The 1153433-nt window shown below is 42.9% G+C and overlaps 3 protein-coding genes and 1 pseudogene across 7 annotated transcripts; 2 read left to right on the top strand and 2 right to left on the bottom strand.

Moving 5' to 3' along the window:
• Window positions 1-143565: 143565 nt before the first annotated feature.
• SNX13 (sorting nexin 13) lies at window positions 143566-291287 on the bottom strand. 5 transcript variants are annotated; one of them, XM_074984652.1, is made up of 26 exons: window positions 291106-291287; window positions 256256-256368; window positions 244135-244237; window positions 241398-241487; window positions 235050-235171; window positions 231127-231248; window positions 230862-230957; window positions 227908-227996; window positions 227017-227100; window positions 225088-225226; window positions 224360-224448; window positions 222398-222497; window positions 221124-221317; window positions 215941-216045; window positions 209163-209295; window positions 193440-193477; window positions 189580-189649; window positions 181714-181886; window positions 175407-175514; window positions 173618-173728; window positions 171125-171286; window positions 163021-163092; window positions 159873-160018; window positions 155312-155380; window positions 148844-148956; window positions 143566-147237 (listed from the first exon to the last, which is right to left on the bottom strand). In XM_074984652.1, exons 1-26 carry the CDS (start codon window positions 291115-291117, stop codon window positions 146990-146992), a joined length of 2901 nt encoding a protein of 966 aa, XP_074840753.1. In that variant the 5' UTR covers window positions 291118-291287; the 3' UTR covers window positions 143566-146989. The 5 variants fall into 5 exon arrangements, 4 of the variants coding, with proteins under 4 accessions (XP_074840753.1, XP_074840755.1, XP_074840754.1 ...); XM_074984654.1 differs by having other exon boundaries at window positions 181714-181853; XM_074984653.1 differs by having other exon boundaries at window positions 230862-230954.
• Window positions 291288-375590: 84303 nt separating this feature from the next.
• On the bottom strand, window positions 375591-375745 carry LOC142009844 (U1 spliceosomal RNA; annotated as a pseudogene).
• Window positions 375746-384183: 8438 nt separating this feature from the next.
• Window positions 384184-872252, top strand: LOC142007955 (histone deacetylase 9-like). Its single transcript, XM_074984651.1, is given in 15 exon segments — window positions 384184-384505; window positions 453179-453299; window positions 533541-533638; window positions 533640-533676; window positions 737205-737267; window positions 803730-803971; window positions 805007-805157; window positions 807520-807646; window positions 810424-810545; window positions 828919-829050; window positions 835976-836091; window positions 852887-853009; window positions 856330-856540; window positions 856964-857181; window positions 869654-872252. Coding segments are annotated over 14 exon segments (1983 nt in total). The 5' UTR covers window positions 384184-384505; window positions 453179-453277; the 3' UTR covers window positions 869975-872252.
• A 111124-nt stretch (window positions 872253-983376) lies between these two features.
• Window positions 983377-1145104, top strand: LOC142008313 (histone deacetylase 5-like). Its single transcript, XM_074985495.1, has 8 exons — window positions 983377-983400; window positions 987855-987974; window positions 988303-988400; window positions 1061198-1061316; window positions 1111283-1111416; window positions 1124048-1124132; window positions 1131693-1131840; window positions 1145065-1145104. The coding sequence occupies exons 3-8, from the start codon at window positions 988369-988371 to the stop codon at window positions 1145102-1145104; spliced, it is 558 nt and encodes a 185-aa protein (XP_074841596.1). The 5' UTR covers window positions 983377-983400; window positions 987855-987974; window positions 988303-988368.
• Window positions 1145105-1153433: the final 8329 nt, after the last annotated feature.

Raw genomic sequence — 1153433 nt, 5'->3', positions numbered from 1 at the left:
ATCCAGGAAAGACAGGCTGCAACCTGGTTACCTACTTTTCATCTTTGAAGATGAAATAAACATTGCACTCTGCCAGATTAACAGGTGCCCCAAATGGCTGTGTGTATCTTCAACATACCTTGACTGGGTGAATTTCTCAACAGCTCTTAAACACATGCACGAGTCATGCTGCAGCAAACACTAAAATCCTTTGAGATGTTAAAACCAAATCGGGATTTCATAACTTTATTGACCCAGGTACTAAAACCCATTTCTTGGCCTGGAAGTTTAACAGGAAGTTTAACACACAATGTATTAATACATTGCAAAAATATTTTATTAGTTACCAATACTGTCCCCTAAAATTTCAAAGATTCTCTACTAAGCCCACATCCTCCATTAGTAGTGTGGAAACATGTATGCTGTATATTAGTAGGATTTGAAGGAATCCTTCCATTACAGCTAGCTGGAAGTGTTGGAGGAGTGGAGAGGGAGAGACCCAGGTGTAGCTCTGTAAATGTGAATACAGTTTGTTTCTGCTTTGTTTAGATTTGTTGGATATTTAGCATGTAGATTGGTACTTCGCTCATTGTAATTCAACTTAATTTGTGCCCCAACACCAGCTATGTTTGTATTAAATGCAGGGATAGCTGAGATGCGGCATCAATGTTTGTAATTGTGTGGGAATACGAAAAAGCAGGACTGGGCTGAATCTGTTCCAAAGATTATCTGCTTGTTAAGCATTGAAATTACCGAAAGCTGAGATCTCTTGACAATGATGGGCAGAAATCACAACCAAGAGGTGGATGAAGAGATGGATGGCAAGAGATGGTGACTGACAACCAGCAGTGCAGCAGCAGAGAGATGCAATGAATGGCCCACAAAGCGGTGACCATGAAGCATGACGAGTAGCCAGCAGGCGGTGGCATATTGCAGTGGGGTGGCAGCAAAAAGAAGGGAACAGGTAGGTGGCAAGTGACCAGCAGCAGGAAGAAGCTGCCTCTTTACCTTCTCCCCACCCAGGATGGGAGTTAACTCTGCAGAAGGTAAAGAGGCATCTTCTTCCTGTTTCTTCTCTAAAATCCCTGATCTTTTACTAAACAGTAAACATTTTTTTCACACCCAGAACTATATTCCTGAGAACTTTTATCTTTCTTGGAACAGTGCTAATGCTCAAAGGAATCAACTGTGGCCAAGCAATTTCTCCCTTTTACATGCACATGCAAGAACCACCCACAATCCAGTTCAGTGCAAGGTACAAGTGGTAATAGTGGTGAGTAATGCCAAATTTCACCTGATCTCATCAGACACCTACATATCCCTTTCATATAAACTTGGCAAGCTAGAGAGCAGGTTGATCTTACCTGTTAATTCTGTGACATACATGAGTCCTTTACAGCCCTTTTACTGCAGGTGAAGATTAAAAGTAAACAGTAAACTATTACCTGCCAAGTTTCCAGTTTTTTACTTGAATTGAAGACAGGATGGGAAGTTTCTCTGACATGGTATTGTCAGAGAATAGACCAGAGACCAAGACCCAGATTTCCACATTAAAAGTTTCTTGGAATGCAGAGCTAATTTCCTGCAGACATGATTTTCAAGCTTTTATGTAATGTTGAAATAAATCTTTCCTGAATCTGTGCAAGTAACTTTGAAGCCTAGTTACCTTTTTCTCTTTTCCTGCACTGGGCTCCCCTGTTGAGTACAAATCTTCATTAGCCACAGTCAAAACCTATTTTGGTTTCACTCTATATTTACTTATTAAATTTTATTATGATTTTCCAAATTATGTTACACAAAATAAATTGCAGTCAATGAAGTGGTAAGAATGCATAATAGTATTCAGAGGTACTGAATTTGTCAGAGAGGAGAACTGCAATGGTATACTTGACAACTAGCTACAGCAGATAGCCCTAAGTTACCAAAGTCTGTTGGGATAGTTGTAGAGGAGCCTTGTGAACTGGTCAGAACAATACCACTTTTGAATTACACATCCAGATCCAAAATTCCCTGAGCTGAATTCTACAATCAAGACACTAGTTATTCTGCGGAAAATGTGGATATGCGAGACCGGGCCCATTTATGCCTCTACACACATAGGCTACATCTACACTAGGGGAAAACTTTGAAACGGCCATGCTAATGGCCAAATCGGAGAATACAAATGAAGCACTGAAATGAATATTCAGCACCTCATTAGCATGCTGCTGGCCGCAGTACTTTGAAAGTGCCGTGTTTCGCTCGCACGTGGCTTGTCTACGCAGGGATCCTTTTTGAAAGACCTCTGCAAATGTTGAATCCCCTTATTCCTACCATCCATACCTCCCCATACTCCTGGCCCCATCCCAGCCCCGATGGGGACCCCAAAACAACAGCAGGAGGGGACCCTGCAGCCAATGCCACGTGAGGTCTTGCTCCTCCACAGGCCTGCAGCCGTCCACCTAAAGCCCCCCATGCCCTGTCCCAAGCCCCTCCAGCCAAATTGAGATGATCCCCACCCCCATCCAAAGCCCTCACACACTGTACACATATGTAAATCGTTTGTCTAAAAAAAGATGTATTTGAGTGATGTTTATCTAGATTTCAGTAAAAGTTAAATTTGCACCACCCCCCATGGCTCTCTTTACTGGGGAGAGGTTGGAGGAGTTGAGGGAGAGAAGAGGGGCAGGGACAAGGTAGAGCTGTGGAATGAGACCCCGTTGGCCGTGCCCCAGGGAGGGTCAATGGGGTCCATGGGCAACGCTGTCCCATATGGCATTCTGGATGTGCAGCCGGTCCCTATGCACCTGGTGGGCCAGAGCTGTGCCCAGTTGCTCGTAGGCACCTCTGCCATCTGCCCCCTGCCACCCTGGGAGGATAGCCTCCCCCGCTCCCTCCACAAAATTGTGGCAGGCACAGAAGGTAGCCATGACTTGGGGGACATTCTGCTCCCCCTTGTCAAGCTGTGTCAGCAATCAATGGAACCTTGCCTTTAGGTGCCCAAAGACGCACTCAACTTGGTAGCATGCTCAGTTGAGGCAGAAGTTAAACAGTTCCTGGGTGGGGTCTGGGTGCCCAGTGTACAGCCTCATGAGTCAGGGCATGAATGCGTAGGTCACGTCTTGCCCATGCGCAAAGGCATGTCCACATCCTTGGTGGTCAGCTCCCAGTCGGGGGATATAGATGCCTGCATCCATCCTCCAGCACAGGCCAGAGTTGCAGACCACCTGGGCTTTGTGGGTCTGGCCAGACCACATGACATAAATGTCCAGGACCTGTCCATGGTGGTTCACCAGGGCCTGCAGCACAGTCAAGTAATAGACCTTCTGACTGATGTGCTGTGCTGTGCTGTGGTCCAAGGCCCAAATGGGGATGTGGGTCCCATCTAACACCCCAAAACAGTGGGGGAAGCTGAAGGCATTGAAGCCAGCCATGATTGTGTCCAGGTTGGTGATGTGCACAAGACTCCAGAACAGGAGTGTGTTAGTGTTCACACTACCTGAGAAGGGAGAAGACCAGACATGCGCAAGAAAGACCAGGGGAGAGAGTGTCTCTGGGCCCTGGAGGGCTACACTGCCCAATCCCGTACTCTCCTCCTCCTCCAGGCTCTCAGGGATACTGCCTTTGGAGGCTGCCCTGACCAGTCGCAGGGCTGTGTGAGGGTGGGGCAGCACAGTCCCCTGGATGGGGCTCCCACCAACCCCGCCACCCCTCGTGTCCCCTCCTCCACCTCTAGAGGCTCCCTGCTGGGTGGGATGTCTGTCCCCATTTCTTTCCCCCCTTGCTGCCTCAAGCAGGGCCTGCTGCCTGGTAGTGCCTTATCTGCATGAGTATGGCCCCAACAGTGGATCTCCTGACACCAAATTGTTTGTCCATGGAATGGCAGCTCCCAGGTTGGCCAGTTTCCATAGGACAATGGTGAACTGCTGCTTGAGAGGGAGGGCGGGCCACATGGGTGTGTCCTGTCATTGGACTATAGAGGCGAACCATGTGCAGAGCTCCATGAAGGTCTCTTTGTGCATCCAGGAATTCTGGAGCTGGTCATCCCATTGCCCCATGCTCAGCTGATCCCACCAGGCAGAGCTGGCGGGGTCCCTCCAGAGTCATAGAATCATAGAATACTAGGACAGGAAGGGACCTTGGAAGGTCATCATTTCCAGCCCCCTGCCCTCATGGCAGGACCAAGTACTGTCTAGACCATCCCTGACAGAAACTTATCTAACCTGTTCTTAAAGATCTCCAGTGATGGAGATTACTAAACCTCCCTAGCCAATTTATTCCAGTGTTTGACTCCCCGAGAGTTAGGAACTTTTTCCTAATGTCCAACCTAAACCTCCCTTGCTGCAGTTTAAGCCCATTGCTTCTTGTTCTATCCTCAGAGGCCAAGAAGAACAAGTTTTCTCCCTCCTCCTTATGACACCCTTTTAGACACCTGAAAACCACTATCATGTCCCCCCTCAATCTTCTCTTTTCCAAACTAAACAAGCCCAATTCTTTCAGCCTTTCTTCATAGGTCACATTCTCTAGACCTTTAATCATTCTTGTTGCTCTTTTCTGGACCCTCTCTAATTTCTCCACATCTTTCTTGAACTGCGGTGCCCAGAACTGGACACAATACTCCAGCTGAGGCCTAACCAGCGCAGAGTACAGTGGACGAATGACTTCTCGTGTCTTGTTCACAACATCCCAGAATCATGTTTGCTTTTTTTGCAACAGCATCACACTGTTGACTTATATTTAACTTGTGGTCCACTATAATCCCTAGATCCCTTTCTGCCATACTCCTTCCTAGACAGTCGCTTCCCATTCTGTATGTGTGAAACTGATTGTTCCTTCCTAAGTGGAGCACTTTGCATTTGTCTTTATTAAACTTCATCCTGTTTACTTCAGACCATTTCTCTGATTTGTTCAGATCATTTTGAATTACGACCCTATCCTCCAAAGCAGTTGCAACCCCTCCTAGCTTGGTATCATCTGCAAACTTAATAAGCGTACTGTCTATGCCAGTATCTAAATTGTTGATATAGATATTGAACAGAGCTGGTTCCAGTACAGACCCCTGTGGAACCCCACTTGTCGCTGAAGCACCCGAAGGGGCGAGGGCAGGTGGAGCACTGGAGCACCACAGGCATACTCCGCAGGCTAGCGGGCAGGCTTATCCACCCAGATATGTTGGAAGACAGCCATCAGGATAAGTGGCAGCACCTGCAGCAGCTGACTCAGTCCAGGGCAAGCCAGTGGGCTGTTCTGGCATGCTTGTGTTCAGGAAAGAACTGGGTCTCTCACAGCTGGCTAGAGAGCCTTGCAACAGCTTTGCTGTCCCTCTAGGAGGTAGGCAAGCCCCTGCATAGGTGGGGCACATCAGGGGATGGCCTTTACGGGTGAGCCTGGCTGAAGGTCCAAGAATTCCAGGGTTTTGGGGCCTGGTTCCATCAACAAAGTGGCTGGAGCATGTGGCCGCTTTCCGTCAACAGAGTGGATAGGAAGATCAATCTGCTTTTTTGTGTAGACCAAATCCATCCACAGAAGTTTGACCAGGAAATCCCTTCCGACTTCTGTCAGCAGATGTTTCCAGTGTAGATGTAGCCTGAAACTAGTACTGAAAGAGTAACTGTCAGATCATGATTTGTGCTCCTTTCTTTTGAATCTCCTTTTATGGACAAATCACAATACATTCCTGGCTTTCATAATTTACTGTAGTAATACTATTATATTATGGAGTTATTATAATAACCCTTATTATGCTATTACTAGATAAACAACTGTTATAATAAATACTAACAGCAACATATGTGAATGTAGAAACTATTTTCTTAATATTTAAGGATCACCAGATCAGGACAGCACTTACGCGTGTGCTTAAGTTTTAGCATATGTTTATGTGCCACTGAAATTTTTGGTACTTAAGCTCATGCTTAAAGTTCATCAATAAAGGTGCATTTATGCACCGAAGCCCAAAGTAGCCATGCATTCAACCTTAAAAATCTGGCAAGATGAGAACTTTATAATTATATGCACTGAACAGTGGGATTTAAAAATGCATTTCCTAAGTGATGGCCAGCAGGAAGACACATGAAACAGTTACTTTAATAGAAATGTCCAAACTACTTGTTATTAACATATTATCCCACAACTTTAACCTTTTTCTGTTCATAAATCCTTCATCAATGACCATTCGAGTTTATTTATTTGTTTACTTACTTACTTATTTTCTGTTCACAATTGGTCAAAATTCAGCCCATAGGCTATGGATGAGTAGTGCAATATTAATTATCAGTAAAGGAGAAGGGTGGAGATTTGGTTCCATAAATCAAAAGGCATAAACTGTAACATATTTTTTCATCCCAAAGGATCCTGAAATGCTTTATAAAAGAATGAGCCTGATTTGATTGCCACTGAAGTGACATGACTTTCATGGCCCTTGGACTAAGTGCTACAAAAGCAGAACTAGGGAAATCACGAAAAAGGAGAGATTTTGACCGAACTATTCAGCTTATGTAGTTGCAAATTATTCACCCAGTTCCACAAGCCTGGTGCAGAACGAGAGAAACTATCACAATCTTAATTGAATACTTTATTTGCGAAATATCATTCTACCATCTTGATGCAAAATAAACCACCTCACACATCACTGAAAGGTAGCTACTCTTGGAACAGAATGTACCAACTGTGTGATAAACACAGAGAAGCTCCATAATTGTTTACAATGGGAAAAATGTAATACCATATACTCTGTCTCCCACTGAAAGTGAACTTAAAACGTCTGAATGTAATTACTCGACCCAGATTTTGGCCATGACATGGGGAACAAACTCCCTTAAAGTTGCAGAAACAACAAAATAAAAGCATAGTGGGGTATTAAATAGATAAGCGATGGGGAACGTAGTCTGATATCTCAGGCAAAATATACATAAGAATATGGAGCAATTAAAATATTGTACAAGGAAGTAACCATCCACAGGTGACTGAAAGGAGAATTTGGGGAGATAGAGCCATATTGTAGACATGGCTGTGGTACGCCAACCTCTTATCTCCACCTACTAGGGTTATCATCAACAAGTGAATTTCCTCTCTCCACTGCCCTCACTGTACAGAACACTGTATGGCAGGAGCTGCACAGAAGAGGGCTATTGAAAGTGGGAGGTGAGGAGGAGGAATGAGCATGGGGAGTGCCCGGATGGGTCACACATCAGGACCTCCTCATACACCTCATCTCTATAGACATTTGAAAAGTCTGGAGCTATCTTGTCTGCATGGAGTCCCCTGCAGCCTCCTGCAGGGGCTCAAAAACCATTACAGCTAAGGACATAGGGTGGCAGGGCCCACAGAAAGTCAGAGTCAATGCAGAGGCACAGGTATCCACATGTTTGCAGGATCCAGGGCTGTGATAGCCTGACTGGATAAGAACACCAGAACTGCAATGGCATTTTCTGATCTGAGACCCCTCTACAAGTCACTCCCTTCCACCCACCCCTTTGGAGAAGTGTATCTGGGATGCTGCTTTCTTTAAGAAGGGTTTTCCACAGTGGTGACATCTCCACATAAGTAACGAAGCAGAATTGGGCCCATTGTCTCTGGTGCAGGGAAAAAGGTGTTCTCCACTGCATCAAAATCCCCATCTTAGATAAACAACCCCTTGTGGTATGTAAAAGTTTCTTACTTTGACCCATTTCTCTTCTAAGAGAATGAGTAGCCCTCAGAGAAAAGTTCTGATAAGAGACTAAATTCAGATCTCCAATTGCAGACAGCTGTTAAATAAGTGACAAGTGAAATGACTTTGGCATGCTTAATACTTGAAAACAGATACATGCTGAGCATTCAACATGCCTGACTTCAGCACTTCATTTTTCACTTCATTTCTGTTTTCTGGGGGTCCTTAAATGGAGCAGCATCAATTTAAAATTGGAGGCCTGCTGCCAAGAACTGATTGAAGAAACATGGTGCATGAACAGTACTTCTCCCAGGTATATTTTTAACTGCAGTACTCAGCTTTAAAATAAAATGATTGTTATATCTTGGTTCACATTTTATTAAAAGAATCACTGAAAGGTTTCAAAAACTAAAGTCTTTACACGTTATGAAAGTGCACTTTTTCTTTTAGGTTATTTCTTTCTCTCTCACGTTTCAGGTGTATATGGATACATTATTGAGTCAGCTCTATTAACACTTTTTGAGCTCTACAGCAAGATTAATCTTCAGCTGAGAAAATTAAACATTATACAGTAGACCCCTGATATAAGTGCACTTGAATTGCGCGTATCTTGGCTTAACATGAATTTGAGTGGCAGGGAGCTGGCTCCATCGGGGCGGCAGCCTCCCCCCTCCTGTCGGGATGGTAGCCAAGAAACCCAGGGTAAAATGCTCATGGCAGGGGCAGCAGCCTGACTCTCAGTTGCTGCTCCTCAGAGGAGTGGGAAAACTGACCACCACATCAGTGCTTGCCAGTTTCCCCAGTCCTGTGAGCAGCTGCAGCCCAGAGCCAAGCTCTCAGCTGCCCACCACTCACAGGAGACAGGAAACTGATCAGCACTGATGTTGCATGAAATTTCACTTATGCGGGGTTGCGAAAAAATGCAACCCCCATGGAAGTCAGGGGTCGACTGTACATACAGTATTTTCCTTTCAACATACCTGGTACATTTTTGTTTGTATGTTTTCTTGGTTAAAGAGCCCTCTCTTTCCATTAGCTAAAATAAGCTCTTCTCCTTCCCTTTTACTAATCAAGGATGGAAGTGATGTTATTTTACCATAAGCTAGATGGACACTTCCCAACCCTGCCTCTCTATGGCACTGTTTGCAGTATCAACAGCAAGCCAGGAAGATGCTGTTTAATCAAGGAGAGCAAATGGGGTAATCCTTGGCCAAATAAGAGCAAGGGGATTTCTGAGTAAGGCCCATAAGTGCCCCATGCCAGACAAAACTAGATTCACTTTTGAGAAGGATGACACAGAATCAACCAACCAATGAGGTGAAGATGTCCTTCTGGAAACAGCCCTTTCAGAGCCAAGTCTGCTGCAAATGATCACACTCATAGGGCTGGTTTAAAAGAGAAGCAGATGGGCAGGATACTCAATTTGTCTGCAGTTCTTTACATTGCAGGTAGTCATACCAACTTCAGCTGGCTCAGTTGGCTTCTCTCTAGCTTCCCTTCAAGGAATCCCTTTCCCTTCTCAAATTTGTTTCAGCTTTCACAAGATTTGACCTTTCTAGATACTACAGAATGGTCTTACATAATAGGTTTTGTATCAGTATGTTAACATCTGTTCTCTGTTTTCAAATACAGGCATATGTTACTGTTTATCCACTATGTGTCACCAGTTTATTACAACAAATTTAGTCAGGTGGAAATCAAGTCAAGGTGAAATTTATTTCAAGCACTTTTGTTCCAGTTCATTTAGCAGTTTGCCATATGTTCATCATGTGACTTTTGAGCCAGGATCAAAAAATAAAATCACACTCGCTCTGGCTTCCTTCACCTTTTGCAAAAGCTCTGATTTGGCTTTGATTTTAAAAAAATGGCTGTTGGCTTCTGGAAATCTTTAATTGTTGAAAAACATGTAGCGCAAAATTTAATCACTGAACATGTAGTCAAATGGACATTCTTACATGTTTGGGTTACATGCAGTGGGGCGGGAGAAGTAACATACTGTCCCTCAACCTCCGTGTACATTAAGTGTAGTGGAAGCATCACAATATCCTAAACAGAGTACCTGAACCTCCAGTTCCACTGAAGACAATGCAGATTTTGTCACTGACTTCAGTGATGCCAGGATTTCACCCCGTCTATGCTGCAGCACTGCATTCCATAGAGGCTTATTTGATGGAACTCTGAGTTTGATTCAGTAAACCCTCAGCGTTATGGTCTAATGGCGGAAGGGGTGTCCATTAATGCTGAAAGGCTGTTAAATCTGAGGGTTTACCGTATTTGCCATAGTGCCCCCCCACCCCAGCCAGGCTCCTCCAGCCCCACCCCCCAAAAAAATAAATGCTGGCAACTCACCAGAGCTGCTGGAGCCACTGCTGCGGCTGGAGGAGCTGTCAGAACAGCTCGGGGCCACCTCAGCTGGCGCCATCATGTGCTCCTCCTACCAGAAGGAACCCACATACGTGCCTTCTGCCCTCCCGCCCCTGCAAATTCAACCAAATTGGGGCCTCCATTGTATCAAAAATTATGCAAACATATAAAGGTTGAACATCTCTAATCTGGAACTCTCTCATCCAGCAAATTCTCTAATCCAGAATGATTTTAGCGAGCCAGATGACCACACATCATGGGCGTGGCCAAGTTTCCAGTGGTCTCGTAGAGGTTGTTTACAGCCACCAGTCCTAGCTCTCTGTGTTCTGTGCTGTTATTTGGCTGTAATTTACCCCTGAATGTCTTCTATGAGTCTGGTAAGCAGTGGACTCGTTGGTCGTGTGCTAGTAAATATTGACCTATCGTCTGGCAAATTCTCTCATCCAGCACCTATCGGCTATGTCTACACGTGAAGCCTACATCGAAGTAGCCTATTTCGATGTGGCGACATCGAAATAGGCTATTTCGATGAATAACGTCTACACGTCCTCCAGGGCTGCCAACGTCGATGTTCAACATCGACGTTGCGCAGCACCACATCGAAATAGGCGCAGCGAGGGAACGTCTACACGCCACAGTAGCACACATTGAAATAAGGGTGCCAGGCACAGCTGCAGACAGGGTCACAGGGCGGACTCAACAGCCAGCCGCTCCCTTAAAGGGCCCCTCCCAGACACACTTGCACTAAACAGCACAAGATACACAGAGCCGACAACAAGTTGCAGACCCTGTGCATGCAGCATGAATCCCCCGCTGCAGCAGCAGCAGCCAGAAGCCCTGGGCTAAGGGCCGCTGCACACGGTGATCATAGAGCCCCGCACGGGCTGGAGAGAGAGCGTCTCTCAACCCCTCAGCTGATGGCTGCCATGGAGGACCCCACAATTTCGAGATTGCGGGACGCGGATCGTCTACACGGTCCCTACTTCGACGTTGAACGTCGAAGTAGGGCGCTATTCCGATCCCCTCATGAGGTTAGCGACTTCGACGTCTCGCCGCCTAACGTCGAAGTTAACTTCGAAATAGCGCCCGACGCATGTAGCCGCGACGGGCGCTATTTCGAAGTTAGTGCCACTACTTCGAAGTAGCGTGCACATGTAGACACAGCTATCAGGTCCTGAGGGTGCTGGACAAGAGAAGTTCAGCCTGGTTCTTTTAGGACAACACTGGTCCTAAAGAGCTTGCAATCCATGTTAATGGGATGTGGCTATTTTTGCACTATTTCAAATGGGGACACAGCCAGGCTCTGAGTTTTTCTGGCCACAGAGCCTTGTAGCTGTAAATCCAGGGTGAAATGTCAGCTCTGCTGAAGTCAGTAGTAGCTTTGCCATTGACTTCAACAGGGCCAGAAATTTGTCACTGCCCTTCCTCCAGGTTCTCTTCCCTGGAAAGAGGTGACAGAGACTGGCTGCATGATGAAAAGTTCCATTGCATGCCCATCTACAATTGCCCATGGTGGAAACAACAGTGTACTGCCTTCAACAGAGAATTTTGTCCAGAGGGAATAAGAACTGTTCTTGGGCATGGGTTAGTTGCCTCATTCCATCTCCAAGGCTAAAATTATCTTAACCTGGTAATCTGCGGTGCACACGGTAATTCCCTTTTTTTTAGCCCTACCAGAGGGTATTAAGAGAACACTGGTGCATGCTGGCTGTCAGGGGACAGCACAGGGCAGCAATTTCAACAGGGGCTCAGCATTTCAAAGGGGCCTGGTGCTCCCAGCTGCCACTTCACTGTTGAAGCAGCTGGAGCCCCAACCCCCTTGGAAATGCCATGGAAGCACCACTCCACACAGCACTGAGGGATGATGGGTGGAGGTACAAGCACCCTGCTCTGGGTAGCACTATGCTCGCAGTCCCAACCCTTCCACCCAAGACTCAAGCAGTCACTCCCTCATGCCTGGCTCCTGTTCCCACGGCTCTGATGAGCGAGCATAAACATCACAACTATCTGAGCTACTGTTTTACCACATATCTCAATGGTGGGGCAAAGGCAAGTTACTGACTTTATAACCGTATTTTCTGAAATGCACCACAGAGCCCCTAGAGCAAATTCTAAGCCCTCTGTATGTGGATTCTAAGCTGTAGGGGGGGCAAACTTTGCTTTCTGTTCTGTCTTTGTACACGCTGGGGAGGTACGATCCATGGCTAGGGCCCACGTGTGAGATGGTACTACAAATACGTGATAATAAAGCCAAAGGTGAAAGTAAGTTAAATTTCTTACATGTACTGTCATATTGTGCCCATGGGGGAATGCAGGAGTCAGGGCAGGGCTTGGGGATGTGGGGGTGGGGTTCAGAGCAGGATGCTGGGTGTCTGGGAATGCAAGAGTCAGGATTAGGGGTGTGAGGAGAGGCTCAGGGCAGGGAGCTGGGTTATGTGTGTCGGGGAGAGTGCAAGGGGGCCATTTAAGGAGGGCTGGGAGGGCTGAAGCCCCTCATATTTCTGCTGGAAGGCTGTTTGCTGTTCATTTCGTCACTGTCAGGGAGTGAGAGTAAAGTATGCAGTGTAGGTCACTTGCTCCTCTGCCCCCTGCCCTCAGCAGCCAGGAGCGCAGGGAATGCACACACATATCCTGAGTACTTTCCTCTCCCTCTCTGGGAATGATGAAGGAGATAAGCAAAGCAGCATTCCAGTAGGAATTTTGGGGGGTGGACAATTTCAGCCCCCACCCTCTCTAAAACGGTGCCCTGGAGGGGCCTCGCACCTGGGGCAGTCCCAGACTGGATGGGGCAGGGAGGTGGTGCCTCCCCAGCTAGCCCCTTTCACCTGCCTGGCTGCCTGCTGTTTACAATGACAGCTTGGAGGACATCCCCAGGAGCTGGACAGGAAATGTGCCACCTTCCCCAGCCAGCTGGCTCCTTGTGCAGTGCACTGGCTTCCATTCGCCTCTGAATAAAACCACAATTAAAGCACAATGAAAAATTCATTCCCTAACATCTCTACCACTCCCTTTGGTATGTTGTACTGTATTGCCACCATAGGCCTGCAAACAGGCATAATGCAAAGGAGTGCAATTAAACAAGTAACCTTTATTTCCTGGCCCCAGTCCCACAACATGGGTCCCTTACAAAAAGTTATTTCCCAGATGCTGCCACATGACAGAGGCCATCATCGCTTGACTCCGATGGCTTCTCTTATGAAACTAAACTCCTTAACCAGTTCCTCAGTGTTACCCCAAAGTGTTTACTGAGGTGATAGGCATTTGGCACATTGCAGCATACGCTTTTGTTCGCAGTAGCAAAACTTTACATTTGTGAGTGTATCCACCTTCTTCGTTTTAAACACCTGTTCTAATGGGTCTACAAAGCAAAAATGTTTAATGAATAGCGTTAGTTCAGAAATATTAACAAACAAAAATTCATCTTCAACTGGAAACATACATTAGTGAAAATTCTGCTTCTCCTTTTCTACTCCACTCTATAAGACTTTACTAATGAAATGCAGCTTCTCAGCTTACAAAATGTAGCTTCTCCACCTTTTACATTTTAAGATTAAAAAAAAAACTTTTTTGTGGTGTTGGAATGTTGTATAAAATCTGAAATCACTTAAAAATCCAACACACCTACTCAAATTACAAAGCCAATATTTCAAGGGGCTTCACTTACTGCACTTATCAAATGATTTTATTAAAGCCATTCTTATTTTTCTAGTGTACAGTGAGCTCTCACATTTGTGAGTCTGTATATATTAAAAATCAACAGAACATATAGAGCACTTTATGGCCGCGTCTACACTAGCCGGCTACTTCGAAGTAGCGTGCATTGCATCTACCCGTCACACACTACTTTGACGTTGAAATTGCCGTTAGGTGGCGAGACGGCGAAATTGCTATTCCTGTCAGAAGATGGGAATAGCACCCTACTTCAAAGTTAAACGTCGAAGTAGGGCGTGAATAGACAATCCGTGTCCCGCTACTTAAAAATAGCAGGGTTCTTCATGGCAGCAATGAGCTGAGAGGTTAAGATGTGCTCTGTGATCACCACACACAGCAGCCCTTAAAGCACCACAGACCCAGATTTCCTGTGGCAGGAAGCTGAGAGGATGCAGCCAGCAGCACACACGTGTGCCAGCCTTGCATATCCTCGAGAGGCCCTGAGCCACCCACCCACTAGCCATGGCAGCCAGCCAGCCCCCAGAGCACCCCCAAGGCTCCCGCCTGAGGGGACCCAGGGCCCTAGACAGCCAGATGGTGGGGGTAAGAAGCGGCGGGGCCCCTCCTGGACAGACACTAAGCTCTGAGACCTGCTGGGGCTCTAGGGTGAGGAGAAGGTGCTCCAAGTAATGGGGAGCAAGTGGCGGAATGCTGAAGTGTTTGCCTGCCTGGCTGAGGGCCTGGCCACCTGGGATCACCTTGCCCACACTCTGGATCACATCTGGAGTAAGGTGAAGGAGTTGTGGCAGGGTTACGCCCTGGCCCAAGACTCAGCCAGCTGTTCTGGGGCCACCCCCACCACTTGCCTCTATTACAGGGAGCTCAGAGCAATACTGGCCCCCTGGAACACCTCCTCCCCACCCCCTGCCGTCTTTGATGCCATGGCCGAGGAGTCCCAGCAGGCCTCGGAGCCAGAGTCCAGACTGGAGGCCAGCCCCACACTGTGGGGCCACCGGAGGACACAGCCTTTGGGACCACTGAGGATGGGTCGTCCAGTGAGGGTGGGGGAGCTTCTCATCGATGTCCCATCCCAGAGCTCCAGCCGGGAGTCTGGCCAACAGGCATTCCCTGACCACAGCAGTGGATGGTCAGGTATGTACTCCACAGGGCACACGCCCCCGGGCCACAGGGCATGGGCACCAGACATGACCGGGGCCCCCCACACTTCCAGCAGACCCTGGCCCACCATGGCCCAGGCACAGCACGGGATGGCAGCATGGCCATCAGCGCCCCTCAGCACCTGCTCCCATGGATAGCACCATGCCCTAACCCGGGGCGGGGGGGCGGTGACCACACAATGGGGCAACCCACAGGGACACCATGCTCGTGGATGGGGGACAGGGGACAAGCACCTAGCACCCATGTATATAGTTATCCCCTCATGTATATAGTTCCTGTTTGTTGTGCACATACCATACCACACAGCTTTAGCAGTTAATAGGTCACAGTTTTATTTTTCAAACAACCCCGTGAGACATGCTTGTTGCGGGGGACAGTGTGCAGGTGGTGGGGGCAGTGTGCGGGAGGCCTGGCAGGGATTGCCAGCCTCAGCTCCGTCACCTTGATCCAGACACTGCTCCCAGTGCGGCTGGGGTGGCCTTGGGCAGCAAGCCCACTGGGCAGCCTGTCATAGGCCTCCCCATTCTGCTGCCGGGCGCCAGTTTGGTAAAGGATCTCGCTTTCCCCCCATAGAGAAAGGAGGTCCTTCAGCTCCCCCTTGGTCCAGGAGGGTCCCCTCCTGGCATACCCCTTGCCTGGGCACTGCGAGCCTTCAGACTCATTGTCTGGGGCCTTCAGGGAGGGCAGGGTGGGTCCTGCTATGCTGACACGGAGACTGGACAGTGTGGGAACTGGCTGGAGCCTCGAGCAGGAGCAGTCCAACTGGGTGTTCATGCTGCCCCTGCTTCTGACACGGTCTAAGCTTCCTGCCTGGGATTGCCAGGAAGCTGGTTCCTGTCAGACAGCTGGCTGGGACCATAGAGCCATGCCTGGGCTGGCCAGAGTGTCTCTGTGCTGCAGGCGGGGGCTGCCAACATGGCAGACCCCTTACTTCAAAGTAGTGAGTGCAGAATGTCTACACAACCCCTACTTCGAAGTTCAACTTCAAAGTAGGGCACTACTCCATTCCCAGGAATAGGGTAGTGATTTCAAAGTTAACCTCCCTTACTTCGAGTTAACTTCAAAGTAAGGAAAAGTGGGTGTAGATTCTCTGAAGGCTACTTCAAAGTAGTCCCTTACTTCAAACTTAACTTCCAAGTTATTTTGTATTATAGACACAGCCCTGGAGAAATACATTCTTCCCATTCCCCTGAAAAATGTTCCTGACAAAATGCCAGCACAATCAGTCCAACAAGTAATGCAGAAATAAGAAAGCAATCAGTATATTTAAACAGAAAAACATTAGCATAATTTAAATGGCAATTTCTGTGGAAAAATATGCATTAAAGCAACCATCTTATAAAAAGGTTTCAGTTACTGGATTATTGCCAAAATCCAGCCTAAACTGTGATTATTTTTCCTGTCAAAATTTATTCAAGTATATAATAGCTGGGCCACCAGAAACATTCTTTACTGTATCCATGTGAAAAAAACCACACCACATTTCATTTTTGTACCACAAGTATTTTCTTTTTGCTATAGCATGATGAATGCACAAACTGAGAATCAAAAACTATTCTCTGAGATGAAGTTAGGAAAGTTCATTAAGAATAAATGAATTTTGTCAATGTACAAAGATACTAAATTTACTTATTCCTTTGGTCCGTTTTCAAGTGGCAGAAGCTGTGTTTATTGAGCTCTTTTGCACTGGCCAAAAACAGAGAGATATATTTCATATATGCACACTATTAAAAGTCTTTTGATTTTTGGGGCATCCTACAAGCCCACAAATATCACCATCAGCTCAATGTCAGGGTGAAATCTTTGCCCCACTGAAGTAAGTGGTAAAACTGCCTTTCTTTTATTCCTTTGCTTCTGCACACAATATGCCAAGATCATCCACTGAAGTTGTTAGGGAACCAGTGAAAAGAAATACACAGTCCTGTTTTCAGACTGAGGGAGTGATGATTACATGCACAAATTGGAGATCACTTGGTGACTGTGAAAATTACTGAGCTCTTTTCTAGTTAATGAATTCATGCAGGGCTCAGAGCATCTCTGAAAGTACTTCTTGGTGCTCTGCTGTGTCTGATACGCTGCTCAGTTCAGTGCATGATGTCTTGCTGTTGCTTTGTCACTCGTAAAATGTTCACTGATATAAGATGGTTTATGGTAACAGATGCCTCAAAGTGGAATTTTGTAAGTGGAATTCAAAATACTTACCCCGTTAAGTGGCTCTACGTAACACACTTTCCAGGGGAGAACTATGTTTTATTGTAATATGTTTTTCTGAGTGAGCTGGTCTCCAAAGCCCCCATGTCTAGACCCATGATTGACTTATGCTCTCTGAAATACGGCCCTATAATAAGGCAAGAAGGTAGAAGAAGGAGTTCTGTCTTCCCAACTGCCACCTTTGGTTGAACTTTCAACTTCCTACACTAAGGACTTGTCCATGATTAATACAATATCATATTACAGCTCCAGCACTTTTGTGTAGACATTATCTATGCCAATAAAAGGGAGTCTTCTGTTCAGGTAATACATCCACCCCACCAAGAAAGGCAGTACTAGGCTGAACAAGTCTTCCATCATTTTAGCATTAGCTACACTGTGGGTTAGATCAGCATGACTACATATCTCATGGGTGTGGATTTTTCACACTTCTGAGAGACTTAGTTATACCAATATAAATTCTTCGTGGTGACCAGGACTTAGAATACAGGTTGTTTATCAAACTGAGTTATTATCTATATATTCTCTAATATATTTGAATATGTTACGTTTAAATTTTTACAATTAAGCATCAACACCACCACACTTTTCTTATGTGTGCAATGTACCTTAGGTGGCACAGGACCAGGATGTACCACTAACGCTGTTTTGGTGATTGAATCATTAGTCTGCCAGACCCAAGCTGGATACTGACAAGGAGTGCAACATGAACACTGATAGAATAATGCAGAGAATAAACATACCCATTGTAGCACAAGTCTCAGAATCACACATGCCTGGTGTGTGCAGATGTAAAAATGTCCCTAAGTATGCATAGACCTTGCACGTTCCTTTTATTAAACCTTGAATACTAAATTATTGCATCATCTCTTCATGAGTCTTTCATTTTACTAATACAGGAAGAATATGCTACAAATTAGAAAAAAAATGTTTACGCTCCATTCCTAGTGGATTATATCTAGCCAATTACATCTAGCATTTTTTTGTATGTAAATGTCATCAGCAGGAAAGTAAAAGTATTTTTTTTTTAAAGTAAAGGATCAGGAACATGACTGGGAGTCAGAGAGACTACAGGACGAGTGCAGAAGCTGACACCTTGGCAGCCAGGGAGGCAAATGGTCCATTACTAGAGGGAAAAGAAGAAGAAAATGTGGAGAATGGAAAGAGCCGGCAGGCTGCAGAGATAATTTAGGAAGAGGAACCAGAGAAGGGTCTGGCACCGAGGAGATCCCAGGAAGACGTAAGGGAGAAAGGGCTGCCAAAGGAAGCAGAGATCTGTGAAGCTGATGCCTCTCTGTCAGAAGGAGTTCAAAAAGCAGCAAAGAAGCTAACACAGAGGAGAAAGTAGAAGTAAAGGGACAATTAAGTGGTTGGTATGGAAGAGATTGGCATACAGGATTGTGAGTTCAATCGTTGAGGAGGCTATTTAGGGTACAAATGGATTTAAAAAAAAATCTGTCAGGGATGTTGCTTGGTCTTGCCAAGAGGGCAGGGGACTGGACTCAAAGACCTCCCAAGGTCCCTTCCAGCTGGAGCAAGAGACCACAAACATAACTTGAGGAGGAGTGGCAAAGGGCAGCACTCCTCCCAGGCACTAAATCAAAGCAGCCTTTGCTTTTTTACAATTCTTACATATGAATATCTTCAGACAGAATTCAGTGTGTATTTAGTGGGCTCTTTTGCACTCATCAAAAACCAGATGCCCTACTTATATCTGGATGTATCACAAATTCCCCTCGATTTTGGTTTTGGTAGCCCCAATACGGTACTCAAGAGTGACCCTTCAAAGCTCTGATCCAACGTCTACTGACATGAGTGGAAAGATTCTCACCAGTTCAATGGTGTTTAGATTGGGCCATTAAAAAAAAAGCCCTCCCCCCTCAGCCATCTGCTGGAGTATATTTGTTTCTTAAAAGGTGCTTTTTGGAAGATAGGCTGCTTTGTGTTTAAACCAATCAGCTTTCTTGCTGTGGTTTAGCAATAGCAGAGCCATCTATAGCATATTCGGCATGTGCTTTTCCTGAGCCCTAAGGGAAAACAATCCAACGAGAAAAAAAAAACATTCCTCTTTTCTTTTTCCATAAGGCTGTTTTAATTTGCTTTCCAGCAGAAAAGGAAAGCCAGCCTCAAAGTCTGACAACTGAATGGCACAGAACAGAGAGATATGGATCTTACCTTTGCGCTTATCTATTCTGCATCTGCATGTGAGACAGCTATATACTATAGGAATGCAAAAGTGATCAACTGATGCATCTAATATTTACCAGAGAATACATGAGGAAAGCGTATTTACTCTATTACATGTGGACTTGGGCAAATGACCCAACATTAAGAGGCAGACACAGAATAAAGTTACCCCATATTATAGGTGTGTCATGGCTATCTGCACAGCTTGTCCTTGACACAAAAGACTGAAAACTGAACTGTGCATCTCCTGCCTGAAGTGATAGGAACCAGCTAGCCAGGGAACACAAGCACAAGAAAGCAAACCTTACCACAACAGTAAAGTACTTTTAAAAAATAAACGTATGCAACAGGATCATTTTTCCCTTCCCTTCTTCCTTTTTTTTGAAAGATCAAGATTACATTAACATATGCTTTTACTCCCCATCTTGTGCAAGGTGATAGAACACAATAAGGTTATTTGCATAACCCAATACTTGAGACTATTGCTTTTGTTAACTTTGTTCTTGCTGTGTGTCCTCATTTCAGACAGCAAACATTAAATGAAGACCAAAGCAGAAGTAAGTCAGCATGCTGGGACACAGATACTTGCAGGGCTAGTGTCTATCAAAGGGGACTGTTGACATTACAAATTCACGAACATTTGTGCATAGCGTCCCACGCAAGGGCTTTACACAGAGTAACCGAGACATGACCCCCTATCCCAAAAAGCTTACAAATGAAGGACAGGACAAACATGCAGTGATGGATTGGGACATGTGTGTTCATGTCTGTAGCAAACTGTGAACTAAATTGATGTTGTAACCACCATTTCAAAGAATGTGACTCACATTTTGAGAACATATCTGTAACTGCTTAGAGATGTAAAGACCAGAGCAAGAGTACTCACTGTGATTGTCTTCTCATCAAGGGGCCTGCTCCTAGAACGCTTGTTTTCCACAGCCCAGGCTGAAGACAGCAAGTTTTCCCAATCTAGACTCCAAGAGGACTGGGATTACCCAGCTAATCACCTGACCAGAGCACATTCTCTTCCTGGATGACCATTGCCTGACATAGGAGAGGCCTCAGTACCTGACACTTCAACTGGCATAGGACTCTCAAGGATGAGCACAGACTAGGGAGACAACAATTAGAAGACTGGGCTGGGTTTGTTTTTGTTTTTGTTTTTGTTTTTTCTGCCCAAAGAGCTGTAATTTTGGTATGTTTGCAGGGAAACATTTATTGTGATTAAAAAACTCCTGTGGAAATTCTGTGTTCCTCTTTTTTACCTGCTATGCAGTTCCCAAAGCGTTAAAGGATAAACTAGTCCTCATAGGCAACTGGGGAAGTCTTTTTGGGGAGGAAGATCTTGGTACTGGTTTCAAAGCCAAGTGCAGCTGGACTAGAGGCCCACATCCCCAGGAAGGGTGCTAGATTAGGATTTTGGCCTCAGGAGCATAGAGTAGACCCCCAATTTATGCAGGAGTATGCAACCCCTATGTAAGTCAAATTTCCTGCAGAATGTTGGGGAACCAGGAAACCGAGGAAGGCACCAGCCCCGGTCAGTTTCCTGGCTCCAGCGAGTGCAGGGAAGCCAGGGACCAGGCAGCAGCCTGGCTCCCGGACCCCCTCCGCTGGCAGGAGCTGGGAAACTGACCAGCACCAGTGTTGGTCAGTTTCCTGGCTCCCACCAGTGGTGCGTAGCTAGGTGCATCTTCTCCCTGGCTTCCCCACCTGGGGGAGCAGGGGAGCTGAAGAACTTTCAATTTGCGCTCTTAATGCGAGTTAAGCGCAAGTCAAAATTGTGCATACCGAGGGATTGCTGTATTATGTGCACATCTACACTGGAATAAAAGAACCATAGGACTGATGGAACTGGATCAGATCAGTTGACTTGGGTTCAGGCTGCAGGGCTAAAAATGTATGTATAAACAGCTGGGCTCTGGCAGGAGCTTGGACTCTGGGACGAGCCCTTATGGGTTCCCAACAGTTATGCTTCAGCCCAAGTCCGAACATGACATAGAACTGCCAATAACACCCAGTTGATCCTGCATATGCCTGTTGCCATACCCACAGACTTCCCATATGCAGAATGGGGCTTTTGGAGCAGGACAATAAGCACAGACTGGTGGAATTACAACATCATGAGTGCCTGGGGGGAGCATTCCTTGCTCTATCCCTGTCTGTCCAGCATCAGTTATGTGCATGAAGGAGGTCAAATGGGTTGCTGTAGCTAACTGGAAGCCATCTACTTCAAATTGTTATAAGTCTCTGGCTAAGCAATTTCATATTGGCAAGTCCATGGTTGGGTTGTGGTGGAAGAGGTTTGCAAGGTGTGCAGAGCTGTGATGCACCCAAAATGGTAGGCATGTGCAATGCCCCTGAAATAGCAGCTGGGTTTGAAAGAACAGGTTTTCCAGACTGCACCAGGACCCTTGATGCAACTCATGCACCCCTAGTTTGCCCACTTCAGGGTTCACAGGAACACATAAAACCAAAAGGGTTCTTTTAGGCACATGCTGGTCAGCCTCAGAGGCAGGTTTCAAAACACTAATATAGAACGCACTGGCAAGGTACTTCCAGGAATGGTATGGGCCTTCCAGCAATGGCTTGACTTCTCATGTACGGTCCATGTAATGTCATGCTGCATGGCGTAAAAGGTTTTAAGGAGAGTCCTGCACCCCTACCTTCTCTGCAGCATAACCTCTCATGAACATTGCCTGCTAGATCAGAGCAGCAGGAGCTTAGCAATATGCTCTTCAAAATGGCATCCCCTGCCCAATGCCAGGTGAAACCACATCTCCTTTTATGTCAGTGTCTGATGGGGGACAAGCCACTGAAAGGACTGGCCAGTTTTAAATTGCACAAATAGCCTCTCAGGTGTAGTCACATGTACTCTACATAGCCTCAGGTGGTGTGTAGTTTAAACACCGTGTAACAGAATCCCTGTTTGCAAAGAGCTTACACTTAAAATCATAAGGGAAGGGATACTAGACAATTTACCCGAGAGATGCTCAACACCTCATTAGCTTGGGACCTTAAATAATGCATTCTAATAATCTCTTTTAATTTATTATTAAGAACAAGATCTTGCATCCTGGTCACATTGACCAAGACCACTTATGTGAATAAGAGTCTGCAGGATCAACCTTTTACTTTCTTCTACTCTCTGAAGGAAAAAGCAGTCAAGCAGCACTTTAAAGACTAGCAAAATAGTTTATTAGATGAGCTTTCGTGGGACAGACCCACTTCTTCAGACCATAGCCAGACCAGAACAGACTCAATATTTAAGGCACAGAGAACCAAAAACAGTAAGCAAGGAGGACAAATCAGAAAAAGATAATCAAGGTGAGCAAATCAGAGAGCGGAGTGGTGGGGGGAAGGTCAAGTATTAGACTGAGCCAAGTATGCAGAGAAGCCCCTATAGTGACTCAGAAAGTTCCCATCACGATTTAAACCAGGGAAAGGTTGCAGGACTGGTATACCTTTCCCTGCAACAAAGCCCGCTGCCAGCTTTGTCCACATATCTTCTCTGGAAATACCATCACTGGACCTAACCAGGTTACTCACAGAATCAAGGGCACTTTCTCATGCTCCTCTACTAACATCATATATGCCATCATGTGCCAACAATGCCCAGATGCTTTGTATATTGGACAGACTTCTAACTCCCTTAGACAAAGGGTCAATGGGCACAAAATAGACATCAAAACACTCCGGATCCAAAACCAGTTAGTCAACATTTTAATGGAATGGGGCATTCTGTCAATGACCTGAAGCTATGTGTGTTACTGAAGAAGAATTATCGCACCGTTCTGGAAAGGGAAACAGCCGAGCTGGCTTTTATATTCAAATTCGGCACATTAACACATGGTTTAAATCGTGATGGGAACTTTCTGAGTCACTATAGGGGCTCGTCTGCATACTTGGCTCAATCTAATTCTTGACCTTCCCCCCCACCCCTCCACTCTCTGATTTGCTCACCTTGATTATCTTTTTCTGATTTGTCCTCCTTGCTTACTGTTTTTGGTTCTCTGTGCCTTAAATATTGAGTCTGTTCTGGTCTGGCTATGGCCTGAAGAAGTGGGTCTGTCCCACGAAAACTCACCTAATAAACTATTTTGCTAGTCTTTAAAGTGCTACTTGACTGCTTTTTGTTTTGATAGGGTATAGACCAGCACGGCTTCCTCTCTGTTACTACTCTCTGAAGGATTAATGTAAATATTTAGCTTGGCTTTCTCCCTGAGCGTACAATGAAAACATTCCAAGGCTAGAGGTTGAAGCTCTCTGATATGTCTTTACTCCCACTCCTCTCCCCTGGCTCATAGTACAGTTTAAATTTACTCTGAACAGAGCATGGCAGTTTAGTTTCTAATGTTTTGTTTTCTGTTTCCCAGAGATATGAGCAATCTCACAATTTGTGACCTGCAGCTGAGGTGAAGAGAGTGCCTAGATTATAAGGCTTGACTGTGACCATCACTGAGGACAAGCTAGTTTGGAAATATTTTGGCAGGCATTAGCACTTTTCCTATAGTTGTACTTTTCAAAGTGATTAGATAAAAATTTATATAGCAAAGAGCTAGATGAGTTTTTCCTCAAGCCAGGACAAGACAGAGGCCAACTGCCATGGCTTTTGCTCTCCCTAAAACTAAACATGACTGCCGCTAACGAGTTCTTTTCCCACATGTGTGAAGTCTACTCTAATCTCACATTTTTGTCCTGTAAGTAACCTCAGACTTTCTGGCTTGTCTAGTTCCATATTTTTAAGACAATCTATGATATGGAAAAACAGATTATAGGCATTATTGCCAAACAGAGGCATCTGATTACACTTACGTAGCCACAGGCTAGGATTTTCCATTCTATGTTTGTGAACAGAGTTGGGCATGTTATTTATCATGCAAAACGTACTCAGCAAATTCTGAGATTTGTTCAGATTGTACATTGTTCAAAAACTAATCTGGATTTCCACTACCTTTGTTGTTCTAATTAAATATTTAGTCACTCTATCAAATTTCAATCAGGGAGTTGTTTGCAGACTTTTGAGCGACTTTATATTCTTTCCCTGGAAGTTAAAGACAAGGCTGCAATTGATTTCTGTGGGTCAGGATTGTGTTCTTTGGTGGTTCACTATTCACAGTATGTGAATCACCACCTAACTCATGTGGCATCAGTTCTGTTTCCAACTTCTTTATACAGGAAAACGAGTAATTAACAAACAAGCAACAAGCAGTGACTACAGCATGTGCTTTAGCTGGAGAGTCATGTGCACTAAAACTCATCAAACTTTCAGATTTTGCAAACTTTTTCATGAACAGACCACCAGTTGTCTGAATACTTGCTGGCAACAAACAATCAGAGGACAACATATTGTGATCACCCTGTTTCCCTTATGCCTCTGGCATTCTGGGCAGCAACAAAGCTCTTCCACTCTTGTCTGATTTTGGCACAACTTTCTATGGTTTCCAGATTTCAATGTTCCCCAGATATTTCAGGTTGGATTCCACAGTTCTTTACCATCCTCTTTTGGTCAGCTTCTTTTTCGCCTGCCTTCAGGTATCCATCTTATTGCCATCCTGGTGAAGGAATCAGTTTCCACCAAAAGCACATGACCAATCCATCTCCAACATTCCCTGAAATCATGGGTCTCGTAGCCTCTTAGCTGTACTATGTCAATAGATTTTGGTTTGAGATTGTTCTGGGCCAAAAAACATGGACGATTTTTCTGAGATGGGTTGTATGGAGTGAAGACAGTTTTGACATCTCATCACTTCTTGTTCCCCAGCTTTCTGCACTATAAAGTAATGTTGCAAGTGCACAGTTGTGTTAAATCTTGAGTTTGGTTTTAGTGTTGTAGTTTGACAGTTTCTAGACTGTATTTATGCTCCTGAAGTTGTTCATGGCTTTACTGATTTGGGTTTGGGAGTTCTGCCTTCTTCCACTGTTCTGGCTGATGGTGTTTTCCAAGTATGTGAGTATTTCTACATTGGTGAGAACAATCCTCCAGCTGTACTGGTGTAGATGATGCAATATTCAAGGTCATATTTGTCTTATTGACTTTCAGTCCAATTTGCTGGCTGAATGTATTGAGCTCAGCTTATTTTTTTTTCTTGCATGTGCTGTTGAATATGTGATCAGCTGCAAATTCCAGGTCTTCCAGGATTGAGAAGGGTGTCCATTTAATGTTTCTTGGCATGTCTTCTGTTGTACACTGCATTACCAAGTTGATGGCAACGATGACGAGAACTACAGACATGACGCATCCTAACTTATTCCTCCTGTTCTGACTTCAAAACTGAGCTCACTGTGAATTCATATTTAAGTTTGAAACTTTTTATGACCTAACATATGACACCTTCTGACCTTGACTATGATACTCCCCACCTTAAGGCTCAATCTTGTGTTTTGAAGGAACTGCAAATCCAGCAGTTTTTTCAAAGAACTGTACTTTTCAAATTACTGTAATTTTTAAATGCCTGTCAAATGGTATTGCCAGGGGTGAAGAGAACCATGCTGCCTAATGAAATTAATATATTGGAATTTCAATATTTATTTTGAGTTTAAAGAGTCATTCCCAAATTATATCTTTTGGACCAGGAAACCAAATTATTAAGTTCTTTTTGGTGGTGTCCAGGCCCTCCAGAGCAAACAAAAAATGCTGAGGGGGATTGTGAAGTTGGAACCGTATGTGTTAGTGAGAAACTCACATTCTTGCTGCATACTCCAAAGAATAAAAAAGCACTGTAACAACACACACAAATGGACTATATTGGAATATTCCATAGAAAGCAATCAATCCCTCAACATTTCCAACAAGCTCCAAGTTATAGTGGAATGAAGTCCACTGGAACCTTTTCCAGGTTTTAGTCTATTTCTCCCTATTGTGAATTGCTGTCACATGCTAAAATGAATTATTTCTCAACACCAACTCTTTATACATGGCTTTAGGAGGAAAATCAGTCATTTTAAATATCAAAGTTATATTTACTCTGGTTAAATTGCTCTGGCAATAGCTGCCTTTCATGACAGATGAGGATGATCACAGTGCTATAATTGCCATTGCCAGCTAATAAACACAGTTGCCTTCAGCTCAGCAGGGGATGCAACTTTCATAGTGTTTGATCAGCAGGCAGTAAAGGAGAAGGTGATGGTAACCTTTGCTTTAAAAAAAGAGGCAGATTCTTTTACATTTTTACATAAAGAAGAGTATATCACAGTTTCAGTTACCAGACAGAAACCAAAACCTTGATACAAACTTCTCCAATGAAAATTTAGAGTGCCATTTCTTCCAGATAGGACATCATGAGTTTCCCTGACTTATGTTAATAACATTCAACAAAGATTCTTACATGAAGAAAGCAGAAAAAGTCCAAGTTAAATCACTTTTATTTTAAATGCAGTTTATTAAAGTTATGGCTCAAAAAAATTATTCAGGTCCCTCCCTTAAAACAGCTGTGCACACAGAGGCCCTCATTAAAGAGTAGGTTGATAAAAGCTGAGGGGGAAATATATGTGGCTTATCCGGCATAAAATAGCTTCACTGTATTGACACCAGGGCTGCGTCTACACTAGCAAGTTCTTTTGAAAGATTTTTTGAAAGAAGGGGGCTCTTTTGAAAGATCCCATGGGGCAGCTACACAGATAAAGTGTTCTTTCAAAAGTCAGTCGAAAGAATGGGGCACTCCTTTCAAAATCATTCTTCCTTTCCTCTTTTAGGAAGAGTGCCTTCTTTCAAAAGCTTCTTTTGAAAGGAAACGTGTAGATGCCCCATAGGGCCCTTCTTTTGAAAGAGCAGTCCTCATGGTACCTGATTGTTTGCTTCCCTGGCCCAATCTTTTGAAAGAGTGGGGGCTGTGTGGACTCTCTTTCAAAAGAGCAGATCACACTTTTGATCCACTTTTGTGTGTGTTGATGTGATCATTTGAAAGAAGTTCTTTCCGAAGAGATCTTCCAGAAGGACTTTTTTCAAAAGACCGCTGTAGTGCGGATGTAGCCCAGGAGAGTACTCCAGTTTGCACCAGCTCAGGACCGGATACAAATACTGAGAAGCAAAAACTAGTGTGGGAAGTGTCTCCTTTAGGAATCAAGATCATGATTTTACAAGCCCTACTTCATACAAGCAACTCTTACTCTCACTCTTAACCTCAGTGATTTTGATGGGACTGCTCACTAATATTAAGTGAGGGAATCTGGACTAATTTTTTTCAAGATTAGTAATTTCTGTGCAGATTGCTGGAGTGAGTCTCCTGAGCTTTACATTTATACCTGCCTAACACTGCATGAATGAATGAAGTCAGAAAAATCCTATTCACTAGCTAATACAAAGAAGAGGTAAAACAACAGATCACCTGCAAGGACCAAAGTATAAAGAAACGATAATACATTTAAAAGAAAAGAAGAGAAACACTTGAGTTTGCAAAACATTAAGTCCAGGGACAACCGAGAGAAACAAAATACAGTTCCAAACTGAAGGCCAATCACCTGGCCTGAAGCATTAGATAATATTTAAATGGGGACATAAAGACTGGATTATGATACATTTTGTGGGTCATCAGAATCGGTCATGAGTCATATAGAAGATATTTTCAAATGGCAGTGCCTTTGGATTTCTCCTTTGATTTGCTTTGTGGTTGCCTGTTTTCACCAAAATAAATAGTTTAAACAAAAATGCAAATTTTTTATATCACATATTGTTCTTGCAACAATGATGGTGTACTCATTTACAACAGCAGTGAACATGAGCCCTGGAGTTTTACTTTGATAACTAAAAGAAAGAAATGGAATTTAACACCGGATCTCACCCTGCCTCAGTTCATACTAACCAGCTCTGCTGTGCCTTTTTATCTGACCAACAGTTAAAGCTAGCTCCAAGTCATCAAACCCCTCATGTGGGAAGGTTGAGTCAACATCTATGTGCAACCTAAATAATTCTGCAGCTGAGACTCAAACCAGAATCCTTAAGTCCATAGACAGCAGCTCTACCAGATGTACCAAAAAAAAACAATTTTAAACTTGCCTCAGTGGAGATTCATCCTTTGTGTTTTGCACACTGGCACAAGGCACATTGTGGTAGCATTCGAGAACAACAAAAAGTCCTGTGGCACCTAATAGACTAACAGATATTTTGGAGCATAAGCTTTCGTGGCCAAAGACCAGCTTCATCAGATGCATTGTTACACTAGTCCAAGTGCAAATGGCTATTCCAGTGTAAATGGGGAATAATGGGTTTTAAATGATTAAAAATGGAAATTAGCAAAAAATTGGATGTCTGTGATGAATCGTGCTCCGTTTTAAATGAGCCACTATAGTTTGAGATGGATTGGAGACTTCATTTAAAAGGTTCCAGGTTTGCCCAATCTGTAAAAAGCAGTGGTTTTGGTCTTCCAAAATGTTTAGGACTTTCTAAACCAATGGATGCAAATCACATTTTATCTGAAATAAAAAGGAAGATAAAATTTAACTAAAAGTTTCTTCAACATTGAACAGTAAGTTACATCACTTTGGCGTTTTTATATATTCATGATGTTTTATATAGTATTTTACATCTTCAAGGCCTGCTTACCATTTGTATAACTAGAACCCTAAATTCTGATCTCAGACCCATGCTGTCACACTGCAGTGATTGAGAAGTATAAAGAAGTAAATTTGCGAAGAATTTGGTCTAAACTTATTCTTTACTTCACTGGCAGGTTCACAGAAGCCTAGAAGTGAAGAGACCTCAGGAGAACATCAAGCCCAGCCACCTACCCAAAGCAGGATTAACCCTGACTAAATCATCCCAGCCAGGACTTAGTGAAGCAAAGACTTAAAAAACAGTAGGGATGGAGATTCCACCATTTCTCCAGGTATCACTTTCCAGTGCTTTACCACCCTCCTCTTGAAATAGTTCTTCTTAATATCCAAACTAGACCTCCCCCACTGTAATAAGGGAAGTCTTTCCACTGAAGTCATTGAGCTTTGAATCAAGACCTTGAAGTTATGATTAGAGCCTTTCATTGATATTACTACTGCAGTCTCATGCTGAAAAACAGCATGGGATGTTGCCATTAAAGGAGATCAGTGTCAGATAATGCAAACCACTTTCCATCTTGATTTAAAGCAGCTTTCAAAAATCAAAAATAAAACTACAACAAGCCTGACTGGAAGAGGTGCTGAGAAATCACATCTCTCATTGAATAGTAACAGAAAGGTAGCTGTGTTAGTCTGTACTCTAACAAAACAAAGCAGCAGAAATGTAGCACTTGAAAGACTAACAAAATGATTTATTCGGTGATGAGCTTTCGTGGGACAGACCCACTTCTGAAGATCTGAAGAAGTAGGTCTGTCCCACGAAAGTTCATCGCCGAATAAATCATTTTGTTAGTCTTTCAAGTGCTACATTTCTGCTGCTTTGATCTCTCACTGACTTGAGTAAGAAGCCCTTAAGCAGTAAAGTTCTGCTTATTGGTGAATCAGTTTTAAATACATATGGAAATTTGTAGAGTCACATGTAAGGATGAAGCTCAATCCTGCTGAAGGAATTTGAAGAATGTGTCCTTTAGAGATCATTTGCATGAAAATGCAAATGTGTGCATATGTAATGCCTTGCAAACAAAGCCTGATGGGTAGTAAATGAAGCAACGGGGTTTGTCTATTGTAAACAACATGCTGTTGTAAGAATTGTGGAGTCTCACCAATGCTTGAAGTTGTTGTGGGGGTACAGGCCAGTCATCGCCGTGTAAGATATTGATCACACAGGGCTCCCCTCATGTGAGCATTCTGAGGCAGTGGGAAAAAGGGTTACTGATTGAGTAAGCTGGCTGGGAGCCTTTGGCCAAAAGAAGCCTTGGCCATATAGTCATAAGCCTGGTTTGACTAGTCCTCCCTCCCGCACTGTTCAAAGATAGAACTAAAAACTGGATGCTGAAGTCTGTATTCCTTTGTGTGAGAGTCCTCCCTAATGGCTACTGAGATTGCAAGTGGAAATCACAGGGTTTTGCATCAAGCCAACTCCGCAAAGTGGTCACAGGCAGCTGACGGAAGCGACCAGTGGGTGGCCTGTAGGAAAAGTGGCAGGTGGCTGGCAGGAGCAACAGGCAGGCAGCCAATAGGAGAAGCAGCAGGCGGTCAGCGGGGCAGCTGGCAGGGGGAAGTGGACCACAGGACCAGCACAAAGGTGACATTGCCTCAGGCTTAATGAGGGAAGTGATCAGGGTGATGTGTTGGGGTGCACAGACTGGACAGAGCCATGAGTGGTGTATGTGAAGTGGAGGTACAGAGAAAGTTTGGGTATGTGAATGGGACCCTTACAGTGTTGGACTGGTGAGCCTGAAAGGCAAAGGATACAGCTCAATCCATTTGAGCTGGGATGGTTACTTGAGGATTGGTTATGAACTCTGGTGGGTGTGGTATTTTTCCCAAGCTAATGCCCTGTGACTTCTCTGTCTCTTTCATTAAACGTTCCTTTTCTACACTCAGACTCTGTGCTTGCCTCCTCGAGGCGCCCGGGGTGTGCGAACTTCCCAGGCTACTGGGTGGGGTCTCAAGCCAGTTCTGTGTGAGATGGATGAAAAGGAATCCCTAGATATTGAACCCAGCACTGGCTGCTACCGACTGCTATCAGCAAAAGGGTGACACATACATTTTATGACTAAGAGAAGCTATTAGGATCATCGAGTCTGACCTCCTGCAGAATACAAGCCATAGATTTCTCTCACTGGTTTTCACGCACGTTTAATTTATCAGCTCACAGATCTCATAATGCTAACCTACAGAAACAAAGCTCTGCAACAACAGATTTTATAAATGGCTGGAGATGTTTTTTTTTTCTAATGTGAGACATCTGAATATTTTCCTTAGTGCAATAGACCCAGTTTTCTTTTATGTCTCTGATGGTGGTCTGATTGCGTGTGACCACAAACTCATTTAGGTCTCTTACCTCATTGCTGCAAAGGCCAATTAAATCCCATTTGTAGATCTTCTGGCATGTATACCCCATTCATTACTGGACAATATAGCTGTTTAACAATTTAATATACCTTGCGAGGTTCAGTAAATATGCTTTGGCTCCCAGGAGTTGCTAAAAGGGAAGGAAGTAGGCTGACATGCTTAAAATTGGAATAGCCCATGGCAGTTAAGGGGAAATTGTATGCATCCAGGAATAGATCCAGGAATATGAGGAAAGTGTTACTGTTATGAAAGAAGACTAAAGAGTTCAAGGGCAGCCACAGGTTGGCAGAATATTTTACTGCAGGCGGGCAGAAAAAGCCTGCAGAAATTGAGATATTCACTTTATATGAGGGCTTTTGAGAGAGGAAGATTGGAAAAGCCCAAAGCACTTGAAAAGAACATTTGAAGGGGTATGTAGCGAGTGCAGTTTTCACATTACAAAGCTCCACAGTGTCTGGGAAGGAGGAATGGAAAAAGTGCAGAGCAGCCAGGGGGCTGATCAGAGAGGCCCAGAATAGCTGAAGAGTAGACTCTCAAGATGATGATTAGCTGTTGAAAGAAGGAAGTAGAATGTTCCAAACAGCTGTGGGTGGAGGGAAATGGAATCCCACAAATAACAGCAAATGGGGCCAGCATAGACAGAGATGGAGGAAAACTTCTGCATAAAGGTGTTTGAACTTTTTAGACAGAAAATGCTTTCCTTGCCCACCCCCTCCAAAAAAAAAGCAAGCAAAAAGGGAGAAAAATTGAGAGGAAAGAAAAAAAAAAGTTCCAGTTCCAATCTTGTGTAAAGGAAGAAAGTGTAAAATGTTATTTTGTTCATTTATCCACTTTTCCAGCAACTGAATGCTCCAAGAGGGCTCCACGGAGCAGGTAAAAAGACCTGAAGACGTAAAACAAACTTGGAAGATCAGTACTCATGGGCTGAGTGGACAAAATGGTTTAATAAAAGCTACAATAGTATCTCATACTGTAAAATATTTTCCCATGCAGCAGCAGCAACTAGCATCCCACCCACAAGGCTTAAGAGTTTATGAGAGACATTCATAACTTGAGACAAAAGGGAACTGTTCTCTGTTAAAAAGTTGAAAAGTGAGTCTTGTAAATTTTTCCAGGCTTTATAAGTACCACCAAGAAAAAAAAAAAAGAAAAACTTCTGTGGATGAAGTCTTGCACTTCTGGCTGATAGAACAATGAGATTTTAACATGAATCTTTCATGTTTATTAGTCATGGTCTAGATTATCAGTTTAATGGCATGTTTATAGGCTCTGATTTAGTAATCCATCCCTACACACTAAAGCACTTAGGCATCTACTGGTGTCAATGGGACTGAAGTACATGCTGAGAGTCGTAAGTATGTTTGAATTCTTTGCTGAACTGGATCCATGAGGCTATTCCACTTTTCCTTTGGTTATTGCATCAGTCTGTAGCTTCAAGGGAAAGATCAGGGTGTGCTGTGGCCAAGCCATACACACAGAATCATTAAATAAAAACATATACTTTTGTCAGAAAGTTGCAACATAGCAATGCTTTTATTTATTAGGGTTCAGGTAGATAACATCCAATAATTCAAAGCAGAGGGTGGGTAATCAGGCTGCTTCCTGAAACAGAAGAATGAAACACATACCCACATTATTCTAGCTGTTTGGTCTGTCTGTCTGTCAGCTGCTAGGTCTCCCAGATCCCTGTAGAGCCCCTTAACCTACAATCTGGTAACCCTCAAATATAAAGGGAAAAGTTTGTAATTTGGATACTTTTCAGTAAATCAAAGTAGGAAAACTATGGTTTAACCACTATTACAGAGCTGGAAAACAGAACATTTTATATTTTCTTCTTCACTAACTATATTTTACAGGCGCAGTAATTACTTCTGAACTGGGTATGTCCTAGCTATTAATTAAAATCTGGATTAAGAGAAAATCAGGTTAATCTGAGGCTATCAGCTCCTTCTACTGGTCATGAATTGCGAGGGAATGACCTCTCCATAAATCATTTCTCCTTAAGCTGCAGTTCTACTGTAAGAAGTGATTATAAAACTGGCACCACAGTGGGTTCTTTGTTTATTTGCAGTCAAACTCCAAATCAAATATGCTCAGTTTACAAGCAATATAAAGAGAGTGGAGAGGGGTTGGGGGCTTGGGGACCTAACCAGCAGCCAATCAGATGAGACATGAAAATAAAAAGGTTCTTTCTCATGTATCGTCATGGGCAATAAAGGTTCCACAGGCCTATTTAGGCCCTCATTTATATCTGTGCAAACCTACTGGCTATGTTGTCCAGTGTCACTGTAGAGCAGACATGATTCTGGATAGGTACAGAGCAAATCTCTTCAGTCAAACGAAACCACTGAAATATAGTCAACAGTTCAGAAAAGAACCACATTTTAATGGCTGTGTTTTAAAACACATCAGTTTTACTCAAGTACTTTATATTGGTAAAAACTCCATGCCTGTGTAGCACCTAGATTTAAAAAAAAAAAAAAAATCACTGCAAGAATTACTAAAGCAGAGAATGAGGTGCCGGTTCCAGCAGCACCATTTGAAATTGCAAATAGTTGTTCCATATTTTAGAAAGACAGTTCACATTTTCAGAATGTCATCATACCTCTATGGGACCCTGCATGCCTGTAATTTTAGAGCAAGCAATGAAAAAATCCAATTTCAAAATTTGTCATCAAAAAGCTGGGACAAACTTTTCCCACACAGTTGTAAAAAAAGGTTCTGATTTTTCAACCATTGTAACTTAAATAGCATTTGATAGATGAACTTTGGTTAATCAGCACTTGTATTCTAAGGATCCTTGTGTTACTCAGATGTCTACGCTATAGAGTTTTTTTTTTGTTTTGTTTTGTTTTGTCCAACAAAACTCACAGAGCATCCACATACAAAATGTATTTTGTTGACAGTATGTCAACAAAACTCAGCACTCTCCTCAACAGCATTCTGACTCTCCACCACAGGTCACAACACTATTATCAACAGATTCTGTCAACAAACAAACTCTGTTTATCCTCGGGGGGGTGGGAGGGACCTTAGTAAACAGAATGATACTCCATGGCACGGGCCAGCTGGCCAGGGGAGACACCCTGTCCACAGCAATCACAGCTCTATGATCTCTGCCTCCAGCCACTCATAAAGGTGCAGAGAGCCCCAGAAACTCCATGGCAGGAATCTGAGCGCGTGTGAGCAGCAGACCCAGCATGGCCTCACAGTAGCTCCCAGCCACTCCTAGACATGGCAGAGGACAGCCAAGACCCTCCTGAACCCTCATGGGACATGCCCGAGGGGGTCTCAGGACCCACCCTGGGGGTCAAAGAAGTGGGCCCCCTCCTGGTCTCAGCCAGAGCTCCCAGGACCTGCTGGCCCTCTGAGGTGAGGAGGACATTCTCCTGGACCCCAGCGCCAAGAGGCATAACAACATGGGGTACGGCCCCCTCACCACAGCTCTGGCAGAGCGTGGCCACCCTGCCCGCACCCTGGAGCAGGTACAGACCAAAGTGAAGGAGCTCCACCAGGGCTATGTGCAGGCCCAGGACTCGGTGCAGGTCAGGGGGGAGGGAGAGCCACTTGCCCATTACATAACAAGCTCCGCCCTGCTCCTTGGGGTGAGGATGGTGCCCTGAACACAGCAGCCATCGACATGGTGAAGGAGTCCCCTCCCAGTGCAGCTGGAGCCGGAGCAGCTGGGAACCCCACTGGAGTCCAGCCGGAGCCAGTATTGGACCTGGCATCCAGCCCGAGAACCCTAATCATCTCCCTGGACTCAGCCCCCTTGAGCAAGGCAATGTGCAGAGTGTCTCTGGACCTCTCTGGGGGGACCATCTGGAGCGTGCCCCACAAGCTGCACAGCCCAGAGTGGGATGGGCACAGACAGGGTGTGCCACTAGCCTCACCATGCCAGCTTGGGCAGGAACCCCTGCTGCAGGCCCAGCACTTGCACCCATGTGCCCGGCAGTGCATCCCACCCAGACCCAGCAGGCTGCTCCTGGGCACAGACGCCAGCCTGCTTCCACCCCATGCTTCCACACTGTGGGTATGGGTCTGCATCGAGAGAGGCCACCCCCACACTGATGACGACATGCTCCAGGCCTACACAGCTGTCCTCAGGAGGCAGAATGAGCTCCTGGAATAGCAGCTTCAGAGAGACTGGGAGTGGCAGAAGAGGTGGGCCCAGGCCTGGACCAATCAACCACATCATCGCCATCTGGCAGGACAGAGAGGCCCATGTCTCTGAACCCATAGCCCCCACTGTCTCCCTTTCCCCTGCCACCAGTGCTCCCCTCCCATCCCTGCCCCATATCCCAGGTGATGCTGTGCCTTAAAATTGACTTTAGGTTCTAGTGTAGACATAGCCCTAGTCTGACCTGCATATCACAGTTTGTCAATACCACTCAGCACCCACTTGCAACATTGTGTAAGTATTGCCTATATTTTACAAATGGGGAAACTGACACAGCCTGCTTAAGTGACTAGCCCAAGGTCACAAAGCTAGCCAGTGGTAGAACTAGAAATAGGACACAGCTCTCTTAACACTCAATTTATTGCCATAGGAGGATAGATTAGATGTCTGGGTATTTTTCAGCATCATCTATGTAAAGAATTCTCTGAGGTTTCTTTCCAAAAGGATCCTTAGACAGGTATACATTACAATAAGTAGACCATGGGTCTAATCTCTAGGGGTATGTCTACACAGCAGAGTTATTTTGAAGTAACTATCCTAGCATCTACACAATGCAACTGTTATTTTGAAATAATTTCAAAAGAGTGGTTGGCTTATTTTGAAAAAGGTAAACCTCATTCCACAAGGAATAGCACCTATTTCAAAATAGGGACTGTGTAGACAGGTAATACAGCCAAATTCTAAATAAGCCATAGTGCATCCAATGGCTTTATTTTGAAATAGGCTCTGTTGAGTGTAGTTGCTCTATTTCAAAATAGCTGAGTGCTCTTTTGAAATGCATTTTGTGTGTAGCAGCATCATTTTGAAATAAACTATTCCAGAATATCTCCTCCTGAATAGCTTATTTCAAAATAATGCTATTGTGTAGATGTAGCCTAGGAGTACTGAATAAATGAATCTCCTACTGCCTTCAACTATTCCGGTCTATGATACACGGGAAGCACATTCTTGGTTTTGTATGTTGTTCCCATGTGACCATTGTGTACCTTTCCTTTGAATGCCAGACATGAGGGTCTCTTCTTCTAAACTCAGTCTTCCTCAAAATGTTTTCATTACGTGCTGTAGCCACAGAGCTCCCCCACTTTCCTTACCTCAGGCTCAAGAAGGTGAGGGAGGGGATGTAGAAGACCTAATGGGGGACAAAAGTTTTTCTTTCCCTTCTGACCCCATATGCCCCCAACTCTGAGGCTGAACAGAGAGGGGACGCTGTGGTAACTTGTTTAACAAAACATGGCAGCTTTGTTTTCTGGCCACACAACCTCAGCATCACAGTGAAACCCTTCAGTACAGCCTCACAGGACTTTCGGGCTTCAGTACAGTGTATCTAGATGGGCTTGGGGAACGCTTTCATTCAGTACTTGTGTCTGGCTTTCGACAGGGAAACTAAGTTTTCTTCCAAAATTTGAACCATCATGTAGGATTCCCCATAGCCCAAACAACATAGCTGGCATTGGTTTCAAAAGCAAATCACATTTAACAAGCAAATGAAACATTGTGCAAATGTGGTTTTAAAAAAAAAAGCAGTTTATTTTTCCATGTTTTTTTCCACAAAGACTCACCACGTTTGGGGTAATTTTGCAACTGTGAAAAATGCGGTAGCAGTGGTAATAATAAATTGTATCCATGTATTTTGATTTCAGGCTAAAAGAAGCTTCATTCCATAAGGTGCCATTCAAACTTCAGAGCATTTTGAAATACAGTCGTATAGGAATCCCGACCAGAACATTAGACAGAAACTCAGCTCTCCTCCCTTTCAAAGGAGAAGTGTTGTTTAAAACCCCACTGGTCTTCCCCAACAGACAGCAATTCCCCTCCATCGACACCCACTCAAACAGCCTGGCTTTGCAGCCTACTTAGGTCAACAAACTGTGGGAGAGCCTTCCCAATAAAAGTGGCTCTTAGACGAAATGCTCTGCCAGCATCCACTCGCTTTTCACCCCATAATAAATAAATCATTGTCTTGCTATCCTGTACTTCATAGGGAAAGGGATGAGAACAGTGTTCCCTGTAAGCTATGCATGTGTGGCTATTCAGGAGAGATTCGAATGCTTCCCAGCAGGTTAGCAGAGCACCCACGGCTAGGTCTTTGGTTTCCCCGGGTAGTGCACATTTACACTTTGCATTTAAAAAAAATATTCTGCACATGTATGGACAAGAAGTTTACCCATGGATGGAAAAGCTTAGAGGGAATGCTGGTAGAGAGCCCAGCATGTGGGTAGAAATTATCTATATTCTTTGACTACTGAGTATTGTCTGTAGATGTTTATTCATAGTTTGTCCCACTTTGCGTCCAACCCATGCCATCACACAGCTCAGATCTGCCAACATGGATACCGACTAACGAAAAAAGAGTGAGTCTGTTCCTAGGCTTGGCTTTCAAAATTGGATAAAGGAAAGGACAGGGACTGAACTGGTCATCAAATGACTTCCGTTCTATTCCTGCCTCTCTTACTGACACGCTGTATGATGCCAGGCAACAAATTTCCTGTTTTTCAAGGGGTGAAAGTAATTTAAATTGCTTACTTGCACTGTCCTATTGCATCCCCAAAGCTCTGGCATCACAAGGCTAACCCCAAAGAAGCAGCCCTTGAAAGACAGGAGAGTGCTCATAAGCTGAGAACTAGGACTTGCAAAAACTATATTTACAAGCACCATGTAGTGACTATTGCCATAATGGTGGTGGTGACTGATGTTATGGTAAAAATGAGACTGTACCTTAAGCTTGTGTGCAAAAGTAGAAGGGGGTAAGGCAGTGGTGGGCAGCCAGTGGGCTGCAAGTAGTTCGTTGGTTGTGTGTGTGACCCATGAGACATTTTGTTAACCATTGCCTACAGGCTGGGTTGCTACATTCTGCTGGTTTCTATCTGCATTGTTTTTTTTTTGGTTGGTTGGTTTTTTTGGTGTTTTTTTCCCTTCTGGTATTATGAAATAGCACACACATTAAAGCAAGAGCATATGAAGTGAGGCGCATGCTGATCTTCTCCACCGGCTCAGAGCCGTGCACTCCACCTGCATCCAATCAAAGCAATGTTTCCTTGGGCACACCCCACAAATTCAAGGCACGCAAGCAGGGTTAGCAAAATTACTCTAGCCTGGGAATATGTCTTGTTTAGGATCATCTTGAGGGCCTAGGTTGCCCTTGGCTGCCCTTCCATCCAGAGCAGACACAGTTCCAGTCAACACAGTTCCAGTCTGGTCTCTCTCATAAGCACAGGGACTGATCCCTTCTACCATCTTCTGAGGCACTAACCACCCCAGTAGAGGGAGGGTGGCTGAGGCGGCTGCAGGGCCATGCCTGAATTAGTCAATGGAGCAGGAGAGAACAGCCATGTCGCACCCACCTCAGACATGGGGCGGGGCTATCTACTCATTGTACTCATCTAGGGCTATCAGCAAGTAGTTATGCTTCCCTTTGGCACAATACCTCCCAGAACTTCGTGTGGGGTCGTGTGTTTCCTGCTGACCCCAACACAGGTCAATACTCATCAGGCCCTATCTGAGGAAAAAATTACATATGTTTAGCTTGCAGACTGATGGTTTGTGCAAAACATAACGTCCTGCCCATTCTTCTCATTTATTTAAACAGTTTATACAAAAGGGTTTGAAATGCTCCATTTATGAGCCCTTCTGGCTGAAAACATGTGGGCACAAACCCACAACCTTTGCTCATGTAATTATTCCTTATCCATATGAGTATTCCCACTGAACACCTGGGGTTAACAAATGTGTTTGTCAAGCTTTTAGAAAGAAAACTTTGGAGGATGAAAGATTTTTTTTTATTAACTTCTGCTCGCCAAAATAATAAAAATAGTTTCTCTTTTGTTTGCTGGCTAATTCCCACTTCCTCGGTCACACATAAACTGTATTTCATCCTTTACTAAATTGATCCCAGGAGCCAGTGCTAGTATTCATATTCACAAGTCTTTTTTTTTTTCAGCTAGCAATATTAAAGATTAACAGCACTGGGACAACAGTGAAAGGAAGCATGATTATTTATTACCATGTTTGGTCAAAGGTTACATCACAGTGCATTGACAGCTGTGAGGATTTCCATTTAGTTTGTTTTGAAGCTACAGGTTTAGTGTCAATCCTTTGCTATTAAACTGGTTGCTTAATAAAAACATATTTTTAAAAATTTTCACTGGAGATACTTTTCTCACCATCTGACTCAAGAAAGTCTGGTTATAAAATGCTTAAAGGAAAGGAGAAGTTAGCCAGTTTGAAAAGAGAACTGGATGAGTTACATTGTTATAATGATCACTTCTCTTGAAAAGTGCCAGTCCACTTTCACTGGGTCTTAGTCTTCAGAGGTGGAAGCAGCAACCGCAAGTTCATGATTCACTTCCTTTTTAGGGATTTACCCAATGCAAATAACCAGAGAAATGAGTGTGTGTTTTGCATTAGCTGGTCAAAAGAGAAGGACTTGCCTCCAATCTCCTCCCACCCCAATGATGCAGTGCTGACTGACTCAGAGCAAATACTTCCTTGCAAAATGAAAAAGTACAGGAAGTGTTCAAAAGAATAAATTCATTGGATCATTGTGATGTCCATCACTGGCAATGTTTAAATCATGATTGGCTGTTTTCCTGACATTTATCCTCTAGTTCAAATGGGGGTTAATTCAGGGAGCTCCTGTGGTCTGTGTTATACAGGAGGCCAGACAAGATGATCACATTGGCCTTTTCTGACCTTATAATTCTAGGGTATGCAGGAGAGAGTGGAAGAGTAGGGGAAATCCTGTTAAATTTGGGAGCATAGTTTTAACTGTAGGTCTCCAATAGCAAATCAATTACATTAGTGTATTCTGCTTTGCGTACTAATGTGGAAAACTGAACGGAAGGAAAGAAGAAACGTTCATTATTTCATAGACCAGAACAGGTATACTTCTTTCTAGAAAGAGGAGGATAGGCTGTATAGTAGCTTACCTCTGCATAATGCCATTACAAAAATGTTCTAGAGTACAACACTGCAGTATAAAGTACCATAGGTCAACCCACACTTAAGACATCTTTTTTATCCCTCATTAGTGGTTGGTCTACAAATATCTGAGTTGCTGGCTTTGCGCTAATTGCTGAATCTCTTAGCTCAGACAGCAGACATTTGTGCTTTCAGATCTGGAAATCCCAAGTATAAACTCTCGTACCAAGGACCTGTCCAATGGTGTTGCTTTAACTTGACCTGCTTACATTCTAACAAGTGTTTGGTGGCATGATGCTGACAGGTTTAACCACCACAGGTTAGTAGTAATCAATAATTGTTATTATGACCGGTGGCTTCAATAACAGGAGTAAATTATCTCTATTTAGTATTAATCAATAGGTGTCCGCACATACTGCTGGTAGCCTTAGCAGAAAGGCTAAGAAATGGCTGGAGCCCAAGAGAAGCTCTGATAGTATTCCTTCCTGATAACGAGTGTGATCCCGGCTAAGGAACATACACTGCCTATGCTTGTACTCATACATGAAATGAGGGGATTTCAGGTTCTGATGCTTTCAAACAACATTGGTTTAGATTAGAAGAGTGTGCAGCTCCATTTACAAATAAAGCATCCAGGTGAGCAGCCTACAGTCTCACTGCTCAAATGTTTCTTGTGGATTATTGGAACCTGAAATTTATTCTTCATGCACCTTTATTTTTCTGTAGAACAGCACCACTAGGAAGCTGCTTCTAGGTTATACAGGAAAGAACAGTGGGTCAGCCTACTGACAGTATCTGAGCAGCTGACAGCAGTGTCTCAGGACAGCAAGTTTGGTAAGCAGCTTTGCTCATGGCCAGTGATGTTTCCAAGGTGTGAGGTTTTATTTCAGTAATCAGAGAATATCTGATGAAAATCAAGTGTAATATTTACTGAGTGGAGTTTTTGTGGTGCCGCCTATCAAGTGTGGTGGTCCCCTTTACATGACAGCTGCTATTGCTGGCTTCAGCATCTTGAAGCATCTTATTTTCTGGAAGCCAGATGACTTCTTACAAACTTTTTTTTAAAAAGGTGAATCAAATCCCTCCCTCACTTTTTCTTCCATTCGAAGAACCTTGGAAGCAATGCCATTTTTAAAAGAGTGGCTTCATTTGCATCTCAGTTTAATTATAGGCAGAATTATGATTTCCTGGAAAGACCACCACTGTGGATGCAAAATAGAATGCTAACATCAATTAAGACATGGTCAGCCATTAATTTTAAAGATATAAATGATTCTTGTACAAAGCCCCCAATTGTGCTGCCAGCAATTTTATAACCTAGAACCTGTAATAGACTTTTACTGTTAACCTGAAAGGTATGAAGATCCAAATTTCCTACTGTGTTACATCTGTGGAAAGGGAGACTTGATCTTAATCCTTCAGAATGTTCCCCAGTCCCTAATGTTCTTCCTCAAGGAAGCAAGCTGCATGTTACTGATCAAACACTCACAATGTGGTTGGCTGAATAAATGAAGCTATCGAACATAGTTTATGAAAGTTAAAGATTATGAACTGTGGAATGAAATATGATGGATCGAAAACAATAGGGCTTCCTTCTGCTATTATTAAAATGCAGTGTCAAAACTCAGATAGGTTTCAATGGGAAGAGGACAAATTTTCTTGGGCCTGATTTGGCTCACACCAAAGAGCATGGCAGTGGAGATGGATGAAATATTTTAAATAAAAATAGCTTTTTTGGCTAAAAAATTGTTTTGCAAAATAAATATACATTTCTTTTGACATTCCTCACAAAATATATTTACCATTTTTGAACAGCCAGCTCTCCATGGACATTTTCCATCGACTTAATTGGAAAAAGGTAAGTCCCCTATTTTGGTCTCACACAGAAGTACAAGATTGTCATCCTCTGCCAGAGTGCTGCTCAGACCAGCGTGGAGCATGTCAGGAAACTGGTCCTAATGCCCTCTCTCTGTAGATGCAGTTATAGTATAAAAGCCTTTCTACCAGTATCGTTGAGGTAATTTTCAGGGAACTGGCAATGGATATAGTGGCGTCATTACAGCTGTACTGCATAACTACATCTACACTAGAGCTTTTACCATCTTAGGTATGTTACCCTTCAGTCACTGCACCACTGACACGTGGGCCTTACTGAGCCCCTATGCTACTGGAGGATCTGGGAGTTCCATCCCTCACAGCTCCCCACAGGCCTACCACGATGAGCGTGGGATGGCGATGAAGAACTGATGAGCGGTTATGACTCAGCAATGCCCAGCAAAGTGTTTCCTACACCTCTGAATTTTCTGCCACTCATATGCAACCAGATTATGATAGCACATGAGGAAGGACACTGGACAATATGATCCAACATTTTTTTGCTGTTGGATTAGGTTCCATGAGGTGAACTTTCTGTTCTGCCACTAATTAGTACATCAAAATTTTCATCTCTCTTTTCCCCTCCATCTCACCAGCCCTGTGCTTCTATTCAGGAAATCTGGTCATGTTTACTTTTACATTATTCTCTAACAGGCATTAATTTTAGCTCCTCATCACTAAGTCTGTCTCTAAGGGGAGAAGGCAAGTTGTAGGAGCCAGCAGCAAGATGGAAAACACAAGTTGTCTTCAAAGAAAGCAGCTTTTTGCTATATGGTCTCTGCATATTTGCTAGGGACCAATATAATTTAGTTATTTAATTTGGTTCTACAGCTTGGCACTAAGAGGACCTGTGCAGAGAGCAAACATTCAAATGTTCACAGAGACATTCTTGAGTTAGTTTATAGGAAAGTTAGAAGACTAATATTCTTTAGAAGAGATGTATTTTCCTGTGTAGATAAGCCCTTAGGAATGAGGCCAGATATGGATTTCTGACACTGAGGGACATCTCACCACCCATGTTTCGACTTGGAGAGTCAACAGTGACAGCACCTTAAAAAGAGAGTGGAAAGAGGAAGAGAAAGTAATCGAAACATCCAAGTAATCTTCCTGAAATGTGTGGAATGTGGCAAACAAAACCCAAATCCTGTCTAGATACAACATTCAGATGTCTACAGCTTCAGCTCCCGTACTGCAGCATCTAGGCTCACCTGAGAGTGATGAGCAAACACGCGTGCTGAGATGCCCCTCAGAGTCAGAAATCCATATATGGCCTCATTCCTAAGGGCTTATCTTCACTTTGGCCCTGGGACTAGTAATGATCAGGGGCTACATCTACATCTACATTATGATACGCATTCAAATTTAGGCTTGATTGTATCAGGTGACTGTCTTCACTTGAAATACCTTCAGTCTGCATAGACTATGGATCGCGCCCTTTAAAGTTTCAATTGAGGACTTCATTTACAGCGTCTATTGTGACTATGAAGACCCACACGAGAGTGACAGTCCTTGCTGCATCTCTTGCAGATGTAGTGGGTGTCTGGCAAGTCCTTATTGTGCTTTCTGTGCGCTCGCTTCTCCTCTGCTAGCTGTCTGATCTTCATCTCACCCTTCTGAAGGCCCTTGTGTAACCCCTGCGTCCATCTGCTGCGGTCATCTGCTAGTTCTTCCCAGTTGTCCAGCTCAATGTCTACCTCTCAGAGGTCTCTCTTGCAGACATCTTTGTAGCGCAACTGGGGGCATCCGGGAGGTCTTTTGCCAGAGGCTAGCTCACCATACAGGATGTCTTTTGGAATCCTTCCATCATTCATCCTGTGGACATGGCCAAGCCAGCGGAGTCAACGCTGCCTGAGGAGGGTGTGCATGGTTGGGATTCCAGCTTGCTCGAGGACGGCAGTGTTGGTCACTCTGTCCTTCCATGATATTCCAAGGATGCGCCTGAGGCAGTGCAAGTGGAAGACGTTCAGCCTCTTTTCCTGGCGGGCATACAGGGTCCAAGTCTCGCTGCCATAAAGGAGGGTGCTGAGGATTCAGGCTCTGTAGACTTGCATTTTGGTGTGAGTGTACAGCTTGTTGTTATTCCACACTCTCTTGCTGAGTCTGGACAGAGTTGTGGCCGCTTTTCCGATCGTCCTATTTAGCTCAGTGTCCAACGACAGGGTGTCAGTGATGGTGGACCCGAGGTAAATGAACTCGTGGACGACCTCTAACGTATAGTTGTGAATGCTGATTGATGGGGATTCAGCAACATCCTGGTGTGGAAGCACCATGTCTTTTAATCAAATTCATTAGCCTCCAGAGGCTGACTGGTGTTGCTGTACCTGGATCCTGGTTCCTTGCCACTAGCAGGAGCTGGGAAACTGACCAGCTCAGCAGCCCTGGCCAGTTTCCTGGCTCCTGCAAGTGGTGGAGAGCTGGGAAACTCACTGCACTACTGCACCTGGTTCCCAACTTCCTGCCACTCTTGGGATCCGGGAAACTGATCAGTGCAACACCTTGTTCTCTGCTGCACCTGGCTCCTGGCTCTTGTGAACCAGGCGCAGCAGCACTGGTCAATTTCCTAGCTTCTCCAAGCTCTAGGGACTTGGGAACCAGGCAGCAGGGTGAGTGCTGCCAGTGATGGGGGTGCAGCAGGGCCTGGGAGGGGCGCACAGAATGCAGGGCTGAAGGAACTGTGGGATAGGTTCCCACAATGCACTGCTGCAACAGTCAATGTTTGGCCATTCTAGTGTAGCAGCACTAACTCACATTTGTGTGAACTTTGTGGGAAGTGAGGCTACACAAAATCGAATTTATAAAACCCAGAGTTATAAAATCAAACATAATAAAATTGAATTTATCTGGTAGCGTAGATGTAGCCAGGTAAGTTCTGTCTGCAGCCTTTTACATGTTCACTGCAGCAGTAGGACAGAGTTTTATGTTGGCAGTAACTAAGCCACATTTAAATGTGTCAAGATCAAGATTATGAACATTTACCATGTAGTCCTGCCAATGAACCTGGACAGCTTGTATTACATATTTACATTTGGATAGGATGCATGCCACTATTCCTGTTCTAACACATAGTGCGTACCGCACACTTGGAAACTATCTGAAGCTGTCATTTTGAAGAGAAATGGAAAGTGCATAGATGGTCCAGAAACTCTTTTTGTGGGCAATCTTTATTTATATTGGGCTCTTCCCCTTCAGGATTGTTTTGGCAGTGCTTGCATTGGGTTTGTGGGTTTTCTGAAGAACAACCCCTGGTTTATGTTTATGCTCTTTATAGATGAAAGGACAAAACCAGTCCTGTTGTTTTGAATATTTACCCTAGATGTACTTTGTTTTTTATCCTTTTGTCATGAGGTGCTGTGTTTTTTTGTTTAAACTTTACTCTGAAGTTGCAATATGGGTAACTAAGGGGTTTTATCTAGTTTGATTAAGTTTTTCTACTTGAAAACAAAGAGTAACATTTATGTTGCCATCAGTAGAATGGGTTTTCCATTCCCGAATACATACATTTTATTTTTTCACAACTACAAAAATTATATGGCTCCAGCTATTCACAGAATTGGAAGGGATCAGAAAACACTGGGAAAAAGTTGAACCATAAATAGAAATTATTTTCTGAAAGAAAATGTAATATGTCTTAAATATAGTGAAAATATCTGAAACTTTAGGATGCATGAGCTCTTTGCCCGTCTATTTTCTTGAAAATATTGTGGACCATTGTCAAAAAGTTGCTGATATATCCCACCAATATAAGTATTTACATTCTACTTACTGGGCCCAGATCCCTGGGTTAGTTACCCAAATGTGTCGATCAGGCTCACAGCTAGTTATTGTGTGGTAATAATCAATACTGGGCAACATTTTGAGCCATTTTCAGTCTGGCCTCTAAATTTGTGTAAACTAGTTATGCATATGAATAAAGCACATTTGCCATGCATCCAGGCCTTTAAATCTGACAGTCAAGAAACTACGTATCTAATTACATGTTGAACCTTTCTAAACTGGAACTCTCTCATCCAGCAACAGCTGTAATCCTGCATGATTTTAATTAGAGAGAGTACTACTTATCAGGAGTGTGGCCAGGTTTCTGTCAGTCCCATAAAGCTCATTTACAGCCACCAGCCCTGGCTTTCAGGGTTCTGTGCTGTTATTTAGCTCTAATTTACCCCTAAATGTCTTCTAAGAGCCCAGTAAACAGTGGAAGTGTTGGTAGTGTGCTAGAAAATATCGAACTCCCGTTGTCCAGCTAATTCTCTCATCTGGCACTGGTCAGGTCCCGAGGGTGCCAAATGAGAGATGATCAGTCTATATGGGGGAATCATACATTTGCTTGAGTAAAATTAATGGTAACTCAAATTTTCCAAAATCCTATACTTTATGCATTCATACTCTATGTCCAGTTTGCTGGTAATAATGAACTTAAACTAACATACAGAACATTGAACAGTTGTTCCTCCCACTCTTTTAAACTGTAGGTGGTGACAGAAGAAATCTATACAAAAAGGGACTATAATGTGGAGCTCACTGGGCCCAATTCTCAGGTTCCAGCCTCTTTATGTCACTCTGGCAGCATGGAATCAGCTGGAATCCCATGTCAGAAAGCTGGAGTAATAGCTGTATGCTATTCTCCAGACAATTCCAAGCAGAGAAGACAAACAAGAGCATAATTAGGAGATGGCACTTGTCACTGTGTTACAGTTACTCAGGGCCAGAGGCACTGGAACAATTTGTATACAGGGAGTGCTAGAGCCATTGAACCAAACAGTAAGCCCTTTGCATGATGGAAAACCCCTCAAGCCAGGGAATGCAGCAGCTATGCAAAGAGTTGCTATAACCACTTCTAGAGTCATTACAGGTGTGTGTGACTTAGGGCCACCTTAAGGCTCTTCTACTACATTCACTGAGAATAGCAAGAGTGGAAAGATGGGCTCAACTTCATTCATAGGCTCGTGGCTTGGCCAGAAAAGACAGACAGCCAGTGTACACTTTTATTTTGAAATAAGACAACACAGGTCTGCAGTTTCAGGAAAAGACATTAAATGTAAATACATGCTTAGCACAGGCTACAGAGAAATTATTTTTAGCTAACTTTGACAAGGATATGCACTTCCAGCCCTGTCTTGAACAGCACTGGGCCCTGGAGGAGAAAGAAGTTTGTTAGTCTTACTTTTGTATTATTGTAATAAAACAATAAGGCTTTGCCTGGAAAGAGTCTTGACAGCCAGCGTTCAGAACTCAGTTCTGCACACAGTACAACCCCACTGACCAGCCATTGTATTCTGAAAAATCCATGGAAAACTAGTGGACAGAATTCTTAGTTGCACAATTTCACTGTTATTTCAGGGACTTTTCCAGTGATACTCACCAAAGGGGATTAATAGTCACGCTTGTCATGCAGTTTCCTGTCTACTCTCCATCCGATTATGTTTCACCCTGTAAAGAACAAAAGAACATGCAACCTACAGTGCATGAGAAAGTAAGTCTCTGTTATAGCTTGTATTCAAGAGCATAAAGATAAGAAAGCTGACCTATATGAAAGACACTAACAGATGTTAGTTAATTGCTCTGATCCCAGTCTTAGAATATTTCTCTCACAGAGTGCCATCAGAACTTTGTTACTCTTAATCCTGTGTTCAGAATACTCAGATTAACTATTCCTCAGAAGACACCTGCAATATACAAGACATACATTGAGCTTCTGCATAATTCTGAATACAAAAGGCATATGATTTAAACAAGCATAAATGAGCCATAACAGATTCCTGCAATGGAAGAAAAGTCATGTCTCTAGACTGTATACTGGAGGCAAGATACAAAATGCTGATGTCTGAGCTTACAGGAGATGGAAGATAATACAGCCAGAGCTGTGGACAGCAGAGGTCTTGATTGGTGGTTCACACGCCCCAATATATTGTGTATTGGAGGCAACGTTTTCACTAACTTTTTCCATCCAGGGGTGGAATAAATTTTGCTATGTGAGCCAAGGCATGTGCTGATGCACACCACTTAGAGAACCACATGCTGCCTACTGTGGGTTGGTTATGATACTCTTCTAATCAGTTGGATGGCACCTGAATTTCTCCTGGGCAGCCATCCAAGCACTCAGCTTAGAAAGAACATTGATTGGAGGAAATGCTCCATGGAGAGGAGGTAATGTAGGTCAAAGTAGCAGATTTCTGGCCCTCAAGTGAAGGCTCAGCAGTAGGAGAGGAGCATACAAATAGTTTGACTTGTTACCCATGCAGTTAGTCTTATATCGGTAAGTGAGTAACTCTCCCTTGTTCATAATAAGAATTGTAAAATCAGACCCTTTTTTTTTTTAAGCAGGAATCAGTCTAAGTAAACGTGAAAAGAATCCTCGGCTAAGAAGACTCTGCCTTTTTAAACAGACTGTATTCAGGAAATCATTACCAAAGTGATGTGAATGTTTGGCAAATATCAATCTCATTTACATATCTTTATCATTTTTTTCTAAATCTAGTACTTGTTCATTTTAGATGGAAAAGGAAACAACAGCTTTTTATCCACCTTTTGAACAGCCATGATTGCTTTAATGGAAGCATTACATTCTTGATTGTGTCCCCCGCATATTCAGATAGTACATTTTCTTTTGGATGCAAAAAAATAGCTCACTGAGTTATTGGAGTCATTTGAAATTATCAGCGTGTGGGGCTGACATTTTTGCAGATCAGCTATTTCTATGGCAGTGTTTTCTGGCAAAATGCTTTCATCAGGAACCACCACGTCAGCCTCACTAGTAATAGCAGCTACAGGAGCAGAAGTGTGAACAAAGCCCTGCAAACCACACAAGAGAGACCTCCTTAAAATTCTGGCAACCACCTAGCCCCAGATGTTAGAAACAATGTGGAATTTTTGTCAAAAACAGTTTACCACAAACACCACCATTGTTTGCCTGATTCTGCTCTAAATTGCTCCAGTTACAAACCAGAAAAAGTCTCCCTTCCACCAGTTTAACTGAGAATACAATTTCGCCTCTAGTCTCTCAGTGGCATTATCACAGAGTGGTCTGGTCCTGAGATCCCAGAAATGCATGCAACCTCAACTTGTTTAAATTGCATCCCATTCTTGTGTCTGGCTTACAACCCTCCTGCACCTGCACCCCAGAACAATGTTCAATTTTTCACAACAGTATTATATTGTTGACTCCATACTTAATCTGTGATCCACTCACATCTTCCAGAGCTTTTTCTGCAGACAGTTATTTCCCATTTTGTATCTGTGCAGTTGATTATCTCATCCTATGTGTAATCATTTGTTTTTGTCCTTACTAAATTTCATCCTATTTATTTCACACCATTTCTCCAATTTAAGATCATTTTGAATTCTAACCCTGTCCTCTAAAGTACCTGCAACTCCTCCCATCTTGGTATTACTTGCAAACTTAGTAAGTGTACACCAATGCCATTATCCAAATCATTTATGAAGATATGAATAGAACCTGACCCAGGACAAACCTCTTTGGGGCCCCACTTGACATACTCCTCTTGCTTGACTGTGAATCATTGATGTCTACTCTTGTGAGTACATTTTCCCAATCAGTTGCTCACCTATTTTATTATAGGGGGTTCATCTAGCTCTCTATTTTTCTTATTAAAAGGCCATAAGAGACTGTACCAAAGGCCTTACTAAAGTCGAGATATATCATTTTTGTAAAGCCCTACCAAATTCAGTGTCCATTTTGGTCAATTTCAGAGTCATAGGATTTTTAAAATATTAAACAACATGATTTCAGCTACTTATATCTGAAATTTCATGGTGTTGTAATTGTAGGGGTCAAAATAAGTTCAGGTAGAGGGTTTGTACAGTTGTGGGAGAAGAGTTGTGATACCACAACCCTTACTTCTGTTCTGAATCCTTCCCACTTTCAGAGCTGAGCAGCTGGAGAGCAGCAGCTGCTGTCCAGAAGCCCAGCTCTGAAGACACAGCTGCTGCCAGCAGCAGCATAGAAGTAAAGATGGCATGGTATGGCACTGCTGCTGGAGGAGCATTGTCTTCAAAGCTCAGTGCTGGCCAACACTGGAAGGCAGTGCAGAAGCAGGGGTTGTAATACCAAAATCTTCTCAAAACCACCTTATGAGCCTCTTGCAACTCCCTTTTGGGTTAGGACTCCCAATTTGAGAAACTGTGGTCTCAAATGTGAAATCAATATAGTTTAGTGTAAAGTCATACACAAGACCAGATTTCACAGGGGGATTGTAATTCACAGATTACATGGCCTGGGACTCTTTTTTCCTGGCTGTGAAATTGGTAGGGCCCTACCCTCTTCAACAAGGCTTGTTATCCTGTCAAAGGAGGCTATTCAGTGGGTTTGACATGATTTGTTCTTGACAGATTCATGATGACTCATACTTATCACCTTATTACCTCTAGGTGCTTACATATTGATTATTTACTCCATTAAGTTTCCAGCAACAGAAGATAAGCTTTATACCATTATGGCCTGCTGTAATTTCCTGTTAATAGGAATTCTGTCATTGTTTTATATTTTTGTCCATACTCTAATGAGCAAGTTTTATAACGGGAAATTTGTGTCCCAGAGATCAGCGTTCTGCTTTGTACATCTCAGATAAGGCTTAGTTCTACTTCTTTGTCTGGTAAACCAGACAATCCTGCCACATTCAGAATTCACAAAGGCACTGGGGAAGTTGGGGCTATTCTTGTTTAAGTACAAAGCATATTTCAGGAAAGAGATTTTATGCAACAATTCACAGCCCTTTCCAAACCGAACTTGGAAAGGTTAACACTAGGCTGGATTAGGAAGAAGCCAGGCACCAAAATACCTATAAAATATTGTACTCTGTGACAGGTGCCACTAAAAATTCTACACAACAGAAAGTGGAAAGATTTACTACTAAAGTCCTCTAGACTGCTTCTAAATAGTTCATTAATTCACATTAAAACCTTATACATCAGACCCGAAGCACTTTTTTTCTGTATCAAAATATTTTGAGCCAGACATTTTAATTTATAAAAAGGGCCCAAGAGAAATCTAATAATTGTTTTGAAAGAAATTGGACCTCACAACATTCTTCGACTCTTAAGATGAATGGAGATAGCTTTCAGTGTGCCTCAAGGTAGCATTTCATCAGAGTAAATTTTTTAGTTTACAGTGACAAGCATGGCAACACCCACTGTACTAAAGGTTGCCTCAAACCTTCTCATTAAAGATTAACTTTTTTAAGTCCTCAAAAACTGGCATGCTTAGCTAGATTCCTTGAAATATGTTGTGCCTCAAGAGAGTGCAGGGTAAGGTTCATGCCTCACATTGGGGTAATTTGAGTGTGGGGTTGTAGAGACATAACTCCTGAAAAACACTGTCGTTTCTCTCAAACATAAAAAATGTCAGTATTTTGGAAGGGAAGCCTCATTTGTGATTTCTTCCACTCATCCTGCCACCAATTCATCCTCCAACCACTCTGAAACACAGCCAGCAATACCATTCTTTCTCAGGTTTCTGAATGGTGGGTCTCATCAAGGCTCAGGGTCTAAATGATCACGATATCTGAGCCCAGGAAAGAATTTTTCCCCAGTCAGTTTGGCTGAGGCTCTGGAGGGATGGAGGAAAAATTGCTTTGCTCTGCAATGGTGGCCATGGGTCACTTGCTGGTTTGAGCTGCAGTAAATGGTCAAGTCTGTCATTGGAAGTCTTTAAATCATTATTTGAGGACTTCAGCAACTCAGCCAGCATTTATGGGCTTATTACAGGAGTGGGTAAGAGAGCTTCTGTGGCCTGCAATGTGCAGGGGGACAGACAAGATGATTGTCATAGTCCCTTCTCGAGTTAAATGTTATGCGGTGTCATTTACTTCAAGCATTGCATGTGGGTGGGATTATAAGGCAGGGGAGGGGAGTTAACAGCCACAGAAATGTTTGTATGTCAGGGAATAAAGGCTTCAGTGAGATTTGTTTGCTGCTTGTAGTGGGGGGGGGTTGGTCAGCGTATAGTAGCAGGGAGGGGGTCAGATTGGAGGAGGGACTATAGTAGCGCAGCTGGTAGGACGCAGCTGATGTGTGTGTAGACACAGGAAACGTGGGTGTTCTAAGGGGGCCATAGGCATTACCAGTGTCAACCTTCTCCCCTGTACTCACCAAGAGTAACATGCCACTTCCCATGAGCCCAGGGGCAGATCCCTCCCTTCTCCCAGAGCAGCACAGCCAGAAATCAAAGCAAGCTTCCTAGCTCATGCTGCCCCTACATGGTGCTGCTCAAGGGAAGTGGTGCGGGGAGACTGCCTGCACCCACCAGAAGCAGTGCAGTACTTCCTTGGAAAGAGGCTGGCTGGGACAAAGGAGGAGCAGGGAAAGGGCAAAGCAGTGGTGGGAGGGGAGGGGAGGGGCAGGGCAGGGCAAGGATGGGATGGGGAGGGACATGGGCACATGGCTGGTGCTCCTCTTAGAGTCCCTGCACCTGTGTGTGGATGAGTGGGAGGGGAGCTGGGTGGCAGGGCATGCAAATTACAGAACATGATATGTACAGTGGCCTAAATGACCCCAACACCTCCCCAAAACACATCTTTTCTTAGCAAAATATACTAAGATTTTCAATGTCAAAAACCCCTACATTAATGCAGAGTTAAGTTGCTTTGAGGTATGTCCGCCCCTTTCACAATGCTCAGTTGAGCAAAACAAACTTCTGCAACCCAGGAAATGTACATTCAGAAGCTGCCCATGCAACATTAACTCCACCTTCTTTCAGCAATGCCCCGATACGTCCCATTAACACACACTCTTTTACTCTGCCACCCAGGGTTGCTCACAGAATTGTCAGGCCCCTGAACAAGGTGGAGGGGGCGGGCGCTGGGTGGCTGGAAGGGGCAGGGTTGAGGGCTAGCATCCCCCAACCACCTGGGATACCAGCCAGTGTGCCTGCTAATATTTTCCAGCCGGGGTGGAATAAATTGTGTTGTGTTCAACAAGCATGTGCAGATGTGTGCCACCAGTACAAATACATGCTGCTGGCTATGGACTGCTGTGGGCGCTCTGCAAATCAGCTGGGCAGCACCTGAATCTGTCCTGGGTGGCCACCCGAGTGCTCAGCTTGCGGGAAACTCTGCTTCCGGCAGCAATTTAAAGGGCCTGGGGCTTCAGCTGCTGCTGTTGCAAAGGCTTTGGCAACTGGGACCTGGGGTCTTTTAAATCAGCAGGCTCTGGGATGGCTGCTGTTCCTGTTGGTGGCACTGCTGCCAACCCTCCCGCCGTTGAAATGTACAGGTTCTTCACCTCCTCTTACATCCTATTCACACTTACCCGCAGGATTCCACCTACCCCATTATGAAAGGACAATAATGTTGCCCGCACCACCTTCCTTCTACCCTCTTTGCCTCAATATGCACCAAGCACATAACTGACCTTGGGCTCTGTAAGAGTCAGGAGATTCCAGACCTTGTCATAGAATCATCCGAATAGCCATTTAACTCAATAGGAAAAGCAGGGAGTGGGGACAGCTGAAGACCAGGCACATTTACTTCAGTGCCTAATTTTACACATCTCTCTCTAAATCCTTTGGTCCACATTTAGAAATCTCGGTGGTGGTCACTCAATAACGAGTAGGACATCTTCATGTCACCCTTGATTTGTGAGTCTATTGATGGCTGATCAGCCCGATTCTGGATTCTCAAGTCTTACCACAGAAGAGGAAGGTGCCAATAGCTGTTGGAGGGGCACGGGGCAGTTTCTGATGCTCTTTTCTTCCTCTCTGCTTCTCCTCATCTGCACTGTGGAGGGACCTCTCATATTGTGCCCCCCCCATCACAGATTACCATTCTCCACTGGGGATGGTCTTGGGCAAGGTTCTCCCAAGAGTCGATACCTATGCTGCACTTTTGCACGTGTGCCTTCAGCATGTCCTTATATCACTTCCTCTGCCCCTCCCCAGTGCCCCTTCATCCTTCCTTCAACTCTGAAAACAGGTTGTCTAGGTCCCAACTACATTCCTCTCTTGAGAGAGGACTGCAAATTATGGAAATTGTAAATGCAAATGAAGCGCTGATTTATAAATCTCATACTTCATTTGCATAATCTTGTCCGACCACTTTTTCAGAAGAGATTTAAAAAAAAGGAGCAGTGTAGATGGGGTTCTTTTGAAAATAAAACCCTTTTTTGAAAGAACCCTGTAAATCTAATTTTTTTCCCAGGAATGTGGGTTCTTTCCAGACAGATTTTTTTTTTTACCTGAAACAACCCAGACTGCACTGCCTTTTTTTTTTGCCTTTTTTTAAATAAAGTTTCTTCCAAAAAAGCGATCGGAGAAGATTATGAAAATGAAGTACAAGATTTGTAAATGAGCACTTCATTTACATTTTCAATTTCCCTCATTTGCATTCCTCTTTTGAGAGAGGAATGTAGTTTAGACATAGCCAATCTGTTTTGAAAGCACTGATGAGACCTTCAAACCATGTGACCATGTGATAATGATTTCAATGCAGGTCATATTCAGTTCTTCCAGGATACTAATGTCCATGCACCTATTCTCCCAAGAGATAGATAGGATTCTTCCAAGGCAGCGTTGATGATATTGTTCAAGTGCCTTCAAATGATGCTTGTATGTTGTTCAGGTTTTACGTGCATACAGTAACATTGGAATAACTACTGCGCAGTACACAAGGAGCTTTGTCTTGGCATATATGTCTCAGTTTTCGAAGAGCCTTTGTCTCAGATGAGCAAAAGCAGAGCTTGCACAGCTCAGATGATGCTGGATTCCTTCTTCAACGTCGACTTTTGCAAAAAGATGACTTCCAACATATGGGAAATGCTCCACATTTTCCAGCAGTTCTCTGTCGACTTCACTGAAAGGTACATCAGATTGTCACAGTATTGAGGAACAATGGATCCCAAAGTGACCCCTGTGAGGTCAAAACAGGAGTTTGTCTCATTTCCCCTTCACTATTCTGCATCTTCATTGCTGTAACCTTTCACATCTTTGATGGCAAGCTTCCAAATGTTGTGAAGATTGTCTATAGAATGAATGGGAAGCTTTTCAATCTCAGGAGACAGAAGGCTGAAAACAAGACCTCCATGAACTCGATCATGGAGCTCCAACATGCTAATGACAACATGGTTGCAGCTGTTTCTCCCAGAGCCCTTCAGGATATTTTAAGCACCTTCACCAGAGAATGAGAATCTCAGCCCCAACTGAATGTCAAAAAGACCAAGGTGCTCAACCAACCCTTGCTGATGGAATGATCACATTTAACAGCTGTATTGCTAATGGCACATTTTAAAGTAAACCCAAAGCAGTCTTTATACTCTATTGTGCCTACAGATTCCTCAGTAAATAGCCACACAGACCCATTGTGGTTTGTTTCCTGGTGAACTGCTCTGTAAACAGAAGAGAGTGAAGGGCTGGTGGAGAGCATAAAGATATAACCCCTTTCTTAGACCCCATTTTATTTTGAACATTTTCTCACCGTGCATGTTAACCAATTCTAGCATTTATCCTTATATATCCTGATGCCCCCTGCAATAATATGACTGCTTACGCATCTCTGATTCCAATGATCTTTACCTGACCCTTCTTGTTTCCAAAAGAAGAATGTGCAAAGCATATGAGCATTTGGATTTCTTTGACTGTACTCAGGTGGAAATTAACAAGTGATCTAAGCTGCTGTCAGCAAGCCTGGAAGGAAAAAATGTTAGAGAGGACCTGTGATTTGACATATATGCAAATGTAGGACATGATTTTGAGAAAGAAATAAGGCAGTATAAAACAGCCAGAGGAAAACAGATGACAATAGTATTTGTGTCAAGTGACAGCTGATAGTATAGATTATTGCAGTAGCCATGAACGCATGGTATCACAGTTTCAAAATGCAATAGACAATGGATCCAAAAAAGTGAAAATAGATAAAAATCCAATGGACAACTTAATGAGCTGTTCCACTTACTATATTATCACACTATCAATAACGATATCCAAAAAGGTCTTTTCTCTGAAGCGACAACAGGGCAAAATATTATAAAGTGCTAACACCACTGATGTCTTCTCTACACTGGAAAAATGCATAATGTTAAAAACTTTATAACTAACTTGTTAACTACTAATTTGCCATTAGCTGAGGCAAAAGCAGTCATGTTTAACACACTTACCCTGTTTTCCCATCAGAGACAAACTCCGGAAGAAATCCAGGTGAACTTGCTGAAGGACACTTCACACTTCTATATTGAGCCAATTTATCCATGTAGCTCAAGAGAATGAGAATGGGTGACCTTCTTTGGATACATTAAGAATCAACATAAACTTTCACCCCAATTCCTGTCTAACCCAAAACTAAGATTTTGAAGTCCAAAAAAATGTGGTTTCACTGCTTTACAATAACAAAAGTCAGAGTTTCTTAGTTTTCAATGGAAATAAAATTATAACTGAGGCTATTAGAATACGTCCTAGATAATGAGTTGGGAAACCTGCCTTCAATTGAGTAGACATCAAAGAACCCTAAAAGTCCATGTATGTTCTGTCATTCTAACAGGACAATCAAAACTGTTCAGCTGTTTTGTTAGGATGCTTTTTGCCTAATTGTCCTAACTGTCAATTACAATTAGAAGTGCTCTTACCCTGGTTCACGGTTACCACAGGCTTCCATTGCTTGAAATTGACTAGAAAAATGTGTCGTCACATATGGAGTAACACAAGGTGTTAAAATGAGATAGCCTTTTAATTTGGATGACTCAATTAGGCAGCTTCTGCTACACAAAATTATCACAGAATCATGTTCTAGTGAGTTTTTCAGTGCAATTTTAAGAGCAGGAGAGACAGCACATTAATACAGCTTCATAGCTGGACAAGTTTCAGGTAAACAAACTTTTCAATGAACACCTGAACTACAATACACTTCCATGCCACAGAGAGAAGTTTACAGATGTTCCAGAGGGAGGAAATGATGTTATAACAACTAGTGATGGAGCACCGGCTTGAATAAAGTAACAACCAGTCCGAGCCTTTGGGCAATTCTTCAAACCAAAATGGACCCTAACCTTTTGAATGTGAAAATGTTCTAACTTATTTCTCCTTAACTTTCACATTCCCGATCACTGCTTGGTTCCTGAGGTACTCCCAGGGTGGATGTGATTACAAGAAAGGTTTTGCTTGCAGCAGTCCTGACCCATTTGGAAGCAGGAGTACTGGGAATCTCATAAGAAAGCTTTTTTCACTCAAGCTTCCAAAGGGTAGTATAATTCAGATCCAGGCTGGTGCTGTGTGTGCACAGCAAACTAAATATCTAAGCCTGTTTGAAATTCACCCTAAAGAAGATAACACTAGGGAAGGACTCTGCAGTACATAGCCAGTGGTTTCAGAATTTGTTCTTACCTATGATTTTAGAAGATGCCTACTATATTCTTGTTCTTGGTAAATGTTGATATTTAACTGGGAGACTCTACGGTCTAGTGCTTGGAAGATATAGGGTTAATTCATGGCTCTGGCATAGATCTTCTGGATAACCTTGGGCAAGTCATTCCACCGACCCATGCCTCAGTTTTCCCAGCTGTTAAACAAGGATAACAATACTTACCTTTTGTTTTCAAGGCACTTATTACTCCTTATTGTGAAAGCTGATCATCTTGGGCCTAGGCAATTTTCTATGGATTCCTATAGCTGTTCTGATTTATCCTTTATAAGCTGAACTTTCTAAGTTTCCCTGTTGAGCTCAGGCAAGAGTCCATGGTGACAGCATCTAATTGCCATTCACAGGAACCAGCCCTACCAGAAACAGTCATGAGATCTCAGACGGGACCCTGAACATACTTATAGAAAAAAACCAAGAAATCCTGTGGCTACATTTTGCCTGTTCTCCAACTGCCTTTAAAGGCAAAGCACAGCAAGTCAGATTTGTGCTATGAAGACAAAACAAATATTTGCTTTCTGTGATCTTAGGAGATACAATGTTGTCCTCTCTGGCCCTCCACCTGGCCTCTCTCCATCTTTTTGGGTGGCCTCCAGCCCTAGTCGCTCCTGAATTTATCCAGATGATCTTGAGGTCAATAAGTGGGATAGGCCCTGTGATGGTGGGAAGGGAAAACTCCTTGCACTCTCCTACAGTTGGCCAAGTACCACCTGGCCCAAAGCAACCAACCAGAGAGGTCACACATAACTCTGTTACAGTCTTTCTGGAAACGAGGACAGATTCTCTCCACCACCAGAACCCTTTTTGGCCAAGAGAAAGCAGGTACATAAGGGAGCTGCGCCCAGGTGCCTGAGTCTCTCAGGACCAGCCCTGGTGCTAATCATACTTACAACTGCTCCCAGGCAGCTGTGGGTTGTGCTATTGACATAGGACCCCCACACCAGCCTGGGGCAAAGGGAGTGGAATACAGCTTCATTGTACCTCTTGCTCATTTCCACCCCTGCACAGAGAATGGAATGGGTGTGGAGCCCACAGCCAGCATACTTGCAACGGCAGGGAGTTCTCTATCACTAAGGGAACTCTCCATTGGCCACTTGCAGCCTATTTCCAGCTCTTTTGCCTCTCCTGAGTGGCACACTGACCTATGGTGTTTTGTTAGTACTAGGCCTGGTGTTTGCTTCCCACTCAACTACTGACTGACTCTAAAGGGCAGTAACCAGTAAACATAGCCAGCCATGCCAACATTTGGCACTTGGACCTTCAGCTGGCACATTAAATCCGTGTCTTTTTTGTTTCTGGTGATTTTCCAATTAAGGTTACCATATCTGAACTTTCAAAAAAGAATGTAGTGTGTCAGTATCTACCAACTCACATTGTACTGATGTGTTATAATAAATCTAGTACATTAATACAGCGTGAGCTGGTAGATACTGATGTAATGCTGACAAACTCAGGTTGCCAGCCCCAGGGGCAGAACCTATGAGTGTAGGATCTAAAGCCCTGCACTCTACCACATGAGCTAAAGGCCAGCCAGCTCTCAGCCAAGGCTGTAAAGCAGAGACTGCACTCACCCCAGATGAGGTCTCAGTGCCTCCAGGTACTACACTGATGCAGATACACAATTTCCATAGAGAGCTGCAGACCACCTTGCTTGTCCTGATCAACACCAGTCCAATAAAACAGACACTGAAGTTTCACAAAAACCAAGAAGTCCTGTGGCACCTTAGAGACTAAGAAAATTATTAGATCATGAGCACTCATGGGTAAAACCCACTCTTGAAATCTGTGTGAGAAGAGCAAATAAGGACACCTGTTTCCCTCTATAATCAGGGTATTACCAGTATCCATTTGAAATAAGATTTCAAACCTTTAATGTGAAAGATACTACTTAAATACATATTTTGTCCTGGTCTCAGCAGCATACCAAGTATAATTCTGAGACCAGTCTAAAAGTATACTGAGAAGTATATTGTTCTCAAGAACAATACTTCCCTTAACGGTCCGGTGATGGTAGAATGCCTTATGGAAAGTCCTATAGAAATTAATAGGAATGGAATCAATAGCATTCTGTAGAAAATTAATGAAGTTCTGTGATTAATAAAAGAGGATATTCCTAGTCTTTGGCATAATTTCCTATTAAATTCTATACATCAGTCAAAAATAATGCACAGTTCAGTATTTGCTATTGCATTGTATTCATAAGGGAGGGAGGTCTAGCAGGGGCAAATAGTGGTGTTTTCAGTCCATTTAGAAAAGATCTAAAATACCGCTGTACATTTCATCCCTTCCAATAAGGCAGCAGAATGATTTAATTGACAACCATGCACAAATGTAGACGTGGAATCCCCAGCATAAGTGCAGACTGCTTCAGCATATGGAAGAAAATCGTAGAAAGCCCTACTAAGATTTCCTTTGATAATTCACTTATTTCTTCTCCCATAAAATCCTTTCTGAGATGATGACCCATTTTGACAATTCAGTAAGACTTCGTGACCCAAGGCAATTCAGAACTGAAGATGGGGGGGGGGAGGTTCTCCCCTGGGAAATTTTTTTCATAAATCTTGATTTGCCCGCCACTGCCCCCAGGCATAAGCCCCTCACATCTCCAAAGCGCCCCCCAAACTACCTCCCACGAGTGCTGCTGCTGCCCCCATCCCCGCTGCTCCATCTCCAGACCACGGCTGCCACCTCCGCCATGCAGCGCCCCCCAGCACTCCGACTCCCTTCCCCCACATGCAACACGGGCAGTTCCCTGCCCTGCCACACTGAAGTGGGACTCAATTTAATTTGTTTAACAGGCAGATCCCTCTTGCCAGCCATTAAACCAATTAAATTGAGTTCCATGTCTATGCAGGAGGGCAGGGACTGGGAGCTGCAGCAGTGAGTGGTGGCAGTGGTGGGAGCTGCAAATGGTTCATTAAAGAGCCACTTGTGGCTAGGAGCAACCCACTCAGCGACCCTTAGAAAATCTAATGGTGACCCATGTTTGTGTCCTGACCCATAGGTTGGGAATCCCTGGGCTAGAGTCACCTAGTAAACTGTTGTGGGCATCAGTGGCAGCTACACAGAATGCAACCTCAGCTCTGAAAACACTTTAATCAGTCATTGTGCAGGTGTGGCAGCTGATTGCTGGGTTGTCACAAAGGAAAAGAATTCATGACCTTTGTGCCCAAAGTCAGGAAGGGGCTGACTCAATTTAGCTGTCATCAGATAGAAGGGAATAAGAATTCAGGTTTTAGAGGAAAGATTTGCTAGTAGAAAATAGAGACTACTAAAAGTTTGCAAATATCCATAGAGATCTGCGTAGCACTCATGCTGAGAAATCAAGACACAGAGGTGGATTTTCCCCTTGTCATTCTGCTGCTGTTCAGCTCTTCAGATAATGGGTATGACACTGGTCAGCATCCTGAACACCATCTGGCAGTCTCCAACTCAGACATTTATACCAGGTATAAGCAGAGCACCAAATAGCTACGTCTGTTTGTGTATATAAGCCTGACCAGTGAAATTAAACTGTCACATGGGCAGGCAGTGCCAGAAACTCCTCCGGTCACAAGTGAGAGCATAAGTACTGGTCAGTGCATGCATCTTACCTCTCCCCTCTGCCACTGCCAACTGCATCAGAACAGCTGAGAAGGCTGTTATAACCCTAATTCAGGTACACTTAAAGGGATTGTCCTTCAGCCCCAGTGGTCCAACCAGGCTGAGTAACCAGCCCTTCCCAGCCTCTGGCTGAGCTCTGAGGTTACCGGGGCAGGCCATTACTGCTTTTAGGAGCTGCCTATCTCCCCATATAAGCTAGGCCTCTGGCCTGGCCGTGTGACAGTCTTTAAGGTGCTACAGGACTGCTTGGTTTCGTCCGAGGTAACTGTAGTTCTGTTAGATTATTGCAAAGAAATCACCAAGAGAATGTCCTAATTCCACTGTGAGAGGGGGAAGCTTCGATTTTGCATATGTTCTGCAGCTACTTTCCAAAGTTAAGCTTCTCATACATCTTAAAATTATCTGCAGTGTGTTGTGTGAAGCTATTGCTGCTTCAGTGGTGTGTGGCTCGGGGCTTGATGGGAAGATGTTAGTTCTCACTCTTAAGTGAAATGTCAAGTTAAGAGTTTGAGGAAACTAATATCCATTTTCCTTCCTAGTTTATGGCTCAGTGTTTATAATGCATCAGGATAGTGCAAGCACATTACTTGGTCCGCTTGTGCAAAAACCAGATCTTTCCAACTCCACACCAAGTGGGCACAACATGATTCAAGATATACTGCAGCCGATGTTGGCTGGCTGAGTTAGCAGTGAGCGCCAAAGAAAACATGTCCAAGAAAGCACAGCGCTGTGAGGGGAAAAAAAGCAAACTTCATCTTACAGTGTTTCGTATCTTCTGCCAACTGGTAATGGAATCCAAACATAAGGAACTTTCATCTGTTTCTTTGGAAGATGATGAGGATAGGTGCGATTCTTGCATGATTACAAGCAAATGCAACTTGGCAAATCAGGCTATGCCATAGCCTGCTGACACATGCAATACAATAAATAAATAGAAGAGTGGCTAATATTTCCAAGCCCAGGCCCTGCTATGCTTGGCAACATACACTACAGTGCATAGGTACAAAACAAGGTTAAGATTTTGGCTTGTATAGGCACAGGCAAAGGAAATGTAGAATTAAGGCTAAAATTCCATCCTCACTCCACTGTTATGGCTAGGGGACTGATTCTAAAACTTCAAACTGTCAATATCATTTGAAACGTCTGGGCCTCATTATGAATAGGGAGTCAGCCTGATACCTAACCTCCCCAACTTTTATGGCAACCCCCTATAATTCTTTAAAGTTTTCTTGTATAGGACTCACTTTCACGTGCAAAATTTGTACACTTGCAACAAAACTCGCAGCGTGCCTACGCACAAAATGTGTTTTGTCAACAAAAAAGCTGTGTAGACACTCCGGGCGGTCCTTTTTTTCAACAAACGGCTCAAAAGATCAATCCACTTTTATGTGTGGACACAATTGGTCAACAGACGTTTTGTCAGAATATCTCTTCTGACAGTAACTTCTGTTGACACATGCTTCTAGTGTAGACATGGCGATATAGAATAGTGTTTTTATCTTTAAGGCAATAGTTACATAGATACTGCAAATAGAGCTGAAGATGTTAGTTGCTACTCCTAAATGGCACCCCTTTCAATGTTCTTTTCCACAAAAACATTATGAAAGGTTTGTAAAATGATATTAGAAAGATGTAGGTAAGCTCTAAAAGGCATCTTAAAGAGTCCGTTTCTGCTATCAGTTACACTGTGGTAAATCAATAGTATCAATGTTCATGTCAGTGCTGTAAAACCACTAAAATAAATTCAAAACAAGATCCATTCAGGCTCCATTCTTACGCCATTAATGTTGTTTCTACACACTTGTTCCAGTTTAAAAATTACTTGTGCTTTTGGTGGCTGCATAAGAACATAACAGCTGCCACACTGGGTCAGACCAAAGGTTCATCTAGCCCAGTATCCTGTTTTCTGACCAAAGCTGATGTCCCAGAGGGATTGAACAGAAAAGGTAATCACCAAAGCAATCCATCTCCTGACATCTATTTCCATCCTCTGACAAACAGAGGCTAGGACACCATTCCAACCTGTCCTGGTTAATAGCCATGGGTGGACCTAACCGTCATGGATGTATCTCGTTCTTTTTTGAACTCTGTTAAAGTCTTGGTCTTCACAACCTACTCTGGCAAGGAGTTCCACAAGCCCAGTATGCACCATGTGAACAAAAACTTCCTTTTGTTAGTTTTAAAACTGCTGTCCATTAATTTTATTTGGTGACCCCTCCTCCAGTTCTTTTGCTGTGAGAACTAGTGAATAACTTTTCTGTATTCACTTTTACCACACAAGACATGGTTTGGTAGAACTCTGTCATATGCCTTCCCACTCCCTTTAGTCTCCTTTTTTCTAAGATGAGAAGTCCCTATCTTTTTAGTCTTTCTTCATATAGGACCTGTTCCAAACCCCTAATTATTTTGTTGCCCTTTTCTGAACCTCACTGTCCTCAATTAATATCACAGCAGAACTTGCATGCTCCCTATGCTTGCTATAGGGAAGACTGAGGTCTAATTACTTGCTGGGAGGCAGACGTCAACATTGAGCGTCAAACACTATAGGAATCTGAACTGCTTGGTGTACATGTTTGCATTTCACTACTGGCAGAAGAACATTTTGTCAGTTACGGCTCCTTTACAATAGTATGGGGCTTCAAAAATCACTATACTGTTCAGCTTGTTCTTCAAGTAGCTCCTACACGTCCTAAATATCATCAGGAACCCGTTGTCTGGGTACTGTTAATATACATAGCCAGAGAAAGTCCCTGCTCCAAAGAGTTTACAAACTAAATAAAAAAGGCACATAAAAGGTGGAGGGGGAACTAGACATTCAGGGGCTTGTATTATTCCAGAATATTTATTTCTGATTAATTCCCTAGATTTGATCCCTGGTAAATTAAGCCAATCCAGAATAAGGCACTCTTATTCTGGAAAATAAATCTGCATGTGGAGTTATGCAGCAATAGCATTCCTCTTTAAATTTACACTCTACCTTATCATCTAAATGATCTTCCCTCTGGAGACAAGACCCTCTGGGCCATGGTTTCCCAAACTGGAGGGTGTGCCCCCTCAGGGGCTGTGTGAAACAATTGCAGGGGGGGGGGGGAGTGTGAGGAGACCCAGCCCCTCCATCATCCCCCCCACCCCAGGAAACAGCCAGCCTTTGCTTCGGGTTCTCAGCCCCTGCCATTTTACGTGGATGACCTGAAGCAGCCACTATAAAATTCAGGCAGCTGGCGAAGACCCACGTGGAGCGCGAAGACCCACATGGAGCTAGCTGTCTCCTGCAAAGGTAATTGAGTGTGGGGTGGGTGGGGGGAGGAGGAGGAAGATGGGGTTTGATGGGGGCTGGGGATGCCTGGCTTGGGTGGGGTGGGTGGGGATGGGGTAAGAGCAGGGGGCTAGTGGTGCCTGGTTTAGTGGGAGGGGAGGGGCTCTGGCAGCTTGGGCTGGCAGGTGGGTGGCTGTCCCCGGCAGCATGGTGCTCAGGTGGCTCAGGCTCGTGGGCGGGCAGCTGGCCCCAGCAGTGTGGGGCTTGAGTGGGCAGCTCAGGCAGCCAGCATGCAGGCGGCTGATCCTGGTAGCGCAGGGCTTGGGTGACTGGTCCTGGTGGGTGGATGGCTCAGGCGGGCAGCTCTGGCAGCACAGGTCTCAGGCAGGCGGGCAGCTGCTGTGGGCACCTCTGGCCACTGGCATGGGGTCCAGGCAGCTGGCCAGCTGGGGCTGCACTAGGCACCCACAAGGGGCCAAGAAAAACTAAAATTAAAAAGAAGCCCAAATAAATAACATTTTTATATCAAGTTTTTGTGTTTATTTTAAATTACGAATTGAACGTTTTGTTAAAAGGGGGGTTGGAAGATGGTAAAGAAGAGGTGGGGGGCATGAGGAGTTTCTCAAAATCAGAAGGGTGCCGTGGTGACGAAAAATTTGGGAACCACTGCTCTAGGCTCTGAAGACTGCTGTGCAAAGGGAATGAGGAGTTCAGTGTAGGAAGGGCTTGGGGTGTGGGGTCTGGGTGGGAGGGAGGGTAAAGGAATGGGCTGGGAACTGGGGGTCTGGGCAGGAGGGACCTGTGGGTGGGAGGTCTGGGCAAAAGTGGGGTATAGGAGTAGGCTGGAGTTGAGGGGGTCTGGAATGGGGGCACCATCTACACTAGGAACTAACTTCGAAGTTAACTTTGAACTTAGGCACTAATTCAAAAGTAGCCTGCAGAGCATCCACACACATTTTTCCCTTACTTCAAAGTAAGGGAACCCAACTTCGAAGTCCTTACTCCATTCCCAGGAATGGAGCAGTGCCCTACGTTGAAGTTAAACTTTGAAGTAGGGTGTGTGTAGACACTCAACTTTGAAGTAACTGACTTCAAATTCATTTTTGTATTGTAGATACAGCCAGGGTGTAGGGGAAGGATTTCCAGTCAGGGAGGTGGGTGGTCTGGGAGGGAGTGAGCAGGAGCAGTGTGCGGAGTCAGGGTTGGAGGGAGGCTACAGGAAGGGGTGGGAGTGGGGGATCTGTATGGGGGGGGTCTGGGTCACAGGGGTGCAGTTTACCTGGGCAGGACACTCCAGATGCACATGGCTCTGCTCCCTTCCCCTGCAGCCAAGCATCCCCCTCTGTTGCGCTGATTGGCCAGAATTCCAGCCAGTCAGAGCAGCAGTATGAAGCCTCCAGGCAGCACTACCAAGGCTGCTGCTACTCCGCCTCTGTTTTCTCCAGCTGGGGAAAACAGCAGGGAACAGCCACAGAGCCTGGAGTTGCTTCCTGCTCTCCCCACCCCTGACAGACTCAGCATCTGGATCTGGCCCCAGCTTGCCTGATCTGGCCCTTGAGTCCTGAGAGCTTTGTATTGGCTGGAGAAGACTTCATTAGCTTTACTACATTCAACTCTTTTTCTAAATCACACTGAACTTTGATTGCAGGAAAAAACAATACAGGGAATTAGAGTTATCACCCTCCAGCATTTGACTGCGCGCGCGCACACACACACACACACACACACACACACACACACACACACACACACACACACACACACACACACACACACACCTGCTCTGCCTATTGTCAGGTGATCCTCTAAACCTGATAACTAAAGGCCTTTTTCTTCCATGACTGATCAAAGCTTTCATCAAAACTGAATAGCTTATATCAAATCAGATGAAATGTCCATCCAATGACAGAAGGAAAACATACTCCAGAAACAAAGTACACACCCCAGCACACATACCAGTAGCTTTGGACATTTGCTAGTTCACTCAGCTCAGACATGTCTGTGGATATATTAAGCCTAACATCTTTGTCCTGCAATGGTAAACTTCTTAATGGAACAACTAGATCTGGACACATGCGTCCCAACTCGTCTCTCATACTTATGCAAATCAAAGACAACTCTGCCAAGTTTTCTGGTGTCTGATTACATCTGTCTGACACTAGTGTAACTCCAACAATGAGTAAATATTTCAGTCATGTCAATCCAACATGAACTCGATAAAAGGAAAGCAATGCAGCCTTTCCTTTGTGTTAATATCCCTGTTTAAACAGCACCCCCTATAATTAATTGGTTTCCCTGGATGATTCCTCTTTATACATTGGGAAACATCTTCAGCAAAGTTGGTCAAGTATTTAAAGATTTCTTGTGCATGAAGAAAAGCTAATAAAAACGGAAAATCCAGACACTTGCTCGCAAAAGTAGGAATGGGTCCTTTCTGATTAAACATATAACTTAACTAGACAGGCCAAAAAGAGAATTTGAAAAGCAGCTATCAAAAGACTCAAAAAATAACAGCAATTATTTTTATATACATGAGAAGCTGGAAGTCTGCTAACCAACCAGTGGGGCCACTGGATGACTGAAGGGCTAGAATGGTACATAAGGAAGACAAGGCCATTGTGGAGAAACTAAGTGCATTTTTGCATCAGTCTTCTCAGCAGAGAATACGAGAAAGACTTCACACGTCCGAGCCATTCTTTTTAGATGATACGTCTGAGGAAATGTCCTGGAGAGAGGTGTCAAAGGTGGCGTTGGAACAAAGTGAGGAATTAAATAGCAATAAGATGCCAGGAGGGATTCAGCCAAGAGCTCTGAAGGAACTCATATATGAAATTGGTGAACCACTAACTGCAGTATATAGGCTGTCATACAAATCAGCTTATGTATCAGATGACTGGAGAACAGCTAATGTGACACCAGTTTTTAAATAGGTTCTAGAAGCAATTGCAGCAATTACCGGCTGGTAAATCTACCTTTAGTACAGGACAAATTGGGATTGACACAAAGTGCAGTGGACTTCACATAGTGATATTTTTGAAGATATTTGTTAGAATCATTTCCTTGGACTGTAGAATAAGATGAACCGTAATGAGCAATGGTGCTATTGGTAGACATAATTGGAGCAAAGAGAGAGAGAGAGTTGGCTTTCTTGGCCAAATGAAACTTTTCCAAAAGCACGTGATGAAGAGCATAGCTGTGTTAAAAAAAGAATTACATAACCTCTCAGAGGTTGTCCACCAATGACTATTATACAAGATTATCAGGTGTTCAACCACATCTGGGATTGGACAATGGGATGGCTAGATGGGCTGTTGATTTGACCCAGTATGGCTTTTTTTTTGCTCTTTTTGTGTACACAATATTAATATGATTAATCCACTTATAGTAATTGCGCTCGTGCTCCGATGGGATGCCCAAACACTAAATTTCTCCAGCATTTGAAAGAGGTTCTTCTGAATGTACTTACAGGGCTTTCTCCCTCCCCACCACAAAGAAAGTCACAGCTAAAGCATATAGTACATCAGCTTTTATGTCCAAACAGAGATACTGGGTTACACTGTATTTTGTTCATTCTTTAGGGAATCTGACTTATCTGGGAGAACTAAGCGAGGCAAGTATATCTCCAGTGGGGCTTTTTAGGAACCTGATACAGTATCCATCAACATCAATGTAAAGTTTCCCTTTACTCCAAGAGCCTTTAGCCAACAACCTATACTCTTGGTCGATGAGAGTGATGGGTCAATCATGATAAAGTTTGAGAATTTTTTCAAGTAATGAAAACAAACCCAAAAGCCAATTTTTAAAAAATAAAAATACATAAAATAGATTATGTAAACATTGTTTATGTGTTGAACATGTAAATCAACACCTTGTCACTAAATAGGGATGTTGCCTTTTTCCCTTCTTGGGCTATGTGTGTACGTGTCATGACATTTAAGGCTCATGTGATTTCCTGAGTTCTTACCCCATGGGAAACAATCTGAAATATCCCAGCAAACTGCCAGCAAGGAGGAAAAAAGATGGAAACTTAAGATCAATTATCATCTTCTCTAATTTATTTTAATGGAGTTTCAAAATGCTCTGATCAGTTCCAAAATCATTCAAAAAAGACTTGATTTCCATCTCTTTCCATTCTTCCTCCTCCTGAATAAAAAAAACCTGCTCTCACTGCACCTGCAATTATTTCTATTCCATCGTAATCACCTTATTAGAATTGTAGTATGCCTCAGCTATTACTGTGACTAACCAAGGGAACGTAAGAGATTAGATCAAGCTTCCATTGATGTAAACAGGCTTTGGATCAGGCCCCCCAGAAGAAAAAAACTGAACTTTTTTTTATGCTGTCACCTTTACCAGTTCTTTTCATGGCTGCTGGGTATAGTAAAGATCAGTCATTTTTAATTTTTCTCCTCCAGAACTCTGTTTAAAAGCTAAAATGCACTTTTGAACCATCTCTGCATATGAACATGGTGTTAAGGGGTTCTCCTCGTAACCTGGGCCCCCAAAACTGAGGTTATGTAAAATTAGAAAGAGGAGTGAAGTCTAATGTGATTACCAGAGTGTTTGAAGGTTGTTGTTGTTTTTCATGTAAACGCTTTAGGGAGGCATTTAATATTTCCCTGCAGCATTAGGCACTCAAATAAAACTGGCCTGATTCTCATTTACACTTTGCCCCTTTTATATCTCTGTGGCAGTGTACAAGGAGCCTTTTTGTAACTGAGAATTAGTCCCAACTTCATTGACTTAAGGCATGATGGAACAAGGTCCGACTCTGCCACATCACCTCCTGCTGGTGACACCGGGAATTAGTTCGATTCTCAGCAAGGCGCACTCTCCAGGCCATGTCACCCATAGTTGCTCTGTATTCTCCACACTCTGCTCTGGGCCCACATCACTCCCCAGACCATGGTGTCCTTTTTAGGACACTGCCCTTTGGCAGAGCCCACTACTCCCATCTCTCGCACCCTTCCGAGGGTATCAGCAGTTATCCCTCTCTACACTGTCTACTGTGGCAAACTGCTGTCAGAGTCTAGCCCACCTCAGGGGCAAGTTTCAGTCTGTATCAACCACTGTCTTTAGTGACATGATGTGGTACAATGGGGAAAGAGGTGGGACCCAGGCCCATTCACTAGTCTGGGTTCCAGCCCAGGGAGCCTCTCATAGAAGCCTTGTCCTGCCCATCCTCCTACTTTCTTCCTTAACTGCCTTTCAGTCCCTGGGCCACTTCTCCATGACCCTGGCACTCCCCTAACCCTCTACCAAAGCCAGCAGTCTGGTAGGTGTCAGAGTGGAGCCTATCTCCCGCTCTCCTGAGCCTGCCCAGCACTGCTCTCTCCCAGTGCTTCTCCTTCCCTGGGACCCAGTCTTGCACCCTCCCTGGTCAGGACCCAAATGCCTCTGCTCTGCTGAGTGGTGCATTATGTATAGGACTGCCCCAGCAAGCTGCCCTCTTATTGGCTTCTTGAGGAGCCCTTTCCTAATTGGCTGGGGTTCTGCACACACTTTCTCCAGCCTGCTTTAACCCCTTTTCTGTGAGAGTGGGACAGTCACTCCATTACACATGATTACAGGAGATCAAAAGTAACTGCAAACTGAAAGTGAATTAAAGCCTGGCCTACTCCTACAAAACCCAATAACAAAATTACTGTGGAGCAGTGTTCCTTCTAATTTTTTCCACCAGCGTGCAGATTTTTACCATCCTTGCGTATAACACATTTTTATGTGCACCAAGATGTGTGAATGTGCACCACCGGTACAAAAAGCAAAACCTAGCTGTGAGCACTCTGCTAGCCACCTGGACGGAATTTGATTCTCTTCTGAGTGGTCACATGAGCAGCACACAGTTTGCAGGGAACGCTGCCGTGGCGAGCTCTTGTGACAATTGGGCTGACAAATTTAACGGACTTATGAGCTCAAGGGCAAAAAGTGTGCAAAAGTTTTGAAATGTTATAAGAACTTACAACAATAAATGTTGGTGAGAAAGGGTATAAGAGGAATACAGAGTAACACATAAGCTAAACAAAAAGGCTATCTTAATATATTTTAAGTACTGTGTTGAAATCATGCTTGATAAAAACAAGAGATGTAAATCCAGAAGGTAAGAAATCAATACTGGCATGTTGGCTATTAGGCCAAGTTAGCAGACAAAGTAATGGGTGTGAGCTATTGCATTCTTCACTGCTGTTAAGTTTCTGGGGGAAAAATACAAACACACACTACCACTGCTGCAAAATGGTAAGCACAGAAGCTACTGATGCAAATTTCACCACCATTGCTGCAACTTTCACTGTTTCCTAGGAGCTGGGCCTCCATCAGCCTGATGCTGAGAGGTGCCCTGACAAGAGTGGGCCAGAGAGAGGGGGACAGATAATACTGGTACTCTCACCAGTGCTAGCTGAGTCCCAAGCACCGACCTGGAATGGCAACTACTGCCACCTAACTGACTGTGAGACAAGAAAGCTTTTCTGTTTAACCTTAAACTGACAGCAGCAACATCCCCATGCCAATCTCTTCTCTTTTCCCCCAAAGGCCATTTATTACTAGTTTTAAAACAATCTAAAAGACTGTCGAGTGATGGAAATTTCCTTCAAAAAATTTTTTTGCAGCTCAAAGGAAAGGAAAGAAAAATGTGGTTAAAATAAAAACCTTATTTAATACATTTAACTGTTTTCTTTAATAAACATTGACAAGATTTATTAATAAAGTGTTTGCCGTGGTACTAAGCAGGCTGAACTCTCACTATGTCAAGACCAGGATGTTGTTTATCACTGTTTAATGTTAGCCAGCAATTATGGGAATGGAACAACTTTAGCCATTGTAGCACATCTAAAGTAATACAACAATGCAGCAGGACACAATCAAGCCCTCAGACAGATTATCTGACAGTATATGTGATGAAAACAATCTTAAAAACTAGTCAACATAAATGATGAAACAAAAATTATATATTTTAATTATCTAATGCATTATTAGTAAATAAGGGAAGGGTATATTTTCTCTGGCAATTTTTTTCTTCAGAGTGTTCCTTTATATGCAGTGTAAATTCATATGCATTTTTTCTCTCTCTCTCTCTGCCATATATGCCTATGGAAGGAGTTTTGATGTAAATGGGTAAAATCAGTGGGGGGCGGGGTTTGTGCTGGTACTTGCCAGTACTGAGTACCAGAACCTAGGCACCCCAGCTGTTAAATTGTCAAAGGGGAAGGGGCAGGGAGCTGGCGGAGTACCAGGTCCTTTTTTTTTTTTCTTTTTTTTTTTTTTAAAAAAAAGGCACTGGGTAAAAGTGCTTTATTTTCCATGCTGATCTCTTCCTTCAATCATAACAATACTAAATTTGATCAGAAGCACTTGTTTATTTTTGTTTTAAGCTGCAGCATTTACATCCAAAATGATTACTATGAAGATTGTATATGGAACAGAAAGCGTAACCATATATGCCATTTTTGCAGTGATGGGCTAAAATTACAGTAAGATTCTCCATATGTGTGGAGACTTGTAACATGGGCAGATGTGTTCTCAGACCCCAACTGATATTTTCCCAGGTCTTGTGAGTTTCCTGATTTTTACTTCCACAGGTTACTTGACCAGAAGGAACAACTGTGAACTCTTAGTCTGGCCTTCTTTAAGACAGCCCAGAGAACTTCCCCAAAATAGTTCTGGTAAGAACTATGAACAGATCTTTTAAAGACACTTTCCATCTTAATTTAAAAAAATCCTGACATGGAAAATCCACCACAATTCTTGGTAAATTATAATGATGATCAAAACCCTCACTATTAAAAATGGGCATCTGAATTTGTCTAGCTTCAAATTTCAGCCATTGGCTCCTGTTATATTTTTGTTTGCCAGACTGAAGATCCCTCTTTACCTAATTTCTGTTCCCCATGTAACTACTAAAAGATTGTGATCAAGTCAAGCCTTAGCTTTCCCTGAATAAGCCAATAATATGTATCATACCGATTTTTACATTGTTCTAGTTTGCTTAATCATGCAGCACCAAGTGGCCTAATAGAAATTTACAAGTATTACACTAACATTATCCTCCCCATGAGCCAAACTTTTCATCTCACCACCACCACCCAGAGTCTACCTTTCATAAACTCACGCTCTCTGGCCATCTCTTTGTAGCCTTAGATAGTAACAGATTCTTTACTCAGGCAGTTACGTAAGAAAAAGTACTGACTTCAGGCTGATGAAATACACGCACAGATTTTGTGATGTTTCAAGATAGCACAAACGTAATTAAAATGATCGAATATTATAAGAAAGGAATATAAGCACAAGTAGAGCAAAATGATCTTCTGTATCATGAAGTTAAGAGATTTAGGCTTAGCCTACAGAAGAGAAGAGTGAGGGGGGATTTAATAGCAGCCTTCAACTACCTGAAGGGAGTTTACAAAGAGGATTGAGAGAGGCTGTTTTCAATGGTGACAGATGACAGAACAAGGAGCAATGGTCTCAAGTTGCAGTGGGAGAGGTGTAGTTTGGATATTAGGAAAAACTATTTCACCAGGAGGGTGGTGAAGCACTGGAGTAGGTTACCTGCAGAGGTGATAGAATCTCCATCCCTACAAGTTTTTAAGTCCTGGTTTGACAAAGCCCTGACTGGGGTGATTTAGTTGGGAATGGTCCTGCTTTGAGCAGGGGGTTGAACTCGATAACCTCCTGAGGTCTCTTCCAACCCTATACTCTACGATTTGTGACACGTCCCTTGTCAGACCCCTAGCAGTTCTGCGCTTCGTGGTGAATTTTATTGTGTGCCTCAGAGACTCAAGGTGGCTCTTCCACTGCTTTGTGCCTTTCCAGAGGCAAGGGTCTCTGCTTACTCATAGAAAGCCACAAGAAGTGGGGCAAGACCCCTTCAGAAGGTTCTGATGTCCAATTCTTCTGCTAGGGTAGCTCTCCAGGGGAATAGTAGCGGGGAGCCTAGGCCTGAGCTCTGGCCCAGGGAGCTTCTCCTCTGCTCCAAACACAGTGGCCTTTACCCAGGCCACTTCTCCTACCACTTCATTCTACCACTTTCCCCTTGTACCTGGCTGAGGCAAACCTCTTCCCAAACCTCAGTCCTCCAAGCCTCTCTTCCTAGTCCACTCCTCTTCTCCCTTCCCCCTTCTACCATTTGAGGGGGACCTTTGATAGTGAGCCAGAAGGCCTTAACTGTCAACAGATGTCTGATTAGTCTTCATGCTGCATGCTGATTCTTAATGAGCCTCAGCTGCCTGCCCTGGCTGCTGAGCCACAGTCTCTGTGAGCCTAAGTGGGGAACAAAAAAACCTCAACTCTGCTCCCAGTGTACCTGCCTTCCACCAGGCTCTTGTATCATACAGCCTGTGGTCTTCCACAGATTCTTTGACTATTTACAGCTCTAGGTTGACACATGATAAAGCAATGCTCCATTGTTGACATACTTACGAGCTTGTGCATAGTTACTTTTTCTTTTATCTTCTCCATATGTTGTAAGTGGAGCTCACCACAAGAGACCTCATTCTTACTCCGGCTCCCATTAGTTTGTCATCCCTGAAATCCCAGCTACGGACGCATTTGACCACCTTTTATAAACTTTTTTTTCATTCCATCCATATGCATTTGGGACCATAACTGATACATCTCAGTCCCCTATTCATTTTCAGTATTCAAGGAAACCAGTTTAGGGTTTCCTTGTTCATATATTTTATTTTAGTTAGTTACAACTACATTTCTAACTGTTGTTCCAGTCATTTACGTCAATCATTTCCCAATAGTTTGGTATATCAATGCAGCTAGCTCTTGATGCAAAACAAACAAAAAAAGCCCAAACCCTAAAAAAGCTAAAATGTTAACATCTGTCGATTTGTGTTTTACTTATTTATGTCAAGATGCATTGCTAAAATATTAGGCAATACATATTGCTAACTCCTATGTCTTGTGTTAAACTCTTAATATTTAATGCTTAAGACCTATAGTCAGACCTATTTTAATACATATCTACATCTTCTACTTGCTCTTATGTCAATAATTTCCATTATTATTTTACCTTGACAGACTCTCTGAAAGCAGCCCAATGGTCAATATCTTTTTTAACACTCTTGGAAACATTGTACCTACTGATTTAATAATGTCAGGCTGCACAGTATTTCATGATGATCATATAATATAGTCTTATCTAGAATTTTTCCATATAGAGAAGTATTTATTGAACATCGCTGACTTCTGCATTATTATTGATAGTTCTATAATTTCTATCTGGTAATTTAACATCATTTTTAGGATTCCTTTCTTCTCAACAAAATGTAAACTACTCCTCACTGTCCTTAGCTCTGCTGGTCATAGATCCCTCCTTTTGTGCTTTTGCTTCCTTTATCAATTTTCGACAATTATTAGCTTCTGATTTTTATTCATTACTATCAACTTCCCCTTTCTTTTCCTGAATATATAGCTTTTTTAAAAATTCTACACCATTTAACCAGTGTGGCATTCTCTCTCAGTTGTCAAACCCCTCCCCTCCCCGCTACCTTGGGGAGTTTGAGGGAGGACAAGAGATCTAGTAAAATGGTCTTCAACAGTTCCAAGTTACAATTTATATTACAACCAGTCTGGCTCATAATTATTTTCAGCTTTGGGAAGCTGACCATTTTAAACCACCGAGGCTATGTCCACACTACAGCGTAAGTTTGAAAGGCAACCTTTGGAAATCTGAAAGAGTGCTGTTCAAAAGCATGTGCCTGCACACAAAAAGCGGATCATGGTCACAACCTGCTCTTTTGAAAGACCGTTCTGGCTTGGTACCTACCTGGTGGTCCCTTCAGGAACTTGGGGGTGGGGGCAGGTGGAGAGAGCCTGGCTGGACAACCCAGAGAGGGTGGCGATGATGAGGGCCCCATTGCTGGAGCCCTCATCATCACTTGCTGGCTTGGTGTTCTGTTCCGTCTGCTGAGGGATGCTGACGCCCGAAGGTCCTGGCAGGTCCTCCTGCTCTGTCTTGGGCTCCAGCTCAGCAGCGTCCAGTGCAACAGCTGGTGGGCATGCCTTCTTTGCCCCAAGGAGGCAGTCCGATGCCTCAGAGTGGGGCAGCTGATGCGCACTGCCCCCGAGCAGATGGCCACATCCTGCGTATGGCAGTAGGCTTGCCAGAGGTCTTTCACTTTGGACCGCATTTAGTATGGCATGTGGCTGGGGTGACCCTGGGAAGTCAGGCCAGTCAAGAGGCAGACATACACCTCAGTGTTCTGGCGATGGCCAGCCATGTGGAGATGGACCTCCTCATCCCACCACAGAGCTCAGTCTCGGTCCATGATGGGGCCCGGGAGTCCTCAAACTACTCAGAGGGGTGCTTGAGGGGCACAGGGCTCCTGGCTACTAGCCACATAGGGTTTGGGTGCCTTGGGGGACTGCAGAAAAGTCTGGAGGGCAGACTGCTGCAGGCTCGTGCTCTCCCTGCTGCTAGCACACTCTCAGCTCGCTGCCATGGGGTTTCTGGGTCCCTGTGTCTTTAAACACAGCTGGAGGCAGAGAACACAGAGCCCTGTTGTGCTGGCAGGGGTATCTCCACGCTCCAGCTGGCTGGCACCATGGAAGTCTGCTCTTTCAATAGAGCAGCGCATGGAACATTTACACAGGTTTTCTTTCAAAAGAGTCTTTCGCAAGGGGGCACGTTTCCTGACATGAGAATGGAAGAGCAATTTTGAAAGGCAGCTGTGCTCTTTTGAAAGTACTTTTGAAAGAATGTGTTTTGTGTGTAGACACTCCTTGGGATATTTTGAAAGGACTTGCTAGTGTAGATGAGGCCTGAGAGAAAATATATATTATTGGTTTGGACTTTATATTTGCTACATGAAAACTGGATAATCAAGTCATGATCACTTGTGCTCAAGCACCCAATAATTTTTGGGTCTGGGATCAACGCCTCATTATCTTTCAACAGCTCTAATACAGAATTTCCTCTTGTTGGATATAGCCCTTGTTGAAGTGGGGAACAGTCATTGTCATATTTAGACATTCTGAGAATGTTTTAGTTCTGGCAGTCCAATAGCTACAGCATGAATCACTTTGGTTGAAGAATACCTCTCATGATAAAGTAGCTCTTACCATCCCAAACCTCCAGCATACGCACTCCACAGCATTATAGATGAGTGCCTACATCAACAAACCAAGTTAATCTCTGATGTAATTTCATTTTGCACACAGTGTCATGACTAAAATGACATATACGTTAAACTGATATTAGTTGTTGACCAGTTTAGACCTGGCACAGAAATTTTTCCCAGTGTTATGTAATTCAGTTGGAAGCTTTGTTCAGTGATTCAGCAGAGACTTTGCTTTAGATCATTTTTCCAATGAACTACTTAACAAATTAATTACCACTCTCTTCGTAACAGGATTAAAAGATATGTAGGATCTCACAAGAATTACAAGACAATTAGTCGAACTAACCACTTAAGAACGCTAATGTAGAATAGGTGGAAATAATTCAGATGCCAAGACTAATTTCCTTATTATTGTAAAAGAACAGGTGTTCAAAATTAAATGACACCAAATTGAAAGATCATCAAGATCAATTTATTGAATTAAAACATTCCATTACATTAGGTGGAATAGGCTGTAGAAAATATACTAAAGAAGCAAGCTCCAGATTTATTGGTATACCAAAAATGTTCCCAAGCAAAATCAAAAAGTATGTTTTAAGTTCTCTCGACCTGCCAGGTTGAGCTGAAGTCTTGTTTCTATTTTAGCTATCTTGATGCCATCTCCTTATTTTGTGTATCCCTAATCTGTAATAATGTACAATTTGATGGTATTTTTGGAGTGCATGGATGGAATAATTTGATATTTTCCAGTTGCAAATTTATGGGGATATTAACAGTTTTATTTAGCCTTGTCAATACTTGCCTGAAGGAACCACTCCAGGCAAAGGCAGTCTTAGTTTGCTTTGCTGGACATAGAGGCAGATTTATAAATTATTTAAGCTTTGCCCTGCTCAGTGGTATAATACCTAAGTCCCAGTTCCAAAAATTATTTTGGTTCTTAGGCATGCCAGTGTCATTGAAAGTATATGGGACTTTGTCATCTCAATCTTTAGGATGTGCACTGCTGAGCACCACAATGCCTAACTGCCTTCAAAAGCCCGCTTCAGTGCTAATGGGGAGACTGGAAACCTTGGCTTGGGAGGCAGAAGGAGGAACAGGATGTCCTGAGGAGCTGGAATCTGGAGACCAGGTTTGTCCTATAGGGCAGCAGCTATAGGGAATATGGGAAGAGAAAGAGATAGTCTCCAAATGGGATAAGGAAGAGGAGACAAAGTGGAAAGGAAAAGGGAAAAAACTAGGAAAAACAAAGGAATGGAGAAAGAGACATGGGCTAAAGAGGAGGCAGAGGAATGAAATCAAATGACAACAGTAGAAAGGAAATACAAGTTGAACTTCTCTAATCCAGCACTCTCAGGACCTGACTGGTGCCGGATGAGAGAATTTTCCGGTCCACAGCAGGTCAATATGTCGAGAAGCATTACCAACACTTCCACTTCTTACCAGGCTCATAGAAGACATTTAGGGGGAAATTACAGCTAAGCAACAGCACAGAACACTGAGACCCAGGCCTGGTGGCTATAAACAAACTTTCTGGGACAACTGGAAACTTGGCCACACTCATAATAAATGGTCATCCCAGACCACAGATATAGGCAGATGAGAGCTCTCTATATTAGACAGGTTCAACCGCTATAAAGGGAAACAGTAAGAAGAGAAAACCAAGGTGGAAAAGAGCAGAATGAATTGGAGAATGGAGAGGGGGTATAGAAAGGAAGAAGGAATGAGAGGTGAAAGTAATCAGTCACACTAAAGAGAACTAATTTGAAAAAAAAATCAACAAAGCATTTTTGTCAGAAAGATTCTGTTCTGGAAAAATTGTTAACTGTCAAAAAAGAATTAATAAAATAAACACTTTTCCCCCTCTATTTCCCCCACCCTCCACCACCAATATTTTTACCAGAAACATTATGAAAACAGATATTTAAATATTACACAGAATGAAATCCTGGCTCTACTGAAGTCAATGAGAAAATACTCATTGTGTTTAATGGGAAAGGGATTTCATTCTTGGCTTTTTAAAAAGGGACAAATGCATTTTTGGGCTGATCTAACCACTAAGAAGAGGTGTGACAAAAATTAAAACAAATACATGAACTTAAAAAACGAATTTGGGACCAACATCAGGTTTGAGTTACTTCCTGTTTATTCAAAATCATGTCTAATTAACATTTAAGATTGAACTGCCTGTATTAATATAGTGGTCACAAGAAAGCAAATTCTCATCTACACTACATTGTTAAGTGAACCAGATGGCACTCGAAATTAAACGCCACAAGAAGTTTAGAAGATACAGTAATTCATGTCTATGACAAAAGTTTTGAAAATTTTAAATCATGCTTAAAAAATGTCAGCAAAGTAGTAGAAAATATCTGCAAGACAGAGCTGCTGTAGCCAGTATAGCTGAAAAAGTGAAGCTTTTCATTTGAAAACAGCAAATATGACATATCCATGACCTCTTACTCTGCTGGCTAGGTGTAGAAACAGCAAAGCATTGCATTAAATATATTTTATGTCAAGGAGGTCAGTCATGGCTGTTGATGAAGACAGTGTTTTCCTTGATGCATCATGTTACCAAATAAAAAGGAATGGTCTCAATGAACTGATAGGCATGCTGAGAAGCTTGGACTGAAGAAAATGAAAAGAAAACACAAAGTGGAAAAGATATTTAGGTGAATTTCTGCTCCTATTGAAGTCGGGAAAAATTCTCATACCTATGGCGAGTTGCTTGCTCACATTGATGTTTCAATATCACTGATCATAACAAAAAGAAAAAAGAAACCTGATGTTCTCAGAGACATTTTAATTATCAAGGGATCAAGTAATCTGTACCATCACATGGCTACGTAACTCAAGATTTTTCTAAAAGATAAGCTCTATCTTAATCACAAATTGTTTGGTTTGAAGCACTGGCTGAAATCTATTGCATAAGTTATGCAAAAAGTCAGACTAGGTGCTTGTAATGGTTCTTCTGGCCTTTAAATCTATGGATCTACCTTTTTTTCATCCTGTGCATGAAGTATAACTGAGGCCAGCTGGTCAGAAAAATAAAAAATACCTTTTAGCCATTTGCCCAACTCAAGATTCTGGTTTTGCTGAGGGATACTTCAAAACCAGAAGTATCAGGAGATCCACTTCCTGAACACCATGGTGCTAATACACAATGGCCACATCAATACCACCCTGTAGCATAAACCCACTGACCACTACGCCTACCTTCATGCCTCCAGCTTCCATCCCAGACATACCACACGATCCATTGTCTACAGCCAAGCACTAAGATATAACCACATTTGCTCCAACCCCTCCGACACAGACAAACACCTACAGGATCTCTACCAGCATTCTTGAAACTGCAATACCCACATGAGGAAGTGAAAAAACAGATCAACAGAGCCAGACGTGTGCCACGAAGCCTCTTACTACAGGACAAGCCCAAGAGAGAAACCAACAGAACACCACGAGCCATCACCTACAGTCCTCAGCTAAAACCTCTACAGCGCATCATCAGGGATCTACAACCCATCCTGGACAATGATCCCCCACTTTCACAGGCCTTGGGAGGCAGACCAGTCCTTGCCCACAGACAACCTGCCAACCTGAAGCAAATCCTAACCAGCAACTATACACCGCACCACAGTCACTCTAACTCAGGGACCCATTCATGCAACAAACCTCGTTGCCAGCTCTGCCCACATATCTACACCAGCAACACCATTACAGGACCTAACCAGATCAGCCACACCATCATGGGTTCATTCAGCTGCACATCTACCAATATAATTTATGCCATCATGTGCCAGCAATGCCCCTCTGCTATATACATCGGACAAACTGGACAGTCTCTACATAAAAGAATAAACGCACACAAATCAGATATCAGAAATGGCACTATACAAAAACCCATAGGAGAGCACTTCAATCTCCCAGGCAACACAGTACCAGACTTAAAAGTAGCTATCCTAGAGCAAAGAAATTTCAGGACCGGACTCCAAAGAGAAATTTCTGAGCTACAATTCATCTGCAAATTCGATGCCCTCAGCTCTGGCTTAAACAAAGACTGCGAATGGCTGGCTAAATACAGAAGCAGCTTCCCCTCCCTTGGTGTTCACACCTCCAGATCAACTGCTGCTAGTAAGCCTCACCCTTGCTGACTGAGCTAACCTTGTTATCCCCACCCTTGCTTTGGCTTATTTATACCTGGCCCTGCAGATTTCCAAGACCACCATCTGAAGAAGTGAGTTAACTCACGAAAGCTCATGCTCAAAACTTTTCTGTTAGTCTATAAGTTGCCACAGGACCCTTCGTTGCTGTTACAGATCCAGACTAACACGGCTACCCCTCCGATACTTCAAATATGTGGAAAGTGTCTTTTGTTTCTTTTGATTTGTTTCCCCCCATAGTACTCTAAAGCTTCCAACTTTTTCCATTTGTGATACTGCAAGGTAATATGGGGAAATATGGGTTGGTTTTTTTTTTTGTTTTTAGTAAAAAGAACATCTTCCTGTTTCCCCCACACTCCTTTGCAGTATCCCACATGGGAAAAATTTGGAAGCATTAAGGTACTGATATTCTTTTGGTTTTTTTTTTTTAATTACTTTTTTAGTGCTAAATTAACATATGAATGTGAAAATATGACTCTCTCTGAAAGTAACATTTCCAACCCTTCTTTGCCAATTAGCAAAAGTTGGAAAACAGTTAAAAAAAAGTGGGAAACCCCCATAATTTCAAGATGAAAATTTGAAAAACAAAAAATCTGTTTTAGAAGTTCATTTTCAAAAAAATTGTTTCCCTATCCTATTGTTTTTCATTTTTAAAAAATATTTGGAAAATCCAAATGTTGGCAAAAATGACATTATTTCTATAGAAAAAAATTCAGTTTCAACTAAATCTTATTTCTTCATCAAAAAACTACTTTTAATCGGAAAAATTTGGCATCTCTAATTCTGGGCTTTCCTGGAGCTCACACTGGACAAAGAGAAAGGTGCAGGGGAATGACAAAGTATCAGCAGTTAGGTACAATTAGCATTAGGTTAGGACAGATGGAAATGTGCAGCTTTTCCTTTCTCACGTTCTTTTGCCTGGAGCAGTATGGTGATCAGTGAGGACACTGAGAGCGCCTTTCACAATGAGGTTATAGCAGCTGTCGAGGAAAGTGGGTGAAGTAGATTAAAGGGTGAGTGGCCCCATTTCTGATTTGACTTCTGGAGGACATATTAGGTGGTAATGGGGCTTGGTTTGAAACAGGAATCACTTAACTGTATACTCAAATGTTTAAGCGAAATTTAGCAGAACACTAGCAGTAATTCTCACTAGCTGTGACAATAACTCTAATATGGGAACTGTACCATTAAAGTGAAAACATTGTCATGATCCCCTGCATGCCATGCCTATCACCATGGGCCCAATCACAGAGAGAGTATGAGGTGTTTTTATAAAACAAACTCACCAGTTCCATATAATACCCAACTCTACTCAGGATAAAAACTTTTAAATACCTTATCTAAGCTACCAATACAATGAACACACTCACTGAAAGATCATTTGGGATGCGAGTATATGAATGCTGGTTACCCAAAAAGAGTTAATGTAGCTCCTAAATCAATTCCCAGCGGCAGTTCAGAGCGCTAAAATCCAGCAGTGTTTCTATTCAGCTTCTCCCCGCCACCTCCACCCCATACCCTGCTGAAGAGACAGTGACTGATGTCCTCTCCCACCCAAAGCATGCTGTGGTTACTGCTTCGTATGGCTAGAATTAAATCCAGCAAGACCTTCAGCCCAATTCAAACACTCTTCCATTTAAATGAAGTATTTATTAGCCCAGGCTCACTCTATTCTTACACCGCGTCAAAGTGTTCATGCACGTCACAGAGAAAAACAAAAGGCAGCATTCTGGCATTCAGCTGGGGAACTCAGCTACCAAACTCTCTAATAAGGCAAACAGCCTCCTTCAAGCCAGATGTTCAAAAATATATAAAGCTGCAAAAGAAAATAAGTACCAGCTGAATTGCAAAGGAAGGGAGGCAAGATACAGTCGTGATTAAACTACTGTAAATTTTTTTAATCTAGATTATGGAATCTATTATAAGATGTGTAACTGATTTAAAATTAATAGTCTAAAGTTTTATTTCTCTATTTATGGTAAAAATGATAAAGCACTTTACTAAGCTCTCATACAGTGACTACATGGGTTCTGTTAGTATGGTACTATTGAAGATTAAAAGTAGACAGAAAATGAAATACTCCTTAATGGCAATTTATTTTCATTAAAAAGCTTTCAGCTGCAGAAGTTGAAAATATAAAAACACAATGGAAGGCTTTTTCATTTGTTCAGTAGCATAGCAGGGGGCAGGGAAATGACCTACTTTCAAATCCTTCCACGTAATTCCTATGACCACATGTTTGGGGACATGCCTGCGGACTCAGAACAAGGTACATAATCAGTTCTGAGTAGATTTGGTATCACATTGGTTAAATCTGATTCAGACTTTTACTGCTAAGAATGCTACTCTGAAATGACTTCTGTGCCCTCCACCCTTCCTCTGCCTGCATCCTTCTTTCCCTCCAGCCAACTGTGTGCCAAGTCCAACTCCCTGAGCATTCCTGTCAGCTGTTTCCTCCCTCCACCCCATTCCTAAAGCCTTTCTTCTTTCCTTTTGGCCTAGCTCCCAACACTGGGTCCCTCTCTTCTGTGGACCTCTGTGGAACAACTAGTAGAACCATTTATGAAGATGGAGGGCGTACTTCACCACATAGGCAAAGGGCAGTGGCAGTGGGTCTTGCCCTGAAAGGTTCCAGAGGAGGGAGGCAGCTTTAAATTCTATCAAAGCCCTGCCAAAGAATGCTACCTTGGAGATGCCAAACCAGGTATGTCCCAGTTTCATTGTCTTTTGATCAGCTCTGCCCATATTCTGGTCAGGTGTGGCTGTGGGTAGATCATGGCTCCAGGCCAGTACTTCAGGCAGACTTTCTGCAATCAGGAGCCCACTAACTTTGTCCGTCAAGGGTGAATGAAGAACGAATTGGGTCCTCGGTATCGACTAGTTCCCATTAGATACTGTTTGGTAACCAGTGCCTGGCAAATAATACAGACTTCTCTTATGCAGGCTGTGTAAATAATGTGAAATGTGCTCACACTCCATCGAGGTTATGAATGACTGTGCTGTCAAATAGGAATAAATAATGCCGCATGTTCTTGGAGCCAGTTTTCCTAAACTCATAAAAATAACTTTTGTATCAATAACTTTCCTACAATTTTTCAAATTTACTAATTTTTGGAAATTTTGGCAAGATGTCATTTTTCACCCTGAAATTTTACAAAACACTGAGTGTTCTCATGTTTTTGAATCAGAAGCCTTTTCTAGTTTAGAAAGGCACAATTTCATCAAGACTCAAGCTCAGTTGTACTTAAAAAAGAGCTGCAGAACAATGAAACTTTCTCACTAACTGACATTCCTAGACCATTCACAAATGCTAAAAGCCCTAGAAATTGTAGTTATTTTTACTTACTTTACAAATGTTTTGCACATGTATGAACATCCTCAGAATTGCAAGGTAACATTTCCCACACCCAATGTCATTTGACTGGCATTGAAACAGTAGATTCTTGAAGCCCGTATATATTCATCCATATGAGAACTCAGAATTACCATTGGTATGAGTATGAATTTTACCTATGCAACCAGGAGAAAATAAGTTTCAAATGATATTTATTGAAATAGTGTGCAATTGAAAGGCAGTTTTGCCTCAGTCTTACTATCTTCTTCCACCCATTCATTTTTGAACCAGCATCCTTAATCTTCCACACTCTCATGAAGACTCCATCCCCCATTTACAATATTCTGAAGTTTTAAGAACGGGTTAGAAAAATGCCTGGATCAGAAAAGGCCTAGATCATTCTTAGCCCTCCTGTGAGGGCAGAGGACTCTCTGATCTCTTGAAGTCCCATCTAGTGATTCTATGATTCTATTGGGATGTCATCATAATAGCTTGAATGGTCAAACTAGCTCAAATCTTTTGCTTCACAATAGGCAACTGGGGAAGGACTCTGGTGGATGCACATTTGAAAAGTCTTTGCTATTTGTTGATGACTTAGCATTACTCCAGCCAAGTGTACGTGTGTCAAATATGAAAGGAATTATCTAGTACAGGGGTATGCAACGACAATAGCAAGAAGAGACATCTTTTCAAATTCAGTTACAAAATCAATATGTCAAGAGCCGAAATGCACGTGAATAGGAGACAGTCTTTAATAAATAATGGCAAACCAGGCTTTCTAATGGCCCCTATTTTAAGAATAGAGTACACACACCATGACTGTACCAGTTAGAAAAAGTTACCCCCATCTCCAGGCTTTAACCACCTAAGTCCCAAATCTGCCCTATTATCCCCAAGCCTTAACGCCTCTCAGCCCCAAGCCTACCCACACATTCCCATACTTACCCCCTCTGAGCCCCAAACCCACCTCCAACCCCAAACCTTAACCCCTCTCAGCCCCAAACACACTCCCGCGTCCTCATGATTTACCTGCCTGAGACAAGGAGCTCCATGTACTGCTCCTTCATGGTCACTGCCTCTCCCCCACTTCTTCCTCCACCCCCTCCTTCTCAGCACAGCTCCTGCTTCCCACCCTGCTGGCTTTCCCTTCTGGGGCTCCCTGCCACCACTGACTCCACTCGTGGCCCTGGAGGCTGCCATCACTTAACAAAAAAAAAAACAAAAAAAAACTAAATTCTGTTTTAACTGCAAGCATTGTTTAAGCAGCAGTAGTCTGCAGAGCCGCAAGGGGAGCGAGCAGCAGCAGCACTAGGAGCCACAAGTGGCTCCTTAAAGAGCCATAGGTTGCCAACCCCTGATTTACTAATCTGATTAATTCACTGACTTGAAGCATTAGAGAATAAAGAATTGTATAAGCAATGCTTCCTGCCAAATGGCATGTTGTCTACAGGCATGCTTTGTTGACATCAAGGTCATAAGCCCGCAAACTGATCGAGCTCACTTGTTTTAGTTTTACTCCTATTTCACAGGTGGAAAAAAATGACCCTTTCAGTTTGTAGAGTCTGGCACTGAATTTGCACCTATGCTTCAGTGGCACACACTTGGTTTTCAAACATGTGCTGATATATATGAAGTCCATGCATTAGAAGATTATGCTTGCAAAATACTCATTGAGGATTTGAAGGTCTCGTACTCATTAATATGGAAGACATGATAATACATTTTCATGGAATCTTATGAAGTCTGAGTGGTCTGTAAATTCAAGTTACTGGGAAGCTTTGATGTTCCCATTATATTTTCCTTCCAATTCTTTTATTCTTTATATTTTTGAGGCTTTTTTATTTGGAGTTCACTTATCACCACTGCAAGTAAAAAATGAAGTCCATGTCCCTTTTTCCTCATTAATTTTAAATCAGCTGATGTCTCCCTCAAAGACTTTCTGAACAGCCCTGCCTTACAGTGACACCTGCTGGGAGAAGCTGAGAAAGGAAAAAACCCACAAAGTCCACACTACAGAAACAGAAAAAAAAAATCAGTTCAGTCCTATGTGGTGATTAAAATTTCTGTTTCTAACTGGAAGTTCTGTGTATTAAAATGTCTGTGCAGTTTATTGCAACTGAAATATTATAGCTTAAACTATCATCTTTGAAAATAAATCTCCCTGTATTACTAACCCAGCCACATTTCCTTTTTACAAATGGAAAATGCCACATTATAATATCCTTCACTCCCACTAATAGGATTTCTCTATCCTATGCTTATGGGCCAGATGCTCAGCTGATGTAAAGTCGATGCAGCTGTGTGGATTTATACAATCTGAGTTAGGCATAAAAAAAAAACCATGAGATTTTAAAATACATTTGCCTTCTGGAGTTTGAACTTTTGGGTTAACATCCTCAAGCTGTTCTCTGCAACCGCGAGGGATGGGAACTTACTTTTTTCCATCTGAAAGCTGAGGTTCTTATGCAATCAGTTGATTGTAAGAGCCGGGGCTTTGAGAAAAACACCCATCATCCCAAGATTTATGATAAAACAGTTAGATGGGGCACAGGATCATATAGCTCATGTCTGTGTCATTATTCCAAAGACTTTGCCTACCTGTTCTAACCCATTCAAAGCAGATCGTGAGGTTGTATAACAATCCCCAGCTCTATCAGAGTGGGTGGTGTCATGCGGGAGGGGAGAGAACATAAGTGACAGGAAAGAAAAGATGACAAGGGAAGCAGGGGCTGAGATGAGAAAGGGGAGAGAGAAAGGATAGAAAGAAGTGGAAAGAACTGAATGCAGCTGGAAGCAAAGAGCCAACAAGCAGAGAGAGAAACATATCAAGACGAATCAAAACGTATTAGATTTTCTTTTTTTTTTTTTTAATTTGATGTTCAAATGGGACAAGCATTTTTTGTAAGTTCAGTTTTTCATTCCATTAAATAGATCAGTTTTTCTATTCCAAGTGCCCTTCAGGGACTTAGCCCTATGACTCCCATTGGCAAGAGGCAAAATTGTGGTGTTCAAATTCTAGTTGTGGATTTCTAGTGAGATTTAATCTGTTTTTCTCATAAACTGTAAAACTAAAACAGGAGGATGGGAGAGTCGTGTGCATGTGTTTGAGCATATATGCTAGTGCTAGCCTGCACTGACTGGAAATGGACAAGGAGCCTTCTGTACCGTACAGTAACTATAAATTCTTCCTCCTTTAAAAAACGTTTTCTTTGATTTCCAAGGTAGCTATAAAACAAACAAATCTTTTCCTGTAATACTGAAGCCGGATTCATTTACTACAGCAAAGAAGTCACTTTTCCAGTTGGCGTTTTGCTTTTATTATAAAGCTTAAAATGGAAAACGTGGCCATGATGAAAACAGTAAATTTCCCGTAAATGGGATTAGTCACCCTTTTGTGTTCCCCAGCGTTGGATATCAAACAGCGAGCGATGATTCCCTGACCTAACAAGTGGATGCAAACATTCCTAGGAAAAAAATAAAAAAGCCACAGAGAGGATGAGTAACATTTGACATTTTCCTGTCCAGAATTTCTGTAAATGACTCTCTCCCAGGGGAAAAATATCTTCCAAAATATTTGGTTCATTGTGGTATCACTCTTTGATACAGGAACCATAAAGTCCAGAGGGTGAATACACTTTATGAAAACATCTTTGCATTTAACTCTTTGTAGCCTGGGAACTTTTAAGGCATTTTAAATCAAGACCAGGAGAGCAGCTGGAATTTTAAAATCATAGACAGAAAATGGGAATGAATTTTTTTCTAATGGATTCCTGATGGACTGGGATCCCTTCACTACACTCTGTCCCTATCTGTTTTATGGGGCTTTTAATTTCATTCCCAGGAGATTAATTTAATTATTATTAAGATCCTATTTTTCATGTGAAAAATTCCTCACTCCTTTGTCAGTTATGACTGATGCAATTCTTAATTTTTCTGAAGTATTAATATCTCATCATTAATGCTGAAATCATGTTTAGTTTGGAACAGATGGTACTTCCCATGGAACATTTGAATCACATTCATGTTCTTTGAAGTCTGGGTCAGGCCATATATTGGGCCAAATCCTGTTTTGATCTACAGCCTGTGCAATTCAAGACATGGCAGTGGAATTGCCTAAACTGTACATTACAATTCAACTGTCTGTTCTTATTATGCAAAGCACTTCAGCACATGTCTAACTTCAGGAACATGCAAAGTCCTGTCAAATCCATTGGAGCTTGAAGACATGCTTAACTATCAGTATGTGCTGAAGTGCTTTGCTGAATAGGGATGGACTTAAGCATGTGGTTTTTGGTCTATAGGGAGGTTTTAGGCCAATAACATTGTATCACATTTTTAATGCTAATTTCATAACTTTTCTAAAGATACAGCTCAGCTGCAGAGGACCCAAATCTTATGAATAGGGAGGACTTAGAATCATTATACTACTCCCACTATGTACTATAGATTAAAGAACATGTTTTTGCAGGCAGTGCCTCATTATCTTCAGTTATTAGCTTGGAAGAGTCAATGCACTGGACAAACTAGGTGCAGGGCCTTTACTGTCCAAGAAGTGCTTGTTTTAAGAAGCTGTATGAAATGAGCTGATGATCTCAGACATGTTCTGTTAAGCAGGGGTCCACAGCACAAAATCCAGCAATTGCTTTTTGGATCTCACTGGAGAGGCCAGTAAGTAAAGGCTCAGTTGTGCAACAATCTTTGACAGGTGACCAACAGACATGGACAGTGCTGAGTCTCTCTGTGCAAATATTCAGTACCCTTCAGAATAGGGGCCTAAAAAGGATAAAGGAAATGGATTTACACCTGCGGATTAAATCTAAGGCAGAGTGAATTTCTAGCGCAGGGGTCAGCAACCAAAATTGCAAGAAGAGCCATTTTTTTTTTTCCAAATTTGGTAAAAAACTCAATAGTTAAAGAGCCACAATGCATGTGAATATGAGACAATACTTAATAAATAATATCAAACCACAGTTTTTGTCACCCTATTTTAAGAACAGCACATACACAATGATTTGTAATGCAATACATGGTTACTACAGGACCTTCACAAACTTTTTACATATTCTATTTCCTCACATTTTTTACATTATTTCCTTTACATTTTTTACGTATTCTATTTCCTCACATTTTACATGTCTGGGTTTGTACCACTGTCTTCCTGACCTTCACTCCCAAACCTCCTCTCTCTCTCTCTGAAGGACACTAAATTCCAAAAAATTTTGTTTATGTTTTTGAAATCACTGTACAGCTTCTCCTATACTTTGATAAAACGCTCTTCTATATATTCACCATCCATGAATGAATTTCCTTGTTTCATGATCTCTTGAGTTGTCACAAACTAGCCACACTTACGCTACTTAGCGATTTCATCTGTTTAGCAAAGGTGTACTTACTTTGCTCTGCTTTGCGTAGCAGCTCCTCCTTGGCTTTTTTCTCTCCACCTGCATACTGTTTGGCAAAAGTAGTGTGTTTTTCGAGAAAACACCTCTCGAGTATGCATTTTTTGTTGGTGGTGTTGCGTTTTTGGTTGGTGTTGCAAATGAGACAGAAAGGGAGCCCATCCAAACTTGATATAAATGTGAAGGATTGGGTCCCCTCAGGTTGAAATTCTGTTTTAACCTTCAATTTTCCTCTTTTTGAAGTCATTCCAACCCCACTTTATGACAATTTTACTTCACGTTTCATTTCAGTTTTCTTTCTTTTAGAACGTATTTTGTCCTTCACAGCAACAATGCTGCAAGCTTCGTTTTCCTTTTCAAGATCAAGACGTTATTATTAACATTATTAACGCAATCAAAACACAGATACTGTATCATATCCCACAATGCACTGCACATATTAAATTGGGAGTTACCCAGCATTTCGAGATACATACCACTTGTTATTTAGATACGAGTTACTCATTGTTGGGTTTTTAGACATTCACCATTTATCGAAAATAATCAGGGTTGTTTTTTTTTAAACTTTGCAATTATAGAATCAGGACCCACAAAGAAATCCTTAAGAGCCACATGTGACTCTGGAGACACGTGTTGCAGACCCCTGTTCTAGGGAATAGAAGGACACTTGAAAATGGGCTGAACTGTCTCTATTATGCAAAGGGAAAAGGCAGGCAAGTAGAGAGCGAGTGAGTGCATTTCTGTTTCCAGTCTTGTTTATCTTGCACTTTTCATCATCCATACTTTAAAGAAATGCATGTAAGAAATAGGAGCCCCACGAGTGAGACTACTATTTATTAAAGAGGAGGAGTTAAACTACCTTGACACATAAGTTACGATTTGATAATGTCTCAACAGAACTGTTGTTGTATTACCCCAGCAGCGAAGCATTAACACTTCAGCCCTCATCCATTAATACTTCCTGCAACACTCTTTTCTCTAGCTTTTTTAAGTAGAGTGTATGCCTCATTACTACAGCCTGACTGTGGGATACTAGGAATTTCACACTGCTGCATTTGAAAGGCTGGGATTAAGAAAATCAATCCAATAGGTTTTATGTCATCTCATTAACACCTTTTTGTGGTACACTAAGGCTCATAAACAAAACCCTTGCAATATTTACCACTAAATGGCATTTGTTCCCTTGACAGACAGACTTTGCTATAAGGTATCTTGGGGCAAAGTATTTATCATAAAAGTAAAAAAAGTTAAACTCTTGTGGAATTTTCAGTTAAAGCTGCCATTTCATCCTCACCTTCCTCCACTGGACCTAGATAGGTCAATCATTCACTCCTGGGACGTGCCTACACTAGCCCAAATCTTCGAAATGGCCATGCAAATGGCCATGTTGAAGATTACTTATGAGGCGCTGAAATACATATTCAGCACTTTATTAGCATGCCACCAGCCACAGCACTTCAAAATTGCTGTGGCTCATCTAGACAGGGCTCCTTTTTGAAAGGACCCCACCAACTTCGAAATCCCCTTATTCCTATCAGCAGACAGGAATAAGGCCATCGCACGCCCATTTCCTATGCATGGTCATTTCGAAGATTTGGGCTAGAGTAGACATAGCCCTAGGGTATGTCTACACAGCAGGCTTATTTCGAAATAAGCTATTCCAGAAGAGCTATTCACAATAGCTTATTTTGAAATAACACTGCTACAAACAAAAATGCATTTCAAAATAGCACTTAGCTATTTGTAAATACAGCATCTACACAGAAAGCCTATTTCGAAATAGAACGATTGGATGCATTATGCTTATTTCAAAACAGGCTTTATTTCCCCCACCTTAACAGCACCTCTTTCAAAATTACTATTTCAAAGTAGGCGCTATTCCTTGTAGAATGAGATTTACCAGTTTTGAAGGAAGCCAACCACGATTTCAAAATTATTTCAATATAGTGGTTGCCTTGTGTAGACGCTAAGATAGTTATTTCAAAATAACAGCTATTGGCTACATCTACATGTGAACGCTACATAGAAATAGCTTATTTCAATGTAGTGACATCGAAACGTCTACATGTCCTCCAGGGCTGGCAACGTCGACGTTCAACATTGACGTTGCGCAGCACCACATCGAAATAGGCGCAGCGAGGGAACGTCTACATGCCACAGTAGCACACATCGAAATAAGAGTGCCAGGCACAGCTGCAGACAGGGTCACAGGGCGGACTCAACAGCAAGCCGCTCCCTTAAAGGGCCCCTCCCAGACACAGTTGCACTAAACAACACAAGATCCACAGAGCCGACAACTGGTTGCAGACCCTGTGCATGCAGCATGGATCCCCAGCTGCAGCAGCAGCAGCCAGAAGCCCTGGGCTAAGGGCTGCTGCACACGGTGACCATAGAGCCCCGCAGGGGCTGGAGAGAGAGTGTCTCTCAACCCCTCAGCTGATGGCCGCCATGGAGGACCCCACAATTTCGATGTTGCGGGACGCGCAACGACTACACGGTCCCTACTTCGACGTTGAACGTCGAAGTAGGGCACTATTCCTATCCCCTCATGGGGTTAGCGGCTTCGACGTCTCACCGCTTAACGTCGATGTTAACATCGAAATAGCGCCCAACACGTGTAGCCGTGCCGGGCGCTATTTCGAAGTTAGTGCCACTACTTCGAAGTAGCGTGCACGTGTAGACACGGCTATTATGTTGAAATAACTTTGCTGTGTGGACCTACCCCAAGAGTGCTCTTTAGCACAGTACATACACTATAACAAGCAGTCCTGTAGCACCTTGAAGACTAACAAATTCATTAGGTCATGGGCAAGACCCATTTCTTCAGATTATCTTAAGTGGGTCTTGCCTATGACCTAATATATTTGTTGGTTTTTAAGGTGCTGCAGGACCGTTTATTATGTGTGAAGCTACAAACTAACATGGTTACTCCTCTAAGATTATACACGCTGTGTTCTCCCAAGTAACAGTCTCAGTAGAAACTTTGCCATGTTCTGATACAAAAGGAAAGGAAAGGTGTTGCATATTCTTGTTCTTACTTTGACTTATAATTTGTAAGTACCCAGGAGCCCTATTAATGGGGTTTATATTCTTTACAGATATGGAAACAAAAACAAAAAACAAACAAAAAAAGCCATTGCCCCTGCCCCAAAGAGCTAACTATGTAAAACTCCCAGATGTAGACAAGGAATGCTATGATTTTCACCAGCTGGCGGTATCCCATCTTGAAATGGCTAATCTCAACCTGTGCAAGCAAGTCACCTGGTCCATACTTGGTGTAGCTGTACCAGGTACAAACCCATTTTCTGGCCAATGGGGCTGAATTCCTAGTGCAGCTGAGGCCTACAACTTAACAGAAAGATCATCCCATTGACCAGTCCCAATAACGTGAAACACTCTCCCATCCTTTCACGGCCACATATTTTCCTTATCACAGTTACAGCACTGGCTGACATGGAATATTAGGAAAGCATTTCATTTATACATTTTGCCTTAGTTTTTAACACTATTTGATAGCTGGAAGCATGGAGCGAAACCAGTTCACAGCAGGACCAAGCAGCCCTCTGCAAGCCACCACAACTATACTGACAACCACAGACAACAGAGGGGAAAACCACAATGTTTCAGCATGTCATTGCTTGGGTCTTATAAACCTGCATTATTCAGTTGATCTCTGCAGCAAGTTTCTAAAAAGCAGCAGCAGTTGAGGAGCAGGAAAATTATCCTTCTTTCTGTTCAGTCAGTTACTGCTGTATATATAATTTGCTTATGAATGAAAGATCACTTCTGAACTGTTTCCAGCATTAGCTCAGCTGGCACAGCTCATATGGGCTTTTACAGTAAAAGTAGGAAAGTAAACATGAAAAAGGTGTGTCCTCAGAACTGACAGAAATTGCTGTGTGAGCGGGAGAGAGCCTGTGTGGGCTGCAGAAGGTCAGGAGCTCCTGAATAGGCCAGCTGTCCAGACATGCTACCACAAAGCCCCTTACACTGTCACAACCCTCCGAGTTCATCTCTCAAACTGTGGCTGGCTGACAGGGCCACACAGCTCCACGCAGAAGAGGAGAGAGGGAACCTTTATCTATTTCCCGTTTAGCAATTGATAGCTGTGCTGCCAAGCATTTTAGAGAGCTAATACGGGAAGGAAATACACGAATGCACTTTTCAACTTTGGTGTTTCAGGGGAAGTCTGGGTAGGGAGGTTTCCTGAGAAAGATAACAAAGGGTTGGTGCAAATGACAAAAGCCTCTCTGAACATGATCTGCCTGCACCAAATGAAAGCACCCAGCAGTAACAGCCCCATGCAGTGCAGTCAGCACCGTTTGATAGATAGAATAACTGTTCAGGATTTAAATTCCCGGAAACATCCAAAGGGAGTTCCTCTTTGAAACACCCTCCAGTCCCCAACAAGGGTCTCACCTCAACTTTTTTGGAGAACAAAAATAAAAGACAAAGGTGCATGGGACTCACGCAATGAATAAATGCCAACAGCAGTAGAGCTTTATTCATTCTTAGCTCAATGTCTATATCAGCCACCCACGGGACGATCACCCACCTAGGGAATAGCTAAATTTTATTTTGAAGCACAACTGCATCCAGGGCCAACCCAAGCAGGATGCAGGGCCTGGGAAAGCCCCCACTCTGCCTCAGACCCTGCCTTGCCTCCTCCTGATCCTACTCTGGCCCCGTTCCCATTACACCCCTCCCTCTACGACACATCCCTGGAATGACACAACTTAGGGGCTTATCTAGTGCCTGGCACAGGGTGGAAGCTTGGTCTGGGCTCAACCCTGCACTCACCATAGTGGTAAGATCCGTGAAAGTGGAGTAGCCCATCAGCCTGCTCTGCCCTGCCATCTCCACGCCAGGTCACTTCACTGTGCTGCTGGGAAGTGGAATGAGCTGGTTCCAGCTTATTCCATCCTACTCCCCAAAGCCAGCATCACTCTGCTTCCTGCCACCACAGTACAGCAAACTGGCTGAGGAACGGTGCTGGAGCAGAGCAGGGTGCTGTGTCTCTCCACTTCCTGCAGCACCTGCCAATGCAGTCAGTGTGAGGGGCTTGGCCCCCACTACCACACTGTGCCAGACCCACCAGGTTGCCTTAGGTCCTGGAGCAAACATTAATATGGGTGACTGTCATCCCCATAGGACATTTGGGGCTGCCACTATGAACCCTCCCTCCATAGCACAAGGCCCATGGAGGCCACATCAAACTCTCTTAGGGACAGGAGGCTCTGACTGCATCATACTGGGTCATATCTATAACTCATCTAGCTCTGAATCCTGTCTTCCCCCAGAAGCCAATGCCAGATGTTTCAAAGGGAATGAACAGAATGAGGCAACCACATATAACCCATCCCCCAGCACCAGTCCCAGTATCAGTATCCAGAAGCTAGAATAATCAACCCCTCTGCTCCTTGCGTTAGTTGGGACCAGGCCTGGTCACCTGATGTTTCAATATTAAAGGAGATGCCGAGTATTCTGGTAGCGATGTGGATAATTGCTAACATTCTATCCATCCCTCTGCTACAACCCCTAACTTCTGCTACACCTGGCTGACCCCCATATGGTATGTCCAGGAAAGCTCCAGGAATAAACCCATTTTAGAAATAATCAGCATCATGAATCTAACTCCATAATAGCCATTATCAACAATATAGATCTAATATACATCAGTTAGAATTAACACTCATTTACTTAACAATTTCAAGACACCAGGTTTAAAAGGCTAAGATTCAATATAACTCCTAAATTAAATCCACAGTCTGCAGTTAAGTAAAATCAATTAACAGAGAAACCATACACCAGTAAATGAAGCTCAGCTAGCTGGCATTCACAATGTCATTGTTTACTGCACCCCAGTGGGTGCACTTCTCTGAATTTCGAAGTCCCTAACGCTTGCTTGCATGGGAGTGCTTGAAGAGCCGCTGCTGGAGCGCAGACAGCACTATGCAGGTTCTGTGAATCAGTTAAGCCGAGGCAGTCAGCTGCACAACCCCTCTGAAGCTGGAGTTGGTCCCAGCAAGAGCCAGCAGCTCTGGGTCCTGTGTCGCTGGACAGCTCACTCTGCCCCTCTTGTCTCAGTGTCTCTGCTGTGCCCCTGCTTTTAAAAATGTGAGTTTATAATCTTCAGCAATAAAGTAAATATTTCAGGGAAATTTTAAACTGAAGTCTGGAGATGTAGTAATGCACAATTGCTTTGTCAGTAAATTAAGGGTGGCAACATGATTTTTTCAACGGGTTCATTACTACTTACTGGCTCATTCACAGATTCAATGTTACACTAACAGGTCTAACAAGCTGGAAGAGTTTTTACTTTCAAATCAATAGATCCATTTCAGGGGAAGGCTCACCAGTCTGCAACAGCCTTCAGGAACCATCAGGACTGGAGATAGGAAGAGGTGAGAGGTTGAGCACAAAGGTCCAGGGAAAGGCATTGGCACTTCTTGCCTCGTACACGCTGTCTGTGCTTCAGAACATCCTCTGGCAAGGAGTTCCAAAGGTTGAGTGTAAGTTGTGTGAAGAAGTACTTCCTTGTGTTTGTTTTAAACCTGCTGCTTAATAATTTTATTGGATGATTCCTGGTCCATTTGTTATATGAAGGTGTAGGTAACACTTTTTTATTCATTGTTTTCACACTGCTCATGGAATTATAGACCTTTATCATATCCTTCTTGCACCCCAAGGTAGACTTAACTGTGTTAGTACGGGTAAGAATTTTGTAGAACAGCAATGGGTAACCAAGGTTAGTCAGTCAGTTGTTAGTTACAGAGGGTAGTCTGTATCTTCTCAAAATAAAAAAGCAGTCCCGTAGCACATTAAAGACGAGCAATGTAACTTATTAGAAGAACTTTCATGGTACAGACCCACTTCTTCACATCCACTGTGGGCCACATGAACAGCCCTTCATCTTAATGGGTTGCAGGATTGAAATCAGGTATGTGCACTAACCGTGACCCTAAGAATGAGATTAAATCTAGTGATTTGATTCTCTTTCTTTGTCATGCCTTTTTCAACACAAAGTGAGCCATTGTTAGGAACAAATTAAATTGTGGGCAAAAATAACAAAAAAGCATATACCTGACACGTATCCGTGCTTTAAAAGTGTCACTTCTTATTTTGCCAGGGGCTCCTTGACACTCCCCCACCCCACTGCAGGCCCTTTCCCCTTTCCTCAAACCCCCACTCAGCTTCTTCCCTGCTTCCCACCTCAAATATGCCCCAATCCTTCACCCTCCTCCCTCCCAGAACTTCCAGAGCTCTATGTATCAGTTGTATTTTTACCCATCCCATGGTCCTCCCAAAGCTTGTATGCCACAAATCAGCTGATTTGTGGGGCTCAAGCGCTGGGAGGGAGAGGGGTGGAGATGGGGTGTGACTCAGCTGATTCACAGGGCTCTGGAAGTTCTGGGAGGGAGGAGATGGAGTAGATAAGTGAGGGAAGTAGAGGAGGAGGAAGTAGGGGGTGGGGCACACATAGAACCCTGATGGCTGCATGCGGCATGTGAGCCACAGGTTGCCCACCACTGTTGTGGAAGCTGTGGCAAAGGCCTCGGTGCAGGCTAGCAACACAAACATGTACCACTGGGACCTCTACAGTGTTGTACAACTTACATTGAAGTCTTACTACATCTACATTCTTATTTCTAGCAACGTTAACATGGGTGAAACTAGGCTGGCTATTCTGCCCAATCTGCAGTTATACCTTGGACTATAACGTAGATATAGATTAAACTGTATTCAGAGGCAGTGGCCCAGGTGCGCAATTTCGATAATGGAAACCTTGGCACTGAAAATACAAACTGGGTAGCTCTGACACAATGGGAACCACTTCTGTCATGGGTAAATGTAATATTAACAACTACAGAATGAAAGCTGAACAGCTCCATATTCCCCAAATTGGTTAATAGAGAAATATTACCTGGAAAGACCACTAAGAGAAAAACCTGACTCACAACTTAGTTCATTTTTACATATAGCCATTGGACACAATTTTCATCTAGGGTCAGATTTTGATAACCTTACCCATACTGTGTAGGTATCTTACTCCATAGACGTTCCCATTGACTTCAGTGAAACTATGTGAGAAATTAGGCCCAGATCCACAAAGGTACTTAGGAACCTAAACCCAGACTTAGGCACCAGTGTCCCAGCTGTGGATGTAACTGTGACCCACAAAACTCTCATTCTCTCCCTGAAGGATCCTTAAGCATCTCTGGGTATGCACACTGCTATCTCAATTCTAGGCCTGTCTCCTGCCAACTACCCCTCCCCTTGCCATCCATTAACTGGAAGAAAATAGGTGGACAAGCAGGCATCTCATCTGCGGTGCCCAAGCTGGTAGGCATGCTCAGCGGTCACCTACTAGATCAGGCCCTATTCAGAACCTGTCTAGACAAGAAGGCAGTGGCCAGGCTGCAGCATTTCACCCCATGGTAAGCAAGCTCACCTAGGAAACTAGAAACCTGGGTTCAATACCCCTTTGTGGGTGAGCTAGAGATAGAAATATCTATTCAAATCTCACCTTACAGGAAAGGGTCCAATCATTGAACTACAAAGTGAGTAACTCCACTTCTAGCCATTGTTCCTTTGACCTTTTAGGCAATCAAAACTGAGGCATTGCAATGTTGAGCACCACCCCCATTGAAGCTGCCAAGCAGATCCAGACATAAGTTACTGAGCTTCATGGGCAAGGGGATCATAACCTGACCATTAGCAAGAACATATTGATACTCATTCCACCATGTGGAACAAGTTAGATGCTAAATATAAATCTTGTTTTTGTTTTCAGAAGTCTATGTAACTTCACAAAAAACAAAAATCCCACAAACTCCGTATCAATCTCCTGATCTCTGGGGACTATTAGTGCACTTTGAAGTTTGTCACTTGTGCCAAGGCTCTGTCAGTTGAAGGCATATTCTTCCTATCATGCTGCTTATGTAAAATTGTTCTAGCAAAATAAAGCAAGCTCAGGAAGGAGGGAACATACATTGTTGTATTTGCTTTATTGTTAGGGCAGCCATATCTCCTTGTCCCAAATATGGGACACGGAGATGTCGGGGGGCGGGGAGGGGTAGCTCCTCCCAGCTGTACCAAGCCCTGGAGAGCTGCCACCCCCCACTCATTCCCGGGGAAGCTGCAGCCGCCAACCCTCACCCCTGGGAGCCCCAGGAAAATGGCAGCCATAGGTACACCCTGCCTGCAGCCCCAGAGAAGTGGCGGCCATGGGTGCTCCCATTCCCACCCTCACCCTCAGCCCTTGAGGGCCTAAATACAGGACAATTCATCCCTCTTTAAAAAATAAGTAGGGACGCCTTTTTGGAGTCCCAGATATGGGACCATCCCACCCAATATGGGATGGTTTGTCACCCTATTTATCAGTCTTTACTACAGGAGAGCTTTGCCAAATGTGATTGGATGATTGATGATTCTCATTTTAATTGACTGATACTTTTTAAACAACTAACAAAATCATCTAGGGCACAGGAATTGGTGGTAATGGGGGACTTCGACTATCCTGACATCTGTTGTGAAAATAACACATCAGTGGCACAGATTATAGAATCATAGAATCCTAGGGCTGGAAGGGACCTTTGGAGGTCATCTAGTCAAGCCCCCACCTAAAGCAGGATCAACCCTAACTAAGGCAGCCCAGCCAAGGCTTTGTCAAGCCAGGCTTTAAAGACCTCTAGGGATAGAGATTCCACCACTTCACTAGGTAAAGAATTCCAGTGCTCCACCACCCTCCTGGTGAAATAGTTTTTCCTAATATCTCCCTCTGCAACTTCAGACCATTGCTCCTTTTCTGCCATCTGGCACTACTGAGAACAGCCTCTCTTTATCCTCTTTAGAGCCCTCCTTCAGGAAGTTGAAGGCTGCTATTAAATCACCCCTCACTCTTCTCTTCTGCAAACTAAATAACCTTAAGTCCCTCAGCCTTTACTCCTTTACTGGAGCCAGTGCTCCAGCTCACTAATCACTCTCAAATGCATCCACATCCTTGCTATATTGGTGGGCCCAGGTCAAATTAGAAAGGACGAATATAAACAAATTACAAGTGTGTTGGGGAAAAATTAGAAAGGTCAAGGCACAAAAAGAATTCAATCTTGCTAGCTATTTAAGGGAAACAAGAAAATATTCTACAAATATATTGGAAACGAGAGGAAGACGGAGGACAGAGGAGGCCCATTGCTCAATGAAGATGGAAAATCAATAGAAAAAGTGGAAATGGTAGATGTGCTTATGACTTTGCTTTGGTTTTCACCAGGAAGGATGAGGCCTACAATAGTGAATGCTGGAAAAAGGTGGTATATTCGAAAGTTAAAATAGGAAAAGAACAAGTTAAAAATTAGACATCTTCAGGTCACCAGAGCCTGATGAAATACATCCTAGAATACTCAAAGAGTTAATTGAGGAGGTATCTGAATCATTAGCTGTCATCTTTGAAAAGTCATGGAAAACAGGAGAGATTCCAGAAGACTGGAAAAGAGCACACGTAGTGCCCACCTGTAAAAAGGGAAATAAGAACAACCCAGGAAACTACAGATCAGTCAATTTAACTTCTGTGACAGGAAAGATAATGGAACAAATAAGTAAGTAAGTAAGTATTCCATCTGCAAACATCTGGAAGATAACAATGGGATAAGTAACAGTCAGCATGGATTTGTCAAAAACAAACCTTATCAAAACAATCTGATAGCTTTCTTTCATAGCTTTGTGTATAAGGAGAAAAGCGCTAGATGGGATATATGTAGGACTTTATTAAAGTATTAGAGAGTCTCACATGACCTTAAAAATTTTTGAAAACTGTATGGAGATGCACATCTCATAGAATTGAATAGACCTCTGGAGGTCATTGGATCTGGGCCCCTGCCCTCTGGGCAGAACTATATACCATCCCTGACAATTTTTTTTTTTAAATTGATTTACCCCAGATTCCTAAATGGCCCTCTCAAAGACTGAGCTCACAACCCTGAGTCTAGCAGGCCAATGGCCAAACTACTGAGCTATCCCTCTCTCCTGATTATCTCACTGATAAAATAGGGACATACAAAGTTGGTGAGACCAAGGCTCTTTCCCCAGGGGGATGACATCCCACCACCTTTTTTCTCCTGGCCTCACCATTTTTAAAAGGCAGCTGGGCAGCTCCAAGCTTCATGTGACTCTTTAAGGAGCCATTTGCAGCTCTGCTGCTGCCGCTTTCCACTCTCTGCAGCAATTTCCCAGCACTTCATCCTGTCCAACCTTGAGTACGGCATGTGTGGAAGGACCCTCACTGCCCACCACAGTGCCTGTGTGGAATTACCACTGGGCAGCAGCTTTTCACATGAGACTGGTCAGCCCCACCATGGATAGCACAGCATGCATGGGGAGGCATTGCATGGAGCTGCTGTGCAGTTTCTGTTGTGGCACAGTGGTTCTGAGGCATTGGTGCTGAGTCAGGCCTTTGTAGCAGCCAGCCCCATCATGGTGCACAGCCCCCTACCCACATGGTTTCCAGAAGACCTGCTGTGCAGCCTGTCTCCCGTCCCTGCATGACAGCCTCTGGCCCAGCCACACCATGACAATGCTGAGCACCAGCCACACTGACACCTGTCTTCACCTGATGCAAAGGGAGAGCTTCCTTAGTGGGGAGGGATAGCTCAGTGGGCCAGAGCACTGGCATGCTACATCCAGGGTTGTGAGCTCCATCCTTGAGGAGGCCATTTAGGAATTGGGGTAAATAGATGGGGGATGGTGCTCGGCCTTGCCAAGGGGGCAGAACTAGATGACCTCCCAAGGTCCCTTCCCATTCTTGCAGCTGTGTATCTCCAATTACATATATTATTTTTTTGCTGCTCTGCCAGGGTGCCACTGCCAGCCTCAGCCTTGCTCTCATGTATGGTTGAGCTGGGGCAAGTAGGGGCTGGTGCAAGCCCAGAACGGGGCAGCAGGGGGCTGGTGTGGGCGCAGACCTGAGGGAAGCAGGGGCTAGTGCAGGCCTGAAGCTGGGAGGGTGGGAAGGGGGAGTGGCAATGGGCCCAGAGTGGGAGGGAGTGAGGGACTGGGAGGTGGAGAGGTAGGGTGGGGGGCTGGGGGTGGGGGACAGGTGAGAAGTGGGTGGCAAGCCTAGAAGTCATTTTTGGGGAAGGGTGTGGGTCAGCTTCTGGCTGTGAGCACCCATGAGAGGTGCCCTCCGGGGTCATGCCAGGAGACAGGGGGTGCCTAGGCTGGGGAGCAATGGCTGGTAGATCCCACGGTGCTGACAGCACTGTGCTGAGCTCCTGGGGCCCACATCCTGCTGGGTTTGGTAACTCTCCAGACTGGGTCACTGGCTGCCTCAAGGTCACCAGACCCGTGACCATGGGATCACCTTTCCCCATCTCTCATTGTGCCTGCCTGCTAGGAGCACTGCCATTTGTGACGGTGGAGGACCGAGGCAGCTGGAGCTGGGTACAGCTGCTTTGGAATGTGAGCATTTGAAATGAATGTAACTGTAAGAGCAGAAGAGTTCTGACACAAACACCCAGCCTGATGAATTGGGTATCTAATAAAGATGGCTTAACCTGGAGTCATGGGGGCACAGGATGTGGGGACGCTTTGACCACAAAGTGGGTTTTTGCTAACATAAGTAAGGACAAATTCTGAGAATTATTTTTAAAAGTGAAAAGCTTTATGCTTTCTTTATCTGCTTCTTCAAAACTGCAAAAGCTAGTAGAGAATCAAGGAGTTAGTCAAATTGCTTACAGACCAAAAAAAAAAAAGATTTTAAAGTTAATTTAGTGGAGTTGAAACTAAAAGACCTCTCCTTGTAGTGAAAAACCTAAATTGGTTAAGAATTTCTACGGCCCTGTGAAGTAAACAAACATACGCACATTTTACAGATGAGGCGACTGAAGTGCAAATGGTTAAGCAGTTCGGTGGCAATGGCAATCATATTAGGAAAAACTATTTCACCAGGAGGGGTGGTCAAGCACTGGAATGGATTACTCAGGGAGGTGGTGGACCCTCCGTCCTTAGAAGTTTTTAAATCAAGTCTTGATAAAGTGCTGGCTGGAATGATTTAGTTGGGATTGGACCTGCTTGGAGCAGGGGGTTGGACTAGATGACCTCCTGGGGTCTCTTCCAACCCTAATATTCTGTAATATAGCAAAGTCCCTTTCAATTCTGAAGAGTGACCTCCCGTCTGAACTCCCTGGTCTGTGTACATAGATGCAGTCTGGCAAGATCTCAGGGTGCTCTACAGTGGCCACAGCTATGGTAATACAGAAGGCAAGACCACACAGCATACAGCTGTAGCACTGTTGTGTAGGTACTTCTGTCACTGCTGAAACTTTTTTTTTCCTTGGCACCACTATTGTATAAAGGTGGCTGGGGAGCTCCGAGCCTCTATAAGGTGCCATTTGGGGCTCCTGCTGCTGCTGCCACTCAGTCCTCCAGCTCCCTGCCTGCCACGCTGAAAGAGTAGGACTCAATTTCATTGGTTTAAAAGCCAGCAGGAGGGATCCAGCAATTAAACCAATTAAACTGAGTCTTATTCTTTCAGTGCAGCAGGGTCCTGGGAGCAACCCCTGCCTCACTGTACGTGGGGGGAGCTGGAGGGCTTGGGAGAGCCACGCAGCCACAGTGAAGAGAAGATGATGGCCAGCAAAAGGAGCAGCAGCATGCAGAACTCCTGGGTAAGGTAAGTGAATCCTGGGCTTGGGGTTTGCATTCTGGCACTTTTTCTAGAAAAAAAAGCACTAGGTAAGACTACTGTAAGGTGGGTCCCTAGCTGATGAGATAACCATTCTCAGAAAGTAGTTATCCATGGTTCACTGTAATGTTGGAAGGACACAGCAAGGGGAGTTCTGCAGGTATCATCTTTGGGACTGGTTCAGGTCAATATCTTCATCAACAACTTAGATACTGGTACAAAAGGTACTGTTATACAGCTAACACCAAGCTGGGAGGGGTTACAGGTACTTTGACGGATAGGGTTATAGTTAAAAATGATCTGGACAAACTGGAGAAATGGTCTGAGGTAAATAGAATGAAGTTCAATAAGGACAAATGCAAAGTACAGCACTAAACTGAAAGAAGAGTTGGTTTCCCACACATAAAATGGAAGGTGACTGTCTAGGAAGGAGTACTGCAGGAAGGGATCTAGGGATCATCATGGACCACAAGCTCAATATGAGTCAACAGTGTGACACTTTTGCAAAGAAAAATCAAACATCATTCTTGGATGCGTTAACAGGAGTGTCATAAACAAGATATGAGAAGCAATTCTATCGCTCTAATCTGTGCTGATTAGCCCTCAGCTGGAGTGCTGTGTCCAGTTTTGGGTACCATATTTCAAGAAAGATGGGGAGAAATTGGAGAAGGTGCAGAGAAGAGCAACACAAGTGATTATAGGTCTAGAAAATATGAGCTGTGAGGGATGATTTAAAAAACTAGGTTTGTTTAGTTTGGAAAAGAGAAAACAGAGAAGACATGATAACAGCTGTTATGTACCTAAAAGATTGTTACAAGGAAGAGGAAGAAAAAATTTTCTCCTTAAACTCTGAGGACAGGGCAACCAGTAATTGGCTTAAATTACAGCAAGGGAGGTGTAGGTTGGACATTAGGAAACAATTCCTACCTCTCAGGGTGTTTAAGCAGTAGAATAAATTGCCTAGGGAGCTTATGGAATCTGCATCATTGGAAATATTTAAGAGCAGGTTAGCTAAGCATCTGTCAGGGATTATCCTGATAGAGCTTGGTCCTGCCGTGAGGGCAGGGGACTGTACTCAACGACTTCTCGGGGTCCCTCCCAGTTCTAGAATTCTGTAATTCTATAACTCCACTTTCAAGTCATTTCCTCTAATGGCAGAATCATCTTTTCCACACAGTCACCCCTGACCCCAATTATTTCAAGACTCATGTTGCACCGCAGGAAAAAAAAAAGGCTTCAGAAAGCACACTTCCGTCCCTCAAATCATCATCACATAGTGAAGCTTCGGACACAAGGTAATAATCCACCTTTCGGAGGCTCTGTTCATAAAAGCACTTGAGATTTGCTTGGTCTCAGCATGTGTGGTCTCTAATTAATGTTCCCCTCCTCCTCCTAAGTGAGTATCTGTTGTGCATCTGAATACAAATTGTACAGCTATTTCTGTAGAAGAATAAGAATAAGATGCATCAAGAACACCGTGCAAGATTAAACAACCCTCACAGAGTCCCTGACTTAACGTACAATGACAGTTCGCAGCTGGAAGATGGATTATCCCTCTGCAGTAAGTGGCACAGGTTTCTGCTGACCAAATTCCTGTCCAATAAAAACAAAAAAACAAAATAAAACAAGTTGGTCCTATAAAATATATTACTACATCTGCCTGGTCCATCTGCCATCTCGCTAGGCATATATATGGTTCCTGTATTTATTGATCCTGAGCATCACTTGAGAGCCTCACTCTAGACACATCCAACCTGACAGAATTATTGAGCCTCTAGCATGAAAATAATTAACTGAAAGGCAAAACGTATCCCATGAAACAGCAAACACAAAAAGCTGAGTTTTGTAAATTTTTCTTCAGAAAAAATCACATTGATGTAGCCATTTCTCTATTGCACATGTGAAAAACTTCTACTCCTCCTCTTCATCCTAAACAGCTGCGCACACACTGGAGAGAAAAAGACCCAGACGCAGCTCATGATTTCAAAACGAAGACTGATGCCACGTTGCTCAGTGTTCTGTGATCCCATTATGAAAGACCCAGCTTTCGTAACACCTGCACAGTCTGCACAAAGGTTACTGGCAACGTTACCATGTTAAAGCTGAATGTCAATGTAACAGCTGAAAGCTAATCTTACAGGGCCGGGGGTGAGTGCATTATACAGAAGGTTTTCAGGAAAAGGGTTGCCCACCAACCTTATTTTTATTTTGCATATACTTAGGCATATGTATGTATATACTCACACACACAATGTTTACATTATTTAGTCTCTCTTTTCACAATGAGTCTATGGTGTGTGTACACACACCCAACAGAGGTAAAATTGAAGCATCCCTTTGAATGACTCATTTGGTATTTGAAGAATAAACCAAAACGGTGGTGGTTACTCAAGAGGGCTATTCTGAAATGTAAAGCTCCTGCTCTGTTGCAGCTGAAGAGGACCTCTCTTCCAGGCGGGGACAGGAAGTCATTGAAAGAGTTCCATTAGTCACCCGAGCATATTGCTCTACATTGCGCAATTCTGACACCTCAGAGATCAGTGACTGACTATGCTGCTGTTGGGTGGTTTTCCTGGGGCTTTGCATCTAAATGCTCAGGCTGATGGTTCCTTAATTGCATTCCCTTTTAGATTAGGGTGCCCTGCTCTCACTCAGAAGAGATTTAAACTGGTTTATAAGTACTTTTCAAGGGCATTCAGGGAGAGCAGCACCTCATTGCTAGCTGAGCCGGACATGCCAAGCACAGCAATCACAATTTGTCAAACACCAGACAGGGAGGCTCTTCCTGACATGGATAAGAAAAGGATTTCATCGACTCACAGCAGTCTCAGAATAGGGACCAGACAGCATATATCATGCAACGAGTTGGCTTCTCTTTCCACTGAACTACCTGCAAAGGCCAGTGGCTATTTGTGGGATGAGGAAGAGAACAGTTGCAACCATCTTTGTTTGCTTGTTCCCTAACACACCCAGGCCCACCAATGTGGTGGGCCTGCCAAAGCTCTGGGCCCCTTTGCAGTGCCAGCAGTGCTACTCCATGTGGTATGAAGAGGGGTAGGGTAGGACAGCACCACTTACTGCCCTAGCATCCACCCCTTCCACCTTTCACCCGGCCCATTCCCTGGCACAGACCTGGGCCCCTCTCCCACCATGCCCAGGGGTCTGCAGTGCCTTACTGCTGTGACTGCAGCAGCTCCATTCAATTGCTCAGAACAGATGCAGAAACATTCCCGGACAACACGGCGATATAAAGACTGGGGTGACTTTAAACAAAGAGTGGCCATTTCAGCACACTAGAGGGAGTGCAGGAAGGCCCCCATCATGCTCAGAAGCCCTTTTGACAGCAGTGCGGAAGTTTTCTTCGAAGGCAGAAATTCCTGTACACACATTAAGCCCTTGAGTTATAGCTACACTAAGAGAGAAATTCAAATTTCTTAATATCGATTTTGTAATGCTGGATTTTATAAATTCATATTTTATAAATTTGACTATCCTCACTTCCCCACATGCTCCTCACAAAGTCAATTCATTGCTGCCACACTCCACTGGCAAACATCAGCTGTTACGGCAGTGCATTGTGGGAACCTATTCCACACTTCCCTCATTTCTGTAGCATTCTGGGTATGTTCACTGGTATTTGACATCACAGAATCATAGAACACTCGGACTGGAAGGGACTTTGAGAGGTCTCATCGAGTCCAGGCCCCTGCCCTCATGGCAGGACCAAGTACTGTCTAGACCATCCCTGACAGACATTTATCTAACCTGTTCTTAAATATCTCCAGAGACAGCGATTCCACAACCTCCCTAGGCAATTTGTTCCAGTGTTTGACCGCCCTGACAGTTAGGAACTTTTTCCTAATGTCCAACCTAAACCTCCTTTGCTGCATTTTAAGCCCATTGCTTCTTGTTCTATCCTCAGAGGCCAAGAAGAACAAGTTTTCTCCCTCCTCCTTATGACACCCTTTCAGACACCTGAAAACCACTATCATGCCCCCCTCAACCTTCTTTTTTCCAAACTAAACAAGCACAATTATTTCAGCCTTTCTTCACAGGTCATGTTCTCTAGACCTTTGATCATTCTTGTTGCTCTTTTCTGGACCCTTTCCAGTTTCTCCACATCTTTCTTGAAATGCGGTGCCCAGAACGGGACGCAATACTCCAACTGAGGCCCAACCACAACAGAGTAGAGCGGAAGAATGACTTCTCATGTCTTGTTCACAGCACTCCTGTTAAAGCATCCCAGAATCATGTTTGCTTTTTTTTTTCCCCAACAGCATCACACTGTTGATTCATATTTAGCTTGTGGTCCACTCTAACCCCTAGATGCCTTTCCGCCATACGGTCTCTTCCCATTCTATGTGTGTGATACTGATTGTTCCTTCCCAAGTGAAGCACCTTGCATTTGTCTTTATTAAACGTCATCCTGTTTACCTCAGACCATTTTTCCAATTTGCCCAAATCATTTTGAATTTTGACCCTATCCTCCAACGCAGTTGCAACCCCTCCCAGTTTGGTATCACCCACAAACCTAATAAGCATACTTTCCCACATTGCATTGCTCTCATTCCACTCCCATGTAAGCAAACATCCATTTTTCCAGTCAGAAGGAAGGAAAAGTAGGGCATCCACAGAGGTGGCAAAAAAGTTAATAGAAATCTCTTTCTTCTGTAACTGAATTCTCAACTGGCCATCCACCAAGTGTTCCCACTCCTGTGATTGCATCCAATCCCTGCAAACAACACAGGCCCAGACTGTATTCTCAAAATTAGAAGAAAGAGGATAGAAAATTCTAGGGAAAAAGATCTTGGTCTTCCCTCTTCACTACACAGACATTGCCAACATGGGGGATGGTAGTGAAATCACATACACTGAAGTTATAACAAAAGAAATCTCAACTGGCCCTGCACCCTGTGGTTCTTGGTGGGGGTGGGGTTCAAATCATCAAGACAGATAGGAAATGTTAGGAAAAAGATTTTTACAACAAAAATGGCAGAGCAGCAGGGATCTGCAATGGACAACAAGCTCCTGAAAATATTTTAGGTGGGGTGGTGGGTGGAGTTGTGGTCGGTGGCAGCAGAGCCAGCTGAAATATTGAAGTAGTTGAAGTCCCAGACAGCTCAGAAAAAAATGCCAAGTGTAGAGACAGAACCAGGAACTCCCCGCAGGGGCTGTTTGTAATGGGTAGATGCGCTCACAGTGCTAATTGCAAAGAGAGACAGACATTTCTCAGGCTCTCACACAAACCATAGCCCACAGCTACAGGCTTCCTGATCCTGATTTGAAATTATGGTCTTCCTGTTACCTAATTCCTGTGCACCTGGAGAGCAGTGGCCAGAGCAGAACAGTGTAGGGCATTGTGGGTAACATATGGTACACCTCTGGAAGCTAATAAATTCAATTTTAAGACATGGTACTTCCACATTAGCCTTTAATTGAACTTTTGAATTCGAGCTTGACAATATACCCATCAGGTACCGACAATATTGTAATCTCGGTATCAGTGCTCCCTAAATTGAGCTAATGGTATTACAGTGAAGACAGTCACATGGTAGTATTGAGCTAACTGCCTTAAATTCAAATTTATCTCGTAGTGTAGGCACAGCCCAAGTGAATCAGTAGCTGCTACTGAATGAGAGAAGGAAATATTCATCATCCTGTGTGCATCCTCTAGCAATGATCAATACCTGGTGCTTCAGAACACAAAACCCTTGTGCAGTGTAATACTACTGGGACAAAGTGAAGCTTGTAAATTCCTTTCTAACCTGAACGGATGAGCACCTCACAATTAGCCAGGACATCTTAAAAGTCTGAGTGTAAATCTTTCACTTTCATAAGAATGACTATTCTGGGTTCTGATCTCCCGGTTAAAGCATTTTGGAGACGAGCGGTGAGTGTGGAGACAATGCATACAATAACTTCTGAGTGTACATACAGAGATTAGGCACACAATTTAAAAACCATCTTGCAAAACACTTAGCTTTAATGAATCCCTGTGTCAAAAAGTGAGAGCTGTTATTTTAAGACACACCTGTCTCTTCTTTGACTTGTGGCATCGGAGAGTGTTCCTGAAGAAGAACAAATGCAAATGCAGTAGAAGAAAACAGATCTCATGGATAGATGGGGTAACTCTTCAAAGAATGTCATTCCCATTGATTTCACTGAGCGTCATAGCCCTAAACAACCCAATGTTCTGATATTTATCACCTTGCTGTACACACAGCCAAACAAGAGCCCTTTTGTGGAGGTACTCTGTACTCAAACTATTTTAGCTTACTTCCCATGAAAACAATTTTGAAAACTTCACAAAGGTGTGATCTGGCGTTATGAGGGAGAAGAAATTATCCTAAGAAAATTTAAAGTACATTTTAATACAAATACAATTAATCTAATTGCTCACTAGGTGGCAGTATTAGACTATAAATGGCATCCTAGCCAGCTGTTAAACCTGCCCTTTAAAAATACTTTTTACTTCTAAATTACCTTGGCTGTTTGAGATGTGAATGCACCTTTTGGTCCCCTGCGTTTTAATTCTGTCAGTATTTTGTAATTTTCTTCTGCCAAACTGCCTGCCAAACTAAGCTTTTGAATTTGAGCTTGACAATATACCCATCAGGTACTGGCAATATTGTAATCTCGGTATCAGTGCTCCCTAAATGGAGCTAACGGTATTACAGTGAAGACAGTCACATGGTAGTATTGAGCTTACTGCCTTAAATTCAAATTTATCTTGTAGTGTAGGCACAGCCCAAGTGACTCAGTAGCTGCTACTGAAAGAGAGAAGGAGAGATTCATCATCCTGTGTGCATCCTCTGGCAGTGATCAATACCTGGTGCCTCAGAACACAAAACTAAAGCCCTTCAAACACTTCAGCAGAAGAGCAGCTCTGCAAAAAGGCCAAATAATTTCAAACCATAAACTCCACCTTCTATATTCAAGAGGGATACATGGGATAACTAATTTTTGTCTCATTTTACTTGACAGACAATGGATATCGCCGGACAAGAGAGTTCCAGATTTGAAGGTGCAACTTGTAGTTGCTGAACCAACAAGAGGGGATGCCCTACTAGATCTGGTATTGGTGAGTGGTGAGGAGCACAAAGAAAAGCTTGTGGCAGGAGACCAGCAGTGTTCCCTCTATTCTTTTTTCCATCTCTGGACAGAATAAATTTTGTTGTGTGTGCAGAGGTATGTGCGGACATGCTCCATCAATAGAAACACATGCTGCCCGCTGTGGGCGCTCTTGAAATCAGATGAGTCACACCCATCTCGTATGTGTCCGAGATAGGTTCAACATCATGAAGTCTCATCTTTCTAGTAATATTTTTAAATTGCTTCTTCTGCATGTACATGTGAAATGCAAGGTGGACTTCACCATATGACTATTATTTTCTCTGTGGCCTCTGAACTGTTCACCCAAATCCTAGCAGGTGCTAACAGCATCTGCTTTCTTGGGAATTTGTGCCTTAACCCATACTATTTATGCTGAAAGGCTTGTGCTGGCATAAGATGCCAGTCACACAGTTAATGGGTACTGGCTTAGGAAAACCATGCAAGATGCTTTTCGCTTGGCACATATGCATGTTCCATTGTATTCAGATTCCATTCATGGTAGAGAACTCACATTTCCCCACAGTCTCATGTATCAGAGAACATTAGGGCTGGAAGACACTGTTAGCCGGTGGCTGGGTAATGTACGGTGAGGTACCAACTATGCCCTTGTTATCATCCGAGTTTAAAACTGCGAGAGCAGGGAGCTCGTTGCTGCAAGCAGCCAAGACAGGCTGACAGATTCCCCTGGGTCCTAAATAACCCAGTTTTTTACTGTTAGAGCAGGGAGCTCCTAGCACTCTCACCTATGGCCAGACTGTGGTAACCAAACGGTTAAAGTTATTTTTGTTGTGCCGGCTGTGTTGTAATGACAAAAGGGTCACAGCAGTCAGGCTTAGATCTTAACTGGTTACAAGTTTATTAAGCTAGTTATAAGCGTGTGGTTACAAAAGGCTATTGTCTACTTCTTATATGCTTCCAAAGTACATGTGTTAACAAGTTACATTACAATCCAATACAAAGATATCTGTTACCATCTAACACAATGATATCTTGATACAACGACATCTAGTTACAGAGCTCTAAATTCTTTAGCTGTGCACAAAAAGAAAGGAGACCTAGCATGGGTATATCTTACCCTCTCTGCGTCTCTCGATACCAGCGTAGCCAAGCCGGATCAGTCACTCAATTCCGCGGAAAGACGAATACGAGGTTGGGCGTCCCCAGTTGTGGACCTCGGGAGGCAATCACCTGACCCGACCAGCAGGTAGTTGGTGGAATGCACTCAAAGTTAGACTTCTGCTGGACCCACCTGTTATACCCCTTGTAGGTTACGTATTCTCTCTCTTATGTAAGGTGCCAGATCATACTGGTCTGTCTTTTGTGACGCCAGTTTGCTACAAGGGCATTTCTTACTTAATTTGCACTTGTAAGACAGGAGATAAGCAATTTAGGAGTACAGGACATTCTTTTGTGTGGGCGGGGACTTCCTCTCTGGGATGGCTGTGTGGTCATCCTATTCATCAGTGCCAGCTGGGGTGATTTCCTGAGGGTCCCCCCCCCTCTTGTTGACAGTTTGGCCTGCTAGCCCTCTATCTGTGCTTTCTGTTTCTCAGGGTCACGATGAGCTAGCACATCTGGGCCTCAATTCGAGGCATCAAAGACTGTGCTGTCAGCAACCGTTTTTCATGCCCTGTGTGCTTCTCAGTGGGGCCGGGGGGGCAGCGAGCAAGCTGGCTTGTAAGGGGGAGACTTTGTCTGACTTCAGACACATCCGGGGTCATGTAGGTCCCACTTGCTGGTCAAAGCAGGACCAGTTCCAACTAAATCATCCCAAGCAGGGCTTTGTCAAGCCAGGACTTAAAAACCTCTAAGAGGAGACATTCCACCACCTCTGTAAGTAATCCATTGCTTCCAATGCTTCATCAGCCTCCTAGTGAAATAGCTTTTTCCTAATAACCAATCTAGATGTACCCCACTGCAACATGAGATGATTGCTTCTTTCAATTTGCCACCACTGAAAACAGACTAGTTACATCCTCTTTGCAACCTCGTTCAAGTAGTTGAAGGCTGCTATCAAATCCTCTCTCACTCTTCTCTTCTACAGACTCAATAAGCCCAGTTCCCCCAACCTCTCTTCATAAGTCATGGGGCCCAGTTCCCTAATCATTTTAGCTGCCCTCCTTTGGACTCTCTCCAATTTGTCCATATCATCTCTGTAGTCATGGCCCAAAACTGGATGCAGTACTCTGGATGTAGCTGACCAGTGCCAAATAAAGGGGAATAATCACTTTTGCATGATCTGCTGGCAGTGCGACTACTAAGGCAGCCCAGTATGCTGATAGCTCCCTTGGGAACAAGGGCATCATCATCCAGCTTCCACGTAGCCCTCAGGTCCCTTTCTGCAGAACTGCTGCTTAGCAAGCCAGTCCACAACCTGCAGCTGTGCGTGGGGTTTTTTCTGTACCAAGTGCACTTCTCCTTGTTGGACCTCATAAGACTTCTTTTGTCACAATTCTCCAATTTGTCTGGATCACTCTGGACCTTATTCCTACCCTCCAGCCACACTGCCTACCAGTGGGGTCCACCGTGGCTGTTGGCCCCACTGCTGCCTATCCCTCCCAGCTTAGTGTCTTCCACGAACTTGCTGATAGCACAATCCATCCTGTCATTCAGAAGACGCTGAACAAAACTGGCCCCATGACTGACCCCTGGGGCACTCCACTCGGTACTGACCACCAAATAGAGAGTAAGCTATTAATCTCTACACACTGAACTCAGGGATCTAGCCAGGTTTCTATCCACCTTTAGTTCATTCATCCAATACCTCTTTAACTTGCTGGCAAGTATATTGTGGAAGACCATGTCAAAGGTTTGATAAATTCAAGGTATATTATGTCTACTGCTTTCCCCATATCCCCAGAGCTAGTTATCATACAGTGTAATTAGGCTGATCAGGCATGACTTATCCTTGGTGAATGTATGTTGACTGTTCCTGATCACCACCTGTCTCTCCTCCAAATGCTTCAAAATAGATTCCCTTTGGGATACGCACTCTGATTTCACCAAGGACTGAGTTGAGATTTAACTGGTCTGTAATTCCCCAGATCCTCCTCCTGCCCTTTTTAAAGGGAGACACCCACCTTTGCCCTTTTCTAGTCATCTGGGACCCCCACCCCCAATTGCCACAAGTTTTCAAAGCTAATGGCCATTGGCTCTGCAATCCATCAGCCAACTTCCTCAGCACCCTCGTATGTGCTGCATCCAGCCTCGCATACTTGTGCATGTCCAGCTTTTCTAAAGAGTCCTTAATCTGTTCAATACAGATCAACGTTATGTTGAGAGCTGCATGTAAGTAGAAGAGCAAAACACTGACATGTCTGTGATTAGCTTTACAATAGCCCCTTCGCCTTCGCTCTGACTTTCTTCTCCGCACTCACCATAGCCTCAGTCTGTTCATCTTGATTGGCGGAACCTTGGGTAACTGAGTTTTGAGGGCACCATACAAGTCATGACCCCAAGTATCCATTCAACTGACATCTTTAACTGTCTCGTTAGTGAGGACTGCTTTGGTCATATTAGTGAGCTTCAGTCTATCATCTGTGACTGCATCGTGAGTGTTAGTAAGTCCATTCTATAGCTTTAAAATGGTCTCTTCCTGACATTCAGAACAGAACCCAGTACTTCTAGACCTGTTAGGTAATTTCTGGGGAAGTCACCCCAACCATTATTAGAAATTCAATGGACTTCTGTTACTGTAAATTAAAAACAGGAAAAAAGAATTTGGTTGTTGTGTTGTGACCATCAAGACATGTACAAATAGATTTTTCTTGTTTAGTGACCAAAATCTGCCACTTAACATAGTGCTGCGAGTCAGGCAACTTTTTTGCAGATTTAGCTTCAGCTATAGATACCTGAAGCTTCTACACGTAAAGGTGACCATCCGTCCCATATTGGGCGGGATGTCCCATATTTGGGATGCCAAAAAGGCTTCCCAACTTTTTTTTTTTTTTAAAGGGATGACTTGTCCTGTATTTGGGCCCTACTGCCCCACCCCCACCCCCTGACCTGTTCTGCCAGCAGCTAGGTCGCTTCCTTGAAGCTGGACAGTGCTGGCAGCTGTGGCTGCCATTTCTCCAGAGCTCTGGGGGATCACTGGCAGCTGCTGCTTCCCCCGGGCTCCCAGGGAGCGCCAGCAGCTGCCGCCTCCTTCCTGGCTTCCCAGGATTTGGTGGAGCCAGGAGGAGCCGCCTGTCCCCACCATATCTCCCGGTCCCATATTCGGGACAAGGAGGTAGGGTCGCCCTACTACATATTGCAGGACAGAACACTTTTCTATCAATATTTAGCAGCTTAAAACTGTCTTCATATTACTATTGACAACAACCCTTTCTTCCACTTTTGACAGCACCTTGTCTTTTGCAGCTTCTAAGGATATGTGCTGTGCCTCATTTTTGTGACTAGGATTGCTAAAAACCATGTCCATAACCCACAGTTCATCATCGCTAATTGTACTTAGCCTCTGCATCAGCCATTAGAGTCTCTGCAAGGCAAATTAAGAGCTCCACACAGTTTACAGTAGCAAAATCAGTATTTTCCTGTTACTTTTACCTTTTCATGCAACACATTCTTGCTGTAACACTCATAATATGTAGTGCCATATGCGCAGGCATCTTCTGTGTCAATTCACCTTAACTTTATTTCCATGCAGAGCTCTCGCTAAGTGTGACTGCTTCATATGACTTCTCACCTCTCTACAAAAAGGAAATTGCACTTAATCAATGTCTTTCAGGCTTCCGGCTCACCACAGAAAAAGCACTTGTCGCCATGGGTTCTATGCCCTTTGTTTCAGGCACATCTCACTTGCACTCCTCTCAGCTTAGCCAACTTTTCCTTAATTCTCAAGTTAATTCCTCTCCATCCTTGCCAGCTTCAGTTTATGGCTATGCCTGTTACCGCATGTAAGGAGTTATCAAGTATTGCATTTAGCCAGGTCCTCTGTAAGGACATTCTCCAAAGAGTCAGCCACTCTATCTCCAAATTGATGTCTAGAATGGTCAGAACCAAAATTTAAAAAAAAAAAAATGTAGAATTATTTTGGTATTGTAATTACGTTAGGACATGTAACTATATGGGTACCATTTATGGATAGATTCTACCAATTTCTGACCAAATGCCGATGCCTGAACCTGGGCCTCATTCCAACTCTTTCGGCATAAGAAAGCAAGCTGATCATCAATATTGGTGAGCTGCCTCATTGTTGAAGATAATGGCAACTCAACCAGAAGCACTCCTTCCATTTATGGTAATTTGTAACATTAAATAAGTTAATCAGGTATTATGTTTGGAGCATTAACTGGTAACGCAGGACTATCAATCAAGTACCACAGTTTAACTTGTTTAACAGCTGTCTCTTTAACAGGCCTGCATTAAAGTATAATTTTTAAAAGTTGATTTTTAAAAAGTCTCTCAAATATTTGGCTATATAATTGTTCTAGGTTTGTTGTGTTTGGTACTCATGTTCATAGGCTTTTGGGTGATACCTAACTTGACCCAATTTCCAATGACACTGTATTTACCGTCACTTCCAACAACCAGAGGACCTAGAGCTGAGAACAAGGGTTGGTGGAGAAGGGATGTGAAGGAACCAAGTCCCCTTGCTGTGCTGCAGATGTTGACATAATTTAAAGTTTCTGCAGATTGTAGCAAATAAAATGACACCTTCCTTATCTCTCTGTCATTAAGTTGCCTATGGAATTACACACGGTCCTAGAGAGATTTCTGGGGCTAGATTTTCATAAGGGTTTAACATGTCAGTTGCTGAACATCTCTGAAACTTTGATCATTATTTACATGATTAAATGGGGGTTGAGTAAATATGCTTCTGTGCTCATTTATAAATCTGACCCCAACTAAGGAGGAGTCAAAATAGTACAAGTAGAATACCCTCAATAAATCATCCAGTTGTTCGTCATGGAAATGAACGACACTATCCTATCATATATTTCCTAGGATTTTTCCTATTAGTGATTTTTTTCAAAAAATTAGTATTTCCAGGCTCCCTTAAGTGTTTCCTAAGTCCTTTTAAAATATGGATTGCAATGTGTTTTTTTCCCAGTTCATTCCTTGCTTACATATCTGAAGTTTAGTAAGGCCCAGAACACTGTTGCATTTAGAACTCACTCTTTCAATATCCTCAGTGGAGTCATAACTCAGCAGGAATGCTAAGCTGCTGCTCTGTATTAATTAGCCAGCACCTTTCTCCAAACAACTCTAACTCCAAAAAAGGCAGTAATACTGAGTGGGTCATCATGTCACAGAAGTTCATTCTTCGGTTTAACCTAACCAATCCTGGAAAAGGGAGGAAAAGATCTAATTTAGTAGACATTAAGACACTAATTTAAAAGCTCCCCAAGGACAAGGAAAGAAAATTTTCCTCTCTGTGATGTGCTTGATACAGCTACAAGTTGCCAGTAATGAAACTGGCAAAGTTGCTCGGGTGGACTCAGTCCAGGTCCCATTAGAAAAAATGTCTACACACACTCATCAGTAGTGCCTTTAACGAAGTCCAGCATTCAACAGACATGGAAAATTAATTACATTTTTCCCCCTAGCAGTGTTTCACAATAGAGAAGCTGTTTGGTTTCATCATGCCTTTTATGTATTAGCTGTTTGGGATTTGCCACCTAAGAGCACTTTGGGATTTCTTACTTTGCAGATGACAAAACTTTTCAATCAGGAAAACAGGACAATTACTAATACCTAAGGGAGGCAGGCAGTGTGGTCTAATGGATAGGTGTGTGGACTGGGTTTTGGGAAAACTGGATTTGCCAATGGCCTGCAAGGTGACCTTGGGCAGTTCAATTTGACTCCATGCCTCAGTTAAATTGTCAATAAATGATACCTACCTCCTTTGAAATCTACAGCTGAATAAAGCCAAGTATTGTCATCATAGGTTCCAAAGTGTTACTACAACAGAAATATTAAATTGCTCACAATGTACCTAATAGCATAAATGATCTTCAGGCTAAATTCCAGTCAGTGTTCAGCCATTGGTCACTGACATTTCCTTGAATAAACCAGCTGTAAAAAGAAAAACTACCCCATCAACAAGAACAAAGCAAATGTGCCACAATAACTGGTGAAAATATTCATGTTATTTCTTGCGCTGCTGTACCAGCAACTCTGCACATACCATGATAGTCAGGGGACGTCCTTATACTTACACAGTTAAGTCAATAGGTCCACTCAAGAGGTGAGCTGCTACTCAGACGTCTCAGGGTCTGTCCTCTAACTGGCACGGCAGGATCATAATCATCATCAACCACCACCAGGGGTTCTGTGCCCGTTGGTGTCTGATGCTTCTCTCACTATTTTCTTCCATCTTTCCCTGTCCAGTGTGGAGTGGCTTAGTTTCTGTAGACTAGCTCCACACCAACCTACTATATCATCTATTCATTCTCTGTGGGGTCTGCCTGGCAGGATAGGAATCTGTATTAGTTCAGTCTGTGATAAACACACATTCTAGGTCTTTTTTTAATTTGTGGTTTTTGGTTTGTGAACTTTAGGCTATGGAAAGACTCAGGGTGGAGTGAGAGCTGCCAGCCCCCAAAAGCTGCTAACAGTGTCCAGTTCTCTGAGATGAGGAAATGGCCTGAGAGGGGGAAATGTACAACAATGGTTTTTAAACCATTTCCAGGGCTGTTTCTGGCTCAGATCCTTATTGGCACAATGGATATCCCTGACTGAACCTGAGGCTCGTTGCTGTAGATGTCTGTTTGTGATAACCAGTGGATAATTTCCAGTGGGATAATTCACTACTGGGTAGCGTTCTTGCACCTACCCCGTGTCAGTTGAGATGCTTTGCTGCTTAGTAACTTCAGTGACTCATGAGACCAGCACCAATGAGGAGAAGGCAAATAGGACAAAATTGTCGTTCACTTTTCCAGTTCATGGAGACATTGCCTGGCATTGGTTGCCACCCTTTAATTCCATTGCCCTAGAATATCACCAATATATGTGGACCTCTTTAATCCAGGGGAACAGGCTGTACCAATTACAGAACTTTCTGGAACATGGGTGCGTACACATACTTTTTTTAATCTGAAGGTGAAAACAAAAATATTTTGCAAAGTACTGAATTTTTATTTCACAGGTAACATTGGCAGCAATACATTTAGGGTCTGGGAGGGACAGAGGGAGGACATAGGAGCACACTAGGAGTAGAGGTGTAGGGTTTGAATGGGAGGGTGCAGGAGCACCCAGGGGATAGGGATGCAGGGTCAGGGAGGGAAAGTGGAGAAACATGCTAGGGTTCGGGTGTGTGAGGGGAATGTGGGTGGAGTCTGGGTATTAGGGGAATGGGAGTGGGGCACATACGGCTCCATGCTCCCCCACTTGCTATGGGAGTTGTGGGGAAAAGCCTCCAGACAAGCATTTCTCTGTGCTGCCAATCCCCCAGCTAGTGGGGAGGGAGAAGCAGCAGCGCACAGAGCTGCTTCCTTCTCCTCTGCCAGGGGCCAAACCATGGGTGTTCTCAGAGCACAGACACCTGGATCAGGGAGGCTCAAGTGTACTTCCATAGGCAGCAGTTTCTCCCTTTTGCTGTCATATCAGCCGTGAGTAATACCTGGGCTCACTGAGAAGGTAAATGTCTCCCTTCTCCAAAGATGCACCCAAAACTAATGTGATTGCTTCTTTGTGGTCCCCTGAGCTGGGCCAGTAGCGTCAATCACTCATCACATGGTCTTCGTCTCTGTGCCTCAGTCACCTCCCTTCATAAAATGAAGAATTTAACTTTTTAAATAAAGAAAAATAAGCACCATCACTGCTAGCTCCGGCTTTCATGTGGCCACGCACAAGCTGTTTCTAAATTAAGGTTTGGAAGGTGTTGGCTAGCAGATGTTCAACAACCTACCTTCCCTAAGCAGCAAGCTCATATTCCCTACCATATATTACATGCAGAAAGTGTTAGCTAGCACACGTTAACTAGCACATGATGGCAAAGCAGTGCAGACAAGGTGCTGGATCTTTCACACACTAAATATCAGCTTTCCAAATCTTGCCTTCCTAGGTGCAACTATGCTAATTGCTGAATCCATGCTATCCCCACTGGACATAGGAAAGGTTTGACTCTGCAGAGTATTTATGTTTTAGTTTCTTTTATACGTAGTTAATTTATGAGGGCTCCAAATATTATTTCTGGGTGAAGCCCATAGGGAAAGTGTTTATTCAACAGATTTCTTTCACAAACTTGTTCTTTCCTGCTATATAGTCTCAGAGTGGTAGCTGAGTTAGCCTGTAGCTTCACAAAAACCAAGAACAAACAAACAAGCAATCCTGTAGCACCTTAAAGGCTAACAATTTTATTAGGTAATGAGCTATCATGGGTAAAATCCACTTCATCAGATCTTGGGTCTTACCCACAAAAACTCATTACCTCATAAATAAAATTGTTGGTTAATAAGGTGCTACAGGACTGCTTGCTTGTTTGCTTGTTTGTTTTTCTTGTTACAGTTTTGCATTACTACATAGGACGTCTTGTGAAGTCTTCATTCTGTACTGTCACGTGGGAAATGGTGTGGCTTATTCCCACAGATCGTTTTCTCTAAAGAAGTGGTCTCATGTACAATGGCATGGATGGTACACCTTTGAGTGAGAGAGAGAGAGAGAGAGAGAGAGAGAGAGATGTAAATTCAACACAATATTATCCACCAGTTTTTTGGAATAATATTACCTAGGACACTATATCTTCAGTGCCAAAAGCAGCATTCCAAATGAAGATGCAACAGCAGACAATGCAAGCTATAAGAAGAGTAGTGGCCAAAAGTCTGATCTTAGAAGACAGTAGAGCAATTAATATTGAATATTAAATTGAATATTCAGTGCCTCATTAGCATTAGGATGCTTCCGGCCGCGGTGCTGTGAAAGCATGCTGCTCAGCGCAGCTGCATGGGGGTTCTTTTCGAAAGGACTCCACTCCTTTCGAAATCCCCTTATTCCTGGGAATATTCCTGGGAATAAAGGCATTTCGAAAGGAGTGGGGTCCTTTCGAAAAGGACCCCCATGTAGCCGCGCTGAGCCGTGCTTTCGAAGTGCCACGGCCGGAAGCATCCTAATGAGGCGCTGAATATTCAATATTCAATTCAGCACCTCATTAGTAATCTTCGAAATGGCCATTTGCATGGCCATTTTGCAGTTTAGGCCAAGTGTGGCCACAGCCTTAAGGGTGTTACTACATTTTTGCTCAGGTCAAGCATTACCCATCAGCAATGGGTAAGTTACCATCTCATTGCTCCTGCTGGTAGTTTACATCTGCAAACCCCAAAGATGAGTGGGCTCCTTGTAAATTGAGCACAAGAAAGATGAAGCCCCAGCAAGGTGCTTGAGATGGTCTGGTTGTAGAGTCAGTTAATGTCCATCACTAGCAATCTTGGACTGTAATGATAATACTTAACTCCCACTGAAATCACTGATCTGATGAAGTGAGTCTGTGCTCACGAAAGCTCATGCTCAAAACTTTTCTATTAGTCTATAAGGTGCCACAGGACCCTTCGCTGCTGTTACTGAAATCACTGGGGGTTTTGCTGGTGTTAGGCCTGAATAGGAATCCCAGTATTGTATGTGCTTATCTATAAGCCTTTTTTTTTTTTTATTGTCCTTTAGGATTCAATATTGACATAGCAACATCAAAAACACTCTTTGCTACACTCATCTTGAAGTAGAAGATGAAGAGTCCATAAATATTTGACAAATTAAACTTTTTGCAGTTATTTAAAGTAGAAATCTGTTAAAGATATGTCACTATTAGATTTGCCAAGTCCTAGCCAGTGAAGGATATGTAACAAATATTTAAGATTTAGCAGTTCATTTTCAGTGTGTTCCTAAGAAATGAAGAAAGGAAACACTGAACACAAACAGAAATGGGAAGTTACACTTTCCAACAGTTCTTAAAATAATTCTCGGAAGCAACCCTGCAGGGAGCTCTAAGTGGACTCAAAACCAGATTAAGGCAACTGGGTACCCTGCTCACACCAGGACATAGGGACCCTCCTGGCTCTCTTCAGAGTCACCACCCCTTGCAATCTGGGAAACTCAGCAGTAGTCAGTAATTTAAATCTGCAACTAAGTAGCAACCAGTGTTTACCAAAGTGAGCCCAGATCTGAAGAACTCCACAAAAACTTGGCTAATACCTATCAGGAAGGGTTGAGGATGGGTATTCTTGGGCTTAGAACAGGAGACTGGACCTGATGCTGTCTCAAAGTCCCTATGGAAAAAACTTGTCTCAATCACCAAAAGAAGTTAATCCAATAAAAGATATTACCTCACCCACCTTGTCTCTCTCATGCCCTGGGATGTTCACGCCATCATGCATTTTCCAGGAGGTGGCACTCTTGCTTCACATTTGTGACCATTCATAGTCAAGCTTGTCATTTAGAGCTCCCGTACTAAATAAAAGCTTGGCTTGGCACATGGTTTGCAGATAAAGCACAGTAACCCACCCTGTGGAACAGCTTGGGGACAAGAGAGGGTGGAGTATACAATAGCGCTCACTCTTTGAGGGCCATATCTCAATCTTATAGCAGTGGTGAATTTGCACCTTCAGAGCAAAACTCTCATTGAAGTTACACGAGAGATCTGCCTGAGAAGAAAACTTCAGTATACACCACTCATCTACAACAGCACTAAAGGCTCGTTAGCGATCAGCATCGGGGACAGGAATTGTTCTTCTCACATCACCCTCTATAAATAAATATATGATTTTAAAATTGTTCCATAAGCCTGCAGATACCATCATGTGACTGGAGCACTGAACCAGCCAGAAACATCATTACTGTAAACCCTCAATTTAGCAGACTAATGAGGGGAAGGGGTGTCCATTAATGCCGAAAGTCCATTGTATCCTAATGGTTACACTGTCTGATGATGCACTGACCTTCCCAGCCTATCAGTCACACCTGTCCTCTGCCCCACTCCCCATTCTCTCCCCCCCCCACACACACACTTCTTCCCCTCACACCTCCATCTCCCAATTACTGGGAAAGGAGCTACACACCGGCCTGGCTCCTTCCACCTCTTCCCCCAGCAGTCCTCCAGCCTCAGTAGAGCTCCTCCAGCTCCAGCTGCTCTGGTGAGAAACCAGCATTTATTTGGAGGCAGGGCTGGAAGAGAAGGGTCCATTATTTACAAAGTATGTTGAATCAGGGTCCATTAAAATCTAGGGTTTAATGTACCCAGCTGTCTCTTGCAAGAGTAAAATGTCAGAAAAGGGCACTTCCAGGAATATTTGAGTGACATGGGCATCATTAGAACGGTTACCTTGAGCAGGAATGAATACTGCATAGGGATATAACTCAGATTTATCCCATACCGCTTTGCCTATGTATGAGGCATGCAGAATGTGCATCAGGTGTCAGCTACAAACTATAGACCTCTGTATGAAAAAGTCCTATTTGAATTCAGCTGAAGTTTTGTGTAGAAATCATAATATCAGACCCCCTAGAAACCTGATCAGAGATGCCTTAAGTTGCAGGATATTAAAATAGGGCATGAAAGTTCTTAGAGAAACTACTCTGCCCTTTCACTCTACAAGGTATCTTGCGCTTTTCTAGTCCTCTTAAGCAATGATCAAGGGTTAATCCATCGGCAGCAGTAAAGATTTTCCCTGGAGTATTCATAAACGTTTGCAGTTAGGAGATGGAGCTGCAGGCTCGCCAACAACGGGCCAGGCACAGGGGGCAGTTGTCCATAGCCCTGGTGTTCCAAAGGGTCCCAGAGCTCCTGGTGCCGCCGCTGCTACTTTGGCAGCAGTGGAAGCTCTGGACCCCTTTGAAACACTGCAGCTCTTGCTGTGAGTTGGTGAGGAGGAAGGGGGACTGGCAGCACTGTGGTCCATGAGGTGCTGAAAGGTGACTGCTTCTGCCCCACCTCCCCTTCCAGGGCATGGAGCTGGGTCTCCCTCCCACCTTGCCCCATGGCCTGCACTGGCTGTCACTCACTGTGGAGTTGAAAAATCTGAGGTGATTGTCAAGTTTTCTGTATGCTGAAGCACATGTATAACTGGCAACAACTGAATTAGGCTGTTTTCCTCCGGAACAGCTCTCTCTACTGCAGTGTAACTAGTTCCAGTGTTCAGCACGGTCTTTAATAGATGCTTCTTAATCACAGATTTTTAAAGAACATAAAAATGGAAAAACAAGACTAATTTCTAACCAAGGACTCTGCATGAGGCATCACACAGCTAAGCCAGGCACAACAGGGCAGACTAGGAAAGTTCTCCTCATTTTCCCCATGAATATCACAGAACTGGATGCATTTTGGCATTGCTAGCCCAGGCCAATACTAAGAAATCTGCTGTAGTATCAGCCTCTCCTCTTCAAGCGGGTGCTGTTTTCCACATCAGTACAAGGCAATCAGATACACGGGACTGAGCTGAGGATGAGGTTAATAAATCACACATTCCAGAGCAATGGAATGGACCCATTTACTGCTAGTTTAAATGAATTGGGATTGAAGGCCAGGAGACTGAGGTGGGTAAATATTCTCCAGCTGCCTCAGATGTCTATTGGTGACAACTTCAAATCAGCACAATGTAAGGCAAAAATCAATCACTGAGGCAAAAGGAGATTTTTCTCCTGAAGAGTGAAAAGAACGGGGACATCTGGACTGCAAAGAGATGCAGTTGGATGTGTATTTTGGACACTGCATAGAAAAATATGTGCAAGAGAAGAGACTATTGTCTTTAAACAATGATCATTGAGGCACAGGTCACTTCCAGGGGAACAACAGCTAGCTGGAAGAGTTAACGAACCAAGGCAAAGCTGAGAGTCATTAAATCCAGCCAGTCACCAGTTCATCAGGAAATGCCCTTCGCTTGAGGTTGTTATGGTTGCTTATGAGCCTTCTCTCTTGATTAACACAGAGAAAAATGAACTGGTGAGGTGTAGCTGTATGCTTGCGCAGCCACTCAGAGATTCAAGTGCTGCCCAGCTGACTAGCACAGCGCCTACACACAGGTTTTCTTTTCTTTGTTTTCATTTTTACTGGTGATGCACATTCACACATGCATTGGTGCACATAAAATTTATTCCACACGTGCCTGAAAAGATCTCCACATGGATGGAAAAGATCAGCAGGAGCATTGATGGTGTGTCTTTCTGCATTCCCAGTAGCTTTGACAACAACACTGGAAGCAGGCATTTTAGAGGTACTGCCAGCATAGCAGGCATTTCAAAGATGCTTGTCACAGCTGTCAGGAAAACACCTTCCTTTCAGTTGTGTGTTCTAGTTGGGTTATAACAATAAACCACATGCCTCAGAGTCACAATTAGACACCTCAGTGGGTCTGATCTCAAGCTGCCAGAAGCAGATTTTATCAGCATTAAGTACAGCATACTGAAAATATTGGCAAAATAAATCACATCATCCCTGGCTTTTTATTAAATCTATACTTAAAATACACACTTGGAAAGAAGAGTTTCTCTATACCAACCCCAGCCTTGGGTGAATTTTAATATCTTATTGTTGTCCATTTGAATGTTTATAAAAAACCCTCAGCATTACATCTTTCCTTCTTGCACAGACAAACTCACTCATAACACCACACAGATTTAATTTGTAAGGGATTCCTTCCACACTTTCCAGGCGCTCTCAACTGTAAGGTGCAGTTGGCTGCTGGAATGAACAGATGTGGCTGTTCTTGCCATTAGTTTATGTATTGGATGATCAAAGGGAAGCCTGTGAATTCCAGGGCCTTTCAATCAGTTCTGTCTCACACTAGGATTATGACACACACATGAAATGGAGACCTGAATAGCTGAAGGGGCCCAGAGCTCACATTTGACAGAATTGACAAAGCCGACAGTGAGGCTCATTGAAGTGGATCCAACAATAATTTGATCATCATAAAGAATATCCAGGAAGAATAAAAACCAAAACATCCTAAATCAGTGGTCCTCAGTCTCTCCAAACTACTGCTCCCCTTTCTGGAGTCTGATTTGTCTTGCGTATCCCCAAGTTTCTTCTCTCTTAAAAACCATTTGCTTCCAAAATCAGCAAAACTACAAAAGTAGCACACCTTTAGGGTGACCATATCTCCCATGGCCACTTAGGGGATGAGGCGGGGGGGCACTCCCTCCCCAGGCCTCAGGGAACCTGCTGGGATGGCGCAGATGCGGTGCCCTCCCTCCCCCTAGCCTTGGCTGGTTCCTTCTGTTGCAGAGAGCATGTACTGAGGTACAGTACGTGCTCTACCAGCAGGCAGCTGCTCCTGCACAGAAATAATGGGACAATCGGTACTTTTTATAAAATAAGTTGGGACACATTTTTGGCATCCCATATACGGGACTGTCCCACCAAAAACAGGATGGATGGTCACCTTTCACACCACATTAGTGCTAACACATTGCTTACTTTCTTGTTTTTACTGTACAACTGTAAAATAGATCAATTGGAATATACATATTGCACTTACATAGGACAGAGTGCAGCACAGAGAAGCCATTCCTTCAGTGTGCACTGAGTGTGCCTGTGCTTTCTATGCAGCATTTTGTACAACCAGGCAAATAACTTTTTGAGTTGATGTGTCCCCGAAAGATCTCTGCGTATCCCCAGCAGTCTGCATATCTCTGGTTGGGAACCACTGGCCAAGCACACATGTAGCACTTCATATTTTGTCCAAAGTGCTATATAAATGTGGTTTCATCCTCAGCACTGTCAGTGTATTAGCATCATTAGTCACATTTTTGAGGTGGAGAAAGCGATATCCTGAGATCAACTGCCTGACTTTCAAAAGTGAGAGTTCCAATAAACTCAACGGCATGCACTGAGTTCAGCAAACAAGTCTTTTCAGCAACGGACGCCCTTCATCCATCTTTCCTTCAGTTTCCTCATCTGTAAAATGGGCTTAATATTGACTTTCCTTACCAGGGTGTGTCATGACATTGCAGAGCACTTTGACATACTCAAAGCGAAGCACATACTGAACTACACAACAGTAGCAGCCCATAAACATTATTTATTCACAGAACTCTAGCAAGCTTACAGAATTGTGTCCTGAAAATCTCTCTAATCTTGTTGGCCAGTACCAGGGACACACGCTGTTTTCTTGTTTCTCTGATACTCCTTTTCAAAATCATTCTGTTTTTAATTTTCATGTAAACACTGTTGTAAACAAAAAACAATGAAAAAAAGAAAAAAAATTCCTTGTTGCTGGGTAACCAGCAAGCATGTTGCCATTTCCAAAGGCTCAGAAGCTACCATTCCCTTGAAGGATGTTTGTGTTCCAGGATGTGTTAAGGGGATACAATTAAAGAGAACATTTCATTTAGACATGAAAATGCTGTATCCATCATAGTTAAGTGACATAAGATGAAAACTGGCAACTGTAATTTATGTGTAGTTAATTTTCACCATTTAAGATGAATCAGGAAATCCCTTTAAGTAGAACTACAAATCAGGACTTTTTCTCAGATGAGTCAAACTTTAAAGACTTCAGGTTGACAGTGTCTTTCAATGAATGGAGAAGGTAGCTTGCTCTGAGCATGCATACATACATATCCCATGGAACTGGAAGGCACCTTTGGAGGTCAGAGTACATTAGCCATGCATGAGCTACAACATGCAAAGCCCAGACTGCATAACATCATTTTGCTGGAATGGTCACCTTGGTCAGGAGTGTGAAAAAAGCATACACCCGAACTGACAACTGTGCCAGCAAAAAACTCCATGTGCAAACACAGCTGACTGGCTCTTTTGCCAATATGGCTGATATAAGGGGAACGAAAGGAGGTTAATTATCCTGGCAAAAAAAAGGAGTTCTTTTGCCAGTATATGCTGCCTCTCCACTAGGGCCCTCGGGCAATATAGCTATGCTGGCAAAGCCTCTGTAGTACACGCTAGCCCTAGGATTTCTTTTGCCAAGGCCCACCCAGTTAAGAAAAGGTGGCACCTGTCCTTTTCTTACAAACAAGGGTGATGCTAAAAATGAGGCTAATTTTTAGTGGGGTTTGAAGACAACAAAAAGCAACACAGACCACAAACAGCAATAACAAGCTACAGCCAACAACAAGCTTTATGTAATTAATTTTAGGCCTCAGTCCTAAATTACAGTTCAGGGAGCGCCAAGTGGTCATAAAGACACTGAGTGGCCCAGGAATGCCATAACACAGTCCTCCACCACTTTCACTCCACCCACTTTTCCTGCACCATGGCCAGGCCCCACTTGCATCAAAGATGGTAAAGTGGCTCCACTTCTCTCAGGCTATGTCAACACTAGAGCATAAAGTCAATTTTAAGGGAGTTAGGTTGATTTTGTAATGTACCTGCCTTCACTACAAATATCATTAGGTCAATTTTAAGGGTTGGATTTTCTACTCCAGCTTTTTCATGAGAAATAACACCAAATTCGAATTTACAAGTTCGACCTAAAGGTAGTGTAGACACAGCATTAGTTAATTTGAGTTTATTGGCCTCCCGAAGAATCCCACAATGCCCCCAATGTGTCTGTTCTGAGCATCGCTTTCCCCTCCACTGCTCTACACATGAGCAGGAAGTAGGAAACAGGAAGCAGGAATCAGCCCAGGCTCTCCAGTTTGACCCCCACACCACCACATTGTTGCCAGGCTCTCCATCACGACCCTCCATGCCCAAACACACAGCTGCCAGTCTCTCCAGCTCAATCCCTGCACCATGCAGCTGCTCCTCACCATGCTCCTGATGGGCTCTCCACACCACACAGCTGCCAGGCTTTCTGGCTGCCTGCCCCACACACCACCACATGGCTCCTGGGTCAAAATTAAATGAATGAAAAAACACTATAAAAATGAAGCATTTGACTAATACAAAAAAAACCTTTTCAATAGCTCCAATTTTAATTTTTTCAGATTTTTATTTCAGCATTTTACTTTTCTCCGTACTGGCCCACTAGCCTTGTAATGATATGTGCCAGGTACAGGCTGTAGAAAAGTGGCATGAAAATGCATTTGGCAGTTTGTTTTCACTAGGGGCGGGGAGCAGGGAGCAAGGAGAATGCACTCTGGGATGATGACATCAGACACCAACAACCATTCGCGGCACATTTTTTCCCATAACACCCTCGCACAGAAACCTAGAATGCAAAGTGGGTGCAGGAACTCTGGGGTAGATACTCACAATGCACCACTGACACAAAGGTAGCAAAGGTAATGGGGACACACTAGGTCAACTTTCTAAATGTGTGGACACTCACCATCGACTTTGTAAAATCTAGTGTTATAAAGTCAACTTAATAAATTGGACTATTTCCTACTGTAGATAGCCTCAGAAAGGCATGGGCAGCTGCCACTGAGGGAACCACAGTATTTATCTCAGCAGCTGAGGTAAGTCAGCTCCATTGCACTCCACTCTTCCCTACCCACCATGCAGAGTCCTCTGCTGGGCTGTTACGACCAGTTCCACTCACCCCACGTCCCCCAGAGTAATGGGACTTGCTTTGCATTTGAGACACTTGGAAAGTTTCCACTGCTCGAGCAGAAGTCACTGCATTGCTTATGTACTAGTCAGACACTCATGCTTTTCTTCACAATAAGGAGAGAGAATTTGTTGAGTGAAAAATTATGATGTAATTATATTGGTGGAGGAGCTGGAATCCTGAGCAAGGGCCTATCCCAGGCTACCTACCAGCAAAGCCCCCTCAACTTAGGGTGACCTTCCATCCCATTTTAGCCAGGACGGTCCCTTATTTAGCTCGCTGGAGAGCAGCCTGACATATTTTTTTTTTAAAAACAGGCCAATTGTCCCATATGCTGTAAAGCAAACAGCTGAATGTTTAAAGAGACAACTCCTTAAGTTGCAAGGGCTGTCTGTTTAAAGAGCTAGTTGGAGAAGGTGGGTGGGCTCTTTAAACAGATTGTTTAAACAAGCTGTTGCCAAGCAGCCCTGGAGCAACAGGGGGGCCTATTTTGTTATAATAATGTAGTATATGATTTAAATGGAGGCTCAGTCAACTTCATGTTACATTGAATGTTTGTACTGCATAGTTCTAATGGATTTACATTGAACTCGCTTAACTCCAAGCAATTTTATCAGATGTCCCATATTTTACACACACATACATGGTCACCCTACCTTAGCTTCAACATGGGTACAGGGGGCTGCCCCTATAAAAGCTGATTATAGGATCAGGGCCTTGGTCTCAAATATGAACAGAGATTTGCCAACATGAAAAGCACAATTATATGCTACCACTGCATAATATGAACAATTGTCTGAGCAGAATGACCTTTCTAGTGACATTCTGGAAGAAGGCCAATATCTCAAAGATAATCAGTATATCTATGGGACCTAATTATGAAACACCTACAACTACCATTAAACATGAGGGGTGTGTCTACACAAGGAACTAACATTGAAGTTAACTTTGAAGTTAGGGACTACTTCCAAGTAGCCTGCAGAGAGTCTACACACTTATTCCCTTACTTCAAAGTTAACCTCAAAGTAAGGAAGCCCAATTTTGAAGTCCCTGATCCATTCCCGGGAATGGAGTACTGCCCTACTTCGAAGTTTAACTTCAAATTATGGCGTGTGTAGATGCTCAACTTCGAAGTATGTTACTTGTACTTTGAAGTAAGCAACTTTGAAGTTATTTCTGTAATGGAGACACAGCCTAGGAGTCACAGGGTACATGGCATCTCTCAGGACAAGGCCAATAGTTTTTTCCAGGCTAAAAACCTATGACAATCGACTGGGAAGACAAAGCTTCAGTGACCTGCAAAAGTGTGCAACAAACTTGCAATGACAAAGGAGGATCGTGAGACAGTTAAAAAAAATAAATCTCAACTCAGACCATAGACACAGTGCTCCTATATGCATGCTACCCACATCAATGTCAGCCCACAGGGGTGCAGTCTGAAGACACCACCACAGCACCCACCATCCTTGATTAGCCAGTCTGTCCAACAAGCAAACAATGGGAAATATGAAGGGAGCGGAAGGAAGTTGTAAGTGTTCTAAAGCCAAAACAAGCCTCTTGGGCCCAAGAACAATGAAAGGAAGGTTTGTTTAGCTTTTCAGATGCTGTCTTTATTATCCCTCCCACACACGAACAGAAACACAGACCTTATTTTTCCTGCCGCTATCAAAACAACTTTAAAAGAGTGATTTTTGTTGTAAAACAACATGAGAAAGCCTGAATCACTACTCAAAATACCTTTCAACTGCCTGGACATCAGTCCAGTCTGTGTGGGCTCTATCTTTACAATGCCCTGAAAAACAGTTGCTGGAGCCATTTTTTAAATGTGACCTACAAAAGACTTTTTAAAAGAGGTATGTGCTCATTTTTGATTCTTTCTAAAATATGAGGCTGAAGGCTTATTTATTTTTATCAGGTTTTGTATTCTTGCCTAAATGTCCTAAAAATAGGATTGTCATTTCTGTTCTTTCCCAAACTTGTAATGAAGGAACTCAAGAGGTCTTCAGAACCATGGCTTGCAAACTCCCATCTGACAGACGTGACTGCTGATTTTTCTTTTTTAATCATAAATAGTGTCAGAGTTAAAGCAAAGTTAAAGAAATTCATTTTAAATTGGAATTGAGTAACAGAGAAGGGATTTTTAGTCTCTTGTTCCCAGATGCCTTTAGGTATCTAAAACCCAAAGTTTTCACATTTCTAAGTGTAAAAGCTAGCTGGGCTTCCAGACCAACCCTCCTTTGTCCATTCTCTTCTGCTATCTACCTTAACATGTATTTTAAATGGCCTTCATATTTTTTTCTTTTGACGTTCATTTTTAATGTCACAATAAGTGATTAAAAATTTTGATGAGCATCTTTCTGCATAGATCTCATCACAGAACTGAACTTCAAAACCAGATTGTAGGTCACAAAGTGGGTAGAATGCATGGCATAAAGGTTTCATTAGCACTCTTTTGGGATGACAAACTTAAAAACCATGTAGGGATTGCTCATTTGTGAGTAAATTCAGACAGTCATGGCAAGAAAACAAAACTCTCGCCTGACCTGGCTGTATCATCTATTTCAGCCTGTAGAGAGAACGAGTATTCTGGGGAAAATGCACTTTGAATAAAAATGTAAATAATTGGTTCTAACATTTTAGGACTAAACCAAAATTATTCACCTGAAAGAGAGAAAGAAATTAACATACAAATTAAAATCTCATGAGATTCCTGGCTCATGATGGCTGCAATCAGGTTCTCGCCATATTTTGATACACTCTGCAGGGTCAACAATATATCAAGAAACAATTATGTATTCTGTAGTAGAGAAACAATTCCATTCATCAAGGAATTTCATTTTACTCATTCAGCAATTGGATGGCTTGACTCAAAGCTACCTGAATTATTGGTGTATGGCATGGGTGGATGTTTTATCCTCTTCATAACCTTGCTGCACCTTCAGGTACTGAAACACCTCATCTTCTATCTGTTATACTGTACTTGTGACTTTCCTGAGTCAATGTTTCTTCTCCCACATTAAAAGAATACAGCAGTGCTTGTGACAGATGCTGTTTGACAGTTACCAGCGGCACTCAAAATTATGTCCCCTCTGGAACAAGAACAACTTTTGGGTGTGCTCAAGGGGTTTGCAACTCCCTCCCTCCCCACCCCTTCAAAGTTCTGTCATCAGTTTCCAGTGGTCCCCTGTCTGAGCCAAAGTTGAAAGGTTGCTTCTTCATCACATGGCTTTATTGCAACCATTGCTGGTTTAGAAAATAAAAAACGGCCAAGAGCTAAGAGTGGCCTTGGACACCAGAGCTTGTTAGTACTAACTACTAAGCATTTCTCCAATGCTTCTCTCCTTCCAAACCCAACTACTCCTGTCATCTTTTATTTCACTGTGACACACACTTAATCAGCAGCTTCTCCTCCCGAGAGGCAAATGAAAGAAAAAAAAATCAGCTGCTTTGTAGATTAACCACCACACTTACTGGAGTTTTCCCAGACACTTGTGTCATCAACTGTGGGCTACCACAGTATGAGAAATACGTAATTAGACCAGCTCGTAAGTCCTGTGTTTTTGAAGGAATAGAATCGTTGAAGGGATTAAAACAAACAGAGGCTGGGGAGACCCCACCCCTGCTCAAATTGGCTCAGTACCTTATGCAAATTTTTGGGCACTAGGAATCTGACTGAAAATGCATCAAAAGATGCTGTCTGAGATTCCTGGCTCATGATGGCTGTTATCGGGTTCTCGTCATATTTGGATATTTTTGCTTGTAGCTGAAACCAGAAGCCATGAGTACAAGAAAATTTAGGTGAGGGAAAAAAAAGTTAGCTAAACTTTTTCAAATGTCTCCATACCCATTAGCTCTATCTTGTTCATATTCACTGGAAATGGGGGGAGTTCCTAGCCATTTACAGTTCTGCTGCTGGTTTTGATTTTTCACTTGTTCAAACAGCTGGGAATCAAATGCATGACAGGAGGCAGCAGAACAATGAGCAGGCAAGGAGCATGATTATTTGTCACTGCCCAAATGGACCTTAGATGCCTTCACTGTAGTGGATAAGTAACATAAAACTAGGGCACCCTAGGCCTGTATTAATTACACATGGCTGGACACCCACCCATTGAATATTTATGCAGACTGGTTACTGGAACCCCTAAATTCAGGCTTGTTTAGAGAAACATCTTTACAAGTGTACTGAATTTTTGTTCATTTGATGAAAATATGCTTGACAATTTATGTCAATGTCACAGAGACTCAGAGTGTGGTTATATGCATGGGCTGCCCCTGAGAGTTTATTTTTCCCTTTAATGCCTCACTTAGGGGGATGATAAAAGTCACTTTTTCCTGCATATTTCTGCACTGCTAAAGCTTCCACCATTCATCACCTGGGAAGACAAGGTGAGACTCTCAGTCCCTTTCTCATTTGAAAGAAGCTTCTCAAAAGGTTTTTGATACCTATCAGTACTATGTCCATTAAACACTAGTAGAAGAATGGTTGTGGCTTCCCAAAACACCCTGTCCCTTGGCAGGGGGAGATTAGGGTGTAAATAGATTCAAATTTGAACACTTGTGACCTGAAATGGAGAGAGAAAGGTTTGAAAGACAGAGCCTACATTGTATCCAAGTTTCACATTTAGTTCCTTCCCTCAAATATAAACAGGATCATTGTTTTTTTTAGGGAGGAAAAGCTGTTCAGCATTAGTGCTTCTCTACACTATTTGCTTCATGAACTGGTGGGTCCTGTAAATTTATGACCATTCAGTCCTTGGTTTCTCTACATAAAGGGTCACCCCTGATGGGGGCTGCTTTATAGAAAGTACCACCTCCCACTCTACAGTGGATTGAATAGCATTGCTGTCAAACTGAATGCCTCTCAGTTTCCCCATGATCCCCAGTAGCTCCTTACCCTGCATCTTTCCCTCCAGTTCCTCAGTTCATCTGAAGAAGTGGGTCTGTCCCACGAAAGCCCACCTAAAAATTATTTAGTTAAAGTGCTACTTTACTGCTTTTTTGTTTTCATCAATTAAAAGTCTGATTTCCAAAAGCACGTGCTATATGGAACACGTAAGCCAAGTGTATAATTAACAAAGGGAGAGAAATGAATTGCTACTCATAAGAAATACAGAGTGTGGGTATCTGTATTATGTGCATGAAGGGAGAGAAGTCATGTAAAACACGAAGGAAAAACAATGCAGGAGGCTTGCATATTAATTTCTATAACAAATCTCACAAGTCCCATCCCACTATAAAAGTGACTAACAATGCTGCTTTACAGACCCATCATCCTGGGTAAGTTATTTGACTGCAGTGACAGAAAGAACTGTTTTTTGAAACAATACTTATTTTTGTAATGCAGACAAATTAGTAACTACTTAATGAATCACTGCTGCTTATAAATTTCATAATCTCTGCAAAACCACAGGACTCAGAAGAAACGTTGGCTCAGGAAAAGAACAGAGACCTTTGTTAGCCTGGAATGCTCCGAATCTCCATAGACAAATTTTAGAGGATATAGTTGGCTTCAGTAATTTGCAAATTCATGAGCTTTCAATCTTCCAGTCTGCTAACTTCTCCAGATAGCCACACATCTTACTTAGAAAGATAGGTGTGGTAGAGAAGTGGGATTAATTTATCACAGCCTGAGGCCCAAGAAATTAAATTTGCTACTGCTCCATATCCCACTTTGGGACTGCGTTAAACTTTACTGAGGAGCCAGAGTGGAACGTTCCATTGCTCCAGACCCAAAGCTTTTTTGTTTTGATGTGTCAAATGTAACTCTTACATGCCACACATTTCAACAGCACTGTTCTTCAGAGGAACTATTCTGCAAATACCATTAGGAACCCTTATGTTTTAAAAACAAACTTAAATCAACATTAGCTTTGTAATTATTGCAAAGCCACTGAATGGGCCACTTTGTTACCTAAAGTCTTTTCTAATCCCAAAACAACATAGTTAGGATGGGAAAGACTTTCTGGAGGTATTTGAAATATGCTTGCTCCATTTCAGCTCCTGAGACTCAAGTTACAAGCATGTTATGAGATAAGGCAGTGAGTGTGGGACCCCAGGGTTCTATGCAACTTTGGTAATTTGCTTGGCTCAGTACATGGGCCATTTAAGCCCCCCGATAACACCAGCTGGAATGTGTGCACTATAGCTTAGGACAGCTGGGAGGAGAAAAGGCTAGTCACAAATTAAATTAAGAGGTGTAAAATGCTGTGAGAAGAAAAACAAATTGAGATGGTGAAAACAGGTGCCAACTGACATTTACTTTATACTCAGTCACACTTCCCTTTCTCTCTATGTAATTAGCAACTAAGCTGAATTAGGGCAGATTTCATGCTTCTGTGACCTCCACAAGCCCCCCTGACAGAAAAAGGAAAAACACCTGCAGCTAGAAGATTTTTCCATAGGAGTAAAATGGGGAAAATCTCAACTACTGAAGGACAGGCTTGAAAACAATGAACATTCTTTGGAAAATGATAAAATTGGCTTTACCTGAGGAACTGCTGGTTTAGTCAAATCATTATTTACCTTATTACCAAAGCACAGCTATGCAGTGCTGTGCCTGCGAGGGGAAAAAAAGGAAAAATCCCAAAAATTCACAAAGAGTAGACCGGTAGCTACTGAGAGTTACACTAACAGCCAAGAGTACAGTGAGGTAGGAACTCCCAGCTACACCGGTCATGTCTTCATCTTTGAACAAGCTAGTGACTTCAGAGAGCTTTAGATGAGGCTCATTTGCTATCAGCTTCCTGGAAAGCGAGGGCAACATTCAAACAATTTGAAGCTGCAAAACACTATTTTAAAGTAGTATCGGACTTGGCTCCTAATTATAACTATTCCCTTCCATTTCAAAGCCAAACTTTAGCTGGAGGATAAAAAAAGATAACTGTTCAAAACAAGTAAGTCCAATTCTCCAGCTCTTGCTCATGAACTAACTGGAGTAAGTAGGCTCAATCACTTCCCCAGACATAGTTACCCACTGCTATGTTAGAGTGGGGAATCTGTGGTTGAATATCCATCTTCCCCGGGACCCTAACAATGACATTCTGCTAGACTAGAAGGTCTGGATGAAAGGAAGCAGGAAAAAATTAGGTTTGGAAAAGCAAGATATGGGTGTAGTGGGGCTGGGTCATGGGAGGCATTCCCCCCACCCAACTGCAAACATGGGGCAGGTGTGGAATTTCCCTCCACACTCACGGCCTTGTTGGCCTGACTGAAGCCCCACCCCAATATGAAAGTCAAACTACACCTATCAGGCAGGACAGAAGTAAACAGCATGCACTCACATGTCTAGCAGAACTATGGGTTTTAAATGCAATACAGCCTCAGCTATATAACTTTTCCTCTGCTTGGGAAAACTACTTTAAGATAAAGTTTGGAGGCAGCTCTGTCTTGAGCAACACAAAACTGACGGCCAAAGAACAGGGCTAGAGCTGTTGCAGGGATATGGCCTTCTGCCAGGTCAAACCTAGCTTTGAGGGAATCACAGACAACCACAGAGGCAAACTCCTCCTGCCCCTAGAACTGACTTTGGAGAAGTCCAACAAGGGTGACTCATGAGAGTTTTTCACCTTTAGAAACATAAGTTAGAGATCAGGAGCAGTAGGTGTGCTACGTATGTAAAGGCTACAGGAGAGAATCCCATGCACATGCAGTAACTTTAATATCATTGCCTGTGTAACCAACACTGGAGGTTATGAAATCAAATGCTATACCTTTACCATTCAACCATTCCAGTTGTTACACACAAGCTTTACACACCAATTGGATAAAGAAAATGGAGTCCAGTAAACCCTCGATTTAACAGACCCCAATTTAATGGACTTCAAAAATAATGGACACACTCTGCCAGGCAAACTCTCACGCCTTCAATAAATGCCAGCAACTCACCAGAGCTGCTGGGGCCCCCACAGCATCTGGTGTCGCTGGAGCCAAAGGAGCCCCCAGGGCCACCACAATAGCTACACTATGAGATAAATTTGAATTTAAGGCAATTAGCTTGATTGTACCAAGTGACTGACTTCACTGTAAATACCATTAGCTCGATTTAGGGAGCACTAATATCAATATCATATCATCCTCGGTACAAGGTCGAGTTTAACAGTTGGAATGAAGGCTGGTGTGGAAGCACCATGTCTTTGAATCAAATTCATTAGCCTCCAGAGGCTGACTCGTGCTGCTGCACCTGGCTCCTGGCTGCCAGCCACTCGCAGGATCCAGGAAATTGACCAGCGCAGCAGCCCTGGTCAGTTTCCCAGCTCCTGCAAGTGGCGGGGAGCTGGGAAACTCATGGCACTGTTGCACCTGGCTCCTGGATCCCTGCCACTTGTGGGAGTTGAGAAACTGACCAGCGCAGCACCTGGCTCCCTGCTGTACCTGGCTCCCAGCTCCCGCAAGCCAGGGAATCAAGTGTCAGGGACTCTGGGGAAGGCACAGAATGCATGGCTGAAAGGACTGGTGGGATAGGTTGCCACAATGCACTGCTGCAACAGTCGATGTTTGGCCACTCTAGTGAGGCAGCACTAACTCGACTGTGTGGACTTTGTGGGGAGTGAGTTTCCCCTAGTGCAGATGTAGCCCTTCTGAGTAACTCCAGTACTCAAAATCAATTGCTTGTTCTCTTAAGGATATTCTCATTTGAGGTTCCATTTGGTCTTCCCTCTAAGCCAGCACATATCATGCTGGTAGGACTAATAGGCTCTGGGGCTTTCAGTATGATGTGCTTTATCTGACCTAATCCACCTGATTTCACTTGTCTTGCCATGTATACGCTACCCACTACCATCCTGACTGGATAAAAGACCTTGGGGGTAGGATAGAGGGAGAAGAAACAAATGGGAAACAGGATGAGGGCTTTAAATCGCCAACTGACATGGGTTGAAGACATATCATTACTCAGCTTCCCAATTTAGGAGCCAGACTAGCTCCTTAGATTTTGTTTGATGATCAGGTTAGCAGCAGTAGACAGTTTGAGAGTTTTCCTACAATCTGTGTCTAGCTTAGAGAGTTTGCAAGTTTTATACAAAGATTACTAGTGTCAATATATTTTTGTCAGCTGAGCACACAGCATTGTGGTAAATTATGTGTGAGGTTACCTCTACTAGGTTCAGAAGATGAAGCTGGTGCAGAATGTAGAAACATTTGTGTGTTTGCCATGAGAACACGTGCTGCCAGTCCTCTAGGGCCCACACCTGTTTGGGTCCTACCAATGAGAGATTACCTGTTTCTGATACCTGCAGCAGTTTCCAGCAGCAGAGGTGCTTAAGGCTGGAGGCCTCGGTTTATAAGAGGGGTGACCACCTCCATTGTTGGCTCTCTCTAGTTTCACTATTCCAATTGGTTTAAAAAACCATGGGGTGCTGAAAATTTTCTGTTTTTCCCCCTTTTTTCAAGGAGGAAAGTGTACAATACAGATGGGTACATGTGGTTCAGAAGAGCTATTATTTAGTTTCAAGTTTCAGCTGGTGGTTGGCTCTTTCTGAAAATGTTGCCAGTTTTTAGTCTGACAGTTGTGATCTGAATATACATCAGAAGTGTGCAAGCCTTTGCAGGTGGTTTTGTTATGGTTAAGTCAAAACAACCAACACTTGCAATTGGTGTTGCTAGGTAACCATATCTTTTAATTAGCACAAGCATGCTTTTCCTTCATAATGCAGATGGGGACTTCCCAGGGTTAGAGATAGCACTAATACTCTTCCTTTCTAATCATTACCTTTTTTGTAAGAAACATGACACGCTATAAACTAGAGTTGTGCACTGAAAAACAGACAGCTGATATTTACTGGCTGAATTAATTTGCTTCACCCATTTCCATATCATTTATTAACTTTGCAGAAATGTTTGTGTAATCAAGTTTGACTGTTGCAAATGTTCAGACCATGTCACCATTGCCACCTGACCATTTACATCCAACAAGAAATGTATGTAATGGACCTTGCTGGCCACTGACAAGTAACCACCTCTCACAGATCAAGAGATCTGTTTGTGATCATCCATCATGATAAAATTCATAAAACAATCCACCTAATAGATACAAACGACAATTTTTTTTAAAAATAACAGCCTATTTAACACATTCTGTCATTTCATTCTGCAGGAATGGGCTACACTCATACAAAATCATCACTTATTTATATTGAAATAACACCAAAGGATATCAAGTATCAGAATTTCATCATACTAAGCCAGAGGTCTGCAACCTGAGACATTTTAAGGACTTATTTTTGGCTCCCGATGCTATAATTGCTAAGTTTAAAAAAAACAAAACAAAAAAAACCACCTTGATTTTCAATAAATGGTGACCATTTAAAAGCCTAAAAATGAACAACTCACATCTAATCTCGAAACATTGGATATTCCCCTTTATTAGCAAAACACAGCTATAGTACCATATCCCACAATGCAGTGCACATACTAAAGTCTTGATTTTTGGAAAGGAAAAGATAGCTTGCAGCATTCCACCCATTTTAACAAAGAAAACTGAAATTAATCATGAAGTAAAATTGGCATAATTAAAGTGGGGTTGGAATAGCTTCCAAAAAATAAAATAGAAGATGGAAACAGAGAATTTCAAACCAAATGGACCCAATCCTTCAAATTTATATGGCGTTCAGCTGTCCTCCCTTTACGTCTCATTTGCAATGAGTAACTCAACAACAAAAAAAAATGCAACCTTGAGAAGTATTTTCTCAAAAACCACTTTCACCAAACAGTATACAGCTGGAGATGCCGGGGGGGAAAGAAAAAAAAAAAAAAAGGGCTGTGGAAGAGCTCCCACGCAAAGCAGAGCAAAGAAAGAACACTTTCACAAAATGAATGAAATCAATAAGTAGCATAACTGTGGCTAGTTTTGTGGCAACTCAAAGAGATTGTGAAATGAGAAAGCAATTAACAGATGGCTAATATATAAAAGAGTGCTTTATCGAAGTGTCAGAGCAGCTGTACAGTAATTTTTTAAAAATATGACTTGTTCAGAAGCTAGTGTCCTCCAGAGAGAGACAAGGTTTAGGAGGGAAAGTCTGGAAGATAGTGGTACGCGCGTGCGCACGCACAAAATGTGAGAAAACAGAATATGTAAAAAGTTTGTGAATGTCCTGCAGTAAACATGTATTGCATTACAAATCATTGTTTGTGCACTGTTCCTAAAATAGGGGTGATGAAAAGCATGGTTTGACATTATTTAAGGACCGTTTTGTAGTCACATGCATTGTGGCTCTTGAATTGAGTTTTTTTACCAAATTTGGGGGAAAAAAATGGCTGCTGAACCCTCCACACCCCTCCCAGGCTTAACCCCTTGCAGCCCCAAACCCAAGATTTACTTACCTTACACAGGAGTTCTCCGTGCTGCTGCCCCTCACTACACCTTCACCAGGCTGCAGTCTCCTCCTCAGCACAGCTGTATGGCTCCCCACAGTCCTTCCAATCCCTCCCTCACCTGCAGCACAGGTGGCTCTCTGCACTGCAATAATGGGACTCAATTTAATTGGCTTAATGGCCACATCCCTCCCTCCAGCTGTTAAACCAATTAAATTGAGCTCCTCTCTTTCAGTGCAGCAGGGCAGGGACCAGGAGGAGGAGTGAGTGGCAGGAGACACAAATGGCTCCTTAAAGAGCTGCATGAGGCTTGGAGCCATCCAGCTGGTTTTCCTAATGGCTCTGCAAACCAGATTCTGGCATACAGGCCACATGTTGGACACCCCTGGTCTAAGCATGCTTTGTATGATAGTGAAGGGCCTGTTCTGAACTATCAGGTGGACATACGTTTGAAACTAAAATTGATTCAAATGAAAACAATGCCTGTACTCAGACCAAACCAGCCCAGCATTCTGTCCTCAAACAATGGCCAACCTCGTGCTTCAGGTAGAATTTACAGAACAGGGCAATAATGGAGTGAACAATCCATTATCCTGTTCCAGCATCTGGCAGTTAGTGGCCTGGTTAAATAGCTATTTAGCTCCCTAAATTTTTCACTGCCCTGTGCAGCTTACCATATTTTTTAGATTAGTCTATGTACTAAGCCCTAAACCCATTGTGTTTTATGTTTCTTATATAAGAACCTGTTCCTTGAACTGTCAGCACTATTGACATAAATGCATAATGTAACCTTCATAGCAAGCAGTCTGTGGATCAACAGAAAGATGATTACATCATTCCACAGGGAAGACGTTCAGCTCTACCCTCCAAACCATTCACTTATCCACACCACAGGGACAGGCTTTATATAAAAACCATCAAAAGCTCTAATATTTCCAAGTGGAAGAGAGCTATGGATGTGCAGAGTACTACTAAAAACAGGTTACCAAAGACGCTTTGGCCAAGCAAGCTCACACATCTCAACTTCGGGTTTTATTTTTCGTTCCCAACTTACTGATTTTATTCTGGGACAACGCACTGTAATTCTCAAATGTGAATTAAAAAGGGCAATTGAGTAGACATGACTGAATCAGCTGGCTGGACTTAGTTTTTCAAGCATTTAACTTTAAACACCTTGCTTGCTGCTCACCTGAAAGAGTTGTGGGCATTGACAATACACACTTCTCCCCTTGTCCTTTGAGAATACTTTCTCTTTGACTAAAAAAAAAATCTGCCTGTAGTTTATCCTTAAAATGCATCATGTCTTAATAGTTTGATTGCTGAGGCACTTTTGGAAATCATCTGGAATAAAACAGACTCATCTCACCATTTTATTTCTGGAAATTCACTGGGGACTTGCATTAACTTTTTCTGAGCAGTCAGCTACCACTGTTCCCAATCTCCAAATTCTCTTTCACTGGTGCATTTACCATGTTAGTAGAACATTTGGGTCATAACACCTAACAGATCTTTAGGTGGACTGGATAAATTATCTCCTTATTCCATTTGAACAGCTACTGCAAAATGGAGAGTTTTTCAAAAACTGATGTGTTGTATGCTTCTGAAATTCAGTTCTCTGTCACTCTACACTCTGTATACCAAAGCAATGTATGCATAAAAAAACAAGTCAAAATGGTATTATCCTACACCCACCCTGCACTTGTGTAAACAATAAACACAAGGTACAGGCAACAGAATGAAGCACCTAATCTTTTTCCAAGTTTTCCCTATTGTTTCTGAAATAGAAATCTAAGGCCTTGTTTGCAGGACTACAGTAGATTGAAAACAGCACAAAACCTAAAATCTGAGCAAGGGAGAGGGAAAGTAGATTTTTTTAGACAAACGTTCTGTTATTTACACTTAGTAGAATATTCTCTTACATAAAGATTCTAAATACTTCATAACTGTCACCTAAGACTCAGAAAACTCCTACTGCAGTTAACTACTCTTCGAAGGAGTCCTTGAACTAGGTGGTTTGCCTTAAGTTTGTTTTCCTATGTTTGCATCCTTTGGGCTTATATTAGGGAAATGTGCCAACCCTCCCTCTTCCTCTCCTCCCCCAACCTTAAAAAAAAAAAAAAGGTCATTTTCTCCTATGCAAAGCATGATGCCATTTGCAATTGAGAGCACACATGGGATCAAACTGTTAACGAACAGAACAGCTTTGGTAACTCAGAATAATATGAATCTTACTGGGGTTTTGTCTTGTAGACCTGGCAATTTCATGAGAACCTCTGCTTTCCTTTATGCAAAGTAACTTTCCAGCCCCGCTGGCTTCAGTGAAAAGCCTGAAATGATTTCAGTGCACCCAAATGGCTCAAAGATCAGAAGACAAATACTCCACCTTGTCAACACATATGCTATAAGGAAAGCTTCATGGTTTTATAATAGCCAGTTTCATTATTTACTTTGGGTCAGATACATGATTTTTTTAGTAATTTGAACTGGCAATTCTGCACAAACATTGTATAATTAAAATGATCCTTTGGAATTAAATTGTCTTCTAAAATTATGCCAACTGAAAAATCAAGTTAGATCTTCCTAAAGTAGGGTTACAAAATGATTAACAGAAATTAGTCTATGTAATTGTCATAAGTGATCAATCCCTAAAAATAGTATTGTTTTAAAAAGCTTTGCAAGATAGTTCAGATACTTAAATACTAAAGTTTTGAAATACAGTGAATTGGGGTGGAATAACTAAAACAGTACATACAGAGTATTTCATGAAAGTAAACCTTAGTCTTGACATACTTAGTAAAATTAGATTCACGTTCTTTTCACTACATTAGTCAATATTCCTCTCTCTGAAGGATACAGCAAGAAGTCTGAAATTAGAAAAGTCGAGTAATGCTGAGTGGATAATATAAATCCCAGCTACTCTCCCACTCTGCCAGAGATCAAAGACCATATAAATAGACATAACATGGTATATTGAAGCGTAAAAAAACTAAATAAAATGCACATATATACCAACCCATGTAGCAGATAAATAATTCTTTAGATTCGACTGAAGGAATGACTTTTTAAAGAAAACAATTCTAGGGCAAGTTTTGTTTTTTTTTTTATTTTGAGTAAGCTAAAATGATTAAAGTTCTTGCTGTGAAATAAGTTTTACAATCAGTAGTGGTAGCTGAAATGAACATGGATATAAATTATTAGTGAGCAGCTAATGGAATCGCTGAAGTGTCCATATATTCTTTAACAAAAGCATAAATTAGCTGAAAATAGCCACAGTAAATAGTTTACCACAGGGTCAAACAAATGATATCTTTGTGGCTCCAAGATCTCAGGACATCTTTATGACAAATGTGGAACAGCTGGAATGAATCTCTCTTTCTCCCTCTCAAAGGTAACAATTGTGCTTCCATGGCAGACCCAGCTGCTGTGAAAATAAACCCAACAGAAAAAGCCAAAGGGATAAAGATTTCCCTTTCTTTTGGTACCATCAGTCCCAACACGTACACTAGCTTGAGAAAGGCTGGTAGTTATTTGTATTGGAGCTGTACTGATGCCATCTTTTTATAATGCAGGTGAGAAAAATTAAAGTGTACATCAAACTTTTTTTTTTTTTTTTTTGGCAAGTGACTATTTACCAGTGAAAATGACTTTGCGGACTTCTTCAGCACTATCTTTGACAACTGTAGCGAAAATATTCCTTTGGCAAATATTTGCAAATTATTCAACCTCCAACTGCTACTCGGTAAAGCAGTGGTGACTTTTCAGACCTGATGTGATATAATGTCCATTTACTGATGAGAAGGGCTATTTTGAAACAAACCAGTAACAGACTGCAAAAAATACTGTTAATACTTTATTAGTGTAATATTTTCCAGCTTTTCTATTGGACAGAACATACTGCAAACTCCAAATGAAAATTTAGAGTCCTTTGCCATACAGTAAAAATAACCATGACATTCTTATTTGTGTTCATTCTTTGTTAGACAAAAGGGAGGAGGGGAAGATAATTAGAACACTTAGGCACACAGCTGACACTTACTGTACAGTGATATGCATGAGTCATTTATAACAGCTATATTCATAAGATGTGCTCTTTAGATTTTCCCTTGTACTATAGGAGCCATGCTCAGTTGAGCAAAGATCACTGATAACAAGAGAGATTATAAGGAGTGTCAAACAAGACTTTTAAAACAAGTCCTTAAATAAACTGATACAACACCACAGAACGTAAGTTGCTGGATTAAGGCGACGAAACAAACCTCAAAACATTAAAAATTCATTTATATTACAATTATTCAAATATACATGCGTTAAATGAAAATATTGCACAAAATTAAAATTTAGATTGTGGAATTTATTTTTTTTCTTAAAAAATTTGGTACACATTCTGGTAGCATTAAAGTTAATTGTTTTGTTCTAGCGAACACTAGCAACGCAAGCTTAGGACAAACCAAATGAAATGTTTAACTGTTCATTTTTACTTAAAATGAATTAAGGCTAAAATAAGTGCATTTGTTGGACAATGGCACAATTATTTTCAATGGCTAGTAGCAGCACCCAAATGCTTGGAGAAAGAACTAGCCAGTTAAGTGCTGTAATTTAACATTCAATTTTGGGGCATTTACAGGATAATGTATCACACAGATTGGCAGGGCTGATTACTTTAAACGGTCAACATCTAGACCATTTTAATACACACACTGATAAAAAAATCATCTTTGAGGGTTCCTGCCTAGAGTTTAAAAAAAACCCACACATTCTGAAATATAATAGTAGAACAAAGCCTTTTACATGTATATGCAGTAAATGCATTGAAGTGTAATGATCTTTTTAAAGCCTGGTGCATAATGTACAATTCATGTTCCTTGCAGGGCTGTTTTTTCTTTTTCTCTTCTTTTTTTTTTTAATGTATGTACCAAGTAATTGTAAAATCACCTACCATATGAGCATGACCATTGTTCTTCCAGAAGTCTAGCACAGGTGCCCATAGAGAAGAGGCACCACTGGTTTCACAGACTGCCATATTATCCTTTTGATCTCTGAGCACTATATGTAATTAAGTGATTTACAAATTTAACTCAAAAATAGAATTTGGTATAATTATTTTTTACTCTTTTCTAGATTATGTTTTACCGACACAACCTTCCAATAGCTAATGTATCATGTTATCCACCAAACACAAATCTTGCATGATACTTTGCCTTTTAAATGTCAACTATGCTGATACGTACTGCCACAGGGATAATTTTTAGACTGACATGTAAGCAACCAACACTGCAACCATTGCCATACCAACTACCTTTTATAATAATGTGAGGAAAAATGGTTAATTCCAACAGTTCCTAATTACTATGTTTCTTTAGAACCTGATGAAAAATACATAAATGGGGCAGTGGGTAGGGAATCTTCCACATGTGCTCTTTGTTTCCTGGGAAATCATAAAGGAAGGAACTTAATTTACTTTACTAAAAAGATCTGTAAAGAAGAAAAACAAGTGCACTTGAACACACATATATATATCACACAATGTCAGTCATAGCAAATACAACAGATATATGATAAAAAAAATTATCTGAATGGAACCAAAAAGCAAAAAAGAACAGTATGAAAACCTGGCCTATTTTGATTCCAGACCTGATCTTTGAGGGCCTTTTTGGTTCCTTCTCTCAGCAAGTTCCCATAAAAGTCCCCTTTCCCATCCCCAGGGCAAGGGAGCTCTCTTTCATTCCCATCTGGACATAAGTCACTATCTTGATTCAGATACTACTCAAATGCTAAGAATTTAGAATTTTTTAGACATTTTTAAAAAATGGAATGCAAAGAATGGAGTGTGCACAGTTCAAATCCTTTCTCCTAGAAGATGGAGCTCAAGACAGAAGGGAAGTCCAAAAAGATGGATGCAAACTTTGCAATAGCTAAAAGTCAAACAAAGGTAATTAATCTTTATTTTATTCTTGATCAGACATTAATTTATGGAAGTAAATGTATAGACTTGGGGCCTTTGTACAGAATAGATTTAATAAAATTTCACATTATGCAAAAATAAAATATTTAAAAATATTGTAGTTGTGTTTCCTTTTTTATTTTCATATATACATTGTGTTGGATTCAGGAATTTTCAAATGTTTGCAAATGACTGTTTAATCAAGTTTGGAAGAATCTTATGTAAGTGAGGCACCAAGAAATTCTAACAACTTTCATGTGAGGGTACATAGTTATCCCAGGACTATTTTAAGGTATAGTACAGTACAATGGGCTGTTAAAAGTACTTAATTTTACTGAGAAAACCTATGTGTAATTTGCTTTTTTTAACTGCAAATTTCTACTCTTTTAATGTGGCATCTACTCTGTTTGGAACATGTATCCCTACCCATCTGTCACTGCCAACCTACTGAAAATATGCTTTAAAAAAAAAAAAAAAAAAAGATACTAATTGCATAATTTCAATTTAAAAAAAACGTATGCCCGTTTTCTGTTTATACTACATGCAATTTGTATGTCATGTGCCATAAGAACAGAAGAGGGCCATTAAAGCTACAAATTCATTGGGATAAAGGGTCTATTTTCTATCACACCTCTGCTTTACGCCACTGAATAACAAAACCAATCAGACACAAAGTTAGCTTATTCTTTTAAAATAAATGAAGGTGAAGTTGATTCAGGTGTAAAGTCCAAGTTATCACAGCTTCTATTCAGTGGCTGTTTCTGCTGGGACATACTCTAACAACCGCCCCCCCACCCACCAGAACCAGTTGTTCTAAAGACTTCTATTTCTGTTAGCACAGCCTTTATACATACGAATGTTGATCAAGACCCACAATGCCTTATCATAATGCAAACAAAACCCCACCTGATTCTCACACATTGCACAATCTCCCAGTGCCTAAACAGTCAAAAGCATTCATTGGCACTGTAGCTGTGCTTTGCTTAGCCCTCAGAAAATACAGTTTTGCACTTTTCATTGCTGGCAATCACTGATTCAGTCAGGAATGGAAGAAACAGTCTCCTTACATAACTGGCTGATATTCTTCTCAATGTTGCATGAAGATGCACCAAATCACTTGAGACACAAATCCCCTCGTGGTAGTGGTTGCAATGTAAGTGAGGATGAGAAGATCCACAGGTCTTATGGATGTATTAATAATCTAATATGTGAGACTAAAAGACTGGTGCAGAAATAACAACATGTGAGTTTTAAGACCCAGAGAATATGCCCATACCAGTAGTCCTGGACAAACAAACACCAGCTTCAAAGTTTGGAGTGTCACCTTTTCTGTAAGGAAGGCGCTTGAGAAGACTGTGGTCTCTGCCTGTATCTCTGCATCTGCTTTGACCGTGAATGCAGTTTGCTGAAGAGCTCGTGGAACTTATATTGTGAAAATAAGGTTTCCAGGAAGCCCTCCAGAAAGACATATACCATTCTCTTATTTAGTTGAGTGTGCTGAAACATTTCAAAGACCCGAAGAATGCCCTTCCGTGTTGTCTCAGCACCTATGATGTGCCTCAGCTCATCTACACAAATGACAAGAGTTATAAAGTAGTTTAATATACATTTTAAATGTATTTAGGTTAACTAATAGGAAAGGTAGAACTCCTTGTAAAACCAACCATTGCAATATTCAGTCAGGCTTATAGAAAGGGTCTCTTACAAGCTTACAGGCAAGAAAAAATTGAATTAGAATAAAACAGTTCCATAAAGAAAAAGGTTTCATTCTAATAGTACAGATCTCTGAAAATCATTGCAGTTGTATTTACTGGTAATGCATACGCAAAACAATGTTATACATTTTACTGTCTGTTAGTATCTAGTGTGGCAGGGCCAGGGTGCAGAGCTCCTCAGGGAGAGCCCAAACAAGCAGAAGGGCCTGCAAGACAATCACAGGCAGCTGGGTGGGAGATGGCTCAGCCTAATTAAGGGCAGCTGTCCCCAGTGACTGGACTAACAACAGGCCTTTAAAACCCTTCACAGTGGGAAGGATGGGGGAGGGAGAGTGTGAAAGGTGAGCAGAGACATGCAAGGAGAAAGGGGGGTGGGGGGGAACAGGTTTGAGAGGAACAGCAGGAACACCAGAGATCAGATGGGAGCTTCTACAGATCAAGAGTGAGGACCCATGACTGCTACAGCCCGGAGAAGGTACCAGGGGGAATCGTCTGGGGAAGTGGCTGAGGGAGAAGAGCTGCTGTGCCAAGGAAGTCAACTCCTCCCAGTGGCAGCTGCACAGGGTCCCTGGGCTGGAATCCGGCACAAGTGGGCAGGGGCTGGGGTCCCCCTCGATCACCCTTTGCCCCAGCAAGGGCAACAGGGCACTTAAGTGGTCCTAATGGACTGAACAGAGGCCAGAGGCGCTGGAATAAGGACTGACTTTTTCACAGTAGATACAGTATGCACACACAAGACTTGAAAGAAATTCTGTAGTTTAATTTAATACTGGTTTTAAGAAAAATCTCAAGCTGGCAAACTAAACCAAAAACATTCAATCTTATAATTAATCATAAGGGCTGAATTAGACACAGTTACTCCATGAATATTAAATTCAGTACAGGTTGTACCTCCCTGACTGGTCCTGAACCAGGGTATCTGCTGGATTTGGGTGGTCAAGCAGGCCCCTCTGCCACTGCTGGCTGTGGGGCTCTTCTCCAAGAGTAGCAGAAGGGCCGGTATTGATAAACCAGGTACTAAGGGAGGGGAGGGAGGATGGCTGCACAGCCCTGCAGCCCAGGGAGAGGGGCATACAGCAGCACAGCCCTGCTGGGCCCCTCAGCCCACCTGCCTCTTTCCTCAAGTATCCCTGCAGTCCCTGCTCTTTCCCCTCCCTCCCTGAGCTCCAGCACCACAAATGAGCGATTTGCAGTGCTCCAGAAGCTCTGGGAGGAGTTGCTGAGTGTGAGGGCCTGTCTTTTCCCCATGACTACTCCAGCCAAAGAGCGCTCATGGGGATGCTAGACAACAGATGTTGCTGGACTATGAAAGTCTGGACTATAGAGCTCCAGCTTGTATTTTCTCTCCTTTTATGTTTACATGAAGACTGCCCCCCCACGCCCAACTTCACTAGTAATATAAAATGTAATAAGTACAATACCAATAATAACAACATTAAAATATTCAAACCTCACTCACCTGGCATTATCTCCAATAGCTTAGTTTTCCCTGCCACTCTCGTTCGCATTCTAATAGCTTTGTCCCTACGTGGAACAGTTTCTGCTAAAATGCCATTGGGCCAAAAGGCATCTCTGTAACAAACACAAAAACAAGTTCTTTAAAAAAATTGCATTTTTAAATCCTCTGATCTACCTCATTGCATAATGCAAACCAGCTGAAAGCACTGAGGCTAGAGTTACTTTGTAGCCTTACCTTGAAGTAACATCGGCAATTTCTGTTGCACTAATTGCATAATTTATTTTGAGGTAACATATTTTGAACTTCCAAAATAAGTGCCTATTTCAATCTTCCCACTATCCCCCTCCTGATGAAGGGTAGGGTGAATGGAATACTATTTGGCACGGTAACAGAGAGTAAGCCGTGCTAGTTCATACACTATCAAAACAAAAAGCAGTCAAGTATTTGGCATGGTGTTTGGCTGTGGGGTTTCTATTGCGGGATACATTTGCATCCCAAAATAGAAACCATACTCAGACACATGCTGATGTAAATATTTTATTAATACTTAAAATGCTTTTGTTAATCACCTGAAGTATATTTCAGAAACAGGAGAATAACAATATTATTTCTTGTTAATTTCTTTTATTTCAAAGTAGCACTACTGTTATGTTATTAGGGCTACATCTACACTACAAAACAACATTGAAGTAAGCAGTTTCGAAGTAGAGCATCTACATATAAAAAGCACTTCTGCCTTACTTCCAAGGAAAGTTTCTACACACAATAGCCCCTACTTTGAAGTAAGGGGCCAGGATGACATGATGCAGGCAGCGGTCACATGGCCAACGAGCCCCTTCGGGCGACCAGCCAGCCCACCTCTTAAAGGGCCCCTTCCAACACCCCCCACTCAGCACATGCTCAGGGCTGCCAGGCTGCACACAACACAGCACGCCCTTCACACACAGCCGAGCCCCTGGGGGATCCAGCATGGATCCCCAGCAGCTCCCCCAGGTGGATCTCATGCAGATCATGGCCTGCCTGCTGGCAACGCTGCTGGTGGCCATCATGCAGCAGCAGCGCAGGGCCAGACACATAGCCCCCACCCTAGAGACCCTCTGGCAGGGGTGTGGCTGCACCACATCCCGGTGATCCGGCAATGCTGGAGCTTTCTCACCAGCACCACCTGGTGGACTGCAGTGTGCTGGGGGACCAGGACAATGTTCAGTGGTTGTAAAACCTCCAGATGACCCAGCAGACATTGAGGAGCTGTGCCACTGGCTCACCACAGCCCCCCAGCACTGGGACGCCAGGATGTGGCCCACAGTCCCCCAGCATAAGATGGTAGCCATTGCCCTCTGGAAACCTGCCACCCCAGACAGCCACTGCTCTACTGGACATCAGTTCAGGGTGGGCAAGTCCTGAGGGAGATAAGACAGGATGGGGACATGCATCCACCATGGGGGGGCACCCAGCAAGGGGTGACGCTGCACAAGGCCGAGGACCATTAGGCCACAAACTCATGGATGCGTCTCTCTTGCACCACATGCAGGTCATCCAGGCAATCAACACTCTCCTTCTCTGCCAGGTGACCACTGTTGGGGACCTGGCGTTCCCCACCTGTTTTGGTGCACTGAATGGCATGCACATTGCGATCTGTGCCCCAGACCATAGCGCAGGGGCCTTCATAAACAGAACGAGTTACCACTCTGTCATCCTCCAGGCCCTTGTGGATGCTAATGGCCCATTCACGGTATGGACATCTACGCAGGATGGTCCAGCAAGGCTGAGATGCCTGGGTATTCAGAAACTTGTGTCTCAGCCACAGAATGTAGGAGGGGACCTACCTCCCCCATCAGAGATCCCAGTGAGACACATCACGATGCCCTTCTGCATTGTGGCCGACGCCACATACCCCTTGCACCTGTGGCTTACGAGGCCCTACACCAGATGCACCAACCCAACCCAGGACCAGTTCAGTGCATACCTGAACCACCCAGGAGCACCCTGGAGCAGGCATTTGGGCAGCTGAAGGGGTAATTTTAGGTGCCTCCTCATGAGGCTGCAGGTCAGCTTCCTGAACGTGCCAGTGGTGGCTGTCGCCTGCTGCACTCTCCACAATATTGTGGAGAGCAAACGGGAGCCCTTTGTCCAGGTCAGGGCTGTCGAGGCCACCACCAGGTCTGAGCAAATGCCCAGTGTCCCATGCCGTAGGTCAGGGAGGCCTTGCGGGAGGCCTTCGACTGGGGCCCACAATGACCCTCCCCCACCGCACAAGAGGGACACAGGTTTGCGGTGCAAGAACGCAGGTCTTCTTTGTGCAAAATAAACTTTGAAAACATACGAACATGTCATCGTGTGGAACTATTTACATGAGGGAACTATGTACAACAGGGATTCTGGGGTGGTATTGGGATGGGTGACTGAACTGGGAGAGGGTGCTGGGATGGGTGGGGGGGGCTCGGACTGATGCAGGAGCCCCTGCCACCAGGGTCTGTGGACCACTTTGAGGCAGGGATGGGGCTGGAACTGCAGGGAGGTAGGGGCATGGAAGGGGGGCAACAACGTCAGGGTCAGTAGGGGGTATGGGGCAGGGACAGAAGGGGTCAGCTTGCCCTCTGTTACACTGGCCACCAACCACTCTGCTAGTGCCCGGAAGTCAGCACCTGTGGTGGGAGCTGGGGGGGTGGGGGGAAGGAGCAGTGGAAGAGGCTGATGATGGATGAGGCAGGTGGTGACAGCCTGGGTAAGGGTCTCCAAACCTCCTGCTCCCTTGCCAGCTAGGGTCTCCCACCAGAGCTGTCAGCTCCCGCAGGACGGCTGTATGTGTGGCTGCCTCGTCCTCCCTCCTGTGATGGAAGCATCCGGGCTGGTGGCGACTCCAGTGGGAAGCATCCCGAGGTGGCGTGCTAGCCTCCTGGACCGCACTGCCTGAGGGCTGGTCACAGGCAGCCCTGGGGTGGCTCCCAGACGGCAGGACTGTGCAGACAGAAGGGGACAGCCCATCAGTCATGTGTCCTGACGCTGTGACTCGGGGCTCCCACTCTAACTGCTGTCCATTGCCTGGTGGTCTGGGGGCCCTGTGGGATACCAGGGGCAGGAGAGTGCCCGCACAGTACAGATGGGGCTGGATTCGCTGCGCCCTCCTTGGCCTTCCCAAGCGAATGCGCCTGCAAAACTAGGCAGGGCTGCAGGCACGTGCACTGGCCAAGCACATGGCCCCCCGCCATCCATAAGCTTCCCCTCCCCAGGCCCTGAGGCATTCTGAACACCTAGTGCCTACCTGCAAGTACCTCCACACACTCAGGGGAAGCATGGCTGGAGAGGTTCTGGCATGACCACTTGGAAGGGAGAGCGATGATGAGGTTCCCACTGCTGAAACCCTCATGATTCGCTCCCCAGCTGGGTCCCCTGATCCCTCGGGAGGGGATGGTGTCTCCTGAGAGTCCCAGCTCCTCAGCAGTCACCACCTCCAGCTCCTCTTCCATCTCAGGTGGTGATGCAGCAGTGTCTACCTCATACTCGGGGGGCTGGACCTCCTTGGGCCCCAGGAGTTGGTGGAACTGCTCATAATGGGGGCACCAGATGGGCTGTGCCCCTGAGAGGCTGTGGACGTCCCTCACCCAGCAGTACTGCTTCTGGAACTCCTTGACCCTAATCCAGATGCCCTCGTCGGTCCGGACAGGTTTCCCCTGGCAAGCGAACCCCCTTGCCAGGCACTTGTAGGTATCAGAATTGTGGTGCCACACTCCCATCCACCACAGGACCCCCTTGTTCCCTCATGGTGAGAGGAGGTCTTGCACTTCGGCATCACTTCAAGAGAGGTCCCTCTTGTGATGCTGCTTTGCCAGCTGCTGAGATCCCTCAGGGTACTCACCGGTGGGCTATGGGGAGTCAGCGCACTCTGGGGGCAATGCCATTGCCAGCTGGGGCTTCAAGGGGGGCTGTGCAGTAGGGAGCTAGTGGTTCCCCTGCTTGCGGCACACACACAGCTTCCTGACTGGGGTTGCGAGGGAGCTGGTTTCTGTCAGGCAGCCAGCAGGGATCATAGAGCCCTGCCTAAGCTGGCCAGAGCGTCTCTGTGCTCTCTGGGGCCATTGCTATTGCGGACCCTTTACTTCAAAGTAGTATGTGCAGAATGTCTACACACATCCTACTTCGACATAGGGCACCACTCTATTTCTGAGAATGGAGTAGTGACTTTGAAGTTAGCCCCCCTTACTTCAAAGTTCACTTTGAAGTAAGGAAAAGAGTATGTAGATGCTCTGCAGGATCCTTCAAAGTAGCCCCTTATTTCAAAATTAACAAGTAATTTTGTAGTGTAGATGCACCCTAAGAGTAGTATACTAGTCTCTGTATACGCCAATATAGAAGTCTGTTTGAGCCTCATGGGAAAATTTACACATCCACTTCCACTTCTTCCCTGTCAGAAACACCGAAATACAGCTGAAATTATCTACTATACATTTCAGAAAGTTTGTGTGTGTTTCCTGTGTCCATATGCATGTCCATGAATCTGTTGAAGAACTTCCCCTAAACAGTTAAGAACTAGGACCATGAAATTTGGCATGCGATTTCCCTTATCATAACTTAAAGGAAGGTGAGGGCTTGGTTGTGTCAGGATGATGGATGTGTGTGGAATGCGATTGTTTATCATCAAACCAAAGGGGAAGGCTCTGATAGCAGGGAGAGATACTTCAGAATGATCACAGGGAACAACAAGCCAGAGGACCGCTATACTCCAGAGTGACAAGGTGGGTGGGGGAGCAGCAACCAAGCCAGTCCAGTTCCCACCGCTCCAACATCAGAGACCCAGGGAGATTCCTCTGTTGGATAAATGACAGAACACTGAAGCTACTTATGTGGAACCACTCTTTTGGAAAGGTATTCAACAGCCTGCACTTGGGTTCATGATGTATGCAATAACTAGGATCAGGACAAAGTAAAAGTGAGTTCTTACACTGTTGGAAAAGCAGTTTTAATTTGGTATATAAACCCAATCATGAATATAAATCATGAATCACAGTTTAGGGATTTAGTCTGCTTTTGGAGAAACTATGAAATACACTCAGACTAAGGCTTCACTATCATTTCTATTACAGGATACATATGTTATCCGAAAATAAAAACCATACAGCCAAACACCTTGCTCGAAATAGCATGACATTTCATTCATGGTATTTCTTGTATGAGGGTTACCAGAAAGCTTGAAACAAGCACTTATTTCGAACTCCAGTGCAGTGTAGCCTGTTCTGGGTTCAAAACAAGATGCCTCGAAATATGCAATGCAACTGTAAGAATCCAACTATACAGTATTTCTTTTTAGTGGGGGCGATCAGTCAGTTTGATGTTAATTTGAACCTTTATACTGTATAGCTGATTGATGCAAGTTCAATGGTAACCAATGTAAGGAATTTTACCACATGTCCCATACCCAGTACAGAAAAATATGGTCACCCTAATGAACTAAAACAAGACACTTTACCCATCAGTATTTAAGTTTCAATCCACTGTTTAGAAGTATACAAAAATTTGGCACAAGTTTAGAATAGGTAGTGAAGATAGTATCCGTTTCCAAAAAAAAAGGTGGCAAATTTCAAAGTGCTGGCATGCGTGTAGCCATGGACACTTCCAAGTGCCCGTATTACTTCAAAGTCCCTTTACTCCTCAGGGGTTTGCCACTTCTAAGTTGCCGCAGGGGAAAATTAGCCTAATGAAGTGCCGCAGCACTTCATTAGTAATCTCCCGTCACCCTGGTTAACATGCCCCCTTCAAAATTGGAGGCAAGCACAGACCTAGTCTTATTTATTTATTTTTTTGTTTTTGTTTTTTTGGAAAGGGTTACAACATTCACTACCTATTCGTAACTTTTACAAAATTGTTGTATACTCTTAAACAGTGGATTGAAACAAATACTGATGGGTAAAGTGTCTTACATTGAAGCAAGTTCAATGGTAACCAATCAGAGCTACACAGTACAAAAGGTTCAAATTAACATCAAATTGACTGATCCCCCACTAAAACTAAATACCGTATAGTTGGATTCTTATAGTTGCTTAACTTATTTTGAGGCATCTTATTTTGAACCCAGAACAGTCTACACTGCACTGGAGTTCGAAATAACTGCTTATTTTGAGCTTTCTGGTAACCCACAGCACTTCATTAGTAATATCCCGTGGCCCTGATTACCATGCCCTCTTTGATGTTGGGGACAAGTGTGGACAAGCCCCAAGAGACTAGACACAGAACATTCTCTGTTCAAGTAATGATAATTTACATATCAAAATCTTCAGAGTAAGAAATAATCTGAATCTCATACAGAGGCAGAATTTCTAGTATGAAGTGGAACAGGGAGGACTTAGGGTCTGACAGCTTAAACAGATTCCATTGGTGAGGTAAGAAGACAACCATTAGATACCAGTTGGCCTTTACAGGTAAAAATTCACTTCACTTTGCAGCAGTTTTGAAAAAGAAATATATAACACATACCTAAACTGCTTCACTGCATCTGCTACTTGCTCAGGAGATGTCATCCAGTCAACATGATCAACTATTTTTCTAAAATCCAAGTGAGAAAAATCAGTGATTGCTTTCATCTTAGTTTTCAAAGGGGATCAATTTATCACACCAGAAAGCCTAGCGTTTCTTCCTTGGTCTCATTTGAGGTTTAAATTAATCTGTTTTCCTTTTGCATTTTACATACTTACAAAGTTAAATATGTTTACCCCAACAGAAGTAGGATAAAAAACAGAAGGATGGAAAAATCAAAGATTGCCATTAGTAATTTACCCTTTCTTCTCCCCTCTTACAAACAGATTAGATCATTACATCACATTGATGCAGACAGTAGAGCAACCAAAGAACTTTCAGTTTTCAGTCACTGGATATATCATCTTTGTCTGATAGTTACAACAGACTATCACATTTCTGTTTCCCATGTACAGACTACAATCCAGAACAACAAGAAGTCCTGTGGCACCTTATAGACTAACAGATATTTGGAGCATAAGCTTTCGTGGGCAAAGATCAACTTCATCAGATGTAAGCGGGTCTTTGCCTGTGAAACCTTATACTCCAAAATATCTCAGTTTATAAGGTGCCACAGGACTTCTTGTTGTTCTCGAAGATACAGACTAACACAGCTACCTCTGAGACTACAATCCAGTCACTCTTAGCTTTCTCCTTGATAAGAGAAAATCGATCGATCACCTTAAATGTCTCAAAATTAAAGCATGTTTTCAAATCCTTAATCATTCTCATGCCTTTTCCCTGAACCCTCTGAAACTTACCAACATCCCTCTTGAATTGTGGACAGTATATGGCACTATTCCAGCAGTGCCAAATCAAAAGGTAAAACTTCTCTACTACTACCACCTTAATTCCCCTATTTACATATCCCAGGATAACAATAATACATTTGGCCACAGTATGACGTGAGGAGCTCATGTTCAGGTAATTATCCACCATAGCACCAAAATCTTCTACAGTATCATGTTTCCTAATACAGAGCCCTTATTATGCAAGCATGGCCTACATTCTTTGTTCTAGATGGATACATTTTCATTTACATGCATATATTTTCATTTCCTATGTATTCTTGATGTACATATTTTCATTTAATTCATTGTTTGCTTGCACCCAGTTTACCAAATATCCAGACTCTTTTGTATCAGTGACTTAGTCTTCATTATTACTACTTCCCTCAATTTTTTATCATCTACAAATTATCAGTGATGATTTTCATTTTCTTCCAGATCATTGATTTAAAAAAAAAGTTAAAAAGTGTAAGGTCAAGAACCACAGAGTCAATGATCACTCACATTTACAATTGCACTGAGACCTTTCAACTAGCCATCTCTCAATTAATTTAATTTGTGGCATATTAATATTGTATTGTCCTAGTTTAATCGTGTCAAATGCATTACGGAAGTCTTATTACATGAGCCAAAGTTTGACATTTTTGGGTATGATTACAAGTTAGTTTGACAAGATCAATTTTCCATAAACCCATGTTGATTTATTTGCATCAATTGTATTATCCTCCTGCCTGGGACCAAAGTCAGACTGACAAGACTATAAAATACCTAGTTCACCCCTACCATCTAGGTATTTAGTCTTATCACTGTGACCTTAATTTTAAATCATACCACAACACTTGCTGTCTTCCAGTCTACTGTAACTTCCCCAGTATTCCACGAGTTACTGAAAATCAAAATTAGCAGTCCAGAAAATTCTTCAGACAGCTTTTTACTCTTGAATGCAAGTTACTTGCACCTCCTTATTTATTAAAAATTGCCTAACCAAGTAGCTGCTGTTTTACATCAACCTAAGAGGTCAATGGACTGGAAAGAGTATTATAATCATCATCAACACCCACTATGATTATATCTGGCTCATTTTTAGAACAAATGTTTAGAACATTGACACTGTTAAGATTTTTTCCCCTAAAATTGTTAACCTTATTATGAACTTTAACTCTGGTGGCCATATCTATCTCCTTGTCTTTCTTTATTACTTTCCCAATTTTATGTGATTTCCAGGCTTTGATTTATTTTCTTTACTACGAACTTCCCCTTTCTTCCATTTGTTATTTATTCTTTTGATGTTTATAGCTATCCTCACTTCTCCTATGAACCTCATTGGATTTTAACAAATACGACCTTCTTTTTTGATTGTAGGACTGTGGCTTTGAAAGTGTCCATAAACAACTCCCAGTCATTCAGATTGTTCTGATTACATTTTTCTTCTCGGATTGATTTGGCTCAATTGTTCTCAGCTTTGTGAAATTGGCCTCTTTACAGTACTCTGTCTGGAGTTTATTCTGTTTGCACATTACAGATGCGATCAATTCACGATCAACTGTACTTAAGCAGTTCTGAAATCGGTTGTTTATTTGTCAAGAAAAGATCACCCCAGGTTGGATGCACCATCTTTGAGCTAGGAAGAACCTAAACTTCCAAAGATTATTTATTTTATTGGTGGCAGTTACTATGGAGCCAACCTCAATTAAGTAATTTTATCTGCGAGCTATCCAGCAACACAGTGTAATTAATGTTTATATGAACCACCAGTAACAGATCCCCAGAGGTCAGCTTCAAAAATCCATCCAATCAGAGTAATATCTCCTGTCTTGGCTTTAGTAATGTAGCACACCATTTTATCATCCACCTCTGCCTTCCAGAATGTGCTTCCAATTATTCTGAATGTCGAACCTACAAGAACAATCTGCTTTGCTTACATGGTTGGAGATTAGTGTGGGCAAGCTGATTTTCTTATACATTTTCATCTGCATGTTCCACGTATGTCTATTTCCAGAGATCAGCTGGATTTTGCTAGATATCTTCCATAGTGTCTACAATGAGCTGGATGCTAAAGAATTGGAGAGAGGGGAAATCAGAGAGGAAGACTGGCAGTTCATTACCCCCAGAAGCAAGAGATCAAGGTGTCATGATACACAGCTGCAGACAGATGAGGCTGGCAGGCTATGGCCACCAGAGAGAAGAGGATCAGGAGGAATCCCACACAACTGGAAGGTTCCAATTGATTTTAGCTGTGTGAAATTCTTCCTGATCTTCTTCCCTCTGGTGGCCACAGCCTGCCATCCTCATCTGTCTGCAGCTGTGTAGAATACCACTTTGACCCATGCTTCTGGTGGTTATGAACTGCCAGACCTCCCCTCCTGTTTCCCGTCTCTCCTATTCCATCCTGACCAGCACAGTGTAGAATACTTCTCAGCTGCACATGCAGGGGCCCATGGCCCAGCCACATAGCCCATAAGAAGAGAACAAACAGATCACTTATTAAGTCCCATCTCTAAGCACAAAAAAAGGTCAGGAAATTGCTTTAGTTTCCTTGATTTTATTCTGAAGATGGTAACTGAAGGTATTCCTGATACAGGATTAATAATTTATTTTATCTCTTGCTTCTTGGCGGCTAAACTTGCGGAATTATGTAATAGTGCCCTATTAGTGGGATGGGAAAATTGGAAGATTAGAATAGTGCTATTTTCTCTACCCATCTTTGAAATATTTATGAACAGAATATGTATTAAACAGCACTGCATTTTTGTCGAATGGGACTATGTTTTTAAAAGATCTTTAAACAGCTGAAGTATATTTAACAGATATAAAAACAAAAGTCTTAACGGGCTTAAACTGCTTAAAATGTTTAAATAGGAAAACTAGTACAGTAAGTTCCTATATAATTTACTAGATCTGAGAAGGAAACAGTTTTTCCATCCCACCAAAACTGGAAATATCAAAACATTGTCCAATCTCAAATTACATGAAAAGTCAAAATCTCAGACTTTCCACAAACAGAAAAATCAAAAATATTTTCAGTCTGGATCAAAACATTTTCTTTCCATAACTTCCAAATGCTTTATTTTGACTTCAACCATTGAATTTTTTGAAATTATCAAAATGAAATTGTGACAATTATGATTTACTTCCAATTTTTTGAGTCAAAGTTTATCAAAATCATCCTTTTCCTACGAAAATTTAGAGCTTTGACCAATTGGCATTTTCCAACCAAAAATGGTTATGCTGACCACTAGTTCTGATACATACAGAAAAACTATATATAATACATCCATTCTGGTAGATTGTAGGGTTTCAGTTTATGGCCATTTGATTGACTGAAATTGTTTAATAGTGCAGGAAGTAATAAACCACTAGAAGTCACACAGTATATAAAGCGAAGTTTATGAAAAGCTTAAACATCAACAGCAGATATCCATAGGAATAAGAAGTCACAATATTAAGATATGCAAGGGCTATTTTCTTGTAAATTACACTTTTTAAATAAATTCATATAGGACACTCTCCATCTTTGAACTGACACCAAAAATGACCTAGTACAAAAAAAGGGTGGGGGGAGAGGGGAGAATTCCATCTTTAACAACCTATTTACAAAGTCAGAAAGAAAGTAATGCATCCAAGCAGTGACCTTGCATTTGCAGACGCACAGACATTAGGACACTGTGACTATATAACGTATAGATATGAATCACACTCATACCAGTATTGAGCATGAATAAAAAAGATGGTACCTGTTGATTGTGTCTCCATATGTTGCTCTAATAAGCTGTTGCAGTAGATTTTTTATATTTCTTCTTAGCCATTGATTGCGTTCTTTTAAATCAAAGACTTCATCCATAAGGAGCAGCATTACTCTAAGAGGAATATTGTCATCCACCTAGATACATGGATTAAATGGCTAAGTATAATCAGAAAGCCTGTATTCCATCTCAGGCAATTAAAACAGAATCTACTACATTTGTTAAAAGAATCTTAGTGTTTCTGCTACTGCATCCTATAACTTGTCTTTCTGAAGAAGTCAATAATTAGTTTCTCTTCTGGTCTGAAATCTCTTTTCCTAGGATGGAATTATTCAAGGCTTTTATTTTAACATTAAACTAGGTTTAAATATCAGAGGAGTAGCTGTCAGTCTGTAATGCCAGAAAAATATGGAGTCCTGTGGCACCTTAAATACTAACTAACTGATTTACTGGGGCATAGCTTTTCATGGGTAAAACCCACTTTGTTAGATGCACTGGAGCAGAAATTACAGAGGCAGGGATGTATATATCAAAAGAAGCGGTTTTCTTATCAAGCGTTCCCAACTCTGACCACATATCTATACAAGTGACACAGTCACAGGCCCTAACCACATAACCCACACTATTAGCGGCACATCCACCTGCACATCTACTAATGTGGTATGTGTCACCAATGCTGCCCGCCCCCCACCCAGCATGTATATAGCCAAACTGGATGAAATGTAAGGGGATACAAAACAAACATAAGAAAGGTGACCTACATAAACTGGTAAGAGAACACTAACCTCCCTGGACACTCAATAATGGATTAAAAAGTAACCATCCTTCTCCGAAAACCTTCAAAACCAGACTACAAAGAAAAACAGCAAAGCTGCAACTCAAGGAGCAGCTTTCTTTTGAACACCATCATTTGAATGCGCAGTAACAGTGGTTCTGAGAGGAGGTACCCAACTGCAGACCACTCTTTCATTGCTATAGAACCCTAACTTTTATTCTTTGAGTTCCTTTGGAGCCTGATGCAGAAATAAACTGTCAGTGTCAGATAATCCACAGACCCTGTGTTTTTAACTTAGCTGTGGTGGAGAGAAAGAAAATTCTTGTTTTTTTTGTTTTTTTTTGTTAAATGCTTCATTATGCATCTATAGTAAAAACTGTGTTTTGGATTTTTAAAAGTTGCATGGGGTGATACAGTGAACTAATATTTACAGATATATTGCAAAGATTTATAGCACCAAATACTAGGTGTTCATTTTAAGATCTTGTGCAAATTCAGTAACTGTCAATATTGATTTTTACAATACATTCGGCTTTCAATTTTTATCTTAACATTTCATATCACAATGGTATCTGACCAAGTCAAAAACAATCTGAAAAATCTTAAAAACAGATGTCTCTACATAGGGTCTATTATACTTGTGTTCTACGTTACATATGCCAAAATATTAGTTTACAGACTGACACTATTAAGGAAATAACTTAATTTTTATCAAAATATTTAGATACAAGAAAATAACCTACCTAGAATACCCATTTCATCATATGAAATCAACTCATACCAGATTATTAATAATCACTTCTGCCTCATTCACAAAGAAAATCCACACAAAAATATGAACTGAGTATTTTTTTTTTGTAAATAGTATTATTTTAACAAACAATAAGCATAAGACAACAAAGAAAAATTGCTAAACCCTTAGTAAACCTTTATTCCCTAAATCTGAATGGAGCACAAAGGATTTTACTGCCCAGTTGCCACTAAACTACAGTGGAATTTGGACACCTAACTCCCAATGCAACACTTGAAAATCCTAGCCTAAATCTACAGCCTGTATATTTAAGTAGGTGGCTAGATTTTCAAAAGTGCTGAGGGTCCAGCATGAATTAGTCAAATTGTGTGCTCTTAATCTGAAAATTTTGGCCTTAGTTCATAATTTTATTTGAGAGACATAGGTCAACTAAACCCTCCTTATACCTATTGATTCCTCACGATGCTAACAAAAGTGAAATATAGTAAAAATGTAATATCTAAAAGTTTAATTTATGAACTTCCTGGCATTTTGCAGAGTTCCGGAAAAGATCTAAATGTAAATATACTGAAATACAGTGACAAATCCAAACACTACTCTTTCAAAATGAACAATTTAAAACTAACTAGATGCTATATTTTTTCTGATAAATTCAGCCACAAAACAGTATAGGATACTAGCTCAAATGTGTGTTCCATTTAGTGATAAAAATGGTGTATCTGTACTTTATATGTTAATTTGCTTTGCTTGACTTCAAATGTCTCAGCATATATTAATTTCAAAATTAAACAATCTACAGATAAACAATTGTAAAAGATAAAATAATATCAAAACAAAAGAATTGAAGCATGTGTTACTTGAGCAAAAAGGCATTTACCAAATTCATGGTAGCAGTTATGCACAGGAAGACGAGCTGGAATGCTTTGATCTGACAAATAAAAATGTGAAGTATACAACAGGTGCAGATTTATGACCATGACAAATTAGCATATAATCACTAGTAATCTTATGGGCCTTCAGTCCTAGTTACAGATAGACGATTTTTTTCAACTATGTTTCACACATGATCAGTGTATCAATTAGAATACTGGGAAAATACCACAGCTTATGAGAACATCAAGATGTTAACATTTTAAACTTCAATATCGCATTTCTAATTTTATTTCCTTTATGTTCTTCATGGTCCACGTACTGAACATTCATTTAGAATATTTTTTAAAAAAATCATTCAGACAATCCTCTGATCACAAATACTTATGAAGTTTGCTAGTTTTAAAGATCTCATTCAAATTTAGTTGAATACTCTTAATTTTGCAACCCTAGTCTGCCATTGAGGACAGTCACACAAGTAATATTAAGTAGGTAAGTAATATTTATCACACCGCAATGCAAGCCATTTAGTATTAGAATAGCTTCTAAAAGTTTACAATGAAATACATAAATTTTAATTTAGGGGTGTTTTAACTTGAATATACTGTTTCAAATTTTTCCCCCGGTTTAATTTCTGATGTAAATAAACATGGTATGGAGCAAGCAAATAATATAATATGTATAAAAACCTCACACTGGTACTTAACATTAAAGTAGCTAAACAAAACAAAAGTCAGACTCACATTGTCATCAAGCTGTGCTGCAACACGGCAGTGTTCAGGATCTGAATCAGTTTTCTGCACTAAAGGAGGCACCTATACTAAAAAAAATAAAAGATATGACTATGGGGGAAATTATAGATCAAGGAAATCAAACAGAACCTCTAATCATGGCAAATCAATTTAAAATTTCTGATGAAAACTTTGTAAGTGTTTGAGAAGCATTTTGATTCCAAATTAATGATCTACCAAGATAAACAAAATAGTTCCATACTGAACTACACTTCAGCAGATAATGAAACTTGTTTCCTAATATAGCTGTCAAAATTGTACCCATAGTCTCAAAAATTATAAATATTTATATTAAAAATAAGGACAGGAGTTACCTAACCAATAGTTTGTCTAATTCTACATAACCTCGCTGATAATGGCTAATTCTTCAGAGACAGGAGAAAACCCTATCAATCTCTACTGCAGAGCCAACTTCTTCCTGATCTCAGGCCTGAAGCATGAAGTTCATAATCCTAGTTCTCTTTATGAGTATAACTATGTTATCTTTATTCTTGTACTTGCGAAGTGTTCCAAAAAGGGGGTCTTGAGGTAAGTCAAGGCCTAATTTTCGTTTTTTACTAGTATTAGTTTGTTGGTCGTATTTTCTCAGACACCCTCTTTCTTGTTTTGAAGAACCCTCATCTCCACTATCTCTCTGCTACAGGTGTATTAAAACCACAAAGTATCTGTTCCGAGGGGCTTTGTCTTAATTATTTTTACTATAACAAAGAAGGGGAGTAGAAAAAGAGAAGGGTTCGAGACAGAAAAAAATATTTTACAGGATTTATGTTTGGCATTCATCTTGTTCCAATTTTTATTTATACTCTTAAAATATGCTGTACTTTAGAGGTAACAGATGAGGAATGAACAAGTGCAGAAAAAGAGGGATTTGGTGGAAACTAAGATTGCAAAACTCAGAAAAGCATTGTTCCAACCAAAGCAAAATAGAAGCAAACAAATTCTAATTAAGCTAAACTATAGTACAAATAAATAGCTAAGGGTATCTAAGACTGTATCTCTGACAAAACTGGGGGCTGCATCACACTGCCTTTGACTGCCAAGACTAATGGAATTGCTCAGACCTGACAAGCCAAATTCCTCCTGATAAGGAAAGGCTGAAGCAGGCTCTGCCTATCTTTATTCAAGTGCAGTTTGGGAAAGAATTAAGATAGGTACATCACCTGGTTGATACGGAAACTAGATGTTGCAAAGAAGAGAGGTGAATAGCAGGATATGTACAGTGAATTATGCTGTTCAACATATTCGTAAATTAACTGGAAAAGTGAGCAAGCAGGGAAGTGGAAAAGTTTACAGATGATGTAAAAGCTTGGTTATCCAGGTGCTGGATAACCAACATGCTGCAGCCACTGGATTACCCGGCCAGGGGTCAGCTGCCACAGGGCTGGTTACCCGGCTGGGACCAGCTGCCATCTGACCCCACTCCCACCATCAAGTACATTTGATCATCCAGCACTCCCAGTTCCCCACGGGTGCCAGATAACAGAGATTTTACCGTACGAAATTACACAAGGTAAGTGCAAAGCTGACTGTGAAAAGTTCATAAGAATCTCACCAAAGTGGGTGACTGAGCAACAAAAGAGATTAATTTCAATTTTTAATAAATCCAAAATAATGCATATTGGAAAACAGTCTCACCGAACAATACTAAAATGACAGCTTCTAAAGTAGTTATTACCACTCAAGAAATATCTTGAGTTATTCTGAATAGCTCTCTAAAAACAAAAATGATCAGAGGCATAGAACAGCTTCCATATGACGAAAGATTAAAGACTGGGCAATAAGAAAGTATCCATTAGGAACCCAAACTGACTTTCTGGGGATCAAAACTGTGGGCATCTCCTGTAATATTTCATTACAAAGAGATCTAGTTGGGAATCCCCCAGGGCTGGAAAATGGACCCAGCTACATCTGGATGAAGAGACCACTCATGGTGGCTCATTAATCAACTGCTTACATGCCCTGAGAGCTCTAGCTGCACCTTCAGAAGGTAAGAGGCTTTGAGATCAATTGTATTGGACGTACAAGCATCCCATAGATAACTCATTCTTACAGAACCAGGTCAAGCAGGCTCTGTCTTCTGAGATGGACAACATATAATGTTCTATCCTCTAAAATGGTGAGAAGACAGATTTTTCTGAATTAATCAACAGATCCAGTGATTTGAAAGTTGACTGGATGAAATACACTGGACAGCACATGAACTGTGGAATGGCATCTCACAAATCACTCATCCAGATAGAGAAGAAGTCTGTATTCCTAATCTTCTCAGAAAGGAAGTTATCACTGCCATACATTTCTAATAACTTGGGAAGCTACTCATGGGCAAAATGGCAACACAGTACTGATAAATTAATCCCTTTACCAGTTTTATCTGAGATATATCCTGTGACCTTGATAAATAACCACATGGGTCCCATAAGTCAAAGGCAGCGTGCCGGTCTCCAGGATGAGAATAATGGAAACCAGAATGATCATGTAAAACGTTTATCTATTTTAGATATACACTTATTTGGTACTGAAGGGAAAAAGGAGAAAGTTTGCCAAAGAACCTTGATGAGTCCTAAAATTGCCTCATTTATTTCCAGTGCCACGCGAGATGCCACAGCAGAAGCCAGAATATCAATAGGGCCAGAAGAAGATTCCCCAACCTCTTCTACCTGAATGTCCAAGGTTGATGTCTCCCTTTTTAATTGCTCTTAGTGATCATCAGAGAGATACTCCCAGGGAACTGCTTCATCTGGACCAGGAGGAGAATGAAGCTAGCACAGATTAAGATACCTGAGCCTCCTCTGCTAGCTGTCTTAAAGAATGCTACTGAACATCGTACTGCTTGGTACAAGGACTCGGATCAGGAGATTTTCAACAAGCTGACTCCTCACTTCTAGCCCAGAGACTGATTGCTACTGAACTGGTGATGATCTCAAAACAGATTGCAGCAGCGCCACTGAAAAGATGCTGGAGCCCAATGTCTTGCAACCCACATATCCAGGCCAATATTAGAAAAAGGGTGTCCATTATGTGACGTGATAATATCTAGGAAGGCAGAGGGAAGACACTCTGCAACTGCAAAACACAAGAGCCAACCTCAAGTCATAGGCGGGACTGCCTTCTGACTATGGAAGAACCATTCCTGTCAGTGCTGGGGACTGGTGCTGTGTGCTCTGGGAAGAGCAAAGAGAAACCATTTCTGGCTTCTCTCGACAGTGCCAGAGGCTCCAGGACCCCAAGGTCTAACTCAGTACTGAGCCCTGATCTGGTGCTGAGGGGTTTACCTGTATTTGAGGAATTATCTCCTGCATGGCTGAGTACACTGGCACTAATAAGCTCAGCAAGTCCCTTGAATTTTGTGATGTCTCTGACATGAATAGCACTGGCAATGTAACTGAGTGGTATGCTAGAGATTTAAAATGATGCCACAACCATGAAGGCACTACTTTGAGCCTAAGATATGACAGTGCTTGCCTTGGTGCAGGAATCAACAAGCTGACTTAGCCAATGAACAAGTGGGGGAGTGCCTGGATTCTGACTGCTTTCTACCCACTCTATCCTGTTTTGCATCCAGCTTCAGGGCTGAAGAGCTGCCTCTTCCAACAGTCTCCTTGAAAAATTTTTGTATCTTTCTGGGCACAGTGATTTAGTATGTATTGCAGACAATTCTCTCAGATGCTGATGTACATGGTATCCTTTCTGACCAAGAACGTTCCTACGGTGATTTCAGAGTAACTTCCATCAAAAGAAATGTCACACTGGCTTCTCAATCTCTTGATCTAAAGCTTGTAGTCCCTTCAAATTCAACACTAATCCCTTACATGAGACATTTCAAGTAACTAGGGTATGGCTCTCTCACAGACATGGACTTTGAGCATGCCAGGCAAGACACTTCCAGAGGTATTCTTCATTAGTGATAATGGAACGCCAATTGGGGAAAAACTAAGACACCAAAATTAACTCAAACACTAACCCTAATAACTACACAAATATGGAAGAGGGAGTTACTCATCTTGTACAGTAACAAGGTTTCTTCAAAATGTTTCCCCCCTGTGGATGCTACACTATAGGTGTTGGCATATCTTCTTGCTGGCAAAGATTTTTCTTTAGCAGTGCCCAGCCGTGCACGTGGAATAGGTGTCTTATGGTACCATCAGCACCTGTTGACTGCATGCACGGTGCGGCTCCCTCCATTTCTTCTCTATCATGGAATCCCATTAACCTTGATAGCAGCTAGGTGGACTCTGAGGCAGTTGAGGGACAAACCAGAGTCCCTCTGTGTCAGGAGATATTCTAGGACAATGAGAAGAGGTGTTACGGAAGGTGCTTTTTGCTGACTTTGTTGGCACCATGCTGAGAATCATTTCCATTTATACAGGTAAGTCTTTCTGGTTGTGGCACGATGACTATTCATTCATATTTGTTTTACTCTGTGTGAGCAGGGCTCCACACCAAGATGGAGCCATGGAATAACCAAGCTTTGAGGTGAAGCACTATTGGATTCAGATGTATTGTTTGGCTATGGTGTTGTGACAGGAGGTCCAGATGATACTGAAGTGGATAAGGGCTACAGAGTACAGGTTCCTGAGGTATGGAAACCAGGTCTACCTGGGCTACGGAGGCACTTATTAGGATTATACACACCCTGTAACATATCTTTTGGATCACCTGATGTCTGCGTGGTATTGGTGGGAATGAGGAAGGCATCCACAGCTCAACTCTGGAGCAAAACCGATGACATTTCCAATTTGTACACGTGGTCAATATGGTGGTATCCTCACTTGTGAAACAGCTTGTGGGAGACTTATTTCCCACTCATGTTGTTAAAAGAAATGGCGACAGATTGTCCACAGTCACGTTGAGGGAGCCCACAGATAGCTTACTGTCAGTATGATGTGAATGATGCATCAATTCCAACACATGATTGTTTCCACAAAGAAGGACTGTGATCGTGATACTCAGTTTATAAGAAACATGCACACCCTATTGTCTATTAATTTTCACATGGGTTTGTTCTGTACTGTTGGTAGAAAGCACTGACAGGTGTTGCACACTGCTTTCAGTTCTAATAGACAGTTGTGTAAACAAGATTCTTGGGGTGATCATTTGTCTTCAGCCCCAGATGCGCTTCCCATCCCAGGAATGAGGAATATGTAATTAAGTTACAAAGTGGGGTTTCCTGAGGAAAGACACCTTGCATGATGTTTTGTGGTTGTCTCCACCACTGTGGCAAAGAGAGGACATCTGAGGGAACTGTGACTTTCTTGTTTAGAACATCAAACAATTGCAGTGTGCCAACCCTCGAGGCAGTGCCTATGGAGCCTGTCATGTTTAATAATGCATGTCATGGGCTCCACGTGTCCAAGGATCTGAAGGCACATCCTTGCGCTGGAAAAGAGGCTGAATGGAACCACAGTAATCTGACTACTGAGGGCCTACAATCTGTGTGGAGAAAATGTTGCTCTGGTTTGCACAGACTCTAGGTGCACCACTATGAACACTAATAGTTGGGTAGGATCTGATGCTGATTTTTGGAAGTACATCTGTAGCCCCAGGCTCTGGAAAAGCCATATCACTCTTGGTACCACCATTAGTGCTTCCTTGTGGATGGAACCTTGATTAAACAATTGTTCAAGCAGAGAAATATTATTAATCCTTGTCACCTGAGATGTGCAGTTACTACTTCTGGTGTCTTGGAAAAGACCCTTGGAGGGGTGGATAGGCTGAATAGCAAGACTTGATGTTGGTAGTGTCTGAGAGTTGAATAAATCACAATTACAAAAATAGGCATCCTGGAGGTCGAGGGCTGAGAACCAGTCTCCTTTGTCAAGTGTTGAAAATGACCATCTTGAACCTCTGACTGCACATGAACTTGTTGAGTCTTCTGAGATAGAGTACTGCATTCTATCCCCTAGCTTTTTTGGGGGGTGAGAAAGTATTTGGAGTAGAAGCTCCTCCCACCACTCCCTACCTGTAACAAGATTTTGGACATCTGAATGTAGAAGATGCTCATGAGGGCATCCCTGAAGAGGGACAGGGAGGGGAGATGGGTAGAAGGGGACAGATGTAAAAGGGATTGACTGTTCTCACTAGGTGACTTCCAAGAGCAATTGATCCATAGCAATGCTGGTTTGCTGTTGGAAGAAAGGGTGCAGGGGGTGGCCAAACAGATGGCTGGGTGATGGTCATTTCTGTAAAGATGGGGAGATGCAGCATGTTGGTGTGAGGCAGCTTCGGTGCTGATTCCCATGCTGGTGTCACCGGTGCCATAGCAGTCACTGCAATAAGTGATTTAGCTGGGGAAGCTCTCAATTTATGAGACTTACTCAAGTGCAGAAGAGGCTCCTTTCCTTTTGAGCTGTCTGTGGCACCAGTTTCACAGTCGCTTGAGGAGTCCTCTTCCGTGGGCTGAAGAGATTTCTCCAGCAGGATCATTTTAAGGTACAGCTCCCTGTCTCCTCTGCTTCTGGCCCTGAAGTTATTACAGTAAGAGCACTTCTGTGGTATATGGCTCTCCCTAAGGTGTCTAATGCAGGAGGAATGCCCTTCACAGACAGGCATTGTGTCCTCAGAAGTGTCATATTTCTTAAAGCTGGATGACCAAGCATAGTGTAACTGTGTAATTGAAGGAGATGGGGGGAGAGTGTTTCAGTAAAAGCAGTTTGGCTTTAAGGACAGGGATGGGCTGCAAATTTTTTTTAATGTGTTGAATGGTCAAAGTTAGGAAGGTTTAAGGAATGTGGTTTTTTTCTTTTTTTGCAGGAGGAAGGGCAGCTCAGCAGAGCTCCACCTGCTGCCAAAGACAGTATAGAAGGAACCAAGGAGCCACACTGCACATGTAGTCAATGGGAGCTAATGGCACCACAAGACATCTATTGCCTATTTTAGCATGGGAGAGCACTGCTAAGGGAAAATCTCTGATCGCCAGTGCAATAGCTCCATTGTGCCCCCACTCTTCAAAAAGCAAGTGCTGCTTCCTTGCTGAGGGACTTTATTAGCAATTTCAGCAGAGAGGGAGGACAAGAGTCTTCCTAGAAACATGAAGCAAAAAGAGTGAATCAAGGCTGTCTAAAAATTTGTTGGGTCTTTAAAAGCACTTTTATTACCTTCAGCCTAATTCTCAAGAGTAAGTAAAAACTGGGAAGCTTACTGTGCTTTTGTGTCTACGCCTTCAGATTTTGCTTATTTGTTAGCTTAAATAAAACATGGGGCAACAGGTGGTGGAATGCTCCACCCTGAGAGGCTATGGTGACACTACAGCGATCTGTTGACAGAAATCACTGTCTGAAGACAAGATTTCCTGACAAAACTTCTGTCAATAGAGCGCAGCCACGCACAAAAGAATCACAAGAGCACTCTGCTGTCGACAAAGCAGCCGGACCCCTCTCTCAACAAAACAGGCACATGGAAGCACAGCAGACAGGGCTGCCCACTGTCTTGGATGCTCTCTCTGTCAAGAGAAGGCCTCCCAGATCATCCACACAGCTTTTTGTCAATAGCATCTGGGAGAGGTAGAAGATTGTCAGTGGAAGTATCAACTTTTGTCGACATACTGTTGGCAAAACACATTTTGTGTGTGGATGCTCCACCGGTTTTGTTGACAAAACCAGGGTTTTGTTGGCAAAACTGACTAGTATAGCTGTAGCCAGAGGTTTTTAAGGCCTAGTTTAGTGGGTTTTAGTCCTCTTTGAAGCAGGGGTTGGATCAGATGACCTCCAGAAGTCTATTTCCATCTTCATCTTCTAGGAGGGTTATTTTTTGCACAATATTTCTACCAATTTGAAACCTGTTAGCTTTTAATATTGCCTGGTACTTCCCTCCTCTTGCATTTTGTAAGTAACTAGGTGTTTGCATCCTCTTTATATCATTCTTACATTATATATTGCTTTCTTTTGTAACTTTTCAAGTTTTCCAAGAAAATAGAACTGGGACAGATTAGTAGTTTCCCTATTCTTAGCCTTTTCTATCAAATAGAGAGTGTTTATGCTTTGTTTTCTGATAAAGGGACCCAAACAAATAGCATCTGCCTTAGATTCTATTATAAATTATCTCACCAATACATTCTTACCTTGAAAAATGATTGCTTTATGTCTTGTCCCAATCTTTCTGACATTTTGCCCATGTTGTCTGACATTTTAGTCATCCCCTCTGCCAGGCTGTCAGGGAGGGACTTGACTGCATTTGAAACATTTCTCATAGAGTTACGCAGTGGATTTACAAATGTGTCCATCTGAAGGGGAAAACATTTACCACGATTGCATAACCTATGGAGGACACTAGGACAATCATCCAGCACAATAAAACTCCCATATTGTTTTAGAGAATAAAATAATTTATAGTACAATTCTTACTTGCAATATAAAAATCTGTAAAATACTTCAGTATTTTCACTCAGACATACTGGAAACACTCAAATGGGGATAAAAAATATTTGGTTACCTTAAAATTTTGGAGCAATATACTAAAGAAAAAATGAATTTTACTATGTGAAATAAGACATCAGGCATGTTTTATTAAAAGGTTTCCAAGTTTCTGCCCAAAACCTCACTTAAAATTGATTCTGCACTTATTTTTATAATCATGTACATTTCAAAACATTTGGGAAATCTGTACACAGTTTGATATCTCGGTATCCTATTATCTACTATTTATTTTATAGAGAATTTGTGAATCTGTGTGTCCATCTGTTCGTTTGAGTCCATTTGTTCAAAAACTCCTCCTAAACAGGAAGAGCTAATGCCACCAAATTTGGTATGCAGCTTCCTCTTATTATAACCTAAAGCAAAGTCCAGATTTGGTTGTGCCAGGACAATGGGATGTGCATAGAATATATTGTTTTGCCTAATGGAAATGGAGAGGTGTGAGAGCAGGGACCACAGCGGGAGAGGAGCAACAAGTGCCCCAACACTGGGGGACAGCCACTGGCTGACAGCCTGGGCCCCACCAACCTGGCCTCTGTCAGCGGAGCAGCTTCCAGTCACCATGCAGCCCCCAGCATCCCAAACTATTGTGTTGTGTAGGCCTTGCTGCCCTGAACTGCCACCAGGGAGCAGCCACTGAGTGGACTGTATGGCCCCCGCCAAATCGGGGAGAAGCCATATGGCAACCTGCGCCGGTCTGCCACCCCTCTTTGTCCCAAGCCATCAGTGTGAAAAAGCCAGCAGGGCAGACCATGAGGCCCCTGCCGTCCAGCCCTAGGAAATGCCAGGTAAGTCTTCTAATACTACTATATAGAAAAGTTTCCCTATGTGTAAACTATATGCCAACACAGTAACATTGCTTAAGGTGTTCAAGTTTCTTTCTCACCGAGCTGAAACTTCATTCTCGTCTATATTACATTTTCCATTTTCTCAACAGTCACACTAACTACACCTATCTAATCCTCATCTATTGCTCCTTCTTCAATCTCAGCTTCTTGCCTTTATTCGTACAACCCCTTATGCTTGGAAGGGTTCTCCATTTTTTGCCCATTAATTGTCCTCTTTTCTCAACACACGTCTTCCAGAAGTGCTTCCTCCCTCATGTTCTCATCTTGTCTTCTGCTTGAATCGCTGTCCCATGTCTTGTCTAAATATGGCAACTCTAACATGTTCAGCATTAGGCAAACATTTCAATTATTTTTAGAATAATATTTAATTGGGACTCATAAGTGCTCTGATTTTTTTTTGAGTGTACACTTTTAAGTTCAGGGCAAATAAAAAACCCACATCATCTAGGTGTAATAGTCTACAAAAGACCAGGTTATGAAAGATCCAATACATCTGGCAAACAAAACACTAAACCTTTATTCTTTTCTGGACATTACATAAAGCCAAATAAATTCAGAACAATGTTTTGCAGTCAACTCTATGGTGGTACATTTTTAAAGAGCACAGTTTAAATAATTTAAAAGCAACTTTGTAAGCAGTTTAAGATGTTGGCCATGTACGCTACAGAGTTTAGGAATGACGGGGATCTAATTTGCAAAAGCAGTGGCCCATGCAAAATGGACAACTGTAAATACAGGTATCTATTTGTGGAGATACCCATTTCATAAACACAACTGAGTTACGTACAGGTTTATCTGTGGACACACAACTTTGGTGTTTAATTTTGTGTAGTCTTTGCTGCCTGAATGTGAAACAGCATTATTGAAGGTACAAACATATTTTGGGCTGTAGAATGCAAGTCATGATAGCCGCAGCACATATTGAGTTGAAGGTGGGTAGGAGATTGGGAAAGAATAATGCGAACAGGAAACTTTGATGGAAAGTTAACTTGTCCAAAGTAGAATTTAAAAATATTGTATTAACACACACGTATTTCTTGGAAGCCTGATTTCCTTGGCTTACAAATAAACTTTTAAAATTACTAATGGTTAATTTTCTATTGGCCTGATTTCCTGCTATATCATTGCTGCCTTCTGACAATACACACTACTAGTAGAAATGAAAATTCAAAACCTGCTTGTACATGAAATAAAACACTAATCTGCAGTCAGTTACTTATATGTTCAAATCATTTACTAAAGTTATGGCACCAAATGCATCCCTAAAATCTGTTAAATAAATATTATTCTTACCTTGCGAGCAAAATCCCCTTTTCCTTTGCTGTAAGCTTTATTCTCTAGAAAATCACACACATAATGGGCTAAAGCTGGGGAAGCTTTCATCATTTCAGGATTTAACAGCAACTAAAAGATAAATTATCACTTTCAGCTCCTTCCAAAATACAATGCCATACTCAAGAAAAAAAAGTCATAATTTTGTATGATAAACATTTTTTCATATCTATGGAGCAACCAAACATATATATTTGTACAAATAAGTGGTATTTTTAATGTATTTTCTTCATTCTTTCCCTAAACATCACTTTGAGATTACTATTGCTCCAGAGAGGGAAATAACTACTTCATAATTCATTTCAAACATCTCTGGCCCACACTATATCTCAAAAGCATTTTTTCTGGCTCTCTTGAAACCAGTATCTAAAATCAGTAGTCACACCATAATGAACACTTACGAAAAATATTGAAATAAAATAAGGTATTGTTTGTTTGACAATCTAAAGAGCTGTTAGATTTCACAGCATTCTGTTTACGTTCTCTCTCTCTCTCATCTCTCAGAATTTTGCTTAAGCCTGATCTACACTTATGCTGTACTAAGGCACACTAGTTTAGCTGCATAACTAACAGAATTTAAGTTGACATACCTCAGACAGACTTACAACAGTGTCCACATCATGCTATGTTGATGAGAGATGCTCTCCCAATGAGATAGCTTCTGACTCTCATTGAGGGGGATTACCCATGTTAATGGGAGAGGGTTCTCCTGTTGACATAGTGCATTTTCACCACAGTCGATAAATTGAAACTGCTTCATCAATTTAGTTCAGCAGTAAAGATGTGCCCTTTGGAGGTAGTGGTGGTGGTAGGGGGTGGGGTCGACTGTTGAGTCGAAAAGTTTATAGACCAATTTAATCAGTGTGTCACTTAGGAATGAATTACCCACCAGAATAATGAAAGAAAAGAGTGATTAACACTTTCTTAAAAAGACCAAAAGAAAGGAATGTTGTTTCAGTCAAGCTGAACCCAATTACCAGGACTGCATCTTCACCACAGCTGAGAAGAGTGTTTTGCCACTAGCATATATGTACCCATGCTATGCTAAAGATAGCCAGTTCACTAAAAAAGAGCAGCAAGAACAGGCTGGTATGGATTTTAGCACAAGCAGCACAAGCATACACACAGGGGAATCAGACAGACTTGTGCAGGTTGTATTATGTCCTTACTGCTATTTTTAGCACAACAGCTAAAGCAAAGATAGCATTCTACATCTACACAAGCTGCAAATTGCACTCCCAACTGAAGCGTAGATGTAGACTAAATCTGAAAGTTGAGCTGAGAGTGGGGAAAATGAAGAAAGATGCTGAGCTAACAGTGAGACAGAAAACTAACAACTAGCATAAAGTTTTACTGTTTTATTTATGGTATAACAGAGGGAATACTCTTCCTGAAGCATTAAACCACTTGAGTCATTGGGATAAACTACTTCAATCTCTTGTTAATCCAACTGGAAACCAGATTAACAACACCTTATAAAACTGAGCATTTGTATCCTCCACTTATACTTCAATTATTTACATTCTGGTCACTGAGACACAGATGATTAGAGTTGAAATTATCATTTACCTTTAGCTGTGACATTTACAACTTACTTGCTCTGTTCCAAATCAGGACATTTTATTAAGACAATCTCATGGTACTGAATTAACATTTATTGGCATTTACTGAATAGCTGATGGAGAACTATTAGTTCAGGTAGACAGCCGTAAACGTAGAAAATTTGAAACTACACTATTGAAGATGTTACCTGCAAATATGCATTTAAATCTTTTTTCCTCTTTTCTAAAAATTCTCTGTCCATGTTGTTAAATGTCTTTTTGCCAGGAAGCTTCAATATACTTGCTAGGTTTTCAAACTGGCAGGGAGGGGAGGAAAAAAAACAAAAAAAAGTTAGATTTTTAATTGTATGTTTTGCACAGATTGGAAAACTTCAAGGACCCATTATGATATCTATTCTGAACTCCTGCATAACGCACGAACTGGAAGTACCCACTAATTATTAAGTTAGAACTGCACAAAATATTCAGACAAAACAGATAATCAAAACTGCAGAAACTCAGCTTGTGCTTGAGTCAATATTTTGTGAACCAAGCAGGAGGAGCTGAAAGACTGTTCCCTTCAAAACATCCTCCTGCCTCCTCTTCAAGTCAACCAGCTTGTTTCCATCTTCCACAAGTCCTCACAAACCCTCTTACACATGTAATTTTCTGGTGGAAGCAATCTCCTTTCTACTACTGTGGCCTCCATTCTGTTATAGCCTGAGCCTATGGGAATGTCATATGGATGACTGCATACAGGGGGAGCAATACCAACCAGAGAAGTGAAATACCTTGATGTGAAAGTGACTGCCGTCACAAAAAATCCATAGCAAGATAGGCACACCATAACACCTAGAACCCTCACTTCGACTCCAGAATTTCCCTAGTATTCACATGCTAAGCAATCAAATCTTAACTCTAAGACGGTTTCAGTAGAAAGATTTTTCAACTCCCTCTTCCTGTCTTGCACAGCCCCCCACTACAATTCCTGTGCCCCTTGCTCCAACGTTGGGGAGGACGGTAGCTAAATTTGAAAGCAATATCATGAGGCAGCTTTGTGAAATCTGAAGAAAGATAAAAGTTACCAAACATCAAAACAAACTCTGATTTATGAAGCCACAGACACTTAGAACACATTTCTGTGCTCTTACTTATCATCGAATACGTGGCTTAATTCAAAGCTACCAAAGAGAAGTGTAAAGCGCCACTCCCTGAATGAGCCAACACCATTACTCTATAGAGGAGATCCATTGTCTCAGGATAATTAAAGATTCTTCACTATTCACTCACAGCTTTGGATGCTATTTGATTTATATAGTCTCTGTTAATAATGTGATGGTCTTTCTGACAGCCAAAAATTAAATAAAGGCAAAAGCCAGAGGTCTAGGCTTCCCATGTGCCCAAGCTGCGCTTCTGAACAAAGGTATGGGTGGCCTGCAAGCCACTGACTGATTCACTGAAGCAAATCTCTGAATGAGTGAAAAGCTGAGGGGCTGCTTTAATTTACGTCACTGTTGCAAAGCCCTTTACGAACCTTACACTAATGTTAGAGGATAGCTGTAATAAGACTGATTCAAACACAACTGTAGCAGCCTCCGATACTGAAAAGCACAGGCAATACATGAACATCATTGTTCCGAACAAACTACTTACCACACAATGGCATGTAAGACATTTCATTTTCCCCGCCATGACTAGAATAGGAAATCTCACGGGTTGGTAACACATGGTAGTGTTGCTTTTTAAATATGTAAATTCAAATTTTTAAATCTTGCAACACCAATATGTCAGACATAATTAATAAAAGAGTCAAAAGTGGATTAAAAGAAAGCAGTGCACACATTTTTAATAGTTTATAGAATAGGAAGAAGATATGCACGTTAGTGAAATACTTTGTGAAAGAGCAACATTTGTTAAGTAACTTTAATAGACAATAGTGTCGAACAGTGGTTTACAGCCTATTTTACACACAACTCTGTAATTACAATTCTATGGCTTTTTTTTATAGCTTCCAAAAATTCAACCAAAAGAAGAGGCAACTTTATGACAAGTGTCAATATTGTTGTTTTAACTTGTAATCCAAATTATGATGATCTAGAGCCTAATGCAAAACCCACTGAAGTGAATGGAAAGGCTATCCCTGACTTCACAGGGCTTTTAATCTGTGTATCTATATGAATAAACTACACTGTTTCTACATGGGGCCACCCTACATAGCTGTTTCAGCTTAATGGATTCTAGGGTGTGGTATGTCTTTTTTTTTTTTTTAAATAGATATGAAGAATTAATTCTGAAGAGAGAAATGGGTATAAAATTGATAGATTGAAATATATTTTTCTACATCCCCTACCAGCCACTGCATCAGTTGTCCAAATCTGATCACCATTGTTATAATCTCAATATTTAATCTATGTGCATATACAAATTATTAAATATAAATGGTGTGTGTGTGAGTGCATGTATGCAAGCGAGTACGCGCATGCATACTCTTCAAGAAGCTGTCCACTTTCATTTTAAGATGTTATTGACCCTATAAGACTGATCTGGCCACAGAGAACTCTCATTAGAGTATTCAAATCTATTTATATTTCCGGTAGCAAAAAAAAAAGTGCAAATGTATGCTACAGACCAACAGTTTTGAATACTTAAAGGATTTAGATGATCAATAATCTCAAATGCTACTAAGACATGGTCCAAAAGCTCCTTGTGTTGTTAACACTTACTTGTGTCAGCAGGTTCTGCTTTGTACCAGCTGTTCAATTACAAGCCGTTGCATTTTTTCTTCTTTTATTTTATGGGGGTTAAGAGTATGTGAATACAGGCAAACCAATAAAAGGCAGATTGTCTAATTGTATACAGAATTGCCAACAGCTGTCCCTTTCCTAGACCTCACAGATCCTTAGCATTTTCATTAAAAAACCTAAATGGCCCATTTCCCAAGCTCAGTTTTTATTTCTTAAGCTCTGTGACAAATACAACAAATGAACTAAAGAAATGTTTCACACTGACTACACCTCCACTGTGAGCATTACTTAGCTTTCTATACAAAGATTATTAAAATATGTCAACCACATAATTCTGAATACACTTTTTTTTGTTATTCTTTTGGTGGTTAATTCTAAAGTTACCTATAAGAAGCATCACTTCATTTGACAAAACAAAAACTTCAATCACTAAGATATAATATTTTATTTTAAACAAACATTTAAGTACGAGGGCAAGCGCAAATCTTTTCTTAACACTAATTGTGGGGAAAATGCAGTGATGTATTACATAAGATCACAAATTTAAGTAACTGAAATTCATTATCTAATACAAATTTCAACAGTTTATGGACTAAGTTCCGCAATATGTTACTAACATACTAGGGGCATGAATCAGCATTTATGTCTCACTCCCTGTTAGTATCTGATCCAGGCTGGGGAAGCTAATACAAACTCGGAGATGCATCCTGGCCATGTGTCAACTGAGACATGTTACACATACATTAAAAAGTACCACCAACATATACTGAGGACTGTGATCAATTGCACAGAATAAGAAGAAAAGAAAATCTAAATTATTTGATTCTGCCTCATCCTAGGGGGCTAGATGGTTTCTTCTAGCCCTACACACCTATGATTTTGTGAGATGGTAAGTAAGGGATTGAAAGCAAACTGGACTGTGAGTTTAACATGCAAAAATTAAATCCCCATTTGACTTCTTGGTTCATACAGCAACTAGAACAAAGGGGCCTCGACCTATGACTAGGGCTCCTACGTTTTACGGTAATTCAAATAATATAATAATCCTAAATTGTTCTGTGTAAATCTAACAGCACATATACTTTACCAAAATGAAAGCAGACATCTGTGCATGCTAGACTGATTTTTACCCCGACACCCCACAGGTATGAACAACATTTGTTAGACCACCCATGGTGATGTACTTAATGTTGTTTACTATGATTATCTTTAAAGTGCTATATTGACAGACACATAAATGAACTTTTCCATTAGACTAGCTCATTAGACTAAATGTAATATTACTGAAGAACTTCATTAACATCTAGGTAGGCTGTGTTTTAGCCTAGAGGGGGACAGCAAGGTAGAATTAAAGCAGTTTGCTTTACCTGTATTTTCCATACCATCACATGTATGACTCTCTTAAATGAAATTTTAATTCTGAATTTCTTGCACTTGTAACACTTGGATTTCAATTAATTACAGCATTCCTATAATGTTTTTGCCCTTAAGTGACTAATACTCTTAACTTAAACTCCATTAAACAATAGTTTTTGGTTTGATAGTTCCTTACTTGTTAAAAATAATACATTTCATACATAAACATTAAACAAAGAAAAAATGCTATTCCATATTTCTAATAATCTGAACATATGCGCAAACAACCTTTTTCCCCTTATTTTAACTGCAATACAGATTGCTCTCCTCTAGTGCACAGTCAAAATGCCCATGTGCATTGGTGAATCTTGCCCTTAACATTCAACTAATTGGATTATTGTCTGCTAGTGAACTGCTGCTGTGTAAAAGACTGGCTGGGGGAGCCCAATCCCTGAGCAATAACAGCAATGGACCTTTCTGGATTCACCCTGTTATTGCCTAAATTCCCCCTGATAGCAATGTCTCTATACACAATAGAACACATGTAGCAGTGTCATGAGAAACTTGTCTAGCCATACAGAACAATACATAAAATCTCTGATTAAGGTTAAAAGTGAACTTAACACATCTCCTAGAACCAGAAGGGACCTTGGGAGCTCATCTAGTCCAGTCCCCTGCCCTCTTGGCAGGGCCAAGCACCATCTCTGACATCTATTTCCCCCAAATCCCTAAATGGCTGCCTCAAGGATTGAACTCACAACCCCAGGTTTAGCAGGCCAATCCTCAAACCACTGAGCTATCCCTCCCCCAAAAATAAATTTTGCTAAGCTGGGGTGAAGGCCACCAGTGCAGAGCACTGGCCAGGCTGCCAGAACCACTGGCCATCCAATCCCTTTTACCGGGAAGCGGGGGGCTGTAACGCACACTTGTAACAAGCCTATTGTCTTCTGTATGAGCCAGACCCATCTACTGCCATGGGGACTGGCCCTGCAGCGTTCTCCTCCCACACCAGGGAAAGCTTGTTCTTTGCCGCAGCTGTTTGTTTCTCTGCACCAGTGAAATGTTGCACACAGGGCTCTGTGTGACTGGGACAAGCGAGATGTGAAACCCCCTGCAACGGCTGTAAAGAAGCCACCGCTTGTAACAGACTCCCGCAAACTTCCTGGTCATGCCACAAGTGGCCCACTGCCACCTTGGCTAACCTTAGCTATGAAGTCATAACCAGCACCTCCGTAACAAAACTGTCACTTCTGGATTGTTCACATTTCATTTATTACATGCTTCTAAACATTTCTCAGCTAAAGCTCAAAACAGATACTTCCCAAATCCAAATACTTAGCTTTTACATTCTTTGTTCTAGTATACTTCCACTTAAGTCAAGCTTGCTCCACACTTCAAAGTTAGGCTATGTCTACACTTGCACCTGATTGACAAAACTTTTGTTGTTCATGGGTGCTTAACCCTCTGCCCCATGAGCAACAGTTTGCCCTGCCAAGTAAAAAGTGAATGCTGCTTTGTCACCAAGAGTGTTTTGCTGCTGACAAAGTGAAAACTTCATGCTGGCAGAGAAATAATTTGTTGATAAAAGTGCTGACCAACAGCATTCACACATGCTCATTTTTAAGGACAGGGCTATGTAAACACAATCTTGTTCTTAAAAACTGCAGCATGTAGACATAGCCATGGAGATCAAGGACGTAACAAATCTACATTTGTGATAAACTTAACTATGCCAACCTAACCCTCAGTATAGATGCAGTTTTGCTGACAGAAGAATGCAGCTGTCAATAGAGTTAAGTCTGAGCAGAAATGTGGTGTTCCTACACCAATGGAAAAACCCCTTCGGCTTTTACAGCATACATCTGCAGGCCCAATGGCAAGGTGCGAGGGATAGTCCAATTCTGCATCCCTGGAAGAGGTAGGCTCAAGGGTCGAAGGGGCAGGGGCTTGGCCAATCAGCCCTTAGCACTGCCAAGACTACAGCGCTGCCTCCTCCACACATGCACCGTGCAGAGAAGCGATGTAGGAGCACTTCAAAGGGTCTCAGAGCTCCGGCCATTGCTAAAGCAGCAGCGGCAGCATTCAGAGCTCTTGGCCGTTTTGAAATGTCATACCCTGGGGCAACTGCCCCAATGGGCAGGCCTGACCTTAAGGTAGCATAGTGACCTATTTATGCTGGTAAATTCTCCATGCTGCAGACACTGCCTCAGCAAACACCTGCTTTGATCACGTGCTACGTAAATACTAAGTAATGACTTCAGGAGTTGCATTATATAAGCATTAAAACCATACAAGTGACAAAGTTCTGTTAATATCAACTTTTAGCAGTCAATTCTAAAACAATGCTACAGCTACTTAGACACAAACCTTTCACAGCTATACTCATAAGATTAAACAGTCTCTAAGTAGCAGTTACCTGTTCAGTTATCCTCATGTGGAAGTCATGAAAGTCACTGTAGCGACGATATGTTTTCCATATCTCTTCACTAGTTGGATTGCGCCGATGTACAGTGATCGCATATAATGCGTACGTCTTGCCATGGTCATTGCATACTCCTGCCACAGCATATGGGTCATAGTCAGCACAAACTAGTAATTTAAAACAAAAATGAAGAGGAAAGAGAAACACAAACAAGGAGGAAGACGAAAGGACACAAGAGACATGAAATGAAAGCCTGTGAAACGACACACTTGGAGACAAGAACGAATGCAAGCAGAAGAATAATCCTTCCTGTAACACAAGTTTTAGCTTACTGAATCCCAGGGATGAGTGAAGGACTCTACTGTAAATCTATAAGAAAAAGCATTACTCAGCAGTAGTACTCAAGTAGTTTCATCACTCTAAACATATTTCAGCAGATTACTTCTTTTGGGGAGCTTGTAGAGTTAAAACATACCAAGCAAAACACGTAATGATATTTAATGCTAACATCAATAAATTGTAATTAGTTTAAAATGAAAACAAACAGACCCAGCAGTTTACAATCCAGAAAATAAGTGTCAAGTATCAGAGGGGTAGCCGTGTTAGTCTGGAACTGTAACAGCAACAAAGGGTCCTGTGGCACCTTATAAACTAACAGAAAAGTTTTGAGCATGAGCTTTCGTGAGCACAGACTCACTTCATCAGATGCTGGTCTTGGAAATCTGCAGGGCCAGGTATAAATAAGCCAGAGCAAGGGTGGGGATAACAAGGTTAGCTCAGTCAGCAAGGGTGAGGCTTACTAGCAGCAGTTGATCTGGAGGTGTGAACACCAAGGGAGGGGAAGCTGCTTCTGTATTTAGCCAGCCATTCGCAGTCTTTGTTTAAGCCAGAGCTGAGGGCATCGAATTTGCAGATGAATTGTAGCTCAGAAATGTCTCTTTGGAGTCTGGTCCTGAAACTTCTTTGCTGTAGGATAGCTACTTTTAAGTCTGCTACTGTGTGGCCTGGGAGATTGAAGTGCTCTCCTATGGGTTTTTGTATAGTGCCATTTCTGATATCTGATTTGTGTGCATTTATTCTTTTACATAGAGACTGTCCAGTTTGTCCGATGTATATAGCAGAGGGGCATTGCTGGCACATGATGGCATAAATTATATTGGTAGATTTGCAGCTGAATGAACCCACGATGGTGTGGCTGATCTTGTTAGGTCCTGTAATGGTGTTGCTGGTGTAGATATGTGGGCAGAGCTGGCAACGAGGTTTGTTGCATGGATGGGTCCCTGAGTTAGAGTGACTGTTGTGAAAATAAGTGCTCTCAGTTAAGAACATGAGATTCTACTAAGCATAAGACCTGCGCTTCTTTAGGAATCAGGTAAGAAATGTATGGACACTTGTGTAAAGGAATGTGACTTTCTAATTTTTCTCTAAATTAGTGAGTAGTAACCTCTCCTTTATTCTTTTATTATAGCTTATAACTGTTCACACAGAGAATATAAATATCAATATATTTTTGAACCTTAGGTTGTCTCAAAGACTAACAAGTCTGACAAACTGGTTATAACTCCAAACATCTGTTTTGTACCCTTCCTTCCTCCTATTTCCATTACACCCAGAGATTTGTAGTCTAACACCAGATGGAAATACTAGATCATGTAGTCAGACCTCCTCTATACCAGAGGCCATTAAATTTCACCCAGTTATTTCTGTATTGAATTCAATAACTTGTGTGTCAGCCCAGTATGGGAGCCGAAAATGCCAAGAGATACAGTTATAGATTTCCTAAGTAAAAGGATTAACATAGATTTAAAATGTGAAGACCTATCTACCAGTCATAAAATCCCACAACATTAAGAAAGCCTAGAAACAATGACAAGTTTATACTTAAATGTATAATAGAAAGAATGTCATTAGGAGGCCAAAATAACTTAGAATTGCTCCATCTATTGTCATCCTTGAAAACCTCAAACACCTTTCAGGTGGCACTTACCTTCCAAAACGCTCAGGTTTGTTTAATTAATGACTCAAAAAACAAGAATACATGTTAACAACTTTACTCAGCTTTGCACTCAAAAATACTCACCATACCAAATGATATGTTTTGTACATCACACTACTCCTGATCAATTTCCAATTATTTGCAATAAACTGGGCAGAAAAACATCCTTCCAGGTTTTTAGTTAGAGAGACCATATTGGGGGTAACTATTCAGGTAACATCAAAGCATGCATTTTCTGTAGGCATGAAGGTTGGGACTTGCATTGCCCATTTGGAAAAAATAGATAACAGGTCAAGAAATTTGGGTTTTCTCAACTGAAGAGGAGGGGGGCTGAATATGATAAGCAAGGAAGTTCCACATTCAAAAATCTTTATCTGAGAACACCCTACCACCATGTCTTGGTACAGTAACTAGGAGCTATGACTTGATGTGTCCAGCGGATTTCAACCACTAGTTGAAACCAGGGAGAGAAGCATCCTTCACATTATAAGTCACAACCAATGCTTCCTCTGATTTTTTCCATTCATGAGCAGAATAAATTTTGTTATGTGTGCTAAGATGTGGGCAGATGTGTACCACCAGTAGAAATATGTGGCTGTTTGTGGGTGCTCTGAATGCTGTTAATCAGCTGGGCAGCATTTGAATCTCTCCAGGGTAGCCACCCAAGTTCTCTGCTTACAGGAAACACTTGGTCACAACCAATGACTTTCAAGAGGGTACTGTAAAAGCTTTGAAATGAAAATATTGGAACTTATTACTATTAGAGTTGAAAGTTGCCATATCTTGAGCTAGTAGGAGCCAAGAGGAAATACAATTAAAGGTATTATTCCCATTTTATAGGTGGGAATTAGAGCCAGAGAGATGAAGTGACTTTTCCTATGTCATCAAAGCTGGAAATAATCCCACACAGTTGCTAAATGATTCCTCAATGCTCTTATCTCATCCTTCACTCACCAAGTGAAAAAGGTATAATGGCTATCCTCTGAAATGTGCAGCTGTTAAACAGGAACAGTGAGACAAAACTCCTCCATAGTTCATATCCCAAAAGCTTGACAGTTTTATTACATGGCAGTTAAAATAATTTTCAGCAACAAAGAGAAGACTGACGTCTGTCCTTCTACATCTCCTCTCGCACCATGAACCCCACCCTTAATTCCAGTTCATCTTTATCTCTTTCATTTCATTAAGCCTTTAGTTGTCACTCTAGATGCTATCCTATAAGAAGTTCCCCTTGCTGTCTCCTGCCCTACGTTACTGTGTACACACGTCATAGTGAGCAACTTACTGAAGAGCCACAAGCTACTTCAAGTATGTAGCTTTAGCTGCACACTGAGCTAGACCCCTCCACTCCCACTTTGTTGGAATATTCCTTCCATTAAGAACATAACATTGGCCATACTGGCTCAAACAAAAACATTTAGCCCAGTATCCTGTCCTCCACATGCACCTATACTTGTTGCCCCAGAGAGAGTCAACAGAACAGATAATCATCAGGTGATGCATCCGCTGTCACCCATTCCCATCTTCTTATAAAAAGGCTAGGGACACTCTTGCTTCTGCCAGGCCTCCCCAAAATTGTACCACATCCATCCAGTCTGACCTCCGCCATGCACTCCAGCCAGCCCTCTCTACCACTCATACACTAGATATGTATATTATCTACTCATTTTCTGGAATTCAGCTTACATATGGGCAAGAAGAGGGGCTCAAAAATCCACTGAGGGACAGGAACTCCACTCACATGGAGCAGCAAGGAAAATTGCTCAGACTCCTCCTAGATCTTAAAAACCTGCAGTGATGGAGATTCCATAACTTCGTCGGGCAATTTATTTCATTGCTTAACCACATTACATTAGGAAATTTTTCCTAATGTTCAACATAATGTCTCTTGCTGCAATTTAAGCCATTGCTTCTTGTCCTGTCCTCAAATGTTAACAATTTTTCTCCCTCCTCCTTATAACAACCTTTTATATACTTAAAACATTTATGTCCCCTCACAGTCTTCTCTTTTCAGACTAAACAAACCCTATTCTTGATATCTTCTCTCATGCCAGAGATTTCCACTTTTCTACACTTCCAATAATTTTTGTTGCACTCCTCTGGACATTCTCCAGTTTGATTACCTACACTGACAGGAGAATTCCTCTGTCCACATACACAGTGTTTAAACAGAACTGCTAGAATGGCATACCTCTGCCACGGTCTTAAGCGTAGACAAGCCTTTAATAAAATCCTTTTCTCAGATTACCTGATTTCATTCTCGGGGCTATACTTCAGTAATCCCTTTCTCAGATTACCTCAATATTTGGATCACTAATGCCACTGCACACTCGCATAAGGCATAGCAAATTTTAAGACAATAGATGCAAGCATGCAAATGTTAAAGCTTTTAGAAGAGCTGTCCTTTAAACATGAAAATCTTTCAAATCTTAGCAAGAACTCAGCTGTACTACTATAATTCTGTGCACCACCCAAACCCCACCCCCCCAACATGACCCCTGTAAGAAAAGCTTTTTTTTCTTCCCTTCAGACAGATGTACCTCGGAAATGCCTATTCAAATGGCCACCAAACTGGCTCACTGACAGATCCTAATTCCCCCAAAAGGCAAACAAAATCTCAAGGCAACCTGACAAGTATCAGAGGGGTAGCCATGTTTAGTCTATGTATGCAAAAAATTGGGAGTCCTGGGGTACATTACAGACTAACGAATTTATTGGAGCATAAAGCTTTCATGGGCAAAAAACACTTCATCAGATGCACGTGAGTAACTCTGGGAATTTTAGAGCACTTAGAGAAGATAACATGTAAACAGAAAAGAGATGTAAACTTTCCCAAAAATTTTGGAGCTGGTGTTCCAGCATAATAAAAGGGGAGCATCACTGAAGTATATAGCACACTGAAAAGCCTCACTACCCAATACCACTACCTAAAAGGCAGTGAAAGAGACTTGTCATCTCTGGTTTTGAAAATATCACATCACAGAAGTTTTTTGGTGTGAGTGTACAGCTTGTTGTTATTCCACACTCTCTTGCTGAGTCTGGACAGAGTTGTGGCTGCTTTTCCAATCCTCCTATTTAGCTCAGTCTCCAATGACAGGGTGTCAGTGATGGTGGATCCGAGGTAAACGAACTCATGGACGACCTCTATCGTATAGTTGTTAATGCTGATTGATGGGGATTCAGCAACATCCTGACCGAGTATGTTTGTCTTCTTTAGGCTGATGGTAAGCCCAAAGTCCTTGCACGCTTTGGAGAACTGATCCAGCAGTTTTTGAAGCTGGTCTTCTGTGTGAGACGCTACAGCAGCATCGTCTGCGAACAGCATGTCTCGGATGAGGACTTCTCGCACCTTAGACTTAGCTTTCAGCCTTGCAAGGTTAAACAGTTCCCATCGGATCTTGTGTGCAGCAAGATGCCCTCTGTTGAAGATCCAAAGGCACGCTTCAGGAGGAGTGCGAAGAAGATCCCGAACAATGTCGGAGCAAGCACACATCCTTGTTTGACGCTGCTCCTGATTCTGAAAGCATCCGATAATGCGCCGTCATATTGGATGGTTCCTCTCATGTCTTCGTGGAACGACTTGATCATCTTGAGTAACCGTGGAGGACAGCCTATCTTGTGGAGCAGTTTGAACAGACCATCCCTGCTGACCAAGTCAAAGGCCTTGGTCAGGTCGATGAAGGCTATGTAGAGTGGCTTTCTCTGCTCCCTGCACTTCTCCTGCAGCTGCCTTAGACATAAGAACATAAGAATGGCCATACTGGGTCAGACCAAAGGTCCATCAAGCCCAGCATCCCATCTGCCGACGGTGGCCAATGCCAGGTGCCCCAGAGAAGGAGAACAGAAGACAATGATCAAGTGATTTATCTCCTGCCATCCATCTCCTGCCCTTGTTAAGAAGGCTAGGGCACCATACTTTATCCCTGGCTAATAGCCATTTATGGACCTAACCTGCAAAAATTTATCAAGCTCTTTTTTAAACCCTAATAGAGTCCTGGCCTTCACAGCCTCCTCGGGCAAGGAGTTCCACAGGTTGACTGTGCGCTGTGTGAAGAAAAATTTCCTTTTATTAGTTTTGAACCTACTACCCATCAATTTCATTTGGTGTCCCCTAGTTCTTGTATTATGGGAAAAGGTAAATAATTTTTCTATATTCACTTTCTCCACAGAAGACCATGTCAACGGTAGACCTCTGCACGGAATCTGCACTGCGATTCGGGGTACACCCTCTCAGCAATCTTCTGGAGTCTGCCAAGGATGACGCGAACGAACAGTTTACCAGCGACGCTTAGGAGGGAGATTCCACGGTAGTTGTTGCAGTTGCTTCTGTCTCCTTTGTTCTTATACAACGTTACAATGTTAGCGTCGTGCATATCCTGTGGAACCTCACCCTCTTTCCAGCACAGGCACAGTACACTCACACCAAAATGCAAGTCTACAGAGCCTGCATCCTCAGCACCCTCCTTTATGGCAGCGAGACTTGGACCCTGTATGCCCGCCAGGAAAAGAAGCTGAATGTCTTCCACTTGCGCTGCCTCAGGTGCATCCTTGGAATATCATGGAAGGACAGGGTGACCAACACCGCCATCCTCGAGCAAGCTGGAATCCCAACCATGCACACCCTCCTCAGGCAGCGTCGACTCCGCTGGCTTGGCCACGTCCACAGGATGAATGATGGAAGGATTCCAAAAGACATCCTGTATGGTGAGCTAGCCTCTGGCAAAAGACCTCCCGGATGCCCCCAGTTGCGCTACAAAGATGTCTGCAAGAGAAACCTCTGAGAGGTAGACATCGAGCTGGACAACTGGGAAGAACTAGCAGATGACCGCAGCAGAGGGAGGCAGGGGTTACACAAGGGCCTTCAGAAGGGCGAGATGAAGATCAGACAGCTAGCAGAGGAGAAGCGAGCGCACAGAAAGCACAATAAGGACTTGCCAGACACCCACCACATCTGCAAGAGATGCAGCAAGGACTGTCACTCTCGTGTGGGTCTTCATAGTCACAATAGACTCTGTAAATGAAATCCTCAATTGAAACTTTAAAGGGCGCAATCCATAGTCTATGCAGACTGAAGGATGCCTACTACAGAAGTTTTAGTATCCATACAGTGGAAACTTAAAATGCACTCAGGGAACTGTTCTCAGCTATAATAGCCAAGAAAGAATAAAATACTAACAGTTTTTTTTCAGTAGCACCCTGGTATCAAGCCAAAAATCAAATATTATTGTAATGAGATCAAATGAAGAAACACGCTTAATTCTATAGCATAAAGTTAACAGAAGATATGATAATCTGATACCACTAAAGAGCAATCCAATTGAACACTTACATTTTATAACAAAGTTTGAAGAGCTGACATAAGAATCATTCTTAATTTTCACTGCAGCATAAAATTTAGACCCTTCTATAGCTGTGCAACTCTGGCCCATTTATTCTTTATTGCAAGATTGCCGAAGATGTTACATTAGAGAATATTAGAGAACAGGGTTTGCTCGATTGAGAGCAGCTAAGAAGGGGATACATTAAATTTTAAAATAAATTCAACTTAAGGGTAGTAAGGTATTGTGCATTAGTAAAGTGAATTACTATTAATGTACAGCTCTCTATCAGTGGTAGAGAGAAATGTAGCATATGCTGCACAACTAAGTATCCCATTTTAGTACACAGAAAACAAAAACAAATGTTTAAGACACAGAAAGGAAAGATAATGGACTAGGATTTAAAAGGGAACTATCATTAGTTCACTAACATTTGAACACGAGCATAAATAAAATAAAATAAATTAAATTATATACTAAATGGCTGCAACTCAAAAAAATACCAGAGGAAAGAGAAGTAAGCCACACTCCAATAAAATCACGTACCAGTATCTGAAATGTACGCATGTAGTTGCATGGACTCCTCAGAAGAGACACTTGAAAGGTCATCCAAGGACTAGAAGGGAGAAAAAGGTTGTAAGAGAACCCTCTAATAGGAAAGATTTTTGTTTATGTGATTTTTGTTTATTCACCTACACGTTTAATATTCAAGCTTTTCATACTTGGTTTTCAACTGAACAGTTTTATACACAGAAATACTATTAAAATTATAAATATTTCCAGCATCTGTTTTTGTTTTCATGTTGAGTCCCTACCTTAAAAATTTCACTTGTTAATTTGTTAGATTTTCAATCTTTATTTTTAAATAATTTGATCACCACCATTACAACCACATTTGTCACACCTTCACCTTATTACTAGCCAACACACCCACCCACCCACCCACCACATTTAGGTTTTCATCTATATACCACCCCTACTAGATACCGATATCAGGAATTAAAGGTTATATATTATTGCTTAACATGATTGCACTACTCTTTTCTATCAAAAAAATGTAAAAAAATAAAAAAAAGTTACACAATGCTGAAGAACCTGATAAAAGTAGTACATCATTTTTATTTAACTAAGAGCATAGAGTTTCAAAAAATATCCTCAGCAAGAGATTGTTGCCTTTGGTAGAGGGTGAATGTGGGTTCCCCTCCAAGCCACTGGGGAGAGGCTCAGGGTGCTGGAGACATCAGACAAAGACCTGGTCTGGAAAGACTGTGATTTTGCTACTAGAGGAGGGAAAAAAAGCACCGGCCAAAGGACCAAGCCAGGGACCAGAATCAGGAGCACTGAGCACATCAGAGATGATGATGGATGAAGAGACTACTGAAGAAGATGAAGCACAAGACTGAGCTCATTGTCTGAGAGACCAAAGCCACCATGAGCAGAGAAGAAACCTTGTAACACCATAGTTTCAGGAAGTCTTTTAGAACATATTTTACAGCTACAGGTTGAACCTCTCCTCAATCACCCTCAGAACCTGACTAGGGCCAGACGAGGGAAATGGACAGACCGCAGGATGTCAATATTGTCTAGCATATTACCAACACTTGCACTGCTTACTGGGCTCTTAGAAGACATTTATGGGTAAATTACAGCTAAACAACAGCAGAGAACACAGAGAGCCAGGACTAGTAGCTGCAAACAAACTTTATCGGGCTGTGGGAAACAGCTACATCCATGACAAGTGGTTGTCCAACCAACTAAAATCATGCCAGATTACAGATGTTGCCAGATGAGAGTATTCTGGATTAGAGAGGATCAACCTGTATATATTAGTAATTACACAGTTAACTTATTTGTATAGACTTCTAACAAACTACATGTGGGGTTGCAATTACGTGCAAGTGCAATATATGTGGGTAGAACTGTTTTCACAAAGAGAATTTTGTGCTTTAATGTTAGTGGCTTTTTAAAAAATAGGGAAGATAAAAACAATACATTAAAGGTACTTATAGGTATTTGTATCCTTGCCTTTGGACATTATGTTCAGATTTTCCAACTTTGGAAATCCCTAACTATCAGTATGCACATTAGGTGTACATGTGTAAAAATGCATCTACACAAACCAATCACCACTTTTGAATACCCATGTTTGCATGGATATCTAGTTTATGGTCATAACTGCATATGCCTAGCTCTGACACTTGATTCAGTTCCATTAAGTCAATATTTGTACTATTTTTATAGGCATGACAGCATACATTTCTGGAAGAAATTGTGAAAAAATACAACATTACCTACAAAAATTCTGTATTATAGATCCATTTAGATAATCTCTGTAACAATTTGCAAATTAGGGTATGTACCACAATGGTTCTCTACATCATACATCTGGAAGCATTACAATATATTTCAATATATCAAGTAAGACTCATCAATACTGCATTTTAAAGTTATCTTAGATGTAAGGTACAAAAATACTTCGTTCTAACCATCGAAAATCTAAAACCACCTAATTTTTTAAAAAATAGATCTTCAGCTGAGCCTTCCTCCAAATAAGTCCAAAGTTTTGATCACATTATAAACTTCTGAAAATGCAGGGGTAGAACAAAAATGCTGGCAATTTATTAGATTGATGATGCTGGGACGTGCACTGATTAATGAAAGCAAATTAAACGCATCAGCTATGTATAACAGTGTAAGTGACACAAGAGAGCTTTATTATTTGAGTACGCATTTACTCCAAGCATGATCTCAGCCAGAAAAAAAATTCCACTAGAACTGCAAACCCAGAACAGCATTAAATGTAAAAAAACCACAAACAAGAAAATTAAAAAGTTCTTCCACATATGCAGATTTTTTCTTATAACAGCATATCCTACCACTAACATGTACATTACACCACACTAACTCTATTACAGGTTATTCATAAGGTTACAAGATGGGAAAAGAGCAAATCACATAGGTAGATAATACAGTATTGTGTAACTAGCAAAGTTTTCTACCTGCTTTAGTCTGGGAGGGCCATACTAATTATGGTTGGGGAAACTATGATTCAGTTATGCTGGTAGCATAAAGACCAATAATTAGTCAGTCCTTACTCCTGTCCCCTCAGGTATTTAGGATTTATAAATATTAACAGAATCCCAGAATAACCACCCAGTAAAACTACTGAGGAAATCTGATCTTTTTAAAAAAGGAATCAACTGAAGAAATTACAAATGTGTGAAATGTTATAACCTACACTGAACATGCTATGGTAAGATTACTTCAGCTATTTTCTCTAGTTTTTATTTTATGTATTTCTTGGCACTTCATGTATAGCACATTTCATTTTAACAGCCGGTTAGTCAGTTTCCCATTTGTATGCCCCCCCTGCCCCCCCCCTTTTTTTTTAATAGGCGAGAAGAAAATATGATAGTAAAGCCATAAAAATTGGCAGAGGAATTCCAAGATGTGTAAACACACAAAATACTTTCAATTTTTTTTTTAAATTTACTAGTTTTCAAGTTAATCGTGGGCACAAGTGTTTGTATCCCTCAGCCTTCAAAGATAGGTAACTAGGTTATAATGAATAATATAGCAGTGAAACTCAGATTCAAAGAATCTCCAGAAGAGCAACTTAGAACATTTGTGAGGCATGAAAATGACATGTCTTCATCATATTTAGATTTCAGACCTCTCCACACTTGAAGTAAGGGTTGACCCCATATTTATAAAGTTCCCAGACTTATGTACAGAAAACTGACATAGGAGCACAGCTGTAACTTCCCTGGGCATCAAGCACGTGTAATTTAGAGGAATACACTGAGGGGTTGAGACGGAAACATACTTGAGCAGGCTGATTTTTTTTTTTTTTGAAATAGCTGTGTAATTTGCTCAGGGATTTGGAATGTCAGACTAAGTCCTGTTGGAAAACGTTAATGGAAAAATGGCACTCAAACATGAATGATAGACTTGGGTACCATATGATGATCTTCACATACATGGAACACATACAAACCTTATAGCCACAAGTATTCATCAAAATTACAGGGGAGTCAATTTAACTGGTTCTTTGGTTCTGATTAACTATTTCAAAACTTATATTCTAGAAAGAAACTACTTAAATCTGCAAGACAGATTTATGCATTTGAACAATTCTGAACAATAACTAAATGCAAACTAGAATCTAGAACTTTACTTACAAACTTCTAAATTGTTAAAGCCATACCTTGAAAGCTAGTAATTTTTAGTATCCTTCTAATTTCATAGGTGAATGAAGAGTTTTAAATTTGCTTAATCAGTTCAACAGGAAAGTAGGCTTATGTTTTCAGAAAAGCATATGCAGTAAAATCAAAACCCTTATCTCTCCTTACTTCAAACTATTTTATAAGGCTTCCATAATGCCGAAAAAAGCCCAAGGTACCTACCAAATTGATGCTGCTTGTAGGGGACCCATTAAAAGATTCTGCAAGGAAAAAAAAAAATCAGCTAAGAATTCAGGAAATGCTTTCTAAACAGTTGCTACATCTCTAAAAGTCATGCAACAGAAAAATTCTCAACAGAAGCACAATAAATTAAATAAACAAACAAACAAACAAATAAAAATCCACTGCTGAAAAATGAATAGCTTGTGGCACACACCCAGTTCCAAGTTTCTAAGTTCCTAAAGGCTCCAACCACATCAACTAAATGAAAATGTGTGCACGCAGGCAGCTAGAAAAAAAAAAGTAGTCCTATATTGCAGAATAATTTGTGATTTTAACTTCAGGGTTATCACTTTAATTTATCTATCTATCTAATTATGGGAGCATCAGAGAGGCTAAAAAGTTGTATGCAAATATGAAAGTAAGTTTTACTAAAACCTCTATATATTTTACATCAACTATTGAATTTCATCTCCAACTAAACATGCTAACTTTGTTCAGGACAACAGAGATAGCTTTTCGTTACTAAAATGTTTACTAACTTTTGTACATCACATTTTTAGTCAGTTCCACTTGACAAAGTCAGTCAGTCAATCTCAAAATATTCCCTATCCCTTCCTATCACAAATCAAATCCATCTAAACATTTCAACACAGAAAATCATCCCCTTTTTTTGATATAGCCCATCTGATTGCAAGGAACAGCAAATATGCTGGTGGACATTACCAGTTTTGCTCTACAGAGATGCTATGGAGAATGAGATAAGTTGAGGGTTTACTGTACTGGAGTAATGTGGGGGAGGGATGTCTGTTAAATTGGGGGCTTACTTTAGCTCTAGCGCCTACCCACCCCTGCCAGGCTCCACCAGCCTCAGTCTCTTCCCTGCCCCAAGCAAAAAAAGCCAGTGACTCACCAGAGCCACCTCTGCTGGAGCCAGAGCTGCCACCACTTGGAGACACCACCATGACTGTTGGCATCCCACCACCACAGGGCAGCTGGACACTCTAGTGCAGCCTTGAGGAGCCACAACCGCTGCTGGAGCTGCCATGTGCTCCTCCCACCAGGGGTGCAGCGTCTACACGAGTGCTGATGTGCCCCACACCTAATGGGAGGAGCACATGGCGGCTCCGGCGGCAGTCCAGGCCGCAGTGGAGGGTTCACCTGCGGCAGACCACAGCAGCTGGAAGCAAGAACCCTGCCAGCCGCAGCAGTGATGGCTCCAGCAGCTCTGGTAAGTTGCCTTAGGAGTTGAGGGAGGAGACAGAGGCAATGTTCATTGTTGTTGCTTTTGCTCTGAGAAGCACTAGATGGAAGCACTGTGAGTAGCTCTTGTAATACAGAAGTTAAGTGCAGAGGGAAAGAAAGACTACTTTACTGATGCTTCTACCTAGGTCTTCTGTTGTTACTATAGCAGTAGAGCACCTTGCTAGCTTTAATATGCATTATTCTCCCAACAGCACAGTGAGATAGGAAGGTATTACTCTCATTTTGTAGATGGGAAAATGAGGATGAGAATACTGCAGGGTGACTAATAGTGAAGCCTTGTCTCTACGAACAGATTAGGTGATATCTGCAATATAAAAGCACCTTGCCTGCTGCATACTAGCTGTCCCTATGAACCCTGCTACTACACACTAAGTTCTGTTTTGAAACAGAACAGACCAAATGGCAGCCCGATGTGGTAGATTTACATTTCAGTTTGTCACACATTAATTGTTTTTGTATTTGAGATCACAATGACTTTCCCAAGGTCTCAAAAAGAAGTCTGCGATTGAGCCAGCAAACAAATCTTGTTCAGTCATGTTCCAGTGCAGTCCCAAATGCATTAGGACAGTGGTTCCCAACCTGGGGTCTCCAGACCCCTAGGAGTCAGCGAGGGTATTGTAGGGGGTCCGTGGGGGGGAAAAAAAAAAATTAATAAAAGTCATCATAGAAAATAAGTTTTAAATAAATTGCCAAGTTACAATCAATTATTTTTAAATTAATTATCTTCCAATAATGTTATTAATAGCTGTCTGAAAAATCTGTGCTGTGGTTTTCATTTTTATTTACTGAAGTGTACATAGCAGCTATAACTGGCTTTGATGGGGGTCCATGAACGGTGGGGAGTTGGGGGGGAGGGAGTGACTGGATGTCCACAACACTGAAAAGGTTGAGAACCACTGCATTAGGCCATCACTTCTATAATGCTAGCACTTAGCAAGGAAACACGTTGGAAGAGCCTTTCAGACAACAGTTGCTCAGCACTTAAAAATAAGGCTACCCTTTAAATCCCCAATTTTCCTGACCCATTCCTCCCAACTCTCACAAACCCAAGCCAGCTACCCAGGTACATCATGCAGAAGTACTGGCAGAGGTAGGGGCTAAGAGGGAAGCTGGAGCTTATAGGGAAAGAAGCAAAATTTGAAGTGGGGGTCTGGGATGGAGAAGCGGACACAAAGTAAGCTCAAATATGCCATAGTTCCTCAGGACAGGTCTACACTCACAGCCATAGTGCTTCAATAAATATATTTCTACACTAATGTTTCTCCCACTGGTGTAGTTACTCCACCTCAGTGAGATCCATAGCTATGATGACATTTTTCCCGTAAACACAGCGCAATCAACACTGGGTATTAGGTCAGTATAACTGTTTCACTTGTGGGTGTGAATTTTTCACTCCTGAAGAATTTAGTTATACCAGTGTCAGACTGTAGTATAGACCTGTCTTCCCTCTTTCATTCTTCACCTGGCACCCAGCATAAGGCTCCACTTCCCCTACTTCATACATAAAGCCCAATTCCCCCATTCCTCACTTTCGTGCAATAAAGAGAAACACACCCCACCACACCTCTTTAGAGCCAGCATTTGACAGTTATGTTAGCTATATGTTGGAAGTGCAAGGAATTTTATCATGAATGTGAATACCGCAATGCACTAGGACTCGTGATGTTTGGTTGTTATGGCATATGTTTGAAAGATGTATTAACTTGCTATTTATGTCATATAAAAACATGTTTGCTTAAAGCTTCTTAGCGGGCATTCCACCATTCGTCTGGGCTAATATATGTACAGATGAAGTCCCACACCAACAGCTAAAAGGACATGTTAGCTCTTCAAATACTCTGAGGATGAAGAAACAAAGTAGATTGAATATCCCTGGGTTGCGTGACATACACATTTGCATCTCAAAGACAGTAGGAAAACAACTGAGCTATTTAAAAGTGGACAAACATTGGACAATGTATTGCTGCAAAACCTGTTTTGGCAGCAGTATAGATGATGACACCAAACAATTTATTCCTCTAAAAACACTGCTACAAGACACCACCAGAGGGCAGAAAAGTACACAATTATATCTTTCATCTTCAGATGTTTTTCTGTGTATATAAATTTTAGAATCTAGATTGTATTTTACTATAGCAAAAGCCTCCATATTGGAGGGGTTAAAATGTGATGCTGTGAATTTAGTTATCCTCCAACCCTGTGTCACTTTGAATATGTTGTAAGAGAAACATTTGTATAATTCACAAAAAGAATTTAGGAAACTGGATCACAGTTTGAGATAAACATATAAAATAAAAATGGGACCTATTCCTAGTCCAGATAATACAGAGAGAAGGAACAATGGCTTGAAAGTATGAAAGCATTTTACGTTGCTATGGTAGTGATCATTTTAAATTATTTAGAGCCTTATGAACATTGTGAATTTTCACTTTTGATACACATAAGTAGTACAACACAATGTGTGTACTCATGCATATAAGAATGTATGAACTTCAATAAAATGAATCATCTGTGTCAGGCCATTATGACATCGCAGCAGAGGCTGAATACGTTTGAAAGTCAGCTGGCAAACATCATCTGAAAAAGAAGTTATTCACCTTGTGCAGTAACAATGGTTCTTTGAGATGTGTGCCCCCATGAGTGCTCCACGGTAGGTGTTGGGTTGTCCCAGCATGAGAGCACGGAGACTTGTCCTAGCAGCATTGAGTGGGGCTGTGCATGTGCTAACACAGAACATGCCATTTGCACCACTAGGGATAGCATGTGCAGCCCTGCTCTCTCTCCAGTTACTTCACTGATGCCTTAACTATGTCTACTGCACCAACTAGAGGGGAGGCAGGCAGAATGTAGAGCACTTACAGGGACATGCATCTCAAAGAACCGTTTCTCTTGCATTCTCCATAGAGAAAGAGACAGAGAGAAAGAAAGTTTGGGAATGAAAGTCAGGAAGACAGTGGCAAAAATGCACACGAAGTGTGAGGAAACAGAATATGTAAGAAGTTTGTGTATGTCCTGCAGTCAACATGTATATTACAAATCACTGTGTCCACTGTTCTTAAGATAGGGGTTAGAAAAAGTAGAGTTGACGTTATTTATTAAGGACCATCCTGTATTCCCATGCATTGCAGCTCTTAAATTATACTGATTTTTTACCAAACTGCAAAAAATGGTTCTTCTTGCTATTTTGGTTGCCAACCTGTGTCTTAGGTAAAGAATATAATCAAGAATTCTAGGTAGTGGGGCTTTTGTGGGTTGCATGCCCCTTTCAGAGCACCAGGAGGAGAAACAGTTCCCTTTGGAGAGGTAAGTTTTGCGCGTTATTTCTCATCTGCTTTGCAAAAGCACATCTCCACTTGTTGGGAGTAGTGGTGTGCAACCTCTGGGTTCCACACAGAAACCAAACTGTCAGATGTAGGATGTGTGGTCTGGGGTGAAGCATGACACCTCCTTTCTGAGATGATAGGTCCAGAAGGCTGGGAAGCAAGCAGGGAGGATGACGAGATAGGTGAAAAAATAAAAGGAAACCAGATCTGCCTGGGCCGGGCTGAAACAATAAGGATAGTTAGTGCTGTCTGGATTTTCCTGAGGACTCTGGCAACCAGAGAAACGAGTGGGAAGGCATATAGGAGGTGAGTATTCCAGGATAGGAGAAAGACATCCCCTAGTGAGCTGTGGCCTTTGCCTGCTCTCAAAACAGTACTGGCTGCATTTCAAGTTCTCCGATGTTGCAAAGAGATCTATGGCTGGATGGCCCCGCATCTGAAAGCACTGTTGGGTCACCTAGTGTCAGAGATCCCATTCGTGGTCCAGGGAGAAATGGTGACTCAGTCTGCAAGGTGTGTTGCTCATGCCTGGCAGGTATGATGCCATGAGGATGATGATGTGCCCAATACACCAGTTCCATAGTTTTATGGCCTCTGCACAGAGCAATTGTGACCAGGCCCCTCACTGACAATTGACATAAAACACCATCGTGGTATTGGCCATGAGGATCCGGACGGTCTTGATTTAAATATGGCAGCAGAAAGTGCTCGTAAGCATTGAAAATGGCACATAACTCGAGAAGGTTGATATGTAATCTCTGTTCATCCCTGGGCCATCAACTTTGGATGTGATGCTGCTGACAATGTTCTCCCCGCCAAGAAGTGAAGCGCCTGTTGTAATTTCATGAGCTGGTTGGGTGCAGTGAAATGGGACCCTTACTAGAGTGTTTTATTCTTGGATCCACCAGTGTAGAGACTCGATTACCTTTCAAGGTACTGACACCGATCTATGTATTTGATGTCTGTCTGAGGTATATACTGATGCCAACAACTGCTGAAGGCAGCAAAAATATACCTGAGCATTGGGGACAATGTAAGTGGTGGCCACCATGTGGCCTGAGGAGGCGAACACATGTAAGAATGGGAGTATTAGAGCTGATGGTAAGTTGCGATATAAAGCCCTTTATAACCTTATGGTGTCGTGGGTAGATAAGCTTGAGCAGTTGTGGAGTGAAGTCAAGCTCCTATGAAGTTGATGCATGTGGTAGGTTCCAGGGTTGATTTGGTAATGTTTATAAGGAACCCCAGAGATTCTGGAAGCTGTCTCGTGGATTGTACCATGGCTCTTGTAACATCTTGCAAAGAAGCTCGAAGGAGGCAATCGTGGAGATATAGAAATATGCTGATGCCTTCCCATCTGAGACGCACAGCTGCTGATGCAAGGACTTTGGTAAATACCCTGGAGGCATCTAAAAGACTGAAGGGAAGGACTCTGTACTGACAGCGCTGTGCTCTGAGGGTGAAGCGCAAAAAGCATCTGTGAGGAGGGCGAACGGCGACATGGAAATAAGCACCTTGAAGGTCCAAGGCTGCAAACCAGTCTCTCTCATCCCATGCAGGGATTATAGAAGAGAGCTGGCCATTTTGAAGCGCTGTTTGCAAATAGATTTGTTCAACCCCCCATAGAGCTAGGATAGGTCTCCAACCCCCTTTTCTTTTCTGTTAGGAAACAATTTGAGTAAGATCCTTTTCCCTGGTGCTGTTTTGGAACTTCTTCCATGGCTCCAGTTTTTAAAAGGTGTACCACTTCAAGCCATAGTTAAGTTCTCAAGGGTAGGGTCTCTGAAGTGGGACGGGGAGATGTTGGAGGGCTGGAGAGTAGAAGGGTAGTATATCCCTGGGCAATGATGTCTAACACCCATCTGTCTGTGGTTATTAGTGTCTACTTATGGTAAAAGGGACATAGGCAGTGTTGGAATATCAGAGTTGTGCAGTGGAGAGTGAGGTAGGTTCAATGAGTCTTTGACCAAAACTTCCAACATGCGGTTTCAAGGCCATTACAGAGGCTGGGCAGTTATTCGGGGTCTATTAGTATTGTACTGATACAATTTATAGGATTGTATTGTGAATGATTGGCCCTTGTATCTGTGGTATGGGGTGCACATCCCCTAAGTGCACAAAGTACATTGTGTCTTTGCTGGAGTGTAAAGCCTCATCTGTGTTTGCTGCAAAGAGCTTGATTCTATCAAATGAGAAGTCCTCCACTTTTGTTTGGAATTCTTTCAGAACACCTGCTGCCTGTAGCCATGAGGATCTTCACATGGTAATGGCTTTGGCTCTGGCTGCTGTATCAGCTTAATCTAATGCCATCTGCACTGCTGTTTCTGCTGCAGTGCAGCCTTCCTGAACTATAGATTTCAGGGTAGGTCTCTTGTCTTCGGAGTAAGTGTTGAAATCATAGTTGGCTAACAGCACCAAATAATTAGCTATGCATAGCTGGAGCATAGAAGACAAATATCCTTCTACCAAATAGCTCCAGGCATTTATGATCCTTGTCAGCAAGAGTATTTTTATCCATTGATCATTTTAATCTATGGTTGGAAGCATCTATCACTAGAGAATTTGATTGTGGGTTTAAGAACAGAAAGTCCATGCCCTTTGCCAGGCCAAAATATTTTCTCTTAGCCTGTTTATTGGTGAGTGCAGACATGGCAGGGTTTTGCCAGACTTCATCTGCTGCCTCCATTACAGACTCATCAAGTGGCAGGGCTACTCTGGCCAATGTAGTTGGTTGTAAATTTTTAGAAGCTTACGTTGCTTCTCTGGTATTTCTGCAAAAGTAATCTCCTGGCTGACTGCCACTCTCTTAAACTGACCCTGTAATTGGGTCAAGAGAAGAAGGATGCATGGGTGAGAGTGCTCCTCCATGAGACATCACAGATCGAGATGTTGGCAAGTCAAGAGGAGGGTGTGACTCTAGAATATCCAGCAGGTGGGTATCATGTGTTTGTGTCTTTTTCACTGTGTGAGAACACACACAAGACAGATGTCTGGTGCTGTGGCACAACAGAGGGAGCCCTTCAGTGATCCCTAATGGGACTGCCATAGTGACAGAGCAACTGATGTCTAGAGTAAAAAGGCTCATGTGGATAGTGATGATCTGAGTAATAATGTCATTTATGAGTTGTTCTCAGGGTGAATGTTGGGATGAAAAGGCACTTCTACATCCAAAACATCTATTAGCCATGGGAACAGCACTCGAACACTGTGGCTGCGTCTATACTATGACATATATTCAGATTTAAGGCAGTTAGCTCAATATTACTATGTGACTCCCTTCACTTTAGATACTATTCGCTTGATTTAGGGAGCACAGATAACAAGATTACAATATCGCAGTTACCTGATGGATATAGTATCAAGCTTGAATTCAGAAGTTTGATTAAAGGCCAATGTGGAAGCGCCATGTCTTAAAATTGGCTTTATTAGATTCAAGAGGTGTCCCATATGTAACCCACAATGACTCTCAGTACTCTGCTGTGGCCGCAGCTCTCCAGGTGCACTGGAATTAGGTAACAGGAACAACATAAATTTCAAAGCTGGAGCAGCAAGCCTGAGGCCGTGGCTCATGTTTGTATGAGAGCCTGAGAAATGTCTGCCTTTCTTTGCTATGAGCGCTGTGAGCACGTTTACCCATTACAAACAGCCCCTGCAGGGAGTTCGTGGTTCTGTCTCTAGACGTTATTTTTCTTCTGCGCTGCCTGGCACCAGCCACTGCCCCACCACACAGCAGCAAGGCTGTTGTGGGTGGTTGTGCTTGCATAAGATGCCGAGAAACAACTTCTCAGCGGTTAACATTTGTGCACAAGCCCCCTTGCCTCCCCCATGGACGCCACACAGTCTGGGTCTTTCCCACACTCAGCTACATCACGTGGGTAACCCCCAACCCAATAAAAGGATGTGCCTGACATTCGGTGCTGACCATGCTGCCAGGCAGCAGCATGTCCTAGCTTGTGCATGTTTAGGTCTCCAAGGGCAGGAAAGAATTTTGGGGGCTTGCTGCCACCGGGGATGGGGTGGGGGGGAAGTCTGACTTGGTGGCTAAGACAGTCGGGGGTGGGGGGCTCTTCAACTGGTCTCCCACTGAATCACCCGTCATGCCCCTAGCAAGGGACCAGTGATGCTTGCAGCTGGTGGGGTAGGGGGAGTCTCCCCCGGCGGCTAAGATAATTGGGGGACTACTTCAGCTACTTCAACATTCCAAGTGGCTCTGCAGCCACAGACCACAGTACCCCAACCCCTGCCAAAAATATTTTCGGGAGCTTGCTGTCCATTGCAGTCACCTGCTGGTTTGATGTTTATTAGAAAATCTTTTTGCTAATATCTCCTATCTGTCTTCATTTTTAGACACTCTGAGAAACACAGGGGAGGAGGGCTAGCTGAGTTTCCTGATTATGTTACAATTCCACTCCCAACACCCATGTTTGCAATGTCTGTGTAGTAAAAGGGAAAGTCAAAAATCTTTTTTCCTAGACTTTTCCATCCTCTTTCTTCTAACTTTGAGAATATAGTCCAGGTCTCTGTATTATTTTTCAGGGATTGGATGCAATCACGGAAGTGGGAGACACTCAGCGGATGGTAAGTTGAGAACACAGCCAATGCACAGGAGCCTTGTAAGTGGCCTGGAAAGCCAAAGACTCTCCACTCAGCAACTCTCTTTTTTTCAAAACCTTCCTGTCTTCTCTTTCTTCATGGTTTTTGGGGTCACTATACTATGTTTTAGGGATTGGATACAATTAAGGGAGGGGGGACACTCACTGGATGGCCAGTTGAGAATTCAGTTACAGAAGAAACACATTTCTATAAAGTTTGCCATCTCTGTGGATGCCCTACTTTCTGTCCTTTCAAAGGGAAAAATGGATGCCTGCTTAGCACAGGGAATGAGGAAAATGCAATGTGGAAAGAAGATCTCAAAGACCAGCAAGCACACCCAGAATGCTACAGTGTGACAAAGTCAGTCCAGTTCCTGCGCCTCTGTCCTCTGGTCAGTCCATTAGGACCACTTAAGAGCCCTGTTGCCCTTGCTGGGCGAGAGGTGGTCTGGGGGGAACCTGGTCCCCACCCACTCATGCTGGGTTCCAGCCCAGGGACCCTGTGCAGCTGTCAGTGGAAGGAGCTGACTCCCTTGGTCCTTGGCACAGCAACTCTCCTCCCTGGGCCACTTCCCCAGACGACTCCCCCTGGTACCTTCTCCAGGCTATAGCAGTCATGGGCCTTCACTCTTGATCTTGTGGAAACTCCTGCTCTCCCTCTGTGATCTCTGGTGTTCCTGTTGTTCTCCTCCGCACCTCTCAAACCTGTTCTCTTTCTGCTCCTCTCCTTGCGTCTCTCTGCTCTGCTCTCCTCTCCCTCTCTCTCCCCGCCTCCCCCTGCCACTCCCACTGTGGAGGGTTTCAAAGACCTCTCATTAGCCCAGTGATTGAGGCCAGCTGACTTTAATTAAGCCGAGCCACCTCCAACCCAGCTGCCTCTGATTGCCCTGCAGGCCCTTCCGCTTGTTCGGGCTTCCTGCCCCCAGCCCTGCCACCCGCCCCTCCCCCACCCAAATACCCTACGGTTGGGCTACTTGGGTCGGGCAACAGTGCACCCTGGACAAGCCATCTGCGTTTCCATTTTGGCTTCCGGATCTATGTTGCACCTTGAAGCTGAAGGGCTGCAAGGACAGGAACCATCTGGTGACCCTCGAGTTTTTGTCCTTGTTGCGGTGCATCCATTGTAGGGGTGCATGACCAGTGACCAGGGTGAAATTCCGCCCCAGGAGGTAATAGCGTAGGGCCTCCATGGCCCATTTCACTGCGAGGCATTCTCTTTCCATGATGGCATCTCTCTGCTCACATGGCAGGAGCTTTCTGCTAAGGTACAGGACGGGATGTTCCTCTTCCCCTACCATCTGTGACAATACCGCCCCTAGCCCGACTTCCAAGGCATTGGTCTGGAGGATAAATTCCTTCTTAAAATCAGGGGCAATGAGGACGGGGTCACTGCAGAGGGCAGTTTTCAGGTCTATAAAAGCCTCCTTGGCTTCCAGGGTCCATTTTACAATATCAGGGCCATGGGCTCTGATCAGGTCAGTCAATGGATATACCCTGGAGGCGAAGTGGGGAATGAATCAGTGATAGCACCCAACCAACCCTAAGAAGGCACTGACCTGCTTCTTTCGGGATGGATGGGGCCCACTTTGTATTGCCTCTACTTTGTTCAGTTGGAGTCTTACAACAACCCTTCCTACAATATACCCGAGGTAACTGGCTTCCACTAACTCGATGGCATGCTTAGTGGGGTTTGCAGTAAGGCCAGCTTTCCTCAGGGTCTCCAACACAGCTTCCACCTTCTCAAGGTGCGTGTCCCAATCCGGAGTGTGGACAACAACATCGTCTAAGTAGGCAGCGGCATACTTAGCATGTGGACGCAATAACTTGTCCATGAGTCTTTTGAACATTGCTGGTGTGTCATGCAGACCGAAAGGGGGAGACGGTGTACTGGAAGAGTCCATTTAGGGTTGAGAAGGCTGTCTTCCTTTGGCCCCTGGGTCAGAGGAATTTGCCAGTAGCCTTTGGGCAAATCGAGGGTGGACAGAAATGGGCCATTCCCAGTTGGTCAATCAGTTCGTCTACTCGTGGCATTTAGCCTTCGGAACTCATTGCAAAACCGTAGGCTTCCACTGGGCTTGGGTACCAATACAATAGGGCTAGATCATTGGCTGTACAACTCTTCAATGATGCCCAGCTCCAGCATTTTCTTAACTTCTGTCCGAATCTCCCCTTCCTTTGCCTCAGGTATCCAGTAGGGCTTGACGTTCACTTTAACTCCTGGATCAGTGACGATATGGTATACTTCTGTTGTTCTTCCGGATTTAGCTGAAAACACATCACGGTTTCTCTCTATCACATCAACTACTTCCATGCGTTGGTCTGGGGTCAACTCAGAAGATATGCACACCTGCTTCTGGGGGTCCTCCTCTGGTACTGGTACTCCCAGAACAGTCAGCTGTACTTCTCTGTCCCGCCATGGTTTTAACAAGTTGACATGATATATCTACTCTAGCTTTCGTCGGTCAGGCTGGCAGACCTCATAATCCACCTTACCAACAACTTCTATCACCTCATACAGCCCCTGCCACCTGGCAAGGAGTTTACTCTCGGCTCTTGGCACTGGCACCAACACCATCACCCAGTCTCCCACCTGGAATTTCCAGGGTGTCACTTGCGGGTTGTAGTGGGCTTGTTGGGCTTTCTGCACCTTCTCTAAGTGTTCCCACACTATTGGGGTGACTCTGGTGATTCCATCTCTCATCTGCAGCACATGGTCAATGATGTTTTGCCCTGGGTTGGGCTGTTCCACCAGGCCTCTTTGGCAAGGTCCAGAATTCCCCGGGGGGTTACGCCCATACAAGAGCTCAAAACGGGGAAAACCCAGTAGAAGCTTGACGAACCTCCCTTACAGCAAACATGAGAAATGGCAGCAGCAAGTCCGAGTCCTTGCCGTCTCAGCTCACAACTTTTCTTATACTTTTCAGAGTTCTGTTAAATCGCTCGAAGAGGCAGTCAGTCTGGGGACGATAGACTGACGTCCTCAGGGTGCATAAGTCCTTCATGAGCTTGGACACAAAAGGTGTCCCCTGATCAGTTAGTATTTCCTTGGGTATCCCCACCCTCAAGAAAATCTGGATCAGCTCCTTTGCTATTGTTTTGGACAGGGTATTGCGCAGGGGCACAGCCTCCAGATACCTGGTGACACAGTCCACAACAACTAGGATGCTCTAGCAGCCCCATGCAGACTTCTCTAGTGGCCCAACTATATTCACAGCAATCCTCTCAAAGGGGACCTCGATGATCAGTAGGGGCACCAACGGGGCCCACAGGTGTGGTCAGGGCCCATGTAACTGGCATTCCGGACAGGAAGTACAATATTTCCAGACTTCCATATAGATCCCCAGCCAGAAGAATCTCTGCAGAATGCGGTCTAGGGTCTTGTCCACCCGCAGGTGCCCCACAAACACATGGCTGTGGGCCAGCTCCCTTACCGCCCTGAGGCACTTCTGAGGTACCAAAAGCTGTTCTGCCTCTTGGTCCTGTATCTGGACCACTCTGTACAACAAGTCCCCCTTAATTACATAGTAAGGGCCCGTACCTTTGCTCCTTCCCTCCACAGGGGTCTCATTAACCTCAACCACCTCCTTATGGACATTCTGGAACGCTGGGTCATCAGCCTGATCCTGCCCAAACATTTCCTGAGGGAGACCCACACGTTCAGGGTCAGGAGGGCCCGCCTTGTCCCCCTCCCCTGACAAGCTAGGCCCAGCCTCTAGCTCACCTACTTCCCTGCTTTCTTCCCTAGTAGTCGGAGGGGTTTGCCTGCCTGCCAGTACCTCTCGGCTGCCCCTCTCTCCCACCTCATCTTACGGGCCTTCCCGGGCACCAAGAATAGGTTCTGGGAAAATTCACAAAAGATTGGGACCAGGCTATCCCCTTCAACCCCATTGCACCGTGGTAGGTTACTGAAGCTGGGGAAGTCCTGTCCTATGACTACGGTGTAGAGGAGCTTGGTAACCACTCCTGCGGTTACGTGTGTGACACTACCATGGATCTCTATCTTTACCGGGATGGCTGGATAAAAATTAACCACCCCATGAACACAAGAGATCCCTGTGCGTTTGGCCCAGGTCAGTTGGTCCTGTCCCACTAACATCCCCGATACCAAAGTAACTGCACTCCCCAAGTCTACCAATACAGTTGTTTCTATCCTGTTCATCTTCACCGGGTGGGTGTGCTGATGCGGGGGGCTGTTGAAATGCTAGCAAGGTGAATCAGGGTGCAGGGATCTCTCAGGCACCCCACACCACATTGCATGGGCTCCTCCTGATTGGGGCACTGTGCAGCTATGTGCCCCAGCTCCCCGCAGGCGTAACACCTATATCCTGTGTGGGGCATCCACCTTTTCTTTGGGCTGCTGGGTCTGGCTCTCGGGCCTTCCCTATCTTCATCCCCAAACTTCTTCATACCCTCCAGCTGTTCCCCTGCCCCCTTCTCTGCCCATGCCCATTCTGAGGCTTCAGGAACTGGTGCCCTGAGAATGAGGCCAGGCTCCTTGCCCCACTGCACCCTTCCCTCGGGGGTCAAAACAGTTTCCTGGCCATCAAGTGTCTCTCCACGAGGGCCGCCAACTCATCAAACGTAGCAGGGTCATTCTGCCAAACCCACTCCCGTACTTCGGGTGGCAGCCCTCTGGTATATCTGTCCAGGATGACTACCTCAATGACCTTCTCCGCACTGTGGACCTCCAGCCGAAAGCACTTCCGGGACAGGTGGATTAGGTCAAACAACTGGGTTCAGGAGGTTTTGTCCTCCCGGTACTTCCAATCGTGGAACCTCTGGGCCCTCACTGCTGCTGTAACACCCGCCTGTGCCAGGATTTCTGCTTTCAGCTGGGGGTAGTCAGAAGCTGCTTCTTCTGCCATGTTGAAATATGCCTTCTGGGCTTCTCCACTCAAAAACGGGCTAAAATACTGGCCCACTGAGCCTGGGGCCATCCCTCCTGTACAGCGGTTCTCTCAAAGGTGGGCAGGTAGGCCTCAAACGTCATCATCCCCAGCCATCTTCTGTAGGTAACAGCTAGCACGTACCGACCGGATCTTGTCCTGATTTGGTATCTGGAGAGCCAGGGTCTCTACCTGCTCCATGACCTCCTGCAGGGTAGCACGGTCCTGGGCAGCCTGACTCACCAGCAGCCTGTTCGTCTCCTCGTGGACCCACGTAGCCTCCTGCTGGTCAGCTGCGGCCTGCAGGAGTGCCTTTATCACATCCTCCATGGGTTCTTCTTTACGAGGGGCCCAGATAGTTGTCTTTAGGGTCCCTGTGCAACCTTACAGCAGTTAAATCCCACCCCAGCACCATGTATGATAAAGCCAGTCCAGTTCCTGGGTCTCTGTCCTCTGGTCAGTCCATTAGGACCACTTAAAGGCCCTGTTGCCCTCACTGGGGTGAGGGGTGGTCTGGGGGGGAACCTGGTCCCCACCCACTTGTGCTGGGTTCCAGCTCAGGGACCCTGTGCAGCTGTCAGTGGAAGGAGCTGACTCCTTTGGTCCTTGGCACAGCAACTCTCCTCCCTGGGCCACTTCCCCAGACGATTCCCCCCGGCACCTTCTCCAGGCCGTAGAAGTGTCCACTCTCCCTCTGTGATCTCCGGCGTTCCTGTTGTTCTCCTCCACTCCTCTCAAATCTGTTCTCTCTCCGCTCCTCTCCTTGCGTCTCTCTGCTCTGGTCTCCCCCTCCCCCTGACCCTCTCATTGGCCCAGTCATTGGGGCCAGCTGGCTTTAATTAAGCTGAGCCATCTCCCACCCAGCTGCCTCTGATTGCCCTGCAGGCCCTTCTGCTTGTTTGGGCTTCCTTCCCCCGGCCCTGACACAACAGGGATGAGGAAACTGTGGGATAGGTTCCCACAATGCACTACTGCAGCAGTCAATGTTTGCCAGTGGAGTGGGCAGCAATAAGTCATTTGTGAGGAGCACGTGTGGAGATGAGGGTGGTCAAATTATAAACTCCATAATTACAAAATTGATATTAATAAATTCAAATTTATCTCTCAATGTAGACACAGCCTGAGTTAAAGCTGGACATTTCTTGTATCCATTGTTTAAAGGGAGGTAAGATTTTACCAGGCTTTATACAAAATTAATTACATCAGGAATCTAAACGTAAAAATCTCAAACTTCAGTTCATTCCAAATCTCAGAGATAAGGACAGTTATTAAAATATATACCAACTGAATTACAACCTCTCTCTAAATTCGTCATCTGTGATATATTTCATACATTTACTTTAATAAAATTAATCTAAATACTTTCTAACATTAATTAATGAAGTTAAATAAAATGTGTAACTTCTCCATATTCACCAGTAATACTTGTTTTTCTCTTCCATTTGCGAATAAAAACTAGGCACCAGAGGATGAACTTTTAATTAGTTTTAAAATCTTCAAGTACATTGTGACTCTGTAGAATCCAGTAGAATGGAAGGTAATACAGCAAAGAAATATCCATTTATAATAAATCAGACTGAATATTCTGGTTTCCTGACTGCTTAACATTTAAATGGAAAAATAAAGCTAAAAAGGAAAAACAACACTTCATGAACTCACCTCCTTCTCCATCATCTGATCCTCTGAAACTAGGATCCTTTAGCATATCCAGTTCAGCCAACATGCGCACATAGAGTGCATTCTGCTTGAATGAAGGGTAAAATCTTTCATTCCGCAGCATCACTTCATACACCTTTTTGAAATAAAATAACTATTAGCTATGGCAATCTGGTAATAAATTTCTAAACACGTTTTAAACTAAAATTTATATGATAATTTCTTTATGGGCACACAATCTGTCTCTTACCAACAATCCCTTTTTGGTGGCCTCTTTTAAATATTCTATTATATAAATGCTTTGGTTGACATGATGCACAGTTAAAATACTTTTAAAACAAGGTTTGATATTACTGGTTCTAATATTTCCTTTGAAAGTATAGCAAATATCTGCTCAAACAATTTACTAGTAAAAAGATTTTAAAATGTCACTCCCTTTGTTGTATAAAATACAAGCTTTAGTATTTGGCATTCCCCCTCCAACTCCACCATGAAGCCACGGAGAGCTCCATGCCACTCCCAAGCCTGGATGAAGGAGGAGGGCTGGTCAGATGCGTGTTGGTGTGCTGACTGTCAAACAACAATATGAATGAAATCAGATGCCAGTACAATTAAATGTTAAAAGATGCCGGCTTGGACATCACCTGGATAAACAAGGTACCCGATACCAATTGAGCGATCGGGGTTGGGTCGATAAGTTAGCTACTGAAAGAAAATTACAGCTAACACATATGCTATCCATTGGAACATGGAACGTCTGAATACTGTGGGCAACTGGAAAATTAGAGCTGCTTCGGAAGGAGATGGAAAGATATCTGTGTGATATACTTGGACTGAGAGATGCATTGGACGGCATCAGGAGAGATATGCGGTTGTGAAGTCATATTTGGTCAGGAAAGGAAACAAAGCATGAAGCAGGAGTTGGATTCCTTCTTAGCAAAACAGCAAGAAGAGCATTATTAGGATACAAACCAGTGAGTGCAAGAATGATGGTAGCGAGATTCAAAGCAAAACCCTTCAACATCTCAGTCATTCAGGTGTATGCACCCCTGTCGGACAGTATGGAGGAAGAGACTGAGCTATTCTATAAAGACTTGACAAAGACAGTGGAGGAGATGCAAAGAAAGATGTGTTGATCATCGGAGGAGATTGGAATACGAAGGTTGGAACAGATAATGAAGGTTGGGAGGGTGTCACAGGAAGGTTTGGATACGGAGAAAAACGAACAAGGTAAGAAACTGATAGAGTTTGCTACAGAGCATGAGATGGTGATCTGCAACATGAGATTCCAACCAAAGTACTGTAGGAAGTGGACATGGCGATCTAATGATGGGAGGTCCAAGAACATGATCGATATGATTTTGACAAGATGGATAACATCAGCACAGCAGTGCTGAACTTTCCAAGGAGCGGATATAGACTCAGACCACAGTCTAGTGACCACAAACATCAAGGTAAAACTCAAAAGAAAATGTAAGACAGTTTAACAAAAGAAGAGACCGTGGTGAAGCTATGTGAGGAAGAAACAGGGAATGCATACAGAACGGTACTCAAAGAGAAGATAAAGAATATCACCACAGAGAAAGACCTACATAAGAGAGTCACAGGGATAGCCATTGCTATAGAAGATGCAATTGAACAGACTGTGCCAGAAGAAGAAAAGATCAATAAGAAGTGGATTATCCAGGAGACACAGAAGTTGGTTCAAGAGAAGAGAGCGTTGAAGATCAGAAAAGATGTTTCTGAGATGGCAGAACAGCAATATACGACGAAATGCAATGAGGTAAGGAAAGCAGCCAGAAAGGATAAGGAGAAATGTGAAGATATAGAGATTTATTACAGTGAATGTAAGACCAGGGAGGTGTATAAAACAATTAAGAATATTAATAGGAAATAGCAACCAAAGCAGATGGTGATCAAAGATGAAAAAGAAGTGCTCATGAACAGGGAGAAGATTGTGCAGCGATGGATGAGATACTGCACCGATCTATACAAAGCACAGTTGGACCCTGAGGTATCAGAGAGACTAACTAAAGAACTAAAAGAGATATCTCCCCCGAGCATCGAGAGCAAGACAGACATTTCAAAGGAGGAAGCAGAAAAAGCAGTGAAATGACTAAAGAACAACAAGAGCCCTGGAAATGATAAGATCATGAGAGAGATGATCAAATACGGCGGAGAAAGCATGATTCAGTAAATACACCAACTACATAGTATAGCATGGAAAGAAGGGAAGGCGCCTAATGAATGGACAAGATCTGTGCTAGTGACCATACCCAAGAAAGGAAGTACATTGGAGTGCAAGAACTACAGAACAATTGCCCAAACAAGTATCTAGGTATGGTGCTGATGATGATACTGACGAAGAGATTAAGATTGCAGATTGGAGAACATATAGCAGATGAACAAGTGGGGTTCAAAAATGACAGAAGTACCATACAGCAGATATTGGCACTAAGACTGATAGCAGAGAAAGCTCGATGAAAGAACAAGAATGTACACACTTGCTTCGTCAATTTCCAAAAGGCATTTGACAGTACAGATCAGAAAGTGACTTGGGAGGCATTGGAGTTATATGGAGTGGAGAGCAGACTGGTATGGTTGTTGAAGAACATCAATGACAATGCGGAGGCAGCGGTGGGAACATGCAGGGAGTTGGGAAGTTGGTTTAAAACAAGTAGAGGTACGAGACAAGGAGAACCAATATCAACAAGTATCTTCAGCACATCTGGAGAGAGCAATGGACAAGATCAAGGAAGAGGTAGAAGGGATATCTGTGCATGGGAAAAGAATTAACAACTTGAGGTTCACGGATGATATAGTTATCATTGAGGAAGATGACCAGAAGCTAGCAAAAACGGTGCAGGTGTTAAAAGAAGAAGGGAGGCGGTACGGACTGATCATGAACATTGACAAAACAAAAACCAATGGTATTTGGAGATAAGGAAATAGGAAGAAAGATCAGTGTCGATGGTATTGAACTAGAAAATGTAGAGAAGTTCACATATCTGGGGAGCAACATAACATATGATCTAGACCGTAAGAAGGAAATAGCGACTAAATAGCGAAAGCAAGAGCGAGTTTGAAGGCGATGGAGAAGATCTGGAAAAGCAAATCAACTAGCTGAGCATCTTGAAAACGTGTGTATTCAGCAACATGTTGTATGGATGTAAGACATGGGCGATAACGAAAGATTCAAAAAGAAGTATACTGGCATTCAAAAGGAGTTGTTATAGAAAGATTCTGAGAATAGAATGGATGCAGAAGGTCACCAATGAGAAATTATATAGGAAGATACAACCGAAAGAGAACCTGCTGCAGAGGTTATAAAACAGAAACTACAACTATTTGGACATATTTGCAGAATGAACAACAAACAAAAATTCAAGACCCTAGTATTTGGCATAATGGATGGTTCGAATAGGAGAGGCAGACCCCACAAAGAATGGATAGATGATATAGTGGATTGGTGCAAAGCTAGTCTACAGAAACTAAGCCACTCTGCACTGGACAGGGAAAGATGGAAGGAAATGGTGAGAGGCATCAGACACCAATGGGCGCTGAGAGCCCATGGTTACTGATGATGATGATTCCCCCTCCAGCCAGGCAGCGGACAGCTAGCTCCAGCTGGGCAACTAGCCCCACAGCAGCTGTGGCCGGCAGCGCCAGACGGGCATGCTGGTTAACTAAATGTGCTGGTTATCAAGTGTTGGATAACTGGGCTTTTCCTGTATATATTTTCTCTTGTTTACTGCCCTGCAGTTAACCTTTTCCACACTGAATAGCTTCTCAGTATTTAAGAACAGTATTTCTGAAAGTTATTCATTGCAAGAGTAACAGGTGTAGATTTCAGTTATCATTGCAAAAACCTTGCCTAAAAATGTCCTAGTTCAGGCACAAAAATCTACTAACCCACCCTTACCCTGATATTATAAAAAATAGTGGGACTTAAGCACATGTTTACATGTAGTCCTTAATAGGAATGCTTTACTAAGATGGACCTTTAGCACACAGATATCAATATTACCCTAAGTATAGCAATGTCAGAAATTACTTAATATCTACATCCCCCCCCACCCTTTGCTTTTAAAGCAAAAAAATCTATGAGGGTTATGAGGACTGTGTTCTGGAACTGTAAAACAGCACAATGATTAATACAAATCTTAGATACTTGGGAGCCACTAATTTCTTAATGCAATCTGAAGAAAGATTTAGCAATAACTCCTGTAGAACAGGGACAGGGAGATATAAAAACAAACAATGATTTTTTAAAATTTTAAGTAAATTACAGGCTTATTTAATAAATTTCATTTCCTCAAAATCAGATTGGAAGCTGACAGGCTATATTACCAAAAGTCAACAAACCAACTAACATTTGAAAAAGCAGAAATGCTTGTTTTAGAAATAGAAAACTAAGTCCAAGAAGATGAAGTAACTAGCTTTAAAATGTTTAAGGATATGGTCATCACAAAAAAACCACTACTTAACTTTTGTAAATGTTATTTTTTCAAGATGCGTTGCTCATGTCTATTTAATTCTAGGTGTGTGCAAGCCAAATGCATATTCTGGGACTTCTGCCTTAGCAATACCCCTATGGTCAGCTGTGGGGCCCCCATAAGTGCTGTGCTCATGCATCAATATATTAAGAAACACCAACTGTACATGCTCTTAATTCCATTGTGACAATAACTCCAGCAGATGAGTTCAAGGGTAGCAAATAGAACAGACATGAGCAACACATCTCGAACAACTACAAAAGGTAGATAACCATTTTTCTCAACTTCGAGTCCTCGCTCATGTCAATTCTATTCAAGGTGACTCAGAAGCAGTATCCAATGAGGAAGGCTCGGTGCTCACTGCTAGCAGCTTTCAGTGGTGGTGATCTGCTTTGGTGAGAAGTTTGCCGGCACTGGTGACACATGGACTGGTGTCTCAACTGGAGCGTCTCATGCCATGTAGCAGGAGAGCATGGTGTCAGGGATCTGAACCTAGGCCATGGGAATTAGGATCTACGTCTGTGCTTAAGTGACTGAGGGTGCTCCACTGTCCTATGCGGCAGTTCCATGATTGGTGTGCCATTAGGTGTTGGGGCTTTAGCAGAGTCCAATGCCTGACAGAGTCTGCAGTGCTGGTCAGCCTATTTGTTTTTTAGCTGCTGTGGCTGGCTTCAGGCAACGTGAGCTTCAGGCAATGTGTGTCCAAGGGCCCCTGCCACTTCCAGGAGCTGCTCCCAGCTCCTTCTGCTGACTGGACTGGGGATGGAGGGGTTTCAACCTCAGCTGTAGCCCCCATGAAATCCTTCAGCAGGCAAATGCCCAGCACAAACCTGTTTGCCAGAGGCCCTCTGTCTTCCAATACCAGGGTGCTTTTGCTGTTTTAGGTGCTTCTTCAGCATCAGCCAGGGGAAATAGGGCCAGGTAGAGCTAAGTGATGGCAGTGCACACTGCATCAGTGCCAAAGTGCTTGGCATATTGTCCAAGCAGGACAGCTTGGATGCTGAATGAAGCTAGCATCCATGAGGAAGATGTTCTCTAGTGGCTATCTGGCTCCTTTGAAATTGTAGGACAAAAGTTCTTGCAGGTCCTGCACTTGTCCTATCTATGGGACACCCCCCAAAACTGCAAACTACTCACTGATAGGCCCTGGTCTGCTGCATGATGAACACAAATTGAAACCAGGAAAGAGAGGTATGCCCTGATTTATGATGAAGGTCAAGCCAGGACTCTAATAATTAAAGCTAAGCTAACAGTTAACTTAATGGATAGTTAAGTACACACAGACAACAGAGGAAGAGATAGACAATGGGCTGTTCAGAACTTCCAAGGCTCTTGCAATGCATGATGAGGTTCTCCAAATGTAACAGAAGAAGGGAGGGGCAGGAATATGAAAGAATTGAGAAGGCATGGGGTTGGCAACACTTAGGCTACACATACACTACCCTGGAAGATCAACCCACTCAGGTAATCTTCCAGGATTCAATTTCCTGCATCTAGTATGGACGTACAAAATCAGCCTATCGGGGTAGCAGTGGACCCCTGTACTCACTAGAATTGCACATCTGCGCTTGACTTTGTGTAGATGTATCCCTAATATATGAACACGTGAGCATGGCACTCAAGAGGGAGCCCCAGCGAACACCATGGATATGGCTAAGGCCAAAGTCTCCAATGACTGTGCACATGGGCATGCATAGCCACCTAGAATGAAACAACATGAGCAAGCACTCAAAGAACAACAAACAGTTCAATTAATCAGCTATATATATTTCCTTTACCACATGCAGCATATTTAAGGTAGTTTTACTGGAGTCAACAAATTACAACACTGTCTTGAAGAAACTCACATGAAAAAAATTAGTAGTACAATTGCATTATTCACTATTTTAACATGATAAAACAAAAATTAAGAATTTGAGTAAATGTAGGTCAATCTATATAGCTTCTTAAACAAGTATAGCTATAGTGTATATCCCTGGTTATCATCAAGTATCACCAAATTAAGTGTAAAGGCTATATTCAGTTGTAAGCTCATATGTTTTAGTAGTAGCCTCCCCGCCAATTAGAATCAAAAGTTCCCCCCCCGGCTTTCTGTTTTTGTCTTAACTAAAATGTACAAATGCAAAACATCATTAACATCAGCCATTAAAATCAAAGGTTTCCTGCTTGCTGATATAAATCGTTATTGAGTTTAGCCATTTAAATCACTTGGATTTAAAAATCAAACTACCTTGCTGTAATGAATCTCTTTAATTCCTATTAAAAAAAGAGCGACTATGTTATACCTTTCTCTGAATGTCATCAAAAATTTCAGGTGTTGGATCTTCATGGTTCAAAGTTTCTGCCAGTTTTGCTACTAAGGAGTCATCAACATTAACTCTTGGAGATGCCTGTCACAGAGATCTAAAATCAATGCGTGAAGTGTTTAACTTCAAAATAACCCTATCACTCCATTTGAAAAAAATTAAACTCCATTCTTAATACAACATAGTACTATTAAAAAGTTCTTTTATCAGTTACTGAAATAAAAACATACAAATAGACTGTGGCATTTTACTCCTTGGTTCATGCATACAGTTGCCATTCTAAGTTAATGAGAATTATATGAATCATGTTTAAGTTTTTCACATTATCTTCACTTGAGTATCATGAAATTTTCTGAAGGTTATCCAGTATTAGATGAGGAGAATCGTCTCAAGAATACGTGTAAATGCTTTGTAAAAAATTAAAGTGCGAGCATGCAAAGGCATACTTTTTAAAAAAAAAAAGTCTGTATTTGCTTCCTTGCTTTTGAAGTGAATTTGCTGTTTGTAAAATATCCCAGCTGGATGATACAGAAAACTGAACTCTTCTTAGTAATTATTGTACAACAGGGTGAACTGGAATATAGATAAATGTCAGAGAGATGCTTCATCTCTGAAGGGACCTAAGGGGGCCAGTAATAATGCAGAGAAGCACGCTTGGCCACAAAGCTACAAGCTGCCACCTGGCCCTGCAAGTGCAAACACTTCCTTACAGTAGCATGAGGACTTCCTTGAATTGATCCAATCAGATCCAGAAGTTCTGAATCTGTCCCTGACCGCCAACAAATCAAAATATGCCACTATTAATTGTATTCTCCACACGAGGGCTAAACTGAACTTCAAGTTTAGCTAAGACAACTCCTGAAAGAAAAAGCTATCTGACTGAAATCTAGTATTGCTTTGTTAAATCAGTCCTTGAATAACCAGTCGCTGAAATGGAGGAAAGCTACAAAGTAAGCACCTACTACCCCTTAAAACCTCTGAGAACACTCCTGGGAGCAAAGAGAGGCCAAAGGAAGCACTTCGTACTGAAAATGATCCTGGACCATTATGAAGCACATGTTATCAACAGAGCGTGGGAGGTATTACTATACGGAAATCGGCATCTAGAGAAGATTATACTTGCTAGAGTCACCATGTGGAATTTTGCAAATGCACACTTGTTCAGTTGTATTAGATCCACTCTTCATCCTCCTTTGACCCAAGAAATTTAGGAGTAAAACCCTTGCTCCCCCTCTACCCCGTGAGGAAATGGGACTGATTCCACTAATCCTAAATAGAGGAGAGAGTGTACTTGCTGACTCAGTATAGTCTCATGACAGGAGGATGGAAGGAAAAGATTGAAATGGATGGTATAGTCAATGTTATAAACTTCCGTGACCCACTTGTCTGCTGCAGTATACCACCAAAACCAACTGGAAATGGTAAAATATTCTCCAAAAACAGGGACATGCGCAAAAGTTTGCAGCTTGCCAATTAACTTAAGAGCTTCTTATGATCAAATGGAAGGTCCTCAACAGTATGATGAACCTCTTCAAGAATTTTAAGAACTGGAGCCACAATGTGCTGCACATGACAACTGTTCTGTATTTGAATCTAGCAGCCCCTTCTGTGCCACCCAAGGACATTTGAAGAGGGGTTCTGAATAAAAACAAAGTCTTCTCTATGTTTCTATAGAAGATGTTTAATAAATTATGCAAACCTGTTATTTGTGTAGTCACACTTTAGTCATGACTGCCTGCTAACTTGTGATCTGAAATTGGAGGGTCATGTGGATAAAACTTCTGTCCATTAAGGTCTATCCTCATCATAAGCCCAGAGTGATGCTTATACCTTGCTAAGTTTATGGCATCTATATTCAGAGAATTAAGTAGCAGGCAAGAAAACTAACATTCAGAGCCCTGAGAAGCAAACAGTATTGCTTACCTGCCCATTTACAAGTTGGCAGTAAGATGACAATTGTAAAATATGCAGAAGTTTGTGATGTAAGCCTTCAGCCTGCTCAAGAGGCAGCTGGAGGCCATCAGCCACTCTCTCTTCACAAGGTCTTGGAATTGACAAAAATGCAGTGGTGACTGATAGGGATGGAAACATAACTGCCTCAGGGAGAAAGTGAAATATGGGTTTGACAATTAACTTATTTGTTTTGTAGGGAGAAAATTCCTCAGGCAGGCCATGGTTTGTGCTAAAGACCCCCTATTCAATTCTTAAAGTCTGGAGTAGGCCTATAAAATAAGAAACTCAGCTAGCATGAGTAGAAAAATACCTTGCTGGGACCCCTTCTCCTTAGCTCTCTCACCAGATGCCTTGCTGGGCCCCCTTCTCCCTGATCTCCCTCACAATACCCAGAGAAGGGCAGGAAGGGTCTTGAAGTTTGAAGGGAGAAAGCTGCCTCAGCAACTACATTCCACGGAGAGGCCCTGCACGTGGAAACAAATTGTTAGTGCTGTTAATGATTTGTGCTTTAAATCTTCTAGGTAAACCCCCTAGATGCAACAGTGTGGAAGCACTGCCACATCCCTTATCCTACCTTGACATGAACTGGTCATTGTATACCTGTTTTGGTTAACATGTGAAGGAAACCACCTGTACTAGAGAGAAAATGCTCCATCAGCTATGGGCAGAGATACTCTGTAACCTTTTAAGATTATTGGCTTATTGTGTTCATTTTGTCTTGCTGCTAGAGCCTATCCAGACATGGGTGACACCCATGTCGTAGTTTCCCTCTCCCCATCAATAAACTATATAATCAATTGTAATCTATTGCCTGGCAGTGCTACACTGAGTCCCAATGGGCGAAGTGGCACTCCACTAGTGCTGTGTGCAATAAACCCTCCTGCTTGCTTCATACAGTGTCCAGACTTTGTTCCAACAGTTTACTCTAGCCTTTTTCTCAAACTACTCCTTGTGTTGGAGGTTGATGGAGAAACCCACGCAAAGCTAGTTTTTGATGCAAGAGAGCAGAAAGTTTAGCAAACTGCTGCCAATATACCAACCAAGAACCACAGAATGGCCACTGGAGAAACCCTTATAGGAGAAGGGATGGTATTCAGGACTGATCTCAGTATCCCTCACATAGGTGAGGGTCTTTGTCAAAGTGTGTGTTCCTGTAATGGTCAGGCAGGGAACCCCACATTGGTAAGAGGAGACTGATTTGTCTCCATCCTCTTAAATGTCCTTAAATGAGGGAACAGTAGAAAAAAAGAGTGAAGAATTCTGTGACACCAGGAAGCAATGGTAATCTGGAGACTGGGACTCACTACCAAGAGGCATCCCATTACCCACAAGCAGTGGGGACTGCAGCTCTTAACACTGAGAAGTTTCCAGAATCAACTCCTGTGGTACCAAGTGGACTGATGATGATGTAGCAGTTGACTTGGATGGTACAACTGGTTCGGAATGTGGCTGGGGCAAAAGATGGGCACTCTGACTTTGTCAATGCCTATGGAGCCAAATGTCAAGGGACCTGTGGTAAATTTGAAAAAGAGATTGTGCTGATTTGGAGGCAAATAATTCTGGGACATGCTGGTGCTGTGTTTCTCTAAAGCATTCTGGGATCCATCTGCCCCATCAGTAGTAAAGAAAGTGACATTCACTTCTATGGTACTGAACTGAGAAGTCAAGGCTTCCAACACTGCAGACCTAGCACTTCTCAGGAGCTGCCTACTTGTGACAACAGACCAAGATCCTCCTTGTACGGCCTTCCCAGCCTCCAAGATCTTCCCCTTAGGTGAAACTCAGAAGAGAACAAATGGAGCAATCCATCAACAAAAGCTTCAATATGGTCCGTCAGTTATTCCTCTCTCTAGATTCTAGAGCCAGGCCAAATTAGACATTTGGAAGCAAAGAGATTGCCAAACAATGGGTACACTCAGGGGCCATAGCTGATCTGGACAGTCACACGACAAGAAAGGCAGCATTCGAAATGTACTGAGCCAGGCATGCTCAGGCAGACCAAAGAAGTTCCCCAGAACAAATTGAGGGGGGGGGAAAAAAAAAAAAAAAAAGAAGAAAATAGTGAAGCCTTTCACAATTCTCTCTATATATCTATGCCAACAACCACAACCACTATCTAGAATGCTAAACTAACTAAACAAAACGCTGAGACCTGCTCTACACTAGGGATCAAAGTTGATCCCAGACATGCTATTCTAGCCATACCATTTGTGTGACTAGCATCTATATATCAGGATTGACTTTGTTCCTTGGTGTAGACCACCAATCTCTGGGCTCGCGCCGACATCCCTTACTCTGCGCATCAGCGTGCTGTACCAGTGTCAACGGCCGAGCCCAGAGAGATCAATTTTGCCACATCTTCACACATGTGGCAAAAAAATCAATCCCCAGAAGATCAATCGCAGTGTGCTGAGCCCGCCCACATCAGTACAGACATGCCCTAAGGCATGTAAGAGGTAAAGACCCACAGAACACTACAGTAGGTTATACAGAAAACATATAAGAGCCAAGCAGCTGCTGCTAACAGAAAAATCTATCAAGGGCCTGGGAAGCAAATAGTACATGGAGTGGAGAATCGTTACGTACACTACTCAAAGCAGAACACTGAGATCACTATGATGGTTACACTTCCCAATATAACAACAACAAGTCTCTCTTATATTCAGACCTGCATCATAGCACTGTTAACATACCATACTTGAGGCACCGGTCAAACTGTGCCAAACTGTCCGGTGGATGTATCAGAGGGACAGCAAATCATTTCACTGGCAAAGTAGGCCACTTTTAAAGCAAGGTTAGAACAGATGGAAGGGCTTATGCCTTATGACCCCATGTCTTCTCTGGAAAGAGACTCTTTTACTCCCTTAGTTTTCAAATTACTTTTCTTTGTCTGAGTCAACCAACTTTTGAATAACTTGTATGCATTGTGTTTTGATAGGACAGGCTGATGCGCTAATGCCAGCATCCCTTCACAGACTAGCTAGCAGGAACTATTTACCCTAAACTTGATACAAGTGAACTCATTCTGGTATAAAGTGCAAAAATTCTGTTTTCTTGTAATTAAGTATTTCGCCAAATCTATTTCACATGACGTTAGCTTGTGATTGTTCTAAATTCAACAGAGTTCTGACACAGCAACGTACACTTATTTTAAAACATTCCACAAATACTTGCCAATACTAAAATTAGCAACATTAAAGAATTCCTACCTTCTCTGATAAGTACTGCTCATAAATTCCAACTGCAGCTGCTCTTAACAAGCCTTTAGTTTGATTAGTCTGATGTTTTCCATCTTTCTGTCGGCTTAGTAACACTTCCAGCTGCTGCTGTGCTGTAACCCTGTACCCTTCCACTGTCATCCAGAAGAAGAGATGTGCTTGGCCTCCAGTCTGCTGCATGTAATCTATAAAAATCAGTCATAGCTGTAATTATAACTGTAAGAATTAAAACATTTTAAAGACTTTCACATCCTGACGTAAGAGACAACTAGGTCAGAAATATTAAATTAGGTAAAAGCTTCTGGATTCGATTATAGTTTTGGCTAAGACTACCTTGACGCTATGTTACTGACGAACATCCTCTTCTCATCACTGTTCCCAAACGAGGATATTCACATGAATTCATCAAAAAAAAAAAAAAAAAAAAAAAAGCGAAGTCTGGAGGAAAATCTAAAACTAGAGCTGCATTTTACATTAAAGAATGAACATGACAGATCTGAATTGCAACCACACACTCACGTGATATAATAGGACTACGTGAACCATGGTAGGAGCCAAAAGGAAATGAAGCCTGAGGTAAAAATAGGTCTGTTCACTGAAGTTTAAACGTTAACTTTTAGTTAATTCTTCCAATGTTAGAGTACAATAGAATAAAATGATACTATGCGAAATTTGTAAACAAGTGTCATTCCTTCATCAATCGTGTGATTTATTACAAAGTCCAACAATCTAAAGACAGACAGACATTCTTATTCTTACATATTATTACATTTTAGAGGTATTAAAAGTGAAATGCTTCTTAAAGGTATCTTTAAACAAAAGGACATATCCGGAGCCTTCTACAAGTCTTGCAATCCTCCAAATTCAGACATACCACAAGTAGTCTCAATAGGATGACCTCGAGTACAAGGTAATCAGTGTGATCAAAATTTTTTATTATTTGATTTAAGATTAAAAAATATTACCAGTTCCAACAATATTCATTCCTTAACAGGGAAGCAATCTTAGAGAGAATCTTTCAAAAAAAAAAAAAAAACAAACAACTTAAGTGACACATCTGAATCAGGCTTGCGGCTCAATCACTATGTCTGAAAGTTCTTTGAAGATGACTTCAACATAAAACAAAGTTTAGAATAATATCAGTTTAGCCCAGACCCAATATGGCAAAGACTAATCATGCCTACTTACGGCACAAGACAAAAAAATGTGTATTAGTTCATATGCTTACCTCAGGAAAAAAAAAATTAAAATTAGTATTTGCTTACCCATAAAAAATTGTAGTGCAACATTATCTACCAGAATGTTGTCCAGAGGGACTGTGCAAAGTTTTCCAAAGTTTGCTGCCAGCTTCACAGTATCTATTTCCTGCAAAATATAGGACACAGCTTTTATAATACATTATTTTTATTTGCTTTTCATATTTTTAAAGTACTCCCAACAAGTAATTTATATTATAATGTCAACAGATTTATTTTGAACAGTGAGCTTATTTGGTGTTTGGATTGGTTTTTAAAATAGCAGTTTATAGAATCATTGCACAAACAAAAATTGTGGGGCTAACTACCCATAGCTGAGTTTATGTACAGCACAGATTATTCATGTCCTATGGGGAAACAGATTCTATCCCAGGCCCCTGTCAGAGAAGTACTGCGGGCAACTACTTTAAACGTAAGTGTTCATAAAAGCCCAGTATATGTGTAGCTCAGAAAATATTCATCACAAATCTTCTAAAATATTTTCTAAAGAAATTAGTACACAGGAATATAAGAACAGCCACAGAGAGTCAGACCAAAGGTCCAGCTAACCCAGTATCTTGCCTTCTGACAGTGGCCAGTGAAAGGTACCCCAAAAAGACAGAACAGAACAAGTGATCCATTCCCTTTCACTCATTCCTAGCTTCTGTGGAAGAGGCATCTTAAAAGAGACATGCCATCACCTGAAATTCTGCAGTCAATTCATCATTACTCCATGATCGAAATGTGAGATAGATGTTTGAATTCATGTGTGACTTCCATTAGTTATTTTGTTGATTGTATTACAGTAGTGCCAAAAGCCCCTGTCAGAAACCAGAGCTCTACACACTGGGTAATGTGTAAGTCAATAAGCACAACCCATACCATCTTTATGCTATATCCAGGTTTAACCACTGAGGGAGCCCCAAGAAACAGGGCAAACTCAGATATGCTATAATAAGAATCCATGAATTTCTCGACCTTCACAAAATTGAGAGGCTAGAGACTAGGCAGCAACATGAGAGGCTGTGAGAACTGAGGAAGCAAGAACGAGATGAATTTCTGATGAAATTTAACTGCTATACTCTGGCATCCACCCAATTTAACCAGAGGATCTGCCAAACCATGGACAATCAATATTGTCTAACAGCTTTACTAACACTTCTACTTCTTATGGCACCTTATAAGACATTTAGGGGTAAATTAAAGTTAAGTAACAGCACAGTACACTGGAAGCCAGGACTGCCGGCTGTAAACAAACTTTAAGAGACTGGAAAACTTGGTCACACATATGGTAAGTGGACATCTGGCTAACTAACATTATGCCACACCAAGAATGTTGTAGGAAGACAGAGGGCCAGGCTAGAAAGGTTCAACTGGTACACATGAACTAAGCAGTGAAAAATATCACTGGTAATTCTGAAAAAGTAGCAGTTTGAATAACTGAACTACTACCAATAACTATACAGCAACATTAAAACTTATACAGCTGAAAGACGGACTTTGTCTAAGGGACTCTAGACAGTTTGCTGCATGAATTTCCTAAACAGAGGCAGGAATTTAACTGAGGTAAAGAAGTTAACCCCAGGAAGTTGGAAGTATGTCAGAGAATCTGTTTTCTCCTAATTTTTAACTTAGTCAGCTATGCAGCATACTGCAGTTCTTTCCTTATTGGAAGAGTTTAAAACCACAATATAGCACAACAGCTATATGTTCAGAAATACAGCACTAAATATTTTCTAACAGAAGCTCTGGCATGTGAATTTCCGGTATAAAACTGGAAGTATGAAGCGCAACTGTAGCTATGCATATACTGTTCACTATATTTATTATATACTAAACAGTATAAACTTTAAGGGAAAATATGGCTATGGCTTTTATGAACTCAAGAGATACTGTGACAACCTCTAGCAAGTCTAATTGTCTCTGACAATCTCACAATTTACAAGTAAAACAAAACAACATCAGAAAGAGTACTAAATAAAAAATACTTACTTTTCCTGACTGCAACCTCTGTATTCTTGAATCACATACTCTAACAACATATAATAAGCTGTTTATTTGATTTTTTATGGTATTGATATCTGAAAACAAAACACGACAAGATCTAAGAACAAAGACGACTGTAGTAGAAACAATTAGTCATTAAACAATTGCCTTTTAGTATATTATCAATTTAAAACACACTTTTCAAAAATATACATTATCAGTTTTTTGCTTTGTTCTTTCTGTAAGGATACCTTCATAATGGATATCACTGTCAATATTTACAGTGAAGTGTGCTCCTGTTTTACAATTTAACTTATACTACAAGAACTTAAGTCTCTTTTCCTTCCCTTATCAATATAACTTGCAATTATTATTTTAAAAATTGAGAATAATCCACCATTAATAGACGACGTACTACTGAAAGTCAGAACCAGACAGGCAGGTTTCAAACAGAACATTGGATTTTTATAAAAAGTTTCACTTTGTAAGAGAAAAAAAATTACTATTAGAATCATGATAAAGGCCACCACTGAAAAGAGAGTGCAGAGAAGTCAGTCTTTTAGATTGCACATAAGAGAAAACACTGGTATGAATCTTTCACATAATATTTTTAAAAGCACTTACAACACTATTTAGTAAGGTGAGAGTTCACATTTTAATACTCCTCCTATAATTTCAAAAAAATCTTGCTGCAAACTTGTCCTTATTTCTTCATAAAAATGAAAAATACTGACCATCTCCTCTTGTATCTAAGGATCGAAGATACTGCAGTTCTTCTCCAGCCTTATCTTTTACCGCTTCCAGCTCCCCTACATTGTCACTTAACTTAATAACATTCATAAAGGCCTCATAGTTACAATTGGAATCACGAATCTGAAAGTCAGAAAATTTATAACCCAAATTACACAAGAAAAAAGTCTATGCATAGCCTACGCTTATCCATGATGAACTAGAATCAGATAATTAAGGGAAAATTGTAATTTTTAAATGCACACTATATAGCGTCATCACTTTAAAACCATAACAGATCATAACAACCACAAAATTCAAACTGTTTTCATGGATTTGTTCTATCTATGGAGAAATAAATCCTTGTGGCAGTTTCAACATCAGCTACACAGAGGCTCCACCAACTAATATTCTCAGTGGGCCATGGGACCACTGTAGAGTACAGGCTCACCCACAAGGACTCATCACCTTCCGCATGTTCTACCACTTTGGGTCAGGGTGGGACATGACGTCAAGGAATTGGAATGTATGATGCATGAGTTCATATGTATGTTCCCTAGTTGCAGCTGGTCTGTGTGTGAAATCAACAGCTTTCAGACTGCTCAGCTCATGCATCAGGAGATAGAGGAGCAATGACAAGCGTCAAAGGGCAAGAGTGGAGCGCCTTCAAACAGGACTTGCTCAAGAAAAATCAAGAGAAGCAGACACAGCACAACTTTGGAAATTGGAAATTTTTCTTTCTAGCCTGATTGGAATCTAAATAAGTCAAAATTTCTCAGGACGTAGTATGCTATCATCTGAATTTTCAGAAAAAGAGTCCGACTTGAAAAAAAACTATAACATAGGCCTGTCTACCCAACATCCATCTAGGCAAGATAATGGACTAGCTGATACAATATTTGATTAATTAAGAATCAAAGGAAGGTAATATAATTAATGTCAATCAACATAGGTTTATGATTTGCTGCACTGTTATTGTCTATATACATACTGAGAACATTAAAACTGCAGTTACATACTGAAAAGATAGAAAACAAAAAGAGAACAAGTCATCTTGTGGCACCTTCTAGACTAACAGATATTTTGGAGCATAAGCTTTCATGGGCAAAGACCTGCTTCATCAGATGCATGAGTGCGGGGTTGGTTCCAGAGGGGTATTTAAAGAATGAGGTCCCAGTAAAAGGGAGGGCCGGAGCTGACACCCCTTTTACTGGGACCTCATTCTTTAAATACCCCTTTGAAACCACCACCCCTCACTCGTGCATCTGATGAAGTGGGTCTTTGCCCACGAAAGCTTATGCTCCAAAATATCTGTTAGTCTAGAAGGTGTCACAACACTTCTTGTTCTCAAAGCTACAGACTAAAACAGCTACCTCACTAAAAAAGCATAAGGTTGCACATGCACTTTACTTCTGCCCTTCTGTGCATAATTTAAAAGATATTTCTATTGTGTGCCTTCAAAACTGTGCAACTTTAATCTTACATATGCGCAAGCAAGGCTTCCTTAGCTGTGCATCATGGTTAAGAAAATAGTGTGAGTGTGCAAAGTGTGATTTGAGATGTGCTATGTCTAAATTTTTGATGCAACTCACAAGTTTTCAACAAAGATGTTTCCATAAGAATACTGACTACTGCAGGAATAGACATCTCAAGTACTTCAAGAATTATTTTTATGATTTTATAGTGAAGACAAATTACTTTCTTCCTTAACTTGATTGTACATAGACACAAAAGACCCAATTTTCACTCAAGCTTGTAAAAGAAATTCATCTGCAGGCAGAGAGCAAAACTTAACCTATCATGCGGGGGGGGGGGGCGGGGGGAAGAGAAAGTTATAAAGCCACCAATGCAGTGGATTACAATGGGAATTTTTAGAGTGGAAGTACCACAGAAGCCCTGGGAAGAGGGGAAAAAAAAAAAAAAAAAAAGCTTACCATCCATATGACATACTGATTAATATAATCAGGATCACTGAGCTGGTTTATTAATGGAAGAAGAATTCCTTGGGCAAGGATTTCCTGAAAAATGTAACACAAATCAAATCTGTCCTCTATATCTAAAAAGTGTCAAATTGTTTACTCAAAACATTCAATTTCAATTTTTATTTTCAAATAATTTTGCTGTGTAGACCTACCCTTGGTTTTCTGTGTGCCAAATACAGAAACTAAGCATCTGATCTCACGAAAGACGTTCTAGACAACATAGTATTAGAGAAATATGACAAAACACTCTTCCCCATAAGATTTTAAGAACATTAACATTAGTTGAGCAATACAATGGTGATAACTGAAAAACGGACCTGCAGTCTGTTATTTTCCATTTTAAATACAGAAGAATTACAGTATCAAAAAAACCCTGGGATACATCTGAACTAGATGCATCTGTCTACAGAAGTTACCACCGAAAGAGATATTCTAACAAAACTTCTGTCAACAGATGGCATCTACATCTAAAAGCGGATAGATCTTTTGATCTGCTCTGTCGACAGAAGGGCCCCTGGAGTGTCTACACAGCTTTTTTGTCAACAGTTTCTGTCCATAAAATGCGGTTTGTATGTGGATGCTCCTTGAGTTTTGTTGACAAAACCTCAGTGACTATTGCGTATCCAATAACTTATAACTTTAACCAGTCATCTAGAATTGTTTACCAATGTCATACAAAAACCTCTATATGAAAACAAGTACCTAGCCTATTATGTTGAAAATCATCATCTGATATAATGTCTTAGCTGATTACTACATTTTATACAACACAAAGTGAATTAAATCTCTTTTAGAATACATGGGACTTGAAGTCTTAGGGTAAAATACAAACGTTAAATTTACCCTGACAAAGTATCGCATGATCTTGTTCTGGAAGTCTCCAGGAGGTAGCAATAAATACAGTAACACCTCACACAGATCCCTTAGGAATCCTAGGAGGGGGGGAAAAGGTATTAATCCAATATAGAGTAGTAGTAATGTTCTTTCCCATTATTCTCTTAACAGAAAAACTTTAGTTTATGGACTGAATTTGAAATCATTAAATATACTTTGCAATGATGCTCACATTTGCAAGTTTTGTTTCTCTACTTTATACAAACATAAGTAACTGTATTCAAGCCCTACCAGTGCAGTAATCCCCAAACTGATATAACCTAGACAGTAAAATTACTTCACTGATTTTATACATTGACAGCTTCCCTAGTGCATTTTCTCACCACTTATGCACAGAGCACTTCACGATTTTCCAAAAAAAAGTTTTTGGTTGGGAGAGGCAAGCTATTTGAAACAAACTCTTTGTAGGAATAAATCAGTTTCCATTAAACTTTTGTTTGGCAGTTTCTCAGGATGAGTGTATGAGAGAAGGACCCATCCCAAAATAACTAATCGTTCAGCTGTCAGAGCACTCACGTGAGCCCCTGATTTCATCCCTCCTTTGCATCACACAAAGCAGAGACATGAATGCTGTAAGAATAGTATTGTCAGAAGGCTTAAGCTTCCTTGACCATAGGATGCTGTTCTGGGACAACTAAGCAGAGACTGGGTCCACCTGTCAAGAAAGGGGAAAAAATATATAGACTGGCTAACCTGGCGAGGAGGGTTTTAAACCAGGTTTTATGGGAACAGGTGACAAAAGCCCCTCATGTCTACATGAAGACCTGGGAGAAGAACTGGAATCATGGGGAGAGATCTGTATCAGTGATAAGGAGAGTTAAAAGAGAACGTAAGGGGAAATCAAACCAGTATCTTAAGATGTCAGTATATCAATGTGAGAAGTATGGGGAACAAACAGGAAACACCAGAAATGCTAGTTAATAAACTCAGTTGGCATCATAGATAGCTTGGTGGGATAATACACAACTGGAATACTGGTAGAGACAGGTATAGCTTAGTCTGCAAGAACAGGCTGAGAAGAAAGGGAGGAGTTGTTGCCTTATAAATTAAAAATGTACGCTCTTGAATTGAGGTTGAGATGGGAAAAAGCAACAAGCGTGTTGAAACAGAAGTAAGGACAACAGGGCCAAAAAAAAAACAAGGGTAGGGGATCTACTACAGATCAGAAAGAAAAGATGGATAAGGCTGTTAAGCCAACAAAATCATCCCAAGCACAAGACTTGGTGGTGATAGGGACTTGAATTATCCAAACACCTGTCACAAAAAAACCAGCCTGGCACACATAATCCAACAGATTCTGGGAATGTATTTCAGAAGGTGGAGAAAACTGCTAACAGCAGCTATTCTAGGTTTGATAACTACTCCCAAAACGTAGTTCTGTGGTTCACAGCCAAGTTTGAAGGGCTGATGAAGAGGGGTTTGGCAAAGATCACTTCTATTCAACAACTTTGTCAGTGGTTTATATAACGACAAAAAATACACTTAAAGATTCTGGATGACAAGATTAAAGTTCAAAATTACCTGGACAAACAAGAGACATGGCCTGAAGTAAAAAGGATGAAATTCAATAAGGACAAAGGCAAAGTACTCCCATTAGAAAAAAGCAAACAGTTGCATAAATACTAAATGAGAAATGACTGCCTAGTAAGGGTAATGGGAAGTCATAGGTAAGCTAAATATTATGTATCATCTGTGTAATAATGCTGCAAAACAAGCAAACATTCTGAGATGTATTAACAAAACACAACATAGTAAGCAAAAACGTAAGTAGTAATTCTTTCAATCCACTCTAATTTCAATTATTTCAATCTACTCCATGCTGATTAGGGCTCAGCTAGAGAACTATATCCTGTTCTGGGTGCACATTTCAAGAAATACACGAAGAAACTGGAGAAAGTCCAGAGAAGAACAAAAAAAAGCTTAAAGGTCTAAAAAAAATGACCCGAAGGAAGACTGAAAAAATGGGGCTTGTTCAGTCTAGAAAATAAAAGACCGACAGAAAACGTAACAATTCTCAAGTGCATAAAAGGTTTTTACAAGGAAGAGGGAGGCAAACTGTTCTTGTTAACCTCAGAGGATAGGACAAGAATCAATGGGTTACAACTGCAACAAGGGTGGTTTAGGATGCACGTTAGGAAAACCTTGCCAACTGCTCAAGTAGTTAAGTACTGGAATAAACTGCTAAGGGGGCTGTGGAATCTCCATCATTGGAGATTTAAGAGCAGGTTAGACAAACACCTGTTAGGGACAGTCTTGATAATATTTAGTCCTGCCATGATTACAGAGCACAGTACTAGATGATCACTTCCAAGTCCTTCCCACTCCTACAATTCTACAATTCCTAGAACCCAAAGTACCCTAATGAACGGTTTACAGAGCCAGATTCTCTCTCTCACTCTAACCCAATGAATAATTTACTCAAAACAGAATGGTTCCAGTGAGAATGACACTCACCCCTAGAAAAGCAGCATTTAGGGTACTCACATGGGAAAGACTAAGATTCAGTTCCCTGCTCTGAATCAGGCAGTGACTATAGTATTAATGGGATGAATTTTTAACTATTATTGATTTTTAATATTTTAAAAAAAAATCCTTGTTTCCTCATCCAGATGATAGCTATAAGTAAAATTAAATAGCCTTTCCCTCCTTCCTACCAGTTATAAAAGGATCTCATGAACCTGAACAAAGTCACATTTCTACCTGAAATTCTTTCCAGCCCTCACCACATATTGTCACTGCCACTGATCAACAAATATATGAAATACCATGTCAGAACTGACTGCAATAAAATTATCAGCTTAGATTTGAATTTCTTTTGTGTTATTGGCTGATGCCATAATAAACGTTTCTAGCATAGCTTAATGTAGCAACCTAACTCTTAAAAATAATCATTAAAAAAAAACCTTCTTCATCTTTGGGAGAAGTGCAGACTAGATCACGACAGACTTCCTTCTCCATTTCAACTTCAACCTCAAAGAATGTATCTACAAGGTCTTCTGCTGTACCAACACAAAAGACATTAAAAAATATTTGTGTATGTGAAACACTCTTTGTAAGTCATTAGTAATTGACTACACATAATCCAAGCCATTTTTATAAGAGAACAGAGAAATTTGCTATGCAGAGTCTACAACAAAAAGTCAAATGTATTTTAAATTAAGGCAATACCTTTCATTTGATCATCGTTTTCTGTTATTTTTTGTTGAGCTTTTCTGAACACTCGAAGATGAGTGGCAAAATCATCAACAAGTCGTGTAGTGAAATAAGGCTGCCAGTCTATTTCTTTTGACCTTAGAAAAACAGATTATATATTAACAAAAATGTTTAAGGCAGAATAAAACACTAATTTATTTAATTCTAACAAGAACAGTAGTTATCTAAGGAACCAAAAATTTGATTGCTATACTTCTGAAAGCCTTTACAATTGCTGTATGAACCACCAACTGTATGGTCCTGCTGTAGTTTAAGTCTACCAAATACTACATTAAAGGAAGACTGACACAAACACATTTCCATATTTAAACTGTTCATACAACAGACATCTTTATTTTAACAAAAACCACATGGAGAAAAAGAAAAGTTTACATGATATATGATTACTTACATACTGCTGAAGTCAACTGTATGTTGTACCTCAGTAGCATTTCCATCAAAATGTTACAAATCAGCATATTTGATTTTTTCATATACTAGCCATTAAAAAAACCAAAGAAGTCTGACACTTGCACTCTCTCAATATATCATACAGATTGAACTTCCATAGTCCAGAAGACTCTCGTCCAGCTACATCCATAATCTGACATGATTTTAATTAGCCAGAGGGCCACTTATCCTGGGTGAGGCCAACTTTTCTGTGGTCCCATAAAGTTTGTTTACAGGCACCAGTCCTGGCTCTTGGTGTTCTGTGCTTTCATTTTGCTGTAATTTACCACAAACATCTTCTAAGAGCATAGCAAGCAGTGGCAGTTTTGGTAATGCTGCTAGACAAAAATGACCACACGTGGGCTGGAAAATTCTCTCATCTGGATCCAGTCAGGTCCTGAGGTCACTGGACTAGCAAGATTCAACCTATACCAGCAGTTCATCAGTGCTTTTAGGGGGAAAAATGCTTTCTAAGAGTAGACTCACAAGCATTCCTCCCTTTTGCTTTTAGCAAAGCAGGAAGCAGGACATCACAGCTCTTCATCCTTGCTACACATTCTCAGTCTGGAGAACAGAAGTAAACTACTCTGGCACCTGTTCTGTCCAAAATGACCCCACCAAAATACTCAAGTAAAACCACTTAGGTTTCTGAACAGCCTTCTTTCCAAGAGAGACAAGAAAACTTTACAAATGGGTGAGCCTCCAGCAAAGTCTAGAAGCATGACTTCGGAGGAGGTGAGAACAACGGGGAGAAGCATTACGCCTTGAAGATGCCAAAATACATTTGGTAATCCAATGGTCTTCAACCTGTCAATCACAATTGGCTGGTAAATCCTGTGGCTGCTGCAAGTCGATTGTGATCCTCAGGTAGGCTGCCTCTGTCTGGGTCCACACTGTTCCCAGAAGCAGCCAGCTGGCTGAGTGCAGGCTTAACTCTGCAGTCTCTGGGATGTGGAGGATGGGGAGGCAGCTCTGTGCTCCGCACCTCTAGCACTGTCCAAGCAGCGCTGGGTGACACTTGCAGGCGTAGCAGCAGGGCAACACACAGAGACCACCTATACCTTACCCATTTCCCCATGGGGAAGCACAGAGGGGTTTCTTACACTCAGTCAACCAACGTATAATGGGAGCAATGTGCGACAGGACAGAGCCAGGTTGTTTGAGCTCCACTGCACTGCCAACCCAAAACTATTTGTGGCATGTGCCTCCCCATTGCAGCCTGTACCCTACACCCCATGCTAGACGTGAGCCAGCACTCAAATTCCCTCATGCTGCCATAGCCTGAAGCCCCCTTCTGCATCCTGAATTTTGGAGCACAAGCACTGGGAAAAAGAGATTGGATGCAGGAGTCAGCTAGAGGCTGACGCAAACTCCCTCTCCAAACTTGCACTCCTCACTCTTGCACCCCAACACCCTGTGGCAGCCTGGAGTTCCCTCCCATATCCAAACTCATCCTCAGAAGCCACACCCCTCACTCACTCCAGACCCTCAACACACTGTCCCTCCCTGGAGACTGTCCTGCACCCAAACTCCCTCCAGAGCCCGCACCTTCCATCCCTTCCCGCATCCCAGCCTAGATCCCCCTCTTGCACCGCAACCCTCCTCCAAAGCCTGCACCCCTCACCTCCTTCTGCATCCTTCCAGGTCCCTGCCCTAGTCGAATAAATGTGTTTGAGGGTGGGAAGAGCGAGCAGTGGCAGGGAGAGCAGAGACCCTGGAATGCCTTACAAATCAAAAAGTGATCTTTGGTGTATTAAGGTTGGAGATGGCCGGCGTACCAAATTGATCACTTGTAGCAAGAACTTAAAGTTTATATCACATGAAAAACGCTAGGTGGCAGCCTTCCCTAATGCCTCTGAAACATCTCCCAAGAAAAGTAATTTTGCAGTTTGAGAGTCATTTTAAAAGAATCTAAGTCATGCTATTGGCTTTTACATTAAACAAAAACCTGTCCACCTAACTATGACAGCTGGATGCCCTGACATAACCAGGACAACAACCCTGAGAAGTCTTTTTTAAAGCTTACCGATGGCTTTGCACCAATTCAATGAAACAAGATTCTCTCTTAAAAATAAGGTATGTATTAATTTAATTTTCTCAGTCATAATAAGGACAGCAAGTTTTACTGTAATGTCAACCAGGTCAATGTAGTTATGACTAATTAGCACCCAAAAGGTGTTAAATTTTTCCTATGGCCAAATAGCACTCAAAAAACTGTGAATTTCTTCTCTCAATGTAAAAATAAACCAATGAAGTAATTGCACACAATCACAGTAGCTAAAAAAATAGAAGCAAGCAGCAGCCCATCTCCTGCAAAGGATCATTTCACACAATGTGCAGTGTCCCATGTTGCTTAGTCTAGTTTTAAATACCCCAAGCATTCGCAAAATTTCCACTATTTTACTGCTTAACATATCAATACTAAGACGTCTTCTTGATATTAATTTTCCACATCTATTTCATCCATTGTTCTAGTTACATCCCAGGAGATATTCATCCTATATTATTTTTCACTTCCACTGGCTACTCCTGAGGGAGTAGCACCAAAAAATTAAAAATTCTGCAAATTTTATTTGTCAGAACAACACTGCATAATCATGCCAGTTCAATTATTTCCATGATTTTAAAATCCATGTAAGTCTGTAACAATATTACCATTTTCAATTTTTTATTTTCTGCATTCAAGATGAGCTAAGTTAATGTCTCCCTTTTGTTTGTATAACATGTCCCTGTTGCGGTGTGTCTCTCACAGAATAAAGCAGAAAATTTTAAAAAATAAAATATTTTAAAGCCACAGAAACTACCAGGGAGACACTGTGGCAGTATCAGCATCTAGAAACACATTTTATTCTTTTTCAAAATAATTTCTACTTATCAACAGGTGTAAAGAAACCATCTTATTCTTTTCAAAAGGAATTTAAGCAAAATCTCAGCGCAGACAGTAGTGTCTCTTCACTAGAAAGCGAATGCCTATTCAGCAACCAACAGCAGACCTGCCAAGAGAGCTCACAGCAGATACAGACCACTTTCAAGAATCTGGCAGAAAAGCTATTAATAAAATGTGCTTTACATCATACTTGAACTAAAAGAACAAGCACCCTTTTTCCTTCACCAAGCCTCAAACAGATCCTATAATGGTGGTAAACAGTACATTTAAAAATTCATATAAATAAAAAAAGGAGATAACTCAGAACTAAGTTAATGAAGGACACCAAAATAGGACAACGGCTACAATATGGACAATGACAATATAGGTACTTGGGCTGAGAAAGAAAGCACAGAATGGAACAGTTGGAAGAAAAGAAACTTCTTTATGAAGTTGTCCCATTCTCTTTTGCTATCTACTTGATCAAAAGAGGGGAAAAGACAATTATACTTCAATCTAAAGATATTTTTATATGTGCTTAAACACACAAGTAAAAACACAAACACAAACAAAATAGTCTTACCTAGTAGAAAACTGAATGAGTGCATATTGAAGAGTCTGCCTGATTTCGAGAAGAAAGGATTCATCATCACTTAGTGTATAATACCAGTACTGGACATAGTCCCTCAGTGAAAACTGGATTACCTAACATTTGAAGGAGGACACAAAATAGCTCTTAGTGGTAGAACATGCAATACTTGGGTCATTTGTTTATTATGAGAACTTTTATGATCTCACATCTTTATTAACATCACAGTGATTGGAACGCTACCATGCTGATAGTTAACAGTAGAGAGCCAACATTACAGTTTAACATTCACCCTTCTATTCTTGTAATAGTGAAAACTCCCAGACATATTTCAAAGCATGGAGAGAAGGCTGAGCATCAAAACAATTGCTAAAAATCTTTGCTTTTACCAATATACTTGTATGCTTATACAGACAGACTTGAAACATACCTTACACTATGCACACTTGGAAATTCTCAGACTTTCTGTAGTTGTGGAAGGACCCAAACACAGCGAAACCCCTATTGTACTGCTTGGCAGGAGAGAACAATATGCAGAGAATCTAACACAGCTACTCTCTCCCATACTGAGGTGGGCAGGTGCTAAGATGGTCCCCAGTGGATTTGCTAGCCACATATATCTACTTGCCAAATAAAACAAGGGTGTGCAAAGCACATCCACTCATCACAATGTCAGCTGTGGCTCAAACATTCAAGTACCAGACACTCTACCACATGGAAGATGGAAGATAGAGAAATAACTCATTGGAAAATCATAACTTGTTCTCTCAGACATTTGCACAAGAGATGCAGCTAAAGGAATGGTGTTATGTTGGCAGGTGAGATGCCAGCTCTTGCTAAGACCTTGGGCATTAGCTTAGAACTGAAAAACTCAGAGCTTGAGAACAGACCCATACAGCTGTCTTTGTTTTGCTCAGTCTTACAAGAATATGCTTGGTGTTTGGACTATGAAATGCATGTAAATTGCTGCATGCATTTATCTGACTCCTAACATCCATATTTCATACAATAAGAAAACATAGAAGTTTTGCTTTACAGCTTTGAAAATGCTTGTTCTGAATGCGCAAACCCAGGCATGGGAATTCCATGCCCCCCTAAAAAGTTAAGTGAGCAATTACCAGACAAAAGCTTCCAGAACTACATGTAGAAAGACTCATCCCACTGTTTTGAATGCTTGAGAAGGGAAATAAAAAAAGCTAATATGAATATTTTTCATCTCTTTGCTGTTGGAACTCTCTCAGGACTAGAGACACCAAACTTTACCCAGAAATTACCAGGGGCTGCCCCAAGTTTATCCTGAAAGAGGCTCTGAAATGACAGACCACAACTCTATCACTCTTAAGATTTAGATTGCAACTGATCTGTGCATATTTGCTTGCTTTAAGCTATATTTATGCAAACAGAGACCTGCTGATGGGGGACAAAGGGGACAGCTGCCAGGGGCCTAGCAATTTTCAAGGGCCCAGGCTCTAGACACTGCTACAGCAGTAACAGCAGCAGTCAGAGCCCTGGGCCCTTTAAATTGCTCCTAGAGCTCCAGACGGTGCATGCTGGGCAGCCCACAAAAGGTTGGCTTGGGGACACTAGTCCCCAACCCCAATTTTCCACCAGAGGCCTCCCCACCTTGCCCAGGGCTTGGCAATGTGTGTTACTCAGCCCATCTATACATAACTCTTATTTCTCTCTCCTACCTAATAAAATATTAGTTTATTACAGGATTAGGTACATGCTTTGCATTAGTATAAAATCTAGGTTAATTGATCTAGGGTAAGTCACTGGTCTCTTGAGAATGGAAGTGACCTAAATTTTGTGTGAGTTTTGGTTTGATTGTTTATCTGTAAATCCAGTTTGTCTTGGTGGCAAGACAGATTCTCCAGACTAAGAAACTTGACTGTGACTCCATTTTAAGACTGATGTAGTGTTCCAGGAGTCCGTATTTGTTCCTGGCTTGGTAAAATCTAGTTATAGAACCCACCACGAGTTTGCAGTATCTACCCCGAGGTAGACAGAATTCACAGTTATGAACCATTGCAAATAATGTGACATACTATAATCTTTAAATCTCCATATAATGCTTAGTAGGAGTAGCTGACAAGTGCACAAGACTTAATATGTACTACATGGTATGATTTTGCCCTGCATCACAGTAGCAAAAACTGCGTCAATGGGAATTATAATATCAATTTCAATGCAAAAATTAAAAGAGTAAAAAACTGGCAAGTTTCCTTTTGCAATACTGTCAGCTCTGCATTCATAGCAAGTAATGAATTTAGCAGGAAAAATGAGTAACAAAACTGGCAATCCACCTGTGTATCCTACAAAGCTCCACTACTTATGCTGAACAGCTACCACCATTCTTTTTTAACAGTATAGTCCTACAGTTCTGTTTAGTGACTCCTTAGAATTTGACTCCTGGCAAGCTCTCTCCTTTGTAAAACTGCACCAGGGAGGAATCCACACATTATAAATACAAATATGATGCAATACAAAAGTATTTTTTAATAAATGAATTATCTTCAAGAACTATATACATAGTCTTTACAAATACATTCTCACTACTTTTTACATGTATAAGAATACAGCAAGTTGGCAAGAAATAGTTTCAAAATGAGTATTCCAGGGTCACCACTAATCTTGTAAAACTTTTTATTTTCTTCTCTCTTGCTCACTCACATACACCATTTTAGCAGGGTTTAACAGAGATATAAAAATGTATCTCAAACAATGAAAAGGGGAAGTGAAGAGAGTCTTATGCCTGGGCTCAACATTTGATAACTGTTAGGTATATGTGAGAGTGGTAATTTTCTCCTCTAAGCAGCTTTCTGAATTACTGCAGAGTGCTTCAGCTGCAATTTGATTAGTTTCAATTTTGCACAAAGATCAGAGTGAGGAGGCAGAAGGATATACAATTTATCTAACCCATGCCATCCCTCCAGTCTGTGAAAGTTAAGCACTGGGAACAGAATTCTGAAAATAGTTAGAGATTTCGCATACAAAGAATCCAAGCTATGATTTTTTTTTTTTACTGACTGCTTTGTTCCACGTGAACTTCTCCATATTCAAATCAACAGCTAAGAAAGGTAGGGATAACTTTCATTTATCAGCTTCTATAAAGGGTGTAAAGGAGTAAAGGTGAACTAAGTATATTTGCACAGAAATTAAGCTTTTTTTTAAAAAAATAAAAAGGTATCTAAGCTTATGTAATTTGCAAAGACCTAGACAAATTTGAGGTTTAGGTCAAAAGAAATCTGATAAGGTTAAGCAAGGACATGCAGAGTCCTGCACTTAGGATGGAAGAATCACGGGCACTACAACAGGCTAGGAACCAGCTGGATAAGCAGCAATTCTGCAGAAAAGGACATGGAGATTACAAAGAATGAAAAGCTGGATATGAGTCACCAGTGTGCCCTGGTAGCCTAAAAAGGCTAATAGCATACTATGGTGTATTAGTAGGAGCCCTGTCAGCACTGGTGAAGCTCCATCAAGTGCATGGTAAAACCTCGATTTAATGGACTAATGGGGAAAGAGGGGTCCATTAAAATCAGACAGTTTACTACCCACCGCCTGTGCCAGGGTCCCCCAGCCCCACCTCCTCCCACCCCTCCCCCCAAAAAATATTCCCAGTACTCACTGAAGGAACCACCACTGCTGGAGGAGTTGCGGAGGCCCGCCAAAGCAGCAAGGCCCCGCCATGCACAGCAGCTACAGCAAAGGCCCTGCCGCAGCTGGGAGCTTTGCTGCACGTCAGCAAGAGCTGAGCCGCAGCCTGGAAGAGCCGCCACTGCCCTGTGCTGCTCCCACCAAGGTTGGGCACATACATGAGTGCTGTCTGCCTTGTGAGAGGAGGGCAGGGAGGCTCCGGCAGAGGAGGCAGCAGCTTCTCCAGACCGTGGCAGCTGGAAGCAGTAAATCCCAGACATACTTTTGGGGAAAGGGGTAGTGGTGGGGGTGATTTATGATTTTACAGGCCCTGATTAAGGTGACTTCAGCAACAATGGGGTCCGTTCCTGACATCTGCTAAATTGTGGTCTGTAAAATTGAGGGTTTACTGTGTTTTGTCCAATCTCCCCACCCAATTACAGAAAGGATGTGGATGCACTGGGGTGCAGCAGAGGATGACAAAAATGATTAGGGAGCTGGAACATGTGACTAATGAGGAGAGGCTGAGGGACTTGAGCTTAGTCAGTCTCCAGAAGAGAAAAGTGAGGGGAGATTTGACAGCAGCCTTCAATTACGTGAAGAAGGATGGTTCCAAAGAGAATGGAGAGTAGCTGTTCTGAGTGGTGACACATGACAGAACAAGGAGCAATGGTCTCAAGTTGTGGTGGGGGAAATCTAGGTTGGGTATTAGGAAAAACTATTTCACTAGGAGAGTGGTGAAGCTCTGGAATGGGTTACCTAGGTATACAGTAGCATATTTTTCCCTAGAGGTCTTTAAGTCCCAGCTTGACAAAGCCCTGTCTGGGATGATTTAGCTGGGACTGGTCCCCTCGATGACATCCTGAGGTCTCTTCCCACACTATGAGTGTAAAGATAACTTCCAAACATGAACCAAGTGCAAAGAGATTAAAAGCTGTCTTTCTGAAACTGAACAACTACTCTAGAGACAATGTTGCTGTTCAAAGACTTCCTAAGCAGTAAAACAACAAAAAATGAAGCTCCAAGGCAGGCATGAGATACACAACCATATGAAATTCACTTTTTCTGTTTGAAATAACTATGAACAGAAGTAGAGGTACGAACTACAGGTACTCACAGATAAAGGAATGTTAAAAATGTTTGGGAAGGAGCCTAGTACCATAGGAAGAATCAAAGGCACTATAGAGGCAAGGGCTGATGGGGAAAGAAGTTACACAAAATACTCCATGCCCTGGCTAGAGGCCAAACAGAAAGAAATAATGGCATCTGAGGATTTCAAATTATTCCAAAGTTACCTCTCACACTTTCACAATGTTCTGCGAAAAAGTCAAAATCAGAGATGTGCTCACAACTGGCATAGTAACAGAGAGATAGCCGTTCTAGTCTACATACTATCCAAACAAAAAAGCAGTACAGTCTTTTAAGTGCTACCGGACTGCTTTTTTGTTTTGATAACTGGTATACTTGATAAAATTGTCATCCTGACTTCTGTCCTAACAACATCTTATAACATACTAGTTTGGTACTATACATAATACCTAATTTAGGCAGAAAACGGTCATCTGTACAGTACCATTAAGAGATCCTGGGGAAGAATGGAAATAAATAATTTAAGTACACTGAAAGCTACTTGCTCTACAGAGCTTCAGAACTAATACTGGGGTTTGAAAGCCAGTTATATATTTAAGAGTAAAAACCAAATACCTTTAATCAGGCATCTTTTTTTCCTGTATTGGTACTACTCGGTATTACGCAGAGGATTCATAATTTTCATGTGTTATAGCTAGGCTAGTTTAGTGTGAGAAACCTAATATTTCTAAAATAAGTCACCACAAAAAACTCCTTAAAATAAGATTGTTAATTGCACTTCTCAGATTTATTATAGCAAGTATACTTTTCAAATACATCAAGCATTTTTAGGGCAGAAAACACTGCATTAGCTAAGCTCCAAAAAAATGAAGTTTACTTAATTCTGTAGTATTATACAGTAAATCACTTTAAATGCAATTTATGATTGTTATAACCTTATAATATGTCATCTTTATCTTCTTCAGAGACTAAGATTAGAACTCTTTTCAACAATCCCATTAAGGTAAAAGTATATGTGAAAGGAAAAATAGCAATGCCATAACCCATCTCACATTTGTTCTAAAAGTCAGCAAAAATGTCAAAAAAAGATCAAACACCATTTAGACTTGTTTTTTGTTACATATAGTGAATGTTTAATCTGCAATCATTACTGTACCGACTGTAACCACTACTCCAAAATAATTAAACTGAAAATGCTGCATCTATCCACATTCAGCATTTCAGATAAAAACTGACAAATAAGTAACACAATGTTGGTAAAATAAAGGATTTAACAACACATTTTGCCACCGTATAAACATTAAATTTGTCTTCCACACAGAAAATGTTTAATTTTTTCAAACTCTGCTCTTCTACCTGTAAACGAGGCAGGAATTGTTAGCATTATTTAGAATATTCTGAGGGGGTTTAGGAATGTGCAACTTACATTAAAGCCGTATTCAGTTTTTGCAATTATAATGTGATAACTTATATCATATTATATTATGGTATGAAATCTATCATCACTCATAATAACTGCCTATTTTGTGGACCACACAAATATTCTAGTCATGATGTGCACAGATATACCACAGCAATACATAATAAATTCAAATATTTTATATTAAAACTCACTTGTTGCAAAGGTTCATCAATTATATTGGCACCTGTCAATCTTCTGTCAATCTTAATAGGCTTGGCTTCACATTTCATTTCTTCTGTACACTTAAAAATAGTTTAGACAATGTTACTAAACAGATTTGCACTATGAAGAAAAACTAAACTGTATCTACTGTTTGATATGAATATTTTAAGTGAAGAATCATTACAGTATGGAAAATACTGTGTTGTAGGAATTATATGGTATGTAAAATTATTTGAATACACATACTCCCATCCCTTAAACCACATAGGCTGCGTCTACACGGGCATGAACCTTCGAAACAGCCATGCTGATGGCCATTTCGAAGATTACTAATGAGGCTCTAAATTGAATATTCAGCTCCTCATTAGCATTGGGACACTTCCGGCCGCAGCACTTTGAAAGCGTTGCTTTCAAAAGCGCGCAGCTCAGCACAGCTACACAGAGGTCCTTTTCGAAAGGATCCCACACCTTTCGAAATCCCCTTTTCCTGATCACTGATCACAATAAGGGGATTTTGAAAGGTGTGGGTCCTTTCAAAAAGAACCCCCGTGTAGCCACGCCGAGCTGTGTGCTTTCAAAAGCGCCGTGGCCAGAAATGTCCCAATGCTAATGAGGCACTGAATCTTCAGCTATTTCAAAGATTTGTGCCCGTGTAGACACAGCCACAATGAACAAAGCTGAAGGGATTAACATTGGAAAATCTCTGCCCATATCATAAAAAGAATAGGTTTCTTTTATGTATTTTAATAGTCAAAGGAGAAAGGATAGCCTGTGATAAGACAGGACTGAAAGTAGAGACCTGGGACTTGTACTTGATCATCAAACTATAAACTGCAAATTCATGCACCCTCTGTGTTGCGTTAAGCACACAAAACTAAATTTATTAGGAAAATGACTTAAGAACATTGAACTCTTATATAACAAGCCCTGAAAATATGAATACGAACTTTGTATAATAAAATTTCAATATACAGATCAGTTAACAGATGAGAAGAGGATACACATGCTCAAGCAACCATTATGCATACTAGTAGTAAATGTGTTGTACAAGATTGTGAGTACTGACCAGGCTTCAGTCACAGAAATGTCATTCACGAAGTAGAAGAAATGCTCTGCAAGTCAGGCTAGTCCACACATACAATGATTAAAGTAGCAATTCTACTATAAAAATGATTATAGAAGCAGAATTTCTCAAAAAAATCTGCTCACTGTGCCAAATTCAGAGAAGCAGAACTGTTTTACACTACACTGTATCATGTATGTTCTGCAGAGTTACTGCCTAGTCTTTAGCCATTAAAACTTCCTGTTTTCAATCTGTGGCTGTACAAAACAAGAAATTTCTGTTGAGTAGCTACAGTGCTGTTGTGTTGGTCCAGTAAAAGATTTTACCTCAACCATCTTGTCTTGCTGAAGTTCTCTCAGGTGAAGTTTATAGTCTAACAACATCTAAACATCTTTGCCTCACTGGAGCAGGAAATACAAAATCTTTTGATTCAGTTAAAATATATTTAGAAAAAGACCAAGAAAACTAGACACAAGCAAACTTATCTCAGTGAGGCACTTGGTTAAGAGACAGAGGACTGAATCACTAATTTGCTGATTTGTCCTTCAGCAACAGCAGCAACTAAGAATAAAACCTTGTGGTTTAACATTCTCAAGGAAAATAAATAATAGCTAAAAAAGGAAACGCAGCTGAGATCTAGGCTGAGGCTTTGGCACTTCTGCAGACTAAGACACAAAACATCTAAATGAACATATAGGAAACTATAAGAGCTAAACAGAGAAAAATAAAGATTGCAAATAGAAAAAATATTTAGTATATAGGTGTTTCTGCTTCTCATGAAGGAGCCAGAAAAATATAATTAAAATATGCACTCTCATTAAAGCAACACACACTGGCTACATCTACACAGCAGTTTAGCACAGCACTGCTGCATACAGCACTATGCTAATGACAAGTCGCAAAATTGCAAATGGAGGACCATTTGGAAACTCACATGGCTAATTAGCATAGCAGCACAAGATTTTACTATCAGCAGGGGGCATGCCAGCAGTTTTGAGACGCTGTGGACGTGCCTCTGATGGCTAAGCCTCCCTCTGTAGCCAGTCCCTTATGCCTTGCTCTAGAGAGGGGCTCAGCCAGCAGAGGCACATCCACACAGCCTCTGTACTGCTGGCAAGCCTCCTGCTGACAGCAAAATCTCATGCAGCTATGCTAATTAGCCATGTGAGTTTCCAAATGGTCCTCCATTTGCAATTTTGTGAACTGTCATTAGCATAGCACTGTGCTAAACAGCCATATAGATGTAGCCGCTTTGTAAAAAAGACTAGAGACTAGACCTGTTCATCTTTGGAAATATGCACTTAAAGTGATACATTTCAGTTTTGTTGATAGCACAGCCTATTGACAGAGTCACGTAAGAAAGTCTAACAGCCGCGAAGGGTCCTGTGGCACCTTATAGACTAACAGAAAAGTTTTGAGCATGAGCTTTCGTGAGCACAGACTCACTTCATCAGATGCTGGTCTGTGCTCACGAAAGCTCACGTTCAAAACTTTTCTGTTAGTCTATAAGGTGCCACAGGACCCTTCGTTGCTGTTACAGATCCAGACCAACACGCCTAACCCTCCAATACTTGACACCAGGCAAGACACTGCATTTAGTCGTAAGAAAGTCTGAAGCTCACGGATTCTGATTATGCATAATAAATTTTTCTTATGCTGCTTACCTTAAAAACCCCAACAGAAGTAGGAGGAAGAAATGAGTGTTCACACTGTTCAAGGTACTTCTCCGAATTTGTTTTTCCAAATAATAGAGTGACCACAAAACCCCTACAAAAGACAAACAGTAAAATAATCAGATTCTTTGTCTAAATGTTCAAAAACTATCTAACTTAACAATTCAAAGGCATCTGGTAAGCAACATTTTCGAGCGTAACTTTACACAAAGATAATGCTTGCCAAGATTGACTATTATTGACCATATACAAAGCTGTATCTCTACATTCATCAAGAAATATTCTAAAAGGAAAAGAACCATGAAAACTCTGCTGTCGCATAACATCCCACTGAATGTCAATGGTGTGCTCCATATTGGTAAAATCTTCATCCCCTATCCAAAACTGAGATAAGTACTGATTCCTTTCATATGAAGATTTTACATAGGACACATATCTATGCTAATGAATCCCGATGCAAGATCACAACTAAAGATGATAAATTTATACACACTATGTCCACTGTGACTGACAAAATGAAGCAGATTTAGAGTCCAAACATTATAAATAACATGCATTTTCTTTAAAAACCTCTACTGAACACTAAACTCAAACTGTATGACATGAACGCATAAGGCATGGACAAACTTTTTAAAACTGCTTTTACCAGGAAAAAAATTATAATGCTACAGTAACGCTGAACTTGTTACTTAAATTACTACAGTTAAATTAACATTAGCAGCTGAACCATGAAGGTGAAGAAAGAATGAATGTAAGGTTAAGCAAGGAGACTTCCCAGGTAGCTTTGATAAGAACAGAAAGCTAAATTAAAAGCTTGTGGAGATGCTGAAGCAATTCAGCAATCAAGTGATTTTATTACTCTTCTTTTTATTTAAATATATAATTTAATCAATGAAAGGAACATTAAGAGCCTCTTGTGGGGTTGGCATAAAAGCCAGTTTTATCAAAGCTTAACTTTTGGCTCTTTTTGAGCTTCTACAAAGATAAGATGAATAGGAGTACAACTAAATTTTATTACTGTGCCATTTCCATCCCTTAAGTGAAGGAAGCACGAATAAATAATGAGTTAATTTATGAGTATAACCAACTTATTTTGCTTTTTTAATGATAAATCAACTATTTAACCCTGTTAGATAACAGCAAAAAAACAAACACTGCCACTTTTGACAGGAAGTGGATGGAACACAAAAAGCTGTGGTGTATGTTCCCTTTCAACTTCTGAAGTGAAATCAAAAAGTAACCTTTGAAAAAGAAATAAAATGAAGGAGAATGAAACGGTATAAATTATTATTGCTCATGACAGTCATACACAGTTTTAAAGGCGAAATATTAATTCCAGGTAAAACTAGCTGGAGGCCTTTAGCAGTGAAATGGACAACATAAAGAGTTACTCTACACTGAAATGCAGCTATAAAATAGTATACTCTTACTAAACAAACCTGTTCTCTGTTCAGTCATATATGGTATGCTTACTTTCATGAATAAATTAGAAGCTGCACATGGGTGCACTCAACCAGATCTATGTACAGGCTTTAATCCGAAGTGTGAAACACTTTAGTCCTATGAGTAGTCCAGAAACAATATAACTAAGAAGCATGCAGACAGATTCTATCCATTTATAATTGTCAATACGATGACTTACAAAGTTCCAATCAGCTATACATAAGAAAGCCATGGAGGACAACATACTTTCACAGCAGTTACAGATATTTGGTAATGCAGAACCTTTATTAATACAGGAGGACACAAGTGATGTGATCAGAACATAGCGTGATATATAGATCCCAAGTGGAGTTTACAGCACTGACAGCTGAGAGTTTTTACCCCCCAGATATGCGTATTTGATATGGAAATATTTGAGGACCAATTAGAAGACATCTGACTCTACACTGCCTTGCTCCCTACATGCAGAGAGGACTGTACCTTACGACCACAGTCAATGATAATCAGCATAATTAACAGTTAAAATATCTTTCTGATCACCTTCCCAAACTTAAACCATCGTACAATATCTTTCCAAAATAACTTTCACAGCATAACTGAAATGGTAACTATATAAACAGACTTTTGCCAATCATGATAAATTCTCAGTTACCCATTATCTAGCCTCTCTCCAACACGCTAATTTGAAGAAACAAATTTTAGAGAAGCATTTTATAAAGAAAGGCAACCAACTATTTTTTTAAGATGATGCATCTAAGGTTTTATGCATTACAAACTAGTTTTAACTGCAAAAATAACCAATATCAAAGTTGCTCTTTTACACAGTATCAAGAGAGAATCAGAGGTAACAATTTTCTATACATAGGTTATCTGTTCTATGTACAGTATAATCTTTTGCTTCAAATCTGTAAAATAATACAAGATGACAAAATTAAAATCATATGACTACCATAATATTTTCCAATTTAAAAAAGCCAATTCCATTTCATAATTAAATATCCTCCGAACATTTATTTATTTTACCAGAAATAGTTTTTCAACTAAAAAATTATACAAAGTTTCAATAGGGCAGATTAATTTAAATCAGTGATTTTAATCCTAATTTAAATCAGCATGCAAAAGCCTTGATTGAGATCTTGGTTTTCATTGTAGTTTTTAGTTATTTTTCTAAACAAAGTTTGGATTCTCACAGGCTGGTATAACTTGGCATTACTTATTAACCTGGAGAATCCACTATACTTATACACATTTATTTAAAAAGTTACACAGCTTTTTTCAGCTATTGAAATTCTTAACTTTTACTTTTTAACATTAGAAATGTTATGTTAGATAAGTTAAAATTAGAAAACTGAATGATGCATTCTCAATCTTATCTGAAATTTATATTAAGCTGTGTTTGGATGGAATTTGGAATTCAATTAAAATGCACAAAACACAGCATTTTAAAACTAACAAATGTCCTGAGATACATATGTGAGAAAAAAATGCAAAACATGCTTTGTATTAATAACTAAATTATTTATTAAACCAAGTATTTAGCAAATTGAAATATTTCTGATGATGATGTCTTTCAAGATATCAAAACAAGTAGATAATTTTAGAACTTTTTATTCATATATTAAAAAAGGAAAATAAGCTTGACTTTTTTCTACTCCAACCAGTTTCTCTACTTGGAATGAGCTTGACACTGAACTAGTGGAATAAACTGAAACAAAGAATGTTCCCTATGCACCTGCAGAAAAGGTAATTATTCTCAAAAACTGGTTTCATACTGAATTCTATCACTTCAATAACCTGATTTTCCTTAAAAAAAAAATTAGCAGAAAATATGGACTGCATGAATGTTTCTGAATTGAAAGGCATAAGGACAACAATTAAAAAAACTCTTGAATGGAATTTGAGATACTCACAGATGAAAGCTGATAGAGAGAGAGAATTCTCTCTCTCTCTCTCTCTCTCATTCTCTCTCTCACACACACACACACACACACACACACACACACAGAGTCATAACCATCTTATCTTATTTGCAGATACATGTGTCTTGTTTCTTTTTTCTCAGAAGTTAACCCATTGCTTTAGGGCATTTGGCCCTACCTACCATACTAGAAGGAGTATTAAGCAGAATGTACTTATCCATTTAAATATATATTCAATCATTCAGTTCTACAAGTTACAATAATATAAGTAGATTGAATGCACTTCCCAGTCAAAAACTTCAAGCACGAAAGAGGCACGATGGCAAAGGACTGGCAGAAGAAAGAATGCTTGTATCACACAAAGTACTTCTATTTTTGTCCTTTCTTTTTAAGCAGCAAAATGGCAAACAAGGGCACTCATCTATTCCATAGCTAGCTGAAGCTTTAAAACAAAGGTAGAGATTCCCATGTCCACCAAGATGAGATCAGCAAATGGTGTCCAAAAGCGTGTATATTGTGTTACTGGAGATGAAAAGTGACAATTTTCAGCCACTTAGCAAAAGGAAACAGCACCATTTTATAAAGTCAAAAAGGATATTAACTGATCATCTAAAATTGTTTGCCTCAATGCCTTATCAGACTTATGAAAGAAATATTGATCAACAAACAGTGAGACACACTATGGTTTGTTTACATTAGAAAGTATTAAATAGCTGCCACACTATGATAAAGGCTACTACAAGATGAGCTTTTTAGGACAAAAAGTTTAAAATACAGCCAGGTGAACTGAAGTTCTTATCATCCATCCAGCTACAGTTTTATCTGGACTACTCTCTCCCTTAAGGAATTATAGTCCTAAAGAACTTAAACTAAGACTATTAAGGATCAAAGGCAGCTTCATTATCATTCCCAATTTGGGCTGCGTCTAAAAAAATCAAGAAAAGCAACAGCTGCAATTTAAGATCTCGGCAACAAATTGATAAGATATTGACTGATAGACCTAATGGGCCAGAAGACATTCCCTGGAGCCACAACAGTAAGAGTCACATGGTCCAAGCACCTGAGCAAAATAAATCTAAGTTGTAACCTTCCAAGCCTATTCTCAATGGCTATATAGTTAAAATTCAATTCCAGCAAACAACAGGCCTTTTACCTTGCACCACTCAGGAGCCAAAGCACATGAGGGAAGATACTATTCCTAGGAGAATTCTGCACTACTGAAAAAAGCTCATCACTTAATAAATTATTTTATTAGTCTTTAAAGTGCTATATGACTGCTTTACGGTTTTGTGAAGATACAGACCAACACAATGACCCTGTAACAATGCAGACCCTGTAACAATGCAGACAACAAAAATATCCAGGAAATCCATTTCAACAAATAGATCCCTCCTGAGACATAACATAGAACTTTGAATTTTATTTAAACTACAATACAGAAATGTATTTCACCCTTCTCTTTCTTCCCGCACCCCTCACCCCCACAACCACACTCAGAAACCGTCCAAACGTTTGCAAGAGTCAAGGAAAATGGAGAAATAGAGGGAGGACAGGAATTGCTGAGAAGGAACTTGAGTGTGAATCTGGAGAGTTGCTGGACGTGGGTAGCAGAAGTATGGGACGTGTTGTTTGAGGGGGGCAGGAAGTGATTATCAGGGAGCTGAGGGATTTCCCCTTGCAGACCTCAGCTGACACCTAGCCTTTCATATTCATCCAAGCACACCTGCTTCTAGTCCCCATGGCTCTGCATTCCCCCTTTCTCATACATATGTGGCCTCGTACCCCACACTCCCATTCAACCTCTGGCTCCATGTTAACACCCTACTAGCTACTGTGCTCCTGCTGAATTCTTTCACTCCCACCCCCCACAACTGTGAATGCCAGCTTGTGACTCACCTGCAGCTACGTGTGTGGAACAGCAGATCCCAACCTTTTCAAGATGGGGACCCATTTTGACAACTCAGGAAAGCTTTGTGACCCAAAGCAATTCAAAACCAGGGCAGGGGAGAGAGGTTCTCTCCTGGGAAAAATGCACCCACCCCCCATTCTCCAACGAAAACCTCTATCAGCCCCAGAACACCCCCTGCTGCCCCCAGCTTCAACCCCTCTCAGCTAGGGGACAGCTCCCTGTCCCACATAAGATTTCCAGAAAACGGGGCATGGGGTGGGGAGACCCTGAAGCCCTCCAGCTCAGAGCCAGATTGGTTGTGGAGCCCTGTCCGGTAGTGCCAGCTGCGGGCTGCCTCGCCAAGGAGGTGGGGGTAACCCCAAAATCTCACAGCTTGGAGCCAACAAGGGTGCAGAGCCCTGGCCAACTATCAGCCCCCGCAACCCCTAATTTCCAGCCCCAGGCTTAAAACCCTCTCAGACCTCCCCAGCCCCCTCTCCCACCTCACATAAGTTCCACATGCTGCCACTGCTGCCCCCTGTGCTCCTTTGCTGGGCCATCGTTGCCACCTCCTCCTCTGCACAGCTCCTCCAGCCCTCCTATTTCCTTCCCCACCTGCAGCACGGGCAGTTACCCATCCTGCTGTGCTGAAATAAGACTCAATTTAATTGGTTTAATGGCTGGATCCTTCTGGCTGGCCATTAAACCAACTGAGTTTTGTTTCAGCGCGGCAAGGCAGGGCAGGAACTGGGAGCTGGAGGAGTGAGCTGCTGCAGTCGTGGGAGCCACAGTGGCTCCTTGAAGAGCCACATACAGCTCAGAGCCACCCAGCCAGCAACACTTACCAAATCCAATCCCTGGTATAGAACCATGTGCGAGTACAAATGTCTATCCCCAAATGTGGATATCCATGGACAGACATCATGATCTGACCATCAGCATGACTCTAACCCCAAGAGCCACTGTAGCCAATAGCCCCATTGTGCCTGGGAGTCACTGCGCCAAGCCCCAGTAACAGCTTTTTCGATCTTGCATATTGACGAGTTAACCTGTAACAAAAATATTGGCTTCTTTACATCAGTGCTCAACTGGAAGAACTTTCAATAAAAGATACCCTAGCCATATATGTGTAAAAGCCCACTCCTTCCACCAAAGCGTTTGCTCAGAATAATTCAGCTTTAATCTGGTTGCTCTGCAAAAACTGGCTCTAATGGGTTCTTGAAGAGTCTACATTACAGAATGGTTATGAGAAACACTATGTTGTACTTTTAACTACTCTTCTGGAACGTGCTACATGTGTCAACACAACCAACTGGCATAACATCCTGCAGAAAGATTAGTACAATTCATAAGCTACGTCTACACGTGAAGCCAACATCGAAATAGGCTATTTCGATGAATAACGTCTACACGTCCTCCAGGGCTGGCAACGTTGACGTGCAACATCGACATTGCGCAGCAGCACATCGAAATAGGCGCTGCAAGGGAAGGTCTACATGCCAAAGTAGCACACATCAAAATAAGGGTGCCAGGCACAGCTGCAGACAGGGTCACAGGGCAGACTAGCGCTTCTGGGGCAACAGCTAGCCGCTCCCTTAAAGGGCCCCTCCCAGACACACACAGCCTGCACAGCCATAGGCACGCACACCTCGGGCGACGCAGTTATGATGGACCCCAGCAGCAGCAGCAGCCGCTGCCACCACCGCCAGAGGTCCACCCACCCGCCCCTGCAGGAGCAGTGCTCGCCCTGCTCCATGCCATGCAGGAGGCAGCTGAGCACCTCCTTGCCACAGGGGAGGAGCTGCCCGCAGGGGAGGACGACGCAACCCCCAACCCTGCAGCACCCTGACCCCCCCGACGCCTCATACGCCACCAGCTGTGGAGCTACCCCACCAGCACCGACTGGTGGGAGCGGCTGGTGCTTGGGGAGTGGGACGACGACTGCTGGCTCAGGAACTTTCGCATGAGCTGGCAGACATTTCTGGAGCTATGCCAGTGGCTCACCCCCACACTCAGGCACCAGGACACCGCCATGCGGCGTGCCCTCCCTGTGGAGAAACGGGTCGGCATCGCTGTCTGGAAGCTGGCCACGCCAGACAGCTACAGATCCGCGTGCCAGCAGTTTGGCGTCCGCAAGGCCACCATCGGGGCTGTCCTCAAGGAGGTAAGAGGACCCACGGGGGAGGGGAGGGGAGGGGAGGAGAGGGGGGCCGTGGCAGGGGAAGGCCACACACACCCTGCTCATCCCTCATTGGTGCTCTCCCATGTGCTTCCCCTGCAAGTCGTCCGCGCCATCAACGTCATGCTCCTCCACAGGCTCGTGAGGCTTGGGGACCCAGATGCCACCATCGCGGGCTTTGCCACCCTGGGCTTCCCCAATTGCTTCGGGGCTCTGGATGGGACTGTCATCCCCATCCGCGCCCCGGAGCACAGTGGAGGACGTTACATCAACCGGAAGGGCTACCACTCAGTGGTCCTCCAGGCCTTGGTGGACAGCCGGGGCCGTTTCCAGGACATTTATGTGGGCTGGCCTGGCAGCTCCCACGATGCCCGGGTATTCTGGAACTCGGGCCTGTGCCGCCGGCTGGAGGCGGGAACCTACATCCCCCAGCGGGAGATCCCTGTGGGGGACACCACCATGCCCCTCTGCGTCATTGCAGATGCGGCATACCCCTTCCGGCCCTGGCTCATGCACCCGTACATGGGCCATCTGTCTGCCAGCCACGAGCGCTTCAACCAGCGCCTGAACCACACGCGCCAGGTGGTGGAGCGCACATTTGGCCGCCTCAAAGGGCGCTGGAGGTGTCTCCTCACTCGCCTGGATGCGGGCCCCACCAACATCCCCCAGATTGTGGGTGCGTGCAGCGCCCTACACAATCTGGTGGAGAGCAAGGGGGAGACCTTCTTTCAGGGCTGGGCTGTGGAAGCCAGCAGGGCCGCTGTGCAGCCACCCGCTGCCCCCAGTCGCCAGGTGGACCCCGAAGGGACCCAGGTCCGGGAGGCCCTGCGGGCCCACTTCGATGAGGCCGCGGGGTGAACGCTGGCAGGCCCCCTGCTGCCCCCCCATCCTCCACAACACTCCCTGCCCCTACGCCCACACCACAGAGCACCCAACAGCACCCCCACACACACACTTTTCTTGCACAAATAAAAGCAGACACTTGTTCGTGAAAGCCAACATGTTTACTTGAACTCTTCTTAATAATAACTATAGAACTTCTAACTAACATATATTATATGTATGTATATTAATATAAAAACAGGGATAACAAGGAAGGGGAGAACTATTTACATGGGGGGGAAGGATCAGACAGTGAAAACGGGGGTCACAAATAAATAAATACAAACTATGTACAGGGCAAAAAACCAAAAAAGTGGGGGGGGCCCACGTGCTGGGCCCCACGTCCCTATAGTCCAGCACTGGGGGTGGGCGGCCGGGATCCCCGCCTCGGCCGCAGCCCTGGCTGGGGCTGGCTGGGGGCCGGGTGGACTGGAAGATACGGCTGGCGAGTGTCAGCTGGCCCCAGGTCCCCCTCGGCTGAATGGCCCTCGGTGGCGGGGCGACGGCAGACAGCGCGGCGACTGGAGCAGTGGGTGGCGCACACAGGGCAGGTGCAGCGGCAGCTGGCGCAGCATGGGGGGGCCAAGTAATCCGCTATGCGGTTCAATGTCTGCATGTAGGCCCCCCCATGCCTCTTGGCGCCAGGCCAGCGCCCGCTCCTGCAGGTGGAGGCGGCGTTGTTCCACCCGCAGCCGCTGCTCCGCGACCTCCACCTGCCGGCAGTGGAGGGCCAGCAGCTGGGGGTCCATTGCCAGCGGCTGCTGCTGCTGGGTCTGCCGTCTTGCCCGCCTTGGGGCCGGTCGTTGCTCCGCCGTGGGGCTGGCCTGAAGCGATGGCCCCGGAGGGGATTCCGGGACCACTGAAGCCTTGCCGGCGCGCTCTGGTCCTTCCGATGGTGCAGCTCCGGAACACAGGAGGGGGGGGAAGAAGAGTGGAGACAGGCGTTAGTGTGGGCCCCGAGCCGTGGCCCTTGTCCCCCCGACCCCTCTGCTGCAGGTTCCCCATCCCCGGGAGATGCTGCTGTGATGGGGTTCAAGGGTCCCCCTGCACTGCATCCCATCCCCTGGTGGGAGTGACTCTCAATTCACTCAGCAGGTATGACAAGAGAGGTTTCTTAGGCAACAGATGCCCAGTTTCTCCCAGAAGCGACAGTACAGAAGTCAGAGACAGTCCTTCCAACCCGTCCTGGGGAGAAGACCCCGAGGGGTGCCCCTCTGGGGTGTGGCTTTCCCCCTCCTCAGACAGGCAGCCTTCTAGCTCTCCCTTCCCCTAGCCTCTAACTGCGGCCCCCGATTCAAACCCAGCTCGGCTCCTCCCTCCTCTTTGTTCAGGGCAGAGGTGTAACCTGCCAGTTGTAGCCCCAGGATCATCCTTAGCCACTGGGAGCTATTCAGCTTGTTGCTCATATCTAGCCTGAGTCTCGCATTTGCACTCCCCCCACTCCATCACATGCTGCTGCTGCTACTGCTGGGTGTCCCACCCCCTCACCCCGGGGGACCCTAGAGGTTCCGCTCCCCCCAGTCCCAGGGATGGGGCATGGCACTGTCATGCTGGGGGGGGGCAGGGGCTGATGCACTCCTGTGAGGGACATGCCACTGCTGTCCTTGGGGCCATGGTCATCTGGGCATGTGGAGGGCCCTGGCCATATCTATTAACCCCGCCCCTCAGCCCGGGGGTGTGCACCGGGGGTGTACATACCTGATGGTCCACTCCCACGGTCAGGGGACACCCGGGGGGCGGACGCCCAGCTGCTGCTCCAGGATGGCAGGAGGAGGATCTGGAGGCCGGTGTCGGTGGAGGAGGAGTCCCCCTCCTCCTCCTTCTCCTGGTCCGGTGCCCCGGGGGTGGGCTCCTGGGGGGGGCCCCCGGGGTGCGGGGCTTGCCTCCGGGGCGGACTCCGCCTCTGGGGCCTGCTGGGGCTCCTCAGCCGAGGTATCAAGCGTGGCCGGAGGGGAGGTGGTGTGCCGGGGGCCCAGGATGGCCCTGAGCTCCCTGTAAAAGGGGCAAGTGACGGGGGTGGCCCCAGATCGGCCAGCCGCATCCTGGGCCCGGGCGTAACCCTGCTGCAGCTCCTTCACTTTACTCTGGACATGGTCCGGAGTGCAGGCATGGTGACCCCGGGCGGCCAGGCTCTTGGCCAGCCAAGTGAACGCATCCGCGTTCCGCCTCTTGCTCCCCATTACCTGGAGCACCTCCTCCTCGCTCCAGAGCCCCAGCAGGTCCCGAAGCTCGGCCGCCGTCCAGGAGGGGCCCCGCTGCTGCTTCCCGGCCTGGCTTCTGCCCTGGGAACCCTGGCTCCCCTTTGGAGGGGTTCCCTGAGGGCGCTGGGGGTGCTGCCGGGCGGCCATCAGGTCGGTTGGGGGTGTGGGTGGCTGAAGAAGAGCGTGCAGGCGAGCCGCATGTTATTGCTGCTGCCTGCACACTCTCTCAGCTTCCTGCACAGAAAGGGAGGGGGTGGGGACCTTTAAGGGGCCGCTCCACGTGGCCACCATTGAGCTCAGGGGCTGGAGAGAGCATCTCTCAACCCTTCAGCTGATGGCCGCCATGGAGGACCCCGCAATTTCGAAGTTGCGGGACGCGCAACGACTACACGTTCCCTACTTCGACGTTGAACATCGAAGTAGGGCGCTATTCCCATCCCCTCACAGGGTTAGCGGCTTCGACGTCTCACCGCCTAATGTCGATGTTAACATCGAAATAGCGCCCAACACGTGTAACCGTGACGGGCGCTATCTCGAAGTTAGTGCCGCTACTTCGAAGTCGCGTGCACGTGTAGACACGGCTATAATGTGCAGACTAAAGCACAACACACTGAAGTACAAAGACAAAAAAAAAATCGCATTAATGCAACATCACAAGTTAAAAAAAAAAAAGGAAGGGAGAATTTCTTTGCTGTTTTCAATAGATAAGTATATGCCCACAACATGTTATGTAGTTTAGGATATGCAGTATCAAATAGTATAATTTTGGTTTACACACAAATGAAAACAAATTGCAATCTTAATTGTATCATACACTGTAGTGCCCACTATAATATAGGCACAAAACACAACTAAAATATCACCTGTTCACTCCTCAGATAAAATTATATTCATACGGCATTTCTTTGAACATGCACTTAAAAGCGTGGTTATCAAGAGGGCTGGCATTGAACTATGAGTTCTCAGGTGACTAGCATATACATAAAAATTGGAAATGGGGTTTTGATAAGGGAAATGGACCATGTATAGTAATAATTTAAGGTAACAATCAACTGAAGACAGTAAAGTCAGTCACTGCATGCCTATTTATTGTCAGTTTATTTCTACAAAGATAATAAGAAGTCAGCATGACAGCATGAGTAAGAAAAAATGGTTAGTGTTCATACATGAGTAGAGATATAGTAATACACACCATTTAATGGAAAGTTTAGTTGTTTTATTTCCAATTTCCCTTTTCAGTTCACAGTATAAATTGTTTTGAGAAAGGAAATCATTATCTTAAATATCAGATATGTAAAATACTGTAATAAAGTAAATAAGAAAGCAGCAAACCCAAGATAATTTTATTTTCTTCACTTATGTAATACAAAAAGAAGGGTATGTTCTGTATTTGCCAAAGAAAAAGTGCTAAATGAAAGAAATGCATTTACAGAAGAGTACATAAAGCATCTGAGAAAACGTAGAATATGCTTCATGTCTCTATAGCTTCTCATTGGTGTAATTCTACCCTTTTTCATAATTTTAAACCTTATCGGTTTGTTAGTTGTAAATTAAATTTATCCTGCCAAACACATTATGACACACAGTAGAATATACTTACCCACTCACAAAGCAGAGGATATAAAATGCAAAGTAAAATATAGCAAAGGGTCCAAACGTTTTTAGAAAGAGCACAACAACAAGGCTTCCCCATCCCCATGTGGCAAGACTGGTCTGAAACAAAAAACAGAACAGAAACAATTAATGTAGTATTTGTACCTTTGAAGAATTTCCTGCAGATTAAACTTTAACATATTTGCAACATCTTAGAAGATTTCATAAACACCCCATTTCCACATGAAAGTTTTAGTTTTATTTGATGTAAAGAAAAGAGTGAATTCCAGCAGTTGATTTCCTGGAAGAATTACTGTGAGTGTTTAATGTACTTGCCTTTATATAGTATGACAGTTGTAAAACAAAATGAGATCCAGCACTATGTTGTCAGCTAGCTCTCCTCAGAGAGTGATGAGAAGAAGTGGGACAGCACTTTAACCATCCTGGACACACAGTTACAGCCTTAAAGTTACCATGCAGATATAGACAGACATCTTCCTTTCCAAATGCAAACAGATGGCCATCATACCAAATGGACTGAAGCTGAAAAATCCATTACAGTTGTCATACTAGCCAGACTACAGTGAGAGATTGCGCCTCTCACACTCAAAGAAACTACAGAATCACCTGATCAGCATCCTGTACAGAAGCTCAAGAATGAGGTCTAAAAACTGGTGACTCATACTAAACCAGCTTTCCACACAAACTTCCACATGGCTAGACTTCACCAAAACAAGACAAGCCATTTACACCACACACTTTGCTTCTCTATAGGGGAAAAAAAAAAAAAAAAAAAAAAAGAACACTAAGCTATCTAAACTCATACATGTCATAAGGGCCAACAACAGTGATACCCTTGACTCAATTGTTAATCTATCCAGCTGCACACTTAGCCCAGCAGAATTTGTCATATCTTTGGGACTCCCCTTCTGCACTACCATGAACATCACAGTTCTGTGATTACTTGGAAACCTACTTTCATCATCTCCAGCTCAGGGAATATTTCCACCATCACAGCAAACATCCATAGCCTCAGAAACAACTCCAACATTATGATCAAAGAGAATGACAAAGAAGGTGCTGTAGCCATCACAAATAGGTCAGATTATGAACTGCAGACTGCTTGACAACTCTCTAACACTGAATTCTAAAGGCCACTACTCTCTGATGTCACTGAGGAATACCAAAATAAGCCTATACTTTCTACATGAAGCAGCTCAGGAATATTTAGACACACCCCAAAGCCCCGACCAAGCATATTCTGATACCCAAGATTCATAAATCTGGAAATCCTGGACAATCCATGATGATGATCTCAGGCATTGGCACTCTCACAGCAGGACCGTCTGGCTATATAGACACTCTCCCACCTACCATTCCTAGATATCTTTCACACACCACTGACTTCCTGAGGAAACTACAAACCACTGATCTTCCAGAGAACACCATCCTATGGATGCAGCTCTCTACACCAACATGTCACTCAAAGATGGATTACAAACTATCAGGAATTTTATCCCTGATACTGTCACAGTACAGCTCATTGTTGCAACTATGTTCTCACCCACAACCACTTCAGATTTGTGGGCGATTTATGGGTACACATAGCACATTTTTATGGCTGACTGAGAATTTCCTCAGCTCTTGCCCTCCTTCTCTACTTGTGCTACATTAATGACATCCTCCTTATCTGGATCCAGGAGGCCCTTGAAGAATTCCTCTGGGATTTCAACAATGTCCATTCAACCCCCTCAAATTCAGCCTAGACCTGTCCACACAAGAGAGCCACTTCCTGTACACTTCAGTGCAAATAAGTGATGCTCACATCACCACCATGTTATACACAGAACCTACTGACCGCTATACTTACCTACCCTACATGCCTCCATCTTTCAAACAGAACATATATGATTCACCGTCCGCAGCCAAGCCCTAAAATACAACCCTTAGGCAAGAACAAACATCTACAACATCTTTTATCAAGAATTCCTAAAACTACAATACCCACCTGGGGAAGTAAGGAAACAGACTGATGGAGCCAGATGGGTAACCGAAAGTCACCTAATACAGGACAGGCCCAACAGCATCACTTACAGTCCCCAGCACATCAACAACATACAACCTATTCTGGGAGATGATCCCTCACTCCCATAGACCTTGGGATGCAGGCCAGTCCTTATAGAAACTCAAGCAAAAACTCACTACCATCACACCACAGAAACACTAGCCCAGGAACCAATCCATGCAACTAATCCCGTTGCCAATTCTGTACACATCATAATGACATCATCATAGGAGTTAACGGCATCAGGCATAGCATCAAAGGCTCATTCACTTGCACATATATTTATATGATATAAGCCATCTATGAAAGGATGCAGTCACAGAAGAGCCACTGGGAGTTGCCTGGCATGCTGATCATGCCTGACACCCACCTTCTTGGTCTCTGGGATCCCTGACCACACTGTCATGTTAGGTCAGCTCCTCTCATCTGCCCCAGCTAGAGTAATGTTGACACTGTTTCACCACAGCTCTAGTGGATGTAGTTCTCGTGCACAACATTCATAGAATCAACCCTCAAAGGGGGTCAAAACCCTCAAAACATTCATCTCCGTGCAAAAGATTTGCACAGGGAGAGCTCATTAGATAAGCCCCCTTTATTTATGAAAAGGAGATCTGCACAGTGATAGCCATCCCCAGATAGTGATAATTTACATTGTGTTTGATTACAAACAAAAAAATTCTTATTAAGCAAAACTGTAGGATTTAAGTGGTTATAGCTAATGACAAGCAGATCAAAATGATTTATCAAATCAAACAAAAGAGATGAACTTTCTTTGTTTTGTAATGAAAAAACCAGAGTCTTCCACTATTCTTTCTGCCAACAAACTATCCAAAATAAAATGCTCAGTTATGTTGATTTAACTTCCACACCTCAGCAGCCCCAACCACAGGACTGGTTGGAAGCGAGAGGCGGGGAGCCAGCTTTCTCTGATTTTAAATCCTACTGTACAGCACAATTCAGTTAACTATATTTTGGCATGAAAAGTGCCATGTTTTGGTACTGGGGCCTTTGGCATCTTACCAGAGTTTGGGATTGTAAAAATACCACCAATATTCTCAACTTCATCACCTAGCCATGATAATTTGGTTGCCTCTTCTATTATTCCTCTACATCTTTCCACCCATGTTTTTCAGTGGTATAACAATGACTAGATATTTCAAAAAACTATGACAGTTCAAATTGTGAACAGTTCTGTGACAAGGAATAGATTGTCTGTCTACATAATATAAAAGGAGGACATGGATGCATTATGGACTCCTCTTCTAGAAAAAACAGTTAAAGATTTTTCTTCCCTTTGCGCAAAACACTATGGATTAGCAGAAATTTAAGAAACAAGTCTTAAAAATAGGAGCACAAAAGGAGTTTTCATTTCAAAACATGACAAAACAAGGTTCCTCTAATTCTGTGTGCTCTCCAAGTTTAAAGAAAAAGTAATTTATTCATTATGTCCTCCAGAGAGTGGAAGGTATCAACATTAGAAAACAGACAGCCCCCACTAGAAATAATTTACCATCTAAACAACAACAGAGCGCAAGGAAAAAAGACAGATAAGTTAGGGACCAGAGAGACCAAAATTTATAAACACAAAAATCACAATTACGCTTAATGGCACTGTGCATGTCTAGATTTTCTTTATGATCTTTAAATCACACAGAATGCTTATAATGAGGCTTTATTAAATGAGTAGCCAAACAGTGAACTTGTCTACACTACACCATTTTTTGAAATATAGCATATATCTGCAAAGAGAGTCAAATCTCATTAGGTGTTTTAATAGGATTTCTTAAGACTAAAATTTAACTGACCCAATTGTATAGCTCTCTCACAACTGAGTATCACTGTATTAACTTTAGCTGAGATATTCACTCACTTTCTTCTCTACTTTATAAAATGGTACGTAATCTTTTTGCTTTAATCAAAAAGCTAATCTTTAGAAAGTAATTATTTAGGCTTCTTGATAATGTAATTTCCAAGAACAATTTTGGACAAAGTTTGCAGCATTAAGACTCATAGCTTCACTCATTTCTTTAAATACTTATTTGAGTTACTGCAACAAGAGTTACAGCATAATTCTACTGGACTAGCATAAGGAGTCGTACTGTAAGAATTTGCTACAAATACCTCAGCTTTGTAGAAAATGCTGTAGAACTATTTAGTTTAGCATAGGCACCTAATAATCAAATGCCAGTAATTTCCGACCCAAATGCTGAAGATGGACATTACTGCTAAAGTTGCTGTAAAATGAATGTAATTTACAATTCTGCAGTTTTTTCAAATATTTCCAGTTCTAATATAATTTAGTTTTAAAGGGAAAATTATTCTTTCGGGAAGGAACTGTGAACCAATTCCCTGAGGAGAAGATGGTATGGATGCAGTCTTTGATTGGGTGGAAGCATTCTTTTAGGAGTCTTAGAGCACGTCTACACCACAAAAAACCCTACAGCTGGATGCCTCAGAGCTCAAGTAAACTGTTTTGGGCTCATGGTACAGAGCCAAGAACAGCAGTGTATACATTTCCATTCAGACTGGAAACAAAGCTCCTCTTCTCAATAGATCTCAGAACCTGGACTGCAGCCCGAATGGAAACATCTACACTGCTATTAGTTCCGCAGCATGCACCTGAGTAATTTTACCAGGCTCAAACTCACTGCTACAGGGGTTTGTTTGCTCATGCAGTGTAGACATACCCTCTATCTCAATGACAAAGATTTACTGTACACTTTTGTAGACATGTAACTTGTACAGAAAGCTACTTGGACTCTCGCATATAATTTATTCCCCAATTTTGCAAATACTCAAAACATGCTTCACTTTAAAACAGATAATTATCACTATGTAATTCGGCGGGATTATTCACTTATTTAAATTAAAGCAAGCAAGGCAGGCTGGGGGCTTGAACCTAAATTATGAAACAATCACAGCTCAGTTACACAAAGCAGGCTTCCATAAATATTATTTCTCCATCATAGTTCAAAATTACACAGAATTCTGCATCATTCTGTAGTTTTTTTTCTGAATCCAGTTTAAGAATATAGCATGATCCATGTTTCAAGTGTGCAACCTCAGATAAGCAAAACCTTTCAAGAAGTACAGAAAAAAATGGACATATCCTGTCACTCTCTCCCCATCAGCAATTTCTCTCTCCACATAATTTATTGGCTAAATAAGGAAAAAAGTTGCTATAGATATGAGAAAGGAAGTGCCAGGTTAATGAGAAGCATGGTTAGGGCTAATAGGAGGTGGCTGTTTAGAGGCACTCCTTTATAGTTCAGCTCTATCTCCTGATCTGATTACTCCATGCTTCTGCTGTAAGGACAGTACACTTAAAAACGGTGACTGTTACTACTTTCTCCTCGTATGAAACTAAGATGCTCTTTGACAGGTTAGTAAGTTAGAACAGCTGTGCTATTCTCGCTGGTTAGCCATCCTGAGAGAAGGAAAGCATGGCTATACAGGTGCAACTATTATGAAACTGATTAAGATGAAGTTGTATCCACCCTTTTACTTTATTTTATTTTTTTTTTGACAATAATAGTTTGTTTATGGATTTCCTCTTGGACATGAAAGGCTTATATAAGTCATGCCTGGGGTGTCCTTCAGCATGAAAAAGATATACCTGTGGTCTTCCCTTCTGCTACCATGATTCATTCCTTTGCCATCACAAAACTTGATTGCTGCAATGCACTCTATTGGTAGCTACCAATTAAATTCATTTGAAAACCGAGACTAGGCTATTACACACACTACCATTTACTGAGCAAGGTCTCTATTAACTTGCTATTAAAAGAGAACTGTAATTAACCTGGAGACAGCCAATGTATTCAGATGCAATTTAAGTTGATAATTATGACCCATTGTAAAAAGCCTGTAATGGTCATAATGGCACAGTTAAATCAGCAGGAAAGTGCAAGACAGACTCTACAGCTGTGTCTACACATTGTACCCTCCTTTCGGGGGTTGCATATTATTGAGAGAGTTCAGAAGATGCTAATGAGGTGCTGTCATGAATATGCATGTCTCCTTAGCGTAATGGCAGCCACACGCAATTCGAAAGTGCTGCTTTCAAAACACATGCTACCCATGTAGACAGGGGCCTTTCGAAAGGACACCCCTGACTTCAAAAGCCAATTCTTCCTATTAGCATCTTCTGAACTCCCTAGTATAAATGGAGGAAGACACTAGCATGATTGACCCATAAATTCAGACTCTACTCCAAAATAGCCCAGATTTGTTTTATTTCATAGCATAGTTTTGCAGTGTTGCTTTAGATATTTGGCAGACATAAGGTCTGATACTTCCACTCTTCTGTTAGTGCTTTACACAGATTTTGCTCTTGCATTCATCTTTAAAGTTTTAAAAAACTTGGAAGGGCAATAGACACTTAGGAAAAAGTACCATTTTATTGTTTTGTTCTCATAAAAGCAAAATAATATACTCATAGTAAGACTTTGTTCTATAGCAGTGCAGCAAAAAATCTTCTGTTTCATATTTAGAATGACAAATCCTATGACAGAAGTTTTTATTTTTCCATATCTGTGGTTATAGGCAATTTGGAAACTAAAAAAAAAAAAATACAAAAAAGTCAGACTAGACTACTGAATGTTATACTGTTTTAAGAATCTATTCTGTATTAAGTGAGAACTGCACCTTGAAATGAATCTTTTTTCTCTCTAATTATTTATACAAAACAAGTGGCATATAAAGTAGAGCTTTTTAAACTGAAGCTTTGTAGGAGATACACACATCTCATAAAACTAGAAGGAAGGTCATCGAGTCTAGTCCCCTGCCTTCTTGGCAGGACCAAGCACCACCCCCACCTTTTTTTTTTTAAGCCTATTTGCTGGAGGTCCCTAAACGGCCCCCCTCAAGAACTGAACTCAACCCTGGGTTTAGCAGGCCCACGCTCAAACCACTGAGCAGGAAAGCCCTGCTTCCTTCCGGAAAGAGACTCAATAACATAAGCTCTTTACCTTTCAAGTTCCTCAGGTTCCAGATGCTAAAGTTTGTTTACAAGGCGTAGAAAGACGTGGACAGGGAGTTATGCAACTCAAATATGATTTTTGAACCCTTCTACATCTGGCCTTGGGAAAAGATTCAGCCTTCACGTGATTTTGAGGTGGTACAGATTTATGTCTTTGCATCTGGATCCTCACAGACAACCTTCATAGAGGTACAGTTACATTAACTATGTTGTCTAGCTACTCCACCCACACTTTGTTTTCCCAGACCTAGGCTGTGTCTATACTAGATATAGAACATCGACCACAGATACACCATTTTAGCTATGCCAATTGTGTACCTAAAAGTCGACATGTCTGTGCTCTGCTATATTGTCCATCTTTACAGGGGTAGGTCAATGGGAGAGTCTCTCACTTCGACTTCCATTACACCTCACATCTCACAAGGACTAAAGGGGTCAACTGCAACCTCTGAGAGGTTGATTTCAGGCATCCAAATGAGACATGCAAAACTGAACCCCCAGAAGATCGACCTGAGTGAGCTGATCTTCTGCAGTAGTGCAGTTAAGCCCCTAGGGAAAAAGATCAGGAATCCTAACACCGAGAGCGTCAACCAGCTGACATGGGTACTTGAGATCAAGAATAAGAACGGGGTCTAGAATAGTGGAAAAGTTTGTGGTCGAGTTCCAACCTAGGGTCGATAACAAGGAGCAGAGTGCAAGTCAGGAGGCGAGGTCCAAATCAAGCTTTGGTCAGATCCCAGAGGTCAGGAGCAGAAAGCAGGAATTGATATGGCGACTACAGGAAACCTTCACCATTGACTAGACACTTCTTAGAACACCCATTGTGTTTATACAGGGCGGGAGTCAATAAGTAGCCATGAGGTTATTGCCTGTCAATCCTCTGGAGGGAGCACTTCAAACAGACCATGCACACATATGGTCATGGGTAATGGAACATTAGTTGGTTATCACAGCTGCTCAATGGCAGAATGAAAATGCTTCTTGAACACCCCCAGTATGAGACCCACAATGTCTAAGAGTTCACTGCTGTGTCACAAATACCAATGAGTGAATAATTAATTCTTTTGTTTCATAGCTGAACAAATAAAATCGCAAAAGAAGTCCGTCTCATTTTGAACAGACACCGAACTTTTGGTTCCTCCTCCTCAAAATGAAAAGCTAAAAGAAGAGTTGTTTCAAAGTGACATTTCATCATTTCCAAATGTTTTTTTCAGTTCTTGCCACTGAAACTAAACTTGTGTTTTGATGTATTTACTATTCGCCCCCCAGCGACCGCAAAATAACCCTCATGTCTTATCACAAACACATCGTCACCAGCAAAACATATATCCTTGTTATGCTCCAGTTCACCAACAGAGCAACAGTATGATTACTTCCCTGTCAGCTAAAACAGTAACCAGTAGAAAGAGATTGGTGCTGTGGATCTAACAGTTCTGTATTCAGACGCCAATGACGATCTGCCACAAGGCCATGGAGAAAATATAGATATGGCATAAGAAGTTAATTTTAAAACCCTGCAGTAGTTGCTCAAATGATTACAAATTGCGAAGTACTGTATTTATAAATGTAATTGAATGTTGTGATAATATTTGTATTCCTCTTGTATTTTTATTGTTTGCATTTTAGTCAATTGGCTCCAACCCTTTAAGAAAAGGGTGAGACACTATTCTAGATATATGAGAGATTCAAACCAATGTGTGATTTTGCCTGTATCCAGAGAAAGGAAGATTTGTCATGTGTAAGCTCCTATAAATTCAGATTGTAACTTAATAAACTTGTTTTTCAGATGGCAAATCTCAAATGTGTAACAGTAATTCTTATGAGGAAATGGATGGTTCTACGTATTGCTGCTATGAGGTTCCTGCATCAGGGACCAAACATCATGCTTTGTAAATCTGCGACCCCTGACAAGATTAGTCTTTCCTACATGTTGGGGTTGGGCAGATAAAATTTAAAAATAATCAAACCAAAAACAGGATTTAATGCCTTTAAATTTTTTTTTGTACCAGTTTTGCGATTTTTGAGGGATCTGGTTCATGATTTTCACTTTTGGTGTTGGCAATACTGAGTTAAAGTTTATTTTGCTGTAAGTCAGTTGGAAATGATGGGCGTGAGGATTGAGAACAAGGCAATGAACAAGTAATCATGGGTTAAAGGACAATTATAAAATTGTCTCAAAGGTTGGTGCTTGAGGGACAGAAGGACAAGGGAGGGAGAGAAAAACTACTAAGAATTGTGGGCTTATCTCATTTATTTGTTTTTATGATGGCATCCACTCACATCCATTACATGATTAGAACCGGGGTGCGCAAAGTGGGGGGTGGGAGTGAAATTTCATAAGAGGGTGCAGCATGTTCAGCTGCTGGGTCTCAGGCTTATCCATCTTATTAAAAATGTTGAAATCTGTTACTGGTTTTATTTATGTGCATTCACATTTATATACTGATGAATAAATTTTTTACATTCAACATGTTTTGGTTTTTTTTTTTTCATATAAACAATCAAAATTTCCATCAGCTTGGACTACCTTAAACTGCTTTGGGGCAGGAGGTAGAGGGGGCTGATAACTGCAGGGACAAAAAGTAGGGCCTGCCACAATAAAGTTTTTACTTTCTACACATTTTCTTACACATGCCAAAAGTTGTCCCCACCCCCAACGCACAGTAACAACTGAAATTTCCATTGGTTTGGATTACAAATTAGGAGGCTCCTGCTAACTGCACTGATGAAAAGTGGGGCCTAACAAAGTTTGCTGACCCCGGTCTAGAACACCTTGCACGTGTTTAAAACTGTTTTGTAATGTCTAAACAGAAAATGGCAGCTATCAAATTTTGAAATATTAACTTCCATGTTTCTGTGACTGTTCCACAGACTTGCATTACCAAAGGGAAAGTGGGCAAATAGGTGCACCATACAGCAGTTTGTGCTGACCATTTTAATACTAAAATAGGAAATAAGGAAGCACACATTTAGAAGGAAAGAACTGTCAGGTGCACTGTAAAAGTAGAAAAAAGAATTCCTGATACCGTCATTTTAACAACATAGGCATAAAGGAGTTAAAAAAAAATCTTTCAGACAGAAGCATGAACTTCGTTGACAGCATTTCTAAGTTTACTTTTTAAATGAAAACAAAAATCTAAAGGAAACTGGCGTAAAGGCTCAGCTCCAGAATCATTTACCTGAACTTCAAAACTTCACAAATCATTACTTCCTCACTATTACAGTTGTGATAACGTGAGACTTTTCCAGACACCAAAAAGAAACAGACCGCTTCAGAGATAGTTCTTTCAACTCAGTGGAGTTGTGTGGCAGTGCAGGACATATATCTACTTGTCACAGAGTTGTGGCAGCAAGTGTGTTTCTTTGAGAAACACCTGATTACATAAAATGTATAACATTTAAACTAAAATTCCATTGAGACATGGTTTTATTTTATGTAGTTTCAGTAGCTACCATAGACCAGTGACAAAACTGCTAAATTTACACAAAGAATTACCAGATCAGTGTGTTAGTTTTAAATTAGAAACGCAGTGCTAAATTTTGCCTAATATATTTAGCATCACTGTTGGAGTGATGGAATACTGAATTAATGGGTAAGTTATAGTGCATACAGTCGTTATCAGACACTGTATGACAACTAATGTATACATTTAAGAACATAAGAACAACCATACTGGGTCAGACCATAGGTCCATCAAACCCAGGTTCCTGTCTTCAAACAGTGGCCAATGACAGGTGCTCCAGAAGGTAATGAACAGAACAAGTAACCATCAAGTGATCAATTCCCTATTGCCCATTTCCAGCCTCCTGCAAACAGAGGCTAGGGACACCATCCATGCCAGTCCTGGCTAATAGCCATTGATGAACCTATCCCCCGTGAATTTATCTAGTTCTCTTTTAACCTTTACTATACTCTTGGCCTTCATGACATTCTCCCACAAAGAGCTCCACAAGTTAACCGTGCGTTGTGTTAAAATATTTCCTATTGTTTGTTTTAAACCTGCTGCCTATTAATTTCATTTGGTGACCCCCTAGTTCTTGTGTTGTGAGAAGGAGTAAATAACAATCCTTATCTATTTTCTCCACACCAGTCATGACTTTGTATACCTCTAATCATATCCCCTCTTAATCATCTTTTTTCCAAACTAAGAAGTCCCAGTCTCATTCATCTCTCCTCCTATGGCAGATGCTCCATATCCCTTAATCATTTTTGTTACCTTTTTCTGAACCTTTTCCCAATTCCAATATATCTTTTTTGAGATGGGGCAACTGCATCCACACACAGTATTCCAGATGTGGATGTACCATGGATTTATATAAAGGTAATATGACATTTTCTGTCTTATCTATTCCCTTAATCATTCCCAACATTTTGTTAGCTTTTTTGACTGCCGCTGAAAACTGAGTGGATGTCTTCAGAGAACTATCCACAATGACTACAAGATGTTTCTTGAGTGGTAACAGCTAAGTCAGACCCCGTCATTTTATATGTATAGTTGGGATTATATTTTCCAAGGTGCATTACTTTGCATTCATCAGCATTAAATTTCATCTGCCATTTTGTTGCCCAATCACCCAATTTATTAAGATCCTTTTGTAACTCTTCACAGTCTGCTTGAGACTTAACTATTTGGAGTAGTTTTGTCACCTGCGAATTTTGCCACCTCACTGTTTATCCCTTTTTCCAAATCATTTATGAATATGTTGAATAGGACTGGTCCAAGTATAGACCCCTGGGGGACACCACTATTTACCTCCCTTCATTCTGAAAACCGTCCATTTATTCCTATCCTTTGTTTCCAATCTTTTAACCTGTTACCAATCCAAGAGAGGACCTTCCCTCTTATCCCACGACAGTTAACTTTGCTTAAGAGCCTTTGGTGAGGGACCCTATCAAAGGCTGTCTGAAAATCTAAGTACACTTCATCCACAGTAACCCCCTTGTCCACATACTTGTTGACCCTATCAAAAATTCTAATAGATTGGTGACACAAGACTTCCTTTTACAAAAGCCATGTTGACTCTTCCCCAACAAATTATGTTCATCAATGTGTCTGACAATTCTGTTCTTTACTAGCATTTCAACCAGTTTGCGCAGTACCAAAGTCAGACTAACTGGCCTGTAGTTGTCAGGATCGCTTTTGGAGCTCTTTTTGAAGATTGGTGTCACATTACCGATCCTCCAGTCTTCTGGAACAGACACTGATTTAAATGCCAGGTTACAAACTACAGTTAATACTTCTACAATTTAACTTTTGAGTTCCTTCAGAACTCTTGGGTGAATACCACCTGGTCCTGGTGACTTATTACTGTTTAGTTTACCAATTTGTTCCAATACCTCTTCTAATGACACCTCAATTTGAGACAGTTCATCAGATTTGTTACCTGAAAAGAATTGTTCAGGTTTGGGAATCTCCTTCACATCCTCAGCTGTGAAAACTGATCCTAAGAAATCATTTGGTTTCTCTGCAATTGACTTATCATCCTTGAGTGCTCCTTTAGGATCTCAATCATCCAGTGGCCATACTGGTTGTTTAGCAGGCTTCCTGCTTCTGATGTACTTAAAACAAATTTTGCTATTGCTTTTTGATTCTCTAGCTAGCTGTTCTTCAAATTTTTTTTTGGCCTTCCTAATTATATTTTTACATTTTTTCAGTTTAAATATTTAAAATCAAAACCACATGTGCCTTTTAACTTTTGGCTTCCAATTCTGACAGCAATTGAAATGTTTTCATGTATACACCTGTATATAATTAGGACAGAGGTCATTTTAATCAAGTAATTAAAACAATTATTTGGGGATTCAAATTACTTCACCTGGAATAAAAGTAGAACCTAGAATGCAGTAGATAGAGCCAGAACTCTGAGAGGCCCAAAAATCATAATATCAAATAAACTGCTGGAGTCTTTACACCTAGAGGTCTTGACAACCAAGTGAAAATGGCACCGGACGGAGTTTTGCAGAGTCACAGCTCTGCAAATTACTAATATCCAACTTTCTCGTATGCTATAGAGAGGATAGTAACCATACTACGCTCTAGTAATACAACATGAATCTAGATTTAGTTATATATGTCTTTATAAAAGTCACTTCTGTGATCCAGTCTCATCCTGCCAAGACGTTGTAAAGGCTATAAAAATTGCAGCAAGGCATGCACATTAACCCAATTCTCACAAGTTTTTCAAATTGCAAAAGAAAATAGGGAAGAAAACTAAACAAAGGCTCAGTCTACACTACTATGGGCCATTGATCTAAGTTATGCAACATCAGCCATATGACTAACGTATCTGAACTCAATGTACTTAGATCTACAGAAACCATGTTTTGCATCTTAGAATGAATGCACATTTATCGACAGCAATGATCGCCATGAATGCAGGACAGAAATCACTGTTAGAGAACTTGCATGTCATAACACCAATGTTGCAGCCTTAAGCAAAACACATATTTCTGATAACAGCCAGTTCTCCATGTTAGAGCAAGCTATTCATTACTGTGTGGGCTATCCTGGGGGTGATCCAAGGCAAGCGGGAGTCAGCCTCACCATCAGAACACCACTAGCTGCCCAGGCTGACTCCCAGGCACATGCCATCAATCCTTGCTTCATGACTACAAAGCTTAGACTGAGGCAGAGACAATGCCTCATACTTGTTAGCGTATATGCATGCACTTTGCCTACAAATGATAAAAAGGAGGCTTTCTACAATAGCCTGAATTCAATAATCTTCAGTACCTTTTAACTCCAAGCTATATATACACTCAGATTTAGTCCAAATGAAAAATCCAAACACAGTAAAATTGGTCAGGACTGCACTACATATGGCTAAAGGTGCTTGTACATAATGGTAGTGTTGGAACTCAAATGGCACCCTTCTTCAAACTTGTGTGTAGGATGAGCTTGCTATTGCAAGGAAATTCTTTCAACAGTGAATAAATACAAAGCAATTTAGATGCACTCCTGGTCTAAGCACTGGCATACGACTGACTACTTTATCACAAAGCAAAGATCTTTCACATGTTAAATTGACTCATGTAATGCATGGCAATGGCTCCTGTTCAAATCATTACATGGTATGCAGTGTTGTCTCCTTGAACCTAAGTCACACAAAACGTCACCATTCTGCTGTACAACTTTAAAAACGCTGCATATAGGTAAACTTGAAATACCTGAAACACAAGTGCGGTTTCACTCAGTCTTGATGCTTCCTTAGTCATCAGCAAGGAAGTCCAGAGTGGCCATCCACTACTGAGGAGGACTGGATTAACAAAGAAATGACCCACAGAACTGCTGTCAAAATCCTTGGTTTTAAATCCAAAAACTGCTTTGACATCAAGGACAGAGCTGCCCAAACTCTTCTTGATAAGATGCATGTGATGCACCTGGCCTGGATCCGCAATAAAGGGAGTGCCTCCAAGAAATCAGCATATATTCAAACTAAGCAGAAGGCACAAGTCAAATTACAGCAAATGAAAGGAGACTAATGAAAATATAAAAGCAGTTAAACTTCAAGAGGCCACTGACCAGACATGATTTTAAATCATTGTGATGGGCTGAAGTCAGTCGGTGGATCATGCACTGCTGGCTCTACAACAGTGCAGTCTGCTGATGGCCTCACCTCACTCATCTCAGATAGTGCTAAAAACCTTGACCATTTTCACAAAGTATTGAATCAGAATTCAACTTCTGAGAGCAACGTTCTTAAAGAGATTTCTCATCAGGCTAATGATTCACAACTGGTCATACCACCAACTCCTGATGAGTTACAAAAAGCTGTGAAACAGATGAAATCTGGAAAAGCACCCGGCAGTGATGCAATTCCATCAGAAATTTATAAAGTTGCAGGTAGTTAACTGATGTATCGTCTCACCTGATTATTTATAATCACTTGGGAAAAGGAGCTAATCCCCCAGGACTTCAAGGATGCCCTGATTATACATATATACAAGGGAAAAATGGTAATTGTGCATGTTGCGATGGTCACTGGAGAATCTCTGTGCCCTTTATAGCTAGTAACATTCTGGCCCACACCCTTCACAACCAGCTTTCACTATATACTCAAAAATGGCATTATTCCTGAAATCCAGTGCAGATTTTGTGCTGGTTGAGAAACTGCCATTATATTTACAGCCAGACAGATAGAAGAGAAATGTAGAAAGCATCATCAGAATCTTTGTGATTTTCATTGACTTGAACAAGACATTTGACATGGCCCCAGAGAAACAGGCTCTGGAAAGTACTTGGGTGAATTGGCTGTCCTGAAAAATTTATGAATATTATTCAATTTTTTCATGATGGCATGCTATGTTGTGTCCCTAACAATGGGGAGACATCAGCACCTTTTGAAATAGCAATTGGTACAAAGAAAGGATGTGTCCTTACTCCTCTCCTGTTTGGCATCTACCTTTCAATGATGCTGCTAGTTGCTTTCAGGGACTGCACCTTGGGCACTCCTATTCAGAGCCAAACAGATGGTAATATTTCCAGACTCCAGAGACTACAGGCTTGCACCAAAGTGTTTACTACAGCTATCCACGACCTTCTGTTTGCTGATGATTGTGCATTGTTGGCTAAGTCAAGGATGCACAGGAGCTTTTTCATTGCTTTGTTACTTCTACTCACCTTTTTGGATTCACAGTGAGCCTCAAAAAGACCGAGTTTATGCATCAGCCTGTTCAGACAGAGCCCAGCACTCCAGTGATCACTGCTACTGGTACTATTCTTAAGGCTGTTGACAAGTTCCTCTACCTCAGAAGTGTATTGTCCTCTAGCATAAACATGGATGATGACGTATCTGCTCAACTAGCCAAAGCCAGCGCTGCCTTGAGAACGCTGACCAACACCTATGGAACAACCATGGTGTTAAACTGCTACTTCGGTGTGGAGTTTGTCAGGCAGTTGTCTTGAATATCCTGATGTATGGCTCAGTCATGGACAATATATCTCTGCCATGTTTTAAAACTCAATCAGTTCCTTCTGCACTGCCTGAGGAACATGGCCCATGTGAATCGGTGGGACATAATTCCTAATAGGGAGGTTCTTAAGCTGTGTGGTGGTCATAGGCATGGAAGCAATGCTTATGAATAAACAGTTTCACTGGATTGGTCATGTTATGAGGATAGATGATACAGATACCAAAGATGGTTTTCTATGCCCAGCTTGCTTATGGAAAGCACTCTATCAGTGATCAATATAAGCTCGATAAAGACATCTTAAAGACCAATATCAAGTCATGCAGCATGTTTCCCAGTGATCTCCAAATTTTAGCTCAGGACAGATTGTCATGTTGGCAAACCATTGTACTAGCTCTCAAATGCTTTGAGAGTCAACATATCCAGGCACTACAGGAAAAAGCACTGGATCCAAAAAGAGCTACCACACCCGCTGTTGGCTGATTTTTACATTACATCAGTAATTGGTCTCTGCCAATCAACGATTGGTTTAGTTGTTCACCAATGGTACCACAGATGATGAAATCTGTCAAGCAATGGCTCAGTCCACACACACACAATGATGCTAGGCAATACTGACCTCCTGTGGTCAGGCAAATTCTCTGGTTTGGCACTGTTCAGGTCCTCAGGGGGCTGGATTTGAGAGGTTCAACATGTATCAAACTGAATTAGAGAGACTACTTTTCTTTTTAAAAAAAATCAGGGGGAGAAGCCAACTATTTTTGGACAACACAAATTATGTACTGTATTAAGGAAGAGCCAGAGGCTGTGCTACAGGGTAAAGAGACTACCGTAGTCATGATAGACATTGGAGCCCAGCTGTTGACTCTAAGGCTTTGTCTACGTTAGAAAAAGAAGTCAACTGCAGATGTGAAATTTTAGCTACACCAATTGCGCAGCTAAAATCAACTTATCCACAGTTGATTTCAATGTCTGTCTACACAAAGGAAGGCAGATAAGAGCATTTCTCCTGTTGACCTTCCTTAATTCTCACTGCTCACAAGGAGTTCCAGGGTTGACTGAAACCAGCAAGCTCCATTTCAGGCATGCGCGCAACAAAACCCCAGAAGATCAACCCTGAGTAGGTCGATCTTCCACAGTGGTGTGGTTGTGGCCTAGGAGACACCATTATATAGCTCATCAGGCTCAGAACTCAAGAAGAAATCTAGAAGAGGATAACAAAGGAAACCTGAAACTAGTAGCATAAGATTACGTAGTTCATTTGATGAAGCTTTTAGCCAAAGAGTTAATTATAACTGCTGGAATAAAAGGAAAAATTTTGGAAACTGGAGAAAACTTTAACATCCACCTTGCTACAGCTTCACTGAAGAGAACAAGAGGAAACTAATTTTCCCCAAAGATACATGATGGAATTCAGTGACAGACTGTTTTGAGTGGTTTATTAAGAACTGGCCTATTCTGAGGACAATTTATGAAGAAATTGTGATAAAAATAGATGAAACTATCAAAGCTAAAAGAGACAATACTGGATTAGGAAAAATGTATATCATATAGTGACTATACTAACATCTATTTCCACAGACTTGGCCAAACTGCAGAATGCTTGCTGCAATGTTGCTGATTAAATCTGGAAAACTTCGAGAGACATTCAAATGAATACCCAACAGCACTACAACCCATCTTATTTTCATACCAATATTCTCAATCCAAAGCACAAGGGTTGATGATTAACTGATGAAAATACTGGATTTTGCAGATGGGCATAAGAACGGCCGTACTGGGTCAGACCAAAGGTCCATCCAGCCCAGTATCCTGTCTGCCAACAGCGGCCAGTGCCAGGTGCCCCAGGGGAGGTGAACCGCAGACAATGATCAAGCGATTTGTCTCCTGCCATCTGTCTCCAGCCTTTGACTAAAGGCTAGGTGCACCATACTTTACCCTTGGCTAATAGCCATTTATGGACTTAACCTCCAAAAATTTATCAAGCTCTGTTTTAAACTGTTAGAGTCCTGGCCTTCACAGCCTCTTCTGGTAAGGAGTTCCACAGGTTGACTGTGCGCTGTGTGAAGAAAAATTTTCTTTTTTTTGAACCTACTACCCATTAATTTCATTTGGTGTCCTCTACTTCTTATATTATGGGAACAAGTAAATAACTTTTCAATATTCACTTTCTCCACACCATTCGTGATTTTATATCTCTATCATATCACCCCTCAATCTCCTCTTTTCTTGACTGAGAAGTCCCCGTCTCTCTAGTCTCTCCTCATATGGGACCCGTTCCAAACCCTTAATCATTTTAGTTGCCCTTTTCTGAACTTTTTCTAATGCCAGCGTATCTTTTTTGAGGTGAAGAGACCACATCTGCATGCACTACTCAAGATGTGGGTGTACCATAGTTTTATATAGGGGAAGTATGATATTCTTCGTCTTATTTTCTATCCCTTTTTTAATAATTCCTAACATCCTATTTGCTTTACTGACTGCCGCTGCACACTGCGTGGATGTTTTCAGAGAACCATCCACTATAATTCCAAGATCCCTTTCCTGCTCTGTTGTAGCTAAATTTGCCCCCATCACATTCTATGTATAATTGGGGTTATTTTTCCCAACGTGCATTACCTTACACTTACCCACATAAAATTTCATTTGCCATTTTGCTGCCCAATCACTCAGTTTGCTGAGATCTTTTTGAAGTTCTTCACAATCTACTTTGGTTTTGACTATCCTGAATAAGCTTGGTATCATCTGCAAACTTTGCCACCTCACTGCTTACCCCTTTCTCTAGATCATTGATGAAGAAGTTGAACAGGACTGGTCCCAGGACTGACCCTTGGGGAACACTACTAGTTACCCCCCTCCATTGTGAAAATTTACCATTTATTCCAACCCTTTGTTCCTGTCTTTTAATCAGTTTCCAATCCATTAAAGGATCTTTCCTCCTATCTCATGACCACCTAATTTACATAAGAGCCTTTGGTGAGGGACCTTGTCAAAGGCTTTCTGGAAATCTAAGTATATTATGTCCACTGGATTCCCCCGTCTGCATGTTTGTTAACCCCTTCAAAGAACTCTAACAGATTAGTAAGACATGACTTCCCTCTACAGAAACCATGCTGACTTTTGCCCAACAAATCATGTTCTTCTACGTGTCTGACAATTTTATTCTTTACTGTTGTTTCTACTAATTTGCCCGGTACTGATGTTAGACTTACCGGTCTGTAATTGCCAGGGTCTTCTCTAGAGCCCTTTTTAAATATTGGCGTTATATTAGCTGTCTTCCAGTCATTGGGTACCGAAGCTGATTTAAAGGATAGGTTACAAACCACCATTAACAGCTCTGCAATTTCACATCTGAGTTCTTTCAGAACCCTTGGGTGAATGCCATCTGGTCCTGGAGACTTGTTACTGTTTAGCTTACCAATTAATTCCAAAACCTCTTCTACTGACACTTCAATCTGGGACAGTTCCTCAGATTCGTCACCTACAAAGGACAGCTCAGATTTGGGAACCTCTGTAATATCCTCAGCCGTGAAGACTGAAGCAAAGAAATCATTTAGTTTCTCTGCAATGGCATTATCTTCCTTGATTGCTCCTTTTATATCTCTATCGTCCAGAGGTCCCACTGCTTTTTTAGTGGGCTTCCTGCTTCTAATGTACTTAAACTTTTTACTATTGTTTTTTTGAATTTATGGCTAACTGTTCCTCAAAATCTTTTTGGCTTTTCTTATTATATTTTTACACTTATTTTATTTTAAGTGTAAGAGGGCTTGCAAGCAACTGTGCACACTATCCTTACACTCGCTTTTGTTCTAAAGTTCAGGTTATATATCTAGCCAACTTCCAGCCCTACCATCTTCCACTCCAAGAGCTAAAAGATGTACCCACAAAATAATGGCTGGCTTCAACAGAGGTGTCAAAACATCAACAATCATTGATTTTCAGAGATGTACTGATTCAACAGGGAACAGAAACATTGAACATTTAGAAATTTGAATGTTTAGTTACAATTTCTTGGGTTATAATCACATTTTGAAAACAAGTTTATATATATATATATATAAAAAAATAAATGAAAGGAAACATTCCAAAATCCAACATTTCAATGAAAAATAAAGCATGTGTTAAGTAACATGTCAGTTGTAGCTGATTATGTTCACCCACCCCAAGTTTCAGATACAGATGGCGATTGTATCCTTTGTTGCCTCCTAGAAAGAAGCCTTTTTTATTCCTTCTTACCAAAGCCTTCTTACTGACCTTTGGAAATAGCTCAGCAAGATCTTATATTTACAGCAACAAGCAAAATTCTCCTTCTTCCAGAATTACTTATGGTCTCATTTTTAATCAAGTACCACTGCCTTAATGGGACTACTCACACGCTTAAAAATTTTGATGAATCAGGGTCTTCAGTAGGCTACACTTAAGAGCAGTAGTTTCCAACCTCTTTAAGCACAAGATCACTTTTAGAATTTGAGCATGACAGAGATTTGTTTTGCCCCTTTAAGTATACTGAGCACATCACACATAGGAACAGCAGCTAACAACCTCCAACCATCCAGAGCCCTGTCATGTCCCCCAACTGTGGAGACAGCAGAAAAGCCCCCTGCACTTCCTCCACCATCCTACTTAGGAAGCTCCAAGGCAAAGGATAGGAGAGGCACATTTGATCACCTGTCAGAGGCACAAAGATCTGACAGTAGATCCCAACTGGATGGTTGCTGACTAACGCTTTCGAGGGATAGGACAGGTCACAGTAGAGGAAGAGAGTATGTTGAATTGTCACACATTTCTCTCCTTACACAAGTGAACCTGGACAATGGTGTATACTATTTTGGATTGTCACCAAACATCTTCTTATATCCCCTCCCAAAAAACACCGAAAATGTATAAAAAGAATCCTATTTTTCTCTCATGGACCATAAAGAAATCCCGTTAACTTAAGCTACCTTTGAAAGTTCAGGTTCCTAGCTGTTGTCAGCCTCGCTACTTACATATGCGCCACTTATTCACATCACCTCACCAAAACACACATAGCATCAAAGGAGCACATTCACTTAATATTGAAACAAGAGATGCTACCTCTCCCTGTGCTTCAAGAAAAAAAAAATTACTTTTTAATAAAACTGAGCAAATATTAAAAAAATGTTACATTGGGCATACTGCTGAAGTACAACAACAACGTCATCTTCATGAATAAAACCAACCACTGCTCCTGGACTGCCAGGCACCAATATTATCTAACAGAAATCCTACCTCCCCTCTTGTTATGACAGGGCTAAACCAAAGGCAAAAAGCTGAAAACATCCTTTAACATTAGGTAGGCAAGCAGCATCAGTTAACTCAATGAAAAAAACTACTCATGCTGTGTTCACCTTTACCACTCCCAAGGATTTGGATTTTGATACTTGGACACCGCGCTCATCCTGCTGTGCTGAAGAAAAGCGAATAAACAAATTGAAAGATTTTACTCAGCAACTTCTCCTGCCTTACTATGGGAGAGGAGGAAAAAAAACAAAGGGAAAGAAAAACATAAGGGAGGGCTGACAAAAGGCACAAACAGGAAAACCTGCAGTAAGGTCTCAGAGTACATGAGGGTTCCGTTCCACGCACCCTTGCGTAAACCCAGATTTTGTGTAAGTGGGCGTCTGGCTTTTTCCTGGGCAGAAAACATGTTCTGCAGCCGGGGAAGCAGCAGAAAGGTAAGTCCTGGGCTGGGGGTGGCAGTTGGGGAGGGTGAAAGCTGGCAGTGGGTTGGGGCTATGGGAGGTGGGCAGGGGGAGCGGCTAAGCCTGGGGTGGGTTAAGGCTGCAGGGGGGTAAGGGGTGGAGTTGAGCCGGAACTGTGCACAGATGGTGAGCTGGGCTGTGCGGGTAGGGGCGGGGAGATGAACCGGAACGAGAGCCGTGCCTGGGTGGTAAACTGGCAGACTGTAGCCGTGCGGGGCAGTGGGGCGAGCACGCAGCTTCTGAGCCAAGGGAGTTGCACCGGAGCCATGAGGGGAGGGAGGCAGGTGGCTTGGAACTGCCAGGGTGGTTGCACTGGAGCCACATGGAGTGGTGGCAGCTTGAACCAGCATTGCGGTGGTTCACCAGGGGCGTGAACTAGAGCCATGTGAGTGGTGGTAAGCCAGAGCCAGGCATGGGCGTGCAGGGTGAGCCGGAGCTGCGTGCAAGTGTTGAGAGGAGCTGGGGAGGGGGAAGCTGCTCTGGGGCCATGTGGAGCTGAGGGGGTTTGAACCAGGGCAGAGGGAGCAAGTTAAACAGAACTGGAAATCACGGTACAGGGTTTACAATAGGAATCAGGGTTAGACACATAAGAGCGAGGTCACGTACTCTGAGTTCATGTACCCCAAGACCTTACTGTATGCCATCAGCAGAGTGGAAGCATCCACCAGTATGGAATTAATTGAGTCCATGTTCTCTAGGTTAGCACAGTGGAGTCAATTCATTGGGTGTTTTAGAGTGAGAGATGGGACATCCTGCATCACTACTAAACACTCCCTCCCACACAACAGTTCAGGGAACTCCCAGCTGAAGAACCACAGACATGCAGAGCCTTTAAAGAGGGTAATGGAGGGGAAAAGGAGACAGCTATAATGCTCCTATCTGAAAGAAAGAAAAAAAAAAAAATCAGGAAAATAAATCTGAAGAGACATTTCTGCTGTGAGATTTCATCTTGCCTGCATTTGTATCATGCAACTCCCAGTAATGCTATCACAGCAGCAGGCACTTGCACAATTATAAAGGTTGCGCACTGTCATGAATAAATGCCAGGAAAGAGTTAAGCAGCTTTAACCAAGAAAAGAGGAAGGGCTTTGGGGGCCTTGGAATGAGACAAGAGCTAATGGAATGCAGCTAGAGAGATTCAAACCTGAAGAGGACACAGCTGGTACGGTCCTTTTGTTTAAGAGTCACTGAACAGATGGGGGCGGGAACATGAGTCCCCTGGGAAATGCTCTCCCGGAATCACCAAAACTGCATAGGAGAAAGAGCACAACAATAAGTCTTGTGGCACCTTACAGGCTAACAGATATTTTGGAGCATAAGCTTTCGTGGGCAAAGACCTGCTTCATCAGATGCATGAGTGGGGTGGTTTAAGAGCAGTATTTAAAGAATGGGGTCCCAGAAAGAGGGGGGGCCAGAGCTGGCTACGTCTATTCAGCAAGGTGGAAATGGCCCATTATCAATAGCAGGTATTGAAAGAGGAAAAAAAAAAAGTCAGATCAGACAGGATAATATGAGCCACTGTCAGAGTCTAATGGGGAGATCTTAACACCCACGGCAGAAACGCTGCCTTTGTAGTTTAGTAGGCATGTTATGGAATTTATTATTTATTTTTATGGGCTGAGAACTGGCTTTGAATACATTATGCCTTGCAAATACTGTAACTAAATCCCTTCACCCAGGAATCAATCTGTGAAATACCAATCCATTAAGCATGCTTGCAAACATGTCTTGTTTTGTTTAATAAGGTACCTTTTCTTTGGTAAATGCTCTGCTGTAATCCATGTGTGTGGAAAGAGAGGTCTCAAATCTGCATGCTCAGTTCAGTAAACCTATCATACTGTTTGTTTACCTAATCCCTGGAAAAAAGAAGTTTAGGGCACCCTCAGGAAAGAGATTCCGAAATGATTTCTTTTCTGAAGAGTTTTTTTTGCATTTGGATGATAGCAGGTACGGACTACAGGGAAACTTGGATCAGGGACAAAAAGCAGTCAAGTAGCACTTTAAAGACTAGCAAAATAGTTTATTAGGTGAGCTTTCATAGGACAGACCCACTTCTTCAGACCATAGCCAGACCAGAACAGACCAGGATATCCTATCTCTTAGGGAGATTCAGAAGCAGGATCTGGTCATTTCATTAGGCTAAGCAGCCCCCATTACCTGCACTCAAAGTGCCATGCTGGGGAATCAGGGGTGACATGCACTTATTCTCACGGCGAGTTCAGCCTTTTCTGATTTTAACATGCCAATGGCAAGAGGATGTGCCAAAATGGAGAACCTCGATTGGTATGAAGCATAGAAGTTTGTTATTTCTCATTGTATTGCCTACTGATTTGAGATGCATACAAAAGAATGCCATTCCAATCAATAGTTTTTTCAAGGGCTGTTACGCAGACAATGAACAATTTTTATCCAGGTCCACAGAAGGTAGGGCATGCAGCAATGGGCTTAGTCTGCATCAGGTTAGATAGTAGGAAATCTTTCTAACTGTAAGGATAGTTAAGCTCTGGAATAGACTTCCAAGGGCAGTTGTGAAATCCCCATTACTGGAGGTTTTCAATCGAGGGTTGGACAAACTCCTGTCATGGATGGTCCAGGTTAACTTGTTCCTGTTTAAAAACAAAGGGTTGGATTTAAAGATCTCTCAAGGTCCTTTTTCAGCTCTACGTGTCTCAGATTGCTAGTAATAAATTCAACCCAGAAGTCCTGAGACACTTTTTCAGCCAGTGGCTCATCTGCAACAAGTCTAATAAAGAACTCCTGAGTACTTTTTGCAGTCCATGCATGCCTGAGAGTCAACAGGAAGCATGGAAATGCAGAATATCCTACAGGATACACAGCAACTTCAGACTTCCTGTTGAAGCTCACTCCTTTAAAGCAAAAACAATGGCCTTGCTAACCTAGAATGGCCTTAAGATACCAGCAAAAATCTTTAGTACAGTTCATTCCTTAAAATTAGAGAGACATGCAGCATTGCCTGAAATGGATGGAATTTAAAATTAACTGGCATGATTGTGACCACAAATATATTACAATCAGAGCTCATCTAAACACATACTTCAGTTAAAAACTTACTTCTACAATCACGCAAAAATGGAAAAGCCAAACCTGTCTGTGGCATTTCCTAATGGTCGTTAAATAGTCACAAGTTCAGAAATGTTCTTAGAAAGCAAATATTTGGAGTATAGCTTCCTTAGTCACTGATACAAAAACCTAGAATTAACCATAAACATGTGCAAATAAGAACCAGTAGATGATACAGTAGACTGGTGTGGAGCTAGTCTATAGAAACTAAGCCACGCAGCACTGGACAGGGAAAGATGGAAGGAAACAGAGAGAAACATCAGACACCAATGGGCACTGAGCCCATGGTTGTTCATGGTGTGGAAATAAAATAAGGAAGTGCATTAAAAATCTAATGCCATTGCCAACACTGAAAGAAAATTTCACAGGGTTATTGGCCACTTTATCAGCTATGAATCAAACTTACCAAGATATTGAACAAATGTAAAAAGTACTGTACCAACAGCAGTTATGCTTGTTTCCTGCAGTACAAAAGTCATCTGACAAAACTTATGTTTACATATACAGGCACTCCCACAGTTATAAACATCCGACTTACAAACATCTGTATATACAAACCAAAGTTCACCTGCAGTGCCTGGGGAACAGACAAGAGGCAGACGTGGCAGCGAGCTGCGTAACTGCTGACCAGAGAACTTTACAGGAGCTGGAGGCAGTTGCACAACCAGCAGCTGGAAAGAAAGCAGTGCTTTGAAAGGAAAACTGTCACTTCTCTCCAGCTGCTGGCTGCACATCTACCCCTGCTCTTCCAGGGTCTTCTGGCCCACATTCATGCCATTTGTTGACTCCTGATGAGCAGGGACTAGGTGCAGGGGTACCGCTGGCTGAGAGATGAGGTTAAGCTTGCCAGGTCTGAGCCCACAGTAGGTTTGGGCAGGGATGGGGCTGGTCACAGAAATGAGTGCAGAGCCTGCAAGAAGGGTGGCTGTTGAGAGATGCCCAGAAGTCCCTCCTGAATCTCCACCTATATGGTCACCTACTCAAAACCGCTTTTCTTCAAGTAGCAGCATTCAAGGTTAAATAAAAACTATTTCTAAATATGTCATTGCAAATACAGTAAACAGTATTTCAGCTACATATGGGTTAAATAAGCTTTTGTGAGCAATCCTAGGAACTCAGCTACCATTTATAAAAGCAGTGAGCATCAAAAAAAAAGTTAGTCCCTGGAGTGCCAGCAATGCTGTATTTACACCTTTGCAGACATCAGGCAATTGCAGCTCTCATTGGCCACAGATCACCATCCGCAGCCAATGGGAGCAGTGGGAAGTGGTGCAGACCAGGGCACCGATTCCCAGTGCTCCCATTGGTAACAAATGGTGATCCATGGTCAACGAAAGCTGCCATCACTTAAGATCTGCAGAAATTGTTTTAAACCACTTCTCATGCCCTGGCGCACACTCCTTTTGTTAAGTGTGACAAAATTAATAGTGATGAGATAGTCAAATAAATTCTGAAGGTTTCAAAATGAGGAGCTATTAACCTAATCAGTAAGTCCTGGTCCTATAATGTGTTTTGTGGATAGATCGTACACTTATGCAAAACATCAAGGCTCAATTTGAAAGGAACAGTTGTTTGCAGCTCTTTGGGGAAGGGACTACCTGTATTTCACATATGTGTAATACCTAAGTGCCTGTATACAGAACAATACTGAAAAAAGAAGCAAAAAATCTGGGGCCTTGGTCAGGTTATAGGAAAAATACCATTGAGGTCATATTTCAGCCACATTAAAAATACACACTGTGCAGGACTTGGCATTACCATGTGGCAATATAATTGGAAAACAAAAATGATAGAACAACTGATTCATAGATATCCTTCAAAGCTCATAGGCATGGTACAAAAAAAGTTCTGGAAGCTATCCAAGAACAAAGATTTAGTAGAAGAGAAAAAGCCACCCAGTCCAACATACTTACCCATTTTTTCTACCTCATAATGCTCTATTTTAATAAATATTTAAAAAAAATTAAAAACACTGATGTATGTTTATATGATTAAATTTAGCAACTATGTGAAAACATCCATGCTAGCTCAGTTGGGTTAAACTTCAGAATGTTTTCCAAGTGAGAAAGCATCACACCACTGAAGATAGGAATCAGAATATCAATGAGAGCCAAGCATGACTTATTTTACCACTATCAGAGGTAAGATGAGTCAACCCTATTTTATGACTCCTCCTATATCAACATCTGAATTGACTTTTCTAGAAGTTGCGATCCTGGCCTCTGACTTACAAACACCACCGTTTCTGGTTGGACACATTTTCTTTGGGACTCTACCTCTCCTGTTTCCTATCACTGTACTCTATTACTTTCTAACCTCTATACCCTACCAATCTTGCCACCTTCACCCAAGCAGTAGTATGACACTACTAATACTTTAAACAGCCAATGCTTTAAGTGCTACCAGCAACAGAACTACTAGTAGTTTGTGTCTAACGCTAACATCAGTAGCTGTCTTAATGGTCTCTGCTAAGACACCATGCTCTGTCATTTTTGTATGGGGAAGGGCCAACATTAGTAACACATGCATGTCAGGAGCCAGTTCAGTGCGACAGACCACCTGGAATCCTGGTACCTTTATCTGTTTGCTGTCCTGTCTGAATGAACTGACAGTCATGTTAATCGACCTCTCAATCTTTATATTTGCTTTTTCTCCATGAGTACAATAAGCTATACATATAGGTTGCGCTTCAATACCAGTCACCTTAAAATCTGAACATGCACCCAAATATTTTGTTTACTACAGAGCTTATAAACTATTCTGTATGAACTTGGGTCATCTGTGTTGTGCTATGAGGTCAAGTACATGGTGGCTACAAAGCAACCTAATGATTTTAAGATTCATTCTATATTCTAGGCTTTTCTTTTGGAGATTTGAAATGCTGTACTTTAATAAAGTCGAAAAGTATTTCAACCTATCTATCAGGGATATAAACTACATCAGACACTTAAAACGTTACCTTTTTTAAAATTGTCTAAACAATGGTAGAATGAATGGGACTGTGGAATCAAGTAGCCACTTAAAGAAAATATAATGATTAAATCTTTGTTAGGGTAGTGCCCAGGTGCCCCACAGAGGAACAGAGTCCCAGTATATTAAGCACCATATGTATGCACAGAAATCAACTCTTCCCTGAAGAGCTTACACACCAATCCATTGGTTCCATAATCACAGCTCCACAAGTGGATCCTTTACCTCAGAGCCTCACAAAACCTCATGAAGTCACTGAAATTCCACAAAGGGTCATTCTGCCTGTGATTTCAGGATCATAGACTAACTGAATTATTTTCATACTCCCAAGATGTCTCTATTGTTGGGATCATGGGATTCCCTTATGATATTTTCCATCCACTTCATCAATTACTTGGTTTGACTTCACTCTCACCACTTAAGTTAATTTGGGCATACAGCAAAGCTATGCTGAATTCATCAGACACAAGTATAGGGTGTGGGTATAAGACACACCACACCTCCAAAGTTAAAGAGCAAACCTCTTCCTTCAACACACTTACACATTACACTGCATTTACTACACCTCACACCATGTTCTGGGACTGGCTTTGTTCCTTTGTAGGGACCAATTCCTTACAGCATGTTCTGTCCATGTACCATCTATGTACAACTTACTCTATCATCTTCACTTTCCTGACTTACCTTACTCACTGTTATCTTGTCCATCATAAATCATTCCCTAGATGCTCTCCCTTATCTTAGTACAGACATTCCGATTCCAACCTGCTGAGCCACCTAACTCCCTAATTCATTCTCCCAAGAAATGAGACCTATATTAGCAAGAGTTTTGTTAGCAGGGTCTCTGTTTTTCTTAGACTTTTAAGTTTACTGCCAAGCAACATATTCACAAATATCACAGTATTTGTGATTGTTTAAACCACCACTCAAGTTAGGCTTAAAGTACAGGTTAGGGGTACAAACGTACATCCTATGGTGTAGCTGGCTAAGGTATAATTCACTTCCTTAATACAGCTTTCTGTAATTCTAGCTTGCTTGTATTGCGTTATAAATAACTGCTACATAAATACAAAAAATCTTTCCATTTTCCTTTCCAAAAACACCCAACAGCAATTAAAATACTATTTCCTGGGTCCATACTAGAATTGGCACTCTTCAGACACCACAAAGTAATTATCATGAACACAGGCAACCTTTATTTTACAAACAGCCCATTGTCCCAGTTGTAGTGTGCAATTTGAAGACTGTTCGCTTAGTGTGAACCTATTTGCCAGCATCTCTCTCTATAAAATAGTACTCCTACACATGTAAGCACTCCCCAGGTACAAATCTCACTACAAGTCTGGGCTTTCCAGACCTTGAATTGCATTGCTACAGTATATAAGGAGAGAAAACGAACTTCTTCCACAGTATGGACTGCATCGGCTGCCCACTTAACTTCACAATACTGCCGCAGGTTAATTTTCCTGCCCTGCACTCACTGGCATTACCTTCCTTGTACAAAAGTTTTAATTCATCTGTGACGACAAGTTTTTTTGTCATACTACTTGTTCACCTTTACTTTGTAAGTCATGTATACCACATTACTATTAGACCACATTGACAATGTTGTAATTTTTATCAAGCAATTGCAATGTTATGAGTATTATACACAATTAAACAATCTTTATTAATGAATTCTTGGTTTTGCTCATTCAGTGTATGCACTACTTTTGCTATCTGTTGAAATTCTTGGACATGTTCCCACAGCATTTCTATGTCAGTTTGGTTTTACAGTGGCATGCTGATTTTAAACAGTTAAGTTTGTGTGCCAATCCTATTAAGTTTCTTTCCATGTAGCTGCTGTCCAATCTTATGTATTTTTCAACAATGCTGGTTGAGAAATGTTTTTAAACACTTTTTATTGAATTTTAGTGGGCACAACTAAAGTGCAAGATAAGTGCAGTCTGGTAAAATTTAGTAACAGTGGAAAAAATCGTATAATATTTCCCCCCTTATCTTGACTACTAAAAAACATTCTGCTTCTGGTCTGCTGATCCATTTGCCTCCCTAATCTTATCTCCCAATATTTATATCTTCATCCATGCCTAATTATTCATGTAATACTGGCTTGATGTCGACCAGAACTAAAAACTCAACCATGTCAAACTTCAAACCCATCTTTGAAAAACCTGGTCTTCAACTTTCCACAGCTGAAAATGAAGGAGTAGACAAAATAAATTAAGCGAGTCTACATATACAGTGCAGCTTCCTTGCTCCTAAATATTTCTGAATTAAACTGATAGTAGAGCAGAGAAGTAGTAAACTGCAATACTCATAAAAGGTGTTTATTTCAAATCAAGTAACTAACAAGTAGGACAGGTTGGGTCAAACTGCAAAAAATGGCTGGCAAGGTAAATATTGCAAAAACACACCTTTATGGGGAAAGTCCCTCAGTAATTATTGTCAGTTGAATATCAATTGTTTCGCAGTGAAAACACAAAACTATCAAAATCGTAGAATCCATTACATAGGAACCAACTATGTGATTTTACAATGACAGACTTTTCTTTTTTCCATATTTGAGAAACGCTAAAACTACCATAATTATCTAATTTTGGTTTCACTTAATACGAATATTTAATTCTGCAAACTTAGCATATACTTAATATAGTTCTATATGGAACTTCTGAGGATTTTTGTTTATTTTTCAAAGAGTTACATAAAAATGAGCTCAACTCCAGCAGACTGCATACCATCTGCTTTTAGAAATATAAGGGGGCTTTCAAAATCAGGGGTCTGTTTCAAAAGCCCCCCCCCCCGCCCCCGCTATACAGGTGGCTGCGTTTCGAAACCCGCAGTTTTGAAGCTCATGTGGCTGCATATTGATCGCAGTGCCTCATTAGCATATCTCAAACTGCCACATTACCATAGCCCCTCTGAAAGGAGAGGCTAGTGCAACCACAGCCAAACACTTTTCAAAGATAGGAATCAAAATACCAAAAAGATTCAAGTATCAATTATTTTACCACTACCAGAAGTAAGGTGAGTCAACTATTTTATGGCTTCTTCTTTATCAACACCTGAATTGCCTTTTCTAGAAGTAATGATCCTGGCCAGTGATTTACAAATAGCATTGTTTCTGCTTGGATAACGTTTCTTTGGGAATCTACCACTCCTATTTCCTCTCTCTTCCCTCTATTACTTTGTAACCTCTCTACCCTACCAATCTTGCCACCTCTCCCCAAGCAGTACTATAAGACACTAGAAGTATTTTAAATACTCAATGTTTTAAGCGCTCCAGCAACAGAAATACTTGTAGTATTCTGTGTCAAAAGGTATCAAGTCACACCTTATTTTTAATAAGATAGACACACTGAGCTCTGGGACTGTTCTATGAGGTACATTTTTCTAACCCTTCAGTTGTTCCCTTGACTCTTCCCTGAACCCTTTCCAGTTGATGAATATCCTTCTTGAATTGTGGACACCAAAACCGGTCACTGTATTCCAAGAGCAACTGAATCAATGGCAGATAAAACCTCTCTACTCCTACTCAATGTTCCTGTTTATGCCTCCGAGGATCACACTAGCCCTTTGGTTACATTGTCTTGCTCAACTGATTATCCAGCATAACATACAAATATTTTTCAGTAAAGGTCCCTGCAGAATACAGTTTGAATTAGTATATACACACATTTTAAGAAGCGTGAGGCAGATAGAGAGGGCTCTTCTATTAAGCTATCATATGAGTGAATGTGTTAATTGCCCTTTGTTATTCTCCTTATTCTTCTATGGAAATACATACAACACATAAAGGTGCTTTTTTAATAATTCTAGCAAGATCATTCAGGATATTGCAGGTAGGGTCAGTCTGTCACAAAGGCTTCTCAGGACAGAGATCTTCATCCTGTAAGTATGGCCTTTATTCTTTGTTCCTAGACATATATAATTAGATGTAGCAGCATTAAAACACACAAGGTTTGGTTGTATACAGTTTATGAAATAATCACAATTGCTTTTTAATATTGACCAGTCCTCTTTGTTTACCACCAACTCCTCCAATTTCTGTGTCATCTGCAGACTTCATTGGTAATGATTTTGTTTTCTTCACATTATTAAAAATGTGAAGTAGAGGACAAATAACCAATCTCTGTGGGATTCTGCTAAAAACACTTCCCTGATGATTTCCCATTTACAATTAAAATTTGAGACCTGTTGGCCAGTTTTTAATCATTTAAAGGTGTGCCATGTTAGTTTTACATCTAAGTTTCTCTTAAATCAAAATGAGATGTAGTGCCATCTCTAAATCAAATACCTTAGAAGAGTATGAGTGCTTGTTATGAGGCCAAAACACAAGTATTTGTTTTCCCAAAAGTCATACGGGTACATGACTGTAAATGGTATCCATGGGAAATCCATTTTGTAAAGCAGAATCTAATGCTTGCTTCAGAAGAGCTTTACTATACTTGGCTCACATAAAGAATTATATATTTTTAGAACAGCATCTATAAAGAGCATCATGACTCCTGGACATATTAAGGAAATGAAGAAGCAACACTAACAATGATTTGAAGTGTCTGTTCGGGGAAAGCAGTGGGGAGAAGAGGATTCTCACCCATAATAATAATTGAAAAATATTTAAGAACTTGATAAAAATGCAAATTCTGCCTTAGAAGTGAATTTTTTCCCCATTAAATGTAAGTACTATGGACAGCTGATGGAAGAATGCTGAGTTGGGGTGGGGGGGGGCGGGGATCAAGATGAATCACCTACACAGCACTTACAAACATCTCCTTCTGACCCCATCATCAAATCATATGTTTAGTTCAAAGGTTACATTTTGTTTACTCAGTAAAATCAGGTATTGGTTTAGAAACTGACATGCTAACTTCACTTGAGCTGGTCCACTCAAAGTTGCTAGTTTTTTTAACTTGGAAATATTTAGGGAATTTCTTATGGCAAATAAAGTCACAAAACATTTCTGCAACTTACTGATTTCCTCTCCAGTTAGAAGTCTTCAGCAATGGCTTCTTTATGAAACAGATTATGAGCAGTATGAAGCAGCCAGTGGGAAAACAGGGAGCTGTATTAATCTTAGTATTCATTTCAGTACCTAGTATTTGTGGATAACTTTGTTTTGCTGGTAGACCTTTAATCAGTAAATCATATTTACACCAGAAACTTTAGAAATTGGTAATCTTGATTAGTTCTGGACAGCATTCTTCACATTACAATGGAAACTAGAAAGTATAAGCAATTCTTACCATGAATTTGGATGATGTACCTGAAAATATCACCAAGGATATCAAAAAAATCAACAGAACAAGTTTCACCCTCAGAGCAACCCAGTGCTATTATCAGAACTTCTCAGTAAATCCTTTTAGACATAAAATCCCTCAGCTATGAGGGCATGCTAAATAAGAACTCTATACTAGTCATTTACTCAGGATTGTTAAAACCTATGCCAATATAAAAATACCATCTGAGAGTATATGGTCTTACTGATGAAATACTGCACATAAAACATTATATATACATACACACAACTTATTACTCAAAGTAGTCCAACTACCCCAAACACTCACCATCCCCAAAAAATTCAGAGTTCGTATTCCAACTAGGATTTTTATTTTACACACATTAGTCTGCAAGTTTTTGTCTTCTTTCATTGACATGAAAACTTCCCATAAACAGTGCACTGCACCTTCTCAACCCAGGAATTTACATGACAATGGAAGAAAAGGAGATATGCAGATCAGAACCTTAAAATGCCTGTCTGCCTTCATGACAAATAAAAATCAGATGTTCCAGGTGTCAAAAGGCACCTCAATTCCCGTCACCCCTCCTCCACAAACACAAAGGAACATGTAACAAAATTTAAGTGCATATATTTTATTGGAATAAATCCATCTCTTTGAAGAGGAATAAATTCCATCTGCTCCCTTCAGACAGGTGGATCAGACCAGAATATGAACAAGGACTGTGGAGAAGACTCATCCCTTACAAATGTTTGTTTGCCAAGCACATCACTGGCATTCAGATAATTAATAACCCTTTAAAAAGGAAATTTATAAACATAAGAAACCTTTGTCACTTAAAGTATTTGATAAACTACTCCTGACAGCACAAGGCCCTCACTCCCAGCCTCCTTATGCAGCAGTCATATCATTTCCTCTGTTTTATATAGGACCAAGAACACTAATGACACTCAAGGCTTGCCTGCACTTTAAACTCTACAGCAGCACAAGCATAAATACTACCTCCATGTCAGCATGAGTAATTCACTCCCCTTGCGAGATGAAAGGCAGGGGGATAGAAAAATTCTCCTGTGATCAAGCACTGTTTATATGGGGGTTCAGAGTTGTTTAACTATGCTACTCTGAGATATGGATCTTCCACACCCCTGAGCAACAGTTATTCGAACCTAATTTTCTAGTGTAGATTGGGCAGCTGATACTTCGGATTCATATCATCTTTTATGTTCTATATAACAATTATCTGAAGCTTCACAACACAGTTGTAAGGAAAGCAAAACTCTCCAAATTGCCATGGAGAAACTGAGGCTGGCAAGTTACAGGAAGTGCCTGCAGTCCCACACCAAGGGAACAAAGTTAGAATCCAATCACCTGAAGAAATGGCTCTAGCCTGTGACCTAATAAATTAGTCAGTCTTTAAGGTGAGGCTACAGAGTAACAGGGCTGTCCCTGCGAGACTAGACTCAAGGCTGTCAGGCTTCTGAGCCCTATACGCCAATCACCCTCGCTGGCCAATTAATAAATTAGCAAGTGAATAAGACAAAGCGTCTACTCGGCCAGTGGCCCAGGGGCTTAAGAGCGGCAGTGTCCTGGTGCAGCTGCAGCAATGCTGTGTGGGGCTGGGACAGGGCCTCGGATCTCTGGGCAGGCCCGACGGAGGGACCTCGGCCTCCTGAATGACTACAGCCCAAAGCAGGGGCGAGTGCACTTCTTAACATAACACCCCAAGCCAGGCCCGGCCCGGCCCAACGAGCGGCTCCTCCAGGACTGCTCCCCCCGCCCTCACTGGTTACCGAGGGGCTGAATGACGGGGCCGGGTTGGGGGCCCCGTGGAGCCCCACAGAGCCGGGGATGCGAGGGGGCTGCTCCTCCCGGCCTCAGCGGGCTCTTACCTCTGCTAACATTATTGCCCCGCGGCGGACTCCCCCGGCTCTAGCCCCGCCGCATGGTGCCGCAGCGGCCCGGAAAGTCCCCCCGCCCCGCTGTGCGGCGGGCGCTGCAAGCTCCCTGCCGCCCTCCTCAGCGGCCGCCTGCTACCTTCGGACCCGCCGCCGCCTTCGCAGCTCGGTCCAGAGCGGCGGCCATCTTGGGCGGGCTACGTGAGCCGGCGCGCCAGCCCATTGGGGCCGCAGGATGAGGAGGGACGCGCAGCCGCGCCCCCACGTGGCCTGTCTCCCGCCTGAGCCATGGGCTGAGCTGCGCTCCTCACCTGGGCGTGAGGTGACTAGAGGGGCGCTCCAGTGCGGGCGGTGGGGCATCCGGGGCCCCTCTGGGCAGTGGTGAGTGGGGCAGCGGGACCCCGCTTGAAGCCAGGGCCTGCACTGGCCAGGGCACCCCAGTGGGCAGCGCCGTGGCCGCCCCAGGCAGGGCACCAGGGCTTGAATACGAACGACTTCGTGCATAACGATGGGGGCGCCTGTCTTGAAATGTATCACGGGCCGGGAGCTGGACGGGCCAGGGGTTTGCTATGGCTACAGGGGGTTGCTCTGTTTGGTCCTCTGGCGGCTGAGCTTCGCTCGCTCGTTCGCTGAGGGCACTGCTGCCTGCAGGCGCCCCTCGGTCTGAGCAGATCTCGTCCGGGTGGGTTAAGCGCTCTGGGGTATCAGTTTTTCGAGCAGTGAGTGTTTCCTACGCTGGTCAGCCTGGTAAGGGGGCAGAGAAACATGTAAAACTCCCACAGATATTCCTGTACTTAAGCAAAAATATAAATGTCTAAAAATATATCTTGAGCTTGCAAAAATAGTCACAGGCTGAAATTAGTCCATATTAATTGTCCCAGGGAAGTATGTAGGAAAGGCATCCGTCTTTGCAGGATCAGGCTCTTCATAGAATCCTAGGGCTGGAAGGGACCTCGGGAGGTCATCAAATCCAGCTCCCTGCTTCAAACAGGATCAACCCCAACTAAGTCATCCCAGCCAGGAGTTTGTCAAGCTGGGACTTAAAAACCCCTGTGGCTTTCAGTCGCAAACAAGCCAGGATGTCTGTGCTTCGAGGAGAATGTCTAGACTGTTCGCTATTTGTCCAGATTTGTATGTAAAAAATTATTAAAACATTCTGTATGTGCTGAAGACAAAACTCCATAATCCCAGCCATTTTAGGTTCTTGAAATAGACATTGGTAAGTAAAGTGTATCCCTGTTGCATCATAGATCTCATATGATATGCATGAAGGGAGAGGTAGTTTAGTAAACCCTTGAGTTACGTGGGGGGTTGTGGTCTTGCAACCCCCATGTAACTCAAATTTTCATGCAGGTCAGCGGGGAGATGGGAACCAGACTGCAGCCTGGTTCCTGGCTCCCCGGGGCTTACAGGAACCAGGAAACGGACCAGCCCACTATCGTAGGCGGGAGCTGGGGTCCCAGCTTTCTGCAACTTGTGTGACCTGGGAAACAGAACATCCATGTGCTGGTCAGTTTCCTGGGCCCTGCAAGCAGAGGGGAGACAGGAACCAAGCAGCAGCCAACTCATAGCTGGTCAGTTTCCTCCTTCCCACCAGTGCAGGAGGTCTGAGAACCAGGCTGCTGATTGGTTCCCAGCTCCTAGCCACTTGCAAGGCCTGGGAAACTGACCAGCCGATCAGGACTGGTCAGTTTCCTTGCTGCTTCTCCCTGCCTTCCCCCAGCCACATGGCTGTTGGCTCCCTTGTTAGGCCACTGGAGGAAGGCGGGGAGAAGAAGCTCTTAGCCTGCCTAGCTGCCTGCAGCTGAGGGGAAGGTAGGCATGCTGACAGCCGCAGAGCAGCTCCAAGTTGTGCTTAACTTATATTAAAGTGAATTACGTTCAACTTGAAGCCACATATTTCAAGGGTTTACTGTAGTAGAAGTTACTTGTGTAGGGAAAGCCTGGAATCAGAAATGGAAGAGCTCAAGAGACTCCATATTTGGTCTTGTTTGGATTTGTGAAGGGAAGGAGACTTGTTTTTTTTATAGTGGAAGGATGATTGGAAGTAGGTTACTCCCTCGTATGGTTATGGAGAGCTCCCGTGGGGTGCTTAGAATTTTGTGAACTTATCTGCTGCTTACATTAATGTTTAACTAATAGCAAGTTGCAACTCTTTAAAGTTTTATCATGAGACTTGTGATAATGATTTTTATACTAATATTCCAGTTTCTGAAGTCATATGAACTTCAGCCTTCATTTTTTGAAAAAGAGAATATCTAATCCTCATGGGCTGCACAGAAAAGCTGGGAGAAAGGTGATCCCTAAAAGTTAAAAACCTGAATGCAAATGAAAGAACCCAAAATGTTTTGCTGATTTTTTTTAAATAATTAGTTACGGTAAATGTCATGATTTTTGAATGCTTGGGCTTGGCAAATACTTTTAATATTTTCTCTGACTAATACCCCAGAAAGAGGAAGAGAAACCCAGTACATTGCAAAACAGAACTAGTATTTTAGCAAGGTGGTTAAGAACAGTAAAATACAATGTGAGAGTTTGAGGGGTAGTCCTGTTAGTCTGTAGCCTCACAAATACCAAGCAGACCTCTAGCACTTTAGAAACTAATAAATTTATTAGACCATGAGCTTTCATGGGTAAGAACCTGTTACAACAAACTGGTAGAGGAGTTGATCAGAAATATTCTGTCATGAAATCTATAAACCAGGGTCAGCAACCTTTCAGAGGCAGAGTGCTGAAATTTGACTTTTTGACCTCTGTGTACCACCGAGTGCAGGTGATACTTTTTAAAGTCACTAATAGTCCTACTTGCAACAGCTTCATTAGTAAATGAATTAAGATGCAGAGTTTTGCCAGTTAGGTGGTGATTGGTAGCATTAGCTGGTCTTTTGTTAATCCTCAAGTGGCATGGCTTTGAGCAAGCTCTCGGTTGCATACAGGAGGAGAAGGGACTGAACCGATGAAAATCGGCTCCTGTATTACTCTCTTGGTACGTGTGCAGAGGGTTGCTGGCCCATGCTATAAATTAACAATAGATATTTATAAGATGGACTTTATTTCCATATTTTAAAAAAGCACAAAAACTAAATAATCACCCTTGCCTTAATTTTCTTTCACACAAAAGAACATTTTTTTTGGCGGAATTAAAAAAACCTATGCATTACTGAAAGTTTCCATTCACAACATTGAAGTTTTCATCACTAATCTAACTGCACTCAGCCAGTTAGCTGCACTGAGCTTAGATACAACTCTGAAGTGAGCAGTAATAGACCAGCATGCTTGGTAAATCATCAGCCGTATAATTATGCAAAAACAGGATGAGCACATAGTTTCATAGCTATTTTTATACTGGTTATACCCAAACTAGATAACATGCACAGGCTGCCATTTGTTCGTCCTTATGGGTGCAGGATAGTATGAGCTAAATGATAAGATAAATTACTGTGTTTATTGCATTTAGGGAGAAATTTTGAGCAAAACAAGAACTGCACCTATGTTGATTAAGTGAATATATTTTACAAAGGCAGGGTCATTGTGTTTTGCTGTAATTGAAACATTGATAGTGTTCTCATAAATGGATACTTTTTGTTCAGAATCCAGTATCTCCTCTTTCTTCATCTTGAGCTCTCTTAAAATCATAGAGTGGGATTTTGAAAGGTGCCCAATGAATTAGAAGCAAAAGTCCCTTTGCAGAAGAAAAAAAAATTAAGACCCTCCCCCCGCCCCAATACCCTAATTTTTGAAATAAGCTACATGCAGAAAGAAGAAATATATGGTTCTTATAAAATAAGTCAACAGGACTTGTACTTCTGACTCATTTTAACACTTTTGAAAATCCCAGTTGTCAGTGCTACAAAAGTAGAATATTAGGCTTGACACTGTAATGTGTACAGTTGCCCAGTGTCCCAAGTTCTGGAACAGAACCCCTAGCCTCAAACTTTTTTTCCTTTCTTTTCCTCACATTATAAATGCATATACGTTATTGTATGTTCTGCACACACAGGAAAATGTTCTTCAGAGAATGTCGATGATGCGGAGGTTGAACCTCTGTAATCTGTAATTCCCTAGTCCGACAACACCTCTGGTCTAGCATTGCTGGCAAACTCGTGGGTGCTTTTGGTCCAGAGCAAAGGAGCCATGGTACCCCGGGGGCTGGAGCAGGGGAGCCCTCAGGGCCAGCAGCCAGAGCAACAGAGCTGCAGCAGGCTGGCGGCCAAAGCAATCGAGGCATGTCACCATGATGGCTGGAGCAGCAGAGCCCCAGGAGCAAAGCTGAACTGGCCACTGGGAACAGAGGGAACAGTCCTGACCGCCCTTGTTCCAGCAAATTCTGTGGTTTGGGACTGGTCAGGTCCTGAGTGTACCAGACCAGGAAGGTTCAGTATGTAATAATCTTGGTTTAGTTGAACAAACTCAATCTTCTCCCTCCTTTTCTTTCTCATAGAACAAGTGACACTTCCTGACTGAGCTCAATACAGATGCGAAGCCAGAATTGGCCTCAATGCAACATATCATTTTCAAATTATTGAACCAGAATTTAGTTATATAAACACATTCTTTTTTTTGTAAATATAAACAAATCCTGATTAATACTTTATGCTTGACTTTTGTGAACCTATATCCTGCTTCTGCCTGGCAGCTGGCAATGACAGACAACACCCTGCAGGGAACCACCTGAATTCCTGAACTGATGCAATGAGGTTTACTCAAAAGTGTCTTCTCTGCTGTTCTTTATCCCTATATCTCATAAGGATCCTGTGGATGTGAAATATCAGTAGTGATGCAAAAATGATTAACCATGAACATTATAATATGCTTCTTCTGAAGTTGGATACTACAGTTAAAGTTATAACAATGTGGCTGCAAACAGCAGGAAGCGGCGTGTAAGGGAGGGCAGGATCACAAAGGCATTTTACACAGTAGAACATGAGACAGCTTGCCAGAGGAGTTATTAATATGGAGCAGCAGTGGGAGGGTGTGGCATGGAAGAGTGTAAAAATTGAGGGATTAGAGGAAGAAGGCCTGCTGAGATTAGAACCGATGAGGAAGAGAGACTGGAGAGAAGGGAGAGACCTGCTGCATTTGTGAGGATCATTGGTGGATTATAAGGAGTTGTGTAGTGAAGTTTTCCTGGAATGCTACGTATGCTATACTATGTACTCTTGGATGCAAAGTAAAATTTACCGGTGAGTCTACTAAATTACAGTTTGTGAAAACATTGCTGTATCCCATCAACAAAGTTCAGGTATAGGTGGAAGGACAAAAGAAAGATCAAAGGAAGGGAGAAAGATGGTAGAAGAATTGTGGGGTCGGGGGAATGCGAATAAAGAGATTAAATGGGCAAAATTCAGCAGTAGAAAGAAGAGATGCTGCTCTGACCTGAAAATGAGACAATAGAGTGAAAAGTTTTAATTTTTCAGAGACTAAAAGGAAGGTAGTATTGGTGGTTGTCAGGCAGGCAACTCACCTGGAAGGCAAAAACAACAAAGTCAACAGATCACCCTCATCTGCATACTTGGAGTTGCAAAATGCTGATCTACATTTTGGATAGGGTACTCCGTCTTCTTCCAAGGAGATCTGAAATACAACAGGAAAGACTAAGAGGGAGGGGAGAGATCTGAGCACTGAGGAGGCGGGAGAAAAAAAATACTAAAAGCAAGAGGGAAGTAAAGAAGGCAAAGAAAATGGTCTACAAAAGAAAAGCAGAAAAGAGGAAACAATGTTTGTTAAATACAGCTTTTTGCTTTGATCGTTTAGGCTTTTTCTGATTAGGACAAAAATCAGCAAAAACAATCTGAAATTTCCCATTTTCTGTATTAACAGAACCTTTCCTTTCTTTTACATATTACCAGGCTCACTTTCTTTTTGATAGATTGTATAGTTTAGGACTGGATAGATCCACGTGTGATTTGATACAGTTATTCAGAGACATTTATTGCTTTCATGACATTTCCAGTAGTTTCTTGGGAAAATTTCCATTTCCATAGCAAATCGAATGTGATGGAATAACTGATGATGTGAGAGTTTTTAAGGTTTGATACAGTTTCTAGTATCAGATTTCCTGAAGTGACTGTGCCTTTCTTTCAAAGAGGACCCAGAGGGTTGTGATGCTACTTCCTCCCCCAAGCTCTTCTATTCCATATCTTCCAGGATTCCCTCATGCACCTATTCCAGCATAGTGTGTATATAAGGCCATTAGATAAAATTAGAGGTTGTTTTGGGCTGCTGTATGATCAGGATGCTAGCGAGACTGAGCTCTATGGCTTCTTATTGAATAAAGAGATCTCCATCTCCTTGGTTTTCCATTTAGCTGAGAAAATATCTAAAAGGAGAACTAGCTGGTTTAACACAAGAAATCATTACTGAAAGGATCGGTCCAAACAAGGGGAAGTTGATTTTAGCAGAGGAAAAGCTCTTAAGGAAATGGCAGGTGTCATTATTGCTTTTTACATTGTGAGGAGAATGCTATACCAACTCTTCCTGTCAATATTTTAGTAGATTTCATTGATCCTTGTGGCCTGAAGTGTCGTTCATAAGTTTTGGCCTTTTCTCTTTGATACACAGATCACTACATTTGTCACCTCCATTATGTTACACTGGACTAGTCCAATAAGCCACAGGGTCTAGGTTTTATTTACTATTTTTTCTCATGTGGAACAATCAGGAGCTAGTCTGAACTTCTACATTAAGAAAAATAGGTTTATTTTTAGGGAGACAAGCATAATTTTAAGATTAAACCATTTCATTAGTCTCTAATGACTAAGAACAGTTTCAGAATGACGCGAGCATCAGTTACTCAGATTCTGGCCATTCATTATCTGAACAGCATGTAAACAGAAAGCGTCCTGCACCACTTACCGTGCTGCTGTTGCTATGGGCAACAAGTAAATGAAAGAGAGTAGACAGCATGTTTGGGAAAATAATGGGTTTAAACTGGTCTATTTTCATCAGTATTTTTTACTTTACATGGAATTTAAAAGATTTCTTTGCTTTCATTTTAAAGTAATCCTTAAAGGCCACTCAGACACTTGAGTTAGCATAGGCATATGTCAGGGCTACCTCCCCACGCTGAGTGCAGAAAGTGGGAGCCTGCAAAAAAAATTGCCTGTAAAAGACTTTGCTTAAAAAACTTCCCAAGGCCACAGATTCCCTGACCGTGGTTGGGAAAACCTTTAATCCAGTAAGATACACTCTTGATATCTCCCTGTAGAGTACACCAAGCTCTTAACCCTCCTTCAGGAGAGATCTTGACAAAGAACTGTAATTTGGTAGCTGGCCTTTCAATCTAAGCCAAGAATGTACACAGACTGTCCTCTAGGACACAGGAATCAAATCGTTTGCTTAAAAAAGGTAATTTATTCACAAGACAAGAGAAAATAAATCATAGCGGTTGCAGCGCACAGAATTGCTTCCCTAGGATTCATTTTAAAAATACAAATTACATGGGAAGGAATCAAATCGTCAACCAAAGCCACTGAGAAAAGATAGTCCACACCAAATTCAAAATAACCATAATCTGATCATATCCAATTACACATTCTCTTCTATTTACTCATCTCTGGCTGATTATTAGATGGTCAAGATATTTACTGTATTCGTTCCAACTACTTGGGAGTAATTATTTCTCTCTGTCCCCTCTGCATCTGCCACACAGACAAAAGACCCCTCAGACTGCAATTGTTCTCGGCTCAAAAAAGTTTCTTTTCCTTCCATTGGCTTACCTGACTATCCCCTGCTGAGAGTTATCTCTGTAAGTCTGTGTCTGCACTAAGACAAAACTTTGAAATGGCCATGCTAATGGCTGTATAGAAGAAAACTAATGAGGCACTGAATTGAATATTCAGCATCTCATTAGCATTAGGACGCTTTCGAACACGCGCAGCTTGTTGCAGCTACATGGGGGTCCATTTCAAAATCCCCTTATTCCTCAGGATTGCCCAGAGTCCTGCAAGCCCTGTGAGGGCTCAGGGGGGCGGGTGCCTGGGGCTCTTGGGGTGGGTGGCTGCTGGCCATAAGTAAATCACAGAATCACAGAATCATAGGGCTGGAAGGGACCTCAGGAGGTCATCTAGTCCAGCCCCATGCTTCAAGCAGGGTCAACCCCTACTAAGTCATCCTAGCCAGAACCTTGTCCAGCCGGGACTTAAAAACCTCAAGGGATAGAGAATCCACCACCTCTCTAGGCAACGCATTCCAATGCTTCACCACCCGCCTGGTGAAGTAGTTTTTCCTAATATCTAACCTACACCTTTCCCTCTTCAACTTCTGACCATTACTCCTTGTTCTGCCATCTGACACCACTGAGAACAGTTTCTCACCCTCCTTTTTAGAGCTCCCCTTCAGGAAGTTGAAGGCTGCTAGTAAATCACCTCTAAGTCTTCTCTTCTGTAAACTAAACAAGCCCAAATCCCTCAGCCTATTGTTATAGGTCTTGTGCTCCGGACCCTTAATCATTTTTGTTGCCCTTTGCTGAACCTGCTCCAGCAAATCCACATCCTTTTTACACTGGGTGGCCCAAAACTGAACACAATATTCCAGATGTGGCCTCACCAGTGCTGAATAAAGAGGAATAACTACTTCCCTAGATCTGCTCGAAATGCTCCTCGTAATGCACCCCAGTATGCTGTTAGCTTTCTTGGCTACAAGGGCACACTGCTTACTCATATCCAGCCTTTCATCCACCATAACCCCTAGGTCCCTCTCCATCGTACTGCTGCTGAGCCAGTCGGTCCCCAGCCTGTAACAATGTTTGGGATTCTTCTGCCCCAGGTGCAGGACTCTACACTTCTCCTTATTGAACCGCATCAGATTTCTTTTGGCCCAGTCCTCCAATTTATCCAGGTCCCTCTGGATTCTCTCTCCACCCTCCAGCATATCTACATCTCCGCCCAGTTTTGTGTCATCTGCAAACTTGCTGAGGGTGCAACCCAGTCCCTCATCCAGGTCATTAATAAAGATGTTGAATAACACTGGCCACAGAACCGAGTCTTGTGGCACTCCGCTTGAAACAGACCGCCATCCTGATATTGAGCCATTGACCACTACCCGTTGGGCCCGACCATCAAGCCAATTTTCTATCCATCTTCTAGTCCAAGGATCCAATCCATATTTCCTTAACTTATGGACAAGAATGTTGTGGGAAACCGTATCAAAAGCCTTGCTGAAGTCAAGGTGTATCACATCCACTGACTTCCCCATGTCCACAGAGCTTGTTACCTCATCATAGAAGCTAATCAGATTGATCAGGCAGGACTTGCCCCTGGTGAATCCATGTTGGCTACTTTCGATCACTTTCCCCTCTTCCAAGTGCTTCAAAATGGATTCCTTGAGGATTCCCTCCATTATTTTCCCAGGGATTGAGGTAAGGCTGATGGGTCTGTAGTTCACTGCATTGTCCTTCTTTCCTTTTTTAAAGATGGGCACTACGTTTGCCTTCTTCCAGTCATCTGGTATCTCCCCCGATCTCCAAGAGTCTTCAAGGATAATGGCCAAAGGTTCAGCAATGACCTCTGCCAATTCCCTCAGTACCCTGGGGTGCATTAAATCCAAACCCATGGACTTGTGCACATCTAGCTTTTTCTAGATAGCTCAGAACTAGTTCCTTCCCCACAGATGGCTGCCCTCCTCCTTCCCATACTGCATCATCTAGGACCCTCACGGGGAAGTTGACTTTGTCCGTGAAGACTGAGGCAAAAAAAGCATTGAGTACTTCAGCTTTTCCTGCATCATCTGTCACTAAATGTTGCTGCTCTGTGACTGGACTGAGGGCATGCTGTGTAAACTCGTGGGTTTACTGCTCCTAGCACGCTCTCAGATTCCTGCCACAGTATTTCTGGGTCTATGAGGCTTTGAACATGATGGGAAGCAGCTACCATACAGCCCTGCAGCCACCAGCTGGGGCATCTCCATGCCACTTGGCCAGTGCCGTGGAGGACTGCTCTTTTGAAAGTGTGGCCCGTGGAGCATCTCCACATATTTCCTTTTGAAAGAGTCTTTTGAAAGGGGGTGCTCTTTCTATTATGGGATCAGAGGAACACTTTCAAAAACGGCACTGCGTTGTTTTGATTAAGGATAAAAAGAGCACATTTTGTGTGTAGATGCTCCCTGTGCTCTTTCAAAAGAGGGCTGGGTTTTCCAAAAGTACTTGCAAGTGTACATGCAGCCTCAGTGATCAGAGGAGCTAAAGAGAGGGATAGGCATTATTTCTTCCAGTGGTTAGCAAGCAGGATTTATTTGAATCTTTGTAACACTCATTCCTCTCTTTGTGAAAATATGTATAATGCCATTTATAAAAATAAAGGTTAGGGTCAGAGTAACTACATTATAAACTAGGGCTGAGGTTGATGGTGGGGTGTCATAAGAACATAAGAACCTGTGGAAGGAGAATCTATTCGTGCACCTCCACATAACATAGAGCATGCAGGTGAAAGGCCACACACAAAGATGTTATAATGAGCTTTGTAGGTTGGGATTATCAAGGATCTCTAAGGGAATTAGTTGATTTTTAGGGGGATATAAAAGAATGAATCAGTCCCATAAATTTGTCAAGAAAGGAGGACAGAATCATATTAACAGCTGAATGACCCAAAGTTAAATAGAGCCAAAAGATGGTGTCTTAAATGGTGTCTACACTAGAGATCTTCCAGCAACACTGCTGTTCTGAAGCAGATTCATTGCTGTAAGCCAGAGGTCAGCAACCTCCAGCATAGATGCCAAGCGTGGCATGCAGGCTGATTTTCATTGGCATGTGAGGCTGGAGCTCAGCCCCATCCATCCTCTCCCATGCAACCAGGAGCTTACTGAAAGCCATGCTGCCTGTGGATTAAGAAGAACAGCTAATGCTACCAACCACACCATAAATGGTAAAGCTCTGCATCTTAACTTATTTATTAATGAAGCTGTTGTGACTATTAGTTACTTTAAAAAGTATCACCATCACTCGGAATGTGCACAGAGGTCAAAAGGTGGAACTCCACCTCAGAAAGGTTGCTCAGCTCTTTCTTGTAGCTGCTGTATGCTGAAAGAAGAAAGCGCTCATGTGGACATAATTAAACTGTCCCCAAAGAGTGACAGTAGCTATGTTGGCAGGAAAACTTCTGCTGACATAATTTTGTACACACTGCCTCTTATGTCACAGAATCATAGAATTCTAGGGCTGGAAGGGACTTCAGGAGGTCTAGTCCAGCCCCCTGCCTAAAGCAGGATCAACCCCAGTTAAATCATCCCAGGCATGACTATATCAAGCCAGGATTTAAAAACCTCTAGGGATGGAGATTCCACCACCTGTCTCAGTAACACATTCCAGTGCTTCACTACCCTCCTGGTGAAATAGTTTTTCCTAGTATCCAACCTACACTTCTCGCTCTTTAATTTCAGACCATTGCTCATTGCTGTGCCATCCGTTATGACTGAGAACAGTCTCCCTTCATCCTCCTTAGAGCTCCCTTTCAGGAAGTTGAAGGCTGCTATCAAATCTCCACTCAGTCTTCTCTTCTGTAAACTAAATAATCCCAGATCTCTCAGACTCTCCTCATAGGTCATGTGCTCCAACCCCTTAATCATTTTTGTTGCCCTCCACTGAACCTGCTCCAATGTATCAACATCCTTTATATGCTGGGGGGCTCAGAACTGGCCACAATGCTCCAGAAGTGGTCTCACCAGTACCAAATAGGGGGGAATAATAATTTCTCTAGATCTGCAGGAAATGCTTCTCTTAATGCATCCCAAAATGCCATTAGCCTTTTTGGCTGCAAGGGCACACTGTTGACTCATATCCAGCCTCTCATCCACTGTAATTCCCAGGTCCTTTTCTGCTGCACTGCTACTTAGCCAGTTAGTCCCCAGACTGTCATAGTGCTTGGGAATCTTCACTCTGTACTTCCCCTTGTTGAACTTCATCAAATTTCTTTTGGCCCAATCCTCCAATTTATCTAGGTCACTCTGGACCCTATCCCTACCCTCCAATATATCTACCTGACCCCCTAGCGTAGTGTCATCTGCAAATTTGTTGAGTGTGCAGTGTGTTGACCTCATCCAGGTCATTCATAAAGATGTTGAAAAATACTTGCCCTAGAACCAATCCTTGGGTCACTCCACTTGAAACGAACCAGACATTGAGCCATTGACCACTACCCTTTGGGCCCATTCGTCAAGCCAGCTTTCTGTACATCTTACAGTCCAAGTAGCCACTCCATACTTCCTTAACTTATGGGCAAGAATATTGTGGGAGACTGTTCCAAAACCTTTGCTAAAGTCAAAATATATAACATCCATTGACTTCCCCATATCCACAGAGCCAGTTATCTCACCATAGTAGCTAGTCGAATTTGTCAGGCACAGCTTGCCCTTGGTGAATCCATGTTGATTACTCCTGATCACTTGCTCCTCTTCCAAGTGCTCCAAAATGGATTCCTTGAGGATCACCTCCATGATTTTTCCAGGGACTGAGGTAAGGCTGACCAGTCTATAGTTCCCTGGATTGTCCTTCTTTCCTTTTTTAAAGATGGGTGCTACATTTACCTTTTTCCAGTTATCTGGGATCTCTCCTGATCTCCATGAGTTTTCAAAGATAATGGCCAAAGGTTCTGCAATGACATCTGCCAATTCCCTCAGTACCCTTGGATTAATTCGGACCAATGGATACGTGTACCACTAGCTTTTCTAAGTAGCTCTTAAGGGCTACGTCTACACATGAACCCTACATCGAAGTAGCCTATTTCGATGTGACGACATCGAAATAGGCTATTTCGATGAATAACGTCTACACGTCCTCCAGGGCTGGCAACGTCGATGTTCAACATCGACGTTGCGCGGCACCACATCGAAATAGGCCCTGCGAGGGAACATCTACACGCCAAAGTAGCACACATCGAAATAAGGGTGCCAGGCACAGCTGCAGACAGAGTCACAGGGTGGACTCAACAGCAAGTCGCTCCCTTAAAGGGCCCCTCCCAGACACACTTTCACTAAACAGCGCAAGATACACAGAGCCGACAACTAGTTGCAGACCCTGTGCATGCAGCATGGATCCCCAGCTGCAGCAGCAGCAGCCAGAAGCCCTGGCCTACGGGCTGCTGCACACGGTGACCATAGAGCCCCGCAAGGGCTGGAGAGAGAGCGTCTCTCAACCCCCCAGCTGATGGCCGCCATGGAGGACCCCGCTATTTCGATGTTGGGGGACGCAGATCGTCTACATGTTCCCTACTTCGACGTTGAACATCGAAGTAGGGCGCTATTTCCATCCCCTCATGGGGTTAGCGACTTCGACGTCTCGCCACCTAATGTCGATTTCAACTTCAAAATAGTGCCCAACACGTGTAGCCGTGACAGGCGCTATTTCGAAGTTGGCGCCACTACTTCGAAATAGCGTGCACGTGTAGACACGGCTAAGCTGTTCTTTCCCCACTGAGGACTGCTCACCTCCTTCACAGACTGTGTTGCCTAGCGCCATAGGTTTGGAACTGATTTTGTCCGTGAAGACTGGGGCAAAAAGAGCATTGAGTACTTCAGCTTTTCCTGCATCATCTGTCACTAGTTTACCTCCTTCATCCAGTAACAGCCACACACCTTTTCTGATCACCCTCTTATTTTTAACATGCCTGTAAAAACCCTTCTTGTTACCCTTCACATTCTTTGCTAGCTGCAATTCCAATTGTCCTTTTGCTTTCCTGATTACTCCCCAGCATTCTCCAGCAATATATTTATACTCCTCCTTAGTCATGTGTCCAAGTTTCCACTCCTTATATGCATCCTTTTTGAGTTTGAGCTTGCCAAGGATTTCCCTGTTAAGCCAAGCTGGTTACCTACCACGTTTGCTTTTCTTACTGCACACTGGGATGGTTTGTTTTGTGCCTTCAATAAGACTTATTGAAAATACTGCCGGTTCTCCTGAACTCCTTTCTCCTTCATATGTTTCCCAAGGGATCCTGCCCATTAGTTCTCTCAGAGAGTCCAAGTCTGCCCTTCTGAAATCAAGGGTCTGTATTTTACTGCTCACCTTTCTTCCTTTTGTCAGGATCCTGAAATCTACCATATCATGGTCACTGCAGCCCAACAAGCCACCCACTTCTATTTTCCCTACTAGTTTTTCCTGGTTTGTTAGCAGCATTTCAAGCTGCACACGGCCCCTGGTCAGTGTCTTCAGAACTTGTACCAGGAAGTTATCCCCAGTGTTCTCCAAACACTTCCTGGATTCTCTGTGTGCTGCTGTGTTGGTCTCCAAACAAATGTCCAGGTCATTAAAGTCTCCCATGACAACCAGGCCTGTGATTAGGAAGCTTCTCTTAGTTGTCTGAAGAAATCCTCATCTACCTCATCTCCCTGATCTGGTGGTCTATAGCAGACACTAACCACATCACCTCTGTTGCTACCGCCTCTAAGCTTTACCCAAAGACTCTCAACTGGCTTTTCTCCCTCCATATATTGGAGCTTTAAGCTATCATACTTCTCTCTTACATACAGCGCAATGCCTCCTCTTTTTTTCCGCTGCCTGTTCTGCCTGAGCAGTTTATGCTCTTCCATGACAGTGCTCCAGTTATGTGAGTCACTCCACCAGGTCTGTTATTCCAATCACCTCATATGCCTTTGACTGTGCCAGGGCCTCTAATTCTTCCTGTTCGTTTCCCAGGCTTCTTGCATTTGTGTACCAACACCTTAGTCAAGCCGGTGAGGGGAGTTCTGCTTGTGACAGACACCCCTCCCTATGCTTTATGGAAGGGTTATGAATATAAATATACATAATTCTGAAATGCTTTGAACAAAAGACAGCTTCTGACCTATAATGTTTAATGTTATAACCTGTTGCACCTGCAAATCCTATTATTTTTGTAGTTGAAGTTATAAGAATTGTCTACGCATTTGTTTTCCAAATGTTGGTCTCTGTGAAGACTTGAACAGGAGGTGAGGCTACCCTACTGTGGGATGGCTTGGGAGGGGTTAGTAGTTTTTAGCCAACTTAATGGGTGTCGGTACACATCTGAGGAACTTGTCTTTGAATGTGCAATCCAGCAGACAGGCAGTGGCTCATTGCCTAAAGAGGATTTGGACAGGTGATCCACTCGTGACAGCCTCCATCTTGGAGTATACTGTTAAACGAAAAGAACAATCATATTGACTCCACAGGGAAAAGATATAAAGTGACCCTGGGGTTCTTCCATTTTTTGTCTTAAGCTTGCTACATCTTTGTCTTGAGCCTGCCTTTGCAACTGTCAAACAGAAAACTTTACTGAGGACCCAGATCAGAATAAAATTATTTCTGACCTGAAGATTTCACCTGATGTGGAAACAACTGTTCAACGTAAGATCTCACAAATAACTAGATTTTTAGGGGACTAGAATTAGCTATGCATTTTCTCTTTGATTTGGTAACTCATTCTGATCTGCTTGTCCTTATCTATAACCACTTAAATCTTACTGTTTCGCTTAATAAAAACTCTTGTTTATGATCAAACCCAGTCTAAACTGTTATTGCCGCTGGAGAGCTGCCCTTGTGCTTATCACCCTTTCATTGATAAAGGGAGCTTACGTAATGAACCCTCCCTGTGAAAATCTTTTGCACAGAGAGACAAATTTATCTGGGGGTTGTTTCCCTGTGCGCTGTTCCTTAGAACTGCATTCACCCAGAGCTGAAGTAAATCAGTGTCTGCATTATTTCACAGGGGAGTAGTTGCTTCAATTCTCTGCATTGGCAGGGGGAAAGCAGAGGATCTGACTTAGCAAAACAGTGGTGGGAAAGCCCAGAGAGCAAGAAGGTGGGAAGCAGTGGTATTGTCAGCGCACTAGGGAACGGCCCGAGGAGTCTTCCACAACTGCGCCTCATCACACTGCTGTCATAAGTAATACTGTAGTCATGGCCTCAGAGAGAGTCAACAATAAAATAAGATGATAAAACATGCAGGCACCCCAAATGTGCTATATAACCATTTTCAGAGGAAAACACTGGATTTTTAGTAGACAGGGAAAGGAGGCAAGAACTAAGAATAGAGGAGCTGGTTGTATTCTGAAGGCAATTTTAAAAAGAGGTTGCCTCCCTTGATAGTCATCTAAGCCTTGTGAAATACCCAAAATCCAAAGCAGGGCATCTGTATTCTTATGACAAACTATTATTAAAATTTAAATATTGCTTATGAACAGCTGTAGAAAATAGCACTGCCTGCTAAAGGTTTAATAATGGGAAGTAGTGAAAAACAAAACAGTGGAAAACCAAGCCATGCTTTAGGAGAAGGAAATTGAGAACAAAGCATTATTCAGTCTTGTAGTCCTGACCATGCTGGAAACTGACAAGGTTCTTGTTATGCAAGATCAGCTGTAAACACCATCCTGAGAGCTGTTAGAACTGTAAGGAAAAAATTAATCTCAGAGATTTGACACTTCATCAGAGAAAGTGTTCTTAATTAGGAAACGTTAAAAATATGAGTCAAAGTGAGAGAAGATGAGTACAGAATTAGCCTTCTTAAATGGAAATTCATCATCTTAGAAAAGGAAATTACCAATCCCTATCAGTAACTCTCAAGATTTTTTTATACTGTGGGTATGCTCCTTTCTCACTTTTCTAATCTAGAATCCACATAATGCCTGTGGCAACTAGCCTGCCTCCTGTGTGCAAGAAAATGTACTATTAGGGTAGTATTAATTAGGCAGAATGACAAAACACTCTAACTGTAGCATCAACAAAACCAAACATTCACAAATCATTAGATCAGAACCTTTGGTAGTTTTTTAAATCGCATTTTTAACTTATTTTTATTTGCCTTGTGTGTGTGGTTTTTTTTTTTTGAAAGTTTTAGGATTCACTAATGTTTTCAAGCTTTTCTGCGCAATAGTGAGAGCTGGAAACTTAATCTTACCATTCATTAAAGGAAGAAGTATCTCCTATGTACATAATTCCAGGATCCCATTTTTAAAAAAATATATATATACCAGATACTGCGAGAGATGCAGTACGCTTAGGAGACCTTGCAGCACTATTTTGATGATCATAGCTGGTTGACCGGCCTCTCTCAGTGTGTGTCTCTACTATTTATTTATTCTCTGCAAGTGAAGAAGTTCATTATTTGCACTATATTTTCCTTATTGTCTCAAGCCTCCCATGGTTCCACCCTTTTCTGGACACTTTGCAGTTTGGTTTAGGTTTCTCATGGATTTGTTACCTCTCCTATTTGGCACCATTAGCCAAAATCAGTCAAGGTTGATTTCATGCTAAATAATCACAATGAAGACTGACATAAAAGATCAAAGATATTTGTTTTTAAGTTTAGTCACTTAAAAAAAAGCCTCTGGAAACCCTAAAAAACAAGCCTGAAACTGGGTGACAGTTTTCAATAAATTAGGAAAAAGACTGTCTACAATGAGAGTCAGTGACTTATCTTAGAACAAATAACTTGTGAACTGTTTACTCAGATCAGTACAATTCATGGCCCAATCTATGGAGGAATGTCTAACAGGGATGGTATAGATGGTGCTTGGTCCTGCCATGAGGGCAGGGTCTGGACTTGATGACCACTTGAGATCCCTCCCAGTTCTAGTGTTCTATGATTCTACAGTAGATGATTTACAACAACTGCTGGTCATGTGATCTCAATTTTTCAACTTAAATTTTCAGTTGTGGAAAATTATGGGGATAAGGGAGCAAACAATAATTATTTAATGACTGTACACACTGAATATCAAAAAGTGAAAGCTTTATAACTGTTAAAACACAAGTTGCAATCTCCCATGTCAAAATATACAAAGTAAATATCCTTAAATCAAACTCTGAAGTTCTCAGGAAATGTTTTCTTACTTTGCTTATCTGTAAATTTCATTTCAAATAAAACAATGCTTTGTCAGTTTGCATGCATATGGTGAAATCAGTGTTAAGTGACATTTGCTGATAAAGATCTAATCCTTTCAAGCCTATTGATTGTCTACTCATCTAGTGTCTTCCTACAATTTTCTCTTTGTACCCAGAACGGCAGAAAAATTCTCCTGCAATTCACTGGTGAAAAATCATAGAGCAGCTCAGTTTACTGCATTTTAAAAAAAACAAAAGATGTGCTCCAAAGGTTGTAACGCAAAGGAACAGCACTACTGAGGTCAGTAACTCAGGGAATGCTTTGTAGTGTGATTGCTCATACCTTGCAGTGAAATATACCCTAAAACAGCATGATAGGATTCACTGTTAGGTTATGTCTAAACTGCAGGCTTCTTTCAACAAAATTTCTGTTGACAGAAGTTTTGTCAACAGAGTGCACATCTAGACTGCAGATCTCTCTCTGTGGTCATCACTGTATGCCTCATTCCACAAGGAAAAAGGGATGTCTTGACAGGGTATTTTCTGACATTTGGCCCTGTGTGGATGGGCCAAATGTCAGAAAAGCCTCTCCCAGTGGAACTGTTGGCGAAAGATACACAAATTTGTGGTGTGCAATTTTTACATCTTTTGCTAACAGTTCCCTGCAGTCTAGACACAGCCATTAGTGTCCTGCTTTTGTTATATAAAATCTATCTAATCCTTAACAAATAATGTCAAACCATACTTTTAGCAACATCTGTTAAAGGAACAGCTGGCACACGATGATTTGTATTGTGATCCATTGTAACCCTTTTCTGAGTCCCAGGCTGTGTCTAGATTGGCAAGAACTGCCAAATTGTACACTGCATTTGTGTATCTCCTGCCAACAGTTTTCTTGAAAGAGGCTTTCCCAACATTTGGCCTGTCTACATGGGGCCAAATATTGGGAATACCCCTCTGCTGAGACATCCCTTCTTCCTTGTGGAACAAGAAAGACAGGGATGTCAGCAGAATGTTCCCAACGTGGTAGAATTCTGCTGAGAGACCTCCGGTCTCCTGACAGAAGCCTGCAGCTTAGACATAGCCCTAGTAAACTTCAAGATCAGTCCTATCTAGTGGCTATAATTACAGAAATTAACTGGGAATCCAAAGGGGTCAATTTAGGAGCACACAGTGTAGTAACCTTATTTGCAATGGGTGCTCTTTGCCTTTGTATAGAAATAACATCTCAGGATCATACAATTTTATTTTATAATAAAACGTCTCTCTTTGAAATATGTTACTAATTTTCTCCTAGTCTCTAAATTCTATATTCTATATTGTATCCCATTACAGCATTTACCCATCTCTCCTGTATTTCCAGTTACTAAATCATCCCAAGACAATTAAAATACACGCATCCTTCACTATACGAGCACAGTTGGTTCCCAAATTTCTGCTCGTAGGCAAAAACTCATAAGAGCGACACTAAATTCCCATTAAAATACATGTAAAAGATCTCCATTTCATTCCAAGGGCTTGTAACTTGACAGAAGCCAGTTGAGTTTAGGTACTTTTCTGATGTATTTGAGTAGTTTGGCACCAGAAATAGGATGTAGTGTACATATGTAGAGAGAGGTTCCCAACCTATGGGTCGGGACCCAAACATGGGTCCCATTAGATTTGCTAAAGGTCGCCAGCTGGGCAGTTTCCAGCTGTATGCGTCTGTTAAAGAAGCCATTTGCAGTTTCTTAATACTGCTACCTCAGACAGATACCTACCAATAGCGATAGCTGCTGGAGATGGCAGCTATCTCTATCACTAGAGATTGCAATTACCTTACGCCTAGGTGCTGAAACCTTAACACTCGAGTCAATTTCTGGGAGCAGGCGGGCTAGGGGAGCCACCCAGCATAGCAGCCCTGGTGAAGAGGCTGCGGGAGGAGGAAGAGTGTCTAAGGCTGGGGCTGTTAAGGGATGCGGGGGGGGGTGTCTAAGACTGGGGGAAGTTTGGGGCTGCTGGGGGGGTGTAAAGCTGGGGCCAGTTTGGGGTTGCTGAGGGGGGTGTAAGCCTTGGGACAGCTTGGAGCTGCTGGGGGGCTCTCAGGGTGGGGGGTGATTTGTGGCTGCTGGGGGTGTGGGTCTAAGGCTGGAGGAGGTTTGGGGCTGCTGCGTGTGTTTAAGGCTAGAGGCAGTTTGGGACCATGGGGGGCAGTTAAAACCTGGCCGAGGATGAGGTCCACAGGGCGGGTGGGTGATCTAATACAGTAAACCCTGGAGTTACTCAGGGGTTGTTCCTGCAACCCCTGCATAACTCAAATTTTCCTGCAAGAGGAGTGGAGCCAGGAACCATCAGGGCTGGTCAGTCTCCTGGCTCACATAGTTGCAGAAGCTGGGAACCAGGTGCAGGCTGGTTCCAGTCTCCCCATGGGCTGCAGGGCAGGGAAACTGATCAGCTCATGGCTGGTCAGTTTCACGTTCCTGCCATTGCAGGGGAGGGAACCAGGCTGAGAGCCGTCCCCCTTTCTTCCCCCAGCCAAAGGGCTATCAGGCAGCTGCATGTCTGAGGGAAGGGAAGGAGAAGCCTCCAGCCAGGAACCCTGCTCATCTAAGCGGGGGTAGTTCACTCATACAGTGAACAAAGGTAGGTATATATGTTCCTCTTTTTAGCAACTACTCATAATTAAAGTACTCACTAAACGAGGGATGAGTGTACCTTAAGGACATTCCTAATATTTTTTCTCCCTGTAAGCAATTAATGATTCTGCCAAAGAGATGTTATTTTTTCACAAATGCAAGGAGAGGTGGTGATCCATGAAAAAATTTCTCCTTTCAGATGTGAACCAAACACATGTGAGAATCCCCATTTTAAAACTGGGGGGTTGAGGGGAAGACAGACACCCAAACTGCTCTATACCTGTATGGAGTGGGACCGTGTTCATAGCAGCACACTGCACCACGCTCCCCTTGAACCCAGATGTCATCAACACCCCTCAGTGAGAGTTGCACTGAAACACACAGGTGCAGCAATAGGGCCCGTGCCTCCCCGCTTCTTGTCCCACTGCTGCCCTGCCCAGATGTGAGAATAGTAGGAGGATGAGTCAAGCGTTGGCCAGCCCCATGCCCTGCTGCTCTGTTGACTCCTGACCTGGCAACACATGAGAGGGGGAGGAGGGAGAATTGAGCTCTGACCAGGCTAGAGATGCAAGCTATTTTTCCACGGTGGCATGGCGGGGTCATTCCAGTGTCTGGAGTTGCAAAAGAGTCAGCATCTGGAGCTGCAAATGACTCTTTAAAGAGCCGCATGGAGCTCTGGAGCCACAGGTTGCTGACTCATGCATTAGGACCTATGAAGTTTATGGACAAATTGGAGAGAGTTCAGTGGAGGGCAGCAAAAATGATTGGGGGGCTTGAGCACATAACTTAGGAAGAGAGGCTGAGGGAACTGCAATTTTTAGTCTGCAGAAGAGAAGAATGAGGGGAACTTGATAGCAGCCTTCAACTTCCTGAAGGGGTTTGGTTCTAAAGAGGATGGATCTAGGTTGTTCTCAGTGGTGGCAGAGGACACAAAAAAGAGCAGTGGTCTCAAGCATCAGAATGGCAAATCTAGAAATGGATATTAGGAGGGAGGTGAAGTACTAGAATGGGTTATCTCAGCAGGTGGTGGAATCTCTGTTTTTATAGCTTTTTAATGCCAGACTTGATAAAGTCCTGGCTGGGATGATTTAGTTGGGGTTGATCCTGCTTTGAGCAGGGTGTGAAACTAGATGACCTGCTGATGCTTCTTCTGAACCTAATCTTAAATGATATTTAAGCGGTCAGAGTGCTGGTTCAGCGGTTACTTCCCATCACTTCGTCACATACTCACAAAAAGTTGTTCAGCCCATTGCGGAGTAAGTGTCCGAGTGAACATTTCTAACACAGTGCACAGCCTTCTGAAAGGAACAAGATACATCCACATAGGCAGCCCTTAGTGTGTGAATGTTCTTGTAATGTCATGGGTCAGCCTAGTCTATGGCACAGCTGCCCTGTGTACAGGAAGGACTAGAGCACAAGGTAATATATGCATTGCAAGAATGTATCTTATCCAGCTTTGTGTCTGTCAGTTGAACTGAAATTGTTTTCATGCATGAAAACCTGTAGTTCTTCTTCAAGTGTCCCCGTGGGTGCTCCACAATAGGTGTCGGGCTTGCCCGGCGCCGCAGATCGGATCTTCCAAGCAGTTTCTGCCGGACCACGCATGCGCCGGCGCGCGCCGCTCCCTTGCGCACTCCTGGCCATGTGCGCGATCCGGTCCCCGCCAGTTCCTCTTAACCGCCGTCAGCTGCAGACGGAATCCGACTAGGCTAAGGCCAAGTTAGCGTATTCAATACGCTTTAACTGTTTTTTCTTTAAAGTTTTCAAGTTCTTAGGCTACTGCAAGTTAGCCGGTTGTTATTTTTCAAAAAAAAAAAAAAAAAAAAACAAACAAACAGCAAGCGGGACAGCTTTCAGTCCAGTCCCAGTAACAAGCGCCGGAGGCCAGGAGCATAGGGCCATCAGCCCTCCTGCTGCGGCAGGCTATCAGAAGGGGAAAACAGCACAGAGAAGGTGCTAAGTACCCGTTTAACAACTGAAAGACTCACCAACAATGTCCTCTTCAGGATTTAAGAAATGTGAGTCCTGCCGAGAGGCAATGCCAGCGTCTGATGGGCACAGTCTATGCATAAGGTGCCTTGGGGAGTCCCATGTTGCACAGAAATGCTCCTTCTGTGCTAAATTAACAGCCAGAGCAAGGAGAGACAGGGAGATGCGGCTTAAAATGCTGCTCTTCGACAAGGTCCTCCAGCCAGACGTGCCGGAGCGGCCGCAGCAGGAGGGACCCTCCGGGGCCCATAAAAGGAAAGCTGCCTCCCTCACCCCATCAGCGCAAAAACGGAGGAAAGCCTCCCCAGCCCGATCCCTGCTGGCAGCAACAGCGAGCGGGACGGGAGGAGCGAGCAGCCCCCAGCCGCAGCAACAGCTGATTGGCGGCGGCACGGAGAGCCACGTGGCAGCGGCTCAGCCACCGATAATCAAGCAGCCGCCCTGCACCGCAGGCAGGGCGGCGGCTAAGCAAGCGCCGGTACCGGCGGCACCGCAAGCAGAGGCACCGACCCCCGGGGAACCGGCGGTGCAGAGCGCGCAGGCACGCAGCCTGCAGGCACCGGAGGACACCGCACGTGCGGCACCGCCCTCGAGCGTGCCGAGCACGGCGCGGACGGGGTAGAGATCCCCTACACGTCAAGGGGCGGAGTTACCCCCTCCAGGGAGGGGGAAGGCTGCACACAAGACGAGGCATCGCAGCCCCTCTCCAGACAGGGCTGTGGAGTTGCTTTCTCACAGCCCTCCGCTTATGTTGCAGACTTCAACTAGAAGGCAGGGGTCCCCCCTAGCCTACCCGGAGCCCCCGTCTCCATTTTTGCAACCAGCCTCACCCTGGCTGGGACCACCTTCACCCTTCCTGGGGTTTGAACCGCTGGAATACTATTCAAAATCGCTCTCTCGAAGATCTCGCTCCCCCAGACGCAGAGGGTATGCACCAAGGGAGTGGTCTAGGTCACCTTCCCAAGAACAGTGCCTATATTGCCATGGTTGCCCCTATCACGCGGGGCATAGACACCATCGGCAATCTACTAGGGAAAGATCCCCACAGACGATCGCGTATCCCCGAGGGCAATTGCGACCGGGGACAGAGATTCAAGCATCTCAGGGGGGACTGGTTATGGAACCCCGAGATTTTCCCTTGCAAGCCTCTAGTGAGAGGGTGTACCATCACCAACAGGAACCGGAAGGGTCCAGAGAGACGTACCCCAGCGGTTCCTCGCTCTCCTCCCCGGACGAGGCTACGGCCCCGGGGGACGTCCATCCCCCGGATGATCTCAAACAGTTTCAAGAGCTTTTTAAGAGGGTGGCCTTCACGCAAGGCATCCAGACAGCAGAGGTGCAAGAGAAACACCATAAGCTCCTCAAAAATCTGAGACCTCCGGCCTCCTCCAAAGTAGCAATACCGCTTGATGAAGCAATCTTGGAGTCCGCCACTATGATATGACAGACCCCTGCGACTATTCCACCTGTCCACAAGAGAGCGGATAAGAAATACTTCGTGCCGGCGAAGGGCATGGAGTTCCTATTCAGCCACCCACAGCCAAATTCCTTGGTGGTGGAGTCGTTGCAACAAAGATCAAAGACATCTCACTTCAGGACAGGGGGAACAGACAAAGATGCCAAGAAGCTAGAGCTGTTCGGCAGAAAGGTCTACTCCTCCTCCACTCTAATGTTGCGAATGGCAAATTACGCAGCGCACTTAGCGAACCATAATTTCGACAACTATTCTAGGTTAACCTCCCTCATGGACTCGCTTCCAGAGGACAAAAAGCCGGTGCTCAAGGCCATCGTGCAAGAAGGCTACGCGGCCTCGAGGACGGGAGTTCAGATCGCCCTGGACGTTGCGGACACAGCAGCACGTTCCACAGCTACGGCAGTGGTGATGCAAAGGGAGTCCTGGCTCCAGACTTCGGGTATACCGAGGGATCTGCAGGCGAAGATAGTTGACCTTCCCTTCGACTCGCAAAAGCTCTTTGCTGAATCAACTGACTCGGTCCTTCATTCCAGTAAAGATTCAAGAGCCACACTCAGGACCCTGGGGATTTACACCCCTCCATACAAAAAGAAAAAGTACTACCCTCAACAAAGACGGTACCAGTACCAGCAACAGCGTCCCCAGTACCACAGGGGTTACGAGCAAGGGCGACAGCAACAGCACCAGCAGTACAGAACTCCCAGGCGACGTTCACAACAGAGCCGTGCGTCCTCGGGGCAGGGCCAAAGGCCACAAGTTTGACACTCAGATCCAGGGCTGCATCATCACTACCATCGCACAAGGTCATCCGAAGCGGCTATTCCACCATCGCCTCCGACCATTCTACGACCAGCGGCAAAGGATCCCCACAGACAAATGGGTGCTGGAGATCATAGCCACGGGGTACGCCATCCCCTTCCAGTCGCTCCCACCGCCACGACCTCCACCCAGGCCCCACCTCCAGGAGGCCTCGCAAGTAGCGAGGCTCAAGCAGGAGGTAGACCATCTCATGCTCATAGGGGCAGTGGAAAGAGTGCCGGAGCAACTGCAAGGAAAAGGGTTCTACTCGAGGTACTTCCTCACGGAGAAAAAGACGGGAGGCTGGAGGCCCATCTTAGATCTTCGCGGCCTCAACCGGTACCTGCGCAAGCAACGCTTTCGGATGATCATAATCGCCTCCATCCTTACAGCACTGGACGATGGAGACTGGTTCGCAGCCCTCGATTTACAAGACGCGTACTTCCACATAACTATCCATCCGGCTCACCGGCAATTCCTCCGGTTCATGGTAGGCAACAAACACTTCCAGTACAAGGTCCTACCGTTTGGCCTCTCCTCGGCCCCCAGAGTCTTCACCAAGACCTTGGCAGTGGTGTCAGGCTACCTGCACAGACAGGGGGTATTTATATTCCCGTATCTGGACAACTGCCTGCTCAAAGGGGCCTCGAAGGGGGAGGTACTACGCATGATACGCGTCACAGCAAACACGTTCTCTTCACTCGGCCTGGTTATCAATCTGGCAAAATCAAAAATAGACCCCACACAGGACATAGAGTTCATAGGGGCTCGCATAAACTCTGTTACAGCGAGAGTATATCTACCAGAGACTCGCTTTCGGGCCATCGGCTCCCTCGTGCAGGTCATCACCTTCAGCCCTACGGTGCCGGTCTTGACGTGCTTACAGCTGCTGGGCCACATGGCAGCGGCGACGTTTGTAGTACAGAACGCCAGGTTGCACATGCGCAGCATGCAGCACTGGCTGGCGAGCGTATACAAACTGGCAGTACACACCGTTCACAGGGTGGTGTCGCCCACACCGGAGGTGCGCAAATCCCTCCAATGGTGGGTAAACCCCAGGAACTTGCTAACAGGGGTACCCTTCCACCAGCCACAAATATCAGTTTTTCTCACTACAGATGCCTCCCTCATAGGGTGGGGAGCGCACATGGGCGAAGAGGTGACTCAAGGACTGTGGTCATCCACGGAGCAGTCACTACACATAAATATACTGGAGCTCAGAGCAGTGTTCAACGCCTGCAGACACTTTCGAGACCATATACAAGGCAAAGTCGTCGGGATTAGTACAGACAATACCTCCACCATGTTTTATATAAACAGGCAAGGAGGAGCTCGATCCCATGCCTTATGCGCGGAAGCAGTCCGCTTATGGAACTGGTGCATCGCCAACAATATAATCTTGAAAGCCTCATACTTGCCAGGTGCGCACAATGTGAAGGCAGACCAGCTGAGCAGGCATTTTGCACTCACACACGAGTGGCAGATCCATCCCGATCTGCTACGGCCGATTTTCCACGCATGGGGTTTTCCCCAGATAGACCTGTTTGCCACTCAGCACAACAAGAAGTGCCCACGATTCTGCTCCAGGGCAGGACTGGGATGGGGGTCCCTGGGGGACGCGTTCGCGATCCCGTGGAGGGGCCCCCTGCTTTATGCTTTTCCTCCCACAGTGCTGATCCACAAAGTCTTGCAGAAAGCCAGGAGGGAAGGGGCCCGGATGATCCTGATAGTCCCAACGTGGGATCGACAACAATGGTTCCCCCTACTCCTGCGCATGTCGGACTGTCCACCAATGCCTCTTCCGGTGGCGCCGGATCTGCTCACGCAAGCCCAGGGGTCCATAGTGCACCCGCACCCCCAAAGCCTGCGACTGCAAGCATGGTTAATCCATGGCTCAGCTCCCTAGAGAGCACATGCACAGAGGAAGTGCAGCAAGTCCTAGAAAGTAGCAGGAGGACTTCCACCAGGAAGACCTACAAGCAGAAATGGACTCGCTTCACGGCTTGGTGTTCTACCAAACAGCTGGCCCCCCTTTCGGTGCCTATACCTACAATACTAGAGTATTTACTGGACCTCAAGAGAGGAGGACTCTCACTATCCTCATTGAAGGTCCACCTTGCCGCCATCTCGGCGTTCAGACACGAGGAGGAAGGGCACACCGTGTTCGCCCATCCTATGGTTACCAGATTCCTCAAAGGGTTGGTAAACCTATACCCGCCTCGGAAACCGATTCCACCTTCGTGGAACTTGGACCTGGTGCTTACCGCGCTAATGGGACCACCGTTCGAGCCCTTGGCCACCGTCTCCCTCCGCCTCCTTACAATAAAGACGACCTTTCTTCTTGCAATTACGTCAGCTCGTAGGGTGAGCGAGCTTGCGGCAGTCATGGCAACGCCACCCTGCACTGTTTTTTCCAAGGAGGCGGTAACCATACGGCTGCATCCAGCCTTTGTTCCCAAAGTTTCTTCTGAGTTTCACATTAACGAACCTATTGTTCTACCCTCGTTTTATCCAAAGCCTCATAACTCCAACGAAGAGGCACGCCTACACCTCCTGGACGTGAGGAGGGCGCTGGCCTTCTATGTAGACAGGACCAAGTCCTTCCGGAAAACGGATAGACTCCTAGTCTCCCTCGCTCCCAAATCAAAAGGAGAAGGTCTCTCCTCGCAGAGAATCTCAAAGCACATTGTATCCTGCATAAAAATGTGCTACGAACTCAAAAAGACTCCTTTACTGGCCATGCCCAGGGCTCATTCCACTAGGGCAGTGGCGGCATCAACAGCCTTTTTCAAGGGCGTTGCGTTAAAAGACATTTGCAGAGCGGCGACCTGGTCATCCTACGACACCTTCGCCAAACATTACGCCCTTCACAGGGTATTCCAAGAGGATACCCATCTCTCTACAGCGGTCCTCTCGGGGACCAGCTGCACATAATCCGATTGCCCACCTCCTATCTTGGGTTACTGCTGGGTAGTCACCTATTGTGGAGCACCCACGGGGACACTCGAAGAAGAAAGACAGGTTACTCACCGTAGTAACGGTGGTTCTTCGAGATGTGTCCCCGTGGGTGCTCCACTACCCGCCCATCCTCCCCGCTTCGGATCTCTGTTAGTGTTTTGCAGGGGCATCCGAGGCGGTTGGTCGAGGAACTGGCGGGGACCAGATCGCGCACATGGCCAGGAGCGCGGAAGGGAGCGGCGCGCGTCGGCGCATGCGCGGTCCGGCAGAAACTGCTTGGAAGATCCGATCTGCGGCACCGGGCAAGCCCGACACCTATTGTGGAGCACCCACGGGGACACATCTCGAAGAACCACCGTTACTACGGTGAGTAACCTGTCTTTGTTGTTGCTGCTTTCTCCTGCTTCCAACACAGGTGTAGTGATATCTCAGGCTTCTTTGTTTTGCCAATTTAATACAGTGCTCTATCTGAATTTCCTTTATTAGTCACATTATCCTTTTTACCTTTTTCTGTGTAAGGCTATAGGGAGCTAATTTGGAGTATTACATCTTCCATGATGATGACTCTACCCTCACTGCTTAGGTTAAAAAATGACTACAAATTAGAAATAAGGCTCTAAACAATAAAGCAAAGAAGCTAGTAATGGGTACATCATCATCATCAACAACCACCATGGGCTCAGCGCCCATTGGTGTCTGATGCCCTCTCACTATTTCCTTCCATCTTTCCCTGTCCAGCGTGGAGTGGCTTAGTTTCTGTAGACCAGCTCTGCACCAATCTACAATATCATCTACCCATTCTCTGTGGGGTCTGCCTCTCCTATTCACACCTGCCATTTTGCCAAATACCAGGGTCTTGATTTTTCATTCATCGTTCATTCTGCAGATATGGCCAAATAGCTGTAATTTGCATTGTATAACCTTCTGCAGTAGTTTCTCTTTTGGCTGTATCTTCAAATATAATTCTTCATTGGTGACCTTATATTCTTCTCTTCTAATCTTTCATTATCACCTATCTCAAATCTGTACAACATGCTGCTGAATGCATGTCTTCAAGATGCTCAGCTTCATTTCTAAGCTAATCACTTTGCATTTCCAGAGGTTATCCATCGCCTTCAAACTCAGTCTTGCTTTTGCTATTCTAGTCACTGTTTCCTTCTTACGTTCTAGATCATATGTTATGTTCCTCCCCAGATACGTGAACTTCTCTGTGTTCTTTAGTTCAATCCCATCTACACTGATCTTCCTTCTTATTTCCTTATCTCCAAATCATTGCCTTAAAAAATGTAATTTATTATCAAAACAAAAGATGAACAATCCAAGAAAGTAAATAAGCATGTTTGGTTTTCAGGTGTAACAAAAGCAAATAAACAACATCAAGGTAAGAGCATAGAGAATTACTTCCCTGGAATTCAGCTTAGACATTACAGAGTACAGGGCAAATACATTAACCAGCCTAGAAAGTCCCACACCAAATCCAAAATAAAAATAACCTGATTGCTTCTAACTAAACGTTCCCTTTCTACTTACATATCTATGTTCTGATTATTATGTGGCCAAGATGTTAACTGGATCTATTAAGCCTGGTTAGGATCAATCATCCTGGGCTTTCTCTCTCTGCTTCAGCCACACAATAAAGACACTCTCACCCTGCGATTGTTTCAATTCAAAAGGATCCCTCTTTCTCCCTGTTAGCTCACCTGGCTGTTTGCCAAAAGAGGACCCACTCTCTCTAGTTGTGTCTACACATGCACTTAATTTAAAAAATACAGGCCCTCTTTCAAAAGAATGCAGGGAGTATTTACGTGTACAACATGTTCCTTTGAAAGGAAATCAGAGGAACATGGCTCAGAATTTGAAATCCAGACCCCGATCCTGTATTAGGAAAAGCACCCTCTTTTGAAAGTCTCTTTCAAAAGAAGGTACTTGTGGAGTGGGCTCCACAGCCCACTCTTTCAAAAGAGGACTCTGCCATGGCGCCAGCCAGCTGGAACACAGAGACACCCTGGCCCGCAGCTGTGGAGGTTCTATGAGCCCTGCGTCCGGCCACTCTTAAAGCTGCACAGACCCAGAAACCCTGTGGCAGGAAGATGAGTGTGCTAGCAGCAAAGGCATGAACTACTCCCAGTGTGCCCTCACAGCTGCCTCCAGAACACTGCTGCACCGCAATGGCAAGCAGCCCCCCCAACACAGGAGCCACGTTCCGCTTCCCGACCTCCAGGCAAGAGAGGAGGCACTGGCACCACCCCTTCAGGTGCACAAAGGCCTGGTCCTCAACGTTGCGGGCCTGGTTGAGGTGGGTGTTGAAGGCCTCCTGGGTGGGGACAAGGTGGCCAATATAGGGTTGCATTAGCTACGGCTGTAGAGGGCAGGCAGCATTCACCGCAATGCACAGTGACATGGTGATATCCCTGACCAGGAGCTTGCTGGGGGATGAAGGTCCCAGCCTCCGTGCTCTGGTACATGCCAGAATTTCAGAACACCCAGGCTTTGTGTTTGGCATGCCCAGGCTGCACACACATTCATTAACCAGCCTTTGTGATCAACCAGGGCCGGGAAGACTACTGAGTGGTAGCCCTTGTGGTTAATATTGTGAGTGGTCAGAGCTATGTGACAGGGCATGGATGGGAATGTGCATCTCAACCAGGGTGCCAAAGCAGTTTGGGAGCCCAAGTGCTGCGAATCCCCCTTCAGCAGCATCTAGGTCCTCGACATGGATGATTCAGTGGAGGCATATCACATTTGTTGTGCAGGTGACCTGCATGGGATGGAGGACATGCACTCTCATGAGGGCATGGTGGGGAGTTCCCAGCCCCTGCACTCCCACCCTCCATCCCAGCCAGCAGCCCATGCAATCCCACCCGCTCCCTGCTGCCAAGGGTCCCTGTGCCCACAGCCCCCTCCCCATGGCAGGGGTGTGAGCCTGGCCCAGCTTACCTCCATGATGCCACACTGAGCAGTAGCTGTCTGGGGTGGCCGGTTTCCACATAGCAATTGCGACACACTTCTCAAGGGGGAGAGCGGGCCGCTTGGTGGTGTCCTGGTGTCTCAGTGTGAGGGTGAGCCAGTGGCAGAGCTCCTGGAAAGTCTTCCTGGTCATCTGGAAGTTCTGCAACCATCTGGCATTGTCCCATTGCCCCATTACCAGCTGCTCCCACCAGTCTGAGCTACTGGGGTGGCTCCAGAGGTGCCGGGGCACCCGGGAGCGGGATCCAGGCTGGTGGGGATCCACATCCCTGGGGTGGGTGCGTTCAGCCTCTCAAGGAGGAAGGGGACAGCTGTGACAACTGTGCACAGAAGCTGTAGCACAGTGTCCATAATCTCAGCATTTAACACCAGGAGTAGGTGCCTGTCCTCCATTCTGCTGCATGCTGGGCTCTGCTTGGCATAGAGTAGCTCTGCAGGCCTCGGCTCATGCAGGACAGGGGTGTTGGGAGTGGCCGTTTAAAGAAGAGGCTGGCTGCGTGCCCCAGAAGGCTTGGTAGCCATGCAACCTCCATGTGCAGCATTTCTGACTCCGTTCTTTCGAAAGAGTGCATTTGACCATGTGGACGCTCCCTTTCGAAAGCGCGGGGTGGTCTTCTGAAAGGATGGATCAAACCTTAGATCCACTTTTGGTGTGTGGTTGTGCACTTTCGAAAGGCTAGATTTCAATTGCTGTCATCCAGTTTTTAGCCTTTTGAAAGAGAGGTCCCATGTAGACACAGCTTCTGGGTTTAACCCTTTACAGGCATTCGTTCCTGACAAACAGCCATTAATTTTTCTTTTAAAATCTCTTTTGCATAATGTAAGGGGAGGTTATCACTCTCATTATGTTGGGGAGATGGCAAGTCTCTGTCCCAGATTTGTGTTTGTATGTGGGTGGGAGGAAGGAAGGGAGGAGTCTCCTGTTTTGTTTTGGTTTTTCTTGAAATCATATGATTTTGGAAATGTAAAGGAGCTGCATGGTCCTTCTCTAGAAAGGAAATGCCAAGCAGGGAGAGCCCAATGAAATTGGTCTTTGTAAGCGTATACCAAAGTAAGTCTGTAGTGTGAACCAAACCTAGGTTCTAAATGCGGACAATAAAGCAGAAGGGAGGAGGAAAGACAGAGAAACCACTAGTAAAATAACAGTGACTCAATGAGAGCTAGTAACTGAATAAAGTGAATAAAATATGTAGATATTTATTTTTAACAAAATTTTAGATGACTGATTTCTTGTAATATTCCTGTAAAAAGTTGTCCTTCATAGGGCTATGAATTAGCATGACATCTGGTCTAGTTACGGTATGCAATTCAGCAGAAGTAGGTAATTTAATAAGGTACGAAAGAAGCATAATTCCTCGGTGTATAATATACCATGTTGGAATGTGCCAAAACATAAGACTTGTCTTCCTCCTTTAATACAACAATACAGATAATTAAATCTAATTATACATTTTTCAGACTAGTTTTCCCTGCCTCCTGCAGAAGTGCCAGATAAATTGTGGGCTAGCAAAATTAATGTTATTAAAGAATTGTTTTATAATAAGATGTAATGTACAAGTTACCAATCTATCTCCATTGTTTCCAGATTTGATTAATTAAAATAGCACAAAAATATGTTCATAGATTCTGAAGATTTTTTCCTGTTATGACATTTTATATCAGTCGCTTATAATAATGTCTCCACTTTGGAGCTAACCCCTGCTCTATTCAGCATTAGTACAAAAGCAGACACAATCTGAAGCTTTAGTAGACCTTTTTTTCCACCACTTTCCTTCTCACACACAAACAGCTATTCGGGATTCAGGAGCATGTTGAAATTTCAGTTAACTAATATACTGTGCCCCAAGTTGTGTGATCTGTCAATGACACGATATATCAACTCACCCTTCCTCCAGCTGGCTAGTCATTCGGAAACTGGATGCTATGTATAGGTTTTGTTGGCTTGTGTGGAACTTGTAGGCAGAAATTCTGCACCTACTAAATGATTCAGAGGGATGAAGGCAGGGAGAACAAACTGGCAATATGATGCGCTAATAAAGAATTTCATTACTATTAAGAAGTTGGCCCAAGACCTAAACACCTATGCAATCAAACAACCTGTAAGACAATATGTAAAAGCACCATCTAGTTACTTTCAGTGTTACATTGCTGTCATCAGTTATTGGAGACCATCTTCCTGCTAAGAGGGATGGAAAAGAGTGCCCTGTGTGGCTTGCTCTGAAGCTCCTGGAAAGACCCCATTTTTAATCAGGCCCATGGTGTATTTTGTTGGTCTGTCTCGTGGAAGCCTGGACTGGTACCATTAGGATTACACATCAAGTAGCAGCTGATTTCTCCCATTCTGTGCCAATCAGATCATGGTTTATCTAGATTACTGTGTTTCAAAGCTTAATTAAGAGCTCCAAAAAGTAATTTCTATTATTAATTGATAACATTGTACTACTTTATGCTTGGAAAAATGATCCTGTCCTGCCATGTGACATCAAAATCAAAAGTTTCTTTGCTTAGCTCCTTAAGAATGGGCTTATTTACTCAAACTAATTGTATTTTTTCAGTGTTCTAAATAGACTTTTGAAAAGGAAAAGTACATGTTGGTATGCTGGGTATCTTCTATTTCACAATAAATCAGAGAGCAATTAAATTAATTTACTCTTTAAATTTAGCACCAGAGCCTGCTATGGACCTCAGCCTGCATCTTCTCTGGTGTGCTGTGTAATAGCAGTCTAGAACAGAAGTGGGAAACCTTTTTAGGATCAGGGCAACTGACCCACAGAAAGGTCATTTGGGGGCCACACACAAGTGAGAAACAACAAAAAGAAAAAAATTCACTGATCTGGCTGCCAAGTGAGGAGGGTAGAAAACCCTAACATGGCCACACACACATCCCAGCTAAGAAACAGAGAGGGAAAAAGCCTCACTCATGCAATTAGTCATGCCAGGGTTCCCAATGTGCTCCAGCCCAGCAGGGGAGCCAAGGAGAAGGGAGGTGCACCAAAGCTCATGGCTTCACCCCAGGCCTGAATCAATTTTTCTGGGGGCCTGAGGCTATGAGATTTTGTAGAGCCCCCTAAAGGGCTCTGGGATTGGGCCAAAAATGAAGGGTTCAGTGTGCAGGAGGGGCTGCTATGGATTGAGCTCAGTCTGTGGGGTCTGGGTGGGAGGCTGAGTGTGGAAGAGGATGAGGGTGGGGGTTTGCACAGGGCAAAGAGTAAAGAAGTGAGGTGAGGGTGCATGGTTGCGGGGAGGCAGGGTGTAGGAGCAGGGTGAGGATGAAGGGTTTGGATGGTAAAGAGGGGACAAGAGAGAGCAGGGGGTTGGAGTGCTTACCTGTTTGCCAGAGGCGACATGGGGGTTACACAGGGGCTCACGTGACCTCTAGCACCTTCCCACTCTCCACACTCACTGTCAATGCCATGCTGTCATGATCATGAGGGTTAGCCAGCAGCCTGGGAGTAAAATGGTTAACCTCCTTAGCCAAGTGGGGTTGGCCTATAGGAATGTAGGTAAGAATTTCAAACTGAGAGGAAGGAATTTTTTGGCTCCTCCCTTTTCTGTCCTCTGTTCCTTCTGGGTCTTTCCAGCCATGAGGGAGACAAACACAGAATATCTCCCTCCAAAAACAGGCCCTCCTATCTTCTGTAAGTAGGGTAAAGTTTAAATAAATCCATTAAGCCTTATTGTTTTATAGTTTGGGAAGTGGGATCTAATGTCTGTGCACTTTTTAGGAATGTTCTTTTACTCTCCTTGTAACTAAGTTCTAGGCCAATGGTAAAAATTCCCCATGTGTTTTACTTTGTGACTCTTCCATCTAGTCACGAGGCTTGCTACACAAATATTGTTGTAATAATAAAGGTTCTCTCTTTTTCTTTTTATTAACCTGGTATTGGTTAATGTTTTTGTCCTGATTTTTTAACTTTTGGGGCTGAGATTTCCCAAGTAGTCTCTCCCTGGTTTCCTTATTATTACTTGGGTGGTGGCAGCAAATTTTATCCCCAAAGTCTAAGGGTTTTTTAGGATTTTGGGGGGGAAGTTTATACCAAAACCTGGTAGATAAGGTTTTGGAGGTACTTTTGCTGGCCCCCACTTCTGCATTTGTCTTGTTAGAGTAGGGAAGAAGACATAACACATGCCTTCTTCGATGAGTGCAGAGGTGGTCTTGTCTCTCCCCCCAGAAGCGCAGCCCAAGGGGGTGGGACTGCCCCTGCACTCTCTGGAAGTGGTACAGCGCTTCTTCAGGAAGTGGTGGGTGGGGGCGGAACCGGGGAAGGGAGCAGAGGATGGGTGGGGAGAGGACAGGGCATGGGTGGAGCATGGGCAGGGGCATGTAACCTGGAGCCATACTCTGCTTGTGCAGCTCATATATTTCCCTAGCCAGGGGCTGAGAGTCCCAAGTATCAGAGGTCTGCTAGACTTGACCCTCCACACTGAGTATGACTTTTATAACTCTTTGTAACTTGTATACCTCTGTAGTGTGTGTGTTTGTGTTGTAGTGTGCTTGCTGCCTGCCTGAAGGACGTCATGTGGTCTGTTTATTTGGAGGACCATGTGCTGACAGTGTTTTGAGCCGAGCAGCCTGTTAGGCAAGGTGGAGAGCAACGCTGGAACCTTTAATGAGGGGGCAGGGCTACTCAGCAGGGCAGGGCTTTATAAAGCCTGCCCCTAAGCAACCAGAGGAGCTAGTGAACAGGAACAGCTAACAAGGGAGTTTTGCAATGGAGTTTAGAGGTAGAGTGTGAGGGCTATTTCAACTGTCCCCATATAAATTGGGGATATCACCTCAGGACAGGAAGCTGAGATAAAGTTTCTTGACTCTTTAAATGACTGCTTCTTGGAACCCGCAAGAGGGCTATGTCTACACTAGCCCCAAACTTCGAAATGGCCACACAAATGGCCATTTCAAAGTTTACTAATGAAGTGCTGAAATGCATATTCAGTGCTTCATTAGCATGCGGGCGGCCGCGGCACTTTGAAATTGATGCGCCTCGCCGCCGCATGGCTCGTTCCGACGGGGCTCCTTTTCGAAAGGACCCTGCCTACTTCGAAGTCCCCTTATTTAATTTTAAATATTTATTTTTAATTTTAATTTTTAATTATTTAATAAGGGGACTTCGAAGTAGGCAGGGTCCTTTCGAAAAGGAGCCTCGTCGGGACGAGCCACGCGGTGGCGAGGCGCGTCAATTTCGAAGTGCCGCGGCCGCCCACATGCTAATGAAGCGCTGAATATGCATTTCAGCGCTTCATTAGTAAACTTTGAAATGGCCATTTGTGTGGCCATTTCGAAGTTTGGGGCTAGTGTAGACACGGCCGAGGAAAGGCAATTATTGATTTAGTCCTAAGTAGAGCACAGGATCTGGTCCAAGAGGTGAATGTGTCTGGACCTCTTGGTAATACTGACCATAATATAATTAAATTAAACATTCCTGTAGCTGGGAAGATACTACAGTGGCACTAGACTGTAGCATTTCATTTCAGAAAGGGGAACTACACAAAAATGAGGAAGTTAGTTAAACAGAAATTAAAAAGTACAGTACCCAAAGTGAAATCCCTGCCAGCTGCATGGGAACGTTTTAAAGTCACCATAATAAAGGCTTAACTTAAATGTATACCCCAATTTAGGAAATGTAGTAAGAGAACCAAAAAGTTCTACCATGCACTTTGGAATGCACATTGGAAAATATAATCCCAACTATACATATAAAATGATGGGGTCTGACTTATAAGATCTTGGAGTCATTGTGGATAGTTCTCTGAAAACATTCACTCAGTGTGCAGCAGCAGTCAAAAAAGCTAACAAAATGTTGGGAATCATTAAGAAAGGAATAGATAATGAGACAGAAAATGTCATATCACTTCTGTATATATCCATGGTACGTCCACATACGGAAAACTGTGCGCAAATGTGGTCGCCCCATCTCAAAAAAGATATATTGAAATTGGAAGAGGTTCAGAAAAGGACAACAAAAATGATTAAGGGTATGGACTGTCTGCCATATGAGGAGAGATTAATAAGACTGGGACATTTTAGCTTGGAAAAGACAATTGAGAGATATGATAGAGGTATATAAAATCATGACTGGTGTGGAGAAAGTAAATAAGGAAATGTTATTTACTCCTTCTCACAACACAAGAAGTAGGGGTCACCAAATGAAATTAATAGGCAGCAGGCTTAAAACAAACAATAGGAAATATTTTTTCACACAACACACCATTAACCTGTGGAACTCCTTGCCCGAGGATGTTGTGAAGGCCAAGACTATAGCAGACTTTAAAAAAGAACTAGATAAATTCGTGGAGGATAGGTCAATCAATGGTTATTAGCCAGGATGGATATGGAGGGTGTTACTAGCTTCTGTTTGCCAGAGGCTGGAAATGGGCAATAGGGAATTGATCACTTGATGGTTACTTGTTCTGCTCATTCCCTCTGAGGCCCCTGTCATTAGCCACTGTTAGAAGACAAGATCCTGGGCTTGATGGACCTATGGTCTGACCCAGTATGTCTGTTCTTATGTTCCTATGTTCTTAACTATTTTATAACCATTGGTTTTATAACTAAACTATGACAGATAGCAGGAAACATTAAGTGACCCAGACACGAGAGCCGCACAATGACCCACCTGCTCCTTGTCTAGCTTAAAGATACTAATTCTTGAAAGGAGAATACCTTATAGAACATCTTTATGAAATTTAAATTATGCCAATCTTCCAGGTGCACAGGTACAATTAATGGAAAGAATAGAGCCTTAAACTAATCATTAAAAAGACAGAAAAAACATTCCCTTTTACTATCACTCCTACCTTTAAAAATATATGTCATTGATAGGCAATGAAACATGACAAACATTTGCAAATGTATGAGATGTTATTACCTGCCAACAGCTTGTCAGATCTCTTTTTGATGTCACTAGGTTATGTGAAATTAAGGGGAGTTCAGAAGTATGTATTGTATGTGTGCATGGGAGAGGGAAGAAACACAGGCTGAAAAGTATAGTAGAGGAGTTTAGTAAAATGTAAGGAAGCCATCATTTGTCATTATTACCAAAAGCTATCAAGTGCAAAATAATTATATTTGACGTAAAGTGGCCTGCAATGTGTCTTCTAACACTGTGAGTTGTCAATACTTTTATCTCAAAAAGAGCTACAACTCGCTGAGGTGATTAATTCTGTCCAAAAAGTAATTTACCACTTGGATGAGCATGGCATCATAAGCCTACACAAACCATGATCACTGATCTGTAGCAACATCCTGTCTTCCTCTACAGATGTTCTTTTTCTATGTGTATAGTAGCGCAGAATGCTTCAAAATGATAATGTTTGTTCTAACTAAAACTGCTCTAGAGACAAGTAGCAAGTGTGGTTATAATATGTTAATTGCAGTTTTAACCAGCTGAATTTGTTAACAGACCTCAGAACTGTAGATTACTGAATGGCAGGTGTCTTATTACTGCTACAATACCATAACTGATGAATTTATTTGAAAAGTGGTTGTCAAACTTTTTGAGCTGAGTCCCCACTTCAAGTTGCTTTTTTCCACCTAATACCTGTCCCTCCCTCTCAGGTTATCAGAGTGGGGGAAGATGTGTGTGATGGTCTCTGGTGGCAGAGCCGGAACTGGATGCAAGGATGCTGGGAGCAGAAATCAACAGAGCTGCAGCAGCTGCTGACAATGACCCACAAGCTAGGAGGCTCACTGGGATGAGTCAGGGATGTAGGTTGCACTCCATCCTCAAGCAGTGCTGGCCCAAGCCTCCTGTCATTACTGTTCACGTGCCTCCCCGCAGCCTTTCAAAAGCACGTGAGTACTGAGGAATAGAAGTTCTATTGAAAAGCAGTGGAACTGACACTGAATAAATGTATTTCATCTCAGTGCAGAGGAGATGCTGTTGTTACATCAGGAGGCATAGGATGGCTACAGAGACCAAAGCACAATCTATCTCAGAGGTGTGCAAAGTGAGGGGCAGGCCTCTTTGGGGGCACAGCATCATCAGCTGCTGGGTCTCAGTCTCATTCATCTCATTAAAAATGTTGAAATACATTCCTGATTTTATGTATGTGCATCCACATTTATATACCAATGAATAGAGTTTTTACATTCTATGTACGTTTTTTCCCGTATGAATATAGCCAAATTTCCATCAGTTTGGATTATCTTAGACAAGTTGCGGGAGCAGCAGGGGGCGTGTTGTTAACTGCAGGGACAAAAAGTGGGTCCTGATTCAAAAGGTTTGCTCTCCCCTGATCCGTCTCATGGGAGGCAGGGAGCTGCAAAGTGGAATCAAGACAGCCTGTTGTATTAGCATTCTGCAATGTATAAATAAAAAAAAAATCTAAGTATTAAATACAAGCTCTCCATATGAAACACCATGCCCTGGGTGGGTTGTCAGCAGTGAGGAGTGAACCTGAGACCTTTGGCTCAAAAAAAACATGAGGCTGTACTTGCCTAGCCTAAAAGGCTCCACTCTATTAGCTGAAATAGAGGCCAAGGAACATTACAAATTCCTCTGTCAATTTTTAGGCAGAAAGATTATAAAGCGGTCCAGATAGGACCATGTCATCCTGTATGTTTGTGCAGCAATTTGCAACCGTCTGTATTAGGGCCCCTATGTGCTACTACAATAAAAATGTTAAAAAATGATAGATGATAATGAGTTCTAAAGAGAGAGATGTGTAAAAGTCACTAGAGGTTGCACCTCCCTGGTCTGGCACTCTCGGGACCTCAGTGATCTTGGATGAGGGATCTTGCCAGACCAGAGGAGGTGAATGGCCTTCCCATCCCTGGCCACCCCTGCCTGCCTGCTGCAGTAGGTTCCCCGACTCCACAGGGGGCAGTCACGGGACTCTGGTGCCCCAGCTCTGTGCCGGGCTGCCAGAGGCTGCCAGCTCCCAAGCCCCAGCTCTGTGCCAGGCGATGCTGGCTCCCCGTCCCCAGCTCCATGCAGGGCTGGTGGGGGATGCTGCTGGACGAGGGATGTTGCTGGACCAAAGAATGCCAATGTGCAGAGGTGCAACCTGTACATTTAATAACATCACAGATCAGTGGTTTTCAACCTGTGGGGTCTGCAGACTATGATTAAGGGTCCCGTGAAAAGTTGTTGTTACCATAAAAGAGTTGTTTTCAGTCAGTTTATGTCTAAGATTTCCAACAGGGTCCACACTTCCCTTCAAAAATTTTATATGGATGCGCAAATGAAAATGTTTGGAAACTGCTGTTGTAGATTATTTAACCTAATGATTTACCTATAACCCTGATGACTTATCTACAAATTATTTTCTGCATTTGGTCAAAGAAGGCCAGGCAAAGGTTAGTGAGTTTACATACACTGAAGTGAAAGCAGAATTTGGTGCAGAATGGTCAGCAGCACTCTGCTGTACAGTCAGTTCACATTGCAGAGCCATGTATGAGATCAATGCTGCTGTTTAGAAATTACAAGCAAGAATATTTAAACAAAAATGAAAGTGCTCCCCCTGAATTTTTGTAACGACCAGTGTGAATATTTCTATTCAGGTCAGGTTTGGTACAATGATACAATTTTGATCCCCACAAGACAGTCACTGGCAATACCTGAAAAAGTAAGTATATTGATGTGGGAAAAAGATGACACAGCCATTAGTTCCATAAACAGTTTGCTATACAACACCTAAATCAAGTAAGGAACTTATATTGCATTGTTTACACTGTTGACAATTAATGGGAACTTTAAGTTAGGATAGTTGGGCTAGGCTCTCGGTTTGTGTTAACTGGTTATTTTAAGTACAGTCGAGACTAAAGTTAAGTAGGAGGCATTACTGTTTCTCATAATAATAGTATACTGGCATACTAAACAGTGTTAATAACATGATATATTGCTCTATCTCTGTAAGTTCATTCTGTTTAGTTTTCCTTCATAATTTAATTCTGTAAATTAGAAGTGCCACAACAAGAATTTTCTGTAAAAATGAGAGCAAAGCACATTACATACTTTTTGTTTGTTTGTTTTTTGCTAAAGAATACTTGTTTCAGAATGTCCGTTTTACCCATACACAAGTAACCACTTTCTAACTCACAGGCTTACATCAAAGCAGATACACATATCAATTAATCATTAATTAACTGTCAGAGGGGACTCATAGAGCACCAGTATAATCTTTGGTGTCTTCTTCCATGTTTGATTACAAGCCTCACAGCGAACTACGAATTCTCTCTTAGTTCAATAATTAATCCTTTGTTTGATACAAAGGTCCCTGGTTAATTTCCTTGCTATTTTTCACTAGATTTCACACACTTGCTTATTGTCATATACCATGCACACAAAACTCTGTGCTTTGTGTGTGCTCGTGATGGAACATGATAATGCATTAGGCTGTTTTGAATTTTTTATTTGGTAAGTTATACAGGGCAAAAGGAGAAAAAAGCATTTTTTACTTATAAAGGTGTTATAACAGGGTAAGCTTCCACCCGTCAAGAGTGTCTCTCTCTGTTTGGGCATGTCTGTGTCCTTTAGTTTGGATGATCCTTTGTGGGGGGGCGGGGCAGTCTCTGAGGTAGTTTTTTCAGTGACACGATGCTCCAACTGAGTCACAATCTGCATGTCAACCAAAACAGACCCCTTCTGCGATACAGTCGACCACTAGGTAAACCTAGCAGTAGAGAGGCAAGTCCCAGCCCTGCCCCTACCACCTGAGACCCTGCCCATGCTTCCCATGGTCCTCTGTGGGAACCAAGCCCTCCCCCCACACAGCTGGTCACCCCTCCCCCGCCTACAGCCAGGCAGCCCATGGCTTTGCACGCCCAGAACACAGGGAAGGCAGGCAGTGCCCGCCGCCCCACACAGCTTCCTCCACTCCAGAGCATAGGGAGGACTGGCAGAACAGGGCTGAAGTCGACAGCCCCAGTAGACTGGGGGAGGTGCACTGAATGGAGAGGGTGATTTGGTGGGAGGGCCAGCCAGCCAGTTTGGGGAGGCATTGCCTTTCCCTGCCTCTTACACTCCTCACCCGTGCCTTTCCCAGTACCCCTCTGGTGTTGTCTCTTACTAGCCCTCCCTGGACTTTGGACTTAAAGTCGTCCAGCCCTGGTATAAGACTGTATCCTCAGGGCTTCCTCCCTTCCAGGCTCAATCCCTATTCAGTCCTAGCAGCCAACCAGGAGCATCTCAGTTCCTTGATCCCTACCCACACTGAGCTGTATGTTGGCCTGAATGTCTTCTAGACAGCCGACCCTGCAGTCCTTTTTTCTCCAGCTCTGAACAGCAACTATTTGCTTCTTGGTCTGCAGCTTCTTTTATATGGCCCTCCTGGGCCCTGATTGTCTGCTTCCCCTGCAGCCATTCTAGTCTGTTCGGAGGAGCTCTCCACTGCCCTTTTCCTAGGGTGGCAGAACTCTGAGGCCTTGGGCAGCGAACCTTTGGATGTAGTCCAGCCCATCATGGATGTTAATAATAAACTTATTGTATTTACAGGAAAGTCACCTTGGTCTACTAGGTAGAGCACTGAAGGGGGATTTAGAAAATTTGGGGTCTGTTGTAGATTTAAGTTGCATGTACACTAAGTCCTGTTTCAAAAAGGGGATGCAAATGAAGCAAATTAGGAATGCAAATGCAGCACCTATTTACATATCACAAGCTTCATTTGCGTAATTGCATTTTCAAAAGAGAGTCTTTTGAAAGAAAACCAGCAGTATAGACGGGGTTCTTTTGAAATGAAATCCCATTTTCGAAAGCACTCTTCTTCCTGAAAATAATTAGGGAGAGGGAGTGCTTTCAAAAAGGGGGTTTTATTTCAAAAGAATCCCATCTACAGGGCTGTTGTTCTTTGGAAAGTCTCTCTTTTGAAAATGTGATTATGCAAATGAAGTGTGAGATATGTAAATCAGTGCTGTATTTGCATTCCCCTTTCAACAGGGGACTGTAGTATAGACGCAGCTTTACTGTATAAACTTGAAGAAATCTCTTAATCACTGTGTGCATCACTTTCCACAAAAGGAGATAATACCCATATTTGTACAGGGTTGTCAGGTGTCCATTTTTTGACTGGGATATCCAATCAAAAAGGGACCATGGGGGCTCCAGTCAGCCCACGAACCAGGCCATTAAAGGTCTGGTTGGCAGGACTGATGAGCTTCCTACATGGGTCTGCACATCTCCTGGAAGTGACAACATTTCCCCACAGCTCCAAGGCAGAAGGGCAGCCAGGAAGGCTCTGCACTCTGATCCCGCCCCATGCGCCAACTCTGCAGTGCCAATTGGCTGGGACCTGCAACCAATAGGAGCTACAGGGGTGATGTCTGCCTGTGAAGGCAGCACACACCATTCAGAGCCACCTGGCCACCCCTACACCTAGGAGCCAAGAGTCACATCACTGCTTCAAGGGAGCCCTTGAGCCTGTCATCTCACATCCTTACCAAACCCCTGCACTGGCGCCTCCTCCCACACACAAATGCCCTCCCAGAGCCTGCATCTTACATCATTTCTTGCACCAGCCCCAAGCCCCACTCTGCCACCCACACTCCCTCTCAGAGCCTGCATCCTGTACTTCCTCCTGCACCCTGAACCCCTCATTTCTGGCCATGTTTCAGAACCTGCACCCATAGCCAAGAGGGCTGCACATTATCTCATACATTATACCCCTTTCTCAGCCTCTACCCCTCCCATGAGCCCAGGGCCCTGTCCTGCACTCCAAACCTTTCATCTCTAGCCAGGTCCCTCATCCCCCACTACACCCAAGCTCCATGTCCCAGCCCAGACCCCCACCTCCTGCACCATAAACCCCTAAATTTCTGGCCACATTTCTGACCCTCACCCTGCCCCCCTCAGCTAAGAGTCCATACTTGTTCCTATAGGCAAACCCACTCCCTCAGCCGCTGCTCTACTCACCAGCCCAGGGGCCCATCCTGCACCCCAAACCCTTCATCCCCAGCCCCACTCTGAAGACCAAATCGTCAGCCTTAGCCTTCATCTCTTCCTGCACCCCAATCCTTGCCCCAGCCCAGAGCCCTCTCCCACATCTTGAACCCTTCATTTCTGACGCAGCCCAGAGTCTCCTGCTGGAATCCTCACCCTTTCCTTTACCCCACGCCCTGCCCTAGCACAGTAAAAATGAATAAATCAGTGAGGATGGGGAGAATGAGTGACAGAGGGAGGGGGCCTTGGAGAAGGGTCAAAGGTGTTCAGATTTTTGCGATTAGATTTGACAACCCTATTTTTAAAAAACACCCTGTGTTTAAAATGGGCAAATTATCATATACATTCTAGAACATTTTAAAGAAATGTATCAATCTGTGATATTTTCTTGCTATCATAAATAGAAGGCAGCTGTGGCTTATTCACACTGGCTGTGTCTACACTAGAGCAATCTGTCAACAGAAGTTTCTACTGAAAGATATCTTCTGACAAAACTTCTGTCAACAAATCACAGCCAGTCTGCCAAGCAGATCAAAAGAGTAATCTGCTCTCTCGACAGAGAGCAGCCGGACTGCCTGGCCACTCTCACAACAGAACGGCCAACCAGAAGTAGTACAGCAAACAGGGCTGCCCAGTGTACCCTAAACCCCATCTGTCAACAGAGGGCTCCCCAGAATGCCCAGAACGTCTTTCTGTCTACAGAATCCGTCGACAGAGGTGTTCTGCCTCATGGGGGAGCAGCGGAAGGCTGGCAACAGAAGTGCTGCATTCTGTCAATTTACTGTTGATAGAACACGTTGGGAATGTGGATGCTCCACGGCTTTTGCCAACAAAACTGTCCAGTGTAGACATATATCAGAGGGGTAGCCAAGTTAGTCTGTAGTTTCAAAACCAACAAGAAATCCTGTGGCACCTTATAGATTAACACATATTTTGGAGCACAAGCTTTTATGAGCCAAGACCTGCTTTGCCCACAAAAACTTATGCTCCAAAATACCTGTTAGTCTATAAGGTGCCACAGGACTTCTTGTTATTAGTGTAGCCATAGTCACTTAGACATGGTTCAGCTCAAGGAAAGGACCTCATCTGCCCTGTCCCAGGAGTTCCAGCCTGAGCCCCTAAAAAGGAGGCATGTGTTGCACCAACAGCCCCAGGTGTGTCGGGGGACAGGCCTGAGTATGAGATCTCTGGAGCTGAATGCACAGTCTTCCCCTGGATGAGCTAGAAGCCCTGTGTTAGCTAAGGCTGTTGCAGATTCAATCTCTACCTGAGCTAGGTGTCACTAGAGGGGGCCAGAGAAACGCACCAAGCAGCCTGGCTAAGCATCAAGCCCACTTTGAATCTTTATTTAATAATTTTGCAAGTGATAACAGTTAAAAAAGCTGGAGTCCAGGGGGTAGGCAACTCAGCCAGTTATTTGAAGGTTGTGTTTGTATTCTGGTGGCTTTCAGGATTTAAACAACACATTTCAATTGCAATCAATTGTCATAACCTCTGTAGACTGCAGGGAATGCTTATGATTCCTCTGCTTTAGCATCAGGTTTAATAAATGTCTCATTTACACATGAATGTGCATATATTCACATTTCTTATTTAGTAGCTTTAGAAGCCAGTAGAACTCCCTGCTCCGAAGTTCATCTATGAAGAAAAACAGCTGATGAAGCAGCTGATGAAAGTGTCAGGTCTTAACATACCTGTATATACAATCGCACTAGACTGAAATTTACAGCATCAAGAAATGAAATGTGCTAGCCTGTTTTTAAAGTAGGAGTTTATTTTTCAATCAGCTGTTATATTTAGAATTGAAAATATAAATTCTAAAAAATAATTCTGAACCCTGCAGTGTCTTTGAAACAGATTGTCATCAAGTTTACATTTATGTGTGCTGAGTACCAAATTTCTAATCCTTCCCCTGCCCCATTCAAAGCCCAGTGCTTTCTAGTGGCATTTAGCTCCTGAAATATCCTGATTCTCAAGTTGTCATAACACGTTATCAGTACCATCCCTAGCTCTCAACTCTAGGTGGCAGCTTATTCCATTGCTTTTGTGAACAAACATTGGCTGCAGAATATTGACTCACAACCTTCCACATTACATTTGTTTGCTTTATTTTAAAAAAATTACAATGGAAGATTCTGCTTATCTGATTTGGTAGACGCATGGCTAAATTCATCCCTGCTGTAATGTTTTTGAAGCAAACAGGTTGCAGGTGGAATGGATTTAGCTCAGATAAATATGATTTTATTTAAGGTGAATATTTTCTGTAAACTTAAGTTTTCTTTGGTTAATCTAGAAAAAGAGTAATAAGAATAGGGGCTTCTTTCACTGATAGGATTGTTTGGAGGCATACATCACACCTCATTCTACTAGAAAAAGCCTATAGTGCCCCACAGAAAATCATTCCAGATATCTACTACCTGCCCTTCTTTGGTGTTCACTTTTGGGTTCCAATGGATCACTGCTGTGAGAAGCTTGGGATGCTGGTGTAGCAGGAGCGTTTTGTGGCAAGACAACCATATCTGCTTCTTTCAGATAGTCAAGAAGCACTGATCTACATGCCATGCTTAACTCTTACGGTTGCTTCCTTCTAGCCACAGGCACATGGCTGTGGGCACACCCTGGTTCCTGATCTTGGCCAATCAGATGAACACCATATAGGTAGCGATACAAAGATTTTTGGCTGGTGAGGGAACATCTTTCCCCATCCTAGTGTCAAGCAGCCAATGGCACGTCCCTAACAGAGATGGTGGATGAGCTGCAACCCAGAAAGCCATTGGCCTTGGGCAGATGAGCTACTGGGACCAATGCTTCAGGGCACAGCCTCTCAATCATCTTGGACCTCCTTTTCATTGTTTTCAGGCCATGCCTTCGTCAAGTATTGTGTGGTTGCTGACATGCAACGTCATATCCACGTAACACTCTATCACGCGCAGGCTCTTCCTTGGATAATTAACTCTATATAATTTTCTTTTCACCTCTATCATATTTCACTCTCATTCCCATATTCAAGCCCTCCAGCAATCATCAGGCTTGTGTGACTGGAAGCTTCTAGTCACAACCTGTCATGGAGGTGGCAGCTGAGAAATAGTCATCACACACTTTGACAAGACAGAAACATGCCCTGGCTGTTGTAGCTGTGACTGAGCAGCCCTATTTAGGATCCACTATGCTCACGCTGAATGGGGAGGGGCTAGCAAAAGTGCCTTAAAATCTGCACTAGCGGGAATTCTTAACCAGCATGACTGGCCATTCCCATAGGCTGTGTCTACACTTGCATTCCTCTTTCAAAAGAGGTATGCAAATGATGGTAATTGAAAATGCAAATGAGGTACAGATTTTCATATCTGGCACCTCATTTGCATATTCTTATTTCAAAATAGCTTCTTTCTAAAGATAAATTCCAGTGTAGACACTGGTTTTTTGAAAGTAAACCCCATCTTCGAAACAATCCTTCTTCCCTTTTTTTGTGGGAAGAAGGATTGTTTTGAAGATGGGGTTTACTTTCGAAAGAGCAATGTCTGCACTAGTTTTCGTCTTTCAAAAGAAGCTATTTTGAAATAAGAATATGCAAATGAGGTGCCAGCTATGCAAATCTGAGCCTCATGTGCATGTTCATCATCTTTGCAAGAGTCCTACTTCCCATTAAATAAAGGATTCTTAAATCCTTAAATAAAGGATACTTCCCATTAAACAAAGGATTCTTTCAAAACAGCAGCGTCTACACTGGCTTTCTTCTTTTGAAAGAAGCCCTTTCGAAATTAGGATATGCAAATGAGGTGACAAATATGCAAAAGTATACCTAATTTGCATGAAATTTCAATTTACCTCATTTGCATACCTCTTTCAAAAGCAGAATGCAAGTGTAGATGACCCATAGGCTGGGTCTACACGTGCCCCTTCCTTTCCTTGCAATAAATATGCAGCGCCTCATTAGCATCTTTCGAACCCGCTCATTAACATGCCCCTTTCGAAAGCAAGGGGCACGTGTAGACCCAGCCATAGTGTCTACTAGATACATAGTTTCAGGAAACAGTGATAGAGCTAAGCCAATATCCAGTGATCACATAGGCCGTTTCTACACATGCCACTTCCTTCAGAAATGGCATGCTAAAACATGGAGCGAAAGATGCTAATGAGATGGGGATGCCAATTCCCCACACCTCATTAGCATAACGTCACATGATTTGGAGTCTAGAAGACCATTCTTCCGGACTCCAAAATGCCATGTAGAAGCTTGGTTCCAGGGGGTGGGGCGGGGCTTCTGGAAGGAAGTCCTCCTTCCAGATGTCCCTTCTTCCCAAAAATTTTTGGGAGGAAGGGGCCTCCAGAAGAAGGACTTCCTTCCAGAAGCACCCCTGGAGCTGCACTTCTACATGGCGTTTTGGAGTCCTGAAGAACGGTCTTCTGGACTCCAAATCATGTGATGTTATGCTAATGAGGCATGGGGAATTTGCATTCGCACCTTATTAGCATTTTTCACTCCATCTATTAGCATGCCACTTCTGAAGGAAGTGGCCTGTGTAGAAATGGCCATATGGTGCTGTAATTACTACAAACATTTTGCTCCTGCATTTGGAAGCAGTATGGTAGTCAGATGTCCAAAGCCTGTGTGTTTTTGCAAGAACAGTCTGCCTGTGGTATCCTGGAAGTTTCTGATATTGGATATGCTTGACACTTCCAGCTGCAAGGCTGCTGCCCACACTGGAGGATTTTGAACATAATAGTTGCATCTACATGGGGAAACTTAAATTTTTTAAAACACAAACATGTTGGCTTTCATTTGAAGTCTCTTTTAATTTCCATAAGAAATCTCAAGTGAAGAACATGTGAATTGAGAACAGCAATAACAGACATCAGGAGGCTTCAAAGAGACAGATTCACCCACAGGAAAGACAAGCTGGCGCACAGGAAAAACAGGGAAGGAAATGCCTACAATAGTCACTGTAGATAGCCCACTCCCTAAAAATGTCTAAACTGGACATTTAATACAAAATAATATTAAGACCAGCTAATGTTAAACACTTTGGTTACCCCTAATGTAGAGCAAGTGTTTCATGACAGGCAACTGAGTTCAAACCAAATGACCTAACGGTCCTTTCTGGTATAAAAGAAAAAAAAAGGCAGACCCCTTTGAATTGGTCTGAAGTTTGATTATTCAACTTTGTGCTGTAGGCATGAAGGAAATATACAATATGACATTTTTAAGCATTGAGCATATGATAGAACTGAGGTGGACAGTTCTTTCTGAGTGGGAAACTAGATGGTCCAAAAACCTTATCAGAACAGCTAGCTTTTTATGGAACAATTACTTTGTATTTGGTGCTATACATATATATATATGGTTGCTGACCATAAATTAATCTAACTGGATTTTCAGTGCAGTTCAACGACAAAGAGAGCCAGAACCTAAGCCTAGAATTCATCTTTAGTGACTGCAAAGATGTGAAAATGAACAGTTGGGAGGGTGGTTCAGGAAAATCATTAATAGTAGGTCTATGGAAAGAGGAAGTCAGAAGAGAGGTTTCAAAGAGGGAATAACATGATCTGAATGTCAGGAGAGAGAGGCTTTTAGCAGCAGCATTCTGTAGTGCAGCAGCCAGCAACCCCTGGCATTTGTGCAACAAGTGGCATATGAGCCTATTTTCATCGGCATGCAAAGATGTAGCTCATCCCCACCCCTTCTCTCCCATGCAACTGGGAGCTTGCTCAAAGCCCGTGGATTAAGACCAGCTCATGCTACCAACCACTACCTAAATGGTAAAGCTCTGCCTTTTAATTTATTTATTGAGGAAGCTGTCGTAAGTGGGACTATTAATGAATTTAAAAAGTATCACCAGTGCTCAGACCATACGTAGAGGTCAAAAGATCAAATTTCAGCACTCCTCCTTGGAAAGGTTGCAGACCTCTGCTACAGAGTCCATCACAGAATGCTAGAACTGGAAGGGACCTTGAGAGGTCATTGAGTCCAGCTCCCTGCCCTCATGACAGGACCGAGTACTGTCTAGACTATCCCTGATAGAGTGGGCTAAAAGCAAAACAAGCCAGACAAGTTACTAAACAAGCCAGTCTTGCTTCACTCCAAAGTAGTGGCAAAATCGTCACTGACTTCAGTCGAAGCAGGATCAGGTCTAAAATCCCCATCAGATGGAAATGTGTGCTTCAGCTAATCTATTTGCAGTCTGTATCATATGCTAATTTCTTGCTTTAGAGTTGATTGGGATCTGCACTATAGATTTAAGGATTATTTTCTTGCCTGCTGTTCTTTGTACAATAATCTCTTCTCCATAAGCTTGTGTTTTCATCCTTGGTGCTAAATCAGGATAGCTGAACCAATAGTTCATGCAACCCCAATCAGTCATTTTTGGGTAATTTTTTTTTGCACTCTCTTACCTGTGGTATTTTTGGCATCTTTGCTGTTTTCCTGAAGATAAGGCAACAGTCTCTTCAGGAGCTAGCAAAACATCCATATCTAACTGACAGGTAGGCTAATAAATGCAGTTTTTGCTCTTTCCGTATCTAATGAAAAGTGTTCATGAAAGGTGAGAAAGCAATGTCAAAATTTTCATGGAAACTATTCCTGTTTACTATTCTGTTGCAATGTCTGGAACATTCCTTGTATAAGAATTTTTCATGGAACAATAATGCAGGTGTAATGTATTGTCAGTGGCCTGTAATTCTCGAGTTTGTTTGGCTTTGGAGTGAATATTGTAGAAGTTGTAAAAATGTATATCTTATGAACATTTTGTTACAACAGTTTTTAACACAGGAATAATTTATGTTTTGCAGCTGTCGTGGCTAAGCTCCAAACATGCAGTGGTTTCTTTATTCATCAAGATCTAACCCACTACCCTTATAAAATTGATATTAAGAAATAAAGTAGATATAGGGCCAGACTGAGGAATACAAGTTATCAGTCTATTCTATTGACATATCTATCTTTCATTATGTAGTATTGCGGGGGAGGGGTCAGCACCTCCTTTGGGGGTGTGAATTTTTCCATGCTCTTGACTGACATAGCTAGGTTGACCTAAGTTTTAGATGTCAGCGAAACCTTATTCTCTGAGATGCTCAAGAAACAGTAGTTTTTAAAAAGAAGTGCTGAGATCTCTTAGAAATCTTGAAAAAAAACCCACTTTGCATGAAAGCAGAGTTATCTTAGTAATTAAATAAAGGAGAAGAAGAAACTATGTTCCTACAGTTTATCCCACACATGGGCTATGTCTACACTAGCCCCAAACTTCGAAATGGCCACGCAGATGGCCATTTTGAAGTTTACTAATGAAGCGCTGAAATGCATATTCAGCGCTTCATTAGCATGCGGGCGGCCGCGGCACTTCGAAATTGATGCGCCTCGCCGCCGCGCGGCTCGTCCCTACGGGGCTCCTTTTCGAAAGGACCCCACCTACTTCGAAGTTCCCTTATTCCCATGAGCTGATGGGAATAAGGGGACTTCGAAGTAGGCGGGGTCCTTTCGAAAAGGAGCCCCGTCGGGACGAGCCGCGCAGCGGCGAGGCGCGTCAATTTCGAAGTGCCGCGGCCGCCCGCATGCTAATGAAGCGCTGAATGTGCATTTCAGCGCTTCATTAGTAAACTTCAGAATGGCCATTTGCGTGGCCTTTTCGAAATTTGGGGCTAGTGTAGACACGGCCATGGAGTGGAGGACAGAAATCCCACCCCCCAAAAAAATATCAATCAATTTCCACTGTAACCAACTAGCTTGTTGGAAGCCGAGGATTATGACCAGTTAAGGAAGTCCCGAGTGCTCAATTTGTAATGAAAGAGATACTGGCTCAAACCATTTTTCTTTTACATTCAAAACCAACATAGCAAGTGGCAGAAGTGTTAGGGCTATGCACTGCCAAACCAAGAGCTTCCAGGACTCAGCTCTGGCATAAATTAAGCTCTGAAGCCTGCTCCTGTTCCCAATGAATCCCATAAAAGCGTAGGGCTATGTCTACACTTGCATTCCTCTTTCAAAAGAGGAATGCAAATGAGGAAAATCAAAAATGCAAATGAGGCACTGATTTACATATATTGTGCTTCATTTACATAGTCTCTTTATGGAAGAGAGATTCTTTGGAGAGAAAAAACATGTTGCAGATGGGGCTCTTTCGAAAATAAACCCTGTCTTTGAAAGAACCCTTATTCCTAACTTTTTTAAGGGAAGAAAAATTTGGAAGGAAGGGTGCTTTCAAAATCAGGGCACCCTTTTGAAGGAATCCTGGCTAAATGGCTATTTTTATTTCAAAATAAGCACTTAGGATGGGACAGGTGGCTGCCATTATGCAAATGAAACACTGAATATTCATATCAGTACCTCATTTCCATTTCCGAATGGCTGCATTTAGATGCCCCTTCCAAAAGGGAAGGGTAGCGTAGCCATGGACAAGAATGGATTTCAAACTAGCAAGCAGCTATTTCAAAACAATGTGTCTGGACACATAGTGCCTATTTCGAGACAGTGCCACTGGATGTCAGTATGGCTTATTTCCAAAGAGTGATATTTCATGTCTTAACAGTGCCTATTTCGAAACAGGCCATGTTAACTCCCCCTAAGACACACATGCCCAGGCTACATTAAGGCCCTGTAACAATGAATACCCCCACCCCAGCAGTTGACTCACCTTTTTGGGTGTCTTGTGCCTTACGTTCGCTCACCTTGGGACAGCCAGTAAGTGATAGGTATGTGAATCATGCTTGTGTGTGAAACGGGTCATGTCAAGTGCTCTGTCTATTGTTAACAAGGGTCCCTCTATAAAATGTTGTCCTTTGGCTTCACAGATTTGACATTGGGATCTCCACCTTCCTTTTTATCAGCAAGTAAGTGTCCTTGGAGAAGTAGAGGACTTGGCACATCATGTTTCTGGCTGCTGCTGAAAAGAATTAAAGGAGTGGAAGGACAAGGAGAGGAGGGAGTAGAAGGAAGACACAGTGCTGGAACAAAACCACAGAGCAGCTCTTAAGCATTATGGAGCACCAAGCTGACAAATTAATAACACTGCAGATGGAGCAGCTCCATGGTCACCCCTTACAGCCAGTATTCCCAAACTGTTTTCCAGGTGACACCTCTGACATTTTGGCCACCATGCTGTCCCAGTCTGCCCCGCTGCACTTCTCACCTGTGTCTTCACAATACAGCTCTGACGACTCCTACAACACCCAATGCACTCAACTCCCTCCCCATGTACGTTAGCTTTGCACAGCAAGGCAGATGTCAGAGCCCTCCATGTGATGATACCTGGACAAACACAAATCTATAAATGTGCCTCCTCCCCCGCCTTGCTCCCCACAAACTACAGATGTTATGCTGCATGTATGTTCTATGATTGTTGTTTTTAATAAGTGAAATTCTTGGGTTTGAAAGCAGTCTTTAATCCAGCACTGGAAAACAAACAAGCACACCTCAGCAAAGTAACAGGCACTATTGTATTGTCCATTGTAGAGACCAATCGCATCCCACACTAGCATTGCAGCCACTGCACTCCCATGCATGGCAATAAATGTTACTGGCTTTAAGTGTCAAACTGCTGCCTCAAGGTATCCTTGATCCTGATGGCCCTGCTGTATGCTCCTTTAGTATCCCTGGTCTCAGGGTGTTTAAACTCAGCCTCTAGGCACTGAGCCTTAACAATCTAGCCCTGAGTGGAATTTTCATCCTTCCTTTCACTGACATTATAGCATGCAGCTATAAGCACAACGATGTTGTCATCAGCCAGGTTCAGATTCCCATACAAATATCACCAATGAGATTTTACATGGACAAAAGCACACTCAGGTATTCTGCACCTGCTGGTCCTGTTGCTGAACTGTTCCTTGCTGCTGTCAAGACTCCCAGGGTATGGCTTCATGAGCCATTGCATTTAGGAGTAGTGGGGTCTCCAAGAAACACTATGGGCATTTCAACTTCCCCAACAGTGATCTTCTAGTCCAAGAAGAAGGTCCCCACTTGCAGCTTCCTGACCAGGCCAGTGTTTGGAAGATCAATGCATCATGCACCTTTCTGGACCTTGCATCTGACGAAGTGGGTCTTTGTCCATGAAATCTTATGCTCCAAAAAAATCTGTTAATCTGTACAGTGACACAGGGCTTCTCTTTGTTCTTTCGGGACCAGTCTGCATTAATGTCAGTGAAACACCCCTGGTGATCCACAAGCACCTGCACTACGTCTACACATGCCACTTTTTCTGGAAGCAGCATGGTAATGAGCCATCCAGAAGATGCTAATGAGGCATGGATGTAAATTTCCCATGCCGCATTAGCATATGTGCATGTGATTTGGAGTCCAGAAGAAGCTCTTCTGTACTCCAAAATTCATGTGCAGCTGTGGCCCACGGGGATCTTCCAGAAGGAAACCCTTCTTCCAGAAGCCCCTTTTTCCTCAAAATTTGGAGGGTGAAGGGGCTTCCGGAGGGAGGGTTTCTTTCCAGAAGATCTGTGTGGGCCGCGCATCCACACATGTATTTTGGAGTACGGAAGAGCTTCTTCTGGACTCCAAATCACGTGCCCATATGCTAGTGAGATGTGGGAAATTTACATCTGTGCCTCATTAGCATCTTACAGATGGCTGATTACCATGCCGCTTCTGGAAGAAGTAGCACATGTAGACATAGCCCTGGAGAACCGGGGAGAAGCACCTCTTCCACTTAAAACACTCAGAGGCTATGTGGTCTGGTAACAGAGTTGGAATATGTGTGCCATCTATTGCCCTTCTGCAGTTAGGAAAGTCCATCTGTTCAAAGCTATCCACAGTTTCATGCAAGTTGGGAAGAATCACGGTCTTTCAGAACAGGATGCAGTTTATGGCCCTTCACATGGCCATCAGCACAAGTCCAGCCATCACTTTTCCCAGTCCAAACTGATTGGTGACCAATCAGCAAGTGTCTGAAGTATTCACCTTCCACAATGCAATGGCCACATGCTTTCAGACCAGCAAGGCACCTCTCATTCTCATGTCTTTGCACCATGGAGGGGAGGTCATCACACTGGCCTACGAAAATGGCTTTTCTCATCCAAAAGCTCTGCAGCCACTGCTTCTTATGCGAGACTTGTGTGATGATGTGATCCCACCACTCAGTGCGTTTCCCCAAGCCCCAAAACAGTGTTCCACTGTGGTCAGCACCTCTGTGAATGACCCAAGAATTCTCATGTTGCATGTATGACACATAGCAAGCTCGGTGTCTGACTCCTCCTCATCACTTTCCAGCTTAAGGAATAACTCTACTGCTATTCAGGACATGCTCATGAGACCTATCAGCATTTTCTTCAAACAGCTCAGGATTCAGTCCTGCAGACCTAGGAGGCTGGGCATGCACCACAAAAGCCACTGAAAGATGGTGTCAAATGTGGATGGAAGCAGAGAGGTTACTGGGATGTGAAGTGATGCACCAAAGGCAATGTGACAGGACCCAGGATGCCCCCCCACCACCACCACCCCAACACCCCTGTTGACAATTCTAAGTGCCAAAAGAGGAAGAGGTGCTTTGTAGGAGAGCTGTTGAGTGTGCATTGCTCCAAAGGCTGTATAGGTGCTGTCATCCTACTGCCCTGGCAATTCAAAATGTGGACCCACAATAGCGGTATCCCTGCTGTGCTCTGTGAACAGTGCTGTAACTGACAGTTCTTTACATCTGCCAGTGGAGACAAAGATTCTTAGCAATCTCTGAAATTCTGGCCCTACAGGACTTTTTGGAAATTGAGTGTTCAAAAATAGAAGCACCTAGAGTTTATGGATACTTGCATCTGAATATTCAGTTCTTATTTCATGACACATTTTCCTCTATCTGTAATAAGAACAGAATGTTTATACAGCACTGTAGAGAACTTAGATCTGGAGATGCAAACTGTTATAGCATTAATATTACTTTCTAAGATAGCCTCATTTCAGTGCCCCTGTAGGTGCCTTTGCTTGAAGCAACGTAGGTTATTTATTCTGTTAACAAACAAACAAACTAAAAACAGTGATGTAAATTGTATATCCCACCTGCAGGAGACAGTACATTTTAAAAGGAAAGGATGGTCAGCCCGGGCTCAGATCTCCATAGAGAAGTTAATATTTTGAAATAACTGCCATATATTGAAAACATCTTGTGTTTAAGTTTCTAACTATCTTCATCTTTCTGATGTGTCTCACCATATTCTCTGTGCCTTCACCATTGTATTTGAGCACCAGATGGCTGCTATATCAATAAGAGTTTCACAATTGAAATCAATATAGAAGTGTCCAGTCCAGTAACATACTTATCCTAAGCATCACATTACCTTTTTCCATGGTGTGAAATCTCTCAGAAATTGCAGATTTCCAAGGTTACATCTGGAAGCCTTAGTAAAATATCTCATTCCTCTGAGAGCCTCAGATTTCATGGTTCTAAAAGGAAGTTTAAATAAAATAGACTTGATTATAAGAGAATAACAAAATTCCTAACCTGGAGGACTCTTTGCTTACAATTCAGTACAGAAACAGGAGACTGAGATACAATTATCTTCTACCTAGATCAGTATTCTTAGTCTGAAGCTATCCATTGCAGTTAATCCTGTACTTTGTTATGGAAACAATACTATCTAGAAGACTTAATGGGGCCATTGGATGAAAATGTTCTATAACTGAAATGATTAAATTTCATCTTTTGCTGGTTTGTTCCTGATATTTTTAATATAAATATATTATTTACATGTTCTGCAGTGTGTTGTGGGACCTGATCCTCCATTCTTTACAACCCACAGAACGCTCAATGATTTCAATGGGGACTTTGAATGTGCAAAAATTGTAAACTATATGAAATTATTAGTTATCCAGATTGATTCAAAGAAGTCCTCTAAAAGGGAACTACAGCTAAGGGGAGGTAGATAGGCATATGTGACCTTTTACTAGGAGACTGAGCCAAAGTTCATTAATATTGATGATAGTTTTCCCATTAACTCCAGCAAGATTTTGATCCAGCTGCGGGGATCTGTTACCAGTGATGGCTACTGACACAAGTTTTCTGAACCAACTAAAAATCTAAGTGATTAAAAAGCCAGTGGAAATTCCATTTTAAAAAGTCGGTCAAACTCAATTGTAACTTATGCTGGTATAAATCTGGTGTAAATCCATGGACTTCAAGTCTCAGAGGGATAGCTGTGTTAGTCTGTATCTGTAAAATCAATAAGGAGACCTGCACAGGATTCCTTATTGTTTCCACTGACTACAGAAGATTTTTCTAGAGCAAATGGCTGCAGAATTTTGTGGCTGGGAATTTCAAAGGAGTCAAATATTGAAATCTCGCTGTATTTGAATAGGAGTTGAGCACCACCCTGCCTTAAATCAATGTCACAAGGACTTATAAAGAGTTGTGTTACTGAAATATAGTATAGCTGACCCTGGAGATATGACATTAACATTATCCTGCTAGCTAACTCTCTAAAATGCACCTTTCACCTCTGTAAAATTGGGATAACAGTGCTTTACAACACAGGAACATTGTGATCCACAGTTTATGTAAAATTATTTGGATGACAGGTTCTGTAGAGGTTCCAAGTATTGTAGTGTAAGAAATAGCTTTTCATTTTGTTTTATTTAACAGTACACATTTGCTTCACCCAGGTGAGCAATTCCTGTACAGGCTCACTCGGAAGTAGTGACAGCACACTGTCAGGATGCTATCAAAACAAAAAATCAGTCCAGTAGCATTTTAAAGACTAACAAAATAATTTATTAGGTGATGAGCTTTCATGGGACAGACCCACTTCTTCAGATCATAGCCATACCAGAACAGACTCAATATTTAAGGCTGCTGTTATGCTTTGTTATATCCCCCAAAAGATACACTGAGACTGTGCACCTCATTTCAACTCTTACTTAAAAAGCCCAGGCTTTGAAAGCTGAACTGTTCATTCATGCCCCTTCAACATTCAGGTGTGTGAAATACAATCCTTAGCCATATCTAATGTCTTATGGAAAATTAGTTACTGAGTTACTTGGCACAGTTTACCTGACTAATGTTGTGCTTATTCCAGAACATGTTTATTTGAGTAAGCTTGCATATCCTCAACTGTTCTTTAGTCAAGGGAGCTAAAGATATCTAGAATAAATTATGAGAAAACAATGAATAACCCCGTTTAGGCACATGGTTGATTTTATCATTGTTTTGCCAAGTCATATTTCATTGTCCTCCTTGATGGTGCAAATGTAATTGGCTCTTATCTCAGTTACATTATCTCTAAAGACAGATAAAATTAATGTAAAGTAAGATCACCATGATCAGAGACTATCTGGTTAAAAGGGAAATAGGCTTGTGTTACACTGCTGCAGAAACCCAAAGCAGACTCTTGCAGAATAATAAATCAAGAAGTTCGTCAGGTTACCCTGTTGTGCTCTAGTTCATTATTTTGCATCATTTGTTTTAACCTTGGGTTGTCCCTAATACATCTGCTTTGCAGTGATTAATATTGCTGATGGAAATAAATTGAAGGGTAAAGCTGTAGTGCATGACAAATTAGCCTATCAAGTTGTGTTCGCTATGTTTTTTAAAATTGCATCTATTCATGTAAATGCATCAAAGCTTTCTAACCCTCCCACTGTATGTAGAGTGGTATCACACCTGCTGAGGTGACCTTTCCAAGGCGGTCCTTCACTTTCAGAAAGTCTATTTAGAGTGGAATCATTTTCCTGGTTTGATTGCCCTCCCTTCTGTCCCTATATTTGCCATCTTTCCAGGAGATTACCTTCTGGAGTCTGACAGTGCCGTTATTTCCTTGCTTGGAGGCTCTCACTGTTGAAAAAAACTAGGTGGTAAATTCCTTTTAGAAGATCTGTCCTGCCCTAGAGAACAAACATCAGGACTGAGTCAAAATGGAGTACACAGCATTGTTGGTCAGGATGACCACTAACTGTGGAATTTAAAAAAGCAAATACCAGGGGTTGGGGACAAGCTAATCTTCAAAACTGGGCACTGAAATAAAGCTAGAACGGACACAAAGAAGATTGCATTTGAGATTTTAAGAAAATTCTTCAGTGGCAGGCATTTCCATAAAGCGAAGGCACAAGGCAAATAAACTCTTCTGCAGAGATAAGCATGAAAAGGAGGCATCTTTGAAATCTGGCTTAAGGTAAGTTTCAGTATGTTTTTAAAATGAATTCAGAAATCACTGAGCCATAACAAGGGTGTGGTGCCTCAAGCGCATTCTGAAGGGGTGCAGAATTTTTTCTCCTTCTATGAATATAAAGCTACTATAAAACTATATTTTTATAAAAATATAAAACTACTATGAATATAAAAACATGAGGGGGCGCAATTTTATATTCTTACCTCAGATGCAATACTAGCCAGTTATGGCACTGAAAAAATCACATTTACTAAGTAAACTCACAGGTTCCAGTTCCTTTAAGGTAAAATCAGTCTGGGAGTTTAAATTCCAAATGAGGGTCAGGGTACCGGCAGCTATTTGCTTTTGAAGTGTACTGTAACTCAGTATGGCTGCATCTAAATTCAGTCAGGCTGCTGGCAGCATGATGCAAATGGGGGCTCATGAAATTGCAAATGGCCGCTCATTTGCTTATTCGCACTAGAAAACAAGCAATGTAGATGTGGTTCTGCTTGCAAAAACTCCCTCTGCCCCTTATCCCTGAAAAAAATCAACAGAGGGGTTTTTTGCCAGCAGAACCACGTCTACACTGCTTGTTTTCTGCTGCAAATATGCAGATGAACAGCAATTTGCAATTTCGTGAATGCTCATTTGCATCATACTGCCAGCAGCCAGACTGAATATAAACACAGCCTATGAAACACTTTACAGACCACCAAACTTATTGCCATTTGAAAGGAGGAGGGGGTGTGCAGGAGGGCAAAGATTTTGAATGTTTCATTGAAAACACACCGCAGAATTCTTCAACAAGAAGAAGGCTTGAACGAGCCACACAAATTTTATGGACTACTTGTTTTTCTGTTATGCCACACTGCATGGTATCAGAGATCCGAATGATGGTACAGGGAATATGGAGCAATGCATTCGCAAGAAAAGGGAAAGGAGAAAAACCTAATCTCAGGGTGGGGTAGGGCCAATAGTATCTATTTTCAAACATAACTGCCACGTTCAATCTGTCTAGAAAAGACAATAAAGAAAAGGTACGTTGCTAGACAAGGGTCTTGTGTTGGAACTATCCATCACTATACAAGACCCATTATTCAACTAAAGTTAAGACCAACTTCCTATTTAAAACTTGATGTTTCTAAGTGTTCTAATGTCCACTTAGTCAGATTGCCTCAAAATGTGACATGCCTCATGGGAGTGAAAGATATGAAGGATTCAAATTTAGAGACTGTAATAGTGTGGTTTGCCTCGGTGGCTGCAGAGGCCGGGGCTTAGCCAGCCCCCAGAATAAGTCCAGCCTGTTAGGGTTGTTGAGCCCAGCAGGGTAAATTGAAATCATGCTGAGGAAAAACCCCAAAGGGGGCAGAAGAATTTTTGTTTTGATTTATGTTGGGGTGGGTGCTACACAGTGGTCCATAAGAGGTTAGCGTTTGGGACTGAGACCTGATCAGAAGAGTGCTAGAGAGAGCCAAATGGGGTCTGGCTGGAGATGAGGCACTCACTCTTGCTCCAGCTGTGGAGCTGGAAGGACTTGGCTGCCTGCTAAGCTAGACGGAGTACATGAGACAGAGGCTGTGGAAGGGCAGGCAGAGCAGGGGTGCTCTAGCCAGGCAAATTCCCAGGCCAACATTTTGCTTTCAAGACCTGAGAGATACTAGGCCTGCAGGGAGGCAGCAAGGGCTGGAGGAAACAGCAAGTCCGTATCCACTTGCCAAAATAGTGTGACCTGTTTTAGACTGCTGTTTGCAATTAGATGGTGGCTGGCAGTGGGTCACTGAGGCAATGTGGGTACAGGGATTGGGGTTCCCTGAGAGAGGAGGACTCCAGAGTGTGGAAGGCACCACTGAAGGGCTGTACTGTGAGAAAAGGGGCACCCTGGGTCAGGAGGGACACGGGGCTTGACGAGTGGTGGATACATTAACAGGAGGCAGGTAATGGACAGGGAGAAACCAGCAAAGGCCAATGAAGAGCTAATTTGCAGACTGGTCATCAGGAAATGCCATGGAAATGAATCACAACCCACTGCATGGTTAAAAATACTCTTGGACTTTTAGTTTGAGGCAGTTGAGACATTAAAAAAGTTAGTACCTGCTGGATGGTGAAACAGCTCAATGGCTGAGTTACCAGGCCAAGCAAACAATCCTCAACAGCATATGCCTCAGGGCCTGACAGATCATGTCAAGGGGTCTGAGCCCTCTGAGAGCTCCTATGCCATACTTGGCCATGAGAGGGCACTGAGCACTGAGTCCATTCACTTAGGCTATGTCTACACAGCAGCATAGTTTCAAAATAACCTATTCTGGAAGAGATCTGGAATAGCTTATTTTGAAATAGCACATCTATACACAATATGCGTGATCCAGCAAATTCTCTCATTCAGCCCAGGTCAGGTCCCGAGGGTGCCAGACAAGAGAGGTTCAACCTGTACCTGTGAATGCTCACTGGGTGGGGAGGAATACAAGAGTAGCTGGGGATGAGGGGTTTTGGTCTACCACAAGGGACAGGATATTTGAGGAAGTGCATAAATGGGAATAGATGGTGGGACGGGAGCGAAGGACTGGGGGTAAGAGCAGCGGGTCTCAAAGTGGTGGGGGATCATGACCAGTGTTCTCTGTAAACTGAGCACTTGTGTGGCCACTCACAACATATTCAAATGTCAGAGAGGTATCCATGTTAGTCTATATCTTTGAGAACAACACGAAGTCCTTTAGCACCTTATAGACTAACAGGTCCTTTGGAGCATAAGCTTTCCTGGGCAAAACCCAAATGCTTCCCATGGATAGGCTTTTTGTTTCTTCTGGTGGTGCACATCACCTGTTTAAGTGACGGTGCATTTGATTTGGCAGAAAAGAGGACACAGGTGAAAAAAATCTACATCTTGACAAAGAAACAACATAGCATTCCCGCCCACACAGACTGTCTGCTGAACCTCATCTGAAGACGATTCTGAGAGAGAGAACTGTAAGAAAGGTAAGCAGATACCCCAGATTACGTCTCCCTTTCTTTCTACCCACAGAATCAACAATGCCTGAGGAACAAATGCAATAACTTCAGTCTGGGGGATGGATCGAGACTGAAGGAGATTCAGCCAGTAAAGATGCTGAAACATCATGAAAGACCTTTGCGCTGAGCTCTTAGCTTGTTAAGTTAGTTGTGTTTTACATTTAGTTTTTGCAGTCGGTTCTGGGCTGTATGCCTCTTTCCTGGTAACCATTTACTCTTTCTGTCGTTCATAAAGTCGTTTTACTGATTTTTTTCAAAACCAGTATGTTTGGATTGAACCCTTCGGGAAACTCCATTTGGGACAACAGGACTGGTGCAAAACATTTTCTATTAATAAAATGGACATTATGAGCTTGTATTATTGAGGAGACAGTAGGGTAGTGAAAGAGGTATATTTCTGGTGAAAGTCTGGGGCTGGGAATTTGCTGGTGTGGTTCTACAATTCAATTAAGGAATAGCTGGCTGCAGGACTCATGCTATACCTCAGAATAACTTACCTGCTGGAAGCTGTGCATGAGGAGGCCAGGAGTAGTTGCTCTCACAGTAAAAGGCACCCCCAAGTTGGAGAACTGAGGTGACAGCTGTTGATTTGCTCAGCTTATACCATGGGCAATGTCACAGTGGGGTAAGCAAGGAATGGCCCAGGGTAGGAGGGGGAGAACAATATCTCTCGAGCTGGAGGGTAGAAGGGGGGAGCATAGAAGCCCTGATGTAGGAGGAAAAAGAGGGGAGAGGGAGAGTGGCAGTGGGAAGAGGGGAGGCACATGACACTTAGCACCAGCAGAGCTTTGGAGTCAGGGCGGGGGTACAGTGGATGGGGAAAGGGGAGTCAATCCTCAAGGGAAGGGAGAGCTGAGGGCATATGGCTGTGCTCTGATGGAGAGGCAGTGATTTTGGGTGAAGCAGCTGAAGAGGAACAGTCCCTGGGGTGAGAATTCCAAGGGCTCAGAAGCTGAAGGATGGGGGCTCGGAGCAGCTAAGTGGGTCTGGGGTCCATCAGCCCTGAGAAAAGCCAGGAGCACCCTCGCCTCTCCTGGGAGGAGACCAGTGACAGACCCTTCTGGTCCACAGCTGATGTGTGTATCCATCCGATGCTGCGAATTCTGCCAGAACATGCTGAGCTTGCAGGGGATGAGGGCTGTCCTGCTGGTCAACACAGATGTCAACCTATACTTCACCACCATTCTACTCACCAGGTAAGTCCCTTCAGCAGGTATCGCCACGGTGGACTAATGTTACAGTAGCACACAAAAGCCTTAACCAGCCGGTGACTTACATTGTGCTATGCACCATAGCAACCATTCAGATGACCTAGTTCCTGTCTGTAACAACACCAGCACTTGCCTCTCATGAGCACCTCCTCTTATTGCAGTCACTAGCTTTTGAATGAGGCAACTCCCACTGTTTACAAGCAACCCTTTCTTGAGAGGAGTGTGAGCCTGCCTTATTTTGCAGTTCCTACAATGTGCTGGCACCCACCTCACAATTGTCTTCATCTCAGGTGATGGTTCTTTTGTTGGGTCTTCAGTGACTCAGCCCTCTGGACGAATCTCTGTCGCTATTCCCTCCCTCATTTGCAGGGTACATAATCTCTAGGTTTTGCTCACAGCCCTGGCATGGGGCCATAGCTCCAAGGCTTTCTCCCCAGAGGCACTGCTTTCTTTAACCACCTGAAAAGGACCCATCTTGGTACCCTCAGTTGATGTCCCTTCAGAACCCTTTGCCTGAGCTTAATACCCAAACAAACAGCTGGGCCCACCCTAGTACCCTGGCCCACCCTGGCACTGTCCTGCTGCTCTTCCAGATGTCCAAGCATCCAATCTTAAGCAATCCTCCCTAGGCTCAAACCTATAGCTCTTCCAGACAGCCAAATACTTGCCCCTCCCTAGTCAATCTCCAGGTAGCAACTGATTGTTCTGCCTCTGCTGCTCCTTTTTATAAGCCCTTTGGACCCCTGATTGGCTGCACCAGAAGTCCCTCCAATTGACTGCTGCCTTCAGCCACCCTAGGCTGCCTAGAGAACCTATCCTCTGCTCTTTTCTGGGGCATGATGAGGAAGAGCTACAAGGCCTCTGGCATGGGGCCTTCATACCTAGTCCACCCTGTCATACTATCCCACAGATCTTTACCTAATCTTTATAATTTCATTTGGCAGGCAGGAAGGTTTTATTATTCCCATTTTACTGCAATGGGAATTGACACATTATCCAAACACAGAATGATACTTTCAATAAACATAGATTGAAACCCTAAATAATAAACAAGACTCAATAATTTTCTGAACCTGAAAGTGGAATTTTTTATGTTTGCTTTTACGTATTCTCCCGAAAGTACTGCATCTCAATAACCCTATGCTGTGTTTTAAAAGTCTTCTGGAAAGTAACTAACCGTTAAACAGAAGTGAAAGTGACTGGAAGGTGTCAGTTTCACTCCTGTATTATTATTTGCAATGAGGTAACACTCCTAGAGCCTGAGGCAGGAGCAGTATAACCTCATGGGGACTTGCTCCAGTAAGATGTTTCTAAAAGTTCTATTTCAAGCTTGGTGAACTGCAAAAAGTAAGCAGGACTAAATGATGAAAAGTTACCTAGATTTTTCTACAATTCTTGTATTCAAGAGTTAATATAAAGTAAGATTAGACATTAACGTTTTAAGCCTTATCTATGTTGCATAAGTGACTTGCCACAAGATGTCACAAGATGTTACTATTAAAGTTGGAAATGTATCTTAGCCTTGTTCCCCATTCTACTATTCTACCCTTTCCTCATTAATGATTTAGCAGTTGTTACAAACATCATGAATTGTTTTTAAGGCACAGCAGGAGCTAGGCCAGAAACTAGTTGAGCTAGACAGATTATGTGAAACTCACTGGTCACACCAATATGACTTTCTCTGAAAACTGCATGCGAGATATGGAACTGTAGTGGCAACATTGGAAGCCGTTATAGTTCAGAGGGCTGAGGGACCATGAGCTAGCACCACAAAGGGCTTGATGGCAAGACTGAAAAGCTGTCCCTTTCCACTGAGTCTCCTGGTTTTGGTAAGAATATTAAAGTTTTTGAATTGTGTTTCAGAAGAACTGCAAAATGAAACCCTGAATTTATCAAGTGTCATGGAATTAGTAGCAAGCAATGTTGCTGTTCTTAAAGAAAGGAGAACATATGAAAGCAAATGGAAAGAGCTATGTAATGAAGCTGGAATCATTTAACAGGAACTTGAAATTGCTATACCAGGTCAGTCAGTCATGACTGCTGAGAAGAGCAATAAAACCCAATAAAATATCTTCCAAGCCATCTTTGTTTTTGTTTTTCTTTTGGTAGGTTTTTGTTGTTGTTGTTTCTAGAATATTGGGACAGACATCTACACAGGATGGTCTCCAGAATTTGTAAAATTTGGTGTCTACTATCTTGCTCTGGACAGAATTCTTGCTAAGCTTGATATACTATTCACCTCCAGCTCCAGATCGCTTTCTGCAGTAACTGATTGTGACCCAAAAGAGTGAACATTTTCTTGATTGTGAAACTTAAAATAATTGCAGATCACTATGGACTGACAGGCACCAATTTTGGTCATGTGGATTCAGAAGTCAAAATTGGCAAAAAGCACATTGCGTTAAAAAGACACCAATTAAATTCTTGGAATGGTCTCAATGACTTATCGAGGGGTTATTGATCTTTGCTGTCTATTGTAGATATGGTGTTGAGCTTTCTGTTCTCTACAGCGTAGGATGAGAGGTACTTCTCTGTTCTCAAGTGAGTAAAGGACTATTTAAGGTCCACAATGGGAGATGCGCATGTAAGTGACTTGCTAATTTTATCCTGGCAACATGAAGCTTCAAAAACCTGGATATCAACAAAGCCACTGACAATTTTGCCAAGATGAGACCATGACATGATCCACTGTTTTAACTCATATCTAGAGGACTCTATTTGTTCTAAATAATTTGTTTACCTTTCAACATCCTCAGACAAACTAAGTATCTCATCCAACTCATCACAATTTGCAGCATAAAATGTCTAAGAAACAACAACAATTTCAGGGGGGAGCAGAACTTATTTTTGTTTATTTCTGCTAAGGATAGTATGCTAAGTATCAAACTTGTGTGTCTGATCTCTGTGTTAAAGTTCCAAAACTGATACCTAAAGTTCTGGGTTTGGAAATGCCTTGCTGTATTCTCTCCTGATTGTATAAACTTAAAATATAGCTTTCCTTGTTGATTATGTATTTGTTCTTTCTATATATAGCCAATTTCTAAGTTATCACCTGCAAAACAAAATAAAACCAAACAAAACCAAAGCAAACCTAGAATTTTCAGGTGCCTAAGTAGTGCCTGGAATCACAATGAAAGTTGCCTCTCATCTAGATCTGAATGGTCCCTCTGTCCAGCCCTTTATATTCCCTCTTAATGAGACCCTGGAGTGGGTCTGTCCCATGCAAGCTCATCACCGAACAAATCATTTTGTTAGTCTTTAAAGTGCTACATTTCTGCTGCTTTGTTTTATTTCTGTTCCTGTTAACCTACACACAAGATACACTCCAGATGACATTTTCCCCATCCTTGAGATCCACCTATGCCATTTTCTCCTCCCTCACACATTTTAATCCTCATAAAGACCCATCAGATCCCATCTCCCTTTTCTCTATAAGCTTCTTTTCAATGGACCCAATGGACTTCCTCTCTGAAATATCTCCAGATCAGTCTTTGCAACCTCTTAGCGTAAGTTCAACCTATACCCGCTTCTCCTCTCTATGAAACCACTATATTCTAGCTTTTCATCCCTCAAAAACTTCCACACCAGATCCTAGCTTCTCCTGGGCTGCATCTACACTAACAAGTTCTTTTGAAAGATTTTTCGAAGGAAGGTGGCTCTTACAAAAGGTCCCATGGAGTGTCTACACACACAAAATGTTCTTTCAAAAGCAAATAGAAGACAGGGCTCCTTTCAAAATCACTCTTACTTTCCTTTTTCAGGAAGAGCGCCCCCCTTTTGAAAACTTCTTTCAAAAGAAAACGTGTGTAGACGCTCCACAGGCCCTTTTTTTTGAAAGAGCAGTCCTCATGAGGCCTTATTTTTCGATCTCGGGCCCATTCTTTTGAAAGAACGGGGGCTATATGGATGCTCTCTTTTGAAAGAGCAGATCACCTTTTTGATTCACTTTTTTATGGCCGTTTCTACACAGGCCACTTTCTTCGAAAGTGGCATGGTAATACACAGCCCGAAATATGCTAATGAGGCATGGATGCAAATTCCCCACGCCTCATTAGCATACAGTCAAATGATTTGTAGCCCGGAAGACCGTTCTTCTGGAAATTTTTGGGAAGAAGGGGCCTCCGGAAGAAGGACTTCCTTCTGGAAGACCCCCGGGGCCCACGCTTCTAAACGGCATTTTGGAGTCCAGAAGAATGGTCTTCCGGACTCCAAATCACGTGACCGTATGCTAATGAGGCGCGTGGAATTTGCGTCTGTGCCGCATTAGCATATTTTGGGCCGTGTAATACCATGCCACTTTCGAAGAAAGTGGCCTGTGTAGAAATGGCCTATGTGTGGATGAACTCTTTTGAAAGAAGTTCTTTCAGAAGAGATCTTCTGGAAGGGCTTCTTTCAAAAGATCTCTGTACTGTAGACATAGCCCTGGAGGGAGAATGAAAGAGAGAAATGATCCCAGTTCCACTAGTAGCTGAAATGAACCCTGGTCCATTTCTACACAGGCCACTTTCCCCAAAAGTCGCATGGTAATACACGCACCTCATTAGCATATGGTCAGAAGGGGCATCCGGAAGAAGGACTTCCGGAAGCTCCCCCGGGGCCGCTCTTCTACACAGCGTTTTGGAGTCTGGAAGAATGGTCTTCCGGACTCCAAATCACGTGACCGTATGCTAATGAGGCGTGGGGAATTTGTATCCGCGCCTTATTAGCATATTTCGGGCCGTGTATTACCATGACACTTTTGGAGAAAGTGGCCTGTGTAGAAGTGGCCCTCGTGTGTACCACAGAAAATTGGATGCTCTGAATGCTACAAAGTGGGGCCACTGCAAAGGCCAAAAAAATGCTTATCTGCAAATAAGAAAAGCATTTAAGCTATTTGGAAAAGATTCAGTGATTGTAGTTCATCAAGCTGTTTGTCCTTTAAAATTGTCTATTTTTTCCCATTGTTGTATGACTTAACTGCTATTTGAAACTAGGTTCTCCTTCCGTTCAGGCATTTCATATCAGTGAATACAGCTGAGGTTGCTTATTCTTCTTAAACACAAAGGCTTCTTGTTCTTCTGAAATGAGGTTTTGTGACTGTAAAAGTATGGCTTTATGAAATAGTGGCACAAAATTTGTTTTGAACTTTACCCCTGCAGTTGGTATATGGAAAGTGAAACATTGCATTTCATTGAAAAATAGCCTCATGGATAAGTATAGATCCTATTTCATACAAGATCACATTTTGAACCTGGCAAACTAAATCAATTTCTCTTCCTTCTTTCCCACAAGAATATTTGGCATTGTTGCACATAACTTTGCTTTTAATGAGTTTGGACTACTTCATGCCTCTAATGGAGAAGGGAAGGATCCCCCAGATCCTAGCGCAAACATCAGGGAGGCTGAGAGAGGGGCTTAGGCACTTTAAGGGAGTACCTCCAAACCCTAGCTCACACAGAGGGTAGAAGGTGGGGTTCATCCCCTGCCCCCACTAGGGTCCTTACAGATTCCAGGACTCTCACAAGGGAAGAGATTGTGGGGCTAACAGGTCTCTGACTCTAATCACCCACTCCTACCAACCCTGCTCCTCTCCCTCATGTCCTTACTCTGTGTCCCTCCTATTCCAAATCCCTCTTCCCCAGCTGGTCTCCGCTCCCCTACGCTCTTCCTCCTTTATTCAACTTGCAGTAGCTGCAAACCTGTCTTTCCCCGAGTCCCTGTCTCTCCTTGGCCTCCAAATCTTCCCCACCTGCGCCACCCCAGCTCCCATACCCACAGCACTCCTCTCTCACACACATTTATTTCCCCCTCACTTCTCTGGTCCCCCTATTCCCAGGCTCTGAATGGAAAAAAAAACTATATAAAACCCAAAACCAAATAAAACCCAAAAATGGTCTCAGCCCCTCTGACAAAGCGGGTTTTTGCCCACAAAAGCTGATTCTCCAATAAATATGTTAGTCTATAAGGTGCCACAAGATTTCTCATTGTTTCTGAGCCCCTCAGAGAATTGTATATCGGGAACAAACCCCTTGACAAGAAACACTCTTAATCTCTATGCTCAAGAAATATGATTACATTAGCCTGTCTTTCATCTGCCCTATAGATAAGTAATGCTGGCTCCAGGTAGAAAACTGATGTTTCCCATTTGTATGACACTCCTAAGTGGAGTGTGTTGCACTTGTCCTTATTGAATTTCATTGTGTTTGCTTCAGACCATTTCTCTAGTTTGTCCAGATCATTATGAATTATGATCCTATCCTACAAAGCACTTGCACCCCCACTCAGTTTGCTATCATCTGCAAACTTTCTAAGTGTAATCTCTATGCCATTATCTAAATTGTTGGTGAAGATATTGAATAAAATCTATCCCAAAACTGATCCATGTGGAACCCGTTTGTTATACTCTTCCAGTATGACCATTGATAACTACTCTGGGAACAGTTATCCAAGCATTTATACACCCACCTTACAGTAGCCCTGTCTATGTTGTATTTCCCTAGTTTATTGATAAGAAGGTCATGAAAGACTATAACAAATGATTTACTAAAGTCTAGGTATACCACATCTACAGCTTCCCACTTATCCACAAGGTTCCTTATCCTATCAAAGAAATACATTTGAAGTGATTTGTTTGTTTACAAATACATGCTGATAGTTACTAATCACCTTATTATCTTTCAAATGTTTGCAGATGGATTCCTTAACTATTTGCTCCATTTTTTTCCTGGCACAGAAATTAAGCTGACTGGTCTGTACTTTCCTGGGTTGTCCTTATTTCCATTTTTTCTTTATATGGCAGTATATTTTCCCTTTTCCTGTCCTCAGGCCTAACATCATTCTCATATACATGCCGAGAACAGGTGTAATTTGTTATCTTTCAGGAAACAGAGCTCTCTAAATATGTTACATAAATTATCAGGGCACAGTTCAAGTAACCAAACATAACAAGGGCAGATTGCACCAAAATGCCCACAGATTTCTCCTGAGGGTAAGGTTCAGCTTTATCACACATGAGCATAGCTCAGGTTTAGAGATCACCATGTCCTGTTGAACTAGTGAGTTTGGTATGTTGCTACCCATGTACATTTCAACATCTTTGGTGTATGAGTGTTTGGCACATAATATTTTTGAGAGTCACACTCTTCCTTTAATGTCACTTTCATAATTGCTTTGCCAAACAGGCAGTGTGTGCCAATTGAATGAGGTCAGTTGGAAGAGCAATCAAAGCCAGGGTTTGATACCAAAAAATGTACAAATAAAAGGACTTGTTCATTTTGCAAAACATTTTTGTAGCGCTGTATTTCAGCAACAAAAATGTTTTACAAAATCAGATAAGGAAATAGGAAGGAAGATCAGTGTTAATGGTACTGAACTAGAAAATGTAGAGCAGTTCACAGATCTGGGGAGCAACATAGTGTATGATTTAGACTGTAAGAAGGAAATAGCCACTAGAACAGCAAAAGCAAGAGCGAGTTTGATGGCAGTGGATAAGATCTGGAAAAGCAAAGCAATTAGCTTAAGAATGAAGCTGAACATCTTGACAACGTGTGTATTCAGCAGCATGTTGTATGGATGTGAGACACGGGTGATAATGAAAGATTCAAAGAGAAGAATTTTGGCGTTTGAAGGAGTTGTTATAGAAAGATTCTGAGAATAGGATGGATGCAGAAGGTCACCAATGAGGAATTATACCGAAAGATACAGCCGAAAGAGAACCTGCTGCAGAAGGTTGCAAAATGGAAGCTACAACTATTTGGGCATATTTGCAGAATGAACGATGCACGAAAAATCAAGACCCTGGTATTTGGCGTAACCGACGGTTCAAACAGGAGAGGCAGACCCCACAGAGAATGGATAGATGATACCGTAGATTGGTGCAGAGCTAGTCTACAGAAACTAAGCCACTGTGCACTGGGTGGGGAAAGATGGAAGGAAATAGCGAGAGAGGCATCAGACACCAACGGGCACTGAGCCCACGCTTATTGATGATGATGATTTCAGCAACCCATTACTCAAATGACCTCGCATTTGGACTTCTAACATTACTAATGAGGCACATCAGTTGTCAATCCAATCCAAATAAACATTCATGTTTACAGCACTTAGAGGAAATATTCTTTAAACAGACTTAATTTTAACAATAGCAGAGCTAATGGTTTTCTACAATATTTCGGAGACAATGAAAGTTTATCAGCTTTAAATAATAGAAGTCTCATCTCTATAGAAAATTACTGTGTAAGAAGTACGTCACCACTCCTTTATCAGGAACAGCTTGCCTCCTCGTGTAATGATAACTCAGCCCTGTAGCAATGAGTGTCCGTGTAGAATAATGCTACACATTTGAGTAAAACTTACACAATAGTATTGTAATCTGCAGGTGAGTGGGGAGAAACTCAAAAAACACTCCCCAAACCAACAAGTTTGCTACATAATTTTCATTCAAGTGTATCACAGTGGAAAATACTGAGACATTATTTCCCCCCTCAAACTCTTACTCCTGTGATAGACAGAATTGTGTCTGCTTAAAACAGCTCCTCTAGTCAAAAGACACCAATTAATTGTCACAAGTACCAGCATCTTTGTATGAGTACCTCTTAAATTGATATTAGTTTCTCTTCTTTTTGGATTCCTCTTTTTAAAAGTTCCAACCTTCTTCACTGGAAAAGTACTGCAAAGAAAAAAAACTGACTTGTAACCACTAATGAGAAGAGATAAAATTTGTCATCTTGCAGGAAGAAAAAAAATTGGTGTGTGTGTTTAAGTGAAATAAATGCTTTCCCTAACCATGATTGCAGTTGACAAAATGCTTGCTGTTTAGGTGGCAATTATAGCTCTTTCAGAAACTGTCAAATCTTGTCACAACACATATTGTAAACAAGGACAGATTTAGACATCCTTTATGACAGTTATGTGTAGGATGTGGATGGCTGGCAGTTAAATTTCATATTCAGGGAAATTTTCCATACAATGGATCTTTGCTTGTTTATTAAGAGGGAGTTACTTTGTGCGTTGATTCTTGCATCTATCATGTGCAGCTCCTGATACAGCATTTGATGTTTCCCTGTAACGTTCTTCATGACAGCCGTCTGAGCATGGTCTGAAATAAAAGGAGCCTACAGTGCTCTGGAGATGTATGAAAATGTAAAAGCTCTGAGTGTTCTCATACCAAGATTACAGTTGAAAATGTGTCATATTATGCATGGATGATTAGACAGCAAAGAAAGCAAATAATAGTGAGGGAAACAGCAATAAGAAAAGGAGGAAACTTCGTGATGTACACAGATTCTAGAATAATATATTAGACCCCATGTATCATGTGAGAGCTGTTAACTATACATAATAATAATAATAATTAATTAATTAATAATAACCATGTGCATCATATAGCATTTTTCATCCAACAATATCAAAAGTGGTTGAGAACATGACAGACCAGATGATGGATTTGAAACCATTGTCTGTGAGAAAAAGTCAATGGTGGAGAGAAGGATGTGAAGGCAGGTGTGGAGCATGTGCAAGCTATCTGCAGATGCTGTGTATGACTATGATACATTCTGACCTGTTTGCTACTATCCTGCCTGGCTACTGAAAGTTAAATCAAGGGAGACCATTGTGGGAGGGGGAGCAAACAGGAAATGAAACAAAGACATAGGTAAGACTCCCTGTTGAAACAATGGGAGAAACCATTAATTGGAGAATATTTCCTACCTCTCCAACCAGGCTGGGAAGGTTTACTGCTTACTTTTACCTTTAGCTCTGCTTGCTATGTATGCTTGGATGAGTAGATAATGATGTGTTTTGAAGAAGTTGATTTTGAATCACTTTAGTCAGCTGCTGTGGCATGTTCCTGGGGGCAAAGGGTTTGCAGGCGTCCAACATACTGGACCTGTCAGGTTAAAGATAATACCAGAACAAGGTGCTGCAGCCTAGAGATTCAGTATAAGCATGGTAGGACCAGGAGAATGCACCCAGCAAGGCAGCAAAATGTAACTCCAAAGGAGTGCACTGGAGAAGGACGAAATGGGGTCTAAAGTGCACATCTCCCTGTAACTGTGGCGAGAGAACATGTTGCTGTGGAGTCCCACGAGGAATTCTGACCGACTCAGATAGAATTGTCATCGGGACTTTGGGGGGCAGCTACTGAAGCAATATCCCTTTTCCAGTTCAAATGAGCATAGAACATGCCTTCCTGCCTGCGCCAGTCCAATTCTGTTTTCCGGTGCTGGCGGAGTGAGTGGAACTCTGCAGATACCCTACCTCCTTTTTGTAAAGCTAGGGTCATCACCACTTAGAAAAAGTGCTAACAATAATCTCTAGCACCTGAATTGGTCCTGGAGAGGTCCCTGAACAGGGATGGGCAGGGGGAAGGGTTCTTATACACTTTTCCCAATCCTTGCACAGTCCTTGCACAAGTGGTCACAATCTAGTACCCATGAATGTTGTACCACAACAACTCAGATAAGTGTAATTCAACCTTTAACAGAGATAAGAAAATAGGGATGTCATCAATGATATATAGAATCATGAACTGTGGTTCTACTATTTAAATGAAATATTTATATCAGTCATTTTAAATAGCTAAATAGTTAAAAGTCGTTTGCTACCTCCTGAATAGCAGGAGAATAGATTGAGGGCCAGGTTGCACTGAAGTCAAAGGGGCTACTTATGCACTTAATCATCTGCTTAAGTCCTTTGCTGGCTCAAGAGCTAAAGTGCTCTGTGTGTTGGGGAACTGAACCCCAAAATTGAAACATTGTGACCAGTGATACTAAGCTTTTTGTAGCAATGAAGTCTTTGTACTTGTACCCACATAAAAATTAAAGTGTTAAGCTGCATCTACACTAGCCCGCTACTTCAAAGTAGCGGGCACAACTTCAAAGTAGCACGTATCGCATCCACCCACGCCACTCGCTACTTCAAAGTTAAAATCGATGGCAGGTGCGGAGACGTCGAAATCGCTCTCCCAATGAGAAGATGGGAATAGCATGCTACTTCCAGGTCTAATGTCAAAAAATGACATGTGTAGATGCTCTGTGTCCCGCTACTTCGAAATAGCAGGGGACGCCAGGGCAGCAATCAGCTGGGGTGCGGAGATGTGCTGTACAGCCCCTGCAGGGCTCTATGGTCTGTGCCTACAGTGGCTCTTAAAGCCCCATGAACCCAGAAGCCCTCTTGTAGGAAGCTGAGAGTGTGCAGGCAGTGGCCATCACACATGCTGTCCCTGCACACCTCAGCCAGACCTCAGCAGCTGACAGAAAGCAATGGCAACCAGCTAGCCACCCAGGCACCCCCAGGGCTCCCCTCTGAACCATCACAGGGCTCCCAAGCCTCAACTGAGGAGAGCAGGAAGCGCAACCCTTCCTGGACCGAGGTTGAGCACTGGGACCTGCTGGGGCAAGGAGGAGGTGCTCCATGTAATGGGAAGTAAGTGGCGGAAAACAGCCACGTTTGCCTGGCTAGCTGAGGGTCTGACCACCCCGGATAACCCTGCCCGCACTCCTGACCACGTCAGCAGCAAGGAACTGTGACAGGGTTATGCCTGGGCCTGGGACTTGGCCAGCCAGTCAGGGGTTGCCCCTGCCACTTGCCCCTATGACCAGGAGCTCAGAACCATCTTGGGCCCCTGAGACATCTCCTCCACTACAGCCTCCTCGACACCATGGCCAAGGAGCCGCAGCAGGTCCTGGAGCAGGAGCCAGGTTCGGAGGCCAGCCCTACCACACCAGGGCTTCAGCCAGAGCTGGGCACCCAGGTGGAGTGGTTCAGCAGGGAGGGGGAGCTCATGATGGACCTCCTCTCCCACACCTCCATCTGGACATCTGCCCGATGGGCTTCCCCCAACTGTGGCGGTGGGCCCTCAGGGCATGGGGCATGGGGCATGGTCACCATACATAACCAGGGCCCCCCACACCGCCTGGCAGACCCCAGTCTGCCTGGGCCTATGCAGGCCACAGCCCTGGGATGGTGGCACAGCCACCAGTGCCCATCAGCACCTGCCCCCACAGACAGTGCTGCGCCCTGCCCTAGTGGGAGGGGGAGAGGACTGCACAAAGGGGCCACCCACAGGGCCACCACACCCACAGACAGGGGACAGGGGACAGGGCACGGGGACCTGGCACCCACGGGAGGGACAGGGGGCATGTGCCATGGGGCATGTCTCGGTACTCATGATCTTTTTCTCTCTTCCCCCCTGTTTCTGCAGCCGTGCCATCTGAGGGCCAGGAGAGCACGGTGCCATCCATGGTGCCAGACAGACCCCTGGAGGCATCAGATGGCAGCTGGTGGGAGGAACCACCTATGTCGGGATGGGCCCACTCTTGCCAGAGCCAGAGATGAATGGCCGGGGACACACTCATGGCTGCCTCTCTTGAGCTCCAGGTTGAACTCATGGAGCAGTGCCTCTGCTTTGAGGAGTGGGAGGCTGCCTGGCGCTGGGAGGCCTTAGGGGCATTTATGTTCACCTTCGATGACCTGGCAGCCTCATACTGGGAGCTGGTGGCCTGGCTCCCCCTCCCACTGTCCCCCTGCTGCCCCCCCCAGCTGCCCTTCCTGCCGTGGTCCCACCTAACAGCCCCCCGGGCAAGGAACCCACTTCGCCTGCATGCCAGCCCGAGGTGGAGCCCTGCCCTTATTTGTCTATGTTCCCTGTCCCCACCTGGCCTTGCTGGGGACCCTGGACAAGGTGGAGCATGGGAGCCAGGGCCGATGGGGATTGTGCCCCTCTACTTCCACCCTGGAGTGATGGGCCAATGGCTGGGCCATCCAGTTGCCCCCCTAGTAAATAGTTGATCCGCCATGTAAATAGTTGAGCCCCCTCATGTAAATAGTTTTCTTCAACGTTGTTCATTACACGTATGTTTTATTCAAAGGTGCACATTTTTAAAACATGTATACAGTTTCAGTTACCCAAACCCTGTGTGCTGTGTGCTCATTGGGGAGGTAGCATGCAGGAGGTGGGGCGGAATGTGCTCAAAGTACCAGTGCAGGGCCTCCCAGGTGCAGATCCCATCCTGGTGGGCCTGATGGCTAAAGACAGCAGCTGGTGGGGGTAGCCCATGTCAGCCTCAACCACCCACCCCCGCACAAAGGCCCCCCATTACTCTCCATGATGTCGTGGAGTGTGCAGCAGACACCCACAACCTGGGGACGTTGTGGATGCCCGCATGCAGGCATGTGAGGAGGCAGTGCCACTGCCCCTTCAGGCAGCCAAAGGTACGCTCAACCACCTGGTAGGCGTGGTTGAGCTGTCCATTGAACTGCTCCTGGCTGGTGGCGAGGTGGCCTGTTTCCAGCTGCATGAGCCAGGGCTGGAGCTGGTAGGCAGCATTGGCCACCAGGTAGAGGGGCATGGTGGTGTCCCCTAGCGGTATCTCCCTCTGGGTGATGGAGGTCCCCGCCTCCAGCCAGCAGCACAGACCCAAGTTGCAGAAGACCCACGCATCATGGGTGCAGCCAGTCCAGCCCACATATACATACTGGAATTAGCCCCGGTTGTCCACCATGGCCTGCAGGACCACAGAATGGTCGCCCTTCTGGTTTACGAATTGTCTCCCCTGTTCTCTGAGACGTGGATGGGGATATGGGTCCTGTTGAGGGCCCCGAAGCAATTCAGGAACCCCAGTGCACCAAAGCCCATGATGACTGTGTCCAAGTCCCCAGTGCGGATGACCCTCTGCAGGAGCATAGAATTAAGAGCATGGGCCACCTGCAGGGAGGGGACATAGGTACCTGTGAGGGTGTGTGGGGTGTGCCCAGCCTGTCTGGGCCCCCCTCCCTGGGGTCCCACCCCAGCACCCCAACCCAGTCCCCTTCCCTGGGACCCCACACTGGGACCCCGCCCCAGGACCCCACCCTGGCCCTGCCTCCTTGGGACCCCACCCCGGGCATGCCTGGGCGTCCTTACCTCCATGACAATGGCCCCAACTGTGGCCTTGCTCACACTGAACTGGTGTTCCACGGAGCGGTAGCTGTCTGGAGTGGCCAGCTTCCAGACAGCTATTGCGATCCTCTTGTCAATGGGGAGGGTGCACTGCGTCTGGGTGTCATGGTGTCTCAGGGCAGGGGGTCAGCCACTGGCAGAGCTCCAGGAAGGTCTGCTGCTGCATCCCGAAGTTCCAGAGCCACTGGTCATCATCCCACTCCCACATGATGAGTCGCTCCCACCACAGAGTTGTTGGGGTGGCTCCAGAGCTGATGGGGCACCTGGGGGGGGGGAAGAAGAGCCCGACAGTCTGGGCGTCCCCTTCTGCCCCCAGGAAGGGCTCCCCTGCCAACAGCTGCTGGACAGCCAGCCATGCTGCGGCTAGCAGGGCATCTGCTCTGCTGGTGGCCAGCAGAACATCAAGCTGCTGCTGCTGCTGCTGCTCTGTGTCCATTCCTGCAGGCACTGTGTCTGTGGAGCTTGTGGCAACTCTGCACACCTTGTGCTGTGCAGGCTGTGTGTGTTTGGGAGGGGTCCTTTAAAGGAGCAGCTTACTGCAGCCCAGGACGGGCTTGTCTGCCCTGCGACTCAGTCTGCAGCCTCTCCTGGCCCCTTGTTTCGAAAGGGGCCGCTTGTATGTGTGGATGCTCTCTTTCCGCGTCTGGGGCAGCCCCTCTCAATGCGCCGCATCACTATTTTGGGATTGCATGTCGGCAGCGCCAGCCTCGGTGCATGTGCAGACACTACGTGTCGAAGTAGTGTCTTTCAACATCTCTAATTCGAAAAACACTACTTCGAAGTAGTGCTGTAGTGTAGACGTAACCTTATATAACTAGCAAATGGATGCACTCACACTCATTCCTAGAGATCATAAGCATTCAACAATATTTCTGAAGTTCCATCTTGGCTCAGACAGCTCAAACCCTTGAATTTTGAAGAAAGGGATTTTTTTTTTATTTTGTTTTGGTTACAGACCATTCACTTTGCCTTAATTACATGCATGCAACTAAAAGCTTTCTACTTCATACGTGTGAAAACAAATGTACCGTTTCTACATTTCTCGAGACATCAGCATTTATTGCCTCATTTGGGGAAACAACAGCCTTAGTTCATTTATACTCTACACAGGTACTGTTTCAAAATATGGACTGACATCTTACATCGTGGAGTTTCTTTATGAAGGCTGAAAGTGGGGTTATATGACCTCAGTCATCTTCCTTTCAATCAATTCACTTGAACAAGGGAATATTTATGGGGAAGAAGAGATATACAATCTGCTAAAATGTACCACATGTTAATTGTTTCTGATTTACTAACTGATTTATAGAATATTCCCTTTGTCTATTATTGACTTCAACGTATTTAATGTTCAACCACCCTCTGTGTAGATAAATTCTATTTGATATTCTGTTTCCTTTTTAACCATTTAATCTATGAGTTCTTGTTATAAATAATTTATTACAAAATGTTTGCTGTCCTGAAAACCCTTCCCTGCATGTGTTCAACAAACAAAAAAGATTAATGGCTCCAGAAGTAGTTAAGGAAATAATAGATTTGGAACTGGTGTATTTACTGGTTAATTTTACAGTCTTGGCCACAATGTTGTTGTGATATGGACTAGGAGGAAAGAGGAAATCTCCTTAGCATTTCAGTCGCACTTATTGGCAGATTCACAAGGGGACTTAGATCAGGTCTACACTACAAATTTACATTTGTATAACTACATTGCTTACAGCGTAAAGAAAAGCCACGCCTTTGAGTGATATAGGGATCTAATCCCCAGTGTACAAAGTGCTATGTTGACAGCAGAGCTATTTTGATGGGACATTAGTTACTGTCTCTCATGGAGATGGATTAACTATGCTGACTGGAGATGCTCTCCCATCAGCATAGTGTTATTTTCACTAGAGTGCCAGAATGGTGCGAGTGCACCACTGCTGCACTATATATGTAGACAAGCCTTTCAGTTTTGCAATGCTGAGCATTGCAATAACAATCTTTGAGACACCCTGCCTCCTCATAGAATTCACAGCCCTGACTTATGCACCTAGGGTCCCTCTGCAATGCTGTGGGAGAGTTATCTGCCTAAAAGAGGAATTATTTGATTTTCTGGTTGACTCAATATGCAAATACAATTTCCCTTATCTGTGGTGAATGCTGCTGCATGTACATTTAAGACTTGGACAGACAGGGACGTTAACATTCCTTTGTCTGAGAGACCTTTCCTTATCAACTCTCCCTGGTTTGCTTGGTTGAAAAATACATTAAATACAAGCACACAACTATATAATTATTGTCTGCACACACATTGCACAAGTATCATGATGCTCAACATGATGTATATATATTTTTCATTTGATATCTTACACAACATTATTTTAGATAAACACTGTGAAAACTGTGTTAGGTGTAGTGAATTGGGCAAGCCATAAAGGAATTGCTGTTTCATAGCAGCAAACCCTTTGCCCATTAGCACTAAGAGGCTCTTAGACTCAGCATAGTTAAGATGTTAATTAAGTTACACAAAGGCAGAGGTCTCCAAACTCTGCAAATGCCTTGACTCGCTGCTCTCAGACTGGAAAGAGATATGTGTTCCGGAAGCAGGCACCCATTCTCCACCAGGGAGAAGGAGGCTATAATTCCCAGCATCCATCCTCACTCTCCAGGATCAGTTTGTTGGTAGACATCATTCGGTGTCAACATATGGTCTCCCACGTGCAGAGGAAATGTAAAAAAACCCTTCTCTGGGCTCTCTGGTGTCACTGGGGTGGAATGTTTGCTCATTTGGAGGCTGCCCTACTGTGGGGGAAGGGAGCATACAGCCCTTCACTCCCCTTAACCTTTGCTTGCCTGATGTCAACTCTTGAGAGTGAAGAATTCCTGGCAAGGCCCTTCGAGACTCTGGAGCTAATTCCATTTTTAGGCACCTCTATACAAGTGGCCTGATTTTTAGAGATTTTAGAGAAGCTGAGCACACAAGCTCCCACTGAAGTTAAAAGGAACTGTAAAGTCACCAAATAGGACAGACCATGTTTGTTTAGGTGCTTAAATATAGATTTGCTGCCTAATTCTACCCACCTATATTTTAAAGTATTAGTGTAAGCCTCTAGGACTAGTATATCTCCACTGGGTGTCTGAGTCAATTATTTTTGCCATTGGTTTCTTCTAAAAAGAAAATGGTCTTATATTGGATTCTGAATCAGATAGGCCTCTCACCCTACATTAGTGAAGGCTTTACATATGTTCTTATCAATATTTTGCCATAGGACATTGTAAAGGTAATTCACAGTTTAATATTTTATGTGATCCCTTTGGCAAAATACTTAGGACTCAATGATTTTCTGTGGTGTTGCTTTTTAAAATATAAAGTTACAAAGGAATTGGGGCAAATGTAATTGGAGTATTCTCTCCCCATCATGCTGACTACCCACAGCTTGAATTTGAAGAGTACTGCATAATGCTTGTTTCCAATAATTCAAGGGTCACAATAATCAATATTGGGGAAACAGAGAAGAATTGCTTTTTATCTCTAGTCAGCTTTAAAGATTTTGAGTAGTTAAACTGTGGAGTTTGGATCCCTGTAGGTTATCCTGTAATTTATGGGACCCAATAAAATTGGCATTTTTCTAACATTGCATTAAATGTGTATATTTCTATACTGTATTAAAAAGGTGATTCCATTCAACACAATGGCTATGTCTACATTAGAATGATCTGTCAACAGAAGTTTCTGTCCAAAGATATCTTCCGACAAAACTTCTGTTGATACAGATCACGACCAGACTCCCAAGTGGATCAAAAGAACGATCCACTCTGTCAAGAGAGAGCAGCTGGACCGCTGAGCCGCCCTCTCAACAAAATGGTCAACCAGAAACACAGCAGACAGGGCTGCTCAGTGTCACGGAAGCACTGTCTGTCGCAAGAGGGCGCCCTGGAATGTCCAGAATGGCTTTCTGTCAACAGAGGTATTCTGCCTCATGGGGGAGCAGCAAAATGCTGCCAGAAGAAGTGTCACAGTCTATTGATTTACACTCAGCAGAATGCCTTGGGAATGTGGACGCTTTTCCAGTTTTGTTGACAAAACTCTCTAGTGTAGACATAGCCTATGACACTCTTTAGTCATTGAGAGGTAAAGCAATGCAAGAGAACAGTTCCTTTCTAACCAATAGAGTTCCAATGCGGTTGTTGTCAAATTTTTCATTATTCAGTTTACTCTTGAGGAGTTATAATGCCTATCTTTTCATAGTCCACTTCCAAGTATTTTTGATAGTACCTTATAATTACATTGTGAAAGTGAAACCAAAGTATAATCAATATTAAGAAAGTTTTTAGTGGGTTTTAGCAATAGGGGTAAAATATGCTTTCTTAGTAGAATGGGCAACTGAGCGTTTATCAAAAATACAATGAGGATACAATCTAGGTGCCTGTACACTCATCCCTCATTTAACAAGTACTTTACTAACAAGTACTCGCTAAAACATGGAACATGTATGCCTATCTTTTATTCACTATATGAGTGGACTTTCCCTGCTTATGTGAGCATGGTCCCTGGCCAGTGGGCAGGGAGATCTGCAGCCCTGCAGCTGGAACCGTCTCCCTCTTTTTCCTCAGACATGCAGCTGTCTGACTGCCCTTCGGCTGGGGGAAGAGAGGGAGAAAGCTCTTAGCCTGGTTCTCTCCCCTGCGCTGGTGGGAACGTGAAACTGACTAGCCATGAGCTGTTAAGTTTCCTGGCCCCACAACCCACAGGGAGACTGGAACCAGCCTGCCCCTGGTTCTCAGCTCCTACCACTCTGGGAGCCAGGAAACTGACCACCCGTAGTGGTTCCTGGTTCTCCTCCCCTTGCAGGAAAATTTGAGTTATGCAGGAGCAGCCCCCAGGTAACTCAAGGATTTACTGTATTAGTCCCCCCAACCCTGCAGACCTCACCCTTGGCCAGGTTTTAATCCCGCCCCCCATGATCCCAAATCACCTCCCAGCAGCCCCAAACTGCCCCCAGCCATACAACCCCCCCTGCAGCCCCAAACTTCCCCCAGTCTTAGACGCCCCCCTGCATCCCTCAACAGCCCTGGCCTTAGACACTTGTCCTCCTGCAGCCTCTTCACTGGGGCTGCTATGCTGGGTGACTCCCCTAGCCCTCCTGCTCCCAGCGATTAACTCAAGTGTTAAGGTTTCAGGACCTAGGCATAAGGTAATTGCTATCTCTAGTGAAAGATATAGCTGCCATCTCCAGCAGTTATCGCTATTGATAGATATTTGCCTGAGCCAGCAGTGTTAAGAAACTGCAAATGGCTTCTTTAACAGCCACATACAGCTGGGAACTGCCCAGCTGGCAGCCGTTAACAAATCAATGGGACCCATGTTTGGGTCCCGACCCATAGGTTGAGAATCTCTCTCTACATACACACACTACATCCTATTTCTGGTGCCAAATTATTCAAATACATCAGAAAAATACAAAGACTCAACTGGTTTATGTCAAGTTACAAGCCCTTGGAATGAATTGGAAACTTTTACATGTATTTTAAGGGGAATTTAGTGTCGCTCTTACAAGTTTTCTCCTACAAGCAGAAATTTGGGAACCAATTGTGCTCACATAGCGAGGGATGAGTGTACTTGTTTGTTAGGCTGGGAAGGTGAGTTAAGTACCAGAAATGTTTGAGTCTATTTTATATATATGCTGGAAATATTTATGTGTCAGGAGGGGGTAGGCACACTTTTACGTTGTGTAATTATTTGTGTATATATTTTTGTATATACATTTTTAACATATGGGATGGAAATTCAAAGCATAGACGGTGTCTAAAGAGGCTTTTATAAATGTAAAGAAAAAGAAATATCAAAATCAATAAACCTGCATCTCTAAAAGATATCTCTAAAAGCTCACCAATGAAGCCATCTGAATTTTATTTGAAGTCAGCTTTTGAGTTTCTAATCTTTTATTTGTATTTCTTATGAACGGAGTAATACTTACTTGTTTCATGTACAGGGAAAATGCAAGTTTAATAAACCAATTGGCTATTTACCATTTTTATTTATCCCTAATGAACTCCCTTCTGAAGACATTTCATTTATACCCAGGCACCTCCTCCACAAAATTATTTCCCAAATAAGGGCCTCAAGATTGAGCTCACAGTTCAGCTGCCTGTCTAGAAAAGGACAGGGATACAGAGAATGAATTCTTTATTTTTCCATGTTCTACTATAATTCTATACTGTAATTCAGTGCAATAGAAATAGTTTAAAAATATCTTAGATGTCAGAGGTTACTCACAAGGTGAATTTTTATTTAATCCTAAACTCCTTCTTCTAGGAATTTTAAAAATTACAGAGCACAGAAAGCAGCCATTAGTTACATGCAGTATAGGTGTATGAAATAATATTATAATGTTTTACTTTATAAACTTCAAAGCATAATACAATGTTACTCAAGGATTAGCATGAACAAAGACAATTCTGAATCTGCATGTCTCTCACATACACATACATCAAATATTTTACTCCAGCTGAATAGGTAGTATTCAATGGACACATATATTTTAATCTACACTCAAAATACATTTTGCGAAATCTTTCAGAAATTGGGCACTCATGCAGTGACAATGAGAACGTGTTACCATTATTCAGTTTAGTGTAGAAGATATTGTATATGGAGGGTTGATAAAAGTTGAATGAGAGCTTCTTGTGCAGGAACATTCACTGAACTCTTATTACAGAGAAATAGTAATTATGACAAAAGTCAAAACCTACACAAAGTACCGAATAACTTGTGCAATATTTACAAAGTTCAAATATCAATGAAATTTCTGTAAAAAATATTGATATTAATATTGATCTTGATCGTTCTTTGAAAATCTTTTCTTATTTTGCCTCCTCTCAGTTGTTAGTGCCTTCATCATTCAAACATCTCCAACATTTGTGTGTGTGTTGGGTTTCTAAGAATTGTCAGTAGCCTGGTTTTTACTGTATCTTTGAATTTGCAATACATGGCACATTAAACTATTGGTGCTACAGTAAACTCTTCCATATCAGGCAGCCCTGGGACCAGGTGGGTGCCGAATATGAAAATATTATGGATAATAGTGAGGGATCACTTTGCCACCAGCTCTCCAACTATGGGGCTGCATTACAGCAGCACTCCCCTCCCAGAAGCCCTCGGCAGCCTGGTCCCTGGAGTACCACCTGTGCAGCCCACTCTGCACTCAGGCCCCAACTCGTGATGGTACATGGAGGGGGCTGGCTCCCCATGCTCTAGCCACTCATCCTGCCACCCTCTTGAAGGGGTTCTGCACCCCCTCAGCGGCTCAGGCCCTTGCGGTGCTGTCATGTGGCGGGAGCTGGCACACATTGGAGGGACGCCCTCCTTTTCCTGCTCCACCTATCAGCAGCAGTTTCTAAGCAGCCCTGGAGCCTCCGTAGCCCAGGCCCAGGATGGAATGGGGAGCAGCAGATTCAGACGCCTCATCTTGGCTCTCTGCATGCGTCCCAGCTCTAGTTCCTTCTTAAGAAGCAGAAGGGCATCAATGGCTCAGGGCAGGACAGGATCCCTTCGCTGCCTGTGAGCAGCACAGCCACCTGGAGAAAGAAACCTAGTCTCCAGGATAGCGCCTGGTGGCAGTGCCAGTTATCTGAGAGTACTGGTTGACTGAATACAAGTTAAAACAGAGTTTACTGTATTAAGCATAATACAACTGTTTGATGATGTAATATGTAAGTTTTTGCATTTATTGGTATTAGCTTTTGGAACTCAAGAATGGCTTAAAGGTAGGCCTGTTTCCAATGCAGACTGAAAGTATGTTTTTGGTTTTCTTGTCAGATGAATTTGCTACTTAAAACCTCATTTTTTTTAAATGCACCAGGGGAAGCACAAACACAGTCCCCCACTACCACAAATTATTCAGTCGAGTTTCTGCATTTGGGGAAATTGCACACCTGCAGTGCAATGGATGAACCTCACCCTGCGAAAACCACCTTCAGGATCATGGTATCTCCTCCCCTGCCAGGCTTAAAACCTCATGCAATAGAAATAAGACTGGTAAAGAGCTAAAGGCAGCAGACACCTTATGACTACTGTATAAACCAGGCATGTCCAACCTGCGGCCCGTGGGCCGCATGCGGCCCTGGACAGCTAGTAATGCGGCCCCAGAAGATCATAAACTTTTAACATTATTATGTGACTTATATACATTAACTATATTATATATTTTGTACACGGCCCAAGACTATCTTCACTCAATGCAGCCCAGGCGAGCCAAAAGGTTGGACACCCATGGTATAAACAATCTGAAAGTGGCTTTCTGTACCTTCACTAAAATGGTGGCACAATGCAACATAACAGGAACTATTTTTCAAAAGATCTTTGAAACTTGAGAGTTTCATGAGGGAAATGCTGAGTTCCATAACTCCCACTGGATTTCACAAGACAGGCAGGTGTTTAGTACCTTTTATGTACAATTATGCTGTTAATATACTGCCCACTCCTACATGTACTGAGTGCTTCCTGTAAGTTGCTCAGAATCCTCAAATCTTAGGCTATGTCTAGATTAGAGGGATTTGTTGACAAAATGGACTCTTTGTCGAAAAAATCCATGGAGTGTTCAGATTCCCAAGTGCTTTCTGTCCACAGTAAGTCGACAGAACACAGCACTTTTGTCAACAGCCGTACCCTGCTTGCCACAAGGAAGAACGGCTCTATTGACATATCTCGGTTGATAGAACGTGGGTCTGGATGTTCCAAGGGAACTTTTGTCAATAGAAAAGACCTCCAGATTGCTACGCAGGTGGCCTAGGGGACAGCCTGTCCACAGCAATCAGTGCTCTATGGTCCCTGCCTCCAGTCCTTGTTAAAGCCGCAAGGAGCCCAGAAAACCCAGTGCCAGGAAGCTGAGAGCATGGGAGCAGCAGAACTACAGGCTGCAGTCCCCCACACTCTCACAGCCACACTGTTGGTGAGAGGCTCACAGATGGATGAGCAGAAGGCAGCCTGAGACACCCCTGGCTCTCAAGTGACCAGCCTGAGGGGTCCCAGGAGCATGCCTGGGGCAGCAGAGGTGGGCTCCATCCTGGACAATGGCCAAGGTCCAGGTCCTGTTTGATCTGTAGGGGGCGGAGGAGGAGCCCCTCCAAGACCCCAAAGTGAGGTGCCACAATATCCTGATATATGCTTGGATGGCCACTGCCCTTTCTGAAGGGGGCATTCCCCTACACCCCAAGCATGGAGCAGGTGCAGGCCAAGGTTAAGGAACTTCACCAGGGATATGTCTGGGCCCAGGATGCTGCCTGACACTCTGGGGCAAGACCCGCCACCTACCCCTATTACCATGAGCTCCACAGCATCTGCGGGAGAGACACATCCCTACCATGCCACAGCATCAACATGGTGCTTGAGGCCCACCCCACCGCAGCAGGAGCACCGTCAGGAGGTGGAGGAGGCCTCTGAACCCCAGCCCCCACCAGAGGTAGACACAGAGCCAGAAGCCAGCAGCAGCCCATGCATTGTTTTGACTCTTGTCCCCTCCAGCCAGGCCAGGCCCAGGGCATCATCAGTATTGGGCAAGGGTCCCTCCGGTGAGTACCCCATTCATCACACACCCCAGGGTGTGGGAGGCAGGCGCAGATGGGGCACACTACGAGCATCGCAGTGGAGGTGCGAGGGGCACACTGTGATCATTGCATGGCACATGGACCCATGTGCAAGGTAGTGTGCACCACCCCACCCAGCAGATAGCCTCTGAGCACAAACAGCATCCTGCTGCCTGCTACATGGAAGGCCAGATGAGACCCAGACCCTGGCCAGCCATCCTGAAGGGCATCATGGACCTGCTCCAGTGGCTGAGGGCTGTGCCTGTGCCTCCTGCCCCCCAGGCCTCCCCGCTTCCCCCTGCACACCCAGACCCCCCTACAGCCTCAAATTCTCCATAATTCCTCCTTGTTCCAGTCCCAAACCAGCCCCAATAGAGGGCCTGAACCCATGATGAGAAGGGATCCTGGGGCTGACACTGCTTGGGATCCTGCTCCCCCTTGAGTTCGTGGCTCCCCACCCCATCCATATTTTGAGGCCCCTGACCCCTGTCCCAAACTCTTGCCCATAGGAAATAGTCCACTACACTCTGGTTTCTTGTAAAGCATTTTTAATTGCCCTGTTTATTTTTTGCACAAATTTTAGTTGTTGTTGAGTAAAAGCCACTTAATTATTCACCACAACTGCATCCCTCTTCCTTGTGCAGGAGTCAGGGAAGGGTGAGAGGGTGAAGGGAAGAGTGGTGGTGGGGATGGGATAGGGCTGTGGGCCTGAGGTCCCCACTGCGTGTGTCCTGGGGAGGGTTACAGGGGATCATGGGAGAAGCTCTCCCTCAAGGCCTCCCAGATCTGCACCCCATCCTGAAGGTCCTGACAGGCAGAAGCTGTGCCCAGTTGCTCATATGTACAGCCCTCATGGCTGGCACCTGCTCCTCAATATGGGAGAAAGCCCTCCTTCTTTCCCTTCACAGGGTTGTGCAGGGCACAATAAGCTGTCACAGCTTGGGGGATGTTGTACTCCCTGACATCCAGGTGGGTGAGCAGGCACCTAAAGCATGCCATGAGGTAGCTGAAGGTGCACTCAGACTGCATCCTGGCCCAGTGGAAGTGGGCACTGAAGAGTTCTCAGCTGGGATCCAGCTGGCCTATGTACAGTTTCATTAGCCACAGCATGAGGGGGTAGGCCAAGTCCCCCACAATGCACGGTGGCACCTGCTAATACCCAAATGCCAGCTCACAGCAGGGGATGAATGTGCCTGCTTCCAGCCTCTGGCACAGGCTAGAGTTGTGGAACACATGGACATCATGTGCCCAGCCCAACCACCTAATGTAAATGTCCATGCTGGTTGACTAGGGACTGCAGCACCATGGAAAAGTAGCCTTTGCAGTTGATATGTTTAGCTCCACTGTGCTGTGGGGCACAGATCTGAGTGTGGGTCCCCTTAACAGCCCCTCTGCACTTTGGGAACTTCAGGCTGGCAATCCATCCATGGCTGTGTCACCTCTCATAGAGCTGAAAGGGATCTCAGGAGGTCATTGAGTCCAGTCCCCTGCCCTCTTAGCATAGGCCAAGCACCATCAACCCCCGCTTTTTTCCTGCCTGCCTCTTCAAACCTGTTTGCTGCAGATCCTTAAATGGCCCCCTTGAGAATTGGGCTCACAATGCTGCATTTAACAGGCTAATACTCAAACCACTGAGCTACCCTCTCCCAGCTGCAATAGATAGTTATGCATCTCATAAAGCTGGAAGGGACCTCAAGAGGGTCATCAAGTCCAGTCCTCTGCCCTCTTGGCAGGACCAACCATAAACTCTCTCTTTTTTTAAAAAAATCTGTTTATACCAGATCCTTAATTGTCCCCTTCAAGGAGTGAACTCAGAACCCTTGGTTTAACAGGCCAGTGTTTAAACCACTGAATCATATCTTCTGAAGCTATTTGCCCCAAACCCCTAAATGGCATCCTCAGGGATTGAGCTCACAATCCTGGGTTTAGCAGACCAATGTTCAAACCACTTTGCTGTCCTGGGTCACTGCAAACTTACATTTTTTTTTTTGCCCTAGATGGCCCCCCTCAAGGGATGAGCTGACAACCCAAGGTTTAGCAGCCCAGTACTCAAACCACTGAGCAATCCTTACCCTGCTGAAGGGGTACACCCATCTCATAGAGCTGGAAAGGACCTCAGGAGGTCATCAAGTCCACTCCCCTGCCCTTTCAGTGGGGGACTGGGTCCAAGCCCCACCCCTTTTCTAATCTATTTACCCTGATCTCTAAATGGCCCACTTTGGGGGGCTGAACTCACAATCCATAGGTTTAAAAGGCCAAAGCTCAAACCACTGAGCTATCTAAGAGCAGCCTACTGCAGCATGCTAATGTTGATGGCTGTTGTAACCTGCAGAGAGCAGAAACCAAATACATACATCAAGGACTGAGGGAGGGATTCCCTGGGTCCCAGGAAGAGGTCCCCAGTCCTATCCTGCCCCCCAAGCTCTCTGTGAGCCCCTGTGAGGTTGCCCCTGGCAGCAGGGCTGTGCAAGGGTGGTATGGCATGGTCCCCCAGGGATGGGGTTTCCCCCCTACCCCAACCCTACCCATCACCCTGACCCCACTTCCCAAGGGTCCATCTTGGGCAGGATACCCCCTACTCCCTGTGCTTGAACAGCAGCCTGAGAATGCATTACCTGCTTGAGGAGGACACCAATGGTGAACTTCCCCACTCCAAACTGGTTGCCCACTGACCCATAGCCGTCAGGGGAGGTGAACTTTCAGAGGGCAACTGCAACCCATTTCTCCACAGGGATGGCAGGCTGCAGCTGTGTGTCCTGTCTCTGGAGGGCAGGGGCAAGCCAGGTACAGAGTTCCAGGGACATGGTCTTCCACATTTGGAAGTTCTGGAGCCACTGCTGGTCATCCCACTGCCCCATGACCAGCCAATCCCACCAGTCAGAACTGGTGCAGTGCCTCTAGATCCACCTGTGTACCTGCGGGGTGGGTACAATTATGACTATCCTGAAGCCATGGTGAGGTCCTCACAGGTGGTCTTGGGCTTGCCCACTGTGAAAAACAGGAGGACAGCTGTTAGAAGGTTCAGCAGCTGCTAAAGCACCGCTCTGTGGGGCCAGCACAAGCCCTGGGGCTGCTCTGGTACCATGGCTCCCTGGAATGAACTGTCTCCCAGAAAGTAGTGAAGCCCTGCTCTAGCTGGCTGCTGAGTATTGACAGAGCAGATCATTCTTTCAATTTGCTTTGCTGTCTGGATGTGATCTATTGCCAGAAATTTTGTCGCACGATATTTTCCGACAAAATCTTCTGATGACAAATCACTCTAATCTAGACATAGCCTTACTGAACTCATTGGATTGGGCCCTTACAAGCTCAGGAGGCTACCAGACTGAATTGTACTATTTATGCTATAGCAACATATGCAAACATTACTATTAGCACTAATATTTTTGTAAGAATATTTTTGAAATGTAAAAAGCAGTAAGATTTCTGCGCAATAACCACTATAAGAGAGATGGCACAGCTCCTTCTTTTTCTCATTGGCAGTCATTCACATATTTTTCCTCTCAAGATAAAATGTAAATGAAACTAATCATTTTCAGTAAATAATATTATATTGGTGGTAGTAGTTGAGTTCCAAAACAGAGCTGAAATCCTTATTTTTCAAAGACAACCTGCTCACACGACAATATTTTATTCCAATTATTTCATTTTCATTATCCACATCAACTTACAATAAGAAATATGCATTTGTAAAGTATTAGTGTTCATACCAAATTGCCCTAAAACCAGAGCCATATGTTTAAACAGCTCAGAATGCTAATGCTACTTAGTAGGGCTGGCTGGAAAACAAGAATTTCAGAATTTTTTTGAGGTTTCAAAGTGTGGTTCTACATCAGAATGAAAGCAAGACCTTCTGAAAATGAGGGCAAGAAAGACTCAGAAATAGCCAATAGCTATGCGGATCTGAAACTCACATAGGTTGTGGGAGAACCTGATTCAGAGCAGCAACTTGAATCCAGTGCTCTGCATTCAAAACACTCATCAGTACTCATGTTCTCATATCCTATGCAACATCAGAGCATACCATATTACTACAAATATTAATAATAGATGGCATTGTCAATGTGATCAGTACATATGCCCCACCACTTTCCTTCACTTGTTCTACTAGCAGCTTGCCAGAATTATGAAGCTACCCATTGAGTGAGCTACTGTGTCTCCTTGGGCCTTTTCATGCTACAGCTGGCTCTGATTATGAGATGTGGTCACCCCTGATGTGAAAAAATGAACAGCAATGGGCAAATGCTGGACTCCACAAGGACTATGTATTATTAATATCTTCTTCCAAGGCTGTCAACAATGAAAGGTCTTATGAAGATACCACAGGTCTGGACACTGACATCAACTGTATTTAATTGCCACCCATAGAAAACACAGGATGTTCTCCAGACTCTCCGTTTTCACAGTGCAGACTGTAATAAGGACCACACAGTTGAATGCTTAAAACTAAACTAAAACTAAAACTAAAGCTTTCACTACAGAAATTCCATAATGTCAAACAAAACTGTTGCCCACACACAAATATCAACAATACAAAAGAGGAAGGAGTTATGTCTCAAATTCATTATGAATCGCAAGGAAACTGTCATTGACTTGTACCTCCCCTGAATTCTGATACTGAATGGAATGCACTCAGAATAAATATTCATATAGCTCAACTTAGATTTTGGTAAAAAAGACTGTACAAGACAAAGATTAGTTTTGAGTATATACTGAATATTTCTAGCTGTTGAAGCGAAGTGGTCAGTGTATCCCTGCCACAACATGATCCCCTCTCATGAGGCATGTGCTATCTTCACTGTGATCCAGAGAACATTGCAATGAAAAATCTTTGTGCGAAGATATAAACGTCTTTTGAGATTAGAGATCTAAAGGGTATGTAAGGTGAAATCAAGAAAGCAACAGGTCCTTTGTTCAGGGATACTGCATGCCTCTCAGCTCTCTTAACTGAGATATAACCAACAGAAACAAATAGATGTAGTCCTACCTGGAACACTATCACAAACTCTATTTATGTACAACCTCCAGGCCAATCTTCAATAATTAGTTTATTTGCCTAGAAAAAGGCTAGAAATGAATTTTTTAAACAAAAGACAATGCTCAAATGATGTCACTTTTTTGGTGCTTTATTTTGTTTTCATGTGTCTTCATTTTTATTTGTATTATGGTTAGGGGTCTTGAAAGCCGAAGTGGCCTGGGCCTCTCTGAAAATCTGAGAGGGCCTGGAGGGCACTGTGGAATTCTGAACAAGAAACTCATTTATCTCAGATGAGACTGAACTCCCTGCAGCAACTGGAGTGAAGGGCTAAGTCACATGTACAGAGGAAGTAAGTTGAGGACCAAGTGAGAAAGCTGAGGCAGAGCTGTTGTAGTTCCACAGATCTCAAAGCAGTGTCACTGGGATGACACCTTTTTCAGGGCAGCTTTTGTCTTAGAGCCAGGGCAGTGGGCTGCTGAGGCTAATGAAAAATCTCAAGGGCTTTTGAATTATTCAAATTTCTGAGCTAAAATTAAAAAATATGCTTTGAAACTCTCCTCTTACTGCAAGGGACACAATAAAAACAAAACAAAACAGAAGCTTGCCCTTTTCTAAGCAAAAGAGAGGCTGAGAGATAAACACAAATACATTTTCCACCCTGAAAAGCTCATAGTGCATTCAAAACAATACTTAAGACCAGAGGTGAAAGTAAGTGGGTGCACCTTGGTGTGCAGCTCTGGGAAGGGCTGGTAGACCTGCAGCAAAAGCCAACAGGGAGCTATTTAAAGAGCTGGCAGGGACCTGAGTTGCCATAGGACAGTACCTGTAAGAAATTTTAAGTTACTTTCACACCTGCTTAGGATAATATTTTAGGAGACGCAGGCTATGGGGATTATTAATTATTAGAAGAGAAGAGATATAAGAAGGACTTTGGAGGAAGAGCGGCATCTTCTGGATGAGGACAGTATGCCTGTGCCAAACATAGAAGTTTGGCAGAAACAATAAAAGTTGAGGCTGAAAAAAGGAGCAGAAGTTTCAGATGAACAGGTCTGCAGGCATAAAGGCCTAGGGGAGTGAAGTTATCTACTCTGGCAGAGAAGGCAAAGTAGTTCATTAGGATGGGCACTTCTGCCATTATCTGAAAGTTCCAGATGGACCAAACCAGTGGAAGATGCCACCCAGGAGAAGACTTCTCCTTTGGTGACTGGTGTATTAATTGCTCTCTACCCCTAAAACTTCCCACTGTGGCAGGTCCACCAGTTGCAGCCCCCGTGAAAGTGCTAGGGTGGGCCAGCTGCACAAAAATAGCAAATCATGCCCTGTAGGCTATGCAAGGTGTAGGTCTCCATAAGGCAGGAAGCGAAAAGCAGGGTGGCTGTCGGTGCCTTGTCGACATTAGAGCACTCACGGTGGCTACCGCCATCAAGACATACCAGAAGAGAAAGGGCAGGACAGACAAGTCCAATGGGCCATGAAGTGTCAGACTTCGCCAGAGGCTCAGGTTTAAAAACAGAAGGACCAGGTAAAGCAGGTGCCCGGGGGCAGCTGAGGAGAACTCCGGGGCCAGCAGCTCCCTCACTTTCCTTTCCAGAGCGCAATGATCGCCCACAGAGCGGCTCCACTCCCCCTGCACCTGCCCGCAGCCCAGCCCCTCGCCTTGGGGGGGGTCCCTGGCTGGCCCCAGGGTGCTGCAGGCGCTAGGGGCAGGACGGGGCAGCTGCTGCACCGGACGCCCCCACCTCCCCCCGGCCTGGGCTGTAGCCAGGGCTGCACGCCCGGAGCACCCCGCTCCGCTGAGGAAGCCAGGCACGGCCAGGCGCCCGCTTTGCACAGCGCAGGGGCGCCCCCCTCCCCCAGCAGCGGGGCGGGGCGGGGCGGGTCGGCTCGGCTCGGCTCAGCCGCCGGCCTCTCCTCCTCCTCCCGCCAGCGAGGGGCTATTTTTAGCAAATCCTCCTCGTGTCGCCACGGGCTGCGCTCACATCGCTCAGCCCCTCGCCGGCTGCAGCCGCGCCGCCTCCCTGCCTCCCTCCCTCCGCGCCGGCCCGCGCGCGGCCCCTCAGCCTCCCCGGCGCGGCCACCCCCGGGCCATGGCCAGCTGAGCCGGAGCGGCGGCCGCGGCAACTTTCCCTTCCCCGCCCTTGGAAGATGGCAGTTCGGGGCAGGGCTGGAAGTTGCAGCCCGAGAGCGGAGCGGTGAGCGGCGGCGGGGAAGGTGAGTGGCAGCCGGGCCGGCAGCGGCGGCGCGGGCAGGGGCAACGCTCAGCCAGGTCGCCAACGCCTCGGCTGCAGCCGCCGCGCGAGGAGCGGGCTGGCGCGTCTCCGGGCCGCAGAGCCGCGCGCGCCCTGCCCCGGCCCGGCCCCGCCGCTGGGGCGGGCGGAACTTCACCCCTGGCGGGCGGCACTGACGGGGAGAGCGGGGAAGAGAGAGACCGTGTGTGCGCGGGTGGGGGGAGGAGGGACAGTGTGTGTGTGTGTGTGTGTGTGTGTTCGGGGAAGGTCTGTGATTGTGGGGCGACAGTGTGTGTTGGGGGGGAAGGGTTGTGTGTGTGTGGGGGTGAAGGACTCCGTGTGCGTGGGTAAGGGTGGGATGGGTGGGAGGGGCAGTCTGTTTGTGTGTGTGGTGGGGTGGGGATGAGGCCCCTACTGCTGGAGACAAGAATTCCGCAGCAAAGTTCGTGTTTCCTGAGAGCACAGCGACCTAGGGAGAAGTTGTGTCGTTTAATTGTTTGTTACTTTGGTTTTTGTGTTGTGGTTAATATGAAACACTTGGTACTGGAAGGGCAACCCTCCTGGCACTCCCCCTCCCCGCCCAGCAGTGGTTGGCCTTGCGCTGGGCACTGCCACACTGTTCCTACAAAAGCCAGGTTTTTGGGAAAGTGCAGGAGCTGACAGAAATAATTTCTAGGCCGGTGGAAGGTGAATAGTAAATTATATGCTCGTTAAGGTTAACTGGGTAATTAAAACCTACACTGGGGCGTCACTGTGGGAGATGTGCAGTGGGTAGCAAAACAGGTGGAAGAGCTCCTGTCTCTCTGTGAGTGGTCTTACAGTCATTGCAATCTGGAAGGATTTTGTTCTAAGGCGTGCTTTCTTCCTGTGGTAGGACATTTCGTTAAATAATAGGAATGGGCCAGATGTAGCAATTTTAAAAGCTTTTGGAGGATGCAGTGATGGGGAAACTGGAGATGCATTTCCTGATGCTAGTTTGAATTCTCATATGAGACTCTTATACTCCTAATTTCAGGAAGATGTGAGTATTTATCTTTTATGATTTAAGTGGGTGAGTGACTTCAAATCCCAAAAGCTTTTAAGAAACAGAAATAAGCATAGAATAACTAGTTTTGCTCTTTGGAATAAAAGGTAAAATTGTTTTGATACTTTGCAATCAGGGTAAATGTGCCTAAATTTCCTTTGTATTACAGCACAATCTAAAGTAGATGATAATGGTAATATTTGATAATTTATGCTTTAAATCCTTTAAAATAGGATTTATGATTCGGAATATTGCAGAAGATGTATCCATCCTTGAAAAATTCATTGATTATGATGGAGTTTTGTAGTTTCAAGTACCGTGTATCAATTTCAGAACTTAAGTTGTTATTCAAATACATGAGAATGAAATGAATTTGGGGAAGGTGTATTTACAACTAACCTAAAATAGCTAGAGGTGTGTTTTGAGAATCTTTTGACACTTTAAAATAGCTACATCTGGCCCATTCCTATAGTGTTTTTTTTTCCTGATGAAATAGCTCTTCTGGTACCTTGTCATAAACAACACAAAATAAGCACAAAAAATAGCAAATCAAAGAATTCATATATACAGTAAATTCTTTCATTCCGGGCATCCCTGGAACTGCAAGGTTGCTGGATATTCAAATATTCTGGATAATATAGAGGTATACGTAGCAATGCATAACACTAAAGAAAAACAAGATTAGATATTAAGAAACAAAAATGTATCCATAGTACTTTATTTACCAACAACAGTAGTACTATAGGCTGTAAACTTATAATGTATTTATTGTATTTACTTTGACTATATTATACCTAGGGAAAACATAACTAAAATTTACTTCAGGTTAAAATGCCTGTTATTTGAGAGTTCTGGATGATAGAATGCTGGATATGAGTTCACTGTATGTACTTGTCTACTTTCTTGCAATTTTTGTTTAATGAAATGATGAAATGTTATTTTCTATGACAGACGTAAGAACAGTTTTGGGACATTCACTGAAAACCGTTCTAACAAATTTTTGAAGCACAAGGCTTGCAAGCCTTACCGTAAACTCCTATGAGCAAAGAGGAATAGCAGGCCATAGTAAGGCTTTTCCAATGCTCTTCTCTCCAGCACCACCTTTCTTGATCTGCCTTAGAAAATTTTAAAACCATAATTTCACGCTCTTTTGTTTTCTGAATTTTCTGTGACGAGCTCACTCATTTCTTCTGAAAGGGCCTCCATTTGCTTCGTATCAAAACGTCCTATTTAATTCAGAATCGTACTCTAACACAATACCATAATGTTATTGGAAAACAACTCCTTGCTCTCACACAGAAAGGTTGTATTAATTTACAGATACACATTATGCAGTTAACAAGTGTATAAATAACTTCAACACATTTTAAAATTGACGTTACAACAATACACAATTTTAACACCTCCAATTGATTTTATCTGCCAACAGATGTGTTCCAATATATAGGAAGAATATGCCTTTACCCCACGGGGATGGTGAAGTGTTCTCAGGCATCTTGTGTCTACCATTGGTATTAGCTCCCTCATCTGCACAGTGAAATATCTATGCTCCGTGACAAGTATCGGAGGGGTAGCCGTGTTAGTCTGGATCTGTAACAGCAACGAAGGGTCCTGTGGCACCTTATAGACTAACAGAAAAGTTTTGAGCATGAGCTTTCGTGCTCACGAAAGCTCATGCTCAAAACTTTTCTGTTAGTCTGTAAGGTGCCACAGGACCCTTCGTTGCTGTTATGCTCCGTGAGTGCATCTACACTGTACCCTTCTTTTGGCAGTGTGTAGTGTAGGCTACGTAGCATGTGTATAAATAGGAGCATAGTTAGTGAGCTGCAGCTTAGGTGAGTGAAGATGTGCCTGAAGGGTGGGAGTCACTACTTGAGTACATAACCAATGTCCTTCTCTACTTGCCCCACCTGTCCTTCCTTGTCTACGCTGGTTTTCTTAGCAGTGTAGTGTCCCACGGTCTCCCCACTGCTGATGCTCTTTCAACCCATAGATAAAAGACCCAGGCAGGGAGAAAATCTGGCAGTGGGTAGTCTGATGGGAATGTGTCTGGTAGCTCCTCCATGCTCGATGCCTTCCAATACTCCTGCAATGAGGAAAGGATGTTTCAGCTGAGCTCCCCATTTCTGGAATCTTTTCCTGGGAAATGCTCTGGCAGGGGGGAGGCGCTTGTTCATCCGCCTCCTGTCTGTCAGTCTTTCCTCTCAACAGTGAGGAAAAGCTCTCCATTCTCTCTCAGTTGCTGTCAAGATATTCTCGCAGCCCTAAAGGTAGGTTGATATTACTCAAAACACTGCTCTGTTTCATTTTGATCATTTAAAGATGCAGGTATTCGTACGGACCCCTGGCCTCCTGTTCACCTTCTGTAAACTAGCACTTATCTACAAATAAATAGGCTTTAGTGAACACTTCACTAGCAAAGTGGAACAGTAATTCTTGTTAAGTGGCTTTCAATGTATTATCACCACCACCTTCCTTTGTCTGCCATGAAGGTTCCAAAACAAAAGTTAACTAGTGATTTGTCTTTATGTATTTGATACAGATGTTTCTTTTAAAGTTGCAAAGGGATAGCATAATTCAATCATGAGAAAATGAACAGGCTAAGGTCAAATATCTAAAACAGTTCACATTTTTGAAGATTAGCATTAAAAAGGTCATTTTCAAAGAAAATGTCTAAAATGAGAACATGAGAAACGTTCTAAAGAGAAGTATTTATCATTTGCTTATCCCAGAACCCTAATTAGTTTCACCTATTGTTAAGGATATTATTCACCTGCTGAGAACCAGGATCATATTCAAATACTTATAATAGTGTGACTAGTTCATAATAATTTTATAACATGATTGTTGCAAGTGAATACAAATGATAGGAGTGGTTACCTTTTTAATAGGAGAATTTTTATTTGGAAATTAATCAAGCCAACACAGAGGGTAAATTTAGTGAAGTGGTTAAAACATAAAAATTTAGAAAGTTGGAATATAAGCCAATGACCTCCAAAGATAGCAAATAAAAGAACAAGATATTCATCAGGTGGTCGCTCATGTAGCTCTTTGAACTACGGCATAATCTTACACGATTTGCTTACCAGCTCAGGGCCAGATCTTTGGCTAGTGTAAATTGTCAAAACACCTCTGAAGTCAATGGAGATGTAATACTTTATATGAGTTGAATTTCCTTTTATCCTAGGTCACTTATCATAGAAGTATTAGGCTTTTACTAATTTCAGAGGGTTTTGGATCAGGCTCTTTCAAAATAAAATAATGGCAATAAAGAAATCTGAAACGATCTAAAGAAAAAGGCTTTGTCCAGAAATAATATTACATGTTGTAAACCAAAGGGGTAAATGCAACTTGGCTGAAAAAAAACCACACATCTTCACAGGGCTAAGGGCCAAATCCTGCCAACATCAACTTGTAATTTTACTGAGTTACCTGAAAGCAGTAGATATAAAACTGTAAGGAATGGCAACTGTGTTTCATGTTGAATGTTTGAGTTAGATTGTTGATAGTTGTTTGTGTTCTAATACAAAAATGTTGATATTTTGAGTGAATACAACAAGGTTTAATAACACCTTGAATGCATAGAGAAAAGTAACAAAATCCAAATGGCTTTTCAAATGGCATTTTTAATAAACTGTCAGAATTTGAGAACTACAGTTTTTGTACATATTGCTTTATTTCTGCACTCTCTTTTGTTGTTCTTCCAGTGATAATAGCATGGATATATATCTTCCACAGGATTTACTAGTAAAGGGCCTGATCTCGAGAGGTGACAACTACTTTCAGTTAATGAATGTTTAGGGCACCACACACCTCTCTAAGTGCACCCAGTGCCTTATATTATTAGGACCTAAGGATTTCATCCTCTAGGCACGAAGGACTTTTCTACATCTGGAATCTGCATCCCAATTAACTCTTATTCTAAAATAAGAGTACCTTGCTGCTGTTCATTTTAAACCACTGGGTTAAGCTAAACAGGAAAAAGACACTCTTATTGTGGAATAGGAGTGTTCACATATGAAGTTAATCAAGAATAACTTTTGTGTGTAGATGTGCCCTTACTTGCTAGGGGGAATAGTGTTTACTATCGTGAATGACCCCACTGAGTCAGTGGTACCGCTTGAGGCAAATGCTGATCATGTCCTGTGGCCATGAGAGACCTTGAACACAGTTTCTATGGCTATATCTAGACTGCAGGGATTTGTCGGCAGAAGTTTGTGTCAGAAGATACCCTGCCACAAAATTCCTGCTGACAGATCACGTCCAGACACAAAGGCATATTGAAAGAGTCATCTGCTCTCTCCCCACAGAGCAGCCAGACAGCCTAGCCGTGCTCTCAGCAAAACAGCCACCTGGAACCATGTCAGCCAGGGTTGTGGGTCGCCAGTTCCTTCGGAGAGCCGGTGCTAGAGCCCTGTGGAGGTGGGTGCTTAAAGGGACCCCTCCACACAGCTGTTCCCTTCCCCTGCTGCAGGCTTGCGTACCTCTGTGAGGGACAGCAGAGCTCTCACAGTGCCTTCTGTGCTTGCTCTGCACTTGGAGGCAAGACAGCCAGTCCCTAGGTGCCATGCTGCTGGAGCTGCCCCTGGGATTGTGACGGTCCCACATGGACGTGCTGTGGCTTGTGCTGAACTTTCTGGCAGCTGCTACACACCTGCACCTGGCTTCCCCCAGTGCACAGGTGGCTCTGGAGGCACTACACCAGTTTGGACTGGTGGGACTATCTGGTCATGTAGCAGTGGGATGACCAGCAGTGGCTCTAAAACTTCTGCGTGTGGAAGGCCACTTTCTTGGAGCTCTGCACCTGGCTCACTCTCCGCCCTCCGGAGACATTTAACTCAGCTGCAGCCTGCCATTCCCATGGACATTTGCCACCCCCAACAGCTACCGGCTAGTGGGCAACCAATTTGGCATGGCAAAGTCTGCCAGCGGTACCCTCCTCGTGGAGGTAATGGACCCTCAGGCAGTGGCCCCGCTTGGGGGGACCCTGCTAAAGGGGGACCCTTGGGAAGTGTGGTTGAGGGATGTGAGAGGGAACGGGGGGGGGAAGCTGTCATGCTGTCCTGCCCTCTCACAGCCCTGTCAACAGAACATGCATCACAATTTAGATGCTCCTGGGTTTTGTTGACAAAACACTGCAGACTAGACATAGCACATGTGTGAAATTCAGGAACTCCACACAGGGGGCTACAGTGCCAAGCTGTGCTCCCCTATATCACCATGTGCAAAGGAACTTCAGGGAGCAGCAGCAAGTGCAGGACAATAGCAGGGGTGGGGATCCACAACTACACAAATTCCTTTGTTCTTCTCTGGTGTCTTGAGCCTGGAGGGTGCAATAGAGGCCATTAGCCAGAAAACAGCTAATCTGTAACTGTTGTCTTGGGTATGAGAATTCTGTTCAGGTCTAACAGAATACCTAGGGACTGCCCCCACAGTGTTGCCTGATAACCCAGGTTGGGCAACAGAAAGAGGATTTGATCCGAAACCTGGAGAGTGCTGTCCTTACCCACAACAATTTCCCATTTAAGTCAGTGGAAGTTCTGTTTGCATTCTTAGTGAATCATGGAGTATTTTGCAGAAAGAGGAAGATTTTTGCTTCTCGTTCTTGCCTAACACTGTGTGAGGTGGTGACTGGCCCTTTTAAGTGGGAACAAGTTAAACCTGTGAGTAGGTAGTGGCTTTGCAACAAGGCCTACCAGAGGGCACCTGGCTTCTATAAGGACACAGGTGGCAATTGAGAAAGGGGTACAGGGAGGAACTGTAAGAACTTTCCTGTGTGAGACCTGTGAGCAGTAGCAGTCTGGAAGTCCAATGTCGTATGAGTAACAGTTAAATTTAAAAGCCAACAAACATTTTTAAGGAATGGAACCCAAATTTTAGCTTAAAGTTACTGACTTTGTCCCTCTGCTGTTTTGTGAATAACTTTCACAGAAGTAAAGAAAAGCCAATTACAGCAATACAGAACAATGGACTGTGCACTGACAATGGTAAGAAGGAGAATATTAAACAGCTGCTTTTTCTGGTGACTTCTTCTCATTTTTGCTGAGTCTGAGGCTGCTGCTACAATACCATTGTCCCATCGGAGGTGCCAGGGTAATGAGGCAATTTGAAGCAGGCTGAGGAGGCACTGACATGCATATTCAGCACATCATTAACATAATGGCAGCCACACGAACAAACTTCACATTTCAGATTGACAATGAAGATGGGGTCAGCTTTGAAATAAGCGGCCCGCTTTGACATTCCCTTACTCTGATTGAGTTCTGTGGGATTAAGGGAGTGTCAAAGCAGGGCACTTATTTTGAAGCTGACCCCATCTTCACTGTCAATCTGAAATGCGAAGTTTGTTCGTGTGGCTGCCATTGTGCTAATGAGGTGCTGAATATGCATGTCAGTGCCTCATTACCCTGGCACCTCCATGAGCAGATGGGAATAAGGGGACTTCGAAGTAGGTGGCGTCCTTTTGAAAAGGAGCCCCGTCTGGACGAGATGCGCGGCGGCGAGGCGCGTCAATTTCGAAGTGCTGCGGCCGCCCGCATACTAATGAAGCGCTGAATATGCATTTCACGCTTCATTAGTAAACTTCGAAATGGCCATTTGCATGGCCATTTCAAAGTTTGGGGCACGTGTAGACACGGCCCCGATGGGACAATGGTAGTGTAGCAGCAGTCGAAGTTTGCAAGTAATCTGTGTGCTCTTCAGTGGAGAAAACCATATTTAGTGTTAGCCTGTTTGTAATAAAAGGTGTATATCTATACTGGCAAAAAAGGTATATTTTTAATCATGAGTTAACATGTTAAAGTCCTAATGAAGACAAGGTAATTGTAATTTTAACATGTCAGCTGGTCTGTTATAACCTCTGCAAAAGTCTAGAGTTTATCTCAACTAGATAGCACCTTGGCTGTGGCCACACTACCCCTTGCTTTTGGAAGGGGCATGTTAAAGTGGCAGTTCACAAGATGCTAATGAGGCACTGACATGAATATGCAGCTCACCGTTAACATAATGGCGGCCATGCGCAATTTGAAAGTGCTGCTTTCAGAACGCACGCTGCCCATGTAGATGGGGGGGGGGCCTTTCGAAAAGAGCCCCTAACTTCGAAAGGCCCGTGGCTACACGGGTGGCATGCTTTCCAAAAGCTGCACCTTAGCATAATGGCGGCTGCACGCGATTTGAAAGTAGCGCTTTCAGAATGCATGCTGCCCATGTAGCTGGAGGCCTTTTGAAAGGACCCCTTTGACTTCAAAAGCCCCTGTTTCCTAAAACCAAATAGGCAGAAGGGACTTTTGAAGTTAGGAAGTCTTTTCGAAAGACCCCCATCTATACAGGTGGCGTGCATTCTGACAGCGGCTCTTTCACATTGTGCACGGCTGCCATTATGCTAATACAATGCTGCATATTCATGTCAGCACCTCATTAGCATCTTCTGAACTGCCTCATTAATATGCCCCTTCCGAGAGGGAGGGGTGGTGTGGTCACAGCCCTTTTGAGCACTACAATGCCCTTGTTTTGATTAGAGCTTTAAATGTTAGTTAACATGTTAAAAATAGCTTTTTCTCCATCATAGACAATCTCATAGCCCACACAGTTCTCATGAAATATAATACACATTTTAGAATGTTTCTGAGAAGCTTCCATCAACTATAGTTGAACCTCTCTAGTCTGTCACTTTTTGATCTGGCAGTGTTCATGGTCTGGCATGATTTTAGTTAGCCAGACGTGCACTTATCATGTGTGTGGTCCAGTTTCCCATAGTCCCATAAAGTTTATTTATAGCCACCAATCCTGCCTGTCAGAGTTTTATTCTGCTATTTAGCTGTAATTTACACCTATGTGTCTTGTAAGAGCCCAGTAAGCAGTGGAAGTATTGGTAATGCTGCTAGACAATATTGACTTCCCTTGGTTGGGCAAATTCTCTGTTCTGGCACTGATCAGGTCCCAAGAGTGTTAGATTAGAGAGGTTCAACCAGAACTGTAATAAAAACTGTATACTTTTTTCTTTTAAGGACAAGAACATTGAGAAATTGCATGAAGTTATGGATGTTCTCTCAACTGCTTTGATCGGTTGGGGAAAAATGGTATTAATTGATTATTATTTGTATCTTACTGAAAGCACACTAGGGCTATATCTACACTAGCCAAAAACTTCGAAATGGCCATGCAAATGGCCATTTCGAAGTTTACTAATGAAGCGCTGAAATACACATTCAGTGCCTCATTAGCATGCGGGCGGCCGCGACACTTCGAAGTAGGCGGCATCCTTTCGAAAAGGAGCCCCGTCTGGACGAGCTGCGAGGCGGTGAGGTGCGTCAATTTCGAAGTCCCCTTATTCCCATCCGCTCATAGGAATAAGGGGACTTTGAAGTAGCCAGGGTCTTTTCGAAAAGGAGCCCCGTTTGGATGAGCTGCGCGGCGGTGAGGTGCGTCAATTTCGAAGTGCCGCGGCCGCCCGCATGCTAATGAGGCGCTGAATGTGTATTTCCATGCTTTATTAGTAAACTTTGAAATGGCCATTTGCACGGCCATTTCGAAGTTTTTGGCTAGTGTAGACATGGCCTAGATGAGTCATCAGACAACTAAAGTCATTGACTTGAAAATCATACAAGGAAACAACAATGAAGAACATAAGGAAAGGAATATTTGTATAAGCAAAATCATGAGGGTGATCACTGGCACATATTTTGGTAAATTCATTTTTTAAACTGTATTGTTATAAAATATCCACCAGTTCTACTTGGTTATTGTTAGTTCAGTTTTTTTAAAATTATAAACTTTATCTAATTGACCTTCTTTCCACCAGTAGAGCCGTGATTTGTGAATTTCTTATTGTAACCTTGGATAAAGGTGTACTCGTACTTTACCTCTTGTATTCCTGCCTTCACGGTTACTTCCCATCTTACTTGTGTCAAGGAAAGAAAGAAAAAGAAAAGAACACCAAAAGTACTTTGAGAAGGCATGTATTACCCCTTTAAGGAACAGGCTGCCTTATGGCTTGAACAGCTTGTGGTGTAATCAAGGATGCTGTGCCTTGCCGTAGAGCTGAGCTATTGAGACAAGAACAGCACTTAGTGTATGAAAGGACCTAGGACTTCTTGGCTAACTAGAAGAGAATAAAAAAAAGTGATTAACCAACATATAAATATCACTTTTCATGGCAGATGTTCTCAGAGGCAAGCCAGGAGACAATTTAAGCCTTGGATGGGTGCATGGGTAGGGAGGCAGTGGGAGCCTGGGATAATGAGGTGCAGAAGTGAGGGGTCAGAGGTGGCAGTGGGGACCATGGGCAATAGGTGAAACTGAAGCCCAGTGGCCCAGGCATGGAGCCCACAAGTCTGAAGCTCTATGGTTGGGATCTGTGGACAGAGCCTGTCACTGTGTTGTTGGAGCCTGCTGCCCACTATCTCAGGGAAGAAGGCAGAGCCCCATGGTCTTTGAGAAGGTGGGGAACTAACTCCCCCTCTACCCCCCACCAATCATGATCTGTGCAGCAGTGGTTGCAAGAAAAGCTCCAGGTGGCTGCATGTGACAGCAATGGCTGCATTTGAAAAACACTGAAAAGATCCTCGGTTTGTAGAACCCAGAGTAGTTGATATCCCCTCCACACTTCCCAGCCCAGTGCTGCCATAAGGGCAAACAGGAACAGGAGGGTGAGCAAGTGAGATGGGAATAGAAGCCGTGCAAGGTGCAGAATGTGGTCACTTCTCTCTCAGCCTCCAGGAGGTTAGCCTAATCAAACTTGGGGACTCTGTTTTGTAGATTTTAAATTTGGCACCAGTGAATGAGGGTCCTGAGCTGAGGACCTTTTATGAAGTATTTGTCACTGCCTCTCTGTTCTTGTTAACAAAACAGCCAGCCCTATTTCTATGTGTGTTTCCTTCTCCTTGCCCTGGACTGTTCAAGGCTGTGTTTACACTACAAGATAAAATCGAATTTAATTCAGTTAGTCACATGGTAAAATCGAGCTGTCTTCACTGTAAAGACCATTAGCTCAATTTTTGGGAGCAGTAATCTTGAGATTACAAAATCGCAGTTACCTGATGGGAATAGTGTCAAGCATGAATTCAGAAGGTCAATTAAAGGTGAGTGTGGAAGTGCCATGTCTTAAAGGCAAATTTATTAGCCTCCGCAGGTGTCCTGTATGTAACCCACAATGCCCCTCAGTACTCTGCTCTGGCCCCTGGTCTCCAGTAATAGGAACAGCGTGAATTTCCAAATGGGAGCAGGGAGCCTTTAGCTGTGGGCTCATGTTAGTATGACAGCCTGAGAAATGGCTTCTTTCTTTCTATGCTATCAGTGGTGTGCATGCATCTACCCATTTAAATAGCCCCTGCAGGGAGTTCACGGCTCTGTCTGTACACTTGCTATTTTTTTTCTGCACTGCCTGGTGCCAGCTCCTGACCTGCCATACCACGTGTCAACAAGGGTGTGCTGGAGGGATGTGTTTATGCAAGCATGACAAGAAACTTCTCAGCGGTTGACATTTGTTTGCAAACCCCCTTCCCTCCCCCACAGGCACCAGATAGTCTGCGTCTTTCTCACACTCAGCCACGTCACATGGGTAGCCCCCCACCCCAACCCAGTAAAAGGATGTACGTGCTATTTGGTGCTGACAATGCTGCCAGTCATGTGTTTAGGGCTCCAAGGGCGGGAAAGATGTTCTGAGCTTTGTTGCTGCCGTGGGGAAGTCTCCCCCAACCGTTAAGATACTGGGGGCTTTGCTGCTGCGTGGGGAAGGACCACCTCAATGGGCCCTCGAATTACTGACCCCCCCCATTTCAGCCATACCAGGCCTCGCTCCTGCCAGGGAAAACTCTCCCCTGGCAGCTGAAGGGCTTGCTACTGCCAGGGAAGGACCACTTGAACTGGTCTTGCACTGAACCAACCCCCCACCTTGTCTTGCTGCTAGTGGGGAAGAGTCTCTCCCAGTGGCTCAAGGGCTTGCTCCTGCTGCTGGAGAAGGACTACTTCAACTGGCCCTCCACTGCACCTCCACCTTTGCCCATACTGGGATTTGCTGATGCTGGGAGGAAACCAAAAATTCTTTTTTCCTGCACTTTTTTATCCTCTTTCTTCTTATCTGAAAAACAGTCCAGGACCCAGCATTATTTTCAGGGGTCATGTGCATGCAGTCATGGGAGGTGGGATACTCAGTTGATGGCCAGTTGAGAACAGTTGTTACATGGAAACCTTATAGTGTACTGGAAAGCCAAAGACTCCCCTACACCAATATAGTATGTGGGGAAAGCAAAAATTCTTTTTTTACCCTACATTTTTCTATCCTCTTTTTCTCTCCCTTTAAAAAACAGTCCAGGCTCCTGCATTCGTTTCAGGGATCACATGCATGCAATGACGGGAAGTGAGACAAGTGGATGGCCAGTTGAGAATAGTCACTGCACCATGTTGCCAATGTAATGTATCAGGAAACCAAAAATTCTTTCTTCTAATTTTGTGGGTCTTGGCATTATTTCCTGGGATTGACATATTTTTAGGGATCGGGAGGAGAATGAGGAAAATGCAATGGGGGAAGATGACATCAAGACCAGCAAGCATACCCAGAATGCTTCAGGGATGAGGGAACTGTGGGATAGCTTCCCACAATGCACTACTGCAACAGTTGATGTTAGCCAATGTATGTATGGCAGCAATGACTCGACTTTGTGGGGAATACAGTAAAAGTGAAGGTGGTCAAAATTGAACTTATAAATTCCAGTATTAAAATCGAATTTATATCAGATTTTTTATCTCGTAGTGTAGACATAGCCCAAGTGAATCTATTACTGCCCCGAGTGGGCTGCAAAAGGCGTTTGAGGGGATAATACATGCTGTTACATAAATAAATAGTCAAAGTTGTCATTATATTGTTCTTTCTAGTGCGACCAGAGACAGAGAGGGAGTAAACTGACTCATATTGAATAGCTTGTCCCAGATGTCCACTATCTTCTCTGCCCTTCATAGATTTTCTCGAGCAATTATTCTTATGTGCTTGAATTTGCTGCTGTGATGCTTTCGAAACCTGAGCCTTGGCTATGTAAGGGCTAAGATTAAAATATTAATATGAAAAAAATCACACAAATGAACAGCATTTTATATGTATACTTGCAGACTAATCCCAAGGATGTGTAGTTTGGTCATTTAGGCTATGCCTTCACTACAGAAGTAACTCCTCTCAGGTTAACACAACTAAAAAGAGAATGGCCATATTGCAGACAGACATTTGAACGACACAGGTATGCCTGCACTGCCATCACAAAATGTGACTGTAGCTCATATAGACGTACCCAAGCTGGCTTTAAGCTAGCTAACACAGGTATTGGAGCACCATGTTCACCATGGGTGGTTGTTACCCACGCAGAATGCTTCAGTATACCAGAGTATACCACAGAGCAAAAAGGACTTTTTAACCAATATAACTGCGTCAGGACTAAGTCTTTTGCCAGTACAGCAATGTCTGGGGCTGGGAGAGTACCGCACTTCTGAGTAGTCCTAAAATCAGTATTTAAAGCTATTTAGTGAAATCAACGAAGGCCCTTCTCCTTACTCTTAAGAATGGTTTATTTTGATTTAAATGAAAACAATTCTTTATTGGTTTACAATGAGCCAAAAATGGGTCTAAACTGAAATAAGCATCTACATTACTGTGACTAAATCTGTTTTAAGCACACCTTAAATTAGACAGCCTTCTTTCTGTTCGAAACACATTTTGCTCCCCACCCTCCCCCCACCCCATGTTTTTTAACTCATAATAGGTTTACCATAATGTTTGGTGAATGGCTGTGGTCAGGTGTCTTTCACTCTATGTATGTCTGTGCGTTAACTGGCCAAACTTGAATTCCAAATTCTATTTTGAAAGGGAAGAAGTCAAAATGAAATTGTTGCTGAAATGAAACATTTTATCTTTTGTTTTCCTTCCAGCTGAAGGCATTTGCTGAGTTTTGCCTGAAATTTGGAATAGTTTGGAGCACTGAAACATACATGTTTTGCTGAAAAATATCAAAAATTGCTTTGATCTACTTCTGTTGCCTTTCAGCATTCTGTACATGTACTGAACTTTTAAAATAAAACATTCTCTACATATTCTGTACACTTCCACGCAGCACTTCATGTTGATGAATATGCCAAGTAGTAAATAGGTTAATAATTTGCTACAAGATAATGCGCCAATAAGACATTGAAGCAAACTACAGCTCCTTTAAACCTATGAAGTTGATTTTAAAAGTTCATAATTTCCACTGGAGAATGTCTTATCAATGTGAAACTTAAATGCACAGATAATTTTTGCCATGCAAAGGTTTCTTAATTTTTCTATCTCGGAATATGAAGTGATGTGATGCAGGAATTTTATTTTGAAGCTCCTTAAATATAACACCTTCTAAAAAGTTGAACAGAAAAGTTGCATAACAAATTCTGCAGTAAGCCTGAACAAAACTGTAACTAAGTGGGTTTTTTTTTGGCATCTATTATTAGGCTTCCAAGAGGCAAAGCTGTTAAACTCAAGCTTTTGTTTTTAAGAGAGATGGATTAGCCTGAAGCTAGACTACATCTCTAAGAAGGAGGGGGAAAAATATTGGTATAAATTCCAAATGAAAAGCAAACTTTGGAGTTAAGTAGCTATAAACATGGCTCACATGGCATTCACACTTTAACTAAATAATAAATTCCTGTGAAATAATTGGTTTTTAATTTGTTTAATTCAGTAGGACATGAAAACAATTTTCTGCATATGCATAGAAGATTTGAACCCCTTCAGTTCTACAATCCTCCGTAGGCCCATCTATATCTACTCTTTGGATTGACTTTTACTATATCATTCAGGGCACTGAAAAAATTCATATCCTCTGTTATATAGTCGGGTTTACCTAACTCCAACTGTAGATGTAACTGGGTTAGACAAAATTCTTCTGTTGACCTAGCTACCACTGCTCACAGAAGTGGATTACCTACATTGAAAGAAAACTCCCCTTCCTTGGTGTAATAAATGTCTATGCTTCAGTGGCACAGCTGCAGTGCTATAACTGCAGCTGTAGTGTAGGCATACCCTTAATTACGTCTGCTCTGTTTAATCATGTTTTCTCCCCAGGGTTTGTTATTCTGATTTAAAAGAAATGTCTTATGATTCTGAAGTATTTGTGACAATGTGTTGCAGATATAATTAATGCCTTAAGGATACAGCTATACCTAGTCTGTAGATCATATTACCTCCATGCATTAACAAATCAGATTATGCATTTCTTAATCTAACAGGTAGGTAATCTACACTGAAACTGAAATCTCCGGGGTCTTTTTGTATTTTCAGTATGACACGTTAAATACATTAAATGAACTTTGAAAGGATCAGTGAATCTAAATGGAAATAATATTCAATATTCCAAAATTCTGCAAAAAAAAGTCCTGTGAGGAGACCAGTTTATGAGAAGCAGCTGTAAACTGTCTATGTACTTTCCAATATTCTGAAAGATGAAAACTGTGTCCAGTCTACATCAGAGTGTAGATTCACAAAATAGAAACTAAGGGGCACATGTAATCGTTGGAGGAAAACTGAAATGTATTATTTAAGGCAGCGGTTCCCAACCTTTTCCGGATGGCAACTCTTTTTCACAATTCAGGAAGACTTGGTGATGCAAAGCTTTTCAAAAATTGGGTGGGGGAGGCAGTGCCCTAACTAGCTTATTTTGTGCATGAGGCAAGAATGTAAAATTGCACCCCCTCATGTTTATATATTCATAAGTTATTTAATAGAAAAGGGGAAATATTGATAAAACAACACTACATTTACTGTAGTTAATCAGAGTAGTGGTGGTGGAAAGACACTCATCCCAAAACTGCTCTCCACAGCTTAAACCCCACCATCAGGGGCTAAGAGACTCACACTGAGGGGCTAGGAGTCACTCAGGGGTTGGGGGGAGCTAGAGGAGTCACATTCAGGGGCTGCAGGGGGAAAAGAGAACCACATTCAGGGTCTAGGAGTCACTTAGGCACTGGAAGGGCTGGGGGAGGCACAGGGCCCCCCCGACCACCAGGGCTGGAAGCCGGCTAGGGCGCAGAGCCCTGGCTGCCAGTGTCAGTTGCATGAACACTGGCCGGGAGCCGGGGGGACCACCCAACACCATGGCTAAAAGCTGGCAAGGGCACAGAGCCCCAGCCAGCAGTGCCAGCTGTGGGAACCCTGGCCAGAGCTGGTGGGAGACCCCAACCCCATGGCTGGAAGACAGCTGGGGCAGAGCCCTGGCTGGCAGAGCTAGCCACAGGAACTCCAATCCCTAAGTCCACGCCTAGCCCCGCAGCTGGAAGCCAGCTGGGTCCAAACCCTGGCTGGCAGTGCCAGCTGTGGGAACCCTAGCCAGGGCTGCAGGGGGGGAACCCCGATCCCTGTGGCTTGAAACCAGGTGGAGCAGAGCCCTGGCTGGCAGAACCAACTGCTGAAACCCCCACAAGGGCTGGGGGGAAGACCCCAACTCCCCCCCCCACGGCTGGAAGCTGGCTAGGGCAGAGTCCTGCCTAGTTGAGCCAGCCACAGGAACCCTGCAGATGCTGGAAGCCAGGGAGCTCACCTGTCTCTCCCAACCTTGGACCCAGGCCCCTACCTTACCTGGGCTGGACGCTGCTCCTCAGGTGTGCACTTCTCTGCTCTGCAGCTGAAATTGTTCTCAATTTAATTGATTAGCTTAACTGCCTGATGGCTGTTAATCCAATTAAGAAGTTGAGAACCACTTCAGGAGTATGAATGGCTTCTTAAGAGCCGGCTGTGGAGCTGCCCAGCCCAGCTGGTGACACTTTTGAAATATACTGGTGACCCAGTTTGGGTCGTGACCCATAAGTTGGGAAACTCTGATTTAAGGGGAAGTTATAGAGTGGATTGCAAAGACTCTTAGTTGTCAGAGTATAGCTATTATAATCCTCCCTCCTTACTCATTCCCCAAACATTTATTTTTCAATACAAAATTAATGTTTCTAGATTGTGTACTATGTTAGAGCAGATATCAAGGAAATAAACATCTAAGTCATTCAGAACCCCATCTTTCATAATTTTGTGGCCCCTCTAACCATTGTATCTGAGTGTCTCACTTCCCCCGTGAGATAGGAAAGTAGTTTTGTCTTCATTTTATAAACTCGGAAGCTGAGGCTCAGTGACTCTAAGGCTGTGTCCCCACTAGCTGTGTGGGAATTTTGAAGTGCCTGCATCTACAAGGCATGCCAGCACTTCGAAGGTTCCAATTCTGAAGTTGCCACGGTGAAAATTAGCCTAATGAGGTGTTGCATATTCATCGCAGCACTTCATTATTGTTCCCCAATCTGGCTGATTATCATGTCCCCTTCAAAGAAGGGGACTAGTGTAGACACAGCTTAAATGATTTGCCCAAGCTTGTGGTGGAGCTGGAAATTGAACCTGGATCACTATGCATTATCTATAACCAGTGGACCATCCTCCTCCCTTCCATCTGTTCCTGGTTCTATGTAAAACAACTGACAGAAATACATGGTGAGTCTTCATGATGGCAAAACATTTGGCTGCCCTGTCAATAGACATTTCAGTAAAACCCAGAGAAAATGTTAGGATATGTCCAAATTAAAGAGAACAAGGAAAAATATTACAGATTGTGTTATTCCATTGTTTAAATCAATGCTAAGTCCTTAACTGCAATATTGTGTTGAGGTTTATTTAACATGTGAATGTGTATGAGTAGTCAATATGATTAGAGCCACAGAAAGACTTTAAGATGACAGATCGAAGTGTTTAGTTAGCAGCAAGACAAAGAAAATGGGACATTTATCTTCTCATAAAACAATACCAGGAGACATTCAAAAACTGAAAGACGATGAATATAATAATAAACAGAAATATCTATGTATACAACATATATTTAATTTGTGGAACTTATTTCTACAAGATATTGAATTGCTTAACATGACTTACACATTAGATTGGAGATTTATATGGATAAAAGGATATCCACAGTTACATTAAATAGGATACAAAGATTTTTCTTCAAGATGGATATAAATCTGTAGACATTGAGATGTTAATCAATTATATTGAATAGGGTTAGGAATAAACTTTCCTCTGACAGAGGTTCACAGTTTTTTTGCATGTACAATCCCTGCCAAATATTTATTTTTTGTTAAAACAAACAAATCATAAACATTTTTCTAAAAAAAAAAACAAAAAATCCTCAAGGGTTTTAAAATGTTCCATTTTGAAAATGAACACCATGCCAAAATTCATGTGTTTATGTTTCAAAAATCAAATTCTTTGGTTTTTTTCCTCTGTAAAAATTAAATAAATTTATATTTTCCCCTTCTTTCAACATGTAAATGAAATCAATCTGACTTTTAAATTATCCCATCCCCCACTTCAAGTAAAGAGAAGAGAAAAAGCTGTTTTGGGGCCTCCTAATTAGGATAATAAATCATAGGCTGTGACCACACTTGAATATTCAGCGCCTCATTAGCATTAGGACACTTACAGTGGCGGCACTTTGTGAGCGCCACTTTTGAATGCTTGTGGCTCGGCGCGGCTACATGGGGGGAGTCCTTTTCGAAAGGCCCCTTCACATTTTGAAATCCCCTTATTCCTCTCAGCTGAGGGAAATAAGGAGATTTCAAAATGTGCGGGGTCCTTTTGAAAAGTACCCCTGTGTATTTGTGCCAAGCTGCGAGCATTTGAAAGTGACGCTTTCCAAGCACCGTGGCTGGAAGCGCCCTAATGCTAATGAGGCACTGAATATTCAATCCAGCGCCTCATTGGTAATCTTCAAAATGGCCATTTCAAAGTTTTGGCCAAGTGTGGCCACAGCCCTAGTGTAGACATATTTAACTCCTTTTCTTTCCTCCTTGGGTTACAGTGAATCAGGCAGCACTCACCTGGGTGCCTGTGCACCTGATGGGCTTACTGTTAAAGGAGATCCTGAGTGTTCCAGTGATGATGTTAGTAGAGAATCCACTTTCTATCCATCATTTCTAAAGCTTTATAAAGTGGCAGTTCCTCCACCTGGCTGGCCTCTGTACACACTTAATGGTGTGCCTTGGAGAGTTCCAGTTATAATATGGGTTTAACTCCCAAACTGCAGTTATAAATAATATATATCTAATAGACCAAATTAGACTTAACACACACCTTTACTTAACTTAAAGAAACAGGGGTACAGAATAAACATGAATAAAATAAATTAACAATATACGCAGAAATAAATTAAACATGTAACGGGCATGTACACTGCAATCAATTATCCCACCCCAGAGTATATACTCTTTTATTATCAAACATAAACATTATCATAGCATAAACACACAAAATTGATCTTCGAATTTTCTGAGATGAGTATCACTAGGTTCTGTCAGAAAGGCATAAACTTCCATCTTCCAGATAGCCTTCTTCTGAAATGGGGAGTAGAAGCATATAAGGTAATTTTTCCATTTCTTGCAAAGGCTGTACCAGTTGTGCTCTTTAATTTAATACATGTAGCACTTTTTGTATAATTAGGTAATTGATTTTAATGTGCTGTGAGTTTTAGTGCTCAGAATCTTGCCATGCCGTAGCTAGGTCCTGCACTTTGGTATCTATGTCCAGGAATCCTGAGCTTGTAAGACTTGTTATTGAAGATTATGAAGTGAAGCAGGCTATTTTATTTGAGTAATTAAAAATACTGAAATGCCTTTAAATGAGACATTCTTTTCAGCAACATTTTTAGAACTGAGATACTTCACTGTCTGTTGGAAGCTGAAATAATTCCTTCTCACTTCTGTTCATGGGATTGTGGATTTAGCTGCCAGTAATAACATTAAACAGAGCTTTTATATGAGGTGCAGCCTACAGATCTTGGAGGAGATGAAGAAGTCAACCCTTTCTGTAACAGTGATTTGTTTATCTGATTTGTATGGGTTCTTTTGCAAAAGCTTTGTTTTGGCTACAGGACTCATGGTAAGAAGTATTTTTAAAACTTTACTTTTCCATACACTTTAGATGGCTTTTTTTGAGCCTCAGCAGTCTGGTCCATTAAGGAGCCATGTTCTCAATTCTTAATAAAGTGAGGACAATGAACTATTTGATTCTGAATTTGTTCTTTGTGTGAGCTGGAAAGTGAATATTCTGTAGATATGATGTGAAATCCTGACCCCATTGAATTCAGTGGCAATACTCCATTGACTTAATGGCATGAGGATTTCATCCTTTGTGGTTTGCACTTTCTGCGTGCTATGCTTATATGAGAAGCTTATATCTAGGGCTTTGTGCTGTTCACACTGACCTAAGTAGTGACCATTAGGTTTAAGTGTGCAGGATCAAATCCTGAGACCTTACAAAACTGGATTTACTTAATTTTTTATAGGAACTAAGGGGAAAAGAATCAGACCTAAATGTGCAGAGCACCTTTAGAATGAATGTAATCTGGTTGTCCTTAACCACTCCAGCGAATTTTATAGTCTCACTCCTTCCCTAACAATTTGCAAATTTGTTTATTTACAGCGTATGTGTATTTTATATAACCAGTTTTAATCAGTTTTAATCATGTTCTTATAAAATAGAATAGCAGTTAAAATTTACTAAATGTTTGGATGTTTTCCCATTTTCACATAAACTGATTTCCATTAAAACATAGACTATAAAGTATACTGTGCTCATTTTATATTTATTATTATCAATAACTGTATTGTAAAAAACAAAAGAAATACAGCAAAAGCTTGATTATCTCTTGTCACTTAGGAACATGGATTGCTGGATAAATCAAGTTTGCTAGTCAGCTGAGAGGGGCCTATGGCCTTGCTCTGCTGACCCTGGGGAGGAACTGGCCCCTGCCTTGGGGAGCTAGCCTCGCAGCAGATGGTCCCAAGTGCCAGTTAATAGAATGTGCCGGTTATCTGAGTTCCAGATAACATGAACTTTACTGTAGTACTGCAGTGCAATTTTTTTTATCATGAAGGTTGAATATACAAATATAGAATTATGCACTGTAATAGCATACAAAAATAAAACAATATGAAACTTTAGAGCCCAAAAAGTCTACTTAAGCCTATATCTTGTACAACTGATTACTAAGAAAAATGTTTTGTTGACATTTGCCTGCTTCTTGTTCAGAATGTCATCTGAAAATAACAGCAACGAAGGGTCCTGTGGCACCATATAGACTAACAGAAAAGTTTTGAACATGAGCTTTCATGAGCACAGACTCACTTCCTCTGATGCTGGTCTTGGAAATCTGCAGGGCCAGGTATATCAGATAACACCAGATATACCTGGCCCTGCAGGTTTCCAAGACGAGCATCTGATGAAGTGAGTCTGGGCTCATGAAAGCTCATGCTCAAAACTTTTCTGTTAGTCTATAAGGTGCCACAGGACCCTTCGTTGTGTTACAGATCCAGACTAACTCGGCTACCCCTCCGATATCTGAAAATAACAGGCATTCATCATCTTTATGTGCCAGATCTGCCGAAGATTCATATGTCCCTTTATGCTTTACCCAGCATCCAGAGGATGTGTGCCCAAAATGACCAAAGCATTCATTTTAATCATAAGTGAGGTGCTACTAACAGAAGGTTGATTTTCTTTTCTGGAGGTCTGGGTTCTATACTTCCTGTATCAGTGTGTTGCACTTTTAAGACTTTTGGAAGATGTTCTATACTTGATCTTTCTGAGATTTTGGAAGGCTCTTCAGGTTCCTGAACTTGTAGCTATCTTTAGAAATTTCAGACTGCTACCTTGTTTGCATTTTGTCAGATCTGCAGTGAAAGTCGTCTTAAAATGAACAACACATATAGGGTCATCATTTGAGACTTCTATGAAATGAAATACATGGCAGAATATGGGTAAAACAACTGGAAATATATAATTCTCCCCAAGGAGTTCAGTCACAAATTTAATTAATGCATTTATTTTAAACAAGGGTCCTCAACATGGTAGCATGAACTGTGGCCAAAGCATGAAGAGGCATATGAATGTTTTGTATATTTGGCATGCAAATATCTTGTGATGTTAGCTACAACAATGCCACACAAATGCCTGTTTTCACTTTGAGATTACATTGTAAACAAGACGAAGGCAGCATTATCTCCTGCAAATGTAAACAATCTTATTTCTCTTAACAATTAGCTGTACAAGCAGTAGGACAAAGTGGACTTTCTGGGTTCTAAAGTTTTAAATTGTTCTATTTTTGTGTGTAGTTATTTTTGTATGTAATTCTACATTTGTACAGGCATCTTTCATAATAAAGAAATTGCACTGCAGTACTTGTTGAGATGAATTGAAAAATGCTATTTCTTTTACTTCTTAGAATGCAAAAATTTGTAACGAAAATAAAATATGAGCACTCTATACTTTGTATTTTGTGTTTTAATTGAAATAAATATATTTTAAAATATAGAAAACATCAAACATTGGTGATCTGGGTTTTATTTCCCTAAACTTGCTCTGTGATATTGGGTAAAATACTTAGCAACTCCCTGCTAAACTGTAAAATTGGGATAATTTGTCTTCACAGGGTAAAGTTGGGTGAACTGTGGAAGGGTAAAGTATGAACATATGTAATTTTAATTATTTTTACTAACAAATTGGTTTTTGTCCTATTCTGATTGTGATGTATAACATTAACCAAAGCCAACATTGTCTTCAATGTTACCTGGCACTTACAGCCTGGATGCCCAGGACTGAATCACTATGGAGACGAAACTAGCTTCTTACCGCTTAGAGATGGTCACCTCAGGTTAGGTTTCAGGCGCATTGTTAGGGCAGTGCAGAGAAGCTCAAGCTGTTACTGTCCCTTCTGTGTAAAAATAAGCAGGTTCTCGGGGTTGTCAAATTCCATAATCTGTAATAAACAGCAAAATTGCTTAAAAGTAAGCTGGGGCTGTCAAGGGATCTATACGTAAAATTGCTGTAGGTGGGATTTTCAACAGCATTTTAGCATTTAGTTTAATTCAGCTTCCATTGAAGCAGCAGGTAGGCCTGGCCTGAGTGCTTATGAAAATCATGGTCTGTGGGCCATTTACATTTTCAGGGATGGATAACAGCAAAAAGTAAATTTGGCTGAATCAAGAGTAAGAGGTTCGAAGTAATTTTCTAGTGGATTTTGAATGAGAAAGTCCATAAGCAGAAGCTTGTAGCACAGATATGGGATGCTGGAAAAATATCCAAAAGTTTGGGGGTTATTAAGGGTCCTGGGGTGGAATCATAGGGACAGAAAACCAGTAAATAAGCAATTGAGTGTTTTAGTGTGTGTACTGGAAGGTAGACGATGAACTAAAAATATTTAATGAAACTATCTTAACAATGTAGGACAAGATCTGGTCAGTATTTTCTTATGTCTCAGTCCTCCCTTCTGTATGAATCACTTCTTATAGCAAGCTTATTTTTGGCACTGAAAAATAATCTTCCCACTAACTAATATAATTTAAAAATGTAATGAGGAGGCCCCTTAATTGCCTCCTTCAACTGTATGAGTACAATCACTTAGCACAGGCATATTGTGTAATTGAAAATGCAAATCAGCGTTTGTGTTTTCATGGTATGGGTTCTGTACTTAACAATAAGAATTGTGTTTTTGGAATGGCTGTGCTTGCATATGTTGCAGATGAAGTTCTTCAAGTGCCAGTCCCTCTGGGTATTCACTGGACGGTGTACATGTGCTTTGTGTGCCCAGTACTGGAAGTTTCAGTGTCGGTGTTTGGCATGCTTCCTGTTTCCACAACATGCAGAGCTGGAATCTTTTCTGTTGCTCTTCTACCACTTGCAGGAGGGCTGAAGCACTCCTGTATCCATACTCTCTAGTTTGTTGACAACTACTGCTATAAATATAGTAAATTGTTTAATTAGTAATTTTATTAGATTAAAAGCACTCAGGCTGTGTCTACACTTGCATTCCTCTTTTGAAAGAGGAATGCAAATGAAGGAAATAGAAAATGCAAATAAGGCACCGATTTATATATCATGTGCTTCATTTGCATAATGTCTTTTCAGCAGAGATTCTTTCAAAAGAAAAGAAGCAGTGTAGGTGGGACTTTTTCGAAAATAAACCCCATCTTGTAAAGAACCTTCTTCCTATTTTGTTTCAGGAAGAAGGGTTCTTTTGAAGGTGGGGTGTATTTTCGAAAGAGCCCCATCTACACTGCTTTTTTTCTTTTGAAAGAATCTCTTTCAAATAGAGATTATTCTACTGAAGCATGAGGTATATAAATCAGTGCCTCATTTGCATTTTCTATTTCCCTCATTTACATTCTCTTTTGAAAGAGGAATGCAAGTGTAGACACAGCCTTAGTGTATTGAGTAGGGTATGGAAAGTTCCCCCATTAATTTTCCAGTGTGAAGGCATTTATACCCAGGGTTTCGGGCTTCAAGCTTTGTCTTACCTACCCCGGGTCTTTCCAGTAAGTGAGCTGGAGAAAAAACTGTCACTGTAGCCTCAGGGAACACACATCCCAATGAACTACCTCTGCTGCTCTTTCTCCTTTAGCATTAAGCAAGCTACAGAAGTTCAGACTCTGCTGGCCCCAAATGTAGCTTGATATGAGTTCTTTGTCGAGTCTGGATCTGCAGACCCAAAGATTCCATGAAATGAAATCATTTTGAGGGTAAGGAAAAACACCCTTATAAGAGGGCAGACAAATCTTCTAAAAAACGAGTGGCTTCTGCCTTTCCCTCAGAACTGAGCAGGACTCCACGCTCTGGAGCAGGTGTGCCTGGACCTCATAGGGAACGTGGGCAGGTATTGACAGTACTCCAAAACTGCTGACCAAAGGATGCAAAGACATTAAATACCTCTTAGCCTCTGTATCATCAGTGTATCACACTGCGCTCCCAAGCCTGCATCAGTGGATTCTGGACCTAGCCTCCAGCTAAACCTCGTCATGCACTGCTCAAGGACCTAGCAGTCTATACAGATCAGTTGTCTCCTATCCTGACAGACCTGATGTTAGTGGGGGACATCACCACCACACTGATCACATGCCCCTCAGTAGTACTGAGCTCTAGCAGAGCTCTGAATGCTGACGCTATGGCTGTGCCTACACTGGCAAGAGGCATGAAAAAACGGCTGAGTGAAAATGCAAATTTCACTCATTTGCATATTCATTACCTCATTCGCATAACAGTGGCCACTCACCATTCGGGAAGTGCTGTTTTTGAAAGCCAAAACAGCCCTGTAGGCAGGGTTCCTTTGAAAGGAAGCCCCGCTTTTGCAAGCACCCTTCTTCCCATTTTTTTTCTTCAGGAAGAAGGGTTCTTTCGAAAGTGGGTCTTTCTTTCAAAGGAACCCAATCTATTTGGCTGTTTTGGCTTTCGGAAACAACACTGCCAGAACAGCAAGTGGCCACCATTATGCAAATTACATGCTGAATAAGCACCTCATTTGCATGTTCAGTATTTTGGTTTTGCCTGCCCCTTATGAAAGAGAAGGGCCAGTGTAGACATAGCCTAAATATGGTGATGGACCTGGTTCAAATATTGTCTTAAAGAAAGAGAGACTAAAGGCAAAAAAACAGAAGCAGCATAGAAAGGCACACTGGAGTTGGCTGGAAAGAAAAACGGAAGGCATTGTTAAGTGAACACACAGCTTCCTATAGTCCCCCACACTTTTGCCACAGAAGAACTACAATGGCTTCTGGATGTAAGAGACCATATCTGGGAATATTCTGAAGAAATCCTTTCCCTGGATGAGAAAAGGAAAACATGTCAGCTGTGTCTACACTAGCCCTTCCTTTTGGAAGGGGCATAGTAATGAGCGAGGTCAGAAGATGCTAATGAGGCACTGTCATGAATATGCAGTGTCTCATTAGCATAACGGCAGGCCATAGTGATTCAAAAGTGCCTATTTGAAAGTGCCTATTTGGTATTAGGAATAAGGGGCTTTCAAAGACTGGGGGTGTCCTTTCAGAAGGCCCCTGTCTCCACAAGTGGCACGCGATTTGAAAGCGGTGCTTTTGAATATCGATGGCTGCCAGTATGCTAATGAGGTACTGCATATTCATGGCAGCACCTCATTAGCATCTTCTGACCTCACTCATTATCATGCCCCTTCTGAAAAGAAGGAGCTAGTGTGACACAGCTGTCAAGCATAAGCTGTGCAAGAAGGAGATGCAGGGCCTAGTTGCAAGAATGAATCCTCACAAGGAAAACTGCTTACTGGAAGAAAATGATGTGGATATGTTTGAAGAACATTGTGGATCAGCTGGTTAGTAATGTAAATAATTTTCAGGAAGATGGGGCTTCTGGAAGGAGGATTTCCTTCCTGGAAAATCCCCAGGGGCCACGCTCCTACACGGTTATTTTGGAGTCTGGAAGAGCTTCTTCTGAACTCTGAATCACGTGACCATATGCTAATGAGGCACTGGAAATTTACATCAACACCTCATTTGTATCTTCTGGACAGCTCATAAGCATGCTGCTGCCTAAGAAAGTAGCATGTGTAGACATGGCCAGAGAATCTTAGCTTTTCTGGTAACTTGAATTAAATCAATGAGTCTTTTTGGTTATTAAATCAATTCACCCTGTTATTAATAGCTTTCCAGGTAAAAATAGCGAGCAAAAAGGCTCTGCAAGAGTGGAGCAGAAGGGCTGGGTATGACAGGACATTACTGCAGTAGCACCTTCACCTCAGTCCCATGCGAGGGGATAAGCATGTGTGAGGTATTAGAAACTTCAAGATGCCTACCACACCCTATTCCAGAAAGGACCACTGAACCTAAATCCTCTAAGCAGCCTAGAGAGGCTGCAGGGGATAGACCCCATTGGAGGGAAACTGTGGGAGCAGCCAGTTAGGGCCCAGGAGGGCCATGTCAAAAGAACTGCAGAGCTACACATAGCTTATTCCTTGCTGGACTCAGAGGAGTGCAGGTGGTGCTCCTGGCTGTCACAGAGAAGATATAGGACATTGGAAATAGCAGTGATGGCAGAAACTGGGGGAGTAAGCATTAACTACTGGGGAAGTGATTTGAATACTGGACTTTGACACCACCTCAGAAGGGGACTGACCTGTTAGTGGCCTAACTGGGGCCAGAAGGGCCCAGAGAGGGCAAAGCTGTTGCCTTCTGGAAGAAACCTCTGGAGTTATGATCTCTTATCCCGGGGTCTTTCCTTCTGCCCGACTTCCTCCATGAACTTAACACAATTATGTGGTGACCTTGAAGCCTTCTTTCACCACCTCTGTCTAAAGGAATTTTTCCAGCACACCTATGAACAACAGTCTGACTCTCTCAACCCCCCCCCCCCCCACCAACAACAAAAGAAGAAGAACTCTATGTGGACTCCCCCTGAGGGTCATAGTGAAAGTCTGGATTTCTATGTACAATGCTTCCGCAACTGTGCTCAGGCTGACATTATACACAAACAATGCCAAATGAAACACAGTCTCAACTATGCTGAATGCCATGCTGTCCACAGTCTCAAAAATAACCCAGACATCATAATCAAACCAGCTAACAAAGGGGGTGCTGTTGTCATCCAGAATAAGTAAGACTATGAACAGGAGGCAGCCAGACAACTCTTCAACACCACATTTTACAGACCTCTCTCCGCTGATTCTACTTTGGAATTCCAAAGGAAATTACAACTACTACTTCAGGAACTCCCTGCTGCTACTTGGGACCTTATTCACTCAGACACACCATCTGAGCCCCAGCTTGGATTATTCTATTTACTTCCCAAAATCCAGAAACCTGGAAACATTGGACGCCCTATCATTTCGAGTATTGGCATCCTTACCACTGGACTATCCAGTTACGTGGACTCCCTCCTCAAAACCTATGCCACCAACACTCCCAGCTACCTCTGAGATACCACCGACTTCCTGAGGAAATTACAAAACATTGGAAAAGTTCCTGATAACGCCATCCGTGCCACAATGGGTGTAAATGTTCTGTACACTAATATTCCACATAAAGACAGATTACAAGCAATCAGGAATACCATCCCTGATGTCACCACAGCCAATCTGGTGTCTGACCTCTGTAACTTTGTTCTCACCCACAATTATTTCCGATTTGGGGACAATTTATACCTCCAGATTAGTGGAACTGCTATGGGCACCCGCATGGCCCCACAATATGCTAATATATGTATGGCTGACCTGGAACGATTCCTCAGCTCTCGTCCCCTATTACCCCTCCTCTACTTAAGATACGTTGATGACATCTTTATGATTTGGACCTGTGGTATAGGGACTCTAGATGAATTCCACAGAGACTTTAACAATCTGCACCCTACCATCAACTTATGCCTCGATTACTCCACATAAGAGATACATTTCCTGGACACTACAGTACTAATCAAGGATGGCCTGATCAGTACCACACTGTCCCGAAAACCCACTGATCACTATACTTACCTACACCCTTCTAGTTTCCATCCTGCACATATAACTAGATCCATTGTTTACAGTCAAGCTCTTAGGTACAATTGCATTTGCTCTGATCCAGCTGACAGAGACCAAAAACTACAAGATCTTTACCAAATATTCATAAACCTGAATTACCTACCAGGAGAGGTAAAAAAAAAATCGACAGGGCCAGACGAATACCCAGAGACCAGCTACTCCAAGATCGGCCCAAAAAAGCCAAGAACAGAACACCACTGGTCATCACCTACAGCCTCCAACTCAACCACTGCAACGAATTATTAAAGACCTGCAACCTATCCTTAATCAGGATGCCACACTCCAGAAAGCCCTAGGTGACATGCCTGTTCTCTCTTACAGACAACCTCCCAACCTTATGAGGATCCTCACCAACAGCCACAGTCTATAGCCAAAGAATACCAGTCCTGGAACCTTTCCTTGCAACAAAGCCCGGTGTCAGCTTTGTCCACATATCTTCTCTGGAAACACCATCAGTGGACCTAACCAGGTTATTCACAGAATCACAGGCACTTTCTCATGCTTCTCAACTAACATCATCTGTGCCATCATGTGCCAACAATGCCCAGATGCTTTGTATATTGGACAGACTTCTAACTCCCTTAGACAAAGGGTTAATGGGCACAAAACAGACATCAAAACACTCCAGATCCACAAACCAGTTAGACAACTTTTTAATGGAATGGACCATTCTGTTAATGACTTAGAGTATGCGTGTTACTGAAAAAAAATTTTCACACCACTATTCAAAGGGAAACAGCTGAGCTATCTTTTATATTCAAATTTGGCACATTAACACATGGTTTGAACTGGGGTGGGAATTTTCTGAGTCACTGTAGGGGCTCGTCTGCATTCTTGGCTTAATCTAATTCTTGACCTTCCCCCCAGCCGCTCCTCTACTCTCTGATTTGCTCACCTTGATCATTTTTTTCTGATTTGTCCTCCTTGGTAACTGTTTTTGGTTCTCTGTGCCTTAAATATTGAGTCTGTTCTGGTCTGGCTATGGTCTGAAAAAGTGGGTCTGTCCCACGAAAGCTCACCTAATAAATTATTTTGCTAGTCTTTAAAGTGTTACTTGACTGCTTTTTGTTTTCACAAAATGAAAGTGATTGTAATCGGTGGGGGAACTGGACTACTCAATGTGTCTGTTGTACAGGAAGATCTAAGGTCTTAGAGTGTTGGATCAGACCCGTAATCTAGTAACCTGTTTTACAGTTGGTGGTATTCTGCATCATCTGGTATTTTATAGCGTGTGTGTGTGTGTGTAGGACTAATGACCACGCCTTGTTGTCTGTGCCCAAAGGGTCCCACACCTCCTAACTGCAAAGTTCAGGATCTGGCCTACAAAATGGGAATTACTATTCTCCACAGGGCTCTGAATCTAACAGTCAAGGCACCCGCGCCCTCCAGCAGAGCTGAGTAATTGGTAGCAGAAGGCTTTGCCTTCACAGGCGAAGAGAGCCATTCCAAACCAGGCTGAGTTCCCTGGCCTCTACGTAGGGCAGGGTAATTAACAAGCAGAGGCTCTGCTCTTACAGTCAGACAGAGCCAGTCCAGTCAGAATCAGGGTCTCCTGGCCTCTAAGCAGGATAGAGATGAAGATGAATACCACTGTTGTCCAATGGCTTAGGTAGGAGGTTGTGTGGCATAGTGCAAGCCTCCTGACCTATGGAGGGGGAATACGGTCATTGCAGTGTTGGGGTATTAGGGGGAATGCAGACCCACACAGCTCTGCCACGTCCCAATCCAGGGCCTAGTCAGTGGCAGAGCAGCTCACCACTGGGTCATCAGGCATCCATCCAGGCTGATCCCAACTCAAGTGCACCAGAGACTACAGCTTGGTTCCCCTGGGTCACTTCTACTGTTGCCCCTCTGGCAAACCTGGACCCATGGGTAGTCTTCTGGCTTCTCCGGGTACACCGCCAAGGGTATCAGTAGCAGCTCGGCATCATCAATTCTTTCCAAAAGGTCCCTGGGGTAAAAGCAGTTCTCCCTGGTGCTCACCTCCAGCCATGGCACAGAGATATCTGCCTCCAGCTGCTCCTTCCCACGTAAAGAAGGGGGTGAGGGTGGGGCACAACTTTTTATGCTTCCTCTTTCTGTCCTGCCTCTCCCTTTCTGGCAGGTGGGGCATGGCCCTCCTGGCTCCACTCACCAGGTGGCTTGGAGCATGTCATCAGCATCTATAGCTGAGGGAGGCCACACCTTCTCACTACAGTGTGTTCCCCAGGTAAATCAGGCATTGTACCAGGGTCTCGGTCTTCTAGGGACAGGATAGTGGTCAGAGTGCTAATCTGGTACTCAGAAAAACCAATTCCCTGCTCCACCACAGACTGCATGTGTGTTCTTAAGTAAGTCACTTGGTCTGTGTGCCTCAGTTCCCCATTTACAAAATAGGGATAATATTCCTCACAGAGATGCTGTAAGGATAAATACGAGTTGTGAGGAGTTCTGAAGCTACAGTAATGTACCTGTGATAGCAGGTCTGCTGGTGGGTGGGCAAAGGAGGCAATTGCTCTAGGTCCCAGCATTTCAAAGGTGCCCAGAGCGCTGGCCGCTGACACTGTCAAAGTAGCAAGGGCAGCAGCCAGAACTGCGGGCCCCTTTGAAACATAGCAGCAGGGCTGCTCCTTGAGGCTCTGAAGGGAGTGCAGTGCCATGGTCAGAGTGGTACCAAGAGCCGATTTCCCTAGGCCCCATCCCTTCTGCCCTAGGTTCTGCTCCTTCCAGGGGCACGAATTGGGTTACCATCCCACCTTACCCATGGGCAAGTGGCAGCTCGTGGCCACACACTGTAATAGACAGGTTTTCCAGTTCCGCTTTGCCTTTTTCCCCCTACCTCTCAAGAGAATTTAGTAATTCATATTTCACATAGATGTTGAGCTAAATTAATGTTAAAATATTTTAAGCTCCTTTAATCACATGTTATAAAAGATCAAAATGTTATTTATTTCTTACTCTGCTAATTGCTATCGAAAGTATTAGTGAATAAATTTCCAAATGGAGGTGTTAAAAGAAACTTGCGAGTCTGTAGTTAACTATGAGAGACTAGCTTAGTTGATCTCATTTTTGGAAAACAGTTTTAACATTGCCTCTTTATCGGAACTCAGGTTTAGCTTTGGTAGGCAAACCATAATAGAACATGTTTTTCATCAAAGCAGCTGCTATAGTTTCATGCATTTTTTTTTCTGGCAGACATGTTCATTTAATTCTGACTTCCATTACTAAATATGTCACCGAAATTTCTCTATCTTGTGAGAAAGGTGTCTTGCTTATTGGTAGAGATTTAGCAAGCTATTTCTGAGTTGCAAAAGACAAACTATTTAAGAATAGTTAACAGAGAGGTAGTTGTGTTAGTCTGTATTCTAACAAACCAAAACAACAGTCATGTAGCACTTTAAAGACTGACAAATTATTTATTAGGTGATGAGCTTTTGTGGGACAGACCCATTCCTTCAGATCTATATAATTTCCAGGTCCAGATTTTTTTTGGCAGTTTTTTGGGTCTCCGTGCTATATATCTGGGTCTGGACTGGAAATTATACAGATCCGAAGAAGTGGGTGTGTCCCACTAAAGTTCATCACCTAATAAATCGTTTTGTTAGTCTTTAAAGTGTTACATGACTGCTGTTTTGTGTTTTGTTACACTATTTAAGATTAGTCATCTATTATTTGCTTCTGAGCCTTTGAGTTTCTTTTGTTATATGTTGTTTTCCCAATGCATCTGGAAATGTTATTTTAAATACATCAAGTTCTCAGTATCTGTTTTATTTATGTCTTTTTGCTGGAACATTCCTAATTGTATGCCATTCACTAGACTGCCAAAAACAAAGAACATGAAAAAGTAAACTCTCTCTCTCTCTCTCTCTGGCTACGCCCACACTACAAGATAAATTCTAATTTATTAATACTGAGTTTCCAATGCTGGATTTTATACATTTGAATTTGACATGCTCCTCACAAAGTTGACTTTTGCTGCCATACTCAGTTGGCAAACATTGATTTACAGCACTGCATTTTGAAACCTATTCCACAGTTCCCTCATCCCTGTAGCATTCTGGATATGTTTGCTGGTATTTGACATCATCATCCCACATTGCATTGCCTTCAGTCCCCTCCTGTGGTAAGCAAATATTCATTTTTCCAGTGAGAAAGAAGGAAAAGTAGGGCATCAACAAAGATGGCAAAGTTAACAGAAATCTTTCTTCTGTAGCTGAATTATTAAGGATTTTATAAAAATCAGCAAGTTTGTGTCCTCTCAACTGGCCATCCCACTGACTGTCCCTTCTCCCTTGATTGCATCTGATTCCTGAAAATAATATAGGGACAATGCAAAGCATGAAGAAAGAGTTGATAGTAAAGGTTTTTGAAAAAAGAGAGTTGCTGAGGGGAGGGTATTTGGCTTCCCTATTTATTATACAGCTTCTGTGCACAGTCTGTGTTCTCAAATGGCCCTCCACTCACTCTTCCCTGCGAAAAGGGTGCAAAGTTAGAAGAAAGAGGATAGAAAAGGCTAGGAAAAAGATTTCATCTTTCCCCTTCATTACACAGAAATTGCCAACATGGGGGGATGTCAGCAATGCCCCAAAAGTCGTAGCCATTGGGGAAGAGTTCCCCTGCTGGCACATAGACCCAAAAATCTTAGCCACACTGGCCTTTATTTAAACTTTCTAATTCAAACTTGATGTTACACCTAGCAGGTATCAATGATATTATGATACCAATATTAGTGCTGCCTAAATTGAGCTAATGGTATTTACAGTGAAGACAGTCATGTGATAATATCAAGCTAACTGCCTTAAATTTGAATTTATCTCATGGTGTAGATGGAACCTGTGTCTCCAGGTCTTGTGTTGTTGGCTTTTTCAGTTATAAATACCTCTCCATAAAGACTTTTATTTTACTAGTGGCAGGGCAAGTGGTGAGGAGATGAAGAAGGGACAAGGAAGAAGAATTTTTGTCCCCTTATTTTTTTTATTCGTTGTGGGTTTATCCTTTCTCATAGTATCTGATGTATAATGAAGTTGGCTAAAGAAAAACAGTGCTCATTCCTTATTGTCAATAATTCTTATGTCAATTAACACTTAAAATGTTATGCAACTAGAAACAGGCACACAACTTGCTTACATGGGAACTTGTGTGCTTTCTTTTATACTTACGCAGTTGTACATGACTTGTTAAGCACTGAAGTGTATTTTTCCTCCCTGCCCCAAGTGTGTTACTTGTAACTTTACTAGCTAGGGTGTGGAGGTGGTACTGCTTTAGTTATACTAATAGACTAAAAGAGATACTGTACAGAAGACCCCTGACTTATGCACAGGTTGTGTTCCTGGGCAACCATGCATAAGTAAAATTTCATGTAATTTGGGACCTCCCTGCTGCCTTTGGGTCCCCTGGTCCTGGCTGTGTCTGGCTCTCTGCTCCCATGAGTGGTGGAGAGCCCAGAGCCAGGTGCAGCAGTGCTTGTCAGTTTCCTGGCTCCCAGGAGTGGCGGGGAGCTGGGAGCTGGGCAGCAGCCTGGGTCTTGGCTCCCCTCCACTTAGAGGAGCCTGAAAACTGACCTGTGCTGCTGTGCTGGTCAATTTTGTGGCTCGAACAAGTGGCAGGGAGTTGGGAAACTGACCAGCACTGCAGCGATGGTTTATTTCCTAGCCCCAGAAAGGGAAGGGAAGGTGAGCTGGAGCCAGGCTACTGCCTGCTTCGCAGCTTCCCACTGCTGGCTGGAGCCGGGAAACTGACCAGTGCAGCAGCGCTGGTCAGTTTCTCAGCTTCCAGAAGCAGAGCGGAGCCAGGAGCCAAACTGTGGCCTAGTTCCCAGCTCCCCGTCACTCACGATTTCGACTTGTGTTATTGCAAGAAACGCGTAAGTCAGGGGCCAGCTGTATCCCAAGTCTCTCCACACCATCCCAGTGTGGATGCAATGTGCCTCATCTGGATACAGTATAAAAGTGTGGTTATCAATACAGTTTACTCAAATACAGGAAAAGAGGTAAATAAACAAGGCATCTTTATGCTGATATAAATAAGTCCACACTGTGCCAGTATAACCAGTGCAGTAAAAACACACCTCAGTTGCAACAGTTATACAGAAAAAAGCCCTGCATGTAGGCCAGGCTCTGGAACTGGATCTTGTTTTCAGTTCAGGTGGCCATTGAAGTTAATCAAGCTCTTTTGCAGGTGGAGTGTCGTTTTTATGAATCCAGTTGCAGTATCAGGGCCTTCTGCTATAATAATTTTCATTTTTCCTTTTGCTGAGATAGCAAGATAATATCTGTTTTCAACATTGCTGTAGGGATGTGCATCTTGTAGTAAAAGCTCTTATGGACTGCATACGTCATCAAGTGGAGATCTGAAATACGAAATTGAGTGCTTTTTAGCTGTTAGTGTTTGTAATAATCATGACTTTATAAAAGGAATATTCTCAGAACAAACTTGGTGCAAAACTTAGGTTTTGTGAGAATAGGTTCCTTTTAAAATAAAATCTACGGTCACTTGAAATGTTCTATTCATTTTAAAAATTCTATTGTAAACGCGTTTAAGTGTTCTTCTGCAAGGCAGTATTTGCAACTCAAGGCTTCAGTTGTGTGCGGGAAGCTGAAAGTGAAATTAACTCATCTCTTTCCATTGTTTAAGTTGTGAGAAATGAGCAGAATTTGAAAAAAGTATAAAACATCTTTTTACACTACTTGGTTCTAGTTTAAAGTACTTTAACACAGGATTTTTAACATATATTCCCCCTTTTGTTTTTGTGTGCTACACTAGCTCCCAGCTTCGAAGGGAGCATGGTAAGTAGGGTGTTGGAAGATTATTTATGAAGTACTGCGGTGCATATGCTGCACTCCAGTAAGCTAATTCTCCCCTGTGGCAACTTCGCTGGCACTTTGAAGTTTAACACAGCCTACTGGTTGTAAAATTTACCCAACAGTGTTTCAAGTTTATATCAGAAAATCCACTGATTTACATTTTATCTTTTGGCTAATATTTGCTAAGTTCCTAAGTTTCTGCGGCTAGTGCTAGAAGAAATAATGGGGCAAATGAAGATTGCCATCCACTGAGATTATAGCTAGATCAGCTCCATATCTTCTAAAGCCTGTGTGGACCAGGGTGAGCAAACTTTTTATGTTGGGCCCCACTTTAAGTCCATGCAATAAGCAGGGCCTTCCAACCTTTCTAATGTAATCCAACCTGATGGACATTTCAATTATGTTCATATGAAAAAAACCAAACCTTTAGTATATGTAAGAAAATATGTATGTAGAATTTAAAAATGTTATTAGTTGGTATATAAATGTGAGTGCACATACATAGAACAGTAACATGTTTCAATGTTTTTAATGAGATGGATGAGCCTGAGACCCAGCAGCCTATCATGCTGTGTTCCCTTATGAAATTTCACCCCCCCCAAAGGGGGCCTGACCCCCCCCACTTTGCACATCACTGCTGTAGACTGTGAAGTCCAAATTGCTCTGCAGAAATAAGACTACTGGTAATAGACAGTGCTGAAGGCTGTCACCTGCACTAGTGAGGTCATATGAGCTTTGTCATTGGCTTCAAATAGCATAGGATAAACCTTCAATACATGAACAGATTATTGACACTTCCACTTCTGCTTTCTCTGAAAATGCTTTTCTTTCCAATCTTTTCTTCAGTGAGCACTGAGACAATGGCTATATTGTTCCATTTGAAATCAAAAAGATACAGGACATCATGGATGCGTAGATTCACTTACTGTACAATTTGCCAGGCCTCCAAACATGGAATATTCATTCACATATTAAATACCTTTAATCTCCTACTCTCTAGTTCTGTACCATGTCTTATATTATTGCTGTCATCGACTGTCTGACCTGGAGGTCTGCCTCAGAATACAGTTGAAAATTGTCCTTCAGGTTTTTTTATTCTTCATGACTTACTCTAGTGAATTTTTTGACCTTGTATCCACCTGCTTTCCTGCCTACTTGCTCTGTTTCTGCAGCTTTGACCTCTTCTTTCTCCTTCACGGTCCACTTGCCTCCCTTTAGGAAATCGGGTCACTTACTGTTTGAAAAAATCATACTTTTCTCTTTACAGATGTTTTTCACCCAAGGGCAACATTTTGGGAGACCAGTCAGGGGCAACAGCTATGCATACTGGGACACTGGTTGTGGTTCTTCCTGTTCCTCTGACTGTCTCAGCACAAGGGGCGGGTATACTGATTGCAGATTACTCCTCTGCCTTCTCCCCTCACCAGCGGTCCCTATAAGCCATGCACTCATGTGGTTGTTCTGGAGAGATTCAGATGTGGCCAGCTAGGTTTTTGTTTCTACTGGTGGTGCATATTTGTATGTGCCTTGGTGCACATGAAAATGTATTCCTCACGTGGATGGAAAGAATCCGCACGTTGATGGAAAAGAGTAGCAGGAACGTTGCTTCACAGCAGGATTCCCTCTAATTTTTTCCATCCATGGGCAGAATACATTTGGTTATGTGCACCAAGGCATATAGGGATGTGAACCACCAATAGAAATGTGCTACTAACTGTGGGTACTGTGGGGATCCTGCTAATCATTCACAGAAGCCAGGTACTTTCTTCTCATTCCTTGATAGTCAGGGAAATGGGGAGAAGAGCAAACAGCATCCCAGCATGCACGGTTGCTGCTCACCCCACACTTGTTCAAAAAATCACACCTTTGTTCATGCCCAACCATTGTGATGCCGTATATTGTTCATTAGTGATTTGTGTATGTAAATTATGGGAGTTTTTTGTACTTTTGAAATGGAATAATTTTATTTTCTGCATTTCTTGGAATTTCTAGGATGTATACTATTGTTCAGCTTGTTATTTATTAATTCAATAACAGTGTTGTAGCTTCAGGAAGGCCCAGTTGGAAATCAAAATATCATGCTAGGCAGTGTGACCCTAATCCTGCACCGTTAACTCATTGACTTCAATGAGCTCATGATCAAGCTGTGTAAATAGTAATATTCACACATCTTCTATGGAAGTGTTAGATATGATTTTTTTAAGGTATTTCTCAGTCTCTTCTTTAAGTTTCTGTCTTAAATTTAAGAAGGTGGTTTATTTCTTATGAAGTCTGGGCTAAATATGAGAGAAATAAAGTGTGTGTATTTTATTTTTTTTAAAATCAGTTCAGGAGGTAGACCATTATAATCTATAGACCTGGCTACTGCTCCTTCCTGGAAATTCATCTTTACATAGAAGAGGCCGTGTCTACACTAGCCAAAAACTTCGAAGTTTACGAATGAAGCACTGAAATACATATTCAGTGCCTCATTAGAATGCGAGCGGCCACAGCACTTTGAAATTGGTGCGGCTTGCTGCCACGCGGCTCGTCCAGACGGGGCTCCTTTTCGAAAGGACCCCGGCTACTTCGAATTCCCCTTATTCCTATCTGCTCATAGGAGAGGTAGTTTCTTGGCACTTTGTTTTGAGTCTGATTTTTCATTAAATTTTAACATCTTTATTGGGTTTCTTAAACAGAGTGAGATCCCAAGAAATGAGATGAGGCCAACAACATCATTTCACACAGGACCTCTAGGCATACATAGCGTTTGGGAATTCTCATTCAAGAATAATGCACCCTTTCAAACTGTGGCACTGCTTAACTGCTTATTCTGCCTGCCACCTTCAATTTTTTGCACACATAGCTTCAGTTCTCTTCCCCAATAAACAAACAAGGTTTGTTAAAGTAAGGTCAGAGGAGGCTTATGGTCTTTGTTTTCTGTATTTCTTTGAATAAGGGTGCCTTGCAATTCATGCTCCTGTGTCTTTATTTTTTATTTGAACTTTTTGTTCATTTATGGCATTTCCTATGATATAATATATACACCCTATATAACTTCACTTTCTTTAATGAAAACCTTGCAAAAATTAATGGCCTTTCTGAAAGGCAGGCTGCACCTCTGGTAATATGGTTCTAGTTGGCAAATTACAGTCAATATTTACATTTGGATGTATGAAATGCCACTTCATCCAATATTTGAACAGCCGTTTCCGACTAGATGCAGCACTGTCCAGGATCAGAGCCCCAGACTGTGTCAGAAGGCTGGGTTTAATCCTTGCTGTACCACTTAACCTTTAAGTGACTACATGCAGATCACTTAAATCTTCTGTACACCATCTATTCATAGAGGCTGTGTCTGCACGTGTAATGAGCTGTCTGGAAGATGCTCATGAGGTGCAGATGTAAATATCCCACACCTCATTAGTATATGGGCATGTGATTTGGAGTCCGGAAGAAGCTCTTCTGGACTCCAAAATACACATGCAGATGCATAGCCTGTGGAGATCTTCTGCAAGGAAACCCTCCTTCCGTTTTGAGGAAGAAGGGGCTTCTGGAAGGAGGGTTTCCTCCTGGAAGATCCCTATGGGCCATGCATCTGCACATGTATTTTGGAGTCCGGAAGAGCTTCTTCTGGACTCCGAACCATGTGCCTATGTGCTAATGAGGCGTGGGAAATTTACATCTGTGCCTTATTAGCATCTTCTGGACAGCTCATTACCATGCTGCTTCTGGAAGAAGTGGCATGTGTAGACACAGAATGACTCTCTCTCCCGATGCTGAATGCAGGATACCTGGAAAAATTTCTCCCCTATTCAAGAGAGTTCAGTGTTCAAATTAATGTCAAATTGATTCAGCCACTTCAAAAAGAAACCTGTGTAGTTGGATTCTTCTTATTTACTTTCTTATCTTTAAGGCTTTAGAGTTCAAATAGAGAGGGGTGACAGCTGCAATCTCATACACCTCTATCAGAAGGGGCCTGTGTACAGTAGCCCCCTCCTTCGAAGGGGGCAGGGTAATCAGTCTGATCAGAGGAGGCTAATGAGGTGCTGTGATGCATATGCTGCACATCATTAGCATAATACCTGCCACGGTAACTTTGAAGTTTCTAACTTGGAAGCGCTGACAGGCAGAGTAGCCACGGAGCTTCAAAGTACACGCTAAACTTCGAAGTTCCCTTACTCCCAAAACATTTTTCAAAGTTCAGCGTGTACTTCAAAGAGCCTGCAGCTACACTGCCTGTCAGTGTTTCAAAGTTAGCAACTTCGAAGTTCCCACAACGGGCATTATGCTAATGAGGTGCTGTATAGGCATTGCAACAACTCATAAGCCTCCTCTGGTTGGCCTGATTACCATGCCCTCTTCGAAGGAGGGGGCTAAAGTAAACTAGCCTATGGAGTGAGATCAGCTGACCCAATCCTTCCCACCTGATACATTCCACCAGGGTTGGCTCCCAGGACAGACTCACCTCTCCTGAGAGCTGGCACAGCATCTTCTTGGGGCAACAAGGGGGTGGCATGAAGGGTGACATGCATGCTTTCCAAATTTTTCTGCCAGTGTTCACACCACGATGTGCCTGGCAGCAGCCTTTCAGCACTGTGTGGGAGGGAAGGGATGGGTGCTGCTTCCAGCTGCAGAGGAGAAAGAGGTGAGGGGAAAGACGATGTTGCTGAGCTTGTCTCTTTCCCTCTGGGACCACTCCAATGTGGCTGGAAGCAGCTTGTCCCTTCCTGCCCATGCAGTGTCAAAAGGCAGCTAACATCTTCAGGCTGTGGCAGGCCATCAACATAGCTCAGCATCCTCCCATCCTTGTTAATTGTGCATTGTGCACCAGGGCCCAGGGAAATTGACTGCAAAGAGCTTAAGTGAATCCAGACAGAAAAGTTGCTTAGCAGAGGCTGGTGGGTGGGGCAGTTGAGGACAGTTGATTTCTGCTAGCTCTGGGGGCTGCTGTGGAGCTTACAGGTTTGAGGTGTAAACAGGTTTGAAAATGCTCTGTCCTGCCACTGCAGAGCTTAGTTGCAAAGCAGAGATGCTTCCCCATGTCCAAGCTGTGAGGGGCTTTGGCACATGCCAGGGCTCAGCTCTTGCAGGCCAGAAGCCTGGGGTGGGAGGGTAATGTGTTTCCTGGGGTAGCCCATCCAGGGGAAGTGGGGAAGGAAGGAGTTTGCTGGCCAGTCAGTGCTCAGACCAGGGGCTGGTTCTCCGTGCAGCACTAGGAGCAGGACATTCCCTGCTGGAGGAGATGTGGAGGAGCTGTGGGGTTGTGAGGGGAGGGTTGAAGGGGCAATGCAGACAGAGGGCACCAAGAGGGGAAGCAAGTAAAGGGCTGATGGGTGGGTAGCAAAGGCATCACATAACTGGCCATCACCTAGCACCAGCCCACACTCACCAACTGCTATAACAAAGGAAACAAGGGCTAGCATGCAGCAGGGGATATGCTGATGGACCAACAGGGGGAGCAGCTGGTTCTGCATACTGCATCTCTGCCCCTCCACAAGCCTTCTATGCCACCTCCATCGTCAGCCACTGTCCAGGCTTCACTCACCACTGGTGGGTAAGAAGCTCAGTCGGCCAATGCTGTAATAAGACCTGCCAATGAGGGGAGACCAAAAACATGGGACAGCTGGTCACCCTATCCATTCATCTGTAAAATGGTTATATATGTCATCCTGTGCTGCAGCCATTCGTATTAATGGAATTATTCAGAATTCACACTGGTATGATTAAGACTTGTATGTAATCTAGTCATAATGGAGCTAATAGGTTATATATAGGCTGCGATTTACATGTCAGGTTTTTAGTTGATTTTTTTTTCTGGGGTTTGAGTTTTATTAATTTTTGATTAAATTTGGGTGAGGGGAACAGGGCCACATGGATAGAAACTGAAATAATTTTGCAGATGAAACCCTTCAATGCAAAACCTCATTTTTTTTCCACAGTTCTATCAAAACAGGAAGGGAAACTGGGTCAGTCTATGCCAAAATACCCATTGGTTTCATTTGAAATAGGAAGAGGAATAGCCCACTATTTTCATATTTGTGGACTGAGAGGCAGGAATCCTTACTACAAACGAGACTTCTCATATTTAGGATGTGAAATTTTGAGTTTGGTTGATGGATACAATTTTGTGGGCACGGTTTAACTGAGCTTTGCCTCGGGATATGATTAGAAACTATAAAGAGCAGTGTTTCTATAGGGATACCTAAAATGGAAGTATTTCTTACATTAACATCTGTGCTCAGGGGAAACTTGTGGGCAAACAGCCTTCCTGGCAACCAAGTTGAGTAAGTGGGACTTGGGTGATGTATCTTCACTTTCTTGAACTTTAGCAACTGAGGTGGGGGTATGCCAGCTCTGGGAAGGCCAAAATTGAAGATCTAAGTGGTGGGAGATTTTCCAGCCTTCTCTTGACACATCCTTTGCACAGGTCTGCAATAGTTTCTGTAGTGCTGCACTTAGTGCCATGAAGGAAGTGTGTACCAACTGAATGGTTTCTTCCATTCTCCCATCTTCTGTATCCACCATACCCTGTGCGCAACACAATGGGTTCATAGAGCTCAACATCATGAGGGACCATTAGATCATGTATTCTAACCTGAGTGTCACAAGCTATTAAATTTCATCCACTTATTCCTGTATTGAGACCAAAGTCATATGCCTGACTAAAGCACAATTTGTGTGCCTACCACATATGTTGATATCAAGCCTATCTTGTTTGGCTAACACATATCTGGATGACAGGCACAGAGTCTTTATCACCTTTGTACTTTATTCCATTGATTAATCACTCTTTTTGTATGTGTGTTTTTAAATTGTGCCTTATTTTTAATTTTGAATTTGTCTGGCTTCAGCTTCCAGCCATTGGTTCTTGTTATGTCATTTTCTGCTAGATTAAACATTTAGTATCTTGGAGGTACTTAACAATGCATAATCAAATCACCCTCTTTGTTTTCCCTCTTTTATAAGTTAAACAGATTGAAAGATATTTTCTCCAGTCTTTGAATAACTTTTGTGGCTCTTTTCCTCACTGACATAGCCACCAATTTTTCAACATTCTTTCTAAAATGTGAACACCTAGACCTGTGTACAGCATTCCAGTATTGGACTCATCAATGCCATATAACATGACCATCACCTCCCTACTCCTACGCACTTATCCCTATTCATACATAGAAGATCACCTTATCTCCTTTTGACAAAGCATTACTCTTCGAGCTCATATTTAATTTCTTGTCCACTTTGACCCTATGGACTTTTCAAATCTCTGGATTCCAGGATATAGTTCCCATTTTGTAGGCCTGATGGGCCTGCATTTTCAGTTCTTAGATGTTAAAAAAGGCATTTTGTTTGAATGGAATCTGGTTGCCAAGTGATCAAAAGTTTTTGTGTCCTCATTTGCTACGCTGCCAGTCTGTTATCCGTGTATATATAGATCAGTGATTTAGCAATTACTTCCACATAATTGAATAATGTCAAGCTTAGTGTGAAACCTTGTACAACCCCATTAGAAACACCCCCATTCAAACACCCAGCCAATTCTTAAAACACTTTGCATAAGTGCTGTTGATATTGTATCATGCTACTTTCTTAATCAGGATATCATGTAGTACTAAGACAAAGTCTTACTATATGTTTTAGAAATGTGCATCTGTCTGTCTGTCTGTGAGTCCATTTGTTCAAGAACTTCTCCTAAACAGTAAGAGCTAGGATCCCCAAATTTGGTGTGCAGCTTCCTCTTATCTTAACATAAAGCAAGGTCAAGGTTTGGTTGTGTCAGGATAATGGGATGTGCCTGGAATGCGATTGTTATCAAGTAGAAAGGGAAGGGTGTGAGAGCAGGAACAGTAATGCTCATGCATGACCGTACAGCAGTAGCAAAAATGGGAGGGAGTGGCAGTTATATTCATGAGTGGCCATGGGAGCAGCAGTCACCCCGTGATCAGTGGCAGCATAGCCCCAGCTACTTCCAGGGACTGCCAGTGGGAGGCCTATGCAGTGTCCCTGCCCCCTGCACTTGGGCTGGCCTGAGGGAGTATTGGTCTTTCCCCTCCTTCTGCCAACACCCAGGTAAGTCTTTCAGTATTACAGAAGTTGAAAAGTCTAACATTTTTGCAGTTACCTCCACTAGCCTGTGATGAGGGGTACCAAGCTCTTTGAGGCCCCCACAGGAAGCCATGTGGACCTGTCAGACCCAATCCCGGAAAAGGAGAAATGCATGTTGGTCCTCCAAGTCTGCCTAGAGATGCTGTTGGGAAGCAGCCCATCAGAATCATAGAATCATAGAACACTAGGACTGGAAGGGACCTCGAGAGGCCATCGAGTCCAGCCCCCTGCCCCAATGGCAGGACCAAGTACTATCTATACCATCCCTGATAGACATATGTCTAACCTGTTCTTAAATATCTCCAGCGATGGAGATTCCACAACCTCCCTTGGCAATTTATTCCACTGTTTGACCACCCTGACAGTTAGGAACTTTTTCCTAATGTCCAACCTAAACCTCCCTTGCTGCAGTTTAAGCCCGTTGCCTCTTGTTCTATCCTCAGAGGCCAAGAAGAACAAGTTTTCTCCTTCCTCCTTATGACTCCTGTTTAGATACCTGAAAACTGCTATCCTGTCTCCCCATAATCTTCTCTTCTTCTTCGAGTGTCCCTGTGGGTGCTCCACAATAGGTGTCAGGCTTGCCCGGCGCCGCAGATCGGATCTTCCAAGCAGTTTCTGCCGGACCGCGCATGCGCCGGCGCGCGCCGCTCTCTTGCGCGCTCCTGGCCATGTGCGCGATCCGGTCCCCGCCAGTTCCTCTTAACCGCCGTCGGCTGCAGACGGAATCCGACCTAGGCTAAGGCCAAGTAGCGTATTCAATGACTTTAACTGTTTTTCTTTAAAGTTTTTCAAGTACTTAGGCTACTGCAAGTTAGCCGGTTGTTATTTTTGCAAAAAAAAACAAAAAGCAACAAACAAACTACAAGCGGGACAGCTTCAATCCAGTCCCAGTAACAAGCGCCGGAGGCCAGGAGCATAGGGCCATCAGCCCTCCTGCTGCGGCAGGCCATCGGAAGGGGAAAACAGCACAGAGAAGGTGCTAAGTACCCGTTTAACAACTGAAAGACTCACCAACAATGTCCTCTTCAGGATTTAAAAAATGTGAGTCCTGCCGAGAGGCGATGCCAGCGTCCGATGGGCACAGTCTATGCATAAGGTGCCTTGGGGAGTCCCATGTTGCACAGAAATGCTCCTTCTGTGCTAAGTTAACAGCCAGAGCAAGGAGAGACAGGGAGATGCGGCTTAAAATGCTGCTTTTTGATAAGGCCCTCCAGCCAGACGTGCCGGAGCGGCCGCAGCAGGAGGGACCCTCCGGGGCCCATAAAAGGAAAGCTGCCTCCCTCACCCCATCAGCGCAAAAACGGAGGAAAGCCTCCCCAGCCCGATCCCTGCCGGCAGCAACAGCGAGCGGGACGGGAGGAGCGAGCAGCCCCCAGCCGCAGCAACAGCTGATCGGCTGCGGCACGGAGAGCCACGTGGAAGCGGCTCAGCCTCCGATAATCAGCCAGCCGCCCCGCACCACAGGCAGGGTGGCGGCTAAACAAGCGCCGGTACTGGTGGCACCGCAGGCAGCGGCACCGACCCCCGGGGAACCAGTGGTGCAGAGCGCGCAGGCACGCAGCCTGCAGGCACCGAAGGACACCGCACGTGCGGCACCGCCTTCGAGCGTGCCTAGCACGGTGCGGACGGGGCCGGGATCCCCTGTGCGTCAGGGGGCGGAGTTACCTCCTCCAGGGAGGGGGAAGGCTGCACACAAGAGGAGGCATTGCAGCCCCTCTCCGGACAGGGCTGTGGAGTTGCTTTCTCACAGCCCTCCGCTTATGTTGCAGACTCCAACCAGAAGGCAGGGGTCCCCCCTAGCCTACCCGGAGCCCCCTTCTCCATTTTTGCAACCAGCCTCACCCTGGCTGGGACCACCTTCACCGTTCCTGGGGTTTGAACCGCTGGACTATTATGCAAAATCGCTCTCTCCAGTGTCTCGACGATCTCCCTCCCCCAGACGCAGAGGGTACGCACCAAGGGAGTGGTCTAGGTCACCTTCCCAAGAACAGTGCCTATACTGCCATGGTCGCCCCTACCACGCGGGGCATAGACACCATCGGCAATCTACTAGGGAAAGATCCCCACAGACGATCTCGTACCCCCGAGGGCAATTGCGACCGGGGACAGAGACTCAAGCATCTCAGGGGGGACTGGTTATGGAACCCCGAGATTTTCCCTCGCAAACCTCTAGCGAGAGGGTGTACCATCACCAGCAGGAACCGGAAGGGTCCAGAGAGACGTACCGCAGCGGTTCCTCGCTCTCCTCCCCGGACGAGGCTACGGCCCCGGGGGACGTCCATCCTCCGGACGATCTCAAACAGTTTCAAGAGCTGTTTAAGAGGGTGGCCTTCACGCAAGGCATCCAGACAGCAGAGGTGCAAGAGAAACACCATAAGCTCCTCAAAAATTTGAGACCTCCGGCCTCCTCCAGAGTAGCAATACCGCTTGATGAAGCGATCTTAGAGTCCGCCACTACGATATGGCAGACCCCTGCGACTATTCCGCCTGTCCAAAAGAGAGCGGATAAGAAATACTTCGTGCCGGCGAAGGGCATGGAGTTCCTGTTCAGCCACCCACAGCCAAATTCCTTGGTGGTGGAGTCATCGCAACAAAAATCAAAGACATCTCAATTCAGGACAGGGGGAACAGACAAAGATGCCAAGAAGCTAGAGCTGTTCGGCAGAAAGGTCTACTCCTCCTCCACTTTAACGTTGCGAATGGCAAATTACGCAGCGCACTTAGCGAACCATAATTTCGACAACTATTCCAGGTTAACCTCCCTCATGGACTCGCTTCCAGAGGACAAAAAGCCGGTGCTCAAGGCCATAGTGCAAGAAGGCTACGCAGCCTCGACGACGGGAGTTCAGATCGCCCTGGACGTTGCGGACACAGCAGCACGTTCCACAGCAACGGCAGTGGTGATGCGAAGGGAGTCCTGGCTCCAGACTTCGGGTATACCGAGGGATCTGCAGGCGAAGATAGTTGACCTTCCCTTTGACTCGCAGAAGCTGTTTGCTGAATCAACTGACTAGGTCCTTCATTCCAGTAAAGATTCAAGAGCCACACTCAGGACCCTGGGGATTTACACCCCTCCATACAAAAAGAAAAAGTACTACCCTCAACAAAGATGGTACCAGTACCAGCAACAGCGCCCCCAGTACCACAGGGGTTACGAGCAAGGGCGACAGCAACAGCACCAGCAGTACAGAACTCCCAGGCGACATTCACAACAGAGCCGTGCGTCCTCAGGGCAGGGCCAAAGGCCACAAGTTTGACATACAGATCCAGGGCTGCGCCATCACTACCATCGCACAAGGTCATCCGAAGCGACTATTCCACCATCGCCTCCGACCATTCTATGACCAGTGGCAAAGGATCACCACAGACAAATGGGTGCTGGAGATCATAGCCACGGGGTACGCCATCCCCTTCCAGTCGCTCCCACCGTCACGACCTCCACCCAAGCCCCACCTCCAGGAGGCCTCCCATGTAGCGAGGCTCAGGCAGGAGGTGGACCATCTCATGCTCATAGGGGCAGTGGAAAGAGTGCCGGAGCAACTGCAAGGGAAAGGGTTCTACTCCAGGTACTTCCTCACGGAGAAAAAGACAGGAGGCTGGAGGCCCATCTTAGACCTTCGCGGCCTCAACAGGTACCTGCGCAAGCAACGTTTTCGGATGACCACAATCGCCTCCATCCTTACAGCACTGGACGATGGAGACTGGTTCGCAGCCCTCGATTTACAAGACGCGTACTTCCACATAACTATCCATCCGGCTCACCGGCAATTCCTCCGGTTCATGGTAGGCAACGAACACTTCCAATACAAGGTCCTACCGTTTGGCCTCTCCTCGGCCCCCAGAGTCTTCACCAAGACCTTGCCAGTGGTGTCAGCCTACCTGCACAGACAGGGGGTATTTATTTTCCTGTATCTGGACGACTGCCTGCTCAAAGGGGCCTCGAAGGGGGAGGTTCTGCGCATGATACGCGTCACAGCAAACACGTTCTCTTCACTTGGCCTGGTTATCAATCTGGCAAAATCAAAAATAGACCCCACACAGGACATAGAGTTCATAGGGGCTCGCATAAACTCTGTTACAGCGAGAGTATATCTACCAGAGACTCGCTTTCGGGCCATCGGCTCCCTCGTGCAGGTCATCACCTTCAGCCCTACGGTGCCAGTCTTGACGTGCTTGCAGCTGCTGGGCCACATGGCAGTGGCGACGTTCGTAGTACAGAACGCCAGGTTACACATGCGCGGCATGCAGCACTGGCTGACGAGTGTATACAAACCGGCAGTACACACTGTTCACAGGGTGGTGTCGCCCACAGCCGGGGTGCGCAAATCCCTACAATGGTGGGTAAACCCCAGGAACCTGCTAACAGGGGTACCCTTCCACCAGCCGCAAATACCGGTTTTTCTCACTACAGATGCCTCCCTCATAGGGTGGGGAGCGCACATGGGCGAAGAGGTGACTCAAGGACTGTGGTCACCCATGGCACAGTCACTACACATAAATATACTGGAGCTCAGAGCAGTGTTCAACGCCTGCAGACACTTTCGAGACCACATACAAGGCAAAGTCGTCGGGATCAGTACAGACAATACTTCCACCATGATTTATATAAACAGGCAAGGAGGAGCTCGATCCCGTGCCTTATGCGCGGAAGCAATCCGCTTATGGAACTGGTACATCGCCAACAATATAATCTTGAAAGCCTCATACTTGCCGGGTGCGCACAATGTGAAGGCAGACCAGCTGAGCAGGCGTTTTGCACTCACACACGAGTGGCAGATCCGTCCCGATCTGCTACGGCCGATTTTCCACGCATGGGGTTTTCCCCAAATAGACCTGTTTGCCACTCAGCACAACAAGAAGTGCCCACGATTCTGCTCCAGGGCAGGACTGGGATGGGCGTCCCTGGGGGACGCGTTCGCGATCCCGTGGAGGGGCCCCCTGCTTTATGCGTTTCCTCCCACAGTGCTGATCCACAAAGTCTTGCAGAAGGCCAGGAGGGAAAGGGCCCGGATTATCCTGATAGTCCCAACGTGGGATCGACAACAATGGTTCCCCCTACTCCTGCGCATGTCGGACCGTCCACCGATGCCTCTTCCGGTGGCGCCGGACTGCTCACGCAAGCCCAGGGGTCCATAGTGCACCCGCACCCCCAAAGCCTGCGACTGCAAGCGTGGTTAATCCATGGCTCAGCTCCCTAGAGAGCACATGCACAGTGGAAGTACAGCAAGTCCTAGAAAGTAGCAGGAGGACTTCCACCAGGAAGACCTACAAGCAAAAATGGACTCGCTTCACGGCTTGGTGTTCTACCAAACAGCTGGCCCCCCTTTTGGTGCCTATACCTACAATACTAGAGTATTTACTGGACCTCAAGAGAGGAGGACTCTCGCTATCCTCGTTGAAGGTCCACCTTGCCGCCATCTCGGCGTTCAGACATGAGGAGGAAGGGCACACGGTGTTTGCCCACCCTATGGTTACCAGGTTCCTCAAAGGGTTGGTAAACCTATATCCCCCTCGGAAACCGATTCCACCTTCGTGGAACTTGGACCTGGTGCTTACCATGCTAATGGGACCACCGTTCGAGCCCTTGGCCACGGTTCCCCTCCGCCTCCTTACAATAAAGACGACCTTTCTTCTTGCAATTACGTCAGCTCGTAGGGTGAGCGAGCTCGCAGCAGTCATGGCAACGCCACCCTGCACTGTGTTTTCCAAGGAGGCGGTAACCATACGGCTGCATCCAGCCTTTGTTCCCAAAGTTTCTTCCGAGTTTCACATTAACGAACCTATTTTTCTACCCTCGTTTTATCCAAAGCCTCATAATTCCAACGAAGAGGCGCGCCTACACCTCCTGGACGTGAGGAGGGCGCTAGCCTTCTACGTAGACAGGACCAAGTCCTTCCGGAAAACGGATAGACTCTTAGTCTCCCTCGCTCCCAAATCGAAAGGAGAAGGTCTCTCCTCGCAGAGAATCTCAAAGCACATTGTATCCTACATAAAAATGTGCTACGAGCTCAAAAAGTCTCCTTTATCGGCCACTCCCAGGGCTCATTCCACCAGGGCGGTGGCGGCATCAACAGCCTTTTTCAAGGGCGTTGCGTTAAAAGACATTTGCAGAGCGGCGACCTGGTCATCCTACCACACCTTCGCCAAACATTACGCCCTTCACAGGGTATTCTAAGAGGATACCCGTCTCTCTGCAGCGGTCCTCTCGCGGACAAGCTGCATATAATCCGATTACCCACCTCCTATCTTGGGTTACTGCTGGGTAGTCACCTATTGTGGAGCACCCACGGGGACACTCGAAGAAGAAGGAAAAGTTACTCACCGTAGTAACGGTGGTTCTTCGAGATGTGTCCCCGTGGGTGCTCCACTACCTGCCCATCCTCCCCGCTTCGGATCTCTGTTAGTGTTTTGCAGGGGCACCCGAGGCGGTTGGTCGAGGAACTGGCGGGGACCGGATCGCGCACATGGCCAGGAGCGCGCAAGGGAGCGGTGCGCGTCGGCGCATGCGCGGTCCGGCAGAAACTGCTTGGAAGATCCGATCTGCAGCGCAGGGCAAGCCCGACACCTATTGTGGAGCACCCACGGGGACACATCTCGAAGAACCACCGTTACTACGGTGAGTAACTTTTCTTTTTCCAAACTAAACAAGCCCAATTCTTTCAACCTTTTTTCATAGGTTACATTCTCTAGACCTTTAATCATTCTTGTCGCTCTTCTCTGGACCCTCTCTAGTTTCTCCACATCTTTTTTGAACTGCGGTGCCCAGAACTGGACACAATACTGCAGCTGAGGCCTAACCAGCGCAGAGTAGAGCGGAAGAATGACTTCTCGTGTCTTGTTCACAACACACCTGTTAATGCATCCCAGAATCATGTTTGCTTTTTTTGCAACAGCATCACACTGTTGACTCATATTTAGCTTGTGGTCCACTATAATCCCTAGATCCCTTTCTGCTGTAGTTGTTCCTAGACAGTCTCTCCCCATTCAGAGCATACCAGGCTTTCTTAAAAGGAGCTGCAACACCTAATCAGATCAGTTCTGTACTACCAGAGCAGTAAGAAAAGGTACTTCTTGCAGTTGCCTGGAGCTCCAGGGAGAACCAGAAGGTGGGTTCTGGTAACACTTACATTACTCTAAGAAAGATGAAGGGAACTTCAGCTGTGAAGTAAGGAAAAAGAGGAAGGAGCTATGAATGTAGCAAGTGGCCCATTAGCATCAGCTATTATATGAAGCAATATATAGCTTCTATTTGTAGGGTTCCTAGGCCAGGATCTGGAGTAGGGTGCCCCCCCCCCAGATAGACACTAGAGAGGTGACCTAATTTCTTACAAGGGTATAAGTCTTATTTAGAGGCCTGAGTGAAGTTAGGAGCTCAGACAGATACCAGAGAACTCCAAAAGGTCTTGGCGTCTACAGGGAGAAAGCACTGGGTGCGTTCTATTATACCAGGACAGGCACAGACTTAAAGCTAAGGACTGAGCCTGCGGACTGGGCTAAAGATCGTGACAAGAGCACAGGAACAGACTGTGATGGGCCTTTTACCTGAAGGAGTTCTTTCATGTGTTGAGACTGTGTGATTTAGACAGAGGGTTGAGCCATTGACCTGCCTGAGTGCAACATGGATGGGCCACTGTGAGCTTCCACCTAACAGGAGGAGCTCAGGAGAGGTGAGTGCACACTTTCACACAAGCAAAATTGTAATCTCATAAAAATCAGTTTTGAAAACTTGCCATAAAACCATTTACTGCCATTAATTATATTCCTGTTATTTAATGTTTTTATCCTTTTCTGTTGTTTTGCCACTCTCTAGTAATGCTGCCTAAGCACCCTTGCACTTGTGGCAGAGGCACAGGATTTTCCCTTTAAGTTCTGCTCAGTTTTTGGATTTAGCACCCATTGGAATCAATAGGAATCTTTTGATTGGGCCTGATACTGCAACCATTAGATTCGAATGCTGAATAATATTCCAGAAATAAATTGTAAATTATAAGAAGATACTGAAATCCCAGATAATGTTAATAGGCACATTGGTGAATTCACAGAAATTTCCTTCTATATTGAAAGCTTTATTCCAGATTGCCCAGAGAAATCAGTTTAATTACCTGATCTGGGAAACTGGATTGTCTTTGCTGATGTACTGTGGCTGGCATGCCAAAGCATTAATGCTGTCTTCCTGTGTTACTTAATGGCTGCCAAAGTACTCATTAGAATACAATAAGTTATATTAGAGAAACATTACAGTTCAGTCACAAGCCAATTACTGCAAAGAGGTTTAGAAATAAAGGGGTATTGTCAGTTTATATTTATTCCATAACTTAAATTTTGTGAAAACAAGTTTTATTTAAAATATGACTAATGGATGTGTTTCTGCAATTAAACAAATTGAGTGCAAACCATTATGTTTATACTACTATTATATACAATTCACACCTTGGTAAACATGTTAGAGACATGACAACTTTTACCAGACTGTTGTTCTTACATTGTATTTATCTGTGCAAGCAGTTTCTGATATATATGGTACAAATAATCTTAGAAAGGGATTCACGCGTTATCAGCATGAAAAGGACAAAATCCAGTGAATCATAAATCCAAATACTCACTTGTCAGTTTGGATTTTACAGCATATCAATTTTATACCATTCAGAAGGGTTCTGTTTTCTTTGAAAGAGCAGTAGTAACATCCAGTTGAAATGCGTGCCTGTAGCTTCACAGAGGGCAGAAACACAATCATGTCAGATTTCTTAGGCCTCTAACTAAGTTAGCTTAAATTGGAAAAAATATTTTTCTACACTATGAAAGGGATGCTGTGAATAGAACTAGAGACTTCCGCTTTCATGGAGAGGGAGGGAAGTTTGAAACTACTGCTAAGGGTGGGCCTTAACTTACATTGACTTTTGCTTCTGAAGCTTATCTTCAGTCCTCAGAAAGCAGCCCCCCATCCCATACATGAGCATGCTTTATAAAATGAAATCTCCCCTTCCTTTTAATGACATTTCATACTGAATTTATAGTGAGAAGGGGTAGGCTTGTGTTTAGATTGGAACATTAAAAGATTGTAATTCACAGGGGGACGTAAAGGACTATTATAAACATAAAAATTTGTAGATGAAAATGCAGGCAGGATTTGGGAATATTGCATGGTTCTGGTAAAGCAGTTCACCAAAGAGCTCTCTAGTTCTGTTTTATTTAAAAGTTTACTCCTTTCTCATTCACTTGTTTGTTATTTTTTGAACCCCAGGATTATTACACCTGTTTTCCAAAAGTCCTCACCAGTAGCTTAACTCTGCTCCTATGGAAGCCTGCAATAAAATGTCTGTTGACTTCATAAGGAGCAGCTAGGTCAAACCCAACCACTTTTGAAGATCAGTGCATATTGAAGCACTGAAAACTCTGCATTAAAGTTAACAATACACAAGAGGGAACAGGGATGATGTAGCAATAAAGCACTCGTGATAGCAAAGAAATCTAAAGCAAGAGAACATTAAAGAGTCTGACATATGAATAAGAACTGTGAAAACAAAAATCAGTAATTGGAACCACTGTTAACTCTGTCATAAAGATAATCATTGTGGTGTTCATAGTCCTCTTGCTCAGGTACAGCACAGTCTAATAAGTTACATGATTAAAAGCTATTTCTTAAGTCAAAGGAATAAAATGAACAAGGAAATAGTGAAATAAAAAGGTCACCTCAATATTCGCGTCCTTCATCTAAAGTTGTATGTTAGCTGCTTACATGACTCACAGTAGTTTATTAACATCTAAAGAGTCTGTTTTAATTGAAATAAAGGTTCTACCTTTTTGTTGGAAAGGATAAGTCAAGGATAAAATACTCTGTTTTATGTCTGTTACAATCTATTAGACTGCTTCAAAGAGTTCAACTTGTCCCTTTTAAGTTTCTTAAAAAAACAAACATTGTTCTCAACCAGGTATGAGGTCTTCCAAGGTGTACATAGACTCCTAGGGTTGGAAGAGACCTCAGGAGGTCACTGAGTCCAACCCACAGCTGAAAGTAGGATCAATATCAACTAGATCATCCCAGCTAGGGCTTTGTCAAGACAGTACTTAAAAGACCTCTAGGGAAGGAGACTCTACCACCTCCCTAGATAGCCCATTCCAGAACTTCACCACTCTCCTAGTAAAATAGATTTTCATAATATCCAACCTAGATCTCCCTCACCGAGCTTGACACCATTGCTCCTTGTTCTGTCATCTGTCACCACTGAGAATAGCCTCTCTCCATCCTCTTTGGAACTCCGCTTCAGATGTGAAAAGATGGTATTAAATACCCCCTCACTCTTTTCTTCTGTGCACTAAATTAGACCAAAATCCCTCATCCTCTCCTCATAAGTCGTGTGCTCAAGCCCCCTAATCATTTGTGTGGCCCTCCGCTGGACTCCCTCCAGTGCATCCACATCCTTTCTGTTGTGGGATACTCAGGTTTAGACACAGTTCTCCAGATGTGGCCAAATAAAGGGGAATAATCAGTTCCCTAGATCTTCTGGCAATGTTCCTACTAATGCACCCCACTATGTCATTAGCCTTCTTGGCTACAAGGGCACACTGTTGGTTCATATCCAGCTTCTCATCCATTGTAATACCCATGTCCTTTTCTGCAGAACTGTTGCTTAGCCAGTTGGTTCCCAGCCTGTAGTAGTGTTGGAATCCTTCTATCCTAAGTGCAGGATTCTGCACTTGTCCTGGTTGAACCTCGTCCTTTTTCTTTTAGCCCAATACTCCAATTTGTTGGTCATTCTGAGCCTTATCCCTACTCTCCAGCCTATCAAGCTCTCCCTATAGCTTAGAGTCATCTGTGAACTTGCTGAAGGTGCAATCCATCTGCTCATCCAGGTCATTAATGAAGATTTTGAACAACTCCTCCTCAAGATATTTGCCTAGTTTTATAACAGACTACATAAAAAAAGCATTAGCAAAGTCAGTACAAACTAAAATTTCATACAGATAATTGTTTATACTGCTCTGTATACTATAGAGTGAAATCTAATTACAATATTTATAGTCCAATTGATTTATAATTAAAAGGTATAAATAAGAAAATAAACAATTTTTAGCAATTGTTAAGCTTTTGTTCAGTTTGTGTAAATCGTTGACAATGTTCTGATCTAAGACCGTAAGTTTTTAGGCGTACCGTATGATATTCCTCTCCCTGGCACTATGTTCATCTTGCCTATTTAGAGAGTAACTTCTCTGGGTAGGGGATGTCCACTACTTTTTTGTTTGTGAAAAGGGATCCTAACCTTGATTCACCCCTACACACTACTATATTTTAAACAGTTATTATTGTGCTTATTGTATTTGTCATTAGTTTTTTTTCAGAACTCCTATGTTTTTAGGGCAATGGGGAAACTCAGTCAAAGGAGAGGATAAAAGGTTGAACTCACTGTGAATGTAAGCAAATGAGCACTGTTGATATAAATGCAATTGTATTCCTTGGACTCCAGTCCAGACTTAATGAAATTTGCTTGCTTAGAATTTTGAGAAATCAGAGTAAGTGGGGAAAGAAAAGATGCGGAGTTCTTCATACCAGAAGTTCTTTCAAAATAATCTATAAAATATTGTGTGCAGTAGCCAACTCTGCCCTACTTCTTTCTTCATGATGCGAGACTTGGGGGATGGAGAGGTTGTGGGGAGCTACAGTGGAGAACATTTTTCCCAGAGTTCAGTTTGTATAAATTTCTTCTTGTGTCAGGAGAAGGGATATCTGCACTTGGGAACATGCTGTGAGGACTTCCCATCCTCTCTTCTTCTTTCCATGTCCCTTGCTGGCTCTCTCCCCACTGTCTGGTGTGTCTAGGTGCCAGTTAAGACAGGTGCGGAAACACAAGCATAAATTAAGTATGTGAGTAGTTCTTCTTCGAGTGGTGCTGTGGGTGCTCCGCAGTAGGTGTCGGGCTTGCCCTGGTGCCTCAGATCAGAGATTTCCAAGCTGTATCTCATTGGCTCGCGAATGCGCCGATGTATGTCAGTCCATCGTGCGCTTTCGGTCACGTGCACAATCCAGTCCATGCCACTTCGTCTCAACCTGCCAGCAGCTGCAGATGGACTTTGCTTTGGCTTCAATGCCTAAAGCAGATAAATATGTTATTAGTTCCTTTGGTTATAAATCGTTTTCTTACAAACTTTTCTTAAAGGTATTCCTGTATATAGTTTTTTTTTAAAGAAAAGAGGGCGGAAGGAGAGAGAGAGAGAGAGAGAGAAGGAGCAGCTGCGTCTGCAGCCTGCTTATCTCTGCAATAGACTGTTGAACTTTATCTGTTTAGTAGCTGTTAAGTACCCTCAGTAAAATACACGTTAAGTACTTCTAAGAAGTAGATGTCTCTGGCGGGTTTTAAGAAATGCAACTGGTGCTACGAAGCTATGCCTGCCTCTGATGGCCATAGCAAGTGTATTCGTTGTCTGGGAGAGACCCATGTCCCACAGAAATGTCCTCAGTGCTCTAAGCTGACGGCCAGAGTGAGAAAGGACAGGGAAATGAGACTGAAAATGCTTTTATTTGACAAGGCTCTTCAGCCTGAGTCATCTGAGACATCCCAAGGGGATGGGCCCTTGGGGCCACATAAGCGGAAAGCAACCTCTTTGACCTCCTTGGTGCATAAGAGGAAGAAAATATCCCTTACTTGATCCTTGCCGGGTCTGCCTGCGAGCAGGATGAGTGAGGCACAGAGCCAGGAAGTGTTCGCTGTTAAGGGTAGCACAAAGGCTGGAGAACATAAGATAATGCCTTGGGCTCAGACTGGTAAAGAGGTGGCACCGAGGGTCCCACAGCCACCTAAACGACAGGCACTGGAGACTGAGGCACTGAGATTCCTGGCACCAGAACTAGGCACGCCGGCATGGGGCCTGACGGTGCTGGAGACTGCTGTGCATGTGAAACCGCAGGCAGAGGCACTGGGTGCGGCACCGCCGGCACTGATACCGGCACTGAGATCTCAGGCACTGGACATAACACATGCATCGGCACTGACTAAGCAGTCTCATGAACAGGGAAAGGCAAGGTCTAAAACTCGGCACCGAAGTCCGTCGCCGGATCTTCTTACCATGCCACTTTCTCCCAGTTCTCCTCCTGAAGTGTGCATGCTGGACTGGCTGTTAACACCACCATCCCCCTTTCTAAGACCTCCATCTGCACTTCTACGGCCACCTTCTCCCTGGCTCAGGCACCCCCACCTGTCGCCTCACAGGAGTTGCACAGATGTCTCTACGGAGCCTCTCCCCCAATGTCCACATCATCCAGATCTGTAATCTCGCCATTACAGATACAGACATCAATCACATTCTAGATCTTCCTCACCAGGTCCATGTCATTGCTATTACAGTCACTCATATCATCGTGAAGATTATTGGCACTGAGACTACTCAATCTCAAGGGATAGATCCCTGCACCAATGCTCGTCATACAAACAGTTTTCACCCCTTCCTTCGAAGGGGGCACATGTCTCTCTGCCAGGGATGGGTCCAGAGTCAACCATAGACCTCCCCCTGGAATCTTTAGGGGAATGGGCACAGGAAGTGTCTGAGGAACAAGTAGAAGCATATCAGACTGATGCCTCCTCATCCTCCCCAGACGAAGCAGTCATCCCAGGAGATTTATCTCCCCTGGACAATCTTAAACAATTTCAGGAACTCTTTAAAAGGTAGTGCAGTCCGAAGACATACAGGTGGCAGAGGTACAGGAAAAGCAACATAAGTACCTCAAAAATCTAAGACCTCCTACATCATCAAAAATTGCCATTCCGCTAGATGAGGCCATCATGGAGGCTGCCAGAAACATCTGGCAGACCCCAGGTTCTATTCCACCTACCAGCAAACGGGCGGACAAAAAGTACTTTGTCCTATTGATGGGAATGAAGTTTTTGTTTAACCACCCGCAATCAAACTCCCTTGTGGTGGAGTCCTGTCAACACAGATCAAAGACACTGCACTACAAATCCGTGGGGTCTGACAAGGACGTGAAGAAACTGGACTTATTTGGGAGGAAGGTATATGCATCTTCCATGCTACTGTTATGTATGGCCAACTATGCTGCGCATCTATCTGACCATAATTTCGACAATTATACAAGACTTACTTCACTCATTGACTTCCTTCTGGATGATAAAAAGCTGGTCTTGAAGACAATAGTCCAGGAAGGCTACGCAGCCTCACGTACAGGAGTCCAAATTGCATTAGATGTGGCGGACACAGCAGTACACTCTACGGCCATGGCAGTGGTGATGTGGAGAGAGTCGTGGCTCCAAAAATCTGGCATCCCTAAAGACCTACAAATGAAAATTGAAGACCTTCCCTTTGGTAGGGCAAAGCTGTTTGCCGAATCCATACACTCGGTCCTCTACTCCAGCAAGAACCTGAGAACCACGCTCAGAGTGCTGGGTACGTACACCCCTCCTTACAGGAGGAAGAGATTCTACTCACATCAGCGACATTATACCTACCAATCTCAGCGCCCGCAATACCAGCCAGGCTACGATCAAGGGTGCCACCACCACCAACAACAACAAAGGCCAGCCAGGTGGCGCCCCCAGCAAGGCCGCACATCGGTATCACAGACTGCTAGGCAGCAAGTTTGACTTCTATAACATCACAAACATCCTTCAGTGTCAGCCACAACATATGTTCCACCACTGCCTCAGACCATTCTACCGTCAGTGGGAAAGTATCACTGGACAAATGAGTACTGGAAATTGTTGCCATGGGGTACACCATTCCATTCTGCTCCATGCCTCCACCAAAGCCCCTCCACTCAGTCCCATTCCACTCCTCCATGCCTCCACTCAGTCCCTCTTCAGGGACCCCTCTCACGAGATGATGTTGAAGCAAGAGGTGGACCACCTCCTATCCTTAGGGGCGGAGGAGAGAGTCCCGGACAAGTTCCAAGGAAGGGGTTTTTACTCATGATACTTCCTCACGGAGGAGAAAAACAGGAGGCTGGAGACCAATCCTGGACTTACGGGTTCTCAATCGTTATCTCCTCAAACAGCACTTCAAGATTACCACAATTGCTTCCATGGTCACAGCACTGGACAATGGAGACTGGTTCACAGCCCTCAACTTGCAAGATGTGTATTTTCATATAACTATCCATCCAGCACACAGGCGTTTCCTCCATTTCACTGTGGGCATGGAGCATTTCCAGTACCTATCGGCCTGTCTTCGGCACCCAGGGTTTTTACAAAGACACTCTCCACAGTGTCGGCTTACCTGCATTGACAGGACATATTCATTTTTCCATATCTGGACAATTGCCTATTGAAGGGTGCCTCATGGCAGATGTATTGTGCATGATAGATATTACCACGAAGACATTCCTCTCGCTGGGCCTAGTCATCAACTTCCAAAAATTGACAAGGGAGCCCACACAGGCCATAGAATTCATAGGAGCATGCCTAGACTCTATTACAGGAAGGGTGTATCTGCCTACCACATGTTTTCATGCCTTCCAGTCTTTGATACAGGTGCTGTCGTACAGCCCCACAATACGAGTTTTACCTTGCTTGCAGCTCCTGGGACACGTGACAGCCACCACATTCGTGGTGCAGAATGCCAGATTACATATTTGATGACTTCAGCACTGGTTGGCGACTGTGTATGTGCTAACGATACATGCCACTCACAAAAAGGTATCACCCCCAGCAGAGGTGTGAAAGTTGCTGGCATGGTGGACAGACCCCAAGAATTTGTTGTCGGGGTGCCCTTTTACCAACCACAAATCGGGGTCTTTCTCATGACAGACGCCTCCCACATAGGCTAGGTGGCACACATGGGAAACAAATCAGCGCAGGGGCGTTGGTACCTCACAGAGATGGCAGTGCACATAAATGAACTGGAACTATGAGCGGTGTCCAATTTATGCAAGCACTTCCGCCAATACCTACGGAACAAGGTGGTCAGGGTCAATACCGACAACATTTCCACAATGTATTATATCAATCACCAAGGCAGAGCCAGCAGAGGCGGTCCGACTGTGGAATTGGTGCATTGCAAACAACATAATCTTAAAAGCTTCTTACTTACCAGGTGTCAACAATGCAAGGGCAGATCAGCTGAGCAGGCACTTTGCTCTTATGCATGAATGGGAGATCCGCTCTGATCTGCTCCGCAGTATATTCGACATATGGGGGTTCCCTCAGATTGACTTGTTTGCCACCTGCATCAACAAGAAATGCCCTCAGTATTGCTCCAGAGCAGGTATCAGACAGGACTTATCAGGGGATGCATTCCTGCTCTCATGGAAGGGCCCCTTGCTGTATACATTCCCTCCTACGATACTTATCCACAAGGTCCTGGAGAAGGCAAGGAGGGAGAAGACACACTTGATACTTATAGCTCCAGCATGGGACCGACAGCACTGGTTTCCTCTGCTGCTACGCATGTCATGCTGCCCACCACTGCCGCTCTCGATTGTACCGGACCTCCTCACGCATAACCGGGGGACCATGAGACACCATCAGCCTCGAACGCTTTGCCTCAAGACATGGCTAATCCCTGGCTCAGCGCCCTAGAGAGAGCATGTTCAGAAGGAGTGAAAGAGGTCTTAGAATGCAGTCGATGGGCCTCTACCAGGAAAGCTTATGCATACAAATGGAAACGCTTTACATCCTGGTGTTTGTCCAAGCAACAGACCCCTCTGGAGGTCCTGGTTCCCACAATTTTGGATTATCTATTGGACCTAAAATAAGTTGGACTCACTTTATCATCACTAAAGGTCCACCTTGCAGCTATATTGGCATTCTGCCATACGGTGGATGGGTCAACTGTATTTGCCCATCCCATTATGGCATGGTTCCTGAAGGGCCTTGCGAACTTGTACCCCCCATGGAAACTGTTATCGTCTTCATGGAACTTAGATCTGGTCCTTGACACACTGTGTAGACCACCCTTTGAACCACTGGCCTCTGTCTCTCGCCGTCTACTTACCATGAAAACGACCTTTCTTCTCATGATTACATCGGCTTGCAGGGTGAGCGAGCTCGTGGTGGTGATGGTAACTCCGCCCTATACAACCTTCTCCAAGGAAGCAGTGATTCTACGCCTACACCTGGCATTCCTTCCAAAGATCTCTTCAGAGTTCCATATTAACAAACCGATAATCCTACCATCCTTCTACCTGAGGCTGCACGCCTTGAGTAGGGAAGTACGGCTGCATTCACTCGATGCGAGGAGGGCACCGGCCTTCTATATAGACAGAACTGAACCCTTCCAAAAGACGGATAGACTACTGGTGTCTCTCACACCCAGATCAAAAGGGGAAGGGCTATCATCACAAAGAATTTCAAATAACATTGTATCCTGCATGAAGATGTGCTATATACTGCGTAAGACCCCACTGCTAGCTGTGCCCAGGGCTCACTCTACCAGAGCGATGGCAGCCTCAACAGCCTTCTTTAAAGGAGTCTCCCTAAAGGACACCTGCAGAGCGGTGACATGGTCGTCCTACAACATCTTCGCCAGACACTACGCAATTCATCACATGCTGGAAGAGGATACATGTCTATTGACAGCAGTCCTTTCAAGGGCAAGCTGCATATAAATCCAGTATCCACCTCTATTTTTCTGGGATCACTGCTGGGTAGTCACCTACCGTGGAGCACCCACCGTGGAGCACTCACGGGGACCACTCGAAGAAGAAAGAGAAGTTACTCACTTGTGTAGTAACAATGGTTCTTTGAGATGTGTCCCCATGGGTGCTCCACTACCCACCCATTCCTCCCCGCTTCGGAGTTCTGCTTTATATTTTTCAGGAGCACCCAGGGCGGTTGGTTGAGGAACTGGTGTGGGCCGGATTGCCCATGTGACGAAAGTGCGTGAAGGACCGGCGCGCATTGGCGCATGAACGAGCTGACAACATACAGCTTGGAAATCTCCGATCTGCGGCACTGGGGCAAGCCTGACACCTACTCTGGAGTGCCCACAGGGACACCTGTCAAAGAACCATTGTTACTACACAAGTGAGTAACTTCTCTTTCCATTGGCTTCAATGGGACTAAACCAATCCTTAAATTTTAAACCTGTGAGTCAGTACTGGGGGTAAGTCCTCTTACCACAGTAAAAGAAATGCTCATTCAACCACCACGCACTTTTTGTGTTAGGAAGAGAGGATGAAAGTCAAGCTCAGAAGATAGTAATCCAAAATTTCCCCCACTTATGACTGAGAGAGTAAATTGTTCAAATAGTGATAAATTCATTCTTTTCTCTTACATATAGATTGGGGACAGTACAGTGGCATAAGACACTGGGGCCGCATCTACACTAGCAAGTACATTTGAAATTGAGGTTGAAAGATGGCCTTCTTTTGAAATAACCCATGGAGTGTCTATACACACCCCATGATCTTTCAAAAGTAACGTCGAAAGAACGGGGCAGTTCTGTTGAAGTTGGTCCTCCATTCCTGTGGGGGGAAGAGTGGCCCACTTCGAAAGATTATTTCAAAAGAGAGGAAGTGTAGATGCTGTGCAGATGGCTATTTCGAAAGAGGGAGTCCATGGCGGCGCTCAACTGAAAGGTGGTGGCACCGCTCTCAGCATTAAGTGAAGCTCTATGTCCCCAGCGTCTGGCCGCAGGCTCCCACAAGCCTGGGGCAGGAAGCTGAGAGCATTCAGGCAACAGAGAGCCCACGATGCTCTCTAGCTCGCCAGGCCCTGCGATGCCCAGCCAGCCCCTCGCCCTTCCAGCCCCATGGCCAGCCACCTGGACCCCCACCCACCCTATAGGCCCCCCAAGGACAGCGGGGAGTCCTACCAGGAGGCAAAGGACAAAGCCAGTGATGGTGAGGGCTCAAGCAAGGGGGCCCTCATCATCAACATCCTGTCTGGGCCATCCAGCCAGGCCCCATCCGCCTGTGCCTCGCCCGACTTTCTGGAGGGACCTACAGGTAGGTGTCATGCACCCCAGCTGCCCCAGGGCCTGGGGAGGGGATGTCGGGTTCAGACTGGGGTGGCTGCAGGCCTCCCACATGGCCAGCAGTGCTGGTGCATGTAGACCCTGGATGGCTGTGCTCTCCAGTCCCCAGCGGGGCAGATATGCAGCACTCAGCACCACACATCTGGGACAGCACCATGGGTTGGCTGGCAGTGGTGGGACCGGGGAGCAATGGGGGGGGGATTCTGCGCCCTTGGCACCCATGTGGGGAACCCTGGGGCATGGGCATTGCAGGGCCCCCAGGACGGGGGTTGAGGGTGGGCGGGGACACAGGGTCCTGCATCTGGGACTAATGGCTGATTCCCCTCTCTCCTTCTCTATCCACAGCTCCTGCAGCCAGTAGCTGGACTAGCCCCACCACCGAGGGCGAGGGGGAGTGGCCCGGACCCTGAGGGACTGTGTGGGGCCGCTGCTGAGCCATCTGCTGGAGCCACCGGGGTGTGGGAGGAGGGGACGGGGGATGCTGCCCACACTGCAGCCCTGCGGGACCTTACCGGCATGCTGCAGGAGTGGCTCGCCATGGAGTGGCAGGCCTGGGACTGGGTTGCGACGAATCTTGATGCCGTGATCCAGGCTGTGGTGGGCCACCTAGCCCCGGTTGCTGGCCCCTTGCAAACCACTCCCGCTCATGCCCCCACTCCACTGTTCTCCTGTCACCCGGGCGCCCTTCTGCCTCCCACCCTCTGACCTCCCCCGCTTGCTTCTCCAGTCAGCCTCCCCTTCTCTGGCCTCCCCCCATCCCCCCTACCACCTCACCCCCTGCAGCGAACCCCCCCGCCCAAGCCTGACCTTGCTGCCCCGGTCCCAACCCACCTGCCCCCACCTGGCCTCATACATCTGACTCATATGTTGCTGGTTGGGGCTGGCCAGGAGGAGGCCGACCCCCCCGCACTTTCCCTATGCCAACTGCGGGGAGCCCGCAGGGGCCCTGCCCCAGCTGCACCCCTACCTCCCTGTGCTGTTGTCCCTGGCCCAGCTGTGACAGGGCACCTGGACATGGGGCGGGGGAAAGGGTGGGCACAGGTGGCAGAGATCCTGGACCTTGACCTCCACCAATGGGTAGAGCCCCCTGCCCCAACCCTCAGCCCTTCTGGGGCTCAGAGGGTGCCCACCTGGGGCTGCAATACCCCTGTATATAATTCTCCCCACCCCCACTTGTTTGCAATCCCCCCACCCCCATATATGTTTTCCTGTACTTGGCACAGCCACAGACTGCTGTCAGGTGAAAATAAAGACTTTATTGTTCAGTTTAACCCGAGTGTTCTGTGCCTGTGTGGGGGTAGCATTGGGGTTACTACAGTCCCCGCTCAAAGGGCTGGTGCAGGGCCTCCCATACCTGCACCCTGTCCTGCTGGGCCTGGCGGAATGGGGCGGCAGGGGGCTGCTTGTACCCACACCGCGCCTCGATGGCCCACTCCTCCACGAATGGCTCATGCTTTGCCTCTACCAAGTTGTGCCGGATGCAGCAGGCCCAGACCACTGCCGGGACACTGCAGAGGCCCACCTCCACCGTGGTGATGAGGCATTGGAAGTGCCTCTTCAAGAGGCTGAATGCCCGCTCAACTATATTGCAGGACTGGTTCAGCTGCTCATTAAAAATGTCCTGAGAAGGCTGCATGTGTCCCATGTATGGCCTCATCAGCCAGGCCTGCAGAGGGTAGGCTGTGTCTGCCATGATGCAGGGCGGCATTGTGGTGCTCCCAACAGGGAGCTCCCGCTGCGGGAGGAAGGTCCCGTTGGCCATGCGGTGTCCCAGCCCCAAATTCTGGAACACCCTAGCATCATGGGTGCGTGAAACCAGCCCACGTAGATGTCCTGGAAGCAACCATTGGTGTCGACGAGTGCCTGCAGGACCATGGAGTGGTAGCCCTTGCAGTTTACATAGGCCCTGCTGCTGTGTTTTGGGGCCCAGGTGGCAATGTTTATGCCGTCCAGGGCCCCAGAGCAGTTCGGGAAGCCCAACTCATTGAACCCCTGGATGACATCGTCCAGGTCCCCAGTGCAGATCAGCTGCAGCAGGAGGACCCTGTTGATGGCCCGTATGACCTTCAGGGCATAGTGGGGGGACGCGCTCGTGAGTGTGGAGCAGGGTGCTGTGTTCCCATCTGTCCCTGTCCCTGCCCCTGGCCCCTGCAGGGCAAGCCTCCCTGGGGCCACTGTCCCCAACCCCATCCATGCCCCCACCCCCATCCTTGTCGGGCCACCCCCAGACCCCGATGGTGCCCCTTGCCTGGGTTGCCCCCTACCCCTTGGCCACTGCATGTGGGGTGTGTGTGACATGGTTATGGCTTATCTCATCAAGGATGGCCTTGACGGTGGCCCTGCCCACCCCAAACTGGTGGCAGATGGATCGGTGACTGTCCAGTGTGGTCAGTTTCCAGAGGACGATGGCCACCCTTTTCTGGAGCAGGAGCGCAAGCCTGATGCAGGTGTCATGGTGTTGGAGAGTTGGGGTGAGCCAGTGGCACAGCTCCAGGAATGTCCCCTTGGTCATTCTGAAGATCTGTAGCCACCAGTCATCACCCCAGTCCTTCAGCACCAGCTGGTTCCATCACTCACTGCTTGTGGGGAAGACCCACAAGTAGCCGGTGAGCCGGGGGACCAGGTGGGGACATCGTGTCCTGAAGATGGCCTCCAGGAGGGTGGCTAGTAGGGTGGCCACCTGGAGCCTCTGGTGCATGGTGGCCAGGACTGTGGCCAGTGTGCTGGCCACAGCCTTGATGTGGGGGGTCAGGGGGAGCTGCTCGGAGTCCATGGGGGCCCAGGGTGCCTCCTCTGCTCTCCGTTGGTCTGTGTGCCTGGGGACAGATAGCTGGCCTTCAGTGTGTGCAGGCTGAGACTTGGGGTGGAGGGCCCTTTAAAGGAAAGGCAGGCAGCGGCCCCAAAAGAGCTCATCTGCCATGCGACCTTGCCCACGACACTTCCTGCTCCTGTACTTTCGAAAGATTGCCCTGGGACATGTGGGCGCTCTCTTTCGTAAGTTTAGTGGGGGCCATTCAAAAAGGCAGGTTGAACCTTCGGTCCCCATTTGCCTATGTGGATGCTCCGTTTAGAAAGGCCAACTTTCGACGTTCCATTTCAAAAGCCATTCTTTCGAAAGGGGTGATGTAGTGTAGAGGCAGCCAGAGAGAAGATCTACATTTCTTTACTCCCTACTTAGAGGAATCTCCCTCCTTCTTGTCATACCTAATGTATATTTATTATCTTCTGATTATTTCATAGACTTTTTTTCATAGATTCTGTGGAATCATGTTTTTTCTTTACAAACCACTTATCCTATTACGGGTCCTCTTCTGTCCTACAGTGACCAATGTGTAGATGCAAGAGGCTGATTGTCTTTGGGCCAGTGATTTATTTCTAGAGTTAGAAATAAACGCATGTGAATAGGCCAAATGGCTTTACTCATACTTCATTCTTGTCTTACAATATAAATTTTCTTTACATGTAAATGTAAAATATACTAAAACCAAAGTAAAATCAAGTGTTTTCTAAAACCATATTGCTTCAGTTTCACATATGCATTTCTTTATACTCCAGACCATCAACCTGGAATTGCTTGTGTCCATGTCTTTATGCCATCTTATTTCCTAGACCAGTTTCAAAGGCTTATGCAGCACTTGAGTGGTGTGGATTTGGAGTGCTGTCTATCTGTGCAAGGGTCAATTTACTGCTGTCTAAATACTGAAGTTTGCTTTAACCTGAATTGCAGTCTTTCTTGTGCTATATAGTGTACCACATAGTTTTGATTCTACTTCCTTTTCAGTGGATTTTTTTTCAGAGTATTTTTGAGCAGGTTCTGCTGAATATGATTGTTCTATCTTCATAATTATAGTGTAAACTTCCAGAATGTAGAATGTCAGTTTCTGTGTGGAAGGGGTCTGTTATTGCTACCTTGGAGGGATAGTTGTTGTTGAAGGTGGTAAGGGTTTAATTTCTTTTTAAAGCATTAGGATTTTTTAATACTGTATATCCAACTGTGGTACCCTGCAAAACCCATCACAGTAGAATATTGGACAACAGGGACTCTACCAATAATGACAAAGGATTTTAGCCTAAAAAATTCATATACAGTAGCTTTAGGTGGAAGTGTGTGTTCTCCGCTACTTGAGCCCAAAGGGCTAGAAAATTCCAGGTCAAGATGAAAGAAAACTTTTGCAGCAAGTAATAAGCAGACATTACTGTTGTAAAAAAAACAAAGCAAAACAAAACAAAGAAACACAAAAAAACCTAGGTAGAGCACTTCTCATTACCTAATATTTTATTAAGTGTGCCAACCTGTTTGTAATTTCAGGGATTACAATATGCTATATTTTATTTGTAAAATATATGCATAATGGTTTCCCCATATACCTTTCAAAGGCAGGTATTATAGAGAAAGGTGTAAATCCTTCTGGAGGGGAATGGAGGGGAATTCCACCTTCAGAAATTATTTAAAAAATATATGCCATTTGATGCATTTTGAAAGTGCACATACACACACTGATCTGCTTCAGGTGGGAGGGAATGGCTATAGATATATCTATTTTATCTAAATTCTGTTAATTTGTAGTCAGTGCACCCTATTTTAGAAACTCGCTTCTCAGAAATTTTGTAATATAGGCACAGCATAGAAATGGGAATGACTGAGTAGTCTGGGGCAAAAGAAGGTGGAAGTGTTTAAAGGAATGTTAACTTGAAGTACATATTTCTGTCTAAAAAAGTTGTACCTAGTTATAGTCACAAGAAGCATCTAATCCAGGGATCAGCAACTTTCTGAGGCAGAGTGCTGAAATTTGACCTTTTGACCTCTATGTGTTTTCCAAGTGTGGGTGATACTTTTTAGAATTGCAAATACTCCTACTTACAACAGCTTCCTTAATAAATAAATTAAGATGCAGGGCTATACTGAGGTGGTGGCTGGTAGCATTAGCTGGTCTTTTGTTAATCTTCAAGTGGTGTGGCTTTGAGCAAGCTCCCGGATGCATGGGGGATGAGGGGTGGAGCTGAGCTCCTGCCTCAAGTACTGATGAAAATCACCTCATGTGCCAGGTTTGCTGACCCAATCTAAGCATTATGGTTACCACAGGGAGAGGAAATTAGTTAGTTCTGAAGCTGATCAGGGCTATTTCAACCCTTGTTGTGCCTGCATCTCTCCCTCCTTTATACAAAGGGATTGCCACTGCACCTGCATTATCTATGCTAAAATGACCAAAATGCACTAGAAACCAATAATTACGTAACCATGATTAAGGCTGTGATTCTGTCAGTGAGGTCATGGGTCACATGACATTCCGGGACCTCCATGACTATTTCTGGGGTAGGACTGGAAGCTTCTCCAGCCCTGTAGGTGCCAGAACAGCAACTGGGTAAGCTCCCTGCTGTGAAGCACTGGTGGGTCTGGAGTGGTTGCAAACCCTGCCAGGACTCTCTTTGTCATTTCCTTTCCCCACACCAAGTACCTTTCATAAAAGTTTTCTGTGGAGCCACAAGCTCTCTTTTGAATTTCTGTGAATTGAGTAGTAATTGTTCTAATCCAAGATACAATACCTTTTTGTTTTGTGTAAAACCTTCAGTCTTGGATAGTGATCCCCTCTCACCATGTACATGGAGAAAAAATGCACAGCTCAGACTAATATTAGGGCTTGTTCAGGTTTAGTAGTCCACTGAGTTGAGGACACTTGACTCTTGATTCAGCCATGGCGAGGAATGTTGATTCACGTATAAATGTTGATCACATATAATTTTGAAAGGTTTTTTTTTTCATAACATTCTGGTAAGCCATTCCCACTACCAACTTCAGATCTGTTGGAATTATGTGCCTGTAATGGTGACATCATGCAGGTTCTTCATCTCAATAAATGACTTCCCCACCATTAGCTAATATTAATAATCCAAAATTACCACATTTTTGTTAATTTGTGAAGTGAAATTCATCTCAACTTTACTTGAAACCATTGGGCGTGCAAGGAATCATTTTGTCAAAAACTGCTAAAAGGTACATGATTAAAATATCTTCAAGTATCTAGACACATCTGAAGCATCGATTGAATAAGGTAGTCATGGTTACAAAGCATTGCAGGTAGCGATGGGAGAAGTTGTGCATTTTGCTATATGTATTATGCTTGCATGAAAATATACCTCTGAAAGTGTAGTATTTGCAACTTTCATTTTTAATAGGCAAAGTATTATAGAAGCATTGCTTCTTTCTGATTTCCCTGGAATGTTAATATTTCAGAAGGGTATGAAAGAATTCAGTCTAACAGCAGAACTTCCTTGAGTTACTCTCAAGCCACCCCATCCTACGAGCAACATTCCCATGACCGCATCAATGTGTTGTTAGTTAGTGGGGGGGAGACCAAGTCATAGATAATACAAATATCAGCAACATGTTTGCAAATCTACAGAGCCTGATGACTGAAGAAAGCTTGTTTATAAGAACAGCTTTACCAAATATGTCTGGATAATATATTGTTAATCACGGATCTGTTTTTCATATTCAGATTGCATCTTCAGATTCACCTCGTCTTGGCCAGAACATTCCAATCTGATCTACTGCTGCTGAGATCTGGTCTCAATAATTTATTGATTGATCAATAACAATGAGCTCCACAACACAGCCAGGTCAGTTTTTCCGTCTCACAGAAAATTAATGTATTATTATTTGGAGAATTCTTCATTAAGTGTCCATATTGAAAGCTAAAATGGAGATGGCAAGTGACTCAAATGCCAGTTTCATCTAATAAGTTTTGACTATCATATAAAATGAAATACAGGAGTATGCCTGAAAATATTATGTTATGGGGATATCAAATCTCAGTTGGATTAAAACAAAATAGATTTGTAATTCTTGTATAATTATTTCCATAGGACTTTTTTAGGAGCCATTTAATCATAATAATACATGAATAGGCATACTTAACATATTTTTATTCTTCATATTTGTATACTGATTCATTAAGTTTTTCTGCACCTTTATGTTATGGCAAAGTTTGAACAATCTGAGTGTGTGCGACATTGTTCTGTTATGCTCTGTTGCCTTTTCCTCTTTTAGACACATACTTAATTAATTTAACTCTTAGCACCTGGTTTATCTGATGTCAGTCGAGTGACTAGTTCCAAGCAGGATAGCCAGTATACATCGTTCTAGGGAAAGAGAAGTTACATATGGATCACACCTAGTCTCCACTGCTTTGAGGAGTCACAATCCCCAAGTCAGATGTGAACAACATCCCATATGGCTCACATTCCAGTCCATTTTGAATGTCTGTCTTTTGTCCTTTTAGTAACATAACACCTGTACGGGTGATTTATTTGTCTGCTTTGGCTTTGAAAATAATTAGTGTAAAACATGAGGAAGGAAATTGTGATAATTAACATGGCTCTTCATTTTTTGTGGGCTATTGTGAAACGCAGTTTAGGAATGCTTTTCAGCTAAGTTTTTTTTTTTCAAGATGTGCTAGATATATTGTGTTGGAAATGAGGAATTACAGCATTCGCTTTAGCGCAACAAAAAGTGCCCTGAATTTCAAACTTGGCCTCTATTTTTGCAAACACTATTTTTTATCTGTAGTGAATTGTCAGGAAAAAGTTGAATAACTTGCCATCCCTAATGGTGCACATAATTTTTCATGGATACAAAATGTACCTCTGTTAATCGAGGCCTGGTTTAAAAATCAAGCCTATATTGTTCTGGATCTGAGCAGGACAAATTTTGTAGAAGAGGACTGGATGATCTGAACATTAAGGCTGTTTTCGCCTTCCCCTTCTGCTTTCGTGAAGGAGTTTTGATCTGCTATTGGCTCTACAATTTTGTAGTTCCATGTCCCCCGGGCAACAAATATGAAATAACATACCAATGTGATGTTTTAATACACTGTACGTGTCAGAGCCCTCCATTCGGAACTGTGCTTTTGTAATGTAAATGGCTGATCTTGAATTGAATTCATTGACGATGTAATGCTATTGCAGTTAGAGATGATTTGGCTCTTAATGCAAGATATCAAACTGACACTCATTACTAGGAGAAAGAGGATATGGTTTCTTGTTCAAGTTTCTGTTGTCTTTCTAAATGCCATAAAGGAGAAATATTCATTTTGATTTGCAGGATGGTAGTGATAAGAGTTCTGTATAACTGTCATAGAAAATGCAATACAGAAGTAAGCATAATATCATATCGTGCACAGCACTCTCAATTCCCAATGGATTGTTAATTGACTTCCATTAATGTTAAGAGTTGTGTGTTTATGATTGTGCTGCGTGGTGAATATTTACCTCTAATAGACTATAACTGGAACTCTGATTTTTTAAGAGAATTGTTGTTGTTGGGTAGTGGTTGGTATATGTGCCCGCTCATAAAATGAAGAAATTGTTCCATTTTATGTAGAGTTTCTTTTTAATTGAATAGGAAGTCACATAATGGTTATGTAGTCCGTGTAACAATTTATAATTAGTCTGTGAAGGTCATTCAGTAAAATTCTTTTGTGGCAAAAAATTCTATCTGTAAAATGTAATCCCTGTTACATTTAAAACAGCAATAATCTCACTATGGTACAACCTCACTATAATGACCCTGTCAGGGTCCAAGCCTTTTGTTTGCTGCAGGGAAAGGAAAATTAAAATGAACTGGTGGTGGTGTGGGGCTTGGTACTTCCTGCTATCAGCACTGGATGTATGTGTTTGGGGCTTTGGCTTCAGCTCTGGTAGGGATGGGGAAGGCAGGATTGGGGCACACACACCTTAGTTTTGCTTTTGAGCCCATCGTATGAGGCTAAATAACAATTGTGCATGTGTGTATGCAACATCTTCCCCCCCCCCCCTTTAACAGTATTGTATTGTATTGTATTGTATTGTATTAGGGATCCAGGGACTGGGTTTGTTATAGCTAAAGGTTTGTAAAAAAGTAGTGAAGGGCATTATAGGGAGGGCATATAGTGCAAGCGCTGTAGGGTACTCAATAGGCTGGTTGGGTTTTCAAAAGTTGTGGATGACTTATCAAAACTACCATTTTATGCTCCATTGCCCACAGTTATTCAACTGGAAAGTGGAAAAGAAATGGAAAGTCTACACAACTAAAAATGGCTATAACCCTAAGCTGGATAGCTTCCTTCCTTCTCTTGATGTGCCACACAATAAAAATATGAGAAAATAAGTCAACACCTCAGAATCTTGGGAGTAGCATACTAAAGTGTCTCAGATGGGAGCTGCGTTAGTCTGTATCTGCAGAAACAATGAGGAATCTTGTTGCACCTTAAAGACTAACAAATTAATTTGGGCTTAAGATTTCAAGGGTAAAAATAACTTCCCATGAAAACTTATGCCCAAATGAATCTGTTAGCCTTTAAGGTGCTACAGGTCTCCTCATTGTTTAGATCAGATTGTATCTGTTTTGAATGAACAATTAGTGCATCTCTGAGGTGCCTTTTTCAAGAAACACAGTATCAATCACTTAGAGCACTTGACTTATGTATAAATGGCTTAATTCTTTGGTGGCTTCCATTTTATTTTGTTACTATGGAAAAATTGTATGTGATCTTATAATTACAGACACCTTCATATGCATATGCACCAGAAGACTGAATGAAAGTTGACTAGTCAGGCTCAGTTGTGGCATTTAGCTGCTTTTGTATGCTTTATTTGCAAACTTACTGCTCATTTAAAATAGGTTTTTTTGAGTGTGTGTAAATTCCTAGGTTTTTTAAAAAGACAAAAGGGACTCCCTCCCTCTAATTGCATCATAACACACTATTGTCATCCACATGAGTCATCAGCAGGGTTGGAACCTTTAGGTCTACCACACAGACTTTTGTCACCTGAGCTAACAGAGTAACTGATAACAGTAGTAGGTTACCATGCTTAAGGTGGACTAATATAGAGGGGAACGCAACATGCTTTGCAGTTCAGTTTCACAAATATCTGTGGATAGCAGAGGATTGGTGAGACTTGGAAATCTTGGGTTACATTCCAGACTGTGAGGGGTTTCTGCTCTAATGGACAGCCGCTTCAGCCAGGTCTCCTCAAGCTTAACTTCCTCTGTTGTTCCCTCCCAGTTCTCTCTCTTCCCCATTCGTGGTCTTTTTGCCAAGCACTGTTTTCCATGCCCCAGTCACTCAAGTTGCCATTCTGCAGATGTCTCATACTAGTCCTAATCTTCTTGCCCTTATCATTCCTAGCTCCTTTTCTGCTGAGGTGTTGTACAGTTAGCCCCAGCCCACATGCACTCAGCTATCCATGTAATCTCTTTTCTCCCCCTTCCTGGCTTCTATTTTTGTTGCCTCCTCAGATCATTCCCTGTCCCCACCAAGTCCCAGTGTCCCTACCCAGACTCCTTGGTCAGGCTTTATGCCTTTCCCCACAGCAGTTTGTCCCATTCTCTGCCCAGCCAGGTCTCCCCTGCACTCCGACTGCTCAGATCTGTCTTGCCTTTCCTCCCGTGTGTCTCCCCTGCCTGCCTTCTCCTCCAGTTTCCCTCCCTTTACACGTTCTGTGGCTGTGGCCATTCACAGTTGGCTTGTCCCGATCTAGTCCCTTGACTCTCCCTGGCCTCCATACCTAGGTGTGGCACTTGTCCCTCCTGCTTTAGACTTGGGAAGCTTTCACCTCTATGTCATCTGGTCTCAGCAGGGGATCATTGAGGGCATCACAGAAATAGTCTTCCTGCTCTCAGTGCTGCTGTACCCAGCCCTGCCCTGGCCTTGCCTGCAGGCTGAAGCAGCCCAGACACAGCTGAAGGAAAACCCTTTTCAACCCATCTGGAGCATGCCCAATGAAGAGTGAATCTTTGCGGAGTTTGGCTTTGGAACTCGAAGTCTCTACTGTGAACCGAGATATCTTTTTTTTCAAAGGCTTGTGATTTGGATTTTCACAGAAACAGCAAAAGACATCTCTTGGACAGAAAGACCACTCCTGACACACTTTAATCTTTGCTCCAGAATCTGAGGGGTGCTAGAGCTGTTCAAAGAAAGCAACTAGACTTTTTTTAACATGGGGAAAAATGTTTTTTCCTGTCTCATTCTTGAAATAGTTTGCTGATTTCCCATACCCCATAAAATTCAGCTTGAGGTAGACACACACAACGTGTAAAATTTTGTCTCAAATGGTTAAAGTTTGTCAAAGTTACATGGGGAAGTATCAGGCAACATTGAAAATGGTGGAGCTCCTACTTCCATGTATGATTTTTTTTAATAACCTTTTTCATATTTCCTTAATTGTCACCTGGAAGATGGTTTAGAAAATACCACTTTTTTATTTTTAAAAAAGAAAGCAAAGAGGAGAGAGAGTGAACATGGCCCTATTATATTTTACAGAACGTGTGTTGTAGTGGAGGGGGATGTTTACTGAGATAAAAACCTTCTGGTCTTGGTATTGGAAACCTAAATAGGTATCTTTCATGGCACTGCTTTGTGCTGCCATTACACTGACAAGTTATCTGAAAGAACTATTATTAATAAAAATATCCATGGGCCTCACTTTTTAAAATTGCACGGTATTGCATCCCGTCCAATTTCTGTTGAGGTCATTGGAAAGACTCTGAACTTGGAAGTTAATAATATTATTATTATTATTATTATTATTTGCTAGAAGGTATATAAAAACAGATGTTGCAGTCTAAATAGTTAGGATGGACAACAGGGGGAAGGCAGACCAAGCACGAAGGGGTGAGATGGCGTAACCAAGTTCATGCAGAAGGTCAATGATGGCAGATCCAATAATAGAACCAGACATCCTGTCCACTATCCACCAGCTCAAGTTGCCTCTTAGTCTGCACTTAATCAGGTTCCTGATAGGTGAAGGCATGCCATGTGCTCAGTGGATGATTCTGGATGAGGCGTGATTCCTCCTAGCGTGCTCAGGCCTGCAGTTAGAAAGTGCTGCTGCTTAGAGAGATCCAGTGCTGTGTGGCTGACCAGCAATGACTTTTGTGTGGCTACTCCCTCTGGGTGGCTGTAGGATGGAATTTATTTATAGTGGTCTCTTTACAAGGTACAGAGAGCCACACACTGGTCCAACATACATCCATGATGTTCTGAACTCTAGTCCATGTTTGCTATCGTTCTTCCTGTATTGTGAATGTAAAACCCTAGATTTGGACAATACAGGTGCCCTGACTTCTTTAGGTCCAATATTTTTATTTTATTGGTGGAACTCCTAGAGGTCAAGGCCCTGTTATACAAGACACTATATAAATATATAGCAGAAGGATGTTTTCTGCTGGTGATGGGTTGGACTAGACCTACAGGCTTGCTGCCGGATGTTTTGTGGTCCTGCCATACCTTGTCCCAGAAAAGAGCAATAGAGAGGCTGTGTGAGACACAGGCCATCTGTGCCCAGCAGGTCAGTGTCCCAAGGGCAGTTCCTTACTAAAGCTGGAGGAGAGCAGATGGTGCTCTGGGTAGGCTGCTGAGCATCTATAGGGACAAGGCACTGAGATAAGGGTGAAGAATGTGCTGTGGCTATGGGGAAGTGTCCCAGGGAATTGTAGAACCAATGCAGTTATTTAAAGGGATGTTGTAAGCCTCTGCTATCTACAGTGTCCCTCAGGTTGGACCCAGAGTGGTGGGGTGGGGGACCCAGTTTTCCCCGTACTCCCTTTAGCTTCTTGGGGAAGTGACCAGGACAGTGAAGCACCCTAGACAGGGAATTGAACAACAGTGACCCAGCTGAAGAGGTGGGGTCAGGAAGGCTCTGAGAGTGCAAAAACATTGCTACAAGAAGGAGCCCTTGCACACCACTATTATTGCTTAGCAGGAACTAACAGAGAAGTGCTACAGAGGTTACTGAGAGAGGCCTCTGTTGGATATATGCCCTGGAAGGGATTTACTTTTTGTTTCACATCTGCATGTGACATGGCTGGAAAGCTGAGTCACAGAAGAGCCACCACAAACCAAGACGGTGCAGGCCCATGCACTCATTAAAGAGATTTTCACAAAAGGCGAGTGCAATCCATTATACTGCCAAAAAAAGATGACAGGCTGAGTTTGGAGATGATAGATGAGAGGTGGAGACAAAACATGGGTGGAAGGATGAGAGCACAAGGTAACAGCAGCAGCTCTAGATAGGGAAACAAGCAATACTTATGGATAATATGGTAATGACCAGGGGTCTGCAACCGAAATAGCGAGAAGAGCCATTTTTTCAAATTCAGTTACAAAATCAATCCTTCAAGAGCCACAGTGCACTTGAATACAAGACAGTCCTTAATAAATAATATCAAACCATGCTTTTTCTCAGCCCTATTTTAAGAACAGTGCATACACAATGATTTGTACCAGTTTGAAAGTTGTTACCCCCATCTCCAAGTTTTACCCACCTCAGCCCCCAAATCTGTCCCCTGTCCCCAAGCTTTACTCCACATGCATCCTGAAAACCTGCCCCCCATCCCCAGGATTAACCTCCCTGACTCCAAACTTCCCTCCCCCACCCACAGGCTTAACCCCTCTGAACTCCAACCTCCTGCCCCTCCTGCAGGTTTAACTCACCTCAGCACGGCACCTCCTCCCACTGCTCCCTGCTGTCTCATTCACGGCGTGATTGTGCAGCTCTGACAGGGGCAGGGTCAGCCATGCTCCTCCCAGCTCTCCTGACAGCTTAGATGTCTGCCCATATGGGGCAGCTCCCTGCCTTGCCAGGTTTCTCTGCCAGGCTCCCTGCTGCAGCTGACTGCTGAGTGGCACCAGCTGCCATCGTTTAAACAAAAACCTAAATTAATTTGGCTCAATGATGGGCAACTGAATTTACAATTTTTATCTAAGTGGTGGCAGCCTCTGGAGCCACGAGAGGAGTTGGGGTGGCAGCTCTCGGAGCCACAAGTGGCTCCTTAAAGAGCTGCATGCTGCTCCAGAGCCGCAGGGTGCCAACCCCTGGTAGTGACTATGAAAGGCCACAAAAATATAAAATAGCTGGTTGGTATTTCATCGGACTAGTTCTTTTTAAAATTTGATAAATGAAATCATTGCTTAAAGAAGCAGCTCTTAAAATAACCAGCTGACATAGTCCCTGTTTTCAGTAGGGCCCAGGCTGTGGCCATGCTTCTTTTTACTATTTAGAGCTATGTCAACACTTACAGTGGCATTTATAATACAGACATTACATGCTCAGCATGTGTATATATAGCAGTGTAGATGAGGAGACATGGCTCTACACATCTGAATCTTCCCCCACATCACTCCTTACATGTCCAAGTAGCACCTGATTGTTTACTGTTTTTAGTAGTATAGGTTCCTGGTGAGTCCACGCTGCTGGAGCCTTTTGCCTCTGTACTGAAAAGTTCTGGCAAGGGGCAGGCAATGGGGAAATCCTCCAGCAGTGGCTCGGCAGCCAATTCCAGAGCCTTTGGCTGCTGTGTGTAGCTACACATCTCTGTGACAAGTGTGGACACAGCCTGCCTTCCAATGTGGCATGTAACTGTGTACCGCCTGTCCTCTACATGCTGCCATAACTCTAAGTATAGCCAAAGAAACCTACGGTGGGTGGCTTTTCGAGACTCATTCTCGCTTTTAATTTAAAAAAAAATGTTTCTCATCTCAAGGGAAGAATGACTCCAACTTAGGCTGGATGTGTCAGCTTTACAAATTCCAGTAATTGCGTCTATGGCTGTGCCACTCTAATGAAATTAGATGAATTAGGACTCTTATGTACCACTTGGCTTAGATTTTTTTTAAAGAAATGAAGTAGAATGAACTGTCTGCAGGTGTAAAGAAATTTAAAACCTGTAGCCCTTCTAGCACTATTGAAAGTGCAGGACAACAGCAAAAATCTGAGAAAGTTCACATAAAAAAGTGTGCTTTTAGGAACATAATTCCTCTACTACAAATCAAACACATGGGAAATGAAAATGTGAATGTAAATTCTGCAGATAGATTTCGTGAGCTGCTGATTTATGGTGTTATTCCTGAAGGCTAAAATTTACACATTCCAAACAAAGCCTTAGGATCAGGTATTTTATGATGCTGGAATGCAGAGGTGTTAGAAAAATCAAATCTATCCCCATGCCAGTGCGGTTCTGATTGAAAACTGACTGCTGCCTGATTCCCTCCTGACTGCTTCCTCTTCCTGTTCTCAATTGCTGCTCCAGGCAGTGGATGGGAATAATAACCCTGATGTCACTGAATGAGTTACCCCAGGGTTTTAGTCCTTTGGCTTGTGTGGATCCCTGGCACCTTTCTATCCTGGCCCACTCCTGGTTTGTCTCTATGTTTGCAGGTTTTGTATAAATACAGTTTCCATGGTCTATAGGCTGTTTTGTGCACCCGCTCAGCTTTTGTTCCCCCTGCATGAGGCGAAGTGGTACAGAACAGAGGTTCTCAAACTTCTTTTCTTTCTGAGGCCGCCCTCAACATGCTATAAACACTCCAAGAAACGCCTGTGCAACAACAGCTTGTTTTCTGCATGTGAAAGCTAAGGCCAGCATTAAGGGGTAGCAAGCATTGCAGTTGCCTAGTTATTGATGATGATGATGGGGCCTAACATCACAGGGCATCCTGTGAAGAGAAGTTGATTAGCCTTCTGCTACAGGCCCAATGGCAGGGCTCAGGAACGCTTGTTGAGAACCAGTGGTATAGAGGGCTAAATGCTGATCCTCTGGCTATACACAGTGCACAGTTATGTGTCATCTATACGTGAGGCTGAACTGAGTGAATTTGTGCAGTGCATTCACTTAGTACTAAAAAGCAGGAACTCAGCTGTGTTAGTAAACTTTTACAGTATTTGTTTGTCGTCCACCCTTGCAAATGTTGGTGCTTTGCGTAAAATTCCGGCTCTTGGAGTCATGAATTAGAAAGAACTTCAGCTTTTGTTAAAGAGAGAGAGAGAAAAGAAGCTTTATGGTTGTGGAGCAAAGCTTGTAAACACCAACCCTAGAGGCTCTAAAGTCACAAGACAAATTAGATTAAATGAATTTTACAGTTGGGGCAAGGGACTGAGTCTTGGTTTTTGAATGGCTTGAGGTTGGCAGTATTTGGTATTAGAAATGGAAGGAGCATATTTCTTTTTGTTACATGCCATACTAACTACATAAATGGCATCCCCCTCCACCATTGGGAGCAGCCGTACTGGCGGAGGAATCCATCCCTTATGGGAGGCCCAGCAGTGGTACTACCGACTCCCTTCCTTCACCTTGAGGAAGCAGCTTTTAAATCCTGTGAGGGGCTCTGGAGCTGCCTAACTGACCAAGGCTCACACAAAGTGTGGTGAATCGGGCTCTGTTAGGCTAGCACAAGGCTTGTGGGTACCTGACTCCATTACCTACCACTTCTTGGTGCTTGAGGTGTCTTGATGCTTCCAGGGGCTCTGTGTGCAAATAGAGCCAAAAGTTGAGGAGGAGTTTAAATTGCTTTTCAGTAGGAAATGATGGCTGGAATTAATCAGTCATGTTTGTAGTATTAAAAATACTGTGGTTTTTCCCTTGTAAAGAAATGCAGTGCTTCCTTATTTGAGAAAAAACAAACAAAAAACATACCCCACCCTCATGGTTAAAAAAATCACAGGAACTCTATAGATAGTGGTAATACTTTAGGCCAGTTCTCTAGACTTAGAGAAAAGTTGATTATCACTTTTTTGAGTTTACCTTTTATGTTGGAGCCAACCAGTTTATTTTTTTTCTGTAAAAAATAACAACACCGGTGTGATTTACACAGACAGTGACAGGAATAATAAGTGAAATACCACTTTGTCCCTGTGGTGTCATTAAAGTAATTTAAATGTTCCTGTTATGTAAGTGAATGTTTCAGCTGATGCATTTTGTAGGTGGGATACTCATTATTTATTAATCTTTTTACATCATTTCAGATTTTATTAAAGTGTAAGATGTTCTGCTGAACTCGTTTATCATTTCAGAACATGAGCTGTGGAAATGTTTTGGGCATTGGTATTGCTAGAAACTTTGAGGGCTGGAATAGTAAGCATGGGGAATAGTTTCTTTCTTTAGAAGAGCTGTGTTTTAACAGGCTTCCCTTTTATACTGAATATGTTAATTCATTGTTTAAAAAAACATTGAAAGAACAGATGTGGACCAAGCAAGAGTCATTCATATTTTATCCAGAGATGATATCCAAGGAACCTCTTTGGGTAGGTTTTATTTCCAGCACCAATACACTTAATAAATATTTCCTTACATTGCATGATGCAATAAATAGGCCTCTTGTGTAGCAACTTCTACTTACAACAACACTGTAACCGAGCAGGTTGAACGTAGATCTGGGAACCTTTAGGGACTAGGCCCTGACTAAATGAGTGGCTAATTTGTGTAGCTATAAAGTAAATGTTGAATCCCAGTAGGGGGTAAAATGCCTGTGTTTGATTGTTTGCTTTGCTTGTTACAAACTGTAAGATCATTAAGGAAGTGTTTACATCCTGTTGCTGTTACATGTTCTTAACCAAGTTGTGTAAATAAAAGTGTTGGACAAAAAATTGCTCTTTAAGGGGGTGGTTAACCTGGTATAGTTTGTGGAGAACTTTTTTTCATTTGTTTTCCTACTAATAGGGATTAAAAAAGCAAAATCTTAGTGGTGGATTAATATGTACATGCTTTATTTTGTGGTGAGAGATGCTAGAAGGTGTTTGGTGTTTACTTGGTAATACATAGTAATCAGTTGACTTTTTTTTTTTTTTTTAAATAATCCATTGTTTTGTACCTGTGGCTTGGTTACATCATGTGAAGACCAGTTTCTGATGCTTCTGTCTCTTGCCAATATTTTTTCTAAGTCTTGGGAGAGCATTTTAATAAAATTGAGTGACAATGAAAAAGTTAATTATTTTATGTTAAACACAGTTGTCTACATTTCAAGGAAGAGAAAAATATGCATTCCTGTGAAAAGGAATATACTTTGAATACGCTTACAAAGAGCAGGGTTATGAAAAACATTTGAGTTTTCCCCTTAGTAGGTTTTATTCTTGTCCTCCATTTTCTAACCACTATGTCACACTAAATGTATTTATTTAAACACATTGTGTTAGAAGTTTTATATTAGAAGTAGTGGCCCTAATTTCTGTCTGTGGCTGTAAATTTTATCCTAAAAAAGGGGAAGTGACGATAACATCAGCTTTATGAGAAAACTTAACAAAAAAATTATGGAGCTGTCCAAAGGTAAGGTGAAGAGGGGGATAGGATGGAGTCATTTGTGGATGGAGAGAGAGTGTGAGTAATGACAGGGAAATGGATGATGTTCTGAACTGTCAAAGGCCTTGCTCTTCAAGAAATTAGCAACTTCTGAAAAGCAGGCAAAGTCATAGCACAGTTCAATATGAAGCTCACTACTTCACATTTATATTGAATATACAAAGCAGGGCTTTTTTTATTCTCATTGGCTACGTCTACACGTGCACGCTACATCGAAATAGCTTATTTCGATGTAGCGACATCGAAATAGTCTATTTCGATGAATAACGTCTACACATCCTCCAGGGCTGGCAACGTCGACGTTCAACTTCAACCTTGGGCAGCACCACATTGAAATAGGTGCTGCGAGGGAACGTCTACACGCCAAAGTAGCACACATCGAAATAAGGGTGCCAGGAACAGCTGCAGACAGGGTCACAGGGCGGACTCAACAGCAAGCCGCTCCCTTAAAGGGCCCCTCCCAGACACAGTTGCACTATACAACACAAGATCCACAGAGTCAACAACTGGTTGCAGACCCTGTGCATGCAGCATGGATCCCCAGCTGCCGCAGCAGCAGCCAGAAGCTCTGGGCTAAGGGCTGCTGCACACGGTGACCATAGAGCCCCGCAGGGGCTGGAGAGAGAGCGTCTCTCAACCCCTCAGCTGATGGCCGCCATGGCGGACCCCACTATTTCGATGTTGCGGGACGCGGATCGTCTACACGTGCCCTACTTCGACGTTGAACGTCGACATAGGGCGCTATTCCCATCCCCTCATGGGGTTAGCGGCTTCGACGTCTCGCCACCTAACGTCGATTTCAACTTCGAAATAGCGCTCGCCACGTGTAGCCGTGACGGGCACTATTTCGAGGTTAGTGCTGCTACTTCGAAGTAGCGTGCACGTGTAGACACAGCTATTGTAGCACATCTGAAAGCTGCTGATCAATACACCAATGGGATAATTAGTAAACAGTTTTTAAACCTGAAGCATATTCCTTTTCCAAAAGCCTGTGGGCATATGCCAAAAAGTAGACCTGGAAAGATGGTGTTCAGAACACGTGTACAGTTTTTATTTATACACAGCAGAGAAATTTTTAAAGCGATTTGAGTCCCAGGCAGCTGTGCAGGATGCTTTCTTGAGTACCTACCTCCTCCTCCTTTGTGCACTCTGTCCTATGGTCCCTTTCAACATTATGTGGTTAGTCTCAGTTCTCAAGGGACATCTTCTACATTATTAGTTAGGATTTTAACTCAGTACAGCTTTTATTAAGAGTTAACACTGACATGGAAAAAACCAACTAAACTCAAGATCAGTAATTAGAGAAAAAAATCCACTTACAGTACCCCTGTAGTTCATTTTGCAAGAAAACAGAACAGTTATTAGAAATTTTGAAAATACCTGAACAGTTAAAGTATTTAAACAGTTAAAAGTGTTAGTAACATTGTACTTACTTTACTGTGGCCCTGTGGTAGTTGCCAAAGCATAGCTACTTTCTTGCTTGATCTCTGCATGCAGAAAAAAATATTGCATTTTAAATCACATAAAACTTTTAGGTAGACTCATGCACTGTAATAATCAGTTCTAATGATAGGTTTTATCTCTGATTTGGCAAGGCATAAAAGTGAGGTGACCATCTGTCCCATATTTGGTGGGACAGTCCCATATTTGGGACACCAAAAAGGCATCCCTACTTATTTTAGAAAAGGGACAAATTGTCCCGTATTGTCTGCCAGCAGTTGCTACCCAGAGAGCAGGGAGCTCCAGGTTAGCCTACTTTCCCCTTCCCCGGGGCTTGGGTAAGCAGGGGAGCATGGATGGCTGTCCTGTCCCTGCCACTTCCCTGCGGCTCAGGGAAAATGGGGGAGGAAGCGCTGTGGCTGCCCCTTCCCTGCTTCTTCTTCAAGGCTCAGGGAAGGGCAGGGGAAGCTGTGGCTCCTGGGAGTGCTGGGGGCTGCTGCAGCCTGGGGTTTGGGGAGGGCAGGTGGCTGCCACCTCCTTCCTAGATCCCAGGTCTTGGAGGAGCCGGGAGGAGCCACCACTCCCCCCATATCACCCTGTCCTATATTTGGGACAGGAGGATATGGTCACCCTACATAAAAGCTTGTGCTTAACTTAAGTGCATTTGTCAGTGGGGTTGCTTGTGTGCTTAAAGTTAGGCATCTTGCTGAAGTGGGACCTAAATGGATCTTTAAGGAAGCAAGTCTTTAAGGTCCATTCTTTTAACCGCTGCATCGCTGAATGTGCCTCTGACAACCCTATGTCACTGCTGGATGTGTTAGGTGCGATAGAGCTCTCAGAAGTGACTGGCCCTCATTCCACGCATTTCCTTCCAAGACCAAAGAAGCTGAAGCCAGTATGCAGCTATGGCATGGCTAGGACCCACAGTAACAGAAAAGAGTGAGCGTGCCAAAATTATAAAATATTTCTCTTTCTTCCACTATTAAAAGTTCATTTAAATGCAAATGACTTACATTAACACAACTTTCAGACTACTCAGTTAACTCTTACTTTTCCTGAAAAGAATTTTAAGGTTTCAGGAGAAACAATAAGATGTTTACACAGCACATTCAATACGTAGTGCTCTGTATTCCTATGTTTCTGACTAAATATACAGTTTCATGTATTACTGTGTTATAATCCAGGGCTGCTATAGCCCTGTCAGTCCCAGATAATAGAAAGACGTGGTAGGTGAGGTAATAGCTTTTATTGGACTAACTTCTGTTGTCTCTCATCAACATGAATTGGTCCATTAAAATATATTATCTCACCCACTTTGTCTCTGTGTTCTAACCCATAAGACAGATCGGATTTGTAGATCGATTAAGGTAATATTGCAGTTGGAATCTTCTAGTCCTGATGCGTGATTTTAAACCTTTTTCTTCCTCAGCTGTGGTGCAGGTTGGACCTCTGTGATCCGGCACCCTGGGGACCACGCTGCTCCTGAATGAGGGAATTTGCTGGACCAGGAGTGCTCTCCTGCTGCTGGCCCTTCAGCACTTCTGGATCTGGCCAGCACCCTGCCATTGGTCCATGCCTGGCCCTGGCTTCCAGCCCTGGCATGGCATCCCAGCTCTGCTGTGGGCTTCCCTGATTCCTAGCCCTCCCATGGTGGCCGAGGTCCCAGGTCCAAGCTCTGCCACGGCTGACACAGCAGAGATGGGAGCTGGGGCCAGCATGGCAGAGTTGGGAATTGGGCTGCTGCTCCTCAGCTGCAGTGCCCATGGTTGCCCAGCTCCAGGTCCCCAGTGTCCCAGCAACCACTGCCAGTCCCCATCAGTGGCTCCTTGGCCCCAGTGGCAGCTGCCTGTCACTGCCAGGCCACCACTCCTCGGCCCTGGCAGCAGCAGTGGGGGAGACACTGCTGCTGAGCTGCTGCTCCCAGCCATGGACCCCTGGCTGCTGCTGGGCCTCGCTCTGGCTGTGGGGCTATCTGATCTGGCAGCATCCTGCCAGACCACAGAGGTTGCTGTACCAGAGACCACTGGATTTCAGAGGTGCAATCTGTAGGACATAAGAGCTGCGTCTACACGTGCACGCTACTTCGAAGTAGCGGCACCAACTTCGAAATAGCGCCCGTCGCATCTACACGCGTCGGGCGCTATTTCGAAGTTAACTTCGACGTTAGGCGGCGAGACGTCGAAGTCGCTAACCTCATGAGGAGATAGGAATAGCGCCCTACTTCGACGTTCAACGTCGAAGTAGGGACCGTGTAGACGATCCGCGTCCCGCAACGTCGAAATTGCTGGGTTCTCCATGGCGGCCATCAGCTGGGGGGTTGAGAGATGCTCTCTCTCCAGCCCCTGCGGGGCTTTATGGTCACCGTGGGCAGCAGCCTGTAGGCTGGGGCTTCTGGCTGCTTCTGCGGCAGCTGGGGATCTATGCTGCAGGCACAGGGTCTGCAACCAGTTGTCAGCTCTGTGTATCTTGTGTTGTTTAGTGCAACTGTGTCTGGGAGGGGCCCTTTAAGGGAGCGGCTTGCTGTTGAGTCCTCCCTGTGACCCTGTCTGCAGCTGTGCCTGGCATCCCTATTTCGATGTGTGCTACTTTGACGTGTAGACGTTCCCTCGCTGCGCCTATTTCGATGTTGGGCTGAGCAACGTCGAAGTTGAACATCGACGTTGCTGGCCCTGGAGGACGTGTAGACGTTATTCATCGAAATAGACTATTTCGATGTTGGCTGCACGTGTAGACGTAGCCAAGAACAGCCATACTGAGTCAGACCAATGGTCCATTTACCCCAGTAGCCTGTCTTGCAGCAGTGGCCAATGCTAGATGCTTCAGAGGTAATGGGTAGAACTGGTAATCATCAATTGATCCATTCCCCACTGCTCATTCCCTACTTCTGGCAAACAGAAGCTATGGACACATCAAAGCTTGGTTTTGCATGTCTGCCCATCCTGGCTAATAGCCATTGTACCTATCCTACATAAACTTATCTGTTTTTTTTAAAGCCCTATTATAGTCTTTGCCTCCACAACAGTTTTTGGCAAAGAGTTCCACCAGTTGACTGTTTTATATGAAGAAATACTTTCTTGTGCCCATTTAAAATCTGATGCCTATTAATTGTGCCATTTTGATGTTCCATTAACATAGTGTTTTACATTTAATTAGAAATAACCCGAGTACCCTTCCTTTATACACAGAGACACTGCTCTTTCCATAGTTGCATGAAAGGTTATTGTCATTGTTGCTGTGTGTGATTAAGAGGTAATTCCCCCTGTTATATTTCACATCTGCTTATTCTTGTTAGAGGGTGGGAAGGAAATATGAAATATGGGAAGAGAGGCCTCTTGAACAATTTAGGTGGCTCCTTTTTCAGGAAGTAATTGCATTTTTATGTCTGTTCAAAATAAATTACATTTGTATCTGTCTGTCTGCCAGCTTGCCTCCCCTCCAGTACAAACCTAAATGAGGCATGGGCCAGCCAACAATGACTGTGGCAGTCTCGGTCTCTTTTCTTTGCTGTTATTAGAAGTAGACTTTGACCATAACTGCTGCATTTTTCTGCCTTCTCAGTTTACCAACCTGGAGGTGTTGACAGTTCTTTACTTTAGGTAAGGGTCTATGAGAGTAGGCAGACTTTTGCCATACCTGTGTACAGTTCAGCTTGTTTCTTCCGTCTCTTTGCCTCACTGAAAGTCAGGGACCTTAATTAACACTTGTGTTGGTTTTGCTGTTCTCCATTTCATTTTTTCCAAGTTACAGGAAAACTAGTCCGTGCCCTATGTAGCTTGCTCGTGCATTACGTTTTGCTCATGGCAGCCCCAAAAACAGGCAACAGTCCACAGGTGACACAGAGTCTGCCTGTTATAGTGATGCCTTCCAGGTTAGCAGCAGAGAACAGTGTAATTTTTTTCTTGGAAGTGATAATCATACTTTTCACTCAAGCCATACTTACTGATTGCACTACTCTTTGGCCAGGGGGTCTGTTTCTAGTAGGCCAAATTAGAGCACCTTTAATTTGGCCTAATGGTGTTTTTTTCTTCTCCCTTTAGGACATACTTCCATGTCCTCTTGTTTAGATGATAGTTTTTTTTTTCCTAAATGTATTCCACATACAGTTTTGTCCTTTTCGGTTCCTGATAGCTGACTTTCTTTCTTTCCTTCTTTCTTCATGAGAAACCAGTAGCTATTTGCACAGGAAAGTAAATTCTCCATCAAATAAAATTCTGCGTGACTTGAACTACAAACTATTGAAACACATCGTTTCTCATTGACTAAAGTCCCATGTTTCTGTGATTGGCAAGTGCGTGTGTTTCATATCCCAGGTATGGTGTGGAAGGACTTGTGACAAAGATGTTACAGTGATACCCCTTGGAGTAAAAACATTGAGAGCAACATGTTGAAGTTGCCGTTGTCTGGCTTGGATTTCTTCTTGTCTTTTCTCCTCTTTAGTGCTTTTGTGCACACTTCCTTCCTGTTCTCCAATAATAGTTAACCTTTCAAAGACTTCATATATTGCAAGAGCTTTTTGTTGTTACAGAAGTTCATCAGAATCCAATTTTCCTGACTAACTGTGAAAACAGATTGAAAGCCTTCTTTGAATTCTTCCTCTTCCCACTTCTGCATCTCTGCTTTTTATTTCTGGTAGCAGTCTTGGTTTTTCTTAAAGTTTCCTGTTGTAGAATAGCTTGATTTTTATGTCCTCCCATAGTTACCACTCCCACATCTCTCAGTTGTCCTTATCATCTTGTACTTGCCTGCTTTCTTGTTCTGATTTGTTTTTATTTAAAACATGTTTTTGTCATCGGCCCTAAATATGTAGGAAATGTACCATAATCCAGCATTTTCCTTACTGTACTGTTAACATCCCAGTAGTAGAGGTGGGTAACCTCAGCCTGCTGATACTATCAAACCAGAAACAGATACCATTCACAGATGAAGCTAGAGGAGGTTTGAGGGACATACTACATATGACCACCTTTTAATGTATAATTGTCCTAGGTAATCATTTTCCGTCACTTTGGAAAATATTTCAGAGAATTAGTGCTCACAGAAGATACTTGACAGATAAAACTGGAGAATGACATCTATTTATACACAGAACAGATACAACATCATTGCATATGTACTGGAAGTTCTATTGCAGTCAGTACAACTGAAGCATGTGCTTGAACACTTTCATGAATTGGGGCCTAATTGCACTCTGTGGAAATCAAGTGTCACTCTGGTTTGCCGTAAGGTGGAAAAACAAAGCGTCTTTGGATAAAATGGGAGACAAATTTAGTCCCAGTGTAAGACCAGTGAGCTCAGTGGCATTGCGGTGATTTGCACCAGGGCCAGAGATCTGCAACCGAAATAACGAGAGGAGCTGTTTTTTTCAAATTCAGTTACAAAGTCAACCCTTCAAGAGCCGCAATACATGTGAATACAAGACAGTCCTTAATAACTAACATAATCCGTGCTTTTTATCACCCCATTTTAAGAACAGTGCATACACAATGATTTGTACCAGTTAGAAAGTTGTTATCCCCATTTCCAGGCTTTACACCCCTCAGTCCCCAAATCTATCCCCTATCCCCAGGCTTTACTCCCACACCCTGCAAACCGCCCCACATCCTGAGGCTTAATTCTTCTGAGCCCCAGCCTCCCTGCCCCCAGGCTTAATCCCTCTGAGCCTCAATGCCACCCCCCTGCCCTCAGGCTTAACTCGCCTCAGCGTGCACAGTTTTGCAGTGGTCACGGACGCTGCCTTCTTCTGCTGCTCCCTTCTGTCTCCTCCCACTTCTTGGTGGTTGTGCAGCTCCAGCAGGGTAGGCTTGGTGACCCTCCCCCCAGTTCTCCTGACGGCTTAGATTTCTGCCCAGATGGGGCGGTTCTCTGCCCAGTAGGCTTTCACTTACGGGCTCCCTGCCACAGCTGACTGCTGAGTGGCTCTGGCTGCTGCCACTTAAACAACAAAACTAAATTCAGGTGGATCAATGGTAGGCGACCAAATTTAGATTATTCTTTTAAGTGGCAGCAGCATTGGCAACTGCAAGATGAGTGAGCGGCGGCAACTCTCAGAGCTACAACTGATTCCTCAGAGAGCTGCAGGTTGCCAACCTCTGCACCAGGGCTGAATGTGGCCCAATAATTATCAGAATTAATAAATCCTTATTATGGCTTGTAGTGAGTCAGTATGGCCTCCTGCAGACCCGGAGGCAGGGGAGGCTATGCAGAGGCCCTGGTGGGCAGGGCCGGAGCCAGGAGACCAGAGGCCCGCCCCTCAGAGGGCGGGGCCAAGGGCTAGAAGAGCCAAAGGCGGGACTCAGGACCCATTCGTGCCTGGGCCTCCGGGCAGGGAGGACGTGCCTGCACGAGCTCCTCGGCGCCAAAGGGAGAGGGCCTGCTGCTGCCCAGCCAGGCCGGAGGAGCAAGCCCCCAGCGGCTCCAAGCAATCCCGGGTCCATATGCCCCAAGGGGACTACCCGGACTTCCCAAACCTACCAGGACCTTCACGCCGGCGGAGACCCCCCGCCTTGGAAGAAGCCCCAGGAGCGGGCTGCCCCAGAGTCCCAGCGGATCCCTACAGCACTCAGGCCCAGGATCGCCTCGGGTCTCCTGTATTACCGCCGCCCGACTACCCTAATGACATTGTTATGGACGACTGGCCGGAGCCCCCGAAGGTGGATGACCTGGAGGAGACCGACCTAGGGGGACCCCTTGACCAGATGGACTGGGACCTTCCGCCAGCAGAGGTTGAGGTAGGAAGTGGCCCGGGGAACAACACTCATGAACCCATGGCAGTGTGTTGCGGTCTGGATCCCCACTGCCGGGGTTGCGTGTGAGCGACCCCCAGGGCCCCGGGCCGGGTTGCAGTGGAGTGGGAGGGCCTGCGACCCCCTACCCGCCTCCTTGACAGGGCCAGCCTGTGCTGGGCCTGTGCGAAAACCCTTGTGTTGCTGCCCCACCCCAAACTGAGGGCTGGGCCTGCGCTTAAACCCCAGGGTTGCTGCCCCGCCCCAAACTGAGGGCTGGGCTTGTGTTTAACCCTTGTGTTGCTGCCCTGCCCTGGACTAAGGGCTGGGCCCAGAACTGTGCTAGTACTTGGGACTGCTGCCCTACCCTGGACTGAGGGCCGGGCCTAGAGTTGTACTATTACCTGTGAACTGCTGCCCTGCCCTGGACTGAGGGCTGGGCCCAGGACTATACAACTCTTGTGAACTGCGGCCCCACCCTAGATTGAGGGCTGGGGCCTGTATGGTGTTGTAGCGGTGAGCCGCTGACCGCCCGAACTGAGTACGGGCTGGTGCTCTAACCCCCACTTCTTGCTGCCGCCCGCCCTAGGCCAAGGGGCCGGGCATCTCTGGACTTGTTACATGGCTTAACAGAATTCATGCCTGGCTTGCCTTTGCAATTGCACTGCATATTAAAAGGAAAATAAATTCTGCAAGATCATGCAGAATGAAATAGGCTAAAGGAACGGTCATATTTAAACTTTAAATGCAAATCACAACTCAAGTGTTTTGACCTTTCAAATCTCCTTGCAGACATCCAAAATAGCCTTAATCTGACTGTACAATCTGACTTGTCCCTTGGTGAGGTCTGACAGAAATGGCTGTTTATAGAGTATATATTTCTTTCTCATAATGGATTGAATCCTGAAGTCCTTACTCAGAAATTGCAGGAGTTTTCTTGAATACCAACTGGGTATGCATTAAAGATTTAGTTCAAGATGTTACATTTTTATGTCAGTTGAGCTGCTTTTCGCCTTCTATTCTCCTAGAAGTATTTTAGTGTCTTTAAATAGATAGCTAGAAGCCTGCTTGTTTCCTGTGTGTGCTCTCACACATTATCAATGGTTACTTAATCGATCTTTTAATTCATTTACATTTCCCTTTCCATATGGAAACAATTCACATATTTTTCACAGAATACACGTAAGATTGTCCTACTCCTTGCCTTTATTTTGCAGTTACTTTTATGCATTTCTGGAGATTCCTTACTATTGATTTCCATGCTCACTTTTCAGTTTTTAAATGTATGCTTAATACACAACCATTTCTTGGAGGCTGTATTGCTGCGGAACATAAAATGAAGCAGTTCAAAGTTGGAGGCATTCTTAGAGCAGCTGAAGAAGCACTGGTTCTCAGCTCAAGAAAAAAAACACTGACTGGTGGAATCACTTTGTCATGCAGGTTTGTCATGATGAGCATTGGCTGTAGAACTTTTGGATGTGCAAAGCAACCTTCCTGGATCTGTGTGCTGAATTTGCCCCTGCTCTCCACTGCAGACACAACAAAATGAGGGGAGCACTGGCAATTCAGGAGTGACAATTGCACTGTCAAAACTTGAAAAGCAGTGGGCACTCAGAATTTATTTTGGAATTGGGAAATCTGTTGTAGGGGCTGGTGTCATGCAAGTGTGCAGGGCCATTAATCACCTTATGTTCTGCAGGACTGTGACTCTGGGTAATGTGCAGGATGTAGTGGATGGATTTTCAGCAATGGGTTTCTAAACTATAGTAGTGTAACAGATGGCTAGCGTACATTTATTTTATAAACAGACTGCCTTGCCACAGAGGATTTCAACGGATGAGGGTGCTTTCCCATGGTTATACAAGTGTTGGTGGATCACCAGGGATGCTTTGCCAGCATCTGACACAGAAAGGTGAATGACACATGCACATAGCTGGCAACAGATTTTGCTGGGCCCTAAGCACTGTTTGGGGTGGGGGAGATGGGGCTTGACTCAGGGCCTCCAGGAAGAGGCAGGGCTTTGAGTGGAAGGGGCAGCTAGCCATCATCACTACCTAGGCTGCACTATGGTTCCTCCAGCCAGCCCTCAGTGCTGCTTACTTATGACACATTTTCACCCAGCTTATCGCAATACATTACTGGTCTGGACTTTATTCTGTTTGTACATTACATGTGTCATCAGGTCTTGATTGCTTATGCCTCAAGTGTCCATTTTTAGTTCTGTAATCAGTTCCTCTTCATCTGTCAAGATGAAGTCTAATGTAGAATTTCCTTATGTCATATGCAACAACTTTTTGAGCTAGGAAATTATCTGCTATATTGGGAAATTCCAAGGATGCTTTAGTAGTGGCTATTTCCAGATCTGAAGAAGTGGGTCTGCCTCACAAAAGTCTAGACCCTCCCCCTTCATCTTGTTGCCATGGGTGACCCTGAGGGGAGACTGAAACTCCCAGTGGCATTGCTCTCGGGTTCATTGGAACACACAAGCCCATTCACCATGATAAGGTGACAACCAGGAAAGTGGAAGCTGGAAGCTTTTAGTCATGAACCAAGATGTAGGAGGTGAAGGTATGTGTTAATAGTTCTGTTTTGAGGAGTGAGGTGGTAGAATGGTCCAGCTGCTGTATCCATGACTGAGCAGCCCTATTTAGGATCCTCTCTGCTCATCCAACATGGGAGGGGGCTCGAAAAGGTGCCCTGACCATAGTCCACCTCAATCCCCCTGACTGGGTAACTGCATCCACTGGTTTCACCTCCCATGAGGTCAAGTCAAACAGTACACTTTGGAACATGGAATATTCATCCTCTAATGGACAACCCAGACAGTGAGTGATCCAAAAGATGCATGACAATTATCATCCGTGAGATGCGAAGATTCAACATCGATATCACTGCCCTGGGAGAAACACATAGGCCAGAAGGAGGACAGCTAAGAGAAGAAGGCAGAAGGTACACATTTTTCTGGACAGGAACCCCAAAGGAAGAAAAATGAGCTGATGGAGTAAGATTTGCCATCAAGAACGAACTGTCAAAGATCCTGTCTCAAATCCCTGTTGGCATCAGTGAGCTTCTCATGACTCTCCACTTGAAACTTGCCAAAAACCAACAGGCAACTCTCTCATCAGTGCTTATGCACCAACTCTAGATGCTGAAGATGATGTGAAGGAGAAGTTCTAAACCCAACTGGACACAGTCCTGAAAGACATCCCCAAAGGAGACAAGATTATTCTCTTGGGAGGTTTCAGTGCCAGGGTCAGAAGAGACACGGACCTGTGGCAGATTACCATGGGGAAAGAAGGAGCTGGCAACAGCAACTCCAATGCAGTGCTCCTCCTTACAAGATGTGTGGAACACATGCTAGTCATCACGAACACCCTGTTCCACCAGAAAAACAAACTTCAGATGTCATGGCTACATCCTTGATCCCCTGGCACCTCATAGACTAAGTCATCTTCTGCGCTTGGGATTGTCATGATGTTCTTCTCACACATGCAGTGACTAGTGCTGATGACTGCTGGACTGATTACTGCTTTATTTGATCCACAATGGCCATTAGGATTGTCACCAAACAGAGAAGTGAGAGGAAACTGATCCAACAAAAGATCAATGTACAAGGCTTGAAGGACCCCATCAGACAAAGTGTCTTCAGACCGTGTTCCAAAGAAAGCTGCTTTCAGTATACCCGGAAGAAGTGTGAGAACACTGGTGTCAATTGCAAAATGCCATCATTGGAGCTTGTGGAGAAACAATTGGCTATCAGACCAGGAAGCATCAGGACTGGTTTGATGAAAGCAATGTGGAAATTGAACGCATGATTGAGGCAAAAAGGAAAGCCTTTAGAGCTTGGCAAAGTGACATCAATTGCACAACCAAGAGAGAAGCTCAGGCGTAGGCCAAGGAAGAAGTATAATGTAAAACAATGACTCTGAAAAACCAGTGGTGGACTGAGAAGGCACAAGAACTCCAGCATCTCACAGACCACGATACAAGAGGTTTCTTCAATGCTGTGAGAGCTGTTTATGGCCCATGGAATCAATCTCCTGAGATCAAAGGATGGTACCCAACCTTTGAAAGACAGTGAAGCCATTGCTTCTTGCTGGAGGGAGCGCTATAATGAGCTCTTGAACTGGCCCTCAGCCATGGTCCTAGCATCCCTTGACCAAATCCCTCAGCAACCACCTAGAGATGATCTTGCAACACTTCCTGCCCTGAGTGAGGTCCAAGCTGCCATCTCACAACATATTTTAATCCCAATATGTATAACACATTTGGGCTATGTCTACACTAGCCAAAAACTTCAAAATGGCCATGCAAATGGCCATTTCGAGGTTTACTAATGAAGCACTGAAATACATATTCAGCGCCTCATTAACATGTGGGTGGCCACGGCACTTCAAAATTGATGTGGCTCGCCACCGCACAGCTCGTCCAGGTGGGGCTCCTTTTCGAAAGGACCCCACCTACTTCGAAGTCCCCTTATTCCCATCTGCTGATAGGAATAAGGGGACTTCGAAGTAGGCTTGGTCCTTTCGAAAAGGAGCCCCGTCTGGAAGAGCCGCGCGGCGGTGAGCCGCATCAATTTCGAAGTGCTGCAGCCGCCCGCATGCTAATGAGGCGCTGAATATGTATTTCAGTGCTTCATTAGTAAACTTCGAAATGGCCATTTGCATGGCCATTTTGAAGTTTTTGGCTAGTGTAGGCATGGTCTTGATGAGTCCTGATCCAGTCCTGGGCTCAATTAATGGTGTTGTAGCAGCTACCAACCAGTAAATTTAGTTTGTTCTAACAGGACCTTCATATATAACTGATGTTGAGATTGTGTCCTGCAATCCTGAGCTGAATGAGCTACTAGATGTTCAAGTTGAAATTCTTTTGCCAAGGGACTCTCCAGCAATGCTGGGCCCCCAACAGGTGGTGGGAAGACGCCACAAAGCAACCCCTCACCACCTTTTAGGTTCCGGAACCTGTCCTGCGACCTTTGTCGGGGTGCGCCTCCAGGGGATACGGACCTGCGCTGGCACCCCCCTGGGAAGACTGGGGTCGAGGAGAACAATGAGGCAGGCAACAGAGATTTATGTAACACAAGTAGTTTATTAATACACTGGGAAGGAACGGGAAGTATTACTGCGAGTTTTATTCTAATAACAGTATACACTTACTTGGATTAGCAGAAAGATGACCATTTTTAACACCAGGTTATGATGTGGTCTCAGGTAAATTCAGCCCAGGGCCAGTTCAAGGTAAAGTAATGTGAATATATGTGTATATATATACATATGTATTCTGAATTAAAAGGAGGGAAAGGGCGCTACTCCTCTTTACCCATACCAGCGACTGGGTTGCTACTCCAATCCCAATAGTAATTTTATAAAAGGCCGATGGAGGTTGTCACCTCTCTATCGAGCCGAGTAGGAAAAGACAAGGAGAGGGGAGGCCATGCCTTCACCCTGGCATGTATTCTTTTGTTGATACCAAGCTAATAACAATTTTTCCCCCTAACTAGGGTATTAATAGACTAACAATTACTACTACAGTTACTATAGTTAACTATTAAAATAATTAACAATCCTATCTATTACTAACAATCCTATATATTACTAACAACTCATCTATTAAAACTAACATAAACAGATTAATTAAAGTTGTATCAGTTCCAAACTACGAGAGGGTTTAGTAAATGTCTCTTGGACTAGAGTTCAGCCAGAGGCCAGCATGGCCTGGCCTAAGGTCGGTCCTCATGGTGCTGTGCCTACCCTGCCTGACAGGCACACAGCAGGGGGATCAGCCCCGCTCCCCTACTAGGGGTCTCTTAGCCAATGGCTGAAAAGGTATTGCCTTGTCTGCAGGCACTTACACAAAGCACATGCCTGCCGGTAGGTTAGGATACTTGTCTGTTTAAGATGTGTCACGTCAGGTAATAGGTTGCTGCTGGTTGAGCACGTGATGAAGACGGGCGCTGCTGGACTCGTGGCGGGCCCTGGGGTTCGCAACGCCAGAGACACAGTACCTGTGCGGATGCAGACCCGTTTGACCTCTGGCGTGCTCTCTCTCAGGGACACCGCCTTGCTGCTGAAGCCGCCGCCCCAGGAAGGCAGGCTGGTGACAGTCTTGCGCCCCTCTGGGTGGTGACAGTCTTGCGGCTCTCTTGGGTCTTCGCCCCGAAGGGCTGGCCTAGGGTCTTGGCGGACACTCTTGAGAGCCACACCTTCCTGTCCAGGGCCACCTGGAATGGGCTGCGTGCCCTGCTTTTATGGAAGGTCCTCATGAATAATTCATGACATCATTACCATGCAGGTAAAGTCCTCAACTAGGTCCACACTTTGATGGAAGGTTCTGGAAGACATCCAGGCTCACCCAATCAGATTGCCCCTATGCAAATCTGAATACCCCTGACTCATGAATATGGATGAGCGCATGGAACATTCAAATTCCCGGGGGAGCTACCAGTCAAAGAACCGTTACAGTGTTGCCAATGGGCAAGCAATGACAATTTAAAGCTTCATGTATCTGTGGGGATATTTATCGTACAGACCCTTCCTGCCAAAATCATGCTGTCCCTGACTCATGGGGGTGATAATGCCTGTGTAGATGGTTTATACGCGACATCTTTGAGGTTCAGCACTAAAATCAGTTGCTCTTTGCAATATTGCACAGGAAATTGCCATGTCCACAAGTAAGCCTGGCCAAGGCCAGGGATGGGAACTCCAACACCTCTAAGCCTTAATAAGGAACGCCTTTTGTTTGCACACTCCCAGAATACCGTATTCACCAAATTCCTTTCTGATTGGTTTTTGAGAGGATGTGCTGATTGGCCCATTGAAGATAGGGTGATCATATGTCCCGTTTTCTCTGGGGCAGTCCTGTGTTTCAGGCATCAGGAAGGCATCCCAACTTAATTAACAAAAGAGCTAATTGCGCCGTATTCATGCCCCTGGCTGAGCTGCCCTTCCCCAAGTCAGTGCAGCCACAGCTGTAGGTTCCAGGTGCTGTCCAGAGAGCACGTGGAGCACATACTGACCGGCCAGGTGTACAGGCAACAGCGGGAGTGGGAGCTTGGGGCCCTGCCATCTGGTAAGGTAGCATATGTTGGGTTCGGGAGGGGTGGTAGTGTATGTCCCCCACTCACTTCTTGTTTAAAATTTTACAGGGACCTGGTGTCCCTCTTTTAGGTAGCTGCTCCTCTAGCCAGGGAGACCCCTGTGGAGAGGTGGCCCCATCTCTGCTGCACTGCAGGGCAGCCGCCTGTGGAACTGGGGAAACCCCTGTGGGACAGACACCTTTTGCAGCTGGGGTGCCCCTCCCCCAGGGCAGGGCTACAACCCTGTTCCTTGCTCCCCTTAAAATGTGGCAGGTGGGAGCTGTGCTCACAGAGCTACTGCCCCGTTCCCAGCTCCCCGTGGATTGGGGCAGCTGGGAGTCACACCTGTGGGGCTACAGCCCCATTCTCAGCTCCATGCAATGTGTACATGGTTACAGTTGGTAAGTATTGACCTTGTAATATTGTATACATCTCATTGCAAGACAAGAAGGAAGCTTTTGCATTAGAAACCATGAACATATAGCATTCTCCATTATACATTTCTGGCTAACTTTAGTTCATTTAAAATACATATTTTTAATTTATTTACCCATTAATTATAAAATCTAGTATGTCTTTTTTGAGTGCTCAGTAAACAATGTTATTTTGAACATTTGTACTGCATAGGCCTGATTGATTTCCATTGAACTCACTGAAGTCTGAACAGTTTTACCGGGTGTCCTGTATTTGGCAAAGGTGAAGGCCATTGAAAGCCATTGAAGGCCATTTCAGAGAAGAACCTGGAATCAAAGTCATCACTTGATTATCCAGGTGCAGTAGTCCCTCGAGTTAAGTGAGGGTTGTGTTCTCACGCACCCTCGAGTAACTTGAATTTCGTGTAAGTCGCGGCGGCATCCTTTTTTCTCTCAGCGGAATGCATGTTCTGCAGCTGGGGAAGCTGCAGAAGCACCTGGTGCTCCTTTAGAAAGGTAAGTCTTGGGCCAAGGAGGGGCAGTTGGGAAGGGTTAAGCCTGGTGGTGGGTTGGGACCATGGAAGGGGGACAGAGGGGGTTAAACCTGGGATGGGTTAAAGCTGCGGGGTGGGGGAAGAGGGGTGGAGCTGAGCTGGGGCTATGCAGCCCCATGGGAGGTTAAGCCTGAGACATGGGGGTGGGGGAGAACTGGAGCCAGGGTGGTTTGAACTGAGGCAGGGGGTGTTTGAACCAGCATGGGGGGGGGATGTTGAATCAGGGCAGTGCGGGGCTAGGAGTGTTGAACCTGGGCTGTGTGGGTTGAGCTAGGGCTGTGGGGAGCCGAATTTTGAGTTGCGCTTAATTTGTAATCATGAATTTAGAGGGATTACTGTACCAATATAATCCAAAAGTCCTCCCAGATGCTTTCAAAGTGACTAGATAGTCCATTGCTGAAAGCTGAAAGCAAAAGTTTGTGAGGTAATAAGGTGATATAAGTGCTGCCACAAGAATGCAACATCTACCCAACTTTCTCCATACAAATGGATAAGAGAACCTCCATGAGGTTTAGGGGAGCTGGTAATGGAGGTGTGAGAGGAAATACCAGAAAGGCATGCTAGTACAAAGGATGGTGGTCACCCATATTTACAATGGTTTCTTTAAAAAATTTCAGCCAGCTCCCACCTCCAATATGTGCAATGTTCTTTTTCTGTTTCTTTTTTTTTTAACTGATAAATATTTCTTCTGATTCCCAGCAACGTGACTTTTTACATTGAAAGGTACACATGTGCTGCAGATTGATAGGGATTTTTTAAAAGAGAAACATTTTTGCTCTGTTGAAACAATCAACTTTTATTAATAAAAATAAACAAATGTTGACTACCCTTAGAATGTCCTCTTGGTACTGTATCCTATAAGTTAGCAAAAAAGTCCTTACATTTGTCCTTTAAAAGTGTCACTTGATATTTTTTGTCAGAACTATATTTCCTTTCCTAAATGGCTTCTTATTTTTACTGTGTGCTGGTCCAGTGTGTCTTGGGTCTAATATTAACTCTGTGGTATTTGTTCCCTGGCTGACTCATTGGAATAAATGTCCTCTGTATTCTGTCTCATCCTCCATCCTCAAGGCTTCTGCTGACTTGCGGCATCTGCTCTTTGCCTCTGTGGATGGTTTTACATTATCTGAGCTGGTTGCAGCATTTGCTTTGGATCTTGGCACAATGATTTTGCAAACTATAGTGAAGCCCATTAGAATTTTTGTGGTGCCAAAACTCCCCTGAAGTAGCATCACCTCTCTGGTGTTTCTTGGCTACTGTGAGAGGGTTTGGTTCTCTAGCATCACTATCACTTTGGTCATAGCATCCCTGTCTGTCCAGTTCTGTGTGCATGCCTTAAGCAGTATTTCTCTGTTTTCCAGTACAATCAGTAGGTACCATAGCAGGCTCTCCAAGAGCCTTTTTCATTTTTTTTTAACCTTAATGGACAGTCTCTATGAAAGTCTCTAAGCGACAGGTCAGTCTTCCCAAGTCGTTTTTCAGTGTTTAACTTGGTAGCTGAGCTGTGCATCGGTTCCCTGTACCTCTTGTTCCTGACAGCTCCATTGGAGGGGCTGCTTTTGCAGTACCCAGCTTCCAAAAAGACTCTTCCAGGTCAGAGTTGATGCTGTTTTCTATCTTGATGGGAGCAGGCCTGCTGATGGGGTGGTTGGTGGAGGGGGGACAAACAGGGGGCAGTTGCCCCAGGCCCATAGTGCCAGGCCACTTTGAAGTGCTGTGGCAGCACTGCTCCGGCTGCACATGGCTCTAAGGGCATGTGGGGGGCAGCGCCAAGGTCCAGGCAGTGCTGAGAGCTGACTGCTCTTTGCCCTGCCCCTTCCCCAGCATGGAGCCTGCCCACCTCCCTCCTTGCCATGAGGCCTATTGTGGCTGTCATTGCTGCTGATTGGGATGATCTCTTGTCAGTGAGCAGAATATTGGGTATTGATGACTTTCTCTGTGAGATTTCTGACAGCCAGGAAAGAGAGAATTATGAACTAATCAATGTTTCAAAGCTCCCTTTCCTGGCCTAGATAGACCGTGAACTACTAGGAATAAATATTGGCTGTCCTTGGTGGTAGTGGCAGGTGGAAGAAGGAAACACTTCTTTTCCAGGTTGTTTAAAAAAAAAAAGGCAGGATCCAGCTGTTTGATGTTGCTGAGATAAAAATAATGCATCCTTCATATAATTTTAGCGTTTTATGGTGGGTGGGAGCTTCTTGACCCTGGCTAGTTTTGTGTGAAGCTGTGTTAGAGTTCAAAATACATCGGCAGTAGACTTATATCATTACAGGTATATAGATAGGACAAGAAGCAATAGACTTAAATTGCAGCAGGAGAGGCTTAGGTTGGACTTAAGGGAAAACCTCCATCACGGAGGTAGTGAAATATCCATCACTGGAGATGTTTAAGAGCAGGTTAGACAAACATCTGTCAGGGATGATCTAGATAATGCTTGGTCCTGCCATGAGTTCAGGGGACTGGACTAGATGACCTCTCAAGCCCCTTCCAGTCCTTTGATTTTATGATTCTAGAAACTGATGGGAATGCTGGGTTGTAGTTAATTGTAAGCTATCTCTGAACTGCTACTCATGACTATTTGTAGATACAGATTTTATCTTTGCCCAAATCTCCTCCTATCACAAATGATGAAACATTACATTTGTTGGAAGAGGTTTCTTTATGGGAAGTAAATTAAGGAAACTAATTTCACTTTCTTGTAAGATCTTTGTATTACCATGTCTATCAGAAGCCACGTTTTGGTGCTTTGTGCTTTTATGTGCACTGGTAGAATCTTAAAACAAAAAAACAGTCAAGTAGCACTTTAAAGACTAACAAAATAATTTATTAGGTGAGCTTTCATGGGACAGACCCACTTCTTCAGACCACAGCCAGACCAGAACAGGCTCAATATTTAAGGCATAGAGAAGCAAAACAGTAATCAAAATTGCCAAATAAGAAAAAAATTATCAAGGTGAGCAAATCAGAGAGCAGAGGGGCGGGGGGAGGGGAGTCAAGAATTAGATTAAGCTAGGTATGCCAAAGAGCCCCTATAATGTCCCAGAAAGTTTGCATCCCGGTTCAAACCACGTGTTAATGTGTCGAATTTAAATATGAAAGAGAGTTCAGCAGCTTCTCTTTGTAAAGCAGACTGGAAATTCTTCTTCAATAAAACACAGACTTTTAAGTCATTAACAGAATGGCCTGCTCCATTAAAATGTAGACTAACTGGTTTGTGGATCAGGAATGTTTTGATGTCTGTTTTGTGCCCATTAACTCTTTGTCTGAGAGAATTTGAAGTCTGTCCAATATACAAAGCATCTGGGCATTGTTGGCACATGATGGCATATACGATGTTAGTAGAATCTTGTGTGTGGTGTAGGGAGCTATGAATGAGATAATTAACATAAATGCATTCATCATCTGTTTATCTTTTAACACTATAGGCTTTTCATTTTACTAAGTTAAGTAACTTGTTTCATTGGACTCATGAACTAAATTCAGGGCTTTAACTGTTACCATTCACAAAGCACTGGATCCAGGTAATAGTTGCAGCAGCATTTCTATTTTTCAGAAATTATAAATGCACAGAAGCGAAGCTGTTAAGGTAGTTTTTTATTTATACTGTGCCAGCTTAATAACACTAGATTTACAAGCATGAGTCTGAGATTTATGAATGACTAATGCTGGGGAAAGTGACATCGCAAGGAAATACTGCATTTTCTGTAGCTGCACATTCCTGTTTCTCATCCTCCTGGCTGTGTTCTATGAATCTGTCACTAATAATCAAAAAAAAATTTAACCATAACAGGAAACAAGTTCACTAACTCACTGCTTTAGAAGTCCTTTTCCTTCTGAGGCTGTTGGCCAAATCCTGCTGATTTTACTCAGTTACAACCTATATGGAGCACAGTAATAATCAAGGGCTGTAGTTTACTGGAGATAATCAGAGTGAATAAGCATGGCAGAATCTGATGGTTATTAAGCTGTATCTAGTCAGTTCATATTTTGGTATTTCACTGTAAACGTAGGAATGAAATCTTGGCCCCATTGAAGTTGGTGGCAAAGCATCCATTAACTTCATCCACCCCAGGATTTCACCATAAAACCTTACCCCTCCAAAACGCTGATTATGAGTTCCATTCTTTACACAAATATTTATCCCATCTTCCTGTAGAGGGCATATGTGAAGTGGTTGTCTCTTTAGCCTGAGTGTCTGTGACCTGGTTTCTGGCCCCCAGAAAAGTTCCTGAGTGACTCGGACAGTCTAGACATGGCCTTGGAGAAAGGATAGTAGATTAAATGGATAATGAGTCTGATCTAATATGGCCATCCTTATGTCTCTGGGACTATGTCTACACTAGCCAAGAACTTCAAAATGGCCATGCAGATGGCCATTTCGAAGTGTACTAATACATCTGCTCATAGGAATAAGGGAACTTCGAAGTAGCCGGGGTCCTTTCGAAAAGGAGCCCCATCTGGACGAGCTCGGCAAGCCGCGTCAATTTTGAAGCGCCGTGGCTGCTTGCATTCTGATGAGGCGCTGAATATGTATTTCAGCACTTCATTAGTAAACTTCGAAATGGCCATTTTCATGGTCATTTCAGAGTTCTTGGCTAGTGTAGACATGGCCTGGGTTCTTTACCATTCATATCAAATGAGAGGTTTTTTTGTTTTTTTTTTTAAATTAGTCCAGATGTTTTCTTGCTAGTTTGCAGAATGTTTCATGCAGAATGTGTTTCGGACAACATAGTTTTCTTACCAAGTTTGAGATTCTTTCGAATACAAGTTAATACAGCAGCCAGCAAACACATCCTTGCAACAGTTGTGATCTTGTTTTTGCCATATGATGTGAAAAACATTTTAAATGTTTGGATTTTAACATGCATTGTTCAGGATAGCAATGCAGCACAAATCAAAGTTTGATTGCCAAAATAAATAACCTCCTTCCCAAGCCCCAAAATAAAAGTTCCTAATGCAGGTTGAACCTCTCTTGTCTGGCACCATCAGGACCTGACTAGTGCCGGATGAGAGAATTTGCTGGACCATGGGAGGTCAATATTGGCTAGCACATTACCAGCACTTCCACTGCTTATTGAGCTGTTAGGAGACATTTAAGAGTAAATTACAGCTAAATAACAGCACAGAACACTGAAAGCCAGGACTGGTGGCTGTAAACAAAGTTTATGAGACTGTGGATAACTTGGCCATGTCCATGTAAGTGATCATCCAACTAATTAAAATCATGAAGGATTATGGATGTTTCCAGTTGAGAGAGTTCTGGTATTAGAGAGTTTCAAGCTGTACTCATTTCCAAAGAGTGACTCCTTAAAGGTAAAGTCTGACAACAATATTATTTTTCATAATGAAGTATGCCTCTCTTTTTTAGAAATACTGTATTCTACTGCTTAATCTGTTTGATGTTCTTAAGCAATGTGCATACTTGCAACATATATATTAATATTTCATTTGTTGGATGATACTGAAAATCACGATGATCTTTATCTTCTACTCCTCCTCCTCCTCCTCCTACTAAATAAATCCTTGAAGTGTCTTGTCTTCTTCTGGGGTTGGATCTCAAGGTAAAATAAGGTTCAAATTCCAAACTTATGCATTCACATACAGTAATGGGGTTATAACACTGCTGAATATTCGAAGGGTGTACTTTGTGTCCAGAGTTCTAAAACTGTTTAATGTTCTTATGGGGCATCTTTACATCACTGATTGTAGTGGCCAAAAAGTCTGTTGTCATAAATAAAGAAATCAACTAGGGCATCAGAGTCACATTCCTAGAAGAGCAGCATAAAGGGTGAAATCCTGGCCCGGGTGAAGTTTAAAAAAAAAAGAAAACTGATTTAGTGCTCCAGATTGCTCCCCTACTATATATGTACTATATACTGTAGTGAAGACTGTAGAGATATTAAGATATTCTCCTGCAACCTTCTGAGTCAGGAGTGGGAGACCATGTTCAGCTTTCTGTTTACATTCTGCAACATTTCTTAGAGTGGGTATTCATCTGAGTAGTAGCAGTGAGCAGTGCTGGGTGTCAGGAGCACTCTGTTTTGCTCTCTCTCATGGTCCAACAGCATAACTTTATTATTTATAATGTCCTAAACACTTTAGAGGATAACATAGGGTCCAACTGGGATCTGAGTTGAAATGAAGTGCAAATCACACCTTTATCTTGATCCCCTCAGCACTAATTAAAACTCCCTGAAGCACAGAGAACCCAGTTTGGGTGCTATTTTGATGACATTATTAAAGGTCAGCTGCAATGACTTACTTTAGGAAATATCTGTAGTCTAGCAGCACTGCTGTCCCACCCCACCCCACCCCATCACGGTCTGGGGACCAATAGTGTGAACGGACAGAATGCTCTGTGCTCCATCTGTTCTGGAATGCAGAGCAGCCCATTGGTACCTGTGGGTGGCCCCTGTAAATCAGAGTAGTGCCTGATTTTGTACTAGCCAATGCTCCCAAATTACTTTGTACCTTTTATCTCTTTTCAAAGGAGAACAATCTCAGTATTTTCCTAGTGGAAAGTTTTCCGGGTGTGGCTGCCCACAGTTGGGCTTGAACCTGGGACCTCTGGAGCTTAGTGCTTGTACAGTATAAACTAAAAGCCATCTGCCTCTTAGATAATGCTATGGAGAAGACTCATTCTTCTTCTGCTTAAATGGTCTAGGTGCTGCTACATGGGACAGTGAACCACAGTCAGTAGTTTAAAGAATAGCAAAATAGTTTATTAGGTGAGCTTTCGTGGGACAGACCCACTTCTTCAGACCATAGCCAGACCAGAACAGACTCAATATTTAAGGCACAGAGAACCAAAAACAGTAAGCAAGGAGGACAAATCAGAAAAAGATAATCAAGGTGAGCAAATCAGAGAGTGGAGGGGTGGGGGGAAGGTCAAGAATTAGATTGAGCCAAGTATGCAGACGAGCCCCTATAGTGACTCAGAAAGTTCCCATCATGATTTAAACCACGTGTTGATGTGCCGAGTTTGAATATAAAAGCCAGCTCGGCTGTTTCCCTTTCCAGAATGGTGTGATAATTCTTCTTCAGTAGCACACATACCTTTAGGTCATTGACAGAATGCTCCATTCCATTAAAATGTTGACTAACTGGTTTGTGGATCTGGAGTGTTTTGATGTCTGTTTTTTGCCCATTGACCCTTTGTCTAAGGGAGTAAGAAGTCTGTCCAATATACAAAGCATCTGGGCATTGTTGGCACATGATGGCATATATGATGTTAGTAGAGGAGCATGAGAAAGTGCCTGTGATTCTCACAGACTCATCTAGATATTTGCCTAGTTTTACAACAGGCTACATTAAAAACACTAGTAAAGTCACTACAATCTAAAGTTTATTCAGACAATGACTTATTTCCACTGCTTCATATGTCTTACTCTGAAATGTAAGTACAATATTTCTATTCCAATTCATATATTTGATAATAAGATGGTAGAAAGTCATCAAGTTTTCAGTCTGTGATATTTTTGCGTGGGTTTGTAAGTAAGTAGTGTTTAAGCGAGGTGTAACTTGGTGGTGTGCAAAACAAATCTGGCTCTGGAAAAGGGTACAGAAATCTGGAAAGATTGAATGGCATTTATTTCAAGACCTCAGTTTACCTTAAGACCATGTTCTTGAACCGGTGGTATGTGTACCTTTGGGGATACATGAGGGAAGTCTGCGGGTACTTACAATTTTTTTTTTTGAAAAAGGGGTACTTTATAAAAAAGAGTTGAGAAACACTGATCTAAAGGCCCCCATGTTCCAGTAGCTGCCATTGAAATTGTAGGAGCAGCGCCCACAAGCACTGGGCCCTTTTAAATTGCCAGGCCCTGGGCAGCTGCTGTTTCCCCCTGCCAACCTCCTCCCCAAGGATGGGCCTGCAATTAATGAAGATCCACTATCATTTTTCCACAATTTTCCATGTCTTCTCTGCAAGTTAGCAACAATTATTTGAAAATCATATTGTAATTTAGGTAGGATCTTGATCATGATTACTTATTTATTTTGCTCACTCTTTCATCATGTACTGTATACTCTAGTGCCTCAGGCCAATTTTTTTTTGTGGATAAGTCTGCTCTTAAGGAAACAAATATTGCAATATAGTAATGCATGTGCAGAGCCGCTGACTTCCTTTAGTTCTGCTTGCCTTGTCTTTATTACTGCAGTAATAAATATAAAATTCAATGTCCTGACCCGCATGTTTAGTCTTTTGTGTGCATTTGGTATGAATGGAAATTAAGGTCTGATAGTATTGGAAAGTCTAATGTTTAACAGGTCCTTGCATGTTGTTCTGTTAATACTCTTCAGTCTTAAGTTATAATTCACTTGCCCTTACAGTTCTGGGATGCATCTTGAACAGACCCTGCCAGTCATTCTGCTCTGTACATTAGTTTTCTGCCTGGCACCAATGTCCTAAGGAGACGTGAAGACCAACCAAACCCGTGTTCACTACTGAAGGAAACCATGTGAATGAAGATCTTCATGTGTGTGTGCAGAGGGGTGGTGGGGGAAGGAGAGAGTATTTTACTTCCTTCAGTGTACAAATTTTCCAGAAAGCCCTTGCAATTCTGTGAAGAGCCAGGAAACAGGCAGGTCTTTTAATTGGGACACAAGCCTTTTTATTCATCTTTCTATCCATCATGAACAGCGACTGTGCCACAAGAATTGCAGAAACCTTTTCTTAACTGTAGGCGGTTGTTCATTTATTAATGTAAACACCATGTGCCTTGGATGTGTGAGCCCTAAAAATAAACTTACAGAGATAAAAATAGCTCTCTGGGAGTTTTGAGATGCTGCTTAATCAGAACCAGCTGCAAGCTGTCTAGAAAATGTAAGTTATATGAGCCAGATGGCTTTTGCCCTTTTTGCTTTAGACAGCATGTAATTTGGGTAACTGCAGTGAGAGTAATACGTTTTGCCAGTCAAACTGTTTGATAAACATATTTGTTTAGAACAACCACTACCAATTAGAGAGTAAAAATGTTAATTTATTTTAATATTTCCGCACATGGGTAAGTTAAGATAGTTTCATAATGCTAAATTCATAGGAAAATACTGTATGGCTATGGTTACACAAGTGAGTTTTGCCAGCAAAACTGTGGTTTTGTTGATAAAATGGGTGGAATGTACGCACACAAAATGTGTTTTGTTGACAGTCTGTCAACAAAAGCCAGAACTTTCACCAGCAGTGTTCTCCGTCTAAGCCATGAGGCATAACACTGCTCGACAAAAAAGCTGTGTGGATGCACTGGGGGGGCCTTCTCTTGATAGACAGGGCATCCAGAACAATGGGCAGCCCTGTCTGCTGTGCTTCTGGGTGCCTGTTTTGTCGAGAGAGTGGCTTTTGTGTGTGGCTGAACTTTCTGCATGGAAGTTTTGTCAGGAAATCTCTTCTGATGGTGACTTCAGTTGATAGAACTCTGTAGTGTAACTGTAGCCTATATGTTCACAAGATTAAAGAGGGATAGTGTGTGTGAGAGAGTATCTGTAGTTGGGTTGTTTGGTACTGGGCAGTGATGTGTGAGATCAAGTTTGGATTCCTTGATCTGGAGTGCTCTGGGGAGTTAATCTCTGTATGAATCTGCCAGGGTGTGGACTTCAACCTGCATCTACCTAATCACCGGCTGGTATCCAAACCACTCACCTGTAGTCACTGTCTCCCATTCTGGTCCCATATCCAACACTCTTCCAGTAAAACTATTGTGGAAAGCCCAACCCAGCACTTTAACAGCACCAGCCTCTGTCTTGCTACTCTCCCCAGTCTCTGTCTCCCTCTCTCTCTCTCTCATATTTCCCTGTTCACAGATGGGGAATGAAAACAGATCACAAAACTTGCTGTGAAGTAGAATTGTCATCTGGTGGTCAACTCAGTAGCTCCCATGCATATGCAAGTCCTCTGTCCCAAAGAGCTAAAAGATGTTACAGCCGAGGCAGCAACCTTTCTGAAGCAGAGTGCCAGATTTTGACCTTTTGACACATGTGTGTCCCGAGTGCCGGTGTCACTTTTTGAAGCCATTAATAGTCCTACTTACAGCACAGTGGGGGCTCCAGCCACACACTGTAAACGGGCCTCTGTGGAAGGGGGTTACAGTCCCAACCCCACAGTGGAGGACTCTGCAGCAGGGCTCTGTCCCTGGCTCCCCAGAGAATGCTTGAGTGGTGGTAAGGACTAGAACTAAATGCCAAAGAACTAAGGGTAATGTACATCATCAGAATTATGTGAAATACATGAACTTAAAAGCCAAATCAAAGTCTAACAAATATAATGAATCACACAGGCTTTGTTATGGGAAAAGAAAAAGTGGAATACTACAGAACCAAGAAGGGTCCTGTAGAATGAATAGGTTTTAATATTTTTTCTAAAGCAAGTAAAATAGAATGTGACAAATTTCAGGGGAGAAGCAAGTGGCTTATTGTAGGAGCCATGGGGTCAAACTGTGTACATGCTTGAAACGTGGTCATAGGATCCGTAAACATTGGTGGTATGTGAACATGGATACTCACTGGATACGTCAACACTTTATTCCACATTTGGAAGCAGAATGCAAATCAGCAAAATTAGAAGTGCAGGTAAGGCACAGATTTACATATCTCATGCCTCATTTGCATATGCTCGCATGATCTTGTTTCTGGAAGAGCCTTTTCCAGAAGCAAAAACAGCCAGGTAGACAGGATTCCTTTGAAAACAAACCCTATTTTCAAAAGAACCCTTCTCCCTACTTTGTTTCAGGGTGAAGGGTTCTTTCAAACCCTTCTTTCAAGAATGGGGTTTTCATGAGACTATGCAATTGAGGTACAAGATGTGTAAATCTGTGCCTCATCTGTATTTTTGATCTTACTTATTTGCATTCCACTTCTGAAAGCAGAATGCAGTGTAGCCACTATCTTTATGTCCAGGCTTCAAAGAGATGGGACTTAAGTCAAGCAAAGTATTACAGGCTTTGATAAGCAATCTGATTAAGTAGCCCTTCTGCTACTTTATAGACCATTTATGTAAATTGTACAAAACAGGCATACTGTTACATTTTCATGTGCATAAAAACAATAGTGATACTAAATGTTTCCCTACCCTTGTCTCATCACTTTCTTCCATTTTCTTTGAACGTGTGTTTTGGTATAATATTAAAGAACTTTTGCTATTTGCTTTAATTAATCTTATCTGTTGCCTTTTACTTCATTGAGAAGACCTAAATATGCATTTTTCCCCTTTAAAATTGTTTTCTGTGCGTCAGTGTTCAGTGACCAGCACCTTCACTCCCTGCTCCTACTTCAGCCGTCATCTTTGAAAAGTCCTGGAAGTCGGGAGAGATTCCAGAAGACTGGAAAAGGGCAAACATTGTGCCCATCTGTAAAAAGGGAAAAAAGAATAACTCAGGAAACTACAGACCAGTCAGTTTAACTTCTCTGCTGGGAAAGATAATGGAGCAAAAAGTTAAGGAATTAATCTGCAAACATCTGGAGGAAAATAAGGTGATAGGTAACAGCTGGCATGGATTTGTAAAGAACAAATCCTGCCAGACCAATTTAATAGCTTTTTTTTTTAGACAGGATAACAAGTCTTGTAGATAAGGGAGAGGCAGTGGATGTGGTATATCTAAACTTTAGTAAATCATTTGGCATGGTCCCACATGATATTCTTGTCAATAAACTAAGCAAATACAACTTAGATGGTGCCATTATAAGGTGGGTTCATAACTGGCTGGATAACCGTTCTCAGAGAGTAGTTATTAATGGTTCACAGTCAAACTGGAAGGGCATAACAAGTGGGGTTCCTCAGGTATCAGTTTTGGGACCAGTTCTGTTCAATATCTTCATCAGTGGTTTAAATATTGGCATAGTGAGTACGCTTACTAAGTTTGCAGATGATACCAAGCTGGGAGGGGTTGCAATTGTTTAGAAGGATAGGCTCATAATTCAAAGTGATCTGGACAAACTGGAGAAATGGTCTGAGGTAAACAGGATGAAGTTTAATAACGACAAATGCAAAGTTCTCTACTTAGGAAGCTTCATATATACAGAATGGGAAGTGACTGAAGCGGCTGTCTGGGAAGGAGTACCGCGGAAAGGGATTTAGGGGTCATAGTGGAACACAATCTAAATATGAGTCAACAGTGTGATGCTGTTGCAAAAAAAGCAAACATGATTCTGGGATGCATTAACAGGAGTCTTGTGAGCAAGAAAAGACAAGTCATTCTTCCGCTCTACTTAGCACTCATTGGCCATGTCTACACTAGCCCCAAACTTCGAAATGGCCACGCAAATGGCCATTTCGAAGTTTACTAATGAAGTGCTGAAATGCATATTCAGCACTTCATTAGCATGCGGGCGGCTGCGGCACTTCGAAATTAACGCGCCTCGCCGCCACGCGTCTCGTCCCGACGGGGCTCCTTTTCGAAAGGACCCCGCCTACTTCGAAGTCCCCTTATTCGCATGAGCTGATGGGAATAAGGGGACTTCGAAGCAGGCGGGGTCCTTTTGAAAAGGAGCCCTGTTGGGACGAGCCGCACGTCAATTTTGAAGTGCCGCGGCCGCCCTCATGCTAATGAAGCTCCGAATATGCATTTCAGTGCTTCATTAGTAAACTTCGAAATGGCCATTTGCTTGGCCATTTCAAAGTTTGGGGCTAGTGTAGACGTAGCCATCGAGTGTCAATTGGAGTATTGTGTCCAGCTCTTGAAATGTGGGCACATTTCAAGAAAGATGTGGAGAAAGTGAAGAAAGTCCAGAGAAGAGCAACAAGAATGGTTCAAGTCTAGAGAACATGAGCTATGAGGGAAGACTGAAAGAACTGGGCTTGTTTAGTTTAGAAAAGAGAAGACTTAGAGGGGACATGATTGCAGTTTTCAAGTACCTCAAAGAGAGTTACAAGGAGGAGGGGGAAAAATTGTTCTCCTTGGCCTCCGAGGATAGGACAAGGAGCAATGGGCTTAAGCTGCAGCGAGAAAAGTTTAGGTTAAACGTTAGGAAAAACTTCCTAATGGTCAGGGTGGTTAAACACTGGAGTAAGTTACCTAGAGAGGTTGTTGAATCTACATCACTGGAGATATTTAAGAGCAGGTTAGATAGACACCTATTGGGGATGCTCTAGATGTTGTTTGGTCCTGCCAAGAGTGCAGGGAACTGGTCTCGATGACCTCTTGTGGTCCCTTCCAGTTTAGAGATCTGTGATTTTTATGATTCCACCAGACAACGGGATGGAAATCAGAGATGATGCATGGGGGACAGGGTGATTGTCACAAGGGTTTAAGTTGCTGTGTGACTTATATTAAGCATGCTTGCATGGACTGAGCATGCTCACTAGTATCTGCTGAAGCTGCTGCTCACACTCATTTCCTTTTTACCCACTATTGGCAGATATAGGTGATCTCTGATGGAAATACTTGTATTTGTATGCCAAAGTAAGCAAAGATTACTGCCAGTGTGTTTGCAAGGGCAGCTTCAGAAGAACAAAACAATTACAGTAGGATAGAAGGTGACACCCTAGACTTATTCATTAAATTTTTCAAAATGGATTTTTTTATAAGTGGTTGAAACAAGTGATTTAAGAACTTGCAAACCTGACATCTCCTGCATGTGACTGTATGTTCCATTTACAAGTGGATCTTAAAATAGTACCACTCTTAGTCAGGTGCTAAGATGTCTTAGGGCGAAATCAAAGTCTGATTATTTATTAGTTTTTGACAGGAACAATGATAAAGCTATGCAGATGAAATTTTTTAAATAGATGTATACATAGCTACATGACATGGGGTCTTTAAATGGATGAGTTTCTGGATTTATATCACCTGAGCTGTAGGAGCAGCTCTCTGATTAGTTTTTATTTAAATACTTAGTCAGTGATATATAAATGGTTCCCAGTCCATTTATTAAGAATGATTGTGGCCCCATCTCTAAACAGACATACAGGGATAGAGACAGGCCCCTGCTTACATTTGGAAGACAGAGCATTGGTTTTATTCTGGATAGGTCAAACTAGGCTGCATTCAGTAACTGCACAAAGTTACTTCACACCCACACTCCCATGCAGGAGTAGGAGGGTTAATGCAGAATGTCCAGCTCAGTATTACATGCAACATGGGAGAATTCTATGTTTGACCTCATCTTGGTAGGTAAAAAGGAGCTGTGCACAGAACTAAAAAATACCTTACTTACAGATGATCATGACTAGATCGTACCTATAATATCCAGTTACCATAAAGTCCACAGTGCCAGAATTTGATGTTTTAACCTCTATGTATGGTTTGAGTGCCAGTTATACTTTTTAAAGTCACTAGTAGTTCTATGTACAACAGCTTCATTAATAAATTAAGAGGCAGAGCTTTTAACATTCAGGTGGTGGTTGGTACTGTTAGCTGGTCTTTTGTTAATCCACAGGTGGCATGGGTTTGAGCAAGGTCCTGGCTGCCTGGGGGAGGAGCGGTATAACTGAGCTCCCATCTTGAATACCAGTGAAAATCGGCTTGTGTGCAGGGGTTGCTGACCTGTGCCATAATATGTATGGCATAATAATATGGTTAAATGTAAACTTGTACAAGTAGGAACAAAAAATGGTAGGCCATGCTTACAGAGTGGGAGACTCTGTCCTGAGAAGAAATTATGTTAAATAATATTAGGTAGTTGTGGGGAACAATCAGCAGAATGGGAGCTGCAGCGTGGCAGTGTTGCCAAAAGGACTACTGCAATCTTTGGATATATAAACAGGGGAATCTCAAGTTGGAGTAGACAGGTTATTTTACCTCTGTGTTTGGCGGTGGTGTGACTGCTGCTGGACTGTTTGCATCCATAATTAGGAAAGAATATAGTTAAATTATGAGAGAGAGTTCAGAGAATCCACAAGAATGTTGAAATGTTGGAACACATGGTGTATTACAATTTAGCTCACTGAGTCTCTAGCTGAACAAAAAAGAAGGTTAAGGGGTGACTTGATTACATAAGGTGACTACCTATATGGGGAACAAATAGTTGACAACAGGCTCTTCTGTATAGCAGAGAAATGTATAACTTCACCCAGTGGCTTGAAGTCTAAGCTCAACTAATTCTGACTGGAAATAAGATACCAATTTTCAACTGTACGAGGAATTAATTACTGGAACAATATACCAACAGTCACGATGGAGTCTCCATCACTGACAATTTTAAAATCAAGATTGGCTATTTTTCTAAAAGATGCTCTCAAATTATATTGGGTAAGTTCTATGGCCTGTGTTACACAGGTAATCAGGCCAGATAATCACAGTGGTCTCTTCTGGCCTTGCAATCTGTGCATCCGTAAACTGTGAAGGAATTGTGACTGACCCTATTATTAAACTGCACTATGTCATGTCTCAGTAAGCCAGGTTTAAATTGGTGTGACAGTGTCCACACACAAAGTTGTAGCTGTTGAACTTAAATCAGTGCAACAGCAGGCTTTAAGACATAAGGGCTTTATTGCACTGAAATTGAGGGGATCCAGCACCTTGCAGGAGTACTCAGAATAAAGCACTACCCCTCAACTCAGATGCCCTCTCAGTCCCTGAGGCATCTCTGCCTTGTCAAGTATGATTTTTTTGCTACATGAATTCTTAGGAGTGGTTATGAACAGTACCTTCTACATGTAGTATATTGGTGCAGATCAGCTTACCCAAGTTTTTCAGTGGAATTGAAGTATTTCTTTGTTGTATGTGGCTGAAGCTAGTGTCTGTCCTTATCGAGGGGAGGAAAGAAGTTTAAAAGCTGTTGAAGTTCCAAAATGACCACAGATTTCTCACTTGCACTACCTCTTTTTCTGAAGCTAAATTTAGAGTTTTCAACAGAAACACAGATTCCTATATTTCCCACATAAAAATAAGTATCCAGGCACGTCTGTATGTTGCATGTTTTATCTGATTTTAGACTGAGCAGGAAATCATCCAAGTCATAAATGGAAAAAGTAATATGAAACTTGCAGCATGAAATTACTTTTATTATACCAAAAGTGTCTCTGCCTTTTAGAACAAACAAACTCTGCTTTGTTTCTAAAACTCTGAGTTTTAATTAACATGTCATACTGCTAATCATATCAAGTTTTCCAGCAATTTGGGACACATTGTGAAGACTGTAAACATGAGAACAGTGATACTAAATGTTTGTGTCCCTAAAACCATCCAGGATTTTCTCCCATTTCCCAGCATTATTTGTAATATATCAGTCTAGATTTCTGAAAGTGCTATACTACATAACTTGCTAGATATTTTAAGTTCATTGAGCCATGTAGGACTTGGGTAGTTACAGATGTGCAGAGACCCAGATTCGCTATTCATCTATAGATCTTGAAATCCAGTGTAATCCCATTACGCATTGTAACTTTGCACAGAACTGGCTCTCTGCATTTAATATTGCTATCATACTTACAGTATAGGTGGGGAGAAAGAGTATGCATTATGAGGCAGATTGTGATCACACAGAAGGGGATTCCTGAATCCTTGCTGTTTCTTCTGTAGTCCCAGATTCAGCCCAGCAGGACACAGAGAGGAAGTGAGGCACTGGTCCCATGTTCCTTCCACATTGGCCTACAGAGTAAGGCCAGCTGATCAGGGTGAGCAATTTTCATCATCCCCATGCACACAGAGTAGCCTTAGGAACAATTCTGTAAGAAGGACAATTGCTCTTGAGGCTCACAGAAGTGTGGTGCATCTCCTTGCAACTGCCCCCAGACAGAAGGCTTTGTCCAAATGGCCCATTCATGCCCTATATATCATTATTGAAAAACTTTGGCACATTCTGCAATTTGGTACATCCAGTTATCTCAGTTTCTATTGGAAATTTATTTTGCAACTAGGAAAGGTTGGTTAGGAACAGTGCTTTTTTTGTGTTGGTACTTGCTGGTACTGAGTACCAGCACATAGGGGCCATGTGTACACTAGCCCCAAACTTCTAAATGGCCACGGAAATGGCCATTTCGAAGTTTACTAATGAAGCGCTGAAATACATATTCAGTGTCTCATTAGCATGCGGGCGGCTGCGGCGCTTCGAAATTGATGTGGCTCGCCGCCGTGTGGCTCATCCCGACGGGGCTCCTTTTCGAAAGGACCCCGGCTACTTCGAAGTCCCCTTATTCCCATTTGCTCATGGGAATAAGGGGACTTCGAAGTAGCTGGGGTCCTTTCGAAAAGGAGCCCCATCAGGATGAGCTGCGTGGCGGCAAGCCGTGTCAATTTCGAAGCGCCGCGGCCGCCCACATGCTAATGAAGCACTGAATATGCATTTCAGCGCTTAATTAGTAAACTTCAAAATGGCCATTTCGAAGTTTGGGGCTAGTGTAGACACGGCCAGGCAATTCCGGCGGTGAGATTGGCTAGGGAGGGTGGGCAGGGAGCCATGGAATACCAGCTCTTCCATTTTTACAAAAAAAAAAAAAAAAAAGCACACACATCTCCTAGAACTGGAAGGGACCTTGGGAGGTCATCTAGTCCAGTCCCCTGCCCTCTTGGCAGAACCAAGCACTATCCCTGACATGTATTTGCCCCAATCCCTAAATGGTCTCCTCAAGGGTTGAGCTCACAAACCTGGGTTTTAGCAGGCCAATGTTCAAACCACCGAGCTATCCCTCACTAATGAGGAACAGTTGCCCTATCCACCCAGACAACAGTTTCATAACTTTAGTGTTGCAACTCTTAATCTTAAAAAAGCTGCAATTTTTTTTTTTTTTTACACTTGGCCTCTCTTAAACATCAAACTGCACACACACATTTCAGTTATTTAGAGTCCTCTTCTTTCAGATATACTGGGTGTCATTAACATTAGTTTTCTTTAAGGTTTGCTTTCAGCCATTACATTTAGATAAGGGTAGTGACGGAGCAAATGGAATAGCGTCATGTACGTTTATAACCTTCTGTCTTTTCACTATAATCTGGCGGATTTATGATTTTCTGTGTAAAACTCAATATTGTATTTCTTATTAAGAAATCACTAGACCTTTACAGTACCCCTATTGGCTGGGGGGTACTGTAAGCTGCCACAGTTCACCTGCCTCGCTGGGTGCATGAGGCTTAAGGTTCCTGAACCTGACAAGTGACTGAAATTTGGGCACCAGGCAAACCAATAAGAAAATCAACAAGAAATGAGAAACATCAACAATTTAAGCTTGCTTGCTGGAATGTGCGGACCATGCTGACCGGCTTGACTGAAGATCTTAAGGCCATCAGTGACACCCACAAGACCTTTGTCATCAACGAGGAACTGAAGAGGCTCAGAGTTGATATCGCTGCTCTGCAAGAGATGCGACTCGCAGATTCGGGATCTCTAAAGGAAAAGGACTACACCTTTTTCTGGCAGGGTAAAGCCCAAGAAGAACCCAGAGAGCATGGTGTTGGCTTTTCTGTCAGAAACACCCTTCCACAAATGGTTGATTTAGTCATGGGCAGATCAGAAAGACTTCTTCAGATCACGCTTCAAACTTGCGCCGGTCCCGTCCACCTGATCAGCGCTTATGCTCCAACCCTGTACGCCACACCAGAAGTAAAAGACAAGTTCTGTGACGTGCTTAGTGCTGCTGTAGCCCAAATACCTGCTTGTGAACAACTGTACATCTTGGGTGACTTCAGTGCAAGAGTTGGAGCTGATTGGGCCTCATGGCCGTCCTGCTTAGGACACTTCGGTGTGGGAAAAATGAATGACAATGGACAGCGTCTCCTTGAACTGTGCACGTACCACAATCTGTGCATCACAAACACATTCTTCCAAACGAAGCCACAGCACAGAGTGTCGTGGAGACACCCATGCTCGAAGCACTGGCATCAACTAGATGTGGTCATCACTAGGTGTAATAACCTCAAAAACGTCCTTCTGACACGCAGCTATCACAGTGCTGACTGTGATACAGATCACTCACTAGTTTGCTCCAAGCTCAAGCTGAGACCCAAGAAGCTGTACCGCTCTAAACCTGCTGGAAGGCCCCGCATTGACGCCAGAAAGACAGCAAACTCGGAGAAAGCTGAAAAGTTCAGAGAGACCCTCCAGGAAAATCTGCGCAGCGGCCCTGGGGGTGTCGATGTGACATCCAAATGGCAACATCTGAGGGATACAGTTTACAACACGGCCTTGTCGGTGTTTGGAAGAAGAGCTAGAAACACGAACGACTGTTTCGAAGCTAACTCCGATGAGATGATTCCAGTCATTGAAAAGAAGCGCGCTGCACTCCTGGAGTACAAAAGCTCACCGAGGCAGAGTACCCAGGAAGCACTTAGAGAGGCCAGAAGAACAGTACAGCAGACAGCCAGGCGCTGTGCCAACAACCACTGGCTCCAGCTATGCAGCAGCATTCAGACCTGTGCCGACTTTGGTAATCTCAGAGGAATGTACGAGGGTATGAGGAAGGCATTAGGACCCAGTCTGAACAAGATGGCACCTCTGAAATCCAAATCTGGTGAAGTCATTGCTGACAAAGCCAAAGAGATGGAGCGCTGGGTTGAGCACTACTCCGAGCTGTACTCACGCGAGAACGTTGTGGTTGACGCAGCCCTGGATGCCATCGAGCTCCTACCAATAATGGGCGAACTGGATCAAGAACTGACTGTGGATGAACTGAAGAGAGCCATCGACAGCATTGCAGCAGGAAAGGCCCCGGGTCAGGACGGTATACCACCAGAGGTAATCAAATGTGCCGCAGACACACTCCTGGAACCCCTACATGAGCTACTGTGCCTGTGCTGGAAAGAGGGTGAGGTTCCACAGGATATGCGTGACGCTAACATTGTAACGTTGTATAAGAACAAAGGAGACAGAAGTGACTGCAACAACTACCATGGAATCTCCCTCCTAAGCGTCACTGGTAAACTTTTTGCTCGTGTCATCCTTGGCAGACTCCAGAAGATTACTGAGAGGGTGTACCCCGAATTGCAGTGCGGATTCCGCACAGAGAGGTCTACCATTGACATGGTCTTCTGTCTAAGGCAGCTGCAGGAGAAGTGCAGGGAGCAGAGAAAGCCACTCTACATAGCCTTCATTGACCTGACCAAGGCCTTTGACTTGGTCAGCAGGGATGGTCTGTTCAAACTGCTCCACAAGATAGGCTGTCCTCCACGGTTACTCAAGATGATCCAGTTGTTCCACGAAGACATGAGAGGAACCATCCAATATGACGGCGCATTATCGGATGCTTTCAGAATCAGGAGCAGCGTCAAACAAGGATGCGTGCTTGCTCCGACATTGTTTGGGATCTTCTTCGCACTCCTCCTGAAGCATGCCTTTGGATCTTCAACAGAGGGCATCTTGCTGCACACAAGATCTGATGGGAAACTGTTTAACCTTGCAAGGCTGAAAGCTAAGTCTAAGGTGCGAGAAGTCCTCATCCGAGACATGCTGTTCACAGACGATGGTGCTGTAGTGTCTCACACAGAAGACCAGCTTCAAAAACTGCTGGATCAGTTCTCCAAAGCGTGCAAGGACTTTGGGCTTACCATCAGCCTAAAGAAGACAAACGTACTCGGTCAGGATGTTGCTGAATCCCCATCAATCAGCATTGACAACTATACGTTAGAGGTCGTCCACGAGTTCGTTTACCTCGGGTCCACCATCACTGACACCCTGTCGTTGGACACTGAGCTAAATAGGAGGATTGGAAAAGCAGCCACAACTCTGTCCAGACTCAGCAAGAGAGTGTGGAATAACAACAAGCTGTACACTCACACCAAAATGCAAGTCTACAGAGCCTGATCCTCAGCACCCTCCTTTATGGCAGCGAGACTTGGACCCTGTATGCCCACCAGGAAAAGAGGCTGAACGTCTTCTACTTGCGCTGCCTCAGGCGCATCCTTGGAATATCATGGAAGGACAGAGTGAGCAACACCGCCGTCCTCGAGCAAGCTGGAATCCCAACCATGCACACCCTCCTCAGGCAGCGTCGACTCTGCTGGCTTGGCCACGTCCATAGGATGAATGATGGAAGGATTCCAAAAGACATCCTGTATGGTGAGCTAGCCTCTGGCAAAAGACTTCCCGGACGCCCCCAGTTGCGCTACAAAGATGTCTGCAAGAGAGACCTCAGAGAGGTAGACATCGAGCTGGACAACTGGGCAGAACTAGCAGATGACTGCAGCAGATGGAGGCAGGAGTTACACAAGGGCCTTCAGAAGGGCGAGATGAAGATCAGACAGCTAGCAGAGGAGAAGCGAGCCCACAAAAAACACAATAAGGACTTGCCAGACACCCACTACATCTGCAAGAGATGCAGCAAGGACTGTCACTCTTGTGTGGGTCTTCATAGTCACAATAGACGCTGTAAATGAAGTCCTCAATTGAAACTTTAAAGGGCGCGATCCATAGTCTATGCAGACTGAAGGATGCCTACTAGACCTTTACAGGAGTAGGGGATTCATAACACTAAAATATGGTGTCTTTTCACCTCTAGTTCTCTGCTTTGAATTGTCCCTTTTCCAGCAAACATTGGCATGTTAGGTCATTTACAACAAGAGATGTTGTATTTGATGTTGTATTTAAGGTGGATAGTACCCACAGGATGTTTTTCAGGGGGAAGGAGGGGCCTCTGTAAGCCCTTTAAAGTGACTACTAGTATTATAATGTCAAAGTTGATACTGTAGTTTCCCAGCTACTTTGAATTTGGCATATAGAAATTTGACAGAAACTCAGATTAAAGTTTACTAAACAAAGCTGTTTTAGTATAAATTAAATCAAGCAAATTGGAAGTAACCAGTATCCTGAATACAGGTTGAACCTCTCTAGTTTGACACGCTCAGTTTCAGCAACATCCATGGTCTGGCATAATTTTAGCTATCTGGATATCTACTAATCGTGGGTATGGAGAAGGTTCCTGCAGTCCCATAAAGTTTGTTTAAAGCCACCAGTCCTGGCTCTGTGTTCTGTGTGTTTGTTTAGCTCTAATATATACATATAAGTGTCTTCAAAGAGCCTAGTAAGCAGTGGAAGTGTTAGTAACATTGTTAGGCATATTGACTTCCCATAATGCAGCAAATTCTCTGGTTCAGCACTGGTTAGATCCTGAGGATGCTGGACTAAAGAGGTTCAACCTGTACTGCATGATGTGAGCAAAGTTCTTTTGAAGTAATTTGAGTCAAAGTCTGATGGGTCTTTCAAATGTATTCTTCCTAGCTTTGAAACTTACTTTCTCCATATTGAGGTATGGAATTCGTGGGAAATGTCACCTTGATGGGAAATAATCTCTATTATTTCTTTTGTTACTTCTGAGAACTGATGGGCAGGATCCTCTGGGAGGCTAATATGATGGGGAAAGGAGTCCAGGAGAGCTGCTATATTTTAAAGTAGCCTTATTGAGGGCACATGAACATACCATCCTGATGTATAGAAACACTGGTAAATACAGTGGGCAACTAGTTTGGTTATGCAGTTTCAACTACATGAATAACATAGCTGAAGTCAATGTATGGGGTGGGGTCCCCTTTATTCATCATGGTTAGGGACTGTGCAGTTTTGATATAAAGTGAAACGGTGTATAAAGGGGAATTTTTCCCCATAAGAATACATGTAAATAGTGGGGGATAGGGACCTCACATGCAGTAACGGCACCTAGATGACTTACAAAGGGGAATTTTCTTCGATAAGAATACATGTAAATACGTGGGGATAAGAATGGAGTCCTTTAACTTGTTTTCTTGTTTTAATGTCTGTTAGCAATGAACCAAGTACAGAACACAGTAAAACATTTTTAGTGTAAAAAAATCATAGACTCAAACATACATTTTAAAGGGTTTAACCTTAAAAGCCAGAGGCTCCTGCTTCAGGTTCATCAGTGAGTGTTTGTTTTCTTTTTAAAGAAAGAAGCCAGGGTTATCTGCTGTCCTGTTTTTTTGTTTTGCTTTTAATATTTCTCAGTAGCAAGCCATAGATTCTCTTATGCTCCTAGCCACCATTGATGAACAGTCAAAAAGATTGTAACATCTTTGCATTATCTCTATTGCACGTTCAACATGGTCGAACATTTCCTTCAGAGACTGAATTGTGAAGACAGCTTTCTGTTCAGAATCACGCTATTCATCACTATCAGATGTATTTTCTTCAAAACCATGCATGTCCAACTCTAACAGATCTTGGTTGCTGAGCGGGAAACCATGAAACTCCCACAACTCATTCACATCATCAACTTCCACTTCATGGAAGCCTGCTTCCTTTGCTAGTTTCACTATTTCATCATGAACGCCTGATGTGTCATCAAAGCCAAGGAAGGTATGGATTGCAGCAGGACACATTTTTTTCCAAGAATTTGTTCATTAGGTGGCTAGAAAATTCATCCCAGGAGTAGCCAATTAGCAATGCAGAGTTGTAAATGCTGAAATTTTTCCAGAATTCCATAACTGGGTTTTGCATCACCATCAGTGTCATCTATGAGTTTGTGGAATGTCTTTCTCAAATAGTAGGCTTGAATGTTGCAATCACACCCTGGTCCATAGGCTGCAGCAAAGATGTTGTTCTCGGTGGCATGAAATTAACCTTAACCTCAGGACACAGCTGTTCAAAATCAAGGTCATGGGCACTGGCATTGTCTAATATGAGCAGAATCTTGAATGTTAAATTATTTTATTTTACAGCATTCTTTCATTTCAGGGACAAAATAATCAATGAGATACTCATGAAATATATTTATCGTAATCCAAGCCTTGCTCTGAGTTTACCTTGTAACAGGGAGGCAAGATTTTACTACGTTCTTCAGTGCTCTTGGATTTTCACTACGATTAACTAGCAAAGGCTTTAATTTGTAATTGCCATTGGCATTGCCCCCTAAAAGGAGAGTAAGTCTATCTTTTGCAGCTGTGAAACCAGGAGCAGTCTTCTCTTTCACAGAAATATATGTCCAAGAATGCATGCACTTCCAGTACAGCCCAGTTTCATCAACATTAAACACCTGCTTAAAATCACACCCACCTTCTTCAATTATTTTTATGAATTCGTCCAGCAATGTTTCTGCAGCATCTGTGTCAGTGCTGGCTGCCTCTCCCTGACTTTTAATATTTTTGAAACTATACCTCTTTTGGAAACAGTGAAACCATCCTTGGACAGCCTTGAAGGGCTTTTAATTTGAAGTAGAGTCCTCTTCCAGCTGCTTTTTTAGATCTCCATATAAGCTTAAAGTCTTCTCTTGAATGTGGGCTAAGCTGATCAGCATGTTCTGGTTATGGAGATCCTCAGTCTGTAGTGCCAGCAAATGTTCCATTTTCTCCATTATCTCACTTCTTTGCCTCATTATTTTTATCTGCAAATGCTTCAAAGTATGCTTAGTCTTGCTTTCTATTTTGGAAGCATTCTTCACTATTGTACGAACACTCGTTGTAGGCAAGTTAAGAGCACGGGCTATGTCAACCACACATTCACCCTTTTTACTGTGGCTTATAACATTTCAAATTAATGTTTAACGCAGGTGTGTCCAACCTGCGGCCCGCGGGCTGCATGCGACCCTGGGCAGCTAGTAATGCGTCCCCACAAGATCGTAAACTTTTAACATTATTATGTGATTTATATACATCAACTATATTATATATTTTGTACGCAGCCCAAGACTATCTTCACTCAATGCAGCCCAGGCAAGCCAAAAGGTTGGACACCCATGGTTTAACGCAATACTACTATGTTGTTTCTTTACCTTGGCACCTTCACTTGCATTTCCACCACGCTTGCTATTCATTGTTAATAGATGGCAAATACAGTACATTGTGTAACACAATAAAATGGAAGAAACAATGGTAGAGAATGTGTTGAACTGATAGTTGCAATGTGAGGGAACACACTGGGTGAGAGAAGCGATGCAAAGTATGCTGGTACATAATGCTAAGATGGCAGTACTGCCGAAAATTTCAAATCAAAGGTTTCTTTTGACTGCACATATGTCATGACAACATAAGAACAGGGAATTTTTACATCTATGCCCTCAATATGTCCACAACATGAGTGCAAAACAATATGTATTGGGGCTATGTATAAAGGGGAATCCCCGTACATAGGTCTTCTTTCTGCTGTATCTTCACTGTGGTAAGTTTATAGCTGATACTAGTTCATTGACTCCTCTTACTTGTCTCCTTTTGGTGGAGTACCGGAGTTGACAGGTGCGCACTCAGCAGTTGATTTATGACATCTATAGTAGATGTAATAAATAAAGCCTTCCTGGATTAATCACTGCCAGTCATTCCAGCCTGTAGTGAAGACAGAAAAAAAGTGGACAAATTAAAGACAGTCCAGTGGAGGGCAACAAAAATGATTAAGGGGCTGAAGCACATGATTTACAAGACTGAAGGAACTCTATTTATACAGTAATCCCTTGAAATGCGCAATTTTGAGCTGCACTTAACTCAAAATCCCACTCCCCCCAAGCCTGGCTGAACCCCCGCCGGCCCCACACAACCCTGGTTCAACCCCCCGTGTGGGCCTGTTTCACCCCTGCCCAGATCTGGCTCAACCTCCTGCAGGGTTGCATGGCCCTGGTTCAACTCCATCCTGCCACCCCCCTGAAGCCCTAATCCACCACACTCTTAACCCCCTAGCCCCCCTTCCATGGCTCCAGCCCACCATCAGGCTTAACCCTCCCCAACTGCCCCTCCCACCACAAACCCCAGGACTTACCTTTCAAAAGGTACTCTAGGTATTCCTGCTGCGTTCCACTGAGGGGAAAAAAGCCACTGCTTGACTCATGCAAAATTCAAGTTTTGCGAGGCTGCATGGGAGCACAACCCTCACATAACTCGAGGGACTGCTGTATAGATTAGCAGACTAACAGAATGAGGAGGGACTAGATAGCAGCCTTCAACTGTCTCTCATGGGGGTTCCAAAGAGGATGGAGCCAGGCTATTCCCAGTGGTGGCAACTGTTAGAACAAGAAGCAATGGCCTCAGGTTGCAGGGGGGCAGATCTAGCATGGATGCTAGGGAAAAAACTGGTTCACTGGTGAAGCACTGAAATGGCTTACTTAGGTGTTGGAATCTTCATTCTTAAGGGTTTTTAAGGCCAGGCTTGTCATGGCCCTGGCTGGAATGATACAGTGGAGGTTGGTTCCACTTTGAGGAGGGGTTTGGACTAGATGATCTCTTGAGCTTTCTTCAAACTCCAGTCTTCTGAGATGCTCAGATAATTGCAGTTCCTTTCTGGTTGAAGTGCCTAATTCATATAATAAAGCTGTGTCTTAAATTTACATGAGAAAAACACACAAAAAAGAAAGAAGATAAGCCTGTCCAATCTATTCCTAGAGTTACTCGGCATCAAGCAACAGGATTGGTTGCTCACTGTCACCTTGACTCCATTGAAAATATTATGACGTTGGTTTTCTTACTGTTGTGTGTTTTTGCATGTCAAGCTTCTGTGCTAAACGGTTCTATTGTTTCACTAGGATCTCTGATAGTAGTTTGAAAGCTACTGCAGATTTAGTGGCAATGTGACCCATGTCAGAGCTTATTTGATGAACTGCATGCTTTGAATGTTTCTCTTCTAAGATGCCATGCTAATACTTTTCTCCTCTCATGTCAGAATAATTATATTTAAGTCTCAGGGCAATCTTCTGTGCTTGGTATGTGTTGAAAAGATGTATTTGCATTTCTATACTGAATAAATTAAAATGATTTTGTTGGAAGTAGCTTCATAGGAATTGAGTGCCTGTATCTTTCAATTCCTTTTCAGGTTTTCTAATCTAGTGGAAATGTTAACAATTTAGAGGAAAGATAAATGAAAATATCTCTTATGCATGCATTCGGCAAGTCCCTGGGGTGCTCAGAGAGTTAAGATTATTTATTAATTTCTAAGAATTTACTAATATTGCTAATCCTGGTTTCAAATTCTGGATTTTGCTTCACTTCTTTATTTCATCTTCATTGATAGGAAATTGGATTTTTTTTAAATCCCAGAATGTAGTGACACCATTAATAATATTGATCAGATACTGTGTAACAATAAACTGAGTGTAAAATATTCATGAAAATAGTTTAATTTTTCAGAAATTAGACAAGCAATTCTAAATACATACATGAACTATAATGTTGTTACTAGAAGTAGTTGCCCATTACCCTGGTATGCTTAAATGTAAAGAGAATTCAGCAATATCCTTAAAGTAATGTATTGAAATATGACCCAGTTTATGAAATTAAATGCTCATATATAATATATTTTTATATACAGATAACAATACTTGCAGTAGTATGATTTGATTGTTTAAACATGCAGTGTCATACTACAAATGCAGGAACATTGAGCAAGGTATTTGCAAGGGGGCAGTCTTTATCTTCTTATATAGTTTTTGTTAATTTATATGTAAATAAGTGTAATGCATCCTATTCAGATTTTGAAACAAAGGTTAAAACCAAGTCATATCCCTGTATCACATACATGATTAATTAGCTAATGCAATGAAGATACTTGTCCTGAAAAAGAGATGTTTTATTTTTATAACACAGTGGATCAAATGTTAAACTACCTTTGATGAAACCTGAAATGTCTTGTGAGGCTTCATGGAAGTTGCCCTAGTGGCTTTCAATTTGTATAGTGCCACTTGAATACAATTACAAAATCCAAGGCACTTCAGTGAAGGATGGATAATAAGTTCAGTGGTGATAGAGCTCATAGTAAACAGGGGAATTTGGATACATGTCTTCCTTTCCTGGAACAATGATTAAAATATCAACATATTCATAGTCATCTGCTTCTGAGAATTTCAGATATCAGGACTGGCTGGCTTGCAGGATCTCTACTAGTACAGTAAACCCAGAGATATGTGCAAACAAGTTGCACATGTCTCAGGTTAATGCGACTGCCACCCCTGACAGGAGTGGGGAAACCGCTCCTGCCAAGGGCAGCAGTAGAGAGTCAGGCTGCCGTCCCAGACAAGAGTGGGGAAAACATTCAGGTTGGTGGCAGCAGCCTGGCTCCCAGGTCTGCTCCGTTGGCACGACCAAGGAAACTGACCAGCACTTTCCTGGGTCCTGCCAGCAGAGGGAAGCTGGGAGCCAGGCTGACTCCTGGTTCCTGGCTCTCCCCTGCTCAAGGGTAACTCCCGAGTCACCAGAAAATTCAGTTTACGTGGGGTTGCCAAGAACGCAAACTTTGACTAAGTAGGGGTCTACTGTAAAATTTTAGCCAAATTAATGTCCCAGAAGACAGACCCAGATTACTAGCTGACATGGATCAGCATACCAATAGTGTCTTCTGCAGAGGCACGTTCCTTTACACCAGCTGAGACCCTGGCACTGAGAAATTTAATTTGTAGACAACCCAAGATTTTTCAGGGAGTAGGATAGCTGGTTGCATACCTGTTTAAGTGGTTCGAGCTCATTCTGCTATACTATAATGATAGTGCTCAGGTAAGGGAAAAACAATACCTTGTTCTTTATAAATGGCTCTGAGTTAAGATTCTTTCAGAATTTGTTCCCTTCTGTGAGTCAGACAAGACCACAGTAATACAATGGCTTCTATTGTTATTGTTTAGTTTTTGAGTGGAGGGAGGATTTGATAATTTCTTTCTATAGCAGAATGTACAATTTTAGGAGTAAGTATGGAGATTTCAAACTCAACGTCGAATCCATAAGATGTGGGTTTCTTGAACCTGGACTTGGTTCTCACATTCTTGCAACTTTAATGAGCAAATAGTTATTTTTAATAATCTTGTAGGTTTGTTTTTTTAAAACTGAGATTCCATGTGGTTTATTCTCTGGAATAATAATTTCTGGAAACTCTTGAATATGAGGCTGTTTGCATCCCAGAACCTGACCTCACTTTCTCCTCTACTGAAGAAACAAAGGTTTGGCTTCTAAGTGTGACTAAAGTAACTTCTTTAAAAGATTGCTTCTCTACAGGTTGTTTTTCAGAGGGGGCAAGAAGCTGCTGGTGGACTTTAATGCTGCTTATCCTTTCTATTGGTTTCAGTGTAGTTTGGGTCAGACCCATGGAATTTCAGAGTAGAATTTGACTAGTTAGAAGTAGGCTACAAGCTAGCAAATTAGCAGACAGCACTGGGATATCTAGCCCACGTGCAAGAGAGATTCAGATGAGTAGGTTGATAAAACTGCCCCTCCAGCTCAGTAGCTTTGCTCTTTCACTAAATTGTATTTGCAGTTTTAATATCTGCAAACAGTAGGGTGTAAATAACTAATTGTTAATTGTTTGCACCCTCCAGAACTATTTGGGAGATGTGGGACAAGCTCCTGAGGCAGATTACTGGCTGCTGTGTAGGTCATTTTCATCACAGTGAGCACTCAGTCTTGCAGATGTGAATAAACTACAGATCCCTGGATTTTTCTCAGTGCTGACTCTTGGACATATAGGGCAATGTAAAAGGAAGAAACCTGAGGGGGAATCACAAGAGACTACAGAAAATACTATCAGAGTATCTACTTACTAGCACAAACTTGTAAGGTATTAGTTATAAAAACTACTTGGTATTAAGTAGTGAGAATGTTTTTTGAAAAAGTAGAATTCCATACTCAGTATTTAAAGAAATAGTTTATATAGTACCTTAAATTTTACAGGTCTTTTTTAAATTCTCTGGATGTATCAAACCATTTTATTATTATAACAAGATGAGACTCCATCCTGTCCCCTCTGAAGATGAGACTCCATCCTGTCCCCTCTGCTAAGCATGTAGATTTATTTAATCTCGTTTGCTAAAATCAGACTGTGAGTCTGCTTTTGATTATACCTGGGCAGCAATATTTAAGTTCATCTGTTATTCAGGAGAGAATTTGGTCCAGAAGAAAGATTTTTTTTTTTTTATGGCAAGAACTGTTGTTAAACTAGGTATAAATATTAAAATGGAATGAAAGTTACAAGCAAGTTTTGTTTTTTTTCCGCTTTAATCAGTGTTGTTTATTTTTATTATAGTGGTGTCTATAGGCTACGATAAGGATTGGGGTCCCAGTGTGCTACTGCTGAATAAACATATCATATAAGACAACCCCTATCCTAAAGAGCAATTTGTAAAGCATACAGGGTTTGGTTTTCAGAACAGCTGAATGACTACAATTCCATTAAATTTAATGGTAGCTGAAGCTTTGCAAAGCAGTTTGGTTTTGCAGTTTTATCTTGACTTATTGAACTCTGGTTGATGAAAATTCGCCATTAATCAAGGGTTGGCTCTGTCTCCAATGTATACTCCTCACACCCTGTTCTGTGGCTCTTACTGTTCTTCACAGAAACAGTGCTACAGAGAAAGAAAATGTCATCTGTCTTCCATGTGGCCAACTTGCTCACCACAACCTGTATGCATAACAATGTAAAATCAGAACTCCACTGTATTCAGTAAATTGAGTCAAAATTATTCACTAAGTCATTATGAGAATTTTTTATCTTTTAAACAATTTCTCAGCCTACATAGTAAAGTCTTCATCCTGCTATCTTACTCATATTGTCTAGAATTTCTGAAGGGTCCTTCGGACTAACACTTTTTTTTTGTGTGTGAGTATGTAGTATTCTACGTAAGCAGTGTACAATAATGCCTGAAGGTAGTTATGTAGATTGAAAAAATGTGTACTTGGGAAGAAATGTAGAAATATGCCTGTATTTGCTACTTAGAATATTTTAAAAGAGGAAAGAAGAAAAATATTACTGTACAGTATGGTACTTGTAAATAGTCTGTTTTCATGCATATCTTTATAAATACATACCTAATTCAATCATAATAGTTCTAAGTGGCAAAATACAGCATATGTCAGTCTGTGTTCACAACTCTATTTATTGTAATGAGGTTTTCATGTGCTAGTCACTTTTATCAAAACAGATTCATGCTGAGGACCTGAATGGAAGACAGGTTTATATCTCCTGTAAAGAATAGTGGAAGTGTATAGCTATTACCACTTCTGAAAGAAGCGTAAGATATTCTCAAGTATAAAAAACATAGTATCACAAAAGTAAAAATTCTGTTGGGCTGCACATATTTATTTTATGAGATTTGGGGAGGTCAAAACACATTTTGGCTTTCTTTTTTGGCATTGCCATGAAACATTGCCATGATAGTTGTGAATGAGCAGATAAAATGTTTCACTGACAATGAGGATTGCTGTTTGGATTTTCCATTGAGCCTGAACTTAGAAGACAGTGTACGTTTGTAAAAGTAGCACTGGCTAACTTCTTGAGAGTTCAGGTACTCTGTGGTCACTGAATTTTATCTGAAGAATTTTTAAATAATTTGAGTTGGTGCAGCTAAATGCATGACCAAAAAATCAAAGGGTGGGGGGTGATGACACAAATTTAGGGGAAAAAAAATAAAAAGGTTTGCCAGAATTTTAAATAGACAATTTTGTTAGGAGGCCTAACTCTTTCTTAGTGCTCTTTAAAATCACTTCTTAGGGCAGGATAATATTGTTATTGGGAACACTCCCATCCTATATTCTGCATTGCAGTCAAAGGAAGCCAGATGAGTGGTTTTGACATGTTTTCACCCAAGAAATTTCCATTAGGAGAAAAATGTACATCAAGCTCACATTTTTTCATAAGATATTTTGAGGACTGGCAAGGAACTCAGTTCTTGAATTTTTTTTAGTTCCAGTAATGGAGGAGAGTTTATCAGAAACAAGCCTCTTTAAATTAATCTTCTTGTAAGTAAAGTTGGTATAAAGTAATATGGAAACTAGCCAAAAAACCAATAAGTTTATCTGAAGTAACACTTGCAGCTTTGTGGAAGTATGTGGCTGAGTGATGCTATAAAAATAGCAAGTTATTTTGAGGAAGAACGTATGTTCTGTAATAATGAGAAGCTGGTATACAGATAAAATAAGTTGCTAATCTAAATATAAATTTCAAATGCAAAGGATCAGTGGCTTAGTGTTCTAAGATTTATACTAGAAGCAGTCATTAAATGTCTCAGCTTAAAAAAAAGGGATTGTGGGATTTGAAGATATACTAACAAGGTAAAGCTTTTTGCTTTAGAGATACGTACTTGGTAGCCAGCCGTGGCTCCAAAATGAATGGACCTCTCCTTAGACTTGGCAATAGAGGGGTGATTGCATAGCTTTCATCTACAGATCTGTACCAAAGTTGCTATGTGGAACAAACTATTTTCTTCATGTTCAGACCATGCAATGAAATGCAACTGTACATGCTATGCCCCAGATCAAGAAAGCACTAATCATGTGCTTAAAATGTTTTCCTGAACAGCGTTAGATCAGAGCCCATGTTTAAATCCCATCAAAGTGCAGGGGATTTAATAATACCTTCAGTGCTTTTCTAAATATGAATGCTTTTCTGAAATGAGGACATAGAAAAGTGTCTACCACAGTATAATATATTCTAAATTTGAGTGAAATATTTCTTACTGAATGTCATAACTGATCATTTAACAATTTAACTGGGACTCAAGCAAGGAAAAAATGGAGATGCTTCATGTGAGAACCGGTTTTTAGATATTTTATTATTATAAATTAACTTAATTGAAGTGTGTGTGTGTGTGCGCATTTAGTTGTGACTTGGGGGTTTGCCTGTAAGTTGTAAGGCAGGTGGGTATATAGGACTGAGAGCTCAGTTGAAGGAGGGTGTAGACAGGATGGGGAAGGGGGTTAAAATGACATATTTCTCATGAAGGTGTCATTGATTTAAAACAGTAGCTCTCTGCCTTTTCGAGCTCAGGATCCATTTGTACATGTTCCTGGGCTGTCACAAACCAGTAAATAGTCTGTGGGTAGAGGTTCAAGGGTGGTTTTGGTTGGGCCTTCCCCAGCAGGGGCCCCACAATGGTGGCTCCTGCAGTTTCTGTGCTGAGAGTCTAGCTGGGCTTAGTTCCAGTCCAGTGGTGGGCAACCTGCAGTCTATCAGGGTAATCCAACTGTGAGCCAATGGGAGTTGTGGGAAGAAGTGTCTGCAGGTGAAGGGGTTTCAGGGACATGCTAGTCATTACTTCCCACTGCTACCATGGTCTGGGAACTGAGAACAGCAGCCACTGGGAGCTGTAGCAGGCAGGGCCTGTGGACAGACAATATCAGCAAAATGTTTTATGGCCCAGTCAGATTACCCATAGGGCCCAAGAGACATGCATTGCCCATCACTGCTTTAGTTGGTTATGGGCAGTGTGACCTTCAGGGTAGCAGTGATGCTCAGGTTTGACCCCACCCTTCTGACTTGAGTAAGACTTGTGTGAGTGCAGTGGTGACCAGGCTTATGGGTTTGCAGTTGCACTTTTTCAGATTTGGCCTACCCATGCTCCTGTCATTGTGGAGACTGGGCCAAACCTGGGTGGCAGTGGTACCTCAGAGGTTGCAGTGAGTGAAGCTGGGAATTGAGTCCAGCCAGCAGTGGGAGACAGGATGCACAGGAGCTGCCATGTGACTCTTTCTTTGGAACATTCTGATGACCTAATTATGGGTCCAAACTGAAGAGCCAAGAAACCCTGATTTAGAAGATACAAAACTCCTATCACAATCTCCTGTCATAATCACTTGTGAGACCCAGCTCAAAGGGATTGCACACTTCAGTGGATAAGTGAATGCAACAAAGTTGGTCATGGTGTAATCAAGTGGAGGATTAAAGCAAAGTTTGAGGATTAAAACACTTTTTTCCACAGAATGCTGTAGAAAGTGCTGTATTTCATGGCTGGTTTCAGCAAAATGTTCTATCACACATTATAGCTCTGGGATGCTCTTGCCCTGGAAGTAAATGAGACAAATAGCCACTAATCCCTATATCCTTTTAGCCGTCATGATTGTACACACTGTGCTCCAAAAATCCTTATCTTTAACTGATCACTGATCCTTTTAAGCCTCTTATAGAGCATACCAGTAAAAGAGCTGGTTTACATATGTCTTATTCCAGAGCACTATGGCTACGAGCTCTGAAGATGCCAAATTATAACCAGAAATGTTATAACGTGAATTGCTCAAAATCTAAAACCATCGTAAAAGATTCAGCAAAAGCCTGCTCTGCTTTTTAAGGCCTGATCATTCAGTGTAAAGCCCTGTCTAGTGCTCTTAAAGTTTTAGTTAAAGTAGAAGTCACATAAAATAAAAAGGGTACTGACTGTGCTCTTTTACAAATGTGCTTTTTAGAGGATTTTGGTGCCAGGTTTAAAAAATGTGTACATTTTTGTGGGACAGTTTCTTTGCCAAAAGCAAAAGTCAGGTTTCATTTGGGTTTGGGAGGAAGGGTAGTTCTCTATTTTCCTGGAACCTGTGCATCCCCCAAACTGAAATTCCACTTGCGTGCCATTTTTTTCTCAATCTGTATGACACAGGTGATCATATCTTGGTCATATGGTGTAACTGGGAGAGAAGTAGGCAAGGGATAATGGTCATGCCAGTGTCTGAAGAATTTAGAAGAGAAAATTCATTTTACGAGTAGTATAAAATCCTCACTTAGCCCTTATTTTTCTTAAAATCCTCGAGGAGGGGAAAAATACAGTCAGGCAGGAAAATGTTTGAGAAGTTAGGGATATACCCCAGCCCCTCTTTTCTATCAGGAAATTCCCCCCTCCCACAACAAGTTTTCTCTGTGAAGGGTAAAAATGAGGAGGGAAGGTAGATATAGTAATAATAGCCACTCCTTCATTTATGGTTCCCTGAGCAAAGGAAGTTTGATTCCCTTGTAGTAAACACTGCCACAGAAGGATATACAGGAGATTGTGTGTGTGGGGGGGGGGAACAGCAGCAGTGTGTACAGTGAATTTAGTGACTTTACTGTATTACCAGGAACTTTTAGTTTTTTCATATGTGCTGTGTTGCACATTCATTTTTTGCATAGCCTTGTTGAGAGAAACATAAGCCTTAATAATCAAAATGAAAATTAAGTGGCCTTTAAGGGAAAAAATGATTCATTTAAACAACCTACTTTGTGATGGCTGACCAGTTGGCTTTAATGCTGGTGACATGGATTTGATTTCAGCCCCGACCTTTCTTTCCCATGGCTCTGGAGACCTTGATTTTGGCTCCTAAATTACATTTATATAGCATCTTTCATCTAAGCACTAATGAAGAAGTCTTATAGACTTCTGACAGTGTTTTACAGAAGGGCAGAGTGAAGCACTGAGTAGTTACATAACTTACCTAAAGTTGCACTGTGAATTGTTGGCAGAGGTGGCAGTAAAACCCATGATCTCTGCCTTCCTGCTCTAACTACTAGAAAACACTGCCCGGTAGTTTCCTCTGGTCAGCTAAAGAGCGAAACTCATGAGATCCAAGGGTGGTTCCAGGCATTTCAGTCCTCAGATTAAATGAGCCATTTTGGATGGTGGCTGTGGAGGGAACATGGAGGATCCTTGGGTCTTCCTAATATGCACAGGGCCCCCAATAAAAGTGATCAAAGTGTCTGCCATTTCTTTCATGCAGAAGTTTCTAACTTTTTATTCTATTTCACTTTTTTTCTTATATACTTTATTGATTGATTTAAAAAGCACCATTCCAAAGAGCACTCATCCTGAGCCCTGGGCACCCATGACATACAATAAAAAAGTTGTGTGCAATCTTATACTAGACAGCAGACCCAAGGCAAATTAAAACTCCCACCCCACACTCTTTTTTTTTTAATGACACTTGTTCCTTAATATACAGGAGTAAGATTTCCAAAAGTCACTAGCGATTTTCAGTGCCTTGAATTCTGGGGGCTCAACTTGAGGCACTTGAAAAGGGCTGAGCACCTACCGTGTGAACATCAGACTCCTTTAAGTCATCTCAGGTGGGGCACTGCAAGTTATTAGTCACTTTTCAAAATATTGACCACTACTACTTTGGACAGCAAACCTGGTAGTGGTCATGGTGTGCGCCACTTTCATCCTTTACCTCAGATTCAGTTTATTTTCCAAAACCAATGGGAAATTTAAAATGAGCCCTGGCAACCTGTCTTAGCCTGTTGTTTGGCCTGATTTAAATTTCTTATACTTTTGAGAGAGATACTCTCCAGATCTGACTTACAAATAGAATTGTTTTGATTTTGGTCCATTTTCACTATTGGCTTCTTTTAATTCTGAGATGCCCAAAGTAGGGGAGGGCCAGAGAGTTCATCTTCAAGGTTCCAGTAATTTATAAACTTTCAAACCAGACTGCCTCCAACAGTCATTTTTAGAAATGGAATTATATACAATCTTTAGTGTTCAACCTGTCTTCCATACTGAGTGTATTGAAAATAGAGCAAAAATAGTATAGCGGGTATGTGAACAAAAAAGAGATACTGCAAAAGATCTTATTATCATTTCACACTCAGATGCCTGTGGAAAACTGTGAAGCTGCAGCTTTTTGTTACATAAACGGTCCTTTAAATGAGATAACACTGCACAGCAGATAGGAAAACCATTAAAGTTTAACCATCAATGGAATGGCCTTGCACACAAGATGCTGATCTCAGTGGGTTTTTACAGATCTGTTTTCAGAATCTTAATTTATAGAAAATGTGTGCTAGGGTCTTCTGGATGGTACTTGAAGAGTTGTACTGAAATGTGCAACCTTTCATAACAGTTTGACGTTTCATGTTCCACTCATTTCCTGTGTCTAAATCCAGCTGTAGAGTCTGCATCAGATTGCACAGGGAGAAACAGAGGTGTTAGATAATGAGAAAAGACAATTTTCTGAGGAAAACTAAGGTGTCTGAAAATGTACAAAAGATTTGTGATCCTCAGTGCCTTTTCCAACATGTTCAGTCTATATTATCGAAACACAGAATTTGGAAATTTGGTCTCTGTTCAACCCATAGGGATGGCAACAACACTATAAGGTGATTCCTCAGGAGTGGGGCGCATTCAGTGATGAATGTTCATGGAGAGGCTCCACCCCAGATCAGTTTAAGGGATTGACCCATAGACTGAATGTTTAATTTCTCTTAACTTTAAACTTCACTGAAATGTGAACATGCTAGAAAACTAAACTTAAAGAACAAAAAGAAGGAGTGGCCATTAACATCACAGCCCCTACTTTGGCCCCTCTATATGTTAAACAATGGGGGTGGCATAAAGTGCTTTAAATGCCACATTTTGGGCTGGATAAGGTTCTCCTGGTGCAGAATCTGTGGAAGAGAGTTGTAAGGCTGCTCTCCCAAACTGTGCATGCCAGGCGCCGGGCTGCAGAGATTCCAAGCAACAGCTAGGCAGGGCTATCTAAATTACACTGGACACCTCTCTACCCCACCAGAGCAGCTCAGTATAAGGAAGGTGCGAACATAGTTTATAGCCTCCTAAGCTGTACTACAAATGGTAGAGCTTCCTGGAATCTCTTAGCGCTGTAGTCCTGGTCACGATCTGACTCTAGAACAGGGGTTCTCAAACTTTATTGCACTGTGACCCCCTTCCGACAGCAAAAATTACGACATGCCCCTAGGAGGGGAGATTGGAGCCTGAGCTCCACTGCTCTGGGTGTGCTGGCGGGAGGCAAAGCTGAAGCCTAAGGTCTTCAGTCCTGGGCAGGGGCCTATAAACTGAGCCCCATCACCAAGGGCTGAAGTTGTTAGGCTTTGGTTTTTGCCCTGGGCAGTGGGGTACAGGCTTTAACCCTGGGCCTCAGCAAGTCTAAGATAGCGCTGGTGACCCTCTTAAAATGGGGTCATGACCCATTTTGGGGTCCCAACCCACAGTTTGAGAACTACTGCTCTAGAGGCACAGCACAGAATCTCACCCAACCCTTTGCATTGCCAGAGTGAAGGGGGCTTTACTGTAATTAAAAATCAGCTTCAAAATATCTCTCCCCACGGAATACAGTGAAATCAATTAATGTTGTCCATCTGGGACAGTTGTGAATGGAGGAAATGTACATATTTTATAGGGTTTTGCAGAAATTCCCTCTGACTTTGTAATAGAGGCAAGTGCAAAATACAACTGGAACTATACAGTAAAAGCCGTGTTATCTGGCACTTGGATAGCCGGCACATTCCGTTAACTGGTACTTGAGCCCACAGCATAGGGAAATGAAACTAGCTGTCCAAACTTCTGAAAGTTGTACTTCCTCAAGGAATTTCAGCAATGCATAACAACTGGTCTAAAAAGGGATAGAAGCAGTTGAGATATTTAAAATATTAAAAATATAATAAAAATAGGAAGGAGCATGTAAAGATTTCTCAAGAGAACAAATGAAACAATGTTTACATATTTCTCTTGAAATTAGTGTTATATGTTACCGATGTCAGCCCCATAATAATAATAGCTATTTTATAGTTGTTTTTCACTGAGTCTTATTTTAAATTTTATGTCTGGATTTTTTTCTCCTATTACATTATTAACTAAACAAAAGCAGTTGAATAAATGCAGCTATGCCTGTATATTGAAAGGTATGGATAAGGGATACATATAAGCTTTGTGAAACGAATATCAACATGAACTTGCTTGTGGGTGGATGTTGAGATGCTGACCCTAAATTGTACAGACTGGACTTCTTCAGCCCTGTGCCTTTGAGACCTGATTGGTTCTGAATGATGGAGTTGAATGCTCCAGGGGCGGTCAGTTCCAGTCCCTCTCTCTGACTCCACTCCCAGCTCTGCTCCTGGCGGCAGCTGCTGCTCACAGTCACTCCCTGCTAGGACTGCCAGCCCTTCTGTTGCAAGGCCTGGCTATGCTGCCAGGCCTGCCACTGCCAGCCAGATTCCTGGATGGGTTCCTGGCCCCACCACTACCAGTTCTAGCCACTTCCAGATGATCACCTCTTTTCTCCACCGAAGTCATCTTTAGTTTTAGATCAAATATTAGACTGTGCAAGTTAGAGCTCTGATTTTTCTCCAAAGGGCAGCAAATTTTACACTAAATAGTGCTCAGCGCACTGGTCATTCTTAACCTCGTTTACATGTCCCTGTAAAATATTGCAATATGACAGCAGTGGTGCCTTATAAATTGAGGCACACAGTGTGCAGCACTGCGGTACTTTGTTTTGAAATAAAACGCTTAAAAATGAGCAAAAGAACAAACTATGTTGGGCTGGCTATGGGCTAGCTTATCCTTTCTGAATTGTGTTGCAGAAGCAATGAAAGTAATGCAAGATCCTCTAAAACAGCCTATCTGTCTCAACTCTGTTCCTTACAAGTGCCATCATTTCACCATCTCTCTTCTATTGTGTAGAAGTGCATGCTCACAGATTCCACGTAAGAGGTCTGTGAGTTCAGTGGGTGGCACAGCTGGGCAGGGAAAGGGCACCAAAGAGGGAGAATTGCACTGTATGATATTCTGTGCATAAATACTTGAGGAATTAATGTCATAAAATGATCTAATGAAATCATCATCATCATCTTCATCAATAACCATGGACTCAGTGCCCACTGGTGTCCAGTGCCTCACTCACTATTTCCTTCCATCTTTCCCTGTCCAGTGCAGAGCGGCCGAGTTTCAGTAGGCTAGCTCTGCACCAATCTACTATATCATATGGCCATTCTCTGTGGGGTCTGCCTCTCCTATTGAAACTATGCATTATGTCAAATACCAGGGTATTGACTTTTCATTCGTCATTCATTCTGCAGATATGCCCGAAGAGCTGTAACTTCCATTTTATAACCTTCTGCAGTAGGTTCTCTTTTGGCTGTATCTTCCTATATAATTCCTCATTGGTGACCTTTTGCATCCATCCTATTCTCAGGATCTTTCCATAACAACTCCTTTCCAATGCCAGTATTCTTCTCTTTGAATCTTTTGTTATCACCATGTCTCACATCCATACAACATGCTGCTGAATACATATGTTTTCAAGACACTCAGCTTCAGCTCAGCTAATGGAATGCTTCATATTAATCCTTAAAGTACATTTACTAAAATGTAGGGGCTACAGTCAAGAAACCCAGTGCAGCTCTGGAAAGGTGGATCCAAAGATGGCTTTCAGAAACTTTTGAAAAATGTTCTGTTCAGCAATTATTTTGAGTCCATCTATCCCCTGCCTTTCTGTTTCAGTACTCATTTATACCTCTGCTAACCTGGGTGTAAAATGCATTTTGCACTCACTTTGCACACATGTAAATGATTGCATTATGTGAAAGGCAAGCGAGAATCACACTTTCTATTTTAAGGAAGAGGCTTCTGCTTCTTCGAAATCAAACAGGTCATGCTTTTTAGCCTGTGTTTTAACTAATAATCCTCTTTGTCATTTTGATTTCATAATAATATTGTCAGCAACTGATTGTGAGATTGCAAAGGATTATGACTTTGCATGAGGAGAATTTGTGAGATTCTGCAGGAAGTGATACAAAATCTGCTTTACAATACATGGTTTCCTGCAAAAAATGATCTCCACCTTCTTAACTCTCAGAAGAAAACACATATATATTAATATTCCCCATGGTAATGTGAGAATGCAGCTGGACAGAGTGTTATGTTCTTGTTTCAAAATGCTGAGCTAGGTGTGTAAAAGGAAGGTATTTACTTAACCGAACCCAATCCTCAGGGTTCAGTTTTGTTCTTTGAGGCATGCAAGAGCAAGGCTTGATTTTTTTTTCCATACTACTGCACCTAGTGTATGATATATGTTGAAAATTGGGTCATGCTCTTACTGTACCTGGATTCCTACTTGTTGGAGGGTATTTAAAAGTTTGTATTGACTCCGAAGTCTCAATAGTAACAAGTAATACACAATACCACACTCTTCCATCCCCAGAGTGGTCTGGATTTTATTAGTATAAATTCTAAGCAGCAAAAAGGGTGAATACCATAGAGGATAACTCTGCAAACTGGTGCTGTAACAGATAAATTGACTGGCATATATTGTGGGAAACTGAAGCTTTGTATTACTTGGTCAGTGTGTATCTAGCTTCTTCAGCAGTATTGTGGCCATAATCGTATAATAGCTGCACTGCTGACTCAATGTAAGCCTGAGAACAAGTTATATTTTAAAACAACCAAAAGGAGGAACTGGGCTGGAAAGTTGAATGAGGTGTCTATGGCATCAGGTACTGTTACAGCGGGAGGGAGTGGTAATAAAACCAGCTAGCTGACTAACCACTTCCCTTAATTGTTACTTTTATCTTTTTATGTCGGATATAATAGTAGCAGAGCCTTGCTAGTTTTCAAAACCACTAAGAGCTATATGAATGAGACAAATGTACACTTGGACTGGTAAGTTTCTTTTATTTAAGATCTAACTAAAGTGAAGGTTAAAATGGAGACTAAGTGCAGTTTTAAAGTTAAACATTATTTATGTTTTACAGATTGCAGCCTTTGGATAATTATTTGAAATATAGTATAAGAGATTGTATTATGCTTAAAAATGCATATCACATGGACACAGGTGCTAAAATAACATCAGAAGTCACATTATCCACCTGGGTCCCCTGTCACTTGATGAGAAAAGTGTGTTTATCGATTCTTCCTATTGCTGTTTATTCTTCAAAGTATTAAGAGCAAGAAAGGGAAAAAGGAAGGTGACAATTTTGAGCTGGAGAGAATAGATGATGACAGATTAATGGATTAGTAGATCTTCTTGCAGTGAGTTGACAATAGAAATGATTATGTAAATATTATGTATTAGTACTTTATTGTATGCAGCCCTTTGCCTCCATGAGGCTTGATTCACTGCAGGTTTGTTTACACTTATAGCCAATTGGTGGCTGTTTGCTAGGTCTAATTTGGTGCTTTCCATTCATTTTCTAGTAAATAAGCATTCACACGGGAGGGAAAATCCACACCATTGGTACTGCACTGGAACCTCAGAGTTATAAACACTTCAGGAATAGAGCTTATTCAGAACTCTGAAGCATGTGTAACTCAGAACAGAACAGGTAATTAGACCTGACACTGGAATCTCCACTACATTGCATCTGACAAAGCAGATCTTTGCCCACAAAAGCTTATGCTCCAAAATATCCCTGAGTCTGTAAAGAGCCACAGGACTTCCTGTTGTTTTTGCAGAACAGAATGCTATGGTTTTTTTTTCAAAAGTTTATAAATGATCATTGACTTAATACAACTTTGAAAGTTTATTATGCAGAAGAAAAATGCTGCTTTTAACCATCTTAATTTAAATGAAACATCACAGAAACAATTCTCTTACCTTATCAAATCTTTTTTAAATCTTTCCTATTTGCTTTGGTAGTTTGTTTACCACTGTACCATAGAGCATTTGCTTTTTTTTCTTTGCTCCTGCCCAATTGCATATTTCTGATTGCAAAAGAATAGGGCGCTGCACGGATACAAAGTATATAGCTGCATCTGCACCCGTATCCATATCTGCATCTGAGGATGTGGATACTCATTGATATAAACTGGATATCTGTGGATTTACAGGGCACTACAGATGCAGTCTGTGACTGACCAGTCAGTATGTAACTCTGGTGTTCATAACTCTGAGTTTCTGTTGTAACTTGAACATCTGTACCTTGTCTAAGCAGTGGCCATGGAATGGATGTTGAACTATCCTTTTACCCCATCCGTGGTGGAGATATAACACAGTAGTATTGCTTCCTCCTAGTGTGTACTGAGTTGATGAGGATTTCATTGATTACGTGGCAGCTGAGATCAGACATGCACTAACAATGCCAGTGTCACAGGGGTAGCATGGGTAGCAGCTCAGCCTAGCTGCCTGAATGCATCCACCTTGGTTCCCAGGGTACATATGTGAGTAGCTAACCCAAGCTACCACCCATAATGCCCCAACTGCAGTGCTATTTTTAGCATGCTTACATGAGCAGAGCTTGTATATGTATGTCTGTTTACTCAAGCCAGGGGGGAGAGACCAGCACTAAATAACCTGAAATGAAGTAATGTTGTTTTAGACTTACATAATTAAGGCTGAAATGCTGATCTTAACTTGCCTCATTAGGCTTACCCAGTATGTGGAGACCACTGAAATTTAAGGTCATGATCCTATGTTTAATTAGTTCAAGAGGGAATTGGATTGTATACTAAATATATGAGTGTGGGAATTGATAATGGAATTTTAGCTGCAACATTTTATTTCATGCTCTTTTTTTTTATTAAATAAGACATCTGTGATCTGAGTAACTAAGCTCCAAACAAAACTGTGAAAAAGCAGACACAATCAAAATAAAGAGCATACTCTGTTTTGTGCTGCTGGCTTGCATGGATATGTCAACTTATATGATCAAGTATTTTTATTTAATTATTGGTGTTTGTGGAGAAGGCTTTATCAAAAACAAGTGACAAAAATAAAACTGCTGGCTCTTAGGAGTCATCATCAATGGTAATGCCAACCTGGAATCGCTTTGTGATGATGATAAAAAACTGAAAATAATAGTTCACTGGTTGATATTTGACTATTTTGTTTTAAATAGCACTCCACTAAATCACCTGGACGTTTCATGACGACAAACAGAGGTAGTACAGGAAGGGAAAACATCATAAGAAACCACTAAACATGCTTGCTTTGCTTGCTGTTCTTTCACTGAAAATTTCTAGAATCAATTTAAACAGAGGCTAGTATCAGACAAAATGTGGGCACTTGTATATCAAGTTTCATCCAAGAGCACATTTTTATATGCCAATTATAGAACAGTGAGCTGTTATAATAAACCAATATTTTATTATAAAATAGTTTAATAAAAAATTATTTTTAACATTTATGGTATTAAAGGGGGTGGGGGAAAGCAGAAAAAAGCAGACTTGAAATCCAGTAGGTAAAGGAACAAAACAGCGTGATGATAATTCTTATACAGGTTGAACTTCTCTAGTCCATTTGTCTCTGGTCCAGCAACATCTTTGGTCTGGCATGGTTTTACTTAGCCAAATGACGACTTATCATGGGTGTGGCCAAATCTCCTGTGGCTCCATCAAGTAGGCTCTCAGTGTTCTGTACCTCTAATTTACCCCTGAATGTCTTCTAAGAGCCCAATAAGCAGTGGAAGGGATGGTAATGATGCTAGGCAATATTGACCTCCTATGGTTCGGCAAGTTGTCTGGGTTGGCACTGGTCAGAACATGAGGACTAGACTAGAGAGGTTCAATCTGCAGTAAAAAGTTATGCAGTAGCAGTGGCTCCAGATTGCACTGCTTTTTAAGGTTATTGGTCTCAGTTGCCTCAGTTAAGTGGGGAAATGTAGAGTGTTATCATAAAATACAGGAAGCTCTTGCTATTTGCAGTTTTGCATCTTCTTGGTGCACTGCACTATGCCAGCCTAAGGACATGACGCAGTGTGATGATGCTTTTTTCAGTGCACTCTCGTAATAGAGCCTGAAATATAAATGGGAAATTGAAGCTGCAACAATGCTGTGTTGGGAAATTTTAGATGTTACATGGGTTTATTGAATTATTACAAGTAAATATTAATCTATTGAATCATTATACCATTTTATATGGAAAATATTGTTTTAAGTCAGGGACATTCCCAGCCACAGTATTCGCTGATATTGCCATTTGCGGCTATCTCACGAATGTATCCTCTGTGAATGGTGCAGGTCCCATGGAATTTAACTCTGAGCTATTAAAAAAAAAACCCCAAAGATGGCTATGTACATTAGCTTATGCTTGTCTACACTGAAATTTGTTTATTCTTCTTACCTGGTAATCTAGTGCTTTTGGTTGCTTCTGAAATTCTTCATGGTTTTCTGTCATACCCAAAATTATTGCAGGGATCATAAATAGATTTTGACTCTTGATTCTGCAGTATTTCAACTACTGCAATATATGGGATCAGATTCTCAGATGGTGTAATTTGTCATAGCTTCATTAACTTCAGCTGAGTTATGATGGGTTACACAATTTCACGATCTGGCTGTTTGGTGTATTTTTTCGCCACCCCCAGCTAGAATCATTTGAGTATCTGATTTTTTTTTTTAAATTTAAATAAAAATAATACAACATAGGCCTCATGGCTGGGGATAGCAATACTGCATGCATCCCACTTCAGCATCATTATATATCAGATGAGCAACACTGAATGTAGTATTGCTTTTTGGACAGCTCACTGTTTATCTCTTGGGATAAAGGAATCCCTCCTGCTGCCCTGCTGGCCATTAAACCAACTGAATTTAGTTCTGCTCTTTCAGTGGTGTCAGGGGAGGAAGCTGCAGAGGAGTCAGTGGTGGCGACATCTGGAGTGTAAACAACACCTTAAAGAGCCACATGCAGCTCTGGAGTTGCAGGTTGCTGACCCCTGGTATAACCTAAAGGGCAGCTACTTTGTTTCACACCACGGTATTTTGAAAATTCTGTGCAATTATTTATAAATATATAGGTAAGAATAAGTGAAATAAATGCATCACAGCTCAACAGAGCTGATCTAATACTTTAAGAATATTAATCAAATAAATGATCTGAAGAAAAACAGCAACATTTGTTGAATAAGGTTTGTAATTAGTATTCAACCATTTATGGTGCTTGGTGCCACTATTTGCATGTGTGAGATGTTTAACCCAAGTCTCAGGGATGCCCATGGCTGGAAATGGGACACTGGATGCGATTGGCTGGCTCTCTCAGGTTGTACAGAATGTTCTGCCTCTCAGGTCCTTGGCTTGCTGGTGCATGCTTGCAATGCTTGGAGTCAAATTGACTGCCAAATGTAGGGTCAGTAAGGAATTTTCCTCTGGTTTAGATTGGCAGTGACCTTGTCGACTATATCCCTTCCTCTGCAGTGTGTGGGTGGACTCACTTGTCTGGATTATCAGGTTATATTTCACATAGTCATTTCCCTGCCATTGGTGCACCTCAGACCCTCTTCTCTACCAGTGGCAGAGTCTAGTCTTTCACCTCTTCAGGGCTCCAGTGCTTTTGTCTAATTTTGGTTGTTGGGGTTAGTGTGTGGCAATGCATGGTGCTGTGCTGGTGGTTTGCGATGAACAGGAGACTAGACTACATGATCTATTGGTCCCTTCTGGCCATAAACTTTATCACCATATGACAGTGTAGGGTCAGGGATATTTTTCCTGGACTGTCCAAAGCCAATGGCAGTTTTGTCACTCATTCATTTTAGTGGGTCCAGGGTTTTGCTTATCAATTTTATTTGTGTTGTGGTGCTTGCCCTGGTTTATGATAAAGCATTAGACTGAGCAAAGTAGAATTATCCCTTTATCTAGTCATTTGGTTTGAATTCACAGTTAGATTTAGACAGGAACAAATAATATCATTAGGTAAGACTCTTTTGTCAAGAATTTTAATTAATGGCATCCTCTGCAACTCTATTTTTTCCCTATAGAGGAACAAAACATAAGTATTCTATAACAGTCCTTTGTTATGTATGATCAAGCCCTTGTCTGTCTCTTTCTAATATGTGATGCATATCTCTTAAGAGTTTTTTAGTATCGAGATTAAGAGACCAATCCTGCTTCTGGTAAAGTCAGTGAAAAAGCTTGAGTGTTTCTAACTTGGATGTTTTTGTACTGCTTATTAGGGGCCTGTCTTCATTCAAAATGCTGCAGCAGTGCAATTGTACTGCCTCAGGGAAGACATGACATACAGCGATGGGAGGGGTTCTTGCATCAATGGAGGTACTCTGCCTGCCCAGGAGGCAGTAGTTAGGTGATGGGAGTTGTCATCTGTAGACATATTGCTATCTACATCAGGGGAAAGGGAGCTGAACTGACATTGCTACATCTTGAAGGGTGTGGATGTTGCAAGTGTAATCTCCCTGTGTAGATTAGGCCTAAATTGTCAATATAAACACATGGGAGGTGCCCACAATAGCCTGTGCAAAAATATTAAGCACCTTGAGTTAAGTGGTAACCAATTAACTCAAGGTAAAAGTTTTGTTTTTTTTTTCAAACCATTTCCTACTTGTGGTGGGGAGGGTTAGCTCAGTGGTTTGAGCATTGGCTTGCTAAACCCAGGCTGTGATTTCAATCCTTGAGGAGGCTTTTTAGGGATTGGGGCAAATAGATGTCAGGGATGGTGCTTGGTCCTGCCAAGAGGGCAGGGGACTGTACTAGATGACCCCCCAAAGGTCCCTTCCAGCTCTAGGAAATGTGTATCTCAATTATATATATGTATGTATATCATGCAGTACATTAGCAATGTAGCCGGAAACTGCATCACTTTTCCCAATAATTTTCTTTTTACCCTTGTTTTTGTCACTGAAGGGACTGCTGCTGGAACAGTGTGTCTTGTTCTGGTGTCCACAATTCAGGAAGGATTTGGATAGGTTGAAGAGAATTCAGAGAAGAGCAACAAGAATGATTCAGAGATTAAAAAAACCTGCCTCACAGTGTTAGATTCCATCTATTTATCTTACCAAAGAGCAGACTAAGAGTGACTTGATAATAGTCTTTAAATACCTACTTAAATGGGAACAATATTTAATAACAGATTCTTCAATCCAGCAGAAAAAGATATAAATCAATCAATGCCTGGAAGTTGAATCTAGTCAAATACGATCAGAGATAAGACATAATTCTTAATGCTGATAGTAACTAGCCATGGGAACAATTTGCCAAGGATCATGGTGGATTCTCAGTCTCTGACAATTTTTACATCAAGATAGTTTTTCTAAAAGATCTGTTATAGGGATTATTTTGGACAAGTTCTGTGCCTACTGGCCTGAGAATCCATGATAGATGCAAAAGCTTATTTTATTTTACAATACCTTATCACAGTCCAAACACTTTTTCTTTCTTATTACTTACCTGAGACAAATGTCAAACAAATATTTTTTTAAATTTTTCCCTTTTTTTTTACTTAAATACTTTTTGAAATGATGTCAACAAGGATCCAAATGTATTCTAGATCTCAATTTTCCCACACAGTCCAGTATTAAAATAGTCTATACACTCACAGTATTAAGGCAATCCCTTCCTGTTGGTTCCTTCCCAATCTCATGTAGTACAGCGACACAGACACTAAAACTGTTGCTGTGCTTCATCTCCCTACACTCTTAGTATGTTGCCTCCTTTTTTTTCCCATCAGTTTTTTTATGAAAATAAGTCTTGTCTCATTTACATAACTTGCTGTTTTCAGGATTGATTTAGCAGCTGACCAGTGACTGTGTTAGTAAAGTTCATAGTCCTAATCCAGCACTGGTAGAGTCTCACCAATATTAATTGTAGTATGTGGGGATGGGGCTAACATTGCCTCTTGTAAGGGCTTGCATCTCCTCCCATTGAAGTAAATGGTTAACTTTCCATTGACTTCTGTGCTGCAGGATCAGAGCCTGGCTGTGTTGCACCAGTGATGAATTATGGCTCTGAAATTTGTAACTATAGAGAAGGCTATGATGTAAATTTCTTGGTATTAACCAAGCACTGAGGTGATGGGCCAAGTACATGGTCTTACAAAGGGATTTTCATGTGTTTGGATTTCTGCAATAATCTCTGTGCAAGTGCTCTCTGAATGAAACCTGAAGTGAGAGCTGTGTTTTCTGGAGCTCTGGCAGTGGTGCTATGCCTGTTTCTGTTTTGTTGCTAGTTTTACAGTTGTGTCCATCTTTGTTTAACAGAAGCAAAGTGCATACTCTACATAAAAATAGGCAATGTAGCAACATCATGAATGTAAAGTATACTCAATCCTTTTTCTCCAAAGAATTATACCTCTCCCAAAGTCCAAAACCCCCTGTGACAAGGGGGCAATTTGATGATAGAAAACATGGATGTCAGACAAGTCAATCTTTTGTGAAGTTCCAGAAATATAAATGAATAAAGTAATTGAGCTAATTAAAATTCAGTTGGTTATTAAACACTAAATGAAAATGATAATGAAAGAACAGCCTTAGGTGTGTGACTATGCATTTTAAAGTGCTACATTTAATGTTTATGCAAAAGAAAGTCTTTTTATATTTTAAAAAGTGATTAGCACTTTAGCAGTACAACTCTCAGGATTTTTTTTTTGTAACACTGAATAAGCTTTTAAGGTTTTGTTTTAAAATTTGACCTACTTAAAAAAAAGTTTTGATTAACACCAACCTAATATATTCCCTCTGTTTTGCAAGTACCTTTGGGAAATGTAGAGAAAAGTAATCTCATCTAGGAGCGTAAATGGACCTTATCTCATTTAAAGATATAGTTTATTCACTCCTTCTGCCTAATTTACCCCTCAGATAGGGACCTGTGTTTAATGATATTGTATTCTGTTTACTGGGATGTCTTGCCAGCAGAGTGTGTCTGACTGATGGAAAAGGCCTTCCCTTGAAGTCAGATGGCATGACTAAGTAAAGCTTAATTAGTCTTTTTTTGTTACAAAGTTTTTTCACTTTTTTTAGGCAATCGTAACACAGTATAGTTAAGCTGAGCACAAATGAGTAGGACCCCAGAACATTGTTGCCTCTGTTGGTTATCCTAGACATTGGCAATGTCTGCCTGCCACATAAGGTAAAATCAACAGCACACAGTTTCATGTCAGTGGGCTCCAAAGGGTCAGCATCTCTGCAGCAACAATTCTGTGGAGAAAACAATATTCTGCACTGAACATTAATTCTGCACATATTCAGCGATGTGCCATGGCATGAAATTCCCTTAAGAGTACCGCTGGCAGCTTTATCCACATATCTTCTCTGGAAATACCATCAGTGGACCTAACCAGGTTATTCACAGAATCACGGGCACTTTCTCATGCTCCTCTACTAACATCATCTGTGCCATCATGTGCCAACAATGCCCAGATGCTTTGTATATTGGACAGACTTCTAACTCCCTTAGACAAAGGGTTAATGGGCACAAAACAGACATCAAAACACTCCAGAACCACAAACCAGTTAGTCAACATTTTAATGGAATGGATCATTCTGTTAATGACTTAAGAGTGTGCATGTTACTGGAAAAAAATTTTCGTACCACTCTTCAAAGAGAAACAGCCGAGCTGTCTTTTATATTCAAATTCGGCACATTAACACATGTTTTAAACTGGGATGGGAATTTTCTGAGTCAGTATAGGAGTTTGTCTACATTCTTGGCTTAATCTAATTCTTGACCTTTTTCGCCCCCTGCCCCACCCCTCCACTCTCTGATTTGCTCACCTTGATCATTTTTTTCTGATTTGTCCTCTGCTTACTGTTTTTGGTTCTCTGTGCCTTAAATATTGAGTCTGTTCTGGTCTGGCTATGGTCTGAAGAAGTGGGTCTGTCCCACAACAGCTCACTTAATAAATTATTTTGCTAGTCTTTAAAGTGCTACTTGACTGCTTTTTGTTTTCCAAGCAGTGTAATTACCTTGGTGGAAGCATGCTGATATAAGTCATGTTGACTTAATTTTGTAGAATAGATATGTCCTGCGTATATTTTCCAGACCTGCAGAAGAGCTCTGTATAAGCGCAAAAACTTATTTCTCTCACCAACCATAGCTGGTCTGATGAAAGATACTGTACTTCCTTACCCACCTTCTCTTTCTGATTCTGTTTACAAACCATGAAGAGCCTGAGGACGTTTTAAAATTTCTTCCATAGCAATTTAGCCAAGGAAGAATTGTGTTGGTTGTCACATTGTGGTAGACCTACCAACTACTAATATAATTCAAATATGTCTGTATTACCCTAGGTAGAGTCTAGGTTATAATCTACAATTAAAATGCTGCAGTGGCACAGCTGCAGCTGCGTTGAGGTGGTGTTGTATGCACAGACAAATTGCTACAGTGATGGAAGGGGTTCTCCTGTAGCTTTATGTAATTCACCTCATCAAGAGGTGGTTGGTAGGTAGGTAGGTCAATGGAAAGATTATTCCATCAACACAGCTGTCAACACTAGAGTTTGTTAGTCTAACTACATCTGTCAGGGGTCTGGATATTTCATTTATTCCTATGTTGGAATATATAAGAAGGTACTTGTTCTGGCTTTACATATTTGCTGCCAAGAGAGAGACCCCTTGAAATCTCACCAGCTTCTTGACATTACATACTTATGAAGCTGCAAAAGACAAACTGTAATTTCCATTAAGTGGCACATATACCTCATAGGTTAATTTAGCTTTTTTGACTGTATGAATAAAATCAGTCTTGTTTATAGTGGCAGCATTTTTTATAGTAAATGGTTATCATGTCTGACATCAAATCTAAAGTTTAAATGTATGATTTAACAAAACAAGAAAGCAAAATTAATGAAGGAAAGGCCAATATTGCCCTTTTAGGACAATAGTGTAAATTTAATAAGTAGATCCAATTAAAGAAATATGCTTAGTGTTTTCAAGATCAGTTTCAATACTGGAGTTTCCTCACTACAGTTATAGAAGACATGAACAGAATCACAGAATCTCTGGGCTGGAAGGGACCTCAGGAGGTCATCTAGTCCAGCCCCCTGCTTCAAGCAGGATCAACCCCCACTAAGTCATCCCAGCCAGGACCTTGTCCAGCTGGGACTTAAAAACCTCAAGGGATGGAGAATCCACCACCTTTCTAGGCAACGCATTCCAATGCTTCACCACCCGCCTGGTGAAGTAGTTTTTCCTAATATCTAACCTACACCTTCTCCTCTTCAACTTCTGACCATTACTCCTTGTTCTGCCATCTGACAACACTGAGAACAGTTTCTCACCCTCCTTTTTAGAGCTCCCCTTCAGGAAGTTGAAGGCTGCTAGTAAATCACCTCTAAGTCTTCTCTTCTGTAAACTAAACAAGCCCAAATCCCTCAGCCTATCCTCATAGGTCTTGTGCTCGAGACCCTTAATAATTTTTGATGCCATTCGCTGAACCTGCTCCAGCAAATCCACATCCTTTTTATACTGGGGGGGCCCAAAACTGGACACAGTATTCCAGATGTGGCCTCACCGGTGCCAAATAAAGAGGAATAACTACTTCTCTAGATCTGCTCGAAATGCTCCTCCTAATGCACCCTAGTATGCCATTAGCCTTCTTGGCTACAAGGGCACACTGTTTACTCATATCCAGCCTTTCTTCCACCATAACCCCTAGGTCCCTTTCCATCATACAATTGTCTACAGCTATGACATGTTGCTCAGGGATGTGAATAAGCCTTCCCTCGAATGACTTAAGTTTACACTGTGGCTGTGTCTACACTACAAAAATAACTTCCAAGTGAGCAAATTTGAGTTGTACTTTCAAGTAAGCGACTTTGAAGTACAACTTCGAAGTAAGCAACTTCAAAGCTGAGCGTCTACACGCACCCTACTTTGAAGTTAAACTTTGAAGTAGGGCAGTACTCCTTTCCCAGGAATGGAGTAAGGACTTCGAAGTTGGGCTCCCTACTTCAAAGTTAATGTCAAATCAAGGGAAAGTGTTTGTAGACACTCTCCTGGCTACTTTGAAGTAGTGCCTAACTTTGAAGTTAGTTCCTAGTGTAGATGCATCCTGTGATAAGCAACAGTGTGGACAGTGCTATGTTGTCAGGAGAGCTTCTTCCATCAACATAGCTACCACTCCTTGCAGAAGTGATGTTATTCTGTTGACAGAAGAGTGCTCTCCTGTTGGCATAAATCCATCTGCACAGATGTTATGCAGCTGCACTGGTGCAATGCAGTATGTGTAGACAAGCCCTAGGTTTTCTTGTGTTTTCTGAAATGATTTTTGTGACAAGAAATACTGTTTTTATAGGAATAGAATTTCTAATTTGTACCGAGTAATTCAAATAAACGCTAAGAACTATCTCCTCAAAGCATAATTTCCTGGTGTGGTATATAATCAAAATGACAATTTTCTCTCATGAGCTGTAAGTCGAGTGAATTTTGTATTTTTATTTTGTGTAGCCATTGTTAGCATAGCCTCTGTTTTATATAACTATAGTTTGTTATGGGCTATGTGTGAGGCTGCTACAGACACTGTATTAAGTGCTTTTGGGAGAAACAGAGTGAACTATTCATTCAGATAGAAAAAGTTGACTGTCATCAAAATTGTGTTTCATGTTCCTGTACTTAGTGTTTTTCTTATTTTGCACTAAAATGGATTTAGATGGAAAATGTTTGGGATGCATTACAGACGCCTCTTTTGAGAAGCATCTTAACTATCCAGAACAGTTTGGATGCCTGCAGAGGGGTCTTTCTACAGTACCCCCCCAACATGTATTGGAATAGACTCTGGGGCTATGGTAAGTAAAGTAAACACTTGCTTACAGTTATTCATACATTTTAACAGAAGGCACGAGTGTTTGACAAATACATTTGTCCTCATTGTGTTGGATTTTCTCCTCTGAGACCAAAATATGGTATTCCGAGATCATCCATGCATACTACAGTATAAAGCAATTTCATGCTTCACAATGAGAAGAAATGAAGCAAGTTTTTAATTAGTTAACTTTGATGGTTTTTAATAGTCTGTTGCTTGTTTTTTAGTATATTTTAAAATAGTAATATTGCTGTTATTACTAACATTTTATTTGCCCAAATTAATTGCTTAGAATGAGACATTTTAAATGAATGTGTTTTGCTAACAAATACCACAGAAATTAAGAAAAGGTTCTTCTAGATTGGGCAGAAGTTAATGTGCAAATATGAGTGAGCTTTCCAAAGGATTAGCTAATTTTGGATATGTAGGATAATATACTTATTCTGGGCAACAAATATGTTGCATTTCACTTGAAGAAATAAGTTGTTATTGGGTAAGCATTTTGAGGCTGTATCACAGTTGGTAGTTACACAATTCTCAGGGTAAGCAACAACTGCAAAGTGTGAGATTGCTGTTCTAGAGTGCATCTGCAGTAATATCAAATTACACCTCATCTCTTACCAAGACAAATGTTCACCGAATGCAGTAGTTCAGGGGAAAAAATTGGCACATTATTAAGTGCTCGACTTTATTTTTGATAGAAGTTTCCCTTATTGTGGGAAATTATTTGGGAGTGCAACTGAAATGAGATTTTTGTTTTTACAGAGCAGTTACACAGTCTGGTTAAATTAAGGTCCCATCCTGCAAAGTACCTTTACTTGTCAGTCTAATCAGTGATGACTCTATATTATGTTTCATTTTTGATAACTTTTTTTAATTTATAGAAAATCTTTTCTCAGTCTATTCATGAGCAAATATATTGTTCACTAGCTTGATTTGTGGAAATGGAGTGGAGTAATTCCTAATTCCTTATGAATATAATTCTCTTATTCTCTCAAATAGCTGGAAATTGCCAAGGGCTATCCACTTATAGAATTTTTCATTTAGCAATGCAGTTGTTTTCATGTTGTTAAGCATTATCTCTTGTAAACATTTGTGCATAATCATTGGTACAAATTTATCCATGTTGTGCAGATATTTTTGTTTGGCCAGTGTGGTCCACAATGTCAGTAATAACTTGAAACACATCAGGTTTTTTCCCAGCTTGCTAAGTACTCGACAGATAAGTAGCTCCTCAACTCACCCTGCAGTACCGCTCTGAAGAGTTTTCACTCCTTTAATGTCTCAGGTTACTTCTGTCTCCTCTGCTGGGGCACTCTGGCAATTCTTCTCTGCTTCCTGTCCCACTGAGCTCTGGAAGTCCTGCTCTCCAGGTCTCCTTATTCATAAGGAACAGGAACCATTGAGAGACCCATATCTGCTCCTTCTGTCCCTTTTCTGACTAGCTGTCAGTTGACTCACCGAAGCTTCCCCTCTCAGGGTCTTTCTCAGTGTAAGTTGAGTTACCTTCTCTTAAAGTTCAGTTGGGGTCAGCTGCCCAGTCATAGGTACGCTTGCCCTACTTCCTCTCAAAGGACCCTTGTCAGCCTTTGACAATACTACAAAACAGGTGGGACGGGGAAGTGTTCTTTGTTCTTGTAAGGAAGCATTCTTTAAACAAAACAAATATACCATGTTGATAAATAAATGAAGCAATTGCATAGCCAACTTGCATGTAGAACTCCAATTACTCATTTTCTTTATTCAGTCATGTTAACTGCATATGCAAGGTGCGGTCCAGATCTTGCAACAGATGGCAACACATAAATGGACTTCAGTAGGCCGCCCAGTAGCTGCAGTAATTTGCCCCTGTGCAATCAATTGAAAGATCAGATATTAAGAGTGCAATGAGTAAGTTTTCCATATCCATTTCCCTACTTAATTACTTGATGAATATTAAATTACTTGAAGAAAGTGTAAAATGGATTTTTTTTCCCAGATAGCGTGGAGATCTGAGTGCGGAATGGACAGGGAAATGTAACTCTGGAGGCAGGAGCTGAACTGATCATTTTTGCTGTATGTCTTCAGTGGCGCTGACAGCTGTTGTGGGCCTTGGGGCAAGGTGGGAGAGGGGTCTGGTTCTGTACCCCAGCAGGGGTTGAGCCAAGGGTGGAAGGGGTGGGGCCAAGGACAGTCAGCCTTTCGCACTTATTGTGGCGCTGGATCTACCCCATTCCTCAGAGCTGCATGGAGCAGCAGAGCACTGCTCCCGCGGTGTTTCAGGGGGGCCCAGAGCTCTGGCCACTGCTGCTTTGGTGGTGGAAGCTGGAGCTCTAGGTCCCTTTGAAACACTGGGCAACTGCCCCCTCCCCCCCTACTGTTGTCAGGCCCGGGCATTTTGACTGTATTGCTGACACTCACCTTTGGCCTTCTGGCTGGATGTATAGTCCCCAGTGTCAGCGGCCACAGTATTTTAAGAGTAGTTGAAATACATGTGACTTACTGACATTTCAGATGCCTTTAAACCTATGTAAACACAAATCATAGAGTTAGGCAATTCCACATCTCTGCTAGTGTATAAATGAAGAACCATCACTAGGCTAAAACAAGAACATAAAAACGATAGTTAGAGCGCTATACATGGGCTCGTGCACACACACATTCCCATGCAATACAGCGAAGTGACAGTAGCACACGTAGCTCAGGATCCTCATAGATGATTTTAATTTTTTAGCTTCATAAAAGAATTAGGCACATAGTAGCTCCATCATATGATGTCACAGTTACTCTGAAAACATAAACTTTTTCAAAAGAGATCAGGTCAACATTTTCTTCTACTCAGTGCTCACAATTGGGACTATAATTTTAAAAGAGCTAAAAGACCCCAGAAGCTCCCATTGGAATATTTAGAACTAGATGTTTTAAAAAAAAAGTGTGAGCATGTTGACAACTTTTGAAAATCTGGTCACTTGTGTCAAGTGCCTAAGTGATCTAAGTGCCTTTGAAAATCTAGTTTAACTCCTGGCTGCAGAATCCTGAAAATTCTGTTTCTCGTCCCAAGCACAGCTTTTTTGAGAGCTTAAAAATGTATCTTGTGCACAGAAAACATTGCTTTTCAATCCACTCTGTTATGAAAACATACACAAATTTGGCTTTCTGAAAATAAGAGGTGTGTGTGTGTGTGTGAGAGAGAGAGAGAGAGAGAGATGTCTAGAAGAAAAATGGCATTTGTCTAACTATATATACCTAAACATGGAAGCAGTAAAAATTTAGTTTCATTCAGAAGGTCATGCCAAAGGTACTCATTGTTATAGACCAGTGATATTTTACTAATACTGAAAATGCCACCATGTGGAAACGGTCTAGTACCAGCTAAAATGTTATGTCTGTGGTTTGGGGGCCTAACCTGTTCTTAGTGAAATATGGCAAATCCCCATGGATGATGCCTATACATACTACAGGATGTTTTTTGGTGTACATGTGATCACTATAAGACTTCTGTACACTTACATAGTGCCTTCACTCCAGTGATCTAAAAGCACTTTACCAGCATGAATGAGTTGTGCCTTGAACACCCTTAAACAGGTGAGTAGGTGAGGAAAATTAGCACAAAGAGATTAAAGGTGAGTGTACCTTTCACTGCAGTCCTCAACAAGAAATAATGTATAAACAGCACTCGCAAAGAGTAGCACTGGCAGACACTGGGCCTCAGAGATGCAACTAAATTCCATTTGGTCCCAGAGGATATTAATTTTTAGCTGAACTGTACCAGTAATTAATGACCATCCTCCCTATGCTGACTCAATTACAATGTACACCCCTCAGGCATTGCCAATGGAACTGGGGAGCAGTCTCAATTATTCAACAGCCCCCAGAATAGATGGGTGCAAAGGCAGGTAAAACAAAGTAAGCTCCTTGTGCCTCAGGGTTGCAAGATCCATACCGCATCTCTTAGTGGCACAGCCCCTCCCCCTGCCTCAGCACACATGCCCACCCTGTGTTGAGGTCTGTAGGTCTTTTTTTCCTTCTCATTTATGTATGGCCCCTGACTGATTTTTTTTTCTGTATCTCAATGACCTCTGACTGAAAAATGGTCCTTGCTACTACCTTACTCCTTAACCTCACAAGGTTTCTGGAAGTAAGTTGTTTGGAATGCAGCTATAGTACTGGTTGAATTCTGTAGTCCAACACTCTCTCATCCAGCAACATCAGTAATCTGTCATGATTTTAGTTAGCTGGATGACCATTTACCATGGATGTGGTCAAGTTTTCCACAATCCCATAAAGTTTGGTTACAGCTACCAGTTTTGTCTCTTAGAGCTGTTAATTAGCTATTTACCCCCTATGTCCTCTAAGAGCCCAGTAAGCAGTGGACATATTGGTAATGCTGCTAGACAATATTGACCTCCTGTGATTCAAAAAATTCTCTGGTTTGGCACTGGTCGGGTCCTGAGGGTGCCATACTGGAGTTTCAACCTGTATACTGATAAGCACCACAGAGAAGCCCATCAGGAAATGAAATAATCTTGTTTTCTGAGCATGGTTTGCATAATGTACAATAAATAAGCTATGGGGCCACACATTCAGAAATTAGGAGAAAATGAAATATTGAATAACTGAGCCTTGTCCATCCTGGGCACTGAATAAGGCAAGGGACCTAGCTGAAAAGTTATATTTGATCACATAATTAAATATAGTATTATAATCCAGACATAGAAGGGGAGAAATTGTGGCTTTCCAGGCAAGCTTAATTCTGGCTCTTCTTAAGTTTGGATTTCTTGACTTCTAACAGTTTGTGTGTGTGCAAAAAATACATGTAAAATCAGTAGGTTGAAAATAGAACCATAAACTAGTAAATTTGTGATGTTTTCACTTCATTATATTGTTGGTGCATGTTTGAAAGTTTTCAGAGAAGAAAAGTATGTATGTTTGTTTATTTTAAATAACAGATTTGAAAGCAGAAAGGGAGATCACATCTCTTATCCTTAGCATTTCTGCAGTGAGGTACGTTATCTAATGTATGTACGGTGACCTAGACCCTGGAACCTCCAACCAGAAAGTGAAACACAGCATTCACTCTATATTCACTGTCTTCCAGACAGTTACATAACCTCATTATGTATGCAGTAAAATCCTGCAAACTTTTCTAGAAATGTTTTGTTTTTTTGACAGCTTATTCATTTTAAATAGTTCAATGAGCTTTTTTCTTAATTTTAGATATTTTCTGCAATGAAATATTTTGACAAATTATCTTCAGCTTTATTGCACTTAAAATATTTTGACAGATGTAAAATGTTTCAATCTCAGTTCAAAAATATTTTGAGGTAGGAAAAAATGCAAGGAGGTAGATTTAAAGTCTTGTGTTTGAAAACATCACATTCAGATGCTTCTCTAATTCAGTGGCATTCATGGGATTTAGTTCTGGTCATGATTGCTGTGTGTGCTGTGTATATTTTATTTTCACAATATTTTTAAAAGAGAGGGACCATTTCTGTCTGTGTAAAGATTGTACTGATCCATAAGAATACAAAATATTGTCAGTTCTTGGTTATTTTAAAATGTTTTTGATTTTGATACTTGTTCTTGAAGCCTAATGACTGATGTATTTTTCCACAATCCAATAAACGCTGTAAGGCCAGATTCTGGTCATGTCAACAGACGTCCATACCAGTGTTGATGTTAACCCAAGGCAGAATGTGTACCAATGAACACAGGTAATTGGGAATTCTTCATTGAAATATTTTTCATCCAAAAATCTTGTTTACTGGGGAGAAGGTTCTAAGGTCGAAATGGGAGAATTTCTGGTCCAAATGAGAGAGAGAGGGCCTCAAGGATAATCAGTAGTCCAGTGGCTAGAGCAATCGGACATCCCCATGAAGAATGTGGGAGGCTTAAGTTCACATTCATGTGAGTGCCGTAACCATTAGGCTATGGAGAGTCCATTTCCTTGTTGGCTCATGAATATTTAATTACTTATGCATAATAGAAATAGTTGCTGCCAGCAGCAGGGATGCTGGAGGAAGGGTCAGAATGAGTCTGGCTTGAGAGGGAGAGAGGGGCAGGACTAGCTGGAGAGCCGGTGGTGATGTGAGAAGGGAGTATGAGTGGTCCACATTTACAAAAATGCTCATACACCCCAGAAATTCCTGTGTATGGACCTGCCCTCACTTGCACATAGTAAAAGCTAAAAGTGCTTTATAAAATTGATTGATATTGATTTGCTGCATTGGACACCATAGGTTAATGTTCAAACACAAGTAGCCATACACTGCAAGTCACAAAGCAGCTATTTAACCATTGAATAATATGTTGAATTCTTAAAAATAAAATGGTCTAAACCAGGGGTTGGCAACCCTTGGTACATGTGCCATGATTGCAATGCCAGCCCCTTTTCAGCAGCACATGGAGGGAACTCAGCCCTACCTCTCCATCCCACAAGCAGTGGGGGAGCAGAGGGATGGGCGAACCCCACTCCCAAGCCAGCCAGAGGGTCAGGCACAACGCCTGCACCATGACCCCTGTCCTGCTCCCTCCACATAGAGCAGAAAGCCTAGTAAACTGCGGCAAGGGGGCAGTTCTAGGGTGACAGGGCTGCTGTGGTGGGAGTTGGGGGGGCACAGCTGTGGGTAGGGTGGGGAGGTTTCTGTGGGTGCGATGGGGGAGAGTTCTGAACTGCGGCTGTAGGACTGCTACAGGGCTCTGTGCCTCTGCTGGCTCCCTGCTAAGAGCTGTGGGGCTCCTCACAGGGCTGGGCTCCCCACAGCCATGGAGATGCCTTGTGCCCTGCACAGCTGGAGCTCTCTGGTCCTGGTGCTCTCTGGTCTAGCGACATCCATTATCTTGGTGGACGAGGTGTGTTGTGGGACGAGAGAGTTTCAACCTGTGCTTTAGCAGTGGACACTTTCCTGACTCAGTCCAGTTGGCAAACAGTAAGAAAGCAAGGTTGCATCTACACTACAAGAAAAATTTGAATTTTAAGGCAGTTAGCTTGATACTACCATGTCAGTGTCTTCACTGTATATACGATTAGTTCGATTGAGGGAGCACCAATATCGAGATTACAAAATTGCAGTTACCTGATGGGTATAGTGCCAAGATCGAATTCAGAAGTTCAATTAAAGGCCAGTGTGGAAGTGCCATGTTTTAAAATCAAATTTATTAGCCTCCAGAGGTGTCCCATATGTAACCCACAATGCACCTCACTGCTCTGCTCTGGCTACTGCTTTCTAATTAATTAGGTGACAGGAAGACCATGAATTTCAAAGCGGGAGCAGCAAGCCTGTGGCTGTGGGCTCATGTGTGTATGAGAGCCTGAGAAATGTCTTTCTTTCTTTGCTATTAGCACTGTGAGCGCATCTACCCATTAGAAACAGCCCCTGCAGGGAGTCTGTGGTTCTGTCTCTACACTTGTTATTTTTTTCTGTGCTGTCTTGCTCCAGCTGCTGCCCTGCCGCACTACATGGCTACAAGGCTGCTGTGAGGGTCATGCTTGCATAAGACACTGAGAAACTTCTCAGTGGTTTGCATTTGTGCGCGAACCCCCTTCCCTCCCCCATATGCACCACGCAGTCGGGGTCTTTCCCTCACTTAGCCACATCACGTGGGTAGCCCCCAGTCCAGTAAAAGGGTGTGCCTGCCATTCAGAGCTAACAATGCTGCCAGGCGGCACCATGTGATAGATTGCATGCGTTAAGGGCTCCAAGGATGGGAAAGATATTCGGGGGCTTGCAGCCACTGGAGGGAAGTCTACCCCCAGAGGCTAAGATACTCAGAGAGGACCACCTCAGTGGGTCCCCCACTGAACCCCTCCCCTGCCCATAGCATTGGACCACTGGGGCTTGCTGCCACTGGGGGAAAGTCTCCCCGCCCCCAGCAGCTAAGATGCTCGGCAAGGACCACCTCAACTGATTTTCCCCCCTCCCACTTAACTCCTGCACGCCCATAGCGTGGGACCACTGGGACTTACTGCTGCTGCGGAGACATCAACCCTGGTGGCTAAGATATTGGAGGACTTGCTGCCACTGGGGAGGGGGAAGGGGAAAGTCAAAAATTAGTTTTTCCCCAGACTTTTCTATCCTCTTTCTTCTAACTTTGAGAATACAGTCTGGGCCCCTGGGAGGTGGGACGCTCACTGGATGGTCAGCTGAGAACACTGTCATTGCAGAGAAGCCTTATAGGTCACTGGAAAGCCAAAGACTCTCCCCATCAGCAATTCTTTTTTCTGAAAAAAATATCGTATCTTCTTTTTCTTTAAGCTTTTTGGGTCTCTTTATTATTTTCAAAAAAGGCAAAAATCTTTTTTCCTAGACTTTTCTATCCTCTTTCTTCTAACTTTGAGAATAAAGTCAGGGTCCCTGTATTATTTTCAGGTATCAGATGCAATTACAGAAGCGGGGACACTCAGTGGATGGCCAGTTGAGAATTCAGCTACAGAAGAAAGACATTTCTGTAAACTTCTTTTGCGGTCTCTGTGGACGCCCTACTTTTCCTTCCTTTCAATGGGAAAAATGGGCATTTGCTTAAAATGGTAGGGGAAAGAGGAAAATGCAATGTGGGAAGACGATGTCAGGGACCAGCAAGCATACCCAGAATGCTTTGGGGATGGGGGATTTGTGGGATAGGTTCCCACAATGCACTACTGCAGCAGTCAGTGTTTGTCAATTTGAGTGTGGCAGCAACGAGCTGACTTTGTGAGGAGCATGTGGGAAGTGAGGATGGTCAGATTCAAACTTATTAATTCCAGAATTACAAAATTGCTAGGAATAAATTCGAATTTATCTCATAGTGTAGACACAGTCTAAGAGAGTGGGTGGGGCAGGGGTTGGCCCAAGAGGGATCCTGGGGGTGGGATGAGGAGGGAGGCTGGCCCAATAACTGCATCTGGACTCTGGGCCTGCGGTGCCACTCTCACGCTGGCTCTGTGTCCTTCCCCTCTCAAGTCCAAGAGGTGGATGTGCCTTGTTTCCCCCTCTCCCTTCATGGACAGGTGTGTGTGTCTCGCGTTCACACCCCACCCCACACCGACAAGTGGGGTGAGGGAAGTGTGTTGTTCCCCCTGCCCCCATGGACATATGGGAGCCAGCCTCTGCCGGGGTGTGTGTGCCGGGGGGGGGGGGCGCGGGGGGGGGCGTGGGCTAAGTCCTGGACATTTTTAGATATTTAAAAAGACATTTAAAGACCAAAATGGTAAAGCTCTGTATCTTTATTTATTAATGAACCTGTTGTAAGTACGACTGTTAATGACTTTAAAAAGTATGGGTGGCACACAGAGGCCAAAAGGTCACAATTTGGCACCCCCCTTGGAAAGGTTGCTGACCCCAATCTAAACCAGTCTGACCTGCTGATAAGTCAGGGCCAAATGTACTGTAGCATGACTCCTTTGCTCAGCTGGAATGAAACTAGAAATAAATTTGGCCCATGATATTAAGTGTGTGTTACTAAACTATGCAATGAAGTTAATAGGTTTTGATGATCAATCCTTTTTTACGGAGGGAGGAATTTCCAGTTTGAAGAAGTACAGTTTACTTAATCAGTTATATTTCACTGCTTTATATGTGATAGGTCTCATCACTTAGGAACAGAAGGCTGTCATGGAAATCAGCTTTGTATAACTTCTGTCACTTTAAAGAATCTGAATAGATTTTCCATTTTCCTCCGTTGTTCTTTTGCAGTTCTTTTTCCTAACCATTAAACTTTGAGTTAGCTAGAATGTTGCAAGGCGGTGAAGCATCTGATGCAACCATTTGAAGTTTGATTGCATGCATAGACTTTTAGTAGAAATATCTAGTGTTGGATAAAATGGCTGAGAAGATTGTATCAAATAAAAACTACTTGGACTATTGACAGACTATATTGTACACAATGTATGCTTTACAAAGACACAATTAATGGAATAAGTTCTTTTAAGATGAATTTGCATCTCAAAATGTAGAAGAATGAATCAACTTTGCTGCTTTTATTGTTCATATAATTGTCTGTTTTCATCCTTCCATGGGTAATTATTTATGCTAAGTGTATGCAAACAGAAGCATATTCCCGTAAAACCTTCCTCAAGCTTTTCACATCAGAGTCATAATTGTCACTTAAGCTGTTTCAACATGGAATAGAAGTAGAGAACAAAGCAAAGCAATAAGATCTTCTCTTGCGACCGCATATCTGAAATATAATAAAATGTATCAGTTCTGAACAGGAAACCATCATAAATGGTTTGAAATGCAGATGATTTAAATGTGCGTGGTTTGTTTTCATTTATTTAGTTTTGGTAAATGGGAAAGTCTATTTTCATGAAAAATTTATACTTTGACAGCTGATTGTCACACGTAAAGGTTTTTGAATTTCTCAGGTCTTGTTTATGTGATCACTACATTCATTGCACATCTCTAATAGGTTTTTCATGATAATAAAAGTCAGCATCCTGTAACTATAACAGGGTCACACAATGGAGGTGGTCTGTTGTCCATCTTCTGAGATCACAGTGCTTTTTTCTTTAAATGAGAACCATAGATAGAAAGTATTCTAGAAAAACAGATGTAATTATGATGTGCTTTAATATTAAGAGGGTCAGAATTTGCAGGCTTTGAACAATAAAGCATTTTTATTGGCATTTTTATGACAGTATTTCCTTGTGGGGAGAGAGACTCTCTTTTAAAATGCCAAATACATTATCTGCAATCGAGCCACTAAACTTCAGTTTTCATTGGCTGGTGATGTTGAACTTGACAATATCTACTGTCATTCCATTGTAAGTTATACATTTGAAAACCAATTTTACTGGGATATCAGCTCTGGCAAAAATTGCTATTGTCCACCTTTCAGTGCACCTTCAGGGCACCCCTTTAATGTGGTTGGAGGCATTGTTAATGTTTAGCATGGAAATGTATCATTACAGAGATTGGAATTGTCTAGATATTTTAGAAATATAATATTTACATAACAGAGACCTGACACTTTATTTATAGAAAGAGGGAGATTATCTATTCAGCTGAAGCTTTAAAACTCCATACTTTCCCCTTTATGATTACCCTCTACAGTTAATCACAGGGCAAACAAATATTTAACGTACCTTAGAAACACAGTTTGTCAACTGTTGAAATAGCAACATGACCAAATAGGGGAACTTATCGTGCAACTGACTGTTTGTATTGTTACTATTTATATTTATATAGTGCCGGTGTCTGCTAGCTGCTTAGCAGACTTCTATTTGGAGTAGTAGTGGAGAAAAGGCAAAGGGGAGGACATAATTATTGTCTTCCAGGAAATAGTGTCAGAGGGGTACACAGAGGAGGATGTGGTGGCATATGGGAGCCTGGATTTACCTCTCACATCTACTTTACTCCAAGAAAATTAACCTAAATAGGAGGTAGGTGGTGTTGCTGCCATCTGTCCTTCCTCTGGGTTTCCACAATGGGTGGGGAGCAATTTTAAATTTCTGCCAGATTCCAAAGATGTGTAGGTGGAGGCTTCTGAGGCAGGGTGTGCTGACTCTGTATGTTCTCTAGGTCCCCCGCCTGTTTCCTGTAGTGGAGCAGACAGCTTTCTGGGCCAAGCTTGTTCTCTTGGAAGAAAGGAGATTTCAGCTATTTTCTGCTAGTACACTGTCCTAGCAGACTGTGAACTTTGGGGACATTCTCATTGGATAATTCTGGATAAATGTGACTTAACCTTGGCCTGACTCTGTGCCTATGATGATGTGAGACAGTGCCTTTTTTACAAATAAATACAAATTAATGAAATCTCCATATTTTTGTTGAACTCTGAAGGCTGTCAGGATTGAGACATGGTGGTGTCATGTCCTCTCCAGAAACAGAGAGGAAGACTACATACAACTTGAAAACCTTGGAGTAAGAAGGAACTTAAAATCATTGTTTAGCCTGTGTGAACTAAGAAATATACGTGGAAATTAATTTGTCTTTGTTATTGGAGGCTTAAGATTTGGGGATGAAAAAGCTGGGTGCTATCAAACATCTTGCAAGAATATATAGCTCAATGGAAATTGCTCATCCAAGAGGCAAGGCACTTCATATATATGTGGCAGGCATGCCTAGAAAGTGATAGATTTGTCTCCTGGCTTTTGATTTTTGTACTGATGATGACTTCTAAATCTACAAAACCTTGAGGCATTGTGCAGCCATTGCAGCATGCTACAAGTTTTAAAACAGGTTAAACCATGACTTTCACTTGCCCACACACCACACATTACCAATAGATTTTACGTGAATTTTGATATCTTCATTACGTTAAGTTTTGCATTGCGTTATGAGTTGCATAAGCATTAGATGATGGTTGTCCTGTATGTGATCAGACATTCCCTCATGGAAGTGTTTTTCTGATATTTATCTTTGTCCTTTTTTCTTTCAGCAGAATTATAAATATGGTTTAAATAATTATTGCTTCCACAAAGGAAAATGGATAGAAGGCTTTTTGAGTGAGGTGACAATTAAGGGCTTCATTCTGGCTTCATCTACCCAAGACAGTTTTTCTGGCAAAACTGGTCTTTTGTCGGGAAAAACTTCTGGAGTGTTTACCTGCAAAATGTGCTTCATCAACAGATTTGTTGATCAAACCTGGCACATTCACCAACAGCATTGTGCCTCTCCATTCAGGTATAATACCTTTGTTGGTAGTTTTCTGTTGACAAAAAAGCCACGTAGACACCCCGGGGGCTCTCTTGTCGACAGACAGTGGTTCTGGTTCCCCAGGCAGCCCTGTTTGCTGAGCTTCTGGTTGGCCCTTCTGTTGAAAGAGTGGCCGGGCAGTCTGGATGCTGTCTGTCAGAATGGTTTGCCCCTTTGACCCACTTTTGTGTGTGGGCATGATTTGTTGACAGAAGTTTTGTGGGAGATGCCTTCCGACAGTAACTTCTGTCTACAGATCACTGCATTGTAGAAGTAGCCTCTGTGTTTGAACGTCAGAATTAGATCACTTGACTGTATCAAACCACCAGACAAATTTTAAATACCCTGTTATGAACTGGATAAAACTTTGTAATGGGTTCGGCTAAAACAGTGTAAACACACAATCTAAGGTTACAAGCAAGAGCAGAACAACAGGGACAGAGGAAAAGAGGAAAAAATAAACCAAAACAAAACACCTGTGCAGGAACATGTAAGGACAGTATGACCCTGGAAAAAGGATGCATAGGGAATTTTTCAGTCTGGTATTTAGTAGCTGGGCTTGGGATGGCATGAGGGAATAGTCTGATAAGCTAAGAAAATGCTCCTTTTTGGTTTTGGCGCATTTTGTGTACAGAGACACAGGACTTTATAGCTACGTCTACATGGGAACCCTACATCGAAGTAGCTTATTTCGATGTAGCGACATCAAAATAGGCTATTTCGATGAATAACGTCTACACGTCCTCCAGGGCTGGCAACGTCGATGTTTAACATCGACGTTGCGCAGCACCACATCAAAATAGGCGCTGCAAGGGAACGTCTACACGCCAAAGTAGCACACATCGAAATAAGGGTGCCAGGCACAGCTGCAGACAGGGTCACAGGGCGAACTAGCGCTTCCGGAGCAACAGCTAGCTGCTCCCTTAAAGGTCCCCTCCCAGACACAAGCAGCCTGCACAGCACGCGGTCTGCAGAGCCATAGGCACGCAAACCTCGAGCGACGCAGTCATGATGGACCCCCAGCAGCAGCAGCAGCAGCAGCAGCCAGAGGTCCACGCAGCCGCCCCTGCAGGAGCAGTGCTCGCCCTGCTCCATGCCATGCAGGAGGCAGCTGAGCACCTCCTTGCCACAGAGGAGGAGGAGCGGCCCGCAGGGGAGGAGGACGCAACCCCCAACCCTGCAGCACCCTGACCACCCCGCCGCCTCATACGCCGCCGGCTGTGGAGCTACCCCACCAGCACCGACTGGTGGGAGCGGCTGGTGCTTGGAGAGTGAGACGACGACCGCTGGCTCAGGAACTTTCGCATTAGCCGGCAGACATTTCTGGAGCTATGCCAGTGGCTCACCCCCGCACTCAGGCACCAGGACACCGCCATGCGGCATGCCCTCAGTGTGGAGAAACGGATCGGCATCGCTGTCTGGAAGCTGGCCACTCCAGACAGCTACCAATCCGTGGGCCAGCAGTTTGGTGTCAGCAAGGCCACCGTCGGGGCTGTCCTCATGGAGGTAAGAGGACCCATGGGGGGAGGTGGGGGAGGCAGCCCTGGCAGGTGAGGGAGGGCAGGGCAGGGGAGGGGGGCCCTGGCAGGGGAGGGCCACACACACCCTGCTCACCCCTCATTGGTGCTCTCCCATGTGCTTCCCCTGCAGGTCGTCCGCGCCATCAACGCCATGCTCCTCCACAGGCTCATGAGGCTGGGGGACCCAGATGCCACCATCACGGGCTTTGCCACCCTGGGCTTCCTCAATTGCTTCGGGGCTCTGGATGGGACTCACATCCCCATCCGCGCCCGCATCAAAGTGGAGGACGCTACATCAATTGCAAGGGCTACCATTCTGTGGTCCTCCAGGCCTTGGTGGACAGCCGGGGCCGTTTCCAGGACATTTATGTGGGCTGGCCTGGCAGCACCCACGACGCCTGGGTTTTCCGGAACTCGGGCCTGTGCCGCCGGCTGGAGGCGGGGACCTACATCCCCCAGCGGGAGATCCCTGTGGGGGACACCACCATGCCCCTCTGTGTCATCGCAGATGCGGCATACCCCCTCCGGCCCTGGCTCATGCACCCGTACACGGGCCATCTGTCTGCCAGCCAGGAGCGCTTCAACCAGCGCCTGAACCATGCGCACCAGGTGGTGAAGCGCTCATTTGGCTGCCTCAAAGGGCGCTGGAGGTATCTCCTCACCCGCTTGGATGCGGGCCCCAACAACATCCCCCAGACTGTGGGTGCGTGCAGCGCCCTACACAATCTGGTGGAGGGCAAGGGGGAGGCCTTCTTTCAGGGCTGGGCTGTGGAGGCCGGCAGAGCCGATGTGCAGCCACCTGCTGCCCCCAGTCACCAGGTGGACCCCGAAGGGACCCGGGTCCGGGAGGCCCTGCGGGTCCAGTTCGATGAGGCCGCGGGGTGAACCCTGGCAGGCCCCCCACTGCCCCCCCCATCCTCCACAGCTCTCCCTGCCCCTACGCCCACACCACAGAGCACCCAACAGCACCCCCCCACACTTTTCTTGTACAAATAAAAGCAGACACTTTTTTGTCAAATCAAACATGTTTACTGGAACTCTTCTTATTAACTATAGAAATTCTAACATATATATGTATGTATATTATTATAAAAACAGGGATAACAAGGAAGTGGAGAACTATTTACATTGGGGGGGAAGGATCAGACATTGAAAACGGGGGTCACAAATAAATACAAACTATGTACAGCCCAAAAAAACCATAAAAGTGGGGGGAATATATACAAAGGAGGGGGCACGTCCTGGGCCCCATGCCCCTACAGTCCAGCACTGGGGGTGGGTGGCTGGAATCCCCGCCTTGGCCGCAGCCCTGGCCGGGGCTGGCTGGGGGCCGGGCGGACCGGAAGATACGGCTGGCGAGTGTCAGCTGGCCCCAGGTCCCCCTCAGTGGAATGGCCCTCGGTGGCGGGTGGTGGTGCGACGGCGGATGGCGTGGCGGCTGGAGCATCAGGTGGTGCAGCGGGTGGAGCACTCAGGGCGGGCTCAGTGGCGGCTGGCGCGGCATGGGGGGCCAGTTAGTCCGCTATGCGGTTGAATGTCTCCATGTAGGCCCCCCATGCCTCCTGGCGCCAGGCCAGTGCCTGCTCTTGCAGGTGGAGGTGGCGTTGCTCCACCTGCAGCCGCTGCTCAGCAACCTCCACCTGCTGGCGGTGGAGGGCCAGCAGCAGGGGGTCCGTCGCCGGCGGCTGCTGGTGCTGGGCCCGCCGTCTTGCCCGCCGTGGGGCTGGTCGGTCCTCCGCCGAGGGGCTGGCCTGGAGCAATGGCCCCGGAGGGCTTTCCGGGACCACTGAAGCCTCGCCGGCGCTCTCCGGTCCTTCCGATGGTGCAGCTGCGGAACACGGGGGGGGGAAGAAGAGTGGAGACAGCCGTTAGTGTGGGCCCTGAGCCGTGGCCCTTGTCCCCCGACCCCTGTGCTGCAGGTTCCCCATCCCCATCCCTGGGAGATGCTGCTGTGATGGGGTTCAGGGGTCCCCCTGCACTGCACCCCGTCCGCTGGCAGGAGTGACTCTCACTCACTCAGCAGGTATGACAGGAGAGGTTTCTTAGGCAACAGATGCCCAGTTTCTCCCAGAAGCAACAGTACAGCAATCAGAGACAGTCCTTCCAACCCGTCCTGGAGAGAAGACCCCGAGGGGTGCCCCTCTGGGGTGTAGCTTTCCCCCTCCTCAGGCAGGCAGCCTTCTAGCTCTCCCTTCCCCTAGCCTCTAACTGCGGCCCCCGATTCAAACCCAGCTTGGCTCATCCCTGCTCTTTGTTCAAGGCAGAGGTGTAACCTGCCAGTTGTAGCCCCAGGATCATCCTTAGCCACTGGGAGCTATTCAGCTTGTTGCTCATATCTATCCTGAGTCTCGCATTTGCACTCCCCCCACTCCATCACATGCTGCTGCTGCTGCTGCGTGTCCCACCCCCTCCCTCTGCGGGACCCTAGAGGTTCCGCTCCCCCCTGCCCCGGGGATGGGGCATGGCACTGTCATGCTGGGCGGGGGAGGGGCTGATGCACTCCTGTGAGGGACATGCCACTGCTGTGAATTGGGGCCATGGTCATCTGGGCATGTGGAGGGCCCTGGCCATTTCTATTACCCCTGTCCCTCAACCCCGGGGGTGTGCACCGGCGCGGTACATACCTGACGGTCCACTCCCACAGTTGGGGGACACCCGGGGGGCGGATGCCCGGCTGCTGCTCCGGGATGGGAGGAGGATCTGGAGGCCGGTGTCGGTGGAGGAGGAGTCCTCCTCCTCCTCCTCCTTCTCCTCCTGCTCTGGTGCCCCGGGGGTGGGCTCCAGGGGGGGCCCCCGGGGTGCGGGGCTTGCCTCCGGGGCGGACTCCGGCTCCAGGGCCTGCTGGGGCTCCTCAGCCGAGGTATCAAGCATGGCCGGAGGGGAGGAGGTGTGCCGGGGGCCCAGGATGTCCCTGAGCTCCCTGTAAAAGGGGCAAGTGACGGGGGCGGCCCCAGATCGGCCAGCCGCATCCTGGGCCCGGGCGTAACCCTGCCGCAGCTCCTTGACTTTACTCCGGACATGGTCCGGAGTGCGGGCAGGGTGACCCCGGGCGGCCAGGCCCTCGGCCAGCCGAGCGAACGCATCCGCGTTCCGCCTCTTGCTCCCCATTACCTGGAGCACCTCCTCCTCGCTCCAGAGCCCCAGCGGGTCCCGAAGCTCAGCCTCCGTCCAGGAGAGGCCCTGCTGCCGCTTCCCGGCCTGGCTTCTGCTCTGGGAACCCTGGCTCCCCTTGGAGGGGGTTCCCTGAGGGCGCTGGGGGGGCTGCCGGGTGGCCATCCGGTCGGTTGGGGGTGTGGGTGGCTGCAGAAGAGCGTGCAGGCTAGCCGCGTGTTACTGCTGCTGCCTGCACGCTCTCTCAGCTTCCTGCACAGGAAGGGAGGGGGTGGGGACCTTTAAGGGGCCTCTCTACGTGGCCACCATTGAGCTCAGGGGCTGGAGAGAGCGTCTCTCAACCCCTCAGCTGATGGCCGCCATGGAGGACCCCGCAATTTTGAAGTTGCGGGATGCACAACGACTACACATTCCCTACTTCAACGTTGAACGTCGAAGTAGGGTGCTATTCCCATCCCCTCATGGGGTTAGCGGCTTCGACATCTCGCCACCTAACGTCGATGTTAACATCGAAATAGCGCCCAAGACGTGTAGCCGTGACGGGCGCTATTTCGAAGTTAGTGCTGCTACTTCGAAGTAGCGTGCATGTGTAGACACGGCTTATATGTGTCTTGCAAATAAATGCCTGGCTACCTCCAACTTCTGTTCTTGAGTGAAGCACCCACTGATCCCTGAACTCCAACTAGCTATCTGGGCCAACTTTGGTGTCAGGAGAAGAATCCAGTTTCTAAGGAGAGAGTTTGTGAGCTAATATTTCTGTCAAATCAAAGATGGAAACCGTACTGGAGCTGGTGTAGAAATCAAGAATGGCCTATGGGAATTAACATAGCAGCTGGAGACTTAGCTAAAGGAATTAAGAGCTGAAATAAAGGTTCTGAGACAATATACAGGTTGAGATGGGACCTCTCTTGGAGCAGCAAAATACAGGCAGACTGGAGAAAATGGAAAACCCATTTGTAGTACTCCCCAGACTGTCATGTTAGAATGGACTGATGACGTTCCCAGCAATCTGATTACCATAGACCAAACGTTATTCCACAAAATAGCAAAGAAAAAACAAGGTAGCTTTATTCAGTTTGGAATCTGGCAACCGAGATGATGTGTGGCGAGTATTTATGGAGCTAAAAACTCAGCTGCTGAAGGAAATGAATGGCTCACTGCTTTCAGTGGAGGACAGCCACCTAGATGAGGAATTGAGCCAGACAGAGTGCTTAGCTCTTTTTCTACCCTGTGTAGAACCCAGAAGGACACAGAGGGGGGCATTTCAGGCTTTCTGAGCACAAATAATGCTGAAACCCACTATCTTTCGTGTGGAAAAACTCCATCAGAGGCTTATTTGACTCAGTTCAACATTATAGCTTGAATGATGATGAAGAGGGCAGAAAGGAGGATTACTAGCAGTCAATGTGGGTGGCTTACTGGTTCTGTTCTGATGGTTCTGCAGACTTTAACTCCAGAAAAGAGAGTGAGTTTTCCAGACTTGGTGAAATCCTTGACATGTGGTGTGGTGGTAGCCATCAAAGTAAAGTGGATAGGGCATTGCAAAGACCTACACGGAGAAGGAAAGAAGAAATCTCATCTGAACTGGCAGAGGACCTGTGGAGACTTGTGTGGCTGACATATTCTGATAGACTAAAAATGGACCAGCTCAGCTGAACTTGGAGTTACAATAGAAAGAAGTCAAAGACTCTTTTAGAGACTATGAAAATTGTCGCAGAGCTTAAATCTGTTTTTTGCATCAGTTCACCAGAAGAAGCAGCAGCCCTAGCCACTGTCAGGACAGTTCTGGGTACAACATACATGATGAAAGAGGGGATTTAAATCTGGCTCATAACGGTGTGGCGTTATTGGAACAAATGCTAAATTTACCTGGTAAAACAAGGGAAATTGACAATAATACTGAAACTAAAGGATCCAGTTCAACTACGCTGAATTACCAGAAGCTACCATTCCAGTTGCCAGCTCCTGCACCCCACCCATAGTTCTGGTAGAGAAAAAGTATAGTAGCTTCAAATTCTGTGAGGGCTACAGAAAATTAATCAAAGTCTCTCTAATGGATTCTTATACATTTCCACAGACAGATGATGCTGTGTATGCAGTAGCAGGTTCAATCTGATTTTTCACACTGGATTTTGAAAGTGAGTATCAGTGGGGATCTGAAAGAGGACAAATCTGTTTTCACAGCAGGGCCAGGCTTGTAGCAATTTAAGGTGGTGGCTTTTGGCTTGTGGAGTACACCAGCCATATTTGAGAGGCTAGTGGAAAGGCTATATCAGCTTATCTGTTCTACTTGGCTGATTTTGTTGCTTTCTAAAACATTTGAGCAGGAACTAGAACGTTTAAAAATGATCTGTGATAAGCTGAAGGTGGTCACTTTGAAATTCAACACAAAGAAATGTGAGTTGCTCCAAAAAGAGAGAATCTACCTTGGATACTCAATTTGCAAAGAGAAAATTTCCACTGACCAAAGGAAAATTAAAGCTGTGAAAAGCTTTCCAAGTTCCCAGACTCACAGATGTGTAGTGTTCTGTAGGACTCTGCTTCTGTTACAGGAGCTTCATTTCTGTGTTTGCTGCTACTACTACAAAACAAAAATAATAGGCTGAGTGAGAAAGGGAAACCATTTCAGTGATGAACAGAGTTGAAAAGACTTTAGAATCTGTTCCTGTCTTGGCTTGTCCATATTTCAAAATCCCTTTGATGTTGGATATAGCTTAATGATGGTTTGGGTGATGATGATGATTAGATGGTTTGGGCACTATACTCACAAAAGAACACAAGGAACTTGAGAGGCTGATAGAGTATTATAGCAAAAGTATGAGGTCTGCTGGGACAAATTATTACACCACTGGAAAGAAATTCCTAGCAGTGGTTAAATCTCTGGAGTATTTTTTCACTCTTTATAGGGGAGGAAGTTTATGATCACCACGTATGTGTGTTCTTGCAATGGCTCTTTATAGTCAGGAATCCTGAGGAACAAATCGCCAGGTGTTTGGAGAAACAGCAGTATTATGATTTCACAGTCCTACACGGGTCTGGCCGTAACCATGGTAATGTTTATGTCTTGTCTGGAGAGCCTTGCAAATATAGCCCCACGCAGGAGAGCAAGGACTGAGGGCAAGTCTACACTACAGCCTAAGTCTGTATAACTTGTGTTGCTCAGGGATGTTTATAAAAACAAATAAAACACAAAACAGGCAGCCCTTGTGCAACACAAGTTTTGTCCAGGCCACACCGGCGCTATAACAGTTGCTACTGCTGCCCATGGTCAAAGGGTGATGCAAGTGACTGTATGTGCAGACACGTAGGCAAAAGAGTGTTCAACAGCCCACCTAGGGCTAACCCTGGTTAACTGCAGCTGGCCCACAGGTTAATTAGTGCCCTCCCCTGACTTAAGGTCATATGTGAAAATTTTGCAAAGAGGGAACCTTGTCTGTTTCCACAAAATTGGGAGAAAGGAGGGTAGAAATAAGCCATTAGCTGTGCAAACTTTGTGAGAGGTCTTATAGAGACAAGACTCAAATAAATGAAGAGGTATACAGGATACAGTCAGACCCACCAATGGTGGGAGTAGGGGCAAAGAGGGCCATTGCCCAGGCCCAGCATTTCAAAGGGGCCCAGAGCTCCAGCTGCTGCCACTGCTGAAGTAGCCCCTTTGAAATACCATGGACCACTGTGCTCCCTCTCCATGTGCAGCTCTGAGGGAGGATGTCTGACTTTCCTAAGCCCCGTCCCTTATGCTCTTGGCCCTGCCCCTTCTGGGGTTGGGGAGCTGGGCACTTCTCTCACCTTGACCCTGTAGGATCCCAAGACTAACCCCCGAGTTACCCATAAGGATAACCTAGGACAGTAGCAAAAGGATTAGATTTCAGCACTGTAACTATGGATTCTGATAGTGGAATAGCTGTGACAATGAGTCTTCCTTTTGAACATAATGGGCATGGTCTGCCTCAGGCAGCAAATGCCACAGAAACCGTAGGTATTCTTCAGGGGATGACTGAAAGACTGGTGGTTAAAAGCATATATGGTGGATGAACTCCCAGGTGGGGGAGACTTACCTCCAGCCCTGCCCCTTCTGCCCAAAGGCCCAACCCTTCTGCTACCTGCCAGAGCCCAAAGGCTTCCTCTGAGCATGGCCACCACCTCCAAATCCTCACCCCAGTGTAATCTCCCCAGTTGTTGGAGAGCAAGGGAAGCGTGTGTAGTACATGCCCACAGCTGCCTCAGCCCCCAAGGAGCACAGAAAAGGTGGGTAGCAGATGACCCCACCCCCAGAGCACGGTGAAGGCACACAGCAGGTGGGCCCAGCGGCTCCTTCAATCCTGGAGCATGAGGAGGGTGGGCAGCACATTGCCGTGCCCTCCCCGTCTCTGGTGGGATCACAGGGGTGCTGGAGAGGATTGGGGTCTGGGCAGGGTGGGGTGTGTGTGTGTGCATGCATGCGTGTGTGTGTGTTGTGGGGAGTGGGCACACCTGCCTGTCTGGGGAGGCACCTCCTCCCCCCAGCCCACGCAACCTGCCATACATGTTTAAAAGGAAATCCAGGCAGAACCCCAAAGAGGTGTAGTTGTGAATAAAATTCTTATGAATGAGTGAAATGAAAATATCTTGACAGAAAGGTGATCTATGTATGTAAACAGCTAAGTTTGACACTTCGAAGTTGCCACGGGGGAGAATTAGCTTAAAGAAGTGCTGTATATTCACCACAGCACTTCATTAGTAATCTCCCATCACCCTGATTACCATGTCTCCTTTGAAATTGGGGGCAAGTATAGACAAGCCCATACCGACTCAAATTTTGACAAGCTACTCAGGTCAACAGGCACCAGTGCCCCAAAATTGAGTCTGCCACCTGATTTGGGACTAGATACTTGCATCTATCATGTCAGAAATAGATCCTTCCCACAGTCACATTGCTGTACATGCTGGAGAAGCTGCTAAACATAAAACGTTTAGTTCTGCTTAGGAGTTAGTGGGGAAGGGCTGCAATTCTAGAACTTTGGTCCTTTTGTTTGTTTCCTTTGGCTACTCACATCCGTCTGACATTAAATGCATCGTAAAATTAATAGGAAGGAAAGAGTTTTTTTATAATCTGACTTCACTGGAATTTCCTAACCTAAGGAAGGCTTTAGAGAGGCAGTATGTAACTATAGGAGGAACTGCCAAATTGCCAAAAGTGGTGCTGCTCTGATTATATAAAGAGATCTGCCAAAAAAATTTGGAGTTAATTGTGAGACTCTCCCAGATGCTAGTATTCCCTTTTAGAAATTTATTCCATTTAAATAAACAAATCATAATGGAAGGCACAAATAATAAGGAAACCTATATTTTCCATGTAAAGGAAGTTTGTAGAATGAAAAATGAATTAAAGGTAATAGCAAATATAATATACACAGGGGTCTCAGTCCACTGACCATCTTTAATGTCATTTGGTTTGTGCTGACAGACTTCTAATCACCTTGCTGAAAGCCAACCTGTTTTTTTTTCTTTTCTGTTTTTAGTGAACAATGGATGGAATTTTAAAGCCTGTCTTTGTTTCCCTAGCACTGCTTTACCTGCGAGGCTGTAAATCAGTGGTTCCCAGACCATGGGGTGCAGTCCCTCAAAGGTGTGGGGAGGAATATTTTGGGGGGGGGCAAGGGGGAATCAGGGTCACCCCACATGGGCTGGAAGGGAGGGAGCACTGTTTTGCCTTGCTCTGCCCTCAGCCCCAGCCCTACCCACAGTTCCAGCCACAGCTCCCACCCCAGGTTTGATGCCTAGCTCTGGCTGAAGTCCATCACTCCTGTCCCTGGCCTGCCCACGACCTTAACCACAGCTCCAACCTCAGGCTGTGGCTCCTGATTTGTGGCCCTAGCTCCCAGCTAATGCTCCTGGGGGAAGAGGCACAGAGAGATTCTGTTGCATGCAAGGGGGCCCATGACAGAGTCTGGGGATCACTGATGTAGAGACTGCCCATATCTCCCTATTGTGGGACAGTCCTCTGCAGATGTAGAACTGATGTATCTGGATTCTGTGTATTGCTTCCTGCAGCCCTTAGTGGAGGGTGCATGTGGGGACAGATTAGTGTCACCGTGTGGAGGAGGAACTGCTGGAAGTTGAAATACTCCAGCTATCGCTCAATGGTGGAGGATCCCTTAGGAGAAAAAGTGTTTTAGGTAACCCAAGATAAGGTCCTAGTGAAGATAAGGCCATATGTAGTTGTCACGTGAGTTAGAAGGTTGAATGAAAGACCTCAAGTTGGGCAACGTGTTTGAAAACACACTTTTTGTGTGTGTGTGAGGGTGAGACTTTAGGGACGGCTGCCAGAAGACACATGTTGTTAGATCAGTGCCCAGTGGTGGGGGTAGGCTGGGCAGACATTCAGGTGGCTGTAGCCAGTTCAACAGCAGTCTCTCTCATGAATGCAGAGAATCTAGTTCTAGGTTTTTGTAGGTTTCATAAATTGAAGCTGAAGAAAATTCAAGGAAAGAGTGGAGCACTGTTTTTGGGGTCACATAGAAGTATCTGTCAGTGGCAGACTTGGAAAAAATAGTAAAATATTTGGTAACCATGTTTGATTTACTTTACATTCAGCAAGATACTCACAGTATTTTGCTAGTTGGTAAGTACCAAATCTGTTTTCTTAGAGAACCACTCACTGTCTTAAACCATGTACTAAAAACCCTGTTGAGAAAAGGCAAGTGTGTATCTTTCTAAACAATGAGAAGTCCTGTGGCACCTTATAGACTAACAGATATTTTGGAGGATAGGCTTTTGTGGGCAAAGACCCACTTCGTCAGATGCAATGTGTATCTATCTGACTGGAACTGTTGTTAAAGATAGGGTGAATTTCCTGCCTGTGGGACCTTGCTGTGTGTTACCTACCCTTCATTCTCTTAGAGGAAAGAGTTGATTTTTGTAACCTGCATTCAGTGCAGTTTAGTAGGCTTTAAAGGGCACTGTACTCAATGGGTATCTTTCCACTGACTTTAATGAGCTTTGCATCAGGTCCCTTAGAATTGAAGTAAGATAAGCAGGCCAGCAACCATCCAGCAGTTTAATTTTGATATCAATTCAATAGGAGTATTGAAGTCCAAGTTTCATCACTCATTTCCCTTATAAACATTTTCTAATGATCCTGCTTGAAAACCCATATTTGTCTTTTGTCATCTACTTCTGCTGGCTTTTGTTGCAACTCTTCGTGTTCCACATCATGCAAAAATGAACCAAGTATAGTGTTGCAGAGCTACATTAGCTGGGTTGATGGCCAATATTTTTTTGACTTCAGGGCATTGCCATTTTATTTTATCTTGTTTTATTTTATGTATTCAGTTTCTTTCTCTCTATGTGGAGCATGATCTGAATGCTGATTTAAACTCTTTTGATAAATGTCATTTCTTTGTAAGGTTTGATGATTTTTATGTGGCCTGTAATTCGCATACTGCATCTGTCTCCTCTTCTGTTGTAAAGGTCATCAGTATTCAGCACATCACCTGCCCTTTTAAAGGATTTCCTTTTCTTTGTTTTCTTTGATTCATGAGCGTTGTGTCCTAAGACAGAATGAAATGTTTATTGCACTTCCTGTGTATGACAGTTGCTCCCCATTTTAAATGTCCTGAAAGATTATGTGGAAATGGGTCCTGAAAATGAACCTGACCAACTGTGGATGTATGACACCTGTGTTCAAGTCTTTGCTTTGGCTTCTTTCTCATTTCTGCAGAGAGTTTAGTGCTGGTGATGATTTTCAAAGCCCTCTGTGCCCCAAAATTCACTCTGCTCTGAAAATAATTCCCTAAAGTATATTGCTATTTGACTTCTGCAGTCAGAGCATCTATAGCTGAACAGAGCCACTTGACCTCCCTTTTCCTGCCATGCCCTTATTTGGGAAGATGCCATTGTACTGTCTTATAGGCTACGTCTACACGTGCCCCAAACTTCGAAATGGCCACGCAAATGGCCATTTCGAAGTTTACTAATGAAGCGCTGAAATGCATATTCAGCGCTTCATTAGCATGTGGGCGGCCGCAGCACTTCAAAATTGACGCGCCTCACCGCCGCGCGTCTCATCCAGACGGGGCTCCTTTTTGAAAGGACACCACCTACTTCAAAGTCCCCTTATTCCCATCAGCTCATGCTAATGAAGCGCTGAATATGCATTTCAGCGCTTCATTAGTAAACTTTGAAATGGCCATTTGCGTGGCCATTTCGAAGTTTGGGGCATGTGTAGACACGGCCATAGAGAGCTGCAGAAACCAATATGGTTTTAACTGCAAACACCCTGGGGCAGCAAAATGTTTCTAAACTGTGCAGGCTGGCAGTGTAATTTACTGGTTTAGAAAATGAATAAGTGATGTCTCCCCCTGGAGGTTGGTCCATAAAAAGGACCGAGGACCTATGGCTACAAGCTACAGCAGGTAGTCTGCTCAGGACAAGAGTGGTAGGATCCTGTGCTTCTGCAGCAGACGTACAAGGAGTCTGCTATTGATTATCGGTAGCATGTGAACTTGTTGTAGTAGGTGTAGATTGTTCCTGGCTTGCCTGTGGCAGCAGAAGCCCTAGAGTTGATACAGACAGTGACAGAGTTTTGAGTGATACTAAATGAAGGGTGAAGGGTTCAGGAGCACTACTGTTTTATAGATTCCAGGCATGCACATACCAGTTACTGAATACATGATCCTGAACTAAATAAGCTTCTGTACTCTTGATTGAACAAATGCAAGAAAAGAGATTTGCTTGCAAAACCTCATGACTGAAGATTTTAATACAAGCCCCTTACACTCTTAACTTGAAGTTTGTTGGTATCAAGCTCTAGGTTAAGCATATTTTTTGCATTTTTGAATGTCTTATTTGGGGATTCAAACTGAAAGTAGGGCATAGATTTCAATACTTCTGCTTGCAATGGTTAGCCTAGTTCTTAAAGAGAAGTTGAACATTTCCAGCTGGTAAGATGATATTTTTGTCCTTTTCAGTGCCCCCCTTTTTTTTTTTTTTTTTTAAGTTTCCTAGTTGATACAGGATTTAACTACCTTTCTGTGAATCAAATAATCATGAAGCACCAGTTTGGATTTCATCACTGAAATAATTATCTTTGATTAAACCAAGATATGTTTTCCAGGCACAACAAGGGGGAAAAAAAAACAAAAACAAAAACCCAGACTAAACATCTTCAAAAGCCAGAACAGTAGCAGCTCTCCAGCAACTTTTCTGCACTTGTCTGTCTTAATATAAGAACCAAGGTGTAAGTAGTGGTGGTGATTATTTGAATTGTAGTAGAGCTTTGGAGCCTTAGGGTGCATCTACATTTACAAGTACTTTCAGAAAAGATGTCTTTTTTTCAAAAAAACACACAGAATGTATGCACATAAAATGCGCTCTTTCGATCTGAAATCAAAAGAATGCAGCTCTTCTTCTGGAAGCCGCCTTCTGCTCCTGGATCAGGAAAAGTACTGTCTTTGAAAAGCTTCTTTTGAAAAAATAGCATCTGTAGATGCCCCACGGGCCCTTTTTTCAAAAAAGCAGGTCTCCTGGTGCCAGATTTTTCTATCCCTGCCTGCGTTTTCAAAAGAATGGGTGCTGTGTGGAAACTCTCTCTATCAAAAGAGAGGATTGTCCTTTCAATCTGCTTTTTTGTATGTGGACACAATTGTATGGACACAATTTTTTGAAAGAAATTTTTTTGAATGTGATCTTCCAGAAGAATTTATTTCAAAAGATCTCTGTAGTGTAAACTTAGCCTTTGCGATGGACCAGGATCCTGATGTGCTAGAATCTGTACAGACATAGGACATAAGGAATAGTAGTATGGAAATAGTGCATTTCATGTACCACAAGTGGACCTCATAAATCTTGCTGGTGGCTGGTGAGGATAGTCACAGTATCAGCTCTTCTTATTTCCAATGTTAACTAACAGTAAAAGAACCTCAAAGGATATGTCTACGCAGCAGCCTTATTTTGAAATAAGCTATTCTGGAAGCTATTGTCTTGCTGTATTCCTGTGAGCAGAATCTACCTAGCTCCCAGTTTTTGCTTTAACCCTATGTTATTCAGGCTTGAGGCCTTTAGTTTTGCTGTATATTAACAAGGCATTGACTGTTGTCCTAGGCCTTTAGCCTTACACCAAGCCTGATTGCCAGTCCCTCTCATTACTACATTCCCCCACTTCTTGTCTTTTTATGGGGAGGATGTTTACCTATCGTCTTGGAAAAGCATCATATATATAGACTGAAAGGTGACCCAGTGGGCCAAACTCTGTTATGTGGCCACCTTAGTTTTCCAGTCCACATACTCATGCCCCAGTTGTCCCACCTCTGTAGGCAACACATTCCAATGCTTCACCACCCTACTGGGGGACCCAAAACTGGACACAATGTTCAAGATGTGGCCTCACCAGTGCCAAATAAAGAGGAATAACTACTTCTCTAGATCTGCTCAAAATGTTCTTCCTAATGCACCCTAGTGTGCTGTTAGCCTTCTTGGCTACAAGGACACACTGTTTACTCATATCCAGCCTTTCATCCACCATAACCCCTAGGTCCCTTTCGAACATACTGCTGCTGAGCCGGTTGGTCCCTAACCTGTAACAGTGCTTGAGATTCTTCTGCCCTAGGTGCAGGACTCTACACTTCTCCTTGTTGAACTGCATCAGATTTCTTTTGCCCCAGTCCTTTAATTTATCCATGTCAATGGCTCAATATCTGGATGGCGGAGTGCCACAAGGCTTGGTTCTGGGGCCAGTGTTATTCAACATCTTTATCAGTGACCTGGATGAATGACAGGATTGCACCCTCAGCAAGTTTGCAGATGACACAAAACTAGGGGGAGCGGTAGATACGTTGGAGGGTAGAGAAAGGAATCCAGAGTGCCTAGCGAGGTGCTGGATTCTCCGTCCCTTGAGGTTTTTGCGTCCTGGCTGGGATGACTTAGTGGGGGTTGATCCTGCTTGAAGCAGGGGGCTGGACTAGATGACCTCCTGAGGTCCCTTCCAGCCCTATGATTCTGTGATTCTGTAATATTTGTGGCCAGTTTTGTAGCTGCATAATTTTATTTGGTATGTATGCCTGTTTGGGGGTGTGTGAAGTTTAGAGTTATTACTGGAACCTGTCTATAAAATTACAGTAAAAAACAAACAAGCAAGCCAAAACAAAAACAAAACAACAACAAAAATAGACCAATCACAATTAAGAATATCACGAACCATTCAGCAACGAACATGTTTCCTGTGTACTTTAAGTCAGTTCTTTTATGATTTTTCCTCTGTTGCTATCAATTTTTCAAGTATCTCAAAGAGGGCTCCAAGGAGGAGGGAGAAAAATTATTCTCCTTAGCCTCTAAGGATAGGACAAAGAGCAGCGGGCTTAAACTGCAGCAAAGGAGGTTTAGACTAGACATTAGGAAAAACTTCCTAACGGTCAGGATGGTTAAACCCTGGAGTATGTTACCTATTATGTTACCATTGCTGGAGATATTTAAGAGTAGGTTAGATAGACACCTATTGGGGATGCTCTAGATGATGTTTGGTCCTGCCAAGAGGGCAGGGAACTGGACTCGATAACCTCTTGAGGTCCCTTCCAGTTCTGGTGTTCTATGATTCTACAGCCTTAAGTGAGAACTGGATTTTAGCTTAAACTGTAGAGGCTCCTGTATTAAGCTCCAAAGATCCCAAGTTCCAGTCTGCCTGTAGGCAGTCACATCGGTACTTAGCTCTTGTCATTAGAGGGGTTTGTTACACAATGAATGAATTCTAACTGTTTTGTGAACAGTCAGATCATGTGGGTAAAATGGGATCGTGGAATACTTTCTTTGAGGTTATTGGTCACTTTCCAACTCCTTTGTCCTGAGATAAGCAAGAGAGCTTTTGCCAGCTTCTAGCTCTAGATTTACGAGTGTGGTAAAGCTGAGGGAGGGAGTCTCTGTATTTTTAGTTGCAGTGCTACCATGATCTTGAGCTTTTTTTTTTTTTGAGATTGAGCTACTATTTTGGTATACAAGATTATATCTGAACTAAAGGATGTTTGTTGGCTTTTGTTAAAAATCATAAAGTCCTTGGGACTTGCAATGTGACAGATTTCACTTGTGTTGTACTCCATTAAAACAGTGTTAACAATCACATTTTGTTCCAGCTCCATTTGCACAGCTTAGCTTTCTTAATTTTATATACAGGATTTGAGAATTATAATTTGTAAATGTTCAATACTTGTAAGAAGGAGAAAGAAACATTCTTAGGAACTGCAAAGTCTAATCAGTCTCCCTGTCACATGTAGTGCAGAATATTAGAGTCAGTGTGGGAAGAGGGAGACAGATGTCTGTAGAGAGCTGTAAATTGAAGCGTAGAACATAAATACTCCCAGCAAAACAAAACAAATATAAAATATGCAAACAAAACACCCTTATTTAAAAAGCTTTCACACTAAATCAGTTACCCCAAAGCTTGTAATTTGTTTGTGTGGGGTGGGGGGAAGGGAGTGGTTGTATTTCACACTTCAGCTATTATTTCATAGGAAAATAAGTCTTGGAATTGGTTATATTTAATCCCTGGTTTCTTCCAGAACAGACTGTGTATCTTATGGAAAGGTACTTTAAGATTGCTCCAAAAAGTGTACATGGTAGTATGCTGTACATCATTCAGCATAGAGTATTATAATAAAATATGGTCATTCTGCATTAAACTGGGATGTTCAGCTCTCTAATGTTCAAGACTATAGTGCCATAACAGTACTTGTTTACTAAACTCATAATACTGGAAAAAACAACAACAACTTCTTATGCTTCAATTACAAACAAACAAAACAATTCCAGTTCTGCATCTTGAGTTTTTGGGTGGCTGGCCATCCGAGAGAGGAGAGCAATTCTTGATGGCTTGGGGAGAGGAAGTGAGAGTTAAAACTGCTGAAAAGCGGTCTGCGTGGTGGCCGACTTGCCACTCAGGAGTGAGGGCATTAAAAGCTCATCCTGTGCCTGGACCCCACCTTTTGTCATGGAGCAGGCTCAGCAGCATCCCTCTTTTTTTCCCTCCCTGTTCAGGTGATGGATATACCCATGACTGCATTACACTAGCCGCCCCCAGTGAGTGGGGCTGGGAAGGAATTTCTCCCCTCCCATCATACTGGCCAGATTAAGTTGGTGTGGTTTTTTTTGTTTGGTTTGCTTTTTTTGCCTTCCTCACAGCAGGTTCAGGAGGGCGCTGTTTGTTCATAACATGATTGGTGGTAGGCCATATGTTGCAATTCACTATTAAAGTGTTCAGCAGATGTTCAGTGCAGGTACTCCACAAAAGAAGGCATGCAGTAACGGATACGTGGCTTCGAGAAAGGATTTAACGGATTGGTGCTCAGTCCATTCTACAAGCTACTGTCCTATTCCTCTGTCGGAGTTGCTAGCAAGAAGGAACTGAGTAGGTGCAGGGTCAGCCAAACTCCTGCTACCAGCTCATTCATGGCACCAGAAGACACTTCAACCTTCCTGACAGGTACCACTTAGGGGAAAATATTCTTGCCACTGTGCAGTGCCATGTACACACTTCATGTGGAATGGGCACGTGCAACACATCTCAACAGTTAGACACATTAGTAACTTTTTTTTTCTTTTTCTGATTTTACCCAGTTTAGTTCATGAATCCTTGTTTCTGTGGAAGCTGAAGTCATGGGGCAAATTCAGTGTGACAGTTTATTCATTCACTACCATTTTCAATATCCTGTTCATCCATTTTGTCCTCCTGTGCAGGTGTGTGTGTGTTTTTCTTTAACACAGTCCTGACCCCTCGCACCTTCATTCACATCCCTAGAAGCTTACTTCTTTGTTGAGTGAAAAGTTCATTAAGACCTTATATTGAGTGGATGGTGTAGGCAAAAAATGAATAGAGAAGTACGATTTACATTTTTCTACAATGAAAAAACCCAGTGGGAGTGCAGGGAAGGCTGATGCCTGCGGCAGCCTTTTGGCAGCTCCTCCCCAATGCCTGGCCTGCTAAGCCCTGAAGTTGTGTCCTTCAGGGGATGGGGTGTCATGGGGGAGAAGGTAGAGTAATGGTGGGAAGGGGTGCTGTTTGGGGGATGGGAATGGACAAGCTATCCTCTGTAGAACAATTTTGAGCACTCAAATAATTTATAATGAGAATTTCACCCCTTTCAAAATACAGGGAAAATGATGTTTTTAGTTAGACAAAAAGAAAATCAATGTTGAAAGCTGTGTTCAAATTATTTTAAGGCTCTTACAAGAAGGAGCATGTAAAATAATAAAACTGAAACTTCACAAAAACAGTGTTCTCTTTAACTACACAAATGAAGAGATATTACTGTGGCAGATGTAGTTTAACATTAAAAATCTAAAACCCATAAAGGTGAGAGTATGTGAAATTAAAGTAAAAATGGACCATACATCCCCCAGAACTAAGGAATTACTGAATGTAGTGCCTGGATATTGTGTCGTAATGCAAGATAATATTTAATTTCAACCTTAACTTTTATTATTATTCTTTTTTTTTTTTTTTTTTTTGCATTTCACCTGGATCTTACTTGTAGCCTAATCCAGATTTTATATACAAGCAAATTCTGAAAAGTCAAAACTGGATTATATTTGCCATTATCTCTGGCTGGTGGTGATGATTTATGAAGCAGAGTGAATGCAGCTGTTTTGTTCAGCTGTGTTAAACCTAGGTTGCTGAGAACAGCAAAACCATCATTCACTGGATAAAGTGGACACACATTGCAGAGATAACTGGAGTGGAAGTGGATGTGTTCAAGTTTAAATTTTTTAATTGTAGTTGTGCTCAGGTGCATTTTATACTGAGGGATCTGTGACTTGTTTGAATTACAATCTTTCTCTATACATCTTTTTCTTTACAATTTGGCAGTTATAACTTACACTAAGCTGACACCTAGCAGTGCAATTTTATGCCAGCTGACTAGCTGTTTTTATGTTTCATGTTTCAGCTTGCTTGCTTTAGTTAAATTAGCAGCATATGTGTTGTCCAGGCACTCATAGCAACTGTGTTCAGAAATACAGGTTTTGCTCATATTTGTGTACAGGTTCAAGGCCTCCATTTTTAAGACTCAAAGAAACTATGTCTCTTCTCCTACAGCAAGCGCCCCATAGCCAGGCCCCTGGTGCTTCCATGCAACCATAGGAAACTGCTTTCAGTCACCTCCTTGAAGGTTCAAGATCTAAAGTTTGTATGAAGATACTACTCCATCTTCAACTCTCTTTGTTGTTCTAATCATTACAGGACCAATAATATCACCATCTCTTGCTCTGTGGTCCCTGACTTGTTAGGTACACTGTGTGGATTTAAGGATAGAATGGGGTGAATGTATTTAAAAAAACAAACAAACAAAAAAAACCTAAAAACTTTCTTTGCACTGTTAGTATACAGAGGTTGTTCCATCAGCATTTTTTTATCCATTTTTAGTCAATGGTCTTTCCAGGTTGTATTCATTATTTTTTTCCCCCCACCAGCTATTTGATCCGGTACCCTTCTTGTGGCTTGTCAGCACTGCAGTTGAGATTGAGCCATCCAGCCTGGGTAGACAGATTGTTAGCAGGGCTCATGTAGCATGCACACACACACACACACACAAAAAAAGGGGTGGGGGACCCAAAAAACCATATGGACATTGCAGCACTGACAGTGGTTTGAGTTACCAACCTATGCTTGGACCTATGGGCTGAGGAGAAAGCAGTCATGTAGCACTTTAAAGACTAATACATTAATTTATTAGGTGATTAGCTTTCGTGGGCCGGACCTACCTCTTCAGATCTGGAAATTTTGATAAAAGTAAACTGGCATAACGAAATATAACAGATAGAAAAAGTTAAATGAAAACTGACCAATCAGCTGCATAGGACAGAAGGGGACAGGGAGAAGGAGGGGAAGAAAATTACTTCCCGAGGGATAATGTGCCCTGGACCTGAAGTGACTAGCTCAAGCTTTCATGGGTACTACAAAGTCCACATGACTATTTTAGGCTACGTCTACACGTGCAGCCAACATCGAAATAGCTTATTTTGATGTTGCGACATCGAAATAGTCTATTTCGATGAATAACGTCTACACGTCCTCCAGGGCAGGCAACGTCGATGTTCAACTTTGACGTTGCTCAGCCCAACATCGAAATAGGCGCAGCGAGGGAACGTCTACACGTCAAAGTAGCACACATCGAAATAGGGATGCCAGGCACAGCTGCAGACAGGGTCACAGGGCAGACTCAACAGCAAGCCGCTCCCTTAAAGGGCCCCTCCCAGACACAGTTGCACTAAACAACACAAGATACACAGAGCTGACAACTAGTTGCAGACCCTGTGCCTGCAGCATAGATCCCCAGCTGCCGCAGAAGCAGCCAGAAGCCCTGGGCTAAGGGCTGCTGCCCACGGTGACCATAGAGCCCTGCAGGGGCTGGAGAGAGAGCATCTCTCAACCCCCCAGCTGATGGCCGCCATGGAGGACCCAGCAATTTCGCCGTTGCGGGACGCGGATCGTCTACACGGTCCCTACTTCGACGTTGAACGTCGAAGTAGGGCGCTATTCCTATCTCCTCATGAGGTTAGCGACTTCGACGTCTCGCCGCCTAACGTCAAAGTTAACTTCTAAATAGCGCCCGACGCGTGTAGACGCGACGGGCGCTATTTCGAAGTTGGTGCCGCTACTTCGAAGTAGCGTGCACGTGTAGACGCAGCTTTAATGTGCCGTGTAGACATATCCTAGGAGCTGTACTAACCACTGCACTTTTGCCTGACTTATACTGGATATATGCACCATCTTAAAAAACAAGCTTAACATGTTTTAACTAGCACTATGTTAAGTGTGATTTTTGCCCTTTGGATTAGCTATGACCAGTTCACCTCTTTTTTGAACATTACTGGTTTTGTTCACATGAAGGGCCGAAAAATTAGTTTAACATTCTGTTAACTAAACATGTTACTATGCTGCAATGTTTCAATATAAATAAGGGCTTTGGGTGATAGAAATATGGTGTCTGCAAAGTACCTCATTTTGTAGGCTTCCTTAGAATGTTGTGTATGTTGGAGAAAGTTAGATGTCGTTTTTCACCTTGCAGGTTAACTGCAAAATAATCCTAAAGTTTAAATTAATCCTGTACCACCTCTTTCTAATATGCATATTGATTACTAAAGCTAATGATAAATAAAATGTTTATGAGAAAGCTGCATTACAGGATTCATTGCAATGGGCATTGGTTATCTAGATGCTTGTTTGTAAAATCAGTTTGGCAAGGTGATGGTATATTTGATTGCTTTCTATAAACTAATTGTCAGTGGAGAAAAATAGAGTTATTTCCATTAATCAGTAGCTGCAAAGGTACATTTCTCTTGAGCCAGGAATTTATTTTATAATGTTGGAAGCAAGAACAAAAACGTACAGCAAGCAAAGCCTACTTTCTGGTATGAAGTATCAAAACTTTTTGTGAACAAAGTAGTGTTGACTTCCTGCCCTCAAATAGTAGAATATCTAACGAGAAGGAAATCTCACCAAACAATTCATTTATGGTACAAAGTAAAGGAAGAACACATTCATACTGAGGAAAAACCTGCCAATAAAACCTAACAACACCAAAGCTTAAAAACAAACAATGCAAAGTATGCATACACAAGGGAAGAAAGTCACACACATGTAAGCTTATGTTAAAATAGTATTTAAAGGTCTGGCTTAAGCTGAGAGAAGCCAGAAAACGCTAAAACCCTTTTCTGTAATGTGTCACTGCTGACAACATGCTGATGTGTGGTTTCCCACTCTTTGGAGGACTCTATAAACTGGCCAAAACAGAGTGAGACGATAAGAATGTCAGTATTAAATGCACGTTTCAGCTTATATTTATTTAAACCAAGCCCTTAAAGTTATTTTAACCTATTCTAGTACATTTTTCTCGTTTTTCTTATTAGTTCAAACAGTGCTGTAAAATATTTGCTTATAGATTGTTGAGGCCACTTTTTGGAAGGATATTGGCAATGTAAAAATCATATTTTAAAACAGACTACTAAAACTAAAAAAATGGTCAAAATCTCATTTACTTTTTGCTGTTTATGCTTTTTTGTTGGCTCTTCACATTTTCTTCAACTTGGACAGGGGACATGCCTGTTCTGTTCAGGAATATTTCTTTCGGTTTTGCTTCAGTTTCACTTCCCAATTTTCATGCATTAGAGCAGAGCTGCTGAATTCAGATTCACAGTATGAAGAGGAATGATTAACTTTTTTTTTATATGTAATGTTTTTCAAATTTTCTGAAAATATTTCTGCTTGTACATAAAAACCTTCCAAAATCCAAAACAAAAGCCAAAACAAATAACTAGTACCCCAGTTTAAAACTGGACCATTTGTTTCCTGAGACTTTGAGGTAGGATGATTTAAAGGTTGAGGTGGTTATTTAAGGCGTTTACTCTATCACTTATTCTTTGGGGATTGTGATTATTATTTGTGGGTATGGTTGTTGCTATGTTTTGATTGTGTGAATGCTAAGGGTTTTTTCCAAGTCAATTCTCAGAGATGCCAAGATCCTAACAGATCCTGCGTATGATCTGTGTGCTTGCCCTGCTCTTGCACAGCAAAAAAATAAATGTGCTGTGTGACTCTTCCTCTTCCCCCATTCCCCTCCAGTTTGGCTTAAAAGGTAACTCAAAACCAAAAAAGATCAACCAAGCCTCTTCCCTAGGCCCTAACTCCATGTCTCAGAGGGTCGCTTCCAACTTCCCTCATATCCAAGTTGACATTAATGAGTGACACCTGCCTAGTAAATTAGGAAGAAGCAACCTACAGAGATAGTAAGGTTGGAGATGTAATGGTTGGAGAACAAGCCTGGAACTTGGAAATCATAAATTCAGTTCCCTGCACCACCACAGATTTTGTCTGACTTTGGGCAAGACTAATAGTACTTTCCTACTGCCTCGGGTGTGTAATGAATAGTCTAATAGTTGGCAGGTGCTCTGACCATTCAGTAATGGTGGCCATATAAGTACATAAGAACATCCATACCGGGTCAGACCAAAGGTCCGTCTAGCCCAGTATCCTGTCTGCCGACAGTAGCCAATGCCAGGTGCCCCAGAGGAGGTGAACTGAAGACAATGATCAAGCCATTTGTCTCCTGCCATCCATCTCCCGCCTTCGACAAAAGGCTAGGCACCATACCTTACCCCATGCTAAGAGCCATCTATGGACCAAACCTCCAAATATTTATTGAGCTCTTTTTTAAACTCTGTTAGAGTCCTGGCGTTCACAGCGTCCTCTGGTAAGGAGTTCCACATTTGACTGTGCGCTGTGTGAAGAAAAACTTTCTTTTATTAGTATTGAACCTGCTACCCATTAATTTCATTTGGTGTCCTCTAGTTCTTATATTATGGGAACAAGTAAATAACTTTTCTGTATTCACTTTCTCCACACCATTCATGATTTTATATACCTCTATCATATCGCCCCTCAGTCTCCTCTTTTCGAGACTGAGAAGTCCTAGTCTCTCTAGCTTCTCCTCGTATGGGACCCGTTCCAAACCCTTAATCATTTTAGTTGCCCTTTTCTGAACCTTTTCTAATGCCAATGTATCTTTTTTGAGGTGAGGAGACCACATCTGCATGCAGCACTCAAGATGTGGGTGTACCATAGTTTTATATAGGGGAAGTAAGATGTTCTTTGTCTTATTTTCTATTCCTTTTTTAATTATTCTTAACATCCTATTTGCTTTATTGACTGCCACTGCACACTGCGTGGATGTTTTCAGAGAACTATCCACTATGATTCCAAGATCCCTTTCCTGATCTGTTGTAGCTAAATTTGCCCCCATCACGTTCTATGTATAATTGGGGTTATTTTTCCCAATGTGCATTACCTTACACTTACCCACATTAAATTTCATTTGCCATTTTGCTTCCCAATCACTCAGTTTGCTGAGATCTTTTTGAAGTTCTTCACAGTCTGCTTTGGTTTTGACTATCCTGAAGAGTTTGGTGTCATCTGCAAACTTTGCCACCTCACTGCTTACTCCTTTCTATAGATCATTGATGAATAAGTCTGAACAAGATTGGTCCCAGGACTGACTCTTGGGGAACGCCACTAGTTACCCTCCTTCTATTGTGAAAATTTACCATTTATTCCTACCCTTTGTTTCCTGTCTTTTAACCAGTTCCCAATCCATGAAAGGATCTTTCCTCCTATCCCATAACCGCCTAATTTACATAAGAGCCTTTGGTGAGGGACTGTGTCAAAGGCTTTCTGGAAATCTAAGTATACTATGTCTACTGGATCCCCCCTGTCTGCATGCTTGTTAACCCCTTCAAAGAACTCTAGTTAAGACATGACTTCCCTTTACAGAAACCATGTTGACTTTTGCTCAACAAATCATATTTCTCTACATGTCTGACAATTTTATTCTTTACTATTGTTTCTACTAATTTGCCTGGTACTGACATTAGACTTACTGGTCTATAACTGCTAGGGTCTCCTTTAGAGCCCTTTTTAAATATTGGTGTTATATTAGCTGTTTTCCAATCATCGGGTACCAAAGCTGATTTAAAGGATAGGTTACAAACCACCGTTAATAGTTCCAAAATTTCACATTTCAGTTCTTTCAGAACCCTTGGGTGAATAGCATCCGGTCCCGGAGACTGGTGACTGTTTAGCTTATCAATTAGTTCCAAAATCTCCTCTAATGACACTTCAATCTGGGACAGTTCCTCAGGTTTGTCACCTATAAAGGACAGCTCAGATTTGGGAATCTCTCTAACATCCTCAGCCGTGAAGACTGAAGCAAAGAAATCATTCAGTTTTTCCGCAGTGGCATTATCTTCCTTGATTGCTCCTTTTATGTCTCTCTCATCCAGGGGCCCCACTGCTTTTTTAGCAGGCTTCCTGCTTCTAATGTACTTAAAAAACATTTTACTATGGTTTTTTGAATTTATGGCTAACTGTTCCTCAAAATCTTTTTTGGCTTTTCTTATTACATTTTTACATTTAATTTGGCACTGTTTATGTTCCTTTCTATTTTGATCACTAGGATTTGACTTCCACTTTTTAAAAGATGCCTTTTTATCTCTCACTGCCTCTTTTACATGGTTGCTAAGCCATGGTGGCTCTTTTTTAGGTCTCTTACTGGCCGTGTCTACACTAGCCAAAAATGGCCATTTCGAAGATTACTAATGAAGCGCTGAAATACATATTCAGCTCCTCATTAGCATGCGGGTGGCTGTGGCACTTAGAAGTAGGCGGGGTCCTTTCGAAAAGAAGCCCCGTCTGGACGAGCCGCGCAGCGGCGAGCTGCGTCAATTTCGAAGTGCTGCGGCCGCCCGCTTGCTAATGAGGCGCTGAATATGTATTTCAGTGCTTCATTAGTAAATTTCGAAATGGCCATTTGCATGGCCATTTCGAAGTCCCCTTATTCCTATCTGCTCATGGGAATAAGGGGACTTAGAAGTAGCCGGGGTCCTTTCGAAAAGGAGCCCTGTCTGGATGAGCCACGCGGCAGTGAGCCGCATCAATTTCGAAGTCCCCTTATTCCCATGAGCAGATAGGAATAATGGGACTTCGAAGTAGGCGGGGTCCTTTTGAAAAGGAGCCCTGTCTGGATGAGCCGCGCGGCGGCGAGCCGCGTCAATTTCGAAGTGCCGCGGCTGCCCTCATGCTAATGAGGCGCTGAATATGTATTTCAGCACTTCATTAGTAAACTTCGAGATGGCCATTTGCATGGCCATTTCGAAGTTTTTGGCTAGTGTAGACATAGCCACTGTGTTTTTTAATTTGGGGTGTACATTTAAGTTGGGCCTCTTATATGGTATCTTTGAAAAGTTTCCATGCAGCTTGCAGGGATTTTACTCTAGTTACTCTACCTTTTAATTTCTGCTTAACTAACCTCCTCATTTTTGGGTAATTCCCCTTTTTGAAATTAAATACCAGAGTGTTGGACTGTTGCGGTGTTCTTCCCAACACAGGAATATTAAATGTTGTTACGTTATGGTCACTATTTCCAAGTGGTCCTGTAATCCTTACCTCTTGGACCAGATCTTGTGTTCCACTCAGTATATAAGTACTTAACAGAGAGTTTGGAAAGTTAAGAATGAGCGGGACAGCCAGGCTGCGTCTACACGTGCACGCTACTTCGAAGTAGCGGCAGTAACTTCGAAATAGCGCCCGTCACGTCTACACGTGTTGGGCGCTATTTCGAAGTTGAAATCGACGTTAGGCGGCGAGACGTCGAAGTCACTAACCCCATGAGCGGATGGGAATAGCGCCCTACTTCGACGTTCAACATCGAAGTAGGGACGTGTAGACGATCCGCGTCCCGCAACATCGAAATAGCGGGGTCCTCCATGGCGGCCATCAGCTGGGGGGTTGAGAGATACTCTCTCTCCAGCCCTTGCGGGGCTCTGTGGTCACCGTGGGCAGCAGCCCTTAGCCCAGGGCTTCTGGCTGCTGCTGCTGCAGCTGGGGGTCCGTGCTGCATATACAGGGTCTGCAACTAGTTGTTGGCTCTGTGTATCTTGCACTGTTTAATGAAAGTGTGTCTGGGAGGGGCCCTTTAAGGGAGCGACTTGCTGTTGAGTCCGCCCCGTGACCCTGTCTGCAGCTGTGCCTGGCTCCCTTATTTCGATGTGTGCTACTTTGGCGTGTAGACGTTCCCTCGCTGTGCCTATTTCGATGTTGGGCTGAGCAACGTCGAAGTTGAACATCGACGTTGCCAGCCCTGGAGGACGTGTAGACGTTATTCGTCGAAATAGCCTATTTCGATGTCGCAACATCGAAATAAGCTATTTCGAAGTTGGGTGCACGTGTAGACGTAGCCCCACTCTCCTGACAGTGATCCTGCCCTCCTCTTAAAGCCTCATTGATCTTAATAGGAATTGTAAGTGTCGGCACCCATGAAAATACCAAGTGATTCAGATGGGCAGAGAGACCTGAAATAATTTACTAAATTATGTGTAATAAATAAACACTATAGTGTTTCTGTTATAATTAGCTGACAAATAGTGATGTCTTCTTACATAGGCTTGACTGACATGACGTCCTACACATATGTGATAGCTACTTTTTCCTAATGTAACAGCTCATTCATTATTTCTTTGCCTTTGAATGCTCCAGAACTGAAAGATGCATATCCAGAAAAGTACACAAATGGAAGCTTAGCTACAATCCAGATCCATCAGCAACATGAAATGTTCCAGAAACCTATTTTATAATTTCTTTTTTATAATCAGGAATATAAATGTAGGGCTAAAGAAATTTTAAAAATGCATTTATTTTTGCATTGTTTTTATTTGTTCTTTCATTGTTGTTAATTCTCAACAGTGATATTCAAACTAGTTGCCTAATTTTAATCAGGCAACCAAGTGTGTAATAAATGCATGAATTCTATTTGGTTTAAATATCCCTATTTAATTATTGCATGCATTTGTTATTAATCTCAGCTGTTGCCAACATAATGTCAAAAAGAGATTTTAGGAATTAAATTGTTAGTAGAATTATTGTAAGGGACTCTGATGGACCAAACACATTTAATTATAACTATTCATAGTCTTTAATGGCTCCTGGTCGGGGTTGACTGAGTATTAAGAAAAGAGTTGTCTAACTGTACATTTCCTGACCTGGGTGTGTAGTTGGAAATATCTTATTTATGACTTCAGCACTGTTTGCCCTTTTAGTAGCAGGGTGTTTAGTTTTTTTTCCCTCTGCATTTCATCAGCTTCACATAGCTGCTGAAGAATAATATAGTACTTTTGGAAATCACATTTTTGTAAAACTGAAGACATTCTTGTTTGCTCTTGGGGATCATAGTTACAGTGTTCACAGTGAATTTGGATAAAGTGATAACAGTTTGTTCCACAGGAGACAAGTTCAACAGAGATCAGAGACAATGGGTTACCCAAAGATTTGTAAATTTTGAGGCCAGAAGGACAACTCTTATCAGTGATCATCTTGTCTGGCATCTTGTATAACACAGGCTAGAGAGCGTCTGCAAAATAAATTCTTGATTTTAAAATTGCCAGTGATGGAGGATCCCCCACAACCCTTGGTGAATTGCTCCAGTGGTTAATTACTGTCTCCAGTAAAAATGTATGCCTGATTTCCAATGGGAATGGGTGTCTCATGTTTTGCAGCCGTTATATTTGTCTATACCCCTCTCTGCTAGAATTAAGTGCTTATTGCATGTAGGTGCTGTGACCAAGCTCCTCTGTTAGCTTTATGTATTTTGGTGGATTGTTTGCCTCCGAGGCTCACAGCAGCTCTCAGTTTAGTTACCAGCTTGTTGTTTAGTAAGATGTTGTCATCACTGGCCATCGTACGGAAAAGAGGAGACCAAATCCGTAGTCTCTGCTGCTCCTCCCAGTGATTTGGCCAGGACAAACCTCTCCACCAATATCACTCCTTCTCCCATGTTGGATAGGGGATGGGAGAATGTGAGGAACCCAGACCCTCCCTCTAATCTGGGCTCCAGACCAGAGACCCTGTGATAGCAGGTGCCCACAATGTCTCAAGTTTCAGCTGTTTTGCAGTAATGATTCCATGGGACACTTCCCCACAGCAGTCCCTAGCACCCTCCTTACCACAGTATCTTCCCTCTGGAACTGCCTACGCTTGCTCCTCTCAGAATCTCCGCAGCTCCTTTTCTCGTCTACTCCTCACATACCCTCTTAGCCAACAGAAGAGGAAGCTTTTTGTATCCAGTCTCAGTGGGTGGTTCGTTGGCTCCAGGTATCCCGGTTAGCCTGGCTCCCTTAAGTCTGCAACCTCCTAATTGTCTACAGGTGTTTTAATTGCCTTGATTGATTCTAGCAGGTTCCTGCTAGTTCTGGATTAGCCCTTGCTAGTTTACTCTGGGAACAGGGACCTATTTAATTTAGGACTAATACATAACTTCTGCATCTCACCTGCATCTAACGAAGTGGGTCTTTGCCCATGAAAGCTTATGCTCATACATTTCTGTTAGTCTATAAGGTGCCGCAGAACCCCTTGTTGCTTTTATATTAACTTCTGTCACTCTTCTGTAGCCCACTAGCCTGATCTTATAGCCAGTAATCATTTCACCCCTTAACTTTCCCTTTGTTAAGCTAAATTAATTGAATGCCGTGATTCTTTCACTGCAAGGAAAGTTTTCTAATCATTCTGGTGGCTCTTCCCTGAACCCTCTCCAATTTATCAACATCATTCTTGAATTGAGGACACCAGAGCTAAACAAATTATTTCAACAGTGGCCTTCTGGCACAGCATCTCACTAGGAGCTCATGTTCATCTGACTATCGGCTACCATCCACAAATCTCTTTCAGTAACTGCTTCTCATGATAAAGTCCACCAACCTGTAAGTATGGACTATATTCAACATTCCTAGTTGTGTACATTTACAAGTAGCTATATTAAAACATATTTTCTTGCCTCCAGTTTGCCAATTGAGATCTTTCTATACCAGTGACCTATTCTTTTAATTTAGTTACCAACCCTCCCTTGCATTTCTGGGTCACCTACAAACTTTATGTGTGATGACTTTGTTTTCTTCCAGATCACGTTAAAAATTTTAAATAAGAGTCAAGAACTGGGCTCTGCAGGACTCCACTAGAAACTCATTTGCTTGATAATGAAGAGAGGAGCAAGTATGTAAAAATATAAGTAAGTCCAGTGCAGTTCATGTGAATGACATTTGTGGAGCTGGACTCAAGTACAAGCTGCAGGTTTCCACTTCTCTAGCAGAAAGAAAGGATGGTAGAGGTTCAAAGATCATTCTCCATATTAAAAATTAGTGGACATTTTAAAGGGAACAGCTGTGGTAAATAACTGCCTCTGACTTTTCTGTAAATCTTAAGGGTGGACCTAGGATAGTTCAGGGAGGTGTTTCTGTTGCTTTTGTGAAGCAGTGTTCCCAATGGGAGACATTAACTGAAATCCCACTCCATTGCAGGTTTAGACCTTAAATGGAGAGAGATTGGATTCATAACAGTAATAATAAACAGATACGGACATGCTCATAAGCAGTATCAAAATAACTATTGCACATGCAAAGGTTTGAAAGTACAGCTAGTAAAAGGGGGGGAAGAGAAACATACATATATTTTTAAAGTTTAAAATGGAAAAAAAAATCTAAGAACTAATTTGTTAGTGAATTGTGAATATTTAAGCACATTTTTAAAATATAGCGGGTCTGAAATTATCTTCAGTATTTTGAACTTATATAGCTTTTCAACATGAAACTCATTAGACTTTTTCCCCTTGTATTATTAGAGTTTTGGAATTATTTTATTTGTTAATTTTTCATCGATATGTTAGTAAGTTTCACAATCCTTGCAGAGATTACTTTCCATGCCTGTATTAGTAAATATTCAGATGAGCTGTGTCTACACTAGCCCGTTCTTTCGAAAGAGCAGGCCTCACTTTGAAGTAGTGTGTGGCATGTCTATACATGCTGCGCACTCATTCGAAGATGAAATCAATGTAAGGCACTGCAGGAATCGAAACCACTCTTCCAAACAGAAAATAGGAAGATACCACTCTTTCTATGTCGTTTTGTGAAAAAGGACGTGTGTAGACACTCCACATTCCACTTTTTCGAAAGAGCGGGGTCCACCATGGCCGCAATCAGGTGTTAGGTGGAGACACGCTGCCCAGCCCTTGCAGGGCTCTATGGTCTGTGTATGCCGTGGCTCCTAAAGCCGAACAGACCAGGAAACCCCGTTGCAGGAATCTGAGAGCATGCAGGCAGCAGCCATCATACATGGTGCTCCTGCACACCTCATTGTGACCCTCAGCAGCCCCTAGAGAACGAAGGCCACTAGCCAGGCATGTGAGGAGCCCCAGGGCCCCCCCAAGCGCACCCAGGGCTCGCAAGGGTCCAGCCAGGGGGGACAAAGTGAGCCCTCTCCTGGACTGAGCATGAGCTACAGGGCCTGCTGGGGCTCTGGCAGGAGGAGGAAGTGCTCCAGATCATGGGGAGCATGCGCCAAAATGTGTCTGCCTTCGTCTGGCTGGCCAAGGGCCTGACTACTTGGGGTCACCCTGCCCGCACTCCTGACCTGGCCAGGAATAAGGTGAAGGAACTGCAGCAGGGTTAAGCCTGCGCTTGGGACTCAGCCAGCCAGTCGGGGACCTCCCCTGCTTCCTGCCCCATTATAGGGAGCTCAGGCGCATTCTGAGCCCCCGGGACGCCTCCTCCCAGCTGGCCCTCCTGGACATCTCGACTGAGGAGCCCCAGCCAGGAGAAGAGCAGGAGCTGGGACCAGCGGCCAGTCCCCCACCAACAATGCTGGGGACTGGTCCAGCGAGGATGGGGAGCTGGTCCTAGGCCTCCCCTCCTACACCTCCAGCTGGGCGTCGGCCAGGTGGCCATCCCCCAACCTCGGCAGTGGACCCTCAGGTATGTACGCAACAGGGCACATGCAGAGTAGGGGCCCCTCATGCCCCTGGCAGACCCTAGCCTGCTAGGGCCCAGCTGGACCATGGCCCTAAGATGGTGGCACTGCTGCCAGTGCCCATCAGCACCTGCTCCCGCAGACAGCGCCGCACCCTGCCTCCAGAGGGAGGGGTGAGGGGGCGGACCACACAAAGGGACCACTCACAGGGCCACCGCACCCACAGATGGGGAACAGGGGATGGGGACCCTGCGCTCCTGGGGGGAGGGCATGGGGGGTGTCGGTCATGGGGCGGGGGTCAGTACTCACGGCCTGTTCCTCTCTTCCCTCATTTCTGCAGCCACACCATCTGAGGGCCAAGAGAGCCTTGCCCCTCTGTGGTATCAGACAGCCACCCCAGAGGTGAGGGATGGCAACTGGCTGGAGCCACCACCAGCAGCAGAATGGGCTGGGTTGTGTCGGAGCCCGAGGCAGCCGGCAGAGGACCCTCCACCTTGCCACCTCCATCCAGGGCCAGGTGGAGCTGGCCGAGTGCTGAGTCTGTTTTGAGGAGGGGGAGGCCGCCTGGCACTGGACAGCCTGGCAGGAGCTCCTCGCCATGTTCTGGGACATCGTGGTCACCTACCAGGTGTTCCTGGGTCAGCTGCCCTGCGTGCTGACCCTCCTGCTGCCCCACTCACCACCCCCCTGGGAGAGGACCCCACTGACTGGACTGGCAGCCCAAGGCCAATCCCTGGCTATAACTCCCTATACTTCCTGGCCCTTCTGCCCCACTGGGTACCCTGGACTGGGGGGGGCGTGGTATCCAGGGCTGGCATGGGTCGCGCCCCTCCACCCCTGCCCCGAGTGATGACCCACCGGGTGGGCTACCTAGGTCCCCACTCCTGTAAATAGTTAGCCGTTCTCTTATGTTTAGCAATAAGTATTAGGCACATGGCATTTGCAGTTACCAATATACCATTTTATTTTTCAAAAACCCCTGTGTGCTGTGTGCTCAGTGGGGGGGAGTGTGTGGGAGGTGGGAGGGCAGTGTGCAGGAGGCCCGCCGGGGGTGATCAGGGCAGCGCTCACTGGGACCCCGGTCAGAGTACCAGTGCAGTGCCTCCTGGATGCAGACCCTGTCCTGGTGGGCCTGGCAGGTAGGGGCGGTGGCTAGCTGGGGGTAGCCCATGCCGGCCTTGGGTGCCCACCTCTGTATGAAGGCCTCCCCCTTACTCTTCACGATGTTGGAGCATGCAGCAGGTGCCCACAACCTGGGGGACATTGATGACGCCCACATCCAGGCAGCAAGGAGACAGTGCCACGGTCCCTTCAAGTGGCTGAAGGTGTGCTCAACCACCTGGCAGGCATGTTTGAGCAGGCCATTGAAGTGCTCTTGGCTGGGGGGGTGTGGTGGCCTGTTTAGGGCTGCATGAGCCAGGGCTGGAGCAGGTATTTGATGTCAGCCACCAGGCAGAGGGGCATGGTGGTATCCTGCAGCAGGATCTCTTTCTAGGGGATGTAGGTCCTTGCCTCCAGCCTGTGGCACAGGCCTGAGTTCTGGAAGACCCGCACATCATGGGTGCAGCTGGGCCAGCCCACGTGTATGTCCTGAAACTGGCCCTGGCTGTCCACCATGGCCTGCAGCACCATGGAATGGTAGCCCTTCCTGTTTATGAATTGTCCTCTGTGATCCAGGGCACAGATAGGTATGTGGATCCCATCAGGGGCCCTGAAGCAATTTGGTAACCACACTGCAGTGAAGCCCATGATGGCCATGTCCAGGTCCTCGAAGTGGACAACCCTCTGGAGGAGCAAGGCATTTAAAGCATGGACCACCTGCGGGGGTGAACGTAGGAACCCATAAGGGTGTACAGGGTGTGCCTGGCCCCTCCCTGGGCCCACTCCAGCCTCCTTTGGGCCCCCCTATTCCATGGTGGTGCATGCCTGGCCCTCCTTACATCCATCGTGATGGCCCCAACTGTGGCCTTGCTCACACCAAATTGGCGTCCTATGGAGTGGTAGCTGTATGGAGTGGCCAGTTTCCAGACAGCTATCACAACCCTCTTCTCCACAGGGAGAGTGTGCCACATCCAGGTGTTCTGGTGTCTTAGGGTTGGGGACAGGCACAGCTCTAGGAAGGTCTGCTGTCACATCCAGAAATTCTGGAGCCACCAGACATCATCCCTCTCCCTCATGACCAGTTGCTCCCCTGCTTGGAGCTGGTGGGGTAGCTCCAGGGCCAGAGTGCCCGGGGAAGGGCCCGGAGGACCCCATGGTCTGGGGTGTCCCCTTCTCCCCTTTTGCGGGGGGCTGTCAGGAGCCGCAGGGTGGCCACCAGTGCTGCAGCCAGCAGGGTGCCCACTTTGCTGATGGCATCCAGCAGGGTGTTGAGCTACTGCTGTTCCATGTCTGTTCCTGTGAGTACTGCATCTGCAGGGCTTGTGGCAACTCTGCAGGCCTCGTATGTTGGGGAGGGGTCCTTTAAAAGAGTGGCTTGCTGCAGCCTGGGAAGGGCATGGCTGCCCTGCAACACTGTCTGCAGCGTTTCCTGGCCCTTTCTTTCGAAAGAGGCTGTTGGTGAGTGTAGATGCTCTCTTTTGACGTCCTGGACTGCCCCTTTCGACATGGCATGTGGCCCTTTCGACAGTGCTCGTTGACAGCGCCAGCCCCATCCCGAGTGTAGACGCTCCCCTTGGAAAGGGCATCTTTTGACCACTCTCTTTTGAAAGGCGTCCTTTCAAAAGAGCACTCTAGTATAGACGTACCTCTGGTGTAGGATCATGCAGATCATTGACCTTTGAAATCTAATCAGGCAATTACTTGTCTAAAGTGCATAATTTGACTTGTTTGTTTGTTAAAGGAGCAAAGGTCTCAATATGCACATGATTTATTTCGTAACATTGAAAACTACGAAGCATTGACTAATTACACTTGGCATCATGCAAACTTTGGAAACCAATCAGAGAAGTGTAGTGGAATGAGGCATTGTCACTTTAAGAAATGTAAGGAGCATATTTTGAAAAGTCAACATCTAAGGAGTGTGTGCATGCTCCTTAAATGCGCAATCTAGTCATTTTATGCAGACTGGCATTTGTGCCTACAACTAGGTCATTGTGTGCATCATTAAGTATATATTTTCACATGCACATATGGGGTTTGCTTGCACAATATAACCATGGAAAAACTGTCACTTTAGCAATTCATTTTGGCATAAATCAGCAAATATTTCAGAAATGTCAGGCAAATGAAAAGTGCAAGACTACAGTATAATTTGCCAGTAATTATGGTGACTTGGGGTCTGATGTTTTTATTTTTTTTTATTTGTATATGTGCAAAACCGTAGGCACATGCCATTATATCAGCTAAAAATACTTCTGCCTATATAGCTTATTTCATTTAGGGAGCTGGTATAAACTGTTCCGGAACACTTCTGCTTGTGGAAGATGCATGCATAATAGAAGGATTTGCCAGTAAATCTGTATTAGTAAATCTATGTTGTCAGTCACTACAGACTGGTTTTCATGTTGAGAATCCACAAGCAGCCAGTGTGTGAATCTACAATACACTCACTTGCCATGCACTTTCTGGCCATTTGGACCCCTTAGTGTGAGGCAAAGCATTCCATAATACATTTTGACACACTGCTGTGTTAAAAGGGCGCACCTCAAAGGGCACAATGCTTTTTTGTGTGGGGCAGCAGGGTCTGCACAGCCAGGTGGTGTGCTGTAGTTTTCACACCCTGATTTGCCACACATTTACTTTCCATGTGGGCAAACGCTTCATTTCGAGGAAGACGACTAGATATTTCTGTCGATGAATGTTGAAAAAGGAGTTGGCAGAAGTCTAGTGGATTGTAAACATGGCTTGGGAGTCAGGAGACCTGGGACTTAGAGCAGATCAGAGGCATTGAGCACTATGATCATAGCCAAGTCCCTTATCTTTTCTTGACTCATTTATCTCTAGAATGTCAGTAAAAATGCTTTCTTACATTTATAAAGCATGTTGAGATTTAGTCAAGAAAACCACAATGCTAAGTGTTAAATATTTGATAAGTTCAAACTAATAATCAGAATATCTATTAAGTCATTGAAATAAATCCCATATTCATTTTAAACCTCTTTACTCTGATTCCATTGTATTTTAAGGTAGTATTGACACTGCAAATCAAAGTAATGTGACAAAAAGACTAGCTGTTGCATTATCATTAAAAAGATTATATTACAACTTTTTCCACATTTTGTGGATTTTTAAAGAGGAACTGAAAACCCAGCCAACTTTCAAATATCCCTTTTCCATACTTCTGCAATTTATTTATAACGTGACCTGTTTTCACTTGCTTTCTTGCTCTGAGGAGAGAGTTCCACTGAAATTGTCATAAAGCTCTTTTGAGTCATTTTCCAACATGTTGTAATTGTGCTGGCTTCTGTCTTTAGTGGACAGAGTTGGTTATTTTAGTGTGAGTTGATTACTTAGTTCTGGGACACATGAATAATTAGTTCTATAAAGGAACATAGTGTAGTGAAGTGGGTATCTTTGGCTGCAGTGTTTACAATCATTTGTAAAGCTATGGCTGCTCTACACTGGTTTATGTACAATCTCATGGGAATTAAGTTCTATTTATTATAGGATTCAGTGTGTGTGTTGGATAGGTGTTTACATTTCAGCTTTTTTGGGGGGTGGATTAATTACATGGAATTACATTTATTTTTCATTTCTCTAGTCTCGCTCTATCTCCTTCAGTTACCTTTCCTTCTGTCATCTTTCATTCATGTCTTCTCTTCCCAGTCCTCTAAGGAGCATTCCCAATTCCCACAGAACTCTGGGGAACCAAGGGAGGTCTGAACCTCACGTCCTTTTAATAAGGCAAAATTAGTGCAATCATTATTTCCAGTGTGATAAACTAAATTTGTGTGACTGAAGTCCACCAGGCTATATCTACACTAGAGGGTTTTGTCAGCAAAATAGCTGTTTTGCTCACAAAACCCATGGAGTGTCCAGATTCCTCAGGCGTTCTGTTGACAGAAAGCCAGACTGGACCTTCCAGGGGGCCCTCTGGTGACAGACAGGGCTTCTGGGACACTGGGCAGCCCTGTCTGCTGTGCTTCTGGTTACCGGTTTGGCTGATAGAGTGGCTGGGCTGATAGTTTGGCTGAGATCTGTTGACAGAAGTTTTGTTGGAGGATATCTTATGACAAAACTTCTGTTGACAAATCTCTGTAATCTAGACATAGTCCCAGTCTGTGAATATCTGATAATGAAATTAAGGTATATTCAACCTTTAGCAGAAATCACAGCTAATGAGATAAACACAGTGCTGTCATTTTAAACTGACAGTTTGTTGGTAGAAGACTGAGGCACTGAGCATTTTTTTTCCTAAATCCATTGTTGTCACATAGTTCGCAATGTTTAGGATATCATAAGAAGAGAGGGTCTTCTTTTCTCCTCCATTCTTCACAACCATGTCCATGTTGATAGTCCAAAGGTGTACCCTGATGGATTTTGGAACTAAATCCTCTGAGCAGAGTGATTTGGTTTCAGCTGTTTAAACTAAAATAAAAATTTCAAATAGAGTACTTAAAGTGCATTTAACATGTGCATTTTGTTAGTTGTTACAAAAATCTATATCAAAACATTTTAAAGATGGCATTTTAAGCCTCTTAAGAATGAGTTGGATAGTGTTTACAAGCTAGAATCCCTTCTGCTTAACTTTAAGCCAAGTGTGCAAAATAATCATAGATATATAATTTCTTTTTTGATGTGGTAAACTAAGTTGTTCTTATATTTTTCTCTCCCCAATAATTTTTCCATCTAAAGTAGCTTTTATATCCTATTTAAATTGATTCCATCCAAAATGATTACAGTGAGAGATAAGCACTTCCCAGATCTCACATTGCTTTGTTTAAAAGAGCACAGTGTGTGCGTGTGTGTGTGCGCGCGCACGCGCGTGTGCAAGGGGGCAGGGAGGGGGAGCGGGAGGGGGAGCGGGAGGGAGCCCTGGCTTTTGTTAAAGGCCCTTTTAACTCTTTTAAATCCCTTCCGCAAAATAAAGGCATACAATGAGAGCAATAAAATAAGGAAATGCCTATCTTTTGTGCAACGGTATCTGTTTCAGCATATTTACATTTTATTTGAAAATGCTTGCTGCATTAATGTTTTATTGAAAGGAAAATTAGCTCCCCAGCTTCTACCATATCAGCTCATTGAAAACTACTGCTGCTAACGTCAGGGGCTTTTTTTTTTTAAAGCAGTTTCAGGTTTTTTTGGCTTTCAGAAGTCTTCCTGTTTTGCTTTTATGATCTGTGGTTATCATCACAAAGCTAATCATGTTCAAGAAACAAATGCTTGCTTTGTATGAGATGTGGGTTTGGAAGTAAATTTAGTAGTCAAGCCTCCAGGCCAGTGGGGGTGAGAGGGGAGGGAAATCATGGGTTGCAGAAGTAATTAAGGTTACCATATTTGAACTGTCAAAAAAAGAACACGCTTGAGAGGGAGTGTATCTGCATCATTATCTACCAACTCACGTTGTATTAATGTACTATCTATATGACAACGCCTTAAATATTGATACCAATACACTCCTTCTCAAGAGTGTCTTCTTTTTTGAAAGTTCAAATTTGGTAACTCTAGAAGTAATACACTCAAGACGGAGAGAGTGCAAGTGTGGGAAGGATACTACTGGGTGCCTTGGAAGTGAGTGGAATGAGTGGAAAATAAGTTTTATTGGGAAGAAATTGATAGGCACCAATAACTATTCTGTCATCTGTAACTCCTACATGGTGGTCTTTTCCCAAGGTCTTTGGCTTTTTCAAGAAGGCTGACAAGAGCAAACATTTCCTTGGCCCAAGAACTATCCTTGTCTCCTGGCAGGGGTGGGGCCTCAGGCAGGATGGGTCGGTGCTAGGGGCAGTCAGCCACTCCCATACCATGCTGGGGCAGAGGTGGTCTGGTGGTGATTTAAAAGATGCAGGGCTCCAGCTATTGCTGCTGCCACAGTAATAGTGGTGGTGGCTGCTGAAGTACTAGGATCTTTTAAATCACTGGCCCTGGGACAGCTGCCCTCTCTGCCCTTTCCATTCCTTTTTTGTGGTCCTGCCTGAACCCCATCTCCTCCTGATTACTGTCTTCTCTATATACTACTGTCTTTCCAGGTGTTTTATATGCTTTCATCTTATTGTCAAGTGCTTCTTCCATTTGTGTACAAATGTGACCTACTGTCTCCATGCTAAAATCAAGAGAAAATGAATTCTTGCCTCCAAAGAATCTTGAATTCACTTCTCTTCAGCTGTTAACCCATTTCCCTTCTCTCTTTGCCTCTGTGTATATGTGTACATTGAAATATAGGCCCAGAGTTCAAACTGAGGCTACAGCCTAACCTTCCTTTTACCTACACACACATTTTGCTAACTCAAGGCTTGGACCCAGGACCCCAGTGGGTGGAGGGTCTGAGCTTGAGTCAAGCTGGAATCTAGGATTCACCTTTGTTGTGCATTGTAGACTAAGCCCTTGGGACTCATGCTCTCGGAATTTGTCAAAAGTATCCCACATTCTTATAGGCAGATTTTGTTAGTATGAACAGTCAAATTTGGTGGACAGTCTTGTTTTCCAATATTACAGCATGAAAAAAGGGCTAGAGTAGCCATCTTGTTTGTGTGTTGGGGGGTGGGGGGGGGGGGCGACACAAGGAAATCCGTGATGTGAGTCTGGCAACCCATATCCTAGACTTTCTTTTGCCCTTTGTAAACGTGGCAGTCCTTTTTTTCATCCAGTCTGGCTTCCATCCTCTCCACATGAGTCTCCAATAAGCTGTTCCTAGCCAAGATTCCTTGTCCTTCTTCATGCTGTCTGACCAATCTACTTAAATCTCCCTACTTACTTAGAAAACTGTACTTGTACAGGGGGAACAGGCAACAATTCTGAGACTTTTATTCAATATTTTTCTTTCATAGTTCTTTTAAACGCTCTTGTTTTTATTCCCACACGTTGAGTGTGAGTTGGATTACCATTGTCACCAGATGGAACCTAACCAAAGACTAGTGCCTCCTCCTGGTTGTACTGGGGATTAGCTTAATGCCAACACCGTGTCCATGCTCTGCACAGTGGCACTCGGTTTCCGCTCATGCCTATGGCTCCTCTCTCAGCTCCCAGAACCTCAGCATCCACTTTGCAATTCAGATCTCTGGGTAGGTGGTCTTTTATGTCTCTTCATTTCTTGGTGGGAGGACATTTCTATCAAACGTCCAGCCACTTCCCCAGTGGCAAGTGGTGGGGGCAAGACGTAGACCCATCCCATTACATGGGACTAAGAGCATGGACCCTAAATAGCAACCTCCTGCTTCCTCTGAAACATCTGTCAAAGATGCTCTATTTCGCCGGGCCATTTCTTCATGGTTCCAACACTTATCCTTATCTCAGGGCACTCAGCTGCTCAGTCCCAGCTGTCAGCCAGAAGATCCCTCTCACTCCCTGAGCGCTCGCGAGCTGCTGCTCTCTCCAGGGTGCGTAGTTCCCTCAGCCCTTCAGGGATGTCATCCTTATTCCCTGTGCTCACAGTGGCAACTGACCCTGCTCTGTCCTGAAGGTCCCTTTTATCTGAGCTTGCTAGGTCCTGATGGATTGCTCCCTGCAACTCCCTCCTACTGGCTGTTTCTCACAGTCTCTCTCTGGTCCTTGAAGGACTCATCCCCATTGTTCCTTCCAGGCCAGGGACTGATTAACCACTTCTATGCCTGTGTGGAGGAGGCACTCTAACACAGCTATCCCTTTACCACAGCTAGCCCTGCCCATTACTGAGATGACATCAAGATTAAAAGTGCAAAAGGTACTGAGAGGCCTGTGGAATCACAGAAATGATTTTGAATGTAAGCGCTTCAGCTGTCGGAATTCATGTTAAGGAAATCGACAGCTGTGCAGAATAGTGCATGCGCTGTAATAGTGTCCGTGCCCATTGTGACTCTGTCACAACTACACACACAGACATAGAACTTTTACACCACTTTTGGCCAGTAGAGCTGCTTAATTCTGGAGCAGCTAACCCCGTTCTGGGCCTTTGCTCTGCCCTTACCTTCCTGCTGCTACTATAAAGTGTGAGGACACAGAATCAGATAAATCAGGTTAATGCTGCTTATTTACCTAACCGTATAAACTATTCAGAACATATTAAAACATATCTCTGAAGTCTCCACTGGCTTGTGCGTGCAGTAGGGTTTTGATGTGTGATTTATCAAATCCTCTTTGGCTTGGGTCTGAAGCAAGCTCTTATTCTGTGTGTCAGATGAGTTCAGGCAGTGCATTTCATTTGCAGGTTTGCATGCTGTTGCTTTGGAGATATTGGGACATCTTCAATGGATCGCCCTTAGCTCTGTGACTCAGAACTGCCGACCCTAAATGCTCAGATTTGATCCCAGAATGATGAGATAAACTTAGAAATCAAGAGATTCTTTAATCGTCTCTCTCTCTCTCTTTTTTAACCTTTTAGAGACATATTTTCAAGATTTTCTCTAGGTGGGCTTATCTTTTTCTTTTTAAAAAGAAGTAAAATCTGAGATTTTTACAACATGAGTCCAAAACTTTGAGACTCTAAGGAAAAGGTCAAATATCCTGAAACTCATGATTAATATGGCAGGAGTTGGCAAAAATGTTCATTCCCCTTGTTGGCTCTGATACTTTAGCTGAGGCCTTTGTTTAGGAACAGTGATTGTAGGTGTATCATTGTGATGTTTACATGTGTTCATGTCAACTGATACATGGCTTTGGTATTCAAATTGAATTTATACCTGCATCTGGAGGTATGAGATGGGCATAGTTTATAAATGGTAGTATAATTAAATAAAAAATTGAAAGGCATACATGTAGTATCACATATCACTCTGTGAGCAGAAAAGCTCTGAGTAATTGCTGGTGTGGGAACCATGACTTTTCTGCATTTTAATTTCCAAGTGTAATATTTTTATTATCGGTTTTTCAGACTGAATATAAATAACTCCAAATGACAGACCTGTAAGATGACTGGAAATATTAGGAATCTGTCACATTTCATCTAATCACCTGTGTTTTCTTGATGCTGTTAGTCTGCCACTCTTGTTTTGAATAGATGATGACTTCTAAATGTACCCCAAACACTGTAGTTGTTTCTTTAAGAAATTGTTTGGTTTCTACAACAGTACGGTATGTTGTTTTACATTCTGTGTATGTGTTTATTGCTGCCCTCTCCTGGCTAGAATCAGATCATTTCAGTAAACAGAAGAGTATCATTCAGCTTAGATGATAGACACATATTTCAGGAACCAAAGGCTTTATTGTATTTCTACACGGTATCTGTTGCCATTGCTAACAGTGGTGTAAGTGTATTATATTGATGTATTATGTTACCTTACATTAAATGAGGCAGAGCACCATTGTTCACTGAATGTTGGAATAAAAGTGAAGATGGGTTGTTACAGTTTGTTTGTACTGTTGGCAAGAGATCCAGTAATTTCTGTACATTTGGGCTCAGGTTTATTTATTTATTTAAAATACTTTTACCCCACGTCTCTATTTAAAATATTTGAGGTGGCTTACAAAATTTTTAAAAACAATATGAACATATCTAGTACCCAGAGGCACTGAGACCTCATACTAGGGTGAGTGAAGTCTGCTCTACAGCCTTGGCTGAAAACCAGCTGGGCCTTTAGCTCATGTGGTAGAGCCTAGAGCTTTAGACCCCATGATTGCAGGTTAAATCCCTGGTGCTGGTACCCTGGGTCTGTTGGTGTTACACATATCTAAAAAATTGAAAGTATGAAACCTACTAAAACATCTGAAGAGGAGGAACACACAAGCTGCGTCTACACGTGCACGCTACTTCGAAGTAGCGGCACCAACTTCGAAATAGCGCCCGTCGTGTCTACACGCGTCGGGCGCTATTTCGAAGTTAACTTCGACGTTAGGCGGTGAGACGTCGAAGTCGCTAACCTCATGAGGAGATAGGAATAGCGCCCTACTTCGACGTTCAACGTCGAAGTAGGGACCGTGTAGACGATCCGCGTCCCGCAACGTCGAAATTGCTGGGTCCTCCATGGCGGCCATCAGCTGGGGGGTTGAGAGATGCTCTCTTTCCAGCCCCTGCGGGGCTCTATGGTCACCGTGGGCAGCAGCCCTTAGCCCAGGGCTTCTGGCTGCTTCTGCGGCAGCTGGGGATCTATGCTGCAGGCACAGGGTCTGCAACCAGTTGTCAGCTCTGTGTATCTTGTGTTGTTTAGTGCAACTGTGTCTGGGAGGGGCCCTTTAAGGGAGCGGCTTGCTGTTGAGTCCGCCCTGTGACCCTGTCTGCAGCTGTGCCTGGCATCCCTATTTCGATGTGTGCTACTTTGACGTGTAGACGTTCCCTCGCTGCGCCTATTTCGATGTTGGGCTGAGCAACGTCGAAGTTGAACATCGACGTTGCCGGCCCTGGAGGACGTGCAGACGTTATTCATCGAAATAGACTATTTCGATGTCGCAACATCGAAATAAGCTATTTCGATGTTGGCTGCACGTGTAGACGTAGCCCCAGAGACTAAACACCAATATAAGCATGAGTAAAATGCATGGCTTTAGCAAGGCAAGAGAATTCCACAATCTGGGAGCAAAGCTGAGAAGGTCCTGCTGCATGCAAATATTGGTCTTACTTCCCTAATGGGGGAACACTGAGCAGAGTCTCCCCAGCTGACCTCAATCCCCAAGGACCAGATTTAGTAAAATACCTTCTTTTCCTGCCTCCACAAAAAATAGCAATTTAACCTCTATGGAAAATTATCTTTCCTGCATGGATGGCTGGGAAAGCATTTCATTCACCGACAAGTAGATTTTTCTAACTCTATTTTGTGACATATGAGATCTTATATTAAATTAGTTTCTTTACAACTTTTAGCATCATAACATTATGACTGAGGATTTCACAGTCAGAGGTTGTCAAAACTCTGATTAAGGCTTTGATTCATCTCCAAGACACTAATTTCTCGAAGCTTCTCCTTACCTGAGACTATTACAAAAGGGATGAGTGTTGAGAGTGGGGTGATCAGGCTAGTGATGAACTAGTTCCTTGGCCATCTCCTTAATCTACTTAATTACACAGTCTGCTAGAATTAAAGATGTGCTAGAGAGCTTAACATTTAAAGAAGTGGATTTACTATTCCAAATAGAAGCAATAGAACTGGTCCCTTCCTCTCACTTGGTATTTCTGCAAGTACTGGCTGTGACTGCAGCTCTTAAGAACACAATTGAGATAGCTCACTAGTTCAGGAACAAGAGGAGTTGAAGACCTGCCAGTGTGTTGTCAGTAATTACCCAGGGATCCAGGTGGGCTTGTACAACATTCACTGGAGGCTGTGCTGCTGCAGCTTCATTGCTTTGGGACTCTGTATTGCAGCTTGTGCAGATGTGTCGGAAGAGTGCTTGCAAGCTGCTTATTACTTTTACTTCTTTCTTTCTGCCTATCTGCATAAGGGCCATATGACATGAAAGAGGATATACGAGACAGCAGTGCAATTCTATTAAGAAAACCCTCTAATTAAAAGCCATAACATTACAGAATGTTACCTATTTATATAGTGCAGGTATCCATTTTCTGCCAGAGGTAAGCTTAAGATACGAGATTTTGCAAAATTTCATCTTTTTGTTTTAAAAGGAATTTTCTCTGTTATGGTTATAAAGAAACCTGTCCTACTGCAAAAGGAATATAAATTAATGCAGTATTCTTTCACAGCTTATACTGTGGCAGAATGAAATTTACAAGTCTCCTCAGTTTCAGTCCTCGTATTCAGAAACCTATGAGTAGCATGAAACTTGAATAATTCTGTTAGCTTCATGCTGCTGATGATGTTGTTTAGCAAACTTATGAGCAGTAGCATAGGTTTTAAATAAAACTAAATTTTCCTCTCCTATAACTCCTGTGCCTGCCTATCTGTTCTTTTCTTCCTGCAGTTTCTTAGTAATGGAATATATCATACGCAGGATTATATTCATATATACAATTCAGGACCTAAAAAAGGAAGTTGGTTACAGAACAAAAGGAAGGATTTATAACTCTGGGGCCTGGGTGCTTATTATGTACCTAATTGTTTGCTGACTGCTCTCTTTGAATTGGAAAAATGTGGTGAACATTTCCTTTTCTTTGTCTTTGGAAACAGTATATGCAGTACTTTTTTTGTGCCAGTACGTACCAGTACTGAGTACTGGTACCTCAGCAGCTCCAGCCATGGTATTGGCTGAGAGGTGAGAGTAGGGTGCCGGCTTACAAAAAAGTACTAATTATATGCAGTCAAGATTAATCTTCCTGTAGCTTCTGGTGGGCTTCTAAGAGATCTTTTTGTATTTCGTTGTAATTAAGGGGACACATAAAAAGTAGTCCAGCATCTGATGAAGTGAATCTGTGCTCACGAAAGCTCATGCTCAAAACTTTTCTGTTAGTCTATAAGGTGCCACAGGACCCTTCGTTGCTGTTACAGATCCAGACTAACACGGCTACCCCTCTGATACATAAAAAGTAGTGTGAGCAAAGAAGGGTAAATTTACTTTAGTAAAGGTTTTATTTGTATGCTGTGATCAGTCATTAGATGAGTGTTGAGAGTAGGTGGATGAGGCAAATGATGAACTCGTTCATTGGCCATCTCCTTAATTATGCAGTCTACTAGAATTAAAGATGTGCTAGACAGCTTAACATTTAAAGAAGTGGATTTTCTGTTTCAAATAGGAGCAATCAAACTGGTCCCTTTTGCTCACTTGGCATTTCTTAGCATTAAAGAAGGATGGTATTTGGAAGCAGATCCTAGATCTAAGGCTGTTGAACTCGTTTGTAAAGCTTTCAAAGTTCATGATGGTTACACTGACAAGTATAATTCCTTTAATGGAGAAGGGACACTGGGTTTTGACTTTTAACCTACAAGGCACTCAGTTCCACATAAATATATACCCATCACAAAGGACACATGTATGATTCACTCTAGGCCTAGATTATTTCCAGTAACAATCGCTCACCTTCAGTCTCTTCTCTGACCCAAGGGTGTTCCTGGAAGATCTAATGGTAGTCACAGCTGGCAGGAAATGCTTCTGGTCTTCCTGTACCTCAGTGATTGGCTGTGTTTTCAAGACAGAACTTTCTTTTACGCAGCCCTTGCTTTGTTCTAGTACATGAGCCTACAACTCAGTGTAAAGAAATCAACTCTATTAACAGTACAAAGGATGCCATTTATAGGAGTGTACTTGGACTCACTGACAGCCAGCATGTATTTCTCATTAGATGGATTTGTGGCTTTGTCAATAAAGACAATTTAGGGAAGCCCTTGAATCACAGTAAGGACATGTCTTCAACTCTGAAGCCATATGGCAATGTGCACCTTTGTGGCCAAACGCTGAAGGACAATCTTTCAAGGCCACTGCTTCCAGGATTTGTTCAAACCAACCTACTTCCTGAGCAGAGACACCTTGGACAGTCAGTTAACAATCCCCGTGCACATAAAGAACTCCCTAAACTGGTGAAAGGAGAAATGCAACACCTGTGCAAGCATTTCTTTCTGTTACTCACTTCCATCTGTGACTTTGACTACTCACGCATCACTTCTAGGATGGCAAGCCAGCCTAGATGCCCTCATGATTCAGGGCAGATGGACGGTTCATGAAGCCAGTCTCCACATTTACCTGTTGGGGTTCAGTGCAGATGGAAATGCTTGTCTCCATTTCCTGACCTGCTAGGCAATCAGGTTTATGATGGACAGCATGTTCTGCATGTTCTACATCAGTGTTTACTGAAGCCATAAAGCTCTAGAACTACTGTGTGCAACTTAATATCCAGGTTTTAGTGGTCTGCCTACTAGGCATTCAGAACGCCAAACCCAATGCCATCCACAAACAATTTTCCCATGATTATGGATGAAAACTGGACACTTGGGTTCCCCACAGCATATTCCAGAGATGAGGACTGCCAGAGATTGATCTTTCTTGCCACCTCAAGAAGAGGAAGTTCTTTCTATCCTTCCAAATAACCTCTGTGTCATGCTTTCTGGATGATGTCTGGGGAAGAAGTCTGCACTATGCTTTTTCCCCAACACCTTGATTCTAAGGGTGCTGAACGAGATCAGGCAGGACAAGGCCACAGTTATCATGGTATACCTAGACAAGCTTAGTGCCCTTACCTACTTCAGCTTTGTATGCAACCATCGATCAAGGGCTCTGGACCCTTCCTCATCTATCTCAGGATGTGTGCCTCATGCTTCACTCCACTCTGGGCGTGGCTCCTGGGTGGTTCATGGGAATAGAGGTTTGCTGCTCAGTAGATGTAAATCAGGTGGTGTTAAACAGTAGAAAATCATTGTTTCACACTGCCTATCTGTTGAAATGGAAGATTCAGCCACTGATGCAGTTGTATGTACCTCTAGTCTGAATTGGAAGCCATTTTGCTCATCCTAGATCACCTGCTAGATCTGAAGACATTCTGGTTATTTATCAGTTTGGTCAGGGTACACCTGGCTTGCCTCCTAACCTTTTATTCCTTGGTTGAGGGATACTCCATATTTTCTTGCCCAGTATTGCCCAAATTTAGTAAGAGTCTTCCCCCATTAGACACTTCCCCATCTTCAGACCTCAACCTAGTGTTCGACTATCTCACAAGACCTCCAGTTAAAGCAATGGCAACATACTCCTTGCTTCAGTTATCTATGAAGACTGACTTCATGTTGTTGTCATGGTGGCTTATAAGGTCAAGAAGACTGGAGCCTTGACAGCAAATTTTTCTTTTAATGTGTTCTTTAATGATGAGGTTTCTGTGGATATGTCTATGCAACAAAGTTATTTTGGTATAAAGGCCACTATTTTGAAATAACTTTGCATCTACTCAATACAACCACTATTTTGAAATGGCAGACAGCTTATTTCAAATTTGGCAAACTTCATTCTATGAGGAATAGTGCCTATTTCAAAATAGGGGCTGTGTACACTAGGAATAGGGGCTATTTAAAAAAAAACTATTCTGGAATAGTTTATTCTGAAATAACTTTGCTATATAGACATAGCATTTTGAATTAGAGCCCCTGCAAGCAGTGCTTTCAGGGGCTCTAAACTGAAATAGGCTCTGTTGTGTGTAGACACACATTTTGGAATAAGTTTTTTTTATTCCAGGGCTTTCCTATAGTATAAAGGCATTATTCTGGAATATTTCACTTTAGAATAATAACTCCAGGTTAATCTGTTCTAAAACAACTCTGTAAGGTAGACATACCCTTTATGTCCACATTTTGAAATCCTAAAGAAATTGACATTTGATTTTAATATAAACTAATCTAGCCCTCTACCATTATTTTTTTTCCAAATCATGTAATTCTCAGCAGCAATCCTATTTCCATACCCTACATTTTACCAGAGCCTGGGCCTTCAGTCTGAATGGCTATGTCTACATGGAGCTGTGCTGCTGACAGCATGATATAAAGGAGGGCTCTTGAAAATTCACATGGCCACTCATTTGCATAGTTGCATGGCTAATTTGCATACTAACACAGGAAAGCCCTGCCAACAGAGGCTACTCTGGTGAGAGAATGCACATGTAGATGTGGTTCTGTCAGCGAAAACCCCCTTTGTCAGCAGCCCCTTATCCCTGGAAAAATCAGGGATAAGGGGCTGCGGACAAAGGGGGTTTTCACTGACAGAACCACTTCTGCACAGCATGTTTTTTTGATGACAGTAGCCTCTGCCAGAAGGGTGATCCTGTGGGAATATGTAAATTAGCTGTGTGACGATTCAAATGAGTGGCATTTGCATTTTTGAGAGCCCTCTTTTGCATCACACTGCCAGCAACAGAGCTATGTGTAGAGATAGCCAATAGGACTAAGCACTTTCAGCAATTACCTAGACTGTTTGCCTCCTTCACAGATAAATCACAGGGGTTTCATGTCTCTTTACAAAGACTTTCAAAATGGATATTGGATTTTTTTATCTCTACCTATTGTGTGCCTTCATATGTTCAGTACTTGAGTGGTGAAAATACATACAGCCAGACTATAGGTAACATATACTGCGTTTCTGAAAAATGTTTCAGTGTCTGAGATGCAGTGAGCCATTCCTTGGACTTCAATCCATACATTCTCAAAGGATTATGCCATTTTCCATGCCATCAGATCCAATGAAGCAGTTGGCACTACAGTGCTATTTTCAGTTCTGCCTGCTGTTCTGAAGCTCCCTTCTCTTTCGGGGGGGGGGGGGGGCGGGGGGGGGAGGGGGCAAGGGGGTATGTCTTGGAAGTCTTCTGTGGTGGAGCACCTATGGGGGCAAATACTCTCCCTGTGCAATAAGCGTAGCTCTCTGAGGTGTGTTCCTTGAAGGTACCCCACTGCCCACCTTTCTTCCCCTCTAGTTTGGATATTCCTTAGAGCATGCCTGGTAGAGAAGGAGCTAAGGCTAGGACTACACTGTAGCCACAGCTTGAAATAAGTTATGCAACTTATTTCCAACTTCCTTATTTTGAACCTCTACAGGCTACGCCACACAGGCATTCAAAATAAGGGACTATTTTAAACTTCCCTGTAACCCGTGTACGACAAGGGTTGCTGGGAATGAAATACAGTGCTCAGAATAGCCCTGCTATTTTGAGAGCCGTGTTTGACTATGCAGTTTCTATTTCAGGATACAAGTGTATTCTAAAATAGAAACTGTAGTGTAACCTTAGCTTCAGAGCTGTTTCTTCTGTATACTCCTATATAGTCTCGATGTCTGCAGCAAGGGTCTTATGGTGTGTGCATTGCTGAAAAGGACTGCTAGCTAGAAATTTCTGCTCATGGGCTCAAGAGGCACATGCACACCTGAAGTGGAGCACCAGGAGAGAGACACATCAGAAAGAACTACAGTTACTGCACTTTTTTTCCTGGTAATATTATTATAAACTTTAATATATTGCTCTTATTCAAGACCACCAGTTGTAGATTCATATTTTTTTCTGTTGATTTACTTCAGTGTCCTCCTATTATGCTTCTCCTGCATTTTGGTTAAAAAACACTAGACAATAAATGAAGTGTAATGTAAAGAAGGATAATTTGTCACTTTTGAGGGCTGTATGTGATACCTTCTGAGTTTCTCATTGCTCTAGGTTTGTGAATATCTGTGAAGTATCAACTATAGACTGTAAGCATTATGCTACACATTACTTAGTTGACATCTCTCAGGATTCAGGTATTTAATTCTGGTGATGAATTGGTTCTCAGTTTTCTATTAATTCAACAAAATACAGGAAGGTCATGTTCCCAGCTGGCCTGTGGAATTGTTGGGATTATAAAAAAAAATGAAGTGCACAATTACCCTCTTAACTGTGGGTCTTCTTGATCTGAATTATTAGGGCTATAATTAAAAATGGAAGTCAAGCAGTAATGCAGCACAGTCGTGTAGTTAGAATGGTGCAAATTAAAAGCTGGTGCAAGGAAAAAGCAATCAGAAAGCAAACAGAATGTTAGGAATCATTTATAAAGGAATAGAGAATAAGACAGAATATCTTAGTGCCTCTGGATAAATCATAAATCTATGGTACACCTACATCTTGAATACTGAATGCAGATGTGGTCACCTCACGTAAAAAAAAAAGCCGGGGGGGGGGCTGGAACAGAGTGATTAAAAAACCTGGGACTTTTCAGTTTAGAAAACAGGAGACTAAGGGGGATGTGATAGAGGTCTATGAAATCATGACTAGTGTGGACAAAGTAAATAAGAAGTTACTTTGTTGTTCTCATAACACAAGAACTATGCTCCACCAAGTGAAATAGCAGGTTTAAAAACCAATAAATACAATACAAACACGATGCACAGTCAACCTGTGGAATTCTTTGCCAGAGGATGTTGGTCAGACCAGGACTTTAACAGGGTACAAAAAAGAACTAAATAAATACATGGAGGGTAGGTCCATCAATGGCTATTTGTCTGGATGGGCAGGAATAGTGCCCTTAGCCTACATTTGTCATAAGCTGGGAATGAGTGGCAGGGGATGGATCACTTGATTGTCTGTTCTTTCCGTTCATAAACTGGTGCTCTGCACAGAAGTGTGTCACTGTGAGATGATGACAAACAAAGCAAAACAAAAAACAGCTATGTAAGCCTGAATTACTCTGATATAATGAATGAATTAATCCTTCATGCAGGATGAAATGTAACATGCAGTATTGTCAGAAATGTCCCTTCTGTACTCACCAAGAACTTTTGCTGGTTTAATGTGATTGGCAGTGGCTTGGATAGATGAGTTTGGCAGTTTTGTTTCCCAGGTTCTTCTTTTTCTTTGGTTTCCACCATCCTGAAAAGCCACAGGTATATTATACTGGGAGGAGGAATACAGGCTGCTGCTTTCAATCTTGTAGTTGTGAGGTTGACATTTAGTTCAGCCCCAGGCCTACACTGGCTCTGGGGTTGAGGTGCCCCAGAAAGACGTAAATGTGATATTTAAACTCTTTTAATACAACATAGACACTGATGGAGTAGAAGAAACCTGTGGTTGTATCGAGTTACTCCATCAAGCAGTGTCTATGCTGCATCTCAACTCCCAAGATAGTTTAGCCCAGTGACTGAACTTTTTTGCCTGTCATCTGCTGTGAGGTGGGGAAGAACTGTCTCAACGCTTCAAAATAATTTGCCAATCCTCTCCCCCTAAAGAGCTTGAGAGAAGGAAAGGGATATGGAATGTGAACAGAAGCAGGAGGGGAGGATTTCAAGACACTGAAAAAACCTCTCCAGAAGAGGTTGTAGTGGATGTATCTGGATCCTGGGGTATTGGCATGAAGGTCTCTTGGTGAGGACTGAGGAGTTATAGAATGTAATAATTGGTTTTGGATGCCTGAACATTACCCAAACTAATCCAAATATCATCTGAATAGTGTACTAGTCATTCATTCTCTGTCTGGACTAATTATTTTTGCATTGCAGCTCCCCCTGCTGACTATATTATTGAATATTTTCCAAATAATAATTTGCTTGAGCATACCCTCAGAGCAGCCTTCTGTTTAGTATAATTTATTTTACAGCTATAATAAATATAAACAACAAATTTTAATTTTATAATTCATAACCTGCTATCAGACAAAAGATTTCACTGCTTCTGCTACTGGTAGAAAATCTTTGTTGCCATAAGAAGTTACAAACAGATCCGAGCTGTTCTAAATGAGTAAATCCTGGAGGTGACTGTTTTTATTAAAAAGCATTAAAGCTGTATTTAAATATTTCTGTGTGATAAGCTATAATGGAGGTTTTTCATGGGATTGCATGTAATTTAAAGTTTAAATTTTCCTCCATTTTCTGGTTCTAGGCCCATATTGCCTCCTATGTAGTAAAAAAATAAAGTGGTGAGATGCCATAAACTCCACAGGTTTCTACTCACGGGGTTCTCCAGCAGGCTTCTCCCTTTCTGTTGTTGAACAGACAGAAGGCAATGTCCAACAATTCACAAAGATTTCTGAACATACTCTAGGAAGGAGCTGAGGTCCTAGAACCTAAATTCCATTACAATATTAAGTTAATATTTAGCTTTGCTCACTGGAGATCATGTTAAATGTGTGTCTTTAATTTCAGTAGTCTATCTATGGAGCTTAATCAACAAAGCAGGTAAACTGGAAGCTTTTTCAAGGACATGTGTTAAGAGTATTCTCAAGCAATTTGAACTTAATGGCTCACATATTGTGAAAAACCAAGTTCCAGTGAAGTCTTTGAACGATGAAACACTAAAGAAGCAATTAGAGGCAAAATAGACATATGACATCATCTAATTAATTTATCTGAGAGTTTGGAATTACTCCTAAGTATATGTTATTGTTGTCTTACATTATAGATTGCTGTTGGGTGTTGCATGAACAAACTCCTAGAACTAAGAGGTTAATGTGGAAGAGAATGAAAGCATGCTATCTATTGTTTTGAATTGGGGGATGAAATACTGTTAATCAAAATATTAATGCCAGCTAGTTTTGTAGCATACAGCCTAGTCTTATGGACACACTGGGGCCTTAGCTTTTGTGAAGGGCTTAATATTCTCACCCCTGTTTTGATGTCAGACAATCATAATGCAATTTGCCTGCTTCATTTTATTAGTAAAACTACTACAGTAATAAATCATTACAGATCTTGGGCTTCCAATAACATTTGCTTGTGTCTGAGGAGGGATTGGAAAATTGAAGGGTGTAAAATATAGTTTTCACAGAAGACCTGTGTTAAACTAGTGTTTTGGATGTGTCAAAATATTTGTTCAGTTAATTTCAGGGGCATTTTTAAAGGGAAAACAAATGCTTGTGACCCATTTATGCTTCTGCTTGATTAAAAATGGGTTTTACTGCTTCAGTGAACAGAACCATTTTAGTCCAACATTGTAAAATTTTGAGGAGTAAAGGGACTTCGAAGTTGTCCCGGCACTTCAAAGTACCGGCGGGTGAGCTGTGGCTAGACACGTGCCAGTACTTTGAAGTTTAAAACTTTGGAGCTGCCCCGGGGAAGGGAAGGGGGCGGAATTTGCTTAATGTAAGTGCTGCCTGTGCACGGCAGCATTTCATCAGTAAACTCCCAATACCCTAATTACCATCCTTCCTTCGAAGGAAGGTGGTAGTGTAGACAAGCCCAAAGAGAAGTAAGAAAACACTCTACAAATATTCTAGCAGCAAGAGGAAGGCAAAAGACATAGTAAGCTCATTACGCAATGGTGGAGGGTGGGGGAGGGGATAATAGCAGAGTATGTGGAAATGGCAGTAGAGCAAAACATCTTTAGAGCAAAACATCTTTTTTGTTTTCACTGCAAAGTTTAGTACCATTTGGGCACAGTGAATGCCCGTGAAAAGTATATAGAATTTGAAGCTAAGATAGGGAAAGAAAAAGTTAAAAATTACTGAGGAGTAAAAATTTCAAGGAGTAAGGGGATAAGAACATAAGAACATAAGAATGGCCATACTGGGTCAGACCAAAGGTCCATCAAGCCCAGCATCCCATCTGCCGACGGTGGCCAATGCCAGGTGCCCCAGAGAAGGAGAACAGAAGACAATGATCAAGTGATTTATCTCCTGCCATCCATCTCCTGCCCTTGTTATGAAGGCTAGGGCACCATACTTTATCCCTGGCTAATAGCCATTTATGGACCTAACCTGCAAAAATTTATCAAGCTCTTTTTTAAACCCTAATAGAGTCCTGGCCTTCACAGCCTCCTCGGGCAAGGAGTTCCACAGGTTGACTGTGCGCTGTGTGAAGAAAAATTTCCTTTTATTAGTTTTGAACCTACTACCCATCAATTTCATTTGGTGTCCCCTAGTTCTTGTATTATGGGAAAAGGTAAATAATTTTTCTATATTCACTTTCTCCACACCATTCATGATTTTATATACCTCTATCATATCGCCCCTCAATCGCCTTTTTTCCAAACTGAAAAGTCCCAGTCTCTCTAGCCTCTCCCCATATGGGACCCTTTCCAAGCCCCTAATCATCTTAGTCGCCCTTTTCTGAACCTTTTCTAATGCCAATATATCTTTTTTGAGGTGAGGAGACCACATCTGCACGCAGTACTCGAGATGTGGGCGTACCATAGTTTTATATAGGGGAAGTATGATATCTTTTGTCTTATTATCGATCCCTTTTTTAATAATTCCTAACATCCTATTTGCCTTACTAACTGCTGCTGCACACTGCGTGGATGTCTTCAGAGAACTATCCACTATAACTCCAAGATCCCTTTCCTGATCTGTCGTAGCTAAATTTGACCCCATCATGTAGTACGTGTAATTTGGGTTATTTTTTCCAACATGCATTACCTTACACTTACCCACATTAAATTTCATTTGCCATTTTGCTGCCCAATCACTCAGTTTGCTGAGATCTTTTTGTAGTTCTTCACAATCCCTTTTGCTTTTGACTGTCCTGAACAACTTGGTGTCATCTGCAAACTTTGCCACCTCACTGCTTACCTCATTTTCTAGATCATTGATGAACAAGTTGAACAGGATCGGTCCCAGGACTGAGCCCTGGGGAACACCACTAGTTACCCCCCTCCATTGTGAAAATTTACCATTTATTCCAACCCTTTGTTTTCTGTCTTTTAACCAATTCCCGATCCATGAAAGGACCTTTCCTCCTATCCCATGACCACCTAATTTACATAAAAGCCTTTGGTGTGGGACCGTGTCAAAGGCTTTCTGGAAATCTAGGTATATTATGTCCACTGGGTGCCCCTTGTCCGCATGTTTATTAACCCCTTCAAAGAATTCTAATAGATTAGACAGACACGACTTCCTTCTGCAGAAACCATGCTGACTTTTGCCCAACAATTCGTGCTCTTCTATGTGCCTTGCAATTTTACTCTTTACTAGTGTTTCTACTAATTTGCCTGGTACTGATGTTAAACTTATCGGTCTATAATTGCCAGGATCTCCTCTAGAGCCTTTTTTAAATATTGGTGTTATATTGGCCGTCTTCCAGTCATTTGGTACCAAAGTGGATTTGAAGGATAGGTTACAAACCACTGTTAATAACTCCGCAATTAATAACTCCGGATTTCGAAGTTGCCACAGCATTGTGAAGTACCGGTGGGTGTGCCATGGCTAGACGCATGCTGGTACTTCGAAGTTGCCGCAGGGGGGAATTTGCTTAGTGAAGTGCTGCCTATGCGTGGCAGCACTTCACTAGTAAACTCCCAACACCCTAATTACCATCCTTCCTTCGAAGGAAGATGCTAGTGTAGACAAGCCCTTTGTGTCTCTAGAGCCGCGTCTACATGTGCATGGTACTTAGAAGTAACGGTGCCAACTTCGAAATAGCGCCTGTCACGGCTACACGTGTTGGGCGCTATTTCGAAGTTAACTGTGACGTTAGGCGGCGAGACATTGAAGTTGCTAACCCCATGAGGGGATGGGAATAGCGCCCTACTTCGACGTTCAACGTTGAAGTAGGGAACGTGTAGACGATCCGCGTCCCACAACATCGAAATAGCGGGGTCCTCCATGGTGGCCATCAGCTGAGGGGTTGAGAGACGCTCTCTCTCCAGCCCCTGCGGGGCTCTATGGTCACCGTGTGCAGCAGCCCTTAGCCTAGGGCTTCTGGCTGCTGCTGCTGCAGCTGGGGATCCATGCTGCATGCACAGGGTCTGCAACTAGTTGTTGGCTCTGTGGATCTTGTACTGTTTAGTGCAAGTGTGTCTGGGAGGGGCCCTTTAAGGGAGCGGCTTGCTGTTGAGTCCGCCCTGTGACCCTGTCTGCAGCTGTTCCTGGCACCCTTATTTTGATGTGTGCTACTTTGGTGTGTAGACGTTCCCTCGCAGCGCCTATTTCGATGTGGAGCTGCCCAACGTCGACGTTGAATGTCGACGTTGCCGGCCCTGGAGGACGTGTAGACGCTATTCATCGAAATAGCTTATTTTGATGTTGCTACATCGAAATAAGCTATTTCGATGTAGCGTGCACGTGTAGACGTAGCCTAGGTGGTTTAATCTCATTTTGTGCCTTGACCTTTCTAATTTTATCCCTACATGCTTCTGTTATTTATTTATGTTCATCATTTGTAATTTGACCTAGTTTCTGCGTTTTGTTGGACTCTCTTTTGAGGTTCAGTTCACTAAAGATTTCCTGGTTAAGCCTAGGTACTTTCTTTCTGTATTTTCTATCTTTACTATGTAGTGGAATATTTTTCTCTTGTTTGTGTCTTTAATAATATCTCCTTGAAAAACTGCCGACTCTCTTGTACTGGTTTTCCCTTTAGACTTGCTTCCCATGGGATATTACCTACCAATTCCCTGAGTTTGCTCAGTTTGTCCTTTTCAAATTCCATTATATTTATTGTAATATTTTCCCTTTTTACCATTCCTTAAAGCTCATGAATGCTATCATTTATGTCATGGTCACCTTCACTCAGATTGCCTTCCATTTCCAAATTATTAACCATTTCCTTCCTATTTTTCAAAGTCAAATCTAAAGCAGCCTCTCACTGAGTGGCTTTCTTCACCTTCTGAAATAAAAAACAAACATCCACAGTGCATTCCAAAAATCTGTTTGATAATATTTGCCATGCTATGTTATTTTCCCAACAGATATCTCGGTAGTTGAAGTCCCCATCACCACCAATTTCTGTGCTTGAGTGATTTTGGTAGTTGTTCAAAAAAAAAACTAGTTTACCTCTTCTGAGATAAGTGGTCTGTAGTAGACCTTTACCATGTCACCACCCTGGGGATTTACATCTTTTATCCTTCTCCAGAGACTTTCAAAAAGTCTGTTTTCTGTTTCCATCTCAAATTCAGTCCAAGCATATACATCTTTGATCTATGAGGCAATATCTCCCATTTTTCCCTTCCTCGGCAGGCTGTAACCTTCTATACCAATATTCCAGTCATGTTTATTTCTGTTTCTGTAACACCAACTATTCCATAATTGTGTTTATAAATAAGCATTTCTGGTTCTTCCTGCTTATTTCCCATATTTATTTCTTGCATCAGTATACAGATGCTTAAGCGACTGATTTGATTTCCCTTCTGTGTTCCCTTATACCATGCTCTCAAATTCTGACCCTTTCCCAAGGCCTCCGTGTTTTTTGACTTAATTGTGAGGTTTTGTCTCTTCTCTCCATCAAACATAGTTCAAGGCCCTCTTCACTACGTTAGCCAGTCTCTATCAAAAGATACTCTTCTTCTTCAGTAGGTGGATGCCGTCTCTGCTCAGAATCCTTCATTTTTTTTTTCTATCCACTGTTATTTGTACCATAAACTAGAAGTAGGAGATACGGTTGTGTGGTTAAGACATTGGACTGGGATTCAGGAGTCTGCCTGATATTCCTAAATCTTCAACAAGGTTTCAGTATGATCACAGGCCCCTCACTGGACTTTTCTGTTGCTCATTTTTTGTGTAATAGGGTTGTCTCACTGCTTTGGTTTCTCCCACTGGTCAACACAGGGATTATCTCAGTTTGTTGGCAAGTGCCACCTTCTAGCCAGTGTCTTTCCTATCGTTGCTCTGCTATGTTGTCTTCACCCTTTAATTCTAGACCTGTGTCATTCCCTAGACTACAGTGTTCTCTTCAGGACAATGCCCTTTGTCTTTGCACAACACTCCATTCTTGCCCCCTTCTGGGAGTTTCAGCAGCCCTCCATGAGTACACCTGCAACCATGGCCAACTGCAGCCCCAAAGTCTAGCGCCCTACCCCACCCCCATCACAGAGCAGTCTGTACAGACCATGCCTCAGTGTAGCTAAGTGTGGTGCAAGGGGGGACCCAGACTTACCCAATGCTCTGGGTCCCAGTCCAGAGACTCTATAATTTGCAGCCTTGTCCTGCCCTCCTTCACTCCCCTTAACTTCCCCAGTGTTCCCCGGATCACTTTCCTATGACCATTTCACCTTCCTGGCCCTTGTATCCTGGCCGCAGCTTGGGAGGTGTCAGGCAAGAGCTTCTCTCCAGGTCCCCTGAATCTGCCACTGCTTATCCATTGAAGGTGGACTTCCCAGTTTTTCCCCTTTGCTGGTCGGACCTCAACTGCCCTATGTTGTGCTGAGCAGCTCCCTTTGACAGGCTACCTATGAGCCTTTTCCTTATTGCAGGGGTCTGCACAGGCTCCCTCTAGTGTAGTTTTAACTCCTCTGGCACCTCAACTGCTTCACTGCAGTCTGTGTACCTTGATGCCACCCTTTGTCTGACTTGTCTATTTGGAGTGAAACGCACAGGCAGGGCTGATGAGTTTGTACAGGTTGTTGTATTACGGGGCCCTGCTGTTGGCTTGGTGCTGGGTGTGCCTCTACTACAAATAGAAAATAATAAATTAGAACTATAGAGATGCAGCTTTTATTACCTGTTAATTTTCCCAGTACCCATGAAAATTCTCCCTATTCTCTGCTGTTTTGGGAGGCAGAATATTTCATAAGTCAGGGTCCCACACGATCATCCTTATCTTTAATTTACCTTGAAATCATGTAGCATTTCTCTTTCGAAGAGCAGTAAATATTTTGGTTTGTATTTATTTGTCACTGATTTAGGTTAGCATGCATATTACCTCCTGTTTGCCCATTTAGCCTACTCATGAGGGCTGACAGACTTGCCTGGCTCCCTAGGCAAGGCACAGGTAGGGAGGGGTAGTTTAGTGGCTGCAGAATCAGTCATGTGACCTGAGGGTTGTGAGATCAATCCCTGAGGGGGCCTTTTAAGGCCCTTGGGGTAGATTTAAAAAAAAAATTCTGTCAGAAATTGTGATAGGTTAATGTTGTGAGTGCAGGGAACTGTACTCAATGACCTAACCAACGTCCCTTCCAGCTCTGTGAGATATGTATATTTCCATGTTTCTATTAATTTCCCAAGTTCTCTGCGATTATGAGGGAAATGTGTGTTTTAATATGGACCTGATCTTATAGCTGCACCACATACATAAATAGTCATTTAAGTCATAGCAGTTCTGTGCACAAAATAAATGAACATCTGAACCCCATACTGGGAACTGCATTTTTTAACTTTTCTACAGTAAGGCAACTTTATAAAAATAGAAGTAAGTCAGAACTGGAACAGGAATCTACTTTCATTTTTATGCTGAACGCCAGAAACTGTAGGATCAGGCCTGCTGATGGGTGGGGGCAAAGGAGCACTAAGCAATGAGGCTCTCTGTCAGTATCATGGAATGCAAATGAAAGTGATACCAGGCTAGGGACTTGCTATATTGAATTCTGGAATTTTTCACATATCCCTGCCCCAGCTCCTCCCCTTCTGGGACCCCAGAGCTACCCTATCTCTTGAGTTCAAGTGGAATTCTGGAGCAGTGCCAAAAAAAAAAAAGAGTATAATGGCAAGAGTGTTATAAACAAGACGCAAGAAGAATTCTTTCGCTCAACTCTGCATTGGTGAAGCTTCAAGTGGAGTTTTGTGTCCAGTTCTGGAGGCCACTTTTCAGGAAAGACAAATTAGATAAAGTCCAGAGAAGAGCAACAAAACTGATTAGAATTCTAGAAAACATGAGCTACAAGAAGAGATTGAAAGAAATGTCTCTTTTTTTAAAGTCTGGAAAAGAGAAAGCTGAGACAGGACATAACAGTTTAAGTACCTAAAAGATTGTTGTAAGGAGGAGGGAATGAAATTATTCTCCTCAACTTCTGATGATAGAACAAGAAACAGTGGTTTTAAAATCCATGAAGGGAGGTTGTGGAATTTCCATCATTGGAGATTTTAAGAGCAGGTTAGACAAACACCTCTCAGGAATGGTTTAGAGATGGTGCTTGGTCCTGCCATGAGTGCTGGGGATTGGAATGGATCTCTCGAGGTACTTTCCACTCCTACAATTCTATGCTTGTGATTTTGGCTTGTAACATTATTTGATATACCAAAATATTCATAGAGTTTAAACAGATGGACTGTTCAATTTTCTCCTTATTTCAGAATACAAGTACATGCATAGTGAACTGTATGTTCTTTTTGATATTTTCAGATTTCACGTTCTTAGATTTTTCCTTTCTTAACAAACCAAAGCAAACCCCAGCTCCCTCCCAACAAAAAAAAAAAAAAAAGCAAAACCAAACCAAACAAAACAAATACCTTTAGGAATGGCACAATCTTTGAATTTCAAATCCACTGATGCAGTAGTAAGAAATGATTGATGCCATAACGATAAACTGCACAAGTTACCTAGGAATACAGGTCAGTAATATACAACTATTTATTATTTGCTTTTAAAATAGAAGGAATATGATGTATGCAGGGTATTAACTAATACTATGATGTCAAACTTTGCAGGTGCAGCCATGGTATCCTGACCCACCATTAATCCCCATAAATGCAAAGAGCATGCATGCAATGGGGATTAGTGGATGTTGCCTTGTTTCTTCTTAATCCACTTTTCAGCTTTGAGCTGCAGTGGATTGGATACTGGAGTCTCCTGGACTGAACTGTCTTCCAGGCTTCTTCATTGTAGAGAAATTTGATTAAAACTGAACAAATCATGTATGTTTGTCAGTAAAACGTCATCAGAGTAATAAAAAACTGTTTTTAATCATGCTGGAAATAGTTTGACTGTCTCTTCCTCAGAAGGCACTGAGTGATTCTGCAGTACAATGAGGTAGGAGCTGGAAGATCCACACAAATGGCCCACACTCTGTGCAGTAGGAGAAAATATACAGTAAAATGTTTGGAGTTGGAGACCAGGCTAGTGGATATGTAGTGTGTTCAGTCAATATCATCTTGGTTTGAGAGGGCAATATCTTTCCCCAGATTGTACTCTAAGAACAGGATTTGGCCCTTATATGTTTTAAATTGATGGGTAATGTGGATGGGTTGATGCCCCATCTGATTTTCATGCTGTGATTCACAAGAACAGTAAGTCCTTGAGCCAAAGCCCTTTGAAGTCAAAGGAAAGAATCTCACTTCAAAGGCCTTTGAATCAGGCAATATTAACTTCTTCGTTGATGCTAAGAACAATAGGGTATTGCGGCAATTAATTTTGCTACCACAAATATTACTTTGCCTGTATCTCTCTCCTAATATTTTTCTAACAATCTCCTGTGGCCTAAAAATGTGAAATCAGTAAGCTTTTGAAATTCTCTTTTATTGAGGAATAGAACTTAAAGCAATGTTAATGGAAAGAAGGACAGTTACAAGCTAAAAGCCTCTAGGGGGAGCTCAAGTATTATTATTATTGTAACATTTTTGTTTCTATGAGACGCTTTTATAGAAAATTGAAACATAATTTCTGGAATAAGTTTGTGTGTGTTCCTGTGGGATGACATTTTCTAATTTTATTTTGAGATTACAAACTGTATTTAAATTGATTTTTCACTCATACCAATAAGTTACAGACTGACGTATACATTGCTGATCACAGCCATGTTTTAACTCCTTGAAATGCAATGGTGATCAATATCCTTAACAATTTCATATTTTCTAAAAAGTTAAAGAAAATTAAAAAAGTTTAACTACAGCAACACTAAAAATATTTCTCAGGATGCCCAGCAAAGGGAAAGCCTGGCACAATATTTCCAGATTCTGAAAATAGACAGATGTGTGGAATCAGAGATCAAAAGTAGCTGTTTTTAATTTTTTGTTTGTTCTTTCAGCAGCCCGTGCCTTCACGTCTGTCTGTGCTGCCAGCACACCCTTGCCCTTCCCAAAGGGAAAATTTTCATCTCATGAGCAAATGGTTGACGGTCTCATTGTACTCTCTGTGCTTTTCAATGAAGGTCAAGCTCTGCAGTCAGCAAAATGTCTACCAATACCTTAGCAAATCAGCAAAGTATTCTAAGAAATGCTGTATTTCTATGAACCAAATATCCTGATGGTTATTGGATTTGTCACAGTATATAGGGTTTCTCCTGTAGCCATACTGACCTTCACGCCCTATTGTGTTAACAAAAGTAGCTCTTTATGTAATCAAAGAAGAGTGCTTAATTAGAAATATATGACCAAATATTAAAAACAAGTAATAAAATAATTTTGTACGACATCATTCAATACATGCTTACAAACTCTGGTACTTAAGAGTTTTGGCCCAGAGACTTAGAAATCTTGCAGAACATAGAGCAATTTTTTTAATGGAAAGGCTATCTAATAGCTTTCAGCAGGACAGCACATTTATGAGTGGACTTAGGTCTCGTAACTCTGAAGTGCCACAGAAATGAGCAGGTTATGAAAAGCTTTTCTTGTGAGCAAAATAAATGTGCTATTCAATCATAAATCATGACATATGGTTGTTATACCTCAAAGAATTAAAGAATGCTAAGTAAATGTCTCTTTTCCCTTTCCCTGTGCTTCTGAGCCTCGTTAAAAACGCTGGATTCTGTTGTCAAGTACTCTGAAAGCTACTGCGCAACCTTTTATTCCCTGGGAGCAAATTAATCCTTTGTAAGGAAATTGATGACATTATTTTCTGTATTTTGGATATCAACAAGCATGCAAGTGAAAATGGAGCATAAAAACAGTCAGCTTTCAAAACCAATTTGCTTGTAGCTCATGTTAGCAGAAGTTTAAACAAATACTTCACACACTGCTGTATACAGCAGTACACTTCTAAATATTTTCACATTTTCTTCATGATTATGCAAGGTGCTGCTGTTCTGTGTAGGAGAAAATGTATTAGGAAGTTTGTTTTAGCTGTGGCTCGCACGTGGAATTCATCATAAAGAAATGATAGTGAGGAATACAAATTAAATAAAAAATATATACCTGATTTTAAATACATATAACTTTTTCACTATGGAGTAACTTGTTTGCAGTGCCAGTCTCAGTATTGTTTTGTCTTCATAAGACACAGCCCCTGTGAATAAATATTTCCGTCGTTGAATGGCCTGCTGAGTTCTGCCCTTCCACAGCCAAAAACATAGAACACTTAGGGTGCATTTACACTAGGAAATAACTTCAAAGTTAGGGGCTACTTCAAAGTAGCATGCAGAGCATCTGCACGTTTTCCCTTACTTCAAAGTTAAATTCGAAGTAAGGGAATCCAACTTTGAAGTCCTTACTCCATTCCTGGGAGTTTAACTTTGAAGTAGGGTGTGTGTAGATGCTCAACTTGGAAGTCTGTTACTTCAAAGTTATTTTTGTAGTGTAGACACGGCCTTGATGTGGAGATTAAAGGGGAAGTTAAAGAATCTGGCATATAGATATGATATGTTAATCTGGTTTTCTAGATATACAGTATTGTACATATAATAGTATGTACACATGTTTTTCTATAATAGTATAAACACATGTTTTTCTTGAAAGTACTGTATAACAATACATCTTATGAAGAACATTTGATAAAAATTCAAATTATTCATTTTATTTTTTCAAATGTGCTCTTCCTAGCTACATTCCTTCCCATTACATGTGCTAACCACTTCTTGTAGACCTTGAATTGACCTTGAAGTTTATGGGGTAAAGGTAACAATTACGCAACAGCTGAAATATGCAGACAGGGCTCTACTGCCTAGAAAGAACTGCTGTCTTGTATTTTGTTTGAATTAACACACTTCACTGTTTATGAAACTTCACTTCACACTATGAGAAAGTGGGAGGAAAAGACTGACAGTAGCTAATGTGCAGACGTGAATTCTAAAGGCAGAGGCGGGGGTAGTGCAGAAAGGTGCCAGATTCATCATGCTAGATGAATATCTGTGGAACACTCAGTGGTGTTTTCTTGGTTTTGGTTGGGAAGGGAGTTGTTTGATGATGCTTCCACCCACAGATTTAATGCTTAAAAAGGTTAGTCACAGCATAAATACATGGAGAAAATGAAAGGAAGCCTTGTCTTCTAAAATCCTGACTCAAAATAAAGAGGCTAATATGCTAAACCTTAGTTTAGCTCATTGGCTTGGTTTCCTTATAATACACGAGATGCCAAGTAGCTTTTTACCTTTCAGACACAAGGGCTAAGTTTACACTTAGAGAAAACTTCAGAATGACCATGCTAATGGCCAAATGGAAGAATACTAATGAGGCGCTGAAATGCATATTCAGCACCTCATTAGCATGCCACTGGCCGCATCACTTTGAAATTGCTGCTTTTCGCTCCCACGAGGCTCATCCAGATGGGGGGTCCTTTCCGAAAGGACCCAGCCAACTTCGAAATCCCCTTATTCCTATTCACTTTTTTTGGACTGTCCTTCCTGTCAGTGTTCAAAAGGAGGTGAGTGAAGTCAGGATCCACAGACGTAGATTTGAGTGGCTTAGAGACCTGTGTCTTGCTTTTCAGCTTAACTTTCTCTGTTAACAGAGCAGAAGAGTTAAGTTCAAGCCATTAAAAGAACTGTTGTCCTCAAGATTACTTTTTAAAATTTGTACTTTACAAAGGCAGTTTAATGTCATATTGTCTCTTCTACTTTATAGGAAGAAGGTTCGGTGTTTATTTTTTTGGCCAACCCTTTGTCAACAAAGGCAAAGAACTTGCAGCACCTTTGTTTTTCCTTTCCTTTCCTCTGCTACTTTGGTTGGAATACAAGTGGTCATTTGGTATTGCTTTGCTCTTCAATGAGCTGGAGTGCATTCTTGCTTTTTCAGGAGTTGATGTCAGTTGACCAGCTGGAGCTTCAGGCAGAGACTTAAAGGATCTATCATTCTTCCTATTTGATGCTCTTTGGTTGCAAGATAACAGTCTGATTTGTTAAACTGCTTGAACAGTCTGACCTTTCATTATAGGCTATTTAGCCCTTTGGTGTTCTTCATACACCAGACCATGATACCTGTCTCCTGTAACTGTGGGCCACAAAATGAATGAGTGATCTTGTTAGAAAGTCAAAGAATGATAGAATTTAAGGAAGCAAAAAAGTGGTCATGTAGCACTTAAAAAACTAACGAAATAATTTATTTGGTGATGAGCTTTCATGGGGCAAACCCACTTCTTCAGAATCCGGAGTTTAAGGACAAAAGGAGCTAGCTGATGGACTAGTCTGGCTGCTTGTATATCACAGGTGACCCTCTCCATCCAGCACCTGCACGCTAAATCCTAACCCAAAATTATATCACAGTACCCAGCCCATATTGTATGCCACAGGCAGACAATAGGAGGGACTGAGGTGCACCAGTGTATGAGGCACCTGTAATGCCAGGGAAATGTATAAATCCTGACAAATGACCTGCATCATCACCCTATAGATGAAGGTAAAACCCTTCTTAGATCATTGGCCGTCTGACCTGGGAGAAAATTTCTTTCCTACCTCACTTATGGTAATCGGTTAGATGCTGAACACATCAGCAAGACCTAGCCAGCCAAATATCTGAGAGGGTGACTGCTCCATGCCACCTCACCCTCCCTGTCCAATGTCCCATCTCCAGCTGTAGCCATCCTTCATGCTTCAGAAGAAGAAAATTAAAACAGAATACATTAGAGGTGGAAAAATTTCTTCCTGGCCCCCACAGATGGCTTGCTGAAGCTCTGAAACATGAGCTTTTAGGAAAACAAGACATGAACTGGAAGTGAGCCCTTTTCCACTAACATCACAAGAAGCCCCATAACGGCTACATCTACACTTTCAAAAAACTTCGAAATGGCTATGCTAATGGCCAAATCGAAGAATACTAATGAGGCACTGAAATGAATATCCAGCGCCTCATTAGCATGGTGCTGGCTGCTCACCCGCGGCTCATCTACATGGGGGGTCCTTTTCAAAAGGACTCTGCCAACATTGAAATCTCCTTATTCCTATCAGCTGATTACCGGCATCCTAATTAGGCTCTGTTTCTTAATTTATGCTTCTTAATGTCTACTAAAAATGCCTTGTTTAGTACACTCTGTGATTGCATTTGCCTTTTCCACAAAACTGTCACATTGGTGGTACACAGACATCCTGTGCTTGACCCTTATGCATGAGTCTCTCTTCTCCTCTGTCACTTCCAACAGACTATCTCTTGGCTTGTAGGGATTATTAGACCCTGAGTGCATTACTATTGCATTTCATCCTGTTTCTGTCACTGCAGTCTTCAAGGTCACCCAGATCTTACTGTGTAATAGTCCCGTCCTCATTTGTGTAGATGATAGCTCCCAATTTTGTATCATTAGCAAATTCCATTAACATCCTCCTACTTTTTATTCCAGGTCAGTAATAAAAAATATTGATTTCTCCTAAGACTGTTCCTTGAGGAATTACGCTAATAGCCTCCCTGAATTCTGATAATTCACCTTTTAGCACAACTTGTTGCCCTCTGCTCTCTAGCCCTTTCTTTATCAAACGTACCGTGCTTGGGATGATCCCCATCTTCCCTAATTTAATTAATCATTTCTAGTTTAGTACTGCCAAGTGCTTTATTTAAGTACAAGCATATTAAACCTGTTCTGTGGTAAGAAATTAAGGCGATGTAACTATATCACGCGGGAGTGTGAAAAATCCACACATTTGAGTAAGCAGTTAAACCAAGTGAATTCCTAGTGTAGACAGATTACCTGCACTGGTGGGAGAACTCCTCCTGTCCGCTGCTGAAGTTCTACAAAATGCTGCTGCAGCAAGACAAGCCCTTAGATCTACTGCATGTCCTTATCTAAATTATTTATTTTCTCAAAGATGAAAATTACATTAGTTTATCATAATTTATCTTAGTTGCATTATAGCCCCTTTACTGTTTACTGTCACGAATTTAATTATTCTTTCCTTCATAGTTCATTTTAAATCCTTATATACCACTGAGGTCATACTAACCAGTCTGGCTTACTTTTTCCCCTTTTCTAAATCTGACTTGGCTTAAACCCCTGTGCTCTGAGTGGAGCCTAGGTCATCTACATGTCTCCTCCACTTCACTCTGTCTTGGGACAAAACTTCTAGCTGACCCCAGGAGTATTGCAGTAGTTGTCCTTCAGTCTCAGTAGATCTTCTCCACATTGTCCAAGGTCTTCCTCTTTTGTGGTTTCCTTGCTGGTTCCATGTGAGAGCTTGATGGACTATGTTGGATGATGGTTTTCTGAGAGTGTGGCCTAGCCATCCCCACTTTCTTCTCTTGATTTGCATGTAAAGTGGTGCTTGTCCATCTCTGTTCCAAAGCTCCTCATTTGTGACAAAGTCTTGTAATGTAATGCAAAGGACATACCTCAGGTCTCTATTTATGAATATCTGTAGCTTGTGATTTGAAGACTTTTTAGTACACCATCTTGCATCCATACAAGAGCACACTCTTCATATTTAGGTTGAAGATTTGCAGTTTTTAATTTGCAGATCTTGTTTGTGAACTTCAGATGGGACAGTAAGTCTTGAATGCAGTTGTTGCTTTCCCTGTTCTGGCATTGTTATCCTTGTGTGTTACTCTGTTTCTGTCCATAATACTTCCCAAGTAGGTGAATTGCGCCACGTATTTCAGATCATCCTCTCCCAGTGTGATGATAGTGTTGTTGAACTGGTTGATCCTCATTGTCTTGGTCTTGTTAATGTTCAGCCCAGTCACTGAGGCAGTTTTGTCTAGTGTCGTGACTTTTTCTTACATGATTTCATGACGGCGTGAAAGGAGTGTGATATCATCAGCATAATCAATGTCCTCTAGCTGTTTGAAAAGTGTCCACTGAATACTCTGTTAACGTACCCTGATCTCTTTGCCTGCTCATAATCTAGTCCATTGTGATCAAGAACGGGAAGGTGACAATAGGCACCCTTGTAGAGTATGCTGAAGGATTCTGTCAAGACATCTTTGTGAACAACTTGGCAAGTCAAGCGTCTCTATGTTGAATGGATCGGGTTAATAATTTTGGATGGAATGCCACGATATTGCAGCAGTTTCCACAAAGTGTGTCTATGAATGCTGTTGAAGGCTTTTTTTGAAGTCAATGAAGGTTATGCATGGGGGGGAGTTCCACTCAAGCGACTGTTCTGTGATCACTCTGAGAGATGCTATTTGGTTAGTTTTCCTCTTCCTGCCCAGGTGTTAAATGGCATTTAAAGACTCTATAAATAGATTATGGTTCATATACAGGTTGAACCTCTCTAATCTGGAACTTTTTCCTCTGGTGATATCCGTAATCCAGCATGATTTTAGTTAGCCAGATGACCACTTATCGTGAGTATGACCAAGTTTCCCATGATCCCGTAAAGTTTGTTTCCAGCCACCAGCCCTGGATCTCAGTGTTCTGTGCTCTTATTTAGCTCTAATTTACCCCTGAATATCTTCTGAGAGTCCAGTAAGCAGTGGAAGTGTTGGTAATGCTGCTAAACAATATTGACTTCCCAGGGTCCATCGAATTCTCTTGTCTGGCACTGGTCAGGTCCCTAGAGTGCAAGAGGGGAGAGATTCACTCTATACTACCTTTCTAAGTAAGCAGTTGCTCTTCTAAAAATGGAGGTTGTGACTGAGAGTGAAAAAGTTAGGTTGTCACTATGTTTGCAACAGGCAACAATCTCTCTATTAACATGCTGTCTGCTTTGTGGGAATAAAATTATGGGGAACCACTGAGCTAGCACATCTTTCAGCCATTGTAGGGTTGCTCCCTATCACTTATGCTTTCACAGTTCTATGGGAGGGACTTTTAACTTCTACTTTCCTGAGAAATGTGCAGTGAAGTTCCTAGAATGAACAGTAACGTGCAGCTGTTTGATATTGAACAATGGAAGGCACCTGTGAGCAAATTCAAGAAACCCTAACTGTCCCCCACTATGTGTGTTGGTTTTGCAAGTATTGTGGATAGCTTTCTTCTTGTAATCACCAGTAAATCAGTGACTGTGGTTCCACTTAGAATCTCGTAAATCACAGTGTTAATTAATTACCTATCCTTTCAAACTGCCACTGAAAGAGATGTCTGGGCCAGGTTTTTGATGTCACGGCGTGCCTTAAAATCAGTATTATGGTCTACAATGTTGGTGAAAACATTAATTTCGATAGTGGGTGGACACACTGAGCTTCAGCAAACAAAACAAATAGGTGCTTTATTTCTTATTCTAACCATAAAGAAATCTTCTGGGGTGAAAGAAGCACTCCAGATCTCATTCTCTGTATGGCATAGGTCTTGTAAAATAACTTTTTGTTTAGCAAGCAGAATATTATGTCTTGATGTTTGTGAATAGATCACAAACGTGGGTCAGTCGGGTGATCAGGGTATATAAAGAACATACTCGATTACTGTACAGCTTATTTATCCTTTTGGACTTTTATTGTGTCCTATTTTGGCAGTACACTTCAATGTTGTTTTGGCATGCTGTGCTTAAAGGTTGTATTTGTTCCATCAGTTTTTCTAATGAACTATTCGTTCTCTTCTAGATGAAATCTAGCTGTTTAAAGCCTGTAATGAGGTGAATTGCATTGATTGGCATTGATGGAAGGGTTTGCTGAAATACTGCAGGAGTTCTCCTACAGGGCACTACTGTAAAATTTTTGTTTGGAGCTTCATATCCCCTAAGTACATAAGCTGTAATTACATAAACAGAACCACTTCAGTCATCCCAATGTGTCATCATGAATTTTCCAGATAATCTATCCATTCATCTTACTGGTCCAAAACTTGTGCTTCATGTCACCCTCTGCCTTTGTTCCAGTCTTTGATCTCTTGAAATGTCTGTCACATAGAAAGTGTTTATGTTGAATTATGTGTCAAAGAAGGTTAGGGTGCACACTTCTGAAGCTTGCGCATGAAATTTCTTAAGCAAACCTTGCCAGTTGCTTCACAAACATAACTGAAGTATGGATTTCAGTTTAACGTTATGTGTTAATATTTTTGAAAGCCCCTTAAAATAATAGTTCTTTTAATGAATACTGAGCATAAAGAATCCCATTGAAGGACATATGGAATTTTCATTATTAACAAATGCATTTACATATCATAATTATAATTGCTACAATAATCATAAACATAATGAATAATGGTCATCTTGTTGTTGTAAAGATTTTCTAATTGAAACATTTATTTTATTGCATTTTAGCTTAATACAAGGAAAGCTTTCCACAACTGCTTTTCTTCCTGGATTTTTTTTTCTCTTTGGCATTGGTTTAATGCTGATATATTGCTGAACAAACAACATGTAGCAAATAGTTGTATGATAATGGGTATGGTAAGGATAAAGGACCCATGAGGGGTTGGGGTATTAAAATACATTAGGACCTGCAGAAAGATGCTGGCTCACATGGATTTCAAGGCTCCAGAACAGGACAATTTGTAATTTTAACTGCAGACTACTTTAACCACACTCTCTGCTCCTCTTTCTAGAGCAGCGGTTTGTGACCTTTTCCAAAAGGGGACCCATTTTGACAAGTCAGGAAGACTTGGTGACCCAAGGCAATTCAAAACTGGGGTGGGGAGCAGTGCTGTAACTAGCTAATTTTGCACCTGAGGCAAGAATATAAAATTGCACCCCCTCATGTTTATACATTCATAGTAGTTATTTCATAGAAAAAGAGAAAATACATAAATAATAATGAAGTACTTTTATTATAGCTAATTATTATCTTATTATTATAGATGATCTGAGTTGTGGGTGGGGGAAAGACCCTCAGCCCCAGATTGCTCCCTGCCACTCCCCCAGCTTAAACCCCCACTCAGAGGCTGGAGGGGCTGGGGTGGAGTCAGTCAGGGGCTGGGGGCCGCACTCGGGGCAGGGGGGAGTCACAGGCAAGGGCTGGCAGGAGTCACACTCAGGAGTTGAGGGGTCACACAGAGCCTAGAGGAGTCACACTCACACTGGGGGGCTGGGAGGGTCACACTCAGAAGCTGGAGGAGCTGGGGGTTCACACTGACGGGTTGGGGAGCTAGGGGAATGACACTGGCTGGGGGGCTAGGGATCACACTCAAGTGCTTTGGGATCACACTCCGGGGCTGGGGGAGTCACACTCGGGTTGTGGGAGCTGGGAGGGTCACACTCAGGTGTTGTGGAGGGTCACTCAAGACTGGGGGGGGTCATACTCAGGAGCTGGGCATCACACTGCGGGGCTGGGCATCATATTAAGGGACTGGAGGGCTGGCTGAGTCACACGCAGAGGCTGGGGGGAGATACAAACAAAAATGAAAACTGACAAATCAGCAACACAGAACAGAAGAGGGACAAAAGCGGGGGGGGGGCAAAATTACTTACTAGAAGAGTCTATTGATTGGCTTGCCTGCGATGACGATGAATATCAAAGGTCTTTGTGATCCATAATTGCTTCTCTGTTGATAGAGCTGCTGGATGTGGCAGCTGCAAATGCCTTCTTTAAGATCACATGCAGCTGTGAGCTGCTGGCGACCCTTAACAAATCTAACGGTGACCCATGTTTGGGTCCCAACCCATAGGTTGGGAATCCCTGGTCTAGAGGATACTTTAATTAGAGTCAGGACCCTCTCCACACTCCTTAGTAAAAGAAGCAGTCTGTATGAGTGTATCCTACTTCTCAGTATTTGCATGTCTTTGAATACATTCTATGCAGTTTGTCCTATCTATGCTAAAATCTGTAGATATTCTTTGTAAAGAATGCCTTGAGGTTTAGTATGAGAATTAAAAATAATCAGATGTTCAATTAAGAGTAGAAAAATATGTCCAAGGAATGGATGGATTAAAAAAAAAAAAGTTGAAAAAAAAAGTCACTGCACAGGGATGAATAAATAAACCAGAACATATGCATCCCAAACAATCATAGGACTTACAGATTGAGGCCCCTCTGGTATCTGATTTCCTTGCTCCTATAAATGTATGGGTGCCTGTTTTGCTTTTTTATCCCAATGCATATTAAGACCCACATTTAGCAATTTACATAAATGTGTCAAACCTGAAAACCAATACATGTGTATGGGACTATTCACTCATTAGGCATGCATGTATTTATCTTGCTAAACTGAAGCCTAAAATATTTCAGGACTCCATCTCTTCTGTCCCCAAACATTTTGGCTGTGTCTACACATCAGATCTTCCAGAAGAGAGCATCCACACATGCGCAGACACTCTTGTGGAAGAACAGGCCAGGAAGCACCTTAGGTGGGGTCGCAAGGCTGGAGAGCATTTCTGGGGCACTGACCATGCTGCCTGTTAAAGGCCCCCCCTCCAAGCCCCTCCCTGCACTAGCTGCTGAGGCCTATTGCGCTGCTCCCAGCATAGCTTGCCATCCTGCTGCTTTTGCAATAGCCCATGTGCTGGCCATGGATCCCGAGGTCCTTCAGCAGCACAGGCTTGCCCTGACAAGGGTGCTGGGGAGCCTCCTGGCCACCCTCCTCAGTGTGCTGCATGAACGCAGCCTGAGTGCCCTGACTCACCCCTGGCCTTGCCAGGCCCCCAACAGCCCATCCCTCATGTCTGGACCCGTGCCGCCAGCAGTGGGATGACGAATGGTGGCAACAGAACCTGCACATGATGAAGGACACATTCCATGAGATCTGTGCCTGGCTGGCCCTGCTGCCCGGCTGCTAGGACACAGGGCTGCAGCAAGCCTTCCTGGTGGAGAAGCACCTAGCCATTGCAGTTTGGAAGTTGGCCAGCTCGGATAGCTACTGTGCTGTGGAGCAGCAATTCAGGGTGGGCAAGTCCACCATTGGGTCTGTCATTCTGCAGGTAAGCCACATGCTAGGTCCCAGCCCGGTTCAGAGAGGGGGGAGGTAGGCAATGGGGACCCTGGAATCCTGGGGGGGGCTGGACACAGGGGCCAGGGGGCCCACCACAGGGGACCCCAATATCCCACCCACCCACAAGCCGGTCAGCCGGGGACTGGCCCAGGAAGCATGCACACTCTCTGTCCCCTGCAGGTCATGAGAGCTACCAATGATGTGGTCCTGCGGCGGCTTGATGCCTGCATCTTTTGGAACTCCTCCCTTTGGAGGCAGGCACACACATCTCCCAACAGGACCTTGTCATTGGTGATGTTGCCATCCTACTATGCCTGGCAGCCAACCTAGTGTACCCCCTACAGCTGTGGCTCCAGCACTCCTACACAGGGCACCTGACCCCATCCCAGGAGCTCTTCAGTGCCTGGCTGAGACACTCCTGGAACACAGTGGAGTGCGCCTTTGGGTGCCTTCAGGCACGGTTCAGATGCTACTTCAAGTGCTTCGATGCTGGGGTGAAGACCGTCCGCAGCTCATGGCCCCCTGTTGCGCTCTCCACAACCTCACTGAGGTGTGTGAGGGGACTCAGCACTAGGGGGGCTGGCCCCACTGCTGCAGGAGTATGAGCAGCCACCCACAGCCCCCGACCGGTAGCTTCACCAGGATGGGGTCCGCATCTGGGAGGCTGTCTGGGAGGCTTCATCCATGGGGACCTCTGAACTGGGCCTCCAGCACAGGTCCTCCTCCAATGAACAGGGACACAGGGTGCCAAACAAAACCGAATTATGTAAATAAATAACTAGAGTAATGTGTTTATATAAAAGTTCTTTGATATAACGCAAGGAAGTGGGGTCAACTTTACAAGGGCAGGGCATCTGGGCAGCAGCGTGTGGAAGGGGAGGGGCGGGGTGGGGAGGGGCTCCTACTCGAGGGATGGGGTGAAGTGCCATGAGCCCCTGTGCCAACAACTGCCGCTCCCGCCCTGGGTGAGTGGTCCCCTTCGGGGCCCTAGTGGGGCAGGGAGCACTGGGAGGTGGTGGTGGGCAGCCAGTGGCATGTCCTCAGCAGGAGGGGATGGTTTCTGGGGCGGGGGACTTGCCACAGGGCCTGCTGTGGTGAGGAGCCAGGCTCCTAGGTCTTAATGGTTGCCCTGGGAAGACCCCAGGGAAGGAAGACACCTAGGACCTCAGGGGTGGGGATGGCTTGGGTCTCAGGGGTGGGGGGGGCTAGGGGAGGTGGTGCAGGGGTGGGGGCACGGGGGGGTAGGCGGCAGCAAAGGGGGCAGTGGGAGCAGTGGGGGGCAGCAGGAGCAGCAGGGGATGGGAGAAGGGGGTGGAGGGTGGTGGGGGCATCAGGCGAGAGGGGTGAGTCGGGCACTTAGGGCTCCATGCCTGGGGCACAGGTAGTCTATCACCAGGGACCCCATGGGGGAGGAGTCATCTGAGGGTCCCAGGGGCTGGTTGGTGGTCTCGCCCTCCTCCCCAGCCTCTTCAGAGGAGCCACCGTCCTCCCACTCCAGCGTGGCAGGGGTGTCCAAAGCTGTCATGTCCACATGGTGGCAAGGTGTCATCATCCTCCAGGATTCCCATAGCTCCCTATAATAGGGACACCTGGCTGGGCCATCCCCAGCACGATGGCTGCTTTCCCTGGTGTAGTTCTTTGATCTTGCACTGGGCCTTGTCTGCAGTCCGCGCAGGATGGCCACCGGCGGCCAGGTTGTGGCCAGTCAGGTGCCAGTGGAGGTATTTCACTGGTGCCCCAACGTGTCCCTCAGGATGTCTTCCTCATGCCAGAGTGTGAGGAGGTCTTGCAGCTCTGGCTCTGTCCAGGAAGGGGATCTCTTCTTTTGGGGCCGCTCCCTCTCAGAGCTGCCATTATCTGACTTCCCAGGGCTGCCCTGGGGGGGTGTGAGGTGGTGGGGGGCAGGGTGCTGGCTTCTGGCCATCCGGCTGCTGGCTGTTGATTCTGGGGTTGCAATAGGCTGGGTGCTGCACCCCAGCACATGCTGTCAACCTCACAGCCCCTGCTTCCTGCTACAGGGTTTCTAGGTCTTTGCAGCTTTAACTGCTGCTGGAAGCAGTCACCATAGAGCCCCCAGGAGCTTGCTAGACTGTCTCCTAGCTCCAGCGTGGAGCCGCCATGATGGACCGCAAGTGTCCACATGTGCTTTCTTCTGAGAGAATTTCCTGGAAAAAGCTGTTATTCCCCTTCCAAAATGGTGTTGGGGATCTGGAAGATGTGATGTTTTCTTCTGAATTTCTGCTGGCAGAGTGCCTTACATGTGTGGATGCTCCCCAGATCTTTCGGAGGAAGCCTGTGTTCTTCTGGAAGATCTGACACGTGTATCCATTCTAGGAGAAATTCTTGTCTCAACAAGTTGTCAGTTTTTGCTAAATATTGAGCTGATAAGCAAGGGCACTAGATTGGTACAACTGATGTGCTGTGCATAAAGGTGGTGCCCCTAATTTTCTGGAGTAACATAGGGGCAGCCTGATCAAATTTGCATGCCATTGTTACACTTGGATTTGCTTCAGCCTCCCCCTCCATACTTTTGTAATCCTTCCATCACCCATGGGCATCAGGTAGTCCCACCCATCTGGGAGAAGCAGTGTACAAGGAACTGGGGATATTCAGACCTCAGGAAGGAGAGAGGATTGGAAGAAGAGTGACAGAAGGAGGATGGGGGTCTTTGGCTCAAAGAAATGCCTGGCCATGGTGGGGTTGATGTACCTCAGCCTGGCTGCCTATGATGGCATAGCAGTCCACCCTCGTGTGCCCCCTTTCAGTCCGGAATGGTATCACAAGTGAGCCCTGCCTCACTTCCCTTTACCTAGCTTAAGTTCAGACAGATCTTTTTATCTTTTCATCTTTTTACCCTTTCCAAGATTTTCCTTTATTTGTGAGAGACAAGACTTGACTGTAAGTGTGAGCTCTCTGGTATATCTGTAGCACTCATCATCTCAGGCTTTATCCACCTAGGGGTTTCAGGCAACATAGCTGCTGACTCTCTGGGTGCTCTGGTGCTGGAGCACCTATGAAGGAAAGTTGATGGGTGCACAGCACCTACTGATGTCAAGTCCAACACTCTGTTCCTTCCCCACATACTTCTGACATGCAGGCAAACCCATACGTACCTACTCCACACATACCTACTCCTCTCCCAGTGCTTCCAGAGTGCTGCAAACAGCTGATTCATGGCTTTTAAGCTCCAGGAGGGAGGGAGAGGATTGGTAATAGGGCATTCTCAGGGGAGGAGACAGGGTGAGGGTAGAGCAGGGGTGGGAAGAGGCAAGGCAGAGGTTTGGGGGAAAGGGTGAAGTGGGGGCAGGGCCTGGTGTGGAGAGGGGCAGTGCGTATCTCCACCAAAATGAGCAGTTAGCACCTATGTTTGGCACATACCTTGCAAAGACTCTCCTTTCCTAGTCATGTGAACACTCTCTGTTTCTGGTGCCCTTTTCACTTCCTTGTTTGGGTTAGTTTTGTCAGCCCTTCCTTAAATGGGAGTTCCCTGCACTCCTCTCTGGAATGGAATAGTTAGTCGCGCAATATCTTACTGCCCAGCAGTCTCCTGAGTTCTGTTAATGAGATTCTATAGTCTCTCTGAAGCAGGAGCCCTTAGTTCTCTCCACTCCTCTCCGAGGCTGTTGCAGATTAGTCAGCTGTGTAGCCTTTATCAGATTCTTCCCCATCTACCTTTCTCCTTAGTCTTAAGGCTATTCATCAGGCTAGTTTTTTACAGCTGGTATCCACTCTGAGAAGGGAGGTTGCCTTTGTGGTGGTCCCTCTCTCCCAGTTTACCCCCAGTTTGTTGGGGTTGGAAGAGGTGAGTCTTGCCCTGCCCTCTCTGCAAGGTGACTCGGGTGATGCTCAAATAACTGGTTTACTTAAAGAAAAACATGAAAAGAAATGGCATATTAATGAATTATGTACAATAAAGCAAAGTGCAAAACCAGTGAACTATGTATAGTGTGGGGGGGGGTGGTGGTTTGGGACAGGGGGTGGAGGGGCCTTAGTCCATGGAGGAGTTGCAGGACCATGAACCCACGGAAGAGCGGGACCCCAAGCGGCATCAGCTTTTGGATCCTCTCTCGTCATGGGTTTGGGGCCCTGTTGGGGCCAGGAGCAGTGGGCGTTATGGAGGTGGTGGGGCTGCAGCAGTGTCCAGGTCAGCAGAGGGAGCGAGGGTGGCCTGGAAGCAGGGAGGGGCGGGCATGCCACCAGCCATTGCAGGATGTCCATGATGCCCTGCGTGATGACCAGTGGGGGAAGGGTGGCGATGGCAGCTATGAGCAGCTGGGCCACCAGATGCCAGTGGCTGCACTGAAGTGGGACATTAGTTGGTCCCAGGCCCACAACCTTTGCTCCTGGTTGTCCTGCAGCCGCCACTCCACGACTGTCATAATTCTCCAGAGGGCCCCATTGCAGTCCCTCTGGATGTCCTCTTTCACCCGGTGACGGCCCCTTCAGCTGTGGGTTTGCTCCAGTGCTGGGGTGGGGCTGGCCTGGCCATCGCATGGTGCAGGTCCAGCTGTAAGGAAAGAGGAGAGATGTGGACTGATTCACACAACACAATCCCTAAGGCCTGCAACCCACTGTAAGCAGCAGCCAATGCCACCCAGGCCAATGGATGGGAATGATCTGGGATCAGAGCTATGTGTTGGGCCTACAAAATGGGACCTGCTGCAGCATAGGGGCTCTGCGGTGCTTCCAGGACCAGGCTGACTGTAGCGCCCCCATTCCCTGGTTCAGTGGGTTAGTGGCCAAGGGCAGTGTCCGGCCACAGAGGGGTCCCTGCATGGGTGGTGGGTGAGCCAGGACAAGCCTGCGGATCGCGGCAGTGTCTGTGGGAGTGGGAGCTGCTTCTCGCCTGTGGGCATGTCCATGTTCTAGGAGTCACACTCCTCAGTGTGGCTGGGGTCAGGCCAGCACCCTTGTGGCTAGCCCGCTTCCAGCCATGGCAGGTGCTAGCTGCCCCACGCGGCTCAGGGCTTGTTCAGCTTCTTGTGAAGCTGGAAGTAGGCTGGTGCTCATCCCAGTGGCTACCTGCTAGGGCTGGGAGGCACACACTACCTTGCATGTGATTTCACGTGCCGGAACCGCAATATGAGATTCCGCCTGAGCCAGCCAGGTGACACTCACAGCACACCCCATCCATGCCCTCCCCCCACACCCTGGGGTGTGTGACATGCAAGATACTTACTGGAGGGACTTTCACCGAGCACTGACAACTCTCGAGAGGTGGCCTGACTGGCGGGGACTGACTCCATGATGATCGCCAGGCTGTCACTCTCCTCCAAGGCCATATCTGACTCCAGCTTCAGTGGGGGTTGGTAGTTGGAGGCCTGCTCCACCTTCTCCTTCAAGGGTTCCGGCTGTGTGAGTTCGGGGGTGGGGGGTTGTGGGTGGAGGAGGGAGCTTCCAGCACCATATTGACGAGGCATATGGTGGTGAAGTGTCCCCCCGCCCCAGGATATAGTCAGGGTCTTTGTAGTAGGGGCAGGTGGCAGGTCCTGCCCCTGAGATTTGGGCTGCATCTGGGGTCCAGGCAGAGCCGTGGCAAAATTCTTTAACCTGTTCCATGCTGTGGGCAGGGTGGTGCCATTCTGCAGGACGGTGGCAATTGGGACATAGGCAAGGGCATTGCAATACTTGGTTTTGGGGTCGAGGAGGGTCTCCTCTTTGTCCAACAGGGTCTGTACCTTGGGCCTGGTCCAGGAGGGGGCCTACCACTTGGTTCCCCTGGGTGGCCCTTGGGACCCCTCTGGCTGATTCCTAGAAGGCCCTGTGAGCAGGGGCTCTTGGGGTGCCTGGCTGTCTGCCATCTGGAATGACTCGATGCAAAGGACAGAAGCATTATGCCTTGGGGCGCGCAGGATAAGACTGTCGACAGAAGTGCTGTGTTCAGTTGATTTACTGTCGACAGAACACCTTGGGAGTCTGAATGCTCTCTGGGTTCTGTTGACAAAGCCCTCTAGTATAGACATAGTGTCTAGGTTTAATCCTTTACAGACATTCATTCATGACATATTATACTTGAAATACAACTTGCTGTATCTAAATCATGTCATTAGAATTTGGATGAAAATTTGCTCTCAGACAACACTGTGCAGCACTGTGACAATTAATGGGGTTGAATGGATGTCTCTGAGAGCAAAACAGTTTTCTTTTTTATTCCATTATTTTGCCTGAGGGGTGTATAAGGAACCAGTTTGTTTCACTCCTGTGTATAAAACATTCATGTCAGGTTTGTACTCCACTTGCTTTTACTAGCTTAAGGCTCTTAGAAAACATTGCTGCTAAAGATGAGCCTTATAGCTTGAAACTGTCTGTATTTATTACATAGATTATTCAGAGTAGGTACTAAAATAACTATTTTACATACTGTATTGATTCTTCGGACTTATACAGCGCATGTGCAATACTTCTTAAATAGATAATTAAATACAAGGACCAAAGAAATTTTCTTGAGTATGGCAGAGCAGACCTTAATATTTTAAGATACTAATTTAAGAAGAAACTTAAAGGAATGTTTGAGGAAGATGATAGAATCAGATCATTTGTACTTAACGGTTATCTAATGGACCAGCTAGCAGCAGAGTGTCAGTATCTAGATGCAGTTAAGAAAGGCATTCTAATTTTCTGTGTAGCTGCAGACACAACTACGTGTTTGTGTCAGATTGGGAGACTCAGACTTACACAGATTTTTATATATCTTGTGCATTTACATTATGGATGATAGAAGAATAGAAACAGATACTTGATCTTGTACACAACCCTAGTACTGATGTCAGTAAACTTTGAAGTAAAATTAAATTTGGTATGGATGTCCTTAGAGCTCATTGACTATCTTTCATTTGGCTACAGGCTCTGCATTGTGAGCTCCTTTTCTGGGAAAAGCAACGGCTTGTGTAGTACGATGACAAATGAATGCAGTCTCATGCTATCGACATGTCATTTTCTTGTACCAGTCTTTTCAAAACCAAAATGTAAATAAGTGATGAGCCCTACGAGGGGCACATATTTAGTACCATTCTCCAACTTTAAAGGTAAATCTTCTGTAGTGATCATTGAAATTTCAGTTACAGTTTTCCCCAGCCTTACGAGGCTAATTCGTTCCTGAAAAACCCCTCTTAGGGCAAATTCTCAAAAGTTGAAAATGTAATTGCCATTAATTTCAATGGGAAAAAAATTTATGCATTCCTGAGCCCCAAAATGTACACCCGCTTGTGCTAAAACAACACCAAATCCCATTAAATCCAGTGTAAGGGGGCGGGCAGGGCATGGGGAGGCAGCCCGGCCTGAGCACAGCTTAGGTTAAGTGGGGAGGGGGTGCTACCAGGGGCTGGCCGCATGGGGAGCTAGGCAGGCACAGGGGGCCCCCGGCTGGCGAGGGGAAATGCCTCTCTCATGCGGGGCTGCGTGGCAGAGAGGCCCCGCCGGTGGCAGCCAAGGCAGCAGTGGTGGGTGAGCCAAGCGTTAAATGGGAGGGAGCGCCATAGACAGCGAGCGGCGCCTGAGGCACAGCTGCACAGGGTGGGTGGCGGCGGCCCTGTAGCTGCCTGAGGGGGTGAGCGGCAGCAGCAGGGCTGGGATGGGCTGCGCACCCAGCATCCACGTCTCTCAGAGCAGCGTGATCTACTGCCAGAACTCGGACGTGTCTACTTCCCCGCTGCCCTGCACTGCCTCTTCATCAAGACCAACACAGCCGACTCCATCCCCTTGGTGCTTGCCTACCAGAGCCGCCAGTCTCCAAATCGGTCCTTGTAAATGCGAAGAAATGCCTCGTAAGTTGAAGTAGGGGGTATTTAATGAAACTCCTCATAAAGTCGAATTCTTGTAACTTGAATGGGTATATCTCGGGGTATGACTGTATCTATGGATAAGTTTATGATGGTATATATATTCTTTGCTTAAGGATCATGACACTTCTTATACAAATTTATAGCCTTGGTATTTCTGTATTCCGCCGAAATATACCGAGCTGTGTTTTGCTGTGCAACATGTTTTTATTTTAAAAACATTCATGAAAACCAATACACTGGAATTTAAGACATTTAAACTCATTGGTATTTTTGTCATCTTGCTGAAAATAAAAGCTATGCTAAAATCTTCCAATTATCCATAAAAGCAAAGGCATTCAGAATTGAAGATGACAGCTTAAGTCCTTTATTGAACAAGTGTCATAATTACTTCCATCTTAGCTCACCCAGTTATGTCATCATGTTTCAGCACCTGTGTGAAAACTCTTCTTGTGTATGAAGTTGGCTACTGAAAGTGAGTTACATTGTGACCATTAATTAGTGTTGTTAATTACTAGGCTTGATTCAACCCTCTGTTACACTGGCTTTACACCAGCATAGCACTTAACAGACTTAGCAGCTTAACAGCTCTGCCTGATCGAGGAGTGGAAGAGGGCTTCTGGAAGAAGATCCACAGTCTTTCAATTTTGGATCAAAAGAGCATAATTTGTGTGTAGACACTCCATGTGTTCTTTTGAAAAAGGACTGGATTTTCCAAAAAGAACTTGCTAGTGGAGACGCAGCCATGGAGTATTAGACCTGCTACTTTAAGCTAAGAAACAGATAGGCTTGTAAGCATACAGGGTGAAATCGTGCCTCCATTAAAATCAATGGCTACGTCTACACGTGCAGCCAACATCGAAATAGTCTATTTCGATGAATAACGTCTACACGTCCTCCAGGGCCGGCAACGTCAATGTTCAACTTCGACGTTGCTCAGCCCAACATCGAAATAGGTGCAGCGAGGGAACGTCTACACGTCAAAGTAGCACACATCGAAATAGGGATGCCAGGCACAGCTGCAGACAGGGTCACAGGGCGGACTCAACAGCCAGCCGCTCCCTTAAAGGGCCCCTCCCAGACACAGTTGCACTAAACAACACAAGATACACAGAGCTGACAACTGGTTGCAGACCCTGTGCCTGCAGCATAGATCCCCAGCTGCCGCAGAAGCAGCCAGAAGCCCTGGGCTAAGGGCTGCTGCCCACGGTGACCATAGAGCCCCGCAGGGGCTGGAGAGAGAGCATCTTTCAACCCCCCAGCTGATGGCCGCCATGGAGGACCCAGCAATTTCGATGTTGCGGGACGCGGATCGTCTACACGGTCCCTACTTCGACGTTGAACGTCAAAGTAGGGCGCTATTCCTATCTCCTCATGAGGTTAGCGACTTCGACGTCTCGCCGCCTAACGTCGAAGTTGGTGCCGCTACTTCGAAGTAGCGTGCACGTGTAGACGCAGCTAATGGGATTTTGCCATTGACTTCAATGAGTAGAAGTGCTGTACCAGAGGTCTGCAACCAAAATGGCGAGAAGAGCCATTTTTTGAAATCTGGTTACAAAATAATACTTCAGGAGCCACAATGCATGTTATTATAAGACAGTCCTTAAGAAGTGCTGTCAAACTGTACTTTTTTTAACCCCTATTTTAAGAACAGAGCACACACAATGATTTGTACCAGTTAGTAAGTTTCTTTCACTCCTGGATTGCAAAGCAAATGAGGAAAAGGAAAACTCTTTGCCGAGTAATAGGCTCTTAAGCAGGAAGGAGCAATGTGCGCATCAACCCTCCACACCAGTGTTTCTCAATCTTTTTTTAATAAAGTACCTCTTTTTAAAAAAAATTTATAAGGACCCCCAAGGCCCCTGCTTTAACACAATGCCCCTCCCCTCCTCCAGAACAAGGCACCCCCAGCCCCTTCTCTCCCCTGCTTTTATCCAGTGCTGACAACTCACTGGATCTGCCGCCACCATCGCTGCTGCCACACCCTTCTCCCTTGAAGCGCTGGGGAGGGATGCGTGCACAGAGCCGCGCAGAGTGCTTCTAAGGCTCAGAGCATTTGATTGTTCAAAGAGCTATGTGGGGCTCAGGTGCATGCACCCCTGGACTTCTCCACATGGCAAGGTCTGCAACCTGCTAGCTGAGCGAGAAGCCTGCCTGAGGCAGCTCTGTGGCCAGGCCTTGCCAGCAGGACTTGTAGAGAGCCACAGAGAAGTCAGCGGCAGCAGCATCTGGAGCTGTAAATGGCTCATTAAAGAGGTTTCCAACCCCTTTGCTAGACCCTAACCATGTGCCCTGACTTATAAAACTAGGGCTTAGACATCTTACACATGCAAAGAGTCCTGTTGAAACCCAGTGAATAAAAATAACGGAGAGATAGCTGTGCTAGTCTATATACTATCAAAACAAAAAAGCAGTCTAGTCTCACTTTAAAGACTAACAAAATAATATATTAGGTGATGAGCTTTCATGGGAGAGACCCACTTCTTCAGATCATAGCCACACCAGAACAGACTCACTATTTAAGGCACAGAAAACCAAAAATAGTAATCAAGGTAGACAAATCAGAAACATATTATCAAGGTAAGCAAATCAGAGAGTAGAGGGGCAGAAGGGAGGTGGGGAGAATCAATTATTAGAAAAAGCCAAGTATGCATCAGAACCCCTATAATGACCTAGAAAATTCCCATCCCGGTTCAAACCACATTAATGTGTTGAATTTGAATATAAAAGAGAATTCAGCAGCCTCTCTTTCCAAACTGTTGTGAAAATTCCTCTTCAGTAAGACGCAAACTTTCAAGTCATTAACAGAATGGCCCACTCCATTAAAGTGCTGACTGACAGGTTTGTGAATCAGGAGTGTTTTTATGTCTGTTTTATACCCGTTAATTCTTTGTCTAAGAGAGTTTGAAGTCTGTCCAATATACAAAGCTTCTGGGCATTGTTGGCACATGATGGTATATATGAGAAACATGAGAATGTGCCCGTAGTTCTGTTAATAACCTGATTAGGTCCAGTGATGGTATCTCCAGAATAGATATGTGGACAAAGCTGGCAGCAGGCCTTGTTGCAAAGAAAAGTTCCAGGAGTGGTGTTCCTGCGGTATAGACTGTGGTTGTTGGTGAGAATCCTCATAAGGTTGGGAGGTTGTTTGTAGGAGAGAACAGGCCTGTCATCTAGGGTCTTCTGGAGTGTGGCATCCTGATTAAGGATAGGTTGTAGGTCTTTAATAATGTGTTGCAGTGGTTTGAGTTGGGGGCTGTAGGTAATGACCAGTGGTGTTCTGTTCTTGGCTTTTTTGGGCCGATCTTGGAGTAGCTGGTCTCTGGGTATTCATCTGGCCCTGTTGATTTGTTTTTTTATTCCTCCTGGTGGGTAATTCATGTTTATGAATATTTGGTAAAGATCTTGTAGTTTTCGGTCTCTGTCAGTAGGATCATAGCAAATGTGATTGTACCTAAGGGCTTGACTGTAAACAACGGATCTAGCTGTGTGTGCAGGATGGAAGCTAGAAGTGTGTAGGTAAGTATAGCAATCAGTGGCTTTCTGGTAGAGTGTGGTACCGATGAGGACATCCTTGATTTGTACTGGAGTGTCCAGGAAATGTATCTCTCTCGTGGAGTAGTCAAGGCATAAGTTGATGGTAGGGTGCAGAAGGTTATGTGATTAGGTCCTAATTTAGTTCATACAACTCATTAATTTTACAGAGAGGTTCTGATAGTGCAAATGGTAATGGGTGAGTGTGGAATTGTGCCCATGCAGATCCTCAGCAACTGTAGTGGGAGTTGGTGGGGAGGTAGGATGTCTCCAGGTATGGAGGCCTGTAATTGAATTATACTGAAATATAGTCATCTTTGAGAATTTGAAAATTCTCTAGACATGACATTCATGTTAATGTGACTTGAACGTAAATGACAGTACGCCAACAGATAGTCTGTGATGGAATATACACACATGCCTAGAATTCACTGCAGCTGTGGAATTGTATGATATCATGTCCACAGAATTGTGTACTCTTATTACATTTCACAAAATGGAATTTTGGCAGCAAAATATGCAAACATTCACTTTGGGGCACATGTTTTTGAAAAGAAAATGGATCATCTTTTGAACTGAATTAAAATATGAGGGAGTTTTTCTTTAAAATTAAGCCTTTTTTGAGTAATATGATTCCATTTTTGTTAGTTATTCTATTCTTTAAACTTTTTTGGTGAAATTGGACAATATTGGGGAAAACCTCAAATTTTGACTTCATGTATTTCTGTGTGAATATTTTACATTAAACTTTAAATTATTGTAATTAGAAGCATGTGTGTAGCTCTCTGAAAGGACTACTGAAAAGGTATCCCGAAGGCTTTAGGATCTAAAACAGTGAATAACAATATGTCCTTTTTTTCTCACCTACCAAGATCTGTCTTTTGAAAAGTCTAAAGCATCTTACTTCCGAGTTGTGTAATTCAGTTTTAAAATGATGGTGTGCTTTACCCTGTTGCTTTTGTTGGTAAGAGATAAAGAGTTACCAACAGATAGACGACAGGAAATGGTTCATTTTTCACCCCTCTTGAAAAATATTTAACCTTTCATTCCAGGAAACCTAAAGGACATCTCATATTCCTCTACAGTTAGAATGGAAACTCCTGACGCCCAAAGACTTAATAATAGATAGGAGTTTAAATGATCTGTCAGGAAAAAATAATAATTAAAAAAAAAAACCTAGTAAGTAAGCAATAAAACCAACAGAGGCCAAAGTTAGGTGTTTGGAATAGCTAATGTCTGCAGGTTTTAATGATTTATTCTACGGCTCATATTTATATATTTTATTAACAAGACTGTATAGTTAAAGACAAGTTATTTTTGATATGGTTAATAACTTAAAGTAACTTGCAGGTGACTGATAAAGAATTTTAGTATGTCCTGAGCATTAGGTTTATGCGTTGTTATGAAAGCAAACATAGATTTTCTCTTTGCCAGTAGACTGATGCTTAAAGGGTTGTGTACAGCATTCCTGAAATGACTAAATAAACATGTAGACTCTCCATATAAATAGTAGTACACATACCTAATATATGTAAATACACTAGTGCTTTTTGCTTTTTAATTCCTTCTTGGCTTAAATGAAGGATTCTTACATACTGCAAATGTTAGATTCATACCTTTGTCTGTAAGGACACTAAGGCTGGGTCTACACATGCCCCTTCCTTTCGAAAGGGGCATGTTAATGAGAGGGTTTGAAAGATGCTAATGAGGAACTGCAATGAATATGCAGCGCCTCATTAGCATAATGGCGGGCACGGTGATTTAAATGTACAGCTTTTTGACTTGTTTGCCACCTGTGGAGACGGGACCTGCCGAAAGGACCACCCTAGTTTTCGAAAGCCCTTCTGCCTATCTGGTGATCAGAAGAAGGGCTTTCAAAAACTGGGTGGGTCCTTTCGGAACATCCTGTCTCCATGGGCGACGTGCGCGATTCGAAAAGCCGCACTTTTGAATCACCATTGTCTAATGAGGTGCTGCATATTCACTTGAATGGCATATTCTTTTGAAAGGCATGCAAATGAAGGTAATTGAAAATGCAAATGAGACACAGATTTACATATCTGGCACCACATTTGCATATTCTTTTTTTCAAAAGAAAAAAAGCAGTGTAGACGTGGCTCTTTTGAAAGTAAACCCCTACCTTCAAAAGAACACTTCTTCCTATTTTTTTTAAGGGAGAAGGGTTCTTTCAAAGATGGGGTTTACTTTTGAAAGAGCTGAGTCTACACTGCTTTTCTTCTCTTGAAAGAAGAATATGCAAATGAGGTGCCAGATATGAAAATCCATCCATCATTTGCCTTTTTGATTTCCTTCATTTGCATGCCTTTTCAAAAGAGGAATGCTAGTGTAGACATAGCCAGTGTGTATATGATAGAAGAACATGGGGAGAGGAAAAAGATGCTTATACGAGTTGAACCTCTCTTGTATACAAGTTGAACCTGTCTTGTCTGGCACCCTGAGGACCTGACTGGTGCCAGACAAGAGAACTTGCTGGCCGAGGGGAGGTCAATATTTTCTAGCACATTACCAACACTTCCACTGCTTACTCTTAGAAGACATTTAGGGATAAATTACAGCTAAATAACAGCACAGAACACTGAGAGCCAGGACTGGTGTCTGTAAACAAACTTTATGGGACTGTGGGAAACTTGGCTACACCCAAGGTAAGTGGTCGTCTGGCTAACTAAAATCATGCTGTGATTGGCCAAGAGAGCTCTGAATTAGAGGTTCAATCTATATGATCTTATGGTTTTGGAACACATTTTTTATCTGAAAAGGTGGAGCATGGTCACATTATTCACAAATGGAAAAGCGACAAGTGAGTAATGCAAAAGGAGAGCTAATAAAGCCCTTATAGCACTCCACCCTAGTTTATGTTCTGCATATGCCATGCATGGTGCAGAAAACTCTGTTTTAGAAATATTAGGCTATACTTTTTAATGATTCGAACTGTGTTTGTACTTATTTAAAACCCAGGTGCCTGAGTTAGCAGATATTGGGATTCCATCTCAAGTGTTTTTCACTCACATTATCTAGAACATCTTGTCTAATTGTGGGAGAATACTTCATCCACTTCTCTGGAATCCAAAATATTTTCTTTGACTCCAGATTTAGGCCCCTTTCTTTGGCATATAGCAAACTATAGTATTGTGATCAGGCTCAAGTGTAGGGGATGGGTATAGGGCACGCCAATCCCTGTACAGCATGCTTTGTTCCAGTATCATCCATGCTTGACCTCCTTTTTACATTCTTAACTTACCTTGTCCATTGTTATTAACTGCTTCCCTGGAAGTTCTCCCTCCTATCTTAGCTGGCTCAGACATTCTGGGTCTGTATACACAGCAAATAAAAACCTGTGGGGCTTGGGTTACAGGGCTGTTTCATCACTGAGACTCCTGGGCGCAAGTTGGAGCTCTGTAACCCTCACACACTGCTTGGTCGCAGAGCTGGAGCCCCCATCTGAGCCTGGAATGCTACACAGCAATGGAACAGCCCCAGAGCCTGAGCCCAGCAAGCCTGAGTTGGCTGGTATAGGTCAGCTGTGGGGTTTTATTTGCTGTGGAGACATACCCTGTCTTTTTAGCCTGCTGAACTATTTACTTCAGCCTAACGATCTGTTCACCTCCTAATTCTATCCTCCAAGGAGTAAAGCCTACATCAGGCCTAATTACTCAGGTCAGGCCTGAGCTACAGCATAAGCCCAAATGTGGGGCTCAGTGAGGACCATAACAACTATCTAAAATGAACTTGAGTAGGTTTTTTTCCCAAGAAATATATCAGAACAGTCTAAGATTAGTGTAATGGAATCTTGAGGATTTAGAAACCTAGACTGTACATCTCATTGGGAAGCTGGGACTTTACTGTTTTTCAGTGCTGTGAAGTTCCTATTTTAGCCATATAGATATTGTACCATACCATATTGTACCTCAATATTTCCTATCCGGAGTCATGGTGAGGTTTAAATAAGTGTGTGTGAGGGAGAGTGGGAGAGTTTCTACATTGGTATGTAGGGGGAATAAGGAAATATTTGAATGGATGGTTGAGTATAAAAAATAAAATGAATGAGTATTTGAAACTGTTTAGCAGTTCACAATGTTCATAGTCATCCCACAATAGATAAATGGGTAGGCAGAGGACTGATGAAGTTGTCACAGATGTATGATAAATGAATCTATCCCATGGATATAATTTCTAGGTATGTGTGCATTACACATGGATATGCATGTATAGTACCCACACACCTGAGATAATATATGTGTCATAAATTGCACAGCCATGTGATAGATAAATTTGATTGTGTTTGTTACACAGGCATAGCTTCAGAGTGTGTGTGTGTATTTGAACAGGCATGGTATGTCCATGTAATATATGACAAAACCCCATTCCTTTGCATCTGTAGTTTATTATTGTTGATAACTTTTCACAATGCTGTGTATAAAACAAGAACAACAGTCATCCTTTTGGTCAAATTGTGCTCTCACATGTGTTCATGGAGCTCCCTTTGAAGATAATGGTGGTTTTGTACGTGCATCCAAGGCAGAATTTATCTTTCACTTTATACCACAAAATGTGAAATACATACATTGTGGTTTAAAACATAACTTTAAAGTGAGTAGACTATTTAAAATAGTGGCCTTGGAGCATATGCACCAGCACCCTTGCTGCACACTGATCAGCTATATTATGAGGTGCCATGTCACTTTCACCACTCTTTAGAGGCTGCTGCTGCTTTGAATGTGAGTTTCTGCACTTCTGTAGAAATGTTGTTGTTGTGGGTGAAAAAAATAAGTTCTTGCACCTGGTGCTTTTCTATTCAAAAACCATTTCACTTTCTGCCATCTCACATTTTTTGAACTTCTTTTGACTTCACTGGTAGAGAGAGCTGCAGGTTGGAGTTGTGCCCATCTGGTTAAACAATTTCTCTATAAACACAGACCTTTCATTATTCAGTTGATGGGCCTGCCTGTATAAATGGTTGCAGAGCTCCAGAGGAAAGATCCGTTTCCCCAATCACTGCATTCAGAAAATGCTCTTTTAGGTACAGAAAGAGGAGAAATCTGGAAATGTGAAGAAAAATTTATTATATTGAGCCCTGTATTGTGTCAACACTCCACTGGGAGAGCTGTTGTAAAAAGTGTGTGTTTATGTAAGATTGTAATGGCTCTTTTTAACAGCTTGAATGCTGTATTCATAAATGGTACATGTCCTTGAAAGGATACCGGCATGAGTCTCATTGTACAGCTCATAAAATCAGCAGGGTTGCATATTTAGCATTAGGTTACTTTTGGTTTTGGGACTTGTGCACAGTTATGCTATCCACAGGGTATTTGATTTGGCTTAATATTCTGATAATATCCCACCCCACTGCCATTGTGATCCAGTTCCTGCTTTTTTTCCTTTCCATTCCCTTGCTAAAAGGTGCAGTGGAAACTGTCCTTCACATTCCTGGCTGAACTAGGGGAGGGAATGACAGAAATATTTTTTCACTGGGGACTGGCAGAGAAAGCAGCCAGATGTGTCTGTCAAAAGGAGTGTAAGGGATGCTCCTTAAAGCAGTAGTTGCCAGATAGTCCATGGATCACTGCAGTTATGTAGTGGCTAGCAGATCAAGTGATGGTATCTCCTCTTCCTCATTTCCAGCTGTTTCTTCAGGTATGCAGCTTCCTAGTGGCAGAGGCTAGAGATCTGTAAAAATGGTTGGAAAAAAGGAGTTCACACTTCAGAATTTTTTTCTTCATATACTTAGCATACAACACTTATTCAGAATTGGTAATATAAAATCCTCCTTTATACAGATTTTGTGGGCACTGAAATCATGGTAACTGTGAACCACGGTTCATCAGGAACAAGACTGAGAGGCACATACCTAAGCTGACAAAGACAATCAACAGCCGTTGACGACACAACCAGCCTATGCTGCATTCAGACCAGTGACCTAGGAACTAAAAGACAGAGACTCTATAATGTGACTTTCCTGAAAAGATAGAGTTTATAGGTAAAACTAGACAGTGTAATTCCGTTTTTATTGTTGTTGGGTTGTCAGCAGTTACCCCTTCCACTCACTAAGGTGAAGATGTCTCCTATGTAGAGTATCCTTCCTGTCTCACGTTGTTAAGGCTAACAGCAGGGAGAAATTTATTTAAGGATCTGGGAGAAAGGAGGACTTCAGGGACAATCAGAGTGTATACGTTTATAACCCTGGCCTTGGGAGCAGGGAGTAAAAGTCAGAGAGGTGATCAGGGAAGATTAGCTATAATGACAGAGAATATGTTATTAGAAAATTATGAAGAAAGTTAAGACAGAAGGGGAAATGAGTTAAAAAGTTGGAAGGAAAGAAGAAGGGGAGGTGCGAAAAAATTGGCCCAGCTTTTTTAAGTTTAAAGGGACTCATGTATGTCCAGAAGTGTTTAAACTCCGATTTTACTGCCGGGGTAAGAGCCAGAAATCATCCTCTTCATTTTATCCATTTATCAGACTAGAGGAGTATGCCCTAGCTGGAGAGAGAATAACCTGGAAAAGGGGGTTGTTAGCTTTAATTTTCTTTTTTCTCCCATATGGTTGCACTATAACTCCTTTAGAGGGAGCTGTAGTAGAAGATTTCCCTCTAACTCTGCTGTTTTACTTTCGACTGTTGAAAATATTTGGGCTGGGTATAGTTCAGGTCTTTTATATTTCTATTTCCTCAGTTTGGAACGTTGACTCTTTGCTTGCAGATAATCTTTTGATCCTTCTTTGTCTGGCCCACAAACTTGTAAATCATGTCATTCATGTTCTCATGGTTGCCAACTGTATTAACATTTAAAAATAAAGAAAGCCAGTATATTTTCTTATGGCAGACATCCTGGAGCCCTCTGTTTTGGATGTTATTGGCATCATGCTACACAAGAGCCAACATGAAAAATTCCTGAGAATAAAGTGATGGAAACAAATTCATATAAAAGATCTCCACTTAAAAAAATAAATGTTTTGCAAATTAGGAAACATTTTGGGACAGTAGATTTTCAAATAGATGGCCAAGATTCAAGCAAAACTGCACTGACTCATATCAGTCTACCATTTCTCTCTCCCACTGGGCTGGTTTGGCTTTTTCAACTCACTAACAACAGCATGTAACAATCCTTTTTTATTTCTGAGACACTGGGAAGATATTTATGAATTTCCAGATTTTTTTTTTAAATATATAGAACCCTGGTATTAGCAGGATGGGATTTGGGTCCCATTGGCTAAACTGTTTCTTGTTTTTTTTAACTTGCAAAAACTAAATTAAAAATTATCTTAATGACTTCAGATGGTTTAAAAGACTGAAAGAGATTTGGAATCACTGGGGCAAACTCTAGGTGTAAAATTGTCGATGAACCTCTAAACCCAGCTCCTGGCTGCCATGACCAGGGGACACATAGGACAGGAGCTACCCAACTCCTGAGGCAGGAGCAGTTAATAGGCAAACCACAAGCCAAATCTGGGCCACCAGACACTTTGAATGGACCACAAAATCTTTTTATGTACTTATCATCGTTACTGGGCTTTTTATTTTTTTCTGGACTTTAGCTGTACCTTCACCAAGAAATTTCCACCTTAACAGTACAATATATACTACCCCGGTTCTGGCGTAGTGAGGATCCCACCAACCATCCCTCCAGCCTCAGTACATGACATCAGTGACCAGTCATCCCACCCCATCTGGTAACTGCCTTCTGCTGTTCCCAGTTAATGAAATTAGGCTTGTGGTCCATGTGTTAGAAGTATGGGTTGCAGTACTGAAGATGGTAGATTCACCTACAGATTCATGCTGTGGAGATTTTATATTTGTACAAAAAAGAATTTTTTAAAATCTTTCTTCTTAAAAAAAAATGCTCCCTCACCCCCATTGCATCCCACATCTCCAGGAAATTATATATTAAAAACATTACAAAAAAGAGTGTGATTTATATTGGAGTTGAGAAACGTTAGAATTCTTAATTCTATATCCTTGCGTGTATGTGTTAGGTATACAGACTTTAATGACATAATCTCATACTAAATTTTCTGCAGCTGTTTTGCCTCATTTGGAACAAAGAATGGTGCATGCAGGGAACCTGAGAACCTCTTTTAATGTAGTTATTTTGTATGTAAAGATGTGTGTGAGTGTGTGTGTTTGGACTCAGATGGTTTGTGAGATACTTTCAAACATGTAAAAAGACAAGCAGTTCACACATACAGATACATGTTTGCACCCTGAGCTCATTGATTATGCAGTTATTGCAGGTATCCCAGTTGTATGTGTAGTGTACAATATGGGAGCACAATCGTGCTCTTTTTGAAAATGTATTCAAGAGTCAAATTTTAGAATACCTTTCAGACTGACACATTTAACTAATTCTGTAACAGAGCTGGGGTGAATGTGGCTCAGTACCGGAAAGAAGGAACTAATGTTAAAAAGTAGACAAACCTACTAGCTTTGCAGTTGAGCAAGGAGATATTTGCAATATATTTCAAAACAGTACAAAATGGTATTCCGCATGGATTAGGAAACATTTTCGTAACATACTGCAATTATTACTGTGGTAGTGCGTAGTCTGAATATGACTCAAGACTTCAGATCTGATCAGTGTATTGCAGAATCAATCTCTAAGGATGTTTTTAAATAGCTGTAGAATGGTCTTTTCCTAAAATGCTGTAAGACTGTGACACTTTGATGTATTTTACTGAAGATGGGGAAAAAAGATGGTAGTAGCATACTGTGTTTCAGTTCAAACAGTAGCAAGTACCAGGTGGATTGTGTAGGAACTGATTTTGCTTTGCAGATGTACAAAAATTCAGGGAAGGATGAGCTTGGGTCCTTCTGCACAATTAGAGAGCTAATAATTTTGTTTGACAGTCTGTTGGTGGGGATTGTAGATCTATTTTGGTGGGAATTGTAGATCTATTTTGGCCAATGATCTATCTCCCATTTTATTTTAAAACAAAAGTCAAGCCTACAAGTTGTCCCACACAGATGTATTTCTTTACTTGCTTGGAGCCCAATTAACTTCCTGAGTTTTCCTACATAGGACAACTTGCAGAAGCGTAAACCTATGCTCTCACATTTCATTTTAAAGAAGAAAATAACTAAATTTGAATTCATAGAGAAGGGTGGTCTTGGATTGAAGGCACTGGTTGGGACTCAGGCTATCTCTGGTCTGTCTGCAATTCTGCCACTGACTGCCTATATCTTTGGACAATTCACTTAATCCCCTTGGTGTTTCAGTTCTCTGTCTGTCTGATAGGAGCAATACTCTTTTTCTCACATTCTTTGTTTTCTTCATTGACTTACACTGAAATCTTTTCGGGGCAGAGACGGTCTTACTTTGTGTTTGAAGAGTACCTCGCACAATATGGTCCTGAGATCAAATGTGGTCTCTGGGCACTGCCATAAACAATCATGCCACACACACATAATAACAATTAATATTTTAAAACAACATTCCCACATACAATGTACAGGCCTCTAGAAATATATGTACACCTTCCAGTAAAGAAAAAGATCCTGCCTGTGGCACTTCAGCTGACTCATAAAAGTTTAATAAAAATTTATAGATATAACCAAAGCCCCATATACTCTGTGGTAATTCTGTTGTAATTCGTTGGATACGTCAGTCTGCTAATGGAAATTCTGTAAACACAGGAGCAGATTCGCATTCTTTAAAAATCAGCATATAAATTATATATGAAAATGTGATGATCTGATCAAGCATTATATTTAGTTCATTATTTTCCCTGTCTGCAGTGACGGTTTCAAGTTTGCCATTGTTTTTGCATTGGTGACACATAACTATATCATAAGAGTTGTCGTTGGCAAACTGGAGGTTTTTGGCTGCTGTGCAAAGGATATTTGGGGCTTTTGGCACCAAGTGAGATATGGTTGGGATCAAAGGAGCACATTCCCTAGCAGAATGTTTGTGAGGAAAATGAGCAGTAAAGAGAAGATTAACAGTGTTGACATCAGTGTTGTAATCATTAGGTGCCAGAGCTATCACATTTAAGATGAGTGAGAGAGCTCTTGCCTCTCATCTCTTTTGTTGCTGGCTGTCTGCACACTCAAAAACAAAGCATTGCTTCATTTAACTTCGAAAATATAAGCTCATTGTTTTCTTTGCAACCATAAATGATAGAAACATTTTTAAATAACAGCTTGGATTCTGCAGAACATTTTGTGGCACAGTGTGAATTCTGTAGTACTTCCAGCCCCCTTTTACAGTAACTATCCTAACTTAATTTTAAAAAATTGTCCAGTTTGTATATATTGTTATATATATTTAGTTGACTCCATGTGAACTGGCCTAACAAGTAAGGGACACTATTCGTAACTAATGCTATACCTAGAAGAATAAAAACCAATGGCCCTGATCACCCCCCTCCTGCAATAAAAGTTGTGAGGGGGACCAACGGGCAGGAAATCTGAGGTTTGTCTCTGACCGTTACACTGTAGGTGAGGAGAGTATGCTTCTTCTGCCTTCCCCAAACAACAGAGTGACCCACAAACCACACGGATCACTGGTGATCAGCAGGAGGCCAGAGGCATTTGTGCTAAGACCAGGTTCCCTGAACAGATACTGTGTTCCCTGCTGTTGCAGTTCAAATAAAGCCAGGAGCCCATGGCTTTTGCAGCTGTGGTGGAGAACCCTTCCTCCCCCCAAATCTATCACCAGGGCTGATTTATTTTCCCCCTTAATGTGGAATCCCCAAAGCCTGGAGCAGTATGCAGTTTCCTCTGTAATTTCTATGGACCCTTTTGGCCTGCCATCAGCACCCCCTCCCCATCGTTTGTGAGATTCCCTCTCAACTCCTCCCCTTCCACAGACCTCATGGAGCCTTCTGCACAGTAGAAACACTGCTGTGGAAGTGGTAATGTCCAGTTTCTAGTCAAGATAACTAAAATCTGCTGGCAAAGGCTCTGGGGAGGCAGGACTCATGGAGCAAACAGCATTTAAAAAGAGCTGCACTTTTTCTAAACTACGTTTTTCCCCCTAAAATATGAGCGTGGTACCTATAACAAATGCCTAGGGCCTGGCCCAGATTACTTCAATAGGACTAGTGCAGGGGTGCAGGATTGTGCCTGTATATGTCAAGGCATGTCTGCACTGCACTCTTCTTTTTGCAGCATGCAGTATAGATACACTTTACGCCCCCGAGATGAGTTAAAATATAAGTGTGGATGAGGAGGCTCTAACATGCCAGCGTACAGGATCTCTCCTCTCCCAGTGCCACTCCAGTTTACATTGCTGTTTTTAGCTGCAGGGAGAGGCTCCAGCACACAGAGAGACTCTGCCAGCTCCCTGCAGCTGGAGCTTCTAGCCATTGCAAGGAACTACCAGAGCCTTTCACTGACATAGGGAACCCTCTGGGTGGGCAACATGGGTGACCGCCCAAGGTGCCCTGGTTGGGGGGCATTGTGGTCAAGAAGCAAGGAGTGGGGTGGACCTGGGCAGTGAAGTCATGGAAGGGAGCTCAGGGCAATGGCAACCGAGGTGGTGGTGTAGGAAATGGGTGAGTAAGGAGTCCAGGCAAGTAGTGGAGCCCAGATAGGAGAAATGGGCAGGAAGACAGCAGGGGCTGGGTTGGTGGGAGCTGGGTGGGGAAGATCTGGCAGACACTGGTGCCAGCAGTGCTATAATGCAAGTTCTCCCAAGGTACCATTTTCCCTAAGTCTGGTCCTGCTTCCCCTCTTCCTCCTGCAGTGATAGACTCTGGCAAGAGAGAGGCGGTGAGGAAAGCAATTTTCCATTGCTAAACTTTTCTCTGTTGCCTCCCCCACCAACGGAAGCTTCCACTGACACTCTATGCACTGCAGTGTGGTTGCAGCTTGCTTTTCACTGTGGTGTGTAGCTATGCTTAGTGAATGTGTCATGAGGTATGTGTCACAGAAGTAGCCTGGGAGAGAGATGCATGCAGACTTGTGTGTTTTGTGTATGTAACTTTCTGTCAGATGAACTTCACTTGCCACTGACATCTTCAGTAGAGAAGCAGATGTACACACTGCAGGCTTCCCCACTTACAACCCCAAATTTAAGGAATGCAAATGTAAGGTTAGATGTATAAGGTAGAGGAACTTCCAGCAGAGACTCATTTTCATAGCTCCTACTGGGCTGGCCATGACAGGCTTCATTTCGGCTCACCTCATAGGAATAGTGCCTATGTGTCACTAGGGAATCAACTTGAGTCTCATTGGAAGTGATGGTAATCCATTCACAGCATGGTCACGATGACTTAATTTGCTAGCGCAGTCCTGTTGTCTGGTAGAAGCTGGCACAGACTGCAGCATTCCCTTCCTGTGTATGCCAGACAACTAGAGCGCTGTTTTGTTTTCTTGGCAAACTTTGTGTGCAAGTGTGTGCACACACTTTCTCTTTTGTTCCTTACGGATAACTTCTGATCCTTAAATGTTCACATATTTTTATACAGTGGGTGCGAGGAAGAGAGGGGAGTGGCATTGAGGCTTCTGGACTTGAGCTGTGGAACATGGAATCTTGGGTTTGCGGGGGAGGTCTGCTCTTGGGGCTTCGGGTCCGCAGGGGTGAGGGTGGTGATGCCAGGTCTTGGAGGTTTATTCCTGTGGGGGGTGCAGTGCTGCGACTTCTGCCCAGCAAGGTGCACCAGGGCTGCCATAGGTATGAAAATATTTACCAGAGCATTGCTCCAGATGATTCTGGCTGAATGTATGCTCTGATTTAGGCCTAATTCTGATCTTGCTTGTGCCAGTGTGAATGAAGTATAATGTCAGTGAAATCATTTAATTTACATTTGTTTAAAACACCCAAAGAGAGCTTTGAAAATATTTCTTCTTCTTCGAGTGGTCCCCGTGGGTGCTCCACAGTAGGTGTCGGGCTCGCCCCGGCACCACAGATTGGAAACGTCTAGCAGTGTCCGTCAGGTCACGCAAGCGCCGATGCGCGCCACTCCCTCGCGCGCTTTCGGTCACATGCGCGACCTGGTCCCTGCCAGTTCCTTCTCAACCGCCAGTGGCTGTAGACGGAATTCGCTCCGGCTCCAACGCCTGAAACAAAAAAAAACCCTGTTTTTAATAGTTATTAGTTGTTACGTGTTAGTTGTTTTATGACTGTTGAAACCGTTTTGTGCTATATACAATTTAAAAAACAAAAAAAAGAAGAAGAGAGGAACAAAGGGGAGAAGAGCGGACAGAGACGACTGCCTTAGGTGGTCTGCTACCCCAGAGGGCCGTGAACGTTATCTGGCTACAGACTTCATTAGCTGCTAAGTACCCTATTAACATTTAAAGACTTACAAGCCTCGGCAGAGATGTCTTCGCAGGGCTTTAAGGAGTGTGAGTCTTGCTGCGAGACCATGCCTGCTTCAGACGGGCATAGTGAGTGCATTCTTGGGGAGACCCACATTACTCAGAAATGAGACTAAAAATGATCTTATTTGATAAGGCCCTCCAACCCGAACCACCGGAGAAGCTCCAGAAAGAGGGGCCCTTGGGGGTCGCACATGAGGAAGGCGGTTTTCCCTCACCTCCTCTGTGCAAAAGAAAAGGAAGCTCTCCCCAGCTCGATCCTTGTCGGTAACACCAGTGAGCAGGACGAGCGGAATGCAGGGCCCTGACCCCCTGGCTGCTCATAGCGGGGATACAACAGCACACAGGACTGTGCCTGGGCCTCCGATTGCTCACCAGTCGGCACCAAGGGTGCCGCAGGCGTCAACGCAGCAAGCGCCAGAATCACGCGGCACCGATCCTTGCGACACCGACGGCACTGGAGGAGGGGCATCTGGCACAGGGCCAAACGGTGCCGGAGGAAGCTACCTGCGCGGCACCGTGCATAGCGGCACCGAGCACGGCATCGACAGCGGCGCCGAGGTCCCCCGCACCGGAGGGGCGGCGCCAGCTCCGCAGGGACAGGGGAAGGCAAAGGCCAAAACCCGGCACTGTAGTCCGGCTCCGGACGTCATTGCGCTGCCGTTATCACGTAGCACCCCCCAACCCCCGAGATACACACACTGTGCCGGGCAGCCACTCCAACAGCCTGCTTCAGATCTCCCTCCCCGTTCCTCCAGCCACCATTGCCTTGCCTCAGACAATCTTCACCATTTTCCAGCATGGACCCTTATGAATACTATCACAGATCATCTCCACCATTATCAACGTCGTCACGGAGATCACGCTCTTCCAGACACCATATGTACACATTCCAATCGTGGTCCAGATCTCCATCACTGGGCCCTTGCCCATGTTTGTCATGGCTGTCCTTATCATACTGAACACCGGCATCAGGGGTCCAGATCCAGGGGCAGATCCCCACCCACACCCCGCCAACACCCCCTCATACAATCTCGCTCTGTGAGAGGAAGGCAGCTTTCCCAGACAGACATTGGTCCAGAGTCCCGGGACCTTCCTTCACAATCCACAAAAGAGCAGGTATATCAGCAAACTCAAGAATCAGAGGAGTTAGAGGAGGTATATCGTAGCGGCGCCTCCTCGTCCTCCCCAGATGAGGCGGGTGTCCCCGGACGACCTTAAGCACTTCCAGGAGCTGTTCAAGAGAGTAGCACTCACACAGGACATTCAAATAGCGGAGGTGCAGGAGAAACATCATAAACTCCTGAAGAATCTGAGACCCACAGCTTCATCCAAAATCGCCATTCCGCTAGACGAAGCCATTAGGGAATCAGCCACCAACATATGGCAGATTCCAGCCTCCATCCCACCTACAAATAAAAAGGCGGATAAGAAATACTTTGTTCCAGCCAAAGGAATGGAATTCCTGTTTAGACACCCCAATATAAATCAGGACGGTCAGATAAAGATGCGAGGAAATTAGACCTGTTGGGCAAAAAGGTCTACTCCTCCTCTACCCTATTACTAAGAATGGCAAACTATGCGGCACACCTGTCAAACCACAATTTCGACAATTACTCCAGACTGACCCCCTTATGGACCTCCTCCCAGAGGACAAGAAACCAGTGCTGAAGGCGATCATCCAGGAGGGCTACGCAGCCTCGCAAACAGGAGTTCAGATCACCCTGGATGTGGCGGACACAGCGGCACGCTCAACAGCCACAGCAGTGGTAATGCGCAGGGAATCCTGGCTCCAGACGTCCGGCATTCCCAGAGGTCTACAAACAAAAATCATGGACCTTCCATTTGATAAGCAAAAGTTATTTGCAGAATCAACCGACTCGGTCCTACACTCCAGCAAGGACTTGAGGGCCACACTTAGGACCTTGGGTATATATACCTCCCCATACAGGAGGAAAAAGTTCTACCCCCAGCAAAGGTGCTACACCTATCAACCGCAGCGTGCACAATATCAATGAAGCTATGACCACGGGTGCCACCAACAGCAGCAGCAGTATAAGGCCCCCAGGCAACGTCCCCAACAAAGTCGCGCAGCCTCGGGGCAAGCCCTAAGACAGCAAGTTTGACGGGTATGTCGAGGACTGCACTATCAAGACCATCTCTCAATGCCACTCTCAACGCATGTTCCATCACCGCCTCAAACCATTTTATTCCCAATGGCAAAACATCACGACAGACAAATGGGTACTAGAAATCATAGCCACGGGTTACACGATCCCCTTCCAATCACTCCTGCCACTGAAACCTCCCACCCAGTCCTCCCTCACGAACCTTTCTCACAAGACCAGGCTGAAACAGGAGGTAGATCATCTCATGTTTATAGGGGCGGTGGAGAGAGTACTGGAACAATTCCAAGGGAAAGGTTTCTACTCACGATACTTCCTAACAGAGAAGAAAACAGGAGGCTGGAGGCCAATTTTGGACTTACGGGCCCACAACCAGTATTTGCGCAAACAGCGCTTCAGGATGACTACAATTGCCTCCATAATTACGGCACTGGATGATGGAGATTGGTTTGCAGCCCTTGACTTACAGGAGGCTTATTTTCATATAACGATCCACCCGGCACACAGATGTTTTCCTCCGCTTCAAAGTCATCGAGGAGCATTTTCAATACAGAGTTCTTCCATTCGGTCTCTCTTCGGCGCCCAGAGTTTTTACCAAAACCCTGGCGGTAGTATCAGGGTGTGTTCATTTTTCCATATCTGGACGACTGCCTACTAAAAGGGGTCTCGAAAGCAGAGGTCCTACACATGATACACGTCACCGCGAACACGTTCACCTCGTTGGGCCTGGTTATCAACCTTGCAAAGTCAAAGACCGAGCCCACGCAAGATATAGAATTCATAGGGGCACGCATAGACTCTATTACATCAAGAACAGCAACAAAGGGTCCTGTGGCACCTTATAGACTTAACAGAAAAGTTTTGAGCATGAGCTTTCGTGAGCACAGACTCACTTCATCAGGCTGGTCTTGGAAATCTGCAGGGCCAGGTATAAATAAGCCAGAGCAAGGGTAGGGATAAGAGTATACCTACCCGATGCCTGTTTCCGCACCATCAAATCCCTGGTACAAGTTATGATGTACAGCCCCACGGTGCCAATCCTAACATGTCTGCAACTGTTGGGGCACATGGCGGTCGCCACGTTCGTGGTACAGAATGCCAGGCTACATATGCGAAGCCTGCAGCATTGGTTGGTGAGCGTTTACAGACCCATAGTCCATACCATCCACAGGGTAGTATCGCCCACGACGGAAGTGCGAAAATCGCTGGCATGGTGGGCGGATCCCAAGAACTTGCTAGTAGGGGTGCCCTTCCACCAGCCACAAATCGCGTTTTCTTTTACAACAGACGCTTCCCACATAGGATGGGGAGCGTACATTGGCAGCCAAGTTACCCAAGGACTATGGTACCCCGTGGAACAGACTCTGCACATAAACATACTAGAGCTCAGAGCAATGTTCAATGTGTGCAGACGTTTTCACAAATACCTGCACGGCAAAGTTGTGGGGATCAATACCGACAACACCTCCACCATGTTTTACATCAATCGACAAGGAGGGGCCCAATCCCGAGCGTTATGCACAGAAGCAGTCCGGTTGTGGAACTGGTGCATTGCCAACAAGATAACACTGAAAGCCTCATACTTACCCGGTGTCCACAACGTGAAGGAGGACCAACTAAGCGGATGCTTTGTGTTCACACACGAGTAGCAGATCCGCTCCGACCTGCTCCGACACGTTTTTCACAAATGGGGGTTTCCCCAAGTCGATTGTTTGCCACCCAACACAACAAGACATGCCCTCAGTACTGCTCCAGAGCAGGCATAGGACGGGGGTCCTTGGGGGACGCCTTCATGATCTCATAGAAGGGCCCTCTACTCTATGCGTTCCCTCCTGCGATACTCATCCACAAGGTTCTAGAGAAAGGCAGAAGGGAGAGAGCACTCATGATACTCTTAGTCCCAACCTGGGACCGACAACAATGGTTTCCCCTGCTTCTGCGCATGTCATGCCGCCCACCACTCCCCCTACCGGTAGTGCCGGACCTACTCACGCAGGCTCAGGGGTCCATAGTGCACCCATATCCTCAGGGGCTCAGCCTACAGGCATGGCTAGTCCATGGCTCAGCACCTTAGAGAGCACATGTTTGGAGGGAGTGAAACAAGTCTTGGAGTGCAGTTGAAGGACCTCCACCAGAAGGACTTATGAGCAGAAGTGGACGCGATTTACCACCTGGTGCTCTTCCAAGCAGTTAGCTCCTCTGGACATCCCTATAACTGTAATTCTAGACTACCTGCTGGAGCTGAAATGAGATGGACTCTCCCTATCCTCGCTAAAGGTCCATCTCGCAGCTATATCAGCGTTTCAACACAAAGAGGAAGGGCCAACCATATCAGCCCATCCTGTCGTCACAAGGTTCCTAAAGGGGTTGGCAAATCTGTACTCCCCTTGGAAACTGTTACCGCCATCATGGTGTCTGGACTTGGTGCTCCACACGCTGTCGGGACTGTCCTTTGAACCATTGGCCACGGTACCCCTCCGACTATTTACCATGAAAACAACCTTCCTTCTTGCGATTACGTCAGCCTGCAGAGTGAGCGAACTTGCAGCAATAATGGCAATGCTGCCCTGCACGGTATTCTCAAAGGAAGCGGTGACCTTACGATTACACCCAGCCTTCGTTCCAAAAGTTTCCTCGGAGTTCCACATTAACGAACCAATAGTATTACCCAAGTTTTACCCGAAACCTCACAGCTCCAGCAAGGAGGCGCGGCTGCACCTGCTAGACGTGAGGAGGGCGTTGGCCTTTTTACATAGACGGAACTAAGTGCTTCCAGAAAACGGACAGACTCCTGGTGTCTATCGCACCCAGGTCGAAAGGGGAAGGCCTATCTTCCCAGAGGATTTCGAATCACATTGTATCCTGCATAAGACTGTGTTACTAGCTCCATAAGATGCCTGTGCTAGCTCCGCCCAAGGCTCACTCCACCAGAGCGATGGTGGCGTCGACGGCCTTCTTCAAAGGAATCCCGTTGAAAGACATCTGCAGAGCGGTGACTTGGTCCTCTTACGACACCTTCGCCAAGCATTATGCCATGCACCGGGTGTTTGAGGAGGATACACGTCTGTCGACAGCAGTCCTCTCAAGGAAAAGCTGCACATGAATCGATTACCCACCTCCTTACTTGGGATCACTGCTGGGTAGTCACCTACTGTGGAGCACCCACGGGGACCACTCGAAGAAGAAAGAGAAGTTACCCACTTGTGTAGTAACTATGGTTCTTCGAGATGTGTCCCTGTGGGTGCTCCACTACCCGCCCCTCCTCCTTGCTTCGGATCTCTGTCCGGTGTTTTTCAGGAGCATCTGGGGCGGTTGGTCAAGGAACTGGCGGGGACCGGGTCGCGCACGTGACTGAGAGCGTGCGAGGGAGTGGCGCGCATCAGCGCATGCGCGACCCGACGGACACTGCTAGAAGTTTCCGATCTGCAGCACCGGGGCGAGCCCGACACCTACTGTGGAGCACCCACGGGGACACATCTCGAAGAACCATCGTTACTACACAAGTGAGTAACTTCTCTATTTTTCACTTGAAGATCTTCTATTTCTTATAAAAATGCTGCATTTGGCTCAAATCATTACAGGCCTCGTTAATCAATTATCAGCTGTATTAAGATCTGCCATATGTGTCTTATGCTAAGACAGATTGTGACCTATAGACACAATCTATTTTATTCATCCTACAGAGGAACTCACCCCTAGTTACAGAAGATGCATACCACTGATGAAAACTGCTGCATAATGTAACATGACCCCCACCTACCCACACACACTCCCCTCAGTACTTTCCTGCTGAGAGGGCTTAATATAATTTTAAAAAGGGCATCATGGGGAATAAAAACATATTGGCCAAATCCTGGGCTTTGGTGCTGCCTTACTGGTCAAAGTTGCCTTAAATGGGGAGGCAAGGAATCTCATTGAGGAGAAATCCTCAGCTGATGTCAAGCTAGGTGTGCTGGCTCATATACCCTTTGCATGGTGGCCAGTTCAGTCCTCAGCCAACCACAGATCAGAAAGGCAGGTCGAAAGGTGACTGGAGACTTATACATCTCAATATGGACTGCTGTGATGCAGCAGAGAATTCAGCCTCTGTATGTTTGAAGAACAAAATTCTTTCCATTCCACAAAACAGCATCCTGAGTTATTAAAATGAAAGTATTTTGTAAATTGAATTTGTTACTGATTTTACCTTTAGCATTTTTCTTAGCTTGAACAACAGGAACAACTGGTCCAGCAATACTTAGCATTTACTTAGAGCTATACGTATTCAAACAATAGTACAAATACTAACTAATTTAAGCCTCCCATGCTGCCGTGAATGAAGTGTTATGAGACAGGAAAGAAAAGTGAGTCAGTGGCAGAGCTGTGAGTAGAATTTGGTGCTTCCTGACTTCTAGCTCAGTGCCCATTGCTCCTGACCAGGCAGTTTTCTGAGATGGTGGAACACTCAGTATTTCTGTTGCTGTGACTTTAAACTTGGAGAAGGTGACTGGAGAAGAGAGGCCTCAGTTAGCAGTGATGCAAATGTCTGTAGAGGAAGCCCTTTCCTGTGGGCAGTGGATTACAAACCATCAGTGCCACTGCTGGCAAAAGGTTAGAGTTGGCTAGCATGCAAACCAAGCCTTCAAATGGAACTTCTATTATATATTTGTCAATGTTTTTGGCTTGGTATTCAAGCAGAAACTACTTGTCCAATGACAACTTTGCAGTTCACACTGGTTACCTTTGCAGCTTGCTGTAAATTGCCATCATAAGGGAAAGTTGTGAGTACTATCTGCTGCCCAGAAATTCTGAGGTCCCTCATCTCAGTCATCTTTTTATGCATGTCTTGCCATAGCATTTCACAGCCAAGGGAAGGGTACTCTCAACTTACTTGCCCACCTGCTGCTCTCCCCCCCGCCATGCTCTCCGGGTCTCCCCGTCCTCCTCCTCCCACTCAACTTCTCAGGCCAGAAAGTACCTGTTTCCTAGGCACTCCCCACCCAGCAGCGCTGGCCCTGGACTCAGTGAGTCCAGGGGCCACGCGGGGAGCTGGGCTGCATCCTGGGGTAGCTGAAATTACACTGTGGGACATGGAAATAGGGGGAGAAGCCGTGGCTGCAGAGCGAGGAGGAGCTAAGGGGTGCTGCGCTGCCCAGGAGGCAGCACTGGCCTTGCGGGGAGGGAAGCTGTGCTCAGCTTCTAGGAGGCCTTCCCCCGCCTTTTCCTCCTTCTCAGCAGGCTGAGTGCCTCCAGCAGGGGCAGACTCAGCTGCCTCTCCCCCAGCTGTCCTGCTCACTTCTCCCACCTGCAGCACAGGTGGCACCCTGCCCTGCTGCACTGAAACAATTTAATGGAACTAAATGTAATTGGCTCAACGGCCAGATCCCTCCCACTGCCCTGCTGGCTGTAAAACCAATAAAATTTACTTCCATTATTTCAGTTGTGGCAGCGCCCGGACACTCAACTGACTCCTTAAAGAACCACATGCGGCTCTAGAGCCAGAGGTTGCCAACACCTGTACTAGGCTATAGGGGAGACCCTCTCTTTCCCTGTGATCTACATGGCACAGGACAAGGCAGCAGGCTCTCACTGGGGTTGGGGCTGTGAGGTAAAAGACTTAAGCTTCTTTTGACCCTTCGCTTTTTAGTTAATTTAGTGTGCTGAATGCCATATGTGACAATGTGTACATGTCAGGTCCCAAAGAGAGAGCAACCTGTACTTCCTTGAGTACATTGTTCCAGGCTCCTGTGTAGGGTGTGAAAGGGGTGGAGACATCTCCCTGTGCATCTGAGCAAGGACGAGGGACAGTGCATCCCTAATAAAGACAAGCATTGTAATGGTTGTGGTAATATATCAAATAGTACTACTTTCTGAGGATATAATTCAAGGAAAGGGTATCATGCAATATTTATTCACGTAGGAATTTTAGGACTGATCTTTGCAATCTTGCTCAGTGAGTATCTCCACTGAATCAGCACACTTTTAAATCTCTCTAAAATGTTCGGGCTTATTGAACAGAGATTCTCGCATAAGTAAGGATTGTATGCATGAGTTATCATTATAGACATGTTAGAGAACCATATACAGCAATGTTATTTTACTGTACAATTAGGTATTTTTCAGTCTGTGTTATGATATTTGGAGGGATAAAAACGGGGCCTTGAAGCAAGAAAAAAAGAGTGAATGCCTAAATGGAGACACTAGGGAATTAGAAGGGATGTAAGATAGTTTAAAGAGCTGGAACAACAAAGCACTTTCCTTGAACAAGTGAAGTGACCTCTGACCCTTAACCTAAAATCGGAGGCGAACAGGAAGTTGAGCTTGTTTTATACACACAAATGGTTTTAAAATTTATAACTAAACTTTCCTACAAGGTAACACACATGTATCATCAGTACAAAAATCCTAGTGCCTTAGTTTCAGAGAATCCTAGTGCCTTAGTTTCAGAGTTTTCAGGGTGAACTAAGTATGTTTTGAGTTCAGTGCATTTTACTGCATTTTCAGGTGCACATTTTCTATGCATATGTATATCCTAAAACACGTTGAACAAAAAGTTTCATCTGTTTGAATAGGAGCTGTTCACCAAACTGATAAATTAATGATTTTCCTCAGAATATTGAACTGAAGCAGAATATTAATAAATAACAATTATATAGCACTTTGTCTCAAAAAGTGCTGAGCAGACATTAGCCAGAGATGAGTAGTTCAGACCTGGATCTTAACTTTATGGTTTGGACCCATTTATCTTCTTAATTGAGTAAAGGAATGGTGAAACAAACCCTATGACTAGCTGTATCACAGAAAACATTCATATTAATTATGAACCAGTAGATTCTTTATATTCATGTTTCCTGAGTGGCGCCCATATTAGTGGTTTTATACTTAAAAATGCTTGACTATGTTTAATGCCAACCCACTATGTTATTAAACATCTGAGACTTACTATTTGAGGGGTTCAGTTTAAGGAGGGAGAATTTAAGCTACTGATTTGGTATAATTTTTCTTGTGCCTTTAGTGGTGAAATATTCCTTCATCCAGTGCCTCCAGAGACAAGCCTGAAAAGACTACATCCTTAGTTAAAAACCTGGATGGTGTTCAGGTGCATGTGTAGCTGCAACAGAGGGGAGTGCAAAAATGTCTTCTCTGATGCTGCTCCTAAGAGAATTTGTCACAATATCACCTGCCCATTGCAGCTTGGCTGGTATTCCCAATATCAGTATCCCAAGACCAATTTCAGTCAGCCTAGCCTTAATTGCCAACCCTGCCCTTCCCCCTCTCCTTCTTTCCCATCCCAATAATTAATGTACCTTCTTCCTAGCCCTCATAAAAAAGGCCATGTTTTGAAAGTATTAGGATGTGTCTACACTAGGAACTAACTTCTAAGCTAACTTTGACAATAACATTACAAAGCAACGTCAGTTTCACTTACAGTACTATTTCCATGTCATTGCTTTCCATTGACATTTTTCTGATGGCAACTTCTTGTTCCTATGACTCCAGTCATACCACTCTGATTTCTTTAGGGCATTATTAATAAGCTGGACAATGCAAAAATATTTCACAAATGATTTTAGCACCAGTGATTTTCAGTAAGAATCTTTCTTGTTTTCTTTTGATTGATATCTCGTGCAAGTTGATTAACAATGTCAATTTCCAGTGTGAATGTAACCAGAAAACAAAAATACAGATAATTAGATTGATACAAAGGGGTATGCATTTTGAGGAGGTGCTTGTGGTTTTTTATTTTTACTTCATACACATGTTTTACTCAAGCTCAAATTATCACTTGACCAGTGGAAGACAATCTGTTAATTGAAATCTAGACTTCTTCTTTTCTTTCTTAAAGCCTAATTTAGACTGGATTTCAAAAACTAAATAAACAAGAGTCTGCTTGCCCATTAAAAATGTGTGTGTCAGGTTTCTGTGTATTTAAGTCTTTAAAATACTCTCCACTTAGTGTCTCACAAGGGGCCTTGAAATCTGTAGGAAGAGGAGATCTGAAATCACATTTGGACTCTCATTGGGGGTGTGTGCTCAGGGAGAAGGACTGTGACTCATATGACACAAAGTTTTATTTGAGGTTTGTGTAGTCTTGTGTTTTCGTGTGTGTGGTGTATGTGTGTACTGACAGTTGATTAATTGAGGACGCTGAGGCCCTGATGTGCAGTTCTGGTTGAGGAATACTTGGGTGTCCCAGGACGGAAATACGCAAAGGGAGCTTTAAGAGAAGGCTGCTCTGTGCCAGGTCAGCATTGCACAGGAACTAAAGCAACTTGATGATACTGTAGCACTAAGAAAGAGGAACAGAGCTACCCTCGTGCTTTGTGGAATCTAGCCCCATGTGTTTCAGTTTGTCGGAAGGGAAATATGTCCTCAGAACTACTGCTTAAAAATATTTAGAGTAAGTTCTTTTCTATGCTGGCTTTTTAGTTATCACCACAGCTATACCACTACACACTTAAAACACACATTTCACTGATCACTGACTTTATTCCTTATTTTCTGAGTTCCTGACTTCAGTTCTGGGGTGTAACTTGAAGTCAGTGGAAACTGTGGTTAGAATGTACAAAGTGTAATACGATGCTAGGTTCTCTGCAAACTGGGCACCCCAAATTAGTGCATTATTTTGTTTAATCTCTCTGTACTTCAATGCCCATCTCTGTAATATTGGGATAATACTAGCCACTCACCTCAGAGAGGTTTTGTGAAAATAAATTAATGTTTTTGATATACTCACATATTACAACAATGAATGTCCTAGAAAAGCCCAGGAGAAAATTAATAATTCTGTCTTCAGAGCACAGTTTTTGAATAATGTGCAGTGACAATGAGGATAAAAAAAATTTTGAGCAGCTATTTGAATTAACATAGTTCATTCTGCATACTAAATGAGGTTGGATCCTGTGAGGAAACTAGTATACGTTCATGTAATTAAAGACTGTATCGTAATGTATGTGAACAATAAGGTCAAATTAAAGTTTCACAGGCAACTTTAACTCTCACATTTCCAACTTTTGAGTACTTAATCTTGCAATTTTAGAAATGTTCTTTTAACATAATGGGGTTTTGTTTCTAATCATATGTAGGTTATGTACTCAAGAGACTACAATGACTGAATCATTTGTGCTTCATGTGCTAAAAATAAGATTATTTATTTAAACTAAGAATAACTAGAGAAATTTCAGCTCCAAATCTTATTTCCAGAAATGTGTATGAGATGAAGATCATGGGATTATAAAGCAATAGATCTTCAGCAATACAACAGCAGTGCAACTGCAAGATAAATGTCTTCCCCTCTTAATTCACAAGACTCTAACGCATAATAAATACCTCTCTAGAGTGAACACTTTATTTTTTCATAGTATTAAAAGTGATATGATCACATTTTGTGTTGATTGCCTGTTTTATATTGAAATTGTGTTTGTGCGATATGAACACAAAATTAAATGAACTCATTTAAAAGCACTTGGAAAGAGGGGATCCTTTGTTGAACATCTGCCACAGTGCAAGTCATGATGCTCCTCCTCCTGGCTTATGGGCTTGATTTTGCACCACTGACATCAGTGGCAATATTGACATTGGTGTTAGTGGGTGCAGGCTCAGGTGGCAGAAATGCTGGACAGAATTACTAGCAAGTTTAGGGGAGTAGTTTACTTGAGACCATAAGGTAAATAAACAAAACACATCCTCAATGTCAGCCTGGCTACGTCTACACGTGCACGCTACATTGAAATAGCTTATTTCGATGCAGCAACATCGAAATAGTCTATTTTGATGAATAACGTCTACACGTCCTCCAGGGCTGGCAACGTTGACGTTCAACTTCGACGTTGGGCAGCATGACATTGAAATAGGCGCTGCGAGGGAACGTCTACATGCCAAAGTAGCACACATCGAAATAAGGGTGCCAGGAACAGCTGCAGACAGGGACACAGGGCGGACTCAACAGCAAGCCGCTCCCTTAAAGGGCCCCTCCCAGACACAGTTGCACTAAACAACACAAGATCCACAGAGCCAACAACTGGTTGCAGGCCTTGTGCATGCAGCATGGATCCCCAGCTGCAGCAGCAGCAGCCAGAAGCCCTGGGCTAAGGGCTACTGCACACGGTGACCATAGAGCCCCGCAGGGGCTGGAGAGAGAGTGTCTCTCAACCCCTCAGCTGATGGCCGCCATGGCGGACCCTGCTATTCGATGTTGCGGGATGCGGATCGTCTACACATGCCCTACTTCGACGTTCAACTTCGAAGTAGGGCGCTATTCCCATCCCCTCATGGGGTTAGCGACTTCGACGTCTCGCCGCCTAACGTCGATTTCAACTTCAAAGTAGCGCCCAACACGTGTAGCCGTGACGGGTGCTATTTCGAAGTTGGCGCCGCTACTTCGAAGTAGCGTGCACGTGTAGACGCGGCCCCTCTGTCCTTGGGAGATGAGTACTATACTTTGAATCCCAATTCAGATCGTTGCTTGTATGGAATTGGTAATTCTTGTCTAGTTTCAATATAGTCAAATTGAAGTTTTCTTTTCTAACTTTTTTTCATTTGTAAATTCAGTGCCAAAAAAAAGTGAGGGAAAGAAAAAAGAAAAAAAAAATGCTGTTGAGCTATCTTTACATACCACATTTCAGCCCCAAGCAGATTTTTATGGCTGAGTAATAAACCCCTGGAAATAAGCGTTTATAATGGAAAATGCAAGTTAACCTTAACTCGAGCAGCACCTTACAATAACACATTTGGAACCGACAAAATCCTTTTGTTCCCATGGGCGGTGTCATTGCAAGGAAGGAGTGTAATAACAGTTTAATTTACCATAAATACGTAACATATTTTACGATGAATTGATTGTGTTGAAAAATTTCGCGTTATAGATTTTAATAAAGCAACCTACTGGTAAGCTTATTGCAGTTGGCTTTCTTTTCCTTTGACCAGTGGTCTCAATGGAGTGAAGCATGCAGCTTTTATAAATGACTTTAGTTTTAGAAACTGGGATAATAAAATATAGATTTCCTTTCCTTTTGACTTATTTATGAAGCTGAAAAAGGACTAGGGAGGTCACTAGTGTGTGACAAAGCCAATTTCTATAGCATTGAGTAAAACAATATGGTATGACTGAGTGATCCATTTTCCTCAGTGAATATGAAATTAAAAAGGGCATTTTCAGGTGTGCTATCACAAACAGAAAAAAATCTCCCATGACCTCAGAACTAAAAAGCCCGATAAATCAACTGCAGCATCCAAACTGCAATGTATGGAAGACTTCAGCTGTTTGTAGATGTCGAAGATCAGTGTGAAACAAAATGTACAATGCTGTGAAGTGGACCATTTATTTGTTGCTGGTTTTTTATGCTTAATTTTTCCTGTTGTGTAAATAATACTAACTGGATGGGATTATTACAGCAACAAGGAAACAATCTCTGACCCAAGATTCCTTTCAGGGGTTTTGTGGACTCCAGAGCAATTGAAACGGCTACTCCTTTTCCCTTGCCAATTTCTACATAACTCCAGATTTTCCACTTAAGACGATGCCTATTTTAGAGGACCAATCCAAAGCGTAGATTCTCAGCTAGTGTAAATGTCAAAATTTCCATCAGTGAACTGCCACGGAGGAATGTCAGAGATGCTCTAGGTTTCCTTAGTTCTGCTTCAGCCCAGGGGCCGGCACTGGATCACTTCTTGAAGTACCTTATAGCCCTACATTTCTATGATTCTACAGTATGAACTTGCTAATTATCAGACATATATTTAGTACAGAAATATTGCAGGCCCTTTCATGAAAGTCTCAAACAGTGTTTGCATAACACTAATAGCAAGGTGGCTGTATTTGTACTACAGTGTACAGGTTGAACTTCTTTAGCCTGTCACCCTTCTCCCTGACCCATGTTAAACCAGAGAATTTGCCAAATCACAGGACATCAATATTGTCTTGCAGCATTACCAATACTTTTACTGCTCACTGGGGTCTCATATAGGGTGACGATATCTCCCCTGCCCAAGTATGGGAGAAAGGGAATGATGCTGTCCTGGCAAAAACGGGACAGATGGTCAGTCAGAAGATGGCTGCCCTGTGGGGGCTGTCACCCTACCAGTGAAGCTCCTGGCTTCCACCAGCTGAGGGGGCCACTGTGCTCCCACTCCAGCTCCCGGGTCCCCCAGGTGAGGGAAGCTGGGGGCAGCCATGCTGCTGCATGGGTCCGGCTCCTGGCTCCCCCATTATAGGGAAGTTGGGGGGCAGCCACCCTGCTGTGGGGGAAGCTGGGGAGCAGCTGCACTGCTGCATGGGTCCAGCTCCCTGCTCCCCGCTCCCCCAGCTGAAGGAAGCTGGGGGATGGGGAGCTGTGGCCAGTCCACCTGCTGGGTCCCCCAGCGGGGGAAACTTAGGGGGTCACTGTGCTGCGCGGGTCTGGCTCCTCGTTCCCACAGCAGGGGGAAGTTTGGGTTAGCTGTTCTGTGGCGGGAGGAGCCGGGGGAAGCTGGGGAAGGAGTAGCCATGGTTGGATCTGGCTCCCCCCAGCCGGGAGAAGCTGGGAGGCAGCCACACCGCTGTGGGGGATCCAGAGTAAGTGGGTGGCAGCTGCCTGAAAATATGGGGCAATTAGCCCCTTTGACAAAATAAATCAGGATGCCATCCTGGCGTCCTAAATACAGGACTGTCCCACCAAAACTGGGACAGATGGTCACTTTAACCTTAGAAGACATTTAGGGTTAAATTAAAGCTAACTAACAGAACATTGAGGGCCAAGAGCAGTGGCTGTAAACAAACTTTAGTGGGACTGTGGGAAATTTGCCCACACCTATAATGAGAGGATATTTGCTAACCAAATTCATGTCAGACCACGGATATTACCAGACTAGAGAGTGCTGGACTAGAGAAGTTCAACCTGAAATTTGTGTTTTGCTGATGTTGATTGATTCCTTTGAGAAGTTCCATTGATTTCAATGGAGCTGTGTCATTTTACGTCAGCTGAGGCTTCCGGTAGTTTGTTCTCTTGCAATAATAGAATCTGAAGATTAACAAGTGAAGTTGCTAGCTTTTCCCTGCACTGTGCAATGGTTGCATTTTCTTCTCTGGGTATATACAGACTTAAATGCAGTATGTTTGATTAAGTAGCATTCCAGTTCTGGGTGCAATATTTTAGGAAAGAGCTGGACAAAATGGAGAAAGCCCAGAGGAGAGAAATAAAAATGATTAAAGGCCTCAACACATGACCTGTGGGAAAATTAAAGAATTGCTTTTGTTTAGTCTGGAAAAAAAACTGAGAAGGGACATAATAGCAGTTTTCAAGTATCTAGATGGTGGTTAATACTGCCATGGGTGCAAGGGACTAGTCTTGATGACTCCTAGAGGTCCCGTTCATTTCTATGGTTATATGGTATGACTGGATCCTCTGTCTCATTACCAGGCTAGCCTGTCAGCCAGCCTTCCCCTGTGGTTCTTCGGTCCCCACCTTTACATACATTCTTTTTAAGAATATTAATCTGAAATTAGCACACCCAAAATAATTTTTAATTATGGTTATATGCATTTCTTCACCTTAGCATAATCAACAAAGAGCATAACCCTTGTAATTCCGGATGCTGAAAAATCTGTGGGGAAATCCCAGACGTTTCAAAACTGTGACAGTCCTGGACATGTGCACGAAGGCCCGCTACCCAGCCCATCTCCCCTGCACCATAGTTGTCTCAGTAGCCATGCTCCCCACTTTGCTTCCATCGTTTGAAGGTCATGTCTTTCAAATTGAGAAATCTCTACCGACAGCTTTATGCCTGCAAAAATTTGCTCTCATGCTAAGCTTTTCAATAGGTCTGCTCACAGTAAATCCAGTTAAGTCTGTGTTTAAGTCTTTCAGGATTGAAGTCTAACTGTGGAGCATGTTCCTACAGCATGGGATAGTGTGAACAAGAAGAGTGTACCTTTTAGGGTGGAATGGATTCCCCAGTGACAGAGCAACTTCTGTATTTATTATTGGCAGAGAGGGGAAGAACTAAAGAAGTTGAATAAGGTAATCCAGAAACTTTAACAGTTTTAAGACAATACTAAGCAAGTGAGAAATAGGAAGAAACAAAAGGGACATGGAATTAAAAGGATTCTGATAAGGCTGTACACCTGTATCTGAGGTTAGAGTTTATACTATAGATTTAACGAGGGTTTTGTTTGTTTCTTTTGTTTACTCCTGTATTGCAAAAGCAAAAACACTCAGAGAAGTAGAAGTGTTGGTTTATTTCTGCTGCTCATAAGGCAAGAAGGATACAAAACACATTATGAAATCTGTGTATGCAGAGCATGGAGGATTATTTGACTGTGTCTTGAAGTACACCGCTGTTTCTTCAACTCAGGTTATGGCCTGATAAGAGAGTACAAACTAGTTTGTGGTCACTCCTTATATTTGTTTTGTTATTTCCTTCCATGGAGTGTCAATTAGCAATAGTAGTTCACTGCATGATGAAAGCATAACAGTGTTTTCTGAGAAACCATTTTTTAAAAGGGATTTTAATGAAAGCACAGCATACACTTGATTTTGGGCTTGCCAACTCCAAACATAGAAAAAGCAAAGAAACAACTTTAGCAAGACCAGTGATAAAACAGAGTTAGCAGCACAAACGTTTACTGTTGTGTTATTACAACAATTTTCATATTTCATTCACAAGTAGCAATAGTGTAAAATAAAACCTCCCTGATTTAGTGAAATTGGCGCAAAGAGCTTGTAATATACCCAAACCTCCAGGCAGATTGTAGGACATCCCCATACCTATTAAACCAGCTTCAGATGACTTGCATGCAGCGCCTTATATTGGAGTTCTAACTTCCGAAACCAGGAATTGTTGATAGAAGGCAATGAGGAACTGCAACAGAGTTCAACTTCATTGTGCCTAGTATATATGGCTAATATTTATCATAGCACAAATATTTTATGCTTTTGCAGGCTGCTGTGGGAAGGTATGAGATTGGACAATTAATTTTTACCCTCTCATTATCCTTAAGGCACAGGTCCCATTGTGACAGATACTGTTCAAAGACACAGTAAGAATGAGTTTGTGTTCTGTAGTTCTTATACTACACAGATAAAAAGGAAAACATAGCCACAGAGATGTGACATTAGATATCTGTGGATACACTGCAGGTTACTGGCAGAACCAGGATTAAAATCAGGAATCCAGATTTTTCACATCCTGAGCCCTGTTGGCTTGACTGTACTTACAGATATGTCACTGAGAACAGCTTGAGCTCTGTACTTTCTTATCCAGCTTTAAAATACATCTTATGAAAACTGACTGACTTTTCCTCTGTTCATTCTAGTGTCCTGGATATACTGTATATCTATAACAATAGCTTAATTATTACTTCACATCTTGATTAGCAGAGATCTGTAACATCTGAACCCGATCCATTCTTTGTGTATCCCACTTGCAGGACATATTGGAATGAAAGTTCCTGCTTTATAGAAAAAGGCAAATTGTCTATCTACTGCTGAGTTTGCTGCTTCCATGATCCGCTGCGCTACATAAACAGAGACTGTTCTTTTTAGGATTTTTCCTTTACTTTCTGTTTTGAACTAGATCAGATCAAAACAGTGGCTGATTAGAAGGGAATCTTTGCTACATTTTGTGACTAACTCTAGGAATCAGTCAAAATGTTGTACAAGGTTGGAACATTACCTAATTGTTAATTGGCAGGTTAAACTTTTATGGGTTTCTGGTACCCTGGTGATACATGACTATTAAAAATTGCAGGTGGTTCAGGGGAGAGGAAGGTGAGTTCCCATGCTAGTAATATATCATAAAACTGTAGATTTCATGTGCCTGTTGTGAAAGTGGAGACTCTAATACTCTTTCACAGTATAAGCTGATTAAGCAATCTTTATGGATCTCATTAACTAGGGGTTTTCTCTGGAAACATTGAAAAGTGCAATGCTTATGGACAGAAACACAGAGAAATAATTAGCCTCAATGGTACCTCTTTTAGCATAACAAAAGCAGTGTGGTACCTAACTATTCCCATCAGTTCTGAACTTAAATCTGGGTTATGCACAAAATTTTGTCCATAATTTGAAAAGCCCCCTCACTGGCTGCTGGCAGAGCCAAGCAAAAGGAAGTGGAAATTTTAGCAAGAACTATCATGTGTTTTTCCACATCCATGGAAACACAGTAAGTACAGAATGCTGCAGTATGTCTCCTCCACAACATGGACTACCATAACTCATCAGCCCTCTCTCCTATTGCTTACCTTAAGATATAAGCTCAAGACAAGGTCTTGGTCCTTATCTTCAAAGTGTTAAATATTCTGTACCAAGGATATATGAAAGATCACCTGTGGCTCTATGATGAGGACTGGTGTCAACAACTCTGCTCATCAAGCACAATGAAATGTCATAACATAAGTGTAAGACTTCTGAATCTATATAGTATAGGAGGCAGAGCTTTCTTTGGGGACAATCAAGGACTACGACACAGAGTCTCACAGGAAGTAACTCTATGCAAGCCGCCTTTAATCTTAACACACAACAAGAAAAAAAAAAGAAAGAAAGAAAAAAGCAACCAATCTCAAAAGGAAAGTCGTACTAAGGCACAACACTGTGCTGCAAGTGTAACTCTCTCTTTGGTCAAAATACAGTTAAAAATTAGTCACATGACTTGCTGCATCTTATGTTTTTGTTGCTGTGTTGTTGCAGCTGTATTGACCCAAGATATTAAAGAGAGAGAGAGTAGTTCAATGAGAACCATAGAACACTAGAACTGGAAGGGACCTTGGAATGTCATCAAGTCCAGTCCCCTGCCCTGACAGCAGGACCAAACACCATCTAGATCATCCGTGTCAGATGTTTATCTAGCCTGCTGTTAAATAACTACAATGGTGGAGATTCTGCATCCTCCCTAGGCAATTTTATTCCAGTGCTTACTCAGCCTTACAGTTAGGAAGTTTTTCCTAATGTCCAACCTAACATCTTTTATTGTATCACCTTCTTTTGGTGAAAGAGATAAGCACAGATGTGCTCTGTATTACTCAAAAGCTTCTCTTTCTTCTATCTTTGGTACAGTAAAGGTACTACCTCACCCAAATTGTCTTTGTAATGAATTCATTTATGGCACTCAGATACTAAGGTATGAGGGTGGTATAATAACTTAGAGAGAATATAGCTGAAGCCCTTTCAGGCACTCTAACCAGTTGGGGATGCTCAGGTTGGTTGCTTCTTGATCTCTAGGGCTCCAGTCTGGTTTCCTCACAGAATTCTTAAATGGAGTTTTGTGAGGCTCCTCTTTCAGAGGTTGCAGAATATTTTTTTGTCTCTGGCAGGCTCTCCTGCAAAACAAGACAACTGAACTGTATGCTCTGAGTTTGAAGATATTCTTTCTTCATGTATATTCTTTACATGTCAATAATTATTGTTATGGGGAAATATGTGCTTTCAGTTCACTACACCTATATTTATTTTAATTAGTCATGTCAACTTTAAAATATGATAGTGATGCCCATTATCTTTTTTCTTCCAGGAGTAATTATAGTTATCTGATCACGTACACAAGAGGGAAGGACATATTGGAGGGAGGGCATCTTCCACAGTTGTAGCCTAACCCTTTGTTCTGAATGAGGTAATGTTGCCTGTGAACTTATATAATGCACTGATATTTTAGAAGATCATTTTTCTCCAAACTACCTGGATTTCTCATTTTTGCTCCAAACTTCAAAAAGTGGGTCTTACTCGTGAAAGCTCATTACCTTATAAGTAGTTAGTCTGTAGGGTGCTGCTGGACTGCTTGCTTTGTTTTATGAAGCTACAGACTAACACAGTTACCTCTCTGAGGCTTTTCTCCAAACTGTTTGCTAAATGCCATGTTTCTTGGCGAATGCAGAGCTGTCTAGATGTCACTGACTTATAATGTTGTCTTTAACTCCTTCTGACTGTGTCTACACTTATGAAGAACTTCGAAATGGCCATGCTAATGGTCAAATCGAAGAATACTAATGAAGACAGTTAGGAAGCTGATAGGAATAAGGGGATTTCGATATTTGCCATGTCCTTTCGAAAAGGACCCCCTGTGTAGATGAGCCGCAAGTGTGCAAAACGTGGTACTTCTGAAGTGCCACAGCCAGTGGCATGCTACTGAGGTGCTGAATATTCATTTCAGCACCCCATTAGTATTCTTCAATTTGTCCATTAGCATGGCCATTTTGAAGTTTTTTGTAAGTGTAGATGTAGCTTCTGTGTTTACACAAAGGCTACGTCTACACTGCATTCCACTTTCGGAAGCAAATGAGCAAGATCAAAAATGCAAATGAAGCATGATTTACATATATCATACCTCATTTGCATATTCTCACACAATCATGCTTTCAAAAGAGGCTTTACCAGATGCAAAACCAGCTGTGTTGATGGGGTTCCTTTGAAAACAAACTCCATTTTCAAAAGAACCTTTTTTCTATTTTGTTTCAGGAAGAAGGGTGCTTTCAAAAACAGGGTTTGTTTTTGAAGGAACACCATCTACATGGCTGTTTTTGGTTCCAGGAAAGCCTCTTCCTGAAGCGCGATTGTATGAGAATATACAAATGAGGCATGAGATATGTAAATCCATGCTTAATTTGCATTTTCAATCTTGCTCATTTGCATTATGCTTCTGAAAGCAGAATGCAGTGTAAACGTAGTAATACTCTGTTCCTCAACACACATATTACTGATTTTGCTGATTCTTGTTAGAATACTCTGGCTTCTGAACTCAGACTCCATTCATGGCTATTTTCTCTCTTTTGCATTTTGTAAGGCAAATAGCCCTTTTTATCTTTACATTTCAAAAATCCACTTTCCTTCACTGTACTAGAACCAACAATTGAAATCTTTAAATCTTTTCTTTAAAATGTTGCAGAGCAGCTTTTTTGAAGCGTTTCTTATTGAGTTGTCCTTCCCCAGTACAAATGCGGTGGCTACATTTTCACTTATTTCATTGGGAAGTGTCTAAATGAGATTAGCTAATTGTTTCTCTCATGATGTGAGTGAGAGGTAATGTCTCTGGGAATTTGATTTTGTTCCAGTCATAGCCAAGGGTGAAAGTAACTTAAATTTCCTACAGATACTTGTGTCACACACCCCGCCCCAATGAGGGGCAGGGCAGCCTCAACATAGAGGGATGGGTGTGTGTGATATGACAGTACCTGTAAGAAATTTAAGTGTAGGATGCAGTTAAGGGGCTAGAGTGTGTATGGGGGACCCAGGGCAAGGGGAAGAGGCTGTGGGTGGGTAAAGAAGCCATGGCAGGAGCTTAGAGGTGTGGGAGGCTCATGGCAGGGGGCTTGAGGTGCATGGGGGTGCAGATGTCAGGGTTGGAGGTGTGAGGAGGGGCATTTTCCTTTCACTCTCTGATAATCAGGGGAAGCAGGGAAAAGAGTAGCAGAGTCCCAGGTACTGCTTAGCAGGACAGCCCGCAGCAGAGCCCAGGGTGCTGGGCTGCGAACAGTCCTGCCTCCAGGCTCTTCCAGCACCCCAGCCAGCAAGCACACCGGCTTACTTTCACTTCTGTTCACAGTACTACATCCAGGGGAAATTAACAGAGTAGCAAATGTCAGACATACGATAATGTCTTGAGCCCATTTTATCCCTTTCTCCATATAACTGGAAGGGACCCAACATAGGCAAATTGCCTCTTTCGGGTTTCTGGTCTCAGAGGACTAGCTGTGTTAGTCCATAGCTTCAGGAAAAAAAGCAAGCAGTCCTGTAGCGCCTTAAAGACCAACAATTTTATTTATTAGGTAATGATCTTTCGTTGGTAAACTAAAGAAGTGAGTCTTAACCATGAAAGCTCATAACCTAATAAATAAAATTGCTGGTGTTTGAGGTGCGACAGGCCTGCTTGGGGCTTTGTGGGGATGGGGAAGTCAGTCCCTCTCTCCCATGTGGGTTTGCTAGAAGGCACAAGAGGAGGAAAGAGGCAGGTAGTTAGTGCGGCTCTCAGTGTGCCAGTGGGGTAGGAGGCAGTCAGGTGTCTGGGACTGAGACCAGTGATCTGGTGGGTGAGCTGAAGCCACTTGACACACACCACAGAGCGACAGCACAAGGGCAGCAGAACTAGGGGACACTGTGCCCCACAGCTGCACATTCGAGTCCTTCCAACACTGTGTGCAGCAGAACTACACCAGAGGAGATGGATCAGCCTGAGACTCCTGGGCTCTGTGCCTCCTGTCCAGGTTTGCACTGGTGCAAAGGGGATGAGGGGGCAGCTCCACACTGACAAGTGCACGTGTCACTACCAGTGGACACTGGGGAGTGTGACCCACAGACAGTGCACAGGGTGGACTCAGGCTGAGGCTGTGAAGTCTCCTCAGATTTGCTCTGATGTCTCTGCCTTCCCACAGTCCCATGTGGTCTTCTCACGGGGAGACACCGGGCCAGGGCAGTGCCAAGCTACACCACACGGTAACTATAGTTCACCCTGCCCCTCCACTGGCTAGCTCACTGGCGAGGCTTGCACATCTCTGCCTTCCCACCAGCTTTGCTCAGAGCAGTGCAGGCCTGAGTGCTCACTGATCTCTGTGCCCCCACTGCTTGCGGGGATAAGGGTGAGGCTGAACTCACCTCATGTGCCAGTGAAAATTGGCTCATGTGCCACTCTTGGCATGAGTGCTGGAAGTTGTTGCCACCTGGGCTACATCATGACATTAATGCTGACTTGTATCAGAAGGGTAGCCATGTTAGTCTGTATCTGCAAAAACAATGAGAAGTCCTGTGGCACCTTATAGACTAATAGATATTTTGGAGCATAAGCTTTCATGGGCAAAGACCTGCTTTCTCAGATGCATGCATGGGTCTTTGCCCACAAAAGCTTATGCTCCAGAAATCTGTTAGTCTACAAGGTGCCACAGGACTTCTCATTGTTAATGTTGACTTGGGTGGCATTGCTACCTGTGAAGTTCCCTTATGCTGCAGCTAGAAAGATCAACTAATGGCAGCGTGGTTTTGCTGAAACCATGATGCCTACAGGGAGGAGTAATAAAATGGAGAAGTGGTCCTTTCTGTGTGGCCACTTATTCATCCGTTCTCTTCCCCATGATTATCCAGGATCTGTGACTCTATCAAGCCAGTCCCTGAGACTCCTTTTGCTGCAGGGGAGAATATGGCAAGACTCTTAAGTCATCCAGTATGTTTTTCAACAGGAGGGTATGATTCACTCATTATTATTTTTAACACCATAAATAACATGCCTTATTGGATCCATCATTTACATTATTTAAATTACTTGTGGAAAAAATAATGCAACCAAAAACCCTCTTACATTCCTTTTTTAAGTTCTTCTGTAGTTAAACTGTCATTTTATGTTTTTGGGGGCCATTTTTATTTGCAGAAAGTGAATGTCATCTCAGTAATAATAATATCAGCAATCATGTGAAACATGCCTTAAGCTTCTGATGCATAAGCTAAACTGGTCATTTCTTTTGTTTCAACCATATCTAAAATAAGATGCCTGAACATGAATCTTAAAAGGGCCTTGGCGCAGAAAAAGTTTACTAAATAGTCTTTGGTCTGTACATCACAAAAGAGTTCTTTCAGTAGCATAAAAAGCATGATCATTTGGGGACAAGATAATTTTTGTAGGCTGGAGATTACATCTTCAAATAGTAATAGCTCAGAATACTTATTGTTTACAACACTGTATAGGTTGAGGAGTAAACAACTAGGCCATTTCAAGCTGTGGTTTTGGTTTCAGAAGTATAAAAAAGGACAGAACATACTTTTGTTTTTACTTACATCTAAGCAATGCATTTATGTGATCTAGACCTCACTAACTTGTACAAATAATATGTACGAAAGAGTCAGAGTTAGCTGGACTGGGGACAGTGCTTTTGAGAAGGGGAATGTCCATCCATCCCAAGTGAACATCTGTGATGTATTGCCATATTTTGAGACACGCTGTTTTCTAGAAAGTGTAATAATTAAAATAATAACATTAAATGGAGCCAAAGAAAAATGGTTCAAGTTCTGTGTATCCATCTGGTAGAACATTGACCGCGAATAAGGGGACAGCTAAGCATGGTTTACATGTTTGTGAAAAGCATCCATTTTTATTGTCTCTTTTCTTTATGTTATTTGTGTATTTTGCATTAGTAAAGCAACCAATCATATTTGGATCTTTGAAGGCCAGTTACACTCTTTAGTGTGTGCTCCCTGAGCTGTCAGGTTTGCAGGTGTTCCCTCTTAAAATGTTGGAGCAGGCACAATCAAGCAATATACAGCCAAGAATCTTGATAAAACAACATGAGAGTCCCTCCCTTGTTTGTATGAATAAATGAGACCCACTGCTAATTATTGAAATTTGCATATTAGCTAATAACCAAATCCATGAGATCTTACTCAGACAAAAATTGTTGTAGATTCAAAGAGTGTTTTGCGCAGAATGTCCATAAAGGGCCTGATCTGGAGACCTGTAAAGCAAGTGGAGTTTTTCCATTGGCTTCAGTAGGCATTAGATCAGGCCCAAGTGGACAAATATTGAAAATGCAGGAGAAGGGATCACAAAACATTCCATTTTATCTGGACGTCTGTGCTGTAGTCTATTATAATTTTAAGTATTTATAATACTATATAAAATATGAATTAATGGAGTATAAATAATTAAGGCATAGTAATGTTATATTTTATTATATCATTCTTCATTAAAACTTTGCTAAGAAGTATTAAAAGAGCACTGTGCATTTGTATGTGTGTATGCATGCACAAATTATGAAGTGTGTGCTTAGCAAAGTGAAGTTTGGCACACTCTAGTTTGTTAACAAGTAACACATGGTTGCTGAGATCCTACTCCTAGGCATCATGCATGCTTTGCAGCTCTAAAGGAAGAATCCAAGCATAACATCTTAGAAATATCCAATGCACATAGAAGGTACAATGAAATGTTCTCTGGTGTCTCCCATTACTTCACTGCAAACGTTTTTGTGTCACTATACAAGTGGCCACCTCAGTCAGAAAATAATGTGGATGTATTTAAGAGAACAAAATGATGTCCTAGAACTTGGAGCTATTACTCAAGTCTGAAAGTCAGTGACGTCTTCAGTGAATGCAGGGTAAAGTCTGAAGGTAGGGCAAAGATTTAAAATTCTTTGCACACAAATTCTCATGGAGCTATTGCAATAAATCGCCTTTGGTTTCTGGCTGTCCAGTAACATAAGATACTAAACTCTAACAATTCGTGTATGTAGTTCATCTTTGCAGCATGATAATTTATCAAAAACAGTTTCCAAGATCATTTAAAATAATAAATAAAAATAAAGTCAGCAAGTTTTGTACATTTTAATCTCCCTGTGACATTAAGGGCTTGTCTACACTACCACCTTCCTTTGAAGGAAGGATGGTAATTAGGGTGTTGGGAGTTTACGAATAAAGTGCTGCCATGCACAGGCAGCACTTCATTAAGCAAATTCCTCCCTGTGGCAGCTTCGAAGTTTTAAACTTCAAACTACCGGCATGCGTCTAGCCATGGCTCACCCGCTGGTACTTCGAAGTGCCGGGGCAACTTCAAAGTCCCCTTACTCCTCAAGATTCGGAGGAAGGTGGTAGTGTAGATGAGCCCTAAGAGTACTTAAATTCAGAACTATTGCCATATTTTCCATATTCTCTATCTGCGGTTCTGTAGTCTATTTGGTGAAGATAGTTACATCTTTGAGACAAAAGAGACATGTTTAGTAGATCAGTCCTCCACACCTCACTTTCTGATGCTTGGGTCAGTAGCCACAATTTTTTTGTGACACAGATAACCTCAGATAGTCTATCCGTTTATGCGTTACCTCCGTGCTGCTAAATATACAATGCCAGTTTTCCATAAAAGTTTCTTTTAACTTCTAAGTATAATTCTGCTAACGATGGTAGAAAGCTGGAAAGAGATGTGGAGACATGTCCAATGGTTTAAAGCATCTTCACTAAACTTAGGTTTGTTTGGCTAATGTTAATAAATCTCTTCAAAGCAAGTATACTTGAAATTCTCCTTCCAAGGAAATATCACACAAGGCATTGAAAAGACCCTGTAGTTTCAAAAAAGACTGCTTTGTTTTGATTGCTGGCATTGCAAGTGTCCAGCTACCTATTGTATATCTTTGCCTTTACAGAAATTTTTCTGGTCATGATTGTCAAAGCAGACCTCCTTTTGTACATATCAAATGATTACATACCATTCTAATCTCTGATGTCTCTTATCCAGATACACAGTACATAAAAATTAATTGTGCTCAGACTTGCAGAACAAGATATTGTTTTTTGCTAAAACATAGGAAGCCTCTTGGGGTGTATCTATCTCTGTCTCTCTCCTGGTACTCTACCTGAATAATATGCATTTAATTCCTTGCATTCAGCTTTTTCACTATTTTAATAGTGTCTTTCACTGGGTTTCTTTACTAATATGTAGTTACTATTACTGTTGCAGTTGACACTAAGCTAGGGGAGAGGTAGATAAGCTGGAGGGTAGATATAGGGTCCAGAGTAACATCAACAAATTGGAGGATTGTGACAAAGGAAATCTGATGTAGTTCAACAAGGAACAAATGTAGAATCCTGCACTTAGAGTGGTGGAATCCCTATCACTGTTACAGTCTGGGAATTGACTGGCTTAGTGGCACGTCTACTGAAGAAGACCTGGGGATTGCAGTGGAGGAGATGCATATGGGTCAACAGTGTGCCCTTGTTGCCAAGAAGACCAATTGCATATTGGGGTGCATTAGTGGGAGTACTGCCAGCAGATCTAGAGAGGTGGTTATTCTCCTTTATTCAGCACTGGTTGTACCACCTCTGGGGCATTGCATCCAGTTTGGGGGGCCTCCACTACAGAAAGGATGTGGACACATTGGAGAGACTCCAGCAGAGGGCAACAAAAATGACTAGAAGGCTGGGGCACATGCAGTGGGGCAGAGGCTGAGGGATTTGGGCTTATTTAGTCTACAGAAGAGAACAGCGGTAGGAGGTGGGATTTGATAGCAGCCTTCATCTACCTGAATGGACATGTCAAAAGAGGATGGAGCCAGGCTGTTTTCAGCGGTGACAGATGACAGAATGAGGAGTAGTGGTCTCAAGTTTCAGTGGGGGAGATCCAGGTTGGATATTAGGAACAACTCTTTCACTAGGAGGGTGGGGAAGCACTGGAATGGGTTATGTAGGAAAGTGGTGGCATCTCCATCCCTAGAGGTTTTTAAGTTCTGGATATATATATATATCGTTGGGGATTGGACTCAGTGACCTCCTGAGGTCTCTTCTAACCCTCTGATTCTATGACTCCAATGTAAGAATGAAACATTTTGGGGGAATACACTTTGTGGCCGGGTCCCTGAAGGCTAGGTAAACCAGTGATTAGGTCATTGATTAAGTGAGTGGACAAGGCCCTTTGTCCCTCTGTGTTCATTGCTCAGGAACTCAGAGTCACTCCCTCTTTTAGTCCTTAGGTTTGGGGCACGGCCCAAAGAGGTCAGATTCCACTTTCTGGGATTTCCCAATAAGTTCCCTTCCTTTTTTCCCACAGGGGAGGGAACTTACTTTTTCCCAGACTGCTAAACCAAACTCCTGCCTCCTCACTTGTCAGCACTAAATTGAGCCAGGCTCCTTCCTTAAATACACATATATTAATTTATCTTTGTGATGAGCAGGAATGTTATAAATATAAAATATTTCTGATGATTGTGATATATAATATTCATGATAATGGCAAAGCTAAATTAATACATAATTACATATTTATCAAACAAGCGTGCATTTCAGCAGAATCTGAAAATTCCATGGTGGCCAGATAAACACAGTAAATAAACCAAGAGTTTGATACTCTGATATAGATTAAGGATTTCCTGAATGGCTGCTGCTGTCGTCATCCATCTAGTGTCATGCATGCATGGTATGGCTCTGTTTTTTATTCAGTAGTATTTGGGATACGCTTGAGCCACACAAATTGGATCCAGATCTGAATTTCACCAAAGTGCCAAGGTGTTTGGATTGATTGCTTTGGTTTAGCTTCATCTTTAATTATCACTTGATTTATTAGGTATTGTTATGTGGCCATTTGATTCCTTTGAGAAAAAAATTAATATATCAGGATATATTTCAAGATTTTTCAGGAAATTCACAGCCTCTCTATGTTTGTGATTACAGTGCACAGACCTGTACCTTTCTGTCAAAGCTATATAATTTTTCTTTGTCAAGCTAGAGATGACTCTCGTTCTTTGCTCTGCCTATTTTGCGTGCTGAATGCAGATATTTTCCCTGTGTGTAAAGACATGGATTTAATCTGATTGTAGAGAAGGTGCGCATTTTTATATAGACATGACTGATCTCTTCACCTTATGCTGACATATACTGGGATAAAGCTGCCACAGTGATACACTCAGGCTACAACTACTCTAGCAAGTTTTGCCAACAAAATCCAGGTTTTGTTGACAAAAGTGATGGAATGTCTACACACAAAATGTGTTTTGTTGACACTCTGGTGACAAAAGTCAGCACTTCCGCCAACAACCTTCTGCCTCTCTCGGATGAGGAAAAGGTTCTTTTGTCAACAAGTTCTGTCAACAAAAAAGCTGTGTAGCCCCGAGCACTTCAACAGGCAGGGTGTCCAGGACAATGGGCAGCCCTGTCTGCTGTATTTCCACATGCGTATTTTGTTGAGAGAGCGGCTGGGTAGTCCAGCTGCTCTGACAACAGGGCAGAGCGCTCTTGCAATTGGCTTTTGTGTGTGGCTTCACTCTGTTAACAGAAGTTTGTCAGGAAATCTCTTCCCACAGTGACTTCTGTCGACAGATCTCAGTAGTGTAACTGTAGACTCATAGGCTTTAAGGCCACAAGATCAACTAGGCTGACTCCTGCACGCTGCAGGCTACAGAACTGCACTCCCCTGTTCCTGTAAAACACCATATAACCTCTGGACGTGTTAGTGAAGTCCTCAGATTATGGTTTATAGACTTCAAGTTGCAGAGAGTCCACCTTTTATGCTAGTTTAAACCCGTAAGTGACTCATGCCCCATACCATAGAGGAAGGCAATAATAAAAAATACATTCTCTGCCAATTTTACCCAGGGGAAAATTGCTTCTTGACCTTAAATGTGGTGATCAGTTATAATGTGAGCATGTTGGACAGACCCACCAGACAGATGTCAGGGGAAGAAAGTTCTGTAGTAACTCAGAGCCCTCCCCAGAGGTGCCATTTAGGGATGACAAGGACCTGTCCCTCTCCCTGAAATTCATCCACCTTTGGGTGAAGTGTGTAGCAGGAAGGAAGAGGTAGCTTCTCCCTTCCCCCAACTGTCCTGTTCTGCTTCCATCTGTACCCATTGTGTACCCTCTCTCCTCACCCACCATGGAGCTGCCACTTGGGACCATGAACCTGGGTCCTGATGTGCTACACAGAGCTGGGCAGGTGGCGCATTGATGTCAGGGCAGCCTCCTTCCCCTGCCTGTTGAATACCTGGTTAGGCAGAGTGGGCTTCTCATCCCCAAGTCCTGCCCTGGCAAGGTGCCCCCACTGTGTCAAATAGGGCCTGAGACCATGGCTGGCCTCACAACAGCACCAGCCTCTCAGAGACAACTCCTGTCTGCACCCCTAGCTACTGCCTGCCTGCATCCTGAGTGGTTTTCAGATTTTCTGAGCTGAGTGCTGCACCTCTGAGCTGTAATTTTTGATTGTTCCCTTCCCTATTACCTGCAAAAATTTGCGAGCATTCTCAGGTACCTAAATAGCCCCTGGAATTGCAGTTAAAGTTGAATGGAGCCCATGATATGTAGTGTCCCATCACCAGCCACTGGAGATGTTTGCTGCAAGCAGTCAGACACAATCTGTGTGCCATTGTAGGCAGTCTTGGTATATCATCTCCGCCTCCGTAAATGTATCAAACTCAGTCTTGAAGTCAGTTTGGTTTCTTCCCACCTCAGAAAAAGAAAAGTCCTCTTCACATGCAAGTTATAAAGAAAAGTGGTTAGGGGATATGAAGATTGACCTGCTCTGTAGTGACACCGTGCAACAACCATATGTTTATCATTAAGGCATTGAACTAATGTACAAACACATTTGTCCCCTAACCTGGAAGCTACTACAAGGCAGAGTTCAGGTTGCTTGGGTACCCTAACTGTGCATTTCTGTGCCATAACATGTCTGAATTTCTTTTGGGTTTAACTCTGAATTTTCTTGGGTTTATAATGTATGCATATATGAATAATGTCATTATGGTATATTCTATATAATGACATCTGGTATTTTCTAGTCTAGATTACTGACAATTACTGTCAACTCTAACTTCACTATAATGTAGTTTTTGTCTAGAAATATGTACAGAGCCTGATACCCCTCTCACCTAAACAGTTTTTAAAATGGGTATTACTTCCTTTATTGCAGTAGAATTACTCCTGCTTTGTACTGCTGTAATTGAAAGCGGGATCAAGCCAGTGGTATTTTTAGCTGTGACTGATTTTTCTTCCCAACTCCAATAACTCTACAAAAGCTACATTCTCTTGAAATTTGTCACCATTTGTGGATAAAGTGTCTTAATCTGACTTTGCACATTTTGCCATCATAAATAGTATATTTAGTCTTGGAGGGGTTAGACTTTTATTGACAAATTTTAATAAATATTCATTTTATTGTACACATACATGGACAAATGGAAAAAAATCCGTTGTCAATGATCAAAATTTACAAAAAAGAGAAGTAAGAAAAGTGCTTCTTGAAAATTTAGAATTCACTTTAAGAATATTTATTTGGTATATTTTAACATCTGCTGGAGATTTTAACTTGGCTCTGCAAAATAGTATAAAGAAATTCCGAAATACCCCGTCCCTCACGTAGTCAGGCCAGATATACACTAGACTTGAAGGTCGATTTCAGATACACAGTTCTAGCTATGGCAATTGTGTAGCTAGAATCAGTTTATCAGATATGGACTTTTGTGACTGTCTTCACTAAGGAAGGTTGACGGGAGCATTCGTCTCCATGGCCTCCCTTACTTCTTGCTACTGCAAGGAGTGCAGGGGTCAACTGCTGACTTCAGACAGATCGGTTTTGCATGTGTTTATCAGATGCATGAAATCAAACTCCAGAAGATCTACTCTGACCGACCAGGCTGATCTTTATGGAAGCATGCCACAAGCTCTTAGAAAATGAAGAGGAATAACAGAGAAATACATAAAAGATTTAAATCTAATAGATCCATTGAGAGAAAAAAGTAACCTCACTCCCAAATTACAATATCTGTATTTCTTCACTTAATGTTAATCTTACTCCAGTGAGTTTTACCATGGCAGGAGATGAGCTGGCCCAATTCTAAGCCTATTTCATAATTGTGGTTTTATTCCACTGGGATAGATGGAATTAAGGAGCAGTTCTGGGCTAAGTGACTCACCCCTCATACTTGCAGAGCATTCTCCAGCTGGTAGAGGAGTTTAAAAGAGAGCCAGGCAGCTCAGAAAGATGGGCAATAGCAGATAGGTCTGTCTGTGTACCTTACCTCTGTAATAAGAGCACAGTTTGGAGAAACGCCACCTCTATAGTAAGAGCACAGTTTGGAGAAACGCCACCTCTATAGTAAGAGCACAGTTTGGGGAAATGTGATGATTATTTCATAAGGATGATGATTATTTCTATAAATCTATCACTAGACTAATCACCTCATAAGTTATTGAGGTTTACCACTCAAGAAACCTAATGGGACCACGGATGGTAGTATAGCATAATCATTTGCAAACCCAGGCTTAAAAATTAGCACATCTTTTCTTGGTTATTTATTTTTTTACTCCTTATATTTGACAGAGCAGGTATTTCTTTCTAGGCCAGAAAGCCCGGCTTCTGTTAATTATTGTTTTTCTTTATGTTGTTTGAAATGCCCAGATACATAGTAAATAAATAATCCTCAGTTATCTTGCACTGGAAGAGAAAGAGACATACATATCCTGTTGGGAATGAGAAGCAGTGTCAATTGAGAATATATATAAAGATCAGTTTCTTTAAAGCTGTGGAGTCCAATCAGTTCTGAAGCAGTAGCCGCTGTAATTGGTACTGCTATAGAGAACTATCCACATTACTGTGAAAATATGTTTATTGTTCAAGCCACTAGTCACACTCAACCAGCCAAATAAACACATGAATGTTGGACACCATGGCTTTAAGGTATGTGAGAGTAACCCTAGGACGATAATAATACTAATTAACTCAAAAATGGTTTTCATCCATGCAGAAGCTTTTCAAGGGCCTGATGGGAACTGTTCAGTGCAGGAAGGATAGAAGTAAAGGAGCTGCTGGGCTTTTGATCTGACTGTTGGAAAGGAATGTTACCCATAATCTACCCTAAAAGAAGTGAGAACTGTCACTGAAAAGGAGGTGTTCTCCCCAAGACATTACTTCAGTTAGCTCAGTTAATTCATATTAAATCACCGAGATAGTGATCAGTGGTGCAAAAGTGAGGAAGGGCTAGGGAGTGACTGTTTTATATGCATACACCCCTCAGTGGCCCTGTAGAATTCCATGTTAAAATAAAGTTAATACACTTCCATGGTGGGGGTTCTGTTGTTAATTGAGGGTGGGGAGTGCTGTATAAGAAGCCACTGTCTGCTTGGGTGCTATTGGAAGTCCAAAGACAACATGGAGGCCCAAGATAACTAGAAAATAATATTCCTAGTCACTTGGTGGACCAGGGAAGGTTTTAATTGGGTCCCACAGCCTGTCCCATGAGTGGGGAAAATCATGCTCCTGCCCCCATAAAATGGAACAGTGGAGATAACAGAGACACACACTGGCCAGGGAAACCTACTGAATTTTCTCCTATTCCTTTCCCAGGATGATTAGTCCCTCAGTTTTTACTCAGGCAAATTCCATTGCTTCCAGGGGAATTACCATAAATAAAACCATGACAGGAACCCTGAACTTGGTGGTTTGAGAGAGATGGCAATAAGAGGGTTGTTCCGATGGTCAATCCTAACATGTATTTCATAGAAGTTCAAGGAGAGTAGCAAATAATGCCTTTTAAAACTACTAAATTTAAACAGCATGCAGGGCAGCAAGCCAGGATCAATTGATGAATGATAGAACATTCACTGCTTTTGCATTACCTGTGTATGTAAACCTTGCTTTTGATAATAAATTTACTTTTGTATTAACACAGGTATATCATTGCTCGTGGCTGGTGCTGCACTGGTTTTATGTACCATAAAAAATATAATGGTGATGCCAAAGGGAATGTGATGGACAAGATGAAACGTTCTAACTGAAAGGAGGAAGCAGGAATTTATTTGATCCTCTAATCAGGAAGCAGAAGTCAAAGAGTTACCAAATAACTATTTTTACTACTGAAAATCGAAGCGTTTAGGGAATGTGGATTCTGATTATGTAACTTAACCCTCCTTTTCAACAGTAGGCATCTAGAAAGGCCCAGGTTTTTGTTTTCTTCATTTATTCATTTAAATGAGAATACAGGGAGTATCAGACATTATTGCATCATCTAGCAACACATTTTACAAATAAATTCCTTAATTATATTAAAAATAGTTTAAAAATCCATTTAGTTAAGCTCATGCAAACATCTACCACAGATGCACCTATACTGAGTTAATTCTTGTTTATAATGATTTATAATAAATTATTGAATTAAGTTAAACCAATTAAGTAAGGCTGAAATTGGTTTAAGTGCATCTATATTGGCTTGACTAATGTGATCTTAAATGGACTTCATTAAATGAGTAAAACTTCTAGTTACAGGCCAAATGCACTCTCTTTCCAAGCACTTTTGCACATAAATACCTCAAGGCTACGTCTACACAAGTGAGATTTTCTTAAAAAGCCAGGGCTCTTTTGAAAAATTCCGTGAAGCGTCTACACAATGTGTTCTTTTGATATTAAATTGGTAGAATGCCGCACTTTTTCTGGCAGTCCTCTTCTGCTCCCGATGACGAAGAGCACCTTTTTCCAAAAGATTCTTTCAAAAACAAACAAAAAAAAAACTGTGTAGATACTCCAAGGGCTCTTTTTTTCTGAAAGAGAAGTGCTCTGTGGTGCTGGCCAGCTGGGGCTGGGAGACGCCCTGGCAAGCGCAATCTGAACTCTGCTCTCTGCATCTGGCTGCTTTTAAAGGCACAGGGAGCCTTGGAAACCCAGTGGCAGTAAGGTGAGAATGTGGAAGCAGCAGATGCACAGACTGCTGACACCCATGCCTTCGTACCCACCCACCACAGGTGGATCAAAGCCAGGGACTGCAGCCAGAAGCTCCCTGACACCCAGGGACCTACCAAGGAGCCAGCCAGGGGTCCCAGGAGTCCCTCCTCCAGGACACCAAATGCAGGGCCCTGTCTTGGATGGAGCTCAAGCTGAGGGACCTCCTGGGCCTGTGGCAGGACGAGGCCATCTTGAGGGAGACCACTAGAAAGAGCCAGAATGCCCTTGCCTGTGCCCAGCTTGCTACCTGCTTGGTGGCCAGGGGTCCCCCACCTGGACACAGGAGCAGATCTGTTCCAAAGACGAGCTGTGGCAGGAGCACACCCAGGCCAGGGACATGAGCAGGAGTCAGGGAAAGGACCCTTCCCCTGCCCCTTTTACAGGAAGCTCCACAGCCTCCTCAGGGGTGAGGACAGCTCCCCCCATACTCTTCTCAAAATGGTGACAGAGGAGCCCCCTGCATTGTTGGAGCCAGACCTTGAGGCAGAGTTGGAGGCCAGGCCTGTCCAGCCAGACTACTCTGCTGGAGCCAGAGCTGCCCTCAGACCCAGAGTTGAGCGATGGGACCCATGTGATTGCCATGGCCTTGGCATCCTCCAGCTGGGCCACATCGAGTGGGGTGCCCCGGATTTGTTTGAGGGTCCCCCCCAGTAAGTACCCCACACATCATACATCCTGGGGCATGCAGGGGCTCCTTCCCCTGGCACAGCTGGAAGTGGGTCAGACACATGGCCATTGGCCCCAGCCCAGACACACACCGGAAGACTGCAGCTGCTGTTTGCAGACATGGCTGCAAATGACGGTCAGAACCCACTTCTGCAGATAGCTCTGCAAGCCACATGCACGGGAAGTGGGTTTTTGGGGGAACAGATTGTGTCAGGCGTGTGCCCCACCCATGACAGGACCCCTTGGGGCTGTGGGGAGGGACTAACTTACTGTCTCTCTCTCCCTTTCCACCCTTACTGCTGTGCTGTCCAAAGCTCCTCCACACCACTAGGAATGGCCAGTCCTGTCCAGGTCCTGAGAGCTAGGAAGTGCAGGAGTGGCAGAGGAGAGGGCTGGGCCCATGCCTGGAGGACACTTTGGCTTGCCCAGGATGAGTCCTTGGCCTATACGGTCACCCTCAGGCAGCAGAATGAGATTGCAGAGTGGTGGCTGTGTGTGGAGCAGGCAGATCTGGCATGATGGTGGGAGGCTTGGGCCAAGCTCACATCCTACCTGGGGACAATCACTGGTATCCTCAGGGAGCTGTCAGCCCAGCCACCCACCCCTGCTGAGCCCCCACCCCTGCTATACCCCCCTCCACACCCTGATGCCCTGCTCCCAACTGAATTCCCCTGGCCTTCATGATGGGCTTTGCCTACTGGTTGATGGCCACAGTGGGTGCCACCATGCCAGGCCCCCTTGGGCACCCATCCCCCTACCCCACCCATGGCTATATGTCCCCATGATCCCAGCACGGGGTCCCCGTGATCCTGACAGTGACCCCGAACCACGGGCAGGAGGGGATCCCATGGCTGCTGCCTCTTGAAGCCCTCAACCCCCTCCGAGGACTAAGTACCCATCCAAGTTCAGATGCCCCCACCCCTGTTCTAAGCCTCCCTCAATGTATATATTCACCAATCGTTCCACAATTTAAATAGTTATTAGCACAAGTTTTATTTGGTACAAGAGTTCTTACGTTAAAGTAAACAGTTTATTTTTTCACCAGGCTTGTGTTGGTTGTTATTGGGGAGGGGTCAGGAAGGGATAGGTGGGGAAAGAGTAGGGCTGCAGGTCTGAGGCCCCCACTGGCGGTACGCTGGGGAGGGTCATTGGGGACTGCGGGAAAAGCTCTCGTGGAGGGCCTCCTGTTTCTGCACCCCATCATGGTGGGCTTGGTGGTCATAGGTAGTTGATATGGCCTATCCTTGAACCACAAGTTCTGTTACAGGAAGGACAGATGTTTCTAGGTACAGTAGGAGGCTGTTGGCCATGACTGGAAAGCAGTCTCTCCTTCCCCCTTGGCCTATTGTCCTCATCAGCTTGTTAGCGGGCAAGTTCAAAATACAGGGGACCATCACATAGGACTTCTCTCCACTTTGAGCGATCCTGGGTAAGTGTCTCCTAAGTGTCAATGTCAGTATTGCACTTCTTTAAATTATCCTTCATCAAGTCCTTATAACACTTCTGTTGTGCTCCTAAGTTACAATACCTTTCTTTCAGCTGAGAGAACGGGGCCTCTTTTGGGAGGCAGTGGTCTGGCATCCCGTTGTGATTTCCATATACAATCCTCAAAGTGCACGGTCCTCTTCCATGCTTATGACATTTTCAGTCATTTCCCCTGCCAGCTGTTATATCCTTCAATTAAATAGTGCATCCAACAAGATTTTTCAAAGTGGGAGGGAGTTATCATCTATTTGAGTATAGGGAGGAAGGACAATAAGTCTGTTCTTTTGTTTTTCAAATAGTGCCTTTTAACCATTCCTCTTCAGATTTGTGGAACTGAGAATCCTCCAGGTAGGATTCTCTTTGAGGGCACTGCAGCTGCAACAGCTGTTCAGATCACTCAGTGCTGAGCCTCCACAACTTGTAGGATCTTCCTAGTGAACTCATTGGTGGCATTCCTAGTATCAGCATTTTTTAAACCTTAAAGGCCACCAGTTCTTTCACCTGTGAACAGTTATGCCTATGGCTTGTTGATAATCAGGGAAAAGACAAGGATTTAGCTATATTAATATCTCTGTACCATGGAGAAAAAAATCATTGTTTGTCTGGGGGCGTGTGCTAGGTGGGTTATTTTTCTATGTTATGGTCCAAAATTAACTCACAATCTTTGACTGATATTAATATTTGCAACATCTCTCTGCAGGAATATTTGTTGGATCAAAAACAATTTTAGCATTATGGTGCATGCTAGAAGGAAGTTAAATAAATGGACTGTAATGGAGATTGCAGTCACAAATGCATCAGTATTAGGTCTAAAGTAACTTTGTAGCCCAGCATTAGTGGGTGGGTATACAGTATTTTACTAAATCACAACAAGCTTAAACTGATGGAACATTTTTATTCATACTCGTATTTGTTTTTACAATCCAATTACCACAGAACACAGCCATTTATTCAAAACAGGTAGATTGGATTTCTTTTCTAAAAATATTTTGATATGTTTTATGAACTTTTAAAACCAAAAAGCTCTCTGTGTTAAAAACAATACATAGACATTTTATGACTTTTTGAGTTATTGTCAGACATTAAGAGTTTACTTATTGTGCCAGATCCCAAAATGAAGGTAGTTCTGTTTAAAAATAGGAGGCTTAACTTATTTAACATCAGTGGTGTACACTTCTTGCATCACTCTTGGCCAGGTAGATTTCTAGATTTCTGAAAGAAAAATAAAATGAAATATTAAAAACAAAACAAAGAGCCAAACAGTATCAGTTCAAGTGCCTTGGACTGTGATCTTTTTTGATATCATACACAGACTTGAACCATGCTTCTCCAGTGACTCAGATGCTGAAATAATTATTATTGGCTACCCAGTAGAGGGCCCTTTCCCCTCTGAGTCAGCATTTAAGCAATGCCCAGTCATAATATTATGCCTCACAGTTGTGCTAAAGAATTTTTCAGATGTAAAACCAAGATCCTGACTGCATGGAATCATTAAATTATCTCCTAGGTGAAATCCTAACTGCTGAAATCAATAGTAGATCTCCCAATGACTTCCAAGGGGGTCAGGATTTCGCTCATCTATGCTACTTTTCTCAAGACTAATGACATTTAATCAGGTTACTTTTATAGCTTCTATTGGAAAAGAAGGTATGCTGTACTTCCTGTTACTATTTTATAGAATTATTCATGTACTACTCATGACTTTGAACATCCTTTGAGTGAGTAATAAGGCTGTGTGTTTCAATTGTGGGTGAAATAGTCTCAGTATGTGTTGTCATCAACTTGTTGAGTGCTTTGGGATTTTTTGATTGAATGTCTCAAACATGTCCGAGGTTTTCTTTGTTCATTATTTTATGCATTTTAGCAGTCTGGAGTTGCTATGAAGTATGCACTTGTGTATGTATGTAGAAAGGCTGAACTTAAATGGGCCACTTTGGTAATTGAACTTTAATATGTTACTCTCATCAAAAGCAAAGATTCACACAGACTTTTTTTAAAAAGTTTGTCACCCAATCTTAACTCTGGAAACTCATTTACTGTCTAAAGAAGTTTACAATGCTGGATGTCATTAGTTACAAAAATCAAAACAAACAAAAATCCAGCCGTTGCTTTTATTTGCCGCCCTTGTCTTTATTTCAAGTGTAGTTGTATACTTTATGAACCCACAAATTATTGCCTTTATTGAAAGGTTTGTGTGTTATTCAAGATGACTTGTAAACTTTACTCAATCTTCTCTAGCAAGGGAAACAGGAAATACCAGAGAACACTAGACTCAGTAAACCTATAAAATTTGAGAATGCAGCCCATTATTTCTAGCGACTTTTCACATAACACTTTGGGAAGCAATGACTAATTAGTTTTTGGCTTTAACAATAACAGTTTCAGGGCCTTTTTTGTTTTGTTTTTATAGCTTTCATATTAGGTAGAGGAGGGAAGGTGGCTCTGAATGATGAAATATTGGCAGTATGTACACTTGCTTCTCAGTAGGAGCTCAACTCTTTGATCCCCAGTACAATTGCATTCATTGCCTATGCTTTATTGCTTTGCTGGAAAGCTAACAAGCAGCCATTCCAGCTACGATAGCATCCTAATAGACTTTTGTTTAGTACATAATTGAATAATTTGAATTAATGTTTGAAATTCCATAGATTTTTGGCAATAATTGAATATTCATGTTTTATCAACTACTTTACTCAGGTATGATGCATCACATCAGATATGCATTAACTCACAGGCTGTGTCCGCACTAGCCCCCTTCTTCAAAGAGGGCATGTTAATCAGCCTGATTGGAGAACACTAATGAAGTGCTGCAATGAATATGCAGCACCTCCTTAGGCTAATTCTCCCTGCGGCAACTTCAAAGTTGCAAACTTTGAAGAGTCGGCATGCCGTGTAGGCCACGAGCACTTCAAATTACCTGCACAACTTCAAAGTGCCCTTACTCCCCAAAATTTAGGGCACTTCAAGGTTGCGCAGGGAGAATTCAAAGTGACCAGAGCTACATGGCATGCCAGCACTTCAAAGTTTGGAAGTTCGAAGTGGCCACAGGGAGAATTAGCCTAATGAGGTTCTGCATATTCATCACAGCACTTCATTAGTATTCTCCAATCATGCTGAGTACCATGCCCCCTTCACAGAAGGGAACTAATGTAGACACAACCCTCGTCTTTCTTATGTGACTAGAGTAAAGTGCGTATTTGTATGAAGGATTTGTAAACGGATAGAATTGTTATTGGATAGAAGGGTTTAAGCTGTTTCCATGCATTCTGATGAGTGTGCAAATCAATTTTACTGTACATAACACTTTTCACCTTCAACCTTGGGAGATAGTGTGGTCCAGCAGTTAGAATTATGAGACTGGGTCTCAGGAGACTGGGGTGCTACTCCTAGCTTTGGCATTGATTTGCTTAGCAACCTTGGGCAAGACATCCTATTTTTCTGGTCCACAGTTTCCTTTCTTCTCACTGCCTGTTTTATCTGCTTTGATTGTGAGGTGTTTCGCAGAGAATCTTTCTCTTTGCTTTATGTGTGTGTGGCCTACTGCTATTGGGTCCTGATCGCATTTGGCATCATAGAATCATAGAGTTGAAAGAGACTTCGGGAGGTCATCAGTTCCAACCCCCTACTCAAAGCAGGAACAATCCCAACTAAATCATACCAGTAAGGGCTTTGTCAAGCTGTGACTTAAAAACCTCTGGGCATTATCATATTTCTGCTAATAAAATTAATTTACAAGGACTTCTAATAGCACATCTAAGTATATATTTTAAAGTTTCAACAGTTTTATTTATTTTATTTACTTAGTCATTTAGTTGTACAGCACAAAATGTCAGTTGTGACCTCATGAAGAATAAGTGAGAAGGTCAAAATATGCCCAGATTTACTGCCATGTCCCTTTGAATTCTACATGATTAGGTAGAAAAATGTGGACCATTGGCTATATTTTGGGAATCTGGCATTGTGTTCCTCTAAGAAATAGTAGGATGTGTGAAAACAAAATCTGAAAATAATGGAAACTAAATTATGTTTAAAAGTACGTTTCCACATTTATTCTTCCGCTCATGTTCAGTAGGTCATGGAGACACAACCTTACTCTTCCTGAGGACATCTTCACATTTCAGAGTAACTATCTTGTTAACAAGCCTTGCTTCTTCTCCGTCTCAAATTGGTCACAGGACATTACTGAAAACAATAAAGTATCTTGTGTTTGCTAATTGTTTTTCTCAAAAATACAGAGAGTTAAGAAACAAATTATGGAATACATTCAAGGGATTTGTAAATGTCCAAAAGAGAGGAGTAGGTAGAGTATATGTTGGTGTGAGATATATGAGAAGGGCCACAAGACATTTATCTGGCAGCAACTGAGAGGTTTCAGATAGTGCCCCTTCATCCTTCAAGTTTAACCTATACCTGCCCATCACTTCTAGCCCTGTGGTATGTCCTTGCTAATATGCCAGGTAAGAAATACAGCGATTTTTACATAACTGCTAGCATCTATACAACACAACCACTATTTTGAAATAGGTAAACCTCATTGCATGAGGAATAGCACCCATTTTGAAACAGGAATTTCAAAATAGGGTCTCTTTAGACGGGGAATAGGGAAATAAGCCATAGTGCATCCAATGCTCTATTTCAAAATAGGATCTATTACATGTAGATGCTGTATTTCAAAATAGCTAAGTGCTATTTCAAGATGCATTTTCTGTGTAGCAGCATTATTTCAAAATTAACTATTCCAGAATACATTTTCCAGAACAGCTTATTTAGGAATAATGCTGCTGTGTAGACATACCCTAAGACAGGGGTTGGCAACTTGCAGCTCTGGAGCTGCATGCAGCTCGTTAAGGAACCACTTGCAGCTCCAAGTGCTGCTGCCACTGACTCCTCATGTAGCTCTGGAGGCTGCCACCACTTAAACTAAAATCTAAATTCAGTTGCCTGCCATTAAATCAACTGAATTTAGGTTTGTGTGTGTGTGTGTGTGTGTGTGGGTGGGTGGAGGGGTGGGTGTGAGTGTCAGTAGCCTCCAGACCGCTGAGCAGTCAGCTGTAGCAGGTGTGCCCTGGAGAAGAAACCCATGGCAGGGCAGGGAGCCCCAGAAGAGGAAGGTGGCAGGGCAGGGAGGGGGGAGTCGAAGCCTGCAGGAGAGCTGAGGGTAAGGGCTATTGAGCCTGCCCCTTCTGGAGCTGTGCAGCTGTGCTGAGAAGGAGGAGGCAGGGTGGAGGTGGTGGCTGTGAAGGAGCAGTGGCAGTGCATGGAGCTCATCAGCAGGCAGGCTAATCCTGAGGACTCGTGGCAGGGAGCAGTTTGAGGCTGAGAGGGATTAAGCCTGGGGATGGGGGGTAAATTTTGGGGATGGGTGGGGCTGGGGCTGAAACAGGTAAAGCCTGGAGAGGTGGGTAACAACTTTCTAACTGTTACAAATCATTGTGTGTGCGCTGTCCTTAAAACAGGGGTGACAAAAATATAGTTTGATGTTATTTATTAAGGACTGTCTCGTATTCACACGCTTTGTGGCTCTTGAAGTGTTGATTCTGTAACTGAATTTGAAAAAAATGGCTTTTCCCGCTGTTTTGGTTGCAGTCCCCTGTCCTAAGACTAGTTAACCTGGTGTTCCTGAGAAGTCTAACCAATTCAGTATTCCTCACTGATGTGTGACATACACCACTCTACCCAGCACCTCTGAATCTTGTCTATTATCTAATAGTTACAGCCTATCAGACTGAATAAGAGGCTCATTCTTGAGAGACCACAAAGCTGTGGCATGGAGAACGATGTTCAGCACTAACACTATCCCAAACACTGTTTTATATTAGATATCCCTTTTATCCCAAAAGATCTCCAAGCATTTTGTAAACTATACACATGCACTACCACTGAACTACAGATATCTCTGGTGCTGAACCATGCAAGCAGCCAATGCAGGGAGAAGGCATTTTGAACAAGAACCTGTTTGCAAACCTCTGTTCACATGAAAAGTGCCATGGGATCGTTAAAGTAATTGCAGAGCATAGCTGGAAACAACAGGTCAGGTTAAGATTTTCAGCCTTCGGTTTCTAATATTATATAGCTGAGTTAATATTTAGGCCTTCATTGCAGAGGTGCTCTGCAGTAGAGCTACGCTTTTTTTTCCCCTGCAGAATGCAGAATGATGTTGATCAAAGCATTTTGTGATTTAGTATCAAATTCACCAAGTGGTTTCAGTAAAAAACAAAAATCCTCCAAACCCAAAACATTTCCATTGTGACAGTAGTGAAACAAAATGTTTCTATTTTTTACTTCAGACTAACTGTTTTAAAATGTCCTTCAGTTTTAGTTTTAAAAAGATTTTAAGGCATATAACGTTCAGAATAAGAAAACATTTTTTCAACCACAATTTTTCCCCCATAATTTCTAGCAAACAATAAAAATCAGTTATCTTCACAATACTGCTCATCATGCACAACTCCCAGTGAAATCAAAGGAATCTTTGTGTACTCAGAACCTGTAAAAATATGCCTCTTATGGAGGTGTCTAAATACTGAACATTTTGGACTAGGTTTCTAAGGTTTCAACACTAGCCCCTGTACAGTAAACTTGCATGTCAAAGCTTACCTACAAATTAAGGTTTAGCTGACCCTCTTGGGATCTGAACCTATGATTAACAAGAGTGGTCATTTTAAAAGTGATGCCTATCACTCTTCTGTAAAAATGATAATTATGTGGTAGGGTGTTTTTTCAGATTATGTCTGTGAGTGAAACTGCTCTGTTCATTTTAAAGCACAAAACCATTCTTTCTAAAATGACAAGTGTAGGATGAGATTCTGACTTCCTTTCTCAGTCCCACTCTGGAAAGAAAAAAATCGACTGAATTCATAGAACAGCGTTCTCTGTGTAGCAGTTGACCAAAACCTGAGATCTTGATTGTGGCTGCTGGTGCCAAGGGAAGAATGGAAAAGAAGAAGGGAGCCTTCTTCCTTCTTGCACCTGCATGTTTGGGGCCATCCATAGTGCTGCTGGCAGCAGATTTGCAGTGCCTTGCTAGGGGTAGTGCTAGGGAGGGACATGTCATTTGGCTTGGGTAAAACTGGGAAGAGCATGGGCTATATTCTTGATATTCTTTCCAGGAGCTGTTGAGGGAGATACAGACCCATGCTGAAAAGTCAGAACCAAGAGGGAGACGAGAGGGTTTATGTCTGTGTAATTGTCCTTGAAGCATTCTCCTGGACGGTGCAGCTGTGTTTTGCCCCTTACACAGGGCCGAGTCTAACTGTACAATCTAACCCTGAATGTGGTATGTTGGAAGATGATGTCAAGTAGTCCATTTAGTTTTGGTAAGGTGTGTTCAATTACTTTTGGCGTATTAGTGTATCAAACTGACCACATCAGCTTTGCCATATTCAATGTAAATAACTAACATCTCCCTTGTATTCATTGCATCATATGTTTTTTTCCAGTTTCGTATAACTCCATTTAATTGAAAAGCAAGCACAACAGGTGCAACAAAAGTAAGAATCTTAGTGATCTTGAGCATGGGTGCTCCAGAGTTCCAACTGGCTTTAAAATGTATAGAAAATTCCATATGGGACTTGTCAATCTGGAAAGCACAGATCAAACAGTGTTCGGTAACAACCATATTCTTACCTGGGATATTAGGAAGGACAAATGATTCTGTCAATGAGAAGTTCTGCCCATAAAAAGGCTGTGTGCTCCCTGCTAAGTATTTTGACTCAAAAAGTGAGCCAGGAAAACAATTTAAAAATAATTCTCATAGGAATTCCATCTGTCCTGATAAAAACCTGTAGCTCTATATGTATCAGATGGAATCAGAGCTAAAAGAAAAAAGGGAACTTGATTTTCAAAAGTAAACTTTTTCTTGAGCTCCCCTATATTTGAAAAGTGAAATATCCCATGTCCTTGCAATAAGTATCTCTTGTGAATCAGAATACCAATGGATTATTTGGTCCATATACGTCTTCTAAAAGAAACGTATTTGTTATATAAACCTTTGCTAAAAAGCAGTGTTTTATTACGAAAACTATTGTGTATCTGAAGTAGTTAACTAAGGAGAGTACCAGGAGTGGCGTGTGGTATTTATTTTTCTGGAAGGGTGAGAGGTAAAGCTGATGTGATGGAAATGACTGATTCTCCCATCTTGAAACTCTAGACCAGTTAGAGCTAATTCACTGATGTATGTGCCTAAACACATTAATAAGGTTAAAATAGACAGAGGCATCTAATGACGCATGCTGGGCTGGGGATAATGGAATAGCAGAGCAGTTTAGGGAGGATCTGTTCCACTGGAAACAGAGACTTTATATCCCAATTAAAGCCCTGTAAACCTCCATTTAGAACTGGAAATCCAGTATCAGGTTTACTGAGCTGATTTTAATTAAAGCTGATGTTAGCCCCAATTTCATTTGGATTTCTGTCTAAAATAATCTTTGGTAAGTAGTATGCATGTGTGTGCACATACACACTTGTGTTTAAGTCTTCTGTAATTAAAGCAGATTACCTTTGAGTTTAGCTAAGGTAACTTTCTTTGCAGAAAATAATTACATTATTTTTCTTCTGTGTTTTCTGTTATTTAAATCTGAAATCAGGTGAGGACTCTTTAAGACCCTCATGCCAAGAAACCCCTTGTGGTTCCCCCATCTATAAATAGGACTAACCTTCTGGGTTGGAATGAGATGTAATGACACACCTCTATTTATAAATAGAACTTTAATATCCCAACCTAGCAAATTGGGATTTTTGCTTTTGTTTATTTTAGAAACCTGTTAAAAACACCATAAATAGGCTTAAGAGAATAAATATAAACTGAAGGAAGATACTTCTTTTCCATATCCTAATCAGGTAGAACTAGAGTAAATATATTTAAATGTATGTGTATATGCATATGAAATGTATGTTTATTTATACATACATAAGATGAAACAAAACATTAAAACATTAAAGTGGCTATGTGATCTAATTCTCCCTTCTTGTGTGTGCATGATATACCAGTCAATTACATGAACCTATATTGCTTTTTCCACAGGGCCTCTGCCTAATTCAGTGCACAGGGTGGACAGTGCTTGCTGAGTAGGTTGTTAATCAATATTTCCTTTTACTCTACTCATTCAATATATAGCCCCAGGCTGCTTTATTGCATACCATCCAAACCCTGTATTGAACAGAATTACTAATTTCCTCATGGCATTTTTTATGATGCTCATAAGTATCAAAGGGGTAGTAATGTCAGTCTGTATCTGCAAAAAAAGAGAGAGAGAGAGAGAGAGAGAGAGAAGTCCGATTGGAGAGATACTCCAATATATCTGTTAGTCTGTAAGGTGCCACAGGACTTCTCATTATTATGATGCTCTTGAGCATGGTAGTTATATGCTCCACAAAGATTACTTAAGTTACTTTCACAACACCCTCATTTTATTAAGGGGGAATTGAGATTAAGGCCAGAGTTATCATGTGATCATTAATTTCGGATGACCAACATTAGAAGCCTATGCTCTGATATTGCAGAGTGCTTACCACTTAGTAAGTTCACAGACACATGCCTTCCTCCATTTAACTTAATTTGCAATTCTGAGGGCTGGTAAGTTCTGCAGATCTGAACTTGAAGTATCTCAGGTCATTTGCTCAAAAAATGAGAAGTAACCTGTGGCCACTTGTGAGCATTTTGTTTAAATGACTTGACAAACAACATAGAGGAACTCAGTGGCAAAGACAGGGTTAGAAACCAATTTTCCCTTGCAGTATTCCATTGCCTCAGCCATGAGACCATTTTTTTCTCTTCCTGCAGTCCCCTTTCTCATTCACTGCATGCCTTCCAGCTTCTGCAATAAATGAGAGGTGGGAGGTTCTACAGCAACATTTACTTCTCTGCTGAGTTTCATTTCCTGAGCACCATCATTCTTGTGCATTGAATGAGCCAGGAATCGTGTGGAAAAAAATAGTATGCGATCATGTAAATTGAAGACTATCACCATCATGCATACCCAGCAGAGTATATAACTTAAAGTTACACAGCCAGCCTTAATTCTGGCATTTCCTAATGTTTCAGTACATGAATTTGCAACCTTAACATTCTTTTAACACGTTTTTTTTCCTCTTTTTTTGCCTGTAATTTTTCAATTTTTTAAACACAAACTGGAAAAAAAAATCTGTCACCTGAATCGATATTGCCCCTCCACTTAGAGAGTATAGGAGAGACACTTTTTGGTCTAGTCCACAGGTCTACTACCACAGAAAATCCTTGTAACCCTAAGGTACAATTGCAAGAAAAGTCTTTCTCAGCCCTGGCCTGGAGGATGAATGCTCAGTATGCTCTGTGAGGATGGAACATGCTCTCTAGAAACAAAATTCTCAGGAAACTTCACTGCAAGTTTCTAGCAACTGATTACCCTTTAGGTAGCATGTCCAGATAGTGATTTTTGAAGTCACAGATGTGGGTGAATATTCACTGGGAATGGCAAAATGCCTCTTTCTGATTACAAGGTAATACACCTGCCAAATTTTAAGTGCCTCTTCCAAAGCTTGGAGACATTAGGGCTTTTCTGATGTATATACTCATACTACTAATAGTAAGATTGTTTATGATTTATTTCAGAATTTCAGACAGACTTTGCCAGAATTAATATGTAGGGCTCCAGCAGGTGGCAGATGAGGCAGACTTGTGAACAGGTGACATTTTCAGGTACTTGCTTAAATTAGCAAAGGACAATGAGTTGTTTAGATTTAGGAAACTGGTTAGTTTTACTATTGCCATTTTTTCAACTGAAACCAAGGCACAAAGTTTGCAGGAGTTCGTATCCTCTCTATGTTTTTTGGAAAGTCGTGTTTACCTAAAATGCCGGTTGAAACAGGAATGACTTCTGACAGAATTTGACATCTTGGGGCTCAGTCAGGAAGGATTATAATGTTCTCCGCCCCACCCCCCAGTAATTTCAGCTGTAGACCGCAGACCAATATACAGTGCCCCATGGGAAGAAAATCACATTAACAGCCCTCTACTCTGAGGTCATAATACATAGTAAAAGGGATACAGACAAAGGGGGTCTGATTATTCATACCTAGAGACCGGAGTTCAATCCTCAATTATACCACTATAAATGTGAAGTAGTATGATTGAAATACTCCACTTGTACTAGTATGACTGAAATGCTCCATTTATATTCAGTTTGGGCCAGGAGTGTTAGACCTCTGTATTCCTACTGTATATTCATTAAACCAGCTGCAAAAAATTCCAGATAAGAAACTAATACTACATAAAAATAACTACACAGCACTGAATAAACCATAGAAAGCAGGCATATTGAGCCATATGTCCTTTCCCTGTTCTTGAAATGGCTTACTGTGTACTCCTATGTACACATGCATGAAGAACACTAGCTTCTTAAAAATGCACACACAAGGCTAGTTGTCTGCATTCCTGTGTATGTAGGAGCATACAGTAAGACGTATATGTGAGCATACAAAATATGAACTATAGCTCATATGCACTAAAGCCTGGGGGAAGGGCATGCTGTATTGCCACATTCTAATAAATGTGTATAGCAAATGTGTGTTAAATGGGGCAAAACACCATGGTCTGATTCAGAACCCTTATTCATGGTGAGTGAATGAGCGTGAGGGCATCAGAATCTGGCCTTATAGGATATTTCTTTGTCAAGCCCACTGAAGTAAATACCCCAACCTGCTCTTTGTATTGTCCCGCCATGACCTTTGTTCATGTAGCTAGGACTGTGAGTGGGAGTAGGGAGAGGATTGCTGATGCAGGGTCTGAATGAAGAGGAATATATGGGTGGTTAATTTCAGTTTCATTTTATTTACAAGACTGTCTTTGGAAACAAAGTATCTGTCAGCTGAAGGATAAGAATTTTGTAATTTTATTCATTTCTTGTGTTCAGATGAAGTTATTTACTGGGCACTTCAGACACTGAGATCTGCTGAATTCTCTCTACCCCTGACGACACATGTCCCAGCACTGAAAATGTTCCTTAGGTCTTAGATTTTGAGATCTATGATCATCAATATGTTTCTCAAAATATTTAAAATTGTAGAAGAACCTGAGTAATCTTCTTACAACCAAAAGGGTTCCCCTTAATTGTTAATGGGTTACAGAATATTATTGTTGGTGATCTGCTTTGCATTTCTATTACAGAGAAATTTGCAGTTGCAGTAAAATTAATAATGCGGTTTTTAATACAATAACAATGTCACAGCCAAAAGATTACGTGCTTAATCAGCTATAATCAGCTTGCATTGATCACGGAAGGTAAAATTAGTGTTGAGTCAAAACTTTCTTTAAGTAGTAGCCTAAATCTAATTAGAGTAAGTTACTTTAATTTTGCCACTTAATACCTCATTGTTGTCACTGAAGGTTTTGCTGAGCCAGAAGCTATTTATAGATAATGTTATTTTGTTCTTCAGTAGCAGTTTTTCGGTATGTGTCATTGGGCTGAACTGACTTTTGTTGCTAAAAGATTAGTGTTTCTCACTTAGCTTGCTTGTTTGAGTAATGTTAAACATTTCAAACCAGAATACCAGATCCTTAGCTCATGTAAACTGGTATAGCTCAATGAGCTTTAGGACCTTGTATTTATTTTGTTTAAATTGTATTTAGACCAAAGTTTGATAATATAGCTTTATGCTCCAAAGCTCTTTTAAAAATAATAAAGATTTAAACCAGTTTTAAGTTTCAGTGCTAAGAGTTTTCAAAAACATCAGGGGTTTCACTTTCAAAAAATGTGGTGGCCTTACTTGTTTCCCCATTGTTTAGACTTGACTACAGAGGAAGCAGGCTTAGACCACTGCTGAACACTTTCAGAATTTCCATCTTAAAAACGTATAGGCTAGAGTATGTTCTTCTGTACATTTGTGAAAACCCCATAAAAAATGTATGGGATTGCAGTGCTGTCATGAAGTGCAAAGTTTGCCTCTCTGTATTCAAATATACTCAGGCTGGGGCTACATTAGAGAATTTTGTCGACAGAAGGTGCCTTCTGTCGACATAATTCAGGGAGCATCTACACACTTAAAGCATTCTGTCCACAGATTCTCGACAGAACTCTGCATTTGCCTCAACAGTATTATCCCTCAAAAATTTCAGACATAATCTCTAGACAGAGTATTGTCGACAAAAGTACAGCGTAAACATGTCTATCGACAGAGAGGGATTCCCGTTGCTGGGCAGCCCTCTTTGCAGGGCTGCCATTCCACTTTCTGTCACCAGATGGCAGTGCAGTCTGGCAGTTCTCTGTCGACAGAGCAAGTTGTGTGTAGATGCAATCTGTTGACAGAGGTTCTGTTGAGATTTACCGCTAGACAGTAACTTCTGTTGACAAATGCTTCTAGTGTAGACATAGCCTCAGTACCGTGGCTGTTTTCAACCTCCAGCCACAGATAAATGTTTGTACTAGCGCTGATAGGAAAATGATAAATATTTTCCACAAAAAAGTTTAAAAAGAAACAAATGTCTTGTTTTGCTTTTTTAAAAAATCAGTTGGCACAGCAATATCAAAGCCAAAATGGTCAACTTTTTGTCAAATAAAGGAGAGTTCAAAAAGAAAGTTATTGTTCCAAAATATTCTATTCTAATTTTGCAGGAAAAGAATTTCTTACATGTACAGTTTAGATCAACCATAATTTATATTTTTTAAGAGTTGAAAACCACAGGTAAGGCAGTGAGTCTGTCATGGTGGTCATGTATTCCGGAATTCTCTGGGAGTTCCGGGACTTATGCAGAACCATCGGCTACACCACCTCTACTGGGACAATCTTGGGTTGCTGTGCTCCTACCATTCTCTCTGGCACCAGAGGGGCTTCTGGGCCACGCTCTGCCACCCAATCCCTCACCCCCAAAAGTAGAGGTGCTCCTGGGCTGCATGCCACCACTCTCTCCCCCTGTAGCAGCAGTAGTGGAGGTCCTGGGCTGCACACTGCCAGCTCCCCCTCCCATTTACAGTAACCCCAGGTCACTGCCCCCCCGCAAGCATTTGTGGCACTCCTGGGCTGCTCCGTACCCTAGAGCAGCCAAAATTTAGCCAGGGGTATGTAGTAAAAGTTACTGGAAGATCACAGACTGTGAATTTTTGTTTACTGACTCTAACCAGTCTGTGATTTTTCCTAAAAATACCCATGACTAAAATGTGAATTCTTCTTTCAGTTGAGGGGTAGTTGTGTTTGTGAGATATGAAAACCATGTTCTTAGTTTAGTCACTGAAGAGTGTGGGGTTTTGTACATGTCCATTTACACTGTGCCTAACCAGGAGAAGTGCACAGTAGTAGCAGTTCCTCACTGCGCTAGCACCCTGTTAGTGATCACTCCAGTGCTCTGGTGGTTTCTCTGTGAGATAATACCCAGGATATAACAACTGGACTGTTGAACAGCTTTGTGCTCTCAACTCTCCAACCTGTGGTGCCTTTCACTCATGTTCGCTGTGAGAACAATCACTGCTGGGCTGCTCATCCATAGCTTCTAGCAAGCAAAAACCACTGCAAGCAGAATTATGTGAGCCCCAATCACTTCTGAATTGTACTACAGAAAGAGGTCAGCAAATTCCCAGCTTGTCCCCAGAAATTTGCATCTTGCACCCTCCTGGACAACACGAGCTCAGAGAAAGTCTATCATTTCATGAATAGATGATGATGTGCCCAAACCCTGTTATCTCGAGTGGACGTTCCCAAACACTTTAGTCCCAAAACAAAAAGCAGTCAAGTAGCACTTTAAAGACTAGCAAAATAGTTTATTAGGTGAGCTTTCGTGGGACAGACCCACTTCTTCAGACCATAGCATAGGTCTGAAGAAGTGGGTCTGTCCCACGAAAGCTCACCTAATAAACTATTTTGCTAGTCTTTAAAGTGCTACTTGACTGCTTTTTGTTTTGATAGTGTATAGACTAGCACGGCTTCCTCTCTGTTACTACTTTAGTCCCAACACACTGTATTAGATAAAACATTAAAAGAAGTTTATTAACAACAGAAAGAATGATTGTAAGTGATTACAAGTAATGAGGCATAAAAGGCAGAATTGGTTATAAAAATTAAAAAGGTAAAATGCAAACAAAGCAAAAAGATTTTTCTAACTACATGCTTACAGCAGTCTGGCTGGATTCCTTCAGCTGGGTCCCTTCTGCCAGCTCAATGATGCCTTCTTTGTCTTTCAAACATTGTTGATGCTGTGAGTAGAGATGAGGAAGGAGAGAGGTGATTTGGGAACTCTGTTCCTCATTTTTATATTTTTTCCACCTCTGTGAGAGTCACCTGCAGCTGGGGTTCAGGCAACAGACAGTCTATTTACATGGGAACCCCAGCTGTTCCATTGCTGAGATGTAAATTTGTGGCTCACAAGCTTCTTCCTTCCAAAGAATGGCCATTTAACTGGGTGCCAGTCTGTTTGATTTTTAATGACACGTGGCAAACATGTCAGTTTGCCTCTAATCTCTGAGGAACTGGCTTATTCCTGCATTTTTAAACTCAGAGCATGTCTCAGTAAAGTCATACAGCAGAATCTTATAACTTCATATGCAATGATGCCACACACATTTTACCAGCATGATAATGACCAGCCAGTTATGAGTTTCTAAATGATACATCACAAGGTACACTTTGTACAAAATTTATTGTAGTCCTGTAAAAGGATGAACATATACAGACTCACGCTCTGTCAATAACAGCCCTCCAGAGAGGTTTTTGTCAATCTCTTCTGGGGACACACTGTCCAAAGTGAAGTTCAAAACTGTCTTTAACAAAAAACAAAAGGCTTCCGCCCTCTCTGGGCTTTTCTTCTGATAGACCATGTTCAGGCTACTACCCCTTAGCTGGGCTCAATTAATTTCATAAAGGGTTTGTATGCCCCACTTCCCACCCTTTGGGACCAGTAGAGGAACTCCATTCCACTCTTAACTCTAGGTTCCAGCCCAGGTCCCTGTATTGTACAGCTAGGTCAAATCCTCCAAACATATTGCAGTTTTCCCTATGGCCGCCTGGCCTTCTCACATTCCCATTAATCAAAATAGGCCAGTTCTTCAAATGGTATAAATCAACCTAGCTCCACATAATCAGTGTTTGTCTGCACAAAGAAATGGCACTGATTCAATTTACAACATAATTTTAAACCAATTTAATTAAACAAGGCCCAGTCCCTGTGTGGACCTTCACTTTAAATTACTCCTATTTTGGTTTAGCTTAAGGCCACTCCTACACTTCTGGAAAGATTGATGCTGCTGCAATCAATCTTCTGGAGTTGAGTTTAGTAAGACTGATAGAGATGTGTTAAATCAAATTCACAAGTCACCCCACATCAGCACCTGTGCTCCTGTCCCTCGTTAGGAGTAAAGGAAGTCAGTGGGTGCGAATGCTCTTATCACCTCCCTTAGTGGAGAGTTGTGGAAGCCTGAATTAAGGTACAGCAACTCTAGCTATGTAATTAATGTAACTAGAATTTCATGCCTTAATTCAACCTTCCGCTGTAGTGTAGACCTGGCACAGCTGATTGGGACAAGTTGAAACTAAATCAAAATAAGCCCGCCTTAAACAGAGTTAAGGTAAAGGTGGTCAGAGGTTGTTCCAGGTTAAGTAAATCAGTTTAAAAACTACTTTAAGTAAACTATTATAATATAAGCCATCAACGTCTTGATCTAGTGTTATGATCTGTGCAGGTGGACCTCGGTACATGTGCCGTGCCGTATAAGTTGCTGGGTCTCTTCATGAGAGCAAGTGTCCAATCATTCACAGTGCATACTGGATTCAGGATTAGTGTGTTCTGACTTCTGGAGGAGTGCTCTGGGCACAAAGTATCCCTTGCTTTTAGCCTTATTATTTCAGCAGTTGTAAATGATTGTTCTATATGAGCAGTTACTTAACAGGGCACAAATTTAGGCTGATTTCTGTTCATATTTATTGATATTTTAAAGGAGCCATAGCTTTTAGCAGTTTATTTTTAAAAGGTGTTGTCTACATGTTGCATGAACATTTCCTAAAACCATTGCCAAAACCCTGGTTTATGACAGTAACTTCAATATTGTTGCTACTGCACTCTAAGTGCTGTCTATGTTCATTGCCACTCCAGTGCATTTGCTTGCATTGCAGAAGTGGTGAAAACACTGATAATCCCTGTCATTATAAGCATGCTGCGGTAAATTTTCTGAACTGTGTTTCTGTGTTGCAGAAAGTATCCCTGCCCATTATCAGCTCCTCATGTTAACATGTGGCACAAATTTTTAAAATTTTAAAAGAAAGCATAAAAAATTCAGTATGACAAAGGCCCGCAGTAAGCAAATAGCAATGAAAAGAGGGAACACATGCAATATAATAATATAAAATGATATTTACTTTCCGTACACATAGTTGCATACACATGGTTGTAATTCTTTGCAATGATTGTTAGTAATCATCATGATAATCTGCATGAAAAAAATTGTGATTTTTTTGGGGTGGGGGGGTGGGAGAATTTTTCATCTGTAACAGCAGCATAGGAAAAGGTGCAGAGGTGCTCTTTGAGAGGACAGCAGGAGCTGATCAGGATTCCCCAGATCTCAAGAGGTGAGTCTCTGTCACAAATGTTCATCATCCAATAAATAATATTGGTAGTCTTTTGGGTGCTACAGGACTGTTTTTTTGGCCTGATAAACTAGTAGTTTTGCTGATTAGGTGGTGCTAAATGGTGAAGGGCCTTAAAAACAAAGACAAGGAGCTTGTATTTGATGTGGTTAATGAAGGCTGGGGATAGAGTGGAGGGGTAAAAAGAAAGGGGTGATAAGGTCAGAATACTAAGCCAGGATGATGATTTTAGCAGCTATTTCAAAATAAGTGCTATTCTGCATCTTAACAGCACTTTCTGTTTTGAAATAGGTGCTGTTCCTCCTGTAATGAGGTTTACTGATCTCAAAATAACACAGCCATGGTTTCAAAATAGTGGTTGTGTAGTGTAGACACTAGCAATGCTATTTTAAAATACCATTTATCTCAAAATAACTTTGCTGTGTAAATGTAGCCACAGAGAATAAGAATGATTCCCAACTGTACCAAATATTTTAACTCGCATCAGAAGATAGTTTTGTTCCTTTGTACATACACTTTTGTACATTGTTGTCTTTGATTGCCTGTTTAACATCCATTCTTTGGTATGTAGCCCTTATTATAAAAGTTTATCATTATCATGTAATAAACGTTTGCCTATTTTTTTCCTAAGATATTTTGTTACAGATGTTTCCCTGACAATGAAATTAGCCAGGTTATTTACTACAAGTAAAAACTATTTGTAAATGTCAGACATTAACTTTTTGGCTTGTGATAAGTCACACAGTAGGACAGAGCAACACAGCACTAATACATTTACCTACAAACCCAGGTTGATAGGACAGAATGGGCCACATGCGCCTTTTCTTCACATGCCCTTTAGTTGAGTCAGTGGTCTATTGGGATTGGTGCTGGAATTCAGGGTGCTGCAGCACACCCTGGCTTGAAGTGGTTTCCATTATGTCTAGGATTACAGTTTGGGTCAACGACTGTTAGCACCACATTGCACAATTTGTTCCAGTGCCCTTAGGACATTCTGGACTCTTACAGGTTGGAAGAACCTCCTTTGCCGCGTCTACACGTGCACGCTACTTTGAAGTAGCGGCGCCAACTTCGAAATAGCGCCCGTCACAGCTACACGTGTTGGGTGCTCTTTCGAAGTTAACATCGATGTTAGGCGGCGAGATGTCAAAGTCGGTAACCCCATGAGGGGATGGGAATAGCGCCCTACTTCGACGTTCAACGTCGAAGTAGGGAACGTGTAGTCGTTGCGTGTCCTGCAACATCGAAATTGCGGGGTCCTCCATGGCGGCCATCAACTGAGGGGTTGAGAGACGCTCTCTCCAGCCCCTGAGCTCAATGGTGGCCGTGTGGAACGGCCCTTAAAGCTCCCCGCCCCCTCCCTTTCTGTGCAGGAAGCTGAGAGAACATGCAGGCGGCAGCCCAGACACGTGGCCAGCCTGCACATCCCTCAGCCAGCACAGACACCCACCCCAACCGCGATGGCCACATGGCAGCCCCCCAAGCGCCCCCAGGGGACCCCCCCCCCAAGGGGAGCCAGGGCTCCCAGCCCAGCAGCCAGGCGGGGAAGCGGCAGCGGGGCCCCTCCTGGACGGAGGCCGAGCTTCGGGACCTGCTGGGGCTCTGGAGCGAGGAGGAGGTGCTCCAGGTAATGGGGAGCAAGAGGCGGAACGTGGATGCATTCACTTGGCTGGCTGAGGGCCTGGCCGCCCAGGGTCACCCTGCCCGCACTCTGGATCATGTCCGGAGTAAAGTGAAGGAGCTGCGGCAGGGTTACACCCGGGCCCGGGATGCGGCCAGCCGATCTGGGGCCGCCCCCGTCACTTGCTCCTTTTACAGGGAGCTCAGGGACATCCTGGGCCCCCGGCACACCTCCTACCCTCCGGCCACGCTTGATACCTCGGCCGAGGAGCCCCAGCAGGCCCCGGAGGCGGAGTCCGCCCCAGAGGCAAGCCCCGCACCCCGGCAGTCCCCCCAGGGGCCCACCCCTGGGGCACCGGAGGAGGAGGACGAGGAGAGGGACTCTTCCTCGAGAGACGCTGGCCTCCACATCATCCTATCATCTAGGAGCTCCAGCCGGGCGTCCGCCCCCTGGGTGTCCCCCAACCGTGGGAGTGGACCATCAGGTATGTACCCCCCCTGGTGCACACCCCCGGGGTTGAGGGGCGGAGGTAATAGATATGACCAGGGCCCTCCACATGCCCAGATGACCATGGCCCCAAGGACAGCAGTGGCATGTCCCTCAGAAGAGTGCATCAGCCCCTGCCTCCCCAGCACGATAGTGCCATACCCCATCCCCGGGGCTGGGGGGAGCGGAACCTCTAGGGTCCCCTGGGGGGAGGGGGTGGGACACCCAGCAGCAGCAGCAGCAGCAGCATGTGATGGAGGGCGGGGAGTGCAAATGCGAGACTCAGGCTAGATATGAGAAACAAGCTGAATAGCTCCCAGTGGCTAAGGATGATCCTGGGGCTACAACTGGCAAGTAACACCTCTGCCCTGAACAAAGAGGAGGGAGGAGCCGAGCTGGGTTTGAATCAGGGCCGGCTGTTAGAGGCTAGGGGAAGGGAGAGCTAGAAGGCAGCCACCCTGAGGAGGAGGAAAGCTACACCCCAGAGGGGCACCCCTCGGGGTCTTCTCCCCAGGACAGGTTGGAAGGACCGTCTCTGACTGCTGTACTGTCGCTTCTGTGAGAAACTGGGCATCTGTTGCCTAATAAACCTCCTGTCGTACCTGCTGAGTGAGTGAGAGTCACTCCTGCCAGCGGACGGGGTGCAGTGCAGGGGGATCCCTGAACCCCATCACAGCAGCATCTCCCGGGGAGGGGGATGGGGAACCTGCAGCAGAGGGGTGGGGGGACAAGGGCCACGGCTTGGGGCCCACACTAACTGCTGTCTCCACTCTTCTTCCCCCCCTCCTGTGTTCCGCAGCTGCACCATCGGAAGGACCGGAGCGCGCCAGCGAGGCGTCAGTGGTCCCGGAAAGCCCTCCGGGGCCATCACTCCAGGCCAGCCCCTCGGCGGAGGACCGACTAGCCCCACGGCGGGGAAGATGGCGGACCCAGCACCACCACCCGATGGCAACGGACCCCCAGCTGCTGGCCCTCCACCGTCGGCAGCTGGAGGTCGCCGAGCAGTGGCTGCGGGTGGAGGAACGCCGCCTCCAGCTGCAGGAGCGGGCGCTGGCCTGGTGCCAGGAGGCATGGGGGGCCTACATGCAGACCCTCAACCGCATCGCAGACTCCCTGGCCCCCAGGCCGCGCCAGCCGCCGCAGTGCCCGCCCTGCCTGCTCCACCTGCTGCTCCAGCCGCTGTGCCGTCCACCGTCGGACCGCCACCTGCCACCGAGGGCCATTCTGCCGAGGGGGACCTGGGGCCAGCTGACACTCGCTGGCCGTAACTCCCGGTCCACCCGGCCCCCAGCCAGCCCCGGCCAGGGCTGCGGCCGAGGCGGGGATCCCGGCCGCCCACTCCCAGCACTGGACTGTAGGGGTGTGGGGCCCAGGACGTGCCCCTCCCCCCTTTGTATATATTCCCCCCAGTTTATTGTTATTTTGTTGTAAATAGTTTGTATATTTGACCCGTTACTATGCTGATCCTTACCCCCCAATGTAAATAGTTCTCCCCTTCCTTATCTTCCCCTTTCATGTTATCCCTTTTTTTATAATGTGTATATATATTAATCAGTTAGATTTCCCCTGTACATAGTTAGTTTGTCTTGTTCATAATAATAATAATAATAATAATAATAATAATGATAATAGTTCTACTAAAGATGTTTGAGTTGACAAACAACTGTCTGCTTTTATTTTTACAAGAAAAGTTGGGGGGTGTGCTCTTGGGTGCTCTGTGGTGTGGGCGTAGGAGCAGGAAGTGTTGTGGAGGATGGGGGAGGGGCAGTGGGGGGCCTGCCAGCGTTCACCCCGTGGCCTCATCGAACTGGGCCCGCAGGGCCTCCCGGACCCGGGTCCCTTCGGGGTCCACCTGGTGACTGGGGGCAGTGGGTGGCTGCACATCGGCCCTGCCAGCCTCCACTGCCCAGCCCTGAAAGAAGGCCTCCCCCTTGCTCTCCACCAGGTTGTGGAGGGTGCTGCACGTGCCCACAATCTGGGGGATGTTGGTAAGGCCCGTATCAAGGCGGGTGAGGAGACACTTCCAGCGCCCTTTGAGGCGGCCAAATGTGCGCTCCACCACCTGGCATGCGTGGTTCAGGGACTGGTTGAAGCGCTCCTGGCCTGGCAGACAGATGGCCCGTGTACGGGTGCATGAGCCAGGGCCGGAGGGGGTATGCCGCATCTGCGATGACGCAGAGGGGCATGGTGGTGTCCCCCACAGGGATCTCCCGCTGGGGGATGTAGGTCCCCGCCTCCAGCCGGCGGCACAGGCCCGAGTTCCAGAATACCCGGGCGTCGTGGGTGCTGCCAGGCCAGCCCACATAAATGTCCAGGAAATGGCCCCGGCTGTCCACCAAGGCCTGGAGGACCACTGCGTGGTAGCCCTTCCTGTTTATGTAGCGTCCTCCACTGTGTTCCGGGGCACGGATGGGGATGTGAGTCCCATCCAGAGCCCCGAAGCAATTGGGGAAGCCCAGGGTGGCAAAGCCCCCGATGGCGGCATCCGGGTCCCCAAGCCTCACGAGCCTGTGGAGGAGCACGGCGTTGATGGCGCGGACGACCTGCAGGGGAAGCACATGGGAGAGCACCAATGAGGGGTGTGCAGGGTGTGTGTGGCCCTCCCCTGCCAGGGCGTGTGTGGCCCTCCCCTGCCAGGGCCACCCTCCCCTCCCCTCCCCTTCCCTGCCAGGGCTGCCTCCCCCTCCCCCCGTGGGTCCTCTTACCTCCATGAGGACAGCCCCGACGGTGGCCTTGCCGATGCCAAACTGCTGGCCCACAGATCGGTAGCTGTCTGGAGTGGCCAGCTTCCAGACAGCGATGCCGACCCGTTTCTCGACGCTGAGGGCACGCCGCATGGTGGTGTCCTGGTGCCTCAGTGCAGGGGTGAGCCACTGGCGTAGCTCCATAAATGTCTGCTGGCTCATCCGAAAGTTCTGGAGCCAGCGGTCGTCGTCCCACTCTCCGAGCACCAGCCGCTCCCACCAGTCGGTGCTGGTGGGGTAGCTCCACAGCCGGCAGTGTGTGCAGTGGGGGGGCGGCGGGGTGCTGCAGGGTTGGGGGTTGAGTCCTCCTCCCCTGCGGGCAGCTCCTCTTCTGTGGCAAGGAGGTGCTCAGCTGCCTCCTGCATGGCATCGAGCAGGGCAAGCACTGCTCCTGCAGGGGCGGCTGTGTGGACCTCTGGCTGCTGCTGCTGCTGCTGGGGGTCCATGACTGCATCTCTCGAGGTGTGCGTGCCTATAGCTCTGGAGACCGCGTGCTGTGCAGGCTGCATGTGTCTGGGAGGGGCCCTTTAAGGGAGCGGCTAGCTGTTGCCCCGAAAGCGCTAGTCCGCCCTGTGACCCTGTCTGCAGCTGTTCCTGGCACCCTTATTTCGATGTGTGCTACTTTGGTGTGTAGACGTTCCCTCGCAGCGCCTATTTTGATGTGGTGCTGCGCAACGTCGACATTGAACGTCGACGTTGCCAGCCCTGGAGGACGTGTAGACATTATTCATCGAAATACCCTATTTCGATGTTGCTACATCGAAATAAGCTACTTTGATGTAGCGTTCACATGTAGATTTAGCTCTTGTTACCCACAACCGGCTACTTAAGATAGGCAAACATGCTATATTAACAACCTCAGCATTCCCAAATGCACCTGACTGGCTTTAAAATTAAGAGTTGAAAAATCTTTTAAAATATTATTTTTTAAGATACCCTTTGGGTTTTTATTTGTCCTCTGGCTTCTGTCTTTTGGATACACTTAGGTTACATTTTCAAGTTCTCCTTTATGACCTTGAGAGATAGGACTTTTTTTTTTCCCCCAATAAAAGCAGATTTCACCTAATCACATGACTCTAGGTGGCAGAGCGTGAAGAAAAAAAAAACAAATATCACGAGACTCATGATAAAATTGTGTATGTTGGCAAGGAGATATAATGGGACCCACATCTAGTCATTCTCAGATAAAAAGAGAGTACTTAAGATACAGTTTTGTTTTCCTGGTGGGGGGTGTTTACTTAAGAGGAAAATATCCTAAAACAGGAGTGTACAAAGTGTGGGGGGGAGTGGGTTCCCTGTGGGGCATGACATTTCCTAAGAGTATGATTGGCTGCTGGGTCTCAAGCTCATCCATCTAATTAAAAATGTTCAAATATGTAATTGTTTTTATGTATGTGCATTCACATTTATATACCAATTAATAAAGTTTTTTACATTCTACATACTTATTTTCTTACACATGCTGAAAAGTGGGGGGGTTGTGTTGTGAATTCAATAGAAGTATATAAATTTCTACTGTAGTTCTTGGACTATATTCCTGCAGAGATCTTCAATGTCCATTACTTTAGTGTAAATAAATATAAAGATTTTAGTATTTTGTCTTTAGTCAGTCTTCTGTGGTGGTCTCTGAGGTTGTTTTATAACAGGTGTGAAATCTCTGCTACCAAGCAACCACTTCCCTGGTTTAACTATAAATGTACAATTCATTGTCCCTGAGGGGACTTAGTGACTTTAAGGTTCCTGTGGTATCACAGTTAGTTGTTAGTATAATATTATGGGGACAGTTTTTCTTTGACTGCTGAAGCTAAGAAATACGTGGAGATGGTTTGTGTGTTTCACAACCAGCCATTAGTCTAGTGTATTTCAGATTGTCTGTAAGACAGGATGGTAGGTACTTGATTGAGATCTTCTTGGTGGCTTCATCTTATCACGTGTGATTGTTTTAACCAAAATATTCTGTGTGCACATTTCTTAACAATTCTAAACCTGCTTTTTCAGATTTTTAAAATGTGGTATAACATCATCCTTGGCTTTATATACTATTTCTTTGTATGCAATACATGTGTGAAATTGGAACTGACTGGTATTTGCAATATTACACTGCAAGATCATTCTTAACTGTTCTATATATGAACCTTTTTCAGTTGTTTCAGTTTCATTCTTAACTGCTCTGCTTATGAACCTTTTTCAGTTGTTTCTCTGCCTTTTTCTGTATTGTTCATTTCCTCTCTCCAGGTGCAGGACTTTGTTACTGAATCTCATCTGGTTCATCCAGTCCTATTACCTATGCCATCTCACCTAGGTTTCCTGTGTCTCTTCTTGTTGTCTTCTTGACACATTTTCCCATTCAATCAGAAATGTCCCTTGTACAATTACCAGTTTATGATTATAAGTTTTGCACAAGAGAAATCTTATGATTGCCAGTTTAGGGTTTTACCACTCCTTTGGTAAACCAACATCGTTGATATTGGGTTTGCATTTCTATGAAATATTGTAGATTGCTGAAACAGCATAGTCTAATCTCAATCCCTTTTGAATATCGGGGCGTTCAGATTTATATCTTTGGATTCCAGGTAAAATCAAAAAGAAAAAAAATCTCTGTGCTGGTTCTGCTGTGGATGAAAACTCAGGCTATGTCTACGCTATGAGATAAATCCAAATGTATTAAAATCCATTTTGTAATGCTGTTTTTTTAACATTTGATTTTGAGTAACCTCACTTCCCCCAGACTTCCAACATATTTGACATATTGCTTCCACACTGAAATCACCAAACACTGACAACCTGCCAAAACAACCCCCACAAAAACCCACAAAAACAATCCCCCTCAAAAAAAAAAAAAACCTTCCCCAGAAAAAAGAGCCAGACCCCTGCCACTCATCGGCTCCAGTGGGAGAGACACTGGAGCCTGCTTGCTGGGGGCACCTGGTTGTAGGTGGTCCAGGGTGCCTGTGGGGTGGGTGCCTGCCCATGGGTGTCGGGCGCCACGCTGCAGGAGTCACCTAGCTGTGGGATGCCTGGGCTGGCACGGCTGGAGCAGCCTGGCTGCGGGGTGTCTGTCCCCTCACAGATGGAGCTGCCTGGTGCCACATGGCAGGAGCCACCTTGCTAGAGGGCTCCTGGCCCCATGCAGCAGGAGCCGCTTGACTGTGGGGTGCCTGGCCCCATGCAGATGGAGCCACCTGGCCATGGGCTGCTTGGCCCCGTGGGGCTGGAGCTGCCTGGCTCCAAGCAGCAGAAGCAGCCTGGCTGCAGGGTGCCTGGCCCTCTGAGGCTGGAGCTGCCTGGCCCTGCCAGGCAGGAGCCACCTGGCCCGCGGCATGCCTGGCCCCACATGACTGGAGCTGCCTGGCTGTGGTGTGCCTGGCACAGTGTGGCTGGAGCTGCCTGGCCCCACGCAGCGGGAGTGCAGCAGCCCTGGTCAGTTTACCAGCTGCCGCTAGTAGCAGGGAGCTGGGAGCCAGATGCAGCACATAGTTCTATGGGATACATAGGGGACACTTGTGGAGACTAATAAATTCAAATGAAAGAAATGGCATGTCCACACTAGCCTTTAGTTCAACATTTTAAACTTGAGATTGACTCTATACCCATCAGTTAATATCAACATTTTGTAATCAATATTAGGGCAGACTAAATTGAGCTAATGACATTTACAGTGAAGACAGTGACATTTTAATGTTGAGCTAATGCCTTTAAATTAGATTTTATCTCATAGTGTAGACACAGCCTCAGACTATCAAGCAAGTTGTGAAATGCGATAGCCACTTACTCGGTGGCAAAACTCTCACTGATCTAAAATGAGGCCACGAGTTCATCCACACTCTTGCAGACCAAGGTGGCAAAAGTGTTGGGATCATTACTGTTTGTATTAGCAGAAATCTCACTATGTTTGCCAACCCTCCAGGATCATCCTGGAGTCTCCCAGGATCTGCATCAATCTCCTGGTGACAGCTGAAAGTAATTCTGGATATTTTCATAGGACGTTTTCAGCAAATGACATTATGTCATGTTGGAAAAATAAATCTGCAGGAATAGCTTCAGTCAGAATTGAAAGCCCCAACTCTCACTGATTTTACAAGATTCTCCCATTTGGGATGAAATCATGTAAGAATGTATTTTGATTTTGGTATCAAAACCAAACTTGAACCCTAACTTTGTTTGAGTGGCAAACACACATTCCAAACCTTTAGCATACCTAATCCAAACACTGCTCTCCTGGCTCAACTCTGCTTAAAACATCTGTAATATAAATTTAGAACTAACAGTAAAACTGAAATGATAATCATAAGAAAAAATACAGAAAAAAGTTTAATATGAAAGATGAAATTCTTGCAGTTCCAAGTCAAATATGACATCCTTTTGTAAGTCCATGGTAAAATAGTTCTGAAATTATATATGGCCCATCTCTTCATACAAGTATAGTCCACACTAGATCCAAATTATATATGCTTAGGTGGAAAGCTCATTGAATCAGACCAAGAGTCTTTGACTTTGCTGATGTTTGGATCAAGGTGTCTGAGTTTGTTGCTTATTTATGTAATAAGTAGCCCCAGACTTGTGCACACACCTTAAAGAGATATATTATACTAAATTTAAGTAACATAAACATTCACAAACATTCCATTAGGAAATTTACTTCTAAAGTAGTGTATGTGAAAGTGTTCATAAACCATTGTAATTTACGTACCTGTTTAGTATCCTGTTTCTGCTGCAGTTGTGCTAATACTTTAACTTCCATACAGACTATGTCTCCATTAGCTCCCTCCTTTTGGAAGGGGCATGGTAATGAGGCAGTTTGGAATATGCTAATAAGGCACTTACATGAATATGCAGCACCTCAATAGCATAATAGAGACTGCGCATGATTCAACAGTGCTGCATTTGGAAGGCACACTGCCCGTTTAGACAGGGGCCTTTCAAAAGGATCCTCCAGGCTTTGAAAGCCCCTTCTTCCTAAAACCAAGTAGAAATAATCATGCTGTGTATTCATGTCAGCACCTCATAAGCATCTTCCAGACTGCCTCATTAACATGCCCCTTCCGAAAGGAGGGGGCTAGTGTAGACGTAGCTACAATGTTTTAAAGAAAGAAAGAAAATAAAAATCTACATTGTTGCTTTTGTCAGCCGTCTCAATAGATTTCAATTCAGGTCAGACAGTTCCTGTCTGAAGTTACATTTAATTCTATAAAGTTATGACACGTCAGAGCTCGTGCGCTGTTTGCAAAAGGCACAGCTTTTTATGTTCAACAGTTTATAGTATCTTTACATTGTGCACTTCAACAACAGATCTCCTTAGAGTGAAACTGTTCATATGCATAAGTTCCAACAGGACATTTTTATGAGGGATCTACTCTAATATGACTCCTAGGAAAGATAAGTTTAATTTAATGAAAGTGATAACAGTCCTGTGCTAACTCCTTGCTAGCATTCACAGTTAGGCTACGTCTACACGTGCAGCCAACATCGAAATAGTCTATTTCGATGAATAATGTCTACACGTCCTCCAGGGCCAGCAACGTCGATGTTCAACTTCGACGTTGCTCAGCCCAACATCGAAATAGGCGCAGCGAGGGAACGTCTACACGTCAAAGTAGCACACATCGAAATAGGGATGCCAGGCACAGCTGCAGACAGGGTCACAGGGCGGACTCAACAGCAAGCCGCTCCCTTAAAGGGCCCCTCCCAGACACAGTTGCACTAAACAACACAAGATACACAGAGCTGACAACTGGTTGCAGACCCTGTGACTGCAGCATAGATCCCCAGCTGCCGCAGAAGCAGCCAGAAGCCCTGGGCTAAGGGCTGCTGCCCACGGTGACCATAGAGCCCCGCAGGGGCTGGAGAGAGAGCATCTCTCAACCCCCCAGCTGATGGCCGCCATGGAGGACCCAGCAATTTCGACATTGTGGGATGCGGATCGTCTACATGGTCCCTACTTCGACGTTGAACGTCGAAGTAGGGCGCTATTCCTATCTCCTCATGAGGTTAGCGACTTCAACGTCTCGCCGCCTAACGTCGAAGTTAACTTCGAAATAGCGCCTGACGCGTGTAGACGCGACGGGCGCTATTTCGAAGTTGGTGCCGCTACTTCGAAGTAGCGTGCACGTGTAGACGCAGCTTTAGATTGCTTGTTATTCCCAACTGAGAAAATAAGCGATATTTACAAAAATACTGGAAATTGAATAGTAGTAGTGTCATTAAAGTGGTAGAAAAAGTACAGGAAAATTAAATTACTTCTAGTAGAAACATTGTTGCTTTTGTTCAGTAAACAGTGATTTATTTTTTGCCATTAGGAAGCACATTGGTTCAAATGATTAAAATATACCCATCAGGATGAATTCAGATTACTTTACTAACATATTACCACTGGTATGAAGGTCAAGAATGCAAATTCCCTGGCATGTAACTAACATTTTTCTATACATCTGACATTGACACTTCAATATGACTTGAGGCAAAAATGTTCAAAATTGTTGTCTGCCTCTTAAGAAAATAAAATATATTTGTAAAAAGATTTATTTCACCTGCTAACACTAGCAGTGTGCACACACAAAAAAGCAATAATATAGCACTTTGAAGACAAACAAAATAATTCATTACATGATGAGCTTTCCTGGGAAATATCCACTTCTTCAGATCGGGAAAACTGGGTCTGTCCCATGAAAGCTCATCACCTAAAAATTATTTTGTTAATCTTTAAAGTGCTACAGGACTGCCTTTTTGTTTTGTGAAGATACAGACTAACACAGCTACCTCTCTGTAACTAATTGAGTGGTTCTTTTTGTATTTGTCAATATTTTCTAGTAATAAGGGAAGGATTATACCTGAAATAAACAGTTTTTCTGCCTAAATACATGCTTTCTCCATACATTTGAGATTTTAACATTACACATATATGTTATAAATCAGGGCTGTATGTTTTTCTGTATTAGTTGTGATATGATAGTTAGCCACTGCAGTCTTGTGTTGTTTTTATTATAACAAACTTGGCTTTTAGTGTCTTGATAAACCTTTACAACAATAATAAGCAGTGCACCTGTTTTTTTATAACAGGCCTATTTATAGTGACATATTCTGAAGAAAGCACTAATTTTGTTAACAATTGCATTGTCAGCTCCTATCTCCAGGTGGGAAAACAAAGCATTTGGATTGGACATAATGTCACTGCTTTATAGTCTAGGGATTTTTATTCATAACCTTGATAGGAAATAAAAGCTTACTTCTTTTCTTATGTGTTCAGCCAATCCAGCCTACCCTATGGGATTAGTTTCAGTCTATTTTTGGAGCTTATCAGCTGTAGGGAACTGTAAGCAATTTCCTATGAGTTACCAAGAGACCATATAAAGTCTTAGAGTACCTCAACTTGTGATGGGGAAAAAAATACACTTATGTGAAAATTTTACCTTTTTGTCTTTGGGAAGTTGTAGTACTCATAACCTGTGCCCCCTGCATGCCCTGCCACCTCCACTCCATTTATTTTTGCCTATTTTCTCCTATCTTTCCCAGGAAACAGTAGAATTGCACAGACATTATCACTGTAAATATCCAAGTAGCCCTGGGATCTAAGTAAGAGACATTAAATTGACTAGAGTTCTGTATTTTTCAATCTGGTGGTGTTTGGGACCAATGATGCAACAGCAGACATTTGGGAATATTTTTTCCATAGGCTCAGGGAGACAGGACTATAGCAATTCACATGTATAAGGTTATCTTCCTTTCCTAAGAGCTAGAAGAGTAATTTTTTTAATGAGTGCTCATACTATACAGAAAGTGGTGGCCCCACTCTTCAGTGAACATTGCTTGCTGCTGCTAAGCATACCTGTAGAGTTTTTAGGTCCTCCTATAAAAACATTGCAACAGGTGCCTTTACTTTTTTGTTTTGTTTTTGCACTTGTAAAAGTTAATAGCTAGATTGAAATGCATTACATCAGAATTCCTATATAACAAAGGACCTGCTCCCCAGAAATTCATGTGTATGGGCCTGATCTCTGTGGCTCTATCTGCACTATAAGCTAGGAGGGGTGTGGTTCCCCAAGCACACATGCTTGCTCTAGCTCTCATTAAGCTAGCATATGAATTACTAGCAGTGTGGCCACAGTAGCACAGGCAGCAGCTGCAGAGACATGGTTTAGTACGTGCCCATTTCAGGGGGTTTGTACTCAGCATGACTATGTCATGCCTGTGCCTCTGCTACCGTGGCTCCACTGCCTTGTACTAGCTTGGTGAGACCCGTCCTGTACACAGGGAGGGGAAATCTCCACCCTCACTTGTAATGTAGGCCTGGGTTATGTGTCTCTGGGGAAGAGGGCATTGGCAAAAACTTGTCAGGTGAGGAACAGCTTGTGAGGGCCAGGCCACAGAACGCTCAGATACATTGGGGTTCCTAGTTTAAGACATACTTTAGCTAGCACTCATTGAGCTAGTGCATTAAAAAACAGAATGCAGCCACAGCAGTACAAAGGATGGGAAGGACTGATGCTCATCCAAGACTCTGGTTATATACTCAGGGCAGCTAGACCCCCCTACAGCTCAGACTGCTACAACTGCATGCTATTTTTAGCATGTTAGTTCCATGAAAGCTAGTACAAATATATTGGCTGAAGCTAGGGCTCACAGCCATTAAAGTAACAAAGGGTCCTGTGGCACCTTATAGACTAACAGAAAAGTTTTGAGCATGAGCTTTTGTGAGCACAGACTCACTTCATCCACTGTCCTTTTGAAAAGGAGCCCCGTCGGGACGAGCCGCGCAGCGGCGAGGCGCGTCAATTTCGAAGTGCCGCGGCCGCCCGCATGCTAATGAAGCGCTGAATATGTATTTCAGCGCTTCATTAGTAAACTTTGAAATGGCCATTTGCATGGCAATTTCAAAGTTTTTGGCTAGTGTAGACACGGCCTCTATGTGTTCCATAGTCTGGCCCTCCTATGTTGTTGCTTACCCAACTGTTTCCCCATGAACTGCAGCTGTTTACGTCAGTAACCTTCTGGTTCTTTGCAGGCCCTATCTCAGGCCTCAAGCCCTGTAGGCCTTTTCCCACCTGGCTTCCCCAGGCCCATCCTAAAGAAACCTTCTTCCCCATAGACCAAGTTCACAGCTCAATTTTAGTCATTCATTCGTCCTCAGCTTCAGCTGCGGCATAGCTTTCTGCTCACAGGTGAGCCTGAGCCTGGTTTCCCTTAAAGCCAAAGTAAGCTATTGTCTCTGTCATAATGACACCATTGACCTGATGTCTTTTATAAAGAAGTTTCTTCTCTCATACTACAGCAGTGGCACTTACTTTCAAGCTAAATATGAGTCAGCAGTGTAGCACAAAAAAAAATAAGCATCATTGTAAGATGCATTTGTAATGCCAACAGACCCAGGTTGTCAGCAGGAGGGTTTGAACGTGTGACTACAGGGGTTAAACTGTGTTTCTATGACATGAGCTGAAGGCCAGCTTGTTCTCAGCCCAGGCTATAGAACAGACATCTCATTCTCCCTAGTACACGGTCTCAGTGCCTCTGTGGTTACACATTAATATGAGTGTTGGCAGCAAGATATGAGAAGTAATTCTTCTGCTCTTCTCTGCACTGATTAAGCCTCATTTGGAGTGCTGGGTCCCATTCTGGGCACCACATTTCAAAAAAGATGTGGATGAAAGGAGAAGGTCTAGAGAAGAGCACCAAAAATGATGAAGGGTCTAGAAAACACGACCTATGAGGGAAATTGAAAGAACTGGGTTTGTTTAGTTTGGAAAAGAGAAGAGTGAGAGGAATTATGGTAACAGCTTTCAAGTGTCTAAAAGGCTTTTACAAAGAGAAGGGAGAAAAAATATTCTCCTTAGCCTCTGTTGATAAGAAGAGAAGCAATGAGCTTATACTGCAGCAAGGAAGGTTTAGGTTGCGCATTATGAAAAGCTTCCTAACAGTCTGGGTGGTTAAACACTGGAATAAATTGCCTATGGAGATTGTGGAATTGCAATCATTGGTGATATTTAAGAGCAAGATAGACAGACATCTGTCAGGGATGGTCTAGATGGTGCTCGGTCCTGCCATGAGCACAAGAGACCGTACTTGATGATCTCTCGAGGTCCCTTCCAGTTTTACTATTCTATGATCCTAGCTTTTAAAATTCAAAGCGCATTCTAAAATCCGCAGAAGATTAAATAACAATGTACAAAAATAAATAATGTTGAAATATCTATTGAATGAAATTTCAATTGAAATACCAGATTTCTTCCTTATCACGCATCAGCATTTTTATCAACTTTTATTTAGTCAGTGTTTATTTGCATAGCAGTCAGAACATATTAATTGATTTCTAGATAGGTTTGGAGAAAAGGATCATGATTTGTAAACTGAAATGAAGAGGAAAAGGATATAAAGTGGAAAGGACCAAAAAGCAAGGTGACTACGTGGTGAGGTTTTGCTAATGTCTTGTTATTTCCACACAATTTTTAGAAGGTTTTTCCCCTTCATTTTCTAACATCTATTGTGTTCACCCTTTGCATTTTGGAATTGTTTGGGAGTAGGTAGGGATCTCACATACTATATAAGGTGAAATATTGGAACACAAGGAGATGTTTTAAAGCTCAGCCTTAATATACAATGTCATTGGTTTTGCTGTGGGTCAAGAGAGAGTGCTGTAATTTAGGTTAGGTTTACCCTAGTACCCACCATGGAGAACTTGTCATCAGGCCCTGGGGCGCAGTGGGAGAGGGGCCCGGCACAGCCAAGGGCAGTCACACTTAGTGCCACCAGGACCACAGCACTGGGTCCACCACAGCCAAACTGAGGGGTGGAACAGTGCTACTGGCAATTCAAAGCAGCCCAGCATTCCAGCCGCTGCCAGGAGCTGAACCCCAGGGCAACTGCCCTGTTTGCCTCCTGCTTTGGTGGGCCTGCTTTTCATAGTTGCCTGGGTGAGCTGCCTTGAAGAAACGGCATGTGAACCTCTGTAAAATATACTCCCAGCTGTTACATTTAAACAGATGACACTTTATAGTGTGAACCTCTATATTGCTGTTCAACAACAGGACATTCTAAATCCCCTTTCATTCTATTGGGTCTCTCATTTGTGCTCTTGCTTTTAGCTCAACTATTCGGCCAAATCCTCTAAATTGCTAAGTATCTCATATTCCATCTTCTTTTATTATTGTCAAAAATGATGTAATTCGAGGGTACCTCTCACCTCTCTGAAAGTTTTCAGCACTTTTCAAGTTTGGCCTCAGTGGTGGGAACACCACAGCTGCGATATGTTTCTAATTTTAAGTATGGCACCTCATTGTTTGTGAGTGTCTAAATTGTGTGTGGAGAGAAGAAGAGTGCTAATAGCAATCATATCTTTAACCATGTATTTAATATAAGAACAATAATGGTGAATATACCTTGAGGAGATTGTCTGTTGTGTTAACTGAGCTCCATTCCCACATGGCTAAACAGAAGAAATCAGGTGTTTGATATGAATTGCCTTAACATAAGCATCAGATTTTGCTATAAAACAAGAAAGGGAGAAGAAATCGTAGCAATATTTATCACACAGGAAAGCAAAAGGCTGTTAGAAATTCCAGACTTTTTATTGTTGACTCTCTTCTTTACATCTTTACCAGTATGGTTGTACAGCCCAGCAAAGAAGTTTCCAGCGATGAAGGCAATAGTATACTCTAGAGGCGACTTAAGCAAGTGCATTGTGCAAATTCTTCATGCCTGTTTTAGACTTGTCTTTTAATATAATCTAGTAATTTCTTAGCTATTTTTGCTAAACTGCCAGAAGGCACTTGTGAACCCCAGTATCACACATCTTATTAGAAGGATAGGCCTAATGTATTTGTTATTGTTACCTCTATAAAGTTTAACATATCAAAAACATAGACCAAGCCACTGAGATGAGTACTGATTCTAATTGTTTTTAGTATTTAATTTCTGAGTTATTATTTTACATCCTTCATAGTTTCTGACAGTGGCAAATGGTGAATAGCATTATGTGATGAATAAAAATGGGCATACTGGTCTCAGTGCTGCAAACACGTATGTGTGCTTAACATTTTGCACTGAACAGTCCCATTAAATTCTGTGTATGCCAAGTTAAGTCTACTTTAAGCGCTTGTAGGATCAGGGCCATTGTTATTTGTATTTTCTGTTTTTCTTGTCTGGCCATTGAAATTACACTGGGTTGGGAAATAAAATAGTTTGTTCAGGAGAACTTCTCTTTGTCCTTTGAGTAGATGGCAAATGGGATCCCTCAGTGCCTTTGAGTTGCTTATGAAGAACCACAGAGAAGAGTGAGAAATATAATTGCAGCTGCTACAAAATCAAAAATGAAATTAGCTGATTCTGTAACACTTGTCACAATCCCCCTTTCTCCAGTCACATTTCGGAGTTCACTGCCTGCCCTGGAACATTGGGTGCCTCACAGTACTTTGCTGTCATAGATCCCAACCTGGGCCAGGCAGCACAAGCCTGCCAGCATGCAGCTCTCAGCCTGAGAGTTTGTGTGCTAGACAAACCCAGGTCACCAGCTCCGACCCAAACAGCCTGTCTACAGCCCCAGAGCTGCCATTCTAGTTTCCTTCAGATTGCTCCTTTACAGAGACAAAACACCTGTTTGCCACATTAACTGGATCTGACATTTACTTTTATATAAGCTAGAAATGGTTACAAGCAAATTAAAGTGAAAAGACAATATTAATCTAAAAGTTTAAAACTTAAATCTCGTAAGTTTTGGTGTAAGGGTTTTTCAGAATTGCTTGTCTCACCTAGTCTTCCAGCATGAAGGTGACTACCCCACTTCTCTATCAGGATTGTTTGCAGATGCCCAATGATGCTGGTGCCTCTGTGTTCTGAGGTAAAAGAGAGAACTTGGGGGGCTTCCTGTCCAATTATTTTATGGTGCAATAAACCTTTGAAATGGATTCTTCTCCAAGCAAAGTGTAGTCATGGAGGAAGGAAGAAAGGTTATGGTGAAGGATCTTTGTGATCCATGATCTTCCTCCCATTCCCCACACGCTTGTGTTTGCTGAATGGCCAATTGTTCTGTTCTCTGCCATCTCCTACCCTTGCTGTCTTGATGATCCTGTTTATTGCTTATATGTAAACTGAGGTACATGCATACACCTTCACACAAAATGAACCCTTTTATCAGCATTAGAATAGACAGAGCTGCCTGGTTTTGGACAGGTAACATCATACAGGGGGAATTCATAACTTTATGGGCAATGTTGCTACATACATTTCACCATGGTATTATTGATCTGCAAATTATTGTTTTTCAAATCATATTTCACAGTCATTTTATACAAAGATTATGTAAGTAGTGTGTAGGGGGTGAATCCAAGGTTGCTTTGGGTCATACTCCCCTCAAAAAGAGGAAGCAGTGGGATTAGAAGTGTTTTTTACTGTGATTGAAGTTTTCTTTTGGCTGGGGATCTTAAAAGTGGCGTATCAGTAGGTGGAAAAGACACTGACTCAGAGAATTATGTATCTTGTATAAGGAAAGATTAAAGTGTGTGAGTACAATGCAGAAACAAGTGGGTGAGGGAAGTGTTTTTGAATAGCAAAAGATGAAAAATGATTCAAGATGTATACAAGAAAAACAAAGGGACCCAGGGTAAGATATGAATTAATGGATCAAAGAGTAAAAAATTGTTCTAAGTGATAATTTTAGGCAGCTAAGAAAATTGGAATGGAGAAATGTTAATTATAGCATCTGAGAGGAGGGATTATGAAGAACTTTATGGAAAATGTGGCAAATATGAAAAAAAGTAGAGAGTAAATGGTAAAATGTGGTAGATAGTAAAAGTAGGAAAAGCAAACATGAGAGATATGAGCTGTGAAAAGTAAAAGGGAAATCTGTGGGAGAAATGTTTATCTAGGGAACAGTGAGAGACTAGACAGTGGTGGGCAACCTGCCGCTTGGGGACTAATCAGGCTAATCTGATTGTGGGCTATGAGACATTTTGCTGACATTGACCATTCTCAAGCACTTCCCTCTATAGTTCCCAGTGTCTGTGGTTCTCTGTTTCTGGCTAATGGGAACTGTGGCAGCTAGTGCCCATGAAACCACTAGGACATGCTGCCCACCGCTTGACAGTGCCCCAGTTGCCCAGGAATGCAGAATTTATGACACTGGGAGCTGCAGGGGATGGTGCCTGTGGACAGGGAATGTCAGCAAAGTGTCTTGTGGCCTGTAGTTGGATTACCCTGATGGGCCTCACATTGCCCACCACTGGCCTAGACAAATATATTTGGTGTCAGCCATTCTTTGCTAGATTCCCTGAATTTACTACAGGAATTCAACACAGAAAGGGATCATACAAGTCTGAATTATGTAAAACAGGGAACAATAGGTTTGGAACAAATACCACTTCTAATTGCTGCAAGGTGCTCCACAAACCTCTTTGGGATTCATCTGAATGAACACTTCCTATAAAAGAATATAGTGGATGATATTCTTGGGAGTATGTCAGAAATTCTAGATTAACAATCCAGTAGTACTGAAAGAGTAGTAGCCACAAAGGAGTTTTAGGGCTACAGGGCCATAATCCCTTAATTTGGGTTTGTTAAGAGGACATTTTATGCTGGAAATCATAAAATATTGTTGCAAAATCTACATTTTCCACCAGTTTACACCTTGTACACATAGAGGCTAGTTAGCTTCAGTCTTTCGGCCTGCTACATACTACACCCTCTTAACATAACGTTTGACTAACTGAACCTGCATACATTTCTGAGTAGAGGAGTGAAAACTGTTTTGAAGCAACATGTTTTGATATCCGCCTGGTTTCCAACCCAGAATGAGTATTAAACCTTTTGTGGTAACTCAGTTCAAGAGGTTGATTTTCTGATTTTTCTTAATCTGTGTTTTGAGACAATAGGTGATTCTCTGAGGAATCCTGTTGTGTGAATCACAGATAATAGAGCAAGGTGAGAAAACACAGGTTTAATTTTATTTTAAGAACAGGCTTTGCTATTTATTTAATGGGAATAACAATGCATGTATTCAATCTCTACATAGCCAACAGTTTCTTTATAATAACTATCTGTATCAGGGAGTTTCCACCCTCTGTAGTTGCTCTAGCTGAGTATACAGCTGTATAGTAGATGGTTGCATTAGTAAGACAGCTCAGATGAATGGAGTGGAGGAGCTATTCTTATCATTTTAGGTTCCAGGAGATGTGACAATGTGTTCTTGGCATATACTGGGATTGAACCAAACACTTCCAGAGCTGAAAGTGGGAGTCTCTACAACTTGAACTAAACAGAGATACTTATAACAAACTCACATCTACAACAGGGACAGATGGGTACATATCTGCATATCTGGCACCTCAGTTGCATACTATTATTTCAAAATAGCTTCTTTTGAAAGAAGAAAACCAATGTAGACACTGCTCTTTCAAAAGTAAACCCCATCTTCGAAAGAATCCTTCTTTCTTTTTTACGGGAAGCAGGATTCTTTTGAAGATGGGGCTTACTTTCGAAAGAGTAGTGTGTACATTGGTTTTCTTCTTTTGAAGAAAGCTATTTTGAAATAAGAGCATGCAAATGAGGAGTTGTATATGCAAATTTATACCTCATTTGCATTGTTGATTTGTCTCATTTGCATACTTCTTTCAAAAGAGGAATGCAAGTGTAGACACAGCCTTTGGGTATGAGTACCACCGGTTTAGAAGTATGGTCCTAAGGCAATCTGAGGTCTTCATGCAAGTGCCATTCAACTTTTCCAGGTTACTGTACCTTTCTGGAGTCAGATTTGTTTTGCATATCACCGAGTTACACCTCACTGAAAACTACTTACAGTAAAATTCCTTTAATCTGGCACATCTGGGACCGGACAGGTGCTGGATTACAAAATTTTCCGGACTATTGGACGTCACCATAACCCCCACACCTTAGTTCAAACCCCCCTGTTGTGGCTCAACTCCCCCCGTGTCCAGCTGCAGCTCACCACTCCTGTGCATCTGCAGCTTCTTCACCACCCTTAGGCATCTCAACTTCACCACCCCACTCTTCTGCAGCTTCTGCATCCCCGCGTTTCTCCAGCTTCACCTTCTCCCCCCTGCACTGCTGCAGCTTCTGTACTCCTGCATATCTCCAGCTTCACCACCCCCGCACTCCTGCAGCCTCTGCACCTGTGCTCCTGCTGGTTTTTCACCCCCACGTGTCTCCAGCTTCACCTCCCCACCCACACTTCCCAGCTCCAATCCCTACACGTCCTGGCTCAACTCCACCCCCTGGTCCCCTTGCAGCCCTAACCCACTCCAGGTTTAACCCCTCCTGCCTGCCTCCCATGGCCCCAACCCACCACAGAAGCCCCCCTGACTTACGCAAATTTTGAGGTACATGTATCTCGGGGGATGCTGGACCATCAGGATCGCTGGACCATCAGAGGCTGAATTAGAGGAATTTTACTGTACTTCCAAACTATGCAAAAATATCACAGAAGACTACAACTGAAAACTTGCTTACTTTCTGCCATTTTGTTATAATAAATGAATTGGAATAGAAATATTGTACTTACATTTCAGCATAAGGTATATGAAGCAGTAGAAACAAGTCATTGTCCAATGAACTTTAGACTGTACTGAATTTACTAGTGTTTGTATGTAGCCTATTGTAAAACTAGCAAATATATAGATGAGTTGATTTACCCTCCGGAGGACCTTGGTGTACCCCCACGTGTACTCCTACCACTGGTTGAGAAACACTGTTCTGCATGCTGTGTCTCAGTGGATGGATGAAACAGAACGCAAAATTTCTAAAGTGGAAGATGATCTTGAAGGCTACATCCACACAGCAGCATTATTCTGAAATAATCCATTCTGGAATGCAAATAATCCATTCTGGAATGCTACAAACAAGAATGGATTTCAAAATAGTAGCCAGCTATTTTGAAATAGCATGTCTGGACACATGCAGCATCCCATTACCATAATGATGGCCATGCGCAATTTGAAAATGCTGCTTTCCGAATGCACACTGTCCTGATTTTGAAAGCCCATTCTTCCTATTTGGTTTTACATATATATGGCAGATTTGATTGACCAAATGTGTGGAGACTGGGTAATCCTATGGCTGGAGACTAAAGGTTTGGTGTGTGTGGCAGGGTGAGGGGCTTGCAGATCATTGAAAATATTCAAGATTGGACTATTAGTGTGTCATGTCTTGATTGGCACTAGTGTGGTATTTGACCATCTTTTGTACACACACCCTGTGTCTACACGTGCCCCTTCCTTTCGAAAGGGGCATGTTAATGAGCAGGTTCGAAAGTTGCTAATGAGGCACTGCAATGAATATGCAGCGCCTCATTAGCATAGTGGCGGCCGCGGCGATTCGAAAGTGTGGCTTTTTGAATCGTGCGCTGCCCATGGAGACGGGACCTTCCAAAAGACCCCCACAGTTTTCGAAAGCCCTTCTTCCGATCGCCAGATAGGAAGAAGGGCTTTCGAAAACTGGGGGGGTCCTTTCAGAAGGTCACCTCTCCACGGGCAGCGAGTGATTCGAAAAGCCGCACTTTCGAATCTTCACGGCCGCCATTGTGCATCATTAACATCTTTCGAACCCGCTCATTAACATGCCCCTTTTGAAAGGAAGGGGCACGTGTAGACCCAGCCACATTGTTCAGGCCACCAAATGCATGGACCCCAACTAAAAGGTGGAGATTACATATCACTCTGCTGATGGACATCTCATTTTCAGCTCTATCCAGTAGGAATTAGAATTTATTTTCTAAACAAATTTCCTAACTTCTTCATCAACAACCAGAAATACATAAACCCTTCATTATAAGCTGTATCATTTCTTATATCACATTTACAAAGAAATGGAGAGAAGGAAATTATGGTCTTGGATGTAAACTATGCTTCTGCTTCCCATACCAGAGAAACTCAGATGCCTCCGCAATCTAAGATATGATGTAATTGCCAATTTGAGAGATCATAAAGGACTCCTAGTGCTCATTTCTTCAAACACCAAAAAGGCCTTTGACTTCATAGACTCTTTCATGGGTTAGCCAAATTTGGATTTGGATTACGATTTCTATTTTAACCTGAATTTACCAAGAGAGTCATGCTTCAGGGTGGGCCAAACAGAGCACAAAATTATACTCTAGGCCAGAGGTGGGCAATAATTTTTGCTGGGGGGATCACTCCATGATTGTGATAAGTGTTCAAGGGCCACGCTTTCCTATTGAGGGAGTGTGGGGTCTGGGATGGAGGTTGAGTATAGAAAGCAGCTTGAGGTACACAAGGGGATATGGCATCTATAAGAGAATTTGGGTGAAGGAAGGGTTGTGACCTGGGACAGGGATTGGGGTGCAGGCAGGGGTTCAGGGTCTGGAAGAGGGTTTGGGTGCAGAAGTAGACTCTGTCCTGGGGGAGGGGTGTAGGAAAGGGTGCAGGGTCTGGGATGTGGTTGTGATCAGGGACAGGGGTGCAGGAGGGGTTGCAGAGGGTTTGAGTAGTTGGGGTGTTGGTCAGAAATGTATGCCAGGTGCATACTCGGGTTGGGAAGTGCTTACCTAGGCTTCTCCCACTCAGCAGGACCTGCAAGGAGGATCCCTTCCTGCTGCAGTCCATTCTACATGCTTCTTAAAGTAGCCAGCTACTGGGGCCTTCTTTGTCTGTGCCTGGCATGCCATCAGGGTGAGGGGCTCCATGGGCTGCTCAGGCTAGCAAGCATGGAACAGGCGGCACCCATTGGTCAGTTTCTGACCAATGGGAGCTACGAGTATGATGCTGGGTGTGGGGGCAACAAGCAGAGCCTCCACCTCCACAGGCATGTGCTGTGCGGAGATGCACATGATCCCCACAGCTGGACACTGAGCATCATGCACAACGCAGCAGCCCAGGAGCCTGCCCCAGGCTGGACACTGATGGCCCAGAGGATTTTGCCTGGCCAGAGCCTAAGCTTTGGTGGACCAGATTGGGCTTCTGGGCTGTATTTTGCCTGCCTTTGATTTAAGCTATTGTTAATGAGCATCAAAAAAGCTGACAACTCTTCAAAATCTAATTCCCTTTGTGCTATATTAGCTCATGTGTTTTGGGAATGCTCTTTGATCAAGAAATTCTGATCTGAGGTGGGTCAAAGGACTAACTTGATATTGGGTTTTTGTAGCCATCCTGCTTGAGTTCCATTCTTGGGTATATTCCTGATACTTGGAGGTCACCTGGTTGTAAGGTAGCCAGCAGCTTTGATTATTAAAAAAATAATCTTGCAAAAATATAAAAATCAATTACCAGCAAATATTGATACCGGATTATGTGATATGAATGACCTTACAGGTAGCAAACCTCCAGTCTGCCACAGAAGGAGAATGACCGAAAAATTTAAAGCAATTTGGGCTAACTCTTTTTGAGATCTAGGGCTAAAGTAGACCTTGAATATAAATAGATTACTTCCCTTTCCCTCCCTTTATCCTAACCTCTTTATTTACTCTGTGTACTATGATGAATGTTGTATTTTGCTATATTTTTGTATTTGGAAATTTAATAAAATATTTTAAAACCCTTTCTTAAATTAATGCTCAAGCAGAGAGAAGCCTCTTTTCTTTCAGTGTTTCTATTGGATACCCCTCCCCTCATTCATAAGGTGGAACGACATGACTGCAAATTATCCAAAGTGTGGGAGGTTGGATGAAGTATAATCTAAGGGAAAATTTTTGGAAAAGGAAGGCTGTTTGTGCCTGTTCCATGCTGTTTAAGAAGATGCCACTTGTTGTAGTGGCAACCCATTTAGGTTTTCTTCTCAGCAGTGATTGTACATCTCAGACATCAGAGAGGAAGCCGTGTTAGTTTGTATCTTCGAGAACAAGAAAGCCTGTGGCCCCTTATAGATTAACAGAGATTTTGGAGCATAAACTTTCATGGGCAAAGACCCGCTTTGTCAGATGAGTCTCATGCATCTGACGAAGTGGGTCTTTACCCACGAAAGCTAATGCTCCAAAATATCTGTTAGTCTGTAAGGTGACACAGGACTTCTTATACATCTCAAACAGTGCAGATTAGTAAAAGACAATTCAGTAAACTCCTGGAGTTTGTCAGCTTCAGGTGGCAAAAATGCAGCATACAAATTACTAAGTAGATAAAAGGTTCTGTAGGGATATTATTGTTATTATACTCTAAGGAATTGATATGGTCTTCACTACCACAATATTTGAGTGTCCCTCAGTCTGTCATGTATTTACTCTCACAAATCCCTGGCAATAAGGAAGTGCTATTTTTAGCTTTTTAGAGATGGAGAGCTGATATACAAGAATAAGTAACATGCCCAGAAATTCTGTGGCAGATCAAGGAATTGATCCCAGTCTTCCAGGTCTAAAAGCAGTGTCCTAGCCACTGGCTAATCCTTTCTTAGACTGTGTTTCCTTTCGTATTAGGTATTATGATTAATATATTAAATAATCCTTAACAGTGTCCTCCAAACAGACTCTTTGGGGTTAGTAACATTATCTTGTTAACGCAAAAATGGTTTCTCTATGTGTTCTTTACCTAAATTGTTCAAGAGAAAGAGAAGCTTATAAATTTACAAATAACCAGTAATGTACTAGTGGATATTTGCCATTCAGCATATGAAAGGACTTCAAGTTTCCATTCTGGCACAGCCACAATAAAATTGCTGCAAGTCTCACTTGCTGACAAAGTACAGCATGTCATTGCTTCTGGTGGAGTAGCTAATGTTACCTTGTCCCCAGCTTGCAAAAAAGAGCACTAGCTCAGGTTAATAGTATGGAGAGTGAGTCACATTCAGGCTGCTTTGTGCAGCTTGCAAAAACAAGTAAAACTGTGATATCTTTGAAAAGATGTCGTGGATGCAGATCAATCTCTTTAAAATCAGACTGAATGCTGCCATATCTGGATCCAAAAATAAAATATGAAAACTCTAAACTCCTTCATTAATCTGAAGATTGGCAACACCAGTTCATTTCACATTTTTGTACAGGGCAGTGTGACTTGTAGCAAAACCTCTTGTTTACCCATTTTTCCCTGCAGTGTTACTCAAAAGAAAAAATAAATCAATAATAAAGCTTAGCAAACAAGCAGCCAAATTGTATGGATTGTTTATCAGCCCTTCTGATGACGTCAGGGCATTCTGAAATGTCACTCTGTCCTCTCACTGTACAAATGGTACGCTCCCATTGTTCTCTCTTGTAGGACATCGGACAGGAAAATTACAGGCTGCCGAGACCATGTGCATATGTAGAAGTTCACAAAAAGTATGGGAAGAAGAGAGGTATTGGAGAGCTAGAATGGGGGAAAATCAGATCAGTTTGAAATCACAGAAGGGACAGGCTGAAGCTGGTAAAAATCCAATTCACCTTGGTTCTGTTTTCCATACTCCTAGAATAAGATACTATGAAGAGTTGAGTCTTATGCAAGAAATGCTTAATAAACTGAAGTGCAAACAAATAATTGGGCCATGATTATGCATAAAAATAATTCAGTTTACACCTGTGCTATCAAACTGACCATAATTATAATGGGCGGGGGAGGGGGGATTATTAAAGGCTTGATTTTTTTCATATGCCTGGTAACCTGTTTCCTAAATATAGCTGAAAACGTTTTAAAATAAAGACTGATGTTTTCCTTGTATACACCAAGGCTACGTCTACACTAGCCCAAATCTTTGAAATGGCGACGTAAATGGCCATTTAGAAGATTGCTAATGAGACGCTGAAATACATATTCAGCACCTCATTAGCATGCCAGAGGCTGCGGCTCTTGGAAACTGCCACGTCTTGCTGCCATGCATCTTGTCCAGACGAGACTCCTTTTTGAAAGGACCCTGGGAACTTCGAAATCCCCATTTTCCTATCTGCTGATAGGAATAAGGGGATTTCAAAGTCGGCAAGGTCCTTTCGAAAAGGAGCCCTGTCTGGATGAGCTGCATGGCAGCGAGACGCGGCAGTTTCCAAGAGCCGCAGCCTCTGGCATGCTAAAGAGGTGCTGAATATACATTTCAGTGCCTCATTAGCAATCTTCTAAATGGCCATTTGCATGGCCATTTCGAAGATTTGGGCTAGTGTAGACACGGCCCAAGAGTTATAAACTTTAGGGGATGTTTGTGTAATTTTTAAGTGGGGCAGAGAGCAAGAAGCTGTACATATCTTCCTCCACAATGAGGGAGGAAAAGAGTTCATGAGCTTACCAAGCACAGTTTCCTGTGCAGCACAAGACAGTTCAGCTTTGTTTTTACATTGCTGAGCGGTGTGGACTTGATTGCTGGGCAGTTCCCAAGTTGAGTCTTCCCATGAAGAGCTGATCTCAGTGTCTTGGTCTTTTGCAGCTGGTTGTGGCCCTACGGCTATGTCTACACTTGGGCAAGACTTTGAAATGGCCATGCTAATGGCCAAATCGGAGAATACTAATGAGGCTCTGAAATGAATATTCAGCACCTCATTAGCATACTGTCAGCTGCAGCACTTCAGAAGTGCCACATTTTGCTCATGTGTGGCTCATCTACACAGTGGCCTTTTCAAAAGGACCCTGCAAACAGTGAAATCCCCTTATTCCTATCAGGTGGGGATTTTGATGTTAGCAGGGTCCTTTTGAAAAGGACCCCTGTGTAGACAAGCTGTGTGCGAACGAAACACAGCACTTTCAAAGTGCCACGGCCAGTGGCATGCTAATGAGGTCCTGAATATTCATTTCAGCACCTCATTAGTATTCTCTGATTTGGCCTTTAGCATGGCCATTTCAAAGTTTTTCCAAGTGTGAACGTAGCCTGCGTGGAAGACAGAAAAGCCTGGCTCAGTGGATAGAGTAAGGGTACCCAGACTGGTGGAAAAGGGTGGGCGCAGTGAAAGCCCCATAAGTCAGGTGGCACCCTGTAGGAGGGAGTCATAATAGGTACTATGTCATCTTCTATAAATGCGAAAACACAAAAGTGAACGGCAAGAGTTAACATGTCTTTCAGCTTTGAAAAGTTCATAAGGAAGAAGTATATTTATAGGTGACTTGGAGGGGAGTGTTGTGTGAACAAGGACAATGCAGTGTAGGTAATTCATTATTTTTCGTAATCTCTTGTAATTCTCAGATCTCTGTATTTCTTTAGGTTCTGCATTATATACAGTTTGCTTTTAAATGTTGTTTTAAAATGCTGAATACAAATGTTTAACAGATCTGAAAGCTATTCCAAGCTGTGATTTGGTAGTGCTAAAATTTGTTCTTCAGCATTCACAAGTAAAAGTAATCTTTTTCTATGTAGCCTGAACATTTAAAAATGTATTTATGGGGAAGGGGTTGGAGGACAAGCAACCTATGCCCTACTTTTATTCAGAATTGTGCAAAGCTCAGTGATGCGTGTTCACTTTCATTTTGCTTTATTTGGGATTTTCAACCTTTTTGTTTGAGGTTTCAACAAGTAAAGCTAAATTTACTGAACTCCTCAGAAGAAATCTAACCTCTCTACTATTTTGCATTTATTTCAGGAGGCTTTTACCCCTCATGTTTTGACTGGTTTTGAATATGAGTAAGTGACAGATCGTCAACAGTCCATGGAGCTACAAAAAATGTATGCTAGTTGAGGATTTGCCCCTAAATCTCTTAGAACCCATGATAAAAGGATGATATTAGCTCAAAATGAATCCAGGTTTACTAAAACATTTTGAGAAACGTAACAAACTTACAGAGAACCCAATTTCTACTGATATCCGAAACCACAGGGATTTGATGGGGACCCATAAGGAAAGTATTGAAAAGTTCTAGATGTGACTTTTTAACAATAAATCAGTGAGTACTCAGTTTATCTCTATAGAGGCATGTTTTCACATGTTTTCTCTGTGTGCTTGTCAGCTTTACGATAAATGCAGTTTGCAAATAATGAGAGCAGAACAGAAGGAGATCAGCAATCAGAACATTACAGTGGGGGAAAGTGGCATATGCATGCATGTAACTGCAATCTAAAGTATAGCTGGTACAACAGGTCACATTCTTGGTCTACCTATTTAAAGAGTGTCCCTTTCAAAGTTTTAGGTAAACCCTTTGCCCTTGATTAATCAAGTGGATTGTTAAATTACCTAAGACGATGTATTTTGGTTTGGTTTGCTCTTTTCAATATCATTGTTCTTAACAGAAAACACCCTGGGGCTCATTTAAAAATTTAGCAGTGCAACTGAGAAGCCCTGGCCATTATTTAAGCATCAAATTATCTGGTTTAAAAAAAAGATTGTCCTGTGATTTTTTTCAGACACTTTATCAGCACTCCAGTAAGTATATTGATATCACTGATTTTCAGCTTGGTTGTGATTTCAACTTACTATGGTGAAAAATTAACAGACCATTTCCAGAAATTTACAAAAATCTCCAGTTTGTTATTTTATTCTAAATGTTGTAGTCTTATCACAAAGCAACAGTATTAATAGAGCCCTCCATGCATACAAATATCTGACATCAGGATCCACTGAGCTGCAGGTCTCTGCTCCCAGGAGCCACCATGCCCAAAGGAGAGGAGTGTGGTGCTACTGCTCCTTGGAGACAACACCGTACAATGGCAGCTCCTCATAGCCATGCAGCTCCAGCACTCCCAGCCCCATTGCCAGTTGTGGCATTTCCCATCTGAGGTTGTACAGCACTGCTAGTGACGGGACTGGGACAAGCTGCCAGTGTGTGCTGCTGACTCCTGGGTATGACTACACCATGCTCCTCTCCATTGGCCAGAGCAGCTCCTGGGAGCAAAGTCTTGTGGATAAGCAGATACCAATGTCTGTCCTCAGATATCTGCATCCGTAGGTAAACAGGCAGTATCCTGTTGTATCCAAGCAGTGCTCTAAGTAATAAAAGATCCTACATGATTATACAGGGGACTGGCAGAGGCTGCTATATCTACGTAGTCTAACACCTACTATGAAGGAGTCTTGCAACCTTTTCTTTGAATGCCCCCACACCTCCATTGTTTGCAGCATACTTAATATCCAGTCCCCTGAGGCTGCAGAACTATCTTTTCTTTGTCCCATGACATGCCATTCAGATATAATTGAAATCAGAAATTTTACAAATCACAATTTCCCTTCTCTCACTTGAAAGAAATAACCAACTCACAATTACAGAACACCTTGCAACAGGGCTCCTGGCACTGTCAAATAATAGCAGCAGCACACAGTGCATTGGGACACCAAGGAGCTTCTGGAGCAGCTGTAGTAGTAAGAAGAATGGGAGAAATTGCTGGACTGTCACCCACATGTAAACTCCCAAACCCAGCATCTGGCCCTCACCCAGTTACCCTTCCCCACGTGAGCTATGTGAGGAAAGATCACACCTAAATCCAGGGGATGAAGAGGATATAGAGGCTATGTCTACACAGCACCATTATTTCGGAATAAGATATTCTGGAAGAGATTTTTTTGGGAATAGCTTATTTCAGAATAGCGCATCTACACAAAAAAGGCGTATCAAAATAATGCGCAGCTATTTTGGTATAGAGCACCCACACTGACTGGATGATGAATCGCATTTAAGGCCGCTGTGAGAAGGCCAGCAGGGCACCATGGATAGGGCTGGAGGCCCCCTATTTCAAAATAACCCCCCTTTCCTATCTATACAGCCCATTTCTGAATAGGTGCTATTCCTTGTAGAATAAGGTTTACAGAACTCTAAATAAGCTTTCCACTATTTCAAAATTATTTTTGTGTAGATGCTTGCAAAGTTATTTCGGAATAGCATCTGTTATTCTGAAATAACTTTGCTGTGTAGACATACCCAGAGAGAGCTCACCAAGCCACCTGGGCTTCCCCCGATCCAGTGACCCACTCACACCTCTGCAAAGACATCTTTCTCCTGAAGCTAGCTAATGTAGTTAATTGTCATGTAGCTTCAGTGGTAGCTGTAATGCTGAAGGTGCTAGGTTAACATCCTGCAAATGATGTGTAACAGGGTGAGGAGGTGTTACAGTGGCACACCATACATTTTTAAACCTTTTTTAAAAAAGTCCTAGAAAATTACACACAGACAAAATTTTCATTTTAAGGCCGTTACAATGCAAAGTTGAGTACTTAAAAGGTAGGAAATTCCAGATGGTAATGTTGCCCCTTGTACAATACGCTCTGTTTTCCACAGGACTTCTGCCTCATTTGTTGCAAAGGATGGATGCATAAGAGGACCAAATTAAGGTTACATGGGCAACCATAACACTTACATTTCTTAATTTCCAAGGGTATGACCTTGCAACCTAAATAGCAATATTTTAACTTAAATTTAATATCCACATTATGTAATATCCACATAACATGAAACTTGCACTAATGGAACATCAAGGTGGAGATGTCAAGCATGAATATGCAAGGAAATTTCAAACGTTAAGCCTTTATTGCAACAATAATTAAACTACTTTAAACAATAGAATGCCTATTGAATAGTGCAAAGTTAAAAAAAAAAAAAAAATCACCCCAAAAAACCCCCCAGTAATTCTCTATATTTAACAGAGGGAAAAGTACTATTCAGCTACAATGTGGCTGTGTTATTCATGTAGTGGAAACTTGAACTTTATTTTTCAGTGGTTAGTTTATCAACCTTAGTGTGGCGCGCTCTTTTTAAAATTTAATTTACTTGTATTTATTTCAGTTTAGGGGATCAAAGAGAGAACATTGTGAAATCACTGTAAGGAGATCTCAGTGTGGCTAAAGTGCTTTGGAGTGTCCTCAGTGTTCCTGAATATATTTAAAGCCACTTCATCACTATTACATCACTTCAAAAGTGTACTCTTATAACTACTATCACTAAAACACTCTAGGGCTACGTCTACACGTGAAACCTACATTGAAGTAGCTTATTTCTATGTAGCGACATCGAAATAGGCTATTTCGATGAATAACGTCTACACGTCCTCCAGGGCTGGCAATGTCGACGTTCAACTTCGACGTTGGGCAGCACCATATCGAAATAGGCGCTGCGAGGGAACGTCTACACACCAAAGTAGCACACATCGAAATAAGGGTGCCAGGCACAGCTGCAGACAGGGTCACAGGGCGGACTCAACAGCTAGCCGCTCCCTTAAAGGGCCCCTCCCAGACACAGTTGCACTAAACAACACAAGATCTACAGAGCCGACAACTGGTTGCAGACCCTGTGCATGCAGCATGGATCCCCAGCTGCAGCAGCAGCAGCCAGAAGCCCTGGGCTAAGGGCTGCTGCACACGGTGACCATAGAGCCCCGCAGGGGCTGGAGAGAGAGCGTCTCTCAACCCCTCAGCTGATGGCCACCATGGCGGACCCCGCTATTTCGATGTTGCGGGACGCGGATCGTCTACATGTGCCCTACTTCAATGTTCAACTTCGAAGTAGGGCGCTATTCCCATCCCCTCATGGGGTTAGCGGCTTCGACGTCTCGCTGCCTAACGTCGATGTTAACGTCGAAATAGCGCCCAACAAGTGTAGCCGTGACAGGCGCTATTTCGAAGTTAGTGCTGCTACTTCGAAGTAGCATGCATGTGTAGACACGGCTTAGGGGTGCGTCTACACTAGCTACTAACTTCAAAATTAACCTCAAAGTTAGGCACTACTTCAAAGAAGCCAGCAGAGAGTCAACGCACATTTTCCCCTTACTTCGAAGTTAACTTCCAAGTAGGAATCCCAACTTTGAAGTCCTTACTCCATTCCTGGGAGTGGAGTACTGCCTTACTTCGAAGTTTAACTTCAAAGTAGGGTGGGTGTGGACACTCAACTTCGAATTGCTTACTTCAAAGTTGTACTTCAAAGTAAGCAACTTGGAAGTTATTTTTGTAATGTGGACAAAGCCTAGCTGTAGAACATACATGGGGGAAAATGAAGAGAAAACTCATGTGCCTGCATGAAAGGGCAGACTTGAAACATGCTTAGCTTTAGAAATAATAATAATAAAAGAAACAGATTTTCTTCATATGTGAACTCTTTTTCCTTCCCCTTTAGGGTCTATAAAAGATGTACATAAGCCAATGTGGTCACAGTGTATTGTACGTGCTGATTCAAAAAAGCATTGAAATATGATTAAATCCCATTGAAATCTATAGGATTTAGGCATGATTAAGTGTTTGCTGAAAAGGGATAGATTTACACATATTTAATGTTAATCATTTTTTTACTGAAGTTTTCAAACAGTATCAAGGTAGCAGGGGGTTGCTTGTGCTTTGGAGGACAGGATTAAAATTCAAAATATTCTGGGCAAACTGGAGAAATGGTCAGGGATATGTTAGAAGGAGAGCTGTAAGCAGGAGACAAAAAGTAATTCTTCCATTGTACCCTGCCACAGCTGGAGTAGTGTTCTGTTCTGTGCGCCACATCTCAGGAAAGATGCAGACAAATTGAAAAGAATCCAGATGACACCAACAGAAATGATTAAAGGTCTAGAAAACATGATCTATGAGAGAAGATTGAGAAGAACTTCCACTTCTTTAGTCTGGAGAAGAGATGATTGAGGGCAGGCAAGATAACAGAGGAACAGAAAAAGTACAAGTATATAAAAAGTTGTTAAAAGGAGGAGACTGAAAAATTGTTCTTGTTAGCCTCTGATGATAGGACAAGAAGCAATGGGCTTAAATTGCAGCAAGAGAGGTTTAGAATGAACTTTATTAAAAACTTCCCAAGTGTAAGGGTATGTAAGGACTGGAACAAATTACCTAGGGAGGTTGTGGAATCATCCTCATTGGATATTTTTAAGAACAGGCTAGACAAACATCTGTCAGTAATGGTCTTTTTATTGTGCCATCCTGCATCCAGTGTAGGGGACTGGACTAGATTACCTGTTGAAATCCCTGTGGTTGTGTCTACATGGCAAAATTACCTCGTAATAATGGAGTTATTTTGAAATAACTTTGGCGGTGTCTAAATGATGCACACAGTATTTCTAAATGAAATTGAAGTAGAGAGTGCATAATTTTGATTCAAAATAGGCACTATTAAGACATGGAATAGTGCTATCTCGAAATAAGAAATAATGGGCTCCAGTGGCACTATTTTGAAATAGCACTATGGATCCAGAAATGGAATTACAAAATCCATTTTCTGTGTGGTTGTGTTATTTCAAAATAAGATATTTTAGAATACCTGTTTTGGAATATCATATTTCTGAATAGTGCTGCTGTGTAGACATAGCCTGTTAGTCCTACATTTCTGTCATTCTTCTATGAAGAATCAAGGTTGCAAAAGTACTCACTTATGACTTGCCTTTGCAATTTTTTTATTTTTCTTGAAATAAATAACATTTTTTGTAGTTTTATATATAGCATTTAAAATGTATGTTTTATGTATACTCAGAACAGGTGGTGGGCCAATGCATCTAAAAGCCATGAAACTGGTGCAGTTTTACCTCTTTATAGAAAGACATCTTAGCTGTGAGCCAAGGAATTCATGTCAGGCAATGTCTTAGAGTAGTCTGTGAAGAGTGAGCATGTCATGCGCCTTGTTCCAGGAACATGGAGCAGCATGTACATGGAAAACACCTTCATGAGATATGACCACGTACATAATGTCATTGGATCATCCTGAAACCAGAGACTCAGAAGATGTATATTCTTAGCCTCCACCTAGGAATGTGTCTGGTTGAAGATATTGCAGACATAAAGAACACCAGAGTCACAAATACAAGATCCCCCAGCTGCAGATGCTGGGGATAGAGAACCTACTAGTAAGTAACTAGACCCGTGTGTCAATTCCTTACACCCCACTCATTGCCCAGAATCAATAGTCAACATTGTCAGTGGTGGAATGCCACCAACATCCGTCAGCGCATGTGCAATGATTAAAATTGGAATTTACCAAATGAAAGAATTTGAACTTGACTAGCCCACAGGGTTCTGTGACACAATGTCGAGGAAAACAGAGATGCTAGCAGTGACAACAAAAAACAAAATTCCCAACAATGTGTGCAGATTGATTCAACAAAAATACGTGGTACTTATCTATTCAAGAAGAATAGTCCTACAAGCCAATTAGCAGGGTTGAACAAGAAGAATATTTTGTCATGTGAGTTGGCTCCAATATCAATCTCAATATTCTTTGGCTGTGGTGACATAAATATTACCCATGCTATGCCTAACATAAAGAAACAGCTGCAGGCAGAGGTGTGAGCTAGACATGCATCACAAGAAGTCACCTCCACAGTTATTGACAGTTCCATAGTTTTTAGGGAACTCCTGTCCACCACGCAATATCATCAAGGACTCATGATGAGTTTCTGAGGTTACAGTGACCAAAAGCCAGCAGGTAGGTGATGTAAACCTGTCCTTTGACAGGCATAAAGACTTCAACACAAGGTTAACAGAGCTAAAGAAGCAGGAAGAGTGCAACAGTTGAGTACAACTTCGCAGCCTCCTCCACAGAAAGTTTTCTTAATGATAACTGAAAATTTTTCTTCTTGCCAGTTACACAGTAACAAGTAGAATGTCTTCATGTCACCCTCCTATTTGTGAGTTCATTCATGGCTGATCACCCTGATTCTGGAGCTGCAGATCTTATCACAAAGGGGTAGATGTTGGTAGCTGTTTGAGGGGCATGGGACAGTTTTTGACTTTCTTTTCTTCTTCTCCACCTCTCCTCATCTGCACTGCAGCAGGACCTCTCAAATTGTGCCACTCCCTCATGGGTTACTGTTCTCTACTGGAGACAGTCTTGGACAAGGTTCTGCCGAGTGTCAACACCAATGCTGCACTTTTTCATGTGTGCCTTCAGCATGTCCTTCTGTTGCTTCTGCTGGTCCCCAATGCTCCTCTGTCCTTCCTCCAACTTGGAAAACAGGAGCTGCTGATCAGACATATGAACCATGTAACAAGTCCAATGATGTTGTTGATGAATGATAATTCTTCAATCCTGGTCATGTTTGACTCTCCAGGATGCGAGTGTTCATGTGCCTGTCCTCCCAAGATATATTCAGGATTCTCCTGAGTCAGCATTGACGATATTGTTCAAGTGCTTTCAGATGACGCTTGCATATTGTCTAGGTTTCACACATGTACAGTAGTGTTGGATCAACCACTGCATGGTATACAAGGAGCTTTGTCTTGGGGTAGATGTCCCAGTTGTCGAAGACCCTTTGTCTCAGGTGAGCAGCAGCAGAGTTTATGCAGCTCAGATAATGTTGAATTTGCACATCAGTGTCGATAAGACACAGTTGATTGGCATCATTTGTATGTAATCCATTTAAGACACGACATTTCACCAGTGACATGCAGTAAACCACAACTGGTTCATCACAAACAGTGATAACACCCCAGCTGAAATAAAGTACAGAGATGTGATGGTAATAGAGAGGACAGAGCTGTCTCTCATGAGGAAGCAAACAACATCCTTGCACAGCAAATAGAGATGGTTGAAAAACATAAACTCTTGGGAATATCATTATTATCAGATGATATTGACATAGTTGTCTTATTTTTGCACCATTACATTGAATGGAATGTAATATTTGAAATGATTTTGGAACTCCCAGTACTAGAGAGAAGTGTAATAGACATCCATCCTTACTCCTGTAAAGCAACCGCAGAACATTGTACGAGGACTGTTAACCGCCAATGCAGTCTCAGGTTATACAGCAGTTTCCTATTTTGACCTCGGCAAATGTTTCCTCCTTCTGGTCCATGACATAAATGCACCAGTGCCTGATGTTGTGGAAATTCATGCCTACAGACCATCAAACTGTGCTACCATGTCAGAAGAATGGCAGAAATCATGGGCAGTGGAGAGTAGCAAATGACAACACCAGATCTCAGTTCCGGGCCACTAACAGCTGAAGCATTGATAATAATATGTAAAATGGGAACATCTTGAAGTATGTGTGTTAAAGAGGGCTTTGGAACCAGGGGCACTAGTGCTCAGATCATGGCAGAATGGATGGATGTATGATGGCAGTTCTAAGTCTCTGTTTTCAAAAAACTGCCCCAGACACTTTTATGCTTGAGCCTCCATGTAGCTTAACGTTCATTAGGAACTCTTGTGAGAGTGATATGCCTTGTGTAGCTATGGGATATGATGTAACAGTGTCAACCACGCTGAGTGCAGCCAAGGAGGTGTGGCATGCGTATTGCAGTGCTGTGGGGAAAAAACAGCATTAGCATTTGCACATTAAATTTGTGATGACAAGTGACTGGTATTACTCATGTTCAGACAGCTCTAATTGGAATGAGAGAGATCACTAGTAATCATTTATAAGGATCCCATAGAGATGTATTTAGTTGCAGTTATTATTTTGTGGATTGATATAGGTGTGTTGAAGGTTTTTACATTAAAAAGAGTGGTCACAGTAGTATAAATTAATTGAGGTCCAGGCTATACCCCCAATTCACATCCTTGTGCATCCTTATTATTCAAATATTATTATTGTTTACTGATATTGCATGTGTTAAATACATGTGTCTCACTTATAAAAAATCCTCTGCCTTGATTTTGTGTACTCTAAATCATGCAAACTCTTTTAATGGTTATGTAGTGTGGTGAGGATGGAGTGAAAAGTCAATAACTCAATATGCCTAAAAGTGACAGAGAATCATCCTGGACAGATTCTTAAAATATAGGGTGTTGAGATACATGATCTTGAGATACTATCTCCACAAAAAACCTTGTATGGACCCTAAAGCAAGGTTGACCAGAGTGGCAGCTAGACTGTGGATGAAGGATGCAGTTGTTCCAACAGGCCTCCCACTGCTGACCCTCAGTGCACCTGTGGACTATATACATTTCCCAGAATCCACTTCTGAGAGCTGGGAGAGGAACTTTCTGTTGGGTGCCATAGGACATGGCAATTGAAATATTTGGAATAATGCTTGTGTGACTACTTGGTTACAACTGTAATGGTCCTTAGAATCAACACAACTGATGTAGATGCATAGAGTTGTTGTCTGTGCTGAAACTAGTTCTATCCTGTCTGTTCAGTAAGGTGCAGTTCAGTTCTCTATGCTTGGCTGAAGAGCAGAATAGAATCCGTAGTTCAGTTTAGTAACCTTGCATCTCCAAGAGAGAAGAGAGGTAGGGTTGAAATGTCTTAGAGATCAGTTGAGTCTCGAAAGGACAATTGAACATGTGCATCTGCTTTATTTGGCTTTCTAGAGAAATAACTAGCCTGCTGTGGTTGCCTTCTGCTTCTCAGAACTGGAATAATCGGATGCACTTATATTTTTGAAAGGTTTGTAGTTAGTTTATACTGTTCATATGGTCATTAAAAAGTGGACACCATCTGGCTCTTTGCACTAGTTATGTACACAGAAAACTCTAGGTAGCAATACTGAACCAACCCAAACCAAGTGAATCATCTGTAATATTGACTTACGTATGGACTTCTGTGTGTATAGGCAGGATGACCTGTGTATTGAATAGGCAAATACAGTCTGCGTCTACCTGTTATTTAAAATCCAATTAAATAGTTCTTGGGAGTATAGGGAGAAAAAAGAAAGCAACAACTGCATTTGGCTTTGCATCACACTATGGTTTGCAGGACATACGTGGCTTGAACATTGCTCTGAAAGTCTGAAAGCTGCTATTTTGAGTCCATGTTTCCTCTTAAACGAACTGCAGTAAAATGGTTTAGTGCTGAAGCTGCAAGAGAGGCAGGCTAATGCAGGTCTTGTCCAAATCCTAATAAATCAGTAGACTAGTGCATCTCTAATATGCTGTACTCCAGTTGAAAACAGACACGAGGACTGTGTCAATCATCCTCAAAATGAACAAACTGCTTATAATGCAAGTGAAAAGATGGATCCCTCATTAACCCGTCCCTCCCCCCAAGTGTTTGGTTTCAAAAGCCACTACTTCGGAGGTGACTGTAGGTCCTGAAACTTAAAAGACAGAAGCAAGATTCTACAGCCAACTGCAGTGTAGCCAGAGAAACAGGCAACAAAAATAGAATGCCAGGATTGCTGTGCGTGGGTGAGGCAGAAACCACATTATGAGCAAAAGCTTCCAGTATTATTTTAGAACGAATCCAGAGCCTTTCTCATTTTGTTCTCTTTTCACAAAAGGAGGAGAAAGAAAGAAGTCAAACATAAAGCTAGAATTTTAATTTGTATTCCCCCTCTCATTTCCTTGCTTGAAAAGCTGCTCAAAAACATAATTTGTACACAAATAGATTTGACAGTGGGAAAGGGTTAATTACTTTTGAGGACTGGCAAGGGAAATGCAGTTTGAAAGACAGAGACTGGACAGCTGTGTTTGCTGTGGTATTTTTAAGTGCATTAATGCAGGCTCCAATCACTCGGCCATGCTTGACCTATTTTTGGCTCAGGCTGGCCATTGTTCTATTTCTGTTGCCTATGGGCCACACTGTTGTTGATTCATATGCAAATGAGTTATCACTAGCTTCAGCCAACTTTGCAGACAGAGACTGCAAGGGAGATAGAGAAGAGAGAAAGGAGGAAGGCACAGGGACAGAAACACTTGTCAAGGCTGAGGGTAATTGAAACTAAGCCCTCAGGGGCTGCAGTCCCTGGAAACGAGGCTTATTTGGTTTTATTTTTTTTAAAAGTTGCTTTAGTCTCCCTCCCCTCCCACAAGCAAGCCTGAAGCACAAATCCATTTCTTCATCCACCTGCTCTTGGCTTCCAGAACACAACTATTCCAACTCAGAGGTGCATAGTCCACTGAGTCCTTCCTGTTATTTTGCAGCAGACTGGGGCAAAGTAAAAATGGATTGTCATTGTGTTTTGTTTTTTAAATAGATATGTATTCAAATACTTAAATGCTGTTAAGAACCAGCGTCTATTATTTCGTCCTCCCCCTATGAAGGAGATAGGCTTAGAGAGGGTTGTTCCTGACGCCCCTGTTTGGTACAGTGATGAATCTTTCGTGTAGCTGAAGTACCGACTGATTGGAATATGCTGCAAACAATTTACGAGAGCGAATCGTGTTTTTCCTCAGATGGAGTTTCTGGACGTGAACAGCTCTTTGCTCAGCAAAGAATGCACAGTATGATCAGCTCAGGTAAGAGGCTGCTCAGTAACTAAGGCTTCTGTGTTTGGAGGGTGACTTTCTCAGGAAATACAAACTGTCACAGTAAATTCTGCTTTAAAGAATTGGTTTTAATTTCAAGTTATTTTATTCAGCTTCTTATTAAATGATTGTCTACTACAACAATATTATTTGGACACTTGCTGCTGCTGTTGCTGCTGCTGCTGCTGTGGTTTTCTTTTAAGCTTGCTGCTTCCAAGCAGTAAGAAAACTAGCAAGTAAAATGCAGCTTGGGTCCCCCGCCTTGTTTTGTGATGGCAAAATGGGGCTTGCCAGTGTTGCAGGCTCAGTCAGAATGAGATTCCATCAAACAGGTCTTTATCAGCAGGCTGCAATTCATATAGCCCATCTTAGTCATTTTTTCATGCCTAATTTTGTAAGCAGGAGTAGGTCTTTTTGTTTCTTTTTCTCACATTTACAGATATTTCTGCAGAAGTCCTTTTCTACTTTCATAATGCTATCATTTTGACTATTCTAAAGGAAATCTGTGTCTTCTTACATAGGGCTCTTGTTACTTTAAACCTATTACTTCACCTTAAAGGTACATGCTTGTACCTTTATCTGCCAACCTTGGCACCGCCAGACAGATGTGATGACTCACTGAAATGTAAGTTGGATTTGTTTTTAAAGCAGGCGTTTTAAAGCAACAGTTACAGAATAATAGCTATCTTCCAGTTTTGAAGACCTTGTATTTTCTAGTTTCTGCGATATCTGTGTCTTAGACTTCTCATCTGATGCACTGAAAATGAATTAAATAGCAAGAGTTAATAAGATAACTTAGTAAAAGAACCTTGAGCATAAGTCAAATTAGGCCTCTCTCTAATTAACACTTTGAGGCTCTGGCTTTAATTTTATAGAGCTCTCTTCACTATGTTTTGGGCACAGTGCTGTGTGCTTCATGTGCTTTCCAGCTCCTGGTCTCTGGTTCTCCTTTATTAGCTTGAAAGGTTGGCTTTACATAAGGCCTGCCTGTGAACTTTTTTGTGAAATATTCACATAGATTTCAGTCTTAGTTAACCCCCTAAAATGGTAACAAAACTTGGCAGGGTTTCCCTCTTTCAAAGTCTGAGTGTGTTGGAGAGAAGAACCCTTTTAGCTGGTTGGCACCATGTCTGTTCTAATGGTCATACCCTTAGTCTACCTGTTGAACCTTTTGTTATACATGTACATGTTTCATACCTGCTTCCTTTCTTGTTTTGTGGAGAGAGATGTGCTTAGAGTTGTGTTTGTTGAGATTGAAGAGCAGACTAATGGCTTCAGATATTAATATAAATGATTGTATTGTGAGAGTTTGTCAACTGGAAAGTCTGCCTTTTCAGACAAAACTTACATTGTCTTAACAGGCCTAAAGATAATGGAATGGGAGAGGGAACTTTTTACTTGCATGGTTTAGTATTATCATTTGTGAAGGGTTGTTTTTTTTTTTTTTTTTTTTTAATTTTCTCCCATTGTGACTCAGGTTTTGGTCTCCAAGAATTTCAAAAGCTGGAGTGTGTGTGTAACAAAAATCTGGGGTCAAATTTGTCCATAAGTACAAACACAAAGTATTGGCTCAGATTAGGCAATGAACGAAGGGCCTGTCAAGTTTTTTACAGCCCTTCCAAGCCACCTAAGCATAGACCTATTGTTATTGTTATTGTCACAGGCCTACCATGCACATATTAGTAGTTGTATGTTGTTTTTTTAATTAACACCAACATAAGCCCAAGGCTTGCTATTTTCTTTTCCATTTAAAAAAAAGCCAAATTTGAATTTAGGTTTGCAAAGTGAAAAGTTAGTGCATAACATAATTAGCTGATTGGGTAAAAAAAATAAAGCCGATACCTTTCTGGGAGATTATTGCTCTACATTCCTTTCTTGGAGACAAGAATACCAGGTAACATTTGATTTTTATATAGTATGATTAGAGCCATGTAACATATCTAACTTCTGAAGCAATAGGTAATGTTTTAATGGCTTTCTTTCTTAACTGGAAGGCAAAATAATATTTTTCCAAGTGAAAATTTTTAAAAATGTGATTTTGTTTTAAACAAAAATTTTCTTCAGTATGTATGCTGATCTTTAAAATATACAAATAAAATACAGCTAGTACATATTTTACACAGTCTACAGTTTAATCCATCTTATGTGTGACTAGGGGGTCCAGTGGTGCTGCTAGTGACCTCTAAAGCTTTTGACTTTAGGAATTTGCAGGGTTGGGCCCAAGAATTTGGTACAGGTTGAACCTCTCTAGTCTGGCACCCTCAGGAGGTCAATATTGTGTAGCACATTACCAACACGTCCACTGATTACTGGCTTCTTAGATGATATTTTGGGAGAAATTACAGCTAAATAACAGCACAGAACACAGAGCCAGGACTGGTGGCTTTAAACAAACTCTATGGGACCATGGAAAACTTGGCCACACCCATGATAAGTGGTCATCCGGCTAACTAAAATCATGCTGGTCTACCAGATGATAACGGAGGAGGTTCCACCTGTACATGGTATTTTCCATATTTTGGCTGATGTGATACAGAACTTACAGAAAATGTCACAACAATAGATATAAGCATCCTTAGTATTTTATTAGTTTTTATTTTTAATTGGAAAGATCCCCCCACCCCTCCTATAGTATTTTAATCATGCTGTTATGTAACAATAAATGAAATGCCACTGTATCTTAGTGTGGTTTAAAATGAGCCCTCCCCATTTCAGAAACTCATGAAAGACAACTGTGTCAACAGAACCTGCTCAATTGCTTATAGGTAAGAGAAGTTGCCCCTCGTATGATACTATATGGCTGTATTAGACAGGGAAGAGGGTGGCTAAATGGCCAGCTAATTGTTGTGGTTTGTGTGCGTGCACTAATAGTTTAGTGATCTCTTTTCTCATTTAGACATGTGTGACTTCCACTCCTATTAATGAGCTACATATATTAAGTGAATTGACTGCTTAATATTTACTGGGCACCCTTAATCACTCAGAAATCTAAGAATTAGCACAAATTTAGCACTCAATGGATATTTAGATTTGCAAATCTCCAGATTCACTGCGAACACATTCCTCAGGTCTAATTTTAAGATAGATGGAGTCACCCTCAAAGGAGACAGTTCCAATGGGCATCTGATATGTATTCGCAAACCAACTTGTCTGAGGAATTTCTAAGAATATCAGCCATATGAAATACTCCTGTCATGTGAAGCAGCACTTCTGGTATTCCCTTAATTACTGCTTTCACTGCCTGTCTTCATCTCAGCTTGTAAATCATATTATGAATGGGATGATCTGGATAGGTACCAATCAAAAGTCAATTCATGAATGGGACAATCCAGATAGACACAAAAACGAGAAGCTATATAATTACAAACACCTACACCCTATGTCAGATTATAAGAATATCAGCAATCCTGAAAAAGACTGTACTTTGTGTTGTTTGTGATACTCTTTGCTCTGAAAATGCCCTGCATGTACTGAGCAAGGTTTTTCAACAAAACAATACTGATTAAAGTTATGGTATCATGGTTTCTTATGTATTTTAGACATAAGAAAATGAATATTCTCTCTCTCTCTGTGTCTCAGTTTTAAGGAAAATATGCCTTTCTCTTGTCAATTTCCCCCACAAAAGTGTGGAAAGTGTGTTGGGTCAAAATGATCTCTGCTGAAAGGCTAGTAAGCTTAACTGAGCAAGGAAATAATTTGCACAGAACAATAATAATTGATGTGAAATACTAGTAAGTTTATTTTTTAGAGGAAGGCAACTAATTTGTGTCGGACAATAATTGGATTAAATGGAGATTAACTAGTCATGAACTTGGCTTTTATGTAGGGGGTAGATATAGATTTACCATGTTGTGGGGATACATGGCTTTCAGAAGTAAACTAAAGATTATGAATCCCTTTGGTTATTAAATAAGAAAGGTAGAAATGCTAGTACTGCTTTCCTGGTCATATTCCAATGTGAATTCCTGCATGTTTCCCTATGCTCTATCAGCATTTGTATTTAAAGAATTCTTCTTTTCCCATTCTATACTGTTGTTTTGAACTTATGAGCCTGATCGAAGCTCAAGAAAGAGCTTGAGTTATAAGACTGAATGTGCCTATAACTTGCTGGCCCTACACAAGTTACGTAATTTCGTATATCTCAGTTTTTCCCCTCCTGTAAAGGATGCTTATCAGGCTCAGGAGCATGCGCCAAAGGGAAGAGAATAATTCAAAATGACTTATCTCATTAATGTGGCCTCTCTTTCTGCTTCCACAATACTGTATCTGCAGTTTCCTGAAACCTAGTCAGTGAATATATTTTCAAATATTTTACTCTGTGGTTCGACCAAGAAATTCAAGTTGCATTGCTTAGGTGTGAGTGGTGGAATAAATCTCACTTGTTGTTTCTGTTGTGTGGTTGGATAAATGTGAATTTAAATGGCCGACTGCAAATACTAGTGTGTGTGACTTTGAAATCCACTTCTCACAACCCAGAAAATTAAGTTGCTCAAATGCATAGTGAAGTGAAAACAAAAAAGCAATCCAGTAGCACTTTAAAGACTAACAAAATAGTTTATTAGGTGATGAGCTTTTGTGGGACAGATGAAAGCTCATCACTTAATAAATTAATTTGTTAGTCTTTAAAGTGCTACTGGGCTGCTTTTTTGTTTTCATAGTATATAGACTAGCACAGCTATCTCTCTGTTAATAGTGAAGTGAGTGCAAAGCACTCATAGAGGTTACTAAATCCAATTTGCTTGAAGATTTGCTCTAATATTAATAGAAAACTTGTATTATTTGCCATTTCAGTTGCATACTACAGTAAGCTCTTTCATGTCCAGCAGCCCCAGATTGCCAGATATTAAAATATTCTGCATAACAGAGGGGTATATCTAGCAATGCATAACACTAAAGAAAAACAAGATTAGCTATTAAGAAGCAAACAAAAATGTATGCAGAGTACTTTATTTACCAACAGCAGTAGTATTGTACACTGTAAACTTATACTGTATTTACTTTATTTTTTTGTATTTACTTTCACTATACTGTACTTATGGAAAACATAACTGAAATTTACGTATGGTTAGAATGCTGGTTATTTGAGAGTTCCAGATGATAAAATGCCAGATGAAAGACTTGATTGTACAGTAGGGTCTCAACATTCACAAACCTACAGTTCACGAACTCAGTTATTCACGAGTGGACACTTCCTCGGGGATCCAGGAAGAATGCCAGCAGCTGCGGCTTCCCCCGGGCCCCAGGCAGGAGTGCTGGCAGCTGCTGTCTTCCCCCAGGGCCCCAGACAGAAGTGCCAGCAGCCGCTGTTTCCCCCGGGGCTCCGGCAGCTGGGCTCCAGGTGGGAGCGGCTGCCATACAGTGTTCGCAAAATTCAACTTTCGTGAGGGTTCTCAACATGGAACCTTCATGAATGTTGAGAACCTATTGTATATAGAATGTTATTGGTAAGGGGTTGTATGGATCTTGTTATCTTCAGGCAGTGGCACTGAAAACACTATTGCAAGAAGGAAGGGAACTTTTAAAGTTTCCTTGAACTTGTGCTTTTTTGGCTTTCTCTTGAGCTCTGGAAAAAGCTGAGCATTAAGCAAATTTCAAGAAAGAGAAAATATTTTGCTGCTATAGATATGAACCCCAGAAACTCTTTAAAGCATGAAGAATGTGATGATTTTTCTGCTAAGCAAATCCGCTTCTGTCTCAGAGATTCAAATGTAGAAAATAGGGTCTATTCAGTGATATATCTGTTGAAATTCTGAGGCCTGCCATCACTATTGATAACATTAGAATAGCCAAAGAACTGTGGGTCCTGCAGTCCTCCTGCAGTGAAAACTCCCATTGACTTCAGTGAAAGTTTTGCCTCCTGTAGGGCTGCAGGACTGGACACTGATACTCCAGTGAGCTGTGTGAACAGTTATGGGGACCAGAGAACATTGGTAGATTGGTGCTGTTTTGAGTCACAATGTGTTTGGACGCTCTCATTCCTAAAAGAGGGCATGAAATGAGCCAATTCTCATTTCATCATGTCTTGAGATATTTGATGTTTTTCTTAAACATTGGATTATGGGTTCCCAAGTTTACGTGAAAATCTCAGCCTTCACTGAATTTCTAGTTCTCACTGTTATGAAGAAATGTGTAAAATTTGAACTCTTAAAGGCACAAAAAATAGATGTCAGATAAAAACAGTCCTGTATATATGTATGTGTAAATCACTTTAAAACTAGTCTCTTGAATTCTGAATGCTTGGCATTGAAAGAATGCAGTTGCTACTTGACTGAACTGCAGGAGTTGTTAACAGCAACAACCTTAATGTATAGTGCTTGATAATTTTATACAGGGGAGGACTTAAACTCTGGTTTTTGCCTTGTTTTAGTTGAGCCACATGTATTCAAATTTTCACCTCTACTTCACTAATTGGTATAAATTGCACTTATAGGTAGATAGCATGAACCAAATTCTGTCCTAAGGTATACCTATGTATGAACCCATTGTTTTAATGTAATGAGTGTAAGGAAAGTATCTGTTCCATTCAATATATAATTTGCATGGTCATAGCTTTAATCAGACTTCCATTTCTGAATTAACCATTTGCTTCCTTTCTCTTATGCAGCATTTGGAGAGCAAAAACTGTGAAAAGGTAGAATCACTGACTATGCTGCACATAAACCGTGTGTGTGTGTGTGTGTGTGTGTGTGAGAGAGAGAGAGAGAGAGAGAGAGAGAGAGCATTTGCCAGGTGAGGTTTCACATGGTATTACATTGTAACTCAGTATAAATTGGTATAGTTTCTGTTGTTTAAAAATACAAAACAACTCAAACATATTCTGGGATAAGATGATGACAGATTATTGTTAAATGCATGAAAATATAATATGCCCTATGCTGTGGATCTCTTTAGCAGGCTGACTCCAATGGGTCAGTTATTCTTAGCCTTGTTATTTTCATCTTGTGGCATTACAGGTCTAAGATTAGCTTGTTAGGCGTTATCATGCCATCTGAGTTACCTCCTAATATAACTCTACACCGGAATGATTATTTATAGGCAGAGCATTCTGTCATTTTTGGGTTATTTCTAGTAGCTTAAATAAAGAAGAGCAACATTCAAGAAAAACCACAGATTCCTTCCTGCTGCCAAAACAACATGATAACAGCCTGCTAAGGAGTGATGATATCGTTTAAAATGTGTGCTTGTAACAGATGCAACATCCTTTTTATCTCCACCACTTCAGCTAAAAAGAGGTGCCTTCGGGGCGGGCTCTCTTCTACTCAGACAGAGAAAGGGGTACAAATTAACACACCATATCAAAGGGACACACGATTTCAGTACAATGACAAGGATTATCCAGGTTCTATTTTTAGGGGCAGGCACCATTGAGCTCTGTGTTCAGTGTGAACATGTCACACACACACACACACACGCGCGCACACACACACACACACACACACACACACACACACACAATTCCTCCAGCATTGATCCTTCTGGTGAAAACTCATTAACCACAATAGAATGATTTCTGTTTAATTACATGCCAATGTGCATTGTAATTCTCCAGTGCAGTTGGCAAATTTAGTCTTTAACACAGTTTTAACAATCCTCCCTAAAATTCTCACCTTTAGCTGCCCCCCCACCCCCCAAATCAGTGTGATTGCATAGATGTAACAAAGGGCAATTTTAGTCTCAGTGTAGGTTTTGGAGGAAATGTAAGAAGGAACAATGAGGGTAATTTAACAGATTGATACGTACATATTGGCCATGTCTACATAGTGTGCTGCTGCGGGCAGGGTCCTGCAAATGAGAGCACTCGACACTGCAAATGAGGACCGCACACCTCATTTGCATACTCTTGTGTGATCGCTGTCCTGGCACAGGCATCTGTTGCCACAAAACAAGCCATAGAGACAGGGTTCTGGTGACCAAAACCCCCTTGCCAACAGGCCCTTATCCGTCATTTTTGTCAGGGGTAAGGGGCTGTCAACAAGGGGGATTTTGGTCAACAGAACCCTGTCTACATGGCTTGTTTTGTGGCAACAGAAGCCTTGGCCAGGACAGTGATCACGCTAGAGTATACAAATGAGGTGTGCGATTTGAAAATCAGCAGCTCATTTGCATTGTCAAATGCCCTCATTTGCATGACCCTGCCCGCAGCTGCACACTGTTGTAGACGTGGCCATTGACTGTAGGTCATTATTCGTGGAGATGGTGAAATGTACTGCAGTAATATCCAGGAAAATCATCAAAACAATCTAACATGCTTTCTCCCAAATGAAACAGCTTGTTGTAAACCTCATGTAAATTCCTGATTAAACATAATATCCCCCGATTAAATACACTTTGGAATGCAACTGTTTAAAACCATGTTCCCTCTAAACTATGTGTTTGTGCAGCCAATCAGCAGAGATTCAGATGCTGCCCAGCTGATTAGCCGAAAGCCCACAGGTAGTTTTTTGTTCCTACTGGTGGTGCACATTTGCATGTGCTTTGGTGCACATAAAAGATTTTGTTCTGCATATGGATGGAAAAGAATAGAGGGAACATTTGTTTTAACCCTCCTTGAAAAAAAAAGTTGGTGTGTTGCATATGGTATGGCAGATTCTGCATTGATGCTAACTTCGTATTTAGCACACGATATGCAGTACTTCTGGTTTTGTCTGCTAGCCACTGTTGTACATTACTTTGTCTACTTTGGCATGATCATCTGAACACAGCCGATACATCTGCATTACTTGTGCATTACATGTTTTGTGTCTCCTGATTATAAACCACTTACTGCTTTGAGAAGTGTACAAACATGACAAGAGCTTGAAGAATTCAGGCTCTTTGTTGATGAGGGTGCTTGAAATGAGGGATGGTTCATTCGAATGATAGCACATTTCTTCTGGTATTGCGACTCTGTGTCATCAAAATGAGAATAGACCAAGTACAAAATGAACTCTTTCAAAATGCCAATTTTCTAAATCATGTTTTTACAATCAAAGGTTATTCTTCTCTCCCATGATGCATGCAGCTGGAGGTATGCATACCCTGGGGAGGAATGATCGCTATTCAGTTTATGTGCAGCTTCAAATGGAATAATGAGAAAGCTTAATGTTAATTCAATAATTCCCCCCCACCCCCCAGCCTTTGTTCTGTTCTTAATCCAAGTTTCCTTTTTGATTTCTTTGTGCCCAAGGCCAGCACCCTGTTAGTGTTGAGCGGTAATAATACTGCAGGGATAAAAGAATATAGTCTCTAAATGCAAAATGTTATATGGTAACTACGTTTGGTTTCTCCTTTTTCATGCAATCACTGTAAATATGTTAGCAATTGACTTTATTACTTAGCCCTTTGTAATGCCACTCTCCATTGAAGATATTTTTTTAATTTATCTGTATGATCCCTAGTTTGCCTGGCATTTTGAAAGGCATGGCTTTTTCCTAGAACCCAGTCACTATTATATTTTCATGGGTCTAAAAGAATCTGAACAACTGAACTCCGTCTTGTAGCCTGTTGTTTTTGAGAGTCGAATATGTTAGAAATGGCCTTGAAACTGCATGAAATGCATATGGAAAATGTGTAAAGTACAACAAGGAACATGAAATACCTTTTAACACAAGCTTTCAGGAAGTTTATTTTGTGCTAAATAATTTCAGAGAGATTTAATATCTTGAAGGACAAGAAAAGAGTAGAAAGAAAAGATTGCCTGTATAGCTACGTCTACATGGCCCATCCCTTTTGGAAGGGGCGTGCAAATGTGGCCTATCAGAAATGCAAATAAGATGTGGATTTAAACATCTTGTGCCTCATTTGCATATTTCCACGTAATCTGGCTTCTGGAAAAGCCTTCCGGAAAAGCAGCTGTGTAGATGTGGTTCCTTCGAAAAGAACCCCTCCCCGCCCTTTCAAAAGCACCCTTCTTCTTGAAAAAAATTAGGAAGAAGGGTACTTTTGAAAGAGGTGTTTCCTTTCTAAGGACCCTGTTCTCCTTTCAGAGAAAGGACAACAATGTACATTTTTAAAGACTGACAATAGTTTCTATTGAACTAATTTAAGCTTCAGAAATAGTACTTAGCTCTTATCTCTATTTCTTCAGGTAGTAAGATAAATTAAAACGCTGTATTGAAAGTGGTTGGAAAAGAATGGGAAAGGTTAGGAAACATAATATTTGGAGCATGAAGGTTAGCATTATAATTGCGCCTCCTTGAAAAGTAAAAGGTTGCTGCTAGGGAGGTTGGTGAAAGAACTGAAAATGAAAGGGAATAGCACAGGCAGAAACAAGGACCCCACGCGCTTTGAAATCCCCTTATTCCTGTAACCAAATAGGTCCTTTCAAAAAGGACCCCATTTAGGCAAGCCGTGCGCGATCTAAAGCGGCACTTTTGAAGTGCTATGGCTGCTATTATGCTAATGAGGCGCTGCATATTCATTGCAGTGCTTCATTAGCATATCCCAGTGTCTCATTAGCATCCCCCTTTCAAAAGGGAGGTGCTAGTGTAGACCCAGACGATGTTTATTGATGTAATTCATAAGTGAAATAACCGCATTTAGCTGGAAAATAGAGGATCTATACACAAATGCAAATAATGGAGAATGCAAAGGAAATATGGGAGCATTATAAAACAAGCAGAAGTTGTAAGACCAAATTCAAATACATACATTGATTTTCTCCCAAACAGTTTGTACAGTGCAGCACCAGCTTGTCTAGATGAACAGTTAGTGTTCATCAGGCTTAGATATAAATCTATCTCCTGCAGTATGTTGGCACTGTCTCTTCATGTGGCCTCTGCTGTTGTGCAATAAAAGTTCTTTAGTGTGGTTTCATGTACTCTGGTTTGAAACACAAGAGTAGATGAAATCTCACCAGGGAGCTTTTAGTGCATGTCCAGAGAGACCACATGTATAGTTAAAGTGTGGCAGGCTAGTGTAAAACAGATTTATACCCCAGCTTAACATGGATCTGTTTGTTGATCTAGACAAGCCCTTAGTTACCTGCCTAGTTAGCGGTGCATAGGACTATGAGCACGTTGCATGTGTCATCTTGTATGGGATACATCCCTTCATCCTTGGAGTCCTTCTTGGAATGCACCTTGGCATTCATAAAGCACTTACAGAGGAGATTCTCCATGGGTTTGTGGTGATTTAGGGTTAGATCAGAACACTCATTCATTTCTCCTCCACTTCATCTTTTTTAGCTGGTTAGAATTTTGCAGTCATTTGCTGTTTGTGCTGATTTCAACACATAAAGATAATTCTGAGGCAATTGGAAAACTTTATGCAGGAAGCAAGGAAATTGAAAGTGACAACAGTAGAGAAGCTGCGAGCAATGTGGGAAGACAGAGGTAAGGAAGGCTACTGTAACTAAGGTTAAAGAGAGTGCTGTTACAGATGAATAAATGTTAGTGATACTGACCTGGCCATTTCATTATAAAACTTTTTTTTCAAACACTCAACAGTATCTGGGAAAGTGACCCTGTCGGTTGAAATTTCTCAAACTTCAGTTCAGTATACACACATGCCTGCGCCAGAACTTTAAGATCTTACGTGGACTCACTGATTACTAACAGAAGTGCAGTGGTTTGTGGAAATACAAGAGATTGTGGGTTTGTCTTCACTTGCCCCCAACTTCGAAGGGGGCATAGTAGTCAAGGCCACGGTAGATCGCTAGTGAAGTGCTGCAGTGAATATGCAGCACTTCATCAGGCTAATTTTCCCCTGCAGCAACTTGGACGTGTCAAACTTCAAAGTGCCGGCATGCATGTAGGAGTGGTAAGGCACTTTGAAGTGCCTGTGGCTACATGCATGCTGGCACTTCGAAGTCTGACACTTCAAAGTTGCCACAGCGGAAAACTAGCCTAATGAATAGTAACAGAGAGGAAGCCGTGCTAGTCTATACACTGTCAAAACAAAAAGCAGTCAAGTAGCCCTTTAAAGACTAGCAAAATAGTTTATTAGGTGAGCTTTCGTGGGACAGACCCACTTCTTCAGACCGTAGCTAGACCAGAACAGACTCAATATTTAAGGCACAGAGAACCAAAAATGGCTCAATCTAATTCTTGACCTTCCCCTCCACTCTCTGATTTGCTCACCTTGATTATCTTTTTCTGATTTGTCCTTCTTGCTTACTGTTTTTGGTTCTATGTGCCTTAAATATTGAGTCTGTTCTGGTCTGGCTATGGTCTGAAGAGGTGGGTCTGTCCCACGAAAGCTCACCTAATAAACTATTTTGCTAGTCTTTAAAGGGCTACTTGACTGCTTTTTGTTTTGATAGCCTAATGAAGTGCTGCATATTCACTGCAGCACTTCATTAGTAATTTCCTGTGGCCCTGATTACCATGCCCCCGTCAAAGTTGGGGGCAAGTGTAGACCCAGCCTCTGAGGAGTACATCTGCACCCTAATAGGCGGGAGTGTGATTGGCACCTTGTGATGAGGTACTAATCTAGTTAGCTCTCTTAAAAATAGAAGTGAGAATGTAGCAGCATGGGCTTACTTCATTGTGGGCTGCACAAGTGATTATGTACCCGGGAGATGGGATGTGAGGGCTCAGGCAGGTCTGTTCAGATTTTGCTGTCACGTTGTCATTGTGCCCCCCCGCCCTTTTTTTTTTTTTTTTTTTTGAGCTAACTATATGAAAGCTATCATGGGCATGTCTATCTGGGCTGCAGATCACATCATCCATGTAGATGTAACCTCAGGCTCAAGGGTTAGGTGACCCCAAAAAAAATGCAGCTGAGGCTTGTGAGTGGAGCCAGTGATTCTTCTCAGGTGTTTTGGTAACCATTCTGTATGCTTCAGTGGGTCCACAGGATGCGGGGGCAGGGCCATAAACCTATTGGTCTCTCTCCACTTGCAGATAATATTTGGTCTGCAGTACTGGTAGATTCTCTATCATGGTCAATGTTTAAATCACAGTTTTGATATCTTTCTTCAAAATATCATGTCGTTCAAAGAGGAATTAGTTCAGAAAGACCTATGCCATGTGGGACTCCTTCAGGGGTTCTGGTGGTGGTGATTATTCTAAAACAAATAGTAACTAATCTAATAAATGTTATAGCTATGCCATAACTCAGTAGTAGTAGTCCAGTAAATTTATTTTTCTATTCCTTTTCTGCTTTTTTCTCCACAATTCAAACTGTATTTAGGATGTCATAACTGTCCTTGGCCAACTCTTTTCAAATCTTGTGGAAAAATTCCACCTCGTTCCCCACCTCTAGTCTCCCAATTTGGAAGTTGTGTTTATTTATTTATTTTGGAGTGGGGCATTTCATAGCAGAAACAAAAATGGGCTTAAAATAGAAATCCACAAGTGTTATTGTTGAGCTGTAATTCAGACACAGCTTGCAATTTAAAATATCTTGTCTAGCTAAAGCAAAGATCACTTCTGATAACATAGACGGCCCTCTATAAATAAAGCTTCCCTTCCGTTCTTCACTGATTTTTAGCGGTGCAGGCTGAGTCTACATGATGAGATAAATTCGATTTTTAATAAATTCCTTTATTTAACCTCGATATTATGAATTTGAATTATGTGTATACAAAGCTTCTTGAAATTTGAACCACCTTTTTGCATGTTGAGTCTTCGTGTCCCCATTGCCCTGTGTAAGTTTGACAGTGTGAGCAGTGCATTGTGCGTACCTATCCCACAGTGCCTTAGCCCTGGTTGCTTGTGGGTATTTCATGTGTGAATCCCAGAATTCCAAGCACTGTCCCAGAATTCAGAGCACCAGTAACCATGTGAAAAATGAACTGGAGATCACACCATTTCCTGCATGAGCATTCCAGTGCAAGCAGGGATCCCCAAACACTCCAACTCATAGTACGCATCATTTCGGCAACCACACTGGTTGTTGCACAATTTTTCCTTCAGTTACAAAGCTCAGTAATGGTTCGGTATCATAATGGCACTGCTGCTGTTGACGATGTTTTGAAAGAGCAAATCTTCACGATTGCAGCCCAAGAACTCACAAATGCTGGCTGCTGTGAATGCCTTGCTGACAGTGGTGCACTGGTGTTGGACTTGTGAGACCAGCACACACTGGTTGGATCACATCGTTTTGGAGTCCTGGGATGACCATCAGTGGGTGCAGAACTTTCACATGCACAAGTCCACTTTTATGAAGCTTTGTGATGCGCTGGCACACGCCCTGAAGTGCAGCAACACAAAAATGAGGCTGGCGTTAACAATTCAGAAGCGAGTGGCAATCACATTGTGGAAGTTTGCAAGGCCCAACAGGTACCAGTCAATGGCAGATCAATTTGGTGTGGGCAGATCTACAGTGGGATCCATGGTGATGGAGGTGGTCCATGGAATTTGTCGGTGTCTCCTCAGGAAGACTATTACCCTCAGAGATGTACAGGCCACAGTGTATGGCTTTGCTGCCCCGGGGTTTCCTAACTGCAGTGGGGCAATAGATGGCACTCATGTCCCCTTCATGGCCCCAGACCACCTGGCCTAGGAGTATATAAATCGAAAGAGGTACTTCTCCATGGTGTTGCAGGGCTGGTAGATCACGAAGGCTGTTTTACCAACATCAACGTTGGCTGCCCAGGGAGGGTACACGATGCTCACATATTCCGAAAGTCTTGGATTATACTGAAAGCTCCTGGATGGGACTTTTTTCCGTGACTGGAAAATCAAGATTGTCAATGTGGAGATGCCTGTTGTTTTATAGTGTGACCCTCCTCACCCTCTGCTCTCTTGCCTCATGAAGCTCTATACAGGAGCCCTGGATCCCAGCAAAGAAGATTTCAATTGCAGACTGAGTAGGTGTAAAACTATGGTGGAATGTGCCTTTGGACATTTAAAAGTCAGGCTCAGATATTTATTGACACATGTGGACCTTTCTGAAGGTAATCTCCCCACCGTGATTACAGTGTGAGCTATTTTGCACAACATTTGTGAATATAGGCAGGAGACTTGGCCGTCTATCTGGAATTCCAAAGCAGAGGCCACAGGCAGGGCTTACTCACAGCTGCCTACACAACCATCCACCAGTAGCCACACTGAGGCAGCAGCAATAAGGAATGCTTTAAAAAATAGCTTCATGAATGATCTGTAACACACATGCTACCCATGTTTTTCTGTAGCATAATGACAATAAATCATACCATGTCTTCATTAATGAATGCTTTTATTGGTGGGAGGGGGTTAAGTTGCAGTAAGTAGAATGCATATGACACACAGCTGTGTCTTCAGCCCCTGCCCCCAACCCACCTGGTTCCCTCAGCCGCATGTCTGCTGCGGACTAGGGAGTATCAGTGGGCAGCTGTGCCTTCAGCCCCTTCTCCAATCCACTCAGTCCTCTCAGCCATGCATCTGCTGCGAATCAGGGAGTATCAGTGGCCAGCTGTGCCTTGAGCACTCTCCTAGCCACCCAGTTTGATTTGTGTCTCCCACCCACTCCTGCACACCACAAAATCACACCAAGCTCGAAGGAGTGATTTTATTCTGGGGGGAAGAGAGGTTTGATTTGCAGGGAAAAGAACCCTTCTCAAGGGTGCTTGAATAGCCTTTTGCAGTGGCCCTTGGGGCAGGAGCAGCAGGCTATCCTTGCCCCGATGCTGGATCCCCAGATAATTTAAGTCTCCAGAACCTGAGTGGAACACAGGCATTGGCATTTTAGGGCCCTTGGTTCATTCTTTGGTCACAGACCCTCTGTCTAGCAGAGAAGTCTGAAAATTGGAACCTGTTGTCCAGCTACTTACCCTGGACTCAGTAGTGGCCCCTCAGACAACCATGTAATTTAAGTACATCCTGTCCTTGAGCACCATGCAAAGGTGTGAACCTGCTAGTCACCTCTTCACGAGCATGCGGTAGGCATAAACATTTAAGCAATTGAGAGAGACACTTGTCTTATATGATTCTAACACCATTATTCGTCCATCATACAGAGAGTACAGATTATGTAGAACACAATTCACATTCTAAATACAAAGCCTGTCACTGACTTGCTCTTCCTTAAGAGACTGCCTATCAGGAAGATAGGTAAGGTCCTCTGACTCATCGAAATCATATCCACTGTTTCTCTTTGTTCTTCTCTTCGTTCTTCTCTTCAAAAGGAGAAAATATAGCCCTGAAGAAGACCAGTTCCTGGCCCTTTCATAATTCTTAGGCTCTCAGAGGATGTCCTGATCAACCTTTGCAGAGACCAGTACCAGGTTGTGAACTTTCTTCTGACAAGCCAGTTTGGTTAGTTGTGAGCATCTGTATTCCATTTCAGAGGTGAAGCACAGTGACCCAGAGGAGAGATGGTGGAGGGGAGTAAGCTGCTGCGTCACTCTGCTTCCTGTGGCTCCCACTACTGTAATGAGTGCAGGAAAGGATGCAACCCTTGCTACCAGCCCTAGGTCCCACTAGGTACTCTCCTCGGCTACTCATCCATAGGATGGTTGATGCAGCCACCGTGGTACCCCACTAAAGCCTGGGGCAGCAAACATGAAACATCCTATGGACAGGACAGCTCTGTGGGCAGTTACCCATTGGCCGCAATTCCTGGCCAATGGAAGCTACGGAGGAGGAGTCTGCAGGTGAGGGAAATGCATGGATGGATCTTACTAACATTTGCATCTCCAGTCTCTGCTCCCCTCCCTCCCCACTACTGCTGACCTGCTAAGGCATGGCGGGAACACGGGCTTTAGCAACTGTAGCCCAGAGTCCTGGACTAACAGGTTTGCACAAAAAGATCTGCATTTTTGCAAACCCAGAGCTCCTAATCCAGCCCTGCTCTCTCTCTCTTTACATTTGCACGTACACAGAATTCAAAAACAGTTGAATGTATTTCCTGAAACTTTAGCCTCAAATGAGAAATTCTAGCCTCGAAGCAATTTGTTTTAGAAAGAGCAACTGAAAAATGGAAAGTAGTTAGAACAGAAGAAGCAATGTTAATTGTAGTGGTCAAAATGCAGTCCTATAGCTTTTTAAAGTACTGATGTAATTATGTCACTGAACAAATACATAGTTCTAGTCTCAACAGTTTAAAAGCTAAACAAATACAAAGACAAGTAATAGAACTGTTACTAGAGGACTGGTTGTATTTTTTTTTCTTTTGTAAAACTGATGCAAAGTCAGGAGTATAACACATAGGAAGAGAGATTAAGGGAGAGATATTTATAGTATAAAGGAGAAAACTCAAGAGGCCCTGAGCACAAGCTATAAATATCTTCAAGGTAACAATATAAATGAAAGCAGGGAATTATTTGTACTTTGTACTTAAATTATGGTGAAACAAGGAATACAGTAATAGCCTGAAGTGGAGGGGTGGGGGTGGAATTTTAGGCTAAAATTTAAGAGCTTTTTCGTAAAAGTAGGATCAATTGAGAGCAGTGACATAGATAACTAGCCAAGGGAGGAGGGTGAAAAACCATCACTGTAGGTATTCACCAACAGGTCAGAATTAAATGGATTAATCACAGGGAGAAGAGTTACAGAATAGAGGGTTGTTAGACTGGGTAATATGAATTTATTTTTTCTCGCCTCACCTATGGGTTTTATATTTTCTAGATTATTGTGTATGTAGCTTTTAAATGGATTTTACTTGGCACATTATTTACTCAGGAAAGCTGAATGATGGCAACTATTATTTCATGAGTTCTGCTTTTTCCACAAGAATGGCATGTAGTAGACTGCAGCAGTGATGGAGAGAAAACATGGAACAATCATTGGTGGCCTATCCTCTCTCCCTGAGGGTAAAGCTTAAGGGACACCACACCGCTTAGAGCAATTTGCCCCACTTCCTTTCCTTATATTTATATATATATATATACATTGAACCTCTGATCAAGGTGCTGCAATAAATAATACTGGGTGCTAGTGATTGGCTAGGTGGTATGGTTCCCTCCAAGTCACAGTGCACAAGAGCCCAGTGTGATGTTAGAGGGAACTGTGCTGAGGATGGGACCATAGGTCCTACTCAGGACCACAAGAAACCAGACACCTGGTTTTTGTATAACATGTACATTTACATGCCTGCAGCCTATAGAAAAATTAAATCTTTCTTGGCTTCTCTTCTTTCACAAGACATAGTACAGATCCATTTATCCCTTTTGGTGTCTTTGGTCACCAGGTTCCCCCTATCTTCCTCTAAGGCAGGGGAGGGGGTGCCTCTCTTGTGCTAGGAAGGGCTTCAAACACGGCTTGTTTTTGGAAAACCAACCAGATATTCTCTGGAGCGTGTTTGTTCTTCTCTTCTGCATTCCCTGAACCACTCTACTGCCAGGAGAATTCCAGGACCAATCTGCTAGCTCCACAAGGGTCTCACTTAGCATGTGTCATTCTAGAAATTAACAAAATTTTATAAACTGCATTGGGATCCGTAGGCCCAAATGGTGCTAAATAAATGTTAGATGTAATTTTATTAATGTTGTCAGCCCTGTATTAAAAATAATGAAATTAATACCAAAATGATTAATTTCTCAATCATCTTGAGGACCTTGTCATCATTATGACATTTCTTTTTGAGATCAAAGGGATGGGTTACATCCCAAAATGTGTCAAATATGAAAATTCTAGTCCCCTGGCACCTTGCTTGGCATACTTCAACATTTAATGTTTATTACATTTTGAGTGAGCTGTCCATGAATGTTTTCATATAGTCTCTCTGCCAAGAGCCAGCTGTCTTACACTGTAAAAATCTTTATCATTTTGTTTATTCATTTCATATTCTTGATTGACAGTCTCCTTGTTTCATATGGACTTTTCCCACAGTTATAGAAGTAACATTCACCCTTTTCACTTTTATTTTTCCTTTGCAGATTTTCCCTTTTTTTTTTCGTTTTTAGTTCATCCAGATCTGGGAATTTAATTACGTTTTTAGTATGCTTGAATTCTGCATTGTTGCATCATATGAAATTTTTTTGGAGGGTAGGGCGGGGAAAGGAGGAACCAAACAAACAAGCTGTTTTTAAATAAATTAAAACCTGAAAAATATGAGTCATGACTTGTTTGCATTTTATCTACATATGCAATTTTCTGAATCAGCTCAAATTGCACAGCTCACCTATATAGTCAATTTCAGATTTCTGCCAGACTTCTTAAGGACATCTTTAGTTGCTTGAAAATGTAGATAAACTCTTTTTCCATCTTTCAGTGGGTCGCAGTTCATGTTCACTATATTTGTTGACATTGTTATGTTCTTCTTCAACCCCAAATTCTGAAGTAATGATGGATATACCTGACTGCCTTTTAACTGTTATGGGAAAATGTTCAACTTGACCCCAATAATCTGAAAGATGTGTTGCTTCTATAAGATTAAAATCTATAAAATATATGTTGATGGATGAAATTATATGGTACTGGGGTGAAAAAGTGGCACTTTCATTTGAGAGAAAGAGAGCATAAAGATATGTTTAGTAGTCAGAAAGTGAATTAAGTCATGAACTATGATGTTCTTAAGACTTTTGGAAAGTTTGGAGATAACTCAACTCAAAATGCCTATTAAAAAAAACCAAAAAAACAAAATAAAAAAAACCCTAGGCCTCAATGTTGCAAAGAGCTATGGAATGATGACCCTTGTTTCTGTGCAGATCTACATATTCCATAGGAATTAATGCAGGCTGAACCCTGCAGTGATGCAGAACTACTTATTCCATTGGCATTAATATGCAGAAGTCAACCTGTGCACAGTTCTTTGAAGGATCAGGGCGTGCGCATGGAATGATTTGTTATGTCTGGTAAGAATTGGTTGGGAAATAAGTGAGGAGTGAAAGAGGGGTCATGCATGTTTAGTACAGCATGGAAATATGCTGCTGAGCATTCTACCCCTCATGTGCTTAACTTTAGTCATATGTTTAATTATGTTCCTGGATTGGGAGCCAAAGCATTCAGCACTTTGCAGAGTCAAACCCCATATTCCTTACTGGATTGAAATGGCAACCCCTGCAACAGTAACTTGACCACAATATGTAAGTATACAGGAAGACCTTGCCATTCTCAGGGGATACTGTGAACGGCAAAATCTGTGAATGCGGGGAAGGGTGTGTTCCTATCACAAAACAATGAAATTTTCCAGATAAAATGATGTAATGATGCAATAGATTAGTATGTTCTAAAATTTCCTAGTATATCGTCATTGAAATTTCAAATTCCCTTTTAACTTTCAGGCTTCATTACTAGGGCACGCTGAAAAAGCGTCATCATGCTGCATCCCATGCTTGGGCTGGTGAAGTGCAGCACACTGTGACTATGAGAAACTGCAGATACTTAGTCCAGGACAATCTCACCAAACTCAGTGATTGGGCAACAAAATGGAAAATGAAATTTAATGTAGATAAGTGTAAAGTAATGCACATTGGAAAAAATAACCCCAAGTATACTTACAATATGATGGGGCTAATTTAGCTACAACTAATCAAGAAAGAGATCTTGGAGTTATCATGGATAGTTCTCTGAAAACATCCATGCAGTGTGCAGCAGCAGTCAAAAAAAAAAACAATAGGATGTTAGGAATTATTTAGAAAGGTATAGAAAATAAGAAAAAGAATATTTTACTGCCCTTTTATAAAACTATGGTACACCCTCAACTTGAATAGTGCATACAGATGTGGTCTCATCACCTCAAAAAAGATATTTTGGCATTAGAAAAGGGCAACTAAAAGGCTATTAGCCAGGGGATAGGAACAGTGTCCCTGGCCTCTGATTGTCAGAGGCTGGAGATGGATGGTAGGAGACAAGTTGCTTGATCATTGTCTTTGGTCCACCCCCTGTGGGGCACCTGGCATTGGTCACTGTCAGCAGATGGGGTGCTGGGCTAGATGGACCTTTGGTCTGACCCAGTAATGGCCGTTCTTATGACAATTAACAGCAGTATATTCTTGCTCTCCCCTTCCCTTTCCCTGTAATAGTCTGAAAAAGAGGAATAGAGTTTTTCTGGAACTGGAGTCTCTTGTAATTGTTGTTGACTTATCTGTTACTCTGGTAAATGAAAGTCCTGTCAGGTCATGCAGTAAGTTTTGCTTCTGTTGGAGTCGATGGTAAAACTCTCATATACAATTTTTCTATATTGGGAGCAGGTTAGTGACCTTGAAGAACAATTATTCATAATTTGTTGCTTGGAGAGCTATCTTTGTGGTGCTTATCTGCCTCACTTACAATTGCCTTTAGCACAGAATGCTCAGCAGCTTGCAGATCTGGGCCTTTAATGAGCGTGGGACTTCAGAAACGTAAAATGCCAAGCTATCCATTACCCGAATTACGTGATTCAAGCAAGCCCTTTTAGTAGGCAAGGGAAAGTGTAGTTTAGGATTCCTCTGAAATCAGGGTGGAAAGATTATCAAGTCCTGTTGATAACATTTAATTGCCCCAGTTTTAGCAAACAGTTAAGAGGAAAGGATTCAGTACTGATATTTCATTCATCTGCTGTAACTATTTCATTCTTCAGTACAGTGTATTTGTGTGTTGTCTGTTGCCCTTGGAATAAAGTTATACCGATCATACTAGTTCTGAGAGTCATAATTGTGGTTCAACACATTCTAGTTTGCTTGTAAACAGCATTGTATGGGAGATCCCATTCATCAGGAGAGCGTTTGGTTGCAAAGAGAAGGGGGACTGGATAAACCTTTATTATTTAAACAGCAGTACTGTCCCATGACCAATGAGGTGGCATGATTTGTTAAACGTATCTTAAATATATTTAATGGAAATGTTTAGTCTTGTTCCTGAAAAAATGTAGTGAGTATATTGTCAGTGTAATACGGCACTGTGAACAATGTGTGAACAGATGGAGGCATGGGTACAAACTGGTGTGGGGGTAAGGGGAGATTTGGAAGCTTTGGAGATCTGGACCTCTGCCTCATTCAGTTTACAGAATAAACTTTATCAAGGATTGAATCAAAGTTGTATAACAAAGGAGTTTATTGCCATGGGACCCCTACTTCATTTGCTGCAGAAGGGATCTCATGGGGAAAAAAGAGTGTAGAGTGTGTAACAATGCATACGCACATGAGAGTTGAATTAAGGTTCAACAGACCACCTTAACACAGGAATTTCCTGACTTTCACGTGCTTGGCTTTGCAACCTTAATATTCTTTTAATGTAGGCTTTTGTTGTATAGTGAACACTGAATTTGTTCCGAGTTATTTTAAAGGCAAAATATGTGTTCTTCAAGCATTTTTCTTCTAAGGTCAGGTAGTATTCAGCCATATCCAGAGAGCTGCATCCCCAATCAACAGCAGAGAATATCACCCCACCCTGTTTAAGTGGGCAGAAATGGTGACCGGTTACTGTGAGTCATAAACATCTCTTCCAGCATATCACTGGTTTGAATCATGGAGCAGTATGCTTAGATTTGAAGTCGCAAAAGACAGGCAGAGAAGAGAAACCAAATGCAGAAGATAACATTGTCTGGGGACCTATGCCAGTGCTCATTGAACTATTAATATTTATATTTGTTTCTGGTAGCACATCTGCAAAGTGAAAGAGAATATTAGCTTCCTGGCCTGCTGCTCTGATCTCAAAAAAAAAACAACCCAGCCCTTCTGCAAACAAAACAGATGCCTTTTTCTCTATGAAACGATTCTGTGTTGGTTTGGGTAATCTTCTGCCCTACTACTGAGTTGTTTACTCATTTATTTAATGACTGAATCCAACGTTAGCCAGCAGTAGTACTATTATCACCACAAAAACTCGATTAAAAGAACATAATTACGATTGCAAAATCAAGTGTTCAACAGTTAGGAAAGGCATGAGCTAAGGCTGCTTGTGCAGCTCGTGATGTGCAGCTCTTCAGGCCTGCTGAGCAGGAGGTGAAGGGGCACAAAGATAGCAGTTGCAGCGGGGCCCAGCATGTCAAAGGAGCCTGAAGTTCCAGCCAGGCAGTGACAGCAGCTGGAGCACCAGGCCCCTTTGAAATGCCACAGCCATGCTGCTCCTCACAGATCTGGGGAGGGTGGCAGGGAGCAGTGCCAGAGTCTGAGTGCTACCAAGGGCTGACTCTGCTAGGGCCTGCTCCTTCCATCTTTGGCCACACCCCCTCTGGGGGGTATGGGGCTGAGTCACCCTCCCACCTTGCCCTGGGGCCCACGGAGACTGTCAGCCCCGCTGCAGCTCTTCATAAACTCTAGCTCTGTGTCCAGGGACTTCTTGTAGGTTTCCTGCTACAGAAAACTCATGTTCATTGAGTATTGGATCAGCTGGAACTCTCAGATGACCAGCATAATGCCAGCAAACCATGAGCCATGATGTGGCTTCCCTTTTTTTCATTTTTAAAGACAGTCCTGGGTATCACACAAGGCTCTGCAGGCTGAGTGGGTTTATTGGTAGATCTCTTCTTAGAGCTGCCAGGCAGTCCCACTGCACCATGGCTGCTCCTCCCAGCACCAGCCAAGGCGCTCACAGCTCTCTGGTGTCCTGGCAGGGGGTTGGCTGCAGGGCAGCAGTCAGAGGCTCCCCATGCTCTGCAGCAATCTCTGAGTCCTGCTAGCAGTTCCCCGTGTTATGTGGTGATCCCTGAGCCCAACAGCGGCTCCCTACACCAATTCCTGAGCCCAACAGCAGCTCCCTACACCGATTCCTGAGCCCAACAGCAGATCCCCACACCAATCACTGAGTCTGCCAGTGTCTCCCCCTTGGCGATCCCTGAGCCTGTCTGTGGCTCCCCATGCCATCCCTGAGCCCACCAGCAGCTCATCACACTGCAATCCTTGAGCTCTCCAATGGCTCCCTGTGCATGCAGCCATGTGGAAGCCCCGCCAGTGGCTTCCCCTGTCCCCACCAAAAGGTAAAGGGGCAGCTGTTGTGGGGAGGTGGTGCTGTGGGGGCACCACCCCTGCCTGTGCCTCCCCCCAGCTACTCTCAATAAACCGGAATATTTGCATATCCAGCAACCTCCTGATCCCGGGGTTGTCAGATACAAAAGTTTCCTGTGTCTAGAGATTATGCACTAGGAAGGAAAGTCCTCTAATTGTGAAGATGAAATTGTTGGAGAACCTCCAAGCACTCTTTAGTTACTATGAAAGAACTTAAAAGGCACTTACTACCAATGAGCTCAGTTCAGAGGTGCTACTGCCAGGGCAATGACAAAGACTTCCTTTCTCTCTCTCAATGTTTTTGGGATGGTCAGAATAGTTTTAGGTCTCCTTGGAAGTGCCCCTGAAACTGTGGAATAGGGGTCCTGCCTGGTGACCTCTGGCGATAAAAGAATGGGGCAGTAAGAGAGTCTGCTGGAAATCCAGCATAGGCTGTCCCCAGCTGACCCCTAAATCTCCTGAGGAGAATAACGGTAGATAGGGTAATTCCAGGGATTGATCAGTTTTGCATTGAGAAGAAGAGAGTTGTATTCATCTCTTAGAAATCAGAGTTCATGAATCTCCAAGTAAACATGAAGGGATTGGTTTACTGGCACACACTGACAAACCTAATTGCAGAATACAGCACATAAACCTTACTATGTTTCAAACCCTGCAGGGGTTTATCTGGCCTTAATCAGGAGCACTGGTGCATTAATGGTTGTTTAGGAGTACACAGCATTAACAGGTACAATAATTTGTAGCTGTTTTTAAGTAAATTGTCCAATAAGCAACTTGTTTTGTTGCAAAGGGGAAACATAAATGTTATCTCTGCACCTTTATTTCAAACCCACAGTAAATCAGGTATCTCAACCACCTTTAGCTCTTACTATTCTATTGTTCAGTCATTTTCCAGCTTTAATTTTGAACATGAGTGAGCTGGAGGGGTTTAGAATGTTTCAGACTTTCTTTAAGACTCGTGATGTTCAGCCACAGAGCTTCGAGGGACTCTCTGGTGGGCTTGGGCTCTGATATAGACAGAAGACATTATACATTTACAGAGTTGCACTTTATGGTGCTTGACCTATGTGCTTCTAGCAATTAAATCCATGAAACAACAGAATTCCATCCTTATTTTGCTCAGCTGCTCCTTTTAGAAAATTACCTTAGTTTAATAGTATGTTATAACCTGTCTTTCTTCTGTTTGTCTCTAGGTAAGGAATGACCAGTTTGCTCACTGCCCTCGATGATTATCTTTCAGGGCAATGCATTCAGGTTTTGCCTAGGCAAGAAATACTCCCATTTGTGTCAGGCCTTGCGACAATGGAAAGCAAATGAAATATTTGCTATTGTTTGCTAAGGCTCACATCAGATGATATTTTCTTCTGGTCAGGGATAGCAATCTGTATTATTTGTTATTCAGAATTGCAGCTAGGTCCCCGTGTATGAGGATACACTATCCCTTTAAATTCATTGTTCATTTCACAGACTCAGCAAGAAGTATCTAATTTAACTAAATGTATCTGAGAGAGGGTTAACAGTGGCCCTTTGTTATGCCCTGATCTTCCTGAAAAACATTTCTACAAACCAATGGGTATGTATCTCTATTATAAAGTGACATATAAACTGTATCACTATTCAGGATAGATAAGGCCTCAATTCAACAATGTACTTAAGCATGTATATCACTTTAAATACGTGACTACATTGAAACCTGTGTGCATATACCTAGTTGAATTGGGATCTAGGAAAGATTCCTTCTAGGGTTGGAGTTTCATTATGAAAAGAAACTGTAAGTTTAATATTTTCATTTTTAAAAGTTTCTAAACATTGGAGTGATGAAGAAAACCTCCCAGCTGTGATTGACAAGTGTAATTCCAAATCTGAATAGCACATGGGATGGTGTAGGACAGGGGTCATCAAGCTTTCCAAGACACAGAGCCAAAATTTGATCTTTTGCTCTCTATGTGCAGTCTGAGAGCTGGTGATATTTTTAAGTTCACTAATAGTCCTACTTACAGCAGCTTCATTAATAAATAAATTAAGATGAAGTGCCTTACCCTTTAGATGGTGGTTGGTAGCATTAGCTGGTCTTTTGTTAATCCACTGGCAGCATAGCTTTGAGCAAGCTCCTGGCTGCATGGGGGCAGAGAGCAGGGCTCAGCTCCCACCTGGCACACTGGTGAAAATTAGCTTGCATGCCTTCTTGGCACACATGCTGGGGATTGCTGACCCCAAGTGTAGGGGAGGAAAGCTCTGTTCTGCTGTTCTCTTACCCATGTGTACTATGTAAGTCCCAGATACAATCTGGCCCTTCTTCTGTAAATCATTGTACAGTCCCTGTAAATGATAGGAGTTGTAGAAATGGATGATCATATTATTCAGAGTAGTCCAGACAAACTGTAACAAGTTGTTGACCAATCTAAAATGATAAATTCAGAAAATATGTAGTTTGACAGGAAGAAAACACAATCTCTTCTCTGGGGAACCTTTCGGCTAAATAGAAGGATAAGTATAAAAGCCTCCTGGAGGACCCAGTTTCAAGGTTCTGCTTTGGAACAAAATTTTTACTGGTGGGAAATCTAAAGGTGACTCATGGCACTTTTGTTAATGTGGGTTAGTGTTTATGTACTTCCCACTGAGTTCTGAGGATGGATTTGAACTGGGGGAGGCGGTGGGGAAGAACTCAATGAACAGTAACAGGAAGGAGCCTAAAAGAAATGAAGAAATGAGAGAGAGTCATGTGGTGAGATGCATTAGTGGAGTGAAATGAGAAAGGTTTAGATATGGGAGGAAGCATGATCAATCAATTAGATAATGTTATTTAAACGTAGGCAGTGGGGTAATCCCAGAGGCACTGAGCAAAATTTTCTTTATTTGGGACTACTATCGGCCTTTTTTTTTTTTTTTCCCAGTAGGGCAGGGGAAGAAGAGGAAGGTGAGTTTAAGGGGTTGAGCAAATGCAGGCATTTCTTAGGCTATAAATAGTAAAATAATAAAAAGTAAAAGTTAATTAAATTATATACTAGCAGCCAAAAATCAGATGTAAGATGACATTTTAGCTGCAAAGCCTTCTTTAGGCTGTTGAAAAATAGTATAGTACTATCCACGTTCTATTTTTGTGCACAGCCCCAAGAGGACCTCATAGCTGCAGTGTTGCAGATAATTTGCGTTTACAATTCATTGCACTTTGATTTGATTTTTTTAAATGTTAATTGTATTTCTTTTTAGCCTTCAGGTTCGGTGTACATGCTCACTGAAAGTAGATGCATCCTAAGGATGATTATACCTCTTGTGGAGTAAGGATGTTAAAATGGTTAACTGATTAAATGACAGTGCATAATCAGTTGACTGTTTCAACCTAAATCCTTCTGGCCAGCCCCACTGCAGCTGTGAAGTCTGGCTTCTGGCTCCACCGTTGCCATGAGGTCCCCTTACTCCATGGCCAAGGCTTTATTGGTTTAGTGCAGATGACCACAGCCAAAGTTAACTGGCAAGTGGAATTGAATAGTGCGAGTCTTCTATTACCTGGTTTCAGGCTGTATCTCTGTTACAATGGCTCTTTGAAATCCCTCACATAGAGGTTTGTTTTTTCAAAGTTTTTAAAAATAAATAGAAAAGAAGGAGTGACCAAATTGGGCCTATTTCACTTATACCATAGTGACTTGTAAACAGATTGTGCTATCCTTGACGTCTTGTTCCAAGAGTAGAAAGCTATCTGATACTAGGTAGCATAGTGCATCCTTTGGGGTACTAGTCTAATACCAATGTTAGGCTTTATGTAAGAAGATAGCCTATAAAACTGGAGCCCAGCTTGGCTGCGTCGACATGTCTGGAGCACACAATAAAATTGAGTTTCCAGCTTTAGCCATAGCTAGGTCTTAAAATAACCTGAAGAAATTATAGTTCTGATTACATAGAAAGTGAAGGACTCGGAACATTCTCCTAATAAAGCCATGGATGACACAAGACTTAGTCATCTGCAGTCTTTCTTAACAAGCATTTTCAGAGAGGAAAATAGAGCTTTGAAATTGGATAATTTGATTTGCAATCAGGCTTAATTATTTTAAGAACACAGCAAACCTTTCTTTTTGGCAAAAATAATGATGCACAATCCAATTAGGAGAGAAAAAGCCATTTGAACACTAATGGGTACCATGCAGTTATAGGAAAACTGATGTCTTATGGGGAAAAAGTAATGTTTAGAATAGTGTTGTCCTCTCTAATTTTCATAAATGGGATGCAGTCCATTTCTTTCTGAAATGATTTGTTTCCTTCGAGTCTGTCACCATGATGATGACTGAAACGTTTTTGATCAGAAACGTGCACAAAGCCAACATATAGTGAATGCCAGCAATTTTGAAATTTTGACACAGGTCTTACAATCGTTTTCAAAGTATTATGTAAAATTTGAAGGGGAAAGAAATGTTTTGAGAAAGTTGCAATGAATTAACAATGAAAAACCACTGTACTTCAAGGTCAAAACATGGTTTTAAAAGCACTCCAATAAAATAAAAGCTTCTGTAATGGTTGTGATATGCTGTCTGAATTAAAATATTATCCAAATCTTCTTCAGCTCCAACCATCACCTCTTGGACACTCTTTACCTACTGACACTCTTTACCTACTTTCCTTTCTGTTAATTTAGGATCTTTATGTATTTCTAAGGGCATATGTACAGTAAGATAAAAGGCATTTGTATTTTAGCACATAGAGGGTGAAATTCTCAAATCCAGCATTCTTGGGTCCAGATCAGTGCTAAACCAAAGAATTTGCTAGGCCATGAGAGGTCAATATTGCCTAACAGCATTATCAACATTTCCACTGCTTATAGTATACTCTTTTTTATATCCAGCACTCTGTTACCCAGAACTCAAATAACTGGCATTTTAACCATAAGTAAATGTTAGTTATGTTTTCCATAAGTACGGTATAGTGAAAGTAAATTCAAATACAGCAAATACATTATGTTTACAGCAATGAAGGGTCCTGTGGCACCTTATAGACTAACAGAAAAGTTTTGAGCATGAGCTTTCGTGAGCACAGACTCACTTCATGCATCTGATGAAGTGAGTCTGTGCTCACGAAAGCTCATGCTCAAAACTTTTCTGTTAGTCTATAAGGTGCCACAGGACCCTTCGTTGCTGTTACAGATCCAGACTAACACAGCTACCCCTCCGATACTTGACAGTATGTTTACAGTGTACCATACTACTGCTGTTGTTAAATAAAGTATTATGGATATGCTTTTGTTTTGTAATATCTAATCTTGTTTTTCTTTCGTGTTATGCATTGCTAGGTATACCTCTCTGTTATCCAGAATATTTGAATATCCGACAACCTCTCAGTCCTGGGGCTGCCGGATATGAAAAAGTTTACTTTACTTGGCTCTTAGAAGACAATTAGGGTAAATTAGAGCTAAACAACAGCACAGAACACTGAGAACCAGGCCTGGTGGCTGTAAACAAACTTGATGGGACTTCAGGAGACTTGGCCACTCCCTTGTTAAGTGGACATCCAGCTAACTAAAATCATGCCAGACCATGGATGTTGCTAAACCAAAGAGGGCCGGACTAGAGAAGTTCAACTTGTACTAACTAGTTGATTTCAAGCCTAGAGGGAAACCTCTATTAATCTCATGAGGAAACTGACTAATAGAATGGTTTGATCTGATACAATTATTTTGTCCAAAATTTGCCACTGATTGGGGCCCCAATCCTGCACAGGGGTCCAAACATGTGTATGAGTCAGTGGACTCCCTGTAAGCCTAAGGGTCCGCCACCTGGATCCCTTTGCAGGTTTGAGGCACATTATGTTATTTACACAGTAAAAAATGATTAGCTCATTTGCCTAAGTTAGGGAAGATTGTAAAAAATGTATCTGTCTATTCAGGTTTTTCTGTATAAATGTAAAAATAATTCACAAATATCTAGCCAACATATTTATAATCTGACTCCAGTTTTGCTAACTTTTCTACTGCCTAAATGCCTTTAAGTACAGTAACTCCATCATTTGTGTTACATAGTGCTAGCTAACTTTAAATGACCATAAACTAAATTGCACAGCTGTGGTTTATATTCATTGCTTAATTCACACTGTTGTGAAAAGGCCTGAATGGTAGAATTTATGGACATTGTCTTGCACCTTTTTTGTATTGTAGAGGAATGAAAACAAGTGAGGATTCTTGTCTTACTTACCCCAGCACCAGCTGGGAATGGCACAGTTGCGGAGAGTGAAGTTATGCTGGTGTAAAGCCATTATGACACAACTATCAGGCTCATCATGCTTTGCATTTCATTCCATTCATTCAAATATTTTTTCCACTTGTTGGTGCTTATAAACTGAATACTATTTAGTCACATGAATATCTGATGCACTTTCATTAAAAGGAGTTCCGTTGATACCAGTGCAGGGGTGTGGGAAGGCTGTAGTTCCCAACACCTTCCTATACCCACAGTTACTTCTATGGCCTGTGTCTGCCTCAGAAGGGCAATAATGCCTCCATAAGTTTGTGTCCAAGAAGCTATGGACTGTTTTGAGGTTAGGGCAGCGTGAAAGAAAAGCTGACATAAAATATCTATTACCTCCAGGCACTTCACCTCTGCGAGATCCACTCTCCAAGCACAACACTCTCCTTCTTCCACTCCCCCTGAGATTGCTCCTTCTCCCGCTCCCCCTGATAGTGCTGCACAGACCATAAGAGATTTCATAATCTTAGGGCTGGAGATTTCATAGTCTTCATACCAAAAAGGAGAGAAGTCTGAGCTCCAGTGCACCCAAGGGAGATGGGGAGAAACCTCAGCTCTACCTTTGCTATTGGTCACTTTCCTCCTTGTTTCTTGGAAACTTCTAAGCCCCCAAAGATACAGAGGCAAATTTGGGTTAGTTAAGTCCCCATTATTTCTTAGTGCATATCCTTACTAGGAGTGGTGTCAATAAATAGGCTTGGCTTCAACAGCCTTCCTGATACAGATGTGATATTGTTCTGTAATCCTTAGGATATTTTTGTTGGAAGCAGGCAATGTGCACACAGTGAAAAGCATATTTCTAAATGAAATGAGTCATTCATAATTTGTGCTTTTTTCTTTCGTCTTTAATTACTGAAAGGCACCACTTAATAGATTAATGGCTTGGAAAAAAATATTTCCAGAGACAAAGCCATTACGAAACTATAGGAGCATAAGATTTCATTTTTGAAACTATACAACAGCAATGTATGTACATTCCTAATTTGAAAAAAAAATTCCACTTTTTCTTTCTTTCTTTCTTCTAGTTTAATAAAAATATGTTAAAAGGACTGATTGGGTGGATTGATTTAAATCAAATTACTAAAAAAAGCTAAGACTAGCTCTGTTTAAAAAGCACTTAATTTTGGATTAAGTCCTGTTGAACTCACTGGCACTTCTATTCTTTGGGATTTCCTTGTAAAAGCTGAGATATGCTGAAGTACAAAAAAATAAGTAATAGACTTATGGCCTCACCATTACAACCTATGGCCATGATGTTCCAAAGTAAGGGGCATGTATTATGTAGTATAAAATGAGAAAATGATACTCAGTGGCAGCTGGCAATTCTAGATTTCTTTTGCTGTGGCTTCTGTACCATATACTGGGGTGATAGATTCTAAATCTAGTTAACTATTTGAACAAGCCATAAAGATTATCTGAACTAAACTTTTTTTCTTGCAACATCCAACACAGTAAACAGCTTGGGAATTTGCTTGTCAAATCACACTTGAATACTAAAAGCACAGAGAGAGTCTTGAAGAATGATGTATTGCAAAGTGAATTATTTACGTTATTAAACGGTTGATCCACTCAGCCATATCCACATCATTTTCTTGCAGTAAGCAGACTAGTATCAGAGAGGTAGCTGTGTTAGTCTGTACTCCAACAAAACAAAGCCGAACAACAAAACAGAGCAGAAATGTAGACCTTTAAAGACTAACAAAGTGATTTATTCAGTGATGAGCTTTTGTGGGACAGACCCACTTCTTCAGATTGATGAAGAAATTGAAATTAAAGAAAATGAAAATGAAATTGATCTGAAGAAGTGGGTCTGTCCCACAAAGCTCATCACCGAATAAATCATTTTGTTAGTCTTTAAAGTGCTACATTTCTGTGGCTTTGTTTTGTCCCAGTAAGCAGTTTTCCTTAGGCTGTTTCATTCTTGCAAATGGGCCCTGCATCTCCTTCTTGCACTGCTTATACTTGACATGTTTTCCTTTTTTACCCTGGGAATGAGCAACATAACAGGGAGTCAGTGAACCTTGGTTTTGTTCCCCATTTTGTCACTGACTTCTTGTGTGACCTTGGGTAAGTCACTTAGCCTCCTTGTGTCTCTTTTCTCATCAGATGGGGATGGTTATGCTTCCTCCTATTTCAAATACACAGAACTCCTACTGGCACTTCTGAAAATTGCAGTGAGCAACTCTCTGTGTAATTAGACAGCTAAATACCTTTGCAGATCTGACCTAGAGTGGTTATATATCTTTTTTGTGTTGTTTTGGTGCTTGATGTGGAAATTGCATTTTGGAGAATCAAAATGGCTCTACATGTATGTAAGTGCATAGTAAAGTTATAGTTGTAGCTAGTGGAGCGCTAGACACTTACAACTGTAATGCACAAAAGTGCTGGGTAGGTAAAACCACTGCTTGCTATTGCATCACAAAGCTTACTATAAAAAATGATTGTTCATAATGGGGTCAGAGGAAATTGAAGTCGCCTTTGGCGCAGTATTACAGGAACTCTCTCTGAAGTTTCAAACTACCAGTGTAACAAGCTAAATTCAGCAGCAGGGAAGCCTTCAATTAACTGAATCAGTTCTATTTGTAGTACAAAGGATATGAATGCCCTACATAACTTAAAAGAAAGGAGGCTAACTGGAACTTAAAGATGTATGCTCCATATAGACGCCTCAAAGAAAAGCAATGGGATCATAGTCAGCAGTTTGAGACAGTAGCTAATTCAAAAGCAAGTCCTGCATTGACGTAGAGGTAGTGTCTTGTCAATAAGACATCCAGGCAGAATATCTTTAGAAGAGATTGAGAGACACAAAGTAGCTGAGGGAGTATCTTTTGACAAGTATTTGAGCTATACAGCACTTCTTCAGGTCTGGAAAATGAAGTCAGCATGTGTGAGCGACATACAAGTTTGGACAGATTGTTAAGCAGATGAAGTAATGCATGTTGGAGGCAGTCACTTGAAATAAGGTGGGCAATTGGGGGTTAGATTGTTATCCATAAAGTCTTGAAGTGCACAATTAAGGTTTGCAGGTAGTGTGATGCATTACAAATTGTTGCAATGAGCTGTAAAACCGGTATCCCTGTTATATCCATGGCTTTGGTGTCCATCAGAGTTATAAACTGAAGTTTCCAAGTTCACCCTTTGAAGGTATTTGCGCAGGTTTTCTTTGAAAGATGGGATATGGAACAATCATTCAAATATACCTAACTCCTATTGGTTTATCTTTTGTGTGTGTGCGTGAGAGAGACAGTTCTTTTAAGAGCATTGTCTGATTTCAGCCACATAATTGTCAGTGGGGCATTTGATGCACTGGATGTGGTATACCTCGTGTTGTGATAGACACACATAGAAGCCACGAATCTTGAAAGATTTGCTGCAGGGTCTGGTGCCATTTTGAGTTGGTGTCCTGGTCTGTGGGCAGTTTGGTTCTAACAATGAAGTTGGCAAGGTTGGAAGAGGGTGGGGGGCAGTATCTGAAGGCCAGAAGAGGGTGTTTGGCTGCGATTTTTTTTTTTCAGGATGTCGTCCCCGTTCAGTATGCGTTGTAACTATTTCATGTTTCTCCTGGGGTCCAGTGGGAGGCGGTGAGGGGTAGGGGAGGAGGAGCTCGTTACAAGTAGGGCTGTGTGGTCAGTGAGTCTTTTGTCCATATTGAAGTACGCTATCCCAGGGTGTTGGGGTGGCCCATTCCACAATGCGATTGACTTCTCTGGTTGAGTGTCCTTCTTTCTCTTTGGTTGGCTGGAATGTAGAGTGCATTGCTGTAATCCACAGTAGGAACTAGCCATTCTGACGGGGAAACTTTCACTGCAACTGCCTCGCTCCACTCTCTTGATGAACAGACAACTTCAAGCTTTTTACGGGATCAAGTTCTGGAACCAATATGCAGCCAAAATGGGTGGGATGTGTGGTGGGGAGCCCCTGCAGAGTTGGAGTGAATCAGCCCTTCTCCCACATGGAACACAACCTCTGCTCAAGCCTCAAGGGATGGAGAATATCCCTCCCACGTGCACACACACCTGTAATTTCCTGTGCTATGAGGCATAAGGAGCCTCTATTGAGCAGGGCTCTGTAAGCAGATCCACAGGTTATGTATTAATTATATTGGTTACCAAAGGATTCCCATTTATCCTTTTGTGGGTTGGCAGATTCTTGTCCCATGATCAGGCCCAGGATTATTAAAATTATTACAGTAAACTCTCTCAGATCAGGTATCCTTTCAGTGGAACTCTCAGATAACCAGCACAAACATGCTGCCTGTTCTGAGAGCAAAACTGACCTGAGGTCACGCCAAGTGTCAATGTGAGAATATTCCTGGAGGGGTCCCCAGCCCTGGACTTACTGGCACTCCCCTGTGCCCTGGCTGTGGTGCTGCTGGCACTCTCCCGGCCCTGGCTGGCTTCCTGGTCCCTGTACTGCTGACGCTCCGGACGGCTTCCAGGCCCTGGCACTGTTGGCGCTCCCCCAGCTCCAGTCCCGGTGGGGTCTCTGGTCCCAGAGTTGCCAGCCCTCCTGGTGTTCCGCCGCACCCCATCTGGCTCCCCGGCCCTGACGCTGCTGGCACTCCCCTGGCCTGGGCACTGCCAGAGCCACCGTGGCTCCGAACAGCTTCCCAGCCCCAGTGCTGGTACTGCCCTGGCCCCAGCTCAGGCGGGGTCCCCAGCCCCAGAGTTGCCAGCACTGCCCTGTCTCTTGCTGGGGTTTTCAGCCCCAGAGCTGCCTGAGCTCCCCTGTCTCCAGCCAGGTATCCTGCAGCTTTGTCTCTCACTGCTGCGTGTGCCTCTCCTGAGTCCTGCCTGTGCCTCCCCAGCTGCTCTCTGTTGACTGGCACATTTGAGTATCTGGCTCTCCCGGTCCCAGGGTTGCCAGATATGGAAGAGTTTACTGTACGTATATGGAAACCTCTATGTTCACAAATACAATACTCACACTATAGGGACTCTTCTGTGTCTCCATATTGCTTACTAATACATTTAGTAAAGTCACAAATAATCTTAACTCAGTAAGGCACCTAGACTACAGAACACATATCCGCACATCCATATACTCATGCTATCCATTGTAGCCATGTTAGCCATTATCTTCCTCATCACTGGTGGCCACCATTCTGCCCTGGGCCAAGGGTTAATCTCTCTCTCTCTCGCTCTCCTACCTCCACATGCTAGCATGTAATTTTGGTAACATCTAATGCATTCTCGGTAGCGTTTTTTTTCCTTTTTGCTTTATTTGTATTTCCTCATCCTACTACTGCTGAGGTGTAATTTTGTTGATTAGTATACTGATAGGTGTAAATGATTTTATCTGTCGCACCTTGCGTAAACTTTGTGGTTAATAATTCCATGTTCCTTGCAGTAGCATTTACTGGAACATTCTATCTCCTACCACTGAGCAGCCTCTTCTTAGTTTCTAAAATCTAAATATAACTGTTGATCTAAGCCAAGTGTTATGACCTGTTTATCCACTCTTGTGCTGTCTGGTGTGTCAACTAATGTCTTGCAGGGTACTGCAGGTTTCTTACAGAATACTGTAGATTTTAAATATTTGTAATAGAAAATTTGATTATAACCTTATCTTTATTCTCCATCTGTGCAGTAAAATGTGCAAGAGGTTTCATTTAAGGAGAAGTATCATTTACTAAGTGAGGATGCCAAAAGAATTTAATTGCATTCTGCACTAATATAAAATAGATAATTTATTAGCGTAGAACTGTAAACTGAAACTATTAAAACAGTGGCACTGGTTTCTTTTCTTTGTACATGTTTGCATGAACATAAAAACTTGCCACAGAAACTATGCTCTTTTGCTGCCTTCCAGACCATAGCTTATCACATTTCTTACGCTATGCAGAAATGTGACTGCTTGTAGCACAACACAGGCTTGGCAGGACACTAACCTTCGTCCTTCCACTGCTTCTCGCCTACCTTGAACTCCTTTGACATCTAAGCTATATTCACCTCTCATTTATTCTGAGCTTCCAGAGCTCTTTCATTCATTCGCTGTTGATAAATCTGCTGCTTAGCCGAAGACTCAATCACAACACATCACCTGCCAGATCAGGAAGACTATTAACTTAAAATGATCATGGAGCTGAGCAAGTTATGACAAACAACCCTTCTATGCTGATGAAACTATGGATATGAGGACAGAATAAACCACTTATTAAACTTTTCCAGCTCTAAGTTCTTCAACATCTGATCTCTCTCTTTTAATAGAGGATGACAATGATGAGAACTCTTCTTTTTTAAAATTGCATATAGGAAGTCCAGTGCAATTCTGGTTCAGTGTAGCTCCTGTAAGTACGATGGAAAATTTCTAGATGATTATTCTTTGCAATCATACTTCACCACTTAAATATTGTTACAACAGACAGTTTGTTTAATGAATCTCCTTCATTGGGAAGTCTCATGGCTTCTTGAGGGCTACAGAATCAGGTATCTGTAAATAGTTTTAGGCATCCAGGAAACCTGATTTTATGGGAAATGGCTTAGAAAGGGTAGCAGATGCTGTTGACTTGATTTGGGTTTTTTTTTCAGGAAATAAATTGACTGTGAAATGATCCCATTGGAATCTGATCACTTGTTTTGTATGGACTTGTACCTTTCACTGTGTGGCAGGAGAGAATGGCCTTGGCAGTGTAGCATGCTCGCCCAGGTTCTAAAACAGCAATATGCCCTCAGTTCTTAAAGTGACTCTTCATATAGTCACATCTTCATAATTATCTCACATATGTTTGTGTGTGTGTGTGTGTGTGTGGATGTATGTCCAAAAACACTGAGCTGATTTTAAGTTTCGAACAGCAGATATATTTTTGTGTTAGTAAAACAAATACGCTTTGACTGTAAATAACAGTTCGTAGTTCTTGCAAGGATGCATTTGAGTAGCATTGTTGCAAAGTTCTGTGAATCCTTGAGGTTCTCTACAATTTTGATCATTTTCTTCTTAGAAAGCAGAGAGGGAACAAGAATCTGACTCTCTGGAGGGCAGTACTGGAGGCTGAGCTAAAAGACTATCCAACCTTTCTCCTTTTCCACTCTTACGAATGTTCATGGAAGACACATAGCAAGGACAGCAAATTCCATTCAAGAAAGGTGTTTTGTTTTTTTTTTCAAATTACCATTCAGAGATCTGTATCACAGAATGTGATGGTCACAAAGGGACTTGTCCTGCACTTTGATAAGAGCCAGTTAAGCCATCCAGGGCTGCTCATGTTCAGCATCAGCATTCCCTGTAATCTGTGTGCTTGTGTGGCCCCTCAGAAGAGATTTCATTTGCACCCAGCTGTTTAGTAGAGGTTTGTGTTTTTGTTGGTGGTGTATATCTGCACAGGCCTCAACACACACAAAAATTTATTCTATGCATGGATGGAAGCAAACCTGCAAGTGGGTGGAAAAGATTAGTAGGAAGATTGCTCTGCACCTTGTACAACTGGATCCCAAAATGACTGCAGAAATGTCAGGCTGAGAAATGAACCAGGGAAAAGAAAATTGCAGATTAAAAAAGTAGGTACAATCAAGGTGCCTGTATTTATTTAGCTCCAGAATCCAGTCTCTTGCTTCAGTGTCTCTTACTGACATGTTTCTCTCTGAATATACCTGTTACTCAAAAGCTATGTCTACACTAAAGCAATCTGTTAACGAAAGATTCTGTTGGAAGATATCTTCTGACAAAATTTCTGTCAATGGATCATAACCAGACCTGCCAAGGAGATCAAATGAGCAATCCGCTCTGCTGACAGAAAGTGGCCAGACTGCCCAACCGCTCTCTCGACAAAACAGCCAACTGGAAGCACAGTAGACAGGGCTGCCCAGTGTGCTGGAAGCCCTGTCTCTTGACAGAGGACCCCCAGCCAGAACCTCCAGACTGGCTTTCTGTCAACAGAGACATTTTGCCTCATGGGGGAGCGGCAGAACGCTGTGAACAGAAGTGCCACATTCTGTCGATTTACGGTTGACGCTCCACAGGTTTTGTCAACAAAACTGTCTAGTGTAGACATAGCCAGAGGGTTTGTACTCTTTCGTGTTCTCACAGAGTCTCCCTCCCATGGCCGTTTCTGATCCATACCTTTAGTCCCCTTTCACACATGAAAATATCTTCTTGGCCTTCAAACATAGATGCTGAAGTGTTAAAGTTGGAGAGAGGACTGCCTTTTACTTCTTTGCAGGACAGAAAGAGAGAGTGGAGGCAGTGAGGAATCTGCTTCTGACTGAAAAGAAGCAGGGATAATGGGAACCCAAGCAGCTAGTTCATAGGACTGAAGTTTTAATACCAGTTTTTTCCCAGGTATGAGAAGTGAGAGGAACCACTCTAGGGCTGCGTCTACACGTGCACGCTACTTCGAAGTAGCGGCAGTAACTTCGAAATAGTGCCCGTCACGTCTACACGTGTTGGGCGCTATTTCGAAGTTGAAATCGACGTTAGGCGGCGAGACGTCGAAGTCGCTAACCCCATGAGCGGATGGGAATAGCGCCCTACTTCGACGTTCAACATCGAAGTAGGGACGTATAGACGATCCGCGTCCCGCAACATCGAAATAGCGGGGTCCTCCATGGCGGCCATCAGCTGGGGGGTTGAGAGATACTCTCTCTCCAGCCCTTGCGGGGCTCTGTGGTCACCGTGGGCAGCAGCCCTTAGCCCAGGGCTTCTGGCTGCTGCTGCTGCAGCTGGGGGTCCGTGCTGCATATACAGGGTCTGCAACTAGTTGTTGGCTCTGTGTATCTTGCACTGTTTAATGAAAGTGTGTCTGGGAGGGGCCCTTTAAGGGAGCGGCTTGCTGTTGAGTCCGCCCCGTGACCCTGTCTGCAGCTGTGCCTGGCTCCCTTATTTCGATGTGTGCTACTTTGCCGTGTAGACGTTCCCTTGTTGTGCCTATTTCGATGTTGGGCTGAGCAACGTCGAAGTTGAACATCGACGTTGCCAGCCCTGGAGGACGTGTAGACGTTATTCATCGAAATAGCCTATTTCGATGTCGCAACATCGAAATAAGCTATTTCGAAGTTGGGTGCACGTGTAGACGTAGCCTAGTAGTGACATTTTAATAAATAGCTCCAGCTTGCTTCCTGCTGCACATCTCTGATGGTCCATGTTATGGAGCCATAATGTCTCCTAGCTGCCTCAAAGAAGTGTGAAAAGACTAGAGTGAGGCGTATGGGGTCCTTTTCATATTTCCTTATTTTGGGCCAGACTCTGCCTTTCTCGGACTTACTGCAAGGAAATGAGCAAGCCACACAAGACAAAATGTGTGCTGTGCATCTATTTCAAATGTGAAATGGAGCAGAGGACAAAGTGTGGGAGTTGTTCCTATCTTGGGTGCATATTGGAAAAGTGATTGAGAACTTTTGTAAAAAGGAGCAGCTCTAGCCAGAATGTTTCTGCTGTATACTCCCCTCCAGAAATGATGTAAATTAGTGAGTAAGCGGTGCGCAGCTGCAGAGCAGCCATAACAAGTCTCCTTTTCACTGGTTTGAGAGTATAACCATAAGCAGTGCTGCTGTGGAGTTACTACTCTTTGGGGGCACTAAATACTTTCATGCAGGCTGCATGTATATGGGCAGCTTCTGTCAATAAAATTGGGCTTTTGTCGACAAAACTCAACGCACGTCTATACAGTTATAGAGCTCTGTCGAGAGTTTGTTGACAAAACTCAGCTGTTCAGCTAACAGCATTTTACCTCTCCCCGATCTGATATAGTGCCTCTGTCAATGGTGTTTTCTCTACAGAGTGCCCATGTAGACATTTCTGTCAACAGAGGAGGTTTCCGGTTCCCTGGGCAGCCCTGTTTGCAGAGCTTCCAGTCAGCCATTCTGTCGAGAGAGGGCAGGGCAGTCTAGCTGCTCACTGTCAACAGAGTGGGTTTCTCTTTCAATCTGCTTTTGTGTGTAGTTGTTATCTGTCAGAAGAAGTTTTACTGGGGTACTCCGTTGACAAAAGCTGCCCATGTAGACGTAGCCATGCTGTTCAGTCTTTGATTTGTATTTAGCAACTGTTGAGTCATCAACACCGATTGTCCTAATAATGGGAAATCTATTTCTAATGTGTTATTTATGTCTGTCATCCTTAACTGTTACCTGTGACGATTGGTACTAAGCAGTCTTATCAGGTGGCAGGCACACATCACAAATCTTTCGCGTACTGCATTCAAAATGTTCCTGTTTCCTGACTCTTCCCTCCCTGGGGACATCGTAATACGTTGCATGAGACAACAGAGCAATATCAAGGATTTTGCTGTGCTTGGAAGTGACATGACTTCCCTAAGTAGTGATGACAGCTGATTTATTGCTAGAAACTTTCTACATGTCGAATATGGACACAATCTGCACTTGGGCCAGAGATCTGTGGTTCCCACTTGCACAATGCAGCTTGTTCCTAACCCACGTAAACTGTTTTAAAAATCTTTGTCTTTACTGTTGTTTACATGTAGTATTTATAGGAAAACAAATAAAAGGTTCATCAATAGTACTGGTATAGTTGAAGATAGTTCTTTGGATGACTTTCTTAAGTCTTTCCATTTTATGTTACCTTCTTAAAGAGTACTACAAATATTTGTTCATATATGCTTCTCAGCTCTCTGGAAAAGAAAATTTGTCCTGTCTTGGACAATCATTTCCCTTTCTGGGGTTCCTACCTTATTCACACACCCTTATTGTGTGTGTTTGGGGGGAGGAGGGAGGGTTGTTAGGTGCTGTTTTGGTCTACATTGGCTTCCTGCGTATTCCACAGTCTCTTCCTGGATAAATGTCGGTGTTCCCTGCTATGTAGTCATATCCAGAAGGGAGTGCGAGAACAAAGGGGGTTCTAGTGTCTCAGCAGCAAAATAGAGCCTTGTTTGGCAGCAAGGGAAAGGAAGTGACATTCGCTATCTACGGGGACCCCATTAGCAGCCAAGCCCGGTAAAGCAGTTTAACTGCCCCTCTCCTTGTTGAGTGAGGATTCTTTTTCCATGCCTGTAGCCCTTTTCACTGAGGATCCTTCCCCGGTGGAGCTTCGTGTGGTCCACATACTTTATGGCTCCGTCTTCCAGATTGCACAGGGGAATGTCAGTGTGTAGCAGTCATCAGCCTTTATGATGTGCCCCCCTGGGCTGAAGTGTATGTCACTGCTGTGCTGTGTCAGAGCTCTGCCAAATGTACAAAGGATTAGATCATTCCTGAATATGAGACCTCTTATGCCACTAAGCTAGTCAACTTCTTAGGTTTTAAGTAGCTGATGCTAAACAAAGAACTACAGTAGATAGTTGATAATGTATGTATAGCTAAGCAAAGCATGCAATAGTTAAATTTCATGCCCGAGGAGATTCTAATTCCTCTACCTATTGAGGGCACATCGCTCCCATTCACTTCACAGTACTGGGGCCTAACTTCCTAAGGTCCTAATGCAATGCTGGGATTCATGGGCACAGTTCACCTCTCTTCAGACTCAGGCAGATTCTACTGCCTTGTTTATATTGAGTCAAATTTTTGATTTTTCACAGCCTGAGGCTAGAAAGCTACAAAAGAAAGAAAACGAGTTTAGCTTCTGCTGTAATCACATAGCATTCAGAGCTGCAGCCCTGGACATGGGATCAATAGTCTCTGTTCATCTCTTTTCACATATGTTTAACTTTACAGAGTCCAGTAGGGCCACTCGTATGTACTGTAAACTCTCTTTTAACCAGTATTCAATCAACCAGTACTCTCAAACAACTGGGGCGACCACATCTCCCTGTCCCAAATACGGGTCAGGGAGATACGGGGAGAGGGTCGGCTCCTCCCAGCTTCACCAATCCCCGAGGAGCCAGGAAGGAGGCGACAGCCACCGGCATTCCCCAGGAACCCAGGAAAGTGGCAGCTGCCAGCCCTGCCTGAGAGCCCTGGGGAAGCGGCAGTGACACAGCCGCCTCCCACACTCTCCCGCTTCCCCAAGGCTCGGGGAAGTGACTCGCTGCCTGCGTAGCCACTGGCAGAAAAGGTCAGTGGGGGGAGGTCCAAATACGGGACAGTTAGTCCCTTTTAAAAAATAAGTCGGGACGCCTTTTTGGCATCCCAAATACGGGATTGTCCCACCTAATATGGGACAGATGGTCACCTGACATGTAACAGGCACTGCCACCAGGTGCTGTACCGGCGCCTAGGATTGTTCTTCCGAGGGAGCTGTGCTGCTCGCTGGCAGCAAAGGAGTCCCGTCCCGCCTGAGCCATTGATGCCACTTCCCCTTCTTCAGCAGGGACAGAGGCTGGGGCACAGGTGGGGAGCTGAGACAAGGCTGCTGCATCTGCTGCTCCCTGTTCAGAGCTGCTCAGCAACTGCTGATAGTGTGCAGGGAATGGGGGGAAAGAGAAGGGCACCCACCCTACTGCCTTTCCATGCCCCAACCCCCCTACACAGCAGCACAGCCTAGGGCCAGAGCCGCTGAGAGCTGCCGAACCCCTGCGAGAGGGCAGCAAGACCAGTAACTGGAGCACAGGGAGCCAGCCCCGCCCCCTCCCTGCCCCAGCATGCGGCAGCACAGGAGAGGGCCTGAGCTGCTGAGAGCGCCTTATCTCCAGCAGGGAGTGTGGTGAGACGGGTGGGGAGTATGGGGAGGCAGCACAGTCTGGGGGCCTGAGCCGCTGGAAGCATGGAGCAGGCTGTGCGGGCAGAGGCAGCGCTCGGGAGTGCTGCTGTAATGCAGCCCCCAGGCAGCGAAGGGATCCTCCCTGTTAACCGTAATATAATATCTGGCAGCCTCCCGATCCCGAGGCAGCCAGATATGGAAGAGTTTACCATATAATGCTGTGAACATGCATAAGGGTTTGCAGGATTGGAATCTTAGAGAGTCTTTGGTGTAATGTAGGGTAGCTGAGCTGAGGTGACTTTCCTTTTCAGCATCTCCCATCCCAGCCTGACTGTTTTATGGCAACATTGAAACCCAATTCTTCTGCAGCTTTAGCTCAGAATTCTGTTTATTTGCTTGTGGCAGGTTTTATTACAAAAGAAGAATTTCCAGAATCTTGCTTTCAAGGTGCTTTTTTCAAAGAAGGTTATAGTCTCTCTGAAGAATAAATGACCAGGTTTTACTGGCATATAAGATCCAGTGCGATATAAATCATGGCAATTGTGTGTTTCAAAAAGAAATCTTACCTGGGCTTGGTTTTTTTTGTTTGTTTTTGTATTTGTTTTGTTTTATGGCAATGGAAGCTGGAAATTCCAAAATGCCTAGTAAAGCCATTAGGAACATACTGTACTAGAAAATAGAGGTATTTTTGGATACATTAATCATTTTATTCAGCAACTCTGAAGAAGTGGGTTGATACTTGTTTACTCCAGGCACTATGGTTCAGTGGTTGGTGCCCATAGCTGGGAACCACAATAATTTAGCAGGACTCTCATACTGGTCTTGAATGTACCTTGGAATATTGTATAGCTGACTGTGGAAATGGAAACCACAGAAAGAAGTTAAAGCATGGCTGCACTCCTTCCCAGGCCAATAAACACCTAGATCAATGGCTATTGTTCCATAGTGAGATGCTAGTGAAGGTTTCACAGCCAGATTAGTAGCTGGAGCTGTTGCTAACATACCATTCTGATCCTGAGGCTCTAGCAAGAGCGTGGAATAGGGGGGAACTTTTATAATATACTTTTACATGTAGCCAATAAATTTTAGTTTAATTTGATGTCCATGTAAGACCTCTTTTATTGCCTCTCCGTTGGAACTCTCTCTATTGTGATCCTCTGTGTTTTGTCAGTCCGATTGTTGTTTTGCAGACATTACTGCTCCAAATATTGTTGTGTGTGGACATACGTTATTTACCTCTGTGTTTGTGTGTGTGCACACGCATGTGCACGTGTGTGTATAAAATTGGTAATTACTGCAAAATGTGGATGTTTTCATAACCCAGTGTGACATTACTGCATGAAACAAAGATCTAATAATCTGTCAGCCTACGTCTATACTAGTGATTTTTTCTTCAGACAAGCCAGGGCTCTTTCTAAAAGTCCCGCAGAGTGTCTACACACAAAATATGTTCTTTCGATATTAAATTGGAAGAACTCAGCACTTTTTCTGGCAGCCTCTTTCTCTCCCAGATGAGGAAGGGAGCCTTTTTATGAAAGATTCTTTCCAAAATAAAACCACATGTAGATGCCCTGGGGTCCCTTTTTTCAAAAGAGCAGTCCTCGTGGTGCCGGATTTTTCGATCCCTGGCCCATTCTTTCGAAAAAGCCGGGGCTGTGTGGATGCTGTCTATCGGAAGAGCGGATCGATTTTTTTGATCCTCATTTTTGTGTGTGGACGTGCTGTTTCGAACAAAGATTTTTCAGAAGAGATCTTTCAGAAGAATTTCTTTTGAAGGATTGCTGTGGTATAGACATAGCCTCAGAGAATAAAGAGATGCAAATACGCTTTTCTGTGAAAGTGTATCTTCTGATACTGTTTTAAAGCAGGCAGAGTGTGGGTAAGAAATTACTTAGAAAATAATGCACACAATTATTGCTACTGCTTCACTGAGGCTTGAATAACATTTTGTTTTTTATCTTTGATTTTGGCAAACTCACAGCAAGCTCAGCTGCTTTTGCAAAGTTAAATGCATTGCTGTCTATCCCTGGAGTTTTCCCATAGAATAAACAGTATGCATAAAAATAAATGAAACATACTTTCACAGAAGATGCAATACATTTTATTGCATTGTATCCCTCTACTCCGTGTCAGTATGATTCTTGTGCATAAATGAGAGCTGTAAAATGAGCTGGGAATACATAGAAATTAAAAAAAAAACTGTTGTTTTGAAATACCAAAGGAAGTGAATCATGCAAGTCCTTAGAATTGAGCAACATTAACCAAATGTATATTTTACTCCCTGGGTCAAACTGACATTTACTTGTGAATAAATAAAGGTTATTTGGTTTTTCTTTCATATAATGATAATAGGAAATTTGTGAGAGAAAACGTTTCAGCAAATTGTACTAGGACATTTTGGAAGGCAGTCTGACAGACAATTTTAGCTGAAGACTCTAAAGCCATTTCTACACATGGCACATTTTCCAGAAGATGATCTTCCAGAAGACGTCCTCTGGAGGACCATCTTCCAGAAGAATGTGTCTACATGCTAAACAGGCCCCTGAAAGAGCTGCCCCTTCCTTTGGAAGCGTGTGTCCACACAGGTACTGGTGCTCTTCTGGAAGAACAGGGCAGGAAATGATGCAGACGGGGTTGCACGGCCAGGGAGCCCTTCCAGGGCCGCCAGCCACACAGCCCTTTAAAGAGCCCCACTCAAACAGCCCCTCCCCGCACAAGCTGCTGAGGCCTGCCATGTTTGTGCACAGCAAGGCAGACCCAGGTCCCTGTTCAGTACAGGTCAACCAGCAAGCATGGACCCCCAGCAGCTGCAGGCCAGCAGGCTGTCCCTTACCCACAGAGTAGCCATCCTCCTGGCCACCCTCCTTGGCCTCCTGTGACAACAGAGCCCCAGGCCCATGGCTCTTGACCACCCACCACTCCTGCCAGCCCCCCCACCCCCGTCGGGCCATCCAGGGTGTCTGGACCCACACCACCAGCACAGACAGGTGGGACAGGGTTGTCATGGGGAGTGAAATAATGACCGCTGGCTGCAGAACCTCCAGATGAAGAAGGAGACCTTCCTGCAGATCTGCAGCTGGCTCGCCCCCATGCTCTGGTGCCAGGATGCCTAGATGAGGCCGACCCTCTCCCCGGCAAGGCGTATGGCCATCACTGTATGGAAATTGGCCACCTTGGACAGCTACCAGTCCATCGGGCAGAAGTTCGGGATGGGCATATCCACTGTTGGGGCTGTCATACTACAGTTAAGCCCTGCCCCAGCAGTGGCGGGGGAGGTGAGGGGGCCAGCAGCTTTGGCGGACCCCAGGGGCTGGACCAGAGGGTGGGCAGGCCTTGCCCACGGCAGATACCACATGCCCGCTGCTGGAGGGGTCCCCCAGCAGGGGGAGCCAGGTAGGGAGGGAGGGGGTGGAAGGGGAAGGGGGCAGGGACCACCCTGCCTACAGCCATGAGTGTGCCTGTTCCCATTCCCCTGCAGGTCGTGAGGGACATAAACCAGGTGTTGGTGTGGCAGCTGGTGCACATCGGGGACCTGGATGTGCTCATTGATGGCTTCACCAAGCTTGTTCCCCCATTGCTTCGGGGTGATTAATGGGATGCATATCCCCATCTGGGCCCTGGACCACAGTGGTGGCTGATATGTCAACCGCAAGTGGTACCACTCGGTCATGCTCCAGGAGGTGGTGGACACCCGCGGGAGGTTCATGGACATTTATGTTGGCTGGCCGGGCAGGGCACATGACACGTGGATCCTGTGGAACTCTGACCTGTTCTGCAGGATGGAAGTTGGAACATAACAGGGAGGTTGCCATGCCCCTCTTCTTCGCGGGTGACCGGGCCTACCTGCTCCTGCCCTGTTTTATGTGCCCATACACAGGCCACCCCACACCCTCCCAGGAGCTGTTAAATGCCCGGCTCACCTGGGTCCGGTACCCAGTCAAGTGCACATTTGGCTGTGCGAAGGCATGGTTCAGGTGTCTCCTCACGCACCTCGATAGGAGGGTGGAGAATGTCCTGCAGGTTGTGGCCCCCTGCTGCGCACTCCACAACCTCATCGAAGCACGTGAGGGGGACCCTGCCCCAGGGCTGGATGGCGGATCCGGCCCCCTAGTACTAGCAGCCCACTGTGGTCCCTGACAGGCAGCTTGACAGCAAAGGGGTTCGAATCCGTGAGGCGCTCTGTGAGGCATTCGACCAGGAGCACTACTAACCCCCCACCCACCTCCACATGCCCCCCATGCATACCCCCTGTACACACACCCCACTCACCACCAGCTCCCTGTGTTCCCCCACAATAACCAGGGACACAAGGAGTGTGTGTGCAAAATATAAATATGTATTTAACACACAACATAGAACAGTAGAAAACATAGTGTAAATAGTAACTAGGAAATAATAAAACTAACATCTATTAACCCAAAACTGCCTAACTGTATACATGGGGGGGTCAAGGAACAGGGGCATTTGAACTGGGATGGGGCATGGCACAGGGATGGTGGGGGCCCTAGTCAAGGGATGGGGTGGAGGGCCACAAGCCCGGATGCCCACGTGTGCCCCTCCTGCCCCAGTGCATGGTCTCTTGAGGGGCACTGATGGGGCTGGGAGCACTGGCAGTTACAGCCAGTCTGCAGCTGGCCCATCCTCAGCAGAGGGGCCGAGGGGGGACAGGTCACAGCTCAGGGGACCCTCCATGGTGCCCACCGTGTCCACGAGCCATGCTGCAAGGTCCCTCAGGGCAGCTGGGGGTAGTCGGGCGGCCAGGGCCTTGGGGGTATGGGCTGGGAGGGCATGAGCAGCCAAGGGGCCAGTGGGAGAGGCAGCAGAGGTGCCAGTGGGGGGCCAGCAGGGGGGTGGCAGGTTGGCAGCAGGGGAGGCCTTGGGGGGCAGCAGGGGGAGCTGTGGTGGTGGCTGGCAGACATCAGAGGGGGCTGGGGGCTGGTGAGCCAGGGCCCCACCCACTGTGTGGAGCATCCCCCCCACCTCCCCCCCTGTGTCCCACCTCTACCTCAGCTTGGCTTCATCGAGGGCCAGCCGCCTCTCAGCAAGGGCGTTTTGGTGGCAGAGGGCTGCGGTGTAGGCTGCAGCCTCATTCTCGTGGCCCCAATGCCTGGTCTGGCACACCCTTGGCCACTGTGCCATGGGGGCTGGGGCTGGGGCTGGTCTGGGCTTGGCTGGGGGGCTGGTGGGTCCTACAGCCTGGACAGGGCTGGCGGGCCCTGGGCTCCTTGTCTGGATCCCCTGACTCTCAGATGGTGCCACTGTAAGGGAGAGAGAGTGGGGGAGGGGTGTCAGTGCCACATCCGGACCCTGGGTGGCATGGCCTCATCCCCCCAGGTGCTTGCCCCCTCTCCAGACCCACAGGATGGCCATGTACCAGGGGATGCCACCATGTGGGCCCACATGCACTCTCCACGCTCGCGCCTGGGGCATGGTGCCAGGACTGGGGCGCTGTCCGTGGTGGCCCCCCAGGCTGAGGGGGCTTGTCGATGGGGGGGTCCCCACCCAGGGCATGGGTTGGCTGGGTGCAGCTGTGCTGCCTGAGGTGCCCTTGGCATGCTCCGGGGGGCTGTCCCTGGGGGAGGGAGCCAGATGTCACCCACAGGCATGGGTGTGCCCTGGGCCCCAACCAGGGATGGGCCATAGGTTGTCGAGGCCTGGCACTGGGGCCGGCTGTACACCCCACATCCCGGGTGATGCCTGACTGGAGGGGGCCTGGCTGCTGGCAGTGGAAGGCAGCTCTATGACAAAGGACCCTTCCAAGGACTCTCCGCCGGATGAGATGTCAACTGTGGCAGGGCCCTCCTCCCCCTCCAGTATGGCAGGAGGCTCAGGTGCAGCCGTCTCTTCTGTGACCCAGGGTGGCGAAGCGTCAGCTGCCAGGAGGTTCTGAAGTTCCTTGTAGAAGGGGCAGCTGCCTGCAACATGTCTGGATCTGCAGGCACTGTCCTGGGCCCACATGTACCCCTGCCGCAGCTCCTTCACCATGCACATCACTTGCTCAGGTGTCCGGGAGGGGTGGGCATGGGCAGCCAGGCCCTGTGCGAGGCAGACAAAGGCTGGGGCATTCCTCTGGTGCCCACTGGTGTCACGGAGGACATCCTCGTCACGCCAGAGCCCCAGGAGGTCCTGGAGCTCTGGCTTGGACCATGAGGGAACCCTCTGTGTGGGAGCCCACTTGGGGTCCTGGCTGCTCTCATCTAGGTTCTTGGGGCTTCCCTGGGTGGCGAGGTGTGCTGGCCTGCTGGCCATCTCTCTGGGTCTGGGCTTGGCAGATGATGCAAGGCCTCAGGTGAGTATGACTGGCAGTCTTGCACGTGCTGCCTGTCTTACACTCTCAGCTTCCTGCCATAGGGTCTCCGGGTCCTTGCAGCTTTAAAAGCCACAGAACCTGGAGACCATAAAGGTCCACTGGGGTTACCTAGAGTGTCTCCGCTCTCCAGTGGGCCACTGCCATGGTGGACTGCTTCTGGAAGAAGCGATCCGCGAGCGTCTACACATGCTTTCTTCTGGAAGACTCTTCCAGAAGAAGGCCCTCTTCCTGGTTCTACAGTGGAGTACGGAATCTGGAGGATGGGGCGCCTTCTTCCAGATTCCTTCTGGAAGAGCCCCTCACCTGTGTAGACGCTCCATGGATCTTCAAGAAGAAGGCGCCGATCTTTAGGCAGATCCTGCATGTGTAGAAGCAGCCTTTGGGTGTGACTACACAGTAAATTTATTTCAAAATAACAGCCATTATTTCGAAATAACTTTGCTAGCACCTACACAACGCAACCGCTAATTTAAAATTATTTCAAAATAGCAGTTGGCTTATTTCAAAATTGGTAAACCTTATCCCATCAGAAATAAGCTTACCTTATTTCTAAACTATCTTGAAATAGCTTATCTAGACAGGGAATAGAACCTATTCAGAAATAAGCCATGGTGTGTCCAATTGCTATATCTCAAAATAGGCTCTATTTTGTGCAGATGCTCTGTTTTGAAATATCTGAGGGCTATTTCAAAATGTATTTTGTGTGGCAGTGTTATTTCAAAATAGGCAATTCCTGAATAGCTCTTCTGGAATAGCTTATTTTAAAATAAGGGTGCTTTGTAGACATACTCTTCGGCTGTGGCTACACTGCCCTTCCCTTTTGGAAGGGGCATGCAAATACAGCCCATTGGAAATGCAAATGAGGCATGGATTCAAATAGCTCATGCGTCATTTGCATACTCACCTGGGATCTCAATTCCAGAAGAGCTGATTTTGAAACCCAAAATAGACATATAGACAGGGTTCATTTGAAAGGAAACCCTGCTTTCAAAAGCACCCTTCTTCCTGCAAAAAAAAAAAAAAATAGGAAGAAAGGTGCTTTTGAAAGTGGTGTTTCCTTTTGAATGAACCCCGTCTACATGGCTGTTTTGGCTTTCAGAATCAGCTCTTCCTGAATCAAGCGAGTATGCAAATAAGGTGCAAGATATATGAATCTGTGCCTTGTTTGCATTTCCAATTGGCCATATTTTCATGCCCCTTCTGAAAAGGAGGGACAGTCTAGCCATAGCCTTACTGTTACAACTGGAAGAGCCCGCAGACTTTTCAGTTTCGGGGACTAGGAGCTAAGGCTATTGGCATTAGCCTGATGGTCTCTATCAATAGACATGATTCCATTGTGACAACAGTTCGAGGCCAGAAATCTTAAACACACAGAGAAGAGAGAAAATATAAATTGAATTGTTTTCAATAGAGGTGTCTGTTTATTACAGTGGAAGAGAATGTGAGTAACTTTTCATTCAATAAATGACCATGAGAGCACAGTAATATAAGCTTGGGCATTGTCATCATCAGATACAGTACTATAAAGAAGAAAATTTATGCACAGATTAAGATAACACTAACTAAAACTAGCAATTATTTGTTACCTCAGCCTAAAACTGATTTTATCTAAATATTTATATAAGTAACTTGGCTGTTAAAGTTCCTCCATAGTCTCAATGTTAATTTATTTCCAAAAAGTATCAGTCTAAGATTAACAGTATATAAATTTAAAATAATCCTACAAAACATAGTCATTGTTTCTGTGAATTTCACAATAACTATTTTAATTTTGTTTCCAATATATGTAATAAGATTTGATTTTAATATTACTGCAGAATTGTTACAGTAAATATAAGCTGCCAACAAGCACTTTGATTTATGTTTTTAAACAGCAATGAGCAAAATCAAGATCTATATAATCAGAAAAAGGATTAAAAATGGAGTAAAGGGAGTGTAGGTTAAGCAAGTAGCAAGTGCAAAAAAATTGGGATGATTTTCTATGGGGTGAGTGGTGAGATATAGCTGTGCATATAAGACAAAGCCCCTACTATTAGGTCAGTCTAGAATGTTTGGTCACTCTAGGTGTGTGGCATGGAGTTTGTCTGGCCATCAGTAGTAAGTAAAGCTCCAAAGCTCAGCTCAGAAGACTTGTTATTTACTCAAGCAGCTTCTTGCTGTAGTGTGTTGATGATGGAATTTGTATTGATAAGTATGTTTGAGGAAAAAACAGCTCCTCTGAAATAACAGAAGTTCCATTTCATGTTTGTTTCGTGAAAAAATCTACACAATTAATGGACAATGGCTATTTGGCTGGAAAACTAACTTAATTTTCCCAAAATTATCACACATGATTGCTTATTGAAATGAGGTCAACATGAAGGATTAGAGGACTGTATATTTTGAGTGTTTACCCAAATATGTTTTGCTCAACTTTCTATGAAGGACAGTAAAGATTTCAAATTTATGTCCAATGTCTTTGTATTGTGGTATATTATTTTAATATGAAAGCACATTTCTGACAAAGCAAATTAGTATATCTGCAAATAATTTGATGTAAAATGCTGAGGCTGGAGGATTTTTATTGTAAGTAATTACTTGTTGTTCTAGAAGCATTCATCCTCCCAAGAGCTGCTCAGTATCAGCTACTTTTGTTTCTCTGACATCGTATCATCTGACATTCTGAGACCAAAATAGCTATAGCCACTCTCAAGGTTCCACATTCTCAGTGTATTCCCCCATGCAGTTCAGTTTTATCATGTATCGGTTGAATACAGGCCCAGTTAATCTCTCGTTGAAGTCAATGCAACTTTCTTCATTGACTTCAGTTAAAGCAAGATCAAGACCCAGATAATCTAGAGGTTCCTTGGTGAAACTGAATTTGGTTTCTCGAAAGGATTTTCAGAATTGTCTGAACTCTCCTTTAGAAAGGTCTAAAACCAGGTTTTATATAGTATACAGTCTTGAACTAATGAATGAAAGGAAGGTTTCTGGGGATGTAGAGCAGTGACTGAGAGATTAATGTTTGACTTTTTTTTTTAAATTTATGGGGTTTTTTTAGGACAATTTATATATTGATGAGTAAACCCTGAGAAGAGATAGAGATTTAATTAGATACGCATCTGTAGTATATCTGTCTTAGGGTTTTGATCGATGGTGAAAACAACGAAAAGTCCTGTGGCACCTTATAGACTAACGGAATTTTGGAGCATAAGCTTTCATGGGCAAAGACCCACTTTGTCGGATGCCCACAAAAGCTTATGCTCCAGTACATCTGTTAGTCTCTATGGTGCCACAGGACTTCTCATTGTTTTTGTGGATACAGACTCACACAGCTACCCCTCTGATGATTGATGGTGATCACTCATTGCCAAATATGATCAGAAAAAAAAGTAGTGGTGTTTTCCAAACCTGGAAGATGCCTATGCAGTTCGGGGAGACTGATGCACAGTCACATCACTGTCCTTGACAGATGGAGGGCTTGAAATCAATGGCACAGACACCATGACAATTGAAAATCCTCTTACCAGTTTCAGCCTTCATCTGCCTCTGCAGCTGTTACAACATTATGCAACAGTTTCACCTCCATTTTGCAGTTATCCCCTGTCTACTTTGCCATTGAGAACTTACTAGATCACACTTTGTCTGGAACCTTGCCGTTGACTGTTCTGCCATGGGTTACCCTCAAGAGTACATGACTCCAGGCAACATTGCTCTCAGGGTCATTAAGGTATTTTACAGCCATCCATCCATGTAATATCTAAATCTGACTTCCATGGAGCGCTGCACCCTGTCCTCTTCTTCCCCGATCCTTTGATCCTGTACTCAATCCCCACAAACACATTCCCTGTGCTACCATTCTCCCAGTGCGTCCAAACACAGCCTTTACTTTCTGATCCTACTCTCATCCCTCTGAATGTCTCTGGGAAACAACCCAAGGACTTTTTCCACTGCAAATTTTTCCTTTTCACCTTTATGGCTGTCATCTTCCTTGAAAGCCACTTGTATTTCTCCTTCCCAGAATGGTTACCTCTGTTCACCATCCTAGATTCTGTCTTCGAAACTTCTGGAGATGTGGCATGAATCCCCTGGCAACCCATATGGCTTCCAAATATCTTGCCCTCTAGTCCCTTGATGCTTTCTGTAAGCCCTGTCAGCTACAGTTTTACAAACAACATTTATGTTATCTCCAAAAATGTTTTGGGTGTATCTTTGTTGTTTGATGGGATTTCATTAATAAACACCATTTTATAGGAATTGCTTGACCCACAATTTTGGAGCTCAGCCTTCTACAGGTTGAACTTCTCTAATCCATAATCTGACATGATTTTAGCCAGATGACTGCTTATCATGGGTGTGGCCAAGTTTCCCATGGCCCCATAAACTTTGTTTACAGCCACGAGTCCTGGCTCTCTGTTCCATTCTTTAGATGTAATCTACCCCAGGTGTCTTTGAAGTAGTAAGCAGTGGAAGTGTTAGCAATGTACTAGACAATATTGACTTCCTGTGGTCTGGCAATTTCTCTCATTCAGCACTGGTTGGGTTCTGAGGGTGCCAGATGAGCGAGGTTCAACCTGTAGTTTAAATGCCAATTCACCATCAACTAACTCATCTCAAAGTTGTCTTATTAATGTGATGGCTGAGCTTCTCTCTGAGGTACCTATACGGCCCCCATTATTGTAGTATTGGAGCACATCAAAATCTCTAACGTATTTATTCTTACCACATACCTGTGAGGTAAGGAAGTGTTATCCTCTTTCTACAGATTGGGGAACAGAGGCCAGGTCACACAGGAAGTCTGTGGCACACTAGACAATAAAAGCCATGTTTGAAGTCCTAAATCACCAACTTAGTGACAGAACCATCCTTCCTCTTGCTTAATTGTAGCTCATCCATTAATTGTGACTCCAGTGTAAACCCAGCCTTCTAAAAGTTTTCCTTCATGTCTGCCAACACAGCCTTTGGGTGACTGGTATTTTGAGTAGTTACTCTCATTTAGTTCTTGACCTAGTTCTTGATGTACCATACCGAATGCAATAATTCCACTAGGGATTGTGAGATAGGCCCCATCAGTTGTTGAGGATGTTCTGAGAGTGCAGAAACAGCAATTCTCATCAGTATGTAAGTGTCAGGGAGATAGCCGTTGTAGTCTGTATCTTCAAAAACAAGAAGTCTTGTGTCATCTTATAGACTAAGATATATTTTGGAGCATAAGCTTTTGTGGGGAAAGACCTACTTTGTCAGATGCATCTGACGAAGTCGGTTTTTGCCCTCGAAAGCTTATGCTCCAAAATATCTGTTAGTCTGTAAGGTGCCACAGGACTTCTTGTTTTTATCTGTTTATGGTCTTTATGTATCATAGTATGGCCCATTCAGCTAGGCTGCAATTGCAGTTAACACTATTCAATTATTTCACAATGAACTTTGTTAATATGGGTCTATGTAACAGTTAGTTCAGACCAGAAACAACCTAGAAAAAATAGTTTAAATTTTTAATGTGTTAAATAGCTCTTTCAGGGGATGGTTGATTAGGCTTTTCATTTTCACTGTAGGTGTCTAATTTAGGTGTCTGATTCCCTAACATTCATTTGAAAATCCAAACCTGAGTGTTTATAATGCGTCTGATCCAAAGCCCACTACAGTTGATGGAAGTCCCTTATGATCAGGCCTCCTGCAGTGTTACAGCTATGGACAGTCTTGCTGGGGAAAGAATCTCTAGTGAGAATCTGAAAAAGGTACAAAAATCCTCTTTTACTGGAGTGACTCGTTGCCTGTCAAATCGGAGGAAAAGAGAGGCAAGCCACTATTTACAAAAATGATGTGCTAAGATACAGAAAACCAGTTAATGGATAATAATTTCTGTTTATCAGTTTCTCTAAATCAGATATGCTGCTTTGCCATACTTATTATTTCCTAGCAGACTTGTATAAAATTATTCTATGTAGTTATTTCATCGAATGGTGCAGTTTCTGTATACATTTAGAAGTAATTCATTTGTTAGTTTATAGAGTATTAAAAAAAGTGCAAACATTTTGCAGTGATTGTCAGAATTAGGGCCATTTCCCAATCTAATGCAGCAGTACCTGGAAGGCTGCCATCATGAAAAAAATCCTGTAGTGTGATTGCTTTGGGATTAAAAATTACAAAGGCAAATGTTTGTCAAAACTGAAGTGAAAATTTAGTTTCTTTCTAACCTAGCATCTTAAAACCATAACTGGGCTTACTCACAAGACAACTTAATCAGAAGTAAATTAGAGACATCCTGCTATGTTTACAATTATTAGTTGAGCCAGCGCACATCTAAAACAGTTGGAAGTGACTTGAAGCCAAGACAGGAAAGAACACTAACGTGAATGGAACTCTGGTGTATTATCCTGACAACGGTAATGTTAGAAAATCATTCTGTGCTAACCTAGTCACTCAACAGTCACACATGAAAGTTTACATTTAGAGAAATTATATGCATGGGAGACATTTCTAATAACAATTGAGGATTATTCTTCATTTTTGATAAAGTGAAGACCACTGATTTTCATTAAAGTTCTCATATTTATCATGATAAAAACCAGGGAATCTGTCTGTCGTCTCTTCTTCTTGTGTTTTCTTTTCTTTTAATTTTAATTATATATTTTACTGACTTAAAATGGACTCCCTCTGGTGGCTGAAATAATAACTTTACATTCCAAAGGATGTTATCCATAGCTCTTCTTGGTCTAGGGACTGTTGAACATGCCTAATAACGTATTGTACTTTCAGCTTGCATTAGTAAAAACATCTTGATATCCATTTTCTCTTGGAGTGTCAAATGGATCACTATATTTTTAGTGTTCAGTTACCTCTATCATCAGAATATTCTGAATTTAATAAGAATAGTTAAACAACTTTGTGTTAAAGAAGCAAAATGAGCCTTTAGCAAAATAAAAAAATATACAAGCAGAATCAGATGTATGTCATTTCATGTGTTCAAAGGAGACATATTAGAGAACAAAGAACTCAGATACATCATATAATAGATAATGAAAGCTAGAAAAGTCACATAACTGTATGAACTAAATATTAGATCTCTCAGCAGCTTTATTTTTTTCAGCTCAGGAACGTAATTTGATATTCAAAGAAAACCCACAAAATACGACTTTGCCAAGTAGTCCTCACTTTTTACAGTGGAAAAAGTCCTACAAAATGTTGATTGAGTAGAATTGTGAATATGTATTGTTTCTCTTCTTCTCTACCTTAAGCAATCCCCATAGTCATTCTCAGTAGCAGAGAAAAAAAGACTTTCTTGGGATTATTTTCTATAAATTGCTGTGATTTGAATTTGGAGGCTGTAAAACCTAAACATCTTCATGTCTGGGAGGCAGTGGCATGCGTTAAGTGTTCATGACGATTGACGGGCACTTCCTTGATTTTGCTTTTTTTTTTTTTTTTTAAAAAAAATCTTTCTGTTGTATGTCATTTTGTGTAATCCCTCACAATGAAGCTCCTCTTTTATAATCATAAACACCAGCAGTGGAAAAAATCTGTTAGTTTATCCCAAAGCCAATCCAGATTGTTTTTCCAGAGTATACACCAGCTGCAGGAAAGGTTGTAGTGGGTTAGGAATTTTCTCACCAGACCTAGAGTGATGCTCTCAAGAAGTAAGGGTCAGTAGCTTCCCTATTCCTTCTGCAGGGGAAACTGGAACAGTAGCTGCCTTTTTACATCCAAGTGTTCCTTTCTCTGGAATTTGAGCTCTGTATAATTTTTCCATCGGTTGCCATTGCCATCGTTTTTTTGTCTCCTTCATCCCACTCCAGTCCTAAATATGCAGCTCTTCATCCTACCAAGCTTCTTGCTGCCTGCTCATTGTGCTTCTCCCCCTTTGTTTGAGCCCTGTAGTCAACTGATCTTCACACCAGGCTCACCTATAGTGTCTTTGAGTCTCTTGTCATTGGGTACCCTACAGGAGCTGCCCTTTCCTGGGCCGTCTTATTATGTACTGCAGGAGTTCAGGTGATTCCTGAGATCTTTTTTTAATCCAGTTTTGCCATCCCGTGCAATCTAGCCTCGGTGGCATGTCCCACAACCCACCACAGGTTGCCAGCTGGCAGCTCTCCAGGGCCTTTGCTCGTATTAAATTTATTATGGATTGAAGGAAAAGGTTAGTAACTGCTGCAGGCTGAGCCATCCTTGCTATTGGAGCTCACCCGCAGCCCTGAGCAGCTTCCCTGCTGCTAGGAGAACTGCCCTCTCCCCCCTTCTGTGGCTAGTTTCACCCTGCTAAACTCCAATTCTCCTAGTCCAGCATGTTCTTCAGATAGGGTTGCCAACTTTCTGAATGCAGAATAACTAACAACCTTGCCCCACCCTTTCCCAATTCCCTGCTGCTACCCCACCCTTTCTCTGAGGCCCCGCCACCACTCACTGCATCGTGCCTCCTTCCATCTCTCCCTCATTTCATTGTGCTGGGGAGAGGGTTGGACTATGGAGAGGGTGAGGACTGCAGCTGGGGATGGGCTGGGATTAAGGGGTTCGTTGTATGGAGGGTGCAGGTTGTGAGAAGGAGTTCAAGGCTGGGGCAGGGGTCAGCGTAATGAAGGAGATGCAGGGTGCAGACTCTGGGAGGCACCGACAAATCTGGAACTGACATGGCATGTGTCTGCCATCATCCTAATCTCTTTTTATTTTATTGGTATCCCTCTGTATTAATAGTAGAGGAAGAGAAAGAAAATACACAATGACATTTAAATATATTCTGCTAATAAATATAAACAGTAATTAACCTGCATGATCTTTATTCTTTGGATGGCAGTTCAGGTTTCAATAAGTATCTCATTACTAGTCTGTCCAGTCTCCTATTGCAAAAGACCTTTAAAAGGGCATCAGTATCTTCCTGTTGGGATTTTTTCTTGTCTGTGGGAGGCTTCATTTCAATCCCTCCCTCTTTCTGTTTCTGTGATTAGAAATCATGGTTAGTCCCCTGCTTGTCAAAGAGCAGGGTGTTCAAAAACATTGATTAAAGGCATTGAAATAATCAAGTGTCTTTTTACATTTCCTGGGTATAATGAATTCTCAAGAAAACGTGAGCTCAATGAGTTGTGGCACATTAAGTTACGCTGTGCAATGTGAAATAACTTGGGCATTATGATATTTCAAGGATTTACAAAGGCTGGCGCTTGCTAACTATATCTTTTAGAAATGTGTGTTTCAGGGTCTTATTTACTTTTTCTAAATCATAATATTACCTGCTGTCCTCTGACAGGTTTGTGCTGTTTGCTGCCTGACATGGCCCTTGCTCACATTTGCTGCAAACTAGCTGTATCCCCTGTTTGGACACCAAATTTATTTGTGGGCAGTTTGGTCACAGAGGTCTGCCTACTGTCTGAGCTGCATTTTATCACAAATGGCACTGAGGGTGAGGGGGTTGGGGGGCGCAGCTACCAGCCCACTCAAGTGATACTTCCTTTCATATCTCAGCTCTAAGAGAAGATTCTTGGCCCTTTTCCTTAACTTTTGTGCTTTGGTGGAAATTGGTTTTATCCCCATTGCTGGAGAGTGCTCAACCAATGGAAACTACCAACCTTCCTGCAGCACAAGAGAGTGCTGGAGTGAGGAGGAGGAAGAGTCAGAACATAGGATATGGGTGGGATGGGTATGGGTATAGAATATAGTTAGGATGTGGGTATGTTTTGTTGGCAAACAGTCCCTTGGAAGTGTTGGTAGCAGGCACAGGTGTATAGAAGCCCTGAGAGCCACCAGAGGCAGGGGGCAGAATCAGGGATCCATAATCAGACCTGTTACTCCACCACCTCCACCCTCCCACAACTGTCCTTTTGTTTTCCAAATTTATTTTTAGCAAACAAAGGAATCTGCCCCATCATTTTTTAATTATTTAATCTCGGTGATTGGGAGTAAAAACAACCTTCTGGGAAACACAGAACATTAATTTCACAGGTATCTTCAAAGTGTCATTTGTTAATATCATTCTCAGTTTGATTTTGAACAAAAGTCACTGGAGGAGCTTTGTTTGCCATCTTTGATCACATGCGATAGTTTGAGATTGGACCTACAGGATTACTGAAATAACAATCTAGGTATTTATATTTGGATAGAAAGGGGAATGTCACTGCTATCCTTTACTTCTTGCAAAAATGTCAGGGTGTGTGCCTGTGGCTGTATGTATGCACATGTGTGAACACCAAGGACTCGTTTGGATCAAGGTTTTAAGGTGCATGTCATGTACATAGGCACACAGCCAGTGATGTGTGCCTGTCTAATTAACACTTTAGAACTCTGTTGCACTTGGATTGAAAACTGGGTATGTGACCTTAAACAAGGGTAATGCTAAACTGTATTGAGCTGGGGATATGTGTCGGTTGAGTGCTGCAGACAATACTGTCATAGTAGATACAGTCTTCTGTATATCAGGAAAAGATAGGAAAGTAAGGCTACAGTTGTGTCTGGTGATTGCATGGGGTACCTAAGGACTGAGGAATACTGGAGAAAAGAAAACAGAGAGGGAAATCTGATAGCAGTCTTCAAATATGTTAAAGGCCATTATAAAGAGGACAGCAGTCAGTTGTTCCCTAGGTTCAAAGAAGATAGAACAGCAAGGAAGATTTAAGTTAGCTATTCGGAAGGAAGCTATATAAAGGTGTATAAGCACTGAAATGGTCTTTCAGAGAATCTCCTATTGGAGGTTTTTAAGAACAAAAACCTGTCAGAGACAGCGTAAATGTACTTGGTCCTGACTCAGCACAAGGGCTGGATTACATGAATTTTCCAAGTCCCTTCCAAACTTACATTTCTAGGATTCTGTTTTTCTATTTGCATCCTTCCCTGCCCTTTCTTGCATACTTATGCAGCGGTCAGACACAGTCTGACAAAATACAGATACGATATGTCTGTAGTGGCTGCATCTATACTTGACCACCCTTCTGGAAGGGGCATGCTAATGCACTAAGCGGAACATTCAAATGAGGCATGGAAGACCTCTTATTCCTCAAGCGTTTGAGGAATTGATATATTTAAATCCACACCTCATTTGAATGTTCCTCTTAGCTCTTTAGCATGCCTGTTCCAGCAGAGTGGTCCTGTGTAGATGTGGCACGTGTATACATTATGCAATTATTAAAAAGTTGTCACCGTGGGGGTAGCGTGGATGTTGGAATTGTGAAGGAAGTTCAAAAGTTGGGCAGAGATTCTTCATTTTAAAATGTATCCAAATTTATCTTTGGCATATTTTTATCTTGCCTGCAGGAGAAGTTTCTAGACATAAAGCCATCCAGATTCTCCATAAAAAAAGGGCAGTTTCTGAAAAATGAACAGTCTCATCTGTCAGCAGGTGTACAGAGTCTGTGGATAAGAACGCTACAGGCTGAAGCCTTAACAGAGCAACATGGAAATCTAAATATAGCCCGGGTCTGACTTTGATAACATACCACTATGGCTTTGGCTTTAACAGATTTTGAATTTGTTTCATATTTTAATGCAACATCTTGTGTGCATTTGCCCTTTTTCCTGTGACCCCTGCTAGTTAACAGCAAGATGCTGGCATGATGTTTGCAAGAAAACTGGCAAGTTGATAAATGGAGCTTTCTGCTAAGCACTCACTAGTGAAGTAATAGCAAACACTACAACATTTAAGAACTTCTTGGGTATTACAAATTATGTGGCATTCATGTTTGTTTTATGGTTTGTTATGACTGTTTAACTCAAAAATATATTCACCCAGAAAGAGATTGAATTTAGGAAATCAATATAATATAGGCTTTGATTTGTAAAACAGCCAGCCAGCTAGCTTTTACTTCAGGGTTGGTATTTCAAGGCCTCTCAGTGATATTTTAGAAGTTTGTGGTTATCTGAGCTTCCTTTTCAGGCCCCTGGGAAATAAGAAAATGGTAAATCAAAGCCCCAAAGGCTGTTTGCATTTATTTTACTTCTCATTTATGACATGTATGCAAATGCTAAAAAGAAAGAGAGGAAAGGTATAATCATGGTAAGATCTCTTATGAAGAATAAAGGGGGATAAATTTCTAGTCCAGTCTTTTACTCTGCCCCTTAGCACTGTAACATCAAATAATTGTCTCATCATGTTTGGTAATTTATTTATATTTCAAATTTCACTATGGTCATTTAAGAGTGATGGAAGTATAAATTTATCATCTGGAAGAAAATAACTGTCATTTAATTTCTTGTGCTTTCCCTTCCCAGGCCAAGTCAGTAGAAAGTCATTGTCCTGTTTGTGTTTTCAAAATCTGCCTGTGTGTAAGCTTTTTTTTTTTTTTCTATTTTTTTCTTTGATGTCCAAAGGCAGACTATGATAGAGAAAATGTCATTCATGTAGATTCCTTAGAAAAATGCGGTGGTGAAATCTGTTCAGTGACCATTCCATGGTCTGCAGCATGAGTGCCTTCACTGCGCAGTTGTGATGGTAGGGAATCATATGTCTTGTAAAACTCTTTTTTTTTTTTTTTAACAAAACCTAAACATTTCTCCTACATGATGACACTGGTGTTCCTTGAATGATAAATAAAATGAGAATCTCTGCACGATACCTCTGCTTGTGGCATAACAGTCCCAATGACTAAGGTCTTGGACCAGATTCTCAGCTGGGAGTAAATCCACGTTGCTCCATTGAAGCTGGGAATCTGGTCCTGGACATCCCTTTAAATTATTACATTTTGGGCTTGTCTACACTGCCTCCCTACTTCGAAGGGAGGATGGTAAGTAGGGTGTTGGGAGTTTATTAATGAAGTGCTGCGCTGCATATGCAGCACTTCATTAAGCAACGTCCCCCCCCGACAGCAACTTCAAAGTGCCGGCTTGCGTCTAGCCATGGCTCATCTGCCGGTACTTCGAAGTGCCCAGGGTACTTTGAAGTCCCTTTACTCCTCAAGATTTGAGGAGTAAAGGGACCTCAAAGTGGCCCAAGCACTTCGAAGTACTGGCGGGTGAGCCACGGCTAGATGCAAGCCGGCACTTCGAAGTTTAATACTTAGAAGTTGCCGTAGGGGTGGGGGGAATTTGCTTAATGACGTGCTGCACATGCAGTGCAGCACTTCATTAATAAACTCCCAACACCCTACTTACCATCCTCCCTTCGAAGTAGAGAGGTAGTGTAGACACAGCCATCTTGTTGCTCATGGGTTGCCTGGTGTGATGCATTCAATACTTTTAAAAAGCAAACCTTCTATCCCCAGGCCCCATCTGCAATGTAGAGGGCTACTCCTGAGAGCCACTGAGCACATGTAGCTTCTCCTGAAGTGAATGAGAGTAGTGAGCATTCGTTTTTTCTCAGGAAGAAGTCCAAAATGATGAGTGATTGTGCAGCTATTTCACATTGGACCATTGCTATACTTTTCTTGCCAGATTCTGTGTTTCCTGTATCGCTGGCGGTTCAAAACCATGTTGCTCACTTTAATTTTCTAGTATTCCTACCACTGACCCATCTCTCCATTATTTACATTGGCTGCATGGCTCTGCCTGACCACTTTATCAGAATGCCAGAACTGCTCTTAGATTACAGGGTGTGCAATGGTCCTATAATTCTGTTGCCCAAAAAGGAGAAATTTCTTCCTCACTGGCTCTGAGCTCCTGACCTCCTCTCCCTCTACTCCATATCTGGTTGATTGCAAGGTCTCCCTGCTTGGCCAGCTTTTTAGCCTATATCTTCTTCAGCCTACACCCTCTCCCAGTGGCCTTGCCTCAGACTGCTTCTCTTGTTCCATCTCTGAATGGCCGTCCTCTGCCTTCCCATAGTTCTGCCATCTCTGGGCTTGTGGACTTAGACCGTCCGAGGGAAGGCTGGGAGGCAAGGGAGTAGTTGCCCCTGGGACTGGTGTTTCAAAGGGGCCTAGAGCTCCAGCTGCCACTGCTGTTACTTTGGACCAGAGCTCCAGGCCCTTCCAAAGTGCTGTGGTAGCACTGCTCCAGCTGCACGACTGTGAGGGCGTTGTACTGGCAGTACTGAAGGCTGACTACCCTCAGCCCCACCCCTTCTGCTCTTGGCCCTTCCTTTTCTGGGGTCTGCAGAATTTTAAACTGTGAGTCACCAGTAAAAGCCTGAAACAGCATTGTTCAGCAAAGGAGCTGTGCGCCTCCAGGGATGCTGAATTCTAAGGATGGTGTCAAGAGCCAAAGTCTCAATCAGTTAACAAAGGTCTTTTGTCCTTGTATGTAGACCTGCAAGCTCCATGCCTCCACATGCACTTTGGACAGTGCTGTTTTGCAGGTGTTGGTATTATTTGCCTTTCTGGGTCAAAACATTGCCATAAATCCCAGAACCGAAGAAGGCCTGAATAATGACCCTTTTGTGACCCTGGTGCTGTTATATTTTACGGTTAAGGCAAACGTTCTTCAGGGAAACAAATATACTTGTTTTTGCAACTTGCGGAGTGTGTTTGTTCCTCTGACATTTTAGCATAATCCCTGAGTCTCTGGGTCATAGAGTAACATCTTTAGTTGTCTCATCTATAGACTGCAGGATGCCAGAGTTTACTGTTTACTTTTTGCCCATCCTCCCGCTCCTTCAGCTGGTGATTTTGGTCAGCCCTCAGATGAGAGAGCTGAACCCATTATTTCTTGGGATGTTTAAAAATTCCCACTATTAGTTCATCTGCAAACACGGAAAATTACGGCACTTTGTGTGCACTTGGAAAAGCACACACATTGCAGTATGACCTGGCTCTGCATTACACATAAAGCATAATCAGTATAAACATTATTGTGCCTTCTTTGACCTCTCTGAAATTGAGAGGTGGGAGGGAAGGAGCCGCAACTGTAATACAGCAATGCTCTTACAGATTCTGATTTTGAACTTCATTATTCCATTTTTACACTGATGAGCTTTCCCTGTGTCATCTTCATGAATGGGCAGGAAATATATAATGAAAATGTCCCAGGACTGTACAACAGCCAGCACCGTAATAGTCTATTTAATTAATGGCTTTGTATGCATTATATTCAGCGTCATTTCTAGGGTTGTGGTTGATGAGGTTAGCTATTGCCAGGACTACTGTCTCAGTGCAGTGGTTGCCATTAAAAAGTCAATATCATCTGATGAAGTGAGTCTGTGCTCACGAAAGCTCATGCTCAAAACTTTTCTGTTAGTCTATAAGGTGCCACAGGACCCTTCGTTGCTGTTACAGATCCAGACTAACACGGCTACCCCTCCGATTCTCAATATCACTGTATCTCTGCATGACAGTATCCAAGATAACACACCATTTTTACCAATACTTTTGACAGGAAATATGTGCATGGTCTCCAGGATCATAAACATTTGTAGGAAAACATTGACTCTTTAGCAACGACCACTGTCAATACTGCATACTGATTTACAGTCTGTATTTCTGAATGCCCACCCACAAATTTTGTCCCCACTACTAAGGATGATAAGTTGAATCCGCTGAAATAGAGCCAGCCACCACCAGTATGCAGTTAATATTAGAGCTATGTGAATTCTTTTCAGCAAAAACATGAATCCCCTCAAACTGAGCATGAGTTTCAGGTTTGCCTCATTTTGCCGATTGAGAGAGGGAAGTTTCCATTGTTAGAAAAAACTATTCGCTTTCTCCCTGTAGCCAGACTGGGGATCTCTGGGGGATTGAGAGGTGGGATGCTCCTGGAAGACAGGAGATATAATCAGACTTGACTCATCAGGCAGACATGAAGGGCTTGGTTTGTAGCCAGTGCCTGCAAGCCAAGCTGCAGGGTTCAGTTTGCAAACACTATTGCAAACTGAACCCCTCAGGGTTTCCACAGCTCTAGTTGCTATTATTGCTTCTGGTGAGGCTTATTATCCTGTCACAGAAGATATAAGAAAATCCATCTCTCCACTTTAAACATCATAAGCCTTTGTCACCTACAACACAATTAATGTTAAAAATAGAACAGTGCCTATAAGATTGTAGCTTGCAGGCAAGGAGCCATTGTCCAAGTAACAGGGACTTATCTGGCAGGCCAGTCAGCCTACACAGAACTGTCAGTTTGCTGATTGCCATTTCACTCAGAGTTTGATGAAATATTCATGTCTCTGCTCTGCTCTCTGGAAGCACTATTGATTTCTTGTATAAACGCTGCTATATTTAGTCTAGACAAATGGAATGTGGATTGCTGCTGAATAATTTGGATGAAAGGCTGGGTTCTTGACTGCTGCTTTCTCTTGGTCTGGGGCAATTATTTATAATCAAGAGTAGTTTTTGTAAGCTGAGGGTGATTTTTTACAATTTAGTGATTAGTCTCAGAACAAAAGCAAGCAGTTGGGCATAATCATTCTGTTGGGATAGCAGGTTAAGAAGTCAAATTATACTTTAAGGTTTACAATTGCTGTTCAAGGAGTAAAATGAAATGTTTTATGTTGCCAGTTTATTGACAGAAACAGAATGTAATACAAGGGAAAGATTTGGTGTCTTTTGTCTTCCTCTTTGGAAAAAAAAATTGAATTTAGTATATGTGAGATGCCAAATTATACCCAACATATACTTAGAACTCAGCTGAATCTGTTAGCTGTGAGTTTTAGCTTTCACAGCCAGCATACTACTACTGTGTGCTGGAATGTGTCTATTGTATTCTGCCCCTCTGTTATTTGTTTTGAACAGAGGGAACCATAAAAGTAAATACAACTTGAGAGAAAGTATATGTAGAAGTATGGGCAGCTCATCATTTTGAGACACTGTATTTATATCCACTCAATTGTTTTATACAAAAATAGTTGCAGTGAACTAGTGAGTGTGTTTTTGTATAATTCTCCTTTGGTGGATGAAAATGGAACTTCTCAGACCCTATACTCCTAATTACCAATAGAGATTCTCTTTTAGCACAAGAGGTAGGTGCTTCTGCCTTTTTGAAGCAGATAATTCTGTGTTCTACCCCAACAGATATTATAAAAATGTAGATGGGCCTGCGGTGGTGCACAGTGAAAATCTTTAAGATTTTATGTATCCTTGGATTTAATTCAGGGAACGAAAGAGCAATGGATTCTTCATTACTTGGCTTTATGTTGTGTTAGCAATTTATTCTATCACTGGAGGTGAATTAGAACAGTCTTTTTAGCAAGACCGTTTAATTCCATAATGAGTAATTCATAGTATGTGCCATATTCTATTTACTGTATGTGACTGTTTATTATTTAAAAGAATGACCACATTAAAAGTTTAAAAATGTATTTTTCCCATTATTGTCCCATATAATCCTGTGTATCTTTCTTTGTGCTTAGCAAAAGTATGGTTTTCACTGCCTAATTTGTTTGAGAACATTCTCTTAATAAATGTGTCTATCTGTACAGATGTAAAGTCGTAGTCAGTCTGAATGTAAACTTTCTCCTTTGAGAATAAGAATTCTTCATTTTATGCCATACACCACCAGTATACTACACGTATATTGTTACACAACACTGCATAGCCAACAATGTCTCACCAATTAAACTGAATAATAAGTCAGAAAATTGGCGAGTTCTGACATGTTGTTCAGTGTTTTGCAGGAGATGGTCTTCTCATTCTCTCTCCTGCTGGCAGTTCTTTAAAATAGAATGGTGTATGAACATGTTAGACTGCCAGTGGAAATGACTAGATTTTGCACATGGGTGTACACTGGCAGGTATTTTGCTAACTCAATAAATTGAAGGGATTTGGAGGGGAAAATATGTTGTTTTCTGCCAATAAGCAGAATAAATTGATTCTTAGCAATATTAATTTATGTATTTTCCTTTTGTTGTTCTGGTCTAGTGGATGTAAAGTCAGAAGTTCCTGTGGGGTTGGAGCCCATCACGCCTCTGGACTTGCGAACAGATCTCAGGCTGATGGTTCCCGTGGTTGACCCAATTATGCGTGAAAAGCAGCTCCAGGAGGAGCTCCTCCTGATCCAGCAACAGCAGCAAATTCAGAAACAACTTCTGATTGCAGAGTTTCAGAAACAGCATGAAAACTTGACCCGCCAGCACCAGGCCCAGCTCCAGGAGCACATAAAGGTAGCAAAATAGTTCATTTCCCCTAGGGCGCTTCCATAGTCAATTGAATATTCTCAGCTGAATACTGGAAAGGGTGTGCTCCTGGACCTTTCAGTGAGATTTAGAGATGGGGTTTGAGTGATTATGGTTGCACATGTGAATGTTATAAAGGAGTGATGGAAATCATGGTGAATTAGATGGTGATAACAGTTGGCTATTAAAAGAAGATTTTCAAGCATAATTGGTAGCAGTTATTGCAATATTGTACAATGCAGGCAGCAAACAAAGGCACTCTGAATTAACATACTCTGTCTCATTCAGATGGTACCTCCTCAGTCAACCAAAGTCCACAATTTTCACCAGATTTTTAGTCAGGCCTCTATACGGCAGACTTATTGTAGGTGCCATTTTGATCTGACTCGTAATTGTGACTGCTTTGTTTGCAGCTGCTTGAGTTTGTCACCACAAATCAGATAGCCAGGCATCCTGCCATTCATATTTGCAAAAATGGGGGGCAGGTGCTGCAAATCTGGCACTTTGCCCTTCTGCCTCACAGAATATGAGGGAAACTGACTGATGGGATTAAACCTGTCACAGAAGAAACTGCAAAGTAGATCTTTTGTGTGAGAGTTTATGGTCTTCCTTTTTTTTTTTTTCTTTCTAAAATGTCTCAGACTGTCACTCATCTAATGTGGTGAGCCTTTCTATGATGCGATTAACTGACAAATCCGGTTTAGAATTGCATCTAGAGTCTGATGCTATATTGGCAGGGGGAGAATAATGGACAGGTTAAACCCACATTTGGCAAAAAAAAAAATAAAAAAGAAGCAAAGTCAATGCCACCAGCTATTTTGTGATAGTAGAGCTGATTTTAATGACAGCTGTAAACACAATATTCCACCAGAAAGAAGAGAAAAGTGGGTCACATAGTGTTATGAGCACGGATGAAGCATGGAGCACAGGCTCTTATATGAGTTACTGGAGTGTTATTTTGGCCAGCTCCGACTTGGACAGCGGTACAGACTGCATTTGCTCATGTCTTTTGTTGTTTGCAAGTTACAACAGGAACTCCTCGCCATTAAACAACAGCAAGAACTCCTTGAAAAAGAGCAGAAACTGGAGCAGCAGAGGCAAGAGCAGGAACTAGAGAGACATCGCAGGGAACAGCAACTTCCTCCCCTCCGAGGCAAAGAAAGAGGCCGAGAAAGTAAGAGCCAATGTACCAAGACTCAGGATAAAAAGATGATGTATTTTTTCTTGCACCATGCAATGGGTAATGGCCAGGAGCAAGGTTAACAAGTGTGGCCCTATTCAACATTCAGCATTCAGCCACAGGAGTAGGAGGTGTTCCTGTAAAAATGCAGATTCACCTGTTACACCTGCTCACCCACACCATTAGCTTGTACAGATATGGTGGGGGGATTCCCCCATTGCTGTATATATTCCTCTCAGACTCTCAGATATCTCTTGCCTTTGTAAAAATAAAATACTATGATGTTTGAAAACATAAAGCTTCATTTGCTGTCTTCTCTCTCAGAGAATTTTCTTTTATTACCTAAGGTAGACCATACTACCAAATAGTAGGCTGCTTGTTGGCAAAGAAATTTATTTGAATATTTTTTCAAGGTGGAAAACTTAATAAAGCATTTAAAGGTATCTCAAATGAGCATATCTGCTTTGGTTACATCATTAGTTCTTCTCAGATGGGCATATCATATCAGTGTTGCTGATGTAGCTTCTCAATATGTGCCCAAGAGTTCCACACCCAGCTTCAATATGGCTTTAAGGCAAATGACAGCTAGAAAGAGCATGGCTGGAATGTGGTGCTCACTAGAGGGAGACAGAGGCCATTTCTACACATGCTACTTTCTCCAAAAGTGGCATGCTAATAAATGGCCCAAAATATGCTAATGAAGCATGGATGCAAATTCCCATATCTCATTAGCATAAGGTCATATGATTTGAAGTCCGGAAGATGCTCTTCTAGACTCCAAAACAAAGTGTAGAAGTGCGGCTCCCAGGGGCTCTTCCGGATGGAAGTCCTCCTTCTGGAGGCATCTTCTTCCCAAAAATTTTCAGGAAGAAGGGGCCTCCAGAAGGAGGACTTCCTTCTGGAAGCGCCCCCCACCCCCCCCCGCCCCGGGGGCCGCGCTTCTACACGTTGTTTTGGAGTCCAGAAGAGCATCTTCCGGACTCCAAATTATGTGACCTTATGCTAATGAGGTGTGGGGAATTTGCAGCCGTGCCTCATTAGCATATTTTGGGCTGTTTATTAGCATGTCACTTTCAGAGGAAGTGGTAGGTGTAGAAACAGCCAGAAACAGATAATTCTCCTCAGTAATGTCAGTTTAAAACAGGTTGTTCCAGTGTATCAAAAGTATGAAGTGATTCAAAATGTAATTGTCACAAGGAGGTAATACTACTGATGCAGCTGAAGGAGCACAAAGTATTAGTTAATAAAAGGAGATCTGCATGCCATGTCCACAGGATTTACATTCCTCACCCTTTTTATTTATAAGGGAAATAGTATCAGTTTAGCAGTGGTGTCTATAACATCTTTTAAATACTAAAGACTCAGTGAAACTCCCATCACATAATGGAAATGGCTCAGAAGTGTTCGGAGGCAAAAATCTGACCCTGAAAATATTGCTTTCAAAAGTGTTCCTCTGTTCTAGTCAAGTTCTTATTTTGCACCTGTCACTGAGGTTTCAGAGTGGCTTCCAGTAGTGCATTGAGCAATGATAGTTCTTTCCTTCTTTCTCAACTCACAGGAAACTTTGCATGTGGATTTTTAATAACTACGTGACATGTTATGTTTGTAGTGGCAAAGACAAGGTTGAAAAAGTGTGGCTTGCACTTGAAATGAAATATAGTGGCAGGGGGTGAGTTAAGAGGGAGCCCCCAAGTTTCCTATGGCAATTTGTTCTGCTGTCCCAGCTGGCCCCCAGGAAAAATTTCTGTCTCCTGCACAAATGAGCTTCACTCTTGCTGTCATGAGCAAAGTTGTCAATCACAGTGCTTATCTGGGAGCTCAGGTGATCTTTTAGGATGGCAGACCCAGGTGAGTAAGTGTCTTTGAAATGGTAGCTCTGGGGCTTCATGAAGCACTCTGTTAAGAGTCAGTGCAGTAGGCAGAGGACAAGTTAGAGGTGCTATTAGCATTGCTTTAGTTCAGTAAAGACATTATTTATGGGTAACTCAGAGGGACACTGGTAATATTTTACTTTTGTCAGCATTTCTTTTTCATGATGATTTGGAGATACTTAAGAGTTGATTCTGCACTTGGAAAGGATTAACATGAGAAAGGGCCTGATTCAAAACCTACTGAAATCAACTTAAGTGCTCCCATTAACATCAGTGGACCTTTGGATCAGGCCCAGAAAGAAAAGTCTCCTACGGAGTGACTATATAATTTAGACTCTGTCCCATTTTGACTCCGATTTTCATCAGGGCTCCTGTTTTCCATTATTTTCCACAGCAAACTCTTGCTTCTTTTTGTTTGTTTGTTTTTCATTTTCCCTTTAGTGCTTTAGAGAATGGGAAGAACTTTCAATCTTTATGTGTTTTAGGGGCAGTGGCAAGTACAGAAGTGAAGCAGAAACTTCAGGAGTTCCTGTTGAGTAAATCAGCAACAAAAGACTCTCCAACTAATGGGAAGAATCATTCCACAAGCCGCCACCCCAAGCTCTGGTACATGTATGTTCAGTATTAAGCTGTTTTTATGCCTCACCACTATACTTGCTAATATTCCAACAGGAATATTGAGATCCCATCTCTAGGCCAAATTAAAAATTCACTAAAGAATGTTAATAAAGAAACAAAATAAAAACACTTCTTCCTGAAGGAAGCGGTATGAAGGACCTCTATTCAAAATTATTTACTCAGAGCTTTTCAAAACAAAGTGGAATCAGTTCGTTGCTATTTCACATCTCATGTGCCCCACTTTGAATTTCACATTCAAACCATCCCCTAGCAAACTCAAAGCAGAGCTCAGTCAAAACCATCAAATTTGGAGACAGAATACCTGAATGCATCTGTTTTTCACCTACATCCATAGTTTTCCCAGAGTTGCTCAAAAACTAACTCAGGCTGGCTGAAAAACTTGTGAAGCTGGGCCACTTTTACTATTTATAATGGCAGTAAGCAAATTTTGCCCGGCTTTAGGCCTGATTATGAAAGTTTGCTGTGTTCTTGCAGTTCATCTCCTCACAGAACACATGCATAACAGATTTACAGACTTAGGATGAGCCATCCCATTTCCAGAAAGGGAAGCTGATACAATTTGAGGGTGTAGGATGGGTGGAGATTTCTTTTCAACTTCTCAGAAGTTTTAGTGCCTGTAATTTCTTCATTTCTATCATTTATATTGATGCTCAATAGACCTTGAGTATCTGATCTGTTTTTTTTTCCCCACTGGAAATGTCTGTGTGCTTGAGTAACTCACAGGCCCAACAACAAGGGTGCGTGGATGATGACCCAGGAGGAAGTTGCACAGCAGACCAGAGCTCCAGCCACTGTCATTACCATTTTGGCAATGGCAGTGGCCAGAGCTCTGGGGCCCTTTGCACTGTCGCGGCACTGCTACACTGCTACTTCACGAGGCAGTGCCACAATCTGGGCGGCACTGAGGGCCAGCTTCCCTCAACCCCGCCCCTTCCACCTTTGGCTCCACCCATTCAGGAGCACAGAGACAGGCCCCCACATCCCACCTTGCCCAGGGGCCCATGGGGGCGGTTAGCTCTGCTGATTGTTCATGAAGCTAACAAATTTGTGGAATGCTGCTCTCCAGTCCAATGTGTGTTGTGGAATTTTAGAAATAATTCTCTAATATGCTGAGAAGTGGCAAAAGATCTAGCTTTTTTATTCACCATTCTTTTTGAGGTTGTTGGCCTTAGGTACCCAAGAATGCATGCTGATCCGGAGAAAGAGTGTGATGACAAAATTTTCATGCTACTGAGATAGTGGGGCATTTTTAGCCTGAGTCATTCTTTTGGGCCACTGTTTTCACTACATCAGTCCAGCCTTTGCTGCCATCCTTATCCTAGCAGCTGCATCAGTATAAAAATCCTGCAAACAGAATAGTGGACATATTTCCAAGAGACTTGAATGCTATTTCTGAGTCTGCCTGGATAGAGAGAAATATATGCAGCATGATGTTCTCGCTTCCTTCCCATGGGAGGCTTGGTGACCTGAGGAGTGGGCCCGAGGTTCCAACCAAGAGAGTCTGTGGCACAACCTACCAAGACACTTTGGTGTCCCTTGACTAAACATTTTGACCTGGTATATGTTCTTTTAAAGATATTATTAAAAGTTTCCTTCTGGGGTTTTCATTGTATTATATAGTTTGAGAATCCTAGTAACTTGTTTTAATATGTAACTACATTGTGCGTAATAGTTTATACCACATAATGTGCACTATTCTACTAACTAGGTAAAATTTCTGGCCCAGCAACCAAGAAATCTGAGAAATCTGAGGTCATGGTCTCCAGTTGAGTTGGAAGATCTGTAGAGATAAAATTCTCAGCTTCCCAAGGGAAGGAAGTGCTTCATTTTTTCATAGTATCAAACCAAAAAGCTTGCCTCTCTCACCAACAGAAGTTGATCCACTGAAAGATAAAACTTCACTCACCTTTTCTTTCTAAAGGCATGCAATGTTAATGGGCCCTGCTACTCAAGACAGATTGCTGCTGCTAAAGACCAGTAAAAGAGGAGAGTAGTAAAATGTGTTGGTAGAAGGTTCCAAGAGTGTGGAAGGTTTCATCCCACAAGAAGAAAGCTCTGTAAATTAAGTTGTTCCCTGAGCCAAATGATGTAATTTTGTTGGGTACTTATGGGTGTAAAGAGCTGCCCACAATTTTTCTTGCATTGCCCTGGTGTCAGAAAGAGCTCTCCAATGTGAAACTTCACTGCTGACATTAACTTTATGTTCTGCAAAGCACTACACTTATGAAGTTTCATTTGCTGTCCAAAATAAAGACAAGGTTTTGATTTCTTTTTTGCAACTCCTAATGAATTCACCTATAACTTTCCAGGGAAGTAATGCCTCCTCTTCAAAATATTGGGTAATTGTCCTGCAAAAAGCGATAACTGCTTAATAAAGGCCACTTTTTAACTTATGTTTGTATTTAATAGACGGGAATCAAATGGCTTTGCTTCAGCTGATACATCTTTAAAAAAAAACAAACAAACAACCTAAAATGTTCACTTCCCGAGTCTTGTCCAGATCCTGTCTGCAGGCCAGCATGACTCTCATACTTTGTGACTTTTATGATAAGTGTGAAAAAGGGCATTCTTGGAAATCCTGAGCCCTTCTATAATTTACTGTAAAAGTGAAGTTGGTTACATGAGCCTGTGATTTGCGCAGACTTGGAGGAGTAAGAACATAAACACAGCTGAGACATGTGGACAACATGTATAAACTGTTAACTGCTGGTCACCTCACCTAATTCATGACCTCTCTCTGTCTGCTGCAGGGCTGCCCACCATACCTCACTGGATCAAAGCTCTCCACCCTTGAGTGGAGCTTCTCCATCATACAAATATACTTTACCCAGAACACAGGATGCCAAGGATGATTTTCCACTTCGAAAAACTGGTGAGTTAGAGAAGTTAGTTCTAATCCCCTGACCCCACAATTCTGCCTCACTTGGTTTTTAATCACACTGTTTCTTAGCAAAGACTGGAAAGCCTATTCAGCACGATTCATTGGAACGGTTCAACGGTACTAACTGTATAATTTTCCAATTTATATTGACCCTGTGGTGTCAAGAACCAGTATTACCCCATGCTAGCAGCCAGTAGACTCCAGTCCTGATATATGTACTGGTTAATACTTCATAATATGGGGGAACTTGTTCAGTATTATAAATAAATCTAATGCTAATTCTGGGTTTGATTTGACACTCATGGCTCACTCTCTCTGTCACATGTGGTCTACACTACATTTACGTTAAGGTCTTCTGAGTTCTTTTGCTTTTGGGGGAGGGTAGGTGATTATTACATCAGACCATTTTCTTTGGCTGGTTCTAGAGGTTAAATATATCTATGTTAAAATCCTTCAGATAGAAATGTGAAATGTTTTAGAAAAAAGTGTTTACTTAGAAAACAAGCTTTAGAAACAGAACCTTTTTCCTGACAGTAGGTGAACGGTAGATTAGACTTTGTCCATGCTGTGGAGACTGTTAAGGGGCTGGTAGTGGAAACTTGGTGCCGCTTGCCTCATACTGGTGGTATGATGACTGGCATCCAAAAATGCACGCAGACACTAAGGGGGTGAAGCAGACGAGAAAAGAAAACATTGGACCTTTACTGCATAGGGCAGCTGTTGAGAGATAGAGTTACACTCTGAGGAAAATGTTCTGTATCAACCTCCCTCCCGCCACTGTGCTAACTGCCCTTGAATGTGCTTCAGTAACTGAGGCTATGTCTACACTTGTCCTCTTCTTTGAAGGGGGCATGGTAATCAGGGTGATAGATTACTAATGAAATGCTGCGATGCATATACAGTACTTCATTAGGCAAATTCTCCCCTGTGGCAACCTTGAATTGTCAAACTTTGAAGTGCTGGCATGCCGTGTAGCAGTGAGCACTTCAGAGTTGCCATGGGGGAGAATTTGCATATTCATTGCAGCACTTAATTAGTAATCTCCCATCACCCTCATTACCATGCCCCCTTTGAAGAAGAGGGCAAGAGTAGACATAGCCTGAGAGACTGAAAACTAACTGCAGAAATAGTAGTGACATAGAAGAGAAGTGACACTGGAAGTCAGTAAACATCCAGAAAGAAATTCCAATCTATAGCTAATTCTTCAGAACAGACACTCACCGCTCATGTCATATCCCCTAATGTTTTCACAAGACTAGTTCAGTGCTTTTTTTTTTTTTTGTGAAGAATGAAAAAACAAACTGCAAATTTATTTTGGCAGAATTATTCAGTCTACTTTTGCTATATAGTGGTGGTAATATAGCAATCCTATAAATAAAATCCTATAAATAAACTTGCTCAGGCTATTTTGTCACAATAAACCTTATGCAATCCTTTGCTTAGCAGTACTGCACATGATGTATTTTCTATGTCAACCTGCTATGCACTTACATTTGATTGGAAAACAAAAGGACTGTGAATTTTTCTGCATTTTCAAAATGCAAGGTATATTTTTTTCTTCAATTTTTATATATTTTAATAATATGATTGATATTTATGATGTGTCAGATTGTTGATCTGTAAAACAAAACATTTTCAAACATGGTTAAAGTAAAGTTTTTGTGCAGCTGTTAATACTTTTATATCTCTGTGGGGGTTTCAAAATATTCCTTAATTCAATTCCCATTGTCTGCATAAGAGGGCTATAGTATAATTAAATCCAGATGTTTTCCATACATTATTCCAAATATTTGGGCATGCAATGCATCAGTTACAAATAGAATTCATAACTATGTGACTCTCTAAAATATGCATAACATAAATAGACAAATAATGATACGTATGTATTAGCATGGCAGTTTTTGTCACTTCAGTGTTTGATACTTATTCTTAAACATTCTCTTATGCAAACATAGATACATTCAATATGTCGTTTCTTAGCAAAGAACTGTACTTGATTGCTCTAAATATCTGCAAATGTTGCAGCTCTTATCAATATCTTGTTTACCTATTCAACTACTCTCAATAGCAGAAGAGTCTTAATTTAAATCTTTAGCTGTAGCTCCACAGAGGTTACAACGCTTGTTCCCTGAGCTCAGAGTAAAGTCAACAGGAACTGGAACAAGTCAAATGACCCCAAACTGATCTGGGTGGCTCTAGGGCTATTCCTTCAGCAGAGTGACATTGTGGAGCCTATGTTATCCTCATGGGACTGTATAAGACAAAGATGTCCCATGAACGTTCATATATAGATATGCTCTCTGCCTGCAGAAATCTGACCTTTGCCACCAGCATGAACCTTTTTCCCCCCTTTTCCTGTGGCTATGAATGCTTAATGCCACTGGCTTCCAGTAAAATTTTGTGATTCTGAACATGCATGCAGTCAGCAATTTCTATGAAAAGGAACCTTGTGGTGTTGTTGTGGGTATGTTGGTCCCAGGGTGTGAAAGAGGCAAGATGGGTAAGGTATTCTCTTTTGAAAATCTGCCCATGTCTTTAGGTGTCTAGATTAGCTTTTTGATGCTGAATTCTCTAGGTCTGACAGGGAAGATGTTACCTTTAGACTAGGCTCCCTTAAAATGAATAAGAGTACAAGTGTAAAAAACCAGATGAGTTTCGTGTTGGAGGAATCATTCTCTAACAAAACTTACTTTTCACCATGCTGAAACAATACAAATATGTCCTGGCATGAAGCCAGAATGTTTGCATTTCCTTGGAAGAGTAACATTTTACTTTCTGTGCTCTAATATTGATGCAAACCAGTAAAAGCCAGTAAATTCCAAATGAAGTTTATCCCTCTATTTTAACTAAAGCCATGTGCCTTTTAAAAATATTGCTTGTTGATGGAGCCTCTGCTTCCATTTTACATAATTTTTTGGCATTCATGGGAAAACATTCCAGAAGACACCGCCATGGATTGGAGTCCTAAAGTGGCAATCAAAAGACTAGCCCTTTGAATACCTTGGATATTGCAGCATTCTAACAGCAGCATTTTAATGTTAGTTTCATATTTAAATTATGTATTACTCTTATACATTTTTAGCTATAGTGCTGTCCTTGAAATTGTTACTGAGGGTAATGTTTCCTTTTTTGCTGGACTCACAGGTAGCCTGTATTTCACCTGAGTGCTAACTACAGCTAAAGACTAATGTTTTGGAGATTATTTTCCTCAGAATGAGCATAAATTGCAGCTTAATAGCTCTACAGCAGTGGTTTTCAAATTGTGGTCTGCGAAGCCCTGGGGGTCCGCATACTATGTCTAAAGGGTACATGAAAGGTTGTCATTACCACAGAACAGTGGTTTTCAGCCTGTGGTTCACAGAGCCCTGGGGTTCCTGCAAACTATGTCTAAGATTTCCAAAGGGGCCTGCACCTCCATACAAAATGTTTTAGAGGCCTGCAAATGAAAAAAAGATTGGAAATTACTGCACAACAGACTGATGCTGACCTTGAAGTCTACTGCTATTGATCAAGATGGATATTTCTAGATTCTGTTATCAGTGCATGAGTGGATGGGTGGATAATAAGTGGCCTGCAGACTAGATGAGGTTCACCAGGGTTACCTGCTGGCAGACCACCAGATGCTTTACTTACCTGTGTGTGCACAGGTACGGACTCTCATGGTTACTGTTGGCTGACGTTCTCTGTTTCTGTCCAGTGGGCACAGCAGGAAGTGGCACGGGCCAGGTGACTGCTTTCCGCATCTGCCTTTAGTTAGAAATGGTGAACTGTGGCCAACAGGAGCTGTGAGCCACCGTCCTTGCAGGTGTGCAGGTAAACAAAGTGTATGATGGCCTACCCAGGCGCAAGTCAGTGTAATACAAGAGGTTATGGGGGACACCACTGAGAGTGTCAGTTTAGGACAAATTCCTTAAGGAAAGGGCTATTTATAGTACAGGGCTGATGTCCTCCATTGTAAGGCACATCAAACCAGTCACAAAGTGAACTTCTATTCACTACATTGGCTAGCAATAAACCATACAAACAATTCCCTAGGGCACTTCAGTTCTCCTGTACCACCACTAGTACCACTCCTTATACAAATGAGAGATTATAGAAAACCAGTCTCACCAAATGAAAAGGTTCTCTGATCCCAAATGACCAGCCACGTTCCCAGGTCAATATATAACATAGGTCGTACCACAAAACCACACTGTTAGTCAATCCCTTAGAATTTAAAATTTAAAGGTTTATTTATAACAAGTAGGGAGTGCATTGAAATTGTTAAATGAATCAAATTACATATACCAATTTCAAAGTTTTTGGTGCAGACCTATAGCAGAAGTCGAATAATCTGCTGTCTTAGGCTACATCTATACTACAAGATAAATTTGAATTTATTTAAATCAATTTTTGTAATGCTGGGTTTTATAAATTTGAATTTGACTGTCCTCATTGCCCCACAAATTCCCCGCCAAGTTGACTTATTGCTGCCACACTCTGTCTCCAAACATCAACTGCTGCAGCAGTGCATTGTGGGAACCTCACTTGGCCCCCTTTTCACAAGATTTGTTGCAAACCTCTAAGAGTGGTTGCAACAATGATTTTGTGGTTATAGTCTAATCTGCTAGCATCACAAAGTAGAGAACTGAATCTAGCCCACACACCGCTAATTGCCACCATTGCTTCGTGGACTTAACTGCAAACCTTCATCTGTGGTTTAGTACTGAGAAATGTTTGCAGCTTACTGACTAATAATGGAACAGTGTATAGACAAAACTGCACAATGTGTTTAGTTAGTGGGAGCACATGCTGCTGTTTTGGTGCTGGCTTCCGTTATTTCAGAATGGAAAATTAAAAATGTAGAATAAGCAAAGAGTTCATGAGTGGTAAAGGAGAAGAGATGTGCTGTGTACAGCCAAGATCCAAGTACAAAAATAATGAGACCACAGTAGACTAGCTTGGCTAGTATATATGTAACCTGGCTTTGTTGTGTTGGGGTAGAAGATTTCCGTATCAGAACTCTGCAAATGTACTTTTTTAAAGAAAGTAATTAAACTTGTTCCTTACTGTGGTTACTTTGGTGCTTATGGATTCACTAATTAGCAGGAGTGACTGCAATTGGGAAGAAAAAATTTGTGTGACAAAGGGTTTTCTTCTCTCTTTTCTGACTCACACCCCTACTTCATTCTGCCTCTGTCTATGTTTTCTAGGAAAACACCCCGTTAAGTAAAAGTATACTAAAAGACTGTGTTTGTAAGGTTTTTGTTGGTCTCCTCTTCCATTTCAAAAAGGTAGAGAGAGCCCAAATCCTCAGTTATCAGATTTTCAGGAAGGAGTTCTTTTCAGTTCTTTGGGCATATAAACGTTTACAGGTGAGGAGAGTGCAGGCTGTTATTAAATGGGAAAAGCTCATTGGCTGTTTACCTGTGAAAATAAAGCAAAGATAGTATGCTTCTCTGTGTTTCTGAACTGACTTTCAGGGGTGCTGACAGTCCAGGGCTCCCCACAACTAGTTGCCAAATTTAGTAGACACTCTTGAAAATTTTACCCTGATTGGTTTGCCCAAGGAGGCACAGAAAGTGTTTGACAGAGCTGGGAATAAAAGTCAAAACTCCTGATTCCCAGGCCATTTGCTTCCAGACTCTTCATCTCATAAGAATGTAAGAACGGCCATACTTGGTCAGACCAAAGGTCCATCTAGCCCAGTATCTTGCTTGCTGACATTGGCCAATACAAGGTGCCCCAGAAGGAGTGAACAGAACAGGTACCTATTCTCTCCTGCCATCCATCTCCAGCTTCTGACAAACTGAGGCTAGGGGCACTATACCTTGCCCATCCTGGCTAATAGCCATTAATGGACCTAACCTCCATGAATTTATCTAGCTCTTTTTAAAATCCTGTTATAGCCCTAGCCTTCACAGCCTCCTCTGACAAGGAGTTCCACATAGTGCACTGAGGAAGAGCTTCCTTTTATTTGTTTTAAACCTGCTGCCCATTGATTTCATTTGGTGTCCTCTAGTTCTGATATTATGGGAACAAGTATATAGTTTTTCCTTGTACACTTTCTCCACACCACTCATAATTTTATATGCCTCTATCATATCCCCCCTTAGTCTCCTTTTTTCTCAGCTAGTCTCTTTATTCTCTCTTCATAGGGGACCCGTTACAAACCCCTAACCATTTTAGTTGCCCTTTTCTCCTGTGACAACTGCTAACATGCATCTGACAAAGTGGGTCTTTGCCCATGAAAGCTTATGCTTGAAAACATCTGGTAGCTTATAAGGTGCCTCAGGACTTCTTGTTGTAACTACTAAGTGAACTTTTTAGCCAGGTTAAAGTCTTTATTGATAAGTTTGACTGGCATAACTGGTAATAATAGATTAGAGAAACAGAGTAGACGTTCATTTTTAATTAAAGAAGGTATCTGAAGCAAGTGAATATTAACAGCTGCTTTCTGATTTATATAAATGAACAGGCTAGAGGAAAATTGCCATCAATTTGTACTGGAGCCCAATAGCACTGAAGTATTAGAATACTAGTACTGTTAGTGTTCTGTAGCTACCTGAGCTAGAGCTATGCATGTTGCATTGATGCAGTTTAATCTGAGTAAAATTTATAGCACTGGAAGATAATCTAACACAAAAACAGCAATAAAAGATAAAATAAACCTAAATAAAGCATCACAGAAAGGACCTGCCCCATTAGGATTTGATCCAAAGTTAAAGTTCACAATGGTTAAACCTTAGTTCATCCCCATCTGTGGAAGATTGTTTTTTACAGCATGTCAAATGAAAGATTTCACTTTAAATGACTATTCTAGCCCACTTTCAATATGCTTCCTCTCCCCCTCTACATTTCAATGCAAATATTCTTTTATTAATGCAGTCCCACTGTTTGTAGTTACATCATCTTGTATTATGCTTGTATTATGACATTGGGCCCCTTTCCCTACATGCCCTACTCAGGCAAAGATTTCTTTGAAGCCAGGGGGAAGCTTGCTTGAGTAAGGGACACAGAATAAGCTGAATAATACATGCATAAAGGTTAAAATTTTCCAAAGTGCTTGGGAATTTAGGAGCACAAACCCCATGGAAGATGAGTGAAACACGATCCTCTAAATCTTTTTATTAGCTTTTGAAAATCTCTTTCCTGCAAATAAGAATTCCCAGAGAGTCAAAGTATTAGGGGTGAAATACTGACCACACTAAGTTCAGTGGGAAATATTGACTTAATTTCAGTGGAGCCAGGATTTCATCACTACTATACCAGTGTCAGAAAAGGGTTAAAAAGTAGGGGAAACAAATTAAAACATGTAGAAAGTTGACAAAAAAGAGAGGGGGGGGGGTGAATACTAGAAGTCACATAACAATCAGACTGTCCAAAGTAGAACATGCTAGTAAAAATTATACTTCTCCAAGCTCCTACAAAACATAGTTTCAATAAAAGTATGTTCAAACCCAAAACTCCAATTAAAGGTTTTATCTGCCAAGTAACATGTTCTGGTTAATTCCATGTAAGTATTACAAAGTTGTTCATGAATAAGGGTACAAGCTTTATAGTTTGCTGTTGATTTTCTCATGGGAAAGTAATATAAATGAGAGTGATACCTCCCTCCTGGCTTTAACTGTTAGAAATGCAAAGCATGCTGAAATTGTACATAATTCTCTTCCAAAGGAAAGGAAATAGCATTTCAATGCTTTTCCTCAGTGTCTCATTGAGTTATGGTGGTGTACAATTATTCCAGTTAAATTACTCTACCAGATGGAAGGTTACATTGTATATTTAGTTAATTAAGTTGTAAGGGACTGGAATTATATCCCAGAACATAAAGGGCATATCTGAAAGTAAACTTGTTTTAATTAAGTTCATTGAGGATGTGCTGTATCTATGCCTAATTAAGGGTTTAAACAGGTGGTTTTTTCCCCTCTCCCTTTGATTAGGATAAGAGTTCCTTTTACAAAAACAGCCTTCATTTCTACAGAACCATGGGAGTTACTGAAACATATATTTAACAAATGTTTAGGGACAAATTCCGCCTCCAGTATCTTCAGTGGAGTTGCAAGCTCTTATGCCAGAGCTGAATTTGGCCGAGAATTATTCATGCTGAAATCAAGACATACCGCTTTTTATGCTTAGTTTTCTTGGCATCATGTGCTGTTATAGCAAAGGTCCTATATTCTGACATTCTGCCTTACCTTTGCACAACTGTAAGCAATATGTTCGGATAATGTAGATTTCGTGAGCTTTCATCTACGTAGGAAATAAATGTCCTTTTGAATATGGAGAGAAGGCAGTAATGTTTAATTCTGGGTTTGTGCAGCCTGGCGAAATATTGCATTGTAGTTTTTGTCTGACATCAGATGAGTTACAACTGTTGGACTTTCTCCTAGATTAAAATCTATTGGATTTAATTGTCAAATTAAATAATTCATTCTTGTGTGGGGACTAAAGGAAGGGAGCATGACTGTTCTGCAGACTATAAGTTAAGCATCTAAGTGTTGCGTTGTGGGCCTTCAAAAGCTTGGTGTGCTGGAGTAAGGAGCAGTGTTGCAGCTAATATTTTTAATTCAAGTGCAGAATAAATTTTGTTATAGACACTGAGGCATGTGTGGATGTGCACCACAGGAGGAAACACATGCTACCAGCTGTGGGCACACTGTTAATTAGTTGGGCAGTACCTGAATCTCTCCTGGGTGGCCACCCAAGTGCTAATCTTACAGGGAGTACTGGTAAGGAGATTTGTTTTGACACTTGTGCAATGGAGAGTCATTTTTCCTGTGTAACGGGTAATGACTGAATGGATGTTAGTGGTAAATGCAATGGGGAGAGAGACTAGCTAGCTGACACCACAGAAAGAGTAGCTTTGTGTAGTTTCCCAGCTTGCAGTGTTGGGTATAGTGGAGCAGAAGTGGAGATGATGTTAATCCAAAGCAGTGATATCACCTCTAAACCAAGAAACACTGCCAGCCATTAGCCTGACCCAACCCTTAACTAATCAAATGAGGGCTGTACCTCACAGAGATGCAATAAGAGGTAAGTGATTTGTTGAACCTTATTCCTCCCATAAAGTTTGTGGGTAAAATAAGTCAAAATTTTGAAATTTGGGGAGTGATTTCACAATTAAATTTGTATATTATTTCTCCCCACATATTCCAAGACTATTTTTATTTACCTCTTATTCCCCTGTTTCTTATACTGGAAAGGATCTGCTTTTAAACTAACCTTGCCTTCTCTGTGTTGCCATGGGAAAATTGAGGACAAGCTCTTAAGCCATAGAATCACATACACATACACGTTAATATAACAAACTTGTTTTTGTAGGCTAACATCAAAATAATGGGCCTGGTCAAGGAAACATTTCATGCAGCTAGTTCTTGCTGAAACTGATTCTTATTGGATGTCAGTATGTTAAGTGGTGACTTAAAAACTTATGTGACGATGATGTAAACAAAGAGTTCCATTGCATAAATTACATATTTATCTTTTAATGTACATAAACCATGAGCTGAAATATATCCAGATTTTGAGTAGTGTGGAAGGGAAAGAGAAAGACACCTCAGCTTTGGCAAGAACAGTTAATAACCTGGAGCTACGTATGCACATGCCAAGACTCTGGCAAACCCCAAACACAATGTGGTCCATGCATCCTACACAATATTTATTAAAGCTATATGGGTTAAGTCCAAGTATGACTGAACTCAGTAGAGTTTTGCTGAGGCAAATGGAGGGCCCAAATCTGGCCTATGCACACAGAGAGCTCCTTATAGCCGGAGAATTCTCCTCTGGCAGTTGGTACCTTTGCTTCCCAAGTGACACAAAGAGGCCAAATGTCAATAGAGAATCCAACTCTGTGTTCAACATTTGCTCCACATTCTCAGATTAAAAAAGGCACCTAATTCTCTACAAGAGGATATGATATAATATAATATACCCATATATATATACCCATTTCTGCAAAGGCTTCATTAGGCAAACTTTATGTTTCCATGGATAGTCAATGAAACAGATTTTATATTTGTGTGTAGACTACAAATAAAAACAGGGATTGTAGAGGGAGAGTCTAAAATGCACGGTAGAAATTTACAAAAAAGCTTGAGGGGAGATTTCAGTTCTGAACATTCTTTAGGCTATAGATGAAAAACAACTAACCTTGTTAAATCTGCTTCCATAGCCTGAAGAAAGCTAACGGGCTAAAATATCCCCTCTAATCTAATTAGCTCTTTTTAGCATGTGTTTCACTAGCCCTGTTTTTTTATTTAGGGGCTGCATATTTACCTTGGGCTGAGTAAATAAAGCATTTTACCTTTTACAAAACTAAAATAAAGCAAAGGGCTAAAAGATTTCCCATGTGATCAACATTCCCTTTAAACCAAGCGGCTGGCCAGGAAACAGTTTCTTTGTATGCTGAAAACACATGAAGTGATGCAAGCCAGAAAAATAACCATCTTCATCCTTCACCACAGTACGTGATGCTGTAGCCTTGTTAGGACCACCCAACAGTCGGGTCCCTCTGAAAGGATGTTCCGTGTAGTTCTTGGAAGAGCTTTAAAGGGAATACTACAAATGCCTTTCTCATAAATCTAACTTTAAACTGAAATGGCCTTATAAAGTACCTGAATTAAAGAGCCAGGGAACTTTTGATATAGTGTGCAAACATTTTTCATTGTGCCAGCCATAGGAGATGCTAACACCCCATTACTGGATCTCATTGGAAAGTGAGGCTCTAAGCACAGAGGTCACTTAGTAAATCGAGAGAACTACATGACTAATTTTGGTCGTTAACAAATACAAATATCCTGCAGAGGCTGAAGTGAAGAGGCAGAAGGCTACTTTGAACAGCAGCAGCTAAAAACCACCAGGCAGAGCAGTGGGTTCATATACTTCTCCCAGAACCTGGTGCACCCCAGGATCATAGAATGATAGAATCATAGGATTGGAAGAGACCTCTGGAGGTCATCAGTTTCAGCCCCCTGCTGACCAGTCCCAGGTTTCTTTCCTCTCCTTCTTTTATTGAGTAAGTGTGCGTACTTCCCAGCCTCCCTCTGAACCTTTGGAGATAGAAAGGGACAAAGATACAGTTTTCAGATTGCTTCTTTTTACCACCCCACGTTTCCCCAAGTCCTACTGTGGGTACCCCACCCATGTAAATGCACAAAGATACCTAAGATGGGAAGTGGGCTCAAACTTCTGTCTGTAGAAACTAAGAAGTAGGTGAGGAATTGGGGGGTCCTCAATATCCAGAACGCTGTGTGTTTTTAAAAGAGTCCATTTATTCTCCTCGACCTTCCTTTTGTAAAGTGCACCAGAGCTACATGTTATATCCTTTTAATTCATATATTTTAAAGCACTCTTTTTTTTTTGAGATGAGAATATTTTACAGCCAGACTTGTATTATGTTAAGGTTTCATTTAATTTCAATAATGACTGGTAAATTGCTCCAGTTAAAGCATCATACTGCGGATTGAAAATCAGTCTTTGCAAGTGTTACTAGCTTTACTGATACTTCTAAGATATACCACTGTAAGTTTTAAAGCAGTTTAAATTGTTAGTAATACAAGTCCTGGCAGCAATTTTATTTCTTTGTCAATGCAATAGACTATATTATGTTAATACCACATAATATATTCAAATCAATTTAAAGTGTGACCCTCCGTTCATGAAATTAAAATGGCCATCTATAACTAAAAATAAACAGAAAATACAAACCAGCCATTAAAATTAATAAATAATATGCTAATGCTTTGTTGTATTTCTCTTTATGGACTTAAATGTATCACAACAGTCATTATTATTATTATTTATTATTATTAATAATCAGCTGTAGTGATTTTAGGGCAATCTATAGGGAACCAATCAACATTTTAAGTAGTATGCAACAAAGCTTGGAAACATGCAGAAGATGCTGGATGTTAAACTTTAAAAATCTGAACAGTTACCATTGCCAAATTTACTGTCACTATTTCTGCTTCCTGATGACTTTCTAAAACCAGATTATAAGCTAATAAAAGGAAATGCTTTCCCTATAGATCTGTCCTAAGCTTTGACAAAAGCTCTCTCACTGCTCCTCCGATTTCCTATGTGTGGTTTTAGCCTCAAGATGAGGACTCACTCACAATATCCCTTTCCCATCCCCCATTTCCTGCCTGGGCTCATTAAATGCTGATTTGAAATTGGCGCGCACTTTTCTGATACAAAAGTACTACTGTTTTCCAAGCACCTTCAGAAAGCAGTATACTTTTATCTGTTCAATGCCTGTCATTTATAAGGCTTTTCCCCTTTAATGTTAAGTGTTTTGATTCCTCCAACAGGTTTGTTAAATGTGTGAGTATATTTCATTAAAGAAATAGGCATGAATATCCAAGCCTTGTTTGCATGCTGGGGAGGGATCCAGAACTAGGAGTGTGTTTTTAACACCAGTGTCTGCAAGTTGCACGTGGTTAAGCATACTGGAATGTGTGACATGGTTTCAATGTATTAGTCTTCCATCTCCCATGCTGGTGTTACTTCATCGCACTATTCATGAGAGACTGGAGCTACATGGAATGTCGTACAGTTGAGAAACAGGGGTGATCTCAGTGACATTATGTGTACTTATGTATCATGTCAGATATTTATCCTTTCTAATATGAACAATATAGCATTTTTTCCCTCTTTCCTGCAGTACTCTCTACCTACAGGTAAGGCTGCTTTAGTGAAAACTATTGTATGGCTCACCCAACTACTAAGGAAATTTCCACTTGCTCTAGAAAGCAGCTTGAAATTGTGTAAGGGGCAGGTATTGTGAAGTTTTAATCCTCTCTTTGGTTAAGTCCACCCTGTTGTGACTGGATTCCTTGCTCATAGTTAACACAGCTCTGTAGCAAGGAATAGTATCTGCAAGAGCACCTACATCTGACAAAGTGGGTCTTTGCCCGTGAAAACTTATGCTCATACATTTCTGTTAGTCTATAAGGTGTCACAGGACCCCTCGTTGCTTTTGCAGATCCAGACTAACACGGCTACCCCTCTGATACTTGAGTATCTGCAAGGACACTCAAGAGCCACCTGCTACAAAATTCCCAAACTTCATTCTGACATAACCTACCCTCCTTCATTTAGGGCTAAAAACATCAGCTCTGCAGAGCTACCTGCATTTCTCAGCTCAAGGTACTGGAGCACCCCATGCCTATTACTCTCAGATGACCTCTTCAGTTGCCTATAATACTTATGTGCTGGTTTAAATTAAAAACACGTGTTGTATGATTTCTAGGTGTAGCCCATTAAGAGTAGATTGGAGAAATAATATCAAATGAGGTCTTTATGGTCAGCATTTCAGTGGACACTAAGCAAACTAAAAGTTATGGGATGCTAAAATGCTTCCATTACTGAAATGGCCAATAACATTTTAGAACGGAATACACACTGCTAAGTCATTCGGTCTCTAACTCATTCCTAAGCTATGGCAGGGTTCTCAAGCTAACTGTTTTCCCGCCTGTTCCACATGCAGGGTCCAGACTGGTAGGAATACACTTAGCATGACTTAACCCTCACAAAATACTGCTGTGTCAGAAATTCTGGGTGGTGGGTTGTATATATCCCATTAGACCTAATTCCCAGTGATTAGAGTATGTCCTTGGGCTGTGGGAGACCGAGGTGCAAATTCAAAGCCTGTCTGATAAGGGTGGGGGCCTTCCTGGCCAGCTTTTGTGGATCACTTTCTTAGGTGCATAACTCTAGCTGGGCAGGAAGCCTAGGCACCCTGTCTGGGAATGTGACTTTCACTGGACAGAAGGAGTTGCAACACCTAACTCCCTTTCTGGATTTAGCCCTGTGTCTAGTGTTGCTGGTACAGGTTGTACTTCCCTTGTCGAGCACCCGTGGGATCTGAGGAGTTCCAAATGAGGGTTTTTTCCAGACTAAGAGAGGTCAGGATGCCAGCTCCCTGCCCCCGGGCTGCCTGGGGGGCTCCCTGCCCCAGCTAGGTTCCCTGACCTGGCTCCCTGCTGCAGGGCTGCCAGCAGGGTCCATGCCCTGGCCACTCTCCTGTCCGGATTTCCCATTGCTGTGAGGCTGCTGGCAGGTGCCATGCACCAGCCAGCTCTCCGCTGCAGGGCTCACTCACCATGGCCAGGCTCCGCACTGCTGTGGGGCTACCAGTAGGGTCCATGCCCCAGATGGACTGCCTGGCCAGCTCCCTGGCAGTGGGGCTGTGGGGCTTCATTGGCCTGAGTTCCCTGCTCCAGCCGGACTCCCTGATCAGCTACCTGCCCCGGCCAGCTCCCCACTGGAGGACTCCTGGAAGGGCTCCCCATCCTGGGTTGGGCTCCCCGACCCTAGCTGAGCTCCCCATAGTGGGACTCCTCAACCCAGCTCCCCACCAGGGAGCTCTTGCTCCAGGCTTTGTCTGGTCTAGCAACATCTGTGGTCCTGCTGGACCAGTGATGTTTCCAGTCAAGAGAATGCTGGATGAGAGAGAGAGTTTCAACTGGTATCTTTCTAATATAAAGAAGGAGAAATGTATCATTTGTGTTTGGTTTGGATAAAAGGAACCAAAAAAGAACAGGTGGAGTTTTTCAGAATTCTATTGGCCATATGTCAGTACACTGGAGAATAGTTCTTCACATGCAGCTCTCATTTGCATAGTCACTCTCCTGTCCCGTGCCACATGGCGCCCCCACCCCAGGCCAGACCCAGGGAGTAGCTGCCATCTGCCCTCCTGCCCTGGGCTGGCCACAGTGAGCACAGGTGGATGGCCTGCACATCGTCTGCTGGCCCTGGAGAGCTCTGGACAGCACCAGCAGATGGCGTGAATGGCTGTTGCTGGCTTTGGAAGAAGTCAAAGGTTACAGTGTGCAGCCTTCTCCCCCACACTTTAGGGAAAAGCTGGCAGATGGGGTGCATGGTCCCATCCCAACCATGTGCCAACCATGGTGAGAGGCAGGTGGACAGGATGCATGTCCCCACCACAAATCCCAATCCAGGCAACACTGGTATGGAACTGTATTACATGTTTCTTTAAGAACAGAATATATATTTGGAGTCTAAACTACCTGAGAGTTCTCTCTTAAACTCTAGCAAAACAGCTTTTTATTGTTGCAATATTTTTATATCAGAATAAACTGAGGCCTTAAGAGATTGTGGGTGAAATCCTGACCTATTGAAGTCAATAAGCATTTTGTTATGTCTTCAGCAGGGCTAGCATTTTACACTTTGGTCTGCTCCAAGGTAAAAGACCAAGCTGATGTCTCAGCCAGGATTAGAACCCAGGATTGTTTCTTCAACCCTGTTCTCTAAGCAGCATCCCTAACACTTTCTTCTTGTTGTATTAAAATCTAAATTCTCACCTTTCATCTTTAAGAGTCCTCTGTGGCATTGTATTCTCAGTTTGCTACATTTCACAAGAGATATTCAGGAAAGCCTGTTTCTGAACCGCATACTCTTCAAAGCTTTAATTTTTTATCTTTTATTTTGAATATTAAAATACTGAGCAAGCTTCTTCCTTCTCATCTGAAAATGTATTGTTTTCATTTAAATAATGATATTCCCTTTTATGCATGGGTTCTCTTCTCAGCTGGCGCATAAACTCAGCTATCCACATAAAAGGCTGCCTTCTCTGTTTGTGTGATTGATTGAAATGCAGAGTGAGATGGCAACATGGATAAAAATAGAAAGGCAATCAGTGTGACTGGGCCTGCAATAGATTCATATACAAGTGGAACTTCTCCCCAGTGAATCCTGAAGAGTTTTTTCTCTGGACTGAGAGGATTTACATCACATTAGTTAGTCACTGGTATAGAAATCTTTTCCTGCAGCTTGGGAGTTTGGAGAATTATAAATAGAATGAAACCCTAACCACAAACTGAGTCAGCACAAACTATGAGTTACTTTACTTCCAAATGCAATCATAACTGAATGAGATGCATGGTCTGAAAATACAAAGATATGTTCCTAGGCCACCAGTGTATTCTGACCATACATTAATTTGTAAATTGACAGTTCCAGATCTAGACTGTCCCTCTCTAAAGAAATCAGTCAGATTGGCTTTCCTGTTGATGACTGATTGAGTGAAATCCAAAGTTAAATTTAAAGTTTTTCTTAAAGATTTCTAGATTTGTATATGGGTGCTGTACAGTTACTCTGAAAGCAGCACAAACTGTTGACCCCACAAGTAGAGCCATCCCTAGGCATACATAGAGTATGCAGCTGTGTAGGGCACCACTTTGCCACCCCTGTGCTGCACCTGTGTATGCCTCGCACAGCCAGAGGAAAGTGCTGCCTCAAGCAGCTTGCCCTGCCTCCCAGCTCCGGCCCCTGGCTTGTACTACACCCTGCCTCCTGGCCCAATCCCCCAACCTCCCTGGCTCCCTGCTTTGCCTCCCAGCCCCTGCAGTCCCATCCTCCAGGCTCCCACTCCCTGCTCTTACTGTCCCCCAGCTCTGGTGGCCCCAGTGTCCTAGCACCCTGCTCCATCTCCCAGCCTGCCACTCTGGTGGGAGGCACTGCTCAGCTTTCCACCTGCTCCCCAACCAGCCTCCCTCCCCTGCTTCTGCTGCCAAGATCTTGAGCACAGTTCCCGCCCCCATTGCAGAGCTGCTGCCCTGCTCCCCAGTGCGAGGGTGCAGGTACTTGGGCTGCATAGGGCACCTGAAGACGTAAGGATGGCCTGGCCCGCAATACGTGGTGTTCCCTGTGGTACTGTTTAGCACTATGAGAACGGGCATAGCAAAATTTAGCTAGAGACATTGCAAATACAACCATCCTACAAAACATTTTTTGCCACTCTTTAAGCCAACTGAATATAATAAGTTCCTGGTATCCCTGTTGATCTATCTCATATTTCTCATGTACTCATCACTTTAGAAGCTCAGGAAAAACAGAAACAAAGGTGTTTAAAGTGCATGTGGGAAGAGAACTGGAATTAGAACTCCAGGCCCCACTGAAGTCAATCGACAAAACTCCACTGACTTTAGGGTAGCCAGGATTTCATTCCTTCTTTTCTTCCTCCATTTTTAACTCTGTGTTTATGCATTTGTGTGCACATGTATGTCAGAGATAGAGTGTGTGTGTGTCTGTGTGTGTGTGTGAGAGAGAAAGAGATGATCCTGATTTCCAAACTTCAAAAGTCTGCAGAAGAGGCTTCTTTCTGTTTCTATCATCAGACCAAATCCTAAATCTAGAAGGGGATTCCCTAAAATGCTGTTACCAGTTTTCACCTACAGTAGAAATGTAGTGTTTTCCTTGGCTTCTGGGTAATTTTAATGATAAAAACTGCATATTAATAACGCATATTTCTGCTGTTTAACTGTTATAGAAAATGTTGCCTATCCTCATGTTGCAATGTCTTTTTCTTTATCACACCTGGGATGAGAGAAAGAAATAACAGGCAGTCCTCTAAGGACTGGAAACAAAAATAAACTCAGTGACTGACTAGTGAAATTTCTATTCTTCTTTACAGTAATCACTGAAATGCTACTCTTATAAATAGCATTGACAGTGCGGTAGGTTTGTACTCCATTGACAAAGGAAAGGGAAAGTATATGGTGAATCATATCTGTTTACAGGCAATTTCAAGACAACTTGAGGGTATTAGAAGCACGGGTGTCACTGACTTTTAATAAGCATTGTGCTGCTAAATCGGTCAAGCACTTCTGAACATCTCCCCCTACTATATAAGATGTATATCTACCATTCAAGTAGAATAACCACAGAAAATTAAAAGACACAGGTTACAGTTACACTACAGTGCTCTGTCTACAGAAGTCACTGCTGGAAGAGGATTCTCTTGACAGAGAGCAGCCACACACCAAAGCCAATTGGGAAAGTGCTGCGGACACACAGCAGACAGGGCTGCCCAAAGTTGTGGATGCCCAGTCTGTGGAGAGAATGCCCCATCCCCACCTCCCACCCAGCATTCGCACAGCTTTTTTGTTGACAGAATCCGTTGACAGCAGTGTTATGCCTCATGGCTTTGAGGCCAAAGACTGCTGACTGCCGGCAAAAGTGCTGATTTTTGTCGACAGACCGTCAACAAAACACAATTTGTGTGTGGACGGTCCACCAGTTTTGTCGACAAAGCTGGGGTTTTGTCGGCAAGATTTGCTAGTGTAACCGCAGCCACAGAGATCCATGGATTTTGATCAGAAGAAAAAATGTAAATAAAAAATAGTGTTCCCTCTTATTTTCTGTGCCGTGGTAACAGTACTAGGAGCAGCAGCTTTTCAACTGTCTCAGTCCTCTTCCCATCCTCCACCTTAGGGCTTGGGTTATTTGAGAGTGCTGAGGAGCTCTGTTTAAATAGCTCTTCTCTCTGTGGGCTGAGAGAGAGGTATTCAAGGGAGTGGAAGTACAGCTCGGTAAAACAACTTTTTAATTTGTCTTTTCTTTCTTTTCTCATAATTCCCAGCCTCAGAACCCAACTTGAAGGTACGTTCCAGGTTAAAACAGAAGGTGACAGAAAGGAGAAGCAGCCCCTTACTCAGGCAGAAGGATGGAAATGTTGTCAGTTCATTCAAGAAGAGACTGTTTGAGGTGACAGGTAATTAAAATTGGGGAGATTTTGTCAAAACTGCAACTGTTAGCAGGCTGCTTAGAAGACCTGAAAAATAGTTTAGTGGGAGTGTAATTGTGTATTTAATATAGGTGAGGAGAAAGATTTCTCTGTCAGAAAAGCAGTCCTACTTAAGGTACAATTTTATACAATAAACTGTCTTATTCACTTATGAGAAAAGTGCTGCCAACTTAAAAATCACACTTCCATCAGAACACATTTTCTTATATATAATAATATGAACAAAAACAACCCCCAGCATTGTTATAATAAAAAGACATTATAAGGAAAAAATTCTGTTTGTTTGTTTCCTGTGTGTGTTGGTAACACTTTGTATATAGTCACTTTCAGTGGTTCAGTGTTGGTTTATTTTATCACTCTCTTGTATTGTCCTGTGAAGAGTGTAAAGCTTCCTTGGGCTGTGTAAGGAGGGCGGTGAGTAGCAGCAACAGCAAAGCTGAAATATAAACTAAAGAGACAGATGTATGTACAGAGTTGAAGAAGGAGGAGTAATCAAGGGACAGCAAGGGAACAAAAGAGCCTATATAATGCTTTCAAGGGATTTAAAAAAAACTTTTAAAATACTAATATATAATGCTAAGTCTAAATGTTGCACTATCAGAAAACACATTAAAATACTTAATAGACAAAATTCCTGTCCCTTTAATTTGAACAGGAGATGAATGAATAGCTCTCATCATATTCCCAGTCAAAAAAGGAATGTTAAACCCATATTAATCTCTTCAGGAAAAAGCAGACCTCTAGGAATGTAGAGTATGAGCACTATGCAGATTTTAACATATATAAACAGTAGTCTACCATGCTTGCAGATGGCTCCATAGCCAATATAATTCAGGTCATCAATCAGGAAAATACTTAAGCACACGCTTCTGGCACATACCTACATTATGTCCTGAATGGTATGTTCTCTGAGACTGAAATAGAATAGAGCAGTGGTTCCCAACCTGGGGTCCACGAAGGTATTACAGGGGGGTCCATGAAAAAAGAAAGATAGAGTATTCCCCCGGTTTGCCTGATTACGATTTGCGCTTAACTCGCATTAATGCGATTTAAGTGCAGATTGAAAGTGCTCCAGCCCCTGACTCCCCCACCTGGGGGAAGCAGGGAGGAAACCCGTTGGCAGCGGCTGTCTACCCACCGTGCTCCCCCAGCTGGTAGAAACCATGCAACCCTCCCATAACTTGGGGGACTACTGTAAATCAAAAAGTAAATCAAAATGATCATAGAAAATATGTTTTAAATGTATTGCAAAGTTACAATAAATTATTATTTTTAAATTAAATATCTTTCAATAGTATTATTAATTCCCATCTGTAAATCTGTGCTGTGGTTTCCTTTTTCATTTAATTAATTGTATATAGAAGCTAGAATTGGGTTTGATGGGGGTCCGCAAAATGTTTTGTGCACGGGATACTTGGGGAGTCGCACTAGTGAAAAGGTTGGAAACCACTAGGATAGAGCATTATTTTTCAACACTATGGCTGTGTCTAGGCTACAAAAATAACTTTGAAGTTGCTTACTTTGAAGTACAACTTTGAAGTAAAGCAACTTCAAAGCTGAGCGTCTACACACATCCTACTTTGACGTAGGGCACTATTCTATTCCCTGGAATCGAGTAAGGACTTCGAAGTTGGGCTCCCTACTTCAAAGTTAACTTCGAAGTGAGGGAAAAATGTGTGTAGACTCTCTGCCAGCTACTTCAATGTAGTGCCTAACTTCAAAGTTAATTTGGAAGTTCATTCCTAGTGTTTCTAGTGTATGTGTGTATTTGCTTGTTGTTGGGTTCGCCTGCTCAAGAGGAATGGAGTGCAATACCAGCACTCTAATTAATGCATAGGTAATGGACACAGATTTAACTTTGTAATTGCTCGACTAAAGATTGAGCAAAGCGTATTCAGGCTATGAGCACACATGATCAGTCCTCCGTTTAGTCAAGAGAAAGGCTGGTCCCCTTTTGCAACCTGGAGTAACCAACTGCAGCTCTTCCCATTGTCAGATGCCAGCTTTGTGTACTCAGAAGAAAAGTAATGGTGAACCATCTGGCAGCTGAGAGTTCTGGAAAGGATGCTGTACTGGGCTTTTGGCTTTCAGCAGCAGCCCATCATGAAGGGAGGCAGGAGGTAAAGTGACAGCCATTTAAGGATCTCTGGGCTCAGTTACCAGAGGATGCTGCTGAAAACTGAATGGCCCTGATGAGACCTCTGAAGTGTAGGAACCTGGAAACCATATGAAGCTTTCTAAAGATGAATGTTTGTGTCTATATATAGCTTCTGTGAAGTAATTGAAATTCCACCTGCTTTTTGGCTCTCTGTGTTTTCCTGGGGAACTGAGATGTTTTGAGTGAGAGGGCTTGTGCAAATAAATATATAGGAAATGGTTTGTAATATCCAGTAGCCATATGCCCCTATCTCTCAGGTGTCTGCCAGCTTAATTTTTGATGGTATGATCTGACAGCTTAGTTTCTTTTAGACTGAGCAGGATACAGATTTGATGTAAGTCTTCGGGGTGTCTTTCCCTGTGTTAGGCTTTCTCTGATGTGACAGATGTCCCAGAGTTTAGAGAAGTAACTGAACAGTTTGGACAAGATGGGCAATACATGAAATGTCATCTTGATGATTTTTTCCAAACATGGTGGAGGATACCTGCTTACTTAGAAGTGTTGCATGGACTAATGAGTTTGATGAGTGAGGTACAATGTTTTCAAAAGAAAGAACTTGAAATGTGAAATGATGGTTAGCCTTCACAACCTTTTTGAAATCATATGTTTGACCACTCTTCCTGGTTCCCTTTGTTTGGATGTGTCAGCCTTAATTGGCTTTGATTTTTAGAACTCACCAAGGTATTTTGTTACCTGAAGTATTTACAGACTTGTTTGAATATTCATTGGCCCATTTTTCAGTCATAGCAGATGGTGCTGCTTGTAATTGGAAGGGATTTTTAGTAGTTGCAAAGGAAAAGTTTTGTACCTGAGAAAAGTTGCAGAGACAGAAAAAATTAGAATGGAAGATTTTAGGTTAGTTAAAATTCACTTTGAATTCTTTGTGCACATTTGAACTAAGTAAATGAAGAGGTCAATTATCTTTTAATAATAAAGTATACTTTTATATATTTTGTATGCTCATCAAATGGTATGTATGTTTAGCATTAATGTGCCATTATCTCATATGTTATCTTTCAAAATTAAGGCTGAACTTTGCTTTGAATTGTCCCCTATGCAGGCACATTGGAATCCAGACTCTCAAATGTTCAGGCATAGACTGTTTTCAGTGTCTGGCTCATTAATCTGTATAGAATAGGAGAATTCACAACGTTTAGGCCTGATTCTAGGTTGAACATCTCTAATCCAGAACTCTTTTGTCTGGCAAACTCTGCAACCCAGCATGATTTTAGTTAGCTGGATGACCACTTATCATGGGCGTGGTCAAGTTTCCCATAGTCCCATTATGTTTGTTTGTAGCCACCAGTCCTGGCTCTCAGGGTTCTGTGCTGTTATTTAGTTGTAATTTACCCCTAAATGTCTTCTAAGAGCCCAATAAGCAATGGAAGTGTTAGTAATGTGCTAGATAATATTGACCTCCCATTGTCCAGCAAAATTGTCTTGTCCAGCGCTGATCAGATCCCAGTGGTGCCAGACAAGAGAGGTTCAACTAATAATAGCTCTTGTTTGACACCAGTGCATCTCCACTGATTTCACTGGCATCACACCTGTTTTTACACTTATTTCAGTGAGATGATACTCAGGCCCTCTGTGTACAAGGGCACTTAATTAGTGCTCAGCTGGTTATATATATATCTGCATCTATTAGATGGAGAAGTGTTTAATTAAGTCAGTGCATCTCACTGGTTTTACATCACTGTATAGATATGACATAGTTGGAACAAATTAAGTTCCCTGTCCAGTAAGTGCATTTTTAGGACAGCTTTTATCAGTGTTTATTACAGATTAAGTGTGATTGTGACATGTATGCAAATGTAAAAGAAAATCACTCTCCTGTTCTTAATCGCCAGGGAGCAGCTGAATATAACACTTTCCATAACATTGCTATCCGCCCAAGAGATTCCCAATTAATTTCACAAAACTGGTGTTAAGCATAATTACTGAATTTGACCTAACAGGTCATGTATATCATTATCCTGGGCTCTGCAGGTTGGTATCTTATTGCCTATTCTCTCTTTCCTGACAGTCCATACATTCCAAGAGAGAGGCCCATTCCTTTGTTATGCACATATTTTCAAGTGATGTTCAAACCAAACGTTAATGAATTTAGTAAAAGAACATTACCATAATCATAGATATAGTACATGACTGCATATGAAGACATTTCTATTTTAATCCTGACTCTCACACTGACTTATCAATTGTTATTTATACATGGTAGACCTCTGAGTTACGTGGGGATTGCATTCCACGCAACCCCTGTGTAACTCAAATTTCGCGTAAGTCTGGTTACTGGATTCCCTGGGCTCTCAGGAGCCAGGAAACTGACCAGCCCAGTAGAGCTGGTCAGTTTCCTGACTCCCAGAGTGCTGGGAAGTGGGAACCAGGCGAGAGTTTGGTTCCTTGTCTCCCCACCACTTGTCGGACCCAGGAAACTAACCAGCATGTGGCTGGTCAGTTTCCTGGGTCCTGCAAGCTATGTGGGAGCTGAGAACCAAGCTGCAGACCAAGTGTCTACCCCAGCTGGGGGAAGCTGGTGAGAAGCTGCACCATCGCAGTTGTCTCACACACACCCCTGGCTTTGCCAGCTGGGGGAGCCCGGCAGACAGACAGCTGCTGCAGCGTGGTCTCTTGCAGCTCTTAAAAGCAAATCAAAATTGTGAAACCGGCAGTTACTGTACCTGAAAGCATAATCCCAGAACTCACTTTTTGCCATTGACTTGGTTGTTATGTTTTCCATCACACTTTGTACATAGGGCCACCCCCATCAGCTAAAGTGAGAGCTGATCAAATATTTCCTTTTTTTTTTTAAAGAAAATGTATTTGTCACTAACAGACTAAAGTAAAATTAATGCAACCGCTCCCCTCACCCCACCCACACACAGAGACAATGATAATAAAGTGAGCTTTTCCAGAAAGAAGGAATTGTCAGTTTGGGGGTTATTTTAACAATTAAAATCGATAATATTTTTAACAAAAACATTTCCTGAAAGGCTCTATGTTATTGGTTTATTGATGGGATAATGAAGTTGAGTAACATATTCTAGTTGGGAGTAGGAACAGGTTCTTAATGTCACTAGAAAACCTCCCCTCTTCTTTAGTGACGAGGTGTGCAGACCTAACAAAGATACCCAAATAAGAGAGAACAAAGAATTGGTGATAGATTTAAATTGATACCTGGATAATTAAAGACAGGCTTGCGCACAGCAATTTCTATGAGGGGGGCACTGCATTTTTGTAAATGTAGATTGCATTTTTTTTAAATATAAAGGAATTCAAAATAGTCATGCAGTGAATGTGCATAAGAGAGGTTAATAAAAAATTTGAGCAGAAACGATTGATAAAATGATTTTGTTATATCATACAATTTTTATAGTAATAAAGGCTTTATAGAAATTACCATCTGGGTCTGGCTATATCATCATAAATGAAAAACAGTACTCCAAAATATTCCAGTCCTTGTCTTCAGAGTTTTTCAGTTAGGACTGTGTATAGGCTACTAATAATGACATAGATTTTAGGTAACAGCAAACTTTTCTTCAGGGCAGTAAGGTCACAGGAGTGTCTAAGACATGTTCATAGTTTCCCGTTGCTAGTGGCCAAGGAAAATGTAGTCCACCCAGGGACAGCTCTCTGGGAAGGGAGCTGGCTAAGGAACTACAGCTCCCAGAGTGCATTGGTTTTCCAAGTCATTCTGTGCAGGCTACCCCTGTACAGCACAGCAGGGAGGAAAAGAAAGAAACAAAACATGGGGGAGGTTGCTGATCACACCCTTTGCACATGCATGCATGTGTGTGCATGTGCACACACACACGTATATATCATATGGGCCTGAAAAGTGTTCTATATTTTTATCTCTGTTAACACAATACATTTTTAATTTTAGTTATGTCTTCCCTTGTTCTGTACAAAAACACTCATTGTCATAAATATAGGATTAATAACAGTTAAATATGATGAAGACCAACTAGATCTTCAAATGTATTTCTTAACAAGTCCAGAATATCTTCCTCTGGGGATCTGAGGCTGGTATTGTATTGCCTATAGCAAATGTATCATTTCCTAAACTGATACTACCTTTCATCTTAGCCAAAACTCCTGGGAGTCTCTGCACCAAGACTGGGTAAATTATAGTCCTCAAAATGCTATTTTAAGATTTTGTATGCTGCAAACAATCCCTTATACCTTGCTGACAGAGATGTATTGCAAATGGTGTATTATTTTTTATTGGTTACTCATATAGAGGTTAGTCCACAACTGAATACTCTGGAGCCCTTCCTAAACAGAAAGGGAATGACAGTAGGCCCCATGAATTGATGACATGTTATCGTGACCTTTGCAAGTCTACTGTTTTTGTCATTTTGATCTCTCACAGAGGCAGAAGAGTATGCAATAAAACTACTTCCTTTCCTTTTTCCTCATTAGGAGTTCTGTTTGTACATCTCTGCCTGCCACCGAGTAACTTGCCATCTTTGCAGGAAACTCAAGTAATAAATTCTCCCTTTGTGCAGAAGGGATCAAGAGGGGAAAAGAATCAAACTATCTATACTTTTAAGGATGGAAACAAATTGGGACTGAGAGAGAACTCTTAAGACAGCAAAAAAGTCCATTCAGACAGGAAAACTGTTTTTCTGAAAAAGAAAGGCTGTGCCATAAGTAATATATTGTTCATCATAATCACAGCTGGATTTCTGTGTTACTTATAAATTCATGTGTGCTTAATCTGTTTTTCAGAGTCATCAGTTAGTAGCAGTTCCCCAGGAACGGGGCCCAGCTCGCCAAGTAATGCTCCTACTGGAAGTGTGACAGAAAATGAAACCTCACTCTTGCCATCTAGTTCTCAGACTGAGGTAAGAATAATACATTCCCCTTTTTGACCAGGTAATTGCTTAGCTTTTTTAGAGCTGGAAGGGTTCCAAACATCCTTTAAAGACCATTACTCTGATTTCCCTTCACCCCTAAGCCACAGTTCTAGTGTGTAATAGAGAAACATTTCAGACAGCAGTGGAAAATGGTCTGTGGCAGAGAGACGACGGTGTGGAGATATATTATGGAATGACTGTTTTGATATACCATATTAAACACTGGCATCTTAGAAACAATGAAATGATATGAAATAACACTAGCATATCTAAACACCTGCTCCATGATACTGGAAGTGCTTTGAGATTTTATTTGGAGCAAATGATACTCCAGCAAAATGTTCTTTGCTCCCCCATGCATGTAAATGTAAGGCTACGTTTTAAGCACTGGAATAAATTACCTAGGGAGGTTGTGAAATCTCCCATCATCAGAGATATTTGAGAGCTGGTTAGACAAAAGCTGTCAGGGATAGATGGGGATTGGACTTGATGACCTGTAGAGGTCCGTTCCAGCTCTATGATTCTATGATTTTACCTGTCTAGGGGCTTGTCTATACATGGGGTTATAGCTCCTTGACTACCTCTAATTAACTGCCTGTGTGGACAATCCAGACTAATTCCATGTATAAGCAAACTCCTAGGCGGGGTCTACATGACACAGCTCTCCCAGCAGCTCCATGCTAATAAGCAGCCTCGAAATAGCAATTGGCTGCTCATTAGCATGGTCCCACAGCTCATTAGCATAGCCGTGCGAATGCTCACTCTTGACAGAGGGCGGTGCCAACAGAAAAGAGGCCCTATGGACATGCCCCTGCCAACAAAAATTCCCTCTGTCGCCAACCCCTTATTCCTGAATTTTTTCAGGCATAAGGGGCTGGTGACAGAGGGGCTTTCTGCTTGCAGAGGCACATCCACATGGCCTCTTTACTGCTGGCACCGCCCTCGGCCGAGAGCAAGCTCTCGCATGGCTATGCTAATGAGCTGTGAGACCATGCTGCTCATTAGTATGGACCTGCCAGGAGAGCCACGCTGTGTAGACCCAGCCTTACGTATGCTGAGTAATACCTTGCCCTGTAAGTCATCTGCTACAGTTTATGCTGGCTCGGGTCCAGGCCAGTCCTTGTTCTGAGTGCCAGCCTGGAGCACAGGAATTCTGGGAGTTGAAGTTCCTTAGGAGCAGAGGAACTGTAGGCTACTATAAAATATGCAGGGAAAGGGGCCATATATGTGTATTTTTTTCCTTAATATGCAGGGTAGCACCTAGCTAGGGAGGATCTTTGGTGACCAGGTTTGTAAGAATGGTGGTCATACACGCAGAGGAAGGGGAGTCAGGGAAGGAGCCGGGGTGGCGAAGTGGGGCGTATTGTAGAATGCAGGGAAAGAGACTGTGGGGCAAGACAAATATAGAAGGAAGACCAGAGAGGAAAGTGAAGCAGTGGCCATTGAATTTGGAATGGGCAGTCACCTTCACTCTGGGTTTCTAGGGCCAAAGCTGTTGCTCCCCTATGGTACTGAAGTGCCAACTACAAGGGCAGGTTTATACACCTCACAGAGAGTGGCTTATACAGACCCTAGCAAGAGGGCTATGTCCCAGAGTCACAGACTTGTACTGTGAATTCTCTGTTTTGTTTACACAGTCGGATAAGACTTTTGGGGTTTAAACGAAGAGCTAAACTCACTGAACAGTGAAAGAGAGGCTCTGAGCCAATTGAACAGTAGCTGTACCTGTGTCGGTGAGGTGAGACACCGTTATATAGTCCCACTGATATCATTGGAATGCTTGTACAGTAAACCACTACTCAATATCAGTGAAGTTGCACAGTGAAGCTATGATGGCTTCTGATGTAAACATAAACCACAAGAATAAAGCATACTCACCAAAGCTATGAATAAAGAAATAAAATTTTACAGTGTGCCCATCTCAGGGGTACAGCATCTTGTTTAATAGGGGGCAAGCCAACAGAAAGTACAAATGAGCAATATACACTCGCCAGGTAATGTACAGTAATTGACATCATTTACAGTTTTTCTTTTTGTGTTTTTGTGTTCCCCTATCTCTGTCTTGGTGATCTCACAATAATGAGTGTTCTCCTATAAGTGTTTCTTTGAAGTAGTACAAGAATAAATATGGGTGTTTTGTGGCAATGTACATCTGAGAAGTAGCTTTATATCATAGTTTTAACTAGCTGGGCAGGTGAGTTTTGCTTTGTGTATTAAATAGAGATCTACATTCAAATACATGTCCTTGCAGTATGTTTGGAAATTTCTTTCACAAGATAATGCATTTATAGTGTTTTCAGATGTAACACATACTCCACAACACATCAAATATGACATAGCTGGTTGTGGGATAGTGGCATCACTCCAACTGCTGACAAATGTGTTAGAAATTGGAAAGCAGATGGTACAAAGTAGACACAGGGGCTAATGTTTTTCTTAATGGAGAGATGGCTTCCAAGGATTCAATGAAGTAAATTAAACCTTTACCATCTCCTCCATTCATAAAGCATCCTGAACTGTAACTTTCTCCTCTCCCTAGCCCCTTTTATCATGTCCAGGTCTCTATTACAAGGAAAGGACCAGGAGAGGAGAAGATGATGTGCAGGTTCAGATCTCACAGGAATGAAACTGGGGTGGGCGGCGATTTCTTCCCCTGGGATGTGCTTCCTGTGGCTGTGCAAGGAGGAACCTCATGTGGCTGACCTCAGCAGGTCTGTCAGATTTCCAATGAAAACAGTTAACACCTCCAGTAAGATATTACTGGAAGGGAAAGTAGATACAGGGGCATGAAAGAGTCAGTGCATGTACCTAAGCATTTATGGTGACCCTGGACCTTTAGCCTCAAGGGCTAGACAAGGTATAAGAAATTGCAAAAGGGGTTATTTTAAAACCCCTGTGTAAAAATTAGTAAATACTTTTATCTATATAAAGAGTTATTGAAAATTCAGTTGTCCTCCAAAAGCTAACTGTGCTACTTGGAAATAAAATTCTCAGTGAAATAAAAAGATGTTAATCCTCTTTCAAGTCTATATCTCCATGTAATCTTAATTATGGTGTCTCTACTGACACCTCCAGAATGTGGCACTGACAGCCATGTATTTAACAACTTGTATTTCTCATCATTGATTGCCTCACTTACACTCTGCCCACTAGGACTCTTTCAAACATTCCAAAACTCTCAGGAATGTCAAGCAGCTGGCATTATTTTAAAAAATAAACTTTTGAAGGAAGAGGTTCCCTTTCCCTCAAAATTGAAAATTCTCCTTTCTCTGACTCAGTCCCCCCCAGTTATTTTGGGCTAAGACCTAAATGGACAATAATCATTCTCCCATGCCCAATATCTTGTTACCTGTCAGAACGAAAAAACAGGAGCTCAGTGTTACAGGATAGTGTAATGTCCTACTTTCTCCAGAGCCCAACCAGCATATACTTCTAGCACTGGAAAGTCTTGAGAGCTTGGACAGAAATGTCCTGTCTTTTTTTTATTTAATTGATTATATTACTTCTAATTTTCAAATTCTACTCATTTTTGTCTGTGAGTTCACTTAAGTGGTCTGCTGAATCAGGGTCCTAAGGAACTGGCTTTAAAGGGATAAAAATAATAGCTCTCAGCACACTACGACCGTGTCTACACGTGCCCCAAACTTCGAAACGGCCACGCAAATGGCCATTTCGAAGTTTACTAATGAAGCGCTGAAATGCATATTCAGCTCTTCATTAGCATGCGGGCGGCAGCGGCGCTTCGAAATTGACGCGGCTCGCCGCGCGCTGGCGCGTCCAGACGGGGCTCCTTTTCGAAAGGACCCCGCCTACTTCAAAGTCCCCTTATTCCAATGAGCTGATGGGAATAAGGGGACTTCGAAGTAGGTGGGGTCCTTTCGAAAAGGAGCCCCGTCTGGACGCGCCAGCGCGCGGCGAGCCGCGTCAATTTCGAAGCGCCGCTGCCGCCCGCATGCTAATGAAGCACTGAATATGCATTTCAGCGCTTCATTAGTAAACTTCGAAATGGCCATTTGCGTGGCCGTTTCGAAGTTTGGGGCACGTGTAGACGTAGCCTACATGTGCATACCAACACCCATGGACATGCACCCTAGAATTCTGGAAAACATAATTTGTGGTAAGCAAAGTCCTGTCTTAGGTCGTTTCTACACAGGCCACTTTCTTTGAAAGTGGCATGGTAATACATGGCCTGAAATATGCTAATGAGGCACGGATGCAAATTCCCCACACCTCATTAGCATACGGTCACGTGATTTGGAGTCCGGAAGACCATTCTTCTGGACTCCAAAATACTGTGTAGAAGCACGATCCCGGGGGAGCTTCCGGAAGGAAGTCCCTCTTCCGGAGGCACCCTTCTTCCCCTCTGGAAGAAAGACTTCCTTCCGGAAGACCCCACGGGGGCTGTGCTTCTAAATGGCATTTTGGAGTCCGGAAGAATGGTCTTCCGGACTCCAAATCAAATGACTATATGCTAATGAGGTGTGGGGAATTTGCATCCGTGCCTCATTAGCATATTTTGGGCCACGTATTACCATGCCACTTTTGAAGAAAGTGGCCTGTGTAGAAACGGCCTTACTGAGTAAGCTATTAATGATCAGTTATTATTAAATTGTGGCTAAAGCATAGGACTGATCATCAGGGCTATATCTACACAGCAGCATTATTTCAGAATATGTTATTCCAGAAGAGATTTTTGGAATATCTAATTTCAAAACAGTGCATCTACACACACAATGAATATCAAAATGGCTATGTCTACACTACAACAATCTGTCGACAGAAGTCACTGTTGGAAGAGATCTATCGGCAAAACTTCTGTCCACAGATTGTGTCTACACAAAAACAGATCAAAAGAGCAATCCCCTCTGTCGACAGAAAGCAGAAAGACTGCCCAGCCCTCTCTCAACATAATGTCTGATCAGAAGCTCTGCAAACAGGGCTGCCTGGGGAGCTGGAATCTCTGTCTGTCGACAAAAGAGCCCCAGAGCGTCTACACTCTGTCGACAGAAGCGTTATTCCTCAATGCAGAGAGGAATAACACAGTCGGGGAAAGTGCTCTGTTTCATTTAGACTCTGACAACAAAACAGGTTTTGTGTGTAGACACTCCCTGAGTTTTGTCGATAAAACTCCGTAGTGTAGACATGGCCAATAGCAGTCAGCTATTTCAGAATAGAGCATCCACACTGATAGGGCACCTTATTAGGGTTGGAGACCTATTTTGAAATAGCCCCTATTCCATGTCTATACAGCCCCTGTTCCAAAATAGATATTTCTGTTCCTTGTAGAATGAGGTTTACAGAAATTGAAATAAGCTGTCTGCTATTTCAAAATTATACAGTAAATAGCAGTTTTTCTATGTAGATGCTCGCAAAGATATTTCACAATAGCAGCCATTATTTCGAAATAGGTTCGCTGTGTAGACATACCCCAGGAGCGCAGTCCTCAGAAACATTGGCCTCTTGTACACCTGTACAAAAGAGTGCCAGCTTCTTCTGGAAGATCCATGGAGGATCTACACATTAAAAGTGCTCCTCCGGAAGGAATCCGGAAGAACATGCCACGTTTTCCAGATTCCATACTCTGCTCCCAAATGAGGAAGAGCTCCTTCTTCTCGAAGACTCTACTGTAAGAAAGCATGTGTTGACACTCCCCAACCTCGTCTTCTGAAAGAGCGATCCATTGTGGCAGTGGCCAGCTGAAGTTCAGAGACACTCCAGACAGCCCCAGTGGGGTGCTGGAGTCTCTGGTCCATCTGCTTTTAAAGCTGCAAGGACCCAGAGACCCCTTGGCAGGAAGCTGAGAGTGTGGAGACAGGCAGGACGTGCTGGGCTACCAGGCACACTCTTCAGAGCCCCTGCAGCGATTGCTGAGCCCCAAGCCCAAATGGTGGCCAGGAGGCCGATACTCCATGCCCTCCAGGGCAGCACCAGGGAGCTGGCCAAGGGCACTCAGGACCCTGACCAGACTCCAGAAAGGAAGGCCCCCTCCTGGAGAGAGGCCAGAGTTCCAGAACCTCCTGGGGCTCTGGAGGGATGAAGAGGTGCTGCGGGACACCACAGGGCCACCCTTTCCGGACCCCCGAGCAGGTCCAATGTCAGGTAAAAGAGCTGAGACAGGGCTACGTGAGGGCCCAGGATAGTGCCTGCTAATCTGGCCAGGCCCCAGCCAGCTGTGCCTATTTCAGGGAGCTGCAGGACCTACTGGCGGGGGACGACACCTCCCCACCCTGCATCACTGTTGATGTAGCTGCGCCAGCGCCCTCTGCCACCCCAAATGGGAAGGCAGATCCAGCTGCAGATCAGCTCAGACCTGCCACAGAACCCAGCACCCAGGACATTGAGGGCTCCCTCATAATTGAGTTGCCCTCTGCCTCCAGCGGCCAGGCCGCCTCCAGCCGGGCATCACCCAACCTTTCCGAGGCCACCCCTGGTAAGTGCGTGCCCACCCCGGTAAGCGCGTGTCCAGCCCTGGGTGGCTCACTCCAGAACACGCCCTTGGGCCATGGCTACGCCTACAGGTGACACCTGTTACCTTCCTCTGTGGAGAGCCCCGCAAGCCACATGAGCGTCCTGGGGGACCCTCAGGCTGCACAGCTGCACCCGGCCCACCCTCTCTTGAGGCACGGACTCACCCATGTCCAAACAACTCCCCCCACACCCACTAGCCCATTCCCAAGGGGGTGTGCCTCTCAGGCAGCACCACTGACAGGGCATTGTGCTGCATGGGCCAGCATGCTGGGAACACAGGATACCACTCTGTGGGCATCCCTGGGACATGGTCCTCCCTTGGTTCCAGAGTGGGGGTAGCTGCCCAAGGGGGACTGGGGGCATGGCATGGAGGGTCAAGATGTGTTTCTGAAATCCCTCCCTCTCCCTCTACCCCATCTTACAGAAGCTCTGTCTGAGAGCTGGGGGAGTCAGACGAGGAGTCAGGGGCCCACCAGCCCCATCCAGGCTGGAGGGCCCACCAGTCCCGCAGCCAGGCCCAGACCACCCACAGCACCTGTGGACTGGTGGCCATGGGTCCAGAGAGCCCAACGCCAGGGCTGCAATGAGTAGAACGCAGCTTATACAGCTGCCCTCTGGCACCAGAATATACTGCAAAAAGGCATCTGGCCCTGGATGAGGCTGAATTTAACCGGCAGCCGGACATATGGGAGGAGGTTGTAGGGCTGCTCCGCACAGTGCACAGGGCCCTCACCGAGCTGTCCCCAGCAGCTCCCGCCCAGCCAATGCCCCTGTGGCCCTAGCCATCCTACTTCCCCCGGGCCTTTCTGTGGCTGCCCTCAGGAACCTCAGAGCCTGGCTTGTGGCCACAGCAGACCCCATGGAGGGTCCCCCCCCCCAACAAATCCTCCCCCTCCACTGAGGCCAAGCCCATAGCCAACTGCCACTACCTCCCTGTGCTCCTGGGCCCATCAATCCCAGGAGACTGACGGGGACCATGCATTCAGGGCAGGAGAGGAAGCCACAGGCACTGAGACTCATGGTCCTCCACCCCATCCCTTGAGTAGAACTCCCACTGTCCCAGTTCCCATCTGACTTGGTATGCCCTCATTTCCTGACCCCCGTGTAAATAGTTGTACGGGTTTTAGTTTGAACGTATATGTTTATTGCTTCCTACTTGTTGTAAAATAATGTTTATCATTAGTAGGTTCTGGCTAAAAACAATTTTACAGTTTCCGACTCCCTTTGTACCTGATTATTGAGAGGGGATAATGCAGGGTGAAGGGGGGCCTGTGGGGTGGGCTCAGGTGAGGGTCACTACTCCCCGTGGGCAAATGCCTCCCTGCATGCCTCCGAGATGTGGACCCTGTCATGGTTGACCTGCCGGTCCAGGGCCATGGTGGGCTGCTTGCGTCTGCAGGCAGGCTCAGCCATGCAGGCCTGGGGGAGGATCCCCTGCCGTGCCTCAATGAGATTATGGAGGGTGTAGCAGGCAACCATGACCTGGGAGACATTCTCCACCCCCACACTGAAACACACGAGGAGGCAGCTAAACCTTACCTTCGAGCAACCGAAGGCAGACTCCACGGGACACTGGGCCTGTGTGAATCAGGCATTGAATAGCTCCTGGGAGGGCATGAGGCAGTCTCTTTATGGCTGCATAAGCCAGGGATGCAGGGGATAGGCTGGGTCACCCACAAGCCAGAGCGGAATGGAGACCTCCCCGATGGCATGCTCCCACTGGGGGACATAGGTTCCAGCCTCCATCCGGTGGTACAGGACGGAGTTGCAAAGGACACGCTTGTCATGTGCCCAGCCCAGCCAGCCCACATAGCTGTCAGTGAACCTCCCCTGTGAGTCCACCACCACCCGGAGCACGATTGAATGGTACCCTTTGCGGTTCACATAGCAGCCAGCACTGTGGTCCAGGGCTCTGATGGGGATGTGCATCCCATCAGTTGCTCCAAAGTACAGGGGGAACCCATGTTGGGCAAAGCCCTTGACAATCGTTTCCAGGTCCCCAGTGCGCTTAAGCCTCCGTACCAGCATGTCGTTGATGGCTCTCACAACCTGCATGGGGTGGAGAGTGAGCACACTTGTGGAGTGTATAGGGGTGCCCCTGCCCCCTCCCCAGGCCCCCCTCCCCCATCCTGGGACACCCCTCCAGCAGTGGGCCTGTATTGGTTCCTCGGGGTTAGGCCTACCTGCCCCACTGGTCCAAGCCCTCACCCCACCACCAAGGATCTCCCTTGACAACAGCCCCCTTCCCTGCTCCCCTAGCTGGGCCAGGGGCTGGAGCATGGCTTAGCTCAAGGACAATGGCCCCGATGGTGGATATGGCCACCCCGAAGTGCTGCCCGATGGACCAATAGCTGTCCGGGGTGGACAGTTTCCAGATGGTGATGGCCATGTGCCTCTCATTAGAGAGGGCTGGCCACATCCAGGTGTTCTGCCATCAGAGGAGGGGTACAAGCCAGCTGTAGATCTCTAGAAAGGTGGTCTCCTTCTTCCGGAGATTCTGCAGCCAGCGCTTGTTATCCCACTGACCCATCGCTACCTTGACCCACCAGTCGGTGCAGGTGGCATTGGTTCAGATGTGCAGGATGGCCTGCCGGGATGGCAGGGTGGTGTTGGGTTGGCACCCAAGGGCCTGGGTCTCCTTTGCCACAGGAGGCTGAGGATGGTGGCCAGGAGAATGGTCAGCATTCAGGTCAGGGCAACCCTGTGGGTCTGCAGCTGCTGGGGGTCCATGAATGCTGACTGGGGAGGTCAGGACCAGTGACTGGCTCAGCCTTGCTGTAAGTAGCACGGCAGGCCCTGGCGGCTTGTGCAGGGAGAGGCTGTTGGGGAAGAGCCCTTTAATGGGCTGCATAGCTGGCAGCCAAGGAACAGCTGTGCAGCCATGTGACCCTGTCCACTGCATTTCCTGCCCCGTTCTCCCAGAAGGGGCAGCTCTTTCAGACTGCGTTTTACATATGGACATGATCTTCCGGAAGAGGATCCTTCTGGAGGATGCGCTTCCAGAAACTTGTGCATGTGTAGAAGCAGCCAGTGTGTGTGACCTTGAGCAAGTCTCTCAATGTCTCTGTGCCTCTTTGTCCATATCTGTATAATGATTGCCTCACATTACAAAGGTGTGAGGACACTTCATTACTTTTTTCTAAACTGAGATTTTAGATGGGAAAGCACTATACAAGTACCAATTATTCATTATTTTTTGCCCTCATACAGTATTTGTAATGGATATGCCAAAGGGCAGTTTTTTGCTATTAATGCCAATAGGTGTAAAAGGGCATTTCATTCAGCACTAAGATTTGTATTCCACCCCTTCTTATGCAGCTAATGTCCATAATAACTCCTTTATCTTTGGTGGCTTAGTTTGCTGCTAATTGTGTAACAAAACAAAACTGATTAAACAAAAGAAGGTGAGGAAATCTGGCTTAGCAGAGTTTGTGCTAATGAGCTATTCTCCAGGTCAGTGGCAGCACATTCACCTCAAAAAAACTGAAAATGGCTCGTTCAAAACTCCAGCAGGGACTTTTCCCCATAATGAATTAATTGTGTGTGTGAACTATGATCCAGAGGGCAGGTGGGTGACCTCTGTGAACTGATTAGTAGCCTCTCTGTGGTACAGAGAAAATAAAAAAGTTACACTGGTGGCTAACATGTGGCTTTGCCACATAACCCTCTGTAAGAAAATTCTTATTATGCATTGCAGAGTACAAAAAGTTCAGTTCAGACCACAGGCTAGCTAGTCAGTACAGTGAGAATGATATAATATATTTTCACCTGGGAAAGTATAGCTTCAAATAATGATATAGCCTATAATATATGGATGGGAAATAAAATATTAGATGGAAAATCATATGGCATTGAAAAATACAGCTCCTTGAATATTTTTCCATTAATGCTGGCACCACACACTATACAAGGGAATGATGATAATAATCTGGGTATATTTATGATGTTTTGACACTGAATATTCTAGCTCCTAGACACGTATTCACATCATTAACCTGCCTCGGAAACAGATTACAATCTGGTAGTCTCTTTAGCAGATGCAGAAATTGCAAAGCCAATTTGCAGCAGGCTTATCAGTGAATAGCAGAGCCCTCTGACCACAATCAAATCAGGTCAGTCTGGTGTGACTTGCAGTCTCTCTTCAGGAAATGTTTAGGAAGACTGCAGATCTAGGACCATTAGGACCATATTCTGAGGATTAATAGAGCACTATGTTGCAAAATCATCTTCTCTTTCTATGCCAGACAATAGCGGTATGATCTTGAGCACAGAAATGAGCCTAAAAGCTATTTTAAAGGCTGAACTCTACATATTGGAGCCACTCACTCAGCTCATTGGCAGAAGGTGAAATGACTGGCTTCCATTCCGGGCTCCAGGCAGAGAAGTCTTCATATCTTTGGTTACTTGATGGTTAATTTTGTAGTACTGTACGTGCAAACATTTTTCTGTAGATTGCAACATCAGGACATTTTGATTTCATTAGGATTTTATTTGATAATTTAATAATAATTGAACAGCTGAATGTCTTCTATAGCTGAACGTTAGGTGTAAGCTCTCAAATGGTATTTAGCTAATCAGTTTTTTCTCAGACAAACAAAGCATAGAAGTTTCTAATAATAGATTGTGTTCTAAAATCGTGCAAAAATGTCACTTGTTTTGCTGTAACCCTTCATGACTCATTCTGCTGTTGTTTCCTAATAGTTGTTATGACATTTGCAGTAAGTGTCATATTCGCATCTGAGTGGGTGTAAGGTCATGGTTTTTATGGTGGCAAATGAACATTTCTTGCTGGGGAAAACAGTTTGCTATGAGAGAAGAATAATTTGCCAGTAAGAACCTGAGTCAGTATTGTAAATTATCACACTTTATTGACTAGGGCAATATCGGTAATAACATTTTGATTCTTTCTGCCTTAATCATTTAAATAGCAATCCTGTACATGTCTTAACTAACGGGGGGCAGTCTGATAGCCATTTGTTTACATTTTCTGAAAGCACAGAGGAGCACTGTGAATAAGAAAACTTTCAGACAATCCCTTGCTGTCAGTTTCTCTAAAAGTGATTTCAGTTTTGGGTCTGTTAAGACTGTCTGTCATCATAGAAGACTTAAAAGTTAAACTTATACCTGTGCCTTATAAATTGTAGTTGTTTTTATTAGACGGTATCAGGGTTCACTGCAGTAGATATTTCTCTGTTGAAGCAAACTATATACTTTCAAATGTCATGTTGAACATGGCTGAATCCTGCCTGCCTTTCTCATGCAAGGGTTTCCTATAACCTAATTTGGGCAGCTAGCCTCAGTAAGGTAAAATTCAAATTTGTGTGGGCGTTCTAAACACAGAGGCTACGTCTACACTAGCCCAAATCTTCAGAGCGGCCATACAAATGGCCATTTCAGAGATTACTAATGAGGTGCTGAAATGCATATTCAGCGCCTCATTAGCATGCTGGCAGTAGTGGGTCTACGAAATTGCTGCTTTTTGCTGCCACCTGGCTTGTCCAGATGGGGGTCCTTATCTGCTGATAGGAATAAAGGGATTTCAAGGTTGGTGGGGTCCTTTTGAAAAGGACCCCTGTCTGGACAAGCTGCGTGGCAGCAAAAAGCACCAATTTTCAAGAGCTGCCGGCATGCTAATGAGGTGCTGAATGTGCATTTCAGCACCTCATTTGTAATCTTCGAAATGGCCATTTGCATGGCCATTTTGAAGATGGGGGCTAGTGTAGACATGGCCAGAGAGGGCTTGACCCAAAAGCCAGTGAAGTCAGTGAAAAAAATCTCATTCATCTCAATGGGCTTTGGTTCAAGCCCACACACAATCCATTTATATTTGGTGCACAGAACTTTTGGAGACTGGAAAATTGAAGGCAACAGTAGAAACTGAATTGCTTAATTATATGGAAGATGTAAACGCACATGGTACAAAAGTCTCATAAACCCATCTTTATGAACCTCAGGTTTGAGGAGCACAATTGGTCTTCAGTGATAACACTTTTTAGTCTCTTCTAACATGAAAAGGGGTCTACTTCATACTTTAAAAGTAACAAATATAGTAGAAGTACTTACTTTTGAGACTCACTTATTCTGACTCTACAGAGAAACTGTAAGTTCAGACATTGTGTCTCTGACTTAGAACATTAAAGCCCCTTTCTTCCACTAACACGTGAAAAAAAAAAACAAGCAGTCCTGGAACACCTTAAAAACTAACAATTTTCATGAAGTGGATCTGACCCACAAAACTTCATTACCTAATAAATAAAATAGTTAGTCTTTAAGATGCTACAGTTCTTTTGTGAAGCTGCAAACTAACATGGCTACCCCTCTGTGACTGACACGTATGTGTGTGTTGGTGGGGTTGATATTAGACAGTAAAGCCACACACTGCTACATCTAATGACTAGTCTTATTTTAAGAATTAAGTGAACCTGGCTGATAAGACTGATTCTTTTGAAACAGAAGTGAGCTGGGAATTCTACCTCATCAAATGAATGTGGTCGGGGGCAGGACTGTGTTCCATTAGCTAAGTAAATTGTCACTAGAGTAACACTTTAAGCTACCCAAATACGCACACAAGCCCTGATTCTGTTATAAGCTCCATGCAAGTGGCCCCTTGAGTCAGCATAAATCTCATTTCGGGATAGGGATTTTAATATGGGCTTAATCTGAGGGTTATTGTAAAACAAATACCAGTTGATCAGTAAAAGAAAATGACTATTTTGTAGAGGCATATTCATGCTGTTAAATTGCAATGCAAATGTTAATAATCAGTTTTCTAACACAGCTGTATTATTACATTATTCTTAATGGAACATAATCAATTACATTAGGGAAGATTCAGTTTTGCCGGTCATGTCATTTAGTCATTTCAAAGGAAACGAACATTTTTTAAAATGCAACACCATATATATAGATATAGATATAAACAGGAGGATTATGTGTTTACAGCACATCTTTTGCTAAGACCTTTATAGCATTGCAGACTCGTCTTTTGTATTTTGGACATGATTCATTTTAATAAGGAAAATATTTGGATGTTATCAGGCAAGTGCAGTTCTAATGGGAAATTAATGTAATATACAAATGAGCAATTACTTTCAGCTTTCATTCTGTATAGTCCATATCTCTTTTCTCTTTTCATATACTATTTTCTGGCATTCCCAAGACACCAGGAGAAGATTACATATAGAGACTTTCACTGTTATTGTCTCAGTGATAGGTCTTATTTCCAAACAAACTGTATGAGGAAGGTTATGTTTTGGAATAACATCCTGTGTTTTTGTGCAGCACCAGTTTTCAGTGACAGTCTGAAGTTGCATTGTATTAGCACAAGGTATTTTCCAGAGTTAATTGATATCCCAGGTTTGTCCAGAGGAAAATCTACTGCTCCCCGCAACATGCTTGACAAGTTATTATATTTACTTTAGTCAAAGCCCAAGTGTGCAGTATCCCTCTTGGAGGTGGTCTGTTATTAGAGCCCCATATGCTTTTTGTTTGGGAAGAAAGCAGTCACTGTGTCATACTGTTACACAGGGTATTCTTTTTCAGGGATGTTGTTCCCTTGGGGACCATATCATGCCAGAGTTCCTAAGCCTAATAAGACCTTTGTAGCTCTTATTGTGTAAAAGTTCTGGGAGGGAAGCAAGAGTTAAACAGAAAATGTAATTTAAGCAACTATACTGGACCACATGTTGAAAAACATGACTGTTAAAGCAGAATGCAGAAGCTTCAAAAAGATTCCTCTTGCAATAAGCATTTGATAATATAACCTTTTATGTGCTTCTTCCTGCTGAATCTAAACTGGGTGCTTATAAGGGATCTTTTCAGAATAGCTGTTTCTCTGTGCAGGGTGATTTAAATGACCATATCAGGAATGATATATGTCTTCTTCATTAATGGTCATATCACATGGGTTCAAAACAAGTGTGGGGACTATCCACAAAGGTGTAGAAATTGGAGGGAGTTAAGGAGACTAAGCATTTCACAGGGGCACTAAACCTCCAACAGGACAGAGGTCACATTTTTAACTCTATTTTTTAAAAATGACATTTGCGGTATAAATCAGTTTTTACTCAGACTTTCTTCATCCATATTAAACACTGTAGCCTAAAGTGCCCATGGTAATGTACTGGCAAGGGGATAAGATAAACAGAATGAATATGTTGGGTGAAGTTTTGCAGCAATATATATAAATTATACTCCTTGTTGCCGGGAGTCAGAAATTTGGATAGGAATATAAATTTGGGTAACAGCTTGCCAGTCTGACCTAAGAATCTCTGGATTTGCCCTCCACCCCAGCCTACAGATATTAAGAGCTAAAAGAGCCATGTGTCTGAAGGCAGATCTCTAGACTAGCAGGTCACACATATAATAGCGCCACAATTTTATTACAGTCAGTAGTGGAATTTCACACACTCTGATGTCTGAGGTTATGATCACATACAGATTAGATCGCCCTGGTTAGTTATATAAATGCTGTTTGAGTATACAATTACATATATGTCCAGTACAACACCATACTCATCCTTGCTCCTCAGAACTCAAGGAGTTGAAGGACCAGCTTCATTCTGCTGGTGGTAAGAGGTGAGAAAGTATTATCACAGAGGAAATTGTAAAGATTTAAAGTAGTACTAGTAGAAAGAAGTCTGTAGAGAATCCTTAAAAGATCTTTAGAAACCCTTAGGCTGTGTCTAGACTGGCCCTCAGCTTCGAAGGAGGTGTGTTAATTAGGGTGTTGGGAGATTATTAATGAAGTGCTTCAGTGCATATGCAGCACTTCATTAGGCTAAATCTCCCCCGCGCCAGCTTCAAAGTGCCAGCTTGCAGGTAGCTGCGGGTCAGCTGCGGGTACTTCGAAGTGCCCAAGCTCCTTTGAAGTCCCTTTACTCCTTTGAAGGAGCTTGGGCACTTTGAAGTACTCGCGGCTGACCCGCAGCTACCCGCGAGCCAGCACTTCGAACCATCACACTTCAAAGTTGCCACGGGGGAGATTTAGCCTATTGAAGTGCTGCGTATGCACTGCAGCACTTCATTAGTAATCTCCCAACACCCCAATTACCATGCTCTCTTCGAAGTTGGGTCTAGGCTAGATACAGCCAAAGAGAAATCCATCCTCTTTCTGTCAATGGCGTCACTTCGGCCCACCCTAGCAAAACCAAAACCAGACTTTCATACCTTAAGATTTTGAAGGTATGCACATCTGACTGTGGATTGAAATAAGACACCCCTTTGAATATGCATGAGATGTCACTTCACAGCCTCGAGGACAAACTTCCAAAATGGGTATCTGTAGTTTCAATACCAAGAAATACCGCCTGATCACGCTTGGTGACTCTTGCCTCTACTTTACAGTAAACAGCATGACCCAGTCAGGCAGGACCATTGTATTTTTGGCACCTTCTGATACCACACAAGATAAATTTCATGTTCTATATTAACATACTGGTCCCTTTTACAGATTCCCCACTGGATAAATGCTACCTTGTATGTCAGCATACTGGCCTCTTTTGTCCCTTTGTGGTTAAAGTAACTGAGCTGCAAGGTCTGGAAATACAGATATGTTCACACTTACTTAAATACATGTATGGAAATTTCTATATACTTACACCCACCTAAATATATTAAAAAGTGCCAAAACTAACATCTTGCAGTGTGTGATCCCTGTAGGCCCCTTGCATTACTATTAAAATAGAATAAAACAGTAAAAGGTTAAGGAGAATAGATAAGCTGCATATAGGCCTGCAAACTGTAAATCCAGTACATGTATCCTTATTGGCTGTGTCCTTTAGAACTTTTTCTTCCGTTTTAATGAAAATCTCATATAGGTGATCTGCTGTAGTTCTAGCAAGGAAGCTGTCCCTCAACATATCCAAATGAGGTCTGATACAGCTATATTTGTGTCCTTAAATACATTAAAAGATTAAAGAATAATCATTGTTCCATAAGACAAACCCTGCAGTCTTTCCTAAGTACTGATTCAGGCAAAACTCCCATTGAATGAATGAATGAATGCATGATTGGTGGGAGACGAGCTAATGGAGCAGGGAATCCTGAACATATCCTTAGCCATGGGAATTACTGATTAACCAAGGTCTTGTGGTAGGCAGGCATTTCTCTTTATTTCAGAAAAACAATCTCAGAGCTATACAGGAAAATATCGATAGGCCTCAGAATTCAGGATACTGGGGAAACAAAGTACTTTCACCAAATATGTGGCATCTTATGTGCACTTAGAAAGATAAATAACTAACTAGCTTTTATTGCTGAAGGATGATAGAAATGGTGTTACAGATCTGGAGGTGTTTTTTTTTTCTTGTTCCAGCATTTGGTTTCACAACAGCATATTCTGATTAATGAAGAATCGATGAACCTGTTGAGTTTGTATACTTCTCCTTCTTTGCCCAACATAACCTTGGGTCTTCCAGCAGTACAATCCCAACTCAGTGTAAGTAATCACTTTGAAAGAATGTTCTTATTGTATCAGGGGATTTTCTTTGAGACCAATCTCCCTTACACTGGCTTTCACCACCTCCTTCTCTTCAACTTTCCATTCCTCTGTTTACTTTCTCTCACAGTATGAGCATTTATGGTCTTTTTTCACCACAAAAAGCCATCTCAGTCTTTGTGCTTATTTTGTCTTTTCGGAGGGTAAGTCAATCAGGGTAAGACCCATGACTTCATTTCTGTTATACAGGACCTGATACACTATGGGCTCTACTGGAAGCAGTAAATACTCACACTGAATAGTAATGAACAAACAGATGTGAGGATAAAGCTTGTACAATGATGTACTAAATACAGTTTTTGAATCATAGGTACAAATGCCTGAAGCCAGAGGTGTGGTAAGAGATACATGAGTTGGTCGTAAAACTTATCCTATTGAACAACTTTTGTATGGGTGACATATCTTGAATAAAATTTCTTCCAGGAATTCTCTACCAAAGACAATAGTTTTAGGATGATATTCTAGTACTTACTCAGGCTTAATTGAAGCTAATATATTAGAAGGTCCTCATATTTAAATTTCTTTGAATTTCAGTGTTTAATAAACATATGACTATATAAATGTAGCAGTCTATTAATAAATGACATTTCATGATCAGTCGTAAAGAGAACATCAGGTTGAGCAAAAGTCGAAGGGTGAAATACTGATCACCTTCAAGTAAATGAAAGCTGTGCCTCTCAGTTTCGTGGGGACAAAATTTTGTCATAGGATTTCTTAGTTCAGTTTGCCTCCAGATAAGGGTTTACAGTATGTCTTTTGATGGCTCTGAACAGTAATATGTAATATTGTAAAGAAATCTTCTTTAATTTGAGATATAATTCATGATACAATGGTATAATTTATGAATTTGGTAAAATTTATGTAAATTCTGGGTATAGAAATGAGTATGTGTCACTATACATTATATTGAAAAATAAACATAAAATAACAAACAAAAAATAACATAAAACTTGAAGAAGATTTATAATTGAAATTACGTGCCGTCTTATTGAAACTCATAATAAAGTGCTTATTTAAAATGAATTTATATATTGTAATATCTGTCTCTCTGATATATGGTTGTTACCTAATTCATTTCTGTGGGAAAACACGATACTATTTTCTTCCATCAGGCAGCACGAAAAGTTTGCAAAAGGTAATTTTATGACTCTAAATTCTCTAGGAATCTTGCATCAGACACCTGTAAGCAAAGATTGTGTTTAAGATACTGATTGTAAATAAGAGTGAGCAACATTCCAAAAACATAATTATAAATAATTTTTCCTTTCTGAAAAATGTCTAATTGAGAATAAGTAATAAATCATGTCAATATAATTTATTATATGAAATTAAAAGCTGTTTTCTTTAAATACACATATATGTCATAAATGCCTTTTTTGAGGTCACTTAACACTAAATGCTGCTTTTGAAAATTGAACAAACAGGGTATTTGATCTTTACATGTAGTAATTTTGCCATTGTTAAAATAAGACCATGTAATATGAAGTTTGAAGTCTCCGGCTGCATCTACACTATGAGATAAATTAGAATTTAAGGCAAAGAGCTTGATATTACCATGTGACTGTCTTCATGGTAAATACTGTTAGCTTGATTTAATATTAATATCATAATATCGTCGTAACCTGCTGGGTATTGCATCAAGCTCGAATTCAAAAGTTCAATTAAAGGCCAGTGTGGCAGCGCCACATCTTAAAATCGAATTGATTAGCCTCTAGAGGTGTCCCATATGTAACCCACAATGTCCCACAGTAACAGGAAAGACATGAATTTCAAACTGGGACCAGGAAGCCTGTGGCTGTGGGGTAATTTTGTACGAGAGCCTGAGAAATGTCTTTCTTCCTTTGCTATTAGTGCTGTGCTACCCATTACAAATAGTCCCAGCACAGACTTTGTGATTCTCTTTCTACACTTAGTATTTTTTTCTGTACTGCCTGGCACTAGCTGCTGCCCCGCTGCACCATTTGGCAGCAGGGCTTTTGTGGGGTCATGCTTGCATAAGACGCCGAGAAGCTGCTTCTCAGCGGTTTACATTTGTACGTGCCCCACCACCACCACCACCACAGGTGCCACATAGTCGGAGTCTTTCCTGTGCCCAGCCACATCACGTGGGTAGCCCCTGACCCAATAAAAGGATGTGCCTGCTATTCGGTGCTGACCATGCTGCCAGGCATGACCATGTCCTGGCTTATGCATGGTTAGGACACAGGCAGGGAATGAGGAAAATGCAATGTGGAAAGATGATGTCAAAGACCAGCAAGTATACCCAGAATGGTACAGGGAAGAGGGAACTGTGGGATAGGTTCCCACAATGCACTGCTGCAACAGTCGATGTTTTCCAATTTGAGTGTGGCAGCAATAATTCACCTTTGTGAAGGGCACATGGTGAGGTGAGGATAGTCAAAATTGGGTTTATAAATTTCAGATTTACAAAATCAATAAATCAATTCGATTTTATTTTGTAGTGTACACACAGCCTCAATTAAACATTTATTACTGCTATTTATCACTTTTTCATCATCCCTTTTTAAAAATCTGGTTGATATTTTCAATGAGAATGTAGGCATCCGTTAGCATGAATGCAGATATCGGAAGTATTAATGGGTCAAGAGTTCAAAAAAATGGAGTTCCTGTAGGATCCATAGTAAGTTTAAGGCAATTAAATCAGGGGGCTTTAAAGTGCTAAATGCCCAGTAGCTCTCACTGACCCCTATAGACCAGATTGTTACTTAACAATACACTATGAGTAAAAAGGAATAATTGTGCTGTCCCAGGAGTAGGCCAGAGAAGAAATTGCTTCAGGAGAAAGTAACGTTCACCAGCTCTATCCCAATTGTAGATACTGTCCAATCTTGCTTTGGATCAGTATTTCTGAATGATGTATTGTGTGAGAGAAGGAAATGTGGAAAGCCAAAGCTCACCTGCTTCCCATTGAATTCAAGACACCTGTTCTCCTTCTTCCTGTACAGAAAGTGTTGATCTGAGTGACCGACGAAAGGGACTAGGGACAGCCACACTTTCCTACACACCATTGTAAGGAAAGGTCACAATCTTGCCCTTTGAAAATAACCTCTTCATTTCAGGTCACCCTTTTATTGATGCCACTGTGTTAAAACAACTGGCATGTTCTCCATAGCCACAGGGTAAGGTGGAGCTTTCTTTTTCTTTCAAATTACAGTATAATAAGATCAGCTAATAGTGTGGAGACCTAATGGAACAATTCTTTGAAAAGCCGCTAATATCCCTCTTGTGTCTCGACACAGGTTTCATCTTCACTCAAAGAAAAACAGAAATGTGAGAGCCAGACACTGAGGCAGGGAGTGGCTCTTCCTGGGCAGTATGGAGGAAGCTTGCCTCCCTCTTCAGCTCATCCTCATATTGCTCTAGAGGGAAAACCTAACAGTAGCCACCAGGCTCTTTTGCAACATTTGCTACTGAAGGGACAAATGAGACAGCAAAAGCTTCTTGTGACTGGTAACTATCAAAGGCTATTCTGGAGTGTCCTTTGGGGTGTTTTTTTTTTTTTTTTGTTAACATAGTGTTTTACAACACAATGACTTCATTTATAAATAAAATGCAATATATGAATCCTCCAGCTCACAGCCATTTGGGGCATGTGGGGAAGCAATGTGGGGGTTGATTTTTTTCTTCCTGCTTTTAGTGAGACCTGCTCCAATCTCTCACTCCTGTCTCTAAGGGTAAAATGATTGCAGAAAATGTAGTGGCTTTTTCTTGAGCCTGTCAAACTCTATTGTTGCAGGACATTTGCTGAGAAGATTATTTTATTGATACTACTGAAAAATTCTTTAGTATGTCAGATTCATTCACCCTGACTTGTATGTTTTCTTAGTTTCACTGCTCTTCATATTTGATGAGTGAAATGTCATTGTTTTTCAGGAGGGGCTCCTCTCCATCCGCAGTCTCCATTAGCAACAAAGGAAAGAGTCTCACCGGGGATCAGAGTTGCCCACAAGTTGCCTCGTCACAGGCCACTGAATCGAACCCAATCAGCTCCACTGCCTCAAAGCACATTGGCTCAGCTGGTCATTCAGCAGCAGCACCAGCAGTTCCTCGAAAAGCAGAAACAATACCAGCAACAGATCCACATGAACAAAGTGAGTTCTCAAACTGAAGCCTTTCCAATGCACACAGAGAATAGAAAACTAACAAGATAGGGAGGATATCTGGTACAGTGCTGTACCTGAACAATATGCAGGTCTGCTGTATGTGCACATTATCTATTCATAGGCATGTAAGGCATGGGTGAGAGTGTTTGTGTTAATGTTAGACTAGATGTCCATTTTCTGTCATTCCTAAAGATTGTCCAAAATTGGTTCTCTAGACATTGGCATCACGAAGAATATTTTTAAAGGAAATAACAACCAGATTCTCTTGACATTTTAAACTACAGTAAACGCTTTCATATCTGGCCGCCCTGGGACCAGGAGGTGGCTGGATATTCAAATATTCTGGATAATATGGAGGTATAGCTAGCAATGCATAACACTTAGAAAAAACCGACAAGATTAAATATTAAGAAATAAACAAAATTGTATGCAGAGTACTTTTTTTTTTTTTTACCAACAACAGTAGTATTGTACACTTCAAACTTATACTGTGTTTGCTGTATTTATTTGTATTTACTTCCAATATACCTTACTTATGGAAAACATAACTAAAATTTACTTATGGTTAAAATGACAGTTATTTCAGAGTTCCGGATGATAGAATGCTAAATATGAAACTGAACCATTTTTAGAACTCCTATTGTACTGATAAATGATTTCTCTAAATGTTACTAATTTATTTTTGACTAATTTCACTTCCCATTTCACTGTTAAAAGACAATTTGCTGTTGCTACCTGTGATGCATATTTTAAACTTACTTGATTAATGGTGATTAGTATAGTGGCAGTTCTTTAAAATTAACCTTTTAGTTGCTTTATACTTTTTCATCTAGAGGCTTTACTTATCAACCAAAACAACTTTTTAAAACCTTCTATCAAGACTCTGCTTTCCATGTAAAAATGGACATGTAACAAAAAGTTCATTGCCTGCATGTCAGGATAAAAGATGAATACTGAAGGATGGCTAGGTCTACACTAGCAAGTTATTTCAAAAAAATCAGGCCATTTTTCGAAAGAACACACAGAACGCACTTTTTCTATCCGAAATTGAAAGAACGCAGCTCTTCTTCCAGAAGCCATCTTCTGCTCCCAGATCAGGAAAAGCACCTCCTTTCAAAAGCTTCTTTTGAAAAGAAGCATGCGTAGATGCTCCATGGGTCCTTTTTTCGAAAGAACAGTCCTCATGGTGCTGGATTTTCCAATCCCTGGCCTGTTTTTCCAAAAAAGCAGGGGCTGTGTGGACACACTTTGTTGAAAGAGCGGATTGATTTTTTTTATCTACTTTTTGTGTGTGGATGTGCTCTTTCAAAAAAAGTTTTTTCAGAAGAGATGTTCTGGAAGAACTTTTTTAGAAAGGTCACTATAGTGTAGATGAAGCCAATATGTCAGAGGAGAACCAAGTATTGTTGCTGATAAATTTGGGATCCAATTCTACTTCTGTTGCTTATGTAACATAACACCTTATTCTAGAAGAAATCAGTAGGACTGCTTGGAGGTGAATGAACAGTGGACTGCAGAATCTAGCTATTTTCATAGCAGAGAGAGTATAGTTTTATATGAGAAATAGCAAGAGCATCATCAGGAGATAAACTGTAGCCATGAACACTGCCGCACTCCAGTACTGAGATAGGTGAGTTGTTAATTGATCTAATCGTAGAAGAACCTTTTTAGTGTACATCCTTCTGTCTTACTGATCGTGCTATACTCATTTTCCAGTTGACGTTAAATACATACTTGCCAGACTGTTTGGAATAATTTTGATACACATGAATCAATGCCTCTTCTCTTTTTCTATCGTGTCAGAGGATTATTTGATAGGTATATAAGAAAGCCAGTGACATGGGAGAAAATAAGATGAAAAGCAGGCATACTACCTTTGTACATCAGAGAAAGGGCCAACCCATCTCACTGGTGAACTTCTCCCATGGGGTTCTGATTTCTTGAATCTGTTAGGAATTCCCAATAAAATTAGAAACAAACCTCGAATTTAAGTACATAGTTTGTACAGTGGTTTGGTTATTAAATCTTGTCTTAATTAGAAAAAATGAAGACCAGAAAACTTCAAAGTTCAGTGCTGATCCTTGCATGTTAACCCCTCTCAGCTAGGGTGTTTTGATTACTCAACTAGGACTCCAGTTGGCTTTACTTCAAGTATGCATTCCATATGTTTAATCAAGATGGCATATGTACACCTTGTAGCCTCCAGATTTTGAAAATATTTCACCTGCCCTCACTTGTCCTAAGAAAAGACCTTTTTATTACTAGGTAAAGGGACTATGCTTTTGCATTATTTAAAGTTATCCATAGCAAACAACAATCATGGTTTTTCCACTAAATGAAGAATTATGTTTATATGTGTATGAAAGATAACTGTGTGATTCAATTGTTAAATGATCTATCGCTTTTAGGAATAAATCGTATGACCTTTTGATGCTTCTGTTCTAAATATACCCTAGTTAAGCTTAAGTCAGATATCATAATGGAATGATACCGAATAAATGTTTCTGAAATATTTTTCTTTATTTAGTGTAGGTAAAGATTTGGCCTTACCTGCCCTGTGTTCAGCCATTTCAATCAGTCAGCAACGTTTAACCACTGATTTTCTTCCATGGTAAAAATTAGCAAAGACTGTAGTGTTCAGTGGAAATTCTTTCTTAGACTTGTTTTTACTGGCCTCCTGCTCATGAGATTGTAACCATAATTTCTTGGTCAGCATTCTGGTAACAGTACATCTTAGGGAGAATATTGAACAGAAGTTCTGTTATTGTAGTTATGCAGCTGTCCTCTGCAAACCTACACAAAGCAAGAAGTAATCTTCACACATCTAAAAGGAAGAACTTGTGTAAATAAATATAATTTAAAGAGCAGCCACCATCAGACTATAGAAGAGAGTGATGACTGAATAACTCAGAACAAGGATCACCCTCTCGTGTACCATGCTAACTTAAATTTTTATATGAATGAGAGAGAAATGTACAGTTTTGTTACTAAATTATTGTTTGACATTGAACATTCATTCTCTTACACTTACACAAAGCTTTTTGGTATTTACCTGTACTATGAAATGATTCACTAGCAAGTATTCAGTGTTCACTCTTCCAGTTTTGCTTAAAAGAGTAGTTCACAATGGTCTTTTCATTTCTTGGTTGGCTGGCTTGTTTTGGATTAAAGCAGGGGTGTCCAACATGTAGTCCATGGGCTGGAATCCGGCCCGCAGAGCCTTTTTATCTGGCTTGCTGGGCCGGCAGCAGCACCATTTTTAAATGGCGGATGGACAGTTCTGAGCCGTGTGGCTGTTTACAGAGCAACTATTTCAGTGGTTCCAAAGCTGAATTATTTAGTTCTTAACCAATACAGCACATGTTCCATGTCTTTCCATCTCCCAAGCATATATGCGCATCTAAAGTTCTTCCACTGGACCAATTGCATTTCTATTCAAAGGCAGTAAAGTGAAATGTACAAAAAATGTGTCATTCTCTTTGCTCAGTTATATTTACGAAATGCTTCTTGATTTAATAAATCAAATACTCCAAAGCATTTTCTTAGCAGTTTTAACTAGAAATTTTATTAAAGCCATTTTTAAGATGGCAAGTTTCTAGAAGTAAAGTAATTCTTCATTGTTATAAGATCAGGACAAGATACTATCCCTTCTTCCTGTCTCTTGTTACGCTGGGATACCATGATTTATTTATTTTTAGACCTTTGAATCAATATTATTAATCATGCAAATTGAAATGCTGTATTTGTCATTTCAGCTTGGAGTAAGATTTTATGACATGATATAACCCCCTGAAAGTCATGGAAAATGATTTTACGGCAATTGGAAAAAATAAAGCTTTAGCTGTGATAAGGGAAAAGCAGTGGCTGTGCAGCTGAACTTGTGATTTGTATGGTATTATAGTTTGCAAAACTACAGACATAATATATGTTGTTTTTCTTTGTAAGGGAAATACACTTCCAGCCACAACCAAGGCTGTGATTAGAGTGATAAAAAGCAAAATGTAACACAGGATGGGGTAAAGATTTCACTGGATCATTTGTGCTCTAAAGAGAAACAAATCAGACTATATCTAGATTACAGCAATTTGTCGACAGAGGTTTTTGTTGAAAGATACCTTCTGACAAAATTTCTGTTGACAGATCGTGGCCAAACTGCTAAGTGGATCGCAAGACCGATCTGCTGTGTTGACAGAGAATGGCCGGGTGCTCTATCGGCAAAACAGCCAGCAGGAACCACAGCAAACAGGTCTCCCTGGTGTCCTGAAGGCCCTATTTGTTGACAGATGGCACCCCAGACCAGCCAGACTGGCTTTCTGTTGGCAGATCTCTGTCGATGGAGGCATTATGCCTCATGGGGAGTGAGATATAACTGTTGACAAAAGTGCTGCATTCCCTCGATTTACTGTTGACAGAATGCCTTGGGAATGTGGACAGTCCACAGATTTGTCGACAAAATGCCAGTTTTATTGACAAATCCCTCTACTGTTGACATAGTGTCAGTGAGCCAAGAGGTGTGCCTCTCCCCCTAGTAACAAAGAGAAGATTCCCCTATGGATTATTTCTGGTCAATTGTCAGATGACAGAGTTTTGATGTAGGAAATAGTATACCTCCTTGCTGGAGCCTGACATTTATGCCTCTGGGATCTAGTACACTGACCTCCTCAAAACATTCTAGCTGAAATGCAAATTTTGACATTCCATCCAGGAGTAGGTGGAAAGCCTTGCCCTTGCTTTTGAAAAATCAAGTGTGTGGAAACCTGAACTGGCTTTTCTTTTGGAAGATAGGCTTTGCTGTTGTCAGATGTAATACACTTCTGTTCAGATGACAGCTTGTTTCCTTGTGCTATCCTTTGATCACCATTTTAGAATTTTATTTTAGCCGATAAAGAGAATGGCATGTCTGGGAACCCAGTTATTGTAGCAGGTACCAAAACACTGACACTGCAAAAAATCTTACTGTCTGGCTTCTTATGTTATTTAGGTATCTAAAGAACCTTGACCTTACTACTTAAATGGTATGATTTCTGCATAATTAATATAAACACACAGCCATTCACAGTTTTCTGAATTTAGGAAAATCTCAGAAATTAAAGTAGTGAGGGGATTAAGTGAAGGTGTTCTTTTTCATTAGAAGTGGCTTATATCAGTACAGACGGTGAGTGAAATCCTGGCCCTAGTGAATATGATGGCAAATTCCCATAGATTTTGATGGGACTAGGACTTTAACCCATTAATATAGGCGCACGTTTCCATATTGCTGTTATGTAACATATATTATGTTTATTGTACTTAAGAGTTCAGTATTACTTTGTAATGGTGAAATTTTGTATAGGTGAAGGAAATTAAATAGTCAAGAAATGGGAAGGTTTGCAATGTACGTTACCATTCCCTGTGCTACTTTCATAGCTTAAAGATAAAAAGAAGAGGACTTGACCTTCAGTTTTCGCTCCAGGCTGTTAATCTGTTCCTAAAGTGTTTCATTTGGATGAGAAAACAGTAGCTAGGTGTGACCATGAGGTGAGAAAAATACGGGAGAAATTAAATGTTAGTACTTTAGATGATGAAATAACTGAGACAAAGGATATAATCCTAGGGAAAATAATGTGGAGGTTTCTAGTTCTTGGAATGAGTTAATTGCTAGAAGAAACTGAGTTTTTAATAGGAACATTTAATGCAGACAACTTGCACAATACATGAATATCTGTTTAGCAGTATGTTAATACTGTGTATCTTCTGCTGGTGTAGATTGGCGTACCTCCATTGATCTTATTCTAGCCCAGGATCTGACTTTCCATATTTCCTCATGTTTGAGCACCATGTGCAACAATTCAGGCAGTGGTGGATGAAGGAATCTGAGAAACACACTTCCTGTTTTAAAAATTCTAATCATGCGTTTTTGGACCAGGCTATAGCAACAATAAATGAGTAATTCATTGATAGGCAGATTATTTATTAAGAATCAACACCTATGCTTGCTTTGGAAAACAATCTTGAAGGAACAGCTGACTCTTCAATTTCTATTGTACATGCTCAATACAAAATTTGTGTTTTGAAACAGCCAAATACACTGCTAATGTAAGCACAGCTAGTTACAAGCATAGCTTGCTAAATGCATGGATACACTGATTTAAAAAGCATGTATGTTTGTAGAAGAAATTATTTTCCCTCCTCTTCTAATATTTCTTTGATTCATAAGAAAGGTGACTGAGTTTATGTGGAAATAAATTTATGTGGACTGTTGCTGCAGGTTTACTCTTGGTGCTTTGTACCTTGTATGATTTAGAGACATTCCATTTAAATAATATCAGGGAAATATGGATTTTAAAAAGCTTATTCCTTGCAGAGGATACATGTATGCTACAAAAATTACTGTAAAGTGTCAGTTATGTACTCTCCCTGTTTTTCTGTGCAGCTAAGGAGCCACAATTGGCTGCTTCTCTTGTCTTTCCTAGGTGGACTCCTGCAGTTTTATAATGCTGATGCATATTTCTGACAGCTTAATTTCCTGTAAACCAAACTTAAAAAGAAATAATATAGATTACAGTAGTTTGTGGTCATTCTCTAATCTGCTCTCTCAATTTGCATAATTCTCAAATGTAGGCATGTTCCTTTGGAGGAAGCCAATTTGCACAATTCTAATTTAGAACATTAACTGAAACATGTCTTTATGGGTATTGTGAAATATAGTCTCATTAAAGCTCAAATGAAGGCCTCCTCTTTCCAAAACTATTACTGAACATTCAGCAAACATCATTCATTCTTGGTATCAAAATCTATGAACTTAACTATAGGTTCAGAAACAAAATGATTGGACAAGTTGAAGGAGTAAAACCAGGAACTTAAGTGGAACCAGATGTTTTGAACATATGTGACTAGAAGCGCCTTGCAGTATCAGGTATATTTGTCACTATAGTGTGATTGTGCCAAGTTATCCTTTAAACTATGTTAACAAAATGAAAGTTTAGGGAGAAATGAGAAATAACTGTAGACTGGTGAACTGCACATGTCTGGGACTCAAGGAAACTCAAGAGTTTCATCTTCTAAGCTGCCATGTGGTCAAGGGAAAATATTACTTTAGTTATTTATCCCCAAAAAAGGGACAATGTCATACACCCACCTGATAAAACACTTTGGCCATGTCTACACTAGCCCCAAACTTTGAAAAGGCCATGTAAATGGCCATTTCGAAGTTTACTAATGAAGCGCTGAAGTACATATTCACCGCCTCATTAGCATGCGGGCGGCCACAGCGCTTCGAAATTGACGCGGCTTGCCGCTGCGCGGCTCGTCCTGATGGGGCTCCTTTTCGAAAGGACCCCCCTACTTCGAAGTCCCCTTATTTCCATCTGCTCATGGGAATAAGGGGACTTCGAAGTAGGTGGGGTCCTTTCGAAAAGGAGCCCCGTCGGGACGAGCCGCGCGGCGGTGAGCCTCGTCAATTTCGAAGCGCTGCAGCCGCCCGCATGCTAATGAAGCACTGAATATGCATTTCAGCGCTTCATTAGTAAACTTCTAATTGGCCATTTGAATGGCCATTTCAAAGTTTGGGGCTAGTGTAGATGTAGCCTTTGAGATGTAAGAAGCAAGACAGAAATTTATTACTTACAAATCCCTCAATCTCAGTTATGTCTTCAGCAACTATCCAATTGACTTCAGTAATGGAGTGCCAGACCCTAACACAGCAGTATTTTAGATTTAAGTGCAGGCTACCACTAAATGTATTCTAAAAATAAAATACAGGCTCCTGTGGGTGGGGTATCACTCTAATCATTAAGTCATTCAGGAATGTGTTTTAGCATGGGCCATGCTGGGGTAAATTTCCCCAAATGACTCCCTGGGATTGCATCAGTAGCCTCATCAACTTTTAGGAACAGTGCATACAATAGCATGAAGGAGAACAAGCCCACAGAAATGTGAGAAAGCAGAGCAGCAAGGAGGTCAATAAGGAAATGAAATATGCTCCCTAACTGTGCTGTGGGCTAGCTCACAGTGTCTCTTGAATTCTTCTCCAGAGTGACCCACCTGATGTCAAACAACTGGCATATGGAATGTTTTACAGATGGATCAGCATCAGTGACTTACACTAGCTGTATGATTATCTGTCGCACAGATGTTTTAGGTTGTGTTTGCTTGCTAGCCAGCCAACAGCCAGACTCTTTTATTTTTTTTGCAGCATCACCAACAGATGTTTAACAAAAAGGCAAAGAATAGTCTACCATTCTGAATACATGTAGTTTGCTCAATCTGCCCCTTTGGGTAGCATCATCTCCTGAGAAAAGAATTTATTGGTGTCATCTGAGAAATTTTGCAGATTCTTCTTTATAAAGGAGTCAATTGGTGTTAGTTGTGCTAGTGGGGATTCCTCTGTGTATGTGCCACCTGCAGCGCTGAAGATGCATTTGAAGTGATTGATGAATACTGGAACATGAGAGAATTTTATGTGGGCTGCTGCTGCCTTCAAAACCAGTTCTCAAAAGGGTTCTTGAGCATACCTGAAGACTTTCACCAGGGGCATACTCTTCTTTAATAGGTGTGCTATTAGCCATAAGTTCTAATAATGCAAATGCAGCTGCACAGATGGGTAAATGTATCTGCATGTGGGCTCAGCACCTTCAGTTGCCTGGATTATCTTACACTTCTTGCAGGGGACGATGAAAAGAACCAAAGTTATCCATATAACACACGCTACTTGTTCAGGATCAACAATGGTGCTGTTATTAGGGGAAAGCGGGGTGGGGGAAGATTGCTGCCAGCCCTCAGTGTTGATGATGAATGCCAAGGGGGCGTAGCTCTTTCTTTCACTTACATCTTGTTGCTTGCTATTGTTTATTGGAAACAATCTGGTGATCTGGATACAGGATCTAAAAATAGGATAGAAGATGATTTTATGGCCTGCGGGACTTTGTTCATAAATCCTAAGTCTACGTGGGTGAAAGAAAGGTGTCAGTTCTGTCCTTGCCTTCATCTGTGACCATACCATACATCCTCTTTTACACAGGTCCTTGATTCTGGAGGTGGAGGACAGCCTAATAGAGAGGCGTAGCATTTATAAAAGCACTAATCCCATATTTTAGGCACCTGCACATTGTTTAATTGTTAAACTATACAAAATGCTATTGGATAATTATCTCAAACTACCATAAATCTCCTCTTTCCAATGGACTCATACCCCATTAAGCGATCCCTATCTGAAAAAAAACCCCACCATCTGAAAATAAATATCACATCAGGGTTTTACTGCACCAAAATGGAATAAATTCCAGAACAGAGAAAAACTTCACTGAAGATTTTCTGCCAACTTGTAATCAAGTTCTGTATCTGATTTGCAAGTGTAGGCTATCACACAAGGAAGGGTTTTTTTCTAGGATACCTAAGTTCCAGTATGTTTAGGAATTTGTAGTTCAAAATCAAAAGCTTTTCATTGGGAAGCAAGTGCAGACCTGAAAATATTCTGTATTTGTCTCCAAAGACATGACTCTGCTACCACAGACCTCTTTATCCATAAGTCTTGGACTAGATCCTATAAACTGTTATTTCACATCAATATACCTGCATGAACGATGGCTATTCTTGTGATTAGGCATTTACAGGGTTCAAGCCCTGCTGCATATTTTCCAGCAAGTTGGAGGTGCATTACTGGACTGCATTCCAGAAGCTCACACAAGGAAGTGCAAAACCCATCTTTCTGAATCAGCAAGTCTTGTCACACTGCAGCAGACATTTAAGCAGGAAAATGGCTGACAGTGTTCTCACTGACAGCTCTGCTCTGTGCTTGCTGCTGACAACATCCTAATTTCAACAGGGAGTCCAATGTGCGCTGTATAGACAGGAAGGCCCAGATCATCAAAGAGACTTAAGTATTGTGATGGTAAGTGATGCAAGGGCTAACTTTCAGGAACCTAGAAAATTGCAGGAACAACAAAGTAACTACAAAGCTCGAGTTAAGTCCCTCAACAAAGAATGGGGAGAGACAGTTACCTAAGAATGCTCTCTACAAAAAGCCAGCATGCTAGGCAAGGAGCCGCCTAGACTAGCCAATGGGAGATGGCTAAATCCAGACCCTCTCATGGAAATAGACACGTCAGTCAGGGCTGCTGGCTGGCATCTGTCTCTGCTCCAGTGATTAGCACCTTGCAGATCCATGGATATCTGTTTTATATCTTTGGGTATCTGCCAATGTGGATGTGAATATCTACTGGTCATTTTTGTAGCTATGGATCAGATACCAATTTTGTATCATGCAGTCCTCTACCATGACCCTTTATACAAAGTGGAACAGCTTCAACAGGAGAGAGATTGAGAGAAACCCTTATCAGAGTATCACATAGCTCTGTGGTTGAGGTATTAGCTGAGTGGCAAGAGATCCCTGTTCAGTTTTTTCAACCCCCATCATGCATAGGGAGGAACTAAACCTGAGTATCTAACATGTCACTTGAGTACTCTTACCACTGGATTGAAAGGTATCAGATTGGCTTCCCCTCACTAACCATTCACTAGTTTTCAATGGGACCTTGTCCAATAGGCAGTCTCTGAGGTCACCTATTGGATTGTGCACAATATGGCCCAAAGCAGCTATCTTCCTGTGCTTCATAGATCCCACTGATACTTAGGAAAGAAATAGGCATATGCCTGGAGTGGGGAAGCAGTGCACATACTCAGAGGCAGAAACAGACACAAAGGCAATGACTACACTGGCCCCTCCCTTTTGAACAGGGCATGCAAATGTGGTGAACTCCAGGTGCAAATGAGGTGTTAATTAGCATATTTGGTGTCTCATTTGCATGATTACAGCCACCCTTGATTCCAGAACAGCTGCTTTTGAAATGCAAAACAGCCATGTAGATGAGGTTCCTTTGAAAGGAAGCCCTGCTTTTGAAAGTACCTTTCTTCCTATCCTTTTTTAGGAAGGATGCTTTTGAAAGCGGGGATTCCTTTCGAAGGAACCCCACCTACATGTCTCTTTTGTCTTTCAAAAGCAGCTCTTCAGGAACAGAGAGTGGCTGTAAATATGCAAATGAGATGCTGAACATGCAAATGAGTGTGTCATTTGCATTTTGATCCACCACATTTGCGTGCCTCTTTCAGAAGGGCGGGGCCAGCATGGAGGTAGCCAAATGGATATTTCACAGTGACCCTTTAGGGTTAGGATCACATCTGTGGATCACAAGGGTACCTGACACTGGGACTTAGGCACCTAAGTCTGGGACTTGGGTGCCTAAATATCTTTGTGGATCTGGGTCCACATACAGGTCTTGGCAAGTGCTAGTTACTTTTTGAACTTTGTTAATTATCTGTGTCTTGGTAGGTACCTTCTTGCACCACCTCCACTTCCCTTTTAATGGACAGTTCATAGTCACACAAGGGGGCTAGCCTGTATCACATTCTTGCAACTTTGCAAATTACTTTTTGCCAAAACATAACATTTTCTTTTTTATCAATCAAGCAGTTTCTGTGTGGATACTTATGATTTAGAGCAAATCATGAGATCTTTCCTTTCTATTATTAGGAAATGTTTCAATACAGATAGCTCTTAGCAGATTTTTTTTGGTGAAAATATTAACTGACTTAAAATAATCACCCTAGAGCTTTCAGTCATGTAAAGTAACATAGCTCCATCAATGTCAAGAAAAAGGAAAAACCAGCAAAGCACAGAACCTAACAAAAGCAGAAGTTTCTTTGCTATTCAGAAGTTAAATGTTTCCCGATTTACCACAAAATTTGGCTCCACAGGTGCAGACTAAATTACATAAAGATATATTAACTTTTCAACTGCTGAAATTTTGAGTATCACAGAACCACTGTTTTTTCAGAGTTTACAAGCTGTTCCTGCACAAAGAGTGGAGAGGTTTTGAATAATGCTTTTGATTACCTAGTTTTCCCCTTTTTATATTTTGGTACATACTTTAATTAATGTTAAGCTTGTTAGGAGTGCAATGCAAACTACGTTATGTAAAATGTGCTGCCCTTCAAGGCATATATTTGAATACAAACATACATTTGACAGCTAAGGTATTTTAAGGAGATTAGGTCATTTTAAATATGTCAGTAGGTAAGTTTATAAACAAGTCTGTTAATTTGGTTGCTCTATTGGTATGTATTATAATTAAATGTACTGTTACTACAAAATGGTATATTTGTACATAGCAGCAATGAAGGGTCTTGTGGCACCTTATAGACTAACAGAAAAGTTTTGAGCATGAGCTTTTGTGAGCACAGACTCACTTCATCAGATGCTGGATGCACATAGCAGTATCTAAACAGACAGAAGAAAGTATCTTGTTTGTGAGGATCTTACATTCTTCAGTCTGATAACCTTCTGCTGCGAAAGAGCATCATTAATGACTTTGGCCACAAGAGTTTTGAGCCACTTGTCAGTGCAAATATAGTAATCCCTAACATGGGGATCTGTGGAGAAATAGTGGCAGGAACTTTCATTTTTCTCTCTCTCTCTTTCTCTCAGATGCTCTCTAAATCCATTGAACAGTTAAAGCAGCCTGGCAGTCATCTAGAAGAAGCTGAAGAAGAGCTTCATGGAGACCATGCTATTCAGGAAGAAAGAGCTCCCTCTAGTGGTAACAGCATTAGGGATGACAGCTGCAGCATTTGTGTGGATGACAGACTAGGACAGCATGTGGGGGCTGTGAAAGTGAAAGAGGAGCCACTGGACACTGATGACGATAATCAAACCCAGCAAATGGAATCTGGGGAGCAGGCTGCTTTTATGCAACAGGTAATAGGCAAAGATCTAGCTCCAGGATTTGTAATTAAAGTTATTATTTAAACATCAAATGCATTTTTAGGGACTGAATAAGAGATTGACTGTCTTTTGGTTCATTGATCTAGCTAATTTCATGAAAGTGTTCAGAGTCTAGCAGAGGTGAGTGCATTTGTGTGCACTCTTAAAACATAGAGAAGCTCATTTTAAAGGCCACTGAATGAGAAACTACCCACTGCATTCAATTAGTCTGTGTAAGTCAGTGCACAATACTTGTTTTATCGCTGGACTCCGTTACATGAACTAGTTCTAGGGAAATAAAACTCGCTCTTTAACTGATTTGCTGAGATCAGTAGTTGTCTGAGTCAGTTTCCAGAACTGATAAATGAAATTTTTTTTTTGTTTTTTGTTTTTGAGTTCTTCCGATGTCTTGACTTTTTCTTTCATCTATATGTATATAATGTATCATACTGTAGTCTGGAACACTGTTAAGAGTAGGTTTGTTTTCTCCATTAGGCAGATACTGGGGTCATAGGTTTGTATATAGAATATGATTATGGAGATATTGGGAATTCAAGGTGGATGTAACCATACAAATCAAGGCCCTATTTAAAAGGTTGGTGTTTTTGTTTTTTTGTTTTTTTTTTGCATTTAGCATATTTTTCATTCTTCGTTATTTGACTATGTTGTCTACAAATGCTTCATGAAATGAAGCTGATTCAAATATTAGCAAGGAATGATATGCCACATTATGTTCCAATCAGGTGTTATGATATATCTGTAATTCTAGAAAGAAAACCACAAAGCTGTCACCTGAGAGTCAGTATTTTTAATAAAGGCTTACTCATACAATATCGTAAAAACTTTATTAATAGGGCTTCACTGAAATGCAAATTTAAAGATATAGTTTGTAAGACACCAATGTGGCAAAAGGTCATTTAACTTGATAAAAAGCATCTAAAAATTTGTAAATCATAAATACACCTATGCAGATTGAAATGTCAGAATACTGGTGTCCCTTTTTGCTATAACATCTGAACAACGCGGAATGCAGTAGAAGGCACTGTTTATTTAAGTCAGTACTTTGTCAGGTCCCTGCTGTTCTCCTACAGAAAAGTGATTCTGTGGGGGGTGAACAGGAAATGCCTTATGGAAACAGGAAGTCCAAGTGATTCATGTACTGAGGAATGTGGGGGGGGGGGAGGATTGAGGGGATGGATAGTGTTTTACTCTGTTTTTAAAGGGCGCTCTATGAATTGATTTATTGTCAAAGAAAATAACAAAGCAAGTAGGGAAATTGTTAAGGAAGCTTTCCAGAGAAACATTTCCTTCATATTCCCTTTTGATATGTTTACCTTGTTTTATAGGTTTACTTTTGTTAAAGCTAGTTAAAGATTCATTGTGTTAAGATCTCTTTAATATGGATAATCCAGAACTGACCTGGAGTCCCTGTCAGGTTTTTTTTCTAGTAAAATATTTATATTTCTAAGCTAAGGTATTTTAAGGTGCAGTATCATGTTTCAAAAGAGATAGCTGTTTTGCCAAATGTAGAAGTTGTTCTAATATACATTATTAGTATGTGCTGTTTACATTTTGCTCTAATAGTATAAGTCTCTTATAAAATGTTGCAACTTCTAAAGATGCATTATCCTTTTCCTTAAAAAAAAGTCTCCAAAGAGATTATATGACTTTAACTAGTTGCTATAAAAGAAAGGCCTCCTGAAACATTAACATCAGCTTTCATAGGAAGGACTTGTTAGTTGACAGTATATGCTTTTTTGCTTTAAAATATTTCCTCCCTCACCCCGCAATATAAAGGGGGAAAATAACATGCACATTCAACAATATAAAGCTTATAAGGATGAAAATGTATTTTCCCATACTGTATATATTTCACTTCCTACCAAGCCTAATTTCATGCTCATCAAAAACGGATAGTGAATCTTTTAAAATACATTTTATTTAAAGAGAAATTTGCAAATGAACAGACTTTTGTACAATATAATTTCAAAGATGTGTGACAAACAACAAAAGATATTTTTATAGTGTCATTCAGGAGAGTTACCTCAGTAAAACCAGTGGACTTTAATCCTATTCAAATTTGATAGCCTCTGAATTGAATCAAAAAACTTCCTGGAACCAGTGAAAAGGAAAACTGGGTTAAATAACCATATTTCTAATTAATAAATGTCTCTTGCATTTTAAAACTACTGTATTTATTATTATCTCCCCCTTTGAGGTGATCTCTTGTTTTGTGTTGTAAATATATTCTGTTTGTATGTTCCCTTTCTTGCCTTCTGATATAAGTCTATTTCTTTCTCTAATAAAGTTTTTTTTAAAAGATCCCCTTTCATATATCTGGCTTTGTGTAAAGTTGATAATTTTAGTTGGTGCTCTCTCTTTTGTATAACCAAACATGCTGGCTACACGTTGTTGAAAAAATCCATTAAAGCTTTTAGGAGCAAGATTTTTTATTACACTATTTTTACAATGATTACACAAAGTCTATTTTGGTTTGTTATTTGATCCTACATCAGCCATTGTAAACTGTAAAACAAATGGAAATAATATATATGCATGCTCATTTTCCCATCATGGCATTTGTCTTGGACATATGATCATCAATGATACCATGCTGAACAAATAAAATATAGATAAGCCCCAATATTCTGACCCCTGCTTAGCTAATATGTGGGTTACTGCACAATCATTTCCATTCCTAATTCCAAATTTCATATATAACCTAATTTTTTTTCATCTGAAACTGATGAAAGTTTTGGAGGTCTCTTAAAACTTTGGTTAAAATGAGGTTTAACTATAAATACAAATCTAGAGAGAGAACTTCAGATGAGAAAGTGGTTTTCAACAGTGATTTGGAAAAGCATTTTAAGCAAATGCTTGAAATTAAGCATATGCTTAGGAGCTTTGCTGAAGGGGATGCTTTCCTGAGTTTGGAACTTAACTTTGCTTTAACTTTTACAAATATAAATATCATTCCAATGTACAAAACTATTTTCATTGTTAGTAGACTCCAAATTTTTTGTGAAGTACAAATAAAGCTTCCAGAAAAATCAGATGCGTACAAGGTAGCCTTGCAGGATTATTATCCATTTGCTCTAACTTTGTTTAGGTTCTTAACTCTTACACTTCCAGAGGTTCTTGCACTAAGATAAATTGTTTCAGTGAAAGTAAATAGATATGAGTAAACGTGTGTCCATAAATACACTTCATTACATTTAATTGTATAAACATACTTCTACCTCATATGGATGATATACTCAAAATACTTAATAGTTAAAAAGAATAATGGTTAAAGACTTAATATGAAAAAGTTAAATGCGTTAATTATCATTAACCTTACTGTTATAACAACTTGCCATAGCAGCCATCTATTTATAAATTTGTCTTCAAATAATTAATACTGTTGACAATATTTTGAAATATGTGTCTTGTTTTAATAAAACATGTCAGAATAGCAGTTCTAAATGTTTTCCATCTATAACCGATGAGCTTATTTTACAGCATTCACTTTCTGAGAGTGTGGCTAAAAAAGTTTCTTTATTTGCCACGTATCCAAGCAGGTTGCAATGAAACAAATTTCATACTCAAATACCACATGTAAATTTTTTCAGGAGAGAAGATGTCTCCCCTTTGGAGCAATAGGTACCTATGATGTCCTCTTGCAAAAGAAATAAAACTGTATGGCTGGGTCTACAGTTGCCCCTAACTTCAAAGGGGGCATGTTAACCAGGGCAGCGGGAGATTACTAATGAAGTGCTGAGGTGAATACAGAGCACTTCATTAGGCTAATTCTCCCCTGCGGCAACTTCAAAACTTCAAACTTTGAAGTACCAGCATGCATGTAGCTGTGGGCACTTCGAAGTGCCCACGCTACTTTGAAGTTCCTTTACTTCCTTACATACTCCCTTACTTACTCCCTCCCAAAATTTTGAGGAGTAAAGGGAATTCGATGTGGCACAGGCACTTCGAAGTTTGAACCATTGAAGTTGCCATGGGGGAGAATTAGCCTAATGAAGTGCTGCGTATTCACTGCAGCACTTTATTAGTTATCTCTCATTGCCCTGATTAATATGCCCCCTTTGAAGTTGGGGGCAAGTGTAGACCCAGCCTATTTGTAGCAATTTGTGACCAATCACAATTTGTGACCAATAACTTTTAAATTAGTAAAATTGCTTCATATAACTTGTGCATGCTGAGGAAGCATACTGTATTAAATAGACACACACAGTTATTGTCCCTTTAGTCTCCAGTTCTTTTTGGCATTAAAAATAGTATTAAAAGCTGAAGCTCTGAGCAGAGCAGAAGTAATTTGAGCAGTGCTGACATGTATCTCTACCATTCAGAAATTCATATATGCATCTTCATCTTTACCATCATCATTTTTTGGATCACTAAGATTTTCTCTGTGTATCCATCTTGAGTAATAGAGCTGAACCCTGTTTTTATTTCACTGGCATTCTGAGGTAAGATTTTTAAGAACATTACTCCCAAACACCAGGCTATGAACGCTTGACAAAAAGCAGTCAGAAGAGTTAGAAAATTAGCCTTGCTGTATTATGTTCTGTCCCAGTAGCAGCCTGTCTTACTTATCCATTTAAAGGATGCTTGTTTGCTTTTCATTTATTTGTTTAGTTTCCAATTTCCTTATGCAATTCCCATCATCTGGGTGGCAGAGGTTTTTCAGTACCTCATTTGCTTGGTGAAAGATCATAGTTTTGAGCATTATACTAAGCAGAGAAGTTCACCATAGGTAAAATTACCTTCTCATTTGCTCTGGTACAATCCCATTTACTGTAACAGGTTTGCATCATTGTATTTCATTAAACTTGTCCCTAGTGTCTTACATCTTTAGTATAATTCAGCCCAACTTGATTTTTATTATACATTTTACTCACACTCTTTCAGATCTAAATGCATGGCCAAGGTAGAGTTTACCTCTCTGCATTTTTCCAGTAGCTCTGCAGTGTTCCTACCTGTGCTATTTTATTCTTAGGCCATATGTTTATCAAGCATATATTTCTTTGATGTCCTATTTTCTGGTGTTTGTGATATACTTCAGTTCTCAGTCTCTGCATCTGTTTTCTGTTGGCTCTGATAACTCTGCAAGGACTGTTATCTATGACATAATAGTATCTATGAGCCCAGTCAAAATCAGAATCCCATTTTGTTGTATGCTATACAAATTCATGAGATGCCTTACTTAGGAGGAGGTGAAGAAGAGTGTGGAATTACTTTATCCAAGCTCTGTCGACAATGGCAAATTCCAGCCATAAATCAGAGTAGATAGATGTCACAGTCCCTGTCACAATAATGTGTACAGACACCATTAATAGTGCTAAGATTTAAAAGTGTTGTTACTGGGTTTCAGAATCAACACACCAGTGACCTTCAAAGGAGGGCAGTCCACAACTCCTAAGACCAAATGTTCATCTACCCCACATGGAGTGTGAATAAAAAGCTTTTCACAGAGGCACTGTGAAGGGATGGGAAAATAATCTTCCACAACCAAGTGGCTGGCTGGAGCATAGCAGTTCTTCAGAGACTCTCAGGCCACTTGTTTTAACACTGTGAATCCACTTCACACTGAATCTCATCGCTCCCCTTCACAACCTCCAACCACACCACCAGAACACCCTGAGAGAAAGGTCCCCCTCCATAGTTTCCATCTGCACACTTTAATCTGCTGGGGGTTTGGGTCCATTTATTCCCTTCTTTGTCTCTTGAAAGGGACAGCATTTGGGGCTTAGAGATTTGGCACTGCTGTTTCTGTTCAGAAGAGCAAGAAGGGATGGAGGACTAATTCTATTTCTAAATGCAGTTAGAATTCTAGAGAAATATGTCACAAGAAGAGAGTAGGTACACAACTTGAGCACATACCAGCTTCACCCAATGTCTTTAGCAACAATGAGTTTACTCTTCTTTCTAGGCCAGCTCCCTACATCTGTGTCCCACAGGATCCTGGAAGGAAGTGGAGAGGCATGCATTATCCTAATCTTCTGCCCCTTTAATCCTGGGAGCAGGTCAGTCACAGGTGCTGCTCTGAATATTTTAAGCTGGTAACAGCCCTTTAGGGCCCATTATGCTTCTAGGGACTGAAGGAGTATAGGGCCTTCCAGCTATGTCTTCAGGACACTCCTGTGCTATTGGGGGTGAGGTAGAGAGGGGACGTTCTGGTTACAAATAGGAAGCACAGACGGGCCATTGTCAGTCTCATGAAGTGGCACAACTTGTGCACTGCAGTGACTCCCAGCGCTGGTTCTTTAATTCCTACGGTTATTTAAAACATGGTGTGGTGTTATTGTTTTGGTTTTGGTTTTGGTTTTGTTTCTTTTTTTTTTCTTCAAAATGAGATTCTGTCAGACACTGAGCAAAGCTGAAGGGGTGAGTTTCCTCACACTGCTCTGAGATAACCCTCAGACCTGACTAGAAGGGACCTCATCTAGGGCCTGAACAGGCCCCTTCAGTCTTTACTTAGTTTTCCTCTTCAGAGAATACCAATGAGGTAGACAGTTAACATTAATTATGCTGCTGAGTCCTTTATTTATCAGGTCATCCATCTCTTAGTAACCAAGTTGATTGTACCAACTTGTTCAGATGGCACCAAGCAGAAGCCAGCAGGAACATCTTTTGGATACTCTCGGGCTTGATCTATGGTTGAAGCAGTGCTTTAGACATGAAAGATTCCCTATTCCCTCAGCAATCCTTCTAAACCAACCTTCTCTTCTTTTCAAGATGGTTACTTTTTCTCTTCTAGGATTTTATCGAACATTCTGGTATAGCCCTATTCTTATTTGTCTTGTAAAATGGCAAAATGCTCAATTTTTATCTCCTGTGGAGTAGTGTGAGGGATTGTCCTATGGATATTTTTAAATCTGCTGAATTCATAACCAGATGCTTAGCTGGTCAATGCAATTTCTTTTGTATTTTTGGTAGAAGAAAATAACATGAAATATGATCTCTGTTCATCACCACTTTGCTCATTTCACTTCATTCAATAATTCAAATCTGTTCATTTATTGGGAAGAATTTGCATCGTATGCCCTCAAGACATACAATTTGGACTATAATAACTTGCACAAACCCTTTTCTAACAGAAGTGTCCTTTGAGCCCCACGAAGGACACTTAAGTTTTCAGTTTCATTATGTAAATTGTCTTTGTACAGTGAGCTTTGAAAACAGCTGCATAGTAAGTATTAGGACTGAAAGGAAGAGTAGTGGAACACAGTTTCTGCAGCAGGAGGAGATGGCAGATATTGTTCTTTATACCACCACACTCTTTACATAAAATAAACTTGTTAAATTTGAGAGAAATCCCAGAGTCAACCTTTGATTGTGCAAAGAAGGTGGACTCAAATCAGTGACATTTGGCTTTAAGGGCAGCAAAATATTGGTTTGCAATTTGCCCAAAATGGCTCTGCATCATAACTGGGCTTGAGCCAGATGATACTCATGATTGCTCTATACGTACTCCTATTGTCTCCTACCCTCATAGAATTTAAGTGCTGCTTGCATGTCACTTTTATTCCAACCTTTAGAAGGACTAACTGTGTTAGCTTAATTATTTCACCTTAGGGAAAGATGAAGGGTGAATGTGAGAAAGAGAATTATCATTTGGTGAGAGAGCTGAGTCAAAGAAATGAGTATTACGTCTTGCTCTTGATGCACTGAGGTGAGTGCTCATTTTGGCAGTGAATTCTACAATGTAGATGATGCTTAGGGGAAAGTTCTGTCTCCTTCTCTCTCAAACTTGCCACTGGAATAGTGAAATTGCCAGTCAACAGTGGGATGCAGCTAGACAGCAGGTCATTGTCCTGGGGAAAGCACAGTTGCTCAGGTATCTGGGTCCAGTTCACAAAGGACTTTCATTACCAGAACAAAGAACTTGAACTCGACTTCTTGTGTGGCATGCCAGAGCAATGGGGTAATGCATTCATACATCCTGTGTTGCTAAGCACACAGATTGCTGCATTTTGTTCAGACATGGATTTCAGTCCTAGATTTGAATTGCAACAATGAATCCCAGAAGTCGTGAATAGGTTGATCACTGAAACAAGGTCCAAATCTGATAGGATGAGGTGAAATCTTCTAGCTGGTCACTGATGGAGATAGGCTTTTGATTCTTTTTCTTACTCCTCTTCACTGTATAGGCATTTGGTGTCATGGGAGGAGAGTGTATGGCAACTTAGCAGGACAGATGCCATCAAGAGAGGGACATATTACAGAGGAGGCAGTTTCTTTGAAGCCCTTGTATCTTCCTTGTCATAGCTCCTCAAGTTCTACTGGATTTGCTCTAGGTAGCTGCTCTTAATCGAGGTGCTGATTTAGTGATTGAGCTATTCGGTCATCTGTGTTCTCAACATGTGATGTGTTTGGAGATCTCGTTGGTATCCGTGTACTGTGTATACTACAACCCATAAGGTCTCACCCACTGCAGCGATATTCTGGTTTAGATATTGAAAACAATGGCTGGAAGACTGAAACCCATAGGACTCTGCAGGTAAGGGCTCTGGGGCTATGTCTAAATTACAGGGATTTGTCAACTGAAGTTTTTGTTGGAAGATCTCTTCTGACAAAAATTCTGCTGACAGATATTGGCCAAACTGCCAAGCAGATCACAAAAGCGATTGGCCAGACAGAGCTGGTGACACACAACTGCTGGGCTTCCCAGCCGCTGTATTGGCAAAAGCACAGCAGGCAGGGCTGCCTGTGTCTGGGAAGCCCAGTCTGTCAACAGAGGGCCTCTGGAACATACAGACTGGCTTTCTATTGACAGATCTCTGTTCACAGAGTCGTTATTCCTCATGGGGAGCGGGGTATGGCTGTTAACAAAAGTGCTGTGTTCTGTCAACTTACTGTCGACAGAATGCTTTGGGAATCCGGGTGTTCCAATGGGTTTTGTCAGCAAAACGGCCATTTTGCCGACACAGTATCCTGTAGCATAGACATAGTCTGGAGTCAGTCTGAGAGAAGGGGACAAGCCATTTTGGGCTGAGTCTATTCAATTTGTTAGGGGAAAAGGGGTTTTGTTGATCAACAGTATCAATGCTTGAACAGTCAAGAATGAGAAAAAGCTGTGCTTCATGTCTATGCAAGGAGAAGGCCATCCATCAGAACAAGCACTGGGGGGTCTGACACCTGTCTAAGGGGGATTCAAGACACTAGCAGTTGAAAAAATTGCTAGAAAAGTTTCTCCCCACCACAGGGTAGCTTATCAGCAGCTGTTCATACCAAAGGCAGCCATTCTACCACCACAGGAGATCCACTCCCCATCTAACCATGTGCACTACATCCAGAGGGCATAACAAGAGCCAGTGTTAGGAGCCAGTGAGCTGACAGTCACCCAGGGGTGCCACTTTCAAGGGGCCACAAAAATGCCCGTCAGGTGTATTGGACTCAGCTGCTTTCTCAGCAGCCAGCTTCCCCTCATGCTGCGCCCTCCTGAGTGGGTATTCCACTCTGGGCCAGCCCCCACCACACTGCTTGCACTTTGCTCCTGGGCCAGCCCCACCACACTGCACGTGCTCCCAGGTGGGCAGTCCTCTCCTGGGCAGCACCCACCATGCTGCATGCTACAGGATTGGTCTGGCTGCTGGGTGTGGAGTTGGGGAGGAATGCTGGGCTTGGCTAGGGCTGGCCCTGGACATAACAGAACTCATCTTCCAATATAGCTGCAAAGAGAGGCCACAAGACTACCACCTACCACCAATGTTGCTGCGAGGAAGAGCTGTTGGGGAGGGGAGTCTTTTGGAGGAGCTTTTGGGGGAATAATTGTGGGCCTAGAAGTGTTTGGCTACAGCAATAGAGGTGGATGACTGGACAGATCTGTATTGGGAAGGTGAGCTCAGGCAAAAAGATTGATAAGATTTTGAGAGAGAAAACCATAGAAAATAGCATGTATCACAGACAAAGGGAGAAAGGTTTTGAGGGAAATTCTTTTTAAAATATTGGCTGCAGTACTAAATTGCACTCTCCTGTGGAGTTACCTACAGGTGGGCGATAAAACAGCAAGGAAAATTCACACGTTCTTCGACTTGGACAAATTGTTGTTGTTGTTGGGGGTCACTGTGGAACTGCTTAATGTTCAGCACAGAGAGACATGAGTTCCTCAGAGTTATGGTGAAGAAGAGCAAAGAATCAAAGGAAAATTTGCTTTCTAGCTGTGAACTTTATGGCTATGTCCAGACTGCAGGCTTCTGTTGACCAAACACGTACAGAGTGCAGATCTGTCGGCAGAGATCTGCCAGTCGGGAACCTTCTGTCAACATCCCTGGACACCTCATTCCACAAGGAAGAAGGTATGTCTCAACAGAACGGTTTTTTTTCCACCATGTGGCCCAGTGTGGATGGGCTAAATGTCAGGAAAGGCCTTCCCTACAGAACTGTCAGTAAAAGATACACAAATATGTTGCACAGTTTGTGTATCTTTTGCTGACAGTTCTCAGCAATCTAGAGAGAGCCTATCAGGGTACAGTGACACTACAGTGCTCTGTTGATAGACATCACTGTCAGAAGACATCTTTCAACAAAGCTTCTGTCTACAGAGTGGTGCCACGCACAAAAACCAACTGGGAGAGCGCGCCGCTCTGTCAACAGAGTGGTCAGATTGCCCGGCTGCTCTCTGTACAAAACAGGCACCCAGAAGCACAGCAGACAGGGCTGCCCATAGTGCTGGATGCCCTGTCTGTTGAGAGATGGCCCCTGCAGAATGTGCACGCAGCTTTTTTGTCAACAGAATCTGTTGACAGCAGCGTTTTGCCTCGTGGCTGAGAGGCAGAATGTTGCCAGTGAAAGTGCTGAGTTTTGTTGACAAACTGTGGACAAAGTGCATTTTGAGTGTGGATGTTCCACCAGTTTGTCAGCAAAACCAGGATTTTGCTGGGGTAAACCTAGCCTCAGAATGATGAGAACAATATTATCCCTAAAGCTATTCTGTATATCCCTTTGCTTCACTGAAGAGCTTCTGGGAAGAAACTTCCCCATTCTACTCCTTCTTAAATCCATGTATGATTTCAGTGGAACAGTTAATATATCTTCAAAAGTCTCCAGTTGTATCAGGCCCATCAGCATGTCCCTTGGACCTTCTGCCTCCTGGCTACATAGTCACTGTAAAGCATCTGCTTTTGCAGAAAGGAAACACTCTTTGGAAGGGTCACAAACATAGGACCCCTAGTTATTGCTGTTTCATGCAGCATCAATTTAGATACCAGGTACTCAAATGGATAACTGTAACTTCTGTGGAAACAAACTAAGGATAACAGCACCTGCATCTCCAACCCCACCAGTAATTTCCTCAGGAACATTCTCATTTTGCACTCAGCAAATTCTGTGTGAAGAAATGGATGGAGAAAAGGAAGATGCTACAGCAGCAGCAGCACTCTCCACTCCTTCTAGCCAGGTCTGCGCCCTCTTTGGTCCAAGAGCATGGCAGGTTTTGTCTCTTTGTACCTACTGACTTGCGGCACATCTGCCTCTTCTTCATGATCACACTGCTTCAATGGGAAGTTCCAGAACAGAAAAAGATGGAGGATCCTGGGTTTTACCTACTATATGTAATAGTTTAGAGAACTGCTTCTTACAGCTGATTTTTTATTTTTATTTTTTTCTTGTATGTTTTACTGTTTTTCCAAATATCTAATAATTTGGACCAGCTCTATGGCTGGTTGAAAAATAACAGATTCTCACTGATTTTTTTCAGGGGAGTCAGTTCATGGAGGTCAAGAAATTTTCTTTCTTAAATAAATCTAAATTCAATATTTTTCTACCAACTGTAGTATTTATAGGTACCTAGGAGGACAGTCAAATTGACCCTGTCTTCATGGGCAGCTTCATGGGCAGCAAAATTGGGCTTTTGTCAACAAAACTCACTGAGCATTTACACAGTTAAAGCGCTCTGTCAAGAGGTTGCCAACATTATGCCTCTCCGTGATCAGGTATAACACCTCTGTCAACAGCGTTTTGTCAACACAGTGTCTGTGTAGACACTTCTGTCAACAGAGAGGTCTTCCAGTTCCCTGGGCAGCTTTGTTTGCAGAGCTTCCGGTCAGCCATTCTGTCGACAGAGGGCAGGGCGGTGTATGGCTGCTCTCTGATGACAGAGCGGAGTGCTCTTTCGATCTGCTTTTGTGTGTAGATGCTATCTGTCAACAGAAGTTTTGCCTGGGTATCTCTGTCGACAGAAGCTGTCCATGTTGATGTGGCCATTGTTTCTTGCATTTCTATTCTGTGTGATTCAATGTATAATGATAATTGTTTTCTTAAGTATGAATATTCATGGTCTAGTAACGGAGATTATAGCAACAAAAAGATAGAACGAATAGAAAAAACTGTTCTCTGGTATAGTTTCCAAATTTGTTACATCTAAATATCATTTAAATATCTTGAGTGCATATTATAATAACCAGAAGCAGAGCCAAGACTATCAACCCTCCTGTCATCTCTGTTATACCATTTATGAAATACAAATTTACACTATTATTTTTCCAGCTGGAAGACTGTACCCTGATTTCATTATATCATTATCAATTATAAGTCTAACACTTTAATACAGTGCTTATCCTGAAATCTAAACATCTTCAAATATCTCCTGAGGCTATGAGCAACTGCTTTGGAAACACATTTCGGTTGAAAATATTAGCAAAAATACACAGTAAATGCTTAACCAGAAAAAAAAAGATATTGGACACATTTTTGCTTTGTTTCATTAAAATCATTTTAAAAAACAGGTCTTGATGTGCCAAATAGGTTTTCCCCAGATTTCTAATCCTCTTTATGTTGAAAATACTTTATAATTTGGAGTTTATCATTTACGGGAAATGGTTTACCAGCCATTAGTCTCCTAGAAATCTCAGTGTCTGGACATATAAACACAGTGGCAATCATTCTTTAATAGTTCTTTCCATGATTGTTTTCAGTCTTGTGGTACAAAAAAGTGTGCCAGTGATCTAATCTGATGAAGTGAGTCTGTGCTCATGAAAGCTCATGCTGAAAACTCTTCTGTTAGTCTATAAGGTGCCACAGGACCCTTCGTTGATGTTAGTGATCTAATCTGGCATTCTCATCTTTTTAAAAGCATAAATTCAAAACTGGCATTCTAGATTACGCTAATAAACGTGCCAACTAAAACCAAGCATGACAAATTCTGCAGAAGGCCAATTCATCTGGCTATATGAAGATGTAGATGAACATGCTCTTTTCTTGTCACAAAATACAAAATTTAAGGTCACATCATTACTAAGGGTACGAAACAGGATTTTCTTTTGAGTTCTGAAGTATTTCCTGAGCTCTGGATTAGGATAAAATGCTGTCAGAAATGTGTTAGAATGTTGATTAAGTCGATACCTGAAATTTCCCTTGACATCAGTGTGTATATTTCTTTGTGCTTTAATCTGCTTCTCTACATAGTTTTCAGCTTAAGTCTTAATGACCATTCCTGAGTTTTCACACACTCATAGCAGGTTGAGCTGCACCTTAAAGATTAAATAACTGACAACATTTGAGGACCTTGACCAAAGAGAGGGAGCTTGCAAAACATACTATTCTCACTTTAGCATTATTTTTTGTGCGTACGGTGCACTTCTAAAATGGTTACAATTTTCCCCCAACCAATGTAATATAAAAGATTTACTGTTACAGTTTGTGTGTGGCCAGGCAATGGTATATGGAAAACATGTTTCCTGCTATTTAATTTAATTACTCCAATCACGTGCCAGCCTCGGGCATGTCATTCTGGACCTCTGAGGCTCTTTGTCTGTCAAAGAGATGGACAATATCTTGGCTTTGTTTAGCTGCTCTGGAGGCAGCAGATAAAACCACTAAAATACTGACTGTTTGTTTAACCAAAACTTTGCATTTTTACCATTTGGCTTTGATTTTTTTGTTTTACAAAAAAGATGACATTTTGGCCTTGGTGAGCTGAAAAGGAAATAGCAGGATATAAAAAAGAACTGTCACATTTGGAGGTTTAATATATAAAAAAAAAGGATACTCCAGCTTTCTGGTCAGAAATAAGCTTTGTTAGCAGAAATTTAAGACATGTATCATTGTGTTATTTTAGACTTGGCTGTTAGTGTGAGGCAGCTGGAAAAGTCCTATGTATAACTGTTTCATCATAATACATTTAGTTCTTGGTGGATATGTTTTGGTGAGTGCAGGTTTCAGTTTTTCTTTTAAAAAGATGAAATTATAAAAGCAAAACTAAGTGTGACTGTATGGCTGGTCAACGCACAGGAAGCCTGGTAAGGGATAACTTTATAAAACCCCTTTAGTAAATCAGGAATGATATGAAATAAGTAACAGAAATGTTCATAGAAATCTGAGTGATAAATCGTAAAACTTGATAAAGTGACATTTACAGTGCAGAATATTATAAGTCCCAATTCAGGAAAGCACTTAAGAATGCTTAACTTTAAGTATGTGCTTAAGTTCCATTGGTTCAATGGGATTTAAGCACATGCTCAAGCTATCATTGAATTAAGGCCACAGAGGGTAAATACTATTAAGTAATATTTCAGACTGTAAAACCATTTGTAATATGCACTTGAGCCTTTTGGGGCTGTATCTTTCATGAGAAAGAATAAAGGAAAAAAAAAACTTTCACAGGGTCAGTCCTAGAAAGTGTCTTTAATCAAGGTGAATTCCTTGATTTTTTAAAAAAAATTTCCTATATGTGGAAAGACTTTTTATTTTACATTTTTTTCAGAGCTTAATGAGGTAAGTGTGCTTGTGGATAATAGTAGCTTTGTAGCCAGTTTAAGTTACAGACTTCACTTTCCTGTGTATTCAAATATGGTATGGCACCTATCTCATAACACATTCAGGCAGAATTTGATTACAAATGAAATCAAACTGCTCTCTGCAAAGTCACAAAGGAAAGTAAATTCCAGATAATGTCTCAGTTACTCACTCTAAATAAAAGAGGGTCCACTTGGCTCTCAAGTCTTTGAGCAGACTAGAAGATGATACCACTTCCCACATATTGACACATTTCTGTTTTGCGTTTACCTAGCAACAAAACTGATAAGCTGAGAAACAATATCATTACAAATAGAACTTTATAGAGTTATTGGGCTGACAACTGTACCTAGGTATGTGCACAAATATACACATTGATCTAATGATTGTGTGTGGGTGAGAATGCACAAGCAGACTGGAGTCCCACATAAAATGAAATATGTGTTTGTAATACACATACCTTCTGTTGTGATGTAATGATGTGGAGCTTAAGCTTGATTTAGAAAATGAAACCAATGGAGCGACTCAAGGTGAAGTGGTGCCACTGGAGCATGGGTGGTAGATAGCAGAGACAATTGCTTTTGCATCATGTTGGAAAGAATAGGTGGTGGGAAAGAAGAGAGTCAGAGAGGCCTGGCAAGAAAGGTTTACATTAATCAAGTCAAGAGTTGACAAATCTGCAAGCAATAGATCAGAGATGTGGTTGTGCTGTCAAGCATATCCGGGGGCCCCTGCTGTTTTTGTTGTTTTTTTTTAACTCGAAACAAGGAACTTTTCTGGGACTACATGGGCATAATTTCATGTAAACAAATGACCCAGATATTCAGGGCCTGATTTTCATAACTCCAGTAGCTCCAAAATATTTCAAAATAAAGTGCCTACATTCGCACTATTAACTTGCATGCTCAAGTACCAGAACTGCATGTGCAAGTCAGAAGCCTGCACTATGGTATGTCTATGCAATTGTGCTAACTGTGTAAAACGATATGGATTGTACACATGAATTTGCATGTGGTCTTATATACTTGACTTGCTTTAAAATCTGAAATTTTAGATCCACGTATTACCATGTTCACACATTCAGTATTTACCCTTTTTAGAAATTACAGTGTATGTGTAATACGTATATATGTATTATATATATATATATTTAATGGTCTGGGTGGTGTGGCTGTATTTAAAAAAATCTCTCTATTCCATTCACTAGCTAGCCTAATTTTTATAAGAGTAAATTAAATAATTCTTTTCGGCTTAGTAACATGAGCTTAATATATGCTGCATTCCAAATTTCTAAACACTCACGCCCTATTTCAAGTCCTGGCCCTCCTTTAGATGGAGATGTAAAACCCCTATCATTGTTCAGTGTCCCACCTACCAGTGTATCCTGAGCATCATGGCTTGCTGCAGAAGATTTGCATGGAAGCAGCACTTCACTTAAATTGCTCACGTGCTGCTTATTCTAGCATAACATAGCATTCTGTGTTGCTCATTCCCTTCTAATGGCTGGGCAACAGAAGACAAGACCAACCTACTTCTGCAAACCAATGGAAACACTCCCATAGCTATGCTAGGAACTTCGTAGACTACATTGCAGAAAGTACTGTAGACCGAAAAATAAATGGCAGCTTGTGTGTGGGAAAAGAGGTGGTCTAGCTCCCTCTTCCTGTTTGTTCACCAAAGGCTAGTTACCTTGTACCTGAACAGCTTTAAATCAGAAGGTTTGGCACTCCAAAGTGGGCTTTTTTAGGAATAGGAAACACCTTGTAAGTTGCTGGATACCGGCCTTCCCCATCAGGCTTTAGAGGCACTGGACATGGTTATCACTTTCCTAACAGGTCCTGGGACCTATGGGGAGGAGCCATGGACTCCACCTCAGGCAAGGAGGAGAAGGTGGTTGGCTGCATGAATATCATGCATCTAAGTGATGGAACTTTCACTCGTCCACAGGAGTACTTCATAGCTGTAGGAGGAAACTCACAAATTTAGCCAGTCCTGCAGCCTGGAGCCACTGCAATTGCTATATGGCTCTAAAGCAATAAATAAGACATTGCTGCATTCATGCTATTGTCAGACAGTTATGTCTAAAGAGAGACCTGCTAAAGCCCTAAACAACATGCTGGAAAACTTTAAGGCACCATCGTTCATTAATTGCATCAATTCTTCTCTTTTAGTTCTGTCAGTTGGTGATGTTGTATATTTACTCTAGTTTTGATGAGGGACTGGGAATACTTATTCATAGGTTGAATTCATTCCATGCAGGCTTCACCAATATAAATCCACAGTCAATACCTTCCACACTAGTGTGACAGCAGAATTTGGCCACTTTGGGGCTTGTCTACACTTGCGCCCAACTTCAAAGGGGGCATGTTAACCAGGGCAATGGGAGATTACTAAAGAAGTGCTGCAGTGAATACACAGCACTTCATTAGACTAATTCTTCACTGCAGCAGTAAAGGCGCTTCAAAGGAGCACGGGCTCTTGGAAGTGCCCACAGCTACACACATGCCGACACTGCGAAAAGTGACACTTCAAAGTTGCCGTGGGGGAGAATTAGCCTTATGAAGTGCTGCGTATTCACGGCAGCACTTCACTAGTAATCTCCCATCACCCTGATTAACATGCGCCCTTCAAAGTTGGGGGCAAGTGTAGACCCAGCCTTGGAGTCCCAAACCTTCTGATTTAAAACTCCCTTTTAAAGCAACAGGACAGGCTTCAAATGTTTGTTAACTTCAGCTCTTACTGAAATAGTAGTCTTGGGTGGATGGTGAGGTGATTTTTGTCACTAACTTGAGTTAGATTTTTAGTTATAAATTGCAGAAAGAGATAATCTGTTGGTTTTGAAATAGTATTGGTAAACACTTCAGATTTTGGGCCTTTTTTGTTGTTTGTGACCATTCTCACAAACGGTTGTTATTTAGCAAAACATTAGCATGTTGAGAAATGATTGTATGAAGGCCCTTTTTTTTTTATATATATGAACATGAGCATCTTGCACATGTAACGGTATTTATTTTTTACTCTTCATTATTATATTTTCAAAGTTCCAGTTATCTAGGCAGAGAGCAGTCAATATTAGGTGATTTACATGAATAATTATATACCAAAGGAAAACAAACAAGCCCATAGTTCTGAGATTTTAATAAAATACTCTTTCATATTTAATCTAAAAACAAATGTAATTTGTTTTCAAAGTAGAGTTTCTTCTTTAAATTTGTGTGTGTGTTTTGCTTTAAGCAGAATGGCTGGGAGAGTTGCTTTTTTTTCTTTGAGTTCCTACAATTTTATTTTTAATGCAATATGATTGAACATCCCTTTGAAGATTGTTTATGGAGGGGAAAAAGATCTCCACCCTGTTTGTGGTTCACCACAACCTCGAAGAAGGTTAGCTGGAGAACACTAAAATAAAATGGTCATGGGAAGCCACAGATCTTCAGACTCGGAATCTGTTAGCTTGTATTTCTGTGAAAATGCCCTCTGAGTGTGTCTGTGCATGTAGTACACGTAAGGGACAAAATTGGTGCTCATTTACAGTGCCTACGTACACAGGGTGAGGCTATGTCTATCAGGTACTGCACAGAACCTAAGGGAAGGAGGCTAAGATAACTTAAAACCATCCTTGTAGCCTGAATTTTGCACTGCCGTGGAGGCCAAAACAGCCTATGAAGTAACCTATGTTTTGTAGCTCAAGCCAAACTGCTCACAGAGAAAGCACTGCACATAATCACTGTAGTGAAGTCTTTAACAAGCCTGATCCCTCCTACTGTTGGCCCATCCCCTGTAGCCAATGGCTCTATTAGTTTGTGGAGGGAGCATTTTAAGACAGAATGGCTTTTTTATTCAGTTAGTTGTGCTGAAGGAGTTCTCGTCTGGCTGGATCTGGGACTGTGGTAGGAGGGATTATCCTACCCAAAATAACTTGCTAAATTCAGTGGAGTTACTCCAATTTCCCCCACTACACTAGACATGAGAACAAGAACTCAGGTCACTCATTATAATGGCTTACTCTGAAGAAGACTCAAGGTGAAAAATTAATTAGCCCTCCATATTCCCTCAATGAAGATGAAAACAAAGCATTTGTAAACAAACATATTAGATTGAGAAAACGTTCCATGTATACCGAGCACTACATATTACCAAGAACTACAAAGCAATACAAGTGACAACTGTGGCAGTGGTCAGAAAATATTTTTATTTTTTTTCTGTCACTATGGTCTTCCACATGTGTTCTATTAGTGATTTTCACCTTCTTTTATGTTTAACCACTCCCTTTAAAAGCAGAAGTGTATAACATTCCCAATTTTCAGTTATCCTCAGTCAGATATATGAAGTCCTGGAACTGTGGGTCAGGCCCTGAATAAGCAAATAACTTTCTCCAAAATTATCACCAATCTAACCACTGAGAATAATTAATACAGACTTTCCTACCACAAGCACTATATCTGAACCAGTATGAGCATCTTGAGCTTTTGCCGCTGGTAGTTGGATGATGATCATTTTGACAGGCCCTTCCCTCTGCAACCTTTATGATCCAAACCCTAGTCTAGTGCAATCTGCCACGTTCCAGGATTTTTGTCATCTGAAGTTCTGTAACAGGTTGTAGCATGCCTAACTAGGTGGGAGGCAGGCAGGGGTGGTACACTCCACTTCAGAACTGACTGTGGACCCAAGGTTTATCAATGAAGTAGGGAAGGAAGGTGTTTACCATCTGGTGATAAAGATGCCAAGGAGTTTTCTGGGTAGCGTGATTTAACTCCCTAGATTTTCAGGGAATTATACGTGAGGAGTTCTTCTGAGGAGATCTTATCTTTCCTGCCATTTCTTTCCCTCCAGACTTCAGTTTACACCAGCCTGGAGAAACTGGTTCTGAGCCAAATTCAACTCCTGCATGAATTAATGCATTCAATGCAAGTATTTTGTGAATGAGACCTGAATTTGTCTCAGAATTTAGAAATCTGTATCCACCTATGACAGTGACAGTGGTGTTCTTTCCTGAAGCAGATACTTGAACTGCGGTTGCAGGTAGCATATGGATAATAAGCAATGTCAATGAGGTCAATTAAAATTGAAACAGAGGATGTGAGAGGTCACAGAAGAGGAAAAAAACAGAGTATCAAAAGAAAGGGCATGAAGGGAAAACATAAGCTATTTAGCAAAGAAAGAAACATAACAGTAGACCTTCAAAGTGTGAGTCTGAATTTTCTGGAGAACATCGTTCTAAGCATTTTGGGAAAAGAGGAAAAAAAGCTGTGTGAGGCAAACCCTGTGAAATGTTACACCTTCTGCACAATCCCTTTCTAGCAGCTGATCATTTTACTAAAATCATTATAATAGCTAGTTTTACACATTTGAGGTAGCAAGATGAAAGATTTATAGTTTTCCCTGGATGTAATGGTATGAGAGAAGCTGGTTGCCAAATGGGTCTGAGTGTCGAATAGGGCGCCTTTGGTTTGGTTGGTGTGTTTGTTCCGTGGCTTGAGTTCACAAAATGAGGTCTTTTGATGTAATGGCCAATGATAACTATCTGGGGAGAGGAAGAAATCCAAATCCTACACGTTTGAGAGAGAGAACAGAATGAAATACTTGGGTATGTAGAAAAAATAGGACGACAATTTCCATGATGGTGTGCAGCAGATCAATTCATAAGGCACTTGTGTGCTTTATCACCTTAAAGAGTTACACCAAATCATGGTAGTTAAGAGAACTAAGTGAACCTGTTTTTGAAGACAAGGCTGCTTGAGATGAGGAGACAGTAAATTTGGAACAAAGTCCTGATCTTTAGAAACAACACTGTGGGTTTGGCTTAGTTAATAATATTGATGCCTACCTTTAAGTCCCCTCAGCAGGACTTCACTCCATTCTGATGACCAGTGAGAATTCCTGTGGAGTAGATTAACCATTTCTCCAACCGCATAATCTTGTTTCAAAGTGAATGTTTACATTAGAATAGAAACAGGAGCAAAGCATTTATTAAAAGCATGGATATAAGCTGCAAGTCTGCTTATTGTATCTTCAAAAGTATCTTGAATTCTACCACCTAGCTGAAATAAGACTTACAGATCTTAGAGAGACCTGACATTTCTTCTCTGACCTAGAGCTGTATCTTTGAACTTTGACTGTGACTCTTGGCTTGCCTGTGAGAATGGTGTTATCCATGTAACATCTTATCCTGTAAATCATTTGCTTAATGACTCCCCCATTTGGAATCTTCTTTATTGCTGGGGGGGGTGAGTCTTCAGAAAGAATGTGTCTGTATTCCCTCTCTTGTGCTTAGCGTTCTCTCTAGTTCTTTGACACTCCTGAAATTGAGAAACACCTTTGCACTTCATACCTAGCTTACATTTTTTGCAAAGCATAGACCATTCAAAGACTCTGGTTAAATGTCTAGTGATCAATGTGCGTGCTTTTCAGGGACCAGAGTCAGAGCAGTCAACAGCTTATGTCTATTTAGGAGAGTAATTCTATAGTTATCCTTTATTTTCATGTGAGTACAGCAACAAAAGATATCAAGCATGTGCTCAGATTCAAATTGTTTATAAGAAAACAAAAAATGTGTTTTTGAAAATGTTTAGTACATGTGATTTAATCATATACTCCACACTAGGGGATATGGCAACAGGACGCTGAGGTACTAGAACTACATGTGAGCAAAACAGTAAATTTGTTCTGGAAAATGCTAGAACATTAATGGTAATAAGGAAGGTGGCTAAGTTAGATATTTTTTAGTTAGGGGTGAAGTTTCAAAAAGTTTACTTTGCTACCCATTTTCACATGTACAAACCTCTGTACAGTCATTTTATGGTTAAGGTAAAATCACTAATGTGTTTTAGGCTCCTATTAGGGATATGCCTACATCCCTGTATGTATGTGGGTCAGTTCCTAGACGGCCCAGAATATGATGCAAATGTCCTTTGCCATGTTATGAAAACACACGTGTATTGACTTAATACTTACATGTGCATCAGCTCTGTTTTATGGGTGAATAAAACTCATATAATTAATGATGTAGGCAGAGAGATGGAGGGTCTATAGACAGCCCTCAGGAGGTATGGGACATGGCAGACATGCAGAAGAATTTTATACACTCTCGAGCTTACTTCATATTTCTCTGAATATTGAAAGTTGAAGTGGGGAGTGGGATTAAAATCAGAAAAGTCCATGGTCCTCTGTTATCTGAGGGATGAAGTAAAGGTGCTCTAAAAATTTCACAGGAAAGTCCATAAAGTATTTGAAATATATTAAAAAATACAGTGTGCATTGATATATGCATGCCACTTTGTTGCTTTATTTCTAGTATTACAGTTAGTTCAGTACTAAAAAATACAGAGACGCTAGTAAGTACCATAATATAAAATTATATGTTGATTTTTCCATGGGCTATTAATATTGTTTTACTGTGAGACTGTGCTGGTTGGTGGTTTCTGGCTTAGTGATACTTGGCTTGTAGGTAAAGGGGAAAAAAAAGAACTAGACCACCTCCAACATGAATACTGACCTCCAACTGCTTTTAACATAAATTATTTTTGGTTATTTCCAAATTTATCTTTCAACAAAAGATGAAGACATAAATCTTCTCAGTCTTATTCTGTTTAAGACCCTAATATATCCTGAACTACTTTAATCATGCTTATCAATAAAGTGATCACGTCAGTGTTAACCTTTGGATGCTGGATGGAATTCAGACTCTCATTCTTTGTGGCACTATAGTAGAAGATTCAGAACCTCCAAGAAAGAAGACAGAAGCACACTTGCCAATGATCAATCTCATGAGACAGTGGGAACAGCAGCACAAGACTGGTGCATAATGTGTTCCACTAGTACAATACTTTAGACATTTCTGCATTTCCTCCTCATCCAGCCCTTGCTTTTCTCTTCTTCTTCCCCCATTTAAATAAGGAACAGTGGTGTTATTAAACTTCAGTGAGGTTCCATTGTTTTGAACAGAAGTTCCAGCCAAGTTTTAGAGTCTAATGCAAGATTGAATTTCACTCCTTTTGAACTTATGAGGTATCAGGACCATTGAAAACATTTCTGTGTAGCCTGTGAATCTTAATGGTATTTAGCTATTAAAATAAAAATACTATATGAGGGACTGCACATCTGAGGGAGTTGGTAATAGAATACAGACATTTGCCTTTGTGTCACTGTTCCAAATTTGTCTCTTGTGGATAGTGACGATGATCTGTTGTAACCCAACTGTTCAATGTCCTATGTAAAATGAACACATAGAAATTATCCCTGTGCCAGAGTAGAATTGTTCCCTGTGGTATGTTTGCTAGTAAGTAGTTTGTCCTGTTCCTAATGGATAGTTGTCTACATTGAAAACCACTACAGCTGGCACTGAAGTGGCATCCAAGAAACTCATTTCTTCAAGATACAGACCTTTTTGTGGAGAGAAGCTGCGTCATTCAAATGAGTGCTTTAGGAGGTATTCTGCATATAGTGGGGAAAAACAACCTTGCTGCTATACCACTTCAGAGTGAGAGTAGTAAAAGGTAAAATATATTCTCCTCACTGCAGGCCTCAGTTTCTTCCCATTCCTTATTGGTTTCTTGTAGCCCAAAGGGGTCACAGAGGGAACAATTCCTGGCTATGATGACTTAATTTTTCCCCTATAAAAGTCTCAATAATATTGTTTCTTTGAACACCTGTGAGAAAATTGCAGGCCATCATTATGACATCTGGGGGTATTTAGATCTGGGCTTTGGTTCTGATCATTAGAGCTGCGAGGGCCAGATATTGATTGGATTCAAATTCTCCCCAAAGTTTGGGGTAACTCCAGGTAGAAGGGCTTGGTATGGGCATCTCTCTAAAATCAAAGCCTTTCATTCAATGGGAGATTATGCATTGACTTGGATGAGAGTAGATTAAGCTTCATTACCTTTTATAACAGCCATTTGTAAATAATTGTTCCCTATGCTAAGTGTGGTGAATTGCTCACAGACACACCACGCTAATATTAAAGATATCTTTGTTAGGAATTTAATGGTGCCACTAGCTGTTGCCCCATAAATGGGAGTAGTTTATACAGACTAAGAAAGCAAATGACAATGGCTTCTTCCAGAAGTAGTGCAAAAGGCAGTATAAAGTAGACCCTTTTTTCTTTTGGAGATCAGGAGTTGAAGTGGAGCTTAGGAGGGTTTACTTTAACTCAGACTTTGAGCTCCCTGGCCTGCAAGTGACACCACTCAGATAGTTTATCTCAGGCTACAGTAGACAGAAGGGAGTCTCAGTATAAGGCGGGATAATGCATGATTTCTGAATTTGGCCCAGTGTCTTGCCCCACAGATTTTATAATCTAACATTTCTTGTGAAAGGTGTTGGAAATGCAAATCTGTCCTGGTTTGGAAGTGATCAGAGTGCTTTTAGAGACTGAAAATCAAATACTCCTCCCTTTCTGTTTTAGTTTCACGTAAACTAAACTTCCACTGGAAAAAACCCTCTTCTGAAGCTAATCCCAGGACACCACCATGTTGACTATGTCTAGATTAAAGGGTTTTGTTACAATACAGCTGTTTTGTTGCCAAAACACATGGAGCCTCCAGATTGCCAAGTGTGTTCTGTCTACATCTCTTATGAAGGGGGGTTTCTGTGCAGCTGACGAGTTAATTATCAGGTAGCAATAGATGAAAGTGAAACAGTAAGTTGACTGAATGCAGTACATTTGTCAACAGCCAAACCCCACTTGTCATGAGAATGAATGCCACCGTCAACAGAGATCTGTCGACACAAGGCTGGTCTGGACATTGCGAGGGCCTTCCATCAACAGAGAAGGCCACTAGGTCACCACACAACACTGTCTGCTGTGGTTCCGGGTGTCCGTTTTGCCAGTAGAGTGGCCAGGCATATGGCCGCTCTCTGTTGACAGAGCAGATAGCTCTTTTCATCCGCCCTGTGGTCTGCACACAATCTGTCGACAGTAGTTTTGTCGCAAGATACTTTCTGACGCAAACGTCTGCCAACAGATCCCTGTAATTTAGACATAGCCATACTGTCCAGCAGGTGTTGTTGTGAGAGCAGCAGACCCTGTGTTCTTTTTTCAAGAGGCTCAAGTACAATCATTGGAACAACCAAATGCTCTCTAAAATTCAGGTCTCTCTGTTGGCAGCGCAACTGACTACTGCTCTGTTACTGGAGTTAACCCACTACTGATATTCCCTGTACTAAAAACTTAAGTAGATGAGAAATTAAATGATCACAGGGAAGATCCTTTTGATTTTAGCTTCATTAGACTCCCAATGGGTTTTTAAGGAAACCAAAACAACGAAACAGTATAAAATTTGCAGTGCTTTGGCAAAGGGAAACATGCCACTATTTTTTTTCAAACAAAATGAATGTGTTAAGTTGTTTTTTAAATGCCTATTGAGAGAATGAAATCAAGGGCAATAAGCTAGTATCCAAAAACAGCAAGAGAGGCTGGAATGTTGGTAACCAATTGCAAGCACAGATTCCAAGCAAAACATCTTGAATTGCGAGTACCATAATAAATTATAGTTTTCACTTTTGTACTTTGTAAGTGAAAACAGCACTAAGTCAAGCTTGAGAAATGCAGAATAAATGATGACCTTTTTATTCACCTGCCCTCATTACACAACTGAAGAACTACACTGTGGAAACAACTGGAGAGTTAAAGATAAACAAAACAACAGGCACACTAAGGGACATAGCCATCCCTTAAGAAGGAGGGTTTCTGTGCAGCTGAAGAGTTAATAGTCAGGTAGCAGTAGATGAAAGCCAAACAGTCTGTTGGATGGTCTGCTACAGTGGCTGTTATCTCACTTTCTTCCATGGATTAATTTTCCCTCTTTAATGAGATAAAAGACTAAGGGTAAGAGGTGGCCCTGAAGTGTTCAAAGGGCAAATAGTGGTCAAGAGCTGGTTTATTTCAAACTTTGATTAGCCTATTTGATAAGTGATACTAAGCACCCCGATTGGTTTAATGAATGAGGGGGTCCTCTATGGTGACTGACTGGGAAATTTGGCCTCCCCCAGCAGGATAGTGAACATGTAAACCTCTATCCTTTAGTTAGTATCTACCTTGGATAGGGGCAAGAGTGATTTATTTCCTGGCTAGGTCCTGGAGTGTATCTGCTTTGATTGACTCCCTTGATCTTGACATCAGTCATTTGGTTTTCAGAGAGAGGGGAACACAGAAGATAATGAAAGCTACATTAGAAAGGGCCTTACAGTTTCTGCAAATGGTATTTTATCTTCAAAGGCAAGTATCTTTCAACAGTAAAAGAAAATTTATTTCCTATTTAAAGAATGTTAACATGAAATACATTACTATTTTTTCTTTGGTTTTACAACTTAGAGGCAGAGTTTTCTATCACTTGAACTGTAGCCATCCTTGTTTAAAAGGTGAGAAAAAGCAGCACGCAATATAGCCATCAAAAAATGAATTAGCCACTCTATGATATCTTCTATTCCAATTTCCCACAGGCAGCAGCCTGATGTAGAAGCTACCAGTGTAGCGTCTTCCGACTGTGCAGTATGGACTATATCTACAGTAGGAATGAAAGAAGAAGGCTATGTCTACACTAGAGGGTTTTTTTTGACAAAACGTGAGGAACGTCCACAGTAAAAATGCGTTCTTTTGACATGATGTCAAAAGAACTGAGCACTTTTGTTGACAGCCTTCACCCTCTCACCCATGAGGCAGAACACCTTTCTCAACAGAATCTGTCGACAAAAAAAATGTGGATGCTCTGGGAGGCCCTCTGTTAACAGACAGGGCTTTCAGGTCATCGGGTATCCCTGTCTGCTGTGCTTGGCCATTCTGTCGAGAAAGCAGCCAGGCAGACAGTCCACTCTCTGTTGACAGAACGGATCGACAGAGTGATCCACTTTCGTGTGTGGCTGCACTCTGTCGACAGAAGTTGTATTGGAAGATATCTTCTGATAGCAACTTCTGTCAGTGGATTGCTCTAGTGTAGAAATGGCCGAAAAGAGGAGAGTTTAAGGTGCCTAGGAAAATAAGAATAGCGATGAAGACAACAACATTTACAAGTCACACACACTACTGACCTTTAGTGTGTAACTTTATTGTGTAACTTTCAGAGAAGAATTCATTGCAGTAAAATAACCTGAACATTTAAAGAAAACTAAAATATGCCCCAGATTTGGGCCCTGGCAAATATCACCAGCACAGCAAACCTCCCAAGGGCGGCTCTCTGCCAGCCCCTTCTTGACCTTCAGAGCAAGGAGGCTAGTTGAGGAAGAAAATAGCTGCATGCCACTACGCTCTATAGCACAACCCAGAGAGTACAACTGCAGCCATAGCATAAATGGAAACAGCCCAAAGAGCATATGGGGAGGAAAACAGGAGATTTAAACAATGGAGAACTGGGACCATTATATCTTCCCCAGATTATTATAAAATGCAAAAACTCACAAAAATGCACTCTAACAACATTAATTCTAATGCAAGAGAAGCATCCCTTACATATGTCCTGTCAACTTCATGGAAAATCCTTCAGCTTTAATCCAAAATGAGCAAAACTAGTTCACCCTAGCTCCGGAGTTGCTCACTTTCCCTCTCTCTCTTTGTTAAGCTACACACCTGCTGATCTCCCTTACTCAAAACCAAAAAGACAGTTTATCTTGGAAGAGCTATCTAAGTGTCAGTTTCAAATGTACCTTCACTGAGTCAAAAAACCCACTGGCTATACTTTCTGAAAGCAACAGACTTAAACTCTATAGTTAACTGAAGTGTCCCATACTTTTCTTATTTACTTTTTACAATACAATGTATTAAAAATTGAAGGACTTGCATTGAAGATATTGTCATATAATTTAATACATCAAAGACATACAGTAGAGTACCATAGTTACAAACTGATTGGTCAACAATACATTTCATTTGGAACCAGAAGCAGGTAATCAGGCAGCAGCAGAGACAAGACAAAAAAATAAAAAGGAAATACAATACTGTACTGGGTTACATATAAATTACCAAAAAAGGGGGGCGTTGGGCATTTAAAAAAAGATTTGACAGGGTAAGGAATCTGGTTTTGTGTTTATTTTATCAAATTGGGATGTTAAAAAGCAGCATTTTTCTTCTGCACAGTAAAGTTAAATGCTGTATTGAGTCAATGTTCAGCTGTAAACTTTGAAACAAGCATAATGCTTTGCTCAGTTACCAACAGTCTATGTTCCAAAAGTGTTCATGATGGTGAGGATACAACATTTAAAATCCTTTGAAATGGTTTCAAAACAATCTCATAAGTGTCCTTTCTATTTATCAGTATCTGCCCAGGCTGGGGCATAGCACGTATTAATATGCTGGCTAAATCTAGTATGTAGATACTGACAACCATGAGACAAAATATTTGCATTTCTGAGTGGTATACTACCCTTTAGCTTGGAAAAAGAATCACTGAGATGTTGCCTGCAGAATCAAAAAGTTCTTATTAGATCATATTTCCACTGGAGATGGATTATATAATTGGGATGCACTATACAGCAAAAATAAAATATCTAAATCAAACATTGCCGAAACAACGAATCCCCCCACCTGCTTTCCCAGAAAAATACCTACCCTCTTCTGAAGGGATTCTTTTCCAGTCCTGCATGAGGACTGTAGTGATCCAAAATCTGCAGTCACTGTTACAATGGAACAATTTCCTCTGAAGCACTGTACTGATCCTGCCAGGTACTGAGCACTCTGCACGAAGTACTGATACCACTCAGCTTCCATTGAAGTGAATGAGAAAAAAGGAGCTTGGCATCTCTCAAGATCAGGCTCTAATTGGCCCTTGAAGCAACATTAATATTCTTGCCCTGTACCTGTGGTTACAGTGAAGGGCATGGCAGGGGGTGGGGGGAGGGGAATTCACAGGAAGGTTGTGAAGGGAAGCACATATGAGCAGGCAGCACCAGCGAGTGAACACAAACCTACCAAAACACTTACGTGAAAGTGAGGTGACACAGATCTTCAGATCTGAAGAACAGTGAGTTTGGCCCATGAAAGTTTATCACATAATAAATAATATTGTTAGTCTTTAAGGTGCTACGGGACTGCTTTTTTGTGAAGATACGGACTCCCCTACCTCTCTAAGACAGTTCTACAACCAGTAACCAATGTTTTTTAAACACTGCAAGGTCAGTCTTTATATACAAACTGGCTGCTCTTGACTGGTATCTGTGATGTATTAGAGAGAGAAACTATTCTATTAAACTATTATATCCCTGCTTGCTATCCTAGAACATCTGACTCAATAGCTATGAGCAGGTAGCTGTGTTAGTCTGCATCTGCAAAAACAACAAGAAGTTCTGTGGCACCTTTTAGACTGACAGATTTATTGGAGCATAGGTTCACATGGGCAAAGACGTACTTCAGCAGATGTATCAAGTGGGTCTTCGACTAACAAATTTATTGGAGCATAAGCTTTTGTAGGCAAAGACGCACATGATGCATCTGATGAAGTAGGGCTTTACCCATGAAAACTTATGCTCCAATACATCTGTTAGTCTATAAAGTGCCACAGGACTTCTTGTTGTTGATTCAATAGAAAATCCATATACAACATTCCTTGCTTACTTTAATGTTTAAAAAACTCTTTAGAACAAACCAACTCTAGTGCGGTATAGGAGCTGGTAATCTAACCACCTTTTCTGATAGTTCAATCTTTAGGTGGCAGTTGTTAATCTCCATTTTGTGGCAGACAATCCAGAATTTTACTATCACCGGCTGAGGATATGCAGGGGCACTAACAGCAGAAAACATGATGACAGCAAGAGTGTCACAGCTGGGAGTATCAGCATGAGGGAGACAGGAGGGAGGTGGAACACCTGCACAGTGACCTGACTGCAACCAGACTTGGTTCACAACATTATAAGGGAACTACAGGTTAAACCTCTCTGTCTTGTCACCTTCTCACCCAGTGACATCCATAATCGGTCATGATTTTAGTTAGCCCATGACTACTTTACGTAGGTGTGGCCAAGTTTCCTATGGTCCCATTAAGTTTGTTTCCAGCCACCAGGCCTGGTTCTCAGTGTCCTGTGCTGTTATTTAATTTCTAGTTTACCCTTAAATGTCTTCTAAGAGCCCAGTGAACGGTGGGAGTGTTAGTAATTCTGCTAGACTATATTGACCTCCCATGGGCCAGCAAATTCTCTCATTTGGTACCAGTCATGTCTGGAGGGTGTTGGACTAGAGTGGATCAACCTGTACTTCATATTCCCTAAGTACCATGCACACCATGTTAAATCAGTGTTTGCCAGCACAATCCAAAAAGGAGAATCTCCTTTCTCATTCACATTCAAGTATATGCTGGACCAAACTACAGTCCCATTTTAGAGGTTCTTTTTACTTGCTATAAATCCTCCTCAGTGGAGGTGCAGAGGATCCAGAGGACAAACAAAAACACGCTGGCTGCATCTACACTAGTAAGTTCTTTCAAAAGACTTTTCAAAAGATCTTTGAAAGATCTCATGGAGCATCTACACACCAAAAACATTCTTTTGAAAGTAATCAAAATAATGTGGTACTCCTTTTGAATGCACTCTTCCATGCCGTTTCAGGAAGAACACCTTCTTTTGACATCAAATGTGTGTAGATGCTCCTCAGGGCCCTACTTTTGAAAGAGCAGTCCTCATGGCACCTGATTTTTCGATTCCTGAACCATTCTTTCAAAAGAGTGGGGCCATGAGGACACTCTTGTGAAACAGCAAATCACTCTTTTGATCTGCTCTTTTGTGTGCGAATGCACTCTTTAGAAAGATCTCTGTAGTAGATGTAGCCACGACATATAAAGAAGAAAAGAAAATTAGAAGAGAGCTACAGCAGTGCATAAAATCCTTGACAAGAGTAGACTTTTGCCTACAGAAAATGCATTCATATATTGGCAAGTTCCATAGGGTATGTTTGATAACTCATAGCTTGGTTTCTCTCTTCTCCCTTCCCCCCAAACACCAAAAAAATTACTAAAAGCTTTCCCTCCTACCTCCACCCTTTAAAATGAAAGTGAATAGAGCTTTTTAAAAATTCCTCATTCTTAATGCTCTAATATGCATGTATTCGTAAAATTAAATTACAATATTTTTATCTGTTTGGGATCAGCACAGTTTCCTCCTTTGCCTTGTGTTTACTTTCCTGCAGTAGCTGACATCAAAATGTTTTCTGGAATGCTGGGCCTAAATAAGTTATGCTTAACTCAATATCTAATACCAATAGCCCCGGGGGGAGCTTCAGCAGCACAATCATAAAAGCTACAGTTTCTTTTAATAGCTTGCCACACTTTGCTGATATAGTATTTCTCTAATCACCAATCTTTACATGCCTTCCTGACCTCGGCGCTCTCTGCCCAAATGACTTTGTGCTATCAAAGGCCTGTGTCATTGGAAGAGTGAATGGCTTTCATTTTTCCTCCTGAAACTTCCGGTTCCTGGCATCTGCAAGGAATTATTCCAAGTCGTGTTTTGCTGCCTTGCGGCCAGTGCCCTGTAGTGGCCCAACTGATGGAAATGACTTTTCCCAAAAAGGTTATTGTGGTCAGCAATTGGTGGGCGCTGCAGTCAGCATGGAATCAGCCCTGCTTTCTCAGCTGATACTGTTTGACTATTAATTGTCACAGTGTCATGATGTTTGTAGTAGTTTAATTATCATCCCTTTTTAGCAGACTTCAAATAAACAGTGTCTTTACCATGTCAGAGGTGTGTTATATCAGAACAGGAGCTCTGAAAAAGCAAATTCACATTCGGGCTACATCTACACAGCACCCTAACTCGAAATAATATATGTAATTTGCACTACAGAAATTGAATATCTTATTTCAAGTTTATTTTGAAATAGGCTATTTCAGTATTTTAAACAGTGCCAAATGTCAAAATAATGTGCTATTTTGAAGCATCCCTTACTCACCTTGTAACACAGAGTACAAAGATGCCAAAATAGCATCCCCGTTATTTCAAAATAAATATTATTTTGAAATAATGGGTGTGTTTCAAAGATGCAGAGTAGCTATTTTGGGATAACAAGGTATCCCAAAATAGTTCTACTGTGCTCACACAGCCTCAGAAAGCATCATCTTGCAATGAACAAGACTATTCAGTGTTTATGTTTTGAAGATTTCTACAGCACTGTTTGAAGTGAGGCTGGAAGGACTGTTATTCAGAGCACTTTATAGAGCACATGGAGGCCAAAAATCCATGCATGGCTGTGCAGTGACCTTTAAAATGTGCTCTGACTTTTCAGGTAGATGGTTACAGAAGAGACAAGTCAGATTTAAAAAAAGAAAAAGAAAAGCCCTTGAACACTGTCCCTATTCAGGAAGTTAAATGTTCACGCTAATTGCTGAAAACAAAACAAAAAGCAAGTCATTTCTGCAAACCCTGAACATCACCTAGAGTTAAAGGGTGATTTCTAATTCACATGAGACAGGCAGTGATTGGATGCAGAATCTCAGCAATGGACCTATATTGTTTGTGACTTTTGCAGTCAGACCCATACTAAGGAAGCAATCTAACTTCTCTTCCACCACAGTCATTGCTGCTCAGTTCCACCTTTTGGGGTTTTTCACTCTTGGGGGAATGCCAAGATTTATGTAGGAAAAGAAGTGTGAGAAATGCACCATAAAAATCTCTTGTTCATTATCTTTTATTTGTATTACAGTATCACGTAGAGACCCGAACTGAGATCTGGAAGCCTTTTATACACAGAAAATTACACAGAACAATTACACAATAAAAAAATATTCCTTGCCTCAACAAACTTGCAATCTGAATTGACAGCACAGATGAAAGGGGAAACAAAGGCATGGAGAAACTAAGTGGTCACAGAGCCAGCCAGTAACAGCTGCAAAAGGAACTCAGGTCTTAGAGACGCCCAGTCCAGTGCTCTGTTTACTGGGCAACCCCATACTGGATATATTTTAATTAGCTCTCAGCAGATTCGATTCTAAACACAAAACAAAACTAGAGTCTGATCTGAATCCTCCCCTGCTCCCCAGTAAAACCCTAGGGCTTTGAACCATTCACCTAAGTGTGCGTTTCTCTGCATCCCTCTATCACATTTCTTTTTAGCATAGCAACTCCTTTTATTAAGAACAAGATCCAGCTGCTTTTCTCCTTGTCTTCACCCTGGTACCACTGGTGTCTTCTCCCTTTCTATAGTCACAGGGAAGGAGGTTAGCCACTGTGCCCAGTTATCTCCTGCTATGTAGTTTTGGTACCAGAGGCCTCCTTGTTCACTCCTATAGATTCCAAATGGGTCTGTACACCACATTCACACAAACCATCTGACAGGTGGGACTTTATAAGAATTACTATCCCAGTGACATTGGCATTAGCTTCCTAAGACCGTGAAAAAAAAGATCAGGCATAAAACTAAAGAGCCAGCTACCACCATTTGTGACCATGGGATTGGTGTCCTCCTGGCCTATAGCTGGGGCAGAGGTGCAAGATCAACTGCAGAGTGTCTCTGTTTCTCAGCAAATTATACTTTGCTTTGAATGTGCACTATATCCTGCATTCTGTATCTCTACAGATCACAAAGATGCTGAAAACCTCATCCATTGACACAACAATAAAGGCACATATTTCTGAACAATTACACTCTCACTTGGGGCAGGATTGATTAAGACTGCATGTGTTTAGTCAGACCCTGTAACAGATCTCTGCAGCAATCAAGCAGATCCTTTTTTTGTTTCCTTAATTTTCACGGGCAGGTGCCCAGTGGCAGCAATCGCAGGTGAATGTCTGGGTTTTGCACCCTAAAGACCCTGAGTAATTGTCCTCTTGACTCCTGATTTGAGTTCCTTGATCCCGTCTCATGATGCATAGTGATTACTTAGCCTGCCTGATTATCTGCCCCACCACTCAAAACTGCATACATGGATATGGTGGATTCTCAAGGCACTCAGCACCAGGTGGTTTTCAGACCACTGTGACGCAGCCAGCAGGGTCTGCTGGTACCAATAAAATCAGTGCTGCACTTCCATAAAAAGAACATCCACACGCAATACAAGAACTGTAGGACACAGCAATGATCAATTTAGACATCACTGTTTAAAATCTCTGGTCTCAAACTGGCAACATGCAACAGTTATGCAAGTACATTGTTATTAGGAAACATTATCCAGGTGAAATTACTGAACAGATAAATCTGAAGACAGAACAAGAAAATCAAAAAAGGGGTTAAGAATAGAACAATGGCAATATGGGTACATATCTGTTGGGAGGAATAAACAAGAACCCTTTTTAAAAAAATTCCTCATAGAGTATATGATTTAGTTTGTCACTGGTCCCAAAGACACTTGGGGACAACTCTAAAATTATCCTGAGTGAACACAGTGCCAACATAATTAGGAATAAAGATGTGAGATGAGGGGGGAAATCATCTGCATAACTTCACTTGGTAAACACTGCCATGGAAGGTGGCAGGTAGGAAATCTGCGTAATAACAAACCTGTACAAATCAAGGACAACTAAATAGAACAATTAGAATTAACATTTTCCTTTCACTGTTTTTTCAATCTCTTTTCACTTTTACTATATTCAGTTAAAATTGTGGCTTTTAACTTATGGCAACATTCTCTGTTACATTTTTCCTTTTGGCTTTTAACTTTGGCTTTTAGAAATTCTCATTTCTTTTGTGGGTTTTATTTTGAGGAATAGCTGGTAAAGGACAAATTCTGTGCTTCTTTAGCAGAATATAAATCCAGAGTAACACTAGTTTAGTAAAAGTCCAGCTAGATTTCTAGCTTCAACACTGTTAATCTAGATTTATACCAGTATACATAACAGAGTTTGGCTCGAAAACTAATTACTGTGAGAAATGATGTTTTGTGAATCTTAATTTTGGAACCCAGTTGAGTTAGGTGACTTCCTTCATTGGTTATAGCATTGCCTTCTCCAAGGTAGCAAGAGCAACTTAGCTTCATGCAATACAAAAGCCTACATTTTCAGAAGTGACTAATGATTTTGAAAAAATAGTGCCTTTTTAAATTCACATTTAAAAAGCTAGGTCAGAATACCTGGAGAATACCATTTCCCCTCCCTGTGCTGAAACAGTATAATTGGGATGAGGATGGTATCCAAGGTTTAAAAATCTTCAACTCCATAAACCTCTCTTCCTGTAATTTAAATCTACATTGTGTGCAGGGCGAGGGGGAATATCAATGCAAAAATGTTGGATATTCTGTGGTAAAACAGTCTTTCTCCCCATAATCCCCGTCACACACACACAAAAAAAAAGTGAGATTGGAACATGCTTGTGTATACGCTTAAAAATTATTTTTAAATGTATTATGTTCCTTCTTCTGTAGTTTGTTCCTTTTCAGTCCCTCTCATGGTCACCTGTGTTTTGACTGAAAGTCTTGTGATTTACTAAAAGTCCTACTCCTTTGAGATGTACAATTATGTAAGAAACTTAGCCTTAATTTACATAAAAAATAAACCAAATGCACCCTAAAGGCTCAAAAGACAGAAGGCAAATGAAAAAAAACACCTTAACAATATTAAAACTTGTCTTGATTTTTAACCTAATCACATTATTTTGGGGGCTTCTTTTTAACATTTGCTTTCGGCAGAACTGCCCCATCCAGCCCTTAAGTGTTGCCAGCATCACAGGGTGCATTCCAGCTTGTGCTCCAGCTCTGCCCAGGTACCCAGGGCCCCAAGCTCTTTTAAATCACTGGGGCCTGGAGCAATGGTCCCTGGTCCCTTTTGCCCTCTTCTGTCAGTGGTCCTTTCTCTGCTGTGCATTTATTAACTTTGGCTACATCTACACAAGAGGGTTCATCAACAAAACCTGGAGCATCTATACACAAAATGCATTTGTCGCTAGGCTGTCAACAAAACTCGGCACTTCTGCCCACGGTGTTCTGCCTATCTACAATGAGGAAGAATGCCTTTGTCGACAGTTTCCATCAACAAAAGAGCCACGCTGACGCTCAAGGGTGGCCCTCCATCAACAGATAAGGCTTCTGGTTCACTGGGCAGCTTCGTGTTGACCGTTCCATTGAGAGAGCCGCCAAGCAATATGGACGCTCTCTGTTGACAGAGCGGATTGCTCTTTCGATTCGCTTTTGTGTGTGGATGTGATCTGTCCACAGAAGTTTTGCCAGACGATCTTTTCCAACAGTAACTTCTGTGGACAGATAGTTGTAGTGTAGACGTAGCTTAAACATTTGAGTGAGTTCGAAGTTCAAACATGTTCACCCATTCTTACCATGCAGAACTGTTATGCTTTTGTCTGAAACGTACTCTGCTTTCCTTGATCCAAAATCTGCTGGAGAGTCAAGGAATAGTAGAAAATACAATATTTTATAGTCTGTTAAATTTGCTGGTGGTTGCAAGTGAGCAAAAAGAGAGGAGGTGGATTTTTGTTCTTTCTTGATGTGTAGAGAAGGTGTGAAAAGCGTTCACTATCATTTTCTTAAGGTTCTTCCTCCCCATCCCACCTATGTTTTTTATTTGTTATACAAGTCAAAAATAGGGCTTATGTCATGAAAGAATTTATGATGACTGAAGAACTAGTGATCACATCACAATAGCCAAAGAGGTGAAATTTTAATGCTTAAGTGGGGAAGGAGTTTCTAGTCAGCCTGTTTAAAATACTCCATATCGCGTTGGGGTGAGATGACGTGTGGGGTTTATTGTTTTAACACCTGTTAAACTCCAATGACTAATATTTGGGAGAAAAAAAATATGTGAATGGTTCAAATCCTATCATAAGTAGGGTGTGATAACTAACAATATACATCTCTGAAACCTATAGAAAGTCCTCCAGCAAAACAAGGTAAGACCAGAATTGACATCTCTTATATTTCTAAGATTAAAGTTCCATGTTTTTTTAAAAAAAAAAAAAAAAAAAAAAGACAAAACAGGCCTTCATTATTATTCACAGAAAACGGCAGTCCTAACACCTTGCTGGTTTTGCTCCATTTGCAGTGGCCTATGTGGAACGTTGCAGAGGGACAGGATTGCTGATCTGTAAAAGTGTGTTGGCCACAGTTCTCTGATCTCTCCAGAATGCCCTCGGAGCTGGGAGTGTCTACAGAGGAAGTGCAATTCTGGCATAGCAGTCTGCTATGCAGGACAGAGGCTAATTTTTTAAAGGAGGCTTACACTTCCTCCGAGGCAGCTATGAATCTGGCCCTTTGTGTTTTCATATGCATGGTGGCGTACTGAACAACAAAGAGTTCCTGGCAGTTCATTCATTCATTAGGCTTGAAACTTCTCCTGTTTATACCACAGGACATCTTGAAGCCAGTGGAGTTGTACCAGTATGAAAACAAAGTAGAATTAGGCCATGTATATTATCTGAATACATGGCCCCTTGCTGAATTAGTCCATGCACTATCCTTTCTACCCAGAATAAGGGCCAAATTTAAAAAAAAAAAAACAAAAAACCAAAAACTAAAAAGGGCTGATTATTAAAATGTATTTATAATACCAAAATTAATGTACTGAGCAAAAACAAAAATGAAAGGCTTTTATGCTTAAGATCAGGGATGAAGTGTTTCAGGTAAAATCATAACCCATTTATTCTGTAATAGAGAAAAAGCTGTGCTAGTCTATATACTATCAAAACAAAAAAGCAGTAAAGTAGAACTTTAAAGGCTAACAAAATAATTTATTAGGTGAGCATTCGTGGGACAGACCCACTTCTTCAGACCACAGGCATACCAGAACAGACTCAAATATTAAATATTGAGTCTGTTCTGGTCTGGCTATGGTCTGAAGAAGTGGGTCTGTCCCACGAAAGCTCACCTAATAAATTATTTTATTAGTCTTTGAAGTGCTTCTTTACTGTTTGTTTTGACTATTTATTCTGGTTTGACAGGATTTTTGGAGAGCACTGAGGAGATAAACTTCCTACAAACTATGAATGGGTGGGCAAGACGCTGTTGTAGATGGCTGGCTGGCTGGCTAGACTCTTATCTGAATATTTTCATGCTGCTGGGATCATGTGTCAATATTATTTATGTTATGTGAATGCATAGGCTTATGTAAACATCTTAAATATTGTTTCTTCTAATTGCAAATTGAATGTAAAATGTCAGGATATATTTGTTTCTAGTATTCTCTTTTTTTACATCTCTGCATATCTTGTTTCTTCTATGGAAAGCATCAAAATACTGAGAGGGATCCTGTGCTATATATAGTCTGAGAGGGAGATCCTTGTGCTACTTATAGGCTGTGTCTACACTTGGGAGATTACTAATGAAGTGCTGTGATGAATATGCACCACTTCATTATGCTAATTTTCCCCTGTGGCAACTTTGAAGCATCAAGGAGTAAAGGGACTTTGAAGTAGTGGCTACACACTTGCCAGCACTTCATTAGTAATCTCCCGTAGCCCTGACTACCATGCTCCCTTCGAAGACGGGGGCAAGTGTAGACACAGCCATAGTCTGAGAAAGTGCCATAATCTTATATTATTTTGTTTTATTTCATGAAATTTCCACCCTGGTTGTTTTTCTTTTTTTTAGTATTATTTTTTTTACTTGCAGAACGTCAAAATCATTTTGAGAGAGCTCAGTCAGGAATCCAACCACATTTACCAGAATGCATGGGGTGTTCAGATTCTGCAAAGCGGTATTCTGGCAAAGATTATGGAAGTCAAATACTTCCACCTACACCTGTGGGAAAGGCAGATCTTACACAGAGCAGGAACCACAACAGCACCCATGTGGCTTTGGAGCCTCCTTCCCACAGTGTCTCTCTGAAATGCCCAGACACCAGGCAATACCCACTGTGGCTTTCTTCTACATTCCTTCCTGCCTTCAGTTTAGTCCCACTCCTTTCCATCGGCTTCTTTTACCACCCAGACAGGGCTATACTCCTGTTTACTCCATTTCCACCAGGTGTTGCCTCCCTTGGGCTAGGGTATCAAAGTCCTTCTCTTTATTTTCCTGCACACCACACCCTGACTTCTTCCCATCCGTCAGGTCAGTGTGCCAATCTTGTTCTCCCCCGCCTTTAGTGCATGTGTTATTTACTTATTTTTAAATTATGTGTGGATTGCTATAAACATTTAAATGGTTAACTTCTGAGATTTTAAAATGATGAAAACTGGCTTTTTCATTTAATTTTGTTCATAATGGTTTTGCTGAGGTTTCACAGTTTTACATATAATTTTTTTCAGGTTATAAGAACTAAAAACTTGACCTTAATGTCCACAGTATTAAAGCCTCCTCACAGGTTTCCACTTGTGAATATGTAGTTTTACATTGACGAACTACTCGTGGGTAGAATATTTGTGTATTATTAATTATGAAAGTGTGCTTATTTATATACACAAAACCTATTTTTGCAAAATTTCTAAGTGCAAATAGAATTTTATTTTAAAATAAACATTCTTGTCAAGTGTGTCTGCAACTAGAACTTTCTTACAGAAAGACAAAAGATAGGGATCTAAATTTCACACCAGAGCGAAGTCCACGGTTGGAACCTCACCTCAAATGTCTAATATTGGTTCAGAGTTTGGGGTTGTTCATGGATTTGAGCCAAAACCCAAGGTCCCATGTGCCACAAAGAGAACGGTATAAATGAAGTCAATCATCCCTAGCTCTTGAACAGTGTTTTTCATCAGTACAGCAGAAAAGCTCTCATTCTCACCATTTTATGGAGAAAGAAAAGAAGTCAGAGGGCAGAGACTGGGAGGGATAGCTCAGTGGTTTGGGCATTGGCTTGCTAAATCCCAAGATGTGAGCTCCATCCTTGCGGGGGCTCTTTAGGGATCTGGGGCAAATTGGTTTAAAAAAAAAGAAAAAGGATAGTGCCTGGCCCTGCCAACAGGGTGGGGGACTGGACTCCTGGATCTCCTGAGGTCCCTTCCAGCTCTATGAGATGTGTATATCCATATGTAACTGCCCTGACTGTGGCAGGTCTGAGAATAGACCTGATGTCTTTCTGAGTCCCAGTCTAATGATCTTTACAGCAAGCAACAGTGACTCACTTATAACTACTGATTAAATCAGCTGAGAAGTCTGCAGTTGGTTCCTTATTACTAACAGAAAACATGCAAGGCAAGAACAGACCCCCACCCCACGCCACCCCCCCGCAAAATAAAAACCCCAAAGGAGAGGGACAGCGCACGTTTCCTGCTCTTCTCACTCTGAACCAAGAGCCGGGGAAGTACTTGTGTCTCTCGTTTACTGGAAAACCTCTTTCTTCTAGTGTCCCGTCGTTCCGTGGGAACCTCGGGCGCACGTTCCTTGTGTGCCTGGGGAGGAGCGGGCCCTTCTCCGGACTAACCCCCCGGGGCGTGCCCGCACCCAGGTCCTCGGGGGCGAGCAGCCACGCCGAGCAGGGCCCTGCGGGAGCGTGCTCCGCCCATTCCCCCGCCGGGACCCAGACCCCTCCGGCCCAGGTGCCACTCCGAGCTGGTGGCGGTACGTACGAGACAGGCTGGCTGGTGAGAGTCCAGCCGAGGTCGGCACCGGCTGCCGCTGCCCCGGGCTCTCCCGAGCGCGAGCTGTGAGCCGCTTGCTCCCTGGCTGCTCCCGCACCGCCGCTGCCCGCACCGCCCACTCACCGGCCGCCAGTGAACTGGGAGGCCGCAGTTCCGCCGTCGGCCGCTAGATGCTGCTCTCGGCAGCCGATGGGCGGCCGCCGCTTAGCGCGCGGCCCGTGCTAGGTCAGCTGCCGGGGCGCTTTCCGCCGCCGCCTCGGTTGCGTGGGGCGCGGGAGCCTCCCCTCAGGGCTGCCGGCGGCACTTGGAAGGCGGAGCGCAGGGCAGCGGGGGCGCTGAGCCCCGCTCGGGAGGTGCCCGGCCTGCAGCGGGAGAGGCAGGTCAGCCGCCCCCTGGATGGGAAGAGCCAGGGGGTTTCTGGGGTTGCGCCAGCCCAAAGAGGGGCAGCGTCCGCGGAGTTAAAACCATCAGCTCTCCCCTTTCCCCCCCGCCACCGTGATCCTAAACCAAACCGGAGGCTCTCCGTGCCCCTTTGCTGAGTCGCAGCTTGCAGGGCTGGCAACGCAGAAGCCTCGCGTTTTACAAAGGGCTCAACAAATGATTGATGGGCACGTAGGCAGGTTACAGCTCTGAGCAGTATGAGTTAGAGCAGGGTCCCCGGGGAGCTGCACATTGTCTAAAGGGCACCGGGCCTCACTTTGAAAGTTGCTTTAGAAGCTTGCAGATGGGGTGGGGGGAAGGCTGAAAAGCGCTGTGTCAGGGCATAGCAGTGCAAGGTGGTACAGAGCAGTGTTTCTTACACTTCCTGGCTACGTCTACGCGTGAAGCCTACATCGAAGTAGCCTATTTCGATGAATAACGTCTACACGTCCTCCAGGGCTGGCAACGTTGATGTTCAACATCGACGTTGCGCAGCACCACATTGAAATAGGCGCAGCGAGGGAACGTCTACATGCCACAGTAGCACACATCGAAATAAGGGTGCCAGGCACAGATGCAGACAGGGTCACAGGGCGGACTCAACAGCAAGCCGCTCCCTTAAAGGGCCCCTCCCAGACACACTTGCACTAAACAGCACAAGATCCACAGAGCCGACGAGTTGCAGACCCTGTGCATGCAGCATGAATCCCCCGCTGCAGCAGCAGCAGCCAGAAGCCCTGGGCTAAGGGCTGCTGCACACGGTGACCATAGAGCCCCGCACGGGCTGGAGAGACAGCGTCTCTCAACCCCCCAGCTGATGGCTGCCATGGAGGACCCCACAATTTCGACGTTGCGGGACGCGGATCGTCTACACGGTCCCTACTTCGACGTTGAACGTCGAAGTAGGGCGCTATTCCGATCCCCTCATGAGGTTAGCGACTTCGACGTCTCGCCGCCTAACATCGAAGTTAACTTTGAAATAGCGCCCGACGCGTGTAGGCGCGACGGGCGCTATTTCGAAGTTAGTGCCGCTACTTCGAAGTAGCGTGCACGTGTAGACACAGCTCCTGAGAGCAGGAAACACCAGACAATGTTTTTTAGGTCAGACCAAGAAAAAAAAAACATATACAGCAAAACCAAAATGAAGTAATTTAATCAGGTATCAGAGCAATGAAAAAGTAACATTGTATCTGATTAAGAATAGAAAACGTATCCCATCAGTGCATGATATCAGAAAAGTATCAGACACTCACAGCACACCTGTGAGTTGTTCATGTAACAGCAGTGTGCTGCAGAACACAGTTTAAGAAACACTGGTGTAGAGGCTTTAAGGAATGGGCATTAGCAACCTGGTTGGCTTGCTTAACTGTTCCCATAATTAATTAACATTGATTTTGGTTTTGGGAAATCCAAGTTTTGAATGTTTCCTGAGAAGGAACATGAAAGACGTTTCTGCAAAAATCAATACCAGGGAAGAGATAAAACTGAGCAAAACCTGAAAAGCAGTTTTCAGAGTAAAATAATTACCAATTTTATCAGAAAATTAATTTAAAAAACCCAAGAGAGAAATTTGAACTTCTTGTTGTATTTTAATTGTAATAGGGGAGATACGCAAATCTCTAGGCTAAAACTATGGTGGTAAATTGAACAGATAAAATAGTACAAAAACTACTTAACTGTGAAGAGGGCAAGTACTCTAGTAGGATTCCAGGTGAGGAAACAACAATCTTCCAGAATTCACTTATTTTTAACTAGACATAGAACAAAATAACAGAGCAGAATTAATACAGTTGGTACTGAATCTTGCCTCAACTTTGCAGTTAGATGAAGGAACCTCGGCTATCCGCTTGAAAATTATAACTTCCTAACAAAAACAAATTAACTCATCTTGGGAAACATCAGGTAGCAGTTCTTAAACACATTGGAAACAAAGGAAATACATTACACTAAGCATTAGATTGATGGGTATGAATCACATTTCTATGTAACCTTTGTAGGAAAAGACACAAACCTCTATGGGGAGCACTCACATAAAATGTAAATTGAGATCCAGTCTCTAAAAGCAACAGCTATTAAGAACAACTGTAATTTAACTCACATACTTCCAAAACACCCATCTCCTTTTTAGAGACAGATTTGAAAATCCTCATCAGAATAATTATGAAGGGCCAGATCCAACGTCAAGAAGGTTAATGGCTATCTTTTCACTGCCTTGGACAGTTGTTGGATCAGGCCCTAATTGCCTAACCCCTTTAATGAACTAATCTCATGCACCTGGAACAAACAGGCTTCATGCAGGGAGGACAAAGCTCAGATAACCTAAGAAGCGTTCCAGATATATTCACACAAATCACTAACTGCAAATGAGGCAGACAGTGCTCTTATCACTGGACATATGGACATATGTTTGCATTGCTGCAGCCCATGGAATCAAAGGATGAATTCATAGTATTAAGTAAAAGCCTCACCCTTCCTAGTGTAGGTGTACTTTCTGGGAAACCAGCTACAAATGTTAGTTAACCTCATTACTCTATGTATTAGCGATTAAACTCCTAATGAGTGTGATACAGCATTACTCACACACAGGGCATAAGTCTACAGAGTGGGGGCATGGGGGGATTTGGAAATTTCTTAAAGTATCACCATTTATCAAAAAATCAAAGATGGCTGTGGTCTTCAACCTAATTCTGGAATTCAGTCTAAAACTGGCTTAAATCAAACGTAAAGCAGAAGCAATGATAATAAAAGGACATCCACTTCGTATCTAAAATCTTAATTCTTGCAGTAAAAGGGGCTTTGTGATATCTTGAAAGAATAGTCCACTCAAAATTGAATCTTCATTATACAAATTACCATGAGTTATTTTAACAAATTTTGGAAGATATGCACATTTAGTTCAAGTGTTAGCTAAGCTGTAGAGAAGTGGCTATTAAAATTAATACCCTGCCATGGTTCCTCCTCCTTTTCTACACTGGTTATGCCAAATAGGTTTGTAATTTTTAGGTGGATGTATTCATTTATGTGGTGACAGACTTTAACATTTAACAAGATAAGAAAATCTGGAATTAACTCCTTTCAGTCTTCAGCAAATTTTATCAGTAACCCTTGCTAAAATATTTGATAGTCTATTATATACAGTACATTCAGCTTCATTCACATAGCAAAAATTTGTCCTTCTGGCTATAATTGAAAACCATGCATTTTATTGGTACCATATAGATCAAATACAAGTATAGAGTGCAGTGAGGTCAAAAGTGCTGTTACTATTAAAAAGCATATAAAAATAAATTGCATGCCCAGTGGCCCTGTTGCATATCCAAGCTCTCAGATTAGTTCCTGCTTTCTCCCAGGAAACAATAGCTACATGTGGGCATGATAAATTTTCCTAGATCAACTCATCTCACATTATAGTTTCCAAAGATTACATTTCTGTAACTCTCTCATGATAGCAGAAAGCACAGGGCACACATATGAAAAGCCATGTCTACATCAGAAAATAACTTGCAGAAACAGACAAAAGGGTCTTAAGATAGTACTAGGCCAGCACTGGAGAGAATGCCTAGGTCTACACTAGAGAGTTTTGCTGACAAAACTAGGGTTTTGTCAACAAAACTCATGGAGCATCCACACACAAAATGTGTTTTGTCAACAAAACTCGATACTTTAGTCACAGCCTTCTGCCTCTCTGCCACGGGGCCGAATGGCTTTCTCGAAAGAATCTGTCAATGAAAAAGCTATCCAGATGGTCTGGGGAGGGGCCTCAATTGAAAGACAGGGCTTCCAGGTCATCAAGAAGCCATGTTTGCTGTGCTTCTGATCGGCTGTTCTGTCAAGAAAGGGCTGGGCAGTCGAGCCACTCTGTCAACGGAACGGATCATTTTTTTGATCCACTTCTGTGTGTGGGGACACTGTCAACTAAAATTTTGTTGGAAGATCTCTTCCGACTGTGACTTCTGTTGATAGATTGATATAGTATTGACATAGCCAATGAGTGCTGAATCCTCACAAACGAGCGAGAAATGTGCAAGTGCCATTCCTAAGCCCACTACCAGGGAGTGGTTCTGTCTGTCCCCATACTCTATAGACAGAATATTTCCCATTTATGTCGTCAGTGCACAACTATTCCTTCCCTTCAATGACCACTTCACACAGCCGGGGCTACAAAAAACACGTTCAAGCCAGAGAACAACACATATCCTCACTAACACATTCTGCAAATTCAGCCAAACTACGTCTACACGAGAAGCTTCTGTCGACAGACGTCACTGTTGGAAGGGATTTCCCAGCAAAACTTCTGTTGACAGATCACATATACACATAAAAGTGGATCGAACTTTTGATCTGCTCTGTCAACAAAGAGTCCTCAGAGCATCTACACTGCTTTTTTGTTGACAGTTTCTGTTGGCAAAACACATTTTATGTGTAAATTGTCCAGGAGTTTTGTTGTCAAAACCCCGGTTTTGTCGACAAAAACACTCTAGTGTAGATGTAGCCCACATGAATTAAAACAACATGCCATCAAGAATTTATGTGTCTGGCACATATATGTTCATAAAGGAGTTGGGTGTACTAATTATTTTTGAGCCATTACCAAATAACAGTGTATTTATAATGTCCACTGCGACTGAAGGAAGGAAAGAAAGAGAATAGTTCATGACCGAAAAGCAAGCAGCTTTCAATAAAAGCTATTTTATTTATTTTCATTTTCTTTCTGTTTCGAGTCTTAGGCTACAGTTACACTGACTCAAATGCCCACAGCAGTATGCAAATAGAGGGTCTTGAAAATGCAAATAGATACTTATTTGAATATTTGCTTGCCAGCAGAGGCCGCTGCCGACAGAAAGAAAGCAGTGTAAATGTGGTTCTGCCAGTGAACCATACCCCACCCCCTTTGTTCGAAGCCTCTCATACCTGGAAAAAATCAGGCATAAGAGGGTGCTGTCAAAGATGGGGTGTTGCCTACACAATCAGGTTTACACTGCTTTTTTTCTGACAGCAGAAACATCTGCCAGGGAGCAAATATGCAATGAGCAGCCATTTGCATTTTCCAAATGTCTCATTTGCATACTCCTGTGAACAGTTTGGTCAATGTAACCGTAGCCTTATAATAGCAATACAACTAAAGACTTTATCCTCTCTATGACCCAGCATTTTCTCACTGAAGAGGTAACTTGGTATTAATGTGGGTGAAGGGTTTTCATGTCTTTTAATTCCCATTTTATCACCTGTTGAATACTCCTCTTTTGAGCATCTACTCCTTGGAAAAGCGCTAATTGCCTATCCCACAGGACCACCACTTACGCTTCACAGTAATCTTGGTTTCATTCTATTGCTACCTAGGGGAAATAGAGTACTCCTGCCTGCTTTTGTGTACAAACTGAACTCTCTGCACATTGAAAAATATCTTCCCTGCTTGTCCACGCCTTTGGCAAACTGAACTAGCTATTGCACCCTGGTTTGTATTGGTACTAAATGAGCCAATGCATTGATTGGTTGATTTCAGTTATTTATGTAGCTAAATATTTGTGTAAAGAGCTCAGTTTTGCACCAACAATCATTTGTGGGCTTAGGGCTGTGCATACAAAATTAAGGGTAGGAATGAAATTCTGGTTGGGTTGAAGTCAGTGACAAAACACGCTGTGACCTTGGTAAGGTAACAGTTTCACCCAAGATTACAATGAAAAATGTTGAGTTTCCACATTTTTTGAAACACAAAAGAGAGATAAATCTACTTTCCCACATCTATCTCTGGTAATTACTTTCCTGTGACGCATCTGGTACTATCTGCAACAAGTTTCTGCACTAGATGGACTTTATGTCTGAAACAGAATGCCAATTCCTATCTACGTAAATTTTTCACCAAAACAAAACAAAACATGATTTTCATTTTCCAAGTAGCTTGATGAAGATTAGATGAAGGCCTTTACAAAATTTGGCCCACTGGAGTCAATAAACTAAGTGCAAATGCTCAGGGTCTTTCTTTTAGAATGACGTGCTGTAGGAAGAATTTTTTGTTCCTTCACATAGATTTATAACAGTGCAGATCCCACTTAATGTTATTTTATCAACTTACTAGAGAAATCGTCCGTCAGCTTCACACTGTGTGGGTAGAACTGTGTTTCTGTCAGTGAGCACTGAGAGATTGTCTGCCATCACATAGTATTCAGCAGCACGGCAGCCCCTCAGTGTCCGTGTGAAAACATCTGTTGAATGGATTTATTGACTAGGTCTTAGGTGTTTTTTTTTTCCCCCACTGTTTATTACAGCCCTGACCTAATGAACTTAATTTGTTGACATGTTTCTCTCAGTGTCTTACTTGATCCCTTCTCACATTTCTCTCTACTGTGCTGTTTTCTTGGCAACAGCAGATCCTGGAACATCAACGTATGCACCAGTTGCAAATGTACCAGGCTCAGATGGCTGCAGTTGGCATGGCAGGATCAGATAAACACCGGCCTGTTTCCAGGACCCAGTCTTCCCCTGCTGCTTCCACATTACCTCATGCAGCAATGGACCGGCCCATCCAGCCCGTCTACATGACTGGTAGGAGTCCCTAAGGACCTCTTGTAGTAGGCAGAGTAAATACACTGTTCATGTGGGCTCAGCTGATTTAAATGCTGTGAATATCTCCTGTAGCAAATGCGTTCATTTTTAACTTCATTGTTACTGGGTTTTATGATGCTCTGTTGGAATTAAGTCAACCAATGCAGCTGATAAATCACAGAGTTAATATTCACACAGTCGTATATTTTCATTCACTGGCTTTGGCAATGTAGCAACAGGTGCATTTTTGGTGTCTTTAAGTCATTTACAATTTTTAAAAATTTCTCCATCCTCTGCCTCTCGTCTTCCTGCTCGAGAGCAAAGAGACCACCAGTGTATTGAAAAGAGACCACCAGTAAAGGCGAGGCTTGAATCTGATTCTCAACATCTTCATTTGATTCCAGTGGGACTGTCACTCAGTCATGCAGGGGTGCTGCTCTTCACTATGAAAACAAAGTTCTGGCAACACAAATGAGGTGATCAGTCATGGGACAGTGATGTCAGCTACAGGCTTGAAGTCTTTTAACAGTTTTCTGTGAAAGCTGTCCATGGAGAAGTTTTCCTGGGCAAACACTGTCTATTCCAGAATTCAATGAGCAGCTCATATGTTTATGGTGCATAGAAAAACTAAGGGCCTGAAAGTCTCCCATGACAGAAAGAAAATGCCTTAAACAGAAAGACTAGTTCACCATTTGCAGCTAATCAGAAGAAAGAGAACTAACCCATGAGAGCGTACAGATAGTTCTACACATCCACAGTAAGTCAACCTGAAGTATGCAAGACCAGAACTGAGGTACCTGAGGTTAAATTATTGCAAAGTCTGCACCTTGTGAAGTAGGCAGGAGACTCTCACCCATTGACTTACCTTACTCTTTTCACTGGGGGAGGGTACAGGTGTCAATGGGAAAACAATCTGTGGTCAAGAAGGTGGGTCTTCATAGACTTTCTTAACTGACTGCTGGTGTACCAATTGCTACTCTGTAGATTCTGGCTCCAGTGTAGATGTAAATTAATCTTGGCCTAAAAATAGAGTGTGTGCCTGTAGGTGGGAGATAAATCATGCTTGCTTTTTCTGATAGGGAGAATGAGAGAATGACTTGTAAGTCTGCCTTTTAAAGTATTATTTCTGAAGGTTCCCTCTTGGGTCTTAGTTCCTTACCATTAGACTGAGGGAGCTCCCCTAGCTTCTAAAGTTTCTCATTCTTGAGGGCAGGGTAGGTGAAGCAGAGTGCAAGCCACACCCCTTAATGTCCACCTCTGACCAGCCTGCCAAGTGTAATTGCTGCCCCCCAAACATTCCAGTTACTTGACTATAAATAAATAAATAAAGTTTGCAGAGAGAAATGATAATTGAGGGTGATCTGCATGAGATGAAAATGTGCCTCAGAGAAAAAATGAAAAACAAGATGCAAAAGAAAAACACCTAAAAAAAGTAACCTTTAAACACTCAGGGGAAGTGGGTGAGTGGGTTAATCACTGCAAGAGAACATCTTCAGAGATAAGAAGGTAAGCATATTTTCCTTCTCCAGAGATGCCGTTGGTAAGATTCTCACTGCTGGAGAGTATGAAGCTTGCAGATGTCCCAAAGAAAATTGTATAAACCTGCAATGAGTAACATTAATAAAGCAAATCCCAATCCAGTAAAACCCCAAGATACACACACTCGGGTTGCAAGTGTCTTGGGTTAATGTGACTGTTGCCCTTGACAGGAGTGGGGAAACTGCTCCTGTCAGGGGCAGCAGCCTGACTCTTGGTTGCCTCCCCCTGATAGGACCAGTTTCCCGAGCCCTGGGAACCAGGCAGCAGGTCTGCTCTCTGCCCTCTCTGCTGGCAGAAGCTGGGAAACTGACCAGTGATGTGCTCACTGTAGGAGCCAGAAAACCAGCATTGGTCAGTGTTCTGTCTCCTGTGAGCACAGGGGTCTGCAGCCTGGGTTCCAGTTCCTGGTGGCTCACAGGAGACGGAAAACTGAACAGCACAGGCTCCAGCTCCCTGCAGCTGACAAGAGACAGGAAACTGTCTCCTGTTAGTGGTGGGGAGCTGGAGCCTGGCTCCCAGCTCCCTGCCGCTCAAGGGAGACAGAAAACTGACCAGTACTGCCACGCTGGTCAGTTTGCTGTCTCTTAGAATCATAAGGCTGGAAGGGACCTCAGGAGGTCATCTAGTCCAGCCCCCTGCTTCAAGCAGGATCAACTCCCACTAAGTCATCCGAGCCAGGACCTCGTCAAGCCGGGATTTAAAAACCTCAGGGGATGTAGAATCTACCACCTCGCTAGGCAACGCATTCCAATTCTTCGCTGCCCTCCTGGTGAAGTGGTTTTTCCTAATATCTAACTGACACGTCTCCCTCAAAATTAAATGACCTCCTCAAGGACTGAACTCAAAACCCTGGCTTTAGCAGGCCAATGCTCAAGCCACTGAGCTCTCCCTCTCCCTCCAGAGTATGTGAAAATTCAACTTATATGGAGTTGCCAAGAACACAACCTCTGTGTAAATCAGGGTCTACTGTACAGGTTGAACTTCTTTAGTCCATCAGACTTCTGCTGTTTTTTTTTATTTTACATTGTTATGGTGTTTAATTTATTAAATCCCTTAACCTGGGTTTTGCTGTTGGCATTATTGTTCTCCCTGATATTTTATGGTTGCAGTTTCTTAGAAAATGTTGTCACAAAGATATTTGTTGGCCACTATTTTAGGTATCTCCCCAACCACATTGTTGCCTATAATATTAAAATGTTAATCCAGATAAAGAATTGTGGCATAGAATGAGATTTATGCAGTCCTGAATAGGAACAGCTCACATTTTCTGACCCAAATGAAAGGTAGATTTCTTCAGCCCCTGGTCTGTTATTGCATGGTTGAGTGAGGTCACTATTGCATTCCATCACCCTGGGCCAGATTCTAACCTCAATTACACTGGTGTAAATCCTGAATAACTCTACTGGCCTTAGTGCATTTACACAAAGGCATATGAGATCAGAGTATGGGCTGAGGCATTTTTTTTCCTAGAAAGACAAAGTAAGCATCTTTCACTAATGTTCCACAGCAGCCTGCAATTGAAAACAGTTGTCTCTTCTTCTGTGGGGGTAAGGAGATTGTTGGCTGAATCCTAATGGGAAATCCTATAGGCTATTTTTAGCAGTGAGCTCTGCTGCTGCATTGTGGTATTGTACCAAACACATGTGCGATGTGACTGGCAGCCACACATCTGAATTATTTGCACATCCTAAATCAATTTAGATGCTTTCATTTGATAAAAATGTGTATTTTAGTCTCTTTCTTAACCTAATCATTCTATTTATAAGCAAATTATGCACTTGGTGGTGTGAATGTCTTACCATTTAAAATTTTGGGGTGGATGTTTTTATCATGGAATTATAATAGTGACCCATTAACCTCATACAAGCTGAACTTTTTTTTTTTTAATTTGGAATAAATAATTCAAGTACTGTAAAAATAACATTTTTGTTTATATTGGGGAACATGATAATGGAACATTATTGCCACCTCTAAAACTGTAACGTACATGGTTATCTGCATTGCTAGGCATCACCAATAAACACCCTCAAAGCTGTCAAAGCCTGTATACGTATGGCTCTACAATTTCCGAAACAAACAAACCAACCAACCCCAGGAAACTCTTGTTTATCCTCTATTTCATCAACCAGAACTCACAGATAAGCGTCACAACGCTGGCAAACACGACTTCTTTTTTTTTTTTTTCCTGAGAGTCCCAGGGTGCTGCATAAGCCCCTGCCCCCAGGCTGAGCAGGAGCCCCCCAGGCTTCTTGCACCTTGTGGCATATGCATGGTGATGTCCCCCTGCCTCACACAAGCAGCTCCTCATAGGGTGCGGCTATGACCACCACCCTGCAAGCGACTCCTCATGGGCATGACTGTGTCTGCTGCCCCACAAATGGTTCTTCGCAGGGCTCCTTGCAGGTGCAGCTGTGCTTGCTGCCCTGCAAGTGGCTCCTCGCGGGGCTCTGCCACCCCACATGCAGCTCCTTGCGCTGTGGTACTGTCCTCTGCCCTGCAAACAGCTCCTGATTTCCCTGCCAAAAGGTAAGCAGCAGCTGGCAGTGTGGGGTGGGATGAGCTGAGTTTTCTTACTGGGGAGTGGGTACTGGCCACTGCCTTTGCCTCCCCCCCAGCTCTCCATTAACTGGAAGATTTGAATATCCAGCAACCTCCAGGTCCCCGGGGGATATCAAAGAGTTTACTGTAACTAATACAATGCACATTTTAATTGCTAGCTCATTAAAAGTAAGTGATTTTATTTTTGTTTGTTAATATTGCAGTTACTCTGGGAGATTCTCTTTGGGTTCTAATTAGCATAATTAGGACAAATCCCAGGTGGAGGGAGGGGTAAGTTTTATAGGTTCTGATCCTGCAAAGACTTTGCAGATGCTTAACTTTCAGCGCTGTGAGCAGAACCACTGAAGTCAGAGGGACTTACCCACCTAACTTGCATAGTTGATTTTTTTAAAATCTCATTGGATACATCCTTGCATCTTTAGGTGTCTAAAAACTTCACAAAATCTGGCCAGACATATGCTTTTAGTTAGTTTGAAAAAAATTCAGTCAAGTAAGAACTACTGGAAAGTTGTGTACTGAGCACAAATAAGAAAGCTATATTGGCACAGTAGTTGTACAGTGAGCTTAAAAATAAAACAATATGGTGTAGAAGAGATATGCATAGCATGTGAGTATGCACCTACATGAGTGTGCATTTGTTGGTTCTGAGAATTTATAAGCCCCAGTGATGAAGGAAAGCTTATGAAATGTGCAATGCAAATAGCTGAAGAGAAAGGAAATTCTAAACTGTACTGGCAATCATCATATTAGATGATTACCTCCAGATTTTCTTTTTTCCTTGTTTTTAATTTTAAAGAAAACAAACTGGGAAACTCAATGCAAAACGTTAGCATTAATGTACTTCTAGGTTTGTTAGAGCAAGGATGCTCAATCAACATAAACTTCTCCATGTTTCACGTCTTTTTACTTGTTCATGTTACATGTAAACTTTCGTAACTAGAGTATTACGCTGTTGTAGTCCAGTCCCACGCTTATAGCCATTGAAGTCAATAGTAGATCTCTCAGCAATGATCAGGCATAAAGTGCATAGGATAGGTAATGTAGCAGAATTTATGTATCAGAAGCACCATGATTTGAAATACTCCACCTTTTAATTACGGGCTTAACTTTGCATAGGCTATAGTACAAACAGGCCCTGATTCAGAAAAGCATTCAAGTATGTGTTTGTGATTATATATTTGTGTATGTGTTTGTAATTATATATTTGCTTAATGATGTTTTTAAGTGCTTTGCTGAATCTGAACTTTAATTTTGTACTTTCTTCATTAACTGACTTGTTCAGAAGCAGCAGACAAATACATTTTTATCAGAAATGTGTAGGCATCATCAGTGATGTTGGTGGTAGGTTTTAAGTGTTGAATTGTGCAGTTTACATTAAGATGTTAAGTTTAGTTGAATGGGGGAATATCCAAAGCTTTCCCAAATTAAAAAAAGATCCAAAGTGGTTAAAATATTTACATTTTAACCATTTCTGGAGGAAATGCAAACACTAGAGTTAAAATAAATCCATAAAAATGACTTGCTGGTGTTTTAGGCTTGGCTTTAAGTCATGCCTTGAAATGAAAACCCAAAGACCAAAATACCCTAAAAGTGGAGGACTGCCAAGATGCAACTAAAATTGACATGGCACTGAGAGTTGTTTGGTATTAAATTGTTCTCTCCTTGGATATATGAATACACCAAAATCAAAGGGAGCCTTGAATTTGGCTCTGACATAAAAATTTGGTTGTAAATGCATGCAGGATATATATAATGCTTTTCTTTGATGAAAGAAAGTTTTCGGTTCCAGCTTCTGTGTTTGAACCACTCACTTAAACTTCATACATAGCATGTTTAAAATCTACATTTTATTGACTGTTATTTTCAAACAGTATAAATAAGAACTTGTTTTGTCCCATCTGAGGGACCTTTTTGAGTACATTGAATCAAACTGTCAGGAGTCACATGAGTGATTTCCCCATACTCTGCAATGAATATATACCCTTGCCACACCATAAGAGTATCAATTGACTAAACTGTAAATTCAGTGATTTAGTTGAATTATACTACCTGTTAAAACAGTCCAAAAGATACTTTCTGGTATCATTCTTTACAGATTATGTGGCCTGGAAGCATTATTTCTCAGTGATTCTAGTTCTATCTTCTATGCTGGACAAGCTATTCTGCATATGTACAGCATCTAGCACATGGGTAGGCAGTAAGTAGCCTGAGGGCTGGACGTGGTTCACCAGATTTAGCTCCTGATGGGCTGCTGTGCATTTTATTTGCCTGCATGTCTACAGAGATATGTGTTTGCAGCTCCTGTTGGTCATGGATCACTGTTTTTGTCCAATGGGAGCTGCAGAAAGTTTTGGCCTAGTCTGAGCCACTTCCTGCAGCTTCCATTGGACAGGAATGGCAATCCATTGCCATGGGAGCAGCTGCACTTACAGAGGTGTAGATAGATATAATGATGGTGGCCCATCAAGGGCTAACCCTGGCCAACCCTTTGCTAGACATAGTGGTTTCCCAGTCCATGACTGGGGAGCCATGGTGCTGACTTAATAATTAATTCATGTATGTGGGATCCAAATACTGATACACCCAAAGTTAAGGGTGTTAAGATTCAGGAATTGCATTTTGATCCATTTGGGTATTAAATAAAATCTACTTGTGATGTAAGCACTATGTATAGAATATTGTAACCTGCATTTCATTTTGCTTATGTTTTCTTGTTGTCTTTGTACTGAAGGTGTTGTCTATGACAGTCTAATGCTGAAGCACCAGTGCATGTGTGGCAACTATGCCAACCATCCTGAGCATGCTGGAAGAATACAAAGCATCTGGTCCAGGCTGCAGGAAACTGGGTTGCTAAACAAGTGTGAGGTAATAAGAAACAAGGAGCAGGTAGTTTCAAATTGCAAATTAATAAACCTGAACTCGTGTCACTTCTGTAATAACAGAATACATTGTCTTTAAAATGATTGGTTGGCACTACTAAAATACTGCACATTCTGTTGCCTCCTTTCCTCTGGTAAAATGGAATCTGCATACTGACATTAATTTATCCACCTTTAGTTGTATAAATTTCTTCTATTTGTAATATCAAAATCTAGAGTTGAGCTGTGTTTTCCACTTTGGGATGCATAGAGAGAGGTAACGTCAAAGATAGAGAGAGAGAGAGAGAGACAGAGAGAGTGAGAGACAGTCCTGCTGATGGAATCATTGTTTGTTTCTTCGGGTAAATAACAATTTTAGTTTTGTAACCGCATAAAAGCTTTATATTGTTTTTAAATCACCTCCATTGTCATGTTTCAGCATATAATACTTGTCTGCATAAGCTTTTTTTCATTGTCTCTGGAGTAAGATGAACAGTGGGTCACAACAAGACAAATGAAGCCAAATTCTCTAGCCAATAGGGCCACATCTACACAAGAAGCCTCTGCTGACAAAGTGACTGTGGGAAGGGATTTCCTGGCAAAACTTCTATTGACAGATTGCATCTACGCATAAAAGCAGATCGAAAGAGCAATCCGCTCTGTCAACAAAGAGCTGCCAGACTGCCCAGCCCTCTCTCAAAGGAGCAGCTGACCAGAAGCTCCACAAACAGGGCAGCCTGGTGAACTGGAAGCCCTGTCTGTCGACAGAAGGACCCTGGAGTGTCTGGGCAGCTCTTCTGTTGACAGAACGCTGTTGAGAGCCATTGTACCCGAACAGGACGAGGTATAATGCTGCAGGCAGACGTGCTGGGTTTTGTTGACAAACTGTCAACAATGTGCATTTGCCATGTAGACGCGCCACAGTTTTTTCCGGCAAACACCCACTTTTGCCAGGAAAAGCCACTTGTGTGTACGTGGCCAGTCAGGGCAACTTTGGTGTTTAATGTATTTATATTTTAATTTTCTGTACATTTGCAATATTGTTCAGCATAAGGGAAGTTTTACTCTGGAATAAGTTGTAGAACCCATATCATTGTAGGTCTTTAAGAACAGGTTGAGCAAACATCTGTCAGGGATGGTCTAGATTTATTTGGCTCAATTTCCAGACTGAGGGGTTGGGGTAGATGGCATCTCAGGGTCCCTTCCAGCCCTATGTTACTATGATTCTGTGACTTTTTGTAGTTCTTAATAAGTTAATTAAATGTGGACTGAAAATAGCCTCTATTCATCATTTTGCAAATCTTGAAAACATGCACAAGGGGCTCAACTCTGCAAGGCGTTTAGCGCCTCCTGAGAGGTGGTGTACAAGCTGACATCCTGCTGAAATTCCTTGGAGTTGAGAGTGTTGACTGCTTCTCAGGAAGAGGCCCCAGTAGAGTACGCTACTTCCATAAATAATGTTAGTGGGGTGCTTATGTTTTGCAGGATCAAGTCCTTTCCTCTGCTCACATACTCTGATTTTCACATTGCATTGTGTTGTTTACTAATTTTTTTGCAAATTTGCATGAAGTAGCACTTTTGGTTACTTCTTCAAGAAATACTATTCACAGAGATTTTCTGCTCTGTAGGAAATGAAGCACAGAGAACTATAAAGTAACAAGTTCTGTAAATGGATTTGTTGTACACACTAATTTAAGTATATGGCAACACTCTACAGGTTGAGTTTTTTTTCATTTGCTTTCATTTTTTAATTATACCTGAAACTTCTAGCACGAGTTGTTCCATTGATGACAGTGGGTTGTGAACACATGCTTAAGGAATAAGATGAAATTAAGTTCCTTGCTATATTTGGGGCCCCATTATTTTGCTGATTCAGGGTCACAATGAACAAAACAGAACACAGGTAGAATGCAGTGTGGATTTTAGATACATATTCTCTGCATTAAAGAAGATGACATTAATAATAAATTGTTTCAAATCTTGGAAAGGCAGCATATCAAGGCCGGTGTCAAAGATGGGGTTTATTTTTGAGAGAGCCCCATCTACACTGCTTTTTTTCTTTCGAAAGAATCTCTTCTGAAAACAGATTATGCAAATGAAGCATGCAACATGTAAATCAGTGCCTCATTTGCATTTTCAGTTTTCCTCATTTGCATTCCTCTTTCAAAAGAGGAATGCAAGGCAGACACAGCCATAATGTGTAAATTGACTTTTAGGTACATGTGTCCTATGCTTAGAATATATTATAATTCAGTAATCTAGGGCTATGTCTACCCGGTGCTCCGCCCAGTGCCGCTGCCAGTGGAGCTATGCAAAATGAGCTTCTTGGGATTGCAGCTGGCGTACCATTTGCATACTCCCAAAGCTCATTACCATAGCCCCATGAGAGTTCGGCATCAACAAAAGGGGGTGCCAGCACTGCAGAAGCCATGTGGATGTGCCTTTGCTGGCTACACCTGCCTCTGTTGCCAGTCCGTTTTGCCTCAAACAATATTTAAGATTTACCCCTAATATTCAGTTCCCCTCACACTCCTTTCCTATGAAGAGGAGGTGCCAAGGCGCAGGGCTTCCCTGAGTGCCAGATTATTTCTCCTGGGGACTTGGGGCTAATAAATTTTTGTCATCCTTAGGCTGAGGGATTCAGTGTGTGGCAGGAGGCTGCTGGGAAGAAGGTTGGGGGTAACCATGCAGGATCTGGGTGGATGCTAGGGTGCAGGAGCAGGCTAAGATTTGGGAGGTGCGGGGTCTGGAAAGGAAGGGAGTATGGGTTCTGGATGGGAGGTTGGGTGCAAGAGTGAGCTGGGAGTGTGAGGTCTGAGAAATATGTAGGGCACAGGATTGAGGCAAGGGGTGTGGGGTCTGGGTAGGAGGAAGAGTGCAGGACGGGTCTGGACAGGAGGGGGAGTACAGGAAGAGGCTGAGGGGGTCTGCGTGGGGCTGGGGTGCAGGACCTGGCAGGGGATTGGGACACCTACCTTCGGGGGGCACAGGTGGCACCACACTGTCCTGCACTGATAGCCACTTCTCCTCACGACTCCCATTGGCGAAGATTCCTGGAAGTCAGCACAGGGGACATTGCTTCCCTTCAATGCTGTTCCTGGAACAGAGCCACTTCCTCCCACTGGCAGGCAGAGCCTGTGGGCCAGAAGTGGCTGATGGCTTGCAATGATCCCAAGGAAAGCGTGTTTTAAGAACTGACCCTACTGATCCATGTGAATTATGACCTCAGCTTTGATAAATGACTGAAAGTTGATAAAATGACACAGCAACCAACAGAAATAAACATTAACAGAAAATGGGAGAAAGAAAGACTAAATACATCTTTCTCCCTTTTGGAACCAAGGACATGGAGTGAGTGGGGGGATTGATAAAGAAGTTGTTTGCCAACAACCGCCATATCTTCGGACACTGAGATCTTCTTTAACACCACTGGGCCTCTGTCATTCTGATCCTGAAAGATGTCCTGACAAGTCTGGGCCAGATAGACTCAGGTATCATCATCACTTCCACTGGCCTTGGCTAAATCCTGAACCACACTTAGAGGTGTATGTGAAACTTTGTCACCATCTTGCTTCATGTTTCTTTTTTCTTTCCGACTTTGTACCTAGGCACCCTATTTTCACATATTACACTCTACTGTCAGGATATTTGTACACAGTGTGTACTGTGAGGTGTCATTTGAAAACAAATGACACTTTGGGTAGTAATATCATTGTAAAATGAATGTAACAACATCATATGTAATGTTGTGAATTGTCTCTATGTGATGTTATTAGAACACTTAAAACTAGATGGCATAGCTTAGATGAAAATAATAAGCAGGTTTGTCACTAACAAAGGAAAGTGTGTTGATCTCAGTTCACAAATTAGAAATAAACAAAGTCATCAAATTAGATGAACATGAGTTATCCTGAGCCTGAATTCAAGACATGGAGAACAAACATGACTCCTGCATCCCAGAGAAAGATAGAAGACAGACTTGCCAGAAGGCCTTCCTGACTTTTACATCAAAGATAATTCCTTTGGAATATAAGGGTCAAAAAGAAACTTCATCTTTCTCCAACACTTGGGGAAACAAAGAAACCTAGCATTTTTTTGCTCCCTGTGCTATGTCCTGGCCAGGAGGTCAGGCCAGCCATGTTAAGATAGAACAAAAAGCAGTCAAGTAGCACTTTAAAGACTAGCAAAATAATTTATTAGGTGAGCTTTCGTGGGACAGACCCACTTCTTCAGACCATAGCCAGACCAGAACAGACTCAATATTTAAGGCACAGAGAACCAAAAACAGTAATCAAGGAGGACAAATCAGAAAAAAATGATCAAGGTGAGCAAATCAGAGAGTGGAGGGATGGGGGGAAAGGTCAAAAATTAGATTAAGCCAAGTATGCAGATGAGCCCCTACAGGGACTCAGAAAATTCCCATCCTGGTTCAAACCACATGTTAATGTGCCGAATTTGAATATAAAAGACAGCTCGTCTGTTTCTCTTTGAATAGCGGTGCGAATTTTTTTTTTCAGTTACACACATACTCTTAAGTCATTAACAGAATGGCCCATTCCATTAAAATGTTGACTAACTGGTTTGTGGATCTGGAGCGTTTTGATGTCTGTTTTGTGCCCATTAACCCTTTGTCTAAGGGAGTTAGAAGTCTGTCCAATATACAAAGTGTCTGGGTATTGTTGGCACATGATGGCATATATGATGTTAGTTGAGGAGCATGAGAATGTGCCCGTGATTCTGTGAATAACCTGGTTAGGTCCATGATTTTATGCCTTTTCCTATGTTTTACCAACGGTTTAGATACCTCTAGGGCCAGTCAGAACTAATCAGGACTTTGGCCATATTTCAGACCTTGAAAGTATTAGAGGAGGCAGATAAAGCTTTTCACAGCCCTCCATTTAGCTTCCAACAAATAATGCAATTGTTTATACCTAAAGCCGGTGGGGTTAGCTCAGTGCTTTGAGCATTGGCCTCCTAAACCCAAAGTTGTGAGCTCAATCCTTTAGGAGGCCAGGGGCAAATAGATTTTTTTTTAAAAAAAATCTGTCAGGGATGGTACTTGATCCTGCCATGAGGGAAGGGGACTGGACTTGATGACCTCCCAAGGCCCATTCCGGTTCTATGACACATGAATCTCCTTATAAAAAATAAATGTCTACCTTGTGCTCTCTGGTGTCTTGTGGCCCATGAGGGCTGAAAACAGCAACTTTGTACCACTGTAAAATTGACTCCAAACTCTGTAATGGGGTTACAGAATTCATTGATATTATCCTGGTAAATCTTACTGTATGAAACCTGAAAATCATGACATTGGTCTGAACTGACACCTGAGTAGCTGTAGTTGTGGTACTATGGAAATTGGTTGTACAGGCAAAAGAATATGACAATTAATAGCAATTTAAAAAAAAACCTAGCCCTCTGAAATATTTCTAAAATGTTGTTTTCTATAAACTGTGGACTTGTCTACATGGATATGTCATGAGGAGCAAGCTGAGGTACAAATCTACCTTGCACTAACCTGGCGCACATTAACTATGCAGAGTCTGCTGGCACTCAGTAACATTTCTGCAGTGTGCTATGGACTAGTCCCATCTCAAAGTGGAGTAGCTCAAAGTGCACTAAGGAACTGTTACTGTGTGGGAGCAACAGTTACATGGGAACTTATGATATGGCAGATAGATGTATTGTGGCTTTATAGCCAAGCTCGTTGCAAAGTATGGCTGTGTCTACACTGGCCCAAAACTTTGAAATGGCCATGCAAATGGCCATTTTGAAGTTTACTAATGAGGCGCTGAAACACATATTCAGCATCTCATTAGAATGCTGGCAGCCATGGCACTTCGAAATTGATGCGGCTCGCTGCCATGCGGCTCATCCAGACAGGGGTCCTTTTCGAAAAGACCCCACCAACTTTGAAATCCCCTTATTCCTATCTGCTGTTAGGAATAAGGGGCTTTCAAAGTTCCCGGGGTCCTTTCGAAAAGGACCCCCGTCTGGATGAGATGCATGGTGGCGAGCCGCATCAATTTCGAAGTGCCGCGGCTGCCGGCATTCTAATGAGGTGCTGAATATGTATTTCAGTACTTCATTAGTAAACTTTGAAATGGCCATTTCGAAGTTTTGGGCTAGTGTAGACACAGCCTAAATGTTCACACAAACAAGCACTTTAAGTGGGCTGGGAGCAAGAAATGTAAAAGATGCCATGTTCATGAAAATAAGCCCTCTAAAGCTGTGTCTGCACTATAAAGTTCTGTTGATAGAAGAGGCCTTCTGTCGACAAAACTAGGGAGTGTCCACACTGCAAATGCATTTTGCTGAGACTCAGTCAACAGAACACAGCAGTTTTCCCTGCAGAGTTCTGTCTAGAAAGTTTGAGGCATAGCACCTCTACAGACACATTCTGTCTACAGAAAAATAGTGTAAATGTTCTGTGAGGCGGGGGGGTGGGTTGCCTTTTTTCAACAGAGAAGGCTGCTGGTTCACTGGGGTGCCCTGTTTGCAGAGCTTCCGGTTGCTTGTTTTGTCAACAGAAGGCTGTGCAGTGTGGCCAGTCTCTGTTGACAGAGGGACCCTGTATTAGGTGTGGATGTGTTATATAATTAGAGGTTCTTTCAGGAAATACCTGTCGACAGTGACTTCTGTCGACAGAACTCTGTAGTTTAGACACTGCTTAAGTGAGCTATGAACAAGCAATGTAAAGGATACGTGGGCACTTATATGAGAAGACCTGCATATTGTACTTGGGCCTGTGCCAATTGTGAATAATACAGCCATTCCAAGCTAAAACGTTGACACCACATCTGTTTGTTTATCTGATTAGATAAATATTTTAGCTGACCTAAGAACTATTCTTCCCTCCCTCTCTCCATAGAGAATTATGTACACATGTTGTGCAACAATTAATAGAAATATGTACAATTTTTGGAGAGAATGGATGAACGAACAAATATTACCAGTCACTTCATTTTTGAAGAAAAAATGTTTTTGATCATTGATGCCATGAAGAAACATAATGTGCTGATTTTGATCACGCAACTATGTGTAGAAATGATGTGAACTTTTCTCTACAAAGTCTCACATGAGACTGGGAGAGGCCTAGAGTACTTGGAGATTAAAAATCAAAACAAAACAAAAAAAACAACCTTAAGTCATTTGTCCATGGATTGTTCTATAAAGTTTATTTTTCATTGCTGTGTCCAGTCTAGTTTTAAATTATATGCCAAATAGGTCTTCTACCACTTCCCTTGGGAAACTATCCTACAATCCACTAGATCTACTTGTTTCTGATTTTTTTCTTATTTATTCAGAAAAAATTGCCTTTAGTTTAGTGTAAATTATGCCCAGTCAGGTAGGATCACCAAGACCAGGAGATAGCAACCTTTCTAGGCCGACTGCCAAAATTTGACCTTTTGATCTTCATGTACCGTCTGAGAGCTGGTAATACTTTCTAAACTCAACAGTAGTCCTACTTACAACTTCATTCATAATAAGTTAAGGTGCAGACCTTTACCATTTAGGTGGTGGTGGGTGGCATTAGTTAGTCTTTTGTTAATCCACAGGTGGCATAGCTTTGAACAAGCTGCATGTGGAGGAGGGTGGGGCTGAAAATACGCTTGTGTGCCACTCTTGGCAGCCGTGCTGGAGGTTGCTAACCCCTGACGTAGGCAATGCTTTTTCTCCAAATATGTGCTCTTCAAATAGATGTAATTATTGTATTTGTGCCTTGGTGAAGTTAAAAGTTTAGTACTTTCTGGTGAGTGTGGGTTTGTGTGTGAGGGGAGTTATATAATATTGAGTGCTAGAAAGTTACCTCCAGGAACAAAAAAGTTCATGAATGGAATTTATCCAAAAGAAGTCACCCAAAGCTCAAAAAGATGTGTTCTGAAAAATGAAAATGGCATGTGCCATTGTCCCTCACTAAGTTTTCCCTCTTTCCTGATACATAGAACATATTTGATATGTGTAGAGCCCCACAGTTTGCACCAGCTGAGGATTTATCCCATGCTGTTTCCCACTGTCATTGCTGCAAATAAAAGCTGAGGGTTTTTTCTTCTGTTTCTACAGTAAAAGAGATTGTTCTGCTGATTATGCATGAGCCATCATAAAATCCATTTCACTTTACGGTAGCTGTGTGGACTGTGTGCAACACTAACAGAAAATAGCAAATGGTTATTTATGTCACTGTAGTAAGTAAATGTGACAAAATACACACAGGGAGCACATCTGTTGAATAAGTACGTGTCATTTTTACAGTTTTTTTACCTGAGTGTACTTTAATGGAGCCAGAAGAATAGTCCTTGAAGTTTAACAATGCTGTATGGGAAGGCTAAAGGCTGGGGAAGTATTTAAAGAGCTAAAGCGAGTTACAATCATCAAGGAAGCAATAAAAAAAGAAAAAGACAAAAGTAGTCAGCAAATGAATACAAGTCTGGCAAAATTAAACCATGGAGAACAACCCTAAATTTTAAAAGAAATACATTTAGCTCACTTAAAATATATTACCTTTATTTTTTCTTTACTAGAAGAATATATTGATGCTGTAGTAAGTAATAGTGGGACTAGCAAAACACAGTGGTTTTTATTTGAAAACTCATCTGTGAATTAGAGGTGTAAATAAACTGTTTTCTTTAGTGCAGAGATATTCAAGTGGATTGGATATTGTACAAAACACAGCTATGTTTATTTTCTAACTGTTATTGGCTTGTAAGAAATTGAGAGAGAGAGAGAGAGAGTTATTTTTTCTGTTATGTGAAATACTGTATCTTGTTAACTATAAGACTTAACCCACAGCACTTGTGAAAAACCACATGGCTTTGGTTTTGATCTAGTATATTTTAATAAACAAATCAGTATCACATTCCTGCATGACGCAATTTCAGGCCATTATTAATCATACTAAATGTTATTTTGGCCCTTTACTTTTTCCTCACTAAATATTGTCAGTGGAATATTGTAGGCCTCTGCTGTTTTCTTTCAGCGAATTCGAGGTCGAAAAGCCAGTCTGGAGGAAATACAGCTGGTTCACTCTGAGCATCATTCACTGCTGTATGGCACCAGCCCCCTGAACAGACAGAAGCTGGACCCCAGGAAACTCCTAGGTCTGTACAGGCCTCTATTCTACTGAGAACAGCACATTCCAGCACTATCATTAGTCATAGCTGGTGTCAGTTTAAAATACTTGGCAAGCAGTGTGACAAAAATTCACTCTTTCCAAATGCATTGCTCAGTGAAATGAGAATGTTACAATAGAAGCCAATATAGATTACTAAAATGCAGTGGTTGGAAATCAGCAATAGACGTTTCACCACACTTGCTTTTATACCATTTTAATATTAACCCTTTATGCCATTTCCACCAGAAATCAGTAAGTTTGGAAATTTGAATACAATAGGTCTTCTGTTTATGTCCTTAATCTAAAAATAAGAGCTAAAAATACACTTGCTTGTCACAGTTCTTCTGCTGTTCTCATTCATTTAATTTATTTTAATCTTTATTTCATCCATGCGGAATATAGATACCACACAGAAGATTTTGCTGGTAACCAAACTTCGTGTAATTATCGCTGTATAGACTTTATAGCATCTTTGCAATAACATACCATCATATTTAAAGTATTAAATGGTTTTAATGGATACAAAATAGAAACAAGCCATCACCACTGTTTTATCTCAGGAATCGTGAGGATGGATGGTCAGTGCTGAGCATATACTTTAACATTAGGATCAGTAGTGTTAAATTCTAATCTCAGACAAACAGTGGACAAGACAATGTGTCTGGACAAATTTACAAGAGTGACTATTACCCTATACGCAATAGAGCTCTTATTTATTTCACCCAGCATAAGACATGAAGCTTTCAATTTATAACTTAACCCTCTCCCATTAGCTTTTTAAAGAGCTTGTTTAGTAACTATTTCTACAATTCCACTAAAACAGAACATTATTTTGCTATGAAAGCCGTGATGCTAATAATTTATTCAGGCATATTGAAAGAGTGCTTCTCCCAGAGAGATGCTAGAGTAGATAAAGAAAGACACAATAATCGAAGTTCTTTATATGAGCATTTATATTTTTATTAGCTGAGGTTAATGGAATGTTGAAAATCAAAATCTACGTGGATATGAGAGAGCCGGTCAGGAACTGAAATTTTGTGACATAGGATATGCTGAAATTTAGGGAAAAAATGGCCCAGATAGGGGAGAAACTCAACATTTTAATGTTTTCACAAAACAAAATTTAACAAATCAGTTCTAGATCACTTCAGATTTGAAATATGTCATTTAGATTTTATTATTTTGATTAATTTTGATCTGAATTCTATATTGTATTCACTGTAATATGTTATAGTCACTCAATGTGGTCACATTGTAATAATGTAACTAAGGTTTGCAGAAGTTGATTTTTATTTTTTATCATTTTGATGGATAATATTAATGTTTATTTTAAGCTTCTTTATTTTTATTGATTCAAATTTTCACATTTGTGGTAATTATGGTGAGAGTCACACATTCTGGGCAGACAATTATTATTTAATCACAATACATATTAAGATTCAAACAGTTATAGATTTATAACCAGTAAAACACAAATTGTCAACATTACCTGTCAAAATGTGCAAAGTAAATATCCTTACAGCAATTTATAATTTATCAAGCATCTTTTTCCTTACTTTGCGTAACAGTAAATATTTATTATTGATGAAAACATATTTTCATAAATTTGTGGGCATAGAGTGAAATCATAATTTACATTTACTGATAAAAATATAATCCTTCCTATCCTTTTCATAGAATCATGGGACTGGGAAAAACCTGAGGCAATTGAGTCCAAACCCCCACTGAAAGCAGGACCAATCCCAACTGAATTATCCTAGTTAGGGCTTTGTCAAACCAGACTTAAGGATCTCTCGCGAAGGAGATTCTACCACCTCCCTTGGTAACTCATTCAAGAGCTTCACCACTCTCCCAGTGAAATAGTTTTTTGTACTATCTAATCTAGCCCCTGCTGCAACTTGCTCCTTGTTCTATCCCCTCTCACCACTGAGAACAGCCTCTCTCCATCCTTTTTGGTAGCCTACTTCATATAGTTAAGGCTGCTGTCAAATAAGCCCAAATCCCAAAGCCTCTCCTCATAAGTCATGTGCTCCTTAATGTAAATGTAACATGATTAATTAATATATAAAAGTCAAAGCAAAATATGTTGAGATTATGAAGTCTAAGTGAGATATTTCCCACTGAAAATTTCATCAGAGTTGATAAATTCTTGCAAAGCATTTCGGCTTCAACAAAACTTAATTTTTTGCCAGAAGGCAGTTCTGTCAAAAATGTTTGTGACCATCTCAACAATTTGGCTTCATGTGCTCACTGAAAAGAAAGGTAAAGGTTGACAAAATCAAACACGCTTTTGTTTCATACCCAACAAGTATGCAGACATTCATCACATCCTACACATTTTTCAGGGGAACATTGCAGACAGTAGGCCAGGTTGAAAGAACAGATTTATATTGCATGAAACTGTTTTATATTCAGAGAGATCCAAACTTTTCTTTGGAGCTTAAAAAAAAACCTGTTAGGTCACTAATGTTAAAAGTGATTTACAGGAGATTTGGTGAATGTAGAATGAGAAATAGAGTGCTTGCTAATTAATAGCATGTTTTGCAAATTTTGTATTAAAGTCCATATTTGGGAAAGCTTCCTTCAAAAAGGGTGCTTAGCCATCTACTTATATCCTGCTAAATCAATTGGACTTAAGCACATGGTTATAATTAAGAAGGTTCATAAGTACTTTTTTGAATATGTTTGAATATATACACATGGCTACATTTTTCCTGAATCAGGGAGTAGGACTTCAGTTGTTACAAGTTACCATTTTACAAATTATATAACTTTTTAAAAAGTTATGCTTTTGATTACTCATATTTTACAACAGTGTATTAAACAACATGACATGTTGCATTACATGTTGATGTGATGCAAATTAATACAGGAGATGATGTGTCATATTACGTTACGGTTTAATGTGACAGGATACACCATTTTAAACCTCTTTTAACAAGCACAAATTCAGAACACTCACTCATTTCCATTTTGATCAGCAAGTTCAGTGAGAATTTTTTTTGTTTCCCACCATCATTATGAAAATGTTTCTGAAAAATAAGTTTTCAATTACCACAAATTTGTAAATGTGAAAATCATGCTGTCAGCTCATATGTGTTACTTAACGTGGAAGAAAAAGATACATCTATGTTATAATTTTACTGAATTCCTATAAGCTCATTTAGCAGTACCTCTTCAATCCTGCGGGTTGATATTGAAGAACAAATAAGGTCTCCAAACTTCCTTTGTGTTTTGCAAACTTTCATTCAGTATTTCTAGATTGTCCATCTTTCCGCAAAGTCATGTTTTGCTGTTGTCACCATATACTTCAGATCTTCTCCAAGGCCACATCTATACTAGGAAGAATTTTTGAAAAATCTGGGGCTCTTTCAAAAGATCCCACCAAGTGCCTATACGCAAAATACGTTCTTTTGATATTAAATTGGAAGAACGCAGTACTTTTTCTACTCTCTGTCTGATGAGAAAGAGTGCCATTTTCTAAAAGATTCTTTGGAGAATAAAAAAAACAAACAAACCATGTGTAGCCACACCAGGTGCCTTTTTTTTCGAAAGAGCAGTCCTCACGGTACCAGAATTTTTGATCCCTGTCCCATTCTTTAGAAATAGTGGGGATTGTGTGGACAGTCTCTGTTGAAAGAGCAGATCAATTTTTTTATCTGCTTTTTTGTGCGTGGATGTGTTCTTTTGAAAGAAGTTTTCTCAGAGGAGATCTTCCAGAAGGACCTCTTTTGAAGGATAGCTGTAATGTAGATGCAGCTCAAGTGTTTGATTCTCATTCTTACAAGACCTGTCCTGATGCAAGACTAATGAACTTATGTGATGTTTCAGCTCTCCTTTCACCTTATCTGACGTATTCAAATCCTTTTCTATCTTTGATATATTTTGTGGAAAATCAAGCACTAGGGATTTGCCAAGTACTTCTGAATCATTAGAATCTCTTCAATAGTCTCATTTTGGTCACTTTTACTGCAAGTTTTCTGTTTGGAGGGGGTTTTGTTTTGTTTTGTCTGTTTGTTTTGCCCAGAAAACTGGCAGTTCTCTCCCTGCTCTGGGGCTCATTAGGTGACTGTCCTACTTCCTCTTAGCAAAAGTTTTTTGTACTGTTCTTTTAAAGAGGTCTTGATGTTTTTCCTTTTCTGTTACCACTTTGCTATCTGCTTCTCTAATGATTGTGCAATAGGGAGTGTGTGTTTCTGGTAAATTTCTTTATGTGTTGAAAAGTCTTTGTACATATTTTCCCCTGTGTCTATACTTCAGTGTTGAACACTGTCTGTTGATGGATTTTTGCATCTTGCTTTACCATCTGCTCACTTTTTGTGACATCCTATATGCATCTGGCATTACAGTATCTAGGAATTCATTTTTCCTCTCTCCTGTTCCATCAGGTAGCCACTAGATTTATTTAAAAACATCCTAGTTATGCAATGTTTTCAAGCTGTCATAATTTAGCTCACACTAAATTTATATAGTCATCCCCCTTCCTAATACTTCGACAGCCCCTCAAACTTGTTATTTTAATGATGTAATTTTTACTGCCCTTTCCCAGACTCTTCCATCATCTCCTCAGCAAAATGTGAAAAAGTGCCATCCCCATCAACCACTGGATCTGCATTGCAAGTGACCTGGTGACCCCATTCCATATCCCCTTTCTGGAATTCCCCAGAGTCTCTCCTTACCCTGGCATATCTGGTGTAATCATCCCTCTATGACACTGTGAGAGAAGATTCTGTGCAGTTACCACACATGCGATCTCCTTGCATAGACTCATGAGACCTCTAAAATTGGTGCAGAAGGCATTGTTTAGTTACTGTATGCCTGCATGATATTCACTCCATGTGAACTGATCAATATATCCTCTCTAATATCAGACTAATGCAACTTTGCAATCTGGTCTCTGAGTACTGAAAGGCTAGAGCTTGTAAATTTCATTGTACACTTCTTTTGTATGGGTTAAACATAAGTAACTCTAGTCTGCCTCTTCCTCAGCAATGGGTTGCTACTTCATAGGTAGCCTGAGTTGATCCACCATCTAGCATTTCCTTTGTGGTGAAGTTACAAAACTAGTTCCGTGGTACTGTGGGGGAAATCAGTGGCCGCTACAGCTGTCCTGGAAATACTTGCCTGGAGCCAGGTTATGCATGCCAACAGTGAATGAATAAAAAAATTCTTACCTAGTTTTAACATAGCCCTCAATATGGCAAACACTGAGTTCATAGGTGGTAAAAACTGAATATTAGAATTAGACTGACAACACAAAGTAACAACTTCAGGATGTGCATCATGGTATATTACATAAATTATGAGAAGTAATAGACTATGTTCTGTGTCTAAGTTTCCTTTGGTATAGTATTGCTATCAATTCATGCAGAACTGCTAAAGTGTAACGTTATATGTGTTAATTATAAGCTATTAATAGACTCATATGTTAAATGAGCTCATACTGTAATTGTTCGGACCATTAAAACTACAGGTTGAACTTCTCTAGTTTGGCACTTTCTTGTCCAGCAACATCCATAATCGACATGATTTTAGTTAGCCAGACAACCACTTATCATGGGTGTGGCCAAGTTTTTTGTAGTTACATAATGTTTGTTTCGTGCCAGAAGTCTTGGCTCTCAGTGTTCTGTGCTGTTATTTAGCTGTAATTTACCCCAAATGTATTCTCAGAGCCCAGTAAGCAGTGAAAGCGACAGACTATAGAGAAGTTCCACTTGTACCAGCATTCCCATTGACTTTAAGTGAGATTTCATGCCTAAACCCAATTTCTTTGGCAATCCCAGCCTAAACCGGTTAGCAACTTTATTAGTGTTTCAGAATTCAACCCCAAAATCCAAAGCCTGATTTTGTTATTTTCAGCATTCAACAGAGTCTTACTCTATAGTGTTTTTGTTTAACTTCTGTAAGCAGACAGCTTTCAACCATCACAAATCTCTTCTCCAGAAAGAGCTGAAAACAAGTTCCTTTTACCAAACCAATTTGGTCCAGTAAAAGATATTACCTCACCCACCCTGTCACTCTCATAACCTTTGACCTACATGGCTACAGCGACACTGCAAACAGTATTTTAGTTGATAGTTATTGAGATTAATAATTTGGGGTTAAATTAGTAAGAGTGTTTTTCCAGTTTTATGCTTATTGTTCTTTTTTCTCCTTAATATATAGGCAGTGTGTCTCAAAAAAACTTTTCCTTGCTGCCTTGTGGGGGACTTGGGGTAAGTAGAGGCTGTTCTGGTGTAACATGCATTGCATAAATAGATTTTTCACATATTTCATTATCTTCGCACTTATGTTCTGCAGGTCCTACACTTAGGAGCTAATATACGACAGAAAGGAAAATGAAGCTTTATTGCCATACTGATGTATTCTAGATACTGTGAATTGCAAGATACTAATAATCTTAGAGTGCAGTAACACAGAGTAATATTTTGTCCTGATGTTACTTGTTGGTCCCTGTAAATATTTTCTTTTGTTCATTGATTTTTGAGAAAAGTAATGTGATAATTAGAGTGGTGGTATTGTAGGAATTTGTTCTTGTACATAGTGAAAACGTGATACAAATTATTGAATAATTAATACAACATTGTTTTCCACAGAAAAGGGAAAAAAGCACATACAAATAGCACTTTTCATAATGTGAATTGTTTACTACATGTTGGTGTGTATAATTGTTAATAAAATGTTAAATAGAATTTTGACCAACTTTTTTAATACCAAATAATGAAAACTTTATTCAGCTCTATTTTGAGTTCAGATCTCTAGAAGATTCTGTTGAAATATTAGAAAAAGGATCCACATTTTTAAGAGGAAATTCCCCGCAGAAGAGAAACTCTGTTATCATTTGTTAATATTCTCCTTTTATGTACCTATGTCATAGTTATAAATGATTTTATGGCTACAATTTTATTTGCCAGTGCTTACTTTAACTATCTTATGTTCCATGGTCTAATTGGAACAGTAAACAAACACTGTCAGTAAAATCAAGATGAAATACGTAGAATATTGTCCATTGTTATGGTGGCTGACTATTGCACATTTTCTCCAGCTCCCTTTCACTGTTTTTGTCTTCAGGAGTGAAAACATGGTCTCTTGAGTGCAATTGAAGCTAGAGGCCAACTTAAAATCCTCAAGTGTACTTTTAATATGCTGAATCTTGCCAACACATTTTATATGCTTTTGTCCCCCACATAGGATAATTTCCATACCGCTGTAATCTTTGCCATAGGTTTTCCTTATTAGGAGACAGTATCATGACACATAGACCTCACAAAAAAGCATATCCAGGCTACAGGGCTTCAACCAAATAAATCAGTTTCACTTTATAATTGTTCTTATTGTTTGGTAATTTTTTAAAGGATTTCACTAGGGGAATTAAGGGACAGTCTCTTAGACTATGTAACTTGTGGCTATATTAGCTTAGGATTAGGTCCAGTATTTTAAGCATAGCTATGGCAATGTCATGATATATTTAGGATATATATAGACATAGATAGGTTATAAACATGTGTTTATAAACATAAAATATAGAATATCTTATAGATTTTGTTTGAGAGGGGACTGAACAAGGAATAAAGAATCACTTCAGGAGATGCTCTCTGCATTTATCAGTAAAAAGGAGTTAATACAGCAGTACCTAGGATTGCTCAAGCACAGAGAAAGTAGTAAAGGTTTCCATGTGCTCACGTTTTGGAGGATCACATTTTAGGAAATCTTACTTCTGAGAAATAGGCCATCAAGATATCCACCAGTGTGTTCAATGAGGAAAAGAACAGCTGTGTACTGCTTCTAGAAATGGGAACACAGGTCAGGAAATACTTAGCCAACCTTTGTCCTTTCAGATGTTCAGAAGAACCTACATGTTGTCAAACTCATTTGACTAATTTCTGATTAAAAATCATGTAAATGGAAATATAAGCTGTGATATTGCATCTTCTATTTAGTATGATGCTAGTTATTTTGACTGTTTTTCTTTTATTTTATATTTGCTCAGGGACCCTTTAAAGAGGGAAGGAGGACGTTATGACCTTGTCCAAATTAAATGGTCAGTTTAGGAGACTTTTTTGCTGAATTTAATTGTCTCAGTTAAAATGAGCTCTTTTTATGATAAAGATGGAAGTAGTGAAGGGTCATTGTTATTTGGTAACTTTTGGGATAAGGGGGTAGTAGTACCTAATGCAGGATTCTGTTTGAATGTTTTATGTGTTGGAATGGATGAATTTGAATTTAGTTTTCTCATTTGCTGGTGAGCAGATCTTTGTTTACTTTTACTTGAGTGAAAATGAAATTCAAGTCTGATTCTATAGTAGGCTATGTCTACACTACAAAGTAAAGTTGAATTTATTAAAATCAACTTTGTAACTCTGGGTTTTATGACGTCGAAGTCAAGTGTCTGCAGTTGCTCACAAAGTCAACTTAGTTTCTCCCCAATTAGGGCTTGTCTACACTAGCTGTCTACTTCAAAGGGGTCATGGTAAATACGGTGTCGGGAGATTATTAATGAAGTGCTACTCTGCATATGGTAAACTTTGAAGTGCCAGCTTGCAAGTAGCCACAGCTAACCTGCTGGCACTTTGAAGTGCCTGGGCATAGAGACTATAGTGGGAAAGGATATCTAAAATCTCCCATTTTTAGAAACATCTTGGCCGTGTCTACATTAGCACCCTACTTTCGAAAGGGGATGCTAATGAGACACTTGGGGTAGTCTAATGAGGGACTACAATGAATATGCAGTGGCTATTAGCATAATGGCAGCCGTGGCACTTTGAAAGTGTCGCTTTCAATCGCCCATGGCTCGTCTACATGGGGTCCTTTTCTCAAGGACCCCACAGACTTTGAAATCCTCTTATTTCTATTTGGTTATAGGAATAACGGGAATTTGAAGTCTGTGGGGTTCTTTTGAAAAGGACCCCATGTAGAAGAGCCCCAGTCAATCAAAAGCGGCACTTTCTAAGTGCTGCAGCTGCCATTGTGCTAATGAGGCACTGTATATTCATTGCAGAACCTCACTAGCATATCCCAAAGTGTCTCATTAGCATCCCCCTTTCGAAAGGGGGGGTGCTAGTGTAGACATAGCCTTTGTGCATCTGTGTGGAGTTCTCCATTCTGTGTTTGAGGAGTTGAAAAATATTCCAAAATGACTTGCAAATGAAAATATCTAGTGCCAGATTGTCAGCTGGTGTCAATTGGCATAGCTCCATTGAAGTCCATTAACGTCAGCTGAGAATCTAGCTCCTAATGTTACATTACAAAACTCAGAAAGTTTTTTTTCAAAGTATATTATAAACAGTAGTGTTATTTAAAGAAGTTATTTTTTTAAATTTTTGATTTGTTATTCTTTGAATATGCTGGGGTGCTTAGCAGTTTTTATTTGATTATTCCTTTGTATGATAATACAATAATATGACTAATATCTTTTTAATCATAGTTCCTTGCACAGGGGAGAGAATGGTAAGATGCAATTTTTTTGATCTCCCCTTGTAGTACTTTTGGAATTTAAGCTTCAGTACTACAAATAATCATGCATATGCTAAGAATTAAGGAGATACATCATTTTTGAAGGACTGGGTTCTTACTGGCCAACTTTATTATGCTATTGATTTTTCTTTGCTGGTTTTAAATAAAGAATATTAATTCTATGAGTGGATTATTATAGATGGTGAATTATAGGGCTTGTCTACACTACCGCTTTCCTTTGAAGGAAGGATGGTAATATGGGTGTTGGGAGTTTACTAATGAAGTGCTGCCGTACATAGGCAGCACTTTATTAAGCAAATTTCCTGACCCCCCCCATGGCAACTTCGAAGTTGTAAACTTCAAAGTACCAGCACGCGTCTAGCCGAGGCTCACCTGCTGGTACTTCGAAGTGCCGGAGCAACTTCGAAGTCCCCTTACTTCATTAGTAAACTCCCAACACCCTAATTACCATCCTTCCTTCAAAGGAAGGTGGTAGTGTAGACACAGCCATAGAAAATGGTCAAGTTGTCTGGAGACTTATCAAGTTTATCCGCTCCTCTGACATTACAATATTGGGAATATATGATGATTTGCTGTGATACACAATTTTTGTCAACAAGAGTTAGGGTTGGCCCTCAAATGTAAGGTTATCTTGGGTGAACCCATTGCAACTCAGCATAGAATGCTGATTCTTGAAGATGGATACATTTAGTAAACTAGAAGAAGACAGTACAAAGCAGAACAGAAAACCAAGTGGTGTAAGCTTAAGTAAGGTTAGCAAGAAGTTTAAAATGAAAGTGTTGGAGAAGATCTCTTTTGAGAGCTTAAGAAAAAATATAAATCAATGATAGTTCTATGTTGCAAGCAAAATTCAAGAATATTAAATTAAAATCTCAAAATCTACAAGATGGTAATGAAGCCTTCGCTTTCATAAGACTCTGAATGCTGGGCACTGAGGAACAGACAGGAGCAGATCTTGAATACAACAGAAATGAAAATGTTAAGCTGGGTGTTGGAATTACAAGGATAGACCATGGAATGAATGTATTGGCAAGAAATGATGATGGCACCAATTACAGAAGAGCTGAGACAATTCAAGTTTAGATGGTTTGGGCATGTGAAGACATTGGGGAGAGTATATATGAAACAAAGTGTTAAATGTAGAAATGCAGGGTAAGAGAAGGTGTGGAAGACTTGTTCCTAAAGAATATGATTAGCTGCAGATTTTCCTAGGAACCAATTCAAAAGAGACTGTAATAGCAAATAGGGACGCAAAGAGCAGATGGGTATAGATGGAACTAAGGTGAGAAGTAGTCATTTGGGATGGCCTGGACTATTTACAAACGCTCCCAGCTGAGGGCCAGTATAACCTCCGTGAAACATTATCCTGTCAAATTATTATGCTTATTCTGACAAAACCTGCTGGTCTTAATCAATATCAGGGACCCTTTGTGCTAGGTGCCTTGTATAGGCATACTAAGAGAAAGGCCTTATCCCAAAGACCTCATAATCCAAGTAGAAGCCAGTCTAAACACTGAATCCCGTTTTCTATGATGCAGCTTTGCCTTGCACTTTTTGCACAGAAGCAAAATAGGTGTAAAATACTACCTTTTGTAAGCATTTTATAACTATTTTGCCCTCGCTTTTCTGTAGTGAGAGCAATCACACAAAGTACAGGTCAGTGCTGAATTGGACCTGCATATGCCAAATATTTTGGAGGAGAAATATTTTAAGCTATTTATGGAGCTTTATAACAAACAGTATTAGAAATAAATCTGTCCCTCTGCCTATAAAGTCAGCCTGCCTTATACTCTGAGCCAAACTGTACCGGTCTCACAGGGCGAGGGAATGATGACTAATTCTAACTTCTTAAAATTGCCTGAAATGGATTATTTCACATTAGTGTTTCAATTTTTAAGGTTTTATGTCATGGGATCTTTCAGGACTAGCAGTTTGAAATTGTTGAAAGGCTGGGAATCTCCCCTTTCCAACTGTGCTCCTAATTCTCTCTCTTCAGAGATGCAAGTTGTTGGACTTAACATTGTTCCAGAGTTGAGTATTATCAATTCCATACCTCATGCTGTTGTAATTTCATGGAGAAATTCCACATGTTGGCGAAAGAAAGAGACTGTTTTAATTTTAGTGGTTTCAATAATAAATGATGACTCCTGGATGTCGCTCGGAGGGTAGTGATGTTAGGAGTATCCCAGGAAAAATGAGTAAAGTGCAGGTGAGGTGCACAAACAAGGATACTAAATACAAATTACCTTGTGGCTCTGAGATTTATCAAAGGGTTCTGCAGTTTTTGTAAGAATATTGCCATCTTCGATGTGATTGATCATTACGTTATGCCATCTGAGATGCGATTGATTTACTATATCACCTCCCTTAGAATTGTGTTCTGAAATGGACAATTATGGGAAGCAGAAAACTAATTTTAATATGGGCAAGTTTAATCTTTTTTTCCAGTATGTCACTAAAAGATAATGATTGTTTTCTTCCCCATCTGACTCACTGTGTGAAGAAATCTTGAAATAATTTCTCAGCCATATTTTTTTGTCCAGTTGATAGGCAAAAAAACCGCAAAAGCAGGGAAGAGCAGGCTTTTATGATAATGTCATCATCGGTTCCCAGCTTCAAAAGCTTCTGCGGCTTGTGAGTTGTCATTTATAACTTGGAACTGAATGGACCCATCATTCCCTTGATACATTTGGAGAAATTGATAACAGACCACTTCTTTTATGGCTCAGAGGAGGCAACTCGATCACATCACTATTGGCAGTCAATATTACTTTCTGACATGGCTGTAAAAGTATAAAGGGCTTTATGGCATTTGTTTAGATGAGGAATGGGCTCTCAAGCTGTGCTAGGGTTTATGGGTCCAGATTAGTGAGTAGCAAAGGGAATATGATGTTTGCAAACAGGATATGATTTTATTTAAGTTTGGGTTTCATACTTTGATCCCTGGGGATTGCCCTGCAGACAGAAGAGAATTCCACTTTTATCATAAAATAGGGCAGTCATCCAATACCAAGATGGGGGGAAAAAACAACAACCACCACCCTGCTATATGCAAAGTCAGATCTTTAAATTGGAAAAGGAGGATCTCTGGAAGAGTCAAGAAAACTGCACAAAAACGGACTTGCACCACATCAGTGTTGATAGGACTAACTGAACGGTAGTCTATGTACTAAATATGTAGTTTGATCAATAGCCTAGCCACTCTTTGTGGTGCTGAATGCATGGGTCAATATTCTGTTTCTTATCAGAGAGGTAGCCGAGTTAGTCTGTGTCTTCAAAGACAACAAGAAGTCCTGTGGGGCCTGATAGACTAGCATATATATTGAAGCATAACTCTATCTGTTAGTCTATCAGGTGCCACAGGACTTCTTGTTGTCTTACTCTATTTCTTGTAACTTTGCTCTCACACATACAAACCCTGGGTCAAAGTACGTAAATGGGTGTTGTTTCAGTGACTCATTTACACCACTAGAGAGTTCTACCATCTGACAACCCAGAAGAAAGAGCAGAGTTGTGTGCGTGTGTGCTTGTATAAATGTAGTTTTAAACAGGCATGCAGCTTTCTTTCTAAAGCACAGCCACATTTATTCTTTTAAAATACTCACTTAAGTGGGTGAATAATTTATTTGTTTATTTATTGGCCATTTTTTCTCTGGCTTGTCTTATTGTTGTGTCTGTCTGGTATTGTCTCTTGGTGATACAGTTTTACTTCTTCACAGAAGTTTATTAGGGAGTATTTGCGATTGGTAGCTGCACAGGCCTGCAAATGCTGGCTTATGTAAATAGTCCTAACTCATGTGAGTTTGCTTGCTTAGGGCAATGGGATTATTTCTCTTAGTAAGAACTAGACATATGGGTAATTGTTTGCAGGATAGGGCTGGGCTTATTCACATTCAAGCAGTCCACACTATACTCTTCAGAACTATCAGGCAAGCATCTTTCTCAAGCCTGAAATTATGTGAAAAGGAAAATAAGGAAACAAAACTGTGTATACATAAGACCTCTTTTGGGTGGAGGAGCAAAGGAGAAATCTGGAATGCATGCCACGTAGTTGGGATAATGTTGGTATTTTTCATGTACTGGATCAACCACTTGACAAACCCATGAAGGCAGACCCAATCTACTGCATCAGGGATAGCACAGCTGTTTCTCTTTCCCCTTGAATGAGCAGTGCAGAGACTATAGCTACCAAGCACAATTCACCAGTCTATAGAAATTTAAGGGCAGATACTCTGTTCAATTCTCCCTTGTAGCACTCCTATGCTATCCTTTACACAACCTCCAGCTCAGAGTCATTCAGGGGGTAGGTAGTAAGAGAGGTAATGTGTTGTTTAACTATTGGATCATGCCTCTGGTTTGTTGCCATCAGGTAAATGTGAGTAGAGCTTCAGAAAACTGTGGAGATATAACCATCTCCAATCCAACTTTTCTTCCAGGCGTAATCTCAATAAAGCAAAGAATATTTATTAGATTTATTTTGCTTCATTTATAACAATGAAGGTCTTTTTAATGCCATTCACTATTTCACAGGTATTAAGATGAATCAATGTATAAAACAGTAAACATCATGTGGACCACAGAGAATTAGTATGAAACTGATAAAATGTCAAATGTTCAACTCCATGAGACTTTTATGTCGTGTTATGGCTTCCACAAATGATCAAGTACTGTATCCCAAAGCTTGCAAAGTACAGAAGTAGTAGTATGGAAAACAGAAAAACCCTCTTTACTTCTCAGGGTGGTACTGAATATTATACACATAAGTTAATTATAAATCATTTAATAATCAGTTATATTTGGTTTACACAAATGCACACACATAGATTCATGCTGATCGCCCCAAGAAGCTTACACACACATGAGCTGTGTCTACACGTGCATGCTACTTCGAAGTAGCGGCACTAACTTCGAAATAGCGCCCGTCGCGGCTACACGCGTCAGGCGCTATTTCGAAGTTAACTTCGACGTTAGGTGGCGAGATGTCGAAGTCGCTAACCTCATGAGGGGATCGGAATAGTGCCCTACTTCGACGTTGAACGTCGAAGTAGGGACCGTGTAGACGATCCGCGTCCCGCAACGTTGAAATTGTGGGGTCCTCCATGGCAGCCATCAGCTGGGGGGTTGAGAGACGCTGTCTCTCCAGCCCGTGCGGGGCTCTATGGTCACCGTGTGCAGCAGCCCTTAGCCCAGGGCTTCTGGCTGCTGCTGCTGCAGCGGGGGATTCATGCTGCATGCACAGGGTCTGCAACTCGTTGTCGGCTCTGTGTATCTTGTGCTGTTTAGTGCAAGTGTGTCTGGGAGGGGCCCTTTAAGGGAGCGGCTGGCTGTTGAGTCCGCCCTGTGACCCTGTCTGCAGCTGTGCCTGGCACCCTTATTTCGATGTGTGCTACTGTGGCGTGTAGACGTTCCCTCGCTGCACCTATTTCGATGTGGTGCTGCGCAACGTCGATGTTGAACATCGACGTTGGCAGCCCTGGAGGACGTGTAGACGTTATTCATCGAAATAGCCTATTTTGATGTCGCCACATCGAAATAGGCTACTTCGATGTAGGCTTCACGTGTAGACGTAGTCATGCATATACGAGACACTCTTTAGTTTTCCGCCTTTGTACTTTGAAGTGCCATTGTGACACGCTGCAGTTACCTAATTTAGCCTCCAAAACTGGCACAAGAATTCTTTTGTATTTTAATGTAATTTTTATCAAAGTAAATACCAAGGCTCCATAAAAAAGCTCCGTGGTGGCTTGTAATAGAAGGAATATCATCTACATCCAAGAAGAGGGCTGAAACACAATGCCTCAGAAAAATATGCGCTATAGTAAGAGGCCAAACTTTTCAATTAGGGGGCCTGAGTTCTGAATCTAAGTATATGCAGTTACTGTGTTTGTATGCACAAACAGCTAAATAAACACAGAATAATCAATTTGCCCATGATCTCATAGGAATGTGCTCATCACATTCGGGAAGGCAATTTCACACAAATTTTCACACTTCAGTACAGTAAACCCTTGAAATGGGCGATTTTGAGTTACACTTAACTCACATTAAAGCGAGTTAAGTGCAACTCAAAATCCTGCCCACCTCCCAGCCCCACGTTGCCCCAATTCAACTGTTCCTGCCTCAGTTCAATCCCCCCAGCCTGTATCACCTCCTGTGTGCAGCTCTGGCTCACCACCCCCACCCTGGTTCAACCCCCCCATGCGTGGTTCCAGCTTATCACCCCTCTTGCATGGCTCCGGCTGAACCTTCCAGCCCCGGTTCAACCCTACCTAGCCCTGGTTCAAATCTGTCACACGTGGCTCTGGCTCAACTCTACTCCCTTGAATCCCCTGCAGCCCTAACTCACCCCAGGCTTAACCTCCCTGCCCTCCTTCCATGGCCGCAAACCACCACCAGGCTTAACCCTCCCCAACTTCCTTCCCCCTCCCCGACAACCACAGGACTTACCTTTCAAAAGGAGCTCGAGGTGCTCCTGCTGCTTCCCCAGCTGCAGAGCATACGTTCTGTCAAGGGAGAAAAAATGCTCCCCAACTTACATGAAATTCAAGTTACTCAAGAGTGTGTGGGCACATGACCCGCACACAACTCGATGGACTACTGCACAGTGAAATCTGAAGCAAATGTAGAGTTAAATTAACAGAGTATTCAGGGCCAGGTCTACAAGTGCAGTAACTTTTTTACAAGCCTCTGATGATATGTACCATGTATCTGAGAACTGAATCTAGGTCTAGCTGTTTAATTTATGATTTTTTCCAAAAATAATTTCAAACCCACCCCATCCTTTCCCCAAAAGAAATGGTCTGAGCACCACCATTATATTCATCCAAATTTTGATTCAAGAATTTGTGGTCATGTTAGATGTTTGTACTTTCTTCTCCAGTTGCATGAGACACCCAGAAACCTGAACTTGAATCTTTGCAAGAATGTAAGAAGAGTAATTAGGTTCCAATACTTCTTGTAAAGGTTTTAGTTTAATGTTTTTATTCCACTTATATTGATACATGTTGCTGTTGATTTGGAAACCTAAGAGCATTTGAAATTTGAAAAAAAAAATCAGATGTTTTTCCATTCACTTTTAATGATCTAATCAGGCTGCTGTTCTAAATATGCTTCTTATATATGATGAAGTGGTTTTTACCTATGAAAGTTCATATCCACATAAGTGTGTCTGCAGCCCTCAGAAGAAGGAGACCCGTGAGTCTCCTTCAGCTGCCTGAACCTCGAAGTACGGCACCCACAGCTCCCATTGACCAGTTACCAGCCACTGAAAGCAAAAAGGAAGTTGCTGGGGTCAGAGGCAGCATGCAAATCTGCTTCCCTGAGACTGTAGAGATTTGCTAGGAGCAGTCAGCCTCTGCTGCTAGCAGTGCAGGGCCAAGTAGAGCAAGCAGCCAGCTTGAGTGTCCTGTTGCACCGCCTGAGTTCTAGCAGCCAAGGTATCGTGATCAGCTGGTAGAGGCTTCAGGGTTGATCAGTCGATCGTAATCTCCAGTTGGTGAATTCTAGTCAAGGTACTATTTAGACCTGCCACGAGTGCAGGGTATTGGACTACATAATCAGCCCTGTGATTCAGTGAAAAACTTGTCTCTTTCACAAACAGAGGTTGCTGCAATAAAAGATTTTATCTCACTCGCCTTATCTCCGATATCCTGGGACTAACACAGCTACAACAACACTGTAAACATTTTCCAATATGTTCTTAAAATTTGCTGTTTCTGTGAATATTCCAGACAGTAAACTGATTTACTACAATATTTTCATGGAGCAAACATAAATGCGGGGGTGAACAAATTCTGGTCGTTGGCTTTGCTTAAGTAACTGTGAAAGTATTCTGAGGTGCTTACCCAGTTCAGATTCAAAAGTTTGCATAATGTTTGTTATTTCCTTGTAAATCTCACTGGAAGTACAAGTACATTCCTGAGTAGCTGCTATTCTTAATCCTTGCATGTCAGGAAAAGTAGTTACTGAAGCCACTATCAAAACAAATCTTGGTAAACTTCTGAAGTTTGATAAGTAATTAAATTATAAGAAGCTTAGTATTCCAGTGTTGGAATATATACCATGCTTCATGTACCTGAAATTTATGAAGGAAACATACTTTCTCTCCTTTGTTCACTATTGAGAGACGTGGATGACAGGCCATTTATTAGGGATAGTTTCTAGGTTATGATGTGCACACCTTAGCTTCTTTAGTCACGGTGAGATGAAACAGAAGCAGAGCAGCAAGACAGAGCATATTTTGATTCTTAGTGAAATCATGGATGTGATGAATGATCACTGTGACCAGGGATACCATATGGGTCGGAGATGTGAACTGCTAGCACGGCAGCTGGAGTTAGCCCCAGCCATGGACATGAGAGTGCCGCTGCAGGCCCGTACATTACTATAGCTCATTCTAGCAATCACAGGCTCATTGCTGGCAGTTTTAGAGGCTGTAATGCCACACACAAGTTTTAGAGGCTATAATACTTCAGGAAAATATTCAGTTACTACTTACTTGCCAGTAACAAAAAACAGTGAAGGAAACAAGTTTGCTCTGGCACAAGTGGCAGTGTAAGACTGAAAACTTTTATACCTTCTAAGGCACATAAATTTACTAAGCAATATACAAATTCCTGTGGCTTGGAGGGTCATATGGGAAATCTGTGATTTTGAGTGTATTTCTCAGTTTTGTGTTGGTCTATTCCAGGAAGGCCCATAACATAGCTAATTAATATCACGGTTGCTGTCCATCATTATATTTAATATCAGAGAGGTAGCCGTGGTAGTCTGTAGCTTTGAGAACAGCAAGAAGTCTTGTGGCACCTTATAGACTAACAGATATTTTGGAGTATAAGCTTTTGTGGCCAAAGAACTGCTTCATCAGATGCATGAGTGGGCAGGCGAGGGAGTCAGGCGGGTATTTAAAGAATGGGGTCCCAGAAAAAGGGAGGGCCAGAGCTGACAAGGTCTATTCAGCAAGGTGGAAATGGCCCATTATCAATAGTAGGTATCAAAAGAGGAAAAAACAAGTCAGATCAGACAGGGTGATATGAGCCATTGTCAGAGTCAAATGGGGAGATGCTAACACCCAGGGCAGAGAAGCTGTTTTTGTAAGCTGTGAGCCACTCCCAGTCTCTGTTTAATCCTTGGTTAAGGAGTCAGATTTGCAAATAAATTGCAGCTCAGAGATTTCTCTCTCCATTTGATTTCTGGAATTTCTTTGTTTCAGGACTGCCACCCTTAAATCTGCCACTGAGTGTCCAGGGAGATTGAAGTTTTCCCCCACAGGCTTCTATACGTTACCACTCCTGACATCTGATTTATGTCCATTTATTCTTTTACGTAGAGACTGGCCAATGTAAGTTGCAGTGGGGCATTACTGGCACATGATGGCATATATTATATTAGTAGATGTGCAGGTAAAGGAGCACCTGATGGTATGGTTGATATTAGGTCCTGTGATGATGTCACTGATGTAGATATGTGAGCAGAGTTGGCAGCGAGGACCGTTGCAGGAGCTGGTTACAGGCCAAGTTTACTGGCTGAAAGATCAGTGTTCGGGATGGGTTGCAGATCACTGATCATGCATTGGAGAGGCCTGAGGTGGGGGCTGTATGTGATGGTCAGTGGTATTCTCTTGTTTTCCTTGCGAGGCCTGTCTTGTAGCAGGTGGCTTGGCCCATTATCTTTCACTCTCACAGACCTTGGGAAGCAGGCCTATTCTCACCTACAGACAGCCTGCCAACTTTAAACAAATCCTTACCAGCCACTACAAATCACAAACCAGTGGCTCTAGGCCTGGAACCAGCCCCTGCACTGGTCCTCGCTGCTATTAGACTGTGACAATGGCTCATATCCCTATGTCTTATTTGACTTGTTTTTTCCTCTTTTGATACGTACTATTGATAATGGGCCATTTCCACCTTGCTGAATAGACCTTGTCAGCTCTGGCCCTCCCTTTTACTGGGACCCCATTCTTTAAATACCCCTCTGAAACCGCACCCCCCCCCATGCATCTGATGAAGTGGGTCTTTGCCCACAAAAGCTTATGCTCCAAAATATCTGTCAGTCTATAAGGCGCCACAAGACTTCTTGTTGTTCTCATTATATTTAGTGTGTCTGACCACAACATACAATCACTGCAATGGGTTCTCCAGAATTTGTGTTAAGATACTGATTGCCCCTGAAATGTAGGTTTGAACAACTTACATCTGAGAATACTTCAGCACAATTCCTGCAGCTTCAACAGATGAGAGAGAGGCACCTATAACTTGCTCCAAGGAGCAATTACTTTTGAACCACACTAATCCTTTTTTGCTTTTCTCCAAGGCTACATCTACAGTACAGTGAGCCTTTCAAAGATATGTTTTTCTGGAAGATCTCTTCCAAAAAATCTTCCTTAAAAGAGTGTGTCCGTACACGAAAAAGCAAATCAAAAAAATTGATCCACTCTTTCGAAGGAGAGTGTCCACACATCCCCTGGGGTGTCTGCAATTTTTTTTTCCAAAAGAATCTTTCAGAAAAAGGCGCTTTTCCTCATCTGGGAGAGGACGAAGGGCAGCCAGAAAATGTACTGCATTCTTCCAATATAATATCGAAAGAACACATTTTTGGTGTATACACTCTGCAGGATTTTTTGAAAGAGCCCCGATTTTTTCAAAAAGACTCACTAGTGTATATGTAGCATTAGATATTGTACATATAGGCTATGTCTACACGGTGCCCTGCCCAGAGCCGCTGCTGGAAGAGCTATGCAAAATGAGCTTCTCAGGATTGCAAATGGCGTGCCATTTGCATACTCACAAAGCTCGTTACCATAGTCCTGTGAGAGTTTGGCATCAGCAGCTACACGTGCCAATGTTTTCGTTAGGATAGGTAAGCTTGAAAGAGCTTGCAACATACTGTTTTCATTGACAGGGTTTCATTTAAATAATTCTGTATGAATGTCTAACAGAGATAAAATTTTCTACTAAATTCTATAGGATAGGCCAGAACACCTCTAAAAAGGCGTTATTTTCTATTAAATTCAATACGACTTTTCCATAAGGCAATGATTCTGAAACTATGACATCTTTAGCAAATGTTATGTACTAATAATATAGATATTCCATCGGGTGGACCTGAGGCAGACAGGAAGTAATAGTGGAATACACAAAGGGTCAAATCCTGCTTCCCTTAGTCATGTAAGTTGTCCTGTCGTAGTCCTCTTGTACATGTTAGGCAAACAAAAATTGGCCATGTATAACTGACAGACCTTTAATGGAGGTTGTCTTCATGTGTTTATGTTCTTCATGTACATCCAGTACACTATTTAAATTAAACATCGTTTGAGTACTTTATTTATGGAGTCAAAATAATTGTAAACTTTGCCCTTCAATTTAGTCAGAATTGTTTTCCTTAAATACCTTTCAGATAATGAACTACATTCAGAAGATACTTAAATGTTGTTATGTATTACCTCCTGGTATCTTGGTGTGAGTGTATGTAGTTGGCATTATTGCACACAGACCTCACATAGAAGGGAGAAGTTGTAACAGGAAAAATAAAAAAGAAGGCTATGTCTACACTGCAGCAATCTTTCGAAAGAAGTTCTTCTGGAAGATCTCTTCTGAAAAAACTTCTTTTGAAAGAGTGTGTCTGCACACACAAAAGCGAATTGAAAGATTGATCCACTCTTTCGATAGAGAGTGCCACATATCCCCAGCTCGATTGAAAGAATGGGCCAGGGATTGAAAAAGCTGGCACCATGAGGACTGCTCTTTTGAAAAAAAAAAAAAAAAAGCCTGTGGAGCATCTACACATATGTTTTGCTGAAAGCTTATTTCAAAAGAAGGCACTCCTCCTGATCTGGGAGTGGAAGAGGGCTTCTGGAAGAAGAGCTGGGTTCTTTCAATTTCATATCAAAAGAGTGCATTTTGTGTGGCTGTTCCATGTGTTCTTTTGAAAAAGGGCATGATTTTCCTAAAGATCTTGTCAGTGTAGATGCGGCCGAAGTGAATAGAAGAAAAAGAAGTTCCCACTCTTGTACATCCTGGCTGTTTTTTCTACTACAACTTTCGCTTTCCTCTCCAGTTTCTTACAGTACTAGCCCATGTAAATTTACATTCAGACACCAGGTTGTTGCTGAGTCCTGCCCATTTATGATGATGCATCTGAATTTTTCCCATGATGAGTAATCAAAGAAGGTATATAGGACCAACTTCTGCTTTTTTTCATCCTAGTGTATTGCAGTGAAAGAAAGGAGCATAGCCTTTGTCTACGCTACCACAGAAAGTCTACCTAGGGTGTGCAATTCCAGTTGTTTCAATAAGGTATCTGGAGTCAATATATATTAGGTCAAGTTATCATGGGCTCTACACCATGGACAGTTGATGAGCAAAATTCAAATACAGTCAAGAAACTCTCCTGTTGACTTACTTTGCTCTTCTTGTCAGGGATAGAGTACATGGGTTGACTGTGTAGTTATCTGCAGATGATTTGCAGGTCTTCATTAGACCCACTAAATCAGCCACTGGTGGATTGATCTCAAGAGTGTCAGTGTCCACTGTAGTGTAGGTATACCCATAATAAAGCTAACAGACTTAATTGTAACACAGAGATATAGCCATGTTCGTCTGTATTCTATCAAAACAAAGAAGCAGTCATGTAGCACTTTAAAGATTAACAAAATTTATTAGGTGAAGCTCATCACCTAATAAATTATTCTGTTAGCATTTAAAGTGCTACATGACTGCTTTTTTGTTTTAATTGTAATACATTTGCCTTTTTATACAGCAGTAGTTCAATAATGTCATGCAGAATGAACTATGGAGTAAACTGCATCTAAGAAAATATTGCAGGCCCAGGAAAATGAGATATTGAAAATGAGGATAAAACAAAACAGTAGTAAAAATACAGAAAGAAACAATTTCGCACTGGCAGAGGGGTGAACTAGATACCTTCGCTAGATCTCTTCCATTTGCTGACACTGGGAGTTAAGTTTTGTGGGTCAAGATCTTCTTTGGTTGTTTCTCAGAAAAGTCTCCCATAGTGTTCAATACTGATTTGGATAAATATGGACTGTAGAATTTAATTTTAAAGGGTAATATGTAATCCTTTCTCTGCCCATGCTGATTATTGTTTTTCTGTGTGTGTTAGATTTCTTGTACCCTTCTTCCAGCACACATGGTTCTGCATCTGGAAGTATTTGCCTGCTGCTCTGGGAAATCCAGATGCATATTTGCCATCTCAAACTCATCAGTTAAAGTGCTGAATTACCCATATACCCTGTGTTGGTCATATTTAAAAATACCTTGAGACACGTTGTTTTGTTTTTTAATTGCCCACTACAATCTCAAGTCCCTTTAAAATTAGACTCTCCTTGCTTAAGAGCTCATCGGGAAATATACAGTGGTAAATATTCAGTCTCATTGTTCAAGTTCATTTTTCTCACCCACAGTAGAACACAAAAATAGTTAACACAATAACTCAGTGTTTCTTAAACTATGTTCTGCAGGACACTGGTGTTCTGTGAACAACTTTCAGGTGTGCTGCAAGTGTCTGACCCTTTTTTGATATCATACACTGATGGTATATATCAGGGGTCAGCAACCCCTGGCACGGGTGCCAAGAGTGGAGTGGCACATGCACTGATTTTCATCAGCACGTGAGGCAGGAGCTCAGCTCCACTCCTCCCCCAGGCAGTGGTGCTTGCTCAAAGCCATGCCTCCTGTGGATTAACAAAGGACCAGCTAATAATGACAACCATAACCTAAGTGGTAAAGCTCTGCATCTTTATTTAGGAAGCTGTAGTAAGTAAGACTGTTAGAGACTTTAAAAAGTACCACTGACACTCAGACTGTACATAGAGGTCAAAAGGTCAATTTTTTTCACTCCATCTTGGAAAGGTTGCTGACCCCTGCTATATATTTTTTGTGAGTAAAACCAGATAGAGTGTTACTTCTCCATTGCTGTGATACCTAATTAAATTATTTAATTTTGTTTTTTGCTGTATCTGTTACTGTTTCCCACTCCCCCCACCCCGAGGTGTTCCTCAATACTCTTTCACATTAAAAATATTATTGTTTGGTGTTCTGTGGTCTCAAAAAGTTTAAGAAACGCTGAAATAAATAGTCTGAACAACAGGGACAATGTTCAACTACTAGCAAACCCTCTCTCAAGTTCATTTTAAAGGGCAGATGCATTCACTAACTCTGGTTACAATTTTTGACTCTACAAGCAACTCTGGAATTAATCATAACCCCTCCAAGGTGACAGATTCCCTGCTTACTTGTACCATGGCGCACTGAATTGCAGTTGAATCATTTTCATCAACCACTGCTTTGGTTTTAACCTTCATTTGCTAACCATGTACATGTTAGGAAAATGCTTCCTTTTAATTCCTCTGTTAGTACAGTACTGTGTTTATCATACTGTATTAAGTTTTAGGTAAAATAGCTTAACAAATACCTTCTATATTTTTCCTTTTTTGATTTAATGTAGATTTAAATGACAGCTGCTTCATGTGAAGCATTAGTGACAAAGACCACAGGAGTGTTGTCTAATGGCTAAAGCTTTCAGACTCTTAGTATTTGTTGGATTTATTCCACGATCTACAGATTGCCTGTGCATCTTTGGAAAAGCTGCTTAAAACTTCATTTTACCTATCTGTAACTTGTGTTGTGAGGCTTAATTCATGTTTTTACAGCACGTTGACATACTCAGATGAAAATACAAAATGTCTTTATATTCTAAGCTTTACAAGGAAACATCAGTCTTACTATTCAAAGGCTGTAATTCTCCCTCTCACTCCGATGTGACTGCGGACTACCCCAACTGAAGTCAGCTGTGTTACACCAGTGTAAAATGGTGAAAGTGAAAAAGGAATCAGGCCCAATACTCTGAAAAATGAGATCATTGTGATAGCTTGAAATGTAATAGTAACTTCACATCGATATTGAAGACATTTGACAGGTGTATAAAAGATCCAACATCTTTCTATCTCCTCTGGAGAACCACAGAGTTCCTCAGAAATTCCAGAGTCAAGTAACAATTGCATCTATTTTCAATTATCTGATTTTTTTAAAGAAATTAAGGGCAAAATTTATTAATTCAAATGAAAAGCATGTCTTGGTGTGTTTGGAAACTACAAAAATAGGATCTGCCACATAGAATCTGTAGTTCTAATGCTTCTTCTCGAGTGTGAAATTTTTCCCATTTAAAGAGCATCAAAGAAGCCTACAATTTGCCACATTCAATTATTTCATACTAGTATGTCTGCCTTTTATGAAATAATGTGATGTAAATTCAACTTTTCAGCATTTTCATTCATTAGTTATGATTCTTCTTTGCATTCATTATTTTCCCAGCATATGAAAAGAATTATTGAAAACAGAAGTATTTCATAACTACAACTTTTAAAACATATTTATTGAAGTTCTTAATCCACGGTGTCTACAGTATTCTCTTGGGGTTTTTTAATAGCTGGCAGGCTCTCATTTAATACATATGATAGAAAATAATTTGTAGAATCAACAATCCTGTTTATCTCTAATTCAATGCTAGTAGCTAGAACATACTAGGCCAAATTAATCTGTGATATAACTACATCCAATTCAGTGGAATTGCACCAGAGATTAATTTTTTACATTGTACTTTCTCTTTATTTTTTCATATCTCAAACATGAATCAAATGAAATGTATAGTTTGCATTCAGAAATCTAACAAACTATTTGTTTATATTTCTGTTTTCTGCTAACCAAATCCTTTCAAAGAAGCCGATAGAAAATAGGATGGGGATTATAAAACTGTAGGACTATCCGGAGATACTTCTAATTCATTATTTTACTTCTTAAATTTTAAATGGCTTTACTGAGCATTTTTAGTAAATCTAAAATGTTCCTTCCATTTATTTAAGGAATATGAACTGTAGCTATTGTCTTGCATAGAATATGTGCTACTGATTTCTTAATAACACAATGTTTGGTTTCCTAATACCAGTAGTCACAAATTTATTTTAAATTCTTTGCCCTGGCATTTGCAAAACTCATTTTCATGTATAACTAAGGACCCTCAACATATATTGTATCTAATACTGAGGCCTGGTGTCAAATGGGCTTGTAAATAGGCCAGATCTGGCATATGTAATGCTGTTTGTAATGAGAAATCTAAACAGAGAATGGCAGTGAGGCATGACAGGAATGTGTTTCCATTGGAGAAGTCAGTGTAGAGAAAAAGTATAAGCAAAGCCATGTCCAGAAGGCCTTTTCAGCTGGCCAAGGCGGAAGACTAATGTTATTGTACATTGGCTGTCACCCTGCCAGCCCTCCCTCACTGATTTGTTTTCTCTTATACTCTCTCCATTTCTCCCTCTCTCTCTGTCTTTTTTCTCTCCCCTTTTCTGCTGACTGTTTGCTCAGGTGGACAGTGACACCGTTTGGAATGAGCTGCATTCGTCCGGCGCTGCACGCATGGCTGTTGGCTGTGTCATCGAACTGGCTTCCAAAGTAGCCTCTGGAGAGCTGAAGGTGAGGTCTGGGTTGCGTTGTGTGTGGGAAAACGAGGGAAGAAGCTGAAAGAGAGATGTTATTTTTCTGAAGTAGTGGCAAGGGTGGAAGACAGGAAAGTGAGGAAGATGGTCATGAAGGTGTGGTAATCTAAATACTCTTGCTAGGTAGTTGGCAGATTTTATTACTCAGAGCTTTCTGTTCACAAGGGAAAGTTTTGCTGTCAGTGTACTGTCATTTCTTTTCTTTTCTTTTTTTAAAGAACGCAGAAGAGATTAGGGAGCTATAGTCCAAGTTAAAATTACTGCGTATGTACATAGCTGGCAAGTTGTCCTAGAATTCCCTTTTGAAGTGATTTTTAATATAATTTTTAGTAGTATGTGTAACCTCAGAATACCACCCAGAGAGAGGAAAGGTAACTAGTGGATTTGCAAGTTACAGAGGAACAAGGAAATTGTTGATTAGAAAGGTAATGACCCAGAGTATGCTTTTCCATGAAACAACTTCAACCAGACTGTGCTCCATTGTTCCTCTTCTTCTCCCACCTTATTTTTCTCTCTTCTACATGATCTGTAAAGCATGATGTACGAACTCCAAATTATCGCTAGTGTAAATAATTTATAAATGCTCCAGGCGTGGCAGTCCTTGACACTTTATTTGGCATTTTAACACCTCTATTTAAGCACCAGGTGCAGTCTGAATGCAAAGTTACCACAGTAAACATTGCTGGAGCTCACATAGCTTCTTACTATAACTGTGTATGCTTTTTCTTGTCCAAATACTGGTGGATTTGGTCCTGTAACCAAAGTCTAGGTAGGAGGTTAATATTTTAGGACCAACAATATCAGTTTGAATGAAATTATGGTGAATGTCCATCATGTCTTTCATCTCAATTTTACTTTAATCACTATTTCAATTATACCTCACATAGTGTAGTTCAGTTAAGCGCAGTACCCTTTTAGCTCAATTTCACCCTGAACATTGATGTTTAGATGCTTCGATCATGAGTTTTGTCTGACTTTTTGCTTTAACTCTCCTGTCAGTCTGTCTGTACCTCTGTTGTCTTTTGTCTTCTACCCAGAATGTAAACTCTTTGGGGCAGCCTATGCTCTTTTGTTCTCTGTTTGCAGAGCATTTTGTTCCTGGCTCCTGCATGGTTTGATAATATAAACAAACAAGCAGGCAAGCAGACTTTTGTGATTTGAAGCAACAAGTGGAGAACTGGGGCTCTCTAATATATGGACATATTGTGAAGCTCTCTACTGAGGCTGAGGCATAATCCTACTAAGTGGCAGGCCTTTATGCATAGGAGATTGAAGATTGGGACCTGTTTAGTACTGTGCAGAGAGTTGCAGTGCATTCCTTGCCAGAGGGACAAATGAAGGACTTCTAGGGATTTTTATCAAGTTATTATCTTTGTTGACTGTAGGCTGCCCTGCAGAATTTAACAGGTTTTAAAAGTAGGACTAGATAAGAATAATCAGATTTGCTTTATGTGCAGTTGACATGACCAGGATCTACTGCAAGACCTTTATTGCTTATCTCTGTGGATTTATGGGGCCTTTCACACTGTGATTGTTCTTGGCTCATCATTTCTACATAATGAATGGCTGAGAATAATAAAACATCAGCCACTGTGAGACCTTAGTTGCCAGTGAAGTGACAGCAATCTGGAAGTCAATGTTAAAACTAATGCTAATCTGCTATCTACCTGTTCAATAGAAGTTATGGAGATCCTACAGTGAAATTGTCTAGAATTCACATACTCAAAATATTATCACATTAAATAACATCAACTTTTGGTGCAACAATGGCTGTAGATCCCTGGGGGCAGGGAGGTTTTGGAGATTTATGTCACTACAATATTATCTCTGATAAAATTTTCTCAGCTATGGACCCTCAACTAGAGTGTGCATAAGCACAGACCAGCATCAAACCTAGATGAATATTGTTACAGAAGTGTTTTGTAGATGACAGGTGTCTATATAACCAGTTAGTAGCTATGGTTCATATGGTGGCATCAACAATATGTAATATAGTTCATGTGGGTTTTAGGACCAATAGTAGTTGTAAACTACAAATAATTTCATGTGTTTAGTGCTTCACATGTGGGAGATCTTATCAGATATGGCCTAAGGACTTCATTGAAGAATCAGGCTCTTGGGATGAAATCCTCACACACGTTTGGCCTTTTAGGGACAAGCAAAGGGACCAAATGTTGAAAGGGACCTGTCCCGTAGAAGAAGACCTTTGTCTAGTGGAAGGTCATTGTCCCTCACTGCAAGCCATGACATAGTGGGAAGGAAGAAGCTGGGAGTGGCTAGGGGTGTTGTGGTGAGGTCACAGTGCACTGTGGTACAGCTGATAGTACCACTTAGAAGAGCAGCCTTGACTACATCATATGAATGCATACCTCTCTGGTTTATTGTCAGTGCTTATTCAGTATATTGTTAATATTTTAAGGTTCTACAGTTCATTTTAAGGATATAATAGTAAATTAATACTGTAATTGTTTATGTTTACATATTGCTCAGTAATATTCTTAAAAATATCTTTTTGATGCTTCGATACTAGTTTTACTGGACATTGTCTTGCAAAACTGCAAGCTCTTAGTGTCTCTCCCAGTTACATAGTGTGCTCTGGATTTCTTTCGGTATCTACATACCTTCCCATCAACAGAAAAAATAACAGCTGTGAAAAAGTTAATTCTTGAGCTAATGTAGCTGAAGATAGGGGTGACGGGAGCTGCAAGACCTTGTGACGTATGAATAAATTATAACACGTCAGTCTTGTCGGGCCAGAGCACCAGTGACTTAAAGGCCTTTACCCAGCTCTCCCAGGATTTTTACCCCGCAACCCTGCCCTGTATCACGATGGGTCTGATCTTAATGGGGTTATTCAGGTTGTGTGACTGGACTGTAATGCAATTAAGCGAGTTGCCCTGGAAAGAATGACAGACCAGTTTATTCTTGAACAAAAACAAGGGAATTTATTTGAGCCAAGAAAAGAGGATATGTGGAACACTACTATCCTAGCTTACAAATCTAAGATTACCCCTGCTATTCCAACACTAACACAGGATTTCTTATTCTTCTTCAGCATTTAGCCCTTAGACAATGTGTAGTGATATTAATATGATCTATCTAACCCCTTCCTGTCGCTCACTAAAGTGAACCGAGGGGAATGGTCTTCTTGTTGTGCTAGAAAGGGCAGAGATTACAACAGAGCTAATACTTTATTTATTTAGTTATTCCCAGCTCTTCCTTAGGTTCGCTGGGTCGCTCAACCCTAGGCCGACTACCTCAGGGGAGCAGATCTTATTCTTATAAGAGAAATTTGCCTGCCTTTGGCTAAGCTATTTATCTCTCGTTTATTTAATTGGGTTGCCCTGCTGGCCTAGCAGGGGAGAGCCCTGAAAATAGCGCGGGGTTTCCTTCTGAGAGGTTGTCCCCTTAGGTGCTGCCTATTTCGACTGCCCTCTTATGAACAGCCCTTTATTGCAGACCTTTTCATCCCAAAACGGGATTAAAGTTTTACCAGGGTTTACCCTTTATTGGGTTATCCCTAGCCGCTCAACCCTTCTATACAGAGGGGAGCTAATAGCTCTGTTATTTAATGTAGTTCAATAATAACAAGACATGAACCTTTCTAGTCTTCTATTTGCATGAACTGTTCTTAGGCTAGGCCGTTGAATTTGGCCTCCTGTGTTTTACATTAAGTATTAAAATACAGGGTTTACAGAATGTAAGCCGCAATAAGTAGAGTCTGGGGAAGTCCCAGCCCACTATACTATAGTCTGCTATACAAACACTTAGCACATATAACAACATGCAAAAATACAGTAGCAGCAATAAAAAATACACATTAGCTTACTCATATTCTACAACAACTTAATCACTTCTATTTCTAACCAGTATTTTTATACCTCTTTCTTCCCGCTCTGTGTCCAGGCGCTGGGCCTGCAGGTCTCTTGGCACAGGAGCTAGGAAGTGATGGCCAGCACAGGCGCGCTTGTACGGCGCCACGCAAGGCCTGACAGAAAGAAGGAAAAAAGAAGCCAAGGGGAAAAAGGCCGGCTTGGTTTAACAAAAAACCCCTTGGAAGAGAAAAACAGCCTTAAATTCAACCACCGGCCCAGGCAAGGGTCAGTGGTTTAAAGGGCGGGGCTGCTGCCGCAGTTCCCCCGTGCAGGGCACCGGAAGGTGCGGTCTGCCGGGCGAACTCTCCAGGCGAAGCACTGGAGCCTTCAGTGATTTTAGCTCTCGATGCTGGAGCTCTTCTCTTCTTTTCTTCGGCGGCCCATGGTGGCTAGCGAGCGACGACTGACACAACGGTTCAGCTTCGGCTCTTCCGCCCAATGATTCGGCCACTAGCAAAGTCCGGCTCTTAACGCAGTCCTTTGCTGCAGTCTTCCTTCTTCTGTTCTTCTCTCCTCCAGGGTCGGCGTTGCACTGCCCCAAGCAGGGCTGCTCCCCAGAATATATACAGCCTGGGTGGACCTGTTTGACAACTTTTGCCTGCTAGGTCCTCCTCAGTGCCACAATGTATCAAAGGGGCATTTGACTACTACATATGTATAAGGATTCTAAATTGACCAATCAGTTTGAAACATTTCAAACCATAACTTCATACATATTCATAGCCCGCCGAATATTAATTGTAACTGTCATTTTCTAACGGCTACCCTCTATGCTTTTGCCTATACAGTAGTCTAAGGCCTATTGTAAACCTATTAATAAATTAACTTTGAATAAATTCTTTGATGATTTTATTGGAGTTGGTAGGGGAAGCATGTCACCACTGCTGACAAAGCAGATTGTTTAATTTAAATGCTTGGTTTTAGGGCCATTTGGTCAGGGTGCAGAGGGACCACACAGACACCACAGCCCATGTACAGGGACATATGAAGCACCTTAGAGGAGGATTTTTCCACAACAGGTTGCTTAATTTGGGTCTAATTCTGCATTAAGGGCCCTTTTGCAAGTAAGATTGCAAATCTAGGCTTTTAGAATCAACAGGAACATTTCTGATCCTGTTTACTGCAGTTTCCAAAATCCCTGTTAAGCTCTACTGTAAGCTGAAATTCATTATTTTAAGCACAATGCCCAAAATAAGGATTTCTCTTTGTTTTATTTTTACATCCATTAAATATGTCAACACTGGCACTGATAACACTCTTTAGCCGTGTCTACACGTGCACGCTACTTCGAAGTAGCAGCACTAACTTCGAAATAGCGCCCGTCACGGCTACACGTGTTGGGCGCTATTTCGATGTTAACATCAACGTTAGGCGGTGAGACGTCGAAGCCGCTAACCCCATGAGGCGATGGGAATAGCACCCTACTTCGACGTTGAACGTCGAAGTAGGGACCGTGTAGTCGTTGTGCGTCCCGCAACATCGAAATTGCAGAGTCCTCCATGGCGACCATCAGCTGAGGGGTTGAGAGACTCTCTCTCCAGCCCCTCAGCTCAATGGTGGCTGCGTGGAGCAGCCTCTTAAAGGTCCCCACCCCCTCCCTTCCTGTGCAGGAAGCTGAGAGAATGTGCAGGCGGCAGCCCAGACACGCGGCCAGCCTGCACATCTCTGAGCGACACAGACACGCACGCCAGCTGTGATGGCCGCCCGGCAGCCCCCCCAGCGCCCCCAGGGGACCCCCCCCCCAAGGGAAGCCAGGGCAGCCAGGGCTCCCAGGCTGGTAGCCAGGCTGGGAAGCGGCAGCGGGGCCCCTCCTGGATGGAGGCCGAGCTTTGTGACCTGCTGGGGCTCTGGAACGAGGAGGAGGTGCTCCAGGTAATGGGGAGCAAGAGGCGGAACACGGATGCGTTCGCTCTGCTGGCCGAGGGCCTGGCTGCCCGGGGTCACCCTGCCTGCACTCCGGATCATGTACGTAGTAAAGTGAAGGAGCTGCGGCAGGGTTGGGCCCGGGCCCGGGATGCGGCCGGCCGATCTGGGGCCGCCCCCGTCACTTGTCCCTTTTACAGGGAGCTCAGGGCCATCCTGGGCCCCCGGCACACCTCCTCCCCTCCGGCCACACTTGATACCTCAGCTGAGGAGCCCCAGCAGGCCCCGGAGCCGGAGTCCGCCCCGCAGGTAAGCCCCGCACCGCAGGGGCCCCCCCTGGAGCCCACCCCCGGGGCACCGGAGCAGGAGGAGGAGGAGGAGGGGGACTCCTCCTCTACTGACATCGGCCTGCACATCCTCCTGGAATCCCGGAGCAGCAGCCGGGCGTCTGCCCCCCGGGTGTCCCCCGACCGTGGGAGTGGACCTACAGGTATGTACCCCCCCGGTATACACCCCCGGGGTTGAGGGGCGGGGGTAATATATATGTGGCAGGGCCCTCCACATGCCCAGATGGCCATGGCCCCAAGGACAGCAGTGCCATGTCCCTCACAGGAGTGCATCAGCCCTTGCCACCCCCCCCAGCACGACAATGCCATGCCCCATCCCCAGGGCTGAGGGGAGTGGAACCTCTAGGGTCCCCCGGGAGGAGGGGGTGGGACACCCCGCAGCAGCAGCCGCCGCAGCAGCAGCATGTGATGTAGTGGGGGGAGTGCAAATGTGAGTCTCAGGCTAGATATGAGCAACCAGCTGCATAGCTCCCAGTGGCTAAGGATTATCCTGGGGCTACAACTGGCAGGTTACACCTCTGCCCTGGACAAAGAGGAGGGAGGAGCCGAGCTGGCTTTAAATCGGGGGCTGCAGGTAGAGGCTAGGGGAAGGGAGAGCTGGAAGGCAGCCAGCCTGAGGAGGGGGAAAGCTACACCCCAGAGGGGCACCCCTCGGGGTCTTCTCCCCAGGACGGGTTGGAAGGACTGTCTCTGACTGCTGTACTGTCACTTCTGTGAGAAACTGGGCATCTGTTGCCTAAGAAACCTCTCCTGTCAGAGACCCTGCTGAGTGAAGTGAGAGTCACTCCCGACGGGAGACGGGGTGCAGTGCAGGGGGACCCTTGAACCCCATCACAACAGCATCTCCTGGGGATGGGGATGGGGAACCTGCAGCACAGGGGTGGGGGGACAAGGGCCATGGCTCGGGGCCCACACTAACGCCTGTCTCCACTCTTCTTCCCCCCATCCTGTGTTCCGCAGCTGCACCATCGGAAGGACCGGAGAGCGCTGACGAGGCTTCAGTGGTCCTGGAATCCCCTCCGGGGCCATCGCTCCAGGCCAGCCCCTCGGCGGAGGACCGACCGGCCCCACGGCGGGCAAGACAGTGGACCCAGCACCAGCCGCCGGCGACGGACCCCCAGCTGCTGGCCCTCCACCGCCGGCAGGTGGAGGTCACGGAGCAGCGCCTGCAGCTGGAGCAACGCCTCCTGGACCTGCAGGAGCGGGCACTGGCCTGGCGCCAAGAGGCATGGGGGGCGTACATGGAGACATTCAACCACATAGCGGACTACCTGGCCCCCCATGCCGCGCCGGCCGCCGCTGCACCCGCCCTGACTGCTCCACCCACTGCGCCACCTGCTGCTCCACTCGTCACCGTGCCGTCCGCCATCGCCCCGCCACCCGCCACCAAGGGCTGTTCCGCCGAGGGAGACCTGGGGCCAGCTGACACTCGCCGGACGTATCTGCCGGTCCGCCCAGCCCCCAGCCAGCCCTGGACAGGGCTGTGGCCGAGGCGGGACTCCCAGCTGCCCACCCCCAGTGCCGGACTATAGGGGTGTGGGGCCCAGGACGTGGCCCCCCCTTGTATATAGTTGGTATTTATTTATTTGTGCCCCCCGTTTGCCCAGTTCCCCCCCCATGTAAATAGTTGTCCCCTTCCTTGTTATCCCTGGTTTTTTTTGTTAATATATACATACACTTTTCATATTTAAGTTAGTTAGAAGTTCCTGTATATAGTTTATATTAGTTAGTTATAGAACAGAGTTGAAAGTAAACCAGTTTGATTTCACAAACAAGTGTCTGCTTTTATTTGTGCAGGAAAAGTAGGGGGCGGGGTGTGCTGTTGGGTGCTCCGTGGTGTGGGCGTAGGGGCAGGGAGTGTTGTGAAGGATGGGGGGGGTGCAGTGGGGGTCCTGGCAGCGTTCCTCCCCGCGGCCTCATCGAAGTGGGCCCGCAGGGCCTCCCGGACCCGGGTCCCTTCGGGGTCCACCTGGTGACTGGGGGCAGTGGGTGGCTGCACGTCAGCCCTGCCGGCCTCCACAGCCCAGCCCTGAAAAAAGGCCTCCCCCTTGCTCTCCACCAGATTGTGTAGGGTGCAGCAGGCACCCACAATCTGGGGGATGTTGGTGGGGCCCGCATCCAGGCGGGTGAGGAGACATCTCCAGCGCCCTTTGAGGTGGCCAAATGAGCGCTCCACCACCTGGTGCGCGTGGTTCAGGTACTGGTTGAAGCGCTCCTGGCTGGCAGACAGATGGCCCGTGTACGGGTGCATGAGCCAGGGCCGGAGGGGGTATGCCACATCTGCGATGATGCAGAGGGGCATGGTGGTGTCCCCCACAGGGATCTCCCGCTGGGGGATGTAGGTCCCTGCCTCCAGTAGGCGGCACAGGCCCGAGTTCTGGAAAACCCGGGTGTCGTGGGTGCTGCCAGGCCAGCCCACATAAATGTCCTGGAAACGGCCCCGGCTGTCCACCAAGGCCTGGAGGACCGCTGAGTGGTAGCCCTTCTGGTTTATGTAGTGCCCTCCACTGTGCACTGGGGCGCAGATGGGGATGTGAGTCCCATCCAGAGCCCTGAAGTAATTGGGGAAGCCCAGGGTGGCAAAGCCCGCGATGGCGGCATCCGGGTCCCCAAGCCTCACGAGCCTGTGGAGGAGCATGGTGTTGATGGCGCGCACGACCTGCAGGGGAAGCACATGGGAGAACACCAATGAGGGGTGAGCAGGGTGTGTGTGGCCCTCCCCTGCCAGGGCCCCCCTGCCCTCCCCTGCCCTGCCCTGCCCTGCCCGGACCCCCCTGCCCGGCCAGGGCTGCCTCCCCCCCCCGCCCCCCCGTGGGTCCTCTAACGTCCATGAGGACAGCCCTGACGGTGGCCTTGCCAACGCCAAACTGCTGTCCCATGGATCGGCAGCTGTTGAGTGGCCAGCTTCCAGACAGCGATGCTGACCCGTTTCTCCACAGGGAGGGCACGCCGCATGGCGGTGTCCTGGTGCCTGAGTGTGGGGGTGAGCCACTGGCATAGCTCCATAAATGTCTGCTGGCTCATTCTAAAGTTCCTGAGCCAGCGGTCGTCGTCCCACTTCCCAAGCACCAGCCGCTCCCACCAGTCGGTGCTGGTGGGGTAGCTCCTCAGCTGTCGGCGTGTGAGGCGGGGGGGCGGGGCGGGGTGCTGCAGGGTTGGGGGTTGAGTCCTCCTCCCCTGCAGGCCGCTCCTCCTCCTGTGCGGCAAGGAGGTGCTCAGCTGCCTCCCGCATGGCATGGAGCAGGGCGAGCACTGCTCCTTCAGGGGCGGCTAGGTGGACCTCTGTCTGCTGCTGCTGCTGCTGCGGCTGGGGGTCCATGACTGCGTCGCCCGAGGTCTGCATGCCTATGGCTCTGCAGACCACGTGCTGTGCAGGCTGAGTGTGTCTGGGAGGGGCCCTTTAAGGGAGCGGCTAGCTGTTGCCCCGGAAGCGCTAGTCCGCCCTGTGACCCTGTCTGCAGCTGTGCCTGGCACCCCTATTTCGATGTGTGCTACTTTGGTATGTAGACGTTCCCTCGCTGCGCCTATTTCTATGTGGTGCTGTGCAACGTAGATGTTGAACATCGACGTTGCCAGCCCTGGAGGACGTGTAGACATTATTCATCGAAATAGGCTACTTCGATGTAGGCTTCACGTGTAGACATAGCTTTTCTGTGCAAGAAACGCATAAGCACCATATATACTTAATTTGACAAATATGAAACAGCAGAGGCCTTTGCAATAAACTGCAATGAACAGGTGGATTTTGTCTGGTTATTCCCTATTGTTTTAAAAGTTTAAATAGGTTCAGAAGCAATTATGTGCAAAGGAACACAAGAAAAAGGCCAATTCAGTTAAAAGATGATAAGATCTGATAGGCCATTTCTGCACTAGAGGGGTTTGTTAACAGCTGATGGCCCTCGTAGAGCAGAGGCTGTGGGATAACTGGAAGTGGTGGTCATGGGCCTGGGACCAACTGATATCCCTCTTCAACACTACTGCCGGCATCTGATGGGACCTATTGGCCCAGGTGCCCACAACTGTGATCCCCACCCTTGCCTCCACTGCCCTGTCCCTTCTGGCCATCCCACAGGGCTTCATAGAGGTCTGACAGTGGCTGAGGGCCATGCCCTTCCCCACCTTCCCTCCAGATCATTGCTGCTATCCCTGCTAACTCAGACCCTGCCGCAACCCCACCACTTCCATAACTCCCCATGCTCCCAGCCCCAACCCAGACCCAGTGGGGACCCCAAACCTGCTGTAGGAGGGAATCCCAAGAGTGACACTATTCAGGGTCCCACTCCTCTGTGGGGTTGCAGCTCCCCCACCCCATCCATGGACTGAGTCCCCCAAACCTCCCCACTGTAAATAGTTCATTGCACTTGGCTTTGCTGTAAATGGTTTCGTATTGCACAGTTTCTTTTGCACTAATTTTTTTTTGGTTCAGTAAAACACAGTTATTCATTCACCACACCTGCATCCATTCTGCAGGGGTTGGGGAGAAGTGAGTGGGCAAAGGGAGGGGTCATTGGGGACTATGGGAGGATCTCTCCCTCAGGGCCTTGCAGATCTGTAGCTTGTCCCAATGGGCCTGGTGGATCAGAACTGTGGCCACCCACCATCCCAGGAGGAAGGTCCCCTGCCCCCTTTACAGTGTTGTGGAGGGCACAATATACAACCACAACTTGGGGGACATTGTGCTCCCCCATGTCCAGGTGAGTGAGGAGACATCTAAAGCATACCTTCAGGCAGCTGAAGGCGCACTTAGCCTGCAGCCATGCTCAGCTGGGGCAGGCGTTAAACAGTTCTTAGCTGGGGTCCAACTGCAGTGTGTATGGCTTCATAAGCCAGGATATGAGGGGGTAGGTTGTATCCCCCACAATGCATCCGTGTGAGACCGGCCACCTCTGGCAGCAGGGCTGTGTGAGGATGGGACAGCAGCTCAAGGCTGCAGCAGACAGCAGGTTCCCAGTTGTTGTGGATTTCTTGCCATTGGACCTGATTTTTCTATCTATCAGGGACCATGTGGTGGCTGCAATGCAACAGTATCCCCATGTTAAAAGAAGTCATGCACAGACATCTTCCTCTGTTTACTACTCTCTTAAACTTAAGCCCGACAGCAACTGGCAAATGGTGATGGGAGCAGGATTGTGAAATCTGGAAGCTTTTCATTATGAACCAGCATGTAGGTGGTGGATATATGTATCAGTCATTTCATTTTGAGGACTGAGGTGGTAGAATGGTCTGGCTGCTGCATCCTGACTGAGCAGCCCTATTTATACTCTGCTCACACCACATGTGGAGGGGGCTAGCAAAGGTGCCCTAAACATAGCTTACCTCAATCCCCCTGACTGGATAACTATGTCCAGTGGGGTTCACCTCCATGCAGTCAAAACTGAACAGTAAACTTTGGTACATGAAGTATTCAGACTCTAATGGCCAACCCAGACAGTGAGCGACCCAAAACATGCATGGTAATTTTCACCTGTCAGCTGTGCTGATTCAACATTAAAATTGCTGCCCTCGCAGACACATGTAGACCAGGAGGAGGACAACGAAGAGAAGAAGGAGAAAGTTACACATTTTTCTGAAAAGGCAATGCAAAGGCAGTAAAAACAAATTCATGGACTAGGATTTGCCATCAAAACACACTGGCAAAGATCCTATCTGAAGTCCCTGTCAGCATCAATGAAAATCTCATGACTCTCCGCTTGAAGCTTGCTAAAAGCCAACAGTCAACTGTCATCAGTGTTTACGCACCGACTCTAGGCGCCAAAGCTGATGTGAAGGAGAATTTCTACACGCAGCTGGAGACAGTCCTGAAAGACATCCCCAAAGAAGACAAGATTATTCTCTTGGGGGATTTCAATGCCAGGGTCAGAAGAGACATGGATCTCTGGCAGACTACCATTGGGAAGAAGGAGTTGGCAACAGCAACTCCAATGCAGTGCTCCTCCTTACAAAATGTGCAGAATACAAGCTAGTCATCACAAACACCCTGTTCTGACAGAAAAGCAAATTTGAGACCTCATGTCTGCATCCTCAGTTGAAGCACTGGCACTTTGTAGACTATAGCCGTGTCTACACATGCACGCTACTTCGAAGTAGCAGCACTAACTTCGAAATAGTACCCATCACGGCTACACGTGTCGGGCGCTATTTCGAAGTTAACTTCGACATTAGGCGGCGAGACATCGAAGACGCTATCCTCATCAGGAGATAGGAATAGCGCCCTACTTCGACGTTCAAAGTCGAAGTAGGGACCATGTAGTCGTTGCACATCCCGCAACGTCAAAATTGTGGGGTCCTCCATGGCGGCCATCAGCTGAGGGGTTGAGAGACACTCTCTCCAGTCCCTCAGCTCAATGGTGGCCGCGTGGAGCGGCCCCTTAAAGGTCCCCTCCCCCTCCCTTCCTGTGCAGGAAGCTGAGGGAACGTGCAGGCGGCAGCCTAGACACGCGGCCAGCCTGCACGTCCCTCAGCCACCCAGAACTGGGCCAGCACCTGCCATGGCTGCCCGGCAGCCCCCCCAGCGGCCCCAGGGGAGCCCCCCCAAGGGGAGCCAGAGCAGCCAGGCCAGCCAGCCCAGCAGCCAGGCTGGGAAGCGGCAGCGGGGCCCCTCCTGTATGGAGGCCGAGCTGTGGGACCTGCTGGGGCTCTGGAGCGAGGAGGAGGTGCTCCAGGTAATGGGGAGCAAGAGGCGGAACGCGGATGCGTTCGCTTGGCTGGCCGAGGGCCTGGCCGCCCGGGGTCACCCTGCCCACACTCTTGACCACGTCAGGAGTAAGGTTAAGGAGCTGCGGCAGGGTTACACCCGGGCCCGGGATGCGGCCGGCCGATCTGGGGCCACCCCCCTCACTTGCCCCTTTTACAGGGAGCTCAGGGACATCCTGGGCCCCCGGCACACCTCCTCCCCTCTGGCCACCCTTGATACCTCAGCCGACGAGCCCCAGCAGGCCCTGCAGCCGGAGTCCGTCCCGGAGGTAAGCCCTGCACCCCGGGGGCCCCCCTGGAGCCCACCCCCAGGCCATTGCAGCAGGAGGAGGAGGAGGAGGAGGAGGAGGAGGAGGGGGGCTCCTCCTCTGCAGAGTCCGGGCTGCAGATCCTCCTCCTGCCCTCCCGGAGCAGCAGCCGGGCGTCCGCCCCCCGGGGATCTCCAGACCGTGGGAGTGGACCGACAGGTATGTACCCCCCTCTGGTGTACACCCCCGGGGTTGAGAGGCGGGGGTAATAGATATGTGCCCAGGGCCCCCCACATGCCCACGTGGCCATGGCCCCAAGGACAGCAGGGCCATGTCCCTCACAGCAGTGCATCAGCCCCTGCCCTGCCCCCCGCACGACAGTGCCATGGCCCGTCTCCAGGGCAGGGGGGAGCGGAACCTCGAGGATCCCCTGGGAGGAGGGGGTGGGACACCCCGCAGCAGCAGCATGTGATGGAGTGGGGGGGAGTGCAAAAGGGAGACTCAGGCTAGATATGAGCAACAAGTTGAATAGCTCCCAGGGGCAAAGGATGATCGTGGGGCTACAGCTGGCAGGTGACATCTCTGCCCTGAACAAAGAGGAGGGAGGAGCCGAGCTGGCTTTGAATCGGGGCGGGGGCCGCAGGTAGAGGCTAGGGGAAGGGAGAGCTGGAAGGCAGCCAGCCTGAGGAGGGGGAAAGCCACACACCAGAGGGTCACCCCTTGGGGTCTTTTCCCCAGGACGGGTTGGAAGGACTGTCTCTGACTGCTGTGCGGTCACTCCCAAGAGAAACCGGGCATCTGTTGCCTAAGAAACCTCTCCTGTCAGACCCTGCTGAGTGAAGTGAGAGTCACTCCCGCCAGGGGACGGGGTGCAGTGCAGGGGGACCCCTAAATCCCATCCATCCCAGTAGCATCTCCCAGGGACAGGGATGGGGAACCTGCAGCACAGGGGTGGGGGGACAAGGGCCACGGCTCGGGGCCCACACTAACGCCTGTCTCCATTCTTCTTCCCCCCCTCCTCCTGTGTGCCGCAGCTGCACCATTGGAAGGAGCGGAAGAGAGCGCCGGCGAGGCATCAGTGGTCCCAGAATCCCCTCCAGGGCCATCGCTCCAGGCAAGCCCCTCGGCGGAGGACCGACCGGCCCCACGGCGGGCTAGATGGCGGACCCTGCAACAGCACCCGATGGCGATGGACCCCCAGCTGCTAGCCATCCATCGTCGGCAGCTGGAGGTCGCGGAGCAGCGCCTGTGGGTGGACCAACGCTGCCTGGACCTGCAGGAGCGGGCGCTGGCCTGGCGCCAAGAGGCATGGGGGGCCTACATGGAGACATTCAACCGTCTTGTGGACTACCTGGCCACCCATGCCGTGCCAGCTGCCGCAGTGCCCGCCCTGCCTGCTCCACCCGCCGCACCACCTGCTGCTCCGCACGTCGCCGTCCCGTCCACCGTTGCCCCGCCACCCACCATCGAGGGCCGGACCGCCGAGGGACACCTGGGGCCAGCTGAGACTCGCCGGTCATATCTTCTGGTCCGCCCGGCCCCTAGCCAGCCCCGGACAGGGCTGTGGCCGAGGCGGGGCTCCCAGCCGCCCACCCCGAGTGCCAGACTTTAGGGGCGTGGGGCCCAGGATGTGTCCCCCCCCCCTTGTATATAGTTATGTCACAAAAGAGGATTGTTTTATTGACCCATTTCATTTATATTTGTGCCCCCCCTTTGCCCCGTCCCCCCCATGTAAATAGTTCTCCCCTTCCTTATCATCCCTGGTTTTCTTTTTATTGACCAACGTCTCCGTTATGTGCAATCTTTTTTATTATTGTTTTATTTGTACAGAATACTTTTGTTAGAAGAGGTCTTGTATATAGTTTGTTCTTGTTTTTATTATAGTTAAAAAAAAAAAAGTTCTAAAAGAAAAACCAGATTAAGTTCAGCCAGAAGTGCGTGCTGTCATTTGTCCAGGAAAAGTGTGGGGGGGTGCAGTTGGGTGCTCTGTGGTGTGGGCGTAGAGGCAGGGAGTGTTGTGGAGGAAGGGGTGGGCAGTGGGGGGCCTGGAAGAGTTCACCCCGTGGCCTCATCATCGAAGTGGGCCCGCAGGACCTCCCGGACCCGGGTCCCTTCGGGGACCACCTGGAGACTGGGGGCAGCGGGTGGCTGCAGGTCGGCCCTGCTGGCCTCCACAGCCCAGCCCTGATAAAAGGTCTCCTCCTTGCTCTCCACCAAATTGTGCAGGGTGCAGCAGGCACCCACAATCTGGGGGGATGTTGTTGAGGCCCGCATGCAGGCGGGTGAGGAGACATCTCCAGCATCCTTTCAGGCGGCCAAATGAGCGCTCCACCACCTGGCGTGTGTCTTTCAGGCGCTGGTTGAAGTGCTCCTGGCTGGTGGAGAGATGGCCCGTGTACGGGTGCATGAGCCAGGGCCGGAGTGGGTGCGCCGCATCTGCAGTGACGCAGAGGGGCATGGCGGTGTCCCCCACAGGGATCTCCCGCTGGGGGATGTAGGTCCCTGCCTCCAGCCGGTGGCACAGGCCCGAGTTCCAGAAAACCCGGGCGTCGTGGGTGCTGCCAGGCCAGCCCAGATAAATGTCCTGGAAACGGCCCCGGCTGTCCACCAAGGCCTGGAGGACCACAGAATGGTAGCCCTTGTGATTGATGTAGTGTCCTCCACTGTGATGCGGGGCGCGGATGGAGATGTGAGTCCCATCCAGAGCCCCGAAGCAATTGGGGAAGCCCAGCTTGGCAAAACCCGCGATGGTGGCATCTGGGTCCCCCAGCCTCACGAGCCTGTGCAGGAGCATGGCGTTGATGGCATGCACAACCTGCAGGGAAAGCACATGGGAGAGCACCAATGAGGGGTGAGCAGGGTGTTCGTGGCCCTGCCCTGCCCTCTCCTCCCCTGCCCTGCCCTGCCCTGCCCTCCCCCTCCCTGCCCTGCCCTGCCCTCCTCTGCCTGGGCCCCCCTCCCCTGCCCTGCCTTCCCCCCGTGGGTCCTCTTACCTCCATGAGGACAGCCCCGACGGTGGCCTTGCCGACACCAAACTGGTGTCCCACGGATCGGTATCTGTCTGGAGTGGCCAGCTTCCAGACAGCGATGCCGACCCGTTTCTCCACAGGGAGGGCACGCTGCATGGCAGTGTCCTGGTGCCTGAGTGCGGGGGTGAGCCACTGGCACAGCTCCATAAATGTCTGCCAGCTCATCCTGAAGTTCCTGAGCCAGCGGTCGTCGTCCCACTCCTCAAGCACCAGCCGCTCCCACCAGTCGGTGCTGGTGGGGTAGCTCCACAGGTGGCGGCGTGTGAGGCGGGGGGGGTGTGGGGGGGTTCTGCAGAGTTGGGGGTTGAGCCCTGCTGCCCTGGGGGCAGCTCCTCCTCTGGTGTAGCAAGGAGGTGCTCAGCTGCCTCCCACATGGCATGGATCAGGGCAAGCCCTGCTCCTGCCGGGAGGGCTGGGTGGACCTCTGGCTGCTGCTGCTGCTGCTGCTGCTGGGGGTCCATGCCTGCGTCACCCAGGGTCTGTGTGCCTATGGCTCCTCAGACTGCGTGCTGTGCAGGCTGAGTGTGTCTGGGAGGGGCCCTTTAAGGGAGCGGCTAGCTGTTGCCCCAGAAGCGCTAGTCTGCCCTGTGACCCTGTCTGCAGCTGTGCCTGGCATCCCTATTTCGATGTGTGCTACTTTGGCGTGTAGACGTTCCCTCGCAGCGCCTATTTCGATGTGGTGCTGCGCAACGTCGATGTTGCATGTCGACGTTGCCAGCCCTGGGGGACGTGTAGACGTTATTCATCAAAATAGCGTATTTCGATGTCTCCAAATCGAAATAAGGTACTTCGATGTAGGCTTCACGTGTAGACGTAGCTTAAATCATTGTCATTGTCTGTGCTCAGGATCACAAATGGGAAGCAGGGGCTTTCGAAATCGGGGTCCTTTTGAAAGGCCCCCAGCTACACAGGTGGCATGCATTTTGAAACCATCACTTTCAAATCATGCGTGGCTGCCGTTATTCTAATAAGGCACTGCATATTCATGTCAGCACCTCATTAGCTCCTTTTGAAATCCCTAATTACTAAACCCCATCCAAAAGGAGGGGACTAGTGTGGCCACAGCCCTAATCGCTTAAAAACTGTTAGGGGGAGAAAAAATTTCTCTGAAAGAACATACTAGGTATATAGGGATTGTTTCAGACTTCATTGGAGATGTCAGTTGACTTAATGGGGTTTGGATTAGACCCATATGCTTGAATATGTGTTTACAAGGTCATCTGAACCACTGTCTCACCTCAGTCTCTAAAGTGTACCGCCAGACAGGATTAAGTGCATGAGATGCAAAATATGGGCCAAACAGTTTCTCAGATATTTTGGCAGCACCAAACTTTGCTACTAACTGATTTGCAGATAGAGTTAAATGTTGTAATGTCCATAGTGTTTCAATCACCACAGAAGAGTTTAATTAGCTGTGTGTTATCCAAATGTGTAGATGTGCATAATAGATACTGGGGGGAGAAATGTTGCAATTTTTTCTTCCCAAATTTTTAATATGGCTAGTTATACCATTTGAGGACATAGTACTATAGTATTGCTGTATGTTGTATCACATAAAATGACAGTAACGTGACAAATTAACTTCAGCTGTACAATCTTCCTAATATGTTACATATAGGCTACGTCTACACTAGCCCCAAACTTCGAAATGGCCACACAAATGGCCATTTCGAAGTTTACTAATGAATCTCTGAAATGCATATTCAGCGCTTCATTAGTATGCGGGCGGCCGCGGTGCTTCGAAATTGACGCAGCTTGTCCCGATGGGGCTCCTTTTTGAAAGGACCCCGCCTGCTTCGAAGTCCCCTTATTCCCATCTGGTCATGGGAAGAAGGGGACTTCGAAGTAGGTGGGGTCCTTTCGAAAAGGAGCCCCGTTGGGATGAGCCGCGTCAATTTCGAAGCGCCGCGGCCACCTGCATGTTAATGAAGTGCTGAATATGCATTTCAGCGCTTCATTAGTAAACTTCGAAATGGCCATTTGCGTGGCCATTTCGAAGTTTGGGGCTAGTGTAGACATGACCATATAGTTATAGAGCATGTTAGATATTGGTTATATAAGGAACTGCTTCATAGTTTATGCATTTACTTTAGCAGGTATTTGTATGATATTCTGTTACTGATAAGTGGTTCTATAAGGCAACTACCCATGGCATAATGAAGTGGGGAATGAAGAACAAAGCCCACATGCATCCCTGTTGAACGACATGGAAATCAAGCCTCTGTTGAAGTTGATGGTGTTATAATCTGTGCACTGGGTCCAGCAAAGTTACAAACTGGTGAAGTATAACAAATGTTAAGCTATGAAACGTGAAAGAAAATGAGTCAAATTCAACCCTGCAAACACAATTTACATCTTCTACTGGAATAGCTCTACCAGTGAGTGTATTCCTCCAGGGGCAGAATGGTGGGGATATCAATGCTATTCTCCCCAGTGAGTTCCACTGCGGAATGGCACTTTTGAAATTCAGCCATAGCTCCACATTAATGGAGGTTTTCCAGCAGAAGGACTAATTTAATTAAGTTCCTTGTAAACCTGGCTCTGTCCACTCCTGATGGCCCATGGGCAGCAGGTATTGAAGAACAGGGAAGGCTAAGCCTCCCCTAACTCATGCCATGACCCCGTTCACACTCCTTCATGAGGTCCTGTCTTTGCTTTTGCTCTCCCCTCTCTTCTGAAGCTAGAAGGGGTTCAGCTACAGGTGGTGGCTTGGAGCTGGGATGAGGGGGCCAGGGGCTGGAGCAGCCAAGAGCAGCTGGCTTGGGGATTGTACCAGCAGCCTGGGGCAGCTCAGGCTGTCCCAGGGATTGGGCCAGCTGAAAGGAGGGCTTCACCTGCTGCTCATGGGTGGCCACCTCTGCTGGCCAGCTCTGTGGGAGTACAGCAACACAAGCCACTTATCTGAAATGTACATACAACTCCCAGTTTCATCTTCCTAATGAATGAATGAATGCCCATGGGAGGAAGGATTTCTGAAGGCACAAAGATGCCCAGTTCCCACTTGGTATTAGGTATTTAGCTGTACTTTGTACTTTTGAAAATCTCTCCTGGTGTCTATTACAATAGCATTCATGCTCACTGAGTTAAAAAAAGGTTGACATACACAAATTAAATTATCAAAACAAAAAGCAGTCAAGTAGCACTTTAAAGACTAGCAAAATAATTTATTAGGTGAGCTTTCGTGGGACAGACCCACTTCTTGAGACCATAGCCATATCAGAACAGACTCAATAGTTAAGGCACAGAGAACCAAAAACAGTAATCAAGAAGGACAAATCACAAAAAAATGATCAAGGTGAGCAAATCAGAGAGTGGAGGGGTGGGGGAAGGTCAAGAAATTAGATTAAGCCAAGTATGCAGAAACATGCACAAGGAAAACCTTAAGTTATCATGTCTGGGGAAGAGCAGGAAATCCAGCCGGAACGATTATGAAGCGGGGCAGCAAAAGCCGAGAGGAGGCTGCATCACAGATAACCCTTCTTTCACCCAGAACTACAACTCAGATGCCCAAGATAGAACCAGGTGGAGGAGCCTTGTGGATGACCTATGCCCCACTTGGGGTTCATGGGTTTAGCTCAGTATGCAGACAAGCCCCTATAGTGACTCAGAAAATTCCCATCCTGGTTCAAACCACGTGTTAGTGTGCTAAATTTGAATATAAAAGCCAGCTCGGCTTCTTCCCTTTGAATAGCGGTGTGAAAGTTTTTTTTCAGTAACACACATACTCTTAAGTCAGTAAATTGCTATCATCATAATTGCTTTGTTGATAGTTATTGTTGTATTGTTTGTATTGTTTTAATAAAAGCTGGCAACTATAATTGCCTAGTATGGCTTTCTAAAGAAACGCTATTTACTTTACTTGCTCTACTTTTAGTCTTTTAAAAATGCATTCAAACATATCTCTTAGACATTTTCTCCCTGTAATTATGGCTATGTTCACAGCTAACGGATTGCTTTTATTTTGTACAGCAATAAAACAAAGTATTCTCTTGAAAATTCATAGCACCTGTCCTCCCCTTCCTATTATTTGTTTGATTTTTCACTAGGGTGGTTAATATACATGGCTAGACTGGGCAACATCGATGCAGCCATCTTAGACTACAACTCCCAAATTTTCAGTTTTCTTCAGTGATGTCATCTTTGCAGGCTCTTCAGGGAGGCAGACAAGTAGCTGTGCATTATGCTTTGTTTTCATCATATATTTAAATTCTTAATTGTACTTTCTTATGTTTTTCTGACCTCTGCTGATTCCTTCTGTGAGAAACAATGGCATTCCCATGTGTTCATTATTGTATCCTTGGCACATCAACGTGCTGCTTGTATTGCTCTGTTAATATTATGAGTTCTTGTGCACAGCATTCTTAGACGCCAAGGGTCAGCTGTTAGCTCCTGTTTTGGCAAATAGTCCGTAAAACTACCCTCTACAGACATCTGGAGATCCCCCGGCCTCTTAAACCACTCACTTTTATTCTATCCACTCTGAGCCGTGTCCACACTTGCCTGCTCCTTTCGGAAGAGGCATGTTAATGAGGCAGTTTGGAAGATGCTAATGAGGCGCTGACATGAATATGCAGTGCCTCATTAGCATAATAGCAGCCTCGTGTGATCTGAAAGTTCCTGTTTTGGAACATACACTGCCTGTGTATCCAGAGGTCTTTCGAAAGGATCCTCTGACTTCGAAAGCTCCTTCTTCCTAAAACCAAAGAGGAAGAAGGGGCTTTCAAAGTCAGGGAGGTTCTTTCAAAAGGCCTCCACTACACAGGCAGCGTATGTTCCGAAAGAGGCACTTCCGAATCACACATGGCCACCACTATGCTAATTATCAGAGGGGTAGCCGTGTTAGTCTGGATCTGTAGAGCAACGAAGGGTCCTGTGGCACCTTATAGACTAACAGAAAAGTTTAGAGCATGAGCTTTCGTGAGTTAACTCTGAAGTTAACAGCATCTGAAGAAGTGAGTTAACTCACGAAAGCTCATGCTCTAAATTTTTCTGTTAGTCTATAAGGTGCCACAGGACCCATCGTTGCACTATGCTAATGAGGCACTACATATTCATGTCAGTGCCTCATTAGCCTCTTCCAAACTGCCTCATTTACGTGCCCCTTCTGAAAGGAGGGGGTAAGTGTAGACACAACCATGGTGTATGGCATGTCTTGGGATTCATGCTGAAGTAGGATAATTGGAGTATTGTGATCTTCGTTCAGGGACTTCAAAGGGACAGTTACAGTTGGTGGGACTGAAAGCAGCCCTGTGACTACTCCATGCTGTGACAGGGAACAAGCTGAATAGAGCTTCTACACATCTGTAAATTTGACTGAAAAATTTTATTTTTAAGATAGTATAGGACCAAAAATGAAAAGTAAAGGTATATAGAGTGTGCTGCTGTAAAGGATTTTATTTATGAAACTTTCCTTACACTCAACTGGTGCAATCTAACGCTACGTCTACACTTACACAAAACTTTGAAATGGCCATGCTAATGGCCAAATAAAAGAATACTAATGAGTCACTGAAATGAATATTCAGCACCTCATTAGCATGCCACCGGCCACAGCGCTTCAAAAGTGATAGGAATAAGGGGATTTCGATGTTGGCAGTTGCATTGTGTAGACATTATGATACTTATTTCAGACTGTGTAGACATGCCTTGAGATGCCTGCCTTACTTCACATCAAGCTACGTAAAATCATTGGCAAAGTTAGCACAAACTAAAGTTTCATACTGACAATGACTTTTAAACTGCTCTATGGACTGTTCACTGAAATGTAAGTATGATATTTATATTCTAAATTTTGTATTTTATAATGGCCAGGTTTCAGTGACACTTTGGTATTTTGTCTGAATTTGTAAGCAAATACTTTTTAAGTGAAGTGAAACTTGGGGTATGTAAAACAAATCAGGCTCCTGAAAGGGGTACAGTAGTCTGCAAAGGTTGAGCGCTACTGCTTTATATCATCTTAGTGGCAGCTTGACTCCTTATCTTCAAGGTTAACCAGAAACCTAAGTATATAATGCCACAGACATGAACCTTTCCTTTATGTGCATTTATGCCAGTCAGTTCCCATACAATGGTTTCTGTATCCCAGTATAAATAAGTGTATGTAAAAAATATTTCAAATTCATGTGTTCATTTAATTTTCAACATACTGTTCTTTGTTAGTCTAGCTCCACAGTGCGATTTTGCTTTTCTGTCTGTGAACTGAAGCTGCTCAGAGCTCACAGTCTCGTATTTAAATACTGTCTAAATAAATTAGTTTGTGTTCAGTTGTGCTAATATAGGGTATCTTGAAGCTAAAGAAGGAATGAAGTGTTCTATCAGTTGCCTGAATGTTGTTTTTTCATTCAGTCTGTGAGCTGATAATCAGCCTTCAGTGTTCAATATGGACTAGATTATATGAAGTGCTTGGTCAGCACCAGTGAGGTCACATAGGAATTTTGGATGCTCATAGGGGACTGACAGGGTTAACTACCCCAAGATATCTGACATTAGCTACTGGTAAATAAACTAGACCTTCAAACAGATCATTCTAAGGATTCTCCTTGCCTTTATGGATTGCCACAGTAGAGAAACAGGAGAGAAGTGTATAATGTATCTACCGTGCTGACAAAAACAGGAAAGTATCCCATTTTCTCCCCTTTAGATACCCTCATGATGTATTCTGAGAGATACTCATCTTAATTATATTGATATTTAGGGAATGCTGCTAGGGTTAGATAATAATGAGTTGTGAACTGATCGGGGCAGCTACAATTCTTGCACAGTTATTTCACAATTATTTTCCGGTATTGAAAGAGCAAAACACACATCATAATTGGTGAGTCCTCCTTGACTGTGTGTTCTCTGGGCTCTTGACCTACACCTAATTTAATGTAGACATCATTTAGATTTTCACAAACATTAGAGAGGGTAAACACATCCTAGAATTTGTCTGAATGAAAATGAAATTTGGTTTTGGATAAGGACTGCAGTGCTGCAACCTAAGCAGCCTCTTTAGTTCTATTTCGAATAATTTATGAATGAAAGGCATATGCATTCAACTCCGCTTGAATTTAGTCTCCAGTACTTTCTTAAAATCCATTGCTGCATTTTGGATGAAGGATTTGAGGCATTCCTTTTCAACCATTTAAAATATAGGTTTGGCTGTCAGAATGATGCATTGATTAGAACATCAATTTTAAATCTCCATTGGCAATGGCTATAAAACAATTGTTGGGCACACAAGAGTCTAACTTTCTTCCCATTTGTATCTGTGTAAACCAAGCGTAAATCTGCTGAAATAATGGAATTTCTCCTGAGTCACACTGGCGCAGTAGGAAGTAGAATTTGACCCAGATTTTTATTAACAGTTTTTTTTCTTTATGATAGCAAACTATTTTCATGACTATCCTGCCTACGTTTTTGAACAGCAGCCATCTTGTAAGGATTTATAGATCGTTCCTTTGCTTCATGTAGGGGGCATTTCTTTTTTTAATATGATGCACTGAAGTGAATCTGTAGGTTAAAGAATCCCTTGATCATCACTACTTCTGATAGCTGCTGTGTATGAAAATGCTCTATAAAATTCCAGAATGTGTGTTAGAAACTGAGAGAATTCAATAAAATTGCAAGCTTTGGCAGGCTTCCAAGGTTAATTTATAGCCTGGAAAAGAATGAGATTTCCTTTGTCCTCCTTTTCTACTCTCAGGAATTGCCTTTTTTGTATGTGAGTGCAAATTTATCATTTAGTTTGCACAGAAAGTAGAGCCAACATTTCCAAAGCATTGTATGTAAATACCAATGCTTTTTTTCACCCTTTATACCGTTTTATACTCTGTAATGGATTGACAGGGAGCAATTTAATTTCGACAAAACATTCATCAGGGTGGATCAGCGAGTCAGTGACACATTCTCTCTGTCAACTATGATGGCTGGACCTAAATGAATAGATCAGTTATGCTTGTGTCATGCAGAACAATAGCTATTGTTTATATTTGCAAGCTAGGAGCTGTATAGCTCTAAAATGATCTTACTCTAATTTTGCCTTTAATAGACTCTGTCTTTTTTTTAGTTTCTCTTTAAGTCATGATATATATGCAGCTGTGATCACATATATTGTTTCTGCTAATTCTATGAAAAGGTAACGGAGGCAGCAAAACGTGCTCAAGAGCCGATAATAGAATCCAATTCTGTTTGCCTGCTGTGCTGAGTTATACAGAAAACCAGCTTTTACGAAAAAAGAATCTGATAATTGAAAACCTATCTTGTTCTTACAGAATGGTTTTGCTGTTGTAAGGCCCCCAGGCCATCATGCTGAAGAATCAACAGCCATGTAAGTACCAGGGAACATTGCCCATCTTGGACCGTTAGGGTTACTGGCAATCACCTGCACTGTGCATGTCTCTGAAGAACTCTAATTGTTAGCAGATGACCGAAAAGACTTTCTAGGTACTCCCAGAAGCAGATTTATAGCTTCAAAGATCTTACAGCATTTTTTTAAATGCCCTGAACGTTATTTATAACTGTTTTCCTGACTGATTTGCTTTCTTATTTCTGTTCTTCTCTATTCCACAGGGGGTTCTGCTTTTTTAATTCGGTTGCAATTACTGCCAAATACTTGAGAGACAAGCTAAATATAGGCAAGATATTGATAGTAGATCTGGTATGTATTCTTGGCAAGCATCACACTTCCAGTGCATCTAGATAAAAGATAATGAATTTATATTTATATGTCAGGCTTTCCTGCATTTAATGCATACAAGAAATAAAGGTGTGCATTTCCTTTGAATCTGGGAACTCATTAAAGCCAGGGTTGCCATACAGAAACTATAAACATCTATGTTTCACTTTAACAGTGTTAAATGCAATTTGATGGGAAGAGGTAGGGATCAAGGCAACACTTATGGTCCTTAAATGAGTTGATATTACCACTGTTAAAAAAACCGAGCCGAATCCCAAGTTTACTTTTCCCTACAGAAAACAGACTTTAAATAGTCTGATATGCTTTAAAGAATGTTGTTGCTTTGGTAACCAAATTGGCCACTTCCCCCCATCTGCTTGTTGAGTAACATTGATATTATTAAAACAAATCAACAAGTCATTCTGTCTGAAAACTTTTCAGATCAGATATGCCAGTTTTGGATGATTCTTGCAGGAGAGCAAAATGATTAAAAGTCAGCCTCATTGGATTAGTCTTGTATTTTAATAGAATGCCTTCTTACACAATAGAGTTCCAATTTGTTTAACAGATAGTTTATTTAAATATGGATGACATTTGGCATGTTGTCTATATTATTTTCCTGCATAATGAATTGGAGCTTTGCTTGATGCTTAAAGGATCAGCCCAATGCACAGCCCAAAGAAAGCTGAATGTTGATTTATGAGCACCATTTTTGTTTTGCCTACAGTTCATGAGGAGGTGTAATAGGTTGTCTGACAAAGCATAGACAGGAAATGAACTCTGGCATCAAAACCTAACCTGTTACATCTGCACTTAATTAATTTTTGCAGGTGATAAAAGATTTAAAGACAAAATCTGTTAAAGGTTTTTTGAAGTGCATGGCTTAATAGTCTAAATCTTGTTCATATCTGCACTCATAATTAAATCTTATTGTGAAGTCATGGCCTTACCATCTAGCACTTTTGTTTAGTTAAGTGTACTTACCAGTAGTTAAGGAAAACGAGAAGGGGGAGGGGAGATTATAGGTAAGAAAAATAGCATCTCAAGAATTATATGGCTAAAATAAATATAAAAGTAATATTGAGATTCTTGGAGTAGTTTTCAAATATTTATCAAAATTTTATGCTATGCTTTAGAAATGCACTGATAAAGAGAAAGAATAGTGCAAACAGGTTTTTTTGCCGAAACTAATTAGGATTTGTGAACAAATTCACTTCCACTGTATTTTTCATCCATTTGTTCACTGAGGTTATGCGCATGATTGGGATTTACTAGCATGAAGTAAATTTTTAAGTTTATATGCTTCTGTCAAGACTATGCAAAATTTAGACTCCGTTGATGTTTATGGTGGAGATCTGCTTACAAGTGTTATAGTCATCCAGTTAGGGAAGAGAATTATAGACATGAGGCCTATTTGACCAATCAGCACTAAGAAACCCAGGTTGAATTTTGAATAGAAAATAATGCTCAGCTCCACTCAGGCTCTGCTTTGCAAACATTTTGAGCTAAGTTTATAGGGAGGGCTGACACAGATGACTTCATCCCTGGAACAGTCTCAGTCATGCCTCTGATCTCCTCCAAAGTTAATGCAACTGCGTGCTGCCCCTTCTGTAGTCATAGAGGCAAAACCACAGTAATGTAGACTCATAATCATTGGGGTGTGAAAAATCTGACACAGTTGGGAAATATTACTATGATGAACTAATTCCCATTATAGACAATGATATGTCAACAGAACATTTCTTCCATTGACTTACCTACCACCATTGGGGAGGTGAATTAACTACAGCAGTATTTCTTACACTATGTTCAGCGGAACACTGGTGTTCCATGAACAACTCGCAGGTCTGCCTCAAATTTCGGACACTTTTTTGATATACATTGATGGTATATTTTTTTTTAATTAAAATCAGATACAATGTTACTTCTTCATTGCTCTGATACCCAATTAAATAATTTAATTTTAATTTTTCTGTATATATTGCTGTTTGGGTGTTGGTTTTTTTTTTGGGCTGATAAGAATTTTATTTTTTTAAGAAAATTAGTATAGGTGTTCTGCATAAAAAGTTGAAGAAACACTGAACTACAGCAATCAGAGAACAGCTCCCATTCATGCCATGAGTGTCTACACTTACCATGGTACAGATATACTCTGAGGTCTCTAATTGACACTCCAGGCTACATGTTTATAGTGGGTAGTGCAAAGGGGCCATGTAGGTGCTACTCCAATAGAAATGTTAAATAATAAAAATAATAATATTCAGTCCAGTGCGTTCCTTAAAGTTCAGAACAGTTTTTTTTATATATAACTTTAACTTCTTTATTTTTCACTGTGGAACTTTCTTCTTTTCATCTAAACCTCAGAAAAAAACACTTCCCTTACTGCCTTTTTTTCATTATTTCCTGAGTGATTATTAAGTTTTGTTTGAGCCGTAGTCTCTGAGTAAGTCATACATTTCAACCAAGGAAGGTAAGCTTAGAATCCAGCTTCGTGATTAATAGTAGAATTCACTACCCTCACCATGCAGGTATTTTTGTCTACTTGATGGTATTATTGGACCATTTTTACTGGCCAAATTTAAATTTGCAGTAGAAAATTATTTTTGCAATATAAAAGATCAAAAAGCATATAAAGGCCCAAGTGTCTATTTTAATTCTTATAATTTAAAAATGGTCAGAGCAAGAAACGTCTAAAAAAATATCTAAACCTACAATATTAGAAGCCATCTTAAGATTGGAGGGAACAGGCCTTTATGGAATTTAGTTTTATGTTCCTTTAATTTTTATCTGGTGCCTAGAGATCACAGTGAGTAGGTGGATGGTGAACAGATGGCAGTTTTTGAATAAAATATTTTTGAAGTCTATATATCAGCCTAGGACACTTGTTTGCAGTGAAAATGCAGTCAAAGCATTAGGGCTGCTTTTCAAAAATTTTTGTTAATTTTCCTGCTTAAAATCTATGTTATTACTCAGATGGCATAAAAAAGCAGAATCAACATTCGTAATCTTTAAGCCTCTTAGAAGTTCCAACGTGGAAGCTTAGGAAAAAGAAAGCTTTGGTTTACAGAGCACCTGGGTTTTCCCTTTTAAAATTCCATATGTCTCTAACTATATACTGTACAATGAAACAATTGTGAAGAAACAAAATAGATATTTGAACAGTTTAAACCATCATACATTATCATATGCCCATTCTCTAAATATTTTTAAAATATTTTATTTAAACAAAGAGATTTCTTGTGCACTTCTCTTCAGGCTCCTAGATTATGTTTGAAATATGCAAATTGGCTATGATCATTCCCTGGTTGGGGAAGGCATCATACTATCAACTCTTCTCTGCCAGATGATTTAATAGATAATGAGATCATACTGCTGTTTCTTTGTTGCCATCATGATTTTGCAAAAATGAAGTATGAAGTCCTTTCTGCATCTGGCATCTTTTGATGTGGATCTAACTGCTGAGGGACTGCTGACTGAATTGAATGTTTCAAGAAAGCCAATTTACTCAGCTGGTCGCAAAGCCTTTGACCTCAGTAGTGGAACTTGGCAAATCAATGAATACACTTATGTTTAGTGTTCTGTCAAGAATTGTGAAAATGCTCTGTAAACCATAGATCCTTCTGCAAAATACTAGTTTGTAGTTTAAACATTAGTCTTTCTTCAGAGGCCAATGAGGCTAGTTAATTAAGCCTGAGGGGTTATGAACTGTTGGCAGTTAATAAGTCATAAAATTCCTCCATAAAACAGGATGCTAGATTCCATCATTGAGGCAAAGAGTACAAAGAGCCGGTGTATAAATATCTAATTGTACAAAAGGACTGGGATTTCTCAATGACTGCTCATCTGGAGTCTCCAGGGCACGTTCACTGTGGTTTCCTGATTTTTAGAAGCCAGTTTAAAAAATGAGTGCATTAAAGAGTAATTTGCCTGAAAGTTCAGGAAGTATAGGGGAGGTGGAGGGAGCCGGAAAGAGAAGGAGAAAAAAGAGAAAGGGGAAGAGACAGAGGGAGAGAAAGAGAGAGAGAAGAGGCAAAAGAAAGCAGAACTTACCTATACATGGAGCATTGGATGTCACTGCAGCTTTTATGTGTTTTCTTTCCCCATAGGATGTTCACCATGGCAATGGTACACAGCAGGCTTTTTATGCTGACCCCAACATCCTGTATGTTTCCCTCCATCGTTATGATGAAGGCAACTTCTTCCCTGGCAGTGGAGCCCCAAATGAGGTTAGGTTTATTTCTTTAGAGACCCATTTTCATTTGCATCTTTCAGGTAATTGCATTGCATGATTACCCCTAATTTTCTTGTCCTTCGCTGGTGCTTTAAATTACACCCGATTAGCAAATTGTCCACTGGGACTTGGGGGACGAGGGAGAACAAGTGTATAACCCAGAACTGTCCATGTCAAGCAAGGCTGAGCTGATTTGACATGCTGTTTGATGTTTGTTTCAAAAGCACATTGTGTGTATTTGTATGTTTTCTTATTTTTTGTCTCCCTTTTCCTCCTCCATCCTCCCACCCCTACCCCTTTGGCACTTTCATCTGTCTTTTCAGGTTGGAAGAGGCCTTGGCAAAGGATATAATGTAAATATTGCTTGGACAGGTGGCTTGGATCCCCCCATGGGAGATGTAGAGTACCTAACAGCATTCAGGTTTGTACTTTATTTCCTTCGAAAAGTGCCAAAACTGGCAGAAGAGTGAAAGCTCAAACGAGTAGCAAGATTTGTAATCCTGAAAGAAGTAAACAATAACCCATTATGGAACTAGCTTAAAATGTTGAAATGTTATATTGAGAATATACAGCTTTATACCTGCACTAGATAGCAAATTGGTTTTTTTTTTGGACTTTTTATAAAATCCATGGTTCTTGGAACCTTTATAGGTTTTAATAGACAAGCAATTTACTGGTTCTGGCTAGCCACTCAAAATATTTTAAAAACTATTTCATGGTTTAATCCAGGGTGCACCTCCTGCTCATCAGTCATTTTAATTCAGCCTTTCAATTCCCTTTGGGGAGCATGGTCTGGGCCCAGGTCTTGCTCTCCTTCATGCAACTCCTAGAAGGAACAGCATGTCCCCCTCCAGTTCCTGTGCATAGAGGCAGAAAGGTAGCTCTGTATGTTGCTCCGAACCCAAGCACCAGCCCTGCAGCTCCCATTGGCTGGGAACTGCAGCCGATAGGAGCTTCAGGGTTGGTGTCTGCGAATGGGCATGGGGAGCACACATAACTACCTGTCCATGCCTTTGTTTAAAAAAAATGTGCAGAAGCGGGGGCGTGCTATTTCTGGGAACTGCTTGAAGAGATAAGAGCCATCCAGAGCCAAAACCTCTGAGCTCACCTTGACATGCCCTTATGCCCATCCCCAAGCCCACTCCTGCCTTCTGAACACCTCGGTCCCAACCCAGAGGCCCCTTCTCCACATCAAGTCCTTCATCTCCAGCTCCATCCCAGAGCCCTCACCCTCAGCTGGAGCCCACACACTCCTCCTTCCACCCCCACACTCCACCCCCCCACTCCCGCCCAGAGCTACTCCCACACCCTGAACTCTTCATTTCTGGGCTCCTTTCCACAGAGTTTGGATCCCCAGATGAAACCCTCCATCTTTCCCACACCCCCAACCCCAATTTCATGAGTGTTCATGGCCTTCCATATAATTTCCGTACCCTGAGGTGGCCCTGAGGTCAAAAATTTTGTCCACCTTGATTTAATCTGATAAACATCATTAATATTTGATAGCACTAAATGAATTTACATCAGTTTCTTCACATTTAGTACTATTTAAGTTAAATATGAATGATTTTACCCAGCATGAGCAAAATATTTAGTAGTTTTAACCTGACTGTAATTGTATAAATACCAAGTGAAATATACTTGGTAATAACTGCTCCTTACTGAGGTAGAACATTCACTGTAGTTCATGGATTTGTCCAATAATAGTATCTTCTGTGCAATAAAGTTGCTCTTTGCTTTAAAATAAGTTATTGTGAATCATAATATCAGTGAGCTGTCTCATTCTAAATGATGGATCATTCAGTCAGCCATGAAGCATTGGCTTTTGATAATCTGTTTTCATTGGGCCAGATGAGAAAGAACTCATTTAAAATATATCTGATAGTACTCCCTTTCCATCAGCCTCACATTTCATATATCATGTCCTTTCACAGTAAAGCAGAATGCATTTTGTCTTATTGCTGTGGAATGACTTGGTGAACTATTGCCAGTCAAGGCTGGGCAAACTGTAAGTGCTGGGAAATACCAGGCTTCAGTTCATAATGTCTGCAGTTCAAATATGGCAGAGGGGCCACTAGCTTTGTACCTCTGACACTATCAAGACTTGAAATGGTATATCTCAAATATATAATGCTAAACCTGTACTATAAAACAAATACACCATAAACATCTAAAACCATTTTTCTGTAACATTCTTGGGTGGTCTGAAAAGTGGTATGTATAATCTTCAAGCAGGTTTCATATTTAGATATCACACAACTGAATTCAAAGCCTAAACTCCAGAACTAGAAATAGGTTAGAAAATTACAGTCTGTTGCTGTTTTTGTGAAGATTTTTATTTTAGTTGTAGCATTTGCCTTTCTTAAAACAGTCTAACCAAGTAGCCAGTTATTTCAAAGACATTATCAAGGTGATAGGCCCCCAAATTTAATTCCCTTAAAAGTTTCATTTATTCTGTTGTCAAGATCAGTCTTGCTTTTTATTTGAGATTTTATAAAGGCAGTGGCTGACTCAGAGGACTTCTACTAGGATATGGTTCTCCTCACCTTCAAATTCCTTGCTCAACTCTAGTGAGTGAAACTGTTATCACATTATGGCTTATGTGAAATGAGTTGATCTTCTGCACCCTTTTTAAAGGACAAAAGCCTGCATTGCTGAGACCACCACCATAGTTATCATTGACAGAAAAGATAGGAAATTAATGAACCTGACTAACGCTATTCCCCACTGGTCAAGTTTAAGGCACATTCCTGAACACGGTGGTGTGTTGCTCCTGTCCATGCTGTGCCTGTGCCATGACTAAACAAATAGACTTCTGTCTCATGACTGGCAAACTGACACCTTTCTGGAGCAATAAATTAAAAGGCAAATTTTAGAAAAAACAAAGATGTTATTATTATTTATAAAAGAATAAATAATTTTAGCAAGTGTTCAACCCTACAGTTATAATTTTTGTTCAACTTTGACTTAACCCCTCCCCCGGGCTTTTACAAATTTAATTTTACTACTATATCCTCACATAAAAACATAGGCAGCAAAACTCATTTTTATCTAGCTATTATTTCAGAATTTAGTATATCCATTCTAACAGTTTCCCTTTAAAATCCATATTTATGTACAAATAATGTGTATGCAGCATTTGCATTGTTCTAAAGTTATTATTTTATTTTATTTTGAAATTCTTTGTGTGAATTTTGTGCTAATGGATAGCATGGGATTGTTTGCTATGGATACTGATATCCTCCGTTTTTCTGTGAAAGAGCAAGGTACAGTACTAAAAGGACCCCCTGACTGTCACACCCCAAAGCTTGAAACCATTCTTGGATAGAACTTGTTTAAGAGCAAGGGGGTAATTCAGTCCATTTTCCTCAGTAATCTTTGCCTCTTTCTGGAGAGTGCCCTCATGAATTCCATCAGTACTAAATGTCAGTCTAGCAATCTGCATAGAAAAGGAGCAAATAATTCAGAAGGGAAAAGGTTGGAGGAGGCACTGAAATGTCAGTCTTCTGCCTTTGGTTCAAATGCTAGCTCTAGTTACAGCATCTCTGTATATAGTTGTCTTAGTCCTTTCTCCAGTGTTTTCCTACGTCCATTCCATGCTAGATATGTGCATGCCGTGGCACCGTTGCTGGAGATTTTTCAAAGATACCCATTGGGTCAGCTCTAATTGAGATATCATCATGGCACTCACAGAATTGCAGTGCCTTCAATCCTGGAGGCTACTGAGGCAGCCAGAGACTTGTTGTATTTGCTCCAAATCCTGCTGACCCCATTAGGTCAGCCACCAGCTTTGTTGTTCTACAGCAGGAGAGAACATAATACGCAGTACTCCTTCTTGGTATCAGACCTATCTTCTCCCTCTAGACATAACTCAACTATTCTGACTTCTGCACGGTCATCCCCATCCTGCAATCAATCATTGATTCATCAACACTGATCCGAGGCAGAGAGAGGCATCACTGCCTGTTATGGGCACCTAGGGAAGATTCTTCGTCCGAGTCCAACACAGAGTCCTGAATTCAACAGAGGGCCACTACTACCTCTCCTACATGCCTCTGGACCTTGGTACAGGTTCCCTGCTGGTACCTGGCTTGGAAGTCAGTGCCTGTGCAGTGGACAATGTAGAAACGTTGGGGTTCTCGCCTGATACCATGTCCACCTTCCCACCATTCATATTTGTTTGCTTTTGAGAAATGTGGCTTCTTCAGTACAGCGCTCCTCCTCCTCCTTCTCCTCCTCCTCCTCAAACAACATTATCTTGTTTCCAAGCAGCTTGCTTCCCTAGGGTGACTTAAGAGCTTCTAAGTGGACAACAATTCACCTGAGTCTTGATGTTGAGGAGCTCAAGGAATCCTCTCACAGCCTCACTGACATTCTAGCTGGAGTAACTCCATCTATTCTTCCTTTACCCAGTAATGAGGTGGAAATGTGTTTGGTCACATCCTGTGACAGACATCATCTTCTCTGTCCCACACTTTGCAAGGGCAGAAAAGAAATATTATGTGGGTACATTATCATTACTGTCACTATCTTCTAAGATCTCTCATTGTATCCATGGCTAACAAAAGAGACATAGACAATCAAGCATTATCCGCAAACAAAAGGACTCAAAGAAACTTCATATGCTTGGGAGGACAGTTTATTCGTTTGGTCTACATTTGTGTATCTTAAACCAGCAAGACTATTGGGGCTATGACTACCATTTTGTGGGACTCCTTGTCTAAATGTAAGGACTCCAAGCCTCAGGTGCCAAGGCCTTTGCCCCTAAGGATGCCCTTGGCCCTTCTCATGAGCAACTCCTTGCTCAGGAAGTGCATACCTTGTATAGGTAGAAGCCATGGAGGAGGCACCTCAAAACTTGAAAGGGCTTTTACTCCCATTATTTCCTAGTCCCAAGGCTAATGAGAGCCTTCATCCCATCCTGGACCTACATCACCTCAACGGATATCTCAGAAACTGAAGTTCTGCATGGTCTTCCTGGCCTCTTTCATTCCCTCCCAGGATCCACCCTCAACTTGAAGGATGCTTTTCTTCACATTTCTATCTTCCTGAAGATTTCTCAGGTTTATTGAAAATTACTTTCATTACCAAATCACCACTCTTCCCATCAGTCTGTTCACACTCCCCAGGGTTTTCATAAGGATATTGTTGCTTGAAACATTGGAACAGCTGATAAAAGTGCTTGATGAGTGCTGAGAGCCAGACAGAAGGAGACTGTAGAAAGATACTGATTTTTTTACCTGAAACCCAGAGTCAAAAAAATAGATGAATTCTTAAGTTATACAACTAATTGTGGCAAGCACATTGCTCACAGTAAAATATCCCTCATTAAAGACAAGTTCACAACTCTCAGAAATGACTGTTCAGAGAAACAGAAAAGTTCCTAGATCAATGCTTCCAAAAAGCAAGGTACTATTCAGGAACAGAGTCAAAACAGTAACAACCACAAGTGCAGAACAGGCAAATGGAAGCAGTTAAGAGAATCCCAAGTTAAGCATGTAGTCCACTACAACAAAGCCCCTGAAGCTATTTATTTCACATTGGTGGAGAGGTCCGCATCTATCTGTCATGTCACCCAAAAGGAGCAGCAAAAGGCAACTGTTTAAACTGTAGTGGACAAATTTTATGAAATAGCAACATATTCAGGACATTTGATGGTGACAAAAAAGCTGAAGACAACATTGGAGCAGTCCGCTGACATGCCAGATGGACAGGGTCAAAGCCAGGACTAAGAGGATGTAAAAAGTACAAGCGATCAACTACTCTGATATTGACAAATGAAAAGAAAAAGAGATAGATGAGCATCACAGAGGACCACCATGGTGCCCCCCACAGAATAATGGCAGTGTAGAAACAAATCCCCCTCCAACAGCATTAATGCAAACAAGACGTTGCAGCCCTCAGAGTTCTGGCTTTCTACCAAAATTGCCCTAGGCCCTTTTTTGAAATGTTGGCCACTGTGATGTAGAGGGTCCGCTACTGCTTGATTGAACAATGAATTTCACAGCAGAAACCTCTCTAAATAATATTGCTCATATAAACAGACACCAGCTTTTTGTTTTCCTCTGTTGGATTTTTCTTTATGGTCATGTATTTGGCCTTCAGTGATACTTTCAGTGCCCTGGGTATAATACGTTGTGTAGGTATCTGTTCTTAAGAGCTCACACACAGAGAAAAGCATATCTCTTGCTATATGCTGATCTCTCACCAGATGAATCCAATTAATATGTCTTGTTTTGCTGAACAAGAGTAACTCTCAGTTTCTTTCCTCTAAAGCAACCTAAGAAAATCCTATTAGTATTCACAGAAGAAATGAAAACAAACCACTGTCCACGTATAAGAAACCATGAACACAGTTGCAGATGAGCTAAGACCCTTGTACAGAGAATTCACTTTAAAAGCCTGGTGGATGAGTGGCTCCCATGGGGGTACTATGAGAGCTGTGAAAAACCGCCATGTTGGCTTGTGGCTGCCATGTTGGTTTCATGCTGTTTTATCACGTTTTTAAACTGACAGATATTTATGTGCAAAACAAAACAAAAACACATTTCAGCATAGAGAGAATTGGGATCATAGCTTTTTTCAGTGCAAAGAGAAGTTTGCAATGTACTCTGCCAGTTTGAAAATGCTAGTTTTGGCTACCATGAAACACAACGTGATAATACTAAGGCACTGATATTAATAAATATGAGGCCTAAAATTCTTTCTCATTTATTCAGGTTTTTTTATATATATGTGTGTGTGTGTGTGTGTATAGGGTATTTGTGTGTGTGTGTGTGTGTGTAGGGTATTTGTTTATTAAAATAGTAGTTAGATGTCTCTATCCATTCATACATGTAGCTTCTTACTTCATGCGTGCATCATTTTTTTCAAAATTACCTAAATGCATGTGCCCCATGTTTTAATTGCTGCTAACAATGTAGTTATCCCCAGTATTCTCTGGATATTTTAACTCCTGTAAGTAAGGAATCTCATTAAAGCAATATTTTCCAAAAGTGCAGAGTGAGAAATAGTGACAGTGTAGTTTCCCCATGTTACCCTTTATATGCAGTGAGGTTCAATTTTTAAGTGTTCAAAATGTCACTCTAAGTTCTATGTCAGTATGAAGTACACATCATATTTGTACTCTCACCTCCCTTTTGAAACCTCGGGGCTGAGCAGTAAATGGCTAGTCATTACTGAGATACCAGTTGTGGCTTCAAGGTTTAAGGTTGAGCAAAGTTGCTCACTTAAAGCCGGCACCCATCTTCCTTGTTAGCTATGAGAAATATAGCTTTTCTCCCTGAAAAAGTAGGACTTTGAAGAGAGACATAATTTTCTGAGCATTTATAAGTAAATCCATCAATTAGTTTGAGAGTTAAAATTAATTGAATAATGGGTCTTTCATGACTTTAGCCCTGGATGTCAGACTTTTTAAAATCCTAATGATCTCAGTAATGGAAAAAAATAGAGACTCTTCAGACTCTATCCATATTGTGAAAAATCGCTGAAATCTTGTGTCCAGTTATAGATACCAGGTCCTGGGAGCTATTGGGAGAAAGGAAGTGATCCCCGAAGTAACTGGAGAACACCCTCCCCCCCCCCGAGATCTATTTCATTAAGACTCCAAAACTCAAAGCATTGTGGAAAGAGCACTGGGAAGCTCATCTCCCAACCATTTGTCAATGAGGTAGGACAAGCATAAGTGCTGCTACCTTCTTCATAGCAGGACCTATTCCTGCAGCCAATGAAGGGAGTTAGAAGTCCTTAGCAGGGACCTGAATTAACAGGGAACAGATACCAGCAGAACTCTGCCAAACCCTCTGGAGTGTGAGAACTAAAAGGGGCCAGACATGCTAAGCCATTGAAATGCACAGTGAGGCAGTCAGGCAATCATAAATCTGCCTTGCAAGACAATGTCTTTTGTGGAGAAATATATAGTATGTCTTCAAAAATTAGTACAATCTACTTGGGGATCACAAACAATAAAATACCTTAATCATGATCATATGACTTTTACATGGTGCCACTATGGAGCAGATTTAAGGTGTTTTGGGTGCTATAACAGTGCATATCCATACTTTAACATGTTTGGATTTTATTTTTAGTTTTAATTTAACTCCGAATTTCCTAATTTTAATAATCCCATGACTAAGTGTTAAAAAAGTCCCTATAATGTGTTTTGCCCTACATTTTTGATATGTAGTCTCAACCTTACCTTCATCTTAATTCAGATTTTTTCTGCAATTCTAAATAACATTTTAATTTAGACCACTTGAGGAGCTGGCTGCTGATCTTTGATTCCCTCTGTGAATTGGCCCTTGTGCCAAATCTACCTCATGGCAATGTTTTAAAATATTTTTGGAAGTCCTGTATCAAAAGACATATTGGCAGATAACAAAGTTTAGTTGAAAGGTGATAATGAATGTCCTCAGTCACTAAAGTGATGCTATTTGTTTTTTCATGAAACATTGCTAAAATGTTGGCTTACAAATACACACATCCACTTTTGGGCATGGAAACCAGTATTTTTACCTATATAGCACGTAGCTATGTGCTTGCAAAGAAATCTGCTCTCAGTTGTTCTTCTGTATTTCAGTGGTGTTTCTTAGGATTTACACTGGTGCAACTTCAGAATACTATTTGTTCCATGGTCACCAATTTCTGAGCAGAGTGATGAGAGACTGATACCATAGAAAAGGTTTTGCAAAAGAAAAATTAATTTTGGCCTAAAAATTTTCTCATATTCAAAACTATATTTTACAATTGGATGATTTGAATTCTCCACTCTTATTTTCCAGTAGTTATTTCTAAATCCTAACTTGCTTGAATGAAGAAATATGTGTATAGTAATAGTGATATTACCAAACAGTAAATAGACAAAATGTTAAACCTTTTTAACTGGCTATTTCCACTAGCAGTATAATATTAAAATACAAGGATAACCTCCGTGTCACTCTGGCTATGTCTACACTTGTCCCCTTCTTCGAAGGGGGCATGGCAATCAGCCTGATTGGCGAATACTAATGAAATGCTGCGATGAATATGCAGCACTTAATTAGGCTGATTCTCCCCGTGGCAACTTCGAAGTGCCAGCATGCCGTGTAGCTTCAGGAACTTCGAAGTGCCCGCGCTACTTCAGAGTGCCCTTACTACCCAAAATACGCAGCACTTCATTAGTATTCTCCGATCAGGCTGATTACAATGCCCCCTTCAGAGAAGGGGGCTAGTGTAGACATAGCCTCTATATAGAAGAAATAACTTACATTTGCAAGGAGGATTTTCTGTTCTGGAACATCAACCATCTTTTTGTAGATGTATAACTATCAATAGAAGCAGCAACTGCAAGTGATACTTTTGTGTTTTTGGTGATAATATTGAACAGAATTCCTGGGTTGCTAAGGAAAAGCAGAAAGCACAGTCCATCCAAAGTCACAATTGTTTCCAAGTTCATTTCAATATGATGTAGTCAGTGTGGGGGCCATGTAATGTCTATGGAATCACTTGCTATGCACATCATATGGGTTACCTGCTTTCAATGTATACACTGGAGCTGTCTATACTACACCATGATTTCGAAAGGCGCTCTTTCGAAAGCCATGGTTCAAAAGCTTGCCTTTCAAAATAGAGCGTCCACTCACAAGCAGTGGCTGGTGCCTCTGATTTGCCCTTTCGAAAGGGTAAGGCACTGTTTTGAAAGAAAGAGTCCACAGTGCAACAGGCGCCCTTTCAAAAAAAGGGCCAGGAAACGCCTTGGATGGGGTAACATGGTGGACAAGTCCTTCTGGGCCTGCAGCCATATGCTCCCTTGAAGGGACCCTCCCCAACCCACTTTCCCTGCAGACACTGAGAGCTGCAGAGGTGCCACAAGCCCCACAGGCCCAATACAGGCACTGGATGGCCCTTACACGGCCAGATAGACCAGCAGCTGGAGTTCCTGCTGGCCCTCATGAATGACATGGTCACGGCTGTCAACAATGGTGGCAGCTGCCCTACACCTCCTCCTGGGGGTGTACCTCCCCTGCCAGGGCCATGGAACCCCTGACCTGGGACACCCTTCCCCAGCACTCCCCCCCAAGTGCCCCGCTGACTCTGGAGCTACCCCAATAGCTCCAACTGGTGGGAGTGGCTGGTGATGGGGGAAGGGGATGACACCACCCGGCTGCAGAACTTTAGAATGAGGAAGCAGATCTCCCTGGAGCTCTGCCAGTGGCTCGCTCCCACCTTCAGACATCAGGACATGTGGATGCGGCCCACCCTCCCTGTTGAAAAAAGGGCCACTATATCTGTGTGGAAGCTGGCCAACCTGGACAGCTACTGCTCTGTTGGGCACCAGTTCCGTGTGGGCAAGGGTACCATCAGGGCTGTTGTCATGGAGGTAAGGAAAGCTCAGGTCACACATCCACCAGGAGAGGGAAGTCCCGGGTAAGGAGGACCATTGGGGACCTGGGGTGAGGAGAACATGGGGGATGGGGAGCTGGGAGTGGCATGGGGGGCAGGGCCAGGCACACCCTTTCAAGCCCTCATGAGCTCACATGCCCTCCATCCCATGCAGGTTGTACAGGCTATCAAAACCATGCTCCTGCAGAAGGTCGTCCATGTGGGAGACCTGGACATGGCCATCGCCAGCTGCACAGTGCTTGTGTTCCCAGACTGCTTTGGTGCCCTGCATGGGACCTATATCCCAATCTATGTCCCAGAACACAGTGGGGGCCAGTATATAAACAAAAAGGGTTACCACTCTGTGGAGCTCCAGGCCCTGGTGGACAGCAGAGTCCAGTTTCAGGACATCTACATGGGCTGGGCAGGCTGCAAACACAATGTACATGTGTTTAGAAACTTCGGCACATGGAGGCAGAGACCTGCAGCCCCCAGAGAGAGATCCCACTTGGGAACACCACCATGCCCCTGTACATGGTGGCAGATGCCACCTATCCTCTCCAGCCCTGGCTCATGCAGTGTTATACTGGCCCTCTCAACCCCAGCCAGAAGCTCTTCAATTCCTGGCTCAACCGCACCTGCAATGTGGTCAAGTGCTCATTCGGCCATTTGAAGGGCCAATGGTGGTGCCTCCTGACATGCCTGGAATTGGGACTGCACAATGTTCCCCAAGTGGTGGGTGCCTGCTGCACCCTGCACAATATTGTAGAGAGTTAGGGCAAGATCGCAAGTCTACAGAGCCTGCATCCTCAGCACCCTCCTTTACGGCAGCGAGACTTGGATCCTGTACGCCAGCCAGGAAAAGAGGCTGAACGTCTTCCACTTGCGCTGCCTCAGGCACATCCTTGGAATATCATGGAAGGACAGAGTGTCCAACACTACCATCCTTGAGCAAGCTGGAATCCCAGCTATGCACACCCTCCTCAGGCAGCGGTGGCTCCGCTGGCTTGGCACGTCCCCAGGATGAATGATGGAAGGATCCCAAAAGACATCCTGTATGGCGAGCTAGCCTCTGGCAAAAGACCTCCCGGATGTCCCCAGCTGCGCTACAGAGACGTTTGCAAGAGGGACCTCAGGGAGGTAGACATCGAGCCGGACAGCTGGGAGGAGCTGGCAGACGATCGCAGCAGATGGAGGCAGGAACTACACAAGGGCCTTCAGAAGGGTGAGATAAGGATCAGACAGCTAGCAGAGGAGAAGCGAGCCCACAGAAAACACAGTAAGGACCTGCCAGACACCCACTACACGTGCAGCAGATGCAGTAAGGACTGTCACTCTCATGTGGGCCTTCACAGTCACAGTCGATGCTGCAAATGATGATCCGAAACGGAACTACGAAGGACGCGATCCATAGGCTACATAGACTGAAGGATGCCTACTACTAGGGCAAGATGTTCAATCAGGGGTGGGCGGCTGAGTCTGGCCTGGGATATGAACAGCTGGCTGCCTCCCCTAGCTGCCAGGCCAACCAGGATGGTGTCTGCATCTGGGAGGCCCTCCATGAGCACTACGCTCAGGGGCCCCTCTAACCATCTCCCCAGCCACTCCCAGCAGCGCCCCCCCCCAACTCCTCCCTCTGTCACCCCCTCCCCCCTGAGCACACCGTGCACAGGGATTTAGAACAAATAAAGAATATTATGTAAAAGAACAATGTGTCCATATAAAGTGTGCACAGAACTATATGCAGTGGGGAAGGGTGGCGAACTTTGTACACTGGGTCAGGGGACATTAGGAGCACCTCAACTGGGGCCGGCGGGACATACCTTACTGCAAGGCAGGGTTGGAGGGCCTTGAGCCCTGTCAGCCCCAGAACCCCTCCTGTCCCTGGTTCGGTAGTCCCAGTGAGGCTGGGATGGGGTGGGGAGGAGACAGAGGTAGGACTGTGGGGGGTCTTTCTGGGGGGCGGGGGGAGTCAGTCTCGTCAGGGGTCTGGGCTGGAAGGGCAGCTGGAGGGGGCAGCTGGGCCAGGATCTCCCAGAAGGTGCTTGCCATGTCCCGGTGGGTTCCCATTAACTCCCCTCAGGCTGCCCACTGCCAGGTCAAGTCCTCATCCTCCAGCCGGAGGCACCAGTCTGCCACTTTCACCTGGAGATGGACAGAGGCAGTGTGGAGGATGTCCTCCCTGCTCCGCCTCTAGGCTCTCCTGGCACAGGTTTGCCCTGGTGCTGGTGTGGGGGGCTGCCTGGATGCCATCCCCTGTCTCCCGTGCACTATCCAGAACCACAGACAGAGTGAGGCTCTCTCAGCCCTCTGTCGGTGCAGCTGTATGAATGGAAAGGAAGAGAGAGGCAGCCCATGAGTCCCACAGAGCTGCCCTGTGGGAGCCCCCACATACCCGTCTGATGTCAGGGTGGCCCTGGTGGATTATGGAGGCTGATGGGGTTCCCTCTCCCATGGTTGCAGCCCCCTGGCAAGTTCTGGCCCTGCTCACTCCCTCCATGAGCAAGTGGCCTGTGGTGCTGTCCGTGGGAGTGGGTGCTAAGTGTCATTGGCGGCTGTTATGGTATCCTGAGGGCTATGGCCAGATGGGCTGTGTCCAGCCTGGGTCTGCTGGGCTTGTGATTGGCCCTCTGGTGGCTGTGGTGCCCCCACCCAATGACCCAGGGTGTGTGCCCTGCTGGGTACTTACCAGAGGGTCCCCTGCCAAGGTCTGGTGGTGCCTGGCTGGCTGAGGCACAGCTTGAGGACCAGGAGGGGAGTTCAATCACCAGCTCCTCCTCATCTCTGGACCCCTCCTTTCCTGCCTCTGTGCCTGGTGTGGTGGGGCTGGCTGGGGTCCCAGCTCCTCACCGTCCCTGGGGTTTGGCTCATCGGCTGCGCCATCCAGGACAGCGGGTGGGGAGAAGCCCTTCCTGGGCCCCAGGAGGTGCCATAGCGCCACGTAGAAGGGGCAGGATGCAGGTCCTGCCCCAATCTTCTGGCCGAATACTGTACCTGGGCATAGCCCTGCTGCAGCTCTTTTACTTTACTCCTGACTTGGTCAGGGATGTGGGCAGGCTGTCTCTGGGAGGCCAGTCTGTCGGCAAGCTGGGCGAAGGCAGCCATGTTGTGGCACTTGGTGCCTGTCTCCTTCAGGACCTCCTCCTCCTCCTGCCAGAGGTCCAGGAGGTCCCTGAGCTGTGGCTCAGTCCAGGAGGAGGAGCATTTTTTTATTGCCTGGCTGGGCCCCTGCGAGCCTTGGGAAAATTCGGGGGGGCCCTGGGTCTCCTCCAGTGTCTGGCAGCTAGCCACACTTGTCTGTGGCGTTTGGGGGTGGGGGGTGTCCCTGAGGCATGCCGAGGGAGCATGTGTGAAGGCTGCCCACAACATGCTCTCAGCTTCCTGCCATAGGGTTTCTGGGTCTGTGTGGCTTTAAGGGCTGCTGCATGCGCAGACCGTAGAGCCCCACTGCCACCAGCCAGCACTTATCCACGTCCCAGCTGAGCAGCTCCATGGAGGACCCGCTCTTTCAAATGAGTGGCACGCAGAGCGTCTACACATGTTTTCTTTCTAAAGGGCCTTTCAAAAGGGGGAGCTCTTCCTACTAAGGGTTAGGAAGACCAAATTTGAAAGCTGCAATATATTCCTTCAATTTATTTTCAAAAGGGAACATGTTGTGTGTAGACATTCTACACGCTCTTTAGAAAGAGGGCCAGAAATTTTGGATGTACTGGCTAGCGTAGATGCCACTTGAATGTGTTCTCAAATACTGTTATGCAGAAGGAATTTAATACTTCTTACCAAAACCTTGAGGTTGTTTTATGGAATATAAATTGTTTGGGTTGCTGAAAATTATCCGTTGGGTAGCAACTCCATATCAGATCATGCGATCAGTCTGATTAGTAGCCTGAATACCAGTTGCATAAGTGGTAGATGTAAAAAAATCTGGATTAGTTGGTAATACAATAATTTACTCTAGAAAAAGTTTCTTCCTAATCCCATTATCTAGAGGCTGGTTTGTGCTCTGAAGCATGAGAGTCCTCATGTCTTTCAAGCTATATTCTTCCTGTTCCTTACTATTGTAACTGAATATTTCTATTAGCCATATAAATGTTCAATTCTTTCTTTGCACACTGCTGAGATTTTGGTTTCAGTGCTGTCTTGTTTCCTCTGAGTTTCATGGGCTTAATTGTGTATTATGTGAAAAATATATTTGGTATTTTTAAATGTATGACTTTTAATTTCATTTAATGTCCCCTGTCCAAGTATCATGAGAGAGGCTGGCTAAAACTGCCCAATCTTCCTTTTTTATATCATTCCTTATCTTACATACATTACCTTTATCATGTCCTTTCTTGTTTCCTTTCTAAAGTAAGCCTTCACAATCTTTTCAAAACAAAAAAGCAGTAAAATAGCACTTTGAAGACTAACAAAATAATTTATTAGGTGAACTTTTGTGGGACAGACTCACTTCTTCAGAGCATAGCCATACCAGAACAGACTCAATATTTAAGGCACAGAGAACCAAAAACAGGAATCAAGGTTGACAAATCAGAACAAAAAATTATCAAGGTGAGCAAATCAGAGAGTAGAGGGGCAGAAGTGGGGGCAGGGGGGAGTAAAGAATTAGATTAAGCCAAGTATGCCAACGAGCCCCTGTAGTGTCCCAGAAAATTCCCATCCCGGTTCAAACTATTTGTTAATGTGTCGAATTTGAATATGGTATGGCTATGGTCTGAAGAAGTGAGTCTGTCCCACAAAAGCTCATCACCTAATAAATTATTTTGTTAGTCTTTAAAGTGCTACTCGACTGCCTATTTGTTTTGATATTATATAGGCTAGCACGGCTTTCTCGCTGTTACAATCTTTTCAGTTTCTATTTATATGGAAATTGTTCCAAGTTTGTAAACATTTTCACCACCCACCTCTCTCTTCAGTGTCATTTGAGGTCAGAAGTGAACATAACATGCCACATGATGGCATACTATGATTTGTATAATAGTTTTATAATATTTTCATTATTATTATGGTACTATTTAATAAATAGTATGCCCATTCTACAATGCTTCTTAACTCCAAGAATGAGTATTTTTTCTGATAAAATAAGAAAATAACATATGAGATAACAGATTATGTTTTCCTTAAATACACCTAAAAGCGTAGTAAATAAGTGAATTAGTGGGACATTAGTATAGTGACTACATGTAATCAGTTCCACCATGGATATCCCTCTGTTAGAGGAGAACTCCTCTTCTGAAAATTACTAAATATCTAGTGTTGTTTTATGTACTGCTCTGGTGCCTAGTGGCCTCAGCTGAGATCAGAGCCCCACTGAATCATCGACAATATAAATAGATGAGATGCTGATGTTGTTTTTTGTGTAAATTGCATTGTCTAACCCTAAATTAGAAACACAATACAGAGGAGTCACAAGTAAGGAGGGGTCAGGGTAGTTACACCTCTCTTAAGCCTGAACATATATAATTAAGCTGTTTTGTGGATCATCATCATAAGGCATTGCAGGAATGAGTTTTGCAGATGAATTTGTCCAAAGATAAAATAGCACATAACAATATAAGCAATATGTGTTATTAGGTATATTATTCTAAAATTTCGCCTGTGATTCAAAAGTTAAAAGTAACAACTAATTTTCCAATGCATCTCTAAATTTGTACCCCTTTCATATAGGCATCAAAATAAAACAGTTTCAGCTGAAATTTCTCTTGTATGTTCTTCTGCCAGAGAAAAGGTTTAGGGGAAAGTTAAAGGTAACTGGACATAGCGCTTGTGAGTGAGAGTGTTTTAAAATGTACAATGTTTTGCTGTGTAAACATTTGTTTGGAACAATCTCTCTCAAAATAGCTTTATGTATTAGCTTCTAATGCAGTTTAATCAGTTGTCCAGATTGAAGACTAACATTTTCTAGAAACTTTTCTGAAAGTGTGGGTGGTAAATTTTGTGGCATTCCCTCTGGATCAGAAGAATTCCAGAGTGACCAATGCCATTTCACATTTAGATTTGCCTTGGTGCGAGAGGGTTTCTTGTGCTCTGAATGACAAATGAAGAAAGGATGTTAAAGTCGTTTGAAAATGGCGGTGCCAATAGCCACTGCAGATTCCACGGTAAGAGGGGAGGTGGGCCTGGAAGAGGCAGGGCTAAGGAAGAAGGGGCGGGACTTCTAGCATTCAGCCTTCATCGCCACCAAGACAGCAAGGCTGCCTCCCCCACCCCCATCTCTTACAGCTACACACAGTGGTGTGGCAGTGCTGCCATGGCAATTCAAATGGGCCCAGAGCTCCAGTCACTGCCAAAGTAGCAGGGGAAGAGGTGGCAGCTCCAGGCTCCTTTGAAACACCAGGCCCATGGGTGACTGTTTCCCTCACCCTCCATGCTCATTTGTGTGCCTGTCTGAAACAGTACAAAAATGGCCTGTCATCATGGTGTTGTATGTCCAAGTTTGTAAAAAAACTAAAACTAGCAACACTTCTTTGTAACTCTAGTGACCTCTTGTTCTCCCCCTCCCCCTTGTGTATTTTTATGTGGCAATCCCAGCATCTCACAACACACTCTAAATGTTATCTCCTTAATTGCACCAGCTTTTTAAAATTGCGTATGAAACTCCTCTAATTTACTGGAATTACAGAAATGAAACCTTTCAATACAGAAATTAATTAGTGCCTTCTCACTTTCCAGAAGATGAACAGTTTGTTTTATTAACATGGTGAGGTACAAGAGAAAGAATAATAAAATATGTAGGGCATCAGGTTTATGGTGTTCATGTTAAAAACTTTTTGATTAAAGTCCTAAGTCATGCAATCTCCCTGGTTTTCAAAGAGCAGGAATGTATGTGAGCTTTTTTTAGCATTATTATTGTTTTCCAATTTCTCTCAAGTGAAAAAGATGAAAGAATAGGGATGTATGGAGAAAGGATTTGCCAACTTTTTGAATGCTCTATTGAAGAGGTAAGACATATCACCTGAAAAATGGGATTAGAGGATTTTTCTTGATAATCAAAATATCTGTGGTATTTAGGTCAGGCAAAACCTCAGTTCTGAATGTAAAAGCCCAGCAACAACATTTGTTTATTGTGCAGTTGTCTAGCCTTAATTTAAAATTTTGTTTCTTTATAGTAACTTCTGAGAACTATACTGTAGCCACCCAACATATTCTCCTCTGGAACCATTCCAGAGCTCCAGATTGTAACGAAACTACTGGAGAACCACTAGATTGCCCCCAGGTGCCTTATATATTGTTTAATTGTTTTCCTTTGGTGGATATTTTTGTTAAAAGTCCATTATTCATAATGAGACCAAAGCATTATTTCAAAAACAGCAACAACAGGGGTTCTCTTTCAAACCTGCTTTCGTTAATGAGTTAATTAAACCACCATCATTTTTAAATATTTCAAGAAGAAAGAAGAGGAATTTGTATTTGCCTGCAGTAAAGCAAGATCTTGATTGCATACAAATATTGTGAGGTTGTTTATGCATGCAAGTACCTGTGGAGTCCATGGCTACGTCTACACGTGCACCCAACTTCGAAATAGCTTATTTCGATGTTGCGACATCGAAATAGGCTCTTTCGATGAATAACGTCTACACGTCCTCCAGGGCTGGCAACGTCGATGTTCAACTTCGACGTTGCTCAGCCCAACATCGAAATAGGCACAGCGAGGGAACGTCTACACGCCAAAGTAGCACACATCGAAATAAGGGAGCCAGGCACAGCTGCAGACAGGGTCACGGGGCGGACTCAACAGCAAGTCGCTCCCTTAAAGGGCCCCTCCCAGACACACTTTCATTAAACAGTGCAAGATACACAGAGCCAACAACTAGTTGCAGACCCTGTATATGCAGCACGGACCCACAGCTGCAGCAGCAGCAGCCAGAAGCCCTGGGCTAAGGGCTGCTGCCCACGGTGACCACAGAGCCCCGCAAGGGCTGGAGAGAGAGTATCTCTCAACCCCCCAGCTGATGGCCGCCATGGAGGACCCCGCTATTTCGATGTTGCGGGACGCGGATCGTCTACACGTCCCTACTTCGATGTTGAACGTCGAAGTAGGGCGCTATTCCCATCCGCTCATGGGGTTAGCGACTTCGACGTCTCGCCGCCTAACGTCGATTTCAACTTCGAAATAGCGCCCAACACGTGTAGACGTGACGGGCGCTATTTCGAAGTTACTGCCGCTACTTCGAAGTAGCGTGCACGTGTAGACGCAGCCCATATGTGCCCATAGGTGTACTAATGCTTAAGACGCACAAAGTTCCTAAGGTTGTATTGTTTAATCCTATAAGAATTGAGGCATTGTGTCACTGATTGTTCATACCATAATTCCATTCTTTTTTATACAAGAGATGTTCTACTCAGTATCTATTCATGAAAAAGCAAGATGAATCAGGTAATATCTTTTATTGGACCAATTGCTGTTGATAAAATAGAAAAACAATGCCGGTACAATAATTCCAAAGAAGAAAAAAATTGCTAAATGCAAAATTTTAAAACACTGGCTTAGGCTGCGAAACACAGTATTTCCAGTTCTTTTGATATTTAGCCTGAGTCCCATGATATTTGGAGTTTTTATTAAAAACTCAAGTTCTCAAGTTCCCCTGGTCTCCTATGATTATATGAGAATTTTGGCTTTTATTTTTTTAACATAAATTTGTAGCCCAGGTGACTGTGCAGAAAATCTTGAAAACATGATACCTAAGGGGCTGAAAAACAGACCGAAAAAAAAAAAAAAAGATAGAGAGAGAGAACTCTGTTTTGTTTCAGGTCTCATGTTATTGGGGCACTGGGCTTATGATTTTTGAAACTGGCAATATTGCTTTAATCCACAAACAGTGCCACTGATGTGAATAGAACTATGTGTACAGTGAGGTGTTTCTGGAAGGGTATAACAAGTGGGATGCTGCAGGGATCAGTTTGGGGACTGGTGCTGTTCAATATCTTCATAAATCAACCCATGGTACCTTTGCTTAAAATCCAGGCCACTTACAGCCCCAGGATGGGATTTTCTTCTTACTAAGGCAAAACCAACCAGCCTCCACAGCACTTCTGCCAGCCCCACTGGCCAACCAGAAGCCATACAAGCAAACCCACAGATTTCTCAGCTGCTCTATCAGCCCAGACCAACAACCCTCAAATTAAGGTGAGAGGCTCTTAAGCCTGTTTCACCCAACACCATATAGATTCTTCCAGACCGTAAAGGGCCAAGCCCCAGGCCCTGGTCAATATGTACTTGGCTCCTACCCAAACAGCTTGCTCACCAATTCTTTAGCTCTAATACCTAAAGATTTGTTAATGAGAAAGAAAGAGCAGGGTTAGAGAGAAGAATTGTTAAAGCAATATTTTACACACATCAGTCATAACTACTGATGCAGGCCAGCAATGTTATTTGCTGATTCTTGAAAGTCTCTGAAAGTTCATTTCAGGTTACATAGATTCAGTCATTGGAGCATTGTAGATCTGGCCCACTGGGGTCCACATGCTGGAACGTGGACCCTTGGCGACCACAAGATAAAAGATCCAAAATGGATACTGCTAAATCCACATCATCCCTGTGAGGGATGGGCTCCCAGTCCAGACAGGTGTAACTCACAAGGACTGGAGAACAAAGAAAGCACTTGCCAGGGCCCATCTTATAGCTTTTTATATGCGGAGAGAAAATTCCATTCTTCTCCATAGGCCTTGGCTTACCACCTGACCAGGTGGGTCACAGTGCTGCGTTTCCATTCATTGCAGTCTCAGTAGGAAAACCTCACCATCATAAAATGGGTGATGGCCATCTGGGTCTTTGCTCAGTCTATTGTTCTGGCTGGGGGGACCCCCACCTCTCTTTGTGAACCTCAGCGCTGAAGCATTTCTCTCACAGCTGCAGGGCAGGAAATCTATAACTTCACATACATACACGATACAGACACACAAGTAGCATAAAATAGGTTCAGGGCATCATCAGCTTTCATTTAACACCTTGCATGGCACGCCAGCACAGTGTTTGGGGCCAATAGCCACACTGGGCATTGAAATGGTTTCCAAACCCAATATAAAAGTCCAGCAAGTGCTATAGAGGACAGGCTTATAATTCAAAAGGATCTGGACAAACTGGAGAAATGGTCTGAGGTAAATAGGATGAAGTTCAATAAAGACAAATACAAAGTACTCCACTGAGGGAGGAACAATCAATTTCACACATACAAAATGGGCTTTTACTGTCTAGATGGAGTACTGCAGAAAGGGATCTAGGGGTCAGAATGGGTCACAAGCTAAATATGAGTCAACAATGTGACACTGTTGCAAAAAAACATGATTCTGGAATGTGTGGTAAGCAAAACACTAGAAGCAATTCTTTCATTCTGCTCTGCACTGATTAGGCCTCAAATGTAGTATTGTATCAGAGGGGTAGCCATGTTAGTCTGTATCTGCAAAGACAATAAGAAATCCTGTGGCACCTTATAGATTAACAGATATTTTGGAGCATAAGCTTGCATGGGCAAAGACGCGCTTCGTCAGATGCATGTACATAAAAGCTTATGCTCCAAAAATTCTGTTAGTCTAACTGAAGTATTGTGTCCAGTTCTGGACACCACACTTCAGGAAAGATTAGAATAATTGTCTTAAAGAAGAGCAACAAAAATTATTAAAGATCTAGAAAACATGACCTATGAGGGACGATTGAAAGAATTATGCTTGTTTAGTTTGGAAAAAAAGAAGTTTGAGAGTGGACGTAACAGCCTACAGGTGCCTATAAGGATTTTACAGGGAGGAGGGAGAAAAATTGTTCTCCTTAACTTGAGTGTAGGACAATAAGCAATGATCTTAAACTTCAGTAAGGAAAGTTTAGGCTGGATATTAAGAAAAACTTCCAAATTTTAGGATGGTTAAGCAGTGGAATAAATTGCCTAGGGAAGTAGTGGAATATCCATTGTTAGAGATATTTAAGAGCTGGGTAGATAAATGTCTGCCAGGGATGATCTAGGGTGCCTGGTCCTGCCATGAATGCAGGGGACTGGATTTGATGATTTCTCAAGGTTCATTCCAGTTCTAGTATTCTATGATTCTATAAATGTGAAGGAGCATATGAGCATGAGATCTTAAAGTTGGATTGTTTATTTACATATGAGAATATACAGACACCAAGCTACTATCTTCAACTTTTGATGGTATTTGTATGATTCTATGAATGTGAGGGAGCATATTAGAATGAGGTCTTAAAGTTGAATTGTTTATTCACATAAGAATATATAGACACAAAGCTACTATATTAAATTTTGATGGTATTTTCAGTCTCACTTTGAGGCCTCCATTTTATACACACTCCTGCAGAATTGAACGCACAGGAAGATCACGGCATACAATTGAATCAATCAGCAGCATCATAATGAGGCGTTGTGAGAAGGTAAAGTCTGTACAGGCATATTTTAAAGACTAAATTCTGATAATTTTACTCACACTGAATAACATCTTACTGCAGAAGTAGTGTCACCAATGTTGCTGAAATCAGTGGAACTACCCACAGAGAAAATACGGTAGAATGTGGCTTTGAAATAGTTATTTTAGCTATGTTTAAACAACTGTTCAAGTAACCAAAGTTTAAAAAAAATGAACAAGGATTCACCTGCATCAACACATGCTAAAATAATTGGCTGTCCTTTTAATTATTTATTTAATTTATGATTTGCCTATCTCAGTCTCTGTAGGCACATTAGTATTATATTTAAAATAAAAACACGTCAAAAAGAATGACAATAAAGCATATGCATTAAACAACAGTAACACTGTAAATTGCTACAAGCTTTGGCTAACTTCTGCATCCTATGCTGAGTGATCCTGTGTTATTGGGCTGATAAGGATCTGTGTGAGTTTGTTCACAAGTACCCAGCAAGAGGTTTCTGGATGAGGGAACTGTGGACATAAATATGATAACCTCTTTCACCTTCCACCACTTCCATTCTTACAAAGTAAGGTATCATGATGGTTTAGGGCTTAGGACCATCAGCATTACACCTTCTTGTCCCTCTTCCCAGCCACCCCCCGCCTTGAAACTAACTTCCTTAGGAAACTTCAGTTTTTCAAATGACAATCAGTATCCATGTTTCCGTCAATACAGACTTTTTCTTCAAAGACAAAGAAAAAAACTAACCAACCACCAATAACTGTGAAAATCAAACAGTTTAAACATTGTTGCTATGCTTTTCATATAATCAAGCCTAACAGAAACTAATATTGAAAAATAGAGAATTTATAGCTGTTTGGATACTGTGTGATGACTAACAGTATGTAATGAGGAAGGCAGTTATTTCACTCCTACTCATCAGATGGGCCACAGTTATCAAGGATCAGCAACATGCCAGCTGCCACTGAAGGAGACTTCATTCACCCAATGGAGATTTTGGATGGACTGTCTGTCATTTACCGCATGTAATTGGGTGTAAGGTGTTACTAAAATAGAATGGTAGTAAGATAAACATCACTCACCCCAATCCAGAGGAAGTGTAAAAGTTGAAAAACAAGGGAGAATCAACGAGAAGTCCTGCGGCATCTTACAGACTGACGGATATTTTTGAGCATAAGCTTTTGTGGGCAAAGACCCTCTTCGTCTGATGCAAGGGAGAATCAGATTTCTGGTTTAACATTTTTTTTTCAATATATATTATTGTCTATTTAGCTATTTAATTATTTGAAATGGTGAGAGCAAGTCATTTGCATTTTCTTTTCAGCAATGGAAATGTATTTGCTAGGACTCTCTACTTTTTTCCCTTCATGTTTCTTCTTTACTGGAACCACTCACTAAGGCTGGGTCTACATGAGCCCCTTTCTTTCAGAAGGGGCATGTTAATGAGCGGGTTTGAAAGATGCTAATAAGGTGCTGCCATGAATATGCAGAACCTCATTAGCATAATGGAGGCTGCAGCGATTCAAAGTGTGGCTTTCGAATCACACGCCACCCATGGAGACGGGGACCTTCCGAAAGGACGCCCCAGTTTTTGAAAGCCCCTTTTTCCTTAGTAACAGAGAGGGAGCCATGCTAGTCTATATACTATCAAAACAAAAAAGCAGTCAAGTAGCACTTTAAAGACTAACAAAATGATTTATTAGGTGAGCTTTCGTGGGACAGACGCACTTCTTCAGACCATAGCCATACCAGAAAAGACTCAATATTTAAGGCACAGGGAACCAATAACAGTAATCAAAGTTGACAAATCAGAAAAAAATGATCAAGGTGACCAAATCAGAGAGCAGAGGAGCAGGGTGGGGAGGGGTGGGGAGTCGAGGGTTAGGTTAAGCCAAGTATGCCAAAGAACCCCTATAATGTCCCAGAAAATTTGCATCCCGGTTCAAACCACCTGTTAATGTGTTGAATTTGAATATGAAAGAGAGTTCAGCAGCTTCTCTTTCTAAAGCAGACTGAAAATTCTTCTTCAATAAGATGCGAACTCTTCAGTCGTTAACAGAATGGCCCACTACATTAAAATGTAGGCTAACTGGTTTGTGGATCAGGAATGTTTTGATGTCTGTATTGTGCCCATTAACTCTTTGTCTGAGAGAGTTTGAAGTCTGTCCAATATACAAAGCATCTGGGCATTGTTGGCACATGATGGCATATATGATGTTACTTGAGGAGCATGAGAATGTGCCCGTGATTCTGTGAATAACCTGGTTACCTCCAGTGATGGTATTGCCAGAATAGATATGTGGACAAAGCTGGCAGTGGGCTTTATTGCAAGGAAAAGTCCCAGGACTGATGTTCCTGCAGTATCAACTGTGGCTTTTGGTTAGAATCCTCATAAGGTTGGGAGGTTGTCTGTAGGAGGGAAGAGGCCTGTCACCTAGGGCCTTCTGGAGTGTGGCATCCTGATTAAGGATAGGTTGTAGGTCTTTAATAATTCATTGCTGTGGTTTGAACTGGGGGCTGTAGGTGGTGACCAGTGGTGTTCTGTTCTTGGCTTTTTTGGGCCTATCTTGGAATAGCTGGTCTCTGGGTATTCGTCTGGCCCTGTAGATTTGTTTTTTTATTTCTCCTGGTAGGTAATTCAAGTTTATGAATATTTGGTAGAGATCTTGTAGTTTTTGGTCTCTGTCAGTTGGATCAGAGCAAATGCGATTGTACCTAAGGGCTTGACTGTAAACAATGGATCTAGTTATGTGTGCAAGATGGAAGCTAAAAGGGTGTAGGTAAGTTTAGCTATCAGTGGGTTTCCAGTACAGTGTGGTACCGATCAGGCCATCCTTTATTTGTACTGTAGCGTCCAGGAAATGTATCTCTTGCATGGAGTATTCGAGGCATAAGTTGATGGTGGGATGCAGATTGTTAAAGTCTCTGTGGAATTCTTCTAGAGTCTCTATACCATAGTATGAGCCGTGTGCAGGTGTTACTTTTTTAAGTCACTAAGGCTACGTCTACACGTGCCCCAAACTTCGAAATGGCCACGCAAATGGCCATTTCGAAGTTTACCAATGAAGCGCTGAAATGCATATTCAGTGCTTCATTAGCATGCAGGCGGCAGCGGCGCTTCGAAATTGACGCGGCTTGCCACCGCGCGTCTCGTCCAGATGGGGCTCCTTTTCTAAAGGACCCCGCCTACTTCGAAGTCCCCTTATTCCCATGAGCTGATGGGAATAAGGGGACTTCGAAGTAGTCGGGGTCCTTTCGAAAAGGAGCCCCGTCTGGACGACACGCGCGGCGGCAAGCCACGTCAATTTTGAAGCGCCGCTGCCGCCCGCATGCTAATGAAGCGCTGAATATGCATTTCAGCGCTTCATTAGTAAACTTCGAAATGGCCATTTGCGTGGCCATTTCGAAGTTTGGGGCACGTGTAGACACGGCCTAATAGTCCTACTTACAACAGCTTCATTAATAATTATATTAAGATGTAGAAATTTACCCTTTAGCAGGGCTTTTGTTAATCCACAGACAGCATGACTTGGAACAAGCTCCCATTTGCATGGGGGAGAAGGGACAGGGCTGAGCTCCTGCCTCATGTGCTGCTCTTGGCACATATGCCAGAGGTTGCTGACCTCTGATCTAGTCTATATAAGTCTTGCAGATTCCTTTTGCATAACCTCTGTGAATTATGACCTTTTCTGTCCATCCACACAATTAAAACTCCAGGGTCTCACCATCTCTTTTTTTGAGTAAAGCTGTGTCCTTTCTTCTTGTTTTGACAAATGCCAGCTTTCCTCTCTCATATCTGTTCACAATGCTGCTGTTGTGATTATATTCCTGTAGTTTGACCAAGTTGCCTACCTGTTTCCATCCCTCCATTGGCTTCCCATCTCTTTTACAACATCTGTAAATTACTTGTTTTTACTTTCAGATCCCATCATGACCTAGCTGAATCCTCCCTACCATCTTTAATTCTGTACCAGAATTTCACCTCCTGCATGTCAGCCCATGATGCAAGTCTACATTGTCCAATTATTAAATGTTCATGTGCACATCTCTGCTTTCTCCCACGAAACCGGTCATGCTTAGGAGGCATTACTTGAAAACATTCTCCTGTAGGGTGTGCCTACACTACAGAGATATTCTGGAATAGCTTATTACAGGGTTATTATTCCAAAATAAGATATTCCAGAATAATACATCTACACTACAGGGAAGCCCCAAAATAAACAACCTTTATTCCAAAAGAGTGTGTTCACATGCAATAGAGACAATAGAGCCTATTTCAGGGAGCACTGCTTCCAGGGGCTCTAATCAGAAATACTATGTCTACACAGCAGCATTATTTTGGAGTAAGCTATTTTGGCATAGCTTATTTCAAAAGAGCCCTTATACCCTGTGGCTGTTTCTACACAGGCCACTTTCTTTGAAAGTGGCATGGTAATATACGGCCCAAAATATGCTAATGAGGTGCAGATGCAAATTCCCCGCACCTCATTAGCATACGGTCATGTGATTTGGAGTCTGGAAGACGGTTCTTCCGGACTCCAAAACACCGTTTAGAAGCGTGGCCCCAGGGGGTCTTCTGGAAGGAAGTCCTTCTTCTGGAGGCCCCTTCTTCTCAAAAATTTTCAGGAAGAAGGGGCCTCTGGAAGAGGGACTTCCTTCTGGAAGCTCCCCCGGAGCCACACTTCTACATGGCGTTTTGGAGTCTGGAAGAACAGTCTTCTGGACTCCAAATCACATGACCTTATGCTAATGAGGCATGCGGAATTTGCATCCGTGCCTCATTAGCATATTTCGGGCCGTGTATTACCATGCCACTTTCGAAGAAAGTTGGCCTGTGTAGAAACGGCCTGTCTGTACAGCCCCTATTCCGAAATATCTATTTTGGAGTTGGTGCTGTTCTTCGTAAAATGAAGTTTACAGAATTCAAAATAAGTCATCCGCTATTTTGAAATTATTTGCCTTAGGGTCAAACCTGAGATGAAACAGATAAAATGATTAGCGCTAATGAAATCCAGATGGCCTTATATGAGCTTGGATTATTTTGAAGTAGCAGTTGAATTGTGTTGACACTCGGAAAGAAATTTCAGAATAGCAGCCGTTATTCTGAAATAATTTTGTGGTGTAGACACACCCTTCGGGTACATCTACATATGCCATTCCCTTTCAGAAGGGGCACGTAAATGAAGCAGTTTGAAAATGCTAATGAGGCATTGACATGAATAGTCAGGACCTGGTTTTCATAGCAGCCATGCAGAGCATTGAAAGTTCTGCTTTGGAATTGCAAACTAGCTGTGTGGACAGGGTTCCTTCAAAAGGAAACCACAATTTTGAAAGCACACTTCTTTCCCAAAATAATCAAAGGAACCCTGTCCACACAGCTAGCTTGCAGGTCGAAAGCAACATTTTTGACATGCCAGGTGACCACTATTATGCAAAAGAGGTGATGAATATTCATATCAGTGCCTCATTAGCATTTTTGACCCAATTCATTTACATGCTCTTTTGTGTAGAGGTAGCTTTAGAGTCCTCCATAAAGCTTTTTCTTGTTGTGATGCCTATAAAAGACTTGACTATGGTTAGGCCACTGGTAAGTTGATAGCACTGGCTAATACTGTCTCACTCTTTCCTTTTACTCCCCCATCTGTCTGTACACATTGTTATCCCTTGTTTACTTATATTAGAAGCTTTTGGGGCTAGACACTGTCTTTTTCTGTATTTGCACATCATCTAGCAACTGGTGTCTTGGGCCATGAGTAGGGCTCATCAGATTAATAATAGATAAGGATGTTTCAGGCTGGCTTGGTAGATTCTTGTTTGAATATGCTGCCTTGGTATACAATCCTTGCCAGACCAAGTTCTGGAACTATGGCTCACCCCACAGTTACAATTCTAAAGGCTATGTGCGTACCTCAGTATCAATTGTAAGATACGTGAGATTTCATTAAGCCCCTGAGCCTAGACATCATGATGACATTTGAGGAAATATGGAGAGCATTGATAAAATTTAAGCACTGTTATACACTATATCACTTCAAAAAGAGTAAGATCATTAGGACTTAATTACATCAGAAACACTACACACAGTTTTCTCATTTATGAAATGTCACTTTCAGAAATTGGGAGGTATAAAAGTTTCCTATATTTGTATGATAGTCTGATTTCCAGCAGTATTCTCTGACAAACTAAATAAATTACTGCATGTATTGGACCTCCGAGGCTTGGGGCAAAGAATGGAAAAATTATTTACAAAAGCTTGAAAATATTTAATCACTAGAGGCAGGGGGCAACAGTGTTTTAATTAGCAGTTCCTCAGGCCATTGGCTGGCTGAAGGCTTTCTCAAACAACCACACAAACGCACTGAATAGCTGTTTGCCAGCCTTAGGGTCAGGCCTGAGATGAAACAGATAAGATAATTGGCTCTAATGAAATCCAGAAGGCCTTGGCTTTCTTGTTTGAGCTTGGATTTGAAAAGTGCGTGTGGAAGTGAGGCTTAATTCAAACCAGTCCTGAACTAGGCCCGTTTCTCAGTGACTTTGATATTGTTTGAAGTTCTAAAAGTGTTCGCCACACCACTAGCCTGCTGGGCTGGGCCTCCCCGGTCACCTTAATTACTGAGCTTTATTGCTGACTTTACTACACAGGAAAGAAGCCATTATATGTTCCATCAACATCAGCTCTCTTCAGATTGGAGGAAAGGGCAGGGTGAAAGGCCACTGTAGGAAGGCAAAAACTTCACTTTGAGGTAGTCAGATCATTTACCAGTGTTAAATTTCACTCTGTTATGTGTGTACATTCCTAACAACACAGAAGCCCAATTTCCATTTTTTTTAACAAGTGATTACTTTTCAAAACATTTTGTTTGTAACTCATTTGCAGAAGGGGATATTTATTTTTAGGTTTTCAGAGATGGCAAATTATAACAAATGCCTAATTAATCATCACAGAGGAAAGAAATCTAGTTAAAATCTGTCATAAAGTGAAATTATTTTTAATGCTTCTTTGAAGTGGAAATAAGTGAGGAAACCCCTGTGGTGAGTTTGCAGATCTGACACCCTCAAGAACCAACTTGCTTATATCTGGCCTGATCTCTTCAGGGTAACTTCAGTGAATGCAAAGGTGTTCTGCAAAAGCAGAAGGGATCCTGTGAACACCCTGACAGTGAAACCAGAACACATCTGTGCTTTTAAAAGTGAAATACTGTGGCTCACAGAAATAAATCCCACCTTTCAGCACTGTTAGCAGTGAGTTACATTTTCAAGGATGATTGTGTTTGGAGCATAGTGCTAGCTCCTTAGCTCCTGGTGCAGCTGGATAAATCTGGGTCTGTATACATGCTAATCAATGAGTTTTCACATCTTGGCAAACCAAAGCAGGGAGAGCGATTAGGCCCAAACCCTTTGAGGTCATTGGGAAGACAGCAGTTAGGAAGCCTGCAATGGACCCTGCAAATACTTAGGCAGTGTGCAACTTTATTAGTGGCCGTTGGAATCAATCGGACTGCTCGCATCAGTAAAATTAAACATCTGCATAAGTGTCTGGAGGACTGGGCAGCTGAAAAACAAAAGTCTATACTGTTGGTAAATTTGAGCCAGGTTTTATATTACCACTACTGGTGTGTTATAAAAGCAATATTAATTGGAGGTGGAGACCAAACTACAAAGCTCAGATCCAAACTCCTCCTTTGTCCCGCCAAAATCCAAACCAAAGAAAAAACACTTAGGAAGAAAAAATAAAAAATAAAGAAGTTATAAAGGACTTAGGAATGGCTTTTGAGTGTATCTATTTTGTTTGATCTAGTGGAGCCTCACAAAGACTCATCACTCATAAGACATTGCAGTGATAGTTCTGCCTGTCCAGCCTACCAAGTGTGGGGTTTATGGTTAAAAAAATTTGTGCATTAGTGAGTGTAATCTCATCTTAGTACGCTACCTGAGCACTTTAAAATAACTCTCTTTTGATAAACAGGAAAGGACTAAATTGTGGATGCAAATTAAATTGTCGAACCCAGAATTTTATGGTCTCCCTCTGTTATTTCTGGGTTCTTTAATAGTCTAAATATTTGATTGCATTTGGGAAAATAATTAAATCTTTTAATCGTCTAATGAAACATCTATGAGATTTTATGTCTTGCATAGATCCTTTGTTAAATGAACAATATTATACACACAAAGATACTCTAATTTATTATTATGTCACTCTAATATTCTGTATGCAGATATGGTAGTTTGACTGGAAAATGTTTTGGCACAAATGACCAATGTATAACCCTGTTTTGTTTTGTTTTTTCATTTCCTTTGTATGTTCTGTAAGTTTAATGAATTTTACTCTGCTGAAGTAATAATTAGGTTACATAAGGCTTTAAAGATCATCACCATTGTTTTATTCCACTTAATATTTTACAACAGTTTCAATACATAGATAGCATTATAGAGAGCTTGTTACCTGGATAGATATTTTATTATTATTAATAAAAATCTTACATGTAAAACTTTATGCAGTGAGCTGACAAAATATTTTATATAGTCATAAATGCAGTAAAATATCCAAAATATTATTATTTCCTTTTTAATACAACAATAATAAAACAAGTGATGAGAAAATAGACTATAAGTGTCACAGAGTGAATGGGTTGTAAGTTTTGATAGATAATATTTCCAGATGGACAGATGTTCTGCTTTTTATTAAATAGCAGATTTTATATTCTCTCATTTTTAACGGCTAAATAAAAAAAAAATGAAAGAGACTTCCTCTTTCATCCCATACTTAATATAAGAGATAGTTTGAGCTATCATGTCAGTAAACCAACATATAGTGGACCCATGTTTGCCCAGGTAAGATGCAGTTTGAACCCCTTAACAAAATCAGATAGAAGGCCTGATCATACACGTCTTTTAACATGTTGCTGAAGCAGAAGATTACTTTTGTAAATAGAACTGGAATGACTGATCTGCTTGCTGTAATGATATGTATTGTGAGGAGGTTTTGTGTATTTGAGTGTACATAATCTTTGTGTGTCTCCATTTTAACTATATTGACTTCATTTTATAGCAATTAACTTGATTTTAGTGAACATAGCTCTATAGTATTTATTGCTGTTATTCTATATTAGACAGTGATCCTTTGAATAGGGGATTTGATTATATAATCCACTGGTAATTTAATTTCACCCCTGCTTTTATTTTTGCAAATTTTATGGAGCAAAGATAAGGCTGAATGAAATATGTAAGTTAGATAGAGTGGTAATGAAGCATTCTAGTGTTCATTCCATTTTTCCCGAGCTTTACAATGCTTTTTTTTTTTCAAATGAGTGGAGTGTTCATTATATAAGTGGAATTTTCTGGGGTAATTTCTGGTAATTTTCTCGTTTCATTAAGTCACGTTTTCAACCGTTACTCTTTTTGTAGAAAACATTTTTGTTTTACAGCTTGCAAAGAAAAGTACAATAAAGTATTAATAAAGCAGTCTTTATGTAACACTGTCTTTTTAAAGCATTGGAAAGACTACAGAGTGAATCACTGGTAGAGCCAAGATTAAAAGTATATCCAGCTCTGTGCTCATTCCTACAGGCCACATTGTCTTTCTGAATACTTGTTATTCTCAAAACATTTCTGTTGTGTTTATCTCCTACCTTTGAGCGGTTTTAGAAATGATTTGTAATAGTAATCCTTTTGTCCTATGTTTACTTTATGCACTGATGTAGCAAACCATTCCCCTTCTTAAGTTTTCTGAATGTAGGGTTTGCTTCTTCTCTTTAAGTCAGCATAACTTCATTGACTTCAGTGGAATTATTCTTCTTTCACACCTGCCAGTGGAGTTACGTGTTAAGTGTTTAATTATTATTTTTGTGTATTTTATTATGTTTTATGTTTTTCTAGAACTTTATCTTTAAAGCACATTGCCAACATTTAGTGCAACCCTATGAAACACACAACTATCAGAGTGTATCCTCTAGTAATTGAATCTGAAAACCTCTTAATACACGCAGTCTGAGTCACCTCTTTAGGTAAATATAAAACACAATAAAATATTCTGGCGTTTTTTCAACTAATTGGGGTGTGGATACTTCAGCTCTTGTTCTGATTCCAAATTATCTGAAAACAACAGTATACTCCTAAGGGAGAATGAGAGGCGTGCTGAAATGTAAGGAAATTATCTAGCTGTTATATTAAATGTGGCCTTTTTTTTTTTTTGGCTGTGATGTTTCATTGCTGTACTCAGTAATAGCAGTGGGAGGAATTCACTTCAGGAAACGTGCATGGGGGATATTCTAGTTAGGTTATACTTTGGACTCTGGAATTCCATCGGGACACATTTCTCATACCATGGCACACACTATATTCTCATGGAGTACTTTTGTGTGATGTAGAAGATCAAAGAACTGTATTTTTACTTTCCTGACTACAGTAAATGTGAAAAGAATTAAAAAAGGATAATGGGGCACATCACATAAAACAATTGGTGGCTAGAGTGATTTAAAGAATAGCACTCTTCATTATTTTTAGTGGTGGTGTGAAGACTCACATCTGCTTGTTAAAAAGGTCAAAATTGGGATTAAAAAAAGCATGGGGTTCTTTTAGTTGTGGTGTTTTCTCCCAATGAACTAAGTTGCTTTAATTTAATTCATATGTACAATTGCTGTGATTGATAGTACTGTAATGAAACTCAGGAAAACATCCAGGAATTCAAAGTTTCTTAAAGACGCTAAAAATTGCAAGAGACTTCCTATTAGATTCCATTTATTATTACACTTAAAAGTCTTAGCAAGTGGTAAATGTCGTTTTTCTATCTTTAACTTAGACCCATGATTAATGTTTTTGATGGGTCCTCTCTTGAGCCTCAGAAAAATGGAGTACACTAATTCAGATGGCATTAACAGTAAGTCCATTTTTGAGCCAATAGCTGCTTAAATTATTGAGGCAAGACACTATGTTCCATTTAGCATACTAAAATTATGTGGCAGGGATCCTCAGTTTAAAAGTTTACTACTCCATTTCCAGTCCAGTGCCCCAGTTTTGATTATTTATATTAGTATTTTTTTACCTTAACACAATGAAGGGTGAGGGCAGATATGATTGCTGTATATTGGTAAATCAGAGGGATAGATATCAGGGAGGTGGAGTTATTTAAGTTGAGGGTAAAACATTGTCTCAAGAACAAGTGGATATGAACTGGCCATTAATAATAAGGATAGCCTTGACCATAGATGAAGGTTTTACCCATCAGAGGAGTGAAATTTTGGAACACTTTACCAAGTGGAGAGGTGGGGACAAAAAACCTAATGTGTTTCAGGATTAACCTTGACAAGTTTAGGGATGAGTAGTATGATAAGGTTGCCTATATGTGACTCATTTATATCTGTGATTAGCAAATATCTCCAAGAGCTGGAGATGAGACACTAAATGAAGAGAGCTCTGAGTTATTACAGAGATTTTTTTTTCCGGGAGTGTGATTGGTAGATCTTGCCCATATGCTCAGGGTCTAACTAATCACTATATTTAAGGTCAGGAAGGAATTCTTTCAGGTCAGGATGGCAGAGACCGGGCCAGGGGTACAGTTTTCTTTCCTCTGCAACATGGAAAAAAGGAAGTAAAGGGTGGAGTCTCTGTAATTTAAAGTCTTTAAAGTCCAGATGTGAGGACTTCAGTAACTCAGCCAAAGATTATTAGTTTGTTATAGGGGAGTGGGAGATTGAGGTTCTGTGGCCTCTGACGTGCAGGAGGTCAGACTTCATGGTCCAAATAGTCATCTGCACTGCATTTAAGCCCTGATCGAGGAAGAGATTTCAGAATCTGCTATAGTCCTTCTTTGTTCAGGACATATATTTCATTTTAAAGCTTGTGCCCAAAATCAAACTTGCTGTCATGAACAGGGGTGGTTCCTGAATTTAAGTCTAAGGTAATGGGAGTAGTTTACACTTCTCTCAGAGCTAATGGCCCAGGCTGTCCACCTGGAGGCTCAGGCAGACAACGTTGTGCTAGTTATTTGCTCCACATATTAAAGATTAATGTCACAGCCAGAATGGCTGGCTTCCAGAGCACAGTTTTGGGATGGTATTTTCCTAAAGGAGAGCAGTTATTAAGACATTATACGGGGCGGGGGAGGGGTTCTAACAATAGAGGCTTAAGAGTGAGCAAGTGTTAAGATAAGGAAGAGGACAGAGCCATTTCCCTTACCTAAACAGGATAACCTAGGGATACAATGTACAACACGGCCTTGTCGGTGTTTGGAAGAAGAGCTAGAAACACAAATGACTGGTTTGAAGCTAACTCCGATGAGATGATTCCAGCCATCGAAAAGAAGCGTGCTGCACTCCTGGAGCACAAACGCTCACCAAGCCAAAGTACCCTGCAAGCACTCAGAGCAGCCAGAAAAACAGTACAGCAGATGGCCAGGCGCTGTGCCAACAACTACTGGCTCGAGCTATGCAGCAGCATCCAGACCAGTGCTGACTTTGGTAATCTCAGGGCAATGTACGAGGGCATCAAGAAGGCATTAGGATCCACCCAGAACAAGATGGCACCTCTGAAATTGAAATCTGGTGAAGTCATCACTGACAAAGCCAAACAGATGGAGCGCTGGGTCGAGCACTACTCCAAGCTGTACTCACGCGAGAACGTTGTGGTTGATACAGCCCTCAATGCCATCAAGCTCCTACCAGTACATAAGAACATAACATAAGAACATAAGAATGGCCATACTGGGTCAGACCAAAGGTCCATCAAGCCCAGCATCCCATCTGCCGACGGTGGCCAATGCCAGGTGCCCCAGAGAAGGAGAACAGAAGACAAGTGATTTATCTCCTGCCATCCATCTCCTGCCCTTGTTATGAAGGCTAGGGCACCATACTTTATCCCTGGCTAATAGCCATTTATGGACCTGACCTGCAAAAATTTATCAAGCTCTTTTTTAAACCCTAATAGAGTCCTGGCCTTCACAGCCTCCTCGGGCAAGGAGTTCCACAGGTTGACTGTGCGCTGTGTGAAGAAAAATTTCCTTTTATTAGTTTTGAACCTACTACCCATCAATTTCATTTGGTGTCCCCTAGTTCTTGTATTATGGGAAAAGGTAAATAATTTTTCTATATTCACTTTCTCCACACCATTCATGATTTTATATACCTCTATCATATCGCCCCTCAATCGCCTCTTTTCCAAACTGAAAAGTCCCAGTCTCTCTAGCCTCTCCCCATATGGGACCCTTTCCAAGCCCCTAATCATCTTAGTCGCCCTTTTCTGAACCTTTTCTAATGCCAATATATCTTTTTTGAGGTGAGACGACCACATCTGCACGCAGTACTCGAGATGTGGGCGTACCATAGTTTTATATAGGGGAAGTATGATATCTTTTGTCTTATTATCGATCCCTTTTTTAATAATTCCTAACATCCTATTTGCCTTACTAACTGCCGCTGCACACTGCGTGGATGTCTTCAGAGAACTATCCACTATAACTCCAAGATCCCTTTCCTGATCTGTCGTAGCTAAATTTGACCCCATCATGTAGTACGTGTAATTTGGGTTATTTTTTCCAACATGCATTACCTTACACTTACCCACATTAAATTTCATTTGCCATTTTGCTGCCCAATCACTCAGTTTGCTGAGATCTTTTTGTAGTTCTTCACAATCCCTTTTGCTAGTTCTTCACAATCCCAGTAATGGACAAACTGGATCAGGAACCAACTGTGGACGAACTGAAGAAAGCCATTGACAGCATTGCAGTAGGAAAGGCCCCAGGCCAGGATGGTATACCACCAGAGGTAATCAAGTGTGCCACGGACACCCTCCTGGAACCCCTACATGAGCTACTGTGCCTGTGCTAGAGAAAGGGAGAGGTTCCACAGGATATGCGTGACGCTAACATTGTAACCTTGTATAAGAACAAAGAGACAGAAGCGACTTCAACAATTACCGTGGAATCTCCCTCCTAAGCATCACTGGTAATCTGTTTGTTCGCGTCATCCTCAGCAGACTCCAGAAGATTGCTGAGAGGGTGTATGCTGAATCACAGTGTGGATTTCGCACAGAGAGATCTACCATTGACATGGTCTTCTCTCTGAGGCAGCTGCAGGAGAAATGCAGGGAGCAGAGGAAGCCACTCTATAGTGCGTTCATCGACCTGATCAAGGCATTCGACTTGGTCAGCAGGGATGGACTGTTCAAACTGCTCCACAAGATAGGCTGACCACATGGTTACTTACTCAAGATGATCCAGTCTTTCCACAAAGACATGAGAAGACCCATCCAATATGACGGCACATTATCGGATGCTTTCAACATCAGGAGGGGTGTCAAACAAGGATGCGTCCTTACTCCGACATTGTTTGGGATCTTCTTCGCACTCCTCCTGAAGCACGCCTTTGGATCTTCAACAAAGGGCATCCTTTTGCACACAAGATCTGATGGGAAACTGTTTAATCTTGCAAGGCTGAAAGCTAAGTCTAAGGTGCAGGAAGTCCTCATCAGAGATATGCTGTACGCAGATGACACTGCTGTAGTGTCACACACAGAAGACCAGCTTCAGAAAATGTTGCATCAGTTCTCCAAAGCATGCAAGGACTTCAGGCTTTCCATCAGCCTAAAGAAGACAAACGTACTTGGTCAGGACGTTGCTGAACCTCCATTAATCAGCACTGACAACTATTCATTAGAGGTTGTCCACGAGTTCGTTTATCTTGGGTCCACCATCACTGACACCCTGTCATTGGAGACTGAGCTAAATAGGAGGATCGGAAAAGCAGCCACAACTCTGTCCAGACTGAGCAAGAGAGTGTGGAATAACATCAAGCTGTACACCCACACCAAAATGCAAGTCTACAGAGCCTGCATCCTCAGCACCCTCCTTTACAGCAGCGAGTCTTGGACCCTGTACGCCTGCCAGGAAAAGAGTCTGAACGTCTTCCACTTGCGCTGCCTCAGGCGCATCCTTGGAATATCATGGAAGGACAGAATGCCCAACACCGCCATCCTTGAGCAAGCTGGAATCCCAACCATGCACACCCTTCTCAGGCAGCAGCGGCTTCACTGACTTGGCCACGTCCACAGGATGAATGATGGAAGGATCCCAAAAGACATCCTGTATGGCGAGCTAGCCTCTGGCAAAAGACCTCTTGGATGCCCCCAGTTGCGCTACAAAGATGTTTGCAAGAGGGACTTCAGGGAGGTAGACATCGAGCCAGACAGCTGGGAGGAGCTGGCAGATGATCGCAGCAGATGGAGGCAGGAACTACGCAAGAGCCTTCGGAAGGGTGAGATGAGGATCAGACAGCTAGCAGAGGAGAAGCGAGCCCACAGAAAGCACAGTAAAGACCTGCCAGACGCCCACTACACATGCAACAGATGCAGCAAGGGCTGTCACTCTCATGTGGGCCTTCACAGTCACAGTCGACGCTGTAAATGATGATCCCAAATGGAACTACGAAGGGCACAATCCATAGTCTATGTAGACTGAAGGACGCCTACTACTTCTACAGGATAACCAAGTTATTGAGGAAATGGCAGGACAGGTACTTTGCCTGTAAACTCTTTGCAGGGTCAGCAACTGTCTTTTTTTATGTTCCTAAGGCACCTAGCACAATGGGACCCTTATCCTCGACTGGAACTGCTAAGCACTATCTGAAAAAAAAATAAACAAAAATTAAAACATTGGGATGAGATTGCACTATAGCCTGTCCTGAGCCTTGATTCACGAAGGGACTGTACACTCTGCTGATAATATTTATGTGATTTCAGAGCAGCTGAAATGATGAATAAAGGTCTTTTGAAATAGTTAAACAGCTGCACATTCCCCAGGGAGGGAGATGGGATCACTTCAAACCTGTCAAGTGAAGATCTCACCTTAGTTATAGTTCGTGTTACTATATAAAAAAGTCTTGTGGCATTGTGATCAGTGTGAAAATGTTATGGGAAATCATGTGAGATCCTGTGATACATATAAAATAAGCTTGTGCCACTTGCAGAGATAGAAACAGTCACATAAGTGTGATGGGTTCTGTAATTGAGATTTTTCTGAGCTCATCTGCAGCTTGACAGAGAGTGCTTTTTTGGTGTGATTTATTCTGTAATATAGTACACCCTGGTGGCTGCCTTCCAAACGTTCTATCCTGAATAACTGTTTATAAATAGGGTTTTGCCAAATCACTCAACTTCATAAGCCTAACTTTTCATTGCAAGATAAATGCGCTTTTTGTTGAACTGTTGTGGATGAGGCACAGAGGGTACCCACTTTCAAAAGGTGCCTTTCTAAAAATGTAAAATGCTTGCTACCGCTTCGACTGCAAATAGCTGGGCTTAACACAGACAATTAGTAGTCACCCTAGTTTCTGCTAAATACTAGTGTTCACTATAATTTGACATGCTATTGAAGATGGAATGAAACAAGCTAGCTTTGTTGTGTAGAATTTAATATGGTCATAGTCTTGGCCCACTGAGATCAGTATAGCCCTTGGAAATTCAGTGGGAGCTGTTGTACACAGGAGAACTTGGTCCATGGTAACCCTGGGGTGAACTTTTGAAATTTTTCATAACTGTGGATATACTGTACCAAAGCCAGGTTCAAGACTGCAGAACAGTTTCCTTTCCAAAGCATGTTTGGAAATCCCTGCAAATTTTGGAAGCATCCAGTGCCTGATAGAACCTCTAGAACAGAGCAGTGGTTATGCTTTCTGCATTCTGAGCTGCCTCCATTAGCTCAGGTTTGTCAGCAGACTGTGCTCGTTGGCCTGCAGAGCTTGGAAATTCCATGAGCCAGTGGGCCATGAGCCATGGTTCCAGAACCTTACAGACTCCTGGCACTGGAGCAGAGCTTGTGAGTCCCACAAAACAGAAACTGGCTCCTTATATGAATAAATTTTAACTTTTGAACATGGCAGGTGGTCTCCTTTAGTGCAGTTAGAAGCTCTACCAGTTGCTATGGGGGAAGGAGGTAGAAAAGTAGACCATGTTTGACCCGGGGGCAGGGACTGTCTTTTTGTTATGTTTATATAGCAGAGGGGTCAGCAACCTTTGGCTCTTGGCCCATCAGGATAATCTGCCAGTGGGACATGAGACATTCTGTTGATGTTGACTGTCTGCAGGAATGGCCCCACAGCTCCCAGTGGCCACAGTTCACTGTTCCTGACAAATGGGAGCTGCGTGAAGTGGCATCCAGCACATCCCTGAAGCCTGTGTTGCATCTTGCACATCCCATTGGCTGGAAACAGCAAACCATGGCCACTGGGTGCTGTGGAGAGCCATGCCTGCAGACAGTCTTTGTCAGAAAAAAATGTCTCGTGGCCCACCCCTGGATTACCATGATGGGCTGAGAGCCAATGTTCACTGACCCTCATATAGCACCTAGCACAATGAGGGCCTGGTATGTTACAAAGGGTCTTAGGCACTCTGGTAATACTGTTATTATTAGTATTATTATTATTAACAACAATGTTTGTGTCTTATTTTGTTGGTGGTAACTTTGACAGGTGCTCAGCTACCGAGATAGTAAGTGTGATATATAAATGCATAAGTAATGATCTGGCAAATCTTTGCTTCCAGTGGGAATGATGGGCCACATTCTGAGATGCTGCACATCCCATCACATATGCTTCAATGGAAGCTACTGGGTTGTAGGTTCTCAGATACTATTTTCAGAGCATCATAAGTAAATGGAACTTTTGCAAAAACAGCAAATGCTGTGAGTGCAACTTGAGTGATGGACATCACACGTGTGCTTCTTAAAAGTTCAGAATCCTACTGCTACTGCTGAGAGTTACAGGATTTTGTAGCATTAGTTCATAATTAGGCCCAAGAAAGAAATTTTAAAAGTGATACTGACTCTTAATTTAAAGTTTTAAACTGAGTTCAAACTAAGTATTGTTTTTGGTACATTGACAGGGGGACAGATTCTGCCTTCTAAATCACAACATACATGTTGCTGCACAGGTGAAGCAGAATTTGACCTGTTGTGTTGTTACCACCAGTAGTATAATTACAAACAGATATTTAGGCCTTGATCCAGAAGAGATTTAGGCATATGCTTAACTTTACATTGTATGAGTAACTTTAGATGCTTCATTTATAGTGCTTTCCTTGGCAAGGTTAATAAGTACATTATATTTTAATTAAAATGAATACATTCACAAGTTTTTGTAAACAAATACAGTAACATATAACACACCAATCTCCCCTTTAAATATTTGTGGATCATTATATTATACTTATCTGCATGTAGGTTAAACATTGTGGGGTGCTGTGCTTTTATGTGAATAGTGGAGATACTTCTGCAGAAGTTCATATTCTTAGGAGTAACATCCCAGTACACACCACCCAACATTACCTACCACACTGATCACTTTCAGAGAAATAACACAATTAGAGAAATGAGAACATCCAAAACATTCATTAATCGAGGTTAATTGGTGTTGAAAGTGCTTAGCACCATACGGGATTGAGTCTTTTATCTTCATCCACTCCAGGATATCTGAGAAAAAGGGGAAATGCACAAGGTGTGGGGGAAAAACGTAACGACCAAAGAGATGAGAGAAAACAGAGGGAGAACAGAGATGAGACAAGAAAAGGAGAGGAAAAGATGAGAGAAAACAGATGGAGGCAGAAAAAGCCAATGAAGTGAGAGAGACAAGAACACACTGATTTACACAAGGGATTGTAGACCTAGTCTGGAAAAAATAAAAACCAAAGCTTACCTTCAATAAGACTTCAAAAAGAAGCAAATGTTTGACAAGTGTTTGAAAAAAGTTTAGGAAATTTAAAACAAAACTACTGTGAACCTCTTCATTCTGGGACCGGAAGCAGAGATACTGTGAAAGAGGGATATTCTGATGGTATTGGTGACCCTCTCATAGATGGCCTTTGGATAAACATCAAAACATTAATATGTTTATTCACACCAAGTCTGATGGGAGCTGTCCTTCCCAAATGTACACTTCCTTTTAAAGTTAAACTGAATCTAAAATTGAACATATGACTAGATTGCATAAACACAACCTATTTTTCAAGTAGTTTATCCATAACACCAAATATCTATCTCAGTCTAGTGTCATATAATTTGAGAATAATTTCCTGTGTCCTAAAAATACATCTTTATCTATATTTGCACAGTGATTTTTAGCCCAAAGAATCCAAAGGACTTTTGAGATCTATCTTTACAACACTCACTTTTTTCATCATTAAAATGTCACCACCCGTGCAGCAACTGTTAAAGAGCACACATCAGTACTACGGGAAAGGTAGGTCAGTCGTTTAATTCAGTTGCACCTAAAGAGGGGAACAAATTGGAAGATTCATATAAACCTTATAGTTAATGTAATAACCTCATGTCACATTCTGTTTTTTAAATATTCATTCGTACTGTGTGCCTCGTTACTTTTTATTGGCATTTCACTTTCTAGTACTGTAGCAAGGCCTCCTAATTTTTTCTAAGTCGTTATTGTTGAATATTCATCAGTACTTTGGATTCTGGGGAAGTAGATAGTCTAGTCACCAGACTTTTCAATCCACAATCCAGGCAGAGTCTATCTTTTTACCCTTAACATTGTATTAATAGACAAGGCTATTTGACTTCTAATACAATTTCCTGGACTATTCCTGAAGAAAAATGAAATAAAGAACAAAAAGTGTAAAACATAACTCAATTCATAGTTCATCTTGAAGGGCTGACAAACTCTTGGTACAAGAGGGGACGGATCCTCAGTCCTTTCTACTGTGTTGACCATAAACTAGACTAGCCAGAGGCCTATCTCCCCATCTATTTGTGATCACCTAGAACACCTTGCTTGTGGAAACTGTGGCAAATTTTCTTCAAAGAATCATTTCAGTGAAATGTATAAGCAAGGTGTTGAATTTATGAAAGAATTTAGTTCTGTTTTACACTTTTTTTTCTGTGTTTCATTTTTCTTTAGAAATCGTCCAGGAGATTGTATTAAAAAATCAAATATATATATGGCTTAGGGTCTCAACTGGTGTAAATTGGCAGTGCTCCATTGACTTCAGCTGCGAAAGTGGTCCAAGGCAAGAATGGACTTTTTAATCTATCTTTAAATAAATTGTGGCCAGTGGAAATGGAAGACTCACTATTACAGCAGCCAGATTTTGCGCAGCAGCAAATAGTTTTGGGACTGCTGGTAATTCATGAACCACAGTTTGAAAACTACTGCTCTGGAGCATAGCTTACAAGCTTTACTGGATATTTTATGGCAAAGGATTAAAAATGGCAAAACTGTCTCAATAAGCAAGAGCTTACTGTTCTGTTTGCTTTAAGCACATTGAAGCCTATTAAATACAAATCCTGTCTGGGATGATAAATGTTTATGAACGCACTTATGTAACTCATCCCTGTGTGTATACACAACTCCCTCTCCCTGTTCATCCCCAATTTTATAAAAATTTCAGAGGATCTGCAGAATACTTGAAAAATTAAAATAACCAAAATAAATCCAAATTTGCTTTTGATGAAAATGCCAGATTCAAGATCAGATAAGGATTTTGAATAGTATGGGCTCCAGACAGTCAAGCTGGAAAATGAGGATGTAACAGGTAAATAACCAGTCCTTTGTAATTAGAATATACAGGTTGGACATTCCTGGTCCGGCACACTCCAGACCTGAGCAGTCCCAGACCAGGGATTTTGCTGGACCAGAGGACGTCAGTGCTCCCCTGCTGGCCTCTGGCCCCTGCTCCTGGCTGCCAGCCCTGGCCACTTCTCTACCACCTCCTGCAGCTCTCCTGCCCTGCCTGCAGGGGTGCTGGCTTCCCGGCGCTGGTCACTGACTGGCCCTGGTCACTGACTGTCCCTAACTGTAGTGCCTGGCCCTGGATGCTGCTCCCCGGCTCCAGCTGTGGTCCACCAGCTTCAGAGGCCACCAGCTTACAGGCCCACCAGCAGTGGGTCACTGCTCCCTGGCCCCGGCCTTGATTTCCCAGCTACAGCTCCCCGGCTTCCTGGCCGCTGCCAGTCTCCTAGTTGCCAGCTTGGCTGTGGCTGCTCCGCCCAGACTGGAGCTTCCTGCTGCTTGATTCCTATCCAGTTCCTGCTCCCAGCTTCTGGGTCTCTCTAATCCAGCAGCTTCCATGGTCCAGCTGGACCAGGGATGTTGCCAGACCAGAGAGTCTAGGATTTCGGAGCTTCAACCTGTACATCCTCCTTACAGTGTTTTCCTGATAGATCACTGTACATTAATAGTCATCTTACTCATGTATCTGATGTATGTTAATAAGTTATTTTGACTGTAACTATGGAAGACGTGTGCAAAAAATGTAAGTAAAATGGAAATCATGCCTGTTTGAATGTACTGCCAATAATTCCAACATTATAACTGTAACTGCACTTTGCTTTTCAGTTCATTCTTAAGTGTTCTTGAAATTATGACCAATCTCTGTTCCCAAGGCAACTGGCCACACAAAGATGGACCAGCCAATAATGGGAACAACTATAAGTTTTTAACTATAACATATGGTAGAAAAAGTATTTCTTGTTCCATGCAACTTAAAAATGCTCATGAAGGAGGCTACCCAATATACCACTTCAAATGAGAAAGAAAAAGTGATCAAAGGACATCCGAGCAGTTTAGCCTCACATGAAGAGTGCAGTGATAATGTGTGTGAATGAATGAAAAAGGGAAATTCAGGAAAATCATTTTTAAAATGACTTTGGATGCAAGTCCATATCTTGCCATGCCCCTTTCCTTTGGCTTTTCCACTTATAGGCTACGTCTACACTAGCCCCATGAGCTGATGGGAATAAGGGGACTTCGAAGTAGGTGGGGTCCTTTCGAAAAGGAGCCCCGTTGGGACGAGCCGCGTGGCGGCGAGGCGCGTCAATTTCGAAGTGCCGCGGCCGCCCACATGCTAATGAAGCACTGAATATGCATTTCAGCGCTTCATTAGTAAACTTCGAAATGGCCATTTGCATGGCCATTTCGAAGTTTGGGGCTAGTGTAGACACGGCCATATAGAACATGCCACCAATGGAAAATATTTGCACTAGTGTGAGCATCTCAGCATCAGATATGCGGACTTTCTGTCCAGAATGTGCTGGTGGTGCCCCTCAATGCTTCCTTCTCATAATACTTCTGGAAGAGTAATGTTTGCTATAGGCTTCCACAGGTGTACTGCCACAGGGCCCCATGCATTAGCAGTGCATCTCTTACATTTTGGTTTGCGTAGCCTTTGGTGAAATACTGATCTCACTGAAATCAACAGAAGTTTAAATACTTATTTAACATAATTTCATTGCCACCTCTGTAGCTTCCCTTTTTGTTTCTTGGATTGAGCTCCCCTGTGTATATCTCTCTTCCCCATTTTCTTCTTCATAAAAACTGGGAAATATTTATTTAGGAGTTCTTCCATTCCTGAGTTATCTGTTATTGCTCTCCCTCGTTGTTTTTCAGAGCTTCTACTTTATTTTCAATCTTTCTTTTCTGTTACATAACATCAAGAAATTTTTTTTTGTTTCCAATCACTGCTTTAGGCATCTATTTACATTGGGTTTTTTTTAGTGTCTCATAAGAACCTTTTATATCTTGACCCCTATCTTGTTTTCTGCTTTAGCTGACAATTTTTAAGGAAACAATTTCAGTGACATGGTTTATGAAATTTCCTTTCGATGACAGTTTTTCTCTTCTATTCAGGCTCTCCTTCTGTACAAGCTCTTTTTTTTTAAGATTTCAGTGATAAAGATTGATTTCTTGGTTTCACTGAAGTCAATGACTTCAACTATATAAAACCAGGCTCCAAATCTGCCAGAATCTTCCATTTCTCCAGTTACATTTTTGGACTCCAGCCTTTGAGATGGCAAGCAAAGCATGTGAGATAGAAAGACCACCAACACCTTGCAGGATGGCATGCTTTCATTTTAATATGCCTAACAATTTGATGCAGCCTATTGTGATTAACAGTCTCCTCCTATCTGAAGTATAGCACCTTTGGAAGCTGTTATAATTTCTTTTCTTTTTTCTGAGCAAAAAGAGAAAGGGAAAAAGAGAAAATGAGAAAAGCAGCCAAAATCAGGTCAGATTTCTGGCTGAACAGTAGCTGGAACTTCTATACAATCAGTGGTAGTTTCCAACACTGTATAGTATCTAGTAGTTGTAGTATTACTATAAGCGTTCCTGTTTGTCCCATCAACAAGGCAAATGGGGTTTATGTAGTGTAACAAACAGAAGTCAAAAGTTGTAGTGATTGCTGCACATCACTGTAAAGACCTGACTCTCTCTCTATAATAAATATCTAATTATACAGAATTCTTTGCAGCCCACATCAGTAGAACTGGCACACTGGTTCTCTGTGTACTCCATTAATGCCCATTCTAGCTGTGGTTGTGAGGCCCTCCTACTCTGTTTAAATGCGTGTTTCGAAAAGAATGTAATAATGTATGTAATGTTTTTTCCCCCTTTGGAAATATTGTGTCATGGTTTCAGTGAAAGGTTGATAGCCCTTCTGAGGTAGAGAAATGTCATCCATTCTCATCTCCTTAAAGGGACCTGTTAGATCAGGGGTCTGCAACCGAAATAGTGAGAAGAGCCATTTTTTTCAAATGCATGTGAATACAAGACAGTCCTTAACAAATAATGGCAAACCATACTTTGTGTCACTCCTATTTTAAGAACAGAGCACACTCAATAATTTGTACCATTTAGAAAGTTGTTACTCCCATCTCCAGGCTTTACCCACCTCAGCTCCCAAATCCACCTCCTTTTCCCAAGCCTAATCCCCTGTCCCACAAACCCACACCCTATTCCCAGGCTTAATTACTCTGAATCCAAAACCCACCCACTGTCCCTACAATTAACTCTCCCCCCCCAAGCCTCAAACCCATCCCTTCATCCCCAGGCTTTACCCTTCTCAGCCCCAACCTTCCCCGCATCCCCGGGATTAACTTGCCTTGGAACATGCAGCTCCCCTGTGACTGCCGCTGCCTCCCCCTGCTGCGCCCCACCACTGCTTCTTGCTACTCCGCATGTCTGCACCTCTTGGGCAGGGGCAGGCTTGGCTGCCCCTCCCCCCGGCTCTCCTGCTGGCTTAGACTTCCCCCACATGGGGTGGCTCCCTGACCTGCTGGCTTTCCCTTCCAGGGCTCCCTGCCACAGGTGACTGCTGACTGCTCAGCAGCTAATGAGTCTGCCACCACTTAAACAAAAAAATCTAAATTCAGTTGGTTTAACAGTGAGCAACTGAATTTAGTTTTTTTGTTTAAGTGGCGTCAGCCTCTGGATCCACAAGAGGAGTCAGCAGCAGCGGCACTCAGAGTCGCAAGTGGCTCCTTAAAGAGCCACATGTGGCTCCGGAGCTGCAGGTTGCCAACCACTATGTTAGAAATTGACACTGTCTGTAACATCAGTGTCTTGTTGTAGATCAGAGGGACTTCCTTGAAGTGGGTTTGGCTGAAGTGTAAGGAGATCTCCATTTCAGTTTTCTTGCAAGAGCAGTAGGGGACAGTTACAAGGGGGAAACAGGACTAGGGGGTGTGCCAAGATCCAACAGCAGGTTTTGCTCAGCAGAAGCAAGTTATGCTACACAGAACACAAGCGGGGACTGGGGAGAAGGTGGCAAGCTGTGAGGGGTGCAATGAGCATGGGCATCAACATCAGTTAGGCCACAGTATTAAGGGTTCTCCCATGGGATTACTTTAACAAAACTGATGGGACATATTTATGGCAGAGGTTTACTATGGTATTTGTCAAAAAATTAGTTGGGATGGGATGTACAGTCCAAAAAGAGATTACATAAGAATTAAATGAAGGTGAGGTAGCAGGGCCATCTAATAATTACACATAAAGACCTTACAGATTTTCCCCCTGGGTTGGTCTTCAAGAAGACTCCAGGACAATACCAATTATTTCATTGCATTTCATAGCAGTGAAATAGACTCAGTGCTACATTCTCTGCACTATTCATCCTTAGGAGTGGTCATTCATATGTTTAAAGCTTCTGGCCTGGGTGGTTAAGTGTGGTACCAGTTCTGCTTTTTGACTATGACCAGTGCATCCACTGGACTCCGACCTTTTGGATTTCTCTTTTAACTGACAATTTTATTTTGACAAGGCTATGCCCTTGAGCTGGGCGGTATCCTGCTCAACAGTGGTGCGGGCAGCTGGACTATGCCAAGTAGTGCTTATTTAGACAACTTTTTATTTGCAGGCCAAGCCATGTCAGGTGAGTGTGTTCCCCTATTGAACACATTTCAGACCCTGACTAAACTGTTGGGGTTAGCTGAAGTGGAAGAGAAAAAAGAGGGCCCTTCCACTGCATTGATCTACCTAGGGACTGAGCAGAACCCAAGATCAGGCGTATCATGGATCTCTTAGGTTAATCTTCAGGAACTATTGGGCTGTTTCTGGAGAGCTGTAGGAGCAAAGAAACTCAAGCTACAAGACCTGCAGTCTATTATGGGCACCTGACCTTTACCTGAAGGGTTGTTGCTCTGGGGTGGGCATTCTGTACCCATCTTGCACAAGCAGCAGCAGCAGGTGTAGACAGGCCACACCATTATATATGTGTTATTAGAGAGATGAACAAAGACTTGAAGGTATGGGAATGGTTTCTGAATCAATTTAATGGGTGTTGTTATAGAGGGAGGAATGGCTGTTAGAGATGGTTTCGAAAATCCATTCTGATGTTTCAGAGGGCATAAGAACTCAAACTAGAGTCATTCATGACATGACTTTCCCTGAAATTGTCCCCCATTTTAGTTGCATTGGTTATCTGGTGTTGTCTCATAAAAGGTTGTATTTCTTGTGTGATCATATGACAATGCAAAAAAACAAAAGTCCTGTAGCACCTTAAATACTAACAAATTTATTTATTGGGTAAGGTGATTTCATGGGGAAGACTCACTGCTTCAAATCTGAAGTGGATCTTTGGTCTTTAAGGTGCTACAGGACTGTTTGTTCTTTGTGAAGCTACAGACTAACATAGCTACCTACTGAGAATGTGGCAGGGGTACATGTTATCAGTCAACATACATCCAGTTCAAATAGAGTTATGAATTAGTGAGAGCTGTTGTGCTACAGTGTTTAAGCCTTAACATCTTAACGAGATAAAGAGCCTTGTGGATAAGGGAGAAGCAGTAGATGTGGTACACCTAAACTTTAGTAAAATATTTGATACGGTCTCTCATGATATTCTTATAAAAAAAACTAGGCAAATACAACTTAGATGCAGCTACTATAAGGTGGGTGCATAACTGGCTGGATAATCATACTCAGAGAGTAGTTCTTAATGAGTCTCAATCCTGCTGGAAAACTATAACAAGTGGAGTTCCACAGGGGTCTGTTTTAGGACCGGTTCTGTTCAATATCTTTATCAACGATTTAAATATTGGCATAGAAAGTACGCTTATTATGTTTGCAGATGATACCAAGGTGGGAGGGGTTGCAACTGCTTTGGAGGATAGGGTCATAATTCAAAATGATCTGGATAAATTGGAGAAATGGCCTGAGGTAAACAGGATGAAGTTTAATAAGGACAAATGCAAAGTGCTCCACTTGGGAAGGAACAGTCAGTTTCACACATACAGAATGGGGAGAGACTGTCTAGGAATGACTACAGCAGAAAGGGATCTAGGGGGTTATAGTGGACCACAAGCTAAATATGAGTCAACAGTGTGATGGCAACAAAGGGTCCTGTGGCACCTTATAGACTAACAGAAAAGTTTAGAGCATGAGCTTTCATGAGTTAACTCACTTCTTCAGATGCTGGTCCTGGAAATCTGCAAGGCCAGGTATAAATAGGCCAGAGCAAGGCTGGGGATAACAAGGTTAGCTCAGTCAGGCAGGCTGAGTTGTATTGTCATCAGTAGATCTGGAGGTGTGAACTCCAAGAGAGGGGAAGCTGCTTTTGTTTTTAGCCAGCCATTCACAGTCTTTGTTTAATCCTGAGCTGAGGGTATTGAATTTGCAGATGAATTGTAGCTCAGCAATTTCTCTTTGGAGTCTGTTCTTGAAATTTCTTTGCTGCAGGATAGCTACTTTTAAATCTGCTACTGTGTGTCCTGGGAGATTGAAGTGCTCTCCTATGGGTTTTTGTATATTGCCATTTCTGATGTCTGATTTGTGTGCATTTATTCTTTTACGTAGAGACTGTCCAGTTCGTCCGATGTATATGGCAGAGGGGCATTGCTGGCACATGATGGCATAAACTACATTGGTAGATGTGCAGCTGAATGAGCCCACGATGGTGTGGCTGATCCGGTTAGGTCCTGTAATGATGTTGCTGGTGTGTATATGTGGGCAGAGCTGGCAACGAGGTTTGTTGCATGGATGGGTCCCTGAGATAGAGTGACTGTGGTGCGGTGCATAGTTGCTTGTTAGGATTTGTTTTAGGTTGGCAGGTTGTCTGTGAGCAATGATAGGTCTGCCTCCCAAGGCCTGTGAAAGTGTGGGATCATTGTCCAGGATGGGTTGTAGATCCCTGATGATGCGCTGTAGAGGTTTTAGCTGAGGACTGTAGGTGATGGCTAGTGGTGTTCTGTTGGTTTCTCTCTTGGGCTTGTCCTGTAGCAGGAGGCTTCGTGGCACACGTCTGGCTCTGTTGATTTGTTTTCTCACTTCCTCAGCTGGGTATTGCAGTCTCAAGAATGCTTGGCGCAGATCCTGTAGGTGTTTGTCTCTGTCGGAGGGGTTGGAACAAATGCGGTTATATCTAAGTGCTTGGCTGTAAATGATGGATCGTGTGGTGTGTCTGGGATGGAAGCTGGAGGCATGAAGGTAGGCGTAGCGGTCAGTGGGTTTACGGTACAGGGTGGTACTGATGTGTTCATTGTGTATAAGCACGGTAGTGTCAAGGAAGTGGATCTCCTGTGTAGATTGGTCCAGGCTGAGCTTGATGTTGGGGTGGAAGTTGTTGAAGTCCCGGTGGAATTCCTCCAGAGTCTCCTTCCCATGGGTCCAGATGATGAAGATGTCATCAATGTAGCGTAAATAGAGCCGGGGTGTTAGTGGACGAGAGTTGAGGAGGCGTTGTTCTAGGTCAGCCATGACAATATTGGCATATTGAGGGGCCATGCGGGTACCCATAGCTGTGCCGCTGATTTGAAGGTATATATTGTCACCGAATCTGAAATAGTTGTGTGTGAGTATAAAGTTGCAGAGCTCAGCCGCCAGATGTGCTGTAGCATCATCAGGGATACTGTTCCGGACAGCATTTATTCCATCTTTGTGTGGGATGTTGGTATACAGAGCCTCTACATCCATGGTTGCTAGGATAGTGTTTTCTGGTAGGTCACCAACGTATTGCAGTCTTCTCAGGAAGTCAGTGGTGTCGTGGAGGTAGCTGGGGGTGTTGGTGACATAGGGTCTGAGGAGAGAGTCCACATAACCAGACAGTCCTTCAGTGAGAGTGCCAATACTGGAGATGATGGGGCGTCCAGGATTTCCAGGCTTGTGGATCTTGGGTAGTAAGTAGAATAACCCTGGACAGGGCTCTAGAGGTGTGTTGGTGTAGATCTGTTCTTGTGCTTGTGTAGGGAGTGTCCTGAGCAGACTGTGTAGTGTTTTAGTGTATTCCTCGGTGGGGTCTGAGGAAAGTAGCCTGTAAAATCTGGTATTGCAGAGTTGTCTGGAAGCCTCCTTCTGGTAGTCAGACCTGTCCATGATGACAGTAGCTCCTCCTTTATCTGCCTCTGATCAGTGTGATGCTGTTTCAAAGAAAGCAAACGTGATGCTGGGATGCATTAATAGGTGTGTTGTGAACAAGACACAAGAAGTCATTGTTCTGCTGCACTCTGCACTGGTTAGGCCTCAGCTGGAGTTTTATATGTTCATCCAATTTCAGGATCTGGAATGCTGGGTACTGATATGGCCCATCAAAGAGGAGTGGGCATTGTAATACAAGGTCATTTGCAACCCACCTGCTGGCACCCTGGACAGTCCTGGCATGGTGCAGGGGGTAACTGAGTTCTTACTGGAGGATGGAGGTCAGACTGTCAGAATGGGGGTGGCGGTTTCTTTTAACTGCTATAGAGGAGGCAATTGGGAGGTATCTGGGAACCCAGCTGAAGTCAGGGTGGGTGAGCAGCCAAGCAAATTGCTGGTACTTCCTTGTAGCAGATGTCCAGTCCACAGGGAAGGCATCCAGTGAGCATATAAATGACCAGGTAAATGAATTAAAAAGGAGGAGCTGGTTAAAAGAATGAAATGCAGTCAGGGTGGAGGTTGCGGGAAGAGAATTAGAGGCTCCTATGAATGATACAGCAAAGAGACAACCCCACTTTTGTATAGCCCACCTGAACCCTTCTGTGAGGTAGGGGAAGCAGATTGCAAGGTCCAAACAATAGTTTGGTTGGGGGACCTAGATGGAAAATGAAAGGGGGATGGTGTAAGGCCCAGGTAGTTCCAGAGACCTGATAATAAAGTTGAGGCCAGATTAATTAATAGTTTTATCTTCCTGTTGATCAGAGAAGCTCAGTTATACCAAATTTGGCCTGGGTGCAAGGAAATTTCCATGTCTCTCTTTGCAACTGCTTCACTTTATACATTAGAACAAAGTAGGAGAAAATTTTATATACGTACCTCTTCCCTTTGCGGTAATAACTCTTAAGAGTAGACAGAATCATCTTAAGCACATAAAAGCAACGTCAAATTCCTTCAGTTCAAAGGAAAAGTGAACAATAGAATAGGCATTCAGAAAAGTTGTGAAATTGTTATCACAAAACCTTTTAAAGGCAAGAAAGAAAAGACACAGAGGAAATACCTTTTAGTTGTTATATTAAGTATAATAGGAGCCAGACTAGATAAGCTGTGAGGACACTCCCAACTGATATCCACACCGCATTTGTTACTTCTAGGAATAAAACTATGTGAAATATGGGAGAAAATGTAAAAAGATGACTGGATAAGTTCCATTCATAACTCTGTTCCTGATTATTGGATGTAAAAAGTGATATTATCACTAGTGTTCATAAACTTGATCTGTTATTAAATTTCTTTTAGAAAATTTTGCATTTTCCATGTGAAAAATGGCAGACACCACCATCTTGGCAAAATCTTAAATTTTCAGGGTATTGCTCATTTTCCAGGTAAAAACACTTTTTCCAAAACGTTTTATTCCTATTTTTATCTGCTAAGCCCATCCATCTTTACAAAAAAATGAAATTTAGAATCAATTTGTTATGAAACTATTACTTCATTTTTTTCTCTTAGAAGTTTTGACAATGCTTAACATTATATTATACCCCTTTACTTAAGACATACTGCACTTGTTAATGAAGCAAGCCAAAGTGACAAATTCAGTGCCTTACTTTGCTGAGAGAACAAAAAAGATAAACTAGATCATGGCATTACACTTTTTCCTGCAGACTGTGCCGTGTAATATAGATCTGACAAGAGCAGCAACTGTATATCACAGCTGTCTACTCTTGTATTCCTCTTTCAAAAGAGGCATGCAAATGAAGGAAATTGAAAATGCAAATGAGGCACTGATCTACATATTTGGTGCCTCAGTTGCAAAGCAGTGTAGCCGGGGTTATTTCAAAAATAAACCCCATCTTCGAAAGAACCCTTCTTCTTATTTTTGTTTCAAGAAGAAGGATTCTTTCAAAGATGGGGTTTATTTTTGAAAGAGCCCCCTCTACACTTCTTTCTTTCTTTCTTTCATTCTTTCGAAAGAAGCTCTTTTGAAAAAAGTTTATGCAAATGAGATGCTAGATATGTAAATCAGTGCCTCGTTTGCATTTTCAATGTCCTTTATTTGCATGCCTCTTTCGAAAAAGGAATGCAATTGTAGACAAAGCTCACATGAAAGCTTGAAGGGCATTTACCTCTGATTTCAAACCTGTGCCCCAGATAGATCACACATGAACATGGACCCTAATGATACGTTTACACTGAAGTCCTGGTCTGAGATTGCATTGTATGTATACATACCTGAACTATCATTAATCTGACTAGTTTGGTTACGGCTAGCAGAGAAGTCACCGCGCATGGTCTTCAGTGTAGGCTGTTGATAATTACAACTAGCCCATGCTAAAACCTGTAGTGCTATGGCTTCCTTGCTGTTGCTACTCAAGCTAGCTAAATTAAATAGTAACAGAGAGGGAGCCGTGCTAGTCTATATGCTATCAAAACAAAAAGCAGTCAAGTAGCACTTTAACGACTAGCAAAATAATTTATTAGGTGAGCTTTCGTGGGACAGACCCACTTCTTCTGACCATAGCCATACCAGAACAGACTCAATATTGTCTGTTTAGCTAGCTTGAGTCAATATTGAGTCTGTTCTGGTCTGGCTATGGTCTGAAGAAGTGGGTCTGTCTCACGAAAGCTCACCTAATAAATTATTTTGCTAGTCTTTAAAGTGCTACTTGACTGCTTTTTGTTTTGATAGCTAAATTGAAGGTTGAGTATATCCACTCAAAGCTGTACTCACACTCTGTGCTTTCAGAGTACACAAACCCCTAATACCTTTTGAACTTTTAGGAATTTTAGGCTCTGACCTGTGGCTTTGTTTGTGGCTTTGCATGGTGCCTGCAACAAACAAAATGTGCTTTGAGTCATAAAGAGCGTTTTGTAGTTTATTCCAAATAGTACCCTTGTCCTCCTTTTCCCTACCCAACTGATCAATAATCTTATGGCATGTCAGTTAGCTGCTTAATTATCTTATCTGTTGTACCACTCTTAGATTGTTATATAGTTTCGGAGTTTTTGATATCAAATGCATTGGAAAAAACACATTAAAAAGGTAGCCTTTACTGAAAATAATACAGTTTTTCCCTTAAAAATGATTCAGTGCCGTGGACAGACTTTAATGTCAGGCTTTAATTTGTTTTGTGAATTCCACAGACCACTCTACATTTACTTACCATAACATCTGACCTCCCCAGTTTCTTATATGTACTGTTGTAAGTTTTGATATTTTTCTTTTCAGGAATAGCCACTTTTAGTACATAATATTTAGGTGTACTATGGGAATTTTAATGGTATTGTTGTCTAATTGTGGTAGAGATTTAGTCTAAATCCACTGATTTGTGTGATAAATTCCTCTTGAAAGAACTGATTTATCGGAAAGACAAATCCAATAGCTATTTAAGCCTTACAAAAAGGATATACTGTAGTGTAACCAGGTTTTATAGAAGTGAAATATGAGTGCTAAGCTCCACATTGCACTCCATACTTTAAAATAGAAAACTCTTTTTAAATTCCTATTATTACTTTTATATTTTATGTCAGAAAAAATTCTAGGGATTACATATATGTGTGTGTATGTACATGCACGCACACAGACGTGCACACACACACACACACACACAAACATGTATAAAGTCCCTAGAATTTTTTCTGTCATAATACATAAAAGTAATAACAGATGTGCAGTAAATTGAGTTTCCAGTAGGCACGTATTACACTACATGAGCTAAATTCTGGCTTAAGGTATTCCTGCAGATTTTGTGGGGAGTGCGCGTATGTGTGCGGTGTATGTCAGAGCAGTTATAAGGTTGCATGTTTATCATCTCTCTATTTCAGGTAATGCAGTGAGGGTTGGTTTTTTTTTGTGTTTGTTTTTTGTTTTGTTTTTTTAACCCTCAGCCTAGCACATAGAATCTAGACATTAAGCTGGCTTTCTTCCTTCTTGTGCCTCTTCACTGGTAATAAAAACCTACAAGGTCATATCCTGCAGCCACGCTTATCAATACCATGGACCCCAGCTGAAAGAAGATTAAACAATTTTGGTTTTGATGCATAAAATGGAATGGTACCAGACTTTACCACTTTTTAGCTGTGTTGGTTCTTCAGAGGAGAAGACAGAAAACATTTATTTCTATCACTAAAATCTGTAAATACATATGACTTTGAATGCCTGCAGAAGCAGGTTTGTTGAGTAAACAGGCGCTATTTTTACATACTAATTTTTCTGAATAAAACTGCTCTTTAAAAACTGTCTGTGTTTTGTTGGCCTCTTTTAAAATATTGTCTTTATATCACTTTGTATTTGTGTGCAGGGGGTCATCTATGTTAATAGCAAACTGGACATTGTGGATGGGTTTATAATATAGCAATGTATTTGAGCACTGAAGCCTGGCCATACTTATGGATATAAACTTCCCTAAAATTTGTCTCTCTATTAAGCCAAACTTAAAACTCTAAATATAAACGCTGCTCAGGTGTGAATAAGCTAAAATATCAATATAGATATGTATTTGCATTGTGGATGTATATATGTCTGTTTTTCCCTCTTAGCTTTTAGAAATTAGATATTTTTCAGTAACAATATCAATAATGCATTTGATATAGTTTCTGAAAACTTGAAAATAATATTTTTCTGATCTTCCTCCTGTTTGCTAATTTATTTTGCTCATCTTTGGTTATATTTGCACTAATTCATTGGGCTGGATTTAGGCATGTAATAGAGTAAATATAGAAGGACTTCTTGTAATTACATGAAAACCACCTTTCTTACAACTTTTGGTTTCTGTTGCAATTCCAGTTGTAATAGGAAAATTTCATGCAGGGTGCCTTAGTTGTTTAATAATTTAAAAAGAAACACATGAATAATTTCAGGCTCAAAATGTAACATGCAAAAGTCAATAAAATAAAATAAAAAACAATAAGAGATGCAAAGCTGAGGCTATGTCTAGACTGCCAAGAACTGTCGGCAAAAGATACATAACACATTCGCGCATTTCCTGCTGATAGTTCTGTCAGAATAGGCTTTCATGGGGCCAAATGTCAGGAAAACTCCCCCTCTGCTGAGACATCCCTTCTTCCTTGTCTCAGAAAGATTCATGATCATTCATACTTCAACCAAGATTCCAGGGGACATGCATCCATGCTTATGATAGGTTCTGCTCAATAATGGTCCAAAGCTGCATCTGCCAAAACACGTTCATTTTTTCATCATCTGAGTTAAATATCACCAACAGAAGTCATACAATATGTAAAATTCTCTCCCAAAGATTATAGTCACAAATTTAACTTAATTTAATTTTTTACAAGTGTCATCAGCATTGAAGTATATCCCATGGAATTGTGGCTGGAGCATGAAGGGGCAATACATGTATACCAGCTACAAAAGTGCCCATTCTCACTTTCAGGTGACATTGTAAATAAGTGGGCAGCGTTATCTTTCATTAATATAAACAAACTTGTTTATCCAAGTAATTGGCTGAACAAGGAGTCGGACTGAGTGGACTTAACGGTGCTAAATATTTGCATTATTTTGTTTTTGAGTGCAGTTATGTAACAAACCCTTCTACATTTTGTGTTATACTTATTTGTTAAAGAGATCACACTACACTACTTGTATGAAGTAAATTGAAAAATGTTCTTTCTTTTGTTTATCATGGCTGCGTCTACACTAGCCCCAAACTTCGAAATGGCCGTGCAAATGGCCATTTCGAAGTTTACTAATGAAGCACTGAAATACATATTCAGTGCTTCATTAGCATGCGGGCGGCCACGGCGCTTCGAAACTGACGCGGCTTGCCGCCGCATGGCTCATCCAGACAGGGCTCCTTTTCAAAAGGACCCTGCCTACTTCGAAGTCCCCTTATTCCAATGAGCAGGAATATGTAAAATAAGATAACATAAAATGAGCACTGTATGCTTTGTATTTCATGTTTTAATAGAAATCAATATACTTGAAAATATAGAAAAGTATCCAAAATATTTAATACATTTGAATTGACATTCTATTTAGCAATGTAATTAAAATGTGATTACTCATGATTATTTTTAATATCAATTTTGAACTAGTTGCATGAGTTCCCTGTGATTAATCAACAACCCTAATTAGAGCTAATATGTTGGCTATGTCTACACTAGGACAAAATGTCAACGTAGTAAGAACTTCGAAATAGGCTACTTCGATGATTATCGTCTACATGTCCTCCAGGGCTGGCAAACGTCGACATTCAACGTTGAAGTAGTGCCGGGGAACATCGAAAAGAGCCGCCCTGGAGGGAAACGCGGAACGTCCACACACACAAGCCCCCTATTTCGAAATAAGGGGCCAGGAAAGCCCATGAACCGGGTCACAGAGCACACTAGCCCTTCCGGGGCAGCTGCAAGCCGCTCCCTTAAAGTGCCCCTCCCAGACACACTTGGCCTGCACTGGACGAGCAGCCCTGCGTTGGTGAGACAAGCCTCGCAGACCTCGAGCCCACAGACACGGACCTCCAGCAGCAGCTGGAAGCCCTACAAGCTGTCTCCCGTGGAGCAGGCACCCTTCTAGAAGCTGCCTGGGTAGCCGCCCAGCAGCTTCTGGAATGGGAGCCCTCTCCAGGAGCACGAGGAGACGCCCCTGACCATTGGGCCCTCCTTGCCCTCCCCCGCCAGGTGCCCCACCGACTCTGGAGCTACCCCTCCAGCACCGAGTGGTGGGAGCATCTGGTTATGGGGGAATGGAATGATGACCAGTGGCTGTGGAACTTCCGCATGAGCTGGCAGACCTTCATGGAGCTCTGCCAGTGGCTCACCCCCGCACTCAGGCACCAGGACACCCGCATGTGGCGTGCCCTCCCCGTCGAGAAGAGGTTCGCAATAGCTGTCCGGAAGCTGGCCACTCCAGACAACTACTGCTCCGTGGGACAGCAGTTTGGAGTGGGAAAGGCCACAGTCGGGGCTATCCTCATGGAGGTAAGGAGGCCTGGGGCTGAACTCCCTGCTGGGGAGGGGGGCCTGGGTGAGCAGGGCCTGGGTAAGGAGGCCCTGAGGAGGGGGGCCTGAGGAGGGGGGCTTCAGGAGGGGGGCCTGGGTGAAGGGGTCACACTCTACAAACCCTCACAGGCACCTGTGTTCCCTCCCCACAGGTGGTGCGTGCATTCAATGCCCTGCTGCTGAAGAGGTTCGTCCGAGTTGGGGACCTGGACGCGGACGTCAAGGGATTCGCCGCCATGGGATTCTCCAACTGATTCGGAGCCCTTGATGGGACCCACATCCCCATCTGTGCCACAGATCACAGTGGTGGCCGCTATGTCAACAGGAAGGGCTACCACTCAGAACAGCATCTGAAGAAGTGAGTTAACTCACAAAAGCTCATGCTCTAAACTTTTCTGTTAGTCTATAAGGTACCACAGGACCCTTCGTTGCCACTCTGTGGTTGTGCAGGCCATAGGCGACAGCCGTGGCCACTTCCAGGACACCTACATGGGCTGGCCTGGCTCTACCCACGATGCCCGCGTTTTCCAGAATTCAGGACTATGCCGCCGACTGCAAGTGGGGACCTACATCCCCCAGAGGGAGATCCCTCTGGGGGATACCACCACCGTACCCCTCTGCCTTGTGGCAGATGCAGCATTTCCCCTCCAGCCCTAGCTTATGTGGCCCTATACAGGCCACCTCTCTGACAGCCAGGAGTGCTACAACGCTCGCCTCAACCATGCCCAACAAGTGGTCGAGCGAGCCTTCGGGCTCCTTAAAGGCTGCTGGCATTGCCTCCTGGCACACCTAGATCTGGGCCTCCCAAACATCCTCCAGGTCGTGGGGGCCTGCTGCACACTCCACAACCTGGTGGAAAGCAAGGGGGAGGCCTTTGTGCAGGGCTGGGCACAGGAGGCCGCAACAGCCTACACCCAGCCAGCCGTCGCCCCGAGCCGCCAGGCCTACCAGGACAGGGTCCAGGTCCGGGAAGCCCTGAGGGAGTACTTTCACCAGGGGGCCCAGTGAGCAACCCCCCTCTCTGGCCATCCCTGTACCCCGCCCCAGCACCCACACCTCACCCTCACCAAAAGCACACGGGACACAGGTTTTGGGAAAAATAAAACTGTCATTATTTACAAGAAAAACAAAAATGTCACCTCTTTTTGGCAAATAAATAATAATATTAGCAAAAAGAACAGATTAATGAAAATAATAACTATGTACAAGTGGGGACATCTCTACAAACTGTAACAGGGGGGTCAACTATAAATAACTATATACAAGGGTGGGGACAACTATTTACACGGGGGAGATGTGGGCATGCCACCCATTGGCCCATCATTCTGGGGTGGGGGTGGAAGGGTGCAACTCCCACCGTGTCCAGCTGGCTGGTCCCCCTCTCAGCTGGGGTCCCCGGCGAGGCTGGCTGGGGGCCGGGAGCACGGGGAGGTATGGCCAAGGTGGGTCCATGGCCCCGGGTGGCTCCTGCTCCGAGGAGCTGGTGGGTGGGGTAGCAGGCGGGACAACACCGGGCGGGACGACAGTGGGCGGGACATCAGCAGGCGGGGCGGCGGGGAGGACAGGACAGAGGACATCGGGGGGAGGCAGACAGGCCACCAGCTCCTCAGGGGTATTGGCCACCCGGTTAAAGGTGGCCATGAACTTGTGCCAGGCCTCCCAGCACCAGGTGGCCTCCCGCTCCTCAAATTGGAGCCTCCACTCCATGAGGTCCGCCTAGCACCAGAGGGCGGCAGCCACCTCCGGGTCGTAGGTGTTGGTGGTGCGGCGGTGTCATCCCCAGGAGTGGACCTGGACTGGGGCAGGCAGTGTCCCCGACAGCTGGTGCTCCGGTGGTCTGGAAGGGCTGTTGGGGACGATGGATGGTGCGGCTGCAGAAATAGGGGAAAAGGGGGACGGGAGGCCGTGAGTACCCAGCCTTGACCCATGGCCCACCCCGCACCCCCCCAAGGGCCTGTGTCCCCGCCCCATCCATCCCCCATTGGTGCGTGCAGTGATCCTGTGGGTGGCCCCCTCCAGTGGTCCTCCCCTTTCCCCTCCCACTGGGGTTGGGGCACGGCACTGTCCATGGGTGGAGGTGCTGCTGGGCACTGGTGGTTGTGGCACCATCCCTGTGCTGTGGATTGCCTGGGCCATGTCAGGCTGGGGTGATGTGGGGGGCCCCCGGTCAAGTGGTGCCCCCACCCCATGCTCAGGGGGTCTGTGCCCTGTGGGGTACATACCTGATGGTGACTGCCAGGCTCCAGAGATGCCCATGAGGCAGACGCCTGGCTGGAGCTGTGGGACGGCACATCCAGCACCAGCTCCCCCTCCTCACTGGACCACTCTGTGGCTGGGGTAGAGGGTCCCGGCTGTAGGCATGGGGGGGCAGGGCTGGCCTCTGGTCCTGACCCTGTCTCTGAGGCTGGCTGGGGCTCGTCAGCCATGGTGTCAAGGGTGGCTGGGGGGGAGGAGGTGCCCCGGGGGCCCAGGATAGCCCTGAGCTCCCGGTAATAGGGGCAAGCGGCGGGTGCAGCCCCAGACTGGCTGGCCAAGTCCCAGGCCCAGGCGTAATCCTGACGCAACTCCTTGACCTTGCTCCTGACATGGTCAGGAGTGTGGGCAGGGTGACCCTGGGCAGCCAGGCCATTGGCCAGCCGGGCGAACGCCTCCGCGTTCCGCTGCTTGCTCCCCATGACATGCAGCACCTCCTCCTCCCCGCAGAGCCCCAGCAGGTCTCGGAGCTCAGGGTCTGTCCATGAGGGGCCCCACTTCCTACCCCACCAGCTGGAGGCCTGGGAGCCCTGGGATGACCCGGAGGGGGAGCTCTGGGGGTGCTCATGAGGCTGGCTGGCTGCCATGATGTCCCTCCGGCAGTGCAGGGACACCATGTGGCAGGGCTGCTGCGTGCACGCTGCCAGCTTCCTGCTACGGGGTTTCTGGGTCCCTGCGGCTTTAAGAGCTGCTGAGTGCAGAGACCATAGAGCCCCTCAGGGGCTGGACAGAGCGTCTCAACCCCTCAGCTGATTGCTGCCATGGAGGACTCTGCTATTTCGAAGTAGCGGGACGCGGATTGCCTACACACACCCTACTTCGATGTTCAACGAAGTAGGGCGCTATTCCCATCTTCTGATGGGAATTGCGATTTCGACGTCTCGCCGCTTAACATCTATCTCAACATCGAAATAGCACCCGGCGTGTGTAGACGCGACGGGTGCTATTTCGACGTTGTGCCGGCTACTTCGAAGTAGCCTGCTAATGTAGACGTAACCGTTGTGTATATTGAGGAAAAGGTGGGAGTGGGTAAAGTGAGTAAATAATACTTTGAGGTTATATAAGGTCTATTAATCAAAACAGTGGATTTGTATTCTTTTTCTGTTTTCTGCCCAGGTCTTTCCTTACCAGCACTATGTTACTTTATTCATATTACTTACCCTGCCATGCCCTCTGCCTCAGTTTGTGCGTTTGTGAAAAGGGTATAATAGTGCCTACTTTAATGGGATGTTGGGCTACGTCCTAGCTATTCTGATTTCCGTTAGCTGAGGATGTGAACCAATTAGTTTCTTGGTTAACATTTATAAAGTGCTTTGAGAATGGCGGGTGGAAAGTGCTACTTTATTATGATCAATGTGAGTAACTGATATTGCTAAAGAACCATGCACTTGTAGGTTCAGAAAAGATGAGGATTTCCCCTTTCAGCTGTATTAATTACAATTTTTAATGGTGTAGATTGTCCTTTTTGCTCCATCTTAAATTATAAACACCGCCCAAGTAGAGGGGGTCATTTATGTCAAATGAGCCTTTTCTCTGGAGACGTTTGGCTTTGTTTTGTGGCACATCCACATGGCTTTCTGGCTTGGGTACTTCTGTGTGTGTCTTCTGGGAGACCAAGGCTGTGGCCACACTAGCCCCTCCTTTCGGAGGGCTTTGGTAACGTGGCACTTCGGGATATGCCAATAAGGTGCTGCTATGAATATGGAGCACCTCATTAGCATAAGGGTAGCCATGTGCACTTTGAAACTGCCAGTTTCGAAACACAGCTGCCTGTGTACCTGGTGGGGGGGACTTTCGAAACGACCCCCTGATTTCAAAAGCCCCTTATTTCCATCTGGTTTTACACAGGCCACTGTGTTTCGAAACCGACAGTTTCACAGTATGCGCGGCTGCCATTATGCCAATGAGGCACTGCATATTCATGGTAGTGCCTCATTAGTATATCCCAAAGTGCCACATTACTATAGCCCCTCCAAAAGGAGGGGCTACTGTAGCCACAGCCCGAATGCTTGGGAGCATGCTTCCCATGTGCTGTAAAACCCCCAAAATAGAACAGAAGAATAAAAAGGAACAAAATCAAGTAAATGGTAAAGTCTCTATAATGTCCTGCATGTGATGTTCATATTGTTAGGGAGGGGGAAAGAACACATGCTTGATGTTTTCTCTAGGACTACATCCAACTGAAAGCCACCCCACGGCTTCTCTGCAGACAGCAGCATACTCAGATTGAGTGCATTAATCCTAAGGGGAAAATCTCCTTTGTAGAGCTAAAATAAATTTCTTCAAATTCCCAGGCACACGCTCCACTGCCAGGTCTATCAAACTAAAGGAGGGGCTCCATTGTCTGAGAGGAGACAGTGCCACACTAGCTCTAAAGCTTAATGAAGTGAAGTGAATGCCAGTGTGATATACACCATTATCCTACTGCTCAGGAATTTAAAATTAGTGACACGGAAAGAAAAGAAAGAGCAGGGAATCGCTGGAATCTTTTCAGGTGAATACTTTATATCCAGTACGCATGGCACTGTATGACACAGGAGAACAGAAAACAAGTCTCTGTATTCTTTTTTCTTTAGAGTGGGAAGGGAGGATTGCAAAACAACAGTAATAATTAAAATGCAAAAGACAGATCTAGTCAGACAATAGTAATTCAATCTCAAGTCTCAGGAATATTTTAGCAATAGATTTTGCTTTCTGTCAAGCCTCTGCAGTCCAGCTGGCTTCAATAGGATTGCACTACTGCATCTGACAGATGAATTTAGTCCCTAGTGCCCAGATCTAATTTGTACTTCTTACTGCCCCTCCAGATAAGAGAATAATATCCTTAGCCTTAATCTTGGCTACAGCTGCTATCTACAGAGTGTTTTAGAGTATTTTTGTTGGGACTGTAAGAAAGTGTTTTGACATTCATTATAACCTGAGGAATGAGGGATGGCAAAGATGATTCTTTAGAACACATCCAAATGTAATTTTATGGAGGGGGAGTTTTTCTGTTGTGTTCAGATCCAGGCATGTTTTGGCTGAAGTTGTCCAAAGGAGAATTGCCATGGCATGGATGAACTCACTTCGGTGCAAACTCAGGGAGGTAGCCCATGGGCCAGGTTGTTATGGGTATTTCTGGGGGACGGTAGGTCACGATGGAGCACTTTTTTCATCTGCAGCTCCTTCACTATCATAAGATCCCAGATATGCTGTCACTGATGCTTGGCCAGGCCCACACAAGAAAAGAGAGCTATAACCTTCTCACTGATTGTTCCCACACACAACCTGGGTGCAGAGAAGAACTGAGCCTCACATGTGGGTGGGAAGAAGAAATGGATCTTCAAGGATCCCCAGCCTTCTGGTGTAGTGGGGCCCAGTTACTTGAAAAGGGATCTGCATCATGGTCAGCTTCTGAAAAGTTTTGTAAAGGACAGTGCTCCAGACAAACCCAGGAAGTTGGGAGTCTGAGGACCATACAGCTACCACAGAGTTTGGTGTGCATTCTGGTGAAATGTATTCTTTATGGCTGTGGCCGCACTACCCCAACCCTTTTGGAAGGGGCATGTAAATTACAGCTGTTTGAAAATGCAAATGAGGCAATGCAATGCATATGCAGTGCCTGATTAGTATAATGATGGCTGCACAAACTTCGAAGCTGCTGACTTTAAAGTTCTGACCAGCAGTCTAGCCGCAGTGCTTTGAAATACATGCCCATCTTCAAAATTCCCTTACTCCCAAAATGAATTGGGAGGAAGGGAATTTCGAAGTTGGGCACGTATTTTGAAGTGCCTGTGGCTGGACAGCTGGTCAGCACTGCGACGTTAGTATCTTCGAAATTCATGTGGCTGTCGTTATGCTAATGAGGCACTGCATATTCATTGCAGTGCCTCATTTGCATTTCTGAATGGTCGTAATTTACATGCCCCTTCTGAAAGGGAGGGGTAGTGTGGCCAAATTCTCTGTGTTAGTTTCAAACAAATTACTGCAATCTCATCTGTCTTGTTATATAGATGGAGGAACATAGGCAGAGATGTTCTGTCACTTACCTAGGCCATAGAAGGAGTCACTGCCAGAGGTGGATGCAGAGAAGAGGGCATCATATTCATTGTTCAGCATAGGAACTAGCTTAGATTCATGCTGCTGGGATATGAGGGAGAGAATAACACTGGTGTTGTGAGTAGCAGTTTATGTAGCACTAGACTCCATTGCCATGTAGATCCTCTTGAAAATCAGTGAACCTGCAGCCATAGTTCTTTCAGAGGCCAAAGGCCAGCTTTGGGCTGCTGCAGTGAGAAGCATAAACAACTAGTGATTTTATTGAAAGACAATAGGGACTGACTTTCTATCCTGGCAATACGATTATACTATTGTTAGCATTTTTCAAAGGACTATACATGTATTTTTGTTATTAAAATGTGAAAGATCAATTAGATTGCCTGATATTCCTCTTGCCCCCAAATTTGGAGGTATGAAAGGGAGAGGAAGAAATGGCATAGGCTTTGTGGCCTTCAAAGGCCAGCTCTATAGACAATATGTTGACTCATACTAGCAAAGGTCTGTCACAGTTTGTAAAGTAACCTTATTGTTTTGTAGTGGGATGAGTGGTATTGCTGTGGCGTGAAATACATTCATCTAAATTAGCAGATATTTTGGAGCATAAGCTTTCGTGAGCAAAGACCCGCTTTGTTGGCGAAGCAGGTCTTTGCCCACAAAAGCTTATACTCCAAAAAATCTGTTGTCTATAAGGTGCTACAGGACTTCTTGTTTTTGACGATACAGACTAACATGGCTACTTCCCTGATACTATTCATCTAAGATGACATTTAAGGTCTACATTCTCAAAAGCAAAATTTCTCGTTCTTATTTTCTTTTTGCTAAGCTTCAGAAAAAATATTTTAAGTTTACTCACCTTTGTAATATCAACTGTCTCTGATGGAACAGTTCTAAATGCCATCCCCCACCTCCAGTTAGTATCACTGTAATTTATCAGCTTGTTCTTCAGTCTGGAGGTTTCTGTGTATGTTCTCTGTGTAGATTTTTACTACAGATTGAACCTTTCTAACTGGCACTCTCTCGTCTGGCAATATCTGTAATCTGGCATGATTTTAGTTAGAGAGACAACCACTTATCACAGGTGTGGCCAAGTTTCCCATGGTCTCATAAACTTTGTTTCCAGCCACCAGTCCTGGATCTCAGTCTTCTGTGCTGTTATTTAGCTGCAATTTACCGCTAAATGTCTTCTAAGACCTCAGTAAGCAGTGGAAGTGTTGGTAATGTGTTAGATAATATCAGCCTCCTCTGATCTGGCAAGTTCTTTTGTTTAGCACTGATCAGGTCCCGAGGGTGCCAGAGGAAAGAGGGTCAACCTCTACCTTTATAGGTAGTACTAAATAGTGATGCCTATTCATATGGTTACCCAACAAACTCAATTATAAGATGCTGTTTTCAGTTACTTGAAACTGGCCCATAGTTTAACAATTTGAGCTGAAATTTTCTGTGCTGAATTTCTGCTTCAGTCTGACTTTTTTGGGGAAGTTTGAGCTGAAATGGTTGAGCTGTTTCTGAATATAAGATTACAACCATTTCCCTGAGAATCTTTAGTATTTTGTAGTTTGGAGAAACCAGGTGAAAATGGTTAGGGGGTGGGATGGGATGCTCTGATATCAGGAACAAGCCTCTTGTCTTCCCTATGAATTTTGACAAAATGTGATCAAGGTGTAAGGCTCTTATGCTTATGATCCCTAGAAACTTGCTAGGATTTGGTGGCTAACTATTCTGCATATTCAATCTGTAGCAGGTATGCTCCATCCATTCATAGCTACTGTATGATGACCAGACTGCTGTGTGGGGAGCTTCTGATTTTTTTTTAAATAATTTTATATTGTTTTAGAAGTTTCTTGTTATTTTATTTTACGCATTATCCAAGTACCCTCATACCCTTTCCTATATTCCCCCTTGACAAAGGATGCCTCGGTCATTAGCTGGTGTGCGTTTATTTCCCTTGTACATAACAATACTAGTGCAATGGAGGCTAAAGGCAAGCTAGGTTTCTTTGCAGTCATCACTGCCCAGCCCAGCCCAGGCTTGTGCTCTCAACCTCCTCCTCTTGAGCTCCCCATTGCCTCTCCTTATATTCTCCCCAGTCACCTTGTTAACTCAGTGATTGTCTCCCAGGTGTTCATAATCTCCCCTTACCTGCCTCCACACAAAAAGCTTGTAATTGCCCTGCCGTCTTCTCAAAGCAGTAGCAATGCCAGTGCTCAGGATGCTACTGATAACACTGTCAGATCTGTCTCCTGCTGACTTTCCACACTCAATTCTTATTAGCTCCAGAAACCCCTTCCCTACCTCTCCTTAAATATTTTGTCTCCCCTACCGAGTCACCAGCCCCTTTCCCTTACTCTTTAGAACTCTTCCTTATTCCTTCTTTATATGTTTCATGTCCTCTGTGAGGGAGCCTAGTGAGGAGTTGGTCCCGCCCATGGACGGGGACAGGTCCTGCACCTGGGGGCTGGGAATCCCTGGGCTTTTCAGAGAAAGCCCACCTGCACTCATTCAACAGTAGGAGCTCTGATTCTGTGGGTCTAGGCCCAGTTCACCCACCAAGCATTGTGAGTCAGATATGGATTCGCAGTGTTCCTCAAGTTTGACCTGGCAGCCCCTTCACCAGTGAGGCTGAGACAACCCTGAGCAGCACTATGATCCTGTGCACCAGTTCGCTTGGCGAAGGGATTTGAGCCCACACCTGCAGGGTGAGAGCTGCAGCAGCTGCCAGTCCAGGGTCCATTTTCCATTTTATGACATTCGACGTTCTTCTGTGTTCCGCATAGTTTTGCATTGTGATGAACATGGGGTTTACTCACACACCTGCCCCACAGAGGCATGTTCTGTCCCAGGCCTGAGCCTGAGCAGGACTTCCTCCACAAGTGTACTCTGGTGGGCTCTTAAGGCCGTTCTAGCTGACATGCTGTCAGCTTGGAGAAGGAATATGAAGCCTCACTGGAATGCAGATGGGTGAGGGGTAGGGCTAGTGGTAGGGTGGAGCACTGTAGGTCAGGAGCAAGAGCTCAAGGAGCTGGGAGTACGTGGAAGAAGGGAGTTAGATGCAGGACCTGGGCTGGGGACGTCACATCATCCCAGCTTCCTTCAGTGTTCAGGATGCCCAACACTCAGGGAAAGAATCTGGGGCTGTGCAGTAAAGGAAGCTGATGTGTGTAGGGCCCCTGCCTCATTTGTGGCAGATGTTGGAAGGCATGTGAATGAGACAGGGATCATGAACTTAAATACTGTATCGTAATAAACATGCAGAAGGGGTTGGGTTAAGGCTGCAGAGGAATTTCCTGAGTTTTGATTACTTGACTTTGCAGACTTAACACTCGTTCGCAAAGTGTTTTTTTAATGTAACTATATAATATTTGTTGTGTTATATGGAATTTTCTGAACATTTGAGTGGTATTGCTCTAGAGCAGTTCCGATAGCATAAGCACAGCAGACATGCAGTAAACTATCCCCGTTTCTGAACTACATTGACAGCACTGGAATTGTCCACTGCCCTGAGCCTATGCTCCTTATTTGGATAAAACACCTAGGCTACGTCTACACTAGCACACTACGTCAAAGTAGCCTATTTCGACGTAAGAACATCGAAATAGGCTACTTCGATGTGTATTGTCTACACGTCCTCCAGGGCTGGTGCCGTGGATGTTCAACGTCGAAGTAGCGACGCAGAACGTCGAAAGGAGCCGCCCTGGAAGGAAATGCGGAGCGTCCACACACACAAGTGCTCCCCGTTGAAATAAGGGGCCAGCAAAGCCCCAAGCTGCTCCCTTAAAGGGCCCCTTCCAGACACACTCAGCCTGCACAGCACGAGATCCACAGAGCTGACAACCGGTTGCAGACCCTGTGAACACATCATGGACACCCCAGCAGCAGCAGCAGCAGCAGCAGCCAGAAGCCCTGGGCTAAGGACTGCTGCACACAGTGACCATAGAGCCCCACAGGGGCTGGACAGAGCGTCCCTCAACCCCTCAGCTGATGGCCGCCATGGAGGACCCCGCTATTTTGAAGTAGCGGGACGCGGATCATCTACACACACCCTACTTCGACGTTCAACGTCGAAGTAGGGTGCTATTCCCATCTTTGGATGGGAATAGGAATTTCGATGTCAAGCTGCCTAATGTCAATTTCAACATCGAAATAGCACACGGCGCGTGTAGACGCGATGCATGCTATTTTGACATTGTGCCGGCTACTTCGAAGTAGCCGGCTAGTGTAGACACACCCCTATTGGTCTCAACTCAAGTGGAGTTTTGTGAGAGTAAACGGAGCAGAGGCAAAAATCGCACAGAATGGAAAAGAACTGTAAATAGTTTAATGTATTTTACATGAAACCTAAATCCTTAATATGCTCCTCTTTTTTGTGTGCAGTATAAATGAGGCTATGTCTACAGAACATTCCTATTTTGAAATAATAGCTTATTTCAAAATAACACAACCACACACACAAAAAGCATTTCAAAACAGCACCTAGCTACTTTGAAATAGGATTTCTGGGTCCATAGTGCTATTTTCAAATAGTGCCACTGGAGCCCATTGTAGCCTATTTCCAAATAGGCATTATTCCTTGGGAAATGAGGTTCGTCAGAACTCTGATAACTTACCTGTTATTTCGAATTTATTTCAAAATAGCATGTGTGTCATTTAGACACTTCCAAAGTTATTTTGAAATAATTGCTAGCATCAAATAAGGCAGGTGCTATCTTACGTACTATATAAAGATAATAAATTTTAAGATGAATTTCAGTCTGGAATTCCTGAAGTTAGTGAATTTAGATTTGCACCTGAATTAAGGCCATTGTTTTTTTTTAATATTATTAAAGGACTTCATAGTAAGTCATAGTCAATAACAATAAAGTATCAGTGTTTGAACCTGTTATTTTTTAAGCCAACTATGAGTATGAATACTGAAAAGTGAAGTCAAGCAGAATATTTGTGACTCCAGTTTGATTATTACCATTTCTTTAATAAATTTGCTTAAAAAGAAATCTTTAAATGCTGTTAAACTGAACTTTATATGATATGTGACAGAGGCTGCGTCTACGCTACAAACTTACTTCAAAGTTAACTTCAAAGTAAGCAGCTACTTCAAAGTAACATGCAGAGCATCTACACACACTTTCCCTTACTTTGAAGTAAGGAAGCTAACTTCGAAGTCACTACTTCATTCCTGGGACAGGGGTAGTGGCTTAATTTGAAGTTTAACTTCAAAGTTAAGGAATGCAGAGCATCTACACACACTTACTTCGAAGTAAGGAGTCTGACAAGGAGGCAGCCCACCCCCCAGAGGATGGAGACATTCTGACCAGCTCAGGCAGGGCTCGATGGTCCCTGCTGGCTGCCTTAAAAGAAACAGCTTCCCTGCAACCCCAGGCAGGAAGCTGAGGCTGTGCCATGAGGAGGGGCAGCACAAACTCCCACTCATACTGCCCCTGCTCAAAGCACAAGCCCACCTCCAGCCACCATGGCAGCATGCCAGGACTCCTCTGCCCCCTCCCAGGAGCCCCAGATGTGGTGTCTGAGGGATCACAGTGCCTGGGCAAGGGTTGTGCCAGGAGAGTCCCCTTGTGCACTGAGTATGAGCTGAAGGACTTCCTGTCTCTGGGGAGGGGGAGGAGGAGGTCCTTCACCAAACTAGCGCCCACCACGGAAACACCAAGGCCTTTAACGAGCTGGCCAGTGGCCTTGCTCCCCAAGGCCACCCCAACTCCACTGGCAGCAGTGTGTGGATAAAACTCAAAGAAGTGAGGCAGACCTACATCAAGGCCCACGATGATGCCAGCTGGTCAGGGACACAGCCCGCCCACTGCCCCCACAATCAGGAGCTGCACAGGCTCCGGGGGCTGAGGAAGGGAGGCAGCCAGCCGAGAGCATGTGGTGGTCACCCCTGGTGTGCCCCCCTTGGACAGTGAGGATGAGGCGGGCCCCTCAGGCACCAACAGCCCCTCATGTGGGGAGCGGACGACTGAGATTGAGGGTGATGACAAGGGCTCCAGCGGCGGGACCCTCATCATTGCCCTCCCCTCCAAGACACCCACCAGAGCCTCCTCCAGCCAAGCCTTGCCTGAACCCTGGGAAGTCGCATCTGGTATGTATGGGACGAGCAGGATTTCACCAAGGACAGGGACAGGACTCCCCCTGGAACAGCCCTACAGCCCACACAGCTGGGGATGGGGGAGGGGAAGGGAGCACGGCTTGACCCTCACCAGGTGGGAACCTCTGGGCACCCAAGATCCCATGGGGCTCACAGGCCATCGGGCAGCAGGGGAGCTGGGTGGGGGCAAGCGGAACGGGGGCCCAGGACCCCCCCCCCGGGATTGGGACTCAGCACTAAAGGGCCATCCCCCTGTCTCTTTCTGTCTCCACAGGCCCATCATTGGGAAGGTGGCTCAGCACACCGGAGCAGGCTGCAGCCACAGGGGGATAGGAGACTGCCTCATTGCCCCAGCCTGCATCCCCCCGCAGCAGCAGCAGGGCCTCCCACAGATGGTGCTGGAGGGACAAGGAGGCAGCCGCCAACCAGGCGGTCGTGCAGGAGATGACTGAGGTGCTCCAGGACTGGCTGTCAATGAAGGGGGACATGTTGGTGCATCTGGCTGGCAGCGTGGACTCTGTGGCCCAGGCCTTGGCTGCCTGCCTTGCCCATCCGCCCGCCCCCTTGCCAGCCTAATCTGCAGCCTCCCCCGTCACCGCAGCTGCCCACCTCCTGTTGGACCTGTCACCATCTGCCCACCTGGAGCTCACTTGGTGGGTACTGGCTGAGGTGGGAGCACCTGGCCCAGCCTCAGTGCCCCCGCACCATACACCCTACAGAGGCCAAGCCTGCAGTACCCCCATCCTAGCCCTACTTCCCTGTGGTCCTGTCCCTGTTGCACACCTACAGAGGGCCCCAGACCCAGGGAGGTAGTGGCAGTTGTGGCTGACATGGCTTCTAGCCCCCCCATGCCCTTGGGTGACTGAGCTTTCCCCGACCTAGTCCCCCTCCCAGTTCTGTCCCCCCACCTAGTCCACCACCTCCCTCCTGTAGATTGTTCCTCCCGTGCACGGTAAATAGTTTCACACGTCGTTCTGTTTTGTTTTGCAAAAAAGGTTGTTACCCCAATACTACTAAAGTTCAATATTCCCACCCTAACTCTGTGTCCTTGGTGCTTGGTGGGAGAGTGGTGGGGAGGAGCATGAGGGATTTGGGGGGACAGTGGTGCAGAGTGAGGCTGGGAGGGTCAGACCAGGGACTGGGTCTCACTGGGAGGGTCAGACCAGGTCCAGGCCTCCCAGACCCTGACCTCCATCCCTCTGTTCCTCACAGCACAAGGCAGAGAGCAGCTGTTCATACCCAGCACCTGGGTCTGCAGTTCAGCCCTGGATAAAGGACTCCTTCAGGCCCTCCACAAGGTTGTGGAGGGCACAGCAAGTGGCAATGACTGAGGGGACATTTGAGAGGCTGACATCCAGCCTGGTGAGAAGGCTGCGAAACCTCCCCTTCAGCCTCCCAAACGCCTGGTCGACTGTGCCCCTGGCATGGTTGAGGTGACCACTAAAGGTGTCCTGGGCCGTCATGGTGTGTCCAGTATAGGGCCGTATGAGCCACAGGTGCAGCAGGTATGTGGTGTCAGCCACAACACAGGGGAGTATTGTGAAGTCCCCGAGCGGAAGCTCCTGGGCGGGCGGGGGGACATACATGTCCTCCTGCATCTGCATCCCAACCATGAATTCCGGAACACCTGGGGATCAAGGGCCCTGCCCAGCCATCTCAACGCACACATCCAGGAAATGTCCTTTCACATCCACCAGTGCCTGGAGTACCACCGCGTGGTATCCCTTCCTGTTCATGTAGGCACCCCTGCTGTGGTCCAGAGCCTGGATTACCATGTGCATCCCATCCAGAGCTCCGAAACAATTGGGGAAGCCCAGGTCCACAAACCTAGCGAGAGTGGTGTCCAGGTCCCCCAAGGTCACGACTCATGGCAGGAACACCCTGTTGATGGCTCAGACAGCATGCGAGGTGGGGTAAGGAAGACACAAGCACGAACTCCTGACCAGGAGGCCCTGCCGCCCCCCCGCTCCCTCCCCACCAGGGACCACCTGCCCCAAGCCACGTGCCCAGTAGCCCTCTCCTCTATGGCGGGGGCCGGATTTATCTCAATCACCGCCACTCTGACGGTGGCCTTGCTGACATCAAATTGGTGGCCGGTGGACCAGTGGCTGTCAGGGGTGGCCAGCCTCCACAGGGCGATGGCCACCCTCTTCTGTACCGGAATCACTGGCTGCATGTGTGCGTCCCAGTGCAGGAGGACTGGGGCAAGCCAGTAGCAGAGGTCCTTGAATGTCTGGTGGGTCATTTTGAAATTCCTCAGCCACAGCTCTTCATCCCAGTACTCCAGCACCACCTGGTCTCACCATTTGCTGGTGGTGGTGAAGGCCCACTAGCATCAGACTGGGGAGTGCCCAGGGGAGGGACAGCAGTGCTGTGGCCAGGGCCTGCAGGCTGGCTCCCATGTGGGTGACCTGGCTGCGCCACTGAAAGATCAGGACGACCAGTATGGCCAGCAGGCTGCCCAGGGTGGGAGAGGACCTCATCCCCAGGGAAGGTGGGAGCAGGAATGTTTCCTCAGCTGTTCTCCATAGCACATTCTGATGCTGTCCGCAGCCTGGCACCCTTAAACACGTGCAGAGTTGGGGTGTTGGGAGGGGCCCATTAAGGGGTCAGCTGGCTGCAAACCCAGCAGGGCTTGTCGGCCATGTGACCCCTATTCCTGCATCATTTCCTAGCCCCTTACTTCGAAGTAGGGACTGATTGTGTGTAGACCCTTAACTTCGAAGTAGAGGGAAAGCCTACTTCGAAGTAAGGGAAGGTGCATTTTGTGTGTAGATGCTCTACTTCAAAGTAGCTTACTTTGAAGTATAACTTTGAAGTAAGCAACTTCAAAGTTATTTTGCAGGGTAGACACAGCCAGAAAGAGTTAAAAGCCTAGAACATTTGGGAATGTGAGACATTGAATTATCTGACTGAAACCAGCAGGGGTTGCTGTCACTACTTTGTGGTTGTCACATTCCTGCTATGCTTGACCTTGGAAAGGCTTGACAATGTAACCTGGGTCTGATTAAGGGAATTTCATGTTTTTCCTTTGCTAGTGTTGCCCCCCACCTCGACAAACATTTTAAAATGTTAAGAAAAAAATACTTGGAAAGCAAACATTTTCCCAAAAGAATTTTATAGTTCAAATTTACACCAAGTGCACACTCACTGAAGCAGTCCAGGTTTCCACTGAGGATTTGAATATTCTCTGTAAACCATTAGTCACTCCCCTGGAACAGGCAGCTTTTTATAGGCAGTGGGATAAAATAGGCACAGATGTGTGTCACAGTAGAGGTTTTCACATGTACCTGTACTTAAAAATATAGAAAATCGGAAGAAAAAAATGAATGAATACAGGGATGGGTAAAGTAGACTTGTTTTGACTAAATATAATGATGATGAATTTATTTAAAGGAAAATGTGAATGTTTTTGACGCACAGGTTTTTGTTTTCGTGTAGCCGATTTTTGGGAGCATGCCAAGCAGTGTGCTTAACGAAAGCCTGAGCTGTAGTTTGTAACTGGCTGTCTTTTTATTCTGCAGGACTGTGATTATGCCAATTGCTAATGAGTTTGATCCAGACATTGTCCTAGTATCAGCAGGATTCGATGCTGTGGAAGGCCATGATGCTCCATTAGGCGGGTATAAAGTCACAGCTAAATGTATGTATAGTCATATAGTAGTTATTTTTTTCTGGGATGATAATTTCTTCTGGAAATGTCTTTATTTTAGGACCAAATTTTGCCCTTGTTTATATGCCTGTAACTATGCCCATGTCTGCCATAGAGAGTTTTGTCAACAAAACTTGTGACGCATCTACACACTAAATGTGTTTTGTCAACAGTCTGCCAACAAAACTTGGCATTTCCACTGACAGCATTCTGCCTTGCCACAATGTGGAATAACACCTTTGTTGACAGTTTCTGTTGACAAAAAAGCTGTGTAGACCTGTGCCGGGGTTGGGGGGAGCCCTCTGTCAATAGTGAGGGCTTCTGGGTCACTGGGTAGCCCTGTTTGGTGAGCTTCCGGTTGGCCCTTCTGTCAAGAGAGCAGCCAGGCAGTCTGGCCAATCTCTGTCGACAGAGGGGATTGCTCTTTTGATCCGCTTGTGTGTGTGAATGTGATCTGTTGACAAAAGATCTCTTCCAACAGTAGCTTCTGTTGACAGATCACTGTAGTGTAGATATAGCCTAAATGATTGCCCAGGTGTAACTCACAGAGGAATTTGACCTTCACTTAATATTTATGAGTAACCATGGAATTCTCAGGAATGACTTGAATGTGATATGAATAAAATTTTTTCTGAGCTTTTCTAGCTCTCTTCTTTTTTCAGAACCTCTTAGCATGTTTTTATCTAGGTTTGAAAGCTTTACTCTGCTGTCATGCAAATAACATTTTTGATATTTCATGCTTTTTTTTTTAAACAGTGCACCAATTTTTCCACATTTCCAAGTGCAGCAATAAATTAGCTGTTTTTAAACTCTGTTGAACATGTTAATTTTAGGAGGCTTTATTCTGATCTCACATTGTTTTTATACCACTGTAAGCGATTTACAGTACTGTTCATGAGGGCAAGATTCTCAAAGTAAATTAATGATCACCATTGCCTGGGTCTCCATATACCCAACATAAAGGAGGCTGATTCTTAGAGGGTGGATGCTTAGCAGTTTCCAATTATTAGGCGCCTTTCAGGTATCTCCAGTACAGCACCCCAAAATCACTAACCACTGTTGAAAATCTTGGACAAAATCTGTTTCATGCTCACGGGCTAGATTTGTAATGGTATTTAAGTGCCTAAAGATGCAGATAAGCACCTGGTGGGAATTTCAAAATAGCCTAAGTGAAGTCAGTAAGAATTATGTGACTAGATGATTTTGTAAATTCCACTATGTGTCCATAAGCACCTAAAGGCCTTTACAAATCTGACCCAATAATAACATGTAGTACAATTTGGAGTTCAGCATTGCTGTCTAACAAACTAACACCCCAGGCTGAAAAGATTATTTCTGAAAAACAAGCTGGTTTTCGATCAGGGAGGAGTGCCATTGAACAGATTTTCAACCTATCTGTACTCTGTCAGAGATATAACTTAGATCAGCAAGACCTGTACGATGTTTTTATTGATTTTAAAAAGGCCTTTGACAGAGTTTGGCACACAGCACTGTGAGCAGCAATGAAGCAATTTAACATCAACAGTAAAGTCATTGACATAATTAAAAATTTATACGAAAAGGCCAGTAGTGCAGTACTATTCAATGGTGCCATTGGTGCCTGGTACTGTACCACTGTAGGAGTACAACAGGGCTGCATACTCTCTCCCACCCTTTTCAACATCTTTGTGGAACGTATCACGATAGATGCTCTAGATGACCATTCTGGAACCGTAAATATTGGTGGTCAATCTCAAACCAACTTACGTTTCACAGATGACGTTGTCGGACTGGCAGGGAGTGAAAAAGAACTAGATAACCTTGTTAAATGCCTAGATAAAACTTCAACAAAATATGGCATGGAAATAAATGCAGAAAAGACATAACTCATGACCAGCAATCCTCAGGGCATAGCCGCACAAATATCCATAAAACAACAGAAATTGGAAGAAGTAAAACAGTTTAAATACTTAGGGTTGATCATCTCTGATGCAGGTACAAAACCAGAACTACTCAACAGAATAGCAGTAGCAACTGCAGCAATGGCAAAATTAAAACAAATCTGGAAAGACAAAAACAGATCTCTGAAGTCAAAAGTAAGGCTCATGAAAGCTCTTGTACACTCCATCTTTTTATATACTTGTCAGACCTGGACTCTGACAGCAGAACTAGAGCACAAGATCAAGGCCCTTGAAATGAGGCTATACCTCAAGCTTCTTAACATCCCCTACACGGCACATGTTAAATAGCACTTAAGGAACCTGAAATCATTGTAGAACTTTAGTACAAGAGGCCACACATACAAAGCAGTATAGATGTAAATAACAAAATGATTTACAGTTAGTAGCTTTTGTTTAAATTAAAGAAAAGTCAGTAATAGGTCCAGACAATAATATGTACCAAAAGGATCAATAAAGTCCTTTATACAGACCCAAAGGAATTTATTATTTCCCAAACACGAAATGCTTAGCATTCTGCCATATGTTTCAAGAGCATAGCATACTGTACATGGTATTGTGAAAAGTGCATACAGCCTATAACAAAAATATCATTTAACACTTGAGAGACAAACTTCACATTAAACAATTACAAAATAATTTAAATATGGAGTCATGAAGAAATAGTAATATCTTAGGTTACTTCTAAAACTTGTACAATATGTACAATATAAACAAGTGCATGGCCAAACTGTAGCTTGTAGCCGAACTATTTTTGTCATGTCATTTACACTTAATAAACTGATCATTCTGATTTCCAGTGGCCCAATACAAGCTCTGTACTTGAGAATTATGACATTTACATCAAAGAAGGAAAGTTGATTCTTTGGCTTTTTGCCCTCACTCAGTAAAGAAGCAATATAGAGACAATGGTGGAGAGGATTTTATGCCTTTACTCAGAGCATATGCCTGGACAAATAGTTGTAAAGTATTAACAAAGCAGCAAGCTCTAGCGCTGTAGAGCTGGGCCAAAAAAGTATGAAGATAGAAGATCCAAGGGAGAAAATATCTGGACTAAATACATCCCTGGTGTAACTCAATGGAGCTCATGGAATCATTTAAATGTACGTACAGTTGGAAAGGATCTTCAGAGGTCATCAAGTTCAGCCCCCTCTGTTGAGGAAGGGCCATGTAAATCTAAACCATCTCTGACTGGTGTTTGTTTTATAAATCTCCAGCATAACACTTCCACTGCTTACTGTGATCTTAGAAGACATTTAGGGGAAATTAGAGCTAAATTATAGCACAGAACACTAAGAGGCAGAACTGTTGGCTGTAAACAAACTTTACGGGACCACACAAAACTTAGCCAGATGTCCATTTACCATAAAGTGTGGCCATCTAAAATCATGCCAGACCACTGATGTTGCCAGACCAGAGAGTGCTGGACTAGAGAGGTTCTACCTGTACTCCTGTAGTTTAGAAAGTTTTCCTAATATCTAACCTAAATGTAGTTTGCTGCAGATTAAGCCCATTGCTTCTTGTGCTATCTTCTGTATGCATGGTGAACAATTGAACACCATTCTTTATACAATCCCTTCATATGTTTGAAGTCAGTTATTGGACTCCCTCACCAAGTTTCTTTTCTCCAGACTAAAGATGCCCAGTGTTTTAACCTTACCGCATAGGTTAGGTTTTCTAAACCTTTTATCATTTTAATTACTCCCTCCTAGATGCTTTCCAGTTTACACACATCTTTCCTAAAGCGTGACACCCAGAAGCAGACACAGTACTCCATCTGAGCCTTCTGCAGTACTAAGTAGAGTGGGACAGTTACGTCCCAAGTCTTACATGTGGTGCTTTTGTCAACACACCTAGAGCAGCAGTTCTCAACTCATGAGCTTCATGCAGCCCACCAAACACACAGCATAAATTTGCCACCCTGGTCTGGTGGGATGGGGGTGGGGGGTGGGGATGGCTGAAGAGATAACCGCATCTGGCAGTCTGCAGGAGGGCTCCTGCCAACAGGGAACTGGTGAGTGCTGCAGAGATGGTGGGGAGTAGGGGAAGGAGAATGGGTCTCTAGTCAGGTTTGTGGTGAGAGGGGGCTTTGGGCAGCGAAGGGGAGGAGGATGCAGGGAACCAGGGATTTGTGGGGTGCCAGGGTTTAGGTGGGCTCTGTGTCTAGGGCCTTGGGTGCCAGCTCTTGCTTGGTGCTCCACTCTTGTCCAGGTGCAGAAGTCCTGGGGTGCCCAGACCTGCACTGTGGAGTCCCTGTCTGGTTTCCTTTTGTTGTATTACTTTTCCAGCAGACAGGTCGATAGTTAAATTCCTCTACTACTATTAGGTCTTATATTTTCGATATTTTTGTTATTCTCGAAACACCTCATCCACCTTCTGTACCACATTTTTTTTGTTTATAATATACCCCACCATCACACCAGTCCTTTTTTCTCTCTTTCATCTTTACACAGAGACTGTCAGATGATCGGCCTCTCACCTACTTCCTTGGACCTCAGAGCAAATGTGTATGCTCTTGATATACAGTGTGACAGCTCCGCCCTTTTTTTCCTTCCTGCCCTTCATAAACAACATCTATGCCTCTACATGAATATTACAGTCATAAGATTTGTCTAATAGTTATGATGCCAATTATGTCATAATTTAGCTCAGCAGTGGCCAAAATACAGCCTGTGGGCACACTGGGGTTCTGTGTGTGGCCTGTGAAACATTTTGTCTGTTGTTGCCCATGTGCAGGTTTCCCAGCTTCTGCTCATGCGGCCCACTCACTAGCCAAGGTTGTCCATCACTTATTCAGGTTATGTATTAATACTTCCAGCTCCTCCTATTTATTCCTCATGCTTCTCGAATTTGTGTAGAGGTGGCCAAAATGTTGAGATGATTCCCCCCATTGATTCCAGCTTTTTGATCCTATGACCATATCATAATAGCTCACGTTCCCACATCTAGCTCTGTGTTAAGGTTGCCTTTTTATTCTTAGCTGTAAGCTCTTGTCACCTGCCCCCTTTAAACCTACTACAAAGATTTCTCCATTAGGTTAGTGAGGTGGTGAGCAAAGGTGTTTTTCCTCATCTCTCCCCACCAGCCCTCCTTTTCAGAGCAGCATCCCATGATCGAGGAAGCCAGAGATCTCCTATTGATGCCATTTGAATGGCCATGTATTCATCTCCAGGAAGTGTGCGTGTCTCTTCCTTGGCTTTTACCCTAACTAAGTAGGATGGACAAGAGCGCAACCTACATCCCCAATTCCCTTGACCTCACTCCCAGTGTCTCGTATTCACTGCTGATCTGGTCAGGGCCATATTGTCAGTGCTGGCACAAATGAGTAACACCGAGCCTCACCAACCTTTCTTGATATGTCAGAGATGGGCTCCAGGCAGGCAGCAGGCTTCCTGGGACATCACGACAGGTCAGCATTGTGGATGCATCCACCCCACTCAGAAGAGAGTCCCCAGCCACCAGTACACCTCCTGTTAGGTGCTGTATCCATGAGCCTCACAAGTTTCATGGCAGATGATTCCCTCTGCTCAGTCATGGCAGTCACTTCCTGCTGCCAGGAGAACCTGCTGGTTCCTGGACACTTTGGAGGATGGAGCACTACATCCTGACCAAGCTGGAGGGCAGCTGATCTGCACCACGCAGTGCAGCCCGTTCTCCTTCCTCTCATGGTGCTCTTGTCATCCATAGTTGGCTGGCACCCTTCATCCCACGTGTTTGCACTTGCATCCTGTTGATGTAGTCCTCATGCTCCCAAATGCTACACAGATGAGACACCTACTTCTTCAGCACATTTGCCTGCTTCCCAAAGCACTCCATCAACAGACCCCTCTCATACCAGGAGTGGTTTCACTTGCCTGGCTTACATTGGCTTGGGCATGAAGGCTGCATTCCAAGCAATTCAGAACCAGGATCCTGGTAGTTGCCTGGAGGGTCGGGCTGCCTGTCAGCTTCATATCCAACAGGTGCAGGAAAAGAAATAGCTAGCAGTGGTATTGGCTGCACACTGTTTTCTTCCATTTGTGGGTTCTTCCTTGTGAACCTACCTGCAGGTTAAGGAAGGGGAAAAAACAAAACAAAGTAAAAAAGAAAACCCTTCTCTCCACTGGCAAACTCAGCTGGCTAACTCTCTTAGGCTGTGTCTACACGTGCCCCAAACTTCGAAATGGCCATGCAAATGGCCATTTCGAAGTTTACTAATGAAGCGCTGACATGCATATTCAGCGCTTCATTAGCATGCGGGCGGCAGCGGCGCTTCGAAATTGACGAGCCTTGCAGCCGCGCGGCGCGTCCAGACAGGGCTCCTTTTCGAAAGGACGCCACCTTCTTCAAAGTCCCCTTATTCCCATGAGCTCATGGGAATAAGGGGACTTCGAAGTAGGCGGGGCCCTTTCGAAAAGGAGCCCCGTCTGGATGCGCCGCGCGGCTGCAAGGCTCGTCAATTTTGAAGCGCCGCTGCCGCCCGCATGCTAATGAAGCGCTGAATATGCATGTCAGCGCTTCATTAGTAAACTTCGAAATGGCCATTTGCATGGCCATTTCGAAGTTTGGGGCACGTGTAGACACAGCCTTAGACTCCCAGCTGCTTTCATCTCACCAGCTATGTGTCCAATGACTGTGGTCTTTCCATCTGTTTATTTTGGGAAGCATATTTAATTTATAGCCTGTATTAGTGCAATCACACATTTTTGCATGCTACTTTATTTAAACTAAGTGTAGCCTGGGCCACTGCCCAGTCTCAATTTCTGAATAGTCAATAAATACAGCAGCAGCAAACGATTCAGCCGACTCCCCTTCAGTGCCAGGCATGGCCTGTGAAATAGTCTCTCCCTGATGTTCCCTTTGCTATGCCTAACACAGCACTGCAGTTTAAAGGTGTATATGAGTGCTATGATAATAGTAATGCTGATACTGGAGGATCTGTCACTGGATTAACTTACTGCAAGGTCCACAACTAGAACCATTCCATTTTTGGTAACTTACCAAGTATTTATGAGCCAAATACAATAGTCTGTTGAAAGGAAGGGGAAGGCGTCAAAGGTAGAAGGACTGGCACAGTTGCAGTTCATGGGATCTCCAAGCCATGGAGAAGCCATACCATGAAGTGGAATTCTAGAGAAAGGTTTTGAAGGCAATAAAGAAGAGAGCTGTGTCTGCAGCCATGTGGCTCCCCTGGCTAACAGCCACTATGAAGAGGATGCACACGAGCTGCAGGTATTTCTGCAGTCTTGGTGTTGCAGTTGCAGTCACAATTAATCTTGCCAGCTGCTGAAGGGAGGGTTCCTTTGCCCATGACCACACTCAGAGAGTGCACAGTGTTACTTGTATTTTGTCAAGGGATCAGGGTTTGACTTTAAATAAGATCACAACATAGAACATGTTGCATGGGATCACACACAGCTGTGTATTTGAATGCTTTTCTGGGTTCAAACTGCAACGGAAAGAAATGTGAGAAATACTTTCCACCCACAGTTGCGCCGTATGACATGTTCATTTAAATTTGTCTGTGAATAATGTGAGTTTAATCCTTGAGAGCTGGCTGAAATGTTTGAAAAATTAAAAAAGCTTATGATTTGTCCACTGCTTTGATCCAATACATGATCTTATTTATTAATTTTTTTATTATATAGATAGGTAGCCTAACTGGAGTTAAAATGTGTTCTAAAGAATCTTTAACTCATCAACCTGCTTTGGGTGGTGGGGCTGGACTAGATGACCTCCTGAGATCCCTTCCAGCCCTAGAATTCTATGACTATGAAAACAATGGTGAAAAGATTTCAAAGTGTGTGTTGTGGAAAAATATATGATATAATAAAAACTAGATACTTACATGAAAGCTGTCCATATTTCTAACCTCTCTTAACAGGATCTGCGATCCTCCATTCTCCCAACAGCTTACACAAATAAGAGTGGATCAAAAATATTGTCACTATAGCTATAGACATTGTGATATATCTATGGGCATATAGATGTTATAGAAAATGGCTTTTCAGATAAGTCCTTGTCTATGCTAGAAAATTATGTGAGCAATAACTGCATTGCTCAGGGAAGGAAATGTAACGTCCTCCACTGGCATATGGTCTGTTAATTTAGAGTAGGCCATGTCATTCTCTACCTTCCATTGAGACCAAGCACCTGAGGATCACAGACCCACATCCAGCTCCTTACAGCTGACACTTGCTGCTACATCAGAGCTGTATTCACATGTAGCAGAGGAGTGAAACCTTAAACTCAAGCGTAATGAATTCATACATGCTTACGTGCTTCTTTGAATAGGGATGAGCGTAAGCAGATGCATTAGTACATTTCTGAACTGGGGTACAGATGAACACTACTCTCATGATGACATTACTAAGAGATGGTCAGCGCACAGTTTTGTACCATTTCACTAACTGATAAAGAAGTAAACTGGTTCAACTGCGTAATGTAGGTGCATATCATTTACAAAATACCTCTGAACCACTCAGCAGCTCTGACAGCCACGCATGGCCACGGGGGAAATTGGGATGAGGGGTCTGAGCACTGCAACCCGGCAGGGGTGGGGTCAAAGTCAGAAAGAGCTGCGACTCGGGCATTCAGCCCTCAGTGCCACCTGGACCCCAGCGCTGGGCTCCTGCTCCCAGCTCCCTCACAGCCATGTGCAGCCAGAGCAGCCCTGCTGCAGCAGTTCAAAGGGGCCCAGAGATTCAGTTGCTGCTGCTACCAAGGAGCAGTGAGAGCTGGAGCTCTGGACTCATTTGAAATGCCAGGCCCAGGAGCAACTGCCCCCTTTGCCCTGCCCCCATTGTCAGCCCTGGAACCAGTATAACTACATCCACACTGGTGAGTTAAATCAGTTACAAAAACTATGAAGAGGCCCTAGGCAATGAGTCACTCTCTCTCTCTTTCTTGCCCACCCCCTTCTCTCTCTGTGTTGCTGTTCTTCCAGCAAGCTTTATGATCCAGCTAGAATGGCACTCCTATGGAGCTAACCGATTCTACCAGCTGAGCAGGCAGAAGTCTTCAGCATTATCTCCTTAATGATGCTCTCTGTAAATATATATACACAAACTTAAAGGGAACTGTCCTCAACAGGTCTGAATTGTTCTATCCCCAAGTTAGTGGAACTATGCTGAGGATCCTGCCAAAATCTTGAATAGAAGTGAGATGGGGACAGGGCACATGACAATCACCACAGCACTGAGCATGTATGTGTGGTTATATTACTGGGTTTAAGAAAAGTAACATATTGAAGCATAGTTCTTTATTAAATTAATTTGTTGCACAATACACAATTGTATAAAAAATGCAAACGTAACAAATAGGTTATCTGTTCAGCTTGTATAAACTTATTCCTGTTATCTATCAATCGTTGCATTTTCTATAGCACTTTTCACCACATAGGCTACGTCTACACTACAGAGATCTTTCGAAAGAAGCCCTTCTGGAAGATCTCTTCCGAAAGAACTTCTTTCAAAAGAGAGTGTCTGCACACACAAAAAGGCAGATCAAAAGAGTGATCTGCTCTTTTGAAAGAAAGTGTCCACCCAGCCTCCATTCTTTCAAAAGAATGGGCCAGGGATCAAAAAATCAGGCCCCATGAGGACAGCTCTTTCGAAAGAGGGGTCCTGCAGAGTGTCTACACACATTTTCTTTCGAAGGAAGGCACTCTTCCTGAAATAGGAAAGGAAGAGCAATTTTGAAACGAGTGCCACATTCTTTCTATTTACCTTCAAAACAATGCTTTTTGTGTGTTGACACTCCATTGGATCCTTCAAGAGTGTCCCCTTCTTTCAAAAAATCTTTGGAAAGAACTAACTAGTGTAGACTAGCCATAAGGTATTACTCTGGATATTCCGTTGGCTGTTTACTGCAGGACACAATAAAATATCTACCAAGATTAGGACCATATACTGCTTTCCTTGATCTTCATACAGAGCAACTATTGACATAATTGGAAGCTCTTTGTGTGGACAGTATACAGTATATGGACCTTAATTTTAATACAGTCCAAAACATTTTACGGAAAATCATATATCACTTACTGAACAATCTCAGTATTCCTCTTTTATGACTAACCTTTTATTAATCTTTCAATAAAGTAACACACAAAGATCAGCATATTACTTAGCATATTATAAATTACGAGTGTAATATACCTTTTTGATGCTGGGGCAATGAAAAATCTCCATTAAGGATGAAAGGGAAAAAGGAGAAATCATGTTGAGAGTATGGTATTCTAAGGTTCTGTGTTGGCTTGCTGAGCTTTTTCTGGAATGACGAGATGTAGCTGGTATATCCTGTACTTTGTTTTATACTTAATTTCTATGGCCTGTGTTGGTGACATTTTCATGCTATTTGAATATACTCTGCAGGCAGATTTAAGAAAGGACAATCAGATCTGGTCATAATCTTGCAGTTTGTTAGATCTAGCAAAAAAAATTTTTTTTTCAAATTTAGCTATCATGAACAGAGAATCTCCCTCTATAATATTATCCTTATGTGAATTACTTTCTCTCTGTTTTGTAGTATAATTCTTAGTATAATAGTCCAGAGGGTAGCTGTGTCAGTCTGTATCTTTGCAAAACAACGCAAGTAGTCTTGTAGCACCTTAAAGACTAACAATTTTATTTATTAAGTCTTTCCCATGAAAACTCATTATCTATTAAATAAACTTGTTGGTCTTTAAGGTGTTGCAGGACTGCTTGCTTTGTTCTTAGTAAAATGTCTGCAGTAAAGTCTCTTACAACGTTTTACCACACAAGTAAGTATTGTAGGCAATTAGACATTAAATGGTGATCATCCCATTAAAACTGTAAACACAGACTTAAGATGTCAGGCAAGACTGAAGATGTTTTGGGGTCTGTTATCTTCCTTAAGAACTGAATTTCATTAAGAGCTGTGATGATATGCTGAAGTTTTCCTGTTGTTTTATTCTCTAATCCCAGGGAGCCTATTTGACACCATGGTGCAAAATGAGAGCAACAATTAGCAGTAGGAAAAGATGCCACTGCAGGCATTTAAAGAGTGAATCATTGAGTGTCAGGTTGGATACCTACTTACTGCTGTGTCAAATTAGTGATGCATGGCTGCTCAAGTACTGAGAAACTGTGGGTTCCAACTCACTCTAAGTTAATGTGCTGCTGGCCCCTTATATTGCTGAGGATGCTATCCTTGAACATTTTTCTGGAAGAAAGTAAAACTGACCCCTTTGAATTTGTGGAGGTAAATATTGTATTATCAGATACACATCCTACTTTTCACAGCACAGGGAATAGGGAACCATGCCATCATAGCACAGGGAACTGTGCACCCTTTCATCCCAGCACAAGGCCTATCCCATTAATCACAGCAGAGGACTTGCTAACAGTGTAAGCATCAGTGTTTTTGCAAGAGACACATTGCCTTCTGCTGTACACTGAATGGTCAAATTAAGGTTGTTCTGCAGCTCTCACTTTTTCAATTAGCTGTGCTCATATCTTGCAGAATCAAACTCTGATCCAAGAAAGCAAAATGGCTGCAAGAATCTCTCTTCTCTTACTGGGTCCTGGTTGTGCTTCTCAGAACTCAGATGAAGAATGGGAAATTTGAACCTTGGTTTCCCTTTCTGCTCTTCAGATAGATGATCACATTGTAAAAGCTTTACATGGGAAAACATGTCTGCAAGTAGATGAGTCTTTAACTTAAAATCCACTGCTTGAAGTTAAAACTAGGCAAATTCTGATGAGAAATAAGTTGTATTTTGAAGCAACTTACCTAGTATGATAGATCCTTCATTACTTGAATCCTCAGTCAAGACTATGTGGCTAAAAGGTATGCTCTAGCTCATTCAGTATTTATGGACTTGCTCTCGGAATTACCTGGTGAAATTCTCTTGTGTGTTTGTTATGCAGGAAGCCAAACTAAATGATAACGGTCCCTTCTGACCTTAGGGTCTATGGCTGCTTCTACACATGCACAATCTTCCGGAAGATGATCCTCCTGAAGATGTCTTCTGGAGGATCATCATCTGGAAGAGCAAGTCTACACACTAAACGCACCCCCGAAAGTGTCTATACATGCACTGGTGCTCTTTCGGAAGAACAGGACATGAAACGGCGAGGACGGGGTTGCACGGCTGGAGAACCCTTCCAGGGCTGATGGTCACATGGCCCTTTAAAGGGCCTCATCCAAACAGCCCCTCCGTACACAAGCTGCTGAGGCCTGCTGTGCTGCTTGTAGCAAGACAGACCCAGGTTCCTGTCCTGCACATCCCAACCAGCAGGCATGGACCCCCAGCAGGCACAGGCCAGCACGCTTGCCCTGACCCACAGGCTGGCCATCCTCCTGGCCACCCTCCTTAGCCTCCTGTGGTGATGGAGACCCAGGCCTATGGGTCCTAACCCCACACTGTCCCTGCTGGGCTCCCCCTGGGCTGTCCAGCATGTCTGAACCCACACCACCAGCACGGACTGGTGGGACAGGGTCATCAAAGGGGAGTGGGATAATGACCACTGGCTGCAGAATCTCCAGATGAAGAAAGAGACCTTCCTGGAGATCTGCAGCTGGCTCACCCCCATGCTCTGGTGCCAGGGCACCTGGATGAGTCTGGCCCTCTCTGTGGAGAAGCACATAGCCAGCGCTATATGGAAACTGTCCACCCTGGACAGCTACTGGTCCATCAAGCAACCCTTTGGGGTGGGCACATACACTATTGGGGCCGTCATACTAGAGGTAAGCCCTGCCCTGAGCTGTGCTTTGGCCAGGGGGAGGGAAGGAGCCAGTGGGCTCGGGGGACCCCAGGGGCTGGAGGTGTGGGGGGCCAGACTGGGGACAGGCAGTCTTAGCCCAGGGGGGATACCACATGCCTGCTGCTGGAGGGGTTCCCCAGCAGCGAGGGAGGGCCCGGTATAGAGAGAGGGGGAGGACGTGGAAGGGGGCAGGGACACCTCTGTGCACATTCTTGAGTGTGCCCACTCATTCCCCTGCAGGTTGTGAGGGCCGTCAACCAAGTGCTGGTGTTGTGGCTGGTGCGCATCAGGGTCCTGGACGTTGAGGGCTTTCTGGAGCTTGGGTTTCCCCAGTGCTTCAGGATGATTGATGGGATGCATATCCCCATCAGGGCCCCAGACCACAGCTGTGGCCGATACGTCAGCCACAAGGGGTACCGCTCAGTCTTGCTCCAGGCAACGGTGGATGCCTGTGGGAGGTTCATGGGCCTTTATGTTGGCTGGCTGGGCAGGGTGCATGATGTGTGCATCCTGCGGAACTCTGTTCTGTTTCACAGGATGGAGACTGGAGCATTCGTGCCCCAGTGGGAGCACCATAGTTGGGGAGGTTGCTGTGCCCCTCTGCCTCATGGCGACCCGGCCTACCCCCTCCAGCCCTGGTTAATGTGCCCATACTCGGGCCACCTCACACCCTCTGAGGAGCTGTTCAAAGCCCGGCTCACATGGGCCCAGTACCCCGGTTGAGTGTGTCTTCAGCCGTCTGAAGGTGCGGTTCAGATGTCTCCTCATGCGCCTCGATGTTGGGGGGTGGAGAATATCCCGCAGGTCGTGGCCACTTGCTGTGCTCTCCACAACCTCACTGAGGTGCTTGAGGGTACATTGTCCCAGAGCTGGATGGCAGAGCCAGCCCCTTGGTACCAGCAGCCTGCTGCAGCCACTGACAGTTGGCTGAACTATGATGGGGTCTACATCCAGGAGGCACTTTGGGAGGCATTTGCCTGGCCAGGTAGCTACTGACCCCTCCATTCTCCTCCACAATAATCAGGGATCCGGGGGGATGCAAGATGTAAATATCTATTTAACCCAGAACATAGAACAGTAGGAAACTTTGTGTAAATAGTAACTCGGAAATAATAAAACAAATGTGTATGAACTGAAAGCTGACTAACTATATACATGGGGGGTCAGAGAACAGGGGACAGGGGCATTCAAACTGGGATGGGTTCTCGGACTGAGATTGCGGGGGCCCTAGTCAAGGGATGAGGTGGAGGGCCACGAGCTCCAGTGCTGCAGGTGCATAATCCACTGATGGGGCTAGGTGCACTGGCAGGTACGGCTGGTCTGCCGCAGGACTGGCCTCAGGATGGGGGTGCGGAGATGGGTTGTGGATTGAAGGACCTTCCACAGGGACCACTGTAGCCACAAGCCAAGCCGTAAGATCCCTCAGGGTGGCTGCAGGCAGGCCCAGGGGTAGTAGGTGGCCAGGGCCTTGGTCCTGTGGGCTGTGGGGGGGCAGGAGCAGCAGGAAGGGCAGGAGGGGCCTAGGGAATAGCAGGGGGCAGCAGGTGCCTCAGGGGGGCAGCAGGGACCTCAGCAGCTGTGGGGAGGGGGCAGCAAGGTCCTCTGGAGAGGCACCTCTGGGACGGCAGCAGGGGGGCCATGGGAGTGGTGGGGGGCTGGTCGACCAGGGTCTCGCACACTGTGTGGAACATCCCCACCACCTCCCGCAACATATCCTGCCTCCAGTTGAGCTTGGCTTTGTCAAGGGCCAGCTGCCTCTCTGCCAGGGCATTCTGGTGGTGGAGGATGGCAGTGTAGGCTGTGGCCTTGTCCTTGCAGCCCCGGCATCTGATTTGACACACCTGTGGCCACCATGCTGTGGGGGCTTGGGCCAGTCTGGGCCCGGCTGGTGGGCTGCTGGGTCCTCCAACCTGGATGAGGCTGGTGGGCCCCAGGCTCCTCATCCAGTGCCCCCATCCCTCAGATGCTGCTGCTGTACAAGAGAGGTGGGAGGAAAAAGTGGGGTGTCAGTGCTGCATCCAGACCCAGGGTGGTATGAACCTGGCCCCTCTGGGTAGTTACCCCCACGCCAGATCCATGGGATGCCTAAGTCCCAGGGGATGCCACCATGCGAGCCCCCGCACACTCTCCATGCTGGCCCCTGGGGCATGATGCCAGGGTGTAGGCGCACTCCGTAGTAGCTCCCCCAGCAACAGGCTTCGGTTTGCAGGCTGGAGGGGAACTCGGCCGTGTGGGGGGTCCCCAAATGGGGAACGGGTTGGCTGGGCACAGCCAGGCTGCCTGTGGGGCTGTCAGCATGCTCAAGGGGCTCTGCACAGGGGAGAGAGCAGGATGTCACCTGCAGGCATGGGTGTGCCTCAGGCCCCAACTGGGGACAGGCCATCTGGGGTCAGAGCCAAGCACTGGGGCCTGAGTGTGGCGTGCCCCATTTTCTGTGGCGTGCACTTACCCAAGGTAGCCTTGAATAGGTCATGTGATGCCCAACTGGAGGGGACCCGGCTGCTGGTGGCAGAGGGCAGCTCTATGACCAGGGAGCCAACTGAGGACTCCCTGCCCGATGGGATGTCTACTGTGCAGGGCTCTCCTCCCACTCCAGTGTGTGGCAGGGGGCTCCAGTGCAGCCATCCCAACTGTGACCCAGGGTGGTGAGGCATCATCGGCAGCCATGAGGTCCTGCAGCTCCCTGTAGAAGGGACAGCTGTCTGGGGCATGGGCCATAGTACCCACATGTACGACTGCAGCAGCTCCTTTACTTTACGCTGGACCTGCTCGGGTGTCTGGGAGGAGTGGCCGCGGGCAGCCAGGCCCTGTGTGAGGCGGACAAAGGTGGAGGCATTTCTCTAGTGCCCACTTATGTACTGGAGCTTCCTCATGCCAGAGCTCCATTTGGGAGCTTAATGGACTATGCTGGATGATGGTTTTCTGAGAGTGCAGCCTCGCCATTCCCACCTTCTTCTCTTGATTTGAAAGTGAAGTCTTGCCATTTGATGTGAAGGATGTACCTCAGGCATCTCTCTATGAATGTCTGTAGCTTATGATTTGAAGACTTCTTATTATGCCAGGTCTGACATCCATACAAAAGCACATTCTTCACATGTATTAATGTGTTATACTATATATAGTATAATGTGAGTTGTTAGATACTGATACAGTTGCATTCCCTCCCAGGGATGTCCTCTTTTTTGAATGTTCAAATATGGTAATCCTAATTTTAGTATCGTTTTAAGTGTAGTTCTGGTTTACAAATTGGTATTGTAGGGTACCGTCCTCATTGTGTCTCACTGATGCCATATCAGATTGCCTCTCCCTATGAGAAAACAGCTGGCCCAACAAAGCATGAGCTTTGAGAGTCCGTTACCTCATTTTTTTCTGGATTCCATGTTAGTCTGCTTCTTTTCATCCGAGGGCTGATGGGGGCTGTATAGTAGACAATGCTGTTTACTTCTGATGTGCAGGAGATGTGAGACTTGGCAGGTGAGAGCTTTGGAGGTGGAGGAATAGTTCTCCATAATGTGAAACTCAGTCTCAGAGGAATCTTGCTATGCCAGGGATTTTCCATTCCCTCCTGCTGCCTCTCAGAGACAGGTCAGGAGTGCTTTATAACTGATGGTATCAAAGGCTCCACAGAGGCTCAGCTGGATGATTATGGATGTACTTCTCCTGTTTAAAGACAGGAGGAGGTTATCTACCAGAGCAACAAGTGCTGGCTCCTTTGCTGTGCCCAGGCTTGATCAAGAGAGAGCCAAGATAAAGGCAGTACTGGCTGGTGGCATTGCAGACTTCTCCACCAGCTTGCTCAGGAGAGTGGGATTGACCAATGGGAGGGTAGTTTGTGTGATCTCTGGCAGTGATTTCTTTTGTATTGGTTGAATTATTGCATGCTTCATGGTAGATTCTCCTCATCAAAGCAGTTGTCAAGTTTGTTGGCAGCTTTCCATCAGCCATCTGCCTCTTCCATTTGTAAGGTCTGAATTTGTCTCACTGAAATCAATTACAGCTTTGCTGTTGCTTTCAGTGAGTGCAGGATCAGATGCCTTATATGCATTTCTAATGCAATACATCTGAAATATTTATATCTGAACTGAGAATTTTATTCTGTTAGATGTTTTAGAGGTTGAAACGGATGCAACTATATACTGTTTGGGTCCTCTCTAGATCAGTGATTCTCAAACATTCTTATCCCCATTTTTGTATCAGTCATTGTTTACATGTTTTCCCGAGTACATATATCATCACCCAGCTCTGAAGGCAACATCATGGCAGCAGCAGCAGCAGCACAGAAGCTGCAAGGTGAAAAGCAATATTCCTCAATATCACTTTTCACAGAGAACTCAGAGCCCCGTTGTCTACACTGTTGTTGCCACAATGGGGCTGACAGGTAGAGCCCCATCATTTCCAGGTATGGGACGGGAGGCTGAGGTAAGAGAGTCCAAGCCTGGGTGGCAGTGTCCAGCTGTCCCCTTTACCCCTGCCTCCTGGGTATGCATGGCCCTTCCACACAAGCTCGAGCCATCATGCTGCTGACAACAAAGCTCTTAAAAATGCGGTAAACACAAAGCATGTGCATTCCTCAACACACTCCTGTGCCTTCTTTGGGAGGCCTGCTCCATAGTCTGAGAACTGCTGCTCTAGATGATGTGCCCGATAGTGTATGAAGACGCTTCAAGGTGAAGCTATGAAATGATCTATATAAAATCTCTTAAAAGTCATTCTAGAGCTCCACTTGAGAAAAAAAAGTCATTATATGTAGATGAGTGCTGCATCGATTTCAAGATGTTTGACAAGTTTATCTGTATGTACAGAGGTATCCTGTGAATACATAATCTGCTTAGTACTAATGGTTTGTACTCCCCACCATAACCAGCTTCATAGGAATCAGAACCAAGGGGGGATTTTTTTCAAACCTTTTCTGAACACTTATATAATCTTCCAAGGCGAGAGAAACCCTTGGGTAAAGGAAGTAAATGATTGGCTTAACTGCCAGTTTAGAAATAGAGAAAAGAGAACTTCATAATTTGGTGGCTGTAGTCTATGGCCCTAATTGGATGCTAATCCAAAGAATATCTGAACTATAAAGAACTCTTCTCAGCACTGATTTGTGTGCATTTTCAAAAATGCATCTGCATAACTACCCTGCTTAGATTTTTTTTTATTTGCAATTATCACTTATGCCTTCCAGGAGGAAGCTGCTAAGGAGGAAGTGAAGACAACCAAATGTATTAATAGATAAACATTTGCTCTTCCTTTTTGTGACTCATTCAGGAGAGATTTTTTCTTTCCAGGTGCTGGCACTCCTCCTCCCCCCAAAAATAGATTTGTCTTTTAGCTAGTTAACTAACTACCACAAGTGAAAAACCACCTGTAGACTGCGCTCCAGATATACAGTGCTAACCCATCTGCAGAATGCATCAGGTGCCAGTTACTTGATTTAAGCTAGTTTGCTGGTGACAGGGCAGAGGATGGATTGCAATGGAAAGAGAACCACTGCACCATTCAGGAGCATTTCCCCCTCTCACTGCTCTTCCTTTATCTCGTCTCCTACTAAAGTTATTTTTCCTTTGGGTTATGATAGTGGCACAGAATGATGATGAGATAATAGCTGATGCAGCCCAAGCAATAATTATTTTGGTGGCATATTTTCTAAATTCTGAAACTTAAAATTAGTCAGTCCACATTTTTTCCCAATATCAAAAAGTTTGGGATAATGCATTTTACGAGGGAGTGGAAAAGAATTTTATTCCAGTCGGGATATTTTAAACTTGACAAAATTGAGAGGCAAAGGAAACCAATAAAAATTAAGTTTTAGGGCCTGTTTGAAACTGATGGGTATTGAGGGTACTCAGAAACTTGTATTAGTTTCTAGGCACTTCACATGATCGGGGTCTGAGAGGAAAAGATGAAAGAAGTCCCCAGAATGTGAATTTATGCATAAAAAGGGGTCTGATCTTTTGCAGCATTGGCGCATTGGGATTTCAGCTTTTGGGGAATTTGTGAAGCGTTTATTAGAAGAACATGGCTTATGTCTTAGAATTGATGTATTCTTCATAGTAAATAGAAATGTGCCATGAGTATTTAATTGGCTGTGTCGTGGGTGCATTTCCTAACATATTGTCCAAAGCTTCAAAATACTACAATGCAAGATACTGGATTTGGGGACAGAGCTATCTTTTGTGATTTTTAACCACTATATTTGATTAATATTTAAAAAAAAAAGAATTAGTGGCCAGAATGCTTACATCTCAGTAGACGGAGAAGGCAAGAGCACACACAATGAGCTTGGATGGTTCATTTCTTATGGCTTCCTATCCCCACTACTTCAGGCAGACTATTACTTTAAGATATTATCTCTTGGCTGCACAAATAAACAGCCAGTTATGCTTTTTATGGTGAGTAGTTCTGAAACCAACAGGGGATTAGAAGATATTAGCTTGAGTTTGTGGTCCCCTGCTGGACTATGAAGGGTTTCATGGATTCTTGTCCTGAAAATTTCACAAAGCAAACACTTCTTATCTGTGGTGATATTCTCACACTGGCCTCTTGGCCATGGACTTTAAAAGCTGATCACAGGGAGGGCTAGAGAGGCAATAACCCTTAATATAACAGAGCCTGTCCTGATAGGGACAGATAGGGTAAAGGTAAAGACATCTCTAAAGTTTGCTCTTGTGTGTTTAGCCCCAGGGGGTGATAAGAAGCCATCTGTTTTCTGGTCTGCAAACTCACCTCTTTCACACTATCCCTGTATCAAGTACTCTTCATGCTTGACTGGTGTTGGCACCAGGGATCACTCACTTGCCTATTATCTGCTCATTTTTTATTCCAAACAATTGTCCTGTTTTCTGTTACATTTTTAAAAAACACTCACAATCGAACAGGTATCATTTTTAAAACAAAGGTGAAGGATTTTTTTGTGTCCATTTAGAGATTAAATAGAAAGACAAGTCCATGGAATCATAATTGGAGTAGTTTTGGTTGAACTTTACTGCTGGAGCCCAGTCCTGAGCAGTATAGTTGCAGAAGTCTACTTTATGTACAATATTGTGCCTTATGCTTGAATTTTAACCAGTAACTGAAATGGAACATTATTATTTCCAATCCAAAAGTCAAGCCCTCACCTAAATCATTAGCTATATTAAAAATGAGAAATTTTGCAGGGCTTTTTGTCTTCTCATTTCTGAAACCTTAATATACACTTGCTCCTCATGCTCAGTCTTTATTCTGCAACCATGAGACTTAGAATCTTTCTCTGTAAGGAAAGCTGAGATTCTCATGCAGTCACTTGATTCTAGCAGTTGGAGTTTAATACACGGATAAAATTTGAGGAGATCTGCAACAAAAATGTAAAAGTTGCCAACATAAGGACTTGATAAAAATTATTACGTTATATCAACATTTAGCATATATTTCTTCTCTGAAGGGACTTGTTCATGCTTCTGTCAACAAGCCCACGATACACTTCTGAGAGTGCTAGACTGTAGGGTTTGAGTCCACAAATCCTCATGCACTTGAATAGTTTGGCATGGCTGAGATTTACTGAAAAGAGTAATAATTTCAGGAACAGGCACCATCTTTCTAAGTGTTAGTATAATATCTAAATATTCACTAAAGGAGAAAAACTTTACATTCTTACTTACGTGAGAAATCACATGATAAATATTAAACTGATTTAATATTTCCTTTAGTTTCATGGAGATAACTTGAAAGAAGCAAAAAAGCAGTGTACTTAAAATCATTTTAAAAGGCACAGTTTTATGATAATTTTTGCCCATTGACTGATACACAGATTGCACAGATTTGTTCAAAAGACAGATTTCTGAGAGATCAGTAAAGTTAGAACATGCCAGGAATAGGATACTGTACAAAAGCAACTACATATTGCCAATACATCAAAGTTCTGTTCTATTCTGGTTACTCATATTTACTAATTATTGATATGTATTGAGTTTTTGGCTGTCTCTTTTGTCATATGGCCTTCTCATCTTGATCCCTTGGAAGGATGTCTCTTTGGTTAAGCTACCAAAAACTTCTGAAACAAGGTCTGCCTATTCACCATCCTTTGAGTAGTACAAGTTTGGTGGTAATGCATGGGTTTGTAACCCTGCCTCAATTTTCCTTTACTTGCTTTGCATTAAAAAAAAAAACAGAAAAAAACCCACCTTTACTATTTAAAATGGGTTGGGGAAGAATTTTTAGAAATTGTGAGGGATGAGGGAAAATGGAGGACAGAGATCTATGGTTCACTATTCACATAAGGATGAGAAGTCATTGGCTTAATCTGCAGCAAGAGAGAGTTAGGTGATATATTAGGGGGAAAAACATTCTATGTGTAAGGCTAGCTAAGTACTAGAATAGATTACCAAGGGAGGTTATGAATTCATTGGAGGTGAATATCAAGTTAGACAAACACCTGTAAGAGATTGTCAATTATTAGGGGTCCTGTTTCAGGCTTGGAAGGCTGAACTATATGACCTCTTGAGGTGCCTTCCAGCCCTACATGATTTCTTTGTACAGGAAGGGCCTGATTTTTTAAAATGTTAGGTGCCAAACTGCATGCCTGATTTGCACCATCAATACTCTGTTTGTTATGAATTAGTAACTATTTGCATATTCATTGTTACCAAATTTGTTCCCCCAGTCATGCACATTACACATGCCATAGTACAGGCTTGTGTGTGTTCATTTGTGCATCTACACTTCTTTACAAAAATCAGGTTCTGTGGTTCTTTTCTCTATGTCAAACAAGATTTAAAGAGTGGGGGGGGGGAAATAATTACAAATCTTCCTTGTGAAATTCTCATGCTGCCAGTACAGTCAGCTGAAGTTTTTCATCTAGAATTGTTTTCAATAAAAAATGGCCATTTCTCAAATCATAAATGTTCATAGGATATTTTAGTTCCTTTTAATTATTTTTATTTTTCAGTGAAAAATGATTTTTTCTATCCAAAGAAATGGAAAATTTCCCCCCCCCCCCCCCACCAAAAATTTTTTTGAAAGAATGAGCACTTTTTGTTTCTTTTGAGATTTTCACAGAAAATATTTTCCAACTTCTGGCAAGCTAATTGTTGATGTTACTAGTGTTATCTTTTTTCTTTCTTTTAGTAAGATAGCTGCTATCATTAGTCTCAGATATGAAACTGTAATTAAATCCATTATTTTCAAATAGCACTCGTAATTTATTACAAATGAGAAAAACTTCTGAACTTTCATAAACTGGAAAAAAATGTTTAAGATCAGGTTATTTCTTTGAATGTGATTCCTGAAAATGCTAATGAGTTTGGTAAGATTTGAAAAAGGTACCATATGGGGGCAGCTTTAAAATGTAGGCACCTACTTTCTCCAATGTTTCGGAGCAATTAGTGTAAGAAATAAAAGTGGTATATAGTATTTAATCTTATGTTTAGCCTACGCCACAAAAATTAACACAAACAATATAGTTTCTTATTAAACTAAACATAAATAAGTAAGAGAGTTTCTGAAAGGTGCACAGTCTTCATCATGTCATGGGAACAGAGTGAAGTAAATCTATGGATCAAGTGATAACATATTGATTCAAATCTCATAATTTAACTAGATGAAAGAAAGAGTGTTTGAAAATGGTTATGTTTATATGCCTTATGAAAAGAAATTGACCTTATCTGCAAAGCTTTATTTTTCTAGTTGTATCAGCTACAACTAATTGTTGTTTTAAAAGAGCAGTGTAGAGGAGAGGGTAGCTCTACTGACCCATGCCTTTTTTTCCTGACCCTTCTTGGATATATACACAGATCACTGGCAAATTTCCCAGAATGCCTCTCCACTTCTTGGCATAGAGGCATCATGGTCACAAATTTTGAATGAAAATGTTCAGAGGTCTATGGAAAATAATGAAATAGAAATGTGAGCATCCATCAAGAGTTTCTTTCCTTCTGTTCCAGTAATGGCTGGTAATTTTTTAAATCATTCTGCAAAACTGAAAATGTTCTAAGCTGACACTGGATTTTATAATGGTTAGTGTTATTGATGAGGAATAAAGAAGATTACCTTAAAAATACACTTAAGGAGCCCTGGGCAGTTTTAATAGCTTGAGTGAAACAAAACACCAAACAGGATGTCTTGGTCCCCTTTGAACTTGAGGCATCACATGGACATGAAGCTACTGAATTCTCTGATTAGTTATGTGGTGCCAGACTCCCAGTGGCACTTAATGAAGATAAGTTTTTACCTAGTGCTTTTAAAGAGAACGGGAAATTAAATCTGCTTGACCACATTTAATGCTTTCTTGCAGACATAATAAAGTTTAGGGGGAAATACACACACACATACCCATTTTGAAAACATACAGTAAATCACCCATTTGGCTTCTAAACAATGCACTGAAGTGCAAATAGATCACCATACTGTTTGATATATTCTGACTTTCATGGTGAAAAACAGAAATCAAAAGTAAATAAAAAAGAAAAAATATTGGTAGGAGTATATTTTGTTTTGAAAGCTTTCAGTGTTTTTTTCAGACCTTTTACCTATTTTTTTGCATTAAAGTCTATAGGAATTTTGCAACTGACCAGTGAAAACAGGATGGAAAACCTTGCACAATACACAAAGAGAATTTTGTTACTTTTGTAAAGTAACCTCCTCTGTGGTGCTGCATATCAGGCAATCTGTATTTGCAACACTACATATTATTTTGAAGAGGAGAACTGAAGAGTAACTTTCCCACTTTAAAAGTGCATGAGTACTTTTAGGTGGATACCAATGTAAATGCAGTATGCTCACTTTAAGCACAAAACAGGAGGCAATATTTTCAATGCTTTAATAGCCAGGCCCTTTGTTATATTTCATCCAGAAGTTAACAGCTCCTCTAGCACACCTTTTGCATTAGATCAATATTGACTCAGAAGGAAGAGAGTCACAGAGTAAATCACCTCCTCTACTTCCTGAATAGCCCATTTTTTCCCTTGGAGGTGTGATTTTTCATCCTGTTGATTTGACTCAGCTCTACTTAGTTTATGGCAAAGAATGACATGTCATTGTGTTATGGTTGCAGTTATTCTCTGCCTTATCAAATTTACAGTGAGAGAGCCCTGTCATATATGATTTGATTGGTATGTGGTTTTTGTTTCACTCTTTAAGAAAACTTCATGACTGCTTTGGAGAGGAGACATAGATAATCACAGAATCAAAGCAGTTAGAGATGGAAAAGGTCTGTCCTGTTACAGCAGGATTATTCCATCCGCTATATAACCTACAAAGGTGGGGGAAGTACCCAAAACGTTACTTGAGTAAAAGTGCAGCTGATTTCACTTCTGGATACTTGAGTACAGTCCAGATGTGATGTGTGTGCCTGTGTTTGTATTTTTATTCAAGTAGTTTTCCAGAGGAGCAGTGGTGACTGGTAGTTAAGTACATTACCCACTTCCCCCGAAGTGACTGTATTTTTACTGAAGTAACTTTTTCCAGGTACTTTTCCCACCTCTGATATCCTACTACTGAATGTCTTTCTCATGCTAATCTTATTTCAGTAATGATGCTTGTTCAACTTTCTTTGGGAGACTGATATGTTTTCTAGACTGGGTTACTGATTGATTTGGATAAAAAATAACACAAGTTTTTCACAAAAAATACTTGTGCAAATTACTTTGGTTGGATTGAAAAAAAAAGCCTTCAAATTTTGAAATATTTTGACCAGTTCTAGCTGCAGATTCATTTTCTGTTTCTCTCTGTGTAATCTATCCTCTGGTTGGTGTTACTCAAGAGGAATGGCACATCTGCCTATTTCCTCATTGAAAGGCTCCAGGAGGGTTACCGGTCCACCTGCATGTATCACATCAAAATGCTGGGCCCTTTGGTGTGTCTTTCATTTTACAGTACTTATAGAATTATCACATGCTGTTCTTCTGCCAAGTCATCTCTATTTTCATCAGCACACTCTTATGTTTGAAAAGAGGGCGGGTGACTTTGGTCAGTCTTCAGGCTTGTTGAATGCAAGTGCTCTTTTTATTCAGCAGATGTGTTTAAATTTCAAACCTCTGTTCATTCCAGCCATCTTCCTCCCCTTTTTTATTTCCTATTCAAGAATATTTGTAAGAACAAGCTTTTGTTCCCTTTAACATGTGAGGAGCAGCTGTGCCTCATGGGAATACTGGGGTATGTGGGAGAACAGGAAGTTTGGTGATCACCCATCCAGGTGCCATGAATAACTTCTGGCAAATGGTGAAAGTGAACAATTTTGCAGACAATCTATTGTTTTAATTATATGGCAAATACTAACACATATAGTCACAAACAATTTAGGAACATAAATCAGAGCTAAATTTGTTGTATCATTTATTTGCTAATGAGTTATTCAATCTGGTATATTTGTGTAGGCTGTCTACACTAGAAAGTTCTTTCAAAAGATTTTTCTAAAGAAGGGGGCTCTTTTGAAAGATCCCACTGAGTGTCTACACACAAAAAATGTTATTTCAAAAGTAAATTGAAAGAACGTGGCACTCCTTTTGAAATCACTCTTCCTTTCCCGTTTCAGGAAGAGCACCCCTTTCAAAAGCTTCTTTTGAAAGAAAACGTGTAGATGCTACACAGGCCCTTTTTTCGAAAGAGCAGTGCTCAGGAGGCCTGATTTTTCGATCTCTGGCCCATTTTTTCCAAATAACATGGGGCTGTGTGGAAACTCTCTTTGAAGAGAACAGATCACTCTTTTGATCCACTTCTCTGTGTGTGTGTGTGGACATACTTTTTTCAAAAATAAATTCTTTCAGAAGAGATCTTGCTCTTATTGGCCATTTCTACACATGCCACTTTGTCCCAAAGTGGCATGCTGATAAATGGCCCAAAATATGCTAATGAGGCACAGATGTAAATTCCTGGTGCCTCATTAGCATGGGGTCACATGATTTGGAGTCTGGAAGATCTTCCGGACTCCAAAACAGAGTGTAGAGTCATGGCCCCTGGGGATCTTCCAGAAGGAAGTCCTTCTTCTGGAGGCCCCTTCTTCCTGAAAATTTTAGGAAAGAAGGGGCCTCTGGAAGGACGACTTCCTTCCGGAAGATCCCCCAGGGCCACGCCTCTACAAGCTGTTTTGTGTAACCCTATGCTAATGAGGCACCAGGAATTTACATGCATGCCTCATTAGCATATTTCGGGCCTTTTATTTGCATGCCGCTTTTGGAGAAGTGGCATGTATAGAAACAGCCATTGACTCAGTGTGAAAAACTTCCATGAGAGCGGGAGTGGGCCCTTAAACAACATTGAGCTTATATTGCACAAAAGCTGTCGGGATGGGGACCATTTGTAGCAGAGCTCTTGATGAATTGCAGACTTTGACATATTTACTGTGTGCTGGCTCATTTTTCTCTCCTCTCCCATTTCGAAACCCCTGGGCAGTCCAAGATTCTTTCTAATCATAGACATTAAGTATTTATGGTGGGCGCTACTGATCTAGAAGCTACAGTAAATGTTCTAGTCTCAGAGGGGCAGCTGTGTTAGTCGGTAGCTACACAAAAAGGAAGGGATTGAAGAACATCAGTGAGGTGTATCACTGCTTCAGTGCACTTGTGCAACTTCTAGCAGTGCAATGAAAGTAAGGCCATGAAGTGACGACAGGAAAGATGTTAGAAATTAATTGAAATACTGCTTTAAAGAGAATAAATGCAAATGACTGTGTTCTTATAGAAATACCATATTTAGAAAAAGAGTTGTAGCAACTTCTGTATTTAGGGTGGAAATGCTTTCTGTTATCAAGGATTCCTCTGACCTCTTCTTTAAGAAGCTCTCGCACATCCATTATTTGCAGCAGACTTTTGATATTTGGAAGCAAAAATACCCTTAGTCTGAGAAAATACCTTCTGTTTTCTTGTAAAATTCTTTACAGCTTTTGCTGAGGTCTAAGTATGGAGCCATTCACCTCAGACAATGTCTGTCAGATGAAGGTCTACTCTACAAACTTAAAATTGGCATTTCCCTTTTCCGCTATGATTCCTCAGTTGAAATTTAGCTTCTGGGCAAAATAAACACATGAACATCCTAAAACTACCACTAAGGCAGCAACTGCTGGCACTGCTGGACCAGCTGGATTTCGTGGGAGAGATTGCTGAGCTAGGCTCCTCCAGAACCTGGCATATGGCCCCAGTGTACCATGTCCCCATTTCTTTGGGAAAACCACTTGGGAAATGGAGCTCTCTCAGTTCTCAATGCAGAAATGAGAGAGAATGATTTCCAGGCTGGGCTCCACCCCATCCACCTGCAGACCCATCCTGGCTCCCAGCAGCTCCTCTCCACTCAGGTGACATCACATGGAACAGGAGTTCCTCCATCTTATATCTGGGAAGAGAGAGAGAGAGCTGGGTTGATCTTCCTTCATAACAACAACTAGGACTTGGCATCAGTGGACCTTTATCTCCCCTAAGATAGCAGCCATCTCCTGTTAGCAGCTACTGTAGTTAGTATTGCCTTTGCGGGGATCACCGCGTTAACTGTGTGCATAATTTGAAGATGTATGTGTGATGTTATAATGTGAAAGTGAAAGCAGGGCAGCATGGGTTGTCCTGCCCAGGCCTGCCAACAGAGAGGGCAAGGGGAGAGAGATATGTGGGCAAATGCAAAGGGACCTGGAGGTAACTAGTGACAGAGTCAAAGACTTCTTGCTGTTTGGAATTTTTGAGTTGCTGTGCAAATAGAATTACTTACCACTGGACTGAGCTTTCATCTTCTGTGGCTGCAGAGCTGTGCCGAAGGGCATGACAAATGGAGTCTTTGCTGCAACTTGCCATGTGCTGTTCAGAAGTTGTGCTGGAGTTTTTGTAGACCTTCAGGATGTGTGAGCTAGGTCTTTGTCCCTTCTTGTTATCAAAGTTTGTAAACCAGTGTTTCCCAAAATGTGTTCTGTGGAAGGTGGTGTTGTGAGTCATGGGAACAGGCGTTCCGTGAAAAAACTTTGATGCTAGCAATATTTTTTATTCTAAAATATTAAATGTGAAATTATGTGTGTCAAAAATACTAAGGTATTTGCATAATCTGTAGATTGTAGGTGTATTAATATTTATTGTGTATTCATAATAGTATAGTTATTATGCAATGCCTGACAAAACAGTCGATTTGGATTGTTTTGGTATGAGTTTTGTTCAGAGAAATCACATGATGCTGCACCTGATATGAGGATGCCACTCTCCTGCATCCTTCCTAACATTAAGAAGATTGGTGACCAAAAGGTGCAAAAACACTCTTCCCATTGAAAAAAACCTGTCAAATGTTATGTCTTTTTATTTACCAATAGTTTTCTGTAAAAATAACAAATTTATAAAAACACAAAATTTAAAAATATTTTCCATACCTGATTTGATTTGTATTTCTTTTTTATACAAATGTTTTTGAGCTTTAAGGAAGGACAGACCTTTTTTTGAATAATATTGTCCTTTCCATTTTTGTACAAAAGTAAGACACTATGTCTGGGTCTACACTGGCCCCCAACTTCAAAGGGGGCATGTTAATCAAGGCCCTGGGAGATTACTGATGAAGTGCTGCAGTGAATACGCAGCTCTTCATTAGGCTAATTCTCCCCCACGGCAACTTTGAAGCTTCAAACTTTGAAGTGCCGGCATGTGTGTAACTGTGGGCACTTCGAAGTACCCGCGCTACTTCGAAGTCCCTTTACTCCTTTAATTTTGAGGAGTAAAGGGACTTCGAAGTAGTGTGGGCACTTCAAAGTGCCCGCAGTTAGATGCATGCTGGCACTTTGAAGTCTGACGCTTTGAAGTTGCTGTGGGGGAGTATTAGCCTAATGAAGAGCTGAGTATTCGCTGCAGCACTTCATTAGTAATCTCCCATGGCCCTGATTAACATGCCCCCTTCGAAGTTGGAGGCACGTGTAGACAGGACCTACCTGTCCTTCTTTCAGCTGTCATGCTTATATTTTGTTTTGTGTTTGCACTTAATTTTTAATTTTTATACTTAATGATAGGCTTGTTAGCCATCTTTTTATCAGAAAGACATTAGTTGTTCATTCAGATGATTTTCTCTTGTTATTTTTTGTTCTTTGTAAAATAAAAGACATCTAAAAAAACTAACTCTTTTCAATCAGCTTTTGATATGAAATTTTTCAATTTTTTGGTATGAAACTCTCCACTCATCCCTCCCGCCGACCATCAACATATTCCAAGCCCGAAAGTGTTCTGTGGCTTAATTAGTTTTGGGAAAGCTGCTAAAGGAGCATGGTGGCCATTATTATAATGGATTGCCAGTGACAAGATGCTTTCTCTTAAGGAACTTATTGTTACTGAAGAAAACATCTCTTAACACTGAACACTCTCTGATTACTGCCCCGCCTTGCATCTTCTGCTTTTAGGAAGAATTACTGAGAAGAAGTTGCAGCTGCAGCAATATTTGAATTCCTCAAGTCACCTTAATCTGTTTGGGTTTAGGCCTGGGTATAGTACAGAAACTGTACTGTTGACTGATCCTTCTGGAGATGAATGAAGATTAGGCATCCCTACTGATTTTGTTTTAGAGATCTGGCAGCTGCCTGTGAATCTACTCCAATACTGTGGTGACAGGGGGCCAGTCAGAGACCATTAACCTGTCTATGGACCCTAGTGGAGAAGGTGCAGTAACTAAGTGGTTCTTCTCCTCTCTTTCTGAGAGACCCAGAGGTTGGTATCAGAGATTGCTCATCTGCCTCGAGGCTTTCACATTCAGGGGGTCCAGTGGGGATGTGTAACTGGACAACAGCACAATTTCAAAGTTTCCCTTTGGAAAATCAGAAGACTGATTTGGGTGAGGATTTCCAAACAGCTCCAAATATTAAGAATAGCAGGACTGCTCCATGGAGCCACAAGTTTTCAGTAATGCACAGAACGAAACACCTGAGAACCCGATATCGAGGGTTGAGAGAGGGACGTTAAGTGAAAGGATTGTATTCTTATGTACTTGTCTACAGAACGAAACAGCTGGAAAACCCTTGCTCTAGATTGTAAGCATCTGGGATGATGAGTCTCATGTTTTACTTCAAGAAAAAAAATGGCTACTATGTTTACCTGAAGGACAATCAGAGTACGGTGAAGTAAATTCTGAACCTTGGTCCCGTTCCTTCACTATGGCTCTGTGGGGCACAGGTGCTCCACTGGAGTCCAGATGACAATCTGCCATTTTTGTATGTTCCTTGGGACAGCTGAAAACTGGTTTGGCCTTTAGCATAAGTTAGACCACATTCAGGGCTCTTCCACCCTCTGCTGACTGATAGCAATATTCCTGACAGGACTCTGACATAATTGCTACATTTGGGGAACTGGGAAGTGGTGGTGTAGATCCAGCTATGTCACTCATAGGCCAACCCACGTTTTCCTCACACTGGGGGAATCCATACCTGCCCTTTCAGAGCAGTCTTACAGCCCCTTGGAACCATCAGAGAGGTGCAAAGGCCAGTCATAAGAGGCAAATCTGACTCTTCATTCTCACACATCTCCGTGACACATGACAGCAGAAAGGGACTCAGTGTGTTTAATATGGAAATTACATTTCATCAGACCCAAACACAGTTTCCTCTCTTTTGCTGAATTTTACACATTATTTCTGCAATGAAAAATGACAGTCAGTGCACTTCTGGGTGTCAGGTGGTGTTTGAAGGCATGAAGCCAAAGACAAAGTGACTAACTCTCCAGTAATCCCTTAGAAATGCACTTCCTTGAGTCCCTCTTGCTACTAGGAAATTGAGATTATTAAACATCAGGGACCAACTTATAGAAAATACAGAGCACCTACAGCTGACATTTACTTCACTGGTAAAGTGGGTCCCAGTCTGAGCCAAGAAATTCAGCATTAACTCTGAAGCTACTGGCTCACTGGAAACTCACCCTTGTACCTGCTGTGGGTATTTCTGTGGTCTCAGCATGATGAATGACTTTATGGCTACGTCTACACTAGCCCCAAACTTTGAAATGGCCACGCAAATGGCCATTTCGAAGTTTACTAATGAAGTGCTGAAATGCATATTCAGCGCTTCATTAGCATGCAGGTGGCTGCGGCACTTCGAAATTGATGTGCCTCGCCGCTGCGCGGCTCATCCCGATGGGGCTCCTTTTCAAAAGGACCCCGCCTACTTCGAAGTCCCCTTATTCCCATGAGCTGATGGGAATAAGGGGACTTTGAAGTAGGTGGGGTCCTTTCGAAAAGGAGCCCCGTCGGGACGAGCCACGTCAATTTCGAAGTGTCGCAGCCTCCCGCATGCTAATGAAGCAATGAATATGGATTTCAGCACTTCATTAGTAAACTTCGAAATGGCCATTGTGTTTTCTGTCTTATTACCTCTCTCTTTTCTAATGGCTACTATTGCTGTTCTTTGACTGTGACTGCATGTTGAGCAAATGTTTGCATCCATAATGATGCCACAATCTCCTTCTTGAGTAGCAATGTCTAAGTTCTTGAGAGGTGGCATCTAATTTATCATCATTTATCATCATATATTATCATTTGATATGTATAGTTGTGATTATGTTTTCCAGTGTGCATTTTATATTTTTCAGCATTGAATTGCATTTGTCATTTTGTTGCTCAGTCACCCAGTTTTGTGAGATCTTTTTGTAACTCTTCACAACTGCTTAACGATCTTGAATAGTTTTGTATCATCAGCAAATATTGCCACCTCACTGTTTACCCCTTTTTCAGCATCATTTATAACTACATTGAACAACATTAGTCCAGTACAGGCCTCTGGAGAACACCAGGATTGATCTCTCTCATTCTGAAAGCTAGCCATTTATTCCTACCCTTTTTCTGTGTTCTACCCAGTTGCTGACCCATGAGAGGACTGTCTTGCTTGTCCCGTGACTGCCTACTTTACTTGCAAACTTAGGGAGAGGGACTTTGGCAAACGCTTTCTGAAAATTTAAGTTCTCTTTTTCTATTAGATTGCCCTTATCCACCTGCTCTTTTGTTCCTCTCAAAGACTTCTAGTATGTGAGTGAGACATGATTTCCCTTTACAAAAAATAAAATGCTGACTCCTCCCTGACAAACTGTGTTCATGTACGTTTGATAATTCTGTCCTTTACTATAGTTAAAGTTAGGCTTACTGTTCTGTAACTGCCAGTGTCGCATCCAGCGCTTATTAAAAATTGACATCACATTAGCTGTCACCCAGTCATTTAGTACAGAAGCTGCTTTAAATGGCAGGTTATATACTACATTTAGTAGCTCAGCAATTTCACAATAGAAATGCCGTCTCAGGGACAGCTTTTCTGGTGTGTTGTGGCTGTTTGTGCCATACACCCAGCAGAATGTGGCCCTAATCTAGCTCATATGTGGAGGATCACTAGTGTGCAAAGGTGATTTCTGGTGTAAACGGTTCTTATCTTAGCCCAGGAATAGCATAGCCAAAGGAAAGGGTTTGCCAGAATACCTTTTGCCATGCCAATCCTAGATTGAGGTTTTAGTCCACTGACGTAAATTAGGGTAACCATCAAGATGCTCTAATCTGGTATAGGTAGATTAGCCCTGCGCAGAGATGACACTATCCAAAACCAGCCTTAGGTACCTCTTCATGTACATCCCCCAGGAGTGGCACTTTATGGAAATAGCCTGGGTGCATCTACACTAGCCGCCTACTTCGAAGTAGCCGGCACAATGTCAAAATGGCATGCGTCACATCTACACACGCCATGTGCTATTTCAATGTTGAAATTGATGTTAGGTGGCGAGATGTCAAAATTGCTATTCCCATCCAAAGATGGGAATAGTGCCCTACTTTGACGTTCAACGTCAAAGTAGGGCGTGTGTAAACGATCCGTGTCTTGCTACTTTGAAATAGCGGGGTCCTCCATGGCGTCCATCAGCTGAGGGGTTGAGAGATGCTCTGTCCAGCCCCTGTGGGGCTCTATGGTCACCACATGCAGCAGCCCTTAGCCCAGGGCTTCTGGCTGCTGCTGCTGCAGCTGCGGGTACATGCTGCGTTCACAGGGTCTGCAACCGTTTGTTGGCTCTGTGGATCTCGTGCTGTGCAGGCCGAGTGTGTCTGGGAGGGGCCCTTTAAGGGAGTGGCTTGGGGCTTTGCTGACCCCTTATTTCAATGGGGAGCACTTGTGTGTGTGGACGCTCCGTATTTCCTTCTGCAGCGGCTCCTTTCGACATTGTCCATTGCTACGTCGACATTGAACGTCGATGGCACCAGCCCTGGAGGACATGTAGACGATATGCGTCGAAGTAGCCTATTTCAATGTCCTTACTTCGAAAGAGGCCACTTAGACATAGTACGCTAGTGTAGACATAGCCCCTATGTCATGATCTGGTCCTTAATCTTTCCAACAGAGCTGGTGAAAATCCCAGTCATTAGTTTAGAAACCGTGAATCCTCTAAAATGGATTTTAATCCAACATCTAAACATTACATTTCATTTCTTGGGGTAAAATCTATATCCAGGTAAATTAGGGCCACGAAATCAACTTCTCTTAAATGCGTTCCTAAGATTTATGATGGCTGATTTAAATGGTAGTTTTCTAATCATACCTAGTAGTTCTGCAATTTCATATTCCTTCTGAATGCTGGGGTGACTCCCATTTTGTCCTGGTGACCTGTTACTTTTCAGTTTATCAGTTTCTTCCAAAACTTTTTCTCCTGACACCTCAAACTGGAAGAGTAGTCACAGAGAGGTAGCCATGTTAGTCTGTATCTTCACAAAACAAAACATTAGTCATGTAGCACTTTAAAGACAAACAAAATAATTTATTAGGTGATGAGTTTCATGGGTTAGACCTCCTTCTTCAGATCTGGAAATAGTTCTGAAAGTGCAGAATCTGGAAGAGTTCCTCAGTTTGTCACCTAAAAAGAATGGCTGAGATGAGGGAATCTGTTTCACATCCTGTACAAAAGAGAATGATGAAAAAATCCATTCACGTAGCTTTTCCCACAATTTCTCCATCTTCACTGACTACTCCTTTAAAAATGCTGTTTATTTTTGAGTCTTTGGTATAGTTGGTCTTCAAATTCTTGTTTTGGATTGCCTTATTATACTTGTACATTTGACATTGCTTGAATTTGTTCTTTCTGTTTTCCTGTGTAGGATTTAACTTCCAATTTTTAAATGTTGCCTTTTGGACTCTATCTAGTTCTTGATGGCAACAGTCTACAATTCTAATTTAAGTTAGTGGGTGTTGGGATCCCATGGCAAACCATGGAAGATATATAATGCCTTGCAGCATTAGACCAGTAATTTGGGTGAGTCAAATCCTCTCCTACCATAAATTGATGTAGCTCCATTAATAGATATTAGCCATTAACTTTGGAAAGTCATGGAACTCGGGATCAATTCTTGAAGACTGGAAATGGGCAAATATAATGCCCATCTATAAAAAGGGAAATTAAAACAACCCAGGAAACGACAGACCAGTCAGTTTAATTTCTGCCAGGAAAAATAATGGAGCAAATAATTAAGGAATCCATCTGCAAGTATTTAGGAGATAATAAGATGATAGGTAACATGTACCATGGATTTGAAAAGAACAGATTATGTCACACTAATCTGATAGCTTTCTTTGATAGAATAACAAGTCTTGTGGATAAGGGAGAAGCGATAGACATAATATCCATAGACTTTAGTAAAGCTTTTGATACAGCCTCTCATGACTTCATATCAATAAACTAGGGGAATACTACCTATATGGGGGCACATTCTTTCTATGATATTAAAACCATAAAGTCACCCCAGATCTGCCTGGAGGTCAGATATTTGTCTTTCAAATTCAAGTATTTTTGTACTAGCATCAAGAACTTCTAATATTTGGAAAGTGTCTTTCATAAAAATATATTTGGGATCAAATGGAAAATCCCTCTCACTCATTCACTCAAATCCCAGATCTTCCTGATTCAGGCAAAACCTTGAACTGACTTCAAAGTTTTGCTTGAATAAAAGTCAGAATCAAGCCCTAAGAAGATAACTTGACCTCCTAAAACAGGACAAGCTTTCCAAAGTTCTTTAGCTGTAGCCCAGCACTGGAAGGGTCAACTATCATTTCACTCCTCTATGGACATATTTATTTAAGACACATAGCCTGATGACTCAGGAAGTTATGTAAAAACTGACCCATTTAATTTTAGATGCTATTGTTGGAAGAATATCAATGAAAAATAATCAAGTAGTCATGAAAGAACCACAAGGAAAGAGTGCAGAACACTGGTGGGTAGATTCTTGGCAGTTACCATCACAAAACTTTAATGAGAGGCAAACACATTCTTAAGGAAATTAGAGAGTAATGACATGATTAAACGGTAAATAACAGTTAAATGCATGCCTGTAGGTCCAGGACAGAGACTGTGGAGATTCTGCGTTTGGAGAGTAATTCTTTCTGTACTCTGCTAAATAGCCAGAGGAGACCACCAGCTTACTGCTAGTAATTTAGGGTCAGATTGTGGTTTTCAAGTTACTGCCCATGCTAAGCATGTAGGAGGTACACAAAAGCTTTGCTGCAGCATGCTCTCAGGACGAGTGAAGGCAGAGACATGGTCCTGGCCCCCTATCCCTCTGGAAGTCAGCACCTCCTCTTTCCATCAACCGCATCCTAAGGGGAAGGGGTCAGGACCATGTTTCTGCCCTGACCCCTTCCTTTTTATTCTGAAATAGCAAGGAGCAATACCTGTATAAGATCAGACTGCCTTCCTTGCATGCATTACAGGTGCTATCCTGTCAGGTATAAGCATAGCTCCTGTTAATTTTTTAAAAGAATATTTGTATCAAAAAGAATCCTAACAATCCTAGAAATGGTAGAATTGTCGATAATAATACAGATAATGCAGAAAAGACAGAAAAGTTCAATAAATATATCTCTTATATAGCAGGGAAAATAGATGATAGTCATACTATGTAATAACACTTTTCTCTTCTGCTCATATCTCAAGAGGATGTTAGACAATAGCGCAATTTTTAAATTAGCTCATCCAGATACCTAGCACCTAAAAGTTTGTAAGACTGGGCTAAGGCATTCACTGGATTGCTAATATTGAGTCTCGCAATACCAGGAAAGTGCTAGAAGAATGGATAAAAGTTTACGTTGTGCCAGTATCTTAAAAGGTTAAACTGTAACATGTGTGGTTGTAGGCCTGTCAGTCAGACACGTGTTCTGGGCAGGGTAATGAAGCCACTGATCATGGAATGCAATTAATAAAGAATTGGAAGAGGGTAAAAAAAAGTCATTCCAATCAATGTGGGTTTAAGAAAAATATATCCTCTCAATGTGATTGTTGTGTGATATTGCAAGTTTGGTTGATAAGGGTAATAGTGTTGATGTAATATATTTAGACTTCTGTAAAGCCTTTGATTTGGTGCTGCAAGACATGTATAACAACAAGCTGGAATGAAGCAAAAGTTTGCTATCAAATTGTCCCTCACTCTTGTCTTCTGCAAACTAAATAAGCCCAAAACCCACAGTCTCTCCTTGTAGGTCATGTGCTCCCTAATCATCTTCATTGCCCTCTGCTGAACTCTTTGCCGTGCATCCACATCCTTTCTATATTGCAGGGGGGCGGGAGGGGCAGAACTGGACACAATATTCCAGATGTGGCCTCACCAGTGCTGGATAGAGCGGAATAACAACTTCTCTAGATCTGCTGGAAATGCTCCTCCTAATATATCCCAGTATTCCATTAGGTTTCTTGGCCACAAGGGCACACTATCAACTCATATCCAGCCTCTCATCCACTGTAATCCCCAGGTGCTTTTCTGCTGCAGCCAATTGGTCTGCAGCCTGTAACAATGCTTGGGATTCTTCCATCCCAAGTGCAGGACTCTGCACTTGCCCTAGCTGAACCTCCTCAGATTTATTGTGACCCAATCCTCCAATTTATCTAGGTCACTACAGATTCTATCCACATGCTCCAATGCATCTACCTGTCACCTAGCTTAGCGTCATCCACAAACTTGCTGTGGGTGTAATCCATTCCCTCGTCCAGGTTAATAATAAAGAAGTTGAACAATACTGGCCCTAGAACCAATGCTTGGGAGCACTCCTCTTGAAACTGACCGCCAACCAGACATTGAGCTGTCAATCACTTATCAGTCGGACCTCTCCCTAATCTCCACGAGTTTTCAAAGATAATGGCCAAAGGCTGTGTAATGACATTTGCTAATTCCCTCAGTACCCTTGGATGCATTAAATCTGGACCCAGGGATTTGTGTATGTCTAGCTTTTCTAAATAGCTCTCAACCTGTTCTTTCCCCACCAAGTGTTGCCTACTTCCTTTTCATACTTCATTGCATCCAAGAGGAAATTAGAAGGTGACTTGATTGCAGTCTATAAGCTACATGGGGAACAAATATTTCATAATGGGTTCTTCAATCTAGCAGAGAAACATATAACATGATTCAATTGAAGAAAGACAAATACAGACTGGAAATGAAGTGTAAGTTCTTAACAGTGAGAGTAATGAACCATTGGAAGAACTTACCAACTGCTGTGGTTGATTCATCGTAATTGCCAATTTTGCCTGCTGTCCTAAAAGACGTGCTCTGCCACATGTTTTTGGGAAGTCCCATGGTCTGTGTTATGTTGAAGTAGATGACCATGATGATCCCCTGTGGTCTTGGGATCTATGAGCCTATTGAATATGAATTTTGCCCATGCAGGCCCACCAACATGGAGTGTGGGGGGGCGGGGGAAGGGAAGAGTTGCCTGGGGGCCAAATGATTTGAAAGGGCTCAGGATTCCTGGCCATTGCTACCATTAATGTGCAGTGGTGGCTACCAGAGTCCCACACCCTTTAAATCACTGCCTAAGCCCCATGAAGCACTTCAGTGAGTGTGGCACTGCCCCCTTGCACCTTGCCCAGGGATCCTGTGCACATTCAGTGAAGAGAACATAGAAACCATTCATAGTACAGTTTATGGAAAGAATAAGTACCACAATACTAAACCTCAATGAGTCCCTTCATTTGTGACCTTCCCATCTGCTTTAGAGAGGAGTAGACACAATGCATTACCATGTGTTCCTTATGATCTCTTCTCTGGTTACGCTATATGATACCATATAGTGGTAACTATTTCTTTCTCAGAGCGGTTATTGGGGAGACTTTATGAACATTTGTTACTTTGAGGCAGCTAAGAGTACAGCACCAAAAAGTGATGTTATTTTTCCTATGCATGGGGGAGCTAATTTGGTTAACTTTAGGAAATGACATGTCTTTTTGCTCTCTACTCACTAGCTCATTCCATCAGAATGCTTTGAGGGTGACCACTGGACAGCCAGCTCATGTGTGCAGGTCTCTGCTCCAGTGGGAAACATTGCATACTGTGCTTTTAACCTTCATCGGGGAGCAGTATGGCATGCTATCCACCCCAGCCTAGGAGATGAACTGCCACTTTTTTATTGCCTACCTCTGCTCTGAACCCATTTAAGTCTAAGGTTTTAGCAAACCTGGATATCTAAGTACTGGATCTGAAAGGGAAACGGGTGCTTCAACATATAACTTACAAAAAGTGTTCCTGAAAATAATTGTTGGCACAAAACCCTTCTCAGAGTTTTCTGGCACAAAATAAATAAATAATAAAAAAGGATTTATTATTATAAATAAATACATAATAAAAAATCTGGCTACTGCAGTGTCTTATGAAATTTACTGTTGCAGCACATTCATAGTAGCCTTTAGAAAATGCCACCCTGCAATAAATGTTTTCGTTACTATTTTACCTTCTTGAAATAATCAGTGTTCAATATCCACAGGGACAGATGTTTTAAAAATAACATCTTTTTTGTGCCCTCACTCATGGGCATAAGTAATTGTAGGCACAGTTAAGCCCGTTATGCATCTAAGCAGTGGACTGCACCCACCAATTCACAAACATAGATATCTGAAGGGCCTGAGTTGTCCCTGCAATTATTTTCATCTGCCAAACTGTAGGCTCAAAATGAGATGCCCATTTAAGGTGAGCCTACAATCAAACTCTTAGGCTACGGCTACGCTAGTGAATTTTTTTTCAACAAAACTCGTTGCACATCCACACACAAAATGCATTTTATCAATAGTCTGTCCACAAAACTCAGCACTTCCACCATCTGTCTCTCCCAGATGAGGTAGAGTGCCTTTGCTGACAGATTCTGTTGACAAAAAAAGCATGTGGATGCTCTGAGGGGCCTTCTGTCAACAGACAGGGCTTCCAGAATACTGGGCAGCCCTGCCTGCTGTGCTTCTGGTTGGCTGTTTTCTTGAGAGAGTGGCCAGGCAGTCCAGCCGCTCTGTCGACAGAGTGAATAGCTCTTTCAATCCATGTCTGCGTGTGGCTGCCCTCTGTCAACAGATATTTTGTCAGAAAATCTGAGCTGCTTCTACTGTAGCCATAGCCTTAGTGTTTTTAATGTTACTTTTCCTTTTAAACTTCTATCTGAATCTGCTCTGTTCAAAAGATATTCTGCCATACACTCAAACTTATACACCACAGCAGCCGTGTCTACACGTGCATGCTACTTCGAAGTAGCGGCACTAACTTCGAAATAGTGCCTGTCACGGCTACACGTGTCGGGCGCTATTTCGAAGTTAACTTCGACGTTAGGCGGCGAGATGTCGAAGCCGCTATCCTTATCATGGCTACGTCTACACGTGAGGCCTACTTCGAAGTAGCCTATTTCAATGTGGAGACATCGAAATAGGCTATTTCGATGAATAACGTCTACACGTCCTCCAGGGCTGGCAACGTCGATGTTCAACATCAACGTTGCGCAGCACCACATCGAAATAGGCGCAGCGAGGGAACGTCTACACGCCAAAGTAGCACACATCGAAATAGGGGTGCCAGGCACAGCTGCAGACAGGGTCACAGGGTGGACTCAACAGCCAGCCGCTCCCTTAAAGGGCCCCTCCCAGACACACTTGCACTAAACGGCACAAGATATACAGAGCCGACAACGAGTTGCAGACCCTGTGCATGCAGCATGAATCCCCCGCTGCAGCAGCAGCAGCCAGAAGCCCTGGGCTAAGGGCTGCTGCACACGGTGACCATAGAGCCCCGCACGGGCTGGAGAGACAGCGTCTCTCAACCCCCCAGCTGATGGCCACCATGGAGGACCCCACAATTTCGATGTTGCGGGATGCGCAACGACTACACAGTCCCTACTTCGACGTTGAACATCGAAGTAGGACGCTATTCCCATCCCCTCATGGGGTTAGCGGCTTCGACGTCTTGCCGCCTAATGTCGATGTTAACATTGACATAGTGCCCAACACGTGTAGCCATGACGGGCGCTATTTCGAAGTTAGTGCCGCTACTTTGAAGTAGTGTGCATGTGTAGACACGGCTTAGGAGATGGGAATAGCGCCCTATTTCGACGTTCAACGTCGAAGTAGGGACCGTGTAGTTGTTGCGCATCCCGCAACGTCGAAATTGCGGGGTCCTCCATGGCAGCCATCAGCTGAGGGGTTGAGAGACGCTCTCTCCAGTCCCTCGGCTCAATGGTGGCCACGTGGAGCGGCCCCTTAAAGGTCCCCTCCCCCTCCCTTCCTGTGCAGGAAGCTGAGGGAACGTGCAGGCGGCAGCCTAGACACGCGGCCAGCCTGCACGTCCCTCAGCCACCCAGAACAGGGCCAGCACCTGCGATGGCTGCCCGGCAGCCCCCCCAGCCCCCCCAGGGGACTCCCCCCAAGGGGAGCCAGGGGAGCCAGGCCAGCCAGCCCGGCAGCCAGGCTGGGAAGCGGCAGCGGGGCCCCTCCTGGACAGAGGCCGAGCTGCGGGACCTGCTGGGGTTCTGGAGTGAGGAGGAGGTGCTCCAGGTAATGGGGAGCAAGAGGCGGAACACGGATGCGTTCGCTCGGCTGGCCGAGGGCCTGGCCGCCCGGGGTCACCCTGCCCGCACTCTTGACCATGTCAGGAGTAAGGTTAAGGAGCTGCGGCAGGGTTACGCCCGGGCCCGGGATGCGGCCAGCCGATCTGGGGCCGCCCCCGTCACTTGCCCCTTTTACAGGGAGCTCAGGGACATCCTGGGCCCCCGGCACACCTCCTCCCCTCCGGCCACCCTTGATAACTCGGCCAACAAGCCCCAGCAGGCCCTGCAGCCGGAGTCCGCCCCGGAGGTAAGCCCCGCACCCTGGGGGCCCCCCCTGGAGCCCACCCCCGGGCCATCGTGGCAGGAGGAGGAGGAGGAGGAGGAGGAGGGGGGCTCCTCCTCTGCAGAGTCCGGGCTGCAGATCCTCCTCCTGCCCTCCTGGAGCAGCAGCCGGGCGTCCGCCCCCCGGGGATCTCCAGACCGTGGGAGTGAACCGACAGGTATGTACCCCCCTCTGGTGTACACCCCCGGGGTTGAGGGACAGGGGTAATAGATATGTGCCCAGGGCCCCCCACATGCCCACATGGCCATGGCCCCAAGGACAGCAGGGCCATGTCCCTCACAGCAGTGCATCAGCCCCTGCCCCCCCCACCCCGCACGACAGTGCCATGCCCCATCCCTGGGGCAGGGGGGAGCGGAACCTCGAGGGTCCCCCGGGAGGAGGGGGTGGGACACCCCGCAGCAGCAGCATGTGATGGAGTGGGGGGAGTGCAACAGGGAGACTCAGGCTAGATATGAGCAACAAGCTGAATAGCTCCCAGGGGCAAAGGATGATCCTGGGGCTACAGCTGGCAGGTGACATCTCTGCCCTGAACAAAGAGGAGGGAGGAGCCGAGCTGGCTTTGAATCGGGGTGGGGGCTGCAGGTAGAGGCTAGGGGAAGGGAGAGCTGGAAGGCAGCCAGCCTGAGGAGGGGGAAAGCCACACCCCAGAGGGGCACCCCTTGGGGTCTTCTCCCCAGGACGGGTTGGAAGGACTGTCTCTGACTGCTGTGCGGTCACTCCCAAGAGAAACCGGGCATCTGTTGCCTAAGAAACCTCTCCTGCTCTCAGACCCTGCTGAGTGAAGTGAGAGTCACTCCCGCCAGGGGACGGGGTGCAGTGCAGGGGGACCCCTGAACCCCATCCATCCCAGTAGCATCTCCCGGGGACGGGGATGGGGAACCTGCAGCACAGGGGTGGGGGGACAAGGGTCACGGCTCGGGGCCCACACTAACGCCTGTCTCCATTCTTCTTCCCCCCCTCCTCCTGTGTTCCACAGCTGCACCATCGGAAGGACCGGAAGAGAGCACCGGCGAGGCATCAGTGGTCCCGGAATCCCCTCCGGGGCCATTGCTCCAGGCAAGCCCCTCGGCGGAGGACCGACCGGCCCCACGGCAGGCTAGACGGTGGACCCCCCAACAGCACCCGACGGCGACGGACCCCCAGCTGCTGGCCATCCATCGTCGGCAGCTGGAGGTCGCGGAGCAGCGCCTGCGGGTGGACCAACGTCGCCTGGACCTGCAGGAGCGGGCGCTGGCCTGGCGCCAAGAGGCATGGGGGGCCTACATGGAGACATTCAACCGTCTTGTGGACTACCTGGCCCCCCATGCCGCGCCAGCCGCTGCAGCGCCCGCCCTGCCTGCTCCACCCGCCGCACCACCTGCTGCTCCGCACGTCGTCGTCCCAGCCGCCGTCGCCCCACCACCCACCACTGAGGGCCGGACCGCCGAGGGACACCTGGGGCCAGCTGAGATTTGCCAGTCATATCTTCCGGTCCGCCCGGCCCCCAGCCAGCCCCGGAGAGGGCTGCGGCCGAGGCGGGGCTCCCGGCCACCCACCCCCGAGTGCCGGACTTTAGGGGTGTGGGGCCCGGGACGTGGCCCTCCCCTTGTATATAGTTATGTCAGAAAAGAGGATTGTTATTGACCCATTTCATTTATATTTGTGCCCCCCCTTTGCCCCGTCCCCCCATGTAAATAGTTCTCCCCTTCCTTATCATCCCTGTTTTTCTTTTTATTGACCAACGTATCCATTATGTGCAATCTTTTTTATTATTGTTTTATTTGTACAGAATACTTTTGTTAGAAGAGGTCTTGTATATAGTTTGTTCTTGTTTTAATTATAGTTAAAAAAAAAAGAGTTCTAAAAGAAAAACCAGTTTAAGTTCAGCCACAAGTGCGTGCTGTCATTTGTCCAGGAAGAGTGTGGGGGGGGGTGCGGTTGGGTGCTCCGTGGTGTGGGCGTAGGGGCAGGGAGTGTTGTGGAGGAAGGGGTGGGCAGTGGGGGGCCTGGCAGAGTTCACCCTGCAGCCTCATCATTGAAGTGGGCCCGCAGGGCCTCCCGGACCCGGGGCCCGTCGGGGTCCACCTGGCGACTGGGGGCAGCGGGTGGCTGCAGGTCGGCCCTGCCAGCCTCCACAGCCCAGCCCTGAAAAAAGGCCTCCCCCTTGCTCTCCACCAAATTGTGCAGGGCGCAGCAGGCACCCACAATCTGGGGGATGTTGTTGGGGCCCGCATCCAGGCGGGTGAGGAGACATCTCCAGCGTCCTTTCAGGCAGCCAAATGAGCACTCCACCACCTGGCGCGCGTGGTTCAGGCGCTGGTTGAAGCGCTTCTGGCTGGCAGAGAGATGGCCCGTGTACGGGTGCATGAGCCAGGGCCGGAGGGGGTATGCCGCATCTGCAATGACGCAGAGGGGCATGGTGGTGTCCCCCACAGGGATCTCCCGCTGGGGGATGTAGGTCCCCACCTCCAGCCGGCGGCACAGGCCCGAGTTCTGGAAAACCCGGGCGTCGTGGGTGCTGCCAGGCCAGCCCACATAAATGTCCTGGAAACGGCCCCGGCTGTCCATCAAGGCCTGGAGGACCACAGAATGGTAGCCCTTGCGATTGATGTAGCGTCCTCCACTGTGATGCGGGTGCGGATGGGGATGTGAGTCCCATCCAGAGCCCCGAAGCAATTGGGGAAGCCCAGTGTGGCAAAGGCCGCGATGGTGGCATCTGGGTCCCCCAGCCTCATGAGCCTGTGCAGGAGCATGGCGTTGATGGCACGCACAACCTGCAGGGAAAGCACATGGGAGAGCACCAATGAGGGGTGAGCAGGGTGTGTGTGGCCCTGCCCTGCCCTGCCCTCCCCTCCCCCGCCCTGCCCTGCCCTGCCGTCCTCTGCCCGGGCCCCCCTCCCCTGCCCTGCCTTCCCCCCGTGGGTCCTCTTACCTCCATGAGGACAGCCCCGACGGTGGCCTTGCCGACACCAAACTGCTGTCCCACGGATCGGTAGCTGTCTGGAGTGGCCAGCTTCCAGACAGCGATGCCGACCCGTTTCTCCACAGGGAGGGCACGCCGCATGGCAGTGTCCTGGTGCCTGAGTGCGGGAGTGAGCCCCTGGCACAGCTCCATAAATGTCTGCCGGCTCATCCTGAAGTTCCTGAGCCAGTGGTCGTCGTCCCACTCCTCAAGCACCAGCCACTCCCACCAGTCGGTGCTGGTGGGGTAGCTCCACAGGCAGCGGCGTGTGAGGTGGGGGGGGGCAGGGTGCTGCAGAGTTGGGGGTTGAGCCCTGCTGCCCTGGGGGCAGCTCCTCCTCCGGTGTGGCAATGAGGTGCTCAGCTGCCTCCCGCATGGCATGGATCAGGGCGAGCCCTGCTCCTGCCGGGAGGGCTGGGTGGACCTCTGTCTGCTGCTGCTGCTGCTGCTGCTGGGGGTCCATGCCTGCGTCGCCTGGGGTCTGTGTGCCTATGGCTCCTCAGGCCGCGTGCTGTGCAGGCTGAGTGTGTCTGGGAGGGGCCCTTTAAGGGAGCGGCTAGCTGTTGCCCCGGAAGCGCTAGTCCGCCCTGTGACCCTGTCTGCAGCTGTGCCTGGCATCCCTATTTCGATGTATGCTACTTTGGCATGTAGACGTTCCCTCGCAGCGCCTATTTCGATGTGGTGCTGCGCAACGTCGAAGTTGAACGTCGACGTTGCCAGCCCTGGAGGACGTGTAGACGTTATTCATCGAAATAGCCTATTTCGATGTCTCCAAATCGAAATAAGCTACTTCAATGTAGGCTTCACGTGTAGACGTAGGTAGCAACAGCAGACTCTTTTTGCAATATGGCAAGGCTAAAATGAAACTATTTGGAAGCTATCACTGCAGCTGGAACTATTGTCAGCAATATTAGCAGAGATGCCAAGAAATGACTCTGCTACTGGTTTTGAGGAGTTGGGCGAACCTGAGGGTTTACGATTAAAAATGCTTATCTGACCCCTTCCTGTCTCCAGTCACCCCAGTGTTGGTCACATGGGAATTTAAATACATGCTCAGTCTCATATTATCAGGAGAGATGGCGGCCTCTTTTCACAGTGCTTACCTCACTTCTCCCCACAATTATTTGGCATGATCTGCAGGGCATCTTAAAACCATTACTTGATTGGGATTCCTTATTTCCATTTTGTTACTTCTGTACTCCAGGGTATTTCCTTTAGGAAGCTAATACCATTCTAAGGTTGCTATAGTGGCACATAATCCAAGTGTCTTTGTTAAGACTTTCCATAACTCATTCAGTCCTAAGAAGCATTGGTACTGTTTGCTAAAGTAATTTCCTCTCCCTCTAGCAAGTCACCTTGGCTTTCTGGGTAACCATGCTGGAGAAAAGCTCCATCCATAATGCTTTAATTTGGCAACCCTTTATCATGTTAACAGATATTTTGCTATTACTGTCTGATTAATTTCATCCCAGAATTTGATTGGGTGTGGTATATCTTGTACAGTTGATAATGTGGACATCTCCTAGTAAGTAAGTAGTGAATACTGTAATGATAATGAAACAAAAAAGCAGTCCAGTAGCACTTTAAATGCTAACAAAATAATTTATTAGGTGATGAGCTTTCCTGGGACAGACCCACTTCTTCAGATCATAGCCATACCAGAACAGACTCAATATTTGAGGCACAGAGAACCAAAAATAGTAATCAAGGTTGACAAATCAGAAAAATTACTATCAAGGTGAGCAAATCAGAGAGCAATTGTTTGCTTGTAGTTTGAAGCAAGCAAGCTGATGAATTAACCTGGTAATAATGTCTATGACAAGAAGTATTGTGTACAGTTTTCAAAATGAAGAAAAAATCTCTTGGGAGAGACTCTGAATTTATTGCCAGCATATAACGGTGTGACAGTGACTCTTGCGGTTGTATATTGCTTTCAAACTGTGCAGAGTATTGGTTTCAGTAGAAGTTTCCCTTCCTGACAGACGCTGCATGAAGTGAGGGACCTTAGGATGGCTGTGGCTACACTGCATTCCACATTTGGAAGCAGAATGCAAATGTACGAGATCAGAAATGCAGATCAGGGGAGGCTTTACATATCTCTTGCATCATTTGCATATTCTCGCATGATTGTGCCTCTGGACAAGGCTTTTCCAGAATCAAAAGCAACTGTGTAGACAGGGGTCCTTCAAAAACAAACTATTCTGTTTCAGGAAAAAGGGTTCTTTCAACAATGGGATTTGTATTTGATGTCTACACAGTTTCTTTGCTTCTGGAAAAGGTTCTTCTGGAAGTGAGGTCACGTGAGAATATGCAAATGAGGCACAGGATATTTAAACATGCACTTCATCTGCATTTCTGATCTTCCTCATTTGCATTCTGCTTCTGAAAGTGGAATGCAGTGTAGACATAGCTGATATGTCTACACAGCAGCCTTATTTCAAACTAAGCTATTCTGGAAGAGCTATTCCAGAATAAGTAATTTCAAAATAGCTCTGCTACACACAAAATGCATTTCCAAATAGCCCTCAGCTGTTTCAAAATAGAGCATGTATACACAATAGATCCTATTTTGAAACAAAACCATTGGACACACTATGGCTTATTTCAAAATAGGCTGTATTCCCTGTGTACATTTTTTCAGGGATAAGGGACTGGCAATGGAAGGGGGTTTAGCCAGCAAAGGCATGTCCACATGGCCTCTTTACTGCTGGCAACTCCCTCTGCTGAGAGTGAAATCTTGTGCAGCTATGCTAATTAGCCATGTGAGTATGCAAATAGGAAACCACCTGCAATTTCTGGAAACCTCATTAGCATAGCTCTACTGGCAGCAGCGCTATGCTCTGGGGCCAAGTACACTTGGCCTTAAAGTCATGTTGCACTTCTCACAAAGCTGTGGATATGGGGAATCCATGAACTATTCATTCTTCTTCATTTCCTTTCATTGTTTGGTGTTCATCTCATGGTACCGCTGCTGGCAATGTCTTCATCTGAGTCTGAAGATCACATATATAGTATGCAGACAGAAATAAATCCTCTAGGTAAAATAAAGTGGAAACTGGATAATGATCAAAGGTTAGCCTTATTCCACTCCTTCCTTAACTTTTATTAGCCTGCTTAATTTTGTCTTTTGCCAAGCTTTTTCCCTTCCCATGCCTGAAGGCTGACCTTAAATGAGAGATTTAAATTTTTGTTTGTTTTTTAAGCCATGTGTGATTTGAACCACAGTGGCTTCAGTCAAGTCATAACCACAATTCTCTGCTACAGTAGGTTATGAAATGGTTTAAAGAATTAACATTCCACTTTAAGAGTTCTGGAATCAGCCTTGGGATAAGTGGCAAGTAGAGTTTTGCGATCAATTAGTCAAAATGTGGAGTCATTCAGGACCCAATACTGCACATAATTATAGCCATGCTTAGCTGTAGGTCCCATTCAAATAAATGGAGATGTTCAGGTGCTTACTTGTTAAGCATTGGTGTAAATGATTGCAGAGTCAAGGCTTCGTTCTGTGCACCAGAACATTTTGCCAGAATATTTTATTTATTGCAATGTCAAATTACTACATTCTCGTCTCGCCCAGAAAGAGAGGAACACTCTACAGATATATTTCTGAATCCCAAGATCTCCTGGGTGTCCTGCCAATCAGTTTATTAAAGCAAGGGAACATGCAGTGCTCTGGAGATGGTAGGAACCACTGTTGGAAGAGCAACTACAACAGAACGGATCGAAGTGTGAGACCCACACTGCAAGTGTGTTCTGAATTTAATGTAAAAAGTCTCAAGATCCTACCTGCCATTAAACATTGGAAGGGAAGTCAAGTCAAGGCAAAATCTGCCCTTGGAGATTACACAATCATTTTCCTACCCAGATTATCCATCTTTTTATAAAATTTGATGAAGCAAATAATGAAAGAATTTTACCTAACTTTAATCTCAGATTAAATTTAAGTGGCGGGGTCATCTTAGTTGAATATCCTCAGAAAGCTTGAGACAGTGGAATGCCATTGACAGCCTCTGGCTATGATACAGGGATATCTAGAGTGTTGTGGATCAGTGCTGAGGAACACTGGCAGAGCTACCTCGTATACCGGGAACAGCTCCAGCGTGTACTAAGCCTTATTCCAGAGATGGATGTTAGGGCTTGGCTTTAACTAACACCAACAGGTAACATGGAATATTATTTATTTTTTATATTGAGGCAGTGCATTAAGATCAGGGCCTTACTGTGCTGGTCTCTGTACAAAGTGAAAAAAATGCATCTACATGTCTAAAACTCAATTTAGCCAGTTTTGTTCAAGGCAATGTCTCTTACCCAAAGGCTCCTTTTCAGCTTTTACTGGACAGCCTGCTCAGGATCCATCAAGGAAGTCAAACTGTGGGGTTTTTGTTTTTGTTTTTTCTTTTAGGCTACATCGACACTAGAAACATCTGTCTACAGAAATTAGTGTCAGAAGAGATGTTCCGACAAAACTTCTGTCAATAAATCATCTCTTTTGGTCTGCTCTGTCAACAGAAGGGCCTCCTAGAGCATCTGCACAGCTTTTTGTCAACAGTGCCTGTAGACAAAATGAATTTTGTGTGTAGACACTCCGTGAGTTTTGTCTAAAATTCTCCAGTTTTGTCTACAAAACTCTAGTGTAGACATAGCCTTAGCTTTCTTCATGATGAAGGATAAAAGATGGACGCACTTTCTGGCTGCGTCTACGCTACAGCAACCTTTCGAAAGATGATCTTCCGGAAGATCTCTTCCAGAAGACCTTCTTTTGAAAGATCACACCCATGCACAAAGAAGTGGAGTGAAAGATCGATCCACTCTTTCAGTAAAGAGTGTCCACACAGCCCTCACTCTTTTGAAAGAATGGGCTCGGGATTGAAAAAACTGGCACCATGAGGACTGCTTTTTCAAATAAAGGGCCTGCATCTACACATGCTTTTATTCTAAAGATGCTTTCAAAAGCAGGTACTCTTCCTGATCCAGGAGTGGAAGAGGGCTTTTGGAAGAAAAGCCACATTTTTTTCAATTTTGGACTGAAAGAGCAAGTTTTGTGTGTGGACGCTCCATGTCTTCTTTTGGAAAAGAGCCTGATTTGACAAAATAACTTGCTAGTGTAGATGTGGCCTCTGTTCCTTATATCTACAAATGCAATGTTTATGTCTTAGAAGTCAGGAAGTCTTCCTGGCAATTTAGTCTCCTGTGTTCCTCTGGAACCATGCTAAATCTCTGCCTCTTGAGTTCAGGATCAGGATAAACACTACTGGTTTAGCATGATGGTTTCATTTACTGCTAATATGTAAGCTGGGCTAAATCTGCAGTACTTTTTCTAGGACAGACCTATTTATCACCTTTACCTAGGCTAACCTGTCTGGTTGTAAACATGTTCTAATAACATCACACAGTGTGAATTCACAGCTTCACATATAACTAATGCATGCATTTTACAATTATATTAAGTATGTTATAGGCTTTCTTATGATATCTCACAAGGCATATTTTAATAGTAAAATAGAGGAATAGAGGAAGCTGTGCTAGTCCATACACTATCAAAACAAAAAGCAGTCAAGTAGCACTTTAAAGACTAGCAAAATAGTTTATTAGGTGAGCTTTCGTGGGACAGACCTGCTTCTTCAGACCATAGCCAGACCAGAACAGACTCAATATTTAAGACACAGAGAACCAAAAACAGTAAGCAAGGAGGACAAATCAGAAAAAGATAATCAAGGTGAGCAAATCAGAGAGTGGAGGGGTGGGGGGGAAGGTCAAGAATTAGACTGAGCCAAGTATGTAGACGAGCCCCTATCGTGACTCAGAAAGTTCCCATCACGATTTAAACCATGTGTTAATGTGCCGAATTTGAATATAAAAGCCAGCTCGGCTGTTTCCCTTTCCAGAACAGTGCGATAATTCTTCTTCAACAACACACATACCTTTAGGTCATTCTGTCAATGCTTACTGTTTTTGGTTCTCTGTGTCTTACATATTGAGTCTGTTCTGGTCTGGCTATGGTCTGAAGAAGTGGGTCTGTCCCACGAAAGCTCACCTAATAAACTATTTTGCTAGTCTTTAAAGTGCTACTTGACTGCTTTTTGTTTTGATAAGGCATATTTTGTACAAATATCATTGCAATAGGTGTTTTGGGGGTACAATTACACTTTCTTCTGTAGTATTTAGTGCTGATCAGTGTTAGAGCCAGTTTACTGAATTAAATGGACCATGGTTCTGATCTTATGTTTCTGTACCATATCCTCATATTTCCTACTTTCTGATACAGCAATTGTAGAATATGCCATTAATATCTGTTCTGCTTAAATAATTTGTGTTGCTTTTTTTGCATGTTAGGTTTTGGTCACCTAACAAAAGAGTTGCTGAAGCTAGCAGCTGGTCATGTGGTGCTGGCACTGGAGGGAGGACATGACCTTACTGCCATCTGTGATGCATCTGAAGCCTGTTTAAATGCCCTTCTAGGAAATGAGGTAAAAAAAAATAAGTCCAAAGGTTTCAGAAGATAATCCATGTTTTTGAAAAGTTATGTTCTCTTTTAATTTGTCCTATGTTCAGAAATAAATGTCTTTTGCGTATGTCTTATAACAACCAAAACACAGAAGATTTAGAAGTTATTTTGGTTTGATAAGCACCCCACCTTCAGATATTTATATGACTCTCTAGGGTTTACAAAACTATTCTTGATCCTGAAAAGGACTCAACACACATGCTCCCTTATTGACATTCAGAGTGCTGAGAACCTGTGTTGACGTCAGTGGGAGTCACTGATGCTCATCATTGATCAAGTTTTTGAGCAAGCTACTATGAAAAAAACAGACTCTCCTCTAAAGACTGCTGGTCATTTCTTGGGCTGAAAATAGAATAAGTACATTTTCATACAGAATTTTGATACTTCTCTTTCCCCTGTCCCCTGGCAAATCTCTGCTCTCTGCATATGCTCACTCTGGGATGAAAATGATGGAGGAGTAATCCACTGAAAATACATGTAAAAATCAAATACAGAAAGACAACATGCCTTTGCCTTAAGCTGTAAGCCTGTCACATGTTCTCATGCAATAATCTGTGAAGTCTTTTTATTGGGAGCAGTGTTGCTACTCATTATTTTTACTGGAAAATGAGACAGCTACAGTTATCAGTATTCTTCAGTGTACCTCACTTACCAGTCTCCTAATTCCTTTTCAGGGCAACATTTCAGACCTATTAGGCTGGTGTAAAGTGCTGTTTCTTATAGTGGAAATTGCTTATGCTCTGTAAGATCAACTATGAAATACTTTTAAAACCCTTTGTGCCCTTTCTCATTTTGTATGATGCAAAAAGGAGACCTGAAGCATTTAGTCTGCTTGGTTTTTACTTTATAGGTAACAAAAATTTCACCTGAGGTCCTTCCCTAGTTTTGACGGAGAACCTATTGAGAGTCTTAGAGATGAGCATTGGGAGTTATCAAATCTGAATCAAAAGGGTAGCAGTAATGAAACTTTAACAAGGTCATCTTTTCTCCCATATGTTTTTAAGCACTGGAGTTGAATATATGTTAAAAAAACAAACTGTTTTATATAATATATCTGAAAATCCTCTCGCCATTTCAACTGCTCTCTTTTCAATCTGTGGGCTCCGGTGAATTCTCAATTTCCCCAATTCTTCAGTTTCTAGAAAAACCTCTAAAGTAGAAAAGATTTGAATTTGTAATGTTAAAAACAATCAGGAACCTCCCCTGTCCTATGCTTTTTTCCTCTACTTTGAAACAAAACCTTTCAGGCTTTCTTTATGTATCACAAAGAAACAATAAAGGACACAAGTCCATTATTTTTTTCCTTTGAAGGTTAAAGAAAATTGATATATGCCGTGTTCTGAGCTTAGTTTACTTGACAACATAGGCACTGACATATAGCACAACAAGCTGTATATTCTGGCTGTGCACAACAGTGGTCTGTCTTGAGTAAAAGTAGCCTGATTCAGAAGGTACAAGGATCCTCTTCCAGGAAAAGAAGTTACAGAGCATCTTGGGAAACAAGTGCAATGAAACTCCCTTGAGTGACCCCAAACAGTTTCTCAGCCTTGTCCCTTGCAAGCACCAGTGAGGCCGTTTCTACTCAGGCCACTTTCTTCGGAAGTGGCATGCTAATACAGGGAGTGAAAGTTGCTAATGAGGTGTGATGCAGATTCCCCAGGCCTCATTAGCATAATGTCACATGATTTGGAGTCCGGAAGACCGTTCTTCTGGATTCCAAAATGCCATGTAGAAGCACGGCCCCGGAGGCGCTTCTGTAAGGAAGTCCTCCTTTTGGAGGCCCCTTTTTCCCAAAAATTTTCTGGAAGAAGGGGCCTCCAGAAGAAGGACTTCCTTCTGGAAGCCCCCCCGGCAGCCGTGCTTCTACACGGCATTTCGGAGCCTGGAAGAACGGTCTTCCGGACTCCAAATCACATGACATTATGCTAATGAGGCACGGGGAATTTGCATCCATGGCTCATTAGCATCTTTCGCTCCCTGTATTAGCATGCCACTTCCAAAGGAAGTGGCCTGTGTAGAAACAGCTTGAGTGTATAGATGAACCATGATTCTTATTAAGGGAGTGCTACAGTGGAGGGGTGAGCAAGGGAAAGTGTTGCCTTGTGCGAAGGTGGCTGGAACTGCTGAAAAGGTCTATTTCCTCTCCAACCCCTTGCAATCTGTGGGTATGTCTACACAGCAAAGCTATCTCAAAATAACAGTTGTTATTTCAAAATAACTTTGCTAGCATCTACACAATGCAACTGCTATTTCGAAGTAATTTTGAAATAGCAGTTGGCTTATTTTGAAATAGCTATTGCACAAGGAATAGCCCCTATTTCAAAATAGGGGTTGTTTAGACAGGGCATAGGGCTTGTTTCAAAATAAACCAGAGTGCTTTCAATGTCTCTGTTTCAAAATAGGCTCTATTGTGTGTTGATGCTCTACTTTGAAATAGCCACGCACTATTTTTAAATGCATTTTGTGTGTAGAAGTGTTATTTTGAAATAAGCTATTCCAGAAAATCTCTTCTGGGATCGCTCATTTTGAGATAATGCTGCTGTGTAGCTATACCCTGAAGAAACATGTATGGCATAGACAATATTCAGCCCTCTCTGGGTTCCATATGGGGGGAAAAAACTTCAGAAGTGCTGAACATAGAGCATCTCTTTTTGAGATCCATAGACAATCTTTTTCTTGCAACATGGAGATATACGAACTGGAAGAAGTCAATGAGTCCAGTCCCCTGCACTCATAGCATGACATCTGTGACCTTTTGGTTTTTTTTTTTAAATTTATCCTGCTCTAGGCAGGCCCCCTCAAGGACTGAGCTCACAACCGAGAGATTACAAGGCCAATGCACTAGCCACTCAGATATCTTTCCCACCTGAACATGAATATCAGGACTCTTGTTTCAGAACTGAAATATGAATTTAGAAGCCCCAGTTTAGGGTTTTCTGTCTCAAAATCTCAGTTGTAAAGTTTTGTTGCCCCGATCAGGCAGCCCATCTTCAGCCATGCCATCATTCATGCACTTCATAGCTGCACACAGCAGTTTCCTGTGATAGTCATGGTCACACATCCTCTGAATCCTTCTCTTCCAAAATCAGCCTTACCAGCAATGTTCTCACAGTGCAGCCTTGCCCAGCTTTAAACTGGAGAGGTATATCCTGAACTCTGCTTGACCCTCTGAGATTGACAGCCTCATATGGGGTTAAATGTGATAAAGAAACTATGCTCCCACCACTATGCCATGGACCTGATTCTCTGTAACCAAAGGTAACTGTTTGGTGACATAGCTTCTTTGTGAGAAAGGCCTTGGTTTGTTCTAAAGCTGGATCACTTCTGCTACTGCTGCTATAGCTGTTGATCCTCTGCATTTTCAGAACAATGCCTGTGACTGAAAATGGACATGAAATGTATATCCCGTGAGTCACATGTGAGTGCACTGAAATATTGACCTCCCCTTATTGGCTCTTTAGGTAGGCCAGTAATCTGAGGCCAGCAAAGCAGGCTGGGTGAGCCAACGGAGCTATCTGTTTGCAAAATATAGCATAGTAAACAGAAGGAAGGACATTTAATAATGGAAGATGAAGACTGGTGTGAGTACATGTGCATTATACTTCACTTGAGGACAGATGTGAACTTTAAAATCTCTCATACAAAAAAAGGTTCTTCTCATGTACACTTAAATTACAATTTCTAATGCAAGCATTTTTGTTGTTCAAGTATTAAATCTAGCCAGGGACATGAAGGAAACAGGCACACACACATCTGAACCAAAGCTGAATAATATTACAGTGAAGAGAGAGCAGATACTGCTCCTGTTAATTTTTGAGATGAAAGATTCAGAAACTATGTCGTCATCACCATCATAAGAAACTGCTGTCAGCTCACAGAATATCTGTGACTAAAAGTACCGCTGATCTGGATAGGCTGGGAAGGGTATATAAACATAGGAATAAGGCCAAATGCTCACCTGCTGTAAATTGGCACAAATCTATTGACTTCATGGAGTTATGTTAATCAATACTAAATGAGGATTTGGACCATAGTGTATAGATGGTTTACACGGCCTCATTTCAACAGAATGCTTGCAGATTTGCATAACCAACCACAAAATATCCTCCAGTCAAAGACAGGAAAAAATGGTTCCTTTAAGTCACCAATTATTGTAATTTGAAGATGCATTCTTCTGAGTGCAGTTCCTTACAGGTGATTAATAGGGTAATTAATCTGGCACTTCACTTTTACAAGTAATGGTACATGCCACAACCATAGTTTAAAAACATTGACAAGAGCAATCTTGAATTCTAAACATTACATGTGCAGTTGAAGTCAAATTAGAAAGGTCAGGAAAGGCCTTTGTAAGGTATTCTGCAGTTTGTCAGTTATATTTATTCATGTGTTGAGGATTAGAATTCATAAACATTTTGCAGGGTTATTTTTAAAATTCTTTTTTCTTTGCCTATGTTGTTCTTGGCCAGGACCTGTCCATAGAGCAATACACTGCTCATGTGTCTTGTTATCAGCAGAATAACATATAACAAAAAGAGTAACTGATAGGTAACTGTATTAGTCTGTACTCCAACAAAACAAAACAGCAGAAATGTAGCACTTTAAAGACTAAAAAAATGATTTATTTGGTGATGAGCTTTCGTGGGACAGACCCCACTTCATCAGATCAATCTTATTTCTGTCAGTCCATACATTTCTACTTTTTTTTTTTAAGTGACTTGAAAACTAGCAGTAACTTCCAACTTTGTTAGGGAGACAGTCAGACATGCAGATGAAACAATAGACTTACAAGCCAGAAAGGCTTGTTTTAACTAATTTGTCTCTGAATTACTGAGAAAAACCACAAACATGTTGACACCTAAAAAAAGATAAAAACAAATGCTCCTCTCCAAACCAAACCTAAACTTGCTTTTGATTACACGTGATCAGCATGAAAGCTATCTGTTTAAGAGGACAGATTTTACTTTTCCTTCAATAAACATGAGTTGTGTCAATATGAAATGAATATTCTATTGAATTAATCTTTGATAAATAACTTGACCATAGTAGAGTTCTTCATGCAACTGACTTTGAAAACTAACCAAAAAGTCCATTTAATCAGTGGGTCTCTTTTTCTTGGAAAATGTTGGCATTTAAATGAGTTATTGGCCCAATCAATGTCTGATGTCTGTTTGAACTTTTCTCCAGAAGTATTGTGAGCGTTACTATTGGAAATTCTACAGAAACATAAATAGAACTCTACAAAATATAAGCCACTTGCTTTTTTAAAATAAGAAACAGCAAAGCAGTTGTTTATATATATAGACAATAAATGAGACAAAAATTCAACAATATAAACATAAATGTATGTAGATTTCAGTTTTTATCATTCATACTTTGTGCACAAAAAGGAAAACCTGACTTTCTTATAAGGATAAGTTACTGAACTATATGCAAAGTTAATTAGAAGCACCATGGGTTGCCTCCTGGGAAGGAAATCTTCCTAAGAGGTGAGAAGTGATTAATCAACTGGATTCCTCTGAAATCCAAAGTCAAAACAGTGAAATCCTCCATTCAGGTAAAGAAAGTAAGAGGAGGTAAAGTTGCTGTAAAATGTCCTAGATGTCTTCTGTGAGTGGTTTTAGAACACATCCATTACACCAGCACCTGTCAAAACAAAAGAAATGGTGGTTTTAGCTAATTAGAAAAGAGAAATTACTTTTAAACCAGGGAGCTTCTGAAATGATGATGAAGCACTGCACTGAAAACGTATGTCCCTTATTCTCTGTGAACAATGCTTTTTCCGTTTTGTTTCTCTTACCAGCCCACTGGTGCCCAACTTTATTACACAGGAAGACCACGTAAACCTAAGCACAGCCCTTGTGTGGGCCAAACACATTCTACGTATTTTAATAAAATTTAAAGTCACTTTAATTGATTTATATTTTAAGTTTATCTTTGTATGTATTTGGATGGGTTGTTTCTAAGTATACTATTGTCTGTAAACATACATGTGCAAATTAAAATGATGTAAACATGACAACAAAATGCTAACGACTCCTCCATTAGTACGTTGTATTTAAGCAGGCCATGGATCTTATTAAATTCTCTGGTGGTCTTGTATGGTCCACAGGCTGTAGGTTGGGCACCCCTGGATTACTTCATATTTTTCCACCACAGATTGAATCTTTGTGAGGATGGTATCTTAGGCCCAGCCAGGGAGTATAAGTAGTCCCACACCATGGCTTCTACTCCAAGCGTTAGGCTTGATGGCCACTGTGTCCCTGGTACTGCCATGCCATGGTGAGTGATTGCTAATATATCTGTTCTGTGACAGCTCTGCAAAGTCTTATCAAACTGCTTTGATTTGAAGTTGTGGGCTTAAATATTCTCTCCACAACAATGTTCCCAATCCCCACAGTAAGCAGGCACGTGGGGTCTCTCCACAGCACACGGAAGTTGAGCCAACCCAATATGAACCCTGACCCACAAAAAAAATGGGTTATCTTTTAGCCACATAGCCTGGAGCAAGTGCTATTACACTATGCACCTTGTCCCCAAAAGAAATGGTCTGTGTCTTAGGGAGGTATCCAGTAGCCAGCCCCCAATGCTGTAGCAAGGGTCCCAGGGTCTGCAGCAAGTGCTGACTAGTAGCAGATATCCTCGTGCTCAGAGGGAGCACCAAAGTGCAGGCAATGTTGCATTCCACCAAGGAGGATTCTTGTAGCAGCAGACACACCAGGAAGCGTGTCTGGTCTTTCTTGCGGTACTAGCTGGGGCTGAATTTGGCCCACAGTAAGAAAACATTTTAAAATGGTTAAATTTAACATCTTCTAGTAAATGTTCTTTCTGCTGGAGCTACTGTTCTGAAGTATAATCTGTAGCAGACAGTTTTGTTATAAAGCATGAAAGACGTGCTGCTTTCTGGCAATGAGTAGCTCTTGGGGTTGGGTGTATATAGCCCCCTAACACTATGTCTACACTACAGTAATCTTTCTAAAGAAGTCCTTACAGAAGATCTCTTCCAAAAGAACTTCTTTCGAAAGAGTGCGTCCACACACAAAAAAGCAGATCAAAAGCGTGGTCTGCACTTTCGATAGAGCATCCAAACAGCCCCTGCTCTTTCAAAAGAGTGGGCCAGGAATCAAAAAAAATCAGGAGCCATCAGGACAGCTCTTTTGGAAAAAATGGGCCTGTGGGGCATGTACATGTTTTCCTTTGGAAGAAGCTATTGAAACAAGGCACATTTCCTGAAACAGGAGTGGAAGAGTGCTTTCAAAAGGAACGCCGCATTCTTTCAATTTAATTTCAAAAGAACGCGTTTTGTGTGTAGATGGTTGGCTGGATATTTCAAAAGAGTTTGCTAGTGTAGACGTGACCTAAGTGGAAAACTTTGGCAGCTTTTTTTGAGATGATGAAAAGTTGGCACTTCCCCTTTTTTGTGGAATTGGATGTGCACCTGGAGCAGCTTGCCAGCAGTGCAAAGAAGTCAGCCAAGACTGAAGACACTGCATTAAAATAAAGCAGGGAGGGAGTAGAGGGGAGAGGGGAGCAATTTTCCAGAATGAGTAAATGGTTCTTTCTGCAAAATGGAAACATTTTCCACGTAGCATACACAAGAAGTTGCCAGTGATCAACATTAAACTGAAAGCTAATCCTGGTCACAACTCCTATTTTTATTGTTAATCTGACTCTCTCATTATTACCAAATAATTAATACACTTACCATCAGGGGTTCTCCTGATGCTTATGCCAGTGCTGATTGCCACAAACCCAGGAGAAGGGACCCCAAAATGAAAAATTTGGTTATGGGGAGAAAATATTACCAAGGATATGCCAATAGGCTGACATTATAGTACCAGAAGTGGCCAGTGCTAGCCAGGATATGGTTTGGCCAAGCAGACTGGCAATGAACTGTTTCAAAAGTGATATATTACTACTGGGAGACTTTCCAAAGCACAGATAGGAGTTACCTGCCCAACTCCCATTGACTGGCCTTGGGCAGTGGGTTCCTAACCTTCCTTAGGACGTTTAAAAAACTACTGCTTCATGAAAATGGATTTATTCATATTGTACATAGCAGTTATGGACCACTTTGAAAAAAAATCACTAGAAATTATTTTATATAACCCTAAAAGAGAGACCTATTCAGAAAACCCCTAAAAGTCACAACAGGAAGAATAAATGACACCTCTCATAGACAGAAAGACTAGGGGAGAAGCAATGTTTCATTTCTGATACAGGTTGCACCTCTCAAATCCAGTACTCTTGGGTCAGCCTGAACCAGAGAGCATTAGCTGAGAGATGAGCCAGGCTGCTGACAGAGGGACCAGCAGTGGCTGGAGATATGCCACTGGAGCCAGAGAGCCAGCAGCCCTACAGGTGCTGGGGCTCGCAGCTTGGAGAGGAGCCCAGGAGAGGACACTGACCTCCTTTGGTCTAGCAAAATCCCTGGTCTGGGACCATTGAGGTGCTCAGGGTGCTGAACCAGGGAGGTGCAACCTGTACTTCGTAAGGACACCTACAGCAATCATCATGGCAGAGCTTTATATTAGCCTGCTTACTACATAGCCTGGCTCGTAACAGGGATTTTCTAATATTTAAAAAAGCCGGCTCAAGCAAAGGAAGTAAAACCTATAAAAGGTAGTAATAGGAACAGGGCCTCAAATGGTAGGTTTGAGCAGTTTTAGAGGAAGAAATAGGTGGCAACTAAGAAGGAGATTTTTAATTGGATATGGATGAATATGGATAAAAGCCCTCCATATCTGAACTTCAAGTCTGTTTATTCTCAGTGCAGATATTTTACTCACTTCTGTTATCACCTAACGTACCTTCCCTATATTTAGGGGCAAATTTTCAGAAGTGCAAAATTATGATCCATGGAATATTGTCAGAGGTCAAAATATGCCTGAGATGGCATAGGAGCTGTGCACTTTCAAAGATCTCTCTCATGATCTACTGTTGGTCATGTCTGCCTCTACAGGATTCAATTGAATTAAAAACTCCTGGAGCTGGAGGAAGCAGTCTGTACTGTGACTTACCCAGAATAACAGTGACTCTGACCACCTCAGTCATGGTTCCTATATGTATGATTCTCCACATACCCTTCAGACTTCTCTTTACAGAGCTGTAAAATGGTTATCAAAGAGAAGTCCTTTCTCTAAAGGCCCCTTGGCCTGTAGGCTCTGCATTGAAGTACATGGTTGTCTCTCAGGTATCCATAGAAACAGTGGACACCACATCTATTACCATCACAGTCTCCACCTCCAGAACTTTTGCTTTGAGCCTGAGTTTGCCTAACGTGTTCTTTGGTATCATCTTTTCTGCAACTAAGCTCACTAACCTCCATGATTAAAGCTAACTTCTCCTCAAAACAAGGCAGGTGTAAGCAGGCAATGCAATCTGGTGCCAAGTCTGGGCTGCTCATCCAGTGCAGACTTCTGTGGCCTCAAATTTGACAAATTGCATACAACTTTACTGTCACTTGCATCACTTTCCAAGCACATAAAAATTTGATGTGGGGACAATATTTGTATGGCAATTACTGATAAGAGCACAATTCAGTTGTGGAAACTTAACTATTCAATGTGCACAGTTCCATTTTTTCCTTTGAAAATGCTTATTGGGCACAAATTCCATTAAGTTCCTTGGGGCACAAAAAAGCCCAATTTAGTGGTGCAATCCGTTTGAAATGTTTTCCTTTTGTAAATGATCCAAACTCTCCTTTAAGTGGCTTTGTTGGTCCTGCATTGACCTGAGTCATTCATCTCTGAAATAGTCTGTTCTGCAAATGTATTTTTAGGGCTCTTTATAACTTCTACTCTCTTCAGCTCCACGTCTAATAAACTGCATGATTTGAATGCCAAGAAGAGTAGGAGTGAAGGTGATGGTGCTATGACTGTCAGGTGTAGAGTGATTTCTTTTGTTCACTGTTGAGTCTGTGTCCTGATATTTTCCAGGGACAACTCTATGTCTATGTCACTACATACAAAAAGTGGATCACTGCCAACAGAAATTATTCTCCCTTATGCAGAAGGCTCTGTTCCAAAGGAGTATAGAAATAGCAGTAATAATCCACTAGATTTATTTTTACAGTGTTTTTGTAACAATATTGCATCAGGGTTGAATGGAATGGACAATATAATGAACTTATGTCTGGAGTCTGATGTGGTTTTATTGATATGAAACAGGATCCAACATTCTGCCTCGCTACTGCAAAGAATATGGAGACAGAACATTTCTGCAGTTGAAACCGAGATGGAATAATTACAAGGAGCATTTTTTTTTCTTTTGGGTGGGGGAGAAGTTTAGAAATAACAAACACTGAAAATTGAGATCCGCTACAGGTTCATTACCAGAGCTGGTCAAAACCGTTCATTTTGAATAATGTGGCCCTTATTTGTATTTGTGGTTGATTCATGAACCTAACCTGATTTCTGTGCATGTATTTGATATTCATAAGGTATTGAGCAGACATTTTTGATGAGGCAGCCTATGAGTTATGTGTGAATACTTCATTTTAGTTGCTCATTGCTAGTTAATTAAACTTGTGTGATTGGCCTCATTGGACCCAGTCCAACCCAGTTATAAAAGTGACAGAATAAAAGTTGCCTGATGAGATTCTGATGAGGAGAACCTCTGGTTGGCATAGAGCTACAATAGCTATGTCTGCATCACTAACTCCTGGCCTCCTATCCATTAGAAGGAGTTTGCAGTGCAACAGGAAGGATAGAATCATAGGGTTGGAAAAGACCTAAGGAGGTCATCAAGTCCAACCCCCTGCTCAAAGCAGGGCCAATCCCAACTAAATCATCCCAGTCAGAGCTTTCTCCAGCTGGGTCTTAAAAAAACTGGATGACACAAGGCACAGCTGGAACATCTTGCACTATGACAATTCCCCAGCCTGTGCAGTGACTCCCAGGGGTGCAGGTAAGAGTAGCTTTGAATCTGTTCTGACTCCAGAAGCCAAATTGGGTCCCTTACAATGGAATTGGGCCCCGGTAGCTGTAAGGGTTCAAAGAGTGTAAAAAATAACAAAGAAACTTCCTAAAGGTCATACAGGAATCTCAATTATCTTACACATTACAAGGGCAATCACCCCACCTTTGATATTCACAGGAATGACATACACCCCATTCACTTACTTCTTCCACTGAGTCTATTAGTAACAGATGACTTCTCCCTTTTCTCCCTCCTTCCTTCCCCACCACCCTCTGTCCCCTGCAATAAAAGCCCCAGAGTCTAATTAGCTACTCCAGCTCTGAAAAACTGATGATTTGGGTCTTAAGCACAAAAGCTCATTACCTAATGTAACAAAGTCAGTCCTATTCCTGGGGCAAGGGGTGGTCTGGGGGAAACCCAGCCCCCACCCACTCATGCCGGGTTCTGGCCCAGGGACCCTGTGCAGCTGACAGTGGGAGGAGCTGACTCCCTCAGCCCTTGGCACAGCAGCTCTTCTCCCTGGGCCACTTCCCCAGATGATTCCCCCGGTACCTTCTCCAGGCCATAGCAGTCACGGGTCCCCATTCTTGATCTGTAGAAGCTCTCGCTCTCACTCTCGCTCTGTGATCTCTGGTGTTCCTTCTGTTCCGCTCTGCTCCGCTCCGCTCCCCCCCCACTGTGAAGGGTTTAAAGGCCTCTTATTGGCCTAGTCATTGGGGCAAGCTGGCCTTAATTAGGCTGAGCCATCTCCCACCCAGCTGCCTGTGATTGTCCTGCTGGCCCTTCTGCTTGTTTGGGCTCCCCCTGACGGGCCTTTCACCCTGGCCCTGCCACACTAAGAAATAACTTTTTTAGTCTTTAAGGTGCTACAGGACTGTGGGATTTTTGTGAAGGTACAGACTAGTCAGAGGTTTATGCAGGACTTGAACCCAGGTTTTTAAAGGCCTGCATTCATGCCCTGGCTACCGACTGGCTCTCCTTTCCGAACAGCTTCATTGAAACTGGAACTATAGGGAAAAAGCCATATAAATGTTGGTATTTTGTTTCATGCTTATGCACATTCAAACACACAAACTAAAGAGCATTGAAAGTAAATGTAGCCAGTTAAAAGTACATTTGGAACCCAAATAACGTTTATGCAACCTTTATTGTTGATATGTTCAAGCACTTTGTCTACTGCTTCACTTGAAACTAACACCAGGCTACTCAGAGCAGCTGTGTTTTATAGTTTTCCGTGGTAAAATGTTGAAATGTGTAAGAAGGGTAGATGTAATAACACTAGAAAAATAAAGATAATAGAGTGCTGCAAGATTTTGTTTGGAGTGACCAGCTGCATATACAGGTGCAATGGAATTTGGTTTGTGAGGAACCCTACAAAAATTACACAAATAACTATCATTTTTTTAAAAATGAATAATACACAGATGTGCACCTGCTTCTGAGACTCCATAGATTAGTCCTGCAGCCAATAGAAAAGCCCCTTGGAATTCAATTACATGGCTGAAAAACAGAAAACAAAATTGTGGCTATACTTTTATAATGGATACGAGAAAACGTTAACTAGTTCTTGGGCTGATCTTTTTTGAGGAGTGGGCTGTTTCAGTATGGTTTATTTCCATGTGTCTTACCGCAAATTCATTATATTCTGCTCATATTTTTCTGTTCTGTTCTTGCAGCTGGAGCCTCTGCCAGAAGATATGCTGCATCAAACCCCTAATATGAATGCAATAGCTTCTTTACAAAAGACCACTGAAATTCAAAGTATGTTTCCATGTTTTTACTCCTATTATTAATTCATATCAGAGAGAACTAATCAAACATTTGTTATAAGAATAGGAAAAAATATATCCGAGCACATACACAATACATGTTTATAAACATGTACATTTGTGTTCTTGTTTTTAGGCACATCTTTTACTTCATTCATGACCTGAAGCTTAAAAAGCTGGGTTGTTAATGTTAACTAGAGCTTTCCCATTCCCCTGTTGTCCAAAATCTTTCATTTGCTGAATTCTCATTTCAAGCATTTTAGCCCTTGCAATCCAGTGAGGGGAAAAAAATGTGTTTGTGTGGTGGGTGGGGGAAGGGGATACATGGTGGGTGTACTAGTGGTATGACATAGTCTCTTCAGATTCAATTTGCTGAGAAATACCTTTTCAAGGTATTTATGTGGAGCTGGATGTGAGTTTAAAACTACATCTGTGTGCATTAAAAGCTGTGTTTTCTGGCACTTTGCCAACTTGAACTCTCTATCAGTTGGCATTTCTGTTCTTCAATAGGGTCCAGTTGGTGTGAGGCCAGCAAGCTCCCTATCTGGTTCCATGTGTCTCCGTGGAAGCAGTGACATGTCCCTGCTGCTGTTAGGTGGAGGAATGGTCATGGGGTCTCCTTGTGCTGCCCCCATGCTTTCCTGCCCTGAGTGTTGACTCCTCAGTTCCCATTATCAAGAATCCATGACCAATAGGAGCTGCGGGGGCAGTGCGTGTGGGCAGATGATGCATGCAGAGCAGCCTAATCATGCTTCTGCCTAAGAGTACCTAGGCGTGTTGCCAAGATCCAGCACCCTTAAACTCCTCCTGTGCTCCAACCCTCCTCCCTGAGGCCTCTCCTGCACCCAAGTGCCCTCGCAGAGTCTGCACCCCACACCTCATCTCATGATGCAGCCCTCAGCCCCAAGCCTGTACCCACACCCAAATTCCCTTCTTATTCCCCTGGAATTTTTGATATACTGGCACACAGGCTCCCATGTCTCCAACATGCCAGATAACAGACCTTTTATTGTACCTAAAATGGCTACTGTCACATGGGAGAGTCATAGTCAGTGGTTACATGTATACAGTATATATATTCAGTGATTCTCTCCAACAGGTCCTTCCCTCGGCATGTCACTTATGCATCACAACATCAGTCCTGACCTTTTCCCACATACACTCTCCCTGGCCCTCTGCTGCAACCCAGTTTTCGCGACTGAATTTTCTATTTGCACCTTCCCACTTTGCTCTGCTCCAAGTAGCCTTAACTCACCTATGAAAACTTTCATCCAGTTGCCACTCTGTGCTACTCCCAGCTATGCAGAGTGAGTGGGGTGGGGGGGGGACTTCCTGTCTTCTACCTATCATTTGCCAGTTCTGTCTCATCACCCTCTGGCGCCATTTATATGTAGATTTGGTTTGAATATCATATGTTTTGCTAGCATTAGGTGAATGAAAAATAAGCAGATGCATCATGTTTTAAAACGTGCACACTATGTCTTGTGTCACCTTATAGACTAACAGATTTAATGGAGCATAAGCTTTTGTGGGCAAAGATCTACGTTGTCAGATACGTATAGTCTACATGCTTCTGATGAAGTTGGTCTTTGCCCATGAAAGCTTATGCTCCAATAAATCTGTTAGTCTATGAGCTGCCACAGAACTTCTTGTTTTTTGTGGATACAGACTAAGATGACTATCCCTGGGAGACATAGTGTATCATTATTGGTCAGTTCTCCAGGTATTTCTTCATGTATGAGAGATGTTATCCCAGCTCCCACTTACACAGTCACGAAAATAAATGTTCCAAGGAAATCAATATCAGAGGGGAAGCAGTGGTAGTCTGTATCCTCAAAAACAACAAGAAGTCCTGTTACACCTTATAGACTAACAGATATGTTGAAGCATAAGCTTCCGTGAGTAAAGCTTGGTCAGATGCATGATGTCAGCTTTCTTCAGGAATTCATGATAAATATCAGTGTCAGCCTTGAGGAGACATGTAGTGGGGTACTGCAGGAGCTAGTGCTATCCAGCTCCATACAGTCTTCTAGAATATCTTTTACTAATGACCTGGAGGAGACAGTAAACAATCAGTTAACGAAAATCACACACCATGAAAAATTGGGTAAAGCTGCAAATGCTAACAAGGGCAGAGAAATAACAAATAGGGAGCAAGAGAGTTTATAAACCTGGACTAAAAAATATAACAACACATAGTTCAATTGGGAAGAACAAATAATTGAGGGGAAAAAAAAACAATTGAATGGAAAGAGAAATCTGAAATAAGCAGTTATGTTGAAAGAGACCTAGACATAATAGTGGACAAAACTGAGACATCCTTGGCAAGGGAATGTAGCAGCAAAAATATCCAAACCATTTAGGTGCCATATTCATCACAGAGATGAAAGCAATAGTCTTTTTCTATAGAGCTTTCTCTGGAGTGGCCTGAATCTTGCATTTAGTTCTGTGCAACTTACAACCAGAAAGATACTTAAAAAATGGTGGGCGTTCAGAGCAGAGTCATAATGGTCACAGAGATTGGAGGAATTGACTTAGAAAAAGGTCCAAATCTGCATAATATGGCTACAAAATGAGTGAGAAGAGGTAAGACTCTACTAATATTTGAAAGGAGTTAATAGCAGTGATGGAGGGGAATTAGTATGAGTGTTATATGTGGGAGTTAGTTCAGTATGAAAAATTTGATGAAATTAAAAGAAATAAAATATAGGTTGAATATGAGAGACAATTTATGGAGCTGAAATGTATTAAGCTGTAGAATAATATCCAGGTGAAATGGTGGAAACCCATAACAGAATCCTGGGTCTGGAAGGGACCTCAGGAGGTAATTGGGTCCAGCCCCCTGCCCAAAGCAAGGCAAACCCTAACTAGATCATCCCAGTCAGGGCTTTGTCAAGCCAGGACTTAAAAACCTCTAGGAATGGAGAATCCACCACCTCTCCAGGTAAACCATTTCAGTGCGTCACCACTCCTACGCTAGGTGTAGACTACAGCGATCCTTCAAAAGAAGTTCTTCTGGAAAATCTCATCTGAAAAATCTTCTATGGAAAGAGCACATCCACACACAAAAAAGTGGATTGAAAAAAATCAATCCCCTCCTTCTATAGAAAGCATCCACACAGCCCCTGCTCTTTCAAAAGAATGGGCCAGGGATCAAAAAATCCAGTGCCATGAGGACTGCTTTTTCGAAAAAAGGGCCCCTGGGGCATCTACACACATTTTTTTCCAAAAGAATTTTTTTGGGAAAAGGCACTCTCCCTCACCTGGGCAAGGAAGAGGGCCACTGGAAAAAGTGCTGCATTTTTCCAGTTTAATATCAAAAGGACACATTTTATGTGTAGACACTCTGTGGGATTTTTCAAAAGAGCCCTGGCTGTTTTGAAAAACACACTAGTGTTGATGCAGCCCTAATGAAATAGTTTTTCCTATTTATTATATAGTTTTTATGAGTTTGTATGTAACTTTAAAATTAGAACAAAATACTGACAAATCCAGCTTAGACATATGCATTACTAACACTTATGTTTCTGGGATACAGCTCTTCTATCACGTATTTAAATGTTGTAATCTCTTCAGTCCAAAGATTGCCTTTGCTCCGTCTATGCCTCAAAAACAGGCTGGAAAGTGCAGATTTTAGATCAGCAGAGAGAAAACCCAACTGGTTTCTAAATTTATATAAACTTCTTTGTGACAATGGGATGGTCTAATGCATTTATGGGAATGCGGTACAGCTGGAAGTAGTATTCCCCCCAGCCATAAAATATGCATTCCTAAATTAGTTGTTCTCACTCATTTAGGCACTACTCGTCCACTGAGCTCTTGTACATGGAAAATGTCAGGCTATTCTGCATACAACATGCCCAAACACTTCTAGGAAGGTTACTTTCAAACGTTGGTAACAAAAATACATGATATAAACATCCCCTGTTGCTATTTCCTTCACGAATGGGAAATGTTCCCACTGCCTTATTGGAGTCTTGAGCACTTCTTCATGCAGCAGACAAAAGCATACCTAGATTGCTTATTTGATTGCACAGTTTATTCTAAGACAAAAAGAACACTGTGCATGTATGAGACAGGCAACCCATTTCATTCTACTTCCTAAACTCCAAAATGTTCGTATGAGGAGACACAACAAGATTATTGAAATTTCACATTCCTACATTGGAAAATGAAAATGGCAGTTGTGAGTTGTTTGTCCCAGGTGCTTTTGTTTCAAACAGAGCTGGATATTTCAAAAATAGGATAGTTTGAGTGGCTGGCAAAAAAAGTTTTGCAGTTGCCTGCACAGTGCATGTACAGTTGATGAGATTGTTCATGCAAATCGGGTAGTTGAAAACACACAAGACCCAATTTGTACATTCAACTGAAGTAGCCAAGCATGAAAAAAGGGTGATTAGTTGCATATGTTTTTTATACATTGTCTTCCCATTGTTATAAAAACAACCCTATGGTCCTCATTTTCCATAGAGAATAATCTCTTTTGTTTTTAAAAAATTTTTCTCATATTTTCTTGTAAGTCTCAGAAAGCATTTTGTCCATGATCCTGTTTAATATACACTCTGTAACTGGCTGCTGTTCCTAGTGGAGAAATCTAAAAACTGTTTGCACATTCCATCTCCCAAATGGTGATACCTAAGTACTATGACTAATACCTGGATGCTGCCACTGGCTTCCTGTCCCTGCTTGGTAATTTCCCTCTACTTCTAAACACCTCTCACAGTTTTAAATGAGTGTAGGGAAAAAGAACGGAAGGGGGTAATAAATGATCACATGGACTGAAGAGCCAGCTGAGATGCTTGAATCTGATCATGAGTTTTAGCATTAGAAGAAAAGTGCAGTAGGCAGCTGCTTTGTGTGTGTGTGTTTGATGCAGCAGTCCTCTCCAAAGCTGTTTTATTGTTGCAGCAGGTTGGCAACACAGTAGTCAGTGGTTGGTTACTAATAGCTTATTTTATAAATAGGAACCCTTGAAAATTCCAGCAGCAGGCATGGCTTCATTTTTATGGGCAAAACTGTGTAATACTTTCATGCTAACATATTTTATTCTCGTACACATCTGTTTTTTCAACAAAAACCCCACTCACTTACGAACATTTAGCACATAAACTACGGGGTGTATACTGCACATTCTGATTTTGCATATTATTGCTGTGAGAATGTTGTGGAATGCCTATATAACTTACTTATTTTAATGACTAGGGAATGTTTTCTCTATAGGATATTTTTGTCTTGTTTTTGTAGAATTTGTCAGGCCTCAGCCACTTGGTTTAGTGTTATGTATGCAGTTTTATTTATACATGACTGTTGCATATCTAGAGGAAAATCTAGGTTCTAACACTTAATTTTAACTTTGTAGAGAACTCAATATATTTGATTTTGTTTCCTTCCCCAAAATACCTATTATTTAAAGGTCCCGCTAACTATTCAAACATGCACAGTACCAGGGTTCAAAGAAATACCTGTCTGCCTGTAGATCTTGATGACTGGCTCGTGCTTTCATCTGTGGAGTAACTTTTAAATAAGTTTATTGCTATCTTTATTGACAGCTGTTGTATCCTTTGACTGAAACACTGACCATTTGAAAAGTCTGAAATGGTATTATATGCCATTTTATCAAAGAGGGAATTTCTGATACTTAGTCATCCAGAATACACAGCACTACAATTAGCCCTGAAACCTTCCAGGTATCCCATGACTAATCAACTTGACCTACCTACATCCCAAAGCTGCCAACATTTTCCTTCTGGTCCTTGGAAAAGATCCCTCACTTGAGCACTCTGTCACAGCTATTCAGGCCTACAGGTAGGGGGGAGGGGGTTAAGGGGGTGGTTATTCCCAGCCCAGCATTTCAAAGGGACCCAGAGCTCTAGCCATGGCTGAGGCCAAAGTAATGGCTGTGGTGGCTGGAGCTCTGGGCCCTTTTAAATTGCTGCAGCAGCACTGCTGTGTGCAGCTGTGAGGAAGGAGAGGCCCAGTGCTGTGTCTAGGCAGCACTGAGGGCCAAAAACCATAGGCCCTGCCCCTTCCACTCTTGGCCTTGTCCCTTCTGGGTTGTGGAACTGGGCCCCCCTCCCTCCTTGCCCCAGGGCCCAGGGCACCTCTCAGCACCACTTCTGCTGTTGAAACCCTTCCACTAATTCTCAGATAAGTGCTCTGACTCAGCTTCTGGAAACCTCTTGATAACCACTGGATAAGGGCTCATCCCAAATTCACATCCCTCTTCCAGCTCCTAGTTCCCAGGGGACCTCCACCTGGAATTTAATAGGAATTCTATGGATTACTACACTATGGCCATGTCTACACTAGCCTCAAACTTCGAAATGGCCATGCAAATGGCCATTTCGAAGTTTACTAATGAAGCGCTGAAATACATATTCAGCACTTCATTAGCATGCGGGTGGCCGCGGCACTTCGAAATTGACGCGCCTCACCACTGCGCGGCTTGTCCCGACAGGGCTCCTTTTCGAAAGGACCCCGCCTACTTCAAGCAGATGGAATAAGGAGACTTCGAAGTAGGCGTGGTTCTTTCGAAAAGGAGTCCTGTCGGGACGAGCAGCGCGGCGGTGAGGCACGTCAATTTCGAAGTGCCGCGGCCGCCCGCATGCTAGTGAAGCGCTGAATATGTATTTCAGCTCTTCATTAGTAAACTTCAAAATGGCCATTTCCATGGCCATTTTGAAGTTTGGGGCTAGTGTAGACACAGCCTATGAGAAATATGCATGCAAGATTTAAGTTGTTCATCTGATTACCACTAATTGATCCCAGTTCTTGAATAATACATTACTAACTGCTTATTTTTCATTCCTACTCACCTACACATTATTTTTTGCTGCTCTTGGAAAGCTTTTCAAAGTCTTTTCTGTTGCAGGCAGAAGGCTCTCTTATACTTTGATTCCACTGGTGTGTTTTTACCCTAAACCCCAGAAAAATATCTTTCTTATCGCACCCAGTAGCATTCCAACAAAAGCCAGTACATATATGAATGTTTTAAATAAATTATTGTTCTAGTATACTTCCTGAAGTTGGAGGAGAAAGAATGTCCAGGACTAACAAACCTGATTGTTCTGGCAACATAACTCCAGGCCATGCTGATATTTCTGACTCATCCCCCCCACACATCCCCAAAAAGTCAGTACTATGTAAGCACTTTGTGCAATTATTTTCATTTTTCTGTTCCCATTTGTCTCAAATGCACCTATTTCCCAGGAATATCAGACCTATCTGTTCTGAACTTCCTTCTCCTACCATAGGTATAGCCAATAGTCTGACTGATAGTATGAATTCGTTAGGCTGAGCATTACTCCTTTAGTTTATTAACTTCTGGGGAAGGGTGTGACACAGTCCTTGGAATGAGAATACTTTCCAGCTTTGCATTCTTAGACCCAGAAACATACTTCATTGTGGCAGTTTGAAATCCCAATGACAATTGCTTACAGTGCAGTGATTTTAACTTTTAATCACTCTCTGTGTTGGATCTAAGTTGTTATTGTATGTATGCTCCCATGCTAGCTACAATTCCCACAAATTATTATGTGTAATTTTTTTTTAGGCAAATTCTGGAAGTCAGTGAAACCCTATCCCGGGGGTTGTGCTCTGGCGGAGACTCAGAAAGAAGAGAGAGAGGAGACAGAGACTGTCTCTGCCATGGCCTCATTGTCCGTGGATGTTGAACAGTCTTTTTCTCAGGAAGGCAGCAGGTAAGTGTACATTGTAGAAAAGGCAAGTGGCAAGATTTTGTACCTTGGTGTGGCAAGAGCCACAAACCAGAATTTGAAAGGTGTCTGATACTTTTGGCTATCTTGGGTTGTGAGACCCCCACTTGAAATCACTAGGAAAGTAACTTGAGTTGGGCATCCAAATAGTAGTGGTCACCTTTGAAAAATTGTGTACAAATCTTTATCGAGATTTATGATTACTAAATGCACACTCAGCCCTATTTTAGATTTGACTTTATAAAAATGCTTTTAAACTGCTTTCAGACAGACTGAAATCACAACCCGGTATTCTGGCTTTACACTAATGAAATTCCACTGATTTCAGTGTGTGTGACATTATGTAAAGCTGGAGTAAGCTGGCAGAGAAACCCACACAGTGTATTTAATATACCAAGATGACAATATGTCATCATATAAAGAGTGTGTTGGTTTTCCCTGCCTGTCTACCGATGGTTCACACTGATCAAGTAAGACTGCCTTGGATGTGAATTTAACAATTGTATAAAGTGGAAGAATAACTTTCAGTGTGCTTTCATTAATACCGCATTTCAAAATGAAACACTGATGCCTATTAAATAGTGCCATGCTCAGTACAGTGTTTCCTTAAGGAATTGTTGGAGTCAGAAAAGTCACTGTGTAAAGATTACATTATGGAGTTTCCCATTTATTCTCCTTCAGCGCCAAACCCTCCTGGCCTCTCTGTAGAGGAGAAAGACCCAAAAATATAGGGGAACCTTCTGATTCCACTGGACAAGAGAAAAAGGAGAGGAGATGGAGAGGCCTGGCAAGGGGATTCCTCAACTCCCTCTGCACTGTGAAGCTGTGTTCCAGGACACAGGAGCATTGAGGGGAGGAGGGAGTTGCGGGTGGGCCAAAGGAGCAGTGGGCTTGTAGCCAGTGGAACTGTGACTTATGTGAATGTCCTGGCAGTTGCTGCCTGTGGGCTGCGTGGTACGATTCTAGTCCCTTCAAAACCTGCTTTGGCTGTTTTAATCTGAATGCCGCTGACAGTTTTACTGATGATCAACAAGAACTCAGGAGAATATTATACAATCTTCTATAGTTGTATTGACTCTCACAAGAATAAAAACTTGGGTTTTTTTTCAGTAATGTAAAACACAGATCTAGTGAGTATTCACTGTAATTGCACTTGAATAATAGATTATGATTATTATTCTTATTACAAATATGTAAATGCCTAGGAAGGAACTGTTCTTTTCTCTCAGGGACAGACTGTCGGTCCATTCCAGTAATACTATTTTTGATATACAACACTGCCAATTAGCCCTCAGTTAAAGAATGAACCTAAATGTTTGTAATCTAAATGTGGGGTAATTAGTGTTCTTTTTGTTAGCCAAGGATAAAAAGCTTTTCCATGTGTGAGTAAGGGGCTAGTGTAAAGGGACTGCAACTTATAGTCTAACTATAGTTAACTATTCGTAACTAATTAATATGATGAAATAAAGCCAAATTTTAGGTTCTCTTAAATAAAATGTAATTAATTTTGCACATAAAATAACATAGTTCAGCCAAGTCAGTAATTAAAAGTCTTGTTATAAAACTATTCCAACCTAAAATTATAACCACTTCACAATAATTGATTCTATAGTCATATCAAAAAAGCAGCACTTCTGCTAATAGTGTATATTCTTAATACTATGTAAATATATCACCTAGCTACTGATAACCTGTGGCAATTTCCACCCCTTCTTGACATGGAATGAATTTAGAGTGCAGCTGAAGGGAGTGGGAGAAAAACGGATGTACTGATATGTATACAAATGGAATTCATTTGGCTGCCAGGTTCACTACACTTCATCAGTTCTGGATGGCTATAGAAATGAATCTGTCATGAGTTGGCCTGTGGAAAAATGGCTTCACTTGAAATATGTTTTGTGGTGCTGTGGAAGTTTTTCAGCAACAAAATAATACCTTCGCTCATCTATGTTGCTGATTCCACTGCTGCATTCATAATTTGGACAGTGGTCACCCAAAACCAGCCCTTCCATAAGTGAGTGACAGTGATACGGTTGCCTACTTTCTAACAGAATAAAACAAAACACCCCTGCCCTGTCCCTTTTCCCAGGCCACATGCCCCACTGACTCCATCCCCCTCCCTCCATCCTTTACTCTCCCTTGTGCTCACTTTCACCAGGCTGGAGCAGGGGATTGCGGTGTGGGAAGGGGGCGAGGGGGCTCTGCCTGGGGATGTGGCCTCTGCGATGGAGCTGGGGATGAGAGGTTTGGACTGTGGGAGAGGGCTCTGGGATGAGGCAGAAATTTGGGGTGTGGGGGAAGAATGGTTTCTGGGCTGGGGTGTGGGTTCCCAGTGGGGCCAGAAATTAGGAGTTTAGGATGTAGGAGAGGGTTCTGCTTTGGAATAGGGCGTTGGGGTGCGGGTCTCTGGCAGAAGGGACGGGCTCTGTGGTGGGGCTGGGGATGACAGGTATTGGATGCAGGAGAGGGATTTGGGCAGGGACCAAGAGATTCAGTGTGTGGAACGGGGTGTGGGCTATGGCTGGAGTCACGGACTCTGGGGCGGGACTCTGGGGTATAGGAAGGGGCTCTGAGCTGGGGCAGTGGCTGGAGATGTGAGCAGATACAGGACACTTATTGCAGCTCCCAAAAAGCAGCCACCAGGTCCAATGGCCCCTTATAGCCAGAGAGGCTCTGTGCCCTGTTCTCATACCTACAGGCACCACCCCTGCAGCTCCTGGTATCTGCAGTTCCCAGCCAATAGCAGCAGTGGGGTCAGTGCCTGTGGATGCAAAGGCTGTGCATTGAGCAATCTTTGCTGCTCCTGGGGCGAGAGAATGCAGGGACGTGGTAGCTGCTGTGGGAACTGAATGGAGCCAGGGCAAGAGGGAGTCTGCCTTAGCCTCAAGCCCCCACTGCACCACCGACTGGACTTTTAGCGCTCCCATTGGTGGTGCTGACTGGAGCTGCCAGGGTCCCTTTTCCTCTGGGCATTCCAGTTGAAAACCAGATGCCTAGCAACCCTAGACAGGGCCACTTTGGAATTATCCTGTTAGACTAAATTTATAGCCCATCTCTGCGGTAGTTTGAGCCATCACGATTTCTCCCCAGTCTCCACTTCCTATGAGCAGAGACAAACAAACCAAGTTACTTCCAAAATGTGCTCTCCAGGGCCTGCTTTTCTGAGATGCCGGGAGCCTCCTGAGAGGAACTGTGTGTGCTGCACCCTGGCCTGGAGGAGGTCTAAAGCAGCATTAGAAACAAAGGGCCTGATTTACCCCTGCACTACTCCAGTATTACCACCTTAGGTTCTGTGAAGTACAGCAGCATAACGCTGGAGTAACACTGAAGTGAGAGAGAGCCCTACAGGACAGTAACACATATAAGAATTACAGACCAAGTATGAGATCTTCCTCACCCCTACTCCAGGCATTTTATGCCAGATGGAAAGGGCCCCTCGCAGCTCTGGTTTCAGCTGAGTGAGCATTGCCCTGGAACTGGCACTGAAGAAGAGAGCTGTAAGGCTGCCATCAGAGGATTCCCTGGCACGCCCTGTTCTGTGGGATGTGCCAGGCCATATGGAAGGCAAGGCCAAAGCACACAGAGCTTCAGTCTACATGGTGGTCTAGGGAAGGTGCTGTAACTTAGACAGGCCCCCAGAACTGTGTAAACTACGCTGAGAGCCTTTCCACACCTCAGAGCAACTCAAGAGGATGCAAAGGTGGCTTAAATTTCCTTCTTCCCTCGATCCCCATGCGTGCGCGCGTGCACACACACACACACACACACTTCTGCGCTGTGCTTCAAGGAGAAGTACCCCAAGGACTCAAACCTGCTTCATTGAATCAAAGGTAAAGATCCTACTGGCTTCAGCTGCGAGGCCCCCCAGATGAAGAGAGCAACAGCAAGAGAGTCTCTCTGCAGGAAATTCTTGCCAGTTATGTTGGAGGATATATTGGTGTTCAGAGTGAGATGACTCATTTTAAACTCAGATTTTGGGTAAAGCAGCTCTTTTACTGGCCAATTCATATCTGACTCATTTACCACTGATGAGTAAAGAATAAAATGCTCCTGGCTAAGAACCATTCTAAGGGTTGGGTGGTTTTTTTTTGTTTTTTTTTCATTTTCTTTCTTTCCTCCTTTTTATTTTAATTTTTTTTTGGTAAATGAAAACACAGAGTAGATGGTTGTTTCGATTTGATTGATCCTGACATGCTGAGTGAAGCAGACTTTGTGAAAAGCTATTTTTGTTCTTCTTTTTTTTGTTAAAATACTCTATGCATTTTAATATACATTTGAAACTTAATTATATATTTCAGAAGAGAATAGAACTGGGAGATGTGATTGATAGAAAAGAAGGGAAAATATGAATGATGCAAATACAAATTTAAATACAGAGACAAATTAACAGGCTAGGTCCTATAAACATGGTTAACCACAACACATTCTGTGTGTTGATAATTACTTATTACCTAAATGAGATTCACATTTCATGGATTAGAGCTTTGTATTGACCAACAGTTGTTTCAGAAATCTTTTGCTTTCAAAAAAATCAATATAATGGTCTCCTTGATTCTTCTTATATTTCTACAGCATTTTTAAAGGCTAGGGACTGACTGGCTCAGCAGCAGTACAATAGAAAGGGACCGAGGGTTTATGGTGGATGAAAGGCTGGATATGAGTAAACAGTGTGCCCTTGTAGCCAAGAAGGCTAACGGCATACTAGGGTGCATTAGGAGTAGCATTTCGAGCAGATCTGGAGAAGTGGTTATTCCCTTCTATTTGGCACTGGTGAGGCCACGTCTGGAATATTGTGTCCAGTTTTGGGCCCCCCGGTATAAAAAGGATGTGGATGTGCTGGAGCAAGTTCAGCAGAGGACAACAAAAATGATTAAGGGTCTGGAGCACAAGGCCCATGAGGATAGGCTGAGGGATTTGGGCTTGTTTAGTTTACAGAAGAGAAGACTTAGGGGTGATTTAATAGCAGCCTTCAACTTCCTGAAGGGGAGCTCTAAAGAGGAGGGTGAGAAACTGTTCTCAGTGGTATCAGATGGCAGAACAAGGAGTAATGGTCTGAAGTTGAAGAGGGAGAGGTGTAGGTTAGATATTAAGAAAAACTACTTCACAGGAGGGTGGTGAAGCAGAAGAATGCATTACCTAGAGGGGTGGTGGATTCTCCATCCCTCAAGGTTTTTAAGTCCTGGCTTGACAAGGTCCTGGCTGGGATGACCTAGTGGGGGTTGATCCAGCTTGAAGCAGGAGGCTGGACTAGATGACCTCCAGAGGGTCCTTTCAGCCCTATGATTCTATGATTTCTTCTTTTTTTAAAGAGTTGGGACTGTCTGGTACTTAACTGTTTTACAACAACTTATCACAAATCTTAGGAAGACAGTTAGGAGAATTTGAATTTGGCCTTACCTGGTTACAGCTTGTACCCATCTGGACATGAGAAACGAAACGTAAATTTTAGATGTTGGATTAAAATACATTTGGGAAGATTCTGTTGTTCCTGAAGTAATGACTGAGATTTTTATCGTGTTCTAATTTCTGTTGGAAAGATCCAGGACCAGATCCTGAGATGCACTTCTTTTTCTTAATATGCCAGTCATAGGTGGTGATCTTTGTATTTCTCTGACCCTGGTGGACCCTAGTCTCTGTGAAGGACTAATCTACTAACATCAAATTAGAACATTTTAAGGGCTGCTCTAATTTATGCCAGCTGCAAATAGCCCAAGTGGCCTGAAAGTACAGTCTAGGATTGGCATAGCACAAGGTTTTCTGGCCAAACCCTTTCCTTTGGCCATGCCTCTCTTTTTATACAATTGCAGGGTAGGAATAAGAGCCTTACATCAGAAATCACCTTTACACAGTAGTGATCTTCCACAGCTGAGCTAGGTTAGGAATAGGATCACATTCTGCTGTGCATTTGGCACAAAATAGCCACATCACACCAGAAAATCTGTCCTGAGTGTGCATTTCTACAGGTCAAATCTCTTTAATCTGGCACTCTCTCATCTGGCAACATCCCTAATCCAACACGGTTTTAGTTAGCCGAACAACCACTTATCATGGGTGTGGCCACGTTTCCCATGGACCCATAGAGTTTGTTTCCAGTCACCAGTCCTTGTTCCCAGGGTTCTGTGCTGTTATCTGTAATTTAGCCCTAAATGTCTTCTAAGAGTCCATTAAGCAACAGAAGTGTTCATAATGCTGCTAGAATTGTATTGAACACCCATGGTCCATCAAATTCTCTGATTCGGCACTGGTCAAGACCTGAGGGTGCTGGATTAGAGAGGTTCAACCCGTTTTATGAAATTATGGAACTACTAACTGTTGTATGCAACCTATCATTTAAAGCATTTCTCTACCAGATGACTGCAGGATAGCTAATGTGAGGCCATCTGTTAAAAAAAAAAAAAGGCTCTAGAAGTGATCCTAGCAGTCAAAGCCCATTAAGCCTGATTTTTGGAGAAGAGTCAACATGTTTTTTACAAAGGGAAATTGTGCCTCACTCATCTAGAATTCTTTGAGGGGGCAGCAAGCATACAGACTAGGGTAATCCAGTGGATGTAATATAGTTACACTTTCTGAAAGCCTTTAGCTGCACCTGCACTACCAAGGGAGTGCTTTCAAAAGATCCGGGGAAGCGTCTACACAAAAAAAGGATTCTTTTGAAAGTAAATCAAAAGAATGAAGCCCACCTTCTAAAATCACTTTGCCTTTCCCATTTCAGGAACATTGCCCCCTTTCAAAAACTTCTTTTGAAAGAAAATGTGTGTAGATGCTTCACAGGCCCATATGTTTTTTTTTTTGAAAGAGCAGCCCTCATGGGGCCTTATTTTTTTGATCAAAGGCTTTTGATCTGCTTGGCCGTTTCTACACAGGCCATTTTCTCTGAAAGTGGCATGGTAATACACAACCCAAAATATGCTAATGAGGTGTGGATGCAAATTCCCTGCACCTCATTATCATACGGTCACGTGATTTGGAGTCTGGAGGACCGTTCTTCCAGACTCCAAAACGCCGTTTAGAAGCGCGGCCCCAGGGCACTTCTGGAAGGAAGTCTTTCTTCCAGACGTCCCTTCTTCCCGAAAATTTTTGGGAAGAAGGGGCCTCCGGAAGAAGGACACCCTTCCGGAAGACACCTGGGGGACACGATTCTAAATGGCGTTTTGGAGTCCGGAAGAATGGTCTTCCGGACTCTGAATCACGTGACCATATGCTAATGAGGCACAGGGAATTTGCATCGACACCTCATTAGCATATTTTGGGCCGTGTATTACCATGCCACTTTCGGAGAAAGTGGCCTGTGTATAAATGGCCCTTGTGTGCGTGTGTATGTGTGTGTGTGTGTGTGTACACTCTTTTGAGAGAAGCCCTTTCAGCAGAGATCTTCCAAAAGGGCTTCTTTTGAACGATCCCTGTCATGTAGCCATAGCCTTTGAGAAGATCCTTCACAAAAGACTCTTAAACAAAGAAGACAGTCGTGGGCTAAGAAAGAAGGTCTTCTCATGCATTAGTTACTAGTTAAAAGTTAGGAAACAAAGGGTAGGAATAAATGGTCATGTTTTAGAATGGAGAAAGATGAATGACAATGCCCCCCCGCCACCCTGAATCTGTGCTGGGACTAGGGCTGTTCAATATAGTCAAATATGATCTGTAAAAGGGGTACACAGTGAGGTGTGACAAAATTTGCAGACTCAAGGTAGTTAAGTCCAAAGCAGACTGAAAAGAGTCACAAGGAAGTCTTGCAAGCATGGGTGAGTGGGCAACAAAATGGCAGATGCAATTCAGTGTTGATAAATGGAAAGTAATGCACATTGGAAATAGGGATGTAAAATCCTGTTTCATTAGTTAACCAGTTAAAAATTAAGTTTAGCCACTTAAACAGTGGGGCAGGGGGACTTCTGGGGAAGAGGAGCTGGAGCAGCCTCCCTGCTGTGGAGGGGGATGCTGTGGCTGAGCTGAAACACCCCTGACCGCAGCATGTTGAGCCGCTATGGACTGGGACAGCTCCAGATGGGCTGGAAAGCTGCTGCTGACAGCACACATGTGGCTGCTGCAGACTGGGGCTTCTCTGACTAGGCTGGAACATCCCTGCCAGCTGCATTGGGCCATGTGAGCTTGGAGCTCCCCTCCCCCAACCCTGGTTAACTGTTACCAGTAAGCTTCATCCAGTTAGGGTGAGGCTTACCAGTTAACTGCTTACACATGAACATCACAAAATGGAAAATATAATCCTTACTTTACATATGAAAAGATGGGATATAAATTAGCTGTTACCACTCAAGAAAGAGGTCTTGGAGTCACTGTGGATAACTCTGTTAAGAAAAACATCCACTCACTGGGCAGGCAGTCCGAAAAGCACATTGAATGTTGGGAATCATTGGAAAGGGATTGATAATAAGACAGAAAATAGCATGTAGCTTCTGTATAAATCCATGATATGCCCACATCTTGGATATTGTGTGAAGATCTGATTGCCCAGCTTAAAAATAAATTTTAGGGATGGAATTGGACAAGGTACAGAGAAGGGCAACAAAAATGATTAGGGGTGTGGAAAAGCTTCCATATGGTGAGACGTTATTAAGACTAGAACTTTTCAGCTTTGAAAAGAGATGACTGAGGGGAGATATAATAGAAGTCTATTAAATCATAGCTGGTGTGGAGAAAATAAATAAAGAAATGTTATTTAGTCCTCCTCATAACACAAGAACTAGGGATCACCAAATGAATTTAATAGGCAGCATGTTTAAAACAACAAAAGGAACTATTTCTTCACACAATGCACAGTCAGTCTGTGGAACTCTTTCCCAGAGGATGTTATGAAGTCCAAGACTATAATCTCTCTCTCTCTCTCTAAAAATATTTCCTCCCAGGCAGCAGAATGACATCATCATGTAAATGCATCAGTATACTACCTGATGGGGGAAACAGAGTGGGTGGGGGCAAAGAAGAGAGGGAAGCCCTGGGAAGGCCAGAACTGGGCACATGGCTCCCTGGCTCCCTGGGAAGGTGGGGGCCTTCAACACCATCCCTGACCCTCTCCCTCCCTGCCTTCGTCCTCCCCATCCCTGGCCCCTATCCCCACCCCACCCTCTCCCCACCTCCCCATCACTAGCCTTGGGACTTGCCTGGGAGGGAAGGAGGTCAGAGCAGCCTCTTGTTGCAGGGCTATGGCAGGGCGGAAAGGTGCCTCTCAGGGCTGAGCTTCAGCTGCTGCTACTGATTCCCTCCATCCCTGGGCTGAGCAGTAGAACACAATCACCATCAGTAGTGACAGCCAGAGCTTGGATGTGAGCAGACCCTCCCATCTCCTCTGCTGGGGAGGGAAGGTGTAGTCCACTAGTGATTGGGAAAAAATAATCCTAGATAAGTTCATGCAGGGTAGGTCCACAGAAGACAGTATGCTGGGCTAGATAAAGCTTTGATTTGACCCAGTATGTCTGTTCTTATATTCTTCCGCTGTTTGAACATTTCACAGTTCTCTGTTGCTTACAAACATACCTTGGACTTTTATCATTAATCTCAGTGTGATGATATTGAGCTGAGAAGTCTATGTATTTCCAATTTATAAATGAAAGAGAACTCTTTTTAGTGACTTACTTTTCTCTCTGGTGTTCTTAACAGTGCATGAAATAAATATAGAAGTAAATCATTTTAAACTGTATTTCAAATAACTGTTTAAATCCCAGATTTAGGATCAGAAAGAGGATGTTTTTCAAGAAGGCTGATTTTTGAATTTAGAAGACTTGGCTGAAGCTGCTCATGGGTTCATGATAGCAAGCATGAATTCTGCAAATGAAAATTATATCTCGCTAATCTCTGTGGCTACGGGTACACTACAGCACTCTGTTGACAGAAGTCACTGTCGGAAGAGATTTCTCAACAAAAGCCAATTGGAAGAGCGTTCTCCCTGTCAAAAGAGTGGTCGGACAGCCCAGCTGCTCTCTCGATAAAACAGGCACTGGGAAGCACAGTAGACAGGGCTGCCTATTGTTGTGGATGCCCTGTCTGTTGAGAGAAGGTCCCCCTGAGTGTCCACACAGCTTTTTTGTTGACAGAATCTGTGGACAGCAGTGTTATGCCTCATGGCTGACAGACAGAATGCTGACAGTGAAAGTGCTGAGTTTTATCAACAAACTGTTGATAAAACCCATTTTGTGTGTGGACGTTCCACCAGTTTGTCCACAAAACAGGGGTTTTGTGGGCAAAACTTTTTAGTGTAACTGTAGCCTGTGGCTATGTCTACACAATCTCCAGAACTTCGAAAGAGGCATGATAATGAACCTGATCGAAAGATGCTAATGAGGCGCTGCCATAAATATGCAGCACCTCCTTTGTATAATGGCAGTCGCAGCACTTTGAAAGCGCCACTTTTGATTGTGCATGGCTCGTCTACGTGGGGTCCTTTTTGAAAGGACCCCACACACTTTGAAATCCCTTTATTCCTATAAACAAATAGGAATAAGGGGATTTTGAAGTGTGTGGGGTCCTTTCAACAAGGACTCTGGGTAGACAAACTGCGTGCAATCGAAAGTGGCACTTTTGAAGTGCCGCGGCTGCCATTATGCTAATGAGGCACTGCATATTTATGGCAGCATCTTTCGACTAGGTTCATTATCATGCCTCTTTCAAAGTTCTGGGGCTAATGTAGACATAGCCTATATGTATGTAAAATGTGGTCAGATTCTGCTCCTAGCTGAATCCTTGCAATCCTACTGAAGTCAGTGGTTTGCAGGAACAGAAGTGAAAGAAGACAGTTTATTAAAATCAACACAGTTGTAACCCCCACAAAAAGCTGTTTTCTAATAACTTTTCTGTACATCAAAATAGCATGACTTTATAGTCTGATGTTTTGTGATCTTCCAGAGCTTTAAGTAGACTGAGTGAAAATGTAGGAATCCCCCTTTTGCACTGGTTCCAAACTTTGAAGGGTAGAAAGCTAATGGCCATGTAAACTGTCATTGGTACAGGACCTAATATTGCCCATCCTGTGCCTTACAGATGAGGGCTAAATTAGAATATGAGAGACTTCACACTGGGGAAAAGATGGTGCTGGTTATCTGGCCTGTTGTCTATGGTACTTAATGGCTATTTGAAACTGATCAGAAGTTTGAAATATTAGTATTCTCTGGGGAGTCCAATTAACGGAGTTCAGGTGAGATAGTCAAAAATGCTATGGTAAGCCTTGTGGAGGGGTTATCCTAGGAGGCTTTCTCCTCTTCTCCAGTGGTAGCAGATAGGCAGAACTTAACAGCTTCTATTCTGGGATTTGTTTCCATTGCAAGTGAAGTGCAAACGCTATGAAAACAAACACTCTGAAAGCCCTAAGTTGTGTAACACACACCTACTCGCTCGCCCAAATCCACCAATCTAAGACAATGCTTCTGTGTACGTTGACGTTTGTACATTTTCTTTGTTAGCTTTAATGTACATGTTGCATGCAGAGTGATGATTTATTTAGAGATGTTGTAATGAGCACATGTGTACAATAGTCAGAGGGGCATTTATACCCTGTCACTGGCATTCAGTGTACCAACTGAGTAGAGGGCCATATGTTAGTGGTCTCAAGAGGGGTCTGGAACTCCTTCATCAGGCCACAGAACAGCTGCATAGTGGCTCTGTGGCCTGTGCATTGGAGCATTTTACAAACACCAATGAAAAACTGAACCTACTTGTTCCCTAAAATTTCCAGGAATATTAGAATATTTGCACACCCTCTTGTTCCACATGTGGCAATGGTCAGTCAATCTTTTCCGGGAAAAGATACACGAATCCCATCTGGGCCCTGCCCCTCCCCCTGCCACATTTCCAAACTTACATACAGATGTATGAATGGGTGTACGCTTTTGCAGAGCTCCTATAAATTCCATTCCCTTTCCACTCCCAGGAGCAGCAGAGCATGAGTGGTTACATTGCATATGAGACCCTCCACAGTGTGGGGAAGGGGAGGATTTGTGCTTTATGGATTAATAAGCCAAACACATTGTAAAAAGCTTTATGGAAAGTAGTTAGTTACAAGACATTTGCTTTTTCATATCTCAGTCATTTTATTTTATTTTTTTTCAAAATACCAGAAGTGATTAGTGATCGGATTAATAACCTGTATAAATTCCTTTAAAGAGACACCGCTGAATTTTCACTGGCGGAGCCTTAAATAAAGTCCAGATTCAGCTAAAGTACTTTGGCGTTCTTGCCGCAGAAACCCATGTAAAGCTATGCAAGCCCCAAATAATTAATTTTCTAGGGCTTGCATGAGACCTTCCCCTTCCTGGGGGAGGTTTTATTGAATCCAAACGTTAAGTGAGATTTACTGATGAATGCCTCTTTTTGATTTAGCCCTCCTCTCATTTACAAAATGACTTGAACTTCCTTTTATTTTTTTTGATTTCAGTTCCAAGCTGAGACACTGTTTGTCATATTATTTCTTAGGGGAAAAAATAGTTACTTCCAAATTCTTAAACCCTTCAACAATGAGGTTTCTAATATAATCTCTGAAAATCCCAGTATGTAGTGACTTCTGATAGTGGGACAGATCCTCGGCTTGCATAACTTGTCATAGCTACAGATTATGGCAGTTTATGCCAGATGTGCCACTTTAACAGCCCATTTGGGTTACAGCTGAGTGGAATGTCTCCTGGATGATTTCTAACAAAGGATAGGTGCCTAATCCAATTATATGTTATTAATAGATACCTGCTGTATGGCAGTGATCTGCTGATCAAATTCAGAATGTGTGCATAGAAATATTAGGAAGGCATGCAGCCGGCTTCTATAGTTACGAAAGTGCAGAAGTAAAAATCAGAGGGCTGGCTTGCCAGCTAACTACATGGTAACCATTTGGTTTTAGTGGTTTGGTCCCATTGAAGATGAGTAATTTATTTTTAGTGTCAAATGCTTGAGAAATAAAGTATCACAGCTAATTTTTGCATTAAATTATTTGACTCTGCCTACACAAAGCAAGTACAATTCGGAGCTTAACATTATAAAATATTCTGACATATTTTAATATAAACAGGAACATTTGCAGTGATTGCTTAGACTTAAAATGTTTTTCCACTTGACATTTGTTTATAGTTCCTAAGAAAGAAACTCTATTTAGGGATAACTGAATAACACAAATAAACAAGAGAGAGAGCTGAAAAATCAGCTTTGATTATGCATGAAAATCTACAAGGTCATTGTGTACTCTTGCGCTGTATTCTGATTGCCTGTTTATTTTTACAGAGCTGCTGGCGAGCCCATGGAAGAAGAGCCAGTCTTGTGAAGTGCCAAGTCCTCCCTGATATTTCCTGTGTGTGACATCATTGTGTATCCCCCAAAAGCACCCTCAGACATGTCTTGTCTGCTGCTTGGGTGGCACAGATCAGATTGAACATAAACACTGGGCACAAAACTCTGAACAGCAGCTTCACTTGTTCTTTGGATGGGCTTGAAAGGGCTCTACAGATTTCTTAAATGTAACTGCTACAATTCTAAAGTTACAGTAATCCAGGCTTGGGAGAAAGAGCCTAGTGCATGCGTTTTAATATGTGGTGTGACCCACTCACTGATATAAACTGTGAAATAGAAATGTGACAGTATTCTAACTGATAGATTATTGATGGCTACCATAACTGCAACTTCCAGCAAAATTCTTGGGAATCTCCACAAATCACACTTTCTGGCATTTTGAAACACCTTTTACTGGGTAATTGTTTTCACATTGTGTTAAAGTGTTAATAGAATTTGTTTTCTGTGTTCAGTGTAGTGAAATAATGAGTAGTTTATAAACCAGGTCTTTTTTTAAGGTGATGTATGGAATTCTTGTTTGGCTAAATTAAAGACATAAATTAAGATGAGAGTATTGTAGCTAAAAAGAAAGCACTGCTTACCATACTGTCCCCACAAAGTACAGTACCTAGTAGTGCTTTATTTTATTTTCTCTTTCTAGAATTACACCTGTGTTTAATGTATAATTTTGTATCAATGACACCATAATCAAGGTTCTCTAAAATGAGTGACCTTTTGCCTTTTTTAAAATGCTGCACTCTGCATACTTGACAGATGTGCTTTAGTGACTCAGATAGTCTCTGAAAAATGAATAACTTCTCAAAAGTTGTTTTACTTCATTTTGCATCCTGACTTTTAGAAGAGAAAACTTAAGTATGTGTGTGCAGCTCATTTGAAGCACAGGTGTTTCTGCAGTGATTTGTTGAGAGATTTGACACATCACAATCTGAATACAAACAGATTATTTTCTTTACTTCAGACACACAGAAGTTAGTGTTACTTAAGAAGTTCCAAAGGATTTAGTCTATATTTTAGATCCTTAAAAATAGAAATATGTCCTCGAAAAGTAATATTAACTGCTTAAGTGAATGTTTGAGAAAGTAACAGAATTGTGCCTTTAGCTGTTAATGAACACTTAAACTATTACACATGCTGCCTTACTGTCAGAAAAGGTAAAAGGAAACAAGGCGTTTATGTAGAGTACTTTAAATGAACACAAATTGTGATACAGCAAGTTTTGTTTTGTTTACAAATTCTCCCACCTAATGAACCCTGGGAGCTGTTTTTACTTACCTTGAAGAATTCTAGAGCAGTATTTGATAGCTGGTTTTGCTTTTGAAAGTAAGTGATGTTCATTTTTTATATATTTTCAAAACTCAAAGGATATATTAAAGCCATAAGTGAAGACTGTCATGCTTTTTATTCAGAATTCTGAAAGAACCCTTAATTAAAACAAGATTTTGGGGAATGCCATGATATGAAAGATATGGAACAATATGGTTTCAGTTATAGGGGACTCAAACCTGTAAATCAAAGATGAAAGATTTCACTCAAATAGAATTATATAATTCTCTTTTGTTATGCAGTCAGACTATATTTTTCATGCTTTTGGGTTTGTTTACAATTAGCATTTTAATTTTAAAGACTTTTATTACTCATGCAAAAACTCTCTTGGAAATCTTGGAAATTTGAGGCACTCTTTGAAATAGGAAATCTGAAAGGAATGCAATTTCCTATAACATGAAGTAGACTTCCATTTCAAAAGTTATGATATATATCCATTCATTATTTTTTTAAATACTAAAATTCTGCCCAAAATTTTATGAGCTAATTCCTGCTGGTTTTACTAATTCAAATAATTCCAACAAACTGAAGTCATTTGAGTGTAATTCTCTCCACTGGAATAATACCAAAGCTGAATACAATTAATTGAATAGAATGGGGCTATTTGAACAAATACAGCAATCAGGATTCAGTCCTGTATTAGCAAAAGAGCTTGTCATGACAGTCTTGCTTGTCAGGTATTGCAATTTTCTAATAATCATCAAAGAAACTGTGCTTCAAACATGTACCGTGGCTGACAGATCCGGTATTTTAAAAGTTTTTTTCCTGTTTTAATACAATGTGGTGTAATATTTTAATTAGATATTCAGTTAGGAGGATTTAAAAATAAACTAAAATATATTTCCATTTTCTAGGGTATATGCAAATACGAATTACTAATATACACTACTTTAGCTCTGTATTTGTGGGGGGACGTGTACAGGCCTCAGTTAAGTCAGTCTCGGTAATTGGAATCATTTTACAAATTACAAGACCCTTTGGACTAAAAACACAGTATTAAATCAATCACACGTTCATGCTGTCCTACATACAGATCTTCATATATGAGACTGTGCAACAATGGTTCCAGTTAGAATCATTTGGATAAGCAAACGTGCAAAAAACTACACTCACAATTAATTACAGATGAACATATGTCTCCTTTTGGTCCCACTGAAGTCAATGGCAAAATTCTCATTGATTTCAATGGAAGGCGGATGCAGCTCTCTATGTGCAAGTTCAGAGCACAATTGCTTTTTGATTATGCCATTCCAAGACACAGTATAGCCCTGTGGGACACGACTGAGCTTATGGAGAATATCAATACTCTCTTTAAAACAAACCAGTGCTTTCTGAGAGGGCTGTTTCACTTGCTGCTGTTTACTTCTCACATTTTTTTTCTTATGACCAACAATAACTTCCCATAGGATGCTGCTAGACTCTCCCATTTAAGCACAGTTTTTAGCCATATCTTTTGGTCAATAATCATACCCATCTACTTCAAAATGCTTGCTTTTAATTAAAATCAAACCCAAATTTTCAATGGTTCACACGTTTTAGGTGTCTCCACTTTTTCAGTCTCAAGTTGAGATTCTTCAGGACTGATTTCCAGAGGAGCAGCGTACTCATGGTGCCCCTTGAGTCGAGCTTGAGTGGGACACAATTGGCACTTCTGAAAATTAGAATACTGCTCCATCCCTGCTCCTCCCCCCAGGAGTCTACCGTTGGCCACAAAAAAAAAAAAAAAAAAAGTTATGCTAACATCAGCAAATCACTACTCCACTATTTCCATAAGCGCAAACCCATGGTTCAGCCCTTGCAGGAAATTCAGAATAGAAATGCATAGTGATTCTAAGCCCCTTCAGCTGATAAACCACATGGGGATACCATGTAGCATAATATCAACACCAACTTGATTTTCTTCACTATATTACTTTTACTGGACTAGGATGGAAATAATGATGAATTTTCAACTGCTACTAATGTATCCTGTGGTTCTTTTTCACACTTTTCTTGTGGGAATCACATTTGTTTTAGTACAAGATGCAGAAATTATGGGCCTGATTCTGTGGTCCTAATTCAGGCAATATTCCCACAAAAATATTACAAGTCCATAGAAATCTGGCCAATGTGAGGATTGCAGGATTGGTTCTTGGCTTGCATGCCTACTTAATTTTTCTTGTCATGAAAGTGAGGAAGACAGTTTGAGGAAACCAAATCTGAAAAGTCCAGGAACCTTTCTTATATAAAACTAATAAAATAAGTAGAGGATAAAAATAGTTCTTATATAAGCAAATATTACTTTGTCTTTGTATTGAAAAAATTCTCCAGCAAAACACAGCAAGTTGGATAAGGTGGCAAAAATATTCTTTGTCTGGAATATCTTGGGGTTGTTTTTTTTTGTTTCCTGCAGATAACTTGTATGAATACAGACTCTCTTAAAAGCTGGAAAGCATAAATGGAGATGAAATATTAGAAAAGTTGTGCTGCAGCCAACTCCAGAGGTACTGTAGAGACCAAGAATTGGAGACAGATTAGTTGTGTAGACATACAGCTAAACACTTTAAGGGCAATCTGTCAGGAAATAGGAACAAGGGAAAAATTCCAAAGGCACAAATGGCAATTAGGCACCTAACTCCCGTTAACTTACAATGTGCAAAGTGCCTATCTGCCATCCACACCTCTGAAAATTCCTCTTTGTTTCAAAACAATGAACAGTAACAAATAGGAACATTGTCCTTAAAATGTGTTCCATGCAGTCACCCTTCTCTCCCTGAATGCACAAGCCATGTGGAGGGATGTCATCTAACAGGCAACCTATAGAGAACTAGGAAGTTCTGCTCTCGTGGTCCTTTCAAAGACCTAGATAACAGTGCACAGTTGTTTTATTTTGAAAGATCACCCATAGGGCCTTGAACAAAGTGTGTGTGGTGGTCATTTGGGGGGGGGTTGTTTGTTTGTTTACAGACTCCATATGGAAGTGAAAGAGAATATGTAGCTGGGGAGGGGGGTACCTTCTGGAGCTAAACATTCTTTTAATTGGTTCTCTGCTACCTGGATTTGGAAAGGTTTGGGGATTTCATTATTTCTTCAGCTTTTACTTTTTCACTTCACTTACTATGTTTTTCTTGCGAACTTTACTTTTATTTGCAGAGTACAAAAAACCAAAAGCTGTTAGTTCTGACAGACGCCTCTGTGCTTGATGTGGGAATAAGAATAGCTTATCTCTGTCACTTCTCCCAGAATAAACAGTCCTCTTTATTTGCAATTAAATGCTTAGTTTTTGTAACAGATCCAAACTGGAGTCAGTATTTTATTAGATTGATTTCACTGTCTGCTGATCGTTTAAAAAAAAAAAAAAGAACTTGTGACTTTGAAACTAACATTCCTCTGTAACCTCAAAAATGACCCATTTGAGGACTAGCAAAGCAGTATTTTCATTTGGTCCAAAATGGATTTTTTTTGTTCCATGGCATCTTGCTACCAGCTCAGCAGAAGTGAAGTTTCAGGCACAAGTAACTAGCATACCACAGGGAAAAGCTAAAAAGAAAAAGAACTTTCCAGCTGTTACTGCAAATACTGCACATACTCTCCAGCCCCTCCTCCTAGAGCTGGACTCTGCAGCTCAGCATTTTATGATAATTTATAAAGTATTCTGCATACGAGGCTGCTCGAATTTAATAACTGGATGTGGATGATTAAGATATAACACTGTGGGTCAAGTCTTATAGTATTTGGAGTGTATATAAGATCCAGAGAAATATGAACCCTACACCCTAGGAGCTCTGTCACTATGTTATGTAAAAGGTGATTCTTCTTTGCCAAATCTCCAAATGCTTTTCCTTAATTTTAAGGTACTCCTCATGGTATTTCTGGATATTTGATGCCTGTAGGCACATCTGCAATAGCAAAGTAACATGGAGCCTGATCCAAATTCCACTGAAGACAATGGAATATCTCCCATTGACTTCAATGTGCTTTGGACGAGGTCCATGAAGCAGTGCTGGATCTAAGCCTAAATTCTGGATCCAAATACACCTAAATCAGAAAAGTTCAGAACCAGATTCAGCTCTGAATGGAACAGGTTGAGCCCATTTCTAGTATGAGGTACCATTCTATAATAACTAGATATCTGGCCCAAAGCACATGGAAAAGCTTTCCATTGACTTCAGTAACAAAGAGGAAGCCGTGCTAGTCTATATACTATCAAAACAAAAAAGCGGTAAAGTAGCACTTTAAAGACTAATAAAATAATTTATTAGGTGAGCTTTCGTGGGACAGACCCACTTCTTCAGACCATAGCCATACCAGAACAGACTCAATAGTTAAGGCACAGAGAAATAAAAATAGTAATCAAGATTGACAAATCAGAAAAAAAATTATCAAGGTGAGCAAATCAGAGAGTAGAGGGGTGGGCGGGTGGGGGGTCAAGAATTAGATAAAATAGATCAGATGAGTGACTTCAGTGTCCTTTGAACTGGCCCTATAACAAGTGTGCTGTTTTGACTGAAGAACCTCTCCATACCTCTTGCCTTGCTACTTTATCTACTGCCATGGTAAACTACCTGTTAAACCTTACATTTTAAAATAAGGATGCAGTACAACAGCAAAAGCAACACCTAGTGCATTTGCTGTTAAATATTTCAGAACAAGCTTGTCGGAATATATGCCAACAGAGCTACTTTTTTCTCTAATCAAAAGATGCACATTTGAAGTGTCGATTTTTAGTTTCGATTGTTGTTTGCTGTCTGTTTCTGTGCTAAAAGTGAGATGTTGGGCTCTCTGTGTACAAAAAGTTTCATCGGTCATGTGTCTTTCCAGCTTAATTAAAGTAGGAGCCGCTGAGAAAAAATTAACTTGCCAAACCTGTTTTGAATGCAGTGGGGTCATCCCAAATGTGTAACCTCTTCTAGGTTAATATTAATATTGGTGTACAGCTAAGAGAAGCCAATGGATCAGCATTGTCTTGATACATTTTTGTATCTGAAATTATTCATTGGGTAACTTTGAATAGTATTGTGCTCCAAAAAATTGTTGGGTGTAGATATTTATGCATTAGACTGGTGTAAGTAGTCTTCAATCAAGTTGTAAAAATTCCTTTTGTCTTGCATTTTGTATAATTATTTGGCTATTAATCTTGTTCTAGTGTGAATAAAGGCTATTTGAAATATGATGGTTTGATATTCTTCTCTGTTTCTTTTTTCTCCTGTTATTAAAAATCTGGATTAAATAGAAGTTCAGCATCTGAACTTGCCACCCTGGTTGAATCAGAAGAATTTGACTAATAAAACATAAAGGGTTGAGTGTGATGAAGCTGGAGCACATAAAAAATTGAACCACAAACGTTAATGTAAAAGTAATGTTTATGTCAGACTAAAAGCCACATAAGGCAAAGAGCCTCAGCATTAAGGCTGAAACACCAGGCTCACATTCTATACTTAATTTGGCTCATTGTTTGGCAGCATTGCAGAGGGCCCGATCCTCCCCGTCAAATTGTGCTATCACACATACTGTTTTGAAAGCTCTTCAGCATCTATTCTTTTTGGGGACGAAACATGCAGTTATACTACAAACACTGCCATGTACTACCATGATACAACTGATTTGGGGATTACAGTTGTATGACACTAACTTTCATTAAAAGAGAGACCATGATGAAATAAATGTGGCATATGAACTTCGAATACTTTTATATTACCATATGAAGAATTTAACTTAGCATGAGTCTTCATCATATTCATATAATTCAAAGTGGCTTTTGACTTTGGGCCTATGAAATCCACTCCTATATGTGGCATTTTGTGGTCCCCAAACTGGAAAATCTGGCATAGAAATGAGTGGCCAGGTACACAAAGTGCTAATGCAAATTCCTGTTTGCCTACACAAATAGAGATTTTTTCAGGTACCGTTTCAGAGACTATTTAAAAAAAAATAACTTACTTCAGTTTAAATTAGTTCTCCAGACTTCAATGTCTTTTTACTTCTTAATCATCCTGATTAGAAGAGCAGGGATTCTGCCCTGTACAACATATTGTAATTATATAGCATGTATATTTGTAGCCTTATAATTTACACAGATTACTGAAAAAAAACCATGTTCCATGCCCCCAAACAGCTTATCTGTCTCATCTATCCTTCTCAGCTTGTATGTAGTTGGTGGTATCCATATGAAAAATTGCAGAGCGATGTGATAAATTGCATTCATCACTCCCTTTCTGAGGTCTCACCTGCACACTGTGTATTTGACTCTCTCCCCTGGGACTACTTCTAACATTCCAAACATCTGAGGAACTTCAAACAGACCCCAGTGCTGTTTTTCAAACCAACTTGTCAGAGAAATCCCCGTCAGTCTGACAAAGGGAGGTGCTCTGCTGGACTGCCAGCGATAAAGAGACTCCTGAAACTCTTCTGCCATTGGGAGCGAGTTCCTCTCTACCTCTGCTTGGGTTTCTGCTGGCTGGCAAGAGGTTTTCTCCTTAGTGATGGCTGCTCATTGGCTACTTTGCTGAGGTGGTGGGAGATGGTTGGCCCCTTTGTCTGCTGCAGAAGAGATAAATAGCCCTTCAATGGTCACACAAGACACAGTGGGATATTTTGCTTTCCCTACATGCAGCCTGTATGTTTGAAGTGAAGTATGTGTGACTTTCTATGCTTCTTGCACTTTGTCTATGGAAAATGTGGGGGGGTTGTTGCTGTCTGAGGACCAGAGTCTGAATACACCCAATTACAAGGCTAGAATGAGAGAGTTCCTATGTGGCAGAGCTGGTTATGGGCACCAGTGTGTTATGCAGCTATCACCCTGTCCGTCTGCCCTGCGTCTGTGAGCTCTGTAAGGCAGAGATGCTCTCATCTAATATGTGCACAAACATCTTTCACATGGTGAGCACTACCAGAACTGAATTAATGATTATCCGCTACTAATAACTAACTACAACTGCTTTGGCATTGAGAAAGTCCCAAAATATATGATGCTTTTCATTACAGAAAACACCATTTAAGGA

This window comes from Carettochelys insculpta, chromosome 2 (assembly GCF_033958435.1).
Source record: "Carettochelys insculpta isolate YL-2023 chromosome 2, ASM3395843v1, whole genome shotgun sequence".
Classification (NCBI taxonomy): Eukaryota; Metazoa; Chordata; order Testudines; family Carettochelyidae; genus Carettochelys; species Carettochelys insculpta.
This window is presented reverse-complemented; position numbering and strand designations above follow the sequence as displayed.

Bases quoted from the DNA above. Each gene is read 5' to 3' on its own strand.
- SNX13 (XM_074984652.1), bottom strand. The intron at 244,238-256,255 runs GTAAGTATATTC...TGTCTTTTGTAG, and splicing joins ATCCTCTGCTTTGTGAGTGG to GGGTTTTGTGGTCACTCTAT. The intron at 235,172-241,397 runs GTGAGTTTTAAT...TTCAAATGTTAG, and splicing joins TTGATGAACCTTTGCAACAA to GTAATCCAGTTTTCACTGAG.
- LOC142008313 (XM_074985495.1), top strand. From the start codon at position 988,369: ATGGGAGATGTAGAGTACCTAACAGCATTCAG. The intron at 988,401-1,061,197 runs GTTTGTACTTTA...TTTATTCTGCAG, and splicing joins GAGTACCTAACAGCATTCAG to GACTGTGATTATGCCAATTG. The intron at 1,124,133-1,131,692 runs GTATGTTTCCAT...ATTTTTTTTTAG, and splicing joins AAAGACCACTGAAATTCAAA to GCAAATTCTGGAAGTCAGTG.